This window comes from Staurois parvus, unplaced genomic scaffold, assembly GCF_062004578.1.
Source record: "Staurois parvus isolate SC_StPar_1 unplaced genomic scaffold, SC_StPar_1.0 ptg000018l, whole genome shotgun sequence".
Classification (NCBI taxonomy): domain Eukaryota; kingdom Metazoa; phylum Chordata; class Amphibia; order Anura; family Ranidae; genus Staurois; species Staurois parvus.
Genome location: NW_028317814.1, coordinates 1,671,406 through 2,561,139, shown reverse-complemented (window position 1 = coordinate 2,561,139; position 889,734 = coordinate 1,671,406). Strand labels below are relative to the sequence as shown.

General features: G+C 41.7%; 11 protein-coding genes across 18 annotated transcripts; 3 read left to right on the top strand and 8 right to left on the bottom strand.

Moving 5' to 3' along the window:
- Nucleotides 1-9,727: 9,727 nt before the first annotated feature.
- Nucleotides 9,728-45,648, bottom strand: TSR3 (TSR3 ribosome maturation factor). Of its 5 annotated transcripts, none has more exons than XM_089682117.1 (8): nt 45,161-45,648; nt 35,818-35,933; nt 33,646-33,772; nt 24,897-25,113; nt 21,193-21,386; nt 17,016-17,189; nt 12,342-12,405; nt 9,728-10,014 (listed from the first exon to the last, which is right to left on the bottom strand). In XM_089682117.1, the coding sequence occupies exons 3-8, from the start codon at nt 33,758-33,760 to the stop codon at nt 9,861-9,863; spliced, it is 918 nt and encodes a 305-aa protein (XP_089538243.1). In that variant the 5' UTR covers nt 33,761-33,772; nt 35,818-35,933; nt 45,161-45,648; the 3' UTR covers nt 9,728-9,860. The 5 variants fall into 5 exon arrangements, with proteins under 5 accessions (XP_089538243.1, XP_089538226.1, XP_089538250.1 ...); XM_089682100.1 differs by lacking the exon at nt 45,161-45,648 and adding an exon at nt 36,057-36,099; XM_089682124.1 differs by lacking the exons at nt 33,646-33,772; nt 45,161-45,648 and adding an exon at nt 36,057-36,099.
- Nucleotides 36,112-65,601, top strand: GNPTG (N-acetylglucosamine-1-phosphate transferase subunit gamma). The gene is made up of 11 exons (XM_089682139.1): nt 36,112-36,211; nt 36,496-36,550; nt 41,650-41,717; nt 45,665-45,719; nt 51,804-51,887; nt 52,155-52,248; nt 54,805-54,919; nt 54,997-55,079; nt 57,491-57,619; nt 60,620-60,698; nt 64,851-65,601. The coding sequence occupies exons 1-11, from the start codon at nt 36,178-36,180 to the stop codon at nt 64,955-64,957; spliced, it is 903 nt and encodes a 300-aa protein (XP_089538265.1). The 5' UTR covers nt 36,112-36,177; the 3' UTR covers nt 64,958-65,601.
- Nucleotides 65,602-95,614: 30,013 nt separating this feature from the next.
- UNKL (unk like zinc finger) lies at nt 95,615-203,423 on the bottom strand. The gene is made up of 15 exons (XM_089682082.1): nt 203,353-203,423; nt 193,352-193,561; nt 150,819-150,995; nt 149,836-149,969; nt 145,512-145,647; nt 144,102-144,219; nt 140,817-140,901; nt 140,552-140,715; nt 128,996-129,058; nt 124,064-124,244; nt 115,782-115,874; nt 107,499-107,729; nt 104,300-104,502; nt 101,126-101,383; nt 95,615-97,509 (listed from the first exon to the last, which is right to left on the bottom strand). The coding sequence occupies exons 1-15, from the start codon at nt 203,415-203,417 to the stop codon at nt 97,354-97,356; spliced, it is 2,274 nt and encodes a 757-aa protein (XP_089538208.1). The 5' UTR covers nt 203,418-203,423; the 3' UTR covers nt 95,615-97,353.
- A 48,057-nt stretch (nt 203,424-251,480) lies between these two features.
- Nucleotides 251,481-257,368, top strand: LOC149473023 (histone H3.3A). Its single transcript, XM_089682072.1, has 4 exons — nt 251,481-251,626; nt 254,452-254,592; nt 256,208-256,361; nt 256,468-257,368. Exons 2-4 carry the CDS (start codon nt 254,465-254,467, stop codon nt 256,594-256,596), a joined length of 411 nt encoding a protein of 136 aa, XP_089538198.1. The 5' UTR covers nt 251,481-251,626; nt 254,452-254,464; the 3' UTR covers nt 256,597-257,368.
- A 33,850-nt stretch (nt 257,369-291,218) lies between these two features.
- Nucleotides 291,219-294,157, bottom strand: LOC149473022 (uncharacterized). The gene has a single exon (XM_089682060.1). It carries the CDS (start codon nt 293,320-293,322, stop codon nt 291,982-291,984), a length of 1,341 nt encoding a protein of 446 aa, XP_089538186.1. The 5' UTR covers nt 293,323-294,157; the 3' UTR covers nt 291,219-291,981.
- Nucleotides 294,158-307,525: 13,368 nt separating this feature from the next.
- Nucleotides 307,526-315,568, bottom strand: UQCC4 (ubiquinol-cytochrome c reductase complex assembly factor 4). 2 transcript variants are annotated; one of them, XM_089682042.1, is made up of 2 exons: nt 315,425-315,568; nt 307,526-308,363 (listed from the first exon to the last, which is right to left on the bottom strand). In XM_089682042.1, exons 1-2 carry the CDS (start codon nt 315,457-315,459, stop codon nt 308,036-308,038), a joined length of 363 nt encoding a protein of 120 aa, XP_089538168.1. In that variant the 5' UTR covers nt 315,460-315,568; the 3' UTR covers nt 307,526-308,035. The 2 variants fall into 2 exon arrangements, with proteins under 2 accessions (XP_089538168.1, XP_089538176.1); XM_089682050.1 differs by having other exon boundaries at nt 315,429-315,539.
- Nucleotides 315,569-316,854: 1,286 nt separating this feature from the next.
- CHLSN (cholesin) lies at nt 316,855-839,905 on the top strand. Its single transcript, XM_089682029.1, has 6 exons — nt 316,855-316,977; nt 322,933-323,041; nt 500,983-501,015; nt 754,116-754,309; nt 810,484-810,562; nt 837,956-839,905. Exons 1-6 carry the CDS (start codon nt 316,880-316,882, stop codon nt 838,136-838,138), a joined length of 696 nt encoding a protein of 231 aa, XP_089538155.1. The 5' UTR covers nt 316,855-316,879; the 3' UTR covers nt 838,139-839,905.
- Nucleotides 395,475-420,344, bottom strand: GPER1 (G protein-coupled estrogen receptor 1). The gene is made up of 2 exons (XM_089682004.1): nt 420,002-420,344; nt 395,475-396,944 (listed from the first exon to the last, which is right to left on the bottom strand). The coding sequence occupies exon 2, from the start codon at nt 396,578-396,580 to the stop codon at nt 395,495-395,497; it is 1,086 nt and encodes a 361-aa protein (XP_089538130.1). The 5' UTR covers nt 396,581-396,944; nt 420,002-420,344; the 3' UTR covers nt 395,475-395,494.
- LOC149473019 (uncharacterized) lies at nt 493,369-518,129 on the bottom strand. The gene is made up of 2 exons (XM_089682013.1): nt 517,789-518,129; nt 493,369-496,645 (listed from the first exon to the last, which is right to left on the bottom strand). Exon 2 carries the CDS (start codon nt 496,609-496,611, stop codon nt 495,625-495,627), a length of 987 nt encoding a protein of 328 aa, XP_089538139.1. The 5' UTR covers nt 496,612-496,645; nt 517,789-518,129; the 3' UTR covers nt 493,369-495,624.
- Nucleotides 593,623-688,960, bottom strand: GPR146 (G protein-coupled receptor 146). 3 transcript variants are annotated; one of them, XM_089681995.1, is made up of 2 exons: nt 688,365-688,960; nt 593,623-601,989 (listed from the first exon to the last, which is right to left on the bottom strand). In XM_089681995.1, exon 2 carries the CDS (start codon nt 601,945-601,947, stop codon nt 600,946-600,948), a length of 1,002 nt encoding a protein of 333 aa, XP_089538121.1. In that variant the 5' UTR covers nt 601,948-601,989; nt 688,365-688,960; the 3' UTR covers nt 593,623-600,945. The 3 variants fall into 3 exon arrangements, with proteins under 3 accessions (XP_089538121.1, XP_089538124.1, XP_089538122.1); XM_089681998.1 differs by lacking the exon at nt 688,365-688,960 and adding an exon at nt 635,026-635,173; XM_089681996.1 differs by lacking the exon at nt 688,365-688,960 and adding an exon at nt 611,063-611,291.
- A 20,267-nt stretch (nt 839,906-860,172) lies between the features above and the next one.
- LOC149473016 (cytochrome P450 2W1-like) lies at nt 860,173-887,781 on the bottom strand. The gene is made up of 9 exons (XM_089684215.1): nt 887,644-887,781; nt 883,941-884,103; nt 877,502-877,651; nt 874,272-874,429; nt 871,333-871,506; nt 867,408-867,549; nt 865,773-865,957; nt 860,963-861,104; nt 860,173-860,483 (listed from the first exon to the last, which is right to left on the bottom strand). Exons 1-9 carry the CDS (start codon nt 887,779-887,781, stop codon nt 860,257-860,259), a joined length of 1,479 nt encoding a protein of 492 aa, XP_089540341.1. The 3' UTR covers nt 860,173-860,256.
- Between the last annotated feature and the right edge of the window lie 1,953 nt (nt 887,782-889,734).

Here is an 889,734-nt window from a genome sequence, read left to right as displayed (position 1 = left end):
CCCCATGTTCACTAGACCTCTGAAGGTATGCTGTAATAATTGGCACCAAACTGTCAGTAGCAGGTCCTGTAAGTTGCAGGGTGGGGCCTGCATGGAGTGGACTTGTTTTTCCAGCACATCCCACAGCTGCTCGATTGGATTGAGATCAGGAGAATTTGGAGGCCAAGTCAACATCTAGAACTCGTTCATTTCCTCAAACCATTCTTGAATTCATCAGACTAGGCCATCATCTTGCATTGCTCCATGGTCCAGTTCTGATGCTCATGTGACCCTTGTAGGCACTTTTGGTTGTGAACACGGGTCACCATTGACACCCTGACTGATCTGCGGCTACACAGTCCCATACGCAACAAACTGCAATGCACTGTATATTTAACACCTATCAGAACCAGCATTAACTTTTTCAGTAATTTGAGCTACTGTAGTTCTTCTATTGGATCAGACCATATGGGTCAGCCCTCACTCACCATGTGCTTCAACGAGCCTTGGCTGCCCATGACCTTGTTCCAGTTCACAGAATTTCCTTCCTTGAACCAAGTTTAGAAGATCCTGTCCACTGCAGACTGGGAACATCCCACAAGAGCCGCAGTTGAGGAGATGTTCTGACCCAGTCATCTAGGCCTTACAATTTGTTCCTTGTCAAAGCCACTCAAATCCTTTTGCTTGTCATTTTTGCTGATTGCGAGACATCAACTTCAGGAACAACTGGTTCACTTGCTGCCTAATATGCCCCACCCACTTTTAGATGCCATTTTAACGAGATAATTAAAGTGTCACTAAACCCAGGACCCTGCATTCACTATATCTGTTCTTCCACAGTACACAGAACATGGAAATGCAATTATTTTAGTAAATATAAACTGCTAAATACCTTTTCTCATCAGCAGCTAGAGCAGTCTTGTGACTTTTATCAGTGACAAGGAAAACACTGGTTACAGCTTGTAGGAGGAGTTTTCATTCTCCTGTAGGAGGATGCAGGACCTCCTGACCGGAGAGTGCTGATTGGCCCTATGCTGATCACATGCACTCTCCCCCCCCAAAAAAACCCTCTCTAGAAATACACACCAAACTGAGCATGTGCAGCTTTCCCCCTAGGCTCTCTTCTATCAGGAGATATTTAGGAGACACTGGAAGAAGGGGAGGATCAGAGAAGACAGGATCAAACATCCTTTTTACACAATGCAGAGGATTAACCCCTTAGATTCCACAGCAGGGGCAGACTGACCATTTGGAAACTCAGGCACTGCCTGTGGGCCCAGGGTCAGTAGGGGGCCCCATGAGATGCCCCTGGTACCTTTTTCATAGGCTTGAGTTTAGTAAGGACACAGGGGCCCCATGAACCTCTATTGCCCAGGGCCCCATGAGTTGTCAGTCCGCCCCTGTTCCACAGTAAGTATAACAAGCATGCTTTACTGCGTATACAGAATAATTTTACTAATGTGGGTTTAGTAACACTTTAATGTTATTCACTTTACCTCATCAGTGTAATGGCTGATCGATGTATTTCCGCACAGAAAACAAATGTTCAAGACACCAGTGTTATGGTGTGAACAGGGCACACAGAAAACCATTTTTTCCTTTGTGCCCTTGCAGAGACAGATGCAGAAATTGCACATCCCGGCACATAGTGTAAACAATGCCTTAAAACTACTGATTTCCCATTTTATTCCTGAAGACAAATGTAGTGCTGAAAACTGTAATGATGGTGAGGCTTTCTGCAAGTCAGGGAAAGGTGGGGTAGACTTAACAGGGGAGTGGAAGGTTTCAGAGTACCACCACTGCATGTTACCAGATGTTCCGGAATATTTATACGTGTAAAACATGCTGTGTTATGGGGCTGCTATAGAAATGTTTTAGAGGAATGGACACTTCAATCAGGTCACTTTGTAACTAAGCTATGCAAATGGAAGCCTGGTAGTTTCATATACGCAGAGCTATGGCCATTAGCTTTTGTACAGAAGAGAAGTTTTTATGGATTTTTTTTTAAAGTGAACCTGTTATGACAAAACACTCATCCGCTGCCCCCCCAATAACCTAAAACATATGCAACCCCATATTCCACAAGACACACCACCACTCCTTGGCTGTGCTGACAGGCAGAGCATTTCACACTGTGATCTGTGGCAGGTATATCAAAGCTTGTGTGCACTGGATTAATGAGTCCCCAAGATCCGCTGAAGCAGAAAGGCATTTCATAGATCCGTGAGGGGTCTGTCAGGCAATTACTGAACATTTCAAAAGTTCACTAAAGATTGAAGAAAAACACACATTTGCAGTATGTATTGGAGTTTACTTTACTGATAGAACCGACAGACCGTAACTGGCTTCCCCCCACTGGGTAAAGACATAACTTTTAGTTTAAATGCCAAATAGGTTTTCTTACAAGAACTACATCTATGCTTACTCCAGAATATCCCTGAAATAGAGATCCTGTTTGTATTTTTGTTTGCTGACCGCTAAAGAAGAAGTGGCTTGTATAGTTTATTTAGTGTTTTTAATGGTTTTAACGCAAGTTTTTATTTCTTACAATTGAGCTTTTATGAAACCTAAGCTGTTACTGTAGTGTCCAGTTTTTTGCTCTGTGGCACAAATGAGCTCTCTTTGAAAACTGTAACTCTATAATCACACTTGTGATGTCATTTTTCTCTGTCCATAATTTAGACATTGCGGTCTAAAAGATCGAGTACGTTGAGCATTCATGCTAGAAGACAATGTTGCCCTCCCCTTGAATGGACTGTCACAACGTGACCATTTCTAGGTATCTGGGTCTTGCTGTAAGGTTAATGTAGAAAATGTCTAAAATGTTTTCAGAGATATGTACGAGAGCATTTTACATGTTGGATTCAAATGTTTTATATTTGTATTTTACATTGAAATAAAATGTGAAATTGCCATAACTTCTGTCTTTCTTGTAAGCATTTATCTATCTTGCTTGTATAAACAGTTTCAGCAACCCCCGTAGACTGCCATCTTATTGACCAGTTACCCAGAGAGACCACGATATCAGTTAGGGTATAATTCCAACAAAATGTATTTATTATTATTATTTATTTCAGGTACTTATATAGCGCCGCCAATTTACGTAGCGCTTTACGTATATATTGTACATTCACATCAGTCCCTAACCCTCAAGGGGCTTACAATCTAAGGTCCCTAACTTACATTCATACATACACATACTAGAGCCAATTTAGACAGGAGCCAATTCACCTACCAGCATGTCTTTGGAGTGTGGAAGGAAACCTGAGTACCCAGAGGAAACCCACACAGGCACAGGGAGAACAGCAAACTCCAGGCAGGTGGTGCCATGGTTGGGATTCGAACAAACGACACTAGTACTGCCAGGCGGAAGTGCTAACCATTTAACCACTGTGCTGCCCAAATAAATTCAATGGCAGGGAGTGAGCTTGGTGTGTAGATACCATTCTTCTCTGCCCAATTACACAAATTAAACTGGTCACAGACCTGGTCAATTCAAACTAAGCATACAACAAAAACTGCAGCAGAGGTTACCTTCACTGAAAAACCTCATGGCATACTGATGAGTTATATGCAGATTTATTTATTTATTTCAGGTACTTACTGTATATAGAGCTGTCAATTTACGCAGTGCTTTACATATATATTGTACATTCACATCAGTCCCTAACCCTCAAGGGGTGTACAATCTAAGGTCCCTAACTTACATTCGTACATACTAGGGCCAATTTAGACAGGATCCAATTAACCTACCAGCATGTCTTTGGAGTGTGGGAGGAAACCCAAATACCCAGAAGAAACCCACACAGGCACAGGGAGATCATGCAAACTCCAGGCAGGTGGTGCCGTGGTTGGGATTTGAACCAACGACCCTCGTACTGCCAGGCGGAAATACTAACCATTTAGCCACTGTGCTGCCCTCTCAACGTTTCCTGTAAATGTCAAGCTCAGTGAAAAAAAAAACTATGGGCAAAACTTTTTTTTTCATTTTGGATACAGTAAGTGAGGGTTATAACCCCTATCAGTTTATTTTTTGCCATCTGTGTCCCATTAGGGAGATTTACCTTCACTTCCTGTCCCATAGCCAAAACAGGAAGTGAGAAAATCTCTGCAAATTAAGGGAATTCCTTGGGGCCACCCAGGTCACCAGAACTAGTGTCCCCATCGGAAAATTTCCCCTCTATTACATTTCTGGGGACCACCCAAAGTTTGAGGGTTTCTTTCACTTTTGATGATAATGATAAGCAGGACAAATAGAGAGGGTGAATCTACCTAACAGGGATACAGACAGCAATAAAAACTGACAGGTGTTCTAATCCCTCCCCGCTCTATCCAAAACATAAAAAAAAAAAAGTTTTGCTTTTAGTTATATTTTAATCCTTCTCCTATTTCCTGAGCTTTCCTTTTGGTAGTAAGTTTTTCATTCGTACTGAAGAACCATTTTGACAGGGTCAGACTACTATCTCATATCTATGTACAATGGTAGACAGACCCTGAGTACATGGTCATACTATGGATAGAAGAACTTGCCAGTTTATAGATCTGGCGGCAGATATTGAACCCTGAGACTGCACCTCATGGCTGACAACAATTTATAGAGAACTTGGTGTTTATGCTAAAAGGAAAAGCAATAAGTTCACTCAATTGCCCCCCCCCCCCCCCACTGCAAAAAACTCACCTTATTGCTCACCCGCTTTTCCTTTTGTACACCAGTAGTTAAAAAAAAAACAAACCCTTGTTGATCAGGTCAGTGCTTACTCAGGGCTATGAATTGTCACAGCCCCACAATGTGACTATACTCATCCCTAGAGATTGATGCTCCGGCACCCGGCACTTCTTAGTTGGAGAAAGGGAGAGTCTCATGCTCCCCATACCCGGAAGTGATTCATTTTGTTTCAGCAGGTGAACACAGCAGTCAGCAAGTATAAGCAGTAGGTTGTAGGAAATAAGCTGAATCTATTGCTTCATTCTGCATTTCTACAGCTTGCATACATGTCAGATCCACAGAAGACTATTACGAATCTCCAACATACAGAAAACAAGCGCTGCGAAAACTAGAAGTAAAAGTGCTCAGACTGTATATTGTACATTCACATCAGTCCCTAACCCTCAAGGGGCGTACAGTCTAAGGTTCCTAACTTACATTCGTACATACACATACTAGGGGCAATTTAGACAGGAGCCAATTAACCTAACAGCATGTCTTTGGAGTGTGGGAGGAAACAGGTGTACCCGGAGGAAACCCACGCAGGCACAGGGAGAACATGCAAACTCCAGGCAGGTGGTGCCGGGGTTGGGATTCAAACCAATGACCCTAGTGCTGCCAGGTGGAAGTACTAACCTCATTTACTAAGCTTTGGAGCAACTGCACTTGCAAAGTGCACAGTCTATTTGCCTTAGGTAAATTAACCCTTTATCTTGAATAGGAAATGAGTGCTAGCCACCTAATTCACTCATGTAACACTCTGAAGTCTGTATTGTTCCGCAGAATCACATTTTGTAACGGAACTCCACCAAAGTGTTTGTTATACACTTGGTTGTTTATACAGAACAAAAATATACCATAACAGAGTAATTATATCAGCTACTATAGATGCTTCTTTATATAAAACTACAAGTCATGGGTGTCAGGAACTCATGAAAAAGTCTAAGGATTCATGTACACTGCAGCTGCTAAACTGACGATCAGGAACTGTTCAGTGTTTTTTCCCCTGAACTCTCCCTAATGTTCTCCTATGTGTCCATGTACATATAGTCATTTACAATAATTTACAGGCAGTTGAGTTTACAGGCGTTTTTTTGAAAGAACCAAACTTGCGTTCAGGAGTAGATTTTATCAGCGCTTCAAACGCCAAATGCTTGTAAATGCGGCTAACCGCGTTTATAAGCGTTTGCATTTAGAAGAGTTTTTTAATTGTTACATATCCAGATGCTGTCCAGAGCCTTTTTTCATCAACAGAAATGCATGCAAAGTGTTTTCCATATATTCAAATGGACCCAGTACACCAGTGCAGTCAGTTCCAGGTTTTGCGTGAAGGAAAAAATGGTAGAACGTGCCGCATTACACTCATGATGGGATCCATAGTGAATACAACCAGAAAAGACAGGTCATCTCAACACATACTGAAGTGATCTAGCAGGACTTACATTTTCTAACTAAAGTTACACTTTACAGATAACAGCTGCAAGGCTGCTATGGTGTTTTCTGAAATACAGCAGCCCCACCATCCCTTTAGATGTTGTGGGAACTCGCTTCAAACCGGTAGAGCTTTTCTTGTTAAAGCACACAGCAACTCGCTTCTTTAAGGGCCTTTTTGCCCAATTTTATTTACAAGAAAGTTCAAATAACAAAAATGCTTCCCACACAGGGGTATCCACCATCAAGCAAATGATATTCAGCCTTCTGGCTTGTACACCGATTACCGTCTGTCTCCTGACTCTATCCAAAATGGCTTTCCAATAGCACACAGCTTGTCTGGCTTCCACCTCCACTAGGTGAAGCCCTCCTGACTCCTATCTGCCGGGGTGGAGCACAGAATCATGGCCTGGCCTCCACAAAAAGGCCTGCACACACCTGTGCAATCATCGCGCTGGCTGCTCTCAAAACATGGGCCCAGGATTGGAGATTTCATCCCTCCCAAATCTCTTAGAAATCTCCAGGCTACAGGTCCCAAAACAGGCTTTACAAACCAAAGAGGAAACTGATAAACCCGTTTCCTCTGCATTATGAGAACTGCCTGGAGCCCCTCAACCTGTATGGTTGAGAATCCTGGGTCTCCATTGTGATTTCCACCATGGCAGGATACTGCACTGCCACAATGTGAACTGTGCAGTAACATACGATTATCTATTGTGTAAAACAGACTTCCCGACTATAAAAAGAATATCAACTGCAATACTTTATTTACAGAACCATCATTTCAAACTGCATCAGGTGTTCCCAAATTCATAAAATACAGGCTGCTCTCCATTGTGCTTCACTCATTCGGTTTTTCATGCAGACTGACTAGGGCAGCACAGACAACTTATCTGTCAAAACTGGTCGGACTCTCCTTTGTGATTAAAACTCTCACAAAGCCAGGAAACCAATATAAGTTAATACACAATATTAAAAAATGGGCTTACCTGTAAAATCCTTTCCTTGGAGTACATCAAAGGACACATGGTTTCCACTTATTCATTACTACTTGGACCATACTGCCTGCTACAGAAAAATGAATACTGGCCAAAAAAATTAAATTAAATAAAAAAAAAAAAAGGGACAGGCTCCCCCATCCAGGAATAGCCCCTCTCAGCATGGCACAGCTTCAATTTTGTGGCAAGCAATGAGAAACCATACAGGAAGTGAGGAATCCCTGTGTCCTGTGATGTACTCCATGAAAAGGATTTTACAGGTAAACCAACAATCCTAATTTCCTTGTCGTACATCACAGGATACAGGTTTTCTTCTTATTCATGACTACCTGGGATGTCCCAAAGCACTGAACAATATGGGTGGACAACACAGCAAAAACAAGTACAAAACCACTACACAGCTGCCTGCAGGACTTTCTGCCCAAAACAGGCAACCACAGAAACTAAAATATCTACCTTTGTAAAAGTGTGAACAGGAGACAAGGTAACAGCCTTATAAACTTGAACAGATGAAGCTTGATGTTGAATCAGAAGCACTAACACTCCTGGTAGAAAGGGCCTTGACTGGAAAAGGAGGAAACTTGTCATTGCCGTAGGCCTGAAAAATGAGTTGCCAACTACAGTGAAAAACAGTGGATTGCGAAGCAGCCTGTCCCTTAAGAGGCCTCTTCAGGCTAAAAAAACATGGAATTAGACTGCCAAAACTAAGCCCACACAGTGCAGACCATAACCAAGGAGTGAAGAACCTTTTCATTAGGATGTTTGGGGTAGTAAAAAAAATATAGAACACAATGTTCTGGTTCAGGTTGAAAGAAGACACCACCTTAGGCAAAAAATAAGGCCAGTGCTTCAACACTACTTTATATTGGTAAGGACCAGAAAAGGTTCTTTATCAGAGAGTGCAGACGGCTCCAAGACCCTACAAGTAATGGCCACCAAAAAACCACCTTGCCCATAAGACATGCCAAAGGAAAAATCTGAATAGGTTCAAAGTATTCTATGCAAAAGACAAAACCAAACTGGACACTAGAGACCAGTCAGGCAGAGCAAAGGCTTTTACAAAGGAATGAGATGCAATAGGTGTCTAAGTAAGAATGGGCAAAGCCGAAATCTGACCCTTGATAGTACTCAAGGCCATGAACAAGTCCAGACCAGGCTGGAGAAAGATAAAAATGTATCTCACAACATACCTTTGAGGATGAAACATTTGAACCTCACACTAAGCAAAATAGACCTTTCAAGTGTGGCATTGCACTAGGGATGCACCGATGTCGATACTCGTGAAAATACTCCTGGTACCTTAACATACTTTACGGTGCGATTTGCGTTAATGGACGCAAATTGCATGGCAAAGACTAGCATGCAATTTGAAAAGGAATACGATTCCTGTCCAAATCGCATGCGTTTTTCCCCACAGCTCTTGTGTGAACCCAGGCTTGTCATAGCCAGAGTTCACACAGGAGCGGCACAGGAAACCTCCCTGCAGGCATCCCATGCTTAGTCTCAGTGGTAAGAGAAGAGAGAAAGCAGTGGGGATTTGAAATCCCTGCTGCTTTCTTTCCTCTCCTTGCAGGGATGAGAGTTCGGGCAAGAGATCTGTTGATTGGTCAGCACAGTCACATGGACGGTGCTGACCAATCAGAAGCTGTCCAGCCTGTACAGTCGTCGCTGCAATGAGAAGAAAGAAAGCTGTGGGGATTTCAAATCCCCAGACCTGTAAAGCAGCTTTCTCTCTTCTTGCAGCGAAGACAGTTCAGGATAAATGGCATCCGATTGGTCAGCACTGTCCATGTGATGGTGCTGCTGACCAATCAAAAGTCCTCTAGCCCAAAACTGTAATCCCCGCAAGGAAAGGAAAGAAAGTAGCGGGAATTTCAAATCCCCGCCGGTTTCTCTCTTCTCTTACCATGAGTACCGGGAAAACGCGTTGCATGCATTTTTCATGATGAAAAAAGGCTCTGGACAGCATCTGGAAATGGAAGAGTAAAAAAAATTTCCAAACGCAAACACTTATAAACGCGGTTAGCCGATAAAATCTACTCCTGAATGCAAGTTTGGTGCGTTAAAAAAAAAAACGACTGTAAACTCAACTGCCTGTAAACTAATGTAAACGACATAGTGTACATGGACACATAGGAAACATTAGGGAGAGTTCAGGGGCTGCTGAAAAAAAAATGCAGAAAAGCTCCTAAACGTAAGTTTATCAGCTGCAGTGTACATGGAGCCAAAAACGAACCTGATAGCATGCTGGATTTTCCCATCCAAAGAAGCTCAAAGCTCTTTGACAAAGGCCCCTTTATCGGGTGGTTTGCCATGCACTTCCACAGATAACCGACTCTGCTTTGAAATATCCAATCAGGGCATTGCCATCTCCAAAGTGTCTGCAGAAAATGGGAATGGATGCTCAGTCTGCAATCCTCTAATTTTACCGTCCGGTAATGAAGGCATACCCTTCGAATTATACATGTCACATAATTTAGAAAAACATCACAGTAAGCAGACTTGTTTTGTAGTTTGCTTATTTTTTTTACAAATACCAAAATGTTGTTTCAATTTTCAGTCACTGAACATCTATGCACACTTGGTAAAAAAATAAATTACAACAAATCCCATCTAAACTTTCCAATATATTTAATTTTTTTATACAGGAAGTAGCAAAAACTATACATAAATACAAGCTTTTTAGAGAAAAGAGGCTCATCGTCACTGTAACCTTTGCACTCATATTGTTACAGCATTCTCATTGTTTAGTCTCTCAGTCTCTTTTTCACTCCTTTCCAAACAACAGGCTTACTAGCTGCCGCTTCTTCTATTTCATCACCTTCAATTTCCCCATCAGAATGAGAATCTGCATCACTGTCATCTTCCTCATCTGTCTCCTCCGCCTCATCATTCCTCATCCTATGGGCAGAAAACAATTGTGGTCTACAGTCCTAGACAATGCACTGGCTGGATTCAAACAGCTAAATGTAAAGCACTAAAATCTGGAGATTTCTACAGGCAAGGATTCTGCCACTTTGACCTTTAATAACCAGGGGCATTGGTGTGTAGATGTCCAGAACAAATATAGCAGTCAAAGTATGCGTTGATTAACTCTATGACTAATTTTCCTATCGAAGTCATTTTTAGAAGGTTTTTAAAGCTTTGATTTGGTGCATAGGTTTATATATTACCTTCCTCGGGTGTTTTATTATGGGTTACAAATGGACAATTTTTTTGAACAAAGTAATTGTATCTGATAATTACAATATCAAATAGAGGTGCACTGCCATCTTCATGCTGCAATGGCATTTGAAAGCTGGAGTGATCTGCTAGTAAACAAACCTCCAGGTTGTATGTAATCACCATGACTGCATGTCATGATAACCACATGATTGGAAACTACGCTGACTGGTTCCTCATTACTAAGGGAAGACCCAGAACTGTACACTTGAAGTAGCTGAGACCAAAGCATCTAACGTCAGAGCTCCAGAAGCCATCTTCCTGGAGAACAAATAAACCTGTCAGATGTAAATATTAGAGATAAGTCCAGGAAGTGGCATGCCCCTGTTGGACTTAATTCATAGTATGCCTGCACTTTTATCAAAGTAGCTGAACTCTTGGAACTCAGCTTTAATCATTAGCCTACAGGGCACTTATACCCCATTCCTGCCCAGGCCAATTTTCAGCCTTCAGCGCTGTCGCACTTTGAATGACAATTGCACAGTCATGCAACACTGTACTCATATGAAATTTTTATCATTTTTTTTTTGAGACTGATAGAGCTTTCTTTTGGTGGTATTTAGTCACCTCTGGGTTTTTATTTTTTGTTAAACCAATAACAACTGAAAATTTTGAAAAAAAAAAGTTTATTAGTTTTTGTTTTAAAATTTTGTAAATAAGTGATTTTTCTCCTTCACTGATGTGCGCTAATGAGGCTGCAGTGATGGACACTGATAGGCACTGATGAGGAGGGACTGGTAGGTGGCACTGATGGGCACTGAAAGGCAGTACTCATATATGGCACTGATAAATGGCACTGACAGGCGGCACTGATGCGCACGGATAGGAAGCACTGACTGGCACGGATAGGTGGCACTGACTGGCAGCTCAGATGGGCACTGATATGCGGCATTGATGTGCACTGGTAGGCACTGATATGTGGCACAGATGGGCACTGGCAGGTGGCACTGATGAGCACTAACAGCTGGCATTGATGGACACTGACAGGTGGCACTGCTGGGGCTACACTGATCATCAGGGCACACTGATCATCAGTGCCCTGATGATCAGTGAATATTTCCCCTCTGAGGAATGCCAATTACTGGCTCTCCTCTCCTCACGAGCTGTCAGTGTGACAGCTCGTGAGGAGAGAAATGCCGATAACCGGCATTTCCCTATTTACATGCGATCAGCTGTGATTGGACACAGCTGATCACATGACCGAGCCGACATCATCGTCTCTTTCCGTTGATCGGTGATCCACTGTGTCCGTGGGACACAGCGCACCACTGATCGCCATGCTCTCCCGGAGCCATGCACGCGTAATTAAAGTGGGAGGACGTCATATGACGCCCTCCCAGAACGAGCGAACCGTCTTGCGCCCGTCGTTACCTTATATGGCGGGCGGGAGGCGGTTAAAGCCCAACTGTAAATTTCTAAAGAACTGATCAAACTAGTGTGCCTTCAAACATTGCGTTTTAAATGTTGTATGTTTTTTCTTTAATTGCTCTTCTGCATTTTCCCATGGAGAGATTTCTACCACAAAGTGAAGATAAGAAGGTTGCCCTCTGTATGTGAGCAGCTGTCTCTCCAGCGGTTCACAACACCCCCTCCCCTCTCCCCTTTCCCCCTCAGTCACCATGAATTCTCATCAATCAGGGAAACATCACGTATCCTTGATTAAGCTGTTGGCCTGGAGTGCACCACTAGATTTATTACCATTTTCTAACAATAAGCAGCAGAATATCATTCACTGCAGCACCTTCTATTAATTTTTTCAAATTTCATAACAAAATAGTGCTGTGTCAGGTGATCATTGTGCGTGTTCTCTCCTGAACATTTCACAAAATGTTTCAAAATGACAATGTCCTGAATGAATTTTGAATTACACTGTAACAATAAAAGTCATCTTCACAAAAAAGTGATCTTGGGTTTGGGTTTCAAAATGTTATGGTACAGCCTTGCAGGAGAGGTTTGGGACAGGAGCTACAGCAGGGAAATCAATAGGAGAAAGGGACTGTCATTACCTCCCAGAGCAGATGACTCTGTTGAGGTTGGAAAATTCTCGTCCAGATTCAACATCAAATGGATCTGAAAGACAAAAGAGACATCGTAATAAAAGGTGTGTATGAAACATCATAATAGTACCTACTAGTATTGCTATTGCCTACAAGAAAGGCCAAATACGTTCTTATATAAAGGAAGAGATTTTAAAGAGGTTGGGCAATTCTGTGCCGGATGCACAGTGTAGATCTCCGGGGAGCTGCTGTTCAGGTAATTATAACCTAACCTACAATTATATTTAGCATGGGGTAGGCAATCAGCTATGAACAGAACACTAAATGAACAATCACTTTCAGTTTTATTACGGCTCTAGATTATTGCATAGTGACTGCTATTAGGCTGCTATGAGTTACTATTCTCGAAACATCATTGTGCTCTTCCAAGCGTTACACAATAATCCTAATTATGTAATGAATGGACATCAATGTAAGCTAAATACCCACACACTACCCATTACGGTTTGTTTTACGTTTATAACCAAGCACCTCCCGCTGCATTCTGTATTTTTTCCTTTGAGAAAACAATAGGGAAGAACTGGACTGAAGTTTGGGATAGACAATGGGGTTGATTTACTAAAACTGGAGTGCAAAAACTACTGCTACAGGGCGGCAGCGATGCACAAAATCACGTAGGCGCACGCCCTACCTGCACCACCATTTCCAGCTACAGTTGTCGATCATCCCAGCCGGAGATTCCCCGCTGTCACCTGGCGATCGACGAGGAACACTGACAGGGAAGAGGTCGATTGGTGGTGCGCTGTGGACACAGCGGATCGCCGATGACTTCGTCATGTGATCAGCTGTGTCCAATCACAGCTGATAGCATGTAAATAAGGAAATGCCAATTATCGGCATTCCTCTCCTCACGAGCTGTCAGGCTGACAGCTCGTGAGGAGAGGAGAGCCGGTAATCGGCATTCCTCAGAGGGGACATCTACACTGATCATCAGGGCACTGATGCTCAGTGCCCTGATGGTCAGTGTAGCCCCATCAGTGCCACCTGTCAGTGCACATCAATGCCACATATCAGTGCCGATCTGAGCCACCTTTCAGTGCCAACTATCAGTTTCAGTCAGTGTCGCCTATCAGTGCCAGTCAGTGATGCCTATCAGTGCCATATATGAGTGCTGCCTTTCAGTGCCCATCAGTGATGCCTGTCAATGCCCATCAGTGCCACCTATCAGTGCCCATCACTGCAGCCTCATTAGCGCACATCAGTGAAGGAGAAAAACTACTCATTCACAAAATTTTATAACAGAAACTAAGAAAAAAAACTTTTTTTTTTCTTCAAAATTTTCAGTTGTTTTTGGTTAGTTTTGCAAAAAATAAGAAACCCAGAGGTGATTAAATACCACCGAAAGAAAGCTTTGTCTCAAAACAATTATAAAAATTTCATATGAGTACAGTGTTGCATGACCGTGCAATTGTCATTCAAAGTGTGACAGTGCTGAAAGCTGAAAATTGGTCTGGGCAGGAGGAGGGTAAAAGTGCCCGGTAGACAAGTGGTTAAATATTACTTCATGTATACAATAAGCCTTCAAACATGTTCTTTCAGCACAGTGGGCTTAGTTGGACCGGACAAAGCTAATGTACAGTAAGCCCCAACCACTGTATGATGCTGTACAAGTGAACATGTATGCAATGTTCAGACAGATTCACTGAGGTGCCAGGTCAGAGAAGCTGTGAATCCTTCCCCTTTCTGTGATCTTTCATTCCTTCCTCTACAGGTTTTATAGTAAGTGTACTACCATACTAAACACCTAAGGAGAGTGCAACTGTGATACATGCTAAAATAAGACGGAAAACGTAGTTCAGTCATGGTAGAATGTAGTTAAAGGACCCCACCATGACAGCATTATGTGGGCTCCTGGAAATGCTAGCTGACTGGCTGTCTCTGGCTTTAATATTATCTGATTGACCGATCTGAACAAGTATGCCTCCAAGGATAGTCAGGAATCTAACAGCCACAACCGATGATAGGCTAGCCACCCATTGCCCATATGAACACATTCTGAGCTGGGAAGTAGAACTCATTTGGGGTGAGTGATACTTCTCTGCCTGTACCCCAACACTCAACTTTCAACTAAAAGTTAGCCTTTCATCTAAACCCAGAAACATAAAGGGATTTATTTACAGCCCTGGTCAAAAGTTTTGAGAATGACACAAATATTAATTTTCACAAAGTCTGCTGCTTCAGTGTTTTTAGATCTTTTTGTCAGATGTTTCTATGGTATACTGATGTAGTTACAAGTATTTCACAAGTGTCAGAGGCTTTTATTGACAATTACATTAGGTTTATACAAAGAGTCAAATATTTGCAGTGCTGACCCTTCTTTTTCAAGACCTCTGCAATTCACCCTGGCATGCTGTCAATCAACTCCTGGGCCAAATGCTGACTGATGGCAAGCATTCTTGCATAATCAATGCTTGGAGTTTGTCAGAATTTGTGGGTTTTTGTTCACCCGCCTCTTGAGGATTGACCACAAGTTCTCAATGGAATTAAGGTCTTGGGAGTTTCCTGGCCATTGGACCCAAAATTTCGATGTTCTGTTCCTTCAAGCCACTTAGTTATCACTTTTGCTTTATGACAAGGTGCTTCTGCTGGAAAATACATTTTTTTGAAAAGGCTGTTTTTGGATGGTTGGGAGAAGTTGCTCTCGGAGGATGTTTTTGTACCATTCTTTATTCATAGTTAGTCTGGCTGAAAAAAGACAAAAGTCCATCCAGTTCAACCATAGAAAAAAAAAATAAAAAAATTATAATCCTATACCCATAATTGATCCAGAGGAAGGCAAAACAAAACCCAGCAAAGCATGAGACAAAAAAAACCCAGCAAAGCATGATTCATGGCTGTGTTCCTAGGCAATGAATGGTCTCTGGATGCTCTCATGTTGGCATGACACAGGACTGATGGTAGCGCTCATCTTTTCTTCTATGGATAAGGTTTTTTCCGGATGTCCCAAACAATCAGAAAGGGGATTCATCAAAGAAAAAGACTTTACCCCGTCCTCAGCAGTCCAATCCCTGTACCTTTTGCAAAATATCAGTCTGTCCCTGATGTTTTTCGTGGAGAGAAGTGGCTTCTTTGCTGCCCTTCCTGAAACCAGGCCATCCTACAAATGTCTTTGCCTCACTGTTCCTGCAGATGCATTCATACCTGCTTGCTGCCATTCCTTAGCAAGCTCTGCACTGGTGGTGCCCCGATCCCGCAGCTGAATGAACTTTAGGAGACGGTCCTGGCACTTGCTGGACTTTCTTTGGGGCCCTGAAGCCTTCTTCACAATTAAACCTCTCTCCATGATGTTCCTGATGATCCAATAAATGGTTGATTTAGGTGCACTCTTAGTAGCAGCAATATCCTTCCCTGTAAATTTCATTTTGTGCAAAGCAATGATGAGAGTAGGGCCCTCTTATCCCTCGTACGTTGTTTGTTGTTGTTGTACTGTGCCATGTATTGTCCCCCCTATTGTACAGCGCTGAGCAAACCCTTTGGCGCTATATAAACTCGTAGTAATAATAATAATAATGACTGCACGTGTTTCCTTGCAGGTAACTATGGTTAACAGAGGAAGAACAATGATTTCAAGCACCATCCTACTTTTAAAGCTTCCAGTCTGTTATTCTAACTCAATCAGCATGACAGAGTGATCTCTAGCCTTGTCCTCGTCAACAATGATACCTGTGTTAACGAGAGAATCCCTGACATGATGGGCAGCTGGCCCTTTTGTGGCAGGGCTTAAATGCAGTGGAATGTTTTTTTGGGGATTAAGGTCATTTTCATGGCAAAGAGGGACTTTGCAATTAACTGCAATTCATCTGATCACTCTTCATAACATTCTGGAGTATATGCAAATTGCCATCAGACTTTGTGAAAATTAATATTTATGTGATTCTCAAAACGTTTTTTCACGGCTGTATAAAAAAACTTTGCTGTGCAAATGTGACAAACATCTGCGCAAACCCCATTGAAAATCACCGTATTTTCGTTATTTCCTATTAGCATATGCGTCATCTGTTGGCTATAATGTGATTTGTTTTCCTGAACGAGGTATTTAAAAAAATGCATTATGGCCACTAGATGTCAGATTTGATTGTAGGAAATATTAATATTCATATCATATAAATCATAAAAATCATGAAATATGACAATTTTCATTGGGGCTGTACAACTGTTTGTCACGGTTTGTTTTTTTTATATACATTTACCCTTAAGTGTAAATAAATGCTAACAACAAAAGGTGTGTGTTCTGTAATCCTGTTCTAGGGTGTCAATGCTTCTCCATAGATACAGTTCAGTGAGTGAGGGTTGTCACTGTAGGACAGAAAATGTTTTAAATGTAAATGAAAAGAAAAAGAAAAAAGCCTAAAAGAAAAAACCTTTGCATAGTCCACTTTAACGGCCCATTCACGCCTTAGCATCCTGGTGTTGTCATACTATGCATTGTGTTAAGGCAGCCTATTCAAATGAATGGGCAAATACTGCACCAAACATCCAACAAAATGATATGCACCATTTGTGACCAAACGCATGATAGTCTATTGCCATTGACAATAAATGGCAACACACTGGCATGTAAAATATTTATATTGCAAGGATCAGGTTTTAGATCATTCTTTGGTAAGACACCAAGCTGAAAACCTATTTCTTCTTCATCTTTGTCCTGAGCCCCAGCCAAGTACTCTGCTTCCACCTTCTTCATTTCCTCCAAATTCTGGCAGTTACTGTACTTCTCCAGCAGATCTTTATTCAGCTCAAGGAACACTTTCCCCCATTTAAATTTCCTCAACAGAATTGTGGCCAAATCTGGAAATCCTAAAGAGAGAAAAAAAAAACCACTCAGGTAAGGGAAGACAGCTGCTGATCATTTCTCATCCTGGCATTCATCACTGCAGCAATAGAAGGTCATGCATTTAAGAATCATGTGACAGGAAGCTGCCATACAGAGGCCTTGCCAAAAGCCTGATAAATCTGTCTCTACTGGATTTGATAAAATTCAGGTTTAAAGTTAAATAAAATTGTGTTTAAAATGTTAGCAGTTGTTTTCTGGATAGCATTATTAGCCCACTGTTGGATTTGTTACCATAATATATATTTTTTTCATACAAACAACCAAAAAAATTACAAACCTTTGGTGCACAGGGTGTGGCAGACCCAATCACTCTTTAGGTGCAGGGGTGACCCTTCTCAAAAGCAGAAGACCTCACTAATAACATACTGTTAAACGATCTGCCGGTTTCTTTTATGCTCTCTGTTCTGCATGCAGCACGACAACTATTGGCAGCATTTTCCTGACAACTGATGTCTCTTTATTCATCTGGACCTGTGAGCTATATATAATGTAAACAGCCAAGTGGGGATCTTATGTAATGAACAATCCAGAAAAAAAAATTCAGAAGTCCATGGATTGACTGGATAGCCCAACAAGGTGGAGATTGCACCAGTGTGCAACTACTGTGATATCTCTTTGTTAGTGAATAATAGGTGAAACTAGTCCCCTCTATTGTGCTTATGAAAGAACAAGCAATGCAATGTTCAATTGCAAACATTTTGTAGCCTGACAGAGAATCTCAGTATTAGATAATAAGCCCTGTTGACACCTGCTGGTGCTGTAATCACTCTGCAGGTAATTCTAATATTACTCTATAGTTACAAGCATCACGCAAATCAGTAGCGTCTCCGATTCCAGTAAATCAATCTGGATCAACTTCCCTTATCATATCTGTGCCCCTGAGTTTATGAATACAGCTTAAAGCAGTATTAAACACAGAAGCAAACATTATATTGCAGTTTACCAATTCTTAGAAGTGATAGCTGCATTACTTTTATTTTTCAGGCTTTTTTCCGCTTCCCTGGTGATCCGGCCAGTAAGTCTGTTGTTTTTTAAAAAAAAAAAAAGCTCTCTTGCAGATGTATCAGTCACAGGGATTAGACAAACCATTTACCACTGCCAGGAGTGCTTACAATTATTAACTTGTTTTTTCCTTTTTAAATAAAGGTTTTACATAAAACTGCTTATAAAGTATTAGCTGGAGTTTAGCTTCAATTTGTTAGTGTATCTAAATCTGCTTGTACATCTAATAAGCCCCTCTCTCTAGACTGACAATGCTGCTGTCCAAATGTGCGCCCTGTGCTCTTATATCCAGAGTGTGGGCACTCTAATATAGGAATTGTGTTACTGGCTGATCATCAGGTGAAAACAGAGGGGAAAAAAAAAAAGAGCTGGCACCAGACATAAGGATTGGTAAGCCCACTAAAGAGTGACCAGGAAATGTTAACTAGTTCTGTGTCCATTTACTAGTATAACGGTGAGGTGGAAGAAGGCTAGGAAACCCCCATAACAGGAGCTGGATGAAATTATTTGCACAGTAGTTTTCTATATCCCTTGGATAGTTCTCAGAACCATTCCAACATCAACAAGTCACATGCCACCTGCTGCATACTATACAAAGTAAATATTAAAGTCAAAAAGGGTCAGTTTTGAAAAGATTATTATGATTGCTGCAGATTGGCGAACCTGAGAAGTTGGAAGCCCAAATGTCACTGCTAGAGATGTATGAAATAAAGATGAGATTTAAAGTCCCACCATCTGATCATAACTGAAATATTGATTTAGAGTAGATTGACCCTTTAATGTTATGACATGTTCATACAACATATGTTATATGTCATAATACAATGATGAAAAGATCAACCTTGGGAATGTTATTGAAAAATCCTAAATTTCATATAAAAGCAATTTATCTCATTAGATTAGGAAGCTCAGGGAAAAGTGGTGTGTCTTTCTTAGCAACTAATAGAATTTCATTTTTCATCAGTTTGGAGATGTTAAGATGATCGGTTGCTCTGCGGTTCTGCACTTGGCTCTGTGCCTTGTCGCATACGTCTGAAGGTTTGCCGATTGCATCAAATCTTTTCAAAACTGACCCAGTCATGATATTTATTTCATACCATATGCATAAAATTAGGGCATTCAGAAGCCAAAGTATTAAATCCAGATAGGTTATAAGGTCAGCTACATCGTCAACTGATATTTTGATTTGGAAAAGCATGGAGGGCTGAAACACTCATCTGTTCCTCTATATTTCCAATTATACATTTTCCCTGCATTATCTGCTATTGTCTATAGGCAACAGCACAGCAATGTCTAACTTTTAAGTTCAAATTATTTGATTATGCAGCATTTTGGAAATACATCAGAACAGTGTGCAAGTGTACAATCCAAACGCACACGTTCCTGCTTTAAAAATGGCTGTTTGTATAAGAGGGTGCTGTAGCGACCGTCGGCTGGAACTGAACAGAATCAGCAAGGGAGAATGTCACCAGCACACCGAGGATCACCAATATGGGTCCAAAAGTTTTAAAGAATGATCACATAGTTACAGCAAGACGTTTCAGAGTCTCGCAGGACCCCTTCATCAGGCATGTGACGGGGTCCTGATGAAGGGGTCCTGTGAGACTCCGAAACATTGCCTTGCTGCAACTATGTGATCGTTCATTAAAACCTTTGGACCCATATTGGTGATCCTCGGTGTGCTGGTATCAATTTCCCTTACATCAGAATAGTGTGACATCATCATCTGAGTTTGTAACTGCTGTGACAGCTGGGCAGGACCAAAAATTTTGATGAAGATATCCAAGGTGTCCATATGATATAAGCCTGGATCAGATTCAAACTCCCATCAACCAAGCGGAATTCTACAGTCACTTTCTACTGAAGGGTATATTTAAAGCTGATTCGCTGGAATTCCAACACATTGATATTATTTCTTATGCCCAGTTACTCCATGTTCTAAAATGTATTTATTACCTGTAAATGCCAAGACTTTGTACTTAAAAATCCCTTGCAGTTTTCCCTATTGATAGCCCATGCATGGTAGCAAGGGAACAATGGGGGAGATTTACGAAAACTGGAGCACCAGAGTCTGTTACAGCTGTGCATGGTAGCCAATCAGCTTCTAACTGTAGCTTGTTCAATTTAGCTTTGACAATCAATCTTGAAAGCTGATTGGTTTCTATGCAGAGCTGTGCAAGATTTTGTACTCTCCAGTTTTTGGTAAATCCTTCCCAATGTCTGTGATCACTGTGTGCAGAAGCCAATGTAAGAACGATACTACCACTGAGACATCCCAATCTCTCATTCACAATAACATTTCATTTACAGACCATGTAGCGAGTGTGACTGTGAATGTAGTGAGTGGGTTGAACATGTTTTCCTGCCCCAAGCCCAACCCTTCCTAAACCACTGCCACTTTTACCACTTTACAGCCAGACAGCTTTGCAGAACAGAAATTGAGGCCATTAAAAGGTAATCCATTAACATGGGGTCCACATTTACATTAAAAAGTGAAATGAGCAACTGGGCAGCACAGTGGCTAAATGGTTAGCACTTCAGCCTGGTAGTTCTAGGGTCGTTGGTTCAAATTCCAACCACGACACCACCTGCCTGGAGTTTGCATGTTCTCCCTGTGCCTGCGTGGGTTTCTTCCGAGTACTCCGGTTTCCTCCCACACTCCAAAGACATGCTGGTAGGTGAATTGGATCCTGTCTAAATTGGACCTAGTATGTGTATGTATGAATGTAGGATATGGACCTTAGATTGTACGTCCCTTGAGGGTAAGGGACTGATGTGAATGTACAATATATATGTAAAAGTGCTGCGTAAATTGATGGCGCTATATAAGTAGCTGAAAAAAATAAAAATAAAAAGTGCTAGGCCGACTGTATTATATGTGATTTTTAGATAAGAACTACATTTGCTTTCATCGACAATAGATTCTAAAAATCTAGCCACCAGTTTTAATGTTTTAGGCTTTACCAACAATACAGAATGTCGCAGCATAAGCTTCCACACAAGACAGTTTGCAGGGCCTCCCATAGTTCACCGGATTTGCAGCAACCAGATACGGCAACAACCGAGGATGGCTTCCTTTCATCTTAGAGAATGGTGTGTCATCCAGCTTAGCCCAGGAGCAGTCAATAACAGCTACACCACAGTCTGCAACAATTTGTCTGCGGAAAAACACAGAATGTAAGGGAGGGGAATGTGACATTACTGGTAGATCATTTACGATGACAGTATATTAAGCATTATTCTCAAAGAAAACGGAAGATTAAGAAACAATTGTTATTCTCAAACACTATAGGTTGAGTTGCAGATAATTTTCAGGGTGAACAGTTGAAGCAATAGTATGATCACTGAAGAGTGTCCAGTTGGCAAAATAAGAGCATGTGTAAGCGAATCTACAAAAATGTTTACAAGGATTTTCCAGTCATTTCCTGGCTTTAGACTTTCACATTCAACAATAAGACCAAATTCTGTAAATTTAATAAATAATGCAGCTATTTGTTAAAATGCTACCCAAGTAGGCCAGCAGGGATTACTAGATGATCAAACATGAAAACCAGGTCTGAAGCAACATACAGTCATCTCTGCATTTCTGTCTGATAATGTACCATGTAGCCCAGAAAATTGTTGCAATTACAAATGTTTAGGGATTCTCATGTTTTTTTCTCTTGTTTGTACTGGTATTGGTTTGTATTGGTATAAAAAAGTGGAGAAACAAAAAAACAAAATCTCACACATTTCACTCAAACCTCCAAAAATGGACTGGACACAATTATCAGCACCCTCAATGTAATATTTGGTAGCACACCCCTTGCAAAAAAAATAACTGAAATCAATGGCTTCCTGTAACTATCAATGAGTTTCTTACACCTCTCTACTGGAATTGTGGACCTCTCTTCTTTTTCCAACTGCTCCAGGTCTCTCAGATTGGAAGGGTTCTTTTTTCCTAACTGCTGTTCTGAGATCTCTCCACAGGAGCTCTATGGGATTGAGATCTGGACTCATTGCTGGCCAGTTCAGTACTCTCCAGCGCTTTGTCTTAAACCATTTCTGGGTGCTTTTGGGTCATTGTCCTGCTGTAAGACCCATGACCTCTGATGGAGACCCAACCTTCTGACACTGGGCCCTACATTGCACCCCAGAATTCTTTGGTAGTCTTCAGATTTAATAATGCCATGCACACGGTCAAGACATCCAGTGTTTAAAGCAGCAAAGCACTGCCAAAACATCAGTAAACCTCCACCATGTTTGACTGTATTCTTTTTTTTAAAAGCCTAATATCTGTAGACAACAGTAGAATGATGGGCTTTACCAAAAAGCTGCGTTTTTGTTTCATCCGTCCACAGCACATCTTCAAAAAAGATTTTGGTTTCCTCAGGTAAATTTTGGCAAACTCCAATCTGGTATTTGTATGTTTGTGTCAGCAGTGGGGTCCTCCTGGGTCTCCTACCACAGCGTCCCTTTTCATTCAGATGGTCACGTATAGTGAGAGCTGACACAGTTGTACCCTGTGCCTGAAGGCAAGCTTGAATTTGTCTGGAAGTTGATTCTTTATCCACCATTCCAACAATTTTTCTCTTTCGTCCATGTCCAGGGAGATTAGCTACAGTGCCATGGGCTGTAAACTTCATGACAATATTGCACACAGTGGACACAGGAACATTAAGATGGACTTGTAACCTTGTGAATGTCCGTGTTTTTCCACAATTTGTGTTCTCAAATCCTCAGACCATTCTTTGCTGTTCTTTCTCTTCTCCATGCTCAATGTGGCACACAAAGGCACACACCAGAAAGGCTGTGTCAATTTTTCACCATTTCAACTGGTTGCCAATGTGATTTCTATATTGTCAGCACCTGTTAGTTGATACAGGCCAGTTTAATTACAAAAAAACAGTAGCATCACAAACATGGAATGCAAATATTTCTTACAATTTTGAGAAGGTGCAAATAACTTTGTCCAGTCCATTTTTGGGGTTTTGCATGGAATGTGTCAGATTTGGCTTTTTGTTTCTCCACTTTTTTTGTGTCAACCAATACAAACAAAAGAAATAAACATGAGAATGCCTAAATATTTGTTATTGCAACAATTTTCTGGGCAAAGTGGTGCATTATCTGACAGAAATGCAGGGGTGCCAATATTTATGACCATTACTGTAGACCTGATAGACCTTTTGTAGCAAAACAGTCCTTGTTCAGAAGGCTACCAAAAAGTTTGAGTTTTAAGACTAAACTGCATCATGCTGGAAAATGTTACGCATTAGTAGCCAAGGCTCTTGAAGATACAATGTGTGTTCTGTGCCTGTCCTAGATGATCTTTCAAATTAGGTGAAAACTTCCAAGGAGCATTGGTGTAGCATGCCCAACCTGCTCAACTGGCATCTGTACTTTCAGCCATGTAAGTGTTATTTTCAGATAAAAGTATAATATTATTATATTATTTGCGGCTATGAAAAATGATGATTGTTATAGCTTAGTCATGTACAAACATATAGAATGTTTGTACTCACTGTAAAATCCATTTTTGGAGTCCATTGAGGGACACAGGGAGTCTCGAAATGTCAGGTTTTACGGTCACCTACAGAATGTCTGGACACTGGTTAAAAAAACAAAACAAAAAAAACTGTAGTCAGAAATAACCCCTCCTACTCCCTGCATGCCTTCATTTTGTTGCAAAGCAGTACCAAAAGCATGGTCTTAACCCGTTTACTGCCACTGTACATATATATGGGGCAGAAGGGTAGGTGGGTCTTAATGTCTAGCCACCGTAAAAATGCTTTGTTGTGCAGTTCTAGGGCATGCTCCAAGGGTGCCCCAAGAACTATGACTAAGCAGTTGTCAAAAGCTCACGGGCACATAGTGACAATCGGGAGTTGTTAGGATGGAGCCATGAGCATCACCAGAATGCCCTCCATCTCAATCAAGAGGTTTCACGGGAGGAAAGGCATGCATCAATGTGTAATGATCCCACGAAAGCACCAGAGCTTCAACTAGAGGATCACTATACCTGGAGACAAAACTGTCCAGTTTTTTGTTGAACCTGGAGGCCAGAAAGTCCATATTCAGTGATCCCCACTTCTGATTAAGGGAAGCTCTGACACACCTGGTAGATTACATGCAGAATATTTGGACCTAAATAAAAACAAATTCCCCTTTTGGTTTAGGGACTGTGAACAGGTTGAAGCAGAACCCCTGAAAATTTTCTGCCACAAAGACTGCTCAGTAAAGGCTGCATGGAGATCTGATAATCTGTCTCAGAGTTAACTCCTTTTGCAGCAAAAAACATGGGAAAGCATAAAATTTAAAGGCGCTTGCCGATATTAAAAATAAAGTAGCTTCAGGTGCTTAGCCCGAATGTCCTATTCACAAAGTGAGACTTCAGATGGGGCAAGCACTGTGGCAATGCCACAGCTTTGGGTCTAGAAAGCACTTCACAGCTAACTTTGACCAGAGCAATAAGTTCTGGAAAGTGCCACAAGCAGAACCCAGTGCCCAAGGTCACATTGCAGGCAATCCCCACAACTACTAGTCTAGGGGGCACCAAGTACATCACTGCAAAGTCAAGTTTGAGAATCCAGACAGCTGCTATGTAAAGTTCAATTCATACTTAAAATAAAGATAATATTAATTGGAAAAAAAATAAGACATTTCTGACAAAAATTGAAAGTCACACATACTTGTCAGCAGGAGAGACATACACTGTCCCCATAGGGCTCAGAATGATGCCATTGAACCTTTGGTTTATTCGGAGGTTCTTGACAAGACGTTTCCGCACCAGTTTCCGGCCTGTACATCTCTTTGGGTCACAATGTCCTAAGTCCCACATTGCCAACGGACAGGGAAACTTCACCTTTGTCTCTCCATCATCTTCTGCAGTGTCTCCCTGGATACTGGCTTTCAAGACAAATGAAAAAATAGAAATAAAATGTAAACAATTGCTTCTAAAAGATGCAACATCAAGGGTGCATGTAAATACAATGTTTTCTATCACCCTAGCTAGGTATTGGACTATACAGTGCCTTGATAAAGTATTTAGACTCCTTTACACATTTTGTCATGCTACAACCAAAAACATGATAGACCAACACAAAGTGGCACATAATTGTGAAGTGAAAGGAAAATGAGAAATGGCTTTCAAAAAGTTCAAATAAATATGCGAATAGTGTGGCGTGCGTTTGTATTCAGCCTCCCTGAGTCAACACTTTGTAGGACCCCAGCTGCAAGTCTTTTTGGGGATGTCTCTACCAGCTTTGCACATCTAGAGAGTGACATTTCTGCCCATTCTTCTTTGCAAAATAGCTTAGGATCTGTCAGATTGGATGGAGAACATCTGTAAGCAGTAATTTTGAAATCTTGCCGCAGACTCTCAATTGGATTTAGGTCTGGACTTTGACTGTGCCATTCTAACACATGAATATGCTTTGATCTAGACCATTTCATTGTAGCTTTGGCTGTATGTTTAGGGTCGTTGTCCTGCTGGAAGGTGAACCTCTGCCCCAGTCTCAAGTCTTTTGCAGACTGTAACAGATTTTCTTCTAAGATTGCCCTGTATTTGACTCCATCTATCTTCCCATCAACTCTGACCAGCTTCCCTGTCCCTGCTGAAGAAAAACATCCCCACAACATGATGCTGCCACCATCATGTTTCACAGTGGGGATGGTGTGTTCAGGGTGATGTGCAGTGTTAGTTTTCTGACACACATAGCGTTTTGCTTTTAGGCCAGAAAGTTCAATTTTGGTCTCATCTGACCAGAGCACCTTCTTCTACATGTTTGCTGTGTTACCCACTTGGCTTCTCGCGAACTGCAAACAAGACTTCATATAGCTTTCTTTCAACAATGGCTTTCTTCTTGCCACTCTTTCATAAAAGCCAGATTTGTGGAGTGCAATTCTCCCACCTGAGCTGTGGATCTCTGCAGCTCCTCCAGATTTATCACGGGCCTTCTGGCTGCTTCTCTGATTTATGCTCTCCTTGCCCAGCCTGTCACTTTAGGTGGATGGAAATGTCTTGGTAGGTTTGCAGTTGTGCCATACTCTTCCCATTTCTGGGTGATGGATTGAACAGTGCTCCGTGAGATGTTCAAAGCTTGGGCTATTTTTTTATAACCCAATTCTGCTTTCAACTTCACAACTTTATCCATGACCTGTCTGGTGTGTTCCCTGGCCTTCATGATGCTTCTCAACTGAACTGGTGTTACAACCTCAATTCTGAAAAAGTTGGGATGCTGTTTGAAATCTACATAAAAACAGAATGCAAATATTTGCAAATCTGAAACACATACAGTGGATATAAAAAGTCTACACACCCCTGTTAAAATGTCAGGTTACTGTGATGTAAAAAAATGAGACAAAGATAAATCATTGCAGGATTTTTTCCACCTTTAATGTGACCTATAAACTGTACAACCCAGTTGAAAAACAAACTGAAATCTTTTAGTGGGGGGGGGGGGGGGGGGGGGGGTAAACATAAAAAAAAAAATAATGTGGTTGCATAAGTGTGCACACCCACTTATAACTGAGAATTTGCCGAGTTCAGAATTAAGCAATCACATTTAAAATCATGTTAAAATGGAGTCAGTACACACCTGCCATCATTTAAAGTGCCTCTGATTAACCCCAAATAAAGTTCAGCTGTTCTAGTAGGTCTTTACTGACATTTTCTTAGTCACATCCTACAGCAAAAGCCATGGTCTGCAGAGAGCTTCCAAAGCATCTGAGGGATCTCATTGTTAAAAGGTATCAGTCAGGAGAAAGGTATAAGAGAATGTCCAAGGCATTAGATATACCATGGAACACAGTTAAGACAGTCATCATCAAGTGCAGAAAATATGGTATAACTGTGACATTACCAAGAACTGGACGTCCCTCCAAAATTGATGAAAAGGCGAGGAGAAAACTGGTCTGGGAGGCTGCCAAGAGGCCTAGAGCAACATTAAAGGAGCTGCAGGAATATCTGGCAAGTACTGGCTGTGTGACAACAATCTCCCGTATTCTTCATATATCTGGGCTATGGGGTAGAGTGGCAAGACGGAAGCCTTTTCTTACGAAGAAAAACATCCAAGCCCGGCAAAAACACATCTGAAGTCTCCCAAAAGAATGTGGGAAAATGTGTTATGGTATGATGAAACCAAGGTTGAACTTTTTGGCCATAATTCCAAAAGATATGTTTGGTGCAAAAAACGGCACTGCACATCATCAAAAGAACACTATACCCACAGTGAAGCATGGTGGTGGCAGCATCATGTTTTGAGGCTGTTTTTCTACAGCTGGAACTGGGTCCTTAGCTAAGGTAGAGAAAATTATGAACAGTTCCAAATACCTGTCAATATTGGTACAAAACCTTCAGGCTTCTGCTAGAAAGCTGAACATGAAGAGGAACTTAATCTTCCAGCATGACAACGACCCAAAGCATACATCCAAATAAAAAAGGAATGGCTTCACCAGAAGAAGATTCAAGTTTTGGAATGGCCCAAGCAGAGCCTAGACCTGAATCCGATTGAAAATCTGTGGGGTGATCTGAAGAGGGCTGTGCACAGGAGATGCCCTTGCAATTTGACAGATTTGGAGTGTTTTTGCAAGGAAGAGTAGGCAAATATTGCCAAGTCAAGATGTGCCATGCTGATAGATTCATACCCACAAGGTGCTTCAACAAAGTATTAGTTTAAGGGTGTGCAGCCATATTATTTTAGTTTTTTATTTTTACTTCCCTTTATCTAAAAGATTTAAGGTTGTTGTTCAACTGAGTTGCACAGTTTATAGGTTAGATTAAAAGTGGAAAAAGTTCTGAAATGATTTATTTTTGTCTCATTTTTTACAGCTCAGAAACCTGACAGTTTAACAGGGGTGTGTAGACTTTTTATATCCACTGTATTTTATTCTCAATAGAAAATAGAAAACATATCAAATGTTTAAACAGAAAAATGGTACCATTTAAAAAAATGAATTTAATTTTGACAAAAAAGTTGGGACAGGGCAAGAAAAAGCTGCAAAGTAAGTGGTACTAACAAGAAAGGGCTGGAAGAAAATTTGGAAACTAATTGGGTTAACTGGCAACAGGTCAGTAACATGATTGGGTATAAAAAGAGGATCTTAGAGAGTCAGTATCTCAGAAGTAAAGTTGGGCAGAGGTTCACCAATCTGTGAAAAGCTCTGCCTAAAAATTGTTGACCAATTTTTAGAATAATGTTCCTAAACATTAATTAACAACATAACATAAAATGGCAAAAAAATATACATAAAATTGCAAAGAATTTACATATATCATCGTCTACAGTATATAATATCAGAGATTTTTTTCCAGGTTCTCTGAAACTTTTGTGTGCAAGGCACTAGGCCAAAAACACAACACTGGATGAACAGGATCTTCAGGTCCTCAGGCGGCACTACATTTAAATCAGGCATGATTCTGTGATGGACATCACTGCAAGACTACAGTACTTCCAAAAATCACCGTCTGTAAACACAGTTTGCTGTGCCACCCAAAAATGCAATTAAAGCTCTATCATGCAAAGCAGAAGCCATATCTGAACATGATCCAAAAACGCTGCTGCCATTTCTGGGCCAAAGCTCATTTAAAATGATCTGCTGCAAGGTGGAAAACTGTTCTGTGGTCAGACAAATCGAAATTTGACAATCTTTTTGGCAACCATGGGCGCCAAGTCTTCTGGACTAAAGAGGAGAGGGACTTTCCGAGTTGTTATCAACCCTCATTTCAAAAGTCTCCATATCAGATGACATGGGGTGCATTAATGTATATGGAATTCCTCTCCCAAAACTCCAGGAACTGGTCTCCTCAGTTCCCAGATGTTTACAAAGTGTTGTTAAAAGAATAGGGGTTGTACTTTGCCAGCTTTTTGTTGGCCTGTCCAAACTTTTTTTGAGACCTGTTGCTACGATTGATTTCAAAATTACCTTGTTTTCTATTTTCTCAGTTTACACATTTGATATGTTTTCTATTTTCTAATGTGAATAAAATATGAGTTTATGAGATTCACAATTCGTTGCATTTTGTTTTTATGTAGATTTTAAACACAGTGTCCCAACTTTTTTCGGAATAAGGGTTGTATAACTGATCACTAGGGGTGAGCTCAGGCATGTTTGGACACGAGTCTGAACCCCCCTAAGCTATCCTGTCAGGAAAATCAGAAAAAAAGGTAGCGCTTACGAATTCAACTCAATTTAGTGATATAACAAATAAATAAAATAAAACCTTATTTATGATGATGATACAACAAATAAATACAAAATAATTATGAAAAAAATATATAATATAAATATTTTGTTTTATTCATAATATTTTTTCATAATTTTGTATTTATTTGTTGTCTCACCATCATAAATAAGGTTTTATTTTATTTATTTGTTATATCACTAAATTGAGTTGATTTAGTAAGCGCTACCTTTTTTCTGATTTTCACTGTTACATCTGTTAGAGGGTGAGGTTTAGCAGCTTGTATATAACAAAATAATATAATTTAAGTTTTTTTGGTGCTGTTTTTACTTATATGTTATTTTACTATCCTGTCAGGAAGCTGTCAAAGCAGACAGCCAATCACAGGCGGAGGGACATGCTCCACTTCACCCATATACAAGGCAATGTCCATGGCCTATGATTGATTGTCCGCTTTGAAAACTTCCTGGAGGCATAGCTCAAGAGGATTCAGACTCATGTAGGAACCCACCTGAGCTCACCGCTGCTGATCACATGTGCAGCACCATAGCAACTATAGATCAAACAGTGGCTAAGATAGCAGCTTCCTTGGCTGTAAAGGATAGGATATCTAAAGCCAAAAGAATAAATTTTATTTACTGCAGCTTACCAGTCCTTAGATGCTGCGACTGTATTCTAACCCCCCTGGTGACGGCGCCTCCCGGCCCTTTAAGGGTTTCAGAAGCCGGGAGGCGGGGCAGGGTTTAGGGTCATGTGACCGCCGTGACACGCCGGTCACATGATCGGGAAAGGTCTCCATCGAAAGAGGAGATCGGGACCTTTCCGTGAGTACTGGATATGTATGCTAGGAGCGCGCTCGACACTTTTTTTTTTTTTTTTTTTTAATAGAACGCAAATGTTTGGCCGCTCGGCGTCTAGGCCCAGGCGCCGGGAGGCAGCACATTTGAGTTTGGCCGGCGCAAAGAGGTTAAACTAAGTACTTTATACCTGCAACTCCTTCAAGAATGCCTGTGTTCTTGTAACTTGCTGTGCATTGACCTCAAATGTTGAACAATGTTATTAGCTTTCCCAGTTATCTTCTGTGAACTGCAAAACACCTCCTTCCTATGTAATGGAGGTGAGAAGAGGGGGAGGTGTTTGTAATTCTATAAGGAGAGCAACATAAAGGGGATAACACTGTACATCCATAGGTACAGTACAGTGAGGGAGCATTGTCATCCTAGGACTGGAAGGGTGTTACTGGCAGGATCACCATATAAAAATAAAAGGAAAAAAATGCACTAAGAAAACATAGACAGGCACCACACCTAAGCACTGGTAAGCTGCAATATATTTTTTAGATTTATATACACTGAGTGTATACTTATACCACGCTGTGGCATCAGACAGTGCGTATTTCCATTAGCAGCAAAAAGGTGCATGGTTTTCTGGCTGCTAGGATAAGTCCAGCCCTTTGCAGCATTTGCGCACACCATAGAGGGAAAATGCAGGTGAATCATTACAGGCACAGTATGAAAAGAGAAGTGTACAAAAAGGCATCTATACAGAACAGGGGGCACTCACACCAGGCACGGCTGAACTGAACTGTGCTCCAGGTTGACTGTCCCCCTTGCCCACTTTCCATTACCCTGCACTCACACTGGACTAGAAGACAGTGTTCCTGGACACACTTTCATCATCACCTTCGCTCACCAGACCACAGCGATCCTTGCTTTTGTGCTCAGGTACAGTTCACACTCACAATGAAGCAAACCGTTGTGGACCACAAATGAAACGGCAGGACAAAATGGAACAAGAGCACACTAGCCTAGCGCATTATCCTAGATAACGGTTTATTGAATGAAAGTTCAAATATACTCACAAACAAGAAGTGAAAAATCGCATATAAATGACAATTACTGTAAATATGCTCCATATGGCACCAAGGGTCCCAACATAAAAGAAGTGCCATCCAAGGGAAAAGAAATTCTGCTGCGTTTACGAGGGAAACCCTCTTCCTCAGAGCTACAAATGAGACGGGCCTACCTCTTCCAGGTGGTGTGGAGGATGGTACCTTAACTGTTCCTGGACACGATTCGAAGCACTTGGGCTGCACAAACGAACCAGACCAAGGGGGTGAACCATGCCAGGGCATGGTTAAAACTGTTAGAGTGAGTGCACCCTTGAAGTTTCAAAATTTGGTATTAAATTCCAGATGGAGGATGAGTGAGGGTAGTAGATAGCCACATATTCAAATCCTGGTTCTTCTCTAGCAGATAGAAACCCTAACTAAATGACATTATATTCAGTAAAGCACTGTCTATTATACAAACAGTTGAATTGTTTTTTTATAATAAAATAGATTTTCACTTCTCTCTCATAATTTGTTGTATCTCAGTCTGATAATCTGCAGCCTCTTTGCAGCCACTTCCTATATTCCTGTCTACCCCAGCAATTGCTGCATGGAATTTCCTAGGTTGCTTTCCTGAAGGTGACAAGAGTGGGGCACAACTGTGTAATGTGTATTGAAACGGCTACTCATCACTGTGTAAGAAACCAGGAGAACTACTGTGAGATGGGGACAGAATCATGTAATCCCATAACAGGAAATGTCTGAACAGTGACCTTCATGGCAGGATCAGTCGGGTATTATTTTAATGAAAACTGCAGCGATAAAAAATATCAAAAATTACTTTTAAATAAAAATAACATGGTAAAGCTTATGTGGCATGTCCGTAATTGTTTTTATATATACTTTAAGTATATAGACTTTACAACTCTCTGGCACCCAGAGAGGTAAAAGAAGAAAAAAACAAATTTTTTACGTGCAGAGTATTTTTGATTTTCTATTTTGTGGTGAGCTCTCTACCCTTATTTACATATTCAAAGACACAAACCTGGTAGCATAATTTTTTCTTTAAATTTTTTGAAAAAAAAAAAAAAAAAGAAAAGATTGCAACATCCAGAAATGCCCTTTAACCACTTTCTGTCCGGCCCATGTACATAAAAGGCTGGACGGGAGTAGTGCCAAAGCGGGTTGCCGTTTACTCTTTTTACCTGCCTGGGAGTGCGCAGCACCATGATCCGGTGCCCGCTGTGTCTGGGGGACACAGCAGAACACCGACCACTGTACGGGACCTCTGTGTGAGGTCCCAATCAGTGATCACATGAATAGTAGTAAACAAGATGTCACTTCCTGACATCATTGCTTACTACTTCTGAAATCTGTGAATGATCACAGAGGTCACATGGTACAAGGCTATTCACAACAGCTTTGTACCATGTGATAAGCTGTGACCAATCACAGCTTTCACAGTATTTCTCAATGGCTGCAAGAATGCAGCCAGAGAGAAGGATAAATGATTGCTTTTACAGCCTTTATGGGTGTAAAAAAAAAGAAAAACAAATCTTCATCACACCCACACTATGGTGACACTGCTAGGGTGATGGTATGTTAAAAATAAATAAATATTAATATAAAAAAATAAAATAAAAATGTTAAAAAAATTTTGAAAAATTATAATTTTTGGTTATAAACTAATATGGGTTATTTTTTTAATAAAAAGATAGCTGAATATATTTTGGCCAAGATTTATGAAGAAAGATTAATTTTTTTCAAAATTTTTGGAGTTTTCCATTTATATAGCAAAAAAATAAAAATCCCAGTGGTGAATAAATACCACCAAAATAAAGTTTTATCTGTCTCTAAAAAATTCATATGGGTACAGTGTTGCATGACCGCGCAAATGTCAAAGTGTGATAACACTAAAAGCTGAAAATTGGCCTGGACAGGTAGGGGGTGAAAGTGTCTGGACTTGAAGTGGTTAAATAAGGACTTTGAAACCGCACGTCAGTGAATCATAAGCAGGAAACGTACAGTAAGTAAACCACTAGTTCCAGGACTGGGCACCAAGGCTAGGTTCACACTTGTGTGACCTGTGTTCTGCATGTAGATAGGCCATTCATTTCAATGAGCTGCAAAAAACACAGGGAAAGAAGTCCTTGGCTCTTTTTTTTTTGTTTTAGGTAGCATGGTGACTGTGTTTGCCAATGTGTGGGGTGCCATTAAGAATTAATGGCTCTCCTGTATGTCTGCTAAAGAGCTGCACGTTTTGCCTGCAGGTCGGGAATGTGCTCGATTTTGTGAGCGTTCCTGGCCCACACAAATGTGAACCTAGCCTTAATGGAGTTCATGGTTATTGAACGGAATGTATCTGCACATTACACAGAATATGAAGCATGTTCATCAGCATCACATAGATCAATACAGACATTACCATCTAAAGCTTCATGGACTTCATTGGCAAAGGTCTCTAGACTTTTAGAGGGCCTCTTAAATCGGGATTCTTTCTGTTTTGGTCTACCCTCTTTCTGAGGTTTCTTCTTTCCCATCGTGATGTGTTACTGAAATATAAAAGTCAAAAAATAAACTATACCTCAAATAGAGCTGGAGGTTGTCATACCAATCAGTCTACTCCAATCTGATGGAATTCCCACATTAGGGTTCTGTTACCAAACTCCAGCCAAAGCATTCCATTTCTAGTTCTAGATTGAACAGGGAAGGGTTAGGGCCCTTGGCAGGGTTATAAGCTGATCTCTGTTCCAATTTAAGGGCAGGGTTCCCTTTTTTTTGTCCCAGGGACAGCAGTGACTGAGCCAAGGAGTCTCTCTGATGGGGGCACACACAACAATAAAAACACATAACAGTAGCACCCTGATGAAGTTCAAATCCAGATGAAAAGTATCAATGCAAAGCCCTACCCTGTGAGTGGTTGGATTATGACATGCTATATGTCTCTACCCTAACCTATGGACAATCGGAGACAGCCCTGACCCATCGCGGCATGGACTCCACTAGACCTCTGAAGGTATGCTGTGGTATCTTTCACCAAGCCATCAGTAGCACATCGTTACAGCAGAGCTCCAGTCTCCCCTCAAAAAAGTCAGCAGCTACAAATAAGGATACTTACCTGTCCAGGGATCCAGAGATGTCCTCCTCTGAGCCGATTCTTCAATCGACTTCAGGTGCAGGCGCTGACATCTTAGGAGTCACACCATGGTTCAGAGATGTCAGTGTTTTGGCACGTGTTCTGAGAGGGCACAGCGAAATCAATTGTTCTCTATGTGCTCTGTTCATACCACAATACTGGTATCATGTGCAGATTTTTTCTGTGCAGGAATCTGCAGCGTGTGAAAGGTCATTAAGCGTGCATGAAAACTGATGTCTCCACAAGAGGAATCTGCACATCAGTTTCCATGAGTTTGTCTGCATATATGTTGTGAACAAAGCATTACGTAGGGAAACTGGCAGTGAAGCCTTCTGGGTTTCCCAGGAATTGACACTGTGTGACAGACTGTCAGTGACTCACACAGAGGGTTGACATTATGCCCCCTGACTTTTTTTTTACTGCACGCCCAGATTAGATAGGCTAGATCATGATGTGTCAAGTAACATCAACACGAATGTTAAGATCCAAGGTATCCATTGCCCAAAGCATCACAATGCCTCTACCTCTATGCAACACACTGCCTCCGCCACGACACAACACACTGCCTCCGCGCATCGCACTGCCTCCGCCTCCACGCATCACACTGCCTCCGCCTCCACGCATCACACTGCCTCCGCCTCCACGCAACACACTGCCTCCACCTACAAACTTCCTCCACGAAACACGCAGCACACTGCCTCCGCTTCCATGCATCGCACTGCCTCCACCTCCACACTTCCTCCACGAAACACACTGCCTCCGCCACCATGCAGCACACTGCCACCGCCTCCCCGCAGCACACTGCCTCCGCCTCCACGCAACACACTGCCTCCGCCTCCACGCAACACACTGCCTCCGCCTCCATGCATCGCACTGCCTCCGCGCAACACACTGCTTCCGCTTCCATGCATCACACTGCCTCCACACTTCCTCCACGCATCACACTGCCTCCACACTTCCTCCACGCATCACACTGCCTCCACACTTCCTCCACGCATCACACTGCCTCCGCCAGCTTGCCCTCTTCCCATACTACATCCTGATGCCATCTCCTCCTGAAGAAAAGAGATACACACACACACCCGGCCATCCATGTGATGTCAGAGAATGTGATTCATCAAACAGGCCAGGCCACCTTCTCCAGTTGCTCTGTGGTCCAGTTCTGATGCTCACATGCCATTCCAGGTGCTTTGGGCTATGGACAGGGACCAGGCATGGCCCCCCTGAATGATCTGTCTATGTACCCCCATACACAACAAACTGTGATGCCCATTTTTCTGCTTTCAACACATCAACTTCAGGGACAACATGTTCACTTGCTGCCTAATATCTCCCACCAACTTTCAGATGCCATTGTAATGAAATAATCCATGTTATCCACTTAACCTGCCAGTGGCCATAATGTTATGGCTGATCAGTATATATGTCTATAGAGAGAGATACATGTACTGTCTCTCTTACCTCTCAGCAGCTCACGTGTGTTCTCTTCCAAAACAACCTTTAGGTTTATCTCCCCGCCTTCCCTGTTATTCTTGAACGCATTAATCCCTCTGTGGTCTTCGGCATCTGGTCACAACCTATTCCAATGACAGTTTTGTCGCTATTACATATAATGTAGCACATATGCATGCACAGACAATTTTTTTCAATATAGTTATGTTACGAAAGTAGACATTTGTTTGCCCTCCCACGTCACTTACAATGCACAATGTGACTAGACACAGAAAATTGAGGTCCTGTCTCCAGCTTCCTGTAGGGCTGTGCTTCCGGGTGGTGGAGGAGTCATATGACTGCAGAGTGGTGGGGTCATGTGACTCCAGCATGGAGGGGTGGCTGGGTGTCTTGCTGCTGTTAGGTCAGTGTGTTGTGTTTCTTCTCCTCCAATGCTGAACCTCTTCTGGGTCCTGTGAGAACCTTTATCACCCCAGCCTGCCCAGACTCCTCTGCAGATCTGCATGCACTGCTTGTGTCCTCTTAGTACATACACAGGGTATTTACCTAGGAAGGGAAGTGCCCTCTAGCTTTTCCCTGCACACAGGGGTTTCCAGTCAGTGGTAGTAAATGGTTGCTGGGGAAGTTCTACAAGACTAGAGATGACTTGCTTCTAATAATTGTAATGACTTCTCTCTTGTATTGTAGCCCACAATGCAGCTGCAGCCAAGATGAAGATTGTGGAAGAACCCAACAGCTTTGGGTATGTGGAGTTTTATGTGTTGTCACCTTTTACCACCTTCACTGTTTAGAAGTCCGTATATATAGGGTGTGTGTATGTATACAATAACTATAAGTCAGCACACAAAAAATATAATGCCCGTAAAAGTCGTATCACAATCCTTCCCCTGAAGTACCAATATATATCAACCGACTTAAAATACACCCAAAGTCCAAATAAATGTCCCAAATCGTGAAAAACTGAAAAATTGTCCAAATTACATCCAGATTTTGACAAATAGGTACCCGCTCGTACACAGTGAAGATGAATCACAGATGCTTTTCAAATACCTCAAAAAAAGAAAAATCTAGACATAGTGTATTATCTTAGGTCTTAAAGACAGTGCCACACGTGCAGCATGCAAACACTATAGTGCCACAGCACTCGTGTAAACATACTCAATATACACCACTGCAAACCATATAGTAAGAATGCATAATTACCCTAAATTCAATAAAATCAACATGTAATCCAAAATTTTAGGCATGGAATATCCTCAGATTGACATCCTCTTCTCCAGACACTTCCCTTAGACCTCACAAACAAACCAGGGATCAGCGTGTGAATCAAATAACATACAAATTTTATTGTAGCCACTTACATTGTAAACTGATAAAAACAGCTTCCTGGTCCTGACAATGTATATACAGCCATATTGTGGTATCAAACAGCTTCCTGATTATAGGTATATACTGTCACAATATTTCTCAATACTGACACTTCAGCCCTAGAAGGGTGCCAGGAGTGTACTGAGAGTCCCAGGAATACAGACCACCAAGCGCTCCAGAATCCAAGATGGCCGCCGTGGCACTTCCGGGAACGTCACTACGTCACGTTCCCCGGACGCGTTTCGTCACTTCCGGACTTTGTCAACAAGGCTGACAAAGACATAGAGGGTTTGTACAAAAATATTGAAACCCTACATGATTTGCTGGTGTCTTTTGGGTTGCTCGGTCTTTTGCTTCGCTGTGTGATGAGACACCTAGCTAACAGCTGGGAATCCTCACTTTCATCATTCACTGCATGCGCTGCTAGTAATACAGAGACATGTCAGAGCTTACTGAGCTTCAAAGAGGGCAAATAGTTGGCGCCTGCTTAGCTGGTAACTAAAAGTGCCAATTTATTTGCCGTGTCGCAAGGTACAGTATCAAAGGTTATGACGGCATACACAGTTTCCGGGAAAATGACGTCTGAGAAGCCTAACTGCAGTCAAAATGGTCAACTGACCGAAAGGGACAAAAAGGACATTGTGCAGGATTGTGACCCAGAATAAGAAAAGAACTGCTGCAAAAGTGACTGCAGAGCTCGATCTCCGTCTTCCAAAGCCATTGTCCACAAAAGTATGTGGAGGGAACTCCATCAGCAAAACATGCATGGGTGAGCTGTAATTGCCAAACAACTAGTGGCTGATATTAATGCTCAGAAGAGGAGAGAGTGGTACAGCACCTATAAATCGAAGACTGTAATATGGTCTATTGAATCGAACTCCATGCTGCTCCCAACTACCGGACGTGTTTACATGTGGCAAACACCATCCCAAGCTTATGACCTGGACTGTCTTGTGCCAACATTAAAACATGGTGGAGGTGCAATCAGGTTTGGGCAACCATATCTTGGTATTCTGCAAGCACCATCATCACCTTGAAAGGTAGATTCATGGCCAGCGACTATGTACAAAGTTTGGCTGGCCATGTGCATCCCATGGTGCAGACATTGTTTCTCAAATATAGCGCCATTTACCAAGACGATAATAATCTGATTCACACAGCTGGTGTTGTCAAATTGTGGTTTGATGAATATGCAGATGACATCTCACACCTTCCCTGGGCGCGGCAGTTTCTGGACCTCAATATCATAGAGGCACTAAGGTTCATTTTGGAGAACAATTTTCTGGCTCATTTTCTACCTCTGGCATCTCTGCGAGTACTGGAACGATTTTTGCATGAAGAGTGGTATCAGATTCCACTATCCAAGACTTTGTCAATTCCCAGGAAAATTCAGGCCGTCTTGGATGCCAAAGGCAGTCCAACACCATTTTAGATAGTGATTCAATTCTTTTACCTGCTGTTTCCATAATTTTGTCCAGCCACTGTATATATAAAACACAATTTTCCTAAAGGGGAAGTTCTGTTTATCTATCTATCTATCTATCTATCCCTGGACCGGTAAGTCATCAGCTACAATATTTATAGATGCTGAGTTTTTTTTTTCTCTTCTAACCACCCGCCATATAAGGAAATGACGGATGGGCGGTGATTCTCTCGTTCTGGGAGAACGTCATATGACATCCTCCCACCCTAACTGCGCATGTGCGCCCCAGTTGGTGGTGCGCTGTGTCCCTGGGACTCAGCGGAAAGAGCAGATGACGTTGGCTCTGTCATGTGATCAGCTGTGTCCAATCACAGCTGATCTCATGTAAACAAGGAAATACTGGTTATCGGTATTCCTGTCCTCACGCTAACAGCTCGTGAGGAGAGGAGAGCCGGTAAGTGGCATTCATCAGAGGGGACATGTACACTGACCATCAGGGCACTGATGATCAGTTTAGCCTCATCAGTGCCACCTGCCAGTGCCCATCAATGCCACATATCAGTGCCTATCTGAGATGCCTTTCAGTGCCGCCTAACAGTTCCCATCAGTGCCCATCACTGCAGCCTCATTAGCGCACATCAGTGAAGGAGAAAAATTTCACACTGTTGATCATGTGGTAAATGGCTGCTGTGATTGGCATTTTTATCTAGTCATGTGATCAGCTGTGTCCGTAGGACACAGCAATCACTGACAGTGCCGGGTGCGTGCCGCTGATGGGGATGCGTTCAGGGAGGACGTCGTATGACGCCCTCCCAGAACTGGACAACTGCGCTGTAGCCCTCAGAACAGGCAAGTATACATTTTTCCAGTTTTCACTTTCTAGTGTCCTCAGAGCAGGTAGGTGTAATAGTTTAATCTCCTCACCTCTTCTGCCAGCTGTCACGGTGTTGAGCCTAGGACAGCATATAGGCTTGTATCTGCAGTGTGTAACCAGTGTCCCATGTCTGTTGTCTGTGCTTACTGGTCCAGCTGGGGATCTCGTGTGTGGGTGAGCACCTGGTTTCCCACTGTTTCCCTGGCACACTGGCCAGTATCAAATCTGGGGTGCAGATGGGACCGCTTCTGTTTAAATGATCAGAATGTTCTTTACGATTCAACTCTGTTTTCCTTATACAGTGCAAAAAGCCAAAAGGGAAAAGTGTGCTTCAGGTGCTGTGCTGAGTCTCACTGTTCTTTGCTGTGTCTGTGTACGTGACTGGCCAAATACTTCTGTGTTTCCAACCTGTGCTCTCTGAGAGTTAGGCTGGCCATACACTATACAATTTTCTGTCCAATTTATGCCCAATTTCCTTTAGATTTACCTTGAACTATGTAGTGCAAGGATCCATTATCTCCTGCGTTCAAAGACTCAGATCAAATGGGCGTTAGTAACAAGCAGCGTGTTCATCCGCTAGTGATCAGAGGTTGTGCAGCTCTATCATGAAGCTGGGGAAGCTTGATAAAACTGTAGAAGAAGATGAAAGAGCGCACAAACCTTGCACATTACCTCGATAAATAGTGACTAATTTTATTATTAAGGAAATATACTCACAAAGTGATGATATAACAGGCATAAGTAACCGTAATCCACACAGGGTTACAGGTAAATCCAAAAAGGGGGGGGGGGGGTGAAGGCTAACGCGTTTCGAAGGGTGCTCCCTTCATCAGAGCTGGGTTGAGCAGATAGAGACTTCAGTATGGCAGAGTTCTTATGGCAAGGAGACATTCAGCCACTGAGTGTCAGTATTACAGCAGTTCAGCCTGTTTAGTCGAAATGCGTTAGCCTTCATTCCCCCCCCCCCTTTTAGATTTACCTGTAACCCTGTGTGGATTACGGTTACTTATGCCTGTTATATCATCACTTTGTGAGTATATTTCCTTAATAAAATTAGTCACTATTTATCGAGGTAATGCGCAAGGTTTGAGCGCTTTCTTTCATCTTCTATGTAGTGCAAGGGTCTGCCTAATTGGATACAATTGAAAGTGTGATGTAGGTTTGACCTCATATTAAATGGTTTTTGGTAAATCTAAAGCACAATTCTCAAGAGATTTGTATAATGTATGGCCAGCCTTACTGTATTGTTCACACAAAGCGTGTAGGGGACAAACACACATACATGCAAAAATACATTTTTGGACTCTCTTGTGTTTGCTGCTCCTTCTGTCTCCACTATACATAGACCTTTCAAGCTGGTTGACCCCTTATGCCCAAGTGGACCCTTTGCTGCTGGCCCTCGGCCCCCATTTGACCCATATTTTGCATTAGGGAAAAATACCAGCATGACTACTATAACTCATATTCGTCATCTGGAATGGACAGAGGATCCAGGTCAGTGACTTATGTGTTCTAATAAGAATTGTGGGTTAAATAAAGTCTAGAGGCATGGTGACTTGGAGCTAGTAGATGTGAGAGGCGCCTCTCTGATAATGATGGAGGAGTAAAAACGTGGATATAATTATATATCATATTCATTATGCACAATTCACAGGAATGGAAGTCTTATTTTAAAATCAAAACTTTACTAAAGTCATTACAATATAAGTCACACAATATAGAACAATAACTCTTTTTAAATATATCTAAACCTAATTGCTAAAATATGCTTTGACATTAATGTAAGTCAAAAAGTTCCTTTTTTTTAATCTTTCTAAATCTGCAGTTTTGACTAAAACATTACAAGATGATCCTGCATTGAGATCCTTATGCAGACTCCACTGTTATAGGATGACAACTGTCTCTCAGTTGTGCTGCGGTGTTGCCACCCCATCACATGCACCCTTGAGGTATACTGACAAACATTAACAGAGATTGTACTGTTGGAGTGCAGTGTTTAAGATGTTGTACATCAGCATTATGTAGATGAATCGCAGACAGTTATTTCAAATGCAAGCTCCTATTCTTGCATATTCACTGTTCTTTTCTTGTAAGTAAAATCCGTTAATTGGTCACTGTACAGTACATAGATCCGTATGAGTGATTTTGACTTCTAATTGAAAATATTTTCTGTCAGGTTGAACAATCCATTTTTATCGCATACAAACAAGCTACAGCCAAGGATATCTCCTTCACCACTTTCAGGTAATGAGTGTTGAGTAATGAGTGTTGGGGCATTTTTTATTTTTCTTCATATATACAGTGCCTTGAAACAGTATTCATATCCCTTGAAATTTTCCAATTTTTGTCATGTTACAACCAAAAATGTATATGTATTTTATTGGGAGTTTATGTGATGTTTATTACAAATAAATATCTGAAAAGTGTGGCGTGCATTTGTATTCAGCCCACCTGAGTCAATACTTTGTAGAACTACCTTTTTGTTGCAGTTAGAGCTGCAAGTCTTTTTGGGTATGTCTGTACCAGCTTTGCACATCTAGAGAGTGGGCAAAAATGTCTTTCTTTACAAAATAGCTCAAGCTCTGTCAGATTGGATGGAGAGCGTTTGTTAACAGCAATTTTCAAGTCTTGCCACAGATTCTCAATTGGATTTAGGTCTGGACTTTGACTGGGCCATTCTAACACATGAATATGCTTTGATCTAACCCTTTCCATTGTAGCTCTGGCTGTATGTTTAGGGTCATTTCCTGCTGGAAGCGGAATCTCCGCCCCAATGAAGTCTTTTGCAGACTCTTAACAGGTTTTCTTCTAAGATTGCCCTGTATTTGGCTCCATCCATCTTCCCATCAACTCTGAACAGCTTCCCTGTCCCTGCTGAAGAAAGGCATCTCCACAACATAATGCTACCACCACCATGTTTCACGGTGGGAATGGCGTGTTCAGGGTGACGTGCAGTGTTAGTTTTCCGCCACACACAGCGTTTTGTTTTTAGGCCAAAAAGTTCAACTTTGGTCCTATTTGACCGGAGCACCTTCTTCCACATGTTTGCTGTGTCCCCCAAAAGGCTTACTGCAAACGGGGCTTATTATGGCTTTCTTTCAACAGTGGTTTTCTTCTTGTCTCTCTTCCATAAAGGCCAGATTTGTGACGTTCACTACTAATCTTTGTCCTGTGGACAGATTCTCCCACCTGAGCTGTGGATCTCTGCAGCTCCTCCAGAGTTACCATGGGCTTCTTGGCTGCTTCTCTGAATAATGCTCTCCTTGCCTGGCCTGTCAGTTTAGGTGGATGGACAGGTCTTGGTAGGTTTGCAGTTGTGCCATACTCTTTCCATTTTCAGATGATGGATTGAACAGTGCTCTGTGAGCTGTTCAAAGCTTGGAATATTTTTTTATAACCTAACCCTGCTTTAAAGCTCTCCACAACTTTATCCCTGACCTGTCTGATGTGTTCATTGGCGTTCATGAGTCCTTTTTTTTTTTTTTTTTTTTTTTTTCACTAATGTTCTCTAACAAACATCTGAGAGCTTGGCAGAACAGCTGTATTTTATACTGAGATTAAATTACACACAGGTGACTCTATTTTACTAATTAGGTGATTTCTGAAGGCAATTGGTTCCACTAGGTTTTAGTTAGAGGTATCAGACTAAAGGGGGCTGAATAAAAATGCACACCGCACTTTTCAGATATTTTTGTAAAATATTTTGAAAACCTTTTATCATTTTCCTTCCACTTCACAATTATTTGCCACTTTTTGTTGGTCTATCACATAAAATCCCAATAAAATTTACGTTTTTGGTTGTTACATGACAAAATGTGGAAAATTTCAAGGGGTACGAATACTTTTTTCAAGGCACTGTATATATGTTAATCGCTTTATTAAGTCTGCACAGCTCATACACTGTCACCTAGTGGTTCTGAAACCTGACGATGGAACTCATACATGGTGACAAATGACTTGGGGAAGTTAAATAATTGATGCAATTTATGTAGCAAACCCTTCTGGAGCATGACATGTAAATGTATGTACAAATATTTAAATAAAGGCATTACCTCCGTTTTCCATCCCATAATTAATTAATAAATAACACAAAAGGGATCAAAATCATTGTGTCTACTAGCACTCCCTCTGTCAGTATAACACCATCCATGTGACTGATTAAAATACAACAGATAAAATGTGTCAGTCACTTAGATAATTTATTGCACGCATGAGCAGCATGAACATGGGTTGAGCATTACAGTAAACAATTAAAAACTACCCAAGTACTTCATCTTGATAGCACAAAAACACTCAGGTAAACTGTTTTAAGGGTTTAATTTACATTTCTAAAGGTGCTATTTACATGACATTTTCCCCACCTATAGGTAACAACCTATGCAATCCATACAGAAACAAGTAAGTTAAGAAATTGGGCTATGTGTAATAAAATGGAATGACACAGGGAAAAGTATTTGAACACGCTAACTGAAATGTATTTAATACTTTGTACAAAATCTTTTGGCAATGACAACTTCAAGACACATCCTGGATGGAGAAACTAGTTGCATTTATTGCTTAGGTGCGATTGTGGCCCATTCTTCCACAGTCCTCAAATCCTGAGGGATCCGTGGGCCTCATCTATGAACTTTGATCTTTAGTTCTTTCCATAGATTTTTCTATTGGATTCAAGTCGGTTGATTTGGCTGGGCTATTCTAGCAGATTTTTTCTTTCTTTTAAACCAATTGAGAGTTTCCTTGGCTTTGTTTGGGATCATTGTCTTGCTGAAATGTTCACCCTTATTTCATCTTCATCATCCTGGCAGATGGCAGCAGAGCTTTATCAAGAATGTCTTGGTACATTTTTACATTCATCCGTCCTTCAATGCAATGAAGTTTGCCAGTACCATATGCTGAAAAACAGCCCCACATCATGATGTTCCCACCTCCAAACTTCACTGTTGGTATGGTGGTTTTGGGGTGATGTGCAGTGCCATTTGACCTCCAAACATGGTGTGTATTATGGCATCCAAAAAGTTCCAATTTGGTCTCATCTGACCAGACTATATTCTCCCAGTATTTCACAGGCTTGTCTAAATGTTGTGCAGCAAACGTTAAATGAGCTTCAACATGCTTTTTTCTTCAGCAATGGAGTCTTGCGTGGTCAGCATGCATATAGGCCATGGAGGTTGAGTGCATTACTTATTCTTTTCTTTGAAACAGTTGTAACTGCTAATTATGGCCCCAACAGTGCTCACTGGAACATTCAGAAGTTTACAAATCCTTCTGTAACTAGTGCTATCAGCATGTTTTACAATAATGAGGTTGAGAAGGTCTTGAGAGAGCTCTTTGTTTGATTGACAACTTGGTAATGAGACACCTTTTTGTTTAAAGGCCACCAGTTGAGACTGAACTAGCTGCTATTAATTTGCACTGACAAAGGGCAGGATTGCTTTCTAATTACTGATAGATTTCAGCTGGTGTCTTGGCTTTCCATTCCTTTTTTGCACCTCTTTCTTCATGTGTTCAATAATTGAACTTATTTGTTTTGGTTTCTTTGTGTGTATGGATTGCATGGGTTGTTACCCACATGGTGAAAATTTAATGTCAATAGCACCTTTTAGAAATATATATTTACCTAGCAAAATGGTGACGTGTTCAACACCTATTTTACCCACTGTATAGGAATAAATTGGGAGCAGGCTTACCTTGGAGGTACTCCTATCCATCTTGAGAGGATCGTAGAGGCTGCCATTAATGGCCTTTCCTTTGGGAATGCTGGTTCTCTTGCTGTAATATTAATCCTTTGGTTTCAAGGCTGTCTGAGTAGCTGACCCAGAACAGGAGGTCCAACATTTTTCTGACATACCTGTACAGCATGCTGTTCTGAGTGTGCAATTTCAAGAATGTTTAAGTCACAACCAGGCAAATAATATCAGGAGGATCACAGCAATGGTAGCCTTCATACGTTTCTCATGATAGGTAAAGTTAAAAGATACAGAAGTCCAGACTTGCTGATGGTTGTTTTCCGCCAATCCCCTTCCACAGTGTTTGCACCAAATCCAGCAATACATTGCACTCACCAATTTTATATTGTTTTCAGACACACACACCCCTCCACACCACAAAGATAGGTACACACATGTAGGCTGGGTAGCTGTTTTCCTCTGAAAAAGCCATGGATGTTGAGTTGCTGTTTTTCATCTCTACAGGTCCATCACACCTCTTCAGATTGGCTGGGAAGTGTTTTAGTCTCGTGGAATCCACGTAAGTTGATGCAAAACCTGTGACTCCCAGTAGAGGCAGTATAAGTATACAGATTTATTCACAAACATACAGTACCATATCACAAGGCAAGAATAGCAACATAGCAAGGACTTTTTTGTAAATTATAATGGCAGGGCTGTTTTTATTTATAAAAAAAAAAACAAAAAAAAAAACTTTCACTTTCTGGTGCTAGAAGGTTGCTAATACACAGATTAACATTAACCTAATCATGTGTTGTCTATACCCACCTCCAATATTGCCTAACTGTGCATGCACACACTGTGTATAAATAAAAAAAAGATCACAATCCTGCTTTTTCTTTCCCTCCTCCATATTGTCCTAATATGTAATCTGGCAATAAAGCATTATATTTGCCGGACAACTGTTCAAAGCAGAGCTCCAGGAATGTTACAAAAACAACCTATGCAGTGCCCCCACTTCCCCCTTGCGCAGGGTAAATGCCTGTTTAGGGGTGCACACTGGCTCCAGCAAGTAGGCACCCTCGACCTGTGCGGTCTTTTCCCTGAAGCACCCTCTCTAAGGTGCTTCAGGCTGCCATCACATGGTCTCCTTCATCACGTATATTATAGGGTTAATAGCCCTGCGTTGCACTTGAAGATCCTGAGGACTCGCCTGGAGACCCCGAGCTTTGGGAAGAGGTGGAGAGCACTGAAGCAGGGGGTCAGGTACGTAAATAATGCTTGTTTGGGGGAAAGGGCGGGGGACTTGCAAGGGTTATTTTTGTCACTTTTTTGTTTTTTTAAGTTCAGAGTCTTTAGCCCGTTGATTAGCTATACCTGGGTGATATAACTCTCGTTCATTCACACTGGGGTTACTTCAGAATTGTGCCAACACCGAATGCTGAGCTGTGCTTTAAATTCACCTGGTCACATGGCTGCCAATATAATCCAGTTTATTTTGCCAGACCATGTAATAGAACAGATATATGGGATTGTATAACAAGTTTGCTTTAATGTAGAAGTATAGGCAAAACCTTTTTTTTTTTTTGGATAGAGCAAGGGAGGATGATTATTATTATTATATTTTTTTTTTTGCCATCTGTGCCCCATTGGGGAGATTTCTCTTCCTGTCCCATAGCCAAACAGGAAGTGAGAGGAAATCCCTGCAAATTAACCACTCCTCCTGAGGATTTACCCCCCCCTTCCTGACCAGGCCATTTTTTTGTGTTACGGGGCTGCGTTATTTTAACTGACAATTGCGTGGCCTTTCAACGCTGCACCCAAATGAAATTTACGTCCATTTTTTCCCACTAAAAGAGCTTTCTTTCGGTGGTATTTGATTGCGTGTGCGTTTTTTTTGTTTTTGGTTTTTTTTGCGCTATAAAAAACGACAATTTTGAGCAAAAAAACTATTTTTGACTTTTTGCTATTAAACATGTTCAGTAAAAAAAACAAATTTCGCCATAAATTTAGGCCAAAATGTATTGTGCTACATGTCTTTGCTAAAAAAAAAAAAAAAAATCACAATACGTGTAAATTAATTGGTTTACGTGAAAGTTATAGCGTTTACAAATGGCGGTATATATATTTTTTTATTTTCACTAGTAATGGCGGCGATCAGTGACTTATAGTAGGACTGCGGTGGGCATTCTGACACTGGGGGGGAACTGACTTTGTGTCACTGACATCCCCAGTGACACCAATACAGTGATCATTAATAAAAAATGATGAAAAGTACTGACACTGTACTAATGACACTGGGCAAGAAGGGGTTAACATGAGGCTTGATCAAAGGGTTAACTGTGTGCTGGGAGTGTTTTACTAGGGGGCTGTGTCATGTGCTTCACTGTAAGCACACTGCTTTGATGGCTGTGCCCAAGTTAACAGGGAGAACTGTTAGTAAACAAAACGGTTCTCCTCCCCGTCTGAGATCCTCAGAAATCACGGGGTGCTAGCGAGTAATCACCGGCTGGGACTCGGTGATTGACAGCCGCGGCTGTGAATGGCAGGACATGCGCATGGCTCACGCGCCCCCTACCCGGAAATGCAAACTCATGTGTATGTATATATGTGATTTTGCGCACCCGTGCCACCCTGTAGCAGTATTTCTGCTATAGGGCGGACGGGAAGCGGTTAAGGGAATCCCTTGGGTCCCCCATGTCACCAGAACTATTGTTCCTATCTGAAGATTTCGCCTCTACAGGTGAAACTCAAAAAATTAGAATATCATGCAAAAGCAAGATAGTTCAAGCCGTGATTTGTCATAATTGTGATGATTATGGCTTACAGCTCATGAAAACCCCAAATCCACAATCTCAGAAAATTTGAATATTACATGCAATCAATAAAACAAGGATTGTACATAGAACAACATCAGACACCTGAAAAGTATAAGCATGCATATGTACTCCGTACTTGGTTTGGGCCCCTTTTGCAGCAATTACTGCCTCAGTGCGGCGTGGCATGGAAGCTATCAGCCTGTGGCACTGCTGAGGTGTTATGGAAGACCAGGATGCTTCAATAGCTGCCTTCAACTCTTCTGCATTGTTCGGTCTCATGTCTCTCATCTTTCTCTTGGCAATGCCCCATAGATTCTCTATGGGGTTCAGGTGAGGCGACTTTGCTGGCCAATCAAGCACAGTAATCCCACGGTCATTGAACCAGGTTTTGGTGCTTTTGGCAGTGTGGGCAGGTGCCAAGTCCTGCTGGAAAATGAAGTCAGCATCTCCATAAAGCTCATCTGTGGAAGGAAGCATGAAGTGTTCCAAAATCTCCTGGTAGACGGCTGCGTTGACCCTGGACTTAATGAAGCACAGTGGACCAACACCAGCAGATGACATGGCTCCCCAAATCAACACAGACTGTGGAAACTTCACACTGGACTTCAAGCATCTTGCAGTGTGTGCCTCTCCATTCCTCCTCCATACTCTGGGTCCTTGGTTTCCAAATGAGATGCAAAAGTTGCTCTCATCAGAAAAGAGGACTTTGGACCACTGAGCAACAGACCAGGTCTGTTTTTCTTTAGCCCAGGTAAGACGCTTCTGACTTTGTTGTTCAGGAGCGGCTTGACAAGAGGAAGCCCATGTCCAGGATCTGTCTGTGTGTGGTGGCTCTTGATGCACTGACTCCAACCTCAGTCCACTCCTTGTGAAAGTCCCCAACACTTTTGAATGGCCTTTTCCTGACAATCCTCTCCAGGCTGCAGTCATCCCTGCTGCTTGTGCACCTTTTTCTTCCACACTTTTCCCTTCCACATAACTTTTTCTATTAATGTGCTTTGATACAGCACTTTGGGAACATCCAACTTCTTTTGCAATTACCTTTTTAGGCTTTACCTCCTTATGGAGGGTGTCAATGATGGTTTTCTGCACAACTGTCAGGTCAGCAGTCTTTCCCATGATTGTGATTCCTACTGAACCAGACTGAGAGACCATTTCAAGGCTCAGGAACCCTTTGCAGGTGTTATGGCTTAATTAGCTGATTAGAGTGGGACACTTTGAGCTGAAAATATTGCACCTTTTAACAATATTCTAATTTTCTGAGATTGTGGATTTGGGGTTTTCATGAGCTGTAAGCCATAATCATCACAATGATGACAAATCACGGCTTGAACTATCTTGCTTTGCATGTAATGAGTCTATCTCATATATTAGTTTCACCTTTTAAGTTGCATTACTGAAATAAATGAACTTTTGCACGATATTCTAATTTTTTGAGTTTCACCTGTATTACTTTTCTGGGGACAACCCAAAATTTGGGCTTTACTTTCACTTTTAGTGATAATTGTCAACAGCACAAATGGAGAGGGTGAATCTCCCTAATGGGGGCACAGGCAGCAATACAAACTGACAGGTGTTCTAATCTCTCTCCACTCTATCCAAAACTTAAAAAGAAAAGGTTTTGCCTTTAGTTATACTTTAATAGTACAGAAAGTTGGGTTCACCTTTCATTTACTGACAAATCGTTATCCGGATTTATCAAGCATATTTGCCTTCACTAATCACTGACTTATTATTATTATACAGGATTTATATAGCGCCAACAGTTTGCGCAGCGCTTTACAATATAAGGGAGACAGTACAATTACAATACATTTCAGTACAGAAGGAATATGAGGGCCCTGCTCGTGGAGCTTACAATTTAAAGGAATTTTCACCTCAAACAATTCCCAACAACTAGGTCTGTTCTTGTTTTTATTTTAAAATCTCATTTCTGTTTGAGAATCACACATGCATTATACTGGCAGAGGCACTCTAAGATTTCAGAAAATTTGGTCTTGTTGGATTGAAAAGCTAGACACTTCACTGAGATTAGCTCCCACCCTGCCTTGCTACCCAATTTTATTTTATTGCCAGTGGATGCTGATAGAGGAGCCCGATTTGGGAGGCTCATTGACAGGCAAAACCTAATTTCATTCCCAATCTTGTGTATTGCTGGTATTTGGCGTGTAGGTTACAATATATAAATATTTGATTCTACATTTAGGATGCTATGTCTGGTGAATAACCAATTCAGCTACTATTTGATTATGTGAGGGTACCGTTCATAACATTATAACAGTTTCCTTTTTCCTGATTAAGTCACAGCTTATGTATTACTTCCAAATGTTCACATCATGTGGCCTGCACCTTGTTACATAGTCAGACTGAAAAAAGAAAAGCCCATCTAGTTCAACTTTTCTCAACCTTTTTACCAAAGAGGATGCCTTGAAATAATTTTCATATCTCCTGGAACCCCTGCTAAAAAACAATTAATGGGGGTGGGGGCTGATCTACTTTAACCAATGTATAGGCTGTTATTCTATTTCTGCTGTAGACATGTTTGAGCCACTACAACTTTGTATGTCTCTGGCTATATGTGTCAGCAAAAAAGCATATAATTTAAAAGAAACAGCAAAGTTTTCATAAAACTTGGTGTATGTAAAAAGCAATATTAAGCTGGTTTCACATTGATCCTAGCAAAAACGCATATGCATTTTAGCCACAATTTTAATGTTTTTTTTTTACAGGAAATGTGACACAAATGCACCGCAGTTTTTGCCATATTTTCCATTTATTTCAAAGGGGAGGTGTGGTTTTGGTGCGGGGTTTTGTTTTTTTTTCTGCACCAAAAATGCAGCAAGCAGGATTTTAAAAAGCACACCTAACACGCAATGGAGCATTGTGAAGAGTAGGAATACATGGTCACATGTTTTTTTCTTTGGCTTTAGAGTATAAAATTACATAGTGATATGTGTAAATGAAAACTGAAAATAAAAAGGAATGAAGTGATAAAGTCCAAAGTGTATCAACCCTGCAGTGATGATCCAAGAATCCAGTCCAAGAAAATCAACATAAGGGTCTTGGTATCATATAAAGTAACAATTCATGATCCACGAAATCTCTCGGTGATCCACCACCATGCACACTTACCAGAGCAAGTAGACTCTCTCACAATAAGTAACAAGCTTGTGTGATTCCAAAGCCACCTTTCAGTAGGCTGGACCCATCTCAATAGGTTTCTACTTATCTCCGCTCACAGGATCAAACGCTCCAACGTAGTTTTCAGAAAAGGGTTTATGGCGGTCATATGTCAGCATCCCATTCGATTAACATATGCAGGGAACATCAAACATAGCCACATAGTGTAAAATATCCAGAAAAAATTATTATGAAAGTAATATACACTAACAAAATCAGAAGAATGACAGTGCTTATCAGAAAGATCCATCCTGGGGATCACATAGGCCACATCCTAGGTCCGAATACGCAATGATGTCACGAGCACAGGCTCTACCCAATGCATTTCTTCATATCTAACATATCATATCTGTCCAGGGCTTAGGAGAATGCCCAGTCATCGTGTCTTATATAGGATTTCAGCCAATGAGAACTTTCATCAAGCAAAAGCCTCACTATAAATTGCAGTGTGCAAGACCTTTAGAAAATCCATAATTCTGAGTTATTTGACCATTTTTATTTCCTGTGACAAATAGAGATGATGAATCTCCTGTGGAGACACAGGCAACCATACAAATTAACAGGACTCTTCCTTGCCCTGTCCAAAATTAAACTGTTTTCTGACTTTAGACACATATAGTGTACAGGTATTTCCCTTTTTAATTTATTTTTCTTCTTGATGACAGATACAAATATGAGTTGTGCCCGTTTCACAATATAACCCAGCATGAGCAGACCTATCGTTGGAACGCATACAGTGGTATTTTAGGGTAAGTGCTGATTTAAAAAGAGATTTCTTAATTCTATCTGCCTTGTTCAAAAAGAGTATTTCATGCTTAATTACTAATCCTTAAATGTGGAAACCCTTAGCAACTAGATATAATTAATTCTTTAGTGGTCTGTTTTTAAAATATGTAAATTCTGATTAGCTTTATTTTTAAGAATTTACACTTAATAGTAAAGAAATCTTAACAGAATAAGGTCACATATGTCTGTCACTTTTGAAACCACTAGCTTCTTTTTGTGTTCTGTTTTAGGATATGGCAAGAATGGGAAATTGAGAACAATACATTTACTGGCATGTGGATGAGGGAAGGGGATGCTTGTGGAACCAAAAATCGTCAGACAAAGGTTTGGCAGGATTCAGTGTGGTCCAGCTATAGGATATGCATACTAGACTGTGTGTTGTGCTTAAAGGCTCAAAATGTAGTGGTTAACGTAACAATGGACCACAATCGACTTTCTTAACCAGCCCTGCAAAATGCTTGAAACATGAACTTTTATCAGCAGATGTGTATTTTCCCATCTGATCCCAAGGAGCTGATGCATGCTGGCTGTATTTTACCACAGTGGTACTGTTTGGGCAGCACCAAGCCTCAAAATGTAAAAACTGTGTCTAGAACAGCATGATGTCTAAATACAGCCCTACATCTGTGAGCTTGCAGCATCAATTTGCCTTTATAGCAAACGTTTCAATACAAGTTCTTGGGGCGTTTACAAACATACATTTTAAGGTCAGGTTTTACATGTCTGATCATAAACATTGTGGGGTATGAACAGGCACATGCCATGAATACCAACCAAAATGACATTCCTCCTAGGATGTAAATGCAATATGTCATTGTATAGACCTTGTAATGGACCCAGACATAGAGGAATAAAAGGGCAAACCTAAGAGGGGGGAAAAGGATAGAGAGCAAAAAGGTACGCAACAAGGGAATAGGAGGTGCAGGGCAGAGAGGGATGAAAGGGAATTGAAGGAGCAGGAAGGATTAAGGGTACCCATATCCTTAGGAGTCCCATATGAAGCATCACATGAAATCAGAGCTTTAGTAGACCTTGCTCAAAGGTAGGTGGACGAATTCCTAACCCAAATGGCCCAAATGTTGGCAAAGTTAATCATTCTATCCAGCAGCTTTGCCATTGTTTTCCCATAGATCAAGGTCTTAGACACGACTCTGAACTTTGTGGAATTTTAGGGTCAGAAATTTGTGAGGATTTAGCGATGATTTGTTTGTTCATGATGAAAATGAACTTTAAAGGATAAGTTCACCTTTGGGAGCATGTTCCATTTTCAGGTCTCTCCTCCTTTCCTCTAACAGTGGGCTGGGGACCTTCTCCCTGTACCTGCTGTCACAATTTGAAGAGCACAGCTGTGCGGGGCTCCGCCCACACAGCTACCTCCTTCATTCTTTCTGTGAATGAATGCCTACAATCAGTCAGCCGCAATGAACTACGAGGGCACTGGTTAGCGCTCTTTCGTAATTAATTGAGCTTCTTGGGCTTGAGTAACTGTCTGCCCATATTGGAAGTACAGGCAGACAGCTACAATGACAGTCTGCAGGAGCCTGACCATGTACTCACGATCAGCAATGCTTTACAGGTTCCTAAGAAAACAAATAGTAAATGCACATATTTATTTATTTTTAAGGATACATTTGCCTTTTGCACAAAAATAATAAATGTACTTTTTTTTTTTTCGCAGGTAAAAAATGTGCATTTATTATTATTGGCTGCAGGAGCCGGTAAAGCATTGCACCAGAGGTCAGCAGATCTGTCCGTATATCTGCTTGAACATAAGGGATGAACAGGATGACAGGAAGAATCAAGGAAATACCACGGCACTCCAGAGTGCCGTGGTAGTTCATTGAGAACTACAAGCTAACATCCGCTAAGGCTGTCGGGACTTGTAGTTCCTTCATTCACAGAACACTGTGAATGAATGATGCAGCCATGTGGGGGGAGCCCCGCACAACCGCGTTGTTTGTTTTTAAATACTTGCAGCTAGTATGGGGAACTTCTCCCTGTACTTCTGTCACAAGGAGGGGGGGAATCGGCAGTGGCTGCAGCATTGAGAACATGTTACATGTTCCACTCTAAAAATGGGTGGAACATGTTCCCAAAGGTGAACTTCTCTTTTAACCTAGAAAAATTTTGCAGTGGTTTTGTTTTTTTTGTTGTTTTTTTTGTTTTGTTTTTTTAAAGGCGAACCTATCTTTTTAAAAGTTTTGAACTGGTTCTTGATGGCATCTTTTTTGGTTTTTGTTTTTTTTGTTGAGTAGTGCTATATTGGGGTTTAAGGGAATAGAAACAATGAAACCTTTTCAATTGTATATTTAGGAGACCGAGAATAAAGCAAATAAGAAGAGATACACACACTTTCAAGACATCTACTGGAAATAAATATGAGAATTCTGCACACTTTATGGATTCTTTATTGTTGCATTTCCTGGGAAGTAATCTATATACAGTACTGTGCAAAATTTTAGGAAGGTGTAAAAATAAATGCTGTGAATTAGGTTTTCAGAAATAGAAGAGTTAATAGTTTTATTTTTATCAATAAACAAAATGAGTAAAAAAAAAAAAAAAATCTATATTTTTAGTGTGACCACCTATTGCCTTCAAACTGCATCAGTTCTTCTAGGTACACTTGGTTTTTGAAGGAACTCGGCACGTAGGTTGTTCCATACATCTTGGAGAACTAATCGCAGATCTTCTGAGGGTGTAGACTGCCTCAAATCCTTCTGTCTCTTCATGTAATCCCAGATAGATTCAATGATGTTGAGATCAGGGCTCTGATGTTTTTCGACATTGTCAGCCTCTTTAAATATATCTTTTGGGTGAAACTTCAATTACAGTAAATCTGACATTTAATTATACATGCCTTATTTTAAATTCATTATGCAGGTTCTGTTAGTTTGTGGATCAAGCCACAAGTTGGCAGCAGTGTCAGAGCCAAGTACCTGTGTCTACTCCATGACCTTTAAAACTCCTCTAGTTTGTCACCCACATTCACTATTAGGTAAGTTGGAATACTTGTTTTTACTGACTGGGGCTTCTTATTGTGAGAGTCACTGATGGGCACTCTTTTGGTCATAGTGTATCCGACACTGAATACAGAGCTGCGCCGGAGGTGGGATGAAATCGAGCAGTCTTTATTTGATGAGCTGATCACTGAACAGGTACAATCACAAAAGTATATGACATGTCATTCATATTGAAAACTATTTGTTATTCTGTGTTTTTTTTTTTTTTTTAAGATAGATATTTTCTTGTGTTAAAACAACATATATGTAATTTATTGTATGCATATAAAGCTAGCTATTTAACCCAATTGCCTGATCAGTGTGTGATTTGCAGCCTCAAGGAAAAAATAGGGACACAAGCAGGCAAAAGCAACTACAGCATGACCAGAGCAGCTTCTGTTTTCAGAGCCCCTAGGCTGCTCTGGGGATCCATTATCTGCACATAAGTAAGTCCCCAAAGATGCTTGAAGACCCTGCCAGAGGTTATTTTGCTTTAAATCCAAAACTGGCAGATATAATAAAAATCAATCTTGCTATCTTTTGATTAAAACATAATTACGAGTATTTACACAGTAAAAAAGCATAAGTACCCGAATCGGCCTCATGTACAGCTGCACTCAGATGGGAAACAGGGGGTCAGCACTCTGAGCCAGTCAGTGCTTTACTGCATACATAAACTAGGTTTACAGGAAATGGAAGCACAAGGATGGCTTCATAATTTGTGCTGCTGCTGCTTCATTGTGCAGTCACAGGATGGGGTAGGTTCTGGAACAGGCTGTACCCACATGGAAGAAAAATATATTTTAAAAATATTCTTCCCAAATATATTGCCATATATTTGAAATGCTACAATCTTGGCCATATTCTATCTATCTATCTATCTATATATATATATATATATATATATATATATATATCTCTATCCATTCAGTCCTATCTGACCCTTGGCGATTGCATGGACCGTCACTCGTAAGCGACTTTTTCCATGAATTCTCTTAGCAATTATTTTACAGGGTAGGTTGCCAGGTCTTTCCCCAATCCCTACCATGCAGGAGATCCCGCATGGCTAGGGATGAAACTGGGACAATTTAGACAGGAGCCAAGGAACCTGCCAGCATGTCTTTGAACTGCATGTTGAAATGCGTTTTTATTACAAAATATATGAAAAATATATTTTTAAAAATACATTTCAAATGTACTGTATGTCTTTAAAAATACAAATCTACATTTTTGGAATGCATTTACAAATATAAAAAAGTAATTAACATATATTTTTACATATATGTAAAAAAATAAAAAATCATAAGAATATATTTTAAGAAAAAATATTTAAAAAAAAATATTTTTAAATATATTCTTCAGATTTTGTTTAACATATAAAAAAGTCATTTTAATATATTTGTAAATGCATTCCAAAAATGTAGATTTGTATTTTTAAAGACATACAGTACATTTGAAATGTATTTTTAAAAATGTGTGTGTGATATGGCCAAGATTGTAGCATTTCAAATATATTTTTCTTCCATATGGATAATGCCTTAGTTCATCTTTCAGATGTTTCATGCTACTTCAATATTTAGGGTGTAAATGCTCACATTCTCCAACCCTCAAATGTGTCCCCCCTGCGCCATTTATTTGTGTAGTGGAATTCTTCTTCCTGTTTTAGTTTTGAATTTGGCCTACTAAGTCATCCATTCACAGGATCTGTGATTGGAAAGACTACTAGACCACCTGTCACTGCATTAGAGGGACTTGTAGATTTCAATGGAGCACAAAGTGCAAAGATGTCACTGCACTTGTACGTCATTGTTCAACTCCTCCAGCCCCATAACGGTAGGTCAGTACTTCGGTACTGATCAGGCGCTGCGGGAAGAATCTCCAGAAGCCTCTGCATTGCATTTGTGATACATTGATTACAGTTGCAATGCTCTTCAGGCTTCAATACAAAAATGTCTTAAGTTCATATTTTTTATGACTGTGGTTGCATTTATAATATTTTTTTCAGAAGGTGGACTATGTCTTAAATGCAGTGTAGTCTGAAGGTAGGTTTTGGATCTGACTGTGTTGTGCTAAAGGTTTGTCTGGTTCATAAGACGTAAAGAACATGACTGTCGGGTAGAACAGTTCCCAATAAACTGTATGTGTATTTTGCCAGAATTCAGGTTTAAAGAAAATCTGTAGTGATCTAACATAAAGCTTACTAAAGGCACACTTTTTATCAGCACTGGGAAACTCCACTGCATGAAACACCCAGGAAAAGAATTGACATACTAATTGAGATTGAGATTGTCATTTAACTGTTTGTTGTCACTGAGACAAGAAGAGAGCAGACACTCTCCAATAGGGACACAGACGGCAATAAAACACTTGTTAGCAGAATGGAGTCGAATAGAGCTTCTAACCGTTTGCCTTTGTTCTCCTATTGGCACGCTTTCCTGGCTTAGTGTAAGTGCTGCACTTTTAGTAAATTGACGTTAAATATTATGTGTTTGTCTGATCTGGTTTAGGTTCTGTTGTCTGAGGTACATGCTAAATCTGTTCATGTTTTGTTTATTATTTGTGCTCAGGGTTACAGGAAACTGCTCCGAGAAATATTTCAAGAAGCTAATTACTTAAAGTCCACAGGACGCAAAAGTGAAGAAAAAGAAAACCAGACAGAGCCTAAGGTGTTTGAGACTCTGGAGCAATGTAGTGTGGTATGTCTAGAATCAGATCACTAATGAGCATCCTAATTTCCTGGCTGTCATGGTGATTTCTTGTGGTCGGTACTGTCTGGATCACTGCCCTGGAACAGTGATTCAAATAAAACTTTCAGTACCGCTCTAAGCTAAGACAGAGATCTCCCTGCCGGTTGCAGTGAAATGCACCAGAGGTGTAAGAGCATTATCGAAGAAGAAAAGGCACCGCTCACCAACCCAGTACATTAGTATGTGGATGAATGTGGCATCCGCCAGCACTGCTCCAGCCATGCCCCCTGACACAGTTCACCCCGTCTATCAGGGGCTTGGTCTGGCCAAGCCCCCCGATGGGTGGGGCAAAACACGTCAAGGGGTATGGCTGGAGCAGCACAGGCTGAGGCCACATTCATCCACATACTAATGTACTGGGTTGGTAAGCGTGGTCTTGTTGTCTTTTTGATACTGCCCTGGAACAGACACACAGTGGTAGCTGTGACCTCACTAACTGCATCGCTTTTTTCCAGGTCAGTGATTCAGAAAGCATTGATACCAAAAGATCAGCATGATATCGAAGTTCCTAGTATTTACAGTGACGGGCATCTTTTTTTTTTTTTTTTTTTTTTTAATCACCACCGAAATCCGTTAATGTTCAAGCCGTCTAAGTATTATATTTATTGAAAAAGAGCTAGCTTATTTCCTGAGCAACAGGGCTAAGTGCCTTTTGATTGGCCCAGCACTGTCACATTGGGCCCAGGAAGCAGTCCATGGTCCTTAAGCTCTGACCTGGCTGGTGAATGGACCAGCGGGGTAGCAAGTATAGGTGCTGCTGGGGGAGGGTGAACTAATTGAACCTTCTATGAGCAAACACAAGGTCACTTTTCGTGCTTGCAGTTTTTGACTAGCACAAAGACACAGTCCCCATGGCTGTATTATTATTTGTAGCTGTAAACCTCTTGTTAAAATGAGCTCCCTGTATGGAATTAGTTGCTTACTCATAAAGATTTCCATTAAAAGCTTTGACAGCAATGCTTTATACACTATTCCAGAATACAGCAAAAAACTGGCCATGCTCCTCTGTAGCTGGCTAACGTTGTACCAATAAAATGCATTATTAGCAGTAACATTTTTGGGTTTCATGCGGCTCCTTATGCATAATCCTCCAAATGCCACAATAATTCTGGCTTTGCATGAAAACGTACCTTTTATTGTCAGTAAAAAATGCAGCATTGGGTGCTGTCACTGATGACCTTATGTGCCACTGTATTTCCTTTAAAAAATATAGTGTTAGAAGCACATTCACAGGTGACAGAATAGAATTGTTACAGAAAAGCAATTACTCTCAAGGCAGGTATTACAGCCTATAAAATGTGCTCTGTTGGGGGAGCCTTAGTTCCAGTGAAGGACTACTAGATCTTGAAACAAGAGTTTAATTTATTTACATATAGGGTGATGAGTAAAAAGAATAGGTTAGTGGGGAGATGGGGGACTGGAGAAAAAAGGTGGACTTCTATCTAGTCTAACACACACATTCTCCCTTAATCTCCCATATCAGGGCCCCTTTTTGTCCAAACTTGGGACATACCCTCAATTGGGTGTTGCTAATCACAGTCATTGAAGACCTCTTGAACCAAAGGTCGTAAAAGTTCATCCCTGTCCCAGGCTCAGAGTGGATCAGCAGATGTCCACATGATCCCTTGCTTCCCAGGAAGCATGCTGTCATTCTGGCCAGGTTTGGGCAGGAAACACCTCGGTGGTCCTACTTATCAATGTGTTGATCTTATGCACTCATCTAGCCTTCTTTGTTGCTGGCTTTGCAATCTTCATCTGACCTAATACATAGTCCAATGCAATTTGCTTCTAGAGAAGCCATATTTTAGTTCATGTCCAAGAGGCATTGATATCAATTTTTATCAAATATTGGTCAGCCTGTTGTGTGCGCTAAAGCGGTAGTAAACCGTGTATAAAACAAAAAAAACCTGCAAGGTAAAGGCATAATGTGCTAGTATGCATTGCATATTAGTACATTATGAAGGACCTACCTTGAAACTAAGCCTTCCAGCAGACGCTGTCACGGCTTCAATCTTCACCCGATCTTCCTTCCAGGTTCGTGAGCTCTGGCCGGCTGACTGGCCGAGCCTCGATGACGTCACTCCACCACATGCGAGAGTCCTGGGTGACGGCACAGTGCTCTGAAGAAATGGCATGGGTATTCCGTTCCTTCAGAGCGCATGCGCCGCATATCAAAATGAGCTAAATTCTCCTAAACGGTCCACATTTTAGGAGATATTAATTTTTCATAAGCTTACCTGTAGGTAAAATTATTAAAGAGGAGTTTACTACCACTTTAAGGTGTGTGGTCACCTTTCACCTGCATATATAGGAACAACCGTATTTTATTCTGCACTGAACCGCAAAATGGCCAGTTGACATTTTTAAAGCCTAGCTCCAAGTTTCATTTACCTTTTTAAATAGTTCAGTTGGACCTAGCTGGTCCAAACAAACTATTTCCTTCACTAATACAGGAGTCCACTGTCACCACAGTATAATTTGTATGTAGCATAACTATGTACAGTATACAGCGTTGCATTTCGGCAGTGTTACAGGGACTTCCCATCCTGTTTCCAGATCAAAAATGAGTCAGGCTGAGCACTGCTCAGACACAGAAAGCTTTGTATTTTATGAATAAATACAAAGTTTCCTCTGAATGGCTGAGTTGGAAATTGTGATATCAGCTACCCACCTCTCCACCTCCACAGAGGGAGCCTTGAATTTATTCATAAAATGAGGCTTACTGGGATTGGCTGAATAGTGCTCATCAGTTTGGTTTTGTCCTGGGATTGGGACAGGAAGTGCCTGTAATGCTGCCAGAACACAGTGCTGTATACAGTATGTAGCTACTGCTACATACTGTTTATACAGCACTGACAGCCGTCATATGTAATAGTGAAGGAAATGGTTTGTTTGGACCCGCTTGGAGTTGGGCTTTATTTTATTTATTGATTTTTTTTTTATTTCTAGGTACATGGTGAACTCTCTGAAGAAGTTAAGCGTCTCAAGAGCATTTTAGACAAAAATGGGATTTCTTATTCTAAAACTGGTAAGCAATTCCTGGGATTTTAATTGAGCATATAAATGGCTTTATCGAGAGTTATAGGTTACTAAAGTTGGCCATACATTAGTAGAATTTTGTTTTAAGAATGTTTAGTCAATTTTCTAATCTTTATGGGGTCTTTTAAAGCTTGTTTTTCACCACAGTGACGAGAAAATTCAAAGGGGCAGGATACAAAATGTTTCTCAAACTAATTTCTAAGTATATGTACAGTGCCTTGAAAAAGTATTCATACCCCTGAAAATGTACCACATTTTGTCATGTTATAAAATACATTTTACGTTTTTGGTTGTGTGATAGACCCACACAAAGTGGCACTTATTTGTGAAGTGAAAGGAAAATGATAAATGGTTTTTAAAATTTTTTACATTTATCTGAAAAGTGTGGTGTGCATTTTTCAGCCTCCTTTACTCTGATACCCCTAACTAAAATCTAGTGGAACCAATTTCCTTCAGAAGTCCCCTAATTAGTAAATAGTCCACCTGTGTGTAATTTAATCTCAGTATAAATACAGCTGTTCTGTGAAGCCCTCAGAGGTTTGTTAAAGAACATTAGTGAACAAACAGCATCATGAAGGCCAAGGAACACACCAGACAATTCAGGGGTAACGTTGTGGGGAAGCTTAAAGTAGGGTTAGGTAATTAAAAAAAAAAAAGAAAAAAAAGTATCCCAAGCTTTGAACATCTCATAGAGCACTGTTCAATCCATCATGCGAAAATGGAAAGAGTATGGCATAACTTAAAACCTACCAAGATATGACCATTCACCTAAACCAGGAGTAGGCAACCTGCGGCTCTCCAGCTGTTGCAGGACTACAAGTTCCATCATGCCTCTGCAAGTCATGACTGTAACTGTCAGTTTTGTAATGTTGCAATGCCTCATGGGAAATGTAGTTCCACAACAGCTAGAGAGCCGCAGGTTGCCTACCCCTGACCTAAACTGACAGGCCAGGCAAGAAGAGCATTAATCAGAGAAACAGCCAAGAGGCCCATGGTAACTCTGGAGTAGCTACAGAGATCCACAGCTCAGGTGGGAGAATCTGCCCACGGGACAACTATTAGTCGTGCACTCCACAAATATGACCTTTATGGAAGAGTGGCAAGAAAGCCATACGAAGTCTCATTTGCAGTTTGCGAGAAGCCACGTGGGGGACACAAAAAATGTGCAAGAAGGTGCTCAGGTCAGTTGAAACCAATATTTAACTTTTTGGCCTAAAAGCAAAATGCTATGTGTGGCGGAAAACTAGCACTGCACGTCACCCTGAACACCCCATCCCCAACGTGAAACGTGGTGGCAGCATCATGTTGTGGGGATGTTTTTCTTCAGCAGGGAAGCTGGTCAGAGTTGATGGGAAGATGGATGGAGCCAAATACAGGGCAATCTTAGAAGAAAACCTGTTAGTTTGCAAAAGACTTGAGACTGGGGCAGAGGTTCACCTTCCAGAAAGACAACGACCCTAAACATACAGTCAGAGCTACAATGGAATGGTTTAGATCAAAGCATATTCATGTGTTAGAATGGCCCACTCAAAGTCCAGACCTAAATCCAATTGAGAATCTGTGGCAAGACTTGAAAATTGCTGTTCAGATGCTCTCTATCCAGTCTGACAGAGCTTGAGCTATTTTGCAAAGCAGAATGGGCACAAATTTCAACCTAGATGTGCAAAGCTGGTAGAGACATCCTTAAAAAGCCTTGCAGCTTGTAATTGCAGTGAAAGGTGGATCTACAAAGTATTGACTCCGGGGGGCTGAATACAAATGCAAGCCACACTTTATAGATATTTATTTGTAAAACATTTTGAAAATCATTTTCCTTCCACTTCACAATTATTGTGTTGGTCTCTCACATAAAAATCCCAATAGAATACATTTACGTTTTTGTTGTGACATGACAAAATGTGGAAAATGTCAAGGGGTATGATTATTTTTTCAAGGCGCTGTAGTTTTCATTCAGGAAATTACATTCATTCCAAATGCACGTTGAAAGGAAACAAAATTATGAAGTACTTTCAAATGACTTTTATCAAGTGATCAAATGTACTGGGAATTTGAGTCAAATGTTCTTTCAAAAATCTATTGTATGGCCAGCTAAAGACGTTCAACCAGAAACATAAATGTAAAAAAACAAATGAGCGATTCCCCCATCCACACACTCAATGTGGATGGGGGAATCAAGCTCACTGAGCTATTGTATTCTAATAGAGGGGAGAATTTCCCACTGTCAGCATACACTGAACAGTACTGCTGGCCATAGCTGGCGGCTCTGATCATACGGAAACTTTCCAACAGGCTGGTTCTACAGAAATCGATCGGTAGATCAACATGTGTATAACCAGCCTGACCATACGTGGATAGAAATTTGGTGGGTCTATGCTGAACTGGCTGAATTTCAATCCATGTATTGCCAACTTTTAGATGGAGTATCTCAAGCCTTCCTGTTTAGAAGCTATTGTTTCCATGCGCTGTCCAATCTGCAGAAGTCATTGTTCCCATGCACCGCAAGAACTCTATGCGGTTTGGATTAAATAATATTAGGATGTAGCTGTTTTTCTATACTATAGGCCCAGGACATAGAGTTGGCCTGGGGGTGGTGTTGGATAAAGGAATAATTTGCATAGCTCTGCCCACTACCCTTTAATAAAGAATTAACCCTTTATTTTTGAGATTTGTAATGGAAGTGAGACTTTCAGATACTTTCTATATTATTTATATTTTGGTATGCAGTTGACAAACAGCCAAAGCAATTACAACAGTCTTACTCACTATGCTGCAACACAATGATTACCTTTTCACAAGAAATGCTTTACCTAGTCTCATCATTTTGTTATCATGCCATGTATGGAAGTCTGCTTGTCAGATGCAGTAATCTACTGAACAGATCTTCTAGCCTTTCTGATGTGATCTTTTTCAGCTATAACTATCTGTCATGGTAGGGCCAATTCACTAATGCAAATGGTGCTTCATGTCCGAGACCCAAACAGAATCACGTTAGAGTAAGCCATTTACCAGAAAAGAAAATGTTTTCACTCTTAGGCTGACCATATATTAAGAAATTTTCCTTTCTTCAAGCATGGGTTGAAGGAAAGAGAGAAAGAAAATACGCTCAATTTCCCCCCATCTACACATTCAGTGTTGATAGAGGTATCGCTCCCCATGCACTATTGTATTGAACCGAAATTCAGGTCTGTCTATGGCCAGCTTCAAAGTGGAAGTAAATGCTAAACCTACTCTCAGCCACATTGTAAGCCTAATCTATCTAGCCCAGTAAAGAAAAAAAATCACTATAATTATCTGTTCTGCAGCCGCCCTGGTCCAGTCTCATGCTGAGCTGGCTTCAGGGTGTAGGAGAGGCAGATGACAATTGAAGTACCATAGTAACTCTATGGGTGACATTACTTCCCAGCTGTTGTCGGCTGCTGGGGACTGGAATGGCTGCAAAACTGGTAAGTATAGCAATTCTTTTCTTTCTTTTTCTTTACAGGGCTAGAATGTGGCTGAGAGTAGGTTTAGAGTTAGGTTTTGCCTTTACTTCTACTTTAAGAATGGGAATCTGACAGTCTTAACACTTTTGCTGCTGCTGTAATTACTATGAGACAATGCCTAGACATGAACATGCTCAAATGAGTAAAAGTAGGTGCTATTCCTTTTAAAGGAGTAGCGCCTACCTTTTACTCATTTGTTTTTATAACTTAGTATTGTATACACTTAAAGGGGCAGCTGCATGTTATGTTTTATTTTGGGTTGGCGCCCCTTATCATATGATATGCACATAAACATGTTCAAGGCCAAATTAACAACCATGAGCTTGTTATTACATTTTACAGTCAACTGCAGGACTTTCTATAGAAGTGATCTGAGTCCTGATCACTTCTACATGACAGTGAAGGTTCTGCCCCTCCAGAGTGACCTTCTTTTAAAAACACTTCTGGGTTTGGTGTGGTCAAATCCCAGATAGCAGTGATGGGGGTAAGCAACAGACCAGGGACAAGGAGAAACAGGAGCAGGTATTTCAGAGTGATTTAATAGGGGGAAAAAAAACAAAAACCCTTCAAAAATAAAATCTGTGATTTTATGGATATATAGATGGATATATATAAATTGCCTTTTTTAAATTGTAATAGTTAATGTTTTACATTCCTAGAGTCAAAAAAGGCTACTCTGCATCCAGTTCCTTCTCGTCCAAATGTGCCCAGAGAGGAAGAAAGATTTCACCTCCGTGGTGATACTGGTAATAGAGATGACCAGTAAACTAAAGGAACGCTGCTCCTTTTTCTTCAGTCCGTGGATGGAATTCCTGTATTTAAAATTGCCTATGTCTTGGGAACCATCTTTACGAAGAACACAAGATACCTCTTATTTAATGGTGTATGATACAGCAATGATGTCCACTCATTGAGCACTACCATGTTCTATTCATGTGTTCAAGAAACCATCTTATTTTCAAGGCTGTCATATAAGATGTTTTGTTGCATAGCATATGCATGAAGTGATATACAAAACCTACAGCAGGGGAAACGAATCATGGCAACCAATATTCATATTTTTTATTCTGTGTTCTACATTTGAAAAATGTAAAATTTTTTTGATGGGAAACACATTGGCCTAGTTTTCAGTGACCATTTGAAGCACTGATGTAACATCAAGAATCTGTTTAAGACATTTTATATAACATTTCCATACAACAATTGTGACTAAAGCACCTTCTCGTGGGAACACTATACTCTGGATTGGGTTTATTGGACTAGTAGTGAACTGTTAGACCCACTGGCAGAAAGAAAAAAAAAAAGGTCATCCTTTCTCAGTCTATGTGGTGCAGATCTGTGATCTAATTGTATAAATCAATCGGTAAGCTGAATTGTTTTAATTAATAATAAAAAGTAATTTTGGGTGGATTCATTCCTTTTTTGTGGCCACATACTGTATTGCCAAAAGTATTTGAGACACATGAACTTTAATGGCAGCCCAGTCTTAATCGGTAGGGTTCAATATTGAGTTGGCCCACCCTTTGCAGCTCTAACAGCTTCAACTTCCCAGGAAGGCTGTCCACAAGGTTTAGGAGTGTGTCTATGGGTATGTTTAACCATTCATCCAGAAGTGAATATGTGAGGTCAGATGAGAAGGCCTGGCTCACAGTCATGTTGGAACAGGAAGGATCCATCTCCAAACTGTTCCCACAAAGCTGGGAGCATGAAATTGTCAAATGTTTTGATATGCTGATGCCTTAACCACTTGCCTACTGGGCACATATACCCCCTTCCTGCCCAGGCCAATTTTCAGCTTTCAGCACTCTTGCACTTTGACAATTGCATGGTTATGCAACACTGTATCCATATGAAGTTTTTATCATTTTTTTTTCACGCAAATAGGGCTTTCTTTTGGTGGTATTTAAATGCCACTGGGTGTTTTATTTTTTATGCTATAAACAAAAGAGCAAAAAATTTGAAAAAAATAAGTTTTTCTTCCTTTTCTATTATAAAATTTTGCAAAAGGGTAATTTTTCTCCTTCACTGATGTACATTGATGAGGCGGCACTAATGATCAGTGCTGATCACTTCTCTGACAATTGCCGGTTATCGACAGTGCTTTCCTCATGCTGGCACGGCGTGAGGAAAGTGCATCCGATAACCGGCAACTGTATTTACCCTGTATTATTTTTTTCATATACCGTATTTTCCGGCGTATAAGACTACATTTTAACCCATGAAAATCTTCTGAAAAGTCGGGGGTCGTCTTGTACGCCGGTATACGGCAAGCCAGTGTCAGGGCGGCACTTTTTGGAGGGGTGGTGCGGTGGCGGAAGGGACACTAAGTACAGGGGCGGGCAGGGGGCTGCTGTACCTTACCTGGCTCCGGTCCCATGACGTTCCGCTCCTTCTTTCAGTTCGGTCGCTCGATGGTCGCGCTGCTGCTCGGCTCCACCTCCTCACCGGTGATTGGGCGCCAGCACTGGAAAGGCACACAGGCGACCAATCACCGGCCGAGCGGCCCCACGAAAATAGAGTGAGGGAGTGGCCAGTAAGTGTGCAGCAGCACCATGCTGTGACACTCGGCACTATTCCTCTACCCCGCTGACGCCAACGGTGGGGCACTGTTCCTCTACCCCGCTGACGCCAACGGTGGGGCACTGTTCCTCTACCCCGCTGACGCCAACGGTGGGGCACTGTTCCTCTACCCCCGCTGACGCCAACGGTGGGGCACTGTTCCTCTACCCCGCTGACGCCAACGGTGGGGCACTGTTCCTCTACCCCGCTGACGCCAACGGTGGGGCACTGTTCCTCCACCCCGCTGACGCCAACGGTGGGGCACTGTTCCTCCACCCCGCTGACGCCAACGGTGGGGCACTGTTCCTCCACCCCGCTGACGCCAACGGTGGGGCACTGTTCCTCCACCCCGCTGACGCCAACGGTGGGGCACTGTTCCCCCCCCCCGCTGACGCCAACGGTGGGGCACTGTTCCCCCCCCCCCCCCCCGCTGACGCCAACGGTGGGGCACTGTTCCCCCCCCCCCCCGCTGACGCCAACGGTGGGGCACTGTTCCTCCCCCCCCCCCCGCTGACGCCAACGGTGGGGCACTGTTCCCCCCCCCCCCCCCCGCTGACGCCAACGGTGGGGCACTGTTCCCCCCCCCCCCCCCCGCTGACGCCAACGGTGGGGCACTGTTCCCCCCCCCCCCCCGCTGACGCCAACGGTGGGGCACTGTTCCCCCCGACGCCAACGGTGGGGCACTGTTCCCCCCCCCCCCCACTGACGCCAACGGTGGGGCACTGTTCCCCCCCCCCCCCACTGACGCCAACGGTGGGGCACTGTTCCCCCCCCCCCCACTGACGCCAACGGTGGGGCACTGTTCCCCCCCCCCACTGACGCCAACGGTGGGGCACTGTTCCCCCCCCCCCCCACTGACGCCAACGGTGGGGCACTGTTCCTCCCCCCCACTGACGCCAACGGTGGGGCACTGTTCCTCCCCCCCACTGACGCCAACGGTTCGACAACTGTTTCCCCCCCCCCCACACTGACGCCAACGGTGGGGCACTGTTTCCCCCCCCCCCCCACTGACGCCAACGGTGGGGCACTGTTCCCCCCCCCCCCCCACTGACGCCAACGGTGGGGCACTGTTTCCCCCCCCCCCCACTGACGCCAACGGTGGGGCACTGTTTCCCCCCCCCCCCACCCACTGACGCCAACGGTGGGGCACTGTTCCTCCCCCCCACTGACGCCAACGGTTCGACAACTGTTTCCCCCCCCCCCCCACTGACGCCAACGGTGGGGCACTGTTTCCCCCCCCCCCCCCCCACTGACGCCAACGGTGGGGCACTGTTCCTCTACCCCGCTGACGCCAACGGTGGGGCACTGTTCCTCTACCCCGCTGACGCCAACGGTGGGGCACTGTTCCTCTACCCCGCTGACGCCAACGGTGGGGCACTGTTCCTCTACCCCGCTGACGCCAACGGTGGGGCACTGTTCCTCTACCCCGCTGACGCCAACGGTGGGGCACTGTTCCTCTACCCCGCTGACGCCAACGGTGGGGCACTGTTCCTCTACCCCGCTGACGCCAACGGTGGGGCACTGTTCCTCTACCCCGCTGACGCCAACGGTGGGGCACTGTTCCTCTACCCCGCTGACGCCAACGGTGGGGCACTGTTCCTCCCCCCCGCTGACGCCAACGGTGGGGCACTGTTCCTCCCCCCCACTGACGCCAACGGTGGGGCACTGTTCCTCCCCCCCACTGACGCCAACGGTGGGGCACTGTTTCCCCCCCCCCCCCCACTGACGCCAACGGTGGGGCACAGTTTTCCCCCCCCCCCACTGACGCCAACGGTGGGGCACAGTTTCCCCCCCCCCCCCACTGACGCCAACGGTGGGGCACTGTTCCTCCCCCCCACTGACGCCAACGGTGGGGCACTGTTCCTCCCCCCCACTGACGCCAACGGTGGGGCACTGTTTCCCCCCCCCCCCCACTGACGCCAACGGTGGGGCACTGTTTCCCCCCCCCCCCACTGACGCCAACGGTGGGGCACTGTTTCCCCCCCCCCCACCCACTGACGCCAACGGTGGGGCACTGTTTCCCCCCCCCACTGACGCCAACGGTGGGGCACTGTTTCCCCCCCCCACTGACGCCAACGGTGGGGCACTGTTTCCCCCCCCCACTGACGCCAACGGTGGGGCACTGTTTCCCCCCCCCACTGACGCCAACGGTGGGGCACTGTTTCCCCCCCCCACTGACGCCAACGGTGGGGCACAGTTTCCCCCCCCCCCCCCCACTGACGCCAACGGTGGGGCACAGTTTCCCCCCCCCCCCCACTGACGCCAACGGTGGGGCACTATTCCCCCCCCCCCACTGACGCCAACGGTGGGGCACTATTCCCCCCCCCCCCACTGACGCCAACGGTGGGGCACTATTCCCCCCCCCCACTGACGCCAACGGTGGGGCACTATTCCCCCCCCCCCCACTGACGCCAACGGTGGGGCACTATTCCCCCCCCCCCCCCACTGACACCAACGATGGGGCACTATTCCCCCCCCCCCCCACTGACACCAACGGTGGGGCACTATTCCCCCCCCCCCCCCCCACTGACACCAACGGTGGGGCACTATTCCCCCCCCCCCACTGACACCAACGGTGGGGCACTATTCCCCCCCCCCCACTGACACCAACGATGGGGCACTATTCCCCCCCCCCCTGACACCAACGATGGGGCGCTTTTCCCGCCACTGACACCAACGATGGGGCGCTATTCCTCCCACTGACACCAACGATGGGGCACTGTTCCTCCCCCCCACTGACGCCAACGGTGGGGCACTGTTCCTCCCCCCCACTGACGCCAACGGTGGGGCACTGTTTCCCCCCCCCCCCACTGACGCCAACGGTGGGGCACAGTTTCCCCCCCCCCCACTGACGCCAACGGTGGGGCACAGTTTCCCCCCCCCCCCCCACTGACGCCAACGGTGGGGCACTGTTCCTCCCCCCCACTGACGCCAACGGTGGGGCACTGTTTCCCCCCCCCCCCACTGACGCCAACGGTGGGGCACTGTTTCCCCCCCCCCCCACTGACGCCAACGGTGGGGCACTGTTTCCCCCCCCCCCCACTGACGCCAACGGTGGGGCACTGTTTCCCCCCCCCCCCACTGACGCCAACGGTGGGGCACTGTTTCCCCCCCCCCCCACCCACTGACGCCAACGGTGGGGCACTGTTTCCCCCCCCCACTGACGCCAACGGTGGGGCACTGTTTCCCCCCCCCACTGACGCCAACGGTGGGGCACTGTTTCCCCCCCCCACTGACGCCAACGGTGGGGCACTGTTTCCCCCCCCCACTGACGCCAACGGTGGGGCACAGTTTCCCCCCCCCCCCCACTGACGCCAACGGTGGGGCACTATTCCCCCCCCCCACTGACGCCAACGGTGGGGCACTATTCCCCCCCCCACTGACGCCAACGGTGGGGCACTATTCCCCCCCCCCCCACTGACGCCAACGGTGGGGCACTATTCCCCCCCCCACTGACGCCAACGGTGGGGCACTATTCCCCCCCCCCCCACTGATGCCAACGGTGGGGCACTATTCCCCCCCCCCCCCCACTGACACCAACGGTGGGGCACTATTCCCCCCCCCCCCCCACTGACACCAACGATGGGGCACTATTCCCCCCCCCCCCCACTGACACCAACGATGGGGCACTATTCCCCCCCCCCCCACTGACACCAACGGTGGGGCACTATTCCCCCCCCCCACTGACACCAACGGTGGGGCACTATTCCCCCCCCCCACTGACACCAACGATGGGGCACTATTCCCCCCCCCACTGACACCAACGATGGGGCACTATTCCCCCCCCCCTGACACCAACGATGGGGCGCTTTTCCCGCCACTGATACCAACGATGGGGCGCTATTCCTCCCACTGACACCAACGATGGGGCACTGTTCCTCCCCCCCACTGACGCCAACGGTGGGGCACTGTTCCTCCCCCCCACTGACGCCAACGGTGGGGCACTGTTCCTCCCCCCCACTGACGCCAACGGTGGGGCACTGTTTCCCCCCCCCCCCCACTGACGCCAACGGTGGGGCACTGTTTCCCCCCCCCCCCCACTGACGCCAACGGTGGGGCACTGTTTCCCCCCCCCCCCCCCACTGACGCCAACGGTGGGGCACTGTTTCCCCCCCCCCCCCCCCCACTGACGCCAACGGTGGGGCACTGTTTCCCCCCCCCCCCCCCCACTGACGCCAACGGTGGGGCACTGTTTCCCCCCCCCCCCCCCACTGACGCCAACGGTGGGGCACTGTTTCCCCCCCCCCACCCACTGACGCCAACGGTGGGGCACTGTTTCCCCCCCCCACTGACGCCAACGGTGGGGCACTGTTTCCCCCCCCCCACTGACGCCAACGGTGGGGCACTGTTTCCCCCCCCCACTGACGCCAACGGTGGGGCACAGTTTCCCCCCCCCCCCACTGACGCCAACGGTGGGGCACTATTCCCCCCCCCCACTGACGCCAACGGTGGGGCACTATTCCCCCCCCCACTGACGCCAACGGTGGGGCACTATTCCCCCCCCCCCCACTGACGCCAACGGTGGGGCACTATTCCCCCCCCCCCCACTGACGCCAACGGTGGGGCACTATTCCCCCCCCCCCCACTGACGCCAACGGTGGGGCACTATTCCCCCCCCCCCCACTGACGCCAACGGTGGGGCACTATTCCCCCCCCCCCCCCACTGACACCAACGGTGGGGCACTATTCCCCCCCCCCCCCCACTGACACCAACGGTGGGGCACTATTCCCCCCCCCCACTGACACCAACGGTGGGGCACTATTCCCCCCCCCCACTGACACCAACGGTGGGGCACTATTCCCCCCCCCCACTGACACCAACGATGGGGCACTATTCCCCCCCCCACTGACGCCAACGGTGGGGCACTATTCCCCCCCCCCCCACTGACGCCAACGGTGGGGCACTATTCCCCCCCCCACTGACGCCAACGGTGGGGCACTATTCCCCCCCCCCCACTGACGCCAACGGTGGGGCACTATTCCCCCCCCCCCACTGACGCCAACGGTGGGGCACTATTCCCCCCCCCCCCCACTGACACCAACGGTGGGGCACTATTCCCCCCCCCCCCCACTGACACCAACGATGGGGCACTATTCCCCCCCCCCCACTGACACCAACGGTGGGGCACTATTCCCCCCCCCCCACTGACACCAACGGTGGGGCACTATTCCCCCCCCCCACTGACACCAACGATGGGGCACTATTCCCCCCCCCCCTGACACCAACGATGGGGCACTTTTCCCGCCACTGATACCAACGATGGGGCGCTATTCCTCCCACTGACACCAACGATGGGGCGCAATTCCTGCCACTGACACCAATCATGGGGCGCTATTCCTCCCACTGACACCAATCATGGGGCGCAATTCCTGCCACTGATACCAATGATGGGACACTATTCCTGCCACTGACACCAATGATGGGGCACTATTCCTTCCACTGACACTAATGATGGGACACTATTCCTCCCACTGACACCAATGTCAGAGGGGTAGTCTTATACGGCGAGTATAGCTCAAACCCTATATTTTAACAGGAAAAGTAGGGGGTCGTCTTATACGCCGGAAAATATGGTATATCTGTATGTACCCAGTAATTGAATGTAAATAAAAACCGGGATACTCTTGGTTAGAGGCTAATTGGAAGTCAAAAACCAAAAAAGAAGAAAAAGGGGTTCAAACATGAAAATTATAATAACCCCAATAGTGAGCATAACCGACTCACATAGAAATAACTATGTGGTGTCCTTGGGACCCAAATTAGGCATATAGGAAAGAAAGAAGAACCCAGGGTAAAGAACCCCAAGGTCAAGCAGGTCCAAAAAAGGACAAACAGTGGCTTAATTAATGAGAAAATACAAAACATTTATTGCAGTATAATACGCGGATAAATTACAATTATAGGAAGGAAAATAGGGGAGAGAGGCCTCACCGCCACCAAAAGAGACAGGTAAAGGATGGGAATGACGTGGTCATCTGGGATGACGCCGTGCGCAAGAGAGTCCCAACACCTAATGAATGATAATAGGCCTGTGGGGAGATGGTATGCATGCACTGAGAGAATAATGGAAAAGAAGAGAGACCTTAAAAAACTATGATCGATAATGCTGAAGGACACATATAGAATGAAATATAACCATATCCCATATACCTAAAAAAAAAAAAAAAAAAAAATCAATAAATTGACATAATCATAAATGGGGACAGCAAAAAAGAAAATATTGGAAATGTGTCCATAATGAAAAACTAGTGAATAGAGTAATTCTCAACAGAACCATATAGATGATAAGAATGAGGGCCTGAATGGTAATACTTGTCCAAATAAATAGATGGACCTAAACCCATGTGTGTGATGTAAAGTAAAAACCAGACAGTGCATGCACCCCCACAGTAAAATCCAAACGAGATGCAATGTGTACTGAGTGTTCCACCTGTAACAATAGTGACGATGTAGATAATGGAATTTATGCCATTTGGAATTCACACACGGCCATTTTTTAAAACAACCAGGTAATATCAAAACGCACATAGTATGAGGCTGAGTTTGGCAATCATTAAATAATTGGATGGAAGCACTGATCTCAAAATCTTCAGCTCTTATGCATAATAAATATGACCTTCCTACAATCATGTCATCTGTATATTGAGTTGACTGTGACCTACTGGTAGTCCAGCAATCATGCTGATATACAGTTGTGTTCAAAATAATAGCAGTGTGTTGAAAAAAGTGACCAAAGCTCAAAATCCTTCTAATAGCTTTTATTTCCATACACACACATGCATTGGGAACACTACACATTCTATTCCAAATCAAAACATGAAGAAAAATATATAAAATTTGTGTTCCTCTAAACAAATTTAAGAAAAGTGAATATTAGACTGTTCAAAAAAATAGCAGTGTTTGTATTTTTCTTTACAAACTCAAACATTCACTATATAAACTGAAAAATGTTTGAAGATTTTGCTTTCCTTTGAAATCACTTAATTAGTATTTAGATGTATAAGCACTGTTTCTGAGAACTGCTGTACATCTGTGTTGTATGGAGTCAACCAACTTCTGGCCCCTGTGAACAGGTATTCCAGCCCAGGATGATTGGACTACATTCCACAGTTGTTCTCTATTGCTTAGTTTTGATGTCACCCCACAAGTTTTCTATTAGATTAAGATCCAGGGATTGGGCTGACCACTCCATAATGTCAATCTTGTTGTCTGGAACCAAGATGTTGCACGTTTACTGGTGTGTTTGGGGGTCGTTGTCTTGTTGGAACACCCATTTCAAGGGCATTTCCTCTTCAAGTATTCTGATGTATTCAAACTGTTCCATGATCCCTGGTATGCGATAAATAGGCCCAACACCGTAGTATGAGAAACATCCCCATATCATGATGCTTGCACCACCATGCTTCAGTGTCTTCACAGTGTACTGTGGCTTGAATTCAGTGTTTGGGGGTCGTCTGACAAACTGTCTCCGGTCACTAGACCCAAAAAGAACAATCTTACTTTCATCAGTCCACAAAATGTTGCACCATTTCTCTTTAGGCCAGTCAATGTGCTCTTTGACAAATTGTAACCTCTTCAGCACGTGTATTTTTCAACAGTAGGACTTTGCGGGGGTTTCTTGCAGATAGCTTGGCTTCACATAGGCGTCTTCTAATTGTAACAGTACTCACAGGTAACTTTAGACCTTCTTTCATCTTCCTAGAGCTGATTGTTGGCTGAGTCCTTGCCATTTTGACTATTCTTCTATCCATTCCAATGGTAGTTTTTCCGCTTTCTTCCACGTCTTTCAGGTTTTGGTTGCTATTTTTAAAGCATTTGCGATCATTTTAGCTGAGCAGCCTATCATTTTCTGCACTTCTTTATATGTTTTCCCCTCTCCAATCAACTTTTTAATCAAGGTATGCTGTTCTTCTGAACAATGTCTGGAACGACCCATTTTCCTCAGAATTTCAGAGAGTAATGCACTGTAACCAGCATGTACAACATTTGCTGCCTTCCTTCCTTAAATAAGGGCAATAATTGCCACCTGTTTTTCAAAGAATGAATGACCTCACTAATAAAACTCCACACTGCTATTATTTTGAACATGCCCCTTTCAATTAGTGAATCAATTACACAGAATCAGCAGCATGCATGTCATGACTGTTGGGTCTGTTGGATTTCTATTACTCTATTACACCTGCTAGTAATTTATTTGCCATGAATAAATCTCATTTCTACCAAAAACAGTGATTGATCAGGTTAGTGATGTCTGACTGCTATTATTTTGAACACAACTGTATATGCTCCAGCTTGGAGACTAAGAATTAGGACTGCATTTTACAGAGGAGTCATGGCAAGGCTGTATGGCTTCTATATGTATTTGTAAAGGTGTGCAGCTAAAACCTCTGTTTTTAAAAGGTAAATTGTTAGACGGTGTCAGTTTTTTTTTCCAGTGTGCTGAAAAATCTGTTTTGTTTGTAATGGTATTCACTTTACCTGTCAGTGATCATAATGTTATAGCTGATCCATTCTATAAATTAGGTATATATGCCACCAGCCTATCCACACAAGAGTGTAAGGCCACAGGCATAGGCTCCAGCTGTTGAAGGACTGAAGAAACTGTTGGGATAGAACCAGGCTCCCTGTACATATCCTTTGGACCAGGCGCCCAGAGTCTGACAGATGGGCATGAACACAATAGCAGGTTATAGGCAGGGTCTGCATGGGAGAATAAGGTCTTAATCCACTAGCACTTTAAACACCAGGCTGTCCTCCACAGGAAAATTCTCACTAAGATGGGAAATGGCCAGATCTGGTGTTAGGTATGACCCACTTTTTTAAGTGCTTGGTAAGACACAGAAGCCATGCCTGAGGGAGCTGAAGAGGACATGAGGACCCAATACCAATAGCCTGGACCACATGGTATACTACTAGCCACGCTGGAGCATTTAGTGGATTGTATGCTGTCAAGGTCTACAACACCACTGACTTTGTGCATATGACACCATTAACACCACCCCCCCAATATGCAAGTGAGAGATTTGCCCCAATGAGTACTCACAAACCAGTGCTGAAGCAGGAAGTGTTAAAGGTTGTCTGTGACATCCTTACTGTACAGCAGCAAGGATACTGTGGATGAACATGCTTGAAGGTTATTGGTGATGGTGCAGATGAGGAGATAGGTTAGAAGACTGAGCTTGCGTAGGTGCACCCTAGGAAGCTGTGTGCAGAAGCTGAAAAAAATTAACCCTTCTGTTAACTGTAGATCTTGAAGAAACAAGTCAAAGAAATGGATTGATTCTCTCTAAGGACAAGAGATATCCAGATTGCCAAGGGCACTAGCAAAAAACTGCAGCGTGCTGGGAGTGGGAGGGGTTATACTAGGCTGTCTTACAGCTTTGTTTGCCAGTGCCCAAGCTCCTGCAGGTAGCAGCATAACACATCTCAATTACTTTACCCTGTCCCTTAGGCTCTATTCACACTTGCACGACTCCAAAGTTGCGCAGCTTTGGATGGGTGCTACATGTCCCTCTGCAAAGTAGGACCCATGTTGCCGATAAAACATTCAGGTAGGACGTTCATGCAACTATTGAGGGTTAACATTGAAGTCTATGGACCTCAAGTTGCATGAAAGTCAGACCAAAGTAGTGCACAAACTACTCTGAAGTCGCTGCAACTTTAAGTCGCACATATATGAATGGTTATCATTGGAAAACATGGGGTATGACTTGTCATGCCACTCTAGACATCAAAGTTGCATGACAAGTCGCAAAAGCGTGAATGGGGTCTTAAAGGGATTGTTACATATACCCAAGTGAAGTGACTGACCTCAGGCGATGCACAGATGAAACAAATCCTCCTATATGTTGAACTTATCTGCAGTGTTCTCTTCATCCATCCAAAGTCCAAAACTTCTAAAGATTGTATGAGCTTTCAAAAAATGGGCAGGTCAATCACAAGCTGTGGGCTGGAGCTCCCTCCCTGTCATCTTTTTTTCTCATCATGTCAGGGAAAACTTGCCAGAAGTGATTCATACTGATAGCTCCTCTTCAACAGGCAGAAATTACACTTTAAATTGAGACAAGTACACACTATAGAAGGATATATTTTGTTCATATTTCATCTCTCAGGTATACAACCACTATAATGATTAGGAAACACTGAGGGGAATTTACCAAGACTGCTGTAGCTGTGAATGGTGACCAATCAGCTTCTAGCTTTGATTTTCAATGCTTAACTGAAAAAGATAAAGCTAGACACTGATTGGTTGCTATGAATAGCTGCTTCAAATTCTGTCTGCTCTCATTTGCAAAAATTTCCCCCACTGTTCTCTCCAGCACACGCTCCAAAGGGTGAACACACCCATGTCAAACCAAAGAGTGTACTTCTGTATTCAGCCTTGTGGACAATGCTTTATTACCAATTATTAAGACACAGCACAAAAGATCAAAAATTATTTTAATTCCCATATTGATAATAAAAATAATTCCATGAATTTTGTAAACCATTGCATAAATGCTATAGTGTAAAAGTTTTTTTTTTCCTTAAAAACAAGTGTTAACAATTTTAAACGATTTCACTATAAGTAAATGATTATGCCATTATAAATAATACCTTCTTTATCAGGAAAAGAAACAATCCCATTCACAAGACCATTCTTTTTTGATACAAGCAAACCAGATTAGCTTTCATAAATTAATACATGTAAATCTATAATATTTAAGGTCTTATGCTGACCACAGTTACACAAATGTACTGTAACAATATTACTAATATTTAAACACTAGATAAGATAAAAGGTTATTTTCAATGTGAACAGATAACCAAAAAGGATATGTTTTTCAGATTCAATTTTAATGCAGATTTATCATCAAAATAAGATCACTTGCTGCTGTCTACCCCACTCGTATAAATGCTTAAATGTTAGCAGATTGAAGAAATGCTGCTCTTAGATCCCAAGATGGTGGTCTCGTGCTCAAACATATACCAGTAAGTATTTGTCAATTGATCTGTGCTTAAGAAAAGGATCTAAACTCTGATCCTCTTCTTTAGTGGAGATGGCATGACCCAACCAACACCCAATGGAATGAAGGAGCAGCAGTTACCCCTGTGTGATAGAGGGCGTAGGGATCGCATTTTGATGCTAGGTCCACTTTAATTCTCAAAAATAGCTAAATTGAAAAGCTCTACTATATGCAGCTTGAATTCCAACATAAACCCTTCAACCTCTGCAAAACCCTGAGAAACCAAAACATTTGCATTTTTATCCCCAGACAATGCTATATGGCAATATCCATATAAAATGTATCCACTAAAAGCATTTAAAGGAGAACTCCAGTCAGAAATAAAAAGATAAAAACAGTTGGTTAGAAATACTTATCTTTTTTTTTTTTTTTTTCATTTTTTAATAAGTCTAGAATTGCTTCAACTGAAGGGTACAGATCCATTCCCTGAATTTGCATCAAATAGAAATACAAACAAATTGTTAGGTCTTCCATTTAGTTTATAATTTATCTAATGTACAGTTGTATTCACAACATGCACAGGCTTTTGGGGTTTGTTGCAGACCAAAAAATGAGTTTTGTGCTTTTTCTACCACACACAGAGCATCCAGTAAAAAGAGACATGGGAAAATAAATATTCTGATTTTCATTTTATGCTTTGCCTGGAGTTCTCCTTTAATTATTTGGTCAAATATCTCTTTACATAGGTAATTAATGACAATTTATAGCTCATAAAAATGAATTTGATATATTTCTATAATTGCTAATAGTGCATCTATTCATCAGTTGTGTTTTATAGTTTCAATTTGAAATATTTGCATAAAATATTTAGTAAGATTTATGAATACCAATGTCACCTGCACATTACAAGTAATACTTTTGCATAAATAACACCCATGAAGACATGTTGTCATCAGTTAGACTATGCCCACCAGAACAGTTGGGCTGTTAATAGTGCAAAGAGCAGAGGTGGGCTGTAACCCATGGCAACCAATCCCAAATTAGTTTCCACCAGTTCTCCCACTTGGCTGCAGAAAGCCGATTCCTGACTCCGTGCCAGGCATTACTGCATTCTATTGCTCTTTGAACCTTGCTATTGGATAAGACATTCTAAATAAATCTGTAGGGATAAAAGCTTCTAAAATATAAAAGGATCTTATAAAAGAGTCTCTCTGGGAACGATTGTAATTATTTTCACTTACTGCAGAGGGTCCTGTATAGCAATCCACATTCTTCAGCTTATCACTACCAGCATTTATAGGAAGATTTGACCTGATCAAAAATCAACCTTGCTAAGCAGGTGGAGCCATTAATACTTATTAGCTTCTAAAAGTATTGAAGGCAACATCTCTCCCAAGCAACTAGTCCTGCCTTAAAAACCTAAAATTTTAGCCAATTCCTACTGAATCTGCCAAAATGCGAGCTATGGGTGACCCATAATAATTGAAGATGGATGAAAAATAACCTATATTAGGCTCCGTTCACACCAATGCGTTTTTTAGTACTTTTTGCAGAATCGCACTACAGTCCATTTCACATGGTTTCCTATGGAACATGTTCGCATCTATGCTTTTTTGAGCTGCTGCGTTTTTGGAAAGGGTCAGGGACATTTTTCAAAGCAAAAAGCAGCGTTTTTGCTACAATAGAGTTGAATGGAGAAGCTGCTGAAATGCATGGTAGTGTGTTTTTGCCACGTTTTGCATTTTTATTCTGCCCAGCAACAAAACAAAAAAATTTAAAAAAAGGTGAACAAAAATGCAAAACACGATAAAAAAGCAAATAAAAACCCTGCAAAAAGCACTGGAGAAAGCGTCAAATGCAAAATTCATATATGTGAACCAAGTCTTAAAGAGTGGCACTTGGACTTTTCATGTGTCAGCACCTGAAAAGTCTCAATTTAACGCTTGAATATAGGATTTACAGTTCTAGGGATGTGGTGTGTTTGACCCCAATAGCCATCTATTATTTGTTACCGAAAAATGTTCTTATCAAATGCAGTTACTGTTCAGGTATTCAAGGCAGCTGCAGGTTTTGTGGATGTCTGAATACAATAGCTGGTAGAGGAGATTCCTCCATGCACACTATTTAGTGTGGACAGGGAAATCTGTTGATTTTCTCTCGTTTAGTTTGCGAGCCTGTTCAAACTAGAATGTGGTGCGGGAAACCCACGGTCCGTGTGCATTTCCTGCACCATATTCTAAATGCACTGCAGCTGTGATCTATGTGTGTCAATGGTAAGTTAATCACATCCTTAATGCAGGTTGCAAACGCAGTGCATTTCCCTGCACCGGAACACATGATACAGAAGTATCATGCAATCCAGTAGCAGCGAGTTCCTAAAAGTAGCGCATGCACTACTTTTGATGCGGTGCAGTACAACATGAGCCAATTCAAAATGAATGGGCTCAAATCGTATCACAATGAACCAAATGTGAATTGCTCAGAAATGCACAGTGCGTTCCTGTGCGATTTGTAGTGTGAACAGGCCTTGAGAGAGGGAAGTCTACACATGTATGGCTAGCCTATAGCTAACTACTGATTAGGGCTCAGATTTTAAACCCCTAGCTTTCCTGGGAAAATTTACCAGCTGAAGGTTGTAAATCACTGAACACCATCTGTTTAGGGGATTTAAATGGAGGAGAATGAATGTATCATAATATTTAATGGGCTCTCCAAGCTTGAAGCAACCCTGTACCAAGAACAAAATATGAAACGTTTTGCAAAATGTTTGTTACTGTCACTTTGACTACTTCTGCTTGCACAATAAAGCCTTCTAATGCTGCCTATCACCCCCAATGATTTGCAAAGACCTACTTTCTGAAAGTTAGTATTTGCATTGGGTTAGCCTCGCCTCTCTGTCTTCACACAGCAGGACTGAATGCTGTGGCACCAAGCACTGCAATGGCGGAGTCAGGGGTAGTGTACACATTCTACATGTCAGAAAGCAGAGGTTTTTCCTTTTTGGTGCTCTATCATCAATTTGGGTCAGTGGACAGTGCTTTGCTGGTAGGAGCAATACTTTGTCCTCAGTACAAAGCTGCTTTGAAATGTAATTGAAATAACACTGAATAATGCAGCAACATGTTCAGCTTTAGGAGCCCAACACTTCTTTTTTTTAAAGCACAAATTTATTTTTCTCCACAACCCACCTGGAGTTTGAGGGCTGTTGAGGGCGGATCACAATACAGCGCAAACCAGTCTATAGCCATCAGCACCGTCAATGATTTCAGAGACAGGCAGACCCCTTCTTGACAATAATGTAGTATACAGGTAAAATTCTATTAAAATGTGCTATGACAACATCGGTGTTGATTAAGCATGCATAAAAGCTAAAAGGAGCGCAAGGAATTAAAGTGATACCAAAGCTAAAAACATTTATCATAATGCGTTTCTTGCAATAAGGTTAAAAAACGTGTTATATATCTCTGCCCTCTCCCTTCCTTGTGTAAAGAGGAAAAGAGATCCAGCGCTGTGCATGGCTGCATCTCTTCTCCCCTCGCTTCCACTTCACACAAAGGCTTGAATAGCCAATGGCTCCTGCTGCTGCTGCTGTCAATCAAATGCAGTGAAGAGGAAATGGGGGTAGGGTTAGTCCCACTGTGTCTATGGAGTGTGGACACACAGCTTGGGAGCGAGCAAACACTGTGTGCCCCCATAGCAAACGGCTTGCTATGGGGAAACTCGAAGAAGAGCAGGAGGAGACAAGTTCACCAGCGGGGGACCAGAGAAAAGGAGGATCAGTGCTGCTCTGTGCAATACTATTGCACAAAGCAGGCAAGTATAACATGTTTATTTTAATTAAAAGCAAGAAAAAGACTTTAGTGACACGTTAAGTAACAATCATGGACTTTGCTGGCCAGAAGCCAGTCTGTGGCAAAATCGATACAATTCAATAAAACTATCCACTAGGTTGTGAAGACAGCAGAAACTGAGCAAAGAAACTGTGATTTACTAAAAATGATGGGCTTCTACAGCTAGACATGTGGCTGCATTATTTTTGTCGTTTCACTTTCTTGGACGTTGACTTTTGTTCATTGTTTTTTTTACATAAACTCTTGTAACTTTCACATTAATTATTATTATTATTTTTTTTTGTAGCTTCCTTCTGTGCATCATTATTGTGTTTTGGTTTTTAATGTCCATTGCCTTCGGGGCAGAACTCGGCTGTTTTCTCTGCATATTAGTCTATTGAAAACCCCCCAAAAATTATTGAATAAAATACACAAAAAGAAGCTAGAAAAAATGAGATTGAATCATAGAATAAACAGACAATAGAAGTTACAAAAAAAAAAAAAAAAAATGAAAGTATTGGATTGAAATATAAAAGTATAAGCCCTCTAGGTAAAATGCCAATTTAAATATCAACATTATCATAGCCTGCATAGACTACTCAACCATAAAGACATAAGAGGACTGCAACTAACCAATACAGATGCTATCAACTCAGGGTTTTTTTTTTTCTCCAAGTGAAAACAAGCTGCTCTTTCAAAAAGATTCACATTTTGGTACATTTCTTTGGTCTGTTCCTTTTCTTGGAAAAAAAACTAATCGTATTGAAGAAAAAAACTTTTTTTTGCCCAACTGGGACAAGGTTAGACTATTGCATGGTTTTGAACGACATAGCACCTAGAAGTACACAGTAATAACATACACAGCTACATGGGTCAGATGGAGGCAGACCATTAACAGTCCACTACACATTGCAGAGGGACACACTGAAACTGCAGTCAATGAAGGAGTATAAAAGAACTAGGGAATTGAGATGGTTATTACATTCATTATATGTTACAACTCTTTTAATAAGTAACACACATAGCCCTAGTATCTAAATTCATTACAGAATTCATCACAAATAGTAATGGAAATGCCACCTACTAAAAAAGTATTAAGGAGATCAAATTTCTTTACTTCCTACTAAAAACATAAATAGGCTGAATTTTAGCAAAATGGTTGCATTTTCTGTACCCAAGCATCAGGTAAACTTAAAAGGCTCATTCACACTTCCCTGTTCATGCACATTGTGTCACATGTTAATGTGCGTTAAGGCAGCCCATTTTGAATGGGCTGTCAATGCACATGATCAGATTTAAAAAAAAAAAAAACCATGCAGCTTGTTTTCTGCCACTGCACACCACAATGCAAAAGAATGTCATCATGCACTGCCACGCATGTGCATCAGAGCTGCGGTACCTTAGTGTGTTAGGGTGCCATTTAACATGAATGGCACCACAATGCACTAACGAAGGCAACGTGTTAACATGTGTTGTGATAAGTGTGATTCCGCCCAAGAGGATTTCTTCAAACAGTTGGAAAGCTGTCAGTTAGATTACCTTCTACACAGGGCAAATGGTCTATCTTATGAATACAAGGCTTCCTTCAATTGACAGAGGTGGAAAGGTGGGCGGATGACATCATGATCTCTATCTGAGGTAGAGGAAGCCTTTTATTCATTCATTGGATACAAAGCTTCCTGTGAATATCTATGCAGTGCTCAGCCCGACCCAATTTTGTTCTGGGAGTGAATGAAAGGTTCCTAATCCTCTGCCGCAACACAGCACTGTATTCTCTATGAGCTTCTGCTACATGCAATTTATATAGTGCTCCCAGCTGGAACATCTGTCAGTGAAGGAAATAGTTTGTATGGACCAGCTTGTTCCAGATGAACTATGCAAACTTCATTAAAACCCGGACTTAGGCTTTAAGTGCTTGTCTGTCTCAATAGTCCTGTAAGAGAGCCAAAACATAAAACTTTCTGTCCACAATGAAGATGGTTGACATGGATTGACTTGCATCTACTGCAAGAGATAAGAGCCAGGAAAGAGGACTAATGGACTTTGTTGTCAGTTTTCTTATGTTCAGATAGCCCATTAATTTAGAATAGGCTGCCAACACGACAAAGGTAAAAAAAAAACACTTATCACATGTTCTGAACTCACAGATGTGTAGCCAGCCTTAAAAAAAAAGAAAGCCGCAGATCAAGTGTCTTCAATTCTCAAATCTTGAACAGATTTACATTTTTAAAATGAGGTCATTCCGCAAAATAGGAAAAATTGAATATTGGCTTTGGCTATTGTATTTGCAGAGTAATGGCTCAGTCACAAATGATTGCATGCATTTATATGCATTGATTGGTTTCATTTGTATGATCATGTCTTGGGGTTTTGAAACTTATTTTTAATTTGGCTGGCAAATTGCAGGTCAACACACCCAAACTGTAGTCTACAGACAGTTTTATCAAGGCACTGCAATGCAAGACATCGGTGTGAAAAGATTCTAGGAAAAATGACTTTTTTTAAGCACTTGCCCTCCAGAGGATTTACCCCCCTTCCTGACCAGGCCATTTTTTGCGATACGGTGCTACGTTATTTAACTGACAATTGCGCAGTCATGCAACAATGTACATACATTAATTTATGCCCTTTGTTTCCCTCACAAATAGAGCTTTCTTTCGGTGGTATCTGATTACCTGTGTGGTTTTTATTTTTTGCGCTATAAAACAAAAAGAGACCACCAATTTTGAAAAAAACAAACTATTTTTAACTTTTTGCTATAAAACATATCCAGTAAAAAAATTTGAAAAATCTCAATTTCTTCATACATTTAGGCCAAAATGTATTCTGCTACATGTCTTTGCTAAAAAAAAAAAAAAAAAAAATCCCAATACATGTAAATTAATTGGTTTATGTGAAAGTTATAGCGTCTACAAATGGCAGTATATATACTACTTTTTTTATACTAGTAATGGCGGCGATCAGCGACTGATAGCAGGACTGCGGCGGGCATTCTGACACTGGGTGGGAACTGACTAACTGCCACTGTGCTCAGTGATAAAAAGCACTGACACTGTACTGACACTGGGCAGGAAGGGGTTAACATCTGGGGCGATCAAAGCATTAACAGTGTGCTGTTTTACATGATGTGCTTTGTGTTTTACCAGGGAGACATGCTGCTGTGTATTTCTCTAATGTGCAGAGAAATACAGAGCAGCATGTTCTTTCTGGCAGGAGAGAGACCTGTGTTTTTTACACACAGGTCTCTTCTCTGTCAGCTTTGCCCAACGATAGCCGGGTGCCAGTGGGAAATCTCCGTCCAGGACTCGGTAATTGACATCCCTAGCTGCCAATGGCGGCACGCGCACCCCTACCTGGAAATGCAAATCACGAATGTGTACGTGAATTTGCACAGCCCTGCAGCAGTAGTTCTACTATAGGGCGACGGGAAATTGGTTAATGTCTGTGCAATTTACTGTATGGGTAAAATGCACAATAATGCATGAGACAGGATCAAGTGTTAAGTGTGACATGTTGCTTCACCTCACCATAAGCCCAATTTCACATCTACCAAAGGTGGTCTCTGTTAAATAGCACAGGTAATCTCAGTATCTTAGTGCAGGTAGCGAAGAAGAAGTACGCTAGCTCAAAATTGTTAAAATCAATGGATTTTTAAGGGTAAGGTAAGCTAAGCAATGTTTCCACTAGGCAGAAAACCCCTCTTAGCTAGTTCTTAGGAAAAAAAAAATCCTTTTCAAGAGAAGACTTTCGTCAGTTTGCAAACAAACCTACTCGCCTAAGCACTATTTCAGAACTCAAAATCTCAGCTGACAGAAAAAGCCCACACCACAATGGGAGAAGAATGTTTAACTTGGAAAAACCCTATAATGTCTTAAAGCACCACGTATATAAAACTAAATGTTTATTCATACACAGTCCTCTCATTCATTCGTGCTTTGAACAGATATCTCTATGAATTTACAAGGTACCAATATAAATGCCAAATGACAAAACTTTGCAGAAAATGAGGTATGATCACAATGAGATGATAGCTGCTTTTCAAGGGATAAAAATTTTCTAAGTATTAAAAAAAGAAAAAAAAAAAACAGACATACGTGTCAAATAACAAAACCACCCTTTAAAACTTGAAACACCACAGCAAACTAAACAAAAATGTAACGCAAAAAGCAATTGTAACAATCCAGCCAGCCACTTCATTGCCATACTGAGTGTTACTCTAAAGATACAGATTCAAACGTTTACAAAGTACTAAAAAGTGCCAAGTATGAATGTGAAAGCTGATACAGTACATCTGTAAACCATGGAGAAAATGACCTATGGATAGAAAGTTACAACTTAATTACAACCACAAGTATAGTTCCATGTGGGCAATAAGAGCCTTATGTATGATGTTCTAACGAAGAATTGACCCCAATGTGTAAAATATGTCTGGCGCCAAAGTCTATAAATGTATAATTAAAGGGATATATCCCAAATGGGATTCCAGGGGAGAACCACAGCTACTGTAGATGAAACCACTTTATTTAAACTAAGGGCTTCTGCTGCCTTTGCATTTGAATAAGATCTGGATACACACTAATGTACAAGTGACCTACTTACTCTCCTGGGAAACCTGAACGCTTTGATTTACTGTTCCCCTATTAACTAAGAATTGAAGGTATTTTTCTTCACCAACAATCAGCATCACCTACCCTGAAATGAAGAAACCGACTGTAGGCTGTGGGGAAAAACTACACTTCCTAGAAAGAACATAATAAGGTGTTTTGCCAGAGATGAAAGTCCCAGTGATTTCACTTCTGCTACCTTTAAATTCTACATGAGCGTGTCAGTTTTTGAGCCATTTCTAACTGACTTCAGTTACAAATGTACCTGCCTTTGGACTGGCCATATATGTGACAGTTTTGAAAGTTTTGTTTTCACATTTTATGGAAGTAAGGTGTAAGTGAACTATTCATCCTCACGGGGGCTTTTGCCATAAAGTGCACGTATTAAAAGCATATTTGCATATTATGGAGGACATACTTTGTAACATGTAACATGTCCAACCTTTTGATTTTCCTGGGTCACACTGAAAGTGGAGGAATTGTCTTAGACCACACATTAAATACATTAATAATAAGGATAGCTGATGAGCACAAAAAGTCAGGCGGATTATAAATTAACAATCACGGATATAGATAATGTACCTGAGTAATAGAATTTCAGTTTTTTTGTAATATTTTTTATTATAAAAGTAAAAGAAGTCAACATAAAACTAGTGCGATATTTGACAGTGTTTGATTAACGTATCAATATCTAGTTCGATTGATGTAATAGCATTTCTCAATGAATTGTCAAGGTGCTCATCACATATTTTGGGTCTAATTTTGCCCTTCGTGTGCTTCACAAATATAGGTGCTGCCAAAAACAGATGACATGAATAAGGTGTGATTGTGAAAAGTGGGATATTTTTCTCTGGGAAGATAAATTTTATAAAAGTTCAGTAAAGATACACTGGCAAAATTGTCTTTACGTGTTCACTACATGTAGACACATTAAAAAAAAAATCCCCCCCTCAAAAAAATCAAATTTTTAAGTTTACGATTTTGTGTTGGGCATTCACAGCAATCAATGCAGGGATAGAAAATATTTTAAAGTGTCTTTCTACTGGCATTGCACTTGTTTTAACCATGTTTCTCACATTTTAAAAAATGTTTGCTTGCTCAAAACCAGGAAAAGTTTTAAAGCAAAAGGTGGCAGTTTGATGTCGCAATTTCATGTATTTTGCTTTAATAAATGATGTCAGATGCAGTGCTTCCAAAATTGCTACGCACATGGCCAGAATTACACAGTGCAGATGTACTGAGTCTAGACTACATGGAGGACCGCTCTAGAGGGTATAAAAAGAATTATATAAATTTAAATGGTAAACCTAGCTCCCTATGCTCAATCTTTTTTTTTTTTTTTTTTACATTTTCATTGGTCATTTTCAGAATGTTGGAATTGAATAATTGTTCGATTCAGATTTATTCAAAAGGAACAGATGGCTGTTAGGCAGAAGCGATTTGCAACTAAGGTCTAATGAGTCTCTGAATGTGATTTTTACATGTTCATTTGTATACTTGGCAAAACATGTTTATCCTGAACAGTAATCAGATTCTTTTAATACTTACAATAAATCTACATAACACTACCATGGAACCATAAATGACAATTAATAATTTGAATTATTCTAAAGAGTCGGTATTGGACTGCAACATACACAGAGTGCTTAAGAAATGCACACAAACTGTATATGGACTACATATTACTTAATAAATTTCCAGTTTAACAAAATGACTAAGTGAAATTCCACAGTACCTCAATTTTGACATTTAGAAACTATTGGTATAATAAAAGAGGACATTTGCACAGAATCATATACAGGCACAGTATAAGGCATCGTTCATATGGGCACTGAGGCCCATAGTCTGTGAATGGGCGGTGTGTTTATATGATTTGAGCCACAGAGTACAGCATGCAGGAAAGTCTTTTTAATTAGGGATGTAGCAGCTGCAAGGTCATAACCACTCATTTCCAAGTTAACAGCCCTGAATGCTGGCAATGTGATTTTGCAGCCATTCACCCACACAACTGTCAAACTGGGAGGAGTGATAGTCTGTGAAACCACTACATTCCCATAGACTTGAATGGGCTGCCTGCATAAACACACGGTTCATTCACAGACTACAGGCCTCATTGCCCGTGTGAATGAGATCTATAAATTCATAGATAATTAACATTTTAGAGCATTTACTTTGTAATACCTGTTCATAAGACTCAAAGGGGTATATTTATAAAGCAGTGAATTAACTGCGTGTGGATGATTTCCTTGGAAGAAACTTGTAGCAGAGGTAGCGAGTCAAGGGTAAGGAAATGTAAGCATTCTTGGGATAAACATAGGTGCATACTCAAAAGAAATAAATAAAAAATAATTAAAAAAGTGCATACTCCATGAACCACTTGGTCATTCTCTGATGTCCCAATTCTATATGTGCCTGATATCAAAGCACTGAGCAATTCTATATGTGTCTGATATCACAGCACTGAGCAAACTGTTGGCGCTATATAAATCCTGTATAATAATAATAATATTTGCCTTCTCAGCTACAGCAGAGTGGCCGCCTAGTGGTTAGAACTTCTGCCTGCTACCACTGGGATCCCCAGTTTGAATTCTGGTGAAGACACTATCTACATTGGGTTTGAAGGATCTCCCTGTGCTTGTGTGGGTTTCCTCCGTATACTCAAATTTCCTCCCACGCTTCAAAGAATGTTGGTGGGTCAATTGACTCCTGGATAAAATTGGTCCTAGCATGTGTAAAAATTATATATTGTAAGCTCCTTGATGGAACAAACTGATATGAATGTGCATAATGCAAAGTGTTGCATTAATAGTTGGTGCTATATAAATGCCTCTATAAAATAATACACGGTTACCTCACCACATATTCACTGTTGATGAATCAAACATATGCACGTGGAAAGATTTACTTTCATTGAATGTCTGGTGAATGTCAGATTCGCTGCTTAATAAATATACCCCAAATTGACTAATTGAATAATTATTTGCAAAGTACATATCTACTTTTAAATAGCAAATTACGGAATCCCTGTAATGGCAATGATTACTAACTACAAAGCCCCTAAAATCCCTAGTATCAATTTTTTTCCTCACATCTATGAAGTCATAATGATCAAAAAAATATACTGGAGATACTCTATGAATAAGTAAACTTAAATAACAGGTTTTACTCGCTAACAAGAGACCAGGCTAGAAATACAAGTTACTGTTTTGCATTGTACTGTGTGTAAAACCCCCAAAATATGTATAAATCTTAACAATTAACACCATATTGAAATCACTATGAGGCTTTGTTAACATCCATTTTAAACTGGCCAAGGGACAGGCAGAAGTCCTACCAATGTAGTTGGTGAGACATCTGTCTGTCTTGAAACACATGGCTACACCGCTAGGTCCTCTCACAATCTTCTCCCAACTCAGCCAACAGATTAGTACTGCATACAATGAATTAGATGTGTCCTTTTGTCCATGGACCTTACTAGCACGTTGTGTGTGTAGACTGGGCTATGTATAACTACACCTCTTGGGCTACAGAAGTGTGTCTGATGTCTTTAAATTGAAATATTGAACGAAAAGGCAACTATAAAGCAGGAACATATCCACCCCTTAGACCAAAAAGTAAGATTCAGTTTTGGTAAGCTACAAAAAATCTAAGACACCTACAGATGGCTTTCAAAAGGGGTGCCCCTCATACCAACCAAGTGCTCCTGACCCACACAGTATCAGAGGTGCAAAATGATTTACGTAATTATATTACAAGTACATTTCTGTCTTCTGGTGCTTAAAAAGTTATAGTCTTCATTGTCCAGAATAACCAATCAGCTTCCATTTGAAATTTTTTAAGAGATTGGCAAATGAAAGTGGGAAATGAATTAGTTTCTACAGGCAACACAGACTGCTCCTTGCTCAGAAACTATGAATGATGATGTCTGTTTTTTCTTTTTTTCTTTTCCCCAAAAGTAGAATTATGTAAAACTATTGAACTTTAAATCAGTAATTAAGAGTTTAACAAAATACAAAAAAAAGTTAAGACCAAAGAAAAGCACCATAACTGGTGATCCCCAAGTGCATAATAAGCATAACCTGCTAAATAAAAAATTCTAAATATATTGACTATACCACAAAAAATACTTCTAAAACAGGAAATATAAGAAAATAAAATTCAATGCATATGGCCACTTCTCAACCTAAGCTACTCTCAAATATTTAAATTAAAAAGCTAAAAATTAAAATAAATGCTAGGCATATTGGTTACCTCTTATACTAGTCAGCTACATAATCATTCCACATCTCAATTTTTTTATAGCCTATAAACTAAAACCAAACAGTGAGTATCAAGAATCAGGAGGAAAAAAAAGCTGTTCATACAATACTTCTCTAATTTGGTCACGGTTACTGAAAAGAAAGAATAACAAAATACCAAGTCACTTTGCACTTTTGTCTAGCCTACCAAAATGCTAATGTCCAAAAGTCTTTGGCAAAAGACTACAAAAAATATAATAAAATATCAAAAACAAAAGAAAACAGTAGAAGTCCACTAATAGTCACAGCAAATTGTGGGGTTTAGTTTGGCTACATAAACTACATAATGCTGAATAAAAATCCTCAGTTTTCAATGGTTTCATTTTTGTTTTCACAGAAAACTTTGCAGATCAACTAGTTTCCAATGCAGCCTTTCAAAAGCCTCAAATTGTCTCATGTTCTCACTGTAACTTGGATAGTGTGTGGCCTCCAAGGGTATTGTTTAAAAATGGAGAGAATGGCAGGAGTATGTTGGCTGTGTGAACTATTCAGCTTCCCGACTTCATTTTCACTGTAAATATTGCAGTTAAACTGCAGACCATTCATGGTCAACTACAGAGTTCCCATTACAGGATAAAGAAAGTTGGCACTCCGAAGTTTTCCAAGTATGCCGATGTCCAGAAAGGCAGGTGTAGGCAGGATGGAGCTCACCCATGCTTCACATTAGACTCAACTGAAAAAGACAAACTGCACAACGATGTTGGCATTTTCCTAAAACTTTACTGTTCCAAGTTCCTATATGTAGTGGATGAACAGGAACCAAGAATATAATGGGTCATGTTATCACTTAAATTGTATTTAGTATTAACTGGGCTTTTTATTTCAGCTATAAGTAATCATAGCTATGGACAGTGTTTTCATTTAAATCCTTTGTTTGTACTAAGCCACTCAGCTTACTACACTGATCCCCTTTGGGGATATTTTCCTTCACTTCCTCTTCCCATTACAATTTGTCACCTGGACAAATGAGGGAAAAGAGTGGACACAGCAATATACAGATGTTCATAATTGGACCTATCAAAAAGAACAAAGTGAGACTAAAGTAGAACTAAACCCTCCAGTTTGGCTTTTCTGTGAAGGAAGGTGCCATTTTGGCCTCTCCAGAAAAGACAGTGTCATCTTAACCTTTATTTAGATCTGCAGTTGTCATGATGCAGCACATCTTTAGCAATGACACCAGCCATTTGAGGCCTTGAACATTTGGTTGAGAGTTGATATAAGTACACTGATAACTGACAGTTCTCACCAGAGACATGCCTTGAATGTAGCATACACTGCCCATGTGCTAGTGGGCAGCATGTAAATTAAAACACTGAAAGAAACAACAATATATCTGATTAATGATTTACTAACTTTAAATGAACATTTAAAACTTCAGCTTTCTTTTGGGAAACAAATGGGGTTTAGTTCCACTCTAAATCTACCCTAACAGGGACAGGACAACATAAATCTTACAGAAGCTGTAACCCTTTTTCACTATATCTAGAAGAAAATGTTGGGCAAGCAGAATGCTGCAGACAAAAGCATGGACTAATTGGTTCCTTGGGTGATTAAGATCTCTAGATGTGCAAAAAAAAAAAGAAGAAAAAAAAGGTCCATCACTTATTTTTGGAAATTTATAAGCCGTTTTTTTTTTTTTTTTTTTAAATTGGCCCATACATAAATAAACAATTAAATATTTATTCAGGGTTTGGATTCTCTGCCATTGCCAGCAAGGGAAGGCTGTGACTGACTTCCCATTACAAAGAAGTTTGAGCTCCTTGCATTTAAAAAAAAAAAAAAATTGTGAAATGTCTCCAAAGGTTTCCCTCCTTGTCTAAGTGCTCTTAAAAAAAATGACAGAATCTGATTGGCTGCTGTGGGCCATACTGCTCTCCATTTCCTCCACTATTACAGAACACCCCTTTCAGCACATAATGTTTATAGTAATTAGTCCAGAAGATATAAATGCTATGCTCATGTTGCCACACCTTTGCCGATCCTATGAATGAACTTCTCTGAAATGTAATAGCAGAAATACATACATTATGCAACACAGTAGTTGGTCATCTACATATCTGGACATGTGTCACGCTGTATTAAAACAACACAAAAAAAAAAAAACAATCACACGGCTTTTGTTTCTCTACATAGAAAACAGCTCATTCGATAAAGTGTAACTAGATACAGTGTTAAAATACAGTATTCTATAGAATCCTGAAGTGCATTGGCCTAACCATCCATATTATAAAGTTTTTAAAAAGCCAACATATGAACATGTTGCTCCCTTGTATGACTGGTGCATTTTTTTTTTTTTAAACAATGGAAACTCATATGTTGTTAACATGTACGACTTATGAAAAATGTCAGCCATTCGAAAAATTTCAGACATACACATTTGCACTAACCCCAGGCACCCATGCTGAACATAACTGTCCCCCACACACACATTGTATCCTCAGTACCTGTAACATAATTCTCACACTTTGTAGGGACAGAGAGCACATATATTGCAATGGATACGTAGCTGCATATTTTATAGCTAGAAGAACCATTACACAACATGATAAAACACCTACTCTGCAAGAGAAAATTTGTTTGCATATGGCCTAATCATTACATTATCTGTTTTCCCTATCACTGGATTGTCAGTTAGAAGGATTATGTGTCAGGTACTTGGGAAAGGAGGACAATCTTGCTAGGGACATTATGAAATTTTAGATTATACCCTTTTTTATCTTAAGTGTGAATGGTGGGGTACATCCGAAACCACTGTAAATAACTGGATCCTTGCTATCACCAACTTTAGTCATCTGTGACCAAATAAAATGGATTAAATGGTGACTTCCTTGGGCTTTATTTTCCATGAGAATGCAAACCAGGATCTATCCACATAGTCCTAGGACAAACTGATTAATTTGAGTGGGCCAACACAATTAAATTGCCTCTAATTATCAGTACTTCCTCACTTAATTCTAATGCCTCTTAACTGGGGGAGGGGGGGGTCTAAGTTTTAAACGTTTAATGCAAAATTTCATCTGATAAATACCTTATGTTTACTCAATTAGCAAACAGGAGGTACTTTCAATACATGCAATAACACCTACAACTGATATCCAAGAATTCTTAATCAAGACATGAGTATTGGCGGTGCTACTGACGGCACAAAAACAAAAAGTTCAGGAGCACACAGCACACTTCAGGGCTTATTTAATAGGCAAATAGCAATATGAAAATCACAGCCCAGAGCAATCACATATCTCCTTTCCCTGTTCTATAGATTGCTCTGACTGATGAAAGGTAACATTTCCGATTGGCTGTTACATTACGCCAGTTACCAGAAGGGACCAGTATGCATAATATATGCAGCCCAGGATGCCCTAATTAGTCTACCATGTGGGTCTCTGCAACCCTGATTTTTTGTCAAAGTTATACAAGAACCCATACTGGGGCATATATACAATGATATTTCGCTGTCAAAAGCCATTTTTGCATATAATTATTTTTTTAAAACAAGTTTAAAAAAAAGGTTTGTTAGAACCCCCAAAAGTAAATGTTTTCCATAAGCCAAGACCATGGAGAATACAATAGTGGTAGTTCCAAATTTTTAGGTCACTCGATAGCGTGGATTGTCAAGCACAAATGTTCAATAAAAATACACTAAAATTGATTTTAGTGCACACAGAATATATTACCCAATTTTTTGGTAAAATATAAAAGAAGAGGCTGTGCCGAGTAAATTGATACTCAACAAATTAAAAGCTATGCATACCCATGATGCTTCAACAAACTTCAGTACCAAACATTTTTCATAGGTAATGCTTTACAAGCTCTTACAGGTCATCAGTTCAGAGTTAGTCATTAATATGACTACATGACAAAAATCAGTGTTTGTGTATGTGGGGATGGGGCTCAAATTTTTGGGGGACTTTATTTATTTTTTTTTTACTTTATTGCTATCACACAGGGAATCCCCCCTATGCGACAGCATGTTTATAGTGTCAGGTTCTTTTCATTATTAAAGTGACATCAGGGGTCTTTACGACCCCTGGTGTCTCCTCTGCACTCCACTGAAGCAAACGAGTTCATTTTTTGGGGGTTCGTGGAAGTGATTCAGTACAGACTGTACAACTGCTGGATCACTTCCATCTGAAAGCTGACAGTCAGCTTGTTAGGTTTACACGCCTTCCCCACTGCTGTAGCAACCGGGAGTGTGTGTAAAACCCCCCACTGCTGCAGACATATGACACACGTCAGTAGCAGTAAAAGAAGGCAACAGCTGACCAATATTATCACTCACATCATCTGTGCTCTTTTCCTTGCCTTATTAAATAAGCCCGATGCATATTTTAAAGCAAAACCACTGGGGTTAAAGCCCAACTCAACATAAGATTTTTCTTACTTTTTTTTTTTTTTTTAACTTCACTGGATAGGAAGTAAAAGATCTCCCAAAATAAGACACAGCCAGCAGTTAGAACCAGCAATTAGGTCCTAATGGTTGAGTTTTGAGCTTTATATGTCCTGGTTCTGGTACACTTCCTTTAGTAACCAAGACAGAAAATGTCCCCCAAGGATCCATAGATAGTACAAGTCTAATCTAAGTTCTACCATTTATCGACTCTAATAAAAAAAGAAAAAAGTTTGGGTTGGGTTGGGTTGTGCTTTAAAAGGCGAAGGCTGTATATCAAAGGGGTTACTTTTTTTGCAAAAGACATGCTTTATAAACAGAAGCTGTACCCAATAATAAAAGATATTTGTTTCATTTAACAAGAAAGTAAATGGAACTCCATAATCAAGAGGAGCACCCTTTTCAGCCTAGGAATATTTGTTCACTTTTAATAATATTAATGGAGTCCCCATAATTTTATAATTTCTAATTATTCAAGCATGTCCAGAAAAAGTAATGGGGTGGGGGAAGAACATCTGCTAAACATAAAATTAAAGAACTTTAGCTGCTGTAAGGTATAGGCACTTGATCAAAGTGGCCATGTGACCTCGTTTCACATCTCCAAAAAAGCTTATAAATGCATGATATCATGAGGTTAGGATCCATACAAACAAGATCGTTATGAAAAAGCTATTAAAATACAGAAAATCATCATAACACATTGCCATAAATGTGAAAAAGTTTTTTTTTTTCTTTTTTTTTTCATAGTTAAAAAAAAAAAAAGTTAAAAATAAAATTAAAAATGGTTCCTTCAAGAAAATGATTTTCTAAATGCTTAAAATGTACTGTAAATATGTGCCTTCTCACATCCGTCCATTTGCTGGTTATAATTATAAATACTAACAGTTTGCACTTAACCTGAAAACTGTAAAAACCCTAAACTATATTGTCCACTACTCAGTATTGTTCATTGAATAAAGTACTAAATTCAGCATATGAAACCTAACAATAAATTTACTACACTAATTATTTAACAGTAATAAACTGACAAGAAATATTTCTTCAGTTCACAGCACACACAAAAAGCTCAATATTATCGCATATTAAAAAAAAAAATCTACAAAGCAGCTTAAAGCAGTTTATAATAACCTCTAAACAGAATCCCTGGTTAACAAAGTGCTTTAACAAGAATTAAACTTCTTCAAAATAACCTAGTAAAAAATAGTGCTAGACTGATTCCAAGCTCACAAGTTTTATGTAGAACATTGCTGTCACGTGAAGCACCAAAATATATATATTTACACACACGCTAATTCTGAGAACCTCAAGTTGAGAATGTATCCCTATATCACTGTGGGATATTCTTTGTCTCTTGCAGAACTCAGAAAATTGACTTTTCTAGATTGGATTGCCGCCCTTTAAGGCTCATTCCATCCAAACTGGTATTTATGATATGGGTAGATGAATCTGGGTTGGATCATCCACTAGCTTCTTATTGCTCTTGAGGACTCCAGTGACATAATCTCCTGTACAGAGGCTTGCTCTGCCTCAACCCACCCCATGTGCAAATTTACCTTAAGAATCTAGAGATTGAAACCACCTTCCTTATTCTCTGTAATGTAAAATGAACAAAGCATAGGAAGGGAGGGTATGACATTATTGGACATGGCTGATGAGTGGAGCTGGGATTTTCAGTGCAGAGGGCTCCCTGGGAGATATAAGGAGCTAGTGGGCAATTATTCCTGCTGGTATCAACCCAAAAATGACTTTTTCTACTTTATGAAAATTGAATTTTCCTTTACAGAACTGTAATCATTCTAGAATAGTTTAATTTTATATTTAAAGCGATGAGCCGGTTTGTGGTACTCTTCAGTGTGGCCAAGCTCACTGCACACATCTACCACTTTCATGCAAAAGTGAGCCAAGCTCCTAAGGTTTACCCAGGTCTAATATCAGATAGCTCAATCATATGGACCGTTTCAGGCAATTATCCATGTTTTCAGAAGGCCACCGGTCCAAGATTAATTACAGTCTTTGAGGGCAAAACACTTTAACAGATATGTCTGGTCAGCTGCCTGTGAAGATGCTCTATAAAGTAAAGTCATGTTTCATTTCCTTTAGAACCCAACTGAATAAGGGCACGCAGACATATTCTTCATTCTCTCACATTAATACTTTTGGACCAAACACCTTGATTGATCCTAGGCACACTGAGGCCTGCTGGGGATCCATGACGCACACGGCTAGCAATCTTGTCCTGTGGTCAACTGAACAAAGCTGATCAAGGTTGAAAAAAAGTCAAAATGCATGTTAAGAAGCAACAAGGAGACTTAGATTGATTTGGTAAATCCAGAACAAGCTAAAAGTAAAAACTTTACCTAATCATCCATGGTGCCCTTTGAGAGTAGAGATCAGTCTATCACTGATAAAAGATACAGGTTTACCTATCTTCTTATTTATATATCAAATACTAAAAACACAGGGTGCAGTACTTTGTCGGATTACTTGATACAGTTGATTTCGCAGTGGGTTGGTAAAGCAATGAATTGAAAGGCTTGTCACCATTTTAGTCTTTTGGTCTTGCAGTAAGGACATTCTGGTTTGCTGGATGCACACTGTTCACATAATATATAATGCTGGCAGGACTGCAGGACTATACTTCTGTCATTTTCATGGCAAACCACACATTTCTTGGAATGTAGTTGGAATATCAACTGTGAGCACAGACACACAAAAAAAAAACAATAATAATTAAAACATAGAAAAGACAGCACATTGCATTGAAGGGAAGAATAGACTTAGCTTGGACAGATGTATCTTTAGAATGTTTATAAACCTCCACATCACATTTCAATATTTATATTTCATAAATTTAAATTATAGTGGAATGATATTGGTTTGAATTCTGTTTTATTTTTCTAAAATATTGTAATTTTTAAACTAATGTTTAGGTCTTTATCCACTTGAGCTCCTGAAGGTTTTATCCCCTTCGTGACCAGACCAGTTTTTGCTATTCAGCACTGAGCTACTTTAACTGGCAATTGAACAGTCATGCAACACTATACCCTAATGAAATTTATATAATTTTTTTTTCACACAAACAGCTTTCTTTTGGGGGTATTTGATCACCACTGGGTTTTTATTTATTTATTTTTTATTATATAAATATAAAGCACCTGGACCAGATGGCATACACCCACAGGTCCTTAAAGAATTGAGCTCTGTCATTTCAAAGCCACGGTTTCTAATTTTTAGGGACTCTTTAATGACTGGCATAGTACCACTGGATTGGCACAAAGCCAATGTGGTGACTATATTTAAAAAGAGATCAATATCTTTACCAAGTAACTATAGACCTGTTAGTTTAACTTCTATAGGTCTATAGTCCTTTTATCATGCAGCGGTAAATAACTGCTGCTCAGTTCTTCGGCATTCTCAGAGGAGAGAGTTCTCCTCTGAATGCCTTTTTATGAAGCGGTGTAAATCACTACTCTGAATGAAGGGAGAAACGATCTACAAAAGCTCTGAACGCTGGAAAACGGCTGCTTTTACTGCAATCTCACGAGATTACAGTAAGAGATCAGTCAAACACCATTTACTAAGCAGCGGTAAATTACCGCTGCTTCGTTTGCGGTTCCTCCGATTCTCCAGCTCTGGGCTGGAGAATCTGGAGGGAGAACACAGATCGCCAGTGAAGGGCTGACATCACTCTTTAATATACTGGCCATCTGTGTGCTGAGATGATCAGCGGAGAACATGTTCTCCACTGATCATCTCTGTTTCCTAAACCACTAATAATCGGAGATCAGCAACAATCCTCAGGATCGCCGCTGATCTCGGTTTCATAAAAAGATACCATAGTTGGGAAGATACTGGAGAGTTAAATAAAATATCACATAGATAAGTTCTTGCTGGAAAAAAAATATCTTAAGCAACAGACAGCATGGATTCATGAAAGACAGAAGTTGTCAAACAAATCCGATTTCTTTTTATGAGTTGAGCAAAACCTTGGACAGAGGGGTGGCGGTGGACGTGGTTTACTTGGATTTTGCAAAAGCATTTGACACAGTTCCCCACATATGACTAATGTGTAAGGTAAAGTCTACAGGTTTGGAAAAATCCGTATGTAAATTGATATTAAACTGGCTAAAAGATTGTATTCAGAGTGTAGCAGTTAATGATTCATACTCTGAATCGTCTAGGGTTGTCAGTGGTGTACCCCAAGGTTCAGTGTTACTTTTTAATATATTTATAAACAATATAGGGTCTGGGATTAAAAATCCCATTTCAGTCTTTGCAGATGACACCAAGCTGTGCAGTGGAATAATGTCCTTACAGGATGTCTTCAACTTACAGGCCAACCTCAATGCACTGTGTAATTGGGCAACTATGTGGCAAATGAGGTTTAATGTGATAAATGTAAGGTTTTGCACTTGGGGGCTAAGAATAAGCATGCATCATACATACTGGGGGGGGGGTACAACTGGGAGAATCAATGGTGGAGAAGGATCTGGGGGTTCTGGTAGATCATAAGCTTAATAATGGCATGCAATGCCAAGCTGCGGTTTCTAAAGTGAGCAAAAATCTCTCTTGTATTAGAAGTTGTATAGACTCCAGAGAGAGATATCATGTTAGCCCTGTACAAATCATTAGTAAGACCTCATCTGGAATATGCAGTTCAGTTTTGGGCATCAATTCACAAAAAACATTGGGGAACTGGAGAAAGTGCACAGAAGGGCAACCAAACCATAACAGCTTTGTTGACATTGTGATCATGTAATTGCATAGTGATCACATGATCCCCCAGCCACTAAAAGCCGCCAACTAGGATACACAGTCACGGGAGCAGCATGCCACATGCAGGGGCGTATTTACCACAAGGCAAACAAGGCATTTGCCTAGAGGGGCATTTTTCAGGGGGGCAGCGGCATTTTTCAGGGAAGCAGCAAGGGGCGGAAGAAAGGACACACAGCATGGGAACCAGGTGGGATCTGAGAGAGGCTGTGGACTGCTTGATGGTGTATGCAGAGCCCAACTCTTGTTCCTGGTTCCTGGTGATGTCCGGAGCTGTGAAGGTGAGTGTCTTCTCTCTCGCAGGGGTTGCAGTGGAAGGCTCTCTCGGGTGGGGGTGGGGCTGGGGTGTTGTTGGTCAATGTCAGGCTCTCTTTGTGGGGGAGAGTGGTGTTGGTCTGTGTCAGGGTGTCTCCGTGGAGGGGGGGGGGCTGATTTTTGTGTTGCCTAGGGCAGCATGAAACCTAAATACACCACTGGCCACATGCCCCAAGGGGCACACCAGTGCACATGTGCTAAGGTGCACAGGTACATCACTTAGCCTGTAGCTGCCGCCCACCCACAGTATATGTACTGCAGGCAGTCAACAACTGGTTATTTACTGCACAGATGATGGGCAAGAAGCCTGAAACAGCTGTATGCAATCTGAAATAACTGCCTTGTATCTATACTATATATACTAGCGGTTCTGGGTGTGTAGCTGGCCTCTGGGTGAAAATGAATGATTTGAATGACTCTGCCCACTATCCCAAAATGGGGAATAATCCTTTTAATTTTTGGGATATGTGATGGAATGAGATGCATTGATACATTCTGTTCTAAAAAGACTCTAGTGCGGTTTACTATTTACATAAATTATTTAATCCACAAAATAAAGCGGCAGTAAACCCTACTGAAAAAAAAAAAAAAAATGTTAAATGGGCCTCCTGCAGGTTAATGTCATAATGTGCTAGTGTGAACCACATACTAGCACATTATGATGGACTTCGCTTTCAAAGCCCTACAGTGGCATGCTGTCATTGCTCCTGGCATTCCCATCTTCGTCCAATCTTTTGTCAGGGTTCACGTTCTCCAGCCATTTGAGTGGCCTAGCTGTGAGAACATCACCACTGTGGCATGGCACTCTTTTCAGTCACAGCACATTCAGTGTTCCAAGAATGGAGAGTACTGTGCTTGTGCTAGATGTACATCACCATATGGAGACAATGCTCATATCTACTTAACAGCGCAAGTTAAGGTCATTTACAAGACACCTACAGGCAAGACTTTTTTTAAGCTTACCTATGGGGCAATGTTTAATACACAGTTAAAATATGTGTAATAGTGGAGTCACAAATCATTGCAGGGATTCTAAAGGATAGCATGAAAAAAGTTCTTTGATTTCACACTGATGAGTTAAAAGTTAGGGAAAGTTAAGTACACACCAATAAACTTGTTTATTTTCATTTATTTTCAGTGTTTAAAGCCCTGGGCTATAGTCTAGTACACTAGCCTGCCAGCACCAAAGCAAAATATATCAGAATTTAGTTGACGTCTTACCCCATCAATTGTTTCTAGGTCAGAACACAGCTGACTTTTCAGAGAATGTAACTTTGGTAAAGGAAGCTTTTCCATATCACTGTATTTCCTCAATGCAGAAAACTGTGGGGATACACGGATGACATCAAATTCTTCTTGTAGCTTTTTCAGTTTTCCTTCCACCTCCTCTTTCTGTAATAATGCTAGCTGTCTGTCTGCATCAGCTGCCTTAGCACGCTCCTTTGCTTCTTGGGCTTCTTTCTGCCAGGCATCACATGCCTTTGGAATACAACAGAAGAATTACAATCACTTTACATCTATATACTATACTTCTTTACATACGTAATACAATTTTAATTAAAATGACACATATAGGTTTGTATTAGACGTTTAAAAGTCCCTATAACTTGCAGGGAGTCATATAGAGTGCTTTCTGATCTCTCATTTATTCGTACAATGAAAAAAAAGTGTATCTAAACCCAACAGTAAAAATGACATATATTATAGCTCACCAGATCAGTGTGGTGGCTGCATTAGTTTTTGTTTTACAGGCTTTTTTCCTTTACTGGTGGTTTCTGTAAGTAACACTTTCTGTCGTAGAGTAACCATCCCTTCTTACTGTACTCTATCTATGGAGAAGCAACCTTTTACCTCTAGACAGACAAACTACAAAACACCTCCCGTAACATCTTTATAGCATTACATTTGCAATGTAAAAATAAGCTACCATTAAAGGAGAAGTACAGCCAAAACTCTTTTGGCTGTACTTCTCCTTTGGATCTCAGGAGTGCACTTCGTTCTGCATTCCCGTGACCCGTTTTCAGCTGACAGTGGGCTGAAACCCGCTGTCAGCTGATGTCATTCAGTTGGTCCAGGCTGGGGAAAGAGTTTGATTTTAAAGTCGGGATCCACCCCAGAGTCTGGAGCAGCACCTGGCTCAGCCTCTCAGTGGTCCGATGAGAACCTGAGCCAGCTGCTCCGGCTCCCTCCCCCTCCACAGCCCAGTGCTCCAGGCATGTGATCATGTCATGTGATCGATGAGTTCTCACCCTTAGACTCATCAGGGACAGATTCAGCATTGGAGCGATACTGTATCCACCTAGGTAAGTATAATTTGTAAAAACAAAAAAATACACTTTTCTTTTAATGCTTTGTACCTGCTGCTGCTTTCACCTAAACAGTTAGCTTTATTACGCCTGCATACTACAGTAAGTGTTGAATATCTGCTGCTGAGACTTACAGTGTATTTAGTGAGAAAAAATACAAGATGTTTTGTGAATGGAGATCGAGGGTCAGGGTGAGTGACCCTGTATGAGAACAGACCTTCACCCAGAATTTTAGCCCCAGATGTTCGTTGCTTACTGTAGTCCAAATAATAATGATACTGACAGTTTTAGCAAACAAAGCAGCAGCCACACACAGCACACATCAATAATGGCAACATCTTCTTAAATTGTATATGTCCAAAAATAGTTGGCTTCCCAGACTTGAGCTCTAAATTTGCCATCAGAGCAACAGTATCAATTACGCTGCAACAGATGTGCAACTTCCCAATTTTTGATACAGGACTACAAAATCCCATAAAGGACAAACTAAATGTTTGCTAAAGTCTGGCCCTTTACCACTTGCTGTCTGGGCAATTTTTAAAATGGTTCACATATAGTGCATATAAAAAATTGGCATTATTTGGAAAATTACCTAGAACCCCCCCAAATTATATACTGTATCTATCTTATATATTTTCTGAAAACCGAGGTACTGGAGAATAAATGATAGCATATTTATGTCACACAATATTTGTACAGTTGTTTATGAAATGCAAATTTTTAGTACAATAAAAGTGATAAGGTCACTTTTCAGATCAATTTATAGCATTAGGACTTCCATACACTGGGGTGCCATGAAGTGGCCTCTACAGCTTACGCATACATTTGCAAACGTGTGCAAACTAAACCCCTTGTTTTAACATGAAATGCCAGACAGTGGTGATTCGGTTTGTTGCAGGCTGGCTGGTAAGTGAGCTGGGAATTTTTGTTTGTTGTTTTCCATGGTGCTTCTTGCTGCAAAGGCCAGTTATAGCTTTGGGTGGTTGCCATTTGTTTGTACATTTGGTGAATTGGTGAGTGGATGCATTGAATGCCCTCACTGCCAATGTGCTATTGCTAGGTTTCCAGTGTGTCCCTAGACTTTTAAGGAGGGGTGGGTTCCCTCCAGGATAGATTTGTCCTCAAATCAACCATTATATATATGTGCTCCAACTTTGGAGGCTCTTAAAATTTATAGAGCTCAAACTGCAGTACACTGGGGTGTTGTGATGTGGCCTCTGCAGCTTATGCATATATTTGCAAATGTGTGCAAACTAAACTCATTTGTTTGTACTAAAAGTGATCAGGTAGCTGTAGAGCTGTTCTGATCATTTATTCAACAGCCAATTGCCAGCTATAAAAACTGATACCAAATGATATGATCTTGTTATAACCACTTGTATGCATGCAGTGGGCAGCAAATAGGTAAAGAGGGAGTCAGACAAGTTTAATGCTATAACATGTGCCAAACCTTCAGATCATATCTATTTCAAGCTTTCTAATGTAAATGATATGCACAATAATCTCAAGAACGAGTTCTAGTGAGAATGTAAACTGCTTCATCTGGTTGATTCCCAGGGCTATCAGATGCAATGTAAAAACATATGCTCAATACTTAGACAAATGCAGAAAAGACCCCTATCAAAAGAAAAAAAAAAATTGGAAAAAAAAAAATGAGATGTACATTTAAAGTAAACCCATTGCGGTAGTCATGTTGCCTTAAAAAAAAAGAAAAGTTAACTCCCTGGTTGTCATGCTAATCCTATGACTTCACTTTGAAGACAAACGCTGAACCAGATAAAGCAATCATGAAGAGACATTTGACACTGGCTGCATGCTTAATTACAGGCCAGTGACACACAAAGTAGCGACGTTTCAGGATGAGCACAACAGCCAGGAAACTAGTAGAAGTTATCAATAGAAACATCCATATTTCTACGACAAGTTCACTTTGATCAGCAACAACTGGCTGATAACCAGGCAGCCTGATAACCCCATTCTTCTGTAACGGGGTACAATGATCGCTTCATGGATAAACAAAGGGTGATATCAAACACCAATAACTGCAGGGAGATTATCCAGCGTCAAATTAGACCACAAAATGCCTTACCTGTTTTACTTGCTGCCAGGAATCTTCCCATCTTTTTATTTTTCGCTTGGCATCATCGAGCTCTCTCCTAATGCGTGACAGTTCATTACCATTTGAGTTTGTACTGGTGGAACTGGTAGGACCACTACTGAACACCGGGGATGGACTGGGAGAGAAACTACCACTAACAAAGTCCCAGATACTGCCTGTGACCCCATTCAAACCTGTCAAATAAAAATAAATAAATAAAGCATTTGGGATGTAAGATTACAACCTTAAAAAAAAAGTCAAGAGTAAGGTTATGCAAGAATATGGAACTTGCGTTTTAAATGACTGCAATTGTTTAGGCTTGACTATAAAAGATATACAGTGCCTTGAAAAAGTATTCATACCCCTTGAAATTTTCCACATTTTGTCATGTTACAACCAAAAACATAAATTTATTTTATTGGGATTTTATGTGATAGACCAACACAAAAGTGGAAGGAAGGAAAGTGGAAGGAAAATGATAATTGGTTTTCAAAATTTTTTACACATAAATGTCTGAAAAGTGTGGCGTGCATTTGTATTTAGCCCCTTTACTCTGATACCCCTAACTAAAATCTAGTGGATCCAATTGCCTTTACAAGTCACCAAATTATTAAATAGAGTCCACCTGTGTGTAGTTTAATCTTAGTATAAATACAACTGTTCTGTGAAGCTCTCAGAGGTTTGTTAGAGAACATTAGTGAATAAACAGCATCATGAAGGCCAAGGAACACACCAGATAGGTCAGGGAAAAAAGTTGTGGAGAAGTTTAAAGCAGGGTTAGGTTATAAAAAAATATCCCAAGCTTTGAACATCTCACGGAGCACTGTTCAATCCATCATCCGAAAATGGAAAGAGTATGGCATAACTGCAAACCTACCAAGACATAGTCATCCACCTATACTGACAGGCCGGACAAGGAGAGCATTAATCAGAGAAGCAACCAAGAGGCCCGTGGTAACTGTGGAAGAGCTGCAGAGATCCACAGCACAGGTGGGAGAATCTGTCCATTGTTTAAAGAAAGCCAAAATAAGTTAAGTTTGCAGTTTGTGAGAAGCCATGTGGGGGGCACGGCAAACATGTGGAAGAAGGTAATCTGGTCAGATGAGACCAAAATTGAATTTTTTGGCCTAAAAGCACATTTCTATGTGTGGTGAAAAATTAACACTGCACATAACCCTAAACACACCATCCCCACCTTGAAACATGGTGGTGGCAGCATCATGTTGTGGGGATGCTTTTCTGCAGCAGAGACAGGGAAGCTGGACAGAGTTGATGGTAAGATGGATGGAGTCAAATACAGGGGAATCTTAGAAGAAAACCTGTTAGAGTCTGCAAAAGACTTGAAACTTGGGTGGAGGTTCACCTTCCAGCAGGACAACAACCCTAAACATACAGCCAGAGCTACAATGGAATGGTTTAGATCAAAGCATATTCATGTGTTAGAACAGCCCAGTCAAAGACCAGACCTAAATCCAATTGAGAATCTGTGAAAAGACTTGAAAATTGCTGTTCACAGACACTCTCCATCCAATCTGACAGAGCTTGCACTATTTTGCAAAGAAGAATGGGCAAAAATTTCACTCTCTAGATGTCCAAAGCTGGTAGAGACATCCCAAAAAAGACTTGCAGCTGTAAGTGCAGCCAAAGGTGGTTCTAAAAAGTATTGTCTCAGGGGGGCTGAATACAAATGCACGTCAAACTTTTCACATATTTATTTGTAAAAAAAACTTTGAAAACCATTTATCGTTTTCCTTCCACTTCACAATTATGTGCCACTTTGTGTTGGTTTATCACATAAAGTTCCAATAAAATACATTTACGTTTTTGGTTGTAACATGACAAAATGTGGAAAATTTTCTAGGGTTATGAATACTTTTTCAAGGCACTGTAGATATGCTATTGTCTTTGTGTGTTAACAGGCACTGCTACTGGTAAATCAAACCTCTAGTTTTGAAATGGGTGAGGGGGGGGAATACAACACAAAAATGCAATGCACTATTTTAGAGAAAATGGTATATTTCGGAAGGGTAATAATAAGGGCTTGCTTGTATATTTCAAAATACATAAAATGGTTACATGTGTTTCTAAGGATAGAGGGTATTTTTTGTATTAAATACACGTTTAGCGAGTTTAAAAGTAGAACTGAAAGCAAAACTTTTTATTTTCCATTTTGGATAAAGGGAGGGTTATAACCTCAGCTGCTTTTTGGCCTAGTCGGGAGATTTCCCCCACTTCCTGTCCCATAGTTACAACAGGAATTGAGAGGAAACTTAGGACGTCCAGATTGTCTCCATGGGAACATTTGCCCTCTATTACTGTTCTGTTGACCACTCAAAATGTGAGATCTTCTTCCACTTCCAGTGATAATGGTCACCAAAACAAAAAATGAATCTCCCTAATGGGGGGGGGGGGCGGTGCACAGACAGCAATAAAAACTGACAGGCGTTCTAATCCCTCTCCAGTCATCTAAAACTGAAAAAAACAAATTGCCTTCAGTTAATGCATTTTACAAGCTGTTCCAATGACCATGTTTTTTCAAAATGTAGCACAGATAATGGCATGCAGAGGTTTTAAACACATCTAAGGAAAATTAAATAGATGAACAGACCATCATTGTTTAGAATGGCTGAGATCTCATCACACATTTAACTACACTAAAAGTGCATGAGGTTTAATGGGATTGTCATCATTAGTGGCATCATGCACACTTGAGCTAAAATGTGCCTGTTTTATAAACATTGGGCATTTTTTCTATTGCCTCTAAAAGCCCCTCCATGTTAGCCTATGTTTCCATGCAACCATAACGGTTTACAGGAATTTAGAAGCAGGAGCATTTAGAGACAGGAATAAAAAAAAAAAAAAAAAAAAAAAAAAATCACTTGTGCCTTTAAGAGGAGCATTTTGGCTTAAAAAAAAAAAAAAACCCATGAAAAACGCACCTAAACATGTTTAGTGCTAGAGCGTTTATTCATCCAATAGCTAGAATAAATTAATATTCTGGCCAATGAAATTAATACCCTAGCGTTTCGCGCCCCTAAATGTGTTTGCAAAAGTCAGCTTAGGTTTTTTTTAAAGCTGGTTTTCTCCTGTTAAGAGAAAAGTGTTTAGAAGAGCCCCAGTGTGCATGGTGGGGCATTAGACATTGCATTATATCATGTCCCAAAGTATTCCACACTACCTCAATCCTTACCTAAAGAATTGTGCGAGGAGGATGAAGTGCCTAAGGTGCTGTGCTCTGATTTCAGCGTCTGTGCCTGCTGCTGGCGTGGTGCCATGCTGGAGGCCAGATAAGACTGTGACAGTGACTGGGAGAGAGAACTTAAAGGGGACGTTGAGAGAGAAGAGGATGAATGCAGAGAGGAGGAACGAGCAAGAGAGCCTGGAATATTTACTGGAGCTGAACTTCCCAACAACCTCTGACCTAGAGGAGAAGAGAAAGCAAAGTATTAGTATTTCAGCACAGTTACCATTTCCTATTTACAGAAACATAATAGTAAATGCTCTGGCTAATTCTTCACATCAAATTCAAATGTGCCCTAAAAAATAAGAACTGCAATTTGAAAAAAAATGGTCACTGTAGGATCTTAGTACAAACACACTCATACAAGCATCATACAAAGGTTTTAAAGCAACCACCAGTATTCAGAGGAATATAGTCAGGATCCAAAATATGTGCACAACACAGTAGGATTCTAAAAATTAGAGATCTCTGAAAAAATATTTCCCAAGTATTGCCCTAACATCCAACCAAACTCCAATTGCATTTTTTTTGGAACTTAGAAGAAGAAAAAAGAAAAACTACATTATGATCGGAAAGGACAGACAATTTTGATAAATGCACTCAACCTGCATTTATCTAAAATGTCAGCCCACACAAAACCCAGGTGTGGATTGAGTCTGGTAGGCCAAGAACCCCACCATTTTGTATTTCTCTTAGGATACTAAAGACAAGTCCTTTAAATACAGCTCTTTGCTCAGAGATTGGTATTCCTTCCCCTCCTGTTGCATTCTCTGTGATATATGACAAATTCAAAATCAAGCGTCCAGAATGCCCCCCTCCCCTTCATGACTGCTAAGGCAGATGTGCGAAACTGGAAAACTCAAAGTCTTATGAAAAATATCCACAAGAGAAGCAATTTTGCAGTTTAAAGCCATACTCAAAAAATGTCACCGACAGTAATGAAAAGAAAATTAAAAAGCAGCTCTTGCTGCAGTGCTCACCTCCACTTCAGGCTGACCCTTTCACCCTGTCACTACATGTGCTCAGCCTTCAGGATTGAATGTTGCCAAGCATCATTTAACCCGGAAAACAGAGGACATATTGTGAGGGCAGTAAAGGGACCCCAAATGCCCAACCTGAAAATATCTGGAAAAGGTAAGTATTAAAAATATAAAATACACATTAGGGGGACGGGAGCCCTAAGCTAGGCTTTAAAAATCCAGCAGCCACCAATGTCTTATTAGCTAATATGGACTGACCCTATAAATGCGCACCTTTCTCTCTCGCTCCCTAGTCTATAAATCTACAACAAAATGGCACAAATGTGAAATAAAGAAACATGAAATATGTAGTAGCTTATCACATTCCATTTGAACGGAATAGAAAAATATCTAGTTAGTTCAATGAAAAACTTTAGTGTGACACCTTATGTAAACAGACTGTTGCCTGTGGAAAAACTTTTGTTAACTAAAAACGAAATTTTACACTTTCCCAGTGTAAGCTAGCAAACACTATATTACCCACTGGATAGAAAAGACAATTAAAAAACCTGTGGGTAGAAAAGAGGGAATACATACATTTTACTAAGTGTGTATGTATGAACAAACTTCTTACACTAGGGGTGTCCAACCTGCAGCCCAAGAAGACTAGGAATGCAACACGACACAAAATCATAAACTTATAAATTAAATTTTTTTTTTTTTAATACTTTGTAAAAATGTGTTTTCACTTAGCAAATACAAGTGGGACAAATAAAATTTGACAGGGTCTCCTTACTGGACTTTTATAAGTTTTATCTTCCCAAAGAAAAATATCCCACTATTCACAATCACGCCTTATTCATGTCATCAGTTTCGGAAGCATCTACTGTATATTTGCGAGCAACTATTTTTAAGGATGAAGCACACAAAGAGAAAAATTAGAACCAAAAATATCTGATGAGCACCTTGAGAATTCATTGAGAATTGCTACTACATCGATCAAACTAGATATTGATGTGTTAGTTTATTAAAAACTGGGTCAAATATCCCACTAGTTTTGTGTTGCCCTCTTTTCCTTTTATAATAAAAAAGATTACAAAAAAAATTAAGTTTTATTACGCAGATGGGTACATTATCTAGATCAGTAAATCAATAACTTATTATCCTTATTGTTAGTGTATTTTGTGTGTGGCCCAAGACACTTCCTCTTCTTCCAATGTGGCCCAGGAAAATCAAAATTGGACACCCCTGACTTAACCACTTGCCCTCCAGAAACTTTACCCCCCTTCCTGACCAAGACATTTTTTTTGCGATACAGCGCTGCGTTACTTTAGCTGACAACTACGCGGTCATGCAACATAAATGACATTTATGTAAGGTTTTTCCCACAAATAGAGCTTTCTTTCAGTGGCATTTGTGTTTTTTTACTGTTTGAGCTATAAATAAAAAAACTGACAATTTGGGGAGGGGGGGAAGGGGAACACATATTTGACATTTTGCTATAAAACATATCCACTAAAAAATAAAATTTCTTCATAAATTTAGATCAAAATGCATTCTGCTACATGTCTTTGCTAACAGTAACACCAATAAGTGTATATTAATTGGTTTACGTGACAGTTAGAGAGTCTACAAATTGCAGTACATATACGATCAGCAACTTATAGCGGAACTGCGGCGGGCATTCTTACAATGGGTGGGAACTGACTAACTGCCATTGACATCCCCAGTGACACTAATACAGTGATCAGTGCTAATAAAATGCACTGACACTGTACTAATGACACTGGGCAGGAAGGGGATAACATGTGGGGCGATCAAAGGGCTAACAGTGAGCTGTGTGTGTGTTTTACATTGTGTGCGGTTGTACTTGGGAGACATGCTGTGCAGAGAGATACAAAGCAGCATGTCCATGCTGACAGAAGAGAGACCTGTGTTGTTTACACACAGGTCTCTTCTGTCAGATTTGTGATGATCACCGAGTCCCGCCTGGGACCCGGTGATTGACATCCCCAACAGCCAATGGCGTCGTGCACGCCACCTACCCGCAAATGAAAATCACAATATTTTATTTATATATATATATATATATATATATATATATATATATATATATATATATACACACACACACATATACATATATATACACACATACATATATACATACACACACACATATATATACACACGTGATTTTGCGCAGCCATGCCACCCTGTAGCAGTACATCTGCTAAAGGGTGGCAGGCAAGCGGTTAAATAATAGCTTAAAGCAATTCCAAGTTTCTTTTTTTTTTTTTGTAAAATAACAAACATGTCTATACTTGCCTACTGTGTGCAGTGGTTTTGCACAGAGCAGCCCTGATCCTCCTCTCCTCGGGTCCCTTGCCAGCTCTCCTGGCTCCTCCTTTCCATCAGGTGCCCTCACAGCAAGCAGCTTGCTATGGGTGAATCCGCTGCTCCATTCACACAGGGAGCCGCAGCTTGGCCCCACCCCCTCTCTCTCCTCATTGGCTGACTGGCTAGAGGCACTACTGTACACAGAAGGTTTTTATACCTTCATGCATAGAATGCATGAAGATAAAAAAATACCTTGAGCCTTTACAACCACTTTAACATTTCTTGCAAGTTAAAAAATAAAAAAATACAAAGCATGGTATGACAAATCTTGGAATATCATGCATATCTGACAAGGCAAAGGTGAGTATAACGATGAGGGAAGAGGACAGTTTGTAAACACTAGCTAAGTTGGGTGCATTGTAGTGTTTCACTGTTAGCTTCATGAAGCTGAAGCTATACTTGTTTATACTTGTGGGCAATGAAAAAATAATGTTCTGCTTGTGTTCAGCTGTGGCCTCATTTATCAGAATCTAAGAGAATAACTAGCTGAGTATATTTTAAGACAACACTCCATTCATTTTACCGGTGCAGGATAGGAGTACAAAAAGGTAAAAAAACAATTGGTTTGCAAGGATAAGGAAGATGTTCTGAGACAACAACTTCCGCAGACACTTTCCTTAATGAGGCTATCAGTAGCTTAGTAAGTTTATGGGAAGAAATGTTAGAAGAAAAAAAAAAATATATATAGTACACAAAAGTAAAATATTTTCCTATTAAGAGCTCATTCAGACCATGGTGCAGAGACGTCAGTTTTTCTGCACACATTGTGCAAAGGCACAACAAAATCAATTGCTTTCCATGTGCCCTGTTCACACCACAATACTAGTAGCACATGCAGATTTTTTTTTTCTGCGCAGGAGTCTGCAACATGTATAAAACAAGAGAAATCTGCAAGTGAAATCTGCGTGTCAGTCTCCATCAATTTTTCTGCATGTATGGTGTGAACGAGGCCTAAACATTCTCAATTCACAAAGCTAACAGACTAATAGTATTCTTTTTATCAAAAGTGACAGTTCTTTTCATTTCCAATTAGATGTAAAAATTACAGACACATGGCTGAAAACAGATAAGGGAATTATCTAAGCTTCCTGTGGAAATTGGTGTTTGTGGCATGTACCACATTAACTAAGCAGATAAACCTACTTAAAAGGGATAAATCACCTTAACCAAAGAACTGCGTATGCATGTAAGGGGTGTCTGTAGATAGAAACAAACTGGGCAGCTCTGACTAAAATGAACCTCAAAGCCTGACCTGAATATTCCCAGGATGTTGCTAAGTGAGGCTTAGTCATTACTGCTCATCTCCTCCATCACAGGAGTAAGCTCTAAGATGCTGAGATCAGAAATACTGTATCCGGGAGAGATAAAGCATGTGAGGGGTCTGAATCAGAGAAAAAGCTCATTTCTGTGATGGTGGGGGTGAGCAATAATGACTAGGGATCACTTAGCATCATCCTAGCAACATCCTGGGAGTATTCCAGCCAGGCTTCATAAGGTATATAAATGAACTATACCTATAGCAAGGACATTTAACTTAAGTCAGAGACCGTTTGTTTTTATCCACAGATGCCCCTAACTTGCATAGGCAGTTCTTTGGCGAAGGTGAACTATCCCTTTATGGTCTGTCTGCTCCACCCATGTCAGTTTGTATTTCTGAGTAGAGAAAATGAAGCGCAGTCTGCACTTAAAGGGATTGTGGTAGTTTTCAATATAGACAACTGCCACAAATCCACGCCAGGTTGTACTTGGTGTATGGAATGTAAACTGCTTGCAAAACACACAGGGTTACCAACCGTCCTCTTCCCTCCTGTACTGCGCTGAAGGGGAAAAGTGGGGAAAAATTGGCTGGGGATGAGCAGAAGGTTCATTGTACGTATAGCATCTGCTCTGTTCTCGAAGGTTGAAAGAGTGGTGCAGGTTTTTGTGCCTGTGTCACTCTTTATTTGCTCCCGTGGTGCCTACAGGCTGGCACAGGAATACAATATTTTGAGGTATCTGTGGAGCTCCATGCAAGTCCCTAGTCACATTAATGCTAATGCCATCCAGAAACCCATTGCCATTTAGTGAACACTGACCTAACACCCCCCTCCAAACTCTACCTTTTCTTTCCAGCACCTCGCCAACCTTCTCCCCAATTCTTTGCCATCAACTGACCCCATATACTCTGCTTCCTCCCTTAAAAAGTGTTACTAAACCCAGGATCCTGCATGCAGTTATTTTAGTAAATATAAAACTGCTAAATACCTTTTCCTATCAGCAGTTAGAGCAGTCTTGTGACTTCTATCAGTGTCCAGCTGAGCATTGGTTAAAGCTTGTAGGAGGAGTTTTTATTCTCCTCTGATTGTCCTATGAGGCTGCAGGACCCCTGACCCTCTGTCTGGAGTGATGACTGGCCCTGTGCTGATCACATGCACCTCCCAAAACAAAAAACAACTCTCTAGCCATACACACCAAACTGAGCATGTGCACAGTGACTGTACTATCAGCAGATGGATTGGGGACAGTAGAAGGAGAGGATCAAAGAAGACAGGATCAAACAGCCTTTTTACACAATGTGGAGGATTAACCCCTTAGGATCCAGAGTGAGTATAACAAGCATGCTTTACTGCACATACAGACTGATTTTACTGCTGTGGCTTCAGTAACACTTTAAGCCTTCCACTATCCCACCCCAACTAGGTCCTCCAGAGACCATAGGTTATATCTTTAAGCCTACACTCCTATTCTTTTAACTTTATTAAAAAATATGGACAGCACTGGCACACAAGGCGTGGTACTTTGTATGGTAAGGGTTCTCGTAGGAGCAACCATTTTGGACCAGATGATTTGAAAGAAGTCTTTCTAGAGGTCTGATCTGTAAAGCTATAATTTTGTAAATGTTCTGTTTTGGTGAGGTTCTTCATTCTATTTCACTGAATATCAGCTACATCTGGGAAACTCCCATAGGTGATAATTCATCTGCACCTTTGCTTTTGTCCATAAAGAATTAAAAAAAAATAAATAAAAATGTTAAATCTTATCTTTTCACATTTTAAAGATGAACGATTTTTCTTAAGTCATCATTATTAACCACATGCCTGCCCAGACCATGTTTTTCAGCTTTCAGCGCTGTTGCACTTTGAATGATAATTGCGCGGTCATGCAACATTGTACCCATATGACAGTTGTTTTAAAAATTTCATAAATAGAGCTTTATTTTATTTTGAATCACCACTGGGGTTTTTATTTTTTGCACTAAAAATACCAAAAAACAGCCAAAAAAAAAAAAAAAAATCAGAAAAAAAAAAGTTGTTTTGTTTTTATAAAATTTTTCAAACAGCTAATTTTTCTCCTTCACTGATGTGCGTTGAGGCTGCACTAATAGGCAGCACTGATATGCAGCAATGATGGGCACTGACTGGCGGCACTGATGATCTCAGTGCCCTGATTATCAGTGCAGATCTGCTCTGTCACATTTGCTGCTTATCGGCAGCACTTTCCCCACGCTGCAAGTAGTACTTGTACTATGTATAAGTACTATGGTACTTCTCAGGTACTTGCTACCCCCTTCAATGGACTGCAGACCTCTCCTCACCTCTATACAAGTGGTTATTATTATTATATGTAGAACTAAAATAGTATTTAACAATTTATTCTCATACATGGGGGGCTGAAGAACAAAACCTTCATGAAGGGGTCAATGAGCTCATCTACATGGAGTTTTTGTGATCCCCAAGTTTCCAATCACTACCTGTGTAAGATTAAGCAGGGTATACATGGGCAGATCCCCATATCCACACAAGCGATGTGGATGGAGGGTCTCCCCCCACTTGGTCAGAATACACAGACAAGTGCTGCAGCCATTGGCTGCAAGTACTAAATCGAATGCTGGTTTTCCAACATGACCGTTCGCACAGAGAGAGAACTTTGCCCGGTTTCTGCTGAAATAGCATATCTTCAGTCTGAGTATACACTACCTTACTGTGCTTCATGGTTTTCTCACAATCTGCATGGTGTAAGTACACTTCTCTTTTTGCCTGGGTTTCATTTTACTCTCTTTGAGCACTTGGCATTTAGCTTGGTTCTCCCATTTCTTCCAACAACTCAAAAACAAAATGTGTTAGGCTACATGTACACTAGCCTACCCAGACCGTGGCAAAAACGAGTGTCAATGCGGTACCGTGTTTTACGTTTTCCCACGGCCGGCGGTCAGAACGTTCCTTTCCTGAACATGATTCCTCTGCGTTCAGCAGAGGGAGGTTTACCTCACCTAAACGCGGCAGCTCCTAATTTCTGATAAAAGTCTATGTGTACATGGACAAGTTTGGAAGCTGCACGTGTACATGAAACCTTAGGCTTCTCTGACCATCGGCCACTGGAAAAAGCAAAACGCGGTAAAAATGCAGCAACCACAGTACTGTGTTTTTACCGTGTTTTGCGTTTTTCCATGGTCGGCGGTCAAAACGTTCCTATCCTGAATGTGATTCTTTCACATTCAGGAGAGGGAGGTATAACCTCACCTAAACGGAGCAGCTCTTAAGCTCTGCTAAAACCCTCTGTGTACATGGACACATAGGCTTTTATGGAGTTGAGTTTAGGAGCTTTGGCAAAAAAATGCCAAAAGCTCCTAAACTCAAGTTTAGCAGCTGCACGTGTACATGAAGCCTTAATGTTTGTATGACTGTGGTAAGAACTTTACTCTGTAAGCTCCTTCGGGGACAGACACTGATAACAATGGTTCAGTGTCCACTTTAAAGTGCTATGGACCAACAAGACAATGTTGTAAAAATTAATAAATGGGTAAATGCACATTTACACACCAACAAATTCAAACCAATCTCATATACAAATATTGTGAAACCCAAAGTGGAATAAGAATAAAGGAAAAGCTTACTTGATAATCCCAGGTCACTGTTCTCTGAGTCGTCTAATTCTTTGTCTAAAGATGCAACATTTATATTGCTAAAATGAAGATCTAGAGCAGAACCTGCGAAACACAATTGCATATTAAGAGACACATGAATATCAATAAATTGTATGCCAAAAATAACGACCATTAACACGCAAAAAGCGATACAGATAGGCAAACCCCTACACCCACTGAAATCAGATCCACAGGGCCTATACTTCACATGCCTCCAAGGAGCTTACAATGTTCCTACCACAGTCATGCAGTGATATACACACTCCCTATGGGAAGAGTTAATAGAAGCAAATTTAAGGAGGACCCAGAGGAAATTCCTACAAACTCCACAAAGGCAGAATCTCAGGTGAAAACTTCATCTAAGACACCAGTGCAGCAAGGCATCTGTGCTAATACTAGGAATCAACAGAATAAATGTAATGAAATATGATTCTTAGCAGATTGCCCTTTGACCTAATAAGCCAAAAAGGGTGATCAACATTGTTTTGACCAGTGTGATATTTAGGTTTCAAAAGTAGTCACATTTCACATAATATAATCCTTCGTCGATGTTAAAAAAAAAAAAAAAAAAGAAATATACACATCTCTACACCAACACATGTGCAAAATACCCAGCATAAGGGGTGTACATCCATCAGTCATTCACTGACTCATGCAAAGTGAAAAATTCTCCTATGCTGACCCACATGAGAAAGTCAGAGCAAGGCTTTAACCTGAGAAGATCAGCAGGCTCCACCATTCAGGCTACCTTCTATGCGTTTTCCTTTAACTATAAATGTTACATTTTAATATTTTAGCCGACTTTATGTAGCATGGATGACTAGTCCATTTACAACTGTCTCAGTGGAAAATATTTATTTTCTACTAGCCACGCAAAGCACAATGCAGCAAAGCAAAATACAACCATTAATCAACATGGGAAAACATAACAAACATGAATATTACACTAAAACTAGAATTTGCTTTATTTCTACATAACCAATAGTCAATAGCAGGCTGATAAACTTATAAAGACATATTTACAATATCTATTATGTAATATGTGGGAGAGGCAGAATAGTAACATGTTTGTGACAAACAAGTACATTACTTGTCTTTGTGTACAGTATATAAATCCCAAAGTACATATACAAATGCAAATCGTAACCCTGTCACATACCAGAGTCATTAATACTACAACAGATTGTCCTAAATAATTCTGCATAAGAAAAATTCTAAAATTAAATGAAAACTGACAGAATTAACTTTGGTTTGATGTGTGTACATGCTCCTGTGTATCTGCCATGAACAGCCAATTCATAACCTTACAGATGCAACTTGCAACATTTTGTACAGCTGTAAGCCCTGTGATAGAGCAGACTGGTTTTGCTACCAGCCTGATACCATCTCATCCTTTCCTACAAGTACAATTTACCCAGCTAACAGCATTGACTGAATATTCAAAGTTGGCTGCAGTCCCAAACATCAAAGTGTATCAGATAAATGTATTAAGGTGTCATTAGGTGAGCAATGAATGACAGTGTATGAATGCGTTGAAGAAATAAAGGAAGCCGAGTTGTTTTGCAGTGAAGAGTGATAGAAATGCAGACATAGTTGTGCTTACCAGCTGTGTAAGTGCTGACTCACTGCCTGCAGTTCCCTGCTCTGCTCACACACTGTACTGAAGCAGCTAATCACAGCAGCTCCCTGATCATGTGACCACAGTCACATCAGGAGGATGTCATACGCTTCCAGGCATAAAGGAGGACTTGCAGTATCACCGAGACCTGTGTGCAGCACAGGTGAGATCCTTGTGCTCTTTGCTCTGCAAAATGCCTGAAAGTGCCAGTGCTGCAAAAATGTACAGACTGTGGAGAGGTCAGCGAGGATGACCTATAACTGGTGCAAAACTGAAGCTATTGCACATAGCAACCAAATGATCTCTTTTATTTGAAAGCCACAACCTAACTGGCTGGAAAACATCTGTTTGCTGTACTGTCTTTTGATCCATATTTATTTGGATAGCACTTTGTACAAAAAAAAAAAAACTGTCAGTCTCATGCAACAAATAGATTTTCAGATTCAATGAAAAATCCTTGTCTTCTAGTTCTTTGAGTCCCTGGTCACACAGGTGCGAATTGGTGTGACCAAAGACTTAGGGGTGCATAAGTCAGAGACACATAGGTTATACTACCACAAACACTGGCAAACAAAACAGCGAGCAGCCTGGTGTAATCCCTCGCACTCCCAGCATGCCTCAGTTTTGTAACATAGCAGTGCCAAGAATAGGACTGTAAGACACAGACGACTGGGACCTGTGCTTCCTAATAAACCCCAAGAAAAGGATTTTAGGGCAAGTACAAAATACCTGTTTTCCTATTAATTTGTTGAGGGATACAGGATTTAGAGGTCTATGGGATGTCAAAAAGCAGTTAACTGAGAGGTGGGCAACACAACAGATCCTAACACGCCTAACTAAAAACAAGCTGGGAACATAGCTGCAGCTCAAAATCGAGACTGGAGGGTGGGACCGTTGGCAGTGACAGGGTTAAGCGACACTGAAGCTGGTCTGCGATACCAGGAAATGCACAGAGCGAGCCTGCATACACCTGTAAAGAGGAGCGCGCCACTGCAGCCGCCCGGCACCACCAGCCATTTAAGGTGGATATAGATCATTTTGGCATATCGATTTCCTGGTGAAAATGCATAGAAGGAGCTGTCCCTGTATGCTGTGAGGGTCCGAGCTGTGAGGTCTGGAGTGCCTTTCCTGTGTGCTGTGTGTACCAGTGGAGCCTCCTATCCCCGCCAGTACCCTGATTACCACCAGTGCCTTCCCGGATATTACATTACATGTGCATTAATATTGCGCTTCCTGTGAGTGCAAGCACACTTCAATTCCTTATCACGGAAGTCACAAGCACCAATACTTGATGTATTTCTTCTATGGACTGCTTGTATCTCAAGACATCTGATTTATCACATGATATCTTCGATTGTCATAATATTTATTGCTTTTTGCTTTAGCACAATTTGTCATTGGACATATATCACGTTTATGTGACTCAATTTATGCGTTTATCATCCATTCACTTTTATTCTCGTCACTCATTGACGACACTTTGGTCACATTATATAGCGCTCTGATTGGCACTTGATTTCATCACTTGTCACCTTATTATCTAGCTCTGCATTTTATATTATTGATTCATTAGAGGATAAAGGGGTTCATCCTTATGCCAGCTGCTGATTTGCACAGAGCGCTCGCTTGTTACATATTAGAATACATTGTACCTGTTTATCTGCGGGGTCTTCTATTCTCTACAACTGTTCAAAGTTCAGAATTTATACAGCTTGTCTGAGATTTCAGAAAGCATGGGGCGGAGAGCTAAAAATTACATTCTGCAGAGCTCAGTGAGAAGAGTTCTGAAGCGGATTGGGGGGGGGGGCACCCCCCCCCTTTCACACAGAAACAGAGCTGAGGCTGTCAATCACAAGCAGTGTGCTGGAGGTCTCTCCCCATAACCATTTTTCTCTTGATGTCAGGAATACTTTTCAGAAGTGACTCATGCAGAGAGCAGAGGAAAGAGGTAGCAGACAGAAATGACACTTGGTGTTCTTAACTGAGACAAGTACATACTATAGAGCAGGCCAGGTGACTGGTAGATCGCGATTCCAGAGCATCAAACAGAGTGCAATGCAGAACGACTACTTGTAAAGTTGGAGCTGTATTAGGGGGCAAGAGCATAAGCCGATACCTCCTCGGTAATGCTGACCAAAACAGTGACAAGAGGCCTCTCTTGGGTGCTTAGAAGCCAGACAGAAAGACAGTATGACATCCTGATGAAAGGAAGAGACCACTTTGGGCAAAAAAGAAACACACCCCAAGATAGGCTCCTTACAAACGTAAAGCTACCAACTCCATTCTCAGACAGCGGAAGCGACAGCAACAAGGAAAGGTAAAGGGAGGGAAAGATCTTAGCTATGGGAAAATCCTGGATACGCTTGAATTGACGCATTTGAAGGGCTAACAATACCAGAGGCCAAAAGGACCTTGAAAGAGGCTAGTCAAATGGTGATATTTGTACCTTTAGGTCACTCAAGGCCAGAAGCTGATCCAGACCCAAATGTAGGATTAGTCCCATGGAGTAAAGGATGAAACTTTCTCTCATGTAAGTATTCCAGGTGCAATGGTAAATTTTTCAAGAAGTGTTAGGATAACCTAATCCAATAAGCCACTGTTTCTCAGGACCTAGGCTTCAATAGCCAAGCCATCAAAGCCAGCCTTTGAAAAGCAGGATGGTAGTCTGAACCTTAAGAAAGAAGATCTTTGCGATCTGGAAGAGGCAAACTGGAGTCTACCAGAAGCCAGCTTATGTCTGAGTACTAAAACACTCCTGGGCCAGTTTGGTACTATAGGAATCATTGACATTCCCCCGATTCAGTCCTGCAGCGCAGTCGTGGAAGGGGCCCTAATGGAGAAAACGCAAAGATCAGATTAATTTGATCCCACGGGGTCACCAGGGTGTATACTGTGAAAGCCTGAGGATGTCTAGAACTGGCAATGAACCTGGACTCTTGAGTTGCATGCCTCAAAATGAGGCTAACAGTCCCCGTACTCTCATGCAAAAACACAATGAGGGACGTCATTTGGACAAGAGCATCAGTGCTCAAGAGAGGGACCTGATCATTTCTGAGGAAAGAAGGACCCATGCCTGGTTCCTTTTCAGGACCAATCCCATATATTCTAGACTGAGTCATATTCAACAAAGAATTCTGAAGATTAAGCATCCACCTGAAGTTCTGAAGTGTTAGCACAGTCTGCTGCATGCTGGCATTCAAAGTCCAGACAGAGCGATCCATCAATAGCAGGTTGTCCAGGTAACCCATAATGTGGACACCCCAAGAGCAAAAAAAAAAAGAAGCCAAAACAGGGTGAATACTTTGGTGAAGACCCAAAACTGAAAGTGACAGTCGTACAACTCAAAAAATGCAAAAATAAATACACCTCATAAACGCAAAGATGGCTGCCGCTGACATGAGCGTGGGGCGGTGACTCATTTCGGAGCACGCGCAATCTTGAAGAAGGAGTTGTGCGCGTGCTCTGAAACGAGTCACCGCCCCATACTCATGTCACCTCCGATTTGCGTTCCACCTGGACAGCGTGCATTCCAGCAGTCCCGGAAGAGCGGTGGCCATCTTTATACCTCATCCTGAGCTCCCTGTGCAGCAGGCACAGCAGGATGCCAGACAGTGGATAGAGCTCCGCACTCTGACGGATTATTGAGAGCCAGTTTAATCTTTCACCTTGTAAGTTTTTTTAACCGCTCTTATTAACGCATTTTGGCATTACTGCATTTAGAAGCGCCTTCTTGTTTCATCCATAAAACCCTTGAAAACTCTCACCTGTAGGAACAGGAACAATGACCCATGAGGTGAGCAATTACTGAAGTGCAGCATTTCCAACTTTTGTGGGAGTGAGGGCACATGGAAAGGCATGAAGCAGTATGGAGGGAGGGATTGATGCTTCAGCCTTTACCCCCTACAGACAAAATCCTTAACCCAGAGATCCTGAATGTCTCAAACCCAGCTATCGGAGAAAGTTGACAGATGCCCCTCCACTAAAAAATTGGAGTCATCCCATCACTGAGCAGGGGGCACAGTGCTTTCCAGCTAGGGAGGCTAGGGCTTGCAGCAAAAGTGGGGATGCCAGGCTTTGACTTAGAGGACAAAGCCTTGGAGGCTCAAAATAAAACTTAATTTTCTTGCGTTTACCAAATAGACAGTGCCCTGCAAAAGGCATATGTTCTAAGCACTTTTTACATGCCGGTTCAGCAGAACAGTACTTGAGCAAGAGAATTTGATGCATTTGAAGGGAAAAGGCCTAACCTGGAAGTCTACTGGAAGGTCCCCTGCTGATGCTCCTGGCTCATCCCCTCTGCCAAGTCCCCCCCATCAAGTTACATGCTAAGGAAGCTACTCTTGCGGGCTTGCTCCTGTGCCCTGCTGCCTGTGTCTACAGACAAAGACAGCGGGGCTTTGTCCTGCTTGCCATTCCCTTGTCATAGGATTTGATTGACAGCAGAAGGAGCCAATAGCTCCCGCTGCTCTCAATCTGCCCTGTGAGGAGGGAGAGTGGAGAAAGCAGCTGCTCTTGTGCACAGAGCTGGATTGGGCTCAGGTATATATGGGGCTGGGGGGAGGGCCCTGAGAATCCAGAGAATGCATTATGGTAAAAACCTTAAGGATTTAGAACCACTTTAAGTCCTTTTCTCACAGCAGCCTGGTTCCCCCTTCTAGCAGTGAGTTTGCAGCCCAATAGCTTTCAAATCTATAATGTAAGTACATAGCAGGTGTTCTGGTGGGGGGCAAAATGAGCTGAGCAGACAGAGAGCAATTTGAACAACTTTAGTGCTTCTGCTTTAAGGATAAATTGCTGCACAGTGTATGCGGCTATAGAGGTCAGCAAGGGTTTGTTTTAACCACCTCACGCCCATCCTATAGTCCAATGACGGGTGCAAGGTGGCTCTCTGGTTCTGGGAGGACGTCATATGACGTCCTCCCACTCTTACCGGGCATGCGCGGCCGCGGGAGTGCGCCTATCGCTGTTGATCTGTGTTCCTGGGACACAGATCATCATCGATTGTGGCAAGGAGCGGGTTGGCTGCGGTTTTTTTTATGCGACAGGCTGTGATCAATCACATTTGGGGGGTATTTGTACTGTCCTGGCTTGTTAGTGTCTCAAGAAATGAGGACATCGGTATGTGATCAATTTTCAATGATTGGTACCATAGCTTGTAGACTCTATAACTTTCACAAAGACCAAATAATATACACAGATTTAAGTTATTTTTACCAAAGAAGTGTAGCAGTATAAAATTTGGCCAAAATTTATGAAGAAAAATTACTTATTTGCAAAATTTTACAACAGAAACAAAGAAATATGTGTTTTTTTCATATTCTTTGGTCGTTTTTTCATTTATAGCGCATAAAATAAAAAACCCAGTGCTGATTAAATACCACCAAAAGAAAGCTCTATTTGTGTGAAAAAAAGGACAAAAATTTCATATGGGTACATTGTGGCATGACTGAGTAATTATCAGTCAAAGTGCGACAGCGCTGAAAGCTGAAAATTGGCCTGGGCAGGAAGGGGGTAGAAGTGCCCGGTAGGCTAGTGGTTAAAGTTCATTTACTTTGTTAAGAACATGGAAATACTTAATTGTCCTGACCCAAATTCATTCAACACTCAAACCAAGTGTCAAGCTTAGAGAAAGTTAACATAGCTAAATGTGGCAAATATAGGTCTTGCATAAGACTGCAAAATTGTAAAAAATTCAGACTGAATTGCTAAATCCCTACATCAACACAGTAATTAATGCTGCTCTCTAAAGCAATCCTAAACACCTATGCATTACACTTCAGCACCTTCTAACAGAAATGCCATTTTTCTCTCTGCACAACTGTAGGATAGTAAAGATAGGCTGCCGATCAGTCTTGAAGACAGTCATTGCAGTTGTAGGGTTAAGATGAGTGGACAATGTTTCTGCAAAACAGCATTAAGAAACATACTTCCATGCTATGTGTCTCCTAGATTGTAAGTTCGAAAGAGCAGCTCCCTTGAACTCCTCGTGTTTTGTTTTGTTACTGTATTGTCTCATGTTCTGTCCCCCACTATAATGTACAGCGCTGAGCAAACCTTTTAGCGCTATATAAATACTGTATAATAATAATAATGTGGTCAGCAGCTCTCACAGTTTACATCACATGACTGTACATATGCACGGATGTAGGAGCAGGGAAAGGGGGCAACATTAACAGCTAATGGAGTGGCCAAAGGGCAGTAGGCAAATTCCCAACTGCTTAAGAAATAAAAAAAAAAGTTATTAGTACATAGCAGAGCTGGAATAGCAGTAGGAAAGAATAGTTTAGGAGGATGACTGCATAAAGTGGAAAGCTCACAAACAGCACACTACAAAAGCACAACATTTTTCACCATTGAAAAATAGAAAGGGCAATACTACTACTAATACTACTATTATCATAAGTGTTCACTACTGTTATCATAACAGTAACAATCACCAACCTCCTACATCTGCCAAGGCTGCATGCATATATAAAAGGGAAGGGCTTACTGTACATGAAGCAGAACTGTAAAAATATACAAAAAGCTGAACAATGCTATTCCAATATCTTCATAAATGAACAGTGGTAGTATCCACCCTTACGGTTTATAAATCATATCTGCTACAAAACCACAGAATAATCTGGAAACTTACCTATTACAGATTCAACAGTATTACTAGAAGGGTAGAAAGGGAGTGCTTTGGCATTAACACTTGATGAGAGAGCAGTAGGAGATGAACTGTCTGAGCCAATACTGGATGCCAGGCTAGATGTGATACTGGACGTTATACTGGAAGCCAATGGGTTCACCACTGAGAAAACACTGAGATGGCTCTGTTCAACAGACACGGAATTAAAAACTCAAGTTATATACACTTAAACACACAAAACTACTAAAGATTATAATTTTATTAAATATGGACATTGTATCTGAGCATGTGCAAATCACCAGGATGCAATGACAGCGTTTGGCATGCACCAATGAAAAGTCTACAGATGCTTTGAGACACTCTGGTCCACCTACTAAGCGTTAAATCGATTTATAAAACATTCCTTGGACAAAATGTCACACACGCATACGTGCAGGTTGGACCAATTTTCCCCGTGTTTTTTGTAATAGATTAATTCCTATGATTGTCAGCTCCATCTAGTAATCAGAATATAATTCAGAATATAATATATAAACAGAAGAAATGCAGCGCTCTTGAAAAAATGATATTAGAAATAATAATAATAATAATAAACACAGTCCAATAAAAAACAGTGTTCCTTGTTTCCCAGTGAAAATGGTAGAATTTTGCACTAACCAGAACGCGCAAAGGTAATGCGCATATGTGTGTGTATCCTGAAGATCCTTTATCCACTTAAGGCTGGTCAGGTATATGGCTTGGAAGAATGGAGATCCTACGCCCTCATGTGGTGGAAAGTGATCCAGCAAGTCAGAGCAATGACTATCTAGATGAGCCTCCAAAAGGAACTGGCACAGGAATCCCAAGGGCTACAAGGATGGAAAAGCTCCTCACAGGAGACACAGGGGAGCACTCATAGTGTAGTAATTAAAACTTTATTTGAAAGCAGCATAGGTGCAGAATACAGAAGAACAGCCAAGTATGAGCAAACACACTGACCCTGTTGGATGTCAAAATGGCCGCCGGGCCTCCTCGTGGCACCGGCGGCTTGATGTCAACGGCGTCCTAGGGTCCCACCTGACGCGTTTCGTGCGCACGCACTTCCTCAGAGGGCGTAGGATCTCCATTCTTCCAAGCCATATACCTGACCAGCCTTAAGTGGATAAAGGATCTTCAGGATACACACACATATGCGCATTACCTTTGCGCGTTCTGGTTAGTGCAAAATTCTACCATTTTCACTGGGAAACAAGGAACACTGTTTTTTATTGGACTGTGTTTATTATTATTATTATTTCTAATATAATTTTTTCAAGAGCGCTGCATTTCTTCTGTTTATGTATTTTGGGACTTTTATGTGTTTTCCTATATGTTCAGCTGCTTGCATTTTATATGAGCGCTTACTATATACCACCATTATTTCCAGAATATAATATATGTTCTCACAGAGATAGCTCAGGAAAGTATACCACATTTAATGGAGCTGACAATCATAGGAATTGATTCATTACAGAAAATATGGGCAATATATATATATATATATATACACACATATATACACACATATATATATACACACATATATATATATATACACACACATATATATATATATATACACACACACATATATATATATATATACACACACATATATATATATACACACACACATATATATATATACACACACACACATATATATATACACACACACATATATATATACACACACATATATATATACACACACATATATATATACACACACATATATATATATATATATATATATACACACACACATATATATATATATACACACACACACACACACATATATATACATATACACATACATACACATATATATACATATACACATACATACATACATATATACATATACACATACATACATACATCTATATATACACACACATACATACACACCTCTAAATCATTGGATTCAGGTGTTCCAATCATCTCCATGGCCACAGGTATATAAAATCAAGTACCTGGGCATACAGACTACTTCTGTATCAGTGAATTCTAGCGTGGTACCGTGATAGGTTGCCACCTGTGCAATAAGTCCATCCGTAAAATTTTCTTGCTACTAAACATTCCATGGTCAACTTTTAGTGGTATTATAACAAAGTGGAAGCAACATGGAACAACAGCAACTTGGCCACGAAACGGTAGACCACGTAAAATGACAGGGCATGCTGACACAGCGTGTAGAAGTCACCAACTGTCTGCAGAGTCAATAGCTAAAGACCTCCAAACTTCTTGTGGCCTTCAGATTAGAACAACAAGAGTGCGTAGAGAACTTCATGGAATGGGTTTCCATGGCCGTGCACCTGCATCCAAGCCTCACATCACCAAATGCAATGCAATGCAAAGCGTCTGATGCAGTGGTGTAAAGCACGTCACCACTAGACTCTAGAGCAGTGGAGACATGTTCTCTGGAGTGACCAATCATGCTTCTCTGTCTGGCAATCCAATGGATGTGTCTGGGTTTTGACAGTTGCCAGAAGAAAGGTACTTGCCTGATTGCATTGTGCCAAGTGTAAAAAGTTTTGAGGAGTGGGGATTATGGTGCAGGGTGTTTTTTAGGGGTTGGGCTTGGCCCCTTCGTTCCAATGAAGGGAACTTCTAAGGCGTCAGCATAGCAAGACATTTTTGACAATTCCATGCTCCCAAATTTGTGGGAACAGTTAATGGAAGGCCCCTTCCTGTTCAAAAATGATTGCGCACCAGTGCACAAAGCAAGGTCCATAAAGACATGGAAGAGCAAGTTTGGGGTGGAGAAACTTGACTGGCCTGCACAAAGTCCTGACCTCAACCCAATAGAAGACGTTTGGAATTAATTAAAAGTGGAGACTGCAAGCCAGGCCTTTTCGCCTGACATCAGTGCCTGACCTCACAAATGCACTTGTGGAAGAATGGTCAAACATTCCCATAGATACACTCCTAAACCTTGTGGACAGACTTTCCAGAAGAGTTAAAGTGGTTATTGCTGCAAAGGGTGGGCCAACTCAATATTGAACCCTGCAGACTAAGATTGGGATGCCATTAAAGTTCATGTGCATGTAAAGGCAGTTGTCCCAATACTTTTGGCAATATAGTGTATATGTATATGCACCGACCCCACTCTGTCATTTTATGTGGTCGACCATTTCGTGGCTGAGTTGTTGTTGTTCCCAGTTGCTTCCACTTTGTTATAATACCACTAACCGTTGACTGGAATATTTAGTAGCAAGGAAATTTCACAGATGGACTTATTGCACAGGTGGCAACCTATCATGGTACTATGCTTGAATTCACTGAAGCAGAAGCAGTCTGCATGCCTAGGTACTTGGTCCTATTTACTCAATGCAACGTATAGTATTCAAGTGAAAGACATAACACCAACATACCAGAAAAAAAAATGTTAAATATTCAAAAACAGAATCACTGAGTTGGAAAAAGGATCACCCACTTGTGTCAGTATTTTAGTGAACCACCTTTGCTTTAATTCCAGCCTTTAGTCTGTTGGGATATGTCTCTGCTATCGTTGCACATTTAGACTTTGCAATATGTGCCTACTCTTCTTTGCACAACTGCTCAAGTTCAGTTAAATTTGATGGTGACTGTTTGTGGATTGCAGTCTTCAAGTCATTTCCCTGATTTTCAATGAGGTTTAAGTCTGAACTCTGAGTAGGCCATGCAAGGACATTTACATTTTTCTCCTCCAACCATTGTGTGGTCATTTTTGCTGTGTGCTTTGAGTCATTGTCATGTTGGAAAGTAAACCTTCTGAACATTGAAAACTCTGACAGAAACCAGCAGTTTTCCTCAAGAATCCGATGGTATTTTTTCCCTATCCACTTTTCCTTCTAACCTGACAAATGCTCCAGTCCCTGCTGCAGAGAAACATTCCCATTACAGGATATTACCACCTCCATGTTCTATTGTAGGAATGGTGTCATTTGGGTGGTGAGCTGTATTGGATTTCCCCCAGACATATCGTTTAGTGGTGAGGCCAAATAATTTGATTTTAGTCTCATCTGACCATAATACCTTTTTCTATGTGGCCTCAGAATCTTCAAAAGGTGCGTTCTGCCAAAGCTCAGTCATGACTGCATGTGGCCTTTCTTGAGAAGTGGCCTTTTTCTTGCAACCCTCCCATACAAGCCACATTTGTGGAGAATTTGTGATATTGTCGTCACATGCACACAATGACTACTCTTTGTCAAATTCCTGCAACTGCTTCAGAGTTGCTCTTGGCCTCTTGGCAGCCTCTCTGACCAGTTTCCTCCTGGCTCTTTCATCCAGTTTGGAGTGACGCCCTGATCCAGAGAGGGTTTGTGTTGTACCAAACACCCTCCATTTCTTAATAGTATACTTCACTGTGCTTCTAGGCATTAATAAAGCCTTTGAAATTTTTTTTGTATCCATCTCCTGCCTTGTGCCTCTCCAAAACGTTATCCCAGGGGGCATTTACAGTGCCTTGCCACCCATAGTTGATTGTTTGCTTCAGTTACACCACCATGGACTGAAATGCTCCAGGAAAGCTCTTTTCATGCTGAGCTAATCAAAATAACCATAGCTGATCACTGTTGAAGGTCAAATGGCTTTGTGTGCCATTGAGAAGGTGATTAGCTACACCTGATTGCGTTTACAAGTCATTTTTAGGAGGGGCGTGATCCTTTTTCCAACTCGAGGATTCTGTTTTTGACTCTTTTTTTCCCTGACATGTTGGTGTTATACATTTCACTTGAATGTTATAAATACAGCTGGATAAAACAAAAACTGTGTGTCTTCATTCCAGGCTGCAAAGCAACAAAATGTGATTATTTTAAAAATGGGGGGGGGGGGGTGATTCTTTTCTATACCCACTGTATACATAAGAAACATGATCATCACAGTATCCCTTTAACAATATCTAGGTTATTACCTTTATAAAAATATTACCTGTTTGCTTTCTTGATCATTCACTTTGTGATTGCTATCCAAAGATAGGCACTTGTGTTTTGCCTAGGAAACAAAGGAAACGTTCGGTGATGCAGGTTTAAAATACAAATACACTTTTTGTTATGCAATTAGGTTAAAATAGGAAATCATTTCTTGGTAATATAAATGCATCGATATATCTTCAATAAAACACAAATACAGAAGAAGTAACGCGTGACTATACACTTGTTTTTGGGAACTATAAACTATCTTTTTAGTACAAGTTCTGCATTAAGGGCTTGCACAAATTTCTGACAGTGAAACATTTTTGACAAGCTGCCAAGAAAAACATAATAAAAAGTTATTTTAGAAATGCAAGCAATGCCACTACCAACTTCTAGAATAAACTGTTAGCTTTATAACTATATACAGTTGTGTTCAAAATAATAGCAGTCAGACATCACTAACCTGATCAATCACTGTTTTTGGTAGAAATGAGATTTCTACATGGCAAATAATTTACTAGCAGGTGTAGTAGAGTAATAGAAATCCAACAGACCCAACAGTCATGACATGCATGCTGCTGATTCTGTGTAATTGATTCACTAATTGAAAGGGGCATGTTCAAAATAATAGCAGTGTGGAGTTCTATTAGTGAGGTCATTCATTCTTTGAAAAACAGGTGGCAATTATTTCCCTTATTTAAGGAAGGAAGGCAGCAAATGTTGTACATGCTGGTTACAGTGCATTACTCTCTGAAATTCTGAGGAAAATGGGTCGTTCCAGACATTGTTCAGAAGAACAGCATACCTTGATTAAAAAGTTGATTGGAGAGGGGAAAACATATAAAGAAGTGCAGAAAATGATAGGCTGCTCAGCTAAAATGATCGCAAATGCTTTAAAAATAGCAACCAAAACCTGAAAGACGTGGAAGAAAGCAAAAAACTACCATTCAAATGGATAGAAGAATAGTCAAAATGGCAAAGACTCAGCCAACAATCAGCTCTAGGAAGATGAAAGAAGGTCTAAAGTTACCTGTGAGTACTGTTACAATTAGAAGACGCCTATGTGAAGCCAAGCTATCTGCAAGAAACCCCCGCAAAGTCCCACTGTTGAAAAATACACGTGCTGAAGAGGTTACAATTTGCCAAAGAGCACATTGACTGGCCTAAAGAGAAATGGCGCAACATTTTGTGGACTGATGAAAGTAAGATTGTTCTTTTTGGGTCTAGTGGCCGAAGACAGTTTGTCAGACGAGCCCCAAACACTGAATTCAAGCCACAGTACACTGTGAAGACAGTGAAGCATGGTTGCGCAAGCATCATGATATGGGGATGTTTCTCATACTACAGTGTTGGGCCTATTTATCGCATACCAGGGATCATGGATCAGTTTGAATACATCAGAATACTTGAAGAGGTCATGCTGAAGAGGAAATGCCCTTGAAATGGGTGTTCCAACAAGACAATGACCCCAAACACTCCAGTAAACGTGCAACATCTTGGTTCCAGACCAACAAAATTGACCTTATGGAGTGGTCAGCCCAATCTCCGGATCTTAATCCAATAGAAAACTTGTGGGGTGACATCAAAAATGCAAACCCAAGAAATAGAGAAGAACTGTGGAATGTAGTCCAATCATCCTGGGCTGGAATACCTGTTCACAGGAGCCAGAAGTTGGTTGACTCCATGCAACACAGATGTACAGCAGTTCTCAGAAACAGTGCTTATACAACGAAATATTAATTAAGTAATTCAAAGGAAAGCAAAATGTTCCAACATTTTTCAGTTTATATAGTGAATGTTTGAGTTTGTAAAGAAGAATACAAACACTGCTATTTTTTTGAACAATCTAATATTCACTTTCCTTCATTTTTTTTTAGAGGAACAACACAAATTTGATATATTTTTCTTCATGTCTTGATTTGGAATAGAATGTGTAGTGATCCCAATGCATTTGTGTGTATGGAAATACAAGCTATTAGAAGGATTTTGAGCTTTATTCACTTTTTTCAACACACTGCTATTATTTTGAACACAACTGTATAAGGCTATGATGCCAAACACCAGGCTGTCCTGCTCATACTCAAGCCGTTTTGTTTTTTTAGCCTGCTAGGTGAACGAAAAAAATAAACAAATTCCTCCATCCACACATGAGGCCCCACTGACCAGACATTGTATTCTGACAGTAGGCACAGCAGACAGCAGCTGATCACCTTCTTTCAAGCACGGAAGGCCACACATTGATAAAAATTTGCTTGGTCCTTGCCAATGGCTAAAGTTGACCATGCAAGGATGAAAATTCACCAGGTCCCTGCTGAACTAGGCCAACTGTGATCAGTGTATGGCCAGCTTTAGTCACTGACGTGAAACAATTATGCAGTCAATATTGACCTTTATATGTGTTCCTGGTCAAAAACCTAAAAACAGAACTAAAGTCTTAGCGGGTAGTGGTTTATGGCAGAAGAAACTCTGAATGGCTGAAGACTCCAGACCTGTAAGAAGACTGGGAAATTATGTCAGCAACAATGCCAGAAGGACAAGGAGAAGAGCAGATGTCTTGGGGCCCTTTCACACCCAACGCAGTAAGATGCAGTTAGCTACATTTTGGACTGCACTCCAACTGCATAGACAGTCATAATCAATGTAATCCTATAGGCATAGTTTACATCATAGCAGTGCAGTGGTGCGCAGTTAAAAAAAAAATATATATATATATAAAAAAATATATTAAATATTATATATATTAAAAAAAAAAAAAAAGAAGTAGAAGAGTGTGCTGCATTTTACTGCACTGCAAATGCAGGTAAACGCACTTCAAATGCTGTTCCCCTTTAAAGTATGTGTGTGTATATATATATATATATATATATATATATATATATATATATATTACACACACACTTGTGCTCAAATGTTTACATACCCTGGCTGAAATTGTGACATTTTGGTATTGATATTGAAAATATGACTGATCATGCCAAAAAATGCTCTTTTATTGAAGGATGATGATCATATGAAGCCATTTAATATCAAATTGTTGTTTGGCTCCTTTTTAAATCATAATAACAGAAATCACCCAAATGGCCATGATCAAGCCTTTACTGCATCAATGACACAAAAAGGCCTGGTTAGGCATTTCAAGGTGTTGTCAGGCATATGGTAACAGGGCTTTTTTTGCAGCATTAGTGCAGTAAAAGCTTCTTTCTGGCACCAAACAGCTAATGTTTGTTCAAGTATCACCGTATTGTACTCCTTAAAAAAAACCACACCATCTTTTTTCCAGAGCAGTATGTATTTCTTTTGAGGGTTGCCTGTGGGTTTTTCTTTAAATCCCAGACAATTCTCCTGTCAGTTATGGATGCAACCTTTCTTGGTCTACCTGATCTTGGCATGGTATCAAGAGATCCCCGAACCTTCCACTTCTTAATAGGTGATCTAACAGTACTGTTTGGCATATTCAAAGCTTTGGACATCTTTTTGTCCTTTTCCATCTTTATAAAGTTCCATTACCTTGCTACGCAGGACTTCTGACAGTTCATTTCTGATCCCCATGGGTCAGTATCTAGCCTAGTCAGTGCTTCCACGTAAGGAGCAAAACAACTATTTGATAATAAGTGGCTTCATATGATCATCATCCTTCAATAAAAGAGCATTTTTTGGCATGATCAGTCACACACACACACATATATTTTTTTTACTGAATATTATGACGCGTCCCTCCCCTTCTTGTATCTGTGTATGTGGTGTGTGTGGAGAGCCAGTGTACAGCCATAATGGCAAAAAGGTCACCCATAAATGCAGAGGACTTAATCACAAAGGTCTTGGAGTATCCTGAGCACCATGACCCCAGACATAAGCACTATAAGGACAACAGAAGAAAAAAAAGACAGATCTGGAAGAATAATTACAGCAAAAATTTACCCAAATTATGAAGAAATGGACATAGAAAGAAAGGAGAACACTGGTAAGTTGATCACTGCATGTGTTTATCAGGATGCCCATATCAACCAAAAAGTCTTCCAGAACCCAGTGCAGTGATCGCATGGACCCCCAGTGATCACATGGATCCATCTTCTTCCTGTACTAATGATGGGACATGCTTCTCTCCACAAACTACGAAGACATAGGGACCTCAAAGGAAATAGAAGAAAGCCAAGCCCAAAATGCATAGAAAAATGCGCTGCAGCTGCATGATAAATGCAGTGCTAAACACATGCAAAACGCGCGCCAAATGCAATTCAAATGCATGTAAACATGCAGTCAAAAATGTGTAGTTATGTGCAGTTTCTGGTGTGAATGGGCCCTTACAGCTGAATAGTTGGGGGGGGCCCCCAAGCGTAGCGCATACGTTTACATTATGTAAACAGCTCTGGGAACCCAAAAGATCAACCTCTGCTCTAGGTAAAGAAAAAAAAAAAAAAAAGGCTGGGGATCAGCAAGTAAACTACAGACCTAAAACAAACACAACCCCCACCCAAAATTAGCAATTTCTGTGTTTCAATGACTATCACCAGTTTTTCACCTGAAATTTTAGGCAAATACAATCAGCAGAGATTAAAAAAGTGCTCCGTTTGTAGTCGCAGGACAGGAATGTTGTACAATATGAAGGTAACAGTAGGAAAGGGATAGAACCTCTAAGGTTGTTTTCTTGTTGGGGATATGCACTCCTCATATCCTGTCCCGTAGACACCACGTGCTCTATCCCTTTACCACTCCTCTAAAAAGTATTTTTTTTGCCAGTCATTAGAACGATTTCGCTTCACTTTCCCCTGTAGTCATGCTTTTCCTTTGCAGGAACACTTTCAATACATAATCACTACACTGACAGTGATAGTGAATCAGAATTCCATCTAAATATTCTTGACAAAGTAGGTTTAGAAAGCTATATTTCATATTGTTCTTTGTCTCCTTGCTGAGGTCTACATAGGAGGCGGCAAGATGAAATCTACCCAATTGAGACACAATAAATACCTGACAGAGGGTCTATCACAACCCTGCTCCATTTATGATTGCAAAAACTTAGATTTAAAGCAGAGCTCCAGTTAAAATAAAAAAAAAAATAAAAGTCAGCATCTTTGAAGGAAGGATGGGGTTGGTGGAAGGATGGGATGGATGGAACAAATCGATGCAAAGGAAGGGGTGGGTGGAAGGAAGGGGTTGGTGTAAGGAAGTAAAGGGTTGGTGGAAGCAAGGGAGGGTGGGTAGAAGGAAGGAAGGAGTGGAAGGGAGGGTGGGTAGAAAGGGTTGGTGGAAGGAAGGAAGGAAGGGGTGGAAGGAAGGAAGGGGTTGGTGGAAGAAAGGAAGGAAGGAAGGGGTTGGTGGAAGGAAGGAAGGGGTTGGTGGAAGGAAGGAAGGGGTTGGTGGAAGGAAGGAATGGAAGACAGGAAGGAAGGGGTGGAAGAGAGGGAGGGGTGGGTGGAAGGAAGGAAGGAATGAATGAAGGGAAGGGTGGCTGGAAGGAACAAAGGGAGAGGTGGAAGGAAGACCAGAGACTGCGGACATAGTACAGGAGATGACCAGAGAGTGCAGACCTTTGGGGAGGGGAACCAGAATTTGACAAGTACCCGCTCCCACGGAGTTGTCCTCCCCGCCCCCCTCCCCGTAGTCTTATGGGACACGTGACAGGTCCCACAAGACTACAGGGTCATAAACAAAGAGCAGCACTTCTCGTGCATGCGCAGAGGGCACCCGGCTGTGAAATCGTAAGCTCTCACAGCCGGGTGTCCACACTGAAGATGCCAGCGCCAGGGAGAGAAGATGGCCGATGGAAGCAGGACACCACTGGACTGAGGAACAGGTAGGACGAAGGAGCAGAGTTCATTTCAAGTGTGCTATTTGCATTTGGAACTTTGGTCAACTCTCAAGATGAGATCCAAAGAGCTGTTACTATCAGTGAAGCAAGCCATCATTAGGCTGAAAAAACAAAACAAACCCATCAGAGAGATAGCAAACACATTAGGCGTGGCCAAAACAACTGTTTGGAATTCTTAAAAAGAAGGAACACACCGGTGAGCTCAGCAACACCAAAAGACCACGGAAAGACCACAGAAAACAACTGTGGTGGATCACCAAAGAATTCTTTCCCTGGTGAAGAAAACACCCTTCACAACAGTTGGCCAGATCAAGAACACTCTCCAGGGAGGTAGCTGTATGTGTGTCAAAGTCAACAATCAAGAGAAGACTTCACCAGAGTGAATACAGAGGGTTCACCACAAGATGTAAACCATTGGTGAGCCTCAAAAACAGGAAGGCCAGATTAGAGTTTGCCAAACGACATCTAAAAAAGCCTTCACAGTTCTGGAACAACATCCTATGGACAGATGAGACCAAGATCAACTTGTACCAGAGTGATGGGAAGAGAAGAGTATGGAGAAGGAAAGGAACTGCTCATGATCCTAAGCATACCACCTCATCAGTGAAGCATGGTGGTGGTAGTGTCATGGCGTGGGCATGTATGGCTACCAATGGAACTGGTTCTCTTATATTTATTGATGATGTGACTGCTGACAAAAGCAGCAGGATGAATTCTGAAGTGTTTCAGGCAATATTATCTGCTCATATTCAGCCAAATGCTTCACAACTCATTGGACGCCGCTTCACAGTGCAGATGGACAATGACCCAAAGCATACTGCAAAAGCAACCAAAGAGTTTTATAAAGGGAAAGAAGTGGAATGTTATGCAATGGCCAAGTCAATCACCTGACCTGAATCCGATTGAGCATGCATTTCACTTGCTGAAGACAAAACTGAAGGGAAAATACCCCAAGAACAAGCAGGAACTCAAGACAGTTGCAGTAGAAGCCTGGCAGAGCATCACCAGGGATGAAACCCAGCATCTGGTGATGTCTATGCGTTCCAGACTTCAGGCTGTAATTGACTGCAAAGGATTTGCAACCAAGTATTAAAAAGTGAAAGTTTGATTTATGATTATTATTCTGTCCCATTACTTGGTCCCTTAACAAGTGGGAGGCACATATGCAAACTGTTGTAATTCCTACATTGTTCACCTGATTTGGATGTAAATACCCTCAAATTAAAGCTGACAATCTGCAGTTAAAGCACATCTTGTTTGTTTAATTTCAAATCCATTGTGGTGGTCTATAGAGCCAAAAATGTTAGAATTGTGTCAATGTCCCAATATTTATGGACCTGACTGTATGCCTTTCAGATAGCATCTGATTCGCATCAGATTTATATCAGTGTGAACTGAGGATCCATTCAACCTGGCCATTTTGAGATTGTGCACAGAATTACAGCGACGCTACCACGATCCTAAAACGTACTACAATAACAAAATGCAGATCGAGGTGCCAAATTTTAGTTCGGTTTTGCCACGATTGTTGCGTGGGGTGTACTCACTTTTGTTGCCAGCATTTAAACATTAATGGCTGCGTTTTGAGTTATTTTGAGGGAACAGCAAATTTACACTTTTATACAAGCTGTACACTCACTACTTTACATTGTAGCAAAGTGTCATTTCTTCAGTGTTGCCACATGAAAAGATATAATCAAATATTTACAAAAATGTCAGGGGTGTACTCACTTCTGTGAGATACTGGAATATATATACACACACACACACACACACATATACACACACATACACAGGGCTGCATAGACCTGTCAAGGTGTCCATGCTGACCCGTGTACCACAAAGCAACAGGAGAAGGTGGCCTGGTCTGATGAATTCAGGAACGGTTTGAGGAACACGAGTTTGAGGTATTGGACTTGGCCTTCTAATTCCTCAGAGATAAATCCAAGTGAGAATCAGTTGATTGTGCTAGAAAATCAATTCTGAACCATGGAAACCCCACCTCGCAACTTATAGGACCTACTGACAGCTTAGTACCAGATATCACAGCATACCTTCAGGAGGTCTAGTAGTGTCTGTGCTTTGACAAGTTACACTGGGTGGTCATAATGTTAAGAGATATATATGCATACATACATACATACATGTACACATACATACAGTATATACACACACACAGTATGTATTATTTATATCAATCGTCAGATGTCTCACTGGGGAAAAAAAAGCTTCATTAAAATGAGGTAATGAAGTAGATCAAGAAGAAGAGTAGAATGCTGTAAAAAGAGAGATATAATAAACAAGCCCCAAAGCCCATTTTGCCACGTACCTGATCTTCACGCTCAAAACCTGGTGCTCTTGGATAGTTAGAGCCTGGTGAAGTAACACCTGGGGTAGTTGACTCACAACACAAACCATTTGCTAATGATTTTGTCTTGCCTATGGATCCAACAGGCGAGAAGGAGCTACTGCTCCCTGAGCTGGAGGTAACTGTTGGACTACTACAGCATGAAATCTGTAGAAGAAGAATATGAATACAGAAGACAAGTAATGTGTATGCCTGGTGTTTTTTTTTTTTATTTGTAAGAAAGGAAACAAAACATGCTTGAAATGTCTCAAAGCGGAACTCAAGGCATTAAAGTACAACTAAAAGCTCCTGTATGACAGCAAAAACAAGTACCAAATCCAGTTACTATGTGACATACAAGATTCCAAATAAAAAAACAAAAAAAAAAAAAACCCCACACATCTTAATATACCCTCACCTAAATCCTGGGAAGCCAAATCATCTCATTTGTGACCCCCCCCCCCCCCTTCCCTTCCCATTTAAAACGAATGAAAACAAGTCAGCAGAAGAAATAACCTAATAGCACTTTTACTAGGAGAATTGCTAAGCGATTTTTGTTATAAATAGACCCCTCTGTTTTAAAGGATGCTACATCACTCTAATGTCTATTTGTTGAACTAAAAAAATGACTAAAAGTAGGTGAAAGTGAGGATTCAGACAAATAGGAAAAATTGGTATTTGGCATGTTTTAACATTTGATTTAAAGATGGATTTGGTTAATTTTCATTTACAAACCATTTTTCCCCCATTCACACACCAGGGGTTCCGCTTTAATTTGTCTGCTGTCTCACAGTGAATTTGATAAATTAGTCCACTGGCTACAATACAAGTCAATTTGATGTGTAATAACTAGACATATAGCAAAGAATAATAAAGTTTTAGGTCTTATCTGTTATATAATGTAGTATCACATTTTAATAAAGAATAAAGCAATATATACTACACAAAAGAAACGTATACAGATACAGATTTTATTTTACTTTTTACTCGGAATACAATGGTTGCAGAACTGCATGCAGATTGATCACAACTGGTTGCAGAACAACTATAAGTCAGTTACTAGTAAAGAATAAAGTTAGGCAACACATTCCTTTTACATTTAGGGAAAACAAAAAGGGAGACTGAAGACAACTGCATATAAATGATTTAAGCCATAGAGGTCCTGCAAAGAAAGACGCCCTGAAAATTTAAATGGAATAAGAAAAAGTTTATTTGTGAAACTCCACAAAAGACTAAAAAAAAAAAAAAAGGAGTATAAAGAATAAAATAATTGATGACCACTTTAAAAAGGGAAAGAAGGATTTCTAGAAGGCAAAAACAGAGCCTCATATAAGAATAAACTGATGACAGGTTTCTGCTGTTAAAGTGCTTACCTATAATAATAAAGCACTACATCATGAAGTTACATAACTTGTAGAAAGAATATTGACTTTAAAGTGTAAAGTACAGTGCATAAGTATCTCAGAATTGTCAGCTTAATTACAAAACAGTTATTTATGCTGAAATCTAAAATGCTACGATACTGTATTTGTAAAGTACCAATGCACACACTGCACAGTTAGAGCCTTCATGTACACCAGTATTGCGTTTAATTAATAATTGATGGAGAGTGGATTACTTTGTTGTAAACACCTAAAATGGAGTATTTTACAATTTTCAAAGAACCTGTAATGGCAGAAATGGGGGCTGCCATCATGGACCGTGCCTTCTGAAAGTGATGGTTACTTGATTGTTATGCTGATATAATGACACTTTCTGAGGCAATAGTCCAAATACAATATGCAGGATAGATATAGATATATATTCTAATATGCACGTTTGTTCTAGTCGATGACTGAAGATGAGAAGCTAAAGACAGACATGCGACTAATATTGTAAGAAGGAGGCCAGCAATGGCAGCCTCCAGACTTCTCTCATTACCGGGTTACCTTAAATAATACAAAATGGCAGATAAGCAGGAATTTTAATGCAGAAGAGACATGCTTTAGATGTTACTTACCTGCCTGTCCACCCCTGTACAGTGAGCCATGCATGCGAAGCTCACTGTACAAATTTGACAATGCCAAATCTGACGGAACTCCAGCGCATGCACGGGAGTGACGTCATCCGCGCCCGTCGGCCGTTTTTCGCAGATCTCCTCATTTATTTTTATTGGTCATGCAGGAAAATCTCCAAAAAACGGACGTTTTTCGTGGACATGGGTGGCAGCATCGGCAACGGGGCCGACCAATTTTTCGTTTATTGGCCGAAAATTTGGCCGATAAATGGCCCGTCTATGGCCTGCATAACATTTAGTCAAAATAACCTGAGACAATAAGGTGCTCACAAAAAAGCTGAATTCACATTTTTCTTTTCATCCAATGCAGGTAATGGCTTTTTCCTGGATTTGCCATGAAGATGGAGAAAGCTTTTTTTTTTTTGCCTTTTTAAACATCAAACTAAAATTAAAAAGCTTTAACGTGTCTTGAAAGTAACTGTGCACTCTTTAATGTATATGTAAGAGCAAAACTTTTTTTTCTATAAACTGGGGATAGGTAAGATCCTCTGCCAAGTTTCTATTGAGGTCCATGTCCCCGCTGCAGAGATTCACCTATTTGTCCTGATGACCACTGACACAGACAGAAAGAGGGAAACTCCTAAAGAATGAGGATAAATCATCCAAAACGAAATGAAGGGAAATCTCTTTAGCAGGGCCCACACAGGGAAAAAGATAAATAAATAAAACAAAGGCTCTTAACCCTCCCCTACTGAATTAAAAACTAAAGAAATGTTTTGGCTATACATATACTATAAAAGGGTGAACCCCTAAAGGCTCATTCACACAATGTGGGCTATACACTGCCAAGAATTACCATTTATCTGTGGTGGACATGCACAGATGCCTGTGATCGGCTGCAATCAGCAGCCTCTACAAATCAATGACAGGCTCTGCAGCTTTTCACATGTAACCACACATATGAGCAGTTGCACATGATTAGGGAAAGATGGGCGGCCCAGGACACAGGCAGTTTGCATCCAGGCCGCTAATTTTTCCCTAATCCCATGTAACCGCTCCAATGTGCAGTTATGTGAGAATAGTCATACTGCCTGTCATTGATTTATACAGACTGCTGGCCATGGTTGAGCGCAAACACCTGATCCCTAGCGACAAAGGTCATTTACAAACATCAGTTATATTAAACCCTTCCTGCATTTGTACACAAGTATACTGAGCTGTTGTGCATCAAATGTTCATCCATTTTTTACTAGAACTAATAACTATTTTCAGCAAACCTTCATGGAAGAGGTTGTGCACAATCCTCATGACCATCAGGCCCTTTAGTAAGAATTCCATTCTATTGGAAAAGCAAGACACTTGTGTGCAACAATAAATTACTGATTAAACTAAAAAAATAAATCAATCTATCAACACTTACATTTGTTGTTTGTTCATTGTGGTTCAGAATGTTATTTGTACAACTCATATTAGTGTTCCAGTCATTAGAAAGGCCTATACTGTCAGAAGAGTAGAGGGGAGGGGCTTGTTTTAAATGACTTGATTGCATCATCACATTCATGGTCTCTTCAGTAGAGGGAATTCCTAAAGATATATGGTAAACATACTTTAATTTGTGATACTGGTCCCAATAAAAAGTGAGCTGGAAAAACTCTGTTTTCCCTTTTTGTAAATGTATTACTTACTTTCAACATGTGCAAAAGCACAAAAGGGACCTCTTGGACAGTACCCAGTTTGTCTCACGTCATTGCATTTTGTAGACTTGTAAATCTAAACAAAATAATAAAAAATATGGTTACACTGGTTACATGCCAAAGCAAAAACATGCAGCTAAACATACAGTTGTAGTACATACACACACATAGTTTTACTTGCCAAATATTTGTTATTTTGATCAAGCAATTAACACAACTCATGTTTTTTTTTAAATAGTTCCATTGATTGGTCCAGTACACATATGCCATACATATGGGATCTCTGTGGAAGTGGATAAACTCCGTAGTAGTCACTGCTACTACAGTGATCACCTTTGTCTTCCAGGTCCATCTTCCCTGCTGCATAGTGAACGGGCATACAAAACAGACATTTCAGAGCCTCACAGGGTCCCTTTCTCAAGCATATCACTATGTTGCCTTCAGAAAGGGACCCTGCAGAGCCCAGAAACATTGGTTTCTTATGTTTCATGTGATGCTGTCTTCTAAACATGGGAAAATCTATTTTCAGTGCCGGTGATTTTGAATCTTTGCATTTGGTTCAGGCACACCAGTATGCATAGCATTCACTTCAAGCACCCACCATTACAAGGTTGAATAATGTGAGAAGTGCAACTTCTTTTTTGGACTTTATCAAGTCTAGGCCTAGGTAATCCAAGGGCTGGTTGGATCCAATGCAAACTTCTGCAAACATTTGAAGTACTGTATGAATGTATTGTCTGCTGTACAACAGCTTCCATGGCCGGAATGACGAGAGATCCTTCTTTAGACATCATCCAGACAATTAATAGCGTGGATTCCCGAAGAATGCAAGAGCCTGCGGATGGGGACAAGCACCTTGGTGAAGCCCCAAGGCTCATGAACAGACCAAATGGAAGAGCCACAAATCTCAAAAAAGTGATGTCTGTCAATGCTAGGAGTCCCCTTGTTGCAAAAATGCAATTACAGACCGGGCCAATTCCATATGGAATTTTTGAACCCACAAAAGAAGTTTTTGAAAACCTTCAAGTCAAGTATGGGCAAAACACCACCACTAAGCTTTGGAATGATAAATAGGATTGAATAATGAGCCTGGAAGCTGTTCCTCAGAGAGAATAAATAAAATAGCTGATCCACTACAGGTACTTTCCACTTTTTGTGGTAAGCCTCCTCCACTGTGTACTGCTGCACAAAACAGTTGGGAAGCGTATACACACTTTGTCTGGTTGTGGCTAGCCCTCGCACAGAGCATCCTGTAATTGTGGGTGAACCAAAAAGGGCCTACTAAGTGTCTTAGATTTGGGAAGGGATCCTTTACTGGTGGCCTTAGGTCCATCAGGTGGAAATTGTTCTAGTTTTGAACAGGACCCTACCTATTTCACCAAAACCTTAATGGTTTCTTCCAGCTTGGAAGATGTCAAGGGTGACTTCCCCTCCTCCCTAGCGAACTTCTAAGACTATGAGGATTCACTTTCCACTTCCTCATCTTCTTTCACTTTGTCTTCATCACTGGGATGCAAGGCTGCAGCGACTGACAACTCAGACAAAGACTTGCACGTCCTGCAGTCTCTTGGAGAGCAGAGACTTTCCCCATCAGGTCTGCAATAGAGACTGAAAATTTCTCGCTAGTTAAAAAAAAAAAAAAATTAAGAATTGGGATGTACCCAAGGCGATAAGAGGAAACTCCAGGGAGTGGAGGTCTAGAGACCAGGTGAAAAATGTTGAGAGGAACCCTGAATAATCTCATCCTTGCCCTGTGCACAGTGATTGTCTGCCCCCTCATCCTAATTCCCTTCTGTCCAATGTCAACCATCAGGGTGAGGGGATTCCCTGCAGGATACACACAATCTTGATTGGTGCAAAGACTGTTACCGTGGAGCAGAAGGGGTGCACCTGTCCTGTATTCCACCACTAAGGCTCCTAGATAATCTGGTGAAGGTTAATGGGGAGACCTCAGCCACAAACTGGAGCAGAGTAGCAGCTGAAGCTGTAGTGTGCCTGTCTGTAGCAGAGCAATGTGCTGAATTATAGCTCCCAGAGCCACGGGGAGGGCTCCCTGAGGCGCTGCCAAAGGGTGACCATTTTGCAAGCTGTAATCCTTTTGCATCAGTGGCATCAATGCAGCCAGACCGACAAAGAGCTTTTCCATGTGAAGAACCAGGTGGAGTCTTCAGCCTTCGCTTATACTGAAATCAAACTATGAAACTCTGTTCTCAGTACAAAAAAGTCACCCATTACATAAGGACACGAGGGAAAACTGGGGATTGCTGGGAGTGAGAGGGGTTATATGGGCTCCTAGCAAATTTGCTTGCCAGTGTCCTCACCTGAAGGTGACAGCGTTTAAACCATGGTCAAGACCTAAAGGGGACTGTGCAATGTAGAATTAAGACACAAACTTTCAGGAGGCTTTGTAGAGTTTTGGGAGGGATAAAGCCTCCATTCTTACCAGGTAGACAAAAGGCACCCGACATCCTCCTTAGCACATTGCTGGTAGTTAGGATGCCAGCGGCTAGAAGGCTGTAATGGTGCACAATGAAAGCCTGTGGCTTTGTGTAACTAAAAGGCAGACTTGATTCACCTGCTGGCTTGTACACAATTTCTGGGCAATTGTTAGGCATTTTGCCACGGCACCCTGGTTGAAAAGGGTTGATTTAATGGCTCTGACAAGAGGTTCTTCATACTTCAATCTTACTTTCCTTCCTCCAGGTGAGTGATAGAATACTGAAAGCAGATGGTGCAAAGCAACAAATACTCTCATAATGTTGTCTGCAATGGCAGTGTCCCCCAGTTCTCTCACTACAGGCTTTGTTTATTGACACATTTTTTGAAGTGGGGAGAACTGGGGGAGAGGTTATGCCTGACGTTCTGCTTCTACTCCTTCCCAACCAAGCACATGATATTGGGCTTTTTTTTTTCTTTTTTTTTATAAAACACAAATATTTCCAACATTTGCTTTTAGGGTACATGGCACAGATGACAAACCAGCAGTGGTGAGACGATCATATAATGCCAATAGAATTTGTCTAAAATTCTGCTGCAGCATCTTTCTGCTGAGAGTCTGAACACTGAGATTTCTACACAGTGCTCTATGAAAAAATATAACCATGCCATTTCTGAGCACTAGGCAAATATGGGAATTGTTCTGATTATCAGGAGGTACTACACTGACTAACTAGGATTCTGCAAATAAAACAAAACTCAGACCACAAATAACTACTATACATTCAGTTCTATGGGAGAAGATTTTGTATTAAAGCAGTCACAGGGGTTATAGCTCACCTCAGGATGGAACTGCTGCTCAGTGCGGGAATGACAATATTGGCAGCTGTCCCCACTTTCACATTTTGATGGCTCTCCCCACTCATCTCCATGTTTCACGCTTGGACAAGGTGTGGACCTGAAAGTGAGTAGTAAGCAATCATTTGCTAATAGACAAGAATCAAAAGGAATAACTCCTTTCAGTAAAAGATAAACTAGCTTTAGATGGAAGCTGCTATTCTAAAATACTATGTCTGATGTCACAATATCCAGGTGACAGAGCCTGAGCAATTTAATTAGCTTACAGCTCATTTGTCAAAGTCTGCTACCAAATCTCCAGTGCTGGAGGTTGCCATTTTGGTTACTAGTGACCAATCACAACATATAGATGAACTGACAGGATAGCACGAATGACATTTTCAAAGCTGCTTTAAACTTGCAAGTGCTGCAATTTATTCAATTCTATCAGTGTGTAAAACATAGTTCATTAAAGCTGAATTCCAGGATAAGCAAAGCATGGTCTAAAAACAAGGCATGTGTATTTTTACTTTTGAATCAAAGTTTTTGGGTTCAGCTCTAACATAAGCTGATATATAAAAGCCTCAGAAGTTTCTCAGAACTAACAATAGCTGATTTTTTTTTTTTTTTTTTTTTTAAATATAGATCAGTCCCCTCGCATCACAACAGTAAATCCATTCTCCTGGACCTTGCCTTGCCCTGTGAGATTCACAGTGACCTCAAGGCAGGGAGGGGGGACTCCACGCCCACTCACCAGCCCACCCCCCCCTTTTTTTTCTTTTCTCTCCATCCTCTCTTCCTTCTATTCTACTCTTGTACTCGTCTTTTCATGATGTGTCTTTTCTTAGTGGGACTAAAGGAACGGCAACTGCTGTTAAGTGTCAAAGTATATACCTACTGAATTGCTACATTTTTGTAATTTTGGTTATCATGACATAACCGTACTTTCTTGGGAGACTATTACCTCTTCTCCAATACCTGCTGTGTACTGTTATGCCAAGTTTTGTGTTTATATGACTGTTTTTGTCAAACTGCATTGTTGATTCCTAAAAAAAATATTAATTTATAAAGAATATATATATATATATATATATATATATATATATATATATATATATATATATATATATATATATATATAAAAAAAACATTTTTGAAAACTATTTATCATTTTCCTTACACTTCACAATTATTTGCCACTTTGTGTTGGTCTGTCACATAAAATCCCAATAAAATACTTTTACGTTTTTGGCTGTAACATGACAAGATGTGGAAAAATTTCAAAGAACACAGTGTCCCACTTTGGTAAGCCTCCTCCAGCCTAGAAATGGCCTCTAACGATAAGCTGTAGGAAGCTGCATGACCGTTATATAAAGTAATAAAACATAGACATATATTTCACATTTCACGCACCTGTATTTGAACTTTCTTGGGTTGCGTCTTCTGTCTCTGCTATTGTGATAATGTGGACAGGCATATCCTTGGCGGCAAAGTCTAGGTGGTTTAGTACATTGTTCAGTTTTATAGCTGGCCAGTACAAAATTTGTATCTGGGGTAAAACAAAGAAAAAAAATATTAAACCTATGAACCCTTCAAGAAATGCTAAAAGAGTAAAATATTACAAAAACCAACAATTATCTCTAGCTCTGTTTAAAAAATTATTGACATTGTATGAGACCCAACCATGTTCCAACTCGGCTAAAATCTCATATGTAAAATTATATTTCTTATTATGTCACCAACAGAAAATAAGTACACAGATAAAATATTACCAATTCTGCTGAGTCAAAGAAAAATAATTATTTGCTGATCATTGCAGCTATCAGGGAAGTATAATACAATATAAAAGCATTCTAGTTTCTACCCACCAGGTGGCAGCAGGAAAGCCTGGCAGGCATCCATAAGTACAGTATGTTTGAAACCAAAAGACCAAACATACAACATACAGCAGATAATTATATATATAAACTACAACATTCACTTCACAGCAAGTCTTCTTTTATTAATCTTTATAACTCAAGACATAAATGTAAATGATCATTTTATGTACTACTTTCAATGCAGATTTAATTAACAGGAGGAAAAAAAGTCTGCTTGGTGTACTGTACTATGGGAGGGGGCTGCATTGCATTGTGGATTTTTTGGCAGGTTAAGCAGCTCATTGTGCATATACTGTATGGAAACAATAGCAGCAGAGCAGACATCCAAGTTGCAGAGTGTGTATCGTGCTCTCTGCATGGGGCTTTGGCTCAGAAGGTCTCATCTGCGCTGTACCATCTGGAAGTCTTTAGAAAGCTACTTTATGCAGAATTGTCACTATTCATTATCATCCAAAACACTGTAAACCTAGACCTATTCTTTTATCTACTGAAAAAAAATCTCAACTGCTGACAGAATTATGAACCGCCAACAGATTTAAAGGAAAGCTCAATGTGGCCATCATAAAGAAAAATTCAAAGAGGAACTAAAGCCGGCCATAGAGGGATTGAACCTTGGTAAGATTCAATCCATCCATGGGCAGGCTGGATGTAGCAGATTCATCGATTCACTTGGGTACAACCAGCCTGTCAGATTTTTTTACATGCAATTACTGCCAGCGGCTAGGGCAGCTAGCAATAATCATTGTGTTCTGCTAGCCTGGAAGGCTCCACGCCAGCAGAACACAATAGCATCGCTTCTCTGCCCCCTAGCTTTGGCTGCCCATTGTTGGCATGGGGTGTGCACTGCACGTGTGGCCAATTGCTTGCTTTCTAGCAGCTAGTTGTGCATGCATGGTATGTTTTTAGCGTCAGCTGTGGTGGGATGGGGATGGAGAGTGGGTATGTTGTAGCCACTTATATGGGGCGTGTGTGGTGAGGAGGTGACTCCACCTACTGCTGCGCCTGGGGCAGCTGACCCTCCTGCCCACCCCTTGTCTCAGCCATGGCTGCAGGAAAGAAAATTGAATCCTCTATGTCTTGCGTAACTCTCGCAATCAACAATAACTATTTTTAATCTTTCAGCTACTAGCTTTAGTATAGAATAGATAGGAAGGTATATTACAGTTTCTTGTTTTAGCTTTTTTCCTTTTTAACATTTCTTTAGTTGTATCCCGGTTTCGGATGTCATAGATCCTAGGAGTCTTAATGGGCATTTTCTTTACCTTCAAATGCAGGAGGGGAGGAGGGGTTTTCTCCTAGTGTCTCACTATTATATTGAGGTATCATCTGATGGGATAAGAGGCTATAGGCTCAAGTTCAATCCACAACACTACCTGCAGGTGAAACTTGGTATTGTGAGTAATTTATTAACAAAAAATTTCTATAGTAACAGCAGTGTAAATCAACATCTCCATGCAAGATGTCACACTATAAGGTTCCAGTGCATAGTCTTCATTTTTCAGTAAGTGGTTCCAAAATGTCCTGTAAACCTACCACTTTTATTGTGGAAATATCAATCTTCTGAATGCCAGAAAATAGGTCATTCTATCACAAAATGCAATGACAGCGCCTCAGTCATATATGTAAAAACACTGTAAATGGGGGCGGGGGGGGGGGGGATGCTATTTCTAGGTTTCAGCTTTCAATGGGTGAGAAATTGCATACTGATAGCAGGGCGGTGTAGAGGAGCCCTGGAGATGTGGATTGAAGCTGACATCACCTACCACAGCCTCATTTACAAGCAGTATGAATGGAATAGTGAATGTATGTTTCAGAACACGAAAACACGTTACAATATTGCATGACAATCTACTAAAATGTGGTGCTCTGCATTTTATAGGCTATTTAGGGCCCAGAAGCAAACTGGGTTGGGAAGATTTAAAAAAAAAATAAATAAATATATGCTATGGTAACACTTTTTTAAAAAATAATTCTGTTAAATGTATCCTTTTCTTTACAGATGCAAGTAACACTCTTCAAAGTGGGCATTTCAAAAACCAACCTGTAGCCAATCAGAGCATTAGAACATTCACACGGCTAGATCAACCTGTAGCCAAAAAGAACAGCAAAGCATTCACAACACAAAATATAAATAGCCAACCATCATAGAGACTGCAACAACACACATGAGAACGAATGTGCATATACCCACACTGCTCTGCAACGTGCTGCAGTCTGGCCTTACCTATGATGTTTAATGTTTATCAGCTCATTTATTTATGCAAGTCTCATAAAGGGCCAGGTAACCTAAAGTTAGAAGCTGCCTTACATAAAATTCCTCTAAAAAAAAACCAACATGCTAACACTCATAAGCTGAGCAAAGTCTTTCTGTGATGTTAAATCATGGGGTGTTGCTCAACAGGAAAAAATTATCCAATTCACATATGACCCCCAAACATTAATACACAGTCAAGTGAAAAAGTAATAAAAGAAAAAAAACATCCCATGGAAATTATTGTCTGTTCAAATATGTTGAAAAAGTCAAACATTAGATCTTCATTCAGACAGAGCCTACAGAAAAAAGTGATAAAGTGATATACTTGAACCAATGTTCCATGCGCATTTTCAGCACTGAATTCCAAATGCACTGGATGTGCGATCCGCCACGGGCAGCAATAGATTCCTAACAACGCCCCAAATACAAATCACGAACATAGTACATTTGTCTGCTACGGATACCACAGTACCATGCAATCTGGTTGCAGTATGTGTTGAAAAGTAGTGCATGCACTACTTTTGGAGCAATCCAGTGCAAATGAATGGGCTGAAAATCACATTGCAGTGAATCTCACAGGAACATGGGCCGCTTTCCTGTGCAATTCCAGTGTGAACTAGCACCAAAGGTGCAGGTGAGAAATATGATATTTAAACCTCAGACATTTAGAGTCTTGTGTTCTCTTTGCTATTGATGTCAACATGCCAAGATCAAATGCATTCTCTAAGGTCCTCAGAAAGAAGGTTGTGGATGTCAAGGAGTCTAGCAAGGGATCACCACAGTACTTAATATCAGTCATTCCATTGTAAATAATATAAAGTAAATATAGAATAGATTTCAAACTGCTAATTTGTCCAATACTGGCCAGCCTGGCAAATTCCATTAAAGAGCTGAATGATGCCACAAGACATCTCCAAGATCCCCAAATTCCTGTGCATCTGCAGGCAATTCTTAAAACTGTTGTTTTTATAGTGAATGCATCTTCAATCAGAAAGGGACTGCAGCAATGTAATCTGCATGGGAGATATAGAACACCAGCAAACCAACCTTAGAGTGGCTAACAAAAAAAAAAAGGGGGGGGGATAATGACTGGCCTAATCAAAGTCCTAATTGAAATACCAATGAAATGTTGTGGGAGTATTCCAAATGGTCAGGTCACAGGAGGAAACCCACAACCACCTTGTAGTTGAATACATTTTCCATAGGTTAGTGGTCCCATTTTCACAACTGAGTCAAAGTCAGAGAGCTCTGAGGGCCACAGGCTGAGTACCCCTGCAGTACACCATTACATATATTCATATTTTTGTAAAATAAATTTGAAAAGGCAAACATTTTGTGGGGGGGGTTCTTTTTCAAATATATCATCTTTATCTGTAAACACTGTACAAAAAGAAAATATAATGTTGCTCGGTTCAAATATGTTGAAAATCAACAATGTCAATGAGGCATGCTTACTTTTGAACATGACTGTATCAATAAGAGCACATTTATATAGTCCAGCTTGTCGGTTAGGTTTATTGGCCCTTCAATGGTACAGTAATAATCATGTACATGTTTATATTGACCTGTGGTCCTTCTGACAAGAAGTTATTCCTAAACTTACCTTGCCATCTTGGGTCCTCTCCGAGGATCTTCTCTATCATTGCTTGGCTAGCTAAGACTCCTGGCTGTAAGTCAGGAATCCCTTCACCACTCCCAAGCTGCCCATTCTGTAAGGCTTCCTGTGCTTGGATTTCCCTGTTGCACCAATCAAAGAAAAATAAATTATCAAACTAAGTGGATACGAGGTGATGTGTCTACGTTGGCCCAATGCTGGTCACTTTTATTGCAAATTTCTTCAACTGACAAAAAGTATTTTCAAACGTTTTTAACCTACTTTATATATAAAATGTAAAAACACTTTTACATACATATATATATATATACACACACATACACACACGCGCGCGCGCACGCACGCACACACACACACACGGAGGCAGTCCTGTATGCTGCTTATATAGGTAGTTTCTGCTCCTGCTGCCAAGTTGTACTGAACAGAGGTTGTATTTTTTGCTCCCTAACCTTGCATATCCATGGGCCAGTTCTCTCATTATTAAAAACAAACAAACAGACTCTCTGTACTGCTAACTGAGCATATCTTATCATGCACAAATACTAACCACTATTTTACAGAAAGGTGAAAGCTGAAATAGCTAAAATATGTAAAAAAGACACCAGAGCATCCCCTCCTGGCTGGATAGAAGACTGTATACATTTTCCTTCCATGATAAAGGCAAAATACTGGCATAACAACTACATACTTCCTTTAACACCAGCCCAAGGTTTTTGATAACATATGGGGTGCTTTTACAGCTGGCAGTATCCCAGTTGGGAAGATTTCCTCTAGTTTCCTGTCTAGTTGGTCACATAGGAAATATCCCAAAATTAGCATATAGTCAGCTTTAAAACCTGACAGAGGTTTTAACCCTTCCCTACTCTATTTAAAAAAAAAAAAAAAAAAAAAACCCTGTTTTGGCAGAAGTTCCACAAAGCCCAACAGACATGTAGGTCATGGAAAAAGCTCAGCACACAGGACTGGATTACCTTATATCATAGACAGGAGGTCGAAGGTCATGAGGACCATGGGCAAAGGCACAATGGGGTCCGTTCTTCACACAATGTCCTCGAGAATCTGTTTCATGAATACAAGTACCGGTCTTGTAATATCGTAGGTGATACTTTCTCTCTGTGTCACCTGTTGTCCTATGCAAATATGGACAACTGAAAGAGAAAAAAGAAATAACACAGTCAATACAGTTATTTCTGCATGAAGAATCAGATCAATATTGATTGTGGCATCACTTAGAGCAGTAGGAAGAGAGGAATGTACTACTTTACTTCAACATCTAAAAATAGCCGACACTGAATTTTTCTGAAGCATTACACAAGAGGAAAATAAACTCTGCAACATTTCATTACTAGGATTTAACAAAGGAGCATTTGTTAAAAAGAAAATGGAACTCTGGCTAAACATTTTAACTTCAAATGTACTGTGGAAAAGTTAGAACCTCTTATCAGCTTTTTCTTTGTTGAGGACAATTAAATCAGTGTATTTACTGAGCTGGCAGATTTTCATTATCAGTAGTAAACTAGTTGTACACACTGGATTTTAGCAAAAGGTTAAAGCTAATCTCCATGGAAAAGACAAAATACTAATATTTGTTTTAAGTTACATTTACATGTGTGCATGTGTGTTGCATTAAAAGGAGAAGCATAGCCAAAGCTTTTTGGCTATACTTCTCTTAAGGATCAAAGGAGTGCAGTTAGTTCTGCACTCCTGTGACCCCTTTTCAGCCGACAGCGGGTAAAAGCCTGCTTTTGGCTGATGTCACAGCCCAGTGCTCCAGTAAGTGCTGGAGGGGCAGAACAGAGAGCTGGTGACTGACAGTCACAGCCACTCTGCTCAGAGTGGAGGGAATAACTGAGCATTCAGCATTGTTTGATCACTCAGTGTAGAACCAGCAGGGGACAGATGCAGTATTGGATCGATGCGGCATCCATACTTCTCTTTTAAAATGCAGACATTCTGCATGTTAGCACAGCACACCACAATGCAGGCCTACACAGCACTGTGGTGTGACTGAGTCACTTAGAAAACCATTGCTTTCCACGTGACCTTGCAGTGAATTGCATTGATTTGCTGTGGGAAAACTGCACATCACTGTTCACGCACTGTTCACGGTGTCAACAGGACCACAGACTAGGTTCACACTAACTTGCATGGTGAAATGCAGCGTTTTACAGTGCAGCACACCATTTCTTTACTCCTTTTATGACACTGCACAGCAGAGCAGTGCGTTGCGTGGTGACTTGTGGCACCAGCCACTGTGGTGTGCACATAATATCAATGTTATTGTTTGAATAGGACACGTAGAAAGTAATTGATTCTATGTGCTCAAGCAGAAAAGTGAATTATCCAGTGCAGAAAAAAAAAAAAAAAAAAAAAAAAAAAAAACAGGTCACCAGATAGCGTGAATCCTTATATTGTATATTTCAGTTTCTGAAATAAAAAAGTGGAAAAGGGATAGATGCTCTTCCAGTTTATTTTAATGTAGGTATCCCTAGAAGAGAGATCTTCACTCACTTCCTGTTCTAGTGACAATTGAGAAACATATTCAAAAGATGCACAACGGCAATTAAAAAAAATATACATTTTGTAGGAAAGATTAGACACCCATATTGGCTTTTTACTTCTGTCTGGGCACTATAAAAAATTTCCTGTAAACCTCCCCAATGTGGCCATTGACAGCAATACAAATATGACAAAAGGATCTTGTCCTTCCTGTTCGATCAAAAAAAAAAAAAGGTTTTGTCTGGAGTTCCACCTTAAGTAGCATAATTCAATTAAAAGGAAAAAAAGACAGGAAACTATAGAACAGTGTACTTAAAAATAAATAGTCTACATACTTTGCTCTAGCATCATCGGGTCAGAAATCCATTACAACTGCAAGCTTAATAAAGGACAGAAAGCTGAAACTGTCGAGAGACTATTTGTATGGAGTGCGTACATTTTTAAGCACTCTTTTGTCCAGTGACATTACAGTACAATAAAGAATGAAAACATGATCCCACACACACATAGCCCAAAGACAAAGCCCAAAGTATCAAACAAACCCAAAGTTGTCACCTAGACATGCTGTCACGTAACAGGTAGGACAAGTGACATACTGGGATCCTCACCCTCTCCATCCTTCTACAATTAGAACAATGGATGGGGACTTCCGGTTCCGGCGCCGCATGGACAGGAGGTCTCCTCCACCACTGTCAATAGAGCCTGCACCTTCCCAGGGTTCACCTTCCCTCCCCCTCCTCTGCCCCATGGACAAGTTCCTTGAGCAGCCAAGTGCCTGCTAGCCAGCCTGTCACAGGGGAATACAGCGGCTGCTGCAGCCAAGATGGTGCCTGCAGCACACTCCAATCCAGGAGTACACACAAATGACACACCATCCCAGCCCTCACCTACTCAGGCTGCTCCTGATCCTTCATCACCAGCTGGAATAGCACAGGCGCTGGTAGCGCTCCTCACCTCCACCCTTACTGAAGCGGTCGATAATGCCGTTCTTAAAGGGCTAGAGACCCAGGCCCAGAGGATTACACAATGGAGGAAAGGATATCCACTGTGGAAGATGATTCGGTGGCAATTTCTGCAGCTATGGTCAGACACACTACCTTACAAAGGGAGCTGTTGGATAAGATAGATGACCTTGAAAACCACTCACAGCGGAATAACCTACGCATCATAGGCCTACCCAAAACCTACACACTATCAACATTTGCTCCACCACCATCCTTGAACAAATGGGCCTCCGCTTTTCCTGTCTGGTCAAATGGGCTCACTGTATTGAACCTCCTCTGGACTCTCGCTCTAAACCTAGACCAGTGATTGTCTGCTACCTCAATTATGCACACAAGCAAGTCATACTTCAAACATTTCGGGGCAACTGCAACCACTCTGTAGATGATCACCCACTACTCTTATTTGCAGATTATTCCATTGAAGTGATGCAACAACAAAGCATTCTCCGCCATCTGTTCACCCTCCACCACAAACACATCAAAGTTTCACTGGCATACCCTGCTATGCTACACATACAACCTGCTAATGGAAACCATATCTCTTTCATTTCACCCTCGGATGCAGAGCACTACCTCAACACATCATCAGATATGGCTATGGATAAGGGGGAACCCTCTCCTCCAGTCTTATTACCCTACCCCCCTTTCCCTTACCCCTTCCTCTCTCTCCTTATCCTCTCCCTCTTTCCCCCTTCTCCTACCTCTCCCTCCCTGTTCCTAAATCTTACCTCCGGTCCTTAAACCATGCCCCTTTCATGCCATGGTGGAGAAGCGTCCTAGGTGGGAGTTCCAATGAAGGTTATTCCATGCAGAAAAAAAGAGAAGTCCCAGATGACTGAATAGAGATTTTTCTCCCCTGCTATGCTTTTCGTGCTGGTTTGGTTTGTTAGTTGTTCCACTTATGTTTCTGTAGTTCATCCTTCCCTCATTCATGACATTGGACTTGTTGAGTCAATGCCTGCAGTGGTGTTGCCCTTCCTTGAGCTACTTTCCTTTTCTTCACCATGGCAGATATGGCACCTTCAGATGATGGGGATCACCTAAAAGGTAATCTCTTGAAATGTTAAGGGGCTACGTTCTAACAAACGTATGCAAGTCCTAAGGCACCTGAAGCGTTTGCGGGCAGATGTTGCTCTTCTGCAAGAGCCACACCTGGCTGCAAATGATTTTACACGCCTTTCTAAACTATGGGTTGGTCAGGTATTATATGGTGCTCTATAGGTCGCAAGTTGGGTGTAGCTACTCATTACATAAACACCTGTGCTATACTGTACGTTTTATCAAAACTGATTATAAAGGTTGCAAACTCACTTTACACTGGACTATCACTTCTCATGACATCGCTATTTCCAATATCTATACCCCCAACTCCCCAGGGCAGGCCTTTTTTTCAAGATTTGGTCTCTTGGGCTATACAAATCCCTGAACCTTGCCACTGCTTGGCAGGGACTTCAACTCTGTCATGCATCCGATCGATACAAAAGCTGCAGAGGAACTATTCGCTAGAGCACACCTACCAAAACTCTCCCAAGATCAGCTAGAAGCCCTCAATGCCCCGATACCCTGGACAATATCCACTCCAGGATTAGACTATTACCTACCACAAAGGCTCCAGGACCTGATGGATATAGTGCGGAATTTTATAAATTCACAATAGATTTTATTCCAGACACTTTATATGATGTATATAAGGCAATATGGACTGACGGTCCGTACTTACCCACTGGCTCACAGGTATACATAAATCTTACTGCGCAAAAAGAGGAAAGATCCAGTATCACCTGGGTCATATAGGCCTATCTCCTTGATCAGCGTTGACGCTAAAATACTCTTTAAAATTATTGCGCCACAATTGGCTACCTTGTTCCCTGTCATATTACACCCAGCTAAATCTGGATTAGTTCCAGGACATTCAGCAACCCAAAACATACGCAAGGTGCTCGAATATGCCAAAGCTCATCTGAAACAAGACATTGCGGTTATATCCTTGGATGCCAAAAAGGCTATTGATAATATCAGCTTTTATCAGCGGTGTCACGATCGGCGACCAAACTTTCAGATCAGCTCTATTTGCTGACAATGTATTGTAGTTTTCATCTGACCCAGCCTCATATTTTATCAAACTACAAAACTTGTTTGTGACCTTTCGCAACTGTTCTGGACTGCAAATTCATTTTGAGAAGAGTGAAGTTCTGCCACTGAACCCATCTGCCTCAACCTATTGGTTCTCATCCTCCCCTATTAGTATTGCAAAACATTCTATTAACTATCTAGGTATTTGTATAGGCCGAGAACCATCTTCACTATATAGCCTTAACTACCCTCTTCTGATGAATAAGACTGTACAGGAGCTGGAAGCCTGGGAGGATATTCCCAATTTGCTTTTCGGGAGATACCACCTCTTCAAAATTATTTCCTTTGCCAGATTACTCTACCCTCTCCAAACGCTACCTATTCTCTTTAAACACTCAAGACGTGCAAAAGCATTCCTACTGCCTTACAGTCCTTCATATGGCAATGCAAGAAACCGTATATCGCACTCCAAAAACTATTTCTCCCCAAGAGCGAGGGTGGAGCAGGTCTTCCCAATATTAGATTCTATAACTTATATTGCCTGCTTCGCCAGGGCCTAGATTGGTTAGCAGAAAAATCACACTACTCAAACTATATACTGGAAAAAGCCCTGGTGTTTCTGTTACCCCTTCCAGCTATCCTTCATTCAATACTTAATTCTCTTCCTCTCTGTGTTAGATCCAACTTATTGATCAGAGATACTGTATTGGCTTGGAGAGCGGTACAGAGACTCCTGGGCTTGCCACCAACCATCTCCCTGCCTATTCATGGAAACCTTGTTTCCACCCTCTAGTGAGCATGCAGCTTTCACACAATGGTCACGTAAAGGACTTAAAAATGTGATAATGGTTTTTAATGATACCAACAGATCCTTTAAGTCATTCATGGATCTGGCTTCTTAATTCTCCCTTCCTGGATCCCATATCTTTCATTACCATCAGCTGAGGAACTGTCTCCATACCTGCAACACCACTCGACAAGACCCGTTCCAGAGCTCTTTCAGTGACATAGCCCTCCGTTGGGACCAATACTCTATGTCCAACATCTATCCCCATCTCATTTCCCATCAAACCACAAAAAATAAAAGCCTTGGGTTCACATACTCCAACAAGGCGGCACCCCCAGAAAAGATCCTGCTGGGTTACAAGAAAATCACATCTTTAGTGATTTGTGAAACGTGGCATGAAACACGATTTAAAATCATCCATCGAGCCTACTACCCATTCACTGCCAATAAAGGAATGTCCACACATCCCATGTGCACTTGGTGCGACCACCATTGACCTACTTTGTTTCATCGTTCATGGGAATGTAATCAAATATCTGTCTTCTGAACCCAGGTCTTGCAAAATGTTGCTCAAATCTATAATGTAACCATTCCCAAGGATCCGATGCTATATATCTTTGGATATGAGGAACCCTCAGGTTTGACATACTATCAAATTTACTAACACTCCTCAATGGATCCTCATATGCCTCCCAGTGGCACGCAAGTCGCTTCTACAAGCTTGGATACATTCTAACCCACCGCGCATCTTCTTAGTGAAACAAGCTCTCATCACTCATCAACACAGAAAAGCTACATACCATTACTCAAAACTAGCTGAATTAGCATCCCATATGCATCTATTTCACTACAAGGACTGGTATCTGAAAGCCAAACTCACTAACTCTATAGGTAAACTTCAAATACGCAATGCAGCTCACTTCTCAGGTCCTCCCCACTTTTCCCCTCTCCCGCTCCGAGGGACCTCCGACCTATAATTTACCTCCAGTAGCCCATAATTAGCAATTGAAAACTACATGTCATCAAACAGCTCAGGGTACAACTTTTGCTTTTACCAATTGGCTTGCACTCCTAGGGAAGGACTGGTTCTGTATATTTTGTTATCTTATCTTTTTCTAACTTTGCACAATGCATTTTGTGCAAGCTTTCTGCCTACTTGTAGCCCTTGTGGGCTTATTTTTCTTATATATCTGTATGTTGTTTGAATCAGAATATGAAAAATCCAATAAATATATTAAATAAAAAAAAAAACTCAATGGATGGGTAAGACTAATTCCACCAAGGCAACATGGGGATATGATACTTGGCATTCGATCTAGCATTCTATACTGCTTTGTTTACAGGTCAGAAATACAATTTTAGAAAATAATACCCAGGTAGCACCAGCCGCTATAACTAAGTAAGATGGGTGAGATGCAAAGAACTGACTAGTTGTATACAAGCTTCTATTTGTGTAATCAAAACTGAAAAAGGCTAGCAATAAAGCTTTCCATACACTTTGTAATTGTATTGAACAATTTTCTTTAGATCTAACAACAACTAATCTAAATTTACACTGGGGCAGTCTGAAAAGCAATCCACAGTGGAACGCTTTTCAGGAGGCGGCTAAGAAGTGGCGTTCAGACATTCAGGAGGTGACCCTGGCTTTTTTTCTTTGCTGGACAACACTTTTTAATGGAAGGAATACAATGCAACCAGCTCTGGCCTAATGGACTGGAATAGGCAAACTTGGTAGGTGGTGCTGACTGTCAACTTGTCAGCAGTGTTAATTATGCAGCGGCACAATGCATCATGTCCATGGCGCATATACAGCCCCCCGCAGCTGTAGGTTAGGTTTTAAGTGGGTGGTGAGGTGACAGTGAAACCAATTCTCAACTGTCTTTTTTTGCCACCCGTGTGAATTAGGCTTTATTTAGTACAAGAACCTACCTAAAGACACATTGGGGGTTATTTACTAAAACTGGAGAGTGCAAAATCTGGTGCAGCTCTGCATAGAAACCAATCAGCTTCCATGATTTATTGCCAAAGCTTATTTGAACAAGCTGAGGTTAGAAGCTGATTGGCTACCATGCACAGCTGCACCAGTTTTAGTAAATCTTCCCCACTGGGTTGTTTAGGTAGGGCTTCTACAATATAGTGTTGGTGTTCTCTGCAGGAAGACATATCAAAATAAAACTGGCAAAGGTTCTAATGCTTTACCACTCTACACAACTAAAATAAATAAAGTGTTTGATTACTTCAACTTTACCAAGCAGACACAACCACTGGTCCTGACAAAAATACATGAATCCTGAGCCACTAGCTGAGAACCATCGGCCACTGTCTAGATCAACAGGGGGCATTAAAGCACATTTACAATTTTTTTTTCTGACTTGCCACAATGGATGGCAGGCACAGACAAAATATACACAACAATGAAGGTGGGGAGTTTTGTCATCATGTAGACTTTCTAAAGCTACAAAAAACAAATGACAGAATTGAAGCCAAACCATCAGCATTAGTCACACAAGGTTTTCTTCATTTTTAATGAAGCCTGTAGAGAACATGGCCAGACTCCCTTATGAAAGCTGCAAACTGTTGTCACAAAGCCAATTATGTAAGAATATGGCAAACCTACAAGATAATCTGTTATAAAATAAAGGAGGATGAGACACTGCCAAATAGAAAAATCGTAAGCCAGCTTCCAGAAAACCCCCTATCTACCCAGTATACCTCAAGGTTATAAGAAAGCAGTCCACAGGGTCAAGTCCTTCAATGGACTAGAAGAAAAAGATTTTACGCAAGTACAAAAATTGTATTTTCCCCATTGTCTATTGATGGACACAGTAATTCAGAAACAGTCAGGACATCCAAAAAAAAGTCCAACTGGGAAAAGGGCAACAACCACTGACAGAATCAAGAAGGAACAAGGAACTGCCTATAACCCAGAACTGCCAGAAAGCAGGGTGGATTTGATTTAAATCAAACTGATTTAAATCACAATTTAAATCAAACTGATTTAAATCACGATTTAAATCACTGGTCAGTAAGGCTTGATTTAAATCCTAGTTTTCTACATAAAGACTAATTCTTGCTGGTATAACTTTAATATGCAAGTAGATGAAGATTTTTAGAATAACAACTTTTCATATTAGTTTTTTTATCCCCAGTTTAATAGGTTAATCATTCATATTTGGACAACTTTTCTGTTGTACTCAGGAAGGAGAAAAATAATCATTACCTTAATAAAAACAATTTAAATAGATTTATTCAACTGAAACAATAACATTCCAGCATATGTTATTTGCTTAAACAAACATCCATGTTTGTTAACTAATTCGGCTAAACAAAATATATATATTTTAAGAAACTTAGACTGTCCCCCCTTCCTCCTCACACTTAGTTTCACTTTCTTCTTGTGCAGATCTATTCCACTCCAAACAATCAGAAAAATATTGTTTCTATTCTATTCACTGAACTTCTTGAAACTTAGCACTGAAGGGGTTGATTCTGTATTCACAGGTTTGTAGAAGTTAGGATTAAGGTCTTTTTCTTAACTCTGTTCATGTTATAACATTTTTGCTGTGAAGAAGAGGCATGTGATCTCTGCTGAGTCAAATTCAGTTTTGAGAACTGCAAAAGTAAACCGAGCATCTGTGATAATATCTTGTAGGCAGAGAAACTGCCCAATAATCTTACAAAAACCTCTGGGAGAGCATGACATTGTGAATGGAATAATGGAATTTATTTACCAAAAAAATTAAACATATACAGCCTTATTCTACATAATTAAAAAACTAATCTTTATTTCATGATGGAATAACTTTTGGATGGTAATATATTTTCCTCAAAAAGTATTTTATTTAAAAAAAAAAACGATTTAAATAAAAAAAAATCAGATTTTAAAAAAAAAAATCTGATTTTTTAATTTTTTTTTTAAAAATCATTGATTTTTATCCACCCTGCCAGAAAGGCTATTGCCTGAAGCTGAAGCAGGTGAGGTCCCCTGCAAGATAGGGAAATCTGACAACTATGGGAGGTCACAGAGGATCTACCAGATGCTCGGCCCAAGACTGAAGAGATCACTGACAAGGGGAAAGACTCCATCCAAAGAGAAGGAGGAGGAACAAATAGACTTGAGAAGGAACAAACAGACCAGCAATGTGGAATAAATAAAATATAGCAAATTACACCTTCTGTGCCACTATTCCAATAAACCACTACACCCTAAGCAAGGCAGCACTTATCTGATTCACATATCAGCTCTCAATATTAACCCACTGAGTTCAGCACTACCCAAAAATCTACTTTTTTAACAATGTACCACCCTGCCTCTTAAATATTATACATTGCTCAAAAAAATTAAAGGAACACTTTTTAATCAGAGTATAGCATCAAGTCAATTATCCTGGGATATTGATCTGATTAGTTAAGTAGCAGAGGGGGTTGTCAATCAGTTTCAGTGCTTTGGTGTTAATGAAATCAACATCAGGTACACAAGATGAGCAACAATGAAATGACCCCCAAAACAGGAATGGTTTTACAGTTGAAGGCCGTTGACATTTTTTCCCTGTTCATCTTTTCTTACGGTTTTTCACTAGTTTTGCATTTGCCTAGGATCAGCATCACTACTGGTAGCATAAGGGGATACCTGGACTATACAGAGGTTGCACAGGCAGTCCATATCTTCCAGAATGGCACATCAATACATGGCATTGCCAGAAGGTTTGCCGTGTCTCCCAGTACAGACTCAAGCACATGGGGGTGATTCCAGGAGACAGGCAGTTACTCTAGGAGAGCTGGACAGGTCCGTAGAAGGTCCTTAACCCATCAGCAGGACCGGTATCTGCTCCTTTATGCAAGGGGGAACAGGATGAGCACTGCCAGAGCCCCACAAAATAACCTCCAGCAGGCCACTGGTGTGAATGTCTCTGACCAAACAATCAGAAACAGACTTCATGAGGGTGGCCTAAGGGGCAGATGTCCTCTGGTGGGCCCTGTGCTCACTGCCCGGTACTATAGAGCTTGATTGGCATTTGCCATTGAACACCTGAATTGGCAGATCCACCACTGGCGCCCTGTGCTTTTCACAGATGAGAGCAGGTTCTCCCTGAGCACGTGACAGACTTGAAAGGGTCTGGAGAAGCCATGGAGAATGTTATGCTGCCTGTAACATCGTTCAGCATGACTGTTTTGGTGGGGGGGTCAGTGATGGTCTGGGGAGGCATATCCATGGAGGGATGCACAGACCTTTACAGGCTAGACAATGGCACCCTGACTGCCATTAGGTATGGGGATGAAATCCTTGGGCCCATTGTTAGACCCTATGCTGGTGCAGTGGGTCCAGAGTTCCTCCTGGTGTATGACAATGCCCGGCCTCATGTGGCAACAGGATGCATGCAGTTCCTGAAGGATGAAGGAATTGATACCATTGAATGGCCCCCACGCTCACCTGACCTAAACCCAATAGAACACCTCTGGGATATCATGTTTCAGTCCATCCGAAGCCGCCAGGTTGCACCTCAGACTGTCCAGAAGCTCAGTGATGCCAGGTCTGGGAGGAAATACCCCAAGACACCATCCATCGTTTCATTAGGAGCAGGCCCCGACGTTGTCAGGCATGCATACAAGCATGTGGGGGCCATACAAACTACTGAGTACCATTTTGAGTTGCTGCAATGAAATTCCAGCAAAATGGACTAGCCTGCTGCATAATTTTTTCACTTTGATTTTCGGGGTGTCTTTGAATTCAGTCCTCTGTAGGTTGATAATTTTCATTTCCATCAAATGATGGGGCATCCTTACGTTCCTAATACATTACCCATTTCATTTCAGTATAGATATCCAGCAGAATATTTTTCCCCATTGAGATCTCATGTATTTTCAAAGGGTTCCTTTAATCTTTTTTAGAGCAGTGTATATATAGTCATAGGGTTCATGCACACAGGACGCTTTTTAACCAATTCCCTAGACACCTTTCTCCTGGAAGCAGAAAAACACAATACTTGTAAACGTGTGTACCACATTAAAAGAGAAGTTGACCTTTTAACAAAAAATAATAAATGCACATTTTTTTGCAGGTAAAAAAAAAATTATGTGCATTTATTATTTTTGTTTCTGGAGCCTCTAAAGGAATTACCCCAGCGATCAGCAGATGGCTGGTGCCTGCAGGTCTCCTGCAGACCTGTTAGAATATTTGTGTGCCTGTACATCCCGTATGGACAAGAAGATACTGACAGGAAGACTCAATGAACTACCATGGCGCTGGGAACTTCTAGTGAATTCATAGAATACTGTGAAAGAGTGGCATTGCTGGGCGGGCAGAGCCCCGCGTGGCAGCATTCTTTTTAAAATTCTGACAGCTAGGGCGGTGCGAGATCTCCCACTAGCCGTCACAACAGGGAGGAGGGGGCACCAGTCCATTTGTAACATTTACACCCTGAATATGGGTGTAAAATGTAACGAAAAGTGAACTTATCCTTTAAGCCTCATCAAGTGCATTGGGCGAGAATTAATTTCACTGGACAGAATAATCATTTTTTTCTGGCCACTGAAATGAATAAGGACTCAAGCGCTAAACGTGCCTAACGTTTACATGCGTTTTTGAAGTGCCAACTCTCCTCTCATGAACACAGAAGAATTGCAGAAGGAACATTTTGCTGCCTCTAAACACTGCTTCTCCTAAACTCTGGTAAGAGCCAATGTGTGCATGGACACATAGGCTTTTATTGAGGGGGTGTTCAGGGGCTTAGGCAAAAAAACACCAAAAGCCCCAAACACGCAAGTTTAGGAGCAGCAGTGTGCATGAGCCCATGAAGTGCTTCTCATAATATACTGACCTAACCTATACCTTATAAACTGCTATAAATGATCCATAAAATGTATACTTTATACCAGCATATACTGATAATGTGCTCCATGCTTATTGTGTAACAATTCCAAATACACTCTTCTATAAAGTGCAATAGTGCTTCCTCACTCTTAAATTTTCCTTTCACAACTTGCAAGCAGCTAGGGTGTAAAAGAAAAAATGTAATGGCGTGGAAGAAGTGAATAAAAAGAAGGTTGGAAGCAGTGAAGATGAAGCAAAACCTCTTTTCGAATTGTGAACATAGTGGACTTTTTTTTTTTTTTTTTCTTCACAGGAAGCACTATTGCTCTTTATATATAGAAGAGTATGTTTGTAGTTTCACAATAAGCACACACACTATTATTATATTCTGGTATAAACTATAAGGTTTATAGATCACTTGTAGGTTAACCACTTGCCCTCCGGAAGATTTGCCTGCCCTTCATGACCAAGCCATTTTTTGCGATATGGCACTGCGTGAATTTAACTGACAATTCCACGGTCATGCAACACTGCACCTAAATAAAATTTATGTCATTTTTTTCCCACAAACAGAGCTTTCTTTTGGTGGTATTTGATCACCACTGTGTTTATTTTTTGAGCTATGAACCAAAAAAAAAATACAATTAAAAAAAAATTGTTTTTAAATTTCTGCTATAAAAACATATCCAATAAAGAAAAAGTCAAAAAAAGAAAATTCTTCATAAATTTAGGCCAGTATGTATTGTGCTATATATTTTTGGTAAATAAAAATCTCAATAAGCGTGTATTGGATGGTTTCTGCAAAAGTTACAGCATCTACAAATGGCAGTATATATACTGTAATTATTTATTTTTTACTAGTAATGGCGGCAATCAGCGACTTATAGCGGGACTGCGAGATCATGATGTTCAATCGGACACTGACACTTTGTGGGAACCAGTGACACTCCTACAGTATTCAGTGCTAAAAATATGCACGGACACTATTCGAATGACATTGCTTAGGAAAGGATTGAACATATGGGGCAATCAAAGGGTTAAGTGCATGCCTAGCTAGTATTTTTGTGTAAACTAAGGGAAGTGATGGATCTTATTACCCAAGATTCGTCACTTCCCCCATCAGAACGGAGCACTGCGTAGTTTACATAGGCAGAGCTAATTTTTGTGTCTCTGCCCACAATCACAGGTGGAAATCCACTGGCCGGCACTCGCAGATCAGTTTCTGATGTGAATAATCACAGCCGAAGCGGCCCACTGGCGGCACGCATGAGTGCACCCTAGGCGGAAGTGTGGAATTGTGTATATTTATGTGATTTTGCACAGGAGGATCGCCCTGTAGCAGTATATCTGCTATAGGGCGGTCTTAAGTAGTTATGTCTATATATTATGACAAGCACTTTATGAATATAGCTGTGCTCAAAAGTTTGCATACCCTGGCAGAAATCATGAAATTGTGGCACTGATATGGAAAATCTGACTGATCATGCCAAAAACTGTATTTTATTTAAGGATATTGATAATATGAAGCCATTTATTATCACAGTTGTTTTAAATCATAACAGAAATCTCTCAACTAGCCCTGATCAAAAGTTTAGATACCCTGGACTGTTTGGCCTTGGTACGGACGCACAAGATGAAACACACAAGTTAATATGGTAATTAAGGTTAATTTCCCACATCTGTGGCTTTTTAAATTACAATTAGTGTCCGTGTATAAATAGTGAGTTTGTTAGCGCTCATGTGAATGCACTGGGCAGGCTAGATACTGAGCCATGGAGAGCAGAAATGAACTGTGCAACTACTTAAAGATGCAAAAGTATATAAAAAGATATCCAAAGCCTTGAATATGCCAGCCAGTACTGTTCAAATCACTTATTAAGAAGTGGAAGGTTCCCCAAGAGGCCTTACTACTGCCTTTGAGGACTACTGCATGGACCCCACTCCTCTACGCCATGCTCTCTCTAAAACTTATGCTATTTTGTCTACCCCACCTGAAAGCTATGTGCCTCCATATATACAGTATCTCACAGAAGTGAGTACACCACTCATATTTTTGTAAATATATTATATCTTTTCATGTGACAACACTGAAGAAATGACACTTTGCTACAATGTAAAGAAGTGAGTGTACAGCTTACAAAAATGTAAATTTGCTGTCCACTCAAAATAACTCAACACACAGCCATTAATGTCTAAACTGATGATAACAAAAGTACGTTCACCCCTAAGTGAACGTGTCCAAACTGGGTCCAATTAGCCACTTTCCCTCCCTGATGTCATATGACTCAGGTGTGTTAAATTTGGTGTTATCGCTCTCACTCTCTCGTACTGGTCACTGGAAGATGACCTAGGCTATAAGAAGATTGCCAAGACCCTGGAACTGAGCTGCAGCACGGTGGCCAAGACCATACAGCGGTTTAACAGGACAGGTTCCACTCAGAACAGGCCCCGCCATGGTCGACCAAAGAAGTTGAGTGGACATGCTCAGCATCATATCCAGAGGTTGTCTTTTGGAAATAGACGTTTGAGTGCTGCCAGCATTGCTGCAGTGGTTGAAGGGGTGGGAGGGGGGGGGGTCAGCCTGTCAGTGCTCAGACCATACGCCGCACACTGCATCAAATTGGTCTGCATGGCTGTTGTCCCAGAAGGAAGCCTCTTCTAAAGATGATGAACAAGAAAGCCCGCAAACAGTTTGCTGAAGACAAGCAGACTAAGGACATGGATTACTGGAACCATGTCCTGTGGTCTGATGAGACCAAGATAAAGTGATTTGGTTCAGATGGTGTCAAGCGTGTGTGGCGGCAACCAGGTGAGGAGTACAAAGACAAGTGTGTCTTGCCTACAGTCAAGCATGTTGGTGGGAGTGTCATGTTCTTGGGTTGCATGAGTGCTGCCGGCACTGGGGAGCTTCAGTTAATTGAGGGAACCATGAACGCCAACATGTACTGAGACATACTGAAGGAGAGCATGATCCCCTCTCTTCGGAGACTGGGCCGCAGGGCTGTATTCCAACATGATACTGACCCCAAACACACCTCCAAGACGACCACTACCTTGCTAAAGAAGCTGAGGATAAAGGTGATGGACTGACCAGACATAAACCCTATTGAGCATCTGTGGGACATCCTCAAACAGAAGGTGGAAGAGTGTAACGTCTCTAACATCCACCAGCTCCGTGATGCTGTCATGGGGGAGTGGAAGAGGACACCAGTGGCAACCTGCGAAGCTCTGGTGAACTTCATGCCCAAGAGGGTTAAGGCAGTGCTTGGAAAATAATGGTGGCCACACAAAATATTGAGGCTTTGGGCCCAATTTGGACATTTTCACTTAGGGGTGTACTCATTTTTGTTGCCAGCGGTTTACACAATGTGTTGAGTTATTTTGAGGGGACAGCAAATTTACACTGTTATACAAGCTGTATGTAGCAAAGTGTCAGTTCTTCAGTGTTGTCACATGAAAAGATATAATAAAATATTTACAAAAATGTGAGGGGTGTACTCACTTCTGTGAGAAGTAAATCGAAATGGGACCTTGTCCTGACATATACGGATAAGCAGCGAGAACGTATCTACTCCATCTAAACCCTCTCTCTCAACAAAGATATAAGAAATCGCTTTTGATACATTTAAAATGGAAATGCACAGATCCCCCCAACGATGGGCCAGTGGATTGCTATGGTGAACGAGATTGCCGATATGGAAGGTCTAACGGCTGCTATGAAAAGGAAGGAGGAACAAAACGCAAAACTTGGTACTACTGGCAAGACTTCCAATACTCCAGCGACTACAACAACTATATGTCCTCTTCTGTCCCTCAGAGAAATCCAATGAAGATGGATTATAAACAGCATTAACAGAGGATTTATATAGGCACTTCCAATCCAACCCGCGGAGGCAGGGGTACTCCCTGCAACCCCATTCCCACCCCACCTTTTTTTTTCTCTTCTTCTTTCTCTCTTTTTTACAGTCTGTTCTTCCTTGACTAAGAGCTCTCCATATACTCTATGACTTAGGCTAAATGTCCCAAAGCCAGCTGAAGGACTGGTGTCTCATGGCTGGGCTACCAAATGATGTTCTTGGTTGGGTTCCTTCTTTAAGTCTCATTATTAAAAAAAAAAAAAAAAATATGTACGAAAGCAAGACTATACTGGAGAAGTGTTGTAATCATATGTTTACATAACGCATAGCACTAATGGTTTTTTAAGTCCGAGGGTATCAACCAGACGGATAGCAAACTCTGATCAAGTTACCACTATTTCTTACATGCTATATAAATGTTCTTTATTTACTGTTCTATATCTGGTAATATGATGGAATATTGTTGTGTCTGACTAGTGAAACTGGTTGTTCTTCCAGGTTTGGATATATTACACCTTTTTCTTGTTTTGTTTTGTTTCTGTAAGATGTTTTGTCTTGCTGAAGTACGCAATAAAATATTTTTAATACAAGAAAAAAAAAAAAGAAAACAAAAAGTGGAACGTTCTGGGATCCTTTCATACCAAGCCAAAGTCAGGTAGACCAAGAAAGATTGCAGCCACAACTGCCAGAAGATCTGTTCAGGATACAAAAAAAAACCCACGGGTAACCTCAGGAGAAATACAGGCTGCTCTGGAAAAAGATGGTGTGGATTTTTTTAAGGAGCACAATACAACGATTCTTAACAAAAATGAGCAGGTGCTCTGGACTGAAGAATCAAAATTTGAAATATTTGGCTTTAGCAGGAGGCAGTTTGAGTGGTACAATGAGTGTCTGTAGGAAACAGTGAAGCATGGTGGAGGTTCTTTGCAAGTTTCGGGGCTGCATTTCTGCAAATGGTGTTGGAGATTTGGTCAGGATCAATGGTGTCCTCGATGCTCAGAAATACAGGCAGATACTTATCCATCATACCCATACCATCAGGGAGGCTTGTGACTGGCACCACATCAATTCTGTAGCAGGACAACAACCCCAAACATGCAGCCAATGCCATTAAGAACTATCTTCAGTGTAAAGAACAAGAACAAGGAGTTCGGGAAGAGATGGTTTGGCCCGCACAGAGCCCTGATCTCAACATTGAGTCTGTCTGGGAACACATGAATAGAGAGAAGGATTTGAGACAGCCTACATCCACAGAAAATCTGGGTTTAATTCTCAAAGAGGTTTGGAACAACCTACCTGCTGCATTCCTCCAAAAACTGTGCACAAGTACTGCAGTTACCTAGAGTTGAGCATTTGAGAGGTCAGTTACTGATGTTGGATGAAAAGGCCTTTGTATTCCAAATCATTGCAAAAGGTGTTTAGTAGACTTGAGGGTCAGGGCTCTATACAAACCATACGAGTTCCGTCACACCAAACTTACCAAACCATGTCTTTATGGAGCTGGCTTTGTACACAGGGGCACAGGGAAGGGCCTTCCTCAAACTATTTCCACAATTGGAAGCTCACATTTTCTAAAGCTTCTAGCACAATGAGATGAGATCCTGCTGTTCTGGCTTGGCTGGAAGGCACAGGTGCACCATCCAGACCCAGTGCCAACAGCCCATAAGAATCTATGAGATGCTGACAGTTGCTTCGGCTGGACAGTGAGTTGAGTGGCATTTAGGTTTAGAGTAGTATTCGTCCCTGGGTACATACTGCCCTAACATTAGTCCCACTTGATTGGCTGTCCAGCCCCAGCAGCTTTCAGCCTCTCAGAGTTTTACAGTCTGCAGCAGGGCTGGATGGTACGTTTGTGCATTCCGTTCACACCAAAATACCAGGATCTTAGTAGAAAGGTAAAGGGAGAATAAGCAGGCGCATGAATCACGCAGTCCATGTAGTCTATTATAGGATGGAATATGTTCCAGATTAGGCGGCGGGTAATCCAGTTGACAATAGGGCAGGCTGTGGTAGAGTGACGCACACTCTAGAGTAAAAGAGCAGCGCTGAGCAAACTGTTGGCGCTATATAAATACTGTATAATAATACTGTATAATAAATAACAGAAGCAGAGGACACAGCACCTCTAAGTGTAAACTGTATAACAATTTTATTTATAAAAAGTAAGTTTGGCAACTCACATCTTCTAAAAAGTATACAGGCTCATAGGGATGAAGTGTAGCAAACATTTATCGCCAGATGTTGGCAGGTGCTCTGGAAGGGATCAGCGGCCGATTAGCAGGAGGTGCTGCACACGGAAGGGCATGGGTGACTGAACCCGGCTGAGTTCCTGGTATGTCCGGAGCTGATGGTGATCGATCTATGCCTGAGGAAAGATCACAGCGGTTCCTAGTGGTCCCATGCATGCTCAGAAACGTGTCACATTCTGATGACTTCAGACGCCAACACCATCAACTCCGGACATACCAGGAACTCAGCTGGGCTCCTTCACCCATACTCTTCTGTGTGCAGCGCCTCCTGCTGATCAGCCGCTAGAAGAGCACCTACCAACATCTGGAGATAGATGTTTTCTACACTTCATCCCTATAAGCCTGTATACTTTTTAGAAGATGTGAGTTGCCAAACTTACTTTTTATAAATAAAATTGTTATACAGTTTACACTTAGAGGCGCCGTGTCCTCTGCTTCTGTTCTTAGTAGGAAGGTCTTTATACTATAGTATACAGAGTACCCTTTACTAGAAGCAGATAAACTACATTTGTAGGGTTGTCCACATACTTTTGGTCATAGAGTGTATACGGATAAAGGTGGTGGGGCTTGCATTAAGTGGAAACTGTCATTCAAATGTTCCTAAGGCAGTATGGTCTCTCTTTACAGCTCTGAAAACTGTCATTCTAACCCATAATTACAGCAATGACAAATACAAATTGAACCACTTTACCTGCCTATTCAGCTTCAAACACTTGGGAGATGCTAAATCATTTATCTAATTTGTTATCTTCAGCCACTGTTTAATCAGCTGCTTATCTGGGATGTCTGCTTCCACTATTCACATTAGGCCAGAGAGCCACTTCCAGGAATTCTACATTCTCAGGCAAAGGCTTTCTGAAAAGACACTAAAACAAAAAGCCATCAACAAGCATCTTGCTGGGTACAAGTGGTTTGCATAATACATCAGCTCTAAACAGGTGAGTGTATAGACGGAGCAGCATTTCATTTTCATCACATCAATGCTGTCATGGCAACTGAGAATTAGCTTGTTGATGGCAAGTTGCCAGGTGTCTTTTTTTAACTCCGGCTGCAGACTCTGAAAGTAAAAATAAAGGTGAACCATTCCTGGAGGCTTGGCAACATGTTTTTTTATGTAACATTGTTTACGGAGGTATAGGGAGGAGCTGTAAAAGGACCCATAATATACAGAATGAGAGAGAAAACACAGATCAAGAGAGAAAATCCACTGACAGCGACTGGGAAAAGTGAGCTAACACACCGGGGCAGATTTACTAAAGGAATAAAGGCTGATCGCTGAGCAAAGTGCATTTAACTTTGCAAGGCAATTTGCACTCAGCTTAGTGAATGAGGTGAAGCAATTCTGACTTTATCCATCCAATCACGTGCAACCAAAAATCTTTTTTTCCTTTACATGTGATTGGGTGTTTTGTACAAGAGTTAACTTTTCACCACACTTACTAAGCTAATTGAAAATTTCCTTTGTTAAATGAACAGTCTATACTCCTTCAGTAGGGTTGGCCATACATTATACAATTTTCTTGAGAATTTTGCTTTAGATTTACCAAAAACCATATAATAGGAGGTCAAACCTAAACAACACTTTCAATTGTATCCAATTAGGCAGGCCGTTGCACTACACAGTTGAAGGTAAATCTAAAGGAAATTGGGCAGAAATTGAACAGAAAATTGTATATTATATGGCCAGCCTTACTGAAGGAGTATAGACTGTTCATTTAACAAAGGGAATTTTCAATTAGCTTAGTAAGTGTGGTGAAAAGTTAACTCTTGTACAGAACACCCAATCACATGTAAAGGAAAAAAAGATTTTTGCTTTGCAGACCCAACTTAAGTACTGTGATCTCACATTATTGTTGCAAATTAATAAATATGACATAGAAATAGATAGATTGATTGATAGATAGATAGATAGATAGATAGATAGATAGATAGATAGATAGATAGACTCTCAAGGCCTGCTAAGCATTCCCTTGCCTAGAGAGATCGGTCCTAAAGGGTGGACAGAGCTGAATAGCACAATAAATGTGGGCATTATGCAAACTGTCTTTTAACTCAATTGAAGGTCCTGAATATCTTTCAGCACTACTCCTTGAAAAAGTCAAGCTAGCCACAGAGGCCTTGTTTTTTTTTCAGATCAGCCAGCAGGCTGAATGAAAAAAAAAAAAAAAAAAAAGTGAAAGAACACTTTCCTTCATCCACACAACTGATGTGGATGGAAGAATACTCTCCGCTGTCAAAACACACTGATCAGTGGCTGATCCAAGAACAATTTTCCAACAAGCCCATTTCACAGACGTTAAACAGGCAAAGCCACAAATGGAGCAAACTGGCAAAATTACGATCCATCTATGGTCTGCTTATGCTTCCAAATTTTCCCTCCAATCTGTGGAAATGGATGAGCTTTAAAATGGACCTGTGTTTCACCCACACAGGGTGGAACAACAGATTCACTTAAGGCACCAAGTCTCTGAAAAGTAAAAGTTCTCCCTTGCAGTCAGGCTATGCCTGCACTGCAAGAGATAACTGCCCGTTTCTGTCTAGAAGACAGGTAAATCACATTTACTTACCTGATCCTCTACTCTAAAAAAAATAACCTTTTTTAACCCTCACCACCAACCCCTACTTCAGGACTTCTCACCTAGACAAAGATGACATAACTGGATATCCATGTCGCAAAGTGCTGCATGTCCAAAAGTATTGCATTCTTTGGAGCTTGGATACCCATTCAAATCCTGCTGGAATGGCTGTGCATGCATGAGATTAAGGATGTCTCATCAGGGGAGCAGCTTTAAAAGGAGTAAAATGGCTCCTGATTTTGAGCATTTCAAGATGCATTTCAAGGTTTAGATATGCAGAAAAAGAACGGCAGGTGATTAACGCAGAACAGGATTTGCGATTAGGTTTATTCTGCATAAACGAGCATGAAAAGGTAAACTGCACATGGAAAAGAAAATCCATGGGCACGGGTGAAGTTCCTCCTTAATACAAATCATTGGGTCAAGCCTGACTTGAAGAAAGAATTTACAGACGGCTACCTGATCTAAACAGAGTGGTTAAAAGTGGTCATAATCCCTTAAAAAAAACACAAGTTTAGCTATATTCCCCCTACATAAACAATAGCAAAGAAGGTGGTAATATTCCTCTGGTAGCAGGTGTTGTGTTCCTTTGTATTGGAGAGCCGAGGCTTCCTGGGCAGAGTTGTGGTGGGGCATTTCCCTGCATTCATGCCTTCAATGCTACAATTCTTTTCTGAACTGTTAAAAATCAGTGACTTAATCCCTTCTCCAGACCTCATGGAAATATTCACATTTCTGCTACATATTTGTGAAGACACTGTACTTCCAGGCTAGTATTAATAGGAATAAAACTGGTGCTATGTGCAGTCCAACAACCTCTGTATAGCGGTTTGCTATAATTATCAAACAAATTAACAGAGAACAATGTTTAATTCAAAAGCAATAATAGACTTGCCAAGTTTCCTTGTTGGTCTCATGAATGAGTAAACAGATTTTTTTTTTCTTCTCCACCAAGGTCATTGACCCATAACTAATTAAACGATTCAAAAGACATAATACTGTAAATCCATGTTTTAAACTGGAAAACGAGCCAGGATCAAGAAAAAAAAAACATGCCAGGATCAAGACAAATTGCTCCTAGTCGCAACAATGAAACAAACAAACTGCAAATCTGAGGCATCCATACAAAGCAAATCATACGCATTACAATCGGATTGCATATTTACCTTTAGAGCTTATAACATCTATTCGGCACAAAGGCTTGTTGAATTATGCAATGCGACTCACATTGCATAGTTTTAGTAAACATAGGGCCCCTTGCATATGTGGGCATCTAGCTACAGTACTTCCCTCCCAGAGTTTGTGTGCAAGGGAGGGAAAGGTGCAGTGTCCAGCTCCGCTATCTGCAGGGCCGAACACTGTACCAAGTGGTCTAAATGCCTTCCACACTAAGGCTAGGTTCACACTATCCCGGGTTTGCGGGCCGTGTTTTGCTCAGGTACAGCAGCCCATTCAATTGAATGGGCTGCTGTACTTGCATTTCACGCAGGAAAAAGGCTTCTGCAGCATTTCTAAACTGCAGTGGCCAGGAAATTGCATGGTGTCCATGTGATTTTCCTGCGTTTCCTGCACACACGCTGCAGTTTTAGATGTGTGGGGGTGCCATTAAGAATGAATGGCAGACATGCGAATCTCTGAATAGCAGCGCATTTTGGCTGCAGATGCGAGAACAGCTGTGGTTCCCAGATGCACAACAGTGTGAACCTAGCCTAAGGGCCAATTCACACCACAGAAATGCAGTCTGGATCCATTTCGGCATGCACATTTTTATGCATTTACGTGCATTTTAAGTGTTTTCAATGCATTCCTGTGTGTTTTTAAGTTTCCTGGGTTGTTTTTGCTGTAATGCACTTATGAGCATTTTTGATGCATTCCAATGTGTTTTCAATTTGTTCCAGTGCCATTCTTTGCAGAAAAAAATGCAAATGAAAACATTCCACTTTTGACTACACTGAAACGCACTGTAATGATGTGAACTTAGAATCCATGTACCTACTGTCAATGCATTTTTGATGCAGAAAATAAAAAAAAAAAAACAACACCACACTGGACTGCATGTGGTGTGAACCGGACCTTTGAATTATTAATTTATTCTAGCACCTAAAATTATTTTATGGATATTCTGTATATGTACACTTGCTTGCACACATTTAGGCAAATAATCCATCTCTTCAGGGAAGCCTACCCTGCCCTCAGCTAATTGCCAATCTCCTCCACTCTTCCTACCACTCCATCCCCCACAGCTATTTCCTCTTGTACCACTATCCCCTCCCTCCTAGATTGTAAGCTCCAAGGAGCAGGGCCCTCGAACCCCTCATGTATCGAATTGTATTGATAGTGTACTGTCTCCCATTGTAATGTACAGCACTGAGCAAACCGTTGGCGCTATGTAAATACTGTATAATAATAATATAAAAAAAAAAAAAAAAAAAACTGTCAAAATACTCTTCCCTAAGCCCGGGTTCACATATATGCAGTTCGGTACATCGCATGTGATTCCCACAGGAACTGCACCGCATTCCTGTGCAAATCACATACGAAGTGTGTGCAGTGCGATTTGAGCCACACATTATGTATGGCTCAAATCACACCGCATCCACACCAAAAAGGTGCAGAACCCTTTTTGGGTCCGCACTGGAATCGGATCACATGGGTATTCACAGCTATGTGATCTGATTCTGCACATCGCACCGCGTTTTGCGGACCAATTTAACATACACACCCACAGCAGTTTGCATGAACGGGGTGCGATTCTGATGCGGTGTGGAATTTGTACATTAAACGCTGCAAATTCTGGACCACATCAGTGTTAACCCAGCCTAAATATGGGACTCGGGTGTTCCAGTGTTATGCCTCTGAACACAGCTTTAGTGAACAGAACGAAACAGCTCCATGTGCATGGACACATTGAATTTAACAAAGCTTGCGTCCATAAAAAACACTGTGCAATCTAAACACTGCATTTTTAGCGTCCGTGTGCACGAGGTCATAAAACCTAAAACTCTGAATTATATATTCATCAGAGAAGATCTTTAAGGCCAGTGTATATTTAAAAGGTTCCCAACACAAATAGGAAGCATCTGCAATTTGGGCTAACAGACTCAAATATTCATGAAACAATTCATTCAAGAATCACACAATTAAAAACTGCAGCCGCCTAGGAGGCAGCTTAGCGACATCATCATTGACATTACTGATCCAGGCACCAATAAGATTTTCTCCCATGGTCACACACTAGATGTGCGCTGTAACAAATCATACTGTGCTTCCGACAGGAACGCAATACCAATTCGGGTACATACGCTGGTCATAAACTGGAAATAATCAAGGTTGTTATTAGGCAATAAAATGTTCTCATAAGAGAGATAAGAGAATCCAGCTGAGCTAGTCAAGTATTTTTAGAGCCCAATTTGAAGGGATGTGAGCATGTGAGCTACTGAAGGCCAGTAAACCCAGAGATTGCTAACATTTCTTCAAGACAGGAATTTGTCTAATGTAAACATGGAAGTAAAAATCAAAAGGCAATTATAGGGAAGTTCATGACCAGCAGTGCAGATAACCGCATTTCTAACAGGTTGCTCTACAAATGTTTTCATTGGGAAACTCTCTAGTATCTTCAACTATTCTAGTACAAAGAAAAAAAAAAAGTTGTATTACGAGAGTGGTGTGTAAATCTACATTGCATGATCTTCAGGGAAAAGAACATATTGTGGGGAAATGGTTTAAAAATGTCGGAACTGGGCAGCTGCCTTAAAGTACGTCTGGGTAGCAAGACTGGGAAATAGATACAAAAAGTTATCATCCTATAAACAGAATGTGCCTGAACAAGGGCCTTCGTGGCAGAATATTTTTTATGGAGTTGGTCTTAATTCCAGTGTGGCAACTACCCTAGATCTAGCATGCTGCCAAAAACCAAAAAAAAAAAAAAATTGCTACTTCAATATACTGTAAAGTTGGATATATATGGCTCATAATTTGGCAGATTCCTGCTGATCTGGACAAAATTTTACCTGTTGGTGGTCCTGCTGGCTCCACCCAGCTTGACAAACACCAACTGAAAAAAAGCAAAAGGATCTGGGTGAAAAAAAAGGTTGGACGAACAGCAACTACATGCAATCAATGTAGTCACTGTGCGGGTATTCCAACAGCTGCAGTTGCTGGGGCAGTCTCAATACAATAGCCAGCAGTGCAGTTTCTTTCATCCACGCCATTTCCTGTGGGCTGAAATCTATGCATCTACAGCTAGCAATGGACTACTGGGGTAATACAAAAAGACAGTCGACTGCCACACAGGAATGGTTAGACTTGGTTCACACTACTGCAGGCCGTGTAGCCTGTGCTTGCTCGGGTACATAGACCAATCATTTGAATGGGCTGCTGTGCCGCATGAACCACACAAAAAAGGTGCATGCACCTTATTAAAAACGTGGCTGCAGGGGAACCACGTTTCTTTTTGACTATGTGGTTTCCCTGCAGTTCCCACACCCGCGATTGCGCTGCGAGGTGAGATGTGTGGGGGTGCCATTCAGAATGAATAGCAGCCCCACCTGTCAATCAAGAGCAGTGCGGTTCGGCTGCTGGTGGTTGCAGATGCAGGGATCGATGAGATTCCCGCAACCGGAACACACAGTGCGGGCTAGTGTGAACCTAGCCTAATGTTAAAACACTTCAACAGGGTGAGAGCAAAATAGATATATTGAACCAAATGAGTCCATTCACACGTAAGCGATCAGTAGCAGTGCATTATTGTTCATGCATGTGTTTTAGCTTGTTTCCGCAAAACCCAAGTGTGAATGGGCACTAACTGAGCCGATGTAGGCTCTTTTATGGGAGGTGTGCATTGCAATGAGGGTCTAGAGGTAATGTCAATTCTAGGGAACATTCATTGACCAAAGCAAGCAAGTCACAATAAAATGTGCTATTAATCCGTAAGGACATCAAGAGCAAGAGTGTTTATATTTTGGAGCATTTACAGAATTTGTCCCTATATATACACTATTTATCAGCAAGGCTGAACTTCTTGTTTGATCAATTCGATTGTGGAGTATTCCTGCAGACTGTGCAACATGGGGTTCAAACTGCCAAAATGAACCACAAGATCAGCAGTGTGGTCGTTTTTAGAGTTGAACTTCTTTTAACAATGATCAGGTGGTTAGAAAAGAATAAATATTTCCCCTCTGACACTTGTCACGTACTTCATACTCTTAAGAAAACTACATAGCTTTTTAGGAAACAGCCCATTTTAGCAAGAACAATGCAATATTTCTAGAGCAACCTCTTAGCAGTCTGTTTTCACTGCTCTAAATTATGTCCATGAAATGGGTTATTTGTACTGTAGCTATCATTGTTCTTAACAAGGTTTAATTAAAGCCTCAATCCAGACGAAAAACTTTTTTCTCCACTGCAGAAAACAAGAGAAAAATATAATCTCAGGACTAGGTGGACAGAAATACAAATCCTTTTGGCAGGAAAAACAGCTCTTAAATGTATGTCATCTATGTATTTAGTGGTTTGCCTGGAGTTCAGCTTTATCCCTACCAACCAGTTCACTACTAATGCCCAAAGCAAACACTATAACTGTGCTAAACTTAGAGATTGTGCTAAATTTTTCTTGCAAATATTGTCAAAACTTTTTTTTTCTTCCCTTTGGATACAGTAGGGAATGTTTAAAGACAAGAGCCATGATGGCGGCAGATGTTTCCCGGTGCAGCCATTTTGCTTGCCCCACCGGAAAGATAAACATCTCAGACGATAGCACTACCTATGAGCATTGCGCCAGCTCAGCCTAGTAAAAGCGCAGTTTCCTGTCCAGCCACTGCGCCTGTCACTTAAGTGGTGCAGAGGTCGGCAGCACTGTCCTGGGGTATATAGAACTTGCACTTTTGGACGGTTCCGTGACAGATTCTTGTCAGAACAGGAAACTCAACAAAACTGAGCCTGTGGTTTTGCCAAGCTCCATGTTACTGAGCTGCAATGAGGAAAGAATGTCTGTTATGGACACTCCAAGCTCAGCGCCGACCTTGTTATGTTTTTTCCGTGTCCTACTGGGGAGATTTTTCTTTATTTCCTGTCCCACATGAATAACAACAGGTCTCTTAAACAGTTGTCACCACAGTTGATTTACCCATTGGGAGATTTCCCCTCGCCTACTGTTCCTGCGACATCTCTAAAATTTTGGATCTCCCATTGGTCAACAACACACACTTTCATGATCCATGCAAAGCCTAAAAGTTCTCAAAACACACTGAAAATCAGAATTCACATTGGTAACTGAGTGATGTTTCCTATTAATGAACTTTTTAAGATCAAACCTTCTGCATGTATGGGACAACATGGAGCCTGTAGTGGGTGTGTTTGGAAATTCCTTTTTCTGTATCACAAGCAAGGGTTCTCAAATCACCAGATAACATGGTGTCCATGCTCACATAGGAATTTAGAGGCAAAAAAAAAAAAAAAGAAAGAAGAAAAACCTACCAGTGCGTCCAGGAGCACTAGCATTTTGGCAGAAAAACCGCTTGGTGCATGCAATTATGTCTAAATGCACGTTAACACTAGGCACGTTTAGCACTTGAGAAGTAATTCATTTCAATGGCCAAAAACATTATTAGCGTCAAGCGTTTTTTTTTCTGCCAAAGTTCTGCTACCAGAAGGAAAGGCAACTAGAAGAGATGGCCAAACATCCAGTGTGCATGAGGCCTTAAAGTGGTAGTAAACACGTTAAAAAACAAAAAACCACCACAAGTTTCCTGCAAGTTAATAACATATTGTGCTAGAATGCACTGCATACTAGCAAATTATGAAAGACTTACCTTAGAACAAAGCCCTCAAGTGGCACACGGTCATCACTGTAGAAGGCTTCCACCTTCATATGGTCTTCCTTCCGAATTCGCAGACTGTGGTTGCTTGAATGGCCGAGCCACTGATGACATCACACAGCTCTGAAGTAATGGCACAGGTATGCCATTTCTTCAGAGCGCATGAAAGACTTACCTTAGTACTGTCATCAGCTGCTGCTCTGTAGAATATCTCCTAAATGGTGAACGTTTAGGAGATATTCCTTTTACCTACAGGTAAGCTTTATTGGAAGCTGAGGTAGGTAATTATTATTATTATTATACAGGATTTATATAGCGCCAACGGTTTGCTCAGCGCTTTACATTATAGTGGGAGACAATACAGTAACAATACAGTTCAATACAAGAGGGATTAGAGGGCCCTGCTCCTTGGAGCTTACAATCTAGGAGGGCGGGGTGAGTGGTACAGTAGGTAATAAAATACAAAGTGACTTTAGCAGCACTTTAAGGTAAAAAATCCTCCACATGATCAGCCCCCCCCCCACCCCTTCAGTCCTTATATACTTACCTGGGTCCTCGTTTGATACAGCGTTGTACCCATCTGCAACAGTCCTGCTCTCTCTCCCTATATGCAGAGGACATAGAGATAAAAAGAAACAAAAAGATACAAAATGTGGGACCAAAGAGGAGGAAATGTAATTTTTATTTTTAGGCCCTTTTCACACTGGCAGGCATGGTCCCGATCGGACCATCCACAGACCTCTATGGACCGGCGGGTGTCAGTGTCCGTTGACAACTTCCTGCATCCGATCCTGTACACCAAAAACAGATGGATGTTCCCCATTTGTTTGACAGATCGGATGGGATGACAATCGGGTGGAAATGGACAGGCAGTCCATTTCCATCTGACAGCCCCATAGGAAAAAGCAGGCTGTTTCTGTGTCCACTCTGCAGCAGCAGAGCAGACACAGACCTGTCATCCAATTGCTCAGTGGGGATCACCAGAGAGATTCCCCCAGCTGAGGAAATTAATCAGCTGGTGGCTCCGCCCCATCTGAAAAGGGGACTTAAGTCTGCACTGGATTGTATCTACTCCCTGGTTGCACTGTCAGTTTTTCCAGGCGAACCTGATTGGACCGTGCCTCGTTCTCTGTCCGCTGACACCCGCAGGCATCCAATCCTGTACACTAAAAACAGATGGATGGGGATCGTTCCACATCCATCCGGCGGATCGGAAGACAGTCGGATGGAAAATGGACAGAAGGTCCGTTTCCATCTGACCACCCCATATAAAAACAGCAGCCTGTGTCTACTTTGCATAACAGAGCAGACACGGACCTGTCATCCACCTGCTCAGCGGAGATCAGGGGAGATATCCCCCTCTGAAAAGGAGGATCCGACGGAGTCCGCCCCGTCCAAAAGGGGCCTATCACACATAAGGACTACAAACCCTCACATATTCTTTCAGTACGTTTGGCCCTGCAGTCTCCAGAATCCTGACTGCCAAATATAACCAAGTAAGAAATATATGGATGATGTCATTGGTTTTACTCTTCCTAGCACAATAAGAAACTAAAATTTGCCTGTGTAGTATGTATCTCACAACTAACCGCCAATTTTCCCTAATTCCCCAGTACATTCAAAATAAAACTTAAAACATATTTCCATAACGACGGAGTCAGAATGGAAGTGGCTACATCTTCACAAAACGACATGCAAAACACAAACAAATAGCAGATCTGTAGTTGTATTACAGTTGAGCCATGTTAAATGTGAACCCGACATACACATTAGTCATACAAATCTCTTTAATCAAGCAATTAAGATAAGATGCAGTGTGTGTTAATAATTAATACTAGCCTAGAAAAACCATGCCGTTCTGCCCTTCTAAACAGTGTAAAATAGATCGATGGGAAGAACAAACAAACAATCCAAGCCCAGTATTTTGGTTTTAAATTCTTCGCTTAGAAGACCCCAGCAACAGAACTTGTGTTTAGTAACCCACGGTTTACATTTCCTCACCAGACTATAGGCCTTTTCCACATGTATAGTGTTGGTAGAAGATTGCATCCAGCACCTTCATTACTACATGTGGTGTTCCACTTGGCTTTCCAAGGTCCTGAGAGCTCTGAGGAAGAGGGCATGGCCCTCAAAACGCGTTAGCCGCACTCAATCCAATGGATAGGCTGTGGTGGTGGCTTGGTTATTGTAAATGTCTTATTTCTCCTTTTGTGAGTATAATGGATTCTAGTTTTTTTAATTTACTAAACAGTTTTACAGTAATGCAAAATGAGTACCCCAGTGTATCAAGGCAGAAGTGCTACCCACTAAGACACTGTGCCATCACATGTTCTAGTGCAGATTATTTTCTTCACAGTACTCCTTTCACATATCTACATCTTTCTCATGGACCTCTAATAAAAGGTTTTCTATAATAATCTTTTACATTCTAGACAATTAACTTAACAGTCTTAACATTTATTTGTCTTGTTAAAGCTTTTACTTCAGTACCCTTTCACACGAAAGGGTTCAATCAGGTCCGCCTGTCAGTTTTTCGTAAGGACCAGTGGCGTCCCTAGGCGGGTGCGTGCCGCACTGGGTGACACCGGACCCTCTCCACGTGCTCCCCGAAAAGTTTTAAAAGCAAGCCGACGATCCCCGCAAGATGGATTGGATTTGCGGATTAAGCATAATGGATCGGAGTCCGATCCATTATGCTCCCCAATCCGTAGATCTGATCCATCTTGCGGGGATCATCGGCTTGCAACCTATGCTGGGTTAACTGATCTAGGTAAAGCTGTGCAAGATCAGGGACTTGTCTATAACCAGGAAATGCAGCCGCGATAGCAGGAACCTCCCCCATCTGACATCACTTCTCGAGCATGTGCAGATCGGACCGGTGTTGAAAGATCAGTTAACCCCGTATAGGTTGCAAGCCAACGATCCCCGCAAGATGGATCGGATCTGCAGACTGGGGAACATAATGGATCGAACGCCGATCCATTATGCCAAATCCGCAGATCCGATCCATCCTGCGGGGATTGTTGGAGGGGTGACACCAAGTGTTACTGCACCGGGTGACACCAACCCTAGGGACGCCCGAGAAGGACCCGATTGGACAGTCCATTCACCCCTATGGACTGGTGGGTGCATACTGATTTGTGCCAATTTACACCCACCTACCTCTAATCTGGCCATCCATAAAGCAGAGTGAGCTCTGTCTGTTGGCACTCTAAATAAACTGGAGCAGTCTCGGAAGTGTCATCCGCCTGCTATGCACATCAGGGGACCAGCAGAAAGATCCCCTGCTGATTGAAACAGAGTCCGCCCCGTGTGAAAGGGGCCTCAGACGCTGTCACTTGTCTTTTTGAGGAGCCTCGCACCGCCACAACAATTTTAAATGGGACAGCGGCTGTGGGGGGTGGTGGGGAGAAGAACCCCGCTGCTGTCACTGGAAGGGGGGGGGGGGCAGAAACACATTGCAGGTTACACCCTAAAAACAGATGTAACATGTTCCAAAGATGAACTCAGCCTTAAAGTGAAGAACCTCAACTCCTTCAATAAAACCGACCCTATTGTCTTTTCTGCCCTAAAGAAAAACACTTTACCCACAACAGCACTTCTACATATACAAAGGAAGAGAGTGTAATGTGCAGGTTACTTTGTACGATTGCTTGTGGTGTGTGAAATTGTGGCAGAGAGTAGATGATAAACCCTATCTGAAGCAGGACTGATGCTTACAGGTTAGTACAAGGGTACAAAGAAAAAAATAAAAATAAATAAATATGCATACAATGGGTCTAACAAAAATGAATATATGTGCATATCAACATATCAGCAGTAGAATATTGTACTGGGTTATCCCAAAGGTTTACATTTTTAACAACTCGAGTTAGATAAAGATCCCCACTTAAACGCCAAATTTTCTGCATACCAGTAGGAACAATTGAGTACTGTCCGTGATACTTTTTTTATTTGCACTAACAAACAATTTTGAGGACAAGCTTTTGGGGAATGTCCCCTTCTTCAGGTCTAAGCAGTATATTCAAGTATCCCCCCACCACCAAATTCTTTTTTTTTTAACAACACCTCCTCTATAAGCATACAGGAACTAAACAGGCACAGTTGAAGAAGAATGATAATAGTCTGGAGGTGTGTGCCGTTCTTCATCTACATCACTTCCTAGTTAGCTTTTATTTTCAAACATGTAAAGCATGGCTGAAGGAGGTGTGTACACGAGGGGGTGTGTGCATTCCTCGCACTGCAAACAAAGCACACAGCTTTCTTAAAAGCACTCATTTTATACTGCTGCCAGAAAAAAACAGGAATTCATGCCAGAAACATGAAGCAATCAGGGATACAGAATGCAAAAGGCAGGCTCTCAACAAAACAAGTCATATGAGCTGCATTTTCTGTTACTCAAATATCCTTTATTTGTTTATTAGCAAGTTGTACACAAAAAATGATGTTGTGTTAAAAAAAAATATATTCATAAATAGACCTGTAGTGTTCATCTGGTATCCTTAGAGCTAATAAAGCACTTGAACGAGTTGAAATGGGGGAAAAACAAGCAGCAGCCATGCAGAATCCTGGGGCTCCGTGTACACAGGACTTTTGGAAAATCCTTCTGAACGATGGAAACTGACTGCTGGAAAACGTAGGTTAAAAAACAACTGTTTAGCTGCGTTTGCATACCGTGTTTATGAGCGTTTGCGTTTCAAAGCGTTATTTAAAGAAAACCTCAGGAGACCTTACAAAATGCCCAGAATGCACTGAAAAACAGTAAAAAATTTACTATTTCAGACATTTTGATTTTTTTGACATTATTGAGAAATCGAGAGAGCAGAAGCAGAGAGAGCAGTATGTGTTGAGATTAGCGGTCTTTTTTTTTTTTGTGGTGTTTGAATGTGTTCCAGCTCATTGCTGTGCAGAAATTATTGCATTCTTTCATGCAAAACCTCAAAGTATGGTGTACCAGGTTCATTTGAGTACCGGGAAAACGCTTTGCATGCATTTTTCATGATGCAAAAAGGCTCTGGACAGCATCTGGAAATAGAAGAGTTAAAAAAAATTTCCAAACGAAAAACGCTTATAAACGTAGTTAACTGCATTTACAAGCATTTCAAACGCTGATAAAATCTACTCCTGAACGCAAGTTTGCTGCATTCAAAAAAACTACTGTAAACTCAACTGCCTGTAAACAACATAGTGTACATGGACACATAGGAAAACATTAGGGAGTGTTCAGGGGCTGCTGGAAAAAAAAACGCAGAAAAGCTCCTAAACGTGAGTTTATGAGCTACAGTGTACATGGAGCCTAATAGGGGGCAAATGCTGCAGTTATGCAGCATCTAACGGTGGGGGGGGGGGGTTCAAAGTTACAGCAATATCCTAAGCAGTAGCATAAACAAAATTTTGTGCAGTGTCATATGTCTCAATATCCTCTAGTGCCTCTGAAGGGGCACATGATGGGTAGCAGGAATGTGCAGACAGCAAACATTTTACAGCCATAGTAACAAAACACAAAAAAAAAACAAAAAAAAAAAACAACAAAACAGGCAAACCTTAGCAATACTACTGTGCTTCAAAAGTCACTCACCTCAGTACATGCACACATCATATGTGTTTTTGTATAAATATGTACAAGTACTGGTAAAAATAAATTGAAGTGTGAGTGGATGATAGTTGGTTGAATAACATACTAACTCCTGAAATAAGATCTTCAGGCAAATGCACCTTGTTAAACATTTAGATTTATCTGCAAAGAAATAGACATATGAACTTGGCAGTATTCTTTGTGCGCAGGATCTTGCTGGGAGCATGATTGCATGTACACGGTTGTGCATACTACATCCGGACTCATACAGACACACACCTTGCATATGTCTGTATGAACTGAGATACGTACATTCTACACATGCACTGCCAACAACGCATGAGTGATTGATTCAGAGTGGACATGTTAACTGTGAGCAATTAGTGGAGCCTGCTGATTATACACTATTGTTTACATGTCAGTCCTGAAACAGTCATTCATGTGGCAGAGCATGAGCAGAAAGGCCTCCAGTCATTCTTAATAAAAAGCCAAGTTAATTTTTCTCATGCACTGATTATTAACCACTTGCCCTCCTGAGGATTTACCCTCCTTCCTGACCAGGCCATTTTTTGCGTTACGGTGTTGCATTACTTTAACTGACAATTGCGCGTTCATGCAATGCTGCACCCAAATGAAATTTACGTCCTTATTTTCCCACTTTCTTTTGGTGGTATTTGATTGCCTGCGCATTTTTAATTTTTTGCGCTATAGAAAAAAGAAAAAAAGAATGACAATTTTGAGAATAAAACAATGATTTTGACTTTTTGCTATTAAACATGTTCAGTAAAAAAATTTTAAAAATCAAATTTCATCATAAATTTAGGCCAAAATGTATTCTGCTACATGTCTTTGCTAAAAAAAAATATCCCAATACGTGTAAATTAATTGGTTTACGTGAAAGTCATAGCGTTTACAAATGGAGGTATATATACTGGAATTTTTTCTTCCTTCCTTTTACTAGTAATGACGGCGACCAGCGACTTATAGCCGGACTGCAGCGGGCATTCTGACACTGGGGGGGGAACTGACGTGGTGATCAGTGCTAAAGAAAGAAGGAAAAAAAAAAAAAGCACTGACACTAATACTGGCACTGGGCAGGAAGGGTTTAACATGAGGGGAGGTCAAAGGGTTAACTGAGTGCTGGGAGTGTTTTACTAGGGAAGGTGTGTTGGTGCTTCACTGTAAACACGATGCACTGGATGGCTGTGCTGTGCACAGCCATCCAGAGCAGTGTGACTGAGCCCACATGGAGGAAAACTGTTAGTAACAAAGCAGTCCTCCTCCCAGTCCACACATTATATATACATACATACATATACACACATACATACACATAGAAACATATATACACAGACACACACACACATTTTGCGCACCCCTGACGCCCTGTAGCAGTATATCTGCTATAGGACATTCGGAATGTGATTAAAGTAAAACTAAAAAGGCAGAACTTTTTTTTTTCTTCTTTTTTTTAATTTTGGATAGAGTGGAGAGGGATTAGAACACCTGTCAGGTTTTATTGCTGTCTGTGCCCCCATTAAGGAGATTCACCTCTCCATTTGTCCTGTTTACCATTATTATTGAATGTGAAAGTAAAAGAAAAACCTAAATTTTGGATTGTCTCTTGAAAAGTAAAACAGGAATAATCTTGCAATGGAGACACTAGTTTTGGTGACCCGGGTGTTCCCAAGGAATTCCCTTAATTTGCAGGGATTTCTTCTCACATCCTGTTGGTCTATGGGACAGGAAGTCAAGGGAAATCTCCGAAATGAGACACAGATAGCGAAAAAAAAAATCTGGCAGAGGTTATAACACCCCCCCCCCCCCTCTTTGCTCTATCCAAAATCCAGGAGCATTTATGTTCTGCTATGCTGTATGCACATAAATGTCATCACAAATGTTTACATTTCAAACAGTGTAAAATACGGTCCAAACAACCCCCAGTGCAGTAAATGTGGTCATCCTTAATGGAACTGCATACATCTTCTTTGGTGGGACCCCAAATAGAAGAGATACTGGGCAGGAGTGATAGAAAATCTTAACCTTTTTGGTATTCTTTAGTGTTGGAGCCACTCACCTGTATTTTAGGTTACTATGATACTTTCCTCATTGATGGCCATCAATCCCTGGCAGTTACTAGAGTCCATATACATTATAAATCTGAATACAGCAAATTGTTCTTCCAGGTTGCATAAACCCTTATAAGCCTGTTTACACATTTCTGCCACACTACACAACCAGGCAGAGAACCCCGCTGTCTCCCGATGTAAAAATTTACAGCTTCCTGTATCGCCTGCCTGCTCACTAGACAGCACAAATAATGCCAATGCACTTCAGTTTTAAAACACAAGGGGAATCTGGCTGGTAAAATATCAGCACCTGAATTCCCAGGTTGTCCCACAAGCAGCTGCAATAAGAGTGTCTCACTTGGTGAAATTTTATTTACTGCACACTACTGAAAATTCAACTTAAAGAGCGAATGGAGGTGGAAAGAGCAACCAGGAATTCCTGAGCAACATCTCCACTGGTGATTCATATAGATATAGATATATATATTTCTAATAATGCCTCATTGTTCAAGCCACCAAGGCCCATCCATAACTGTAATGCCTATGTATACATTAAACTCTTAAAGCCCTTGTCATTATTTACGAAAACTTCCTAAAAGTGGCCATGTTGCTTCACAGAAATCAGAATAAAATATACCTTGCAAGAATCAGAAATTAGACAATTCTAAGAAAAATAACGTCACACTGCATACGCACACACATTACACACTTATGTGATAAAGTGGGGAAGGGTTAGCACCCCTGTCTAGTGTTATTGCCTGAGTCCCACAGGGAAGATTTGTTCCGCTGTTTGTCTTGTTGGCTATTGTTGCTGAAACAGAAAATTAAGTGAAATCTAAAATTTTACAGTTGTCCTCAGAATCTTAAATAGGAGAGATCGTTGAACAAAGACACTTATTTTGGGGACTAAAGTTAAATGGAGAACTCTCCTCCTTTCTAGAGATTTAGCCTCCCTTCCTCTCATCTCCAAAATAGGAAGTTAATAAACATCCCCCCCAAACAGACAACAAAAACTAAACTGGACTTTTAATCCTTCCCTACTCTATCCAAAGCCATTTTGTCACAATAAAAACATTTCACGGGAAGTTTAAGAACAATAGAGGGACAAAGAGCAGTTGTGCTAGTGTCTGTTCTAAACCATGCAAGAAAAATGAATATGAACAAGACACACTCCGTCCCTCTGCAAAATCCAACCTGTGTGCACCTTTTGCCTGCGAACTGGAAAATCAAAGCATTTATTTTGTAATTCAGCCACTTAATAATCAGTACTAAACATTTTCTCTGTACATTGCCTTCTTGCTAGAAAAAAAACAAGAGTCATACTAATTTTAGCATCTAATTACAATGCTTCATTGCTTTTCTTTCCCCCTCTAATTGTGCCACAACAATACAAAACAATAAAAGTGGCAATTAACAATTTAAATTGCAGACACAAAACACAAATCAGAGTAGATATTACAAAGCCATATGCACTAAGTATTTTGTCCCTATGGAAACAATTAAGGCCCATTCACACTTGTGTGTTGTGGCAAAGCACATGCTCTAGGTGTATTGTTGTGGTATTCATTGTGAATGCTCTGCAGGCTTCAATGCAACCCTTTAATAAATGCCTATTTATTTTTTTTTTACTTATTTTTTATTTATTTTATCAGTGTGGATTTTGTTCACTTTTTTGCAAAAGGTGAACTATGCCTTTGAGAAACCATAAACTTAGAATACTGGAATATGTATGAAGAAGAACAATTATGTTGAACAATTGAGAAGAACAAAAACACAGCATTTCTTTAGTGCACAGGCACAAGGCAGACACACGTCCAGAACCTGCATGATTTCAGAGGAAGCAAAGACTGTGATCCTTCAGTACCTGTTGAGGGCCAGAAGTTGCAGGCAATGTTTGACACGACGAATCATCAAGCAGAGCACATTTTTCACTGCTGTCTACTAAGCCTTTTAGTTCTATATACATCTAGCCACCTGAATGGATGCTTGATGGGCATCAACATTGCACACTGAGTAGCCATTTTACATCCCAATAAAAAAGTACAAGAAACCAGAAAAACATTTTAGCACCACTGTTATTAGATGACAGGCAAATATTAGCAAGCCTTCTGCTTTTAAATGTCACCCCCTCCCTGCACTTGCACACCCACACACAATGCACATGACGTGTAAACAAGCATGATTACTTATGAAAAAATACAAATAAGATTACAGATTCAATCTACTTGGGGACAGTCCACTGAAACTGGTATTTCCAGACTGAGAAGTCCCAACCAGAAGTGAACGTTGGTCCTCAAGTGTCAGATGGTCTAGCCCGTCTATGCCTTTCACACTGCAACTAATTTAAAGGCTAAGCTCGCATTGTGGAGCATATTACACCATATGTAAGGTGTAACATGCTCCAGCAGCCACTCCCCAGGGACCTCAGGTGGAGGTCCCTCTACCCAAACCCGCTGTTCATTTTCGAAAAAAACAGTGCAGCTGTGGGGGGCTCCCCCCACACAGCCGTGTCATTCATTCACAGCAATCCGTGAATGAATGAACTAGAAGTCCTGTTTGCCACTGTGGCAGACAGCTTGTACTTCTTAATGAACCGTAAGGGTGCTCATTAGCAATCTCGTAATTCACAAGCCCTGCAGCTTTCAAACAGACAGCCCCTACAGAGTTACAGATTGAAAGCTGTAGGGTCTGCAGGAGCTTGACATTGCACCCATGATCCACAGGTCACAGGTGCAATGCTCTACAGCACAGGTGTCAAACTGGCGGCCCTCCAGCTGTTGCCAAACTACAAGTCCCATGAGGCATTGCAAGATTCACAGTTACAAGCATGACTCCCAAAGGCAGAGGCAGGATAGGACTTGCAGTTTCGCAACAACTGGAGGGCCGCCAGTTTGACACCTCTGCTCTACAGGCTCCTTCAGGAAGAAGAATTACCACACATTTTTTCTAAAAACAAAAAAAAGTACATTTATTATTTTTTCCCCAAAAGGTGAACTTATCTTTTAATTAAAAAAAAATCCCAATCCAACAGCTGCATTTTCTGTAGTTTTAAACAGAGGAATAACTAACAGTAACTTTTTTTGTTCCAGAAATTTAAAGCTGAACTCCAGGGTAAGCAAATATTGTCTAAATACAGAAGATTTGTGCACTCTGTCTTGTATCTTGGTGTGTTTAGTGTATTTCTTCCAGATCTGTGCAGTCCTCTGTGCAGGAGCCTCCTGTAATAGAGACCAGTGACTTATTCTCTCTGTCCTTGTGCAGGGTGACTGGTCCTGTATCTGCCACCTCCTGCGGTTTCCTATAGTGGGTGGGGCCTGCTGGGTCCCTCCCATAGATATCTCTGCTCTCTGCACAGGCTATGTCCAACACAATGATGATGTTGCTGCTACTTCTACAAGGTAATATCTGGGTTTGTAAAGGCATTTGGCGGACACAAAAAGGAGTTATAACCTTGGTGGCTATAGAGGAATATCCACCTATCAGCCATAATATTATTACCACTGACAGGTAAAGGGAATACTATTGATTATCTCATTACAATGGCATCTGATAGACTTTATATATATTAGACATCAAGTGAACATTTTGTCCTTGAATTTGGTAAATTGAAAGCATAGAAAATGGGCAAGCATAAAGATTTGAGCGAATTTGACAAGGGCCAAATTGTCATGGCTAGACGACTAGATCAGAGAAACTCCAAAACTGCAGTTCTTGTAGGATGTTCCCGGTCTGCAGCGGTCAGGACCTACCAAGAGTGATCCAAGCAAGGAAAACAGACAAACCAGCATCAGGATAAAGCCCGGTCAAGGTTCACTGATGAATATGGGAAGCAAAGGCTGGCCATGTATTCTGATCCTATATAAGAGATACCGTAGCTCAAATTGCTGAAAAAGTTAATGCTGGTTCCCAAAGAAAGGTTTCAAACCACACAGTGCATCACTGCTTGTTACATATGGTGCTGTATAGCCGCAGATCAGTCAGAGTGTCCATGCTGACCCGTGTCCACAGCCAAAAGCATCTACAACAAGCACGTGAGTATCAGAACTGAACCATGGAGCAATGAAAGTAGGAGGCCTGATCTGATGAATTGCGTTTTCTTTTGCATCATGTGGATGGCCAGGTGCGTGTGTTGCTCATCTGGCACCAGCATGCACTATGGGAAAAAGGCAAACTGGAGGAGGCAGTGCTCTGGGCAATCTTCTGCTGGCAAACCTTGCGTCCTGCCATTTGTGGAGCTAACTTTGAAATCCATGCCTCGATGGGTCTGGACTGTTTTGGCATCAAAAAGGGGACCTACTTAGTATTAGGTGGGTGATCATAATGTTATGGCTGATGGGTGTATTTAATAAGAGTTTTTGTGCCCAGAATTCAACTTTAATGGCAGTGATTTCCCCACCAATCTCCAAAAGTCAAAAGGAGCCAGAAAACTTACTGACACAGCCAAAGCCCAAATATTTTTTGGATAGATTGCTCTGTAGTCAGTTTCAGAAACATGCATGCAAAGTACAACAAAGTCTATGGTTTGTACTGCCTGCAGCAGCTGAACGAATGCCATCTTCTAAAAACCCAGACTAAAAACTGACATTTGAAATTCTTATAAAGTTTTCCTTCCCCACTTCTATACTAATGCATATCACTGTTACCTTCCTACCCCCTTTTAAGCACTGTATATACAATAAACAGAAAACAGCTCAACTAAACAAACCTGGCAATCATTTCAAGTTAATTCTATGCTCAGAATGACATGCTTCTGCGTCACTGCTAGTATATTTTAGCAAGGTGCACATGTGGTTCTCTCCTTTAAAGTAAACCTATAACAACAGAAAAACAGGGGCTTACATTGCTGACCTCCTGAAATTGCTGGATAACTTGTTGTGTCTTTTCTCAATACATTTTGAGTCAAAGAACAAGCATGCAGACCTGGAAAATCAGACACTGTGTAGAGATGTGTACATTGTGTAGTTTTGTACAAATCTGAATGCAGCAATATAGAAGCCTATGGGTCCATTCACACAGCTGTGATTGGCAGCAACAAAGGTGTGTCCAGGCCCCTAATTTCTGCAAAGTTTCTGCTTCCGCACATTTGTGCTAATGTTTACATGCATACACATACAAAAACCCCATTGCTGCTCAAGGCCGACATGTAAATATCAAAATTGTGATATTTACCACCACCAATTACACTCTAATGCTGTTTACATGAACGAGGCATTAATGCGGCAGCAGCACATGCACAGATTGACCTTGGCCAATTGTGAATGACTGAAGGCCAGAGTTAACATGGGCATGCGATATTGCCAAGTGACTTATTTACAGTGCACTTATGTGAAATGACACAAATATTATGTTGTTACATGTGTACAGGGTAAGCACAACCTTTCACACAGGATCTTGCTGCCAGCAAGATCTTGCATAAATTTCCATATGCCCATCGGAATAAGCCTTCAATCTGTATGCTTGTTCAGGTCAGTAACTCAAAATATCTCCACTTTTGTTGAGGATAAAAAAAACAAAAAAACACAACCCCCTCTGGGTGATTGATGAACATCATTGCAAAGTTTGTTGCACGTTCTACCTATTTCTGTTCTGAAGAAAAAGCAGTTTGTTTGCTTATGTCGATGAGCAGAGTGAATCTGAATGGGAATGACTCAATTTTTAGTCAGCTGGCGCACTTGCAGTGTTCCAATGAGGAAAGTGCAGAGTCTGAATCTCTTTAGAAGTAATAATGGTTTGGCAGTATCACACCAAAAATTAATTTTTTGTAGCAGAAGATGCCTAAAATCTGACTTGTGTCTTAGTACAGACTTCTGGGAAAATCAATGAGCCAATCACATAAGCAGGAAATAACATTTGTGAGGGCATTCCATTCATCAACAGTGTACATAATGCCTCCAGGTTGCCATACTGCATTGAATTTTACAGAAAGTTATAGAGCTGTATATTAAAAAGGAAAGGCAATTTTTATAACATTCAAATACAATATGACTTAAGTAGCAATTGTAGATGCCATTATTTAAGTTCTCACGGAAGTGGAGTTACCCTTTACCCTAATAAGCAGGAACAACAGCCAGGGAATGAGTATTTTTAGAGAAGAGGTCATCAGCAGCTGCCTACATGGCTTCCTCAGTAAGGCCACATGCACACGGGTGGAAAAATATTCTGGATTTCATATTGTAGAAACCTAAAAGCACTGGTGAGGATTTATTAAACAAAAATAAGGTAAGCTGTGCTCACTTTAAATACACAATCAAGAGCTAGGATTAAGTGTGTTTAAGGTGTGTGCTACAACACAACATTATTTAAAACTTATAGTGTGATTACAGCTTTAAAAAGGAACCTGTGAGAAAAGAGGGCAGTGCAGTGGCTTATGGTTAGCACTTCCGCCTGGCAGTACTAGGGTTGTTGGTTTGAATCCCAACCACAGCACCACCTGCCTGGAGTTTGCATGTTCTCCCTGTGTCTGCGTGGGTTTCCTAGGGGTACTTTGGTTTCCTCATACTGGTAGGTTAATTGGCTCCTGCCTAAATTGGCCCTAGTATGTGTAGTATGTATAAGTTAGGGACTTTAGATTGTACACCCCTTGAGGGTTAGGGACTGATGTGAATGTACAACATAGATATATATGTAAAGCGCTGTGTAAATTGACGGCTCTATATAAGTATCATAAATAAATACAGACACTGTAAAAGCTGAACTGATTTTGAAGATACAAGCTGTAGGGCTGTAATCCCTACCCATGCTTCACTATTTGGCAAGTCAGTGAAATGAATGCATATAGGGTGTCCCAACACTGTACTGGGTGAATACTTGCTCCAATCAGCGGCTCGCTAGTTGTGAAATGTGGGGATGAAAAGCCCTGCAGAATGCACTTTAAAAGCAAGTCAAGATTGGCAGCTCTCCTATTTCTATTCTGATAGAATCCTTTTAAAGGAAATATGCTAAAAAGCAACCATTCTGTGTGAGAAGCCTCAGATGTAAGCTGCATTCTTGTTCTGGGATAGTAATGTAAAGCAGTATAGGTTCGGATTCACTATCCTGGAGCCGCATGCAGCACAGGAGAAAGGATGGCAGATTATATTTGAATCTTCTGACACGGGTACTAACCTCCATGCCAGATTCCTTTTAAAACGGTTTTAACATGTATAGTTTTAAATAAAACGAAACACAAGCTGAACAACAATAAACTTACTCATCCCCATCTGGACACATTCCTGTGGTTTCATCATATTTTGTACAATAAACATCTGGGCTGTAGTTAAATGTCCCATCGCGTCTTCGAATGGGTCTGCGACGCCGTTGATTTAAGAAATGCCAGTGAAAACAGGTAAAGGGTCTGTGCTGAGTACATTTGTGTTGTAAAAACAGCGGGCACTGCTCGGTCCGAAATTCCTTCAGATACCTGTGACAAGGAAAAAATCAAAGTGATTACTGCTAAAGAATTTGTTGTTTCAAAATTCTTCAATTTAAAGTAAGCTATAATAATGCTCTACATAACTGTCACTAGTACACAAATAGGAATTAGGCAGACCATAGATTATGCAAAGAAAATCAATCAAAAGACAATAGATCCCAGGGAGCTATCGTGTTCTCCCAGCAGGAAGCTGCCCCTGCCGAGAAAACATAATGATTACTGCTAGCGGCTATAGCCACAGGCAGTAATAGCATGCTAAAAATGCAACAGGCTGGTTGTACTGCAGTTGATCGATGAATCAACTTGGGTACAAATCAGCCTACCCAATGATGGATCTAGTCTCGGCCGGTTCCTGCTGAACCGCCCAAGATTTGATCCATCTATGGCAGGCATTAGGCAAAGTACAGAAATTCGTAATGACCAAACTTTTTTTTATGAAATGTACATCCTTATCTGCCTTTGCACTGCCTTACCATGCTTTGTGGCGCACTACATTAAAAAAAAAAAGTCAATTTCTGTGTGTTGGACAGTATTTTAACACAGCACACCACATTGCACGGTAAGTAGTTATAGTTTGGTTGTGATGCACTACCACACATGTGCGTTGGGGTGTTTATTTGATTGAAAGGCAAAGCAGTGCACCAACAGAAACAAGCTGAAGGAATACGTATGATTTTGAGCACAGTCCTACACTGTACAGATGTAAAGTGTCATCAAAAATTGTGCAAGTCTGTTTTTCAAGCATAGGAGCTTATTCAAAAAACACTTTAACCACTTGCCTACCAGGCACTTATACCCCCTTCCTGACCAGGCCAATTTTCAGCTTTCAGCGCTGTTGCACTTTGAATGACAATTGCGCGGTCATGCAACATTATACCCATATGAAATTTTTATAATTTTTTTCTCACAAATAGAGCTTTCTTTTGGTGGTATTTACTTGCTGCTGGGTGTTTTACTTTTTGCACTATAAACAAAAAAAGAGCAAAACATTTGGAAAAAAAAAAAAGTTTCTTTGTTTCTATTATAAAATTTTGCAAACAGGTAATTTTTCTCCTTCACTGATGTGCGTTGATGAGGCTACACTGATAGGCAGCACTGATGATGGGTACTGATAGTCAACACTGATAGGTGGCACTGCTGGGCACTGACTGGCGCAACTGCTGGGAGACATTGGTAGGCACTGATGGGCACAGGTGGGTGGCACTGATGGGAACAGGTGGGCGGAACTGGTGGGTGGCACTGCTAGGCACCGACCATCAGGGCACTGATGATCGGTGCCGATCCCTGCTCTGACAACTGCCAATTCTCTGCAATACTTTCCTCACGCTCTGACAGTGTGAGGAAAGTGCAGCCGAAAACCGGCAATTGCATTTCCCGGTGATCAGCGTGTCATTGGACACGGCTGATCACGTGTTAAAAGGCCTCTGTGATTGGCCTTTTACCACATCACGTAATCAGCTGTGTCCGTAGGACACAGCGATCAGGGTGATGGCCGGGGGTGCGCAGGAGAGCGCGTTCGGAAGGACGTCATATGGCGGCCTCCCAGAACTGGCCGGCCGCAGTGCAGCCATCATTCGGCTACCTGCACTCGGCAACTAGTTAATCCAAGCAGACACAAAGAAGAGTGCACATAGGCACCTATCGTTTTAGAGTGAATTAAAGCTCCAGCTGTTTTCCAGATGAAGGTGGTTAGGTCTCCTATATATGTTTTATGGCTCCTGTCTCTGAGATAAAGGGTTGTCATTATTATGAATGTTCACTAAAGTGCTGTAATCTTTTATGCTCACACACACTGGCTTACCTCAAATGCCCTCAGTAATAAGTACACGTGTTAACCTTTCATTCTTACAGCTAAGCAAAGAAAAAAAAAAGATGCTGCTAATAGACTGATAAAGAGAAGCAACAAAAGCTGCATTGAATTTATAATCTGCAGTCACATAAAAACCACATAACAATATAATTAACACCCAAGCATCAAGTGAGCTCTATTTGCAGCAATGAATAACACAAAGTCTATTATTATTAGATTTCGAGGCATGACATTTATCTAAAACAATGCAGCCTCAAGAGCAGTTAGTGGAAATTATTGATGAGCAAACTGATTTGATTCCTAATATTTGCCCAGTCAATTATCCTTTACAAACTGTGTGACGTTTAGATGATATAGTAGTCTGCAAGAACATTTGCAGGCGAATTTCAAAGTCAGACCTACCTGTGCATCGATTTATTGTTCTCTAGTAAACAATGTAACATTTGTAATGTGGCTGGAAACTACAATACTAAGGCTAGGTGCACACCTATGTAGGTTGCGTTTGAGCCGATTCTGCATTGCGTTTCGTTTTTTCTTCATTTTTCGGGTTGCTCGGCAGACACAATACGCACCAAAAACACACTACATGCTTTTCTGCAGCATTTCCATTGAAGTCTATAGAACCAAAAATTCAACTTTTTGCGTTAAAAAAAGTCCCTGACCCTTTCCAAAAAATGCACCAGGTAAAAACACAGAGATGAGAACATGTCCCATAAGAAATCATGTTAAATGGACAGTACTGCGTTTCTGCAAAATGCTGCAGAAAACACTTAGGTATGAACCTGGGGTAAAGCAGACAAAGATTTAAAGTGATTGGAATTGTTCTTTTTTTTCTTTTCTCTCATTACCATGTCATACTTACCTGCTTTATGCAATGGTTTTGCACAGGGCAGCCTGATCCTACTCTTCTGGAATCTCCCACCAGTGTACTCCACTTCTCTTCAGTGTCTGCCCCCATAGCAAGATCTTGCTATGGGGGCAGACATGCTGTTGGCTCACTCCTAAGCTGGCTTTGTATGTCCATATCCACACATAGTGCAGCTTGGCCCCAACTCCTGCTTTCCAGTTTTAACTGACAGCAGTGGACACTAATTGCTCCCGCTCCTCCTCTGAACCTATGTGGAGACACCAAACAGCGCTGCTGCTCTCAGAGCACAGAGCCAGATCAAGCTCGGGTAGGTATTTAGGGGTGGACATGATAGGTTTTCCACCTTACAGGGTTGGGTCCAGCCTGCCATGCACGTCACTTACCTAGGCGACTGATGTGTGCTGTGCTCCTTGTGCCTCCGGGTACATGCATGTCATATCCCAGGAGGCATAGTCTTCCATTCACTAAATAGAAGAGGAGGGGCAGGCCTGGTGGCACATCATTAGGAGGTTGCCAGTTGAACCTGAAGAGCCAGCAGCCTCCCAATGTCATCACAAAGAACATGGCGGAGCAGGACCCAATCGGTGGCAAAAGAGAAGACGATTCTGTAGGACAACACTTGATCCGCTGGGTGGACAAGTATTTAAACTTTGCAGAACCCAGTAAACTGGGTCCCAATCTGTACAGCTAGTGAACTATTGAGGTTGCTGGCCACAAATGCAGGGAAGAGTCCTGTGACCAATATTACACAAAAGCCTCCTGCATGTCAGTGTTCCTGAACTCTAGTTCTAACATAACCCTAAAGGCTCATCCACACAGGCATCAAAAATACCACATACAGCATATAGTTTTGTACACAACAGTATAGAAGGTTATGGGTGATTCACACAGATCATGGGGGATTTCTGTACTTGTGTATAAAACACGGATGACACAAGGATTGGGAGAAGGGGGGTCCAAGGGCAGCTCCAAAGTTTTATAACGTTTTGGATTTTTACGTGTGTTGCATTAAGGTAGTCTGTTCAAATGAATGAGCTGGGAGGGCCTCAGATGTCCAAAAAGTGGACTGGCAACATGTTTGGCAATAAAGTGTACCACAACCTTTCATAAGGCTTGCTTACCCTAGCAGCAAGGACTGCCAGTCCTCTGAAAAGCAACCCAAGCTTGGATCCCTCTCAGAGGCGTTTGACAGATGGTGAAGACGCGATATGTTGCCTCTTCATTAACTGTTTTAACCTCCAAAATTACCGCAGCACAACCGCATGCAGTTGTAAGGCGGTTGGAGTGCAGCATTCAACTGCACTTGAATAGACTGCATTTGGCAAGTGGTAGTGCCTCCCGAATGCAACAAGGAGTATAATTCTTGCAGCAACCACAAAGCAACTGTACTTGTGTACCCCTGGCCACTGCTTTTGCAGCTTAAGAGGGTGCAGTTGAGGAGGCAGTAAAAACATGGCTCTGCTCAACTGCAAGTGTAGACCCCCAGCCGTAAGTGCAAATGAGCACTTAGTGTATTGCCTTGCCTTGTGGGGCACTGCAACATGCGCATTTGCGCTACATTGAGTTAGTGCATCGTTGTGCCTTTCAAACCAAATGACAACCAGAAGGTCCGCTTTTTTGCAAGCCGCCCCCAGGGCTTTAAAAGAACATTTATAAACAGATCACCTGGGAAACAATTAACGACTTACCTCATCCCCAGCCTCCAACACTTCTAAAAAGGAACTAATACATCACCCTGCCATCTTGCAGAGGCCAGAAGCTCAATATCCCATAGGAATACATTTCGGCTCACTGCAAGAATGTAATCTCACAGGATTTTTAGGTACTCAGCTATCCCAAGAGGCAGCGGTGAGGCACGGTGAAAGGCCGGGGCCGAAGTATTTTTTTTTACCCAAGTGATCGGTTTGCTTACAAATAGCTTTTTAGGGTCATTTATGTTGGGGAAGCAGGGGCTTGCACAAAAAGCAGACTCTCTGTTTGCCATGACCATTTTGCTTTAAAAAGGAACTTCACCAATCTTCCACCTGCAAAGGGGTAAAGAACAACTAAAGTCACTATATTTACCTCCTCTTGGTCCTAAGTCCACAAGGAGTCCCTTGCCAGTATCTTCTCCCTAGCTCCTGCCAGATACAGGTGTTTGGGCATCATTGACTGGTGCAGGATGCAGTAACTCCTACGTCAGTCATTTCGGCATACAGGGACCATGCGCAGCTCAGTTTGTATGCCACATAAGACTGCAGTTAGGAAGGTAGATGTACTTTTATGGCAGAAGAGACATTGCACGGCTTTTCTGCAATAAATAGCCTGCCTGCTCGCAAGTTTTATTAAAGTGTCTTCAGTTCTACTTTAATTTTACTTTTAAGCCCCCCCTTACCTTTTTCAAGTAACATACTCACATGCCCAGCAAATCCTGCTGTGATCCGCTACAGCATTCTGAGCCCCATGCCATCTTCTTTCCTTATTGGGGGTCATCGGGGTCTGGCTGTTCTTTCTGGGTTTTTGCAGCTTCCCCCCTGATTACACGCCGTCGAGTCTTTCCGAATCCAGCTGCTGTATGGAGGCCGACGTCTCCTGGTATATCTGATGTGGATATCACAGGAGGCTGCTGGAGCACGGCCGACGTTATCCTCGCCTAGGCAAGAATGGAGGCAGGGGCGGGGAGGAACGAAAAAAATAAAATAAAATAAAAAGGAAAGAAGAAAAATGTTGGATTTAGGCCTTGTTCACATGGCCAACTACTTGTGTGTCCTGCGCAGGTTAAAATTTTGTTGACACGGGGTCTTCAATCCGGGTGCAAGTGCACAGCCACGGACACACCCAGGGTGAGTTTGGGGACATGCACAAATTTCCTACTGAGACACAGCAACTTTATCTGTGCAGCCACGTGCCCCAAAAAACAGCCCTGCAAAGGACACGCAAGTAAATGAGGCCTTACAAGCTTGCTGACTGAGGAAGAGGGGTGCATACAGCAGAGCAGTTTTTTGCTGTTAGAGGTCCTACAAAGAGCTGTACAGTGAGCGTATCTGCCGGTACAGACGAGTGATGCTGGTAACCACACATCTGAGTGTTTATATGCATACAGGGATGGATGTACACCTGTGTCTGAGCTGAAGTCACTCCATCCCTGTACACATATAAACAGATGTGCAGTTACTGGCATCACTGATCTGTAAAGGCAGCTCTCATTGTTTATCGTGTACTGCCCTCTATGCCCATGTGAATGAGCCCTAAATGTATGTTAGAACCTGTTCACATCTGTGAACTGTTCTGTTAAAATTCAACACAGTGTATGTTTTACATGTGTTTTCCTCTCTGGTCACCTGGGAAAACTGGGAATGTGACTCAAAAAATGCAGTAAAAAAGTATGTTGTGTTTTTAGTGCACAATCACTGACTATGATGGAAGGTGCAATTTTCACAAAAAACGCACTAAAGATGCAGCTAGCAGGATTCTAAAAGTGTAGAACACTATGCAATGTTCACACTGATGCGCGGTTGTACACCTACATCTTTTTCCTAAAACTAAAAAAAATGTTATACTTACCTGCACTGTGCAATGGTTTTGCACAGAGCGGCCTTGAACCTCTTCTTCAGGGATCCCCTACTTGTGCTCTCCACTCCTACTCTTCTCTGAATGCCAATATAGGCTCCCGAGCCTGGCTGTGTGCGTCCACAGGCTCACATCGCAACTTGGCCCCGCCTCGCAGGATTTGACTGACAGCAGCAGGAGCCATTGGCTCCTGCTGCTATAAATCTGCTCTGTGAATACAGGAAGAGAGAGCAGTGCTGCTGCAGACAGGACAGCACTGGATAGAGAATGGATTCAGGTAACTGTTTAAGGCGAAGCTGGAGGGGAAGGGGAAAGAGGCTGCTATTGAAAGGATTTATTACATTAATGAAGAGAATGCATTAAAGGCAAAAAAAAAATTTGAAAAGCACTGCATCTATGGAGTTCCATTTCAAAAATGCACCAACACACCTTCCATTGAAAGTCTATGTGATCAGACCTTGCTGCGCTTCTTGAGTGACCTGACAATTTTTTTTCAACTGACCAGGGATCAAAACGCATGGGAAACACATGCAAAACGCATCTAAAACATATATACTTTTAAGGGTAGCACAATGGCTAAGTGGTTAGCACTTCCACCTAGCAGCACTAAGGTCATCAGTTTGAATCCCAACCACAACACAACCTGCCTGGAGTTTGCATGTTCTCCCTGGGCCTGCATGGGTTTCCTCCAGGTACTCCGGTTTCCTCCCACACTCCAAAAACATGCTGGTAGGTTGATTGGCTCCTTTCTAAATTGTCCGAAGTATGTATGTATGAATGTGAGTGAGGGACCATAAATTTTAAGCTCCTTGAGGGCAGGGACTGATGTGAATATACTATGTGTATATATGGTCGGCACTATATAAGTACCTAAAACAAGTAAATACAGTATATGCACTGTATTACGGGATGCATTTACACCTGAGCGTTTTGTAGCTTGATGCTACAAAACGCTCAGACAAAAAAAAAAAAAAAAATCAACTATTCTCTATGGGCCCATAGCTCAAAAGAGTTCTGGAGCTTCTTTTGTAGCTCAAATTGGGGCTGATTGCAGCATTTTGGGGCATTTTGAGTCTCACAGAATTGTACTGGTACGCGCAAAGATGTGTCTATGTGCGTTTTTAAGATATGTCCACAAAGCAACAAGTGATGTCACAGATGACACTGTTCTCTATAGGCGAATACAGAAATGCCTGAAGCACAAAAGGCGCAAAAAGAATGACGCTTGGGTATGAACGCAGCCTAAATTTTAATGAAATGTGCTAAAAATGTGATATGCATTTTTTAAAGACGCATACTGCGTTTTTAAGCGTGCCAGTGTGAGTGAGCCTTCAAAACGCTGCCGAAAGAGGTGAACTATAAGGTCCCTTTCACACGGGGCTAACTCCATTTTCATCAGCAGGGGATCCGTTTGCTGATCAGAGCAGAGCGGATGCATGACAGGTCCGTGTCCGCTCAGTTTCTGCAGAGTGGACAGGAACAGAACCCACTCTGCTCTATGGGCGGCCAGGTGTAAACAGTCTCCACTGTCCATTCACACCAGATTACCTCCAATCCAATCCACCCAGACCAAAGAGGACAGATCCCCTTCCACATTTTTTGTTAAATCAGATCGGAGGTAGGCAGGTGTAAACGGACACAAGTACAATTTCCTGTGAAATACATAAACAAGCAGCTACTTGTGTCCTTTATCTGGTGTGCTGTCCTTACTTGAAGATTTGATGGAATAAACAGTTTAAAACAGCTCTAGAGTGGTGTGCAGCCATTCTACAATGACCAGTGTTGCGGTGGAGAGCCGTGGTGGGCACCCACACGAGGGCTGTATAAGTCTGACAGTGTTCCGCCTGAGTAGTGATTCTTTCTACATTGGGCAAACAGACGATCCAATCAGGTCCACCTAAAAAACGATGGGCACTTTGGGGTTTATTTACTAAAGCCAGAGAGTGCAAAATCAGCTCACTTCTGCACAGCTTCCAGGTTTTATTACCAAAGCTTAAAGTGACACTAAAGCGTCAGTTTTTCTTTCTTTCTTTTTAAATAACAAAGGTGTCTATATTTACCTGCTCTGGGCAGTGGTTTTTAGCACAGAGCAGCCAGATCCTCTTCTTTTCGGATCCCCGCCTGCACTCCTGGCTCCTCCCCCTCAAGCAGTGCCCTGGAGGCACCGCTGTGTGCTCATCCCTGAGCCGCTGCTCTATGTGTCCATAAAACACACAGAGCCGCAGCTCAGCCACTGTGCAGAGAAATACACAGCAGCATGTCCTTGTTGACAGCACACAGGTCTCTCCCCTGTCACTTCTACAAGGCGACTGCCGGCGGGGAATCTCCGGCCAAGACCTGGTGATTGACATCCCTTGCCACCAATGGCGGCACAGGTAGGGTGGTATGCGCCCCCTCCAGCCAGAAATGCAAAGAGTGTATATCTATGTGATTTTGCACAGCCCAGCTGCCCTTTAGCAGTACTTCTACTATTAGGTATCAGGAAAGCAGTTAAATGAACAAGCCGAGGTGAGAAGCAGGAATTAGCCAGATTTTGCCCTCGCCATCTTTAGTAAATAAACCCCTATGTGTGAACGAGGCCTTACATAGGATGTAGGCTCCACTCACACTTGGCTTTTCCGGAACACATGGCAAAGTGTGCGTTTGGAGACGTGCAGCAAATGTGCAACCCCAAGCATGGTTAGCAGACGCACGTTTTGACACGCTATAAACGCATGCTGAAAAAATGCGCTACTCCATGCCTGAAAAGATTTCAGAGCTTCTTTGCGCTAGCAGGAACGCACCTTTCTCCTATGTGAAGAGATGAATGCGGCCCTACAGCGAGGTGAATGCGGCCCTACAGCGAGGTGCTGTCGAAGCCGCTGAGTGTGTGCGTTTTGGCGCACAGATGTGAACAGATGAGGGACTTACTGTACAAGCCTGTGGCGGGTCAGGTGACCCCATAGGGGTAATGTAGAGCTGTATGTGGGGAGGGGGGTCACTGTGATAAGTGAGGAGTTTCCACACATAGAGAAGTCCAGCTCCCGCCATAGGTGACAGGGAGCCCTCAGGGACAGATGTGGGCAGCGGGCTGGAATGTGAGATGACTGGAGACAGCGGACAGATGGGAAGAACTCTCCGTACTTCGGGGTGAGATGGCGGGAAGGAGCGGAGAAGACATGAGGGGACCGGCGGCCTTTTATTTCCACGGTGAAGGAGGAGAGGCGGCTGTGTGTCCAGGAATGAGCCGCCGCCGCTGCTCACAGCGCTATTCTACAACACGTCTTGCGCCAACCTGAGGCGCCGTTGCGCTGTGTGAAGGGGAGAGCTACGCCACGACACTGACGTAACGACTCCACACACAGACAACGAGCCGGAGCGGGAGGAGCGGCGGGGAGCCGCCTGCACACGGAGGGAGAACGGGCACCAGACAAGCCATGGCGCCATTCACTCGGCAAGCTATTAGTGTCTTGTGCTGCTGCAAAAATATATATATAAATTAAAAAAAAAAAAAAAGATATGCAACACCTGCTCATGTTAAGCCGACCCGCCTACCCCGTGCCGCACACTTACGTGTAGTGAGTCGGTTTCTCGGTCTGCGGGGACCCGCTCAGCGCCGTTTTCGAAACCGACGGCATTTTCAGTCAAAACAAACATCTACGCATGCGCGGGCATCCTGGAGCCAGAGCTTACCACTCCCCCCCGCCCTGACTGAGGGGCCCGCCCCCACAAGACACACCCCCTCCGTCTGACAGAACCGTCTCGGCCGCGCCCCCTCTCTTTCTCAAAGCGCCACCCCTCTCCCTCTTTCCCTGACAGCTGGTAGTCAGCCGCGCCTTCTGATAGCTCCGCCTCTCCAAAAAGCCCCCTATGACAGCCTAGTCTGAGACACACCCTCGTATGGAATGCTCCGCCCTCAGATGTCTGTGTTGGCTAGGAATTTGGAGATATGACGGGCTCCTCAGATCCGTACGCTTGGCAGGCGCCGATCAGCAGGGACCTCTATATATCGCCCTGTCCGATATAGATCATTCAGCACTGACGAGAGCGGGCTGTAGAGCGGAGTCACGTGTGCTTTTCACGTTTGTTTTTTTTCTTTCAACAATTAATTTATGAGTCGCTTTATGCCGTCCCCGTTCATTAATAAGGTGGGCGAGTTATGTAGGCTCCACCCTCTGGCAGCAAGCCCCGCCCTGTACCGTCTACATGTCACGCCTCCATCTCCCTCCGTAAAACAGCTTTTCATCCCTTACTGTATAGCCCGATTGTGACTGCAGCTAGTGAGCACACGGCCGACACTTCCCGGAATTCAGGACTGCGGCCATAGAAGACATTCTGACAGTCCTTTGTTATGTGGCACGTCCCCTTCTTGTTATGGGTCACGCCCATTTTACTACTAAACGCCACGCCCCCTTCAGTATTAAAGGAGACCCGTAGACAATGTAGCGAATCGTTTAGGGCCAGTTTACGCCACGAAAACGCACTCTGAAAACATTTCGTATACGTTTTTGCTTACAGTTCACACACCATCTAGGTTGCAAATGCAGTGTGCGTTTGATCCATTTCTGCAGTGCTTTTTGCTGTGCGTTTTGCGTTTTTGACACTTTTTTATGCTTTTTTGCATTTTTTTTCCTTGTTGCTAAGCAGATTAAAACAGAACAAAATCACTACATGCTTTTCTGCAGTTTTTCCATTGAAGTCTACAGAACCAAAAAATGCATCTTTTTGCTTTCAAAAAGGTCCCTGACCCTTTCCAAAAAAAATGCACCAGGTGAAAACACAGAGATGTGAACATGTCTCATAGGAAATCGTGTTAAATGGACTGTACTACGTTTCTGGAAAACGCTTAGGTGTGAACTTAGGGTAAGGGCCAGTAGGTTATATGGTTGTCAGTGTCATAGTTCACATCAGTGCTTGCAGTTCCAGTTGCAGAAAAAAGTACAACATGCTGCATTTTTCCTGCACAGAACTGTACTGGAACGTGGTAAAACGCTCTGGAATGCACATGTTCCTATTTAAATGAAAGGAAAAGAGACTGGAAAAAATGAACCAGAAAGCATAAAAAATGCACCAGAATACACCAAACACGCAAAAAAGCCTATGAAAGGTACCAGGGCCATCTCATGGGGCCACCTACTGACCCAGGCCCTCGGGCAGTGCCGAGTGCTCGAATGGTCAGTCCGCCCCTGTGTGGAAACCAGGGACGGACTGACAACTCATGGGGCCCCCGGGCAATAAGGGATCATGGGGCCCCTGTTTCCTCGCCCACACTCAAACCGTACCCAAAAAAGCTTATGAAAGGTACCAGGGGCATCTTATGGGGCCCCTTACTGACCCCGGGCCCTCGGGCAGTGCCCGAGTTTCCGAATAGTCAGTCTGCCCCTGGTGGAAACACATCTGGAACATATCTGGACTGCGTTTCTATGATGTGAACCAGCCTTTAATGAAAATGCCCAGTTCCTGGCTGTCCTGATCCTCTGCAATCCATACGTCACATCCAAGGTCCTGAAAACATTCTTACTTTAGTCTTGGATCACACCTATGGTTTCTGATAGATCTAGTTCACATCTGTATGTTTTGAGCCAGTGCGTTTTTTGGAAAGGGCCAGGAACTTTTTTCCCACATCAGATTGCATTTTGCATGTAATTAACTTAAATGGACCTACACCAAAAACGTAAGTGTTGCGTTTTTGATGCGTTTTGCATTTGTTTTTTTATCAGCAACGTATGACAGTTCTGTTCATGTAGTGTGACTTTGATGTGATTTTACACTCTCTGGCAATCAAGTAGCATCAAAGTCACACTACATGAACAGGACTGTCATACTTTCCTATAAGCCAAAATAAAAACAAAAAGCGAAACGCATCAAAAGCACGTGCTAAAAAATTAAAAACACACCACAACACGTGCAGAAAAAAAATGCATCAACCGCAACCTGCATAGATATGAACATAGCTTAAAAGTGCAATTCCAGCTTCATCCTAAGATTGTATGCTTCTTGAGGGCAGGGACTGATGCAAATGTACAATATACAGTATACAGTGGATACAAAAAGTCTACACACCCCTGTTAAAATGTCAGGTTTCTGTGATGTAAAAAAATGTGACAAAGATAAATCATTTCAGAACTTTTTCCACCTTTAATGTAACCTATAAACTGCACAACTTAGTTGAACAACAAATCGTTTAGATGGAGGGAAGTAAAAATACAAAAACTAAAATAATATGGTTGCATAAGTGTGCACACCCTTAAACTAATACTTTGTTGAAGCACCTTTTGATTTTATTCCAGCACTCAGTCTTTTTGAGTATGAGTCTATCAGCATGGCACATCTTGACTTGGCAATATTTGGTCACTCTTCCTTGTAAAAACACCCCAAATCTGTCAGATTGCGAGGGCATCTCCTGTGCACAGCCCTCTTCAGATCACCCCACAGATTTTCCATCAGATTCAGGTCTGGGCTTTGGCTGGGTGATTCCAAAACTTTAATCTTCTTCTGGTGAAGCCATTCCTTTGTTGATTTGGATGTATGATTTGGGTCGTTGTCATACTGAAAGATGAAGTTCCTCTTCATGTTCAGCTTTCTAGCAGAAGCCTGAAGGTTTTGTGCCAATATTGACTGATATTTGCAACTGTTCATAATTCCCTCTACCCTGATTAAGACCCTAATTCTAGCTGAAGAAAAACAGCCCCAAAGCATGATGCTGCCACCACCATGCTTCACTGTGGGTATGGTGTTATTTTGGTGATGTGAAGTGTTGTTTTTTTGCCAAACATATCTTTTGGAATTATGGCCAAAAAGTTCAACCTTGGTTTCATCAGACCATAACACATTTTCCCACATGCTTTTGGGAGACTTCAGTTGTGTTTTTGCAAAATTTAGCCAGGCTTGGATGTTTCTCTTTGTAATGAAAGGCTTCCATCTTGCCACTCTACCCCATAGCCCAGACATATGAAGAAGACGGGAGATTGTTGTCACATGTACCACACAGCCAGTACTTGCCAGATATTCCTGCAGCTCCTTTAATGTTGCTGTTGGTCTCTTGGCAGCCTCCCAGACCAATTTGCTTCTTGTCTTTTCATCAATTTTGGAGGGACGTCCAGTTCTTGGTAATGCAACTGTTGCACCATATTTACTCCACTTGATGATGACTGTCTTCACTGTGTTCCATTGTATATCTAATTCCTTGGAAATTATTTTGTACCCTTCTCCTGACTGATATCTTTTAACAATGAGATCCCTCAGATGCTTTGGAAGCTCTCTGCGGACCATGGCTTTTGCTGTAGGATGCGACTAAGAAAATGCCAGGAAAGACCTACTAGAACAGCTGAACTTTATTTGGGGTTGATCAGAGGCACTTTAAATGATGGCAGGTGTGTTACTCCTACCTAACATGATTTTGAAGTTGATTGCTTAGCCACTTGCCTACCTGGCACTTTTACCCCCTTTGTGGGCAGGCCAATTTTTATGTTTCAGCGCTATTGCACTTTGAATGACAATTGTGCAGTCATGCAACTCTGTACCCAGGTGTGTACTGACTCCTATTTAACATGATTTTGAATGTGATTGCTTAATTCTGAACACAGCTACATCCCCAGTTATGAGAGGGTGTGCACACTTATGCAACCACATTATTTTAGTTTTTTATGTTTACTTCCCCCCTGAAAGATTTCAGTTTGTTTTTCAATTGAGTACAGTTTATAGGTCACATTAAAGGTGGAAAAAGTTCTGAAATAATTTATCTTTGTCTCATTTTTTTACATCACAGTAACCTGACATTTTAACAGGGGTGTGTAGACTTTTATTATCCACTGTATATGTAAAATGCTGCATAAATTGATGGCGCTATATAAGTACCTGTAATACACTAATCAAATAAATACTTTTAAAACTGCTCCCTCCCCTCTCCGAATACTTATGCTGACTAACCTGTGAAAGAAAGATCTGTATACTTACCTATTTTCAGTCTGCTCCAGTCTGGTGATCTCCCCTGTGTCAATCAGCAGCAGGGGAGAGGAGAGAGCACTCAACAACATCTAGTAAAGCCTGGCTCACTGACACCACCCATAGGCTTCACTGACCCATCAGTTGTTGGCGCTCCCACCTCTCTCCTGCAGCCTCCTCTGACTGACAAAGTGGAGCGGATAATGTGACCGGACCTGAAAGGACTGAAAATGGGTAAAAATATACATCTTTATTATACAGGTTAGTTACCATAGGTGATAGGAGGGGGAGGGAGCAGTTTTAAGAGTAGTTTGGATGAAGTTGGAACTCCACTTTAAAGTCCCACTCCAGGGGAAAAAAATCCTCTTGCAGTGAACTCACATACACACACTCTGCATGAGTTAAATACTCACTCTTTAGTTCTAGAGGATGAGGAATATGCTGTACTATTTACCCTGTTACTGGCTCCAGCAGGTTCCCTCCATTGGAGTGGCTGGTCTCTCATCTACGGCATTCCAACTAGCAGTTGCACAGTAACTTCATCAAGTACAATGCAGGACCAATAGTCCTACATTGTATGTGAGGATGGCAAGGGCCCACCCACAACCTGAGCATCAGAGAGAGAAGAGGTCAGCACCAGGGCCTCCTGGATTATACCTTATTCCTCTACCTCTAGACCTAAAGTGGAATGTCGACAATATACGAGGTGATATAAAACATTTTGAGACTAGTTTTGTAACATGCCAGCAGATGACAGTACAAGGCTGCACACGCAGTCACAGGGAGCACCGATCTTCATAAGTCAGTGTGCTAAAAGACATTGTCCTGTGTACATTGGGAGCTGTGCAACTGGTGCTATTCTGACCACGTGCGTTACAATGTCCGCTATTTCATCATGTATATCAAGTTAGAACAAAGAACAAACGTGAAATTCTCTGTGAAACACGTACATCCAAGTGTCGTCACTGGTAATGATCCTTGACATGAATGACGGGTCATCCATGGCACGCTGATGGAGTTCTTGGCAAAATTTGACACAGTGTTCCTTCTGCTCCTGAGTCAGCAGCCTGGGGAGGAACATGGCAGTTCAGTCAAATGCCTGGAGCCTTGTACTGAAATCTGTTGGCATGTTACAAAACGTGTCTCCAAACTTTTTGATACCACCTATGCAGCGCTACCCACACAGGGTCCACTGCGTTATGGTCCCATAAACTCTGCACAGCCAGGCAACACGCATTTTCCAGACACAAGGAATGGTCCATGGGCCTGGGGTTTTTTTTTATTAGGGATTAACAACTTGGATGTGGTCTTTTTTCTAGTGGAAAAAAGGCAAAAATCAAGCAAAAAGCACAGAAAAATAGATCCTTCTGGAGCTGCTCTTGTCTTTTGAAGAAATCTACACACAGTCTTTACTAGGAGCACTTGGTCCCATAAATGAACCTCTTCAGACTCCAGATGAAAATCTTCTCATCCACCTGGCTGTCATGAGAGTATCCCACCAGGACCTGAGATCCCAAGACACACAATGAATGCAGTCCCAGGGAGAACTTGTTAGGTATTACACCTGACCGCCCTCTCTCTCCTAGGCCCAGGGGGTGTGGAAGAACTCACACTGTCCTGTTCCTGAAGCTAAAAAAGAAGCTGCTTTCAGGCCTTACGCTGGGCTGGCTTCTTCCCCTGCTGACAGACTGTCCTTCCTTGTAGACTGTAGAACAGTAGAGGTCCCTCTTTCCTGCTCCCAGCCTGTAGGTAGACCATGCATGCATGCGCAGTGCACACTCCATGCCAGATGGAGCAGGGGGGCAGAATTGGCGCAGAGTGGTACACCCCATTCTACGACATGCATTATTAGCAGGAGAGGGGGCGCAGTTCCTCATCCTTGCCCTGGGTGCTGAACCAGCCTATATTGCCTCCTGCACCAGGTCTTTGACAGATGCTTCATCCATTACCTACATATTGCATGCCTAGACCACTACCTAATTACTAAATGCATTTATTTATTTCTTAAAGCGGAGCTCCACCCAAAAGGGGATGTTTTGCTTTAAGCCTTTGTCCTCCGCTCTCCATTAAGGATTGGCACCTTTGGGGAGCGGGTAACCAAATTTGACAGGTACCCGCTCCCACTTCCGCTGCCGTTGCCTAGGTGATCGGAAGCGAAAGTTGTCCTCCCCCCCTCTCTCTCCATTTTCTTTTAGGACACATGACAGGTCCCAGAAGACTATAGGCCATTCACAAAGCACAGTGCTTCTCGCGCATGCGCAGTGGGCACCCGGCTGTGAAGCCGCAAGCTGTCACAGCCGGGTGCCCACACTGAAGATGCCAGCACCTGGGAGAGAAGACGGCCGGTGAAACCACCCATTGTGAGGACACTGCTGGGTCGAGGGACAGGTCTGTATTTTAAAAGCCAACAGCTACAGTTTTTGTAGCTACTGACTTTTAATTTTTTTTTTTGCAGCTGGAACTCCGCTTTTAGTGAATTGACTTTAACACTGTTTTAGACAGTATGTACCAAAAGGTTTTGTTTTTTGCGGTGGATACCACATAAAGTGATAGTGAATTGACATTTTCAGTATCGTATGAGATATGTTGTCACATGACTGACATACTGCATGCGATAACCTTTTAGGGCCAGTTCAAACCATAAAACCGCAGTCAGGATGCAATCAGGATGCGTTTCTGTATGCGTGTTTTTGCAGTGCATTTTTTATGCGTTTTTGACGTGTTCCGGTGTGTTTTTTGTGTGTTCCAGTTCAATTTTCCCCTCTCTTATTCTTCAACATAAATAAGGACATGTGCTTTCCAGTGCATTTTACTGCATTCCAGTACAGTTCAGTGCAGAAAAAGGCAGCATGTTCTACTTTTTTTTTCTGGAGCGCACTGTAACTGACCGCACTGGTGCCATTGGAAACCATGTAACCTAATATCAATGCGTTTTTTATACAGAAAAAGAACACACTGGGCTGCATGTGGTATGATCTGGCCCTTAGTAAATGGATCTCTATATCATTTTCATGTGCTTTTTCCATCTGAAGTACCCGGTTGATCCTGCCAATCACCCTTCTTCCTTGTTCTATACTGACCACGCAAAGCATAGATTCTGATCTGTTCTTGCATGGTCAGTTTTCATCCTTTGGCTGGTCATTCAGAGTTGCAGGACACTGTGCAAACACACATCATGCCTGTATTTGGAAGTCTGTCCTTCTGCTGGCACCAGGGGCGGACTGACAACTCATGGGGTCCCCGGGCAATAGGGCATCATGGGGCGCCTGTGTCCTCACCCACACTCAAACCACACCCAAAAAAGCCTATGAAAGGTACCAGGGACATCTCATGGGGCCCCCTACTGACCCCGGGCCCTCGGGCAGTGCCCGAGTTCTCCAATTGTCTGTCCGCCCCTGGCTGGCACCACTCTGGAGACCACTAGCCGGGATAAGAGGTGGAGTGCAGTTGGTATCACTCTGCATGGGACACCCAGCACTACAGAGGACGCATTGACTTTTGAAGCTCTTACTCCCTACTACAGCTCCAACTTTACTTTACACTTCATTACACTCTGTCTGATGCTCAGGGATGGCAGGTCAGGAAGCCCAGATTGCGATCTACTAGTCACCTGACCACGATCTACTGGTTGCTGACCCCCGCTCTATAGAATACAGGCCCACTGTGCTGCACCTTGCTGGCTGCTGTCGTCTTCTCCCCAGCTTGATTTCTCCCCTTTTCTCCCTCTTGATTGACTGGTGGCGGAATGACGTCATTCTACGCATGTGTCCAGGAGTCCATCATTCCAGCACAGCCAGAGTGTGCCAAGAATACATGCTGGGCTGCTCATGTGCACCTCAGTGTGCATTCAATAGAAGACTGTGAGCGGACAGGTAAGCATCTGTTATTGCAGAAGACATATTGCAAGTCTCTTCAGCAATAAACACTTGCCTGCTCACAGTTTTTATTATTTAGCTTTACTTCCACTTTAAGCTTTGAAAATAAAAGCTAGCAGCTGATTGGATAACATGCAAAGCTGTTCCAGATTCTTTCTACTCTGGTCTCAAGTCATAAAATTTCTCGTTCAGTATGTTTATTATATGTAGAAAAATACAGAACATGACAAGATCAGACATAATGGGGTTTATTTACTAAAGCTGGAGAGTCCAAAATCAGACTCCCTTCTGCATAGAAACCAATCAGCTTCCAGGTTTTATTGCCAAAGCTTCATTGAACAAGCTGAGGTTAGAAGCTGATTGGTTTCTATGCAGAAGGGAGTCTGATTTTGGACTCTCCAGCTTTAGTAAATAAACCCCCATGTATCCAGTGCAAATTCTGGGTACAAGGGAAGTCAGACAATCCAATAGCATGGGAGTAGGTAGTCCAAGGGGGTAATATCAACTAATCAACCGCCATAATGCACCTAAAAAAGCCCCCCCCCCCCCTCCTAGGGGACAGGGCCCATTAGTAATTCCAGATCCGATTTACACATGAAATATTATTCAGTTCAGGTTTACATCTATTTTCAGTTGCTAAGTTTCTCTAGGTTAGTGTTGCAGCCACGGACAGATGTATCTCAGCCTGGGTCTCCTTTAAATTCCACTCCTCCCTGTCTGAGATTTTCTCCACCCCCTTTGACTGTGACAAGTACCACACCCCCTGTTGTACCACACCCCCTGTTATTGTTACATGCCACACCCCTTTCTCTGCTTTTCAGCACTTTGCTGTTGCTTGCTGCTCCTCCCTAACCCTAGCTTCACACCTAAGTGGTTTCTGCAGCGTTTTGCAGAAACGCAGTACAGTCCATTTAACATGATTTCCTATGGGACATGTTCACACCTGTGTGTTTTCACCCGATGCGTTTTTTGGAAAGGGTCAGGGACTTTTTTTAACGCAAAACATTGCGTTTTTGGTTCTATAGACTTCAATGGGAACGCTGCAGAAAAGCATTTATCGCATTTTTTCTGCGTTTTGGCTGCATTTTGTGTTTAAAATCTGCCTAGCAAAAAGAAAATTAAAAAACACATCAAAAATGCGGCAAAAAGGCAACGAGAAACGCAATGCAGAAACGCATTAACTTCCCTAGCGGTATGTTTATGTCCATATTTTTGTGCTGAAAGTGGTACATTTTTTTGCATGGAAATATGTATTTTTTTTTATTGTAGGCCTGTAATTTTTAGGAATAACTCACTGAAATCTGTCCGAACAAGAGTCTAGTAAACATCCCAGGTATGATAAAATTTGAAACACAAAATCATAAATTATAATTTAATAAATAATCATAAAAATATTAATATAATAATAAATTTAATTCAATAATGTAATCAAACCAAAAACACTGAAATTTGAAATATAGCGCCAAGTTCGCACATCACTGAGCAAAGTTGCAAAATCGTTTTCAGTGTCTGATGACGAATTTCCCCACGAATCATTATCACTCATTTCTGCAAGTGGTTCTGATTTACTATCGCTGTTCTCTAGCTGGTCTAAAACCGCTTTTGCCCTAAAGGGACGCTTTTTGGACGCCATGGACATTTCTCAGTTTCCAGGCAGAAAGAACAGTAAAAATGTATGCAGGGCACAGGACAAAGCACTCGGGACAAAATGTATGTGAAATGGTTTGATACAGTAATGTTTTACTATGTGATTTTAGTGAATGTCACTTTTTGTCATTTTCAAATTTCCCGCCGTTCCGTCCCCCGTACGTCCTGACATCGCAGGGGACAGAACCCAGAAGACAGATGCCGGCATCCGCTGGATTACATTGTCAGGGACACTGCATGAGGGACATCGCGGAAACGCAGGACAAGGTAAGTGATCGAGGGATCCCCGAGCAACGCCGCTTGGTAAGCCCGAGTGTAGCTCGGGGTTACCGCTTGTGGTACTGAAACGTTACCCCGAGCTACACTCGGGAATACCGCCAGGGAGGTTAAACGCAACCAGCATAGGTGTGAACCTAGACTTATACTGACCTATTTACTCTGCTGTAGATGTCTTCACTATGTGAAAAGAACCCATCTGATACCTGAGCACACACCATACAACATGAGCATGACAGTCCTCTAATCAGCCGCTAATTGAGTGGAATGTGTATATTGATTGATTTGTGTGAAAGTTATAGCATCTACAAACTATGGTATAGATACTGCAATTTACGCCATTTTTGTGCTATACAGCACTGCACTAGTTTAACTGACAATTGCACGGTCATGCAATATGGTACATAAATTAAATTTATGTCCTTTTTTTCACACAAATAGGGCTTTCTTTAAATGGTATTTGATCACCTGTGCGCTTTTTATTTTTGGTGCTATAAACAAAAAAATTTTGAAAAAAAAAGATAATTTCTCATTTCTGTGTTAAAATATATTTAGAAAACTCAAATTTCATCATAAATTTAGGCCAAAATGTATTCTGCTACATGTTTTTGGTTAAGAAAAATCCCAATAAGTGTATATTGATTACTTTGTGTGAACGTTATAGCGTCTACAAACTATGGTAAGGATAATGGAATTTACACAGCTTTTACTTTCTGACTGCCCATCACATTTCTTGAGGTGCTAAAATACCAGGATAGTACAAACACCCCCAATGGCCCCTTTTCAGAAAGTAGACACCCTAAGCTATCTGCTGAGAGGCATATTGAGTCCATGGAAGATTTTTTTTTTCCACAAGTTTTTGGAAAATTACAAAAACAAATTACATATAGTTGTCATTTAAATTATGTATTTTTCACACAAGCCATGGGTATATGTGGAATTACACCCAAAAATACATTCTGTTACCTCTACCAAGTACGGGGATACCACATGTGTGAGTCTTTTTGGGATCCTAGCCACATACAGTATCCTGAAATCCAATGACCACTTTGAAAGCCTGAAGGTGCATAACTTCCTCATTTCACTTCCTATCACATTATTTGGAGGCCCTGAAATGCCAGGATAGCACCAACCCCCCCCCCCCCATGACCCCTTTTTGGAAAGTAGACACCCCAAGGAATTTAAAAAGAGGCATGGTGAGTATTTTTCAGATCTCATTTTTTTCTCACAAGATTTTGAAATATAAAAAAAAAAGAAAAATATGTTTTTGCTTTCTTTTTGCTTTCTTTCTTCATATTCCAGAAACTTGTGGCAAAAAAAGAGATCTGCAAAATACTCACCATGCTCCTTCTCAAATTCCTTGGGGTGTCTACTTTCCAAAAAGGGGTCATTTGGGGGGGGGGGGTTGGGTTGGTGCTATCCTGGCACTTCAGGGCCTCTGAAACTGTGATAGGTAGTCAGGAAGTGTAATGAGGAAATAAAGCCCTTTAAAAGCCTCAAGGTGCTAATTGGATTTTGGGGTCCTGTAATTGGCTAGACTGCCAAAAAGTCTCTCACATGTGGTACCCCCATACTCAGGAGAAGTAGCAGAATGTATTTTGGGGAGTAATTCCACATATACCCATGGCATGTGTGAGCAATAAATCATTTAATTGACAATTTTGTGTAAAAAAAAATATATTTTTTTTTTTGTTAATTTAGAAAAAAAAAAAATCCTTCTATTGACTCAGCATGCCTCTCCGCAAATAGTTTGGGGTGTCTACTTTCCAAAAAGGGGTCATTTTGGGGGGCGGGGGCAGTTTATGCCACACATCATTCACTCTTCTAACCATCTGAAGACCAAGCCTTTTCTGACACTTTTTGTTCACATGAAAAAAAATCAGTATTTTTTGCTAGGAAATTACTTTAAACCCCCAAACATTATATATTTGTTTAAAACAGACACCCTAGTGAATAAAATGGTGGGTGCTACAATTTTTTATGTCACATTGTACTCGCGCAGCAATATTTCAAACAAAGTTTTTTTTAAAAAATACATTTTTTTTACTTTTAATGCACAAAAGCACAATATATTGGCCAATTATTTGGTAAAATATAAAAGATGATGGTATGCTGAGTAAATAGATACCAAACATGACATGTTTTAAAACTGTGCATGTCCCGCGCAATGGCGACAAACTGCATACATTTTTAATATCCATAGGCAACGCTTTAAAAGCCTTTAGAAGCTATCATTTTAGATTTGCAGAGGAGGTTTAGTGCTAGAATTATTGCCCTCAATCTGATGTTCACGGCGATACCTCACATGCATGGTGCAACCACTGTTTGCATACCGGCACAGGGTCAATGCTCGCTCACGCAGGTGCACTCGTGCAGGGCGGCGAGGGTGTTTTTTGGGTTTTTTTTAAGTTTTTTTATTTTTTCCATTATTTTTACACTGTCCCTTTTCATTTTTTTTTTTCGCTTTTAATGCTATCACAGGGAATGCAAATATCCACTAAAACTTTAATGGGCATTGTCATATATTCTTTTTTGAAAAATCTGGGGTCTATCAGACTCTAGATATCTCCTCTGCCCTTACATTATCTAATCTCACCAAGATCGGTGTGATCGAATGCTTTCCCATTAGACTATAGAGATGATTGGCACCATTCTGGTCTTCAATCAGCTCTATGGTCAGCTGGCAGAAACACCGGCTGCATTCTCAGGTTCCCCTGATGGCATGGGACTGCCCAAGAAGGCCGTGGAAGGCAGTGGGGGGGGGGGGGGGCGGCATCATCTCCCGCTGTTTGTAAAATCACACTAGGATTGCTTTTACATGAAAGTTGATTTCCGGCTAAAAAAAACGATACCAGGACAATGCCTGCAGCTGTAGTCATCATCCTGGTATAACCAAAGTCCAGTGATGTACCAGTACGTCGCTGGTCCTTTTTGAGTATATATGCTATGTTCTTTTTTTTTTTGTATGCAGCCTGTAGGCTGAATGAAAAAAGAGAAGAAATCTCTGCCAGAAAAAGTTTGTGGTATGCCCACCATTAGAATATACCACCCACTTCTAATGGTGTGCACACATTAGGTTGCAAGGTACCACATGCACCAATTCCAAGATTGTACAAATGTCTAAATAGTGGCCCGCTTGAATAAAAATTGTCCATGTGTAAGTGGTACCCCATATGGAAAAAGGACGACACCAAGTTCCAAACTATCTTGCCACTACTTCCCATGTACTCTGGGCAACCGGGGGGGCTTCACGTGACTATCTTTTCCCTTGTAAATCTGAAACTTATATGTATAGCCTGTTGCACTCTCACAGGTCTTATATATCTTGACCCCATATCTGGCACGCTTGCTGGGGAGAAATTTTTTGAATGCAATGCTATGCAGAACAATACAAAGCAGTGTGCTGGTGCTGACAGGGGAAAGATCTGTATTTTTTACATACAGACCTCTTCCCGCCAGTGTTCCTTGGCGATCGCTGGTTGCCGGAGGGTGATTGACAGCTGTAGCCACCAATGGCAGTGTGGTTAGGGCACACACGCAGCTCCTACCCAGAAATACAAAATCACATATATATGTGATTTTGCGCAGCCCTGCCACCCTGTAGCATAGGGCAGTCGGGAAACGGTTAATCCTTGCTTTTGTCCCAGCTGAAGCTAGTGCCATGACTGCTGCCCCAGGTTTCATTTTCAGGGTAGCTCCTTTCAGTTGTAAAATAGAGTCACCCTTCCATGCAGGGATTACACCCCGGTCACATGGAATGCGACTTGCAAATTGATTTCTAAAGTAGTACATGCACTACTTTTGTTGCGATTTGTATAGACATCTGTGTGAGATGTCTTGCAAATCACAACTGAAATCGGCAGGTCACTCGATTTTGAAATCGTGCGACTGCACTGTAAGTCGCACAATTTCATAATCGGCTTTGATGTGACCAGGGCTTAAGGTGGGAATACATGATTAGAAAATCGACCGATCGGTCATCCAACGACCAAGAGGCATTAGTTCGTTGGTCGAAATGGCCCACATTAACCAAACTAAAAAAATCGTTCATAGGGCAATACATAGTGTTGACATCTTCCGTACAAGTGGAAGTGATGCAGTGTGCATTTGACCTTGTAGGCACGCCCTTCCGGCCAGAACGAGCGATATACACAACAATTAAAAGCAATGAGTATAATATAGTTTATTACATTAACTATATACATAAATAGCGATACATAAAATATAATATGCAGAATTCTGGTTTCATTATCTCATTAGGCCAATCTACTTTTAACATTTGGATTTTTCATTCGTGTTTATGAAGATTCCTTGGACATAACCATCCGGGTCATCTTCTGTTTCCGTTCATGTGTGATAGCACTTGATAGATTTATCATACCACCACATAGAAAATCGGTCGTTCGTATGCGAAACAAGAGTTTTCACTGTTGTTCAACTGGATTTTTCCGTTCACAATATCGTTATCGATTAAAACATTCTGCTGATCAACGAAGAGAAAATCGTTCGATCAGTGGTTCTGCAAAATTTTTCGGACGATTATCGTGTGTACGGGCATTAGAGTTGTGTCTCCCTACACTGAGGCTGATTTACTCAAACTGGTGCACGCAGAATCTGGTGCAGCTGTGCATGGTAGCCAATCAGCCTCTAACTTCAGCTTGTTTAATTAAGCTTTGACAATAAAACCTGGAAGCTGATTGGTTTCTATGCAGAGCAGCATCAGATTTTGCACTTGCCACTGTTAGTAAATCAACCCCACTGTGTGTGTCAATAAAAACACACAGTCACATAGCCTAGGGTGGCAAGGTGCTCCCCTGCTCTTCTCTGCTTCCCCTTCTCTACTCCAAGCTAACAGACTGACATCAAATTGCACTGTCCGCTGTTAACACTTTCTTGTGAAGACCTGAAGTTCAGGCAAGCAGCATTGAAAGAGCAGGAGCCAGCAACATTGCAAGTTGTAAGCTGCAAGTGCAGGGGTAAGTATTTTTCCAGATAGATGACTGGGTAAAGTTTATGTTATTGTGCTCAATGTGTTAAAGTGCAAAATACTGAGGGATTAATATTAATTTAATCTCTTGCTTCCAAGAGGTGTACCACTTACAGGCAGTCAGTGCATTAGGCTACAGGTTTACAGAAGATTTTTCGCAGCAAGATAGTGTTACTATAATGGCTAGTAATTAGTCACTAGGGGCCCATTCTCACTGAGGCGTTGTGTGCAATGCGCAGCAATGTACAGTATGCTTCATCGTAGTTGCCATGTAGTGTCCAGGGTTATGTGGGACAGTACCAGGATTTTTTACACTGTCCTGTAGTGTCTGTGTCTAGTGGGCTATCCTGCAGAATTTAGGACACTAATCAGCAAATTGAAGGGCAGACTGGTGCCACCCAGGTATATCACTTGGCTCTGCTGACTGGTAGCACAGAGAATAGCCACAGTAAAAGGACTATAGCTTCGGCTGCAACGATACTACAGGCATGTAAGTACCATAAAAGCCAGAGAGGTACTAGGGCAGGCAGCTTTGACTGGCTAAAGCCCAAGGTTCTGTTCTGCTATTCTGTGCACTGCATTGTACTTTTGTTTTTATTCCGCACCACCTTCTTCTGTACACTGCTCTGATCATTTCCTATTCCACCTTATTTAATTTTCTACACTGTGCTGTACATTTCCTATCCTACACCATCTGAGCCTGTACACTGTGCCGCACATTTCCTGTTCTATAACGCCAGAGCCTTTACACTGTGCTGTCTATTCCCTATTCTACACCATCTGAGCCTGTATACTGTGTTGTCCATTCCCTATTCTACATCTTTTGAGCCTGTACAATGTCCTGTACATTTCCTTTTCTACACCACCTGAGCCTGTAGACTTTGCTGTACATTTCCTTTTCTACTCCACATGAATCTGAACACTGTGCTGTACATTTCCTATTCTACACCATCTGAGCCTATACACTGTGTTGTATATTCCCTATTTTACACCACCTGAGCCTGTACACTGTGGCGTACATTCCCTATTCTACACCATCTGAGCCTGTACACTGTGCCGCACATTTCCTGTTCTATAACGCCAGAGCCTTTACACTGTGCCGTCTATTCCCTATTCTACACCATCTGAGCCTATACACTGTGTTGTATATTCCCTATTCGACACCATCTGAGCCTGTACACGGTCCTGTACATTTCCTTTTCTACACCACCTGAGCCTGTAGACTGTGCTGTACATTTCCTTTTCTACTCCACATGAATCTGAACACTGTGCTGTACATTTCCTATTCTACACCATCTGAGCCTATACACTGTGTTGTATATTCTCTATTCTACACCACCTGATCCTGTAGACTGTGCTGTACATTTCCTTTTCTACTCCACCTGAGCCTGTACACTGTGCTGTACGTTCCCTATCCTAAACCATCTGAGCCTGTACACTGTGCTGTACATTCCATATTCTGAGCCTGTACACTGTGCTGTAAATTCCCTATTCTGAGACATTGCACTGTGCTGTACATTTCCTATTCCACACCACCTGACGCTGTGCACATTACTGTATCACAAAGGTGTTAAAGGTTTCAGTACACTACTGATCACTACATATATTAAACAAATGGTCCCCATGGAGTAAGGTACACATAAGAGCATTTAGCTGCAATCTAAGCTCCATTCATTCATGCATGCATGATTGCTACAAACTGCATATGAGTTCTCTGCTATACTCTGCAATTAATCAATAACAATTTTATTAGCACAATCGACCTGCTAAAAATCTTGTAGCTCTAGCTTAATTATGTGGTTAAATCTCTCATTAGAACGAAAATAAATCGCCTGTGTAGCTTAGCCCTTTGGTTCATTTTTAGAATTAGGTTAGGGTTACCTTTAAATGAAGGATTACGATTGAGAGTTTAGATAAAGGAGATGTGTGGCCAAAGCTCTTTTGACTGGACTGCTATGCATGACAGGAGTGCACTTCGTTCTGCATTCATCTGACCCAGATCCAACAGCAGGCTAAAGTCTGCTGTCGGCTGACGTCACAGAGCTGGTCCAGACTCTGCAGGGATGCTGGCTCAGCATCTCAACGCATTGCCCCCTCCATAGTCCGGCAGAGGGGCAGAGCACTGTGTGATGACTGACCGTCACTGCTCTGTGCTCAGAGGAGACCCAAAAACTGAGCACTCAGCGGTCTTTGATCACTCATATCTCAGCGCAGAGCCGGCAGGGGATGGCAATAGCAGCTGATCAATGCTGCAGCCATCTAGATGAATATGTGTGTTTTTTTTCATTCCTGCACTTCTCTTTTAATGTGGTTGTAAACGCTTACATATGCCCAGTGAAGTGACTGGCCTCAGGAGATGCGCATAGATAAAACAAATCCTCCTACATAAGTTATACCAGTTTATCTGAAACCCTCTCTTCTCTACATCCGTTCAAAGTGCAGAATGTATAAAGCTTGTCTAAGCATTCAGAAAAAAAGGGGGCAGAGAGCTAAAGTTACACACTGCAGAGCTCAGTGAGGAGAGCTCTGAGAGCTGATTGGAGGAAAGAGACATGCCTCCACACAGCTCCCAGGAACAGGGCTGAGGCTGTCAATCTGGTGGCGGTCCTTCTCCTGTCACCATATTTCTCTTGGTGTCAGGAAAACTTGTCAGAAGTGAATCATGCATATAGCAAAGGAATGAAGCAGCAGGCAGAAATTACACATAGTACTGTGGATTGAGACAAGTACATACTATATGGGGATATGCTTTGTTTATATTTCATGTCTGAGGATTACAACCACTTTAAAGTGGTTATAAAGTCCTACGGTTTTTCACCTTTAATGCATTAAGGTGAAAACCCTTCTGTGCTGCAGGATCCCCCCCCCCCCCATACTTATCTGAGCCCAATCCAATACAGCGATGTGCACGAGCGCAGCGGCTGTCACTGCTGTCAATGAAATGTTGTGCCAAGCCAGCAGGGGGCGAGGCCTAGCCACCTGCTCTGTGCCTATGGACGCAGACAGGGTGGCTCGAGAGCGAAGAGGAGGAACCTGGAGCTCCGGCAGGGGACCCCAGAAGAGGAGGATCCGGGCTGCTCTGTGCAACACCATTGTACCATTACCATTGGAAGTATAACATGTTTGTTATTTTACTGAAAACAAAAATGAAGGTTTAAAGTCACTTTAAGTATTCATACAACATCTGCTCTGGTGTACAAACCCTGGTGGTTTTCTGCTCCCATGAAGCATCAGGTGGTACATACACCTGACTATACTTCTATGACTGCCTGTACACACCGCCTGTGGCTTCCTGGGCATGGAAAAAACACCAGGGATTACATGCTACAGCAGATTTATACCTAAAACCATTCAAGTGCATGAGCCCTGAAAGGGTTGTATAGTTTTGTACACATTTTCTTTCATCTTTATGGTCCAGGAAAACATAATATGTAATTTGTTTTTCATTTTTGTAGATAAAAAGTAGTAAACTTTGCATACTAATAGTATGCATGATTTTAGCCATCCAGATGGTGTGCTAGTCTGCTTTTCACTTATCCAACTGTTTCAGTGTTGAGATGTGCTGATAGAAGCAGCTTGTGAATCTACAAAACAAACAAGTGTAACAGTACAAACCTATACCTTAGGAAACAGAGTTGACCATGATAATTAAAGTTTCCATTTAAGGGCTGAAGTGACACTAAACTATGGTTTACAAATGTAAAAAAAATATTGTTTGCATTCATAACTCAAAAAAGCACCTTAGTGCTTTCAGCCTCCTCCAAATTTGCAAATTCGGAGAGCTGCAATCACACACTGCAGAGCTCAGTGAGGAGAGCTCTGAGAGCTGATTGGAGGAGGGAAGAGACACCCCCCCCCCCCCCCTTTACACAGGAACAGAGCTGAGGCTGTTAATCTACTGGAGGTCCCTCCCCTGTCACCATTTTTCTTTTAGTGTCAGGAAAACTTGTCAAAAGCGATTCATGCTGGTAGCAGAAGAATGAAGCTACAGACAGGAATTACACCTATACTTACATACAGTCATGGCCGAAATTGTTGGCACCCTTGATATTTCTCCAGGAAATCATGTATTTCTCACGAAACGTATTGCATTAACACATGTTTTGCTATACACATGTTTATTCCCTTTGTGTGTATTGGGACAAAACAAAAAAAGGGAGGAAAGAAAGCAAATTCGACATAATGTCACACAAACCTCCAAAAATGGGCTGGACAAAAGTATTGGCACCCTTTCACAACTGCGGATAAATAAGAATGTTACAAGCATGTGATGCTCCTGTAAACTCACCTGGGGCAAGTAACAGGTGTGGGCAATATAGAAATCACACCTGAAAGCAGATAAAAAGGAGAGACGTTCACTTAACCTTTGCATTGTGTGTCTGTCTGTGCCACACTAAGCATGGACAACAGAAAGAGGAGACGAGAACTGTCTGAGGACCTGAGAACCAAAATTGTGGCAAAATATCAACAATCTCAAGGTTACAAGTCCATCTCCAGAGAACTAGATTTGCCTTTGTCCACAGTGCGCAACATTATCAAGAAGTTTGCAACCCATGGCACTGTAGCTAATCTCCCTGGTCGTGGACGGATGAGGAAAATTGATGAAAGATTGCAACGCAGAATAGTCCGGATGGTGGATAAGCAGCCCCAAACATGTTCCAAAGACATTCAAGCTGTCCTGCAGGCTCAGGGAGCATCAGTGTCAGCGCGAACTATCCGTCGACATTTAAATGAAATGAAACGCTATGGCAGGAGACCCAGGAGGACCCCACTGCTGACACAGAGACATAAAAAAGCAAGACTACAGTTTGCCAAAATGTACTTGAGTAAGCCAAAAGCCTTCTGGGAAAACGTCTTGTGGACAGATGAGACCAAGATAGAGCTTTTCGGTAAAGCACATCATTCTACTGTTTACCGAAAACGGAATGAGGCCTACAAAGAACAAAACACAGTACCTACGGTAAAATATGGTGGAGGTTCAATGATGTTTTGGGGTTGTTTTGCTGCCTCTGGCACTGGGTGCCTTGACTGTGTGCAAGGCATCATGAAATCTGAGGATTACCAAAGGATTTTGGGTCGCACTGTAGGGCCCAGTGTCAGAAAGCTGGGTTTGCGTCCAAGATCCTGGGTCTTCCAGCAGGACAATGACCCCAAACATACGTCAAAAAGCACTCAGAAATGGATGGCAAAGAAGCGCTGGAGAGTTCTGAAGTGGCCAGCAATGAGCCCAGATCTAAATCCCATTGAACACCTGTGGAGAGATCTTAAAATTGCTGTTGGGAAAAGGTGTCCTTCCAATAAGAGAGACCTGGAGCTGTTTGCAAAGGAAGAGTGGTCCAAAATTCCGGGTGAGAGGTGTCAGAAGCTTATTGATGGTTATAGGAAGCGACTGATTTCAGTTATGTTTTCCAAAGGGTGTGCAACCAAATATTAAGTTAAGGGTGCCAATACTTTTGTCCAGCCCATTTTTGGGGTTTTGTGTGACATTATGTCATATTTGCTTTTCTGCCTCTGTTTTATATTTGTTCCAATACATACAAAGGGAATAAACATGTGTATAGCAAAACATGTGTTAATGCAATACCTTTTTTGTGTGAAATACTTGATTTTCAGGAAAAATATCAAGGGTGCCAACAATTTCGGCCATGACTGTATTTATGCCATAGAGCAGCGGTTCTCAACCTGTGGGTTGCGACCCCTTTGGGGGTCGAACGACGCTTTCACAGGGGTCGCCTAAGACCATCGGAAAACACATATTTGCGATGGTCTTAGGAACCGAGACACCGCTCCTCTGTCTGTCTCCAGGTGTGGGCGGGATGACATGCCGCCCCTGTCATCTGGCCACACCCCCGGGATCAATCCTCGCCGGTGATTGGCCGCCGGAACTGTAGCTCAGGAGAGGCACACAGGCGGCCAATCACCGGCGAGGAGGTGGAGCTTGGAGAGGAGGAGCTGATCGGCACCGCGAAGATCGAGCGAGTGAAGAGGAGCAGAGCGGCCGGAGAAGGAAGACAGCTGACCGGTAAGTGTCTGTACCATGGGAGAGGGAGGGAGAGAGCCCAGGCTGGAGCAGGGGTCAGCAAGGAAAGTATCATTGGTGTCAGTGGGAGGAATAGTACCCAATCATTGGTGTCACTAATACCAACGATGGGGCGCGATTCCTCCCCCCGCTGGCACCAACGATGGGGCGCGATTCCTCCCCCCGCTGGCACCAACGATGGGGCGCGATTCCTCCCCCCGCTGGCACCAACGATGGGGCGCGATTCCTCCCCCCGCTGGCACCAACGATGGGGCGCGATTCCTCCCCCCGCTGGCACCAACGATGGGGCGCGATTCCTCCCACTGCAAAATTACAGTTATGAAGTAGCAACGAAAATAATTTTATGGTTGGGGGTCACCACAACATGAGGAACTGTATTAAGGGGTCACGGCATTAGGAAGGTTGAGAACCACTGCCATAGAGGGATATGCTTTGTTCATATTTCTTGTCAGAGGTTTACAACCACTTTAAGTAAAGTGTAACCCTGGCGGGCCCAAACTTTTTTTGTATCTTTACATAGGTACTTTGGCCCAGCTAGGACCTATGTAACTATTCATATACCAAAGACATGCTGATACTCCAAAGACATGCTGGGAGGTTCATTGGCTCCTGTCTAATTTGGTCCTAGTATGTGTATGTATAAATGTGAGTCAGGGACCTTAGATTGTAAGCTCCTTGATCAGCGGACCTCCAGCTGTTGCAAAACTACAAGTCCAATCATGCCTCTACCTTTGGGAAACATGCTTGTAACTGTCAATCTTGCAATGCTTCTTGGGACTTGTAGTTTGGTAACAGCTGGAGGGCCACCAGTTTGACACCTGTGTCCTTGAGGGTTATTGATGTGAATATATGTAAAGTGCTGCACAAATTGACGGCGCCATATAAGTACCTGTAATAAATAAAATATACCATACCTGTGGGATCCCTCTAAAAGCTGGAAACCACTGTAGTAGACACGGCCACTCCGGTGATCTCCACTAGCTTCCAGGTCTCATGCTGAGTGGCTGCCCTGCTGTATTGTGAACACAGGAGGTCAGCCACTAGGACCAAGCGCCATTCAAAGATTGCTTTGCATTTTCTTAACAAATGCAAAATGTTCTCTGATTAGATGAGGTAGTGAGGAGGGGCAGTGAGGTCACGCTCTTCATGTTGTAGAAGCAGAGAATGCTTTGCAAAGCATTCTCTAAATGGTGTCAAGAGGCCAGGCTCCTGTGTGCACAATGCAGCAGGGCAGCCACTCTGCACTGCCCCAGAAGCTAGAAGAGGTCACTGAAGTAGTGGTGCCTGCTACAGTGATTTTCAGGTTCACAGATATGGTATATACAGTTACATTGGTCCAAGGTAGACCAATGTAACTGTAAAAATATCCAGTTCTGGAATTCTTTTAAACGGATGCAGACACTGCAGCTTTTCTAATCTGTGTACTGAGTGATTATAATGAACTACTCCCCCCCCCCCCCCCCCCCCCCCCCCCCCATTCAGAATCATTATTCAAGCTCGAAAGAGCAGGGCCCTCAATCCCCCCATGTTTTGCATTGTATTGTTATTGTTCTGTCACATGTTCTGTCCCCCTTTGTAATGTACAGTGCTGAGCGAACCATTGGCGCTTTATAAATACTGTATAATAATAATAATTCAAAGGACATGGTCAAACTAACAGCTATTTCTTCAGAACCAAAACAGCTAGGGATCTGCTAGGAAATGTGTTAAAATAGTTGCAAAGTACATTGATTACACAGAGGGGATTGTTTTTTTTTTTTTCTTTTTTCAACAAAAGTGGAGTTACTCTTTAACCTGTCAAACATAACAAGAACACATAAATACTTAGGGGTGTGATTTATAAAGCAGTGAATCTGACACCATTCACTGCAGATGAATCTTCTGGGTTCATGTGTTTCAAATAACATTATTGACCACCAGTGTTAAAAAGTATTTTTGCTGCTTTTACAAATAGGCACTTTAAATTTAGCATTATTGTTTGCAGAGATTTTGCATGTTGAAAACTGTGGTGTTCATACCTCTGGCTTGTAGATGTCACTGATTACAGTTTTTACACATATACTTACTGTACTCTGTACAAGTGAGTCTCAGTCCCTGTTCCTGTTACGATATGCAAAAAACTCCCCTGCTGGTTTAAGCCATAATGTGCTAGTATGCACTGCATACTAGCACATTTTAGAAGTCTTACCTTTTAGTCTAGGTTCACACATATGCGTTTTCCATTGCATTTTGCAGAAACGCACTGCAGTCCATTTAACATGATTTCCTATGGGACAGGTTCACATCTCCGTGTTTTCACCTGGTGTGTTTTTTGGAAAGGGTCAGAGACTTTTTTAAATGCAAAACGTTGCATTTTTGGTTCTATAGACATCAATGGAGACACTGCAGAAAAGCACGTAGTGTATTTTTGATGCATTTTTATGTGTTTTTGACATGTTTTGTGTTAATCTGCCGAGCAACAAGAAAAAACTTTTATATTAAATATTTTAAATAACCCCGCAAAACGCATCAAAAACACACTGCAGAAACAGATCAAACGCAAACTGCATAGGTGTGAGCCTGGACTTAGAAAGGATCCCTCCAGCGGTGCCCTGTCACCGCTGACAGGGATTCCATCCTTACCTGGTCTTCCAGGTTCATGGGCTCCGGCTGTTTGGTCAAGTCGCAAAGATGTCACTTCCACCCATATGTGCGGGAGCCCTGGGCACGGCACAGAACTCTGAAGGAACGGGATTAAGGTGCATTAACCGGTTCCTGCCCGGCCTATGGCCGAATGGTGGCCGGCAAAAACCCTCATCCTTCCTGCTGGACGCCATATGGCATCCTTTCATGCATGCGCAGTTTGCTTGCCAGCAGAGCCGCGCAGCGGCGCAATCTGTCACCGGCCGGGCACCGCAGACACGGCCGATGACAGATCTGTGTACAGGCCCCATTGCCAGTACCATGGGACCTGCTGTGACCAATCACAGCAGGTCACATGACAGTTGTATACAATGGATGGCTTCCTATCATGCCATCCATTGTATACAAGTGTGAATGGTCACAGTGATCACATGCACAAGCTGGGCTTATCACATCCCAGCTGTGTCATGTGATTAGCTGTGGCCAAATCACAGTTAAGAAAAAAAATCCTGAATGAATCTATTTCAGTAATTCTTTGCTGTAAGCAAATTGTTTAAAAAAAAAAAAAAATATATATATATATATATATATATATATATATATATATATATATAAATCACTTCCCCAAAGTAGTACAATGTTACTTTGGTAACATTATACTACTTTGGTCATAGTGAAATATGAAAAGAAAATGTAAAAAAAGAGAAAAAAAAGTAATAAAAAAATGATAAATTTGTTTTTTTCATACTGTCACCAGTCAGTGTCCCTGATCACCGCCATGCCAGTTATATGATGACACTGTATTGCACTGGTGACAGTATGTAAAAAAAAATAGTGAAAATCATTTTTTTTATTTCTTCATTTCTGAAAAATTATGACAAGAAAATTACAACATCAAAAAACTCGCCATGCCTGTTATGAAATACGTCTGACTGTCTACTTTGCAAAAAGGGGTCATTTGGGGGAGATCTGTACTGTTCTGACATTCTTGGACCTCAAGAAATTAGATTGGCTGTCAGTACTTCAGGATTGATCAATATTCATATATATCCCATAGTTTGTGAACTCTATAACTTTCCTACAAACTAAATAATAAATACTAATTTGGGTTATTTTCACCAAAGACATGTAGTAGAATACATTTTGGCCTAAACTTATGAAGAACAATTATTTATTTGCAAACTTTTATAACAGAAACAAAGAAAAACTTGTTTTTTTTTTTCAACATTTTTGGTCTTTTTTTTTGTTAATTTAGCAAAAAAATAAAACCGCCAGCGGTGAATAAATACCACAAAAAGAAAGCTCTAGTTGTGTGAAGAAAATGATAACATTTTAGTTTGGGTACAGTGTTGTATGACCACACAATTGTCATTCAAAGTGTGAGAGAGCGCTGAAACTTGAAAATTTGTCTGGGCAGGAAGGGGGTAAAAGTGCCCTGTATGGAAGTGGTTAAGGTAAAAAAACATTTTTTTTATTTCTCTGTCCTCCCCCTTCCCTGTGTGAAGGGGAAGAAAGGAGATGATGGATCCAGAGTTGTGCATGGCTGCATCTCTTCTCTCCTTGCTTCCTCTTCACAAATTGAACAGCAGCAGGAGCCATTGCTGCTGTCAATCAAATTCAGTGAAGAGGAAATGGGGGGGATAATAATTTCCACTGTGTGTGTCTACAGAGCTCAACTCCACAGGAACACATCTCGGGAGTGAGCCAGACACTGTGTGCCTCCATAGCAGCTGTTTGCTATGGGGACACACGAAGAAGAGGAGGAGCCAAAGTCGTCAGCAAGAGACCCGAGAAGAGGATTGGGGCTGCTCTGTGCAATACCATTGCACAGAGCAGGTGAATATAACACGCTTGCTATTTTAAATAAAAAAAGTAGACTTTAGTAACACTTTTACACTAACAAAGGTGCTTATAAAGGTCAGCTTATATTTATTCAAGTAACAACCTTTATCCCAAATGGAACAAAACTGTTAGCTGTTTAACCTCTTCACGCCTAGACGCCGAGCGACCGCACATTTGTGTGCAATTAAGAAAAACATATGTGCTGAGAGCGCGCACCCTGCGCGCTCCCGGCACACATGTCCGGTACTCATGGAAAGGTCCCGATCTCCTCTGTCAATCGGGACCTTTCCCGATCATCTGACCACCATGATAGTGAATCACGGCAGTCACATGACCCTAAAACCCTGCCCCGCCTCCCAGCTTCTAAAACCCTTAAAGGGCCGGTAGGCGCCGGCGCTAAGGGGTTAAAAAGTGTTAGCTGGAGTTTGGCCTCAATGTGTTAGTGTATCTAAATCTACTAGTGCATCTAACACTTCTTTCCCCTAAGACTGGCAGTGCCGCTGTCCAAAGGTGTCTTTGTTGCTCCTTCATCCAGCGTGTTGGTGGCGCCCTAATACAAGAAGTGTGTTACTGACCAGATCACCGGGTGAAAACAGAAGGGGAAAAGCCCTAAACAAAGAAATCTAATACAGTCACCACATCTAATGATTGGTAAGATGCAATATATTACATTTTTGATTTGGGGTTTAATACAGGTTTAAGGTTTCATTCACACTTGCAGCTGTCCTTGCTGCTCCTCTGCAAAGCAATCTGCAGTGGATCGCCTTGCAGAGACATTTGGCAAGTGACTCAGATTCGATATGCTGGCCTCCAAGATGCCAGTTTTAACCCTTGAAAGGCAGCAGCACTACAACTGTGTGCATTACACATGGTTGCAGGGAAGTTGCAGCAAGGCACCAATTACTTGAATGGGTTGTGTTTGTCAGTAGTACTACTCAAAAGATGTGATTCATGGTATAATTTTTGCTGTGGCATATGTACCAATCCCGCTGGTCACCATGTTGGGTTAAGGGAGGGGTGGTAAAAACACAGATCAACCTTTCCCTTAGATGGTAAATGAGGCCTTACTGCTTGAATTTTTATATTTGAGAATTACGTGTTTGCTGCTCAGGAGGACATTTCCCTGCAAAGGCACATACTTTTAGTATGTTAGTCTTTTTACACACAGCTTGTCTAAGGTGATTGTAGTTGTATTAGTGTACTTGCAGCCAGTGGTGTATTTAGGCTTTGTGCAACCCCCCCCCCCCCCCCCCCAACGAGAGAGCCTGACACTGAATTTTTGTCCTCCTCCAGCCTTATCTTTTTATTGTGTAACAAATACCATTTTGTTTTTTTGTTTTTTTTTCAGTACCGGCTCCTACTTAATCCTTACCTAGGCAAGGATGGCATCACCTCAGCCTGCCCCTTCACCTGCCTAACCCCCATCTTCCGCTTTTAGCCACCTGGGATAATGTCACACATCCCAGGAGGCTACAAGACCAGTCTCCATGCACCTCTTGATCTCATGTATGTCATCAGGAAGTGACAGCTGACTTTCAAAGTCAAGATGACAAGGCCGAAGATCCAAAGCTCTAAGAAAAGGTTGCTGGGAAGACAGCCCTGGACATCCTGGGCTGGTATGTATCTGTTTCTTGAAAGTCAGTCAATACATTATTATTATTTTTACTGTAAAAGCCTGGGTGAAGTTCTTCTTTAACCGCTAGCCTACAGGGCACTTATACCCCCTTCCTGCCCAGGCCAATTTCCAGCTTTCAGAGCTGTCACACTTTGAATGACAATTGTGCAGTCATGCAACACTGTATCCATATGAACTTTTTTATCATTTTTTTGAGACAGATAGAGCTTTCTTTTGGTGGTATTTAATCACCTCTGGGATTTTTATTTTTTGTTAAACCAAAAACCACTGAAAATTTTGGAAAAAAAACATTTTTTCTTAGTTTTTGTTATACAATTTTGTAAATAAGTGATTTTTCTCCTTCACTGATGTGCGCTAATGAGGCTGCAGTGATGGGCACTGATAGGCTGCACTGATAGGTGGCACTGATACATGACACTGTTAGGCACTGATGAGGAGGCACTGGTAGGTTGCACTGATGGGCATTGACAGGCATCACTGATGGGCACTGATACATGGCACTGTTAGGCGGCACTGGCTGGCACTGTTAGGCGGCACTGATTGGCAGCACTGATAGTTGGCACTGATTGGCATTGATAGGTGTCACTGACTGGCACTGATGAGTGACATTGAAAGGCAGCTCAGATGGGCACTGATATGTGGCATTGATGTGTACTGGTATGCACTGATATGTGGCACTGATGGGCACTGGCACTGATGAGCACTGACAGGTGGCACTTCTGGGGCCACACTGATCATCAGGGCACACTGATCATCAGTGCCCTGATGATCAGTGTACATGTCCCCTCCGCGGAAAGCCGATTACCGGCTCTCCTCTCGAGCTGTCAGCGTGACAGCTCGAGAGGAGAGAAATACCGATAACCGGCATTTCCATGTTTTCATGTGATCAGCTGTGATTGGACACAGCTGGTCACATGACTGAGCCGACATCTTCGGCTCTAGCCATGATTTGCTATGTCCGAGGGACACAGCAGAGCGGCGATCGCCGTGCTGCACGCTCCATGAGCCTCGCATGCGCAGTGAGAATGGTAGGACGTCCTATGACATCCTATCAGAATGAGAGAACCACCTTGCGCCCGTCATTGTACTATAGGGTGGGCGGAAGGTGGTTAAAGAGGATAATTTAGTGTGAACATATCCTAAACCTATCAATACTCATTAGCTGATCATCATGGTCATATTGGGGGATGAGTGCTATGTCTATGGACAAATCTATGCACAAACTTATATGCTTTTTCCCTGGGGGAATGGTGGATTATAATGCGGAATGGACAGTTTTTCTAGACTCCAGGAAGGGCCCATATGAAAGCTATAAAAGTTCTCTTCATAGTAGGTCAACTTCAGCTTTGGAAGTCGCTGGCAGCTGTGTCACACAATCATGCATGATAAAGATAGATAGATATATATATATATATATATATACAGAAGAAGCATTGTTTTAATATTATCTGACACCATCTTCCTATTCTGTATATTATACATAGAGTAACGACTTTCATTGTGCCATGGTTCCAATCCTCCTTTATGTTGTTTTTTTTTTTTCCTCAGTGACATCACAACCATGACTCCAGCACACAGATTGGTATTTCCCCAGTGAGATCTCACCCCCAGCACACACATTGGTTTTTCCTCTCTATAATTCCTCTAGCACACACAATCTCCAGTTTCTCCTCCAGAGGCTTCCGTCTACATTCACGTTCTCCCACACAGGCAAATAGTCTATTGGACGCTGTCCATGACGTCCTTCTAGACATTGCACACTGAGTCCAGATGCACAGTTTAGAGGTTCAGCAATCAGAGTGAAGCTCAATTCAGCAGCAGTCTCCCCTCCCTTCTTCCTCTGCAGAAGTAGGCTTCTCGTTGTTTCTTTGCATGTAAATCTGTGCGTCCACAATTGTGTTTGCATGCATCAGGACATTAATTTACCTCTCTCCTGTATCCTGCATACACCTTACTCTCTAGTGTCCATTAAAGCAGTGAGATGGCCCCTCCAGTATACAGAGCCAGTTTTATAGTAGCAAAGTAAGTGCATTCAGGGCCGTCTTAATAGCATCTTGGGCCCCTGGGCAAAGTAATGCACTGGGGCCCCTACCAGCCTGCTCCAATTTACACACCTACTCTCAAGAATTAAAGTATAAATAGTTGATAGAATTAAACATACAGGGGTACACTACCGGGAAGTTTAGGAGGGCACAATACTGGGATCAGGAGGGCACAGTACAGGTTCCAGGACACTGCCGGGGACACGGCCATCCCAGGACAGCTTAGTAAAAAGCGTGAGTGTCTCAGCAAATTCAGGACAGTTGGCAAGTATGATGTAATGCAAAATTATCATGGGGCCCCCATGCACCTGGGGCCCCTGAGCAGTGCCCATGCATTAAGACAGCCCTGAGTGCATTAACCTATTAGTCACCAGTCTGCAGCGTATGTGCATTAACTTCTCAGTGATCAGCAACCACAGAAGAAGCATTAACTCCCCCCCCCCCCCCCCCCGGCACCCACCCCCAGCTTATAAGCTTAACCCCTATGTTGGCCTATCTGCAATATTCCTTCTTCAGAGGAATGTGCATAACCATATAGACCATGTGTGCAGGGGCGGACTGACCATTTGGGAACTCGGGCACTGCCCAAGGGCCCGGGATCAGAAGGGGGCCCCATGAGATGCCTCTGGTACCTTTTCCATAGGCTTTTTTTGGGTGTGGTTTGAGTGTGGGCAAGGACATAGGGGCCCCACGGTCCCCTATTGCCTGGGGACCCCATGAGTTGTCAGTCCGCCCCTGCATGTGTGTATTAATTGCTTAGAGCCCAATCACCAGGTGCGGTGCATTAACCCTTTAGTGCCCATTTTCCTGCACATATGCAATAATTCCTCAATGCCCTGTCCTCAATCAGTGTGTAATAACCCCTCTGTATTTAGCACATGTGCATTAACCCCTCAGTATCCAGTTTCCAGTGCATGTCAGATGATCCCTCAAAATCAGGGTTTTTTTTCTTAGAGAATAGGTGCAGGTGCTCCTCCCTTCCAAGTCACCCCTTGTCTTTGCCCCCTACCTCCAAGCACCATTCCTTGGTCAGACCCCGTACCTGCTTCTTTTAGAGAATATATAGAATTTGTATCCCATCAAGAACAGATCCCCCTAGCAACAATAGACTACTCGGCCACAAAAGACCCCATGCAACAAAATACCCCAGCAAAATAGATCTGTCTTTAACAATAGATCAGCCAGCATCATTAGACACTTCAGCAGCTAGAAACAACAGACCTCTATAAAAACAAATCTTACCTAAGCACAACTGCTCTATTCACCACATGGAGACAGGAGACCAGTATACTGGCTGAGAAATCCACTCCTCACAGCAAATATCCACAATACAAGTGGCCAGCAACTTGGAACTTTTCTTAATGGAAGTCTTTATTGGTTACATAAATACAGGATCCATAAAGCTGACGCATTTCGGTTTCACAAACGCAAAACTTTCCGAGTTGCTAGCTACTTGTATTGTAAACCACAGACCTCTCCCTGAACAGAAGATCCCCTCCCAGCAACAATACACCTCCCAAGCAACAATAGCTTCCCAAGCAAACCCCCCTTCGCATCAATCACATCCCCCAGTGACAATAGATCCCGCAGACAGCAACAACTGACCTTCCAGTACACCCCACCACCTTTTTCTTTTTTTTTTTTTTTAACATTCACTGCTAAACAGGGGCAGACTGACCATTTGGAAACTCGGGCACTGCCCGAGGGCCTGGGGTCAGTAGGGGGCCCCATGAGATGCCCCTGGTACCTTTTTCATAGGCTTTTTTGAGTTTGGGCAAGGACACAGGGGCCCCATGATCCCCTATTGCCTGGGGGCCCCATGAGTTGTCAGTCCGCCCCTGGTGCTGAAGGTCCCAGAACTGCATTCTCCCACATTCCTGATGAAAAATGGCCTGCTTGTAATTATTCAGTACAATATGCCATATATCAGTTTCAATTCCACAGACTCTGGTCCACAGATAATCTCATCTCCACCGTCTCATTTCCTGCTTAAGGTAAAACTATACTCCTCTCTACTCCAGTACTGTGGTGTCCTGGAGCTCTCTCACTGCTACTGACATCTTTGGGTGATCTCCTGGCCTGGCCAAGATTACATCACTCCTACCCATGCACAGAAGTTCAGCTTGGCAGATGTCGAAATTGTACACTGAGGTGCATGTGCATGGTTAAGTGTACAATGTGGACAGGCAGGTAAACTGTTATAAAGAACAGGTTAAAGCACTCTGTATATATTAGATTTAATCAAGTAGATCCTTTTCTCTTTTTTTTTTTTTATATGGGATTCCTCTCTATATTGTAGCACCCTCCTAGTTAGCTAGGGGGAGCTAGATTCCTATTGTTAGCTAGGAGGGCTGAGTAGCAGCATGGGTGTGATAGCCAGGTGGGTCAAGTTTTCTATCAGGGCAGACCAGCTCTCTGAGATTTCCCCCTGCTCTGGAACTTTTGGAGAAGGTTCTAGAAGCAGTGAGCGGAGGTGAGGAGTAGCTGGTCTGTACTCTTAAAGGATCCTGGCCAATCCCCAACAAGAGGCTTGGCAAGGGGCCAGGACAGCCTTTAAGAGTCTCTCTGTTCCCCCCCCCCCCCAGGTGTAATAGACTCTATACTCCTCCCCAACACATATTGCATGGTATTATACCCTCTGTATCACTCTCCTGCACATAATGCCTCCTGCCATAGCCTCCACACTCCTCTCCTGCACATGCTGCTCCCATCATACCCTCTGTACCACTTTTCAGCACATACTGCCTGCTATCATACCCTCTGTTCTCATCTACATATACTGCTTGTTATAATAACCTCTGTCTGCTTCTCCTGCACATACTGCCTGTTATCATACCCTCTGTACTCCTCTCCTACACATACCGCCTGTTATCATACCCTCTGTACTCCTCTCCTACACATACCGCCTGTTATCATACCCTCTGTACTCCTCAGCCTGCTGTCATAGCTTCCACACTCTTCTCCTACACATACTGCCTGCTATCATACCCTCTGTTCTCATCTACATATACTGCTTGTTATAATAACCTCTGTCTGCTTCTCCTGCACATACTGCCTGTTATCATACCCTCTGTACTCCTCTCCTACACATACCGCCTGTTATCATACCCTCTGTACTCTCCTACACATGCCGCCTGTTATCATACCCTCTGTACTCCTCAGCCTGCTGTCATAGCTTCCACACTCTTCTCCTACACATACTGCCTGTTATCATACCCTCTGTACTCTTCTACACATACTGCCTGTTATATCCTCTGTACTCTTACACATACTGCCTGTTATCATACCCTCTGTACTCTTCTCCTTCACATACTGCCTGTTGTCACACCTTCTGTACACTCCATACTGCCCCATTTCCTACACACCACCTTCCTGTACATACTGCCTGCTATTACACCCTCTGCACGCCTGTCCTGCACACCCTGCCACTGTCATACGGTCCACATTCCTCCTCTGCACATATTGCCTGCTATCATTCTCTCCGCACTAGTATCCTGCATTTACTGCTTACTGCTACACCCTTCACACTCCTCTCCTACACCTCCTTTAGCACTATTTCTTATATCCCCCACGGAACGACCACACTTTTGCTAGTATGCGTAAATTGCAAAGAATATGCCAGAGCACAACAGCAGAGAGGAAACTGAAAGTAAGCAATGCAATGCTCCACTGAAAGCCTAGCAGTGCAGAGAGGTACTGCACTGAATCTGAGGTCTGATGCGTTTTTTTTTTGTTTTTTTTACTGCCTAAGGGTAAAATGGGGAACATTTAAGGAGTATTTTAAATAAGATACAGCTTGTCCTTTAAAGAAAAAAGAATGAAAACAAAAACCCAAAACTTCCCGCTTTTTTAATTTTTTTTTTTTACTTTGAAACTCAAAAAAGCCTATGAAAAAGGTACCGGGGCATCTCATGGGGGCCCCCTACTGACCCCGGGCCCTCTGGCAGTGCCTGAGTTTCCAAATGGTCAGTCCGCTCCTGATACACTCAATTCATTAAGCTAACTTCTTTTACTTCTTATATAAATTACAGGACAGTAATTTTCAGTTGAGTCCAATGAGATTTGAAAATGATAGTCACATGGCTAAAATAAAAACCCTTATCTTTGTGTTCGGGTACTTTCACATGGGCATTCCGTTTTTTCTTCTTCAGTTCAGTTACTTTTTTTTCAAAGAAAAAAACTGATAAGTTTACATCTGTTTTTTCAACCATTTACATCTGTTGACATCTGTTTTTCGTCTGTTACGGTTTTGTTTGCGGAAGAAAAAATAGGGTTTTCTTCCGTTCAAAAAACGGATGTTAACAGATGCAGACATTAACGGATGTAAAAACATGTTCACCCGTTTACATCTACAAGTCCATAGAAATGCATGGGGGTCCGTTTTTTTCTTCCATAAACTGACGGATGAAAAACGGACATATGGAATGCCCCTATGAAAGGGGCCTTAGGGGTTTGTTCACACTTCACTAAATTTCTAACTCTTACCAAATGCTCCTATAGCTTTAGTATAGGCATTAGACAGGCATTAACAGGGGCGGACTGACCATTTAGAAACTCGGGCACTGCCCGAGGGCCCGGGGTTAGTAGGGGGCCCCATGGGATGCCCCTGGTACCTTTTTCATAGGCTTTTTTGAGTTTGGGCAAAGACACAGGGGCCCCATGATCCCCTATTGCCCGGGGGCCCCATGAGTTGTCAGTCCGCCCCTGGGCATTAATGAGCTTTAGTATGGGAGTTACTGGCTTTTTACAAGTGTTAAAAACACTCCCCAAATGTCCTATGTGCAGTTTTCAAGCGTTTTATAAGCGTTTGACAAGAGTTAAAACCACACCACAAACTAAATAAACTGTAATGTTATTACCGCTCCGCAACTGCACTATAAATGCCCTGAAAATGCCTGCCTGTGCGTTTGAGGAGCGTCACCATAGACTGGAGGAGTTTGAAGCCTTTCAAATGCTTCCCATTCAAAAGGCTTCAAACTCCTCCAGACTCGATATGAGGCTTCAATTTTGAAGCAACATGACTCCTCCAGACTTGACATTTATTTATTTCAGGTACTTATATAGCGCCGTCAATTTACGCAGCGCTTTACATATATATTGTACATTCACATCAGTCCCTAACCCTCAAGGGGTGTACAATCTAAGGTCCCTAACTCACATTCATACATACACATACTAGGGCCAATTTAGACAGGAGCCAATTCACCTACCTACTACTACCTACTGTCTTTGGAGTGTGGGAGGAAACCGGAGTACCTGAAGGAAACCCACGCAGGCACAAGGAGAACATGCAAACTCCAGGCAGGTGGTGTGGTGGTTGGGATTCGAACCAATGACCCTAGTACTGCCAGGTGGAAGTGCTAACCATTTAGCCACTGTGCTGCCCCATGAGGCTTAAATTTTAAGCAACGCGACGATAATGCTTCATGTTTTGATAATGTGAACAGCACTGCGTGCTGCCCATAGTATAATTTGTATAGGCATTTGAAGAGTGTTAAAAACGCCCCTCAAATGCCTGCTTTCAATGCCAGTGTGCACTAGGCCTTTAAAGCTTTGTGAATTAAGCCTTTTGTCTCTTCAGTAATAAAAGCTTGTACATTCCCAGCATCTGCTGGGTGCTGAAATAAATTAACTCGCATGTATTATCCTGTTTTGGCCAATCAAAATAAACAATGTCTCCCTTTTATAGAAGCTCAGCCCCTTGTATCTTGCAATTATTTTTATGAAATAATATTTAATGTACTACTGGAGGCAGAATCTTGTTAGCTTTATATAGTCATCTACTTTTAACTGTACAGACAAATAAACAAGAGTAAAGCTGGATACACACACATGGTTTTTCAGTAATCACTGGGTTGGTAGAAAAAAACTGACACATCCCACTGAGCTTTTGTATTCTGACAGAGGGACTCCCCTAACCCCTCCCACCATAATTGCAGTCCTTGGTTGCGAGCGCTGATTGTAGGGTTGCCGCCTCATCCCTTTAAACCTGAAAACATATTAATTACATAGGTTCAGAGGCTAATTTAATGCAGATAAGGCACTAAATGAGTTTAATTACCACCTTTATCAGCCACAGAACCTGTGTAATTAATATGTGTTCGGGTTTAAAGGGAGGAGATGGAAACCAGGGGCGGACTGACCATTTGGAAACTGGGCCTAGGGTCAGTAGGGGACCCCATGAGATGCCCCTGGTACCTTTTTCATAGGCTTTTTTGAGTTTGGGCAAGGACACAGGGGCCCCATGATCCCCTATTGCCCGAGGGCCCCATGAGTTGTCAGTCCGCCCCTGGTGGCAACCCTAGCTGATTGAATGCTGGTTTTCCAGCATGACTGTCAGGCCAATATCTGTTGAACAGACGGCTGTACACAAGGATTGAAAGTCTGATTGTTAGCCTGTGCGTACCAGGCTTGAGGCTTGAAAATGGGGCCTTTAAAATATTCCCATGGCAGATTCGGGGGAAATCAATGCGAATAGGTGCAGACGTGAAGCCCTATTGAAGGCAATGAGAGCCTGATAGTGTCCACAGCTATTCACATTTAATTGGTCATGCAGTGATTACATGTGGATGGTTGGCTCTGGATGCAGACAGACTAAAGCTGTGTATACATGTATCAAAATTTTGTATGTGTGTACCCCTGTCTGTTCAACAGAAGTCGGTCTATAGACCAGCTTCTGTCGCATGGTCCTGCTGGAAAACCCGCATTTGATCAGCTGCTGCAGCTTGTTGATCTGTGTATTTTGACAGTGGGAAGAGTCCCTGCTGTCAGAATACAATGGTGCAGCAGGGGAGATCCCTGCATCCACGTTGCTTGTGTGGATGCAGGGATCTGTCTATTTTTTTGTTCAACCAGTGGGTTGAAGAAAAAATACAAACAATTGGCAGTGGATATGAGTGTACACATGCCACAGCAGCAAAAAGTCTCCCTTGTCGCGATCAGCATGCAGTACTGCTGGCTGATAGCTACCTACAGTATTCACCTGAATGAGGCTGCGCTACAAATGCCTGGGGTTAAAATGTATTTCTGGGGGTGTCATATTCCCTCTTCACTGCCTATCAAATGTCCTCTTAAGAGCAATCCACTGCAGATCGCTCTTCACCGAGCACTACAAGTATAAACCCACACTTAAACAAAATATAACATATTTCAATCTACCAGTCATTAGATTTTCCCCTGGTGATCCTGCCAGTAACACACTTCCTGTCCTAGGGTGACAATGCTCACCCACTGCACTATATCTGTAGAGGTGTAGTGTGTATTTCTGTTGTGTTTTTATGTACAGGTTTGTGAGCTCCCAAAAAAATAGTGTTTCTGTCTTTTCCCAAGGATACAATGTGAATGACATTTTTTTTGATTGAAAAAGATACTTTATTACATAAGTATAAAAAAAACATGATACTTGTTGTCGGGGTACATCTCACCCTATACTGTGACTCAGCGCACCACATTGCAATACAGTTCCAAGCATACGATAAATACAATCAATAAATAAATACATTCACTCAGCGGTATGATGCCTGACGTGATGTGCGTGGCGGACGAGTCCCCAGACCAACACGTCATGCATAACGCCACTTACCCCGAGACCATAGCATCCTAAAACAAAGTACATTTCTTAACATTACGAAGTCATGCAATAAAAAACCGTATGTTACACTTTACAATAAGCAACGGGTGTGTGGGGGGAGGGGAAAAAGAAGGGGACACAGACCCGAAGCTTTATTGAAGGGACAAAGACACGCAAGGGGGAGTAGGGGGAATGGGAGATCTTCAGACAACCTCTTCCTCCTTAAAGTCCATCAAGGTATAGTCTCTGAGCAGACTGAGGATCAGTCTGCGGCAGTCCTCAATGGACATCCTCTCCCGCTGGTGGATGAGGCGCTTCCTGGCGCACCACAAAGCGTCCTTAAAACAACACAGCACCCGCCAGGAGCCGTCAATGTCCTCCAGAGAAAAAGTTCCACAGAATAGTCCATTCAACACCCCAAAGTGTGTGATGGCTGTCTGTGGTACAAAGTCCTTGAGTTCAGGTTCCAGGGCCCCCAACAGGTCCTGAGCAAAAGAGCACTCCCAGAAAACGTGATGAGACGTTTCCTCATGGATGATGCAGAAATGGCAGTGTCTGTATCTGCTCAGGTTCCTGGCATGCATAAATGTCTTGAGAGGCAACCCCCCTTGGATTGCCATCCATGCCAGGTCTTTGTGCCTGTTGGTGAGAATGTTTGAAGAAACATTCCTCCAGACCACCTTGCAGGTGTCTGAAGGCAGGCCTGGAACCGACAACAAAATGTCACTTGCTCTGATGAGCTTGTAAATGGTCTTTGGTTTCCACAAGTCAGGCTTGACTCCCTGCAGCCCCTGCTCCTTGATAAACTTGAAGGTATCCAAGTTCCAAGGGGTGTCCCAGTTGTAGGGGATGGAACTGTCCCAATTGTCCCATCCGAGGGACCTCCAGAGAGGCAACAGGAAGAAGCGTGACATTGTGTTCCCGCCAGAGTCCATAATCCTTTTGGGCAAAGTTCTGCGGATGCAGTTGCAGGCAAAGAACACCCTCAGTTGTGAATGACATTTACAAACACAATCAATATGAAGTGAAAACTGTTGCTACATTTAAATATAAATGTGCAATAGATTCCACCTGAAAACCACACCTTGTAATTCATGGATACATTGTGAATTGTGTTTGGCCTCCTTTCTGAGTACATAGAAGTCATGCTGTTTTGTTGATAGTCACATAAAAAGTATGTAGCTGATTGTGGGTTTTTTTTTTGTTTTGGGTAAGAAAATTGCTTGTCTAACTCCTATTTTGAATGTGAATGGTAGGTAATGTCTATACAAAGTTTGCCCTGAAGATGCAAAGGGTGTGAAAGTTTGGGGATGAATTTGAATAGGTGATCATTACAGACCCTATCTGCATTAATTAACTACTATTTTATAACTGAGCAGGAGGGTGTCGGTAAATGAACCCTTTGGTAAGATTTTGAGCAGATGAACATTTTAAATCCGTCACTGAAAGAAAAGGAAAATTGTTAAAGAAAAAGGATATTACTTGTCTTGTAGATAAGGCTGACCACAGATGATTATTTTTTTTTGGCTGCAGCCACTGATTGAATATTTTCTAGCAGTCCTGTTTGACAAAAGTCGATCATTAGATTGACTTCTGTTGAGTGAGAACAGGATGGTCCCTGTTGAATCAAAACTCAGATGGTCCCCACAGAACCGGATGAATTTTGATCCATCTATGGCCCAACACCTTAACATTGTCCAGCATGTGGCCAGAGCATACAACCCTTGATGCAAATCAAGTCTAGGCTCGGTCAGAGGCAGTGATCACATGTAGCCTTAAAAACTTGTGCCCTTCATATCTCAGAAATTTAGACTACGTAGTGTTACATGGTTTTAGTATTACCTGTTTATTATTTGGAATTTTGTGTGGACCAAGAAAAAGCTTGACCTGCACATCTGCTACCACTAGTCTGGATGTGAGGGGGGGCAGGCATATGTACATATGTGTGTCCAGGGGCGGACTGACCATTTGGAAAGTCGGGCACTGCCCCGGGGTCAGTAGGGGGTCCCATGAGATACCCCTGGTACCTTTTTCATAGGCTTTTTTGAGTTTGGGCAAGGACACAGGGGCCCCTTGATCCCCTATTGCCCGGGGCCCCATGAGTTATCAGTCCGCTTCTGTGTGTGTCGGCGTATTGTCGGAGAGTGGGTGCAGTGTTGGCACAAATGGACCTCCGGTGAGCAAATGACAGGAACAAATGCAGTTCTAACGATGGCATTGCAGTGAGGAATGCTTCCCAAAATGAAGCTCTAGTGTGTGCAATGAGTGTATGGTGGGCCCCCTCCATCATAGGCCCATGTGCTCTGCATGCACTGCACACGACAGGGACATACCAGTGGACATCTGGGGTCAGCCTTAGCTTGTACACATTACATTATACTTCTGTATTTGTGGGGCCACTCCTTTGTGAAGTCATCTTTACATGATGTCATTTTTGTGTGATGTTACACAGGATTTTGATGAAAATATAATCATTGGTTTTTAAGCCATGTATGTATGCAATGCACTTAGGCCCCTTTCACAATGGGCGGACCCATCATCTGATCCCCTTGCTCAGCAGGGGATCTGTCTGCTGATCCCTGCTAAGCAAGCGGAAGATAGGTCCATGTCTGCAGACATGGACACAGCCCACTGTCCTCCTATGGGCGGTCAGATGGAAACAGACTGCCTGTCCGTTTCCATCTGACTGCAATCCAATCCGACGGATGGAAGGGGAACGGATACCAATCTGTTTCTTTCTTTCTAATTAACTTTTTATTAATTTTCAAATATTTACAACAAATAAGTTGCATAGGTAAACATAAAGCAAAAGAAGAGAAATCCAGACACATGTCAGTTTATACCTGGCGCTCCACAGAGAATAGAGGTTCCAATCGGGTCCACCTGAAAAACAGGCAGGTAGACCCGGTTGGAACATCCGTGTGAAAAGGGCCTTAGAGATAAAAAATTAAAAAAAACACAAACACATACATGGACATCTTGGGTTATGGGCATTGTAGCCAATCTCCATTCTTATGAACAAATATCAGCCTCGCTTCACTTTGCTCCTCTTGCAGTGTTTTGTGGTTTGTTTTTTTAAATAATCAATGAACTGATTGCATGCAGTAATGCCTCCACCCAATAACCAACCTTCTTTGACACTCCTGGCTATCTATGTGAGCAAGTCAGAAGTGGTGAAATGCATCAAGGAAGGTTGTTTTTTGGGTGGAGACATTACTGTATGCAGTCAGTTTATTGTTTATTAAAAAATACAGCAAGTGGCATGCAGCTGATGTTTTTGTCATGCCCTTAGAGATAAAACTTACATTCTGATCTGTGAAAACCGCTAAGGACAAGGCTGTTGCATTAATACCATAGTTTTTTATTTTAAAGTGGAAGTTCACCCTAGAATTACTTGATGAACATTAAACAGCCACATAATACACGTACCATGATAAATGCTTAGCACCATTTTTTTTACTTCTGCCCGCACTCCCGTTTTCACGCAATCAGCACTGAAAAACTGCTGGTTATTACCAGTGACACAATGCAATTCATGATGTTGCTCAGTCAACCCCTTCCGTGCTGTCAACATTTTTGACTGCATCTGGGCACAGAGAAAACATGTTCAAGCAGTTTCTAATTAGGCTGTAGGACATAGATAAGCATGAAGGGGCCTGAGCAGCACCATGAGTTGCATGGTGTCACTGGTAAAATCCAGCAGTTTTTCAATGCTGATTGCTTGACCACAGGAGAACAGCCAGAAGTCAAACACGGTGTTATTCCTTTATCAAAATGTTATATGGCTGTTTAATGTTCATTCAATATAAGTTCATTCGAGGGTGCACTTTAAGAAAAATAATTCTATAGTTCTGTCCCAATCCTAGAAATGCTGTAGGATGTAGGCGTGCATACTTGGCTCATTAGAAATACTCAAGGTACCCTGAAAAGTGAGCCTAAATGTCGCTGTAGTCATACCTCCTAACTTTCTGAGATGCTAAAGAGTACAAAGGATGTAGGCAAGAAATGCAACCCTACCCACAACCCCCATTACATGAAGCATGAGGAATGAATGCACAAATATTTGGTTAAACGCAACCAAAATAACCCAACGTGACAATATCCATTCATATAGAGGTGGTATGAAGGGTTTACGGGCTCAATTCACTAATGGTGCCCATACACTAGACCAGAAATCATTCGAAAATCTGTCAATTGGACAGTTCATTTGTCTTTTGTCCAGTTAATGGGAATAAATTGGTAGTGATGTTTTTGAGCCAAAAAAATTGAAGGAAAATTTCTGAATGGACGATAAAATGAAAGGTTAATGTTTCTCGCCTGTAAAAATCGAGCTGTTAGTACTGTACATATGTGACCCAGAAGCAAAAAACAGGAAAAAAAACTGATTAGTTTGTCTATTGAATGATTTATCACTCATAATTTGGTCATTACACGATGGCAATATTATTTTGCTCTCACAACCATGTGTTCGTTTTTTGCAAACCCATTCAAACGATTTTTCGACTAGAGTATGGTGAACATTAGATAAATACCACATTCAATTTTTGCCTTAAAATTACTCATGTGATAAATATCTCAAAAGTAATTTCACAAAAAAATGCATTATTTAAAAACGTGTTAAATATTTGTTGTTTGATATTTAGCACTTCAATCCAGTGTTATTTTTATATTGATTTTTCGCAACTTTTTTCCAGAGGCTGACATTGCATCACAGGAAGATTATTCTATGAATGAAGGAACAGGGAAATATTGTGAAACTATGAAAACATCCTTAGGCTTGCTAAAAATACTAACGCTGATAGTAACATGAATCAATGAGCCTATAGTGTTAATGTGCTTTTTTGATGCGTTTAATTTGTTTTAATGTACCCTTCAAGTTATGTTTTTTTCCATCTCACTGATATTCCTCCTATCTCACTGATATTTTATTAACACTTTCCGAACACGCCGTGAAAGCTACAGGAGCATTTAAAGCATGTTACTGTAGACTTGACTGGAAGGCGTTGATAAGCTTCAACTCTTTGCAGACTTAGCATGTAGCTTTTTACCACACAGCTATGCGAACGCTACATGTTTTTCAAATGTGAAGAGCTCTTTCCACTGGATTATCCATTGGAGGCTGCTTTTCTAGGTGTTCGAGGAGCAGCAAAAAGTTTCTAATGCTAATGTGAACAGGGCCTCAGTGTGCCTTCATTCACAGAACAATGTCCATCTAGTTAAATCTTACAATTTATATACTATTCCTGAGCTCAGGGCAGAACATTTCCACACTGATACATTGTATACTTTTAACTTACTAGCTAGTGCAGATATCATATCATTGTTATTTTTTTCCTAAAATATACACTGCTATATCATGAGATAAATAATGAAGGTGCATTTTCTTAGTGAATTGACTTAACTGATGATTTATCTCATTTTTTTTGTGGTATTTACGTCACATTTTATCAAATTACCCTCAAATTCAATATTTTACTTTGATGAATGATCTTTTTTATTATTTCATATTTCCTACAAAAACACAAATATTGCATGTGATAATCGCTAGTGAATCGACCCCCTTAGTCCTGTAAAACATTTTGGTAGTTAAATATTGGATTTTTTTATAGCTGTATTTATATCAGATCAGAAAGGATATTTGAGAATGAGGGATTTGGTTTCAATATAGGAACTCTTAAGGGCTCTTTCGCACTGTCCTGCTGTGGTTTAGCTGCAGCGCAGTGCAGTGTACACCCGCAGTGTTCGTGCAAGTTACCCGCGGTTTCCCATATCCTTCTATTATGTCCTGTGATTTTGGTGTGCTTTCTGAAAGGCCTTTATGCTGCATCTTTGGTGCGCTTTCAGAAATCGCAGGACATAATAAAGGTCTATGAGAAATCATTTAAACTGCAGGTACACTGCACTGCACCTAAACTGCAGCAGGACAGTGTGAAAATAGTTTTGCCCTGGTTAACACAGGTTCAACTTGTCATGTGATTTGACACTTCCAAATCACATGACAAGTCGCACCCAAATGTTGACGATGGAACTGTTCAAATCGATGCAACTCCAACTTTGGGGTGCCGCACCAATTTGAAAAAAAGAGTTCCTGCCTTTTTTTTTTTTTTTGTGATTTCAGGTGCGACTTGCATAGACATCTGTGCATGAAGTCACACAGATATCAGGCAAGTCGCACCTGAAAGTGCACTGACCTATCGCACCTGAAGTCGCACCAATTCGGATTCAGTGTGAACCTGGGCTAAGTCAAAGACAATTGAGAGGTATGCTATTCACAGCAAGATGTGCTGCTGTACTACATTATACTATGCATATTGTCTGTGATTAATAGAGGTAAATGTAAGCTTTTGCACATTTTGATCTGTGTCACAGATCCACCAGTCATCAATGCTCATCCTGCAAGTTTATTTACTAAGACATAGAAGGGAAAACAGGCAAATGGCAATATTTTGGGGAAAGGCAGTACATGTACAATGAGATGAATTTGTCAACCACTGTGTTTGCATTCATGCTTATTTATATGGAGGAATAAAACACAAACTGATCTCAAGCTGTATACATTAAGATGGCCATAAAGAGCTCAAATTCCAGCCATTTCCTGTGATTCAGAGGAAATTCAAGCTCTGGGTGGCCCTGCTAACACCACCCAGCTTGACAAACTTCCATTGGGAAATCAAAGGAGGAAAAAAGTTGGCCAAACAGTGACTGCCACCAATCGGCTACAGTTGTTGTTCAGGTATTTTGACACCCACAGGTGCTGGCTGTCAGAATTCAACAGCTATCAGCAGGAGGTTGGTTCATCTGTGCTGTTTAGCATGGACGGGGCAATCTATATATTTCTCTTATTCGGCTCTTTGGGCTGAAAGAGAGAAATCTTTACGTCTAAGGGCAGCCTTCAGGTTCCCATTCACATTTGTGTTGTGGGCATTTGTGTTGTTGGTCAATGTCAGGCTCTCTCTGCAGAGAGGGGGGGGGGGGGGGGGGTTTTACATTGCCTAGGGCAGCACAAAACCTAAATACGCCACTGCCCAACACACCGCACCTCTCATTCACTAAGTTGTGACTGGAACTGCAACAGAGAGGAAAGTTTTTTTTGAAGACAACTGTCTTAAGCTGGCCATACACGTGTAGATTTTCACCCAAGAGTATTCGTAAGAAAATTCTTTGAATATTTGGTGAATGGACGAATGTTGTTCGAAAATTGCATTTTGCATTTAACATTTGAGTTTATAATTAATGTAATTTCTGAACTATAAGCACAAACACTGGCCGAAAATTGATTGAGAGTTTTCCTTCCTGCCCCTTCGAGTTTTCCCATCACTGTGGTCGAAAACAAACATCAATTTGACCCCACTTACGATTAGAAAATCAAATATTCTTGAAGCGCGTTTCACCGGCCATCCTGTATTCCAGGAGGCCGGCATCTTCAGTGTGGGCACCCACTGCACTTCCTCAATTGCCCTGTCATCTTCTGGGACCTGTCACGTGTCCTACAAGACTTCGGGGAGGGAGGGTAGGAGGACAACTTCTGTTACCGATCACCTAGGCGAACGCAGCGGAAGTGGGAGCGGGTACCTGTCAAAATCGGGTACCCGTCGTTGTCTCCCCCCCCCCCCCCCCCCAAAGGTGCCAATCCTTAATGGGAAGCGGGGGAACAATCTTTAAAGTGGAACTTCCCCTTCTTGGTGGAACTCTGGTGGTTGTCAACCTATGAGCTATAGGGGGTCTAAAATGTGACCCCTGACATCACCCAAGGACTGCACATAAAGTTAAATATATGTAATACTTGAAAGGACTGTCAGAAACTGCAGACCTAGAGGAAATGAGGATCAGAGAGTGTGAACATGCTACATTTTTGGCTGGGGATATGCTACAGAAGATGATATGAAACTGGGAACAAGTCACATGAGACTGGCAGAGATCCCTGCTGTTACCCTAATCAATGTTCCCACTGCAGACTGCTGCAGTCCGAGGGCCGGTCATGATATAACATAGTGCACTATGAGGCCCTCGGACCAGAGGTTGAGCACTAGAGGTCTATGGGAACATTTCCTTCACTATGGGGAGATTTCCTCTCACTTCCTGTGGTGTCTACAGGTCAGGAAGTGAAGAAAAATCTTTCCAACCTTCCCTACACTTTTGAAAATGAAAAAAGTTTGGGCTTTATGTACACTTTAAATCTGTAATTAGGCCCTGTTCACATTACCGCGTAGTGGGAATGAGCGATTTTGACAGCATGATTTTTAGGGCAAGCTGTGTGTCGCACAGGGAAGCCCCTTCACTTGAATGGGCTGCCCTATATGTGTTTGTCACCTGAAAAGAAGCTCCTGCTCCTTTTAGGGCGACAAGCTTCACACACTTTTTAAAGGCCAGGTTTGCCACGATTGCTGCGTGATCCTGTTATGAGACAATTGTGACAGAATCACATTATGTTTTTGGTGCCATTGAAAAATAATTGCACCCTAATGCGCAGCGTGTGCTATGCCGTGGTTGCCACACTATTTGGAATTGCGGCGATTCTGACGACCATTCCAAATCGTGAATTATGAATGGAGCCTTCGTGGGCGCAGCTGTTTCCTTAAACACATTACACTTGTCTGTAAAACCTTTTCTTTGTGTTTTGAATTTGTGTGTATCCATATAACAAAAACTTCCACGCTAGATTCCACTTTCTAATGACAAAATTTGGAAACAATTAAAAATGAATGGGCTCAGATTGCACAGCACTGAACCTCATGTGAATCATTATGTAGACCTGGGCACACCAGAAATGTTTGTTTTGTTTTGAATGCATGCATTCATCGAAGGATTTTATATTGTAATATTTGTTATGTTGAACTGATTCGTTTTCGGCATTTGTTTTGTATATTCATTGCCCCGGGTGGATTCAAAAATATTTTGACGTTTTTTTCTGCAGATTGCTATGTATTCGGTATATTATCGAATCGGACGGAGTCAAAATTTTCAGACAATGCAGGTATGCAGTTTTTTTTATCTTTTTTTGACTGCAGGCATGCAGACTGCTTCTACAAACATTTGTGAAAGAATGGGTCGCTTTGACGAGCTCAGTGAATTCAAGCGTGGTACCGTGATCGGTTGCCACCTGTGCAATAAGTCCATCCGTGAAATTTCCTTGCTACTACATATTCCACAGTCAACTGTTAGTGGTAGTACAAAGTGGGAACAACAGCAACTCAGCCACGAAGTGGTAGTCTACGTAAAATGACAGAGCGGGGTCAGTGTATGCTGAAGCGCACAGTGTGCAGAAGTTGCCAAATGTCTGCAGAGTCAATAGCTAAAGACCTCCAAACTTCGTGTGGCCTTCAGCTTAGCACAACAACCGTGCATAGAGAGCTTCACAGAATGGGCTTCCATGGCAGAGCAGCTGCATCCAAGCCTTACATCACCAAGTGCAATGCAAAGCGTCGGATGCTGTGGTGTAAAGCACGCCGCCACTAAACTCTAGAGCAGTGGAGACATGATCTCTGGAGTGACCAATCACGCTTCTCTGTCAGGCAATCAGATGGACTTGTCTGGGTTTGGCAGTTGCCAGGAGAATAGTACTTGCCTGACTGCATTGTGCCAAGTGTAAAGTTTGGAGGAGGGGGATTATGGTGTGGGGTTGTTTTTCAGGGGTTGGGCTTGGTCCCTTAGTTTCAGTGAAGTGAACTCTTAAGGCATCAGCATACCAAACAAGGGCGGACTGACCATTTGGAAACTCGGGCACTGCCCGAGGGCCCGGGGTCAGTAGGGGGCCACATGAGATGCCCCTGGTACCTTTTTCATAGGCTTTTTTGAGTTTGGGCAAGGACACAGGGGCCCCATGATCCCCTATTGCCCAGGGGCCCTATAGGTTATCAGTCTGCCCCTGATACCAAGACATTTTGGACAATTTCATGCCCCCAACTTTGTGGGAACACTTTAGGGATGACTCCTTCCTGTTCCAACATGACTGTGTACCAGTGCACAAAGCAAGGTCCATAAAGACATGGATGAGCGCGTTTGAGGTGGAGGAACATGACTGGCCTGCAGAGTCCTGACCTCAGTGCATGTACTACTTTTGGTTCAATGCACTGCGATTTCAGCCCATTCATATAAATGAGTTACATTGGAATTGCACATTCAGCTGTGTACTGGCCCTAAGGCTTCTACACGCAGGAACACGCATCATGCTTGCGATGCCATTAAGGACTCATGTTCTTAGATTGTAAGCTCTAACGCGCAGGGCCCTCTGATCCCTCCTGTATTGTATTGTAATTGTACTGTCTGCCCTCATGTAGTAAAGTGCTGTGTAAACTGTTGCCGCTATATAAATCCTGTATAATAATAATGCACGTTGCAGCTGAAACAACACGGCTTTTACAGGCGTGTGACTTTTTTTCCTTCCTCTATGCACCACTCTGTGTCAGTCTATATGTCCATGCACACTATTCACGTTTACAGGCAGAAGAGGTCAGAGGAAAAAGAAAACATCATTTGCGCATCCAGAGATGAGCATTTGGGCAGAAAACACGCACAAATGTGCATGAACGTGTGTGTTTATGTGTGGGAATACATTCTAATGGCCAGGATCAATAAATATTCTGCCCCATAGAATGCATTAGGGCCAATCGCACATAAATAATTTTTTAAGCTTCTGTTTCTCTGTGAGGAGAAAAGACGCCCAAAGGAGCAGTTTGTTGAAAATGTCATTGTTAATGGCCCCGGGTAGCTGGCAAATGGGCGTTTTGTTGCACAAGCGTGCAATATATAAAACGCACAACGCTCACTTCCTGAAAAGGTGCGGGAGCTTCTTTTGGTGCGCTTAGGGATGCCCATTCGAGTGAATAGGCCGAACTATGGAGTCACAGGTAAAAGGTGCCAAAAAAGAGCAATTTGAAGGTGTGAATGGGGCCTATGAGGTTTTATTTTAAAACTAAGGAGGGTCCCTGTAAATGAAGGGCAGTGGGGAGCAATGCACAAGCATTGGGCTAGTTATCACACACGGGTAGCTCAGCGCTGACTCTTTAGCGTCCATTGTACTGATAAATGTAGTTTTTACTCAGATAACTCCACAGACACGGCGAAGTGAGGCTGACAAACATTCCTCTCACTTCTCGTTGTTGTGATCTCTCACATTGTGCTCCTAGGAGCAACCACACAGGCAGAGCGGGGAACGGGGGCGGGGGCTCGTTTCACCGCACTCTTCCAACCCTCCAATCACCGAGTGCTTCATGCGCCCTCGGCCAATGGCCGCATTCCCGCTAGGAGACAAAGGCCTGACGTCGGCGATGACGTGAACCTGGGTATATAAGCACGGGTGGCGGGCACAGCCGTACGTTATTCCTCGCCTCGTTTGACCGTCTGGATTGTGATCGCGGGACTGATCGGTAAGTGAGCACTGCGGCGGCGCGCCATCGGCGCCGGTTCCGGTAACCGGTTCGCACTCTTCTTATTTTAGTTACTCATGTTAGAGTCATGACGTCTTAATTTTTGTTATACAGTTACCGAATTCGGTTCCGGTGCTCTCCGGTAATTTTTATTTTTAATGTAATTTTCCGGTAAATGGGGTGCTGTGACGGCATTTTAATGGCGTTTTAAGGGGGTTGGTGAGGTAGGTCCCGGTGGCGGGGTCAGACGGTAAGTTCACCCCTCCCCCCGTGTTCCCGGAGCTCGCTGGGCGCCATGTTGTCTCGTCGCTCGGGGGAAGAGGGACGAGGTTGAACGTGAGGAGAAGCTGCCCTGTAATGGTGGTTGGGGCCCCTGGGTGAGGGGAGGCGGTGCGGGGGCCCTTAGTTACGTCCCTGATAAGGTGAGTGGGGTCCCGGGGCCCCCCGGGCTCTGTGCGGGATCACACACCGGGATGGGGAACCAACAACAACAACAGCAGCTTCTTGTCGTGTTTCAAATGGCGGATCCCGCATTTCTCTCCCTCCTGACTGGAAAATGTCGTCCATCCTCTCCAAACTTCCCGCTAACCTCGCCTCTGGCCGGACAGGGGGATCGGGATTTTTTTCTGCCGGTACATCGCACCGGAAACTTGTTTTTCAGTTGAAAATTTATATTTTGGTGAATTTCGTGGCTGTGAGAGAGATCACATAATGGCGGGTGAGTGGAAGGTGCAGTGACAGCGAGCCGCCGCTAGGGGCGCATGCGTGCAGACTTTTATGCGAGAAGAGGGAGACGCTGAGCCTGAGCGCTGCACGCGTCGCATTCCCATCTCCCCCTCCCCCCTCCTGTGTTTTGGTGGCGGGGTGATTCACCCCGGAGAGTCATCCCTGTCTACAGGAGGAGAGCTTTGTTTTCTTTAGGTAGATTCCGAGTTATGATTCAGAGTCCTACTCAAATCATTCATCATTGATGGAGGCTCATGCAGTAGGTGTTGCAGCAACAATGTGGATGTGAGCTGCAGCTGGATGACACGCTGCTGGAAACGTTACTTTATTACAACGAAAGTACATGGGTTGACTGACTTTCTGCTGGCTTGCTGCCATGTCCCATCTACATCCTCCATCAGTTGCAAATTTCTGGTTTTATATAGAAGAGTGACAGCAGGAAAGTCACCTGTGCAGTCTGTTCCATTTTGGATGCTTTTATATTTGTTTTTTTTTTGTTCCTGATTGTAGATCTTTGTCCCAAACACGTTTGAATCCACTTACTGTTGACAGACTCGCTACCTCTTCTGGAACTCTATTCCAAGCATTAACTTTCAGTAGAATGTCCTAGGATTAGTTTTAAACTTTCCTCCTAGTTTGTGGTCATACTGCCATGTTCTTGATCTTGGCTTTCTACTGAAAATACTGCCCTCTGACCCTTCATTGCTGTATTTCAAGGTTTCAGTGGCATCTTTTCATGTGTAGGCTTTTTTTATTTATTTTTTCTTCCCTTCAGACTACATACAAAGTTCCTGCAGTCTCTCCTGAGCTGTTGCCCCTCTGAGCTTTTGACATTTTTTGTTGCCCCTCTCTGGACTTGTTCTAGCTTAAGTCTCCAGAACTGGACACAGACTTGTAAGTGAAGTATCAGTCTAGAGGATTCAGGACCTCCTCCTACTGTTAACTAAGGCTCTGTTCACACTAGTGCAGGTGGAATCTGCTGCAGGTCCCACACTGTCCCACAGCTGTATCCACCCGCACATAAAACGTGAAACCCACGGGTGGGTGCCATTAATCTTAATGGCACATCGCCTACACTGTAGTGCTGGCTGTAACTTCTGGAGGGGTGCAGAGACCTTTCCCCTGCATATTGTAAGGCACGGCAGCCCATTCAAATGAATGGGCTGCCATGCTGCAGCCCACAAAACTGCACTAGTGTATACCGAGGGTAAAGGTTTATGTAGGGTTATCGCAACCTCCTTCTGGTGATGCATCCTGGACTATTTGCTTCCTGGTAGGAACAGCAGAGGTCTGTGCTATGTGTCACTGCAGCCACTTGGAATCGGCTGTGTTGGCACCCTGTCACATGCACAAGCTAATTAGGTGGCTATTGTCACCCTGAACTGGATCCTTTGTGGCAGGATCACCAGCTGGATTAAATTAAAGCTGCAAAAATCTGAATATAGTAACACTTAGACAATTTTGCAGTTGTGCTTAGATTTGCTGTACAGTACATGTAAGCCAAATCACTAAAATTGGGTTAATTTGAGGTAGACTTGCCAGTTCTAAACCTGTACTTTGTGTTTTGTTTTTTTTTTTAATCAAAGGAATACCTGATGATACTGCCACAAATGGTCTCTTCTGTTTGTGACAACACTTGCTTTGTGCTCCTGCTTTTTGCAGTGATCATGGAAATGTGGTTACATATTAACATGATCATCAGGACTCCCACCATGGAGTGCATGTAAGTGATTGCAAAGTTGCCACAGGAGGCTAGCAGAACAGATGCAGCAAAAGGGGTAACCAAATCAAAACCATTTTCAACATGGGTACGCATGGTGGTGCTATTGGCACACTGTGCATATGGTGTAGGGAATGCTGCACTCTTGTGCAGTGCTCAGGATCTCACAGGCAGTTCACATAGTAAAGTACAATCACTTTATGCAGTCAGACTGATACAATTTGTGTGTTTTTTTTTTTTTTTTTTTTTTTTTTTTTTTTTTATATTTTTAAAGTGTGCTTTTTCATTTTGCATAAAACTAACTTGCATGGCTGTTTGAAAGACTAGTTATGGGAGAACTGCAGAACTTGCTGATGTATTGTCTAAATTGTTTTTTTAGATTTTGTTGAACAATGGCCCGTACAAAGCAAACTGCCCGTAAGTCAACTGGAGGAAAGGCTCCCAGGAAGCAGCTGGCTACTAAAGCTGCCAGGAAAAGTGCTCCCTCCACAGGAGGTGTTAAGAAGCCTCACAGATACAGGTAATGACCTCTGCCTTGATGGGTTATCTGGAGCCTCTGTTATCCATAGCTTAGTAACATGTTTTATACAGTGACCTCAACACTTGGTCTGTCTTGGGGCATATTCACACTATATTGGCATTATGTTATTGCCATGTGTTAACTTGCATTAAAGCAGCCCATTCAGCTGCCTATGCATCAAAAATGGAGCATGTAGCATTGTAGGACACCATGTGCTTTAACGCATGTCTTAGCAAAGTGCTTTGATGTCGTCCAATATCAATGGCACCACTTGTGTTTAATGTGGGTTCTTGTGGTTTTTAATGTCCTTAAGTCATCCTTAAATGTTGAAGCTGCTGAATATCTTTTGAAACAATGCCAGTTTACTGGCTTCAGCACGTGTCCCCTGTCCCAGGACAAGCAAACAGATAGTTGATGCTCTTAACTGCTTACTTGTCAGTGACATATTGTACAGCATGTACAGACACATCTGAATGTCCATGCAAATTCACAAAGTTTAGTAATTGCAGCCTGTTAGAACGTCATCGCATGCGAAGCTGTATTGAGGGACCCTCAAACAATGTCTGTCACAAGTTAATGTTGCTTGATGTATCTGGCCTAATCTTAGTTGTGGGCACATGGCAACTGTAACTCAAGATGGTGTACTGAAGACAATCTCTAAATATCACTACTTTTGTGTTGTATAGTTTGTCTACCCTACTTGGTTTGGAGCCTTCTTGTTTTGATGTAAATTGGAATGGGGCAGCAGGGTGACCCAGAGAACTGTTACTTATTAGTTATGTTGATGCTGAACACGTGAACTAAGAATACTGAGGACTGCTGATTGTTATGAAATACAGCCACTGGTGTGCCTGAACATGCATGGTTGTAGCAGAATGTTCTTCTCTTTTTTTTTTTTTTTTTTTTTTTTTTTTTTTTTTTTTTCCCTAGTGCTCAACAATGTTTGGTGTTCTGATTGAACAAAGCATATGCACTCCTGCTGGAAACCACCCACTGCCTTCTATACTGCTGTGGTTTGGAATGGAAAAGCTTGGGTTTTGAATGGGTTTTAGTGTGATCTTCTACACAACTTAGACTAGTTTGATACAAACTTAAAATGTTTGTATATATTTTTTTTTTTTTATTTATTTATTTTTTTTTCTGGTTGCCTTGATGAAATGTGCCTAATTGGTAAAAATTGTCAGCTAATGAGTGGATTAGGTCTGGCATTTTGCACAATGCAGGAAATGGCATCCTAACAACCAGTGATTTGGTTGATGGGGAGGATGGCACCTGCTCAGGATCCTTGTTTGCCCCTGTCAGCACTTGTCATGTTTGAGGGGGAGAATAGAAACACTGGAATACTAGTAGGTACAAGTTTTCAAAGGTGGCAGAATAAATTGCCTCTAATGTTGAGTGTCTCACTTGTGTGGATGCTGCTGTGGTATTGATTTAGTTTCTAAGTTAAAATAGGATGCTTCAAGATTTGTCAATGTTTTCAGTCATGGCATCCTTTTTAATTTTAGCACAAACATCGCTTTAGGTTACTGAATGGTACTGATAAAGGTAACTGGCATGGCTTGTGAAGCTGAACAGTGCTGCTCTAAATCTCAACTTTTTTTTTCTTTTTCCATAGGCCTGGTACTGTGGCTTTGAGAGAAATTAGGAGATACCAGAAGTCCACTGAGCTCCTGATTCGCAAGCTTCCATTCCAGCGTTTGGTGAGGGAAATTGCTCAGGACTTCAAAACTGACCTGAGGTTCCAGAGTGCAGCTATTGGTGCTCTGCAGGTGAGGACTAATAAACATATAAAACCACTAAAGTATGAGACATGATCTGAAGCATTTGCATGGCTTTTGGCTCTGTATACTGATTTAGTTCAATTTCTTTTTTCAGGAAGCAAGTGAGGCATACCTGGTGGGTCTCTTTGAGGACACCAACCTGTGTGCTATTCATGCAAAGAGAGTAACAATTATGCCCAAGGACATCCAGCTAGCAAGAAGAATCCGTGGGGAACGTGCTTAATTTTTTTTTTTTTTTCTGGAAACTGTTTTTGATCTTAGATTTTTTTTTTTTCTTTTTTTTGTTTTTTTACAAATGTACATAAAGTGTGATGTCTCCTTATTTTATAAAGGGTTTGTTAACTGTAGAGTAGTTGACAGTAAATTGGTAGTACACATTTTATATGACATTCCCTTAATCCTCAGGTTTTTCAGAAAATTTGTATCTGCAGCTAGTCTACTTCTGTGGCCCTGCCCATTTAAGAGTCTGCATGCCTTGGCTCCATTCTCTCCATACTTTGGTATCTTTCAGTGTAACTCCATTGTAAATAAACTTTCCACTACCTCAATGGTCTTGCTGTCTTGAGATTGAATTGGGTTGAAACAAAAGCTCCCCACAAATGGGATTTTAAGTTGCTTGTTACAGCTTTGGCCAATTTGTACTAGTGGCAAAGAATTACAAAAATGAGCATGGTAGTATTACATTTAGACATGCCACATGGTGCTAGGGTTTTTGGTGGGTAAACATAATAGATTTTCCTAAATTCTTGTGGTTTTTTTTGGTCTGAACAAAATTCAGAGTTAAATATTAGATCTAGGAGATAGCTGAACACAAGTAGTCTGGTAAGCTGTGCACCTGGGACTTGGTGCATTCTTCACAGCATGCTATAATTTAAAATGCAATAGCTTATAGATGCACATTTTGGTATCAATGTGCAAGTGTCTGAAATGTCTATCCCATCATGAAACAAATGTTCCAACCGTTTTTTTAAATATAATAAATCTGCTTACCTGAATTTTCATCTTGGCTTGTTAAATCTCCTCTGACCAGTCTGTGAATGAGCAGTTTGGTGTAGTATATAATTATGGTTGTGACTGCCACATAAGTATCTCTCATGTGACATACTGTATCACTCCAACTTGCTATTGGCAGATTATAGAATAGCCCTGTTATACAGGTTGTGCTAGAATTTGAGTGCAGGTGTACTGCACTGCTTCATAAATCCTATGGTTTTGGATGGATTTCATAAATGGATTTGGTCAGGCTGGTAATGGCTGCCTCAATGTGTTTTCCCAACATCATATGCCTGCTACCACTTTGCATTGTTACTGGGTGTAAAGCAGAATGGTGATGTGTACTGGGACACAAAAGGTGGTAGTTTCCAGAGCCATATGTAATCTGGCAGGTTTTTTTGCTCTGGTGGAATGGTGAGCAAAAGTGAAAACATAAGGTGTGCCATTGGGAAGGAGGAATTGCATGCCTGGTACAAGTGAAGTTGGCCCTGAGACTTGACAGTTCAGGCTATACCATGCCTTTGTTTTGAGAGGTAAGTGGGGTGGGTATGTTTTTTATTTATTTTTTTTCTTCTCCCCCCCCCCCCCCCCCCCCTCAGTCAAGCCAAGTTAATGCAAGTAGGTGACTTTAGTGCTACTAGCTTTATATTAACACTACCTAAAGGCTATTAGCACTTCACAGTCAAATTCCTGCATGTATGTCTTCACTTCATTTAATGTATGTACTTGCAATGCTTATAGCTGCTTAGTCTGTATCCCTTCACCAAACAGCTTGCATATGCCAGTGCTAGTTTCTGATGGCAGCCTAGGTCTGTTGGAAGGCCTACTCATGCAGTGGCCTAAAAAGCAGTCTGCAGTGGATTTCTTTTCAGAGGAATTTGACAGGCAGCTCAGGTTAAATGACTCCTCCACAACCTTTAATTGAAAGCCTGTTGTGCTGTTCTGGAATAAATTGCATTACACATGGTTACAACCCATTCACTTAATGATTCATTTGGTGGGATCACTGCCTGATGAATGAGTGGGTTTTCCAGTGTATGAGCATGGGCAAATGCCTATGTTAAACCTAATCGTTAAAGGGTTGATGGTTAAGCAATTTCACTGCCATTTGCCTGTAATTTAAGTATCACTAAGCTTTATCTCAAGCTGGCAATATGTGTATCAAGGATCAGCTGAATTTTGATCCCTGTATGGGTGGAGAGGCTGTAGAATTTATCTTCTAATCAATGTTCTCTACGATAACCCTGTTGGGTTCTCTTTGCTCCTTCGGACACTGTCAGGATACAAAAACTCAGCAGGGAGCATACCCCCCCCCCCAACAACCATGCAGATGGTGGAATCCATTTAGTGATTTCAAAAGCACGATGTGAGTGCAGCCTTAATTTAAATCCCGAAAACCAGTGTGCTCAGTCTGCTAAGAAGCAGGTTTTTTTTTTTTTTTGGTGCATTTCTGTCAGGTTTAACATTTTTTTTACTTGCGTTTTTAAATGTTCTTAAAGGCAAATGTGTGTTTTTTTTTGTTTTTTTTTTTTTTGTTACCCTACCATATACCTATTGATGGCATGCCTCCAACCTACTGATTTCACAATTCCAAAGAGTGCAATGCTGTGTAAATTTGCAAATATCAAACTTTTTTACAGTAATAGTGTAAATTGGAAGAATGAACAGTTTATTACAAAAAGGTAATTTTGAAATTGACAGCAACATGTGTCAAGGTTGAGACAGGGCAATGTTTACCATAGCGTAGCATCCTCTTTGCAACACTAAATGTCAGAACGGAGATCAGTTGCTGGAGTTTTAGGATAGGTATGTTGTCACTTTCTTGCCTGATCATATGCTACATTAACAACTTGACCGCCTGAGGATTTACACCGCCCCCCCTCCCCCTCCTGACAAGGCCAATTTTTGCTGTTCTGCACTACACTATTTCAACTGTTTGGGTACAGCATTGCATGACCATACAATTTTTCCTCACAAATGGCTTTCTTTTAGTGGTTTTTGATAACCTGTGTGCTTGTTTATTTTTTGCGCTATAAACAGACAAATTATATTTTTACTTTCTGCTATAAAAGAAATATACAGTAAACTCAGTCATAAATTTAGGCCAAAATGTGTTCTGCTACGTTTTTGGTATTACAAAATTCCAATAAATGTATATTGATTGTGTGAAAGTTGGTGTCTATGAACTATGGTATAGGTACTGCAATTTACACTCTTTTCCTATACAGCATTAGTTTAACAATTTGCTGCCTGCCCACAGTACTTTTACTGTGGCAGGGTGGCTCCGCTGCACAAAATCACATCAGCCCCCCACCTAGTAAAACACTCCCATCCGTTAACATTTTTCATTGCCCCAAATGTTAACCCATCCCTCCCCAGTGCCATTAGTAGTCAGTGTTTTTTTTTTTTGCACTATTAATGTCACTGGGGATGTTGGTGTTAGTCCACCCATGTCATATTCAATTACCTGTACTGTCATTTGTAAATGCTGTAACTGTCACATAAACCAGTTAATTTACACAGATTGGGTCTTTTTTTTTTTTTTTTTTTTAGCAAAGACATCAGATTACATTTTGGCCTAAAATTTTTTACTTTTTATAGTGCAAAAAAATAAATGCATAGGCAGTCAAATGCCAGCAAAAGAGCTCAATTTGTGGGAAAAAGATGTAAATTTCATTTGCGTGCAGTGTTGCATGTCTGCACAATTGTCAGTAACGCAGAGCTGTGACTCAAACCTCTTCTGTAACTGCCCTATAGCAGAAATACTGAGGGCAGCACAGGTGCGCAAAATCATGTGTATATACATGTGATTCACACTCCTGTGGTTTTCACACCACTCCCAGAGAATGTCAGATTGCCCTTCAGTACACCAGTAATAACATTTACCGCTTGTTTGTCAGGAACACACTCCTACACCATAAACCTCCATCGCTAGTATAGTGTCTGAACAGATCAATCTTTGCTCAGATCAGCACTATACCAGCATTCGCATCCCCAAAAGTACATTAGCGGGATCAACCCTGGAACCTGCATTTAGTCCCTATGCTTGCCCCCTCACCTCCCCTAGCAAGTGCAGTCAGTAGGTCACTGTCACTTGATACATTGCACACAACTGCAGTGTTCACAGAATCGGCATCTGTACTTCACTGCCCAACCCAGAATTCAGGTGGAAATGGCAAATTTAACTACTCCCCTCTTAGTGGTGTGGTTTTGTGTTTTTTGTTTTTTTTTTTGTTTTTGTTTTTTGGGCATTACTTTAAAAAAAAAAAAAAAAAAAGTGGTGGTATTGGTCCAGAGAGCTGATTCATCATGTCTGCGTTCTCTGCTGCCATGGCAGGCATAGGTATGAGAGTATGTGTTTTATGCATTTCAATGACAATACACTGTTGTCATTGGTGTGACCCTGAATTTGACTGGCTCAACAAAATTTGGCCCCTCGTAAATCATGTCAACCAAAAATTTGCATAGGTCTATACTCCCCAGCAAAACATCTGCGTTGAGTCCCTAGTTTTTCTGGCTGCCTTCCATTCAATTTCTCCCCAGCAAGTTGCCAGATATGGGGGGCAAGATATAAGACGTCTGAGGGTAACAGGCTATACATATAAGTTTTGGATTTGAGGGAAGAGTCATGTGGAGGCCCTGGATGCCCAGAATACATGGGGGGGAGCAGTGGCAGGGTAGTTAGGATTGCACCAAGTCCCATTTTCCATATGGGGTACCACTTTTACATGGATAAGTTTTTTTTTTTTTATTCACACGTGCCACTATCTAGACATTTGTACAATCTTGGAATTGGTGCATGTGGCACTGCAACCTAATGTTAGGTTATACCAGGATGATGTCTACAGCTGCAGGCATCATCCTAGTTTTTCAGCTGGCAATGGGCTTGTGTAAAGGCAAACCTAGTGGCTAATTAGCTGTAGGATTGCTTTTACAAGCAGAAGATTCTATTTGTAAATTGGGAAAGCATCTGATCACGCCAATCTTGGTGAGATTAGATAATGTAAGGACAGAGGAGATATCTAGAGTCTGATAGACCCCAGATTTCTCAAAATACGACAATGCTTATTGAAGTTATAGGGGATATTTGCATTCCCTGTGATAGCATTTAAAAGTGAGCAGGAAAAAAACCCTGAAAGGGACAGTGTAAAAAAAGCAAAACTTAAAAAAAAACACCCTTGCCTCCCCCATGCACAAGTGTTGACCCTGTGTCTGTATGTAAACAGCGGTTGCACCATGCATGTGAGGTATTGCTGTGAACATCAGATGAAAGGCAGTAATTCTAACATCCTGTAAATCTAAAGTGGTAGCTTGTAAAGGCTTTTAAAGTATTGCCTATGGATATTAAAAATATATGCAGTTTGTCGCCATTACACGGACCATGTGCAGTTTTAAAGCATGTCATGTTTGGTATCCATTTACTTGGCATACCATCTTTTATATTCTACCAAATAATTGGCCAATATATTGTTTTTATGCATTATAAGTTGAGTGTTTTTTTTTTTTTTTGCAAAAAGTCTGCATTTGAAAAATCGCTGCACATGTACTATGTGACAAAGTTGCAGCACCCACCATTTTATTCACTAGGGTGTCTGTTTAAAAAAAAATATGGTTGGGGGGTTCAAAGTAATTTCCTAGCAAAAAGTACTGTGTAGTGTGGGTTTTTAACACAATTTGTCTCCTAAATGATGATTTATTGCTCACATATGCCATGGGTATATGTGGAATTACTCCCCAAAGTACATTCTGCTACTTCTCACATGTATGGTGGTACCACATGTGAGACTTTGGCAGTCTAGCCAATTACAGGAATCCAATAAGCACCTTCAGGCTTTTAAAGGGCTTTATTTCCTCGTACTTCCTAACTACAGTTGCAAGAAAAAGTATGAACCCCTTGGGCTTATGTAGAGTTTTGCATGAATTGGGCATAAAATGTGTTCTGAACGTCATCTAAGTCACAACAATAGAAGAACACAGTCTGCTGAACATACTACACAAACATTAGATGTTGCCATAGTTTAATTGCACATAACATGTAAACATTCACAGTGCAGGGAGGAAAAGTATGTGAACCTTTGGACTTAATAACTGGTTGACCCTCCTTTGGCAGCAATAACCTCAACCAAACGTTTCCTGTAGTTGCAGATCAGACCTGCACAACGATCTGGAGTAATTTTGGACCCCTCCTCTTCACAAAACTGTTTCAGTGTAGCAATATTCTTGGGATGTCTGGTGTAAATCGCTCTCTTAAAGTCATGCCACAGCATTTCAATCAGGTTGAGGTCAGGACTCTGACTGGGCCACTCCAGAAGCCGTATTCTGGGCTGTTGCAGCCATTGTTTTTGTTGAATTACTTGTATGCTTTGGGTCATTGTCCTGTTGCATCACCCATCCTCTGTGGAGCTTCAGTTGGCGGACAGATGGTCGTACGTTTTCCTGCAAAATGTCTTGATAAACTCTGGAATTCATTTTCCCATCAATGACAACAATCCGTCCAGGCCCTGAGGCAGCAAAGCAGCCCCAAACCATGATGCTCCCTCCACCATGTCTTACAGTGGGGATGAGGTTTTGATGTTGGTGTGCTGTGCCTTTTTTTTTTTTTTCTCCACACATAGTGTTGTGTGTTCTTCCCAAACAACTCAATCTTGGATTCATCTGTCCACAGTATATTTTGTCAGTAGTGCTGTGGAACATCCAGGTGCTCTTTTGCAAACTTCAAACGTGCTGCAATATTCTTTTTGGACAGCAATGGCTTCCTCCGTGGTGTCCTCCCATGTACTCTATTCTTTAATGTTTTCCTTATTGTAGATGTGTCAACAAAAAATGTTAGCATGTGCCAGAGATTTCTGTAGATCTTTAGCTGACACTCTGGGATTCTTCTTTACCTCGTGCAGCATTCTGCGCTGTGCTCTTGCAGTCATTTTTACAGGACGACCACGCCTAGGGAGAGTAGCAACAGTGCTAAACGTTCTCCATTTGTAGACAGTCTGTCTTACCGTGGACACGTGAACATCAAGGCTTTTGGAGATACTTTTTGTAACCCTTTCCAGCTTCATGCAAGTCAACAATTCTTGATCGTAGGTCTTCTGAGAGCTCTTTTCTGCAAGGCATGGTTCACATCAGACAGTGCTTCTTGAAACCAGTAAACCCAAAACAGGTGTGTTTTTTTTTTTTTTTTTTTTTTAAGGGCAGGACAGCTGTCAGCAACATATCCAATTTCGTCACACTGATTGGAGTCAAGGTTGGCTCACTCCTGGCTCCAATTGGCTCTGGAAGAAGTAATTAAGCTAGGGCCTCACATACGTTTCCCTCCCTGCACTGTGAATGTTTACATGTTATTTGCAATTAAACCATGACAACATCTAATGTTTGTGTAGTATTATGTTCATCTAAGTCACAATAGAACAATCTGCTGATGTTCAGAGCACATTTTATGCCCAATTCATGCAAAACTCCACGTAATCCCAAGGGGTTCACATACTTTTTCTTGCAACTGTACCTATCACAGTTTCGGATAGGATAGTGCCCCTCAAAGACCCCTTTTTGGAAAGAAGACACCCCAAGGAATTTCATAAGCATGGTGAGTATTTTGCAGATCTCATTTTTTCTCCGGTTTTGAAATTGAAAAACTATTATTTTTCCAAAAACTTGTGGCAACAGTTTCAATTTCAAAACCTTGTGAGGAAAAAATGAGATCTGCAAAATACTCTTCATGCCTCCTTTTTTAAAATTCCTTGGAGTGTTTACTTTCCAAAAAGGGGTCATTTGGGGGGGGGGGTGCTGGGGTGCTGTCCTGGCATTTCAGGGCCTCAAACTGTGATGGGTAATGAGGAAGTTACGCACCGTCCGCCTTTCAAAGTGGTCATTAGATTTCATGTTCTAGTATGTGGCAAGGCTCCCGCATGTGGTACTCCCATTCTTGGTAGAAGTGTCAGTCTATTTTGGGGTGTAATTCCACATATACCCATGACTTGTGTGAGAAATATATCATTTTAAGTGACGACAAGTTGGTCATTTTCCAAAAACGAGGAAAAAAACTTTCCATGGATTCAGTATGCCCCTCAGCAGCTAGCTTGTGGTGTCTACTTTCCAAAAAGGGGTAATTTGGGGGGTTTGACTGCACATCACATTTCTTGAGGTGCTAAAATACCAGGACAGTACAAACTAAAAGCTGTGTAACTTCCATTATCTATACCATAGTTTGTGGATGCTATAACTTTCACAAAGCAATAAAGATACACTTATTGGGATTTAATTTTTTAACCAAAAATGTAGCAGAATACATTTTGGCCTAATTTTATAATGAAATTTGAAGAGTTTTGGATTTTTTTAATGTGAGAAAATATATATATTTTCTCAACTATTGTTTATAGCACCAAAAATAAAGCACACAGGTGATCAAATACCACTGAAAGAGCTCTATTTTGTGTGGGGGGGAAAGGATGAAAATTTCATATATGTACCATATTGCATTACTGTGCAGTTCTCAGTTAAACTAGTGCAGCGCTGTATAGCAAAACAAATGGCGTAAATTGATTGATCTACCATAGCTTGTAGACCCTATAACTTCACACAAAGCAATCAATATACACTTATTGGGATTTTTTTTTTTTTTTTTTTTTTTTACCAAAAACGTAGCAGAATACATTTTGGCCTAAATTTGACTAACTTTAAGTTTACTATACTGTGAAAAAAGGATGTAAGTTTTTTTGTGTGGGTACAACATTGCATGACCGTGCAATTATCAGTTGTAAAAGTGTGGCACTAAATAGCAAAAAGAGGTCTGGTCAGGAAGGGGGAAATCCTCAGGATCGCAAGTGGTTAACTGACAAATGTGCGGTCATGCAATACTGTACATAAATTTTTTTTTCTATATTTTTAATTATGCTGAATGAAAGAAGAAATCTCTGGCAGAAAGTGTGTGGTATGACCACCATTAGAATGTACCACCCTGCATCCACCACTTCTAAGGGTGGACACACATTAAATGTGGCAAAAATATTACAATGTATAACCTGATGCATGGGGACCATCCACCCTAAGTCCCCATGCTTAGGCATATGTTTTTGTTTTTTTTACTGCAAATTAAAAATATCCAATAGCACTGCACACACCTGCTTGCTTGTTCTGACAACAAGAAAGTCTTGCTTTCAGAATATACACCAGTTGGTGCTGCAGCTGAATGACGTTCCTGCAAAGAAAACCGTGGTTAACAAAACTTTTTTTTAATTGAAATATGTGTCAAACTATTATAAAATATAGGGGCTGTATGATTGAGAGATGTATTTATTTTTTTTAAACTTTGGATGAAAAATCTCATCCAACAACACTTCCCCCACTGACATGTATATTCTGAGAGCAAGTTCCTGTTGTCAGAATAAACAGGTCGGGCCACAGTTGAATGACATTCCTGCGCAAAAAAAAAAAAAAAAAAGCTATGGTTAACAATAAAACAGTAAAATTGTAACACAACAGTAATGATGACAACAAAAAACTATTTTTTGTTTTTAAAATTTTTAATTATTTTTGGACTTGAACTTTCGAGACCCTGTGTGTATATATGTGCTGTGCCCTATATTAATACTCCACTACTGTATGGTAGCGATGGAAGCAGTCATTGAGGTAGAGACCAGGTTGGTCTGGACAAGAGGGACAAAAAAAGTGGGTGTCTTATTCCGTGTCTGCTACAGTCACAACATCTTCTTTGGGGTGACCTTTGGGTTGGGGTACCAGAGAGGACCTCCAGAAAATGCCTCTCATGCAGCCGGCTAACTGCATCTGGATTTGAGGATTGGGCCACAGTACCTTCTGGATACAAAAGGGCTGTGATCTCTTCCTGAAATTTCAGGAAGGATCTATTTGGTCCAGTTGCTTTGTAAATGACAAAAGTGTTATATGTAGCCAACTGAAATAGACACCTTTTTGTACCAGGGCTGAGCTTACCGGGAAACTAGGTACGGATTCGTCATTGGGTCGTTGAAGTCCACCCTTCCCATGTTAAGGGTAAAGTTGTGGACACAGAGGGGTTTCCCCAACAGCCCCAGATACCGTGTTAATTTGGACTGTTGCGTCTGAGTGAATGGAAGACAGGATGAAAACATCCCGTTTGTCCTACTTCACTGAGCAATTCACTCCTCAAGCAGGCTTCTCCCTCTTTCTAAGGTGTCCGTTTATGAACCAGCAGTAATAGATCACTGCTCAATTCTCCGGCATTCTCGGAGAACACAGTTCTCCTGTGAATGCTGTTTATGAAGCATATGTAGATCAGTTCTCCAAACGAAGGGAGAACGGTCTACAAACGCTGGAAAACGGCTGATTTTACTATAACCTCACAAGATTAGAGTAAAAGATCAGTTTACTAAGCAGAGGTAAATTATCTCTGCTTAGTTTGCGGTCCCTCCGATTCTCCAGCTCTGGGCTGGAGAATCTGGAGTGAGAACACAGATCTCCAGTGAAGGGCTGAACATGTTCTCCTGAGTGTCATAACTGTGAATGACCAGAGAATAGCTGCGATCCTCTGAATCGCAGCTATTCTCTGTGTCATAAAAGGACACCAATGTCGGGTATTTACAAGCTGTTGGGGGAAGCCCCGGCTTTTAGGTTGGACGGTGCCACATGAGCCAATTTCAAGATTGTACAAATGTCTAAATAGTGGCACGCTTGTATACAGATTGTCCACAAATAAGTGGTACCCCTTACGGAACAAACATGACACCAAGTCCCAAACTACCTTGCCACTGCTCCCCATGTAGTCTGGGCAGTTGGGGGGGCTCTACTTTGCTGTCTCTTCCCTCATAAACCCTAAATTTGTACATATATAGCCTGTGGCCCTCGCACAGAGCTTATACAATTTGACCCCGTATCGGACACGCTTGGTGGGGATGTACTATTTGAATGGAAGGTGGCCAGTAAAGTGAATGAGGGACTCATCCACACAGATGTTTTGCTGGGGCGTATATACATATCTGCAAATTTCTCGGTGAGGTGGTTTATGAGGGGCCAAATATTGTAGAGCCTGTCATGTTCAGGGTCACTTTGATGACAGTGCGTTATCGTCTTATATCTATACCTGGCCATGGCAGCAGAGAACATGGGCATATGATGAATCGGGTCTGTGGACCAATATGACTGCAACTCATTCTTTTTTGTAATGCCCATGTTGAGGGTTAGACCCAAAAAAAGTTTTAAATTCGGAAATCATAATGGGTTTGCATGCAAATGGTCTGGCAAGGTTTGAATTTGGGTTTGCGACAATATATTGAAGAGCATATAAATTGCTTTGGCCCACAATCAAATTGTACAAATCTATGAAAAACAGCTCCATAAAATTAGGGGGAGTAAATTTGCTGTTTCCACCTGCATTCCCGGTTGGGCAGTGAATGGGGGAAGTACGGGTGCTGCAGAATCTGTGGGCTGCCAATCAGGATCTGCAAGCATGTCCGGAAGGACACTAGAGGCTCTATGGGCCTGTGTGTGAATTCTTGGTGGCTGTGGGACACTACTTGTGCTCGCCACTGCACCAGCTTGTACTGCACTTGTGGGACTCGCCTTATCACCAAATGATACTGCAGTGCTGGTGTAAAAAAAGACCAGGATGCACTAGGATGCTGGTGCTCGCCAGTTCACCAGAAGGTAGTGTGGCACTAGTACTGGCACTCTGCTGCATATGAGTCATGCGATCCTAGCACTTCAGCTTCATGGGGTCGGGTATGCCTGATCTTAGCAGAGACCTCCGTCGTCCGAGCTACCTGTCAAAGTGCCGCTGCTGTCTACAGGTTTGTATTCTGAGGCTGATTGCGTCAGGGAGTCTTCCCCTTTGCTCTCACCTGATATGCTCAGAATCCTGTAGGCCTCTTCACTAGAGTACCTTTCGTTAGACATATTGTTCTTTAAATTTACAGGTACCTAGTGCGACTCCTGGAAAAAAGAGCACCTGGCTGTTGGGGACTACTTCAACAAAAAAAAATTTACAGGCAAGTGCTAACAGAGATCAGGCCTGATTTTGTGAACACTGGTTTTGTGTGCAGTGTATTACAGGTGACAGTGATCAGAAATTATACTGACACTGCACTTCTTGTTAGGGGCGGGGGGGAGTGTTGGGGCTAGTGCTGGCAGTGAACGAGGATGATCCTGCTAACACTGTTTTTTTGGGGACACATACTAAGGGGGCACTGGTATAGTTTTGTTTGTGATCAATATATTGATCCATATAGACACTATACTAGTACTGATGCTGATCAGCGACCTATAGCGTGAGTGTGATGGTGTGCGGGCAATCTAACGCTAGCTGGGAGGGACGCTAACTGACCCTGACGCTATCTGATGTCACTAGTGGCACTTATACAGTGATCAGTGAAAAATACTGTACACTGACACTGTACTAATGGCACTGGCAGGGGGCAATGAAAGGGTTAAATGTGGCAATCAAGGGGTTAAAATGTCTAACGTATGTGGGTGCATTGTGCTGCTTTTACTCACGTGTGATGTCTTTCTTCTCTCTCTGGAACAAAATGGTTCAAGGGAGAGAAGAACCAGCTAGATCGTGTGCCTGTATTTACAAATACAGGCACAGCTCTGCATCTCCATTCGCTGTAGGAGATCAGCAGAGTCCTGGCCAAAATCACTGGTCAAGACCTGTTGACATACAACCTCCTACAACGAATGACAGCTGGGGGGCGCTCGCGAATGTGCGCTCTAAACCCTGTAGAGCAAAGCGACATATGGGTACATCGCTTTACCTGCAGCTACTGCCCATCCGCAGTACATTGCGGGTGGTTAGGAAGCAGTTAGAAATCTGGATATCTTTCAGTATTGATGGTGCCTTTTCAGATGTTCAAGCTTGCAATTCCATAAGTACTAGTGTAGTACCATACCATTCAGAGATGCAGGTTTTTGACCTGAGCACTCATAGCCTGACCACAGAAAAGTTTTCAACAGCCCATTTTAAATGAGCTTTGACCCAGAAAAGACAGTGGTGTTTTTGGATCATGATCAGATATGGTTGCTTCTTTCCATGATAGAGCTTTGCCTTACATTTGTGGATGGCACAGTGAACTGTGTTCAGACAGTGACGATTGGAAGCATTCCTGAGCCCATGCAATGATGTCCATCACAGAATCATGTCTGCTTTTAATACAGTGCCATCTAAGGGCCCCCAAGTTCTCGTTATGTTTAGTGTTGGACACAACTCTTCAAATTCTTGACCATAGGGATGTCCCAAAGCAGTTCATCAACAAGAGGTGGGCAAACTAAACACAACAGGAGCAACCAGGCAAACAAAAGTAGTCAACCCTTAAGGGACAAGAAACTCCAAACAGCAGTCTGCAAAATTTGCAGCCAAAACAAGCATCTAAAAACGCAAGTTCAGTACAAATTTGGAAAAGCACAGATAACCAAGCAGCTGTCTTTTAAAATTGCAACACAGCCTCCTCGGGGCAAAAACCTGACCCTAAGGGCAGGTTCGCACCATAGAAACGCAGTCTGGATGCGTTTCTGCATATGCATTTTTGATGCATTCTGGTGAATTTTTCCTTCATCTTTTTTGGTGCATTTTACCACTCTCCATTACTGTTCAGTGCAGAAAAAATGTAGCATGTTCTATTTTTTTTTTCTGGAACAGGAACTGAGCACACTGGTGTGAACTATGCCATTGGAAACCATATACCCTATTAAATATATATAAGTAAAAAGAAAAAACTAAAATAATATGGTTGCATAAGTGAGCACACCCATAAACTAATACTTTGTTGAAGCACCTTTTGATTTTACATAAAGTTCATATAAATTTACAGTTGGAAGTTTTAGGAGTGATTGCACTTGGGTATTATTGGTTATATAACCTACTCTATGTGTTTTTGATGCAGAAAAAAAGGACTGGGCTGCATGTAGTGTGAACCAGCCCTAAAGGTACTCAAAGCAAAATTTGTACCATCCCTCCCGAGGAAAAAAATGCCAGGCAATGCCAGCGACCACCAGATTGCTTTCAGCTTCAGGGCATTGATGGGCAAGCAAGCCACCTCCTGTACAGAATCCAACGAACTTGTGTCAATCTCAAAATCAGGCATCCTCCTCAGCTGAACAGGCCGGCATCTGTCAAGACTACTGTCCAGTGGGGGGAAATAAAGGATTTTTTGTCTTGCATGGTAGGAGACCAGGGCCACCACGGGAGGGAGGCCCTTCTTGACTGGCCCAGACCAATCTGGTTGTCCAAGGAGGCTGTAGACACATTGCAGCTGGCTAGGATATCCAGTAGCAGAACGTTTGCATGGAACTGTGTAGATGATGCCTCCTCAAAAGTTGACACCATCCAACCCAGAGCCCGTGTGCAAGATTGCATTCCGAAGCTTCCAGAGTTTGTCCACTGGGAAGAGTTGAGAATCATGCCAACGTGCTCCAGATTCCATGTCGGGGTCAGAACAGACTTCTTGAGGTTCAAGACCCAAATTAAGTCTTACAGGGAGCGCATCACGATCTTCACTCCATCCGTAAGGAGCAGGTAGTCCAGATAGCTCGACATGGCAATCCCGAGTTGCCCCATCAACTCCAGGACAGAGGCAGCACCATAGAGAATACGCAGGGAGCCAAGGCCTGCCCGAAGGGGAAAGCCAAAAACATAATGTACGTCCCAACTGCAAAGCATAGGAACCGCTGATGTCTGTCATAGACAGGAACATGCAGGTATGCATCCTTGAGTCCAAGGATGCCAGAAAATCCCCCTGATCAAAAGAGAGGTCATTGCCGAACAGATGGATGCCATCCTAAACTGCTGAACCCACAGGAAGCAATTCAGGTCCTCCAGGTCCAGAATCTTACAAACCTCATCCACTTGTGGTACCATGTACAGCTTGTGGTAAAGCCTTGGAACCGTTCTAGCTCAGGTACAGGAACTCCTAGGGAAAGTTAGTCCCTTAGCACCTCGTACTGGGCCCGAAAGCGCAAAGGAAAAAGATGAATATCAAAGGGAAAGAATTTCACTGGTGGATCAGAATGAAATTCTATTACATAAACGGACACAACCAGGTCACAGGCCCATGTCTGAAAGGAAGAGAGTCCACAGGCCCGAGAACAAACACTACGAGGAAAAGTATCCCAAGAGGCTTTGGCAGAGTGAACTTACTGTGACGACTAGTGAGCACATGGGGATGCCAAGTGGTACTGAAAAACAGCACCTGCTCCCCACTTATGTGCTGGGCCACAGCACAACCTCTCCCAGATCAGACACAGAGTGTGGGTGGGAGCGATATCAGGCAACAAGGGGGAACACCCCAAAGTAAAAAAGTAGGTGCCGCAATGTGCCTATGAGTCTGCTCAGCACAACTTTCAGCCATGGTAGGGCCCTGCATTACAAGAGCACCGGCTACAACATACAGTCTCCCAGCAGTAAGGTAGCAAGGAAAGGAGGGTGGAGCCCTGTGTACCATAGCCAGCATACTGTCATGCGTATGTTGTGCAATGGCGGATAAGGTGTAGCCGCTACCCAAAGCTGCACCAGGATCTGACCCTGTCTGTGGATTACCATAATGGTCCTGCTCACCAGAGTAAGGTGCCAGGCACCTGGCTAATGCCCCCTGGAGCACCGACACGAGCGCTTGTAGAGGGAGGCAGGTAAGTGTAGCAAAGGCAATTATAACTCCCTCTAGGTAAAGGAGCAGCATATGTGTGTGTTTGGGGAACACTACTTTGCCTGTCATCCCCCAGCCGTCACATCTCTCACCTACCTACAGGGCGAAGCAGCGCTGCACACAGCCAGGAGGAGATATGGCACTGGTTGGGCAGGGGGTCCATAGCACTCCCCTGCCACAGCCATAATACATCCACTGCATCTCCACGGAGCTAGGGCCGAGGTCCCCTCCCCAGTCAAATGTATGCAACCCGACCCAGGAAGGGGGGGTCCACTAACTGTAAAGTACCAAGGCCTTGGAGAACCTTCTCTGGTCGAGACCAGGGGGCCTTACAGGTATAGCCACTGGGCCAGAGAGCACAGTGTCCCCTGAACAACTCGGCAGCCAAAGTCTAACTGAGGAGGAGAACCCCATAGGGACCAACCACCCCAGGGAGTACCCACATCCGAATCCAGGGAAGGAAGGGGGGGGGGGGGTAACTACTTACCAATCCAGTGCAGCATGTGGATAAGACTCCCATGACAGATCCTCCTCTCCGCAGAAATGGGGGGGGGGGGTGGCTGGCTGTCGGCCAGGTTAACACTGTGACATGGACTGCAGGTGCCTGGTCATATGTGTCCCTGTGAGATGTTTAACTTAGTGGCCACCCTGGTCCAGAATGGGGCTGTCGTGACCCAGAGCATAGCTAAGGGCCTGTGTGTGCGCATTTGCCAGACTGGGGTGACCGATGGGTCTAGATTATCCAACCCGTCGCCCAGCCTGGCTGTTGATTGAAGCAGGAAAAAATCCCAGTAAAGGGGAAAAAAGGAAAAGGTTGTGGAACCATAGGTCCCAGCAGGGAACCAGGTCCTGACTACTGAACACTAGATAGAAAAACTGGATTGCCTATAGCAGAGAGGTGGTTTTTCTGCACCTCATGGCAAATAACTCTGAGGATCTGATAAAAAAGAATTGTTGCTCTACTTAAAGATGGCCTAGGCTATAAGAAGATTGCCAAGACCCTGAAAATGAGCTGCAGCATGGTTGCCAAGACCATACAGTGGTTTAACAGGACAAGTTCCACTCAGAACAGGCCTCGCTATGGTTGACCAAGGAAGTTGAGTGCACGTGCTCAGCATCATATCCAGAGGTTGTCTTTGGGAAATAGACATATGAGTGCTGCCAGCATTGCAGCAGAGGTTTAAGGGATAGGGGGGTCAGCCTGTCAGTGCTCAGACCATACGCCGCACACTGCATCAAATTGGTCTGCATGGCTGTCGTCCCAGAAGGAATCCTCTTCTAAACATGATGCACAAGAAAGCCCGCAGTTTACTGAAGACAAGCAGACAAAGGATATGGATTACTGGAACCATGTCCTGTGGTCTGATGACACCAAGATAAACTGATTTGGTTCAGATGGTGTCAAGCGTGTGTGGTGGCAACCAGGTGAGGAGTATAAAAGACAAGCGTGTCTTGCCTACAGTCAAGCATGGTGGTGGAAGTGTCATGGTCTGGGGCTGTATGAGTGCTGCCGACACTGGGGAGACTGGGCTACATACCTCCAAGAAGCTGAGAGTAAAGGTGATGGACTGGCCAAGCATGTCTCCAGACCTAAACCCTATTGACATCTGTGGGGCATCCTCAAACAGAAGGTGGAGGAGAGCAAGGTCTCTAACATCCACCAGCTCTGTGATGTTGTCATGGAGGAGTGGAAGAGGACTCCAGTGGCAACCTGTGAAGTGCTGGTGAACTCCATGCTCAAGAGGGTTAAGGCAGTACAGGAAGATAATGGTGGCCACACAAAATATTGACACTTTGGGCCCAATTTGGACATTTTCACTTAGGGGTGTACTCACTTTTGTTACCAGCAGTTTAGACATTAATGGCTGTGTGTTGAGTTATTTTTTTAGAGGACAGCACATTTACACTGTTATACAAGCTGTACACTCACTACTTTACATTTTAGCAAAGTGTAATTTCTTCAGTGTTGTCACATGAAAAGAAATAATAAAATATTTACATAAATGTGCGGAGAGGCGAGAGAAGCTTGGGGCGCATCATATAGCTCATGGAGGGGGGCAGGATCATGAGACCAGTGGGGGGATGACCCCTCCACTCTCCCTCCCTCCCCTTCCTGACTGCTCAGTGTAATCTCACACCCAACACTCCTCCCCTGGGCTCACCCCGCTGCCCCCTCTGGCACAGCTCGACTCTCAAGGATGGAGATCACACCCAGATGTGCTTCCCCTTCCCCAGCAGCACCCTGTGTCTCCATCTCCCTATCCTCCCCTTTCTCTCCAAGGAAGAATGCTGGGGATGTGTGGACCAATAGAGCTCTACCAGGATCTTCCCTTCCTCTCCAGCGCTCAGGATTGTCCGAGGTGCAGGACTGAGGATTGGGAAGGACCAGGAGCCCCTCCATGCTGTCAAGGCTGAGGACCTGGGCATGGTGCTGATTCTGCTGCAGGGATCCAAGGTGGGCAAAGCCAGTGAGTACACCCACGATCTATCCACCAACTGAACTAACTACCTACTGTGATAATGATGGGTTTAATGGGGTCGGTCAGTGGATATTGAGATGCTGGGGAGAGAGGGATCAGGAAAAGTTCTGGCAGTTTGCTCCGCTAATTCACCACAAACTGCAGGGGAGAGTATGCTGCAGGAGATTACTCTGGGATTTCCTTGGGGGGGGTTTACACTGAGGGGATTACGCTGTTGGGAGTCCACTGGGAGGGATTTACACATGGGGAATACACTGGGCGAATTTACATGGTGGGGGATTTACATTACTGAGAGGTGAGATTTGGGGAGTGGAAAAGGATTTGTGCTAGGGGGCAATTTGTGCTTGGATGATGAATTTGGGGTGGGGTAGGATTTGTGCTGGGAGGGGGAGATTGGGGAAGAGAATTTGTACTAGAAGGGGATTTGGAGTGGTTGTGGGGCAGATTTCTGTTGGGAGGGGGAATTGAGGGAATTGAGGGAGAGAGGATTTGTGCCGGGAGGGATGAAAGTGCAGAAATTTTTTTGGAGGGGAAGGAGTGAGAACTTTGCTGAAAGGGTAAAGTGGGGAAGAGTATTGCTTGAGAGGAGCATGTTGTACTCTCCTGCCCACTCACTCCTGCACACTTTTACATGTGTACTCCCAACCTCTATCATGCATTACATGCTCCTGACCTTGCTTTCTGTGCGTTATGTACTCCTAAACCTGACATTGACTGCAGTACTTTGTATGTTACATACTCCTGACCCTTGCACTCTGTGCATTGCACACCCCAGTCCTCTGCACTCTGACTTCCATCTCCTGCACTATATACACTATATAGTACATTACATACTTCTCACCAAAGTGTTAATTGTCTCAGTAGTTGCTGGTTTCTCAGTAGTCCCCTCAGTAGTCTATTTTAATGAGTTAATTCTTTAAGATAGGCTCAAATAAAGTGTTAGCTCTCTATTTTCAATGTGCACAAAATCATATATAATGGAAGAGTCTCTTTTTTATTTTTGATCATGCTGGGGCTTATATGTGTCTGTGGGACTCTTGCTTATGGCACAGCAATCAAAGCACATTGGAATATAAACAGAGATCCTCCTGCGCAAAAGGTGAATAACCCTACTGTAAGCTGCCAACACTTAATCTGTTACCCAAACAGTGAAAATACCAAAATTACATAAATAGTGCAGCGCTCAAAAACTAACCTATATATACAAATAACTGTGCTCACATGCAATAGTGACACACATATGGTGAAATAACCTAAATATCAAGTGCCACTTAATGATGATCTAAGGTGTTCATAAAGATATGAAAAACGCTTATATACAACGTGGTAAAGAATGCATAAAAACGCATAAATATCAAACGCATAAATACATATAAAAAATAATTATAAATAATTTATAAAGTGCTCCAAATGTGGTAATGTGACCACATTCAATCAAATATATCTTCCAAAAAATCAAGCAAAAAAATAGTCCATAAAAAATAGTGGCAAACACATGCAAAGTGAAAAAGGTGCAAAAATATGCTAAAAAATTGTGCAAAGAGAAAGTGTCCTTGTTCCACAGCAGTGCAAATCTTCCCCTCCTACGGCTAAATTGCCTCCTCACCTCCTTACATCGACCCCTAAGGGCCACACAGCATTCAGGATCTCTCTGGATCCTTATCTCCTGGAGATCAGCACTTCTCCTGCCGTCCTGGATCACTCTGAAGGTATTCCCATTACCCCCACTCAGAAGCTTCTATAGGATAATTACTCACCATCCAGTGAGCAAGAAAGAAAGAGATCCTCTAAGTGCAGTATTTGGATAGCCAGATTGGGGAAATTAAAGAAAAAATTGAGCCACTCAAAGATACGGTGGAAATGCAAAATCTAACAAAAAGATTAAACAAGGATTTAGATAAAGTGGACCAGGAAGTTAAAAATAGGAAGCTCAAAAAATACCAGAGAGATTTGAATGACATGAGTAAAGATCAAGTATTTAAGTGGCAATCCTCTTTGAATGAAGTAGAAATAGCCTCAGCCAATACAACACCGACAAAAGAAAGGAAGGAAGGAGCTGGGAAAAATGTACCTGCATATGTTGATTATTATAGAGGACCTAATAAAATGGCTAATAACTACTATAACCAGGCCTATCGCACTCCTGGAAATGGGTGGAAACCAAAAAATGGAAATGGGGGTTACAAGAAACCACAGGGGAAAGGTCAACCGTATAACCAAAGACCCAATTTCCAGAATTTTAGGCCCAATTATTACCCGGCACCTAATCAGTACCCCCCGCCTAGACCGTATTATCCCAAAGGACCTAATGGACAATATTATGATAAGGGACCCAATGGACAACACTACGATAAGGGACCCAATGGACATTATTATGATAGACCACCACCAGAAGGGAGGTGGGAATATCACAGATATGAAGAGAGGAGTCCTATCCCTACACACAATAGGTTTGAACCTTTGAGGTCAGATTATCCACGGGAGGATTTTTTAGGGAGGGACCCAGGAGAGAGGAGTCCCCCAAGAGAAGGATGGAGAAGCCCAGGAGGAAGAGGGGATGCAGGGCAGGACTCAAAAAACAAAAGAAAAAGAGAATAATAGGGGAAGGGGTGTTCAATATCAGTGGCTCGGAATTGTCCAAAGAGGAAATTATGGTTTTGGACAAGGGCCTCAAATACGCCCCCCCCACACCTGCCAATAAGTTCAAAATCTATATAGATACTCAGAAATTCATCAGGAAACTGAACATTAAGAAGTATTTTTTAGGATTACCGGGGGCAAGGAGTATTAGTAACAGTGCCCCTAGTACCAGGTTCACCCATACTGATTTTAGAAACAAATCACTTTTTAACCCTCAAATATCGAACAATAGCCAAATAGATGTTTTTAAAAAAATGGTTAATCTTGACTTAGAACGACTAACTATCCCTAAAATCAATAAGAATATAGGTATGGAAATAGGTATCAAAAAACTCAGTAAGAGAGATGACATAGTAATCAGACCAGCGGACAAAGGGGGAGGCATCGTAGTTTTGTCCAAAGATTACTATTCAGGTGAGTTAGCCAAACAATTAAGTGATATTCATACTTATGAAGTCCTGAAAAAAGACCCCACGGTACAATATAAAAAAGAGCTGGAGAGATTGGTGAAAAAAGGCGTGGAGAAAAATATTTTGAATAAAAAAGAAGCAAGGTTTCTCACGCCAGATACATGCAGAATACCAGTCATATATACAGTTCCGAAAATCCATAAAGATGCTGTAAATCCACCTGGAAGGCCCATAGTAAATGGCATACAGTCAGTTTTAGCAAGAATGGGACAATACATAGACGAATTCCTGCAACCGGTGGTTAAACGTACTCAGTCTTTTTTGAGAGACACGAAACAACTTATCCAAACATTAGAAGAAGTAAGAGGAGGATGTGAGTTGTATATGGCGAGTGCAGATGTCTCCTCACTATATACAATCATCGGACATAATGATGCAATGGAAGCAGTGAGTTGGGGCCTCAGGACATATAGCAATCTACCCTGGACACAAAGCAAATATATATTAGAGTGTTTGGAGTTTTGTTTACATCATAACTATTTCTGGCATGACAAAAATTATTTTAAACAAATAAGAGGTGTTGCGATGGGGGCCAGGTTTGCGCCAAGTGTAGCAAACCTATTTATGGCACATTGGGAGAGCAAAATGGTATATCAAGAGTACCCCAAAGAGTTAAATATATATAAAAGGTACATCGATGATGTAATCATCGTATGGGAAGGAGAATTGACCACCTTACAAGTTTTTCTAACGAACCTTAATACAAATGATAAAAATATTAAATTTACATGGGAGTGGAGCAAGGAAGAGTTAAATTTTTTAGACCTTAATATTAGGATTTTAAATGGTAAATTAGAAACCAAAACGCATTTCAAAATGGTCGATCGTAATGGATATATCCCTATGGGGAGCTGCCATTACCCATCCTGGCTGTATAATATCCCTAAGGGGCAGTTTGTAAGACTGAGACGGAACTGCACCTCTAAGAGTGATTATTTGAATCAAGCAGAAATGCTGGGGTCAAGATTTATACAAAAAGGGTACCCTGAAGAGAGGATATTATCAGAAATAGACCAAGTGGGCAATATTAATAGAGAGCAGTTCTTAAGGGATAAAAGTAAAGATGAAAAAGCAGATTTCCAAATTGCGTGATGTAAGGAGGTGAGGAGGCAATTTAGCCGTAGGAGGGGAAGATTTGCACTGCTGTGGAACAAGGACACTTTCTCTTTGCACAATTTTTTAGCATATTTTTGCACCTTTTTCACTTTGCATGTGTTTGCCACTATTTTTTATGGACTATTTTTTTGCTTGATTTTTTGGAAGATATATTTGATTGAATGTGGTCACATTACCACATTTGGAGCACTTTATAAATTATTTATAATTATTTTTTATATGTATTTATGCGTTTGATATTTATGCGTTTTTATGCATTCTTTACCACGTTGTATATAAGCGTTTTTCATATCTTTATGAACACCTTAGATCATCATTAAGTGGCACTTGATATTTAGGTTATTTCACCATATGTGTGTCACTATTGCATGTGAGCACAGTTATTTGTATATATACAGTTGTGACCAAAATTATTCAACCCCCAATGCTGTAAAGGGGTTTAGGGACTATAGTGTACATTTGGAATTGTATTCAGAATCAAATCCTACAAGGACGTTGTAACTACCCAAATGCAACTAAAATGACATCAATTGTTTATGTAATACAGTAGTAAATGGTTCTTATGTGGTTTCTTCATTGCCACAATTATTCAACCCCTTAAAGACTACCACTCTGAAGAACAGAGGTTCATACAGGTGCTTTCCATCAGGTATTGAAAACACCTGTGGATGTCACCGAGCAGCAATCAAGCATAATAAGCACCAATTAGGCAGCTTTAAAATGACTGTGATACTCAGCTCCTTCTAGACATTTACTGGTGTGGTTACAAACATGGTGAAGGCAAGAGAATGGTCCAGGAAGACAAGAGAAGAGGTGATTTCTCTTCACAGGAAGGGCAATGGCTATAAGAAGATTGCAAAGATGTTAAACATACCAAGAGACACCTTAGGAAGCATCATTCGCAAATTCAAGGCAAAGGGCACTGTTGAAACGCTACCTGGTCGTGGCAGAAAGAAGATGCTGACTTCGACTGCTGTGCGCTACCTGAAGCGTAGAGTGGAGAGAAGTCCCCGTGTGACTGCTGAGGAACTGAGAAAAGATTTGTCAGATGTGGGTACAGAAGTTTCAGCCCAGACAATAAGACGCACACTGCGTAATGAAGGCCTCCGTGCCAGAACTCCCAGGCGTACCCCCTTGCTGTCTCCAAAGAATAAGAAGAGTCGACTGCAGTATGCCAAAAGCCATGTGGACAAACCACAAAAGTTGTGGGATAGTGTTCTGTGGACTGATGAAACAAAATTAGAACTGTTTGGGCCCATGGATCAACGCTATGTTTGGAGGAGGAAGAACAAGGCCTATGATGAAAAGAACACCTTGCCTACTGTGAAGCATGGTGGAGGGTCAATCATGCTTTGGGGCTGTTTTGCTTCTGCAGGTACAGGGAAGCTTCAGCGTGTGCAAGGTACCATGAATTCTCTTCAGTACCAGGAGATATTGGATGGAAACGTGATGCAGTCCGTCACACACCTGAGGCTTGGGAGACGTTGGACCTTTCAACAGGACAATGATCCCAAGCATACCTCCAAGTCCACTAGAGCATGGTTGCAGAGGAAAGGCTGGAACATTTTGGAGTGGCCATCGCAGTCACCAGACTTAAATCCGATTGAGAACCTCTGGTGGGACTTAAAGAAAGCAGTTGCAGTGCGCAAGCCTAAGAATGTGACTGAACTGGAGGCCTTTGCCCATGAAGAATGGGCGAAGATACCCGTAGATCGCTGCAAGACACTTGTGTCAAGCTATGCTTCACGTTTAAAAGCTGTTATAACTGTAAAAGGATGCTGTACTAAGTACTAAGATTGAATGTCACTTGGGGGTTGAATAAAACTGATAATGCTGTGAGCACAGAAAAGACATTTGTGGTTATTTCATTATAACTGTTATGTTATATTTGTCTGACCTACAAGTGCCTCTTTAATGTAAATGTAAGCAAGATGACTGAATGATCAAAAGCAATGTCAAACTGGCCAAAACACTCAATTTCAGTGGGGGTTGAATAATTTTGGTCACAACTGTAGGTTAGTTTTTGAGCGCTGCACTATTTATGTAATTTTGGTATTTTCACTGTTTGGGTAACAGATTAAGTGTTGGCAGCTTACAGTAGGGTTATTCACCTTTTGCGCAGGAGGATCTCTGTTTATATTCCAATTGTTTAGTACCTTACTACTACCTCCAGCAAGCATTATGGAAGTATTTGGATATCTTGAGAATAGGTCTATTAATGTTGAAGAGATTTTTAAACAGCCACAAGGGGGTCCCACCAGTGACTTAGAGTCATTATATAGGAAGTTGGGCCACCTCATGGAGAAGAAAGTTGTGGCGTGGTGGGACATAGTCACACATGAGAAGTATTTAAAAGACAAACTAGTGCCCAGGAGACTAAGGTGGGATGTGCCCATCTGTGATGGGTTAACAGACCCTGAAGGGACAGAGGAGTGGTTCAACTTTTTCCATGAAAAAGGGCTAGAATTAGTCATGTTCCTCCTTAAGAGGAAACAAAGGAAAATAAGGAATCTGGATAGCCAGATTGGGGAAATTAAAGAAAAAATTGAGCCACTCAAAGATACGGTGGAAATGCAAAATCTAACAAAAAGATTAAACAAGGATTTAGATAAAGTGGACCAGGAAGTTAAAAATAGGAAGCTCAAAAAATACCAGAGAGATTTGAATGACATGAGTAAAGATCAAGTATTTAAGTGGCAATCCTCTTTGAATGAAGTAGAAATAGCCTCAGCCAATACAACACCGACAAAAGAAAGGAAGGAAGGAGCTGGGAAAAATGTACCTGCATATGTTGATTATTATAGAGGACCTAATAAAATGGCTAATAACTACTATAACCAGGCCTATCGCACTCCTGGAAATGGGTGGAAACCAAAAAATGGAAATGGGGGTTACAAGAAACCACAGGGGAAAGGTCAACCGTATAACCAAAGACCCAATTTCCAGAATTTTAGGCCCAATTATTACCCGGCACCTAATCAGTACCCCCCGCCTAGACCGTATTATCCCAAAGGACCTAATGGACAATATTATGATAAGGGACCCAATGGACAACACTACGATAAGGGACCCAATGGACATTATTATGATAGACCACCACCAGAAGGGAGGTGGGAATATCACAGATATGAAGAGAGGAGTCCTATCCCTACACACAATAGGTTTGAACCTTTGAGGTCAGATTATCCACGGGAGGATTTTTTAGGGAGGGACCCAGGAGAGAGGAGTCCCCCAAGAGAAGGATGGAGAAGCCCAGGAGGAAGAGGGGATGCAGGGCAGGACTCAAAAAACAAAAGAAAAAGAGAATAATAGGGGAAGGGGTGTTCAATATCAGTGGCTCGGAATTGTCCAAAGAGGAAATTATGGTTTTGGACAAGGGCCTCAAATACGCCCCCCCCACACCTGCCAATAAGTTCAAAATCTATATAGATACTCAGAAATTCATCAGGAAACTGAACATTAAGAAGTATTTTTTAGGATTACCGGGGGCAAGGAGTATTAGTAACAGTGCCCCTAGTACCAGGTTCACCCATACTGATTTTAGAAACAAATCACTTTTTAACCCTCAAATATCGAACAATAGCCAAATAGATGTTTTTAAAAAAATGGTTAATCTTGACTTAGAACGACTAACTATCCCTAAAATCAATAAGAATATAGGTATGGAAATAGGTATCAAAAAACTCAGTAAGAGAGATGACATAGTAATCAGACCAGCGGACAAAGGGGGAGGCATCGTAGTTTTGTCCAAAGATTACTATTCAGGTGAGTTAGCCAAACAATTAAGTGATATTCATACTTATGAAGTCCTGAAAAAAGACCCCACGGTACAATATAAAAAAGAGCTGGAGAGATTGGTGAAAAAAGGCGTGGAGAAAAATATTTTGAATAAAAAAGAAGCAAGGTTTCTCACGCCAGATACATGCAGAATACCAGTCATATATACAGTTCCGAAAATCCATAAAGATGCTGTAAATCCACCTGGAAGGCCCATAGTAAATGGCATACAGTCAGTTTTAGCAAGAATGGGACAATACATAGACGAATTCCTGCAACCGGTGGTTAAACGTACTCAGTCTTTTTTGAGAGACACGAAACAACTTATCCAAACATTAGAAGAAGTAAGAGGAGGATGTGAGTTGTATATGGCGAGTGCAGATGTCTCCTCACTATATACAATCATCGGACATAATGATGCAATGGAAGCAGTGAGTTGGGGCCTCAGGACATATAGCAATCTACCCTGGACACAAAGCAAATATATATTAGAGTGTTTGGAGTTTTGTTTACATCATAACTATTTCTGGCATGACAAAAATTATTTTAAACAAATAAGAGGTGTTGCGATGGGGGCCAGGTTTGCGCCAAGTGTAGCAAACCTATTTATGGCACATTGGGAGAGCAAAATGGTATATCAAGAGTACCCCAAAGAGTTAAATATATATAAAAGGTACATCGATGATGTAATCATCGTATGGGAAGGAGAATTGACCACCTTACAAGTTTTTCTAACGAACCTTAATACAAATGATAAAAATATTAAATTTACATGGGAGTGGAGCAAGGAAGAGTTAAATTTTTTAGACCTTAATATTAGGATTTTAAATGGTAAATTAGAAACCAAAACGCATTTCAAAATGGTCGATCGTAATGGATATATCCCTATGGGGAGCTGCCATTACCCATCCTGGCTGTATAATATCCCTAAGGGGCAGTTTGTAAGACTGAGACGGAACTGCACCTCTAAGAGTGATTATTTGAATCAAGCAGAAATGCTGGGGTCAAGATTTATACAAAAAGGGTACCCTGAAGAGAGGATATTATCAGAAATAGACCAAGTGGGCAATATTAATAGAGAGCAGTTCTTAAGGGATAAAAGTAAAGATGAAAAAGCAGATTTCCAAATTGCGGTGGTATTGGATTTTAATACACATTTTAAAAAGGTAGAGAATATTTACAGAAAACATTGGGGTATTTTGAAGTTGGACCCTGTACTAGGGGGGTCATTACCGGATACTCCGAGATTCATCTATAGAAAAGCTCCCACAATAAGATCGAAGGTGGTTAAGAATGTTTTAGATCCCCCAATAAAGAATCATATCACTTTCCTGAACGAAAAAGGTTTTTTTCCGTGTAAGAACTGTTTCGCTTGTGTAGCTACGGAACGATTAAACAGAAGACGTAAGGATTTTATTGCCACCTCCACCGGTCAGAAATATGATATTAAAGATTTTATCACTTGTAGGTCCGAAGGGGTAGTGTACTGTATAGAGTGTGAGTGTGGACTCCAGTACATAGGCCGAACTAAAAGGCCATTATGGAAGAGACTGAGGGAACATGTCCAAAACATTAGAAAAGGGTTCCCAAAACACAATGTCTCTAGACATTTTGCTATGTACCACAATAAAGACCCCAGAAAAATGAAATTCTGGGGTGTGGAAAAGTTTAAGAAACACTGGAGGGGTAGCAATAAAGTGTTATCTCTGAGTCAGACTGAGTCTAAGTGGATCTATTATATGCAAACACAGGTCCCTAAGGGGTTAAATGTCGAGTTCGATTTGAACTGTTTTATCAGTGATTTTTAATCAGTTCAATTTGTACTGTTTTATTAGTAATGTTTTATTAGTGATTTTTAAATGATTTTTAACTATCTTATGAAGAATCATGGCTATGACAAATAATTTATTTATGTGTAGATATTTAAGTCAATTTTGTAAATGTGTGGGTGAATTGTAGGTAATGGAATAAATAGGGATTCCATTGCTGTGGTATCCCATTTATCTATCTATAAATAATGAATGAACAAATATTAAAATGACTCCAAAATTTATTTTAAATTAATCCCAAATTTTCTCTGCTATTTATAATTCTATGGATTTTAGTAATAAAGAATAGTATATTTTTAGTACTGATAGTATGTAATATTTAGGAGTATCCAATTGGGGTCCTATAGTTATCCTGGAAAACAGTATAAGCCTATTATGTAATGATTTTAAAATCCCCATATTAAATGTTGTTCTTTTAATTGTTTTCAATAAAGCAATTTTTAAAAATCAGGGTCGGGTGGATGATCGTAGGGATGGATGGAATGCTTGGCGTTCATATCTATCCCTAGGGTTGAAAGAGGTGTCCTCACTCCTGGAGTGGAGATGAGCTCCAAGAAAATGGCCGCTCCGTGTAAATGTAGAAGGGGGTGGACCGACAATTAGTCATCAGAGGAGGTCCGCTACTTAAGGGAGGATAGGCGTGCATAGGGCAAAGCCCAGAGGAAGTCACGAGTAAGAGTGACGTAACGCGTAGGCACGCCAGTACGCCGAACTTCCGGTACGCGGTGACGCACTTCCGGTGCCAACCGCCATCTTGGTATACCCAGGAAGTCCTTCTAATTACATGCAGTACACCCACATGTCGAGAGGAATGGAAAAACATGTGAGTGGCTATATGCTTGTGTAAAACCATTGTTATTAAAGTGTCGTTTGGCTCTGATAAATACTGCACTTAGAGGATCTCTTTCTTTCTTGCTCACTGGATGGTGAGTAATTATCCTATAGAAGCTTCTGAGTGGGGGTAATGGGAATACCTTCAGAGTGATCCAGGACGGCAGGAGAAGTGCTGATCTCCAGGAGATAAGGATCCAGAGAGATCCTGAATGCTGTGTGGCCCTTAGGGGTCGATGTAAGGAGGTGAGGAGGCAATTTAGCCGTAGGAGGGGAAGATTTGCACTGCTGTGGAACAAGGACACTTTCTCTTTGCACAATTTTTTAGCATATTTTTGCACCTTTTTCACTTTGCATGTGTTTGCCACTATTTTTTATGGACTATTTTTTTGCTTGATTTTTTGGAAGATATATTTGATTGAATGTGGTCACATTACCACATTTGGAGCACTTTATAAATTATTTATAATTATTTTTTATATGTATTTTTTATATGTATTTATGCGTTTGATATTTATGCGTTTTTATGCATTCTTTACCACGTTGTATATAAGCGTTTTTCATATCTTTATGAACACCTTAGATCATCATTAAGTGGCACTTGATATTTAGGTTATTTCACCATATGTGTGTCACTATTGCATGTGAGCACAGTTATTTGTATATATAGGTTAGTTTTTGAGCGCTGCACTATTTATGTAATTTTAATCAAAGCACATTATACATGTTCAGGTAAGCCTGGGTTTTGTTTAACTATGCCCCATAGACCCCTCCCATCTATAAATGCAATTTCACCACACCCACTGTTCACCGCAGCGTGCTTAGGTTCCCCAGGTCTTTAAGAATCCTTTAGTGTATACTACAAAACGCACCACTGAAGTGTGCAGGTTTGGCTTGAAGGAAAGGTGGAAATCCTAGCCCTGTCTTTTCACACCTGCAGTTCCCCCGCCCCCCAACAGGGGGGAATCGTGTGGCTAGAGCAGGTGCTTAAAGCAATGGGAGGGGGAAATAACTGAAACAGATCTTTTGTGGCTCTTGTTCCAGCATCTGAAAGCCAACATATCCTGCTCTAGCTGCTGCAGTGAAAGCCGCAAAAGCTCAGTTACAGTTATTTCCCTCTGTGTGGGTGTGACTTGAGTGTGGGCAGGGACACAGCAGGGCCCATGAGTTGTCAGTCCACCCCTGGTGGTATTATAACAAATTTAGTTGTTTAGCAACATAGTGGCTATATGGTTAGCACTTCTACCTGGCAGTGCTAGGGTTACTGGTTCAAATCCTAACCATGACACCACCTGCCTGGAGTTTCCATGTTCTCCCTGTGCTTGTGTGGGTTTCCTGCAGGTACTCCAGTTTCCTCCTACACTCCAAAGACATGCTGGTAGGTTAAGTGGATCCTGTCTAAATTGGCCCTAGTATTTGTATGTATGTGACTTAGGGACTTTATATTGTACGCCCCTTGAGGGTTAGGGACTGATGTGAATGTACAATATATGTATGTAAAGTGCTGTGTAAATTTACAGCACTATATAAGTATTTGTAATAAATAACAATATGTCGAAGCAACTGGGAACAACAGCAACTCACCTAAAATGACAGAGCGGGGTCAGTGCATGCTGAAGTGCACAGAAGTCGCCAACTGTCTGCAGTCAATAGCTAAAGATCTCCAAACTTCGTGTGGCCTTCAAATTAGCACAACAACAGTGTGTAAAGCACTTCCTGGAATGGATTTCCATGACCGAGCAGCTGCATCCAAGCCTTACATCACCAAGTGCAATGCAAAGCGTCGGATGCTGTGGTGTAAAGCATGCCACCACTGGACTCTAGAGCAGCGGAGACGTGTTCTCTGGAGTGACCAATCACGCTTCTCTGTCTGGCAATCTGATGGACATGTCTGGGTTTGGCGGTTGCCAAGAGAACAGTACTTGCTTGAGTGCATTGTGTAAAGTTTGGTGGAGGGGGGATTATGGTGTGGGGTTGTTTTTCAGGGGTTTGGCTTGGCCCCTTAGTTCCAGTGAAGGGAACTCTTAAGGCATCAACATGCCAAGACATTTTGAACAATTTCATGCTCCCAATTTGTGGGAAAAGTTTGGGGGTGGCCCCTTGCTGTTTCAACATGATTGCGCACCAGTGCACAAAGCAAGGTCCATAAAGACATGGATGAGCGAGTTTGAGTCCTGACCTCAACCCGTGAGAACACCTTTGGGATGAATTAGAGCAAATACTGCGAGCCAGGCCTTTTTGTCTGAGATCAATGCCTGACCTCACAAATGCACTTCTTGAAGAATGGTCAAACATTCCCATAGACACACTCCTAAACCTTGTGGACAGCCTTCCCAGAAGAGTTGAAGCTGTTATAGCTGTAAGAGGTGGGCCAACTCAGTATTGAACTACACGGACTAAGCCTGGGATGCCATTAAAATTCATGTGAGTGTAAAGGCAGGCGGCCCACTACTTTTGGCAATATAGTGTATATCAATGCAAAACAGTAAGGTGTGGGGCTTAACCACTTGCCAACAACGAACAGTACATTTACTGTTGGTGGGCGTCCCCAGGCACCACACTGTACTAGTATGTCATGGTACACTTGTGCACTGGCATGTTCCCTGGGGTGCACAGACACACGATCCTGTGAACGCTGTGTCCGGGGGACACAGAGGATCACAGTGTTCGGTACCTACCTGCTGTGAACGGCTGGGGTATCGTGATCGATATGAGCAATCATAGCAATCCTATGGTAACATGTTAGCAAAACTGTCATGAATGGCTTCCATTCGTAACAGCTTGCTTACTATTGTGATGCTGTGATTATCTCACAGCTATCACATGGTACTTGGGCCAATCACAGCACTCTGTACCATGTGACTAGCTGTAGCTAATCACAGCATCACAATAGTAAGCAAGCTGTGATGAATGAAAGCCATTTCTGACAGTTAAAACCATTGCTTATAACAGTGATCATCACTGTTATAAGCAATCATAGTGTAAAAAAAACAAAAGTCCCTGATCATCACCCAAGAGTAGTACAGTGTCATTATAGTTACACTGAACTACTCTGATGACAGTATGTAAAAAATGTAAGAAACAAAAATTGAATAAATAAAAATGAAGGGCTTCAAGAAATGAGATAGGCCATCAGTATATTATTTCATATGCATTTAGTGGTATAGTCACAGTTCATATTTGGTAATATTGTTATTTGATACACTTTAGAAGCTTAAGCTGTATATATAAATATATAGGAGCGCGGCGCAATCTTTTTTTTATCATTTATACACACTAGCTAAGTGAGTCAGTGCAAGTGCCAGCGCACCCCATACACTTGTAGAACTTATTGAACACCTCGATTCATAATAGCTCACAAGTATTCACCATAATTATTCATTCACACTCATTTATCACTTGTTGGTAGAAATTATGGAGGTTTTCACATTCTTGGAAAATAGGGAATTGGATATCAATAATATATTTGTAGGAGAAAACCAGGAGGATCCAAGTATAAATAATATATTCAAGAAATTAGGGAACCTCATGGACAAGAAAATTAGTATGTGGTGGGATATAGTCACTATGGAAAAACGCAGTTATTTACCTGTTAACTGTATTTCCAGGAATCTTCTAGGACAGCTCACTTGAGAGATAGGGCTCCTCCCAGGAAACACCCGCTCCACCTTTTTTCCCCTTTTATAGGCGTCCTCTCTCCCATTGCCCCCAGTATAAGAATATGACCGAAGGCCTAGGAGAAAACAAAGAAGAAAACCGGTAATAAAGACATCCCCCATAGGTTCGCAACATACCTGCACATAATTGTGTGATCAAACAGTAATCGGGGGGGAGTTACGCTGTCCTAGAAGATTCCTGGAAATACAGTTAACAGGTAAATAACTGCGTTTTCCCGAGTCATCTTCTAGGACAGCTCACTTGAGAGGAGTAGAATAGAAATACGTACATTAGGGCGGGCACCCTGCTTGTAGGACCTTCCTGCCAAATGCCTGGTCCTTGCTGCCGATCAGATCCAGCCTGTAATGCTTAGTGAAGGTGGCGAAACTGGACCACGTTGCGGCTCTGCAGATCTGTCCGGGGGAGGCCCCCCCTTTTTCCGCCCAGGAGGCCGCAGTGGCCCTCGTGGAGTGGGCTTTTAGGCCGGGCGGTGGTGACAGGCCTGCCGACTTGTAACCTTCCGAAACTGCCTCCCTGATCCATCTGGCGATGGTGCCCTTGGAGGCACCGTCCCCCTTCCTTGGCCCCTGGAATAGGACGAAAAGCCGGGACGAGTGTCTCCATGTCTTTGTGCGTTCGATGTACGTGATCAAACACCGTCGAACGTCTAACCTGCTATAGTCTTCCGTGCTGCCCGGATCGGCCTCCAGGGAAGGTATTACTATTTCCTGAGATCTATGGAAGTGTGACGCGACCTTAGGTAGGAAGGCCGCGTCCGTGCGGAGGATGATCCTATCCAAGAAGATGGTGCAGTACGGCTCGATCACTGAAAGGGCATGCAACTCGCTGACCCTGCGGGCAGAAACTAGTGCCGTGAGGAGGATGGTTTTAAGCGTCAAAAACCTGAGCGAACACTCATCCAGCAGTTCGAAGGGCCCCCGCTGAAAGCTCTTCAGGACTGTGCCCAGGTCCCATGTTGGCAGTTTTGGCAAGGGCGGGGCACGGCGCCTGGAGATAGCCTTCAGGAATCTGATTACCAAGGGGTCTGCCGCCAACCTCAGCTCGAGAAAGTTCGACAGAGCCGCTACCTGTACTTTGAGGGTATTGGCGGCCAGATTCTTATCCGCACCGGCTTGAAGGAATTCAAGAACGGCATGCAAAATGGGCGTGCCCGGTGCTGCGTTTCTGACCTTCCAGGCGGAAAACTTCTTCCAGACCTTGTCGTACAAGGCGTTCGTCGACCTCTTCCGGCCCTCCAAGAGGGTGGCGACCACTCTTGCCGACAGCCCCATTTCCGCTAGCCGGTCCCGCTCAGAAGCCACGCCGCTAAGGACAGCCTTTCTGGATGAGGATGCATCACCCTCCCCTGGGTGAGTAAATCGTGTGTGGGTGGCATCATCCAAGGGTCCGCTAAACTGAGCTCCTTCAACCGGGAGAACCAAGATCTCTTGGGCCAGAATGGTGCGATCAGAACAACTGTGGTTTGAGACAATTGGATCTTCTGTATCACCTGCGGCAGTAGTCTGAATGGAGGGAAGGCATAAAGGAGGTCTCCTTCCCACTGCTGGGCTAGCGCATCTATCCCCTCGCTTTTGGGGTCCCTCTGCAGGCAGAAGTACCTTTCCCGCTTTGTGTTCTGGCCGTTGGCAAATAGATCGATAGAGGGGGAGCCCCACCTGGCGCAAATCTGATCGAACGCTGATTGGCTGAGGCACCATTCTGTCTGGCTGACCTCTCTTCGGCTCAGCTGATCCGCCAATTGGTTCAGGTCCCCTTTCAGATGTACTGCCGTGATGAACTCCAGGTTTTCCTCCGCCCAGCTCAGGAGGGATCCGGCCAACTCCATCAGCCTTGGGGACCTTGTGCCTCCCTGCCTGTTCAAATATGCCACTGCAGTGGTATTGTCGGAGAGAACCTGGACACCTCTCCCCCTTATCTTTTCCTGAAAGGTCGTAAGTGCCTTGAAAACTGCCAACAGCTCCCTGTAATTTGACGACCTGCTGGAGTCCACTGCACCCCACGTGCCCTGGGCGAGGCCGTCTTCCATATGGGCACCCCAACCAGTCATGCTTGCATCCGTGGTGATCCGCACTGGGCTGGCCAGCCTCCAACTTCTTCCCCGTTCCAAAGTGAGAGTGCTTCCCCACCACTTTAGCGACTCCTTCACTTCCTGCGTGATGCGGATCCTGGAATTCAGACCTGCTCGGCTGCCGTCCCAGTGGGAAAGGGTGTGATTTTGCAGAACCCTGGAGTGAAGTTGCGCCCATTGCACCCCTGGTATTGCCGCTGTCATCCGCCCGATTATTCTCATCGCGGTCCTGACCGTGCAGGTCGACATCCTCCTGAGGGCCTTTGTGTCCTGCCGCAGGTTGAGGGCTTTTTCTGATGTGAGGTATGACCGGGCCTGTGCGGAGTCCAGGACGTGCCCCAAGTACGTAATCCTCTTGGAGGGGGTTAGCTGCGACTTCTCCTTGTTGATAAGCCACCCCAAACTTTCCAGAAAAGATATCGTACGTTCGATGTGCGTTCTCAGGCCACCTTCTGTGCCCGCAAATAAAAGCAGGTCGTCCAAATAGGGGATGATGTTTATCCCTTCCAGTCTCAAAACTCTTAAAGGCTCCGCTAGAATCTTGGTGAAGATCCTCGGGGCCGACGACAGGCCGAAGGGGAGTGTGTTGAACTGAAATAGCACCGGACCCATTTCGCCTTCCAGCGCAAACCTCAGGAATCTCCTGGAGTCTTCTCTTATCGGGACATGCAGGTATGCATCTTGCAGATCTATCGAGGCCATGAACACCCCAGGTGAAAGGAGATCCTTCACCGTGTATATGGACTCCATACGGAATTTGCTGGGCCTCACGAACTCGTTCACCTTCCGCAGATTCAATATCATCCTGTAAGCACCTGACGGTTTTTTCCTTAGGAAGAAATGGGAGAAGAATCCACTTCCCCTTTCCTCTTCTCTCAACTGGCAGATAACATTCTGACTGAGCATATCTTGTAGGAGGTCCACCAACGCATCCGCCATGGCCCTGTCCTTTGGCAGGGGTGTTGCAAAGAATCTCTGAGGGGGGGCCCTTGTGAACTCTATTCTGTACCCCCTGTGGATGGCCTCCAGAATGTAGGTGTTCTGGGTTATCCCTAGCCATTGTGCGTGGAAGCGCCCCAGCCTCGCTCCCACCTGGCCTCTCCAGTCACTTCTGCTGGGTTTTGGGTCTATTCTGGCTGGGGTTGAAAAGGAAACCTCCCCTGCCTCTCGGCTCGTTCCTGCCTCTTCTCGCGCCCCAGCCTGGGCGCTGGGTTTGGAACCTAGCTTCCCTTGACGTGTATCGCCTGGATGGGCGAAACCCCTTCCGTCCGACCTGCCTGCTGGGGACCGGGAAGCTCTTTTTCCTGTCTGCCGACCTTTCCAGGACTGAATTCAGCTCCGGGCCGAAAAGGAGTTTTCCTTCAAACGGCAGGCCACAGAGTTTAGACTTGGAGGCCAGATCCCCCTGCCAAGATTTCAGCCAGATAGCCCTCCGCGCCGAGTTTATGAGCGCTGTAGATCTAGCAGAGAGTCTGATGGTCTCTGCTGATGCGTCCGCGATGAAGGCTACCGCTTTCTCCAGCACCGGAAGGGACTTCAGAATCTCCTCCCCCGGGGTACCTTGTTCCAGATGCGAACGGAGCTGCCCCAACCACACATCCAGGGTTCTGGACACGCAGGTTGTTGCCACTGCAGGCTTAAAATTTACTGCGGATGCTTCCCATGCCCTCTTCAGGAAAGCATCTGCTTTCCGATCCATTGGGTCCTTTAGGGACCCACCGTCTTCAAAGGACAGATCCGTGTCCTTCGAGATCCTCGAGAGAGGGGCGTCTGGCTTTGGGCAAGTCTCCCAAACCGAGGCATCTTCCTCCTTAAAGGGGAAACGTCTCTTGAGGTTCTTGGGAAGGAAAGCTTTCCTCTCTGGCTCTTCCCATTCCCTCCTGATCGTGGACCACAGGGCAGGGTGTACTGGGAATGTACGGCTGCTTTTTGCCTGTAGCCCTGCGTACAGTTGGTCGTGGAGAGAGAGGTCCTGCTGTTCCTCCTCCAGATCCAGGGTCTCATAGATCACCTTTAACAGGTCCTCCGTGTCTTCCACCTGAAAAAGGAACCTGTCTGCCTTTGGGCCCTGAGCCTCAATCTCACCCTCCTCCGAGTCTGAGGTGTCCGACTGTTCGGCCTCTTCCCAGTCCCTTACCGGCGCTACCTTGTCCAGCTTCCTCTTTTTCCCCCCTTGGGTGCCAGAAGTGCCCGGTTGGGGCTCATCCTGGGCCGGCCCCGGCCTCTGTTCCCTGAAGCTTTGAAATGTCTTGGACATTTCCTGTGTCATATTTTGTAGGAAATCTTTAAAAAAAGATCCAGACTCCTTCTTGATGAGCTTGTCTATGCACCCCTGGCAGAGCTGCTTCCTCCAGGAGCTCGCCAGCTTCTTCCTACAAGTGGCACACTTCTTTTTCTGCTCACAAGGAGCTTCTTTCTCCCCTCTATCCTCCTCCTGTGGGCCCATCTGGGGACAAGGAGATACATGCGTTCATGCGTCTGTAAAAACAACGCCTCCCCCCCTGTGCCACTGTGAAAGCTCCAGCCGTGGGCCTGGGGGGGGGAGAGGGGGGCTGTGTGTGCGTGTGGGGCACCCAATCATCCCGGGAGGGGAGGGGAGGAGGGGGGGGGGGGGGAGGAGGGGGGCAAAAACAAAAGAGAGTTGCCAAAGGCCCTTACCTTACTGCAGGCCTCCCCCGCTCCTGACAGATCTGCCTCCATGCTGCCGCAGACTCTGCCTCGGTGCGGCGGTTTTTCAGGGGCTGGTGGGCTCCGCCCCCCCTGCGATCCCCCCTCGCCGACCTCCCTCTCACGGCCGCCGGTGGAGAAGCGGCCGTGGCACGGGTTCCTTCCACGGTCCGCCGCCCATTTCCAAGATGGCGGCGGCCGTTCCCTGCTCCTGCGCCGGAAGTGACGACACCCGGCGCCCGGAAGTGACGCGATCGCAGCGTCCAGACCTCCGCAGCCGAGCCTCCTGGCCATGCTGCCGGGATCCCAGGAGCAGGTAAGACTTACCTGAAACCCCGCAGGGAAAGGCACCAATGCCTCGGTCGGCGGAGTGGGCTCTACCCCCCTGGAGAGCCCCGCTGGGACCATCTGGGGCCGACGCCCCCACCCTACAACGGGCATTCCCCGAGTGGAAACTGGCTGAAAAGGTCCCCCCCCTCACAAGGCCCCTGCCTCGCTTGGAGGAAGGGGGGGCCTCAGCCAGGGACCCTCTGTACTCCGCCAGAGAGCCCAGATAAAAACAACAAATGGGCGTAGCTCCTTCCTGGCCGGAGGAAACACTAAAACTGGGGGCAATGGGAGAGAGGACGCCTATAAAAGGGGAAAAAAGGTGGAGCGGGTGTTTCCTGGGAGGAGCCCTATCTCTCAAGTGAGCTGTCCTAGAAGATGACTCGGGAAAATATATTAAAGAAAGAATGATTCCGAGGAAGCTTAGATGGGAACTACCTATCAATGATGGTCTATTGGAGGAGGAAGACAGGGAAGAATGGTATAACTTCTTTAGTGAAAAAGGAATGGAAGTTCTCCAGTTCCTAATTAAAAGAAAACAAAGAAAAATGAGAAAAATTGAAAAAATAATAAAGGAGTACCAAAACAAGGTAGAGATTAGTAAAGACCACCCAGACTTTACTAAACACTTATCCCAGTTGAACAAAAATGCCCAGAAAAAAGACATAGAGATAAAAAATAAAAAGAAAAAATTTCAAAGGGTTAGCCAAGACTATCAACATAAATCAGTATTTAAATGGCAAACCAACTCTATTTCGAATGAGATTAAATCCACAGAGTCCACACCAGCCAAAAGTAATGACAAAACACCTCCTAAAAAAACAATAGGCTTCAAAACACCCAATAAGGACATCAAGGGATATTCCCAGCATAAAGGAGGGAACCCCAATAATGGCAGACCACCCTATCACAATCCGGGACCATATAGACCCCCGTATCATCAACCATATCAAGGGGGAAGACCATACTACAATGGCAATAGAGGTCATAATCAAAGAGGGCATCAAGGTTATTACACACAAGATTATTATGGGAGACCTGATTATGATAGAGGCCCTTATTATCCTAAACCACAGAGGCCACAGTACCAAGCACAATATCAAGTACAATACCCAGTAATGAACAAACCATATTCAGTACCCACACAAAATAGATACTCACCCCTAGAAAGGGAGGAAACCAACTCACCCCTCCCCAATCCTTTTTTAGGATGGGATCTGAATACCCAAGGGGGGAGAGAAGTAGAACACATACAAGAAAGAGAGGGAAAAGAGGAGGAAGAAGGTCACAACAAAAAAAGAAGAAGGAACTAAAGGGTGAAGGTATCTTTAACATTAGTGGAGTGCCCCTCACAGAAGAAGAAATATATGCACTTAGCAAGGGTCTCAAATATGCCCCGCAAAAGGGACTCAACAAGTTTGATACATATGTGAGCATTCAGAAACCAATTAGGAAGCTCAACTTAAAAAAGTATTATGCTAGCAATTCTATTACACATAACACTGGAGTAACAGAATCTACCACGGATAGTCAACTCAAAAACAAATCAGTCTTTAATCCTCAGATTGGAGATAACAAATTTATCGACACATTCAAACAGATGGTACTACAAGATCTAGAATCCCTCAGCATCAAGAAACCTAAAATGGAAATTAATCTTAAAAGAGGTTTAGATTCTTTGAAAAAGAGAGATGACATTATCATACGCCCAGCTGACAAGGGAGGGGGCATAGTGATACAATCTAAGATCTACTACGAAAAAGTAATGACAGATATGCTTAATGATAGTGATACATATGAAGTGCTTACTAATAATCCCACTAAGGAATACAAGAAACAACTTAGCAAATTGGTCTCTAAAGGGAAAAAGAAAGGAGTAATTAATGAGAAGGAACATCAATATCTTATACCATCAGTATGTAGATTGCCTATCATGTATTCAGTCCCTAAAATTCATAAAGACAGTACCAACCCGCCAGGTAGACCCATTATAAATGGGATAGACTCGCTTACAGCGAGGCTAGAGCAATATGTGGATCATTATCTACAACCACTGGTTACTAAAACTATAGCATACCTAAGGGATACAAAACATGTGATACAGGAAATCAAGGACACAAGCATAGATCCTAACACAATTTTGAGTACAGCAGATGTAGCAGCATTGTATACCAACATAGACCACCAGGGGGCCATAGATGCAGCTAAATGGGCACTGAACAAGTATGGAAACAACACCATTAGACATAATAGATTCATCATAAAATGTTTAAAGTTTTGCCTCACTCACAACTACTTTTGGTATGACAATACATACTATATACAAAGAAAGGGAGTAGCTATGGGCGCTAAATTCGCCCCTAGCATTGCTAACCTTTATATGGCAAAATGGGAAGAGGAGTCAGTATTTCAGAATAAGAGCCCAGATATCATAATATACAAAAGGTATATTGATGACCTCCTGGTGATATGGAAAGGGGAAAAAGGGGAACTGGTGAAATTCTATGATAACTTAAATATGAATACTGGCAATATAAAATTAAGTTATGATATACATGATACGTTCATCAACTTTCTAGATATCCAAATTTACAAAGAGGGATTACAATTACACACCAAAAACCATTTCAAAGCAGTAGATAGAAATTCCTATATCCCCATAGACAGCTGCCATCACAAAGCGTGGTTAACCAATATCCCTAGAGGTCAATTTATCAGACTGAAAAGGAACTGTACTAACATGAAAGATTATGAAGAGCAAAGTGGTGTAATATCAGAAAGATTTATTAATAAAGGATATAAAAAAGAAACAATATACAAAGAAAGGGACAAAGTAGGCCTTATGGACCGGAATATACTGATAGCAGATAAATGTAAAGATAATACTGTAAACGAGGAACTAGCGGTAGTGCTACAATTTAACACCCAGTATAAATCAATACAGAATATAATAAAAAGACATTGGAAAATGTTGACATTAGATAAGCACCTGAAGAATAATATTCCTATAATGCCTAGATTTATATATCAAAAAGCTCCTAATATTAGGGATAAGGTTGTTAAGAGCGTAATAGCACCACCTGTCAAAAATCATCAAATAAGCTTCTTTCAAGGAAAAGGGTTCTATACATGTGGTAGATGTTACAGTTGCATTAGATTGACTAACAATATAAGGAGAAGATACACATTTCAGAATCCCCAAAGTGGAAAGGAATACACTATCCAGCAATTTATATCATGTGATACAAAGGGGGTTGTCTATGCCCTAAAATGTCCATGCAATCTAATTTACATTGGTCGTACAAAGAGGATGCTTAGAGAAAGAATCAAAGAACATGTATACAATATAAATAGGGGTTACAAATACCACCATCTATCACAGCACTTCAAAAAATATCACAATAAAGATGCAAGCAAACTAGAGTTCTGGGGCATTGAGAAACATGTACAACACTGGAGGGGGGATAATCGAATAAGGGAAATTAGCAAGAAGGAGTCGAAGTGGATCTATGAAATGGGCTGTTTGGCTCCCAATGGGTTAAATAAGGAGTTTGACCTGACATGTTTCATCAGCAACAAATAAACATGGAGATTGATATTGATATCCTAAGGCCCTCAATATACACACAGCTTGGATACATTTTATCATATATACTTAATATCCTCCGGCTCCATCGTGGACATGCTCGTGGTATGTTCAGGATGGAATTTGAGTATTATATACTGGTAGTATACGCACACAGTCTAACACCATATTACACTCATCATTTGCATCTTGGTATGTTCAGGATGTAATTTGAGTATTATATACTGGTAGTATACGCACACAGTCTAACACCATATTACACTCATCATCTGCATCTTCTCTGCTATAGAGATGGGATCTCTATAGCATTAAAGTTTGATGATAATAGTATAATCAATAATATATTGGTTACCTATAGAAAGGTATATGTGATATTTTTATTTTTATTTGTATAATGTACAATACATTATTTTTTAAATGTTTTATTATCTTATTTATTTTATTTTATATTGCTTTGATTAAAGTATAGAATTAGTTCATCTGCCAGAATTAGAAGATTTAGCTTATCTCTAAAATATAGATCATAACCTGTTGTTATCATTTAGCCATTGCAGGGCATGAGATGGATCGCAGCTGACCCAGTTAGCAATGTCTGACAGACAGAGGAAACGCAACATCAAGCAGACACACTCATTGTAATTACTTACCTGAAATACAGCTAGGGAAAATCACTGGGAAAATGGCCGCGCCCATATGGGCTTCGGGAAAATGGCGGCCGAGACATATAAATAGCTGGGCATACATAGTCGTGGCATCCAATCAAATTCCCCCTGATGAAGTCACGTGACCCTGTGACGCAACGCGTAGGGGAGGGGCTCTGACGTCACGACATTGCACTGGAGAAGCGAGCAGATCCGAGTACAAGCACAGGCAGACAGCACTGCAGGGGCAGCTGCAGAGAGGTTTCTTTTTACCTACTTTTTACCTGCTGATTGCCATCCATGCCTGTTTGGATCATATATGAGCTGCATACCATCAAGTTATACCTGTTATTGGCAGAAATAAATCCATCTTGTGTATAAGGATAAGACACTATGGTCTGCTTTTTCCTCTTTTTGACCAAACATCTCATGAGCTGATATAAGGAGGAGTGAACGAGGAAACAACCCCAGGAGGGGAATTGGGAGATCCCAAGAGAGCTATTCAGTGTACTCATAGATACACAGGGAGATAAAGGAGATAACAGGAGGATCCATCCATATGCATGTCCACCTCATAGGACGGCTAGAGCAAAGGCATCATCCCATTTCATCTATCCTGGAAGGATAAAAAGCGTATTTGCCTGGATTCATTCTGGCAAATATAGAGGTGAGCATATAAGGAGACCATCTAGCACTCGGAGAAAAGGAACAGAATATCCACCTGCACATTTATTTTAAAGACTGTATATATATTTGTTTAATATTAGCACGTGCACATATGCTTTTGCACTATTAATATAGAGTATACACAGTTATATATAGGTGCAACATAGGTTTATACCGTGGCACCCATTAAGGCACTATTGCTTTAGGATTATTTACCATGCATGCTATCTATATGTATTATTTCATATGCATTTAGTGGTATAGTCACAGTTCATATTTGGTAATATTGTTATTTGATACACTATAGAAGCTTAAGCTGTATATATAAATATATAGGAGCGCGGCGCAATCTTTTTTTTTTTTATCATTTATACACACTAGCTAAGTGAGTCAGTGCAAGTGCCAGCGCACCCCATACACTTGTAGAACTTATTGAACACCTCGATTCATAATAGCTCACAAGTATTCACCATAACAATAGTAAGCAAGCTGTGATGAATGAAAGCCATTTCTGACAGTTAAAACCATTGCTTATAACAGTGATCATCACTGTTATAAGCAATCATAGTGTAAAAAAAACAAAGGCCCTGATCATCACCCAAGAGTAGTACAGTGTCATTATAGTTACACTGAACTACTCTGATGACAGTATGTAAAAAATGTAAGAAACAAAAATTGAATAAATAAAAATGAAGGGCTTCAAGAAATGAGATAGGCCATCAGTATATCATTACTGATCAATTTTTCAAATATACTGTATATACCATAGTTTGTAGACTCTACAACTTTGAGAAACTAACAGAAAAAGGACTAGTTGTGGACTCATCAGTAATGGGGAATTTGTAAATACTCGAGTAGTAATTTAAACAAAGGAGAAGGTAATCAATGGCGCACAAAAACGTCTTTATTAACACAGACAAAATTAAAAGTATAAAAAAAAAAACCACAAAAATTGTGCCACACTCCACTGGTCCCAAGTTAGGTAAATCCCCATCACGGGAAAACTCATTGGTTGAAAGATAATTGTATGGATCAGGGGCGGACTGACCATTTGGAAACTTGGGCACTGCCCGAGGGCCCGTGGTCAGTAGGGGGCCCCATGAGATGCCCCCGGTACCTTTTTCATAGGTTTTTTTTAGTTTGGGCAAGGACACAGGGGCCCCATGATCCCCTATTGCCCAGGGGCCCCATGAGTTGCCAGTCCGCCCCTGGTATGGATGACTAATTTATAAGCTATAACATGTTCTATGCTGGAAAAAAGGGCAAAAGGCATAACAAAAAACTCCTGTACCCAGACTTGACCAGCCATAAACGCCAGGATAAACCCAGCACCAGACCAAACATACAATGAGAATGATGTATTAGTGTAATACAGGGAAGGATGCACGAAAGGTAACAAAACTTCCCTCATACACTAAACACCAAGGCATAAAGATGACAACAACAGCTGATCCTAAATGTACGACCACATGTAGTCCAGAGGAGGATGTAAATAATTGTATAAGAAAAGCCTGTGATCCCCTCAGGCGCTAAGCTGTAGGGCACCATCCAGGGGAGATCCTATCAGCCCACTGTAACCTCCCTCATACATGATCAGGTCAAGGACTAAGCTGAGAAGTAATGATGTATTGATGGATGTTTCAGAGAGTAGGTATACTCTAAAGGTGGTTTAGATGGAGAGTGCAGTCCCTTGAGGGGATATAACATGTAGCAGCCATAGATAAACTAGCAATGGGATTTCCTCAAATTGGAGGTAATAGGTATAACCAGTAAACACTCAGAGTAAGCAATAACTTCTTAATCAAAGAGATGGCATTAGTTGAAGAGAGGCACAGTCCCTTTGATACACTGGGGTGGACCTGATGAGGCTTGTAAGCAGAGTTGGCAGTAACTTCTCAATTCAAGAAGTGGCATTATCTGAGGCATAGTCCCTTTGAACACACAAGAGTGTAAATGGTGTAGCTTGTAAGCAATCGAAGTACGCAGTGACTTCTCAGTCAGGCAAATGGCATTATCTGAAGCACAGTCCCTTTAAATGCACAGGGGTGCACATGGCATAGCTTGTAAGCAATCAGAGTGACTACTCAAAGAAATTACATTATCTGAGACACAGTCCCTTTAAATGCACAGGGGTGCATATGATATAACCTATAAGCAATCAGAGTGTGCAGTGACTTCTCAATCAAAGAAATGGCATTATCTGAGGCACAGTCCCTTTAAATGCACAGAGGTGCACATAGTGTGACTTGTAAGCAGTCAGAGTATGTGGTGAATTCTCAATAAAACAAATAGCATTATCTGAGGCACAGTCCCTTTAAATGCACAGGGGTGCATATGGTGTAGCTTGTAAGCAATCAAAGTGTGCGGTGTCTCCTCAATCAAAGAGATGGCATTATCTGAGGCACAATACCTTTAAATGCACAGAGGTGCACATAGTGTGGTTTGTAAGTAGTCAGAGTATGCGGTGACTTCTCAATCAAACAAATAGCATTATCTGAGGCACAGTCCCTTTAAATGCACAGGGGTGCATATGGTGTAGCTAGTAAGCAATCAAATGTGCGGTGACTCCTCAATCAAAGAGATGGCATTATCTGAGGCACAGACCCTTTAAGTGCACACAGGTGCATATGGTATCTGCTTGTAAGCAATCAGAATATACAGTAACCTCTCAGTTATAAGGATGGCCACCACACAATCCCCTTTTAGAGACAAAACGACATCTTGAAGCATAGAGCCTTGTAGATATCTATGTCAGACAAGCATGGGGTAGGAGAGTTTAAGCCACTGAGAGGAGCATCCATAACCAATAAAGGTACTTATCTTGAAGTGGAAGTCCATGGAAAGTTCAGTACAGGACCTGGGAGTGTGGTATTGGGCCATTCCTGACCGGTTTCGCCAGTACAACCAGAGGTAGGCTCAAAAGGTTTGCAAACTCCACGTTTCAACAGACTAAATAATACAGTATGCACTGATTTTGGTTATTTTTAACAAAGAAATGTAGCAGACTACATTGTGGACCAAATTTATAAAAAAAGATTTTTTGCAAAATTTTATAATATGTCTCTTATAATATGTCTCTTATGTAACGGTTGTTCATGCCTCCCTGCAGAGAAGGGCCTCAAATCTAATACCAATCACTTTGAAAATGGATGCTAGCAGGCCCAAAACAAATCACTGTCAACCCCGTTATTGGTTTTGAAGGCAAAATAAGTTGGAAATGTCATCTGATGTTATGCATCTGCTAAAGTAAGGGGCACAAAAGGTATTGATAGTTGCTGAAAAGCTTTTAAACTAAAACATCTGTATTTCACAAGCAAGAACACAGTTGAAAGTAGCTCCTGTTTAACCACACTTATAAAACCTATAGTAATTAATCCCAGTGCAACCGGATTTTCTACTTGGAACAAATGATTCCCTTATTCACTTGCAGTATTGTGATCATGTGAGATTAATTGCGACCACATACTACTGGTGTAGCATGTTTTCTATGTAGTGGGTTGACTGTCAATTATTTTAATTTAGATAATATAAATTACCTGTTTGTACCTGCTGTAAGGACTGACTGGCTACTAAATGATTTTAAAGGATAGGTTCACCTTTTTAAAAAAAATAATAAATGCACATTTTTTTTTGCAGGTTTAAAAAAAAATGTGCATTTACTATTTTGTTTAGGAGCCTGGAAAGCATTGCACCGTGATCAGCAGATTGCTGGTGCCATGCAGGACTCCTGAAGACTGGCTGTGTAAGCTGTCTGCCCGTATATCGTATGGGCAGGCAGTTTCACACTGACAGGAAGAATCCATTAACTACCACAGCGCTCAACAGAGCCGTGGTAGTTCATTGAGAACTACAAGCCGACATCCTCAAAGGATGTTGGTACTTAGTAGTTGATTCATTTACAGAACTCTGTGAATGCATGACATGGCCATGTGGGTGGAGTCCCACACAGCCGAACTCTTTACATAAAGTGACAGATGATACAGGGAACTTCCAAAACTGCTGCCACACAGAGGGCTCGGATCGCCGAGCTGCTGCAAGAGTGGGAACATATTACATATTCCACCTTAAAAACAAGTGGACCATGTAACATGTTCCCGAAAGTGAACTTATCCTTTAAGGTAAATGATTATTGGTAAAAAAAAAACAAATGTAAAGAAAAGTGTTTGTTAGATGTTAACTTTGTTAGATCTTCTGTTGGGCTTTTTATTGCTATGTGTCTAATCTGGGGTGAAACTCCCTTCACCACTGGCCATGCCTGCTTGGTAAGCACTTGGTTTTGAATAAAGCTGTATTTCCTAATTGTACATAACAGGACACATGAGAGTTAAAGTGATTGTAAATCCTCACCTTATAAAACAACCCATTCAGTTTAAAATAGAAATGAAAGGCAAAACAGTTGGGAATTGGGAAATTGAGTTCCCAACATGCAGTGCCTTGAAAAAGTATTCACATTTCCACATTTTGTCATGTTACAACCAAAAATGTAAATGTATTTTATTAGGATTTTATGTGATAGACCAATACAAAGTGGCACATAATTGTGAAGTGGAAGGAAAATGATAAATGGTTTTCAAAATGTTTTACAAATAAATATCTGAAAAGTGTGGCGTGCATTTGTATTCAGCCCCCCCGGAGTCAATACTTTGTAAAACCACCTTTGACTGCAATTCCAGCTGCAAGTCTTTTTTGGGATGTCTCCACCAGCTTTGCACATCTAGAGAGTGAAATTTTTGCCCATTCTTTTCAAAATAGCTCAAGCTCTGTCTGATTGGATGGAGAGCGCCTGTGAACAGCAGTTTTCAAGTCTTGCCACAGATTCTCTATTTGGGTGGAAAATGACAAAATGTAGACAAGGGGTACAAATAGTTTTTCAAGGCACTGTAGCTAGAGAACTGACAATGGTTGGCTCTCATGCCTAGTGTGGTCAGTTTTTATTAGGAAAGCAGAGGGACTGGCAGTAACACCAGGGATTCCACAAAGGAAGCAATACAAATGAAATATTAGTTTTACATATTCTTTAATTCTTAGACCACTACGTAATGCTCCACCTCTAAGTTATTGGACACTAGCAAATAGAAGAGTTTAACTCAGCCCTGGATAGCCTCTCTCTCACTCCTAGCATTGCCTCAATTTTTTGCTAGACTCTGTATGTAGGTGATGGTCTTGTCTCTCCCTCCTGAGAGAGGGTTTTCCTGAGATGCTCAAAATCTCTCAGCTGGGTTTAGTAGGTAAGCCTTGGTACCTCAGAGCAGCTGTGGTTATCTGGATTGGTTCCTATAGAACAAGGAAGTTCTGTATGCTGCAACTGCACTGGATCCTGTGTTGGAAGCCAACCTTGGCAGGTGGTTGCATCGCATGAGTTAGCTGGGTTCTATACATGCCCAGAACTTAGTTCTGCTGTGGCAGAGCCTAGCCCCCGAGGACCCTGTGGAGTAGATCAACCAGGATGTAGTGAAGACTGAGCCTTTAGAACTTTTGCATATGACATGTTGCCCTGATCGTGGTGGGGACCCCAGGTACTTTTTCCCCACCTCCGGGCCGTGGGGGAACTATAGGCACATTTGGTCGTTTTTCACACCATTCGTTGTATATGCATGCTCTATGGTCACTTGGCAAGTGCCACCCAGCCTATGGCATGAGAGAGCCACGAGTGTATTGTGCAGGTGCAGACACTCCACGCTGCATGTGTAGCTCAGCCAGGGTCATACACAGGTGCAGGCGCCATCTTGGATCCAGCCTCTTATCTGTCTAGACAATGGCCCAAGCAATTGGCATTTTGTGAAGCTCCATTATCCATAGCCCAGGCTGCAGTGCAACTGTGGAACCTCAGGCCTTTAGGTGGTGACAGTCTTCCTTCCACAATCTCATTCTTGGGCTAATAGTCTCTGGCTTTAAGGCAGCATCTGTTTTTTCAATCACTCCTTCAGGGGCTCTATCCTCTGGAACCTTTGTGTCCATAAAAAAATTCTGGGCTGCCTTTTCCACTGCGCTGGAAAAATTGGTATATGTATATCTGTAAAGCCTTACAGCGAGGTGACCATAAATGGTCCAGGTCTCTGTCCCCACAGGGATTACCTTGTGAGTTTCCCCTCCCACCTTTTCTAAGGTTAGAAGAAGAGGAAGTGGAGGGGGAAGGGACCAAAGAAGCAGGCTCCTCAGGGGTAGATGAATACACGGAGGATGACACTGGGCCTCTATTGTTTTGCAAACAGAGAGGACCACAGTGAATTTTCTCACAAAGGTGGTTTGCAAGATTCTGAAGCTGTCACTAGAAAAACCCTTGGGGCCTAAAGTGACACAGTCGGGTCTTGGAAAGCATCCAAACCAACCAAGTCCTTTCTGTTGCATCCTCATACCAGAGGAACTATACAATGTCTGGATGCACCTGGACAAGATGATTACATCCCACTAAGCAGTTTGCACAATACCTTATGGAGGACAGCTTCATCCAAAAGTGGGCGGTCCCAGCTATGGAAATATATGCTTACAGGTGGATGATGTACTGGTGTTTATAGACTATATGGGCAAAAAATTTGAGTCCCTATTTAAGATGTCCTTTTCCATGGCATATGCAAACACACAACCCACCATAGCATCTATAAGGATTTGTCAGACTTTGATGGTGTATGCAAAGTTATAATGCTTGTCAGGAGAGCACCCCTGCATGAAACAGCTGGAATGTATGCTTTTTGAGGGGGATAGTCTTTAGGGTAATGGATACATTTAGCCAGAAGATCACAGGAGAAAACACTTACTTTTAAAGGAGTGGCAGAAGCTTTCTTTCTTCAGGATCAAGACAGGAAAATGAACCTTCCCTGCTTCTACAAGTGGGAGGGGGGGGGGGGGAAAGGGAAGCATGGCTGTATGGACTCGAGATATTTGTCTGAGCATTGTGTCCAGAAGCTACATGCAGGAGTTTCGTATCTAAACTCTTTCATGCTGCGTTGGTCCTATTGTACTCTCAGGGAATCATTGCCCCTGTTCCAGAACCAGCAAGGTTTAACAGTTACTATTCCATCGTGCCAAAGCCAAATGGTGATGTGTGGCCCATTCTGGATTTGAAGCACTTAACCAAGTTACTGATGTTCAAAAGTTCCATATGGAATCTGTGAGTGATTGCTTCTCTTTATCAGGGGAACTTCCTGGCTTAGGTGGACATCAAGAATGCCTACCTGCACATATCAAGTTTTCCAACTCATCAGTGCTATCTCTGGGGAAATGATTTCAATTTGTGGCTCTGTCTTTTGGCCTGACCACGGCCCCACAACTATTCACCAAGATCCTTGTCCCTAAGTGTTGGCTCTCTGTGTGCCTGCAGAAGCAAATCAATGGCTGGCTGTAAGGCCAATCTGCAAGAAAGTTTGCATGTTTTATGGGATAGCTGGGTCCTCAATTAATAAAAGTTGACCCTAGAGTTATCACACCACCTGGTGGATCTGGGCCTCATGCTGGACACGGCCCTGGCATGAGTTTTCTTTCCACAGGTCAAACATTGAATTGTCCATTCCAAGATATGGGAGATATGTTCCCTGGAACACCCTCTATCCACTTTTGAATGAAATTGCTGGGGTCAATCAAAGCCTCCTTCGAGTCAGTCTCCTACGATCAGTTTTTTCAAGACTATTGCTACTTAACATCCTGACAATGCAGGGCAAATGGACTCTGTTCTTAGATAAACCCATAAATTGGAGCACAAAAACCAGGTCAACTTTGGAATGGTGGCTATCCAGTCCGGTACTTGAGTTGGGGGAAATCTTTTATCCCTGTCAGGTGAAAGGTACTAGCAACAGATGCCATCTTGTGAGGCTGGGGGGTCCTGGCAGGGCAAATCTGTCTGCTCTTCCACACTTGAGCCCCTACTCTGGGAACTTCCAATCCAACAACACCACAGCACTTGTCAAATTCCATGACTCCAACCTTGCTGAAGGTCAGAAAGCCCTCATTCTATATGGTTTACTACCACACATACATGGAAATCATGCTTTGAGAAGAGAAAGCTTCATTCCAAGAAATACTCTGTGGAAAGAGTCTTAATCCTCATGCACACTGGGCGTTTTAAAATCGCCGGTAGTATCAGCTCTACGCAATGTTTTTTGCATTTTTTTAGCGTTTTTGCATTAGCATTTAGCCATGTTTGTGTTTTTTTTACTTACACAAAAAAGTTTGCTAAAAAAAGGCCCAAAAACGCTGGTTTGCCGGGTTTTACAGCGTTTAAGCGTTTTTACAGCTAAAAAACTCCTCTAGAAACCCACTAGTTCTGGGGTTTTTTCCTCAGCCAAAAAATCACTGGTTAAAGCATTTGTGTGCATGGACACATAGAATAACATGCTGGGGAGTTTTCTGGCTGTAGAAGAAAGTGCCAAAAACAGCAGCTGTAAAAATGTCCAGTGTGCATGAGGACTTATCCTTCCATTCAGGATTGTAAAAGTCCTTGGCCCTAAAAACTACTAAGGTTCAGGTTTCTGCCTAGACAGTGCAACTCAAGGGACTGCCAGCTTCCCATGCCTTTGTCAGAGCCTTTGCACAATGACTGGTTCAGATTGTACCACCAGTATGCTCTCCGTTAACTCAGCTCGACCTCAATCTCGGGTCGTGTGGTCCAACTTTAGAACCTATTTGGGACATAACCGTCCGTCTCCTTTCATGAAAAGTTTCCTTTCTTCTTCTGGTTTATTGATTTGGTGCACCTTTAATTTTTTAAACCTTTTTACTTACTAAAAGTGAAGTCCCCCCCTCCCCAAAAAAATAATAACCGCACATGATTTTGCAGGTATTAAAATGTACATTTATTATTGATTTCAGCTGATTGTGGGTGCAGTTTCAGGCTACTGCAGAGTGTTCCTCTAGCTTTGTGTCTGTATCACTGTATGGGCTTTTCTCTTACAAAACCAGAGGAAGAATGAATGAATTACAAGCATGCTGATCAGTGTGCTTGAAGCCCATTCAAACTACAAATTCATCTGCTGATGCGGCAGGCATGACTTATAGTTCATTCATTCACATAATTCCCCATTTTGATGAAAATGTGCACAGCACTTATTATCCAGGCACTAAAATGCAGGCCCTCAATCCATAATTATAGCACGTTATACATCAAATTTTGCTGTCCACATTCTCAGAAACCGTTCCACAGCTTGATAGAACAATTGGGTTCATGGCACTGTCCAGTCCAAATGTAGAAGGCCAAATCCACTTATACAGTATATCCGGCAGTGCTATCGTCCATAGGCTTGCTTGTAATAAAAGTTCAAACATAGTCAACGTATAGAATTTTATTTGCCTTTTTGATCTTGTGATTCAGTCTTCTCTATGTCACCTAGTAACTCTGCAATTGGTTTGTAGATGTTCTCATCAATCTCTGCTTCTTTCCGAAAAACTGCCCATATCAGAACAGCTGTTATAAATAAACTGACTGGCAGTACTTTCCACCAGGGCTGCTGGTAATCACTACCAAATGATCTGTCAACAGTCCATTTATGAGGACCTGCTTTACTTGTAGAGAACTTTATAGGTATCGAACTGTTCTCTTCTGTAGAGTCTGGGGGCTTCTTAAGATGGACCATCCGAGCACTGCAGGCAGCAACAAATGACCTATGTAACCTGCAATATATAAAATTGTCATTACTGTGATTCAGGATTTAGAAAGCAGGAAGCTTTGTGAGAGCTTATCAAATAGACTAGTATAAGCACGTAACACATGATACCAGTTTAGAAGGACTAACAACAAGTTATTCTGGATGGATTGCAAAACATACCAAAATAAAACACTGAATGAGGCCCTGGTGGAATATTTATAATGACAAAGTGGCAATCAAGCAGTCTTTTTTAAAGTGCATGTCCAGCCACAACAGTTTTTTTTTGTTTTGGATAGAATGGGGAAGGACTTGAATCCCTGTCAGGTTTTTACTGCTATCTGGAGCTCCATTGAACAGATTTACCTCCAATTCCTGTCCTGCTGGTGATGTTTCATTAGACAGGAAGTGAGAGGAACTCTCCAACAGCAACATAGAGAGATTTTTTTTCTTTTTTCAAATAAAGTAGGAAAAGGGCCCGTGTAAGATTTTTTTTTTTTCTGTTTGCGTCCCTGTAGTAATTTTCTCTTCACTTCCTGTCAGGTAAAATGTTGTCAGCAGAAGAGTAAAGCTGGCCAGATGAGTCAAAAACCGAGTGTTCTGTCGACTGAAAAATGAAAATAGCTCACATGACTGTGCAATAATTTGTTTCATTTTCGATTGCGGTACAGAAATCACTTATCACAGCTGGCACACTTATGATGCAAAAAGTGAACAATTCCACGATCAGCAAAAATTTTTTTGGTTTTCGACTCATCTATGGCCTGCTTAAGCCTTTTAAAGTCTTGGACAGCAGTAATGCTTTCACACCGATGGCACATATCCCAGGATACGAAAAAGCCATTTCGGTTTTCATTCATGAAAACAGAAATGGTGCCAGATCCCACATATGTGCAGAGATTTGATACTGTCTGTTTACATTTTCTTCCATGGATGGAGGAAAGTCATGCCTCTCTGAACATGCAACATCATTATGAAAGGAAGCATTACTTTCCATGACTCATAAAACTGCATCATTCTGTTTTGGGGGGGCTTGCAGGAATCAGGTAGAAACAATCAGCTCCCTGTGACAATACAAAAAAGATGGCAGCATGTAACAGCACCTATGGCAGGACAGTGGTGTGGGAGAAGAGGACAGCACTGAACCTACCAAGTGTAAAACCTGCCGAGCTTGTAAGTACAGTTGCAAGAAAACCCCTTGGGATTACGTGGAGTTTTGCATGAATTGGGCATAAAATGTGCTCTGAACGTCATCTAAGGAGATACTTTTGTAACCCTTTCCAGCTTCATGCAAGTCAACAATTCTTGATCGTAGGTCTTCTGAGAGCTCTTTTCTGCGAGGCATGGTTCACATCAGACAGTGCTTCTTGAAACCAGTAAACCCAAAACAGGTGTGTGTTTTTTAAGGGCAGGACAGCTGTCAGCAACACATCCAATATCATCACACTGATTGGAGTCAAGGTTGGCTCACTCCTGGCTCCAATTAGCTCTGGGAGAAGTCATTAAGCTAGGGCCTCACATACTTTTTCCTCCCTGCACTGTGAATGTTTACATGTTATGTGCAATTAAACCATGGCAACATCTAATGTTTGTGTAGTATTATGTTCAGCAGACTGTGTTCTTCTATTGTTGTGACTTAGATGACGTTCAGAGCACATTTTATGCCCAATTCATGCAAAACTCCATGTAATCCCAAGGGGTTCACATACTTTTTCTTGCAACTGTATATTATCAGAGCACAAGAGGTGCATCAAATGTAATGGGGTAAAAAAAGTATTTTTTTTTCTTTTGCGAGCGCAAAGTTCTGCAAAGGGACTCTGCTGGAGCTTGGAAAAGAGAAAAGTAATAGTCCTTGCTGTGTAAGGTGGGGTCTCCATTGCAAAGGTTTTTATTTTGCCCAGAGTTAGGCTTTAAAAAGGAACTTTGCCCCCCCCCCCCCCAAAAAAAACCCATTATCTTTCACACTTACATTTGCTCTAATAATATACTTATATAATAATATACTTCCTTAGAGGTGCAACTGGTCCCCCACAGTCTCCTCTCTAAGATGGCCACAGCCGAAGGCACATATATTCGTCTCCTCCTTGCACAATGCAGGGTTAATAGCTTTTCACTGTACGTGATCACACTGAGGGACCACCCAAGGACCAAAGCGTTGGGGAAAAGAGGTTAACACTGGCGTGGGAGGTCAGGTAAGTAACAAAGCCTCTTTCTGTACACCCTAAACTTAAAGCTCAAATCTAGAAACCTAAGAATTTTCCCTTTCTGTGGGGCTGATCACACACGGCAGAAGTTACCCGTTCATTTAGTTTCGGTGTCAGTAAAACTATTACTTATCCAATCCTCAGCTCCCCCATGTTCCTTGCATTGGTCGTGATGACATCAGAGGACGTTATGCTACCGGAGCACAGGGAGTAGAGACTGTTGGGACCAGTTTAGCAGCCAAAAGGAACTTGCAGGAGAGGAGGATTGGGTAGGTAAATCTACTTTTCCAAATCTCCCTAGACATAAATGTGCAATTAACTCATGTAGTGCAGTCACAGACCCACTGCAAGTTGGAGTTTTTAGATTTCCCGGAGTTCAGTGAGGGGGGGGGGGGGAATTTCTTTTTTTTTGTGCCTTATGGTACGGTTTACCACTCTCTGAAAAATGGTCTGTGGTGGAACGCTTCAGAAGGTGGTATAGCTGCCTCCTAAGCATGTTTTTTTTTTAACTTTTATTTGCTAAATGTTTACATTGCTGATTTTACATTGTGGGTCTTTGATGCAAGCCAAGTGCTTGGCTTGTGGTTGTGCTACTGCCCCACTAAACTCAATGGGGGAGTCTGACAGGTGGTGTTACCTGTCAAACTCTGCACCCAGTGTTAAAAATGCTGCGGCATTTGTATAGCCCTGACTGGCTGTATAGTTACAGTGCAGATGAGCTGTCGGGGTGGTAAAACTGTGGCTCAGATGCTTCTTTTACTGCCCATCTGAATAAGCCCTTCATGTGGCACCAAGTCAGGTAGGCCTCAACACCCATACATGCATTGCTGTCTTGATGGGGGACATGCTTCACTGACACCCCCAGAAGTGTGAGTTATCACTGCCAGCTGTGGGTTAAAGTGAAGATAAAGACTTAAAACTTACCTGTCCTATGGTCCTGCACTGGCATCGTCTTCTGAGTGCCAGTCTTCGGACCTCTTCATTGGCCAGCGGGGAATGATGTCACTACTGTGCATGTGCAGGAAGCAGTCATCCAGGCATTCAGAGATCAGCCCGGAGCTTTAAGGTGCATGTGCAGCACAGTTTACAGAGCCGGAGAAGACAGCGAGCAGGCAGGTAGGGGCATTTTATTGCAGAGGAGACAATCTATCTTATCTCTTCTATGATAAATAGCCTGCTCACTGTTTCCTACAGTAGAACTTCAGTTCTGCTTTAAAGTGGTTGTAAACCTCAGAAATGAAATATGAACAAAGCATATCCATCTAGTGTACCTGTCTCAATCCAGAGCACTGAGTGTAATTTCAGTCTGCGGCTTCATTCCTCTATCAGATTTCCTGACACCAAGACAAAAATGGTGACAGGGTAGGGACTTCCAGCAGATTGACAGCCTCAGCTCTATTCCTGTGAGCTGTGTGGAGGAGGGGGGGGGGGGTGTCTCTTCCGTCCAATCAGCTCTCAGAGCTCTCCTCACAGAGCTCTGAAGTGTGTAATTTCAGCTCTCTGCCTCCTTTTTTCTGAACTCTCAGACAAGCTTTATAAAGTGAGCACTTTCAACAGATGTAGAAATGGCTGCAGATAAACAGGTACAACTTATATAGGAGGATTTGTTTATTCTCTGTGTATGACCTGAGGCCAGTCACTTCACTGGGTATAAGTAAGACGATCTGAAGGCAGTAGGATGAGCTGCCAATGATATCAGTACTGTGGAGCCAATTATAGTGCCACATGATTGAGAGCCCCTCCTACTGGACGAGGGCATCACAGCTTATTTAATGTACTGGCACAGAGGGGTTAAAGCTAGGGATGCGCTGATGTATTGGCTGAAAATAGTGTTCGTGGCATCTTGCCGATAGTAACAAAGGTGCCGGTAATGGCCACTGAAACGTGTGATTTTGCTCTGATTTTACCCACGATTTTACCACATTTAGGGTGATTTTTTCATAGATCATGTGACTCAAACAATGCATCAAAAACATATCACGTGCATTTCTGATACAATTTTGCTGCATTTTCAATGCATTCCAGGCCAGGTTTACATCATTGCTGTTGGCGTCTGGTGTTTTGCAGTGCATTTTTGCACACGTTTTTCGATGTGTTTTGAATGTTCTAATTTTTCTTTGGCAAACCTGTTGCAGATTAAAAATGCAAACCACATAAAAAAAATGCATCAAAAACGTGTGAAGAACGCACTACATGTGTTTTCTGCAGTATCTCCTTTGAAGTCTATTGAACAAAAAAACGCAATGTTTTGCATTTTAAAAAGTCCCTGACCCTTTGCAAAAACGCAGCAGCTCAAAAAAAGCATAGAGGTGAACATGTCCCATAAGAAACCATGTTAATTAGCACTAAAAAACACATTGATGTAAATGAGGCCTCAACAGGGAGGTGTGTTTTTTTTTTTTTAACTGACCAAATATGCACCAAAAATGCAGCAAGCAGGATTTCTTTAACACCACAAGAGAAGTGCAACGGACCAGACATACTTCAAAAACTGCAGCCTATTGGCTGAAAGGAGCTGAAAATAAATTCATATTCATTTAAATTCATGATATTGATTAACCTCTTGCCAACTGCGCTATAGCCAAATGACAGCTACAGCACGGTTGTCCAGTTCTGCTAGGGCGTCATATGATGTCCTCCCAGAACGCACCCTCCTGCGTGCCCCCAGTGGTGCGCACCTAGTGCTCTCTGTGATTAGCTGTGTCCTAAGGACACACACGCTGATCACGTGATGAGGTAAAAGGTCAATCATAGCGGCCTTTTACCACGTGATGATCAGTGCCCACCCAGAGGTGATTAACCACTTCCCTCCCAGTCAATAGGAAAATGACGGCCAGGCGGGACTCTCATCGATGAGGAAGGTCATATGACGTCCTTCCTGGATCGCGCCTTGCGTGTGCCCGCAGGGCCGTGCTGTGACGAGATCTGTCACCGGCTGTGTACCTTGGACACAGCTAAAGACAGATCTGTGTACCAGCCCTGTTGACCAATCGCACCAGGTCACATGACAGTTGTAAACACTGGATGGCTTCCTTTCATGCCATCCATTGTATACGAGTGTGTCTAGCTGTGAATGGTCACAGTGATCACATGCACAGGCTGGGCCAATCACAACCCATCTGTGTCATGTGATTAGCCGTGGCTAATCACAACAAAAAAACCCAAATTAATCAATTTTATTCAGTTAAATGCTTGCTTATAGCAAAGAAATTCTTTGCTATAAGCAATCAAATTGTGTAAAAAAAAAAAAAAAAATACTGATCACGTCCCCAAAGTAGTACAATGTTACTATGGTAACATTATACTACTTTGGTCATAGTGTAAAATGAAAAAAACAAAAACAAAAAAAAAAAACTTAAAAAAAACTTTTTTGTACTGTCACCAATGTCCCTGATCACTGCCACACCAGTTATATGATGATGCTGTACTGCACTGGTGACAGTATGTAATAAAAAAAAATTTGGAAAATAATTGTTTTAATTTCTTCATTTTCCAAAAAATTATAAAAAGATTACAACTTCAAAACACTCGCCATGCCTCTCATGAAATACGTTGAACTGTCTACTTTGCAAAAAGGGGTCATTTGGGGGATATCTGTACTGTTCTGACATTCTTGGACCTCAAGATATTAGATTGGCTGTCAGTACTTCAGGATTGATCAATTTTCAGATCTATACCATAGTTTGTGAACTCTATAACTTTCCTACAAACTAAATAATACATCCTAATTTGGGGTATTTTCCACCAAAGACATATAGCAGAATACATCTCGGCCTAAATTTATGAACAACAATTATTTATTTGCAAACTTTTATAACAGAAACAAAGAAAAACGTGTTTTTTCCCCCAAATAATTTTTGTCCTTTTTTTGTTAATTAAGCAAAAAATAAAAACCCCAGTGGTGATTAAATACCACCAAAAGAAAGCCCTAGTTGTGTGAACAAAATGATAAAAATTTAGTTTGGGTACAATGTTGCATGACCGCGCAATTGTCAAAGTGTAAGAGTACTGAAACCTGAAAATTTGACCTGGGCAGGAAGGGGGTAAAAGTGCCGATATTAAAGTGGTTAAATACCACCAAAAGAAAGCTCTATTTGTGTGAATTTTTTTAATTTCATATGGGTACAGTGTTGCATGACAGTGCAATTGTCATTCAAAGTGTCATTCAGCGCTGAAAATTGGCCTGGGCAGGACAGGGGTAAAAGTGCCTGGTATTGAAGTGGTTAAAGGCCACCAAAAGAAAGCTCTATTTGTATGAAAAAAAAAATGCTAAAAATGTCATATGGGTACAGTGTTGTATGACCGCGCAATTGTCATTCAAATGTCATTCAGTGTTGAAAGCTGAAAATTGTCCTGGGGAGGAAGGGGGTGAAAGTGCCTGGTAGGCAAGGGGTTAAAAAGTTGAATATAATACAATTATAGATCATTTTTTTTAAAACTGTGCATTTCAGTTTTCGGTGAAATTCATCCTGAATTGTCATTTCGGTGCACCGCTAGTAAAGTGGAACTAAAAGGAGCTATACTTCGCTTTCCTTCAACGGTTCCTGTCCCTCACTGGCATCTTCTCCTTGATCCGCTGCCTTCATTGGCCAGTGCGGGATGACGTCACTCCTGCGCATGCGTAGCTCAGATGACATCACAGGAGAGTGTATTTTATTGCAGAAGAGGCTCTCATACAATAAAAAGCCTGCCTGTTCGCTGTCACGGAACTTTACTTCCTCTGGTTTGTAAAGACAAACCAATTTTGTTCTCCCCTCCTCCCCCATCACTGGTCCCTCAGTAATGTTCCATCCAGCAAACAGCACATATGCAGCTCAGCTGACCATGACATGGCCGCCTTCTTCCAGTAGAAGATCAGTAAATCACCCAGTGAGAGGACTATTACCTGCCTGGCTGTATTCTACACAATGGCCACTTCATTCTTGTCTATTCTCCGCAGCTTCCACTCATCACACAGGAACACAGGCAGCCTCCACTACCACACATGCTCTGAAGGTCGCCGGAAGCGGAAGTGACTTTCACAGTACGTGTCTCCATGTAGCCGCCATAATAAGTCCTGGCAAAGTCACTGGTTAACGCCGCACAATACTCGAGACTTGTCTCTTATAAAACATAATAAAACATGGAATGTATGAATAGACTATAGGTAGGAATGTCTGCCATAATATCCCGTGAAAGCTTACGTCTCCCACTTGTTACTTGGCAACAAGCGAAGTACCACAAGTACTAGGCAGCCCTCTAGTGGTCTATTGGCGGTACAATGCAATTACTACAGCGGGCAGCTGTGAAGTCCTGGGCGGCCCTCTAGCGGTCATCCATGGTTCACTGCAATGATATATATATATTTTTATACTGTTTCTATGAGCAGACGATGAATCTTAGACTGTCCTCTAGTGGTCATTGGTGGTACAATGCAATTACAACAGCGGGAAGCTGTGACGTCCTGGGCGGCCCTCTAGCGGTCATCCATGGTACACTGCAATGATATATACGGTATATTTTTATACTGTTTCTATGGGCAGACGATGAATCTTAGACTGCCCTCTAGTGGTCATTGGTGGTGCGCTGCAATAACATATTTTTTATAGCGCTACATAACAAGCGGCTGATGAGTCCTGAGCTGCCCTCTGGTGGTCATTTGTGGTGCACTGCAATGGTATATTTTTATACTGTTACTATGGGCAGCCGATGAGTACTAGGGAGCCCTCTAGTGGTCATTAGCGATACACTGCAATTACGTCATGATCGTGCTACTACGGTTAGCCATTGAGTCTCGGGCCGCCCTCTAGCGGTCATTCGTGGTGCACTGCAATTATATATTTTTATATTGTTACTATGGGCAGCCGATGCGTTTTAGGCAGCCCTCTAGTGGTCAGTGGTGGTACACTGCAATTACGTCATGATCAGCCAATGAGTCTCGGCCCGCCCTCTAGCGGTCATTCGTGGTGCACTGCAATGATATATTTTTATACTGTTACTATGGGCAGCCGATGCGTCTTAAGCAGCCCTCTAGTCGTCAGTGGTGGTACTACAATTACATGGCTTTCTTCTACTGCTATGAGCAGCCGATGAGTCCTGGGCCGCCCTCTAGTGTGTGATATAGGCAATCACTGTGTGCAGTTTGGAAGGTAAATGTCACATCTGCTATTTTCTTCCTAAAACCTATACTTCATAGCAGACAAGAATATGTAATCATACAGTGTGATAACAGGACCCCTCCCCCATTTGCATTTCCTCCCACTGACACGTTTTTTTTTTCCAATTTCCAATGAAAGCTGCTATTTATCGTATTGCAAGTGCGCGTGCGCAGAACCAGGCAGCCAGTGCGCGTCCAGTCCGCATGCGCCGTCTCTCAGAGCTCCTTGCCGGTGGAGGGGCGTGGTTTGTGAGTGAGCGGCGTGCTGAAGAAGGAAGTCAGTGTGTAGTCAGAGTGGCCACGTGAGTTGTAGCCGGGTTGTGTGTGACTTTGTTATTGTTGTGTGTCCATGGCTGGGTGTACAGAAGAGGCCCTGCCACACCTCTGGAGGGTTAACGATGACTGTTTAGTGGGGCAGTGTGTAGTAACCCATAGCAACAAGTCAGTTCTCACTTTACGGCAGCCAGCTGAATGAGCCCCCAGTGCTGTGCTGTGTGTATGTCTTTCTGCTTAGTTGTAGAAACATGTCAGTCTCTGTTTATGAATCACACCTGTAACCATTTCATGGCTGCGACGATTTTGTCAGAAAAGTAGCTTTTGCTGCGGACAGTTCACGGTTCTTACAGGGAAGATTTGGAGTCATACCGCGTTGCATTTACCACGTCAGCCATGGAATTTATTGGACCAGCCTGAGCCTGTGTAAGCGTGCCCGTTCCATACCCGAGTGATCACTGCGGAAGTGGAGTAGCACTGTAGTAGTTGCCGCTTCAAGTGACCCATTCATTTTCTGGTTCTGAGCGATGGCCCAGCTACATGGAAAGCACAGGAGGGGGCTCATTCAGCATTGGCTCCATTCACAGAATGCCTTGTATTTTCCCCAATGAATGCAAGGTTTTCTCTGATTGGATGAGGTTTAGATTACGACATCACCCCCTGCCTCTTCACCTAGTCCAGTGGTGGGCAACCTTTTTTTTTCAACTGAGCCAAATCTCGCCAAAACCACGATTGAAATTTATTTTGAGAGCCACATTTTTAAAACTGAAAATACATCCCCCATATAGTAGTTCATCCCCCATATAGTAATTCATCCCCCATAGTAATTCATCCCCCATATAGTAATTCATCCCCCATAGTAATTCATCCCCCATATAGTAATTCATCCCCCATATAGTAATTCATCCCCCATAGTAATTCCCCCATATAGTAATTCATCCCCCATATAGTAATACATCCCCCATAGTAATTCATCCCCCCTATAGTAATTCATCCCCCATATAGTAATTCATCCCCCATATAGTAATTCATCCCCCCTATAGTAATTCATCCCCCATATAGTAATTCATCCCCCCTATAGTAATTCATCCCCCCTATAGTAATACATCCCCCATATTGTGTCAATTCACTTACCTTTGCTCCGCGCGTTCCTCTCGCCGTGTTCCCGCGCCGTTCTGGTCTTCAGGGTGGACTGTGAGAGGAGAGGAGTTCGTCACTCTGCCCCGCCTACATCCTGGCTGCCCCGCCTACATCCTGACAGCTGCAGAGTCCTGACTTTTGGGGCGGCCGCCCGAGAGGAGGGAGGGGAGCGGGCGCCCGGCACACAGAAGAGCCGCATTTAAGTTTGTAAAGAGCCGCGGCTTGCCGACCACTGACCTAGTCCAGTCAGAGAACACTGTGCATTCATTGAGAAAAAGGCACAGTCTCTCAGGTATGAGTAGGGATGAGCTCAGGCATGTTCATCCAGAACTCTCCTGAGCCTTTCCACCAGGAATCTGTCAAGGCCACCAAAGTATCATAGGCTGTGGTGGCATACTCTGCCCAGCAGCAGTATGTTTGCAAGGGGCATGTGTAGCGGGGAATGCCTCTCCCGCTTATTAGCTGACAGCTTCCTGGAGGGATAATTCAAGTAGGTTTGGACTCTGAACACATAACATGGAAATGGCACATGCTGCATTTAAAAGCCTAGAAAAAAAATGTTACCTGGGAGCTTTATGCAATCATTCCAAAAAGGATATCGCATGAAACACACTATATTGCCAAATGTTTTGTGACGCCCCTCCAAATCATTGGATTCATGTGTTCCAATTACCTCCATGGCCACAGGTGTATAAGATCAAGCACCTAGGCATGCAGACTGCTTCTACAAACATTTGTGAAAGAATGGGTCGCTCTCCAGCGCTCAGTGAATTAAAGCGTGGTACCGTGATAGGTTGTCACCTGTGCAATAAGTCCATCCGTGAAATTTCCTCCCTACTAAATATTCCACATCAACTGTTAGTGGTATTATAACAAAGTGGAAGCAACTGGGAGCAACAGCAACTCAGCCACAAAGTGGTAGGCCACATAAAATGACAGAGCGGCTCAGCACATGCTGATGCACACAGTGTGCAGAAGTCGCCTACTGTCTGCAGAGTCAATAGCTAAAGACCTCCAAACTTCATGTGGCCTTCAGATTGGCACAACAGCAGTGCATTTATGGAATGGGTTTCCATGACCGAGTAGCTGCATCTACTGTAAGCCGTACATCACCAAGTACAATGCAAAGTGTCAGATGTAGTGGTGTAAAGCACGCCACTACTGGACTCTAGAGCAGTCTAGACATGTCTTCTGGAGTGACCAATCACGCTTCTTTGTTTGGCAATCCGATGGACGTGTTGGGGTTTGGCAGTTGCCAGGAGAACGGTACTTGCCTGACTGCATTGTGCCAAGTGTAAAGTTTGATGGAGGGGGGATTATGGTGCGGGATTGTTTTTCAGGGATTGGGCTTGGCCCCCTAGTTCCAGTGAAGGGAACTCTTAAGGCGTCAGCATACCAAGACATTTTGGGCAATTTCATGCTCTTAATTTTGTGGGAACAGTTTGGGGATGGCCCCTTCCTGTTCCAACATGACTGCGCACCAGTGCACAAAGCAAGGTCCATAAAGACATGGATGAGTGAATTTGGGGTGGAAGAACTTGACTGGCCTGCACAGAGTCCTGACCTCAATCCGACAGAACACCTTTGGAAGAAGAATCCCAGAAGAGTTGAAGCTGTTATAGCTGCAAAGGGTGGAGCAACTCAATATTGAACCCTACGGACTAAGACTGGGATGCCATTAAAGTTCATTCTATTAAAGTGCGTGTAAAGGCAGGCGTCCCAATACTTTTGGCAATATAGTGTATGCCTAGGTGCTTGATTTTATACACTTGTGACCATGGAGGTGATTGGAACACTTGAATCCAATGATATAGAGGGATGTAACTTTGGAAATATAGTGTATACACAGTCATGGCCAAAAATATTGGCACCCCTGCAGTTCTGTCCGGTAATGTACCTCTTCGCCCAGAAAATTTTTGCAATTACGAATGTTTAGGTATTCTCATATTTATTTTATTTGTATTGGTATAACATAAAAAGTGGAGAAACAAAAAGCTAAATCTAAAAAATTCCACACAAAACCCCAAAAATGGACTTGACAAACTTACTGGCACCTTCTCAAAATTGTAAGAAATAACTGCATTCCAAGTTTGTGATGCTCCTGTAATTTGTAATTAAACTAACCTGTATCAATTAGCAGGTGCTGACAATATAGAAATCACACTGACAACCAGTTAACCGCTTCCCGACCGCACTATAGCAGATATACTGCTACAGGACAACATGGGTGTGCAAAATCACGTGTGTGTGTATATATATGTGATTTTGCTTTTCCTACCCGTGCTGCCATTCGCAGCCGTGGCTTTCAATCACCGGTTTTCGCCCACCCCCAGCGTTGCACACCCGGCGTTGCTTGTGATTGCTGTGTCCTTTGGACACAGCTGATCACATGACATGGTAAAAGGCCAATTACAGCGGACGTTTGCCACGTGATCAGCTATGTCCAATCACAAGTGACCCCTATGTAAATACACTTGTTGGTTATCGGCAGTGCTTTCCTCACGCTGTCACAGCGTGAGGAAAGTGCAACTGGCAACTGTCAAAGCAGACATCTGCACTGATAATCAGGGCACTGATTATATCAGTGCAGCCTCAAGAGTGCCCAGCAGGGCTACCCATCAGTTCCCAACAATGCTGCCCAGTAGGGCCGCCAGTCAGTGCTTTTCAGTGCTGCAATGCATATCAGTGCAGCATCATCAGTGCCTCCTCATCAGTGAAGCCTATCAGTGCCCATAAGTGCTGCCTATCAGTGCCCATCAGTGCTGTCTATCAGAGCAGCCTCGTCAACGCACATCGATGAAGGAGAAAAATTACCTGTTTGCAAAATGTTATAATAGAAACAATAAAAACACCCTTTTTTTTGTTTCCCAATATTTTCTCTCTTTTTTTCATTTACAGTTCAAAAAATAAAACACCCAGTGGTGATTAAATACCACTAAAAGAAAGCTCTTTGAGTGAAAAAAATGATAAATGATGAGTACAGTGTTGCATGACCGTGCAACTGTCATTCAAAGTGAGACAGCACTGGAAGCTGAAATTTGGCCTGAGCAGGAAGGGGGAGAAAGTGGTTAATAACGCTATCGTAGGAGACCCAGGAGGACCCCACTGCTGACACAGAAACAAAAAAGCCAGATTGCAGTTTGCCAAAACTTACCTGAGGAAGCCGAAATTCTTGGGACAATGTGCTGTGAACAAATGAACCAAATTACATCTTTTTGGTAAAGCCCATCATTCTACTGTTTTCAGAAAAATCTATGAGGCCTTTAAAGAAAAGAATACAGTCCCTACAGTCAAACATGGTGCAGGTTCACTGATGTTTTGGGGTTCCTTTGCTGCTTCAGGCACTGGATGTCTTGACTGTGTGCATGGCATTATGAAATCTGAAGGCTACCAAAGAATTCTGGGGTGCAATGTAGGGCCTGGTGTCAGAAAGTTGGATCTCTGTCAGAGGTCATGGGTCTTACAGCAGGACAGTGACCCAAAGCACACGTCAAAATGCACCCAGAAATGGTTTCAGACAAGGTGGTGGAGAGTACTGAACTGGCCAGCAATGAGTCCAGATCTCAATCCCATGGAGCACCTGTGCAGAGATCTCAAAAGAGCAGTTGGGAAAAGTAATCCTTCCAATCTGAGAGACCTGGAGCAGTTGGAAAAAGAAGAGTGGTCCAATATTCCAGTAGAGAGGTGTGAGACACTCACTGATGGTTACATGAGGCAATTGATTTCAGTTATTTTTCCAAGAGGTGTGCTACCAAATATTAAATTGAGGGTGCCAATAGTTTTGCCTAGTCCATTTTTGGCGTTTTGAGTGGAATGTATCGGATTTGGCTTTTTGTTTCTCCAGTTTTTGTGTCATTCCAAAACAAACAAAAGAAATAAACATGAGAGCCTAAATATTTGTAATTGCAACAATTTTCTGAGCAAAGTGAAGCAAAAATGCAGGTGTGCCAATATTTTTGGCCATGACTGTATATATATTATGTTGATTAGTTGTTTCAGCCCTTATTTATTTTTTATTAGGAGCCTGTAAAGCATTGCACCTGCAATTTGCAGATCTCAGGGGCAATGCAGAACTCTTGCAAACTGTCAATGTAGGCTGTCTTCTCGTACCTTGTATGAGCAGGCAGTTACACAATGACAGGAAGCATCAACGGACTACCTAAATTGCTCAACAGCATCCTGTTAGTTCATTGAGAAGTACAAGCTGTTGGTCACAAAGGCTGGGTCGGTACCTGTAGTTTGTTCATTCACTGAACTGTGAACTGTGAATGAATGACGCAGCCGTGTTGGTGGAGCCCCACACAGCCGTGCTCTTTTCAAATAGTGACAGAAGTTACAGGGAGCAGATCCCTGACCTGCTGTCACAGGGAATGCGGGGATCGGGGAGCAGCAACATGTTACATATCCATCCTAAAAACAGTGTAACATGAACAATAAGTCATAGTGAAATCGTAATTGTTGATCTGCTTGGTCGTTTTGGGTCTGTTACTCATCTTGAAGTCAGAGAGTCAATTGATCTAAAATAGGTTGATGAGTTCTGATCTTTCGCCTACTTTTTGATCTGTGCAGTTGTTCTAGATCAGTATCTCATACAGCATTGTAGTCAGTGATCGGTGTAACAGCCAGGTAGGTAGCATTTTTAGAAGATCGTTAGCTATACCTTGACCCATTTTTTTTAATGCAAAGCACCTGGGCTTTGGAGGGGTTCCATTTGTAGATTCAGACATGGCTCGTGTGCACCTGGGAGAACCTTGTTTATAGATATAATGTTGTTCCATAGTAATATCCCACAATAAGTATTCATTCAGTATCCTGTGTAACAGAACACCTTTTTCATGCCTTAGGATGGCAAAGAATAAGACCAAGTCATCAGAGAAAAAGGAGAAAAAGCAGACCATTTCAGAATGTAGTGTGGAAGTCCCAAAGGCTAAAAAGAAGAAATTGAATCCCAAGGTTAGTACGGGGGTTACTTTCTTGAAATGGGAATATCAAGTACATAGGGGCCCTAGCAGAAACAGAAATACATTTTGCTGCCTTTTTTGTACTGCATATATTGCAGCTTCCTGAAATGAACTGAAAGAGATACATTTTGAGTCAATGAATGGTATGCAAACATATCATAGGTGGGCTCATCACTGCCCTCAGTGTTAACAATTTCTTTTCCCAGTCTACAGTATATATAACTTTCTGCTTCCCTTTCTCTCCTACTGAATTGTGTTACAAACCCAATTCCAAAAAAAAGTTGGGACGCTGTGTAAAATGTACATAAAAACAATGTAATGATTTGTAGATCTCATAGACCCATGTTTTATGCACAATAGCAAATAGAAAACATATCAAATGTTTAATTTGAGAAAATGTACCATTTTAAGAAAAAATAAGGTGCATATAAAATTGGTTGTCTCAAAAAAGTTGGGACAGGGCCCTATTTAACATGGTGTACCATTCCCTCTTCTTTTAACAACAGTCTGTAAATGTCTGGGAACTGAGGAGACCAGTTGCTGGATTTTTGGGAGAGGAATATTGTCTTGCCGGACTCCAACTGTTCAACAGTTCTGGGTCTTCTTTGTCGTATTTTTAGTTTTAAGATGCGCCAAATATTTTCAATTGGTGAAAGGTCTGGACTCTGCTACTATGAAGCCATGTTGTTGTCATAGATGCAGTTTGTGGTTTAGCATTGTCCTGCTGAAATATGCAAGGTCTTCCCTGAAAAAGACATGTCTGGATGGGAGCACTTGCTGCTCTAAAACATGGATCTATCTTTCATCATTGATGGTGCCTATCCAGATGTGCAAGCTGCTCATTTCATATGCACTAATGCACCCTCATACCATCAGAGATGTAGGCTTCTGAACTGAGCGCTGATAATAAGCCAGAAGACTCCATTCATATTTTGTCCAGAGGACGCAGCACCAAAGCTTGCCAAATATCACGTTTCAATTTGTCTGACCACAGAACAGTTTGCCACTTTCCAACATACCATTTGAAATTAGCTTTGGTTCACAGAAGATGGCAGTATTTCTGGATCATGTTCAGATATGACTTCTTCTTTTCATGCTTTAACTTGCATTTTTGGATGGCACAGCAAACTGTGTTCATAGACAGTGATTTTTGGACGTCCGTGCAATGATGTCTATCCTAGAATCATGCCTGTTTTTAACGCAGTGCTGTCTGTGGGCCCGAAAATAATGGGCATCCAGTATTGCATTTTGGCCTTGTCTCTTGCGCACAGAAATTTCTTCAGATCATTAGAATCTTTTGATGATATTATGTACAGTAGTTGATGATATATTTAATGTCTTTGCAATTTTACGTTGAGAAACATTTATTCTGAAATTGTTCAACTCAACTTTTCAGAAATTGGTGAACCTCTGCCCATCTTTACTTCTTAAACACTGACTCTCTAAGATGCTCTTTTTATACCCAGTCATGTTACTGACCTGTTGCCAGTTAACCTAATTAGCTTTTTTGAGATGCTTCCTGAAGACGTCTGGAACAGACAAAACGTGCAGAAGCGGAGTCTCTGTGGGCAATGTCCATTCCGCTTGAGGTAGAATGAATTCTGGCTCCATAGAGAGCTAACAAAGCGGCAGCACTTTCCTAGAGTTCTAGGTACAAAATACCTAAGTGCCAAGTGATTTGCACAATTATAGCTGAGTGCGGTTTCTTGTTTTTTTGTTTTATTGGCATTTTAATAATGAAGTTTTACACAATGGTATCTGCTGTTGGTGTTTTCTGTAATGAGCCAAATGAAAGAAGTCTGAAAATTCATTTCTATTACAAAATTTTGCAAACAGGTAATTATTCTCCTTCACTGATGTGCGTTGATGAGGCTGCACTGATAAACAGCACTGATGGGCATTGATAGGCTGCACTGGTGAGGCGTGTCAGAACTTTAGCTCTGGAAAAATTAATCAGTATATAATTTATGAAAACAGACAGGGATCTGGAATTAAAGAGATTCTCTACTAATTTTTACAAATCAACTGACAACCCAAGTTGTTTATTTGCGCTAATTTGAAGACGAAATAAAAAGCAATAATGTGCAAAAATAAATTTATTAATAATAAAAATCAGTGCAAAATGGTAATTAATATAATTGGTGATGATAAATAATAATCAAATCAAAATAGTTGATTTATCCAATCAAAAATAACGGTTACAAATTCTCACTTATTTACATATTCTCTGGGGTCTCTGCTTTCAGAAAATATATATTGTTTGGGGGGTTTGTGTAGTCTTCAGGGCTAAAATGATTTTTTAAACCTGTAGATAAGAATAAGCCTGACACTCCCTTTTCCTGAGGAGCAGCTAGTCAGTGCTCTCCCCTCCCCGCTAGTTCCCGGGTGCAGTGCTGCAGAGAGGCAGGGAGGGGAGGAGGAGATAAACAGCGCAATGGTAAAAATATTAAACGTTTAAGTCACCATAAAACCCATTTGTTTTTAAAACCCCTGATATTCCTAATATCACCTCCGTTTTAAATACGGTTTCGGTTAAAATGTATTCATTTTTTTTTTATCTGGACAAGTAGATTGTCATGAGGGACAAGTAGATTGGGGCACCGATTTAGTCCCTGGACAAGTAGTTTTTTTCAAAAATTTCCACACCCCTGATCAGTCCCAATCTCATGACTGTCTGGTATAACCATGCCCCCCAAATTTACAACCTGGGATAGTATGCTACAAGAAACTGAGAATGTCTGATGTTAGAGTCTTTGTTCAGAAACCATGAACTAGATTCACCTTGTATACTAATAGAATTTAAAGAAAAAAGTGGCTTCTAGCATGCCCATGTTACATTATGTAAAGACGAGAAGTTCAGGCCTTATAGTTTAATTATGTGAGCACAGAATAGTTCTGACAGGCGTCACTGGTGAGCATTGATAAGGAGACACTGATGAGGCTGCATTGATATGCGGCACTGACAGGTGGCAGTGATGGGCACTGAATAGGTGGCACTGATGGGTACTAATAGGCAGCATTGAAGGGCACTAATTGGCGGCACTAATGGGCACAGATTGGCAGTACTGATGAGCACAGGTTGGCAGCACTAATGGGCACAGATTAGCAGCGCTGCAGGGCACAGATTTGCTGCACTGCTGGGCACTTTTGGGGCTGCACTGATAATCAGCACACTGATAATCAGTGCCCTCCTGATTATCAGGGCACTGATAATTATCAGGGCACTGATAATCAGTGCCCTCCTGATCGTCAGTGTAGATGTCTCCATTCACACTTGCTGGTTATGGTGGTACTTTCCTCACGCTTTGACAGCGTGAGGAATGTACTGCCGATATCTGGCAAGTGTGTTTACATCGTGATCAGTTGTGATTGGACACGTAGTAAAAGGCTGCTGTGATTGGCCCTTTACCATGACATTTGATCAGCTGGGTCTAAAGGACACTGTTATCACAGAGAGCGCCGGGTGCGCGCCGCTGGGGGCGCGGTTCTATCACTATGTCATGTGATGCCCTCCCAGAACTGGATGACCGTGCTGTAACCTTCTCGGGTATAGTGCGGTCAAGAAGTGTTTAAAATGGGCACAAAATTTGTGGACATGTGGCACCATATTTACACCTTAGTCACTGGGAAATTAATGGAATGTATCTTTATGAGACTGATGAATTTATTATAGCACGTTTGTCATGAAATACAGATTTTCATTTATTTATATTGATTCACATTTTGATCACACAGTGACACAGAATTGTGTTTTAAAGTATTTATTTGTTTCACAGAGGTTTGCACATTGCATATATTTGTGTTGCACAGGTTTTTAATAGTTTCATGCATCTTGTATTTTTTTTTTATTATATATATATATATATATGTATATATATATATATATATATATATATATATATATATATGGATTGCACTTATTTATTTATAGATTTTTCACTATATTTACTTAGGGTTCTGCATTAGGTGTATATGTGATCACATGATCACAATGTTAGCAATCTGATTCATAACATTTTTGCTTCTCTTCCTGGTGAGCTATGATTGGCCCACAGTTCTCACATCGTACATGGTCCAATCACAGCACCCTGTGCCATGTGATTAGCTATAGCCAATCACAGATTACTATTATTTTGAACTGTCATAAACTTAACCCACTCAAGCAAGCATTGCATTGCAGAAGCAATAATCTTTTTTGCTCCCTGACCAACCCCCCAGAATAGTATGGTGTTACTATGATAGCATTGAACTACTCTGATGAAAGTATATTTTTAAAAAATAGTAAATAAAAGGACAAATAATGTAAAAAAAAATTGAGAAAATTTACAGCGCTTTCTATTTCCGGGTGTGAACATGCATGCGTTTTCCCCGCTGCCCACCCCTTGTCGGTTCAGAGAGAGAAGAGAGAACACCACACTGTGAGTAAAAGCACTACATTTTACACACACGTGTTAGATTAGCACATATAACCCTTTGATCGCCCCTATCAACCCTTTGATCACCCTGTCACCCAGCCAGTGCCGGTAGTTCAGTGTCATTATGGAGAAGTTTTCACTGATCACTGTATTACTTCCACTAGCGACATCAGATAGTGTCAGGGTCAGTTAGCGCCCCTCCCAGCCAGGGTCAGCTAGCATTAGTTTGCCCGCACACTATTGCACTCACGCTATATATATCACCCTCATCGCTATACTGTTTATACAGATCAATATATTGATCACGAACAGAACTATACTAGTGCCTCCTTAATATAGTGTGCCCAAAAAAGCAGTGTAAGCAGGATCAGTCCTGTTCACTGCAAGCACTAGCACTTAACCAATCTGTTTTTTACAGAATATTTGTATCAATTGATTGTGGGCCAAAACAATTTATAGGCACAACAATACATCGCCTCCCAGTCAAATTCAGCTCTTGCCAGACAATTTGCATGGAAACCTATCATGAATGTAAAACTTTTGTGGGCCTAACCCTCAACATGGGCATTACAAAAAAGAATGCATTGCGGTCATATTGGTTGACCCACAAACCCGATTCATCATATGCCCATGTTCTCTGCTGTTACATATATGCCCAACAAGGACCAGCAATGTACTGGAACTTGCTGGACATTGAGTGGTTATACCAGGATGATGCCTGCAGCTACAGGCATCATCCTGGTATGAATTTTTTCAGCTGGCTTGCTTTTACAAGTAGCAGGAAGGAATGTTCCCTCTCCCCTCTCGCTGCCTTCCTTCGCTTTCTTGGGCTTTTCCATCCCACCTGGGAATTCGAGAATGCAGCTGGCAGTTCCGCTGGCTGACCATAGAGCTGATCGATGACCAGAATGGCTCCAATCATCTCAGTGGTAGAAACTGGAAGCTACGAGTCTTTCATCATTTTGGTTTGCTGGATATAAACAGCGCCATTTTTAAATTTGAAAAGCATCTGATCACACAAATCTTGGTGTGATCAGATGATTTAAGGGCAGAGGAGAGATCTAGAATCTAATAGACCTCAGATTTCTTAGAAAAGAGTACCTGTCAGTGCCTGCTGCTATCACAGGGGATATTTACGTTCCCTGTGATAACAATAAAAGTGATAAAAACAAAATGAAAGGGACAGTGTAAATGAAAGAAAAAAGGAAAAGCAAAATAAATAATAATAAAAAAAAAGCAAATTCACCCCCATCCCCGTGCTCACGCACAAAGGTAAATGCAAGCATTGGTCTCGTGTCGGTATGTAAACAGAGATTGTACCATACATGTGATGTATCACCGCGAATGTCAGATCAAGGGCAGTAATTCTAGCACTAGACCTCCTGTGTAAATATAAAGTGGTAACCTGTAAAGGTTTTTAAAGCGTTGCCTTTGGATTTTAAAAATTTACATAGTTTGTTGTACGGGCATGAGCACTTTTAAAGAATTTCACGTTTGGTATCTATTTACTCGGCGTAATATCTTTTAGATATTATCAAACAATTGGGCAATATATTGTTTTTGTGCATTAAAATTAAAAAAATGTATTTTCTCCAAAAAATTTGCATTTGAAAAATCGCTGTTCAAATAATGTGAGACATGCAAAATAGAAACACCCACCATTTTATTCTCTAGGGCCTCTGCTTTAAAAGAATATATAATTTTTTGGGGTTCAAAGTATTTTTCTAGCAAAAACATTTTTTTCATGTAAATAAAAAATGTCAGAAAAGGCTTGGTCTTCAAGTAGTTGTGTGGCATAAACTTCTAATTTTGGCCCTGAAATGCTAGGATAGTAGAAGCACCCCTCCCCCCACCCCTTTTTGCAAAATAGACACTCCAAGGTATTTGCTAAGGGGCATGGTGAGTGTTTTGCAGATCTCACTTGTTGCCACAAGTTTTTGGAAAATTAAGAAAGAAAATGAAAATTTATTTTCTTTTTTTCTCTTTCAAAACTTTGTGACAAAAACTTATATCTGAAAAATACCTCTTATCACATTCCTTGGGTGGTCCACTTTCTAAAAAGGGGTAATTTCCTGGGGTGTTTGTACTATTCTGGCATTTTAAGGGCTCCGAAACTGTGATAAAGGTAATGAGAAAATGACGTGGTATCCCCATACTCAGGCGAAGTAGCAGAATGTGTTTTGAGATGTTATTCCACATATACCCATGGCATGTGCGAGTAATATATCATTTAAGTGACAACTTTGTGTAAAAAAATACATACTTGTTTTTGTAATTTTCCAAAAATTTGTGGCAAAAAATAAAATCTTCCTTGGACTCAACATGCCTCTCAGCAAATTCCTTGGGGTGTCTTCTTTCCAAAAAGGGGACATTTGGGTTTTTTTTGTACTGACCTGGCATTTTGGCACCTCGAGAAATGTGATATGCAGTCAGAAAGTAAAAGCTGTGTAAATGCCAATATATATACCATACTTTGTAGACGCTATAACTTTCACACAAACCAATTAATATACACGTATTGGGATATTTTTTTTGTAGCAGAATAAATTTTGGCCTAAATTTATAATTAACTTTAGTACGGGGGTTTCTTTCTTGAAATGGGAATATCAAGTACATAGGGGCCCTAGCAGAAACAGAAATACATTTTGCTGCCTGAGTTTATTGGATATTTTTATAACCGAAAGTTGAAAATATTGTTTTTTTTTTTCATAAATGTTCGGCCTTTTTTCATTTATATCACAAAAACTAAAAATCCCAATGGTGATCAAACACCACCAAAAGAAAGCTCTATTAGTGTGAAAGAAAGGACATAAATTTCATTTGGGTGCAGCGTTGCACGACTGCACAATTGTCACTTAAAGTAACACAAAGCGGTATCGCAAAAAATGGCCTGGTCAGGAAGGGGGGTAAATTCTCTGGCGGGCAAGTGGTTAAAACCCTTTTTCCAAAAGAAAAAAAAAATTCTGTAACAGCTTAAAAAGTGTTTACTGGTGTTGGGTTTTAACTTGTTAGTCAGTTACATAAAGTCCATCTAAATCTGCTAGTCCATTCAACACTACCCTCTCCAGACAGTGCTGTTGTCCCAGGGTGGCTCCACTTCTATAGATAGAGGTACAAGACCAGAAGTGTGTTACTCTCTGGATAACCAGGTAAAAATATATAAGGTAAAAACTATATTTAAACTATATTTAAAGACTGATAAACTGCAAAAAAAAAATATATATTTTTTTTTTCTTCAAAGTTAATACTGCTTTAATGCAGCCCTGAACTCATACCTACTCTACAAAAAAAAAAAAAAGTTTGAGTTGGCTTTAAGCCAGTATTAGTAAACCAGTTTCTGAGATGAAGATTTAAAATTGTGCAGTCTATCATGACGTGTTAGCCGTTGGTATCACAAGTTTGAATCAGATATAAAATAGATTGATTAATGATGAGCTGGCTGAGAAAGATACAGAGAAAGACTCCGTTAATGATCTGTGTAGAGGGGCCCTCTGAACTGCTCTTTTCCCAAGTACCAGCTTGGTTCACATAGCAAAAATGTCAACTATGCTAACAAATTTATCTCCCAGGCTAATTTTCTTCATCGTGTGTTAAACCACCATTGTTTACATGTGGTTTACAAATTTCCGACTTTTATGTAAAATTAAAGCCAATCATTATTAATACTTGTATGTCAGAGGATGCAGAAACCTGGCACAGAGAGCCTGCAGCACACCAGCTGTAAAGGAGATACAAGTCCCAGCTTTGACTGTCAGTCACTGGTATAACATACTGTAGTTGTTGTCATAGTCCTAGATTATTGGGTTTATATGTTTGTGGCTCACAGTTGTTAAAGGGCTATTTCAACCAATAGTGTTATTTCAGTATGATTGGGTGCTGTGGGCTTCATCTTTATTTATTTATTTCAGGTACTTATATAGCGCCATCAATTTACGCAGCGCTTTACATATATATTGCACATTCACATCAGTCCCTAACCCTCAAGGGGTGTACAATCTAAGGTCCCTAACTCACATTCATACATACACATACTAGGGCCAATTTAGACAGGAGCCAATTAACCTACCAGCATGTCTTTGGAGTGAGGGAGGAAACCGGAGTACCCGGAGGAAACCCACACAGACACAGGGAGAACATGCAAACTCCAGGCAGTTGGTGCCGTGGTTGGGATTCGAACCAACGACCCTAGTACTGCCTGACGGAAGTGCTAACCACTTAACCACTGTGCTGACCTTTCTCATGGAACGTAAAACAACCCTAAGGCCACTAAGACCCTAAACTGTTTATCACCCTCATCTTAAGAGGGGTCATTTTTACAGATTAAGTTATACAGGAGGGGGTGGCTGAGAAATAGGCTAGCGCAGGGGTGGGCAACTGTGGCCCTCCAGCTGTTGGTGAACTACAAGTCCCATCATGCCTCTGCCTTTGGGAGTCATGCTTGTAATTGTCAGTTTTGCAATGCCTCATGGGACTTGTAGTTCTACAACAGCTGGAGGGCCACAGTTGCCCACCCCTGGGCTAACGTCTTAAGTTAACTCTGCTAGAACCAGTAAAATCTCACTTTTCGGCCTCATGCACACTAGACGTTTTTGCAGCTGCTTCAAGAGGATGCATTTTTTTCTGCCTTTAAACTCCCCTGCATGTTAGCCCATGTGTCCATGCACATATTGGGTTTTTGCAGCGTTTAGCGGTGGGGGCTTTTAGTGGCAGAAAACCCCCCCACTGCCAGAGCATCCAGGAGTAGCAGTGTTTTCGCAGAAAAAAACGCCTGATGCTTGTAAACACGTCTAAACGCTTTGTTTATGCTAGAAGCGCTTAACGCTTGAACGTTATTTAATTTCAGTGGTCAGAATAAATAATTAATCTGGCCAGTGAAATGAATTAACGCTTAAGCACACCTCAACATGATACACACTTCTGCCAAAATGCTGTTGTCAGGAGGAAAGACTTCTAGGAGAGTTTCCAAATTGAGAACCTCTGGTAATGGTTGTGTATGATGGACGTATTTTTTGAAAATATCAGTTGACTATAAAAATGCACATGGTTGAAAGTATGTGGTCCCTATATTTTTATAATGTGAAAGTTATCTCTAAAGTAGTATTGAACATTGCCCAGTAAGCTATTTGTTAAAACTCTTACCACTTGCAGTTTATGGTTTAATTGTTACATGTTACACCCTGAGTAAAAGCTGTGGGTTTATTATCACTTTAAGGATTCCAATAAAAGTGTAAAATAGTGTATTGTAAGGTCCCTTTCAGATGGGGTGGACTCTGTTATGATTAGCAATGGATCTGTCCACTGATCCCCTGCTGATCAGAGCATAGTGGGCTGACGTCAGGTCTGTGTCTACTCAGTTTCTGCAGAGCGGACACGGACCAAGTGCTCTGTGGACAGAGTCTGTTTACACTTCACTGCCCTCCGATCTGATTCAATCCACCTAGACAGAGAGGGATGGATCCCCTTCCATTTTTTTTTTTTAGCAGACCGTATCGGATTGGAGGGAGGCAGGTGTAAACAGACACAAGTTGGTTTACATCTGCTGGTTCATAGGGGTGAATGGAGGGTCTGATCAGGTCCCACTGAAAAAGGCATTAAAGCATTTATAACGTGTATAATTTATAATATTTGTTTATATAATAATGTGCCATGCTAAAAAAAATACATAAAAAAATCTTCTTACTTATAAATGGTATAACGCAAGTCCGACAAAATAAATACAACACTTCCAGATATAACTGGTGAATAAATATGCATCAATAACAAATAAATATGCATCAATAACAAATAAATATATACATTCAATTAGGTAACAGTGAACAATAAATGAGTAAATGTCAAAAATTCCCTCTGTGTAAGCATTTGTGTGGATCTTTGTGTGGATTTTTTTTTTTTGGTAGCTTTGGATAATGAAGATTTCAAGGTAATCATTACCATTCTGCTGTGGACACACACACCTTCGAGGATGGACCTTAAAATTATAAAAGGCGTAATCACAGCCTCTTCAAGCTAGGAACAGCTCTCACAAGGTATTAATCGCCTCCAATATGTACCTTTCCGACGTGCTCAATGAATGAAATACAAGAAACAGTACATTGTGCTCTCGGTTACTTAGAACGTTTTATTTAAAACAAGTAAAAAAAAACGTGTAACTGTTGAATATGTGTGTTTTAAACACATACAGACCTGCTTGAATAAATACTGAAGTACTCTGGAGTTCAGTTTTATGAAGCTGTGTTGACTGTTTGCTTTGATTTGTGTTTGGGTACAGCATGTATTTTTTCTGCTGCATTTCCTCTCATACACTACAATGGGAATGCAAACAAAAGTCAGAAGTAGGACTCAAATTAATAAGCTTGGGAATACCATAAGAAATAATTATTTTTTTTATTTTTCTGAAATTGTATTGCATTGTATAATGTCAAAAACACTAGTTTAGATTTGAATAGTTTTTAGGAAAGTGTTTCTTTCCAAGTCCAGAATAGGGCAAAAAAAGTCAGTGACAGAAAAATAGAGATCTCTTTGGAGATTAGTTTTGGCACTTGTTTGAGACATATTCACATTGACTTGTAGGAAGGAGTAAAAGAAAAGAAAAGTTATTCAAAACTAAAGCAACACCAAAAACATAAACATACACTGCTCTCACTCAACCTCTACATCCCACATCTATCAGATGTGCTTCACAAACTGATGTCAGAAGCAGAACACTCATGCCTGTGTACACTAGCTCTCATACCCTATTTTTTTCAGCTGTATGTAGCTGCTTATTGGTATTATATAATAGATTACCAGCGCGGTTCTGTGATTCACAAATTTATGCAGCGATATGTGCTGATTCCCAGGACAAAGTATTTGCAGCTGGGAAAATAGCTGAAACTTTGAAGATAGTTTTCCCATGCAAAACAATCTTCCATTTCCAACTGTTTCTTGTGTAAACATTGGGGGTACCTTGTGCTGCTTACTGCTTTATTTTAAGTCCATGGTGGAACTTTGCTGTAGTCTGTCTCGTTACAGGGCTGATAGGCCCTCGGCAGTACACCATTACTATTAGTTGTTGATTGCATTTTCATCAATCAAATCATATATATCTCTAGTGGCATCCCTTAAATAAAACCTGAATGGAATTGTGCTGCTTTCCCATTCACACCCACTGTCTATATTGTGAAGGATCATGGTGAACTATATAGATTCATTTACTGCAAACCCTTTTCTCTTTTATTAGTTTTGAATAGAATGCAGGAGATTTACAATTGTTGTCATATTTTAATTTCCGTCTGCAACTCGATATTCCTCTACTTTCCCTCCTAGATTGTAAGCTCCAAGGAGCAGGGCCCTCCTTTCCCTCTTGTATTGAACTGTATTGTTGCTGTATTGTCTCCCGTTATATTGTAAAGCGCTGAGCAAACTGTTGGCGCTATATAAATCCTGTATAATAATACTTTCTGCCCCTTTGATCCCCACACAATAGATGGGGGAGTAGTTGTTATTGGGAGTAGAAGGCAAGGACAACAGTTAAAACAATCAGTGCTTATTCACAAGCCTGTAACTTGTCAGTCAACTCATGCCGATTGCTTTCTGGATTGACAGCACTGCTCCTGTTACTGAAACCCTCCCACTGTGGATGGTTGAAAGCTTTGCCATTTTTTTATTTGCCTTTTCTGTCTCTTTGGGGAAATTTCTCTTTACTTCCAGTCGTGTAAACATTAAAGGAGAGGTATAGGCAAAGTTATTTTGGCTAGACTTCTATAGGTCACAGGAATCCACTTAGTTTTGCACTCCTGTGACCTGTTTTCAGCCAACATCACTCAACGGACTGGCACCTGGCTCAGTCTTTCAGCGATCCACTGAGAGGCTGATCCAGCCCTCCAACCCTCCTCCACAGCCGTCATTCACTGAGTTCGCTGCTAATATTACAAAGTCATATCAGAGCTTACTTAGCTTCAACAAGGGCAAATTGTTGGTGGCAGCTTAGCTGGTGCCTCTGTGACTGAAGTTGCCAATCTATTTGCCTTTTTGCGAAGTATAGTATCAAAGGTTATGATGGCATATACAGTTTCAAGGAAACTTTCGTCTGATGAGCTTAAGCACAGTCGACGTGGTCAACTGACCGAAAGAGACAAAAGGACATTGCACAGGATTGTCAGGTGACTATACCGGCCATGCTTATGGTTATGAGACAGACTTTTCCTGGATAATGTATTTGCCGTCATAACCTTTGATAGTGTACCTAGCGACACAGCAAATAAATTGGCAACTTAATTCACAAAGGCACCAGCTAAGCCGCCACCAACAATTTGCCCTCTTTGAAGCGCAGTAAGCTCTGACACTACTCTGTATTACTAGCAATGCACGCAGTGAATGATGAAAGTGAGTTTTCCCACTTGTTAGCTAGGTGTCTCATCACACAGCAGAAGCAAAAGAATGTTACATCACTTCTGCTTTCAATATGAAACATGTCATCACTTTCACACCAGCAAATCATGTAGTTTTTTCATTTTTTTTCCATCTAACCCCTGTGTAACTAAAGACAAAACTTTTTTTTAGTTTTGGAGAGAGTCGAGGTGGATTAGAACACCTGTTCGTTGTTATTGATTTCTGTGCCCCTGTTAGTCAGATTTACCCTCTCTATTTGTCATGTTTATCATGATCACCGAAAGTGAAAGAAAATCGCAAATTGTGGGTAGTATCCAGAACAGGAGAAGAGGGGAAATCTTCCAATGCAGACACTAGATTCAGTGACCCTGGCGACAACCAGGGATTCCTTCACTTTGCAGGGATTTTCTCTCACTTCCTGTTTGGCTGTTGGACAGGAAATTAAGTGAACTCTCCATAAAGGTACATGGATGGCAAAAATCAACCCTTACCTTCAGTCCCATTGATGGTGGTCACCAGGACATGTAGAGATAGTCTTCCTAGCGGGGACACATACAGCAATAAAAAAAACAGGTGCTAAATCCACGCTGCACAGCTTTGCTTGTGAAGACCTCTGTGCCAATTTCTCTTTAGTCTGCCCATGTGCACCATGGTCCTATTTGTTCATATGGGGAGCTGTACTCAAAGTGGCCTCCAGTGGTTCTGTGGAGTATGGCTCTCCCTATAGGAATGAACAGGGCCATCCACTCATGTGCAGGCTTAAAACGGTACTTTACTCTCTCAGTTAAGATTTGAAACATACATTTACATAAATTCAGTTGCTTCCTGGTTTCTGGTCTAGGCCAAAATTATGTCATACACCCCAGGAGTCTTCATGGACATTTTTTCTTTCATCTGGAGGAGGAAGGGAGACTTTATAGATAAGCACACCCTTCTGCCTGTATGCCTGATCTAAGGACAGATGGATTTCAGGAAGTAAATGCTACGTGAATCATATTCCCTTACTCAAGATGGGGCAGCTAAAATTACTAGAGGGTGTTTTTTAAAGTGATTTCTCAACAAAATAAAGCATGGAGAACAGTGTACAATTTTGGCAGTGCCAAAATGTATAAACTCAATTCCATGTGTAGAAGTGATGTCATCTCATTTCGGCCAATGAAAATGGGCGAAGATCGGTACCTGGAAGCTGACTGGCGAAGATGTTAATGGCCAGGGGTGGTTCTGCAGAGTGCGGCTATCCCCATATGTATGAATAGGAGCAGGCATGCATGTGCAGGTTTAAGAGGACCCTGGGAAGACCTTTTTAGAAGGAAGTCTGCACGTCATCTTTACAAGGCCACACAGTGTAGATCCCTGGATCAAGGATGAAGGTGAGTATATGACCAGGTGAGCAATTTCAGTATATGGGCTGTAGTTTGTTTGGTGGCAGTAAATATAAATCCAATAATTTTTGCTGTGTTGCCTTGGGTACCGTGATTGGTTTGTTCAAGAGGGCTTTGTTAGGGTCTTTGCACATGTTACAGTTCATAACTGTGTGTATTAATGATTAATCCATAATCCGGAACCTCTGAACTTTGGGGCATGACCACCAAACATGTAGCATTGTTGCACAGCTTTGAAAAGCAGAGGGGTGAATGCTTTTTTTTTTTTTTTTGCTTTATTTGGATATATAAGCAGACGTTAGATATCAACGATAAAGACGTTTATAAGAATTTTCTAGCTCTAAAATATTGAAATAGCTCCTCATTTTAGATGACCAAGTTTCCATCCAGTCCTCATCTGAGATGGTTGTTTTTAGTTCTTCTCAACTTATTTCCAGTCTTTTTCTATTTCAGAATTATGGCAGCCTGCTAGCCCTCTAATGTAAACTACCCGCAGGAGTTTTAAGCAGTTAGATGCCAAAGGAAATTTGACTCTTATGGCCTGTTCACTCCATCTTTTTGCTGTAACTTGTGGCATTGAATGTTAGGGCGCATTGGTGTGATGCAATGTGATTTATTCTGACTAGAATCCCAGTGCACCTGCTGATGGACGTGCCTTGCAATGCAGGGCAATGCACTAATGTGCCTGAACCATTTTTTAGAGTGCACTGTACATCTGTTAACTGGTGCAATGGAGTAGTATTCATAATGAATGGCATAGCATTGCACAAATGCACATAACAAGCATTACCACAAATATTTTGTGTGAATGGGTCCTTAGAGTCTTTTTGGTGATTTTTGAGGATCTTTAAGCTTGAGTATAACCTAGAATTTTGTTTTAAGTGGCCAGGGTCTTAAGAAGCCCATCCTCAGTATCCATCCCTTCTGCAGTTTGTGTATGTATGTAATGTGCTTTGTTATGTTATGTTATGACTAATGCCTTAAAATGGATGTGCTTTTGAATGCAAGAGCCAAGTTTATTTTTTGTAATAATTTGTTACCAGAGATACAGGGTTGAATCTCTGAGTTAAATTGTGTTTTGGCTGAAGAGAAGTGTTGATGTGTCTCACACATCATATATCACATTACTGGCAACAAAGAATGTTTTACATGTTAGCTTTAGTAAAAAAGTTAACTGCTATCCCACAAGTTCTAATGTCTAATGAAAAGTTCCCCTTCGGACCCTTTATTTACAGTATATTCCACTCTGCATGTTCCAGAATCAAAATACATTGAAATGAATTTTAGTACAAACAAACGCAATATTGTATCCAATTTTTTGGCAAAATGAAGAAGATGGGATTTCGCTGAGTAAGTAGATACAAAATCATTACAAAATAAATAGCACTTTCTTCCTCTACCACAAACCTAATAAATTGCTTAACATTCCTTCCCCTGAAGTACAAACATAATAATACAAATAAGCAAACTTATAATGAGTGACTACCCAAAAAATATCCAAAAAATATATCAAAATATATATAAAGTCCCATACACCTAAAGTCCAAATAAAGTTCACGTATCCAAAATCTTTACAAGTGATCTCTCAATTTGTCTTTATCCCCGGATCAGATTGGTGATATATTCCAGAGAATCTTCAAGTGCCTCAAAAAACAAAAAACTAAACATAGTGTGTTACCCTAAAAATTATATATTATGTGCCACACGTGTAACATGCAAAATACACAATAAAAGTGTCACAGCAATCGTGAAATCTCCAGGGTATAAATTGAGTTATTAACTTCACTGCACACAATAAACGAAGTGCATAATTACCCCCATCAAAGATATAATCAGCATAGAGTCCATATTAAAGATGAAAATGTCTCCACACATGGATCAAATATCGTCTCCTGCCTTTGCCCACAGACATTCAAGTTGGATGAGTACAGCTTCCATACACTGGGAACGTCCCATAAAAAGAGCCCACTCCTTCGTGGTGGCTGATTTACAGCCCCTTATTCGTAAAGCCGAGAGAGCCAGGTAACCATGGGAGTCTCAGGGGTTGGAACCACCGCGTGTTCCCGAATCCAAGATGGCCGCCCCGGCACTTCCGGAAAACGTCAGTACGTCACAACGTCACGTGCCCCGGACGCGTTTCGTCACATCCGGACTTTTTCAACATTTTTATATATATTTTGATATATTTTTTGGATATTTTTTGGGTAGTCACTCATTATAAGATACAAAATCATGTCATGCCTTTAGATTGCATGCACTCAGAAAATCATTTAAACGATAGTACGCTTTAAAAGCATTTACAGTTTATTAGTTTAGGGTTAACTGTGAATGATGCACCTTGAATCGTTGCACTCACTCTATGGTTTGCGGCGATACCTCACAAGCATGGCACAATTATGTTTACTTATGTGCTCTACGCTCTGTGTTTGCATTGGGGTATGTACATGGTTGATAGGGGCACTTTTAATTTTAAAATTGTAATATAATTTTATTTTTTTTTAAACACTTTTTTATTATTTTCTTTAACTTTATTATTGTCGCAAGGGGATTAGCAAGCGCCTTATGTGTAGCATGAACAGGTGACAGGTTCTCTTATAGGAGACATCAGTTGGTCTTTTAGCCCTGTCCACCACTGCAGTTAATCAAGCACAGATCATGGGCTTACTTTAACTCTGAATACCAGAACATTTATAAACATGCATGGCTTAGTAAACACGAGTTAAAACAATCCCTCATTAACCTCTTCACCTGCAGGTACTGTGGAGCAAATCATTTTAACGACAGTACCTTAAAACTGTAAGGCTTAGTTCACACTACTTTGATGAGATTTTGTAATGATTTTCAGTGTGAATATGATGTGACTTTGATGCAACTTGGTTGCGTTTTTCAATATTCTTTGGGGTTGAGTTGCACCAACATAGCAAAGGAACCTTTTCCAAAATTGTGCTGAGTTGTATTGATTTGAATGGGCATCATTGAATATAATGTAATTTCTGTTGTCATGCAATTCTATGTTACTCAAGTCACATCAGAAGTTGCACTAGTGTGAACCAGCACTAATACAGAATAGTGCATGGTAATGTAACACTTTCTCGACTACCACTGACTACTGAAGAGAAGAAATAAGGCCCATTTCACACCTGTTAGTTGTATTTTACATGGATTACCATTGAAATCTATATAACTCATGTTTAATGAAAGAACATCAAAGATACAGCAAGTAGGATTTTTTTAAATGCACCACTCCTAAAAGACACAGATGTAACAGAGTTATAGGAAAACGTCTAGGCATCTTGTAAAAGCTGGCTGCAGCAAGATGATACCTGATGAGATACTATTCTGTTGTACTGTTAATAGAATAAGCCCAAAGTACTTTAAAGGATAAGTTCACCTTTGGAACATGTTCCACCTGTTTTTAGGGTGGAACATGTAACATGTTCCCATAGCTGCAGCAGCACCTGCTGCCCCCCCTCCCTCTGACAGATAGTATGGGAAGAAGTTTCCCCGTACTATCTGTCAGATTTGAAAACAGCGCAGCCGTGCGGGGCTCCGCAAACACGTCCTTCCATGACTGAATGAACTGCAAGTCCTGACAGCCTTAGCTGTGGGCTTGTAGTTTTCAATGAACTACCACAGCGCTGTGGAGCTCCGTAGTAGTTCATTGAAGCTTCCTGTCAGAATATCTGCTTGGCCATACATCCCGTACGGCAAGCAGATATTCTGACAGGTCTGCAGGAGACCTGCATGGCATTAGCGATCTACTGATTTCTGGTGCAATGCTTTCCAGGTTCCTTTGGACAAAAGTAATAAATGCACATATTTTTTTTTACCTGCAAAAAAATTTGAATTTATTTTTTTTGTCCAAAAGGCAAACTTATCCTTTAAAATTCATCTTTTGTAAAAAAAAAATAAATAAATACACATGTTTTTGCAGGAAAAAAATTAAATGTGCGTTTATTATTCTTTATTTTTTTTACATTGCAGCCTGTAAAGCATTGCATCCCCGATCATCAGCATATGGGTGCAATGCCAGGATCCTGCAGGTTCTCAGTACGCTCTCTGCCCATACCTCCTATATGGCAGACAGTTACCGAATGGCAAGAAAAATCAATGAACTATGATAGCACCCGCCAGCGCTCTCACAGAGAACTGCAAGCCGCCAACTGAAGTGGCTTACAGTGCTTGAAGTCTATTCATTCACAGAAAACTGTGCATGAATGAATGAATGACGTGGCTGTGGGTGGAGCCCAGCATAGCTATGCTGTTTTCAAATTGTGACAGAGAGTGTGGAGAGAAGAACCCTTGCCGGCTGAGGGGAGAGCTGGCGGCGGGAGGTGGATGCATAGGATCAGGTTACATGTTACACCCTAACTATGGGTGTAACATGCTCTGAAAGGTGAACTGATCTTTTAAACTTTTCAGTGGAAGATTGAAGGTTGAAGACAGTAACTAATTCCTGGGGATGCAGGGGAAGCAAATTAATATCTACATATAGTTAGTCTGGCTGAAAAAAAGACGAAAGTCCATCCAGTTCAACCTTTAAATAATAAAAAAAAGTTTTATAACCCTATACCCACAGTTGATCCAGAGGAAGGCAAAAAAACCCAGCAAAGCATGATCCAATTTGCTCCTGCAGGGGAAAAGAATTCCTTCCTGATCCCCTGAGAGGCAACATATGGAAACATGTTTATTTACACCCTGTTCCAAATTATTATGCAAATTCTATTTAAGTGTCACAAAGATTAAATATTTTGTTTTTCAGTTTAACTCATGGATGGCATTGTGTGTCAGGGCTCTTTTGATCACTAAAAATAATCTCGGACACCTGTGATAATTAGATTGGCAGGTGAGCCCAATTTGAGGAAAAACTACTAAAGGAGGGTGTTCCACATTATTAAGCAGAGCACCATTTTCACGCAATATGGGGAAGAAAAAGGATCTCTCTGCTGCCGAAAAGAGTGAAATAGTTCAATGCCTTGGACGAGGTATGAAAACATTCGATATTTCACAAAAACTTAAGCGTGATCATTGCACTATTAAGAGATTTGTGGCTGATTCAGAGCACAGACAGGTTTGTGCAGATAACGCACATTGAGGAAGATTTCTGCCAGATCCATGCATCGGATCAAGAGAGCAGCTGCTAAAATACCATAACATAGCAGCAAACAGATATTTGAAGCTGCTGGTGCCTCTGGAGTCCCACGGACATCAAGGTGTAGAATTCTCCAGAGTCTTGCAACTGTGCATAAACCTTCTATTCGGCCACCACAAACCAATGCTCACAAGCAGAAATGGCTGCATTGGGCAGAAAAATACATGAAGACTAATTTTCAAACAGTCCTGTTCACTGATGAGTGCTGTGCAACCCTGGATAGTCCAGATGGATGGAGTAGTGGATAGTTGGTGGACGGCCACCCTGTTCCAACAAGGCTGCGACATCAGCAAGGCGGTGGTGGAGTCATGTATTGGGCCGGAATCATGGGAACAGAGCTGGTCGGCCCCTTTAGGGTCCCCGAAGGTGTAAAGATGACCTCTGCAAAGTATGTGGAGTTTATGACTGACCACTTTCTTCCCTGGTACAGAAGGAAGAACTATGCTTTCCTTATTAAAATCATCTTCATGCATGACAATGCACCATCTCATGCTGCAAAGAATACCTCTGCATCAATGGCTGCTATGGGGATAAAAGGAGAGAAAGTCATGGTGTGGCCTCCATCCTCCCCTGACCACACCTATTGAGAACCTTTGGAGCATCCTCAAGCAAAAGATCTATGAGGGTGGGAGGCAGTTTACATCCAAACAGCAGCTCTGGGAGGCTATTCTGATATCTTGCAAACAAATTCAAGCAGAAACTGTCCAAAAACTCACAAGTTCAATGAATGCAAGACTAGTGAAGCTGCTATCAAATAAGGGGTCCTATGTTAAAATGTAACGTGACCTGTTAAAATGTTTAAAAAGTTAAAATGTTGTTAAAAGTTTGACTGAAATAGCTTTGGATTTTAGTAAATATGCTGCAAACACAACAAATGACAATTTTCAGTTCTTTACAACCTATAAAGTATTTTGAAACTTTCTGTGCGGAATAATTTGGAACAGTGCATTGTAAGTGTTTTATGTTTAAAAAAAATCCTGTTATCATTAGGAGGTTTGTTCAATAAAATTTGAATTGTACTCTTAATAGTTGATAACATGAGAATTATGCTGACTGTTATATCAATTGTTTAGGTAAATGAGAAAAATATCATTTGCATAATAATTTGGAACAGGGTGTATATGCCTTAACATTATCAACACTTTACACTTAATACTGGATAACAGTCAATCTGCAGCTGATGATACATGGTCTGTACACTTAATTAACATTTGAAATCCTAAATGAGTTTGGGTTCAAATAGGAATAAAATATATGCAAACCCTCACTTTGTAAAGCAAGCCATTTAGTTTAAAATATTAATGAAAGGCAAACATTTGTGAATAGATATAAAAACATAAATTCTTTTTTTTTCTTTCATTAAGTGATCAAATATTCTCGGTTTTCGGCTGCATAAGAGCTGGGGAAGGAGAAACAGCGACACACTGAACTTCCCAGTGAATGGCTGTGCTGGGTGGGCATGTCAGGACAAGTCTGATCATTGAAGGAGAGCACAATGGTTTTTTTTTTTTACTAAAGCTAGAGAATGAAAAATCTGGTGCAGCTCTGCATAGAAACTAATCATCTTCCAGGTTTTAATGTCTAAGTTTAACTGAACAAGCTGAAGTTAGAAGCTGATTGGTTACCATGCACATTTGCCCTAGATTCTGAGTTTACCAATTTTAGTAAATCTACAGCATAGGCAGAGAACTGACCATGCTGTGTTCTTCTGCTTAGTGTGGTTAGTTTTTAATAGGAAAGTAGAGGGACTGGCAGGAACACCAGGGATTTCACACAAAGAAAGCAATACAAAGAGAGCAGGATACTTTTTCATACAAGTAAGGTACATGGTACAGCAGACACATATCAGGTACATGGAAATATTGACTTTGCATACTCTTTAAATGTATTCATAAACACTGAATATAAGCAAATAAATCCGAGTTATTAGAGTTGGGTCTATCAAGCAATATATGTAGCATAAACCACCTTCAGTATATACTGTATGTGCAGAAATCTCCCACAATTTTTATTACAAAATGTAGGCACAAAAACACTTAACATACATTTAAAATCAATTAAACATGTACAGTGCCTTGAAAAAGTATTCATATCCCTTGAAATTTTCTACATTTTGTCAATTTACAACCAAAAATGTAAATTTATTTTATTGGAATTTTATGTGATAGACCAACACAAAGTGGCAGATAATTGTGACGCGGAAGGAAAAGGATAAATGGTTTTCAAAATTTTTTACAACTAAATATCTGAAAAGTGTGGCGTGCATTTGTATTCCGCCCCCTTTACTCTGATACCCCTAACTAAAATCTAGTGGAAACAATTGCCTTCAGAAGTCATCTAATTAGTAAATAGAGTCCACCTGTGTATAATTTAATCTCAGTATAAATACAGCTGTTCTGTGAAGCCCTCAGAGGTTTGTTAGAGAACATTAGTGAACAAACAGCATGACGAAGGCCAAGGAACACACCAGACAGGTCGGGATAAAGTTGTGGAGAAGTTTAAAGCAGGGTTAGGTTAAAAAAAAAAATCCCAAGATTTCAACAGCTCATGGAGCACTGTTCAATCCATCATCCGAAATGGAAAGAGTATGGCATAACTGCAAACCTACCAAGACATGGCTGTCCACCTAAACTGACAGGCTGGGCAAGGAGAGCATTAATCAGAGAAGCAGCCAAGAGGCCCATGGTAATTTTGGAGGAGCTGCAGAGATCCACAGCTCAGGTGGGAGAATCTCCACAGGACAACTATTAGTTGTGTACTCCACAAATCTGGCCTTTATGGAAGAGTGGCAAGAAGAAAAGTATTGCTGAAAGAAAGCCATTAGATGTCCTGCTTGCAGTTGGCTAGAAGCCATGTGGGGGACACAGCAAACGTGGAAGAAGGTGCTCTGGTCAGATGAGACCAAAATTTAACTTTTTGGTCTAAAAATCAAAATGCTGTGTGTTGGAAAACTAACACGGCACAACACCCTGAACACGCCATCCCCACCGTGAAACATGGTGGTGGCAGCATCATGTTGTGGGGATGCTTTTCTTCAACAGGGACAGGGAAGCTGGTCAGAGTTGATGGGAAGTTGGATGGAGCCAAATACAGAGTAATCTTAGAAGAAAACCTGTTAGAGTTTGCAAAAGACTTGAGACTGGGGCGGAGGTTCACCTTCCAGCAGGACAACGACCCTAAACGTACAGTCAGAGCTACAATGGAATGGTTTAGATCAAAGCATATTCGTGTGTTAGAATGGCCCAGTCACAAACCAGACCTAAATCCAATTGAGAATATGGGGCAAGACATAAAATTGCTGTTCACGGACGCTCTCCATCCAATTTGACAGAGCTTGAGCTACTTTGCAAAGAAGAATGGCAAAAGTTTCACTCTCTAGATGTGCAAAGCTGGTGGATACCCAAAAAGACTTGCAGCTGTAATTGCAGCAAAAGGTGATTCTACAATTTATTAACTCAGGAGGACTGAATACAAATGCATACCACACTTTTCAGATATTTATTTGTAAAAAATTTTGAAAACCATTTATCATTTAACTTCCACTTCACAATTGTGTCTATTACAAAAAATCCCAATAAAATACATTTATGTTTTTGGTTGTAACGTGACAAAATGTGGAAAATTTCAAGGGGTATGAATACTTTTTCAAAGCACTGTATTCATAGCATCTACTCTATATGTAAAACCATTGTGTTAGCGAAATTTGATCAAATATGATGTGTGTTAATATTAGTCTCATTTACACTTGTGAACAGGGCTGTTAGCGATCACATGTGGAAGACCAAGCAGGGGTTTTCAGTGATTAGCTGCAGGTGGAAAACAAAGGGAGGCTGACAGCTCTCGCAGCTAATCATGGCAATTACCTGTGAATGATCAGCCCTGGACGTAGATGGTCTGCTTCCAGGACTGATCATTCGCATGTAATCACTCCATGATCGCTCTGTGTTCTGCTTTGTGTTCTTCTCTTATGGGAGATATAAACGAGCAAATTATAACCATACCTCTGAGGATGAATGACTTTTGAATTAATAACACTCTTGTTAAAATTCATTCAGGAAGTTGAGAAGTCTTTTGGATGTGGAGTCCTTCATAGAATGTGTTCATAAGTTTTTTCACAGAGATTTGTTTTGGCAGAATTTGCACATTTGGAAGAGTCACGAATGAACTTTAAGTGTTGATATGTTTATGTCACTTTGTGTGTCTGTTAAATGCACTATTGATATTATTTTATGTTGTGGGCTAGTAGGGTAATATTAGCACTGCACTGTTTATATGTCAAATTCTTTTGGATGATATATTCAGTTTGGCGCTGGCAAATTAGATATTTAAAGTGGTATTAAGCCCAAAACCAAAAATGTATTATAATGCAGCTTACCAAATTATTAGATGTGTTGGCTGGATCAATTTTCTTTTCTTTGTTTTTTTCATCTGATGATCTGGCTAGTAACACACAACCTGTATTAATGAGACACCTCTCTGGATGAATGAGCACAGGACACAGCAGACAGCAACATTGTCATTTTGGGGGGATGGGAGTGTCAAATGTATTAGCAGACTTTATTACAATAACAAATTGAAACCAAATTTCAACTCACACTTTATAACCAGTTATATCAAATATTTGTTTTTCCTTTTGGGATGAATGTTTTACATAAAAAATAAAAGCTGATCATTTTACTCACGCCTGCCAGTGGTAAATGGATGTCTCATCCATGTAAACTGATGCATTCTGCTGGAGAGCTTATGCTTTTGTAAAACAGCAAACTTGCTGGATAATATAATAAACTTTATTTAATGTAGTGCCTTTAACCAGTTCCTGAATGCGCTATAGCTAAAAGACGGCTACAGCTGGGTCGGCTAGTTCTGGGAAGTCATCCATGGGTATCCTCCAAGAACCTTGCCCCCCCCTAGTGCTCCCCAGGGTGCGCACTGGGCGTGATTGTCCTTTAGACACCTCTTATCACAGATCCAGGTACAGGGCCAATGTGTGCGGCTTTTTACCATGTGATCAGCTGTGTCCAATCACAGCTGATCACAGTGTAAATAGGAAATGTCGGTTATTGGCAGTCCTCTCCTTACACTGACAGAGCATAAGGAGTGGAGAACCGGTAAGGAGCATTCTTCAGAGGGGACATCTACACTGATCATCAGTGCCCATCAGTTCGGTTAATAGTGCCCATTAGTGCTTTGTATCAGTGCTGGCTATCATTGCCCATCAGTGCTGTCTATCAGTGCCCATCATTGCTGGCTATCAGTGCCAGCTATCAGTATCCCTCAGTGCTGGCCATCAGTGCCTCCTCAGTGCTGGCTGGCAGTGCCCATCAGTGATGCCTTTCAGTGCCCATCAGTGCATCCTCATCAGCGCACATCAGTGAAGGAGAAAAAGCACTTATATACAAAACTTTATAACAGAAACTAAAAAAAAACTTTATTTTCTCAACATTTTCGGTCTTTTATCATTTGTTTTGCAAAAAATAAAAACCCCAGTGGTGATTAAATACCACCAAAAGAATGCTCTATTTGTCTAAAAAAAGATAAAAATGTATTTTGGGTACATTGTTGCATGACCGTGCAATTGTCATTCAAAGCACAACAGCGCTGAAAGCGGAAAATTGGCCTGGGCAGGAAGGGGATAAAAGTGCCCAGTAGGCAAGTGGTTAAAGGTAGCTTTACATAGACAAAAGAAACAAATTCACAAGAATAACACTGGATTAGACAAATTAAAAAAGGGACAATTACGTGAAAGCTTGTCTAAAGAAAGAAGTTTTTAGATTTGAATGAGTTTAGGGAAGATGACTCTGATGTTCTTTGGAAGTGAATTCCAGAGTTTTGGGGCATAGCAGGAGAAGGCCCTGTTTCCCATCGAGTGTAGGTGAGTAGTGCGGACACACAGAAGACCAGAATTTGAGGAGTACAGGGTACAAGGGGGGGGAGTAAGTCGGTAAAGTTCAGACAGATAATGGGGTGCCAAGACATGAAGAGCCTTATAGGTGAGCAAGAGGATATTAAAGTCTATGCGAAACCCGATGGGTAGCCAGTGCAAGGACTCCAGGATAGTAGTAATATGGTCACTTGTACCAGACCTAGTCAGGATTTTGGCTGCAGAATTTTGTACACATTGTAGTTGATTATTATTATTATTATTATACAGTATTTATATAGCGCCGAAGGGTGTGCTCAGCGCTGTACATTAGCGAGGGGGACAGAACATGAGACAATACAGTACAATACAATACACGAGGGGTTCGAGGGCCCTGCTCTTTCGAGCTTACAATCTAGGAGGATAATAGTGGATTTAGGTACACCAGCGAGTAGAGCATTTTAGTAGTCAAGTCAGGAGAGCACAAATATATGCATCAGCTTTTGAGCTACAGTGTATGATAGCATAGGACTCAGAAAGCCCAGCAATGTTTCTCAAATGGAAAAAAATATTCTAACAGCATTTTGTACATGTAGATCAAAGTTTAAACACGATCATATAGATTTTTTCAGTTTAGACTGAAGCTCAAGTACAGTTCCATCTATAGATATGCTATCAGGACTGGCCTTGCATAATTGATGGGGGGATCCAATAAGCATGACTTCAGCTTTGTCACTGTCGAATTGTGGGAAATTGTGGGGAATCCATGTTTTTATATCACAAATACAGTTTGATTGGAGGGAGCAGCCAAGCTAGAATCTGCTTTAGTGTAGATGTGTATCTGAGTGTCTTCAGCATAGAAGTGATATGAAATAGGAGAAAGAAAGCCTAAAAAAGAAAACTAATACAGCCATCACAGCTAAGAATTGGTAAGCTGCAATATAGTAAATGTTTACTTTGGGTTTAATACTGCTTCAAGGTAGGATAGGAGTGAAGGAGGTTCTCAGTCAAAGGAAAATATCTAAGCACTATATCAAGCTGAAGGTACCTTTAGAGGTGGGAAGAACTCAATAGTTTTCTTCCTCTTATCTGCATGGTTGGAAGGAATTTTCATTTTCAAGTAGGACCAGCTGCTTAGGTAATTGGATACCTTACTCTTGAGGTTACTTATTTCTTTTCATGTTTAGAACTGATTATATTTAGAGCCTGTTAGGTGCAGGGTGGCATTCATGCTTCACTGAGGTTCAGGTGGACTAGTATTGTTTAGTATGACTGTCTTTTTGTATAGATTTTTTTAATTGCTTTTTGTGTAATACAAACAAGAATCAGCTCAATAAACAACATACAAAAAACGATCTTCTCTGTTGTTCTTCAAGTGGTTCTTAGATAAAGATATAGAAGTGCCATATTGGTGCAGGAAAAAAAAACTATACATAGAATGTGCAGAAATAAAAGATATTATGAATCCCCAGTGTCCTGTGTAGGAAGTATGAATTTTATACAGGGATCCCAGTTGAGCTTGAATTTTTGTGGCTTATCTCCAAGCTTGTAGGTAAGGTTATACAAAGGAAGATTGGAAATGACCAGTTGTTTCCATTCTGTCAAGAAAAGGAGTCCCCCACTCTCCCTTACATCACAGTGCACAGTCTTTACTTTGTGCTGCTGTTGGGAAGAAGCTGGGGTGAAGCTTGGAAGCAGAGCGTTCAGGATCTGGAGGAGGACCAAAGGAGGGCTGGTGGCAGCTGACATAGTCTGTTGAATGTTGTGACTGGGGGAGGTGGAGAGGGGGTGCTGTGGCTGCACAGAGAAGTGCGGAATCTGTAGGAGCAGTTCTGTCCTCCTTTCTGCTGCCCAGTGCTGAGGTGGGGAGGGGGTGACAGACGATCCTCTCCAGGGTTGCACAGAGAAGCTCAGGATCTAGCGGAGGAGTTCTGCCCTCCTCTCTGCTACCAACTGCTAAGACAAGGTGGGGGTGGAAATAAGGGGGGTGCCGCAACTGCAGAAGAGATGTGAGGGCCACGTGAAACGGCCTGGTGGGACTGATTCAGCCCGCGGGCCTTGTGTTTGACACCTGTGCTCTACGGGAGGATGGAGATTGTGTCTTTTCACTTGGAGCACACTTTCATTGAAGAATTGTCATTTTGGGATTTATGTTTTTTTTTACTTGGGACTATTTCTACTTTTGGATTTTATTTGAATATTTTTTGTATTTATGTGCAATGTATGTTGATACGAGTTATGAGTTGATTTGGGTAACATATGAATTGTTTTTATATAAATTATTGTTGCCACTTCTGTACGCACACATTTTTAATGGAGTTTTTATTTTATTGCAATGCTTTATATGATATTTGTATAGATATTTGCGTAGTTTTCAGCACAGTACATTCATATACAATATTTCACCTTTACATGGTTTCGGGTGCATGCAGCTATAGTTAGTAATACATAGGGTCTTTTCTTTATCACTTATCTGAACCTGGAGGTTTTATGCTTGGTAAATAAATTGGATGGATTTGCACTCTGGTGAAGAAAAAACAGATTTTCCCAATGGACACAGAAGCCTGTGCATACTTGAAGCTTCTCCACCATGTTAAAGTGGAAGTATAATCAAATACTAACTAAGCCTAAACCTACTCCCACCCCTTTTCTAAGCCTATTCTAACTACCCTGTGAAGTACATGTATACTTAGCTATGCTGAGGGTGATCCAGTCCGGTCACATGATCTCTCCAGCGGCTGGCTTCAGTGAAGAGGAGAGATTTCTGACCATGTCTGCAGAGCCTACGCGGGGATGTCACCCATAGGCTTGCTATGGAACGTTCATTGACAGCTGTCCCTCCTCTACACTGTAGCTGGCACTGGGACTCCCGATCATGTGACTGGACCACAGCGGCCTCAGAATATGTAAGTATACAGATCTTTGCTTTCATAGGGTAGATAGAGCAGGCTTAGAAGAGGTTGGGTGTAGGTTTAGGCTTAGTTAACATTTGACTGGAATTCCAGTTTAAGTAATTGACTCTCACCATCATTTGTGTGTATGTTGCCAAGATTGTAGTGCAGAAACCATGGAACACACTTGCCTGCATTTTCAGTTCGAAGACCATACAGAAGACTTAAGGTTATTAGTAGCTATGGGAGTTTAGTTATTTGGGCAGTCTGGGTCAGAAGAATGCCAGGATTATTTATTTTATTTATTACAGGTACTTTATAGCACCATCAATGTACGTAGCACTTTACATATATATATATTTATACATATATATGGGCGGCACAGTGGCTTAGTGGTTAGCACTTATGCCTTGCAGTAATTGGGTCATGGGTTCGATTCCCAACCATGGCGCCTCCTGCATGGAGTTTGCATGTTCTCCCTGTGTTTATGTGGGTTTCCTCCGGGTACTCTGGTTTCCTCCCACACTCCAAAGACATGCTTAGAGAGCCCCAGTGGTCTTTCTAAATCCTAGTTTCATCCCTGGCCATGCGGGATCTCCTGTCCTGCATGGTAGGGGTTGGGGAAAGATCTGGCAACCTACCCTGTAAAAACAATTGCTAAGAGAATTTATGGTAAAAGTCACTTACAAGTGACGGTCCATGCAATCGCCAAGAGTCGGATACGACTGAATGGATATATATATATATATATATATATATATATATATCAGGAGACAATTTTTTAAAAAATGTTTTAAAGACTGTGCTCCCTAACTTTATATGCAATATTTCTATATTTCCCTAGACTGTACCTTTAAGTCTTGCTATTTATTGCAGGGTTTAGGATGTACTGGCTTGTGCCACCAAGAATTTTGGCTTTGGACAGAATACACCACAGCTATGAGGTTTAATGCGTTGATTTATCAGACATCAAGGAATTTCCGTTGAAAACCCTCCTGAGGTTTATTGCTCAATAATTATTTAATATTTGCTCAGCTGCTTTCAAAGCCACCACATTTTTCTGGCAACCAGAACAGCAGATTATGTAAATTGCGCAGCAGGAGCACACTTTAAGAAACTGCCTGTCCCAATCTGCTGTTTTGTGGAGTGGAAATTTTTTACAGGTTAATTAGAAACCACACAATTGTGGAAGATGGTACCTGATATAAGGATATCAGATCAAACAGAGAAGTATGAACTAAGCTTTTTTTTGGCTAAACTTCTGTTGAGGATCACAGAAGTATATTTACATTTGTTTTCCTGTGCCGCAGAGACAGCTGATAGAGGGCTGTTGGTCACTATCAGCTGACAGCGCAAAGCCAGGCCAGGCTGTGGAAGAAAACCAACAATATTGTTGCAATCCACCTGACTTCCTGTTTACAGCTGGCCCCACCTTTCTGTCAACAGTCACTGCACTATGTTGTCAGCATGCTGAGAGCAAAGTAACCAGTAGTTACATGATTGCTCGTTTCTTGGTCATAGAGTGGGACACTGCAGTGTCACACCAATGTTGCAGCATGTTTATATGATATTGATGTAGTGCTGTATATCTAGTGAGTAGATGTGAAGAATACTATAAAGCATAAAACAATATATGACAATACTTTAGAGTGATATTGGTGTTTTTAGATCAACCGGATCTTATCAAGTGACATTTGCAGGTGATTATTAGTGCAAAAAAGGTTCAACATTGAACTTATATCCAAATGATCATTCCAAAATAAGTGACACACAGTGATTGCCTATGCAGGGATATAGGCCACCACATATGGGTGATCAGTAAAAACTATAACAGTGGTGATGCTTGCCAACTTCCATAATAAGCCAGTATTTTCATAGATATCAACAACACACACAATAAATGACTTTTCCAAGCGTGCTCCTGTGTTGGTGCAAGTGGTAAGTGATAATCCTAGTTGGCAGGCATGCCCGCTCACCTTCCCCCTGCGACCCACAGGGGCCAAAACGCCTTTTGGATCACCCAGGGTCCTGCACGCACTCTCCAGGTAAGATATATTCCACAAGCCCCAGTGGTCTCTCCTTCAATGTCAGCTACTCCTCCATGCACAGGTAGCAGTGTATATGCCCATATATATACATGATTTTGGGATCCTTAAAGAAGAACTTCATTAGTTGCAAACTACACAGCAATGATCAACTGTTGAGTTAGGCAAGCCTGGAAAGTTGGAGGAGATCTACCAATGCAATTGATTCGTGGATTATCTGTATAAATTTCTTTTGCTGCTGGGAAGAAATAACTGCTCCTTTCACCAGAGCCTTACACCAATATCACTCTTAAGTATTGTCATATATTGTTTTATGTTTTATAGGATTCTTCACATCCACTCAGTAGATATACAGCACTACAGCAATATCATATAAATTTGCCTATTTATCCATCCTGAGGTGAGGATTGGATGTCAACTGCTGTAACTTAGATCTTGTTATTTATAGCAGCACAGGAGGATTTAATATAATGTTGCAGCATGGAGGTGAGTACGTATATATGTTTATTTTTTTGTAGTAACCCAAATTTCTTTAACTTTTTGCATATAGCTGTAAGTCTAAAGGAAGAGTAATCCAGAACCCAGAGTTTTCAGGCGGTGGAGAGTGCAACTGTCTAATGGCAGTAGTGAGCCCACTGTTCAAGGCTAGTGTGCTTCAGATCTGAGAAATTGGAGGATGCCTTTTTGTAGCCCAGGAAAAACAGATAAGTGCCACTTCTGGGGTTTACAGCCAGGTGCAACCAGTGATCTGATGGCACAACATAAAGATGGAGTTCCAAAAGGACTGAATGTGAGAACATGCCTACCATATATTTAATAGAGTACCCTGCGATTCTCCACATCTGCAGCATTGGTTAGAGTGGAAGGGATGATCTTGTGTAAAGCAGCCGGACTCCTATACTGTCTGAGTTTAAAATTCCTCTCCTTGTGTGGGTTTGGCTGGCAATGCTCGTTTGAAGTTAAGAAAAAGGATCTGTCCCAGTTCCCTCTCCTAGGCTTGAGTGTAAAAGGGGTGTTTTGGAAAGGCAAGTGAGAGTAGGACATTGTATAAGTGAAATACTACATATGGGCAACCCTAATCGTGCAGCCATAAAGCTTCAAAGGGCCTCAGATCCCTATGGAGTGGTCCCATTGTGGTAGGAATGAAAGTGCTTTAAGTTGCAATTACTGTAGCCATCGACCCTGTCATGGGGTCTCAGCCGGAAGAATCCCCACAAGGGGTTTCAGTCAGGACGAAATGACCGCCCTTCTAATCAGAGACAGACCGGATGCTGACCAGCAGAGGAAGCTCCTGCTGTGAAGCCCCAGCAGAAACTCTTGATTTGCCCAGGATCAGCGTAAGAGGCCTCATATGGGAGGAAATACCATTTTTTCTAATAGCTGAGTCACTAACTCATAGCAGAGATGCTATTAAGAAAGGAGGGATGGTCGTAATGTGGGTCCAATCCAAGGCAGGGACATCAAAGGCAAGGGTGAAGTATCCTCTTCGATACATACCTGAAAATCATTTTTCAGGCCACTAATGTTGGCTGCTGTTATGTTTATGCAGTCAGAATATGCCACATGGCATTCTCCGCAGCTGCCAGATGAACGTTGATGACAGAGAAGTTAAAGTTGACCAGCCAAACACAGCGCTGGTCAAGGAGTATGCATTTAGAAGCATTTTTAAGTTTCTTTTATGCCTCTGAATGCAGCTATACAGTATTTCAGCCACGCACATTATGGTGTTTAGATCTGTATTTTTGAACTGGAGAGAATCTTACTGCCATAATTTACACATACATGTATGTAAATGTTTACTGATGTGTGTACAATTATACTGATGACTTGCAAAAATTAATATTCTCGGCAGTAAAATAAGTTAACAGGCATACGCTTCTAAACACCATACTCCTGTGTAATTATACACCAAAATTATGCACCAAAACAAGCATTTTTTGGGCTGGATTTTTATGCCAGCTTCTAGTAGAGAGATATGGCATAGATAGGAAAGTCTCTCCAGTGGGACACAGACAGCAAAAATAACTCCATAGGAGTTTTCCTGCTTCCCTACCTAAAAAAAAACAAAACAAAAAAAGGTTTAAAGGTTGTGGCTATACATACACTTTTGTGCAACTGTTAGTATAAACTTAGTAATGTCTTTTTAAAAATATTTTGTCTTAGTTGCCTGTAATTTTTTAATAATAAAATTCCTGTCATCCTTTGTGCACCAGCTGAAATTTCAGATAAAGCTTAAAATGGGAGTGTCTGCCCCAACTGTTGAAATGGTAGGAAGTGGGACAGCATTACTGAGCGACATTAAAGGGTTGGGCAGGCTGCTGAAGGTTGGTAATCTTGATATTCATTCATATCTCTAGTGGCAAGTATAGGAAAATGGTCAGTCTGTGCCCCATTCCTCACCCATAAGGAGTCTTCAGAGATTCTTGTTTAGTTTTTCATGGACTTCTTTATCTTTGCAATAATTTTATTTCATATATACATTAAATCCAGCTCAATAAATATAGTATTTAAAAAAATGAATTCCTTATTTTATAAACATAGCATAAATGTCTATGGAATGAGTGAGAATCCTTATGAGCCCCAAGTCCAATCTTTAACAAGCTCGTGCAGACTCCACCTCCGCAACATCGCCAAAATACGTATGTTCCTAACCCCAGAAACCACTAAACAGCTCATCCACTCCCTCATCATATCACGACTCGACTACTGCAACTCCCTCCTTACTGGCCTGCCTCGCCGCTGGGTATCCCCGCTTCAGTCGATCCTGAATACGGCGGCCAGACTCATTTACCTTTCCAACCGCTCCATCTCCGCCCCCCCTCTGCCAATCCCTCCACTGGCTTCCGATTGCGCAACGGATCAAATTCAAAATCCTAACACTGACGTACAAAGCCGTCCACCACACTGCCCCGAACTACATCACTGACTTAATATCCAAGTACCACCCAGCACGCACACTCCGCTCCTCACAAGACCTCCTTCTCTCTAGTTCCCTGGTCTCCTCCTCCCATGCCCGCCTCCAGGACTTCTCCAGGGTGTCACCCATCCTCTGGAACTCCCTGCCCCAACCCATCAGATTATCACCTACTCTCCTCTCCTCTCCTTTAGATGCACCCTGAAAACCCATCTCTTCAGGGAAGCCTACCCCACCCCCTGCTAACTTGCCGACCTCCTCCACTCTTCCTACTACTCCATCCCCCACAGCTATCTCCTCCTGTGCCACCATCCCCTCCCTCCTAGATTGTAAGCTCGAAAGAGCAGGGCCCTCAATCCCCTCATGTTTTGCATTGTATTGGTATTGTTCTGTCACATGTTCTGTTCCCCTTTGTAATGTACAGCGCTGAGCGAACTATCGGCGCTTTATAAATTCTGTATTATAATAATAATAATGAGATGCTCAACAGCTAATTGTCAATAATGACATCTATATTGTGGTTTAGATGTCATTAGTTAATCCCTATGGTGCGGGTTTCATCGTAGAAAAAAAATCAATCCTCTGAATCAAGCAGTGGGATAATTAAAGTGTGTTTTAGTAAGTAACAGAAGTGTGAGGTTTTTATCTGCTTACATAAATCTACCTCTTTCTGCTCCTGAAGTAATTGGAGTTGTATGGGAAACATCTTTTATCTCGCACAGGCCTTACTGTGTTGTGGACCTTAGAAGAATAGAGTGGTAAAAAATATTACTTTAGGCTTGGTTTACATCTGTGTAAGTGGTGCCGCTGCGGATCCGCACGAAAATCAGTGCAGTCGCACCACCCGCACAGAGGAATGCGGACCCGCGGGCAGGTGCCATTAGTTCTAATGGCATGCGCCCAACTGGAAAACTCAACCGTACTGGGAACCGAGGTTCCCGTGCGGGATGCGTTTTCAGAAGAAGTGCAGGGACTTCTCTGCGTGCCACGGGGCACGGGAGTCCATTCAAGTGAATGGGCTCTCATGCCTGCGCAAAACGCAGCCCGCATGGCCGCATATATGTGAACCAGGTCTTAAAGTGGATCCACTGTGTATTAATCAGTTGGCTAGTGTTATATAGCTGTTAAAACATGTAGAGTGTGATATTACTTTTTTAAAAAAAGTTAAGTGCTTTGACCATGCAAGGCAATAAAACAGGGACACATGAGCTCCCCCTGCCCCCACAGGCACATATTCAGATTTCCTTCACCCCCCTTTTCTTTCCGTTTCTTAGAGCAGGAGAAGCCACACTGTAAAGACTCAGAGGCACTGTGGTTGGAGCATACGCTTGGCTATGAACTGTCCCCATGTGACAGCACAGGTATATAATAATCGGCACATTGTTGTTACATTGGGGGTTATTTACTAAAACTGTATGGTGCAAAATCTGGTGCAGCTCTGCATAGAAACCAATCAGCTTCCACGTTTTATTGTAAAAAAGCTTAATTGAACAAGCTGAAGTTAGAAGCTGATTGGCTACCATGCACAGCTGCACCAGATTCTGAGTGCAGCACTTTTAGTAAATCTCTTAGTTACAAGCACATCCATACACAGCAGTGCAGAGTATTTTCGTTTTTTCCTGCAGCTCAACAGAGCAGTGGAAGAGCAGAAGAAATGTACTGTATATGCTGCTATAGAGGGGTGATTTAAGCAACTGATACTTTGTCTTGCATGTGATCTGGTTTCCTTTACAAAAATGCTGCCATCATACCTAGTGATCAGCAGTGGAAGAATATTTTGCTGCTTTGTATTTAGAAATAAGCATCATGGAGTCAGTTCTTGTCAGTGTTTTGTGCTGGTTTCTGGATAGTTACTCTAAATGGTCCCCAAAGTGAAGTTTGTATTTCACTTTAAAATGGTTGTAAACCCTTACTTTTACCCAGTGAAGTAACTAGCTCAGGTAATACAAAGAGATGAAACAAATCTTTCTATATAAATTATACCTATTTATCTGCAACCCTCTCTCCTCTACAACCATTCAAAGTGCACAGTTTTCATAGAAGTTCTGCGCTTCAGAAGGCAGGGGGTGGAGATCTGAGGTCTCACACTGCACAGCACAGAGAGGGAGCTGAGTGTAATCTGAGATCTGAGACTCGCACAGTCTGATAGAGAAACATGTACAGCTGAGGCTGTCAATCACTTGTTGTGTGCTGGAGGGGAGATGGGCCGTTTCCCAGGATTGTTTGATGTCTCTGGATAAATGATCCGAAGTGCCTCATGCACATAGCAGAGGGAGGAGCGAAAAGCTAGAAATCACACTAGGTGCTTTGGACTGAGGACAGTACACTCTATAGAAAGATATGCTTTTTCGTTATAAGAACATTGGTTTGAATTGGAAACCTGCTTGATTACTGTTGTTCTCTTATGAAATAAGTAAAGCTTAACATTGCTGCTCATTACCGTATTCCTTCTTTCTCCGCCCATGTAAACTGGAACATTCTGAGTGTTCCTGGTCTTGCTGGCCCATTCCAAAGTCTGAGGGTGGTTGGATCTTGCATATACATTCAACTACCCTTTTATGTTAACCAAATTTTCAATACAATTGCAAGTTATTACCAATATCTAAAAGTAAGGTAAATACAGAGAGGGGTGGGGTTAATAAAAAGTGTCTGAGACAAACTTTGTCTCAACTTAAGTGCAGTCAACCAGCTTTAAATCTTCATATTCTAATCTGTCCGTAACAAAATGATAGATAGAAGCTGATTGGTCGCTATTGGCTTACTTGCACATTAAATCTAAGCCTTCCAGCGGTGTGCTGTCACTGCTCACAGGGCTTCCATCTTCACCCGGTCTTCCTTCCGGATACATGGGCTTTGGCCACTTGAATGGCTGAACCGCGATGACGTCAGTCTGGACCACGGCACACAGCTCTGAAGGAACAGCACGGGTATGCAATTGCTTCAGAGTGTATGTGCTGGTGCCTTCACCAGCTGCTGCTCACTAGAATATCTCCTAAACAGTGCACGTTTAGGAGATATTCATTTTGTCTACAGGTAAGTAGTTAACTTCCACTTTAATATGACCCTGTTATGTACAGGGTGATTGAAAAGTAACTCCTTATTTTAAAAATCTTATAATTTATTTTTTAATCATTATTTTTTACAAAAAATGAATATGAGAAGAACATACATAACATGGAGTTTTATTTAAAATTCTTCTTGAGCACAGTTCGTACACCGTGAAAAGAGAGGCCACTTTCCCTTGCTGCTTGTCTAATGGACTTTTTTGGGTTCTGAGTGAACATTTCTTGAATTGTTCTCACTACCTCCGGGTCACTGGCATTGGAAGGGTGACCGCTTCTTTGAGCATCCATTACTGAACCTTTCGCCATGAGTAATGCATGACAGTTCTTGATGGTCTTTGCATCGATCTTAGCATGTTTTCCTTTGATGGTCCTCCACCATCTTTGCACTTGAACAACTGATTTCCAAACTTCGAAGCGTGCCGCTAACTGGGCACGCTCTTGTACAGTTAAACATCTGGACATCTTTATGGGGCTTCGAATTTTAAAACAAAATAATCAATCTGAAAAGAAAAACAACAATACAGATTTAATTGTCATAGATTAAGGAACATACATTAAAGAATTGAGAAAAAAGTAACTTCATATAAAAAAATGTATAAATAGTTTAAAATAGGGAGTTACTTTTCAATCACCCTGTAGTTGAAGTTACTGGGGGCATATCCAGTAGGGAAACAAATGTGTACAGTGCAGTACCCCCACAATAATTAGGGAGAAAGCCCCAGATTTACAGAATTGTTGACAGTAAATTGAAATCTGACTTCTATGTTTTACTGTACTCTGCCATGCATAATTGTACAAGAGTAAAATATTACAGAGATTAAGGTTGAAAAGGGTAGGTCTTCTCTTTCAGTCAGGGAAGGTTTAGTGTGTTTTTAAATATGACCTGTAAAGCATGTCTTGTTCAAGTTCTGTCCCCTTCTAGTTTGCATTCTACAAAGGCACGGGATTTCATGTCAGGTAACCATGAAATATAACATTCTATATTCCTCTGGCCAGTAGATGGCAAGTGTGAGTTTGGTACTTGAGGATTTTGGAAATTATTTACAGTGCTAGAATAGCAGGATCTTGGTTTATTTTATTACAGCGCCAACAGTTTACACAGCGCTTTACATATACAGGGGTTGGATAAAAATATGGAAGCCATACACGATTTGCAGGTATGAAAGTGATGACATGTTTCGCGTTAAAAGTGTAAGTTATGGAGCATTCTTTTGCTTCCAATGTGTGATAAAACACCTAACTAACAGGTGGGAAGCCTCACTTTTGTCATTCACTGTGTGCGCTGCTAGTGATACGGAGTCATGTCAGAGATTACTGAGTTTCAAAGAGGGCAGATTGTTGGTGGCGGCTTAGCTGGTGCCTTTGTGGCTGAACTTGCCAATTTATTTCCATTGTTGTGAGGTACATTGTCAAAAGTTATGATGGCATATACAGTTTCCGATAAACCGTCATCTAATCATAAGTGTGGTCGACGTGATAAACTGACCAAAAGAGACCAAAAGGACTTCATGCGGGATTGTGTGAATAAGAAAAGAGCTTCTGCAAAAGTGACTGCAGAGCTCAATCTCTGTCTTCCAAAGCCTGTGTCCACAAAAACTGTGCAGAGAGAACTCCATAAGCAAAATATTCACGGGCGAGCTGCAATTGCCAAACCACTAGTGACCAATATTAATGCTCAGAAGAGGAGAGAGTGGTGCAATACCCATGAATCGTGGACTATTGATCAAGGGAAGACTAATGTGGTCCGATGAATTGAACTTCACAACTGTTCCCAGCCAACGGACGTGTTTACGCGTGGCAGACACCATTCCAAGCTCACGATGACAGCACAATCATGGTTTGGGCAGCCATACCTTGGTATTCTGCAGGCAACATCATCACCTTAAAAGGTAGAGTCACTGCTAGCGATTATGTACAAATTTTGGCCAACCATGTGTACCCCATGGTGCAGACACTGTTTCCTGAAGACAGCGCCATTTACCAAGGTGATAATACTCCAATTGACACAGCTGGTGTTGTAAAATTGTGGCTTGATGAGCATGCATATGAAGTCTCACCTTCCCTGGGTGTTGCAGTCACCAGACTTCAATATTATAGAGCCACTGTGGTCAATTTTGGAGAACAGGGTTTGGGCTTGTTTTCCGCATCTGGCATCTCTGCGAGAACTGGAATGATTTTTGCATGAAGAGTGGTATCAGATTCCATCCAAGACTTATATTTGTCAATTCCCAGGAGAATTCAAGCCGCCTTGGATGCCAAAGACGGTCCTATACCATATTAGGTAACGATTTTGTTCTTTTACTTGGTGTTTACATAATTTACATAATTTTGTACAACCCCTGTATATTGTACATTCACATCAGTCTTTGCCCTCATGGAGCTTGCAATCTAAGTTCCCTAACTCACATTCATACTAGGGCCAATTTAGACAGGAGTCAATTAATGTGTGTGTGTGTGTGTGTCCCTGTGTGTGTCCCCTATTAGACAGCCCAGCGTTTTCCCACTAGGTACTTAGAACCCCTTTAGCAGTCACTGCCGCTATTGTGACATTGAAATTTCTTAAAATCAATCTCTCTCCCTCCCTCTCTCATTGGAAATGGTAACTTCTGATGTGAATACTTAAGTAGCAATGCAAGCCTCTAATTAAACTTACTTAAAGATAAGTTCACCTTTTGGGAACATATTACATGTACCACCCATTTTTAGGGTGGGACATCTAACGTGTTCCCAGTGCTGCAGCCGCTACCCACTGAGAAGCACCATGTTAGTTCATTGAATCTTCCTGTCGGTATATCTGCTTGCCCGTACATCCCGTACAGGCAAGCAGATACTGTATATTGACAGGTCTGCAGGAGACCTACATGGCACCAGCGATCTACTGATTCCTGGTGCTTTACAGGCTACTGCAGCCAAAAATAATAAATGCACATTTTACCTGCAAAAAAAACATGCATTTATAATTTTTGTGCAAAAGGTGAACTTATCCTTTAAAGGATTTGTAAACCCTTACCCATTTAGTAAAACAACCCATTTAGTTTAAAATAGAAATGAAAGGCACAACAGTTGTGAATAGATATAAAAAAAACATAAATAACTTTGCCTTCTTTAATAAGTGATCACATACCCTCTGTTCTTAGCTGCATAGAGAGGTGAGGGTGGAGAAAGAACAGCACACTGGTCTTCCAAGTGAATGGTTGTGCAGAGGGGCGTGTCACCCCAAGTTCAGACCCTGACAGTTGGTCCAGGTTCAGACCCTGACAGTTATGCTTTGAATTGATGGAAGTAGTACAGGAGTCATTTCATTTTGTTTCTGTTTGGATCATTTCACCTATATTTGAAATATCTTCCTTATTATCCTTTACTGATTTCAGTATGATATCAAAGTTGCTTAGGACAGCAGGAACAAAGCACTACAATCATGGAAACTTTCTGCTGTCATGAAATAACCTTTTTCTGTTTGGGATAATATTTTCCCATGGGTTTAAATATTTGTTCAGTGTTGCTTGATTTTTTCCCTATAGAATGTCAGCTTCTTCAGTGTTCGGGTTTAAAAATATAATCTGTGTGTATATGTACATACACACACTGACATGAAATTTTCACCACATGTCGGTTGCAATCCATCCATACAAAGTAAACCATAACAAATAAGTTCATAAATTAAAGTAATTCTAAAGGCTTATTTTTTTTAAAGAAAAAATAACAAATATGTATATACTTACCTGCTGTGTGCAGTGGTTTTGCACAGAGCAGCCCAAATCCTCCTCTTCTCGGGTCCCCTGCTGGCGCTCCTGGCCCCTCCCTCCTGTCGGGTGCCCCCAAAGAAAGCGGCTTGCTATGGGGGCACTTGCAGCTCTGTACACATTCACACATGGATCCGTGGCTTGGCCAAGCCCCTTCTCTCTTCTTGTTGGCTTACTGGCTGTGATTGACAGCAGTGGGAGCCAATGGCTCTTGCTTCTGTCTCAGCCAGTGAGAAGAGGGAGTCCCAGGATAGCCGAGCCTCCAGTGTACATCACTAAATTGAGAGGGGACTTAGGTGAGTATTGTGGGGGTTGCTGCACAGAGAAGGTTTTTTACCTTTATACACAGAATGCATGAAGTCAAAAAACCTTGAGCTGTTAGAACCACTTTAAGTTATGTGTAATAAAATCGAATGACACAGGGAAAAAGTATTGAACACGCTAACTGAAATTTATTTTAATACTTCGTACAAAATCCTTTGTTGGTAATGACAGCTTCAAGAAGCCTCCTGTATGGGGAAACTAGTCACATGCATCGCTCAGGTGTGATTTTGGCCCATTCTTCCACATAGTCTTCAAATCTTGAAGGTTCCGTGGGCCCTCTTCTATGAACTCTGATCTTTATTTCTTTCCATAGATTTTCTATTAGATTCAACTCAGGTGATTGGCTGGGCCATTCTAGCAGCTTTATTTTCTTTCTTTGAAACCAATTGAGGGTTTCCTTGGCTTTGTGTTTGGGATCATTGTCATGCTGAAATGTTCACCCTCGTTTCATCTTCATCATCCTGGTAGATGACAGCAGATTTTTATCAAGAATGCCTTGGAACATTTTTCCATTCATCTTTCCTTGAATGCTATAAAGTGCTAGTACTATATGCTGAAAAACAGCCCCACACCATGATGTTCCCACCTCCAAACTTCACTGTTGGTATGATGGTTTTGGGGTGATGTGCAGTGCCATTTGACCTCCAAACATGGTGTTTATTATGGCATCCAAAAAGTTCAATTTTGGTCTCGTCTGACCAGACTATATTCTCCCAGTATTTCACAGACTTGTCTAAATGTTGTGCAGCAAACTTTAAACGAGCTTCAACATGCTTTTTCTTCAGCAATGAAGTCTTGCATGGTGAGCGTGGATACAGGCCTTGGTGGTTTAGTGCATTATTGTTTTCTTGGAAACAATTGTACCTGCTAATTCCAGGTCTTTCTGAAGCTCTCCACAATTGGTCCTTGGCTCTCGTCAGAAATCTTGCAAGGAGCACCTGGTCGTAGCCGGTTTAGGGTGAAATGATGTTCTTTCCACTTCCAGATTATGGCCCCAAGAGTGCTCACTAGAACACTCAGCCCTGGTTCACACTAATGCGGGAAACAGAGCAAATCCTGTGCGTTTCCTGCATTGCATGGGATCCATGTGATCTGGAACAGGTGTCAATGTTAAATTAACGACACCTGAAACAGATCGCAAAATGGAGTGCGATTACCAGCATTCACTGACAAGGGGCAGGATTGCTTTCTAATTACAAATAGATTTCAGCTGATGTCTTGGCTTTCCATGCTTTTTTGCACCTCCCTTTCTTCATGTGTTCAATACTTTTTCCCTGTGTCATTCCATTTTATTACACATTACCTAATTTCTGAACTTATTTTTTTTGGTTTCTTTTTATTTATGGATTGCATGAGTTGTTACCGAGATGTGGTGAAAATATCATGTCAATAGCCCTTTTAGAAATATATTTACTGAGAAAAATGGTGACGTGTTCAATACTTATTTTACCTGCTGTATAAACACACAGTGCATTCATAAAGTATTCAGACCCCCTTCTCTTTTTTCAATTTTGTTATATTGCAGCCTGATACTATAGTTGTTTAAATTAATTTTTTCTTTTATATTAACCACTTGCCCTCCAGAGGATTTACCCCCCTTCCTGACCAGGCCATTTTTTGCGTTATGGAGCTGCGTTACTTTAACTGACAATTGTGCGGTCATGCAATGCTGCACCCAAATGAAATTTCTGTCCTTTTTTTCCCCCATGAATAGAGCTTTCGGAGGTATTTGATCGCCTGTGATCAAATTTGTGTCACTCACATCGCACACAAGTGTTATTTCTTCTACTCTACTGTAAAGACTGAGTCAGCTGGTCTGCGAACCAGACGAGTGCAAGTTAGAACATGTCAGAGCACACTTGAATGCAAATGGATTTGTGACTCACCACCATAGTACTATGCCATGGGCATTCCGCTAATTAAATTGTCACACTTTGTACATGTTTTAGTTTAGTGCTCGTGCCCTTTTTATTTATTAAAGCAAGATTTTGAAATCTTTATATTGTATTTTTTATTAATTGTGCATTACTTAGATGCACTTTTAAAACATTTTAATTGCATTTTATTTAAGTTATTTAAGTGAAACTAATTAAAATGTATATGTAGCCAATATGTTTTTTTTTAGCTGATGGTTTTGCACAGAGCAGCCCCAATCCTCCTAATATGAGGTACCCTACCTGTGCTCCTGTCTCCTCCTCTTCAATGAGTGTCCCCATAGGAAGCCGCTTCCTATTGGGACAGTTGTGCGGGCTTGATCCTGTGCTGCCTGCGTAAATAGACTCAGACAGCGGCAGTGCAGAATTTATTCAGGATCTCTCAGGTCGGAAAATCAGGGGGCAGGAAGCTGAAGGTACACTCTACATAGCTCAATGTGGGGAGCACTGAGAGATGATTGGAGGAAAGAGACATATCCCTCTTCACACAGCACACAGGAACAGAGTTGAGGCTGTCAATCACAGACTGTGGGCTGGAGCTCCTTCCCCTGTCACCTTTTTTCTCTTAGTGACAGGAAAACTTATCAGAAGTGACTCATGAAGATAGCAGAGGAACAAGGCAGCAGAGAGAAAAGACTTGTCGTGCTCTGGATTGAGACATGTACACACTATAGAGGGATGTGCTTTGTTCATACTTCAGGTTTGAGTTTTTCAACCACTTTACGGTAAAAAACCTTAAGGCTTTAGAACCACTTTAAGAGTGATCTGTGGCTTCTTTCATGTATTGTATGCGTGATGTGCAATTGGGTATATCTGAGCAATGTCTATAAATAATTTATGCTTGGAAATGTTATAATATAAGGCATCATTTTCATCATAAATAATGGAGTTTTTATTGATGTAACATGCTCTGTCTAAGCCACTGGTCTTTCCTTCTGTCATTCTGGTTCTTTTAAAGGAAAACAATTTTTCTTTTTATGTCTTTTAGATATAGATATGAAAGTGATTGGCATGTTGTAAGTCTTATCAATGTGCTTTATTTTGAAATGACATACAGTGTAAAGTCAGATATGCTCATAACACATGCGGGCTGTGCTTCCTGTTGTGTAATGCATCTCAGTGCAGTCATGCCTAAAACCACCAATAGATAATGCAATTTTCTTTCCTGCTCAATTCCTTGATCAAAACAGTCAGTGTTGATGGGGTAATCCCTCCCGCAGAGCTGTGAGCCATCCCCGCTGGGAAAACATAGTGATTATTGCTAATGGCTATAGTGCTAGCAACAAACAGATTGGTTGGACCCAAGTCTTACAACAGTCAATTTGGGTGCAGTGAGCCTGCCCATTGATGGTTCGATTCTTGGCCGGTCCCTGCTAAACTGGCCGAAATTTGAACCATTTATGGCCAGTTTTAAGGCCAAGTTACAATAGCAACTTTGTAACAGAGATTCATATCAGCTACAGGTTTCTCCACTTACTTTCTCTGGTGATTTGTAGCTGGCTACTATGCCTGTCTAGACATATACAAATCTCAGGTTTGCCAACACCATCCGCAGGTGATTTAGATAACATAAGTGATTCCGACAGCCAGCTTTTCTGTAGCTAGCTCCAGATGAAGAAAAAAATCAGTGACTGCGCTAAAAGTCGCTTGGAATTTCTGCAACCTTTGATTCATTCTGCAGCTGCTATATATTGTTGCTACAAAACCACTAGCATGACATGAGTTTTATGGTTCCTCTCTCTTTAATTTCAGTCTTTGACTGAAAAGTGAACACCTTTTGGCACGATATCCATCCATGTATTAGCTAAGATCCCACTGTTGTATTTGCCAATATTTGATAAAAAAAAACATCAAAATCATTAAGAAATCTCTGGGAACTCTCTTCTTATTTCTGCTTGCATAGAGACATTGTTAAGGCCATAGGATCTCAGGAAGTGACCTTGTGTACATCAGTTATGGTTTCCTTAGCAGCAGCAGAGTTTTAATCTCCTTTGAAGTTTTCTTTGGTCTAATTTGTTGAAAATTATGCACTCTGAATGGCTGCAGTATTCATCTCAAAAGTTGCCAATTAAGGAGGCTGAGCGATTTCGCTGAAATACAGATCTCCCTATAGTGGCTAATCTATACATCATTCTTATATGTAATGTAATAATAGAAATATGCAGCAAGTATGAAAAATGTGAGTCTCTTCAAACGTTACCTGAAGATATACATTAAATTAAAACTTTAAATGCACTAAAAAATACGCCGTAGTTTTAAATCAAGTATACCTTGAGACAGGCTGATTTAAGAGCTCAGGTCATGGGAATTTCAAAGCCTGCCAGATAGCACAGCCAGGTTGATTACCTCTCTTATCTGTTGTCAGTTAATGCTGCAGCTGCTTTGAAATCCTCTTGCACATTCCCTCTCAGGTTGCTGTATTTGAGTGGCTCTAGTCAGTTACAGGGACCAATGAAGTTACCTTTTGTGTGTTTGCTTTTGGCCAGCTCTGTGGATGAGACTCCTGATGCCCATTGAAGCTGAAAGTCCTCGTGGCAAGCCTTGTTGACTAAGAATATCCATAGAAACCTTCTTTACTTTAACCCTTCTCTTTTCTATTCTGCTACTGACCACCTCTATGACAAAATCTCACCCCTGTCCTGCCCAAATTTGGCTGCTTTTGTCAACAACGGTTTACTCTCATCCTTACTGGACGCACATACTCCTCTAACTACACACAGAATCAAGGCCCAACCATTACAACCTTGGCAAACTGACAACGCCAGAAATCTCATAAGACAGAGCTGTGCTCTTGAATGACTGTGGCGTAAAACTAAATCCCTGCAAGACTTCACCCTATAAAAATCTGCCCTCCCAAAATTCAATTCCTGCCACCATGTTGTTAAACAAACCTATTTTGTCTCTTTAAATACTGTGTCATCCAATCCTCACATTTTTGTAAATATTTTCTTATATTTTTTTCATGTGACAACACTGAAGAAATGACACTTTGCTACAATGTAAAGTAGTGAGTGTACAGCTTGTATAAAAGTGTAAATTTGCTGTCCTCTCAAAATAACTCAACACAGCCATTAATGTCTAAACCACTGGTAACAAAAGTGAGTACACCCCTAAGTGAAAATGTCCAAATTGGGCTCAAAGTGTCAATATTTTGTGTGGCCACCACTATTTTCTAGCACTGCCTTAACCCTCTTGGGCATGGAGTTCACCAGAGCTTTACAAGTTGCCACTGGACTCCTCTTCCACTCCTCTATGATGACATCATGGAGCTGGTGGATGTTAGAGACCTTGCCTCCTTCACCTTCCATTTAAGGATGCCCCACAGATGCTCAATAGGTTTTAGGTCTGGAGACATGCTTGGCCAGTCCATCACCTTTACCCTCAGCTTCTTTAACAAGGCAGTGGTCATCTTGGAGGTGTGTTTGGGGTCGTTATCATGTTGAAATACTGCCCTGCAGCCCAGTCTCCGAAGGGAGGGGATCGTGCTCTGCTTCAGAATATGATAGTACATGTTGGCATTCATGGTTCTCCCAATGAACTGTAGCTCCCCAGTGCCGGCAGCACTCATGCAGCCCCAGACCATGACACTCCCACCAATATGCTTGACTGTAGGCAAGACACACTTGTCTCTGTATTCCTCACCTCGTTGCCACCACACACGCTTGACACCATCTTAACCAAATCACTTTATCTTGGTCTCATCAGACCACAGGACATGGTTCCAGTAATCCATGTCCTTAGTCTGCTTGTCTTCAGCAAGCTTTCATGTGCATCATCTTTAGAAGAGGCTTCCTTCAGGGATGACAGCCATGCAGACCAATTTGATGCAGTGTGCGGCGTATGGTCTGAGCACTGACAGGCTGACCCCCCACCCCTTCAACCTCTGCAGCAATGCTGGCAGCACCCATACGTTTATTTCCCAAAGACAACCTCTGGATATGACGCTGAGCATGTGCACTCAACTTCTTTGGTTGACCATGGCAAGGCCTGTTCTGAGTGGAACCTGTCCTGTTAAACCGCTGTATGGTCTTGGCCACCATGCTGCAGCTCAGTTTCAGGGTCTTGGCAATCTTCTTATAGCCTAGGCCATCTTTATGTAGAGCAACAATTCTTTTTTTCAGATCCTCAGAGAGTTCTTTGCCATGAGGTGCGATGTTGAACTTCTAATGACCAGCATGAGAGAGTGAGAGCGATAACACCAAATTTAACACACCTGTTCCCCATTCACACCTGAGACCTCGTAACACGAGTCACATGACACCGGGGAGGGAAAATGGCTAATTGGGCCAAATTTGGACATTTTCACTTAGAGGTGTACTCAATTTGTTGCCAGCAGTTTAGACATTAATGACTGTGTTGAGTTATTTTGGTGGGACAGCAAATTTACACTGTTATACAAGCTGTACACTCACATTGTAGCAGTGTCCTTTCTTCATTGTTGTCACATGAAAAGATATAATAAAATATTTACAAAAATGTAAGGGTGTACTCACTTCTGTGATATACTGTAACTTAAACATTTCAAACTGCACAAACAAGTCACGAACAAGTCTTATACTGCATAAAAAAGTCTTATCTAATGTAAGCAGTTCTAATGTAAGTTTCCGTTAGCCTTAAGGAATGACGTTGTCACTCCCTGTGTTTCTGGCATATGGGCAGCGATGCTTTATTGTAAAAATCCCAAAGGAAACAAAGGGCCCAAGGCCAGCACATTTCATAGGCATTACATTGGTGCAGATCTTGCAAGTTCTAAAGATGGTTGCACGTCATCCTATAGCAATTTTTTTTTACCTTACCCCTTCCCGCCAGCACCTCCCGACCTTTAAGAGTTTCAGAAGTCGGGAGGTGTGGCAGGTGGGGCGGGGTTTAGGAATCATGTGACTGCCATGACGTGTTGTCACGGCGGTCACATGATTGGGAAAGGTCCCGATCGAAACAGCAGATCGGGACCTTTCCGTGAGTACTGGACATGTGTGCTGGGAGCGTGCAGGGCGCGCGCTCTCAGCACATATGTTTTTTCTTACCTGAACGCAAATGTGCGGCCGCTCGGCGTCTAGGCCCGGACGCCGGGAGGCCGCACATTTGTGTGCGGCCGGCGTAAAGGGGTTAATGTGAATATTTGCATTGACCATGTAAAACAAATATCAGGCTCACTTTAATTGCGACCATGACTGATGAATATACTTACCTTCTCTCTCCGGAATTTGTAATTCAATGTAATGCTATGGCTACAGTCAAATATGGAACATATGAACAATGTTCAGACGTGTGATTTGGAGAAACAATGTAACATTATTACTTTGTATTTACTGATTCATTGAAAAGATTGAAGCAGTGGCCTTTTTCTGCATATGATATTAGTTAGAGCAAACTTACATGTAAAAAAATCAAAGTTTTTCTAAATAACATTTATTCCTATTTAACCCCTTATTAACCCCCTGATTAACCTTAATCAGTCCTTATTAAAGGCATTGTAAATGCTGTTTTTTTCCCCCTGCTGGCACTCCTGGCTCCTCCCCCCCTCCAAGTGCCCCCATGGAAATCTGATTTTTATGCAGGCATCTATGCAGACACTTCTGCAGGCTTGCTCCCTTGTCACTGGCTTTGATGGACAGCAGGGGGAGCAAATTGCTCCTATTGCCTCAGGAAGGCCCGAGATACCAGGAAGTGAGAGAAGAGCTGCAGACAGGCACAATGCTGGATCGAATGAGGACTCAGGTGAGTAAAAGGTAGGTGAGGGGGGATACATTAGGGTAAAAAAATGTTTATGCTTTATAACCACTTTAACTCCTTCTCCCATTAGCTTTCCGATGATTTTTTAAAGCATTTTTTAACCAAACAATTGTTTATTTTATTCAGTTTTTTTTAATATTGTCAAAATAATGCGCAAAGTTAAAAAAAAGCCTTTATTTTTATTTGTAGTTATATTTACAATGCTCTGTACGACAATTGTAACTTTAGTGTCATCATAAATGGGACAAATTGGAAGAAAAAAAAATTACTTTTATCATTAGTAACGTTAATTTTTTTAAAACTAACATTGACTAAAGAAAAAAAAATATTTTTTAAAATATGTACTTTGTCTCTGATTCATTGGTTGATTGCGTAGAAAATTTAAAATTTTGCAAGACAATATCCCTGAAAGAAAGTCTTGTTTTCGTAAAAAATATGTATTCTTAAGTAATGAAAACGTTAGACAAATTTGGTTCATAAGGGGTATATATGTTTGAAAGCTGAAATGATTATTAATGATTTACCTTGCTAAAATGTAAATTATGTAATGGTGCTTTGTAAATGTCATGTCCTTCTGAAGTAAATTTATGCCATTAAGGAAAATTAAATATGCAAATTGCACATGTTGCTTTTTTCAGTCTGCACAAGGTATTATAATGTCCCACAGAGTTAGTATTATTGTAATTATTGCCAACTCTGAAATGAGTGGTTTTCTAATCTAGGTATAAAACGTTCTTTCTTATCATCTTTAACCCAGAGGCTTATATGATCGTATTTGCGTGATGCATTCTCCAGATATTGGAGTGGCCAGGATAGGAAGCTCTCAGAATTCCTTGTTATATAATTTGAATGCCTATACATGGGCTTTTAAGCTTGTAGCTGCTGATCATGCCACATTCTGGTACTGGGAATGTTGAACCATTGTTAGCCCGGGAAGGAAAGACTGGGATAAACAGGACATACCCTCAAAGTTTTCATCACACTAATTACTGCTTACAATCTGATGTAAATGTATGAGACCTCTGTGTTTGTCTATTGGAATTGAGCATGCATAGTTGGCTAAGCTAAAGTAAATCATTTGTGTGTATTGTAAAAAGTACCAGTAAAAAATAGATAAAAACAATTAGTTCAGCCTCATTCAAGGAATAATTTTCTGACATGAGGTCAGAGTCTGTGGGCAGGATTTGTTGAGGTCACGGGCAACAAGAATCATACTCATTCCACCACTACCTTATCTCCTAATTCATTTATTCCATATTCTATTTATGTTACTTGATATTCCCTTATCTTTATTTTTATGTATATGTACTGTATATGTGTGTTTTGTACCAGCTAAGACCTTTCTGGTCCATTCACTTGTTGAACCTGTCCTTTATGGATACTTACCTCACCCGGAAAAGCTGTTCTTTGCTCCTAAGCATTTTACCTAGAAATATCCTAATGTGCAAGTAGTAGATGATCTGCTGCAGTATGTCCTGCCATATTTCATTGCTTCCATGGAGGATTATCCTGTGTTTGACCACTTCAATCCCGGGTACTTTTACCCCGTTCCTGCCCAGGCCAATTTTCAGCTTTCAGGGCTGTCACAATTCGAACGCCAATTGCGCAGTCATGCAACATTGTACCCAAACTAAATTTTCATCATTTTTTTCACACAACTAGAGCTTTCTTTGGTGGTATTTAATCACCACTGGGTTTTTAATTTGTTTGCTAAATATACGAACAAAGACAGAAAATAAAGAAAGAAAATGTTTTTCTTTGTTTCTGTTTTAAGGTTTTGCAAATAATTAAATTGTTCTTCATAAATTTAGGCCAGAATGTATACTGCTACATTTTTTTGGAGAAAATAACCCAAACCAGTGTATATTATTTAGTCTCTAAGAAAGTTATAGAGTCCACAAACTATGGTATATATCTGAAAATCGATCAATCCTGATGTGCTAATGGCCTATCTCATTTCTTGAGGCCCAAAAATGTCAAGACAGTACAGATATCCCTCAAATTACCTCTTTTTGGAAAGTAGGCAGCCTGAGGTGTTTAGTACGAAGCATTGCAGTTGTTTTTTTTTTTTGTTACTTATTGAAGTTGTTAGCTTATAGCAATGAATTTAATTGCTATAAGCAAGCATTTTACTGAATGAAATTGATTCATTCAGTTTGTTTTGTTGTGATTAGCTGTGGTTGGGCGCAGCTAATCACATGACACAGATGGACTGTGATTGACCCAGTCTGTATCATGTGATCACTGTGAACCATCACAGCTAGCAACACAAATGTATACAATAGATGGCATGAAAAGAAGCCATCCATTGTTTACAATTGTCATGTGACCTGCTGTGATTGGTCACAGTGGTCACATGGTACTAGCAATGAGCTGGTACACAATTTAGTCATCGGCTGTGTCTAATGGACACAGCCAGTGACATCTCTCCACAGTGCAGTGACGATCCGGGATGAAAGTCCCGCCCGGCCATCATTTTATTATAGGCCGGGTGGGAACTAGTTAAACTCTAGATCCACTGAACAAAATGTTGCCTCAACACTTGCCACATTGCTGGTGTTGTCATAATGAAAATCATACTGTCTTCTCATCTCGTTTTAGTCAGAGAAGCAGGCTCTTTGCTTTAAACTTACAGATTTCCACCATAGGGAATGCCTTGCTAGCTTTTCTTTTTCAACTTACTCCACTCCCAGTTAAATTATATGAAAACTCATTGCTAATCCACTTAAAGCGGTTGTAAACAACATTTGGCCATTTGTACCTTCAGGTAAGCTTATAATAAAGCTTAGGTTTTGGTATGAGGAATACATTTAATCGGAGTATAGTATCATGTCAATTAAAATCCTGGGATATTGATCTGGTCAGCTGCTTTGGTGTTAACAAAATTACCAACAGGTTCACTAGATGCGCAACAATGAGACGACCCCCAAAACAGGAATGATTTTACAGGTGGAGGCAACTGACACTTTTTTCCCTAGTCATCTTTTCTGACAGTTTTTCACTAGTTTTGCATTTGACTAGGGTCAGTGTCACTACTGGTAGCATGAGGCGATACCTGGACCCTACAAAGGTTACACAGGCAGTCCAACTGCTACAGGATGGCACATCAATACGTGCCTTTGCCAGAAGGGTTTCTGTGTCTGCCAGTACAGTGTCAAGAGCATGGAGCAGATTCCAGGAGACAAACAGTTACTCTAAGGGAGCTGGACAAGGCTGTAGAAGGTCCTTAACCCATCCGCAGGACCGGTTTCTGCTCCTTGGTGCAAAGAGGAACAGGATGAGCACTGCCAGAGCCCTACAAAATGATCTCCAGCAGGCCACTGGTGTGATTGTCTCTGACCAATCAGAAAGAGACTTCATGCATTTTTCATTTTTAATAAATTGCACAGATTTCAAAACAAACTTCTTTCACATTGTCATTATGGGGTATTGTTTGTAGAATGTTGAGGAAAAAAATGAATTTAATCCATTTTGGAATAAGGCTGTAACATAACAAAATGTGGCAAAAGTTAAGCGCTGTGAATACTTTCTGGATGTACTGTATATAGGGTGGTGTTTTTGGTGTCCAGTCACCTGAGAGTAGCTGCATATAACCCAGATGTAATAATTAAAGAAGCCCATGTCCTGTGTTGTACTCTAGGAAACACATTTTACAGGTAAGGTTCTATTCCTTTTCACTGTATGTGAATTGGCCACATGTTGGTTGGTATTAATAGCTCATTTCCATTCAGAAATCAAGCTAAAGAGTAACTCCACTTTTGCTGAGAAAAAAACATTCCCCTCTGGGTGATCTATGTACATTGCAAGGATTTTAACAAACTTTGTTGCAGATTCCTACCTTGTTATTCTGAAGAAATAGTTGTTTGTTTGTCTGTGTGCATGTGCGGAGTGAATCTGTATTGGAGAGGATTTATAATTTCAATCAGCTGCTGCATTTGCAGGGCTCTAATAAGGAAAATGGCAAGGTCTACATCCCTTTAGATGTTATTTCCCTTTGAGAGTATCTCACCAAAAATTATATTTTTGTTGCAGGGGATGCTGAAAATCAAAATACACTATCTGTGTACAGAATACCTTCAAGTAGACTTATTCTTTTGCATTTTACAGAAAATGACAGTGCTGCAGATTTGAAAAGAAGATGTAATTTTTAATAAAATTCAGTTACAAAATGACTTGTGTAGCAATTGTATGCACTATATTATTTTTTATTATTTGCTATTTTTTTTCCCACAGAAGTGGAGTTACTCTTTAAGATTCTATACGTTGTCCTTCACTGATCAGCAGAATAGTTGTTTCATGATATGTAACATGGGATTACTGTGTTATATCCTTGGATTATCAGACAATGCCAACCAGATAAGGCTGATATGGATGTGATACTCAAAATATTTTGTCATTATGTGACCTAAAGCAGCCTGACAACTAAGTCCTATATAGTAGTTCCTGACCTGACCATCCCAAATAGCAGGATAAGCAGAAAAAAAAATATCCCCTCCCGAAAAGTACACTGCCTTTGTTGGGCATGATGTGGCTATTTTTCTGGGAGGATTTTTGTGGAATGCAGAGCAGGCCAGATCTCATGAGAAGACACTCTTCACACATCTTCTCATCAGGTTTTGGCTATTTTCCAGGATCTAGCTGGAAGGAGCATGACATTATCTTTGCCTACCCATATGGAAGAAAAATATATTTGAAATATATTCTAAAAATATTCTTCCCAAATGTATTGAAATATATTTGAAATGCTACAATTTTGGCCATATTCAATATATTTCAAAATATATTTCAATAAATATATATATATATATATATATATATATATATATATACATACACACACTGCATGTTGAAATGTGTTTTCATTGCAAAATATATGAAAAAGATTTTTAAAAATACATTTCAAATATACTGTATGTCTTTAAAAATATAAATCTGCATTTTTGGAATGCATTTACAAATATATGTTAAAATGACTTTTTATATGTTAAAAAAAAATCTGAAGAATATATTTTTAAAAAATATTTTTAAAAATATATATCTTTCATAAAATCTTTTTCATATATTTTGTAATAAAAACGCATTTCAACATGCAGTGTATGTATATGTGTGTGTGTATATATATATATATATATATATATATTTTTTTTTTTAAATATATTGAATATAGCCAAATATAGCATTTCAAATATATGTCAATATATTTGGGAAGAGTATTTTTAAAATATATTTAAAATATATTTTTCTTTGATGTGGGTGGGGGCTGAGGGCGGAAGATAAGCGTAAGATCGGTATGGGTCTCACTTTGTCTTACAGGTAATTTTTACACCTACTACCACTGGATGTATGCAGTCTAGGAGTTCTGAATGTGTGCTTGATATACAGAAGAATAATCTACACATATATTTGTTAAATTAAATCATATAAATAAAAGTGTTCCATCAACAATTACTTTCATGTAACCTTGTATGTATCCTCAATAATGAATTAAACTGTGTACTCGATAAAATTACATTTTCTAACTAGGGCAAAACATTTGGGAATTGTGGTGTATTGCTGAACAGATATGCGTAGCCTATAAATAGTAGGTTCTGTCATGGCCTTCTTGTTTTCTTATATTATTACTGCTAAGCAAAAAATGTAGCCTACAGTAGTACAATGCATTTCTCCGGGACATATGGAAATGAGTCTTGCACATGTTGTCACTGCTTCTTTATGTTCAGGACCACTGTACATAACATTAGTGGGCTCTAGGAGCAGAGGTCATGTTTTGGACCCACATCCTATTTTCTCAGGGAAGCAGAACTCTGATATCTTGAGTATGTATGGTTTCCTAATGTCAGTACAAATGGATGCTAAAATGTTTTTTCCTACTTGATATTACCCTTACATGAAGTCACTTTTAATAGATCTTGCTTATACATTAATATCCAGGTCTAGCTCATTTTTCCTTCCCTGCAGTAGTACAATTAAAATAAAAAAGGCATTTTGCTGCAGTATTCACCCTGGTTCTTTCCACCGCACACATGACACTGTGATTCAGTGCCAGCCCTTAAGGATAGACCCAGTTTTTGATTTTTCTACACCAGCTGTTAATGGTGCCATATATCAAGATTACTTTAGTAGGTTAAAGGGAGTATCTTATTGCTGAGGCATGTGTTAGTGTGTTTTCTTACAAAAGAGACACAAAATGATAGTTGCTAAAGATCAGGTTAGGAAATGTTGGCCTGTCTATGGACACTCTGCAAACACTCATGAATGATGTTTATAGGGAAAATAGATTGGAATTTATTTTTGTATTTCAATGGTTTTTATTAATTTATAAACATTTCAAGAAAACGTGAGCAACAAGACTCACCCATGCAGGGGCTATCGATTGCACATAAAAAGTAAAGAAAACAGTTCTCTAACACCAGTAGAGGAAAAGGTGCACCCACGCAGGGGCTATCAATGGCACATAGATTACAAAAACAGTGTTATAACACTGACAGTAGCTCTAAGGCAGCTATTCACCGCCTCGGAATTTATTTTTTAAGCAATTATTTTGGTATCCTTGGGGAAGGTCTGGTGCTAGAATGTTTTGCTGGATCCATAAACTTGCACGTTTATGAAGGGATGTTTTGTAAGAAAAATCTTTCAACTGTTGAATTTTCACTTACCATCACATATGTATGCCTAACCCGGCCATAGATAGATTGAATCTCGGCTGGTTCAGCAGGGAATGGCCTAGATTTGATCCATCTATGGGCAGGCTTGTTGTACTGCAGTTGATCCATCAATTAACCTTAGTACAACTAGCCCATCAGGCTGTTAGCATGTAATTACTGCTGGAGGCTATACCTGCCAGCAGTAATCATTGTGTTCGGCTGGCAGGGACTCCCCGTGAGGAGAACACAACAGCGCTGCGGGAGGGATTCCCCCATCAACACTGATTGTGTTGATGGGGAATAGAGTGATTTTCTTTCCTGCAACCAAGGGAATTAAATCACATCATCTATGACTTGCCTTAGAAACACCATCTATCCTCTGATAGTTGCATACCTGTTCTGGAGTATTCTTGGTTCATTGCCCTAGAATGGCAGTGGACATCGGAGAAATGCCACTGCCTTTGTATGTTGGAATATTTCTCCTCCATATATGTTGTATACAGTACTGAGAAATTCCCACTGGGTATTTGGCTGCTGTTTGTTATATAATAGTTGTGAAATGTGTTCCTCCACTGCACACATGGATTTTCTGGTGTCACAGATTTCCCAAAATTTAATTGAGGAATATTTAACTATCAGTCAATATTAGTGTTGAAATTTGTATGTAAAGAGTACGTATATCATTACACATTCCTCTCTTTCAACCATTCAGAAATTTTCAACAGCTCCCACACTTCAGCTCTAAGTGTTCTGATCTGCATGCAACCAGAATTGGTTGTTATCCCCTTTAGAGTCTATATGGGTTTTAGCCAAAAACTGGTTGCTTGCAAAAGGGTACATTTAAAGCAGAGGTGAACCAGCTGGCACCCCAAGATCCCTGGATAGTGGATATAGCAGTGTGAGCAATACATATAATGAACTTCCTTGACCCTGGTCTATAAAACTTGGAGCTCTTCTTTAAATCATTTCTATTTGTCATTGTATTTCTCTTCAGTTATCCATCACTAGAACTGCACTAGAAGGATCTAACCTGTAGAAGAAAAACACTGCTCTATTAAATATGTATTGATCACTATATGGATTGTACTTCAAGGTTCTATTCTGGAAATGTTCTACAGGGCTGAAAGGATTGGTCCCCTGTGTAGTTTTGCCTGTTTATTTATCTCTATATTATATTTTAACTAAAAAGCTAAACTGACTTCATAATACAGATATCAGCTTTGCAATACTTACAAGACTATTAGCAGAACTGTTATTGTAAAGCAGTAGCTTATATACTGTGACATGGGGGATGATTAGTGGTAGATGCTTTCCAAGTGAGTCCATGCCAGTCAGAAACTCTTTTTTCAGGGCTTGGTAGCCCACTTTTATTAAAAGTTAAGAAATAAAAACACTAAAGTCCAAAATAAGCTTTCCCACACAGGGGTTATTCTCCAGTTGTAAACAGAAATGAGAAATTACCAAGTCTCCTGGCTACTCCTCATTAGCCCTGCTGGTCAGCAGTACCTCTGCTGATATGGGTCTCCCAGACCCCTGGCTAGTCCTGGCACACAGTCTTGAACTCCTTTAACGCACACAACATTGAGCTCTTCAACGCACACAGCTTTGAGCTCTTCAACGCACACAGCTTTGAGCTCTTCAATGCACACAGCTTCTGTCCCACACATAGACACTCAGGGGTTTATTTACTAAAGCTGGAGAGTCCAAAATCAGACTCCCTTCTGCATAGAAACCAATCAGCTTCCAGGTTTCATTGCCAAAGCTTCATTGAACAAGCTGAGGTTAGAAGCTGATTGGTTTCTATGCAGAAGGGAGTCTGATTGTGGACTCTCCAGCTTTAGTAAATAAACCCCTCAATGTCAGCCACTGCACTCCCCCTGTAACTCTCAGCAAACCATCATTATATGGGCTGTGAGCACCTGGGCCCACACCCTGCTGGTTGACTTCAAACTCTGGACACTGGATTGGAGATTTCTTCCCTCCCAAGGCACTTTGAAATCTCCAAACTACGGAGCCTCATCCAGAAATATCAAAATCTGGAGAAACCTGCAACAGCAGTTTTCTCCACTCAGAATCTACACTCCGCAGTTCTGTACTGCGCACATGTGCAGACCCTGTGTCCATTACCAGACCACTTCTACCTGCTTTTATCCTGTGACAGGGCCCTGCGCTGTTACAATACCAATTAGAGCATTTCTTCAAGAGCTGGCTTGTTTGTGTTCATGCTGTTTGTATACCAATCACTCTAATAACGATGCACCTATGGCCTTGTATTTCCCAGGAGGAATGCTATTTTATGTATGATTCCAACCAGACACAGACGCTGCCTTCCCTTCAGTCTTCCTTTCAGGGACTAGTTGTGGATGCTGAGATGGCATAATTAGCCATGCTTAATAACAATGCAGGCAACTGTTTAAGAACTGCGCCAATTTTCATATATGGGCATTGCTTTAGGATTTCGGTCTTGCTTAAAATCTTGACTCTTTTAAAAAAAGTTTGTTTTTTAATTTTCAAGATGCAAATTAAAGTCACAGAAATAGATGTGCAGTCAGACAGACATTGTGCTAAAACCCTCTAACCATAATTCCATAATTCTTTCCTGCTTCTGCAGTTGGTCAGGATGTCTAAATATGATTGCAGCCCAGTAGGCACCAGTGTTAGACTTAGTGCCCTCAGTAATTATCTCTTAGTAACAGAACTGGGTTGACATGCTCCTGTACCTTCTCAGCAATACTAGTCTGTGTAAGGACACTTAAACAGAGGGATGCGACTCTTAATCAGTTATGCCATCCTAGAGCGTTAGAGCGTGCATTTGGTGGAGGGACTTTTTAGACTGATAAGAGTAATCCAGTCAGCGGTTTGCCAAACATTGTTCCTCCCCTTCAGAAGAGACCATGTGGCCCATGCCTCAGAATCATTTAAAAGATCCATACCTCAGCATTAATTATGTAAGTCCTTGATAAATCTTTAGCGCTCTCTGGAGGGCCGTAATTCCTCGGGCACTCTTTTATGCAAGTTCCAACTTCAGGAAGTGTTAAAGCTTTGCCTCATCAGACCAGCCCAGGCAGAGGATACTTAAAGCTGCAGAAAGTGGATACCTTCATATCAGTAGATTTCAGAATTTTATAGTGACAGTCTATTTATGAAAAGCCTTGTATAATACAGCTCTGGATGTATCGAAGCAAATCTGAGCTAAACCTTAACATAGCAAACAAAAAAAAGTTAATTACAAATACCAAGAGTTGTCTGAACATACCTTGATAAATTCTAACACCTACCTGGAAGGCCTTACCATCTGGAGCACTGACTTGCACAGTTCTGCAGATTCCAACTTCAGTAGGTCTTCTACCTCCTGTGCCTACCTATTAGGCAGCGACGTCATCTTTCACAGTCATGGAGCCAGTAAGGAAATTAGGAATAGGGAAAAAGCAAACTAAGATCATCTGCTGAGATTGGAATTTGTGTAATAGTGTGGCCCACATTTAGAGACACATTAACCATTCTTAAAAGTATATGCAGGCATCACGTATCATGTGAAATTTAATTTTGCTTTTATTATATTTAGTATAGGAATAGTTGATTACTAAATATTTGAAAGGAACATTGGAGACTCAATGTTGAGCATACTTTGAAAGGAACCTTACCCTTCACAATTTAATTTCAAATAGTACTAAATAGAGTGTATAAAACATGCTATAAATCATCAGCTCTTGTAAAACAGATATCTACACAGCACTGGCTCAAACCTTTAACAATTTTCAGAGGACAGTAGCAATAAAGGCCTTAAAGCATAACTTAAGGAAAAACCTTTTTTTTTGTTTTGAATAGAGTGGAGAGGGAATAGAACCCCTGTCAGGTTTTATTGCTGTTTGTGCCACTGTTAAGGATATCCACCCTCTCTATTTGTCCTGTTGACCATTATCATTGAAAGTGAAAGTAAAGAACATTTCAAATTTTGTGTTGTGTCTAAAAAAGTAATAGAGGGGAAATCTTCCAGTGGAGACACTAGTTCTGGTAACCTTGCAGGTATTTTCTCTCACTTCCTGCTTGGCTATGGGACAGGACGTGAAGGGAAATCTCTGCAATGGGACACAGATGGTGAAAAAAAAATCTGACGGGTTTTAACCCTCCCTTGCGCTATTCAAAATGAAATAAAAATTGTCTATAGTTCTACTTTAAGTTGCCCTGTCCTTGCAAATATTATTCACAATTGTTCAATTATGCCAACTGTATTGATCAATTAACCATTAGCCGCCCGGCCTATAGCCGTTTGGCGGCCGCAAAAATGCTTCAGCTTTCCGGTTGCACGCCATTTGGCGTGCTCCCGCACATGCGCAGTTTGCGCGGTTGCAGAGCCACGCAGCGGCGCGATCTGTCACCAACCGTGTACCTCGGACACGGCCGATGACAGATCTGAGTACCGACCCCCGTTGCCGGTACCATGTGACCTGCTGTGACTAATCACAGCAGGTCACATGACAGTTGTATACAATGGATGGCTTCATTCATGCCATCCATTGTATACTAGTGCCTAGCTGTGAATGGTCACAGCAGGTCACATGCACATGTCATGTGATTAGCTGTGGCCAAATCACAGCTAAGCACAAAAAAAAAAAAAAAAACCTGAATGAATCGATTTCATTCAGGTAAATGCTTGCTTATAGGAAAGTAATTCTCTGCTATAAGCAAATTGTGTAGAAAAAAAAAACAAAAACAAAAAAAAAAATACTGATCACTTCCCCAAAGTAGTACAATGTTACTATGGTAACATTGTACTACTTTGGTCATAGTAAAATATGAAAAAAAACTTAAAAAAACTTAAATGTAATAAAAAATTTAAAATAATAATAATAAAAAAAAATATATATTTTTTTTTATACTGTTACCAGTCAGTGTCCCTGATCACCACCATGCCAGTTATATGATGACGCTGTACTGCACTGGTGACAGTATGTAAAAAAAAAAATTGTGAAAATAATTTTTTTAATTTTTTAATTTTCCAAAAAATTCTGACAAAAAAAATATAATTTCAAAAAACTCGACATTCCTCTTATGAAGTACGTCCGACTGTCTGCTCTGCAAAAAGGGGTCATTTGGGGGATATCTGTACTATTCTGACATTCTCGGACCTCAAGAAATTAGATTGGCTGTCAGTACTTCAGGATTTATCAATATTCAGATATATCCCATAGTTTGTGAACTCTATAACTTTCCTACAAACTAAATAATACATCCTAATTTGGGTTATTTTCACCAAAGACATGTAGCAGAATACATCTCGGCCTAAATTTATGAAGAACAATTATTTATTTGTAAACTTTTATAACAGAAACAAAGAAAAACGTGTTTTTTTTTCAAACTTTGTGGTCTTTTTTCGTTAATTTAGCAAAAAATAAAAACCCCAGCGGTGACTAAATACCGCCAAAAGAAAGCTCTAGTTGTGTGAAGAAAATGATAACATTTTAGTTTGGGTACAATGTTGTATGACCGCGCAATTGTCATTCAAAGTGTGAGAGCGCTGAAACGTGAAAACTGGCCTGGGCAGGAAGGTGTAAAATTGCCCGGTATTGAAATGGTTAATAATCAAAATATATAAATAAATTACAAAACTTTAAAAAAAGAAGAGAAGGAAAAAAAGGTAAAAATCAAAAAGTTACACACAAACCAAACCAAAAATTGCACAAACAACAAAAATATTAAATAAACCCCCCAAAAAAGGGAAAAGATTTCACAGGGCTCTGCTAATATTCAAATATTATTTATAGACATCAATGTTCACATCCACAGTGACTATTGTATCCAAAGGTCATATATTAAAAAAATATTTTAAATGTTTCAGATAGTATGTATACAAAATTAGCACCGATTTTAAAAATATTTGTCTTATGGAAGCAAGCCTTTTATATCTGCTGATGGAGTTTAAACAGGGTACCTGTTTGCAGACTTCCAACAGATGGAATATTTCTTTCTTACATTCACTAATCTATGTCTTTCAGTTACTGTAATGGCTGTTCACTTTGCAAGGATTTTCACTATGCAAGGAAAACAGTATTTTGATTGCACATGATTGGATGATGGAAGTCAGAAGAGCTTCACTTCATTCACTAGGCAAAGGGAAATCTAATACTAACTGAAAATTGGCTTACAAAATGAACAGCCTATTTTGCAACCCCTTTGTGTTCACACAAGGTAGGTTGTTAAGCTTTTATAGCAAGTTTGATGTATAGCTGTGTCGGATACAAAGTTTATGGGGAGAACAAATACTAAAATACACCTCATGTTGGATTACGGTGTATGTTGCTCCTTGAATATATGAAGGCAATGTACTATCAATTAGGAGTATGCAAACATATACCCTTTGTAAACTCCTTCACCAGGTTTAAGAGGATTATTTATAATATATGGAATCATTTGATAAATTATTTTATATCTTTGGATGCAATGGTCAGTTTACTGTAGATGTGAATATTGATGAATATAACAAAAACAATTGAGTATGAATCCCTGTGGAATCTATTGTATTTTTGTTGTTTGTGTCATTTTTTTTTTTTGGGGGGGTGGGGGGGGGGGTGTCATTTGTTTTAATTTAGTGTTCTTTATATACATATATATATTTTCTTTTTTGATTCTATATAGGTTTTTTCTTTGATCATTTATTATTTTGGTTGAAGTCATAACTGAACATGATTGAATAATGTATGTAATGACAGTGTGGTTTAAGGCCTGTGTCTCTATAGCTCTATATCAGGAGTCGGCAACCCACACACGTGGGCAGGTGGCCACATTTATGCTGGCATGCGAAGGCTGGGACATCCGACACATCAACAGAGCCAGCTACCGATGCTTTCAGTTGGTTTCACAGGAAGGAGACCCACTGCCTCTCTCCCATCTCTGTTCCCGGAGACATGTGACCCATCAAAACAGCCAGCCACCCGATAGTTGTGGCTGGCTTAACAGGAAGGAGCCCTGCTGCCTTTGTTCTGCCTCCGGTCCTACCCATCTCCATTTCTGGAGACACCTGACCCATCAGTATAGCCAGCTGCTGATGCTTGCGGCTGGCTACACAGGAAGGAGCCCCACTGCCCCTCTCCCACCTTCGTTCCTGGAGACACCTGACCCATCAAAACAGCCAGCCACCTACCTGATGCCAGCTGCATTCCTTCCCCCCCAATAGGTACTGTACATAGTCAGCTGATCTGCTCCTGCCATCGTCGCACAGGGCATTCAGCAGATCTCGTCCTCCCACACAGCACATAGCTGAAATCGAATTATTTTACCAATACATCCTCCATCTGCACAGTATATAGCTGCCTGTTATGTTGCTGCTCTGACGTGTGTTGCTGCTCTGATCTCCAGATTGGAACAGCAACAAAGCTGCAGAAGCGAGTTACACAACTGTACAGATGGAATCTGTGTCTGTAAACAAATCTGATCTCAGCTATGTGCTTTGTGGGGAGGAGGAGCTCTGCTGTGTGCCAGCACTGACCCCTGTTCTCTGCCCTGGTGACCTCTGTCCTCTAACCCAGTCCTCTGCCCCACTGACCCCTGTTCTCTGCCCCTTTGACCTCTGTACTCTGACCCCTGTACACTGCCCCACTGACTGTGTTCTTTGTCCACTGACCTCTGCCCCGCTAACCCTAGACCACTGCCCCTCTGCCCTGCTGACCCCAGACTTCTGACCCCTGTACACTGCCCCACTGACCCCACCCTCTGCCATGCTGACCTCAGACCTCTGCTCAGCTGACCCTTGTACATTTCCCCACTGACCCTGTCCTCGGCCCCATTTTCCCCTGTACACTGCCCCACTGACCCCGTCCTGTGCCCTGCTGAACCTGGTACATTGTCCCACTGACTTGCTGAAACCAAATCTCTTCCCCACTTACACCAGTTCTGTGACTCCCTGACCCTGCACACTACCCCACTTGCCCCAGTCCAAGTTCTCTGCCCTGATGACCCATTCTCCGCCCTGCTGAACACTCTCCTATACCCAGCTGACCCCTGTCTCCTGCCCTGCTGAACCATGTTAGCTATTGGGAACTATTATTTACAGTTGCAGGGATTGGGGCTGATATGAGGAGTGAAGGTGCAGAAATTGGAGTGATCTGGAGTCTGAAGGTGCAGGAACTGGGGCTGATCTGAGGTGTGAAGGTGCAGAAATTGAGGCTGATCTGAGGTATGAAGGTGTAGGAATTGGGGTGATCAGAGGTGTGAAGGTGAAAGAATTGGAGTGATCTGAGGTTTCCAGGTGCAGGAATTGGGGTGATCTGAGGCGTGATGGTGAAAGACCCGGGGTGACTGAGATGTGAAGGTGTAGGAATTGGGGTCTGCTGAGGTGTGATGGTGCAGGACTTGGGGCTGATCTGAGGTGTGAAGGTGTAGAAATTGGGGTGATCAGAGTGTAAAGGTGAAGGATTTGGAGTGATCTGAGATATTAAGGTGCTGGAATTGGGGTGATCTGAGGCATGATGGTGTGAGGCATGATGGTGCAAGACCTGGGGCTGATCTGAGATGTTATGGTGCAGGAATTGGGGTAATCTGAGGCATGATGGTGCAAGACCTGGGGTGATCTGAGGTATATGAATTGGGCTGTTCTGAGGTGTGATGGTGCAGGACTTGGGGCTGATCTCAGGTGTGAAGGTGCAGGAATTAGGGCTGTTTTGAGGTGTGAAGACACAAGAATTAGGGCTAATTTGAGGTGTGACAATGCATGCATTGAGGCTTATTTGAGATCTGAAGATTCAGAACTGGGCTGGTCTGAGGAGTGAAGGTGGAGAAATTGGGGTTGATCTAAAATCTAGCTGTTGAGAACTACTAATTTACAGGTGTAGACATTGGGACTGACCTGAGGTTTTAAGGTGCAGGAAATGGGGTGATCTGAGGTGCGAAGGTACAGGAAGTGGGGGTGATCTGAGGTGTGACGGTGCAGGAAGTGGAGGTGATCTGAGGTGTGAAGGTGCAGGATTTGGGGTGATCTGAGATGTGAAGGTGCAAGAATTGGAGGGATGTGAGGTGTGATGCTGCAGGAATTGGGGATAATCTGAGGTGTGAAGGTGCAAAAACTGGAACTGATCTGAGGGGTGAAGGTGTAGGAGCTGGGGCCTATTTGAGATCTGAAGGTTCAAAAACTGGGGTGATCTGAGTTGTGAAGGTGGAGAAATTTGGGTGGATCTGAAATCTAATGGTGCAGGAATTGGGGTGATCTGAGGTTTGAAAGTGCAGGGATTTGTGTGATCTGAGGTGTGATGGTGCAGTCATTGGGGCTTATTTGAGATCTGAAGGTTCAGAAACTGGGGTATTCTGAGGTGTGAAGTTGGAGAAATTGGGGTTGACCTGAAATCTGATGGTGCAGGAATTGGGGTGATCTGAGGTGTGAAGGTGCAGGAATTGGGGTGATCTGAGGTGTGAAGGTGCAGGTATTGGAGAGATGTGAAAGTACAAAGCTCAATAAATGTATTTATTGCTATTATTCAAGTAATTTACATCATTAACTATTTGAAGATTCCTTTTCATGATTGAAAGTGTGAAGTTTACTTTTGCTGGCACTCTCAATTTCTTTGAAACATTTTTCAGCACACTGTACTCAAAAGGTTGCCTACCCCTGCTCTATACAAAAACATATTTTCAAATATTGCAGGCCTGATTTGTATTTTTTTAATAGACTTGACAGGGTTATTTGAGAGATTTGAGTAATACAGTTTCCGCTTAAACCATAAAAGCATGGCCCAGTTATTCAAATGATAGTGTGTAGTTGATATATTCTGCACATACAGATGAGGTTGACCCACCTGATTCTTGTCATGTGCTCTTAATAAGTTTGGATCATGCTAGTACATTAAAATTTTTTACATATTTATATGTTTAATACATACAGTGGGGCAAAAAAAAGTATTTAGTCAGCCACCAATTGTGCAAGTTCTCCCACTTAAAAAGGTGAGAGAGGCCTGTAATTGGCATCATAGGTAGACCTCAACTATGAGAGACAAAATGAGACAAAAAATTCCAGACAATCACATTGGCTGATTTGGAAAGAATGTATTTGCAAATTATGGTGGAAAATAAGTATTTGGTCACCTACAAACAAGCAAGATTTCTGGCTCTCACAGACCTGTACCTTCTTCTTTAAGAGGCTCCTCTGTCCTGCACTCATTACCTGTATCAATGGCACCTGTTTGAACTTGTTATCAGTATAAAAGACACCTGTTCACAACCTCAAACAGTCACACTTCAAACTCCACTATGGTGAAGACCAAAGAGCTGTCAAAGGACACCAGAAACAAAATTGTAGACCTGCACCAGGCTGGGAAGACTGAATCTGCAATAGGCAAGCAGCTTGGTGTGAACAAATCAACTGTGGGAGCAATAATTAGAAAATGGAAGACATACAAGACCACTGATAATCTCCCTTGATCTGGGGCTCCACGCAAGATCTCACCCTGTGGGGTCGAAATGATCACAAGAACGGTGAGCAAAAATTCCAGGACCACACAGGGGGACCTAGTGAATGACCTGCAGAGAGCTGGGACCAACGTAACAAAGGCTACCATCAGTAACACACTACGCCGCCAGGGACTCAGATCCTGCAGTGCCAGACGTGTCCCCCAACTTAAGCCAGTACATGTCCGGGCCCATCTGAAGTTTGCTAGAGAACATTTGGATGATCCAGAAGAGGATTGGGAGAATGTCATATAGTCAGATGAAACCAAAATAGAACTGTTTGGTAGAAACACAACTCGTCGTGTTTGGAGGAGAGAGAATGCTGAGTTGCATCCAAAGAACACCATACCTACTGTGAAGCATGGTGGTGGCAAGATCATGCTTTGGGGCTGTTGCTCCGCAAAGGGACCAGGACGACTGATCCATGTACAGGACAGAATGAATGGGGCCATGTATCGTGAGGTTTTGAGTGCAAACCTCCTTCCATCAGCAAGGGCATTGAAGATGAAACGTGGCTGGGTCTTCCAACATAACAATGATCCCAAACACACCGCCCGGGCAATGAAGGAGTGGCTTCGTAAGAAGCATTTCAAGGTCCTGGAGTGGCCTAGCCAGTCTCCAGATCTCAACCCCATAGAAAATCTTTGGAGGGAGTTGAAAGTCCATGTTGCCCAGCGACAGCCCAAAACATCACTGCTCTAGAGGAGATCTGCATGGAGGAATGGGCCAACATACCAGCAACAGTGTGTGCCAATCTTGTGAAGACTTACAGTAAACGTTTGACCTCTGTCATTGCCAACAAAGGATATATATAACAAAGTATTGAGATGAACTTTTGATATTGACCAAATACTTATTTTCCACCATAATTTGCAAATAAATTCTTTCCAAATCAGCCAATGTGATTGTCTGGATTTTTTTTTCTCATTTTGTCTCTCATAGTTGAAGTCTACCTATGATGCCAATTACAGGCCTCTCTCATCTTTTTAAGTGGGAGAACTTGCGCAATTGGTGGCTGACTAAATACTTTTTTGCCCCACTGTATGTTGAAAATCCAGCTGATGCTGATAAATAAACAGCTGTTATGACTAAGCAGATAATATTTGGTTTAGGGATTCCCTTCTCTCAACACTGGAAAGTTAGGATTAAAATGACAGAATTTGCCCACTACCGGCCTTGTATGGTTTTATAACATACACATTCTAGTATATTATCATGATCAATCCAATAAGAAGACTGATCTTTCATTAATGTTCAGGGTTAAAATAAAAATTATATATATATATATATATATATATATATATATATATATATATATATAGGTAGGTAGCTAGATAGATCTATAGCTATATAAATATATTTCTAAAGGTGGTATTGACATGAGATTTTCACCACATGTCGGTAACAACCCATGCAATCCATACATACAAAGAAACCAAAACAAATAAGTTCAGAAAATTGTTATGTGTATTAAAATGGAATGACACAGGGAAAAATTATTGAACACATGAAGAAAGGGTGGTTCAAAAAGGCATGGAAAGCCAAGACACCAGCTGAAATCTCTTAGTAATTTGAAAGCAATCCTGCCTCTTGTCAGTGCCAATTAATATCAGCTGGTTCAGTCTCAACTGATGGCCTTTAAAAAAATGTCTCATTACCAAGTTGTCAAACAAAGAAACATCTTATGACGGGTAAAAGCAAAGAGCTCTCTCAAGACGTTCACAACCTTATTGTTGCAAAACATACTGCTGGCATTGGTTACAGAAGGATTTCTAAACTTCTTAATATTCCAGTGAGCACTGTTGAGGCCATAATCCGGAAATGGAAAGAACATCATTTCACCATAAACCAGCTGTGATCAGGTGCTCCTTGCAAGATTTCTGACAGAGAAATTAAATAAAAATGAGATGAGTTGTTCAAGAGCCAAGGACCACTTGTGGAGAGCTTCAGAAAGACCGGGAATTATCAGGTACAATTGTTTCAAAGAAAACAGTTAGTAATACAGTCAACTGCCATGGCCTGTATGCACGTTCACCATGCAAGACTCCATTCCTGAAGAAAAAGCATGTTGAAGCTCGTTTAAAGTTTGCTGCACAACATTTAGACAAGCCTGTGAAAAACTGGGATAATATAGTCTGGTCAGATGAGACCAAAATTGAACTCTTTGGATGCCATAATACACACCATGTTTGGAGGTCAAATGGCACTGCACATCACTTCAAAAACACCATATCAATAGTATAGTTTGGAGGTGGGAACATCATGGTGTGGGGCTGTTTTTCAGCATATAGTACTGGCAAACGTCATGTCATTGAAGGAAGGATGCTTGGAAAAATGTACCAAGACATTCTTGTAAAATTATGCTGCCATCTACTAGGATGATGAAGATGAAACAAGGGTGGACATTTCAGCAAGACAATGATCCCAACACAAAGCCAAGGAAACTCAATTGGTTTCAAAGAAAGAAATTAATGCTGCTAGAATGGCCCAGCCAATCACCTGCTTTGAATCCAATAGAAAATCTATGGAAAGAACTAAAGATCAGAGTTCATAGAAGAGGCCCACGGAACCTTCAAGATTTGAAGACTGTGTGGAAGAATGGGCCAAAAGCACACCTGAGCAATGCATGCAACTAGTTTCTCCATAGAGGAGGCATCTTGAAGCTGTCATTACCAACAAAGAATTTTGTACAAAGTAATAAATACATTTCAGTTAGTGTGCTCAATACTTTTTCCCTGTGTCATTCCATTTTATTACACATAACTTAATATCTGAACTTGTTTTGGTTTCTTTGCATGTATGGATTGCATGGGTTGTTACTGAGTGGTGAAAATGTCATGTCATTAGCACCTTTAGAAATATATTTACAGAGAAAAATGGTGACTTGTTCAGTACATATTTTACTATATATATATATATATATATATATATACACATATACATAATACTGATGGTGCTGCCTTCCTAACATCAATTGTGTATAAACAAACTCTATGAACATTTTGTGATGATGTGCTTAACTAAACTGTTGACATAGGACAGACACTATTTTTTCAGGAGGCCAAGTCGCACAACATTATATATTAATAAATTGTTCAAATCCCTAAACAATGCTTTAGACAAACAAGTCAATAATTGGTGGGACATATTAACACTGGAGAAGTATATTAAGTATAATATAACTCCCAGGAGATTATGTTGGGACCTGGCACCTAAAGATGGCTTATAGGATACAGGATTGGAGAAAGAATGGTATACTTTTTTCGAAGGAAGTAGGAGGAATATATTGGAAGTGATCCTTTAAAGAAGGAGAATGGCAACATACAGGAGTTGAAAGAGAAACTCAGTCCTTATAACGATACAGTGGAATATGTAGATCAAAACAACTAAAAGAATATATAGATAAATTGGATAAAGACGCTCAGTGTAAAAAGATAAATAAATATCAAAGGGATATGGATGGCTATAAACAAAATATGGTATATAAATGGCAATAAAATAAAGATGAAATGCGAACAGAATCAAGAGACCCTTCAGTAGAGAGGGAAGGGAGTAAATCTTAGGAGTGCGACCCCCAAAACATCCAAGAGGGAGAAATATAACATAAAAAGCCTTGAGAAAATAGGGGGATAGCAAGTTAAGTGCACAGGAGGCAAAGAGGATGAGGGAGGCATTGGGGTTTTCCTAAGCCCGCCAGAGAAACAAGAGAAGAAGAGGGAGCAAAAGATACAGAAGGTGTAAAGGAGGTTGCAGTAAAAAGGAAGCAAGAAAACTAGGTCAGGGTATTTTTAACCTTAGCGGTGTAGAGTTCTCAGATAATGAACTTAAAGTATTGGATTTGGGACTTAAAGCGATTCTAAAGGTTCGTTATATTTATTTATTTTTTTGTAAAATGACAAACATGTCTCTACTTACCTGCTGTGTGCAATGGTTTTGCACAGTGCAGCCTGGATCCTCCTCTTCTCGGGTCCCCCGCAGGCTCTCCTGGCTCCTCTTGTCTGTCGGGTGCCCCCACAGCAAACAGCTTGTTATGGGGGCACCTCCTGCCCCGCCCCCTCTTTGTTCTCATTGGCTGACTAGCTGTAATTGCCAATAGCTCCCGCTGAGAGCCGAGGCTGTCATTCACATCGCTGGATCGTGATGTGGTTCAGGTAAGTATTGAGGGGGCTGGGGGCACTGCTGCACACAGAACATTTTTACCTTCATGCATAGAATGCATGAAGGTAAAAAAAACTTCAGCCTTTACAACCACTTTAAATATGCCCCTTATAAGGATTTTGATGAATTTCATGTCTATATAGATATACAAATGTTTACACGGAAGTTGAACATTAAATAAATTTTGCATAAAATAGCAGGACGGTCAGTCTCTAGACAATCCACTCTATAATCATAGTAGTCTTAGAAATAATTCTACTTTTATTCCAAAGGGTTCTTCGAACCATTTTAAAACTTTTGTGGAAAAGGATATAAAGCAAACAAACAATATTCCTAGGAAAAAGGATATTTGGGCAGGTATTAAGGAATTAGAAAATGGTCAGTTCCCCCTGTGGATAAGAGGGGGCGAATAGTCATCTTAAGTAAAGACGAATATAATAATGAGCTTAATACAATGGTTGAGAAATAAACCACTTTTGAAAAATTAAGGGGTGACCCCACCAACAAATATAAAGCTAAGCTTCAAAAATTGTTAAAGAGAGCACATTAAAAGGGTATCCTCAACACGAAGGAATTTAGATATTTATTACCAGAGGTACCAAAGCTTACTAGGAAATACATACCTATAAAAGATGAGTGTAAATACCTAAATTAAATAACTGAAATTGTATGTACATGGATAGGAAACTGGTTACATGAAGAGGTCCAGAAAGGAGTGATAAATAACTCTTTCTCTGGTCTAACGTTGTGAATGGTGTGCCTAGGGTTCTGTCTTGGGACCAATGCTCTTCAGTTTGTTTATTACTAATATAAAGGTTGGATTCAAGAGCTCAATTAGGAAACCAAATTATGCAAGGAATAAATTTAGCACAGGATACATCATCACTACAAAAAGACCTTGACAAATGGGTTGGGCAGCCACATGGCAGATGAGGTTCAATATTGAGAAATATAAAGTTATGCAGCTGGGTACCAGAAATACACATGCAAAAAAAGGAGGTGTTCCCCTGGGAGAATCAGTGATGGAAATGATCAGTGTGTGTTTGTGGATCACACTTTGCTATAGCATGCAATTCCAAGTCACAGATAACAATGCTAGTACACTGCTCTTGTGCATTAAAAATGGCATATATTAAGTGATCAATCAATAATTTTACCCCATTCCAAAACACTTTTTCAACCTAATTTTGAATATGCAGTTTGGTTTTGGTCACCAATTCTCAGGAAAGACGTTGTTGAATTAGAAATAGTTCAGCAAAGGGCAGCAAAATAATAAGAGAATGATAGAAGACCTTGGCTATGAGGATCAATACATAGATTTCAGTTACTCACTCTGGAGAAGACGTGCTTAAGAGGAGATTTGATTAAAATGTATAAACTGTTTAGGGTCTCTTAAGAGGACACACAATCATGTGTTGAGGTTAGAGGAAAGAAGATGTAACCTTAGATTGCAGAAAGGTTTCTTTACTGTTAGAGCAGGTAAAATGTGTAACTCCCTGCTTCAGGAAGTGGTACTAGCTGAGAATGTTGATAACTTCTAAAAACTTTTAGATGTCTTCCTCAGGAAGCAGAATATACAGGGTTATAGGAATTGTTAGAGAATAACACACACACGCTTTGAACTGGACAGATCTGTGTCTTTTTTTTCAATCCTATAAGCTATATAATTTTCCTTTCAAATTGCACTTGTAAACACTGCATTGTTCCTGAAAAATTGGCCCCCAGTGTCTACTGTGAGCATTGATCTGGGTCCCCGTTGATCTACTGGACTCATACATGACTTAGAGGTCAGCAGTAGGAAGCAATGAGAGCTGATGGGGACCCAGGACATCGACACTTCTGGTCAGCTTCCCAAAAGTCAGGGGACCATTTTTTTTACTGGAATGGAGTGGTGTTGGGAGGTGTAGGAAGTGGGAGAGGCAAGTAGTCACACTTTTCTTTTACAGGTATGCCTTCCTTGGGAAACTTTTGTATAGTGGCAGGGTTGCTTCAGAGTACAACTGTCATAATAAGAAAGACATGAAGGATGTCATTTTTGTCTGCTCTTAAAAAAGACAGTTGCCTGGCTGTATCTAGATTTACCACTACTTCTTGCTCTTGGTCGGTGACCAGCAAGAATGTAGTAAAAATCAGATACAAGTAGAAATTCCTTATGTTCACACTTGTTCTGTGTCGTTGAAGTCAAATCTAAAGTATCAGTATTCTAGGGTGCTGACATTTCCAGCAGTGATAGCACTCTTATTTCTCTTATGACAGGTTTCATTTAAAGTGGTTGTAAAGGTTTAACGTTTTTTACTTTCATCATTCTATGCATGACGGTAAAAAACCTGTGTGCAGCAGCTCCCCCAGCCCCTTCGATACTTACCTGAGCCACATCGCAATCCAGCAATGTGAATGACGGCATCAGCTGCTCCGGGTCTTTGCCTCCTCATTGGCTGAGGCAGCATGCAGGAGCCATTGGCTCCCGTTGTTGACAATCACAGCCAGTCAGCCAATGAGGAGAGAGAGGGTGAATGAACACACGGAGCAGCAGGTGCCCCCAAAGCAAGCAGCTTGCTGTGGGGGCACTCGACAGACAGGAGGAGCCAGGAGAGCCTACGGGGAACCCGAGAAGAGGATCAGGGCTGCTCAGCGCAAAACCACTGCATACAGCAGGTAAGTATAGACATGTTTCTTGTTTTACAAAAAAAAAAAAAAAGAACTTTTAGATACTTTAAATTTAACCAGTTTCATTTAAACTTCTAAAGTGACAGGACAAATAGTTTTTTGCACTATTTTATGAAGGTAAGAGTTCTCTATTTGGAACCTAGCAATTATTTTATTGTGTTATGGACTTTACAGTGCCAGTAATTTTGAATGTTGTCTGTCTCTAAACAACACATTTGTGTTGCATAGTAATATCAGCAAAGAGGAAAAAAACTCATCAAGTAACCAGGGTCATAAGAAAAGATGTATCTCAACAGGTAATCAATGTGATTAAAAGATTAACTTTAATAAACACCATGCACTCCGGAATTTTCTTCCTCTCTTGTTTTTCCCTGCAACTCTCATATATCCCCAGGATTGAGAGACAAATCCAGTTGTGTTGCATAGATTTGTTTTGGCACATTACAATTTCAGTGTGTTAGCATTTATTGCTGTGTTCATTTGGTGTTATTATTAGGAGTTAAGTAGGTTCTGGTTAATGGTTTTTGGGTTAGGTTGAGGTTAGTAACTATTGATTTGAGTGCAATAAATTAATTTTTCAGGTGTGAAGTTGTTGGGGTAAGACTTTATGCACCCAAAACACATATGCCAATATTCAGAAGCAAGAAACACATGGATTCCTGAGTACCAATGAAAACCACACTAAAGACAACACTTTTAACACTGTACCTTTATTTACACACCGCTATTATATTTGACTTCTGATTGTTCCATGCTTTCGGGAATAACAGATTTAAGGGAAGCTTGGCAGAATCGGTTGAGAGAAGACATGCTTCTCTTATCCCTAATGTATAAACGTAGCTTATCTCTAAAAGTTTCTCCTAGAAAGCTGTAAATTAGTGGGTTTAAGCAACTGTTGGAGAAAGCTGCCAGATTTACAATGTGACCTGTGAGTGGGTGGTTATGCCTGAAGGACTGATTGTTCTGCTCATTATCATCATTTTGCAGAAGTCCGATACTTATAAATACATTCTCCGGCAGCCAGCAGATAAAAAACACCAAGACAACAACTACAATCATCCTCATGGCCTTCTGCCTTCTTGGTCTTAGGTTTTGCTGTTTGTGCGCCCTTACCAAAACACGAATGATTAATGAATAGCAAAGGCCAATAATTACAAAGGGAATAATAAAACCAAGTGTAATTTCTAACCACTGGATTGCCTTAACGTCTGCAAAGCAGAAATGCCTGTCCTCGGTGTGCTGCACTTGGACCGCTGTGAATGGAAGCAAAGTGGCAGAGATGGACACCATCCAGATGAGTCCGCAACTTATCCTGGCGTGCTCTTTAGTCCTAAAGATATTGGATTTCATTACTTTTGTCAGTGCAATATACCTGTCAAAGCTCATCCATGTGAGGAAGAAGATGCTGCTGTACATATTAATTTGAAGGAAGAGGGACATAAAAGTGCACAAGATGGTAATATCATAATATTTCTCGCTAAGGTTGAATACTTCAATGAGAGAGTCTGCCACAAGGATGAGGTCAGCCACTGCCAAGTTGATGAAATACAAGTCTGGGATGGTCATCTTTTCTCGAAATCGAATGTTTATCACCAGGATCATAATGTTTCCAATGAATCCAATTGGGAAAAGCAGAATAGTGTAAAGACAGGATAAAATGAGACCAATCACATAGTGCTTGTTCATATCCAATAGTCCATTTGCAGCCAGACTTCCATTGCTAAAATGTGATGTGTTCAACTCCATTAATGAGAAGTTCCAAATGACTGATGGTGCTGCGGTGCCATACTCATCCATCATAGGACTTTAATTAACGGAAAATATGTGCCATAAAATAAAATGAAAGCTGTGTTATTATCCATAGTGTGGTCAGTACAGAAGACTGCCTTACTGTATAGCCATGACCTTCTGGCAGCAGTCAATTACAGTAGATCATTTCACGGCTGCTGCCTCCTCCCTGGACCACATCTGAAGCCCTGTGGTTACATAAAAGCATGAGACCACTGCAAGCCACAGAACTCCAGTTAAGTCTTCTGGTTACCTGCATTTTCATAACTTGACTGATGGACAGCTTCAGAGACTTGTATAAATAATGTAGAGAGTATGTACTTAGAATTTCATGTTCTGCTCTTCAAAAGGCTGTGTGTTTATACAAGTTAAGCACCTGAAAAAGACAAATTTATTTTTAGTTTATTTTTTTCTGAATACTAGACATATTTTTGCAGGTATGACTTAACTTTTGCCATTTTTTCTTGTGTGTTGGAGGTCAGATGTGTAGGGGTGGGGGTTTAAAAAATACTTTTCATCTGCTGCTGTCATGATTAGTACAGTGATCAGGAACTAATGAATGACTGATTAGTTTATTAGTTAATCTACACTGTTTATATCTGTTAGACCAATCACAGTGATGCCAAGGTACAAAGCTGCAGTGATGGGCTTTACTGTAGAAGTGGTCCGAGTGGTTGTACAGCCACCAGATTACTTCTACAGGGCATGGAAGGAGGCCTCCCCTGCCGCCGCCCACCGCCTTTACCAGGCTCTGTCATGTGATTGGGGAGCCTGATACCACCACCGCTCAGTACACTTGTGAAGTAAAAGGGGAGGAAAGTATGTCTGTACCTGCCGCCTATCTGTGATGTAAGAAACTGGAAGCAGTGATGATTTAGTCACTTCAATTTTTGGTTTGTGGTTTACAAGCCATTACCAGCTTTTGAGGGGAGATGAGAGATCCGTGGTGTGACAGACACCAGATCTCTCAGTAAAGAGTACCTGTCACAAGGGATGTTATTCATCCCTTGTCATAGCAATAAAGTTTATAAAAAAGTTAAAGGGACAGTGTAAAAAAGTTTTAAATAAAATAAACAAAAATAATAACAACAATGCAAGCTCATATATACATCTCACACGTCGATGTAAATGGTGATCACACCACATGTGAGGTATCACCATGAATGTCAGAGGGGGAGCAATAATTCTAGCACCAAACCTTCTGTTTAACTCTAAAATGGAAACCACTAAAGGCTTTTAAAACGATGCTTGTGGAGATTTTTAGGTACTGTAGTTTTTCGCTGTTCCATGGGAGTACATAACTTTAAAGCATGACATATTATGTATCTATTTACTCAGTGTAACATCATCCCTAATATGTTGCCAAAAATTGGGTATTATATTTTGTTTGTGTGCACTAAAATTCAATTACAGGTGCATCTCAATAAATTTGAATATCATATAAAAGTTCATTTATTTCTGTAATTCAATTAAAAAAGTGAAACTCAATATATATTATATAGATTCGTTACACACAGAGTGACATATTTCAAGCATTTCTTTCTTTTAATTTTGATGATTTTGGCTTACAGTTAGTGAAAACCCAAAATTCAGTATCTCAGAAAATTAGAATATTGTGGGAAAGTTCAATATTGTAGACTCGTGGTGTCACACTCTAATCAGCTAATTAACACAAAACAGCTGTAAAGGTTTCCTGAGCCTTTAAATGGTCTCTCATTCTGGTTCAGTAAGTTACACAATCAAGGGGAATACTGCTGACTTGACAGTTGTCCAGAAGACAGTTATTGACACCCTCCACAAGGAGGGTAAGTAACAAAAGGTCATTGCTAAAGAAGCTGGCTGTTAAGTGCTGTATCCAAGCATATTAATGGAAAGTTGAGTGGAAGCATAAAGTGTGGTAGAAAAAGGTGCACAAGCAACAGGGGTAACTGCAGCCTTGAGAGGATTGTGAAGCAAAGGCCATTCAGGAATTTGGGGGAGATTCACTAGGAGTGGACTATAGCTGGTGTCAGTGCTTCAAGAGCCACCACACACAGACGTATCCAGGACATGAGCTACAACTGTTGCATTCCTTGTCTTACCTGGGCTAAGGAGAAAAGGGACTGGACTGTTGCTCAGTGGTCCAAAGCCCTTTTTTTTGGATGAAAGTAAATTCTGCATTTCATTTGGAAGTCAAGGTCCCAGAGTCTGGAGGAAGAGTGGAGAGGCAGAGAATCCAAGTTGCATGAGGTCCAGTGTGAAGTTCCTATAGTCAGTGATAAATTGTGGAGCCTTGTCATCTGCTGGTGATGGTCCACTTTATTTTATCAAATCCAAAGTCAGCTCAGCCCTCTATCAGGAAATTCTCGAGCACTTCATGCTTCCCTCTGCTTACCAACTTTATAGAGATGCTGATTTCATTTTCCAGCAGGACTTGGCACCTGCCCACACTGCCAAAAGTATCAATACCTGGTTTAATGATCATGGTATCACTGTGCTTGATTGACCAGCAAACTCGCCTGATCTAAACCCCATAGAGAATCTGTGTGGTATTGTCAAGAGGAAGATGAGACACCCCAGACCCAACACTGAAGACAAACTGAAGGCCACAATCAAAGCAACCTGGGCTTCCATAGCTCCTCAGCAGTGCCACAGGCTGATCTCTTCCATGCCACGCCGCATTGATGCAGTAATTCATGCAAAAGGAGCCCCAAACAAGTATTCTGTGCATACTATACTGTACATGGACATACTTTTTAGTAGGTATTAAAATTCCTTTTTTTTATTGGTCTTGTGTAATAATCACATTATCTGAGATACCGAATTTTGGATTTTCACTAGCTGTAAGCCATAATCATCAAAATTAAAAGAAAGAAATGCTTGAAATATATAACTCTGTGTGTAATGAATCTATATGATATATTATAGATGAGGATGGATGCCACTCAGACTAAACCCCAGGAGTCAGAGAAGAACAAGATGTAGTAGGATGGCCTCAGCCGTCACTCTGGTCACGTACTCTGATGAGTGTCGCCATGCCCATAGCGGGCTTGGTCACAGAGGCTGTGTGACCAACCTCCTATGGGTTGTGCGAAACGCATCATAGGGCATGGCTAGAGTGCCGGCTGAGGCCATCCTACTACATCTTGTTCCTCTGACTCTTGAGGTTCGGTTTGAGCAGCGTCCATCCTCACCTATATCGCTAGGGACGCTGCTCCCATCTTTTCTTCTCCGTCGGCGGGGTGACCTTTGTTTCCTGTCATTCTTGAGTGGCAGCAGAAGCATATTTATGATTTCTATAATATATTAGTTTCACTTTTGGAACTAATTACTGAAATAAATTCACTTTTTGATGATATTCTAATTTATTGAGATGCACCTGTAAGTGTTTTCCCCCCTGAAAATTTTCCTTTTAGAAATGGCTGTACAAATATTGTATGACATAAAAAAATTGCAACAACCACGATTTTATTCTCCAAGGTCTCTGCTTTCAAAAAATATATAATGTTTGGGGGATCTAAGTAGTTTTTTAGAAAAAAGATGCAGATTTTTACATATGTGTGAAAAGGGTCAGAATTAGCCCAGGGGGCAGGTGGGTAAGCGGCGTTGCAGAAATAAGCATCACCACTTTATCATTTAAAGCTGTACGGCATTGGTAATGTGGATAGAAAAATAAATACAAGTTTTTTAGTATGTAAATTAATCATAGAGTTTCTTTCAACTTAACAGACATATGCTGATGCTGTTAATTAGATTTGGTCATAAAGCCATCAGTGACCTCTGGTCAGGAAAGGGTTAAAGCAAAACTGATGTGAGCTATATACACAGTTTTAATACATGGTATTTTTTTTACCAGCCAGGATTTGTATTTTTGCTCATCTGCTCCTGTAATTCACCCACTCTCACACCAAGAACACACTATATAACCAAAAAGTGACACCACTTTTTGAAGTTGCACCTCTCCTTTACCATCATTATACAAGATCCATTTGAAACACACTGATTCTGCTTGTGCTCTCACCTTCCACAAGCTTTTTGAACATATCTCTTCCAAGCCTGATGATTGGGATAAAAATGGTGGCAGGTAATTATACAGGGAAAGACAAGCTCATTTGCCTCTGCCAGCTTTATACACAGTCTTTTAAAGTTACCTTGTCACTGCAAAGTCAAAACCAAAATAAACCCAGCCTGTAAAACAAGATGCTGTATACTTATCTTTATGGTGGTTCTTGTGTTAAAGTGGAACTAATGTCTACAATACTTACCTCTCCTTCAACGATTCAAGGTCTCTCACCAGTACCACCATCTTCTACCGGCTTCTTCCATGTGTCAGGCTGCGGCTGTCTTCATTGACTGGAGTGAGACGATGACGCTCCTGCACATACAGTACTCAGTAGTGCATTCATCCCGGCACACAAGATCTTTGCCAGAATGTAAGCTGAGCTGCACATGCTAAAAATTTGCGGGCAAATAGGTTTATTTTATTGCAGAAGAAACATGTCTTTTGAAATAATTTATCTGAATTTTTAGTCCTGTTTTAAATTTCTGCAGTGTTGCCGATTCCCAGTCTGCAGAAATTTGACAAATGCATATGTGGAATACTTCTCGCTAGACATGTACACACTGGAAAGTTTTGTTTCATTTAATTTCATTTAGCTTAGTTTTTCAGATGCATTTATTCATTGAAAAATTTCGTTTAGTGATATTTTTCATGTTCAATCCATTCATTTTCGAGATTGGTTTCATATTGTCATTTGTTTCATTTATTTGTTGGCTCAGGTGGATTTGAAAAATGATGCAGTTTTTCCAGAAGTTTGCTATATATTCCATTTATTATCAAATCAGACAGGTTTTATATTTTTGGATGCTAGTCCACCAAGAGAAATGACATGAGGTGATTGGACAATAGCAACTGGTGTGATGTGCATCCAAATTAATGAATGTAATGAAATTCGTATCAATTCCATAAAACTCATTGATGGTTCCAGGAAGCGATTGATTTCAGTTATTTTTTCCAAGGGGTGTGCTACCAAATAATATATCGAGGGTGCCAATAATTTTCTCCAGTCCATTTTTTGCGGCTTTATGGGAAGAAATAAACATGAGAATGCCTAAACATTTGTAATTGCAACAATTTTCTGGGTGAAGTGCATTATCTGACACAAACACTGGGGTGGTAGTATTTTTGGCCACGACTATAGGTTTCTCTCCCCCCCCCATCTCTCACCAACCCCTTCTCCTACCGTGTTCAAAGCACCCAAACATTGCCTGTTTTGGAACAGGCACATTTCTGATAGTAAAGAATAAGATATTAAAATTCTGATTGCAGTGGATAAAACTTTGAATTTTTGTAAATCTTAACTCGACATACTGTATTTGGATGAAGACCAATCTAACTTTTTGTCCATTGTCAGGCAATGAAGTATGGAGATGTTTTCAGAAACCGTCTATTTGATTATTGAAATGTATGCAGGAGGATATTAAGGAAAGGGACAATTTACTACAATGTGGGTAAATGTACTTCCTTTCGGTGGCCCAGTATGTTTTCTGTGTCTGTAAAGTTTGTAGTCAATAAAATTTCATATCAAGTTTTTTCCTGCAATTACACTTTTTTGCCAAAAGTATTGTGACACCCCTCCAACTCATTGTATTCAGGTGTTCCAATCACCTCCATGGCCACAGGTGTGTAAAATAAACACCTAGGCATGCAGATTGCTTCTACAAACATTTGTGAAAGAATGGGTCGCTCTCAGGAGCTTAGTGAATTCAAGCATAGTGCTGTGATAGGTTGCCACCTGTGCAATAAGTCCATCTGTGACATTTCCTTGCTACTAAATATTCCATGATCAACTTTTAGTAGTATTATAACAAAGTGGAAGCAACTGGGAAAAACAGCAACGCAGCCATGAAGTGGTAGGCCACGCAAAATGACAGAGCGGGGTCAGCGCATGCTGAAGCACAATGTGCAGAAGTGTCTACAGAATGAGTAGCTAAAGGCCTCCAAATTTTGTGCGGCCTTCAGATTAGCACAACAGTGCATAGAGCGCTTAATGGAATGGGTTTCCAAAGCTGAGCAGCTGCATCCAAGCCTTACATCACCAAGTACAATGCAAAGCATCAGATGCAGTGGTGTAAAGCATGCCGCCACTGGACTCTAGAGCAGTGGAGATGTGTTCTGTGGAGTGACCAATCATGCTTCTCTGTCTGGCAATCCAATGAACGTGTCTGGCTTTAGCGGTTGCTAGCAAAACGGTACTTGCTTGACTGCACTGTGCCAAGTGTAAAGTTTTCTGTGAATGCAGTGGAGCAGTGGGGACTGGAGTGATGAATCATGCTTTTCTGTCTGGAAATCCAATGGACGTGTCTAGGTTTGGCAGTTGCCAGGAGAACGGTACTTGCCTGACTGCATTGTGGCAAGTGTAAAGCTTGGTGGAGGGGGGATTATGGTGTGGGGTTGTTTTTCAGGGGTTGGACTTGGCCCCTTAGTTCCAGTGAAGGGAACTCTTAAGGCGTCAGCATACCAAGATATTTTGGAAAATTTCATGCTCCCAATTTTGAGGGAACAGTTTGGGGATGGCCCCTTCCTGTTCCAACATGACTGCGCACCAGTGCACAAAGCAAGGTCCATAAAGACATGGATGAGCACGTTTGGGGTGGAGGAACTTGACTGGCCTGCACAGAGTCCTGACCTCATCCCGATAGAACACCTTTGGGATGAACTAGAGCAGAAACTGTGAGCCAGGCCTTCTCGTCCGACATCAGTACCTGACCTTACAAATGCGCTTCTGGAAGAATGGTCAAATATTCCCATAGACACCCTCCTAAACTTTGTGGACACCCTTCCCAGAAGAATTGAAGCTTTTATAGCTGCAAAGGGTGGCCAATTCATTATTGAACCCTACGGACTAAGACTGGGATGCCATTAAAGTTCATGTGCGTGCAAAGGCAGGCACCCCAATACTTTTGGCAATATAGTGTATATGTGGTTAATTTCACCTCTGTTGTAAATATTTCTTTCTGCTTATTTCTGCAGCTACAGGCTGGGATGCCTTGAGAATTGGACTTCTCATTTTTAATGTACCATCAAACCTCTGTTTATTTGCATTGGACGGGGACAGACTTTATCCCCTATGTTTTATGTTTTTCTAAAAACCAAAAAAACAAACTAGTTGTTTAATCTTTAGCCTGGGTGTCCCCAAAGGACTCAACCATGGTTTGTTTAACCTGGCCATAGACTTCAGAGGGTGGACAGACATGTAATTGCTGCACAACTATCTTTAAATTTTTTTTTTAATTGACTTAAACATGCGTGCTGTGATTGACCAAGTATACATTTGTCAGCGCAGGTGTGGGGAGAAGCACAGCAGATATCCTGCTACTACGTAAACAGTATCAATTAGTTTGGAATTATCAACATGACTGTTTTTACTCATGATTAGATAGTTTAGGGCAACCATTTTCAACTAGGGTTCCATGGAACCGTTCCTTCAGAGGTTCCTAGGGGTTCCTTGAGATGTGGCTGACTGACTTCCCACCTCATGGTACCTGGATATTTCCAGGGAAAAAGCCACTTGGCAAAGCCAGCAGCATAACACCAGTGATCTTTTTAATAGTCTGTAAGGGTGGCATTATTCATACTGACAACCAATATAGATGGGCATTTTTCCTATTCACCCTGATGAACTAATTTTATTAATGATTCCCTCGAGATCTGAAAATTATTTTAGGGGTTCCTCTGGGATAAAGGGGCTGGCTTCGTTTGTCTATAGCAGTCTTCTGGTTCCAGTAGACATGAGACTTATCGGATGTGAATGTACAATATATGTGTAAAGCGCTGCATAAATTGACGGCACTATATACAGTCAGGTCCATAAATATTGGGACATCGACACAATTCTAACATTTTTGGCTCTATACACCACCACAATGGATTTGAAATGAAACGAAAAGAATTCTTCGGTCATCCACCACAGTTGTTTTCCGTGGTCTTCCGGGTCTTTTGGTGTTGCTGAGCTCACCGGTGCTTTCCTTCTTTTTAAGAATGTTCCAAACAGTTGTTTTGGCCACGCCTAATGTTTTTGCTATCTCTCTCATGGGTTTGTTTTGTTTTTTCAGCCTAATGATGGCTTGCTTCACTGATAGTGACAGCTCTTTGGATCTCATCTTGAGAGTTGACAGCAACAGATTCCAAATGCAAATAGCACACTTGAAATGAACTCTGTACCTTTTATCTGCTCATTGTAATTGGGATAATGAGGGAATAACACACACCTGGCCATGGAACAGCTGAGAAGCCAATTGTCCCATTACTTTTGGTCCCTTAACAAGTGAGAGGCACATATGCAAACTGTTGTAATTCCTACACCATTCACCTGATTTAGATGTAAATACCCGCAAATTAAAGCTGACAGTCTACAGTTAAAGCACATCTTGTTTGTTTCATTTCAAATCCATTGTGGTGGTGTATAGAGCCAAAAATGTTAGAATTGTGTCGATGTCCCAATATTTATGGACCTGACTGTAAGTCCTTATAATGAATAAAATAAAGAAAAAATAATGGTTCAGATGATCATTTAATATGTGCGATCACCTTTAGACACATAGGCTTGCCTCGATGTTGAATGAGTTAATCCATCTGTTGGGTTAGACAACCTGTAGACAAATTTGCCACAGACTGCCTCTTAATAATAAGGTTTTGAACACACAGTATTTGACAGTTTGCCAGGAGAAGCCTCTTCACCTATGTTTTATCTCATTGATTTTTCTGACTCTTAATATAGCTCTGCTTTGTTTATCCCAGGTTTTCAAAAGGACCTCCTGGGTGAATGAGGGATTCCAGGTGTTGCATTGTTGCTAGAACTGTGTGTGTGAATGTACTTCAATGGGTCTGTGTGTACACAGCAAAACATCTACATCTCTTCGGTTTAAGGTGCTGACTTTATGAGCTGATAATTTCTTGTGCAATTCTGGATATAAACCATTAGATGCACAGCATTATGCAACTATTAGATTCATACCTTTTTTTAAATGGTAACTGAAGCTTTGATTTATATTTGCTGTGAAAAAAACTTTGTACTATAAATGTATAAATATATTTCACTAAGTGTAACATGGAAAATAATTTTAAACGACCCTTACTATATTGACTCAGCTTCATGCTGTTGTATCAGAATCCATAAGTCATGTTCCTAAAGTACAGTTTGAGACATGCTGAGCGTACACTAGTAGATTTTTGAACAAGCGTTTGTACAAACATTGCGATAAAAAATCTCATCGGTACATTAGATGACATGATGTACAAAAGTTTGCTTTCAACATCTGGAGTGAATGGACTTTCTTGAATGAAATCCACATTCACTGTTAAAAATTAATTCCTCCAAGAAAGAGTTTTTATCCTGTTCCTTTGCATTTTCTGGTTATTGTGGTCAAAAACAAAAATTGATTTAACCTTACTAACGATTAGAAAAGCAAATGAATGTTCCTACATTTAACATTTTCAAAGAACATTGAAGATGAAGAGTGTAGATCAGGGGTCTCCAAACTTTTTAAACAAAGGGACAGTTTACTGTCCTTCAGACTTTAGGGGGCCAGACTGTGGCCATGGGGAGAAGAAAAGGTCTCATCAGTGGGAAATACAGTGCCACATCTTTGTTGTCCATAGGAGGAATTGTGCCCCATCATTGGTGTCATTGAGAGGAATTGGGTCCCATTGTTGGTGTCATTGGGAGGAATTGGGTCCCATTGTTGTTGTCATTGGGAGGAATTGTGCCCCTTTAGTGGTGTCAGTGGGGGGAATTATGCCCCATGTTTGGTATCAGTGAATGAAATAGTGTGCCAAGGGCTGTATATAAGAAAGTAAAGGGCTGCTTCTGGGCCCTCGGCCACAGTTTGGAGACCACTAGTGTAGACCATTTAATGTTTAAGGAGAACAGATCTCCTACTGAAAGATCTGGGGACCTAGTTTATTTTCTGGGTCACTTTAGGCAATATGGGGAACCTACGTTACCGCAATGCTTAGCAACACATACATGCACAGTGAACCACAAAGTGAGCCATTTTATTTCCTGGTTTAATATGTATTGGCATCCTATCAAAAAATTAATGGGCTACCCAAGTTGATTGGATGGCACTTCACAGTACAGATGGACAATGATCCAAAACACACTGCAAAAGCAACCCAGGAGCTTTTGAAGAAAAAGAAGTGGAATATTATGCAATGGCCGAGTCAAGCACCTGATCTCAACCCAATTGAGCATGCATTTCACTTGCTGAAGGCAAAACTATAGGCAGAAAAACCCACAAACAAAGGACAACTGAAGAGAGCTGCAGTTTGAGCCTGGCAAAGCACCAGAAAGGAGGAAACCCAGTCTTTGGTAATGTCCATGGGTTCCAGACTTCAGACAGTCATTGCCAGTAAAGGATTCTCAACAAAATATTAAAAATTAACATTTTATTTATGATTAGATTAATTTGTCCAATTACATTTGAGTCCCTGAAAATGGAGGGACTGTATATAAAAATGGTTGTAGTTCATAAAATTTGTACTTGATATTCATGTTCAACCCCTTGAATTAAAGCTGAAAGTCTGCACTTCAAATTCATTTGGATTGTTTCGTTTTAATTTATTATGGTGGCATACAGAGCCAAAAGTAGGAAAACTGTGCCTGTGTCCAAATATATATGGACCTAACTGTAGGTTAATAGATAGCACTAACCTCCCCGCTACTAGCACGTGGTGTGGCCACTAGTTGATATCCTGATATAAAGACACCTGAATCAGCCTGAAGGGGCCAATTTGGTATGTAAAATTCTACATAACATATATAGAAAAGAAAAGTATATCAAAAGGACACAAGAGCATCACTTGTGCTCAACTAGGACCCCATTAGATAAAGTAGCAGGTAAAGTGAGTAACATAAGAAGAGGTGATGGATCCCACTTTCATGGAAAAACCCCTTAATGGCAATTAAATATTATTTCCTCTAAGGCAGGCTGTTGGTATAAATTAAGGTAATAATTGTCCTCAAGCCAGTCCTGTAGTGATCTATAAAGAAACATATATATGTATGATCACTTTGGGCCCATCTCATTGGTTAACATTAATCTTAGACTCATTGGAGAAAATAGTAATACTACTGTACCTATATAGGGATATCATATATATGCTGACCGCCAAGATCTAAGGAGTGGCCAGGGATATAGAACGCCGCATCCATGCCACATATACAACTCAGAATCGCCCTGGAGTCCCAGACGCCATTGCCATGCCATCATGAGCTGCTAAACCCCCCTACCCTATATAGGACCAAGGACGCCCGTGCAGTCAGTGGTGGTGCTTGACGTCACTGAGCCCCGCCATATATTTGGGCTATATTCCCTGCTCACTCCTATAGAGGCGACCATTACAATACACTGATTTTGATACAATTGGTTGATGTGTGTGATACACAAGATACAATATCTGGTACATAATCCAAAAAGTGAAAAAGTCCCACATGTGCTATTGCCATATTTGGAAGTAGAGTAGTAAAGCGTAGTAAAATGTTGTTTTTTTTTCAATGTAATTCTAAGTATGCCTATGCTGTGTAAGAAATACCTTATTAAATTGACAACTTTGTGTAAAAAAAAAAACAAAAACATTTTCATTTTCTTTCCCAAATTTTCTAAAAACTTTGGCAAAAAATGACATCTTCAATAGTCTCACTATGCCCGTCAGATAATACCTTGTAGTTTTTGCTTTCCAAAATGGGGTCTTTTTTTGGTGTTTCTACTTTCCTGGTGCTCCAGGGCCCCAAAAATGTGTTATGTAGTCAGAATTAGATGTGCAATGTATGCTTCTTGAAAGCCCAAAGGTGCTTTTTGGATTTTGGGCTCCTCTATGCATCTAGGCTGTGAAAACGTCTCACATGTGTGGTATCCCCATACACAGGAGACATAGCAGAATGTGTTCAGGGTGTAATTATAAGTATGCAGTCATTTATTTATGGCACTATTCTTAGGAATATGTGAAAGTTTCTTTATGAAGAAATTATATTTGTGATCACTATTTCTTTAAGTGAACAACACAAAAAAACAGGCTGTGTAACTACTTCAAATATTCATATTGTCCATATCTTTATACACTCACTGGCCACTTTATTAGGTACACCTTACTAGTACCAGTTGGACCCCCTTTTGACTTCAGGACTGCCTTGATTCTTTGTTACATAGATTCAACAAGGTGTTGGAAACGTTCCTCAGAAATTTTGGTCCACATTGACAAGATAGTATCACGCAGTTGCTGCAGATTTGTCTGCTGCACATCCATGATTCGAATCTCCCATTCCACCACTCTCCAAAGATGCTCTATTGAAATGAGATCTGGTGACTGTGGAGGCCATTGGAGTACATTGAACTAATTGTCATGTTCGAGAAACCAGTTTGAGATAATGTGACATGGTGCATTGTCCTGCTGGAAGTGGCCATCAGACGATGTTTACACTGTAGTCATGAAGGGATGGACATGGTCAACAACAATACTCGGGTAGGTTGTGGCATTTAAATGATACTCAGTTGGTACTAAGGGGCCCAAAGTTTGGCAAGAATATATCCTCCATATCACTACACCACCACCAGCAGCCTGAACCGCTGATACAAGGCAGGATGGATCCATTCTTTCATGTTGTTTACGCCAAATTGTTTCCCTACCATCTGAATGTCGCAGCTGAAATTGAGACTCATCAGACCAGGCAATTTTTACAATCTTCTGTTGTCTAATTTTGGTGAGCCTGTGCCTGTTCTGTTCTAAGCTGACAGGAGTTGCACCTGAGTGATCTTCTGCTGCTGTAGCCCATCTGCTTCAAGGTTCGATGTGCTGTGCATTCAGAGATGGTATTCTGAATACCTTTTTTGTAACGAGTGGTTATTTGAGTTACTGTTGCCTTTCTATCATCTCAAACCAGTCTGCCCATTCTTGTCAGACCTCTGAAATCAACAAGGCACTTTCGTCCACACAACTGCCGCTCACTGGATGTTTTCTTTTTTTCTGATCATTCTCTGTAAACTCTATAGATGGTTGTGTGTGAAAACTCCAGTAGATCAGCAGTTTTTGAAATACTCAGACCAGCCCTTCTGACACCAACAACCATGCCACATTTAAAGTTGCTTAAATCCCCTTTCTTCCCTATTCTGATGTTCAGTTTGAACTTTAGCAAGTTGTCTTCACCACATCTAGATGCCTAAGTGCATTGAGTTGCTGCCATGTGACTGGTTGATTAGCATTTTGTGTTACCAAGCATTTGAACAGGTGTAGCTAATAAAAAGGCTGGAGAGTGTATGTGTCAATTCCCAAAGAGTTGGTCTCACTCCTTTAATAATGGAATTTGGACAACGCTTGATATCATACAGGAGGCTTTCAAGGTCTGCGGACTGTTCACTCTGGAGCCACACAGGGGACTCACAGGACCCACAGGGTGCTTGCTCCACAATATCCTCTCCAACTGCACAAATCATCCGGCAATGGCCATAAAATCAAAGAGGAAGCACACCACACATAGCATAATACCACTTGATAGCTATATTTTAGTACAGTAGTTAGCATTCATACAGATCGGGATCGGCACCCAGTGCACATGCGCATGGCTTAGTGACATCAGACTTTGTGCACTGTTTAGTTAAAATTAACATTGTCAGGGGAAAGGGAGTCTGACCAATGTGAATAACAGACATAAGCCAATCAAGGATGGGGCCACTCCTCCATCCTCCATGCGATCCAAAACTCTGTTCTCTTATCAACACCAATACCAATGCTATATACAATTAAAATTAAAACTACTTAAAATACAACCTTATAATAAAAATTAAAAATCAATCTTACGTAAAAAATACTTCATAGAGAACCATCTTGTGGCTGGCAAGAGAAACTACATATTTGCTGTTAAAAACAAAAAATCCCATACATTTACAATTGTATACATTTTCTTATACTTTTCTTATAACCCCTATATTTAATTTTGGACCACCCTCTATAGAGAAATATTTACCACTATTTGGCAATACATTGCTTATAATTATAGGCTGTGTGTGAAAAGTAACTTGTTTAAAAAACAAATTTGTGAAAAAAATTATTTAATTTCATAATTTTCTAAAGAATTGTTAGAAAAAACTACAAATTGTTACAACTTCGAAAAACTCATCATGCCCCTTATTAAATACCATGGACTATCTACTTTCCAAATAGGGGTTATTTGGGGGATATTTGTACTGTCCTGGCATTTTAGGGCCTCATGTAGCAGTCAGTACATCAGGATTGATCAATTTTCAAATATATATCCCTTAGTTTGCAGACTCTATAACTTTCACACAGACAAAATAATATACACTCATTGGGTTGTTTTTGTAGCAGAATACATTTTGGCACAAATTTATGATGAAAGCTTATTTATTTGCAACATTTTATTACAGAAAATGTGGGTTTTTTTTTTCAAACTTTGTGGTATTGTTTTGCTTATATAGCAAAAAATAAACCCAGTGGTGATTAAATATCACCAAAATAAAGCTCTATTTGTCTCAAAATATAATAAAAGTTTAATTTGGGGTCAATGTTGCATGATTGAGTAATTGTCATTCAAAGTGTGACAGCACTCAAAGCTGACAATTGGCCTAGGCAGGAAGGGGGTGAAAGTGTCTGGTATTAAAGTGGTTAATGGGCTGTTCATTTTCTTGTTATTTATGGCTTTAAAGTTGGAGTTCTGCTTTAAACTGAACTTACTCTTCTTAAACAAAACTAAGAAACAGCTCTCCTGGTGAAATATATACGTTAGAAGGATTATAGTGTACTTTACTGCAGATGCTTATGGCTTCTGTTCAGCAGATATTGTTGTAGACCCTGGTAGCCCTCTCTATATCTGCCTAGTGATGATCAGAACAAAACTGCATTAGCACAGCCCACAATTCAGAATCTTATAAAACTGTTGCGGGAAATGCCTAGATTTTTATCTCAAGCTCTTTGTAGACCTTTGGCAAAAGCAATGAGCAATATAAATCAGAGTGTGGACAGTACAAATTACTGAATACAATGGAATCGTAGTTTGAGATAAAGAAAAATAATTTTTTTACCTAAGCCTTGTATACACTTCTAGTTTTTTTTTTGTTTAACCCAGCAGGTTGAAGGAAAAAAAGACTGACAGCTCTACTAAGTATCTGATGTTAATACAGCAATCCCCCCCCCCTCCCCCCGCCAGAACACTCCAGTTAGCCATTGCCTGAAAACGTTGACCAGGGACCGGATTGGCAGACCTTTTACGGTCATGCTCATTCGACAGAAGCTGGCTCGGTGTAGGGCATACATGGACCGAATATTGGCCGGTTTCAGTTGAACTGACCAATGCTGCCCAACATTCGGCCTGTGTGTACTAGGCTTTAGGTAGTCGTAGAAAATCATACCTGTCTATGGTTTTAAATGGAAAGGTAATATTTAAAAATGGTAAGATATAAAGTCATTTTTGTAACATTTATGTATGTTATGTTGTTAAAGGTTGTTGCTGCAAAACGTGGCTTTATGTAAAAATGTGAAAATTCTTTACGTGCAAGAAAGCTTAGTTTGCAAATTACAAATTTTGTTTCTTTATTATTTTTATACATACATGGCTGCTTAACTGAAAATGTAACCTTTAGGCCCCATGTACATGGTACACTTCTGAACAATGGAAGCTGACTGCTGGAAAACGTAGATTAAAAAAAGTCTGTTTAGCGTGTTTGCATACCGCGTTTATGCGCGTTTGCGTTTAGAAGCATTTTTTTAAGATAACCTCAGGAGAGCTTCCAAAATGTCCAGAAAGCACTAAAAAACAGTAAAAAATTAACTATTTCAGACATTTTGAGAGAAATAGAGCAGAGAAAGCAGTATTTATTGAAATTAGCTGTCTTTTTTTTGTGGTGTTTGGATGTGTTCCAGCTCATTTCTGTGCAGAAATGATTGCAGCAGTGTCTAACATATTTTTTCATGCAAAATCTCAAAGTCTGTAATGTACAGCGCTGAGCGAACTATTGGCGCTTTATAAATACTGTATAATAATAATAATAAAGTATGGTGTGCCAGATCCATTGAGTACTGGGAAAACACTTTGCATGTGTTTTTCATGATGAAAAAAGGCTCTGGACAGCATCTGGAATGAAAGAGTTAAAAAATTTAAAACGCAGACTCCTATAAATGCAGTTAGCCGCGTTTAGCCACGTTTACACGCATTTACAAGCGTTTTGCGTTTGAAACGCTGATTAAATCTGCTGAACGCAAGTTTTCTGCGTTAAAAAAAAGACTGTAAACCCAACTGCCTGTAAACGACGATGTGTACATGGACACATAGGAAAGCATTAGGGAGAGTTCAGGGGCTGCTGATAAAAATTGCTGAACAGCTCCTAAACGTGAGTTTATCAGCTGCAGTGTACATGAGCCCTAAGATACATATCACTAGCAAAGTCTGCATGCTCAGTACATGAACTTTATCTCTAGAACAGCCGTTCCCAGCCTTTTTACCCCAGAGGAACCCTTGGAATAGTTTTCAGGTCTCGGGGAACTCCTGCTGAAACCAATTCATTGATGGGTCAGTGGGAAAATGATTCTTGCATTGGTGGCTATTGGGAACCTTATAGACAGCTTAAAAGTTTATTGGTGTCATGCCGCTGGCCCTGGAACACTGTTAAATGAGAGGTCAATCAGTCAAAGCTCAAGGAAACCCAAACAACCTTTGGAGTAACCCTGGTTGGAAATGGCTGGTTTGGACAATATTGGAAGTGCATCAGTCCACCTCACTACCTGCTGCTTAGAACCTTAAACCTGCCTCTAGAATACAGAAAGCTTGATGTACAGCCACCAGATTCAGACCTGTGTTAGGATTGGAATATGATTGGTGATGCAGGAAGCAGGGAGGTGGTCTGTGTGAACTGTGTGTGCATTTTCTCTTTAATGTTTATCATTGCAGTCTATGTACATATGAGGGTAGAGATCAAACAGTCACATGATTGTTTTAATAAAAAAGGAGATCTAAAAGTAAATAACATTATATGAAACAAACCCATGAAAGCCTCCCTGCACCCATATATTCACTCCGACTGCAGTGATAAACAGCGGAGCAAGAAGGAAACGCTCTGCTGTCATTTATAACCTTTATAACCTGCACAACAAGTGGCAATACAGAAGAGAGTAGATTGTCCTAAATAGTGTTGCCACTCAGAATAGGGAAGTGGCAAAATCGCTGGGTATTTACAGCCATAGCAAAACTTTTGAAAAAAAAAAAAAAAACACCACATAATTAGATGTTATAATGGTACTTGTTCAGATAAAATTTACAGTTTAGGTATTAATGTCACTTTAATATTATAATTCCTAAGTCAGTGTTTAGTTTTACTATTGGATGATTTTTCTTCCAGTGGCAAGTTCTCCTCTTTCTTCTTTTACCACTGCCCACCTCCTCTTCCTCTCTGTTGAGCAAATACATTGTAAGAAAGTTCCTTTCCAACCCTCTGATCAGTCATCCCTTCACATGCATCTCTTTTTGTTTCCACCAGTCCCCTGCAGCCCTCCTGCCATGGATCCTCACTCTGCCCTTTCAGACACCAGAGATCTTGCACAACCTTCGGCCACTTGCTTGGCGGAGGAGAGGGTACAGGAGGCTTAGAAGAGCACAGCATTCTGATACTGAGTCACACCATTGCTATGTTGTGAAATATGGCTGCTTTGCTTGGTCATATTACAGAGTTTAGAAGTAGTCACAGGTAGGGGCATCCCTCTGATTGCTGTGTTCCTAACCTGGCCAGCCCTCCCTCCTGTAATATCAGTCAAACCCATTACTATCACCCCCATCCCACCTGCATTGTTAGATAGCACACCCTACTATCACCCAACCCCTCCTTGCATTGACAGCCGCCCCCCCCACACACACACACACTCACACCCATACTTTCATATAGCCCCCACTACACCCGCCGCAACATAACATACCTCTTGCACTATATTTGCAGCACCTTTATTTCATTACCCACACCCCTTTTTTCACCAGCCCCCCTTTTCTCAGCACCCACCTGACCTGCAGCCTCCCTTATTTCAGCACCCATCATACCGGCATCCCTCCTTTTCAACTCTATTAATGTAAGGCAGCATGTTGTACACAATGCTGTAGGTTAACATACTCTGAACCATAGTATGCTTTGCTTACAATACATATTCTGAGCCATTGTCCTTTGTACCATGTGCTACATGTTACACGTTCCAAACTGCTGCACTGAGTACAGTCTTACATTCTGTATATTGCACACTTCTGACTCCTGAATTCTGTACACTACATACTCTGAAACACTGCACTCTGTAGTAGACTGTTCCACAATGTACATAGTTTTGTATGTTACATACAGTGGACAACCTTTTGCTTAGTTACATAGTTGAACTGCTGTGTCATGCATGCTGTGCTGTATGTAACATGTTCTGGATCACTGCAATGTTTATGCTGTGGTATACAATACCTATTCTAAACTGCTGTAAGTACCGTAGTGTACTATGTTTACACTATGCTATGTGTACATTGTGCTATACACTACATTCTCCAGACAGCAGATCCCTGTACGCTGTGCTGTAAAAACCATACCATATTTGTTTGTTTTGTTTTTTTTTAATCTGAAATTGCATCCTGTTCAGTACATGAGCACACTTTTGATAGTAATATCTGAAACAGACAGGTAGTTAGGTAAACAGATGTATGAGCTGATGTACAGGCAAGTATGAAAACAGCTGCAACACAGGTACAGTACACAGTTCATACATTAATGCCTCTTTAGATCAATGCGTCACACACTACCATAACAAAATGCAATTGATTTACTAAAACTGGAGAGTGCAAAATATGGTGCAGCTATTCTTAGAAACCAATCAGCTTTCAGTTTTTTTGTCAAAGCTTAAATAAACAAGCTGAAGTTAGAAGCTGATTGGCTACCATGCACAATTGCACCAACTTTAGTAAATCAAGCCCAATACTTTGAATTGCACCTGCTCTGCAGCATACCATAATGTTCATGCCACGATTTGTGCTGCATTAAAAATGAAATCTGTGCACTATTCATTTAGAAAATTTAGAAAACCATACTGAGAATAAAATCTTATCCAGTAAAAACCATGTGCAAAAAACACATTTGTGCACATTTAAAACGGTGCAAAGAACTGTGTTGTATGTGGTAGCCTATGGGAACCAATTTGCCAGCCTATCCTGTCTTGCCTTTTATCAAGAATTTTCCTTACTTTCTGACATGAGCTACACTAGTGCATTTTGCAACATGTTAGCAGAATTTTTGTTCAAGGTCCATTCTACCCGTAATTATGTTTTGAATTTTCAGCTGTTGCTTGTGAGTTGCCTTTTGGTAACACCCAATGGTTAGAGGTAAAGTAAGAATTTCTCCCTATTCTGGCAACACTAGACATACCAAGCATTTATCCCTTGCTATGTGTGTGTGTGTGTGGGGGCTCCACTGGAAGGGTTTTTTTTTGTTGTGCTTGGAGTTGACTTTTAAGCTGGCCTTGAACGGTTAAGATTTTGTTTGAAAATGCTCATTCTGATGGTTAATAGGGACTTCTTCAGCCTACAAATACCTTCTTCAGCTCTGTGTATACAAAGGAGCATGGGGGAGCTCTTGTCCATAATGGGCATGGTATTGACACAGCCCCAGGTGATCCACATTGGCTCACAATTGATCCATATTTAGACCGAATAAAGGTGCTTAAAGAATATAAACGGGTGCTTAAAGAATTGAGCTCTGTCATTTCAATGCCATTGTTTCTAATTTTTAGGGACTATTTATTAACTGGCATAGTACCACTGGATTGGCATAAGGTCAATGTGGTGCAAATATTTAAGAGGGGGTTAAAATCTTTTCCGAGTAACTATAGACTTGTTAGTTTAACTTCTATAGTTGGGAAGATACTGGAGAGTTTAATAAAAGACCACATAGATGAGTTCTTGCTGGAAACAAATATTTTAAGCAACAGACAGCATGGATTCATGAAAGACTGAGGTTGTCAAACAAATCTGATTTCTTATTATGAGGAGGTGAGCAAAACCTAGCTTAGAGGGGTGGCAGTGGACATGGTATACTTGGACAGAGGGGTGGCTATATGTATGTGCATGCATCATACATACTAGGGGGAGTACAACTGGGGAATCAATGGTGGAGAAGGATCTGGGAGTTCTGGTAGATCACAAGCTTATTAATGGCATGCAAGACCAAGCTGCGGTTTCTAAAGCGAGCAAAATCCTCTCTTGTATTAAAGGGGTATAGACTCGGGAAAGAGAGATATCATATTACCCCTGTTCAAATAATTAGTAAGACCTCATCTGGAATATGCAGTTCAGTTTTGGGCACCAATTCACAAAAAGAACATTGGGGAACTGGAGAAAGTACAGAGAAGGGCATCCAAACTGATAAGAGGCATGGGAGGAGTTCAGCTATGAGGAAAAAGATTAGAGGAACTGAATTTATTCTCTCTTGAGAAGAGGAGATTAAGGGGGGATATGATCAACATGTATAAATACATCAGTGGTTCATATAGGGAACTTGGTGTACAGCTATTCACCCTGAGGTCATCACAGAGGACAAGGGGGCACTCTTTAATCTCCAAACACGGAAAGGTTTCTTCACAATTATTATATTATTATTATATCGAGTTTATATAGCACCAAAGGGTTTACTCAGCGCTGAACAGCAACAACAACAGTACATGAGGGGTTAGAGGGCCCTACTCTTTCGAGCTTACAATCTAGGAATGAGAGCTGTGAAAATGTGGAATAGACTCCCTCAAGAGTTGTTTCTGGCCAGCTCAGTGGATTGCTTTAAAAAAGGCCTGGATTCTTTCTTGGATACATAGAATATAACTGGTTACTAACATTTATAGGTAAAGTTGATTCAGGGAATATCCAATTGCCTTTCGGGGGACCAGGAAAGAATTATTTCCCCTGCAGGAGAAAATTGAATCATGCTTTGCTGATTTTTTTGCCTTCCTCTGGATCAACTGTGGGTGTAGGATTATAACTTTTTTTTTAATGGTTGAACTGGATGGACTTTTGTCCTTTTTCAGCCAGACTAATTATGTAACTATGTAATTTAACAACTGTTTTTGACTGTAGTCAAAATTGACAGTGATGGATGGAAAAGTTTGCTTATTTCTTATCTGAACTAAATAAAAGCTAACTGTTAATGTGGTTTTCAGTTGAAAAAAATAGCACTTATTGTAATTAGCAGGTGCTGGGTAAAGTTTCCCCCAGAAGACAAACTTTTCATGTTCTTGAACATTTGTTGGTTAAAATGAGTATGTATGGTATTGGATTGTATGACGGCTTGTCCAAATAAAACTGTCTCCACTTCATCTGTTATTATATAATCCCTGTGTTTAATATATATATATATATATATATATATATATATATATATATGATGGGTTTATGAACATATAATGTATTTATAAAAGATACCAGTTTAATACTTCTGGGAATCTATTCAAGAAGTAGGTCTGGACAAAATGTTTAAGGGCCTTCAAACATGCTTTGACTAAAGACTTTTAAGAATTTGGAATGAGGGTTTAAATGACAATTTAGTCATGTATAGCTAGCTTTCGAGAGGTCTATTAACTCAGTGGGTGACTAAACTAAGCCCACAAGCATCTTTCTAAAGCTGAAATTATAATTATATCTAAATTGGCATTATTATGCAAAATAGTTTTAATGTGCATTTTTCCTGAGCTTGTACTGGTTTAATTACAAGGTTCACCAGTTACTGGATATAGTCAAGACATTTTTTGTCAGAATACATTATCTTTTTTTACTTACAGCAGCAGTAGAGGGAATTATAAATGAAATAATAAAGTGGTAAGTGAATTGAAAAGGAGACGTCAACTCTCTTTGCTATACAACTGCCTTGCTTGCACCATTGTTTCCTTACCATGCATCTGCCAGGTCAACCTCATTTTTTAGTTTCTTGCACCAGCAGTACAAGCAAGATTAGCGGAGCTTTGATCTCATTGATTTCTATAGATGTTTACCATTTACATGGTGAATACAATATATGTCACAAATCATGTCCTTTGTGGTGAGTGGGTCATTGACTACATGCAGTCATTGTCTCTGCTCTTTTGGATGGCATAATTAATTGAAGGCTTAACCTCTCCAGCCTTGTCCCTGTGGAGTTAGTCAGGTTATAAGCTGAATGATAAGTGGCCAAGGTGTGAATAAATTGGAATAAGAGCAGCTTAGATAGGATTAAAATAAAATTATTCTCTTGGTTTGGGGAATCTTGTTTGCAGTTTTAAATTGGCCATAATAAACAGTTCATATTGGGCAGGGGTTATACAGACACTGCTAAAATTTGAATCTATATTGTTGATATCCTTTTAACTCTCTCTATCCACCAATGATAAATGCTGTATTACTGTTTGTTTTCCTTGAGCAGATAGAATATGGGTTAACTTTTCTAATAATTGGCCTTATCAACTGCTAATTTGTAGATATATACTTCTAATTGATTTATTTAGGTCATTGAAAGGCTGATTTTTATATAAAACCTTACACAATAAACTAAATTTAGCTCAGTCTCCCCATTCCCAGGTCAGCATGACATCTCTGTCTACCCAACTGATACTGAAAGATAGTCAAGAGATTCTACAACTTGGCTAATCAATGCTCCAGAAATCTCTGATAATCTATTATGACCATTCCTGTTGATATAATCTGATTTTTGTGTAGGTTGAATGATTTATACACAGGTATGCAAGTAATCTGTTGCACAGTTGATCTGGAATAATTTATGTCATGCGGTATCTTTCTCTTATGATCACTCCATGTATACCTTTAGACAGACATGCAAGTGCATATCCCTTGCCTACTGCAGTCTGAAAAACGTGTGTTCTCAAAGATTGGACAAGGTTTTACAGCAGCTTTGCGTTCTGCTTTTAATTGTATGATTTTCCGCCCAGACACTACAGAAATTTTCCAGCATTCTGTAAGATTTCTGCATTGTTGCGTTTACCTTGTCACTTGTTCCTTGCTCCGATCAGTAATACAACATGCAGATATGTCTTGTATATGACCAGCCATGCCAAGCAAATCAAGATAATAGGATGCCTGTTTCCTATAACTACAGTATGTATCGGAGCAAAACGGCTAAAATACCTTGCTATGCACACCATGGTAGAGCAATGCCCATGAGACAGATAGGCAATACAAATCTTTTGTGAAATCCTTCACTGTCCAATCTATGGATTGCATCTTCTTGGAACCATACAAAAGTCATTCTCCTCCAGGTGACAGGTTGCTGATCATTTTATGTTAATAGCTCTCTACACTGTTCAGATGAAAAAGGGTGGTCCTCTTCCAAAATTCAGCATTCCTTCCCTTACATGGCACTGCAATTAAACCTCTGGATATGTAAAAAACAAAATGTTACCTTGCAGCTTTGCATCCCCTTTCTTGTACAGAAAATGCTCCTCAGCAGTATGGTAGTGCAGCACTGCCAGACATCCCCGACCACTAACGAACACCTTTCCTCTTCTTAGCTGCTGTGTGCTTTTACTGAGCATCACAGAGTTGTCACCTATTTGTATGATTCAGTAGTAGACAAAAAAAACTTGATAGGACAGTCGGCTAGAATTTAGACATCTCCTAAATGACTGTGATTTCAGCAGTGCGGTGCAAGAGCTCATTCCTTCTGTCCTTGGCAACAGACTGGTGCTTCATAGATTCCCAGGGTTGTTCCAATTTGTGTTTAGTGGAAGTGCTGCTGAACAGGCTTCCTTTAAAGGCTATTATTAACCCTTCCTCTTCTACTTCTGCCGTAGAGACTATGAAAGCATTTCAAAGATTCTATTCCATTGTAAACAGTTTTTTTTTTGTCTTTGGCAGCCTTTGTACATCTGAGTTCATATTTTTCTGTTTTGTTTTTTTTTTTCATTGCTGTCGTTTTTTTGCTTGAAGGTTTTATTGAACATGTATTTATGCTGTCTTTGAAAGGGGAGAACAGAATGTCATGGTTACGTGAAGCTAAAAGCAGTTTCGAAAGTGAAGTCTTAAGCAAGTGATGTTAGATATATTGAGTTATTAGATAAATTATTACTTATGTTTATAGGTTTAATTAGCAAGGCAGTGAGAAAAGCAGCAATGGTGTGCATATTTATTAACTCATAGCCATCAATCAAGTTTTAAATGAATATATTCAGATTAGATTAGAGATTATTTCTTTTGGGTTTATGTTTTCATTATTATGTCCCAGGCATGATCTAAGTGAACTTGGGCACCTGCATCCACAGGTGGAATCTTAAACAAAAATGGTCTTCTTGGCTGAGCAACTGCTGTAGGTATAACGTCCATCAAACTAAACTTGTGGACTTGGTCACCTGCATCCATAGGTGGAATCTTAAACAAGAATGGTTGCCTTGGCTGAGCATCTGCTGCAAGCATTACGTCTACTGAATTAAAATTGGCTCTGAGAAGCCTTGGCTGGTTTCATTTGCAGATAGCTCATAGACATAGGGATTGCCAGCCCAAATCTGACTATTTTCAGCTCACGTTTAAAGGTATCTTTGGTTTATCTTTTTATCTTTGACCAATATTGAAAAGATCCCAAACACAATCCGTAAATAAGCTGCAAGCATAAAGTGAATAAACACCTAAACTGATAAATAAAACAAATATGCTGCACTAGCATACTTTATTTATCTTCACTGTCCTAATGTTTGTAGTGTTTAACAGATAAAATCATACTGGTTGCTTTGAGTACTCTTGCAAATGACTATTATTGTTTGTGCTGTCATATTGAAAAAAGCTTAAGCCGGCAATAGATGGTTTGAATCTCGGCCAGTTCAGCAGGGACCAGCCAATATTTGAACGATCTATGGGCAGGCTGATTGTACCCAATTCGATTGTTGTGCGACTTGGATACAACCAACCAGTCGTGTTTTCCATGCAATTATTGCCAATGGCTGTAGCCCCAGGAAATAGTCACTGTGCTTTCCCGGTAGGGACAGTTTCCCTTTCTGCGCCCCCCTTCTGGGAGAACACAATATCTCTGAAGGAGGGATTCCCCCATCAATACTGACTGTGTTGATAGGGGAATCACTTCATCTATGGCCATCCTTAAGCGTAGTACACACTGCTTTTAAAGCGATCGTATGATAATCTGATTGTTCATACTCAGGTTTCAAGAGCCAATCATGACAGTTCATCCAAAATAATAGAAAGGAACAAACACAAATTTTTTTTTATACGATACCAGATTTTACGATTTTCATTTAATCAGTACAGTTTTCATCCGAAAATACAACACAAATACAATACTATACATTACATCACTTCGGAAGTTGTATTCTGTAGTATGAGAATTTTCATAAATTGAGCAACCTTTTTATTTTTGATATGGAGATTAACGTGCAAAATAAAAACAAAAAAACGGACACTCATTCCTCTAATATTCTCCTTGTGTGTATGAGGCTTTAGGTGTAAAATTTGTGTGGAAAAGGCCACCTCCTCTAATTCTGTATTTATTTGACAAGCTGTTTGTTTATGCAATGGACAGTTTACTTCTTTCAATCCCCTTTTTTGGATGTAGGGATGCTTCAAAAATGCCTTGTATTTCCTTTTCAATTCAATAAACACTATTGAAAAAGACAAACAAAAAAAAAATCTATCTGTCTCTGTTTTTCTTGAATGTTTTGTCAGCATGACACTTAACCTTCACTTTCCCCAAGAACTACCTCCTGGCAGAAGGTCAACTGAGGAGTCCAGTCACGGAGGTCACGGAGGTGGTGCCGCCCAAATGTTGCATGCACATGTAGGCCAATGTGAAGCAAGGCTCCGCAATTGGGGATACGTGTACTGATTTGTGTAGCCTAGCGCACCTTCTTAAACTTGGTCTTTAAGAAAAGCACAAGTCATTTTTTTTTAGTAGGTTAGACCAACCGTCTCCAAACTGTGGCCCTGGGACCAGCGGTGGCCCTTTGCTTGCCTTTATCTGGCCCTTGAGGCACTATTCTGTCCACTGACACCAACGATGGGGCATAATTCCTTCCACTGACAAAAAAAAATGGGGGCACTGTTCCTCTTACTGATACCAACTATTTCTCTCCTAACACCAGAAATCAGATATCATTTACTTCCTCTGGGCGCAGTCTGTCCCTCGTAAAGTCTGAAGCACAGTTAACTGTCCCTTTCTTTAGAAAGTCTGGAGACCCCTGGGTTAGACAAACAAGCATTTCTTATGTCTATCTGTGCATAGTTATGACCATCAGTGCCTTTAAATGTGTACTCTCTATATTGCTTTCGGCTAAACATACAGTATAAAGGCACATATCTCCTCACTAACAACAAGCTGGAAGCTATTTGATCATATGTGCATCATGCAGATCTTGGCCAGGACCAACTGTGACCCTCCCCCAGCACTCACGTACTATCGTTTTAAATGTAGTGCTGTAATTCCATAAATATCAGTTTAAACCTGTTAAAATAAAACCTTTAATGAAATAAAAATGCTGATGGCGATTGTTTACTACCTTGTGGAATTGCTAGTTGCCTTTCATACTAATCCTCATTTATTTTTGTGTTGCTGACTCAGAACAAACCTACACATCAGGAGTGTTGGCTTTTCTTGTTGCATACCTGTTCTGGGTTAATAGCTCTAAAACTATTAAAACCAGGGACAGCCAAAGAACTATATATATATATATATATATATATATATATGAGAGAGAGAGGGAGAAACAGGAATCTGTTAACAAGAGAGTTTTATGAATAGGAATAAACAGCTGTCCATATACCGTATTTGCCGGCGTATAAGACGACTTTTTAACCCATGAAAATCTTCTGAAAAGTCGGGGGTCGTCTTATACGCCGGGAAACGGCGAGCCGGTGTCAGGGCAGCCCTTTTTCGAGGGGCAGCGCGGTGGCGGAAGGGACACTAAGTACAGGGGCGGGCAGGGGGCTGCTGTACCTTACCTGGCTCCGGTCCCACGACGATCTGGTCCAGGAAGCGCGGCTGCTCCTTCTTTCAGTTCGGCCGCACGATGGTTGCGCGGCCGTTCGGCTCCGCCTCCTCACCGGTGATTGGGCGCCAGCACTGGAAAGGCACACAGGCGACCAATCACCGGCGAGGAGGCGGAGCCAAGCGGCCCCGCGAAAATCGAGTGAGGGAGCGGCCAGTAAGTGTGCAGCAGCACCATGCTGTGACACTCTTGGCACTGTACCTCTCCCCCACTGACACTAACGATGGGGCACTGTTCCTCCCCCACTGACACCAACGATGAGGCACTGTTCCTCCCCCACTGACACCAACGATGAGGCACTGTTCCTCCCCCACTGACACCAACGATGGGGCACTATTCCTCCCCCACTGACACCAACGATGAGGCACTGTTCCTCCCCCACTGACACCAACGATGGGGCACTATTCCTCCTCCCCAATGACACCAATGATGAGGCACTATTCCTCCCCCCCTCACACCAACAATGAGGCACTATTCGTCCCCCCAATGACACCAACGATGAGGCACTATTCCTCCTCCCCACTGACACCAACGATGAGGCACTGTTCCTCCCCCACTGACCCCAACAATGGGGCACTATTCCTCCCCCACTGACACCAACGATGAGGCACTATTCCTCCCCCACTGAAACCAACGATGGGGCACTATTCCTCCTCCCCAATGACACCAATGATGGGGCACTCTTCCTCCCCCACTCACACCAACGATGAGGCACTATTCCTCCCCCCACTGACACCAACGATGAGGCACTATTCCTCCTCCACACTGACACCAATGATGAGGCACTGTTCCTCCCCCACTGACACCAATGATGGGGCACTATTCCTCCCACTGACTAATGATGGGGCACTATTCCTCCCACTGACACTAATGATGGGACACTATTCGTCACACACTGACACTAATGATGGGGCACCATCATTGGTGTCAGTGGGAGGAATAGAGTCCCATCATTGGTATCAGTGGGAGGAATAGTGCCCCATCATTGGTGTCAGTGGATGAAATAGTGCCCCATCATTGGTGTCAGTGGGAGGAGTAGTGCCTCATCATTGGTATCAGTGGGAGGAATAGTGCCCCATCATTGGTGTCAGAGCGAGGAATCGTGCCCCATCATTGGTGTCAGTGGGAGGAATAGCACCCCATCATTGGAATACCATACTGAAATAGCATACCATATTGAAATCAAATCTGATGTTTTTTCATTTTTATTTGGTGTGTGTTGGAAGAGGGGTAGTCTTATACGGCGAGTATAGCTCAAACCCTATATTTTAACAGGAAAAGTAGGGGGGCGTCTTATACGCCCAGTTGTCTTATACGCCGGCAGATACGGTAGTGTCCTTAAATCATAAAGTGCAAAGTACTTCTATTTCACTCCAGTGAATCTCAGCTCTTCAGTGAATACAGATCACCTTTGTGCCACCACCTTCACCACAGAAATTACACCGAAAAACCATGACCCTCTTATATAATGTGGGTCATGCAGCGCTTGTTCTCCTTTAAGGGAAGGGGGTCTTGTAGGTATTTTGCGTGATATACATTGAGTTGCTTTGAATACATTGGTTTATATACAGATTCAGGAATTGATAGTGTGTTGTGAGCAACAGCTTGGTGAGGATCGCTATATACACTTTTTGCTAGTTGCCTTTCATACAAATCCTCATTTATTTTTGTATTGCTGACTCAGAACACCCTTTAAAAGGAGGGCATCTTTGGCATGGGTTTATTGTTTAGAAATGTATATTTAAAGCAGGTCAGCATTAGCAGCTTCTGTATTTTACTCCTAACAAGTAAACTTTGAAGGATAAGTTCATCTTTAAAAAAACTAAAAAAAAATAATAGAACATATTATGCAGGTAAAAAAAGGTGTATTATTTTTTTTAGACCAGCCTGCAGAGCATTTCACCCACGATCACCAGATTGTGGGTGCAATTTCAGGTTCATGCGCAGTCTTCTCTAGCATTGTGTCTGCATCCCCACATGGGCTTTCTGTTACAAAGCTAGAAGAAGAACAACAAATGAACTATGAGCATGCTGAGTAGCGTGGTCGCAGCCCATTCAAACTACAATTTCAGGGCCCAATTTCAGGTTCATGCGTAGTCTTCTCTAGCCTTGTGTCTGCATCCCCGCATGGGCTTTCTGTTACAAAGCTAGAAGAACAAATTAACTATGAACATGCTGAGTAGCATGGTCGCAGCCCATTCAAACTACAAACACGTCTATGATGGCGGATGGAGCTTGTTGTTTTTTTCATTAACAAACTTTGTGAATGAATGATGCAGTTGTGTGGGCAGAGCACCATACAGCGCACTGTTTTCAAAAAGTGAAATTCCCCCATCTGTTGTCACAGAGCAGGGAGTGCTGGTGGTGGGAAGCAGGCACTTAGGAGCATGGTACATGTTACACCCATACATGTTAAATATGGGTGTAACATACTCTTAAAGGTGAACTTATCCTTTAAGAGATTACATCTGGGAATTTAACTTTCCATATGTAGGTTTTAAAACCCTGAGACTTCCTGTGGGAATTCAGGACAACTGGAAACAATGTCTTGGAGTGTGCAGTTAACAGGAAACTATATTTTATATATATATATACAGTTGCAAGAAAAAGTATGTGAACCCCTTGGGATTACGTGGAGTTTTGCATGAATTGGGCATAAAATGTGCTCTGAACGTCATCTAAGTCACAACAATAGAAGAACACAGTCTGCTGAACATAATACTACACAAACATTAGATGTTGCCATGGTTTAATTGCACATAACATGTAAACATTCACAGTGCAGGGAGGAAAAAGTATGTGAGGCCCTAGCTTAATGACTTCTCCCAGAGCTAATTGGAGCCAGGAGTGAGCCAACCTTGACTCCAATCAGTGTGATGATATTGGATGTGTTGCTGACAGCTGTCCTGTCCTTAAAAAAACACACCTGTTTTGGGTTTACTGGTTTCAAGAAGCACTGTCTGATGTGAACCATGCCTCGCAGAAAAGAGCTCTCAGAAGACCTACGATCAAGAATTGTTGACTTGCATGAAGCTGGAAAGGGTTACAAAAGTATCTCCAAAAGCCTTGATGTTCATGTGTCCACGGTAAGACAGACTGTCTACAAATGGAGAAAGTTTAGCACTGTTGCTACTCTCCCTAGGCATGGTCGTCCTGTAAAAATGACTGCAAGAGCACAGCGCAGAATGCTGCATGAGGTAAAGAAGAATCCCAGAGTGTCAGCTAAAGACCTACAGAAATCTCTGGCACATGCTAACATTTTTGTTGACACATCTACAATAAGGAAAACATTAAACAAGAATGGAGTACATGGGAGGACACCACGGAGGAAGCCATTGCTGTCCAAAAAGAAGATTGCAGCACGTTTGAAGTTTGCAAAAGAGCACCTGGATGTTCCACAGCACTACTGGCAAAATATACTGTGGACAGATGAAACCAAGATTGAGTTGTTTGGGAAGAACACACAACACTATGTGTGGAGAAAAAAAGGCACAGCACACCAACATCAAAACCTTATCCCCACTGTGAAACTAGGCGGAGGGAGCATCACGGTTTGGGGCTGCTTTGCTGCCTCAGGGCCTGGACGGATTGTTGTCATTGATGGGAAAATGAATTCCAGAGTTTATCAAGACATTTTGCAGGAAAACGTACGACCATCTGTCCGCCAACTGAAGCTCCGCAGAGGATGGGTGATGCAACAGGACAATGACCCAAAGCATACAAGCAATTCAACAAAACAATGGCTGCAACAGCACAGAATACGCCTTCTGGAGTGGCCCAGTCAGAGTCCTGACCTCAACCCGATTGAAATGCTGTGGCATGACCTTAAGAGAGCGATTCACACCAGACATCCCAAGAATATTGCTACACTGAAACAGTTTTGTGAAGAGGAGTGGTCCAAAATGACTCCAGATCGTTGTGCAGGTCTGATCTGCAACTACAGGAAACGTTTGGTTGAGGTTATTGCTGCCAAAGGAGGGTCAACCAGTTATTAAGTCCAAAGGTTCACATACTTTTTCCTCCCTGCACTGTGAATGTTTACATGTTATGTGCAATTAAACCATGGCAACATCTAATGTTTGTGTAGTATTATGTTCAGCAGACTGTGTTCTTCTATTGTTGTGACTTAGATGACGTTCAGAGCACATTTTATGCCCAATTCATGCAAAACTCCACGTAATCCCAAGGGGTTCACATACTTTTTCTTGCAACTGTATATATATATATATATATATATATATATATATATATATATATATGTGTGTGTGTGTGTGTGTGTGTGTGTTAAATTAGTGATCAAAAAAATTGGGAAAAACTAAAAGTCCATAAAAAATCTTTTCCACCAAGTTAATCTTCCAATTCCCAAAAAATCACCACGTGCAATAATGGCGTGACCATGGCAATTGGAGGATGAGCAGGGAGGAGTGTGATAATATCCATTTTGACTTCTTGTTTGGATTCACTTTATAAGCGATATGAGCCAACCATGCGAATGGGAGGCATGCTTATCTGGGAGTGCACACCTGAAAGGGGGAACACCATCTTTATTGCATGTGGTGATCTTTTGGGAATTGGAAGATTCATTTGGTGGAAAAGATTTTTTATGGACTTTTAGTTTTTCACAATTTTTTTGATCACAGATTTATTTATATGCACATATATATTTCTTTGCGCTACTGAATCACTATGAAGGTTTTTTTTGTTGATCATATTTATTTGTATAGAAGTGGCAGCATTTATTATAATTTATTATAATTAATTCGTTTTGATTTAGATTTAATCACGCATCTAGCGCAAACGTTTTTGTTATATATAGTCCACAAGTCAAATATGCCAAAATCTCCTGCGCATAGCTGTAGAGGGCTGAAGACAGGGAAGTACACAAAAATATGTTCCCCGACAATTTGTACTAGGTCTTTTAAAGCAACTCAAAACAAATGGTATAAACATGTAAATGATTTTATTACAAATTAGTTATGAAACATCATAGTTTGACAAATTACACAAATGTTAAAATCATACATAGAAGACGTGAGGTGGAACCCAAATGGATGCGAAATTACAAGCGGATAGGCCAAGCCTTGCTGCTCCCGTGTATGACAGGGAAAGTCAGATATAACTGCAGAAAAAATAGAAACGAGTGAACTGGCCTAGCGCATTATCCCAGATAACAGTTTACTGAATTATAATTAAAATATACTCACAAACAAAAGGTGACAAATTGCATAGCATGTGACCGTCACTGGAAACGTGCTCCAATTAGCACCAAGGGCCCCGACGCAAAAGAAGTGCTATCCAAGGGCCAAAGAAAGGCTGACGCGTTTCAAAGGAAACCCTCTTTCTCAGAGCCAAGGAACCAGAGCCCTTTCTCACACTAAGTATCCTAGAGTCATGAGCAGCTGACCCGTATGCACGTTCGCCATCCAAAAAGTAGGACGTCAAGACCAGAAGTGCGTTCCAAGAAGCACTTTCAGTATCACATGACATTACATCCAGTCCCATAGTCTATGCTGAAGGGGATTGAGATGTAAACATAATGGGAGGGCAGGAACAGCATGTCCTGGCTCCCCCTATATATATATATCTTCCTTATCTCAATAATACAGAATGAATAGTGTTCACCTTCAACACAAGGTACATGTTTTTAGATCTTCTCCCTGAACCTGCTGTCATAATCTGAAAGTAACGCAGCCATGTGGAGCTCCACCCATATGACCTCATCATTCATTCACAGTTTTCTGTGAATGAATGCATACAAGTACTGTCAGCCATTGAGGCTGATGACTTGTAGTTCTCAGTTGATGGTGGTAATTCATTGATTCTTCCTGCTCTCAGGTAACTGCCTTCCCATACAAGGCATGGGCAGACAGCTATTCTGAGAGTCTGCAGGAGCCTGTGATTGCTCTGCAAGCTCCTTATGAAAAAAAAATAATAATAAGCAAACATTTTTTAACCTGCAAAAACATGCAGTTATTATTTCTTTCAAAAGGTGAATTTATTCTTTAACCGCCTCCCGCCCTCCATATAAGGTAATGACGGGTGCAAGGTGGTTCTCTTGTTCTGGGTGGATGTCATATAATGTCCTCCCACTCTAACCGCACGTGCGTGGCTCCGGGAGTGCGCAGCATGGTGATCGGTGGTGCACTGTGTCCTCGGACACAGCGGATCACCGATCAACGGAAAGAGTCGAAGATCTCGGCTCGGTCATGTGAACAGCTGTGTCCAATCACAGCTGATCGCATGTAAATAGGGAAATGCCGGTTATCGGCATTTCTCTCCTTACGAGCTGTCACGCTGACAGCTGGAGAGGAGAGGAGAGTCGGTAATTGGCATTCCTTGGAGGGGACATGTACACTGATCATCAGGGCACTGATGATCAGTGTGCCCTGATGATCAGTGTAGCCCCAGCAGTGCCACCTGTCAGTGTCCATCAGTGCCACCTGCCAGTGCCCATCAGTGTCACATCAATGCCACATATCAGTGCCTACCAGTGCACATCAATGCCACATATCAGTGCCCATCTGAGCTGCCTCTCAGTGCCACCTGTCAGTGCCGCTGCCACATATCAGTGCCATATATGAGTGCTGCCTTTCAGTGCCCATCGGTAATGCCTGTCAATGCCCATCAGTGCCACCTATCAGTGCCCATCACTGAAGCCTCATTAACGCACATCAGTGAAGGAGAAAAATCACTTAATTTTAAAACAAATACTAAGAAAAAACTTTTTTTTCCCCAAATTTTCAGTTGTTTTTGGTTTGTTTAGCAAAAAATAAAAAACCCAGAGGTGATTAAATACCACCAAAAGAAAGCTCTATCTGTCTCAAAAAAATTATAAAAATTTCATATGGGTACAGTGTTGCATAACCGCGCAATTGTCATTCAAAGTGCAACAGTGATGAAAGCTGAAAATTGGCCTGGGCCGGAAGGGGGTATAAGTGCCCTGTAGGCTAGTGGTTAAAGTGGTTCTAAAGGAAAGACTTTTTTTTTAATTTAACCGCTTCCCGTCCGCCCTATAGCAGGAGTACTGCTACAGGGCGGCACGGGTGCAAAAAATCACGTATATACGTGATTTTGCATTTCTGGTGCACATGTGCCCTACCTGCTCCACCATTCGGGGCCGTGGCTGTCAGTCACTGACTCACGGCCGGTGGTTACTCTCCGGCACCCCATGATTGCTGACCATCTCTTGGGGGGGCACAGTTCATTCTCCTGTCAGATCCTGCACACTGCTTTGCAAAAGTGAGCCCCAAGTAAAACAGCACACTGTTAACCCTTTGATTGCCCCACATGTTAACCCCTTCCCCCTTCTCGGCAACAGCTATGATCCATGATGTCACCCATAGGCCCAGCCGTTTTCATTGCTCCCTCCTCTCTCCTATAGCATCTGCTTACTGACTCAGGGGAGCCAGAGTTGCTGGATTAAAAATAGGTAAGCACACGGATTATTTTTATACAGGGTATGCAGGATAGGTAAGAGAAGTGGGGGAAAAGAACGTTTTTAGGAATAGTTAAAGTTAGCCTTTTTTTTGCACTTTAAAGTTCATGTAAACAATGATATACTGCTTTGCAGATAGAACTTATACTTACTAGGTAAAATAAACAAAACGTAGCTGTCTGCAGTAACTGTTTATTAATCAACCTTTATTGGTCTGTTTAAGTTTTAAAATTAAAGTGGTTGTAACGGATCAAGGTTTACAAAAAAAAATTCTGTGTGCAGCAGCCCCCCCCCCCACCCCACCCCAATACCTGAGTCCCATTGTGATCCAGTGATGTGCACAAGAACCTGGGCTCTTTGGACACTCTCCCTTCTCAATGCCTCCTGCTGCTGTCAATCACAGCCAGTACGGCAATGGGAGAGAGGGGGTGGGGCTGACCCACACTCTGTGTGTGAATGGACATGCAGAGCAGTGGCTTGGGAGTGAGCCTGATTGGGTGCCACCATGGCAAAGTGCTTTCTATGGGAGCACTTAACAGAAGGGAGGAGCCAGGAGCGCTGGCGGGGGACTTGAGAAGTGGAGGATTAGGGCTGCTCTGTGCAAAACCACTGCACAGAGCAGGTAAGTATGACATGGTTGTTGTTTTTCCTCTTTCTCAACAGGAGATGCGAAGAAAATCATTTAACCTCTTCCCGTCCGGCCCATGCCGATAAACGGCTGGATGGGAGTGTTGCCGATGCGGGGGGCGTTTCTAAACGTGATCAGTGATCACATGAACAGTAGTAAACAAGATGTCACTTCCTGACATTGTTTACTACTTGTGAAGTCTGTGAATGATCACAGTGGTCACATAGTACAAGGCTATTCACAACAGCCTTGTGCCATGTGACAAGCTGTGACCAATTACAGCTTTCACAGTATTTCTCAGTAGCTGCAGGAATGCAGACAGAGAGAAGGAGAAATTATTGCTTTTCCAGCCTTTATGGGTGTAAAAGCAATCAGTGTAAAGAAAAAAATCTTCATCACCCCCCACAAGTATTACAGTGTCACTATGTAAAAAAAAACAATATCAAAAAATAAATAAAATTGTAAAGAAAATTTTTTGGAAAAATAATTTTTTTTTTATAAACTGATTTGGGGTTTCTTTTACCAAAAAGGTAGCTGAATAAATTTTGGCCATGATTTATGAAGAAAGATTATTTATTTGCAAAATGTTATAAGAAAAACTTTATTTTTCAATATTTTTGGTCTTTTTAATTTATATAGCATTAAAAAAATCCATGTGGTGAATAAATACCACCAAAAGAAAGTTTTATCTGTCTCAAAACAATGCTAAAATGTCATTTTGGTACAGTGTTGCATGACCGCGCAATTGTCATTCAAAGCATGATAGCGCGGAAAGCTGAAAATTGGCCTGGACTGGAAGTGGATGAAAGTGTCCGGACTTGAAGTGGTTAAAAAGGGGGTTTGTGTGTATCCACTACCCCTCCCTCATAGCATTTCATAGTCCGCTATAAGCAGTGGGCACAGGCTCTGCACAGTCCCCAGTGTATGCTATTGCTCTCAGCACAGGGTGGACACAGACATCTTTTACTATAATTTATGAGCTCAGTTAATTTGCATACTGGATACTCTGCCAGAAACTGAGACTAAATTTTTGGTGGGTTATATTTAGAATGCAGAACACTTGTACCCTTAGAAATTAGAGAAATGTACACTTGAATACTAAGTATTACTGCCTTTTTGATTAAAGTGGTATATTGCACTTACCAATCTTTTTTAAAGGCTAAGTTCACCTTTTAACAATAAATAATAAATGCACAATTTTTTTGCAGGTAAAAAAAATTAGCATTTACTATTTTTTTTTTTTAATAGCCTGGAAAGCATTGCACCAATGATCATTAGATTACTGGTGCCATGCAGGTCTCCTGCAGACTGTCAGTGTAAGCTGTCTGCCATTACATCGTATGGGCAGGCAGTTTTACACTGACAGGATGAATAAATGAGCTACCACAGCGCTCAACAGCACCGTGGTGGTTCAGCGAGAACTACAGGTCGACAGCCACAAAGACAAAGATCTGTGAATCAATGATGCGACCATGTGGGCGGAGCCCCTCACAGCCACGTTCTCATTGAATTGTGACAGTGAGTACGAGGAGAAGATCCAGGGCTCTTTGTCACAAGGAAGGGGGCGAGAGGGGTCTGATGCTGAGTATCGCCCATGCCATGTATGAATGCTAATTCACCCTGCACTGCTATATGGTAATTTATATTGCTTTTAAAATCCACCTCTAACTGAAGCTGATTCATAACTGTTCTTATTGGTCATTCTTTACTGCTTCCAAAATCTTTAACTCTGTCCATATTACTGTGGTGTTTATTTTGCTCTTATTGTCTAACCCACATTAATGAGCTGATCCTAATCTTTACAACTCTCCTCCTGCTCTCTTGTTGTCTCTTGTAGTCCTCCTTCAGTGTGAGAAGTTTGCCCTGCTAGCCATGTATCTCTGCTATGCATTCCTAATTGATTAATTTGTCAATATCCCCACCCAACTCAGTATAAATTTAGGCCTTCCTTAAGGGAGGCACAGCCAGGGGCAGCATTGGCAACTATTATCTTGGTTAAAGTATTGATCTTGGATTAAGTATTGAACATTGCACTTCGGCTCTGTACTTCAGTGAATGCACAAAGAGAGAAGCAGACAACTTCAAATACTAATTAGATTACAGTTTACTTTTTCCCCATCCAGCTCTTTCAGCTCTTATCCAGTCTGCTTCTTCTCCACTCTGTAACATGCACTCCCTACTCCTCCTTCTCACAGTTGTGTCCTCTCTCTTCAAACTCTCTCTCCTTCACCCCTCTTCTCCACCCCACAGCTTATATATATCACCCTCACTCCTTTCTTCACCTTACTACTGTACTCATCAACTCCTGCTAATTCTGAACCCACACACTAATAAAAGCTCCAGGACACTGGAACATGTCCCTCCATATAAGTTATACTCCCATATTACCCCCCTCACCCTTCTGCTTCTCCTAACATCTAGAGACATTTCCCCAAATCCTGGGCTGCCATCTTTTTCCTTTGATCAACACACCCAGCACCCCCTATCCTCCAACAGCAGCTACGATCCACAATCTAGTTACTATTCCTAGAACCAGCCTCCCATTTTCCTGTGCCTTCTGGAATGCCCGCTCTGTCTGTAACAAACTCACCTCTGTCCATTACCTTTTCATCGCAAACTCCTTTAACTTGCTTGTAATTACAGAAACCTGGCTTCATGAATCTGACTTTCCCTCTCCTGATGCCCTCTCCCATGGTTGTTTCCTCTGGACTCGCTCTCCCAGTCCTAGTGGATGGAAAGGAGGTGGAGTTGGAATCCTCCTATCCCCTCAACAGATTTTTCAGGTCCTTCATTCACCTCCCTCTCTGTACCTCTCCTCATTTGAAGTTCACTTTATTTGTCTGTTCTCTCTAGTTTCTTTAAGAATTGCTGTGATCTATCAGCCTCCTGGACCGATATCAAGCTTCCTTGATGACTTCTCTGCCTGGCTGCCTTATTTTCTCTCTTCTGAAATTCCCACTATCATTTTTGGTGACTTCAACATCCCTGTTAACCATAACACTTCTGCTACCTCTAAACCTCTGATCCTAACCTCTTCTTTTGACCTAAAACAATGGACACATGCTTCTACTCACTTGAATGGTAACTGCCTTGACCTTCTCCTACCTATGCACTCCTTGCAACCTCACCAACTTTCCTTTTCCTTATTCTCTCTTATTAGCTTCACTCTCTCCTTGGCTTCCTCCTCCTTGTCTTCCAACTACCAAACAGTTACCCGTAGAAACCTTTCGTTATCTTAACCCTTCTCTTCTTTTTTCGGCAACAGATTGTCTCTATGACAAAATCTCAGCCCTGTCCTGCCCCAGCTTGGCCACTTTGTCTGCAATAGTTCACTGTCATCCACCATGGACAAATTGGCCCCCCTCACTACACACAGAATTAGGCCCCGACCTCTACAGCCCAGACAATACCGGATGCCTCAAAAAATTTAGCTGTGCTCTTGAGCGTTTATGGCATAAGACTAAGACCCAGCAAGACTTTGACCAATATAAATCTACCCTTCAAAAATACAATTCTTGTCTCCACACTGCCAAACAGACCTATTTTATCACTCTCATTAACAGTCTCTCACGCAATCCCCGTCAACTCTTTTCTACTTTTAACTCTCTACTTCGATCTTCTTTACCTCCACCCACTAACTCACACACTGCCCAAGAGATCGCTAATCACTTAAAAAATAAGATTGATACAATTCGTGACGAAATCTTCACTGTACAGATATTTCCCTCACCCTACACTCTTTGTCCACCTGCACAATCTATAATTCCCTTGTTTAACCCAGCTACTAAAGAGGAGGTTGGTAAACTGTTTTCTAAAGCCCACCTAACCTCCTGCCCCCTGGACCCTGTTCCCTTGCAAATACCACGGTCACCCTCTGGCTCTATCCCTCATTCTTTAACTCATATCTCCAATCTCTCCCTTTCTACATGCATCTTCCCCAACTCTCTAAAACATGCGCTAGTCACCTCCATACTTAAAAAAGTCTCACTGGACCCCACCAATGTTCGCAACCTTAGACCCATCTCCTTACTCCCTTTTGCCTCCAAACTCCTTGAACATCTAGTCTACAACTGGCTGTGCTGCTACCTTATTGAGAATAACCTTCTCGATCCCCTTCAGTTTGGATTTCGCCCACAACATTTCCACAGAAACTGCTCTCCTAAAACTCACAAATGACTTACTAACTGCTAAAACCAGTGGTCACTATTCTGTAGTCTTGCTCTTGGACCTCTCCACTGCCTTTGACACGGTTGACCACCCCCTCCTCCTCAAAAAACTTTTTATTTACTTGGTCTTGGACTTTACTCTCCGTTGGTTCGAATCTTACCTATCTAACTGCACCTTCAGTGTCACTTACGACTCCACTTCCTCCTCTACTACTCCTCTTACTGTCAGGGTCCCCCAGGGTTCTGTCCTTGGGCCTCTCCTATTCTCAATCTACACTTCTTCCTTGGGTCAGCTGGTTTCCAATACCATTTCTTTGCTGATGACACACAAATCTATTTCTCTACTCCTCAGCTCACCCCATCAGTTTCCTCACGTATCACTGATTTACTAACAGACATATCAGACTGGATGTCACACCACTTCCTAAATCTCAATCTATCCAAAACTGAGCTCATAATATTTCCTCCTCCACATGCCTCTTCCCCTGATTTCTCAGTCAGAATCAATTGCACCACTATTAACCCATCCCTGCATGCCAGATAGGTGTAACCCTGGATTCTGAACTATCCTTTCAGGTCCACATCCAATCTTTGTCCAAATCATTCTGCCTCAACCTCCGCAACATCTCCAGAATACGCCCCTTTTTAACCAATGATACCACAAAACTCCTAATGCAACTCCCTCCTCATTGGCTTACCTTTACATAGGCTATCCCCCCCTCCAGTCCATCATGAATACTGCTGCCAGGCTCATCCACCTTACCAACCGTTCAGGGTCTGCTACCCCTCTCTGCCAATCCCTCCACTGGCTTCCACTCGCCCAACGAATAAAATTAAAAATACTAACAGCAACTTACAAAGCCATCCACAACTCTGCCCCCAGCTACATCACCGACCTGGTCTCAAAATATCAACCAAACTGCTCTATTCGATTCTCCCAAGACCTTTTGCTCTCTAGTTAACGTGTCACCTCCTCCACTGCTCTCCTCCAGGACTTCTCCCGAGCTTCTCTCATCCTATGGAACTCCCCACCCCAATCTGTCTGGCTGTCTCCTAATCTATCCAGCTTTAGACAATCCCTGAAAACCTTTTCTCTTTAAAGAAGCCTATCCTGCTTCTACCTAGTAAACCACCATTTATTTCCTCCATCAGCTCATCCCCCCACAGCTATTAACTTTTGTATCACTCAACCCTTCCTCCTAGATTGCAAGTTCTAACGAGCCGTGTCCTCTGTTTCCTCTTGTACCAAATTGTATTGTAACTGTAATGTCAACCTTCATTTTGCGCAAACTGTTGGCGCTATATAAATCCTGTATAATAATAATAATATGTTAAATGTTACGCCCTAAATATGGGTGTAACATGTTCAGGAAGGTGAACTTATCCTTTAAAGCAGAACTAAAGCGAACAATTTTAACTGTTTCCTAAAACAGTTACATTCAAGGCATGCCATGAATGTTAACTGTGACAGTTTCTTGTGCTCTCAACCGAACTGTTACTCCATCAAGTGGCTGGTGTCATGACTGATCAAATGTGCACAATCTTGGCAGCTTCAAATCAAACAGAAGCTAAGATTGCAGCTTCCTTGCTTGTAAAGGATAGGAGGGTTTTGTTCTGCTTTAAATGTGGTGGCTGAATTAGTTTTTTAGGCTTTTGTTTTCTTTATTGACACCTAGTGATTGTACAGTACTATACTTTATTTCTTTAGGGTGTCTCAATTCTCGATGGAGGAGCAACAGAGACAACTTTGGAGAGCAGCATTTTTTATCTGGGAAGAGGGTAATGGTAGATGCACTGGCAGCTTTAGACAGACTTAACTTATGGCCTAAATGCAAACAAAAAACCCCCCACAAAAATCAGCACAAGGGACATAACTTATAGTAAGTAGTATGTGCTCTTCTTGCTGATGCCTCTTCTGTTAGGTGAAGTCTTTTATATTTTTCTTAAACTAAGCTTTAAGGCATTTACTTTTTATTGGGGGCAGTATATTATTTGAGAGGTTTATGTATATTGACTGTGTTGCTAGATGTCAGCATTATTCACTCTAGTGCTGACTTCTACTTTGCATAAGCTTTAAATCAGTTAAATACATTCCAAATGCATCAAAGCAGAAAATGTGCCTTGTCTTATCCCTGGTTCACACTGATGCAATTTCAAAGGTGAACTGGAACACACAGAGAGGGAGAATGTCACCAGCACACCGAGGATCACCAATATGGGTCCAAAAGTTTTAATGAACGATCACATAGTTACAGCAAGGCAATGTTTCGGAGTCTCGCAGGATCCCTTCATCAGGTAGTGTTACAATTGTATGCAATTCATTGATCTGTGGGGAACATTTCACACATCCCCACAGTGGGAAACGTTACCAGATACAGGGTTACCTAAACTGTAACACTGATTACTGTGTTTATATTCTGAAATGCCCATGCTCACTAGTTTAAGTGGGCAAAACAAAAGGTCCCTTTAAGCAGAGATTTCAGAAACACAGGAGTGACATTAGGACAGCTCTAGTCAAGGGTATCAAAGATGAACCCATTGATTTGAGCAAACCCGTAGCAGTCCATTTTACTTCGGCAGGACACCAGGTACAAGAATTGAGGGGCATGACCATCGGACACGTCAGTAGATTGGCGAGAGGAGGAGATCGTGACAGCTTCCTTATTGGATCCATAACCTCGACGCAACACAAACAAGGGGACTTAATATTAACACATCATATTTGTGCTTTTTGGATCGCAGATGAACTTTGGTTAGGATGATTCCTCATGATTGAAGTGTAAAAGTTCACATGATGAAGGCGAGACTCCGAAACGTTGCCTTGCTGTAACTATGTCATCGTTCATTAAAACATTTGGACCCATATTGGTGATCCTCAGTGTGCTGGTGACATTTTCCCTTTCTGATTCTGTTCTGTTCCAGCCGACGGTCACTGCAACACCCACTTATACACACAGCCATTTTTAACGTAGGAACGTGTGCATTTCAATTATACACTTGCATTTGGAACACACAGAATCGCATGACAAGGGAAGTAAAATTGTTTCCTATGGAGCCTATTCACATCAATGCAACGCAGCTGTGATCTGACTTTGTGAAAGGGTCCTGTAATTCTTTAGTGCGATGCAGTGCGATTCTGTTGCCCATAGTCTTTGATGGAAATGCTTTCAAATTGCTTATTTGTCCTTTTGTTGTTTGAATCCAGCAGGTTTTTTTCCCCAGTACAGAAATCGCAGCTGTATCGAACTGTCGCACTGCAACTGCACTTGAAGATTGTGCTTACAATCAGATCAAAATCGCACTGCAGCAGTATAAACCTAGCCTTACAATTCATTTTCTTTCTAAAGCAGCCACAGCCAGGGGTGGACTGACAACTCATGGGGCCCTCGGGCAATAGGGGATCATGGGGCCCATGTATCCTTGCCCAAACTCAAAAAAGCCTATGAAAGAGGTACCAGGGTCATCTCATGGGGCCCCCTACTGACCCCCGGCCCTCGGGCAGTGCCCGAGGTTCCAAATGGTCAGTCCGCCCCTGGCCACAGCTTAGGTAGAAAAGCCTGTCTACTGCCACTATACTGTAGAGAAGCACCCTCACTCTGTATGTGGAAGTAATGGTGTCTCTGCAGAGGTGCAACACCCCCCTTTGCCAAGTCAGAACCAGAGCTTTATCTCCCACCCCACCCACAGCAACACATCACTACTGCCTTGGCTTCACAAGCTTGCCCACACACTCTTTTTAGAGAGAGAACTTTTTGGAGATGTAATTCTGGGGGACATGCCTTTGTCCATAGGAACTACGTTCCTGGCAGCTGCCCCTGCAAGAATTCTGTTGATATTTATTATATAAAATAATACTAGCTTTTTTCTTGCTCCAGCAACAGGGTGAAATAAAAAAAATGGATGCTGGTAAATGATGTAGATGGGTAGAAGGAGACTTTGGGGTCAATCTGGGTAATGGCCAGACATACTCTTTCTAATAAATGAAGTGGACTTTCAGACTGACAGTTGCATTGTATGTGGGCGAGCATTATAAACTCATTTATTGGTTTCTGTTGTTGCCGACAGCAGATATTCCAATGACTGCTGTGTACTGAGTTACTGAGTGTTCACCATTTGTGTACATATGTATTGTATATTTTAGTATGTGCAGTGTTGGTTTGCATCTGTCTGTAGTTTGCGTATTTGTTTGTCATGCTGAAGAAGTTCAAATTGATTTCTCATTAGCTCTGGTTAAAACCCATAACTCACACTTTCAGCTTTATTTTCCTCTACCTACCCAAATTGATTATGATGAGCCTATAATTAGAAAGCAGGAAAGCCATCCGTTTCATCTTGGGTAACTCAATGATAAATGTCGGGTAGCCATTGGTCCAATAATTAGCAATTATCATTTTCCAGTTCGGAGCGTAAGCCCCATGTATCACTTTTATTTGCTGCAGCTTTGACAGTGTCTCTACTGGACATCATATATCAGCATTTCTGTTTGTAAAAGAAACCCCTCCTCTACCACAGAAATGTCAAATTAATAGCATTGATCTTTTTAAGTAAATTTTCAAATTACAATTTGTTTTACAAGATGTAACTACTTAGAGGTTTTCTGTGTCCCACATGCAAATTACGATTTGTTCCAGTTTCTTTATTTGACACACATTCATTATTGGTTCTAGTAATAAATGAATGCAGTTGCAATATATTTATTTTTACATAGTACACGATTTGTCTTATGTGTCATTTGGTCTTTTAATGTCTGGAGGCAAGGCATCAAATTAAAAGGTTTTTTGTATTATATGTAAAATATAGTATGCCTTTACACATACGTTATGTATGTCCTGTATTGTGAAGTGGGGCAGTTTTGGAAGTTAAAGGACATTTTTCCAATGGGACACAGATGGCAAAAAAAAGCTAACAGGCATTCTAACCCTCCCTTACTCTATCCAAAATAAAAAAAATGCCTTTTACTTTAACCAAATACAGTTTCATAATATACATTTATAGTACATATCATTACCAACTCTGTTTAATCCAGTCTGCAGTGTCTTGTAAAACTGGAGGTACCACTAGAGCTTGAACATTTCGATATGTCTGAGTATACTGGATGCCTGCATCTGCCTGCTATGTTAAATACCTAAAGTGTTATCAAACTCACAAAAGTAAAATCAGTCTTATATCAGTCTATATATGCAGTAAAGCATGCTTGTTATACTCACTGTGGAACCTAAGGGGTAAATCCTCCACATTGTTTTAAAAGGCTGTTTGATCCTGTCTTCTCTGATCCTTCCTTTCTTTTACTTTTACCAATCCATCTGCTGATAGTACAGAGCTCTAGAAGTCACTCTGCACATGTTCAGTGTAGTGTGTTTTTCTAGAGAGTTTTTTTTTTCTTTGGGAGGGTGCATGTGATCCACACAGGGCCAATCAGTGCTGTCCAGACAGAGGGTCAGGGGTTATGCAGCCGAATAGGACAGTCTGAACAGAATGAAAACTACTCCTACAAGCTTTAACCAGTTCTCTGCTGGACACTGATAGAAGACTCAAGACTGCTATATACTGCCGATGAGTATTTAGCAGTTTATATTTACTAAAATATTTGCATTTTCATGTTGTGTGTCCTGTGGGAGATCAGAGATAGTGAATGCAGGGTTCTGGGTTTAGTAACCCTTTTAAAGGGGTAGTTCTCCTTTACCAAAAAACTGCCTATACTGGTAAAGGATGTCTGCAGCTAAAATCAAGCTGTGCAGCTCTGACCAAGTTGAATAATGCCCTTGCTATAGGTGTAGGCCATTTACATGCAACAAAAAAATTGTGAATGGAGGATTCACAAGAAAAAGCGGTCGAGAAGAAATAGTCTAGAAAATATGCTTTATTAGGAAAAGTACACATGAAAGACTTTTCTCTTGTTACTCCTTCACTAGAGGATTGGGACTGTGTATAACATCTAAGAGCCAGTGCATTGCACCTCGGTCATGCAGCAAGGAATACTTTATCATTTCCACTGTAATTTCATCACAAGTGAGTGACATTACCGCTGATTTCTGGTGGATCACTGGAATAATATTGGAGTACATACAAACAGGGCTCTGCTTTCACAGTCATACATGGCGGCAGCCTCATGGACTTCCACTTTTGGCTAGCTACTTCTTACGCTTATAACATGTCTACTGTCATTTATCCACACATTTGTATTGACCCATGTGTCTATAAGGATCTGTTCATCATGCTCCTTGTCCTGTGAAGATTACTAATCCATATTGGCATTTATCAGGACAGTGTCCTTATTGCTGATACATGGCATTCATCAAGTAATACCACTATGCCTTATTGCCTTCTCTCTTCATGTTTGATTTATATTTAGTCACATGGCCATTCCAGTCCAGCTCTGCTGGCAACTCGGGCTCCTATGTCCATATTTTTGAAGTTACATATGTGCAATTGTGATGATTGGTATATAGCCATTTTGCTTTTTTCAAATGTCTATTTCCCACCACGGTGGTGCACCTCGTTGTGCTTTTGCTGCTGGTGCAAAAGACCAGTGTGTCATTGATCTCACAGAATTGCATTATTTCAGGCCTGCCATGATGTCTTTCTGTTTTATTTTTTGTTTTAAGGTTGTTCTGTGTATTGTCTTCAATTGAGGTGATGGCTAATTGCAGCCCTTACTTAAGTGTCTTTCATGTGTAATTTTGCTAATAAAGCATATTTTCTAGACCATTTCAGTATTGCATTGTCCTTTTTGTAACGCTTTTTCTTGTGAATCCTCCATTCACAATTTTTTTGTTGCAGGCTTTTTTGGTTATTGGGCAAAAATAACTTTGTAATTCATGCGATACAAACTATGTTTGGAGCCTCTGACCTTTATTGTTATGTAGGCCATTTATGTACCTCATGAAGCCTGACTGAAATACTTCTAGGACATTGCTAAGAGAAGTCCAGCTCTTACTGCTCACCTTCGCCATCACAGGAGAGAGCTCTTTCTCTTATTCAGACCTCCTCGCATGCACTTTCTCTGATGTAGTAGCTCTGAGCTCAGAATTTGAGAGCTTACTCCTGTGATATAAGAGGTGAGCAGTAACGGCGTAGCTTCTCTTCGCAGCGTCCTGGGAGCATTCCAGTCTATGTTCAGGAGGTATGGAAATGGCCTACATCTATAGGAATGACAATATTCAACATATCTGCATAGGCAGTTGTTTGGTAAAGGTGAACTAACCCTTTAAGATTGTAGTGGCTCTTCTAGGTCTACAAAAGATTGAAAGTAAAGATGTAGTAGTGATAAGTATTATAAAGGTATTTTAACCACTTCACAACCGCGCTGTAGCCGAATGGCGGATACATCCTCCCAGAATGCGCCCTCTCGCGCGCCCCCAGAGGCACGCACCTGGCGCTGTCCGTGATCACTGTGTCCTACGGACGCAGCTGATCACATGATGAGGTAAAAGGCCAATCACAGCAGCCTTTTATCACATGATCAGCTGTGTCCAATGACACAGCAGATCACCGAGTAAATACAGTTACCAGTTATCGGCTGCACTTTCCTCACACTGTCACAGCGTGAGAAAAAAATATAGAAAGTATAACCGGCAAATGTCACAGAGGACATCTGCACTGATCACCAGGGCCTATCAGTGCCACCCAGCAGTGCCCATCGTTGCTGTATATCAGTGCAGCATAATTAGTGCCTCCACAACAATGCCCACCAGTACCGCCTCATAAGTGCCACCTCATCAGTGCAGCCTATCAGTGCCCTTCAGTGCTGCCTATCAGTGCAGCCTCATCAGTGCCCATCAATGCTGCCTATCAGTGCAGCCTCATCAACGCACACCAGTGTAGGAGAAGAATTACCTGTTTGCAAAATTGTATAATAGAAACAAAGAAAAACTTTTTTTTTCAATTTTATTGCTCTTTTTTTTGTTATAGTGCAAAAAATAAAACCCCACTGGTGATTAAATACTACCAAAAGAAAGCTCTATTTGTGTGAAAAAAATTATACAAATTCCGTTTGGGTACAATGTTACATGACCGCACAATTGTCATTCAAAGTGTGAGAGTGCTTAAAGCTGAATATTGGCCTGGGCATGAAGGGGGTATAGTGCCCGGTTGGCAAGTGGTTAAACAGTGTGTGTTTGGCAAAGACCTGATCGGCATACTTGTTCAGGTTCACTGACTTAGAAAGTTTTGAAGCCAGTGGGTGAGCATGACATCTAGCCTACTAGTATCTTTAGAAGGTCGGCAGTCTCAACGGCTATATTGTCCTTATGATCAATTTCCTTTAAATTGAACCCATTCACAGGACAGCTAAAGGGTAGTTAGGCTACATTGTGAGCTTAAACAGATCTGGGGCCTGATCATCAAGCACCAGAATTGGCACATGGTTCCCCAAACCTAGGTGTGCTGGATATTTACTTAGCTCCTGGCAGGTGAGTGAACTTGTAGGGGAGCAAAAGAAAGGTGTGTGCATCTTGTGAGGGAGCATTAAAGCCCAGTTTTCATTTTCAAAAATGTGTATGTGTGTGTGTGTATATATATATATATATATATATATATATATATATATATATATATATATATTCAGTGTTGATCAAAACAGTAAGTGTTAATTGTCTATCTGTTTTTTCTTTTTTTTTTTAAATCTTCCTCACCCCCAGCAGAAAAGTGTCTGCTATGTACGAGGCTCCTGTACTCTGTGTGAGAACAGCACTCTCTACAGCGCTCTGATATACCCCCTGCCTTGTCACTAAGACCACTTTCATACCGATAGCCCCGATCGGGTCCGCCTTTCAGTTTTTCAAGAAGATCCGATCGGACCATCCATAGACAAGTGTCCGCTAACACCAGCTGACATCCAATCTGATCCGATATACCACAGATTGGTGGCTAGAGATGTCAATCATGGGGTCCCGGCCGGAGATTTCTCACCGGCACCCGGCGATCGTCTCGGAAAGCTGATAGGGGAGAGACCTGTGTGTAAACAACACAGGTCTCTCTCCCGCAGGACATGCTGATTTGTATTTCTCTGCACAGCAGAGAAGCCAATGGCTCTCAATGCTCCCATTGTAATGTAGTGAGAGCAGAGCGAGAGGAGAGAAGACCAGCAGCTGGGAAGAGCTCTGGATCGATGTAGGAGTCTGGTAAGTGTTTACGGGGGCACAGCAAGTGGCAAAACTTTTTTTTCCTTAATGCAGGGAATGTCTTAAGGTAAAAAATGCTTTTGTTTTAGAACCATGTTGAATGTAGCTCTTGTTCTATTCTTTTCTTGATTTTATTGCATATCCATCTGGTATGTGGTGCACGTAGCTGAGGCTATTACTTAATAATAAAGTTATTAGCTTGGCTACAACTAGTGACTGAATCTTTGTTTGAAAAATTAATATTGTGATGAGCCTAGCACATACTTATTAAAGTGTTGCTAAGCCCACATTAGTAAAATCATTCTGTATATGCAGTAAAGCATGCTTGTTATACTCACTGTGGAACCTAAGAGGTTAATCCTCTGCATTGTGTAAAAAGGCTGTATGATCCTTTCTTCACTGCGCCTCCTCTTGTTGAAATGACCACCTGATACAGACTGAATCTGTAGTCAAATGCACTTGCTCAGTTTGGTGTGTATTGCTAGAGAGGTTTTTTTTTTCTTGGGAGAGTGCATGTGATCAGCACAGGGCCAGTCAGCGCGGTCCAGACAGAGGTCAGGGGTTTCACATCCTCCTAGAGCAGAAAGAAAACTCCTCCTACAAGCTTTAACCAGTGCTCTGCTGAAGTCATAGACTGTTCTAACTGCTGATGAGAAAAGGTATTTAGCGGTTTATATTTACTAAAATAATTGCATTTCCATGTTGTGTGTACTGTGGGAGACCAGATATAGTGAATGCAGGGTCCTGGGTTTAATATCACTTTAAATCAGCAATAAAAATGCTATTCGTTTTTTTCACATGAACTAAGATTTTGTCATAGTCTGCCTAACCTAACTGTGTTGCTAAAATCAGCCAAAATAGTGTCACTAACTGGAATACAGGAAGCACAAGTCCCAGCACTAAAGTAAAACTATGAGCAAAACTTTTTTTTTAATTTTGGATAGAGTAATGGAGGATTATAACCCCTGTCCTTTTTTTTTTTAGCCATCTGTGCCCTATTGGGGGGGATTTAACTTCATTTCCTGTCCCATAGCCACAAGGGAAAATGATGGGAAAGTCCTGCAAACTAAAGGAACCTGTTGGTCCCCCTGTTCACCAGCACTAATGACCCCAGTGGAAGATTTCCCCTTATTACTTTTCTGGGGACAACATTTGGAATTTTCTTTTACTTTCACTTTCAATGATAATCGTAAATGGGACAAATAGGTTGAATCTCCTGAACGAGAGTACAGGCAGCAATACAAACTGACAGGTGTTCTAATCAATCTTCACTCTGCTAAAAAAAATAAGTTTTGCCTTTAGTTATACTCTGAATACTAACTCCAGGTTTTAAGAGTGGTTGCAAACTCTTACATATTCTCAGTGAAGTGACTGGCCTGATGATACACAAATATGAAACAAATCCTCCTACATCAGTTGTCTGCAGCGATTTTTTCTCTACATCTGTTCAAAGTGCAGAATTTATAAAGCTCATCTGAGAGTTCAGAAAAAAGGGTTTTGAGAGCTGAAATTACACTCAGCAGATCTCAGTGAGGAAAGCTCTGAGAGCTGATTGGAAAACATAGACCCCCCCCTCCACACAGCTCACAGGAACAGAGTCGAGGCTGTCAATCTGCTGGAGGTCCCTTCCCTGTCACCATTTTTATCTTGGTGTCAGGAAAACTTGTCAAAAGTGACTCATGTTGATAGCAGAGGAAGAAGGCAGCAGACAGAAATGACACTTAGTGCTCTGGACTGTACAAACACAAGCATGCATACCCTCATAAAAAGTCAACGAAAAAAGAAAAATTTGAACAGTATTATAAAAAATGTACAATCTTTATTGATACAAAAAGAATAAAAGCATAAAAAAAAATGTGTGTAGTCGATGGCTGTTTTTTGTACATAGATTACATGAGCGGTGTGAATCACATTGCATTACTCCTACATCTGTTTGTCAGTGATTAGATGTATGACATGACAGAAACATCCAACGCGGTTCGAATTGTAGATTCTTTTCTCTTCCCCAGGGATGTGAATCATGTAGGAGCATAAATTCTATAACAGACAAGTCATTAGATACATTTAAACCATATTTTGATGTATATCAATATATGTCAGTTTATATATTGACATTATATACAGTGGGTAAAATAAGTATTGAAAACATCACCATTTTTCTCATAAATATATTTCTAAAGGTGGTATTCACATGACATTTTTACCACTTGTCAGTAACAAGCAATCCATACATACAAAGAAACCAAAACAAATAAGTTCAGAAATCAAGTTATGTGTAATAAAATGGAATGACACAGGGAAAAAGTATTGAACACATGAAGAAAGGGAAGTGCAAAAAGGCATGGATAGCCAAGACACCAGCTGAAATCTATCAGTAATTAGTTCTGCCCCTTGTCAGTGCAAATTAATATCAGCTGGTTCAGTCTCAACTGATGGCCTGTAAAAAAAAGTGTCCCATTACCAAGGTGACACACAAGAAACGTCTCATTTCCAAGGTGTCACACAAGAAACGTCCCATGATGGGTAAAAGCAAAGAGCTCTCAAGACCTTCTCAACCTTATCCTTGCAAAACATACTGATGGCATTGGTTACAGGAGGATTTCTAAACTTCTCAATGTTCCAGTGAGCATGAAGTGGAAAGAACATCATTTCACCAAAAACAGGCCACTACCAGGTGATCCTCGCAAGATTTCTGACAAACCACTTGTGAAGAGCTTCAGAAAGGAATTAGTAGGTACAGTTGTTTCAAAGAAAATAATTAATGCACTCAACCTCCTTGGCTTGTATGCACACTCACCACGCAAGACTCCATTTCTGAAGATAAAGCATGTTGAAGGTCATTTAAAGTTTGTTGCACAACATTTAGACAAACCTGTGAAATACTGGGAGAATATAGTCTGGCCAGATGAGACCAAAATTGAACTTTTTGGATGCCATAATGCACACCATGTTTGGTCAAAAGGCATTGCACATCACCCCAAAAACACCATACCAACAGTGAAGTTTGGAGGTGGGAACATCATGGTGTGGGGCTGTTTTTCAGCATATGGTACTGGCAAACTTCATGTCATTGAAGGACGGATGAATGGAAAAATGTACCAGGACATTCTTGATATAAATCTGCTGTCATCTACCAGGAAGGTGAAGGTGAAACGAGGGTGGACATTTCAGCAAGACAATGATCCCAAACACAAAGCCAAGGAAACGCTCAAGTGGTTTCAAAGAAAGAAAATAAAACTGCTAGAATGGCCCAACCAGACTTGAATCCAAAAGAAAATCTATGGAAAGAACTAAAGATCAGAGTTCATAGAAGAGGCCCACGGAACCTTCAAGATTTGAAGACTGTTTGTGAGGAAGAATGGGCCAAAATCACTCCTGAGCAATGCATGTGACTAGTTTCTCCATACAGGAAGCGTCTTGACTGGCTGTCATTACCAACAGAGTATTTTGTATGAAGTATTAAATACATTTCATTTAACGTGTTCAATACTTTTTCCCTGTGTCATTCCATTTTATTACACATAACTTAATTTCTGAACTTATTTGTTTTGGTTTCTTTGTATGTATGGATTACATGGAATGTTACCGACATGCGGTGAAGATGTCACGTCAATAGCACTAGAAATATATTTACTGAGACAAATGGTGATGTGTTCAATACTTATTTTACTTGCTGCACATGAAGGAATACCCACCCACACTATGAGGTGAAAGTGTATAAACAGCTGTATTTAAGGTTTAAAATCCACTGTGTTGTCACTTATCATCAATCACCACCCAAAGGTCACTGGAATGAAGCCACAAACTCGTGAACCACTAGGGTTGCCCGGACACATAAAGGCAGAGAAGGGAACTGTCAGGAAATCACCACAAAATAGGAGTGAATCTCATGTCTTAGATTTTTGACTTAAAAGAGAAGTATGTGTTTGTTTATTAAATCATACTTACCTAGGTGGATACAGCATGGATCTGATGCTGTATCTGTCCCTTGCCGGCTCTAAGGGTGAGAACTGAGCAATCAGACACCACTGATCATTCAGTTCTCCCTGTCGCTGTCTTTTCTGCCCTCCCTCCCAGCACTCACTGGAGCAGCTGGCTCAGGCTCACAGCAACCTGCTGAGAGGCTTAGCCAGATGCCGGTTCAGGCTCCTGGGTGGATTCCGATAATATAATCACAATCTTTCCCCAGCCTGGATTTGCTGAGTGAAATCAGCAGACAGCGGACTTTAACCTACTGTCGGCTTAAATCGGGTTACAGGAAAGCACTCCTGAGATCCACAGTACAGCCAAACGAGCTATGTCTGTATATCTCCTTTAGTCCTCATGCACACGGGACGTTTTCATAATGCTGGTAGCGTTAGCTATGTAAAGTCACGTTAAAAACTTGAGATTTTCAGCTTTTTTTAGTGTTTTTGCATTAGCGTTTTGCCGTGTTTTCCCTCATTTTTCCATGTTTGCGTTTTTTAGCGGTTTTTAAACAAAAAAAGTCCAAAAACGCTGGTTTGCTGCGTTTTTCAGCGTTAGATCGTTTTTACAGCTAAAAAACTCCTCTAGAAACCCACTAGTCCTGGGTTTTTTTTTCCCAGCCAAAAAACGTTGATTACAGTCTATGTGTTCATGGACACATAGGATAACATGCTGGGGGGGTTAACTAGCTGTAGAAAAAAACATCAAAAGCCAAAAACAGCCGCTGTAATAATGTCCAGTGTGCATGAGGATCACATGTTGTTAAATGAAAATAGGACAAGTTGTTCTTTCTCAGACGGATTTCTACAGGTTATTAGTATTCATAGATTTCCAGGGTGAGAGCAGGGTAGAAATTATAGCGGACCATCCTCAGAGTCTTTTATGGTCAGCCAAACAGAGTCTGAGGAAATGAGAAAAGAATGCCTTATAAATAACAACTAAATAAACCCAAATGATATTGAGAGAAATCTGCTGCTTGCATATTGCATGATATTTAGACCTCGCCTGGTAAACCAGCAGAATACACATGTGCCTCATGGGATGATTGTGGTAAAGGACCGACTGGAATTCAGTCCCATACATCATACAAATCTGTTGATTGTATGATGTATGGGACTGAATTCTGTCTTTTTTTTTGGATGATTTTGCACATGAACAGTTTGAGAATATTGAGAATTTTGTTAGAATGTTATTGTACTAATATTTAGTGTTTTACTTTATAATTATTAAGTTTGTGATACTGTATTGTACAATATTTAAGGTTACACTTATCGTGTGTACATAGGGGATGTGATTTATTTCTTTATGTAGTTCTCAGAGTGCTTCAATTTGTTTTTGGTTTTAGAATGTTCTTTTTAGGCAGCAGAGGCCTTTTCTAGCATATTTATATCTCCTGCAATCCCATGCCATATTCATATCACAACTTTCTTTCTAAAGGCCTTAGATAGTTTTTTTGATCTTGTCATGATCAGACCCTCGTTATCCGAGTTTTACCCGAGTTTTAAAGTGGTATTAAACAGAAAAATGTGATATATTGCAGTTTACCAGCCTTTAGTTGTTGTGGCTGTATTAGTTTTATTTTTATTTTTATTTTTTTTCTCCTTTATATCATCCATTGATCTGGCCAGTAATACACTTCCTGGGTGTCTGCATTCTGGATGAAGTACCGTATATACTCGAGTATAAGCCGAGTTTTTCAGCACATTTTTTGTGCTGAAAAACGGCCCCCTCGGCTTATACTCGAGTCAACGTCTGCAGGTGTGGGCGGGATGACATGCCGTCCCTGTCATCTGGACACACCCCCGGGATCAATCCTCGCCGGTGATTAGCCGCCGGAACTGTAGCTCAGGAGAGGCACACAGGCGCCCAATCACTGGCGAGAAGGTGGAGCTTGGAGAGGAGGAGCCGAGCGGCACCGCGAAGATCGAGCGAGTGAAGAGGAGGAGTGCGGCCGGAGAAGGAAGACATCTGACCGGTAAGTGTGTACCATGGGAGAGGGAGGGAGGGAGCGAGCGAGCCCAGGCTGGAGTAGGGGTCAGCAAGGTAAGTATCATTCCTGGGGCACTATTCCTCCCCCCACTGACACCAACGATGGGGCACTATTCCTCCCCCCACTGACACCAACGATGGGGCACTATTCCTCGCCCCACTGACACCAACGATGGGGCACTATTCCTCCCCCCACTGACACCAACGATGGGGCACTATTCCTCCCCCCACTGACACCAACGATGGGGCACTATTCCTCCCCCCACTGACACCAACGATGGGGCACTATTCCTCCCCCCACTGACACCAACGATGGGGCACTATTCCTCCCCCCACTGACACCAACGATGGGGCACTATTCCTTCCCCCACTGACACCACCGGCTTATACTCGAGTCAATAGTTTTTCCCAGTTTTTTGTGGTAAAATTAGGTACCTCGGCTTATATTCGGGTCGGCTTATACTCGAGTATATACGGTAGTTAATCAGACACCATTGGACAATAGCATTGTCAGTGTGGGGTAGTGTTAGATTAGCAGATTTAGATGGTCTTGACTAACAAATTGAAGCTAAACTCCAGCTAACATTTATTAGGCATTTACTGCAAACAGCTTTTTTTTTTCCATTTTTCGACAAAGGTTTTACATAAATAAATAAAACCTGAACATTATAAGCACCCCTGTCAGTGGTAAATGGTTTATCTTCTAACTGCTACTTTGTTTGGACAGCTTGGCTTGCTGGATCACCAGATGAAACTAAAGGAAAAAGGCTAAAAAAAGAAAACTAATACAGCCACCACATCTAAGTATTTGTATGCTGCAATATAATAGATTTTTTTTTTTTGGGGGGGGTTCAATACCACTTTAAACTAGACAAGTTCTCCCTGCATAATCCCTAAAGGGGTGGGGAATAGTCTAATCATTGGCACCTAATCTAGAACACTTTATCCTAATTTCATGGATTTGAAATGGTGTTTAAGGGGTATACTGACTTTTTCCATACGACAAAAAAGTTTCATTAAAGTGTAACTGAATGCAATTTTTTTTTTCAGTTTTTGATAGAGTGGAGAGGGATTAGAACCCCTGTCAGTTTTTATTGCTGTCTGTGCCTCAGTTATGGAGATTCACCCTCTCTATTTGATGTTTTTAATATTATCATCAAAAGTAAAAGAACATTTGGGATTACACTAGAACAGTAATAGAGGGGAAATCTTCCAATGGGGACACTAGTTTTGGTGATACCTGGGATTTCCTCACTTTGGAGGGATTTCCTCACTTTGGAGGGATTTCCTTTCACTTCCTGTTTTTGCTATGGGATAGGAAGTAATGGGAAGTCTCCTAGATCGGACACAGATGGCAAAGTAAAACTGATAGGGTTTTTCTCTCTCCCTTACTCTATCCAAAATGCAAAAAATGTTTGCCTATTTAAATTTACCTTTATTGCCTAATTAATGCAGGGATTTGAAGAGCATAGGATAGTACTTACTGTCTGCCAGTTAGTGATGATAGGCACCATTTTGGTTGATTTCTTCAGAGAGCTCTGATTCCTCTGCTGTTCTCCTCCCCCCCTTGAGTCAGAACCACTCTTTGTCATAAATTTCTGCACCCAGGGATGCACTGATACCATTTTTTTTAACACGAGTACCGATACTTTTTTTTAAAGTACTCGCTGATACCAATTACCGATACCTACTGCAGGCACAGCCCCACTGCATGGGAAATTTATTCCCCCTGGAGTTCTTCTTTAAGATAATGAATGAGCTGGGATTCTCAGAGTAGGATATGGAAGCAGCAAAGTGCAGGGGACATGAAAGTTGTCCCATAGATGTGCGCAAATGTGCTGTCTGATGACGTGTGCAGTACAGGTTGTGTGTCATCTAATGAGGACCCCCCCTTGCCAGTGTGCTGATCACTTCTTGCCAGAAGACAGGAAGGGATCTCCATCCCTGATGGATGTAAATCGGTGGACAATGATGCCCCAGCATTGCACCATATGAATTACCTGCTCAGGGTCCTGGAAGCAGGTCGTGCAGGTCAGAGGGCTGGGGGTATCGCCGCTGTCCACTTCGGTTGTCCACACACAGGCTCTGCCTCCGCTTCCACCTCCTTCTCTGGATCTTGTTTATTCTCATGCCCGACCCATCCTCCGGCTGGTTGTGTGACGGCAGGGAGCCTTGCGGAGTCACTATGACAGCAAGGTATGTCTGGGTACTTTACCAGCCCTCTCTCCATCATAGTGCCCTGCCCGTGATGCCTTTTGCTGGCACCTGCACTGGCGGGAGGGGAGGAGGAGGCAGGAGGGGAAGGGGAAGTTGACAGCTGAAATGTCATTGGTTGTTAAGGACAGGGCGGCCCCAGTCCTTAACAACCGATGAATGCTGTCACTCTTTTACATTTCAGCTGTCAGCGGGGGAATCCCACTGACAGCTGAAAGAACCAAAATTTAAGGTATTGGTTTTTGGTATCAGTGCATTTTCACAAGTACCAATACTCGTGCAAATGCACAGTATCGGCACCGATATCGGTAACCCTACCTGCAACTGCTTCAGCGTTGCTGTAGGCCTCTTGGTAGCCTATCTGACCAGTTTCCTCCTTTGTCTTTCATCCAGTTTGGAGCAATATCCTGATCCAGGGAGATTCTGTGTTGTACCAAATACCTTCTACTTCTTAATAATAGACTTCACTGTGCTTCTAGGCATTGATAAAACATTTGAAATTTTTTTTATCCATCTCCTGACCTGTGCCTGACCACAACTTTATCCAGGAGATTTTTGGTAGTGCTATTTTCAAGCTGAGCTAATCAAAATGACCACAGTTCATCACAATTGAAAGTCAAGTGGCTTTGTGTGCCATTGAGAAAGTGATTATCTACACCTGATTGAGTTTACAAGTCATTATTCGGAGGGGGGTGATCCTTTTCCCAACTTTTTGATTTTTTTTAAATTTCTGACATGTTGGTTGTATTTTTCACTGGGATGTTATAAGCTGCACTGAGTAAATACAGATGGATAAAACAAAAACTGTGTCTGTCTACATTTCAGACTGCAAAGCAACAAAATGTAATTATTTTAAAGGGGGGATGATTATTTTCTATGCCCACTGTATATAATTTTTTCAAACAAATAGAGCTTTCTTTGGTGGTATTTGATAACCACTGGGTTTTTTATTATGTAAAAAAAAGACCGAAAATTTCAAAGAAACCAAAACAATATTTTCTACTTTCTGGTATAAAACATCCAATAAAAAATAAAAAAAATCGAATTTCTTCATAAATTTAGGCCAAATTGTATTCTGCTACATGTCTTTGGTAAAAAAAAAAAATCCCAATAAGTGTATATTGATTGGTTTGTGTGAAAGTTGTAGCATCTACAAACGATGGTATATATACTGGGATTTTTTTTTATACTAGTAAAGGGGGTGATCAGTGACTTACATTGGTTTGTGATAGTGTGGAGGGCAATCTGACACTAACTGACACTGGGTGGGAACTGGCTACCTGACACATCTCCAGTTACACTAATACAGTAATAGTACTATACACTGGCTTGGAAGGGGTTACCATCTGGGGCAATCAATGGGTTAACTGTGTGCCTAACAATGTGTAATGTGTGCTGCTTTTACTAAGAGATGTGATTGTTTTATCCCCTGCTTTGCAGAGAGAAAAAACAACCACATTGCTGCTCTGTTGTTAGTAAACACAGGGCTCTGTGCTGTCATTCACCAAGCCGATCAGCAGGGCCCAGCCATAAATCGTTGACCGGGACCTGCTGACCACCTTGTGCTGTACAGAATGACAGCATGAATGGGGCAGCGCACGCCCCCTACCGGGAAATGCTGGATCACATAGGTATACATAATCCAGTGCACAGCGGCCGCCCTTCACAGTATATCTGCATGGGACAGTCCGCTCACCACTTTAACTCCCTGGATTGTGTTTATATAACTGCACTTTTTTTTTTACAGTTGTATTGTCTTCTGTTGTTTTTGAAGTTATGGGAGTATTCTTCGTCTCTCTGCTTAAAGCATCTGACTGTTAGGATTATGTAATTATTTGATTGTCTATAGCCTGGCCACAGTCCTACTTTTAAGCCTGAGCAGTAAAATTGGGGCAGCGCCTGCATTATGCACAGCAGACGGTCAGTCCTGTCATTTTTCCTGTGGTTACTATAAGCACCTCTCTCCTCCATTTTTACCCATAAACCCTTGTACATTTTTAGATATAACACTCTATCAACTCATCTTCTGACCTGATGATCAGTAATTTTGGAGCAGTCGGTCTGTTCCCTGCTTGTAACACAAATATTGAATGAACATAGAAGACTGTACTTCCATGAATATTATTGATTGTATTAGGGCCATAAGACGCGGAGGGACATTAAAAGATCATTTTGTTGATAATTCCCAGGTTGGCAGGGACAGCTGTGCAGATTATTCTTATGTCTGCATGTTTTAAGAACTCTTTCCACTGGCTTAGTAACTGAAATGTAACTTGCGCACACCAGATGTCCCTTGTAAACAAAGGCTGGCAATTACAGTACAAAAATGCATTTAGAAAGTAGACAGTTGTGGAAAGTCATTGAGAAACCTCTTGATTATTTGGGTTGGTGTTTTGAACATTATCTCTTATAGTGAACGCATATTTTGAATCGTTACTAGTCACATATGCCCATTTTTTTGAATGACGCAGATCTAAAGAGAGGATTTCAAGAGTCAGAGGCCACATCTGACGGAGGTCCCATTTAACATTTTAATGTTTGGTAGGGTGGATTGGGCAGATGTAGGAGAACCATGTACTGTACATTGGACACAGGACCAGATGTGGTCGAAGACAGAAATAAAACACTGACTGAAATGTTACTTTTTCCCCACTCTGTAATATTTGCAAATAAAGTTTGCCTTGAGTTAAAGTTCTAACTCTTTGTTCATTCCTCCCAGGGATTCCCCATGTGTGTTTTTTTTTACGTGCCTTTTTCAGATGTCTTTAGGCCGATTGAGTGACTTGTTGGTTTGCCTTGTCCTGGGGAGGTCCTCTGCTGATGTATAGATCAGCATTGGCATTATTACATCAGTGACAGCTCTGCATCAGCACTCTGTGAATGAAAGGTGCCATGGTGATACCCCCTTAGGGAACGGAGCCATGACACTGCACATTCTTAGTGTGCCCTCAGTCTTCTGAGGACTGTTTAACCACTTCCAGTCCGGGACAATGCTGAAACTGTTCTCCTAAATGTGAAAATCAGCATTTTTTTTTTGCTAAAAAAACTACTTAGAAGCCCCAAACAATAAATATTTTTTAAGCAAAAGCCCTAGAGAATAAAACGTTGGGTGTTGCACATTTTATATCACATGATATTTGTACAGCTGTTTTTCAAATGCTTAAAAAAAATACACTTTAAGGAATAGGAATGCCCAAAAACGCAATATAATACCCAATTTGTTAAAATGTAAAAGATGATATTATGAGTAAATAAAGCACTGAGCAAACTGTTTGCGCTATATAATTCCTGTATAATAATAATTAGATAACAAATATTTAACTTTAATTTTAAATTTATTATTTATTTTATTTCAAACATTTTTTAAACACTGTATCTTTCATTTTTTTAAAATCAACTTTATTGTTATGACAAGGGATTAATAACATCCCTTGTAGTAGCATGTGTCATTAAAGGTCCTCTTTATGGAGATATCTGGGGTCTATTATTTATTTATTTCAGGTACTTATATAGCACCGTCAATTTACGCAGCTCTTTACATATATATTGTACATTCACATCAGTCCCTAACCCTCAAGGGGCGTACAATCTAAGGTCCCTAACTCACATTCATACATACACATACTAGGGACAATTTAGACAGGATCCAATTCACCTACCAGCATGTCTTTGGAGGGTGGGAGGAAACCGGAGTACCCGGAGGAAACCCACGCAGGCACAGGGAGAACATGCAAACTACAGGCAGATGCTGTCGAACCAATGACCCTAGTACTGCCAGGCTGAAGTGCTAACCATTTAGCCACTGTGCTGCCCCATTAGACATGCAGACATGCAGGAAATTAGACATGCAGGGAATCCAGGAGGTTGTGGAAAGAGATGGCCAGATAGGCAGCACTCACAGCGTGAAAGCATGTTTTTTTAAGCAACTTTGTATTGGATTGTCAATAATAACTCTTGTTTGTGTTGCAATGCTGATGTTATAAAATGAAAGTGTATGCTGTGACTATACAACTACAGTGGGGGTCAACAAGCCGTAGCTCACGATCCACCAGTAGGTTGCGGCCAGCTGGCTGGTATATTGCAGTCTGGGCTTGCTGACCCACCATCCCAGATCGTCAAACAGAATGCAATGCAGAGGGACTACTTGTAAAGTTGGAGCTATAGATGGGAGTAGCAGACGCATAATCCGATGCCTCCCCTGTAGTGCTGGCATCTGTTCCATGCAGAGTGATACCAACTGCACTCCACCTCTTATCCCAGCTAGCGGTCTCCAGAGTGGTGCCAGCAGCAGGAAAGAAAAGACTTTCAGGTCAGTGTGAAGCAATACACTGGGCATAATAGTATAGGGCTGCTTTCACACTGATGTGCTGCGGTGTACCCACACTGTGGGTGCAGTGCAGTGTGCCTACAGCTTAGCTGCACTTTGTCATAGACTTCTGTTATATTCTGCAGGTTTGGTGTACTTTCTGAATGCAGGAGTTTTGGTGTGCATTCAGAAGTGCACCGCACCTGCAAGATATAATAGAGACATATGGCAAACAGCGGCTAACCCAGGAAAGTCACAGATGCACTGCGCTACACCTGTAAACCGCAACACATCAGTGTGAAAGCAGCCTTATAGGGGGTTCTGAACAGTAAGGGTTCATTTACATTTGCAGTTTGTGGAGTGGAAAAGCCTCATAGTTAAGACGTGTTTTTACCACCCCACCTCAACCACACCCCCTTTAGCTGCAGTGGCCAGGGGTGTATAGATGCCGCAGCAGCAGTTAGAACTCCTGTCATAGTTGGTGAGTGTAGCACTGCAAGTGCCCTGCAACCTTGTGCAGTACAGCAAACAAGGGGTTAAAGCAGGCAGCATAGTGTTGCTTTCTCACCACCAGCTTTACCCCTTGGGCCCCGCAGAAGTATGCAGTTGCAGGGCGCTTGTAGAGTGGCCCCATTTACTTAAAGTGTTACTAAACCCAGGACTCATCCTGTCTGGTCTTCCACACTACACAGGACATGGAAATGCAATTATTTTATTAAATATAAACTGCTAAATACCTTTTCTCATTAGCAGTTAGAGCAGTCTTGTGACTTCTAGCAGTGTTCAGCAGAGCACTGGTTAAAGCTTGTAGGAGTTTTCTTTCTGCTCTAGGAGGATGCAGAACCCCTGTCCTCTGTCTGAACAACCTTGATTGGCCTTGTGCTGATCACCTGCACTCTTCCAAGGAAATAAAAAACCTCAATACACACCAAACTGAGCATGTGCAGATTGTCTCCATACGATATGTCTTATCAGGAGATAAGAGGGGGACACTGGAAGACGGGGAGGATCAGAGAAGTCAGGATCAAACAGCATTTTTACACAAGGCAGAGGATTAACCCCTTAGGTTCCATAGTGAGTATAACAAGCATGCTTTACTGCATATAACGACTGATTTTTCTGTTGTGGGTTTAGTAACACTTTAAATGGGTCACCATTGGCAGGTGGTAGCACCCACAAAAAGCAACAGGGGGTTTAATTCTTGCTGCAATGTGTGTACACCTTTGGCTGCTGCCTCAACTGCATGGTTTATCACCCCCCAACTTTACACTTGAACGAGCCCCAGGGGTGCCACTACCTATTGCAACTAAGGGCTCATTTACAAGTGTGACAGCCACTGCTGCTCCTCTAAAAAGCGATCCGAATGTGTTTGACAGATGGTGAGGAGGCAATATGTTTCCTTCTTACCACGTGATTTTAACCCATGATTGCCGTGCAATGCACACAATTGCGACAGGGTAGTACAGCAATTAGAGGTTTAAATCATGTGTGAGGAGGCGGCACTGTGCCTGGTGATCTTTGACTTCTCCCATGTTGTTCATCTAGATCTCCACCTCTTTAGAAGCCCATTCACACTTGTTCAACTTGTCATGCGACTTTGGGGTCCAAAGTCGCATGACAAGTCGCACCCAGTGTTTCCCAATAAGTACCATTCATATCTGTGCGACCTGAAAGTAGTTTCTGCACTACTTTGGTCCGACTTTCACGTCAATGTAAACCCTCCAAAGTCACATGAAAGTCGCACCTGAATAATATACATGCGAATTGTGTGCGACCTTATACAGTGCAAACAGTCATCCTTGGTCAAAATCAAAGTCACACTGTAAAGTCGCCATGAAAAAAAATCACACGATTTTGAAGTCGCAAAAGTGTGAATGGAGCCTAAGGTTTCCGACCCTGAATTAGGGCTCATTCACACTTGGCTGTTTTACCAACGCTTGCCAAACGCCCCTATAGCTTTTGGCAAGCGTTGGTCCGGCGTTTGCTGAGCGTTTTTTAACGCTCGGCAAACGCTCCGCAAACGCTGCATGCGCGGTTTAGCGGCGGTTGCTAGGCGTTTGCCGAGCGTTAATAACGGCCCACAAACGCCTATAATGCAGTTTAAGTGGTGTTACCGCTCCGCAAACGCCCCGCAACCGCGTCGCAACCGCACCGCAAACGCCGGCCGGGCGTTTGCGGAGCGGCACCATAGACGAGAATAGGAGGCTTCAAAGCCTCCTGACTCGACCAGAGGCGTCCGGTTTGCCGCGACGCAACGCGACGCAAACGCTCCCGTTAGAACAGCACCATGTGCTGTAATGTGCAGAATTGGCAGAGGCGTTTGAGAAGCGGTAAAAACGCTTCCCAAACGCCTCTCTGCCGCCTGCACACAAGGCTAGTGTGAACGTAGCCTTACAGTGTTAAGTTTTAAAGTATATGAGGCTGACTCAAATCAGTTGTTCAATTGTGTGAATAGCCAAATCCTGTTTTTTTTTTTTTCTCTTCATCTGCACATGATTGGATATTGAAAGTGAACTCAGCTACAATTTATAGAGTAGAAAATCTCATCTTCTGTTAGAAAATCAGCCTCTGTGTAAGGCCAGCATACTCTTTTTTTGTTTTGGGTAGAGTAGGGAAGGTTTAGAGACTATATTAAGTTTTTATTGTTGTCTGTGTCCCCACTGGGAAGATTCGCCCTCTCTGTATATCCTGGTGATCGCTGTCACTGAGAAAGACGATAACTATAATTTTCAGGATATACAGTGGGGAAAATAATTATTTGATCCCCTGCAGATTTTGTAAGTTTGCCCACTTACAAAGAAATGATGCGTCTATAATTTTTATCATAGGTGCATTTTAAATGATAGAGGCAGAATATCAACCAAAAATCCAGAAAAAACACATGATACAAATGTTAGAAATTGATTTGCAGTTCAGTGAGTAAAATAGGTATTTGATCTCCTGCCAATCACCAATAATTCTGGCTCCCACAGACTGGCTATGTGGTCATGTGGTACACAGATTAGTCCTGTCAATTTAAGAAGTTGCTCCTAACGACAACTCGTTATGTGTATAAAAGAAACATGTCCACAGAATCTCTTTCTTGGGCACCACTATGGGCAAAACTAAAAAGCTGTCAAAGGACGTCAGGGACAAGATTGTAGACCTGCACAAGGCTGGACTGGGCTACAAGATCATCAGCAAGAAGCTTGGTGAGAGAGAGACAACTGTTGGAACTATTAATCGCAAATGTAAGAAATACAAAATAACCAATCACCTTCAGTCTGGAGCTCCATTCAAGATTTCACCTCATGGGGTAAGGATGATCATGAGAAAAGTGAGGGAGATTGTGAGTGACCTCAAAGCAGTTGGGACCACAGTCACTAAACAAACAATTGGTAATACCCCCGCCATTGATTGAAATCCTGCAGCACCGGCAAGGTCCCCCTCCTCTAGAAGGAACATGTAAAGGTCCATCTGAAGTTTGCCAATGAACATCTAAATGAATTCAGGGAAGGATTGGGAGAAAGTGGTGTGGTAAGATGAGGCAAAAATTGAGCTCTTTGGCATTAACTCGACTCGCCGTGTTTGGAGGAAGAAAAATACTGAATATGACCCTGAGAACACCATCCCTACAGCATGGAGGTGGAAACATTATGCTTTGGGGCTGTTTCCTTGCTAAAAGTACAGGCCAATTTTGCCATATTGAGGGGCCAATGAACAAGGTTATGTATTGTAAAATCTTGGATGAGAACCTTCCCTCAGTCAGAACACTGAAGATGTGTGGTGGATGGGTCTTCCAGCATGACAATGACCCAAAACATACCACCAAGGCAACAAAGGAGTGACTCAAGAAGAAGCACATTAAGGTCATGGCGTGGCCTAGCCAGTCTCCAGACCTTATTCCTATAGAAAATGTATGGAGGGAGCAGAAACTTTGAGTTGCCAAGCAACAGCAAATAAACCTTAAGGATTTAGAGAAGATCTGTAAGGAAGAGTGGACCAAAGTCCCTCTTGAGATGTGTGCAAACCTGGTAACCAACTACAAGAAACGTTTTACCTCTGTGCTTGCCAACAAGGGTTTCTCCACCAAGTACTAAGTCATGTTTTTCTTGGGGATCAAATACTTATTTTACTCACTGAACTGCAACTCAATTTATAACATTTGTATTGTGTGTTTTCTGGATTGTTGTAAGTGGGCAAACTCACATACTCTGCAGGGGATCAAATAATTATTTCCCCCTCTGTATGCAATAGTTGGCCTTATATTTTTCTCAATAATGTACATTAATTGAGGTGTGATTTACAGAATAGATCATTAACCTCTTCCCTACTGTGCTATAGCCGAAAGACAGCTACAGCGCGGTTGTCTAGTTCTGGGACGATGTCCATGGACGTCATTCCAGACCCCACCCCCTGCGCGCCCCCAGTGCCGCCAGAGAATGCTGTGCCTGATAATCAGTGCCCAGCAGTGCCGTCCACCTGTGCCACCCACCTGTACCCATCAATGCTGCCCACCTCTACCCATCAGTGCTACCCACCTGTGCTCTGCAGTTCCACCCACCTGTGCCTAGCAGTGCCACCCACCTGTGCCCAGCAGTGCCACCCACCTGTGCCCACCAGTGCCACCCATCAGTGCTGTCCAGCAGTGTCGCCCATCAGTGCCTCCCATCAATGCTGCCAATCAGTGCCAGCTCATCAGTGCCGCCTATCAATGCTGCCTATCAGTGCCCCCTATCAGTGTCCATCAGTGCTGCCTATCCGTGCCACCGCATCAGTGGACATCAGTGCTGCCTATCAGTGCTGCCTCATCAATACACATCAGTAAAGGAGACAAATTACCTGTTTGCAAAATTTTCTAATAGAAACAAAGAAAACTTTTTTTTTTCAAATTTTTTGCTCTTCTTTTGTTTATAACTCAAAAAATAAAACACCCAGTGGCGATTAAATGCCACCAAAAGAAAGCTCTATTTGTGCGAAAATAAAGTGATAAAAATGTCACATGGGTACAATGTTGCATGACCGCGCAATTGTCATTCAAAGTGCGGCAGCACTGAAAGATGAAAATTGGCCTGGGCAGGAAGGGGGTATAAGTGCCCGGTAGGCAAGTGGTTAAAGTCTGACCAGGTAGCATATAGAGGTTGCCATTGCTGACCTTTTCTAAAAAAAAGGCCTAGTTGCTTGGTTGTCACACTAAACACGTGGTTTCAGCATTGTTCTAGGTTCACTCTCATTTTCTAATCTGAGTGCTGATTCCAGGTCCGTAAATAAAAAAGTACTGAAGCCAGAGACAGGCAGGAAACTTTTTTATTTTTATAAGAAAGTATTCATATTTCTCTGATTTATAGGTTTCTTTTAAGCTAGTTGGCAGTGAAGCAAAATTAAAACATAACTTAACAAAAAAAAAGGCAACTCATGGTCTGGTCTGTCATATGCCGGGGTAATCTCTGGGGTAAGTAGTTGCCTATGCTTGACAAAGGAGCACGCATGTCCGTTTGCGACTTTGCGCATGCTCTGAAACGCGTTGTGGCTCCCTAGTGACGTCACGACGGCAACGCTTGTGGTCCATGGTGCATTCTATCTTCTGGCCTCCAGTGGCGCAGGCACCTGCTTACCCCAGGTATTTCCGCGGCACATGACCAACTAGATTTCCAGGCTTATGATGAGCTTATATCAAATCACTAACCTGTGAGTCGCCTAACCCCTATATTTAATAAATTGTATCAAAGGTCTATATTTAGAGGCACTGTATTTTTTCCCTTCTGTGGGCTTGTCCTGTTGGCAACATTTTGTACTTTTGTGTAATTTTCTAAAACTGTCATAAAATGAAATTCAGTATGACAACCTGTGGAGGCATTTTATATACCGTTAGTGTACAGAACTCCCCCAGTAATGTACCTTTAGTTTGTTTGACTGACTCCCTGATTTTTTCTGACATCCTAACTAAGATATAAGTAAACTTTTAGGCATCCTCTTTAATAGGAAATTCATTTTTGGTGAGATACTCTTTAAGGATTTATTGCTTCTAAAGGGATGCAGACACTGCAACTTTCCTCATTAGAGCACTGAAAGTGTACCAGGTGGGTATAATGAACCAGACTCTCCAATTTAAGAATCCTTGCAAAAACATAGTGGAACAAACAGCTTTTTCTACAGAAGAGAGAAAAGTAGGACTCTGCTACAGTGATTTTTTTTGTAAAGTCCTTGCAAAGTACATAGCTCCCGGGGAGTGGGGGGTGGATTGTTTTCTTTTCTCAACAAAAGTGGAGCTACACTTGAAAGTATCCTTTTTTTTTTTTGGATAAAGTGTTTACATGTATCTTGATAACAAATCGACAGCCTTTTTCCTTCAGACAGTTTTCCTTCAGTTCTCAAAAATATAAAATGTCCCACAGATACAATAGGATTTGAATAATGCTATGTGCATTGATGACATGTCTACGTATTCAACTCCATGAAATCTTGTTAGCTGTGATCTGTTTAATACAGGATGGCCTGTTGAAATTCAATGTCTGGTTGTGCAGTATTTTTATCAGAAACTCAAATCCTTTATTAAATTAACTCATGGCTTTAAAATAGTAGCTTAGACTTCTGTGAGCTGGCAATGTCCACTATCTGTATCAGCTGCAACAACTCTCTAGGGATTGTAGGAAATAGCATGAAAAATTAATGTCTGACTTGTGGATATTTGCAGGCACAGAGATTAGAGGAGAATTCTGACTTAATTTAAATCATATGGAACTACAGTGATGTGATAGATTGTGCAAAATATGTTTCTTATACTGCCCATATACAGACCGTTCGAACACAAAAATCTTTTTAGAAAAGGGGCTTGTTGGGGACAACTACAACATATGTCCTCATATCATCCAAGTTCTGCCTAAATTATTTTTCTTAAGACAACCGCTAAATACACAATGCGTTCAAATTTCCTGAGTGGTTTTGGTTTTGCAATTTACAGCCATTATTATGTTGAGAATGAAAGGCTGACAGTGGCTTCTAAAACTCATAGATATAAAGGTCACCTGGTGATTATGCTGAAATCTGTCAATTTTTTTTAGCCTTTCACTAACTTCTAAGGGGCCATTTTAAAATACTGCTATCCGCAGAACACTGCAGTAAATGCATGCTGTGCTCAATATTATGTTTCAAGTGGCATTAAACCTTCATTTTAAATAAAACAAAACATGTTATACTTACCTGCTCTGTGCACTGGTTTTACACAGACCATCTCCGATCCTCTTCTTCTGGGGTCCTCCACCGACACTCCAGGCTCCGTCTCTTCAGCAAGTGCCCCCATGGAAAGCCGCTTTCCATGGGGGCACCCTTGCTAATGAGCTGCCCTGTCTCTGTCTATTGACACAGAGTGGGCTGCTGGGCCTGCCCCCCGCTCCCTCGTCACAGCAGTGGGAGTCAGCGGCTCCCGCTGCTATCAATCTGCCCAGTGCTCTTGTACACATCGCTGGATTGGATCTGGCTTGGGTAAGAATAAAGGGGGGGGGGGGTATCCTGCAGCACAGAAGGTTTTTCACCTTACTGCATAGAATGCATTAAGGTAAAAAACCTTAAGGTGTTAGAACCACTTTAATTTGTTAAATGCATGGTGTGGGGCCTACATGGTCTTTTGAAGTGTTCTTTGCATGAGTATTCCATGATATATGAAATGCCCAGCCACATGACCTGTCTTATTTCCTTCTTCTGGGAGAGGTTTTCCTCCAGTTATTCAAATTAATGCATATTTGCTTGATTCAGAGTCAAGTTTCTCAAATAACTTTTATTAAACAATTTCTAGAAATAGATTGCAAGTGTACAGATCACAAAGCCGTACAAAATAAAAAAAATGTGAGAAGCAAGAACATAAGCAACTCAGCACTAAATCCATTTATCTGTTCATCATAGAAATTGTAAAAAAAATAATCCCATAATTAAACATTCTATGCAACCTGAAGCCATGCTTTTTAAATATGCTAGAGTATTTTTTTTAAATCAGCAGCATGGCCACGGCAAGGAAAACGGCTGCTTTTTAAATCAACATTTAGTTTTATTTGCTCCTCCTTTGTAAAGTATTGTTGCAAATTGTATCACACATGTTTAATGCTTGTATTATTAATGTCATAGCATGTTAATACTCCTGGGGACTCCATCAGAAAGAACAACACTCAGATATAATTTAGCATTCACCTACAATATCCCTGACATACCTCCCTAGACTTTATGTCAAGAAGAAATTCCATTCATGCTCTGCTAATTTATCAGCAGGGAGATGGCATCTCAGCTTCGTGTGAAGAAACCTTTCAGACTCCGTTGATTTAATCAGCTGGATGTCCATATCCCCCTCACCACCATGTACATCTAAAAGAGATAAAGCATATATTCATCACATCTTTTATTTAATTATTTTTATTTTAGAATTGATCTTTTGGAGGATGGTTTTGTACTTACTGCACTCTGTATGCACTTCCATTATTATTTGATAAAATTAATTACAAGTCTATCTATCCTCTACACAGGTCAAGTTAACCAAATGTAGAGCAAATTACATCTGATTGCTGCTTAATTAATGTTTTGAAAACACTGTCTATTATTACTATTTGGCATTCATTACATTTTAACCAATTGGTAACTGCGTTCCTTAAATGTCCATCTTTCTCTATGGTGCCTGGTAGATTGTAATCATCCTCCCATCTGGAGAATTTTCTTTCTTAAATTTCAATACAAAGATTGAAATATAAAATTAATTGTAATTAAAAATAAAGTATAAAATATAAGATGGCATGGTATGGTACGGTACTCCAGCCATGCCCAGATGGAAAACCGAAGCACTAAGCAGCTTGGCATGTGTTCTTCTCACATGCTGGAGCAATAGAATACCTCTGGTCTTGGGATGGCTGCGGCTGGTTGCCCATAAGCACCTTCATATAGCATTATCTCTTTGTGCTTGCCTGGATTTCCTGCACTCATTTTTTGCCTACTGAGTGCAAATTTTACATTTTAGTTCAGTTTGGAGTGGCATGTTTTTAAAATGTATACGTTGTTTTTTACTTGGTTCCTGTAAAAATTAATGCAATGTAATACGTTACCTTAGATCTTGGAATGGAGAAGTTTTTAGAGACAGATCTTTTTGTAAAGAAATTGTAGAATGTTTTCAATGAGTTCTTACTCTAAAGAGTACATTTTAATAATCACTTTTTTTAGTTTCTTTTTTTTAGTTTTTTAAAAGGTATGAGACTACAAAAACAAAAATAATGCTTGCACAGTAAAAAACAGCTGGACCTACTACAGCTACCCCTCCCGTCCAGTAGGCACTCAGTGGGCAAAATATGAGAGCAAGAAATCCAGGCAAGCACAAAGAGATAATGGTATATGAAGGTGCTTATGGGCAACCAGCCGCAGCCGTCCCTTGGCCAGAGGTATTCTATTGCTCCAGCATGTGTCAGTCTCCTACACCCAAGTGTAAAAAGGGGTAATTCTACACATCTATCCAGACTTCACCCTGAAGATCAGGGGCATCCTTAATCTACGAATTTCCACATCGCTTGACTGAGGTGGGTGAGACTGGGAAAAGTTCCCTATAAATACCAGACGGGGCTTCACCAAGGAGGCGTTCCTGAACAATCAGTCAAGAGGAAAGGGCTGAGTTTCCCGATATGCTGAGCCGAAATTGGGCTGTGAAGGCATTGCAAATCTGCAGATAATGGCACGAATAGGGGTTATGGAGATCTTGGATGGCTTTCAGCTCCTCAAACATGAGGACCCTATTGGAATGCATGATATCCCTCAAAGTATGAGCTCCCTTAGTTGCTGAGATCACCATGTCATAGATTTCTAAGAAGTGCGCTTAGCTGGGGTTTTGCCACAATGGGGCATAAGGCAACTGTACTGAGAGTAGGTTAAGATATGATGGATTGAGTGCAAGTGTTGCCTTCATAGTAATTGTAACTTTATAGGGGGACACGTGGTCCCCTATAAAGTAGATGGTGTAAGGCTTTAAAGGAGACATGCTGCCTCTAGCACCTTAGCCACATCCTCTTCATCTTGATGCAACCACTTGCATATAACTACCATTTGGCTGGCTGAGTATTGTTTGTGCAAGTCACGGGGAGCGGCCATGGCTCCTGCAATGTGCGAATGTGGATTCAGGGTTGCTTATCAGTCCAAATAAAGTACGTCCTCAGGCTCAGAAACTAGGGTCTTTGCTGCATTTTTTAATACATGAAATGTTAGTGTGCACAAACTGACTTGGAACCAACCATGCTAGTTGTTTGCCCCCTGTTTTTCTCCTTTCCTCCTGAAGAATGTTTGGGTAAGTTTAGTCATATGAAGACTGAGTTGTCTCCTGGATTCCAGAAGGCCAAGACAGGAGTCCTTGTAAAGGGAGGATGCATGCAATCAGCACTGTTTCTTTCAGCCTCTTGCAAATGTCAGAGAGCAGCTTCATGGTCCCCACTAGCAGATTTAAAAGTGATGATATACTCCCCTCTCATGATGGATCTGAAGGAGTCCCACACAACCCCTTCTGACACAGAGTAAAGACTTTCTTGCCAAAAGTATAACCATTTAGGAGCGGCCTGCTCTACCACAGTTTTTGTCTGCAGCTACCCTGGGGCCAGCATCCAGCCCACTCGTAAGCGTCTTGTAGGAAGATGAAAGATATGAGACAGAGGGCTGTGGTCTGAAAGGTTCCCAGTCAAATATGGGAACTACTATTTGAGGGAACAATGCATTACCAAACACTAGGTCAGTCCTTGAACAGCCTCATGGATGAAGAATTACCTGATGGATAGTGCACAGCAAGGACCTTTAAATAAAGATAGCTACCTCTATAGCAGAAGAATGGGTGGCATGTAGAGCCCTTTGGACTTAGGGGAGGTGTAGAATTGAAATCCTCTACAGAGCATATGAAAATACCAGTTTGAGGTACCAGGTGATCGCTGGGACTTAAGACATTAAACAATACTAGAAAACAGGGATCATTGGATCCAACCAGGATATACATCATAGGAAGTCCAACCAGTCATCCGCCTAGAGCGAAGGATGAAAGAACAGCACGACTTCATTGGGCTGCACATGTAGCTTGCAGGGATAGATCATGCTTTATTGCAGAGCATGATCTTTTAGCCACTTTCTCACCACATCCTGTTCATGGAGGTTACAAAAAATTCCAGAAAGATTCGCAAAGGGGTTTCTGAGGGCTTTTACCTGTGGTGACCCTATGTGCCTGTTCAATGACATACATAGGAGTCACTTCCTGCAGGTCCAGCTGATCTCTGAACAGCTGTTCTGCATAGACAGTGGGTTTAGGTCTCTCGGCTCCCTTTGACAGCCAACTACCTGGACATTGTTCTGGTCTCAGAGTTTTTCAGTATCCTCAGATTTAGTCACAAGCAGTTTAACTATGTGTTGTAACTCAGATAAACAGCCTGTGAGACCGATGCGTCTTCCACCTACAGTTGTGGCCAAAATTATTCAACCCCCACTGAAATTGAGTGTTTTGGCCAGTTTGACATTGCTTTTGATCATTCAGTCATCTTGCTTACATTTACATTAAAGAGGCACTTGTAGGTCAGACAAATATAACATAACAGTTATAATGAAATAACCACAAATGTCTTTTCTGTGCTCACAGCATTATCAGTTTTATTCAACCCCCAAGTGACATTCAATCTTAGTACTTAGTACAGCATCCTTTTACAGTTATAACAGCTTTTAAACGTGAAGCATAGCTTGACACAAGTGTCTTGCAGCGATCTACGGGTATCTTCGCCCATTCTTCATGGGCAAAGGCCTCCAGTTCAGTCACATTCTTAGGCTTGCGCACTGCAACTGCTTTCTTTAAGTCCCACCAGAGGTTCTCAATCGGATTTAAGTCTGGTGACTGCGATGGCCACTCCAAAATGTTCCAGCCTTTCCTCTGCAACCATGCTCTAGTGGACTTGGAGGTATGCTTGGGATCATTGTCCTGTTGAAAGGTCCAACGTCTCCCAAGCCTCAGGTGTGTGACGGACTGCATCACGTTTCCATCCAATATCTCCTGGTACTGAAGAGAATTCATGGTACCTTGCACACGCTGAAGCTTCCCTGTACCTGCAGAAGCAAAACAGCCCCAAAGCATGATTGACCCTCCACCATGCTTCACAGTAGGCAAGGTGTTCTTTTCATCATAGGCCTTGTTCTTCCTCCTCCAAACATAGCGTTGATCCATGGGCCCAAACAGTTCTAATTTTGTTTCATCAGTCCACAGAACACTATCCCACAACTTTTGTGGTTTGTCCACATGGCTTTTGGCATACTGCAGTCGACTCTTCTTATTCTTTGGAGACAGCAAGGGGGTACGCCTGGGAGTTCTGGCACGGAGGCCTTCATTACGCAGTGTGCGTCTTATTGTCTGGGCTGAAACTTCTGTACCCACATCTGACAAATCTTTTCTCAGTTCCTCAGCAGTCACACGGGGACTTCTCTCCACTCTACGCTTCAGGTAGCGCACAGCAGTCGAAGTCAGCATCTTCTTTCTGCCACGACCAGGTAGCGTTTCAACAGTGCCCTTTGCCTTGAATTTGCGAATGATGCTTCCTAAGGTGTCTCTTGGTATGTTTAACATCTTTGCAATCTTCTTATAGCCATTGCCCTTCCTGTGAAGAGAAATCACCTCTTCTCTTGTCTTCCTGGACCATTCTCTTGCCTTCACCATGTTTGTAACCACACCAGTAAATGTCTAGAAGGAGCTGAGTATCACAGTCATTTTAAAGCTGCCTAATTGGTGCTTATTATGCTTGATTGCTGCTCGGTGACATCCACAGGTGTTTTCAATACCTGATGGAAAGCACCTGTATGAACCTCTGTTCTTCAGAGTGGTAGTCTTTAAGGGGTTGAATAATTGTGGCAATGAAGAAACCACATAAGAACCATTTACTACTGTATTACATAAACAATTGATGTCATTTTAGTTGCATTTGGGTAGTTACAACGTCCTTGTAGGATTTGATTCTGAATACAATTCCAAATGTACACTATAGTCCCTAAACCCCTTTACAGCATTGGGGGTTGAATAATTTTGGCCACAACTGTAAGAAATGCTGATGTCAACCGTGGAGAGCAAGCCCAGTATCTAACCCAGGTCATTGCTGATGGGACTGCACTCTGAGGCTAATGGTTGATGTTTGTCATCAGCGTAGCTTTGCAATGTTTGATGATTTCTTGGTTAATACCTCTGGATCTGTCTTTGTGCCCCCATCTTGTGTATATCTGGGACTTAAGGGAGAGCCGAGCTGCATGTCTGGAGAAGGTTGCATCTTGTGCTTTTGCAGAGGAGTAGAGTGGTCTGCACAGTCCTCAACAGGTTCAGGACAGCTTTCCACCTCGCCAATGCAGCACACGTGACATATCACCTTGGCTGCCTAGGGATTTGGGATCCTTCTCCATTGATTTACCACTTCAGAGAAATTGTGGAGTTGATTCACTAAAGGTAAATCTACTGTGTACTGCAAGTGCACTTGCTCCAGAGCTTAGTAAATGAGGTAAAGCTTCACTTTGCAAATACCCAATCACATGCAAGAAAATAAAAAAAAAAATAGCATTTGCTCATTTCAGAGCCCCTCAGATCTAGATTAACTGCACTTAAACTCGCAGTGAACTTGCAGGTACACTTACAGTGCACAGTGTATTAGCCTTTAGTAAATCAACCCCACTGTGTGGCAGCGTTGTCTTTTCCTGATACACAGCAAAAGACAGGAAAAGGCTCATGGGGATGGATGTAGAGATGAACAGATAGAACAGGTCGGATAACTGGTTTTCTTCACAAACATGTCTGCTTCAGTTCACATCCACTCCACTCCACTGTATCTACATCCCCAGGGTAGTGCTTTTCTCTCAATACAAATCATTGAAGTCAATAGGAACATAAAGCAACTTGTTTACAGCTTAGGAGGTCCGATACTGATTAGGGAGGAGGTCAAATGCACCTGTGAAGGAATTCAGATGGGGCTCGTAAGAATTACAAAATTGATATAATATTCAAGCAAGTGCAACTAAAGGCATGCTGCATTTGACCATCTATACCAGGCATCACTAATTGGCGGACTGCGGTCTGGATGTGGACCTAGTCACTTTTTCATCTGGACTCGGTCATGCCATTTAAGAGCCACTTCTTTCCCCCCTTCCTCCTTGGTTGTTATAACAGCAGAGCAGACAGCAGAAGACTGAATATTTCTGGAGCAAGTGTGGAATAACAGCACAGTATTGAACAGGGAGCTGGAGCTGTCATAACATGGATCGGATGCGGGAAGCACAGCACAGCATTGAATAGAGCGCAAGAGCTGCCCGGGTTAACTTTTTAAGTTAACCAGTAGCTGATTAGAAGCAGGGCAGTGCTAGCAGCCAATCACCTGCTGGTTAATACAAAAAGTTACCCCTGCAGCTCGCAAACTCTGTTCAATGCTGCGCTGTGCTTCATGGATCCGATCCAAAAATGTTATGACAGCTCCCGCTCCCGTGCTCTGTTCAATACTGTGCTGTTATTCCACACTCGCCCCAGAAATGTTCTGTCTCCGCTGTCCTCTCTGCTGTTATAACAGCGGTGGAGAACGGGGGGGGGGGTAAGAAGCGGCTCTGTTCAGTGATGTGCTGTGCTTCCACACCCAATCCAGAAATGTTTCTCCTCCTGCTCTCCACTCTAAGGTAGGAGAGTGAAGGGGGGGCCGGGACACTACTCTGGCTGTGTGTGATGTAAAGGGGGGCAAAATGTGAGAGGGGCAGTGCTGTGTGCATATGGTGGTGGTGGGGGTGATGTAAAGGGGGCAGTGCTGTGAAGGGGGATGTGAAGGGGCAGAGGATAGTACTGTGGGGTAGGGATTTGAAGTGGGGGGTGGGGTTGATGTGAGGAGGGAAAACTATACTACTGGGGTGGGGTGTGAAAGGGAAAGTGCTGTGTGTGTGGTGTGTGTGTGTGTGGGGGGAGGGGGTAGGAGAGGGGTTGATGTGAAAAGGGCAGAGTACACTACTGTTTTTTTTTGGGGGGGTGGATTTGTGATGTGATGGGGTGGGGCAGTGCTGTTGGGAGAGATGTAGGGGGGGTAATGCTGTGGGGGGGGGGGTAGATGTGAAGGGGGCACAGTTCTGCTGGGGGTTATGTGAAGGGATAGAGGACAGTAGTGTGTGGGAGAGATGTGAAGGGGCAGAGGACAGTAGTGTGGGGCAGGGGTGATGATTTGGAGGGGGTTGAGGACTGCTGAAAATAATGGGGGTGTACTGTAAAGGGGTGGGTGAGGGTGATTTTCAGGGGGCCTGAGAACACTACTGTGAAGGTGAAACTGATGTGAGGTTGGGACTGAGAGGTATGAGGGTGGGGTGGGGACTGAAGACACTGAAGTATAGGAATTGTGATATACAGTAGGAGAGAGCTGAAAAAAAATATGGTTCGGCCCTCTGTTGGAAGAAAATTTAGCTGATTGGAATTCCATGATTTTTAATTCAGTACCTCTGATCTATACTATACACTGAAAAAGAACACATAGATCTTGTGTACCTTTTTTCCCAGCTCACCTTATGACACATTTTAAAGGCTGTGGAGTCAAAGGCTTGTTTCTTTTTCTGTGAAGGCTTGTTCCTTTTTCTTTGAAGAAAAAGGAACGATCACTAAATGATCTTGTGCATTTTCCCAGTACTTTAATCAGTAGGCAACCACCACACAGCTCAAAAACGGTATATGATTCTTATATTAGCCACAGCACTTACAAATATTGGGCTACACATAGCCACCTGCTGAGTGCATTCATGGAGGATTGCAATATTATGTCCCCAAATCAAATTAATCTTTTGAGTGTTCTCCATCAATCAAATCATAGGTTGTAGCAACATTTAATAATATTTAGTAAAATAGTAACTGTTAATTACGTGGTATTTTGAGTCAGCAGTGATTGTGATACTTTACAATCCCAGTGGGTAATGTAATTTTTCAGGAAATTGGTATTCTCTTGACACTTGGTGGTCATGTCCAGTGGCATACAAGTTTTGAAAAGATTTCTCTCTTTGGATAATGAAAAGGTTACATAAAACATTGACTTGTCTCTGGCATATGCCATGCTCAACAAGTGTAGATATGGTTTTCAAACAAAGGCACAGAATTCTAGTGACAGCCTATATCCATTTAGTCTCTTAGTGCAATAAACTGTTCCTATCTACAATCAATGTGAACAACAGAGTAAACTTAATTAGTATTGATGAGACTTTTATTAGTTTTCTGCTGGTTACCTTTTTCTTCTACACGAAGTGTCAGTCTCCCCCTGCTTTTTTTAAAGTGATTGTAAAGGCAAAATAATTTTTTTTTAAATAAAAAGAGGTTATATTTAACTGCTCTGTGCAGTGGTATTGCACAGAGCGGCCTCTTATTTCCTCTTCAGGAGTCCCTTGCTGGCACTGGCAGCTCCTTCTTTCCAGTGGGTGTCCCCTCAGCAAACTATGCTGTGGGGGCACTCGGGCATGCACGCTCCGAAAATGGGCTGTGTGCATCCATAGACACACACAGCATAGCTTGGTCATACCCCCTGCTCCCTCCTCACAGTATTTGACTGACAGCAGCAGGAGCCTGTGACTCCCACTGCTCTCAGAGTCTCCTGTGAGACCAGGAAAAGGGGAGAGCAGCGCTGCAGATGGAACTGTGCTGGATTGTGAGAGGACTCAGGTAAGTGTTAAGGGTTTGTTGGGGGGGGGGGGTAAAAACATTTGGAATTTAGAGCCACTTTAACATTTGTTTGACCAGACCAGTGATGTACCCGTACATAACTAGACTTTCAGTGGTTATACCAGAGTGATGCCTGCAGCTGCATGCATCAGTCTAATACCGTTTTTTAGAGCCAGCGGTTGGCTCTCTTCTACACTAGCCACTCGATTACTTGTACAAGCAGCGGAAGGGGACGTCCCCTCCCTCCTGCCACCTTCTCCCGTCCCATACAACCAAACAAAGCTGGAGTCAGCTTTGATTTTCTCTCCTGTATAGTAAACTGAAAGTGATGACCTGACTCGGAAACTTTCGGTGCCATTTTTAAAAATCTGGTGTTTTGAATGCTTTCAAGTGCAGAGAAGGGATTTGAGGTCTCATAGACCCCAGATCCCTCTATAAAAAATATCTGTCACATGACTATTGCTGTTACAGGGGATGTTTACATTCCTAGTGACAGCAATAAAAGAGATAAAAAAAAAAGTAAATATTAAAAAAAAAAAAAATTTAAAGGGGCCCCGTCTTCCCATGCTCGTGTGCAAAGGCGAACACATGCGTCAATCCCGCACACACACAAACAGTGATAGTTTCACACATGTGAGATATCGCCACAAACGTCAGATTATGGGCAGTAATTCTATCACTACACCTCCTGTAAATCTAAAGTGGTAACCTGTAAAGGCTTTTAAAGCGTTGGTTATGAACAGTAAAATTTATGGAGTTTGTCGCCGTTGCATGGGTAGGCACAATTTTAAAGCATTACATATTTGGTATCTATTTACTCGGCGTAACATCATCTTTCATATTTTATAAAAAACTTGCATTATGTATTGTGTTTTTTTGCAATGAAATTAAAAAAGTGTATTTTCCCCAAAAATTCAGTTTAAAGAACCACTGAGCAAATACCGTGTGACATAAAAAAAACATGCAAAAACAAAAAATTTATTCTCTAATGCCTCTGCTTTAAAAAGTGTATAATGTTTGGGGTTCTAAGACATTTCTAGCAAAAAATACTGATTTTATAATGTAAGCACAAAGTGCCAGAAATGGCTTGGGCTGAAGTGGTTACATAAGGTCTACATTCTTATGTGCTTCTGGATTTACCCCTCCTTGGATCATATCTGAACGCTCTTAAATGTATAACTTTTTTTTTCACAACTTTGCGTTTTAGATCATTGGCTTCTTGGTATAGTGACACCTGTAGGAGGAGGTGGAGGAGGAGGCTAGGTACAACTAAAAATCAAAAGAAAGCTGAGTTGCAGCCCCTGCTGGTGTGCAGAACCCCCCCCCCCCCACACACACTTTGGAACAAGTGCTGTTCATAGCCTAGCATCTAGGAGTCAGGAATTACAAGTATCCTCCTGGAAATCCTAGTTCCCTTGGTTTTTCTTCAAGAAAGTTCCTGGCTAGTTGACAGGCTGTATAACATCCATGTTGTGCCTTTGCTGTGTGCAGTCCAAAGACCACATAATTAAAAAAAGACCCCTGCCAGACTTTTGGGTCTTTAAATTATAGTTTTTCTTTTTTTTTCTGCAGCTGTAGATAGAAGCTGATGACCACTGCTATCTGGAATAGCCTTGTCCAGCCACTGTTCAATATCTGTGGCTATTGTGTCTCGAGTAATACACTCTGTGACTATATACACTCACAGCATCACCCTGCATGGAGATTTGGATAATTAATTTTAACTGCGTTAACGTAACTGCTCAGTTTCCCTTTTCTCTCTGTTCGGAGGGCTGGAGATGGAGGCTACAAAAGACATTTGGCAGATCAGCTGCATTTTGTGTGTGTACACTCACTGACCTCTATTAGGTACACCTGTTCAATTGCTTGGTAGCATAAATTGCTAATCAGCCAATCACATGGCAGTGCACTTAGACATCTAGACGAGGAGAAGACGACTTGCTGAAGTTCAAACCGAGCATCAGAATGGGGAAGAAAAGGGATTTAAGTGACTTTGAATGTGGCATGGTTGTTGGTGTCAGATGGGCTGGTCTGAGTAGTTAAAAAACTGCTGATCTCTAGCGTTTACAGAGAACGGACCAAAAAAGAGAAAATATCCAGTGAGCAGCAGTTGTATGGACGAAAATGCCTTGTTGATGTCAGAGGAGAATGGGCAGACTGGTTCAACGCACAACACGTCGAACCCTGAAGCAGATGGGTTAAACCAGCAGAAGACCACACCGGGTGCCTCTCCTGTCAGCCAAGAACAGGAAATGGAGGCTACAATTCGCACAGGTTTACCAAAATTGGACAAGAGATGATTGGAAAAACGTTGCCTGGTCTCGATTTCAGCTGCGATGGTAGGGTCAGAATTTGGCATAAACAACATGAAAGCATGGATCCATCCTGCCTTGTATCAACGGTTCAGGTTGGTGGTGTAATGGTGTGGGAAATACTTTCTTGGCACTTGCAAGGTGTATGTAATAAAGTGTCTGGTGAGTGTATATACCTTATACTGTATGTAAACACAAATGAAACATATACTAATACAAACATATTTTGCGCTCTCACCCCTAGATTGTGCCATATTTACAACTATTACAAGTTGCAAATACCTTTTGTAATGGATTATGTTTGCGTTATTGTAACTGCTCAGTTTCCCTTTTTTCCCTGTAGCTCGGAGGGCTGGAGATGGAGACTTCAAAAGACACTTGGCAGATCAGCTGTGTTATGTGTGTGTATATGGTAGTCTCCACTTGGGAGCTGCTGTCATTCATGGTGATGAGGGCTGGGCCAACCTGTGATGACACAGGCTGACTAGGGAACTGCACGGTTTCTGTGCTTTCCCATCTGTTCTCTTTGCAAATGGAACTCAGCATGACTGTTGTTTCTGGCGCTTGAATTTCAGTAAATAACAGAAGTGATGCAGCTTGGTTTGAGCTGTCCACCCATCATCACCATACAGGAGAAATGTAGACACTTGCCAGGGGGCTTAGTTACAGTGTGGGATTGAACCAAGTCCTTTATCTGTTAATTACAAGGTAGAGGTTTCGAGGTTGCATTATTCCTTTGCTCAAAGAGAAAACACAGTTTATTACTTTTTGGCAAGGTGCATCTCTCGCCTACACACATCATGCTGGCGGTCATTAATGTGCTGATCTATTATTTTTGAGATCGCTGCCTATCTGCTCCACGAAAGCTAGTGAGAAAACAATAACATGGGACACAAAGTAACTGAAAATCTGAATATTGTTTAGACTACTAAATGACTGCCGTTTCTGTGTATTAAAGCCTCACCATGACATTTTTTTCCTGTTAGTTTTAGATAAAGTAGGGAACAGATAAAATTTCTGTTAAAGTGGTATTAAACCCAAAAGCAAAAATGTAATATATTGCAGTTTACCAATCCCTAGATGTGGTGGCTGCTTTTGTTTTCTTTTTTTTTAACCTCTGTTTTCACCTGGTGATCTGGCCAGTAGCACACCTCATTTATTAGAGTGTATCCACTCTGCATGAAGGAGAACAGGGGGAACCTTTGGACAGCAGCATTGTCAATCTGGGAGGAGGGGAGTGTTATATGTTCCCCCACAGCTATCTCCTCCTGTGCCACCATCCCCTCCCTCCTAGATTGTAAGCTCGAAAGAGCAGGGCCCTCAATCCCCTCATGTTTTGCATTGTATTGGTTTTGTTCTGTCACATGTTCTGTCCCCCTCTGTAATGTACAGCGCTGAGCGAACTATTGGAGCTTTATAAATACTGTATAATATAATACTGTATAATATAATAATATGTACTGGTAGATTTAGATACACTAACAAATTAAAGCCAACAGGTTTTTTTCTTTTTGGGATAAAGACTTTTACATAAATAAAATCTGATCATTGTAAGCACCCATGTCAGTGATAAATTGTCTGTCTCATCCCTCTAACGGCTACATTTTCAGGATAGCTTGTTCTGTTGAAAAATAACAGATTTACTGGCAGGATCACCAGATGAAAATACAGGAAAGAAAGCCTAAAAAAAGAAACATAATGCAGCCATCAAATCTAAGTATTGATAGTGAAGGAAATAAGTATTTGATCCCCTGCTGATTTTGAATGTTTGCCCACTCACAAAGAAATGATCAGTCTAAAAATCGAATGGTAGGTGTATTGTAACACTGAGAGACAGAATAGCAGCCAAAAATTCAAAAGAAATGCATGTCTGACAAATTTTGCACTGATTTGCATGTTCGTGAGGGAAATAAGTATTTGATCCCCTTCACAAAACATGATTAGTACTTGGTGGCAAATCCCTTGTTGGCAATCACAGAGGTCAGATGTGTCCTGTAGTTGGCTACCAGGTTTGCACACATCTCAGGAGGGATTTTGGCTCACTCTTGGCATATCCTCTCCAAATCATTAAGGTTTGGTGGCTGACGTTTGTCAAACGTCTCAAACTTTCAGCTCCCTCCACAGATTTTCAGTCAGATTAAGGTCTGGAGACTGGCTAGGCCACTCCAGGACCTTAATGTGCTTCTTCTTGAGCCACCCCTTTGTTGCCTTGGCCATGTATTTTGTCATGCTGGAACACATATCCACGACCCATTTTCAATGCCCTGGCTGAGGGAAGAAGGTCCACACCCAATATTTGATGGTACATTGCTCCGTCCATCGTCCCTTTGATGCGGTGCAGTTGTCCTGTCCCCTTAGCAGAAAAACACCCCCAAAGCAGAATGTTTCCACCACCATGTTTGAGAGTTGGAATGGTGTTCTTGGGGTCATAAGCAGCATTCCTCGTCCTTCAAACACGGCCAGTTGAGTTGATGCCAAAGAACTCAATTTTGGTCTCATCTGACCACAACACTTTCAACCAGTCCTCCTCTGCATCATTCAGATGTTCAGTGACAAACTTCAGACGGGCCTGGACATGTTCTTTCTTGAGTAGAGAGACCTTGCGTGCACTGCAGGATTTCAATCCTTCTTGGCGTAGTGTGTTACCAATTGTTTTCTTGCTGACTATGGTCCCAGCTGCCTGGAGATCATTGACAAAATCCTTACATGTAGCTCTGGGATGATTCCTCACTGTTCTCATGATCATTGACACTCCACGAGGAGAGATCTTGCATGGTGCACCAGACCTAGGGAGACTGACAGTTGTTTTGTGTTTCTTCCATTTGCGAATGATTGCACCAATTGTTGTCACCTTCTCACCAAGCTGCTTGGTGATAGTTTGGTAGCCCGGTCCAGCCTTGTGTAGGTCTACAATCTTGTCCCTGACATTCTTGGACATCTCTTTGGTCTTTGCCATGGTATAAAGTTTGGAATCTGATTGTTTGATTGCTCCTGTGGACGGGTGTCTTTTATACAGGTAACAAAATGAGATTAGCAGCACTCCCTTTAAGAGGTTTCTTCTAATCTCAGCTTGTTACCTGTATGAAAGACACCTGGTAGCCAGAAATCCTGCTGAGTGATCGGGGATCAAATACTTATTTCCCTCATGAACATGCAAATCAGTGCATAATTTTTTAGACATGCATTTCTTTTGAATTTTCTGTTGCTGTTCTGTCTCTCAGTGTTACAATACACCTACCATTCGATTTTTAGACTGATGATTTCTTTGTGGGTGGGCAAACATTCAAAATCAGCAGGGGATCAAATACTTATTTCCTTCACTATATTTCTGCCCCACATTGGGCGATTCCAATACTTTTTGTCCCTTTGACTCCAGTACAAAAATTTGCAGGGACAGGAAAGCACAAACAATAGAAAACACAAATGTTTTAACTCATCCTCATGTTGCTAAAAATGTGCTTTTGTCTGTGTCCCTTTTTGCAAAGAATAAGTAATAATGGGAAAATGATCTCGCTCAGGACAGAGGCGTCAGTAAAAACTTGACAGGCTTTAACCCTTCTCTGCTCTATTCAAAACAAACTAAAATGTTTTAGCTGGAGTTGGGATTTTTATAAATTTCAGACCCAAATGAAATATCAGTAGTTTTTTCACACCAATGCTCTGAAGTGCTGTGTTAACCCTTCTGTCATCATCCAGCTACCTGGTCTATAGAAGCGCACATTGATAGTTACTGTAGGAATCCTCCAGAGGGTGATCAGCCAAAGTCTTAATAGAGATTAACATCAGCTGCATTAAATGGAATAATGCCATTCATGTAAGGTCATTTAGTGCTGTTCAGAAATCTGCTTCTCAGACTCATTTAGGAGGGTTGAGTTTGATTAGCATCAGAAATTGTCTGGTTCCCATTACAAGCATATGCAGACGCCACAAATCATGGGGTGCAGATGGAGAGAGCGTACACCATCTGGAGAGCTTTATAAGTAATCTTCAGCAGCTCTATATTTAGGAAGTAAATGTTAGCACTAATATTCATACTCCTTGACTTTCTGAATTAACAATTGAATCATGATGTATCTATTCAGAGCAACATTAATGCTACATAAATAGTAAAATAAAATTAAAGGAACCTTCCACAGAATTTGTATTTCTGTTCATTCAGTATTAAGATTTTGCACAGGCCTGCCAGGCAGCACAGCGAAGCAAATGATACCACTTATAGTTACATCTGTAGACTTTAAAGGGGTTAAAATGGTGGCCTTTCTCCACCCCCAGTATGAAAATTAAAAAGGAGCAGTAGACTGATGAGATCATCTGTCTTCTCATTATGCTCGCTTTTCCTCTCTGCATGTTCCTTGTCAACATATATGCATTTGTGAAATTTGTTTGTGGCAGCTTTTAAACAAGCTCAGATACTGTTGATAAAATGTCATGGAGACCACATGCCGGAAAACAGCAGAAAATAGGATACAAAGACCAAGAAGTACTCTTACTTAATGGTTTTCTGTGGTAACTGACTTGAACATTTGTGACAGCAAAAAAGGTTGAGGGGGGTTACGTGTTTATTACAGGAACGTTTTAATTTAGAAAATTATATTTTGTTCAAAACATTACTCATGGGCCCTTCTGCCACACCAAATAAGAGTGCTTTAGTTCACAATATAACAGTATCCACCACCTAACCCCTTCTTGTCACTGACAAAGTAACAGGTGGAAGTAGATGTAGTTAAAGAGTAGCAACATGCATGACTTACAGTAACTGACAAAGTTCTTCAAAGAACATTACAAGGACTGCTGCACTATTATGCTACACCTGCAAGTCTCACTTCTTGATGTTACTCTTTTCTGTAAGAAAACAAAAGAAACAAAAGTGCCACCCCATAGTGTAGCATTAAAAAATAAATTAAAATTTATTGAAAAATAGAAATGCGCGTACAAAAGTTTTCATGTGTAGGGCATGGCATGAAGGTGACTTGGAGGCCAAGGGGCAGCCAGAGAACCACCAGCCTTTGCCACTGGTCGGGGATGAAGTATGCTGAAGGTGGAGGAATCCGCTGTCATTGTAGCTGCAAACGGTGTTCAGTCTGGGACTGGAATCCCCAACATCGATGGTAGACATATGCAGGGCTAGACTATTTTGCGCCCTAGGCAAGACTAGCTACTTGCACCCCCTAAGATTTTAACCACTTGCCTCCAGGGCACTTATACCCCCTTCCTGCCCAGGCCAATTTTCAGCTTTCAGTGTTGTCACACAACAAACAAACCAAAAACAACAGAAAATTTTGAAAAAAAAACTGTTTTTTCTTTGTTTTTGTTATAAAATTTTGTAAATAAGTGCTTTTTCTCCTTCACTGATGTGCGCTAATGAGGCTGCAGTGATGGGCACTGATAGGCTGCACTGATGAGGAGGCACTGGTAGATGGCACTGATGGGCATTGACAGGCATCACTGATGGGCACTGATAGGCTGCACTGACGCGCACTGATAGGCTGCACCGACAGACGGCACTGATAGGTGGCACTGACTGTCATTGATAGGTGGCACTGACTGGCACTGATAGGTGACACTGAAAGGCAGCTCAGATGGGCACTGATATGTGGCATTGATGTGCACTGGAAGGCACTGATATGTGGCATTGATGTGGCACTGATGGGCAGTGGCAGGTGGCACTGATGGGCACTGGCAGCTGGCATTGATAGACACTGACAGGTGGCACTGCTGGGGCTACACTGATCATCAGGGCACACTGATCATCAGTGCCCTGATGATCAGTGAACATATTCCCTCTGAGGGATGCCGATTACCGGCTCTCTACTCCTCACGAGCTGTCAGCGTGACAGCTCCTGAGGAGAGAAATTCCGATAACTTGCATTTCCCTATTTACATGCGATCAGCTGTGATTGGACACAGCTGATCACATGACCGAGCTGACATCTTTGGTTCTTTCCATTGATCGGTGATCCGCTGTGTCTGAGGGACACAGCGCACCACCGATCGCTGCGCTGCGCGCCCCTGGAGCCTTTGCCCCCGTCATTACCTTATATGGCAGGCGGGAGACGGTTAAAAACAGCAGAAGATATTAAATCAACAAAACATGAAACTGCTAAATTTATTTTAATTAGCAAAAATAAGTATCATAAGATGCCACCATCACTGATAATAAAGACAAAATATATATTAACCAAATATAAATTACGTGTATTAACCAATCAGACAGAGAAAACAAAAAGAGACAAAGTTACAGAATTCCACAGTGATCAGCAGCCGCCAGCCGACTTGCACTAAGGGACTGAGTCTGAGAGGAACACTGGAAGGAGTGGCAGCTCAGCTGCTACACTGACCCCACACACCTGGCACCTTACTCTGTCCTTTCTCCCCCCCGATGCAATGATCATTCATGCCATTCCAAAACTTTAATTTTCTTCTGGTGAAGCCATTCCTTTTTTGATTTGGACATATGTTTTGGGTCGTTGTCATGCTGAAAGATGAAGTTCCTCTTCATGTTCAGCTTTCTAGCAGAAGCCTGGAAGGTTTTGTGCCAATATTGACTGGTATTTGGAACTATTGGTAATTCCCTCTACCTTGACTAAGGCCCCAGTTCCAGCTGAAGAAAAACAGCCCCAAAGCATGATGCTGCCACCACCATGCTTCACTGTGGGTATGGTTTTCTTTTGGTGATGTGCAGTGTTCTTTTTGCGCCAAACATATCATTTGGAATTATGGTAAAAAAGTTCCACCTTGGTTTCATCCGACCATAACACATTTTCCCACATGCTTTTGGGAAACGTCAGATGTGTTTTTGCAAAATTTAGCCAAAGTGTTGCTTCACGTAATTACTTTGAGTGTTATCATAACTGTCCACACACTTTGAATCTGCTTCTGGCTTGTCCCCTTGGGTTCTCGCGGAGTTGTATTTCCACAGCTTTCGGGTGAAACTCCCCTAGCGATCACAATTTGGATATAGCTGATTTATATTATACATGCATCTACTCCTGCAGAAGTGAACTAAGAGTCACGAAACGTATCAAGTTTTGGATGCAATTTTAATGCAATTATGTATTGACACATTGAAACTAGTTATTTGTTGGTCATGTGTGTTGTGCCTCATTTAAAGTCCTAGAACAAATACATTCGTTGTATGGATGTATTAAGGGATGGAGGCACTTGGTGCATCAAGTCACATTCTATTTTTGCAACATAAGAACAATAGGGTGTTACTTTCAATTGATGCTGCCAAATCATTTGACTGTGTTGAGTGTTATTACTTGTGGGAGATGCTCAGTAATTTTGGTGTAGGGCAAAAATTTGATAACATGTTACAAATAATACATTCCTCCCTTAGAGTATGGGAACTCATAAATAACTCCCTATCCCATGCTGTCTCTGTTGCAAGGGGCAGCAGGCAGGGATATCTGCCTTTTCCATCTAGTGACTGAACATCTGGACACTGGTATTAGACAGAATACCAGCATCCAGGGATTTAATAGGACAGATGGGGAAGATAAAATTGCTGTTGACGATGCAATCCTGTTTCTGAGAGATACGTCGTCTTTCTTATAACAAGTCATACGTTAAAGTGGTTCTAAAGGCTCAAAGTTTTCTTTACTTTCATACATTCTATGCAGGAAGGTAAAAACCTTCTGTGTTCAGTGACCCCCAGCCCTCCCAAACCTTACCTGACCCCTCTCCAATCAAGCAATGTGTACAACAGCCTCAGCTGTATGGGGACTCTCCCTCTTTTGGCTGAGACAGCAGTGGGAGCCAATGGGCTCAATCACAGCCAGTGAACCAGTGAGGTGAGAGCGGGGAAGGGGGGGAGTCGCATGTGTCTTATGGAAATGTAGAGCAGTGATTTGGGAGTGAGCACACAGTGGTGCCATCACAGCAAGCAGCTTTCTCTGGGGGCACTGCTTGAGGGAGAGGAGCCTGAGCGCCGGAGGGGAACCTGAAGAGGGTCAGGGCAGCTATGTGCAAAGGTAAGTATGACATATAAAAAAAAAAGCGAAGCTTTAGAATCACTTTAATGCAACACCCAGTTCCTGAGTGTGCATGGCATATTAAGAGGTTGCATCCTTTCTATATCTAGGGATCAACATATCCTCCAACCCCTGGTTGAAGGAGAAATGTATAAGCTGGTAACATCTGCCCTTAACCTTTGTCGACAATATTAACCATTTCAGTACTGGGCATTTTTACCCCATTCCTGTTCAGGTTGATTTTCAGCTTTCGGCGCTCTCAGTTTGAATGACAATTGTGTGGTCATGCAACACTGTACCCAAACTAAATTTTTATCATTTTGTTCACACAACTAGAGCTTTTTTTTGTGGTATTTAATCACCATTGGGTTTTTATTTTTTGTTTAATAAATGAACAAAAGACCAACATTTTTGAAAAAAATTAAGTTTTTCTTCGTTTCTGTTATACAATTTTGAAAATAAATAATTGTTCTTCATAAATTTAGGACAAAATGTATGCTGCTACATTTCTTTGGTGAAAATAACCCAAATTAGTGTATATTATTCAGTCTGATGGAAAGTTATAGAGTCCACAAACTATGGTATACATTTGAAATCAATCAATCGTGCTGTACTGATGGCCAATCTAATTTCTTGAGACCCAAACATGTCAGGACAGCACAGATATCCCTCAAATTACCCATTTTTGGAAAGTAGACAGTCTGTGGTATTTAGTAAGAGGCACCATGAGTTTTTTGAAGTTGTAATTTTTTTGTCAGAATTTTTTGGAAAATAAATGAAAACAGTTTTCATTTTCCATTTTTTTTTTTAACATATTGTCACCAGTGCAGTACAGCATCATGATATAACTGGTGTGGCGGTGATCAGGAACACTGACTGGTGACAGTATGAAAAAAAAAAAATATATGGGTTTTTTTTTTCAATTTTTCAATTTTTTAAAATGTATTACATCATCTTTCTTTTTTTTTTTCAATTTTTTTAAAAATACAACACTGTGACCAGAGTAATCTAATGTTACCATAGTAACATTGTATTACTCTGGGGAAGTGATTAGTTGTTTTTTTTACACAGTATGATTGCCTATAGCAGTGAATTTCTTAAGCAGTGAATTTCACTGCTTAAGACAAGCATTTAACTGAATGAAATGGATTAATTCAGTGTTTTTTGTTGTGATTAGCTGTGATTGGCCACAGCTAATCACATGACACAGAAGGGCTGTGATTGGCCCAGTCTGTATCATGTGATCACTGTGACCAGTCACAGCTAGAAACACAATTGTATACAATGGATGGTAGGAAAGGAAGCCATCCATTGTTTACAATTGTCATGTGACCTGCAACAGGTTTGTACACAGATCAGTCATTGGCTGTGTCTGATGGACACAGCCGGTGACAGATCTCGTCACAGTGTGGCCTCAATCTGGGAGGACACCATATGAAGTCTACTTGGATCAACTAGCTTGGCTGGTATTTTGCCATTGGCTGGGCGGGAACTGGTTGAAATGATACACCAGTATTGCTGCCCAAGAAATAGTTAAAAAAAAATAAGGTGGCTTTATCTTATTTGGGACAAATATCCCCTTAAATTAAACTCGAGACACTGCAACGGCCTTGGGACGAGGGAATGCTAGGAATCCTTATCTTGGCTAAGGTACCCCAACATTTTCGGGACTGGAGGACACCTTAGCTAACTGGATAATCCCAACAAGAACCTAACCTTTTTGATCCTAGGGTGGCCCACTGATGTTGGTGCTTTTGAGTCCAGTTCTTTTCTGTCATACCTGAAGCACCCTATTATTAATCTATGTGATCTTTTTTACAGGTATGAATGTTTAGTAAAAAATAAAGTATGCAGCATATATAGAAAAGATGTAACTTTTAACATCAGTGTACAATGACTAAAGGGGATGAATTTGCTAAACTTTGAATTTAACCTACCTGTAAGAGCTACAGAAGAGTCAAACGTAGTAGCACTCGGGCATGATCTGAGATTCCCCTAGGGAGAATAGTCATGTCTTGCACCTTGGTTAAAACAGGATTGCTGACATAAATTAAATGTATGCACGACATAGCAGTATAAGTGGCTGAGTGACAGGTAAAATGTCTAAGCTGGGCATATTTCCATCTTCACACATCAGTATGTCCAAAAATTGAGGTTCAGCTGGAAAGAGGGGAGTCTGTGGCCGCATCAGGAGTCAATTTATCCATCTGTGGATAAGAAGTCATATTAAAATCCCTGATTAGGATAATGTTTGCAGTGGAAAATGTGGATACCATTTGGATCACTTTAGTAAGGAAGGTCACAGAAGCCATATAGGCCCACCACTACAATGGATACATGATCAATAATAGCTTGTAGTACCACAAACCTGCCCTCAGGATCCAGATGCAGGTCCAGCAGAACAAAGGGGAGGGTCTTCTGGATAAGCAAAGTAACCCCCTTGCATAACTAGAGTGGGTAGAATGATAATAATGACCCACTCGGGGCTTTTTGAGACTAAGGACTTTACTCCCACTAAGATGTGTTTCCTGAAAAATGCACACATCAGGGTGGTATGTTTTAAGGAAATTAATTTTAATTTTAGAATTTTGGCCCTGGAAATTCCAAGAAAGTGTGGTTAGCGGAGCCATTCTGATTGAGGGGAAAATATGAAATTCTGCTGGAGAGAGCCAGCCGTCCCTAAGGACCAACAACAGGAGGTTGCAATGACATATTCTGGCTATAGGAGTCTGCAGCTTATGAAGGCTCATTCCATGTTGGCAAACAAAAGTACATTCCTTCAACTGATTACCCACTTCCTGACCGCCCTACAGCAGAAATACTGTTACAGGGCGGCACGGGTGCGCAAAATAACCTATATACATATATAAATATATGCAGCTGTCAATCACCATGTCCCGGCCGTTTATTACTCACTGGCGCCTGGGGATTACCGAGGATCTCCAACAGGGAGATGTGAAGCACACAGACACCGCCCCATAGTAAAACACTGCCAGCACACAGTTAACCCTTTGATCGCGCCTCATGTTAACCCATTTCTGCTTAGTGCCGTTAGTACAGTGTCAGTGCTTTTTTTTGTTAGCACTGATCACTGTATTGGTGTCACTGGGGATGTCAGTTACACCAAGTCAGTTCCCCCCCCCCCCCCCCCCCCCCCCGTGTCAGAATGTCCGCTGCAGTTCCTGCTATAATTCGCTGATCGCTGCCATTACTAGTAAAAAAAAAAAAAAAAAAAAATATCCCAGTATATATACTGCCATTTGTAAACGCTATAGCTTTTACGTAAAACAATTAATTTACATGTATTGAGATTTTTTTTTTTAGCAAAGACATGTAGCAGAATACATTTTGGTCTAAATTTATGACGAAATTTGATTTTTAAAAACTTTTTACTGAATATGTTTAATAGCAAAAAGTCAAAAATATAATTTTTTTACTAAAAATTGTTGGTCTTTTTTTTTAATAGCGCTAAAAATAAAAGCACAGGTGATCAAATACCACCGAAAGAAAGCTCAATTCGTGGGGAAAAAAGGACGTAAATTTAATTTTGGTGCAGCGTTGCATGACCGCGCAATTGTCAGTTAAAATAATGTAAAAAATGGCCTGGTCAGGAAACGGGGGGGGGGGGGGGGGGGAATCCTCAGGAGGGCAAGTGGTTAACTAGAGAAACAAATACAGAACAGTCCCCCACCCCTTCCCAACCTGCGCAACCTGTCAAACTGAGGTGCGTTTGGATCCCTAAACTGATCATGGTCAACAGCCAGTTGGGGTCATGAACATTAAACAAATAATGCAGTACTCAGGTTAATGCACAATGGAGATGCCACCAATGGGGCTGGGTAGTGAGAATGGCTGGGGGCACTATCTGCTAAACAGAGACAAAAAATAGTATAACAAATGCAGCGGAACTGTAGCAAGTCAGTATCAACGTTGCAGTCCACCGGAAAACAAAACATAACGCATACCACCTTTCCAGGACAGGTAGCAGCAAATCCAGCAAATGGGAGCGGGCCTCCCGTCCCTGGGCTCCCTCGCAGAGGTAGAGTTAAACAGCATAGTCATAGAACAAAGTAGAGGGTCCATCCCAGAGAATGTCTTCCATAAGAGGACCGTCCCAGAAGAAAAAATGAACACAGCACAGGGACCCAAAACAGGAGATAGTTCAGGAGGTATAACCAGTGCAGTATCCCCAACAAAAAGCTTCAACACTGTCTGTCACAGGCTGTAGGGGAAGCATGGTGAAGGCAAATATCAATGACTGGGAGGTGAGCTTTCCAGAGAACTTTACACTTTGTCCTAGATGGAAAAAGTGTCCGACTCCCTTTAACCACTTCCCGCACAGTTGCAGCAGATTTACTGTCACCGAGCGGCAGCTGCAGGCTCAGCAACATAAATAAATAGGATTAGATACAGCATGATTTTGTCAGCAGGTCCCAGCCAATGATTTTTGGACTGCTGATTGGCTCTGTCCAATCAAACAACACAGTGATCTGTGTTGTTTACAAACAACACTGGGCTCCGTACACAGAGCAGTGATCTGGCTGTTTCAGCCAGATTTGTTAGTAAAAGTAGCAAATAATACACACATTACACTTGTTATGCACCCAGTTAACCCTTTGATTGACCCTAGATTTTAACCCCTCCCAGCCAGTTTCATTAGTACAGTGACAGTGCAGAGGTTTATATCACTGTATTAGTGTGACTCTTGATGTCAGCCAGTTAGGGTACCTCCCAGCAAGGGTCTGTAAGCACCAGAATGCCCACCACACTATCACAGTCTCACTATAAATTGGTGATCACCAGCATAACCAGTATAACATCATATTCCATAAATTCCAGTATATATACCATCATTTATAGACGCTATAACTTTCACACAAACCAATTAGTATACACTTATTGGGATTTTGTTTTTACCAAAGACATGTAGCAAAATACATTTTGGTGTACATTTATGAAGAAATTAGATTTTTTTTTAATTGGATATGTTGAAAGTTGAAAATATTGTTTTTTTTCAGAATGAATGTCTTTTTTTTCCGTTAATGTATTAAAAAATAAAAACCCCAGTGGTGATTAAATGCCACCAAAAGAAAGCTATTTATGTGAAAAAAAAAGATATAAATTTAATTTGGGCACAGTCCTGCATAACTGAGCAATTGCCAGTTAAAGTAGCATAGTGCTGAATAGCAAGAAAATGCCCTTATCATGAAGGGGGTAAAACCTTCCAGAGGTCAAGTGGTTAGTCCATGGTTTCTATTTGTTTTTGGTATTAAGTACTGATGTATTCTATAGTGTTGTGCAGCAAACATTAATTCATTCACATTAGCCGCAAAGTGGAGTATTGATTTTTGATATACCTCAGCAAGCTTCTCATTCTGTTACATAAAAAAATTGAAAAAATAGGAAACATTGTTACAGCCCCAAAATTCTCTTCCTCACTCCCATTGCCCACTATCTTCACTGCGGCTCTGTGTATCGCAGAGGCATGGTGACATGGAAGTGACGGCATCAGGCAATGGTATCAAAGCCGGGGGCACACCACCTCACAGGTAAGTCTTTTAGCACTCTATTATGTCTCTTTAGAACAGGTGCAGAAAGATGGAGCAGCTAATCTAAATACAATATTTGCCTTTAGAGCAGCTGTGTTTACGACAGTTTGCATTAGGTTTAATCATGTTAAAAAATGTAGTATTAGGGGTAGACAATAGCATACTACCATCCAGCTATACATGTACAGTACATACTGGTTATATACATTTGAACAAACTTTGGGGGTCCAAATCATTTCTAGACTATGACCTCCTTTTGCTGTGTCTTCCACTATATCAAACCCTGTTTTTTTCCTGCCAAAACTATAAAACACCGTTTTATTTGTTGAAGCTATCAGCCAGGGATGTTTGGATAACACACAATGCCTATTGACTCAGTATGCTTGTCTTTTATTAACACAGTACTATTTCAAGTGTTGTTGGTTTTTTTTTTTTAAGAGAAATTTATACATCTAAAATGAAAACTACATATACATCAATATAATATAGACACTTGTCACATCATTAAATTCTGTATGTATAGCACCACTGCTTAGCAAACTTAGGATTGGAGGAATGCAAATCACACACATAATAATTAGGGATGCACAATACCAGTTTTTTTACTGGCGAGTACTTGTACTTGCTGATATCAATTACTGGTACCTTTGCGGTGCAATTTGAGCCCATGCTAAATGAATGGGCTCAAATACCACTTCAAAGAATAGCATGCTATTTGAACCAGAATGCGATGCAATTTCTGTCAGAATTGCATGCGATTTCCCTTGCTGCTCCTGTGTTAACCCAGGCTGAAGTCATTATGACAAGCCTGGGTTTACGCAGGAGCTGTGTGGGAAACCGCATGCGATTTGAACAGGTAACGCACTGCATTCCTGTTAAAATTGCATTCTATTCTTTGCAGTGTGATTTGAGCCCATACAAAATGAATGGGCTCAGATCACACTGCAAAGAATAGCATACACCGCAAAGGTATCGGTTTTTTGTATCACAGCATTTGCACGAGAACAAGTACTCGTGCAAATGCTTGGTATTGGCGCAACCCTAATAATAATACTGTTTATTATATACATACAGTATACATTGGAGCTATTGTTGGATGAATCTTCATTAGGATATTTCTCTCACAAACACCACAAATTAGGGAAACTACTACTGCCAATTTGTTTTTCAAAGGGCAGACTCTCTGGCTGTCATTACAAACCTTACTTCGCCATCTACAGAGTTAGTGACCTGGAAGAAGTTTTCAGAACCAAAGTCAGACCTATTAAACATCAACATCAGTTTACTTGCTCTAGGTTAGCAGTCCTTTATGAACTAAAATGACAATACTATGGAATGCACTTTTTAAACAAATTCACTTGTGATAGTTCTAATATTTCAGATCTCCCACATTGACACTGGGGAAAATAATTATTTGATTCCCTGCTGATTTTGTTAGCTTGCCCACTTTCAAAGTAATTAAGGGGCTATAATTTTTTATCATAGGTGTATTTTAAATGATAGAGACAGGATATCAACCAAAACTCAAGAAAAAAACACATGATAGAAATGTTATAAATTGAGTTGGAGTTCAGTGAGTAAAATAGGTATTTGATCCTCAAGCAAAACATGACTTAGTACTTGGTGGAGAAACCCTTGTTGGCAAGCACAGTGGTAAGATGTTTCTTGTAGTTGGTTACCAGGTTTGCACACATCTCAGGAGGGATTTTGGTCCACTCTTTACTTTAAGCTTTCTTGGTTGTTGCTTGGCAACTCAAAGTTTCAGCTCCCTCCATATATATTCTATAGGATTAAGGTCTGCAGACACACTAGGCCACTCCATGACCTTAATGTGCTTCTTGAGCCACTCCTTTGTTGCCTTTATTTTACAATACATGTCCCCGTCCATTGGCCCCTCAATGCGGTAAAGTCAGCCTGTACCTTTAGCAAAGAAACAGCCCCAAAGCATAATGTTTCCACTTCCGTGCTTGACTGCAGGGATGGTGTTCTTAGGGTCATAGTCGGCATTTTTCTTCCTCCAAATCGAGTTAATGCCAAAGAGCTCAATTTTCATCTCATCTGACCACAACACTTTCTCCCAATCCTCCTCTGAATAATTTACATGCTGATTGGAAAACTTCAGACGGGCCTGTACATGTTCCTTCTTGAGGAGGGGGACTTTGCAGGAGCTGCAAGATTTGGTGGTATTGTGTTACCAATGGTTTTTTTAGTGACTGTGGTCCCAACTGCCCTAAAATCATTCACAAGCTCCTCTCGTGTATTCCTGGGCTGATCCCTCACTTTTCTCGTGATCATCCTTACCCCATGAGGTGAAATTTTGCATGGAGCGCCAGACTGAAGGTGATTGATGGTTATTTTGTATTTCTTCTGTTTGTGAATAATCCCTCCAACAGTTGTCTCCTTCTCACCACACTTCTTACTGATGGTCCTGTAGCCCATTCCAGCCTTGCGCAGGTCTACAATCTTGTCCCTGACGTCCCTTGACAGCTCTTTGGTCTTGCTCAAAGGGGTGCCCAAGAAAGAGATTCTGTGGACAGGTTTCTTTTTTATACACGTAACAAGTTATTCTTTGGAGCACCTTCTTAAATTGACAGGACTAATCTGTGTACCACATGAGCACATAGCCAGTCTGTGGGAGCCAGAATTATTGGTTGGCAGGGGATCAAGTACTTATTTTACTCACTGAACTGCAGCTCAATTTATAACATTGGTATCATGCGTTTTGTCTGGATTTTTGGTTGATATTCTCTCTTTCATTTAAAATACACCTATGATAAAAATTATAGACCCTTCATTTCTTTGTAAGTGGGCAAACATACAAAATCTGCAGTGGATCAAATAATTTTCCCCACTGTATATTAGCATTTAACACACAAGGGCTGATTTATTTAACCAGAAAAATCTCAGACCACCTGTATTCAGACCATGGACATTAAATTATTTACATATTCTTAACAAGTAGTAAAGAGCTTTAAAAAAAGCCATCCCTGACCTCTGTAGCTGCTTGTACTGTGAAGTAATTGTAAACGCACCATGCAGCAGTTTTGGTGCACTTTCAGAAAGCACACCAAACCATAGGACCTAATAGAACTCTATGGGAAAGCACAGCTAGCTGAAAGCAGCCGGGAAGTCAGATCACAGCAGCCAAAAAAAAAAATGAAACCTAAAATTGCTGGAGGACAGAGCAATGGAATACATACTTGAATGTTTTTTTGTTTTTTGTAAACCAAGATTTAGTGTATCTTTAACATAAATAGTATAAAGTCATTTGCAGAAGTTTGAGGCACAATACTACAGGTTTGTTGATTTTTTGGGTTAAGTTACCACATCATTTGAAAGGAAAAAACATACTTTTTTAAAATTGATTTTTACAATCCGTTTTCACATCTACTATGCAGGGAGCTGTGATATGAGAGAAAATGCAACAAGCAGTTTAAATGGGATAGCAAGATGAATAGCAAGAGCCATTTAAATATTAATTTGCAACTTTTAATTCAAAAATACCATTTATCAGCTGTATTTACTTTCAGTTATTGAAAATTCATAGTTATTTTCATACATGTGATGCATTTAAGATATCAAAGAATAGATCCCAAACCAGAAACAATCGGCAAGTATGAGTGGGAGAATTTGTAAAGAAATATTTTTAAAAATCGTTAAAGTGGAACTTTGTTTAAAAACTAAAAAAAAAGGTGAATAGGCAGGATTTTTAATGCAGAAGATAAAAGCTTTGTTTCTTTTGTATTAATGTTACCTTCCTGCTTGTCCACCCGCGTACAGCGAACAATGCTAAAACCAAACTCCCCGCTCATGCACAGGAGTAACATCATATATCATCCTAGCCAATGAAAGAGGCCAGAAACTGATTCCCAGATGCTGGCTTCTTGAAGATGTCAGCTGCCTAGTGGGGAGCTCAAGGATGGCACATTGCTAAATCCAACGTAAGTATACTTCCGCTTTGAAGGTTCTATTCACGTATGTATTCTTAGAGCGGTATTAATACCAAAAATATAATATATTGCAGCTTACCAATCATTAGAAGTGGCTGCAATAGTTTTGTTTTCTTTTACCTGGTGATCTGGCCAGTATCACACTTCCTGTATTAGAGTGCCCCCACTCTGGATGAATAAGCACAGTAGACACCTTTGGACAGCAGAATTGTCAGCCTGGGAGGAGGGGAGTGTTAGATGTACTAGCAGATTTAAATACACTACCAAATTGAAACTAAACTCCGTGTAATACTTCATAAGCAGTCACAGCAGTTTTTTTCCTTCTTGGATAAAGGTTTTATATAAATATATAAAAGCTGATTATTGTAAGCACCCCTGGCAGTGTTAAATAGTTTGATATCTGTAACTGATACATTCTGCTGGAGAGCTTGTTATTTTTGAAAAACATCAGACTTGCTGGCTTAAACACCTGAGGAAAGTAGCCTAAAAAAGAAAACAAACACAGCCATCACATCAAAGAAATGGTAAGATGTAATATAATAAAAGTTTGCTTTTGGGTTTAATACTGATTTAATGCTTTTATTGCATTCAGCCTCCTCCAAATCTCCAAATTCCTACTTTGTTTGCTATTGTGATCCAACTTAGAGGGTGCCTACGTTTGTTCTCCATGGTCCCACACTATATATAGGAATATAGTCAACAGGTTGCCAGGTGAAGTTCAGAAGCTAATGGAAGACATTACAATGAGACAGGAAAACACCGTAAGACACAATTGTATGAAAAATAGATTACAGGGCAACAGGGTAATTAAGCTATTTATGTGTATGGATTATTTTTGAAGAATGTTGTTTAGTGTCACTTTAGGCTCACAAAATAAATAGTGATTCTTGTGCATGCAAAGTATAAAACTCAACTATGGCCAAAACGGTTGTTTTATTTTACTGTATTGACACGTTTAAAACCTTTTTTTATATTATTGCTGCCTGTTTCTCTGTTAAGATTCTTTCTCTTAACTCAAGTGGAGACTTGGCAGTAAAAACCTAAAGGTGCAATTCCCAAAATATTATTTTATCGCTGTGTTTTTGAGTGATTTATTGAGTGGAAATCTCCACTTTATGGGCAGACAAGTTGACAGAGGTTATAACCCTTTCTCACGCTATCCAAAACTAAAATGTTTGGCTGGAGTTGGGCTTTGGGTGTGTCCCTGCTGGAAGTTTTTTCTTAGAAAATCAATAAGGTGTTTAATTTTTACCAAGGTTCTCTGACTTTTTCAAATGTCTTTATATATTAAATAATAATATTAATTACAGCGTAAACGCTGCACTTTGGATAATTGAATACCCTTAATTTAGCTGCTACAAAAATTAACCCCCAAATTAACCAAGGTATATGTGCAAAATATGCGGTAAACTACTACACTATTGGTGTAGTACAAGGTAGAGTGCTACATAATTTGCACACAATAATAATTATAATAGAATTTCTATAGCATTTTTCTCCCTAGGAACAAGTTGGTGTTGGGGTCATTGAAGAGGTATTGCTATAAGCTTGGGTGAATAAATGCGTCTTGAGTCGGTTTCTTCCAGGGTGTTTTCCAGGCAATGGATGGTCGTGCGTTCCATACTGTTGGTGCTGCATGACAGAATTCACAAGATCCAACAGATTTTAGGGTGACTCTAGGCACTCCCATTGAGGTGTAAAGTGAACATATAGAAGTAAATTAAAATATGTTGCCTTTTATTCCTTTGATGTAGAGTTGTTTGTTCAAGAAAATCAGATAACACTGTTTGATGTTTCTGCTCTACACATGTTCCTGAAGAACTGCGCAGATTTCTTGACTCCATCCCAACATGGTTTGTGCAAGGTCATTGTGCAGATGAGTCTAATACAGCTACCACTAAATACTACCAGCTCAGCAATGTTCATGACTAGCTCCTCTCTGGGTGACAAATAAAACCCAAATATTTTTAATCTCATTCTCCTAAGGAGCATAATATTGTAGAAAAGCCGGCATGCAAACATAATGAATATATCAAGTAGAACAACCATGGAACCATAAAGCTTTTCTTTCCTTGTGGCTTGATCTTGTCGTTGCATCTGAACAACCAGTAGAACAAAGAGAACTAAGATAATGAGTGATGGCACACAGAATCCAATGGAGCCTTTTACTAAGTCATACTTTGGACTGGCATTTAAAGGATCCAGCTGGCAGTGTGTTATGTTCTGAAGACTACTGTATGTTCCCAAGAGTGACACAGTTACTAGAGACATTGTTACAGAAAATATCAAAGTCAGAGACATACATCCCAGCCAATTTGTAATGATTTTTATCATCCGAGATCCAGAATCAGATGTGTCTACGAGCAACGTGAGAAGCATCATTAGTAACAGGTACTGAGCAAAGAAATAGCTTATGTTGAAGAATAAGCATAGCACCCCACAACTCATGTTTGATATTTCCAAATAGTCTGGTCTTGTTGAAGATGTAAAAGAATACAGGATGATTGTGATGTCTGTAATTGCCAAACATAAAAGATAGAAGTCCAGATTTTCCATTGTTTGGTGCTTTATCTTGTTCTTGATTAAAACCACAAGGCTTAAGATACCAGCGAGTAATCCAAGGGGAACTAGTATGCCAAGGTAGCTGTGCATAACTCTGGAGATGATGTTCTGAGAACTGATTATATCTTCTATGGCTATATAAGGATTGCCAAGGGTTTGGCTGGGGTAGTACAACTCCGACATGTTTGAATATCCCATAATTCAGATCGTCAGCTGTTCTCCAAATATATACCTGCAAAATGCAAAAATAAACAAAAATAGATTGACTTATTAGAATGTTTGCTTTTGTTTTGCAGATAAAGGTAGCAGTTTGTAGGTAGTACCCTTAAGTGCTGCTGGCACTGTAGCTGCCATCATTTAAAAATTGAAGCTGGCCATACACTAGTGGAAGTTTGTTCACTATTTTTCAGATTAAGATTAGTTTGATTTTCTAATTGTTAGTGGGATCAAAGCTCCATTCGTGTTTTTCTGCAGAGACAAGAAAATTTGAAGGAGAACGTTGGAATTTTTTTCTATTTCTTTTTGTATAATTTCTTTTTATTGGCAAGGCTTTTGTTAAAAAAAGAATAAAGATTTACAAAAAGAAAAACCAGGTGATTTGTGTCAATCGTTCCAGACACTCTGCTTCCGCATATCAACAATAGTAGACATCTTAGGTGGACAGGCAATATACAATGGGAAAGAGAGAACATTTTCATCAAGGGCATATTCCTTTGCAATAAGCTTTTCTAAAAATTTTCACTGTTTTTCTAACAGTGTATGTAGTTTTCATTTGTAAAAGTTTATTTGTTCTAAAATCAAATGCAAATAAAAATTTTAAGTACTTTGAGATAACACTTGTCAAATCATCAAATGTATGGAGAAAGTTCATAAAAATATTCATACAAAAATCTGCTAGTGTATGGCCAGCTTTCGCCAGACTTGTTTTCGGCAGCAGTGTCGTGAAAAACAGAGTCAAAACAAGGTTCTTTATGGTATCATTTTAAACTTGTAATACTTGGATTTGTACAGTCAACAATTCAAACACGGTTTTATCTTAATTTTATTTAACCCCTTGACGCCGACGGCACACAAATATGCAGCCTCACGGAACTGGGCTTTTTTCCGTGGGGCCGCATTTTTGCGTACCTGTCTTTGTGCTGGGAGCGTGCCGCGCTCCCAGCACAGAGACCGCGGTGCCACTGAGAGCCCCGGGTCTCGTTCCAACGATCGGGACCCGGGACTCCCAATTCCGGGTCAATTGATCGCTGTGATAGCCTCTGATTGGCTGTCACAGTGATCAGTCACTGTGCAGCCCAGCCCCCTTGTTTTTTCTCTCTCTATGAATGGAGAAGAGAGATATATTGTATCTCTCTAACTCCTGACATAGAGAGATAAAAAAATTTTGTAAAAAAAAAAAAGATAAATAAACATTAAAAAATAAAAGAAAAAAATTAAGAAAAATACCTAGATCAAGGTTTGATCTAGTTCGGTGCCAGGGTTAGTGTTTGGGTCAAGGTCAGAGTCAAAGGTCAGGTCCAAATGTTAGGATTTAAAAAAAAAAATTGGTATCAGTGTCAGTTACCGTTAATGTCAGTGTCAGTGTGTTTTAGGTAAAAAAAAAAAAAAAAAGACAAAAACAAAATGCGTACTATTGTTTCTGGGCTGTACTACGGGTACAAACAACAAATAACATACACATATATGGTATCGCTGCGATCGCCAAGAGCTGGAGAATTTGTTTTGGGTTGCTCTATGGAGATAGGTTATGGTCGTAACAAGAGAAACACAGCTAAATTAAAAAAAATGATTTTTGTTTACTATTTTGGGCCAGTTTTCTTTTGATAATAGAAAAAAATTAGGAGCTATCCATTACTATTTACCACCAAATGAAAGCCCAATTTGTCCTGAAAATAACAAGGTATAATCCACCTGGATATACAAAGTAGTTGAGATGATATGCACGGCTTTACTAACACATGTCAACGTTGCAGAATTGTGCTTAGGCATTTAGATTTGTTTTACCCTTAGGTGTGAAGGGGTTAATATACTAAAGGCACTGTTTTTATTATACATGTGAGAGGTAGTTCATGGTGTCTCCCTGCCATTTGTGATAGAAACATTTTACCAGCATAACCAAAACATTTTCAGTATAATCTTATGGAAATTGCAGCTAAAGACTCTTTTGAATTCTTTGACGAGTATATGCACAATGCACTGCAGAAAGGGGAAGCAGAAAGCTCAACTAATGTCCTTTTAGCAGGAAATGAAGTAGGGGTATTTTTCATAGTGAAAGCACTGCAGTAATAAAAAGTCAGCATCAAATCCTTTCACACTTTAGTCAGAAATAAAAAAGTTACCCATTAACTGAAAATTCATTTCTAATTTCTGTTGTCCTTTAACAATAATCGGTGCATTCTTGCAACATTTGCTGTAAAGAATGTATTGTATTATTCTGTTAGTTAAAAATCTATTTTAAGCCATATAATTTAGTTCATTTTGTTGCCAATCTCAGAAGCCAATAATGGCTTCATGTCAACCTTTAAAAGTACTATATCTGGTGAAATGTGCATTTGTTGCTTTAAGCCACAGAACAGTCTTTATTGTCCTTCCTCATCCTCGAGCTTTAAATGGCAGTCCAATAATATCTATTGTGTCTCAATTGATATGTTTGAGAGAGATGTTGTATAAGAAATGTAAGTGCCTCTTGAGAATCACTATTTGAACACTTGTGCCATGTATGACATCTATTTTGAAATAATCCAAAGTTTTAAAATTATACAACAAAAATACATCAATACATAGTAAGGTTAATTACAGACCAGAGTATGGGGTGCACATACCCTCTCCCATTGTGACAGTGCTCAGTCCTCAGTGACCAATCAACTCTCCTTGTCTAAGCACTGACACTAGAACTTGCAATGGGGAGGCAGCAAGGGAGTGTGGGTAAGAATACATACCTGGAAGTGAGCAATGTACAGACACTGTCACCTGCCCTTAATTAAAGGCTAGGTTCACCTTTTAAAAAATAATAAATGAGCAAGTTTTTGTAGGTCAAAAAATGTGCATTCATATTTTTTTTTCTCAGGAGCCTGCAGAGCATTGCACCTGCCATCAGCAGATCATGGGTGCAATGTCAGGCTTCTCACACTGCTTTCTGCCTCTACCTCTGTACAGGCTTTTTGTTTGAAAGCTGTAGGAAGTGTCAGTGAACTGCGAGAGCGCTCTCCAGCTTCCTTGCAGCGGGTTGATAACTACAAGCTATCTGCCGTGGTGGAAGAGGGGACTTGTAGTTCTTTTACTCACAGATTCCTGTGAATGAATGATGTGACTGTGTTTTTCTATTGTGAAAGTGGGTGCGGGACTGATTGGCAGGTGCTGGTACATAGTAACATTTTACACCCTAAATATGGATGTAACATGTTCCTAAAGGTGAACTTAACCTTCAAGTTGGGGCCAAGAAAGTGTTAAATGTTAGGAGTAGGTAACAGATAAGAGAGACATGCACCCAAATATAATGCTGCTAACAGCAATTTAAATTTGCTCTGCCTTCAAAAACCTCCTATTTAAATATCTGGATCCAGGTTTTTGGGTACTAAACATAACATACCATCAAACAAAATAATAAAATCATATTTTTAAATTTACACTGGCTATCAATATCAGTGTTGTCAAAATGTTGGAGTTGCACTTTAACTAGTAAACATACAATAAAAATGACTTTTTGGAAAATAGCTTTTCTTAATCATACTTTACAGGACACAGGATTAGCTTACTGGGTTATACTGCCACCCTCAGGTGATTTGGGCACTGGCAAAGAAACTTGTAAGAACAGCCTAGTATAAACCCTCCCATTCCATGCATGCTTCTCATGTCTCCCATTCCATACATGCCTCTCACGTCTCCCATGCCAAGCAGGGCTAGTGCTGGTGATAGGACTTCTACTCTCTGCTTTAAGAAAAGCAAACCACTTTCTTTCCTTTTTTGTGTAATTTTTCATCAGAATTCTTCTAGCAAGATTCCTTTCTGCTACATCTACACTACAGCTTCTATTTTTGCAGATTTCCATACTGGTTGCACCTTAGAGGATCGTACCCGGACCATGCAGGAAAGAACATGTGGGGACGTTCTATAATGTTGCTTCGGGGACTTGATACTGTGTGGGCTTGCACATTGGCATGTGGTGCATTGCATAGAGTTAGCTGCAGGATGTCATTCAGGTTCAGGACAGTGGTCCATCTGTGGTTGAAGCGTGTCCCTGAAGACCCCCATGGCAGTGTGATATGACCATTGTATATCTTTTTAGGTGTCAGTGTGCAAGAGGTCTTTGAGATTGATTTACTAAAACTGGAGAGTACCAAAACATATGAAATTCTACTTCTGTATTGCTAGCCTAATGCCGACATAGTATCCACCAAGTGGTTTTTTAAAACTAATTATGGTGGAATTTCCTGTCAGTAAAAGAAGAAAAAATCCAAAGTGTCCTAAAGCAAAAGGTTTAACATACATTGGTGACTTGCTATCTTTGATTTTTTCTCAGCCCTGTTCTAACATTATCATCGTTCACCATCTTTGTTTTCTTTTCTGCAGGTTTCAGAAGACCCGGATTCTTTAATATCTAAGGTCAGAGATTTCTGTACTAAACAAATCAAACTTTAGACTTCTGTGCAATTTGATGTAAATGTGATGCCATAATTTTCTAAAACAAAAATAATGAATTTGTGAGGAGAGCATTCAAATATGCCACACATTCCTTGAAGAACCTTACAAAGCATGAACCAAATATTTAATTTTTTCTGTTATATGGAATATGCTGATCACTATTTCTTGCTGCTTCTAATGCAGGAGGAATATTACCAAACAAACCTACTGTAGGTTTCTTGCTGCCTGTCACATAAATATGCCTGCTTTATCATAATGTTATTACCAAGATGTTGCTTAGTCTCCAAAACCTACATGGAAATTTTGAATATGACTTGACATAGCAGGAAGTGAGTGACAATGAGAGTTGCAGTACAGTCTTCAAAAAGCAGCCCCATTGACCCTACATGTGATGAGCTTTGTTAAATCTTGCTGCAGGGACTTACACGAAATTCAAGAGTAGGTTTCATATAGTGGACACAGTAGCAGTTCCCCATTTGGTTTCCCTTTTTTTTTGGACTTTTTCTTTAAGATGTGTTGCTGCAGTCTTGTCAGTTGAATGTTCCATTCATTTCAGGCTTGGCAATAGGGAGCTCTATGAGAACATGTTACTGGAAGCCATGGGGCTTGACTCAGCATTGCAATCTGGTATACAGAATGAATGCCAGAATGATAACTGGAGAAACACTGTAGGTAGACTGTGTGCCTGACTATTTCAGTTGCAGATTTTGTATATGCAAAAAGGTGTGCCGCACTTATAAATTACATAATACAACGTGATAGGCAATATGTGAAAAAAGTAAACAGCACTCAAAAATAGGCAGTACATAAATTTTCAAGCCCTAGAAAAGAAAGAATTTGCACAAGTCACCAAAAAAAATGTGATAAAGTCCAGGAAACATATCCCGATATCTTCATGCTATGCAATAGCTCTTTCCAAGTGTGCACCTCCACCAACCTCACTCTGGTGTGCTCTCACCTTGTTAGGATGACCCAGACTACAAAGGTCATAAAAACATGCTCCTTTTTAGTTCCAGGACACATATAGTGGCAGATGGAAGTAAAAAAAACAACAGGCATCTCATCCAGAGTATTTTTTTAAAGGTGGATCCCTGATCCCAGGGTTAGCCACAGATATCCTCTTTTCAGGTAAATGTTACTCAAAGAAGAACAAATAGATTGCATAGAGCTTGCCGCGTCACGTTTATAAAGCCAAATAAATCTAATCTAAGGTAAACAACACAAGTACCAATGTTAAGGAGCCAGCTGGACTCCGTGCCGCAGCATCTGCACACGTATCTCACTATCCTCTGCTAGACAGTCGCATGCGTCACCCTACCAGCAATACACCGCTCACTCGCTTCAAGACTGTAAGCTCCTCCCACCGTGTTTTGTCAATGTGACGTCACATCGCTGAAGTGATGTGACTTTTATTTGCTATTGTATGTGTCGTGGGACCCTCCAGGTTGTCCCATTATCAGTGAGATAGACTCTGTCACAGCCAGGGCTGGAAAATACATTGATCGCTATCTCCAGTTATTAGTTTCAAAAGTCCCCTCATGTTTAAAAGACATCAAATATACTATTAACATTCTTAAGGGAGTGGAGTACAGCGCATGCCTTCTGCTAATAATGACAGACATTTCTTTATATACTATTGTTTAGGACACCAGGCTGTGGAATACTATTTGGATCAGGATCACACTGTCCCTGGTATTCAAAAAAGTTTAATTATGGATTTATTACAGTGCACCACTACACATAACCTCAATGCATTCATAAAGTATTCAGACACCTTCATTTTTTTTAAATTTTTTAAGCCTAATACTACAGTTGTTTAAATTATTTTTTTTTCTCATTATTCTACAATTGGTACCCCATAATGACAAAGCGAAAACAGAATTTTAAAAATGTCTGTAAATTTATTAAAAAGAAAAAACTGAAATATCACATGTACTTAAGTATTCAGACACTTTACTCAGTACTTTGTTGAAGCACCTTTGGCAACAATTACAGCATTAAGTCTTTTTGGGTATAGCCCAACAAGCTTTGCACACCTGGAGTGGGGTATTTTCTGCCATTCTTCTTTGCAAATTTTTTCAAACTCAGGCTAGATAGGGACTGTCAGTGGACAGCCGTTTTCAGGTCTCTCCAGAGATGTTCAATAGAGTTCAAGTCAGGGCACTAGCTGGGCCACTCTAGGACATTCATAGAATTTTCCCTAAACCACTACTGTGTTGTTTTGGCTGTGCGCTGAAGATAGTTGTCATGTTGGAAGGTGAACCTCCCGCCCAGTCTGAGGTCCTGAGGGCTCTAGAAAAGGTTTTCAGGATATCTCTATACTTTGATACTTTCAGCTTTTCCTCAACCCTGACCAGTTTACCAGTCCCTGTCTCTGAAAAACACCCCCACAGCATGCTTCTGCCACCACCATGCTTCACTGTTGAGATGGTATTGGGCAGGTGGTGAGCAGTGCCTGGTTTCCTTCAGACATTATGTAGAATGTCTGTAACTTTGTTCCATATCCACGCAGGATCTCAGGGAGCTCAATCAGAGTGACCTTTGGGTTCTTGGTCACCTCCCTAAGGCCCTTCTCCCCAATTGCTTAGTTTGGCTGGGCAACCAGCTCTTGGAAGAGTCATGGTTGTGCCAAGTAAATGTCAATTACATGTTTTGGAAGTTGCAATTACAGTTGAAAATGGTAGTCTGGTTAGCAGCACTTATTTTTACCCATAAACGGGAATTCATTTATTCCATTGGGTAGTTGTCATCACGAATCTTGGCTAAACTCATTTCCCTGAAGTCAATTCCAACGTTTATGACAGAACTGTTTACATCTGCAAGATTTCATTGATGAGGCCTGTGTCCTTAGGATTAGATTTCTAGAGAAGGGTTAAGAAGAGGCACTTTTAGGTGCTATAATTTCTCAAATACAACAAGTGGAAAGGGAGACCCCTGTTAAGAGAAAAGGATTCTAGCATACAAAATGACTCTCAGGATTTCTCTCTGTCTATGATTTCCACTTTCTCCATCCAGCACTATGCAAATGAAAACATTAAGAAGCATTTTCCGATTCCTAAAAGCGACAAGGTGCTGGGCATTCTCCTGCTGGACAAGCGCCATATTCTATTTAAAGAGGTTGCATCACTGAAATAAAAGATTGCTCCTAATATTGTAGACCCTTCTGTTGGACCAAACTTTCTTCATAACCTGAACGGTTTCTTTTCCTGTAAAACATTTACCGTTTGTTAGGTTAATCATCTACATAACAAGAGAGTCACATCATTCCAGTCCACTGTCACTTCTAGATCTCATCTTATCAAATACTTTGTTACTTGCTTTACACAAAATGTAGCCTGTTTATTGCAGTACCCATGTGGCCTGCAATATGTGGGCAAGTGTTTTTAACTGATTTAATAAACATTTTATTGAGGATTTTACACTATTGGAGCCTGGTGCTCTTTTTTCTCTTTCTCCTCTGTGTGTGATCTACTGGATATATTTAGGACTAGTGGTTTCCAAAACCTTATACTAACCCTAGAGCGATGTTTACATCCAGCACTGTTTGACTTCTCACGTTCTGAGGGTCACAATTATTTTGTTAAGCCTTTTTGTGTAACATGGGGGAGTGGACATGTGGTGGATTACACAACAAGATGTATCTTTGAGCACTTATATTTAAAGCTGCAAGACTGGTCTTCACAACTGCATGGACTTATTATTATTATTTTCTTGATGCACAGTGATTTTTTTGTGTTATTCCTCTCTGTGGTAATATTGGCAAACATATTACTAGTTTACAGCCAATTGTTTTTTGTGTTAGTTTTTCATTTGTATCTCATATAATCGAGCATTGCACACCTCTGTTTCTTATGTGAACATTGATATATTGGGGTTGATATACTAAAGGCAAATAGACTGTGCACTTTTCAAGTGTAGTTGCTCCAGAGCTTAGTAAATTGGGTAAAGCTTCACTTTACAAAGAATATCTAATCACATGCTTGCACATGATTGAATGATGGAAGTCAGCAGAGTTCCCTATAGTAAATCCACCCCATTATATCCTATATATCTGTGAGAGTGAGCCGTTTGTGTATGTTAAGGTGGACGTTTAGTGCAGTTTTGTTTTAATTTTTTTTAGATGTTTCCCTGAAGCTCAGTTTTAATGATAGCCTACCATATATGACCATCTGTTAATTATTGAGATGATTCACAGCTCAGTCAGACTGCTTTCAATTGTCATTCTAGATACAGAAATATTCTTGTGTATGTAAACCAAAGTAGTTTTTTTTTATGGTTCATCATCTTTTCATCTGTCATTGTGATGGAACATTTAGACATCTGCTTTGTTTACCAATCAGTGTAATATGGCTGTGTGATGGACAATAATGGACCCAATTAGGCACGATTGGGCTTTATGGAATAATTCCAGATAAAACACAGGCTGACCTGAAGCAAAGGTTAAAGTCCTGTTTTCTTGTTCTAAGCCTACATTCTCATTTCTAGTTATAGATACTAATTGAAAGTAACTGTAAAACCACCTGATTAGTCAAGGTTTAACTAAAAATATAGTCAAGGTTTAACTAAAAATATAATCCAAAGATTTGTTGGCAACTCATTATGGGCAATTAAAAGGGTTGAAATTAAAATATGCTACAGTAGGTTTTCATTTTAGAACTTCAGTAATAGTTTTGTCATATCTTTTTATTATGATCTCTTCTAACTCCTTTACTAGGGGAAATCCTGGATCACATCAAATGATCTGTAATGTTAATAATATTTCCTGGTGTTTTAGGGCCAGTTCACACCAGTCCAGTGCGTTTTTTCTTTGCATCAATTGTAGGTTATATGGTTTCCAATGCCATAGTTCTTACCAGTGCAGTCAGTTCCGGCGCGTTCCAGTTCCAGAAAAAAAAAAAGTTTTGAAGCAAGGGGGGGATTTTGACAGGTACCCACTCCCACTTCAGCTTCGACCGCCTAGGCCAGGGGTAGGCAACCTGCGGCTCTCCAGCTGTTGCAGGACTACAAGTTCCATCATGCCTCTGCAAGTCATAGCTGTAACTGTCAGTTTTGTAATGTTGCAATGCCTCATGGGAAATGTAGTTCCACAACAGGTAGAGAGCCGCAGGTTGCCTAACCCTGGCCTAGGCGATCAGAAGTGGAAGTTGTCTTCCTCCCCTCCCTTCCTGTAGTTTTCTGGGACACGTGACAGGTCCCCACAGATGGGCAAGTAAGGCCCGGATACATGGTGGGAGGGAGCGTGCGGGGGAGGGGGGCGTTACTGGGGGCTGTGGAAGCAATTGGATGGCAGCACAGCCACCCGACTGCTTCCACCTGACAAGCATGCATGTCAGTTTTATACACAATCCCGGTGGCTGCAGTCACTGGATTGTGTATAAACCCTCCCGCTGTCAGGTTCCTACGACGTGTGGACCTGACAGCGAAAGGGTTAAAGCGTATGTCAGGGCACAATAAAACTATGCAGTACATCTCGGCAATTCATGCACATTTCTTCATGCCTTAATATTTTAAAGACCCCGCAAGTACAGAAAAATTACCAGTTGATGTACTGGAAGTGCACTAAGCTTCTAACAGTTATGAGCTGACAACACACAGCATTTTTGTGGACTAAATGGTTTCAGCTCTGCCCTGTTTTATTTCCGCTAAACTACTCAAACCCTTCCACTCTCCTTTCTCTACAACATAGACACTAACTGCTCTGTACTCCCGAGATAAGAGCTAGGAAGGATAACTAAACTTGAGATATAACAGAAAGAGAGCACAGGACAGTTCTGACTTTCTGACATGATCAAAAGGCATGGCTTTACACTTACTCGAACAGATATAACAAAACATTTTCAATGGTATATTTAACAGACCAAAGGGTAGCAAACAAAGGAAGTTTGTTAACATTTAAATTCACTACAAGTAGAAGCAGAAATCCTCATTTGCCAAATATTACAAGTGCTATAGGAGACAATGATAACCAATAGGACAGAAATAAAGTTTCTGAATTTTTGTAAAAATTAGAAACCCACATATTAAATAGGAACCCTAAAATATTGTTTTAACTAGATTCTAAAGCCTTAGGGTTTTTTTTTAATTTAATGCATTCTATGGATTAAGGTAAAAAAAACATTCTGTGTTGCATGTGTCGTCCCCCCCCCTATACTTACCTGTACCCAAACCAGTAATATGCACAAAAGCAGCATCTCTCACCACTTTTGTCCTCCTCACTGGACAGTAGCCTCACTTCACTTGATAGCAGCTAGAGTCATTGGTTCCCACCAGAGGCGTCCCTAGGGTTGGTGTCACCCGTTGCGGTAACACGTGGGGTCACCCATCCAGAGAGGAAGGAGCGGTGCCGATGTAGCGGTAAAATGAGTATCCTTTGAAGATATGTATCCCCTGAAGCAGCTGCGCATGTGCCAATTTCAGGCCAAAGAAGCCGATCTCCGACTTTAGCACTCCGACTTCGGCCTGTAACCGACACATGCGCAGTTGCTTCAGGGGATACTCATTATACTGCTCCTGCACCCCCTGTGATGGTGTCACCCGGTGCGGCCCGCACCCTCTGCACCCCCCTAGGGACGCTACTGGTTCCCACTGCTGTCATTTAAATTCTGAGATGAGGGATCAGGGGCGGGATTGAGCCGCAGTGTCTGTGTCAATGGAAGCAGACAAGATGGCTCAGGAGCAAGTCTGCACAAGTGCCCCTATAGGAAGCAGCTTCCTATGGGGGCACTCAATAAAGTGGAGGAGACAGGAGCACCAGCGGGGGACCCCAGAAGAGGAGGATCGGGGTTGCTCTGTAAAAAAAAACCATTGCGCAGACCGGTAAGTATGATATGTTTATAATTTTAATGCAAAGAAAACCAAAGCTTTAATGTTACTTTAACTCCCCCTCTACCCATCAGTATATAATATAACATTTCCTCACTTTTGGCTGCTGGGATTGAAGTATTAATGAGCATGTGACTCATGTGCCAGAGCTACCTGCCTTGTCACTGCCCCAGTGCTGTTACATCATACAGGGGAAGGAGTTCTTAGCTTTATGTAAGCTCCAACAAAGCTTAAAGTGTTACTAAACCCAGGACCCTGCATTCACTATATCTGGTCTCCCACAGTACACAGACCATGGAAGTGCAATTATTTTAGTAAATATAAACTGCTAAATAGTTTTTCACATCAGCAGTTAGAGCTGTCTTGTGACTTCTATCAGTGTCCAGCTGAGCATATGTTAAAGCTTATAGGAGGAGTTTTCATTTTGCTTTAGGAGGATGCAGGACCCCTGACCTCTGTCTGGACTGTGCTGATTGGCCCTGTGCTGATCACATGCACCCTCCCAAGAAAAAAAACAAACCTCTCTAGCAATACACACCAAACTGAGCATGTGCAGAGTGACTCCACACGATATGTCTTATCAGGAGATTAGAGGGGGGCACTGAAAGAAGGGCCGGATCAGAGAAGTAAGGATCAAACAGTGTTTTTACACAATGCAGAGGATTAACCCCTTAGGTTCCACAGTGAGTATAACAAGCATGCTTTACTGCATATGCAGACTGATTTTACTGTTGTGGGTTTAGTAACACTGTAAATGCAGCTGAAATCAAAAGCATAAAAATTAGCACAAGGGACATAACTTAACCACTTGCCTACAGGGCACTTTTACCCCCTTCCTGCCCAGGCCAATCTTCAGCTTTCAGCGCTGTCACCCTTTGAATGGCAATTGTGCAGTCATGCAACACTGTACCCATATACCCATACCCATTTTTATAATTTTTTTGGAGACAGATAGAGCTTTCTTTTGGTGATATTTAATCTCCTCTGGGTTTTTTATTTTTTGCTAAACAAACCAAAAACCACTGAAAATTAAAAAAAATAATTTTTTTCTTAGTTTTTGTTATAAAATGTTGTAAATAAGTGATTTTTCTCCTTCACTGATGTGCGCTAATGAGGCTGCACTGATGGGCACTGATGAGGAGGCACTGGTAGGTGGCACTGATGGGCATTGACAGGCATCCTGATGGGCACTGAAAGGCAGCACTGATAGGTGGCACTGACAGGCAGCACTGACTGGCACTGATATGCGGCACTGATGCGCACTGATAGATGGCACTGACTGGCATTGATAGGTGGCACTGACTGGCAGCACTGATAGGTGGCACTGACTGGCATTGATAGGTGGTACTGACTGGCGACACTGAAAGACAGCTCAGATGGGCACTGATATGTGGCATTGATGTGCACTGGAAGGCACTGATATGTGGCACTGATGGGCACTGGCAGGTGGCATTGATGGACACTGACAGGTGGCACTGCTGGGGCTACACTGATCATCAGGGCACACTGACCACCAGTTCCCTGATGATCAGTGTTGATGTCCCCTCTGAGGGATGCCGATTACCGGCTCTCCATTCCTCACGAGCTGTCAGTGTGAAAGCTCGTGAGGAGAGAAATGCCGGTAACCGGCATTTCCCTATTTACATGTGATCAGCTGTGATTGGACACAGCTGATCACATGACCGATCTGACTTCTTTGACTCTCTCTGTTGATCGGTGATCTGCTGTGTCCAATTGCTGTGCTGCACGCCCCCGGAGCTGTGCATGCGCGGTTAGAGTGGAAGGACGTCATAGCAGAAATTCTCCTCCGTCCTGCCCCCACCCCTGCTGTCGTAGTCTTCCGGTGTGGTAGGGGTTAATACAGCTTAGGGCCTGTCACTGGTTCTCATCAGCTCTCATTAACCCCCCCCCCATCGGATTATCATGGTAACTGGGGTTATTCCAAATAAGGGGCTCTTAACAAGAGATCCTGGCTATGCCCACCTTTTCCATGAACAGAACATGACCTAAGAATGTAGAAAGGGCGATTGATTGATAGCTCCACCATCTCCATTCATAGACCCTGTTCATTCATATAAACTGTAGTACGGAGAGCGGAAGAGGATTTCTACTAACAGAGGAGGAATCAGCACAAGGGACACATTCTGATAACACATTACACATTCTGTAAGTTATATCCCTTGTGCTGATTTTTTTTTTTAATCTGCACTTAGGCAAAGGGGAGTATACATTGTTGGGGTGATGGTGGCTCTGGTCTATTGTGTGGCCATTTTGATGCAATTTCTGTGCATATACACTTGAGTTACATTGTTCATAGAAATAAGTTCTATTACAAGTCTAAAATACATTTTAGCGAACCTGCACTGCATAGAAAAATGCAATGTGATATTACCCTGTGTATGAAAAATGTCTTAGTCTGCAGCATTCATAAAAAAATATCTTATGATAGGGCTGCTTGAACTTCTAATTTTGGTCTGGGCCTAATGGACCGAGTGTCAACCTGTTTTTAGTGTGCATTTTTGTGTGTGTTATTCTTTCCACCTTGATACAAAAGGAGCTCTGTTAGTGCATAAAACAGCCGTTAAGCTATGCAAGGAAGTTAGAAGCCAAGAGTTGGGGGGGAGGGAGTGCCAAGTGCTACAAATATGGACTAAATATAGGAGTCTGAAATCAATATATAAAATAGATTAAAATAAAAACCACTAGGAGAAAACCATTAATAACCCTCTTAAGTGATTGAGGGGATGATTTAATATACAGTCCACAGGTTTATTAATCTTTGAAAGAAAACGTAATGTTTTATAATAAATCTTAGATAAAAATATGAACACAATCTGATTGTTGGAAGTCTATTTCATGGTATAACGTCATTCTGAATTATTTAAATTTATGCACAGGATTACACAGGTATGTCATATTTGTTAATTACCCCTGCAGGTGGTGCGTTTTGCCTAGCTGTGTGCAGCACAATGATTGTGTTTTGCTGCTCCGCTCTCAGTGTGAGTCCCTAAGAAAACAACTCTCTTTGTGTGTTTCTCTCAATAGCTGCATATACAGGAGGCTGTAATGAATCTGAACTCAAAGTATATTTAAAAACACCAGTGAATGTACAGTAGTTATGTTAAAAAAACCCCCCAAAAACAAGAACGCTGAACTTCAGGCAAACATCTAAATACACAGCTGACTTGTATGGGGAGCTGTTACCTACCAAAGGATTTTTAAACTTGCCCAACCAGTACTTCCACAAGCCTGCCAGACAGCACAGCTAGGTTGGTGATCTGACTTTTTTTCAGCTGCAGCTAAAGCATATCTAAACCTAAAAACAAACATTTAATATATTTAGTATTTATTTAATATATCTTACCCGTCTTTACATGTTGTAGTTATTTTTTAAGCTATTTTCCTTTATTTTCTGCCAGTAACACACCTCCTGTTTTATGGTGGCAACTGTAATGCAGGCCATACATGGTTCAAATTCCGAACGATTTTTCGTCTGAAAATGTCGTTCGCTCGGTAATCCGATCGTGCCATCAATAATTTTGAAAATCGCCCAACCAAGTTCTAAAGTTCACCCCATATAACAGGCAAAACTTCTGTTCCTTCCAGGTCATGGCTCATGCGCATATTCTTTTTGAAAAAACGATTGTACAATTTGACCATCATTGAGTCTAAAATCGGTAATTTTTCACTAATTTTCAACATACCCAATCACAGAAAAGGGGAGGAACCACGAAAATTGGTTGGTGCCATTGACCCACTAACAGAGCAAAAATCGCCCGATTAGTCTTAGCTCCGATTTTCAGACCAAAAATCAGTCGAATTTTGGCCCATGTATGGCCGGTCTAAATCACCTTTTTTTATCAGGACGACTGAAACAAGATAGTACCACAGAACCCCACCCTTCTCCTATAATCTATAACATAGAGGGGTGTGGTTCTGTACCCTTTATTCCTCATGCACACGGGACGTTTTTACAGCGGCTGTTTTTGGCTTTTGATGTTTTTTTCTACAGCCAATAAACCCCCCAGCATGTTATCCTATGTGTCCATGTACACATAGACTGTAATCAACGTTTTTTGGCTGGAAAAAAACCCCAGGACTAGTGGGTTTCTAGAAAAGATTTCTAGCTGTAAAACACACTGAAAAACGCAGTAAAACGCTGCAAACTGGCATTTTTGGACTTTTTTTGACCCCCCAATTTTTTTTTTTTAGTTAAAAAAACCCCAGCTAAAAACCACTAAAAAGTGCAAATGCGGGAAAACGCCACTAAATGTGACAAAACGCCACTAAAGGCTAATGCAAAAATACTAAAAAGCTGTAAAACTCACGTTTTTAATGTGACTTTACACAGCTAAAGTTACCATCATTATCAAAACACCCCGTGTGGATGAGGACTAAGCGCTAAGAACAGTGTAACTGACAACAGCACAAGCAGAGAGTAGAAACCGATTCACCTCTTGCGCAGTGTCTGTGACTGGACAGAGAAGGAGAACCAGAATACAGGTAAGTATTCCCTCTGCTCTTGTCAGTAAATATGCAGACATGCGTGTAGTACATTCTGCTGGCTCAGAGTGCTGCTCTTCTTCCCCTCTCAATGCTACTGTGAAGGGAATTACAAGAGGCTGTACCAGGTCAATATATGTACACTTTCTGCATTTAAAAGTAGACGACTGCATTACTTGCTGTACCTTCATATCAGCCTGGTGTTCAGCATTAGGTTTTTTTTTTCTAAGTTCACTTAAAGTATTATACAGAATTTCACTTAGCATCAGTTTCAAGCAGAACTGGCATTGATGTAGGACCTGTGAATTTGGCAGGATTGTTTAAAGAGAACTCTCACAAATTTTTATTTAATTGTGATGGAAACCCATTTAACTAAAAGAAAAATTGGCACAGTTACCTTCACTGAGATGTGTAACTCATGGTAATGTGTCCTCCTTTCGCCCAAATCTTCCTCCTCCAATACCCCTGCTGCTGTAATCTTCCAGTTTTGGCACAGGTTAATAGAACTATGGGGATGAGACAAGTGGTCACAAAGAGTGCCCAACTATGCCTGTCTTTTCTGCCCTTGTCCTCACATCATGAAAGCCGTTACTACTCCTTCCATGAATTAATCAATTTATGAATGGAGGATGGGTGGATGATTGAAAGGTCCACTCCCTCCGTTCATAGATGCTGCTTTATTCATAGAAGCTATAGTAATGGCTTCTATTAATGGTGGAGCTGGGTGGAAAGAATGGGCATAGTCAAGCTCTTGATAAGTGCCTGTTACAGCCCCTTAGGCTCCATTCACACTTGTGCAACTTAACTTTGGATGGGTGTGACTTTGACTGTTGATTTTGGCTTTGATGTTGCACATCTGTTGCATTGATAAATCGATAGCATTAGGATGGAATTTTCATGCAAAGTTTGAGATTTTACAGTTCTATGTGTGGCATAAAAGTTGCATCAAAGTAGTGCAGGAACCTTTTAAAAGTTGCTGCGACTTTAAGTCACATAGATTTGAAAAGCTTCCATTGAAATACATTGACATACATAGCCTGCGACTTGGAATGCAAATTTATGTGTCCAAAGTCACGTGACAAGTTCCACAAGTGTGAATGGAACGTTAGTTCTACTTTCCCCCCCACTGCACTGGAAGTTTAAGGTGGGGGTGGGGGGCATCAGAGAAGGAAGAGAGAAAGGAGAACACAGCAGCACAACGGACACAACTCACTGAAGTTAAGTATTGTACCTTGCAGGGGCGTATCAACTGTGAGGCAAACAAGGCGTTTGCCTAGGGCGGCAATTTTTAGGGGGGCGACACCGCCCCCCAGAAGAAGGCACCTTTTGAGCAGCGGCGGACAGCAGGAAGATCGATGTGGTGGGATGTGGGGGAGGACAGTTGGGGAGAAAGAGACACACACTTATTGAACTCTCTCGCTCTCTCATTGGGAAGGGGGGGGGGGGCGCAACATTTTTGTGTTGCCTAGGGCAGCACAAAATCTAAATATACTACTGGTACCTTGTGTTGATTATTTTCATGTTTTCTGGGGTTTTTTTTGGTAATCTTAGGCTTTCAATTCTCCTCTTGTGCTGGCTCTAGCTTCACCCCAAAATCTAGGCATTCCTGTGAGAGGAGATACAACCAGCACTGTTGTAATCTGACTGTTCTTTTACTATTATGAGTGAACAACCAGAGCAGATCCTCATATCCTTTTAGTAAAGCTGGCCATACAAGGGTCAAATTCCGAAAGAATTTTCTTTTCTTTTGTGCGACCATCAAATTTGAGTAATCGGGCATGTTGGAAATTTTTTGAAAAAAGAACAAATTTCTAATCAATAATGGAAGAATCAAAATCGATAATTGAAAAAGAAACAAGCATGAGTTGTGACCTGGAAAGAAAAGAAAATTCTTGGCCACGAAAATTCTTTTCTGTAGCAACATGTGAAATTGAAGGCTTGGTTGGTCAAATTTCAAAATCAATGGTGGCACCATTGGATTACAAAATGCACAAAATTTCCAATTTTCGAAAGAAAATTTGTTTGGCATACAACCCATGTATGGCCTGCATAAGACTCCCTCTCTCTCTGATCTATCTGCAAGTGATTATACACATACACAGCCCCCAGCCAATGGTTCATACAGACCCGCAACACTATATGAGCTTTCACTTTTATGAATGTTCATTCATTCATTATTCATTCAATTGTAGCTGTGGGGACTGGTGCAGTGTATGACACAGCTCGCACCGTTTATCATTCATTTATAAAAGTGAAAGACTCCGCCATGCTACAGGCTGCATGATCTATTACCTGGAGCTTTGTATGTGTACAGGCAGCTGCCGATAGATCAGAGAGCTGAATGAGTGAGACACACAGTGACGCAACTGTGTGGTCTTTTGGGAATGGCAGCGCTGGTCTACAGAGCAACCCCTGCTACCAAAGACCAGCACTGTCACTCACATATCTGTTTCCTTTCTAGCTGTATTGTCGAGCAGGATGGGGGAGGGAAACCTCAAACCATGCTGCTTTGCATTGGTAGGACCACTTCCAGACACAACTGCGTCTGGAGAGAATGAGATATTGAGGGCCCTGAATTTAGATGGGTTCACATGGAGGCCCAAGATGTCCACAAACTGAGCAAGGACCTGTTGGAGATTCGGGAGTGCTGTATGGGGGTTAGTGGTAACTAAGAGGGCATCATCTGCAAAAAAGATTAATCTTATAATGAAGCCCAGCATTCAAGACTTGTATTAGAGCTGTCCCTGATCACCATTTAGGCGTGGAGGAGATCAGCTATGAGGAAAGATTAGAGGAACTGAATTTATTCTCTCTTGAGAAGAGGAGATTAAGGGGGGATATGATCAACATGTATAAATACATCAGTGGTTCATATAGTGAACTCGGTGTAGAGTTATTCACCCTGAGGTCATCACAGAGGACAAGGGGGCACTCTTTACATCTGGAGGAAAAGAAATTTAATCTCCAAACACAGAAAGGTTTCTTCACAGTAAGAGCTGTGAAAATGTGGTATAGACTCCCTCAAGTGTTGGTTCTGGCCAGCTCAGTGGATTGCTGTTTGGTTGAATTGAATAGACTTTTGTTTTTTTTCAGCCAGACTAACTATGTAACCATAGCCAACGGTTCTATAGCCAAAATACCCCCCCCCCCCCGATCTTGAATGCTGCTGTGCACAGAATGGCAGAGATACTTGGGCAACATTCACATGGGCCATTATAAACAAACAACGGAGTCTCTGGTGTGTGTGAACAGCTGTGACTTGGAAGCCTATATAAATATATGTCAGGCTGACAGCAGCCACATCTATCACATTACCTCCTGTTGGGAACAGATGATCATCCCCAGAAGCAGAAAAGATTTAGGCCAGCCATACATGGGTCGATTTCCAAACGATTTTTCGTTCGAAAATCGGACCTAAGAATAATCGGCTGATTTTTGCTCTGTTAGTGGGGCAATGACACCGGCTGATTTTCATGGTTCCTCCCTATTTCGTTTATCAGGCATGCTGGAAAATTCTAACTACTGATTTTCAAAACCATTGGTGGCACCATCAGAGTACAGAACGAACGATATTTTCGATCGAAAAATCGTTCGGAATTCGACCCATGTATGGCCTGCTTTAATCCAGGGATGATCACCTGTCCATGACTGCAGGTAATTGCTCCATGTGTTATTACATGCGGACAGATGCAGCTACTTCAGCCTGTCATTCATTTTCACAAGCTTTCTAGCTGCAGCTGTTCTCATACACTTGTGATGCCTGCCGCAGGAATCCACTGTCCATTCCTAATCATCCGTGTGAACCTAGGCTTATGTTAGTTGTATGTAGAAATGCATTTTAATTACTTTTGGAAGAATAAGCAGCTGCATTAAGTATCTACCTGGAGTTCAGCTTTATGTGACAATGCCGACTTGTTACACCGTAATCCTGATTTATACAGTGCTGTTTTTACAAAGTATACAGTATATAAACATCATCATTTCTGAGCTGACTGATTGATCCAGCTCTGCAGAGTGTATTCCTCCATATAGTCCCTGATTACACACGCTTTCAGTTGGTGCTGATTAGACTGACACCACTTAGCTGATGCACTCATATACTGGAGAGTGACAGCTGCTGTTTTTATCATCAGATCAAAATATACAGATCAGGATGAAAAGATAAACATGTACTGTTCTGTTTTCATGATGAACAAATGTAAACTCACGTCAGTAGCAGAATTGTGCATTTACACATTCCCAGCCTCATGCTATACAAAAGCTTTTTTGATAATATAATGTATAGAGCAGTGACGCTCCTTGACCCCAAACAGCTGATCAACTTAGTCACCATTAGGCTCATGTACACTGCAGCTGATAAACTGACGTTCACAAGCTTTTCTGCGTTTTTTTCAGCAGCCCCTGAACTCTTCCTAATGTTTTCCTATGTGTCCATGTACATTATGTCGTTTACAGGCAGTTGAGTTTACAGTCGTTTTTTTGAACGCACCAAACTTGCATTCAGGAGTAAATTTTATCAGCGTTGTAAATGCGGCTAACCACGTTTATAAGCGTTTGCGTTTGGAATTTTTTTTTTTTAACTATTCCATTTCCAGATGCTGTCCAGATCCTTTTTTCATCATGAAAATGCATGCAAGCATTTTCCCGGTACTCAAATGGATCTGGTACACCATACTTTTGAGGTTTCGCATGAAAGAAAATATGTTAGACACCGCTGCGATAATTTCTGCACAGAAATTAGCTGTAACACATCCAAACACCACAAAAAAAAAAAAGACAGCTAATCTCAACACATACTGCTCTCCCTGCTTCTGCTCTCTCTATTTCTCTCAAAATGTCTGAAATAGTTAATTTTTTACTGTTTTTCAGTGCATTCTGGGCATTTTGGAAGGTCTCCTGAGGTTGTCTTTAAAAAATGCTTCTAAACGCAAACGCTCATAAATGTGGTATGCAAACGCAGCTAAACAGACGTTTTTTAACCTACGTTTTCCAGCAGTCAATTTCCATCGTTCAGAATTGTCCCATGTACATGGAGCCTTAAAGAGCCTAGAACCAGCATACTGATAATAAATGATTTCTGATTGGTTGTCAGCGTTCCGCACACTGCTTTTGTTTGAGCCTTGTAGCTCTTTCAGTGTAGCTATAAACTCTTTTTTACTGCCGATCTTTGCTGTAGACAGAAGCAAGCAGGTTTTGTTTTAAGACTTTTACTCAAGGGGAGAACTATGATCTCAATATGAATGCCACAATGGTGACATGGTTTGGATCTTCTGACGGAGATTCTTTTTAAGATTCCAGAGGTACCTAAATAAACATTGTCTATTAACAATGTAGGGATTAGTAAAAGTATCCAGACTTCAATTATTCTAGCATTCCACAAGGGTTGTTGAACTAATCAGAGGCACCTACCTTAACCTAGGTTCCGAGGCACTACATTGCAGTCCGTGCTCTGTTTTGAGAAGACTTCAATCCTCTACTGTGCTGGGCTGAATTGAAGAGATTCAGTGTTATGATTTTACAGTCCTGAGGCTGTAACGGAAGTTGCAAGCAATTTGAGAAGTTCAGGTTACATTTTTAGCAGACGGCTTTTTTCCCCTGTTACCATGTGATAAAAGTTCCATGAAGAAAAATGTGGCTTTCATTACTGCCTGTGCACACGTACAGAATGCAAAACTTCAAACTCGAAGGAAATTGAAAGTGTTTTTCTTCTTTCGAAACGTTATCTTAAAGAACAAGACCACAAAGTATTTTCTGGATCTCAGGATCTGTTGCTGTTTGCACCTATTCAGTGTCCACATATCATTTCTGCAGTGAAGGCTTTAAAATAAAAGCTGAGATGTGATTGGCTGTTAGGATTAACACCCTTTATTCTTCTTGACTTCCAGTGTTTCACAAATCAAGTTGGATGTTGTAGCACTGCTAAGTTCATTTATTAAAGGTGAACTCCAAGCAGAAAATCTGTCAATTAAATGTAATACACAATTCCACAACTTATATAAATACACTAAATAAAAATGCCTTTGCAGACCCAGTCAGTACCTTATAAATAGAGCAATGACACAATCACTGTGCTGCACATAGCCTGTGCAGAAAGCAGGGCTGTGGGCAGAGGGTGGAGGGTGAGGGATTCAGCAGGCCCATCCATTACAGGTTGCTTGGAGAAAACTACAAGAGGGGTAGGTTTAAGGCAAGGCACCTTGTACAAGTAGAGAGAGCAGCAGTGACCAGGTCTTTAAAACAGGAAACATCTGCCACGATGGATTACTGAACGGATCTGCAAGAAATACACAAACCACACCAAGATTCAGTTAAGAATACACATACCTCTTGAATTAAGACAAATGGGGGGAGATTTACTTAAACTGGAGCACACAGAATCTGGTGCGACTGTGCATAGTACCCAATCAGCTTCTAGGTTTTATTGTGAAAGCTGAAAGTGTTACTAAACCCACAATAGTAAAGTTATTCAGTAAAGCATGCTTGTTAAATTCACTGTGGAACCTAAGGGGTTAATCCTTCGCATTGTGTAAAAAGGCTGTTGATCCTGTTTTCTCTGATCCTCCCCTTCTTTTACTGTCCCCAATCCATCTGCTTATCAAACAGAACCTTGGGGGCAAGTTGCACATGCTCAGTTTGGTGGTAATTTTTTTTTTTTTCGTTTTGGAAGGGTGCATGTTAATAGCACAGGGCCAATAAGCACTGTCCAGACAGAGGGTCAAGGGTCATGCAGCCTCATAGGACAGTCAGAACAGAATGAAAACTCCTCCTACAAGCTTTAACCAATGCTCGGCCAGACACTGATAGAAGTCACAAGACTGATACATATTGCTGAGGAGAAAAGGTATTTAGCAATTATATTTACTATAATAATTGAATTTCCATGTTGTGTGTACTGTGGGAGACCAGATATAGTGGATGCAGGGTCCTGGGTTTAGTAGCATTTTAATTGAACAAACTAAAGTTAGAAAGTGATTGGTTGCTATGTACAGCTGCACCAGATTCTATGTGATCGAGTTTTAGTAAATCTACCCCAATGTGTGCTTATTCAAGAGTTCAGCTTTAAGTACTCCAAGGGGAAACATTCGTAAAACAACTAAATACACTTGTTTTCCTGTCAGCATATTTGCAAAGTAAGGCATATAGTCTTGTGACCCAGCCATCCTGGCTGTGCTATATGGTTGTAGAGCATAAGGAGGGAATGTTCCTAGGAACTCTGTTGTGTTTCTCTCTTCAGCCTATAAGCCTGTGAAGCAGATTCCCAGTGTTGTTTTTGCCCCTACACAATTATTTTGGCCCATCATTATGATGAACTACCTCAATGGTCGGTGGGAATGTGAAGGAGAAATATAGTGTAGGCAGGTGCATACCTGTCAGCAGCTTTTGGTTTTGTTAAAGTCTGTTTAATATCACATTGTTATTGGTAGTTTGGCATATCAGGAACTTAATTTCCCCACCCATGAAGTCCGCAATAAATACCTGCCCACTACATGAACTCCTTACCATCTCTCACAAAAAGAGGTATGGAATTATATCACAAAAAGCCCATTTATACCTAGCTACACATGTAAAGATCCTGCAGCATCAGTGCATTACATGTAGGCAGGAGCATAACTACAGATGATTGGACCTAGAGCAAAAATTTGCTGGTGCCAAAGAGCAGCTTGGTAAAAGTGGCAACAACAAAAAAAAGAAGGGTGAATGATGCAAACATGTGAAAAGTCAACAATAAGGGGAATACAGTAAAAACTATAGTATGGAAAAGTCCAAAATTAAGTCCTTAGAAGTTCCAATCACAGATGTCCATAACACTAGTAGCTGCTATCCCAAGAGTTGAAGCAATCTCTGTGAATGTAAGACAAATAAAGAAGGGGGAAGCACCTTCTGAGTGTAGTATTGGGACACATTTTATTGTAAAATCACAATTGGCAACTCACATTCACAAACTGAAAGCTGGCTCTTCACAAATATAAGGCCCCTGGTGTCTCCATCCCATGCCCGTTTCTCTGTGAGTGGTCCCTGGCTATTGTGCAAAGCTCCGACGCTGATAGCTGGCTTCTAGAGTTCCACAATGGAAGGGCAGCAGGGCGTAGCTACTCATTTCAGAGCATGCACACTTCTTTACCAAGCCATCTTGGCTTGAAAAAGGAGTGTGCATGCTACAAAACATGTAGTCACACATTATTTAGTAGCCCTCCCATTGTGATGTCACATCCGCCGGTGGTGGTCCAACGTTGCGTTTCAGCAGCACTTGGAAAACCTAGAGGACATCTCTCAGCACCTGAGCCGCGCACACTGGACAGCAACCACTCCCAGAGAAACGGGCATGGGATAGAAACACCCGGGTCCTTATGTCAAGAGCAAGATTTCAGTTTGTGAATATGAGTTGCCATTTGTGATTTTACAATAAAATATGTCCTAATACTACACTGAGAAGGAGCTTCTCCCCCTTCATTTGGTGAAAGAGGCACCTCCCATATGGTGGGACACTGCCTTACTGATCTTGACATAGACTATTTTGGAGTTGAGGAGTAACTACTCCAGAGATCAAAACTTTGCCATAGAGAGATTGGCCTTCAAGGGAGGCAAAGAGGCATTGCCCAGAAGAAAGAGATTGGTTGCTGTGTTCCTCTATTTAACTGTGGCAGACCACATATACCCATTCATGTGAACTGTGATGTCATTTTTTTTTCCATACAGTATCTTAAATGTCCAGTCCAAGCCAAGGCTGAAGATAGTCCCAACCATACACATTTGGCCATGCTGGGATTTTCCTATCCAGGAAGCAGCTGGGCTGAAATGGTTATAAATATGCCTTTGCAAGTAAGTCAGATAAAGGTACACTTAGCAGATATTCTTGCCTTAGTAGGACTATTTTTTTCCTCGTGTAGGTTTATTAGGCTGTGAAGTGAGCAAAAAGAAAGAGCGCACCAACCTTGCTCATTACCTCAGTAATTCAGTGATTTTATTAAATAAAATATATTTACTCACAAACAAGGATGCAAAACAAGCATTACAGATCCTCAAAGGAACTAGGGAGTGTAGAGCCAATGTAAGTCATGTCACGAGGGTAGACCCTCAAAGTGAGGCTGACGTGTTGCGAAGGGAGACCCTTCTTCATCAGAGCTCTGATGAGGATCTGTAATGCTTGTTTTACATCCTTGTTTGTGAGTATATATATTTTATTTAATAAAATCACTGAATTACTGAGGTAATGCGCAAGGTTGGTGCGCTTTTTCTCTTTGCTTCACTTCACAGTATCAGTTGGGCTTCCCCAGCCTTGTTGTAGAGCTGCACATCCTTCTATGCACTGGTGGAATTGTTTTGAGGTTCCTTGATTCCTCCACCTCTGGTTTGAGTCCTAGAGCGCAGGAGGTGTTATCTTTGTATCTGCTTCCACTAGGCTTATTGGGCTACATAGAAATGTGTCCTTGGCATCCTTAATTGTCCAGATAATAGCTACAATGACAAACATTTCACTATGTAATAAAGAGGACGTCGCAAGGGTGGAAAGTTGGTGTTGGTTATAAAACCTAGAAGAGAGTTGTAAATCGTTTGGTTGTTCTATGGTGTTAGAGTTTAGGTGTTGTCCATATCATGCTACTTTTTATTCAGCAGCCATAATATGCAGCGTGTGATGCATTGCTTCCTCAGCGCTGAAAGCAATCTAAAGAATTTTTTTTAAGAAGACGTGTAATTGGGTAGTAAAAATAATGCTGTGGTAAGCCTTAGGAGAGTTGCACACTATACTTTGCCATTTCACATTTCCAAGGATTTTGCTGATGACAACGTTACAGCTTGTATTGGATTAACACATATTTACTGTAGCTTTATATATACACACATACATGCAGATTCCCCTCCACTCCTATCCCAGATGTTACTCTGATATTTACCAAGAGAATGGGCAGAACTAAACACACGGATTTGTTTTCCAAAAGAAAGCTAAAGTTGTAATGACATTTATTGATCATCTCTAGCTTCAATCAGACATACTGATGTTTTCATGTACATTCTGCCTGCCACTTACTGTGCAGTGTATGGTACATTTACAATTCATTTCAATAAGGGTAGAAAAAGCGGAACTAAACTTTTATTTGCTGAGGAAGGCACCATCCTCGGCGGATAGATGAATTTAGTTCTGCTTTACAACCTACCCCTATTTATTAGAAGATTTGAAATGGTATGTGACAGCTGTCAGTGTTACCTTGACAGATGTGTTTGTGTTCATCCTTCTGTGCTTTGCCAGTGAGCAAAGAGTGGTTGTTATTGGGAAGAACGTTGTTTCACGATGGCAGGTGAACCCTTCATGGTTCACTAATGGCAGTGGTAGAACGGTGTACCATGTTAGCCACTGATTAATGCAGAAAGATTAATGACTAACTTAAAGTGGTTGTAAACCTCAGGCATGAAATATGAACAAAGCGTATCCCTCTATAGCACAGGTGTCAAACTGGCGGCCCTCCAGCTGTTGTCAAACTACAAGTCTTATGAGGCATTGCAAGATTGACAGTTACAAGCATGACTCCCAAAGGCAGAGGCATGATGGGACTTGTAGTTTTGCAACAGCTGGAGGGCCGCCAGTTTGACACCTCTGCTCTATAGTGTGTATTTGTTGCGATTAAGAGCACTAAGTGTCATTTCTGTTTGCTGCTTTGTGTTCCCTTGCTATCAGCATGAATCACTTCTGACAAGTTTTCCTGACACTAGAAGAAAAATGGTGACAGGGGACCTCCAGCTGATGACAACCTCAGCTTTGTTCCTGTGTGCTGTGTGAAGGGGGGATCTGTCTCTTCTCTTCAATCAGCTGTCAGAATTCTACTCTCTGAGCTCTGCAGTGTGTAATTTCAGCTCTCCACCCCCTTTTTTCTGATAGCTCTGACAAGCTTTAAACATTCTGGACTTTGAATGGATCTAGAGAAGAGAAGACTGCAGCTAAACGTGTATACCTTATATAGGAGGATTTGTTTCCTCTCTGTGTATCACCTGAGGCCAGTCACTTCACTGGGTATATGTGAGGGTTTACAGCCATTTTAACCACTTCAATACCAGGCACTTATAACCCTTTCCTGTCCAGGCCAATTTTCAGGTTTTAGCGCTGTCGCACTTTGAATGACAATTGCGCGGTCATGCAACACTGTACCCATAGTACATTTTAATACTTTTTTTTCACACAAATAGTGCTTTCTTTTGGTGGTATTTAATCACCACTGATTTTTTATGCTAAATAAAACAAAAAACACCTGAAACGTTTGAAAAAACTGCACTTTTCTTTGTTTCTGTTATAAAATTTTGCAAATAAATAAAATTTCTTCTTACATTTAGGTCAAAATATATTCTGCTACATTTCTTTGGTGAAAATAATAATTGAATTTGTATTTTTTTTTCAAATGTTTGTATTATTTATTTTTTATTACATTTTTTCTTTTTTTTACTATTTTATTTTTCAGTGCACGGTGACCAAAGCAATACAATGTTACCATAGTAACATTGAACTACTTTGGGCAAGTGATCGGGATTTGTTTTGTGTTTTTTTTTAACACATTATAGTTGCTAATACCAATGCATTTAATTGATATTTGCAATCATTGTTACTGAATGAAACTGATTCATTCAGTCTTTTGTTGTGATTAGCTGTGATTGGGCAAAGCTGATCACGATACAGTTGGGCTGTGATTGGCTCTGTCTGTATCATGTGACTCTCTTGACCAGTCACAGCTAACAACATAATTGTATAAAAGGATGGCATGACAGGATCCATTGTATACAATTGACATGTGATCTGCTGCGATTGGTCACAGAGGTTATAATGGGCTGGTGTAGTGATATGTCATTGGCTGTGTTCCGTGGACACAGCCAGTGACAGATCGCGCCACTGCGCTGCCCATTTTGACAGGTTGTCATATGACGCCCAGTCACAACGGCGAGTGTCTTGTGTATGTAGCATCAGCTACACAGAGTATACAGTACTGTGTGATGGCATCAGTACGGGAACTTCTGTTCCACTTCCAGGACAAAATTACGTTTTGTTGAGTGCTGCTTAGTACTTCCCGGGAAGCATTTTATTTCATCAATGAACACAAGGTTTCCCTCTGATTGGTTGAGGTAATAAGGCGGGAGGATGCTATCATGATCACCTCAGCCAATCAGAGGAAGCCTTGTATTCAAATGGAGTTAGGTTTGAAGTTAGTCATTAAAAAGGGTACCACTTCCCGAAACACTGCAATGAAAAAGAACAGTGAATACCAATTCTTTCTATATGTGGTTTCACATAAAACTAGCACAGTAGTGTAAATGTATTGATATTCTCCTGTAATCCCCTGCAGGGCTTATGCTAAGGAAGTGGCAATCATAGTGCTATTGCTTTGCACTGCACTGACAAACCCACACTGAACATACGGGGGGGGGTGGGGGGGGGAACACAAAGGTGACCATGTTGCTGCTCCATCACTCTCCAGTAAGCAGGCTTAGGGGAGTCCAGGACCAGCCTACAATCCATAACTCTGATGAAGTGCCATTGCACGAAAGGCCTCAGGAGGAACCAGACAGTACGTGACACTGCCACCGGAGCCTGGAGGAAGCCTGGCGGCCATCTTAACTCTGGTCAGTGTGATACATTACTGGATGTCATTACACTCTGCATACTGCACTTTATGTAAATAAAGCTTTGAACCTACTACACTATGGGTACCTGTTTTTTGGCTCCTATATGGAGCTATTAAGCCTGCAGGTTACCCCAGCGACTCATCATCTCTAGAGGAACAGGAGCATATAGGCTGAGCACCATACCTACCTTTAAAGGGACCTCTGGATCCAACAGACAACTCACCGCAGCTTGATGACTACACCATAGGGGAATAGGGGATAAGCTCACCTGGATTGACCTGTCCATCTACAGATACCTTGATGGTTATATCACATGTGCTTTTCTTATGCGCTTCCTGTGAGTGCGCACTTTATCTATTGGTCGGCGTCACAAGCTTGTGTGCTGTCGTTTTACCATCTTAAGGAGCTGTTCTCATATCCATCTGTATTTGAACTTTATTAGAGGACATTATTGCATACCTATTATGGCTTATCATTATATACTATAATACCATCATTCATAGCGCTAGACCTCATTATATTATTTCTGGTCTATTTTGAAGGTTTTATTGGTGCCTTTTGGTGTTTTAGCAGCTTTTTTTTAGGAGCGCTCACTATCTCTATTTTGTTTATACAATCCATAACTGTTTGTAGGGAAGACTGGATCACAAAGTCTGGCTGAACTTAAAGTATATGTGAACCCTCACCTTGTAATACCACCCATTCAGTTTAAAATATAAATGAAAGGCAAAACAGTTGTGCATACATATTAAAAAACATACATACCGTTTCCACCATTTTTTTTTGTAATAACATACCCTCTGTTTTCAGCTGCTTAAGGATCTAAGAGAATTGGGGGAGGAGAAGCAGCAGCACACTGAAATTCCCAGTGAATGGGTGTTCGGGGGGGGGGGGGGGGGGAAGGGGGTGTCAGCAGAAGTCTGATGATTGGATTAGCTCTCTGCACAGCTAGAACACTGACCACGCTGTTCTAATGCCTAGTGTGGTCAGTTTCTATTAGGAAAGCAGAAGGACTGGCAGGAACAGCAAGGATTTCACACAAAGGAAGAATACCTTTTCATACAAGTACATGGTACAGCATGCATATATCAGAAATATGAAATTTTGGGTTGACATATTATTAATTACAAATCTGTTGGTTGGTAAGAGAGCTCACTTTGATGTGTTCCAACTGTGTATTCAGCTGTTCATCGGCTTTAATAATGTATTTTGGTATTAAGATTTTTTAGGATATGCTTGCAGTATGGAAAAATCAAATATGTTGGACTCCCCATTTTATTTATTTTTTAAACAAATGTTGTTGGTATTTTAGATACTATGAGACTATTGATAAAGCAACAATCTATATGTTTGCTCTTCATTTGTGGCTTTGCTGTCATTTTAAAAGTGAAGTATAGCCAAAGCTTATTTGGTCATATTTCTCTTGGTCACAGGAGTACATTTACTGTTGGACTCCTGTGATCCAGAGTCAGCTGTACCTCACTATCAGCTGATGGAGCAGATCCTCGCCAGGCTCTGGAAGGATCCTGACAATATTGTCAGCATCCACCTCACTCCCTGACTGATAGCTGGCTCCACCTTTCAGCACATGTCTGAGAGCTGGAGCCAGCTGTGTTTATAAAACCTAGGTGGGGTTTAACTACTTCCTGACCACCCTATAGCATAAATACTGCAACAGGGCAGCATAGGTGCGCAAAACCACATACAGTTGTGGCCAAAATTATTCAACCCCCACTGAAATTGAGTGTTTTGGCCAGTTTGACATTGCTTTTGATCATTCAGTCATCTTGCTTACATTTACATTAAAGAGGCACTTGTAGGTCAGACAAATATAACATAACAGTTATAATGAAATAACCACAAATGTCTTTTCTGTGCTCACAGCATTATCAGTTTTATTCAACCCCCAAGTGACATTCAATCTTAGTACTTAGTACAGCATCCTTTTACAGTTATAACAGCTTTTAAACGTGAAGCATAGCTTGACACAAGTGTCTTGCAGCGATCTACGGGTATCTTCGCCCATTCTTCATGGGCAAAGGCCTCCAGTTCAGTCACATTCTTAGGCTTGCGCACTGCAACTGCTTTCTTTAAGTCCCACCAGAGGTTCTCAATCGGATTTAAGTCTGGTGACTGCGATGGCCACTCCAAAATGTTCCAGCCTTTCCTCTGCAACCATGCTCTAGTGGACTTGGAGGTATGCTTGGGATCATTGTCCTGTTGAAAGGTCCAACGTCTCCCAAGCCTCAGGTGTGTGACGGACTGCATCACGTTTCCATCCAATATCTCCTGGTACTGAAGAGAATTCATGGTACCTTGCACACGCTGAAGCTTCCCTGTACCTGCAGAAGCAAAACAGCCCCAAAGCATGATTGACCCTCCACCATGCTTCACAGTAGGCAAGGTGTTCTTTTCATCATAGGCCTTGTTCTTCCTCCTCCAAACATAGCGTTGATCCATGGGCCCAAACAGTTCTAATTTTGTTTCATCAGTCCACAGAACACTATCCCACAACTTTTGTGGTTTGTCCACATGGCTTTTGGCATACTGCAGTCGACTCTTCTTATTCTTTGGAGACAGCAAGGGGGTACGCCTGGGAGTTCTGGCACGGAGGCCTTCATTACGCAGTGTGCGTCTTATTGTCTGGGCTGAAACTTCTGTACCCACATCTGACAAATCTTTTCTCAGTTCCTCAGCAGTCACACGGGGACTTCTCTCCACTCTACGCTTCAGGTAGCGCACAGCAGTCGAAGTCAGCATCTTCTTTCTGCCACGACCAGGTAGCGTTTCAACAGTGCCCTTTGCCTTGAATTTGCGAATGATGCTTCCTAAGGTGTCTCTTGGTATGTTTAACATCTTTGCAATCTTCTTATAGCCATTGCCCTTCCTGTGAAGAGAAATCACCTCTTCTCTTGTCTTCCTGGACCATTCTCTTGCCTTCACCATGTTTGTAACCACACCAGTAAATGTCTAGAAGGAGCTGAGTATCACAGTCATTTTAAAGCTGCCTAATTGGTGCTTATTATGCTTGATTGCTGCTCGGTGACATCCACAGGTGTTTTCAATACCTGATGGAAAGCACCTGTATGAACCTCTGTTCTTCAGAGTGGTAGTCTTTAAGGGGTTGAATAATTGTGGCAATGAAGAAACCACATAAGAACCATTTACTACTGTATTACATAAACAATTGATGTCATTTTAGTTGCATTTGGGTAGTTACAACGTCCTTGTAGGATTTGATTCTGAATACAATTCCAAATGTACACTATAGTCCCTAAACCCCTTTACAGCATTGGGGGTTGAATAATTTTGGCCACAACTGTATATATACACACACGTGATTTTGCATTTCTGGTCCCGACTAGTGATTATTCGCTGGCACCCGGTGATTGGCGAGCATCTCCGATGTGGAGGAGAACTGTTTGTAAATAAAACAATTCTCCTCCCTGTCAGCTCATGCACACTGCTTTGGATGGCTGTGCAGAGCACAGATTACACAGTTAGACTGCAATGTGCTTGGCCAGTATTGGTCTACATACTTGATTAGTGTAATATTCCTATATATACAATCCTACAGTACACACAGTAATATTAAAAGTAAACTAGAGAATGTGTATGTGTAAGATCTGGATTCCATCCTGCTGTGGGAAGAGTTCTGTTTCCTCTGAATCCTCTTTGATATTGGAGCAGCCACAGGTGGGTGACATTTGTGCCCCTAGCAGTGAAGGACGCTGTAATGTAAATCCGGTAAACTGAGAAGGCTTTATTGATCTCAGGTGTGAGATAATGTGAGAATGGGGTCAATCAACAATGTATGAAGATAAATATGTTTGCCCTTTTTCGCATTTTTAATGACATACTCCAGTCAGAATAGAATTAGAGTATAACAATGGACAAGATAAAAAGATGCAGTCTGTTGATAGCAATAAAGATCAACTCCAGGAATTACAAAAAAAACACCCTTGCACTGGGGCCCCCCTGCCATCCAAATACCAGAGGGGGAAAGATTCCTCCTTTCACAATGAATGTGTGGATGGGGAAATCAGATCATTTTTTTTTCATTCAGCCTGCTATTTGAACAGAAAAAAAAAGAACCATGTATTGCTAGCTTAAGGCCCCATTCACACCTGCGTGACTCATAGTCCAAAGCTCCAAAATGATTGAGGAGAAAAAAAAATCAATTATTCTCAACGGAGGTGGTTCACATCTGTACTCCACGTCGCCTGAAGCACCTTTTTTTGTCGCTCGGATTGGGCAGATTTGCACGGTTTTAATTCCATAGAAATTAATGAAAATGAGTAAGTCACGTGTTGTGTCACACATTTTTGCGCGATTTTCTGCTCAAGTGAAAAAACATACCAAAAAAATGGTAGTAATATATGAATAAATAAATACAAAAATAAAAATCATCATAAATAAAATAAATTAATAGTATGTCGTAATAAATAAATAATAGTAAAAACCCCTAACCTTAACCCCCCTAACCGTAAAGAAAAAAAATAATTTATGAATATTAATAATAATGATAACAATATAAGTAAACCCCCAAACCCCAAAAAATTATTAGTAATAATAATAATGTAATATTTATTTATTTTGTGTTAGGGTGTTTATTATTATTTTATTATTATTGATGATTTTTTTTAGGGTTAAGGGTTAGGGGGTTAAGGTTAGGGGTTAATTATTATTTATTTATTATTACCTGTTATTTATTTTATTTATGATTATTTTTATTTATTTGTGTATTTATTTTACATTTATTTGTTAATTTATTATTAACACCCTAACCCAGGCATGTCCAAAGTCCGGCCCGCGGGCCATTTATGGCCCGGGGGTCAGTTTAATACGGCCCTCCAACAGCCCTCCCTGCTCTGTGTAATGTGGCCCTCCCACGGCCCTCCCTTCTATGGCAGACAGTCTTGTGCTTGAGAGCAGAGGGCAGTGCGCATGCGTGACTGCGGCGCGTTCTCCCTGGTCTGTGTAAATGCGGCTGTCGCACGGCCCTCCCTTCTGTGGCAGACAGTCTTCTGCTTGAGAGCAGTGCGCATGCGTGACTGCACCGCGCTGGGAGCGACAGAGGGCGGTGACGTCAGGGCCGGGCTTCCAGCGTGAAGTGTGTTTCTCTTCCCCTCCCGGCTGCCGAGCAGAGACTTCAGCTCCAGCTACCTTTTTCACCCTTCATATTAGTGCAGGTAAGTTTTTTTAAAATTTATTTTAAATACATTGTGAAAACTCAGCTGTCAGTTGATCTTAATGTTATGAAATGAAAAGTATGTCGCTTGCAATTAACTTGGCATAAAATAATTTATTTGCATTTAATTGTAATGGTTCAAAGAATGTTCGGACCTCCACCATGTTCACTTCATCCAATCTGGCCCTCTTTGAAAAAAGTTTGGATACTCCTGCCCTAACCCTAGCAAAAAATAAATACAAAATAAGAAAACAGTAAATAATATAATAACCCTAACCCCAAATCCTAACCCTAACTTAACCTTAACTTTAACCCCTTACCCTAGCAAAAATAAATATTAAAAAATAAATAAAAGCTGATGGAAAAGCTAAAAAAATCTGAAAAAGCTAGCAACAAATGATGCAACAGATATTTTTCTCTATTGGCTAATAAAGAAAAATGCCAAAGCTCAAAAATGCTTGGAAAAACACTGTATGAAAACACACAAAAATCACATGAAAAACACTCATTCGCTGCCCTGAAGTGTGAATGCAGCCTTACAGTCAGAGGCACAGTGCCTTACATAATCTTACATTGTTGATATATAGCTATAAGATCACAGAACAGGAGTGCCCAGGCACACTCACTTGTCAGAAAGTGCACTAATATTTTCAAGGGAATTTGCAGACAAATGTTAGAATTTTGTACTGCTTAGACAAAATGAACCTTTCTATATATTCCTCATTAGATATCAAATCTTTACTTTTTGAATATAGGTCCATTTTCAGTTTGTCACCATCACTGCCCAAATGGCATTTTGCATTACTGTCATTAAAGGGCTCTGACCAAACTCAGTATATCCATTTTTTACATAAATGTAGCCAAGGGGTACTGTTTATGTTTTTGTTCAGTTCATGGAAGTGTGACCAAGGCAGAGTAAAAAAAAGTGAGGATTTGCTAAAATGTAAAACTCCAGGACAGTTCCAGTTCTCTTCTCATTTCACAGTTTGAAGTCATTTAGAAACAAACAGGGTGTAACTGCAGTAAGTGCTGTCACTCCAATCTGAACTTGCACAATTAGGAAGAATATTTCACTTTGCATTTGTGGTTAGCTTATGAAACTGGGCTTATAAAGACGGAGTGTACATGTTGTGTTTTGTAACTGTGGTTTGTGAGTGGAGATTTAAAATTTACCGAAATTTTGAAACCATGGGGAAAACATTTTTTTCCCCCTATTTTCTTCAGGAAAAATGGATTTTTGGGAAAAATGTAAAAAAAAATTCAGTGTGGAGTAGTTTTACAAATTGAAATTAAGTTTGCTACACTGGGAAGGCGAAAATGCAGTGTATATATAAGCATTATGCTTGAAATAAACGTACAGCTTATTGCACAAAATAAATAAACTTGCTTTGTAAAATTGTATTTATTATTGCAAATGGAATAACAGGGACTGCTTATGTTAAGAACATTTTAACTATACATGAGAACAGGTAACCAAGCCCCCCCCCCCTTTTCCATCATAATAATCTGAAAGGTTCCTGTAAGTATACATTTTCAGTTATTGACAATGCTGATCCAGAAGCATATATTGCTCTTCCAAGAGCTTGATCAATGTTCTCCTGATTTTCAGGTGTCATTTTTATCTATAAATAGAGGGATTGTGTATTTTTGGGAGATTGTGGTCTGTAACACTTTCATACTTGAAGATGATGGTGAAGAAACTCTTTGTGATGATCCAGAAGCAACAGTTTTTCTGAAATGAGAACTCTGGAGGGAAAAGCTACTTGCACTTTCATTATGGTCATTCTCTTTTAATTCCATAAAGCATTTTGTAATGTCTTTAGGACATCCCTGGCATGCCAGAATGTGTTTTGTCATCCTTGTAGCATTTGGAAAAGAATATTTCTTCTCACAATATTTGCAAATTGCAGCTTTGCTCTCAGCAAAAATTGCACTGTGGAAATGTATCCAAACTCTAGATGTTGGTCTCACCATTTTACTTAGAGGAGGAAAAGAAAAAACAATTTGCTGAGTGAACTATAGGTGAACTTTATGATGATGGAGAATATTAATATGAATCATTTAAAGTTATAAAGAAAAACTAATTTTTCAGACAAATTTACCATTTTATCTGTCAATTTAAGACCTGGGAGGACAGAAACGATCATCTACTGTATCCCAACAATAACCCAACTGTAGGAGGTACAAGATGGAGCCACAATTAGACTGGAGCCTCACCCCTGCAGCATCCCCTAGTGGCAGAAATGCAGATTTTACTTGTTTGAGAACTGCATTGAGAAGTACAGTGTTACTTGAGTTGCATTATAACATTGGTGATCAGCCTTTTGGAGGGCCACTTAAGTGATTTGGTGACCGGTCGTATTTTGGGTAGCATAATGAACATTTTCCTCCTGCAGCCACTGAATGCTGGTGGGAGGGAGAGAAGAAGCTGGCTTTCAGTAGTTGAAAGTAGTGGTTCAGTTGTGTTCCAGCATAAAACAATGTGACAGGGAGGCTACACAGGCCCCCTGGAGCATGGGGCACGGTCACCATTGCAATCCCTAATGCTACACCAGTGGTTGGGGGTGGTGGTAAAAACACGTCTCAGCTATAGGGTTTTACTGCCCCCCAAACCACAAGCTCTTACTATCCTGTGCCCCCTAGAAAGCTGCTTTCACACTAATGTGCTGTGGTTTACCAGCAGCAAGCCTGCAGCACAGTGCACCTGCAACTTTCCTGCAGGTTAGCTCCTCTTTGCTTTAGACTTCTATTTTTTCTTGAGAGTGTGGTGCACTTGAGGAGTTTTTTGTGCGCTTTCAGAAAGCGCACCAAACCTACAGGATATAATAGAAGTGCTTTTCCCTGGTTTGAGGTCGAGGGCCACCTCAGAGAGCTCTGAAAGCCACAGGTTTAGCACCCCTGTATTATAGGATTAGCTTGTCTTCAGCTGGGAGAACTTGCAGTAATTTAAGACATACGTAAAGTCTCAGAAATCTTTCATTAAGATCTTCATGTTAAATAGTTTGAATAGCATGTCACAGATATATTATTTATCATTGTAAAAGAACATATTCCATACTTCTTTTTTTTCCCCCTCATTTCGGAAAAAAAAAAGCTTTGAAAAAATTATAAAAAAACTTTTTTTCCTCATATTTTCCTGTCTTTTCCCCCAGGCCTTCCCATCTCTGTTTGTGAGTCCCATTTAGCTTTTACTTCCCTTTTATATTGATTTCTTTCCTTTAAACATGAAAAAATATGGCCAAAATTCGCTAGGTGTGTGGCCCTGTCAGCTGCCTTTTGCCCAACATTCTTTAAACACTTCCTATCCGGCCCATATACATAAACGGCCGGACGGGAGCAGTGCAGCAGCGGGTGGCCATTTATAAACATTCTACCACTTCCCTGCCTGTACGTACTCCCTGGGATCCGGTGCCCGCTGTGTCCGATCGCTGTACGGGACCTCTGTGTGAGGTCCCGATCATGTGATCACTGATTGACCAATCAGTGACACATGTATAGTAGTAAGCAAGATGTCACTTCTGACATTATTGCTTACTACGTGTGAAATCTGTGAATGATCACAGAGGTTATATGGTACAAGGCTATTCACAACAGCCTTGTACCATGTGACAAGCTGTGACCAATCACAGCTCTCACAGTATTTCTCAATGGCTGCAAGAATGCAGCCAGAGAGAAGGAGAAATTATTGCTTTTACAGCCTTTATGGGTATAAAAGCAATCAGTGTAAAAGAAAAAAAATCTTCATCACCCCCCACAAGTAGTACAATGTCACTATGGTGACAGTGTACTGCTAGGGTGACAGTATGTTTAAAAAAAACTAAAACATAAATATTAATATAAAAAAATAAAAATGTAAAACAAGTTTTGAAAAATTGTAATGTTTGGTTATATACTAATTTGGGTTAATATTTTTTTTTACTAAAAAGATAGCTGAATACATTTTGGCCAAGATTTATGAAGAAAGATTATTTATTTGCAAAATTTTATAAGAAAAACACTTTTTTTCAAAATGTTTGGACTTTTTCATTTATATGGCAAAAAAAAAAATGTCAGTGGTGAATAAATACCACCAAAATAAAGTTTTATCTGTCTCAAAAAATGCTAAAAAATTAATATGGGTACAGTGTTGCATGACCACGCAATTGTCATTCAAAGTGTGATAGCACTGAAAGCTGAAAATTGGCCTGGACAGGAAGGGGGTGAAAGTGTCCGGACTTGAAGTGGAAAATTGTCAGGCATACAGTAACTGCATTCAGTCTGATACAGCCACTGTTCAGGTATTCTGACAGGTGCAGGCTGTGGCTTAGAGATTCCTAATCTACGCTGCATATCATGCATGGGTAGACCTGTTAGATGTGTGTGTACCCAGCTTAAGTCTGTTAAAAGAGGTGTGTCAGTAAGCAATTGTATCTGTAAGTTTCCAAAGAAACATTCTAACTAACATTCCAGACAAGCTATATAGTAGGTTCCCCAATAACAGGGGTATCAGTCAAAAATAAAAACTGCAAGATTATTGTGTCAACAGTCTAAAAAATAATGATCACATATGACAAACATGAATATGTGTCATTGGCAAAGAGAAGCAGTGGTTGCAAGTTGAAGCTCACTGGCAGGTATAGACTGACAATTATAGGGTAAATGTACTGATATAATCAGCTGTGGCAAGTGTTAAGTCTACCTGACCTCTCTTGAGGAAGATCTTCAGTATCTGGTCTGCCCATAGTTACATAATTAGTCTGGCTGAAAAAAAAACAAAAGTCCATCCAGTTCAACCAAAAAAAAAAAAAGAAAAGTTATAATCTTATTATCATAATTGATCCAGAGGAAGGCAAAAAGCCCCAGCAAAGTATGATCCAATTTGCTCCTGCAGGAAAAATCCTTCCTAATCCCTCAAGAGGCAATCGGATATTCCCTGAATCAACTTTACCTATAAATGTTAGTAGCCAGTTATATTGTGTGTATCTTAAGAAAGAATCCAGGCTGTTTTTTAAAGCAATCCACTGAGCTGGCCAGAACCAACTTTTGAGGGAGTCTATTCCACATTTTCACAGCTCTTACTGTAAAGAAACCTTTCCGTGTTTGGCCCAGTGTCACCCATCCTTTTCCTAAAACATACTCCCATTTGAACCTGCTCTTCCCTCCATCCAGTACAATAGAATGTTATTGTGTAGGAGAATCCTGCATAGTGAAGGCTTGGGAGGAACAAGGTAAGGTAAATGTATGACTTGTTACAGTGTGTTGGGGAGAGGGCATTGGAGCCCAGGATAGTTGTAAATGCCAAAATATATCATCCACATGATTTACAAAATAATTAGATTGGAGACTCTAAGCAGTATATATGGCAGCGCTGCCATTTTTTATATATATGGTCAAAACTTGAAGGCACACAAACAGAAGCACTAAAGTTTGACATCAGGCCAGTGAAAAAACTAGTGTGACAAATGATCTTGCCCCATTTTCTGTACATGGACAACACTACATTTGAAGAAAGCCAAATGGTGCCATCAACTCTCCGTTCTTTTGTGGTGGTTTTGGATTGGGATATTCTAGAGTTCCACAAACTTTTGCAAAACCTTATTGCTGTTCATGTAGGCTTAGTGAACCATCTAAGATCAGATCCATTGTTAACCTGAATTTCTATGTTGATGTATGGATCTACAAAGAATAAGTTATCAGGAATGAAATCATCAAAAACATTTTTTTTCTTTATTAGGAAACATCTTTTAGTTACTCAGGACCATAAAACAGTGTGTTTTTTCATTTGATTTGTTTGGGCCAGTAAATGAATTTTGCATTCATCCACTTTTTGTAAACTTTTTCCAGAACTTTCCACAATTGACCAGGCAGCTGTCCAGGCCTCAAATGATTCGTTTAACATCCCTGGCACACGAAAATAGACTTCAATCTTCTTATCACCATTTTGTTATTATGGAGAAAGTGCTATTGAAGGCAGCATGTTTTGTACACAGAATGCTTAGTAGACTGTGAATCTCACTACTCAAGAGCCCAAAAATAGGGTAGTTTCATGAACTACAGAGATAATAGCTGTTCTTTTCAGGAGGTCATTTGTTCTCCATTTGGATTCACCAAAGTGTTTAGTGGTGACCAGGTATGGGAGACTAAAGCTGGCCATAGATGGATTTTTTTGTTTTTCACAGATGGATTGATATTCATCCACTTCAGCAGGGACTGGACAAATTTTGATCAATCTGTGGCCATTCCCATTCGAGAGAAGTCAATCCAGTGGTCGACTCCTCTTGAATAGGATAATGGCAAATTTTAGTTCAATAAGTGCTGATAAGCGTATTTTGACAGTGGAGGAGTCCCCGATGTCAGAATTCTCAGAGGATATCTCCATTCTTCTTACTTGTGTGGATGGGGGAATCCAATTGTATGTTTTTCGATAAGCCCTCTGGCTGATCAAACAAACAAAAAAAAAGCTGGCCATGCATGCACCTCTTTCATGCAGGACACGCGGCACAGCAGCCTTTTCAAATGAATCGGCTGCTGTGCCCGGGCTGCACTAGTGTGAACGGGGCCTCAGTCATTGTCTTTTGCCAAAAATGCTATTTTAGTTTTAGTCCTATTTTGTCTGAATTTTTAGTCGACTAAAATCTCCAGTATCATAAACAAACAAAAATGTTGCTTTTTGACAAACAGAAATGCAACTTTAAAACATAAAACCAAAAAACCCATAAAACTGTAAACTCTGTTGGCTATAATGCCATTGCACATATTACCTGAATATAAAAACTTTAACAATTCTCTGTTAATAATGAAAACAAGTATAAAGTAAAATCTTTATAAATAAAACCAAGAATATTACTTTTTGACCACTGTTAATTTTCGTCGACTTTCAATCTAGTTTTAGGTACAGTCTTTTGATTAAAATGGCATTTTAGTTTTAGTCGTATTTTGGCCCTGGTTCACACCGAATGCAGCTTTAAATTCGCCCTACGTCTGCTGAAGTAGTGTGATTTCAGAGCCGCAGGTTAATGCAATTATTATTCTATTATTTTATTTATACTTCATGCACAGATTTCAATGCAAGTCGCACATGAAATCGCCAAAAATGGTGCAGGAGCCTTTTTCAAAATTGGTGCAAGCTGGAGTCACACCGATTTGAATGGTTCCATAGGCAAAAATAGGGTGCGACTGGTCATGCGATTTTTAACTGTCAAATTGCATGAGAAATCGCATTGGTGTAAACGGGGGCTTAGTCATCTGAACGCAAACTGAATTTTATTTTTGTTTAGTTTTTGTCACAGAAAACATACAGCTGAAGAAAACTATGACAAAAATATTGTTTGTGAACAAAATTAACACTGCCCCCAAGCTTGCTCTCTTTTAACATTTTTCCTTCAAAAGGTTGCAGAGCTTGTAATAGATGTTTATCAAATATATAGAGCTGCATATGGATGGTGTTGAAGCATGTGGTGAGAGGTTTGAGGTAGCAGCAGTATGGAGTCCCTTTCCTTTCTGTGGTTTTACACTCACGGTGGTCTAGTGCGGATGAGCTCAGCCTGTTTGGGTGGATTTTTAAATCAATCCATGTTAGTCATGAAAGCTGCAGCTTTATATACTCTTGGTTATTATATATACTGTTGGTTATTATATGTATGTACAGTATACATCATTGTCTATGTCTTCTGCTGTCAGTAAACTGACACTAAGCTGAAGCACATTTCTACATTTTTTTATGGTGATCTGTATTGCTTTCTTTTTTCTCCTGATGATTGTCTTTTTTTCAGAATGTGAACATGTCTCTTTTAACTACTTCAATACAGGGCACTTTCACCCCCTTCCTGCCAAGGCCAATTTTTAGCTTTCAGCGCTATTACACTTTGATTGACAATTGCGCGGTCGTGCAACACAGACAGAGCTTTCTTTTGGTGGTATTTAATCACGAATAGGTGTTTTTAATTTTTACTAAACAAAACGAAAAAACACAAAAAAACCCTATTTTTCTTTGTTTCTGTTATTGCAAAGAAGCAATTTTTCTTCTTTACTGATGTGCGCTATTGAGGCTGCACTGATGTATACTGATGAGGCTTTGCTGATGGGCACAGATGAGGCTGCACTGATAAAGCAGCAGATGAGGCTGCACTGATATGGTGACACTGACCTACACTGATATGTGGCACTGATGGACACTGATTTGCTGCACTGATGGGCACTGACATTCTGCTCTCATGAACATAAGCTGCACTGATGGGGCTGTACTGATAATCAGGGCACCTATGATCAGTGCCTTGATTATCAGTGTAAATGTGTGCTGTCACAGGATTTCTGGTTATCGGGTTTCCTTTCCTCTCACAGTGATAGCACGTGAGGAAAGAAAATGCCGTGCGCAGGCGTGCGGGGTTTTAGGACGTCCATAGATGCCCTCCCGGAACTAGACAACCGTGCTGTAGCCGTCTTTCAACTATGGCGTGGTCGAGAGGTGGTTAAGTAGTAATTATATAGGAAAGTAGATTTCAAACATCTGTCTATATACACTGTATTGCCAAAAATATTGGGACGTCTGCCTTTACACGCACATGAACTTTAATGGCATCCCAGTCTTAGTCCGTAGGGTTCAATATTGAGTTGGCCCACCCTTTGCAGCTATAACAGCTTCAACTCTTCTGGGAAGGCTGTCTACAAGGTTTAGGAGTGTGTCTATGGGAATGTTTGACCATTCTTCCAGAAGAGCATTTGTGAGATCAGGCACTGATGTCGGACGAGAAGGCCTGGCTCACAGTCTGCACTTTGATTCATCCCAAAGGTGTTCTATTGATTGAGGTCAGGACTTTGTGCAGACCAATCAAGTTCCTTCACCCCAAACTTGCTCATCCATGTCTTTATGGACCTTGCTTTGTGCACTGGTGCGCAGTCATGTTGGAACAGGAAGGGGCCATCCCCAAACTGTTCCCACAAAGTTGGGAGCATGAAATTGTCCAAAGTGTCTTGGTATGCTGACGCCTCAAGTGTTCCCTTCACTGGAACTAAGCATCCAAGCCCAACCCCTGAAAAACAACACAACACTATAATCTCCCCTCCACTAAAATTTATACTTGTCACAATGCAGTCAGGCAAGTACTGTTCTTCTGGCAACTGCCAAACCCAGACACGTCCATCGGATTGCCAGACAGAGAAGCATGATTTGTCATTCAAGAGAGAACGTTTGCACTGCTCTAGAGTCCAGTAGTGGCGTGCTTTACACCACTACATCTGACGCTTTGCATTGCACTTGGTGATGTAAGGCTTGGATGCAGCTGCTCGGCCATGGAAATTCATTCCATGAGGATCTCTACACACTGTTGTTGTGCTAATCTGAAGGCCACATGAAGTTTGAAGGTCTTTAGCTATTGACTCTGCAGACATTTGGAGACTTCTGCGCACTGTGCATTTCAGCATGCGCTGACCCCAATCTGTCATTTTACGCGGCCTATCACTTTGTGACTGAGTTGCTGTTGTTCCCAGTTGCTTTCACTTTGTTATAATACCACTAACAGTTTCAAGGATGAACGTATTGCACAGGTGGCAACCTATCACAGTACCACGCTTGAATTCACTGAGCTCCTGAGAGCGACCCATTCTTTCACAAATGTTTGTGGAAGCAGTCTGCATGCCTAGGTGCTTGATTTATACCTGTGGCTATGGAGGTGATTGGAACACAATCCCGTGATTTGGAGGTGTGTCCCAATACGTTTGGCAATATAGTGTACGTATATGCTTGAGTGGTCATAGGCAAACATGGCTTAAAACACACCTACAATTAGTTTTGGATAGGTTAGGCAATGATTGAGACCTCTGGGTTTTTTTTGTTTCCTGTTAGATTTACTTTTTAACTTTTAGTCCATTGAGAACTATAAGTCGTCTCATGTGATGCCAGACAGAATTTGTAGTTTAGTCATTCACAGATCTCGTCTTGGAGCCCTCGAATAGCCCCACCGATTTTAAAAGTGATAGCAGCTGTGGGGCAGAGGAACCTCTGCACACTGTCATGGATGATGAGGAGGGATGTGTCTGAACATGTTACATGTCACAAAATGTTGGCTTTCCAATCATTTTCTTTATCAGAGATATTGGTCTCCATGATCATTTGTGAGGTTCAAGCTCTCCAGTTGAACACAGGCAGCAATACAAATCTGTCAGAAGTTCTAACGCTTCCACAGTCTTCCCATAATTAAAGCAGAACTAATAGGGTTAAACATACCTTTCCAACAGTCCATCACTGGCGTGGGCATCTCTTTCTGTGTGCCAGTTTTCAAATATCTTCATTGGCTGGCACAGGATGACTTCACTCCTGCGCTTTTGCAGAAGCTAGTCATCTCGGTATACAGAGACCAGCCCAGCACTGTAAGCAGAGCAGGCACCTACACAGGCCAGTTTTCAGTGTCCGAGAAGACGGCAAGCAGGCAGATGGGGCATTTTATTGCAGACAATGCACGTCTCTTTTGCAGCAAAAGCCTGCCTCCTCGCTGTTTGCTAAAGTGGAACCTCAGTTCCACATAACAAGAAAATAATGATATATTTTAAGGCATGGTAATGTGATGTCTGGGTCAACATATCTTATTTTGCCATTCCTTATATTGAACATAGTATCAGATTTAATTTATAATTTATATGTTCAAGCGCTAGTAAATTCCTGATCTAGAGAAAAAAATTGGGCCCCCGGGCGGTTTAAGCCATATTGTGCTGGTATGCACCGCACACTAACACATTATGACAAACTTACCTTACAAGGAAGGAAGCTTACCTGTAGGTAGAAATTACAAAGCGCCTTTACTACTGCTTTCCCTCCCTACTGTTTTGCCTATGGGACAGGAAGTGAAGGTAAATCTCCCCCATGGGACACAGATGGAAAAAAAGACAGGGGTTACAATGCTCCCTTACTCTTTTCAAAATGAAAAAGAAAATGTGTTCTACTTTAACAGAACCCTGGATAGCAGTAAAAAAAACAGACAAGCTGTTTTTTTTTTTTAAATATCCACAAAAAAAATAATAATAGGATTTTGGCCTGAAATCAATACGTTCCATGGTGATGTAAAATAAATCATTCAACTTTTCATTTCTATTAGTGGAGCTGCTTAGATAGCTAAATGATCGTATATGCATATATTAGCAATATTTCAGCTATTATGGATACTGGTATCTTAACCCCGTCCTGCCGGCGCCTCCTGGCCCTTTAAGAGTTTCAGACGCCGGGAGGCGGGGCGCGGTTTAGGAATCATGTGACCGCCGTGACGCGTCATCATGGCAGTCACATGATCGGGATAGGTCCTGATCAAAAGAGCGGACCGGGACCTTTCCGTGAGTACCACACGTGTGCTGGGAGCACGCTGTCAGCACATATGTTTTTTGCTACATGAACGCAAATGTGCGGCCGCTCGGCGTCTAGGCCCAGACGCTGGGAGGCCGCATATTTGTGTGCGGCCGGCGCAAAGGGGTTAAAGTGTTACTAAACCCAGGCCCCGCACTCTCTATATCTGGTCTTCCACAGAACATGGAAATGCAATTATATTAGTAAATATAAACTGCTATATACCTTTTTTCAACAGTAGTATATAGCAGTCTTGTGACTTCTATCAGTGACCAGCAGAGCACATATTAAAGCTTGTAGGAGGAGTTTTCATTCTCCTCTAGGAGGATGCAGGACCCCTGACCCTCTGTCTGGACAGTGCTGATTGACCCTGTGCTGATCACATGCACTCTCTCAAGAAAAAAAAAAAACATCTCTAGCAATACACACCAAACTGAGAATGTGCAGAGTGACTCCACACGGTATGTCTTATCAGGAGATAAGAGGGGGACACCGGAAGAAGGGGAGGATCAGAGAAGACAGGATCAAACAGAATTTTTCGCCCAATGCAAAGGATTAACCCCTTAGGCTCCGCAGTGAGTGTAGCAAGCATGCTTTACTGCATATACAAACTGATTTTTACTGTTGTACGTTTAGTAACACTTTAATCTAGACACCCATTTTTTTCTGTGCAGATCCCCATTAACAGCTCTGATTGGCTGCAGAAGAGTAGCCTTACACGCTCCACTGTTTTCTAATTATTTCCATATTAAAGAACATTTTTTGTTTTAAATATTCAGACCTACATGATGTTATATAAAGCAGGAACATTTGTAAACAAAAACTACTTTATCAACACTGGTATGAAAACAGAGGCACACTAAGTGCAGAAGAATCAATAAAGAGTGAAATATGTGTTCTGTGATCAATAGCTCTGTGACCCATTGGTAGAAAAGAAATGTATATATCACACTGGGACTGAATCAATTAAATATGAAACATGGAATTCCCATGGTAAGCAGAATTTATAAATGGGAAATACGAAAGAGTTCCACAAGGGAGCTCAACCCATGTATACAAATAATTATTTACACTCTAGATGTGCATATTTTACTTGCAGGGCCTTTTACTTGGGTGTATTTTTAATTTATAGTCCACTGACATAATATCAATTAGCCATTAAAAGGTTCTTTTTGGTCCATCAATCATGAATGCAGGATTTCTTAAAGCGTGGTCTGTGGTCAAAATTTAAAATCATATATTGATTTCCTCATTGTATTTCAATTATTTCTAGCCTACACCTGTTAATTTGAATGATGTTGATGTTTGTAAACTTATATTGTGAAGATCCCAACATTTATTTCCTTGAATTCTGTGACACACATATACTGTGCCCTGAGAGTAGGCACTGCTGTGTCACACATTTCACAGAGCCTGCTTTCTGAACGACAGAGGTGCTGAGAGGAGGAGTTTGAGGAGGCGGAGTCAGTACAGGAATCACTGCTTGCAGGCTGCAAGGTACCATGGGATATGTAGTCCTTAGAAATCGAAGATAAAGCAAGGGAAAGAGCAGAGGAGAAGCTGCAAAGCATGCAGGGAATACAGAAAGTTGTGGAGTTGACCAGCAGACAGGCAACATAAAAGGAGATTTTTTTGAGTAAGCTTTTATTGGATTGTCAAATATAACCATTTTTTGTGTTGCTTTACAATGTTGTTGCTATAAAATGAAAGATCATGCTGTGACCACAGACTTCTTGTAAAGGTATACTGTACTGAGAGAAATATAGGGCTGCCACTACTGATCTCCTCTCAAACTGCTTATTACCTGTTATTGGGCTTCAATGCTCTAAAGTAGAATACTAGCTAAACGTAGTTTGTGTTAAAGTGGTAGTAAAGCCGTTCTGATTATCTTTTACCTACAGGTAAGCCTACAATAAGTGCGTTTTTCACTCTTTAACACATGTCGCGCCAAGGGCTGCGTATTTACTTGAATCAGCTGTCCTACACATGACAAATGCCCCAAAGTAGCTCCAGAACCTTTTTGTGGCGCATCGGTCATTTTTTCAGTGCGCGTTTTGGTGAATTTGTAGCGCAACAAAACATTCATCTGGTACCCACGCATGGGGTGCCATTAATTAATGAATCAATTAATGCCACCGCGAATGTAACCCACGATTGCAGTGCGTTTCAGAAATGTATGGCAAAATGCACAATTTTATGTGTTTTGTCGTAATGTTTAGAAAATGCACAGGCGTGAATGCAGCCTAAAACTACAAACAGTTTTCAGTTAAAAATATTTGAAATTATTTTAGTGCACACAACTACAATAATGTGTCCACACTGGCAAAACTTTAAAAATTTCACAGTTTATCAGTTGGGAGGTAATCATAAAAAGTGCCATTAAAATGATTCCTTTTTACTATGGTGGGCACCATCCTGAACATGTAGAATGATCAAGCAGCTTTATAACAGGCCATATCTCTTCTATATGACAGCCTGTAGCTAAAATAAACAAACCTCTTGGCTGCTAATAAAATAACCATGAGTTTGTTAACATCACAATCCCAGCTAAAAGTGGTGAGGCTCAGTTATTAGCAACTGGCTGTTGAGAATCATAAATCAGCTTTTCTTAAAGCAGAACTTTACCCATAACAGCTTGATAAAAAATAATGTTCTTTAGCAAGGAACATACATTCCACATTAAATGTGTGCTGTAAATTGCCTCCAGCATTGCTCCTGTTTCTTCTTGCTAGGGGCCGCCATTTTGCAGAAGCCCAGAACCCCTGAACATGAGCTGGGATTGCTAACTGTAACATTTGCTTGTGTCCTCAACCAAACTGTCAAACTATCAATTGGTTGGAGTCAAAACTGATTACGTGTAGCACTATGGCAGTTGCAGATCAAACAGAAGCAGCTTCCTTGGCTATAAAGGACAGGGGGGGGGGGGTTAAATTCCACTTTAGGGCTGTCTGCAGATCGGCCTCTAGAAATTCGTCAGTGCCTAAAAATGGATCAACTGAGCATGTGCAGAGCAGGGTGAGACAGTGTTTTACTGGATTTTAAACTGTATAGACACTTTCTTTTAATGTCTTACATAGCTATACCTGCAAAGGGGGCCAGCCTGATGTGATCTAGCAGGACTTAATTTTCCGACTAAAGTTCCACTTTAACTACAGTTCTCAAATACCAACAAAGATCATGTTTTCAGGTTTTTTCCTCTTTGCAGAGGTAATTTTATCAGATTTATTTATTTGGTCATTTTATCAGCTAATCTATCAGAGGGAATATCTCAAGTCTCTTCTAGGGGCTACCAGAGAACTAGAGTTGAGAAACACTGTGCTATATTGCCACATATATCTAAACTCAGTCAATTAAATCTTGCAGAATTTGTCACCATTGCCGCTGATCTCCTCTAGCCTCTTTCAGCCATTTCCTGTCTATGCAGACTTGCTCCAGTATCAACTGCACATCATTGCAGTGGACCGACTTTCTGATGGTGACAACAGTGTAAAGTGTGTTGGCATTGCTGTTTGTAGTCTTCACCAGGAGATGGTGCATAACTAGGAGAGAGTACATTTTCACCCCTGTAAGGCCGGATTTATACATGTTGGGAGCGTACACAACATTGCGCATTTGCCCAACATGCACAAAAACATGCCACCCTTGAGTATACATGCGGCAGTGCGATTAATTGTGAATGGCACCCCCATACATCTTCAAACAACTGCATTTTTGCATGCGTCAAACTACATGGTGTTACAGCACCATGTGGTTTGGTGCGTTGCCTTTTTGGAAAATGAAATGCATGGAAAAACGCTCATGGTTGGTCATACCTGTGGGTGTAATGAACCAGCAAACACAAATGCTCCTGCGCTTTGGATGGACTCAAAGAAGGCTACAACCACATTAAGAATGTCCTGGAACATGCACACCTTGCTGCCCTCAAATGGACCGGGGGAATCCAAATATACTGAATAAGGAAAGAACAAAGAGAGGGCGCACAGGCCTAGTGCATTACCATAAAAAATGTTTAATAAGAAATGAAATAGGTGTTGTACTCACAAACGAGAATAAAGTCAAGGCACATCATAAAGAACAGCTGGGTTAACACCGCGCTGAGTGACAGTCCTCAATGGGGAGTGTAGACATCCAATAGGCTGACGCGTTTCGAGGACTTGTCTCTTCCTCAGAGCCAACTGACCAAATGTCTGCTCCCTCTTTTATATGCTCACTACTAGTTGAACCAAAGGTCACATGGGCCATCCTGGACACTCCCCTATGCAGGTGGAGGAGTCACAGGGGCAATTGACATAGTATAAGTAAACACAAAAGATATATAAAAATATATATGTCTAAATAAAACCATTGAAACTAGTGACAATCATAAAATCATATGAACCATAAGAAGTGTGAAAATGAAAAATAAATAAGTAGAAAGTAACTTTCTACTCATATATGTGTAACTTTCTACTTATTTATTTTTCATTTTCACACTTCTTATGGTTCATATGATTTTATGATTGTCACTAGTTTCAATGGTTTTATTTAGACATATATATTTATAAATTTTTATAGATCTTTTGTGTTTACTTATACTATGTCAATTGCCCCTGTGACTCCTCCACCTGCATAGGGGAGTGTCCAGGACGGCCCATGTGACCTTTGGTTCAACTAGTAGTGATCATATAAAAGAGGGAGCAGACATTTGGTCAGTTGGCTCTGAGGAAGAGACAAGTCCTCGAAACGCGTCAGCCTATTGGATGTCTACACTCCCCATTGAGGACTGTCACTCAGCGCGGTGTTGACCCAGCTGTTCTTTTATGATATGCCTTGACTTTATTGTCGTTTGTGAGTACAACACCTATTTCATTTCTTATTAAACATTTTTTATGGTAATGCACAAGGCCTGTGCGCCCTCTCTTTGTTCTTTCCTCATACCTGTGGGTGTGACCCAAGCCTAACAGGACCTTTGTGGATGGATCACAAGATGTTATTTTAATGAACATTGCAGATAGAAATATTAAAGATGACTTTTGAAATTACATTAACATAGCTTGTATGAGCTTATTCATTTTTAATATTTTTTTTCTTATACATGTTTTTATCAAATGCTCAGTTTGGGTCACCCTAGTTTATCCACTTGACAACCGCAACACGTATATATACGTTGCGGTTAGCAAGTGGTTTACCGGGGTTATGGCTGAAGTTATCAACCATAACCCCGGTATCTTGTTTTTATAGCCGACAGATGGCTTTCTGATGAAAGCAGTCCGAGCAGCTCATTAGTCACTGGATCGCTTTCAGTAGATGGTGGAGGGGACCGCTCGCTGGTGTTTCTTGAGATTACTGTTTCAACCAGCGTGCCCAAGAAACAATCAAACAGTCCGGCTGGCTGGCCACAGAGGCAATGTGTCTCTGGTTGCCTCTGTGGCCTTGGAGGACCACAGCAACATCATTTCGGTTCCAGGGTGGATGTAATCTTTTTTTTTTATCATTTACTTTTACAGGTAAAGGAGAGATTTTGGGCCTTTTTCGTCCCAGATTTCCCCTTAAAGAGGACTTGTCATCATTATTTCTATTACAAGGGATGTTTAAATTCCTTGTAATAGGAATAAAAGTGTTAAAAAAATATATAGGAACAGTGTAAAAATAAAATAAATAAGAAAAACGATATTCGCAGCACACATGTGAGGTATCGCCACAAACATTAGAGCAAGAGCAATCATTCTAGCACTAGACTCCCTCTATAACTGTAAAAAGGTAACCTGTAAACATTTTTAAAGCATCGCCTATGGACATTTTTTAAGTACCAGAGTTTGTTGTCATTCTACGAGCGTGCGCAGTTTTAAAGCGTGACATGTTAGGTATCTATTTACTCGCTGTAACATCCTCTTACATATTTTACAGTTGGGTTGCACCTCAGACTGTCCAGGAGCTCAGTGATGACCTGGTCTAAATCTGGGAGGATATACCCCAGGACACCATCAGTTGTCTCATTAAGAGCAGGCCTTAACATAGCCAGGCATGCATACAAGCTTGTGGGGGCCACACAAACTACTGAGTAGCATTTTGAATTGCTGCAATAAAATTTCAGCAAAATGGACTAGCCTGCTGCATCATTTTTTCACTTTGATTTTAGGGGTGTCTTTGAATTCAGTCCTCTGTAGGTTGATAATTTTCAGTTCCATCAAATGATGGGGCTTCGTTATGTTCCTATCACATTACCCAGTCCATTTCAGTATAGATATCCAGCATGAGATTTTTCCTCATTGAGATCTGATTTTTTTTAGCAGTGTGTGTGTGTGTATATATATATATATATATATATATATTGCTTGGGGGTTATAAGTAATTTTCTACCAAAAAATACTGATTTAAACTTGCAAACATAAAGTGCCAGAAAATGCTTGCTCTTCAAGTGGTTATGTCAGGCTAATTTTAATGCTAATATAGTGTGATGTGCAGTATAAGCAGTCATTTGAGAGCCACATAAGAGTACCATCGCATTCTTGTAGTACTACACTGCTATCCAGGATATCTATAGCTGAGTGGATATCTGTTAGCTTTGGAGGTCATAACCAACCCACACAAAAGCTTAGGGCCACCAGAGCATACCTGAAATGACCCTTGTTGGCTGTGTGCACTCCAGCATGCTATAATATGTACAACAGAAAACATAAAATGCTATCACTATTTTCATTGTTTAGAATTTCTTCTTTAATTTGTAAGATACAATTGCATACTTGTAAGGAAATACTAATGGACATCTAAGGGGCTGGTGATGGGTTTCCATGTTTTATTGTCTTGATTTGCTTACACATATGTTGGTTCACCAGGACAGAGTTCACATGGCTTGAACAAAGACATGAATCCAGTAGCAGCATGGCTTTGGGTGCCATCTTAACTCAGAAGAAAAATTCTTCCCGGGGAGTAGTGCTCAGGTGAGTACTACCCCTGGGGAAAGAATATTTCTTCTGAGTATTTCTTAGCTGGCAAATAGGAAGGAGACAGTGGACTTGCTTTGGTGCAGCACAGAGCGGTATCTGCTAAAGCTTGCTGAATGTTGGAGTTTACTGACTTTGCAAAGTACAGTTTCACACAGAAATAACATAGAAAGAGGTCCTAGAGTTGAACTCTAGGCAATACAAGTATGAAAGACATACAGGATATGGGAGCTGTTTTATCCATCCAGTCCTGAAAGTTACACAGCCTCATGGCACAGCACACCCAAGTTGATGGGGCCACATGGGGAGGTCTGTCTATAAAAGAAATTGCTGCGTGAATGTCACAACATTTGCACAGCTGTTTCATTGTGAGAGAAGCCCCTATTGCTTCTAATTTGTTTACCACTTATGAGTGCCAGCTCCAGCTAGTGGCCATAATGTGGTATTTTCAGATTGAGGTATTTCAGGAAAATACTGCATTACGGCCTCTAGATGGATCTGAAAATCTTAAGTGGTAAACAAATTAGATGCTAGTGGCCATAAGGTGGTATTTTTCAGATTGAGATGTTTCAGTAAATACTGCATTGCGGCCACTAGAAGGAGTTGACGATCATCAGAAATATACATATTAGACACCTTATGGAGATTATTTGCAATGGCTATGCAAATGATGAGACATTTGCACAGAAAATCTTTTTAAAAAGACTCAGAAAGTTAAGGAATTCAGTGGTGACTCCTTTCGACCTCCAACCTGCTAATTGGATCGTCTCCTATTTCAGTGTCCCTTGTCAACACAATTATTTGCAGCACACCTTATTGGCTCCAAGTCCTGTCTCCACTCCTCCCAATCTGAGTGATGATGTCAAATCAAATTCAGGTACTTAAACTAGCTGCATTTACCTGATATATTAATGAATACTGAGCTGTATTAATATTTGTTTATGATGGGGCAGCACAGTGGCTAAATGGTTAGCACTTCCGCCTGGCAGTACTAGGGTTGTTGGTTCAAATCCCAACCACGGTACCACCTGCCTGGAGTTTGCATGTTCTCCCTGTGCCTGCATGGGTACTCCGGTTTCCTCCCACACTCCAAAGACATGCTAGTAGGTTAATTGGATCCTGTCTAAATTGGCCCTTGTATGTGTATGTATGAATGTGAGTTGGGGACCTTAGATTGTACACCCCTTGAGGGTTAGGGACTGATGTGAATGTACAATATATATGTAAAGTGCTGTGTAAATTGACGGTGCTATATAAGTACCTGAAATAAATAAATAATGATATCTGCCTGGGGTTCACCTTTAAAACATCCTCCAATATTAGATTTTGTGTATCATTATCTTGCATGAAGCAAACTTTCCAGAGAAACTTTTCTGAAAGTTGTATATAGTCCTAAAACGTCAGACTGAAGATAGATTTTATGATTCAAATTCATCATAGCTTGTTGAAGCAGCTTTCTGTGAATTATATTCGTCCCTAATTATAATGTTCTTTTAAGCTTCGTTCTCAGCATATTTGTGCAGCTCTGTGTGGTGGGCAATCATAGCCTATAATTCTAGTCCTGACTGGTGAGACTAAAAAAAACAAACCCTGAAAAGAACTTTGCCTTCTTTATTATGCTTTAAAGATACTGTGTATTTTTAGAATGTACAAATTTTGAGTTATTATTGTACCATGTACTGTGGATGAAAGATATTTTTGTTGTGGCTTTTACATTTTTGGTCATTCTGTATTTTGATTGTTTTATTTAAAGTGGTTGTAAACCCTAACATATACCCAGTGAAGTGACGCAGGTGATACACAGAGATGAAACAAATCCCCCTACATGAGTTGGACCTGTTTATCTGCAGTCTTCTCCTCTCTACATCCATTCAAATTACAGAATTTATAAATCTTGTCTGAGCTTCCTGAAAGCAGGCAGTGGGGAACTGAAATTACAAACTGCAGAGCTCAGTAAAAGCTGATTGGAGGGAAAGGACATACCCCTATCACACAGCACACAGGAACAGAGCTAAGGCTGTCAATCACAAGCTGTGTGCCAAAGCTTCCTCACCTGTCACCATTTTTCTCTTGGTGTCAGGTAAACTTGTCTGAAGTGATTCATGCTGGTAGCAGAGGAACGCAGCAACAGACAGAAATGACACTTAGTGCTCTGGATAGAGACAAGTACACACTATAGAGAGATATGCTTTGTTCATATTTCATATTCTGAGGTTTACAACCACTTTGATAAGGACAGCTATAAATGCTACCTCTAGTGGTCATCTGTAAATCGGGCAATGTGATTTGTATGCTTTGCATATTCACTACCCAGATAAGTGCACTTAGCTTTATGCTTTCCATATTATTTCCAATTATGGAGCTTTCCAACATCTTTAACCACCATAATCTGCCACTCAGCAGGTTGTTTTCCAATTGTTTTAAGTGTATCTAAACCAAAAAAAAGTTTTTTTGGTTAAAAAATAATAATTTTTGTATTATTTTGCATAGAATGGGGAAGGCTTACCAACCCTGTAAAGTTGTTATTCAAAATCAAAATAAATCTTTGCACTCAGAATATATAATACATGAAAAGCAGCTGACACAGAAATGGATACAATCCATCAACATAATAGATAGCAAAAAAAAGTGCAGTGCTGGATAACGTGAAAAACAAATTAATCCATACAAAAGAAGTGCTAATTAGTGTGAAAAGTCCATCAAGAACTACATTCAGTACACCAAAAAGGGAGGAAGATGACACCTCTATTATCTTCATGAAAAGCAACAGACATGCAAGAGTTCTTACCAGAGCTATCGGGCTTTTTTATTAGAAAAGCCAACTGCGCTTTAGGAGTTAACCCCGCACAAATCTCCGGTTTATGGCGCAGAGATAGTCTCCTCCATCCCACTCCTACTCTGTATTACCACCAATGAATCATGCAAAGAATAAGCACTAATAGTGTAGTATGCCTAAAACATAAAACTTTATTATAAAGTAGACCAATGCACTCACAATGGATGAGAATTACTTAGTCATCAAGAAAACAATACCAAAGCTGCAGCAATCCCGATGTGCAGACATTCCAGCCAGACGAAAAACGCAAAGTTTTTATTGCTGCCTATGACCCCAAAGGGAGGTTTCACCCTGTTTGTTTGTCCTGCTGTCCGCTGTAATGAATTTGTGAGCTGTCATGGTACGGGAATTTACAGTCCTGCTGTGAGTACTGAGATTACTACAGATCAATACGTCGGCACCCCTACCATTCACAAAACATCTTGCATTCTTTTAATGAATGCAGTGTGCTCTGTATTTAGAAGGGGGTATGGATGAACATCACAACCTCTCATCATCCAATCATGAAGTGGTTTGCATTCATTGAAAAGAATGCAAGAAGTTTTGTAAATGGTGGGGATGCTGAACAAGTGACCTGCATTGATCTCAGTACTCCGGGTGAGATTGTAAGTCCATGCCACTCCCCATGACGACAAACGCTGAAACGCGTAGGGAAGAGCCACACTTTGAGTGATGTGACCCCACAATAGCCTGAGCTCATGGCTGGATCCTGCGGTTTCTTCTATCTCCTTAGTGTCGGCATGGCATAATAAGATGTAAGTGTATCGGCTTTGTGTTTTGTATACATTTGAAACAGTTTCACGCTAGGTGGAGCTTTCTTTCTGTTTTTTCATATTTATGGCAAGCTGTATTGGCATGAAATTTGAGTTATTCCATGAGAAGACTGGATGCTGTTAACCCACTAGTGGCCTATAGGAACTATCTGTTGATGCGATCTGACCTGCTGAAGATTGTATGGTGTATGTGGCTTCTTCCCAAAAATCAGTGGTTTACAATTTTTGGGAGGTGAGTTATTTTACCTTAGTAGGTGTAGGACATTTCGACAAAGACTTTGCACAGGACATTACACTTTTGTGGTGGAGTGGATGTGGATGGATTTTTTGATGCTTAATTTTACACAAACATTTTGGACACATAGTGGTTTATTTTTATGAGAGTATGTATTGATTTGTTGAACAGAATCACGTAGCAAATTGTTCAAAGTTATGAAATAGGCACTGTGATAGGTTTACACATTTATTTAGTCACACTCTATATATAGATTGTAAGTTTCAGTGCCAGAAGATCACAACAAAGACTTTAATCACTTGCCCTCCAGGGGATTTAACCCCCTTCCTGACCAGGCCATCAGTTTAACTGACAATTGCGCGGTCATGCAACACTGTACATAAATTAAATTTATGTGATTAATTCCCCACAAATAGAGATTTCTTTTGGTGGTATTTGATCACCTCTGCGGTTGTTATTGTTTTTGTGCTTTAAACAGAAAAAACCTACAACTTTGCAAAAAAAAGCAAACAATATTTTTGAGTTTTTGCTATAAAACATGCTCAATAAGATAAATTTAAAAAACAAATATCTTCATAAATTTAGGCAAAATTGTATTCTGCTACAAGTCTTTGCTAAAAAAAATAAAAATTGACACTCCCAGCCACCAATAGCAGTGCGGGTAGGGCACCACGTGCGCGCCTCCTACCCAGAAATGCAAATCACATATATAAAAGTGATTTTGCGCAGATGTGCCGCCCTGTAGCTGTACTTCTACTATAGGGCAGATGGTAAGTGGTTAAAGTAAGGTTTTGGTCAGTTTCTAACAACTTAGAAACATTTGCTGTTTCTTTACATTGCAGCATCTCAAAAATAGGGAAGGACTCTCTGTTGTAAACTTTGAAATTTCCCCATGCCTATAGCTAGAGAGATGAATGGAGGCTTGTTTTAAAATGCTTTTTGCTGCTTGTGCAGAATATCTAAATACTTTAGTGTCCTTTGCCTGGGTATAGGTTCCCTTCAAGCACCAAATGATTAAAAACTCAGTGGATGTGGTGGGGGAAGAGTGTAGCCTGCTGTCTATATGATATGGCACCAAACTGTAGCGGAACAGAGCAAGGGAGATGTGGAAAGCTTTTCCCGCACCACAGAACCCAGCAAACTTAATTCTTGATCTGCTCCTATTTCTTCTGGGGCTAGAGGAACTCTGGGTTGCTGGAATATATCCTTGGGACCCCCTGAGCTGCTGATTACTGATACAGTGAGTATTGTTATTTGCTTCTGTACCACCTGTCTACCAACCTGATGCCTAGACAATGCAGAGACCACCTTAAAAGAAGTTTATTCAGCTGCTCTGCAATAGCTCTTTGGCTAGCCTTACATATCAAATGTATTGAATGAGTGTTTGCAACTTTTTTTTTGCACCATGACTTACAGAAAATCATGTAGCCCACTGCTGCAGTAGAAAGCAAGTCAGTGAGATGGAGGATGGCATTCCTTTGGACCAAAATGACACTAAAACAGGCCTTTGTCAAGCTTCTGAAAATACTTCCAAAATTTAGGATATCGAAAATTGAACTCAAAATACAAAAAGCATGGCGGGAGAGTTGCCATCTGCGCTTAGCATTCTGGTTAATTATGTCTTAGTGTTTTCCTGTAGGCAGGTACAGGTGGACCAATGTGGCAGATTTTTGTTCATTTTTGTCATTGGCAAAATTTACTTATATTCCTACCCTTTTCATGTGAGGCCATTAAGCTGCTCTCATGTTCATGTTCTCCCTGATTTGTTACCTATGCCTATTCTAGTGATGGGCAATTTTAAAAATCTTTTCAATCCAGCTTTGAATAAATACCCCATACCTGGGCAAGTAGTTCCTGGCACAACGTCCTCAGTTGAAAAGTTGTGTGATGGGTGTGTGAATTTCTGATGTATGCGTCATCCTTTTGACAGAAAATATATCTGCTGTTCTAAAGCTCATGACTATTTGTCAAGCATTAATTTAGCTTTAGGTACGCCGGAGTTTATCCCCTATGTGCTCCCTGGGCATTCTGACTAATTTCCCCTTGAAGGTGAGTATTTGAATTGCATAGGGGACAACCCATAGATTGAGAAAAGTGAATCGCTTTTGGCTCTAGCTGATCTATTCTCACTCCTATGTATAATCTCAAATTCCTTTTTGTGAGCACACTAAAGTCTCTTCAGCCCCACAAAGCATAATATGAGATGCATTGAAAGCATATCTTACAGGTCTCCTTATTGAGTAGATTAGTTTAATTAAATTACACCACTTTGCAAAAATGGGGAGGCGGAACTCTGGCAGTAGGCCCTGATGGCCAAGGCAGCATATATTTCCAATGCTGACCCTACCATGTAGTCCATCACTTTAGGCCATGCTTGACATTGTTCCTACCAAAGACCCATAGTAAACAATTTTGTCAGAAACTTTGATAGGTCAGAGGAGGAAAAAGTAGGCGGTTTTCTAGCTCATGTAGCCAGATCTCAGTGGGAGAAAACAAGGGTTGTTTTATTTGTAGATACTGCCAATGCAGTGTTGAATGACCCTTCTGATGTGCTAAAGGTATTTTGGGACTTTTATCAGTTCCTGTTCACCTCTAAGACATGATATACTGCAGAGGAGCTTGAAATCTTTTGAAACAGTTTTAACCTACAATTAGCTTCTAAGAATAAGGAGTTTTTAGATGATCCTCTCACTGTAGAGAAATTGTAGACTGCGCTTGCCAGCAGCTTTCACGATGAGAAAGCCTCAGGTATGAATGATCTCCTGATAAAGATGTACTGTATAAACAATATAAGAACTTCTCCCTATTTACATAGACCTTTAATGAAGCCCTGAGCCATGGCTCTTTGCCAAAGTCTATGCGAGAAGCAATAATTATTATTTTGATGAAGACCCTCTCCTGGCAGATTCCTACAGGCCAAACTCTAAAGTTAAAATACTGGTTCTGGGACTGGTTAAGGTTATTTCTAGTATTATCCACCAAGATAAAACTGAGTTTATGTCTGCCAAGTTATTTGCGATTAACATCTGTAGGATCTTTCTGCAGGTTCTCACAGCTAATTACAGCTTTGATGTCTCTGGATATAGTCACATCCTTTGATAGTGTCAAATAGGGAGGTACTCATAAAAATTTGATTTTGGTTTCTGAAATGGGCATAACTGCTAAATATCCGTTCTGAAACCTACGTTAGGACCAATGACTCCATTTTTTTCTTCCTTTGTGGATTTCATTAGGGGGATGTATGAGGACAAAATTGTACTCTATGGAGATGATATTCTACTGTTTCTGTCAAATACTCTCAAGGTCTCTTCTGTTTGATGCTGTGTCCATAACTGAGGAATTTGGTAGCTATTCATGTTTAGTAATTTACTGGGGTAATTCCACACTTGATAAGACCCAAGACCACACGCTCCTAGGGTTTCACTATCACACATCAAAGAAGTAACCAAATTTAGGTATCTGGGAATCCACATTTCTTGATACATTACAGAATACCTCTCTCTGTCTCTCTCTCAACCTCCTTTCTTTGCTTCAAAAGTTTAAGTGCAAGTCCCATTATTGACTTTTGGTAGCGTCAGCTTAATTGGTGTAGATGCCGCAGTTTACTGGGTTATTCAGAAACTGTCTAGAAGAAGAAGACCCCTAGAATCAGTTGCAATATTCATAGGTCTTTTGTCTCCCAATCCATGAGTATACATCCTCACTTTTCATTTACAACTTTTTGCAGGCTAGGAGATGGTTAACTTCTTACCAGCATCTTATCACATACTCTCCTGCAATTGTAAGGGCCAAACCTCTAAGTCTTCATGAAAATAATCAATATCTTAAAGCTTATGGTAGCACTGCTGGGTACTGCATTACAACTGGCCTAATCTCTGGTAATTGTCCCAAAATCAAAATGTGCTAGAGATGGTACACCAATAGTAAATGAATACGTTATTATCTGGATAATATGTGCTGTATAATGTTTATTACACACAAGAAAGGTTGCTGGGATTCAACATGCTTCAATGATGCAAATTCACTCTAGTGTTCTTCGGGTTCAGCAGGCACAGTTATGAACTTTGTTAACTAAAATGCGTTCACCACGGCTATACCACAACTTTATGTATGTCAATAAATATCCCTTCTTTTCCCAAATTTAAACTTATCTATGGTCAGAATTTAAAATCATATATTCATTTCCACATTTAATTTCAATAATTTAAAGCCTACCCCTATTATTCTGAATGACCTTGAAAGCTTACTTTTTGAACCATCCAACAAATTTACTTCCTTGGATTTTGTGACATGTATTCACTATGAACTGTGAATAAGCACTGCTGTGTCACACATTTCACAGAGCCTGCCTTCTGCTAACAGTGGGAATTTCAGGAGGCAGAGTTAGCGTAGGATGTCTTTGCACCGCCTCTCCAACTTGTCCAATCAAAGAATGCTTTGCATCTATTAACCTCCCTGGCAGTATTCCCGAGTGTAGCTCAGGGTTAACTTTCAGTACCAGAAGCGGTAACCCTGAGCTACATTCGGAATTACACTGCAGCGCTTCTCCAGCTATCCCTTGAGCACTTACCTTGTCCTGTGGTCCCGTGATGACCCCCCTGCAGTGTCCCCGGCCATGTCATGCCGGGATCCGTCTTCTGGGTTCCGTTCCCTGCGGGCGTTGGGACGTACGGGAGGTGGAACCAGCGGGATTTTAAAAAATTAAAAAATTTTACATTCATTCAATACACTAAAATCTGATAGTATTACGTTACTGTATCAAAGCATTTCACATACATTTTGTCCCGAGTGCTTTGTCCTGTGCCCTGCCTGCATTTTTATTGTTCTGTCTGCCTGGAAACTGAGAAATGTTCATGGCGTCCAAAAAGCGTCCCTTTAGGTTTTAGACCAGCTAGAGAACAGCGATAGTAAATTAGAACCACTTGCAGAATTGAGTGATAATGATTTGTGGGGAAATTCGTCATCAGACACTGAAAACGTTTTTGCGACTTTGCTCAGTAATGTGCAAACTTGGCACTCGCTTTCAAATTTCAGTGTTTTTGGTTTGATTACATTATTGAATTAAATGTATTATTATTATATTATTATTTTTTATGATTATTTATTAAATTATAATTTATGATTTCGTGTTTCAAATTTTATCATACCCGGGATGTTTACTAGACTCTTGTTCGGACAGATTTCAGTGAGTTATTCCTAAGAATTACAGGCCTACAATAAAAAAACTACAAATTTCCATTGAAAAAAATGTACCACTTTGAGCACAGAAATACTGACATAATCAGACCGCTAGGGAGGTTAAGAGAATGCAAAGAAGTCTCTAAATGGTGCCCGTGCTGAGCGGCTGACCTTGTGTATTCACAATGTATCAGACTGGCCACTCAGCACTGATCCGAAAGTAAGTGGAGTAATTGTATAAAAACTGTATTTGCATTAAATCTTTAATAGCTGCATGATCTCTTATGTGTAACCATACATGATTGTAATGCCAATCAATACCCAAACATGTGTTAATAATAATGAATAAATGAATTAGAAAAATATATATCAAAATTGGTGATATAAAAGAAAAAAAAAATTAAATAAATAATAAAAGTCTGTGCAAAATTATTCAAATTTGTGTCCTTCGATGATTAAATAAATAATCGAATTAATAAATTGAAAAATATGGAAAATGAATAAAAGGTAAAAATTCTATAAATATTGTGCAAAAACACAAAAACAAACTTGGTGCAGAGTTCAGCAAGGATGAAATATCTGTGTGCTCTCCTTCCAATCAGCCTGAGGTGATGCAGGTGAAGGTTGCAGATAGAGGGCTACTATGTAAGCCTGAATGGTCATATGGATCTCTCCCTCCTCAGATCTTTCCTTGATCCAGCCCTTTAAGCATTCCTCATATGGATCATGTAAATAGAGAAAAGTGCATAGTGCTTTATCGTTGATAAAAATAAACACTTTAATTTGCGCTCAATATGCACTCACATTTATTAAAAACAATCTACACTTTGTATAATAGCCGCTTAAAGCGGTGAAGACCAGCCTCTTGGGTGTGCTCGCATACACTACCAGTGCTCGCCGTGTAAGGATGCGTGGTGATGTCACTACCCCTCCCCAACGCGTATCTGCACAGGGATTCATGGCTTCGTCTTGGGGATGTAGTATCTACCTTTTATTCATTTTCCATATTTTTCAATTTATTAATTCGATTATTTATTTAATCATCGAAGGACACAAATTTGAATAATTTTGCACAGACTTTTATTTATTTATTTTTCTTTTATATCACCAATTTTGAAATATATTTTCCTAATTCATTTATTCACTATTAACACATGTTTGGGTATTGATTGGCATTACAATCATGTATGGTTACACATAAGAGATCATGCAGCTATTAGAGATTTAATGCAAATATAGTTTTTATACTACATACAGGTAATAGGTCTTGATAGAGCGCGGCATCTATATTTTCTTCATTTGTATGCACTGATAACTCACATTTATGAGGGTGAGCAAGATAGCCTGCGATCTTATTGATAGAAGCTGTTTATTATACACCTTATTGGCTCACAAGTACATTTTTAATATTAAGTGGAGTAATTGTGCCACTTCTGTGAATTCCAGCTTCCAGGGGCATTGGGCAGGTATGGTACTGGACCAATGTAACTAACTGTGAAAATATACCATGCATGGAATTCTTTAAGGATTAGGTGTTAAGGATGGTAATTCTTAAGGGCTTGTTTTAGGGGTTTTATTAAGTATGTAGTATTCTTGTAGAAAATGATTTTTATAACGACATAAAACATTTCTTGTTTTCTCAGCTTGAATGATTTTTCTTTGCTGTTACAATCAAATCTAAAAGCTGATTTTTGATTGCAACTTCAAAACTTGTCCACATGATGGCGGTATTAAACCCAGTAATTTGCAAACTGCATTTCTTGTATTTAATTGTGCTTGTGCAGATATTTTCTTAGAAATCAGGGACCATTTACTGGAACAGAATACGTAAAAGGAATTTCCTATTTCATTGTTTAAAGAAAAACAGTTAAAACCATTATTGACCCCAACTATTCCTGAAATATGCTCAAGCAGCTCACAAGGATTTTCATATCCTTCCGACATAAGACGCTTGTTTCTCCCAGAACTTGCAGCTAATCATGCAGCCTTGTTTAATAAGCATTGTTTAGCAGCCCCTAGCTAAAGCTTACAATTCATGTTTAGCAGAATTCCATCTGGTTGTTAAAGTAGAACTATGGCCTCCTGTTAAAGAAATATATACTGCAGCGCTGGATTATTCGTATATCTGTACTTAGTTTTTTTTTAGTTCCCATGCAAAGTCCCACAAATACCTATGATCCTGCCAATCCGCTTTCATAATACAGTTACCTGTAAGGCCCCTTTCACATGGAGCAGATTTTGTTTTGATCAGCAGGTGATTTGTCCACTGATCCCCTGCTGATGGTGGGTGGATGACAGGTCCATGTCCACTCAGTTTATGCAGAACAGACACGGACAGAGCCTTTTTGCTCTATGGGCGGCTGGGTGTAAACAAACTCCGCTGCCAGTTTATACTCAACTGCTGTCCAATCCCATTCATTTAGATGGAGCAAGCGAATCCCCTTCTTTTTCTTTTTTTTTAAGCGGATCAGATCTCAGGTAGGCAGGTTTAAATGGACACAAGTCAGTTTACACCCACCAATCCACGAGGTGAATGGTCTGTCCCATCAGGTCCTTCTGAAAAACTGATAGGTGAACCTGATCGGACCCTTCATGTGAAAGGGGTCTTGTGGGAAAACAACACTACAAATGAAAGAATATTTGACTCAGTCAACGGAAGTAAAGGAAGTTTTGTTATTTTCTTTTTGTGCATCACATATTAACTAGCTTTGGTACGCGTGTAGACTGTCATATAGAGCCTTTAGTTGTACTTTAACCTCCCTAGTGGTCTGATTATGTCAGTATTTCTGTGCTCAAAGCGGTACATTGTTTTTGCATGGAAATATGTAGTTTTTTTTATTGTAGGCCTGTAATTGTTAGGAATAACTCACTGAAATCTGTCCGCACAAGAGTCTAGTAAACATCCCGGGTATGTTCAAATTTGAAACACGAAATCATAAATTATAATTTAATAAATATTCATAAAAATTAATAATATAATAAATTTAATTCAATAATATAATCAAACCAAAGACACTGAAATTTGAAATAGAGCACAAAGTTCGCACATCACTGAGCAAAGTCGCAAAATCGTTTTCAGCGTCTGATGACGAATTTCCCCACAAATCATTATCATTCAATTCTGCAAGTGGTTCTAATTTACTATCGCTGTTCTCTAGCCGGTCTAAAACCGCTTTTGACCTAAAGGACGCTTTTTGGATGACAAAATGTATGTGAAATGGTTTGATACAGTAATTTTTTACTATGTGATTTTAGTGTATTTAGTGAATGTCACTTTTTGACATTTTTCAATTTCCCGCTGGTTCCATCCCCGCACGTCTTGACGTCGCAGAGGACCGGAACCCGGAAGACAGATGCCGGCATCAGCCGGAAGACAATGCCAGGGACACTGCAGGAGGGACATCGCGGGAGCGCAGGACAAGGTAAGTGAAGAAGAGATCCCGGAGCAACACTGCAGGGTATTCCCGAGTGTAGCATGGGGTTACTGCTTGTGGTGCTGAAACTTTACCCCGAGCTACACTTGGGAATACCTCCAGGGAGGTTAAGCCCTGGTTCACACTGGTGCAAATCTCATAACAAGTCGCATCCTATGATCGGCAATGGAACCGTTCTAATGGGACTTCGTCGGAGTCGCACCGATTTTGAAAGCAGTTCCTGCACTACTTTTTGCGATTTCAGGTGCAACTTGCATTGACATCTGTGCATGAAGTCACACAGATGTCTCCCAAGTCGCACCTGAAGTCGCACTGATATCCGACTTTGAAATCATGTGACTTCAAATGAAGTTGCACAATTTCAAAGTCAGATCCAGTGTGAACCCAGGCTAAGGGGTGCCGTACTTATCATCAGTGCTTTTTGTACGGCTTTGTTTCAATTTAAAAATATATGTCAGTGAATTTTGGGATTAAAAGAAAACACCAACGATTTATAAAAGCAAGAAAATAATAAAAACAGTTTAGCTGGTTTTTGTAACTAGTTTTTCTTTGTCTTTCTTACGTGTATTATAACAGTGAACAGTGATTTACAAAAGCTGCAAATGTCAAAAAAAATGTCAGCTGCTTAATTAAGTTTAATTATAACAGGGAAAGTACACAATGCAAGATTCCCCTACATTTAGCCTTGCTTGCCAGAAAGAGGGTTTTTTTCTGATCTGTTTCTAATTTATAAATTTGGCCCAAGCTGAATATATTTTCAGATATATGTGGAGATTGCTTTCTAAGTCAGGGCACCTCTGTGTAGCCCGCTAATCTGTGAGAGCGCCAACTTCAGGAAGTATGTGGATACCTCTATCAATTATTTAGCAGATCAGGAAGAGGAGACTGCAGGGCAGGTGTTTGCATTGTCCTTTTCCCACCCACAGCTCTTCCACTGAATGCCCAGTGCCACTATCTTGAATCCAGAGATGGTCGTCTCTTACTTATTTGCTTTGTTGGTCCCCTAATGACGCTTCCTTAGTTCTGCCCATATGCAGATGTGCCTTGGGTCCTGAATGTGATGCAAAGTTTTAGGCAGATGTGAAAAAATGCTGTACTTTAATAATGTATTTAGAAATTGAAGTGGTAATAGTTTATTTTTACAAATTAACAACATGGAAAGAAAATGAACAGAAAAGAAATCCAAATCAAATCAATATTTGGTGTGACCATCATTCGCATTCAAAACAGCATCAATTCTTCTAGGTACACTTGCACACAGTTTTTGAAGGAATGTGGCAGGTTGGTTGTTCTATACTAACCATGCTACCCACAGATCTTCTGTGGATGTAAGCTTCTTCAAATCCTGTCTTTTCATGCAATCCCAGATAGACTTGATGATGTTGAGATCAGGGCTTTGTGGGGGCCAAACCATCACTTCAAAAGACACCTTGTTCTTCTTTACGTTGAAGATAGTTCTTAATGACAATGGCTGTGTGTTTTGGGTTGTTTGTCCAGCTGCAGAATACATTTGGGGCAAGTCACATGCCTCTCTGATGATATGGCATGATGGATAAGTATCTGCCTGTATTTCTGAGTATTCAGGACAACATTGATCCTGACCAAATCTCCAATTCCATTTGCAGAAATGCAGCTGCACACTTGCAAGGAACCTCCACCACGCTTTACTGTTGCCTGCAGACACTCATTATTGTACCGCTCTCCAGCCCTTTGGCAAACAAACTGCCTCCTACTACAGCCAAATATTTAAAATTTTTACTCATAGGTTCAGAGCACCTGCAGCCAGTTCCTATGTTTTCATACATGGTTGAGTTGCTTAGCCTTGTTTCCACATTGGAGGTATGACTATTTTGGCCACAATTCTTCTATGAAGACCATTTCTGGCACGTCTTCTCCAAACAGAGGATCGGTGTACCTGGGTCCCACTGGTTTCCACCAGTTCTGTGCAGATCGCACTGCTGCACATCTTCCAATGTTGTAAGAAAGTAAGCATGATCTGTCTTTCATCTGCTGCATTAAGTTTCCTTTGCCAACCTCTGTGTCTACGGTCCTCAGGGTTGCCCGTTTCTTTGTGCTTCTTCAAAAGAGCTTGAAAAGCACATCTTGAAACCCCGGTCTGCTTTGAAATCTTTACCTTTAGAGAGACCTTGCTGATGAGGTAGAAATACTGTAGTAGAGTGTCTCAAAGGGCACCTGGAAAAGGCCTGTTCGGGGTTTACACATCTTCCAGGCTTCTATTTTACACTTTTAGAGACCTCTGTTCAGTACGGGTTTTGCAGCTCTCCTCTTTTAGACTCACCTGGAACATGCTGTCAGTGGGGAACAGACAGGTTGGGGTTTATTTACTAAAGCTGGAGAGTCCAAAATCAGACTCCCTTCTGCATAGAAACCAATCAGCTTCCAGGTTTCATTGCCAAAGCTTCATTGAACAAGCTGAGGTTAGAAGCTGATTGGTTTCTATGCAGAAGGGAGTCTGATTTTGGACTCTCCAGCTTTACTAAATAAACCCCGTTGTGTCTCTGAGAGCTGGATGATTACTGGAAAGCTGTCTATGTGGAGGCTGACAAGCATTAGGCTTGGACAGCCTGATAATCAGGATTTTTGATTGTGTAGTTAGTGCCAGGACACAGATATGGTTTTGTTTTGGAAAATTTTGGAACTCTTTATCTGTTTGCATCACTGTACAGCACTTGTAAACAGCACAAATAAACACACCACTGTTGGCCACTATTCCACTGGATTGGTATCTGTGCCCGAGAGTGTGCTCACTCCAGGAATCTGTGTATCTGCTGCCTATCCCCAGCTCACACTACCTTGTGTCTTGTTGCTGTGTTGAGTCCTGCCATGGTTTATGACCTGTGACATGAAACTGTCTTCTACAACCTTAACATCAGAGTTTGGCTGTTCCTCGCTCAGTTTTAGGCCTCCTACACAGCTGTTTCTGTTGCAGCTGATGACTGTGTTTCAACCTAAATATTAAATTGATGCTCCTTAGCACCTGCTTTGTATAATTGGTTAATCAAAGGGTAATCACACCAAATATTGATTTGATTAAAAAAGAAAAAAGTTGAGTTTACGTGTGATAGTCAAAGTGCCCCACGGGTACATGTTCCATTAATTGAGTACTAGTGGTATCATCTTCCTATCATGCACATATACACACAGTATGGCTGTTTTTTAGGTACAGCTCAGTTAATTAACAGTATCATTTCAGATTGTGGGAGAAAACTCACACAAACCAAGGAAGAACACAGAAATGTTGAATACTTATTGGTCTTAAAAAGCTGTAGGTGGTCTTGATTTACATTCTGATGTACAGATCCCCAGCTTCCTATTGGGTCTCATTTCTGGCTGTGTGTTTATATGTTGGTTGCTTTGATTAACTATAAAATCCTGAATGGAACTTGTCAGAGCTGACGTTAGTGAGAGCTTTGAACGGCCTTGAGCATTCCACAGACGTTCTGTAAGTTTTCATTCCAGCTGCGAGGACTTTGTAAACAAATATGGTTTAATTTTTTTAATATCTGCAGCACAACTTGGACCAATTTTCAGTGATGTAATCACAGGTATTCATCTAAATGGGGTGAATGTATACTTTTCGTGACCCCAGGAGAATAAATGACAGTCATTTTGTATACACTATGGAAAGTGGTGATGATGGATTCAGGTCAGGGACTTTGTTAGCGGCCTGGCAGAATATCTGCCTAACTCTGTGAACCATCATTTTGAGTGCTTACTATGTGTTTACGTCTGCTGATTAGTCATTTACTATGTGCTTTCTCCAGACATGGTAGAGCAGAATTAAAATTAGCTTTTTTTTTTTTAACACACAATCTGAAATTACACTTTAAAGAAGAAGGAAAGGCTATCTATGATCCAATAAGTAAGCTTTAAATGTTGTCATCCCTCTGCCTTTACTAATGTTGCATGCTATTTGAAATAATTTAATCACCTTTTTATAAAACAATCTTTATTAGCAATCATGTGACCGCGCAGCTCTGGGACCTGGGTGGCTTGGTGAGAGCCAACAATAGTGAGGCATTCCAAGATCAGTGACATCATCCCACTGGTGCTGATGTACTGGACGTTGCCTGAACCTGTTCCCACCAGCCGCTCAGGACACAGAGCTATGTGGTCAGGTGATCGCTAGTAAATGGCAGTGCCCAGAGGATTAGCGTTGGTGTTCTGGGAATTCCTCACCATTGTCAGCTCTCACCAAGACAGATTAAAATAGAAGTATGGGATTTTTTCAATTTATACCCACCTAGGTGGATGCAGCATCAATCCGATGCTGCATCTGTTCTTTGCTAGCTGTAAGGCTGAGAACTGAGTGATCAGACACTGCTGATCGCCCAGTTCTACCTGTCGCTCTAAGCAGAGAGTGGTGACTGTCAATCGCCGCTCCCCCCCCCCCAGTGCTGACTAGAGCGCTGGGCTGTAGAGGGGCGGTAGTGGCTGGCTCAGGCTCTTAGCGGATCACTGAGTGGCTGAGCCAAGTGCTGGTGGATCTGGACTTTAAAGTTGGGATCTTTCCCCAGCCTGGACCAGCAGAGTGACATCAGCCGACAGCAGACTTTAGCCTGCTGTCGGCTGAAAATGGGTCACAGGAGTGCAGAATGAACTGCACTCCTGTGATCCACAGGCAAAGTACAGCCAAATGAGCTTTGGCTGTACGTCTCCTTTAACAAAAAGGTATTTAGACTGATAGTTATTAAAAATGGTATGCAACCTTTGAAGCTTACTTTGTAGATAGCCCTAGCTTCTTTAAAGGAAAACAATGTTTCTTCTGGCTTTCCATATTTCCATAAGAGGAATGCACAGAACAAGGTAACCCTATCCCAGTCCTGTCCTGCATTCTCCCTTCTTTTTGATTGACAACTGCATTTATTTAAAAAAAAAAAAAAAAAAAAACAAGTAAAAGTAGTTTACAAAAGAACAGAAGAGAGGGGGAATTAGGGCATGGAAGAGAAATTTTCTAGTACATGTCCATTTCCTGACAAAGAATAAAAGTAGCCCACACCTGGCCATGAAACAGCTTTTGAATCAATTGTCCAATTACTTTTGGTCCCTTGAAAAAGGGGGGATGGCTACTCTTTAAGAGCTGAAATTCCTAATCCCTTCCTCCAATTTGGATGTACACACAAATCAAACCTGAGCGTATGCACTGTCAGCCCATATCCATTATATAACTATAGCTTGAATATGTTTTGGTAAATACCTGAAAAAACTAAAATCGTGCCTGTGTCCAAATATATATATGGACCTAAGTGTATATATATATATATATATATATATATATATATATATATATATATATAGGGAGGTGTGCATGTACTGCAACTGTTTTTTTTTTTTTTTTTTTTTTTTTTTTTTTAGATGATATCCACACATACTCTCTAAGGCTAGGTTCCCACTTATGCAGGTGTGGGAATGCATGTAAATCACATGCATTCCGGCACCCACAGGCAAAGTGCACTGCTGCCATTAATTCTTTATGGCAGCCCCATGCATCTGAAATTAGTGTGTTTTTTGGTGCATTAAACCCCATGGTACAGAAGCACCAATGCTGTTTCCATGTGGCTGTGATTTTGGAAAGGTGCAGGGACCTTCTTCCTCACACGTACATCAGCCCATGCAAATGCGCCACGCAGGAAACGCTTAGATGTGAGCCTAGCCTTAAGGCCTGATTTACTCTGAAAACATGTTTTTTCCCTATTTTGTTTTCTCAGCTTATTATAATTTTTATGGTCAGTTTGTGTTTTTTCTGTTTCTGGTTTCTACCTCCCACTAAGTAAGATAAACAACCTGCTGAATATCACATGTGGCAAATAGTTTCTGAGTCATATAATTGCAAAACGTAAAGTACAATTTTCCATAACAAATAAAAGTAAGAAGAATAAAAATAAAATTGTTTTAGGTTTTTTTTTTATAGCTGGGCAAGTCTGCACAAATCCTAAAACTTGATTTACAGTAAAAACAAGAAGATATTTGTAAAATTAATAGTTACGATAAAACATTTGGAATTTTATAGCTGAGCAGGTCTGGCACAATGCTTCTAATTACTTATTGATTTATTTTGTGGAGTAGGTTCCTGACACAATCATAAATAATTATTATATCAGGATATTAGACCCAATGCAAACATTTATTATGTTGCAACTTATCAATTCTTACTTGTGATGGCTGCATTAGTATTCTTTTTTAGGTTTTATTTCTTCTGTTTTCATCTGATGATCCAGCCAAGTAAGTCTGTTTTTCAAAAGAACAAGCTCTCCAGCAGAATGTATCTGTAACAGAGATGAGACAAATCATTTAGCACTGGGAGGGGTGCCTACAATGATCAGCTTTTATTTATTTATGTAAAAGCTTTATCCCAAAAGGAAAAATAACCTGTTTGCTGTAATTGCTTATAAAGTATTAGCCAGGGTTGGCTGACACTTTGGACAATGCTGCTCCAAAGGTGTCACTGTTGCTCCTTCTTCCAGAGTGGAGGCACTCTAATATAAGAAGTGTGTTACTGGCCAGGTGACCAAGTGAAAACAGAGGGGGGAAAAGCCTTAAAAAAGTAATGCAGCCACCACATCTAATTATTGGTAAGCTGCAATATATTACATTACTGGTTTTGAGTTTAATTCCTTGAATTTTTTTATTTTGTGAGGGTGTCAGGTACTGAGCTGCATCTTAGAAAGATAAACGTTTTGATGGTATTTAGGGGCTTCATTGGCTCTTCTGTATGTCATAATCTTATAGTTGGACCAGAGTCCTAAATTTAATGGGACTTTCTTGCTCATTGTTAGGTTTTTGTGTTTCTTTCCCACAAAAACTATAGGGCTACTGCAACACTGTTGTTCCCAGGATGCAAGTTTCGAGCACGGGCATCAGGCTGTTTGTGACACCATAAGTACAGAAGATTTTGCCAGGACCCATCAGAGTGCTCTCAGTGGGAGACATTATAATTGTGCCATAAAGAAGAGTTATGAGTACACTGCTTTGTCTCTGTTCATTCATCTCTCTCCTCTTAGGCAAGCCATAGATTATTCGATTTTGTTAGAAAATCACTCAGTTCCCCATCTACACATTCAGAGTTGATAGGGGGATAACTCCAGCAGTGCTATTGTGTACTGCCAGCAGAGATCCTTTCCTGCCGGCAGAACACAATTATTACTGCTGAAGGCTATACCCCCCTGCAGTAATTGTATACAAAAAAATAAAAACAACAGGCTGGTTGTACCGAAGTGGATCAATGGATCGACTTCAGTACAACCAGGCTGTCCATAGATGGATCGAATCCTGGCCAGTCCCTTCTAGCCCAACCAAGATTCGATTCATCTGTGGCTAACTGTAGGGCTTTTTCACACAGGCATTCAATCTGAATCTGTCTGTAAGTTTTTTCAGATGGATCCAGACTGAACCACAATGTATGAGCAGGATATGCCAACGGGTGTATGAGTCAGTTTATATCTGTAGAAAAAAATTGGAAAAGGTCTGCGTGTTCATTTTCGGTTTTCTCTTTATGTGCGTTATTAAGCAAGAAACACATTTTTTGTCATCTATGACTAATTTCTTCAAGAACCGTAAAGAAGCAGATATGCGAAAAAGGATGTAAACTGAGCTGAAGATGGGTGTGCAATCTTATGTAACCTGAATAGTATTTATCAGAAGGGGAAATCCAATCAGTTAGCTTCTGTTCCCCTGTAGGCTCAACAGAAAAAAAAATCTATCAGTGTATTGCCAGCTTTATACGTACCTGTTTGATTGGTGGTATGCTGAAACTGTGCTTTGTATAAGAGATCTGGGCGCATCTGGTATTTATCGATAAGAGTCGGATTCCTGATCCCTCACTGGGCATTGTGGTTCCTTCCACCAGCCCATATGTCACTACTGTGTCTGTTACCGACATAGGGTAAGTGGAAGGAACCATGGGGCTCAGAGGGGATCTTCCTATCCAATATACCTGAAAGTGGAGTATAGCAGAGAGACCCAGAGTTCTTCAGTAGAGAGAGGATTTAACTTCCCTCCCACTGGAAAAAGACAGCTTTTTTTAATGGGGTGAATTTGCTTTCTGTTTTTTTGTGCTACAGACAACTTCCCGTAAATAAGGCTGCCAGTCAGAATTTCCCCTTTTCTGCTATTGTTTGTATAATTGGGCCTATGGTGGTTTTTAGAGATGAGCGAAGAAATGAAAAATTCGATTCGACTGATTCGGCGAATTCGTGGACAATATTCGATTCGAGTCGAATAAATTCGCTGTGAATTTAACTTAAAAAAGGGTGTTTCTAGGCTTCAGAGAGACTTAATATTAGTGCAGAACACTGTACCTTTAATTTAAATGCCCTTGGAGTCTGCTGGGGAAGAGAAATAATACTGTCTGTCAGTATGACATGCAGATGAGTGCCGTCGATCTTAGAATCACTGCACACTTCACTCCTTTGGCCAGTCACGGGGCCAAAACCAGTGTTTGGAGCCACAGTGTGGCGGTGGAGGAAGCAGCAATGGGAGGCCATACAGCAACCTATGACAAAATGGAAACCAGCAGGAGCGTGAGGAGACCTGAAAGTGGCACATGGCAGAGTGGGAGCAATGGGAGGCGGTACAGGGACCCAGGTCACACTGTGGGCCCAGCAGCAGCGTGACCAGGCGGTACGGGGGCCCATGGCCGATATGGGGCTTGGTGGCACCTATGGAAGGCCTGTAATCTGCCAGCGACCTATGACAAAATGGACAACCGCAGGAGTGTGAGGAGATTTCAAAGTGGCACATGGCAGAGTGGAAGCAATGGGAGGCCATACAGGGACCCAGGTCACACTGTGGGCTCAGCAGCAGCGTGACCAGGAGGTACGGGGGCCCATGGTCGATATGGGGCCTGGCGGCACCTATGGAAGGCCGCTAATCTGCCAGCAACCTATGACAAAATGGACAACCGCAGGAGTGTGAGGAGATTTCAAAGAGGTACATGGCAGAGTGGAAGCAATGGGAGGCCGTACAGGGACCCAGGTCACACTGTGGGACCAGCATCAGCGTGAACAGGCGGTACGGGGGCCCATGGCCGATTTGACCTCATTCATCCCATAGTCCTGCCGACTCACGAATAGCGTGGCCTCCTCAAAGGGCCTGAGCAAGCGCAGGTGTCACACATGAGCTGACAATGGCTGACATCTAAGTTACACAGGGAGTACCTTTATCCGCTTTTAACATCAGGAAATCTGTGATGGCCTTTAGCTGTTCGTAAAGGCGGTCTAACATATGTAGGGTTGAATTACACCTTGTTGCAACGTCACAGCATGAGGAGTCGGTACGGGGGCCCATGGCAGATTACATGTCTGGCAGCAGCAATGGGAGGCCCGTAATCTGCCAGCACCCTATGTCAAAAAATTTAACACACCAGCAGTGTGAAGAGACCTGAAAGTGGCACATGGCAGCAGAGTGTGGCGATGGAGACAGCAGCAATGGGAGGCCGTACAGGGACCCATGAGAGACTCTGGACTTGGCAGCAGCATGAGGAGGCGGTATATAGGGGCCCATGGCAGATTAGGGGCCTGGCAGCAGCTATGTGAGGCCCGTAATCTGCCTGCACCCTATGTCAAAAAATTAAACACACCAGCAGTGTGAAGAGACCTGAAAGTGGCACATGGCAGCAGAGTGTGGCGATGGAGACAGCAGCAATGGGAGGCCGTACAGGGACCCATGAGAGACTCTAGACTTGGCAGCAGCATGAGGAGGCGGTATATAGGGGCCCATGGCAGATTAGGGGCCTGGCAGCAGCTATGTGAGGCCCGTAATCTGCCTGCACCCTATGTCAAAAAATTAAACACACCAGCAGTGTGAAGAGACCTGAAAGTGGCACATGGCAGCAGAGTGTGGCGATGGAGACAGCAGCAATGGGAGGCCGTACAGGGACCCATGAGAGACTCTGGACTTGGCAGCAGCATGAGGAGGCGGTATATAGGGGCCCATGGCAGATTAGGGGCCTGGCAGCAGCTATGTGAGGCCCGTAATCTGCCTGCACCCTATGTCAAAAAATTTAACACACCAGCAGTGTGAAGAGACCTGAAAGTGGCACATGGCAGCAGAGTGTGGCGATGGAGACAGCAGCAATGGGAGGCCGTACAGGGACCCATGAGAGACTCTAGACTTGGCAGCAGCATGAGGAGGCGGTATATAGGGGCCCATGGCAGATTAGGGGCCTGGCAGCAGCTATGTGAGGCCCGTAATCTGCCTGCACCCTATGTCAAAAAATTAAACACACCAGCAGTGTGAAGAGACCTGAAAGTGGCACATGGCAGAGTGTGGCGATGGAGACAGCAGCAATGGGAGGCCGTACAGGGACCCATGACAGACTCTAGACTTGGCAGCAGCATGAGGAGGCGGTATATAGGGGCCCATGGCAGATTAGGGGCCTGGCAGCAGCTATGTGAGGCCCGTAATCTGCCTGCACCCTATGTCAAAAAATTTAACACACCAGCAGTGTGAAGAGACCTGAAAGTGGCACATGGCAGCAGAGTGTGGCGATGGAGACAGCAGCAATGGGAGGCCGTACAGGGACCCATGAGAGACTCTGGACTTGGCAGCAGCATGAGGAGGCGGTATATAGGGGCCCATGGCAGATTAGGGGCCTGGCAGCAGCTATGTGAGGCCCGTAATCTGCCTGCACCCTATGTCAAAAAATTTAACACACCAGCAGTGTGAAGAGACCTGAAAGTGGCACATGGCAGCAGAGTGTGGCGATGGAGACAGCAGCAATGGGAGGCCGTACAGGGACCCATGAGAGACTCTAGACTTGGCAGCAGCATGAGGAGGCGGTATATAGGGGCCCATGGCAGATTAGGGGCCTGGCAGCAGCTATGTGAGGCCCGTAATCTGCCTGCACCCTATGTCAAAAAATTAAACACACCAGCAGTGTGAAGAGACCTGAAAGTGGCACATGGCAGAGTGTGGCGATGGAGACAGCAGCAATGGGAGGCCGTACAGGGACCCATGACAGACTCTAGACTTGGCAGCAGCATGAGGAGGCGGTTTATAGGGGCCCATGGCAGATTAGGGGCCTGGCAGCAGCTATGTGAGGCCCGTAATCTGCCTGCACCCTATGTCAAAAAATTTAACACACCAGCAGTGTGAAGAGACCTGAAAGTGGCACATGGCAGCAGAGTGTGGCGATGGAGACAGCAGCAATGGGAGGCCGTACAGGGACCCATGAGAGACTCTGGACTTGGCAGCAGCATGAGGAGGCGGTATATAGGGGCCCATGGCAGATTAGGGGCCTGGCAGCAGCTATGTGAGGCCCGTTATCTTGCAGCACCCTATGTCAAAAAATTAAACACACCAGCAGTGTGAAGAGACCTGAAAGTGGCACATGGCAGCAGAGTGTGGCGATGGAGACAGCAGCAATGGGAGGCCGTACAGGGACCCATGAGAGACTCTAGACTTGGCAGCAGCATGAGGAGGCGGTATATAGGGGCCCATGGCAGATTAGGGGCCTGGCAGCAGCTATGTGAGGCCCGTAATCTGCCTGCACCCTATGTCAAAAAATTAAACACACCAGCAGTGTGAAGAGACCTGAAAGTGGCACATGGCAGCAGAGTGTGGCGATGGAGACAGCAACAATGGGAGGCCGTACAGGGACCCATGAGAGACTCTGGACTTGGCAGCAGCATGAGGAGGCGGTATATAGGGGCCCATGGCAGATTAGGGGCCTGGCAGCAGCTATGTGAGGCCCGTAATCTGCCTGCACCCTATGTCAAAAAATTAAACACACCAGCAGTGTGAAGAGACCTGAAAGTGGCACATGGCAGAGTGTGGCGATGGAGACAGCAGCAATGGGAGGCCGTACAGGGACCCATGACAGACTCTAGACTTGGCAGCAGCATGAGGAGGCGGTATATAGGGGCCCATGGCAGATTAGGGGCCTGGCAGCAGCTATGTGAGGCCCGTAATCTGCCTGCACCCTATGTCAAAAAATTTAACACACCAGCAGTGTGAAGAGACCTGAAAGTGGCACATGGCAGCAGAGTGTGGCGATGGAGACAGCAGCAATGGGAGGCCGTACAGGGACCCATGAGAGACTCTAGACTTGGCAGCAGCATGAGGAGGCGGTATATAGGGGCCCATGGCAGATTAGGGGCCTGGCAGCAGCTATGTGAGGCCCGTAATCTGCCTGCACCCTATGTCAAAAAATTAAACACACCAGCAGTGTGAAGAGACCTGAAAGTGGCACATGGCAGCAGAGTGTGGCGATGGAGACAGCAACAATGGGAGGCCGTACAGGGACCCATGAGAGACTCTGGACTTGGCAGCAGCATGAGGAGGCGGTATATAGGGGCCCATGGCAGATTAGGGGCCTGGCAGCAGCTATGTGAGGCCCGTAATCTGCCTGCACCCTATGTCAAAAAATTAAACACACCAGCAGTGTGAAGAGACCTGAAAGTGGCACATGGCAGAGTGTGGCGATGGAGACAGCAGCAATGGGAGGCCGTACAGGGACCCATGACAGACTCTAGACTTGGCAGCAGCATGAGGAGGCGGTATATAGGGGCCCATGGCAGATTAGGGGCCTGGCAGCAGCTATGTGAGGCCCGTAATCTGCCTGCACCCTATGTCAAAAAATTAAACACACCAGCAGTGTGAAGAGACCTGAAAGTGGCACATGGCAGCAGAGTGTGGCGATGGAGACAGCAGCAATGGGAGGCCGTACAGGGACCCATGAGAGACTCTAGACTTGGCAGCAGCATGAGGAGGCGGTATATAGGGGCCCATGGCAGATTAGGGGCCTGGCAGCAGCTATGTGAGGCCCGTAATCTGCCTGCACCCTATGTCAAAAAATTAAACACACCAGCAGTGTGAAGAGACCTGAAAGTGGCACATGGCAGAGTGTGGCGATGGAGACAGCAGCAATGGGAGGCCGTACAGGGACCCATGACAGACTCTAGACTTGGCAGCAGCATGAGGAGGCGGTATATAGGGGCCCATGGCAGATTAGGGGCCTGGCAGCAGCTATGTGAGGCCCGTAATCTGCCTGCACCCTATGTCAAAAAATTTAACACACCAGCAGTGTGAAGAGACCTGAAAGTGGCACATGGCAGCAGAGTGTGGCGATGGAGACAGCAGCAATGGGAGGCCGTACAGGGACCCATGAGAGACTCTAGACTTGGCAGCAGCATGAGGAGGCGGTATATAGGGGCCCATGGCAGATTAGGGGCCTGGCAGCAGCTATGTGAGGCCCGTAATCTGCCTGCACCCTATGTCAAAAAATTAAACACACCAGCAGTGTGAAGAGACCTGAAAGTGGCACATGGCAGCAGAGTGTGGCGATGGAGACAGCAACAATGGGAGGCCGTACAGGGACCCATGAGAGACTCTGGACTTGGCAGCAGCATGAGGAGGCGGTATATAGGGGCCCATGGCAGATTAGGGGCCTGGCAGCAGCTATGTGAGGCCCGTAATCTGCCTGCACCCTATGTCAAAAAATTAAACACACCAGCAGTGTGAAGAGACCTGAAAGTGGCACATGGCAGAGTGTGGCGATGGAGACAGCAGCAATGGGAGGCCGTACAGGGACCCATGACAGACTCTAGACTTGGCAGCAGCATGAGGAGGCGGTATATAGGGGCCCATGGCAGATTAGGGGCCTGGCAGCAGCTATGTGAGGCCCGTAATCTGCCTGCACCCTATGTCAAAAAATTAAACACACCAGCAGTGTGAAGAGACCTGAAAGTGGCACATGGCAGCAGAGTGTGGCGATGGAGACAGCAGCAATGGGAGGCCGTACTGGGACCCATGAGAGACTCTAGACTTGGCAGCAGCATGAGGAGGCGGTATATAGGGGCCCATGGCAGATTAGGGGCCTGGCAGCAGCTATGTGAGGCCCGTAATCTGCCTGCACCCTATGTCAAAAAATTAAACACACCAGCAGTGTGAAGAGACCTGAAAGTGGCACATGGCAGAGTGTGGCGATGGAGACAGCAGCAATGGGAGGCCGTACAGGGACCCATGACAGACTCTAGACTTGGCAGCAGCATGAGGAGGCGGTATATAGGGGCCCATGGCAGATTAGGGGCCTGGCAGCAGCTATGTGAGGCCCGTAATCTGCCTGCACCCTATGTCAAAAAATTTAACACACCAGCAGTGTGAAGAGACCTGAAAGTGGCACATGGCAGCAGAGTGTGGCGATGGAGACAGCAGCAATGGGAGGCCGTACAGGGACCCATGAGAGACTCTGGACTTGGCAGCAGCATGAGGAGGCGGTATATAGGGGCCCATGGCAGATTAGGGGCCTGGCAGCAGCTATGTGAGGCCCGTAATCTGCCTGCACCCTATGTCAAAAAATTTAACACACCAGCAGTGTGAAGAGACCTGAAAGTGGCACATGGCAGCAGAGTGTGGCGATGGAGACAGCAGCAATGGGAGGCCGTACAGGGACCCATGAGAGACTCTAGACTTGGCAGCAGCATGAGGAGGCGGTATATAGGGGCCCATGGCAGATTAGGGGCCTGGCAGCAGCTATGTGAGGCCCGTAATCTGCCTGCACCCTATGTCAAAAAATTAAACACACCAGCAGTGTGAAGAGACCTGAAAGTGGCACATGGCAGAGTGTGGCGATGGAGACAGCAGCAATGGGAGGCCGTACAGGGACCCATGACAGACTCTAGACTTGGCAGCAGCATGAGGAGGCGGTTTATAGGGGCCCATGGCAGATTAGGGGCCTGGCAGCAGCTATGTGAGGCCCGTAATCTGCCTGCACCCTATGTCAAAAAATTTAACACACCAGCAGTGTGAAGAGACCTGAAAGTGGCACATGGCAGCAGAGTGTGGCGATGGAGACAGCAGCAATGGGAGGCCGTACAGGGACCCATGAGAGACTCTGGACTTGGCAGCAGCATGAGGAGGCGGTATATAGGGGCCCATGGCAGATTAGGGGCCTGGCAGCAGCTATGTGAGGCCCGTTATCTTGCAGCACCCTATGTCAAAAAATTAAACACACCAGCAGTGTGAAGAGACCTGAAAGTGGCACATGGCAGCAGAGTGTGGCGATGGAGACAGCAGCAATGGGAGGCCGTACAGGGACCCATGAGAGACTCTAGACTTGGCAGCAGCATGAGGAGGCGGTATATAGGGGCCCATGGCAGATTAGGGGCCTGGCAGCAGCTATGTGAGGCCCGTAATCTGCCTGCACCCTATGTCAAAAAATTAAACACACCAGCAGTGTGAAGAGACCTGAAAGTGGCACATGGCAGCAGAGTGTGGCGATGGAGACAGCAACAATGGGAGGCCGTACAGGGACCCATGAGAGACTCTGGACTTGGCAGCAGCATGAGGAGGCGGTATATAGGGGCCCATGGCAGATTAGGGGCCTGGCAGCAGCTATGTGAGGCCCGTAATCTGCCTGCACCCTATGTCAAAAAATTAAACACACCAGCAGTGTGAAGAGACCTGAAAGTGGCACATGGCAGAGTGTGGCGATGGAGACAGCAGCAATGGGAGGCCGTACAGGGACCCATGACAGACTCTAGACTTGGCAGCAGCATGAGGAGGCGGTATATAGGGGCCCATGGCAGATTAGGGGCCTGGCAGCAGCTATGTGAGGCCCGTAATCTGCCTGCACCCTATGTCAAAAAATTTAACACACCAGCAGTGTGAAGAGACCTGAAAGTGGCACATGGCAGCAGAGTGTGGCGATGGAGACAGCAGCAATGGGAGGCCGTACAGGGACCCATGAGAGACTCTAGACTTGGCAGCAGCATGAGGAGGCGGTATATAGGGGCCCATGGCAGATTAGGGGCCTGGCAGCAGCTATGTGAGGCCCGTAATCTGCCTGCACCCTATGTCAAAAAATTAAACACACCAGCAGTGTGAAGAGACCTGAAAGTGGCACATGGCAGCAGAGTGTGGCGATGGAGACAGCAACAATGGGAGGCCGTACAGGGACCCATGAGAGACTCTGGACTTGGCAGCAGCATGAGGAGGCGGTATATAGGGGCCCATGGCAGATTAGGGGCCTGGCAGCAGCTATGTGAGGCCCGTAATCTGCCTGCACCCTATGTCAAAAAATTAAACACACCAGCAGTGTGAAGAGACCTGAAAGTGGCACATGGCAGAGTGTGGCGATGGAGACAGCAGCAATGGGAGGCCGTACAGGGACCCATGACAGACTCTAGACTTGGCAGCAGCATGAGGAGGCGGTATATAGGGGCCCATGGCAGATTAGGGGCCTGGCAGCAGCTATGTGAGGCCCGTAATCTGCCTGCACCCTATGTCAAAAAATTAAACACACCAGCAGTGTGAAGAGACCTGAAAGTGGCACATGGCAGCAGAGTGTGGCGATGGAGACAGCAGCAATGGGAGGCCGTACAGGGACCCATGAGAGACTCTAGACTTGGCAGCAGCATGAGGAGGCGGTATATAGGGGCCCATGGCAGATTAGGGGCCTGGCAGCAGCTATGTGAGGCCCGTAATCTGCCTGCACCCTATGTCAAAAAATTTAACACACCAGCAGTGTGAAGAGACCTGAAAGTGGCACATGGCAGCAGAGTGTGGCGATGGAGACAGCAGCAATGGGAGGCCGTACAGGGACCCATGAGAGACTCTAGACTTGGCAGCAGCATGAGGAGGCGGTTTATAGGGGCCCATGGCAGATTAGGGGCCTGGCAGCACCTATGTGAGGCCCGTAATCTGCCTGCACCCTATGTCAAAAAATTTAACACACCAGCAGTGTGAAGAGACCTGAAAGTGGCACATGGCAGCAGAGTGTGGCGATGGAGACAGCAGCAATGGGAGGCCGTACAGGGACCCATGAGAGACTCTGGACTTGGCAGCAGCATGAGGAGGCGGTATATAGGGGCCCATGGCAGATTAGGGGCCTGGCAGCAGCTATGTGAGGCCCGTAATCTGCCTGCACCCTATGTCAAAAAATTAAACACACCAGCAGTGTGAAGAGACCTGAAAGTGGCACATGGCAGCAGAGTGTGGCGATGGAGACAGCAGCAATGGGAGGCCGTACAGGGACCCATGAGAGACTCTGGACCTAGCAGCAGCATGAGGAGGCGGTATATAGGGGCCTATGGCAGATTAGGGGCCTGGCAGCAGCTATAGGAGGCCCGTAATCTGCCAGCACCCTATGTCAAAAAATTAAACACACCAGCAGTGTGAGGAGACCTGAAAGTGGCACATGTTTGAGGCATGATTCATGGCGGATTTAGTCAGTTGTGTCAGGAACTGGTGGTTTGAAATCCAGACTAATCCACGCCTGATTCATTTTCACAAACGTGAGTCTCTCCACACTTTGGGTGGACAGTCGTGTCCTCCGCGGAGTTACAATACCTCCTGCCGCACTAAACACGCGCTCCGATGCCACGCTACTGGCCGGGCATGACAGCCTTTCAAGGGCAAATTCAGCTAGTTGGGGCCAAAGGTCAAGTTTCGTTGCCCAGTAGTCAAGGGGATTGTCTACCTCGGTTGGCAGGGTGCTGTCCAAGTAGGCCCAAGCCTGTTGTTTGAGCTCCTGCTCCAGGTCCACCTGATGCTGCTGCTGCTGCTGCGGCTGGTTAGTAGTTTCCTCACTGCGCTGGTGAAGAAAGCTACTCATCATCGACTGCAGACTGAGGCAGCCACTGCTGGTGGAGCTGCCACTGCTTCTACCACCCCACCCCTCCCCTGCTGCCATGCCAGCGGAACGCGAGCGCACAGGGCCCACAGTGTCTGAGGATGGACGTTGGCGCACAAAGGCAGAGACCAACTGACTACATAGGTGGTTTTTATAGTACGTAATTTTGGCCTCCCTCTCAGCAGGTGTGAAAAAGGCCACCATTTTGGACCGGTAGCGAGGGTCCAACAAAGTGGACAGCCAAAAGTCATCCCTCTGTCTGATGGTTATTATTCGGCTGTCGCTACGCAAGCAACCGAGCATGCTATGGGCCATTTGTGCCAAGGAATGCGAGGGACTCCCTGCCTCCATCTCCACAGCATACTGCCACGGTGCGTCTGGGTCCTCTGTCTCCTCCTCCTCCTCCTCTACCAGATGCTCCTGCTCCTCCACTCCTGTCCGCTGAGTGGAAAAACCACCCATTTCACTCAATAATTCCTGAGCACAAATGTCCTCCTCTACCTCCTCCTCTTCTTCCTGTCCTGCCCCCACAGGGGTCATGTGGCGTTGAGATCTGTGCGCCACGTCTACCGCACCCTGACCAGCCATTGTTAACAGCATTTGTTCCAGGACGTGCAACAGAGGAATGACGTCGTTCATCCCATAGTCCTGCCGACTCACGAATAGCGTGGCCTCCTCAAAGGGCCTGAGCAAGCGGCAGGTGTCACGCATGAGCTGCCAATGGCTGACATCTAAGTTACACAGGGGAGTACCTTTATCCGCTTGTAACATCAGGAAATCGGTGATGGCCTTTCGCTGCTCGTAAAGGCGGTCTAACATGTGTAGGGTTGAATTCCACCTTGTTGCAACGTCGCAGATCAGGCGATGCTGTGGAATTCCGTTCTGCCGCTGCAGCTCAATGAGGGTGTTCTTTGCGGTGTAGGAATGGCTGAAATGCATGCACAGTTTACGTGACATTTTAAGGATGTCTTGCAGTGGGATGGTGGATTTTAGGAACCGCTTGACAACCAGATTGAACACGTGAGCCATGCATGGCGCATGGCACAACCTTCCTTGACGCAGAGCAGACACCATGTTCTTTCCGTTGTCAGTCAACATGGTTCCGATTTTTAGTTTGCGCGGAGACAGCCATCTGTCGATTTCTCTGTTCATTACACTCAGCAGTTCCTCCCCTGTGTGACTACGTTCGCCAAGGCATACCAGGTGCAGCACAGCGTGACACCGTTGCGCCCTGCACATGTGATATGCCGGTCGGGTAATGGGACTTGGCACGGGGGTGGCGGCTGAGGACACGGCGGAAAAAGAGGTGGTAGAGGCGGACATGCTTGCTGGACCAAGGACGTGCAAACGTGGAGGCAAAAGCGTCGTGACCTGTCCAAGTTGCTGGTGCGGCTGTGCCGGCACCACGTTCACCCAGTGGGCCGTAAATGACATGTACTGTCCCTGACCGTAGTTACAGCTCCACACATCGGCGCTGCCGTGCACTTTGGCAGAGACCGACATGCTCAAAGACTGGCCCACCATCTCTTCTACATGTGAATGCAGGGCTGGCACTGCCTTTTGGGCAAAGAAATGACGGCTTGGCACTCTCCACCGCGGCGCGGCACAAGCCATCATTTCTCGGAAAGGTGCTGAGTCCACCAGTTGGAAAGGGAGGGACTGCAGCACCAGCAACTTGGACAGGAGGACGTTCAGCTTTTGCACCGTCGGGTGCGTGCTCGCAAACTGTTGTCTCTTGGATACGGATTCCAAGAAAGACTGTTGACGGAATCCGAGAAGAGGAGTAGCAGGAGAAGGAGCATCTGAACGAGCGGAAGATGCCAACGAGCGACAACTCCCCTCAGCAGAGGTGTTGGAGCCTTGACTGGCTGATAGAGGGCGATTGACGACGTCGGGTGACGGAGCAAGTAACGGAGCGGGTGATGGAGCGGGGGCTGGGGCAGGCAGAACCGCCGTATGTTTATCACGGTTTTCCCAGGCCACCGAATGGTGACGCTGCATATGCTGACGCAACGCTGTAGTCCCAACATGGGCCCCCTGGCCACGCTTGCATTTCTGGCCACATAGTCGACATACGGCTACGTTTACTTCCTCGGGCGGCTTGAGGAAAAATTGCCACACCACCGAGTAGGAAACTTTGCCCCCGCTACTCTTCACTGGCTGACTGCTACTTCCTCCGTGCGCACCGGCACCACTACTGGCCGTGGTGGTAGGCTGCAGTGGAGCTGGTGCTCTACTCCGTGGACGTTTGGCTCCACTGACACTGATGCGACCCTGCTGCTGTCTCCTGGGCAACCCACCGACTGTTTTGCTCGCTGCCAAGCTGCCACCCTCTTCTCCTGATGATGCGGAAGAAATTGCCTGATGACGATGAGGCTGCCAAGTGCGATCAACCTCCTCATCATCAAGTAGGGTCTCCGCCTCACTACTAGCCCCCTCGGCTGCGTCTGGGTCAGGAGACAGACCTGTCTCTAGACCGGCTACCGAGCCACTCTCCTCGCCAGTACTTGTTCGCTTGGCTGCTGAAAAGGCCGATGTCTCCCCCCGTTCCTGACCGCCCTCTGTTAGCTCTTCCTCACTGTACAGTGGGGCTGAGCCCACAGCATGCGATACTTCGCTTGGTGAGGGAACAGCAAAGGACAGGGGCAGGTAGAGGACACGTGATTTCAGTGGGCTTGCTCCCGGGCCATGCCAACTAACGGTTGTGTCTGACGTACCCACCGACCGTTGGCTGTAGGTGTCAGAGGTGACCTGGGAAGAGGAAGACGACCGAGCCAACCAATCAATGACGGCAGGGTTGTCGGTGGAGACACGACCGCTGGATGACACCGGGAGCACTGGCCTCTGGCTGCGAATACTGCTGCCTCGACCCCTTCCTCTGCTGCCACGTCTGCTCGCTCCTAAAACATTGCCTCCTCTGCCACTCCTCTGCATGTTGTCTGACATACTATTTAATTCAACGATTAGGTGTCCCTGAGTAACAATTCTCTGGCACTCAGTAACAATTCTGTCTGTCCCTGAGTATGAATTCTGTGGCCCTGAGTAACAATTCTGTGTCTGTGCGAGTAACAATTCTGTGTCTGTGCGAGTAACAATTCTGTGTCTGTGCAAGTAACAATTTTGTGTCTGTGCGAGTAACAATTCTCTGGCACTCAGTAACAATTCTGTCTGTCCCTGAGTAACAATTCTCTGGCACTCAGTAACAATTCTGTCTGTCCCTGAGTAACAATTCTCTGGCACTCAGTAACAATTCTGTCTGTCCCTGAGTATGAATTCTGTGGCCCTGAGTAACAATTCTGTGTCTGTGCGAGTAACAATTCTGTGTCTGTGCAAGTAACAATTTTGTGTCTGTGCGAGTAACAATTCTCTGGCACTCAGTAACAATTCTGTCTGTCCCTGAGTAACAATTCTCTGGCACTCAGTAACAATTCTGTCTGTCCCTGAGTATGAATTCTGTGGCCCTGAGTAACAATTCTGTGTCTGTGCGAGTAACAATTCTGTGTCTGTGCAAGTAACAATTTTGTGTCTGTGCGAGTAACAATTCTCTGGCACTCAGTAACAATTCTGTCTGTCCCTGAGTAACAATTCTCTGGCACTCAGTAACAATTCTGTCTGTCCCTGAGTAACAATTCTCTGGCACTCAGTAACAATTCTGTCTGTCCCTGAGTAACAATTCTCTGGCACTCAGTAACAATTCTGTCTGTCCCTGAGTAACAATTCTCTGGCACTCAGTAACAATTCTGTCTGTCCCTGAGTATGAATTCTGTGGCCCTGAGTAACAATTCTGTGTCTGTGCGAGTAACAATTCTGTGTCTGTGCAAGTAACAGTTTTGTGTCTGTGCGAGTAACAATTCTCTGGCACTCAGTAACAATTCTGTCTGTCCCTGAGTAACAATTCTCTGGCACTCAGTAACAATTCTGTCTGTCCCTGAGTAACAATTCTCTGGCACTCAGTAACAATTCTGTCTGTCCCTGAGTAACAATTCTCTGGCACTCAGTAACAATTCTGTGTCTGTGCGAGTAACAATTCTGTGTCTGTGCAAGTAACAATTTTGTGTCTGTGCGAGTAACAATTCTCTGGCACTCAGTAACAATTCTGTCTGTCCCTGAGTAACAATTCTCTGGCACTCAGTAACAATTCTGTCTGTCCCTGAGTAACAATTCTCTGGCACTCAGTAACAATTCTGTCTGTCCCTGAGTAACAATTCTCTGGCACTCAGTAACAATTCTGTGTCTGTGCGAGTAACAATTCTGTGTCTGTGCAAGTAACAATTTTGTGTCTGTGCGAGTAACAATTCTCTGGCACTCAGTAACAATTCTGTCTGTCCCTGAGTAACAATTCTCTGGCACTCAGTAACAATTCTGTCTGTCCCTGAGTAACAATTCTCTGGCACTCAGTAACAATTCTGTCTGTCCCTGAGTAACAATTCTCTGGCACTCAGTAACAATTCTGTGTCTGTGCGAGTAACAATTCTGTGTCTGTGCAAGTAACAATTTTGTGTCTGTGCGAGTAACAATTCTCTGGCACTCAGTAACAATTCTGTCTGTCCCTGAGTAACAATTCTCTGGCACTCAGTAACAATTCTGTCTGTCCCTGAGTAACAATTCTCTGGCACTCAGTAACAATTCTGTCTGTCCCTGAGTATGAATTCTGTGGCCCTGAGTAACAATTCTGTGTCTGTGCGAGTAACAATTCTGTGTCTGTGCAAGTAACAATTTTGTGTCTGTGCGAGTAACAATTTTCTGGCACTCAGTAACAATTCTGTCTGTCCCTGAGTAACAATTCTCTGGCACTCAGTAACAATTCTGTCTGTCCCTGAGTAACAATTCTCTGGCACTCAGTAACAATTCTGTCTGTCCCTGAGTAACAATTCTCTGGCACTCAGTAACAATTCTGTCTGTCCCTGAGTATGAATTCTGTGGCCCTGAGTAACAATTCTGTCTGTGCGAGTAACAATTCTGTGTCTGTGCAATAACAATTTTGTGTCTGTGCGAGTAACAATTCTCTGGCACTCAGTAACAATTCTGTCTGTCCCTGAGTAACAATTCTCTGGCACTCAGTAACAATTCTGTCTGTCCCTGAGTAACAATTCTCTGGCACTCAGTAACAATTCTGTCTGTCCCTGAGTAACAATTCTCTGGCACTCAGTAACAATTCTGTCTGTCCCTGAGTAACAATTCTCTGGCACTCAGTAACAATTCTGTCTGTCCCTGAGTAACAATTCTCTGGCACTCAGTAACAATTCTGTCTGTCCCTGAGTATGAATTCTGTGGCCCTGAGTAACAATTCTGTGTCTGTGCGAGTAACAATTCTGTGTCTGTGCAAGTAACAATTTTGTGTCTGTGCGAGTAACAATTCTCTGGCACTCAGTAACAATTCTGTCTGTCCCTGAGTAACAATTCTCTGGCACTCAGTAACAATTCTGTCTGTCCCTGAGTAACAATTCTCTGGCACTCAGTAACAATTCTGTCTGTCCCTGAGTAACAATTCTCTGGCACTCAGTAACAATTCTGTGTCTGTGCGAGTAACAATTCTGTGTCTGTGCAAGTAACAATTTTGTGTCTGTGCGAGTAACAATTCTCTGGCACTCAGTAACAATTCTGTCTGTCCCTGAGTAACAATTCTCTGGCACTCAGTAACAATTCTGTCTGTCCCTGAGTAACAATTCTCTGGCACTCAGTAACAATTCTGTCTGTCCCTGAGTATGAATTCTGTGGCCCTGAGTAATAATTCTGTGTCTGTGCGAGTAACAATTCTGTGTCTGTGCAAGTAACAATTTTGTGTCTGTGCGAGTAACAATTCTCTGGCACTCAGTAACAATTCTGTCTGTCCCTGAGTAACAATTCTCTGGCACTCAGTAACAATTCTGTCTGTCCCTGAGTAACAATTCTCTGGCACTCAGTAACAATTCTGTCTGTCCCTGAGTATGAATTCTGTGGCCCTGAGTAACAATTCTGTGTCTGTGCGAGTAACAATTCTGTGTCTGTGCAAGTAACAATTTTGTGTCTGTGCGAGTAACAATTCTCTGGCACTCAGTAACAATTCTGTCTGTCCCTGAGTAACAATTCTCTGGCACTCAGTAACAATTCTGTCTGTCCCTGAGTAACAATTCTCTGGCACTCAGTAACAATTCTGTCTGTCCCTGAGTAACAATTCTCTGGCACTCAGTAACAATTCTGTCTGTCCCTGAGTATGAATTCTGTGGCCCTGAGTAACAATTCTGTCTGTGCGAGTAACAATTCTGTGTCTGTGCAATAACAATTTTGTGTCTGTGCGAGTAACAATTCTCTGGCACTCAGTAACAATTCTGTCTGTCCCTGAGTAACAATTCTCTGGCACTCAGTAACAATTCTGTCTGTCCCTGAGTAACAATTCTCTGGCACTCAGTAACAATTCTGTCTGTCCCTGAGTAACAATTCTCTGGCACTCAGTAACAATTCTGTCTGTCCCTGAGTAACAATTCTGTCTGTCCCTGAGAATGAATTCTGTGGCCCTGAGTAAGAATTCTCTGGCACTCAGTAACAATTCTGTCTGTCCCTGAGTAACAATTCTCTGGCACTCAGTAACAATTCTGTCTGTCCCTGAGTAAAAATTCTGTGGCCCTAATAACGTTTCTGTGGCCCTAAGTAACAATTCTCTGGCACTGAGTGAAAATTCTGTCTGTCCCTGAGTATGAATTCTGTGGCCCTAACTAGCGTTTCTTTGTCCCTAAATAACGATTCTGTGGCCCTCATTAACAAGTCTGTGTCCCTGAGTAATGGTTCTCTGTCCCTAAGTAACTTCTCTCTGTCCCCAATTCTCGTTTCTGTGGCCCTAACTCTGTCCCTGTCCCTAGTACAGAGCGGTCTGCCTCTGTTCAATGACTGCAGGCAAATGAAGATTTCCAAAATGGCCGCTATATATACCTCGACCATTACACAGTGCTGGCTGGCTGGCTGCTGATTGGCTGATGCGATCACATGTCGTTGAGGAATGCATTATGGGGCAGCGCGCCTTGTCTGCGCGCCTTCCCCGACATCACCGCTCCGTCGCCGCACATGTCAGCCGCCATTTTCGGAAAAATTTCGATTCGCGCGTCCGAATTAGGCTGTTTTTCGGATTCGGCACGAATCGAAATTTTTCCGATATTCGACTCGAATTCCACTTCGGATACTTCGATTCGCTCATCTCTAGTGGTTTTCCTTAATAAAATATTGAAGACTGTCTTAAAGGTTTATACCCCAGGTGACCTCCACAGACAATACATTCCTTATTGTGTGTTAGTGTCACCAGCTTACTTGTTGAATATAAAATTGTGTCTTCTCTCAAGAAGTAGTCAGGCAACTTTCTCACACCTTAGTAATTTGCTTCCCCAGAGAAATGTGTAGGAAGATTTTTAAAGGGACTGTAAAGACAAACTTTGTATTAACATATATATAGACTGCATACAGTATGTACCTCATCCCTATTAGAAATTGCAATAACACAATATGTTTAATGTTGAATATGAGGTTGTCTGCTTTCTGTACCAGTAAAGTCCCATCAGGTTTTGGTTTTTCTTATTACAAACTTTGTATTATTTAAAAATAACAAGCATGTCATACTTACCTGCTCTGTCCAATGGCCCGATCCTCCTCTTCTTGGGCCCCCTGCCAGTGCTCCCATAGCAAGCTGCTTACTATGGGGGCCCTCGTGCATGCTTGCTCCTGACCCCCTGCTCCCTCCTCACTGGATTGGTCCTGCCCTCTGCTGCCTTCTTGCTGGTTGTGATTGACAGCAGTAGGATCCAGTGGCTCAAGCTGCTGTGTCTGAGCCAATGAGGATGGAGAGAGCGGAGAGCCTCTGCTCTCTTGCACATCACTGGATCGACAGCCTCAGGTAAGCATAAGAAGGGGCTGGGGGGAAGGGGGAGTAGCACACTGAAGGTTTTTTTACCTTAATATAGAGAATTAATTACAGTAAAAAAAAACCTTTTAGCTTTAGAACCACTTTAACCCCCCTGGTGGTATTCCCGAGTGTAGCTCGGGGTTAACTTTCAGCGCCAGAAGCGGTAACCCCGAGCTACACTTGGGATTACATACAGCATGTACCTCATCCCTATTATAAATTGCAATAACACAATATGTTTAATGTTGAATATGAGGTTGTCCGCTTTCTGTACCAGTGAAGTCCCATCAGGTTTTGGTTTTTCTTATTACAAACTTTGTATTATTTAAAAATAACAAGCATGTCATACTTACCTGCTCTGTCCAATGGCCCGATCCTCATCTTCTTGGGCCCCCTGCCAGTGCTCCCATAGCAAGCTGCTTACTATGGGGGCCCTCGTGCATGCTGGCTCCTGACCCCCTGCTCCCTCCTCACTGGATTGGTCCTGCCCTCTGCTCCCTTCTTGCTGGTTGTGATTGACAGCAGTAGGATCCAGTGGCTCAAGCTACTGTGTCTGAGCCAATGAGGATGGAGAGAGCGGAGAGCCTCTGCTCTCTTGCACATCACTGGATCGACATCAGCCTCAGGTAAGCATAAGAAGGGGCTAGGGGGAGGGGGGACTAGCACACTGAAGGTTTTTTTTACCTTAATACAGAGAATTAATTACAGTAGAAAATAACCTTTTAGCTTTAGAACCACTTTAACCCCCCTGGTGGTATTCCTGAATGTAGCTCGGGGTTAACTTTCAGCACCAGAAGCGGTAACCCCGAGCTACACTTGGGATTACACTGCAGCATTGTCTTTGATCCCTGGATCACTTACAGTTGTGCTCAAAAGTTTGCATACCCTGGCAGAAATTGTGAAATTTTGGCATTGATATTGAAAATATGACTGATCATGCCAAAAAATGCTTTTTTATTGAAGGATAATGATCATAGGAAGCCATTTATTATCAAATTTTGTTTGGCTCCTTTTTAAATCATAAGGATAACAGAAATCACCCAAATGGCCCGGATCAAAAGTTTACATACCCTGGAATGTTTTTCCTTGGTACAGACACACAAGGTAACACACACAGGTTAAAATGCCAATTAGAGGTTAATGACCCACATCTGTGGCTTTTTAAATCGCAATTAGTGTCAATGAGTTTGTTAGCTCTTCTGTGGAAGCACTGACTCGGCTAGATACTGAGCCATGGGGATCAGAAAAAAACTGTCAAAAGTCCTGCGTAACAAGGTAATGGAGCTTTAAAAAGATGGAAAAGGACATAAAAAGATGTCCAAAGCTTTGAATATGCCAATCAGTACTGTTAAATCACCTATTAAGAGGTGGAAAGTTCAGGGATCTCTTGATACCAAGCCAAAGTCAGGTAGACCATATACGTTAAACACAACATTTGGAACACCTATATCTGCTCTATTGTGGCTTCTGTGCTGTAGGTTGACTAATCTCTAGAGTTAAAGTATTGTGTATATAAATGTTATGAAGCTGAAATCACAGGTTTTTTGTTTGCAGGTCTTTCGCTTGCAGTAGAAGAGAAAGTGGAAAGCTGTATTATTAGTGCTTTGATATCACACCTGCAAGGATGTAGGGCTGTATATTTGAGTGTAATAGAACCATACATATGTTTCAGGCTCTCTGCAGCTGCCAGCTGTTGCTGATGGGAGACAAAACCTAGGCGAACCTCAGAATAGCTTGAAAAATGTGAAGTATATTTTTACCAGTGAGTATGGTGACAGATTTTGGGTTTCCTCAACCATTTCACGACCAATAGAAGCTTGGATGACCAGATGAGATTTGGCTGCATCAGTATGAGTCAGTTAGGTAGTGGAGTCTAAGAACTAGGAACAAGCAGAACATCAGTCGATCGACTTCTGTACAACTGCCCTGTCCAATTTGTGCCGATCAATCAGTGCTGCTGGCTATAGCCTGCAGCACTGATCAGTGTATTCTGATAAGGGGAAGTCTCCCTGCTGTCATAATACAACAGCTCAGTAGAGAGGATTCCCTAATCCACATTGAATATGTGGATGATAGGAATTGAGCCTTTTTTTTTTCGTTCAGCCCGCTGGTTGAACAAAAACAAAATGATTCATCTATGGCCAGGCTAAGCCTATACATGCAAACATTTCTCTATCCATGCCAAAAAGTGTGAATGTAAGAATCTTCACTGCCTTTACTATATTCAGGCAGCTATGACTGTAGGATAGAATGCAGTCACAGTTTGGTTGACAATTGTTCACTCAATTGATTTTTAAATCAAAGTTTTTTGAGTCATGTTCTGCCAACTGGGCAAACCACATTCTGAAATTCAAGCCATGCTTGACCAGTTGAACTCTTCATGTGTGTCAATAATCTAGGATAGTTATGCACTGGCTGTACATACAATGCAACAAGAGTGTGGATCAGACATACTGTAAGGGCCAGTTCACACCAAAACGCAGTGCAGGACTTTTGTGCTTTCAGAAAGTACACCCAAACTGCAGGACATAATAGAACACTATGGAAAAGTGCAGCTAACCAGCACCAAACCCACAGGTACACTGCACTGCACCTGCAGAGCAGTCAAAAAGCACTGCTTCAGTGTGAAAGGGGCCTTAGGAAACACATTTGTTTAATGAAGTTAGAAACCATGATTTTAATTGGCCATAATTGATAGTCCTGCTCACAGATTTTGTGTCAGTTAAAAGATAAGTTCACTTTTTGAAAAAAAGCAGCCTGCAGAGCATTGCACCCTCAATCAGCAGATCACGGGTGCAATCTCAGGCTCCTGCAGGCTCTAAGCATAGCTGTCTGCCTTTACCAAGTGCAGGCAAGCAGTTACCTGAGAGCAGGAAGATCAATGGACTAGGAGAGTGCTCACCAGCGCCCTCCTAGTTCATTGAGTGCTACAAGTCGTCAACTGCAATGGCTGATGGTACTTTTAAGCATTCATTCACACGGCCGCACCTTTTTTCAAAATGTGACAGCGGGTGCAGGGAGAAGATCCCCGGTTTGTTTTTCGCAAGGGGAGGGGAGAGGCTGCAGATACTGTTACATGTTCCAGCCTAAAAACGTGAACTTATACACCTTATAAATAAAAGTAAACTTATCCTTTAATATTGTGAAATTTTCACTTGTTCATCTATACATCCTGCAGATTACAATTACAGTTTTCTTTTACTGAGAATATAGGTTGTAGGGTGTTAAATATTGTTGATGGCAAATTTATACTGCCTCATGTGCAAACAAGTGATTGCAAGGGTTAATCAACTCAATATCTGCTGACCTTTTCCTGCAAGTTTCCAGGGAAATTACACATTAAAAATGTATGTGAATTGTGTAGTGTTCACATGTGATTGTTGTGCTGTGTAGGATTCAGTGACAGATGGGTTTAAAGAGCCGGAGGGAAGATAACAAGCAGGGCCTCTAAAAATGTACATTTCAGTTTTATTCATTAACTGGAGAAGACTAGTAGTTAGTGCATCTCAATAAACTAGAATATCATCAAAAAGTTCATTTATTTCAGTAATTCAATTCAAAAAGTGAAGCTCATATATTAAATAGATTCATTACACACAGAGTGACATATTTCAAGCATTTCTTTCTTTTAATTTTGATGATTATGGCTTACAGCTAGTGAAAATCCAAAATGCAATCATTTAGAAAACTAGAATATTACATAAGACCAATAAAAAATTTTTTTTAATACAGAAATGTTGGCTTACCGATAAGTACGTCCATGTACAGAATAGTATGCACTCAATACTTGGTCGGGGCTCCTTTTCATGAATTACTACATCAATGTGGCGTGGCATGGAGGCGATCAGCCTGTGGCACTGCTGAGGCATATGGAAGCCCAGGTTGCTTTGATAGCAGCCTTCAGTTTGTCTGCATTGTTGGGTCTCGTGTCTCTCATCTTCTTCTTGACAATACCCCACAGATTCTGTATGGGGTGTAGATCAGGCGAGTTTGCTACCCAATCAAGCACAGTGATACCATGATCATTAAACCAGGTATTGGTACGTTTGACAGTGTGGGCAGGTGCCAAGTCCTGCTGGAAAATGAATTCAGCATCTCCATAAAGCTGGTCAGCAGAGGGAAGCTCAAGGTGCTCTAGAATCTCCTGATAGAGGGCCTGCGCTGACTTTGGACTTGATAAAACACAGTGGACCAAAAGCAGCAGATGACATGGGTCCCCGAATCATCAATGACTGTAGAAACTTCACACTGGACCTTGGATTCTGTGCCTCTTCACTCTTCCTCCAGACTCTGGGACCTTGGTTTACAAATGAAATGCAAAATGTGACTTTCATCCGAAAAGAGGACTTTGGACCCCCAGCACCCTCGTTCATTGAGTACTACAAGTTGTCAACTGCAATGGCTGACGGTACTTGTAAGCATTCATTCACGGCCGCGCTTTTTTCAAAATGTGACAGCGGACTACCAAGTCTTTGTGCACCTTTTTCTACCACACTTTTTCCTTCCACTCAACTTTCCATTAATTTGTTTGGATACAGCTTCTTTAGCAATGACCTGTTGTGACTTACTCTCCTTGTGGAGGGTGTCAATGACTGTCTTTTGGACAACTGTCAAGTCAGCAGTCTTCCCCATGATTGTGTAACCTACTGAACCAGACTGAGAGACCTTTTAAAAGCTCAGGAACCTTTACAGGTGTTTTAGGATAATTAGCTGATTAGAGTGTGACACCAAGGGGTTTATTTACTAAACCTGGTTGACTCAGAATCTTGGGCACCTGTGCATGGTAGCCAATCAGCTTCTAACCTCAGCATGTTCAGTTAAGCTTCAGCAATAAAACCTGGAAGCTGATTGGTTTTTATGCAGAAGTGGACAAGATTCTGAGTCAACCAGGTTTAGTAAATAAACCCCCAAGAGTCTACAATATTGAACTTTGTCACAATATTCTAATATTCTGAGATACTGTATTTTGGATTTTCACTGGCTGTAAGCCATATTCATAAAAATTAAAAGAAAGAAATGCTTGAAACATATCACTTTTTGTGTAATGATTCTACTGTATATAATATGGGAGTTTCACTTTTTGAATTGAATTACTGAAAAAATGTACCTTTTTGATGATATTCTAATTTTTTTGAGATGCACCTGTATTTGCCAGATATTGAAAGCAACTGTGTCATACGTCCTAAGAACAAAAAAAAACATGTAAAAGAAGAGGCAGAGTATTTACTTGCCCTGGTGCCCAGGGTGTCTTGGTGCTGCATACAGCTACCCATAGACAAGAGTGGATGAAGGTGACTGTACGCATCTATGTGCCTCTAATAACATGAAGTAGTGTATGCATACAGACATACAGCACACCACATACAGTAGCTGCGTACAGTTGTCTTCACCCATTTACGTCTTTGTGCAGCTGTACGCAGCTACAGAACATCGCAGGCACCTGAAATTGACAGGGTATTTACGCTGCTTGGGCAGTCATGCCCATGTGCATAAAGCCTAAGACTTAAAGTGTTACTAAACTCAGGACCCTGCATTCACTATATCTGATCTCCCACAGTACACAGAACATAGAAATGCAATTATTTTAGTAAATATAAACTGCTAAATACCTTTTCTTATCAGCAGTTAGAGCAGTCTTGTGGTTTCTATCAGTGTCCAGCAGACTAAAGGTTAAAGCTTGTAGGAGGAGTTCTCATTCCCCCCTGATTGTCCTGTGACATTGCATAGCTTCTGATCATCTGTCTGGACAGTGCTGGTTGTCCCTGTGCTAATCACATGCACTCTCCAAAGATGAAAAAAACCCCTCTAGTAATACACACCAAACTGAGCATTTGCAGCGTGCCTCCAAGGCTCTGTTCTATCAGCAGATGGATTGGGGACAGTAGAAGAAGGGGATAATCAGAGAAGACAGGATCCTTTTTACAGGATGTGAAGGATTAACCCCTTAGGGTCCACAGTGAGTATAACAAGCATGCTTTACTGCATATACAGACTGGTTTTACTGTTGTGGGTTTGGTAACACTTTAAAGCTGAACTCCAGGCAAGCGGCTACAGTTACAGTTAAGGATTACATTGTTGTCCTCTCTTAACCCTCATTCTATTGATTGGACAGTGAAAGAGCAGCAGAAGACTGATGAGAACATATTTTTGCTCCATCTGCCCTCTTCTCCTACCACTTCTTTGACAGCACATTTGGGAAGAGGAGATTAAGGAGGGATATGATCAACATGTATAAATACATCAGTGGTTCATATAGTGAACTCGGTGTAGAGCTATTCACCCTGAGGTCATCACAGAGGACAAGGGAGCACTCTTTAATCTCCAAACATGGAAAGGTTTCTTCACAGTGAGAGCTGTGAAAATGTGGAGTAGACTCCCTCAAGAGTTGGTTCTGGCCAGCTTAGTAGATTGCTTTAAAAAAAGCTTGGATGCTTTCTTAGATACACAGAATATAACTGGATACTAACATTTATAGGTAAAGTTGATCCAGGGAATATCCAAATTTTTTTCCCTGCAGCAGCAAATTGGATCATGCTTTGCTGGGTTTTTTGCCTTCCTCTGGATCAACTGTGGGTATAGGATTATAACTTTTTTTTTCTTTTAATGGTTAAACTGGATGGACTTTTGTCTTTTTTTCAGCAAGACGAACTATGTAACTATGGAAGCAACACCCCTGTTTGACTATCAGTCCTTCTCCACCCTCTCCCAGTCAGGGTGCTGCTGTACAGGGAATTAATTGCAAGAGTCTGATATCAAGTGAAATCCACGTATTTATACTAGATGCATTTAAAAAAAAACACATTTATTAATTAATGTATAGCTATTAAAACGTGTTTATTTATACCTGCCTGGAGTGCAGTTTAAAATTCCACTTAAAGCATATGTGTCAGTTTTTCTGGATGCTGGAGTGTTAAACCGCATAATGATTTCTTATATGCCTCGGGGACTCTTGTTGACGAGATCTCTTTGACTGAATTCTTACATCTATATATCTGCAGGGTCATTACAAGATTGCCCCCCTTTGTTATGTAATATGAGGGTCTACCTGGGTTCACTTTCTTGTATTAGGTAGCATAAGGGGCATTCAGACCTAAACTAATTTTTTTACTTTAGGTCCTCTTTTATGTGTTCAGTTAATAGATTGCAACCCAAAACCAGTGCCTTTCAGAGCAAAGGGTTTCTTTCTACAGCTTATATAGAATGTTCTACAAGAGCTTTGCAATAGTTAAGTCGTTTATGAGTCCTATTTATTGATCATCCAGAGAGGAGCCGCTTGAACAAAATCAATGCAGTAACGACAGACACAGCAATACTGTTTTAATTGGGTTGACATCATAATACATCATGTAGGAAATTTATAACACTGGGTTCATTTGATTTATTTTTTTTTTTTCAGCCAGAGGCACGTGCAGTACAATGCAACAACATGCTTAAGGGCACTTGATTATCTGTATCGTTAAAATCTGTTATATAATATATATATATATATTGATACACACATAATACTTGGAGATTTTAGCTTTAAACAAAGGTCTTTTATGTTTCGAAAATAATTTAGCATTTACAAGTTCTATGCACAGTTTGTACATTAATAGGCGTGGTTAATCCATGTCCTTCACTATCACAATTGTGTATAACACTGGAGCCGCTGGTTGATAACATGGTGCAACGTGATATGCAGTACAGAAGCAGCTAATCACTTTTAGCTTTTAATTAGAGCAGTGAAGAAAGAAATGATTTTTGATTGGTTAGAATAGTTTATTACACTTTGCTTGTTGCCTTTATAAATCCCTACAGTTGTCCATTAATCAGCCTTCACCCAATGGCAATATAGTTAAATGTCATTCTGTACAGAAACATCAAGTATCTTCATCTGAATAAATCCTTCAGGTAGCAATGAAAAAATAACGTATAAAAATATAATGTATTTTTTTTATAATGCCTATTTTTTTTTCTTTCATGATTTTAAATCACAAACTCTAGGCATACCTCCAAATATTGAAAAAATATGGACATCTTTAAGTCCCAGGTCAATCTATTAAGAAATGCTCGCAAAGGAGACAAAATCCCATCTGTTTTGCAAAGCTACACCCACCTGGTTTGGTTTAGATAAAGACATCACTGACATGAGCACTTTGGCTTTAATTGGCGCAAGGGCCTCCCTAGTGTGTCAAAGTGACTGCAAGGGAAGAGGCCAGTTGACCCACAACAACAAGGTTTTTATTTGTTTGTAGAGATTATTTGATATCAAAGCGAGAAATTTGACTGGTTTACCTTTTGAATACTTTTATTCATGAGGCCTTTTTTGTGGAAAGCTGCTAAAGAGCACAAAATGGCTGCCGGAACGTTACTGGTGATGGGTCTATCCTAATAGATATAGAGTGCAGACAGGCCTTTGATAAAGATTTATAGTTATTTTGTGTAATGTATGTGCCCATAGTGTTTATGAAGAAATCTCGAGGGAGCTGTTTGAGGTAGTACAGTCTGACAGGCCAGATACAGTAATGTCATATAATCTGACAGATGGGATGTCACTACTATGTGCTATAAAGTGAGGTTTACTGACATTTTAATTACATTTGATTGAGTTCATGCAATAAAGGGCCCAAGCATTTCTACTTGGATCCGTTGTAACACTGAGATATAGGTTCCATGCATCCTTTTTTAGAATTCCCTTAATATCAAATATTCATTGAAAGCTTGGTTTAATGATAATGTAAACACCAAGGAATACATAATTCAAAAGTATAACTCTTTATTAAATGGTGCCAATTGCACCAATTAGCACCTAATCAGAATATTCCATTTTATAAACCTGATATGATTTTTTTAGATATATTATTACATTCTTAGGCCATATGTATTTTTTATTTTCATTTTAAAGTTTTTCACCATTGAATGTGAAATGGTAAAATATCTGATTAAAACATTTTGATATATACCAAATAGTGGAACCCCAATTAGCATGACAGCAAGTGACAGAAATGTAATAGGACAAAACTGAGTGCAATAGCAACACTGGGAATGTCCCCATTAGATCCGGAAATATTTTTTTCCCAATATTTAGTTAAGGAATGCTGTCTTTTTTGGTGTATTTCACTAAATACACAAAGTGTTGAGAAAATGTTGCAATATTTTGCCTTTCTTCTGTACTAATGCCACTAGTTGTCATTCTCTGGCACTCTAAAGGTTTACAGAAACAAACTGTTGAATGGGACAGAAATGTTACACTATGTGGCCAAATGTTCATAACAATCACATTTATATGAACTTTTTAAACATCCAAAACCATGAGCATTAATATAGTGTTGGGACCTTCACTTTTCTGGGAAGGTATTCCACAACATTTGAGCGTTTGTAAGGTAAGGTATTGTTGTTGGACCAGACTTGGAATCATTGTTTCAATACATCCCATAGTTGTTGAGGCAAGGTTTCTGTGCAGTACACTCAAGTTTCTCCACTCCAGACTTGTTGAACCATGTCTTTGTGGAGCTGGCTTTGTGCACAGTCATGCTGGAAAATAAAATGGCTTATTCAAACTGTTGTCACAAGGAAGGGAGCACTCAATTGTCTACAATATCTTTATTTTCTGTACACCTGAACTCAATAACTCAAAGGGGTGTCTTTTTGTCATATAGTAGCTTGATGGTCAGGTGTCCACAAGTTTTAGTCATACCATCAACTGGCGTTTAAAGCTCAACATCAGTGAAAAATTATAAAATTGCGATCTGACGGGCTTTTTGTTGTAGAAGAAACATGCTATGTCCAGGGGCGGACTGACAACTCATGGGGCCCCCGGGCAATAGGGGACCATGGGGCCCCTGTGTCCTTGCCCAAACTCAAAAAAGCCGATGAAAAAGGTACCAGGGGCATCTCATGGGGCCCCCTACTGACCCCGGGCCCTTGGGCAGTGCCTGGGTTTCCAAATGGTCAGTCCGCCCCTGGCTATGTCTGTTCTGCAATAAATAAAAAAAAGTACCAGCCTGTTCGCAATCATCTGCTACATGAGCAGCTTGGTGTAAATTTTTGGCACACCCTGGTGCTGTAATGAATGAACTCCCATTGCACGTGTCCTGGAGGTACGTCATTGCCCGTCAGCCAGTCAAAACAGTCAAAGACCCAGCACCCGGAAGAAGGCGAGTTAGAAAATGTTGCGGGGTGGAATGGGGCATAGGATTTGAGTATTTGTGGACTTTAATTTTGCTTTTATCTTGATGAGGAACACCTCAATAGCAGCTTGTTAAATCCAAATGTGAAAAAAATGCAAAACATGTCAGACAAAGATTATGTGTCCAACTTGTTAACATGTTTACAGACAACAAAACACTATTGACAAGTATAGACTATACATACTTGTAAGATGGTACAGATAATGAAAGTGAATAGCTTTGTCCTCTCCTTAGGAGGTAGTACAAGTTTTATAGACATCGTTATTACTTGAAAATGTTTCTTCTGCTTTTGAGCAGGACATGTAAATGTGCTAAAATATCATGACACTTGCACGAATGTTGTCATATACTTTCCATACAGTACTTCCTGAATCTTTGTTTGCTGCAAGTTAGATAATTACTCTTCACAAATATTATTTTCTTAACCCGAACCCACCATGGTAAAAATAAGCTACACAGTCTGACCTGCTTTATGAAAATGCTAGCTTGTCATGCAAATCTTCTGCCTTTGCTTGTGAGTCAATGACCCGAAACAAGCGTGCAAGCTGGATAACTTTCTCAGCAATTTGTATTTTTCTGAGCTTTGGCTCAATGAATAATGACAATGGAAGTACCCATATTTCCTCTATTAGATCTTTATTAAAATTCCAGTCCTTCTAAACTGCTGCCATTTTGAGTGCACACTACCATCACCTGCCCTTGCCTCCTGTGTGCTTTGGTTGTTCCTTCTCTGCCCAAGAATTCTCAGGGCCATCGACCTGCTGTGACCAGGGGAAGAAAATCCCATTCTCATAGCCTCTAAATTGTATGTTATGAAGAATGCAGCAGATATCTTGTGCTCTCATGCTAAACTACAAGAGAGAGCTCTGTGGCAGCAAGGGCAAAGCTGGAAACTCCAAACATAAGAAGCCAAACGTGATTCAAACGACCTTAGTCTACACTCAAGTTAAAAATAATTTTTTAAAGAAGTTGTAAAGTGTCAATAAACTCATGTTTTTATAAAATACTATAAATACAATATGTCTAAATATAACTAGAAAAAACCTTCTGTCTCTCACTTCTTTTGATTTATCTTCCAAATTCAAGCTTTTTTCTACCGTTCTCAGACTGCCTATTTTAGGGTGGCTACATTCATTCTTCATGCCCCCCTTGTTGTATTTTCAAAAAAAGGTGTAAAGCTATGGTAAGAGAGTTGAAAAAAAAATCAGAACCATGGTATACTTGATGTTGTAGAATGAATGATGTAAAAAAAATTTAGTTTAGTGTCACTTTAAAGCCCAACTCTGGGGAAAAACAAAATTCCCACACAGTGGGGCTATGCGCACACAGCAGGGGTCAACTGCTCGTTTTTTTAGTGGTTAGCAGAAAGCTTATATTTACCCAATCCTTTGATCCTCCAGAAAACAGCGCTCCCCCACGGTCCAGCAATGAACTGTTCCTGGTCTACTGAGTCTGCTCTGGGCGTGTTGACGTCAGGAACAGTCCACTATTCAAGACTGCTGGAGCGCAGGGGTGCCAGAACAGTCTTGTGCTGCAATGATCGGCGGATTAGGTAAGTATAGCTGTGCTTTCCTCTCCTGTAGTAAAAAAAATGAGCAGTTAACCCTTGCAGTGCGGGCACAGGTTGCTAAGCTTATTTAATAACAATGCAAAGTCCAGTGATGTGCAGTTTATCAGAATCTGCTAAAAATGCATCTGCCTTTTATTTTTGTTGAATGTGGAGTTCTGATTGGTTGCTTGATTATATATAGTTATTAGAATTTTACAAACATTTAGCAGTACTCTACATAATCTCTGAGTTACTGTATTTCACTCCTTGTTAGCTTTTTGCATGCGTACAAATTGATGCTCTTCATTTTGTTGTGCTTTGTCTGATTGAGGTCTATTTTGTGCATATGTAGAAAAAAAAACATTTCCTAAGTTTCCAGACTAGGTGCATTTTTATAAATATATTTACTGTGTTTTTTTCCATATAAAAACAATTTGAATAGTTTTTATGGTCTTCATATGTTGTAATCATTGCAGAAACATGGTAAACGAAATGTGATTGGAATGTATAACGAATGTGTGGGTGTGGACCATTAGAATGTTATTTGGCAGTAGCAGGTTACAGATAAGGAAGGTTTTGTGTGCCCATAATTCTGTAACGTGGCTTAGAAAGTCAATGTAATTTGTCTGTCAACTTACACAGGTAAAACAGAGACATAATGGGCGGTGATGAGTTATTGGATAAATGTCCTCAGAATCCGGGAACACAAAAGCACTCCATTAAATGCTATATTTTGAAGTGGCAAAATATTGTAGTTTTAGAAAACCCTTTTCCTTGGAGGAAAAAGAAAAGTTTGTTGCTCTTTTGGGCCTATGACTGCCAAAAACATGTATAGAAACATACACTTTTGTTCCTGCACAAAACTAAGGCAGGCCATATATGATGCAACTTTCTTTTCTTTAGTTATGGGTCGCAGGAAAGAAAATCGTTAGTGTTGATGGGGGAATCCCTCCTGTGGAGTGATTGTGTTCTCCCGGTGGGGGGACATGGGGAGCCGTCCCTGCCGGGAGAACACAGTGATTATTGCTAGCAGCTATAGCTGCTGGAAAGCTAACATGCTGGCTGCATCCAAGTCGATTAATGGATCAACGTGGGTACAATCAGTCTGCACATACATGGATCGAATCTCGGCTGGTCCCTTCTGAACCGGCCAAGATTCAAACCATCTATGGCCAGCTTAATCCACAGACAAATTGATGAGCTGCCTTGATGCAACTGGAGCTTTCCCAGCTCTATACCTGCATGATGCGAAATGTCAAACAGCATGGCTTAGTGGGGGGTTGCTAGAAACAGGTTTGTGAATTGTTCGTTCTTGGAAACCTGCTATTGTGCAAGCAATCTCTGATGCTGTAAAAAAAATTATGTATATATGTAATAGGCATTAATCTAGTTTCTCATTTTAATTACAGTGGAAATGTTCTTTAATGACATTAAAAATTATCATGCATAATCTTGTTCCTCAAAAATATTTATTATGGTTCCTTGCTGAATAATATTGGCAAGGTAGATTCCATATGACATGTACAGCTAGATAGATAACTTCATTAATTCACCAATTTGGTGTTTGCCGATTTTCTTCACTTAGTAGTCAGATAAAAAGAAGGCTTATCACATACATTAGGAAAAAAAGACAAATTCACTTCACTCTGTGTTAATGAAAACTGACAATATAATACTTTTCTATAGTATCAAAGTGCTTTGCAGTTATTTATGTGGAATAATTAAAGAGCATTACCACCTGAAACATATTTCTATCTTTGGAAGGAATGTGGTAGGTGTCTATCCCCTGCTGCGTAGTTCCTGCTGTCTCTTCTGCTGTTTAGGCTCAGTGAGGAAGATCTTTAGCAACCCTGACATCATTGTCAGCTTGGAGAATGCAAAATCAACTTATAAATTAAGACGTCATACTCACTAGAGGTCCAGATGTAACTAAATATTTGATAACCTATATTTGTGAATTAATTTATTTCATGGTTATTATGCATTGGGCTTATAATATAGTTTTTCTGTATTTTACAGGTGTTACACGTGCTTATACTGACAACCCACCAGAGAATTATCTGGTATGTACAATGGGCAGTCCATGTCTGCCCATCATAGCCTGAGAGGCTTGGCTCGCCATTAAAGACAAACTAGTATTGTCACTAACCTTTGAGTTATTCATATATTTTTTGTAATCCTCTGAAATGTAGTATATACAGCATGTCTTGCTTTCTAATGGCTTCCTCATAGGGTTGCATAAAAAATTCAGGCTAGTGACAATAACTCAAATTCTTACAGTCGTGTCAGGGTTGGTGGAAATCTCTGCTCACAGTTCAAAGACAGCTGAAGACCCAGCAGGTGATAAAAACCTGCCTCTTTCCTTTCCAGAATAGGGAAATTATTTTGGGTGCATATGCATTTTAACCCCCCCGATTTTGGTTTCATGTCTTTGCGTATAAAACTTTACAAAGAAATGCCTCAGTGGAATACGTAAATAAGCCAACGCAAGGATGCGTCACCTGTTTTCAGAAATATAGTTAGATCTTGAAGGTTGTGGTTAAACCATACATACATGCTTAAGTCATTCCTAATAGGCTTGAACAAAACCTTGCTGGCACTATTTCATGGTACTATTGCAACTCCACTGTTTCCATCATCAGCACCATTTAAGAGTTCGACTCCAGCTCTGCGTCTTGGTCACCTTTCCACCAAAAAGGCTCAGCGCAAATTCCAAACATGTCAGTATAAATTAGTCTTCATAGCTAATCATGACTAAACAAGAATAGATAATCACATGACATGCAGTATATTTGCAGCGTGGTCATGCTAAGGCTCAGAGCTTAATCTATAGCAGCCACCTTTCATCCACTACTATGGATGAGGTTAGATCAATGGAGAACCAAGTTACTGTAACACCATCTGTAGTTAAGTCATCACCTGCTGAACCACAGTGCGCTCATGGGCGCAACCTTCATTGCCACAGTGCAATTTTTTAAGCAGTCTCTGGAGCTTGCTATGAAAGTTTTTGTTAATGTGTCTGTGTAGTAGAGGCATGACAAAGCTGCTTGAGAAGGCTAAGAAGCTTGACAAACCCTCGATGAAGTGAAATGTCCTCATGAAACGGTGGTCAGTGGACTTCACATGAATGTCTGTAAATGTGTTCACCATAAGCGTAGCATAATATGGCGTCCATAAAATAAACTGTGTGCAAACGGTGGCGATTAAAAGCCGATGCACGGATGGATCCAGTCTTCCAGAATCCTGATCAAGGGGAGTTTCCTCTTTTCGAATTTGTAAAATAAGGACCAAAGCATACAGTACAGCAAGAACTGGCACCACATATCCAATAAGGACCATGATCGCATCAGCTGCCTCTCGATTTTGCATCTTTGAACATTCAATGATTTTAGTAGATACATGATTGCAGATGTAGAACAGGAGAGACGAGAAGCTGGTCAAAACTGCTCCACCCCAGATAAACCCACAAACGTGCTTTGTGTTGTAGACACTTGACATGTAAGTTCTTGGTAGCGCACATTCTATATAATAATCCAGACTGAGCAATGTTGTGGAATACATGATCACCAAAGATGACACATTAAAGAGAATTAGCAGAGTAATGTAAACCTCATTGCCGAAGCTCCACAGTGACCATTTGGTATACTCTGGTCCTAGAAGGTACACAGGGGCCACAGCATTGATGATGAGTCCTGCAATTGCCATATTTACAAAGTACACATCCGGCATGGTCATAGTTGCCTTGTTGTACAGATTAACCAGCACAAGCTGAACATTGTAGCAGAGACCAGTTGGGAAACATATGATGAGGTAGAGGATGGACAGGACAAAGAGGACGAGGTGGAAATCATGGCAGAGACGCTGGTCTTGAATGTTGTCAGTGTAATTAAAATCTTCGCAACTCCACATAGTGATACCAGTCAGCGGCGTCTTAGCTGGTCACCAGCTGAGCTGTGTGGAAGAAACAATGAGAACTGGTTAAAGGAGAATTACAACAATAATAATAACAATTACATACCAAGTTTCTACCAGCCATTACAAAAGTCCATGACTACCATGTTGTTAACCAAGACATATAATGAATTACATACTAGAGGACTTGTATTCTTCATTATTGCCTTGTAGTCATTCCTGCTTAGGTCTGGTAAATGCTGTGCCTTTGGCCGATGCCCAAGATTCTTGTATGTAGCTAAAAGGGTTACATCTAGTCAGTGAAATGATTGGTCTGTGAATGTTTACAGCACAGTTGATCGGAAGGGAAAGGAAGGGGTGCTCAGAGTGAGAGATGGGAAAATAGCACAATGAGCTGTGCTGCAGTGCTCATCTGCTAACAAGAAACATGCTGGTTGGAGGAGACATTGACAGATGAGCTCATTGGTCTGCTGCTTCTCCTTTTAAAGTTAAGTCATAGGCTGGGGGATGGACAAGACCTGCAATTGTTACTTATCTGCAGTGAAGAAAAAACAGGTCTTCCACCCTGCCAGACAGAGCTGCGTTATGTGGCAGAGTTGTATAAATCTCAGTACCAGGTGGATAGAAATACGTATCCTTTGACAGTAGAAACCAGGGGCGGACTGACAACTCATGGGGCCCCCGGGCAATGGGGGATCATGGGGCCCCTGTGTCCTTGCCCAATCTCAAAAAAGCCTATGAAAAAGGTACCAGGGGCATCTCATGGGACCCCCTACTGACCCCGGGCCCTTGGGCAGTGCTCGAGTTTCCAAATGGTCAGTCCGCCCCTGGTAGAAACCGTACTCTTATTTATTCAGTATGTATTGCATCTGTGTATTTAGATGTTTGCCTGGAATTCAGTTTTCAAATACAGATAGAAATAGATAAATCTACAGGTACACCATTACACCTGTCTCTTTCTGAGCAAAGATAGTCATGAACCCTTTCCTATGTAATATGCCAGAAGCTTCTAGTCAGCAGTGAACCAATCTGACCCCTACCACAGTCTTTTCCTGTTGTTCATGTATGGATGACATTTTTAATTCTGTATATTTGTCGGCTAGCACAGATGATTCATACTTTGTGGCTATTAATGATAATTACACAGGAAAACAGCTTGACAGATACACTAATATTTTCCGGATAAATGCGTATTCATTTTAAAGGGGAAATTAGTGGTAAATTGGTAAAAAAAAAGCTCTCATCATTCAGTGCATGATCACATATACTGTATAGGTTCTGATACGTGGTGAAGGGTAAGGTTTGATACGTATGAATATATTTCACTTTATCCAGCATGACCCTGAGAGCTGCCAGTTGTCATTACAGTTAGGGATCACGTACACGGGGCGTTTGGAAAACTCTTCTGAACGATGGAAACTGACTGCTAAAAAAAAGTCTGTTTAGAAGCGTTTTTTAAAGATAACCTCAGGAGACCTTCCCAAATGCCCAGAATGCACTGAAAAATTGTAAACAATTAACAATTTTAGACATTTTGAGAGACATAGAGAGAGCAGAGAGCAGTATGTGTTGGGATTACCTGTCTTTTCTGGTTGTATTCACTATGGATCCCATCATGAGCATAATGCAGCACATTCTACCATTTTTTCCTTCATGTGAAACCTGGAACTGACTGCGCTGGTGTACTAGGACTATTTGAATACATGGAAACACTTTGCATGCATTTCTGATGAGGAAGTAAGGCTCTGGACAGCATCTGAATATGGAACAGTTAAAAAGCGCTTATAAACGCGGCTAACCGCGTTTACACACGTTTACAAGTATTAAAATCTACTCCTGAACGCAAGTTTTGTGCATTCAAAAAAACAACTGTAAACTCAACTGCCTGTAAACTACTGTAAAGGACAATGTGTACATGGACACATAGGGAAACATTAGGGAGAGTTCAGGGGCTGCTGAAAAAAATGCAGAAAAGCTCCTAAACGTAAGTTTAGCAGCTGCAGCGTACATGGACCCTAACAAAGTACAGCTAGCAAATGATCTGTGTTAGTTAAGACCTAAATGATTAAACACTGCTTACTACACTTAGAATCATGCAATAAAAACAGAAAATTCATTTTGTTGTATTCTTTGTGCATCTAGCTTGTATAGCAGTTTATCAATAAAATACATCCAAGATACAATTGTGCAAGATTAAATTATGCAACAACAACTTTAAATAATTGATGTGTGCATAGAAACCCTTGCCATACGATCCGAGCGAAGATTGAGGTCTCTGCTGCTTGTAATATTACAAGTGACCCATATGCTGTCCCTACTTTCTTAACTGTATTAATCATCTAGCAGATGCAGCGGTTTATGGTCTAGTTTGTATGAGGTCAGGTGTGCTGTGTTATGATGTCGTCCTTGGAATGGCTAAAACGAGCATTGAGGGGGAACATTGTTACCTTCAGTATATATTGTCAGGATTTATGTCCAGGGCTACCTTGTGAAAGATTTTGCATAAACGTAGCCATTAGCCCTCCTGCACACTTGACGTTTTTACAGCGGCTGTTTATGTATTTTGACATTTTTTTCTACAGCTAGTAAACCCCCCAGCATGTTATCCTACGTGTCCATACACACATAGACTGTAATCAATGTTTTTTGGCTGGAAAAAAAAACAGGACTAGTGGGTTTCTAGATGAGTTTTTTAGCTGTACAAATGCTCCAATGCTGAAAAATGCAGTAAAACGGCGCAAACCAACATTTTGTTTAACCAAAAAAAATATTTTTTGGGGGGTAAAAAAACGCTAAAAAATGCAAACGCTGGAAAACGTCACTAATCGTGGCTAAACGTTAATGCAAAAACGATAAAAAAAAGCTGAAAAACTGTGTGCATGAGGACTTCGTAAGAAGCAAAGCATAGGCGGTTTCATGGATGATACCTAGCTCTTCTGCCTTACTGTTGTGGCCCTCCTGGCCAGTCCTTGTTTTCTGGAATAGAAGCATGGTCTAGATAAAAATGAAAGGGTCAGTCTACCAGTCCACCCTAAAGTGATAGTTGTATTTATAGCTGTAGTCTGAGGGGCTGAATTAGTCCCTGGCTTCTTATATGGTGTGGTCACCCTGTCACAATTTCTGACTCTGTAAGTTCTGTCTGCTTGGCAAGACTGCTTTCACACTGCTCCATATCAAAAACTTGGTAAAAGGCGTATGCGTTTTTTCTGCGTTTTAGCCCTGGTTCACACTGATGCAGAATTCGCAGCGTTTTCAGTGCGAATACCGCACCGCATCAGAATCGCACCCTGTTCATGCGAACCGCTGTGGGTGTGTATGTTAACCCCTTTACGCTGGCCACACACAAATGTGCGGCCACCCGGCGTCTGGGCCTAGACGCCGAGCGGCCGCACATTTGCGTTCATGTAACAAAAAATGTGCTGAGAGCGCGCGCCCTGCGTGCTCTCAGCACGCATGTGCGGTACTCACGGAAAGGTCCCGGTCCGCGCTTTCGATCGGGACCTTTCCTAATCATGTGACGGTGAGTCATGGCAATCACATGATCCCTTAACCCCACCCGCCCCGCCTCCCGGCGTCTGAAACTCTTAAAGGGCCGGGAGGCATCGGCGGGAAGGGGTTAAGTTAACAACACCCCGAAAGTGGTGCGATGTACAGAATCAGATTGGATAGGTGTGAATACCTATGTGGACCCAAAAAGGGGTCCTGCACATTTTTGGTGCGGTGCGAATACAGCCATACAAAATGTATGGCTCCAATCACACCGCACACAAATCGCATGTGATTTGCACAGGAATGCTGTGTGGTTCCTGTGGGAATCACATGCGATATACCACACCGCACATATGTGAACCCAGGCTCAGATATGTTTTCTGATTGCTTGCACCTTTGCAAAAATTGAGATGTGCCTCAAGAACGCCAAAAACACACATTCGGTACATTAATTATGTGTTTTTGCAACATTTTCCATTCATTTAATTGGGGAGCTGCATTTTTGGGGTGGTTTTGAAAACCATACCACAAATGCACCATGCAGGACTTTTTAAAATGCACCACACCTCCAGCTTAGTGGTGTGAAGAAACCCATAGGATTAAGAGGGAAACATTTTTCTTGTGTTTTTCTTGCAAGGTGAAAATGCATTAGCGTGAAAGCAGTCCAACTTTGTGTGCTCTAGCTGCCTCCATTGCATTGTTAAAAAGGATGTAACAGGAAGAATGGGAGCCCCTCATAATGTCCATAGTAAGTGTACAGACCTAGGAATTTAGGGCCAGCCATACACATTTAGATTACTCTCATCCAGCCCAATCAGTTGATTCCCCCATCCATGCTAAGCAGTGTGGATAGAGGATTCTACATTGCTATTGTATTGTGATAGCCATCAACACCCGCGGCTGCCTGAATACCTGAACAGTGATTGCATCTGATTGGATGCACTCGCTGTTCAGACAACAAATTTCCACCATTCTCCTTCTATTTAAAAATCAACATTCATCATGTTGGGTGTTATGGTGCTATTCAGCAAGAAATTGGAATGTGGTAAAGACCCCATTCACTCTTGCAAATGGGGCCATTAGCGATTCGCTCCATTAGTGATTACATGCAAGCGGCTGTGAGTAGCTGTGGGATCTGTCAGCCTCCCATTGCTTTCAGTGGGGTTGCTGACCCAGCTAATCGCTAGGAAACCTATCTAGGTATCCCTATGTAATTGCTAATGGGGCCTAACTTTCTATCAACATTTTTTTTAATTGTCTTTTTTTTTTTTTTTTTTGGACTGATCCTTTAAAGCAACGTTTCTATGCTCACTGATTTTTGCCAAGTTAAAAAGGATTATAAAATTTCAGTTAATTGTTTATTACTACCGTGACCATATTCTCTCTGGACACTACTGTTTCTACAGTATTACATTATATTTGTGCTGCTGATGGAATATTAATAACTATTATTGTGCCTAATTATTGCCACACTTGGCTTTTGAGTTATGTCAATTATCTTTTTATACTAAGAAATATGAAAACTGTAAAATACACTCCAGGATCTTTTGCTGGTATTCTTTGGGGAAATCTTTTCCTCCATATTCCTTCCAATTTATAACTTGTTAGATGCTGGTAACTCTACACATCTTTTATTTATGACTCATGTAGAGTATTCCTATAGTATTAGGCTATACCATTACTGCGGGTTACTGGGACATTTGCTGCTATCATTTGCCCTTTTGGTGCTGATAGCAGGTCTCTATGATATGAATTACAGTACATGTTTTCTAGCATGTATGCGAGGCTTCAGACTACTGGCACTGTAGTTATCAGTGCGGGAGATGGAATTCCAATGTCATCAGGAACGTCTGTCAGCTTAAAGCATAATTCAAGGCAAAAAATATATACATTTTTAGTACATCTTGGAATGCATGCACATTTCTCCAAATTGTATACCTTTAAAAAAAATATTAATATACTAGAAATATAGTATGCTCCTACCTTCCTCTTTGACATGACAACAGAGCTCTGAATTTCTAACCATGTGTTGTCAGGCCTGCCTACTTCCATTTCAGATGGATTACAAAAAAAAAAAAAAAATCCTCTGCTCATCTCGTCCCATTCGTCCCCATAACCCTTCCTTGTACACTGGCAGAATGTACAGAAAGATGTCAGCTCACAAGTTTCTGGCAAAATCATTAGGTATTTTGGCACTTTGTGAACAGATATAACAAAACACTTTCATTGGTATATATATACCAGACCAAAAGGGAGCAAAAAAGAGGTTCATTGTTGAGGGTTATATGTTCTGAGAAGAATAAGGTTGTGAAGGCCAAGTCTGTAAAATGCTGACAATTCAGTGCTGGCTGTTTAAAGCAGAATTCTAGGCAGATATTAAAGACTCACATTTAATCCAGTTAGCTATTCATTAAAAATCATTAAATGCATTTTATATAGTACCTCAATCTGTCTTTATAAACCATCGGTAATCCCCTGTACAGCAGGAGTCGGGCAGCACTGTAAGCCAATCAAGTTCTACTGCATTGCACCCTGCCACAAGTCTAGCATGGAGAGCTTGTAAGTGGAAGAGTGAACACATGGAGGAACTTGGTGTGATGGTGCTGTCTTAGGGTTCATTCGCATTGGAAGTCACTGTCAGGAATCAGCAATTCTTGACCGAGAACCTAGCTGCATGCACACATTGTGTTCTAACAGCTGTGGTCAGCAGTGGCACAGCCAAATTGGTTCCCTGTACAAGTCAATGGCCGGTGGCAATTAGGGACTCTGACTGGCCATGAACATACAGTTTGTGTTAGTTGGCAACATGTTGATTGCTGGTAGGTGAGTAGATTGCATCCTTTCCTTGCCGACCCTGGGAACCTGGGGTGAGCGACGGTGGCACTTACTGGAACCAGTCTCTGTATTTTCCTCCTGCAGCCGCAGAAAGCCTGTTTCGCCTCCTCACCCTTCTGCCAGCATTTAGCGGCTGCAGGAGAAAAAACAGGGGATTGGTTCCAGTATATGCTGCTTCCGCTAACCCTCCTGTCCAAGTTTTGTTTCCTTCTGCTACCTGGGCCTCCCCTGTACGCCCCCCTGCAGGGCTGCCGGCTTACCCTCCTCTTCTCTCCTGTCGGCTGCTGTGGGAGATCGTTTCAGGATGGAGAGTGGGGAAGGGTCTGGTAAATATGTGATTTATTGACACCTTCCATTTCTGAATGAAAACAGTGAGCGATCACTACCAATCACTCACTGTGTTCATCCATAGCTGAAGCATAGTAAACTGTGTTTACTATGCTTTTATTTGTAAATGAACAGGGAGACTGTACAGAGCTGTTCCTGTCTATTTGTTCTGTGCAGCTGAGGCTGCAAAGATGGGAGATTGAAGACTGTTCTCAATCTCCCTTCTCTGTATCAGAAGTGACCACTGATATTTCACTAAAGCCCACCAACAGGGCTGCTTAAAAAGTTGTAAAAAAAAATTGTAAAATAAAACATAAAATTGTGATAATATAGTAAAAAAAATTAAAAAAAGCTACTGACTGTTCACTGCCCTAGTAACACCATCCACTGATTTACTGACCCTGTCCTTTGCCCTACTGACTGACACCATCAACTGCCCTACTGACACCAATCAGTACCCTACTGACACTGTGTATATCTCCACCTCTCAAAGGTTGCCTACCCCTGGTGAAGAGCTACCTACAGCGAATCATCCAGTTTGTAGGTGGCCATAGTCAGAGATGCTGATGTTTAGCCACATCTGAATGCAGTAACGTATCCACCGTCTGAATGAGGCCCTAATATCCAATCACAGGCTGGGATAGGTCTTTGCCAACATTGTATTACTTTGAGTGGAGAAAAGTGGAGTCTGGTACCTGGCTAAGTAATCTGGCAGGGACGAGTGAATCTCAGGAGTGGCCAAACAGAATTACAAATCCTTTTGGCAGGTAAAGCAGTTCACACACATTTATCTCCACTGCAGTATTTAGCTGTTGGTATGCAGTTCTACTTTACTAGCTCATTACTTGTCTCTGGTTTCCAGTAGCAATATCCTGCATAGTAGGTTAATAAATGTAATGGCAATTCTAAGCTTTTTTTAATATACATAAAAATTGTCTAGATGCATGAAGCTATATCACTGCTAATCCTTCTTTCATACATCAAAGCCTCATCATTTTTAAACCATTTTTTTTCAAAATAGGATATTTGGCACATTAATCAAGCACAATGTATTGTAATGTAACATATAAAGAATTATTATGTATGGCTTTGTTCCATGTAGCCAAACCAGAATTTGCTTTAGGCAGCTTGGAAAATATCACAGCGTTCACAATAAATACTGTGCAAGGCCACAATGTAAATTTTACAAATATTCATTGGCTAAAAAAAAAAAATATATATTTTATAAACAAACCAAATTTAAATGAAAAAAATATGTTTTACTTAGACATGTTATTTAAAATAACAGAAAAAAAAATGAATAAAACCAAGCAAATAAATTAATAAATTCCAAAGAAACGTGAGCCCATCAGAGCCCCCTTATATCAGTGTCCAAAGTGAATTCCCCATATATTATTATTATACAGGATTTATATAGCGCCAACAGTTTGCTCAGCGCTTTACAATATAAATATGAGATTCCCCCTCGTATCAGAGTCCCCCTTACATTAGAGGGTCAATAAAATCTTGCAATGGGCTTGGTTTGATCCATAGGCGGAAGTTTGAAGACCCCAGTCCAACTTAAATGTTTTGTGTGAATTGATCAGCTTGGTTCTCAGAATAGAAGCCGCACTTAACTATTACATGCTATGCTCCATGGTTAATCCCTCTATTATCTTTCTGTTGAGGATGTAGCACAAGAATACAGGAAATTAGTTGTGTCTAATCTACCAAGTGCAATGGGTCATATAATCTATGAGCCACTCAGGGTAGATTGTTGATCTGACAACAAAATAAAAACAATTTTAGAAAGTCAAACAGCTTAAATCCCCTATAATATGAAACAGCTTATTTCTCTACATGAATCATCAGCAGGTTGTCTGGCGGCATCTTATTAAAGTAATAAAATAAATTATAAAGCAGTAACATGGTCCATATATGTGCAAAATGTTTCCTATCATTAGCGACTACGGTGATGATTGTGAATTTGTATATGCCAAGTTTGTTTTTGTTTTTTTTTTAAATATTAAAAGCACAGAATTCACAGATTCCTACTTCCACTAAAGACCTATTCATGAATGCAGCGCGAAGACCGAACAGAATGTCCATAGCAGCCAGAACTCGCTGACACCACAGCAGAGATGACATTGATTGGTTGCCATGGGTTATTGTCAGCTTGACCTTTTAAAAATGAACTTGAGCTTAGAATTGAGAAATCTTCCGAAATTCCTAGGACATTGCCATATATATTAGTAAGGAAAAGCGGCAGCACTTTACGAGAAGCCTGGCAAAGTTCTAGAAGGAGATTGTTCCAAGATCAGAGGAACATCTTTCCATCCAACAAATGAACCCTCTGTAACACTGATTAACTGATGTACTGCCAGGGGGGACTGTGACGACACTCTGGAACTTCTTGGTATGCAGCACATTCCTCCAACAGAGAATGATTTACTGTGAATGTTAGTTATTAAAGAGCTCCTACCTTGTGCTGAACATTCCTCGCTCTAGTGAGGATCTGCAGTGAGCCTGTTAAGTTTCAGAGAGGAAGGAAGCGGATACATTTCCTGAGCATTGTTTCTCTGTGTCTGAGCTAGGCTGACTTTGCTGCTTCATCATCTCGGGGAACAAAAATGTACACACACGAGTTGCACTTGTTTTCCAGCTCGTATTGCGCTCACAAAGTTTCAGCTCCTCTTGGCAGGCTGTCTTAGCCACTCCCTGTCGACTGTTTACAAGAATGGAGGTTGGCTCGCACACTGATAGGCAGGGATGAGATTAGAGACAGACACACAGGTGCCTGATGCTCTCTGGGCTGCTTTGACGCCCTCTCTCACCCATTTCCTGTTCGAGAAATGTGCAGCACATGCGTCACACACACTTCTCCAGAAACCGTCTGTCTTCAAAGTGAATGCGCTGCCAAAATGTGTATCACTTCAATGAACAACAGCAGACTTATTTAATAACAGCTGTGATACCGAAATCAAAAGCAGCCAATTGTTTTTAAATTGACTTGGTTTAGAAAAGTGAAAGGCGCTCTTTAAATAAACCTATAAGGCTCCATGTCCAGGGGATGTTTGGAAAATACTTCTGAACGATGGAAACTGACTGCTGGAAAACGTAGGTTAAAAAACGGCTGCCGCGTTTGCATACCGTGTTTATGCGTGTTTGCGTTAGAATCATTTTTTTTAAGATGCCCAGAATGCACTGAAAAACAGTAAATAACTATTTCAGACATTTTGAGAGGAATAGAGAGAGAGGAATAGAGAGAGCAGTACGTGCTGAGACGACCTGTCTTTTCTGGTTGTATTCACTATGGATCCCATCATGAGCATAATGCAGCACGTTTTACCTTTTTATCCTTCACGCAAAACCTGGAACTGACTGCACTGGTGTACAGGGTCAATTTGAATACATGGAAAATGCTTTGCATGCATTTCTGATGATGAAAAAAGGCTCTGGACAGCATTTGGATATGAAACTGTTAAAAAACGCTTTACAAGCGTTTGGCATTAGAAAAGTTGATAAAATCTACTCCTGAACACAAGTTTGGTGTGTTCAAAAAAAAGACTGTAAACTCAACTGCCTGTAAACGACATAGTGTACATGGACACATAGGAAAACATTAGGGAGAGTTCAGGGGCTGCTGAAAAAAATGCCGAAAAGCTCCTGAACTTCAATTTATCAGCTGCAGTGTACATGAACTCTAAAAGTATAATTTAGGGACAATCTGTGCCCACTACTCTGTAAACAGAGATATTGGTACCCAGGGTTCATCACAACAACTTACTGTATATGTGAACTCTCTTATGTACAGATTAAATTGGTAGTAAGGTTTAAAAAAAAAATGTAGCCCATGGCAGGTTACTTGCCCTTACTCCCCCCTCCACTGCAATATTTGGCACCTTTTGGGTGGGGAGCGGGTACCTGGTTTTGACAGGTACCCGCTCTCACTTCTGGCTCAGTTTGGCGAAGTGAGATGGACGTTCGGCCCCCTCCTCCCTCCCGCAGTCTCCTGGGAGCATTCACAGGTCCCAGGAGACTGCCGGACCAACTAGGAGCCGCAAGCTGTCACAGCCTAGTGCCTACAGTTGAGATGCCCGCACCGCGGAGGGGAGAAGGGATGGCGCGGGTGAGAACACCGCTAGACTGGGACAGGTAAGTGTGTGCTTATTAAAAGTCGGAAGCTGCAGTTTTTGTAGCTGCTGACTTCTAATACACACAAAAACGGCTGGAACTCCACTTTATGTCATAATGTGCTAGGATGCATCTCACATCGTAGCATATTATGAAAGATTTACCTTAAAACAAATCCCTCCAGCAGAACGCTATCACCGCTGTTGGCATTTCCATCTTTATCCAGCCTCCCTTACGGGTTTGCAGGCTCCTGTCGATTGAATGGCTAGGCTGCGATGACATCACTCCCACAAATGTGCGCAGGAGTTAAAGTTGTCGCACAGCTCTATCACTGGAGTATGATGTCCATTCAGAGCGCAGTGTGCATCTACCAGTGACATCATAGGCCTATACAAATGTAAATATCTCCTAAATGGTGCATGTTTAGGAATATTCACTGTACCTACAGGTAAGTCTTACTTATATTGTAAAGTGCTGAACAAACTGTTGGCGCTATATAAATCCTCAATAATAATAATAATAGGCTTTACTACCAAGTGGACTTTACTACTACAAGCAGACTTTACTGCCACTTTAAAGGATTAGTTTATGTTTGCAAACAACTGCCTATGCAGATAAGGGGTGTTTTTAGATGACTAAAGTAGAGTAATGCCTTTCCTATAGGTATAGATCATCAACATAGCAAAGCCTGGCTGTAATACTCCCAGGAAGTTGCTAGGGTGTTGCTAAAGCTGCCCACATACGGTTGCTGCTAAACCGGCCAAAATTCAAACCATGTTTGGGCAGGCTGAATGTATCCAATCTGAATGATCAACTTGGGTTTACAACCAGCTTGTCGGATTTTACGTGCGATTATTGCTAGCGGTTATTTTCCTGGTGGCTGGGAATGATTCAAGCAACCCATGGATGCAGGAAAGAAAATCACACCATCCATTATCAGGCTTACGTGAGACCTTGTCATTACTGCTCACCTCCACCACCACAGGAGTGAGCTTTTTGTTTGATTCAAACCCCCTCACATGCTCTTTCTTCCCCTGATGCAGTAGCTCTGAGCTCAGCATTTGAGAGCTCACTCCTGTGATGGAGGTAAGAAGTAATAACTAGATCTCACTTAGCAATGTCCTAGCAACATCCTGGGAGTATTCCAGTCATGTTTCAGGAGATGCATAAATGGCCTACAGCGATAGCAATTGCATTTATCAACTTTTGTCAGAGCTGCACCATTTTTGTTCATCTACAGATGCCACTTATCTACATAGTCAGGTTTTTTTTTTTGGTAAACTAACCCTTTAATTGTTCAGCCACTCTTGTGATTCAAGCATCTCGGATAGCCAAAATACAGTTCTAGGGTTCCTGTCCTCAAAATAATGACAGGTACTTTTACAAGCAACTTGTAGCAGTAGTATAGTGTTGTACCCTGTTAGGGGTTTAAATTTGGGGTTTAAATGTTACTCTTTATTGGATAACTTAAGTTATTAAAGATGCAAGCTTTCAGGAAAACTTGGATCCTTTCTTCAGGCTTTGTCTAGGAATCCATTAAATGCCTGAAGAAGAGATCTACTTTCTTGTGAATGTGTCCATTACACTTCTGTAGAGCAGAAATCTTCTGTCTTCTGATAACTCCCCCTTCCCTGCAACCATAATCGTATGGTACAGCGAGGATTAATAAAACTGAGGGGCTGCCCAGCTATGCCTGCCCTTTCTGCCCAGTTTCTCCTTTCATTGAAGCTGCATGAAAGTGACCTGTGAATGGAGGGGGCAGATCTGTCAGTCATCACCCGTCCTCCATTCATAGATCCTGTGTTTCGTTCAGAGAAGCTGTAACGGCTTATATGAATGGGCGAAAAGGGCGGGTGAAGACAGACTCTCTCGATGAAAGCCGGTGACTTCCATACTGGAAGATTATGGCAGAAGGGACAAAAGATTTCTACTGAACTAGAAAACAGAAGCACTGAAAGTGAGTAATGTCGCTTGTGCTGATTTTGTATTTTTAGTAGGTAAACATTAAGTTAGCCAATAAAAGGTATCACGTAAACTTCAAAGTTCTGAAAACTGTTTAAAAAAACTTTTTTTTTTTAAAGAATATGTATCTGAATTAAAAGTGTGTTTATATTTGGCCGGAGATATCTCTAGGCATGTTCTGCGTCAGTGACTAGGAAAATATAGAGGTAAAAGTATTTTCAGGACAGCCAGAAAGAGAATTCAGTAATGGTTGAAAACATATTTTGTTCATGACAGGTTTCCTTTAATATTGAATTTGTATCAGCTCTTACATACCATGATACTTCACGTTAGATTGACAGTTTAAATGCTTCACTGGCTACTGAGATGCAAACAAACATAAATATGTTAATCTGATTACTGACTATACAGACACTTCATTGTGTCCAATTTCTACAACTCAGCTCCACTGTTAGGCTAAGAGCAAATATTTTTTTATCTCACGCAGCCTTTCTAAAGCTTTTCATTCTGCAGGAACCTAAGAAATTATTTTTGGGTGTCAGGGAACCCCTGCTGAAATGTTTTCATATCACAGCTTGCGATATATTAGTGTGATCTCTAAGTTGCAGAAAGAAAATAAAAAAGAACAAATGTAGAATGTTTAACTTCTACAGCAGATCATTTTGAACACCCTCCTGCTGTACTTGACAAATTTATTTGCAGCAATAATCATGAAATGAAATAAATATAATAATGAAGAAAAAATAATCAGAGATAATGAACATTGTAGTGTTCTCTTACATTAATGGTCAGTAGAGAAATGTTCCTTTACGTTTGTGGTCAGTGGAGAAATACCCCCTTACATTTGTGGTCAGTGGAGAAATGCCCCCTTACATTTGTGGTCAGTGGAGAAATGCCCCCCTTACGTTTGTAGTCAGTGGAAAAATCCCCTCCTACATTTGTAGTCAGTGGAGAAATGGCCCCTTACGTTTGTGGTCAGTGGAGAAATGGCCCCTTACGTTTGTGGTCAGTGGAGAAATGCCCCCCTTACGTTTGTGGTCAGTGGAGAAATGGCCCCTTACATTTGTGGTCAGTGGAGAAATGGCCCCTTACATTTGTGGTCAATGGAGAAATTGCCCCTTACGTTTGTGGTCAGTGGAGAAATGGCCCCTTATGTTTGTGGTCAGTGGAGAAATGGCCCCTTATGTTTGTGGTCAGTGGATAAATGGTCCCTTACGTTTGTGGTCAGCGGAGAAATGGCCCCTTACATTTGTGGTCAGTGGAGAAATGGCCCCTTACATTTGTGGTCAATGGAGAAATTGCCCCTTACGTTTGTGGTCAGTGGAGAAATGGCCCCTTACGTTTGTGGTCAGTGGATAAATGGCCCCTTACGTTTGTGGTCAGCGGAGAAATGGCCCCTTACATTTGTGGTCAGTGGAGAAATGGCCCCTTACATTTGTGGTCAGTGGAGAAATGGCCCCTTACATTTGTGGTCAGTGGAGAAATGGCCCCTTACATTTGTGGTCAGTGGAGAAATGCCCCCCTTACGTTTGTGGTCAGTGGAGAAATTGCCCCTTACATTTGTAGTCAGTGGAAAAATCCCCTCCTACATTTGTGGTCAGTGGAGAAATGGCCCCTTACATTTGTGGTCAGTGGAGAAATGCCTCCTTAAATTAGGGATCAGCGGGAAAGTATCCCATTGCGTTGGTCATTGTAGTGACGTTGCTGGTCAATGTAGAAGTGACTTCTTGTATTGCAAAGACATACAAATGGGGGCCAAACCCTAAAGTGAAAAAGTGCCTTTGATACTGTATGTCACATGAAAACAGCTAACATATTTCAAGAGGCAACCAAACTCATCCATCAGGGCTTAGAGAGCATGTATCAAACACAAGGCCCGCAGGCTGAATCCAGCCTACCAGGCCATTTCACCCTCACACCCCTCCTGCAGTTGCAGCGCCCCCCTTGTCTCTGCCCTCACCTTGTCTCAGCAATCGGCAGCAGAAAGGAGGACAGAACTCCTCCATCACATCCTGCACTTCTCTGTACAGCTGCAAAGAGGCTGGTCTCTAACCCCTCCCCCCATCTCAGCACTCGGCAGCAGAGAGGAGGACAGAACTCCTACTACAGACCCTGCCCCTCTCTGTGCAGACGCAGCACCACCTTGTCTCCACCTCCCCTGGTCTCAGCGTTCAGTAGACTCCGGAAGCTGACTCCAGTCTTCCTCTGGTTCTCCTTTAGGGCATGCACCTTCTGCTTCCCAGCTCTGCCCCCAGCTTCTTCCCGCCAGAAGCCCAAGAAAGCCAAGAGAGGTGCACTGTGATGTAAGGGAGGGTGGGAGACCTGACATCTTATGGTGGGGTGGGCTCTTTACATCTGATGCAAGGGAGGTAGGGAGCTCTGGACATCTAGTCTTACAGATACAACTGGCCCTTGTATCTGGGCAACCAAAATGCTGATGCAGACCATGATTAAATCGAGTTCGACACCATTGGCTTAGAGCAGGGGTCCTCAAACTACGGCCCGCGGGCCACATGCGGCCTGCCGAGGCCATTTATTCGGCCCGCCGACAGGGGACAGGAAGGGACACTAAGTACAGGAGCAGGCAGGGGGCTGCTGTACCTTACCTGGCTCCGGTCCCAGTCCCACAGCGATCCAGTCCAGGAAGCGCTGCTCCTTCATTCACTCCGGCCACTCCCTCACTCCTGCCGCTCGGCTCCACCTCCTCCCCGGTGATTGGGCGCCAGAACTGTAGCTCAGGAAAGGCACACATGTGTCCAATCACCTGCGAGGAAGCGGAGCCGAGCAGCCCCACGAACATCGAGTGAGGGAGAGGCCAGAGTAAAGAAGGACAGCTGACAGGTAAGTGTGCCGTGCTGATGGTGCTGCTACAACCAGGTATGCTGGCTGCAAGAGCACCATGCTGGAGCAGGGGTCAGCAAGTTAAGTGTCATTGGTGTCAGTGGGAGGAATAGTGCCCCATTATTGGTGTCACTGATACTAATGGTGGGGCATTATTCCTCCCACTGACACCAATGATGGGGCACTATTCCTCCCCCCACTGACACCAATGATGGGGCACTATTCCTCCCCCCACTGACACCAACGATGGGGCACTATTCCTCCCCCCACTGACACCAACGATGGGGCACTATTCCACTCCCCACTGACACCAGCGATGGAACACTATTCCACCCCCCACTGACACCAGCGATGGAACACTATTCCACCCCCCCCACTGACACCAATGATGGGGTACTATTCCTCCCACTGACACCAATGTTGGGACACTATCCCCCCCCACTGACACCAATGACGGGGCACTATTCCCCCCCCCACTGACACCAATGACGTACTATTCCTCCCACTGACACCAAAGATGGGGCACTATTCCTCCCACTGACACCAATGATGGGACACTATTCCTCCCACTGACACCAATGATGGGACACACTTCCTCCCACTGACACCAATGATAGGGCACTATTCCTACCACTGACACCAATGATGGGGCACGATTCCTCCCACTGACACCAATGATGGGGCACTATTCCCCCCCCCCCTGACACCAACGATGGGGCACTATTCCTCCCCTCACTGACAACAACAATGGGGCACTATTCCTCCCCCCTCACTGACAACAACAATGGGGCACTATTCCTCCCCCCCCGCTGACACTAATGATGGGACACTATTCCTCCCACTGACACCAATGATGGGGCACTATTCCTCACACTGACACCAATGATGGGGCACAATTCTTCCCACTGACACCAATGATGGGGCACCATTCTTCCCACTGACACCAATGATGGGGCACCATTCTTCCCACTGACACCAATGATGGGGCACGTTTCTTCCCACTGACACCAATAATGGGGCACGTTTCTTCCCACTGACACCAATGATGGGGCATGTTTCTTTCCACTGACACCAATGATAGGGCATGTTTCTTCCCACTGACAACAATGATGGGGCACTATTCCTCCCACTGACACTAATGATGGGGACTGACACTAATGATGGGGCACGATTCTTCCCACTGACACCAATGATGGGGCACTATTCCTCCCACTGACACCAATGATAGGGAACTATTCTTCCCACTGACACCAATGATGGGGCACTATTTCGCTCCATAAGACACACTTGGGGGGGAAATGTCTGTGCGTCTTATGGAGCGGCTGGCCCAGTATTCCTGCCGCTGTTGTATGTCCGCAGTCTCTGGTCATCTCATGTACTGTGTCCGCATTTGTTCATAGTTTTTTTTTTTTTAAACTATAGTCCGGCCCACCAACGGTCTGAGGGACAGTGAACTGGCCCCCTGTTTAAAAAGTTTGAGGACCCCTGGCTTAGAGGAATAGAGTAAGGACTTGAATGGACTCAAAGGAAACTACCTATTATAGGTAATCTGGGGCAAAACCTTCTTTTGGGGTGGAATTACAACAGTCTAATCAGCAGCCATGAAACATTGAATGTCAGTGGAATCTTCTGCCTCTGGAAGGGTTGAAGATCAATCTGCCATTACTCAAGGAACCCATAGTAACGGAACCATTGGGTTTCACTGAGCCCCGGCTAAGAAATGATTAATTTACACTTGTGGTTGGGGGCAGCAAAGACAGCATTTTTACTGCTCCCCCTTAGCTGAAAAGGCAGCTGTATTATTATACAGGATTATTATACAGTTTACAATATAAGGTAGACAGTACAATTACAATACATTTCAGTACAGAAGGAATAGGAGGACCCTGCTCGTGGAGCTTACAAGCTGTATGGACATATACACATGCCATGCCCAGGATGCTTGCATTGCTGCAAACATTTTCTCTGCTGTCATATTCAGCGTGCAGTACTGCCTGCCAAATGCAACCCATTCAAGTGAAAAGGGTCACCCCGCAATTGTGTGCAATACACATGGTTACGTGCATGGCAGTATGGCCTTTAATGGTGAAAACAGGCAGTGAAAAGGCAACGTAACATCTCCTTACCATCTGTTGTGTCCTCTGAAAAGTGATCCATTACAGATTGCTTTTCAGAGGGGTGACACAAGTGTAAATGAGCCCAAAGGATGTTCTAGTTTACCGTACATTTGTGGAGCCATTACAAGTCAAAACTTCAGAAAGAGTATGCTGAAGAACACAATGGATTTGAAGCTTTCTTAGAGTGTTTCTATCATTCTAGTGATATCATATATCATACTAATCCACCTCTTAAGACCAATAGATAAGCATTTAATAAAGTATGTATATGGAAGCAGTACTTACAGGAAGAGCCATTAAGATTAGTTAGAGTAAGAAAGTGTGATCGGCCGCAAGTGCTCACATTATCCTGAAGATACACTCTGCCTACAGCTAGAAAGAGAAGTATTGGGTAGTAAGGTTATACTAGACAAGTTAATTGGAAGTTCCAGAAATTACAGAACTCCCCCCTAATATTCACACTTTTGCTCCCCCTGCAGGTAAAACCAGTGACTGCAGACAGCCATTGATACAAGTACAATGCCCCCATTGTCTACAAAGTGACTGCAGAACCTAAAGTCCCCTCTGTATTACATAGAGAGAGATGACAAGCAAATGGCTTATTTTTACTTTTCCTGGAAATTCTCTCTAACTACTTAACCTCTGCCCATTGTAAGCACATGGGTTAAATTTCCTCTTTTATGTTCTGTAGTGTTATTTGCATGCTTACTCAGGGCTTTCTTCTAAATATTTTGTTAAGCAAACATTTGAATCGCTCAGGTCAAATATTCATAGCTCAGCTGAACACGAGGCATGCTTTGCTACGTGCGCTGTTGTCTCTGCTGAAGAGTACAGAATCCAGAAGGAATTTGTCGCTGTTTAAATAAGTCAATATTGTTTTTGCAGTTCTCTGCCTAGATGAAGCAGGACGCTGGGCTCCAGACTATGTAAAATATGTGCTTCTGCAGTCAAATTGTGCTCCCTCCAGGCTACCTTCCGATCTGTTTGTCTCTACACAGTCACCACTTGGAATAGTCATCTCTCTCCCCCTTACACTTAGAGTGTGGAGTGCCAAGACCACAGAGTGTGCTTAAAAGGAAGGGGTTAATGTGGGTCACACAGGTCCAGTGTGTAATGTATAAGGAACCTTTCACACGGGCCGGACCCATTTAGCGGATGCGCTTGATCAGCGGGAGATCTCTCCACTGAGCAAGCGGATGACAGCTGTGTCCGCTCTGCTGCTGCAAAGTGGACACAGAGCTGCTTGCTCTCCTCAATGGGTGGTTGGATGAACATGGACCGCCTGTCTGTTTTCATCTGACCTGATCTGATCCGATCCGAAGGACAGAAGGGGAATTGGATTCCCATCCGTCCCTTTTGGACACATGTCCGTTTACTCCTGCTGCTCCATAGAGAAGAATGGAGGTTCAGATCGGGTTCGCCTGAAAATGGCCAGGTGGACCTGATTGGAGCGTCCATGTGAAAGAGCCCTAAAACATCAGAAGATCTGATAGCACGGGTTAGAGGGAAAGTTAGTATCTCAAGTGCATAAAGACCCTAATGAGGTCTCCAATTTGTGGGTTAAAGTGGTTCTAAAATCTGCAGATTTGTACCTTCATGCATTCTTTGCATGAAGGTAAAAAACCTTTGTGCAGTTCCCACTCACTCCCCCAGCCCCCCTAATACTTACCTGAGTCTGAGCTCGATCCAACTAGGTGAATGAGAGCAGCAGCTCTCCCCGCTCTCTCCCTCCTCACTGGCTCAGAGACAGCAGCGGGAACTATTGGCTCCCACTGCTGTCAATTACAGCTAGTGACGAGGGGGCAGAGCTGAGCCATGCTCCGTGTGTTTTATAGACACCCAGAGTGGGCTCAGGAGTGAGCACACATGAGGGCCCCCATAGCAAGCTACTTGCTACGAGGGCACTGGGAAGAGGGGAGGAGCCAGAAGTACCAAAGGAGACCCAAGAAGAGGAGGATTGGGGCTTCTCTGTGCAAAAGCGATGTTGACATGTTTGTTATTAAAAAAGAACCTTTAGTATCACTTTACAATTTAGTTTGATGGATGTAAAGCATAAATGTTAAAATAAAGTGAAAAAGCAGGCATGAGATGTGCCTACAGATGCCTTCTTTAGGCCTTGTACATATGGGTTTCAGCTTGCATAGGTATGTACACCAAGTTTCTAGAGAACATTTGCAAAACTTTTAGCTAGTGTTGAGCAGTGTTTAAAACAACCTCAACATCTGTTTGGGGAGGCTGAATACCGATGTTAATTGGAGAGATAAGTGTCACTTTAATCAAGTTGCTAACAGGCTTCAGTAGGTTTCTGTGCTACATTAAATTTTCTGAACACCTGCTTGTTTAAAGTGACAGTCATCCCTTTAAAATATATGTTTAACATCCCTTTTATGACACTTAAAAGTGGTTGTAAACCCTTGCATATACCCAGTGAAGTGACTGGCCTCAGGTGATACACAGATCCTCCATAATTTGTACCTGTTTATCTGCAGTCTTTTCTATATCTGTTCAGTATCTAGAATTTATACAGCATGTCTGAAGATCAGCAGAGTGGGTTGAGAGCTGAAGTTACACTTTGCAGATCTCAGTTTTGAGAGCTCTGAGAGGTGGTTGGAGGGAAAGGACACACCCCCCTGCACAAAGCACACAGGAACAGAGCTGAGGCTGTCAATCACAGGCTGTGGGTCCTTTCCTCTGTCACCTCATTAACTCTTGGTGTCAGCAATACTTGTCAGAAGTGACTTATGCAGATAGCAGAGGAATGGGGCAGCAGACAGAAATGACACTTCGTGTTCTGGCCTGAGACAAGTACACACTATAGAGGGATATGCTTTGTTCATATTTCATGTGTGAGGTTTACATCCACTTTAAAGCCAAATTGAACCCACTTGATTTATTACTCTAATGCAATCAGGCTGAATATACAGTAATAAACATACTGCTTACTTTTTTTTAGCTGCTGAAAGGGTTAAAATGCCCCATGTTGGCAGCATGTAGGAGAGTCAAGCCACTACAATTACACACAATGCAGGGGTCTGACTTGTCCACTTGAACACTGGTCAGGAAGTAAGACCATTGTTGATGATACCAGTGTGCAGAGGGGCACATTGGATCACTGGAGAACCAGACTGCTGCATTGTGTGTAAGGACAGTTGGCCAACTCTCCTGCCATTCAGGGTATTATAACAGTTGTGCAGCATTTAGGATCCTCAACTTGCAAATGGCCCTGGAACACCCCTTTCCCACACCCCTTTCCCACACCTCTTAGTGCTCACTAACCAATAGGGATAATCCAGCGGGGAGAATGGGATAACACCATGCTCTGACTTTGAAGTCTCATGTAGATGTTTACTTACTCCATTTCCTGAGAATTTAGGTTAGCCCTGCTGCCAGCTTTTTACTGGCTATTTTGGCTTTTATAGCCACAATTCAATTCAATATTCTTTTTATGCTACCATACAAATTGCAATTTTTGGTAATTTAAATCATTTTTCACCAGTTTTCAGTGGCAGTCTAATGGATCAAGACAGCCAACCCCCAATAGTTTTATATAACAGATTTCTGGGAGGTGTGTGGATCCACTTGATCAATTTTGTTATTTAAAGATGGTTGGAAATGGCCAACATAGGATTCTGATAGCCCAAACATAGTTCAACTGTGCTGGTTTCTGAATCACCTAGTGGTAAGAGACCTTGGCACTTTATGTCTGCACGGCTCCTCACACTTTACCCAAAATGATTGTGTAATCCACATTTGATGAAATATTAATGCTGCACCACTGCAGCAAGTTTCCATAAGAAAGACATTTGACAGACTAATAAAACAAGGGGCAATCTGCCAAAAAAGAAAGCTGTTAGAGATTACCTATACCCAGAATGTGCTTTCACCAGTGATGTCACATTTTATTTGAACCTTTGTATACACTTTTCTTGGGATTTCAATTTTTAAAAGTTTGGCACAACAATTTGGCAGTCAATCATGTCTGAACAATTAGGGCCTATTCACATCACTGCAGTGCGTAGCACGCTTAGTGTCAAGGAAGCCCATTCATTTGAATGGGCTGCTTGACACAACAAAAATGGTGCATGTACAATTTCTGGTAGTATACCACAGTGCAGCACACCACACCTTACAATGCATTGCAGCATCCATTGAGAAGGTACATTGGGGTCATTCAGAATGAATGTCACTCCAACACACGCACACATGTAGTATGCAATGCCATTCTTACTGTAACACAATATTTATTTATTTCAGGTACTTATATAGCGCCGTAAATTTACACAGCGCTTTACATATATGTTGTACATTCACATCAGTCCCTAACCCTCAAGGGGTGTACAATCTAAGGTCCCTAACTTACATTCATACACATATTAGGGCCAATTTAGACAGGATCCAATTAACCTACCAGCATGTCATTGAAGTTTGGGAGGAAACCGGAGTACCCGGAGGAAACCCACACAGGCACAGGGAGAACATGCAAACTCCAGGCAGGTGGTGCCGTGGCTGGGATTCGAAACAACGACCCTAGTACTGCCAGGCGGAAGTGCTAACCATTTAGCAAGTGTGCTGCCCATAGCCTGAATAATAATAACAATAATAATAATAACTATAGCCTGAATGGGCCCTTAAAGCTAGAGTTACAAAGCTGTATAAAAAGCCCTTGGTCACTCCTTTCTAGAAATAGGGATGGAGAGAAGAGGACGACAGTAGAGAGAATGATTCTCTTCACATATACAGTGCAATATACTTGTAGCTGTTCTAACAGCTGGTAATAGACAAAAAATCAACATAAAAAATGAATCAAATGGCCGTAGTGCCTTTCTTTTTTTTTTTTTTTTTTTCTTTTTTGTTACTCATTTGCAGTCTGTGTGCATGCAGCTCAGCAGAGTTTCAGAAACACTGTGAGAACATGTCAGTTCTCAGAAGGTTAAAGACCTTGTTGTTACCAACTTAAAGAAAAGCGGGTGAAAGCAAAGAAAAATCAAGTATTTTAAATGGTTACTTGCAGCAGTTTTCCATTACTTAAATAAATGTATTTATTTAATTTGAATGTGCCTATTAACTTGAAAGGGAATTTACAGTCCAGTGTCAATTCTCTAGCACAACCCCCTTCATTCTTGTACGTCATAGCCCTCTCCTCTTCTGGAAGTGTCTAACTACTGTCTGTACTGACCCCGCTCCTCTACCCCTCCTCTCACCTCTCTATATAACCTCTTAAAGGGGAGTTCCACTCACTCTGTAAAAAAAATAAAAGTCACCAGCTACAAAAACTGTAAACTGTAGCTGCTGACTTTTAAAAAATAGCTACTCACCTGTCCCACAATCCCGCGGTGCCCCCGCCACAGCCCGTTTCACCGGCCGTTCTGTATTCCAGGTGCCGGCATCTTCAGTGTGGGCACCTGGCTGTGACAGCTTGTGGTTTCACAGCTGGGTGCCCACTGCGCATGCACGGGTAACGCTGCGCTTCCTGAATGGCCCCGTCATCTTCTTGGACCTGTCACGTATCCCACAAGACTACAGGGAGAGAGGGGGGGAGGACAACTTCTGCTTCTGAACGCCTAAGCAATGGCAGTGGGAGCAGGTACCTGTCAAACGTGCCAATCCTTAATGGGGAGTGGGGGGACCAATCTTTAAAGTGTAACTTCCCCTTTTGGGTGGAACTCCGCTTTAAGTTGCAGCTGGGGTGAAGTGAACAGGATACTATAGCTTGTCACTTGAGTGTCAGCAAAGTGTCCTAGGGCTGCTCATTACATATCCAAGATGGTGGCACCCAGCAGTAATCTCAGAGCTTTTGGGAGACTACACAAGGAAGGCTTTTACAGGTAAATATTATGCCTAAAATACAGTAAACACAAATATAATCTTATATCAAGACTTCTTGAAATTAACGGTCTAGTGACAGGGTCTCTTTAAGAGCCCATTCACACTATTGCATTGCAGTAACACGCCATAAAACATTTGTTACAGCATCTATTGTTAGAGCATGCAAAAGAATTGCAGTGTCATTGCTCTAAGCCCACTTAACATGCTGCCAAAACCTGGGTTGCGGAGAATTTGCTCATTCAGAATGAATATACTGCATAAAACTGTGTACTTTACCACATGGGGTGATGCATCACAACGCAACACATCATAACAAACACATATATTAATTATATTTGTGTATGTATTTCATAGGATGTGGATCCTTGAAGGCGGGTATGTTTCCCCATTCTTTGAGTTGTGGTCCCTTCAAAGGGGACGGTTTGAGTAGTTTTTGAGTACTCAAAGGGTTCTCACCCATGCAGGGTGAGGGGATTCGGTTAGAAAAGGGCAAACTGAATTACAGTTTCCCCAGGATTGATGGATTCCTTATAATGGGATCCAGAATTCAGAGGCTAATGCAGGCCATAGACGGGTCGTTTATCGGCCTAATTTTCGTCCGCACGGAAAATCATCCGATATTCACGCCGTTAGTGGGGCCGGTCGGCGGCCGTTTTTTGCGGATCTTCTCATTTATTTTTATCGCCCATGCTGGAAAATCCACAAAAAATGGACGTTTTTCGTGGACAATGGTGGCAGCATCTGTAACGGCACCGACCGATATTTCGTTTATCGGTCGACAATTCGGCCGATTTTTCGTCTATCGGCCAACAATTCGGCCGATAAAAGGCCCATCTATGGCCTGCATAAGAGAGAATTTGGGTGGGAATGAGCCTCCAACCTTGACTACAGGGACTTTGCTCTTGAAACAGTTAACATTTCTGCAAGAAAGACCTGAAAAGGAACAGAATGGTCTCAACAGGTGTGTATGAGGTGGAGTGGAGAAAGACGTAGCCGTGTTAGAACTATGGAATGTTTGTGAGTGAGACTTGAGTGCTGATCTCTAGAGACCTTTCCTGACCATGGGAACAGGCGGAGAGTTTAAAACCCTGGTAATGGACGAGTGTTAAGTGGTGAGTTTTCTTTTTGTATACCAGAAGCTATGGACCGATTTATGGTACATATGCTGCCGATAAGCTATTTTGTATTTCCTGTTGTTTTTAAAATAAAGACAGTTTTACTCTTACAAGGTGTTACCCCAAAATGTAAGATTCCATATATGTACTTGCTTATGCATATGGTGCTTTGTAAGTCTAGCCTGTAATGTTTGTATCTTTTCTGTTGCTGTAAATTACCTGGTGATCCTGCCAGTTCCTCACGTTCCTGCAGGTTACTGACCACAAACAGCATGGAAGCAGATCCGTGCTGGCGTGACCAGTTTGCTGATCAGAACTACAAGACGCCATGCAGACATCAGGTTTGCCGTCACTCCCCCTTCTCAGCCTGACCCATCTACAGGGATTGTATTCCTCTGCTGACACCATTCAACTTATCTGCCCTCAGGCAATGAAGACATGCCCCCTGCCCAGCCCTGTTGTGCCTGATTGTTTACATGCCATTTCCATTGAGCAGAAGTGAGGCCAATGGAATCTGCCAATCTTCCTAACATTCTCTGCTCCCAGCCCTGAAAGATATATTGAAAAGCAGTCATGTGAACCATTTCTTAAAGCCAAATTTCATAATACTTTCTGATAACATTTTATTAAAACCAAAGTGATTATGTAATCCTTTGATGATTTATACTGCATGGAATGATGGGGGACTTTAGCATTCACATACACTTTAATACTTCTTAAATTCCTTGCCCACCCCAAAAGTGTCTTCTACCTTCTACATTGCACTGAGTATTCATTGTCATTTTCCCCTTAAGGTGCCATGGTTTGTAATTCTTGCTCTAGAAACCATAGTCGTTCATGAACCCCCACCACCCTCATAGCAGGAAATCATTTGGTACTAATCCCTTTATCCCTTTACTATCTGCCTTCTTGCTGGATTTTATCTCAATGTGATTAGCGTAAAAATGTGATGAATAACAAGTTACACATTTTCCTCAAGGCAGTAACTTTTGAAAAGTGTTAAGTTAATAGAAACTTACAGTAAGTTATTACTGACCTCATTGTGAAAAAATGCCATTTCCTGTCATCCTCTTGTTTCAATTTTAATAATTTGACCTGGAACATATATGCTTTTTGAACATTTGCTCTGGGTCAGCAACCTAGAAGGTATGGAGGCTGAAGGATCAACATGGGAGGTGATTCCGGCCTGTCGTGATTGGTTTGCCTTAGGCTTACTTGCCACATGTTACTCCTACTTTTGATACTGTACATGTTGTTTTGCATTTAGAATAAGCATGCCAACATACTGAACATTGTGGTTCACAGTTTTTGGGAGAATCGAGGTGTGCTGTCAGCCCTTGCAATGTGGTATTATTGGTATACATGTGGCATTGTGCACACATTGGCATTTAGAATAGCCCCACTGTAGCTGGTAATACCTACTTGCAGTGCCGCTTTGTGTCCTATAACAATTTGTTGATCCAATAAGAAATGAGATGTGCAGGCACTCGCGAATGCTTCATCCAGAGAGCAAAGTAGCCATACTATCTAGGGACGCCGCACACCAGCAGCTCAGCAAGTGAAGAAAGATGGAAATGGCGTCAGCTTTGCCTTGACCTGCCGCAGTTTCTCTCCATCAACGGCCCGTAATTGTAGACCTCTATGATTAAGGCCCAGCTTCGGCCACTTCAGGGAGTCTAAGAGGAGCTGAAGCTGTTTCCATCTTCACGTCTTGAGCTTCTAGTGTGTGGCGTCCCTAGGTTTTATATAATTTAGAATAGCACTGCAATTGGGTTCACCTGTTTTTCAGGCGGACATGACCGAAACCTCCACTCTATTCTATGGAGCGGTGGGTGCAAACAGATATGTGTCCATTTACACCCACCTACTTCTGATCTGCCAAAAATGGATGGATGGGGATCCGTGCCCCTTCTTTCCAGTGAATTGGATCAGATGGTAGTCAGGTGGAAACAGAAATGCAGTTTGCATCAGACTGTCCATAGAGGAGAGTGGGCTGTGTCCTTGTCCGCTCAACATAAGTGGAGCAGACACAAACCTGTCACCTGCCTGCTCAGTGGGAATCAGCAAATAGATCGCCTGCTGGGTAAGCGTATCGCAGGCAAAGTCCGCCCCGTGCAAAGGAGGCCTTAGGTATAGCTTTAATGATCACATATAGTAGCTGCCAACATACTGAGACTTGTAGTTCACTGCATTGCCTAAAACACTGCAGATGCAAATTCAAAATTAATGGGCTGCCATAGGGCATCGCAACCCACATAAATGTGTGCATTAACACATACAAAAAGTGTGACGGGCCCTGAAGGCCAAGTAGGCCTGTCACAAAGTGGCTTTCTACTATGTATATTTCATACAACATCATGGCACCTGAAATTCTTTCTGTATTTCTGCAATTTCAACCTAAATCTTCTGTCATTGCAGGACTCTTTCACATGGGGGGTTAATAGAGTTGGACATTCAGCCGCACAAGTCAAACACAGTCTTTTTCAAGCGAAGCAGCCAATCTGTCCAAAGCCTTTTGCGATTAGAAATGCTTGAATGATTACTATGTTGCAGAGAGGACTTTAATCCTCAGATCTGTTTACAGACACGGGTCCAGGCTGCCCGGAAGGGCAAAGGCCTCAGATGAGGCCTGCGGCTCCATGTCTCATTAGGAAAGTCATTTTATCCCTGCGTGTCTCTCTTAGGAGAAAGCAGGGAAAGCACTACATGACAAGGATTTATTACACCTGTAAACTGTCCACGACAACATGGAGGGGAACTCTGAGGGTTCACTTTCGTTATTCTTTCATAGTGGAAAATGCAAACACTAAGTGCAGACTCCTTCCCTACGCTTGCCTCAGATATGTTCGTCTTTTCTGGACAGACTTCTGCACCTGTCACAGCTCTTTGGTGATATTAGGATGGCTTTGCTAGAAAGGAGTGGACTTTTGGGTCATTCATAAAGTACCCCTTGTTTCATATGTTTAGATGTGTGTCTCCTGGCTGCCATTGTAAAATCGTACAATGAATAGTGTGACGCTTGCGGCCTTATTCAGAAAAAAAGTGCAAGCAGCAAAACACTTAATACATTAATTCATCCCTGATTCCATTCCATGCTGTTTGCCCTTTGTAACACAAGCAAGCTGCGTGGTTCAAGCATTCATTATGTCAGCAGAGCCTGTTCTTACCAGAGCAAGGCATTGCAGTTTGAAAATATGCTGCCCGTCCAGCTATGTTGACTTCAAGTCAATTTAATGGAGACAAAGGGCTATCTGCAGTAGTGCTTGCAGACACCATGTTATACTGATCTGATGTTAGTAAAGTGATTTCAGGTTGGTTGCCGTTGGCCATTGCGATTTAATGGATGGTTCACACCTTGATGTACTGCACTGCAACAATTGCATTTTCTTGCGCTAAGGCATGCTGTGTTAGCCAGCTATTTCAAAATGAATTTGCTGTAATACACCTTATCGAACAAAAAATTGTTTTGCAGTGCACCACAACACGCATTGTATGCACATTGGGCTGCCATTCAAAATGTGTCGTTATATGTTGTAGAAATGTGCACATTTTACCTCTCAATATCCCAACATGCTGGGGTGAGTGCACCCTAGTTTTTGCATTGCCCGATTAACAATTCTGTTCATGTCACTATGACTAATGTAATAAAACAGAATAAATATATGATGTTAATTGTAAGAGCTAAACAGGTTAACTGCTCATTTGAAAGAATAAAAGCCTACACACATTGTTGCAGTGTGTTATCAGCTCGTTTGTTTTGTATGAAATGTTAAAAGAGAAATATGGAAACATTTTGTATTGTAAAATCATTCTTACCTAAGTGGATGCAGCATCGATCTGATGTTGCATCTGTTTCCTGCCTGCTGAGAACTGAGCGATCAGACATCGCTGTCTATTCTGCCCCCCCCCCCCCAGTGCTCACTGGAGCGCTGGGCTGTGGAGAGGTAGGGAGGCTAGCTTAGGTTCCTGGGTGGATCCCCATCATTTGGTAGTGATCTTTCCCCAGCCTGGACTGGCTCTGTGGGCTTTGGGCTGCTGTCGGCTTAAAGCGGGTCACAGGAATGCAGAACAAACTGTACTCCTGTGAGCCACAGAAGTACAGTCAAACAAGCTTTGGCTGTACTTCTCAAAAAGCACCTGCACCATTTATCCAATACAACACGTCACAACGCGCATTTTGGTTGCTACATAACAGTGGCAGTGCAGCAGAACACCTTGTGATAATGTGTGTTGCTCTATTTTGCTGTAAATGGCACATATGTGAATGTAGCCTAAATCTGATTGGTTCCTATAGGTCAGGGGTCTCCGATCTTTTCAGTACAATCAGATTAATAAATGAATGATTAAAATGTATATGAATGAATAAACACGCTCCATTACATCAGATCCCTTTCCTTCATAATCCTCCTTTCACATCATAAGCATGGGCAGCACAGTGGCTATATGGTTAGCACTTCCGCCTGGCAGTACTAGGGTCGTTGGTTCGAATCCCAGCCACGGCACCACCTGCCAGGAGTTTGCATGTTCTCCCTGTGCCTGCGTGGGTTTCCTCCAGGTACTCCGGTTTCCTCCTACACTCCAAAGACATGCTGGTAGGTTAATAGGGTCCTGTCTAAATTGTCCCTAGTATGTATATGTATGAATGTAAGTTAGGGACCTTAGATTGTACACCCCTTGAGGGTTAGGGACTGATGTGAATGTACAATATATATTTATAAAGCGCTGCGTAAATTGACGGCGCTATATAAGTACCTAAAATAAATAAAATAAAAATAAGCCCCCTTCATATCAGAGCCCCCCTTTTCCAACAAAGTCCTCATTTTATATTAGAAGCTTCCTTGACATCGGAGTTCCCCCATTCACATGAGTAGCCCCCCCCCATCACATCAAAGCCCCTATCCATTTCCATCAGAAGCCCCCCATCACACCAGAGCCAAGTATTGCTCACTGGCTATATTTTGGAGACCTCTACTATAGGTGATTGCTCTACATTAATGTTTGTTCATCAACCCTTTGGAGCTGCAGAGCCCCTGTGGTTTGAAAAACCTGGTCAGAAGTCCCCACACATTCATACAGGTGAGACAACCTGATTTATTTATAAAGTAGTGATCACAAAGAAAGAGGAATTCTAACTACCCACTTTAGGCTTTTGTTGAAACCACAAGGGACATTTGAGGGTCCTTTCACATTTAAGCTTCCATTGTGGTGCATTAACTGCATGTTAATTTGTGCTAAAGCAGCCTATTCACTTAGAGCCAGAAGACAAACTTTGGCCAATTGCTTTTCCTCTTTAAAACGGTCATCCTGCATACAGACAAATTATTCTTGCTGGCAATGAGATGGAAGGGTAATCTAGAACTCTTTACAGGGTGATGGGGAAGGCCCCCCAGAACAAAAAAAATTGGTGTGCCTAATGGCTTTAAAGGAGGGATTGCAAATGAGCAGTGCCATGAGAATGATCGGAGCAAAAAAACCAACGGATGCAAAAAGTCATGTTTAGGGTACAATAAAAGTGGCACCATAACATACACTGAGAACTACATTTGGCATACAGAATAAGGGATCGTGCATACTGATGCTTTTTTTCATAGACACATGGGATATGCAACTGCTGTGTACAGCCGACCATAGTAGTGAATGGCTGTATGTAATGGTATGTAGGTTTATGCTTCTACTTATGTAAACCTGCGTGTGAGCATACACCCATGAACTCAGATCACCCAGGCTATACAGCTTCATGCATGTGCAGGTATACACAAGAAGTGCCGTAAACCCACATCCAGCCATTCATTACTGTAGTCAGATGTATGCAAAAGCTGTGTATCCCAAGTGCAGAAATACACCCACAATTTATGTTGTATGCCAAAAATGTGCACATACTCTAAAAGAAATGGTAGTGTGCTTCTTCTATACAGACAGAATAACAAAAGGTGAAAATTATATTCTGCATACAGAAAACGTGAAGCAGCACTGTATTGTGTTTATATACAAAGATTTAAAAAATTATATCTAGTATATCATGTCTATATTTAAATTATCTATTATAAACTGTAACCAAAAGCACCAAAATACACATTTCCTGCATTTTACACATATAAACATTTTAGACCTGCCTTATAAAATATGGGATACCTGCCAACTACATGGGGAAGAAGGGACTAGCTCAGGTCTCTGGCGAATGAGAGGGATCCAAGGAGATTTTACATCATGCAGGGTGACAGGGTACAGTAATGGGAAGGGGGGCTTCCTGGATCTAATATCATAGAACACTGATTGAGCCCTAATACAGATCAGCTAGGCCCCTATTATGGTACAGCTCTATGTTGATGTAATATCAAAAGTTACATCTCAATACATTGCATAACTGTGATCACAAAATACACATTGGTAGTTGGCTGCGGTTTGATAATTCTAATAATTCCTTTGCAACCAGGACAGCTGTAGATAAGGATTATAGACTCTGCAGACAAAGCAAGCCTTAATGTCTTAATACCCATAGCTGTATATCGTCAAATATGAATTTTGCTGTGAAGTAGCAATATTTTCAAACCAACAATGTGGGATTGTTATTTTTCTCTGCAAGCATGTCAATGCAAAGTAGCCTGGAAAAGTGTCACTGTAAGAAATGGCTACCAATATACTGTTTTACAATTTTACTCTAGAAAAATGGCAGTTGGAATCTGACTGGGTTCCATAATAATTTTTTTTCATCCACCAATAAGCAATAATCCCTGTGAAACAAGTCGTGACATCTGCAGATGATGTACATTTTTATATGTCATAGTGGGTAATAAATAAGCCCTGTGTAAAAGTGTCTAAAGAGAAAACGGATTCTTCCTTCTGTTCACCCATTTGAACATAAAAGGGGAGCCATTGGATGCTATGGGCAACAAGTACTGCTTCCCATTAAGGGGTTAGTTCACCATTTCAGAAAAACACCCTCCTTCACCCATTTTCCTCGCTGATCTTCATTTCATCTGTGGGTGATGAACTGTTGAACTGTCAGTTCCCACACAGCTGGAGTAGCAGACCCGGGGATTGGAAATGCCCTCTCTTTTCTCCCTTCTTTCTGTAGGGCTCTTGGGATGGATCAGAGTCATTCTCTGTGCTGGCCATTAAGAATTGCTTTTGATCAATCCTAGAAGCACTGCAGAAAGGAGAGTAGAAGAGCGAGGATTTCAAATCCCCAGACCGCTACGCCATTTACATGGGCACTGGGGATAAACCGTGGAAGGGTGGGGGTGGTTAGAGTGTTAGTTCCCCTTTTCATCTTTTTCTGAAAAGGTGTACTTACGCTTTAAGATTCTTTTTCAGTCCATTTACTTCTGAGCAGTATGTTTTTCAGGTGGTTTCATGAGATTTAGAAGCATGGAACAGGTGTTCAGGCACAGAAACACGAAAAACGTTTGTGTCATATGCGCTCCCATTAAAGTCTATGGGGCCAAAAACACGTGACACAGCTTTAAAGAATGTTCAGTGTACCTTTTCACACTTCGAGCTTCAATGGACCTAGCATAGAGATGTAAACAGAACAGAAAAGAATAGGAATCTTGATGTTGAGTGATGTTGCAGGTAGGGAAAAGGTGTGACTAGGGGTTTATATAGGCGTTATAGTGTAGTAATGTAGTCAAAGTGGCAACTGCTGAACCTGAATTGGTGTCTCTGCAACCTACAGGTCACCTATGTGTTGGTTAAAGTGGTTGTAAACCCTTACATATATTGGCCTCAAGTGGTACACAGAGATAAAAAAAACCCCTCCTACATAAGTTGTACCTGTTTATCTGCAGGATTCTCTTCTCTGCATCTGTTCAAAGTGCTGAATTTATAAAACTTGTCTGACAGTTTAGAAAAAAGGAGGCAGAGAGCTGAAGTTACAAACTGCAGAGCTCAGTGAGGAGAGCTTTGAGCCTTGATTGGAGGAAGATATACACCTTTCTCCACACAGCTCACAGGAACAGAGCTGAGGCTGCCATTCTGCTGGAGGTCCCTGCCCTGTCACCATTTTTCTTTGGGTGTCAGGAAAACTTGTCAGAAGGGATTCATGCTGATAGCAGAGGAATGAAACAGAAGACAGAAATGACATTTAGTGCTCTTAATTGAGACAAGTACACACCATAGCGGGATATACTTTGTTCATATTTCATGTGTGAGGTTTACAACTACTTTATGTAAACTGTTTGCTGATTATCTCCAAAAACAACTGAGTACTGTCCATAATACTTTTTCTTTTTTATTTGCACTAATACCTAAATGTTCAGCACAAGCTTTCAGGGTGTCTACTTCATCACAGCTCATTGAATCCTAACACACAACTATTTCACTTTTGATACCAGTACTCTGTTGTTTTTGTTGCAAGTGCCTAATATAGCTACAGTCATCCCAATCCAGATGATCACAGCACACAAGCAACCTCTATTCCAGAGCGGATATTAAAGATAGCTCCAACTCACCTGGCATTTCCAGCTAGGAGACCGCTGCCTGCAGCTCAGACGACAGGAACGGTTTGCACATCAGACAGGAGAACACAAAGGTCTTGGGATCCTTCAGTGCAGAAGGCATAGAATAATACGGCTTACAATGAGAGTGCTGACAGAGACTGGAGCCCAGCTCCTGGCACTGCTAAACTTACTGTGTACACACGTGACCTCGTATACACACAAAATCCTCACAGGCTTTAGCCAGGCAACTCTGATTGGCCAGCAGCTTTATTACAAAAACAAGCTCTCCCCTAATCATAGCTCTAAATGATTCTGACAGCAGGGTTAAGGGGCATTAATGGTGGTGCCTGATCGTTGCCCTTAGGCTTCCCCAGCCAGCCAAAAGCTTTTGTTTGCTTTAAAGAGAGGGGGGGGAGCATGTGACCCTTCCTGAAAAACCACAGAATTATGCCAACATGAAGACCTTTTAAATGCTTTGTAAAATGGGACCCTAATGAATAGATAACCAGGGGGAAAAAAACAAAAAAAAACTTCCTATGCTTCTGATTTCCATTACTAGAAATCACACAAAATCTAAGTGACAACTGATTATCATTTGATCCTTTTTAATGATAATCTGTGTTAAAAGAAAGTTGTGGAACAGTGAGCTGCATAGGACAGTGCATTGTGCTGTAACCCACAGCAATCATGTTTTATCATTTTACTCTTTTATATAATGCCAGCATATTGTACAGTTATTGTATGTTAGGAAACTACTGCCTACATGGGAAGAACATATAAAATCCACTGCCTACAGAGAAAGAACATACAAGATCCACTGCCTACATAGAGAGAACATACAAGATCCACTGCCTACATAGAGAGAACATACAAGATCCACTGCCTACATAGAGAGAACATACAAGATCCACTGCCTACATAGAGAGAACATACAAAATCCTCTGTCTACATAAAGAGAACATGCAAGATCCTCTGTCTACATAGAGGGAACATGCAGGATCCTCTGTCTACATAGAGGGAACATACAAGGTCCTCTGCCTAAATAGAGAGAATGTACAAGATCTTCTGCTTACATAGAACATCTAAGATCCACTGCCTTCATAGATAGAACGCAAATTATCCACTGTTTACATGGAGAAACCATACAAGATCCACTGCCTACATAAAGAGAACTTTCAAGAGCTACTGCCTACATAGAGAGAACATGCAAGATCCACTGCCTACATAGAATGAACATGCAAGATCCTCTGCCTACATAGGGGGAACATGCAAGATCTTCTGCTTACATAGAAAGAACATCCAAGATCCACTGCCTTCATAGATAGAACATAAAAGATCCACTGTCTACATGGAGAAAACATACTAGATCCTCTGCCTTCATGAACAGAATGTACACGATCCACTGCATAGAGAGAGCGTATAAGATCAACTGCCTACATAGAGAGAACATACAAGATGTACAGACAGAACATATAATAATAATATAATATACACTGCCTAACTGCCTAAATAGGCTGAACATGCAATATCCACTCCCTACATAAAGGAAACATGCAAGATTCTCTGCCCACCTAGAGAGGACACACAAGATTCACTGTCTACATAGAGAATATACAAAATCCACTGTTGCATTTGGCAGACAGTACCTCCAACAAGCGTGGCCAATTCAAGTGAATGGGGTTGCTCCGCAACCTCCCTGCAACCCCGCTGCTGCAGGTGTGAACATGTCCTAACGTTTTAACTATCGCAACACCACCCACGTTACACCTACCAATAGAGGTGACTTATTTTTACACTGCAAACGTTCCAAATGTTTTCTTAGACCAGAATCCAGCTTTAATTGATGTAGGCCAAGTGGTCCTATACCTGATATTTGGGAACAAGCCTTCAATTACAACACTCTTTGATGTGACAGCTTCTTGTAGTAAGGCTGCAGTCTTCATTATGCCTGCCATACAATCTTTAGTATCACTGTTTGAAATATCATCAGCTGGTTTCACAATATTTATCTGACACCCAAATCTGGCTTTAGGCTGTATGAGCAAGTTCCTCTTTTGACCGGGTTAGGGATAATACATTGTTAATACCTGTAGAACAGGGATTGCTGGGATTGGTGTATGTACTATGTATAGCACTGTGGAATTTGTCATCAGTGTGTATCTCAATAAAATACAAATAAATGTTGGTAATATTTATAATAAAGATGACTTTTGTTCACAAGCATGTTCTTTATTTCATAAATCAGTCAGGAAAGCCACAATTTTGATTCTGTCTGCTGCGATGTTAGTAAAGCATGCAAGGCATTGTAAGAATGCTAGCAGGCAGCATGATAAGATTGTGCAACCGCTGTTGTTTAAAACAGGAACACTGTCTGACCTCCACTGAGCGTTTACCCTGGAGATGTATGTGCTTCTGCTTTATTGTGATGAAAATAACACTCGGTATGTCAAGTATTGTCCCTAGCAGCCAATGTATGTCAATACTGAGCATTTTGGAGTGTGGTGTAGGCATGCAGAGGAATTGAAGACCAGGATAGTCTACATATCAGCTAAAAGACAGATAAGATTCAGAAAATTGTTACCATGAACACTCCCTTATCTTTCCATAGCACACCGTGGCGTTTTCATGTTTTTCAGCTTCTCTGTCATAATTGGATTACGAAAGAATTTGAATGAAAAAAATATGTGTATTTCGCCCCTATTTATCTTTACTTCCATTGCTGAGGCTATATCCCAGAGCTTTGAAAGTGTACTATAGTACACATACCTGTAACAGAAGAGTGTAAATCCAGGGAATTCTTCTGCTGAAGCCCGAAGGGGAACCATGGTCTCCTTCAGCTGTCACCGAAAGCTCTAGCTGACCACCATGTTACTGCTTTTTACTGTAGTTATGTAGTTTATCAAGAAAAACCACTGAGAACTATGAGGAAACCGAGAGGCCGACACTTCCAGAAGTGTCAGATTCCCTTTGGACTTCAACAGAACAATTTTCAGGATTGGAGAGTAGTTTCTTGGTATGGGCAACAGGTAAGGTACGTATTTACATTTTTCTTTTACAGGTATGCCTTGCTGGTTATAATGCTGAATTCCTGATTTGAACACACCAAAATCCACTGACCTGGAACTAGCATGCACCAAATGTCGGGGTGATGATCTGCATGCTTGTTCAGGGTCAGTGGCTCAGAAAGACTTAAAGACATTGGATCAGCATGAATGCCAGACAACCAACATTTTCAACAGGGGAATGCAATGCAAAGCCATTGTATTTTATTTATTGTCCATAATGCACTGCCCTGCAGCAAGCACTGCAGCGTGCTAATAGGGCTAAAAGAGTGTGTACCACTGTGTGGTCCTGGTGTCCAGAACATTTCTGCTTGATTTTCTATTATGACTTAAAGCAAAATAAGCATTTAAAGTGGTTATAAAGGCAGAAGGGTTTCTACCTTCATACATTCTACACATGAAGATAAACAACCTTCAGTGTGCAGCTCCCCCTGCAGCCCCCCAATACTTACCTGAGCCCAACCTCTATCCAGCATTGTGGGGTCTCTCTCTCTTCATTGGCTGTGACACAGCAGCAGGAGTCGATAGCTCCAACTGCTTTCAATCACAGCTAGGGAGGAGGGAGCAGGGGACAGGACTGAGCAACCCTCTGTGTGTCCCGTAGACACACAGAGCCAATTCGGGAGTGAGCACGCACAAGTGCCCCCCAGAGCAAGCACTTGGCACTGGCAAATCATTGCATAGAACAGGTAAGCATCATGTGTTTATATATTAAGAAAAAATATTGAGCCTTTAGAACCACTTTCCAACCGTCCTATAGCAGAAATACTGCTGCAGGGCGGCACTGGTGCGCAAAATCACATTATATATACATGATTTTGAATTTCCAGGTAGAGGGCGTGCGCCTAGCCGCGCCGCCATTCGCGGCCGTGGCTGTCAATCATTGGGTCCCGGCCGGTGATTACCGAGCATCTCCGACGGGGAGGAGGATTTTTTTGTTTACTAACAGGTCTCTTCCCTGTCAGCTCAGGCACACTGCTTTGGATGGCTGTGCATAGCACAGCTATCCAAAGCAGTGTGCTTACAGTGAAGAACACTAACACGGCCCCCTAGTAAAACATTCCCTGCCCGCAGTTAACCCTTTCATCGCCCCTTATGTTAACCCCTTTCTGCCCAGTGTCATTAGTACAGTGTCAGTGCTTTTTTTTTTTTTTTGGCACTGATCACTGTATTGATGTCAGTGACACCAAGTCAGTTCCCCCCCAGTGTCAGAATGTCCGCCGCAGTCCCGCTATAAGTCGCTGATCACCGCTATTACTAGTAAAAAAAAAAAAAAATTCCATTATCGCGTCTTGGAAGAAGCCTGTACACCCTGTCGTTACGCCACCAGATCACGGAGGTCCAGCGGCCACCTTCACCCAGAAGAGGCTGCGTTCATATCCTTAAAGGGATTTTCCAGACACAGTACCAACCTTGACGTTTATCCATCCACCCTGAGCTGTCATCTCCAATGCCATCCTTAAGAGGGACTCCGGGCGGATCTCCATTGATTTGTATACTGCACATATTCTATCCGTATCCGGTGAGTGTGCATTTTAACTATATACCTGCCGCTCACATGGACTGTGGAATTACATCATATCTGGATTAACAAATAAGTCACCTTGGTCACATCATATAATATTCTGTCCTCACTATTATATATATATATATATTATTCCTATTTGGGACTATATGTATATTTTTTATTCTATTTATTTGATACATTGGATCTTACCCTAGTACCTCAGCGCTGCACAATTTTTATAGAATTTAAAAAAGGAGTTTGAATTACTTAATCATTTAAGCATATAAATATAAATCCTGCTCCCCATGTGAATAAAAGACTTAATTGATCAATAGGGGCCTCCATTGCCCATTTACTTGGAATAGAATAAATAGTAGTTATGACTTGAGTTCCTTATTAAAAGAATCTAAACATTGAAGCCATAGTTACCAGCTATATATGGGGGTGTGTTATCCAGGGCTGTTGCCCTCATCTTTCCTTTATTACTTAATAGGTCACAGACCCGAACAGGTTAAGGGTCTATTCACCCGGGCATATGTGTATTTTCTGCATGAATGCAGGCTCTTGAGGGCAGAGCCAGCAGAAGATCCTGCGTAAAATACGCACCTAAAGTACCCGCATTTAGATGCGCTCAGGGTTTAGGTGGGTACAATTCTTCCATCATTCAAATGAATATATACACTTGTATGCATTTAGGCACATTGATGCATGTTTAGACGTGTTTGTGAGAGTAAAATCTGCAGAGTTGTGCGGTCCTAGATGCAGAGGTGTCCTACTCTTATTGTGCGTGGCTAAACGCAGCACACATTTTCCCATGTAGACGCAGCTGTATGTATGGGCTCGTTGACTACTATAGTGTTGCATTTAGATGTGCACAAAACTATGCACTGTGCGCATCTAAACACAGCATTTTTCTGCCCATGTGAATGAGCCCTAAGCTTTTCATATGCTAACAGGTTCCTCCAGCCACCTTATTTGTGTGGAGGGAGGAATCTGTACTGTATGGCCCGCCGGAACTTTCTACTCTGACAGCGGCACCCACTGCTGTCAGGATACACTGATTGAAGGCTGCAGCTGATTGGCTTCTCTCTAGCGGACACAGCCAACCACTGCCTGAGATAAAATTTTGATCAGTATATGGTCAGCTTTGGTGACTCATTAAATAGTAAACCAAGGATGAGGACAACAACCCTAAACATTCAATAACAAGTTAGCAATGGCAGCTTCCATATTTCTATTCTGACATGTTCCCTTTAATACTGGCCCATGGGCAAGTCAAGCCAGAAGGCTTGATATATAACAATGTCTGAACTGTGTATATAGCCCGTAACAACCTATTTTCTTCCCCTTTTATGTTTCTAGGGTAGACTAGAAAATGAAAAGACGTATCTCTTTACTAGGGGTAAGAGACAGTACTGCTTTCAGACACTTTCAATTACAATGCCCAGTGTGTTTTTCTTGTCATATCCTGAACTGTTTTCTTTAAAGCCGCCACTTGGAGCAGATGAAACACAGCAGTGGAATTGTGCGGTTACTCAGTTTGGATCATATAGCCATTGAAATGTAATGTCTGGAGCCACCGCTAAACCAGACGTTCCTGCCTAGCAAGAATGATTAGTAGATAACGTCTTATTGTGTTCAGAAGAGAGAAAAAAATTCTTCAGGAATTACAGAGTCTGCTCACTTATCTTCAGAAGTCGCCAGTAATATGCTGGGATGGAGGTTAAATGACAGGCTACATGTAGCAATATCTCCCCCACTTATGTTGTATTGAAGAGGGTGTGATAGATGTCAGTTGGCTGTCAGACAAGTAGAGCCTAGACATCAAAGGTATGCATAGAAGGAAGGAGGACATTTAATAACACAGGTAACTGTAATAATAGACACCGCACAAACTTGGCTTAAAGGTTAGAGCATCTGTAAATGCCAAAATACATACTACGTACAGAAATATATATCGCTCTTCTAATCGTCAGTCAGGCTTCATACTCACTAACTTGTACTGTAAAAACGCTAATAAAACACTAATGAGGAGATTGAGGGGGGATATGATCAACATGTATAAATACATCAGTGGTTCATATAGTGAACTCGGTGTAGAGTTATTGATCCTGAGGTCATCATAGAGGACAAGGGGGCACTCTTTACATCTGGAGGAAAAGAAATGTAATCTCCAAACACGGAAAGGTTTCTTCACAGTGAGAGCTGTGAAAATGTGGAATAGACTCCCTCAAGAGTTGGTTCGTGTCAGCTCAGTGGATTGCTTCAAAAAAGTCCTGGATTCTTTCTTAGATACACAGAATATAACTGGATACTAACATTTATAGGTAAAGTTGATCCAGGGAATATCCGATTGCCTCTCGGGGATCGGGAAGGAATTTTTTTCCCTGCATGAGCAAATTGGATCATGCTTTGCTGGGGGGTTTTTTGTCTTCCTCTGGATCAACTGTGGGTATAGCATTATAACTTTTTTTTTTTTTGTATGGTTGAACTGGATGGACTTTTGTCTTTTTTCAGCCAGATTAACTATACGCTACTACCAGCGTTTTTTTTATCCAATGTTTTTTCCAGTGTTTTTTAAGCTTAAAAAAAAAAAAAATGCTGACATGGATTGATCCTCAAAGTTCATTTTCCCCATATTTCGGCAAACAATGTCTGCTTTTTCTTAAAATGACTGTAAAGCTTCAGGTTTTTATCAGTTAAATAATAAACATGGTATATTTACCTGCTCTGTGCAATTGTATTCTACAGTGGTCTCTTTCCTCCTTTTCTGCAGTCCCCCACCAGCACTTAGCTCCTCCTCCCTTCTGAAAGCCCCCATATCAAGCAGCTTGCTATGGGGGCACTTGTGTAGGCTCAATCTCAAGCCGGGCTGTGTGCGCCTATAGACACGCACAGCATGGCTCAGCTCTACTCAACCACTCCCTCCCTACTGGATTTGATTGACAGCAGGAGAAGCCAATGGCTCCTGCTGCTACCTCTGAGTCCTGTGAGGAGAGAGGGAGAGCAGAGCTGCTTCTTTGAGGCACACTGCTGGATTGAAATAGGATAGGTAAGTATTGGGGGGGGAGCTGCCCATGGATGGTTTTTTACCTTCTTGCAGAAAACTTAAGGTAAAAATAAAAAATTTAAAACCACTTTAAACAATTGAGCTTGGTTTTGCAAATAGATACAGTTGGGAGGCAGGACCCTATAATAAGCACTGGCTATACATAAAGGGATTTATAAAATATTAATGCAGCAATATTATGTTATTGACTGCATATGTACCTCATCCCTTATATACAAAGAAAAACAAAACATGATGGGACTTTACTGGTACAATCACTTTAACCAGCTTAAATGACAGTTCATTGTTTCTCATATGCAAACCTGTATATTGTGAACCACAACAATAAAGAGGAGGTATATATTAAAAATGTTTCAACCAATATTTCTTCCAGTCTTTGAGATTATTGTATATATTGGGGGAGATTTACTAAAACCGGAGCACTCAGAATCTGGTGCAGCTGTGCGTGGTAGTCAAACAGCATCTAGCTTCAGCTTTTTCAATTAAGCTTTGACAATAGAACTTGGAAGCTGATCAGTTTCTTTGCAGAGCTGCACCATTTTGCACGCTCCAGTTTTAATAAATCCCCCCCCCCCCTGTTTTTTTTGCTCAGGGGGAATGTAATCCTATATACACCTAGACAAGCTTTTTCTACAAGAAAATGACTCCCGGCCACACAGTATCAGCAGACTGGAAAGCTAAAATAATAAATGGTAATGAGAAATGGCTTTATCTTGGTTCTTCACCCATAAAAGAACCCTTCCAATGCATTTTGCCCATGTGGGGCTATATAATAGAGGCTCTACGATTAAAGTGATTAAATTGAAAAAAACAAACATGTTACACTTACCTGCTCTGTGCAATGGTTTCTTTTTGGGCCCCCCGCTGGCAGTCCTGGCTCCTCCCCCCACCGAGTGCTCCCAATAGCAAGCCTCTCAAGCTCTGCCCCCCCCCCCCACTCTCACCTCTTTGGCTCACTGGCTGTGAATTACAGCAGCAGGAGCCAATGGCTCACACTGCTGTGTGAGTCAATGAGGGGAGAGAGACCCAGGAGAGCCAAGGCACATCGCTGGAGAGAGATGGGGCTCAGGTAAATATTAGGGGCGCTGCTGGGGGAGCTGTACTCAGAAGGTTTTTTTAACTTTATGCATAAAAACCTAAAAAACCTTCCGCCTTTAGAACCACTTTATGCCTCACAGGGGTGAAATGCATTGGGGGGGGGGGGGGGTGCTATGGGTGGAGAATTGAGCTGATGCCAAATCTCACCGTCTTTTACTTTTTTCGATTTACAGTCTGCTGATCCTGTGTGCGGCCAAGTGCCATTTTCTTGTGGTCTAAGCTGAGCCTCACGAGCCAGGTATCTCAACCAGCTCCAGCATACACTGTCACCAGCCACAGGACTTACTTTCTGGAGCATTAGCACTGTACTGTTTATTAGTTTAGACTACATTAAACCAGCATTTTCTTTTAATTACATGATGTGTTTATGATGATTCTGTATGAATGGTTTTTAAGGCTCAGTCTTCAGGGCTGCCATCTTTAGCCTCGCTTCCTTATTTAGTTAGTTGGAGACTTGCAACGTGTGCAGTTAGTGCAGTGTTGGGAAGATTGCCCTGTATTTGGCTCCATCAATCTTCCCATCAACTCTGACCAGCTTCCCTGTCCCTGCTGAAGAAAAGCATCCCCACAACATGATGCTGCCACCACCATGTTTTATGGTGGGGATCGTGTGTTCAGGGTGATGTGCAGTGTTAGTTTTCTGCCACACATAGTGTTTTGCTTTTAGTTCAAAAAGTTCAATTGTGGTCTCATCTGACCAGAGCACCTTCTTCCACATGTTTGTGTCCCCCACATGGCTTCTTGCAAACTGTAAATGGGACTTATGGCTTTCTTTCTTTCAAGTCTTGCTACAGATTTTCAATTGGATTTAGGTCTGGACTTTGACTGGGCCATTCTAACACAAGAATATGCTTTGATCTAAACCATTCCATTGTAGCTTTGGCTGTATGTTTGTATGTATGTTTCTCCCCTGTCAGCTGCTGGAAGGTGAACCTTTGCCCCAGTCTCAAGTATTTTGCAGACTCTAATAGGTTTTCTTCTATCACATAAAATCCCAATAAAATACATTTATATTTTTGGTTGGAACATGACAAAATGTGGAAAATTTCAAGGGGTATGAATACTTTTTCAAGGCACTGTATGCACTGACGACTCTGGTGACACACACATTTCACAGAGCCTGTCTTATGGGGGTGATGAAAGAGACGTTTTAGGAGGCACAGCTAGTACAAGAAACACACCAGTTGTGACACCAAGGTACCATGAGATATGTAGTCCTTGGAAATCTAAAGTAAGGAAGAGAAGATGCAAGGCAAGCAGGGAATCAAGGAAGTTGTTGAAAGAGATGGCCAGCAGACAGGCAGCACTCACAACATGGAAGGAGATTTTGCTGATGTTACACAAGGAAAGTGTATGCTGATTTTAGATCTTTAAAGGCCAAGTTCATCTTTTGACTTAAATGTCCCATGTAGACAAGTGGCCCCAGTATGTTAAAAAGCACCATGCCATATTGTAAAATATAGTTTATTATGCTTGGCATACCTGTAGTCCTGTGATGACACCCCAAAGCCTATGGCTATGCCTATGCCATGTACATTGAACTATATTTTGCAAAACAACATGGGCCACTTAACTCAAAAGGGGAACTTTGCATTTAAAGTGGTTCTAAAGTCTAAAGACATTTTTTTATCATCCTGCATTCCCTGCATTTAGGTAAAAAATGGGCCAGTGGTTTAATAATCAGACACTCACCTGTCCCAGGATCTAGCAATGTGCTCACCCGAGCCATCCTTTTGCTCTGTCTTCTATCCCTGGTGCTGCCATCTCAACTGTGGGCACTGGCTGTGACAGCTTGCTTCACAGCCGGCTGCCCACTGCGCATCCGCGAGCTGCGCTGTGCATTTTGAATGGTTCTAAAGGACTGTGGTGAGGGAGGGGGGAGGAGAACCTCTGTCCGATCATCTAGTGCCATTTGGGAAAGAGGAGGGGGGAGAGGAAGCCTTATAGCAGAACTTCACCTTTTGAATGGAGCTCTGCTTTAACTCTAAAAGGAAGTTCTTTCAGTGTTTTGTGCTGTTTTCTGCCTGGTGCCAGGGTTCATTCAGCACATTAAGCCAAATAGCTCCATCTACATTAGTGTTCCATATCAACAGCAACTCACAAAGCACTGCATGAAAGTGAATGCATTCTATGGTGTCAGTGCATAGCAGTCTTCCTTTCCAGTCTCCCTTGGGTGGGCTCTCTTCAACTTGGCTAATGGGTTGATGAGGTCAAGAACAGTGAAGAAAATATTTTCCTTTTCTTCATAGAAAGGGGAGTGGCATTGGACCCCCCCAAAAAACTACATAATGGAATTTTTCAGGCAGACAGAATCTGTACCTGACTTTCATGGCAAATAATCAGCTTCTTCAGTTTGATCAGTTAAAATGGAACTAAAGGTAAAATTCGTTCCAACAGTCTGTCAACAAAGTCCCCCGTTGGTGTCAGCATCTCCCACGCCTTCTTTTGGGTGCCGGTTTTCTACTGTCTTGATAGGCTAGTGTGTGATGACATCACTCCATGTGCAAGAGTATAGCCATCAAGGCACTGTGCCAGAATGTAAACTGAGCTGTGCATGGACAGCTCAATATATATTCTACTGAGAATTGTGAACAGTAAGGTATATGTATCTTATTGCAGAAAAGACCCTGCCTGTTTGCAACTGCACAGTTGCTTCAGTTTTGATAAATCCCCCCCCTTCCCCCCCTACACAAACACTCGTGTGCTCAGACCCTCCAAAGTGCTCACTTTCAAGAAAGACTGCTGTTAGACTTTGTATGGCAATCTATAGTGCATGTACTAGGCTGGTTGAGGACTATAGATAAGAAGCATTCCTTTCCTTTAAATTTAATATATGATGTTGGTAATTTATTGGGTTGTGTTTTAGAGTCCTTTTGAAGTGTACGTCAGGGCAAAAAAAAAAAGCATATACAGTACATTTTGGCAATAAATTCACATTTCTCCATTCCTGTTGTAGGCTGACAGTGCAGCACCCTTTCTGGATTGAATGTGCAAGAAATTGTGTCAGCCCTGCTCAGTTTTCTTTTGCTAAACTACAGAACACCCCCCCCCCCGTCACCTCATTATTTTTGGTATATATGGTCAGCTACACACACATATATGAGAGCGTGCAAGCTGCTTTCATTAGAATTTTGATATTAGATTATTATTGTGTCATAGCAGTTCATAAGGAAATAATTTAAACACCAAAATATACTTTGTGGTCTAGAATAAGAACTGGGAGGGCTGATTAGATTTATTTAGATAATCCAGGAAGGCTGAGAGGGACACAGGACAGTTCAAAATGTTTTATATATTTAAAGAATATGCAAACCAAACATTTAATATTTCTGATCTGTGGCTGCTGTACCATGTTCTTGTATAAAAATGTTTCCTGTTCTCTTTGTATTGCTCCCTTTGTGTGAAATCTCTGGTGTCCCTGCCTCTGCTTTCCTATTGAAAACTGACCACCCTAGGCTGAACACAGAACTCAGCATGTTCTCCTCCAATAATCAGACCCCCCCCTCCCCCCGCACAGCCATTTACTGGGAAGATCAGTGTGCTCTTGTGTCTCCTCCCTGAGCTCCCTCTGCACCTGAGAACAGAGGGTATGATCACTTATAAAAAGGAAAAAAGGGTAATTACATATTTTTTTAATATGTATACAAAAATATTTTCAAAAAAATATACTTATGTGCTGCCATTTTAATTAATACCACCCCCTAATTCAAACTGAAAGGTGTGTTCACCACCAACTAAAATGAAATAAATAAAATATGCCTTGTGTTGTGTTGCTGCTGGTGCAAGGAAATAAATAAATATATATATATATGTAAGAATACAATACTCCTTCCTATTGAAATTAAATCATCCAAATATTGTGTGAAAACCCCATTACACTTTCACTACTCAGCATAAATGAGTACACCCCTTTTGAAAAGTAAGATTTTAATCAATATCTCTATGGACACAATACAATTTCCAACATTTTGACAAAACTGAGTTTTATAGAACATTTGTTTTGCTCATTACATGAAAGTAAACTAAATATAACTTAGATTACAATTAAATTCTCAGTTTTACGCAAATTAGTTGATGCAAAAATGAATACACCCCACAATAAAAACTACTACATCTAGTATTTTGTATGACCTCCATGATTTGTAAGGACAGCACCAAGTCACCTAGGTATGGAATGAGCAAGTTGGAGACATTGCAACATCGATCTTTTTCCGTTCTTCAAGAATGACCTCTTTTAGAGCCTGGATGCTGGATGGAGAGTGATGCTCAACTTGTTTCTTCAGAATTCCCCATAGGTGTTCGGTTGGATTCAGATCAAGAGACATGCTTGGCCACTGAATCACTTTCACCCTGTTCTTCTTCAGAAATGCAACAGTGGCATTAGATGTGTGTTTTGGATCATTGTCATGTTAGATAAGTGCACGTCGACCAAGGGCACGGAGTGATGGTAGCATCTTCTCTTTCAATATAGAGCAGTACATCTGTGAATTCATAATACCATCAATGAAATGTAGCTCCCTGACACCAGCAGCACTCATGCAGCCCCACAGAAGGATACTGCCACCATCATGTTTCACTGTAGGCACCATGCATTTTTCTTTGTACTCCCAACCTTTGTGACGGCTTACAGTTTTGAAGCCGTCAGTTCCAAAAACATTTATCTTGGTCTCATCACTCCAGAATACAAAGTCCCAGTAGTCTTCTTTTTTTCAGCATGGGCCCTGGCAAATTCTAGGACAGCTTTTTTTGTGCATGGGCTTTAGGAGAGGCTTCCTTCGTGGACAACACCCATGCATGCCATTCCTCAGCAGTGTATGCCATATTGTGTAACGAGAAGCAATCGCCCCAGTTTGGCTTTCTACTTCTTTAGCTAACTACCGTGAACTTGCATGGTGATTTTCTTCAACCCTTCTCATCAGAAGACGCTCCTGTCGAGATGTTAACTTCCGTGGATGGCCTGGACGTCTTTGTGAGATGGTTTCAGTTCCATCTTTGTTAAATTTTTGAATCACTTTTGCTACATTATTCTGACTGATAAGTAAAGCTTTACTGATCTTCTTGTAGCCTTCACCTTTCTTATGTAAAGAAATTATTTTCTTAAGCCTTGTGCCATTTCTTTTGCACGTGGTGCCATTGCCGACAACATGAAATGGGAAGGGGTTTTCTTTGTTAAGTAACACCCTTTTATAATCAACAGTCTGCTGGACACCTGTTTAATGAATAATTAGACTCAACCTGTAGATGAATTCTTGTTACTTAGGATTTTGTTGTCTAAATTTAGCTTTGACCTAAGACTTTCATTGGGTCTTATTCATTTTTGCAACAAGGTCTTGAATAAACTTGTTAGGAAAAATTATTTGTTGTGTGTGAAAATTAACAAATCTTGTTTGCGATCAATGGCCCCCATTTGTGGGAGTATTTTGTAGTATAGTGTCCCATAGAAAATGTTGATTCTGAAGGAAAGTAAAAAGTTTTCTGGCATTTCTGTTGGGGTGTACTCATTTATGCTGAGCACTGTATGTACTGTTCAAATAAAAGTGCACATGCAATATTTAGTCCATTCTAATGCCTTCAAGATATCTCCCTTTTGCTTACTAATATCATTAAATGTACTGCCAAGTAAAGAACACAATGTGAACTGATCCCACTATCTCGGTGCTGTAAGGTAAGGACTCCACACTCTGTGTGCCATTGTGTTTATAGGTATAGTCTCACCTTATCTTTTGACCCATACATCAATATAGGTCAAAGGAGCATTGTCCTCACTCTTATTCTGCCTTTCATTTCTATTTTAAACTGAATGGGTTGTTTTACAAGGTGAGAGTTTACATATACTTTAACAGACCAAACGTTAAAGTTAATTAAATATCTTGTCTTGTGTGGTAGACTTACATGTATTTATTTACCTTTTTTTGATGCCATACAGCTGTATTTGCACAGGTAATTAAAGAAAAACATCTGTTAATTAAACACCATAAGGTTGTTATATATAGTATATCTAGCAGGGGGTATGAACATCATGGCCAACAGTAGGGCTATGTTTTTGGGATAAGAAAATAAGTTTCTATATGCGTGTTAGTTTTGTGTTTTGAAAAATTCTGCATGACCTAAAGACTACTGTACCTTTAAGTAATGAAAAAGAATTAGTGAATATGTATTGCATGTATCCATATTGGCTGATGGGGATAGCAGCATGGACGAATGTCTTACTACCACTCGTTCTCATTAAGATATCTGTCTGCCTATGGTCAACTATCTAGATCAGCCTTTCTCAACCAGGCTGCCTTGAGGTTTCTTCAGCGGTGCCTTGGCGAAATGTCTAAAAATTGCCCAAAATTTGAACACAAGCCAATGGGTGGAACAAGCCTGCCTTTTAGTTACACAAAGGTACAGATTTTCATTGTGTATCATTACAGCCTTCTAGCTGCCGGCGTCCTGACAACCAATGACATCATCAGTAGATAAGGAGTATGTTGGTTGCTTGCACAACATCTTAGTTTGACCGTCTCCTGCCCCTTTCATTCAGTGCTGGGGTCACATTAGCACAGCGATGGAGAAAAACTGAGGGAGGAGAGAAACATTTGAATACTGGTCAGTACCAGTGTGCAAAAGTATTTGCTTTGGAAGAATAAATCACCTCTAATGTTGGGTGTCCTACATGTGTGGATGTTGCTGCTTTATGTAAAACTATTAGAATAGTTTTTCACATTTTAGAATGGGGTGCCCTTTTAAAATTATGGACAGTCTAGGGGTGCCTCAAGACTGTCCATAGTTTTAAAGGGTGCCTTGGGACTGTCCATAATTTTAAAGGGTACCTTGACTGAAAAAAGGTTGAGAAACACTGATCTAGATGATTGTGGCTGAACTTGTTTTTGAAACTGCAGCCTACTTATTCATTAGGAACCAGTTAGAGACTGAGAAATATTGAGGCTGCTTTACCCTGTAGTAGAATATCCCTTTTATTCCACTTTTGTAACAAATTAAGCTGTTAAACTAATTATAACATCTCTTCCTTGTGGAGGCTCAGTTGAAACAGCTGCATTTATTTAGAGATAGGTTGAATTATTTTTTTAGAATTTAAGGTTGTAGCAAAGTCAGTTTTTGTACTTTTACCTAAAGGTTAGCCTATAATAAGGCTTACCTGTAGGTACTGTAAATATCTCCTAAACGTGCACCATTTAGGAGATATTTACCTGCGCAGAGAACCAGCACATGCGCTCTGAAGGAACGGCATCCCAATGCCCTTCCTTCAGAGTTGTGTGCTGTATGAAGTGACTCCAGCACGCATGCGCAGGAGTGACGTCATCGTGCTTGGCCATTCAAGCCGCCGGGTCCTGTGAACCCAGAAGAAGGACTGGGTGAAGATGGAAGCCCTGTCAGCAATGACAGTGCACCTCTGGAGGGCTTTGTTTTAAGGTAAAATTACATAATGCTAGTATGCATATTATGCCATTGTCTTGTAGGTTTTTTTTGTTTTGTTTTTTTAAAAGGTTGCGGTTTACTACCATTTTAAAGTCAATTCGAAATTATGGTTGAGAGGGTTTGAAGGGTAAGCACTAATGTATATAATTTAGGTACTCTAACATTTTGCGTAATATGTCAGATATTCATAAATACAGAAAATAATAAATATTATAAAGGCCCCTTTCACGCGGGGTGTACTCTGCCTGTGATCCGCCTGCTAAGCAAGGGTTCTGTTTGATGATCCCTGCTGTGCAGGCAGATAACAGGTTCGTGTCCGTTCTGCTTATACAGAGTGGACACAGACACAGCCCTGCTCTCCTTCATGGGTGGTTGGATTTAAATGGACCACCTGTCCGTGTACACTCAACTGCCTTAAGATCTGCTGGACAGATTTTTAGCAGATCAGATTGGATTGGTGGAAAACGAACAGGTGGACACAACTGGAACATTCGTGTGAAAGGGGCCTACATTTTTAGATTGTGTCTCATAGCTGGCTCTTTCAGTGCAAGCAGTCCTAGGCATAATTTTTATCTAGTGCATGCCTTCAGTGAAATGCCTAGAGCAGCCTTTCTCAACCTTCTAATTCAGAGGAACCCCTAAAATAATTGTCAGGTCTCATGGAACCCCTGCTAAAACCAACTGATCTGGGGTCAATGGGAAAAAATGCATCTTAGATTGGTGATCAGTGGGGAAGAATGCTCCCCTACAGTGTGGTCAGAATGGCATCCTTAAAGACTGCTAAAAAGATCCTTGGTGCAATGCTGCGGACTTTGTCGAGTGTTATTGGTCTCACTACGCTGCAGGTACCATTAAATAGGAGGTCAATTCACAGTTTAAGGAACCCCTAGCAACTTCTGGAGGAACTCTAGGGTTCCTCAGAACCATGGTTGAAAATGGCTGGTCTAGAGGTATGCACTGAAGAAAATATTTTTCAAGTAAAGGAGGCACAGGTAATATTTCCCTGTGTTGTCTGAAAGAAGGTATCCATGGTACCTCTATAGATGTGTTAATTCCTGCTCATCTCTACCAACTTTCCTGGTGGCAGCTAAGAACATGCACTGCTAAAGTGATGCGGAGTACCTTTGCTACAATTCTGTCCTGTATCTACAAATATTTTAAACAGAAGGATATTTGAACTGAAATAACATTTTATGAACCCATTATTGTTCTTGATAGACTTTATTTCCAGTCTTAATTAACTTGCCCAGATTTATTAGATAAGTGAAGGGGGTTTAAAAGTGCATTTATTCTTGGAAAAACCACCACTCAAAAAATATGAAAGTTACTACTGTAAATGTCTCTCTCTGAAAATACTAGTTGCCTGACAGCCATTCTTCTGCATTAGTATTTTGAGGAGGATCATAGGACTTGTCTACCAATGGTAACCTTGGAACTTCTCTTATGACAGTGGCACTTTAAGTCTTTGTTAAAGCGGAACTGTGCATCTGAGTACCACAAAGCAAAAATGCTGTTTAATACATTTTTAATATTAAGAGCAAACTTCCCCATCCATCCATGTCTCCATGCTTTTGCTTTATTTTTCTGAGAAATCACTTTGAAAGACACCCATGGCCATCTTGAGTAAGGGCAAATGATCCATGTAGCATTGACTTCCTGGAATCCATCTGACCTTAGTTCAGGCATACAAGCTGGAGGGAGTGCTTAGCTGAGAAAAACCCTCATTCCCTCGAGAAGACTTCTGGGATCTATGACATTATTTGCCTAGAAACCAAGAAGTAACTGAAGAAATGTAAATTAAGAATAGTTTGAAACAAGTAAATATGATATACTATCTATTAACTAATGCTAGCAGTATAACAATTTAAAATAGTCCTTGTTGATTGAGAGAGTGAAGTTCCACTTTAAACACACAGGGGTTGATTTATTAAAAGTGGAGAGTGTAAAATCTGCATAGAAACCAATCAGCTTCCAGTTTTTTTGTTTTTTTTGTCAAAGCTTAATTGAACAAACTGAAATTTGAAGCTGATTGACTACCATGCACAGCTACCCCGCACTTTACACTCTCTAGCTTTAATAAATCAACCCCATAGACTTTATTTGATTGATTTACGTTAACTAGGTATACTTAAAGTGACACTGTCACCATGACTCCGCAATGTATCTGCAAAAACCCCTTTCTCCCCCGAATCATTGGCTCCTTTCTCTCCGTTGCAGCATTCAAGTACAGGGGAGCATGTGGGCTTCTCCCTTCCCCTGTGACGGTGCTTGGGCCTAGCAGCTAATTGTTTTGCTCAGCGTTATCTCATGTCTGATTTTAGTTTGGACTACAGTCAGGACTGGTGCTTCCACTAGGCAAACTAGGCGGCCGCCTAGGGTGCACTGCCACCAAGGGGCACCTGGGTGTAGCACAGGCCGATACTCTATCTGTGTGGAATGCTGCCATGTCATGAATGATCCTGCAGCTAGGAGGTCACTGCCACTAAGGGGCACCTGGGCGTAGCACAGGCTGATCATCTGTGTGGAATGCTCCCACGTCATGAATGATCCTTCAGCTAGGAAGTCAATTCCTTCAGCTGAAGGGAGGAAGAAAGGACAGAGGAAGATGCCGGGTGTCTGGGGCCAGTGCAACAGCTGAGCTGCTGCTCCTTCCAGTGTTCCTCTCAGACTCAGTCCCTTACTGCAAGCTGGATGGCTACTGTTGATCACTTTGGAGTTCCAGCCCTTCTCTTTCTATTCATCAGTGAAGGCGGAGCTGCTCCTGTGGAGGAAAGTAATGTCTGACTCTGATGTCTCATGTCTGTGTGAGTGTGACCCAGCCGGCCTGACATCTCTCACATGTGCAATATGTCAGTAAGTTATGACATCATCACGATTCCACAGCCTGCTCTTCCAGTGCCTGCTTGGCCTGCTGAGCTGTGTCAGTGTTGGTTTGTTGTGTCGAATCTGTCACTGTGTGGGATCACTCAGTTCAGCTGCCTGCAGCGTTTTATCTCCCCCCATTGCCTGGGGAATTCCAGCCTGTGGATCTATTATCCTCCGCTCACAACAACTGTCTCCCTGCCACTGCCAGCCACAGATACAGTCCATCCGCAACACTGATTTTGTCGTTAATATTGGTGTTGGTGGCATCCTATGGCACTTATTTTTGCAAATTAAAAGAAATCTAGCAGTTTCATGTTTTGTTGATTTAATATTGTCTACAGTTTTTAATTTTTTTGGGGGGGGAGGGGGCAAGTAGCTGGTCTTGCCTAGGGGGCAAAATAGTCTAGCAATGGCCCTGACTACAGTGGAGAAAGGAGGGAAGAGGGGGTGAAGGCAAGCCAAATTGAGCAGGATATGGACCTTTGCAGAGACTCTTACTTTGCCCTGCATGAACTAGATGACACTGTCTCTTTAAAATAGCTTTAAGTGATCTATCCATCAGATGAAATATTGCATTCCTCCCTTCCCTGCTGGTTCAGCAAACTATCTGATTATTTTCTATTTACATCTAAATAGTTTCCCTCGATTAACTGTCCTTCTTTATGGAGGCAGGCTGGAAACACTACTGCCTTTGACAGCGGATAAGAGGGAGACATTTACACATTTGTGAGCAGTAGTTTGTATCCAGTTTACAGAGCTCAATGTGCAGATTGTATTTGAAGTGGCTGTATGAGGAGGAAGGAGCCTTGTCCTGATTAAATGCAGAACAGCACTGCCCCTCTGGCACAATTACAAAAGCTGTACTGTTTGCCTGCCACCTAACCTAATTCCTATTTGTACTCCAGGATCCTAACCGTTACTCTACACCAGTGCTGAAAACAAGGATGACTGATTGTACTTCTTGTTCCTGTTTCCCAAGCCATGTTGTCCACACAATACATGCTGTTTCCCAGTGACTGATCAAGTATTTAAACATACATGGAATTCTGGAACTCTGGCTCTGCTTAGTATACAAGCCAGAAAAGGCAACTGTATGGGTGTTCATTGGGATGGATTGAATAGAAATTCAAAGTGGTGTGAAAAGGCAAACATATTGCGAAAAACAGCATGGTTCAGATTATAGGAGAGACATCCTTTGTGTACAGAGGTTTCTTCTTTATAGACATTGATGATATAGCCAGACAGATGTCTCTTCATGCATTTAATTTCTTTAATCAATTTTACTTGGGGTACCTTTTTAAAAGTGCCTAAATTAACTTTGCTGAAATCTCATTACACTATCATTGGGAATCCCTTAACCGTGAAGTTTAAATATTTCAAATAATTTACTCCCATCAGTCAGGCTGATAAAACAAGCACTTGATCGGGTACTATGGTTTCCTCCCACACTCCCAAGACATTCTGGTAGATTAATTGGCTCCTGTCTAAATTAGCCCTAGTATGTGTGTATATGGATGTTAGTGACCTTAGATTATACACTCCTTGAAGGGTTAGGGACTGATATAAATGTACAATATATATATAAAGTGCTGTAAATAAGTACCTGTAATAATTAAAACCCTTCCTAATTAAAAGGTACGTTCACTTAAAAAAAATCATAAATGCAATTTTTTTTTGCAAGTTATAAAAAATGTGCATTTATTATCTTTTTTGGGGGGGGGGGGCTACAGAGCATTACATCCGCGATCAGCAGATCGCTGGTGCAGTGTCAGGCTCCTGCAGACACACAATATAGCTGTCTACCCATACCTCCTATGTGGGCAGACAGTTGCTGAAGTCCAAGAAGATTGATGAACCAGCTCTCCAGCCCCCTCGCAGTTCGGGGGAGGGGAGTTCCTCCTCCTGCTGTCACAATGAGGGATCATGGAGGGAAAAGGGGGCAGACATGTTAAAGTATGTAACATGTTACTAAAAGTGAACTTATTCTTAAAGTATTTTCTACCTTCAGGATTTGCATGTTACATTATTGAAATGATAGGTGCTGCCATTTTATTCACTGGCTGACAGTTTTCAAAGAGCACCTCCTATTTTGCTATATGTATACGAAGGAATGGATTAGTGGGGGGGGGTCCTTTGGACCACCTACTGGTTGTCAAGGTCCTACCTTTTTACCAGAGGTTATGTTACTCCATGTGCTGGCATCCATCTTGGATTTCTGCAGAGCATGGTGGGAATCTTTTATGCCTTCAGGTCTCTGAGGTCCATCCCCCAGAGGGGTGTGGCTGATGACATATAAGCCTGTGTTCCGCACATGCTCTTTGCACTTGTGTCTTTGTGTTGCTGTTACTCTGTTCTGACTCTCGTGACTTTCCTGGAATCTGACTCGGCTTGTGACCTGACCATTCTGTGTGTTTTCCTTTGATCTGACCCTCCGTTGCTGAACCCGGCTCGTGACCTGTGATTCTCGTCTGCTGTCCTATACCGTTTTTGTCTCGTTGTTGTTGACTCGGCCTGTCTGACTACTCTATTGTCTTTACCACTAGCTACACGCCATTGGCGGCGGCCATTACCGCAGCTGGGGTGTCTCGGGCCCGCGACCTGGTTCCTGGCTGCGTCAAGTCCATCCCCACCATCAGGGGCCCTTTTGAAGGGCAGCCTGGGACTTAGACTCCGCGCCCTGAGGGACTTCGGTCTGTGGGTGGTGGTTGTCGTCAGCTTGTGCGTTACATTGATATTAGGCCTGCCTGTCCGTTTCCCAGCTCCTGCCCTGACATTGGTTCCCATTGCCACAATACTAGGTTTTGTGTCTGAACAATGGAGTGTTTTTTACATAACCCTGTAGAGAACACTTACCGGTGTTATGGCCACAGCCATTGCCAACTTTTCATAAAGTGACATGGAGCTTATTTTAAAATGGTAAAATTTAAAGGACTCCTTTATCACACTGAACACATTGTTTTTTGTTTGCTGTTTAAATAACAAACATGTCACACTTACCTGCTCTATGCAATGGTTTTGCACAGAACAGCCTCGATCCTCTTCTTGGGTCCCCCACCAGTGCTCCTCCCCCTTGACCAGTGCCCCCAAAGCAAGCCGCTTGCTATGGGGACACTGGTATGTGCTCACTCCTGAGCCCTGCTTTATGCATCCATAAGACACATAGAGCCGTGGCTTGGCCCGCCCCCAATTTCTTTTCATTGGCTCACTGGCTGTGATTAACAACAGTGGGAGCCAATGGCTTCTGCTGCTGTGTCTCAGCCAGTGAGGAGAGAGAGACCCGGGACAGCCAAGGCTGCTGTGCACAATGCTGGATCAAGAGGGGGCTCAGGAGGGGGTGTGGAGGGAGCGGCACACAGAAGGTTTTTTATCTTCACGCATAAAATGCATAAAGGGAAAAAACCTTCAGCCTTCACAACCACTTTAAATCTTGTTTAGGAAAATTGATCATTTTCAGTCTGGTCATGGTACACTTGTTGACAAATAAAGCAAATATTTGGGACTCTCCTCTATCAGTTTAGTTGCTATGAGTTGTTTCTGCATTCATTACATTGTTCCATGCCTCATTAAATAGGCTTGATGCTTGGAGAAGATGTAGGTTTGCCCTCCCCCAGCATTGGTGAACCAGCTGCCCTGTTCCTGAGCCTGTGTGCACATTTCCAGTATGTGTGGGCAGGAAGCTATTACAAATGTACAAATAACAGAGCTTGCAGGCAGCTCTCAACATACAAGACTGGGAATGTAATAACTGCTTTGTCCTTGACTCTTTGCCTTCATGTTTGTGGAAGTGCACAGCAATCTTTGTTTGATAGAGAATGTTTACGGGAAGTAAAAATCAGGACTCTATTAGTATATGACATTGTATTGAAGACAGATGGGTTCTGAACCCATGACTTCCAGCTGATAGCTGTATTGCAGTCACATGCTACATGGACAAGAATAATTATCATCTCATGAGGCTACTAGAGTCACAGCAGCTGGCTTCCAAAGATAGCCATATATGTTCTACTTTTCATGAGACATGTGAAAGGTCTGACCACTGCCTGTGATAATAGGGTAGTTTTGAGGTTAACAAGCATCAACGTACATTCCCAAGAAACAAAATACTACTGTATCCATATAAATATACACAAATGTGAACAGCACCCATCTGTGTGGTCACTGTTCTCAGACCCATGCCTCTATGAGATATATCAGTATTTGTGTAGCGTGAGTGCCTACATCACTGACTATAGAATCAGTGGTTTATTTAGCCCACGCATTACATAGTAAATCAGGCATTAGGTCTGATTAGGTCCGCCTGTCAGTTTTTCAGGTGGGCCTGATCGGATGGTACATAAATCCCTATGGCTAGGCAGGTGTAATCAGACACAAGTCCATTCACACCCGGCTACCTTCGAATCCTTTTAAGAAAAAAAACACAAGGGGATCCGTCCTCCTTTGTTTTAGGCAGATTGGAAAGGAGGGTAGTCAGGCTACTTCTGGGTCTGATAGAAAAAAAAACACGGGGATCCGTCCTCCTTTGTTTTAGGCAGATTGGAAAGGAGGGTAGTCAGGCTACTTCTGGGTCTGATAGAAAAAAAAACACGGGGATCCGTCCTCCTTTGTTTTAGGCAGATTGGAAAGGAGGGTAGTCAGGCTACTTCTGGGTCTGATAGAAAAAAAAAAAACGCAGGGATCTGTCCTCCTTTGTTTAGGCAGATTGGAAAGGAGGGTAGTCGGGTATAAACGGACAGTCCCTGCTGACCAAAGTGGACTCTGTCCGTGTCCTCAATGCACCGTCTGCGTCATCCGTCCAATCTTCAATCAGCAGGGGATCTGTGAGCTGATGTGTGAGGGAATCTGCCCCATGGCAAAGGGGCTTATTCTTGACTTACTACTTATCTGAATAAAAGTGGGGATTCCATGGTGCTTTCCCCAAAAGTGTAGGTTTTAATTATAGATGATGAAAAAGGGATCATTTTGTAGCAATCAAGCATTCATCTGACGGTGATAATTGAAAAAAGGATGAGTATGATATGAAAAATAAATATTCCAAGCACACCAAACGTTGAAGCGCAACTCTGGGAATTACACAAATCTACCCTTGTTGTGCTACAGGGGATAAATGCTCACTCTTAGATTGTTACCTCCAAGGAGCAGGGCGCTCCTAACCCTCTTGTATTGAACTAGATTGTTGCTGTATTGTCTTCCTTTATATTGTAAAGCGCTGAGCGAACTGTTGGCGCAATATAAATCCTGTATAATAATATCCATGAGATATATCAGTATTTGTGTAGCGTGAGTGCCTACATCACTGATTATAGAATCAATGGTTTATTTAGCCCATGCATTACATAGTAAATCAGGCATTATGTCTGATTAGGTCCGCCTGTCAGTTTTCCAGATCCATGAATCCCTATGGCTAGGCAGGTGTAATCAGACACAAGTCCATTCACACCTGGCTACTGCCGGTTCCGATAAAAAAAACACGAGGGGATCCATCCTCCTTTGTTTAGACGGATTGGAAAGGAGGGTAGTAGGGTGTAAATGGACAGTCCGTTTTTCTCCCTGCTGACCAAAGTGGATTCTGTCCTTTCTATACTGCACTAACTTTGTCATCCGCCCACTCCGATCAGCAGGGGATCTGTGAGCTGATGTGTGAGGGATCTGCCTCATGGGAAAGGGGCTTATTCTTGACTTCCTGCTTATCTGAATAAAAGTGGGGATTCCCTGGTGCTTTCTCCAAAAGTGTAGGTTTAATCTTAGATTGTAAGCTCCAGGTACCTCCTAACCCTCTTGTATTGAACTGTATTGTCTCCCGTTATATTGCAAAGTACCGAGCAAACTATTGGTGCTATATAAATCCCGCAATATAATAAGAATTACAGATTATGAAAAAGGGATCATTTTGTAGCAATAAAGCATTCATCTGATGGTGATAAGTGAAAAAAGGATGAGTATGATATAAAATCTACCTTTGTTGTGCTACAGGGGATAAATGCTCACTCTTAGATTGTAAGGTCCAAGGAGCAGGGCGCTCCTAACCTTCTTGTATTGAACTGTATCATTGCTGTATCCTCTCCCTTTATATTGTAAAGTGCTGTTGCCGCTATATAAATCCTGTATAATAATAATAATATAAATAACTATGCTTTGGGGGTAGGGAATGCTTATATTAGTCAATGGAAACCACTTCCTTTATGCATTCAAAATGAGGCGTTGTATTTTTACTGTTTTTGTGTGTCAGGGGTGCACAACGTAGAACAATCCAGGCTCAGCAAATGGCATACACCAGTTTTTCCATATTTTATTCAACATTCCTTTCGTTAATATACAGACACCTTTTAAAGAACCATATGCGGGAAAAACAGGCATCATCGGTTAACTGTGTATTTTAATAAGAATTGTTTTATTTTCTCTACAGAGAAGTCCCATAAACCAACACCTGTTGCGCACTGGGAACTGACAATCCAAAATGCAGTTTATTGCTATAGTTATATGCTGGCTAAAGTTGCCTGTGTTGTATGACATAATAGCTTCTTGCAGAGTGAGAGTTCCAGGTGAACAATTCTTGGCACAATTATTTGAACATCGTTTGTTTAATTTGGGAAAATCAGGTTTTGGAATACCATTATTTTATAATTAGCAAAAGTGAGTCCTTAGTGCATTGAGAGTTTTACATAGCGATTTATTACCATAAGCCTAAATAAAAAAAAAAGGTTCACTAAAATCTTACATGAGCTCCTTTGTATTGTGTAGGCGTTATTAGCTTTGATTAGCAGAGCACATTAGAAACAGTTAATTGTACTTCTTACATGTCACTTCATTGTTTTAAGGAGATACCATGATTCATGGGTGAATGTTTGGAGGATTGTGTGCACATGTGATTATAGGGATCTCCTTCCTCCCACCCTCTATAACTCAAATATTTAATGGGAAGCTTATCCCCTATTCACCAAGGAAAAGCCCAACCATAAGTAATATTAACCTCCTGTTGAATGACAGTGCGGTCAGTCACTCACCTGATCTTTTATTATTAAAGAATATTAGTAAAGATATGTTCAGTTGAGATCTTAGGTTTGAATAGCAGTAACAGCAATTGATAGGATTCTCACTGTTACTGCAAGTGCAGTGAAAGAGTGAAATACACTGTTTTGTCTGATGTGGCCCTTTTGGTATGAATACACTCTGGAACTGATGCAATATGAGAAGAAAAAATGTACCACTGGATCCCCCCCCCCCCAATTTGCAGGGGTTAAATCCTCATTGTATCTAGTTGGTACAGTGGAAGCTGTGATACCTACTTTAAGCCACCAGAGATGGTTTGAAACTCGGCTGGTTCAGCGGGGACTGGCCAAGTTTCGAATCTATGGGCAGGCTGATCGTACACATTTTGATTGTTGTAGGACTTGGATACAATCAAGGAAAAGAAAGAGGCGCCTCTAAGTGTAGACTTATGGGAAGTACACTTTATTGGAAACAACAATTGGCAACTCGCATGGGAGAAGAGCTATCGAGCACATCAATAGCCATCCATTTGAAGATGTTTGTGGTGTAATGCCATGTGTTCGTTCACGTGTGGGTTCAAGATGCTCCCTGGGTCTGGGCCGCGGTGTTTGTTGCTGGCAGTGAATGGAGAAGGTCCCAAACCGAGGCTTGGAGCACGACGTGAAGGCGTGATGACATCCATGAGTCTGCACGACGCGTTTCCTGAGCATGTGCACTGCAAGTGGATCGGCAGTGGCACTTCTTTCTCAAGCGGATGACAATGGGTATTGCAGACGGCGATACTAATGTACAGTATACATCTTCCAATGGATGGCTATTGATGTGCTCGATTACTCTTCTCCCATGTGAGTTGCCAATTGTTTTTTCCAATAAAGTGTACACTTAGAAGTGCCTCTTTCTTTTCCTTGTTTAATCCTACGAAATTTTTTTTTAAGTTCACCGCTGAGGCTGCCATTATTTATTTATTTCAGGTACTTATATAGCGCCGTCAATTTTACGCAGCGCTTATTAGTGTGGATGGACTTATTGTAAGGACTTTATGGCATCTCATGGCATAACTAAGTGCATAATTTACATTGATTGCTATCATTTTTCCTGGTGGCTCATGCTCCACAGCACCTTCTTATAGGATTGTGCAGTATAGCTACACTGGCTGTTGCGCTTACTATTTGGTCTTGGGTACAATCAACCTGTCAGATTTTCCATGCTATAGCTGCTAGCAACAATCACTGTGTTTTCCCGGCAGGGACAGATGCCCCCACCGGGAGAACACAATGGCTCCATGGGTGGGATTTCCCCATCAACACAAAGTGCGTTGAAGAGGGAATCAAGCATTTTTCATTCCTGAAACCCATAGTTGAAGGAAAGAAAATTGCATAGTCCATGGCTGGCTTTATTCCCGCTCTAGCACTCTCCTCCTCTGCCTGAAGCTCTGGTCTGTTGGCAGAACCTATGCATCATAATATACAATACAGGAACGTTATCTTGTATTGTATGTGGAGGAGGCTGGAGTGTGATGCGAGTAGTAGTTTACAGAGGCTTCTACGTGGGTTACCGTTCTCAGTGCTGGATGGGGAAGGAATCCAAAGAACAGAGGTATACCACTCAGGCAAACAATCCAGATCAATCCACGACAGGTGCAGGCTCTGGCTCGCCACCACATACGATGCAACAGGAAGAAAGGTCATTATGATTAAGCACGGGATCGTGTGAACCATGTTAACAGGTCCTGTATTCATGTCCTGGTGTTTTGTGTCTCCTATGGATCAATAAATATACACTATATTCATCAATCATCCAGTGTGCGGTTGACCCTTCTTCCTGTTGTTGGATGGGGAAAGGGCCCAGTACAAGGGTGGATTTTTTCATTATCCTGCAGTTAGGCCTTACTATCTCATGTAAACTTTGAGTCTAATGAAATTTTTAAATTATTATTTGACTAGTGTAAATATCTAAGCTTTCTAGCTGACACCTGATATTTGTTCTATTTATGCTACAAGGTCTATCACCGAATATAGACCTGTAAATTCAGCTCTGTCTAATAGAAAAGCTCTGTCTAATAGGAACCCTACTTTATATACACACAGTCTGCCCGCTCATAGTACGGGAACTGGTATTACACAGGAATTTTCACACCTTACATACCACACGTTACAGACTACTGCTCACGTCATTAACTGGAGCTGAACTGGAATCCTCCACGTGTTTGCTCTGTATACAGTAGTAAAAGTCCGGGATTTTTCGTTAGATGTTTGTATAATAAGTGATGTCGACTTTTTAAAGACTCTTGGGCTCTTAAGATGATGTTTAAACACAGCCGTAGACCTGGCAAGCCAATAGAGAAATGGCTCTTTGAATAAACTGAAGCAAGTGTTGAAAAAGCGTGTCTTTGGGGATACAAACGTTTGGAGAGTGTATATTATAAGGGGAAGAAAAGATTGTTCTTTTGCTTGTTCAGCTGGACTGAAACATCTGCCTTGTAAACGAAAAGGAAAATTATGTTTTTCTTACACTACGGTCACGGCCAAGGTACAGCCTGTACGCTTCTCCAATCACAATAAAATGCAGACAATAACTTTTTAGAGTCTGTTTCCTTTTTTGCATGCGACATTTGTGTAAAAATGTTCTCCAGCAAAAGGAAATGATATAAATAACACATGCAGGCTAAGACTGGTAATTGGCACATTTGGCGTTTACAGGAAGAGTTGGTTTGTGGGATAGTGTGTGCTTTGCAAAAGGTTCTTAAAGGTGGAACTTTAAAGGAGTCTACATGTCCAATACATCTTTTTTTCCAATTAAGGCTTCTAACCATCCCTCTGCTTAAATTAAAAAAATAAATATTACATAAAAGTGGTAAACCTTGTAAAATGTGTGGGATGGGTATTCCTGCTGTGCATCTTACTGGTTTCCAGATAGTGGGATGTTGAGCAGAATCATGAAACAGAAGGCTGCATGTCTGAAGCACATGTGAGAGCTTGCTGAAATCCATCTAAGATAGGGTTTATAAGCCCTGGTTCACACTGAATTTGCGGAATTTGCAGCGTTTTCAGTGTGAATTCCGCACCACATCAGAATCGCACCCCGTTCATGCGAACTGCTGCAGGTGTGTATGTTAAGTTAATCGGATCGCATAGGTGTGAATACCTATGCGATCCGATTCTAGTGTGGACCCAAAAAAGGGTCCTCCATGTTTTTGGTGTGGGTGTGGTGCGAATAAAGCCATAAAAAATGTATGGCTCCTATTGCACCGCACACAAATCGCATGTGATTTGCACAGGAATGTGGTGAGGTTTCTGTGCGAATCACATGTGATATAACGCACCGCACAGATGTGAACCCAGGCTTAAACTCAAGTTAAAGTATAAATTCACCTTTTCAAAAAAATGAAGAATTGAACTAACACCCTACACCCATAACCCTATTCCCACTCCCCTGGTCCCCGCTGTACTTATCTACATTGGTAATGAGCTGTCAGCATCCACACAGCTGGTGTAGCAGTCCAGGGCATTGAAATCCCCACTCTTCTTCCTATTCTCTCTGCAGTGCTTCTGGGAAATATCAGAGCAGTTGTGATTGGTCACCATCGACAAAGAGCATCACTCTGATCCATCTCAGCTCATCACCCATGAAGGTAAGTACAGAGGTGACAGGGGGGTGGGGAGGGTGCACTAGATTTTTATCGGCTAGGCCTCAGACAGACAGAAGAGGTAACTCCGGACCTGCCAGATCTTTGTATGGAGGGGTACCCAGTGACATTTTATGTATATGTGTACATGTATTTTAAAGGTAATTGAGTTGAAGCACTGAAGCCGGCCTTACATGGATTGCAATTCTGCCGGTTCAGCAGCGACCTGTCAAATTTTGATCCATGTATGGGCTAACTGGTTGTACACAACTCAACCTATCGATCAGCTTGTGTACAGCTAGCCTGTTGGCTTTTTCCAGAATGAGCAGTTCCCCCAGCTATAGCTGGCAACACTGATCATTGTATCCTGCCAGCGGGAAAGGCTCCCCGCCGGCAGAACACAACAGATCAGCGGAATGAATTCTCCAACCCACATCAAATGTCAACCTGTTGGTTGAATGAAAAAATACTATGTGTGTAAACCCAGCTTAAGGTTAAACTGAAATTCCACTGTAAAGAAACTGTTTAACTACCAGATGCTAAAATAAAAAAGGTAAGGAAAAATCCCAGAAGCTGAGTATCCCATACCTAAAGGGATAGGTCATTTTGACAGCCCTGCAGTATGTGAGCATAGGAGGCAACTTTCAGAATTTTCAAAAGTGCTATCGATTGCCCAACAATCCGCTAAAGTTATAGGCTCAGGCAGAGGAAAGCCGGCCATACATGGGTCGAATTCCGAAATAATTTTCTTTCGAAAATGTTTTCTAACAATTTTTGTTCGAATTTCACACCCTTAGTGGGTCACAGAAACGGACGATTTTCGTGTGACCATCGAATTTGAGTGATTGGGCATGTTGGAAATTTTTTGAAAAACGAATGAATTTCGAATCAATGATGGGAGAATCTTGCAAGAAATATAAAGCTGTGACCTGGAAAGAAAATTCTTGGCCACAAAAATTCTTTTCTGTAGCAACATGAGGAGGAATTGAAGGCTTGGTTAGCTGAATTTCAAAAAAAAATGGTGGCACCATTGGATTACAAAAATTTCCGATTTTCTAAAGAAAATTTGTTCGGAATTCGACCCATGTATGGCCTGCATAAGTAAAATGAACTAAGGGGAAATAGTCATAAGTAAACCTGTAAAGTTATAATTAGAATACTGAATAAACCCAGTGAAGACAACTTCACTTTAAGTGTGTCGTAGACATAAGAAGACAACTAGATGTGATGGTATGATCTATCCTCTCCCAGGCATGTCTCTCATCCTGCTCATGCATAAATACAAATCCTGAGCTTGACTGAGCGTTCTTGTTTATACCTACAGGTGCCAGCTTTGATCTCCCAGCTCTAGTTGTTTATGGGAATTGTTTAGGAATAGGACAGGGTTCTCAAAAGCTGTCTGATTGATATTTCCAATATGAACATTCTGCTGGCGTTTGTCTGTTGTTGCTTTAAACATCAAATTGCTGCATGCCTGGGCCGAAAACAGCCAGCTACAAATCTATTACCGTGTCTGCGTCCAACCATGTACGTGTGTGCGAATGTTATGAGCCCTTTTATATCAACCATTTCATTGGGTTTAATGCTTTAAGGAATAGTAAAGTATAATTCAGTTTATTAAATAACCGGATTATTTTTCTAGAGCACATACCCCCTCTTCATTAACATGCAAATTGGGCCTAGAGAGCCAAAAGGCCTTGCTGTAAAGCAAGCTTTCTTTTTTTCCTTAAATATATGGTTTTTGTGGGCAGAAGCTATTTTAAGTGATCAAAGGATTGCATTAAAGACTCTGCTTCTGTCTTTCCACAGCATGAGGCCAATGAAAGCGTTTACTGAGGCTGCTCTACTGTATATTCTCATCAGTTTTCCACCCTGAAGTGTGGAAATAATGTCTTCGTTGTCTGTTTATGTTATTCAGTGACCCAGCAGTAAAGTGTACCTGCCGTAATGATGCCACGTGATTGCAGCATAGATGAAAAGCTGATTTAGGTACTGCAATTCTAATGTATGACCGTTTTGGCTATCAATCCTCTGATTATAGGGAAAATCACATCAGCAGATTGCCTCACGACGCTGTAATGCAACTTTCCAGGCAAATGATAGAGTGCAGGCTCATCAATGTTGGTTCAATCCATGAAACTCAATTGCAGTAGTTAGTGATTGAAATAAGGAACCAGCATACTGGACTTCAAAAACCATTGTAGCTGAATTGTAGTAGGCTGCTAGAGAATTCTGAAGAAAGTATTCAGAAATATAGCATTTGGGAGGATTGGGAATAAAATTCAGGCCCTTGACAAGATTCCAGAATTCCAAATATTTGTTGATTAAAAAAAAATCTGCACATCATATCATATACCTAGGCGAAATATCACACCGAAGATCATCTTTCTTATTGAAAAGGTTAGTTCATGGCAAAAAAAATATTTTAGTTATGGGTGAAGCCACTGCCATAATTTCCAATTCCTGTTCACTTGGAGGTTTACAGGCCTAGAAATTCTAGTGTGGGTATCTCACCAATAGAGTTTTAAATGAATACAAAAATAGTCCAGTGGTTTACCTCTTCAAGATCTATCAAAAATGGGGGTATCAGTTTTGGGTGACTTGACCCTTTAAGTTGGCCTTAAACTTTAGAGAATGGTTATGCTAGTCACACTAGTCAAAAAGTCGATAAAAACCAAACACATGGTCGTGAGAGCCAACGATATTGCCATCATGTAATGACCGAATTTCAAATGATAAATCATTCAATGAACATAAATGAATCAGTTTTTCATTCGTTTTTTGCTTCTGGGTCACATATGCAGAGTACCAACAGTTTGATTTTTAACGGGCTAGAAACACATTAACCTTTCAATTTATCATCTATTCAGCAGAAGTTTTTCGTACTTTTCCTTTAATTATTTTGACTCAAAAACATCACTACTAATTCTCAATTTGTGCCCATTATCTGGACAAAAAAAACAAACTGTCCAGCAGATTTTCGAACAATTTGTCATCTAGTGTATAGCCACCATTAGATGTACATGCATGATGTCCCCTTGGTTAGGTAATCCCCTAAACTATGGCCCTGTAATTGCACAGCAATGCAAGAAGGAGGAAGGGTATTTCCAAAAAAAGTTCCCCTTCTCCAGATTATGAGATCCCTTTAGGTACTTTGAAATCTGTCAACTTTTTATAGGTGCTATGTCTATAAAAGTAAAAAGAGAAACAAGAGCTGTTGCCTGCAGTGACAGCCATAGCTTCCCCAGTGCCATTTTGATAAATATAATGGTTCACCCAAGTGGGCAGAGCATTTACAGTGTGGACCAAGTGGATCCTGCAAAACATGGGGGCTTCAAGTCAGTCATAGTTGGAACAAAATGCAGCCGGTTCAGCAGCAATTTTCTTTCCTTCAACCTGTGGTTGAAAGAAAGAAAATTGCTTAATGTATAGCTAGCCTTAGATGATCTGCTTCATCCTGTGCCCATGTAAAGCTAACCCTGAGCTAGCCATACAGAAATCGAATTTAGCCCGTTTCATGCTGAAGCAGCTGAAAATCTATCCATGGGTGGTCCTCCTGGCTGAACCAACTTCAGTCTAAAGCTCAAAAGTAGACTTTTGGAACATCATGGTCTGCAGCCAATCAGTAATCACCATTATTTGGATATTCTGACTGCCGCTGGTTATGGCTTTCAGAATACAAAAGCTTGAGTTGGTAGATTCATCCATCCATGCTATTTAGTGTAGATGGGGTAATCTATTAGATTCCTTTTGTTCAGTTTGCAGGCTGAACCAAAGAAATCTATGAATGTATGGCCAGCTTTAGTCAGCCAAGATATGTAAAGATTGGGGTCAGAGTCTTCATGTTGTTCACCAGAGGCCTGCATACTTGTTTTGCGGATGTAGCAATTGTGTACTATGTAGAATGCGATCAAGAAAAAAGTCTGTGTAAAACCCTATTTGCCATGATTTAGCAATGACATAATTAAGAATTTGGTGCTGGCCTGCTTTAAGACTCCATTGTAAAGTAGTAATTGTTCCCATGTTTTTACTGCCCCTGCAAGAGGCTTTGGAACTGTCACGCATGAAATGTCTTCTGTAGACAATCAGTTCTTTGCTTATATAAACATATACAATGTCATACAATGTCGAAATGATGGATTAGATTCTATTTCCATTCACCCGGCTTACAGATAATAGGTAACCAGCTATCCACAAGCTGTTCTTCTATATTTCTTTAAATGAAAAGCAGACTCGTAGTACAGTTATAATTATAAAAATGGAATCCCTAGTGTTTCACGTATCAGTTTTCTTGTGCAATTAACGTCTTTGTAAATTCCAGTACATTTTTACAAACTTTATATAGAAAAGAAAAAAAGATTACGTTTTTCTTGGAAGTCTCTCAAGTTTGAGGTTTCTTTGGCACTCTCTCAGGGAACGTAATATAGATACTCAAACATCACGTAGTGAAATTCTCAAGTTCTTCCCTGTGTAAATAAAACTCATAGAGGGGCTTTCATGGGTAAAGCCAATGTTAATTGTCTCAGGTGGAATAGAATCCTTTCCCATTGAAATAGCAATAAAAATGATTGGACATTGTAATATGAAAGATACAAATATAATAAGTACCTTTTACTAAAAGTAAAGTATGGTGTCTTTTCATTTAGCACATATTTTGAGATATTACTGCACAGTTTACATTAAAGTAATTTTTGGCTTTAACATTCTTATGTATGCTCAGTCTGCCATATATTTCTTATTGCGTTTAAGACCTGATTCACATTGCTTTGGTGTGGTAGGGCATGCAGCTTAACACAGGTTAAGTTGAGGCAGCCCATTAATTTTAAATGGGATGCCAACACACCCAATTGCTTTGGCCCTAAACCTGAGGTTTATAGTGTAAAGACGGCCATAGATGGATCAAAATTCTACCATTTCTGCAGGAACTGGCCGAATTTCTATCCGTCTATGGGCAGGCTGGTTGTACTGAAGTTGATCAACCAGCCTGTCGCGTTTTTTTCTTGTGATCACTGCTGGCAGCTATAGATGCTAGCCGTGATCATTGTATTTTGCCAGTGGGGAAGGCTCCCTGTGCTCCCCACCCACAGAATACAATAGCACTGCGGGAGGGATTCCTACATCAATACTGACTGTTGATGGGGAAATTGAACAATTTTATTTCCTTCAACCCATGGTTTTTTCTAAAGTATTCAAGTCTGGGGATGGCAAAAGCTGTTCCAAAATCTATTAGCCAAAGTCAAGGCAAATAACTAAATAATACAGATGATATGCACATTAAGGTATTGTTTTATCTGCCAATCAATTAGTAAAATGACTCTTTAAGAGCCTGTTTCAATGGGCTTCTGGCATTATTTAGAATTCATTGACAGGTTCTTTTCACCTATTTCAAGTGGGTTTTGTATTCCCACAGACTAGTATAGTAATGTAAAACCCGGTTGACACGAACAAAAACCCATCAACACAGGCCCTCAATAGTGTACCCTTAGTGTAAAGAATACTCTGTTCCTGGTTATTTTAAGACTGCTTCAGAGAATATATATCAGCTTAAAGTTAATATCTGCAAAGACCCCCTAAAAGAACTTCAGAAGCAAAGTATTTTGTACCTTATGGAGCAGGTCATGATGGGGTGTGCAGTGTGTGAGGTCTGACAACTGACAGGCAACTGTCAAACTTCATGACCCCGGCCCCTTTAACTGCCTCTACAACTGTAGTTTCTATCTTGACAAGGACATTATATAACAGAATCTGTGCTGAGATAAAAGTTCTTCCAGTAGAAGACAAGTTTTACTATGCATTATAGACTTCCTATCTGTAGGCAAAACAAGCCTCATACTTCAAGACTGCTGCTAATCTATGTGGCAGAACGTCATCCAAAATTAGGTTTTGCATTCTGTTTTAAAGGGTCAGCCTATCTTAAAATGGTATTATAGACTCGGATGTAGATTTTTAGCAGAATCTCCAACTGACTAACTCTTCATTGTAGGGCTTTGTGTTCTTGTTTGGGGAGATGTTCCCTCATTTTCTGGAGGAACTGTTTTATCTGCCAATCAGCATTGTAATTCTGTACTGCTAATCAACATCCAAGCACTCTCTACAACTAGTAAATCCAGGCTCTTGACCACCACTGCATCAAGAACACACCTGGGTCTACTCATTGGACAATGAAGGAGCAAAAGAACCCACTGCTGACTTCTCCTGTTAGCACGTTCCCTGTCGGTGCATGTACACTGAGCTGGGTCTGATTGTCTCCCGGTATTATACTTTCCTTTCTTGAGCACTTCCATTCAGGGAATTATAGGTAGCTGGTATCTATACTTATTTGGTACCAAACCACCACAATCCCCTTATAGAACAATCGGCCACACTACATCTGTACTTGGTGTTCATTTTTCCGTGTGCCCCTTGACAAGGTTTATGGGACTTTTTAGTTGTTTTTAGGGGTTAAGGGCTGTACTAAATAAATGATACGTTTTTTTACACAAGCAGTTTTGCAGGTTAATCTTTGAGGCAATTGTGTGGACTTCATATTAAGTTTCTCACTGGCCAGCACACAAGATTGTGTGCTTCTCATTTGGGTTTGTGTATTCAGGTACGATATGCAAACTGCATTTAACATATTACATTTAACGATTTCCTATGAATTACATAAAATCCATACACATTTTGTAATGAATATGCATAGTTCCAGGAAAACGTTGCTAAAAATTCAGAAATTACTTTTTTTAATTGATGCAAAAATTAAGATTTCAAAAAGTTCCAGGCATCCTCCTCACTGTCCTTTTGTGTACTGCAATGAGCCTTTATTTTTACAAGGATTTTGGAGATACAGTGTTTCTCCTATAACCACATATAGACCAGTCATGGGATTGTTTCATACATACTCTTCTACTCTGCACTTAGTTTAAAGCTGGACGTAGATGGCCAATTCCTGTTGGCCCTGCAAGCACCATCCACCCCCCCCCCCCCCCAAACAATGGACTGATCTGGGTGTAAAATCATCTTCCGAACAGTCACTTCATCCTATCAGATGCAGTCACTGTTCAGCAGCACCCCTGTATTCAGACAGTTGCAGCAGCTGTTGAGTACAATAGCAGGTAGTGGAGATTCTTCCATCCATGCTATTTTAGTGTGGATGGAGGAGTAGATTGATTTTCTCTCATTGAGTCCAGAGGTTAAATGAGAATATCAGGTCTGGCATGGTTAGCTTAAGAACGTTTTGGAAATGGTCAGTCTCCAAAGCTACATAACAGTTCACATGGGGCAGATTCCTCTCCAACCAGCAGGGGATCCACTCACAGATCCCCTGCTGAACAGAGTGGACAGGTGACAAATTTGTGTCAGCTTAGTTTCTGCAGACACAGACAGTGCCCCCTGTGCTCTGCGGGCAGCCGGAAGAAAACAGACTTCGCGGTCCATTTATACCTGACTACCTCCAGTCTGCCTAACCAGAACAGGACAAATCCCCTTCTGTCTTTTTTTAGTGGGCTGGATCAGATCCTGAGGTAGGTGGGTATAAACAGACACAAGTCCATTTACACCTGCCCAGGGGCGGACTGACCATTTGGAAAATCGAGCACTGCCCGGGGTCAGTAGGGGGCCCCATGAGATGCCCCTGGTACCTTTTTCATAGACTTTTTTGAGTTTGGCCAAGGACACAGGGGCCCCATGATCCCCTATTGCCCGGGGGCCCCATGAGTTGTCAGTCCGCCCCTGCACCCGCCTGTCCATAAAAATGCATGGACCTTCCGATCAGGTCCACCTGAAAAATGGACAGGCAAACCTGACCGGATTGGATGTATGAAAGGGGCCTAATGGAGGTAAAAACCCTTAAAATATTTTTACTGACTTGAAGATTTTTTTTCAACAAAAGTGCAGTTTTACATTAATGTGAATTTTCTCATAGTAAAGGTCGATTTGGGTAACTAGATCATGCTAAGTGTGTTAACAGCACTTAATATGTGCACGATATGTGGAACACTGTCCAATTTCATTATGGTGCTGGCTCTATGTTCACATGCTAGAAGGCCAGATTCTAATAAACAAACTGAAGTCATCGTGCAATAAAAAGTCTGGAGAACATCCACCATACGCCCCCAATGCACAGTAATATGTACTATATAAATTGGTATACAAAAACAGCAGGTGTTGCTGTGCAATTTCAAGATTTGTGAAGACTTCAGGGGAAAAAACCCAGATGGATTCTTTTTTATTATATGTTTTGTATAAATGCAGTTCTTTTCAGAACAACAGTTACCTATTGTAATTATGTTAAAAGCCATACATTTAAAATGATTAGAATGGTAAGGATGTCATACAGTTATGATAAAAAGTAAAAATTAAACTGGTAAAATATGAAAATTAGTTTCCCTAAATGGTTAGCACTTCCGCCTGGCAGTACTAGGGTCGTTGGTTCGAATCCCAGCCACGGCACCACCTGCCTGGAGTTTGCATGTTTTCCCGTGCCTGTGTGGGTTTCCTCCGGGTACTCCGGTTTCCTCCCACACTCCAAAGACATGCTGGTAGGATAATTGGATCCTGTCTAAATTGGCCCTAGTATGTATGAATGTGAGTTAGGGACCTTAGATTGTACGCCCCTCGAGGGTTATTATTATAATGAAGGATTTATATAGGGCCAACAGGTTGCTCAGCACTTTACAATATAACAGGAGACAACACAGCAACAATACAGTTCAATACAAGAGGGATAGGAGGGCCCTGCTCCTTGGAGCTTACAATCTAGGACTGATGTGAATGTACAATATATACAGTGAGGAACAGAAATTATTATACAGTATTTATAAAGCGCCAATAGTTCGCTCAGCGCTGTACATTACAAAGGGGGACAGAACATGTGACAGAACAATACCAATACAATGCAAAACACGAGGGGATTGAGGGCCCTGCTCTTTCGAGTTTACAATCTAGGAGGAATATTTGAACATCCTGCGATTTTGCAAGTATCTCCCACTTAGAAATCATGGAGGGTCTGAAATTCACATTGTAGGTGCATTCCCACTCTGAGAGACAGAATTTAAAAAAAAATTCAGGAAATCACACTGTATGATTTTTTAAAGAATGTATTTGTCTTGCACTGCTGAACATAAGTATTTGAACACCTAAGAAACAGCAAGAATTCTGGCTCTCAAAGACCTGTTACTGTGCTTTTAAAAAGTCCACCTCTACTCTACTCATTAATCTAACTTAGTAGCACCTGTCTGAGCTCTTTAAAGACATCTGTCCACCCCACAGTCAGTCAGACGCCAACTACTACCATGGGCAAGACCAAAGAGCTGTCAAAAGACACCAGACAAAAGTGTGGACCTCCACAAGGCTGGAAAGGGGCAATTGCCAAGCAGCTTGGTGAAAATAGATCAACTGTTGGAGCAATTGTTAGAAAATGGAAGAGGCTAAAGATGACTGTCAGTCTCCCTCGGACTGGGGCTCCATGCAAGATGTCACCTTGTGGGGTATCACTGATGATAAGAAAGGTGAGGAATCAGCCCAGAACTACAAGGGAGGAGCTGGTCAATGACATGAAGAGCTGGGACCACAGTTTCAAAGGTCACTGTCGGTAGAACACTACGCCGTCATGGTTTCAAATCATGCATTGCACGGAAGGTTCCCCTGCTCAAGTCATCACATGTCCAGGCCCATCTGAAGTTTGCCAATGACCATCTGGATGATCCAGAGGAGGCATGGGAGAAAGTCATGTGGTCAGATGAGACCAAAGTAGAACTTTTTGGTCTAAACTTCACTGGTCGTGTTTGGAGGAAAAAGAAGGATGAGTTGCATCCCAAGAACACCATCCCTACTGTGAAGCATGGGGGTGGTAACATCATGCTTTGGGGGTGCTTTTCTGCGAAGGGGACAGGGCGACTGCACTGTATTAAGGAGAGCATGAATGGGACCATTTATTGTCAGATTTTGAGCAACAACCTCCTTCCCTCAGTCAGAGCATTGAAGATGGGTCGTGGCTGGGTCTTCCAACATGACAACGACCCGAAGCACACAGCCAGGATAACCAAGGAGTGGCTTCGTAAGAAGCATATCAAGGTTCTGGAGTGGCCTAGCCAGTCTCCAGACCTAAATCCAATAGAACATCTTTGGAGGGAGCTGAAACTCCGTGTTGCTCAGCGACAGCCCCGAAACCTGACAGATCTAGAGGAGATCTCTGTGGAGGAGTGGGCCAAAATCCCTGTTGCAGTGTGTGCAAACCTGGTCAAGAACTACAGGAAACGTTTGACCTCTGTAATTGCAAACAAAGGCTTTGTCAGGGCAGGGGCCGAGGAACGGACAGGCAGGCCTAACAATGTAACGCACTGGCTGACGACAACCACTACCCACAGACCGAAGTCCCTCAGGGCGCGGAGTCTAAGTCCCAGGCTGCCCTTCACCAGGGCCCCTGATGGTGGGGATGGACTTGACGCAGCCAGGAACCAGGTCGCGGCCCCCGAGACACCTCAGTTGCGGTAATGGCCGCCGCCAATGGCGTGTAGCTGGTGGAAGAGACAAAAGAGTAGTCAGACAAGCCGGGTCAACAACAACAGGACAAAACAGTACAGGACAGCAGACGAGAATCACAGTTCACGAGCCGGGTTCAGCAACAGAGGATCAGATCAAGGGAGAATACAAAGAATAGTCAAGTCACAAGCCGAATCAGATACCAGGAGAGTCACGAGAGTTAGAACAGAGTAATAGCAACACAAAGACACAAGTGCAAAGAGCATGTGCGGGCCACAGGCTTATATGTCATCAGCCACACCCCTCTGGGGGATGGACCACAGAGACCTGAAGGCATAAAAGGATTCCCATCATGCACAGCAGAATCCAAGATGGACGCCAGCACATGGAGTAACATAACCTCAGGGAAAAGGTAGGACCTTGACAGGCTTCTGTACCAAATATTAACACTGATTTTCTCAGGTGCTCAAATACTTATGTTCAGCAGTGCAAGACAAATAAATTCTTTACAAATCATACAATGTAATTTCCTGAATTTTTTTGTTTTTTAATTCTGTCTCTCAGAGTGGGAATGCACCTACAATGTGAATTTCAGACCCCTCCATGATTTCTAAGTGGGAAAACTTGCAAAATCGCAGGGTGTTCAAATACTTCTGTTCCTCACTGTATATGTAAAGTGCTGCGTAAATTAACAGCACTATAGAAGTACATGAAATAATAATAATAGTATTATTATACAGCATTTATATAGCGCCAACAGTTTGCGCAGCGCTTTACTACATCATTAAATTGTTCTAACTTGTTTTAATCATGCTTGTCTGTATTTAGGGTACTTTAACCTGTGTAAACCTGCCTATGCAGGACAATGCAACAGGTTCACTTTTATTTCCAGCCTCCCCTTTGCCCACATTTTCAACTCTGGGAGACGAAGCTATTACGTTAGGTATCTGATCATGTGACTTAATCTTTTCCTCCCATGTAATAATGCTGGTCTTTGATGATTGGTCCAGTGACTTAACATGGAAATTTAAGGGCACGTTCACACCAGAACGCGGTAAGGGAAAGGCGCATCCTAGGGAGACAACGTTCACTTGCTGTACAATGTGTATGGAAAAGCAGCGAACATGAAATATGTTGGGACTACAAAACACCCCCATAACATATAGGAGGTGTTCTGTGATTCATACAGAAGGCTGGAAAAAATAGGGTTAATTTACTAAAACTGGAGAGTGCAAAATCAGGTGCAGCTCTGCATAGAAACCAATCAGCTTCCAGGTTTTTTTGTTAAAGCTTAATTGAACAAGCTGAAGTTAGAAGCTGATTGGCTGCAATGCACAGCTGCACCAGATTTTGCACTCTCCAGTTTGGCATGCAATTTGCATACCATGTGATTTGCAAATATCATGCCAAGCCATACTCTATTGTCCGCAATTACAGCGGTCAAATCGGTGCGGTTCCGACTTGGTCAGAGCCGCACCGATTTCTAAAGTAGTATTGTGTCAGAATGCTTGCAAATTGCACCTGATGTCAGCATCTCACTCGACTTTGAAATCATGCGACTTCACTGTAAGTCTCACAATTTCAAAGTTGGGTTTGATGTGACCGGGGTGTTAGTCACTGATCACACCGATGTGATTTAAAATCATGCGGTTTGTGTGCAATTTCAGCACGTTTTTAGGTGCAATTTCTAAAGACTTTAATTCAATAATATAATCAAACCAAAAACACTGAAATTTGAAATATAGCGCCAAGTTCGCACATCACTGAGCAAAGTTGCAAAATCGTTTTCAGTGTCTGATGACATCAGGCCAATCTGATGTCACTGTGTGAAAGTCAGGCCTTCTGAAGGAAATCTGTTCCATTTCTAGGAACTCCTGTGTTCTGTTTTAATGAGGAAATATGATTGTGTAACTGTGTTTGCTTTTCTTGATGTGTTAAAAATTTACATACAATGGTTTTCCATTGTGTTGTCCTATGTGAGATCCCATTGTGTTCATAATGTCCTGTACCTCTTCTGAGAGCTGTATTATCAGACTTTTCCTAGAGCTATGCTGCAGGTAGAACCCAGTACAGCGGCCCATAGCTTTATATATAGTCACACTCTGATGGGCTTTTTTAATAATCTGCTGCAAAGAGCAGTGGTGTGCAGTAATCCATGACATTCCATTTTTACCATCAGGGAATGCGCACACCGATAAAGGTGATTACCGCTTAGAGTTACTTTGGGTTGCTGTTATTTGCTTTATACTCATTGTCAAAACGACTATGAGTAGCACTGCATATGAATAGACTTTGGCTTTTACCCCAGGTTCACACCTAAGCGTTTTCTGCAGCGTTTTGCATTTATCATGATTTTCTATGGTACCCGTTCACATCTGAGTGTTTTCACCCGGTGCGTTTTTTGAAAGGGTCAGAAACTTTTTTGAACACAAAATGTTGCATTTTTGGTTCTATAGACTTCAATGGGAACGCTGTAGAAACTCATTTTTGATGCATTTTGCATTTAAAATCTGCCTAGCAACAAGAACATTTAAAAAAAAAAAAAAAAAATGCAAAATATGGCAGAAACGCAACTGCAAAAACACAAAATGCTCAGCAAAAAGCACTGCAGAAACAGATCAAACACAACCTGCATAGGTGTGAACCTAGACTTATTTAGTCAACATAATGTAAACCACAGTAAAACAATGGGGTACCATTGAGGCTTTGTATTATATAACAGTTGGTCATGTATATTGGGAGCACTTGGTCTTTAATAGGATTCAAGCCCCTTAACCTCTTTTTGCGCCGGCGTCTCCCGGCCCTTTAAGAGTTTCAGAAGCCGGGAGGCGGAGCGGGGTTTTAGGGTCATGTGACCGCCGTGATTCGCCGTCACAGTGGTCACATGATCGGAAAAGGTCCCGATCGAAAGGGGAGATCGGGACCTTTCCGGGAATCGCGGGCATATGTGCTGAGAGCGTGTAGGGCATTCGCTCTCAGCACATATGTAGTTTCTAATTGCACGCAAATATGCGGCCGCTCAGCATCAAGGCCCAGATGCTGATAGGCCGCATATTTGCATGCAATCGGCATGAGGTCAAGGGGTTAACCTATCCACACTATCTAAACAATCTATTCTAGATTTCCCAATAATTACGTTTTTAGCCTACCTACATGGCTAAAATTTATTGGCATCACCTGACTGAAAAAGTGAAGGAACCAGGTAGAAAATCATGTGGCAAACAGTGTCTGCATTTAGATTCTGACAGCCATGGGTTCTGGCTGTTGAACACAATGTTAGCAAAGGAGATTCCTCCATCCAAGCTGTTTAGCATGGATGGATGAATTCATTAGATTTCTCTTGTTTTTTTCAGCCCAGGAGCTAAACAAAACAAAATATTTGCAGGTCTGGATAGCCTAAAGGCTTTTTCTGATTGTATTTATTTATTTCAGTTACGTATATAGCACCATTAATATATATGCAGTATGTATTATACATTCCCATCAGTCCCTGCCCTAAAGGAGCGTACAATCTAAGGTCCATAACTCACATTCATACATACACATATTATGGCCAATTTAGACAGGAGCCAGTTAACCTACCAGCTTGTCTTTGGAGTGTGGGAGGAAACCGGAGTACCTGGAAAAAACGCATGCAGGCACAGGGAGAATATACAAACTCAGGTAGTGCCATGGTTGGGATTCATACTGATAACCCTAGAGCTAACCACTTATTGTATATAAATGAAAGGATTGATTTAGGTAGGGCCTCAAATAACATTTTGGTAAATATAAATAGGACTGTACAGTGGTTGTATCATATGTCCAATTGCCTGATTAGATATATTACAGATTATTGAAGATAATATATTTTGTTACTGATTCACATCACGGATATAACCCTTATTCCTGTTGTGTAACTGTTAAACTATTAAAGGGACCTACTGGAATTCGAACAACTGTGTAAACCAAAGTTCCATTTTACTGCCATTATGGTGACACCAAATGGTTCCTTCTTCCCATGTGCCGAAGTGACATTTTTGTCAAGGACACTCATTCATTTCCTATATCTGCGCGGTCAGATTACATATGGAAACATATTTGTTTTTGCTGTCAGTGTACCAGGTCCTGTATGTGATCTGTTAGATAAATAATGTGTGGGTGGTGTCATTAAATACTTCAGTTTAATACAAGAAATTTAGATTTTAGGTTGAGTTGTTTTTTTTGTTTGTTTGTTTTTTTTAGATATAATTAAATCCCAAGGTAATCTGTGATTTCCTTTTTTATTTCATTTAAATAATATACAAAGTTCACATTCAAATTTCTTGAATGTGTGATGTAATGTGGCCAAACCTTGATATTGTGCGTTGGGGACAACAGATTGTTGGTGCTTATGTGTAGAGAGTATATGAATGTCTCAGTGTCCTACACTATATTGCCAAAAGTATTGGGACACCTGCCTTTACACGCACATGAACTTTAATGGCATCCCAGTCTTAGTCTGTAGGGTTCAATATTGAGTTGGCTCACACTTTGCAGCTATAACAGCTTTAACTCTTCTGGGAAGGCTGTCCACAAGGTTTAGGAGTGTTTATAGGAATGTTTGACCATTCTTCCAGAAGCGCATTTGTGAGGTCAGGCACTGATGTCAGATGAGAAGGCCTGGCTCGCAGTCTCCGCTCTAATTCATCCCAAAGGTGTTCTATCGGGTTGAGATCGGAACTCTGTGCAGGCCAGTCAAGTTTCTCCACCCCAAACTCACTCATGCATGTCTTTATGGACCTTGCTTTGTGCACTGGTGCGCAGTCATGTTGGAACAGGAAGGGGTCATCCCTAAAGTGTTCCCACAAAGTTGGGAGCATGAAATTGTCCAATATGTCTTGGTATGCTGAAGCCTTAAGAGTTCCCTTCACTGGAACTAAGGGGTCAAACCCAACCCCTGAAAAACAACCCCGTACCATAATCCCCCCTCCACCAAACTTTACACTTGGCACAATGCAGTCAGGCAAGTACCGTTCTCCTGGCAAGCGCCAAACTCAGACACGTCCATCGGATTGCCAGAGATGCGTGATTCATCAATCCAGAGAACATGTCTCCACTGCTCTAGAGTCCAGTGGCGGCGTGCTTTACACCACTGCATGCAACTTTTTGTATCGCACTTGGTGATGTAAGGCTTGTATGCAGCTGCTCGGCCATGCAAACCCATTTCATGAAGCTCTCTACACACTGTGTTGTGCTAATCTGAAGGCCACACAAAGTTGGGAGGTCTTTAGCTATTGACTCAGACAGTTGGCGACTTTTGCGCATTGTGCGCTTCACCATGCGCTGACCCTGCTCTGTCATTTTACGAGACCTACCACTTCGTGGCTGAGTTGCTGTTGTTCCTAATACTGAAATTGTTATAATACCACTCACAGTTGACCATGGAATATTTAGTAGCAAGGAAATTTCACGGATGGACTTATTGCACAGGTGGCAACCTATCACGGTACCACGCTTGAATTCACTGAGCTCTTGAGAGCGACCCATTCTTTCACAAATGTTTGTAGAAGCAGTCTGCATGCCTAGGTGCTTAATTATATACACTTGTGGCCATGGAGGTGATTGGAACACCTGAATCCAATGACTTGGAGGGGCGTCCCAATACTTTTGACAATATAGTGTATGTGTATATATTGGGACCACTATACATAGTATATGTATGCATATATAAGGCTTTTCTCATACATGGATCTTTTATTCCTAAGTAGAAGCACACTTGGGCTGTCGTTTGGCCAGATGTATATTCCATTAAAATCATCGATGTGTGTTGTAATGCACTTTGCATTGCCTGTCAACATATATAATAACATGCGACACGTAAGCATGAATGCACAGTAATGTTAAGCACCTCATGTATTTACATAGATTAACATGCATTTTTAGTTGCGTTACAGCGCTTGTTGACATGAGTTTTGATTCAATAAAGGTCTATGGCTAGATGTATACACTTAGGTTTCTCTTATTCAGTCTGTGGGCTGAACAAGAGAAAATCAATCTTCAATCGATGCTAAACAGCATGGACGGAGGAATCTCCACTGCAGGCTATTGTATTCTGACAGCCGCGACTGCTTGAATACACAAACAGACTGCATTTGATAGGATGAAATTGCTGTTCAACTGATAATTTTCCATCTGGCTCAGTCGATTTTTAAATCAACTGTTGTTGCATCGGACAGTGGCAACAGGGCCGAATATGGCTTGATTTTTGGATGATTCCTGTTGAACCATTTGAAATTTGAGCCATGTATGGTCATCTTAAAGTGGTTCTCTAGGTAGAAAGTGGTTTACTTTAATACTCTCTAGGCTCTCTCCTTCCTCATTGGCTCAGATACAGCAGCAGGAGTCAATCACAGCCAGTGAAGAGGGAGCAGGCGGGCAGGCAGAGCTGCGTTCAGTGTGTCACACAGGTTGAGGCTTGGCAGTGAACCCGCAGAAGTGCCCCCATAGGAAGTGGCTTGCTATGGTGGGCACTCGTCGGGGGGGGGACCCCAGAAGAGGAGGATTGGGGCTGCTCTATTCAAAATCATTGCATAGAGCAGGCAAGTATGGCATGTTTGTTATAAAAAAAAAAAAATAACCCTTTACATTCACTTTAAAGCTTCTCCTAGGTGGTAGGACAGACCATTTATCAAAATATATATTTTGGGGTAGTTTTACTAAAACTGGTGCAATCTGGTGCAGGGGTGCATGGTAGCCAATCAGCTTTTAACCTCAGCTTGTTCAATTAAGCTTTGGCAATGACCCCCGGCAGGGGCGGACTGACAACTCATGGGGCCCTCGGGCAATAGGGGATCATGGGGCCCCTTTGTCCTTGCCCAAACTCAAAAAAGCCTATGAAAAAGGTACCAGGGGCATCTAAAGGGGTCCCCTACTGACCCCGGGCCCTCGGGCAGTGCCCGATTTTCCAAATGATCAGTCCGCCCCTGACCCCCGGTTCACATATATGCGGCCGTGCGCATATACGCAGGCACGAGAGCCCATTTATTTGAATGGACTCCTGTGGCCCATGACACGCAGGGAAGAAGTCCCTGCACTTCTTCTGAATACACAGCCCGCACGAGAACCTCTGTTCCGAGTACAGTTGCAATTTACAGTGTGGGCGGTGTGCCATTAGAACTAATGCCACCCGCCTGCTGGTCCGCATTCTTCAGTGTGGGTGGTGCGGCTGCACGGATTTTCATGCAGATCTGCAGCTGCACCACCCGCACATATGTGAACCAAGCCTAAAACCTGAAAGCGGATTGGTTTCTATGCAGAGCTGCACCTGATTTTGCACTCTCCAGTTTTAGTAAATTAACCCCATTGTGTCCAGCCTTCTTTATGAATCACAGAACACCTCCTATATGTTATGGGGGTGTTTTGTAGTTCCAACATACTTCATGTTCTAGGGTGACAACGCTGCTTCTCCATAAACATTATACAGCAAGTGAACGTTGTCTTCCTAGGATGCGCCTTTCCCTTACCGCGTTCTGGTGTGAACTTGCCCTTCTATGCAGAAGTGAGCCCGATTTTGCACCCTTCAGGTTTGGTAAATAAACCCCATGGAGTCGGGCCCAGAATTAGCATCTAGCACAGTATGAACGTGTCCGTAACATGTGCTTCCTACTAATCTGGCCAAAAATATATGTATGTGCTTTTTATACAAATGCAAGAAATTGTGTTGCACTTAGAAACCTGAATGTGTTAACCATGTGAATGGCACTCTTATATATGTTAGTACAGTGCACATTAACACGGCTCTGTCCCATCAGTGTGGCTGCGGCCTAATATGTGACTAAAGTCAGTCGTGCGTAGTTTGTTTTCGCATGCAAGGCAGTGTAATTTAAGAATGAAGAGAACGCTACAGAGTATTTCCAGTGTAAGCATGTGTAACAAATTACAACCTGGCAGACGCTCAAAATGAATACAGTCTCAGAGAATTTTGGCCCTTTCTTGTCTTCCAGTTTTTTTTTTTCATATCTTGGGTGCACTCCTTCCCCAGTCTTACAATAACAAGCAGGGGGGAGGATTCTAAAGCCCACATTAGTGACACCAAAAACGTCAGTTAATGTGCGTGCATGTCATCAGCCTCCCTCCCCACCCCCTGGTGCCTGAAACTGGAGCTAAACACAGTGCAAACATCTCCACAACAATCCTTTGAATAGCCACTGGCTTGCTCTTTCAGGCACTAAGAGGGCAAAGTAAGTTCATTAAAAATAAAACCCTCCAACACTGGTATATTGTTCGGGCGGGGTTCACATATATGCGGTGTGGTATATCGCATGTGAACCGCACACATTCCTGTGCAAAATGCAAGTTTACAATTCAAACGCACACATTCCTGCGTTATAAGTGGGTGCTGCAGCGGCCATCGGCTGAAACCAAACAGATCAGCAAGGGAGAATGTCACCAGCATACCGAGGATCACCATGGAGCCAAAAGTTTTACTGAACGATCACATAGTTACTGCAAGGCAACGTTTCGGAGTCCCACAGGACCCCTTCATCAGGCATGTGACCACTGAAACGTTGCCTTGCTGTAACTGTGTGATCGTTCATTAAAACTTTTGGACCCATATTGGTGATCCTCGGTGTGCTGGTGACAGTCTCCCTTGCATTCCTATGCAAATCACATGCGATTTGTGTACAGTGCGATTGGAGCCATACATTATGTATGGCTCTAATCACACTGCACCCACACCCGCACCAAAAAGGTGCAGGACCCTTTTTCTGGTCCGCACTAGAATCAGATCGCATGGGTATTATTATTATACAGTATTTATATAGCGCCAAAGGGTATGCTCAGCGCTGTACATTAGCGAGGGGGACAGAACATGAGACAAGACAGTAACAATACACTACACGAGGGGTTCGAGGGCCCTGCTCTTTCGAGCTTACAATCAATTCACACCTATACGATCTGATTCTGCACATCACACCGCGTTTTGCGGACCGACTTGGGGGTGTTGTTAACTTAACATACACACCCGCAGCGGTTCGCATGAACGGGGTGCGATTCTGATGCGCTGCGGAATTCTCACAGAAAACGCTGCAAATTCCGCACTGCATCAGTGTGAACCCAGCCTGAAGGAGAATCGTGTGACTTTTTAATGAAAGTGATCCTCACAACAGAACAATTAGAATTATTATACAGGATTTATATACCGCCAACAGTTTGCTCAGCGCTTTACAATATAACGGGAGACAATACAGCAACGATACAGTTCAGTACAAGAGGGTTAGGATAACGGAACAACTGTGCACAGGACAGAGGCTTCACCCTCTGATGATGTGCGTGGCACGTAACGCGTAAGGAGGAGCCTGCTCGCGCCGTTGACGTTACGCCGTTGGAGCATCGTGGAGCTCCGGCGGCCATTTCTTTTCAGGGACGGTTAGTGTTCACTACTGTTAACCGCTGTTTGATGTTACACGCTGGATGCATCCTATTTTATCTCAATAAATGCTCGGTTTTCACAAGCCCTACTACACTATGAGCACTCTCTTGTTTTAACCCCACATGGGGAGTATTCCTTCTAGATACTGCACAGCTCCGTGTCCACCGAGAAAGTGAGGTTCCCACTATAGTTAGAGCAACACCCACATATCCCTTAAGGGGAACTCTGTGACGGAGCCTAAATCCTTATACACCTGAACCTATGTGATCCAGAGAGGGACATCATTCTGTATGCTGATCCGGATGTCCATTTCCAGTGACACCAGGGGATACTTTATACTTACTGCACTATACCAAGTGTGGCTCTGGTGAGTGGGCACTTCTTCTATTTTTCCTTTAAGGAACATCCAATAACCATGAACTATGAAGGACTAAATTAAGCGCTGCACTATATTTATGATAGGACACATATCGTATGTATTTCTTGTAGATAGAAGCATCATTTTGATGTGGCATTATGTATTTAGTGAATTCTAAGTAGAAGTCGTCTTTTAAGTTTTAAGAAAAAGTCTTCTTCAAGTCGCACTTTAAATCGCTCCGGTGTGGGTGGAGCCTTGCGGTCGCTTGGGTGGAAACGCTTCTGACTATGGGTAGTTGAACAGCACTCCAGTGCCACTTTTGTAGATTTTCCTTATGACAATTGGATCTGACTGATTACATTTTACAGCGTAGTACACACAGTGAAAAAATCGGATGAAAAATACCACTTTCAGAGCAATCAGCTGATAATTTGATCATTAGTAGACAGCTTTCGAGAGCCGATCACAACAGTTCATGCAAAATTATCCGAAGGGACAAGCACCAAAATTTTTCTTGTACGACACCAGAACGAATGATTTTTATTTAATTGGTACAGTGCTCAAAAAAAAGTGAGTGGACAAGACCGCGCATGCTCAGAAATGAAATAATACATTACAGTGCAATATAATACATTACATCACTTCCAAAGTTGTATTCTGTCGTACAAGAATTTTCGGAACTTTAGTAACCACTTAACTTTCGATATGAGACTAGCAAACAAAAACAAAAAGATAATCAATCGTCTGATATTCTCACTGTGTATGAGGTTTAAAGCTAACTGAGATTAGGAAAGTCATCTCACACAGTTCCAATTTTTTTCAGGATTATCATAATCTGCTGAGACAAGTGAAGTGGGCAGCAAGCTGCAGAAGCCATGGTCATTGGTGGGACTTAATGACAATTATCAGCCACTTAGTTGGGGGTTCTCCAGTGCAGTCAAGCTGCACACAGACTGGCAGATCTTTTCTACCACTGAGGATCACTTTTCTTCATAATCTGTCATTACCCTTCATAACAGTCATTCTGTGCATCAGCATGTGTACAGTGAAAAGGTTACGCTAGATTCACCCCAAAGCTGGCCGATACACACAACTCTTAGGACTCGTTCACACTTGACTTTTTTTCCAGCTCTTGCCAAACGTCCCTATAGCGTTTGACAAGCGTTGGTCCGGCGCATTTAGCGGCGGTTGCTAGGCATTTGACAAGCATTAAAAATGCCCCACAAACGCCTATAATGAAGTTTGAATGGTGTTAACGCTCCGCAAACATCTCGCCGGCCGGCCAGGCGTTTGCAGAGCGGCACCATAGACTTGAATAGGAGGATTCAACTCCTCCTGACTCGACCAGGGGCGTCCGTTTTGACGTGGCGCTAACGCTCCTGTTTGAACAGCACTATGTGCTGTAATGTGCAGAATTTTCAGAGGCGTTTGGAAAATGGTAAAAACGCTTCCCAAATGCCTGGCTGCTGCTTGCTAACAAGGCTAGTGTGAACATAGCCTTATTCCTGTAGAACTGTCCAAAGTTTAAACATGGGTGGGCCTTGCTGGCACCCTCCTGTCTGGCATCCTTCAATCTGAAAATCAAGAGAGCCAGATGGAAATTGTCAGCAGAACAGTGACACTGAATCCAGTCCCTCGTAGCCAATGTTTGGGTATTCTGACAGCCACAGGTTCTGGCTGTCAGAGTACGAATAGCTGCAATGATGATCAAGAGGCAGCTTAATGCCCATTTGTTGCAGCTCTTTTTTAAGGCGCGTTTCTGGTTGAGTTTCATGATGGTTTTCCATTCCCACCCAAAACCATTATAACCGGCATCAACAGATAAAAAAAATGGACTTGACTTTTTTATGGCCAGTGCATGTCAACGTGCTGCAATGTGAATTAACACAATTAATAACAATGCCAAATGTCTACACATTAATGTGCACTAAAATGCAAAAAAAAAAAAATGCTCAGTGAGCTGAGCATTTTTCAGGCGCTTTTTTCAGGTGTCTTTGATGGGTTTTTTTTAGAAGATTTGCAAATATTATAGGCATTTTTTCAGGAGCTTTTCATTTAGGCAATTTTGCTGTGGCCAATAGAAATAGCTGCTGTTTGAGCTGAAAACGTTTCCACTGTTTAGGAGTATTCCATTCAAGTCTATGGGGACAAAACGCTCAGATCTGCCTGAAAAGTAGCGCAAGTACTTTTTTGAGCGACAGGCATTTTGCTTCAGGTGACAGAACGTTCAAGTGTGAACAGAGGCCGTTGGAAATAATGGGATTTTACTTTAGTGTTTTTGAGTGTCGAGCTTTGAGCTGAAAAGCGCTCAAGTGTGTACAGGGTCTAAACAGACCTTTTTTTTTTTCTATAAATGAATCTTTGATTTGAGTACTGAATTCCCTTCGCAGATCAGATACAGCTGCGTAGTAGTAGTATGTGGGCGGCACAGTGGCTTAGTGGTTAGCACGTCTGCCTTGCAGTAATTGGGTCATGGGTTCGATTCCCAACCATGGCGCCTCCTGCATGGAGTTTGCATGTTCTCCCTGTGCTTGCGTGGGTTTCCTCCGGGTACTCCGGTTTCCTCTCACACTCCAAAGACATGCTGGTAGGTTAATTGGCTCCTGTCTAAATTGGCCCTAATATTTGTATGTATGAATGTGAATTAGGGACTTTAGATTGTACGCCCCTTGAGGGTTAGGGATTGATGTGAATGTACAATATATGCAGTATGTAAAAGCGCTGCGTAAATTGACGGCGCTATATGAGTACCTGAAATAAATTGCGAAATAAGGAAAATAAGTTTGGGCCCCGTACACACTATAAGAAAATCGTACAAAATTTTCGTATGAGGACCGATCGTCCAATAATCGGATTGTTAGTACACAGCTTTTCAGAGCCGATCACGACAATTCGTACGACAATATCCGAAGGGACAAGCGCAAGAATTTTTCCCGTACGATACCAGATCGTACGATTTTCGTTTAATCAGTACAGTAGTCGTCTGAAAACACAATACAAATACAACGCAATACATGACATCACTTTCGAAATTCCTTTCTTTCATAGGAGAATTTTCGTATCTTTAGTAACCTTTTCACTTTCGATGTGAGACTAGCAGGCGAAAAAAAAACAGCCGATCGTTCGTCCGATATTCTCATCCTGTGTACGGGGCATAAGGCATACTTTTGTCTAACAGGATTACACAATTGTGATCAATCACGATGGATTTGTATGCTACATTGGGGGGGGAAGCCTTGCCTAAATAAATGCCAAATTCCGTCACCCACATGCAGCATGGCAGTAGTTGTTTTTTTTTGCACGTGATGAGAAACAGATCAAATCCTAAAATCTCCCATCTACTAGTATTCCAATGTATTATCAGTTTATTGGCATTTCTGTGATGCCTATGTTGTAGTATGGGAGAATATGCGTTCGTTTCTCTGCGATGAATGGACACATGTGACCCAGGGGATGTAAACACAGGCATGATGCATTATAGTTAGCAAGCAGCTCAGCTTACCTCTCACCGCATGCAGCTGATTGGTAGGGAGTCAGTGCAGCTTCTGATAAATAGGAATAGATCGCCTTGTTTCTTGGACGATCAAGAGAGCCAGTATTACCCATCCTGCAATGGTTGTACTGGATCCCATCCCATGGCTTCCTCCGAACGTCTGCTTTCCTGGGAAGCGTTGGGATGATGCGTTGTGGATGCTGCACTTGTTGGAAGCTTCACCTCTCGGGTACAGGCATGGTAGATGAATAGCCGATGGAGGCTCAGGGTAGTCCTAGCTGGGAGAAGCCGAGAGTTCTGCTGTCTTTCCAATGCAGACCAGTTTGTCTTCTGACTTCCAAAGTTCCACTTGTTTTTGTTGGAGGGGGAAGGGAGAGTGGCAGGCAAACTCAACAGAGAGAGAGCTCTCCCTCTCTCAAACTGTGTCTCTTTCTCTCCCCCTGTGGGCCCCTTGCCGAGTGTTTTTATTGATTGCAATCACTGAAGGCTAGCTGGCTCTCTAAAGAAACACTGTGTAATGTGTTCTTTCCTGGCTTTCATTAAACAAGAGTCAATGCACACTGTGGTCATGCTGACTGGCACCCTGCCTACGCTCTGTTACAGCTCTCAGCAGCAGAGGGGTGGGTGGGAGGGAGTCCCATATTTTCTTTCAGTGGGTTTGCAGAGGTGAAGTCGAGGAGGGACTCTGGCAGGACTGGGATCCTCCCCTCCCAAAACCGCTCAGGATGCTTATAGTTCTGGCTTGCGTAGGAATGGTGCTCTTGTGGTCGATTTTGTCCCTGGATGTAGAAGCTTGCACTGTGATACTTTTACGTAGATAGAAAAATCACGTTCTACACCAGTCTGATTGCAGATGGCATTTTATTGGTGAAACAAAGGAAGAAATCGGCGCTGGGAGGGGACCAAACTGGAAAATAAATTGATAAAATATAGTGGATGGTCAGCATAAAATAAAGGAGAGAGGAATGGGGGATATTAAATAGAATATGTTTATAATGATAATAAAAATCAATTATGATACAAATAAAGAGATAATACAATAAAAAAGACAGCAAGGACAGAAAAGTTCACAATCCAGGGATCCTAAAGGATGTATGGCAGGTGAAGACAGCTCCCCATAGAGTGAAGCAGTACTCTGCAGAAGATAAAAACAGACAGAAGAGGGTGCCAATCTGAGTGTAGAGGGTTATTACTTTATTAATAACATAGGGTATTAAAACTACTGACAAACGTCATGAGTAAAGGAGCATGATAAGGTAATCCTTTGGTAAGCCGTAAGTCCACCAGCAGTGAGGCTCCTGGTCGTTCAGGATGAACGGGGATGGAGCCATCAGCTGTCAGCAGTGCAGAGAGTTTGAAAATGACGCTGAAACCAGTGTGGACTGGAAGGAAGACAGGGAGTCGGCGGGCGACCAATGGCGGAACAGGGAAATGTCAGGTAACATGTTTCGAAATGCGTCACCTGACATTTCCCTGCTCTGCCATTGGTCACCGTCCCTGTCTTCCTTGTGGTCCACGCTGGTTTCGGTGCCATTTTCAAACTCTGTTATTAATAAATCAATAACCCTCTACACTCAGATTGGCGCCCCCTTCTGTCCATTTTATTGGTGATGAGGTCATTTTTATCCCCGTGTCAGTGATTTATTTAATATTCCTTACATGTGTTTATATAGGGTCGAGAATTTACATGGCGTATTATATACTGTACGTTTTCATCAGTCCCTGCACTCAATGAGCTTACAGTCCAAAGTCCTCACTGATTTTTTATTTCTTACGTGATCATTTTCTCATCGGAATGTCCACACAACATGCGTAGATTTTTTTCAGCAATAAAGTAGTTATTTATATATTAAATCCCAACTCCACGAATTTTGAAAAATATACCCTTACAGTGGGGCTGCAGTTTAGACTATGGGAAAAGAGATGTACTCCTCATATAGCTAAACAAAAAGCTCCTGCAAGCAGCTTCCCCTCCAGCCCCCTTATATTTACCCAAGCCCAATCTCAAACCAGCGATGTGCACGAGAGCAGAGGCTCTCTTGGCTCTCTGTCCTCATTGGCTCAGACACAGCAGCAGGAGCCAGTGAGGAGGGAGCAAAGGACTGGGACGAGCTGTACTCTGTGTGTCTTATAGACGCACAGGGCCAGCTTGGGAGCGAGCATGCACCAGTGCCCCCATAGTAAGCGATTTGCTTTGGGGGCAGGAGGAAGGATCCAGGATGCCAGTGGGGACCACAGAAAAGGAGGATCGAGACTGCTGGGTAAAACCATTGCACATAGCAGATAAGTATATCATGTGTTATTTAAAAAAAAAAAGAACTGAGCCTATAGAATCACTTTAACTAATGTGATTCTCCGCTCCCCCAGCAGATGGCGCTTCCCCCCACTCCAGCGTTGGACAGACCCTCAACGTCATCTCGTCCAAGTGTAGCACTTTGAACCTTGCATTGGTCTTGATGACATCAGGAGCTTAGATCACTGGAGCAAAGGGAAGAAGATTGTGCAGGGACTAGTCTGGCATCGGGGTAAATATGTATGTCTTTACAACTAAATGAGTAAGTAATACCCCTGCAATGCAGGTGCAGCCCCACTGCAAGAGATCATTTTGTTGTTTCCAAAGGCTGGGCTTTAACAGCCTTTTTTTTCTCATAAATTATTTTATTTCATGAGTGGTTATTTTAAATCCCACGCCATGGCTTCTGCTTTCCTGAACAGAAGCCTATTAGAATACCATCTGGGATGTAGCAGCATTTACACCAATAAAAATGCATTGTCTGGTCTTTAGTCAATTGAATCTTCCATAAACTGCAAACTGAATGCATGCAAAAAAAAAAAAACTACAGCTCTGTGAGCACAGAGTGTCCCTGAACCTCCTCTTCTATGGTCCCACAAGGATGGTCTTGGCTCCTCTTCTTCTGCGTGCGCCACCATAGGAAGACACTTCCTATTGGGGCACACATGCAGGCTCACTCCTGAGTCGGGCTCTGTGCATCTATTGACACACGTAGAGTGGCTTGGCCTCGCCCCTGCTCTCTGTCTCACAGGATTTGATTCACAGCAGCAGGAGCCAATGGTTCTCGCTGCTGCATCTGTTTTGTGAATGCAATGTGAAAGGAGAGAGCAGCTGCTGATGGTCACAGCGCTGGATGGAGTGAGAACTCAGGTAGCTATTTAGAAGGTGAGGGAGCAATACTAGTCCGGGATATTTTTTACTTTAACGCAGGAAATGAATTAAGGTAAAAAAACAACCACTTTAATTCTAAGGAAGACTATAAAATGGAAAGCATTTTAAAGAATCATTTCTTCATGTAATGTGACATGTCAGAGCAAAGCTACAAGAAGCCTTGACATTCCAGCGCTCTAACCAATAGCATTTCAGGATATAATATATGGTGCACAATCACAACATCCTATCCTTTTCCTTTGTCACATAGCAGAGCTTTTGCTCCTTGCACTTGAGCCTGTGGTTGTATGTCATGATTGCTATTATCAATACACAGTGATGTCCTCTAAACACAATTGTGCAGCATCTGATTAGTTCCTTGTGTTCCATACAGTGTTTAGGTTGTACTGTCGGTCATCATATCTGCTGCAGCATGAGTATAACCTGCAATTGGACCGTGGTAATTGCCACTGCCCCACAGAAGGCAATATGCACCTGACTTAAAGTGTCATTAAACCTTCATCATAAAAAACTGTCAATGCTTGCCGTATTTCATGCTGTTCATACTCATTCATTCACTATGGGATTCGTTTTCTATATTCTGCAGAAAACCTGGTTGATCCTGCTGTTCTCTATCTCCCTCTTCTATCCATGTCTCCAGTGCTGTTGGGGAATTTGCAGAGCTGTGTTTGCAGCTAGTGAGCATGCTCAGTTTTAAGTCAATTTCTATGCTAATCATTTACACACTATTACATCTGAGCAGCCCGTGTGACTATAGAGTCACACATGTGAGCGTATACACAGTGGTAAATGATAGCCCACTTCCTCCCGCCTCCTCCATGCTCATAAACCAGCTCAACACAATGAGGGTGGGATATTACATCTTGATTGATGGAGGCTTCACCTCCATATGCTCTATGTACACTGGAATATTTATTCTACTGCCAGCAGAAAAACGCTAAACACAGCAAAAATGCGTGTAAAAGTGGTACCGCATTTAACAGTGTTTACTCGCGTTTAGCTCTTGGACGTTTATTCATTTCATTAGCTAGAGTATTTGCTATTGAAATGAATAAATGCCCAAGTGCTAAATGTGGTTATTGCTTAGGCACGTTTACATGCATTTTTGCCACGTTTAGCATCTTTTGGTCAAAACGTTCCTCTCTTGAGTGCGATTCTTTTGCGTTCAAGGGAGGGACATTTAACTGCCCTCAAACTCTGCTGCTGCTATACTGATAAAAGCAGCAGTAAGTGGCAAGTGTGTCCTATTACTGAAAGGCGGCGCACGTGTAACAGGCCAGTGCAGAGACTGTTATTCAAGATGGCAGACAACAGTGTTAGTGCATGCATGGAAATAAACAAAAGCGTAAAACCCACAGATATCTACTGAAGACTTCAAGCACAGTATGGTGATAAGACGCTCAGCTGCAGTAAGACATTTGAATGTTGTAAATGTTTCAAAGATGGCCAAACATTTGTCTTTGACAATCCTGGCTGTGGTGGTTCCCAGCCGACAGCAGTCATTCCTGTGAACATTCAGCACGTGAAATGCCTGATCCTGGATAATCAATGCATAACCGGTCATGAAATTGCACAAGAGAGTAATATATCCATGGGAACAGTGAACACAATGATGACGAAGTGAAGCAGGCTGTCCTAGGATGGTTTAGGCGTACTGACAAATCTTCCTATGCCAAAGCTTTCCAAGCATAGTTAAATGCTATGATAAGTGTATAAATGTAGCAAGGGAGTATGTCAGAAAAATAAATGCAGCTTCCAATGCTTGAAATTTGTTCTTTTATTAGAAAAACTCAAAAGTCCCAGTTTGAGTTGAACGCCCCTCATACTTTGTGTACTTTCTCATAGACTTACATAAAATGGTGAGTCTTAGGAGATGGCCCTGTACAAATCTTAAAGGGCACACTGTGCAGGCATGGCTGGTGTTGAAGATGCTCATAGTAGGTAAGGAAGCAGCTAAGGTCCTTTTCTGGTATAGTTTAGCACACAAAGGCTAAATATGGTGGGTTTGTGCACTGTTACTAAAAGTACTCTTTCACTTTTAAACAGTGTCAAATAAACCTGTCAGTGAACTGCTAATACTGCCTAGGAAACATTGAAAGTATGCCAAAATCCTGTAGTCAATATTATAATAATTTTGTATTTCAATGGTTTTTATTAATTTGTAACATTTCAACAAGACTTGAGCAACAAGACACGCCTACGCAGGGGTATCAATGGCACATAAAAAGTAAAGAAAACAGTGCTCTACCACCAACAGAGCAAAAGGTGCGCCCACGCAGGGGCTATCGATGGCACATAAATGACAAAAACAGTGATATAACACTGATAGTAGCTCAAACCAAAGGCAGCTATCCACCGCCTCACAAAAGGCAAACAAAAATACAAAAGAAAAGGGAGTAGAAAAGGAAGAAGAAGACAAGACCAGGAGCTCATCACAAACCCAGACTAGCCGGGGGAGTATGGGAAAAGCATATGTCAACCACGGCTCCCATATTTTCAAAAATTTCCATTGGGAATTGTTACAGATACTTGACATCTGTTCATGGAGCATCAGAGTGGTCATACGGTCCCGCACTCCCTGAAGAGGGACAGACAGGCTCTTCCATGCCTGAGCAATTGTTCTAGTTGCCGACAAGAACAAATAGGAAGCCAACTTCTGCTGGTGAGCCAAAAGTCCCGGTATGGGACAATGAAGCAAAGCATCCCAAGCATCCCGGCGTATGGAGAGATGGAATGAGGTGAAAAGGAGGCCAAATACACAACACCAAAAACAAATCAGTTTCGGGCATGACCATCATAATATGCAACACATCTCCACAATGACCACAACCCCGAAAGCAACGATCCCTGCAGACAGGGTTGGCCTGGGCCAAATGAGTTGGAACCCAATACCAACAAAACAATACTTTATATACTGCCTCCAGCGTGGTTGTATTAAATGAACATTTAGCTATAAACAACCAGGCCCTATTCCAGTCCTCCAGATCCACGACCACCCCAAGGTCGCGCTCCCACTGAGCGACATATGAGAGAGAAGTACGTGGCAAGCGTCTATTCAAAGATGCGTAAAGAAGGGAAATAAGGCCCAGGGCGCCCAGACGCTGTTGGCAAAGCTGTTCAAGTGCAGATTTTTGGAACGGGAAAGCAGATGTGCCCCACAGTGAGGTCAGCCAATGCCGCAATTGAAGGTAACGAAAAAATTCTGCCTGAGGGACATCCCGTGACTTCCAAAGAGAATTCCAGGTGGGGAAGGAACGAAAAGTCAAAAAGTATTGCATTTGTGAAAAACCATTGGCCACCCACCAAGAGAACGCCCTTGGTTCCCCGGCGGGAAGAGAGGATTGTTAATAATTGGGAGCAAGGGTAGGAAAGGTGGCAACCAAAGCACCAACAGCCAAATTGAAGGGGTCTTGTACAGTGCCTTTTTGGGTGGAACCAAAGAATCATGTCACTCATTGTGCGATGTGTAACCGCAAATCGACATCTATTTGACGTCCGCTATAGACAGTATAAACAGCAGAGAAATGCATAGCCAACAGGGAGATTTAGCTGCTTCGAGTTGGAATTCGTGGACTACAATCTCATGGGTTTAGGATAAGGTGTTTCCAGTTCAGCAAGTTACCAGAGCCAAAACATTTTACTTGGCAAACCGTCAGTCTTATTAAATGTTCTGGTTCACTAAAGTGTATTTTTATTCTGATTGGCTGATATGGACACCACAGTATCTCCATTTTTTCTTTTTTCGGACTTTACATAGATTAGTCCAACTTTAGTTTAGCAGTTTTAACATGAACTTCTCTTCAGGCATACATATGTTTTGTATTATAATCCATATATTGTAACCACAATTAATACCACTCATGAGTTCACAGTTTTATTTTCATTATAGCTTGAAAATAGAGGCTTGCATCAGTAATTTTACCCTCAGCTGCTGTCTCCCTATAGAAACCCAGCACCTTATAAAGCCTGTCAGATCCATCAGTGTGTGTGGCTTTGTCTTCCGTGACATGGCTGATCATATCCAGCAAGCTGTCATGTGATGCCTTTGAGTGATGTGCAGATAAAGGGCAATCTATGAAGCTGGAGCTATCCCTGCGGTTTTTTAGCCTGACACAGGCACTAAAAACTTTCCCTGGCTGAACCTCTGAATGGGAGGGTTTCTAGAAACATTTGTTCCCTGTTATTTTCACTTCATTTATTATATAATGAAAATGTTTGTCATTTGGCATTGCTTTGGGATAATCCCGTTGGGGCTAATTTATAGTAACAGGAGCAAAGGATAAAAACATATTTGCGTTGCCGTTAGCAACCAGTCAGATGTGAGTTTTAATTTTCAGTCTAGGCTGTAAAAATAGTGACTGGGATCTAAACTAATCGCTGAGAACAGCAGCTGCATTGTTTAGCACCGGACTGGACAAACTGCTAAACATACAACAGCAATACATGTTTGTGAATTGTTTTACCTGCCAATTTGTAAAGTAGCCATACACATATAGATTTCTTTCACTCAACCTGCAGACTGCACAAAAGAAATCAAACAGATTCATCCATTACGTTAAACAACATGGATACATGACTTTCTCCTGCTAGGCTATTGTATTCTGACACCCAGCACCTGTGGCTGTCAGAATACCCAATGAACGATTACAATAGATTGGATGCAGGCACTGTTTAGCTGACAATTTTCCACCTAGTTTCTTCAATGAAAGTCAATTGAACAATCGACTTTTGTAGAGTGGTGCTAGCATGCTAAATTGCCCAAAATGTGAGCTGTGTAAAGCAGCCTTTAGTTTTGTAATTCATATTTCTCTGCAAAACTGCAGTAGGATATAGGGTTGTCACGTGCCTGACTGTACAGTGTGTGAGAATCACAAAAATGGCTGAACTGCAATTCATTTGGCAAGCAAAACTCTTCCTATGTGTGTATTGTCCCATATGGAAGAAAAATATATTTTAAAAATATTCTTCCCAAATACATTGACATATATTTGAAATACTACAGTTTTGGCCATATTCAATATATTTCAAAATATATTTCAATAAATATATATATATACTGCATGTTGAAATGCGTTTTTATTACAAATTATATATTTAAAAAAATATATTTTTAAAAACATGTTTTTTTTTAAATATATTCTTCAGATTTTTTTTAACATATAAAAAATACATTTTAACCTATATTTTTACATATATTTGTAAATGCATTCCATAAATGTAGATTTGTATTTTTAAAGACATACAGTATATTTGAAATGTATTTTTGAAAATATTTTTCATATATTTTCTAATAAAAACGCATTTCAACATACAGTGTATATATATATATATATATATATATATATATATATATATATATATATATATATATATATTTTTTTTTTTTTTTTAAATATATTTTAAAATATATTGAATGTGGCCAAAATTGTAGTATTTCAAATATATGTCAATATATTTGGGAAGAATATTTTTAAAATATACTTCAAATATATTTTTCTTCCATATGGGGTAGCTCAGTGGTAAACAATCATATGAGTGAATTGGGTGGTCACATGGCCACCACAAGGCACAACATATACACTGTGCTGCCTGTGGCTCTGCTAGCACACATCCTCACCTCCATGCACGGATTTTCCAGGGTCAGGTCATCTGTACCACGGCTTGCTGTTGCTTCCGTGATGTGGGAGATAGACTGTGCCTCTGCACATCACCTGCCAAATTCGTATCTTTCTTGGAGATTCCAGTGGTGGGATTTTCCCGTAGCTCTTTGCCACTCTATCCATTCACAAAATTGTATGTAAACATGGGTTGATGGGCTTGGGTTCACATCAGAACTGCTGCTCCCCCCATATAATTGAAAGAAAATACAAAAGCAGCTCTAAGCAGGTTGATGGGTCAGAAGAAAGTCAACTGCAGGTTAGAAAGAGTTCAACTACAGATCAAATGCTTCGTTAGTGAACTCTGATTGATCTCAGGAGCATCTCATAATGATCTCAAATGCAAATGGAATGTACCTGAAAGCAGCTCGCATTTGCTGATTGATACAAGCCAAAATCCCATTGACACAAGCCCTAGGAAAGGAATCACTCTTTGTCAACTTGACCAGTTGTTTGTTTATTGTTGAATGAAGGAGCCATAAGAGGAACATGACATTACCCTGTAACCAGGGGCAGACTGACAACTCATGGGGCCCCTGAGCGATAGGGGATCATGGGGCCCCTGTGTCCTTGCCCAAACTGAAAAAAGCCTATGAAAAAGGTACCAGGGTCATCTCATGGGGCCCCCTACTGACCCTGGGCCCTCGGGCAGTGCCCGAGTTTCCAAATGGTCAGTCCGCCCCTGCCTGTGACTATATAAGGGGTAAAGCAGTGGCATAAAATTGTAGGTTCTACAGGAGATATCCACAGATGACCTTTTGTTGGCCAATCATGAGCCAGGAAAAGCTGTGACATTGCTCACAGCTATGTGACATAGAGTCTTTGAGAGAATCTGTAAAATGTATATGTCATTATGTTAAGTTTTTTTTTGTTACTACGAATGTACCTATTTTACAAATTAACATTTAAAAGTGAGTGCACCCATGACACTAGTGTTGTTGAACATTATGGGGTTTCTAAAGAGAGATCACAGCTCTAAAGCCCTGTTCACACTGGCATTGAAAGCAGGAGTTTGAGGGGTGTTTTTATGCCTATTGCATATGCCTATGCAAATGATAATATGTACTGCACACAGTGCTGTTCACATTACCAAATCAAGAAACGTTAGTTTTGCTTCAAAATTCGCACCGATGACCCTACCAGATGGGAGTGCTAACCATTTAGCCACTGCGCTTATGATTTGGTACCTCACTGTCTGCTTGTTAATGAACCTGTCTAATCCTGTGACTTCGCTTCTGTCTCTGATCTTGGCTTCCCAATCTGTTCCTGACCTGATCTCAGATTCTGCTCATGACTTGTCGCCAGTTCCTGACCCGGCTTGTTCCTGACTTTGTCTTTGCTTATGATTTGGTACCTCGCTTGCCCACCTGTTGATGACCCTGGCTAATCCTGTGTCCTTGCTTCTGTCTCAATCTTGGCTATCCGACTTGTTTGAGTGCCTTCCTGGCTGTCTGCTGTTGCAGCTCTGCACCTCGCTGAGTGTTCCGTCCTCCAGTCTGCTGAAAGCTGACAAGCCACGTTTTTATTTTTTTTAGCTAAATGGTAAGCATATAAAAACCATATACTGTCTGAAATCATAAATTCCCCCCCAAAAATTAATATGCAATAGTTTCCTGACATCGAAATATTAATACCTAAAATTGGTAATAAATTATTTGCAGAAATTGTATACATTTCCATTACAGGCTATTTTTGATCCATTGCACTGGCAGAGCAAGTCCTCCTACTATATGGTACTTAGATTTCCTTAAATACAGGTCTACCGTGTACCATAACCATATACTCCAAAAGATAGCTATGGCCGTATAACACCAGCAGAAATCTGTAGCCACTACAAATGTTTCCAGATTTTTTTTTTAGCTATTACAGGCCACAGTGCTTCTCAATGCAGCTGCAAGATGCTGAAGTCATAACTGACCGCATTGCATGACACTCATAGAAGAAGTTACACTACATTTCAGTGGAATCGCTATGACATAGAATTTTCATGTATTGCAATTCTTTTTTGTCCTAGAAACAATAAGAACAATTATGTAGCAGTTAAAGTGGAATAGAATTGCTTTAAGAAGCATTGAGAAACATGTCATGAAAAGTGTACCCTTTGTCTTAAAGCGGTTTTAAACCCCAAAAAAACAAAATGTAATATATTGCAGCTTACCAATCCTTAAATGTGGTGGCTGCATTAATTTCCATTTTTTTCCCCTTAATTTTCACCTGTTGATCCTGCCAGTAACACACTTCATGTCTTAGGGTGTCTAGATGGAGGGGAAATGGAGGACAGCAGCATTTGTCAGTCTGGGGGGAGGGTAGTGTTAGGGTAGCAAATTTAGCTGGATTTAACTAACAAATTAAAACTAAACTCCAGATAGGACTTTAGAAGCAATTATAGCAAACTGTTTCTTCCTTTAGGGATTTTGCATAAATAATGACCATTTCAAGCACCCCTGTGAGTAGTAAATGGTTTGTCTTAATCCTCTAGCTGACACTTTACCTAGACAGCTTGACCTGTTGAAGGAAGCTGAAAATAACAGACTTGCTGACAGAATCACCAGGTGAAAGTAAAAAAAAAAAGCTAAAAAAGAAACTAAAGCAGCCACAACATCTAAGGACTGGTAATGTGCAGTTTATTACATTTTTGTTTTTACGTTTAAGGTTGCTTTAAATAGCAATGCACTTCCGTGCTTTATAGCTGTAAATCTGCAGGATGGTATTATCAAGCACAGAGTCGCTGCCTGCTAGCCTCACAAAGGTCAGAGTGAGATTTGGCAATGTCACTACTGTGCCATGCACTGCTCTCCCAAGAACCTGCTGGAGAGGAGGCTGTACCTGAGTATCTGTACTGCATGCATCTCCCTGCTTCCACATCATCCATTCTGTGGATATGAGCCTTCTGCACCTCTCTACTTTCTTTTTAATTGTTCCCTGCCTTTAGTTGTCAGATCGCCTGTCACCTGGGGGTCAATTTTGATCTGATGACGCAAAAGGGGCATTGTGTGAAACAAGGCATGGTAAGTTAGTAATGGGGATGCAGAGAGACCACCTGCCTTTTAGGGTATGGCTTTCACATACAAGTTCTCTTCAAATAATTCTGCTGTAAGAAGCACTCAAGCCATGTGGTCTTACAGATCACTATTTCCAGTTAGATTAACTATTTTAAAACATTGCAAACTCTTCTTAAAGGATCTGCCAATCCCGAAATGTCCTAAATACAAAAGAAAAATAGAGAAACATGTCACTGCATTGAAAGTTCCTTCTCCTGTCTGAGCGAGGTACATTATCAACAAACTTTGCAAAACAAAAAGGTGGAAAGTCTTTGGGAACTGGGAAAGTTCCTCCTAGGATGTTCAAAGTGAGTGGCGATACCAGCTATAATAGGCAAAACAGTATAAATTAATATTTCCTGCAGAAGATGGTGCAAAATGGCAAACTCAGCCTTTGTAAACATGCCCCAATTGTTGTACAATAATGTCGCTGAGCCTGAATCTCAGTCCAGAAAGCAGATGGTGACCCTGGATGATACTTGAACAAAGAAGACACCTTTTTTTGGAGGAAAAAGCAGATAAAGGCTATGTCAGGGAGAGTACTGTGAGATGTAATAAATAGCGGGATTACCATGAAGGACCTCATCTGGTGTTGGGTCCTCTTTAACTTAACTTTTTAGACGTATCAAGATCCAAAAAACAAAATTTTAAGGTATTGCAGCTTTTGTCAATTTTTTCATGAGGTGGCAACATTAGTTTTCTTTTTTTCTTTTATTTTTACCTGGTGAGTCTGCCAGTACCACACTTCCTTTCCCAGAGGCACTGTAGGCTGTTCTCTTCTCTTGATTTGGGCTACAAACCCCTCATCTTCTCCCCATCTCTGTTACATAGGGAAGAGGCCTTTTGTAGTTTGCAGAAGATAGATAGAAAACTTATAGCATTGTTTGAGATGTCAGTCAAGTGCACACAAAGTTTAAAGAAAACTGAATTTATTTTTCTGTAATTGCAGAAAATGTACTTGGCCTAAAAATAGAAAGCTAATGTTGCCACCATATCAAAGGACTGGTACATTTTGTTCTTAGATTTATCCATGTTAGGTTTAAGTATCTGTAAACCCTTACCTTGTAAACAACTCATTCAGTTTAAAATAGAAATGAAAGGCAAAACAAATGTATATACATATAAAAAAACATTAAAAATACCTTTAGAATCCCCCCTCCCTCTCTGTTCCTAGCTGCATTAGGAGCTTAGAGAGCTGGGGGAAGAAAAACAGCACTACACTGGTCTTCCCAGTAAATGGCTGTGTGGAGAGGGAGGGGCATGTCAGAACAAGTCTGATCATTGGAGGAGAGCAGGCACAGCACAGCAGAGTTCCCAGCACAGCCAGGAAACTGACCACATTGTGCTCTACATGGTACAGTGGGTACATATTAGAAATATGAAATTTTGGGTATACGTACATATTCTTTAAACTTTTGAGTTAAGGGTTATGGTAAGTTACATTTCAGGGTTAAGATAAAGGTTTAATGTTAGTGAGGTTAGGGTTAGTTAGAGGTTACCTATAACTCTGTCTACTTCTCTCCACTTCCTTTTTCTGCAGGGGTCTCCCAAGGTTCTGTCCTTGGACCCCTTCTCTTCTCCATCTACACCTCCTCCCTTGATCACTTAATAAACACCCATGGCTTCCAGTACCATCTCTATGCTGATGACATCCAAATCTATCTTTCTATTCCTCACCTCACTCCTTCAGTCTCCACTCCCATTACTAACTTATTAACTGACATATCTGCATTGATGTCGCACCACTTCCTTAAACTCAATCTTTCTAAAACTGAGCTCATAACATTCCCTCCAGCCCGTGCCCCCTCCCCTGACTTCTCCATCAAGATCAACAATACATCTATAAATCTCTCCCCTCATGCCACTAGGTGTAATCCTGGACTCTGAACTGTCCTTTCAGCCCCAAATCAAATCGTAACCTCTGTAACATCTCCACAATATGCCCCTTTGTAACCGCTGAAACCACTAAGCAACTTATTACGTCCCTTGTTATCTCTTGACTACTGTAATTCCCTTCTCATAGGCCTACCTCTTTGCAGGTTATCCTCCCTTCAATCTGTCATGAGTGCTGATGCTAGACTCATCCACTTTACCTACCGTTCAACGTCTGCCATCCCTCTCTGCCAATCCCTCCACTGGCTTCCCATTGTCCAATGAATAAAATTCAAAACATTAACAATAACATAGAAAGTCATTTACAACTGTGCCCCAAGCTACATCACCAATCTTGTCTCAAAATATTATCCAAACCGTCCTCTCTGCTTCTCTCAAGACCCCCTGCTCTCTAGCTCCATTGTCTTCTCCTCCCATGCTCGTTTACAGGACTTCTGCAGAGCCTCTCCCATCCTCTTGAACTCCCTACCCCAATCTGTCCAGCTGTCTCCTACTCTGTCTACTTTTAGGCAATCCCTGAAAACTCACCTCTTCAGGAAAGCTTATCCTTCCTTCAGCTGATAACCAAATCTTTTTTTTCTCTACATATATTTATATACAAACATACGTATATTTATATACGAAGCCATCCACAACACTTCCCCTAGCTACATCGCCAACCTCATCCACAGATACCGCCCAAATCGCCCACTCCGCTCCTCCCATGATATCCTCCTCTCTAGCTCCCTCATCACCTCCTCCCACGCTCGCCTCCAGGACTTCTCCAGAGCCTCTCCTATCCTCTGGAACTCCCTACCACAGCATGTCCGGTCAGCCCCCACCCTGTCTGCCTTTAGGCAATCTTTGAAAACCCACTTCTTCAGGGAAGCCTACCCCACCTCCACCTAAGAACTGTACTTGAATCACCTCCACCAGATCATCCCCCGCAGCATTCACCTTTTGTATCATCTCCCCCTTCTTTAGATTGTAAGCTCCACGAGCAGGGCCCTCCTATTCCTTCTGTACTGAAAGTATTGTAATTGTACTGTCTCCCTTATATTGTAAAGCGCTGCGCAAACTGTTGGCGCTATATAAATCCTGTATATTAATAATAATAATTTCTCCCATCAGTTCATCCCCCACAGTTCTCACCTTTTGTTCCACCAGCTCCTCTCTATAAGATTGTAAGCTCCCAGAAGCAGGGCCCGTCTAACCCTCTTGTTTTGAATTTGTATTGTTGCTATATGGTCTCCCTTTTATATTGTAAAACTGCGCAAACTGTTGGCGCTATATAAATTCTGTATAATAATAAGTAATCCACCTCTCATCTCTGCTTTGTAGTTTTCAATGTCTGCTGTTGCATTTCTAGTCTGTGAAAGTCCAGCAGAGTTCAATCTTTTTGTAATGTAATATTAAAAATAACCCTTCTATTTCAGTCTGCAGCCAGTTTTTACCACCATAAATATTCTCTGTTTCTGCTGAAAAAAGAAATCTTTCTATGCATTCATAGCAGTACTCTCCAGGATTTTTCATAATCTTTATATTGTAAAGCGCTGAGCAAACTGTAGGTGTTATAAATCCTGTATAATAATAATAATCTTTATACTCATATGCCTTCCAGAAGTCTGCTTAGTTCAAAAGGTGAAAAGTGGCATCCCCTGTATTGTTCTTAGGTTTACTTCACTGGGAGTTTCATCTTGCTGGTTAAAGGATAAGTTCACCTTTTGGGAAAAAATAATATATGCACTATAAGTACATGTCACTGCCTATTGTTATCACAGCTACAAACAGCGATCATCCCATACATGTGAGGTAGCACCGCAAACATCAAAATGCGGGCAGTAATTCTAGAATCAGACCTCCTGTGTACATATAAAGTACAGGGGTGGATTGACAACTCATGGGGCCCCCAGGCAATAGGGGATCATGGGGCCCCTATGTGCTTTCCCAAACTCAAAAAAGCCTATGAAAAAGGTACCAGGGGCATCTCATGTGGCCCCCTACTGACCCCGGGCTTTCGGGCAGTGCCTGAGTTTCCAAATGGTCAGTCCCCTGATAAAGTAGTAACCTGCAAAAGGTTCTAAAGCGTCGCCTATGGATGATGAAATTTACACTGTTTGTCTCTTTTGAATGGGCGTGCACAATTTTATCGCATGTTTGGTATCTATTTACTCAGTGTAACATTACCTTTTAAATTTTACAAAACAATTGGGTATTATATTGTGTTTTTGTGCATTAAAATTCAGAAAAGTGTAATTTTTTTTTGTTTAAAGTTGTGTCTGAAACACCGCTGTGCAAAAACTAAGGGTCAGGGGCGGACTGACAACTCATGGGGCCCCCAGGCAATAGGGGATCATGGAGCCCCTGTGTCCTCGCCCACACTCAAACCACACCCAAAAAAGCCTATGAGAGGTACCAGGGGCATCTCATGGGGCCCCCTACTGACCATGGGCCCTCGGGCAGTGCCCGAGTGCCCGAATGGTCAGTCCGCCCCTGCTAAGGGTCATAAATAATTGCAACACCCACCATTTTATTCTCTAGGGCCTGTACTTTAAAACATATATAATGTTTGGGGTTTTTAAGTAAAAAAGCCCTAATTTTTGCATGTAAACAAAAAGTGTCAGAAAAGGCCTGGTCTTAAAGTGCCTCTCCTGATGATCTTACGTCACTTCCGGTACCTCATTTGCGGTTCGTGGAATGCAAGAGCATTCTGGACACATCTATGTGTGTTTGCTTATATGGCATTGCAGGCCATTTTATAAGTGCATTTCTGTTTTAATTTATCATTCTAATAAAGTGATATAACACTATTGGGGGCTTCTTCTATGGTTCCCTTTATGTTTGCATCCCTGGAGTGGAGGAGGAAAGATTGGTGGCGTATCCAATATATGGAAGGTATATATCGCCCTGCAAAGGAACAAAGCCCTTATAGACCCACTTATTCAAACTAAGGGGTCATGGAATACTAGTGAGTGCGGTCCAAGGAGAGGGAGTACAAGCACAAGAGCACCAGTGTATTGAGAGGACCTTACATTTATCCAAGCACCTTATCATGGATAAATTGAGCACTTTATTGTGGACTTCTATGTTGTACACTACATGAACTTGTTAGTTGTAGGAACTTTTATACATTTTCAAGTGCAAAGAAAGAGGTGCACTGTAGCACCCTTGATGTTTCCCATTGTATTTCTTGTTGTATTGATATGATAACTAGTAATCAAGCAGTGGGGATTACTTTTATGTATTTTGAGACTCTTTCAAGGTAATTTTTAGAGGGAGGTTCATTGTAGTACCATACATTTTGTGTGCATTTTTTTGTTTTTTTAGTTTTTTTGTTTAATCATGATCATTAGAAGTGTGTGCATTCTATTTTGACGAAAACCATATGTGTTTTGTATAGGAGGCAGGTGTATTGTAGCACATTCTTATACACATTTTTACATTTTATTTTTAGATTTTTTTGGGTTTAACAACGGCCGAACATGCATTCTACATATTTATACCAACAGAAGGTGAATTGTAGCGCAGCACCAAGTACATATATTATTTTGAACTTATGCCCCTAATTTAGGGAACTATAGGTGGTGCTTTTTCAGCTACATTTATAACCACCACAAGTTTATATTTCAATAGCGCGGTACATTTTATAATAGGATACTGGTCTTAAAATGGTTAATTATGGCAAACACAAGCCTCTCCAGAGACTTTTCATGGAAATATAGAACTGTGGATTTTGCTATCAATGAGTTTTCAGAGAAAAACAAGTAAAAAAGTAAGCAGCAATTGTGAAATGTTTTTTTTCTGTTATCCCATGTGAATAGAAGCATGGAACAAGTAGGTTTTGGCTGCAAAAGTGGAATTCTTTTTTAAGACGTAAAGAATCTTTTATTAAATTCATTATTAAAATTAGTTACTTAAAAAAAAAAAAAGTTCAGCATAAACAAGTCAAGCAGAAAAATCTCTAATGGGTTTCTGCAAGATGTCAGCTTTAAAAGCAGAGAGCTTTGTACCTCCTGACTGTAGGAGAAGGTCTCTTTCAAACATTGCATGCATGAGTAGGAGGAAAAGTGTTCATGGAAAGACAGAGAGAGAGAGCTGTCAGTCTGTGTGTGCTTTGCTTTTCCTTTCTCTGTTTAAACATGAACATTGCTGAACATTGATGCAAATGCTGCAAATGTTGGCACTGCTGAGCGTCTTCAGGTATCGCACTCAGAATGATGGTCATCTCCTCACAGTGGGACGCACTGCTCCGTGTTCTGCAAACAGAGAATCTCCTTTCCTGTTTTCCTTATTATTTCTCCAGTCCTTCCACAAAGAAAGTCTGTTTAACCAAGCATACAAAATGCCATAATTCATGTCATGCTGGCCTGGTTACCTTTCAAGGCTCAGCAGCTATAAAATTTTAAACAAAGGCCTGAAAATGGGCAACTAAGGTTTTTGTTCCTTAGGGACTCAGCACTTCTTTTGTAGATTTCTTTAAGAAAAGCTACAAAAACCTTAACCTTAGACTGCATTAACACTTTCTCGTAGCGGGAATAAGTGTTCCCACTCACGATTTTGTTGAGCGATTGCATGTGATTTGGTGTGTCGCACATAGGGCAATTCATTCACTTCTTGGACTGTCCTATGTGCGTTTGTCGAACCAAAAAGAAGGTCATGCTCTTTTTTTTTGGGGGGGCAACAAGCATGGCATGTGTTTAAAACTTGGAATGCCATTAAGGAATAATGGCACCTAAAAGTGCGTTGCATGTTCTACCGTGATTTGGGGTTGCTGAAAGAATCATAGCGATTCTGCCCACGATCCCAAATTGCGAGATGCTAACGGGGCCTTAAAACCTCACTTTGGGCTTCTTCACACCAGCTGTGTTGATCTGAACTGATCAATGCAGACTCAATGCTAGGACACCTAGAAAGCAATTGCTGTGGTGAGGTGTGGAGTCGTGCGCTGCTTCCAGCAGAGTGTTGCAACACACTGGGGTGCATTGACTTTAAATTAGAATTTCAGCTTAAACCTAACTAGTCCTAAAACACTCCCACCCCCCTCTAACACCTCTGCTGACTAATCCGTGTAAAAAAGATATATATACTTACTTGTTTAACCACCTCCCGCCCGCCATATAGTAATATGACGGATGCAAGGTGGTTCTCTCATTCTGGGAGGACGTCATATGATGTCCTCCCATTCTCACCGCACATACGCGGCTCAGGGAGCGCGCAGCATGGCGATCGGCGGGGACACAGCGGATCACCGATCACGGAAAGAGCCGAAGCTGTCGGCTCGATCATGTAATCAGCTGTGTCCAATCACAGCTGATCACATGTAAACAGGGAAATGCCGGTTATCGGCATTTCTCTCCTCTTGAGCTGTCACGCTGACAGCTCATGAGGAGAGGAGAGCCGGTAATAGGCTTTCCGTGGAGGGGACATGTACACTGATCATCAGGGCACTGATGATCAGTGTGCCCTGATGATCAGTGTAGCCCCAGCAGTGCCATCTGTCAGTGTCCATCAGTGCCTTGTGTCAGTGCTCAGCAGTGCCTCGTGCCAGTGCCCATCAGTGCCTACCAGTGCACATCAATGCCACATATCAGTGCCCATCTGAGCTGCCTTTCAGTGTCACCCATCAGTGCCATTCAGTGCCACCTGTCAATGCCAATCAGTGCCACCTATCAGTGCCGCCTATCAGTGCCAGTCAGTGCCGCTTATCAGTGCGCATCAGTGCCAGTCATCAGTGCTGCCTTTCAGTGCCCATCAGTGATGCCTGTCAATGCCCATTAGTGCCACCTACCAGTGCCTCCTCATCAGTGCCACCTATCAGGGTCCATCAGTGCAGCCTATCAGTGCCCATCACTGCAGCCTCATTAGCGCACATCAGTAAAGGAGAAAAATCACTTCTTTACAAAATTTTATAACAAAAACTAAGAAAAAAACCTTTTTTTTTTCACAATTTACAGTGGTTTTTGGTTTGTTTAAGAAAAAATAAAAAACCCAGGAGGTGATTAAATACCACCAAAATAAAGCTCTATCTGTCACAAAAAAATGATAAAAATTTCATATGGGTACAGTGTTGCATGACCGTGCAATTGTCACTCAAAGTGCAACAGAGCTGAAAGCTGGAAATTGGCATGGGCAGGAAGGGGGTAGTATAAGTGCCTTGTAGGCTTGTGGTTAAAGCCTTCTCTGGTGAAGTCACGTGGTCCACAATGGCTGGAACATTGACCTCACCCATAGGCTGCTATGTCCCATTCGCTGTCTCCGTTCGCTCTTCTCCCCTGCAGCCACCACTGACTGACCCAAGGAAGCCAGATCACGTGGCCGGACTGGAGCGAGCTGAAAAAAGGCAAGTATGTACATCTTTCTTATATAGGTTAGTCAGCATAGGTGTTAGGCCTCATGTACACTGCTGCTCCTCAACAGGAGTTTAGGAGCTTTTGGCGTTTTTTTGCCACAACCCCTAAACTCAACTCAATAAAAGCCAATGTGTCCATGTACACATGGGCTTTTACTAGAGTTTAGGGGCAGTTAAACGTTCCTCTCCTGAATGCAGAAGAATCACTTTCATCAGAGGAACGTTTTGGCAATAAAACGCTAAACATGGCAAAAAAGCATGTAAACGCTAGCCGCGTTTATCGCTTGGGCGTTTATCCATGTCAGTGGAAAATACTCTGACCAATCAAATGGATAAATATCAAAGCCCTAAACGCGATACCACGTTTACATGAGTTTTTGCCGTGTTTAGAGTTTTTCTGTTGGTAGAAGAGCTTGACATTTCGGGGAGTTCATGTGTACATGAGGCCTTAGGAGGGGGAAGGGGCATTCTTAAGACTAGTAGGGTTTGTGCTGGAATTCTACTTTAAAGGAAGTATGGCATGTCAATAAAGTTAAAGCTGAACTCCAGGCACAGGAATGTTGACATAATATTACTCAGTAGCTACAGAGAATATAAATCCACTTTGTGTGCATCAAATGCCTTTGCAAACCTGGATATTACCTTGTAAAAGTAGCAGTGACATTATCACTGTGCTGTACTGTACATAACCTCTGCAGAGAGAAGAGCTGTGGGAGGGACCCAACAGAACCCGCCCACTCAGGTTGCCAGCAGAACCTACCGGAGGGGGCGGAGTCAGTCACCCTAATCAAGGAGAGAAATCGGCAGTGAGCAGTTCTTAGATCTGGAAGAAATACAAAAAGCACACCAAGATTCAAGTAGGAATACATAACTGTTTTATTTGCTTATCCCCAAGTTTTGCTTTTAATAAAATCTAAACAGTGAGATGCATTGTAACAATACAGTGCACCGCCCCTACACCAATGACACCAGCCCACAATGTTTTAGCATGGGGGCTGGTACAAACAGGCCTTAAAGTGGTTGTAAACCTCAGACATGAAATATGAACAAAGCATATCCCTCTATAGTGTGTGCTTGTCTCAACCCAGAGTGCCAAGTGTAATTTCTGTCCACTGCCTAATTCCTCTGCTATCAGGATGAATCACTTCTGTTGAGTTTTCTTGACACCAAGATAAAAATATTGAAAGGAGAGGGACTGACAGCCTCAGCTCTGTTCCTGTGTGCTGTGTGAAAGGGGGGGGGGTCCTTTCCATCCAATTAGCTCTCAGAACTCTCCTTACTGAGTGTAACTTTAGCTCCCCGCCCCCTGCTTTTCAGAGCTGAGAAATCCTGTGTAAATTCTGCACTTTAAACAGCTGTAGAGAGTCGGGGGCTATAGATAAACAGGTACAACTTATGCAGGAGGATTTGTTTAATCTCTGTGTATCACCTGAGACCAGTCACATCACTGGGTATATGTAAGAGTTTATAACCACTTTAATCCCTCATGTGAAAAAAAAGGAACAAGTTAGTTACAATGTATAACACCCATCTTATTATTTATTCTCCTGAATGGACTTCCCAAAAGATTTTTTTCATTTGCTGACTTCATATACTGCCCCAAAAACCTTGGAAGAGCCAGGCCGCAACTTCTGGTTGGAGGCTTGAGCAGTATGAGTATAATCACAGTCATGTGCACTGCTCTTCTCAGACTATACAATCCACTCTTAACCACTTAAACTCTGGAAGATTTTACCCCCTTCATGACCAGGCCATTTAGCACTGCACTACTATAACTGGTAATTTTGCAGTCATGCAACACTGTACCCAAATTAAATTTATATAATTTTTTCACACAAAATAGTGCTTTATTTTGGTGGTGTTTGATCACCACTAGTTTTTTTTTTATTTTTCATTATATAAATGAAAAAAGACCAAACATTTTGAAAAGAAAACATTTTTTTTTTACTTTGTGTTATAAAACATTCATTAAAAAAAAAAAGTTTCTTCATATATTTAGACCAAAATATATTCTTCTACATGTCTTTGATAAAAAAAAATCCCAATAAGTGTATATTGTTTGGTTTGCATGAAGGTTATAGTGTCCAGAAATGCTGGTATATATACTGGAATCTTATATATATTTTTATACTATTAATGGCAGTGATCAAAGACTTATAGTGGGACTGTGATAGTAAGGTGGGAGATCTGACACTAACTGACATTTTGTTGGAACTAGCAGACAAACTGCCACTGAAATCTCCAATGACACAAATAAAGTGATCAGTGCTAGTATATATACTGTCATTTTACTAATTACTTTCTGGGAAGGGGTTAACATTTAGGGGCAATCAAGGGGTTAATTGTGTGCCTAACAAGTGGTAATGTATGTACTGTGTGCTGTTTTTAATAAGCAATGTTCTGGTTTTTACTCCCCGCTTTACAGGAGAAAAAAAATCACACATCGCTGCTGTCTGTAGAGAGCCCTGTGTTGTTTATTAAAACAGGGCTCTCTTCTGTCATTTGCTCGACTGATCAGCGGGTCCCATTGGTCAGGGATTGTGAATAACAGCACAACCGGGGAGGCCAATGGGACCCGCTGATCAGTCCAGCAAATGACAAAAGAGTGCCCTGTTTTGGTAAACAACACGGGGCTCTCCTCCCTGCCTGCTGCATGTTGGAACTTTGAAGCATGCCACAGAAAAGGATGTTACCCTGTAAGAAGCATGTGCATGAATAATGAAACCATACATGGGTCGAAATTCGACCGATTTTTCGGACCTAAGAATATTATTTATTATTATTTCAGCTGCTTATATAGCGCCGTCAATTTTTGCAGCGCTTTACATATACACATATTGTACATTCACATCAGTCCCTAACCCTCAAGGGGCATACAATCTAAGGTCCCTAATTCACAATCATACACACACACACTAGGGCCAATTTAGACAGGATCCAATTAACTTACCAGCATGTCTTTGGAGAGACCCCGAGTAGCCGGAGGAAACCCACGCAAGCACAGGGAGAACATGCAAACTCCAGGCAGCTGGTGCCGTGGTTGGGATTCGAATCCTAGTACTGCCAGGCGGAAGTACCAACCATTTAGCCACTGTGTTGCTTAACCCCCCTGGCGGTATTCCCGAGTGTAGCTCGGGGTAAAGTTTCAGTACCACAAGCGGTAACCCCGAGCTACACTCGGGCTTACCATGCGGCCCTGCTCCGGGATCTGTTCTTCTCTTACCTTTCCTGCGCTCCCGCAATGTCCCTCCTACAGTGTCCCCTGTAATGTCCTCCGGCGGATGCCGGCATCTGGGTTCCGTCCCCTGCGAGCGTCGGGACATAGGAGACGGAACAGCGGGAAATTTGAAAATGACAAAAAGTGACATTCACTAAATACACTAAAATCACATAGTAAAACATTACTGTATCAAACCATTTCACATACATTTTGTCCCTAGTGCTTTGTCCTGTGCCCTGCCTGCATTTTTACTGTTCTTTCTGCCTGGAAACTGAGAAACGTCCATGGCGTCCAAAAAGCGTTCCTTTAGGTCAAAAGCGGTTTTAGACCAGCTAGAGAACAGTGATAGTAAATTAGAACCAGGCAGGTGGTGCCGTGGTTGGGATACGAACCAACGACCTTAGTACTGCCAGGCGGAAGTGCTAACTATTTAGCCACTGTGCTGCCCGATTTTCCCTCTGTTAGTGGGTCAATGGCATATTTTCGTGGTTCCTCCCCTTTTCGGTGATCAGGCATGTTGGAAAATTTGTGAAAAACTACCGATTTTCGACTCAATGATGGTCAAATTGTACATTCATTTTTCCAAAAAGAATATGCGCATGAGCCGTGACCTTGAAGGAACAGAAGTCTCGACTGTTATATGGGGTGATCTTTATGACTTGGTTGGCTGATTTTTTAAATCCTTCATGGCACCATTGGATTACTGATCAAACGACGTTTTCGATTTTTGGACAAAAAATCGATCGGAATTCGACCCATGTATGGCTTGCATATGTGTTAATTTTAAAAGCCCTGCGAGACAGAAAGAGCCACAGAGAAGCCACATACTTTAGCAAATACTGAATTCAGATGCACTAACCTAAGAGCCCTTTCATACTGATCAGTTTTTGATGCCCTGTTGTGGTGTAAAGTGGCTCTAAAGGTCTCAAGATTTTTTTTACCTTAAAGCGGAGCTCCACCCAAAAGGGGAAGTTCCGCTTTAAGCCTCTGTCCCCTGCTCCCCGTTATGGATTGGCACCTTTGGGGAGCGGAGGGGGGAGCGAGTACCCGAATTTGACAGGTACCCACTCCCACTTATGCTGCAATCGCCTAGGCGATTGGAAGCGGAAGTTGTCCTCCCCCCCTCCCTCCCCGTAGTCTTCTGGGACATGTGACAGGTCCCAGACGACTACGGGGCCATTCACAAAGCGCAGCGCTTTTTGAGCATGCGCAGTGGGCACCCGACTGTGAATCCGCAAGATGTCATAGCCAGGTGCCCACACTGAAGATGCCGGCACCAGGGAGAGAAGACAGCTGGTGAAACCAGTGGTGGTGAGGACACCGCTGGACCCCGGGACAGATAAGTGTCTGTATTTTAAAAGTCAGCAGTTTAAGTTTTTCAGCTGGAAGTCTGCTTTAAGTCTGGGTGTGAACCTGTGAAGGCTTTACAGCGAGCAGCATGAGCCATTGGCTCCTGCTGCTGTCAGTCAAATCCAGTGAGGAGCGAGTGGGGACAGGACCAAGCTGTACTTTGTGATTCCATGGACACACACAGCCCAGCTTTGGACCACACCCACACAAGTGGCCCCATAGCAAGCAGCTTCAAAAGGAGCCTAGAGCTCCAACAGGGGACACCAGAAGAGGACGTTCCGGGCTATTTGTTACTTTAATTTAAAAAAAAAAAAAAACCTTTGCAATATCACTTTACAGGTGAAACTCGAAAAATTTGAATATCGTGCAAAAGTTCATTTATTTCATTAATACAACTTAAAAGGTGAAACTAATATATGAGATAGACTCATTACATGCAAAGCAAGATAGTTCAAGCCGTGATTTGTCATCATTGTGATGATTATGGCTTACAGCTCATGAAAACCCCAAATCCACAATCTCAGAAAATTAGAATATTACATGCAATCAATAAAACAAGGATTGTACATAGAACAATATTGGACCTCTGAAAAGTATAAGCATGCATATGTACTCAGTACTTGGTTTGGGCCCCTTTTGCAGCAATTACTGCCTCAATGCGGTGTGGCATGGAAGCTATCAGCCTGTGGCACTGCTGAGATGTTATGGAAGACCAGGATGCTTCAATAGCGGCCTTCAGCTCTTCTGCATTGTTCGGTCTCATGTCTCTCATCTTTTTCTTGGCAATGCCCCATAGATTCTCTATGGGGTTCAGGTCAGGGGAGCTTGCTGGCCAATCAAGCACAGTAATCCCATGGTCATTGAACCAGGTTTTGGTGCTTTTGGCAGTGTGGGCAGGCGCCAAGTCCTGCTGGAAAATGAAGTCAGCATCCCCATAAAGCTTGTCTGCGGAAGGAAGCATGAAGTGCTCCAAAATCTCCTGGTAGACGGCTGCGTTGACCCTGGACTTAATGAAGCACAGTGGACCAACACCAGCAGATGACATGGCTCCCCAAACGAAAAGAGACTGTGGAAACTTCACACTGGACTTCAAGCATCTTGCAGTGTGTGCCTCTCCATTCTTCCTCCATACTCTGGGTCCTTGGATTCCAAATCAGATGCAAAAGTTGCTCTCATCAGAAAAGAGGACTTTGGACCACTGAGCAACAGACCAGGTCTGTTTTTCTTAAGCCCAGGTAAGACGCTTCTGATGTTGTTTGTTGTTCAGGAGTGGCTTGACAAGAGGAATACAACATTTGAAGCCCATGTCCAGGATCCGTCTGTGTGTGGTGGCTCTTGATGCACTGACTCCAGTCTCAGTCCACTACTTGTGAAAGTCCCCAACACTTTTGAATGGCCTTTTCCTGACAATCCTCTCCAGGCTGCGGCCATCTCTGCTGCTTGTGCACCTTTTTCTTCCACACTTTTCCCTTCCATATAACTTTCTATTAATGTGCTTTGATACAGCACTTTGGGAACATCCAACTTCTTTTGCAATTACCTTTTGAGGCTTTCCCTCCTTATGGAGGGTGTCAATGATGGTTTTCTGCACAACTGTCAGGTCAGCAGTCTTTCCCATGATTGTGATTCCTACTGAACCAGACTGAGAGACCATTTAAAGGCTCAGGAACCCTTTGCAGGTGTTATGGCTTAATTAGCTGATTAGAGTGGGACACTTTGAGCCGAGAATATTGTACCTTTTCACTATATTCTAATTTTCTGAGATTGTGGATTTGGGGTTTTCATGAGCTGTAAGCCATAATCATCACAATTATAACAAATCACGGCTTGAACTATCTTGCTTTGCATGTAATGAGTCTATCTCATATATTAGTTTCACCTTTTAAGTTGCATTACTGAAATAAATGAACTTTTGCACGATATTCTAATTTTTCGAGTTTCACCTGTATGTGTTACTGAAAACATTTATTTTTGTATGGAATATACAGGGCAGTCCTCTGTCTTCCATTTCTGTTTCTATGAGTGGCCTATTCTGTGTCAGTGGCACAGCGAGCTTTGATTCTAACACAGATCTCTTAAGACAAGTGCCTGCGGCTCTGCAACTCAAGTCTGTTCCTTTGTCTTAGAGAAACAACGACACTGTTCTCCCTCGCTTCCCCTTTTGTATAATATCTTTCGTTTAGTGTTGGCCACAATGATCTTTTGTGTGTTTACTAGTTTAATGGGAAGTCCTTTCTGATATGGAATGGAGGAGGGCACATACTTATTTTTATCACACTGCATTACTTGCCCTGCTGCTATTCAGCAAATGTCATTTATCAGTCATACACCTTCCTGAAAATGTCACGGCATGTTTACCAGTGTTATTGTGATATCAGATGATATCACAGGGGATTTTTAAACCTTTAAAGTGAAAGTGAAGCTTGTTTCAATAATTTAAGTGTATCTCTAGGCAAAAACAGTTTTGGTTTTTTTTTTTCTTCATTTGGATACGGTGGGGAAGGGTTAGACCCTCTGTCAAGTTCCTATTGCGTTCTGTGCCCCTAATTGGGAGATTCACCCATTTGTTTGTACCAGTGATCATGGTCACTGAGAAAGAAAGTGAAAGTGAGTCACCCCAATATCAAGTGGTTAAGCAGGCCATACATGGGTTGAATCCCGATGATTTTTCAATCGAAAATGAAAAACATTGTTTGTTCTGTGTTCCAATGGTGCCACCAATGATTTCAAAATTTCAAGCATGCCCAATAAACGAAATGGGAAGGAACCACAAAAATCAGCCGGTGCCATTGCCCCACTAACAGAGCGAAAATCTGCCGATTATTCTTAGGTCTGATTTTAGAATGAAAAATCATTCGGAAATCTACCCATGTATGGCCGGCCTAAAGGGAAATCTTGTACAGGGAACAATTGTTTCAGAAAGCACCGTCCAGAAATTCTTCTGATTTTGGGAATGTCCACTAACTTCCTGTTGTATCTCTGTGACGGGAAGGGAAACGTTCCCAATGGTACACAGACAGCGAAAAAACAATAATAATAACAACTAGGTCTGCACCAAAATTTCATGGCCGAAACATTTCAGCCTAAAACACCGATTTCGGCCTTTGGCCGATATGAAAATAAGCACTGATACAGGTGCTGAAAATAACACCACCCGTCACCGTCCGGTGGTTCTCAGTCTTACCTGAGAACCCATCTGTGGATCTCGGTGCTGGGCATAGAGATCAGTGAAGGAAAGATGGCGTCCACTCATCGACCTGCTAACCGCCAAAGCTAATGGCCACTACTCAGTGCTCCTACTCCTCGACCTCTCAGCGGCTTTCGACATGGTCGACCACCCCCTCCTCCTCAAAAAAACTATACTCCCTTGGCCTCAGAGACTCCGCTCTCTCCTGGCTCTCTTCCTATCTATCACAGCGCTCCTTCAGTGTTACCTATAACGCTGCCACCTCCCCCTCACTCCCCCTGTCTGTTGGGGTCCCTCAAGGTTCTGTCCTTGGGCCCCTTCTCTTCTCCATCTACACCTCCTCCCTTGGCCAACTGATACACTCCCACGGCTTCAACTACCATCTCTATGCCGATGACACGAAAATCTATCTCTCTACCCCTCGCCTTACCCCTTCAGTCTCCGCCTGAATCACTAGCCTTCTGAACGACATATCAGATTGGATGTCGCTCTACTTCCTCAAATTAAACCTTTCCAAAACCGAGCTCCTAGTTTTCCCCCCAGCCCGCACCCCCCCGACTTCTCCATCACGACCAACAATGCCACCATCAGCCCCACCCCGCAAGCCAGAGTACTAGGTGTCATTCTAGACTCCAATCTGTCTTTCCAGCCCCACGTCCAATTGCTGACAAATTCATGTAGACTCCGCAACATCTCCAAAATACGACCATTCCTAACCCCAGAAACTACAAAGCAACTCATTCACTCCCTTATTATATCACGACTTGACTACTGTAACTCCCTCCTCACTGGCCTACCTCATCAGAGACTATCCCCGCTTCAGTCTATCCTGAATTCTGCGGCCAGACTTATCCACCTTACTAACCGCTCCATATTCGCCACCCCCCTCCGCCAATCCCTCCACTGGCTTCCGATTGCCCAACGCATAAAATTCAAATTAGTAACATTGACGTATAAAGCTGTTCATAACACTGCCCCAAACTACATCACCGACCTGATATCCATTTACCACCCAAAACGCTCTCTCCGCTCCTCACAAGACGACCTACTCTCTAGTTCCCTGGTCTCCTCCTCCCATGCCCATCTCCAGGACTTCTCCAGGGCTTCCCCCATCCTCTGGAACTCACTACCCCAATCCATCATACTGTCACCTACCCTCCTCACCTTTAGGCGCACTCTGTAAACCCATCTCTTCAGGGAAGCCTACCCCTCCCTCACCTAATTGCCGATCTCCTCCACTCTTCCTACCACTCCATCCCCCACAGCTATTTCCTCCTGTACCACTATCCCCCCCTCCTAGATTGTAAGCTCCAAGGAGCAGGGCCCTCGAACCCCTCGTGTATTATTGTATTGTTATTGTCTCGTGTACTGTCTCCCATTATAATGTACAGTGCTGAGCAGCAAACTGTTGGCGCTATATAAATACTGTATAATAATAAAAAATAATTTCTAAGCCATTGGAGGACCAGAGCGATGTCATTACGTCACTTCCGCCTCCCGGAAGCACTAGATCAGTGCTTTTTTTTATCTAATGCTTTACATTGTAGAGGAGAGATGTAGGGTCTTATTGACCCCATATCTCTCCATAAAGAGGACCTGTCATGCTTATTTCTATCACAAGGGATGTTTGCATTCCTTGTGATAGGAATAAAAGTGATTAAAATTTTTTTTTTAAAGGGACAGTGTAAAAAAAAGTTATAAAATAAATGTAAACAAATGTTTAAAGTGCCCCGTCCCTAGGCCATGCTCGCACGTAGTGGTGAACGCATACATAGGCCACACCCACATATGTAAACGGTGTTCAAACTGCACATGTGAGGTGTCGCCGCAAGAGCAATACTTCTAGCACTAGACCTCCTCTGTAATTTTAAGCTGGTAATCTGTAGAAATTTTTAAAGCATCATACATGGAGATTTTTAAGTACCGTAATTTCATTCCACGAGCGTGCCCAATTTGAAAGCATGACATGTTGGGTATCTATTTACTCGGTGTAACATCATCTTTTATATTTTACAAAAAATTGGGGTATATATTGTTGGTTTTTTTTAATCATTAAAGTGTATTTGTTTCCAAAAAAGTGTTTAAAAATATATAAATTTTTATAAACTGTCCATTCCGGTTTCAGTTTTCAGCCACATGCATCCCTAACTTTCGGTTTTGGCACCAGAATTTTCATTTCGGTGCACCATTAATAATAGCCACTGGCGGAGGTTTTGATCCTTCTCTAACATACATACATTTTAATAGCTATTTTTAAAATTCTATAATATACATTGCAAGGATTTGATCTCACTTCCTGTTCTGTTTTCTGAATGTATGACATGCCATTGTAAGACTGCAAAAAAGCTGGTCATACACGTTAAGAAATCACTAGATAATCAAGAAATCACATGATTTCCACATTCATGCTAAACAATGTGGATGGACAAATCTGCAGCACCGGCTACTATATTCTTACAATCGACACCTGCGACTGCCAGAATACCCCAACAGTTGCGGTATCTAACATCCAGGCATTCAGGCGCTGCCCAGGTCCTTCAGCAAATGTTGAAAAAAATATAGTTTTTCTTCGAGTTTGATGGTCCTAACAAAACCGCCTGTGGAACAAATTTCAGCCTATTCAGCAGGAATCAGCCAAAATTTGACATGTATAAACAGGTAAAAATCCCCCTCGTTGTTTTTTAGGTTAACACATTGAGCACCACAAAATAGAATTTCCCCAGAAACTATTTGTTAAAATTCTTACCCGAGCAGTTTTCAACTTTCAGTGCTGCTGGCTCTTGTTCTAGTGCTGCTTCCCTGAACTTCCGGTCTTCAAAGGAACGAGTTACCAGTGGACATTGTAGTTTTCCTTCAGTATGTTAGTTTTTGTACCCACACAAGGAAACAAATGACAGCTTTCACTTTCTATTTCTTCTGTCTGGCAAAGTGGGATTTATTTACTAAAGCTGGAAAGTGCAAAAATCAGGCTCACTTCTGCATAGAAACCAATCAGCTTTCAGGTTTTATTGGCAAAACTTAATTGAACAAGCTGAGGTTGAAGCAGATTGGTTTGTATGCAGAAGTGAGCCTGATTTTTGCACTCTCCAGCTTTAGTAAATAAACCCCAGTGTGCGGAATTATCTAACACATAATGCGGATCATGTAATCTATATAACTGTTCTGAGGCTTTGCATTTTTATTTCATTGCGATATGAGTTGCCGAGTCTTAAAGTGACACTAAACTCGGATTTAAAAAAAAAATTGTGTACAAGCATGTATTCTTAACTCAAAAGAATGTACTCAGCCTCCTTCAAATCTCCAAATTTGCTTTTTTGTGGTTGTGATCTGACTTTCTGTTAGAGGATGGCTATGTTCTTTCACCATGGTTCCAGTGTATGTAGGAACATAGCCACCCTCTCTTGCTCGCTCCTGAGATAGACTATGGACTATGGGATGTGTATTGCACATAGAGTAGTTCACATGACCAAACAAATAGAAGAGAGGGGGAAATTAAGAGGTTTCAGATGCTCACATCACAGAGGACGTTTCAAGGAAGCAGAAAAACACAGTAAGGCTTCATTTAGATGTGTAGTTGGGGGGGAGGAGCAAAAATGTGCAGTTAAGCCTTGTTCTTACCACCTGCCAACCACCCCCCTTAAGCTGCAATAGGCAACAGACGGAGGTGTTTATATCCCACGGTTGGGATGCTTTGCTTCAAATCCGTGGGAGAGTTTACTCGATATATAGCGATTGGTGGGCAACAAGCCCAATGAATGCTACACATTCAAGCAAATAGGGAAGCGCCGCAAGTGCCTTGCACCATATGCAATATACACAGTTGTGGCGTGTTTGTTAGCAAAAATGGGGTTAAACAGGCCATGGTGAGGTGTCACATCGCTTCCTCACTGTCTGTCAGTAGTATGATCTGAACGTGGATCAGACTTCAGAAGGAAGGGAGATTCGGACTCATCTAATTCTACCCTAAGAAACATTTCACGAAAAATATATAGGTATAGGTCCATTAAATAGTGGATGTGTATGGATTAGTTGTGGAGAATAAGGATAATGTTAAAGGCTTGTTTACACTAACGGCAGCCTTCTGAAGAGCAATCTATGGTGAATCACTTTTTGATATAACACTCCTCACCCACGGTTTTTATCCCTAAAAACCCACCACCATTTACATGAATGGGTCGTGGTGTACAGGATCATTTTTGCTGTGTCACGATAGAAGCCATTGTAGCCGTGGCATGTGTATACTCCTGTACAATTGCCTTTTTGCAGCCTGGAAGGGAGTAGTAAAAACGGGGCTCATCTGCCTGTTTTTACCACCACTTAACCTCAAGTGTAATTTATTGGTGCTGTATAAGTACCTGTTATAAATAAAGTATATAATGTGCAACTTTAATATACTCACTCTGCTGTTTTTCTCCCAAGGCCCACCAGTTATTAAGCCGCTTCTGAAACATATAGTTCCACACCAGCAGAAACGTGCCATGTGCCTGACTTTCATCTAAGACCACCCAAGATTTGTTAATCCCCAAACACGGGTCCTTAAAATGTTAAATCTCTCCTGTGTCTGCTTTTTTGGCAAGTGTTGTCCCATTGAGTGTATAAAATATAGCACAGAGAGGGGCGTCTCGTCATCCCAGAGCCCCTGACACCCAGAAAGGAAGCATGATCAATATTATTATTATCCCTGCTCTGTGGAGGGGTGCAGCCTTTGATGTTAAGAGTTGGTTAAGAAGATGTAAAGGCGCTGGTGTTATGTACACAATCACGGTGTTTACTCTGGCAGGGCCTCATGCAGAATAACTGTTTTCCAGTCCTTTTGTGTGGATTACGGAGCAGAGTATTGCTTCAACCGCAAAGCCACTTCAGTCAGCAACTTCTTCATTCTTGCACAATGTGCTGTGAAAAGATAGATGTTTGTGAAATCCTACAGACACAAGCCATTGAAGATTCAGGAGTAATAATAATCACATACTTTCTCATAATCTGCTCCTTGTCAAAGAGACACCCAAGTCAAAATGTAAAAAAACAAGACAGGAGGTCACCGCCGACCTGTGAAATCTTTTGCGTCTCAGTGAAGCTAGTCTTGTCACCTGCCCAGCGTAATGAAAAACTTCATTGCCCAAGAAGCACCGACTCTTAATTGATAATCCTAGTATCATTACTGTAATGGATCCCATAGATATAATCCTGGTGTATTTTGGCACTAACCATCTCACTTTGGTGGCACCCGCAGACAGCTGAGCACTTTGGCTGATTACTTCTTTGATCTACAGATAAGTCTGAGTTTTCATCTCACAGCACACCTATTCTCCTCCTTTATAGACTTTAAGTATAGTATCTAAGAACAAAAATGTAATATATTGCAGCATCGCAGTTCTTAGATGTTTATATAAACCAGACTGCAAACGTACCTCAACCCTAATATATCGTATGAAGAGCCACAAAAAAACTAATGGGACTTTACTGGTACAAAAAACGGACAACCTCATATTACTGTATAAAACATGTTTATTGAAACATATCTTCTAAACAAAATTACCATAAAAAAACAGTATTTAGCTAGTGAGCCCAATAAATTACAACATTGTGTATTATGACATCTAAGTCCTCCAGAGGTCGACACTTTTCGCTTATTAGCTTCCTCAGGACCCCAAAAGAGTTGGAGGCAAAGAAGTCCAGTGCTGTAGCTGGAAGATACATATAGGCACATATATACAACATTAGTCATACAATTCTCTGGAGGACTTAGATGTCATAATACACAATACTGTAATTTATTAGCTGACTAGCTAAATGCTGTTTTTATGGTAAATTTTTGGAAGATATGTTTCAATAAACATGTTTTATACAGTAATATGAGGTTGTCCATTTTTGTACCAGTAAAGTCCCATTAGTTTTTTGTGGTTCTTCATACAGTTCTTAGATATGTTGGCTACATTTGTTTTCTTTTTATCCAGCCAGAACATTTTTCCGAAAATTACTGTTGATCTTGCCAGTTGCTATGTACAGAGTGCAGTTTCAGGGGTGCCCTATGCACACAGTGCTGAGTTCGGGGGTGCACTACTGTGTGGAGGGTTCAGGAGTTCCATATGCACAGAGAGCAGAATTTAGGAGTGAGCTACTTACAGAGTGCAGAGTTCAGCTGTGCGCTGTGTACGGGGTGCAGGGTTGAGGAGAGTACTACTGAGAACTACAGAGTGCCAGGTTTAGTGCTCTTTGACAGGTTGTCCACATCCCACTCCCACCCCTCCTTTAGCTCTGATATCTGCACCACACTCCCCCATCCCCCATGTCTGCACAAATCTCTCTCTACAGCCCCCCTTCCCCAAAGCTTCCTCGCATCTCACTTTCCCGGCCTGGCTGTAGTACCTCTCCGCAGCATAGGCAGCTCCACCTCTCTCTCTCACTAGCAAGGATTTTAGTGGTCAGCATCTGTACACAGATGGGGATCACAGTGTAGATTACCATGTGATACCCAACCCCACACTGCACCTGCATGTCCCTTATCCCCACCCTGAGTGCAGGGCAGGAAGGGATCTGTGAGAAGAAGGCTGTCCTTGTAAGTACAGAAGGATTCTGTGTTTACAAGTGACAGTGGGAAGCAAAGAGCGAGAGCTGGAGGTGACGGAACAGAGTTCCACCACGTTCCAGCTGAAACAAAGCCCTGGGTTCGAGGGCCACATGAAATGGGCTAAGAGGCCTTATTTGGCCTGCAGGCTTTCTGTTTGACATATGTGCTCTACAGCAATCTCCTGTTAATTCAGGGTGGAGGTGGGTAAGTTTGAGAGACTGACATCCTGGGCTCATAGAAAGTTCTTTATGTGACCTTGAGTTGCCATTCAACCTGGAATAGAATCAGCTTTGGAACAGTAAGCAAGGGACAGCGCTGGAGATAGGGTGTGTATAGCAGCTATAGCTACTTTTCTCATTTTATTATAATTTATTTTATTTTTATTTTAGATTGGGGATTTTGTTTTGCCAAAGCTGTGAACCACAATGCTAAACAACATCACTTATTTAACAAGAAAGCAATTGTTTACATTATTTAGCTAAGATTTGGTGTGTAAGCAGGGATAATGAAGACTCCTGTCTGCAAAAAACAACTGCCATTCACAGAGATGGCCCAACTTGTAGGTGCCTTGTCTGAGGGCTTAGTGCTGTAACATATCGAATCCTCTTTTAATTTTGATGTTTTACTGGATTTGCCCTTTAAGAAATTGGAGCATTTGCCAGCTGACATCTTGTCTTCCCCGATCTCCCCAACACATGTTTGTTGGAGATGCTCAAACTCTGCTCTGACAGCTAATTACAGAGGAAGCATGCTTCTCATAGCCAGGCTGTTATTAGCAGTCCGCCTGGCAGAACAGATTAATGGTCTATTACGATATCACCACCCTGCCTGGCAGATTGTTGTGTCATGTTGTGTAATGCACTGTAGCCCTGGCCTATTTATTTCCATGCACATGTAATTTAGCATTGGATGATGCGCTATTTATAGAGGTTAGCCATTTCAGAATAGGTGTGGACTTTGGATTTGCTCCTATTAATATTACACAGGAATCTCGCTGTAATTTTTCCAGTGTAGCTGGAATGCAGCTCATCTTCAGTCATGCTTGTCTTTATTTAACTTTGCCATATTAATCCCACCTCTTGAGAATGTGCGCAGCATGCAAGGCAGTCATTGTACAGGACCTGGAGCAGTGTAATGAAGTGAGTGAATCTGAAAAACTTGATCATGTCTAAAAACCAAGGATGTGTTCATCTCTGCACATATTTGTGAAATTTACATTTTGCCGTCTGAGTAGTTCACATCTTTATACTGTTGCAGTACTACAAGTGGTGGCATACTTTTTTAGATCCATAGAAGTGAATGAAAATACAAAAATGTAGATGAGTTTATTCTGCACCAATAAAAGACTTTGGAGGGAATTCAACGAAACTGGAGCAGACAGAACCTGGAGCAGCTGTGTATGGCAACCAATCAGCTCCTAACTTCAGCTTGTTCAGTTAAATTGTAAGTTTACCTTTTAACCGAAAATAAAAAGATGTATTAACACCCTACACCTCCCCATAACCCCCCTCAATACCCCCCCCCCCTCATTTGCCACTGCACTGGGTGATTAACTGCCTCACTCTTCTTCCCCATCTTTCCTTAGGGCTTCTAGGATGGATCAGAGCAATTCCAATTGGTCAACGATGTCATGTGGCAACACTTGACCAGTTAGTCTGATGCATCCTAGAAGCCCTAAAGAAAGGCGGTAAGAAGAACTTTCAACTCCCCAGACCGCTGCACTGGCTGCGTGGACAGTGATAGCTAATCACCCATGGAGGTAAGTACAGTGGGGACTGGGGGGGGGCGAGAGAGTTAGTTCACCTGTTCATTTTTCGCCAAAAGGTGAAGTTACACCTTACTCTTTGAGAGTTAGAAACTGATTGGTTCCCATGCACAACTGCTCCAGATTCTGGCTGCTGGAGTGTTTATATATTCCCTGACCCATTTCTGCTAAAATTACTTTTCTACACGAGGCCCGGACTAGGAAAAAAAACTAGGCCCGGACATTCTAGACTGGGCAGCCCAGTGTAAATCCTCCCAGTGTAAATCCCCCTCAGTGTAACAATGTAGCTGCCCACAGTGAAATCCCCTGAGTGTATTCCCCTCAGTGTAAACACCCCCATGTAATTCCCGCTATGTAATCCTTACAATGTAATCCCCCCCCCCAGTGTAATCCCCTGCAGTGTACTCCCTGCTGTGTAACACCCCCCTCCATGTAATCCTCCTTGCAATGTAATCACCCCAGTGTAAGCCCCCCAGCGTAACGCCCCAATGTAATCCCCCCAGTGTAATCTCACCAGTGTAAATCTGCCCGGTGTGACTTTGCTCAGTGTAAATGGAAGGAAGGAGAGAGGAAGGAAGGAAAGAAGGAGGAAGGAAGGAATGGAAAGGTGGCTGCATCTTTCCTCTTCTGGCTGCTGGGCTTCAAACTTCCCACCAACACATCTACTTTTCTGAGGCACAGGATTGCCTGGGAGTGTGAGCGGGACAGACACAGGTGGAGAGGGCGGTAGGAGGAGGGGCATAACCAGCTTACTTTCTCCTCTTTTGTTTATGTGGGGGGGGAACTATCAGTGCTGGCTCTGGGCTGTGAGAAAAAGACTCTCTCACCTCAGAGCCCTGCAGCTGCCAGGGAGCCTCTTGGGTCCCCCCACAGTGGCATCAGATCGGCCCCATCACCCAGCCCAGTCTGCCCCAGGCTGTGGGACTCCAGAGCTTCCTGCCTCTGCCTCACTCCCTCCTCCCCCTCCCTCCCTGAATATTGCGGGGAGCTGAGGAGATACAGCAGAGATCCCGGAGTTCCAGCCCTGCCCAGAGACCCCAGCCCGCCAAATGCCTGGTGTGCCCTATGGCCAGTCCAGGCCTTTCTACATGTGATGATTGCCGTCACTGCCCAATAGGAAGGCACAAGTAAAGCACAGCACCCAGGAAGAGTAAATGCTTCTGTTAACCCCTTGGAGAGATTTCTTACAATTTCCTGACCTATTAAAGCAGGAAAAGAAATGAGTGTGGTTTTCACTGGGACAAAAGGACACCTCAAAGAAGTTCTAACCTTTCTGTGTTATATTAAAATAAAAAGTGATTTTATTATGGGGTTGCGTAACCTCAGACCGATTAGGGTGCCCATGTTGACAGCCAAAAGCACCTATATTGGGCACGTGAGCTTTAGAACTGGACCATGGAGTAATGGAAGAATGTGGCCTGGTCTGATGAATCACGGTTTCTTTTTACATTATGTGGATGGCTGGGTACATGTGTGTAGTTTACCTGGGGAAGAGATGACACCAGAATGCACTGTGAGAAGAAGGCAAGTTGGCAGACGTAGTGTGATGCTTTGGGTAATGTTCTGCTTGGAATCTTTGGGTCTTCCCATTCATGTGAATGCTACTTTGACATGTACCACCTAATTAACATTGCTGCTGTCCAAGTACACCCCTTCATGGAAAGGGAATTCCTTGATGGCAATAGCCTCTTTCAGCAGAATAATGCACTCACTCAATGCCACACTGCAAAAACTGCTCAAGAATAGTGAGCACAAAAACAAGCTCAAATATCAGTGGGATTTGCTGGAAGAAACATGGAGACCCCACCTCACAACTTAAAGAACTTAAAGGATCTGCTACGAATGGCTTGGTGTCAGATACCACAGCATACCTCCGGAGCTCTAGTGGAATCCACGTCCAGACAGGTCAGGGCTGTTTTGGCAGCAAAAGGGGGACCTACTCAATATTAAGTGGGTGGACAAGTTATTGCTGATCAGTGTGTGAGAGCATAAATACTAAACCATTTCATTTCAGTTCATGAACTCCGTAAAAATATATATATATTATTACTATTAAAAGGCCACTGACATTTTTTCCCTATTCATCTTTTCTGACTGTTTTTCATTAGTTTTGCATTTGGCTAGGGTCAGTGTCACTACTGGTAGCATGAGGCGATACCTGGACCCTACAGAGGTTGCACAGGCAGTCCAACTCCTCTAAGATGGCACATCAATACGTGCCATTGCCAGAAGGTTTGCTGTGGCTCACACCAGAGTCTCAAGAGCATGGAGGAGATTCCAGGATACAGGAGGTACTCTAGGAGAGCTAAACAGGGCCGTAGAAGGTCCTTAACCCATCAGCAGGACCGGTTTCTGCTCCTTTGTGCAAGGAGGAATAGGATGAGCACTGCCAGAGCCCTACAAAATGACCTCCAGCAGGCCACTGGTGTGAATGTCTCTGACCAATCAGAAACAGACTTCATGAGGGTGGCCTGAGGACCCGACGTCCTTTAGTGGGCCCTGCGCTCACTGTCCTGCACCATAGAGCTCGATTGGCATTTGCCATTGAAAACCAGAATTGGCAGGTCCACCACTGGCGTCCTGTGCTTTTTACAGATGAGAGCAGGTTCACCCTGAGCACATGTGACAGACGTGAAAGGGTCTGGAGAAGCCGTGGAGAATGTTATGCTGCCTGTAACATTGTTCAGCATGACCGTTTTGGTGGTGGGTCAGTGATGGTCTAGGGAGGCATATCCATGGAGGGATGCACAGACCTCTACAGGCTAGACCAGTGGTGGGCAACCTTTTTTTTCAACTGAGCCAAATCTCGCCAAAACCATGATTGAAATTTATTTTGAGAGCCACATTTTTAAAACTGAAAATACATCTCCCATATAGTAATTCATCCCCCATAGTAATTCATCCCCCATATAGTAATTCACCCCCCATAGTGTAATTCATCCCCCATAGTAATTCATCCCCCATATAGTAATTCATCCCCCATCGTAATTCATCCCCCATAGTAATTCATCCCCCATATAGTAATTCATCCTCCATATAGTAATTCATCCCCCATAGTAATTCATCCCCCATATAGTAATTCATCCCCCATATAGTAATTCATCCCCCATAGTAATTCATCCCCCATATAGTAATTCATCCCCCATAGCAATTCATCCCCCGTATAGTATTTCATCCCTCGTATAGTATTTCATCCCCCGTATAGTATTTCATCCCTCATATAGTATTTCATCCCCCATATAGTAATTCATCCCCCATATAGTAATTCATCCCTCATATAGTATTTCATCCCTCATATAGTATTTCATCCCCCATATAGTATTTCATCCTCCCATATAGTATTTCATCCCCCCATATAGTATTTCATCCCCCATATAGTATTTCATCCCCCCATATAGTATTTCATCCCCCCATATAGTATTTCATCCCCCCATATAGTATTTCATCCCTCATATAGTAATTCATCCCTCATATAGTATTTCATCCCTCATATAGTATTTCATCCCCCCATATAGTATTTCATCCCTCATATAGTATTTCATCCCTCATATAGTAATTCATCCCTCATATAGTAATTCATCCCTCATATAGTATTTCATCCCTCATATAGTAATTCATCCCTCATATAGTATTTCATCCCTCATATAGTAATTCATCCCTCATATAGTAATTCATCCCTCATATAGTATTTCATCCCTCATATAGTATTTCATCCCCCCATATAGTATTTCATCCCTCATATAGTAATTCATCCCTCATATAGTATTTCATCCCTCATATAGTATTTCATCCCCCCATATAGTAATTCATCCCTCATATAGTAATTCATCCCCCATATAGTAATTCATCCCTCATATAGTATTTCATCCCCCCATATAGTATTTCATCCCCCCATATAGTAATTCATCCCTCATAAAGTAATTCATCCCTCATAAAGTAATTCATCCCTCATATAGTATTTCATCCCCCCATATAGTATTTCATCCCTCATATAGTAATTCATCCCTCATATAGTATTTCATCCCTCATATAGTATTTCATCCCCCCATATAGTAATTCATCCCTCATAAAGTAATTCATCCCTCATATAGTATTTCATCCCCCACAGTACTATTACCCCCCCCCCCCTTCTAGTAAGCCAAGTCCCCCGTGTCAATTCACTTACCTTTTGCGTTCCTCTCGCTGTCTTCCCGCGCCGTTCGGGTCTTCAGGGCGGACTGTGAGAGGAGCCTAGCTCCCCTCCCCTCACGTTCGGCACGCTGCCCCGCCTACACACCCGACAGCCACATCCGCGGGCCGGATAAAAAAGGTCCGCGCGGACTTTTGGGGCTGCCAACCGAGAGGAGGCAGGGGAGCGGCCGACCGAGAGGAGGGAGGGGAGCAGGCGCCCGGCACACAGAAGAGCCGCATTAGAGTGGGTAAAGAGCCGCATGTGGCTCGCGAGCCGCGGCTTGCCGACCACTGGGCTAGACAATGGCACCCTGACTACCGTTAGGTATCAGGATGAAATCCTTGGACCCAATGTCAGACCCTACACTGGTGCAGTGGGTCCTGGGTTCCTCCTGGTGTATGACAGTGCCCGGTCTCATGTGGTGAAAGTATGCAAGTAGTTCCTGGAGGATCAAGGAATTGATACCACTGATTGGCCCCCATACTCACCTGACCTAAATCCAATAGAACACCTCTTGGATATCATGTTTCGGTCCATTCAACGCTGCCAGGCTGCACCTCAGACTGCCCAGGAGCTCAGTAATGGCCTGGTCCAGATCTGGGAGGAAATACCCCAGGACACCATCCGTCGTCTCATTAGGAGCATGCCCCAATGTTGTCAGGCATGCATACAAGCACGTTGGGGCCATACAAACTACTGAAGACGATTTTGAGTTGCTGCAATTAAATTTCAGCGAAATTGATTAGCCCACTGCATCATTTTGTTCACTTTGATTTTCAGGGTGTCTTTGAATTCAGTCCTCTGTAGGTTGATAGTTTTCATTTCCATCATAGGATGGGGCATCCTTACGTTCCTAACACATTACCCAGTCCATATCAGTATAGATATCCAGAATGATATTTTTCCCCATTGAGATCGGATGTATTTTCACAGTGTTCCTTTAAATAATAAGAATAGTGATTATATTATTATTATTAATAATAATAAAATAATACATTCTTGTTACAATATGGACCTAATGAGAATTAATATGTAAATATGAGTAAAATATATCCAAAAACTGCTATGAAACATTTCTCATTAGGTCCATATATTAACCATTTTAATTACTATTATTATTTTTTGTTTTTACCCAGTTGATGAATGGTATGGTTTACTATTCATGTTCTCATATTTGCCAGAAAATTCTGTTTATTAATTTTGATACTTTTGGTTATTTGGCTTTAAATAGAGGAGAGGATATTGCAGTGTGTGTGTGTAGCCCTAATAAAGGAAGGCATTCTTAGACCCCTGAAATGCAGTGGCTACTTTTTGGATGGTACCCCTGACTTTTAATGAAATAAAGTAGTATCTGGACCTCTTAGCGATGGAGTTGTGTTTCAGTTTAAAATTTTGTTACATTACACTACAAGACAAGGGGTCCATGGAGGTCCTCAGAGGGTGTAGAAGCTGCCTGCCTGGGAACCAGATCATTTACATCATTATCAATATTTTAAGATAGCAACACCAGTAAGATAATCCTACGGGTCCAGCGATATTTTTCCACTTTCCTAAACAGGATGAAAGGTATAACCGGTCAACTATGTTCCCTGTAGTCAGGTTCACTACCACATTTTATGGTACATTTGAAATCTTTATTAAAATAATTTTTCTTTAAATCGTTAAAGTTTTCCAGAATGCATTCTAAATACTTGTAAACTTGTCAGGGTCTGAAATAAGAATGGCACGTTTGGAAACACAACTTAGAACAGCCTTTCTCAGGGTGCCTTGAGGTTTATTCAGGGGTGCCTTGGCAAAATGTCTAAAAATTGGACAAAACTTGTATTCAAGCCAGCGGGTGGAACAAGCCTGCTTTTTAGTTAAACAAAGCCACAGGTTTTCATTGTGTAACATTACAATCTTCTAGGCGCCGGCGTCCTGACAACCAGTGACATCAGTTGATAAGGAGGATTTCGGTTGCTTGTACAGCATCCTAGTTTGACATTCCCCTGTCCCTTTCCATCAGTGCTGGGGTTACATGAGCTCAGTGATGGATAAAAACTGGGGGAGAAGAGAAACATTGGAATACTACTCAGTACCAGTGTGCAAAAGTGTATTTGCTTTGGAAGAATAAATCACCTGTAATGTTGGGTGTCCTACATGTGTGGATGTTGCTGCGTTATATAAAGCTATTAGAATAGTTTTTCACATTTTAGAATGGAGTGCCCTTTTAAAATTATGGACAGTCTAGAGGCACCCCATTTTAGAATGGGGTGCCTCAAGACTGTCCATAATTTTAAAGCATGCCTTGGGACTGTATATAATTTTAAGGGTGCCTTGACTGAAAAAAGGTTGAGAAACACTGACTAATGCAGGCCATAGACGGGTCGAAAATCGGCCGATTTTTTGAAAAAAAAAAAACAAAAACAAAAAACGGTTGTTCGGTCGGCCAACGTTACCACCAACAGTAAAAAAAAAATCGGCCAACAAAATGATAAAGTTCACCCCATAACTTCTTCCCCTTGCAGGTCACGGCTCATGAGCAGATTTTGTATCGGTAAAACGATCAGCCGATTTGCCCATCATTGCCGGGAAAATCGGCCGGTCAGCAAAATCGGCTGCGAATTTTCCAACATGACCGAAAAAAAAAAACTGTGCAAAAAACCCGATAAAGGGCCGACCAATTAACCCACTAACAGTGCGAAAATCAGCCGATTTTTTTTCCCGTCAAAAAATCAGCCGATTTTCGACCCGCCTATGGCCGGCATTAGAACATCATCACCTTTTTTCAACTTTCAATGTGTCATTGGCTGTTAGTATCCATAGACAACTCTCTGCCAAGAAACTGAGTCAGGAATAGGTCAGGCACAGTACATTGTGTTGTTTCTCTCCTCCTTTCACCATTGTGGCTCGAAAATAAGTCATTTTTCTCTTTTTGCAATAATTTAAATACCTAATAAAATTTCCATCCCCCATTTTGCAATAAATAAGAGTACTAAATTGTTGTTTTTTTTTTCTTTAACCAAGGGAAAGCGAACAAATCTGGGACAATTTCCAAAATAACAGATTAATTGTCCTGCCCATTCTCTTGGTGAGCAACCAGCTTTCAAATTCAGCACAGAGCTCTGCTGTGAGAGACGAAACTAGGGCCTTTTAGAAGTAGATCTTGGTTCTTCGTTCTGTCAAATTCAGCTTGTTAGGGTCTCCGATTGGCTGTTGCTGCTCATTAAATGTTGGCTGGAGAGCCAGTTTTTATACTTGTGGCTTTGTTTTAAGACATGCATACAACATATATGAGGTCACAGCCATTGTTCTTATATATCCCATTCCCAAGTTACATTACAGTATGCACGTGTGCATTTAAATCCTCCTTTTCTGGTATTGTATTTTACTGGTCATGTACCGCCAAAATTTTCAGCAAAGCTCTATTACAGAAGACATGTGGAGGGTCACGCAGAGTTTGAGGGAGGAACACAAGGCAAACTGATTTAGTTAGCATAAGGTAAGCTTACCAGTGCTATTGGTTATGAATGCACTAATACCCTTTTTTTGATTGGCAAGTACGAGTACTGATGCTTTCAGTCAAGTACTCACCGATACCAAGTACCAGTACTTTGCCGTGCGATTTGCATCAGTACAAAATGTATGGACACAAATTGCACCGCAAAGAATAGCTTGCGACTTGAACAGGAATGCAATGCCTGTCCATATCACATGTGGTTTCCCCACTGCTTCTGTGTGAATCCAGGCTTGTCATAGCCTGAATTCACACAGGAGCGGTATGGGAAACCTCCCTGCAATGATCCCATACTGTCACAAAAGGAAAAGCAGGGGATTTGAAATCAGCTGTCTCTCCTCTCAGTGCAAGTATGACAGTATGGGCTAGACGGCTTTTGATTGGTCAGCACCATCATGGTGCTGAACAATCAGAAGCTGTCTAGCCCATACTGTTATCCCTGCAAGGAGCGAAGAGAAAGCTGCTTCACAGGTCTGGGGATTTCTAATCCACACCGCTTTCTCTCCTCTCCATGCAGGAGTGACAGTATGGGCTAGATGGCTTCTGATTGGTCGGCACTGTGGCGGTGCTGACCAATCAAAAGCTGTCTAGCCAATATTGTCATCCCTGCACTGAGAGGAGAGAAAGCTGCAGGGATTTCAAACCCCCAGCATTTCCTTCTTTGCTGTACAATTTACATCCATACATTTTGTATTGACGCAAATTGCATCGCAAAGTATTGGTTTCAGGTATCGGGATAATTTTTACGAGTACAAGTACTCGTGAAAATACTCAGTATTGGCATCGGTGCATCCCTTCTATTGATCTTTTGTATAAGGCTACGAGCCCTTTCACACTGATCAGTTTGATCAGTTTTTCAGTTAACATATTCGGAAGAAAAATGCATAAAAAATGTATCCCTTTAAGGCTAGAGTCACATCTATGCAGGTTGCGGTTAATGTGTTTTTTCTGGTGCGTTTTGTGTTTTTGAGCATGCATTTTTTATGCATTTTTTTGTGGCTCATAGGAAAGTATGGCAGTTCTGTTAATGTAGTGCAACTTTGATGCGACTTTACACTCTCTGGCACTCAAGTACTATCAAAGTAGCATCAAAGTAGTGCAGGAACCTTTATGTGTCTAAAGTCACATGTTAGGGTTAAGGGCTAGGGCTAAATGTTAGCAGGTCCGTTCGTGTGAAAGGTCCTAAATTAAACCTGTACTGATAGAATAGCTACCATTGATGTTCACCACCTGAAAAAAGCTATTTTCTGGGTTGCTATGCTGATCTCCTGCTAGAGACCCAGGACATTCAGCAAGAAAAGACAACACTCCTGATCTGCATATTTGTTGAGGTTGGTAATCTAGAATCTATTGAAGTCATTGGCAGGGTGGACTGACAACTCATGGGGCCTCCGGGCAATAGGGGATCATGGGGCCCCTGTGTCCTTGCCCAAACTCAAAAAAGCCTATGAAAAAGGTACCAGGGGCATCTCATGGGCCCCCTACTGACCCCAGGCCCTCGGGCAGTGCCAGAGTTTCCAAATGGTCAGTCCGCCCCTGGTCATTGGGTTACTATGACAGTCAGGGAACTCACAAACTCAGAAGGTCAGTAGTGGCAGCTTGCATATACACTATATTGCCAAAAGTATTGGGACGCCTGCCTTTACACACACACAAAATTTAATGGCATCCCAGTCTTAGTCCGTAGGATTCAATATTGAGTTGGCCTGCCCTTTGCAGCTATAACAGCTTCAACTCTGCTGGGAAGGTTATACGCAAAGTTTAAGAGTGTGTCTATGGGAATGTTTGGCCATTTTTCGAGAAGTGCATTTGTGAGGTCAGGCACTGATGTCAGACAAGAAGGCCTGGCTCGCAGTCTCTGCTCTAATTCATCCCAAAGGTGTACCCATCAGGTTGAGTGCAGGCTAGTCAAGCTCCTCCACCGCAAACTCGCTCATCCATGTCTATATGGACCTTGCTTTGTGTACTGGTGCGCAGTCATGTTGGAACAGGAAGGGGCCATCCCTAAACTCTTCCCACAAAGTTGGAAGCATGAAATTGTCCAAAATGTCTTGGTATTCTGACACCTTAAGAGCTCCATTAACGGGAACTAAGGGATCAACCCCAACCCCTGAAAAACAACCCCACACCATAATCCCCCCTCCACCAAACTTTACACTTGGCACAATGAAGTCAAGCACCATCCTCTTGGCAACCACCAAACCAAGACACATCCATCGGATTGCCAGACTGAGAATTGAGATTCGTCACTCTAGAGAACACATCTCCACTGCTCTGGAGTCCAGTGGCGGTGTGCTTTACACCACTGCATCCACCACTGCATCCAACGCTTTTCATTGCACTTGGTGATGTAAGGCATGGATGCAGCTGCTCAGCTTCCTACGCACTGTTGTTGTGCTAATATGAAGGCCACATGAAGTTTGGAGGTCTTTATCGATTGACTCAGCAGACAGTTGCCAACTTCTGTACACTGTGTGCTTCGGCATACACTGACCCCGCACTGTCATTTTACGTGGCCTACCACATCATGGCTGAGTTGCTGTTGTTCCCAGTTGCCTCCACGTTGTTATATTACCACTAACATGGATGAACTTATTGCACAGGTGGCAACCTATCACGGTACCACACTTTCCAAATTGTCTTGTGGTGGTGTTGGTGAAATGAATTCACTGAGCTCTTGAGAGCGACCCATTCTTTCACAAATGTTTGTAGAAGCAGTCTGCATGCCTTGGTACTTGGTGATTTTATACACCTGTGGCCATGGAGGTGATTGGAACACCTGAATTCAATGATTTGGAGGGGTGTCCCAATAATTTTGGCAATATAGTGTATCTCTGACTGAAGGTTTCTTTAAATGTGAACCTGTCAGCCATTTAATATTTTAAGTGCAAAAATCTTTTGTAAGAGCAGGCACTACAAGGTGTCCTCTTTTACCTTTATTAGACAGAAACCCATCCTTTGTGTGTGCCTCTGAACCCGCTTTAATTTTTTCTGATTTCATAGCCACAGCCTATCTACCTGATGTTATCCTTTCCATTGGGCACACCCTTATAGACCCTCCAAGACGTTCTTATTTAAAGGGGGATGCTTGGTGGGTGTGGCTTAGTCCCAAAGTCAAACTTTTACTGACATACTGACACCAGCCATGCAGACTAATCTTTTCTGACCAAGGCAGGTAATATCAGGCATCTAATTGTTCCTGCTAGTATTAGGCTGGACCTTTATAAAAGGTTGACAGGATCACTTTAAGGGCCAGTTCACACCACAAAAACGCACTCCAGATGCATTCCAAATCTGTTTTTGCTTACAGTTCACACAACAGTGTTTTGGTGTAGTTTTGATGCAGTTTGTTTTGTTCCAGAACAGTTCTGTGCAGAAAAAATGCAGCATGTTCTACTTTTTTTTTCTGCTCTGGAAAATGACTGTAATTGATCTGAACTAGGAGCATTGGAATACATGGAAACACTGTGCATGCATTTTTGATGCAGAAAAAAACCACACTGGACTGCATCTGGTGTGAACTGGCCCTAAAAGATTGGATCATAACATACATCAGGTGCCCAATTGCTCCTTCATTGTATTGCTTCTTTGTACTGTGTGCACACACTTTTCCAAGTTAGCCCTTATGCAGGCCATAGATGGGTCGAAAATCGGCCAATTTTTCGGCCGAAAATAAAATCGGCCGATTTTTGGATCGTTAGTGGGCTAAATGTTCGGCCGTTTTTCGGTATTTTGGCAGATTTTTTTTATCGGCAAAGTTGGAAAAAAATCGGCCGAATTTGCCGATCGGCCGATTTTCGCGGCAATGATGGGCAAATCGGCCGATCTTTGACCGATAAAAAAATCTGCGCATGAGCAGTGACCTGCAAGAGGAAGACAAAAAGAAGAGGATGAAGAAGAAGAAGAGGATGAAGAAGAAGAAGAAGAAGAGGATGAAGAAGAAGAGGATGAAGAAGCAGAAGAAGAGGATGAAGAAGCAGAAGAAGAGGATGAAGAAGAAGAATAGGAAGAAGAGGAGGATGAAGAAGAAGAAGAGGATGAAGAAGAGGAGGAATTCCAGTCCGGCAAAAAGTGTCCCTGCAGAGAGCTCCGCTATTTCTTCTGACAGTTCCTTCACATTTATAGCGGTTGCAACAATGTATTTATTTGTTTCCGAATAAAAACATCTGTATCCTAAATGGATACAAATAGATACATTGTTGCAACCGATATAAATGTCAAGGAACTGTCAAAGAAATAGTGGAGCTCTCTGCAGGGACACTTTTTGCCAGCTGTAGATGGGATGAAAATCGGCCGATTTTTTTTACCATTGCTGGTAACGTCGGCCGCTTGAACGACTGATTTTTTGTTTTTTTAAAGAAATATCGGCCGATTTTCGACCCATCTATGGCCTGCATAACAGTGGAACTTTAAATACCCTTGAAACGCTTGTCCACTTGCCCTTATTAGAGACAAATAAATTAAAACTGATTATCTCACTGACTTCTTTTTGGTGCTCTACCCTCTTTACATTTTACCCTCTTTTCAAGTTTTGTTTAAGATCCCCTAGTACAGTACTTGTGATTTAACAGCAGCCAATTTTTGATATAGATGAATGTCCATTATCTTTATGCTACATCTTCTAGATTCTAAAGATCTTCAAGATCCAGTGATACCTCTAACCCAGTTTTTCACTTTGCATCTTTCAAGGATATTTCATTTAAAAGCTGAAAGCCAGCTTGCAGCATGTTCCTCTAACAACAAGGAGGGGTCTTCACCTTTCAGCCCACAAGTTTGTTTTGTTCTCCCTTTATTTGTGTGTGTTACCAAAACCATATTTGTAAGTGAATTGGAATTCCAAAAGCACTCATAGTGTGTGCATGTTTGGCAGATGGGAGCATTAGATTGTAAGTAGCAGAATGAAATCAGATAAAGAAATTCCTCCTGCGCTTATGGGAAGTGGTATCTACACACTAAAGCGGCTGGCACTCTAAACTGATACCTTAACGGTGATAAAATCAACTAATAAATTAGTGCAGCGCCAAAAATAATTAAATCAATATTATAATCCAAAATCATGCAGTTATAACATACCACAAATAATGAGTGAAAAAATCCAAAATCTATATACTGTGCATAAAGTGCTCAAAAGGTGTAAGCTGAGGTCATAAGCACAGCCTCTAATAAGTGCAATTAATACCACTAATAAAAATAAAGTGAAGTAACCCTCTTTTTAGTTATTATATATCCCCTGCTCACATAAAAAATGTTAAACATAAGTCCCCTGTGCTTGGGGAAATAACACACTAAGTGATTAGTGCTATAGTGACCAAAGATGCAAAAAAAATTGATAATAAATCATAAAGTCTCTGATAGTCCATACGTTTTCTACTCAATAGTGCTTCAAAAAACAATTTTCCATGCAAAGTGAAAATCTTGGTGAGAACTGTGATAGTGTCAGCACACTTATCCTCATTGGCTAAATTGCCCCCTCACCTCCTTTCAGCGACCCAATGGGCCACCTCGCTTTCAGGATCACTCCTGGATCCTTCTCAGGCAGTGGCTTGTATCAGTAGTACTCCACCTGTGGTCCCCCTCTCTTGTTGTAAATATGATACTCCAGGCCTCTCACGATAAGTACATCTGTTAAGTAATATACTCCTCACCACAGGCTATAGTGAGAGAAAAAGAGATCCTCCATAGTGTAGTATTTAAACATAACAACTCCTTTATTTAATATAAATGCCCACTCACTTTTAAAAGTTGATAGTATCAATACCCTGAGGAAGTCACGTGGTCTAGTGATGTAACACGTAGGTACGCAGTGACGTAGCTTCTGGTACGCGGTGATGCACATCCGGCGTGGACACCATCTTAGGACACCCAATTATCCCTAACCCATGCAGTACACCCAGGCATGAGTTTTGAATGCTATTTTATCAACTTTTAAAAGTGAGTGGGCATTTATATTAAATAAAGGAGTTATGTTTAAATACTACACTATGTACTTGCTATGGAGTTGCTTTTTGACAGGTGATTCTGTATCACAACAGAATTTAAAAAAAATCCTTTGTCAAAAAAGGCACTTCACATACATTATATTGCCAAAAGTTTTCGGACACCCCTCCAAATCACTGGATTCGGGTGTTCAAAACACCTCCATGGCCACAGGTGTATAAAATCAAGCACCTAAGCATGCAGACTGCTTCTACAAACATTTGTGAAGGAATGGGTCGCTCTCAGAAGCTCAGTGAATTCAAGCATGGTACCGTGATAAGTTGCCACCTGTGTAATATGTCTATCCATGAAATTTCCTTGCTACTAAATATTCCATGGTCAAATGTTAGTGGGATTATAACAAAGTGGAAGCAACTGGGAACAGCAGCAACTCAGCCATAATGTGGTAGGCCATGTAAAATGACAGCTGGGTCAGTGCATGCTGAAGCGCACAGTGCACAGAAGTCACTAACTGTCTGCAGAGTCAATAGCTAAAGACCTCCAAATTCCGAGTGGCCTTCAGATTAGCACAACAACAGTGTGTAGAGAGTTTCATGGAATGGGTTTTCATGGCTGAGGAGTTGCATCGAAGCATTACATCACCAAGTGCGATGCAAAGCATTGGCTGCCACTGGACTCTAGAGCAGTGGAGATGTGTTCTCTGGAGTGACCAATCACGCTTCTCTGTAGGCAATCCTATGGACATGTCTGGGTTTGGTGGTTGCCAGTAGTACAGTATTTGCCTGACTGCATTGTGCCAATTATAAAGTTTGGTGAAGGAATTATGGTGCGGGGTTGTTTTACAGGGGTTGGGTTTGACCCCTTAGTTCCAGTGAAGGGAACACTTAAGGCATCAGCTTACCAAGACATTTTGGACAATTTCATGCTCCCAACTTTGTGGGAACAGTTTGGGGATGGCTCCTTCCTGTTCCAACATGACTGTGCACCACTGCACAAAGCAAGGTCCATAAAGACATGGCTGAGCACATTTGAGGTGAAGGAACTTGACTGGCCTGCACAGAGTCCTGACCGCAACCCGATAGAACACCTTTGGGATGAATTAGAGCGGAGATTGCGAGCCAGGCCTTCTTTGTCCAACACCAGTGCCCTACCTTCTGGAAGAATGGTCAAACATTCCCATAGACAAACTCCTAAACCTTGTGGACAGCCTTTCCAGAAGAGTTGAAGCTGTCATAGCTACAAAGGGTGGGCCAACTACAGACTAAGACTTGGATGCCATTAAAGTTCACGTGCGTGTAAAGGCAGGCGCCTCAATACTTTTGGCAGTATAGTGTATGTATATTTAAATTCGGTGCTCAGTACACATCAACTAAAGGCAACATTTTTTTTTTCATTTTGTATAGAGTAAGGGGGGGTTATAACCCCTATCAGTTTTTTCTGCAATCTCTGTCCACCATTGAGTAGATCTCCCTTCACATCCTGTTCCATAGCCAGGGGGCAGCATAGAAAGTAAAGGGAATGAGGGAATACCTGGTTGTCACCAAAATTATTGTCCCCTCTTGAAGATTTCCCCTCTATTCCTGTTCTGATGACAACCCATATGTCACATAAAAAAAGGTGAGACCTGGACTTGAATATGTACCAACATCCCTAAATGTTGCATCACAGAACACAATCTACAGTGGGTAGTGGGTATCTGGGACTTTGTAAGCCTCGTACATACAATGCGATTCTCTAATGAAATATACTGCTTTGTTCTTGTGAAAATATCTGAAGAGACAAGCACGAAGATTTTTCTCCTATGACAACAGTTTATTCAGTACAGTATTCGTCCATAAAAAAATCAAGTGACCAAGACTGGTCATGTTCAGAAACGAAAGAATACATTACAATACAATGCATTACATCATCGCTGGAAGTTGTATTCTGTCTTTCGAGAACTTTCATAACTTTAGTAAACTATTCATTTTGGATATGAGACTAGCATGCAAAAAAAAACCCAGCATCAACAACCAAACATATAAGATAAAAATCACGTTTTTATTGTCACAAATATAAACACATTATTAAAAATACTGGCTGATCTGACAAAGGTATCACTAATCTCTCATTTGCAAGTTCTCGATATTATACTCTACATTGAACACGTATGTTGTATGATTATGTCCATAAAGTTGTCCATAAAGTTGCCCAATGAGTTTTAAACAGATTTTCATCAGGGACAGGAGAATGCTCATATCTATAAAGTATATAAAATGCTAACCATGATCAAACTTGTTGCATATTGTATACAGTATAGGTGGAAACATTATAACAAATCCAGGGAGAGATACATCACATGAGAGAAGCAGATACTTATCAGCCAAATACAGATAAAAACATTCCAGTCTGTGGACCTGGAAAACGCCCAGAAAGGTGCATTAAAGAAAGAATACACGCAAGGACCCAGGGGTTATATACATGCATATAAGAATGCTCCAACATTTTAAACAAAATTAAATACTGATTCCATCACTAAAATTTCCACATTCAAATGACATGGAATGTTACTATTGTCCTAACCTCCAACTCAGGAATACTGAAAAAAAAACCAAATAAAGCAAAAAAATAAAATAAAATAAATATACAGTATACATTCCAATAAAACAGTGTAGGGTTTACCATAGGTATGATGAACACAAGAGCAGACCGAAGTCTCGACCTGCTGCACCGGTCCTGCTGGGAATAGCCACGGTGTCAGGAGTCCAGTTGCCCAACTATACTTAGGGTTCATATGCTTAAGGGGGAGCTGGATTGGCAGTGCATCACACTGATGTCATTCTGCCCATATCTTCTCTGTCCTACCTGTCAGTGGTGAAGGAAAAGACACAGCTGCCCCCCCATATTGGTGTCCGCTGCACAGGTGTGTGGTCTCAGATAGCCACTGGAAGATGTGTTCTGGTGATTACCCGAAAAGTTAGGATTTTTTCTCGCCTTCACTTTCTGTGATAACAGTAAACCGGACAAATCTAGAGGGTGAATCTACTTTGACGGGGGCACAGACCGCAATAACACCTGACAGGTGTTTAAATCTCTCACCACTATCCAAAACTTAAAAAAAGTTATTCCTTTAAAAGATAAGTATGGGAAACATTAAAAAAAAAAATTATACTTAGGTGGATGCAGCATCAGTGCCCAGCTGGCTCTAAAGGGTGAGAACTCAGCGATCACAGAACCACTGATCACTGAATTTTCACCGCTGCTGTAAGCAGAGACCGGTGACCGCAGTCACTGGCGCAATGGACTGTGGAAAGTGGGGTGTGCGGCTGGCTCAGGCTCTCAACAGCTGGCTGAGAGGCTGAACCAGGTACCGATCCAGACTCTGGGGTGGGTGTCAACCATATGGTCCGATCCTTCCCAAGCCTGGACCGCCTCTGTGACATTAGTCAACAGCGGGCTTCAACCTGCTATCACCTAAAAATGGGTCACAGGAGTGCAAAACGAACTGCACTCCTGTGATCCATAGGAGAAGTACAGTCAGAAGAGCTTTGGCTGTACTTCTTTAAATTTACTTTTATGTAAAGCTTGGCTCCAATCAAATATGGAATTCTTATTTCTCAGAAATATCTTTAAATAGGAATGAAACCATCCCTGTAGTGTTTTCAATTGTTTTTTAGAGTATTGATATGCCTGTTGCTTCAACCCAGAAGAATGGCTGCCATTTAATTCCTCCACTCAGGATGTAATTGTTATTGTCTGAGTGTGATGTTTACCTATAAGTCATTCCAAAGTAATTTATCTACGACCTCCTCTACACTCTCAGCTGCGTTGTTTACATTATTTATACAAGAAACACGTTTTTTTTCTTCTTACTTCAAACGACCGACTTGCTTATACTGCGTTATTTATTCTCAACCCTTCCTTTGCTAAAGTGAAATATGAGTGTTTTTTTCTGGTGTACACCGACAACTGAACTCTAATTAGACAACATCTCATTAATCATTGCAGTCAAGACTTTCACAAATAAAAACATGTTTTTGGGTGTATTTCTGTCTTAAACTGTAACAGCTGGTCTGCCTTCTTAATCTGTGATATAGAATTACTTAGATTGTCCAATGTATATACAAGTGTGTTGTGTATACAAAAACATTTTAGGAGTTGTATATGTTTCAAGCTCTGTGTAATTTAGGACTCTGAACCCAAGGCATAACACATGCTAAACCTGATTAAAGGAAACCTGTAATACAAAAACATAGCATATCATGGCTGAACATTCCTTTTTTCAAATGCTAGTTGCCTGTCTCTCCAGCTGGTTCAACCATTTTAAATTGACACTGAACTGAAAAAGTGAAGATTTGCTATGTTATTTTTTTATTACAGGTACCTATATAGCGCAGTCAATTTATACATGTATATTGTACATTCAGATCAATCCCTAACCCTGAAGGGGCGTACAATTTAATATCCCTAACTTATATTCATACATACACATACTAGGGCCAATTTAGACAGGATCCAATGAAACTACCAGCATGTCTTTGGAGTGTGGGAGGAAACCCGAATACCCGGAGGAAACCCACGCAGGCACAGGGAGAACATGCAAACTCCAGGCAGGAGGTGCTGTGGTTTGGATTTATTTATTTATTACAGGCACTTATATAGCACCGTCAATTTATCTAGCACTTTACTTATACATTGTATATTCACATTGATCCCTGCCCTCAAGGACTGTACGATCTAAGATCCTAACTCACATTCATACATATTGTCAACTCTTCTCTACCTTTAACTCTCTACTTCGATCTCCACCACCTCCACCTACTAACTTACTGTCCAGAAGATTGCCAATCATTTGAAAAACAAGATATCCCCCCCCCCCCCCCCCCACACACACACACACACACACTCTTAACACCCCATGTCTACATATGCACTCAACACTTCCTTTATTCAACCCTGCTACTATAGATGAGGTTGCTAAAAATTTTTTCCTGATGCCCACCTAAACACCTGTCCCCTTGACCCTATTCCCTCTCAAATACCTCCCTCTGGCTGTATCCTACATTCTCTAACTCACATCTTCAATCTCTCCCTCTTTTCTGGCATCTTCCCCAACTCTCTAAAACATGTACTAGTCACCCCCATGCTTAAAAAGCCTTCCTTGGACCCCTTAAAATCTTAATCTACACCCCTTGCTCCTCTCTTCCTCCAAACTTCTTTAATGCCTGGTCTACAACCAACTGAGTGACCAACACATTAAGAATAACCTTCTTGATCCCCTTCAGTCTGGACTTCACCCTCAACACTCCACAGAAACTGCTCTCCTAAAACTCAAAAACTATTTATTACCTGATAAAGCCAATTGACACTGTTCTGTACTACTACTTCTGGAAATTTCGGCTGCCTTTGATATTGTTGACCATTCCCTCTTCCTCAAAAAACTTTACTCCTTTGGTCTCCGTGACGGTGCTCTTTGTTGGTTCTCATCCTACCTATCCCACCGCACCTTCAGTGTCACTTACAATTCTACTTCCTTCCTATCCTCTTCCCCCAAGGTTCTGTTCTTGAGCCTCTTATATTCTCAATCTACACCTCTTCCCTGGGTCAGCTGATAACCTCCCATCAGTCTCCTCACTCATCATCTATTTTACTGACCCGACATATAAGTCTGGATGTCACACCAATCTATCCAAAACCAAACTATTAATGCTTCCTCCCCCATGTGCCCTTTCCCATGAGTTCTCTGTCAAGATCAGTTGCACAACCATCAACCCATCCCCACATGCGTGAGTGCTAGGTGTAATCCTGGACTCTGAACTTCCCTTTCGGCCCCACATCCAATCACTGTCCAAAGCTATCCATCTCAACCTCTGCAGCATCTCCAAAATATGCCCCTTCCTAACTAATGACACCAAAAAGCTCCTAATTCATTCTCAGGTTGTCTCTTGTCTCAACTACTGCGACTCCCTCCTCATTGACTTACCTTTACTTAGGTTATCCCCCCTCCAGACCATTATGAATGCTGCCGCCAGGCTCATCCACCTTACCAAATGTTCAGTGTCTGCCACCCCTCTCTGCCAATTCCTGCATTGGCTGGCACTCGGCCAACAGATTAATTTAAAAATACTAACAATTTACAAAGCAATCCACAACTCAGCCCCCAACTACGTCACTAACTTAGTCTCAAAATATCAACCAAATTGCTCTCTTCATTCCTCCCAAGTCCTCCTGCTCTCTAGTTCCCTTGTCACCGCAACCCATGCTTGCCTCCAGGACTTCTCCAGAGCCTCTCCCATCCTATGTATAGAGAGCACAGGGAAATGTTAATTGGGCTTAAAGCTGGGTACACACTATAAGAAATTTGGGCGAATGATTGTCAATGTTTCACAGCAAGCCAAGACTGAGGATGGTATTAATTGTATGTAAATTCTCAAACGACAAAGGCTTTTTTTTCTTTTTTACATAAAAATTTTATTGTTGTATATTGTTTCTGATCATGCGCAGCCTTTCGTATCTGATTTTTCTTGTATGAAAACAGTACACATTAAACAAAAATCATTAGTTCACATATAAGAAAAAATTTGTCCATTTGGAAATTTTCATTTGGAAAGTCTGAATCGAATGTAAAAAATTGTGTACACACTATATGAAAATCGAACAATTGTTTCTCGTACATAATTTTTTTTCCAATTTTCTTATAGTGTGTACTCAGCTTAAGTAGTACCCTGAAAATCAAGGCTCTCTTGCACATTTCTGGATAGCGATGGGGCTCAGGTATGTATTTGGGGGGGGGGGGGGGGGTGCTGCTGCAAACAAGAGATTTCTTACTTTCATGCATGAAGGGAAAAGGTCTGGTGCCTAGGTCACTTCCGTGATGCCTGCTAAGATTGTAATGAACAAGTGTTTCATAAACTATTGGTTTTGCTACAATGAAGTAAAGACATACTTCATATTTTGTTAGTGGTGAGAACATCAGGCGAGTGCTTAAAACACAGCAAAAAGGAACCTGAAAAGAGATTCACAAAAAAAAAACGGTTACATTATGGACAGAATGCGATACTCAAAGTAATTAAAAAAATTATGCTTTATTACACAATGCACATGTGGACATATAAGGTAAATACCTCAGTTCACCATCACCTCAGTATGAGATAATACATCAAAATTGACCTAAAATCACTTAAAAACAGATGTCATGACCGGTCAAAGTAATGAAGTGCTGCAGATATAGTGACAATTGGTCTAATACATATGCAGCACTGACACAATGGTTACACCGCCAAGCAGGGGATGTTACAAAAAATTGTACCAAACATGGCATAACAAACAATGCAATATATGGCTGATCATAAGTACCAGGTAGCGGATATAATTGCCCAATAAACCTTATGCATTTAAGGTAGGCATCTCATTGGTCCTGACGAAGCTGCATATATATTAGACCAATTGTCACTATATCTGCAGCACTTCATTACTTTGACCGGTTATGACGTCTGTTTTTAAGTGATTTTAGGTCAATTTTGATGTATTATCTCATACTGAGGTGATGGTGAACTGAGGTATTTACCTTATATGTCCACATGTGCATTGTGTAATAAAGCATCATTTTTTTAATTACTTTGAGTATCGCATTCTGTCCATAATGTAACCGCTTTTTTGTGAATCTCTTTTCACGTTCCTTTTTGCTGTATGGTGTTTTGGTTACTGGGCAGATAATGTACGTTTAGAGATATGTGTTACTTATAAGCCCCTTACTTTTTCTAATTTTACGAGTGCTTAAACACAGACTGATACAGACTTGTTGGGCACAAGCACAAGGTATGCTATAGCTCCTAGCATTTTTACGCATAGAACATTAAAATACCTATACACAGAGCGAAGGCAGTCCAGACACCATTTTGGTAGCTGACACAAATTCGGGGATTGTGCAGAGAGCTGCAGATGCATTAGTAGGATGACTGTATACATGCGCAAATGTGGCCTTTGTGTGAACAGATTTTCCATCAATGAAGTTAGCTTTACCCCAACTGTGTCCTTAATATCAAAAGATTGTGTTTAAAAACAGCATTATTTATCCAATGATGTTTGTTTATATATGTATGGGTTGATAAACCCATGGACTTGTGGGCAGGGCCACCTCATCCATGTATATAGAGGTACCTCTTCTCGTGCACACACTCATTAATGCCCTGGGACCAGGCGAGGCCACGTTCATGTGAGAGCCGACATTAAGATGGAACCTCAGCTTAGAAATGAGCCGTACACTGTGTTAAGCTGTGTGACTTACAGAGTCTCTCTGTAGAACATGTTACCCTGTGCCACTCCACACCTTAGCTTCAGTGTTGCATTTAGGAGGGACAACACAGAGCCTGTGCCCTCTCCACTAGTCCAGCGTAACTCTACCACCTCACTCCCAGTGACAGAACATGGTCCTGCCCAGGGGCGGACTGACCATTTGGAAACTCGGGCACTGCCCGAGGGCCCGGGGTCAGTAGGGGGCCCCATGAGATGCCCCTGGTACCTTTTTCATAGGCTTTTTTGAGTTTGGGCAAGGACACAGGGGCCCCACGATCCCCTATTGCCCGGGGGCCCCATGAGTTGTCAGTCCGCCCCTGGACTCCTGCCATTCACCTCATGCGTGCACTCTTTAAATCCTCTCTCCCGTACCATGCGGCCAGTTATCTAAGGTCTCTGTACCCCAGTATCAGCTCAAAGGAACCAATCGCTAAGGAGGAAGGCAGAGCACTGACTACCTTGCTACCAGAGGACCTGTCACCTGTGCCAAGTACTGGTGCTGATCAGTTACCAGTTCGTGGTCCTCTGTAGCAATTACACTCCTCCTTCTTTCCTGCTGAGTTAACAATTTGTGTTGAATTTCGTCTACTACCCCATGTGTGCTTTGACATGCCCTGTTCTTTCATACGCCATGTACTACCAGGGACCCCTTTAGAGTAACTTCAGAGCAGGCCTTTGAACAGTTCATAAACTTTACTGAATGTTTCTGCAACACCTACAAAGTAAAGTGCAACACAGTCCCTCTAATAACTACTGTGCGGTTGCCCAGGTGTCAATCCATAAAAAGTTGCGTGCATTGCTGTTGGTCCCTCAGGTAGGTGTACACTGATCACAAGAGCCACATCTTGCTGGTCTGGACTTTGAAGTTGTCTCCCATGTGGTCCTAGCTAGACAAGAAGTTGGTCACCACCCCGGTCTATAACTGGCTTTTACAGCAGTGAACATGGACAGGCATTGTATAACAAACTACTAAAGCTACCCAGTTCAACTTGCCAGCCAGCTAACCAACAACAGTGGTCAGCAGCCCCAGTCTAAAAATGTCTTTTTTCAGCAAGGAACATGGATAGGTATCACTTATCAAAAGGGGGATAAGAAAGCCAGTTCAACTTGCTGGTCAGCTAGCCAACAACCAAATTAACCTGTCTAACAATATGCGTAAATGCATATTGTTAGACAGGTTATTTTGGTTGTTCTCGAAGCATGACTTCCAGCCATGACTTCAGTGGTCCTGACAAAATGTTTCAGCTTGAAACTGGTTGGATTGTTATACCCCTGTCTGGCCTGTGGATGTTTCATGCATTTCTAATAAAAATAACATTATAACAAGCTCCAAACCTAAAGATGATCTGGGCTGGATAGTTGTGTCAAGGAGAATGTGTTTGTATATAAAAAGTAAAATACTGTATGTCATAGTATCCTGAACTCATAATTGGTAAAACTCTTAGTCAACGTTTTATGCTTACAGCCCTTGTCAACATCATTATACCATCCGCCTACCACTTATATACACCCACGTCAAAGCTAAATTAGGAAAGCTTAGTGTGTAATAATATATTCAACTATATGACATGCTTGCCCTGAGTTCAAAATGAATTTGTGGCAACCTTGACAGTGAACGATTAATGAATCACATTCTATGTGCAAATCGTAAAATAAAATTAGATAGATCCACACCTTTGTCTCTCAATCATGTAGCAGGTCTGCCAAGCTTAAATGCTTTGTTAAAGCCTCCCGCCACTAGCAATGACCCATACTCAGTGGGTGGAATTAATTTGTTAAGGAATGTTTTTACATATTACATAATTGAAATGTGTAAAGTGTAAAATTAGTTTAATGGGACCAGGTTTTTCTGGATCAAATGTGTTGCAGAACTGACAGGTTTAACTCTTTGGAAACCACAGGGCTGCTGTTAGAAATCACAGGGCCCCATACAGCCTACCTTACAGGGCCTCCCCCTCCCTCATTCACATAGGTTCTGTGAACGGTACAGCACAGGCAGCCTGTCTTATGCTTTGGGGACACAGCAGCCTTATGAACACAGCCTCAGATCCTAATTTGATAGATGTGTGGCAGCAGGTGTATGGCCCCTAGACGCAGACAGTGTGTATTCTGGGGCCACTCATCCACACCTACACACTTATCAGATTAGGACCTATGGCTGTGTTCATACAGCTGCTCCAGCAAACCACTCACCCTGTATGGGCCAGAGAACTCATGTGAATGAGCGCTTAATTTGTTTAATTATTTTTTACAGTTTTTGTTTTGTTTTTTTAATTTTTACCATTTACAATTTTTTTTAAATAAATATTAAAAATTTAAAAAATATATTTTTTTTCCAATTTTTAAAACGATATTTTTTTCAATTTGTTTTTTTTGTTTGTGCCAGTAGATTTGGAGGGGGAGGGGGGAATTTATGCTCAGAGGAGAAATTTGAGGGGTAGAAGATTTGTGCTAGGAGGGAGGATGGTGGTGATAAAGATTTGTGCTGGGTTTGTTTCAGCGGGGGAAGATTTGTACTGGAAGAGGGGGAGTTTTTGTTTGGGAAGAATTTTGGCTTGCAAAGGGAATATATACTTAGGGATAAGCAGGTAGATTAGTGCTCAATTTTGTTTTGGGGGGGGAGGGAGGGGATTTTTGCTGACACATAATGCTAATGCATTTTAGGGGGTGACATTTGGCATCTTTGCCCTGGGCGCTAGATGACCTTATCCCGGCACTGAAGGCCCCGTCCACCGCTATGGAAGTTTGAGGTCAGCACTCTGTGCAGGCCAGTCAAGTGCCTCCACCCCAAACTCACTCATTCATGTCTTTATGGACCTGGCTTTGTGCACTGGTGCGCAGTCATGTTGGAAAACCAAACTGTTCCCACAACGTTGGGAGCATGAAATTGTTCAAAATGTCTTGGTATGCTGAGGCCTTAAGAGTTCCCTTCGCTGGAACTAAGGGGCCCAACCCAACCCCTGAAAAGCAACCCGACACATTAATCCCCCCTCCACCAAATTTTACACTTGGCACAATTCAGTCAGGCAAGTACCGTGTTCCTGGCAACCGCCAAACCCAGACATGTCCATCGGATTGCCTACAGAGAAGCGTGATTCGTCAGTCCAGCGAACACGTCTCCACTGCTCTAGAGTCCAGTGGCGGCGTGCTTTACAACACTACAACACTACATCCGATGCTTTGTATTGCACTAGGTGATATAAGGCTTTGATGCAGCTACACGGCTATGGAAACCCATTTCATGAAGCTCTCTATGCACTGTTGTGCTACTCTGAAGGCCACTTGAAGTTTGGAGGTCTTTAGCTATTGACTTTGCAAACAGTTGGCGACTTCTACGCACTGCGCGCTTCAGCATTCGCTGACCCATTTTACATGGCGTACCACTTCATGACCAAGTTGCTGTTGTCCCCAGTTGCTTCCACTTTGTTATAATACCACTACCAGTTGACCGTAGAATATTTAGTAGCAAGGAGATTTCACAGATGAACTTATTGCACAGGTGGAAACCTATCATGAAACCACGCTTGAATTCACTGAGCTCCTGAGAACGACCTATTCTTTTACAAATGTTTGTACAAGCAGTCTGCACGCCTGGGTGCTTGATCTTATACACCTATGGCTGTGGAGGTGATTGGAACACCCTGGTGTCCAAGCAACACCCTCTCTCAAAATCATCTACAACCTTTATCATACACATTAGAGCAGGAGCGATACAGAATGCTGAAAATCTGCCCATAAAACCTGCAAGAAACCTTTTGAACCTGGCCTATTTGTATATTGTTAATAATACTGTTGATGGGAATAATAATATTAGGAAAAATAGTTATAATCCTACACTCCAGTCAAATTGCATAAAAAGCCTAATGATGCAATTGCAAATGAAAATTCTTAGGATAACATTTCTTTGTTGTTTGAAAGATTTCTTTTGATTTTAACATTTGATTTGGAATGAATGCAGTTTACTGAAAGAAAACCTCATACATTGTTAGAAATGCGTCAGTTTAGGAAAAAGTCTCCATCCTTCTCTTTTGAATTTTCTTGATACTGCGGTTGAAAACAAACATCAAATCCACTCACTAATTATTAGAAATACAAACTTTCTTAGAACCTTCTTTTCCCAAGAATTTTTATTTGAAATTTAACCCATCTATGGCCGACTTAAGTCAACCTACTCTGTACTGAAAGTGCAAGATCTGCTTATCCACTATGGAAGTTTGAATCTGACTTGTTAAGCAGATGAGAAATTGCAGATATTTAGAAAGCAGAACCCATAAGATGTCCTGTGAAATCAGACTGTATTGGATTATGGTACATAGAACTCAGGTAGAATTTCTGACTACTACAAATATAGCACTTGCTGGACATCAGTCTGTGCGCTTGGTCTCTGAAATTTCTTTTTGATATTGTTTTTCAAATTGTTTTTGATATATCTGCTGTTGTTTACAGGGCTTTCAGCTATCTCCATCAATGCGTATATACATTAGGTCTTTCTTCAGTGTGTCTTGCAATCTTTTCTTTGTAACACAACTTAAAGTAGAACTATAGGCAAAACTTTTTTTTTTTTCATTTTGTATAGAGTAACAAAGGATTTTTTTGCAATCTGTGTCCCATTGGCAAGGTTTACCTTTACTTCCTGTCCCATAGTCAAAAGAGGAAGTGGGAGAAAATCTCTGCAAATTAAGGGAATTCCTTGGGGATCCCTAGGTCACCAGAACTAGTGTCCCCATTGTAAAATTTCTAATCTATTACTTTTCTGGGGAGAACCCAAAATTTGGGGTTTCTTTACTTTCCATTTTGATGATAATAGTATACAGGGCAAATGGAGGGGACACAGATAGCAATAAAAACAAGTGTTCTAATCCATCTCCACTCTGTCCAAAACTAAAAAGAAGTTTTGACTTTAATTATTTTTAAAACACTTTCTGTATTCTGTGAAGTCATCTTTAGCCACCACATTAATTATACTTATGAATAGCTTTTATAAGAATGTAAGATGACTACATCCATGGCCAAAAATTGAGAATAACACAAATATTAATTTTCACAAAGTCTGCAGCTTCAGTGTTTTTAGATCTTTTTTTCAGATGTTACTATGGTATACTGATGTATAATTACAAGCATTTCATAAGTGTCAAAGGCTTTTATTGACAATTACATTGTTTATACAGAGACAATATTTGCAGTGTTGACCCTTGTTAATAAATTTCTGGCCACACCCTGACTGATGGCAACCCATTCTTGCATAATCAATGCTTGGAGTTTGTCATAATTTGTGGGGGGGGGGGGTTTTGTTCACTTGCCTCTTGAGGATTTAGCACAAATTTTCAATGGGATTAAGGTCTGGGAATTTTCCTGGCCATGGACTCAAAATTGCAATTTTTTGTTCCCCAAGCCGCTTAGTTATCACTTTTGCATTATTGCAAGGTGCTCCATCATGCTGGAAAAGGCATTCGTCACCAAACTGTTCTTGGATGGTTGGCAGAAGTTGCTCTCAGAGGAAGTTTTTGTACCATTCTTTATTCATGGCTGTGTTCTTCCTGAGACACATAATTGGTCTCAGGATGCTTACTGTTGGCATGACAGCAGACTGATGGTAGCACTTTTTTTTTCCATGTAGCAGATACACTGCTACATGGCAGCACAGGTGCGCAAAATCATGTATATATACGTGATTTTGCATTTATGACGAACTTTGAATTTTTTTACATTTTTTTTTACTGGACAAGTCAAAAATATTGTTTTTTTTATCAAAATTGTCAGTCTTTTTTTTTTAATAGCGCAAAAAAATAAAAACCGCACATTGGATCAAATACCACTGAACGAAAGCTCAATATGTGGGAGAAAAAGGACATAAATTTCATTTGAGTGCAGCATTGCAAGACTGTGCAATTGTCAGTTAAAGTAACACAGCGCCATAATGCAAAAAATGCCGTGGTCAGGAAGGGGGGTAAATCCTCTGGAGGGCAAGTGGTTAAAAACTCACAACAATACAATAGCACTGAGTAAAGTGGGCCCTTCTTGCTAACTGCAAAGAGCCCAATATACACATTACCTTGGCCCTACCAACGAACCTACCAATTAGACATGATTGGCTGCTCTGATGTGTGCGTTTAATGGATTATTCCTTTGCAGAAAGCAGGAGCGCTTGAAAGATATTAACACAAACAAAGACAGAACATTTAGTAATCCTTGTAGATAATATTTTGGTCATAACTGGTAACCAGTTTTCAAAAAATCTGGACAATTCAAATAATATTTTATAAGTTTCTTCCGTGAGAACATAATTTTGTAGACCATATGCATAGTAGAGCCTTTGGGCCTTATTTATGAACATGTTTGGTGGTAGAACTGATAAAAATTACCGTATTTTTTGCTCCATAAGACACACCTGACCATAAGACGCACCTAGGTTTTAGTGGAGAGAAACAAGAAAAAAAATATTCTGAAGAGATGACCAGAGACTGCGGACATGGTATAGGAGATGACCAAAGACTGCGGACACAGTACAGGAGATGACCAGAGACTGCGGACATAATACAGGAGATTACCAGAGGCTGCGGACGTAGTACAGGAGATGACCAGAGACTGCGGACGTAGTACAGGAGATGACCAGAGACTGCGGCTTAGTACAGGAGATGACCAGAGACTGCGGACGTAGTACAGGAGATGACCAGAGAATGCGGACGTAGTACAGGGGATGACCAGAGCCTGCGGACACAGTACAGGGGATGACCAGAGACTGCGGACACAGTACAGGGGATGACCAGAGACTGCGGACACAGTACAGGGGATGACCAGAGACTGCGGACATAGTACAGGGGATGACCAGAGCTTGCGGACACAGTACAGGGGATGACCAGAGACTGCGGACGTAGTACAGGGGATGACCAGAGCCTGCGGACACAGTACAGGGAATGACCAGAGACTGTGGACATAGTACAGGGAATGACCAGAGACTGCGGACATAGTACAGGGAATGACCAGAGACCGCGGACATAGTACAGGGAATGACCAGAGACCGCGGACATAGTACAGGGAATGACCAGAGACCGCAGACAGTATAGGGGATGACCAGAGACTGCAGACAGTACAGGGGATGACCAAGAGACTGCAGACAGTACAGGGGATGACCAGAGACTGTGGACCTTTAGGGAGGGAGGGGGAGCGGGTGCCTGAATTTGGCAGGTACCCGCTCCCACTTCCACGGAGTTGTCGTCCCTTTACTGTGGGCCCCCGGCTGTGACAGCCGGGTGCCCACTGCACATGCGCGAGAAGCGCTGCACTTTGTGAATGGCCCGGCGTCTTCTGGGACCTGTAATGTGTCCCAGAAGACACCGGACCATTTACAAAGCGCAGCGCTTCTCGCGCTTTCGCAGTGGGCACCCGGCTGTCACAGATGCCGGCGCGGGAAGACTGCGCAGCGCTGGACCGAGGAACAGGTAAGGTCCTACATCAGAGAACAGCTGAGCGTTTGGCCCGGTATTCTGACATAGTGGCGGCGAAAATACCGGACCGGCTTTATATTCTCTCCATAAGATGCACTGCCATTTCCCCCCTTTTTTGGGGGAAAAAAGTGCGTCTTATGGAGCGAAAAATACGATAACTTGCATTCTGATAAGAATGGCTTGTTGTGTAGCAAGCCTGAATCCCATGATCATGGTTATGATTAACAGTGTCATTCTATTACAGGAGGAAGATCAGAACAATTTGGGCATAGAAGACCTTACTCCAGAGGAGCGCAGGGTTCTGGAAAGAAAGCTCAAAAAGCAGCGCAAAAAAGAGGAAAAGAAGCTTAAGAAGGAGAGAGAAGGTCTGGCTGAGGAGAAAAAAGAAGAGCCATCAAAGCCTTCTGCTGCAGACCTTGCATTGCAGTACTTGAAAAGGTGAGTTGTCCAAAAGCTATGGATATCTGTATTGACAGAGACAACAACCTCTATAGAGTAATCTCAAAACATCTAAATCCTGTAGACAGCCTTTTGCCTTTACACCCTTGTCTATTTGGAAAGTTGGTTATCCAAAAGTTAAGGATATCTGTATTGATAGAGACAATAGTCGCTATAGAGTCATATCAAGACACCATAATCCTATAGTCAGCCTTTATTCTTTATGTGTAGTAAAATTGACAGCTGACCAAATTAATTTAAAAATAGCATAAAGGAAAGGTACACGTTTGTACAGCTATATATAGAGAAATACAGAATGTACCCAGCACACTCTCCAGCTGGTAAACACAAAAAACCTAATTACTTTTTTCCACATCTTTGGTTAAAAACATGGTATTTTAATTCCTATAGTTAATTGCTTGAACTTTTGGACTATAGGTTATACACAGCTACCTTCATGTGATTGGACAATGGCAAAAAAACATGCTAGGGCTGCCCCCAGAGCACATCATATAAACACATCCATTTCGTGAGACTCCAGTTTTTTTCTCTTTTCTCTGAAACTTCTATTAAGATCTAACTGCTCTCTGCCCTGGGCTAACTAGCAGTATTCTATATCAGTAATCCTCAGCGTGTACCTTGGGGTTTAGGCCCAGACCTCACTGTGTGAGACCAGCTTGTAACGTTTGCTTCAAGCACTGGATGCTGCATTAGAGGCTGTCCTTGGAACGTAATGCTACATGTGTAATTGGCTACAGGGTGTGCTATACAGTTCCAGGGACATGGTCCATTTTTATGGTACCCAGACCCTGGCAACCCATTAGGGTAAATGCTCACAGTGATGGGTGAAGCCTGAATGTCTAATAGGTCCAGCATCGTGTATAAGATCAGACAGGGATTCCCTGTGTATTTTATATTGTATTTAATATGTATTTAATTTTATAAGCAGCCTATCTGACAAAAACATATTTCTCTGCCTGTCTGAATTCTTTAGAAAACTCTCTGCAGTTATAGAATCTTTAGTTTCCAGGGGTCAAAAATACTACATATCATCTATTTCCCTTGACCCTGTTCACGATTCAGAAACAGAACCCACTTTTCTTCAGGATATTATGGAGGAAAATATTGAGAACTCTAATTTTTAAGCAGAGCCTGCTGAAGATTTTCTTACCCCTGCATTTCTTGAGGTACAAGCTGCTGCTTCATGCCAAATGCTCTCTACTGTCAACACACTAATTGTTGTGGAGAGCATTGGTCCTTGCCTGGCAGCACCTGCCTCTGTGCAGTCTAAATAAGTCCCTATGGGCACTAAGAGACTGGGTAAGTTAAAAAAAAAAACTTTTCCTATACACACACTTTATAAAGACTGGTTCAGCCCTGAGAGGGTATACATTCCTAAGCTATTTATACATAAAAGTGCAGCTCTTAATAAGTTACAAATAATCATAAGAAAACAGTGAAAAATGTGTAAAAAAAAATAGTCCATCCAAAAAGAAAAGAAAAGTCCCAGAGGCTGTGATGAAACAAAAGAAAGCCAAGGACAGTTGTGTCACCAACCACTACTACAGAAGGCTTACCAGAAAGGCATGACCCCCTGTTAAGAGTGGTCAATCGCGCTTTGCTAAACAATCCAGAAAGCCGGTCACTCGAATCCTCCTCCAGATCACCAAAACAGCAGATAAGGATCTTCCAAACAATGGACCTTAATTAGGGTAGCTAAACCATTCAGGATAAGGCTTGAACTCGTAGTGGAAAACATGCAAAGAACGTTCCACATGGTGTAAAACCATAATCACAACATTTATTTAAAATATGGTTACACTCACATGTAAGCAAACATCATTTGGCATTGATTGGCAAAAAAATCCAAATTTTCCAATTTTCAAAATGGCTGCCGGCCATTCGCGCATGCGCAGTAGCATGTGTTCGTGGCTCCACCCTACACGTTTTGTCACAGGTTACATCATCAGGGGCTTGCCCACACACTTAACCACACTCCTTATATAGGACCTGAAGCCCCAGAGGATCACTCTTGATTGGCCACTCATGGTGAGTAAAGCAGGAAGTACACCTGCTAGGTAATCAGGCTCTAATCCACTGGGAACATTGCCATCTAGTGCCAGAAGATAAAATTGCATTTAAAATTTCGATTAGTCCACCAAAGGTGTGCAAAAAATGGAACATAGCTGCACCCTATGGTGACAATCAAGAATCATTGAAACTTACCAATTATTAAACCATCCTGCTGGAGCTGACTATTAGAGCACCATCTAATGTTCTTATACAGAACCAGAAAAATTACAGTATTAAAATATGACAAAATAAAATTATGAAAAGTTAAAAATTAAAAAATAAAGTAAAAAATAAATAAATAAATAAAAAATAAATTGGGAAAAATCAAAAGATCAATAATAAAAATGACCCCTCCAATCTTGAATATCCAAGGGCATACAGTGAAGGAAATAAGTATTTGATCCCCTGCTTATTTTGAATGTTTGCCCACTCACAAAGAAATGATCAGTCTAAAAATTGAATGGTAGGTGTATTGTAACACTGAGAGACAGAATAGCAACACAAAATTCAAAAGAAATGCATGTCTAACAAATTATGCACTGATTTGCATGTTCATGAGGGAAATAAGTATTTGGTCCCCTATCATTCATTAGGATTTCTGGCTACCAGATGTCTTTCATACAGGTAACAAGCTGAGATTAGAAGCAGTCTCTTAAATGGAGTGCTGCTTATCTCATTTTGTTACCTGTATAAAAGACACCTGTCCACAGGAGCAATCAAACAATCAGATTCCAAACTCTCCACCATGTCAAAGACCAAAGAGCTGTCCAAGTATGTCAGAGACAATATTGTAGACCTACACAAGGCTGGACTGGGCTACCAAACTATCGCCAAGCAGCTTGGTGAGAACTTGACAACCATTGGTGCAATCATTGTCAAATGGAAGAAAAACAAAACAACTGTCAGTCTCCCTAGGTCTGGTGCGTCATGCAGGATTCTCACCTCGTAGAGTGTCAATGATCATGAGAACAGTGAGGAATCATCCCAGAACTACACTTGAGGATTTTGTCAATGATCTCCAGGCAGCTGGGACCACAGTCGCCAAGAAAACAATTGGTAACACACTATGCCGACAAGGATTGAAATCCTGCAGTGCCCGCAAGGTCCCTCTGCTCAAGAAAGCACATGTCCAGGCCCATCTGAAGTTTGCCACTGAACATCTGAATGATGCAGAGGAGGACTGGTTGAAAGTGTTGTGGTCAGATGAGACCAAAATAGAGCTCTTTGGCATCAACTCAACTCGCTGTGTTTGGAGGAGGAGGAATGCTTCCTATGACCACAAGAACACGATCCCAACTGTCAAACATGGTGGTGGAAACATTCTGCTTTGGGGTGTTTTTCTGCTAAGGGAACAGGACAACTTCACCGCATCAAAGGAACGATGAATGGGGAAATGTACCATAAAATCTTGGGTGAGAACCTTCTTCCCCTAGCCAGTACATTGAAAATGGGACACGGGTGTTCCAGCATGACAATGACCCAAAACACACGGCCATGGCAATAAAGGAGTGGCTTAAGAAGTAGCACATTAAGGTCCTGGAGTGGCCTAGCCAGTCCCCAGACCTTAATCCGATTGAAAATCTGTGGAGGGAGCTGAAAGTTTGAGTTGCCAAACGTCAGCCACCAAACCTTAATGACTTGGAGAGGATCTGCCAAGAGGAGTGGGCCAAAATTCCTCCTGAGATGTGTGCAAACCTGGTGGCCAACTACAGGAAACGTCTGACCTCTGTGATTGCCAACAAGGAGTTTGCCACCAAGTACTAAGTCATGTTTTGTGAAGGGGATCAAATACTTATTTCCCTCATAAACATGCAAATCAGTGCATAATTTGTTTGACATACATTTCTTTTGAATTTTTTGTTTCTATTCTGCCTCTCAGTGTTACAATACACCTAGCATTCGATTTTAGACTGATCATTTCTTTGTGAGTGGGCAAACATTCAAAATCAGCAGGAGATCAAACACTTATTTCCTTCACTTTGTATATTTCGGAAGCTAATCCTCTGTGACTAAAGGATCAAACAATCCTATACACGATAAATTGTAGATAAATTAATAATTAATTGTTATTGATAAAGCAGTTTATATCCCACTCGATGTTAAGACCACACAGCGAATAACTCTTGAGCCAATAAATCCAACTGGTCTCGGCTTTAGAGATAGTTCTTTTTGCATTACTCCCTCGCCAATCTGGAATGTATTTCTCTAGAGCAATAATGGTGATACCTTTGAGGTTACTATTATGTTTCAGGGCATAATGCTTGGATACACTGTGTTCCTTGAAACCCTTCTTTATATTGGCAATGTGTTCACTTAAACAAACATGGAGGGTGTGTGTCGTATGCCCTGCATATTCTAAACCACATGGGCATTTCAACATGTAAACCACATGTCTAGTTGCACATGATATAAATTATCAAATTTTATATGTTGTACCTGTCAATGTACCAGTAAACTCAGTTACTTTCCTACCCCTAAACGAGTTAACCTGGTAGGCTTTACACTTCCTACAAAGATGATAGCCCTCTAAATTGGCAAAATACACAAGTCTAATAGGTGGATCAATCACATTTGGTGCCACTTTATTCCTGAGATTCCTTGCACCCCTAAAGATGATAGAGGGACGTTCCGGTATGTTAGGACCCAAAATGCGGTCATTCTTTAGAACTGACCAGTGCTTTCGAATGATGTTCCTAACAACATAACGGCTTGAAAAAGTAGTGAAAAAAATCTGTACCAAATCAGTCATCACCACCCTGGGCTACCTTTGAGACTATAATCAAATCCTCGCGATTGTATTGACCCACGTCACAGATTAATTTATCCAAAACATCCGCTTTGTAACCTTTATCAAGAAATCTTGATTTTAATGTCAAGGCTTCTCTTTTATATTCCTCTTAAAAGTACAGTTTCGCCTTAGGTGCAAAAGTTGTCCCTCAGGTACTGCCGGCAACCAAGAAGGGTGGTGGCAGAAATCTAGAGGAATATATCCATTCCTGTCTGTTTTTTTTAAAGAAGGTAGAAGTGGTAAGACATTAATAACTATAGATATAGTCAAATCAAGGAAATGAACTATGAACTATTTGCTGAGATTTATCCTATGGAAAAGAATGTAAGAAGAAATAGGTTAGTCCGGTAATAGATCTTCTTATTTCATTTCCTAATTAGGATGTTTCCTCTTTTAGGGGTTCTGTTAAAGACCGTATTTGGCTGCAGGTCTGGGCCTGCAAGAGCAACAATTGCTGCTATATCCATTTGTCATGCTATTGCTAACTGAACAGGACATATAATTAAAGATCATGAAACTGCCTTTGAGAATCCTTTTGTTTTAGTACAATTTCAGCTGATGATATCAGCATTGTTGTTTTGTGCTGATGCTGTAGAGCAGCCATTCCCATTCCAGAGTTCCTCCAGAGGCTGCTATGGGTTACTTGAGCTGTAGCTGATTGACGGCCTATCTGATAGTGCCTGTATAGTTCCATGTTCATTGCCACTTGACAGAGCAAGCAGCATAACATCAATGATCTTTGAGCTGTTTTAATGGTGGCATTCTGACCAGCACTGAACGGAAGTCTTTCTTCCCATTGACCAGCAATATAACACGGGCATTATTCTCAGTGACCACCACTGTTCTGGCTTATTCTTCCTACTGACCACCACAGTAATGGCTTATTCTTCCCACTGACTACCACTGTAAGGGTGGCATTCACTGACCACCACTTTAAGGGGAGCATTCTAACCACCACTGTAAGGGGGGATAATTTTCACAAAATACCACTGTAAGGGGGCATTCCTCCCTCTGGCTACCACTGTAATAGGTGCATTTTTCTAACTGACTAGCGCTGTAAAAGTGGCATTTGAACCACCACTGTAAAGGGACATTTTTTCCATAGACTACCACTGTAAGGGGGGCGTTCTTCCCACTGACCACCATTGTAAGGGGGCATTCTGACTACCACTGTAAGAGAGACATTCTTCACACTGACCACCATTCTAAGGGGGCATTCTTCTCACTGACCCTCCAATGAATTGATTTTAACAGGAGTTCCCTGAAACTTATTTCAAGGGTTCCCATGGGGTAAAAAAGTTAGAAAAGGCTGCTTGGGAGCATGTGATTCACTGTCTCACAAGAATGTCTCTTATCCTATATGTTTCATTCACTGGATTTTATGACCAAAAGCTTGGTCTGCTGAACCTGCTTGACAAAAATGGCTTCTATGCATGACTTTTGACTGTGAACTAATGTTTTCGGTGCAGCTTTTGCTGCAAGGTGCTTCAAGCTGTCATCTCAGTGTTTTTTCATTTGAGTTCTTAACCCTTGTTTTGTTGTGGGCTTGTTGGCAGTTCTGTTTTGCTATGTTGTTTTCTACTGCTTAGTTTATTGCTTGGGTATGTCCTATGGTCTAATACAAGTCCTGTGTCCTGTACTATATAATTAACATAATAGGAATTCTGACTTACCTGTAAATTCCTTATCTTGGAGTGTATTACAGGATGCAGGCCTATGCCCTTTATGTCTTTATGACTCCTTTTTGATTGCTACAATATTGGAGCCTCACAAAGTGGGTGGGGTTATATGGTGAGCTCGGAGGGAAGACCCTTGCAAGATACAGTGGATATAAAAAGTCTACACACCCCTGTTAAAATGTCAGGTTTCTGTGATGTAAAAAAATGAAACAAAGATAAATCATTTCAGAACTTTTTCTACCTTTAATATTGCTTATAAACTGTACAACTTAATTGAAAAAACAAACTGAAATATTTTAAGTAGGGGAAATAAACATAAAAAACTAAAATATTGTGGTTGCATAAGTGTGCACAACCTCTTATAACTGGGGATGTAGCTGTGTTCAGAATTAAGCAATCACATTCAAAATAATGTTAAACAGGAGTCACATCATGTTAAATAGGAGTACACACTTACCATCATTTAAAATGCCTCTGATTAACCCCAAATAAAGTTCAGCTGTTCTAGTAGGTCTTGTCTGAGATTTTCTTAGTCGCATCCTACAGCAAAAGCCATGATCTGCAGAGAGCTTCCAATGCATCAGGGGGATCTTATCGTTAAAAGGTATCAGTCAGGAGAAGGGTACAAAAGAATTTCCAAGGCATTAGATATACCATGAAACACAGTGAAGTCATCATCAAGTGGAGAAAATATTGCTCAACAGTGACATTACCAAGAACGGGACGTCCCTCCAAAATTGCTGAAAAGTCGAGAAGAAAACTGCTCTGGGCGGCTGCCAAGAGGCCTACTGCAACATTAAAGGAGCTGCAGGAATATCTGGCAAGTACTGGCTGTGTTGTATTCTTTATATGTCTGGGCTATGGGGAAGAGTGGCAAGATGGAAGTTTTCTTATGAAGAAAAACATCCAAGCCCGGCTAAATTTTGCAAAAACACATCTGAAGTCTCACAAAAGCATGTGGGGAAAATGTGTTCGGTCTGATGAAACCAAGTGTGAACTTTTTGGCCATAATTCCAAAAGATATGTTTGGCACAAAATCTAACTGCACCAAAAGAACACCATACCAACAGTGAAGCATGGTGGTGGCAGCATCATGCTTTGGGACTGTTTTTACTCAGGTGAAACTGGGACCTAAGTCAAGGTAGAGGGAATTATGAACAGTTCCAAATACCAGTCAATATTGGCACAAAACCTTCAGGCTTCTGCTAGAAAGCTAAACATGAAGAGGAACTTCATCTTTCAGCATGACAACGATCCGAAGCATACATCCAAATCAACAAAGGAATGTCTTCACTAGAAGAAGAGTAAAGTTTTGGAATAGCCCAGCCAGAGCACAGGCCTGAATCTGTGGGGTGATCTGAAGAGAGCTGTGCACAGGAGATGCCCTCGCAATCTGACAGATTTGGAGTGGTTTTGCAAGGAAGAATGGGCAAATACTGCCAAGCCAAGATGTGCTATGCTGATGGACTCATACCCAAAAAGACTGAGTGCTGTAATAATATCAAAAGGTGCTTCAACAAAGTATTAGTTTAAGGGTGTGCACACTTATGCAACCATATTATTTTAGTCTTTTATTTTTCCTTCTCTCCACCTAAAAGATTTCAGTTTGCTGTTCAACTGAGTTGTTCAGTTTATAGATTACATTAAAGGTGGAAAAAGTTCTGAAAGGATTTGTCTTTGTCTCACTTTTTCACATCACAGAAACCTGACATTTTAATAGGGGTGTATAGACTTTGTATATCCACTGTAGTTGCATATAACCCATGGTCTAAGAATACAAATCCTGTGTCCTGTACTGTACTCCAAAATAAGAAATTTACAGGTAAGTGAAAAATCCTATTGCATACTTGCAAATACTTGTGAAGCCACACTTTGGGTCAAGGCAACTCTGAACAATGTGGTCCCAAACTCAAAGCTACACGGCTTCCCAACGTTTGGTCCTTATTGGAGCCTTCAGGTGCACCCATAGCTATTTATCTCACTGTTAAGCCTTTCTCCTCTGTAGTAGATGGTTTTGACACTTCAGACCATCCCCCAATCTGACCAGCATGGGTGCAGGAAGTGCCCCCTCTTCTTCTCCTGGATCTCTCTTTTGACTCAGATTCAGATTGTCTACACACTTTTGAGGCAGAAGATGTGTTTTCTGGAGTGTGCAGAATAATCACTTAGCAAGGGTAGAGCAGTTGGTGGCTCTTTTATCCTGACAAAAGGAGATGTCTTTGGGTCTCATAGAGGCTGTAACTTAGACTTAGAAGTCGGTGGACGCAGTTGACCTATCTTCTAGGAGGTGGTTGCTCTGAGCTCCTGCAAACCCATCTGTAATATTTTTTATCATCCATTTTGATATCTGTGGAAAGAATGGAAACATTCTTTTCACTTCCTAAGTGCCCTGTAACTGTGTTATTTTATACAAAGTCTACTTCCAAGGGCTCCAGTTTTCATCTTGGCATCTTTCAATTCTAAGTGTACTCTATTGCAGAACATCTACCTATAAATTGAATATCCCTTTTAGGTTGACTGGATCTTTAAAAAGTTGAACTGAATTAAACATAAGATTAAATATCAGTATGGAGGAAAAAAATCAGTTTTGGTTTTAGCAAATTAAAAAAATCCTTGGTTTGTTGCCGTGGGCACACAGACACTTTCCTTACAGTTTTTATAAATAAGGCCTAGTGATGATAATGTACTAAAAAAAGGCAAAAGGGAGCACAATGAATAAACAAAGATTTAGCAGATGGAAGATAATAAGGCAGGTATGATTTGGTTTTTCATTAAAATTCCTGGATGGTTTTGGTTTGGCCGTAAACTTTTAAATCAGGAGAGTTTGACAAATGTAAACCATCTGCTGAGCGTTGTTTGTTCTCGTAGGAAATTTTAGAGATCAGTATGAATTGCACAATAAGCTTGAAGATAATAGGTTACTATTTAAAGACAATTTCTTGCTGCACTGTGACAAGCATGACAAGCATGACTTGTGAGCGTGCAGTGAATCTCAGCGGCCCCTTATCATGCTGGAGATACAGATGAAGAAGTGTACGGCATGTACTTTATAGGCTGCATTCAGAAATTCCTTTATAAGCCCTGAAAGATGACAAACTTCTATTATATCTGGAAAACAGCTGGGATTCCTCACTGTTCTTTTTAAGCCCTTAAAGCACATTGGACCATCTGTTTTGTGTTTATGTACTGGAAACAAAGCCTTGGCTTTTGTACTCTATCCGGTTAAACAAATATAGGAATTAATATAATTATAATAAACTATGTTAAAAGAAGGAAACTTTTGATTTCAGTATTATAGTTAGTTGGAGTTTACAATTTTTTTTGTATTTTAATGGCAGCTATCACAAATCTTGAACAGACTTTGCTGCCTGTGATGTTTTAGGGACCTTTTCTTGCATGAATTCCCATCCTCAGCATACAATTCCTACACTAGTATTTCTTAAGCTTTATTCTGTTTATCTCCATCAAGCCATGGCCATATGTGAAGATACTTGTACACGTGTAATGACAGCCTCCAATTTTGACCATTTTTTAAACCAGAGTTCCTCATTCAGGTTTCCATAGAACCCTAGTCTTCCTCCAGAGGTTGCTAGGGATTCTTTGAGCAATAAGAAATTTCTGCCTCTCAGTTAAGTTCCCACTTACACCACTGATTTTTCTAGCTATTTGTAAGGGGGTAATTCTTCCCAATGACCATAATCGTAAGGAGCATTTTCTCCACTGACCATCACACTAATGTTTTATGAGCTATAGATATAGTAATTTTTAGCAGGGGTTCCCTGAGACAGGCAAGTTATTTCAAGGGTTCCTCTATGTTAAAAAGGTTGAGAAAGACTGTTGTAGACATTATGTCTAAGAGATGCTCAGAGACACTACTGGTAGCAAACTGCACAGTGCATACTGTATTTTCTGCCTGATATATTATACACTGCTCAAAAAAATTAAAGGAACACTTTGAAAACACATCAGATCTCAATGGGGAAAAATATCATGTTGGATATCTATACTGATATGGACTGGGTAATGTGTTAGGAACGCAAGGATGCCCCATCGTTTGATGGAAATGAAAATTATCAACCTACAGAGAACTGAATTCAAAGACACCTCAAAAATAAAAGTGAAAAAATGATGCAGCCGGCTAGTCTATTTTTTCTGAAATTTCATTGCAGCAACTCACAATGGTACTTAGTAGTTTGTATGGCCCCCACATGCTTTTATGAATCCTGACAATGTCGGGGTGTGCTCCTAATGAGATGACGGAGGGTGTCCTGGGGTATTTCCTTCCAGATCTGGACCAGAGCATCACTGAGCTCCTGGACTGCCTGAGGTGCAACCTGGCGGCGCTGGATGGACCGAAACATGATATCCCAGAGGTGTTCTATTGGATTTAGGTCAGGCGAGCATGGGGGCCATTCAGTGGTATCAATTCCTTCATCCTCCAGGAACTGCTTGCATACTCTCGTCAAATGAGACCGGGCATTGTCATGCACCAGGAGGAACCCAGGACCCACTGCACCAGTGTAAGGTCTGACAATGGGTCCAAGGATTTCATCCCAATACCTAATAGCAGTCAGGGTGCCATTGTTTAGCCTGTAGAGGTCTGTGCATCTCACTATGGATATGACCATCACTGACCCCAGACCATAACTGACCCACCACCAAAACAGTCATGCTGAATGATGTTACAGGCAGCATAATGTTCTCCAGAGCTTCTCCAAACCTTTTCACATCTGTCACATGTGCTCAGAGTGAGCCTGCTCTCATCTGTGAATAGCACAGGGCACCAGTTGCAGACCTGCCAATTGTGGTGTTAAATTTCAAATTTCAAACGAGCTCTGTGGTGCCAGGCAGTGAGCACAGGGCCCACTAGAGGACGTCAGGCCACCCTCATGAAGTCTGTTTTTGATTGTTTGGTCAGAGACATTCACACCAGTGGCCTGCTGAAGGTCACTTTGTAGGGCTCTGGCAGTGCTCATCCATTTCCTCCTTACTCAAAGGACCAGATACTTGTCCTGCTGATGGATTAAGGATCTTCTACGTCCATGTCCAACTCTCCTAGAGTAACTGCCTGTCTCCTGAAATCTGCTCCATGCTCTTGAGACTGTGCTGGGAGACACAGCAAACCTTTCTTCGCAATGGCACGTATTGATGTGCCACCCTGGAGGAGTTGGACTGCCTGCTGCAACCTCTGTAGGGTCCAGGTATTGCCTCATGCTACCAGTAGTGACAGTGACCCTAGCCAAATGCAAAACTAGTGAAAAACAGTCAGAAAATATGAGTAGGGAACAAAATGTCAGTGGCCTCCACCTGTAAAACCATTCCTGTTTTGGGGGTTGTCTCATTGTTGCCCATCTAGTGCACCTGTTGTTAATTTAATTACAACCAAAACAGCTGAAACTGATTAACAATCCCCTCTGCTGACCAGATCAATATCCCAGGAATCTAATTGACTTGATGCTATACTCTGATTAAAAAGTGTTCCTTTGATTTTTTTGAGCAGTGTATATGCAGTGTATAATATATATGTTAGAGATTCTGTATATAGCAATACAAAACAGAGAGTGCATAATTCACATATGTTTATCTGTTGATTCTCTGCAAACAGGAGCTTTTTATTATAGAGCAAAGACATAGAATTTAACCATACAGTGGATATAAAAAGTCTACACACCCCTGTTAATGTCAGGTTTTTGTAATGTAAGAAATAAGAGACAAAGATAAATAATTTCAGAACTTTTTCCACCTTTAACCATTTGCCCTCCTGAGGATCTACCAGACCAGGCCATTTTTTGCGTTACGTTGCTGTGTTACTTTAACTGACAATTGCGCTGTCATGCAACGCTGCACCCAAATGAAATTTACGTTCAGTCCAGTAAAAAAATATAAAAAATCAAATTTCGGCATAAATTTAGGCAATAATGTATTCTGCTACATGTCTTTGCTAAAAAAAAATCCCAATATGTGTAAATTAATTGGTTTACGAGAAAGTTATAGCGTTTACAAATGGCGGTATATATACTGTATTTTTATTTTTTTTTTTTGCTAGTAATTGCAGTGATCAGTGACTTATAGCAGGACTGCGGCGGCCATTCTGACACTGGGGGGGAACTGACTTGGTGTCACTGACATACCCAACAATTATCAATGCTAAAAAAAAACACTTACACTATACTAATGGCACTGGGCAGGAAGGGGTTAACATGAGGGGCACTCAAAGTGTTAACTGCGTGCTGGGTGTGTTTTACTATAGGGTCATGTGTTTGTGTTTCACTGTAAGCACACGGCTGTGTATGGCTGTGCTGTGCACAGCCGTGCAAAGCAGTGTGCATGAGCTGACAGGGAGGAGAACCGGTTTGTTTACAAACCGTTCTCCCCACCGGAGATCCTCGGCAATCACCGGGCACTGGCAAGTAATCACCGACTGGGACCAGGTGATTGACAGCCGCGGCCACGAATGTTGGCGAAGGTAAGGTGTGTATATATATATATATATATATATATATATATATATATATATATATATATATATATATATATATATATACTTGATTTTGTGCATCTGTGCCGCCCTGTAGAAGTATTTCTGCTATAGGACGGATGGGAAGTGGTTAATGTGACCTATAAACTGTACAATGCACTTGAAAAACAAGCTGAATTCGTTTAGGGGTGGGAAGTAAACATAAAAAAACTAAAGTAATGCGGTTGCATAAGTGTGCACACCCTCTTATAACTGGAGATGTAGCTATGTTCAGAACTAAGCAATCACATTCAAAATCATAGTAAACAGGAGTCAGTACACACCTGCCATCATTTAAAGTGCCTTTTATTAACCACAAATAAAGTTCAGCTGTTCTAGTAGGTCTTTCCTGAAATTTTCTTAGTGGCAACCTGTCAGGGCTCCGGGTATGACCAGAGGTGTGTGGACTGACACAGGGAAACACAGACTTCAGGTGTAGCGTGTAAAACAATATAATTTATTAAGGGCAACACAAACCTAAACGCAGTGCAACAAACCAAACCCAAAACTAACACAAATACATACAACAAGGTGCAACAAACCCAAACCTTAACTGATATATATAAATATGGAGAACAACGTAGTCAGGTGGGCCGGGTCGGTAGCTAACGGGCAGACAAGGTACAAGGAGTAGGCAGAAGATTGGTCAGGAGTAGCCGAGGTCGGTGCAGGCAGAGTTCAAGCAGAGTCAGGATCGGGCAGGAAGCAGACAGGATGCCGGTACAGGGGCTCATGGGAACAATACACCAAGGCCCTGACTGCAGGCCTGGCCATTCCTTAAATACACCTCCTGCAATCAGCCTCAGGTGATGGCTTGATTGCAGGAGTGAGCTTCTGGCTGCCGAGAGCACCCGCTGGCCAGCCCTGGTACTGCAGACCACAAGGCAGGTGAGTCCAACCACCATTGGCGAGTCCATTCCTGACAGAACCTACAGCAAAAGTCATGGTCTGCAGAGAGTTTCCAAAGCATCAGAGGTATCAGTCAGGAGAAGGGTACAAAAGAATTTCCAAGGCATTAGATATACCATGGAACACATTGAAGACAGTCATCATCAAGTGGAGAAAATATGGCGCAACAGTGACATTACCAAGAACTGGACGTCCCTCCAAAATTGATGAAAAGATGAGAAGAAAACTGGTCTGGGTAGCTGCCAAGAGGCCTACAGCAATATTAAAGGAGCTGCAGTCATATCTGGCAAGTACTGGCTGTGTGGTACATGTGACAACAATCTCCCATATTCTTCATATGTGTGGGCTATGGGGTAAAATGGTAAGACGGAAGCCTTAGTCAAGGTACAGGGAATTATGAACAGTTCCAAATACCAATCAATTTTCTGGCACAAAACCTTCAGGCTTCTGCTAGAAAGCTGAAGATGAAGAGGAACTTCATCTTTCAGTATGACAACAACCCAAAACATACATCCAAATCAACAAAGGAATGGATTCACCAGGAGATTAAAGTTTTGGAATGGCCCAGCCAGAGCCCAGACCTGAATCTGATGGAAAATCTGTGGGGTGATCTGAAGAGGTCTGTGCACAGGAGATGCCCTTGCAATCTGACAGATTTGGAGTGGTTTTGCAGGGAAGAGTGTGCAAATATTGCCAAGTCAAGATGGGCCATGCTGATAGACTCATACCCAAAAAGACGGAGTGCTGTAATAAAAATAAAAAGGTGCTTCAACAAAGTATTAGTTTAAGGGTGTGCACACTTATGCAACCATATTATTTTAGTTCTTTATTTTAGGTATCAGTTTGTTGTTCAACTGAGTTGTACAGTTTACAGGGAACGTTAAAAGGTGGAAAAAGCTCTGAAATTATTTATCTTTGTCTCATTTTTGTACATCACAGAAACCTGACATTTTAACAGGGGCGTGTTGACTTCCTATATCCACTGTAGATGCATCTACAAACTTATAAATACTGCCATTACTGGATGAAGATTATAGATCAACTAAATATTGATGTAGTTTTTGTACAAAAATATATGTACATTGTATTCCAATGCCCCCCCCCCCCCCACTGAACAAGTACTCCTTATACTAGTTTGATTTCGTATCTAAGTTCATTAAATATGTTTCTTGTAAGCCGTTTTGTCAAATGTTCTGATCCACTTTTTTTTTTCTCATGTGTTGGAAGTCTTTGAATCTCATCCTATGGCTCTGGCTCTGGTTGTAATGCTACTTGAGCAACATAGGACAGATGTTTGGCTGGGATGCCTTTATTGTTTCTGGTGGATTTCTTGATTGAAGCCTCTTGTGGCCTAGTTTCTTCTTTTTCAGTATTTGGATTGTCTGCATCCATTTCTGTTTCACTTTGTTGCTTGTCTTCATATGACACTGATGTGGAATTTCCCTTAGTTTGAAGCTTTTGTGTTTGTTCATGAAATTTTGAACACATTGAAATTTCATCAACAATTACACTTCTACTGATGGTTATCTTGTTTGTTTTGGTGTAGAATGCTGTATCCCTTTTGAGATTTACTGTACCCCACAAGTACTCCAGATTTTCAGAGAGAAATGCACTATACCCAGCATGTACAACATTTGCTACCTTCGTCTATAAATAAGGGCCACCTTCAGTCTGTGTTTTTTCACAGACTGAATCACCTCACTAATTGAAATCCACTCTGCAATTATTTTGAACATGCCCCTTTCAATTATTGATTCAGTTACACACAGAATCAGTAGCATGCATGTCATGACTGGTCTGTTGGTTTTCTATTACTCTACTACGCCTACAAATTATTTTCCATGTAGAAATATAATTTATACCAAAAACAGTGATTGATCTGGTTAGTGATGTTGGACTGCTATTATTTTGAACTGTATATTCAGTTCCATTGTCTGTGCGCAATGCACTAGGAATGTTGCCAAATTTGTTGCTTACTTGAGCCAAGTGCTGTTCATGTTTCTCTGGTACTTCACTTTTGTTGTGTAACAGTTATAGTGTAGTATACATGAAATAGTCATCTATAAGAGTGAGAAAATACCTCTCCTGCAGTAAATTGTTCCATTGGTCCGCAAAAATCTGAATGAATGATGCATTTCATTGTTTGATCACATGGACTAATTAATATTCCACTTGCATAGTCATTCTCATTTAATTTCTTTTTTATGTCAGGACTTCTGTGCCCAAGTCGTCTGTGCCATGTGTAAATGCAGTCTGAATGTTTTTCCTCCTTGGCAGCATTAACCACCTCATTGCAGTTCAGCTGATATAGTTCATCTGTAATTTTAGCCTTTGGAAGTAAGATATCCCCTTTTGTGATGGCACAACTGTCAGCTTCGAAGGTCACTACATTGCCCTGTTTTGAGGGCTTCTTCACTGACAAAAGAATTATTTCAAGAGCAGGTACATACAGGATATTTTCTTCTATGCTAATAGAGATTGTGGTCTGAGCTTTCTTATCTTTCTCTATCCACTAATCTGAAGGGTGTTCTGGCTTGACTTTATTTATACATTTCCATGTACCTTCTCTTATTAGCAGCATTTTCATATTGAATTTGCAAGACTGGTAGTTCTGGTTTGTTAGGTTTGCAAATGAACGCTTTGTTGCAGCTGTGTTACTGGCCATTTTCTTTTATTTTGTTGCAGTCTTCTTTCTCTTGCTATATCTTGCACTTCTTTTGCTGTATCAGGCTATGACTTGGTGACTGGGCCCATACCCTGTTAGAGACTCTGTATATAGTCCTTCAAAGCAGACAGTCTACATGTGTTTATTTGCTGCTGCTCTGTAAACAGGAAACAGTAACTTTTTATTATATCTTCTAGATTGTAAGCTCGAAAGAGCAGGGCCCTCAGTCCCCTCATGTTTTGCATTGTATTGGTATTGTTCTGTCACATGTTCTGTCCCCCTTTGTAATGTACAGCGCTGAGCGAACTATCGGCGCTTTATACTGTATAATAATAATAGAGAATAGACATAGGGTTTAACCATAGATACAGCTACAAATTTATAAACACTGCCATCTACTGGATAAGGAACATATCTCTACTGAATTACTGAATATTGGTGTAGTTGTTGTACAAAAATACATGATATATATATATATATATATATATATATATATATATATATATATATACACACACTGTACACAAATATGTTGTTATTCTGCCATTTGGTATATTGGTCTTCATATAAGGGTAATGATGCAATTCAGGTGTTGCAAAAATATTTTTCAGATGGAAGATATCCTAATTCAAATGCCTGGAGAAAACTAAAGCTAGCCACAGACTTTACAATTGGATTGTACAACCCCCTTCAGATTATGACTATGTATTGCTTTGGCCCCCCTGGGTGGATATGAAATGAATGGAGTTTTTAGACAAGCCCTCACATTACCTAACTCTTGCATACATTTTTGCTTTGTCAGAAGGGAAAAGGGACATCTAAGCTGCAGTATCTAGCCTGCAGCCTGCATTCTCATAAGAGCTAACAAACTCAAAACCTATAAAGTTCTATTTTTAAGGATTAGGTTTTTCTCCTATTTTTCATGTATAGCTAAAAAAACTCATTGACTATTTTTGCACAGACTCTAATTGCAATTTAAAAATTAACCTTTAATTGCCAATTTAACTTGTGTGTGTCACCTTGTATGTCTGTACCAAGAATACACTTTCCAAGGTATGTAAACTTTTGATCAGGGCCATTTGGGTGATTTTTGTTATTATGATTTTAAAAAGGAGCCAAGCAACTATTTGACAATAAATGGCTTTGTATAATCACTATCCTTAAATAAAAAACAGTTTTTTTGGCATGATCAGTCACATTTTCAATATCAATGCCAAAATATCACGATTTCTGCTAGGGTATGCAAACTTTGAGCACAACTGTACATCAAAGAATTGATGGGGCGGGAAGTACTCTCCTCCCCCCAAACATGAAGGATTGCATTCCTGAAGGCCTTTGACTCCTGAGACTAGGAATGTTTCTTTAGACCCTCTCAGACCTCAAGGGTAGTGTAACCCTGGAGCACACTTTCCTTTCATCAAAAGATGTGGACTTCCAAACAAGCCAAGTCTGGCTCCAAGCCCTCTTTCCAATAAAGGGGCACATCCATTTGTCAGAGTTGTTCCTGCAAATTCAAAAGTTGCACATGTAATTGCCCAGATCAGTCATTGCTTCCCTCCATCCTGGGGACCTTCCTGGACTCTGCGAACATCAGGGACACTTACCTGTAAATTCTTATCTTTCCCCACTAATGCAAACCTTCCCTTTGGCCTGTCTATGGTACCTTGGTTCTTTATCAAGGTGCTTGTCACAGTCCTATATCTCTTCCATTCTTAGGAGATATTTGTTGTGGGATGCCTGGACAAACATTTCTAAAAGGACCTGTCCCCTTAACCCTATCAGCCAATGCTGTGTAAACAATGCAAAATCTACAGAAATTCATTTGCATCCTTCACCTTTAGAAGCTGTAGCTGGAACTCACTCACTGATTAGAGTACTTGGTTCTTACATTGGATGCTGTCCTTTTCAGGATCTTACTGCCCTGGGACAAACTTCTGTTCCTCTGCTCACTTGCCTAGGCTCTTTGGTCCCATGGTCTGCTCTTGATTTGTGCCTGTATGAGGGTCTTGGGTCTAATGCAGAGAGCCTTTTAGTTAGCGGACTTATCTTGTAAACAGCCTTTCCTATTGTTACACAAGGGTGCAAGGGTCTGTAAGCCTAAAGACTGTACCAATCATGTTCAAGCAAAAATGCTTTATTATTTTCCTTGCATCTGAATGAGTATTCTTTACAAAGTAATGCTTTACAACATTTACATTTACTAAGGAAAATGAGTGCAACTGCACTTGCAAAGTGCACAGTCTATTTTCCTTTATTAAATCCACCCCAAAGACCCCCATCAAGTGTGTGGCTATATTGTATAATCTTATGTCAAGTAGTGACATGCTGCCCAATGATTTAGGTCTACACAACACAGAATGTTTGACATGTGCCATTTTAGAGGCCCACACCAAGTTATTCCAAATAGCCTGAACACTATGGGAACTGTGATTGGAACAGTATGAAAAAGACACTACAGACAGGGTAAGAGGTTCTGTTTTATGGTATTGCACCTTCCTATTCAAGAGAAATACTTGGAGGACCAGGATGCAACGTTCTTTCTAAATGAAAAAAAGGAGCAGTAAGAAGTTCAATGAATAGAGATTAGACAAGTTATTTGGTAATTGAATGCCTAGATACTGGATGTGGCACTGAGTGCCTTTGAAGGGGAATTGAATTGGAGCTTCTCAAAAGGGTCAAGTTGATTTTTGGTAGTTGATGTGAACGTTTGAGAGATTGCCAAGGAGTTTAAATTCTTGTATTAGTTTTGGAACTGTAATTTCCGGATGGCTCAGGAGGAAGAGCAGGTCATCAGCGTATGTTTTAACCTTCTGTGATCCTGAACATGTCTCAGATGTCTCGATTTGCTCAGATAGAGTGTAGCAAAGGTATAAAAATTAGGGATGATAGGGGACACCCCTGATGGGTACCATTCTAAATGTTGAAAGGAGTTACTTGTACTGAAGTTCAAGAGTAAAGAGCCACTATTCAGTGTCTCATATGTGTGCCTCGTCAAATAAATTCCAAAGCGTGGTGGATGAAAGACCAATTAATCCTGTTTAAAGCCTTCTTAACATTCAAAGATTATATAAACGATTGATCAATTTTTGATAGGGCTGAATGGATAATATTTGATGGCATGAAGCGTACCATCACAGGCTTCACAAGTTACCAAAGGGGATTATCTTACGAACATGGGGTAATAGATGAGCAGCCAAAACTTTAGCAAATTTTAGTAATAATAGGACAGCATTGAGTAATGAAATGGGCCTGTAACTGGCACATTGAAGGGGATATTTCCTTTTTTAGGAAGTACAGAGATATGTGCCAATAGCACTTCAGATTGCATAGGAAGGTCTTCAGTTAAGGAATGCAATGTATTTACAATTGGAGCACCACGATAGCTTAAAATAATTTATATTACAGAAGTGTAAAGCCATCTGGCCCTGGTGTCTTACCCACAGTCGTCTGCTTCAGTGCATGAGCAAATTCAGGTAGATGTAATTGGCATTTCTAATGTTTGTATGATGTCATTATCCATAGACAATAGTCCTGAATGAGCTAGATATTCCCTAATTTTCATACTATGTGCTTCTAATGATGTCTGGGGAATGGTTAGGCATCAGGTTATAGAGCTCCTAAAGGCCTTAGCTATGTCTTGGACCATGAAAGTTTTTGAACCATCAGGTTTTTGGATAGTGGGAATGCAGGACTTGTCTCATTGGTATCTGACAGCATTGGCTAGAGATTTGCCACAGTGGTTACAGTATTCAGGAGAAATGCCTTCTACATTTGGCTAAGGAAGCTTTCACTCTCTGCAAGCATAATGATTGTAGTCACTGACAAAAAAGAGTTAAGTCAGTCAAGGTTTCAGCAGTTTGTTTGTGTTTGTGGAGGGTCTCCAATTTGCGGATCTGATCCAGCAAATCGGAAATAACGTTGCCATTTTGTTTTTTTTTTTGTGGTGAGAGCCCAATATAATCCAAACTTCTCTTATGTAGAGTTTTTGAGACTCCCAGACACAATGAGGAAGGACCTATGACATGATATTCATGAAGAAATACATCTCTAGTTCCGTCGTAAGGTTGTCCACTATGGTCCGATCATGAAGGCACCAGACCCTAGGTGTTAAGACATTGAACAGCAAAGACAATGGGAGCATGGTCAGAAAGGGTTACATTTCCTATCTTCAAAGAGAAAGTCATGTGAAGATGACATTGTTTCTTGAAAAAAATGTAAATATGTGAACAGGAGTGGCGAAGAATAGTAAGAGTAATCTTTCGATGTAGGATGATGTGTTTTCCAAAAATCCACCAGTTGGTGGATATGTTGGCTGTTTTTGATATGGTGTACAGCTGCTGCGGAGAAATGAGATGCACCGCTAGTAGCATCTAATTGGGGATCCATGACAAGGTTAAAATCGTCTCCTAGGACCAGTACTCCTTTTGCAAAAGAAAGACAAAAAATTCAAAGAACCTACATATTTGATTATCGTTCAGTATATATAGGGTGGCAAGAGTGACCTTTTGGTTGCCAATAAGACTCTTAATGAAAAGGAATCTCCCTTGAGAATCCATATACTCAGCAAGATGGGACCAGGGAACATTACCAGACAAGAGAATACACACTCCAAGAGACTTCTTGTCTGGAGAGCCTGAATGGAATGCATGTGAGAAGTATCTGTCAGTCAAAGGTAGGATCTATTCTGCAGGAAAAGTGAGTTTCTTTCAAAAAGGCAACCTGTATCTAATATTTTCTGAAGTCTGTGAGAATCATTCTCCTCTATTTTTAAGAGTATTGAGCCCATGAACATTTAAAGAGGTAATTTGCAGAACAGCTATAGTAAACAAAAGCCAACAAGCAGAAGTACAGAAATGTTAGATGGTAGGTCAATAAGTAGGGCAGTCAATACCCAGCTAAAGCAATGTAAGGAGACACACCACCTTTGGCAGGCAGGGGAGAGAAGTAGTGTAAAAAAAGTGGGTGTGATGAGAGAGTTAGGAGCGGAAGGGAAAGGCGGACTAAGGGTACACACCACAGACAAAAAAAAGGAAGAAACATGGGAATTGAGAAATGCAGGCAAGATTGGCAGAACACAAAGAACTTTAGCGATGGCACTCCGGAGACCAGAAGGAGTTCAGTTGCCAGGGGGGCATAGTTGATGAACTAGAATTCTTAAACTAAGACCTGAGGTCGGATGTGCAGAGGATCGGGAAAAACCTACTTGGAGGTTAGTAGCAAAACATACAGTGGGGAAAGACCCAGCAGGCCACTTGTATAGTAATGGGGGGGACAAATGGTTATAACTTAAGGGGCCAGACTCCAGACCTATTTCTTTCAACTGGAAAATCAGGTTCTTATCAAGATATTTATTACTAGTAAAAGTAACTCTCAGCCATAAATGACCATAACATAGTACTCCATCATGGAGCAATAAATAAATAATATAAACACAGGTAAATACAGGTAAAGGAGGACTCCATGTATCCCTGAATGGCAAGTCACCACTAAAATTACTGTAAACCACATCAAGGGATAAAGGGAAGGCAACAGTAACAACCCACATTGGTACCTAGGTACAAAGGGGTCAAAGTTAGTTTCAGCTTCTCTATTCTCCTGTTGAAAGGCCTATCAGGGTTAAAGCATGGTATGGATGCCTCCTCCATCAGTCAGGTAGCTAAGTAATGTCTGCATACATATTAAACCCTGTAGCAAAAAGGTGCATGAGAGTGATGTCTTACCAGTAAACATAAGGCTGAAGACAGGTAAAGCGCCTTTATTTCCCCAAATGGGGTAAGCATACAGTTACAGGGCAGCCAGCAACCAACAGGTGGAACTGCTGTGTATCAAAAAGGCAAGGAGCTGCATGTCAGGTGTCCCCTTAGAAACAATTAACATACAGTAAGATGAACACTAAAACATAAACCATAATATGAACTTGGTAAGGGCAATGGTGGGTGGGCATAGGCAAGTAAGTAGCAAGGAAAAAGCTCACCTAAGAACGTCCCTAAAACAGTCTTAGATGACAGGTCTAATGCATAGTCCAGATCAAAGTCAGACACTGAACCCATGGGAGTCACGCAGCAGGACAAAACAACCATGGTCCTTGGGGTTCTGGTATTGAGCTTGTCTTTGCAGAAAAAGCAGCAGGAGGAGATTGAGCTTGTGAGAGTCTAAGATGATTCTCTTTCACCGTGTTCTCAGGGGGTCCATATCAGGTAGAGGACAGAGTCAACTATCTAATTGGAGTGGTGAGACATGTAGCTGGCCCAGGTCTGGTATTCTTTGCACACAATAAGCTGTAAAGGGTATACCCAATGGTAAATGGCGCCTGCCACACAGTTTGTCAAGGAGAGGCTTCAAGATGGTACAGCATTGCAGGGTATCGTGGGACAAATTTAGCTGGATTCTTTCAGAGGCTCCATTAAAGTCGAAGGACTTTTTCAGCCATGCTTTATGGATGATCACTTCCGTGAGGGTGAAGAAATGGTTGTAGCATAAAATTCCCCCCGGACTGATGGGATAAGAGAATTTAGGTCCCAGGGTTCTATTGACCCAGTAAATTTTGATGGCTTGCTACAAAACTGAGGCTTGCTGGGAGTGGGAAGGATTATATAGGGGATGTCCCTGCAGCTTATTTGCTACTGTCCTGTCACCTGAAGGTAGCTTCATAGACCATGGTTATAACTAAAATCCTGTGTCCTTTGTACTGTTTTCTTTTTGGCAAGTCACAAATCCTATTTGTAATTTCTGACTATGTTGCTGTTTGAGATTTCCACTCCAATTGTTGTCCCTAAGACAGGAAGTGAAGAGAATTCACTCTAACATAGCCCCAGATAGCAGAGAAAACATTACAAGGGGTTTAACCATTCCACACTCTCCCCAAATAAAAAAAATGTTTTGACTAAACTGTTTAAGTGGATGTACCGCTTTCTTTTAGAGATGATAAACAATTTCCCTGTTTGCCATGTTTGATGTAAATACATTCCAGGATTCAAAATGTAAAGTTGAAATCATTGTGGTACTAGGATGGCAGCTGCCTGATAGCCCATAACCATAACTCACTGTGCCATGATAACAGAATGTGGAATTGTACACCATGGTTCTATGCAGTTTATCACGTAGAACCCCTTTAAGTTTTATTTTCGGTAATTCTCCTTGGCATTGCTTGATCAGCAGTAGATCCTATGTCAGATGCAAGTAGAGAAGGCGCTTAAGTTTTAAAGCCCTGAATACATCAAGTGAATAAAAATGTAATTAATCCTCTTGCTGTTTAAACTATGTTGCTACCGTAGGTGCTTTGATCAGAAGTAGAAGTCCATTAGTTCAGTAAATAGCATTTACCATTACTTGTTTTACTACATTGAGGATTTTGTTTATTCCAGTAATTTTGTTTACTGGAGTTGTTGTGTGTACTTTTAGTCATGTGCATAGTGGGCCCCACAGCTTGCTAAATTGGATTTTTCCACTTTACCAAACAATTCCACTCCCCGCTCTGTGGCTTTGTCTGTTTATTTTGTATTCCTCGTCCCTGTCATCAACAAAATTAGTAACTTGCTTACAGAAAGGATGTATTCAGATCTAGCATGTCAGCTATTCTTAAAACTCTTTCAGCATAGTTTTTGCGCAATCATTTTCTGTCGTAGTTTCCCATGTTAAAGTAAACAGATTGATTTAATTTCTGTGAGATTTAAAGTTTATGTCAAGCCAAAAACATTGTCTAGTTTTGGAAAGAGGCTGGATATAAACTTTAATTACATAAGTAGAGAGCTAGGTGGGTTTAGTCTAGGGGCTAAATAGAGTTGTATTAGTTTAACAATAGAGTTATGTTCCCAATAGCAGGGAATTATAGCAGAAAATGCAATAGTAGCAACCATGATGGTTCAGTGCCTTCTTAAAGGACTATTTCATTTTCAATCAGGTTTGTCTTTGACCTTTCCTAGTTACCTACTAAAATTATACCTTCATCCCCATTTGTGAGGTCTTCACTGTGCAGGTCTGCAAATTGCGGCACAGCCTTTGTAGTAAAAACTCCTGGCCATGCCCAACTACTACTAGAAATGTGTTGTCACACAGCCCGTTCCTACCTTTGGGTTGGTCTGTAAAGATGGCTAAGAGCTGCCATGAGCATAGACCAGTTAAAGGGATCTCTGGACTGGAGTTGAAGGGCCCTGTAAGTTACCTTGAGTGTGGAGGAGCGAAAAGTAAAAAAACAAATTCACAGAGAGCATAGATATTTATTACCAGGTATACAGTATTATTGCTCTTGGGGCTATTGCGTATTTGACAACTCCTAACGTTTTATAGCATGGATCATTCCTAGTTTTAATCCCTGAAACCTTACCTAATTTGCTGCATGACAACCCTTGTTTATATTCCCTTTTCCAGTGCTATACTATGTCTGTTATGTGTCTTCATTTTTACTCTAGACGGTTCCAGCTGAGACCAGAATATCACTTTGCTTCCTAGGAGGGAGTGTCCGGGTTCCCAATGTATTTGAAAGGTACAGTTGCAAGAAAAAGTATGTGAACCCCTTGGGATTACGTGGAGTTTTGCGTGAATTGGGCATAAAATGTGCTCTGAACGTCATCTAAGTCACAACAATAGAAGAACACAGTCTGCTGAACATAATACTACACAAACATTAGATGTTGCCATGGTTTAATTGCACATAACATGTAAACATTCACAGTGCAGGGAGGAAAAAGTATGTGAGGCCCTAGCTTAATGACTTCTCCCAGAGCTAATTGGAGCCTGGAGTGAGCCAACCTTGACTCCAATCAGTGTGATGATATTGGATGTGTTGGTGACAGCTGTCCTGCCCTTAAAAAACACACCTGTTTTGGGTTTACTGGTTTTAAGAAGCACTGTCTGATGTGAACCATGCCTTGCAGAAAAGAGCTCTCAGAAGACCTACGATCAAGAATTGTTGACTTGCATGAAGCTGGAAAGGGTTACACAAGTATCTCCAAAAGCCTTGATGTTCATGTGTCCACGGTAAGACAGACTGTCTACAAATGGAGAAAGTTTAGCACTGTTGCTACTCTCCCTAGGCGTGGTCGTCCTGTAAAAATGACTGCAAGAGCACAGCGCAGAATGCTGCATGAGGTAAAGAAGAATCCCAGAGTGTCAGCTAAATACTTACAGAAATCTCTGGCACATGCTAACATTTTTGTTGATACATCTACAATAAGGAAAACATTAAACAAGAATAGAGTACTTGGGAGGACACCACGGAGGAAGCCATTGCTGTCCAAAAAGAATATTGCAGCACGTTTGAAGTTTGCAAAAGAGCACCTGGATGTTCCACAGCACTACTGGCAAAATATACTGTGGACAGATGAAACCAAGATTGAGTCGTTTGGGAAGAACACACAACACTATGTGTGGAGAAAAAAAGGCACAGCACACCAACATCAAAACCTCATCCCCACTGTAAAACATGGCGGAGGGAGCATCATGGTTTGGGGTTGCTTTGCTGCCTCAGGGCCTGGACGGATTGTTGTCATTGATGGGAAAATGAATTCCAGAGTTTATCAAGACATTTTGCAGGAAAACGTACGACCATCTGTCCGCCAACTGAAGCTCCGCAGAGGATGGGTGATGCAACAGGACAATGACCCAAAGCATACAAGTAATTCAATAAAACAATGGCTGCAGCAGCACAGAATACGCCTTCTGGAGTGGCCCAGTCAGAGTCCTGACCTCAACCCAATTGAAATGCTGTGGCATGACCTTAAGAGAGCGATTCACACTAGACATCCCAAGAATATTGCTACACTGAAACAGTTTTGTGAAGAGGAGTGGTCCAAAATTACTCCAGATCGTTGTGCAGGTCTGATCTGCAACTACAGGAAACGTTTGGTTGAGGTTATTGCTGCCAAAGGAGGGTCAACCAGTTATTAAGTCCAAAGGTTCACATACTTTTTCCTCCCTGCACTGTGAATGTTTACATGTTATGTGCAATTAAACCATGGCAACATCTAATGTTTGTGTAGTATTATGTTCAGCAGACTGTGTTCTTCTATTGTTGGGACATAGATGACGTTCAGAGCACATTTTATGCCCAATTCACGCAAAACTCCACGTAATCCCAAGGGGTTCACATACTTTTTCTTGCAACTGTATGTGGTCCCATTTAGTAACGGTTAATGTGTAGGTAGCATACTCTTAAAACAACACGCCAAATTTGGCTCTCTTTCCGCAAGTAAGAGTATTGATAATGCACACACAGCTTGAGCTTCTCAGTCAGTGGGGAATAAGTGCCCAAATCTTTGCCTTTCCTTATGGGAAAGAATTGATTATATGGAGTCTAGCACAGGATATTTTACATCTTTGATCTTGACATTTGTTTCCTTCGAGTTTTCTGATTAATCTGACCATTAATGCTATTGAATTTTAATGCTTCTAGTTATCAATCCTCTTCTGGCTTTCACCAAACTGCCAGAGTGTGCAGGTCAAACTCAAGGTGAATTACTTGCATTTGATTTCAAAAAGTTTTGTAGCCTTGTCCTTCAGAATCTTTTTTAATTGTTCACCTCTTCGTGCAGCTGTTTGATTTCAGGATCATACCAGTTCCTGATTGTTTATTAAGAACCAACTTTGCAAGAATGAAGTTGTCCTTGTTACTAGATAATGGCATGCTACAATGTTGTCTTTTAAAATGAGGTTAACATGATGTAAATTTTTTCTGTTATCCATATTTAATTTTTTCATTGCTGTTGTTTTGTTCAAGATCATTAGGATGCAAATTTGAAAGCTTCCAATAAGCAAAGAGACTGAGGCAACATTTTCATAATTGGTCCCGAGCATCACATGCAGCACACTTATTTAGCCTATTACCCTTACAAGGTTCAAGGCATTTGATTATTTCTGCATTGTGAGCTACAAATCTTTGGCTATGAGCAAGATTTCTAGTGGTTACCACCTACCCATCAGCTGTTGTTTGGTGGCAGCTTGTTCCTTTGAAGAAAAGATGTTTGCTAGGCTTGGATTCCTGCAAACTCCTGGTTTTTTTTCTTGTGTACTGAACACAGTGTAATAATAGGGAGGAGACTGAATACCATTTCCCAATCTCATTCATGGCTCTAGGTTGATATCTTCAGAGACTTATAATTTACTTCCCAGCGATGGCTTTCAGTTTGTGTTTCTCATCATGTTACAATTTTGTATTACATTTCTAAACATTTTAACAGTAAATTGCATTCAGGAAAGTTATTAGCACCAATGTGTAAATCCCTAGCTCCTTTGTCATTCTGTTCTTGAGAAAAATATTTTTATTTTCCAGATGCTACAGGTGTACTTCAGCTGCAGAATGCATTAATAAGCCCAGTCACTCTATTGATATTAACCATTTTAAGAAATATTCTTTGACCCTAACTTTATGTAGTAAAGCTTAAGTCAGTTATGGTCAGCCTTGGTATTCTTCTGTTCATTGTAGCTTTTTTAAGAGAACACAGAGGTTTTCCGAAAAGGTGCTGACCTTGGTTTGGACTTTTTCCAGGTTGTAAACTTTGCATAAAGAGCTTGCTGCCAAGCTGACCACATCAACCCCAGCTGTGTTTATAAGAGAATGCAGGCAGCTGGGATTAAATAATGAAACACGCCCAAGAGACAAAATGTGTAAGAAGGAATCAAAATATAACGTGAAAACTGGTGGACAAATAGTCTCTATTGGTATCAGAGCTTCCTGGTTACCTAGCAGCCATATATACAAAATACATTTACAATCCAGGTGAAAAAGATATCATATATTCTACTAGATTGTAAGCTCGAAAGAGCAGGGCCCTCGAATTGTATTGTTTTGTTACTGTATTGTCTCATGTACTATCCCCCACTATAATGTACAGCGTTGAGCAAACCTTTTGGTGCTATATAAATACTGTATAATAATAATCATATTCCAAATAACATTGCAGCAATAAAGATTGAGTTGCTTAAAGTAAACCTGTGGCAAAATCTGATAATATAAAATAAGCTTTGCAGCTGGTGAAAAATGTTTTGGAGCTATGTCTCCTACAGAACCCTTTCCTCAAGTAGCTATACAATTAAGGCTTTCCTAAAGTTGCTTTTTGCCTATTCATAACTTGGGAATCTATGGCCATCTTTAGGTTGGGACCACACATAAGATTTTACAGGATGATATGAATACATTTAATGGGTGAGTCCAACTCTCTAGAATGGGGTTGGAGGGTGTATTGTATTACAGACCTGGAAAAATATTTTTTAAAAAATCTTAGTTTTAGCTCCAAACAGCTAGGGCTTAGCAGCAATCCATGGAATTCACAAGGACTGTCATAGATACACTTTGGAAATCCGTCTGCCGGTAGTGCAACAAATGGCGTAACTTGCTACGGATTCACTTACGTGTCCATCAGGTGTAGATTAATCCATTGCAAACATCTCTCTTGCAAAGTGACTTGAGTTTTACAGGAAGAAAAGCTATATGGAAGTGATGGGAGAGTAATAGAAACATATCAATTATCAGTTCCAGAGGAATGTAAAGATCAGTCTTGTCACAGAGTTGTCTCAAGGGTGCAACTCAATAATTACACAAGGAATTTAATTCACCCCATTCAATTTACGCCAGTACAGAAGAGATCTTATTTACCTCCACTTTCCTATATGGCAGTATTACTTTATGCAGTTGTCACAACAAAATAAGTACTACTTTAATATGTTGCATGCATTGATAGTAGCAATAAAACTGTCACAGGGTTTTTATGAGCTTGGCATAAGGCTTTTAACTACATACACATAAATGTGTCACAAATGTCTTATTGAATTGCCCCCCATTTGTCTCTTGTGATGCAGGTAAAGTGCAAAAATTCTATAACAAGCCTAAACCAAACATTTTCGTTGTTTGAGTTGAAGTGGCTATTCTCACAGTAACTACTTCAATTTAGAGGCAAATATATATTTTAGTTTAGTAGATGCATCATAAAAGAAAAGAAAGATGCATGCATGTTGTGCCAAGCCAATGTAAAAGAGCACAAACAATATGTATAATTAAAGTCTACATGACTCAGAGACAAAAACAGAGAATATAACATATGAAGCCCGTATGAGCTCTCCGTGAACAAAAACAGCAGGGTAGCATCCGTAAGAATCCACTGGCTAACAACATCAGATGGCACAATGATAAAAGCAGAAAATACAAGGAACGAGAGTTGAGCAGGAACAAGAAAGGTATTCTGAGAAAGCTAGCTAAAGAGGGGGAGAGAGAAAAGAGAGAGAGAGAAGAAAAAAAAATGTAAAAAGGGGGGGGGACCAAATAAGGGGTGAAGAGATATACCAAAAAACCTTCCACAACTAGCCCTTCTATCGATGAAGTTGAGGCCTCAATTGGTAACATCTCCTTAAGGGCGGTTGAGGAGGAGAAATGTAGCCAAATAAACTATAGCATTTTATATTTCTCATAAGTATTGTTATCAAGTGCTAACATCTCTTCCATGCACATTATATCATTGATCATGGAGACCCACAAAGACAGGGGCAGGGTGGTAGTAGTCTTCCAAAAAAAAGGATATCAGTTATCGTGTAGCAGAAAGGAAAAAAACGCAATAAGCATTTTCTTTGGGCAGTTAATGAGCCTGGGAGCATGGACAGGAGAGTGATTTCTGGAGAGGGGGTCAGGGACTCATCGTAGATTTTGTTATATATATATAAAAGACCTGGGACCAGAAGGGCCAGATTTGGTTGCAACCTCACCAGATATGTAAGTGAATACCCTCCTCAGCACCACACCGCCAAGAAATGTTGGATGTGGAAGGGAATATCTTATGTAAGGAGGGTGGATTCCTGTACCATTGTGAGAGAAGCTTGACATTTTTCTCCTTTGTGTAGCAGGAGATGGAAGATTTTTGTGTAAAATAGAATGAAGTCTGCCAATCAGCAGCCGACAAATCTTTTCCCACGTCCACAGACCATGCTCTGGTGTAAGGTGAAAGGTCAACATGAATCGAGGAGTGTAGTATTTTATGGAGCGAGGCTAGTAGATGTCTGGGTAACACAGAAAGGGAGCACAACCGCTCATATTCAGTGAGTGGACAATGGACTTGAGAGTTAGTGTGCAAGTATCTATAGAACAATGACAGATGCAGAACAGTAAGCCAATCACCTTAACCACCTGGAAGTTTAGGTAGGCCCGAGTGAGAATGAATAAAAGAATGGGCCACCCGCCATGTAGCGCGATTGAGGTGGTCAATTGCAGTAGACCCCAAGCCTTGTGGAAAAACTGGGTTATCAAAGGTGTCAAGGGGGATGGGTCTGAGAGCGTTAAGTCTGCGCTTTTACCACAGACATAGGATGACCATCGTTAAGGGTGAGAGGGAATGGAAATGGTGCAAGTCCTGCCTATATTCCCAAGAAAGGGCCCTAAGGTTAACAGGGGACAAGTCCTGTTCCACCATGGTAGATGCCTTGCTGAAGGGTTTGGGGAACCAATCAAGCATGCGTGCCATCAAGGCGGCTTTATGATAAAGTTTAAAATCTGGCAGGCTGACCCGACCCAGTTTCAGATAGGCAAGTAATTTGTGTTTTAGTCTTGAAAAACTGCGGTGCCAGTAAAACAGATCGACATGGTACGTAACATGAGGAAGAAACTCCTAGGTACTGAAATGGGGACAATCTGGAAAACATAGAGCAGTTTTGGAAGAGTATCCATTTTTAGGGTGTTAATGTTTCCAAACCAGTGTAAGAAGGATGCTCCCCAGGATGTTAGGTCTTTATGGATGCGGGATAATAGGGGGACATAATTAAGCGCGTATAGCACTGAGAGATTAGAAGGAATAGTATTGCCTAGGTAGGAAGTGACCTTAGGTTGCCATTAAAACAAAAAATTGGAACGCAAATGCAACATCGTGGTAGCAGAAAGAGTGATGTTCATTACCTCAGTTTTCGTTATATTCAATTTAAAATTGCTATAGGTTCCAAACCTACAGAATTCCTGTAGTAGACAAGGGAGTGAGGTATGTGGTTGTTGGATGTAGACTAAATGATCATCCACATATAAGGAAAGTTTATAGTGGAAGGAAGGGGTTTGGATACCAACGATGGAGTCATTGTTCCGTATAGCATGGTCAAGATGTTCCATAACTAAGACGAAGAGCAGAGGGGAGAGGGGCATCCCTGCTAGTGCCATTCGATATGGAAAAGAACAAAGAAGACGTGCTATTTACCAGCACAGAGGCTGTGGGTTGGGAATAGAGGGACATGATGTTAGTGACAAAGCCGGGTCCCAAACCCACCTGCTCTAAGGCATGAAAATCACCAGTCAATTCGGTCAAAAGCCTTCTCGGCATCAAATGAAAGGAGGCATGCCTTTAAATTGTGTTGTTGAATATAGGAGATGAGATGAAAAGTTTTGGTGGTGTTTTCCCTGGCTTCCCTGCCAGGGACAAAGCCCACCTGGTCTTTGTGAATTAGAGAGGGTAAGAAAGGGGATAAGCGAGTTGCCATGACTTTCACAAATAATTTGATGTCCAAATTAAGGAGAGATATCGAGTGGTAACTACTGCATTGGGAGGGGTCTTTACCTGGTTTGGGGATAACAGATATTAGCGGATAGTAAGTCCTTGGAAGGAAGATGGGAGTCGTCAGTGTCATTGAAGGCCTTGGCTAGAAGCGGGGCCAGTGAGAGGGTGAAAGATTTGTAAAACCTGGGAGAGACTCTATCGGGCCTGGGGCATTTTCTGGGTTTTAAGCCTTTTATTGCACCTAGCACTTCTGTCACTGAAAAGGGTTCATCGAGGTCCGAGGCATCCTGGGCATCAATAACCGGTAACGCCATCTCATTAATGTATGTCATCATGTCAGTAAGAAGGGGGTCGGGGGGTCACCGGAGAAAGAGAAAGGTATGTTGTATAGCCGAGAGTAGTATCGTTCAAAAGAGGAAGAGATTCCCCAGTTATGGTGTATTTTAGTATTATCAGACGTGTGAATAAATTGGATAGGATGACGAGGTGGGCACGGATGGAGCACCCTCGCCAAATGTTGACCACATTTCTTAGCTAAAGAGTAATGGTAGTTACGCGCCTTATCCCAAACAATGAGAGAGTAAGAATCCAATAGTTGAAGTAGATCACGACGGGCATTAGATAAATCTACTAAACCAAGGGATCCAAGGTTTGCTTATGGGAGGTTTCCAGAACTTCAATAACCGAGAGCAACCGACGTGTCTCTGATGCTCGGGCTTTCTTCAAACAAGAGCCGTGTTGGATAAAGACACCCCTAAGAATACAATTCAGGGCTTCCCACTGGTTGAGGGGATCCGTTGTATCAGTAGCATGGTCAAAAACAAAGTTCTGATTGGCACGCTTGACATCCGCCATACACTGGGAATCTTTGAGCAGGTTGTCATTTAAATGCCAAGAAGAACTGCAAGAAGCCGTAGGGAGGCTGTGTATGTTAAGATGCATGGGGGAGTGGTCTGACCATAGGAAGAGACCAAGGGAGGTGTAAATAGGGGAGTCAATTAAAGATTGGGAAATAAAAAAAGTAGTCGATATGGCTATAGGAATTGTGAGCGACTGAAAAACAGCTGTAATCTCTCTCTGTGGGGTGTTAAACTTGCCAGACATCCAGTAATTGCAGATCGTGTAGGAGTGATTTAATATGGGTAGTATGGAGCAGGAGACAGAGGACTTACCAGAAGAGGAATCAATGGAAGGGATTAGGTCTACATTAACGTCACTGCCCACAATGAAACAGGGACCACCAAATGAGGATAACTTGGTGAGGGTCGCGGAAAGAAAGTGCCCCTGGTCCTGGTTAGGTACAGTTGCAAGAAAAAGTATGTGAACCCCTTGGGATTATGTGGAGTTTTGCATGAATTGGGCATAAAATGTGCTCTGAACGTCATCTGAGTCACAACAATAGAAGAACACAGTCTGCTGAACATAATACTACACAAACATTAGATGTTGCCATGGTTTAATTGCACATAACATGTAAACATTCACAGTGCAGGGAGGAAAAAGTATGTGAACCTTTGGACTTAATAACTGGTTGACCCTCCTTTGGCAGCAATAACCTCAACCAAACGTTTCCTGTAGTTGCAGATCAGACCCGCACAACGATCTGGAGTAATTTTGGACCACTCCTCTTCACAAAACTGTTTCAGTGTAGCAATAGTCTTGGGATGTCTGGTTTGAATTTCTCTCTTAAGGTCATGCCACAGCATTTCAATCGGGTTGAGGTCAGGACTCTGACTGGGCCACTCCAGAAGGCGTATTCTGTGCCGTTGCAGCCATTGTTTTGTTGAATTACTTGTATGCTTTGGGTCATTGTCCTGTTGCATCACCCATCCTCTGCGGAGCTTCAGTTGGCGGACAGATGGTTGTACGATTTCCTGCAAAAGTCTTGATAAACTCTGGAATTCATTTTCCCATCAATGACAACAATCCGTCCAGGCCCTGAGGCAGCAAAGCAGCCCCAAACCATGATGCTCCCTCCGCCATGTTTTACAGTGGGGATGAGGTTTTGATGTTGGTGTGCTGTGCCTTTTTTTCTCCACACATAGTGTTGTGTGTTCTTCCCAAACAACTCAATCTTGGTTTCATCTGTCCACAGTATATTTTGCCAGTAGTGCTGTGGAACATCCAGGTGCTCTTTTGCAAACTTCAAACGTGCTGCAATATTCTTTTTGGACAGCAATGGCTTCCTCCGTGGTGTCCTCCCATGTACTCCATTCTTGTTTAATGTTTTCCTTATTGTAGATGTGTCAACAAAAATGTTAGCATGTGCCAGAGATTTCTGTAGGTCTTTAGCTGACACTCTGGGATTCTTCTTTACCTCATGCAGCATTCTGAGCTGTGCTCTTGCAGTCATTTTTACAGGACGACCACGCCTAGGGAGAGTAGCAACAGTGCTAAACTCTCTCCATTTGTAGACAGTCTGTCTTACCGTGGACACATGAACATCAAGGCTTTTGGAGATACTTGTGTAACCCTTTCCAGCTTCATGCAAGTCAACAATTTTGATCGTAGGTCTTCTGAGAGCTCTTTTCTGTGAGGCATGGTTCACATCAGACAGTGCTTCTTGAAACCAGTAAAGCCAAAACAGGTATGTGTTTTTTAAAGGCAGGACAGCTGTCAGCAACACATCCAATATCATCACACTGATTGGAGTCAAGGTTGGCTCACTCCTGGCTCCAATTAGCTCTGGGAGAAGTCATTAAGCTAGGGCCTCACATACTTTTTCCTCCCTGCACTGTGAATGTTTACATGTTATGTGCAATTAAACCATGGCAACATCTAATGTTTGTGTAGTATTATGTTCAGCAGACTGTGTTCTTCTATTGCTGTGACTTAGATGACGTTCAGAGCACATTTTATGCCCAATTCATGCAAAACTCCACATAATCCCAAGGGGTTCACATACTTTTTCTTGCAACTGTACATATACATTCGCCATAGTAATGACAAAATGTTGGTACTTTAATTTAAGAAAAATATAATGACCAGAAGGATCTATTTTTGAAAGGCCACCAACACCCCCTTAGATTTAGCCTGTGGGTTGGTGCTGTGATACCATTGGGTATAATAACGGATACATAAACCTGGGATGCTATCTGAGCATAATTGGGTTTCCTAGAGAAATAAAATTTGGAATCTGCTTTATAAAATGGTACTGTCAGGAATCGAGGAGCCAGAGACACAAGGAGGTGCAATTAAAGGTAGGTTTATTAATATAAAAATAAGACGAGTCTATGCAAGTCCAACAGCGGAAATCGTAGCCAAAGCCGGGGTCAAGAGCCAGGAAGAATGGTCGCCAGAGCCAGGATCAGGAGCCAGGAAGAATCGTCACCAGAGCCGGGATCAGGAGCCAGGAAGAATGGTCGCCAGAGCCGGGGTCAGAAGCCAGGAGGAGTCTTAGCCAAAACCGAGTCGATATCCAGGAGAGCACTGAGACACTAACAGGAGCTTGTTGCAATTCGACAGATAGGACACGAATGCAATGAGCAGCTGCAGACAGCAAGCTTAATTGTGATAAGCCACCACCTCCTGGAGGAGGAGCCGCAGAGGCTTGAAAGCATAAAGGATCCCACAATGCTTTGCAGAAACCTAAGATGGATGCCAGCGCATGGAGCAGCACAAGCTCTGAGGAAAGGTAGGACCTTGACAGTATTTGGCTCCGCTTCTCTAGGGTGTTAAACCCTCTACAATTCATGAGGGAAAGTCTTACTTTCGTTATAAACCGCCATAACAAGATGAAAAAGAGGGGAAAGGGGGTCTCAAGTATTACCACCCCATCCAGGTCTCAGCTACCACAGGGAAAGAAAAAGAAAATGGGGAGGAGGAGGGAAAAGGATGGAAGAGGGGAAAGGAAGATACAGACTGAGTAAAGGTCAGAAATGAATGAGAGAGAGGAAGAGTAAAGGCCAGAAATTAATGAGAAAGAGGAAGAGTAAAGGACAAAGGATAGAGAGGTGGAGGAAAGGGTAGGACCATCAGCTCTGTGTAGGGTAGCTCATGGTTGAAAGCAATAATAGAGATGGGATCCACCCGGAAATTAAAAAAAGAGGGAGAGCCATTAGGTGGCTCTAAGGAGTACATTAAACATACAACAGATAACCAAAAGACAGAGATCTGTCCAAACATCAAACAGTGCATAACGGTAGCACCGAGAGGCTTAGGTGGGGAACGTGAAAGGCACATAAAGCAGATCCCAGTCCAGGCCTCCCGCAGGGAATGAATGGAGTGGAAGGCCACTCAACTCGGTCATTAACACATAAAAAGTTGAAGTACACCCTCATAAAAAGAAAAAGAAAACATTTTTTGGTAACCACACAATCGTATTAAATGTGCTGCATAAGTAGTTCCGGGGTGCACCCCAGAGGCAATAATTTTGATATACCCTATGTTATAGCCCCACTCCGCCCACCTAGGGGACACATACAAGGGGATGTGGGAGCATGCCACAATCCAAGGTGGTCTGAGCATAAAATCACCATTGGAAATCAAATCGCAAAACCTCATAAGGTTGCAAGCTGAGGGTAAAGACCCTCAAGGAGGAGGCAAAGAGGGAAAACCCCTCTAATTTAGGCCGAGAATCAGTCAGTCACCTGGGGCCTTGTGGGAGGAGGATGTTTTTTCTTGCCCTGTCATTGCCATAAAAAACGCACTGCAACACATCAAAAATGCAGTTCAAAGGTGGCAAGGAAGTTGGGTAAATGCCCAAGAGTGTGGAACTGTACAGTCTTGCCATTGTGGGAGGCTCGGAGTTGAAAAGGGAATCTCCACTGGTACCTGATGTGGCGATCTTGAAGTATTTGTGTGAGTGGCTTTAAGGCCCTTCACATTTTCAAGGTCTGATGGGAGAGGTCTGGAAGGAGCATGACAGGAGTCTCGTTAAAGAGTATGGTGTCTTGCATACTGGCTGCGCTTATCATGACATGTTTGACCTTGTAATCATAAACTCTGCACAGCGTGTCACGAATGAAGGGTCAGGATTTCTCATGCCTAGGGTCCTATGTACCTGATCCAATTCAGTGGGTGCATCTTTGGGTTGCTGCATTAGTTGATTGAAAATAGCAGTAGCTGCTGCTGCTAAATCCTTAGGTTTCACTGATTCCAGAATTCCTCGGATTCTGATATTGTTATGATGGTTCCTGTTTTCTATGTCATCCTGTTGGTACGTAAGTAGTTGTACTAGTACCATGTGAGAGTCTCTTCATGGGATTGCAAGGCATTACGAACAAAGAAGTGTTTTCAATTTCTTCCATGCGGACACATATATCTTTCTTAAGTTCTGATATCTCCTGTTTATATGTCTTTTCAATGCGCTTTACACAATGCTCAAAATCATCCTTGGTAGGTAGGGTTTTAATATAAGGGTGCAGAGATCTGATTGTGGGACTGCAGGTCCCAGCCATCCCTGGAACACAGTGAGGTTTGGGAGAGGCTGTGTGAGCGCTGATATAGTCTATCTGAGCCTCCTGGGGAGGAGAGGCGGCTGCAGGAGCTCACCTGTAGATTGGCCGAAGGCTCCATTCCATGAGGAGAAGGAGGCGCCGGCGCCATCTTGCCAGCCTGGGTATGCGAGGCTGCAGCCACGGATCTCATGAAGAAGTGGCCCAAATCGCCTCTAGAGTGGTCTCCTCCAGACTTCCTGGAGTCCCTGTGCGGGTTCTTGCCCATGTGTGGGGTTTAAAGATCGCTCACGAGGGTAAATAGCCCAGCGGAAGGAATAATGACACTTATTGGAGCTACCGAGGAACGCACCTTAGCTCCATGCGCCAAGCCACGCTCCCCAACTACTTCAGTTTAAACAATGAACTGCAGATTACAGGGACCAGAAGGGTGCGAGTAACGTGAACACAGTAATGAGAGTGGATGGAGAAGAGGTACATGTTAAATTATCTTATTATATAATAAAAAAAAATCTCAAAACTTGTTTGGGAGTCCAAGAAGCAATGGGCATTTCAAAGGAGAAAAAGTGAACCTAGAGGGGATAAAAATGTATAAAAAGTTGTGGGCCACAAAGCAAGGATCAGAATGTCAAAGGACTAGGGTGGCTAGTGTGTTCAAAGGCAAGACAATCCTGATCATTAAAGTTGCTGCATGACTTGTTAGATCCATGATAAACAACCCAAGAGGTTTGCATGCATTGCAGACACAGATGCTTTTTCTGGAAATACTTCAGTGGGATGTCTCAAACTACCAGAGTCCTTATTAATCATCATAGTATCATCTTTAACTAATTTACAGAAGATCTGGGCACCCTCCATCTGGCTTTGGGATGATGAAAAGTCTCAGTTGCACTGCTGACCAAGGTAGAACTGTTACAGTTTTTCCCACTCCATTGACCAGGCTTGGGCTGGGTATCCTCATTGCCAGGGACTATTTTCAGACTCCATGATAACCTGCCAGTTGGGTATTGATTTGCAAATGAGATGTTGTTACAGAATCCCATTGAAAATTCATATCAGTGATTAAAGGGCCCAGAAGCATTAAAGAAATATAAGGAAACCAGCCAACAAAAAGTTAAAGTTGCTACATTCCCAAAAAAGTAATGAAAAATGTGGCTGTTAGACTGGAATATCCCTTTAATTCTCTGGTATTCGGTACCTCCTTTCAGATTGCACCTAGCACCAAAACCTTGTCACATCTTTGTCTTGGACTTGATTTGCAGATCGTTTCTTTTTTCTCTTGTAGAGCTGATATATGGAAGCCTTGTGTGTGATACACCTGAGGCAAATGACATCTAGCAATGTACTTAACGCTCCATTTCAAGTTTATGGAGAAGGGACTGTTTGTGATAGAAGCAGTCTGGAAATCATAAAGCAGACACATGTTCTGCTCTCTCTCAGGCTCTTAGGATAGAGCCCGGCTTTGTATAGCCACTTTTCCAGACAATTTGACACAGTTTAAAAGCTTTCCTTGGCAAAGAGCTGGAAAAGAGGAACTCAGAAAGGCTTGTTTTCCAAAGGCATTGAAATTCATGTGCTTGTCCATCTTTACCATGGAAGATTTTTGAATCGGACAGGATGTAAATATCAATAGCCATATAAGCTTATACAAAGGAAACTTATAACTATAAAATGGTTAAACTGCTAATATAAGTGAATTGGAGCAACCTAGAGGTGGATCCACATTTGTTTTTTCAAATTCTTTATTTTAAATACAACAGTTTAGAAAGCATCACAAAATAGCTAAAGCTGTACAAGCATGTCACAAAAGAAACCCATAAAATAATCACTCAGATGTTGTCAGGTATCTTAGTATACACAAGCATGTATGGTAACCAACATGGAAAGAAAGCACCTCGGGGGATACTACTGTATCTTTTTCCAGAAATCTGAAAGAGAAGGCAAAGAAAAGAAAAATATGAAAAAAAGGAGAAAGAGAAAAAGAGTGGGGGGGTGGAAGGGGAGGGTCGGGGAGAGGGAGGTTAGGTGATGGCAAGGAGAGCATAAGGGGATGGAGAATAGGATGGTGTGTTGATGGTGTGTTGAATGACTATGTCTGGCAGCAAAGCTAAAGGTAATCGGTCTTTAGTCAATGGTGGCTTCACATTTTAATAGATGTCTTTCAGAAAGTCTAGATTTCCAGGGCATTACCTTGAAGATGTTTGCAGTTCTGCATAGGTATTTCTAGGTGCCTGCAGTTCCTTTACATTAACAGTTAAACCCCTTTATGACAGGTTTACTTTAAAAAACAATCATAATGTTAATGCTGTTTTAGAAAACAAACATTGTGCATGGGATTCATAATAGTTTAAACAGTGAACACATTTGAAAGAGTTATAAAAAAATAAAATATATTTAGGGTACTGACACAGAATACCTGCCATCAACTCCAGTCAGCAGGCCAGACAGAAATACAAGTTAATTCTGATTGTCTCAACCTTTGCATATTAGCAGTCTTCTTAGCTTCACAAACTTGGAAAAGATTGTTAACAGGTTATACTTAGCAATCTGTAGAGTTTTGCCTCACATAATAAAGGAAAGCTGAGTAGAGTTAATATGAGAACTACAGTTTCCGACCTCTCCTTTTAAAATGCTAGCTGCCCGGTTTTCATGCTGATCCTCGTACTTCAGTAGTTTGAGCCACTGATCCAGAACAAGTTTGTAGATCAAGAATTGTGGCTTCATTTGCTACATGCTTGTTCCAGGTCAGTGTCTTTAGGTATTGAAGCCAGAGGCAGCTAGCATTTTTAGAAGGAAGTCAGCAAGAACATCCTTTGTATTTCTGTCACTACAGAGTTATTATTATTATACAGTGTTTATATAGCGCCAAGGGGTTTGCTCAGCGCTGTACATTAGCAAGGGGGACAGAACATGAGACAATACAGTACAATACAATACACAAGGGGTTCGAGGGCCCTGCTCTTTTGAGCTTACAGTCTAGGAGAGAGGGGATAGTGGTACAGGAGGAAGTGGCTGTGGGGGATGGAGTGGTAGGAGGAGTGGAGGAGATCGGTTGTTAGGTGAGGGTGGGGTAGAGTTAATTTAAGTCATTATAATAAGGTCTGCTTCTTGCATGCAGTGGGACAGAAGGTTTGGAGGCACCAAAAACCCCACATAGAGAGCTGCTCATTGGTCCCAGTAAGCTTGCTAGCATCGCATAGGGGGCTTAAAAGTGTAGGTGCTGCTATGCTGTAAGAAGAGATGCAGCATAATAGAGTGGATTGTGCGGAGTTCTCTCCCATAAAACTGCTGGCGTTGCTGGTCACTGATCAGCGTGACCAAGTTAATGTCCCCTGTATTAGATCTCCGGCTGGAGTCATGGTCACAGACCCTCAACAATTATGTCCGTATCTACTGAATATTATACTGCTATTTATGCCCCCATACCTCCATATGAACATAGGGAGTTGGATACTCTATTGGCTGGCACGCTGTTGCCGACTCTGACTGCAGAGGCCCTGCTCCTTGGAGCTTACAGTCTAGGAGATCTTAGCCAAGTGTATGCGTGGCTTTGATATCCTAACGATTTGTCAACATCCTGTTCCTCTCACATGCCTAGATGGAGGCACGGTGCCCATGAAAGTTCCACAAATCTGCTGATAGTATTTACATGAAAATTAAAAGAAATTATTATGTAATGTATTTCCAATAATTCAAGGATTAATTCGTTCCGTGGGCCCATTCCTGGGAAAAACCATTCCAGAAAGAATTCCACTGCTTTTAAACCATACGTGTGTGGAATCGATGTGTAAAGTGATTCCACACCATTTCCAATTAACCACATATCTCTCTCAACCTTTAATTCTGATATTTTTGATAGAACATCACAAGTGTCTTGTACGTACGATTTAAGCTGATATACCATATCTTTAAGTAGGAGGTCACGGTACTTTCCTATTCTTTCAAGGGAACCTTTTACTGCTGAGACTAGAGGTCTCCCTGATCGGTCTATGATGCTCTTATGCACCTTTGGGATTATAAAAAATGTTGGTATATTGTATTCCCGTACTTTCAGGTATTTGTATTCCTTTCCCGTTAGTAATACTACCTCCTTTGCTCTCTCTAGTTTTTGATTCAGGTCATTTACCAGGGATGGGAAATGGTTTAGATCTAATTTCTTATAGGTGGCTTGGTCGTCAAGTTGTCATCTTATTTCCTTTTCATAGGATGTTTTATTCAGAAGAACAACATTTCCTCCTTTATCATTTCTCTTTATAATAATGTTTTTAGCTCCAGTAGGGCTTGTCGTTCCTCTGGATGAAGTTTATCCTGATCCTTTTCTGTCCAGTCTATTTTCCTCAATCCATTTGTACCATATCCAGGAAAAGGCTCAACCATTTATTCTTACATAAAGGATGCATCTTTTTAGATGTAATTTTAAGATTAGCACATATCCTGGATATGGTAGTCTCTTCCTCCACATTCTCATCTAGTAGGGTTTCCAAAATTTCCAGTGCTACATTGTCTTCATTATTGATCTGTACCTCCTCAGTTTGGGTGGTGTTCATAAATTATACTATTTATTAATTTAATTTTTGTGCAATAAATTGCATTGACTTTTTTGAAAAGCCTTGTCTGCCAGTAATCTAACCTCCTTGCCTACCCAGGGGGCTATACGTTTTGAACCTACTGCCCCTGATTGACCTTATTAATTCCAAAATAGTGGCATGGCGTTATCTTCCGTTGTCCCTGCTAGGGCGTATTAATCTTCTCAAAATGAAGATTCTGCAATTTTCCTCTACTCCCAACTCCCCTATCTGGATCCCACGCTTATTTTTTCAACACATTCAGGGACTATTCATCTCTTTTATTTGGGGTTCCTTGCCACCTAGAATAGGCCTGCAGGTGATCCAGGTGCCATGGGGGGCAGGGAGGCCTCACTCTTCCTGATCTCTACAAATAGAGGATTTAGGATCCTATGAAAGTTTGCGACTTCTTCTGTATCGAGGTTTGGGAGCTTCCTTTCCTCTCACTGACACCATGAAGGCTACCATCAGGGCATGGGAAGTCACTCGGCGCATTCTAGTCCCTGAGTGCACAGCTGTCCCTCCAGCCTCCCCGCTCTGGTAGAATCCTAAATTTCCTCATTTTGCCTCTATTCCTAACCCCATTTTTGTGGGCCTCCAAGGGTATCAAAACTATAGATGATGTAGTGGAGGAAGTGAACTACTTACGTTTGATGCCCTGAAAAGCAAATTTGACCTTCCCAATGTCTATCTCTTTTGTTATTTGCATCTAAAACATGTCTTTATTGCTCAGTTTGGCTCCATTCATAGAGAGACTCAGCCTTCTGCGCTGGAGAATGTTCTTACAGATTATTCCATTAAAAAAACCCATGTTTGAACTATACAGGGAGCTTTTTCCGACTCCCCCTCCTTTGGTGCTTCAGTACCGGGCGAGGTGGACGTCCCGGATTTGAATGGAGAGGACTGGGATGACATGTGGACCTTTCCATTTTCTCATCTGGTCTTCTCTTGAGATAGGTTAATGGATTTAAAATTTTTACATAGAATATATTACACCCCTGCCAGACTGGCTCAGATCGATTTCTCACTCTCCCCAGCCACCTTTGGACATATCTTTTGTGACTGTCGGTTTTTCAACAGTTCTGTAAAGATTTACTGCATTGTATTACTAGGATCTCTTCTACTTGTGGTTCACGAAGATTCTGGTATCCGATATAGCTATTGCGTGGCTGGTTGAGGTAGCCTGGTTGGGGGGGGTTCTGTTTTGTATTGATTTTGTAATGTTAATTGGCCCTATGAGGCCGCTGACTTCTTTTGAAGTTTTTTTTGTATGTTTTGTTGTATGCTTACGTAAAATTCAATAAAAATAATTTTGTAAAAAAAAAATAGTTGTCAGAGTGGTTAGAGGCAAGTAGGCTTGTGGTATTTTTACATTGCAAGTTAACACCAATGCTTACAAGTGGTTTCTGGCGCTTGTTTTTTTCCTTGTTGCATTCCATTTTCTGATCATGTTACAGTCAGGTCCATAAATATTGGGACATCGACACAATTCTAACATTTTTGGCTCTATACACCACCACAATGGATTTGAAATGAAACTAACAAGATGTGCTTTAACTGCAGACTGTCAGCTTTAATTTAAGGGTATTTACATCCAAATCAGGTGAACAGTGTAGGAATTACAACAGTTTGCATATGTGCCTCCCACTTGTTAAGGGACCAAAAGTAGTGGGACAGAATAATAATCATAAATCAAACTTTCACTTTTTAATAGTTGGTTGCAAATCCTTTGCAGTTAATTAAAGCCTGAAGTCTGGAACACATAGACATCACCAGACGCTGTGTTTCATCCCTGGTGATGCTCTGCCAGGCCTCTACTGCAACTGTCTTCAGTTCCTGCTTGTTCTTGGTGCATTTTCCCTTCAGTTTTGTCTTCAGCAAGTGAAATGCATGCTCAATCGGATTCAGGTCAGGTGATTGACTTGGCCATTGCATAACATTCCACTTCTTTCCCTTACAAAACTCTTTGGTTGCTTTTGCAGTATGCTTTGGGTCATTGTCCACTGTGAAGTGGCGTCCAATGAGTTCTGAAGCATTTAGCTGAATATGAGCAGATAATATTGCCCGAAACACTTCAGAATTCATCCTGCTGCTTTTGTCAGCAGTCACATCATCAATAAATACAAGAGAACCAGTTCCATTGGAAGCCATACATGCCCACGCCATGACACTACCACCACCATGCTTCACTGATGAGGTGGTATGCTTAGGATCATGAGCAGTTCCTTTCCTTCTCCATACTCTTCTCTTCCCATCACTCTGGTACAAGTTGATCTTGGTCTCATCTGTCCATAGGATGTTGTTCCAGAACTGTGAAGGCTTTTTTAGATGTCGTTTGGCAAACTCTAATCTGGCCTTCCTGTTTTTGAGGCTCACCAATGGTTTACATCTTGTGGTGAACCCTCTGTATTCACTCTGGTGAAGTCTTCTCTTGATTGTTGACTTTGACACACATACACCTACCTCCTGGAGAGTATTCTTGATCTAGCCATCTGTTGTGAAGGGTGTTTTCTTCACCAGGGAAAGAATTCTTCGGTCATCCACCACAGTTGTTTTCCGTGGTCTTCTGGGTCTTTTGGTGTTGCTGAGTTCCTTCTTTTTAAGAATGTTCCAAACAGTTGTTTTGGCCACGCCTAATGTTTTTGCTATCTCTCTGATGGGTTTGCTTTGTTTTTTCAGCCTAATGATGGCTTGCTTCACTGATAGTGACAGCTCTTTGGATCTCATCTTGAGAGTTGACAGCAACAGATTCCAAATGCAAATAGCACACTTGAAATGAACTCTGGACCTTTTATCTGCTCATTGTAATTGGGATAATGAGGGAATAACACACACCTGGCCATGGAACAGCTGAGAAGCCAATTGTCCCATTACTTTTGGTCCCTTAACAAATGGGAGGCACATATGCAAACTGTTGTAATTCCTACACCGTTCACCTGATTTGGATGTAAATACCCTCAAAATAAAGCTGACAGTCTGCAGTTAAAGCACATCTTGTTTGTTTCATTTCAAATCCATTGTGGTGGTGTATAGAGCCAAAAATGTTAGAATTGTGTCAATGTCCCAATATTTATGGACCTGACTGTATTTTAAGATGGAACCTCTGCCTGAACCTACAGGTCTTAACACCTGGGAGATATACATTTCCTGTTTTGTGTTTTCATTTATGTGAAATTCTAAAGCCTTATGCAAGGTACTGTACTTTATCACACCTGCTACGTTTGTATGCCTCAACAGTTTCCTAATCCATATGCTTCTGTGCCTAATTTTTATCCTGAAATTTAGCTTAACGTACAAATGAGCTTCCATCATAATTCATGAATGTATGTTCCCCTGCAGCCTCAAAAATAAGGCAAACTGAACATATTTAAGCTAAATTTTCCCTTTCAACTAATCTGGCCTGCAGAGAATAGGCTGCTCTTGGGAGTGTGGGCTAATTATTCAACTCATTGCAGAGCAGGTCTCCTATCTCCTGAAAATACCCTTTAGTTGTGGCTATTCAGGGTTGTTCACAGTAAAGTAAGATATAGCATTTAAAAATGCATATGATGGGGCATGGCCAAACTTCTCATTTGAGTGAATGTATTCTCTAGATCTCCTCCTCAGCATCCTGCATAGGGATCCTTTCTATGATCCTGTACCCAACCAAGGCTGATACTGGCATTGCATTTCAGTATAATTTCACCCCCAAACCACAAACATTTCTTCCTTGAGCACCTCACCAACAATGACAGAAAGAATGGAGAGGTCCTGGCCATGGTCCCAGATGGTGCTGGCCCCCTTCCATAGACTTGCATGGTTTGCTCTTGTTCACACACCATTTAAGTGCATCGGCTACAAAACCGCCTCCCAGGGCTCCATCTTCCTCTGCTCGGATACCAGAATTACAGAGATGAGACCACAGGATGAGGAAAGAAATCAAAATCCATCTCAGCACTTTGTGCCTGCCCCATTGGAACCAATAACTTCTCACACAGAGCCAGAATCGCCAGAAATGTCACAAAGAGAGGTACTGTCTGCCATTAAAACATGTAAGGTATCATTATTTGAAACCTCTGACCAATTCAAGAATATTAAAGAGGACATGTCATTTCTCAGCCTGGAGGAGGATGATCTAGTCTCCATTAAACAAGGAATAGAGGCTACTAAAGGCAAAGATTCCACCTACGGCTTTAAAGTTGAGGACTTGAAAAATCAATTATGGAGGAACTGTGCTAGAGTGGTAGGCCTCCCAGAACATAATGAAGACCCATCCCATGTGGATTTTATGGAAAATGACTGTTCAGTGTTTTTTGCTGGTAATGTATTCACTCCTTTATTTGGCAATGAAATACCTCATCGAGTGCCTTCCCAACCGTCGCCACCAGCAGGCCCTCCCAGACATGATAGAGAAATAATCCTGAAAAGGGCTCAAGAGCACAAAGATGTGTCATGCTGTATCCGACTGTCTGAGGGTGGTAGCCTCTAAAACCGCCAAACCCAGACATGTCCATCAGATTTCCAGACAGGGAAGCGTGATTAGTCACTCCAGTGAACAGGTCTCCACTGCTCTAGAGTACAGTGGTGGTATGCTTTACACAACTGCATCCGAAGCTTTGCATTGCACTTGGTGAAGTAAGACTTGGACGCAGCTGCTTGGCCATGGAAACTCATTCCATGAAGTTCTCTATGCACTGTTGTTGTGGTGCTAATCTGAAGGCCACACGAAGTTTTGAGGTTTTTAGCTATTGACTCTGCAGACAGTTGGCAGTCACTGGCTCTAATGAAGAGGGGATCGCCCCTTGAAATGCGTCAGCCATTTGAGGGTCTTCTCGTTTTTTGGAGCTGACCTGGTGACAGCTTTGGATACTGTTATTCCTTTGTCACTACAGTTGTTTGTGAGTATATATCTCCTTTTAACTCAATAAAGTTAACTCTCAGGTAATGCACTATGCTGGTGCGCCTTCTGTTTTTTTGTTTTTGCAGTGGATTCTGTAAACCTACTCTTCCTCATCTGTCTTCCACTGATAGGGCCATGTGGTAAACCACTATAACACTTGAGGAGCACCAGCTGGCTGTTTTGGACTTCTCTAATCACAAATGGCCAGGACTGAATGGCCTTCCAGTGGAAGTCTATAAACTGTATGGTGAGATTCTGTTACCAAAATTTTTGCAGGTTGTGAGAGATAGTCCTAAAGCCAGGCACTTAACCTAAGTCAATGCAACCCAGTGCTACCCAAAGCAACTAAAGATCCATTGCAGCCCCACCATTTCATTGCTTTGTACAGATATCAAACAAGTTACAGTGCCTTGAAAAAGTATTCATACCCCTTGAAATTTTCCACATTTTGTCATGTTACAACCAAAAGCATACATTTTTTTTATTGGGATTTTATGTGATAGACCAACACAAAGTGGCACATAATTGTGAAGTGGAAGGAAAATGATAAATGGTTTTCAAAATTTTTTTACAAACAAATATCTGAAAAGTGTGGTGCATTTGTATTCAGCCCCCCCTGAGTCCATACTTTGTAGAACCACCTTTTGCTGCAATTACAGCTGGAAGTCTTTTGGGTATGTCTCTACCAGCTTTGTACATCTAGAGAGTGACATTTTTGCCCTTTCTTCTTTGCAAAATTGGTCAAGCTCTGTCAGATTGGATGGAGAGCGTCCTGTAAACAGCAATTTTTCAAGTCTTGCCTCAGATTCTCAAATGGATTTAGGTCTGGATTTTGACTGGGCCATTCTAACACACATTCTAAAATGAATATTCTTTGATCTAAACCAGTGGTCTCCAAACTGAGGCCCGGGGGCCAGATGCAGCCCTTTGCTTGCTTTTATCCAGCCCTAGAGGTATTATTCCTCCCACTGCAAGCAACAGTGTGTCATAGATTAAATAAAAAGTGCTCCTGCGCGTATGGATGTAGCCACTCAATAATACAAATTGGACCTAGTTGCTGCAGTCCTATATATGTGTAAAATAACCACAAAAAATATATTAAGAGACAAATGAACCACACATGGACATAAACATGTACATATCCATTATCTTGCTTAGTGCTCCATTGTGCCAAACAATAGTGCCCCACATGGACTGACACTCACCTTCATTCCATGACCATCTATCTCTAGTGGTCATTAACACTTTGTAGAACAATCTCAGTAAGCCAATGATCCTCGAATCTTTTTAGCCTATGTACGTATCCTTAGAATGGTCCGTGACATATAAGGACAATTGTCAATTGTCAGTCCATGTGGGGCACTATTGTTGAGCACAATGGAGCACTAAGCAAGATATTGGATACAAGTTGAACACAAGCATGAGCACTTTCTTCTTTTTTCATTAATTATGGGACAGGTTTATGTCATTTTTTTAATATGAACAGTGTGCCATCCCACTGACATTGACAATGCGGCACTATTCCTCATCATTGACACAAATGAGGGGGTGCTATTCCTCCTATTGAAACCAGCAACGGGGCACTATTCCTCTTATTGATACTAACGATGGGACACTTTCTCCCATTGATACCAATGATGAGGCACTATTCCTACCATTGACAACAATGATGGGAGACTATTTCCCCCATTGATACCAATGATGGGGCACTATTTGTCCCATTGATACCAATGATAGAGCACTATTTCTCCCATTGATACTAACAATGGGGCACTATTTCTCCCATTGATACCAATGATGGGGCACTATTTCTCCCATTGACACCAGTAATGGGGCACTATTTCTCCCATTGATGCTAACGATGGGGCAATGTTTCTCCCATTGATACCAATGTTGGGGCACTATTTCTCCCATTGATACCATTGATGGGGCACTATTTCTCCCATTGATACCAATGATGGGGCACTATTTCTCCCATTGATACCAATGATGGGGCACTATTTCTCCCATTGATACCAATGAGGGGGAATATTTCTCTTCTTGATACCAATGATGGGGCACTTTTCTTCCCGTTGATACCAATGATGGGGCACTACTTCTCCTTTGATACTAACGACGTGGCACTAATTCCTCCCATTGACACCAATGATGGGGCACTATTCCTCCTATTGACAATGATGGGACAATATTTCTCCTTTTGAAAACCAAAGATGGGCACTATTACTCCCCCTAATACCAATGATGGGGCATTGTTTACTCCCACTGACGCTAGGACATATTCTCCTCCCACTGGCCACAGTCCGGCCCCCCTAAAGTTTGAAGGACAGTAAACCGGCCTTTTGTTTACAAAGTTTGGAGACCCCTGATCTAAACCATTCCATTGTATCTCTGGCTGTATGTTTAGGGTCGTTGTCCTGCTGTAAGGTGAACCTCTGCCCCAGTCTCAAGACTCTAACAGGTTTTCTTCTAAGATTGCCCTGTATTTGGCTCCATCCATCTTCTCATCAACTCTGACCAGCTTCCCTGTCCCTGCTGAAGAAAAGCATTCCCACACTATGATGCTGCCACCAACATGTTTCATGATGGGGATGATAAGTTCAGGTGATGTGCAGAGTTATTTTCTGTCACACATAGCGTTTTGCTTTTATTCAAAAAAGTTCAAATTTGGTCTCATCTGACCAGAGCACCTTCTTCCACATGTTTGCTGTGTCCCCCATATGGCTTCTCGTAAACTGCAAATGGGACTTCTTATGGATTTCTTCTTGCCACTCTTCCATAAAGGCCATATTTGTGGAGTGCAAGACTGATAGTTGTCTTGTGGACAGATTCTCCCACCTGAGCTGTGGATCTCTGAAGCTCCTTCAGAGTTACCACGGGCCTCTTGGCTGTTTCTCTGATTAATGCTTTCCTTTCCCAGCCTGTTCGTTTAGGAGGACGGCCATGTCTTGGTAGGTTTGCAGTAGGATGTCAACTTCTGCTGGCGAGCGAATAAACCCAGGTATGATGCAATGGAGCAGAGCGTAACGGGCCTCCCTGCATGTAGTCAAGTGAAACAGGGTGTAGAGAAGGCCAAATACGCGAGATCAAAACCAGACTAATTATGGCCATTACCACCATATGTGCAAAACATCCCCTCGATAACCACAGCCCCAAAAACAACGATCACTATAGGATGGGTTCACCCGGGCAATATGGGCTGGAACCCAATACCAATGAGCCATCACCTTATATGCTGCCTCCAATGTGGTAGTGTGGAATGAACATTTAGCTACAAAAGACCAAGCCCTACTCCAGTCCTCCAAGTCTGTAGCTACTGCCAGATCCTGCTCCCATTGCACGACATACAAAAGGAGGGTATGGGCTGGGCTTCTATTCAATCAGGCATAAAGGATAGAGATATAAAGACCCGGAGAGCTGGGATGGTGGTGATAAATCGGCTCAAAGGCAGACTTCTGGAATGAAAAAGTAGAAGTGCTACATAGGGAAGTCAGCCAGTGGCGCAGTTGCAGGTAAGGGAAAAACTCCGTCTGAGGGACGTTATGAGACTCCCGAAGGGAGTTCAAGATGGGAAAGGACCTGGAGGTCAAAAAATGCCAAACGTGGGAGAATCCATGGGCCTCCCACCAGGAGAACGCCTGTGGCTGATCCAAACCCGGTGGAAAAAGAGGATTATTAGTAATCAGGAGCAGAGGTAAAAAGGGTGACATCAGATTGCCCAAATAATGCACAGAATCCCATACTTGCAGGCTATGAAGCATAAGCGGACTCCGCATGGCCAGGCGCCGGTTAGAAGGGAGCCGTAAAAGCGTAGATATCGCAATGGGGGCACAATTAGGCAGTTCCAGAAGGACCCAGATAGGTACATCAATAGTAGCATGTAGCAAGGACAGTGAGGAGATTTGGCTTGCCTGGTAATACTTGGTTACGTTGGGGACCCCAAGACCTCCCTGCAATCTATGAACAAAGAAGGTAATTCTGGAGATCCTGGGGCGTTTATCGGCCCAGATAAAGCACAGAATCTTTGCTTGAATCAACCAAAGGAAGTGTGGTGGAACCTGCACCAGTAGGGTCCAAAAATAATATAGTAGTTTGGGCAAACTAGTAATTTTCACCGTATTGACATGACCTATCCATGGCAGATGAGGGAACTGCCAAGACTGCATGAGGGAGGACAAGGCACGGAGCAGCGGGTAGTAGTTCGTAGCAAATAAAGAGTAGTAAGAAGGAGTCAGGTGAATGCCCAGGTATTCAAGAGTGGAGGAAGCCCACTTGTAGGGAAAATGGGACTGAAGGCAGGTGACCAGATCCGGGGTCAGGGTAATATTAAGAGCAATAGTTTTTTCCAAATTAATGGAAGACCTGATATCGAAGAGAAGCGAGCAAGTACTTGTTGTAAATTAGGGAGAGTGGTCAAGGGATTAGTAAGAGTAAGTAGGGCGTTGTCCACAAAAAAAATTCAGCTTAAATTCCTGGCTCACGTAAGGGACGCCCGTTATATTGCAATCTGTGTGGAGCGCCATGACAGCGGAGAACCTCTGTCTCATCCCCCTCTCAACAGAAGGGATTGGAAAAGTACCCTGCATACTTGACTGAAGCTGAGGGGGAAGAGTATAAGGCTTGAATCCAAGAGAGAACTGAGTCTCTGAAGCTCCAACGGGACAGCACACATTGTAAGTATTCCCAGGATAGGGAATCAAAAGCCTTATAGAAATCTAGGGACAGCAGGAAACCTGAGATTTTGCGTTGATGTAGCAGATGAATAAGATGGATCACCTTACGGACATTGTCACCCGGCTACCTCCCAGGGAAAAAGCCCACCTGGTCTCTATGGATCAGACGACGTAGATACTTGTTGATGTGAAGGCTAAGGATCTTGCCCAGGATCTTTAAATCCTTGATGATAAAAGAGATAGGCCGAAAGGCCTGAGGCTCCAGTACAGCTTCCGTTGACTTTGGTATCATCAAGATATGGGCCCGAAGTGCATCAGTGAAGGCTGGGAGCCACACTGGAGTTCACTGAAATAGTCAGCTAAATGAGGAGCCAGCAGTGTTGCAAATTTCTTGTAGTAGAGGCCAGAAAAGCTATCAGGGCACGGAGCTGTAGTGGATTGTAAGGTTTTAATGGTTTGGAGGACCTCCGTTTCCATTATGCTAGCATTGAGAGCTTCATGCACTGTTTCAGATAGTTTGAGGAGCTTCAAATCTCGGAAAAAAGATTCCGCTTGAACTAGCAGGAAAGGGTCTGGTTAACGTACAGTTGGGAAAGAATGTCTGCAAAACGATCTGCTAAGGATTGGAAGTGCAACCTCCAGTAGGAAGACACAACTGGACCGCCCTAAAGGTTTTCCCCATGGAGTGAAGCTTCTTAGCCAGCATCAGGCCCGGTTTATTTGCACAAGTATAGTATTTATGTTTGGTCCAACATAAAGCCCGTTCAGCCTCCAAAGAGGAAAGAAGATCCAGTTCCGCAGCTAAAGTATCACGGGAGCGTCTGTGGGCAGTGGTCGGATTCGCCTTCCAGCGAGCATCAGCGGTGGCTAGAGTGGAGTTCAGAGAGGCGACGTACCCTATCCCGCTTGCGGACCGCAGCCAACTGGATGTTGTGGCCCCGCACCGTGGCTTTATGTGCCTCGCATAAGGGCACAGCCAAAGAAACCTAGCCTAGGTTTTCTGTGAAATAGGTTTGAATGAAGGATTGGATCTTTTGACAGGTGGCCTGGGTTATCAAAAGGGATTCGTTAATGTGCAATGAGGCGGGCGTCGCACCAAACCTGGTAGATCGAAGGGCAAAACCAGGGGATTATGATCAGACCAAGGAGATGAAGGAATCGATATCTTTTTTTTTTTGACCAGAGGAAGTTGGTAGACAAGCATTAAAAAATATGGTTGATCCTGCAGAAACTGTTGCGTAGGTTGGAGTAGAAAGTAAAGTCATGCGCAGTCGTATGGAGTTCCCTCCAAACGTCAGCTAGCCCAAAAGTCTGCAGAAGAGAGCGCATAAGTGCTTCCTGCGCTGAAGCATGAGAAGGAATCGCCCCTTGGGCATAGCACCTGTCCAGAGCAGAATTGAGGGTAACATTGGAGGCCCCCAAGAGGAGAAGGATGCCTTTGGAGTGTCAGGAGATTATCGTGCAGAGATGGGAAAAAATAGTTGGAATCTTTTAGGGGTGTAGTAAGAAACGAGGTTGTGTCATTGTGGGAGAGTAGCAGAAAAAAATCTGGTAGTGCTGTCAGCTTGGAGAATAGAGTGCGCAGGGTTGGTCCAAAGGGATTTCAGGAAGGGACCTCTTTCGGCTGGGTGTCTTTCTTCTCCCAGAGGCATGCAAGCTGAGAAGGAGCCTACAGAGATCCAGAAGGACGCATCGGACTCTGCGCAACACTTTTTTGGTGGTAGAAGGTACAGGGATTCCATAACAGATTGAGCTTCTTCTGGAGTAGTGGTCGAGTGGCTACGGCCTTGGTGATCGAAAGGGGAAAACCCACGCATATTTGATCCGTCGATTTACTAAGACTGAGGTGAAGGGCTTCAGCTGACAGCGTTTTTGTAGAGTGATCTGGGAAAGGTCAGAGAAGAGCTGAAATCGGTGCCCCTGGAAGTCGAGCTCTTGCTTGTTTCTAGCCACTGTGAGAATTGTTTCCTTGGTGTGATAATATGTAATGTAATGATAATGTCTCTCAGGGGCCCATCAGACTACTTTGGCCCCAAGGCCCGATGTATACGGTCAAACTCAAGCCAGTCTATAGGGATGACACGGACCAGCTCCTGGAATAGGGCCGTGGCAGTGAAGGTGAGGTCCGTGACTGATTTTGGGATGCCTCTCAGGCGTAGATTACCGCAGTGAGAACGATTTTCAAAGTCCTCAAGCCGCAGCAATGTGTCTGCCAATTCCTGCTTAAGGTCACCCAGATCCCCAGATCCTGTTCATGATTCTCAATTACTGTGACCGCGGCGTCCATCTTATCCTCGAGGTCCTTCGTGTGGTTCTCGGACCTCCCTGGTGAGACGCTCTGCAAGCTTGGAGGTAGCGGTAGATAGTTCATGCTGCAGCATGGTTTTGAAGCGATTATAAGAGCTCAGCATTCCGCAGGGCCAGAGGGGGGGGGGGGCGCCAGCTGGGAAGCGTCCGAGCTGCTGTCTGTGTCAGAAGCAGGTTCCGGGTTCCCCATGAGCATCGGTGGCAGCAGCTCCAAATTTGAAGCCGGGGCTTCAGGGGAGTCTGCAGGTGGGTAGGCCGCAGTCTCTGGCGCGGCAGTAGGCACCGGGCACCTAAAGAGGGGTGGGGGTGAGTATTGTGTCCCCCTGTGGTCTGGCATGTCAGCCGATGTGTACGGTGGGCGTGGAGCATGGCTTCTATGCGACCATCTTAGGCCGCTACTCACGCTCACGCTGAACATTTTTAACATGACTATTAGGGGCGTATGCCGTTTTTTTTTTTCCTGCCTCTAAATGGCCCTGCATGTTAGCTTATGTGTCCATGCATACCTAAGCATTTAGAGGAGTTTAGAGGCAGAAAAAAACTCCCACAGCCAGCGTGTCCAGGAGCAGTGGGATTTTGGCAGAAAAAAACCATTGACGCGAGTAAATGCGTGGTAAAATTTAGGTGCATTTACTGTTTGGGTGTTGATTCATTTCAATGGCCAGAATACATTTTTATTCTGGCCAACAAAATGAATTAACACTCAAACGCTCAACATGCCTAGATGCATTAGACACATCAAGTGTTTTTTCTGCCAAAACGCTGCTGCCACGAGGAAACGGTTCTAGAAGAAATTAGCAAATTGTCCAGTGTGCATGAGGCCTAACAGAAATCTTCCATGCAAATAAAGATGGGTGAGGTACTTATGCCTTATTCACATAGGTGTACTTATGTATATATCTCTGCAGGGGCGGATGCATGTTCCTGAGTACAGACAGTGTGCGTTTGGGGACACTCACCCACATGGCTGGCCAAATTGAGACCAGTGTCTGTATCCGTGCAGCCGCTGCATCTCATTAGACATGAATGGGACTGCCTGCACGTAGATGCATGGAACACATGAAAGAACAGCCCTTTGCACTGATGTACTCATGAGTACACTATGTGAATGGGGCTTGTGTAAATGAGGCCTTAAATGAACTGACAGAGAAACACTCTACATATTGGAACCACTTTCTCTGGTGTCCTTGTCAACCTCTCGAAAGCTAACTCCATTATTTATTCTCCATAGAACATATCATATCTCAGGTTTTTTTGAATACAGCCCTGAGCAGATGTAACATGTAAAAGGTGTGAACAGTCCCTGGGAAATCTCATGTATATACAATGGAGTTGTCCAAGGTTTCATAGATATTGGTTGGATGTGTTAACCACAAATAATAATGTTTTTAATACTACCTTGTCATTGGGCCCCAAACTGTGCTTGTTTAGTTTGATTGAGGAGGAATTAGTACCACCCGCCATTCAGATACCTGTAAGCAGGATTCTGTTCTTAGCTTTCAAGCTTATTGCACAGAGGTGAACTATTGATGCTCCACCAGACCACGCTGCACTGGAAAAACTGACATACTGTACACTCATAAGCGATGTCTTGCTAAATTTCACAAACTGTAGGGAGACTAGCTCAACACCCCAGGTATAGCTCTGATCTCTTTGATAGCAGACAGACTGCTTTCCAAAAACTAGGCTGCCACAATAAATTGAATGTTGCTGTAATCAGACCACCCCAGAAGAGTTCTAGACCTGAAATAACACAGTCCCTCTCTATCTTCTATTCTGTGTCCGTGTGTCCTGACAGAGCTTTTGGATAATGTTTTCATCCTACTATCTAGCTTATGTTTCAGATAACCCATTACTGGTAATTTTACCTTCACAAATTAAGTGCTACTTACTTGTACTCTCATTTCTTACTTGTACTCTCATTTCCTTTCATTTGGTTGCTTGTAGTCGAAGACTTGTAAATGTCTCTTGGTGACTATTTACCTTTCTCCTACCATTGAATCTCTGTATGATTTTTTTCTTGGAGTTATTAAATATTAAGGGTGGCATGGGGTTTAAAGCAGAAAGAAAAATATGTTTTTGGTTTGTAAACCATGTCAAAACATTAATAAAAATGTATCGGAGTAAAAAAAACTCTTTTGGAACAATGCCACCTTTTAACCACTTCCTATTACGACTTTGACAATAAAGTTTTGTATATAGAACTGTTCATCTCCTACGTTATTGTATAAACACTAATTTGGGGTTTTTTTGTAATCCTTTTGATTTTAGTTGGTCCAAAAAACATGAATGGAAGTTTCAAAAAACAAGGCAAACGTGGCTCCTCATGAACATGTATGACCAAGAGAAGGTGAGCTTTCTTATGTATATGGTTGTTTATATGGAATGCCACTAAACAGACTACATGATAAGCTCGGTGATACTTAACATTGCTTGAACAGTCCAATGCCCAGAGAAGGGCTGGTGCCGATATCTTCTACCAAGCTTCTTCCAGGTGCCGGCCTCTGACCATCTTGATTGGCTGGTTCCACTTTAAAGGAAAGGTTACTGTCTAATGCTGATCCAGTGGCTTTAATAATTTGAGTCTCCAATTAAGGACAGGTATCAGAGACTTGTCCTGGCAGGTGCAAAATGGGAGGAGGCATTAGCTATCAATTAATCACAAATGTTCCTTAGCACCTAGCCCTGTTAATCAGCAAAGGAAACCTAATCAAAACCTATTATTTCAGGAGTTATGAAAGTCTGAAATTGCATACATACCGTATGCAATTGCTGTAAATGAGGAAGTCCCATGCCATCATCCAGGTGCTTTTTCAGTGTCTAATTTACAAAAGCGCCCATTAAAAAGCCTATATTATTGGTGAATTTTTTTGGGGGTATTTTTTCTAATAACACTGTTCAACAAATTTTTATTTTTTGCCAGTTTTGGAAACAAAAGGATCCATTTCTTAATGAATTTCACATTCTGAGTTCAAATATAACAATGAAATTTGTCAATTGGCTCTAGTTTTTCTGTAAATGGAAAGTTTTCTACTATAGGCGTAATGACTACATAATGCACAATAATTATATAGATAGATGTCTTTCCACAAATATAAAGCAAGTGATATTGACTACATAACAAAGCCTAAATGGCATAATATATTGCATAGGATTACCAAGAAAAATTATAGCCATAAGCTAAGTTAAATCATTTTAATACTTAGGATTCTCACTAGTTTTGTCTTCAGTTTGTGTCGGTTTTGCTTCTCTTGGCTTTTCTCTTGTATTCGAGAAAAGGGCTATCTCTTACAACTGCACGTGACTACACGCTTCAGGTTCTTCCTCACTTGACTCAACCACGAAAGATTCTGGTGCTTTAGGAATTGGTAGCCCCTCTCCATGAGGAACTGGACGTATTGCCGATGGAATATTTGGATATTGCACAGATAACTTTTTCTTCTTATTTAGCCATTTTACAATTGGAGGCACCATACAAAAGTAACAATTACTAACATGATCTGTTGGCTCTCTCCAAATCATTGGCACAGCGAAAGGCATAGATGCCTTTTTTCCATTCAACCATTGCTCCAGTGCCGTCCCACAAGAATTGCAGCATATATGTGGTGCCCAGCTCTTGTCCTGGTCTCCTATCTTGCAGCCAAAATACAAGTTGTAGGCTTTCTTAATCATTCCTGTTATCCTCCTTTTTTGTGAGATAAAAGTTATTTCACCGCAGATATAGCAGAAATTATCTGCTATATTCACACAAGTTCGAGGCATTACTGAGTAGCCTATATAAGCATAAAACGAAATGTAAAGACGCTGTCGAACTACAATCAGCTACAGATACTGCAGCTTTTATGCAGTGAAGTGATGCAATTAAAGGCTAATATTGCATCATCTCAGTATACATGCAATTTTCTATTGGTCACCAGTATCAATTGCGCAATATGCAGCTGAAGTTGCATCATAATTTTGAATGGCTTACGTCATTAGATGGGTGAATATATCATGGAAACTAGAGCCAATCAACATTTTTTAGGGTCATTTTCATTTTCAGCACCCCAAAATTATGTAAGATTAGCTAATTTTATGCCCAAACCTTTTTACCTGTTGAACAGTGTAATAGTATGGCCAGAATCCTAAAGGAGAACAGGGTTATCAGTAAAAATTCACTCATATACATTGATGGTGTGCCAACTCACTATTCTAAGTGCTGTCACCGTAACTAATGGGAACATGCAGTATATATTCTAAAGCATAGACGCCAAGGCAAAAAAATAGTTACTTTGGGTGACAAATGTGGCTTAAATGACCTTAATAGTCTTTGTTGGTAAAAAGTCTAATTTTTATTAGAAAATGTCTAAAAAAATAAAAATGCAAGTAAACGCACAACACCTTTTGTATACAGCATGATGTAAGCCACTTTTGTCACCCCAAAGTAGTTACATTTTTGCCTTGGTGTCTATGCTGAAGAATATATACTAAAGGAGAATAGGGGCCTTATTTATTACAGACTGCAGAGAAAATATGTGGTGCTCATGGTGACTTTTTAGAGTGTCCATTTGGCTCCTGCTGCTGTCCTTTGGCTCCTGCTGCTGTCAGTCAAACCATGAGAGCAGGGGTGAGCCACGCTGTGTTTCTATAGATGATTGACTTGCTATGGGGTACACCAAGAAGAGGAGGAGCCAAGAGCACCAGCGAGGGACCCAAGCAGAGAAGCTTCAGGGGCTGTTCTGTGCAAAACTATTGCACAGAGCAGGTAAGTATAAGATGTTAACAATCATAAACACATGTAAAGTCAACAAAGTGCAAATAAGTGCAATAATGGTGTAAACTGGTAATTGGTGCTAAAAAAAGTTCATATAATCATTCCTGAATAATGGAATGTCCTTCCTGTAAGAGTACCAACTCAGAGAGTGCCTAGGAATGGCACGTGTGGTTTATCCGTGGCGAACAGTAGTGCATGAACTCATGAAAGGTAATCCACCCTTGCCCCTGAGGACATGTTGGTACACAAAACGCGTTGGGTGGAGCCCTATTGCTGACGCCACGCCGCTGCCATTGAGGAGCGGTGGCCATCTTGGTACTCACTTTGCTATTATTTTTATTATTCCACGTAGATATTTTAAATTGTTGCTCGTGACCATTACAATAAAGTACTACACTATTAAGCACCTTTCTGGCTTCTGTGGCTGAGCTAATTCCTCCCCAGGACCATTTTGACACCCACCCTGATGGATGGATGGAGCTGGATGACTAACCCATAGCTGCCAGCATACCGCTGCACCCCCAGATGTGAGATGTGTATAACCCATGCACATTAATACTTTTGTTCTGGTGAGTGTACACCCGTCCCAAGGAATTATTATTCCGGAATTATTATTATTCCGGAATTATTATTCAGGAATGATTATATGAACTTTTTTTTAGCACCATTTACCAGTTTACATCATTATTGCACTTATTTGCACTTTTGTGACTTTATATGGGTTTATGATTGATAACATGCATTTATAGCGCTGCACTATTACTTTAATATATTTGTATTCTGGGACTATTGCCAATACCCTGAGTGCTAGCTGCTAACTTCATATCTATACCTATATTTATATTTATCTTGTGTAATACCATTTTAGTAGATTGTATAATTTTACCAGCGCTCGCTTTATCATTATTTTTAAACAGGTAAGTATAACATGTTTTTTATTTTAAAAAAAGATTTACAATCACTTTAAATATATATTTTTTCTTTATCACTTTTTTTTTTACTTGGTAATTGGTCGAACGCAAAGGAACACGTTAGTTGGCTGAAAGAAAAGCAGTACTCTGCACTGCCATTTCATATCAGAACTGAAGCAGTTTTTAATACATTATTGCAGTAAGCCTACACAGTGGAGTATTCATAGAATACATAGAATATGGATAAATCAAAGTGGATTCACATTCTTGGATTTGATCAGATACTGTGCATTCAATGTCAGCTTTTGCCCTATGCTGTTCGCAAGGATTTTAGGGTAAATTCTTCATATGCAATACGTATAAAGAATTAAGTAGTATCTAGCGCAGCCAATCATTGTAAAGAATAATGGCAGACATTGATAAAATCAGTGGTTTGCCTTTTGAAAGCAACAACTTTTTAAAGGCAACCAGGGACTGTAAGGTGTAACATTGGCCATATAATGTTTTTAAATCAGATATTTTTATTTAGTTTTCAAAAATGTCATACAAACAAAACATATAAACTGTCCTCCAGAGAAGGGGTTCTCAACCTGTGGCCTGTGAGCCACATGTGGCTCTCAGTGCCCTCTGATGTATCCCTTGACCTCAAACCAGGGAAGTACATACGCTGATCGTGATCTGGGCTTGCCGACACGCCTTCCCAGATCATCAGAGTGCATAGAGCTGGTACCAACAGTGGAGGAAGCAGGAGCTTCATAAGTCGATGCTTCCTGTGTAGGCTCCTGTCCCAGGTGGAGTGATACCAAGGCCACTTTGCCTGGGACCTTCTTTAGCAGCTTGGAGAGTGATGCCAGCAGAAGCTAGAAGAGGAAAAAAAAGGTCAGTGTATTAAACAATACATACACTGCTCTTTTGCAATGGGCTTTCACAATGATCCGCGGGTGCAGCACAGTGTACCTGTGAATTTCCTGAGGGTTAGCTGCACTGAGCCATAGACTTTTAATATAATAGAATGCAAGAGTTTTGGTGCGCTTTCGGAAAGTGCACCACATCCACAGATGCACTGCACTGCACCCGTGGTGTGGGTAAATCGCAGCACATCAGTGTGAAAGCAGCCTTATAGGGGGCTCAGGACAACAAGGGCTCATTTACATTTGTAGTTTGATGGGTGGTAAAACCCCATAGTTGATAAATGTTTTTACAAACACGCACCCTCCCCCCACACCACTGATGTAGCATCAGGGGTCTCTTAAGTGGCCCTCAATCTTCAAAATTTCAATCACCCCTGCTGCAGAGCTATTCTGGATAAATACTTAGGAGTTTAAAAACTTAAGAGATTAAGAGCAACAAGAGAGAAAATAGAGATACAACTCCGTATTTGACAGAATATTACTGATAATTCTTATAGGGATTAAAATCTTAATAGAGTAAAACATAGTATTTTAAACAGAGCAGTTTATTGTACCAAATGGCCAGCAAGACCATATATTGTTTAATTTGCGTAGATGAGTATGTCTCTCAAAGGCAATACATCTGTTAAGTTCATGTATCCATTTATCCAGCAAGGGGGTTGTTGAGGAAAACAAATTTTAAGGCTATTATATTCTCATAGTAAGGCAAGTAATGTGCAGTCATCAGGGAGGAAAAGAGTCAAAGTATCCCAAGACACCACCAAGTTTGTGCTGAAGACTGCATTCAGAGTCAGACTCATACCTTCGCAACACCTATGGAGATTGGGACAATGCCACATGGGGTGAATTAGAGTTCTCTGTGGTTGATCACATCTGTTACAAGAGAGATTACTATATAGGCCAATTCTATGCAAGAATGCAGGCGTGCGATAGACTCCATGTATGATAAATAGATGAGTCAGTCTACAGTAAGTGATGTCAACTGAACAGATTGTAGAATTAATTGTTTAATATTGGCTGTATTATACCACAAATTTTACTGAGACGCGGAGTTCCCATTCTTCAGTGTTGGGTGAAGGCAAGCACATGTGACTAGTTGAATGCACAAGAGCATGTGGACACTTTGTAGGTCCGACAAGTGTTCTAACAGCAGAAAAGCGTCACTTGCATTGCATTTAAATATGCACCTAAGGTTATTTAAAATGCAACTGTAATGCAGATTTACTAAAAGACTACAGACTGCTCATTTAGTAGTAGATGTTTACTTAAAAAATTAGATAAAGCAGTTTTCACTTTGACCAACCAATCATTTGCTAGCAGTTTTTTTTTTAATTTTATTTTTTTATTTTCTTTGTACTTTGGGTTTTTGAAGTAAACACTGGTTCACCTGAATTACTATAAGCCACTGCTAAGCCTCTACTCATATAGTAAATCAACCCTTCTATATATACAGTGAGGAACAGAAATCATGGAGGGGTCTGAAATTCACATTGTAGGTGCATTCCCACTCTGAGAGACAGAATTTAAATAAAATTTCAGGATATCACATTGTATGATTTTTAAAGAATTTATTTGTCTTGCACTGCTGAACATAAGTATTTGAACACCTAAGAAACAGCACGAATTCTGGCTCTCAAAGACCTGTTACTGTGCCTTTAAAAAGTCCACCTCTACTCCACTCATTAATCTAACTTAGTAGCACCTGTCTGAGCTCTTTAAAGACACCTGTCCACCCCACAGTCAGTCAGACACCAACTACTACCATGGCCAAAAATGTGGACCTCCACAAGGCTGGAAAGGGCTATGGGGCAATTGCCAAGCAGCTTGGTGAAAATAGATCAACTGTTGGAGCAATTGTTAGAAAATGGAAGAGCCTAAAGACGACTGTCAGTCTCCCTCGGACTGGGGCTCCATGCAAGATCTCACCTCGTGGGTATCACAAGGTGAGATAAGAAAGATGAGGAATCAGCCCAGAACTACAAGGGAGGAGTTGGTCAATGACATGAAGAGAGCTGGGACCACAGTTTCAAAGGTCACTGTCAGTAGAACACTACGCCGTCATGGTTTCAAATCATGCATTGAACGTAAGGTTCCCCTGCTCAAGTCATCACATGTCCAGGCCCGTCTGAAGTTTGCCAATGACCATCTGGATGATCCAGAGGAGGCATGGGAGAAAGTCATGTGGTCAAAGTAGAACTTTTTGGTCTAAACTTCACTGGTCGTGTTTGGAGGAAAAAGAAGGATGAGTTGCATCCCAAGAACACCATCCCTACTGTGAAGCATGGGGGTGGTAACATCATGCTTTGGGGGTGCTTTTCTGCGAAGGGGACAGGACGACCGCTGTTTATTAAGGAGAAGATGAATGGGGCCATTCATTGTGAGATTTTGAGCAACAACCTCCTTCCCTCAGTCAGAGCATTGAAGATGGGTCGTGGCTGGGTCTTCCAACATGACAACGACCCGAAGCACACAGCCAGGATAACCAAGGAGTGGCTCCGTAAGAAGCATATCAAGGTTCTGGAGTGGCCTAGCCAGTCTCCAGACCTAAATCCAATAGAACATCTTTGGAGGGAGCTGAAACTCCGTGTTGCTCAGCGACAGCCCGGAAACCTGACAGATCTAGAGGAGATCTGTGTGGAGGAGTGGGCCAAAATCCCTGTTGCAGTGTGTGCAAACCTGGTCAAGAACTACAGGAAACGTTTGACCTCTGTAATTGCAAACAAAGGCTTCTGTACCAAATATTAACACTGATTTTCTCAGGTGTTCAAATACTTATGTTCAGCAGTGCAAGACAAATAAATTCTTTAAAAATCATACAATGTGATTTCCTTAATTTGTTTTTAAATTCTGTTTCTCAGAGTGGGAATGCACCTACAATGTGAATTTCAGACCCCTCCATGATTTCTAAGTGGGAGAACTTGCAAAATCGCAGGGTGTTCAAATACTTCTGTTCCTCACTGTACATTGTAAAAAGCTTCTGAATGTAACTACGGATTGCAGACAGGTCACAAATGCTTGTTATAGCAGCGCAATTGTCATGAAGTGTATACTACATTGCTGTACAGTGGCAGTAGTAGAACTATGTTTTATAAAAGATAAATCAGTTTATAAACGTCTGACATATATTACTTTAATTTATGCAATGCATTAAAATGTTACTAAACCCACAACAGTAAAATCAGTCTTTATATGCAATAAAGCATGCTTGTTATACTCATTGTGGAACCTAGGGAGTTAATCCTCTGCATTGTGTAAAAAGGCTGTTTGATCCTGACTTCTCTGCCCCTCCTCTTGCTGATAAGACGGACTGAATCCATAGCCCTTCTGCACATGCTCAGCTTAGTGTGTATTGCTAGAGAGGTTTTTTTTTTTCCCCTTGGGAGAGTGCATGTGATTAGCACAGGGCCAATCAGCACTGTCCAGACAGAGGTCAGGGGTTCTGCATCCTCCTAGAGCAGAAAGAAAACTCCTCCTATAAGCTTTAACCAGTGCTCTTCTGAAGTCACAAGACTGCACTAACTGCTGATAAGAAAATGTATTTAGCAGTTTATATTTAATAAAATAATTGCACTTCCATGATCTGTGTACTGTGGGAGACCAGATATAGTGAATGCAGGGTCCTGGGTTTAGTAACACTTTAACGCCTCATGCACACTGAATGTTTTCTCAGCTGCTTCTAAGGGTGTCTGGAGGTTTGTTTGTGTTTTTCCTGTAAATGCTCCTGCCTGTAAATGCCTGGGCTTTTAGAGGCAGGAAAAAAAAACACTGCCAGTGCATCCAGGAGCAGTGGCTTTTTGGCAGAAAAAATACTTAAAGCTTGTAAACGTGTCTAAACGTGTGTTAATGCTAGGTGCGATTATGGCCTATGAATGATCTCACGTTCAAACACTTGACACTTCCAAACATGGTTAACACTTTTACAAGTGTCAAGCGTTTTTTATGCCAAAATAACGCAGTCAGGAGGAAAGATGTCTAGGAGAGATAAAGAAACGTCTAAGGTGCATGAGGCCTAAAATGTGATTCCCTCATTTTAAAAGCATTCTGATATTATTCATATCAATCACTAATCTTTGGATGTTGCTCTGCAGGGTCAGTGTGACGAGTACATCATTCATAAAGTTTTCACAGTGTCTCTGATGCATAGGGAACGTTGTAGACCTAAGAAGCATACAGTAGAGTCAATAGTACAGTTGGCAAGAACAAAAATTTTATTAATTGCTTAAAGCAGAACCTTGCCCAGTATTTTCCCCAAAAAATCCTCCATATTGTAATTAATATTACAACATTATTGAAATACACTGCATTTTATAAGATAGTGCCTGGATCCACCTGCAGCATTGAGATAGACCTGTGGCTGCCATCATCTCAACTTGGCCAGGAGGATGGGGAAGCCAGACAGGAGTTGGATGATTGGGTCTCACACATGTGCAGTTGTATATGAGGAGCACCTGTAGGCTTGTATGTGCAGCAAGACTCACTTCTCTCTAAGGTTATGCAAGATCTTGGAGAATGAAGTTGCTGCTACATTAATGGGAGAGCAGAGGCAGTCTGGGCTGGGTTTCGCTGGCAACCAGGATGGTATTCAGTAGTTTCATACAGAGTTTGGAGCAGGATTTTTCTGCATGCCAATCACCTAGGAGAGACTTGGCAGACAACTAATCTGACCCTTTGTTAACACTTTGAGTCTACACATGCATATGCTGACTTTGCCAGGATTGTGTCTCTTGTTAGCCTAACCCCAACTAATTCTCTGTTTTTGCTGGAAGCTTGCTAGGTATATATGTTGCTTGTGAAATTCTGTTGCAGTAAGGCTCTCTGAAACATAAAATGATCATGGTCAGTTTTATTTACAGGTAAGCAGAGATGAACAGACGATCATTTAAGATCTTACAGCTTTCTGCCTGTACTGCACCGACACTAGCCTGATGGGCCTTGTAGGCTGTACATGCAGATGTACAGTCATGGCCAAAAATATTGGCACCTCTGCATTTCTGTCAGATAATGCACCACTTCACCCAGAAAACTGATGCAATCACAAATGTTTAGGCATTTTCATGTTTATTTCTTTTGTTTGTATTGGCATGACACAAAAAAGTGGAGAAACAAAAAGCCAAATCTGACACATTCCACGCAAAACCCAAATTGGACTGGACAAAATTATTGACACCTTCTCAAAATTGTAAGAAATAATTGCATTCCAGGTTTGGGGTGCTCCTGTAATTTTTAATTAAACTCACCTGTATCAATTAATAGGTGCTTACAATATAGAAATCACACCGGCAACCAGTTAAAATGGTGAAAAATTGACTCAACCTTGTGTCTGCCACATAGAGAATGGAGAAGAGAAAGAGCAGCAAAGAATTGTCTGAGGAATTGAGAACCAAAATTATGGAAAAGCATGGACAATCTCAAGGTTACAAGACCATCTCCATAGATCTTAATGTTACTGTGTCCACTGTGCGCAACATTGTCAAGAAGTTGAAAGGCCATGGCACTGTAGCTAATCTCCCTGGACGTGGTTGAAAGAGAAAAAGTGATCAAAGATTGCAATGAAGGATTGTTTGAATGGTGGCTAAAGAACCTCGATCAACTTCCAGACAAATTCAAGCTGACCTTCAGGCACAGGGTACAACTGTGTTAGCTTGCACTATGCGTCACCATCTGAATGATATGGGACGCTATGATAGGAGACAAAGGAGGACTCCACTGTTGACACAGAAACATAAAAAGCCAGATTGGAGTTTGCCAAAACATACCTGAGGAAGCCAAAATCCTTTTGGGAGAATGTGCTGTGGACAGACAAAACAAAATTACAGCTTTTTGGTAAAGCCCATCATTCTACTGTTTTCAGAATACGCAATGAGGCCTTTAAAAGAAAAGAATACAGTCCCTACAGTAAAACATGGTGGAGGTTCACTGATGTTTTGTGGTTGCTCTGCTACTTCAGGCACTGGAGGTCTTGACCGTGTGCATGGCATTATGAAATCTGAAGAATTCAGGAGTGCAATGTAGGACCCAGTGTCAGAAAGTTGGATCTCCGTCAGATGTCATGGGTCTTATAGCAGGACAATGACCCAAAGCACACGTGAAAAAGCACCCAGAAATGGTTTCAGACAAAGCGCTGGAGAGTACTGAACTGTCCAGCAATGAGTCCAGATCTCAATCCCGTAGAGTACCTGTGGAAAGATCTCAAAACAGCAGTTGGGAAAAGGAACCGTTCCAATCTGAGAGACCTGGAGCAGTAGGCAAAAGTAGAGTGGTCCAAAATTCTAGTATAGAGGTGTAAGAAACTTGTTGATGGTTACAGGAAGAAGTTGGTTTCAGTTATTTTTTTCCACGGGGTGTGCTACCAAATATTAAACTGAGGGTGCCAATAATTTTGTCCATTTTTGGGGTTTTGCGTGGAATGTGTCAGATTTGGCTTTTTGTTTCTCCACTTTTTTATGTCAAATCAATACAAACAAAAGAAATAAACATGAGAATGCTTAAAAATTTGTAATTGCAACAATTTTCTGGGCGAAGTGGTATGTTATCTCACAGAAATGAATATTTTTGGCCATGACTGTATCTTCCCTTGATTTCAGCCATAACTTATGTACTTGTTTGGTGTATAAATACTTATGAAGAGAACAGCCGGTGTGCTTCCCATAGCAACTAATCAATTTTAAACTTTGTCAGGTAAACTACTTGCAATCTGCCCTTCCTGTTTTTTTGCTGTAACAGAGCACATCTGGTAAAACATGTAGAGTAAGCTGCTTGTTGTAGCATTTACAGTTTAGTTAACTGGTCTACGTAACATATTTCTGAGTCACAGAGTTTGACTGTATCATTTCTCATCAATGAAATACCTTAATTCCTTCTCAAACATTGCTAAACTCCATAGAGATCATGTAAACTGGTGATTTCATCGTACACTTGACTGTGAATCCAGAGCTACTAAGGGTTACAAGTGAATGTCATGGGATGGCCCATCTGACTGTTTTGTTTTTCATTAGCACAAGCTACCGTAACATCCCACACAATGGAGCAGATGTGCTCTACAGCTGTCTAAGAATCCCTTTCCAGCCAGAAAGCCCCAGTATTCCTTCACCACACCTGCTTCCCATCACCATGGCTTGATAGAGTCCATTTCACTGGTTAGGCATGCGGGTAGACTCATGAGGTGTTGATGCCAGCAGTAGCCAGACGGAAAAGTGAGAAGCTTCTATTTACTGTGGAAGAAATGCATTTCATGCATGTATTACAGTACTAGATAGCAAAGGCTTCATGATCATGTAATATTGGGGAATATCATCAGAGTTCTAGAACTCTGATGAATATCATCAAAGTTCTAGAACATTATTGTGTCCAAAGGTAACATTTCTGTGTAGGTATTACAGATTTATAACATATATGGCAGGTTGGTTGCAAGCTTAATATGGATTCTTTCCTTAAATCGCAAGTGCATTGTGCATTTTGACAGGTTTAGTCTCTAAATATGTGTGGTAACTACAGCTGAAATGTAAAGGGAATCATAAGGGTCTATTTACAGACGATTCAAACAACTTTCAGGCAGGATTCACACATTTTTCCAATTGAATGCAATTAGAAAATGTGTGAATCATGGATGAAAACATAGTGTTTGTCAACTGCCAATATTATTAGTAAGTAAATTCAGAAAGTAATATGCCTCATGCCCACTGAACATTTCTCTATCTCTCCTAGATGTCTTATCTCCTGGCAGTGGCATTTTGGCATACATACATACTGGGGTTTATTTACTAAAGCTGAAGAGTACATAATTAGGCTCACTTCGCATAGAAACCAATCATCTGCTAACCTCAGCTCATTCAATTTAGCTTGGCAATAAAACCTGGAAACTGATTGGTTTGTATGTAGAACTGAGCCTGATTTTGCACTCTCCAGCTTTAGTAAATAAAACCCACTGAATGACAAGCTAAAATGTGCACCTATGGGAAGCTATATGTCATTTAAATTAACATTTAATTGTCAGCTCCATTGGATCAGAGACTGAAGAGCAGTGCTGAATTTATAAGGGGGCAAAAGGGGCAATTGTCACGGCCAATGGGGACTCCAGACTTCCTTTTATAAAATGAAAACTTATAAAATGAGTTTAGGTGTTTTTTAACTCTTTTTTTATTAGATTTTCAAGGAAAAGGTTACAAAAACAAGAAAGGACAGCAGTAGAGCACTCAACATCCTTGCTAACAAAATAGCACTGACTAAGTAGTACCCAAGAGCAGTCAACGACCATGGCAGTCATAGGTCAATAGTCATATCAGAAGGATGTGGTAGAAGGGCACATGGCATTGAAAACAAGTGTGTCTGGCTTAATCAATTTTAGCATATGTTCACGTTGGAGAAATCACAGGGGAGTACTAGAAAACAAAGATCTGAGTAGAGAGTCTTAACCCCAGAACACCTATCTACCCTATCAGAATAAGTCCACACCCATGGACTCCTAAGCCGTACTTCCCTCCTCTTGGGCAGGGAAGGGGACTCAAGCCCAACCTCCCATATTTTATTAATCTTTTTTGGACACCCTCTGGATGTATAGGTAATTTTATAGAATGGTACAACTGAGTTAACTAATGCTTTCCAGCAATTCAGTGAGCAAGCAGTGTTCTAGTTACTCTAGTAAATGCTAGTAAATGCCAGGGCATTGACCAGACCCAGTAAGCACACATGCACTGTTTGGAGGACCCTAATAGTGTTCAGGGAGTGGATGAAACGTTTAACCTCTGACCAAAACTCACTAATACAAGGGCAATGCCAAAAGATATAAAAACAATCAGCTGCACAATGCCAGCAGTGAAGGGCCACCTGAGGGTATATTCTGTGCAGTTTAGATGGTGTTAAGTAGACCATCTGTAGTATTTTAAATTGTATCAATTTGTCTCCCATTGCAACCAGTTGGGAGAGGGGATTGCCCCAAATATCCTCCGAATCATCTCCATTTTGTTCTACTACCTCGAGCACAATGATCCAAGACCCATGTGAATTGAGGGTAACAGTGCTTTCTAAGTGACTGATAATGGCTTTTTCAAGGAGGAGTCACGTAGGAGAGTCTCCAAATCATCGGCTAGTAAATTAATTGGATCAACACCAAACTGTGAGCGAAAGGCATGGTGGAGTTGCAGAAAGCAGAAGTGGGAATTTGCAAGGTCGTATTGCATTTTTAAAGTGGTAGTAAACCGCAAAATAAAAATTAAAAATCTTTTTCCCCTGCAAAATATAATAATTATGAAAGACTTGCCTTTGAATGAAGCCCTTCAGCAGCACGCTGTCACCGTTGTAGGCACCTCTTCCATCTTCACCCAGTCTTCTTTCCAGGTTTGCAGGCTTCAACTGTTCGACTGGCAGAGCCGCTATGACATCACTCCCATGCAGGAGTCATGGCTCTGGCACCGGCTGCTATTATTGTAAATATCTCCTAAACTATGCACGTTGAGATATTTACTGTGACTACAGGTAAGCCTTATCTTAGGTTTACCTGTAGGCACAAGTGAGCAGGTAGTCTTTACTACTGTACCACTTTAAGCAATTGAAGGAAATGAAGAAATCCCTGTCACATATGTTGTCTAAATATTTACTGTAATACCTTTCGAGGCCCAGATCAAGGGATCAGGGAGTTTCTCAAATTCAGGCAGTGTAGGGTTATACCATTGTGAAGTGTACGGTGACCAGAAGGCAGAGGTCGAGGAGTGTTTAGGCATGGTTAAGTGCCAGGCCCTAACGATTGTTTTCATTGACAGAGTAAGGAACAAAAATGTGGCCTACACCCCCTGGAAATTAATTTCATTAAACAAAACATCACAAAGTGTATGTGGGTGTCAGGATACGGAACAGCTTTTTTTTTTTTCATTTATTACAGGTAATTATATATCGCTGTCAATTTATGCAGCGCTTTACATATATATTGTACATTCACATCAGTCGCTAACCCTCAAGGGGTACAATCTAAGGTCCCTAACTTACATTCATACACATACTAGGGCCAATTTAGACAGGATCCATGTAACCTACCAGCATGTTTTTGGAGTGTGGGAAGAAACTGGAATACCTGGAGGAAACCCACTCAGGCACAGAGAGAACATGCAAACTCCAGGCAGGTGGTGCCGTGGTTGGGATTCGAACCAACAACCCTAGGACTGCCAGGCGGAAGTGCTAACCATTTAGCCACTGTGTTGCTTAAGTGTCTACCTGTCTAATGTGTATTTTTACAGTTAAAAAAAAATCAGTGTCTTTTTCGGGAACCTTATTTATTTATTTTCTTTTTTTCAGAACAAATGTGGTTTATCATTCATTTCAGTTCATTTGTTTATTTGTCAATTAATATATTTGTTGAGGGGCCCCAAAATTGAAGTGCCCCAGGCCCCCCAAGGTCTAACTCTGGCACTGCTGATGAGAATCTCTTTTCTCTCTAAGCTCTGCAGAGTACAATATGATGTTAGTATAAAGGAATTCAATACAGTATATGGAAAGCAAATTAGTGTGTTCTTATTACAGCCAGTACACCTAACTGTACTGTAAATATAGTAATAAAAGGTTTGCCATTGCCACCTTGTGGTCACATAGGGGATGGAAGAGAATATGCAGCCTTCAGGGATATTCTTATGCATCATATAGTTAGCCTATGGAGCCACTACTTGCGTCCACATCCTATGTAATTGTATTTATGGTCTTCAGGGCCAATTTCCATCACCAGAGACTTGTGTGGCAAATAAATATACTGTGCCTAATGATAAATCCCATCCTGACAGTCATTAAAATTTTAGATATGTATGATAATTTGTATATTTTAATGTGGGTTGATGAGGCTCCACCACTGAGCTTTAATATGGCTACTTTGCCCAGAGTTGGATCAGAGATAATCACATTTTTAGATAAGCTCTAGAATAGAGCAAAGCGATTGAAGTTGACATTCTGCAGTTGCTGTTTTCAGTGAGATTTCACAAGACTGTCATACATAAAATATCATAGGTCAGTATGTAATCTATTTTATGGCAGCAAAGCAATTGCCAGAATAGTGGAATAATATATTATTTCATGGCCTCTGTTTGACCTGTTTTTTTATTAAAACTGAACTCCAGGCAAACAGCTAAAATATACCGATGGGAATGTATGCAAGGAAGCTGTTTTACCTGCTAAAGGATTTGTATTTCTGACCATCAAGTCCGGAGATGTACACAGCTTTCCCACGCAGCATAGTCCTGTTTGGTAGGAAAGGAGACCTCATCTTTCCCTGCTCCAGTTTCACCTTTCAGGTCTCTTCCTCATCTTGTGACTGGACAGTGAAATGAGTAGAAGCACATTAACCACTTGAAGACCAAGCATTTTGTGGCACTTTTTTTTTTACAAGTTTAAATCAGTATTTTTTGCTATAAAATTACTTATAACCTCCAAACATTTTATATATATATACAGTATCTCACAGAAGTGAGTACACCCCTCACATTTTTGTAAATATTTTATTATATCTATTCATGTGACAGCACTGAAGAAATGACACTTTTCTACAGTAAAGTAGTGAGTGTACAGCTTGTATAACAGTGTAAATTTGCTTTCCCCTCAAAATAACTCAACACACAGCTATTAACGTCTAAACGGCTTGCAATAAAAGTGAGTACACCCCTAAGTGTAAATGTCCAAATTGGGCCCAAAGTGTCAATATTTTGTGTGGCCACCATTATTTTCCAGCACTGCCTTAACCCTCTTGGGCATGGAGTTCACCAGAGCTTCACAGGTTGCCACTGGAGTCCTCTTCCACTCCTCCATGATGTCATCACGGAGCTGGTGGATGTTAGAGACCTTGTGCTCCTCCACCTTCTGTTTGAGGATGCCCCACAGATGCTCAATAGGGTTTAGGTCTGGAGACATGCTTGGTCAGTCCATCACTTTTACCCTCAGCTTCTTTAGCAAGGCAGTGGTCGTCTTGGAGGTGTGTTTGGGGTTGTTATGTTGAAATACTGCCCTGTGGACCAGTCTCCAAAGGGAGGGGATCATGCTCTGCTTCAGTATGTCACAGTACTTGTTGACATTCATGGTTCCCTCAATGAACTGTAGCTCCCCAGTGCTGGCAGCACTCATGCAGCTCCAGACCATGACACCCCCACCACCATGCTTGACTGTAGGCAAGACACACTTGTCTTTGTACTTCTCACCTGGTTGCCGCCACACACGCTTCACACCATCTTAACCAAATCAGTTTATCTTGGTGTCATCAGACCACAGGACATAGTTCCAGTAATCCATGTCCTTAGTCTGCTTGTCTTCAGCAAACTGCTTGTGGGCTTTCTTGTGCATCATCTTTAGAAGAGGCTTCCTTTTGGGACAACAGCCAGGCAGACCAATTTGATGCAGTGTGCGGCGTATGGTCTGAGCACTGACAGGCTGATCCCCCAATCCCTTCAACCTCTGCAGCAATGCTGGCAGCACTCATACGTCTATTTCCCAAAGACAACCTCTGGATATGACACTGAGCACATGCACTCAACTTCTTTGGGCGACCATGGCGAGGCCTGTTCTGAGTGGAACATGTCCTTTTAAACCGCTATATGGTCTTGGCCACCCTGCTGCCGCTCAGTTTCAGGGTCTTGGCAATATTCTTATAGCCTAGGCCATCTTTATGGAGCAACAATTCTTTTTTTCAGATCCTCAGAGAGTTCTTTGCCATGAAGTGCTGAAATGTTGAACTTCCAGTGACCAGTATGAGAGTGAGAGCGATAACACCAAATTTAACACACACCTGCTCCCCCTTCACACCTGAGACCTTGTAACACTATAATGAGTCCAATGACACTTGAGAGGGGAAATGACTAACTGGGCCCAATTTGGACATTTTCACTTAGGGGTGTGCTCACTTTTGTTGCCAGCGGTTTAGACATTAATGGCTGTGTTGAGTTATTTTGAGAGGACAGCAAATTTACACTGTTATACAAGCTGTACACTCACTACTTTACATTGTAGCAAAGTGCCATTTCTTCAGTGTTGTCACATGAAAAGATAGAATCAAATATTTACAAAAATGTGAGGGTGTAATATATTGACTGGGCCAGTATAGAAAGGACAGCCATTAGAATCCTATGTTTTGTTCCATGGAACACCAAACAAGATGAGGGAGGTGCATATCTCCCAATAGTCCTGGACTGGGCAGGACTTTCCCACATTTTCACCGAGGTCCTGGTGTACAGGGGCTTTGCCCTGCATTACTCTATCTATTCTTTATTTGCTAACTTCCAGCCGAGCAGGACCTGCAGCAGTGTAAACAGTGTGAACATCTAGCACAGCTAGGGATTGGCAAGGCAAGCCAGCGGGGTTTGCAGCTGCAATGAGAGAGCATGCAGTTGTTTACTCCAACCTATGATGTTGGGGATGGGCGGGGCTGATATGTGTTTTACGGGCTCCGCCCCTTTGTCAAGCACTGTCACCCTCATTGTTGGGAGGTGTTGTGAAAATATTAGATTATTGCAATTTAGTCATAATAATCATGGTGAAACAGAATTTCAGTAACATAATGATAACTAAGTTTCACTCTCTGTATCTTATAACTCATTTAAAGTGAAATTGTATTCTGTGATTTGTCCTCTTATAAAGGCTCTTAAATCATGTTTCTGGCACAGAGCATTCTTAATGCAGTGCTACAAAACAAGCAATTGCAATTTTATATATGAACTGTAAAAATAAAGGAAGTAGTAAAATTATAAAGCTTAGGGAAGACTTTAATGAAGGGATTAATAAAAAGTAATTTGGGTTAACAAGGTATTAAACTTACATTTATTTATTTTTAATAGGTTTAGAATACTAATTTATGAATAATGACTATACCTGTAGCATTTATTCATAAATGAATAAAGATCAGGACTGAGTGGACATATTGACAGCTTAGCACTGCACATTACACCAGCTCTCTCAGTGTAATAAATGGGCTCTGCTATCTGTGTGACAGCTGTTCTCTACACTCTACTTACCAGGAACGTCTAATAAAGTGCAGGGACAATTGTCACAGACAGTGGAGCCCCATTGATTGCATTGTGAGAGCCAATCTCCCGGTGTATGTAGTCAACAGGGCTGATCTGTGTTTTGACAGGTAGGTCTTGAAAAGGTGGGAGAGGCATTCGCCCCAGCTGTGCCCTCCCCACTACAGTACCTGAGGTGAGTGCTTCTCCTGCCTCTGCGTTGGCCTGGCCCTGCTAACAGCACACAAGGGTAGATTATCTATCAGACTAAGGAATGTTTAGGCTCTCTGTCAGGGTGTTATTACTCTCTGTGTCCCCATAAGGGAACTTTCTTTATTTTCCTGTCAAGGTTACAGGCATCAAAACAGGAGAAGAAGGGTAATCTCAATGAGGACACAAACCCTGTGTTTTTGTTATTATTATTATACAAGATTTATATAGTGCCAACAGTGTGCTCAGCGCTTTACAATATAAAGGGAGACGATACAGCAACGATACAGTTCAATGCAGGGTTAGGAGGGCCCTGCTCCTTGGAGCTTACAGTCTAAGAGGGAGGGGCTGGTGGTACAAAAGGTAATAACTGTGGGGGATGAACTGATAGGAGAGATAGAAGATTTGGTTATTAGGTGAAGGCAGGATAGGCTTCCCTGAACAGGTTTTCAGAGAGTGGGCAGAGTAGGCAATAGACAGATACATTGGGCTCTGGAGAAGTCTTGGAGACGAGCATGGGAGGAGGAGACAAGGGAGCTAGAGAGCAGGAGGTCATGGGAGGAGTGGAGAGGACAGTTTGGGTGATATTTGGAGACAAGATTGGTGATGTAATTTGGGGCAGAGTTATAAATGGCTTTATGTGTTATTGTTTATGTTTTTAATTTTATCCGTTGGGCAATGGGAAGCCAGTGGAGGGATTGGCAGAGAGGGATGGCAGATATGGAACAGGTGGTAAGGTGGATGAGTCTGGCAGCAGCATTCATGATAGACTGAAGAGTGGATAGCCTGCGATTAGGTAGGTCAACAAGGAGGGACTTACAATAGTCAATGCGAGAGATAACAAGGGTGGTTAGAAATGGGTGTATCTTGGAGATGTTGTGGAAGTGAAGTCTACAAGGTTTGGACAGTGATTGCTGTGTTTGCTGTACATTAGTTGAAACCTACACAGAGGGCAGAGAACTCTCTCCCCACCTCATTTTTTTTTTTTTTGCAATCTTTAGTTATAATCTTTTTTTCTTTTCGAAAAATACAACAACCACCCTGGTATAACTTAGTTTATTACGTCGAAACTGAAAATCATATACAGACATACACTATATGATCAAAATTTGTGGACATCTGATAATCTCACATACTATATGGCAAACATTATGTGACGCCCCCTCCTACAGTAATTATTGAGTGCAAGTGTTTCCAATGAAGGTTCTTGTTAATGTTACATCATACAAAGAAATATTAAACAACTGTGTGCTTCCAACCTTGTGATGACAGTTTGAGGACGTGACTGTGCCAAAAAGTCAGGTCCAAAATTATATGGTTTGATGAGCTTGGTGTGGAGGAACCTGAGTTGCCTTCTCAGACCCTTGACCTCAACCCTATTGAAATTATTTGGGATATATTCAAATGCCTATTGCATGCCAGACCTTCTCGTTCAACATCAGCACTGGACCTCACAAATGCTCTTTTTACTAAATGGGCCAAATTCCCACATACACACTTTCCAGTGGAACCTTTTATAGCCCCAAAGTATTGTTCAGTTGTGTATCAATGCTCTTGGTTTTAGAATGGCATCAAGGAGTCAATGCCAGTATCCTCATGTAGGTAAGATCCAATAATATAAAGGAGTCAACCTTTTAGGAGCTTCTTGAATTTGTCCTTGCAGGAGAATTCTATCCAGTAAAAATATGTTTTGGTAAATCTTTTATTTGTGTCATTGAGCAAGCTTGTTAGACTTTCCATTTGCCTAATGCCTTTCTATTTGCCTAATGGGTTGGTTGACTTTCACAGAGGTGGAATACATGCCCAGGCAGCATTGACCAATGCCTCACCACTGGCCAATAGGATCTCAGTGTGTTGCAGTAAATAAAAGGAAGGTGTGAACGGCAAGGATCTGTCAGTGAATTTTTGTGTTACAGTATGCACCTCATTCCAGGATTGTGGGGCATGACCAAAACACATGCAAAATGTCTCCCTTTTCAGTACCAAATCTCCAGCAAGTGTCCGGTATGGAAGGGCAAATGCGGTGCATTAGAGACAGGGTTCTGTACCACTGAGTAAGGATTTTATAGCCCAATTCCTGAAATTTGTTACAGATTGATGACTCATAAGACAAAGTCAGGGGTTTATTACGGTCTTCAGGTGTCCCATACAGTTGAAGATCCCTTTCCCATTTATCTAGATAAGTAAGTGGAGACTGAGATCTCCAAAAGTAATAGTTTATAGGTGAGGGAAGGGACTTGTCTGGAAGGTCAATCTGTCTGACATTCCTGTTCATACATAGTCAATGGACATGCAAAGGAGGAGGCTACTGGTAGCGATTGTAAGAAATTAGGAAGCTGAAGTAATGTCCCAGGTCAGAGAAGACTTTGTCTTGACACATCTGAGCAAAGGTGAACCATTTAAAATTTCTGATGTATTGTGTTGCAGAGTACATGTCTCTGTGGCAAAAGGGTAAAAAGGCGGGTCCTGGCATCCCCAGAGTGAAATTCAGATTTCCCAAAATAGGATAGTGCAGGCAGGGGGCTGGGGAGATACCGTATATGCAAAAGGCCATAGAACATACTCTCTAGGTCGTTGCAGCGATCGGATGCTGATGCATGGCAATGGAGGGAAGAGTAGGGCTCCATGGAAGTACCGCTAAATGTATAGGGGGACACTGAATATAAAAAATGTTTAAATATAAAAAATTTTTACTTGTGAGCCAATAAGGTGTATAATAAACGGCTTCTATCAATAAGATCGCTATCTTGCTCACCCTCATAAATGTGAGTTATTAGTACATACAAATGAAGAAAATATATAGATGCCGCGCTCATCTATATATTTTCTTCATGTATAGGGGGACACTGTTTGTTCCTTGGTGCCCCACTGTTTTACCTGAGAGTTTCTACACTAATCCAGCAATCTCGTAAAATGGGATGCTATATGATAGAGGCTGGCATCTGGCAGAGCCATCATCACCTCAGTTTGGCAGTGCTGGATGCCTGAACAGCTGATGCTGCCATGTGAGAGGATATAAGTTGTGGGATCCCTAAACCTAGCTATGCTGGCTATGTTTGTTTGCTCCAAGAGGCCCAGTGGAGTGAGTGGTTGGGCAAAGGTAGATAGTATAAAGAACAGGTAAGGTCACCATTAAAGTGAACCTCTTGCTTTACCCTGCATGAAAAAAGCACTGCTTCACTTTAGAGTGCTCCTGGGCCCAGACGATACACAAAATATATACATATTCAGAACAAGCAGTAAACACTTCAGAACATGCCCTCACTGACCTCTATAGCTATATACTTTGTAGAGAAGTTAATCTTCAGAGACAGAAACAGAGGCACTGACAGCACAGCTCCTCTCCCCTTCTTCTCTTTGGCAGTCTACCACCCCCTAATGTAAGCACACTGAAAGAAACTCATTGAAACGGCATAATTCTTTGTTGATTTCTTCGAGTACTTCACAGTGCAAATAGCTACAGAGGTCAGCAAGGAATTGTTTTATAGTTCCTTTAGCTTAGAAAAAGAAATTTGTTAGCAGGTAGCTGTTTATTGCAGAAGGGATTCTCCCCGCCTCATTTGCATTAAAAAAGCATTTATCTGTCTCATAGCACCTTTCTAGATAGTACACTAAATTCTGCATGGGAAGCACAGTGTACACTTTTGGCTTTCCTTGGTACAGGTAACTTACCTGCACATAAGTGTGAGTTGTGTCACCTTGAGCATGCCAGTTAGGATGGCAAAAGACACTGCAGTGCTGGAATGGAGGTGAGTATAGCAGACTTTAGTTCAACTTTAAAAATGTGAAAATACTTTAAAGATGATCTCCAGGAATTAACTTGCTGCTTAAATTGCTTTGGCTTACAATGGGTTAAGTTCAAAGAAGTGTATGCCACCTTGTGGATTTCTCTATTTCATTTCTACAACCCCTGGTAAAAAGTATGGAATCACCACTCTTGGAAAATGTTCATTCAGTTGTTTAATTGTGTAGAAAAAAAAAAACAATCACAAACTATTTTCATTTAACAACCCAACCTTCTGGCTTTAGGAAACACTCTATCCTCCCAGATGTGGCTGCTGTGTGACTGCCCACTCCTCTCCCATATCCATTCACAGAAGGCTTCTCATGATACAAAATGTTTTGTGATTGGGTAAGAGGAGAAGAGGTGCATGCAGTCCACTTTAGCTGTTGTATAGGAAACTTAGAGGTCCAGTGTCAGAGCGCCGGAAGTATAGCCATAGCTGTACTGATGGCGCTCAATAAAACTAAAATTGTAAATAAAAGAGAAAAATCCTTGAGATGGCATACATCTTGTGGGACCTATCCTATTGTAAGCCAGCACATTTCAAAAAGTGAGTTCATTCATGGAGTTTATTTATTTATTTATTTCAGGTACTTATATAGCCCTGTCAATTTACGCAGTGCTTTACACATATATATTCAACATTCACATCAGTCCCTAACCCTCAAGGAGTGTACAATCTAAGGTCCCTAACTTACATTCATACATACACATATTAGGGCCAATTTTGACAGAATTCAATTAAACTACCAGCATGTCTTTGGAGTGTGGGAGGAAACCGGAGTACCCGGAGGAAACCCACGCAAGCACAGGGAGAACATGCAAACTCCATGCAGGAGGCGCCATGGTCAGGAATCGAACCCATGACCCATTTACTGCAAGGCAGACGTGCTAACCACTAAGCCACTGTGCTGCCATTGTTCTTCTTTAATGTCAATAGTCTGGGAACAATTGCAGTTGAATGGCACTAGTTTCAGCATTCCACGTTCCCTTTTGCCTTTTGAAAACATGAGTTTGTATAAAGTATATACACTACCATTTGGAGCATACGCCAAGCACTTGTACTCATGTACATGGTGAAATAATGCCAAAAGTATGGAAATCCATCATCTCCAAATGATATTCAATGACGCTGAATTATATTTTTTTGCATATGTGTCAATCTGGCCTATTATTTTACTTTCTTTTTTTTCTATCCCTACTTCTTATTTCTTATTCTTTTCATGTCATTCTTCCTTGTCTCTGTTGACATTAAGAACATGCTGTATGTCATGTACTCGATTGTCATGATGATGGCTCCATTAGCCCATAGAACTGAAGGGAAATGTGTTATCAGGTTTTTGAGCTCGTTGTGTTTCAGCAATAGTGGTTCTCACTCCCTTTCTGCCATATGCTCTACTAATTCCTTCTTGTTACCAGATGTACAGCATGTAAAATATTATTCTCTCTCCTGTCCTTTTTATTGAAAACTTGATACAAATCATTGAAAACAAAAGTGACAAAGTGCAAATATGATTTTCCTTTCTGCTAAAGAAAAAAAAGCCTATACTTCTCTTACTTAGACAGCTTCTACCTAGTATTTCTGATTGGTGCATCGCCATCTGCTGGCAGAATTAGATAATGCATTTATGTATAGTCTTGAGTGTAAGTAACTTTATATAAAATAACAAAGTAAATGCTTTTCACTGCACTTTGCTGTATTTTATTTTTAAATCATTTACTTGATCTTCCTTACATTTTAGAGTAGAAATCAGCTTGGCAAAATGGACACAAAAGGGCACAACAGGGAATCAATTACAATACACCACATCCAATTTATCAATTGATATCAAAATGGAAAAGGATCCCTTCCCCGAAGATGGGGAGGGGGCGTGACAGACACTATGGACTTATTTGGTCTGCAAGGACAACAGACTAAAATATTTATACCAACTTTTATTACAAGTAAAATATTTTAGTAAAAAATCTCTATTTCACAAGGAGGACTCCCCAACAGCTAAAACATGCCAATATAGTATGTGTGTGTGTGTGTGGGTCCTCATCCACCTTAATGCTGCCTCTATGAGTTTCGTGGGGAAAGTCCTGTTTCCTCAGGAGGACGTCTATGTACATCTGCTTCCCTAATACTTGAATTATACAAATTTAAGTATTAGGGAAGCAGATGTATATAGAGTTAAAATTTGATGGTACTAACATTATATCCTCTTGCTGCTCTCCTCTTTCTCAGTTGGTCCTGTTGAATGCTCCTGTGCTGGCTCCCTGAGGGTTCCTGGGTTTGGACGTCTCCCACTTTTCTTTGGGGGACTTGGTTAAGCGGAATCTGCAGCTCTAGTCAGTGGAATAGAACCTGTTGTGTATAAATACTGTTCTAGCTTTGCCTGTATCTGTGAATACTGTTCAAGATAACTGCCCCTTCAAGTGCTCCTGAGGAAGCAGTTTTTTTCTTGTGAAATTCGTAAAGGCAGCAACAAGATGGATGGTTTTTCATATATTTGGCTCTGTATGCCACCAGAATAAATTAAAACAAAACATGCCAAATGACTTTGAAGTGCTGACTTTCAGCTTTAAATCAAGGGGTTGAACATAAATATCAAGTACAAATGTTAGGAACTGCAGCCATTTTTATACACAGTCCTTCCATTTTCAGGGGGTTAAATATAATTGGACAAATGAATCTAATCATAAATAAAATGTTAATTTTTAATATTTTGTTGAGAATCCTTTACTGGCAATGACTGCCTGAAGTCTGGAACCCATGGACATTACCAAAGACTAGGTCTCCTCCTTTCTGATGCTTTGCCAGGCTCTAACTGCAGCTGTCTTCAGTTGTTCTTTGTTTGTGGGTCTTTCTGCCTTTAGTTTTGCCTTCAGCAAGTGAAATACATGCTCAATTGGGTTGAGATCAGGTGATTGACTCATTGCAGAATATTCCACTTCTTTTCCTTCAAAAGCTCCTGGGTTGCTTTTTCAGTGTGTTTTGGATCATTGTCCATCTGTACTGTGAAGCGCCGTCCAATCAACTTTGCTGTATTTGGTTGAATCTAGGCTGACAGTATATCTCTAAACACTGCAGAATTTATCCGGCTGCTTCTGTCTTCTGTCACATCACCAATAAACACCAATGACCCAGTGCCACTGGAAGCCATGCATCCCCATGCCATCACACTGCCTCCACCATGTCTTACAGATGACGTTGTGTGCTTTGGATCATGCGCTGTTCCAAGCCTTCTCCACACTTTTTTCTCCCTGTCATTCTGGTACAGATTAATCTTAGTTTCATCCGTCCAAAGAATGCTTTCCCTGAACTAGTCTGGCTTTTTTAGATGTTTTTGGCAAAGTCTAATCTGACTTTTCCATTCTTCAGGCTTATGAATGGTTTGCACTTTGTGGTGAACCCTCTGTATTTGCTCTTGTGAAGTCTTCTCTTGATTGTAGACTTTGACAATGATACGCCCACCTCCTGGAGAGTGTCCTTCACTTGTCTGGATGTTGTGAATGGGTTTTTCTTTACCATAGAGAGGATCCTGCAATCATCCACCACTGTTGCCTTCCATGGACGTCCATGCCTTTTTATGTTGCTGAGCTCACCAATGCATTCTTCTTTCCTCAGAATGTACCAGAATGAACTGTTGATTTGGCCAGTCCTAATGTTTCTGCTATCTTTTTGATGGATTTTTTTTTTTTTTCGTTTTTGAAGCTTTACAATGGCCTGTTTCACTTGCATGGACAGCTCCTTTGAAAACATGATGTAGGTTCACAGCACTAGATTTCAAATGCAAATACCACACTTAGAATCAACTCCAGACCTTTTACCTGCTTAATTGATAAAGAAATAACGAAGGAGTATCCCACACCTGGCCATGAAACAGCTTTTGATTCAATTGTCCAATTACTTTTGGTCCCTTGAAAAAGGGGGGATGGCTACTCTTAAGAGCTGTAAATCCTTATCCCTTCCTCCAATTTGGATGTACATACCCTCAAATTAAACCTGAGAGTGTGCACTTTCAAACCATATCCATTATATAACTATAGCTTGAATATGTTTTGGTAAATACCTCAAGAAAACTAAAATTGTGCCTGTGTCCAAATATATATGGACCTAACTGTATGGCATGTTTTAGCCATTGGGGAGCCCTCCTTATGAAATAGAGATTTTTTTAGTATATTATTTAAATTGTAATGTATTTATGTATTTAATCTAATGCTTGTTAAAATAAAACTGGTAAAAAATAATTTAGTCTGTTGTCTGTGCGAAGAAAATGGTCCATAACACGCCCCTCCCCCCATGCCATCTTTGGTGGTCAAATACTTTTCTATTCCCTTGATTAAACGGCCTTCTCCAGCTTCCATCTATTGAAATGCTGAACTGTAGTAATTTTAGAGCAGCATCATTTTTCAGTCTTTATAAATTGACAAAATCATACTACAAAATAAACCTCTCTGGATAATTTTCACTATTTTCAGAAGATGGCTGAACTTTTGGACTTAAAACTTCCTGTAAACAAAAAAGTGAAATATCAGTTTCCAATTTTGATAAAGGCCCCAGTGGATACTGTCCTCCAAATGAACCCCCATTGGAAGATAGTATATCCTGCTAAAACAGATGATCAGTGCCATTTGTTGTGAAACTCTATGCAGCAGTAAGTTAGTTTTAATATATTAGTTCTTGGCGCAGAGGCTTAGAGTTGATCCCTGTTTAATGTGATTGTGTATTCAGTAGAAAATAATAAGTATGTTTATATAGAATTAAATCCTGTAATGGCCAGTACATCAAAACTGGGAGTGGAATGGACACCACTCAGTGCCACTTAGGCTGTATTGCTTTGTACAAGGCTTATCAACGTGACACTAAACAGTGAAGAGCAAGGAAGAATCTCATCAATGAATCAATGAACAGTTGGCTCCACACACTGATCAACCTACAAGTTTATTGAATGGGCACTATTATTATGGAGGAAAAATAGAACGTCTTGTGTAAACAGGATCCAGAATCAAATGCTTTCAGCTACTTCAAAGGTCTTAGACTCGTATTAAATTGCTTTGAATTGAATTTCTTCTGCTCAGGTGGTATCTTCAAACTGCTTCTCCATTTACATTGAGTTGTATAGGAAAGAAAGTAACTCAGATGCAAACAGAAACCCACATACTGTACATGAACCCTTATAAGAGTGTCCATCATGATTTAACATTGTGTTTCACTCTTTTTGTTTGTATAGGTTCCTGACAAGTACTTTCAGATTATGTTGGACTACTTGGGTGGTCTGAAAGGCAGCGCACGTGAAACTACCATACAGAAAGCTGAGGCTTACATGAAGGAGTGTGACAGCGATGAGACACAGAAAGAGGCCGACTCACAGAGGAGAGAAAGAATTCGAGAAGTCCTACAGCTCTTGTCATAGTACTTTGGAAATTCTAAATTCCCTTTAGACAGTAGAATATTTTGTTTTATTTGTACCAAAACCATGCCTATGCAAGTGTAACAATCTGTGATTTAATACGTGAGTTTCTCTTGAAGCTGACCTTCTTTGCCAAATGTAAAATTCTTCCTTAATATTATTGCTTGATATTTTTCTGATATTCCATTTAGAGATTTATGGATTCTACTTTCTCAATAGATTTATCTAGTCTCCTATTGAAGCTGTATATAATTGAAGATAAGTGTGTCAGTGCCTGTAAAATATAGGGTTTTCATGATATAACTTACTCACAAAGCCCTTCTTCTTCATGAGATTTCCAGTCAGTGGTACGAGGACAGCTTGAGCCAAGCATGTATTATTGAGAAACTGGCCTTCCCCAGCTTTGCAAAAATTATTGGTGTTGGTCAAAGAGATGTGTGCTTTTTATTGCATTTGTAATCCTTATTGCTAACAGATTTCTCATCAAAATAGGAGTGATTTTTTATAAATTAAAGCAAAAACCAGTGCTCTTGTATGCACTGATATCAGATTAATGCCATTGAAGAGGTTTTCAAATTGTGAAGAAAGTGAAATACATGGTGCACTGATGTTAAACAATGTGGGTTTTCCTTCCGAGGGTTGCTGGAGCTGATGTAACCGCTTAGGTGTCCGTTTATGACACAGAGAATAGCTGCGATTCAACGGATCTCAGCTATTCTCTGTTCATTCACAGTTTATGACACTCAGGAGATCATGTCAGCCCTTCGCTGGAGATCTGTGTTCTCCCTCCAGATTCTCCAGCCCAGAGCTGGAGAATCAGAGGGACCGCAAACTAAGCAGAGATAATTTACCTCTGTTTAGTAAACTGATCTTTTACTGTAATCTCACAAGATTATAGTAAAATCAGCTGTTTTCCAGAGTTTGTAGACCGTTCTCCAGCGTTTGGAGACCGTTCTCCCTTCGTTCGGAGAACTGCTTCATAAACTGCATTCACAGGAGAACTGTGTTCTCCGAGAATGCCGGAGAACTGAGCAGCGATCTATTACCGCTGGTTCATAAACGGACACCTTAGTCTTTTGAAGGCCTGGTATTTTCACTAGGTTCACGTCTGGCATTTTGTGATTTCTGGCAGAATCCCTGCAATTCTGCCCGCGATCCAAAATTGCTCTGCAATAATGACAAAGCACTCTACGCCTCTTCAGGTTCCATTCATTTTTAATAGCACGTAAACATAGTGCAGTTTTGCCACAATTGTAATCCAATAAATCTCACTGCAATAGTTGCAAAACGCAAAAGTGCAAAGCTTGGCGCCAAAAGAAGTTTCTGCTCCTTTTTAGGTGAGAAAGTTTGCAAGTTTTGTTTTGCTGTGATTGCTGTGTGATTTATCGCATGACAGTTGTGGCAAAAACTGCATCATGTTTAGGTGTTATTGAAAATGAATGGCACCCGAACAGGTGTGGTGCGTTTTGTAATTATCGCAGAGCGATTTGGGATTGCTGGCAGAATCACAGAATCACAGCTACTCTGCCCGAGATCACAAAACAACAGATGTGAACCTAGCCTAAGGATGCTGGTAAAGTGACCAAGCAGCAACAAGCAGTCCAGGAGCCTCAGTGATGCTGCTTCTCAGATGCACAACAGCTGAAAGGGTATAGGCACACACAATGGAAACACCTCCACATGTCTGTTAATCAATTTTTTGTTACATTTCAGTATTACACCACTGCTTTTGTATTGTTGATGATGTTTAATAAAGATAGTTCTCTCTTATTTGTCATAAGGATGAATTCAAACATCAATAAATTTAATAATTAAAAAAAAAACCTCTGGATTGGTGTTACTAAGCTTTTCAGGATTAATTGATGTTTTCCGTTCAGACAGACTTGAACATGACCAGTGCAATATCTCCCAAGAATTAAGGTGCACCATTAACATCAATGAGGTTGATTTACTAAAGGCAAATAGACTGTGCACTTTGCAAAGTGCAGTTGCACTCTGCAAGATCAGTTGTTCCAAAGCTTAGGACTGGATAAGCAAAATTACAAATTTTTGTCAGGCAAAACAGTTCCTCTGTTTTAACATCGTATTTAGCAGTTTTCAAGGAGTGCAGCTTTAAACCTAACCACATGAATAATGAATATAGAAAACTAAGATGTTTCAAAGAGTGTCATCTAAAGTGTAAGTTCACCTTAGGAACTAATACCCTAGGGGAACTAATACCCTATACTAGGGGTCTCCAAACTTTTTAAACAAAGGGCCGGTTTATGGTCCTTCAGACTTTAATAGGGCCAGAGTTTGACCAGTGGGGGTAGAAAATGTTACGGGCCCAGCATCAGTGAGAATAAACATGGCCTCAGGGATTGTCTTCATTAGGAGGAAGAGTAGTGCCCTATCATTGATATTAATGGGAGGAATAGTACTCCTAAGTGTTATCAGTGGAATAAATAGTGCTCTGTTGTTGGTGTTAGTGCCCCAAGGGCCAGATAAAGGCTAGCAAAGGGCCACATCTGACCCTCAGGCTGCAGTTTGGAGACCCCTGCCCTATACCCTCCATGATCCCCACTATATTTACCACTGTGGGTGATGAGCTGTCAGTGCCCACACAACCAGTGTAGCGATCTGGATATTTGAATTCTCTGCTATTCTCCCTATTCTCTCTGCAGGACTTCTGGGATGGGATGGATCAGAACAATTCTGATTGGTCAGTGCTGGCACAGAGAATTATTCTGATCCATCCAGGAAGCCCTGCAGAAAGATAAAGGAAAAGAGCATGGAATTGAAATCCCCAGACCGCTATTTTTTTTTTTTTTTTTTTCTTTTTTTTTCCAAGAAATTTTTATTGAGATATGAAAGGCATAACAAGTCATAAACAAATACGGATCGCAGTCCGCGCAAGTCTTTAAGCATGTTCTCCCGTAACGCAGACGGGTTCAGGACATATAAGTAAATCGTAGCACAACCTGAAATACAGTCCTAAGAGGAAGGCATAGTATATACCCAGCAATGATGTTAGCAGTATGTAATATATAGAAAGACCGCTATTTTATTATAATTAAAAAAATTTTTAACACTATTTTATTTTTTCATTTTAATCATAGTGAGGATGCAGCATTTTCACAGTAAAATGATCGTGTGGATGTAACATTTAAAATGGCTAGACTGGAGCCGACTGAACAAAACAGTACATAGCTGAGAGCTTGTTTAAGCCCCTTGAGTTCAAGGACATTTATTAATTACCTGTGGACATCAAGTCATTAAGAGTATATATATAGCCAAAACCTTTTTCTTTTTTTTTAGGTTTTGGATAAAATATGGAAATGTCAAAACCCTATCAGGTTAACTTTTGCCATTTGTGTCCTGCTTGGGGAAGATTTCCCTTTAATTCTTGTCTTGGAGATGCAACAAGAAGTGAATAGAAACCTTCCCAAAGTGAGGGGAAGTCCTATTGTCACCAGAACATTTGTCACCATTAGAAGATTTCTCCTCACCGCCTGCTCTAATGACAACTCCAAAATATAGTATTTTACCTTTCTGTCTCAGTGACAGTGGTTACCAGGAAAAAACAGTGTGAATCTCCCCCCAGTGGGGGCACAGACAGCAATAAAAACTTGACAGAGTCTGTTCTTGTTTCTATCCAAAAACAGAAAAATAAAATTTGCCTTTACTCTCCCCAAAAATGTTTTTTTTTTATTTTTCCCTTCCTTCCCCATCTCTCCCCACCAAGTTTCCACGCCATCCTATTTTTTTTTCTCCTGAACTTGGGCCTACCAGCATTCCATAAACTTTCGGGTCTTTGGCACAGGTCAATTCACATTATTATCATTCCCATGGTCTTACACAACTGTTTGAATATGTTTTTCAAGTGTGTTCACACATCTTTGTAGGACTACCCTGACCCCGAGGACCCCGCATTCTGATCCCCTGTATACTTGGGATGCCTAAGTGGGAGTATGTTTTGTTTTCTCTTTTTTTTGTAATATATTTTGCATTTGATATATTTGGTTCTTTGGTTGTAAACATTTCGTAAAAAACCTCATAAAGACGGAATGCAAAAAAAAATTTGCCTTTACATGTACTTTAAGTAAAAGATTACTCTTGTCCATAAGAGGGTCTAATAGTCCATAGATCAGCTGTTGAAGTTGTTAAATCTACTTGCTGATCCATCCTCTAGTACACCCAAACCAATTGTTACATTCAAATGAAGTTGTTTTCTGCACACTGTTTAGCGGTGATTGAGAAAAAAATTTCATTAAGCAGCACAATTGGGACATGGCTTGGGGTGTGGTCTATTTATGGGGACTCAGAGTTTGAATTGTGTGCCTGTAGGATCCCCATATGAAATTCTGGGCCTGCATATAACTAAAGCAAATGTACAGTCAGGTCCATAAATATTGGGACATCGACACAATTCTAACATTTTTGGCTCTATACACCACCACAATGGATTTGAAATGAAATGAACAAGATGTGCTTTAACTGCAGACTGTCAGCTTTAATTTGAGGGTGTTTACATCCAAATCAGGTGAATGGTGTAGGAATTACAACAGTTTGCATATGTGCCTCCCACTTGTTAAGAGACCAAAAGTAATGGGACAGAATAATAATCATAAATCAAACTTTCACTTTTCAATACTTGGTTGCAAATCCTTTGCAGTCAATTACAGCCTGAAGTCTGGAACGATGCTCTGCCAGGCCTCTACTGCAACTGTCTTCAGTTCCTGCTTGTTCTTGGGGCATTTTCCCTTCAGTTTTGACTTCAGCAAGTGAAATGCATGCTCAATCGGATTCAGGTCAGGTGATTGACTTGGCCATTGGATAGCATTCCACTTCTTTCCTTTAAAAAACTCTTTGGTTGCTTTTGCAGTATGCTTTGGGTCATTGTCCATCTGCACTGTGAAGCGGCGTCCAATGAGTTCTGAAGCATTTGGCTGAATATGAGCAGAGAATATTGCCCGAAACACTTCAGAATTCATCCTGCTGCTTTTGTCAGCAGTCACATCATCAATAAATACAAGAGAATCAGTTCCATTGGCAGCCATACATGCCCACGCCATGACACTACCACCACCATGCTTCACTGATGAGGTGGTATGCTTAGGATCATGAGCAATTCCTTTCCTTCTCCATACTCTTCTCTTCCCATCACTCTGGTACAAGTTGATATTGGTCTCATCTGTCCGTAGGATGTTGTTCCAGAACTGTGAAGGCTTTTTTAGATGTCGTTTGGCAAACTCTAATCTGGCCTTCCTGTTTTTGAGGCTCACCAATGGTTTACATCTTGTGGTGAACCCTCTGTATTCACTCTGGTGAAGTCTCCTCTTGATTGTTGACTTTGACACACATACACCTACCTCCTGGAGAGTGTTCTTGATCTGGCCAACTGTTGTAAAGGGTGTTTTCTTCACCATGGAAAGAATTCTTCGTCTTCCACCACAGTTGTTTTCCGTGGTCTTCCGGGACTTTTGGTGTTGCTGAGCTCACCGGTGCGTTCCTTATTTTTAAGAATGTTCCAAACAGTTGTTTTGGCCACGCCTAATGGCTTTGCTATCTCTCTGATGGGTTTGTTTTGTTTTTTCAGCCTAATGATGGCTTGCTTCACTGATAGTGACAGCTCTTTGGATCTCATCTTGAGAGTTGACAGCAACAGATTCCAAATGCAAATAGCACACTTGAAATGAACTCTGGACCTTTTATCTGCTCATTGAAATTGGGATAATGAGGGATTAACACACACCCGGCCATAGAACAGCTGAGAAGCCAATTGTCCCATTACTTTTGGTCCCTTAATAAGTGGGAGGCACATATGCAAACTGTTGTAATTCCTACACCGTTCACCTGATTTGGATGTAAATACCCTCAAATTAAAGCTGACAGTCTGCAGTTAAAGCACATCTTGTTCGTTTCATTTCAAATCCATTGTGGTGGTGTATAGAGCCAAAAACGTTAGAATTGTGTCGATGTCCCAATATTTATGGACCTGACTGTATGTTCACATGTGATGCATTAATGATTTTTTTGTTAAAAAGGTGAATTTACACTTACAGTTGTGTTCAAAATAATAGCAGTCAGACATCACTAACCTGATCAATCACTGTTTTTGGTAGAAATTATATTTCTACATGGCAAATAATTTACTAGCAGGTGTAGTAGAGTAATAGAAATCCAACAGACCCAACAGTCATGACATGCATGCTGCTGATTCTGTGTAATTGAATCACTAATTGAAAGGGGCATGTTCAAAATAATAGCAGTGTGGAGTTCTATTAGTGAGGTCATTCATTCTTTAAAAACAGGTGGCAATTATTGCCCTTATTTAAGGAAGGAAGGCAGTAAATGTTGTACATGTTGGTTACAGTGCATTTCTCTCTGAAATTCTGAGGAAAATGGGTAATTCCAGACATTGTTCAGAACAACGTGCCTTGATTAAAAAGTTGATTAGAGAGGGGAAAACATATAATGAAGTGCAGAAAATGATAGGCTGCTCAGCTAAAATGATCGCAAATGCTTTAAAATGGCAACCAAAACCTGAAAGACTTGGAAGAAAGCGAAAAACTACCATTCGAATGGATATAAGAATAGCCAAAATGGCAAGGACTCAGCCAACAATCAGCTGCAGGAAGATCAAAGAAGGTCTAAAGTTACCTGTGAGTACTGTTACAATTAGAAGACGCCTATGTGAAGCCAAGCTATCTGCAAGAAACCCCCGCAATGTCCCACTGTTGAAAAAAAGACGTGCTGAAGAGGTTACAATTTGCCAAAGAGCACATTGACTGGCCTAAAGAGAAATGGCGCAACATTTTGTGGACTGATGAAAGTAAGATTGTTCTTTTTGGGTCTAGTGGCCGGAGACAGTTTGTCAGACGACCCCCAAACACTGAATTCAAGCCACAGTACACTGTGAAGACAGTGAAGCATGGTTGCGCAAGCATCATGATATGGGGATGTTTCTCATACTACGGTGTTGGGCCTATTTATCGCATACCAGGAATCATGGATCAGTTTGAATACATCAGAATACTTGAAGAGGTCATGCTGCCTTATGCTGAAGAGGAAATGCCCTTGAAATGGGTGTTCCAACAAGAAAACGACCCCAAGCACACCAGTAAACGTGCAACATCTTGGTTCCAGACCAACAAGACTGATGTTATGGAGTGGCCAGCCCAATCCCCGGATCTTAATCCAATAGAAAACTTGTGGGGTGATATCAAAAATGAAGTTTCTGAGGCAAAACCAAGAAATAGAGAAGAACTGTGTAATGTAGTCCAATCATCCTGGGCTGGAATACCTGTTCACAGGTGCCAGAAGTTGGTTGACTCCATGCAACACAGATGTACAGCAGTTCTCAGAAACAGTGCTTATACAACTAAATATTAATTAAGTAATTCAAAGGAAAGCAAAATCTTCAAACATTTTTCAGTTTATATAGTGAATGTTTGAGTTTGTAAAGAAGAATACAAACACTGCTATTTTTTTGAACAGCCTAATATTCCATATATTTTTTTTAGAGGAACAACACAAATTTGATATATTTTTCTTCATGTTTTGATTTGGAATAGAATGTGTAGTGTTCCCAATGCATTTGTGTGTATGGAAATAAAAGCTATTAGAAGGATTTTGAGCTTTATTCACTTTTTTCAACATACTGCTATTATTTTGAACACAACTGTACATAACTTTTCTGAATCACTTTCTACTTTTCCCATTTTTAATTTTCATTTCCATTCAGTGTCACATTCCTATTTCAACTGCATCTCTCAGGAGTCCAATAAATACCCCATATGTCAAGGTGGTTTAATGAGAATCAATTTATATTCACTTCCCATTTATTTCTGAAAGGTCAAGTTTACTGTGGGCTTAATTGCTTTAGATGAAGGTCAGTACAAGTGATATTGGACAGGTCTGGATCAGCTGGAAGGGACGTTCTGCCAATTAAGTGGACAACTACTGTTTGATTATTGTCATGTATAAGTATGTGCATTGTATCCAATACACATCCATTGTGGATATGAAAGATGCAGCTCCCATATGCTAATGCTACTATAATTTGCCCTCCCCCCCAATTTCTCTCTTTCATCAATTCAAGATTCAAATCAAAGATTGCCATGTATTCAGTGAATAGTTTACGGAATAAAAGGTGTGTTGTGAGTGGCCAAGGGAAGAGTCGGGGATAAATCAGACCAGCACTTCTGTATGTGAGAACTGCAGGTATAGCGAGAGTTGTACTATCTGTCATGAATGAAGGTATAAATGTTCAACTAAAAGAGCAATGATCCTGTAACTTTGATCACTAAAACTTCTTGGCCTGCAGTCTGGCTTTAAATCTGTAGTAATGAGATTTAATTCTCCGTATAGACCTAGACTAACAAAGGCTGCAGTATCTGGGGTTTGCAGCCAATGTGCCATATGGCTCACCCTTGCAGCTATCTGAAGTTACCAGACAATAATTGGAGAATTGATCATTAGTATAAATAAAGAAAAGCCTTCTCCTTAAAACTTGAACTCTGAGCACAAAAACTGTGATTTGAATATGTTCCTCAATAGCCACAAAATATATAAATCCACCTTGCGTGTAACAAATCCCTTTGAAAAGCCAGATGTTACTTTGTAAGAGTAGCAGTGACATCATTGCTGTGCTGTACATAGCCTGTGCAGAGAGCAGAGCTGTGGGAGGAACTCACAACTCCTTCCACTTCCTGAGGACACCACCAGGCGAAATGTATGTAGAAGCATGATCCCATCACTTCCAGGTTCCTGTGATGTGACATCCAGCCTATTGAAAGCAAGGCTTGGAATGTGCGTTGGCCATACTATTGGAATACAAACACAGGCTGCATAAACTGGTGCTGGTTCTTTGGGCACCATTATATGTGAGTATATTGATATATTTATTTCAGGTACTTATATAGTGCTGTCAATATATGCAGCACTTTTACATATATATTGTACATTCACATCAGTCCCTAACCCTCAAGGGGTGTACAATCTAAGGTCCCTAACTCACATTCATACATACACATACTAGGGACAATTTAGACAGGATCCAATTAACCTACCAGCATGTCTTTGGAGTGCGGGAGCAAACCCACACAGGCACAGGGAGAACATGGAAACTCCAGGCAGGTGGTGCTGTGGCTGGGATTTGAACCAGTGACACTGGTACTGGCAGGCGGAAGTGCTAACCATTTAGCCACTGTGCTGCTGGCCCATGTGATATATGGTAGATATATATATTACTTGTCATGCAATTTTCCAATAAATACTAGACTTATAGCATTTTTAACTTATTTGGTTTATTTGAGCTGCGTGGAACATCGCCTTTATTTGAGGAGAGCCTGGGATTGTGAACTCACACACTATTGGCGTAGCACAGTGTTTCTCAACTCCAGTCCTCATGGACCCCCAACAGGTCATGTTTTCAGGATTTCCATTATTTTGCACAGGTGATTTGATCAGTTTCACTGCCTTAGTAATTACCACAGCTGTTTCATCTGAGGGAAATCCTGAAAACATGACCTGTTGGGGGTCCATGAGGACTGGAGTTGAGAAACACTGGCGTAGCCAAAGTCTTGTGATCACCCAACTGGGGGCATGTATCTTTGATTTCCTGGATCCTTATCTCTTATTAGGAGACAGGGAGGTTTGACCAAGGAGAGCCTGTTGTTGGTCGTCAATATTCATAACAAAGTGTAATTTGACCACCTTAACCGGGGCAATTTTTTGTGATGAGTGAAAAATTCACTTATTGTCTGCATGTGGTGAAAGAGCGTATCTTTTGGTCACCGGGACTACATCTTCATGGGACTGTCACCATAATATATTATGTTCACTATTTACCATATTTTGTTTAGGATTATCATTTGTTAAATGTTATTTAATTGTTTTCATCTTTGACACAATTATTATAGCGCCTAAATATTCACTTATCTAACTTTAATGTCTTGGCTGTGATATGGATGAGAGAGAGAACCTACTACATTTTAAAGTAGAGATGAAAACCGAAGAATTCCTAAATTCTGCTTAGACCCTAAATTCATTTACAGTTTTTTTTTAAATCCCCACAACCCCTGTACCCCATGTATAAAGAAAAAAGGTTGCCAAGAAATACCCTACGTTCCTGAGCTGCCTTCTGACTCCTCCTCTGTTTAGCATTAGTCGTGTTCCAGGTTCAATGATCCAGCATCATTTAGCCCACTAGCTGTGAGGCCAGGGCATCAAGGACCCCCCCCCCCACCCCCGGGGATGCACCATCAAGTTGCCCTATTTTTACTGAAGAATGCTGCAGAAAAAACACATCATTACATAACACCATTCTCTATAAAGTATTCAGAACCTGCCAAGAGAGGACTCCCTGCCTCACGTGACCAATCCTATAATAGGAAAAAAGTTATGTATATTACTATATATAAAAAATATAAAACAAGATGGTGGGGTAGGAATTAAGAGGATGGACTTAATGCTTAATAGTGTCATGAGTTTAAAAGGACACTAAACTCTGGTTTAGAAAGAAAAAATTCAGTTCAAGTATGTATTCTTTAAAAAGTATCTTCCATTGCTCTTGGCCTCCTCCATATTTCCAAATTACCTTCTTTTTTTTTTCGCTGTGTTTAGACTTCCTGTTAGAAGGTGTCAGCATTCATTCTCCATAGTCCCACTGTATGTAGGAGTTTACAGTAGGAACAGAAATCTTTTTAAAGAGTCCATTAATGCCAGACATCCAAGCAGAGAGAGATACCAGATTTAACCACACTTGACCGTGAAGTTTGAGGTCATGATGTAGTAAGTGCTAAACAGTGTACTCATTCAAACCTGCAACCAGCCCTGCCATACACCATCCTGGGACAAATACATGACTGTGTATGTGCCACGGACAGATTTTAAGAGGTGTGGTCAGTGGTGTATTTAGGTTTTGTGCTGCTCTAGGGAACACAAAATTTGGGCGCCCCGAGAGAAAGGGAGAGCAAGAGAGTGGGGGGGGGCAGGAAGAGAGAGGGCAGGGAGTGATGATCCTGCATTCGGCATGTAAGAGGCAATTGACCTCTTTGGCTGCAGTAGCTTGGCTTGTTCTGGATGAATCCAGCCGGGGAATGCACAGTTGCTCCTGCTGCTACTGGGTCTTGTAATACAGATTTTGCTGGAACACACGGTAGTGCCTACATCGGCCGATGTCTGCTCCACCATACCGACAACCGCCCCCTCCCCGGACTGTGTCCACTTCCCCAGGCTGGCAACACTCACCTGTTCAGACAGCAAGGCAGGAGAAAGCAGCTGAGCCTGCATAGTCTTCGATCACCCACAGGCCAGCCCTGCCACTGCACGTAACCCCGTTTGGCCAATCACGGTGCCCTTCGCTGAGCTCCGGGCAGGCTCAGAGCCTCAGGCTACTATGGAGAGCGGTAGTAGAAATGGGAGCAGTGTCAGACAGACAGACAAAAGTTAAGGACGGAGTGACAGTGGATAGCGGGTTCGGGACTTTAGGCACCCCTGTGACGGCCCCCTGAAAAATGCCACCCAAGGCAAATGCCTTGTTTGCCTTGCGTTAAATACACCCCTTGGTGTGGTTAATGTATGTCTGGATGCATACAGGAAATTGTGTTACTTTGTTATGGATGGAAGACATGCTAAACCTGAAATAAGGGTCTTCAGATATAAATGCAGATATAATTATGTGTGTCAAAAAGCTTACTCAAGGTTAATTTTTTTAATCAATATTTTTTTATATAAAGCGCACTTAGATACATGGAAATGAATGGGAAAAACAGCACTCTCAAAGTCAGCTATATACTGCACATTGCAAGGTTTTTTGTACACTCTGTTCTTGATTCTTGGTGCTCCTGTTATTTGGATACATGAATGAACATTGCAGTAACTTCCCAGGGGTGTATCTACAGAACACTGATGTTGTGCCCCTGTCTAAATGTAGGACACCCATATTTTAGTTTACTATATTACCAACTCAAGAAAGTAATTAGAACTCCGTTATCAGGAATATCTCCTTACACATCCCAGTGTCCCTCCCCCCAATCCTTGCACATCAGAAGTGCCCCTTTACCCATCACAGTCCCCATTACACACCAGGAGTACCCCCTTACACATCTGAGCCCCCTAATGAATCGAAGCACCCCATGACACATTAGGATTGACCAAAACTGGGCTTTCTTGACCTAAGTTCAAAATGCTGTGTGTTACTCGGAGCCAACACTGCTCACCATCCCCAGAACTTCTTCCACATAAAACTTACAGACCAAGGCACCATGGGTTCAAAATGATTGGCACTACAGTGCACCAACACACGTCACATACAGTGTGGTGTGACTGGGCCCTCAGGTAAGTATTTTTCCTATTTACATTAGTTATTTTTTCTTTATAGCTAAAGGGGTTAGGCAAATTCCCTAGCCGGACTTCACTTTTACCCTAGGTTCACACTAATGTGGTGTGGGAAATGCCACGATCCATGCTCGTTTCCCACACCGCATTCCATTCGCACTGCCCTTGTGATCTGCTGTGGATGTCCATACAAAATTAATGACATCCCAAACAGGTTGCAAATGCAGTGTTTTTGCCTGCACCAGATTGCATGGTACAAAACGACCATGCAATCCGGTTACGGTGTGGCTCCAAAAAAGGTGCATGCATGTCTTTGGTGCAATGCGGTGCGATTTGAGCCCATTGAAAATGAATGGGCTCAAATTGTGCCGCACTGAATTGCATAGGAATGCGGTGCACATCCTGTGTGATTCATATGCAGTGCACAGTGTGAACTGAGGCTTAATAATAAATGTCATTAGTAATGTGGGTTACATTTTATTTTTGTGAGGGTTAAAAAACATAGGATGTAACAAAGTAAAACTGTGGCTGCACTATCTATACCTATATCTACCAGTATACCTATGTAGAACACTATATATGAGGGTAAAATATTTTTTTTCCCTTGCACATGATTAGGTATTCTTTGCAAAGTGAAATTTCACAACATTCAGTGAACTCTGGGAAATAGTCCCATGCAGAGTGCAACTTCACCTGCAATGTGAAAGGTGTATTTGCCTTAGAATATGTAAGCCCAACATTTCCTATTCCTGATATGTGCCTGCTGTTCCATGTACTTGTATGAAAAAAGTATCTTTTTCTCTTTGTATTGCTTCCTTTGTGTGAAATCTCTGGTGTTCCTGCCAGTCCTCCTGCTTTCCTATTAAAAACTGACCACACTAGGCATGAAAGCAGAGTGGGCAGTTCTCTAGCTGTGCTGGGAACGCAGCCTGCTCTCCTCCATTGATCAGACTTGTCCTGACCCTCCTCGAACAGCCTTTCACTGGGAAGACCAGTGTACTGTTGTTTCTCCTTCCCCAGCTCATATGCAGCTGAGAACAAAGGGGAAGTGATCACTTTTTTTTTTTTTAAATGGTGTTTATTTTCTTTTAACAAACGTTTTATTGATTTCTGCAAGGTTCCAAGAACAACAACTGGAAGCTTAGCACTGACAGGTGCAGCTATTCAGAAAAAAGACAAGTACAAAACTGTAACTAGCTTAAAAAGGCAAAAGTGTGTGTTGACTCTCCTCCGGTCAGTGGTACCTAGTCAAAATAGATAGTATCAGGCCCTGCTATAAACACAATACAATTTAGAATAAGCAAAGACACTCAACCCAGTCACATCAAAATAGGGAAATTAGGCGGTGGAGTTGTCCCCCAACCATATCCTGTAGAATAATATTCTTTCAAACTTTCAAGGGCAACCTCTATTTGCATAGGTTGTGTTGTAGAGTGGCAATTGGGAGTTCACCAATTGTTTCCAGGATCCATGTGCAGGTACCGTGGGTTTCTTCCAATAAAGTGTTATCGCCTCCTGGCATAAAAAAACAGTAGTCCCAAAAGTGTCTTATCTGCATTCGTGGGCACAAGGCCATCAACGAGGCCAGGAAGACAGATCCTCAGAGAGGGGGTGAAGGGGACCTGCACAAGTGTGTTGATGGTGCTGGCCACCATCCCAAAACAACTGAATCGCTAGGCATGTCCAGAAAATGTGGGAAAAATCAGCATCAGTCCAATCACAGAGCCAGCACTTTGCAGGAACATTAGGATCCAAACGGTGTACCCTGTGTGACGTGAAGTAGGCCCTATGAAGGATTTTGAAATGTATGAGCCGGTCCCTGAGTGAGACTAGTTGTTTGAAAGGAGCATCCAACATGTCCTTCCAGTCCTCATAATCCATATCCAGGATATCTTATAGCCACTTTTGTCTAAGGCAAGATGAGTCGGGTAATGGCCACTTTTACAAGATGTGAATAAATCATGGAAGCAGGTTTTTTAAGGGGATCAGAGCAAAGAAGGTCTTCCAAGTCTGAACATTTCAGCTGAATAGGTCTATGGAAAAATTGACTGCCGAAGGCTTGTGCAAGCTGCATATGTCTAAACATGTAATGTAGAGGGACATTATAGACTGGGTGCTTGGAGGTAAAGGAAGTCAATGTCTCATTATCCACTATATGATTGATAGCCCCAATGTTGTGTTTTGCCCATATATGTTGATCAGGCAAAACTTAAAAGTGATGTAAAGAGGGGTTATTCCAGAGGGGTGTGTGAGGGGACAATGTTGAAGTGTAACGTGTTTCTAGTTGAAGTCCCAAATTCCAGGCTCTGATTGTTGTTACCATAGAGAGAGTGAGAGGGAACGGAGCCTTAAGGCCACAAAAAAGTATACATTGCAAGGTCTCTAGGGAACCTAAAACCTCAGCCTCCAGCATAGTACTAGCATTAGTGATGTCAGGTTGAAGCCACCAATGCGCTGTAACCAGCTGCATGGATAAATAGTACTTATGGCAGTCTGGTAGAGCCAACCCCCCCCTGTAGAGATGGACGCATCAAAGTAGTCAGTTTATAATGTGGATTTGGTGGGCCCCAAAGGAAAGAGGAAAATAACCGATTTAGTTGAACAAAAAAAGATTTGGGGATCCATTGGGGGGAGTGGCGAAAAAGATATGTAAGTTTGGGGAGTAATTTAATTTTGACCAAATTTATGCGACCCAATAAGTACACGCCTTCAACTTAGCCTTGATTTCTTGCATAACAGGCATTAGATTTAAGGAAACATAATCAGTAGCAAGATGAGAAACAACAACCCCTAGATATTTAAAGGTAGTGACCCATTGTGGTGGGAGATCCCTTGGGGCCTTGGGGATATATGCCAGTTGACCCAAAGGCCAGTGACAACAGAGAAGGTATTAAGGATTCGAAGGGCTTCCTGCAGGGAGGGATCAGCATCATGCAAAAATAATAACATGTCAGCATACAGAACCACCCGTTCCTCAACCCACCCGTAGCTCCCGAACCTCGGGAGACACCTGAAAGGGCCTCCGCGATAGGCTCGACTGCCAAGGCGAAGAGGGTCGTGGAAAAAGAGCAGCCCTGCCTAGTACCATGGGACAGCGGAAAAGGAGCTGAAAGACCATCCCCCAACCTAATGGAAGCAGTAGGATATGAATCTAAAACCTGTAACCACCTAATGAAACGAGTAGCCAAACCCACTCTACATAACACTTCCCCACAAATATGGCCACTCCACCATCGTATCAAACACCTTCTCAATATCTAATGAGGCTAACACCCTGGACCCAGTATGGAGATGCTGTGCATGTATATTTGTGAAAAGCCTGCGGATATTAATATCTGTGGATCTGTGGGGCATAAACCCTGTCTGATCTGAGTCTATTAGGGAGCTGGTAACCCTGCTTAGCCTGGTATTTAGCAGTTTAGTTAGTATCTTAAGATCACATTTAAGAGGGCAATGGGCCTATAAGAGGCGCATAATGTGGGATCCTTCAGACATTTAGTGTCTGCACCTCTCCTGCCTCTGCTCCTAACTCAAACGCATTGACTCCTGCTGTTTTCCCCCTGGGTAAATGCACCTCTCCTGCCTCTGCTCCTAACTCAAACGCATTGACTCCTGCTGTTTTCCCCCTGGGTAAATGCACCTCTCCTGCCTCTGCTCCTAACTCAAACGCATTGACTCCTGCTGTTTTCCCCCTGGGTAAATGCACCTCTCCTGCCTCTGCTCCTAACTCAAACGCATTGACTCCTGCTGTTTTCCCCCTGGGTAAATGCACCTCTCCTGCCTCTGCTCCTAACTCAAAATCGCTTTCACTCCTGTTATATTCAGAACAAATGGTGTATTTTATATTTGTGTGTATGTTGAGCAGTCCTCACCTTCAGTTGCACCCAGTTTACGACTGTGGCCTGGTTCCTATGAGACATCCCCCAACATTCATGTGAGCCTTATCAGCTTCTAATTGGGGTGGAGTTGAATGCTCATTTGAGCATCTCCCTATAAATTCAGATCAGCTCATGGGGGAGATCTCTGATGGGGGGCACAGTCTCTGATGGGGGTGCTGCTTCTGACGGAGTGCGGTTTCGAAAGAGTGCGAAGCAGTTAAACACAGCAGTTGAACTAAAGCAGGAGAAAGACACAACAACAGCAAGAAACTCTACTGCATGCTGGACAGACTGCAAGCAAACACCCTGGGAAACATCTCTTACATGCCTGAGTCCCACTCTGTGTACCTTTATGTAATACACTCCTCTTCATACTACTATCCTCTGTTCCCAAATCTCATTTCTTTACCCCTCTGCTCCACCCCAAAACTTGCACATCTCCCCCTCATTGCTATCATCTCCCTACTACTGCTCTCATCACCCCCCACAATGCCTCTTCTACTCCTTCTCATTTTCCTCTCCTCCATTCCCAAAATCCATTCACTATATCCCTCTGCTCCTCCTAAACATTTGTATATTGTGTCCTCACTGCTTCCTTCGCCCCTCTATGGCACCCACCACCTCCTCCTATCATTCCACTCTCCCACTGACCCGAACACCTCCACTAGGAGTTTCTCACGCTCCTGCACATCCCGCTCCCATGCCACCTTTCTCACCCTTCTCCTCCTCCTAGCCGCGGGAGACATCTCCCCGAATCCTGGCCCTCCACCACCTCCCTCACCCGCACAACACCCTCCCGCCGCCATGTCCTACCGCAACCTAGTATCTGTCCCCCTGCTCCCTAAAATCTCCCCCCCGTTTTCATGTGCACTCCTGAACGCCCGATCGGTGTGCAACAAGCTTACCGCCATCCACGACCTCTTTGTTTCCCGCTCCCTCAACCTCCTGGCGATCACGGAAACCTGGATCCAGCCCACTGACTCTACCTCCCCTGCTGCACTCTCCTATGGAGGTCTCACCTGGACCCACTCACCCAGACCTAACGGTCGTAAAGGTGGTGGGGTTGGTCTGCTCCTGTCACCGCGGAGCACCTTCCGAGTCCTCCCAAACCCCCCCTCCCTATCCTTCTCCTCCTTCGAGGCCCACTGCGTCCGACTATTCTCCCCAACCCCCCTGAAGATTGCTGTGATATACCGGCCTCCTGGATCCATACCCCGCTTCCTGGAAGACTTCTCCTCCTGGCTACCCTTCTTCCTCTCCTCTGAGCTACCCACCATCATTCTTGGGGATTTCAACATCCCTGTCAACCTTGACAACCCGGACACAGCCCGTCTCCTCCACTTAACCTCCTCCTTTGCACTTGCACAGTGCATACAATCCACCACCCACTCCGACGGTAATATCCTTGATCTTGTCTTCTCCAACCGCTGCGCTCCCCACAACCTCACTAACACCCCCTTCCCTCTCTCTGACCACAACCTGATCACCTTCTCTATCTCCTCGTCCTCCAACAAAAACCCCTCCAAATGTCACACTACTACCAGCCGTAACCTCCGCAACCTTAACCCTGCCCCCCTCCACTCTGCAGCTGATCAACTCCACGACCGCATCCTCCCCCTGTCCTGCCCCGACTTGGCTATGACTGCCTACAATAACGCGCTGTCAGCAGCCCTTGACTCACTAGCGCCTTTAACCACACGCAACATCAGACTCCGACCGCTCCAGCCCTGGCAGACTGATCACACCAAAACCCTCAAACGACGCAGTCGTGCCCTGGAGCGACTATGGCGCAAAACAAAATCCCAACAAGCTTTCACCTGCTACAAATCTGCCTTCCGCACCTACACCTCCTCCCTCCACGCAGCCAAACAAGCCTACTTCCTGACCCTCATCAAGGCCCTCTCCTCCAATCCTCGCCGACTCTTCTCCACCTTCAACTCTCTACTCTCTCCACCCCCACCTCCACCCAGCACCTCACTCACCGCCCTTGAGATTGCCAATCACTTCAAAAACAAGATTGACACAATTCGCAAGGACATTGCCGCAACTCACACGCCCTCTCAACCCGTCCCCTCTCACACAGCTACCCCCTCATCCCCCCCCCCCTCGACATTACCCGCAGGGACTTCGTCACTGCTCAAACTCCCTCCGACCCCGTTCCCCCTCACTCGGCTACCCCCTCATCACCCCTCTCCCACGGCCCCACCACTGCTCTGACCTCCACTCCCACCCCACCCTACATTCCTCATACTGAAGCTCCCCCAACACTCCACACCTTTGACCTTACTACCATTGAGGAAGTCTCCAAGATCCTCTCTGATGCCCGCCTCACCACCTGCCCCCTCGACCCTATCCCCTCACAATTCCTACGACCTCCCTCCCCCTCCATCCTACGCTCCCTCACCCACATCTTTAATCTCTCCCTCTCCTCCGGCACTTTCCCCTCCCCACTGAAGCATGCACACATCACCCCCATACTTAAAAAGCCCTCCCTGGACCCCAATGACCCGAACAACCTCAGACCCATCTCCCTGCTCCCACTTACATCTAAACTCCTCGAGCGTCTCGTCTACACCCGCCTATGCTCTCACCTCAACGACAACAACCTCCTCGATCCCCTACAGTCTGGCTTCCGCCCCCTACACTCCACCGAAACCGCCTTACTCAAACTCTCCAACGACCTTCTAACCGCCAAAGCTAATGGCCACTATTCAGTGCTCCTACTCCTTGACCTCTCTGCGGCCTTCGACACAGTTGACCACCCCCTCCTCCTCAAAATACTACACTCCCTCGGCCTCAGAGATTCTGCTCTCTCCTGGCTCTCATCCTACCTGTCACAACGCTCTTTCAGCGTTACCTATAATGCTACCACCTCCCCCTCACTCCCCCTCTCTGTTGGGGTCCCTCAAGGCTCTGTCCTTGGGCCCCTTCTCTTCTCCATCTACACCTCCTCCCTTGGCCAACTCATACACTCTCACGGCTTCAACTACCACCTCTATGCCGACGACACACAAATCTATCTCTCAACCCCCCACCTCACCCCTTCGGTCTCTGCCCAAATCACACACCTACTGAGCGACATATCAGATTGGATGTCGCTCCACTTCCTTAAACTGAATCTCTCCAAAACCGAGCTCCTTGTCTTCCCCCCAGCCCGAACCCCACCCCCCATTGACTTCTACATCACATCCAACAACGTCAATATCAAACCCGCTCTGCAGGCCAGAGTACTTGGTGTCATTCTGGACTCCAACCTATCCTTCCAGCCCCAAGTCCAATCTTTAACAAACTCGTGCAGACTCCACCTCCGCAACATCGCCAAAATCCGCACGTTCCTAACCCCAGAAACCACTAAACAGCTCATCCACTCCCTCATCATATCACGACTCGACTACTGCAACTCCCTCCTCACTGGCCTGCCTCGCCGCTGGCTATCCCCGCTTCAGTTGATCCTGAATACGGCTGCCAGACTCATTCACCTTTCCAACCGCTCCATTTCCGCCACCCCCCTCGGCCAATCCCTCCACTGGCTTCCGATTGCGCAACGGATCAAATTTAAAATCCTAACACTGACGTACAAAGCTGTCCACCATACTGCCCCGAACTACATCACTGACCTAATATCCAAGTACCGCCCAGCACGCACACTCCGCTCCTCACAAGACCTCCTTCTCTCTAGTTCCCTGGTCTCCTCCTCCCATGCCCGCCTCCAGGACTTCTCCAGGGTGTCACCCATCCTCTGGAACTCCCTGCCCCAACCCATCAGATTATCACCTACTCTCCTCTCCTTTAGGCGCACCCTGAAAACCCATCTCTTCAGGGAAGCCTACCTCACCCCCTGCTAACTTGCTGACCTCCTCCACTCTTCCTACCACTCCATCCCCCACAGCTATCTCCTCCTGTACCACTATCCCATCCCTTCTAGATTGTAAGCTCGAAAGAGCAGGGCCCTCGATCCCCTCATGTTTTGCATTGTATTGGTATTGTTCTGTCACATGTTCTGTCCCCCTTTGTAATGTACAGCGCTGAGTGAACTATTGGCGCTTTATAAATACTGTATAATAATAATAATAATATATAACATTTCTATATACACAAATATTTTGCCTTTGATTTCTATTTTAACCTGAATGGGTTGATTTGCAAGGCAAGGGTTTATAATAATGTTGATAAATCAATCCCTATGTCATGCCTTTGTAGTCAACTGCCCCTTGTGCATAAGCTGTGTAATCTGAAATAAAAGATGTCACATTTATAAGGACTAAATGTCACAATGTTAAAAAGGACATTTTTTTGGCCCATATATTGCATGAAAAAGAATAAGGATTGACATTGCATCACTGTCGGAGGAACACCCTGTTAGACAAACTATTATACAGTACTAAAAGACACTATGCAGACATATTAAAGTACTGTCCTCCCTTGTATGTATACACGGATTATATGAAAATGGAAATGCACTTATGGCTAGAACTTTGTGGACGCCGACCTGTATGTAAGCTTGTACTTCCATTCAAAAACCAGCTAGTTAAAACTTTACAAGCCTTTATTACATGATAAGCATTTATAGCTCATGGAATCACTTGATATCATAAAAAGAAATCTTATTATCCTGGTACTCATGCCTTTTACCCAGAGACATTTATCCCATCTACGCTATCTATTCGATTTGTGACACGCAAAATGTTGCCATGTGCATTGACCCAACCCGACCAAACAAAGTTTTCATTAAATCAAAACTTTTTGATTTCTGACTGTTTGGTGTGACTGCTGGACATGAGCAAATCTGCTCCAAAAGCAAGTCTCTCAGTCTGATAACCAGTCCTGATCCACTGGTCTGGCACAATTTAACACTCCTCTATTGGCATGATTTAAGATTTTATCTTTTTGTTTGAAGAAAAATTAGTCTGTGGTCAACCCTCTGGCTGAAGAGATGCAGACATATGGAACCTTCTGCCATTCTGACAGTAGCCTATATACTCTTCATTACCAAGTGGGCACTTCAATGTGGGGAATATCTAAATGACAGAAACCCTTTGACCAGGCAGGAATTACAACTAAAATACCTCCAAGGGGACAGACAGGTTACACATAAACAACTCCTCTATTATCCTTATCACAATTTGGTAACCATCCATATTCCCATTGCACATGTTCCTGGAAAAGGTTCTAGAATACTGGGTGCTGAAGCAGCCACCAACTGGAGACTTGCATGGCTTTTCAGAGACATGCAGAACCCCTTCGTCAAGCATGTGATGACTCTGAAATGTTGCACTCTCTTGTTTGTGATGTACTCATACTTCAGTAAAGCAGTTTGGACTCAACTTGAAGATCCATGGTGTGCTGGCGAATATCTACACTGTATCACCACTTGGGGTACTGGAATCACCATGGTGAAGGGGCCCAGGCAGGGGCATAACTACGAATCATGGGGTCCCATACCAAAATTATGAGCCCAATGTCTCTCTTTCTCTCTTCAATCTCCTACCGGTATTATCATTTTTGTTTTTATGATTACTATTATTAAAAAAAGTTTGTAGGGTATCCATGCTTTAAATAGGTGGAAAAGATAACACTGTAAACCTCTACAATGCAGCCCAACCTAAGTCCAGACTTTGCTGGTCATTTGGGTCATCTTTAGTATATTCATTTACACAATTTTTTTTACATCATTAATATGTCTTGCAACACCTGCTTTAAATTTATATGCTTTGCTGGTTGAAAGTAAGGTATCATTTTTTACTCATATAAAAAGATAAAAAAAAAGAAAAAAAAAGATTTACATGGACTTGTTTTTTTATTTACACATTTAAGCATTAGTTGATTACACAGGATTTACGTTCTCAAAGTCCAATCTAAAAACAGTACAATTTCTTAAGAAAACAAGCTGGAATACGAAATCTGATGCAAGCCCTATTTTTATTGTGCAGGCTTGGTGGTTCTTGTACTGAAGAATGGCAAATTTATCTCAGCACAACACTCCAGGTGAGGCTGAGGCCTTATTGTGAAACATGGATCTGCATCAAGGACCAAATTACATTCACTTACACCAGGAGGAGCTGAGAATGTAAATTTTTGAAGTAATCCGGTGAAGAATATGAACAGTTCCATTCTTACCAAGCTCTCTCCTACGCACACTCTGCGTCCTGTGAAAAGATCCAATCATTTATGAAGACAATTTTAGTTATTTTTTACTCAATATGGAAATATCTAGGTTTGGTTTCATTGGATTTCAGTGGATTTATGGGAAAATATAAACATGGAGTAACTCTGAGCAGTATAATTTCATCTGTTGTGTATTTGTAGTCAAATTTGACTAAGCAAATTCAAATCTAACTTACAATTAGTATTGCTATGATTATATAGTTAAACATTGATATTCCTTGTCATAATTCATGCTTCAACAACTGTCCAAGGACACTTCTGCCCAGAAGGCAGAAAGATTACAGCCTCAGCCATAACCAACTATAGGAGACAAAGTTCCTGCCTTATCTTGGGCCTCGAAATTCATTTTTCCTTATAGATTGGAGAAGTAATGTAAAGTGTTGGAATGAAGGCAGAAGGCACAACTGAAAGGAACAGGAAAAGAAATGCAAATCTCTAAGTACCAGATTATAAAAGTTACCTATTGAGAATGGCACAAAAGCTTCTTTCTTCACGAACTTTCCCTCTGCATCCAGGAAATGATTGGGATTAAACTGGTATGGTTTCTCCCAGTGGCGCTGGTCATACAGAACAGATGTAAGCAGTGGGATTATAATAGTGCCCTGGTGAATAAATTGAGAAAATGAAACAATTCCATTACACACAGATATGGAATGAAAATTTTTTATATATATATATATATATATGAACACGTCACCATTTTTCTCTGTAAATATATTTCTAAAGGTGGCCATACATACAAAGAAACCAAAACAAATAAGTTCAAAAATTAAGTGATGTGTAATAAAATTAAATGACACGGAAAAAGTATTGAACACGCTTACTGAAATGTATTTAATACTTCATACAAAATCCTTTGTTGGTAATGACAGCTTCAAGAGGCATGCTAGTTCTTTCCATAGATTTTCTATTAGATTTAAGTCAGGTAATTGGCTGGGCCATTCTAGCAGCTTTATTTTCTTTCTTTGAAACCAATTGAGGGTTTCCTTGGCTTTGTGTTGGGATCCTTGTCTTGTAAAATGTCAACCCTCGTTTCATCTTCATCATCCTGGTATATGGCAGCAAATTTTTATCAAGCATGTCTTGGTACATTTTTTCATTCATCCGTCCTTCATTGACATGAAGTTTGCCAGTACCGTATGCTGAAGAACAGCCCCACACCATGATGTTCCCACCTCCATGCTTCACTGTTGGTATGGTGTTTTTGGGGTGACATGCAGTGCCATTTGACCTCCAAACATGGTGTGTATTATGGCATCCAAATAGTTCAATTTCGGTCTCATCTGACCAGACTATATTCTTCCAGTATTTCACAGGCTTGTCTAACTGTTGTGCAGCAAACTTTAAACGAGCTTCAACATGCTTTTTCTTCAGCAATGGAGTCTTGTGAGGAAATCTTGTGAGGAGCACCTGGTCATGGCCAGTTTATGATGAAATGATGTTCTTTCCACTTCCGGATTATGGCCCCAACTGTCCTTCTGTAACCAATGCCATCAATATGTTTTGCAAAAATAAGTCTGTGAAGGTCTGGAGAGAGCTCTTTGCGTTAACCCATCATGAGATGTTTCTTGTGTGACACCTTGGTAATGAGACACCTGTTTATAGGGGTTCAGTTGGGACTGAACCAGCTGCTATTAACTTGCACTGACAAGGGGCAGGATTGCTTTCTAATTACTGATTGATTTCAGCTGGTGTCTTGGCTTTCCATACCTTTTTGCACCTCCCTTTCTTCATGTGTTCAATACTTTTTCCCTTTGTCATTCCATTTTGTTACACATAACTTAATTTCTGAACTTATTTGTTTTGGTTTCTTTGTATGTGGTGACATGTTCAATATGTACTTTAACATCTCTCTCTCTCTCTCTATATATATATATATCCCAGGGAATTAGATGTGGTAGCTATTGCACTGAAGACTCCACCTCCGGGTGATCCCCGACCTCCCTGATCTCATCTTCCCTCCTCCAGCAGCCGGCTGCCTGGGCATCTCTTGGGCAGGCTGTGTGATCGATCAGTGGGAAGAAGAGGTGATCGTGGGATCTGTAATGGAGTTTCATACTTGTATAATTTAAAAGCATCGGTTACAGTTCGGTTATATTTGGGAAGGTTATCCCTTGAAGCCTGTTTGCCAACCATGAGAGTGGGAGGCAACTACCTTTGGTGAGTGCACATCCATGTGGGGGATTTTGTGAAGCACTTAGTTACCAGTCAACAGCACATGGTGAATTTTAAAGAAAAAGGATTAATCTCCATGGATTTTGGATCATTATATTATATATAATTGATTACTTTTGTGTTCACATTAATTCACGGATGCAATATTTTTGATCTATGCACATTGATTTTATTGTACTCACTATATCACTTTATCACTATTAATTTAGCGCCACTATAACACTATATGCGTTGTGTGTTCACTCATTTATTACGGTTTATGTAAAGTGGCAGCTTTTTATTTTTAGATTATATTGTATACATTCAGCGCAATTAAATAGGTGTTGATAATTATCACATTTAGTTTTATTATCACACTGTTTATTATCACACTTATTTATATATATATATATATATATATATATATTTGTTTTGCTTTTTTGTTTTTGTTTTTTTTAAACAGGAATCTCTTCTATAGTTAAATTAACAAACTTGCTTCTGTACCCATTGGTGGCTATAAATGAATTGGGCAGATATTGTCTCAAGAACAACTAGTAGAGACATCTGTCTCTTATCTGCAGCTCTTGGACTTGCTGCTGTCCATCTCCTGGCTCACCCAATGGATAGAAGCAGTGCGTACACAACAACTGGCTTTCACAGAGGAGAGACTGCAATTTGAAAGCTCAGATAACCTTACATAACTCCACCCTTGCCTGACATCACATCGGATGTTGCATTGAGGACAGGTAGGCATGTACTATTTTTCAATCCTCTCAATAAATCGGTCTATATAGTGCCAAACAATTTACAGTTTATTTACTAACCTGATCTGGATTTCGCAAATATTGCCTAAACTCTCAAAGGGCCCGTAGTTATAAACCAGGAATGGTTCAAAGTGCCCTCTGTATGTCTGCCAGAGCAGCTAATAAACCAATATTATATTCATGCTATTTATATGTCCACTGTAATCCACCCTGCAAGGTAACTGGGTAAAGGAGCACTTTGTGAAGTGAGTTTCTAACAACTGCAGGTACTGTTTTAAGTATGCAGTAAGTACCGTACATAGTTGACCAGACATCAGGCCACTGTACTTTGCTGGTTCCATTGGCTGTTGGGTTTGAACAGAGTTACTGTATGACAGTAATCAGACCTATAGGGAGCAACTTGTGCTGTCTCTAACTGCCCATACACCAGCTTCCCCCGCATTACATTTACTAGTTTATAGTCTTACTACATACTTTTAAAATGGTGCTGACAGGGTCAAGGCATCAAAATGTGACCACGGTCTCTCTTAATATTGTAAAATTGGGGTGAGGTTTGGTCAGATCAGATTATTGTGCATTGATTTAGTAAACCAAGAACATTTTACATTCAAACTTTCAGAACACAGCCTGTCTGCTCAATGGCTGTAGATCTCATTGTAGACTTCATCATGTGCAGGTAGCTGCCCTGCTAGCTAGATACCTATCCAATATTCTATAGGAATGGTTCTTTAGTTCACCTATAACTTACACAGTTCCATACCCTAAAAATACACATCAATACAGCTGCATTATAATGATCTTACTGAGTTATCTTTCCAAGGTAGTTAACCTACTCCTTATCACACCCCCACCATGGCACCAGTCCATTCATTCACAGGTTGGCTTGCTGGCTGTTTTTGAATATGGCTAAATCTATTGGATTGCTTGCCTACCAGTTTCAGCAAGTAGCCCAATCATTATATCAACTAGAAAATACGTGCCTGTTTATGAATGGGGTCAGATTTGTAGTGGTTGCAGGTTATTGATTGTTGTAATTTTGTAAAGTGGATTTTTTAATATTTTTTTTATTTATTTCAGGTACTTATATAGCGCTGTCAATTTACGCAGCGCTTTACATACATATATTGTACATTCACATCAGTCCCTAACCCTCAAGGGGTGTACAATCTAAAGTCCTTAACTCACACTCATACATATACATACTAGGGCCAATTTAAACAGGAGCCAATTAACCTCCCACACTCCATGTCTTTGGAGTGTGGAAGGAAACCGGAGTACCCGAAGGAAACCCATGCAGTCAGAGGGAGAACATGCAAACTCCAGGCAGGTGGTGCCGGGGTTGGGATTTGAACCAGCGACCCTAGTACTGCCAGGCGGAAGTGCTAACCATTAGCCACTGTGCTGCCCCAGCACATATGATATTTATTTATTCTGTGTATGTGTCAAGTTCACTGTGTAGGGCTTAAATGCACTTAGGACTGGGCACTGAGGAATTAGAGTGCATGTGCTGGGGACTGAGAGCTGAGATGTTAATGCACATGCACCGGTGACTGGACATTGAGGAGTTAGGGACTACATTGGGGAGTTGAGGAGTACATTGGGGACTGAATGCTGAGGTGTGTATATACACTAGGTGGGTCCTGAGGGGTTAATACACATATGATGGGATGTTAACTTACAAGCACTGGTGATTGGAAATGAAGGGTCTTTTGCTTTTTATACCATACAGAACTTTACATAATATAGGAAGGATAACTGTGCTGGAGAGGCCAAGGCTGGCATGGATACTGGAAAGTGAGTGCTGGGGTGAGATACAGTGGAAAGACCAATGGATGTGCTGAGGGTAGAATCTTACTGGACTGGATGCAAAATCTCCCATCTGAAAGTGAAAGTGGCACTTAACTTTATTATTATATAGGATAGGATGGTATGGACATCCTAAAGCTTAGCACTTACGATCAGAAAATTGGACGAAAAATACCGCTTTCAAAGTGATCGTACAATAATCTGATTGTTAGTGCACAGCTTTTGTCCGAAAAAAGCACATTTTTCTTGTGCATTATCAGATCGTCCGATTTTCATTTAAACAGTATAGTTTTCATCCAATATAAATACAATACCATACATTACATCACTTCTGAATTGTTATTCTGTCGTATGAGAATTTTTGTCACTCTAGTAACCTCTTCATTTTCGATATTAGACTAGCATACAAAAAAAAAAAACGGACGATCATTCATCCAATATTCTCATCATGTGTACGGGGCTTAAGGAACACATAAAGGGTATTGACTAAAACCATCATAGCTGAACGTGAGAAAGTTCACAATTACTCCTTCACAATTGACTCACCTTGGGGATGTGATAACCTTTGAAGTTGACTTCTGTAGACGCAGCATGGGGGATATGAGGAATAACATTGGCAAACCTCTGGATCTCATGTATCACAGCCAGGGTATATGGCATGGCTTTCCTGTCTTCAAAGGTTGGTGGACGCCCCGATTCCAGAACAGCTTGGATTTCTTTTTGTACTTTTTCTAAAAATACATGTACCTTGAGTTTAGTTGTTGAAGTCAATGCTGTTACTCATTTTATCTGTAGAGAGAGAAGCCTGCATTTTGCTCCTTCCTTGTGGCAGTGGGTAAAAAAAATCAAGGTGTTATCCTTAGAAAATGAATCATTTTCTAGTCTGTGATTTCATGCACAAGCTAAGGAAATGGAGAAATAGTCTGATTAACTGCTCAGTTGATCACATATGTGTTTAATTGCCAGCGCTGCTGTGTTTTCCACACTTACATGAAGCTTTGACAACAACCACACTTAGTATTGGAATTGCCATTGTAATGGGCAGAATCAGTTATTACATCTCTCAGTGACTCCAGAGATGGGATTTCCTGGCAGCATATAGTGCTTCCTTCCTCCCTAATGCCATATCAGAGGTGTCATTTTTTCAGCTGATCTCCCAAATTATTTTCTACATTATGGAAAATCTAACAGGGATCATGGCAACATCCTTTGATTACATAATACCTCTAAACCATAGTAATGGGAATTCTGAGATACTGTATGTTGCTTTTGGACCCCCCGATACACAAAGCCAGAATGTGAGAATGTGACTTTTTATTACATATTTTAGAATAACAACTTTCTGATGAATCTGATGAACTTGATTCTAATTTGATGAAATGCAGTAATTTTACATGCTTTTTGCTGAGGTGCATTATTAAAAACTACAAGGAATCAGCAAAGTTGCCCATACCAAGCAGAGGTATTAAGATACAACAGTGACATATCTGCTTTTATTTACAGTAAAATCCAGCCCAAATTAACAAGATAAAATTAACAGCTCATTAAAAGATAAAAATAACTAAACCTTTGCTGAAATGTTGACCTTAAACCCAGAGATTTCACCCATAGTACTTTTTCTTTCACTAGATGTACTAAGTCTGATGGCCAGCATGCATTCAAACCAATTTTTCTGAGCCCAAGCTATCCTGAACCCACCCCAGCCTGTGACTGGACAGTAGAGGGAGAAACATCACAGCGATGCTCATCTCTCTGCCACTCTGATTTCTCCTCCTATCAGCATGCTTCTTGTCAGCACATAGACCAATTGGCTCCTTGTGTTGCTTCTTCCTCTTACATTCCAGCTCTGCTATAGAGGGACTGCAAGTAGATGATACCAGGTTAAACTCAGGTACTAGCATTTCTAAAATAAATTTAATGATGTATTAACGGATACAGAACTTTATTAATTTATGTATTTTATATCTATCTGGAATTCATCTTTAATTATTATTTTAATGTTGCAACGTGTAAAACATTGGTGTTAGTTCCTAGTCTCAAAGCCCCAAATGAAACCCTTCAGGTCTATTAACAGACTTACATATAAAATATTTCTTCTATACAGGCTAATGTCTGGCAGTGGGGTAAGCAAGCCTTGCTAGTGGCTTTGAGCACAGTTAATACAGAGAACACAAAACCTACCTTGTATGTGAGGATATTTCATCATCATTAGTATTCCCCACTGCAGTGTTGTAGCGGTGGTCTCTGTGCCAGCCATCACCAAGTCCAGTGCAGTGGCCAAGATATTATCATCATTGAACAGAGTGTCCTTATTTGTCCTTTCCTGTGAAACAAACCCATGTAAAAATGACATGTTAGACTATGGTGCAATGTCAGCCATAGATGACACAGTTTCATGTAATTGCAATGGAGTCCAGAGTTTCATGGATTCAGTACAATAGTATTAGCATTAAATAGATACTTAGGGAAATACACCTATTATTTAAAACTGATGTGTGTTGGGTGTCAAAGACCACACACTTGCACTATACTAGCTATAGTGGACATTTAGTCTGCTATTGCGGGCAGGTATGCGCTACTGTATGGCCAGCAAGGGTGTGGAGTGTCCTAAAGCTGATCTAGTAAGCATGTTAAGCAGACCTCAGAATTTTAATCCTGTATATTTCCAACCTACAATCTGGGATTGAAATTTGGCCCCACAATTGTATATGGCCAAACAGTCTGCACTGGTGACAGCCCACTGGTTCTCAAAGGTAGAGAGCCATCATTAATATTATTATCGGAGTTAAAATGTATCTGTCAGATATCTGAATAATTACAGGGCTGATGTCTGAGCCTCAACTCTGTTCATTGATGACTCCAAGTAGAGGAACTGGTGTCTTAAAACATGGCCAGTGAGGATGTGGAAGAGGTTTACAGATTTATGAACTTGGGGATAATGCTCAACTCAACGACTATATAACTGATCATTGTATAGAGTAGACTGAAGGGGGTTTATTTACTAAAGCTGGAGAGTCCAAAATCAGACTCCCTTCTGCATAGAAACCAATCAGCTTCCAGGTTTCATTGCCAAAGCTTCATTGAACAAGCTGAGGTTAGAAGCTGATTGGTTTCTATGCAGAAGGGAGTCTGATTTTGGACTCTCCAGCTTTAGTAAATAAACCCCAATCTGTCTTGCTACCTAATTCCTTCTGAACTGGATCAGCATGCTTACTCCTGGACACACCAGCAGCCTACATTTTCCCACAATTTTAGCCTTTGCAAATCAGTTATCAACTATCAACTGGTCTACATCTTAAACAATTACTGATCCACTAGGGTAGAGGCAGGTACTAGAAAACAAGTCACAACTGTATAATTCTTGCACACCAAAGTTGTGGCAATTGGAAAAGATTAAGTTGTCTAGGGAAACTGTAATCAAATGTTTATAGTAGATGAAAGGTTTTCAAGGACAACAACAGAAGCAATAAAAATACAGTACAATGCTTGCTAATCACCTCCTTTTTTTATTGTCTTTGCATATATTTCTCTTGTTAAACTTTTATTGTATATGGGCTAGATATGGAGCAAAATGTTTGAATTTATTTGATTCTTTAGACACATAAATTTAGCTCAGACATTTCTGCACACATGTGCACCTTTGGCTGTGCCCAGTACATCAGGGTGTGAACGAACAACAGTGTAAAGTACAACATTTACAGCTTCTGTTGCCTATTTTTCTATTTTTATTTTTGCCTAGAAATGAGTGAATCTTTCTACTTCAACAAGATTCTATTGAACCTAACCTATTTGCGCATAGTAACAGGTTTCCTGGAGGAGATCCAGGAAATGAAGTGAAAACAAAATAGCTGGTGACCATACGGCCTTTGCTATATTGAATCCATATTCCATGCCTGGGTATCGTGTTGGTGTTTCATAAGGAGGGGCCTTAAAATAGTGGTGGGTGCCCAATCTTTTCAAACACTCAAAGGGCACCAGGCTCTCACTCCCATGTGTAGGCACCGGAAATTTTGTGTAACTTGACCAGTGGGTAGGAAAGCTGGACCTCTTACCCATCCATTATACAGAGAGTTACAATGAAAATGATGTAAAAACATTTATTTGAAATAAAAAAAAAATAAACGTGGTTATCACTTTTTTTATTCATAAAAAAATTTAAAGTAATTTTGATGAACAGTCTCTTTCCTTTTATTTCTTATGCTGAATCTCTTCCTATTTAAACAAAGACCCATCCAGAGATAAAGTATGTGCAGCCATTTCAATGTATTAACCAGTTACAAACTAGAATACCTGGCTCTCCTATAATCCTTTTATCTAATGTTCTGTTGTTTTAGTCTAAAAACAAGTTTATCTTGATATCAGCTTTTTGGTCATGTGTTACTTGCCCTTGACCATTGGCCTGCTGCTGATGTACATATTGCCCCCCCCCCTTTAGTTGAATACCAATGCTAGTGGACAGCTCTTAAGTCTAAAGATGGCAGATTGGAAGCTCTAAACTCCATGAAAAGGAATGAACGAGTAACTAATGAACTGTTGCAGCAGATGATGTCAAAGTTCAACTTCCAAAAGCCTTATCTTGGATAGGGTAAAAAAGGAATAGAATATCTACGTGTTTTGCCCACTTTTTAGAGACTTTACCATACTTTCCATCCTGGTGACAGGGGGCAGAGGCACTGGAGGGGACATTTATACAATGGGAATAGAGACTGCAGCAAAAAAACACTTCTAGCATACGGTAGAAAGGCTAGAAGCTTTGAAGTTTTTATCACTGTCTGTGCCCTACTGCTCCCATCTCCCACCTTCCGTTCTTTTCTTATTCTGGATTTTTGTGGATAAATGCAGCAGCAGAACTGAAAGGTAAAGGGGATGCAAGAGCTATTGAAAGTATTCTCAAGACTCTTTCTGTTTTTCTTTTCATGGGTGAACTGTGCACAGGGTTGCCAATCTCCTAAAGTGAAATTTACTGGCATAACACAAATATTTTACTGACAGTACCAAATGTTTACTGGCAGTTCACAAAGCTAGCCAAAATGACCATTTTCAGTGCAAATACCAATGTTTAAGCCACAAACTAGTAGCTAGTGTGATTAGCAATGTGCTGAAAGTATAACAAAAGGCAAAACAAATATTTCTCCTTTAACATGAAGGTCAAGCTAACAAAACCCAGAACAGAGTTCCCCCTTAGAGCCCACAGGGTTCCCCCTTACAGTGCAAGGTGCAATTCTGTGGGCCCCCGACGTAAAAGGCAACACTGTGGGTTCTGATGTAAAGGACACATTTCTGGAGTCTGATGTAAAGAACAGCTCTGAGGGCTCTGATGCAATGGGGAATGCAGCAGACTCTGGTGTAAAGGGACAAATCTGATGTAAGGGGGTCTGGTCACCAGAGCCCCCTCCTCCACTTACACAAGAGTCCACAGAGCTCTCCTTTACATCACAGTCCACAGAGTTCCACTTTACATTAGACTCCAGAGTTCCCTTGACACCACAATCCACAAAGTTCTCCATTGAATGAGAGTTCCCCTTTACAGTGTAAGAGGGAACTCTGCGTACCCAGATGTAAAGGGGAACACTGTGGACCCTGTGCACTTGATACCTAAATACATAGGATGGCAGCTTGGTTGATGTGGTCATCCCAAGTAAATCTCTGTGCTACTGTCTTCAGGCCATTTATTTTGTCATAGTTTTTTAAATTTGAAGTGTTACATGGGTTTGTCACATCAGCAGCATGAATGTAATATATTTCAAACCTGTCTCAAATATAGAAATTCAAAACAACACATAGCTGATTCAAAACAACTTCATGCAGTTATTTCAAATCATGAGACAATGTAAACCTTTCCTAAACAGAATGCCCTAGAAAAATAATATTGCAGCGTTTCTAGGCATGTCTAACAAGAAGAAAAACTTAGCAGCGCTCCAAAACGTTCATACAGAACTATGTCTTTTGATTGGCCTACAAGACCACAAATTCTCTTTGGAAGAGTATCAGTCCATGGCCATGGAAAGATCTGGCCTGACCTGGCCTACCACTCTAATAGAATAAGATGACTAAAGTGAAGAAGATTAATAAAACTGTGATTAATGATGCTAATGAACATAATTACCAATCCTTGCTTGGCAATGAAAGATTCAATAAATGTGTGCAAGCAGTTATAATCCATTGTCTGCCTTTTGGCCTTAATATCAGCTTTCAGCATCATACATATTTCATCAGTCTTTTCCAATATTTTTTTGTGAGTATTCATAAAAGTCCCAAGCGCAGGATACATATTAAATATCTGAAAAAAGAAGTTTGAGATGTAATGAATATCAGGTAATGATTGTTTTTTTGTAGTTTTTTTACCTATAGATTTATCTAGTTTCATCTAGAGCTTCTTAAAATAGAATTCCGGTTACTGAAACAAATTAAGAATCAAGATATTGAAGATTGAGAAGCTGAACATGCATATAGTACCCACCTTTGCAGGTCCCAGAAACAGACCTTTCAGCAGCCAGCAGATTTAGAACCATATTGATGTCTTATTTATATATGTATACAATCTGTTCAGCTCTAATGGTCTTGGCTCACTTTTTCCTGGTAAAGTGAATCTGTACTACGGGTACGGGGAGTTGTACTAATGGGGGAAATCTGTGCTGAAAGAAGCCGTACTAATATGAGAAGATCAGTACTGGAGGGAAGATCCATGCGGGGGAGGGGGGGAATCTGGGGAGCTGTACTATGGGGAAGTTCTGTACAAGCGCAGGGGAGATCTATACTGATTCTGTGTTACATACTCCTGAACCCTTCATTCTCTGCGTTATGTACTCCTAACCCCTGCACTCTGTGCATTAAGCACTCCTGACCCCTGTGCCCTGGGCATTATACATTCTTGACTTCTGAGCGCTGTGCACTACGCACAATTCACCCCTTTGCACTTTGCGTTATATACTCTTGAACCCTGATCTATTACAGTATGCTGTGGCTGGTGCTGGCCTTCTGGGGAAGCAGTAATAAACCGCACAGTTTTTCTACCTGTTCAAATGCTCATTCCACCTGACAGCTGCTGACAGTGAACCCATAGCAAGATTACTGCAGATTACTGTTCAACTGTCATCCTATCTCTATTGATTTCTTTATAAAGCAGTGTTTTTAGTCAGTAGAGACCCAACCCATAGATTTGCACTGAGAGAGATGACCAGTGAAGCAAAGTCACATTGTTACTAAGCAGAAAAAAACAGCCTGCATATTTTACAAGTGTTCACATTATGCCCCAATCGGGATATAAAGTTTGTAAATGGTTGATAACACATAGGCCATTCATTGCAAAGTAACAGGTTCTTCAAATTGTTCTCTTCATTCACTTACTTCTTCACCTCCCCATTTGCCAGCCTGTGCACCTCTAAGTATGGAGGGGCATATGACTGTAAGGAAATATCAGAGTAAGTGAGAAGAGAGGGGTGCGCATGGAGTCATCTCACTGTTATGTGAGCATGAAAGATTTCGATAAAGTGAAGCCTGAAGTCTGAGCCAACAGTAAGCTAGATGTAGGGTATATTCTCTGTACATTTTACAAGGCCAGACTCAAACCCGGAGTTGGTCCAGTATATCAAAAGCAGTATCCTTTGTCACAAGGAGATTGATGATACTTACCGTTTAGTGCAAGATCTCAGGGCCATGAACAATCTCATTATTCCGATTGCATCCATTGTTCCAGATGTGCCCTCATTGATTACTCCATCCCACTTCTGACACCAGTTGATAAGAATCAGCCTATGTCTATAGCCCCTGTCCTCGTTATTTTCACCCTCATGCTCGGGAGAAAAAAAGCTCCAGACACTGAAGTGTGCAAGCTAAATCTCTGAAAGTTTAATGCAAAACAAGAACTGTTATACAGAGCTCAGTAGGCGTTGCTTAATCTTAGGAAGACCAATGAAACATTCCATTCTTATCAATATAGTTATGTGAAGAACAGAAACTGAGGGATGTCATAGAAGGTAGTTCCATTTCATCAGAAATGAAACTAGTCTCAGAAAACGAGAGAGAAGTTACAAGCGAAACTAACTGTTTACACACCTAGAAATGGAGGCATTATACAAAATGGATGACAGTTAATAAAACATATTTCCTTACAATGACCATTCCCCTTCCTTCCACAATGCAGTGCTCAAAGCTTAAGCTGCCAATCATCAGGCCTGAGAACTGTCACATGGAGAGTGACAGAAAGACCCAACACTGAGCTTACAAAGAGGCTTATACTTAGGGCTCCAGCTGGTGAAAAGAGCGTTGCAACACTCTGAGGATGGTATCTATAGCAGAAGAAAGGGAATACTAAGAGAATGTGTTACTTTGCCCTGAATGGTCAGAGTTACAGGTTCACTTTAAAATCTGATCACATTTCTTATTTTCTCAACGCTGACCTGGAGACATCAAGAAAGAAAGAGTACTGTTTTATAGAAACTATAGTGGTTTTGGTTAATTTAATTCACGTTATTTTATGCTCTTTTTAAAATGATTTTATTATTTTTTAAATAAAAACTGTATTTCTGAATAACAATAATTTACAGTGCTTTTTTGCTACAATATGTTCAATACCTAATGTGAATACCCCACTCTAAATTTGTCCTTATTGGCTGCTCCCATAGACTGAAGCTCTAGATAGCACCAACTCCATTTGGAGAGGAGGATGTGTGAGGGTCCGATCTCTGAGTCATTCAGCTGACTCGTCTAGCTATGTGTTTGTGTGTTTTAAAATCCTACTTGTAAATCGATGAGTAACAAACACCTGCCACCTGCTAGCGTCAAGGAAATAATTTATTTTACATTTTCAAATATTGTATTTTTTTAATCCTGGGTTAAAAACATACATTTTATATAAGGAAAACATTATACTCTACCATTAACAGGGCCATATACATTTCTAACAAAATACAGATTTCTATGTTTATGTAATTGTTTCTGTGCAGAATGCATGTGCAGAAAATTGTAAACTCTTAAATAACTGTCATAATTTATAGAGAACGCAGCAATCATTGTTTTCTTGATAATTCAGACAGAAGTACTAACTTGTAAGTAGGGTGAGCCAAGCAGGACAATAATATCATCAATTAGATTCAGTAAATGAATATAAGTTGGATCCTTGTAGTCAAAACGATTACCAAATATCATAGAAAATGTAATATTTGTTGGTGCACAGGCAAACTCTCTCAGTCTGAATTGTTTACCTTAATTAAAAAGAAAATCAGTTAAAATTACATTTAAGGTATACTGAACATCCTCTCCATCCAAATGCATTCTTCAACGTTCTGAAGCTCATGACACGAGTATTATCTTCTTCTACCAACAAGCTTGTGGTGCAAGGGCTTGACTGGTTAAATGGTTAAATACCAATTTATTGGGCACTTTAGGTAAGTTCTCATATTACATCTAAAGTTGACTGTACAGAAATGTATGGTCAGATTGTAGTGGATATGCTGAGGCTTAGTCTTCAGTACAAGTTAGTGGAGAATCTTAGGATCCTCAAAAAAGACACGTGGACCAGAAACATTTCGTTCATTGATTTCAGGCACAATATTTATGTTGGGCTTTAGGCTTCCAAAACAATATTAATAAGTGTCTTCCTACACGACCCTTACTTTAACCCAACCTAAGTTATCCCTAACTCTTAACCTTCCCTCACCTTAACCTTAAAACTTAACCTAACCCCATATATTCACCCTTAAAGAGTAACTCCTCTTTTGTTGAAAAAAAAACAAAAAATTCCCACTGGGTGAACAATATGCTTTGCAAGGATATTAACAAACTGTGTTTCATATTCCTACCTTTTGTTATTCTGAAGAAATAGCTGTGTGTTTGTTTCCACGTGCTAATAGTGTAGGAATGGGAGTGAGTTTATCATTATCAATCAGCTGCTGCAGTCTAATGAGGAAAATTTCAGGGTCTGCATCACTTTAGATGTGATTTCCCTTTGTGAGTATCTCACCAAAAATGATATTGTTGTTCCAGATGATTTCCAAAATCTGATTTGTACGTTAGTTTAGACTTCTGGGAAAATCAGCCAACAAGCCAAAGCAGGAAATTACATTTTTGGAGGGGGGGTTCATGTCAATTAGGATGCAGTAAATAGACAAAGCAAGAGCTTACCAGCTTAGCGCATTATCCCAAAAAGTTTTCTTGTAGTATAGATAAAAACTCACAAACATGTGATGACAATTTGCATAACAAATGACTGCATAACATTATTCCCTGGTTGTGTTTATTTGTTGTTTCTAATCAGACAAAATTGCTATGTCCAATATTTAGCATAATTTAGCCACATCCAGTTTTTGAAGCCGCATGCATAGCCATCTCTATGGTAGAGGCCCCAATGTATTACTTTGCTCGGGGGCCTATGATGCTATTAAAGTGGAGCTCCAATCACAACATAAAAAAATAAAAGCCAGTAGCTACAAAATGATACAGTATGGCCACCCCAGAGGTGTTTATTGTTGCAATTCTACAGGGAACAAAGGATAAATATTGCAAAAATATTAGATAGGGAGGGAAACAAGAGTACCCACCTAGAGAAAGAGGTTACTTAGTAAATTAAATAGACATGTACCCTAGACATGTACCTTAATCTCCTAGATTGTAAGCTCGTAAGAGTAGGGCCCTCTTACCCCTCGTACGTTGTTTGTTGTTGTTGTACTGTGCCATGTATTGTCCCCCCTATTGTACAGCGCTGAGCAAACCCTTTGGAGCTATATAAACTCGTAGTAATAATAATAATGTACCCAAAAAGATTGATTATATTTATTTTGATACAAAAAGTCTAAAATCTTCTGTCCAAGGACAAGAATGTCAAAAATGATTTTGAACAAAAATATAGACGCACAACCATCAAATCCCTTTGACAATGTTTTTTTGACCACTAACAAGCACAAACATATACATAAGTGGCCACTTATAGAGTGGATGGATAAGAATGTGTGTACACACTAGACTCTATCTATAGACTATCCCTCTGTTGTCACTATTGGGAGATATAAAAGTATGGGTCTGTATCAATAAAGGTACAAAAGCGCCTCGTGCTGGTGACTGAAACTATCTATGAAACTGGTGAATACATGGACAGTCCACCAATCTTCAGTTATCTAAAGCCACCGCTTCATGAACAACAGTGTCATATTATATGAGACGGAAGCATGCCTAGAGTATTATAAATCAGTCCTCCAGCCAAATGGACTGTGTATTTGCAGACTACCCTCTGCTATTTTGGTCTGGACAAACCAACACACCTATCCAATCTCAGATTGTGTTGTGTGTCGTGTCAACATTATAGAGATTATAGATGCAGTTATATCATATAGGACGTTGGGATAGAGACACTTTACTAGGCACTGCAGCCGTTCCACATAGCATGTCATCATGAACAGGTAATGTCCATCCATTCACTCTGAGCTCCCAAGTATACTGCTTGCTCCCTGCAAGATATGAGCTAGATGCTTGAGGGAAAAGTCAATCCATCCATGCTGAGCCCTCAAGTGTGCAGCCCACACGTAGCAGGACAGAAGCAATAGATGTAATATAGAGACAATCTCACCTGTCCATGTCTTCTAGTGTCTTGATAACCACAAGTTACCTGTATGTGTCTCTAAGTTAACTAGACTACATAGTTTGCTTGTTAAGTGATACCACTCTAAAGGGGTTTCTTCATATTGGAATGATAAGCACAATGTGTGTTCCAGTTATAGAGATATTCAGACCCCGCAGTCTCACCAACGGCATATTACACAGCCCAGTATCTGCGCACCATGAAGTCAGACTTTCCTCCCATAGGTGACAGGTGATCGCATGTGACGTCATCTTTGACATTCTTGTCCTTAGACAGGAGATTTTAGACTTTTTGTATCAAAAAAATATAACTAATCTTTTTTTTTACTTTTTGAGTACATGCCTATTTAGTTTACTAAGTAACTTTTGTTCTCTAGGTGGGTACTCTTTTTACCCCCTCTATCCAATATTTTTGTGGTTTGTTTTGGTTACAGTGGGCTACACTTTAGTGGATTGATGGCGGCCCAGTCAAAATAATGTAACTCTTCCCTTTTTTTCTAAAATTAAGTTAATAGAAAAGGATAAATATCCCTATCTCCTCCTGGCAGACTACCTCCAGATGAATGAAACAAAGGACAATGTTGAACCTCTCTATAATCTCTTGGATTGAGGAAATGGTTTACTCAGGAGAATGTTTCAAGAATGGACAGATCCCCAGTGTTGCTGTCTTGTTTATGTCAATTTATTTCACATAATGCACTTACCATTAAAAGATTGAATTTTGTCACTAAGAAATTGAAGCTCCTCTACCATTTTATCCTCAATCATCTTTTTGCCCATTCCAAGGTTCTTCATGATGGATAATGTGAATCTTCTTGTTGTCTTCCACTTTTCTCCAGATGTAAAAAACACACCTTCCAAATAGCAAAGAAATTAGTTTGAAAACATTTGAAGCTAGGTGTCTTATTTTTTTGGATTAAAATAATAAAAGGTCCAGCAATTAAAATGCAAAAGTACTACTATCATAGTTTTTTCTAAAGATATTGTGCATAAGCCCTGGTGCCACACGTCTCAGGATACCTAAACATTACACCTACCTTTATTGCCAAAGGTTTGTGAACACATTTCCAAATTATTGAGGTTAGGTGTTTCCAGTGAAGAGTACTTTTAATGCTACAACATACAAAAACAATTTGAACAATTGTTAACAGTTTGGGGACGGTCCTTTTCTGTATCATAAATTTCTTTAGATCTGAGAGAGTTTGGAAATGTTGGCATATTTATTTGTGTTTATTGATTGAAGACACTTTATAAAAATTACTTTATATATTATATTTACATTTACGTTTTCTTTAAAGGAGACTTCTCGGAAAGGTATATGGATACTTGCTTCAGGTAGATGGTTCATTAAAGTAAAACTCAAAACTTTTTTTTAAATTTTGGATAGAGTGGACTAGGGTTAGAACCCTCGTCAGGATTTGGTGCTGTCTGTATGGCCATCAGGGAGATTTCTCCTCACTTCCTGTCCACTGGTTGAGAAGGATCTGGGAGTTCTGGTAGATCACAAGCTTAATAATGGCATGCAATGTCAATATGTGGAGTCTAAAGCGAGCAAAAATCTCTCTTGTATTAAAAGAGGTATAGACTCCAGAGAGAGATATAATTTTCCCACTGTACAAATCATTAATAAAACCTCATCTGGAATATGCAGTTCAGTTTTGGGCACCAATTCACAAAAAGAACATTGGGAACTGGAGAAAGTACAAAGAAGGGCAACCAAACTGATAAGAGGCATGGAGGAGCTCTGCTATGAGGAAAGATTAGAGGAACTGAATTTATTCTCTCTTGAGAGGAGGAGATTAAGGGGGGATATGATGAACATGTATAAATACATCAGTGGTTCATATAGTGAACTCGGTGTAGAGCTATTCACTCTGAGGTCATCACAGAGGACAAGGGGGCACTCTTTACGTCTGGAGGAAAAGAAATTTAATCTCCAAACATGGAAAGGTTTCTTCACAGTGAGAGCTGTGAAAATGTGGAATAGACTACCTCAAGAGTTGGTTCTGGCCAGCTCCGTGGATTGCTTTAAAAAAGGCCTGAATTCTTTCTTAGATACACAGAATATAACTGGATACTAACATTTATAGGTAAAATTGATCCAGGGAATATCCGATTGCCTCTCGGGGGATCAGGAAGGAATTATTTTCCCTGCAGGAGCAAATTCGATCATGCTTTGCTGGGGTTTTTGCCTTCCTCTGGATCAACTGTGGGTGTAGGATTATAACTTTTTTTTTTTTTAATGGATGAACTGGATGGACTTTTGCCTTTTTTCAGCCAGACTAACTAACTATGTAACTATGTGTAACTTTCACTGAGCTACAACATGAAGTGTGTGAATATCTCCCCAAATTGAGGTGACAGTTGTAAAATTCTGAATTCATTATCACTTTCTGGGTGACAATGATCATAAGGAGAAATGGAACAGGAGACATAGAGCAATAAAACCTTTTTGAGAGAAGGGTTGGTGGTACTGGATCATCAGTGTTGGCACACAGAAATAAAAGGGCATCTAAGGCTGCTTCAGAAAGATAAAAGATCAACTTCACAATAAATGTTAATGTATGTATAGAATAAAGCAATAAATAGTACAGTAATTGTTAGCATGACTTTTATTTCATAAATACAGTATATATATCCAGGTTATTAAACTAATTTACACGTTTTGTGAGAATGCTCACTTATGTAATACAATTTTCAAGTGTTGTGCCGTGCATTTCACACCTAGGCCTTCAATGATGTAATATCTGAATTAATCCAGCAATTTCTGGCTGCAACCCTAAAATTTCAGCACAGAAAAAATGTGGACACAGAAAAAAGTGGGCGTGGATTAGCCAGGGTCGTAAATAAAATGCATTATACTCATCAAAACTATTGATTATTTGTACACAAAATCCATCCTCCTTTGTTGTACAGGTTATCTGTGTGTTTCAGTTCCAACAAATAAGTTCTTTTCTATCCCCTTGGAGGCTAACATTGATAATCGAGTCTGTCCAGTCATATTTCTGGCATAAATTATTGTACGCCTGCTAGATGGCCCTGGAGTTGCCAACTCAAAATCTGATCGGTTAACCACTTGAGCTCCACAAGATTTTACCCCGTTCATGACCAGGACGTTTTTTGCTGTTTGGCACTGCGCTACTGTAACTAGCAATTGCTCAGTCATGCAACACTGTATCCATATAAAATTTATGTAATTTTTTCACACAAATAAAGCTTTCTTTTGGTGGTATTTGATCACCATTAGGTTTTTCATTTTTTATTATATGAATGAAAAAAAGACTGAAAAAAACTATATTTTCTGTTATAAAACATATCAGATAAAAACAAAAAAAATCTAATTTCATCAGAAATTTAGGCCAAAATGTATTCTGCTGCAAGTCTTTGGTGAAACAAAAATCCCAATAAGTGTATATTAACCACCTGACCTCCTGGAAATGTTACCCCCTTCATGACCAGGGTATTGTTTGCTATTTGGCACTGTGCTATTTTAATTGGCAATTGTGCGGTCATACAACACTGCACCTACATAAAATTTATACTTTTTTTCACATAAATAGAGCTTTTTTTGGTTGTATTTGATCACCACTGTTATTTTTTATTATGCAAATGAAAAAAAAACTGAAAAGTTTGAAAAAAAACCCTCCATATTTTTTGTTTTCTGTTATAAAACACAATGAATAAAAAAATCAAATGTCATAAATTTAGGCCAAAATGTATTCCGCTACATGTCTTTGGTAAAAAAAATCCCAATAAATCCTCATGCAGAGTTGATGTTTTTACAGCTGCTTTTTTTGGCTTTTGACATTTTTTGTACAGCTAGTAAACCCCCCCAGCATGTTATCATATATGTCCATGCACACATAGACTGTAATCAACGTTTTTTGGCTGGGAAAAAACCCAGGACTAGTGGGTTTCTAAAGGAGTTTTTTAGCTGTAAAAACGCTGTAATGCTGAAAAACACGGCAAAATGCGGTAAAACGTGGTAAAATGCCACAACGCTGAGTTTTTTTTAACTTTTTTGACCAAAAAAAAAAATGCTAAAAGCTGCTAATGCAGAAAAACACTACACATGGCACAACGCAGCTAAACACTAATGTAAAAATGCTAAAAAAGTGCTAACATTAGCATAAAAACAGCTAGCATTACCAGCGTTATCAAAACGTCCAGTGTGCATGCGGAATAAGTGTATATTATTGGTTTGTGCGAAAGTTAAAGCATCTACAATATATATGCTGGAATTTTTTTAAATACTACTAATGGCGGTGATCAGTGACTTATAAAGGGACTGCGGTAGTGCAGTGGGCAATCTGACACTAATTGACGCTGAGGGGGAACTAACTGCCAATGACATCACCAGTGACACTAATACAGTATTCAGTGATAATTCTATACACTGTACTAATAACACTGGCTGGGAAGGGGATAACATCTAGGGTGATTAAATGTGTGCCTAACAATGTGTAATGTGTGCTGATTTTACTAAAGGATCTCTTTGTTTCTTATCCCCACTTTGCAGAGATAAAGAACAGAGAGATTGTTTGCTCTGTACAGAGCCCTGTGTTAATTGTCAACACCAGGCTATGGGTTGTGTTTGGACACTCAGCAGGTCCCGATCATGAATAATTGGCCAGGATGTGTTGACTAAGTCCCACTATGTTCAATCACAGCAGAGCCAGTGGGCATGCGAGCAGTGTAGTGTCAGATTAGGGCAGTATAGTGGCTGTATAGTGTCAGATTAGGGAAGTTTAATGGCAGTATAGTGGCAGATTAGGGCAGTACAGTGGCTGTACAGTGTCAGATCAGGGAAGCATAATGGCAGTACAGTGGCAGATTAGGGCAGTACAGTGGCTGTACAGTGTCAGATTAGGGAAGTATAATGACAGTATAATAGCAGATTAGGGCAGTAGAGTGGCTGTATAATGTCAGATTAGGGAAGTATAATGGCAGATTAGGGCAGTATAGTGGCTGTATAATGGCAGATTAGGGAAGTATAATGGCAGTATAGTGGCAGATTAGGGCAGTACAGTGGTTGTATAATGTCAGATTAGGGAAGTATAATGGCAGATTAGGGCAGTAGAGTGGCTGTATAATGTCAGATTAGGGAAGTATAATGACAGTATAATGGCAGATTAGGACAGTACAGTGGCTGTATAATGTCAGATTAGGAAAGTATAATGACAGTATAATGGCAGATTAGGACAGTACAGTGGCTGTATAATGTCAGATTAGGAAAGTATAATGACAGTATAATGGCAGATTAGGGCAGTATAGTGGCTGTATAATGTCAGATCAGGGAGGTATAATGGCAGTATAATGGCAGATTAGGGAAGCATAATGGCAGATTAGGGCAGTACAGTGGCAGTTTAGGGCTGACCATGATAGTGTGATAAGTGATACTGACAGTGAAGAGCATTATACCACGTCTTGGAAAAAAACGTTCATTGCCACATCCCAAAAAATACCAAAAAAACAACTAAAAGGTAAGGAACCTTTTATCACAAAAGCAGACTCTAAAGTCTATGTCTCGGCCTCCAGGTACACCCAGCTGAGGATGTGGAGACCACTCACATGAGCAGAGTACTATAGCAGGAGTCAACAGGAAATCTGGTAGACAAGACAAGTCAGGACGGGTGGAAAACAACCGCAGTTGATGGACGAAGCCAGGATCTGTACATGGGTAGTTGGACACAGGATACAGGAGTAGCAACAAACGGGAGCTCTAAGAAGTTGCTTAGGCAATGTGGGCTAGACTGAGCATGTCTTATATAGACAAGTAAACTAGGAAGCTGGTCAGAAAGTGATGGAAGGGAAGGAAATAAAACCCAGAGAATAGCAGGCAATGCCCACAGGTGATCACACACATGTGAAAAGAATCAGGATAGGAAAAGTACTGCTGCAAGATGGTAAGAATACACAAACAAGAAACTGCAGGCTAACTTGTGACAAGGCTCCTTACCTTTTTGTTGCTTTAGTGTTCTCAGTCACTTTCCCCATGGCTAGAGATTAAGATTCGCTGGGCAGCTTTGTCCACTCCTCCCTTTTCCCCTTCTTTAACTTCAAGATCATCTAGAATAAAGGGGTCTGTGGGAGGAGTAGGAGCTGATCACCAACTTCGACTTCCTCGGGATATATTGAAGAACCCAAGGGACATTTTATGCTAAATAGGTGACAGGGGAGTGGTACAGGCAGCATCCCCCACCCCGATGGGCCCCTCTTGGTGACCCGATCATCGATTTACCCTTGCAGTACATTTACATTTACAAAGCTGCAAGAAGAGGGAATGTGAAACTTTCTGCAGTATTGTTCAGTGGCCAGGCAGAGTGTTCAGGAAGGAGATGGGGGTGTAGTCTTTGTGGGGGGGGGGGGGCACAACTGAAATCTGGGTGGGCATGGACCACCCCAGCACCTCCCTAGGTCTGGCCATGCTCCATAATTATATTGCTGAAGTTGACTTCCGATCTTCTTTCAGATAAACTCAATGGGTTGATTTACTAAAACTGGAGAATGCAAATTCTTGTGCAGCTGTGCATGGTAGCCCATCAGTTTCTAGTTTCAACTTGCTTAATTAAGCTTTGATTACAAAAAAAAAAAATGGACGCTTATTTGTTTCTAGGCAGAGCTGTCAGATTTTGTACTCTCCAGTTTTAGTAAATCAACCCCACATGTTTGATGGTGGATAAATATTTCTTCCATTAGATAATCTTCAAGTTAATTTTTTTTACATTTTATTTTGTTTATTTCATATATTTTATGTATATAGTTTATACATATAATTTTGGATAGGGCACAGTGTATTTTTTAGAGTGGTTTTACCATACCACTTTAGTGGCCTGCCCGGTATTGCCTTACTATTGATCTCTTCTCACAGACAGTTTGAATTTAACTTTCAGCTTTTGGCAACTCAAGGAAAGACTTCAGGTAATTAAACTGGTTAAATTGAAAAAAAAAATGATGTTCTTACTTTTATGTTTCATTGCAATCTACATTTTAAAAAAGCAATTTAATTTTACAACAGCAATAAATATTTCAGCATCAACTGTTAAACATTGCTATTTTGATTCCTTCTCCAAGAAAGTAGAAATTTTACAAGAGTTGGTTAGAAAAAAAAGAAATAAATGAAAGAGAATTTTAATTGGCTACCATTTCCATGCTGGATGGCATAAAATATGGGTAGGACGGTTCTGTCGGAAAATGCATCTCCAGCCTCCACCAAGGCCTCCTTTATGGTCTCCAGTCCTGTGAGAACGACAGCTCTATTCATACCCAGGTAAATGGTGAATATCGGGCCATATTTTTCTGAAAGCTTTAATAAAATACATTGCAGCTAAAAACATGGATCATTTGTTTAATATATATATATATGTGTGTATATATATATATATATATATATATATATATATATATATATATACACACACACACACACATAATACATACAGTTCATATACTTTTTGGATTGAGAACACCAATTTGATGAGCTATCGCCCACCATGAGACTGTAACTATTAAAAATTCTAATTGTATTATATTATGATAAAATTGAACCTTCTACCATGTAACCAATTATAATGTAAATTTTTCCAAGACTAACCCTCTCATAGCCAGTATGATGCTAGGTATAGAGAGATGACTTACATTTCAGCCATAAGCAAGTAAACCAAAAAGCATCTTTGCTAAATGTGCAATGTCTTTGTAATCTCTACCAGTATTTTTCTCCTATTGTAGTCTCTTCACCTATCATAGTAAATGTTTTCATCCTGCCACACCAAACAAAATAAAAAAAAAACATACTCCCTGGAAAAACAGATTTTGCTTAAATTGACCAGTTTTGGTCCTGTTTTAGTTATTAAATTCCTTAAAATGTGTCCCTTTTGCCTGCCTTTATGGGAATCACTATTGCTCTCACTGACAGCAATGATGGGACACTATTCCTCCCACCAACACCAATGAAGGGGCACTATTCGTCCCATTGACACCAACAATTGGCATTATTCCTGCCACTGACATCAAGGAAGGGGCACTATTTATCTCACTAACACCACTGGTGTGGCTCTATTCCTCCCACTGACACCAACGATGGAGCACTATACCTCCCACTGATGCCAACAATTGGCATTATTCCTGCCACTGACATCAAGGAAGGAGCACTATCCCTCCCATTGACTCCAATAAAGGGGCACTATTTCTCCCACTTACACCAACGATGGGGCACTATACCTCCCACTGATACCAACAATTGTCACTGTTCCTTTTCCTGCTAAGCACAGGCACTATGTAATTTTCTTACTGTCACTGACAACCAAGCCAAAGGCATTGTTTACTCCCACTGATGCCAGGCTATTTCCTACTCCTACTGGCATCAGTCTAAACTGGAATCAGTCTGAGACCCTAATGTCTGAAGGACAGTAATCTGGTTCTTTGTTTAGAAAGTTCGGAGATCCCTGCTTCGGAGAGATCATTCTCATGTGCATTTATAGTCAAAAGTGTACAGGTTATTAACCTCTTGCCGACCGCGCATAGCCGAAAGACGGCTTCACCGCGGCCGGCCAGTTCTGAGTGGACGTCATATGACGTCCTCCCAGAACGCGCTCTCCTGCGCGCCCCAGGGGGCGCGCACCCGGCGATCTCCGTGATCGCTGTGTCCTACGGACACAGCTGATCACGTGATGTGGTGAAAGGCCGATCCCACCGGCCTTTTACCACGTGATCAGCGGTGTCCAATGACACGCTGATCACAGGGAAATGCAAGTGCCGGTTCTCGGCTGCACTTTCCTCACGCTGTCAGATCGTGAGGAAAGTACTGCCGAGAACCGGCAGTTGTCAGAGCGGGGATCGGCACCGATCATCAGGGCACTGATGATCAGTGCCCTGATGATCGGTGCCCAGCAGTGACCCCCGCAAGTTCCGATCAGCAGTGCGCCCACTAGCCCCGCCCACCCATTCCCAGCAGTGCCCCCACCTGTGCCCAGCAGTGCCCCCACCTGTGCCCAGCAGTGCACCCACCTGTGCCACTCTGCAGTGCCACCTACCTGTGCCCAGAAGTGCCACCTGCATGTGCCCAGCAGTGCCACCCACCTGTGCCCACCCACCTGTGCCCACCAGTGCCACCCACCTGTGCCCACCAGTGCCACCCACCTGTGCCCACCCACCAGTGCCACCCACCAGTGCTGCCAGTCAGTGCCACCAGTCAGTGCCCAGGGGTTGTGCCAGTCAGTGCCGCCAGTCAGTGCCCAGAAGTGATGCCAGTCAGTGCCATCTATCAGTACCCATCATCAGTGTCACTTATCAGTGCCGCCTATCAGTGCTGCATATCAGTGCCGCCTATCCGTGACCCCTAATTAGTGCTGTCTATCAGTGCCGCTTATCCGTGCCACCTCATTAGTACTGCCTATCAGTGCCCATCAGTGCCGCCTATCAGTGCCCATCAGTGCCGCCTCATCAACGCAAATCAGTGAAGGAGAAAAAATACCTGTTTGAAAAATTTTATAAAAGAAACAAACTTTTTTTTTTTTTTCAAATTTTTTGCACATTTTTTAATTTATTGCGCAAAAAGTAAAGCGCCCAGTGGCGATTAAATACCACCAAAGGAAAGCTCTATTTGTGAGAAAAAAATGATCAAAATTTCATATGGGTACAATGTTGCATGACCGCGCAATTGTCAATCAAAGTGCAGCAGCGCTGAAAGCTGAAAATTGGCCTGGTAAGGAAGGGGGTATAAGTGCCCGGTAGGCAAGTGGTTAAAAAACAGTTAAAAATTGTATTTTCTACCACAAAACAGTATTGGGTCGTGCTTGCACTGATTGCTCAAAATAAACATAAATATGTTAATAATATGGAAAATGTTGTGGAGAATGATACCATGTAATGATGTGGCCAAAGTTCCTTACAGTATTATTCTGTGTCTAGTTCCTTGAAGTCCTGGGGTTACAAGATAAGGGTTGAATGATGTTCAGGGAACAGTATTGCAGCCTGAATTCTTTTTTTTTTTTTTTACTGCTATTTTGACTGCCTGAAGCAATAAACTAATACTTTATGTGCTATTTCTGTGTAGAATTTTAAACGCAAATTCTTAGGAAAAGAATATTCTAAGAAAGTTTGCTCATTTTTCTAATCATTAGTGGGTCAAATTGATGTTTGTTTTCGACCACTATGAGAAGAAAATTATTGAACAAACAAATTTCTGGTTCAATACATTTTTATTGGAATTTATCAATACAAAAAGAGAGAATGTCAACATGCAACATAATGCTAGCCAGGTCAGTTAGATGCAGAAAAAGATGACAAAGGCCCAATGGAAACACAAGGTTCATGAAGCAGAAACATCAGAATGGAATGAGCCTCTTCTCTGAGGAACAAACACATTTCTAACAGTGTATGTGGTTTTCATTTGCTAAAGTCCGTTCATTCCAAAATCAAATGTTAAAAGTAAACAAAATTTTTCGAACAACATTGGAATTTTCTCAGAATTTTCCTATGATTATTCTTAAGACTTTTCCTAAGAATTTTAATTTGAAATCCTATCCATCTATGGCCAGCTTTAGAAGGGTTACTTAAAACCTCTGCATAGGCTGAGTTACTCAAAGTTATAGTGCACCCCTTTCTTCTACCCATCCTTGAAAATTGGCAAAGAAGAACTTATTACTTATTGCTTATACATTCCCATTTTGTTAATTGTACAATTGCTTATATTACATTTTCGATGCAAAATATACTGAATGAAAAAAAAAATTTGTAGGTAAAATCAAAAATGAAGGGAACACTGTAATGATTCAGTGAAAACACATCATGCTTTCTTTTTGATAAAACAGACAACAAAATACAGAAGATAAAATCATTAGCCTACCTTTAAAAGGGAGAGGTCCTGTCTTCTGAGATTTATCAAGTGCAGGTTTCCAATGACAGGTAGTGGAGTTGGACCAGGAGGAAGATTATGATTTTTCATCTTAAATGCATTGGTCAAGTACATCAAGTAAATCAGCATGACCAACCCGAGTATGAAATAAGTGGTGATAGAATCAGCCACCAAGCTGAGAAAATGTAGCATTATCAGATAAAAAAATCCTTGAAGTGCTGCTGCTTAAACGTGTGAAGTAATTACCCCATTGTACTGTAATGTGCCTTTATATCAGGATGAGTAAAGGTGGAGACAGACTTTCATATTGTATTTCACAGCAGGATACAGAAAGAAGAATTATTGAAGGTTTTATAGAAGGTTTTATTATGTTTTATTAACATCTGGCAGAAGAACTCTAATTTTACAACTATTAAACAATCCACTCTTGCCAACAGTAGGCAGTAGGGTTGTTCTGAGCACCTACTCCACTTTGCTCCAGTTTCCTTTGCACGGAGCATTGTATTAGCCTCTCTGTGTTTTAAAAATGCACATTAAGGGGAAACTATGATGGTTAGGCCTCGTTTACACTGGGCAATTTGATTGGTGTCTTGTATAAGGCTGTTTTTGCGTGCATCCTCATAGCTGTCTATTGGGACACAATTGCTGCTTCCAATGTGACATCATGACCTTCAATGCACGCAGAGTGAGACCAGGGAGACGCACATGCACCAACATGTCACATTGGGAGTAGTAACTGTGTTCTAGTAGACATGATTGGCACTGAATTGCACTGCAAATATGGCCCTGCATAGGGTACAGATCAAATCATCCCATGTGAATGAGGCCTTATGTGACTTTTATTTCAAAGTGTAATATTTTTTTAAAGTATGCAAATGTTGGAACCCCTGTCAGGTTTTTATTGTTGTCTGTACTGCCTTCTGGGAAATTCACTTCGGTTTCACTGGGTGAAAACTATCACTGGAAGAGAAAGTGATAATAATTCCATGGTATTGCAGGTGAGGAGAAATCCCTCAATGGGGACACCTATTCTGGTAAAGACTGCCTAAGCAGGGAATTTCTCCTCGCTTGGAAAGGTTTCATATCACTTTCTGTTGGATTATTACAATGGTTTGTTAAAGAGAAACTAGAACGCATGGGGAAAGGATCTAGGTGCTCCACCTGCTAACTGGATAAAAGACTGTATAACATTCATAAGCAAAAGTTCATATTTGCTGAAAAAAATTGAATAGCAAGTGCCAAAAAACATAGATAGTAAAGTTTTTATTAAATAAGAAAAAAGGGAGTTGAGCTTTAACAACTTGAGTACTAGAGATGCTTTGCTTCTTTCTTCCCTTGTGTCTCAGAGAATTTCTTCTTTGTTTTGGAGCTGTCTTGAATCCAGGGGCGGACTGACAACTCATGGGGCCCCGGGCAATAGGGGATCATGGGGCCCCTGTGTCCTTGCCCAAACTCAAAAAAGCCTATGAAAAAGGTACCGGGGCATCTCATGGGGCCCCCTACTGACCCCGGGCCCTTGGGCAGTGCCCGACTTTCCAAATGGTCAGTCCGCCCTTGCTTGAATCTGCACAATATAGCATTTGATCATATTATACAACTTTTTTCTAGATAGACAGGGCTTTAATTTTGTTGCAGATTTTCTGTGGTTTTTATTAGAGAGGAATATGGGGAAAAAAAATTGTCTTGTAATTTTTCCCAACAAAATCAAGACAAGTTAGCGCAGAGTGAAAAGACTACATTGCAAATGTAAAATGTTTATTGTTTCCAAAAATACCTAATGACATGGCAGTTGCTTTACACAAGTGTTTGATGTTCACACAAAAAAGGCAAATGGCATCAAAAGCATTCAAAGTATTTTTTGGGACCTGGGGATTTACATGGAAAAGGGATTTTTATTCATTTATTTATCTTTTTTTTTTACAGTTAATCCAGCTCCCCCCTCCCCTCATACATGTCTGTAGCAAGCTGCTTGCTATGGGGGCACTGCTCAGGGGGGAGGAGCCAAAATAATCAGAGGGGGACCTGAAAAAAAGGAGGATATTGGGGCTTCTCTGTGCAAAACCACTGCACAGAGCAGGTAAC

Excerpts from the sequence above, each read along its gene's own strand:
- TSR3 (XM_089682117.1), bottom strand. The coding sequence starts at position 33,760 with ATGGGAAAGAAGAAACCTCAGAAAGAGGGTAGACCAAAACAGAAAGAA. Across the intron at positions 17,190-21,192 it reads TGCGACATTCTGTATTGTTG|GATTTCCAGATTTGGCCACA; the intron begins GTAAAGCCTAAA and ends TTCTCTCTTTAG. Across the intron at positions 10,015-12,341 it reads AGAGTCATCTGCTCTGGGAG|GATGAGGAATGATGAGGCGG; the intron begins GTAATGACAGTC and ends TTCTGCCCATAG.
- GNPTG (XM_089682139.1), top strand. The coding sequence starts at position 36,178 with ATGGAGGGGTGGCTGGGTGTCTTGCTGCTGTTAG. Across the intron at positions 45,720-51,803 it reads TTTAGTCTCGTGGAATCCAC|ATACAAATATGAGTTGTGCC; the intron begins GTAAGTTGATGC and ends TCTTGATGACAG. Across the intron at positions 55,080-57,490 it reads ATGAGCTGATCACTGAACAG|GGTTACAGGAAACTGCTCCG; the intron begins GTACAATCACAA and ends ATTTGTGCTCAG.
- UNKL (XM_089682082.1), bottom strand. The coding sequence starts at position 203,417 with ATGCCGTCGGTTTCGAAAACGGCGCTGAGCGGGTCCCCGCAGACCGAG. Across the intron at positions 149,970-150,818 it reads CCTCCTGTCTATGATATAAG|GGAAATCCAAGCACAGGAAG; the intron begins GTAATCCAGTCC and ends TTGGTGCAACAG. Across the intron at positions 97,510-101,125 it reads ACCTAGAAACAATTGATGGG|TTGATATTCCAACTACATTC; the intron begins GTAAGACGTCAA and ends CTGTGCTCACAG.
- LOC149473023 (XM_089682072.1), top strand. The coding sequence starts at position 254,465 with ATGGCCCGTACAAAGCAAACTGCCCGTAAGTCAACTGGAGGAAAGGCT. Across the intron at positions 254,593-256,207 it reads AAGAAGCCTCACAGATACAG|GCCTGGTACTGTGGCTTTGA; the intron begins GTAATGACCTCT and ends CTTTTTCCATAG. Across the intron at positions 256,362-256,467 it reads CAGCTATTGGTGCTCTGCAG|GAAGCAAGTGAGGCATACCT; the intron begins GTGAGGACTAAT and ends TTCTTTTTTCAG.
- LOC149473022 (XM_089682060.1), bottom strand. The coding sequence starts at position 293,322 with ATGGGCCCACAGGAGGAGGATAGAGGGGAGAAAGAAGCTCCTTGTGAG.
- UQCC4 (XM_089682042.1), bottom strand. The coding sequence starts at position 315,459 with ATGAAGTGGCCATTGTGTAGAATACAGCCAGGCAG. Across the intron at positions 308,364-315,424 it reads TGTAGAATACAGCCAGGCAG|GTTACATAGGTCATTTGTTG; the intron begins GTAATAGTCCTC and ends TATATATTGCAG.
- CHLSN (XM_089682029.1), top strand. The coding sequence starts at position 316,880 with ATGCGCCGTCTCTCAGAGCTCCTTGCCGGTGGAGGGGCGTGGTTTGTG. Across the intron at positions 323,042-500,982 it reads AGAAGAAATTGAATCCCAAG|GTTTCAGAAGACCCGGATTC; the intron begins GTTAGTACGGGG and ends TCTTTTCTGCAG. Across the intron at positions 810,563-837,955 it reads ACATGTATGACCAAGAGAAG|GTTCCTGACAAGTACTTTCA; the intron begins GTGAGCTTTCTT and ends TTGTTTGTATAG.
- GPER1 (XM_089682004.1), bottom strand. The coding sequence starts at position 396,580 with ATGATGGATGAGTATGGCACCGCAGCACCATCAGTCATTTGGAACTTC.
- LOC149473019 (XM_089682013.1), bottom strand. The coding sequence starts at position 496,611 with ATGGGATATTCAAACATGTCGGAGTTGTACTACCCCAGCCAAACCCTT.
- GPR146 (XM_089681995.1), bottom strand. The coding sequence starts at position 601,947 with ATGTGGAGTTGCGAAGATTTTAATTACACTGACAACATTCAAGACCAG.
- LOC149473016 (XM_089684215.1), bottom strand. The coding sequence starts at position 887,781 with ATGCTGATTTACTTGATGTACTTGACCAATGCATTTAAGATGAAAAAT. Across the intron at positions 884,104-887,643 it reads AGGACCTCTCCCTTTTAAAG|CTTTCAGAAAAATATGGCCC; the intron begins GTAGGCTAATGA and ends ATTTTATTAAAG. Across the intron at positions 877,652-883,940 it reads TGCCATCCAGCATGGAAATG|GTGTGTTTTTTACATCTGGA; the intron begins GTAGCCAATTAA and ends GCTATTTGGAAG.